At 48.7% G+C, this 1,057,559-nt stretch overlaps 23 protein-coding genes and 7 long non-coding RNA genes across 91 annotated transcripts in view; 17 read left to right on the top strand and 13 right to left on the bottom strand.

The window, feature by feature from the left end:
* OTOF (otoferlin) overlaps positions 1-32,211 on the top strand; it is a 62,129-nt gene extending 29,918 nt beyond the window's left edge. The window contains exons 6-46 of one of the 2 annotated variants that reach the window (XM_084512937.1): positions 2,146-2,219; positions 3,096-3,222; positions 3,470-3,524; positions 4,711-4,842; positions 5,204-5,266; positions 5,879-5,963; positions 7,038-7,197; positions 8,083-8,269; positions 8,838-9,024; positions 9,262-9,485; positions 10,334-10,442; positions 10,801-10,984; positions 12,677-12,797; positions 13,134-13,234; positions 13,668-13,758; positions 14,237-14,353; positions 15,912-16,064; positions 16,562-16,751; positions 17,115-17,239; positions 17,546-17,680; positions 18,176-18,337; positions 19,183-19,302; positions 19,632-19,793; positions 20,054-20,216; positions 21,021-21,151; positions 22,079-22,108; positions 22,640-22,795; positions 23,160-23,226; positions 24,562-24,686; positions 24,789-24,923; positions 25,521-25,658; positions 25,831-25,958; positions 26,397-26,567; positions 27,071-27,231; positions 28,064-28,206; positions 28,402-28,490; positions 28,715-28,813; positions 29,402-29,643; positions 30,523-30,701; positions 30,869-30,969; positions 31,220-32,211. In XM_084512937.1, the coding sequence (XP_084369063.1) occupies positions 2,146-2,219; positions 3,096-3,222; positions 3,470-3,524; positions 4,711-4,842; positions 5,204-5,266; positions 5,879-5,963; positions 7,038-7,197; positions 8,083-8,269; positions 8,838-9,024; positions 9,262-9,485; positions 10,334-10,442; positions 10,801-10,984; positions 12,677-12,797; positions 13,134-13,234; positions 13,668-13,758; positions 14,237-14,353; positions 15,912-16,064; positions 16,562-16,751; positions 17,115-17,239; positions 17,546-17,680; positions 18,176-18,337; positions 19,183-19,302; positions 19,632-19,793; positions 20,054-20,216; positions 21,021-21,151; positions 22,079-22,108; positions 22,640-22,795; positions 23,160-23,226; positions 24,562-24,686; positions 24,789-24,923; positions 25,521-25,658; positions 25,831-25,958; positions 26,397-26,567; positions 27,071-27,231; positions 28,064-28,206; positions 28,402-28,490; positions 28,715-28,813; positions 29,402-29,643; positions 30,523-30,701; positions 30,869-30,969; positions 31,220-31,400 (5,503 nt within the window). In that variant the 3' untranslated portion in view covers positions 31,401-32,211. Of the gene's footprint in view, positions 1-2,145; positions 2,220-3,095; positions 3,223-3,469; positions 3,525-4,710; positions 4,843-5,203; positions 5,267-5,878; positions 5,964-7,037; positions 7,198-8,082; positions 8,270-8,837; positions 9,025-9,261; positions 9,486-10,333; positions 10,443-10,800; positions 10,985-12,676; positions 12,798-13,133; positions 13,235-13,667; positions 13,759-14,236; positions 14,354-15,911; positions 16,065-16,561; positions 16,752-17,114; positions 17,240-17,545; positions 17,681-18,175; positions 18,338-19,182; positions 19,303-19,631; positions 19,794-20,053; positions 20,217-21,020; positions 21,152-22,078; positions 22,109-22,639; positions 22,796-23,159; positions 23,227-24,531; positions 24,687-24,788; positions 24,924-25,520; positions 25,659-25,830; positions 25,959-26,396; positions 26,568-27,070; positions 27,232-28,063; positions 28,207-28,401; positions 28,491-28,714; positions 28,814-29,401; positions 29,644-30,522; positions 30,702-30,868; positions 30,970-31,219 lie in introns of both variants that reach the window. The other variant, XM_084512936.1, reaches the window with a different exon arrangement.
* Positions 32,212-36,996: 4,785 nt separating this feature from the next.
* On the top strand, positions 36,997-49,728 carry DRC1 (dynein regulatory complex subunit 1). Its single transcript, XM_084513981.1, has 17 exons — positions 36,997-37,186; positions 38,257-38,350; positions 38,581-38,693; positions 39,385-39,568; positions 39,764-39,901; positions 40,597-40,683; positions 40,924-41,046; positions 44,333-44,472; positions 45,725-45,859; positions 45,965-46,204; positions 46,646-46,874; positions 46,991-47,080; positions 47,900-47,986; positions 48,523-48,707; positions 48,939-49,082; positions 49,298-49,400; positions 49,566-49,728. Exons 1-17 carry the CDS (start codon positions 36,999-37,001, stop codon positions 49,638-49,640), a joined length of 2,355 nt encoding a protein of 784 aa, XP_084370107.1. The 5' UTR covers positions 36,997-36,998; the 3' UTR covers positions 49,641-49,728.
* A 604-nt stretch (positions 49,729-50,332) lies between these two features.
* Positions 50,333-55,167, top strand: TRIM35 (tripartite motif containing 35). 4 transcript variants are annotated; one of them, XM_084513984.1, is made up of 7 exons: positions 50,333-50,671; positions 51,374-51,821; positions 52,707-52,802; positions 53,092-53,322; positions 53,474-53,496; positions 54,003-54,124; positions 54,451-55,167. In XM_084513984.1, exons 1-7 carry the CDS (start codon positions 50,589-50,591, stop codon positions 55,011-55,013), a joined length of 1,566 nt encoding a protein of 521 aa, XP_084370110.1. In that variant the 5' UTR covers positions 50,333-50,588; the 3' UTR covers positions 55,014-55,167. The 4 variants fall into 4 exon arrangements, with proteins under 4 accessions (XP_084370110.1, XP_084370111.1, XP_084370109.1 ...); XM_084513982.1 differs by having other exon boundaries at positions 50,471-50,671; positions 52,671-52,802; XM_084513985.1 differs by lacking the exon at positions 53,474-53,496 and having other exon boundaries at positions 50,335-50,671; positions 53,092-53,339.
* A 4,499-nt stretch (positions 55,168-59,666) lies between these two features.
* STMN4 (stathmin 4) lies at positions 59,667-64,339 on the top strand. Of its 4 annotated transcripts, none has more exons than XM_084513980.1 (6): positions 59,667-59,769; positions 61,864-61,921; positions 62,344-62,439; positions 62,812-63,017; positions 63,261-63,452; positions 64,154-64,339. In XM_084513980.1, exons 2-6 carry the CDS (start codon positions 61,909-61,911, stop codon positions 64,211-64,213), a joined length of 567 nt encoding a protein of 188 aa, XP_084370106.1. In that variant the 5' UTR covers positions 59,667-59,769; positions 61,864-61,908; the 3' UTR covers positions 64,214-64,339. The 4 variants fall into 4 exon arrangements, with proteins under 4 accessions (XP_084370106.1, XP_084370105.1, XP_084370104.1 ...); XM_084513979.1 differs by having other exon boundaries at positions 62,809-63,017; XM_084513978.1 differs by lacking the exon at positions 64,154-64,339 and adding an exon at positions 63,678-63,962.
* A 184-nt stretch (positions 64,340-64,523) lies between these two features.
* Positions 64,524-65,502, top strand: LOC311434095. The gene is made up of 2 exons (XR_014691255.1): positions 64,524-64,972; positions 65,254-65,502. It is a non-coding gene; the product is annotated as an uncharacterized lncRNA (long non-coding RNA).
* A 1,607-nt stretch (positions 65,503-67,109) lies between these two features.
* LOC311433262 (techylectin-5B-like) lies at positions 67,110-78,136 on the bottom strand (the record flags this gene model as incomplete). The annotated part of the gene is made up of 7 exons (XM_084512185.1): positions 67,110-67,967; positions 68,330-68,525; positions 69,293-69,509; positions 70,843-70,980; positions 74,520-74,742; positions 77,377-77,871; positions 78,053-78,136. 7 exons carry the CDS (start codon positions 78,134-78,136, stop codon positions 67,821-67,823), a joined length of 1,500 nt encoding a protein of 499 aa, XP_084368311.1. The 3' UTR covers positions 67,110-67,820.
* Positions 78,137-86,245: 8,109 nt separating this feature from the next.
* On the top strand, positions 86,246-90,321 carry POMC (proopiomelanocortin). The gene is made up of 3 exons (XM_084515346.1): positions 86,246-86,301; positions 88,328-88,485; positions 89,314-90,321. Exons 2-3 carry the CDS (start codon positions 88,357-88,359, stop codon positions 89,971-89,973), a joined length of 789 nt encoding a protein of 262 aa, XP_084371472.1. The 5' UTR covers positions 86,246-86,301; positions 88,328-88,356; the 3' UTR covers positions 89,974-90,321.
* Positions 90,322-91,055: 734 nt separating this feature from the next.
* Positions 91,056-125,384, bottom strand: EFR3B (EFR3 homolog B). 9 transcript variants are annotated; one of them, XM_084513968.1, is made up of 24 exons: positions 125,297-125,384; positions 124,591-124,635; positions 113,757-113,833; positions 113,056-113,183; positions 111,079-111,229; positions 107,506-107,627; positions 105,420-105,569; positions 104,122-104,256; positions 103,746-103,824; positions 102,514-102,649; positions 101,866-102,027; positions 101,179-101,290; positions 99,266-99,317; positions 98,867-99,039; positions 98,111-98,186; positions 97,252-97,413; positions 96,724-96,855; positions 96,571-96,638; positions 96,030-96,157; positions 95,562-95,653; positions 94,537-94,585; positions 94,170-94,276; positions 93,948-93,997; positions 91,056-93,679 (listed from the first exon to the last, which is right to left on the bottom strand). In XM_084513968.1, the coding sequence occupies exons 2-24, from the start codon at positions 124,604-124,606 to the stop codon at positions 93,574-93,576; spliced, it is 2,463 nt and encodes an 820-aa protein (XP_084370094.1). In that variant the 5' UTR covers positions 124,607-124,635; positions 125,297-125,384; the 3' UTR covers positions 91,056-93,573. The 9 variants fall into 9 exon arrangements, with proteins under 9 accessions (XP_084370094.1, XP_084370092.1, XP_084370089.1 ...); XM_084513966.1 differs by lacking the exon at positions 125,297-125,384 and adding an exon at positions 125,138-125,236; XM_084513963.1 differs by lacking the exon at positions 125,297-125,384 and adding an exon at positions 122,652-122,766 and having other exon boundaries at positions 124,591-125,072.
* On the top strand, positions 125,384-131,592 carry DNAJC27 (DnaJ heat shock protein family (Hsp40) member C27). The gene is made up of 7 exons (XM_084513975.1): positions 125,384-125,576; positions 126,851-126,933; positions 127,351-127,420; positions 128,109-128,273; positions 128,702-128,824; positions 129,037-129,197; positions 130,373-131,592. Exons 1-7 carry the CDS (start codon positions 125,490-125,492, stop codon positions 130,503-130,505), a joined length of 822 nt encoding a protein of 273 aa, XP_084370101.1. The 5' UTR covers positions 125,384-125,489; the 3' UTR covers positions 130,506-131,592.
* LOC311434094 lies at positions 131,261-134,728 on the bottom strand. The gene is made up of 2 exons (XR_014691254.1): positions 133,853-134,728; positions 131,261-131,524 (listed from the first exon to the last, which is right to left on the bottom strand). It is a non-coding gene; the product is annotated as an uncharacterized lncRNA (long non-coding RNA).
* Positions 133,291-146,126, top strand: ADCY3 (adenylate cyclase 3). 2 transcript variants are annotated; one of them, XM_084513961.1, is made up of 20 exons: positions 133,291-134,360; positions 137,241-137,390; positions 139,231-139,361; positions 139,712-139,823; positions 140,083-140,210; positions 140,492-140,650; positions 140,742-140,904; positions 140,979-141,137; positions 141,282-141,424; positions 141,500-141,661; positions 141,762-141,849; positions 142,056-142,172; positions 142,443-142,720; positions 142,815-142,896; positions 143,250-143,408; positions 143,726-143,872; positions 143,961-144,074; positions 144,159-144,285; positions 144,403-144,527; positions 144,739-146,126. In XM_084513961.1, the coding sequence occupies exons 1-20, from the start codon at positions 133,674-133,676 to the stop codon at positions 144,919-144,921; spliced, it is 3,414 nt and encodes a 1,137-aa protein (XP_084370087.1). In that variant the 5' UTR covers positions 133,291-133,673; the 3' UTR covers positions 144,922-146,126. The 2 variants fall into 2 exon arrangements, with proteins under 2 accessions (XP_084370087.1, XP_084370086.1); XM_084513960.1 differs by having other exon boundaries at positions 142,812-142,896.
* Positions 146,127-146,255: 129 nt separating this feature from the next.
* On the bottom strand, positions 146,256-151,615 carry CENPO (centromere protein O). 3 transcript variants are annotated; one of them, XM_084513973.1, is made up of 7 exons: positions 151,538-151,615; positions 150,261-150,446; positions 149,589-149,758; positions 149,108-149,219; positions 148,227-148,486; positions 147,509-147,680; positions 146,256-146,685 (listed from the first exon to the last, which is right to left on the bottom strand). In XM_084513973.1, the coding sequence occupies exons 2-7, from the start codon at positions 150,331-150,333 to the stop codon at positions 146,537-146,539; spliced, it is 936 nt and encodes a 311-aa protein (XP_084370099.1). In that variant the 5' UTR covers positions 150,334-150,446; positions 151,538-151,615; the 3' UTR covers positions 146,256-146,536. The 3 variants fall into 3 exon arrangements, with proteins under 3 accessions (XP_084370099.1, XP_084370100.1, XP_084370098.1); XM_084513974.1 differs by having other exon boundaries at positions 150,261-150,439; positions 151,514-151,609; XM_084513972.1 differs by having other exon boundaries at positions 151,514-151,571.
* On the top strand, positions 151,595-155,727 carry PTRHD1 (peptidyl-tRNA hydrolase domain containing 1). Of its 3 annotated transcripts, XR_014691253.1 has the most exons (5): positions 151,595-151,890; positions 152,771-152,959; positions 153,402-153,482; positions 153,571-153,721; positions 155,658-155,727. XR_014691253.1 is itself a non-coding variant. In XM_084513976.1 (2 exons), exons 1-2 carry the CDS (start codon positions 151,687-151,689, stop codon positions 152,939-152,941), a joined length of 375 nt encoding a protein of 124 aa, XP_084370102.1. In that variant the 5' UTR covers positions 151,598-151,686; the 3' UTR covers positions 152,942-153,136. The 3 variants fall into 3 exon arrangements, 1 of the variants encoding a protein (XP_084370102.1); XR_014691252.1 differs by lacking the exon at positions 153,402-153,482; XM_084513976.1 differs by lacking the exons at positions 153,402-153,482; positions 153,571-153,721; positions 155,658-155,727 and having other exon boundaries at positions 151,598-151,890; positions 152,771-153,136.
* Positions 154,658-305,406, bottom strand: NCOA1 (nuclear receptor coactivator 1). 4 transcript variants are annotated; one of them, XM_084513958.1, is made up of 23 exons: positions 305,088-305,406; positions 260,688-260,856; positions 210,693-210,795; positions 206,169-206,335; positions 188,332-188,426; positions 184,318-184,495; positions 181,522-181,701; positions 180,369-180,464; positions 179,158-179,298; positions 178,165-178,312; positions 176,206-177,565; positions 171,764-171,938; positions 170,721-170,906; positions 168,224-168,350; positions 164,209-164,377; positions 161,548-161,865; positions 161,313-161,414; positions 160,003-160,402; positions 158,856-159,030; positions 157,777-157,960; positions 156,997-157,086; positions 155,941-155,997; positions 155,610-155,847 (listed from the first exon to the last, which is right to left on the bottom strand). In XM_084513958.1, the coding sequence occupies exons 3-22, from the start codon at positions 210,776-210,778 to the stop codon at positions 155,953-155,955; spliced, it is 4,422 nt and encodes a 1,473-aa protein (XP_084370084.1). In that variant the 5' UTR covers positions 210,779-210,795; positions 260,688-260,856; positions 305,088-305,406; the 3' UTR covers positions 155,610-155,847; positions 155,941-155,952. The 4 variants fall into 4 exon arrangements, with proteins under 4 accessions (XP_084370082.1, XP_084370083.1, XP_084370084.1 ...); XM_084513959.1 differs by having other exon boundaries at positions 155,610-155,844; XM_084513956.1 differs by lacking the exon at positions 155,941-155,997 and having other exon boundaries at positions 154,658-155,847.
* Positions 305,407-305,484: 78 nt separating this feature from the next.
* Positions 305,485-310,500, top strand: LOC311435103. The gene is made up of 3 exons (XR_014691942.1): positions 305,485-306,559; positions 306,746-306,882; positions 309,886-310,500. It is a non-coding gene; the product is annotated as an uncharacterized lncRNA (long non-coding RNA).
* Positions 310,501-321,907: 11,407 nt separating this feature from the next.
* Positions 321,908-328,306, top strand: LOC311433929 (uncharacterized protein). The gene is made up of 5 exons (XM_084513645.1): positions 321,908-321,967; positions 322,812-322,907; positions 323,135-323,201; positions 324,394-324,445; positions 325,785-328,306. The coding sequence occupies exons 2-5, from the start codon at positions 322,822-322,824 to the stop codon at positions 326,294-326,296; spliced, it is 717 nt and encodes a 238-aa protein (XP_084369771.1). The 5' UTR covers positions 321,908-321,967; positions 322,812-322,821; the 3' UTR covers positions 326,297-328,306.
* Positions 328,307-329,122: 816 nt separating this feature from the next.
* LOC311433930 lies at positions 329,123-334,306 on the bottom strand. Its single transcript, XR_014691061.1, has 5 exons — positions 334,173-334,306; positions 332,814-334,089; positions 332,590-332,718; positions 331,246-331,434; positions 329,123-330,291 (listed from the first exon to the last, which is right to left on the bottom strand). It is a non-coding gene; the product is annotated as an uncharacterized lncRNA (long non-coding RNA).
* A 4,735-nt stretch (positions 334,307-339,041) lies between these two features.
* Positions 339,042-353,092, top strand: ZNF395 (zinc finger protein 395; the record flags this gene model as incomplete). Its single annotated transcript, XM_084513644.1, is given in 11 exon segments — positions 339,042-339,066; positions 339,069-339,150; positions 344,110-344,356; positions 346,111-346,298; positions 346,594-346,706; positions 347,263-347,498; positions 347,590-347,690; positions 348,381-348,651; positions 349,331-349,423; positions 349,515-349,618; positions 349,848-353,092. Coding segments are annotated over 11 exon segments (1,572 nt in total). The 3' UTR covers positions 349,960-353,092.
* A 1,566-nt stretch (positions 353,093-354,658) lies between these two features.
* Positions 354,659-363,378, bottom strand: PNOC (prepronociceptin). 2 transcript variants are annotated; one of them, XM_084514980.1, is made up of 4 exons: positions 363,350-363,378; positions 360,083-360,223; positions 356,787-357,201; positions 354,659-355,681 (listed from the first exon to the last, which is right to left on the bottom strand). In XM_084514980.1, the coding sequence occupies exons 2-4, from the start codon at positions 360,200-360,202 to the stop codon at positions 355,629-355,631; spliced, it is 588 nt and encodes a 195-aa protein (XP_084371106.1). In that variant the 5' UTR covers positions 360,203-360,223; positions 363,350-363,378; the 3' UTR covers positions 354,659-355,628. The 2 variants fall into 2 exon arrangements, with proteins under 2 accessions (XP_084371106.1, XP_084371105.1); XM_084514979.1 differs by having other exon boundaries at positions 360,083-360,265; positions 363,350-363,368.
* A 7,187-nt stretch (positions 363,379-370,565) lies between these two features.
* On the top strand, positions 370,566-377,858 carry LOC311434824 (serine/threonine-protein kinase PDIK1L-like). Its single transcript, XM_084515330.1, has 5 exons — positions 370,566-370,624; positions 371,962-372,572; positions 373,498-373,714; positions 375,327-375,577; positions 377,273-377,858. Exons 2-4 carry the CDS (start codon positions 372,027-372,029, stop codon positions 375,560-375,562), a joined length of 999 nt encoding a protein of 332 aa, XP_084371456.1. The 5' UTR covers positions 370,566-370,624; positions 371,962-372,026; the 3' UTR covers positions 375,563-375,577; positions 377,273-377,858.
* A 7,748-nt stretch (positions 377,859-385,606) lies between these two features.
* ELP3 (elongator acetyltransferase complex subunit 3) lies at positions 385,607-467,336 on the bottom strand. Its single transcript, XM_084513971.1, has 15 exons — positions 467,213-467,336; positions 466,311-466,410; positions 465,067-465,205; positions 463,746-463,816; positions 461,501-461,564; positions 459,810-459,878; positions 458,599-458,753; positions 439,861-440,022; positions 436,413-436,539; positions 419,985-420,178; positions 414,776-414,866; positions 411,147-411,212; positions 405,685-405,912; positions 403,374-403,455; positions 385,607-386,102 (listed from the first exon to the last, which is right to left on the bottom strand). Exons 1-15 carry the CDS (start codon positions 467,229-467,231, stop codon positions 386,026-386,028), a joined length of 1,644 nt encoding a protein of 547 aa, XP_084370097.1. The 5' UTR covers positions 467,232-467,336; the 3' UTR covers positions 385,607-386,025.
* Positions 467,337-468,687: 1,351 nt separating this feature from the next.
* Positions 468,688-507,048, bottom strand: FBXO16 (F-box protein 16). Of its 7 annotated transcripts, XR_014692095.1 has the most exons (13): positions 507,032-507,048; positions 506,240-506,379; positions 504,446-504,510; positions 502,202-502,336; positions 500,917-501,058; positions 495,881-495,916; positions 488,234-488,440; positions 486,912-487,076; positions 485,870-486,075; positions 479,533-479,638; positions 475,190-475,409; positions 471,386-473,102; positions 468,688-470,293 (listed from the first exon to the last, which is right to left on the bottom strand). XR_014692095.1 is itself a non-coding variant. In XM_084516316.1 (12 exons), the coding sequence occupies exons 5-12, from the start codon at positions 501,010-501,012 to the stop codon at positions 473,035-473,037; spliced, it is 1,104 nt and encodes a 367-aa protein (XP_084372442.1). In that variant the 5' UTR covers positions 501,013-501,058; positions 502,202-502,336; positions 504,446-504,510; positions 506,236-506,379; positions 507,032-507,048; the 3' UTR covers positions 468,688-473,034. The 7 variants fall into 7 exon arrangements, 6 of the variants coding, with proteins under 6 accessions (XP_084372442.1, XP_084372441.1, XP_084372446.1 ...); XM_084516316.1 differs by having other exon boundaries at positions 468,688-473,102; positions 506,236-506,379; XM_084516315.1 differs by having other exon boundaries at positions 468,688-473,102.
* A 326-nt stretch (positions 507,049-507,374) lies between these two features.
* On the top strand, positions 507,375-558,492 carry FZD3 (frizzled class receptor 3). Of its 5 annotated transcripts, none has more exons than XM_084514270.1 (7): positions 507,375-507,446; positions 511,796-512,307; positions 533,766-533,962; positions 535,631-536,648; positions 554,764-554,912; positions 556,651-556,884; positions 557,510-558,492. In XM_084514270.1, the coding sequence occupies exons 2-7, from the start codon at positions 512,119-512,121 to the stop codon at positions 557,721-557,723; spliced, it is 2,001 nt and encodes a 666-aa protein (XP_084370396.1). In that variant the 5' UTR covers positions 507,375-507,446; positions 511,796-512,118; the 3' UTR covers positions 557,724-558,492. The 5 variants fall into 5 exon arrangements, with proteins under 5 accessions (XP_084370396.1, XP_084370399.1, XP_084370398.1 ...); XM_084514273.1 differs by lacking the exons at positions 554,764-554,912; positions 556,651-556,884; positions 557,510-558,492 and adding exons at positions 541,198-541,253; positions 541,860-541,935; positions 544,959-544,991; XM_084514272.1 differs by lacking the exons at positions 554,764-554,912; positions 556,651-556,884; positions 557,510-558,492 and adding exons at positions 541,198-541,253; positions 541,860-541,935; positions 542,350-542,580.
* On the bottom strand, positions 544,641-563,757 carry LOC311434241. 2 transcript variants are annotated; one of them, XR_014691335.1, is made up of 4 exons: positions 563,293-563,392; positions 562,018-562,117; positions 546,668-546,764; positions 544,641-545,090 (listed from the first exon to the last, which is right to left on the bottom strand). It is a non-coding gene; the product is annotated as an uncharacterized lncRNA (long non-coding RNA). The 2 variants fall into 2 exon arrangements; XR_014691334.1 differs by lacking the exons at positions 544,641-545,090; positions 546,668-546,764 and adding exons at positions 560,582-561,599; positions 563,722-563,757 and having other exon boundaries at positions 563,293-563,389.
* Positions 563,758-565,178: 1,421 nt separating this feature from the next.
* EXTL3 (exostosin like glycosyltransferase 3) lies at positions 565,179-674,914 on the top strand. 4 transcript variants are annotated; one of them, XM_084513310.1, is made up of 9 exons: positions 565,179-565,332; positions 597,547-597,613; positions 631,387-631,487; positions 647,478-647,602; positions 651,197-653,801; positions 668,698-668,825; positions 670,907-671,051; positions 671,449-671,577; positions 672,068-674,914. In XM_084513310.1, exons 5-9 carry the CDS (start codon positions 651,654-651,656, stop codon positions 672,275-672,277), a joined length of 2,760 nt encoding a protein of 919 aa, XP_084369436.1. In that variant the 5' UTR covers positions 565,179-565,332; positions 597,547-597,613; positions 631,387-631,487; positions 647,478-647,602; positions 651,197-651,653; the 3' UTR covers positions 672,278-674,914. The 4 variants fall into 4 exon arrangements, with proteins under 4 accessions (XP_084369436.1, XP_084369435.1, XP_084369434.1 ...); XM_084513309.1 differs by lacking the exon at positions 565,179-565,332 and adding an exon at positions 583,409-583,521; XM_084513308.1 differs by lacking the exon at positions 565,179-565,332 and adding an exon at positions 583,575-583,885.
* Positions 653,809-660,788, top strand: LOC311433766. Of its 2 annotated transcripts, none has more exons than XR_014690943.1 (2): positions 653,809-654,193; positions 654,698-660,788. It is a non-coding gene; the product is annotated as an uncharacterized lncRNA (long non-coding RNA). The 2 variants fall into 2 exon arrangements; XR_014690944.1 differs by having other exon boundaries at positions 653,809-654,248.
* Positions 674,915-680,424: 5,510 nt separating the features above from the next.
* INTS9 (integrator complex subunit 9) lies at positions 680,425-745,696 on the bottom strand. 3 transcript variants are annotated; one of them, XM_084514268.1, is made up of 17 exons: positions 745,646-745,696; positions 741,733-741,860; positions 737,105-737,165; positions 734,579-734,641; positions 731,325-731,464; positions 729,506-729,592; positions 725,170-725,290; positions 723,260-723,394; positions 718,218-718,329; positions 712,404-712,584; positions 709,955-710,015; positions 701,874-702,045; positions 696,613-696,737; positions 694,663-694,830; positions 683,568-683,666; positions 681,460-681,597; positions 680,425-680,850 (listed from the first exon to the last, which is right to left on the bottom strand). In XM_084514268.1, exons 1-17 carry the CDS (start codon positions 745,652-745,654, stop codon positions 680,674-680,676), a joined length of 1,977 nt encoding a protein of 658 aa, XP_084370394.1. In that variant the 5' UTR covers positions 745,655-745,696; the 3' UTR covers positions 680,425-680,673. The 3 variants fall into 3 exon arrangements, with proteins under 3 accessions (XP_084370394.1, XP_084370393.1, XP_084370395.1); XM_084514267.1 differs by lacking the exon at positions 745,646-745,696 and adding an exon at positions 745,462-745,566; XM_084514269.1 differs by lacking the exons at positions 680,425-680,850; positions 681,460-681,597; positions 683,568-683,666; positions 745,646-745,696 and adding exons at positions 686,335-686,495; positions 745,462-745,566.
* A 521-nt stretch (positions 745,697-746,217) lies between these two features.
* On the top strand, positions 746,218-861,843 carry HMBOX1 (homeobox containing 1). 20 transcript variants are annotated; one of them, XM_084513300.1, is made up of 12 exons: positions 746,218-746,346; positions 787,655-787,738; positions 800,055-800,534; positions 802,533-802,618; positions 812,045-812,155; positions 818,849-819,002; positions 838,912-838,994; positions 841,130-841,225; positions 842,922-843,016; positions 843,228-843,296; positions 844,019-844,099; positions 846,688-846,822. In XM_084513300.1, the coding sequence occupies exons 2-11, from the start codon at positions 787,716-787,718 to the stop codon at positions 844,061-844,063; spliced, it is 1,242 nt and encodes a 413-aa protein (XP_084369426.1). In that variant the 5' UTR covers positions 746,218-746,346; positions 787,655-787,715; the 3' UTR covers positions 844,064-844,099; positions 846,688-846,822. The 20 variants fall into 20 exon arrangements, with proteins under 20 accessions (XP_084369426.1, XP_084369421.1, XP_084369420.1 ...); XM_084513295.1 differs by having other exon boundaries at positions 843,228-843,359; XM_084513294.1 differs by lacking the exon at positions 844,019-844,099 and having other exon boundaries at positions 842,928-843,016; positions 846,688-861,843.
* A 4,427-nt stretch (positions 861,844-866,270) lies between these two features.
* On the bottom strand, positions 866,271-985,843 carry KIF13B (kinesin family member 13B). Of its 2 annotated transcripts, XM_084513954.1 has the most exons (41): positions 985,739-985,843; positions 976,649-976,742; positions 941,703-941,718; positions 939,628-939,688; positions 938,023-938,115; positions 937,126-937,306; positions 936,628-936,715; positions 935,036-935,170; positions 932,899-933,011; positions 932,360-932,471; positions 928,144-928,356; positions 925,128-925,238; positions 922,306-922,440; positions 920,225-920,355; positions 919,066-919,152; positions 917,658-917,848; positions 916,606-916,816; positions 915,347-915,509; positions 914,170-914,316; positions 913,541-913,690; positions 912,773-912,901; positions 911,033-911,203; positions 909,950-910,107; positions 908,443-908,575; positions 907,334-907,480; positions 904,764-904,793; positions 902,784-902,883; positions 902,335-902,461; positions 900,743-900,798; positions 899,324-899,448; positions 898,385-898,561; positions 896,657-896,749; positions 895,559-895,711; positions 894,530-894,607; positions 893,809-893,862; positions 892,829-892,849; positions 885,997-886,114; positions 884,916-885,049; positions 875,860-875,922; positions 873,296-874,316; positions 866,271-870,897 (listed from the first exon to the last, which is right to left on the bottom strand). In XM_084513954.1, the coding sequence occupies exons 1-41, from the start codon at positions 985,791-985,793 to the stop codon at positions 870,605-870,607; spliced, it is 5,868 nt and encodes a 1,955-aa protein (XP_084370080.1). In that variant the 5' UTR covers positions 985,794-985,843; the 3' UTR covers positions 866,271-870,604. The 2 variants fall into 2 exon arrangements, with proteins under 2 accessions (XP_084370080.1, XP_084370081.1); XM_084513955.1 differs by lacking the exon at positions 892,829-892,849.
* LOC311434086 lies at positions 953,525-954,169 on the bottom strand. The gene is made up of 3 exons (XR_014691251.1): positions 954,139-954,169; positions 953,907-954,010; positions 953,525-953,539 (listed from the first exon to the last, which is right to left on the bottom strand). It is a non-coding gene; the product is annotated as an uncharacterized lncRNA (long non-coding RNA).
* Positions 985,844-1,057,559: the final 71,716 nt, after the last annotated feature.

The raw sequence follows: 1,057,559 nt of genomic DNA, 5'->3' as shown, positions 1-1,057,559 counted from the left end.
GTGGGCTAGAAGCTCTCAGGATATCTATTTCCCATTTCTGGGGCATTTTCATGGGATCCTGGAATGGTTTGGGTTGGAAGGAACCCTAAAGACCACCCAGTTCCACCCCCCTGCCATGGGCAGGGACACCTCCCACCACACCAGGCTGCCCAAAATCCCTTCCCACCTGGCCTTGAGCACCTCCAGGGCCACCAACCTGACCCAGTCCCATCCCTAAATCATGTCCCCTAGTGCCACAGCCACGTGTCTTGTCCCACATGGCCCCAAGCCAGCCCAGGACCTTTAAGCTCCCTGCCAGCCCAAACCATTCCACGATTCTGGAATTAAATTCCCCGGACAGATACAGCGATTTTATCACCAGCCATCCGCAAGCAAATTGCCTGCACGACAGCTCAGGGACTGGTGGGATTTTTTTTCCCCATTTTTTTAAGAAATTCCTGGAGAAGAAGGGAACAGAACCAGCACTGGAGGTGTGCAGCTTGCCAAGGGGCTGGAAGGAAACCTGGCAGGGGGGAGCAGCCTCAAAGCAGAGTTTTACAGCCTGAGCTGCTGTTTTTTTCTCATAATAAGGGTGTTTTCAGAGGGTTTAACAGTGCTGCTGCCCCCAAAACAGCTCTGGGAACACAGATCCCACTCCTCACCCATCCTCCAGCCTGCCCCTGTCTGGGGGTCCTGCGGGCAAGTCACAGCCACCAGAGAGTGCCCGGAGACCTCAAGCACTGCTTCATCCCAGCTAAAGCCCAAGCACCCCTCCGGCAATTTGCTCTTTAATTTAGAAAGGAGTTATCGCGCCGTCTGATCCTGCTTCTGCTGGTTTCACTCCTGCAGCTGCTGTGGCTGCTTTGGGGGATTTTCAGCTGCTTCTTGAGGCTAAAAATCCGCATTACCTCCAGCCGGGTGCAAGTCTGCAGCTCCCAACTCTTTGCAACCAGCAGCACGGACTTGCGCCCAAATAAGAGTGAAAAATCCTCATGGAAATGCCTGCAAATCCATTGTTGCCTTCAGCAATCTCTGACCTTTGGTTCCATCTGTATTTCAGAGCAGTCCGGTGTTGTGATAATCCTGTCCTGTGCTGAGCGCTGCATTTTGAGGGCATTTTTGGTCACCCTGCAGTGCCGTGCTGTACGCAGCTCAGAGCATTTGCTGCTGTAGCAGAGCAAGCCAGGGACTAGAAATTAAATTCATTTAAATGGTCATTTAAATGGTTTAAATTCATTTAAATGGTAAATTTAATGAATTAAATTCATTAAAATGGGGTGAGCTGAGAAAACACCCCGGGATGCATCCATTTAAAAGAAAACATTTGAATTTTGTCTCGTTTCCTTCTGAACTGGACGAGGTGTAAATGGAGGCTAACAACAAGGTGAATTTTCAGCTCCAGCAGCCAAATATTTTCTCTCAGACTCCCGAGATGCCTCTGTTAAAATGGGGAAGTAAAACAGGGTCTGGGTGCCCGAAGCGCTTGTGGTTGCATCCCACCGCAGCATTTGGAGCCAGGGGGAGTTTTCCTTCTGACACTTGGCTTAAAGGGATTAACATTTTTGGAAAGCAACCAGCAGGCAATTTGCAAACCTTTTCCCATCCAGCCCAAACCCTCCCAAGTGAATCTGACCCCAGCCCAGAGAGCAATTGGGGTCCCCTCCCCTGGTCCCCTGCAAGCGAGGGGCACCTGCACAGCTTTGCAGCACACCTAGCCAAAGACATTACTGATTTTTCACACCAAGGTGGCTAGAATTGGTGATTTTTAGTGAACTATTTATTTATTTTTTAGGTAATTGCCCTAGGGAGCAATCGCACGGGGGTCAGGAGAGGAAGGGAGCAGCAGGGGCAAGCAGAGAGCGGGGCCATGGGACAGGAGGAAGGGTTTGCTGGTGCTGCTGTTGTGCTCCAGCCTCATGTTTTATCCCAGTTTGGGGCATTCCTGAGAAAATACGAGGCCCGAAACTCAGAGGCAGTGCATTTATGGGGACTTTGGTGTCCTGGCCCTTGTTTGCAGCTGTCCGTGTCTGCTCTTTCGGCTGAGATTCCTCTCTTGCTTTGACCTGTGGAAAGCTCCTACTGTTCTCACACCCAAATCCAGGACAACTGCACTGAAAACACAGGACTCAAATTTATTTATTTATATTTTTATTTTTTCCCTTTCAGAGCTGGGAAAGGAGTTTTTTCAGCCATGAAGCTTGGCAAGGCGCGTCCCACAAAGGATGACCATCGGAAGCAAGGTAGGTGCCGGGAGGGGAGTGTTCCCCGCTGCTGTGCTGCTTTTCCAGCATCTCCCACACCCCAGAAAAGCTCCTGAGAGACCCCACGAGGGGCTCACATTGGGCACAGCCCGTCCATAACTCAGGAACAGGGAGTGCTTGGTGCAGAAAGAAGAGATCTCCATGGGGAATTGGATGGGCTCAGCCGCCGCGGGGCTGCCTGAAACCAGACGCCTTTCTGGAGACACACGGGGGGCAGCGGTCGGAAATTCGTTGCTGTTTCCATCCAGATCGAAGATTGGGTTTCAATGGCAAAGAGTCGGGGCAGTGCCTTCTTGTGGGGAAGGAGGAAGGGACCCTAAAGCCCCCCACCCCATTGCAATCCCCTGCCATGGCCCTTGGGCACTGCCAGGGCTGGAGCACCCCCAGGGCAACCTGTTGCAGTGCCTCACCACCCCCTAATCGATGAATTTCCTCCAAATACCTCATCTAATTCTTTATTTTAAAACCATTTTCCTTGCTCCTGGAGCGAGCTGGGGGCCTGCCTAGGCTGGTAAAGAGGCTGGAAACCTGCACCCTAGGAGCAGTGTTGCTCCAGTGTTATTTTACCCCTTGCAGTCCAAGCCGTTTCTCATTTCTCGTTTTTTCCAAAGCTTGCTGCCCTCACAAAGCCGTACACAGCACGTTCCCCGGGTGGAATAAAATGCCACGTGAGGCAAACCTCCTTTTTTAATCCTTCTCGGACCGGGCTGCCTGTGAGCCGAGCCGGCGCCCGTTGTTCTCTGTGTTATCGGGGGGAGGTCGATAGGACGTATTGGTTACCTTTTTCTGCACCTTTAATTATTCACCGAGTGGAAACAACGAGAGGCATTCCTTTGTCTCCGTGTGCCTGTGCAGATGAACCCGCTGTTCTGGAGGCAGAAGACCTGGACCGAAAAGCCATGAGGCTCGGGGGGGGGCTGGACCCGGACACCATCTCCTTGGCCTCCGTCACAGCCGTAACCACCAATGTCTCGAATAAAAGGTGAGGGCCAACGTGAGCTTGTGCAAGCAGTGGGGGCACGCTGGCACAGGGGGGTAAAGGAAAAATCACGTCATCCCGTGCATTGTTGGAAATGTCCCACAAAATGTGCCGCGGTGGCTTGCAGCCCCGGGGGTTGTGTTCCTCACGTTGAAGGGTTTTCCCTGAAGATTTTAGGGCTGCCCATGCTCTGTCCCATCCGGCAGCAAGTCCACTGACTGACGGTTCCCTCTGCTCCCCCCCCAAAAAGGTCCAAGCCCGACATCAAAATGGAGCCGAGTGCTGGGAGGCCGATGGATTACCAGGTAGGCGACGGCTCTCGGAGGGGAGGATGCTCAACAGGAGGCTTTTAGGAGAGGAAGAAGCAGACCGAGAGCTTTTATTTGAAACTCCTCAGACCACAAATGTCAGCAGAGTCACTGCCTGAGGAGCAGGAGCTCCTCACCCCAGCAGGTCCCCCTTGGCTCGTGGGATGGCTCGGGGACCAGGAGGACGCGCTCTGCATTAAGCCACTTGCTGGTGTGGCTCCCCATCCTGAACCCAATCATCCTATCAGCCCAGAAAGCCCAGATTAACCCATAATAGCAGCAGCCCACCTCCAAGGCCCTAGAAGAACCACACATTTGGCTTCCCAAGGCTCATATGAGCCATATTGCTCCCATTTTTTTCACCAGTTGGAGCCGGCGTGACTCATAAGTTGGTTTCTCTCCTCATTTTCACCGAGGCGTGCCGAGTCGGCAGCAATTTCGCTTTATGTCCTGGCCTCTTGGCACAGCAACACCTTCCTGGGGACACCTCGGAAGGATGCAAAGAACAATTTTTGTGAGAGATTTATTGCAGAGCATTGCCAGATCCGCTTGTGCATCCCAGACGAGACCAAAGAGGAGAAGCAGTTAGAGCAGTATGTATGTGGAGGAGGTTTAATTAGACTCATAATGAACCTAGACCGAACAGCGAGGCTTTCGGGCAGTGAGTTTGCTCAGTTCAGGAGCAGTGCAACCAGAACATAAAGAGGAGGAAGGAAATGCAGCCAACAGACAGAAGGGACACAAGTTCTGGTTATTTCAGCACTGCCAGGAGAGGATTGCAGGACGGTGCCTTGCCCTCCACCTCAGGGGTCTCTGTTACCCTTTCTCAGCTGCCTTGCAGGAGCACTGCACCCTCTGTATTTTCTAGGAGAAGCACCTTAGGCCAGCTGGGGTGTCACCAACCAAGCCTCTCCTCCCCAAATCCCCTGTCATTTATGTTTTGTGGGAAGCAAACCCATGCTCCATGCTCTGGGGTTGAAGGATCAGGGATGCCCTGGGTCTCCTGCTCTCACCGCCTCGCAGCTCTCGGGCTTGTTTGAGCAGCTTGGTGTCTTTGGTGTGAGAAGGAAACCCCAAAACTGCCAACACTGTGATGAAAACGCTTCAAAACCAAAAAGGGAGTCCAGGAGCAGCATCTGATGCTGCCCTCGAGGGGGAAAAGCCCACAAATCCCTCTCCGCAGGTCAGCATCACCATCATCGAGGCCCGGCAGCTGGTGGGGCTCAACATGGACCCCGTGGTCTGCGTGGAGGTCGGAGAGGAAAAGAAATACACGTCCATGAAGGAATCGACCAACTGCCCTTACTACAACGAGGTGGGTCTGTCCCCCAGCGATGCTCACGGCCCCCCCCCTGTTTCTACACAGTCAATTAAATGGGATTTCTTGCCACCCGGGGTCTCTTTCTTCTGTCAGTTTTTGTCGGGATAAGACAAAATCTCAAACCACAGAGAAAAAGAAAGGGAGCCTTTGCCCTCTGGCATTTTACAAATGGTACAAAGTGATCTGTGCCGACCTCTTCTCGGTTTTTCCAAGCAGTCAGTGCTTCCTCCTGCTTGCTCGGACCGCAGATGCTGCCAGGAGCTGGGGTTTTCCTGGCAGTCTGAGCACCATAATGCTGTCTTTCTTCCCCAAAAGATCTGCTCTCCTGCCCTCACGCCTGCCTTTTCCCTTTCAGTACTTCGTCTTCGATTTCCACGTGCCCCCAGACGTCATGTTCGACAAGATCATCAAGCTGTCCGTGAGTGAGACATTGCATTGTCCTTTTTACCAGGTTTTAAGGAAAACGACCCCATTTTGCTCATGCACTGGGAATGGATGTAAGGTCCCTAACAGGAGCCGAGGTGTTCGGTCCTATGAACCTCACCCTGGTCCCTCTCTGCCACTGGCATTCAATTGCTGGGGCCACACAGCTCCACTGCCGTGTCTGCTGTGCCCTCTGTGGCTGATTGTTGTTTTTTTAGCTCACTAATTAGGAGCCCCCACATCCATCCCATGCACAGACCGGCTGTACAATTTCTCCCACAACAGGAATTAATTAGGGCACCGATTTTGATCATCCTAAAGACCTTTCATGTAAATGCCCTGGTGTCCTGTTGCCATAGTGGCTGGAAAACTGCACCTTGGTGCAAAAATTGAATTTATTTTTATTGTTTCTATTCAATCCAAATAACACAGGCTTGCAAGACTGCTAAGCAAGAGCTGCCAGCTCTGCCACTTAGGGTCCTAGTACAGACTAAGGTCCTGCACCGAGCAAGGAAAATGCATCAGCTCCCTTCCTGCCTGACATTAAACATCTGGAAAAAGCCAGGGTATGGGCAAATCTCTGATTTGTTTTCCCCTTGCCTTCCAGGTGATTCACTCGAAAAACCTCCTGCGCAGCGGGACTTTGGTAGGCTCCTTCAAGATGGATGTTGGAACCGTTTACACCCAGCCGGGTACGTGGCCACGCTGTGGGACCACCGTGCGTGCCTGTGCCCCTGAATAAACGCCTTTGTAAGGCAGCCAGGCATGCACTGTTCCCTTGGGTGATGCCAATCTCACTTAATTAGTGTCCCAGACATAAGCCAGTCACCTGTACTCCCTCTGCAGCCAAGAAAGAGCACTTGGCACCTTCAAAGGAGGTGGCATGTGCCACTTGGAGTAAGGTGGCACCTCTGCACGTGCCAGCTCTCCGCTGACCCTCTGCAGAAGCCCAGGGTTGCTTTGCAAGCAAGGCATTGACCATTCAAATAGCCCAAGGTCCTGGGATCCTAGGAGGATCTTAAAGGCTCGCATTTAAACCAAGAAAGGGAGAATGTGCAATGAAAAAGAGAAAGAGGTTGATGAGCGCTGCTGCCGTGTTGCTGGCTGCTGATGAAGCCCGCAGTGACTCAGTGCAGACGGGCCTAACGAGCGCTCCTGAAATCTGCTGTGTGATTATGGGCCTCGTTTATAGCACATCTGCTTCAGGGAAGCCTGTTTTTATAGAACTGTAAACCAGAAGTGAACGCTTTTGGCATTCTGTCCTTAAGCATGGGCAAGGAGAGCAGGCGCGGGTGGGATTAGGGAGTTGTGTAAAGGAAGTGCAGAGGGGTCCCTGGAAAGCTCATCCAGTCCACTTCTGCCTAAAAAGCCCAGTCCCTGAATCAGGGAATCGCGTTGAGCCCTGCCTGGGGGGCTGACAAAGCAAACACACACCCAGGGGACCTGTGAAATGCCTGCTCTGCACAGGAGATCATTGCCCCTCTGAGGGCTCCATGCTTGCAGCATGCCAGAGCTGAACACATCAGCATCCCTTTGGAAAAGATAGCTCCAAAATCACTGCATGAGGATGAAATCTGTCTCACAGCAGCCAGAAGGCACTTTAAGCCTTAATGACTTCGAGGCTACATCCCTCTTCAGACAGTTTATCCCATCGTTTCTCTGTCTTTAACACGAGACAGATCTTTTAATGAATTTTTCGGGAGTTTCTGCCCAAATTCCTGCTATGCTCCGTTCTGACAATGACTGTCTTGTCCCCTGGCTTCCAGAGCACCAGTTCTACCACAAGTGGGCCATCCTGTCCGACCCCGAGGACCTCACCGCCGGGCTGAAGGGGTACCTGAAGTGCGACATCGCCGTCGTAGGGAAGGGTGACAACATCAAGACTCCACACAAAGCCAACGAGACAGAGGAGGACGATATCGAAGGGTAAGGATTTGCAGAGCCAGCTTCACGCAGCCTTTCTTGGGAAAAAGGCACTTTTCGTGCCTCTTTACCTTGGGTTGTATGAGGACAGAAGCATTTCCAGATCAAAAATCAAAACCCCAAAAAAACAAAAACCAAACCAAGCCAACCAACAACAAAAAAAGCAAACAAAAACCAGGAGTGTTTAAAACATACTTCTAGCCCCAAATGTTTCAGGCTGATTAAATATCTCCATGTGCATCCACAGGCTTTAAAATCCACTTCCCAGTCTCTCACCACATGGTCAGAAACCCAGACTAGGAGCAAAATGCTGGAGGCACCACCTGAGCTGCTTCAGGTCATTGTTCTGTGTTATATTCATGTCACTTTGTCTTGGGCAGCTCCAGCAATTCCTCTAGAAATTATTTTGTCCACATCATCCCCCAAGGCTCTCATTTCTTCTCCCAGAAGAGGAAAAAATCTGCCAGTAAAAGGCATTTGGTGGAGTTCAGGTCTCACCCAAAAATGATCACCCCTTCTACTATGATAAAGGAAAGGCTCTTCTAACATCCCTTTAATATGGTCTGCTTTAGATATCTAAATTAAATGAGCTTAAATGTCCCCTAGACACCACTGACGATAATGCTTATACCCTTTGGTGGGACACAGATTGTCCCAAGGGCACCTCAATGGGCTCCTCGAAGATTTTCCTTACAAAACATCCCTCCCCATCCCAAAACAGGGTGGAGGCAGGACAGCAATAAAATGCAGAGCTGCAGAAATTGCCCTTTTTCCACCTCCTGGGGCTGGTGCTCAGAAAGTGGGGCAGCTTCTCACCCCTATTATTAGCCTCTCCTGCCCAACCTGGCCACCCAAGGGCTGTGCCCAGCCCAATTTGTGCCGTTGCAGGAACCTCCTCCTCCCAGACGGGGTCCCGGCGGAGAGGCAGTGGGCTCGTTTCTACATCAAGATCTATCGGGCAGAGGGGCTGCCCCGTATGAACACCAGCATCATGGCCAACGTGAAGAAGGCTCTCATTGGGGAGAACAAGGACCTGGTGGACCCCTACGTGCAGGTGGTCTTCGCGGGGCAGAAGGTGAGGGAGCTGCGTGTGGTACCGGGGGGTGACGTGAGCAGGAGCAGTCCTGGCACAAAGAAAACCAGGGGAGGTTTAGGTTGGATGTTAGGAAGAACTTCTTTACCAAAAGGGTTGGTAAAGAAATTTTTTGGTAAAGAATTTCTTTACCAAAAGGCATTGGGATGGGCTGCCCAGGGAAGTGGTGGAGTCACCATCCCTGGAGGTCTTGAAAAGATGTTTAGATGTAGAGCTTGGTGATATGGTTTAGGGGAGGACTTGGTGTTAGGTCAGAGGTTGGACTGGGTGATCTTGGAGGGCTCTTCCAACCTAGAAATTCTGTGATTCTGTGATGCAGAGGCATGACAAAACCACCATGTTTGCTGCATACCACGTTCCCCTCTCTTGTGCAGACTAGGATGGGGTGGCAGCAGCAGCCCCAGGAGAGGAGAAGATCCTGTTATGGGGGGAGCCACATGGCAAAATGCAGGTTTTGGTGGTCACTAGCAAGGAGGAATTCAGGTCGTGATGGGTTTTGAGCTCAGGCCACCCAAGAGATGTCAAACACCCTTCTTGTCCCACTCGGCAGGGGAAGACATCAGTGCAAAAAAGCAGCTACGAGCCTCTCTGGAACGAGCAGATCATCTTCACAGAAATGTTCCCCCCCTTGTGCAAGCGGATAAAGGTCCAGATTCGAGACTCGGACAAAGTCAATGACGTGGCCATTGGTACCCATTTCATCGACTTGCGGAAGATCTCTAATGAAGGAGACAAAGGTAAAGCTAAAGCAGGGTGCAGATGGAGAGATAATGCTTTGGCAGAGGTGTAGCACGATAGCCCAAGCTCTCTCCCCACGCACATCACTAGACGATCTTGTAGGTCCTTTCCAACCTCGTGTTTCTATGATCCTATGATTCTATGTGCATATTTAAGTCCGTATCACTGCACACACACCAGGAAAGTGCCCTCCTTGCACACCCCCCTTCCCTATGTGCACGTCTGGTCTGCTGCAGGCTACCTGCCCACCTTCGGCCCCGCGTGGGTGAACATGTACGGCTCCACTCGCAACTACACCCTGATGGACGAGCACCAGGAGCTGAACGAGGGCCTGGGCGAGGGCGTCTCCTTCCGAGCCAGGCTTCTGATGAGCCTTGCTGTGGAGATCTTGGACACCAGCAACCCGGAGATCAACAGCTCCACCGAGGTGCAGGTCGAGCAGGCCACATCAGTTGCTGATGTACGTAAGCCTCCCCTAACCCTACAGTCTCCAGTGGAGAGTTTTGAGTCTCGGTTATCTCATTTAGTTACCTCTGGTGTCAAAATCCGAGGATTTCATTTACTGTTCCCCTAAATATTATGGATCCCCCAGCACAATGAAAGCAAGTCCTGCAAGGGTTTCAGGTTTTATGATCATTCAGATGCTGGGAGTTAGAGACAATGAGGGTCATCTCCAGTGTTCTCACTCCCATCCTTGAAGATGGGGTTAAAACAGAAGCCAAGAGCAACTTTTTACTTGGGCAGATAATGATAGGACAAGGGGGAATGGTTTTAAACTACAAGAGGGGAGATTTAGATGAGATGTTAGGAGGAAATTCTTCACTCAGAGGGTGGTGAGTGCACATCTGGTGCATTTCAGAAATGAAGTGGTCTCAGCTCACCTCCAGGGGAAATTAAGCCACCTGGAAATAAAGCTGTTCCAGTTCTGAGAGAGCATCCAGGCGAAGGGTTTGATAATTTCAATTGGAGAACAAACAGGTTCATATTCCTGAGTCTCCTTTTAGACAGTCCCTCACAAACGAGGAATGGCTGGTCTCAGTTTATCCACTACATTTATCTCAGTTTCTCCACCACATTTAAACGTTAGGCTCAAATCTTCAACTGAACTCTCTCTGCAGTGAGCCTGGAGACCCCTCGAGTGGGTCATGCTGAGGGGGACACCCCAGGGTGTCCTTGAGAACCCATAGGTGGTGGCACCTCACCTCCAGAGAGCCCTTGGGGTGCTGAGAGGGGCCAGGCACCCCTCTGCCCAGCACTGGGCATCCCTCGGGCTGGTCTGAACCCCGATCCATGGGATTTTCCCTGCAGAACTGTACTGGGAAGATGGAGGAGTTCTTCCTCTTTGGAGCCTTCCTGGAAGCGACCATGATCGACAGGAAGATTGGTGACAAACCCATCAACTTTGAGGTCACGATAGGTTGGTTGGGTTTCGGCGAGGGTGGTTTTGGGGAGCATTCAGAGGGGGGAATGAAGGATCCAGAGCCAAGAGTCTGTCCCCTTTTCCATGTTACCACGTGCCAGAGCACATGGAGCAGGGATGATTGAGGGCCCTGGTAAAGCAGCCAGGGGGCAGGGATGGAGAGCAGGGGATGGAGATCTGCCATCAATTTGTGCCTTCTGGGCAAGGTTTTGGAGAGCTGAACTCTGCCGTCCCCCCATGGTTCCTGCAGATAAAACCTAAAACCTCCCCAGCCTGAACGAGAGGCAGGTCACCAAGCCCATTTAACCCCAATAAATTACAGTCCTGTGACTTCGTTTCACATTTTATTCTCAAGGTAATTACGGGAACCAAATCGATGGCACGGCCAAGCCCGTCCTGCGGAGGAAGAAGGAAGGAGGGGACGGGGATGAGGAGGAGTCTGAGCTGCTGCAGAACTCGAGCGAGGATGAAGGTGGCGAGGACGGAGAGATGGTCTCCGTCTCCTCATCCCAGCCCATGAAGCCGCTGGTCACAGACAGGTGACGTGCCCACCCGGCCACACAAAGGGACAGAGATGGGCTCTGTGTGTCCCCACATGTGCTGGGTGTCCATGGGGCCATCACGGGGCCTAGCAGGCCTAGGGGACGCGGGTGCCCCATGGAGAAAACCCCATTCCCTGCTCCAGCAGTTGGGGTGGCCTAGATGATCTTTCAAGGTCCCTTGAAATCCCTGATATTCTGTGATTCTGTGATTTTTTAATGTCTAACAAGGGTTGAATTTACCTCTCCCCCACCTGGCCAGCTGTACACCCAACGCTCATGGCTGTCCAGTGCTCTAACCCTGTGGTAAACTGGGATGAGGCTAGGCAGTGGATTCAAAAATCATTCAGAAAATAGGTCCATTCCTGTACACGTAAATTCCATGCGTTCAGGAAACTAATCTAAAGCCAGGTCATTCCTGAGGAGCACTGCCAGTACTGCACGTCAGGGAGGAGAGGTCTGGGCTTCACCTCTTTGCTCTATTTAGCTGCACGACAGAAAAATGTCACAGGCACCACGTGGAGGCAGGCAATATCCATCTAGAGATAAGGCATGGATTTCAGCAGGGAAGGCAATTTGTGCTGGGACAAGCTGTGTTTTTCTCGTCACTTGGGATCTTAAAAGCTAGACAAGGTCACGGCCACCCAGAGAGGGGAGGGTGCAAAAATGATAATAATAAAATAAAATACTGGAAAAAAAAGTCTGTGGGTGCACATCTGGTTGTCAGCAGACAAAGTGCTTCTGCTCTACCTGCCTCAGTTTCCCCAGCTGTAAAATTAAAACATTTTGTGCCTCCTTTACAAATTGCCATGTAGTGTGCAGGTAGCAATGACCTTAACGTACAGACGAGATCCGGAAAGCTGCAAGTGGGATTCTGCTTGGTGTTTTCTGCCCCAAGCAGTGGGATCAGCAAACCCCAAACTGAGTGGGATCAGCACATGTCTTAGTGTGTCTGGGCTGGCCTTCAGCCCCAGCCCAGGGTTTGCAAGTAAAGGACTTGTACTCAGGAAAGTTAATTGGATGTAACCATGTGAGAAGTACTTACAGCAGATTATTTTAGCCGTGTGTTACCAGTAAATAGATGTTATTTATCAGAAATAGCTGGCTGGCTGAACTCAGTTGGGAAACAAAACAAGCCACGTTGAACTGGGGCTGTTTGCTCTCCAGTTAAGGTGTCTGCCTGGGGGTCCCTTGCTCCAGCTCCTTGTGCAGGTGAACACCAAATGGTGAGGGGATGAGGGGACACCCTTGGAGAGCCTGGGCTCAGCTGCTCATGATCCCTTCCTCAGAGCCTCCAGCCTCTGGGAGCACGGGGCTCTGCTGACATCTTCTGGATGGAAATACCCTCGATGGCTTCATTGATGAGCAGAGGCTGGTTTGGGACTAAGGGTGACCCCTGCAAGATCTGCAGCAGCTTTATGCAGTAGATTTATGTTTGGGTGGGCTCTGGCTGGGGACAGAGTGGGGTTCCCTCCTGGTAATGGCCAACCTGGATGGGATTTGGGGCAGGGAAGGGTGCTGGGAGAGCTGGAGCCTCTGTCCTCGAGGGTGCAGCTCACGTCAGCCCCCTTTCTCCCAGCCTGACCTCCTGCAAGCCCCTTCCCCATCACAGCTCTGCCTCCACAGGAGAGGCAGGAGACAGAATTTGGTGCTGGCTGGGGCACTGAGCACCTCTTCTGCCTCATCCCACAGGAACTACTTCCACCTGCCCTACTTGGAGAAGAAGCCCTGCATCTACATCAAGAGCTGGTGGCAGGACCAGCGTCGCAGGCTGTATAACGCCAACATCATGGACAAGATTGCGGACAAGCTGGTCAGTGAGGGCCGGGGAGGGAGGCAGCCAGGGCTTGAGTTGGCCATGAGGCACTTCCAGGCACCCTGAGCACCTCTGCAGCTTGCCACAGAGCTGGGTGCTAGGTCCCAGAGATGAGTGCAGTGCAGGTGGAGGCTCACAAGAGCAGACAGTGGATTAGAGGGGTCCAAAAAGGACCCACAAAGATAAAACCTATCACATACAGCCAAGAAAACATGGCCCTAGCCCAGCTACTCTCATCGGGGGGTGATGGAGCTAATCCCACCACCCAGATCCATCTCCCCCATACAAAACTACCCCACTGCCCCCCTCATGGCTTCCCCCGTTGTGCTGCAGGAGGAAGGGCTCAACGACGTGCAGGAGATGATCAAGACGGAGAAGCCGCACCCGGAGCGTCGGCTGCGAGGGGTCCTGGAGGAGCTGAGCAGTGGGTGCCTGTGAGTAAAAGGTGGTGTGCTGCACACCCCTGCTCTCTGCAGGGCTACGGGCAAGGCTGTGGCACTGGGAGGGGGACCTCACCTTGACTGGTCATCCTCTGGAGGATGGGAGAGCATTTTAGCCATAGGATTGTAGAATTCCATAAATCCAGAGGGATTATAATCCCCTAATTCCACCCAACCTGGCCTTGGGCACTGCCAGGGATGGGGCACCCACAGCTCTACAGGGCAGCCTGCTCAGTGCCTCAGCGCCCTCACAATAAAGGATTTCTTCCTTTCCTTTTTCTTCCACTTCTTTGGATGCCTTGCGGCTTGGGCAAAAAAATTGAGGGCATTTCTCCCCAGTGAGGTGACCTCCTGGTGGCAGAGAGGCAGCCCCGCTGCTTGAGCCATCAGGATCCCATAAAATTCATGCTGCTGACCCTTTTCATAGGCGTTTTGTGACGCTGGCTGACAAGGACCAGCACCACTCCTCCCGCACGAGGCTGGACCGGGAGAGGCTCAAGTCCTGCATGCGGGAGCTGGTGAGTGTGATGCAGCCAGGCAGGGGAAATGAGGAATTTTTGGGAACGGGGCAGGAACTTGGCAGTGCAATGGGGTGTTTGGGTCCTGGGTGTGCTGGTTTCTCTGTGCACGGAGGGCTGGGGGTTGTTTCTGAACAGAGGAACCCAAGAGCACTTGGGTCTTGCAAAGGTCCCAGGTGTCCCACAGGTTCACAAACAGCTGAGGACACTGGAAAGGATTTTGGGGAACCCTGCAAAGTGCAGCTGCTCCAGCAGTAGAGAAATCCTAAATATTTGGGGCTGGTAGCCCAGCTGCTTGCAAGGGAGTTAAGCAAGCAAAAAGACAACCAAAAGAGAAAAAGAAAGAGCAGGGGCTTATCCAGCTGGCTCAGCACGGGCCACCAGCTTCTGTATCCAGCTGCATCCCACCAAGCCAGGAATTTACCCCATGAAAACCTACACGCCCCTTGTTCTGATCTGGGCTCTCCTTTAACCGCAGGAGAACATGGGCCAGCAAGCCACAACCCTGCGGTCGCAGGTGAAGAAGAACACCATGAAGGACAAGCTGAAGCTGGTGCAGAACTTCCTGCAGAAGCTCCGCTTCCTGGCAGACGAGGTGAGAGCCCTGCCACAGGGACAGGGACGGCACCACAGGGACAGGGATGGCACCATGGGGACAAGGACGGCACCACGAGGCAGCAGCCAGGCCTCATGGAGGCCTGAGGGGGGAGAGGGCCTCGGTGCACAGCCCAAGGAGCCTCGCCACGTCTCTACACTGCCCCAAGCCTCCCAGGCTTGTCTGGTTGGAGCTAGAAGGAATTTAAGAGCCCTTCTTAGCTGGCCACAGAGCTGGGCCCTCTTGAGGATGAGCTGAAGGTGGTGCCCCCAGCCTCCAGCCATGGCGAGGCCGTGCAGGTCCCCATGCATCAGGAGGGGGCACGTGTCCACACAGCACCAAAATCATCACCAGGGGGACTTTTCTGGCTAGGAAGGGAGCTGATAAAGCACATGGCTCTTCAGAGGGCTGTGGGATACAGCCCTGTCCTCCTGCAGGACTCAAACCTTCTCATTTTTATCACAGCAGCATGCTCTTGCCTCACTCCGGCTCATGGGTAAGAGATAATCCACCATTACATGCCAGTTCCTCACAGTGCTTCCAAAGAGATGCTTCATCAGCACAGTCTTTTTTATTTCCTTCAGAAAATTACCATTCCTCTGATATTTTCAGGATCAGATGGGATCCATGGGGTGTAGCCAGTGGGGGTTCCTGGCCCTTGTGGAAGCTGTAGTCGTTGCACCTCCTTGTTCTCGCTTCCCATGTCAAGCTCCCAGGCTCAACTACATATTCCTTGCTGCAGTAAGGGCTGCCTTGGCTCAGACTCTCCACTACAGAACATAAAACAGACTGTAGGGCATGGTGGGAAACATCCAGAGCAGGGAACGGAGGCATGGCCCCTGCCCTACAGCCCCCACGGCCACTGAGTGAGGAGGGAGGAAAAATCTTTAGTCTTCTATCCCAACATCATTCTTTCTTGTTCTTGTTCTTGTTCTTGTTCTTGTTCTTGTTCTTGTTCTTGTTCTTGTTCTTGTTCTTGTTCTTGTTCTTGTTCTTGTTCTTGTTCTTGTTCTTGTTCTTCTTCTTCTTCTTCTTCTTCTTCTTCTTCTTCTTCTTCTTGTTCTTCTTCTTCTTCTTCTTCTTCTTCTTCTTCTTCTTCTTCTTCTTCTTCTTCTTCTTGTTCTTCTTCTTCTCCTTCTCCTTCTCCTTCTCCTTCTCCTTCTCCTTCTCCTTCTTCTTCTTCTTCTTCTCCTCCTCCTTCTTCTCCTTCTTCTCCTCCTCCTCCTTCTTCTTCTCCTTCTTCTTCTTCTTTTTCTTCATATTAATATAAAATAATTTTAACTATAATAATAATAATTTCAATTAGAACAAATGTAAACCCCAGTTTCTTTCCTGCTAGGCTTCACCCTGCTGAGACTGGCTCTCAGCTGCTTTGCTTAAGCAGAAAAGATTCTGCAGTGGGAGGCTCAAAACCATTTCAATGACCCCAAAGTGGCACAAGGCACATCCATCTCCTGCAGGATCTGCTGAAGTTGCCTTCCAAAGGTCTACAGCCCTGCCAGTGCCTCAGTGGTCAAAGAGCTGAGACACTGACAGGGCTCTTTGCTGGTGTTCGCAGCCCCAGCACACCATTCCCGACATCTTCATCTGGATGATGAGCAACAACAAACGCATTGCCTACGCCCGCGTCCCTTCCAAGGACATCCTCTACTCCATCGTGGACGAGGAGATGGGCAAGGACTGCGCCAAAGTGAAGACCGTCTTCCTCAAGGTACCTGCCTGTCTTCCCTGGGGAACTGCAGCCAGGAGGAGGGAGATGGAGAAGGGGCAAACTGGGAGGATGGGAGATGGAAAAGGGGCAAACTGGGAGGATGGGAGATGGAGATGAGGGAGCTGGGTATCCAGTTTTGCTGGTGATTGAATACTAGGCACAACAGATCCATTAATGATGATGGAAATGTGCTGCTAAGAGGTGTAAAGCCCTGGTCTTAGCAGTCTGGTGGGTGAGAAATGTCTGTAAGGAGAGAGATGTTCGATCCAGCTGGCCAGGAAAGGGAAATTTGTCTTGGAAAGAGGAAGCCAACGTGGTAGGAAGAAGATAAAACATGAGACAGAGTAGTGGGCATGATCCAAATTGATGAGGGCTGCGTCCCTGGGTGTAAGTGGGGTACAAGCAATGCACTGGAAGGGGAGTGCAGCAAGAGGTGGTCTGTCCAACTTTATGGCCTCCCTTATTTCCACCTAAACTCATCTGTCCTTTATGCCCAGCTACCTGGGAAGAGGGGTTTTGGACCTGCCGGCTGGACGGTTCAGGCCAAGATGGAGATTTACCTGTGGCTGGGCCTCAACAAGCAGCGCAAGGACTTCCTGAGCGGCCTGCCCTGTGGCTTCGAGGAGAAGAAGATCGCCAGAGGCCAAAACCTGCCGTCCTTCCCACCCATCAGCCTCCTTTACACCAGTAAGAGCTTGCTGCCCTTGGTGGCTCTGGGGACAGGACACGGAGGGCAGGGAGAGCCTGGTAGGACACCACTTGCCTTCCAGGAGCTAAGGGGAAATGCTTCCAGTTGTCCCACGGGGAATCCTAGAGGGAGGTGGGGTGTGGGATTTGTGCCTCCTCCTCCTGCCCCGTTCATAGCTGCCTTTATGTGCACTGAGAGCAGGATGCTGAGGAAGTCCTTACCCATTTGGGAACCGTGTTTTCAACCAATTTCCTTCATTAGTGCCAGTCCTGAGCCTCTGAGACCTTGCTCTCCAGGCTGAGCCCCACGGCTGGGCTCCAGACTTTCATACCAAGCTGTCCCACTGCCCCTCTCCGTTGCAGAGAAGCAGGTTTTCCAGCTGCGAGCCCACATGTACCAGGCCAGGAGTTTGTTTGCTGCCGACAGCAGCGGCCTTTCGGACCCCTTTGCCCGAGTCTTCTTCACCTCCCAGAGCCAATGCACTGAGGTGAGCACCGTCTCCTGACCTGGAGGGCTGGAAGTGGGAATAACTTGTGGCTGCTTTCCCGTTGTTGTGGCTTTTTGTTTCTGGGAAAAGTCCCTGGGAGATGTCCCATGGCTTGCTGGCCCCAAAAAACATTCATGCAGCCAGGTGCTGGAGCTGCAGCCTGAGATGTGGCTGAGACAAGCCGGGGCTGTGCTCATTCTCCTGAACCCATCCCCATGGCTTCCCCTGCTGCAGGAGAGCTGAGACCAACAGCCTGGGTGCTGCCCCTGCCCAGGGTCCCAGTAAGTCCCTCTCCCTTTCTTCCAGGTCCTCAATGAGACCCTCTGCCCAACCTGGGACCAGCTGCTGGTCTTCGACAACGTGGAGCTCTACGGAGAAGCCCACGAGATGCGGGACGACCCCCCTATCATTGTCATTGAGATCTATGACCAGGACACGGTGGTAAGATGAAACTCAGCAGAGGAAAATGTCTCTGATATAGATCCTGTAATCACTCCTGGCTCATGGGCAAGGTGAATAGGGCAGAGGGTGCAAGAAACAGCCTTTCTCTGGACCCTTGGGAGAAAGTCTCCTCACATCTCCCAGGGCATGGACTAGGAGCCTCTGCTTCTCATTAAACCTCTTAGACTCAACCAAATGATAGCTTATTTTTGGAGAGTGAAGAGAGAGTTTTTGTGAGGTGGGAATCAAGGAGATATTAAATCAGCCTTTCCCTTCAGAGTAGCTGCTCAAGCCAGCCCTAGGCCAACTCCTTCACCTTACTTGAAGATGCTGATGCCTTAGGAAGCGCCTTTGGATGGGAAGCCAGCAGTGAAAGCTGGCGCTGAGCTTTGGTGTCCCAGCCCCAGGGGGTTGATCCTGTTCTGACCACGCTGGGGAGAGCTGGGAGGCTTCATACTGGGCCAGCAAACCCGAGTGCTCTCTTCCCCTCCCCAGGGCAAGGCTGACTTCATGGGCCGCACCTTTGCCAAGCCGGTGGTGAAGATGTCAGACGAGCAGTACTGCCCGCCGCGGTTCCCCCCGCAGCTGGAGTACTACCAGATCTACAGGGGCAACTCCACCGCGGGCGACCTGCTGGCAGCCTTTGAGCTGCTCCAGGTACCAAAAATGCCCAACCCGAGAGAAGGGAAGGACGGGCTGGAGGGTGGAAGGCAGTGGGGTCAGTCTGTTCTTACACAAACAGCAGGTAGTTCGTACATCCGAGAGGAGCTAGAAGGGTTTAACACAGCTACGGAGCCAGCACCAGGGCAGCTCCTGCCCAGTTTTACTGGTCAAGGTGATGTGCAGAGAGTCCCAGTTTCCTTCTGGACAAGGCATCCCACTAAAATATTGCATTAGCCCAATCTCCCTACAGCATCACTGGGAGATGCCAACGGGAGTCTTGGTGCTCTCTGAGATGCCAATTTGAAGGTCTAAGGAAAAAGGGATGAGAATTCACATCCGCATCCCAAGAATATGGCAAAATTTTACCCCCATAGTACACAGAGGTGCCAGAGTTAAACCTTCCCTCTTTCTTGCCTTCTTTTCCATGCACTGGGACTGTCACGTTTGTAGGGCCGTGTCTCAGCAGCCTCCTGGTGTGCAGGGGTGATGAGAGCTCCCAGCTGAGAGGAGAGGGGCCCTAAGAAACTCATCACAGGGCTGGGTTTGGATGTGCTGAGTGGCTGCAGGCTCCTCTAATGCAGCTGGGGCAGCTCCTTTGTGCCCCAGGAGCTGGAAATGCCTGCGAGGTGGCCCCTGGGGGTCCCTTTGCTTGGGTTGAGCCATCCAAGGAGCCACCCCAGCAGCCACCCCATCCTCCCCAGAACCAGTGATGTGCTCCAAAGGCACCCCGGAGCTGGGGCTTTGGTCTCTGCCGTGCCACGAGGTGGGCTTTAAGGGTCCCCTCCCACCCAACCCATTCTGTGGTTCTGTGATCCTAATCCGAGCTGCATCTCTTCCAGATTGGTCCTGGGGGCAAGTCGGACCTGCCCCCAATCGACGGCCCCACAGACATGGACCGGGGCCCCATCCTGCCAGTGCCACTGGGGATTCGGCCAGTGCTGAGCAAATATAGAGTGGAGGTAATTGCATCGGAGCACCAGATTTTAATCTTCAGCAACTGGATCACCCCTGGCTTAAATATGGGCACCACAATGAGCATTTTGGTTTGGCCATCAGCTTCCCTCTCCCTTGGCTGCCTCGGTAGAGAGTGGAGATGGAGGCAACACAGCCCGAGATGCTCTGTGCACAGTGCACCCATGGGTGCGGGTGTCCCTGCTGGCTGGAGATGCTGCAGGACTCATTTCCCAGTCCCAGACACTCCCAGGGGATGCTGAGGACCAACTCCTGTGGCCTCCAAGCTGAGGGCAGCCCCCTCATGCCCCTGCTTTGCCTCCTCCTCCTCTCCTAGATCTTGTTCTGGGGGCTCAGGGACCTGAAGAGAGTGAACCTGGCGCAGGTGGACCGGCCCCGGGTGGACATCGAGTGCGCTGGGAAGGGAGTGCAGTCCGCCCTCATCCAAAACTACAAGAAAAACCCCAACTTCAGCACTTTGGTCAAGTGGTTCGAAGTGGTGAGCGTTCCCCTCTGGGTCCTCAGCCGAAACCCAACCTTTCTGAAACCCAAACCGGGGCTCCCAGCCCCTTTTTTTCAAGCTCCCCTTCAGCAACAGGGGACTTGAGCTCCATCCCAGCTGGTGGGAGCCTTTCCCTGCCCTGCTGAGCTGCTCTAAACCACCCCTGCTTTAGTCCCTGCTGCTTTTTCCACCCACCAAAGTGAACATCCCACAGCCAACATCCATCCCTTGCTTACCAGCCCCTCTTTGCTCCCCAGGACCTCCCGGAGAACGAGCTGCTCCACCCGCCCCTGAACATCAGGGTGGTGGACTGCCGGGCTTTCGGGCGCTACACCCTGGTGGGCTCCCACGCCGTCAGCTCCCTCCGAAAATTCATCTACCGCCCCCCAGACAAGAAGGCCCAGCACTGGAACATGACAGGTAACCAGGAGCATGGCTGTGGGCAACAGGAGGGCACGGGCAAAGAAGGAGATTCGATGTTTCCGGCTCTCGGTGAAGGGGATGGGGACAACGGGGTGGGAAGCTGCTGGCCCCGAGTCCCCTTGGAGTTTTTCCTCTGTGCTCCCCCTGATGCCTGTGAGACAAGGAAAGTTTGTTCGTTTCTAACCTCTCTGCATCTTCATGAGCCCACACGCTCCCCCAGGTGGATTTGCCATGCTCTGTGCCTGCTGCTGCTATTTGGGTAAAACTGGAAAGCTGCAGACTTGGGCTGGGGGTGGACACCTTCCAAATCCCAGCCTCCGTTCCCTATCAGCCCCAGGGAATTCCCCACGGCAAAACCTATCACGAGCCACTGTCCCTGCACCCAGCCCGGCTCCTCAGGGCTTGGAGAGGCACAGGAATCGCTCCCCTCCTCAAAAACTCTTGCTGGAGGTGGAGGCCCTCCCGGCTGGGCAGAGATGGGAGCTTGGGGAGTTTTCTAGGGTCCATCCCTGGCTCCAGGCACAGATCTGGAGCTGTGGTTGCATCTTTGTGCTGCTACTCTCAGGGCAATCATCCTCCTTGTCCCTTCTCGCCTTTCTCACCACCTGCTTTCCTTTGCTATAGGAATGTTGGTTTTTTTTTTCAAGCTGTAAGGGTCTGTGCTCATTTTCCCTGCTCTTCTTCTCTCAGCAAGGTGGCCACACGTCACCCCAGCATGTCCCTTGCAGGATCTCACCCGAGCTCTCAGTTTCTTCTCTACACTCTCCTTCTTTTTTCTCTCTTTCTCTGTCCCCTGTCCAGCTAAACATCTCAAAGGCTACCTGGCCATGGCCAACGGGGCCCCTCGCTCTCGCCCCACAGGGGAGATCGTGGTCAACATGGAGCCTGAGGTTCCCATCAAGAAGATGGAGACCATGGTGAAGCTGGAAGCTGTGAGTACCCGCGTGTCAGCACCACGCTGGCATCTCTCTCCAGATGCCAATCCCACCCAACAGAGAGCCACCTTGTCCTGCTGAACACGGGGCCGGGCTGAATCCTGGAAGGAAGGGTCTTGGTGTTATAAATCGCTCAGTCCCAAAATAGGGTTACAATCAAAGTTTGCAATTTATTAAGGGAATAGAGGTAAGCAAACAGTGCTGGGTGCGCCGCGAGTCTCTGCTCCACCAAGACGCACACCAGTTACATCAAGCAGCTGGTTTTTATGCCCCTAGGCTAATACATATTCATTACTACTTCTAAAAAAATCAGGGTTATTACAATTAGTTTCCAGAATCCAAACCCAAAACTGGAGCATGCAGATCAGTCTCTGGTGGTCCCTCTGGGGGTCTCTGGGGGTGCTGAAGGCTCATAGTCTTCCTCCCTCTTGTCCTTCTCCTTTGTCCAACTTGGCTGGATGTCAGAGACTTGTGCAGCGTCCCCTGCAAGCTTTGTCTTTTAGCTTTTTCCCTTCTCCTTAATCTCCTGCCCAGATACCAGAGACTTGCATAGTGTCCTGTGCAATAGCCATAATAGTTAGCAGTTATTCTGAAACCCCCCCAGATATCAGAGACTTCAAGGAAAAGCCTAAAAACACATTTCCCTTCAAGCTGTCTATTGACACGAATTGCTGGACCATTCCTTTGCAAGATACAAGAATTATACACATCAACCACTCTGTTTTTCTTAGACTTGTGCTTATACAAGGGTATGTAAGACAGAAGGTCACACCCATCACACCTAGCATTGTTCCCTACTGACACGAATCAGACAAAAACATCTCACACCAGCATTCACCTCCCCGTGTGCCCGTGTGTGCTTGCACTCGGCTGCGCTGCTAACCTGCTCTCCCTCTCCCTGTTCCCTTCCACGCCGGGCGGCAGAACTCCGAGGCGGTGGTGAAGGTGGACGTGGTAAGTGATGGAGCTGCTCCTCCTCCCTCCTCCCAACCCTCCGTGCCCCTTTTCTTCCCCTTCTGGGTCACAGTCAGAGGGTGCCAAGGCAGGGACCTGCAGATTGGGAAGAATTTCTGGGCTTGTCTCAGCCCTGCTGTTCCCTGGGATTGGGATGCTGGTTATGGGCAGCACAGCCAGACGCCAGCCCCTAAAGGATTTGTGGTACCTCTAGGTGGATGCAGGGCACTTTCCTGGGCTAAGAGAGGGTTGCTGCCACATACGATGCGGGTGCTGTAGCCTAGAAAATGCATCGGTGATAGGGATAGACAGGAGGGGATGTCTTGGGACTCGGACACTGTCTCCTGGAGCTCTGGGCACCTTGCTGCTCCATCCCTGTGGCTGTAAAAGGGGAAAAGAGCTAAGGAACCCACCCAGCCAGGAGGGCTCTGCTTTCTCAAGTGCTTTACCCACCTCCTCTGCACATCAGGAGATGTTTTCTTTTCATCTGACCCCTCTCCTTCTCTGTCTTTGCTTCCCTCGTCCCTGCAGTCCGAGGAAGAGAAGGAGAAAAAGAAAAAGAAGAAGAAAGGAGGAGGAGGAGGAGGAGGAGGAGGAGGAGGAGAGGAAGTAGAAGAGGAGGAGCCGGACGAGAGCATGCTGGACTGGTGGTCCAAGTATTTTGCTTCAATCGAGACTATGAAGGAGGTGGGTGCAGAGCAGGGGGGTGACACACGTAAGGTAGAATTGGGGAACGTCGTTGTCTCCTGCAGGCAAGGTCTCAGCTCTCTCTCAGCAATTTCCAAAGGTTTGGGGCCGTGCTGCTTTCCTTGCTTGCCTGCTGGCAGAGCTGAGCAGGCTTCCCCTTCCGTGGGTGCACTGGGGGTGTGTGAAACAGAGCTCGTTTCACAGCTCCAGCCTGCACCCAGCAGCTTTCATCCCTCCAGCACTGCCAGACCCCAGCTCGCTGCTGGGACAGCCGGAGAGCTGCAACCCCCAGGCAGTCACTTCTAGCGAGCACAGGGACCTCGACGCGGTCACCCACCCCTTGCTCACTTCTTTTCCCCCCCAGCAACTCCGGCAGCAGGAAGCAGCCGCAGCAGAAGCAGAGGAAAAGGAAGAAATGGAGATTGCAGAAGGTGAGCAGAGGGCGAGCAGGGCCAGCAGGGGAAGGACCGGGGCTCCTCTCGGTGCTCGGGCACCCCTTTTGGAGCACGCGGTTGTTCCTCTGCTGCATCAGACACTCCCAGCACGTACAAACCAAGGCAGGATCGATTTTTGTGGAGCAATTCAGGGTGCTGGCGGGGAGCCGTGCTGCTGTCCCAGGGCATTTTTGTGCAATCACCAGTTCCTAGGTCACTGGAAGTGTTGCTTTGGCCATGCAGATGTGTTGAGCGTGCCAAGGTGTCGGTGCTTCTAGATCTCCTTCGTGGGGTTTTCCATCCTCCTTCTGCAGGAAGCTTTAAAGAAAGAAAACTTCTTGTTTTGCCCCAGCTTTTGAAGTGAAGTTTTACCTGTTTTTTTTAAAAAAAAACATTTTTTTTTTTTAAAAACTTTTTTAAAAAAAGCATTTTACCTGTGCATAAAGGCGTCCTGCTCTGCTCTCCCTGCCTAGCACAGGCAGAAGAAAAACGTGAGCACCCAGTGCCAGATCTCTGACCCATTTTCAGTTCCATGTTGCAATAGGATAAATTGTGCCCTAAAAGCATCTGTCTCCGAAGGAAATCAGGGGGTTTGCAGCTCCTACAGGGGCATTGCAGGTGTCTGAAGTTGACTGAAACAAAACTTGTAATATAAATGATAATGGGCCAGGAATTCCGATGAGTTGGGCCGTGCTGCCCAGGGGTGACCTTATCCATTTGCAGCCCCTTGCCAGGCCCTCCAGCAGGGCTGGGAAGGGTTTCCCTGAGGATTTTCTCTCATCTTCTCTATACATCCCACATCCACACGATGGAAAGTCGTTGTTTTGCCTGGGTAATGCAAAATTTCTTGGCTGAGATGACTCCGAGCAGCTTCTTCCTGGGCTTGCTGTCCTGGCAGGGCTGCCGGGGGTGTCTTGTATCCCGCACCACTCTTGTCCTGCCTTCTGAGCAGGATCCATTTCCCCTTGGCACTCCCATTCCTTCCTCCTTTCCTTTCCACACCACGTCCTCGTGGCCGTCCGTCTGTCCCCGTCTGAGCTGCCCAGCAGTCACAAAAGCTGGCGGATCGAGGCCATCGAGGCATTGCCTGGGCTCCTGGAGATGCTGTGCAGCGATGACCAAGCTCAGGGAAAGACAGGAGAAGGCTCAAAAGGTTGCTCCAGGGCTGGGCTGGGAGCTGCAGGCTGTCAGCTTTCACGTTCCTCCTGTTTTAAGGACTTTGATCGAGTCCCCCCCTTTCCCTGTCTTCCCCCCATCCTCGTTTCCATCTCCTCCATCCCCGCTGCTTCCCCTCGGCCTCAGAAATCAAACTTGATGACTCTCCCATGAAAGGCTTCAAGGGCCAGGCAAAGAGCAAGGAGAAGTCCAAGGCACCCAAAGACGACAAGAAGAAGAAGCAGCAGGCGGCCCCTGAGCTCCCCGAGAAGAAGAACAAGCAGAAGATCGACGAGCTGAAGGTGAGTGTGCCAGCAGGCCAGGAGCAGGAGCAGGATTGGAGGCAGTCCCAGCTATCTGCAGCCTTTTTTTTTCACCCGATTCCCCTCTTTTCCGTCACCTAGGTCTTCAACAAAGAGCTGGAAGCAGAGTTTGATAACTTCGAGGACTGGCTGCACACCTTCAACCTGCTCCGTGGGAAGATTGGGGACAACGACGACAACGCAACCGAGGAGGAGCGGATAGTGGGGAGGTTCAAAGTGAGTCCGGGTGCTGGGCTGGACCAGGACTGGGGCAGCCCTTGCCTGCAGGCTTCTCTCCTGAAGGTTTTTGGCAGGAATAGAAATAGAAAACGATTTGCCTTGCCCCAGCCACAGCACCTTGCAGGGAGGGAGAGCCTCCAAGGGCAGCCCCGGGAATCAGATGGCTCCAGGTAGAGCATCCACAGGGATGATCTGAAGGCAAACGGACGTCTCACAGCCCTTGAAGAAATCCGAGGGAAAAACAGCTCCTCTTTGCCTGCTGGAGAAATAAGTCTTGCCCTGGGGTTTCTCTGAGGACCTTTTCTCACTGCCAGCCCCCAGGCGATGCAGGAGCACCTCTGCCAGCTGTAGGATTCTTGGATGAGGGGAGCTGCTTTTGGAGGTTGCGAGCCTGGCAGATTAAGCCAATTAATGCCAATTTAGCTCTTTGCTTGTGTTTAAGTGATGCTCTGGCCCAGGACCGCCCCTGCCCAGCACGGGATCCCGGCTCGTTGTCCCAATGTCACTTTTCCTCCTGGAAATCCCTGCCCGTGCACCCTCTTTCCCGGGGCAGCAGGGCTCTGCTCAGGCTGTGCACTCCCTCTCTTGCTCCAGGGCTCCCTGTGCGTCTACAAAGTGCCTCTCCCCGACGATATCACCAAGGAGGCAGGGTACGACCCCACCTTCGGCATGTTCCAGGGGATCCCCAGCAACGACCCCATCAACGTGCTGGTCCGGGTCTACATCGTGCGGGTGAGCGTAAGAGCAGGGGCTGATCCCGAGCTCCCTCGGGTTTCAAGGACCAAGATCCTCCCTTGGAGGACCTCCCTTGGTTTTAAGGACCAAGATCGGGGCCGTCCCTGATTTGATCACCAGCACGGATGGAGCTGATGCCTCTCTTTTCTCTCCCCCCCCCCCCCGCCAGGCCACGGATCTGCATCCTGCTGACATCAACGGGAAAGCTGACCCCTACATCGCCATCAAGCTGGGGAAGACAGACATCAAGGACAAGGAGAACTACATCTCCAAGCAGCTGAACCCTGTCTTCGGAAAGTGAGTTGCCCAACTCCTTGTTCGCACCCAGAAGGGGTGAGCTAAGCCCGAGACAAGCTTGAAAACCCTTGGACCTGCACCCTGTTCATCCCACAGCCGTTTGGGGTTCAAAAGATGGGGCTCATCACACTGCAAGCAGTGTAGACATCCTCAATTAAGCCATTTATCCTTTAGTAGGAGCATGGTCAAAGAGTAAAGGATGTTTAGGTGTCCGTATCTGATCACGATTAAGCATCTGCTGTAGGAAACGTGAGGCCTGAACTCCAGTGAGGGGATTGCCAAGCTCCCCAGTGACACAAACTCAATTTTGGGGTTTTTGAGGCACCCAGGCCAAGCAATGACCTCGGGACAGAGCCACCTCGCCCACGGGTGGCTTTGAGCAGCAGCCCAGTACCTCAGCGTGTCCTCTTGCTCCCCACCCGCCTTCCCCTGCCCCAGATCCTTCGACATCGAGGCCACCTTCCCCATGGAGTCCATGCTGACGGTGGCAGTGTACGACTGGGACCTGGTGGGGACGGACGACCTGATCGGGGAGACCAAGATCGACCTGGAGAACCGCTACTACAGCAAGCACCGAGCCACCTGCGGGGTGTCACAGACCTACTCCATGTACGAACACAGCTTTCCCTGCCCGCTCTCCTGCCTGGACCCATCTCTGTCTCGTCTTCCACACCAAGCCTAGGTTTCCTGCAGGAATCTCCCTCTTCCGTGGGCTGCTGATGGGGAAGTCTGTGCTGTACCTTTCCTCTTCCTGGGGTTGAGGATGGAAAGAGATGGGCGATGGCACCAGAAGGGGCTGAGGGGCACTGGTGGGGTGAGCAAAGTAGGTGGGTGAGAAAAGGAGCAAAGCTGAGTTCAAAGTCAAGCAGGGTGCACTGGGGTCGGAGGTAGCACAAAGGAAAGGGGTTGGGGTGGAAAGGTGCTAGCAAAGGGTAGAGATCGGGGTGCAGAGGGACCTCGTCTGCTCTCAGGCTTCAGATTTGGAGCCTCAGATGCTTCCCCCATGAATGCTGGATGCTTCATGGCAGGAGTATTTACCTCGCTGGGGAGCAAAATGGCTTTTTCCTCCAGGTCTTGCCACTACCTCACTGCCCCTGCGCTCCTGTTTGCAGACACGGGTATAACGTCTGGCGTGACCCCATGAAGCCCTCGCAAATCCTCTCCAAGCTGTGCAAAGAGGGCAAGGTGGACGGGCCGCACTTCGGGCCAGGAGGGAGAGTGAAAGTGGCCAACAGGGTCTTCACCGGCCCCACGGAGATCGAGGATGAAAACGGTACCAGCCCCGGGGGGTGAGGGCTGGGGGGAGCAGGGCTTTGGGCATCTCTTCATCATCCAGGGCTGGAGACAGCTCTGGTGGCCCCATAAATGGCTCAGACTTCAAAATAGGACTATAATCAAAGTTTACAATTTATTAAGGGAATAGAGGTAAGCAAACAGCGCTGGGTGCGCCGGGGGTCTCTGCTCCACCAAGACGCACACCAGTTACATCAAGCAGCTGGTTTTTATGCTCCTAGGCTAATACATATTCATTACTACTTCTAAAAAAAACAGGATTATTATAATTAGCTTCCAGAATCCAAACCCTCCTACTGGAGCATGCGTATCAGTCTCCGGTGGTCCCTCTGGGGGTCTCTGGGGGTCTCGTGCTGAAGGCTCATAGTCTTCCTCCCTCTTGTCCTTCTCCTTTGTCCGATTTGGCTGGATGTCAGAGACTTGTGCAGCGTCCCCTGCAAGCTTTGACTTTTAGTCGTCCTTCAGCTCTCCCCGTCTCCTTAATCTCCTGGCCAGATATCAGAGACTTGCATAGTGTCCTGTGCAATAGCCATGTTAGTTAGCAGTTATTCTGAACCCCTCCCAGATATCAGAGACTTCAAGGAAAAGCCTAAAAACACATTTCCCTTCAAGCTCTCTATTGACACAAATTGCTGGACCATTCCTTTGCAAGATACAAGAATTATACACATCAACCACTCTGGTTTTCTTAGATTTGTGGTTATACAAGGGTATGTAAGACAGAAGGTCACATCCATCACCCCATGCGGCCCTAGCATTGTTCCACACTGACAGGAATCAGATGAACACATCTCACACTCCTGCCCTCGCAGGCCAGAAGAAGCAGACGGATGAACACTTGGCCCTGACCGTGCTGCGCCACTGGGAGGACATCCCACGGGCAGGCTGCAAGCTGGTCCCCGAGCACGTGGAGACGCGCCCGCTGCTCAACCCCGACAAGCCAGGCATCGAGCAGGTCCTCAGAGCATAACCCCAAGCCTCTGGGTCCCCTGGGTGCCCCGTGTCCACCACAGCACGCCAGGAGGGTGGGCAAGGACTCCTGGCACGGGGGAGCCCCATCCTGCCCCACAGAGAAGCTGGTGGGGGATGTTATGGGGTCTGGGAGCAAGGAGGGATCCAGGGAGCTGATTGCACCTCTCCGACCCTGCAGGGTCGGCTGGAGATGTGGGTGGACATGTTCCCCATGGATATGCCAGCGCCTGGCCCCGCCACCGATATTTCCCCCAGGAAACCAAAGAAGTAAGGAAAATCTCCCAAATTTGTGGGGAAAACTCAAAGTTTGGGGGCAGCCCCACTTCTCCTTGCTCTGCTGCTGCTCCACAACCCAGCCCTCTGCCTGGGCACCCCGACCAGATATCCCAAAACTGGAGGCACCAGGCGGTGTCCTCCCCTTCCAGAGGGTTCCCCTTTCTCCTGCCCCTTTCCCCACCGCTTCCCCTCCTCGTCTCCTTCCCTCCTGCCAGATATGAGCTCCGGGTGATAGTGTGGAACACAGACGAGGTCATCCTGGAGGACGACGACTACTTCACGGGCGAGAAATCCAGCGACATTTTTGTCCGGGGGTAGGTAGAGCGCGGCCAGCCCCTGCCACCCCCTTTACTTCAACCTGGGGGACCCCAGGGTGAGTTTTGGGGGAGCTGTGGGTGCGGGGTCAGCGAGCACCAACCCTGCTGATATCTTCTGTGCTGTCTCTGCCTCTCCACCTCCATCTCTGGCTGCTTGGAGCCGTGGGTTATTATCTGGCCAAACTGGGCTCCTCAGGTCCCTTTGCTGGAGGCTGGGTCAGCAGAGACAACCCCACCCCAAAGCTGACTGCAGCAGACCCTAAATCCTTCTGAGGGGCTCAAATAGATGTGAAATAGGGATTCTGTGGACACCTGCAGTCGGTGGGGGTCAGACTATAGGGTTTCTTGCCCTCAAACCCCACTGGTCCCTTTAGGGCCTTGTGCCCCATGCCCATGCTGCCCCTTGGAGAGGTTGCTGCAGTGCTTCAAGCAGCCCCATCCCAATGCTTATAGCTCCAGGTTTTTCCAGTTTATCCATGCCTTGCTGGCCTGGAGACATCCCAGCTGCACGTGCAGGATGTCCCCATGCCCTCTGCTCCCCGCCCTGAGGGCACGTCACCACTGTCACCCCTCCGGGCCCTGCAGGTGGCTGAAGGGCCAGCAGGAGGACAAGCAGGACACGGACGTCCACTACCACTCGCTGACCGGCGAGGGCAACTTCAACTGGCGCTACATCTTCCCCTTCGACTACCTGACGGCGGAGGAGAAGATCGTCATCTCCAAGAAGGAGTCCATGTTCTCCTGGGACGAGACCGAGTACAAGATCCCGGCCCGGCTCACCCTACAGGTGTGGGACGCCGACCACTTCTCGGCCGATGATTTCCTCGGTAAGAAGGGATGATTTCCGATGATTTTTGCCGATGATTCCGCTGGTTCTGATGATTCTGATGATTTCCTCGGTAAGCTGGGGCAATGGGGTGGCCGGCGGGGGTCCCTCAGCAGGGGGATGTGGGGTGAGATGACACCAAGATGGGAACAGAGCCTGGGAGGGCAGCCCTGGTCCTCAAGCCCAAATATCCTGCAAACCCCTATATATAAAACAATCTGCAGCCAACAACGCCAGATCTCAGGGAAGGAGAATTTTTATTCATGATTGCCACGGCGGGCATCCTGCAAACAGGAGTACACAGCAAAAGTGTATCCTAACCTCATATTCCCTATCACCCCATGCTTGATTCCTCCCGTTTCCTTGTGGGCTGAGTACTACAGGTTCACAACCTACTCAACACCTTCCCATACCACATATATACAATTTTGTTTGACCAACTTCTAATTTCTCCTTTTCCTCCTTTTTTTTCCCTTCTTCTCTCATGCCTATGATTTTTGTTTTTCCTGATTTTGCGCTGCTCGTCTTGTTTTTCTTAGCTATCCCCCTTATTTTGGGGTGGCAGGACCTTCTGCTGTCCCCTTTTTTGCTTAACATACCCCCCACTGCTATGCCACTGCTATGCCTGCACGATCACGTTCAAATATGCAGCGTTTGTGGGATTTTACACTGCAAAAGCACAACTTGAATTCTCCCACCCCTTTAGGTATAAGAGCAGATAGAATGAGAGCCTTTATTTCCACTGCTGCTGTTCAAAGGCTGTCCCCATAGCAAAGATGTCAGCTTTTGAGTTCCCAGAAAAGTCTTCCAGGATCATCTCTAACCAAAGTCTCTCATTTTGGGGGTGCAAATATCTTTGCTTCCCGTCGTCTCCTGCCAGGGGCCATCGAGCTGGACCTGAACCGCTTCCCCCGGGGAGCCAAGACGTCAAAGCTGTGCAGCCTGGAGATGGTGACAAACGAGGCGGAGCTGCCCATGGTCTCGATCTTCAAGCAGAAGCGGGTGAAAGGCTGGTGGCCCTTTGTGGCCAGGGATGAGAACGATGAGCTGGAGGTCACCGTAAGGATGGGGAAGGAGAAGGGGGTGGTTTTCTGTCGTAGGGATTGTGTTTTTTGCAGAACACCCCCTAGAGATGGTTCTGCTCCCTCAGGCCCCCTCTGTTCCTATGTCTCGAGGAGGCAGGCGGGGAGCATTGCCTCGGGCTCAGCAGATCTCTCTCCATGCAGGGGAAAGTTGAGGCTGAACTACACCTCCTGACTGCAGAGGAGGCAGAGAAATCCCCCGCCGGGCTGGCTCGCAATGAGCCTGACCCACTGGAAAAACCCAAGTAAGTAGGAAAGCCCTCTCCCAGCAGATACCTGGGCTTGTAGGGTATCTTTTTGTGGGGTGGTCCTCAGGGAGGGAGGCATAGTGGGGAGGTGAAGAAGGGTTACACCTCAGGGGATGTAGAAATGATGTAAAATAACCCAGGGAAGGGGGTCCCAGAGCCTCTCTTTGCCCACCATATCCCTAGCCATGCTGCCTGCCCTCCCCATGGCCATGGCATCCGTGAAAACAGGCGTTTCCTTCCCCGGCAGCCGCCCCGACACGTCTTTCATCTGGTTCCTCAACCCGCTCAAGTCCATCAAATACCTCATCTGTACCCGCTACAAGTGGCTCATCATCAAAATCGTGCTGGCCCTCTTGCTCCTCATCATGGTGGCCCTCTTCCTCTACAGCATGCCAGGCTACATGGTCAAGAAGCTCCTGGGGGCATGAAGCACGGGGGCAGCCAGCCCCCAGCCCAGCGCCACCTCCTGCCCCAGCTCCGTGCCCTTCTCCTGCCCGTGGCCTCGGGGGACATCTCACTGCTGCTGGCCCTCCTCTGCTGCATTTCTCCACGGATCCCATTTCTGGCTTTATTACTAAAGAAATGGGTTTGGAGGAAGGCTCTGACCCTGAGGCTGGGCATCCTGGGCTAGTAGCAGTGACCAGCTGGCAACTGTGGGGCACTCAGGCTGGGGGTCTTGGACCTTTTTGCCCAGTGGGGCAGGAGCCAGGGCTCTGCTGCAGCAGGAAGCAGAGCAAGAGCTGGGGCTGCATTTCGGGAGGCTCCCCAAATGCTCCTTGAAGGACATTGAGAAATGGAGCCCTGGGGCTGTGCAAGGGGCCAGCCCTGCCCTGCTGTGCCCTTTCTGGGGCGCTGGCAGAGGCAGGGAAGCGTCCAGCAGCACAAGCCTCTTCCCAGGGCCACCAACCCAGCACGGGTGCTGGCTGGACACCCCTGGGGCTCACAGGGACCCACAGCCTCTGTCACCGCGTGAGCTCCCCTTGGCCATCTTTTATGGCTTTGGTTTGTGCTCATCCAGATGCTTCGGGGCTGGGGCGTTTCTGGCTGTGTATATTGGGGACGAGGGAGGGAAGGGCTCTCTTCTCAGCTCTCTGCCATACTCAGCTGCTGCAGACCCACCATGCTCAGCTTCAAGTGTGCAAGACCCTCATCCACTACTGGAATGACTCTCGGGGGTGTTTTTAGGACGCTGCTCTTGTACTCTGTCAATAAAGTCTCGGTTTCACTGCTGAGCTCTTGGCCGAGCTCTCGTGTTGCTGGTGACGGGATATGGTTTAGTGGGGACTGTTAGTGTTAGGTCAGAGGTTGGACTCGATGATCTTGAGGTCTCTTCCAACCTAGAAATTCTGTGATTCTGTGATTCTGTGACTTTCAGTGCTGGTACTCCCTGAGGGCAGCAGGCCCAGTGTGGAAAACAAGGCGGCCATTTTGTGAGGTGCCATGGCCACCTCGGCGGACATCTTGTCCTGGCTGAGGGGAGGACAGGCAGCATGGCTGGGGCTGGAAGGGGGCTCTGGTGCCTCTGGGTGCTGCTGGAGCTGCTCTTGTTCTGGGGCTGGCTCCTACCAGCCCTTCTCTGCTGCCTGACCAGCCAACGCCACTGTCTTCTGTGTTGTCTCTGCCTCTCCACCTCCATCTCTGGCTGCGTGACCTCCATGCGTGCCTAGCTCGGCCACCCAGTTTTGAGCTGTGCATTATTATCCAGCACACCGATGAGGTGGTTTTGGAATATAATGCTTTGATGGCAGGAGAGAAGATGTCTAACATATGCATCAGGGGGTAAAGGCTGAGACCTCATTGCTTGGTCCCGCCTGCCCCTGTCCCCTCTTGTCTTTGTGCCCCCACGTGGCATTTTATCCCACAACCTGCAGTGCCAGCACCGGGAGCCGAGCTGTGGTTTATTCCCAGCACCACATCACTGACCCAGAAGGTGGGGAGAGCCCCATCCAAAACTCACCCGTACAGAGGCACAAGCATCTTCCCAGGGCACCAACCCAGCACGGGTGCTGGCTGGACACCCCTGGGGCTCACAGGGAGCCACTGCCTCTGTCCCTGCATGAGCTCTCCCTGCCCGTCTCACTCATGGCTTTGGTTTGTGCTCATCCAGATGCACTGGGGTTGGAGTATTTCTGGCTGTGTTTACTGGGAAAGGAGGGAAGGAAGGGCTCTCTTCTCAGCTCTCTGCCATACTCAGCTGCTGCAGACCCACCATGCTCAGCTTTAAGTGTGCAAGACCCTCATTCACTACTGGAATGACTCTCGGGGGTGTTTTTAGGACGCTGCTCTTGTACTCTGTCAATAAAGTCTCGGTTTCACTGCTGAGCTCTCGGCCGAGCTCTCACGTTGCTCCCACAGCAGCTGGATTTGGTGGTTTGTGTCCCCAGCAGTCCCTTGGGGGGCAATCTTCAGAGACCTGCTGTGGTTTGGGCAGCTGCTGGCAAAGTGGCACTGCAGGAGGGGTGTTCCCTCCTCAAGGCTATTGCAATCCCCAAGGGACATTTGTCAGGGCAGTGGGCACTTCCCAAGCCACTCCTTCCCTAAAATCTGGACATCCACACACAAAAGAGCGGTGCAGGAGGCAGTGAAGCTCTTGAGGAAGCTGCCCCAACACCCCTCCATTGAGGGTTTGTGGGTGCAGCACACCCCAGGAGGCAGGAAGCCCCCCATGGCTGATGGCTTGTCACCACTCCAGGGCACCTCAGGGGTCCCTTGTCCTCTGCACTGTACCAGGGATCCCAGCCAGGCCCCTGCACACCCCACTGGGATGTTTGTGTGGCTACGGGGAGGAGAATGAGGGAGCATGAAACAGCAGGGAAAGGAGAGGGAGAGCAAGTCAGGACAACTCGCATCAAGGCTTTTGCAAATAAACCTCCCGGCCACGTTCCAGAACCACCCCTGTTTATTTGCATTCCTACGATTTACCGAAGCGGATTCGTTTCACCCCGTGAGGTGCGGGCGATGATGGAGGGGAGCTGATCAGCACCTCTCCCGGCATTCCTGCAGGCATGGAGACGGCCACCGTGGGCACCAAGGGGGAATGTCGCTGGTCGCAGAAGATGCAGCCCCTTCTCCTCGCCGACCGCAGCCAGTACCGCCGGGGCTGCCCAGCACGCAGCCACCTCTGTCTCAAGCTGGCAGGGAGAAAGGAGGTGGTTTTGAGGGGCTGCAGGGCTCCCCTTGGACCCCCTTGAGATGGAAACGCCATCAGGGAGGCCCTGAAGAGGTCCAGGGTGGGCACGGAGCGGGGACCTGGGTTTGGGGCATCCAAAAAAGAGGCTTGGAGCAAAGGGGTTGTGCTGTGTGTGAGCTTCGATCAACCCTGGCCCTCCGTCAGCCGTTCTGCTTTCCATGACACCCACCTCCCTCTGCATCTCCCGCTGCGTACGTGCCTCTTCACGAGCCTCCTCAGGGCTCTTCGCCGCACCCTCCTGCTCCTCCACGTGCTCCTCCTCTTAGCAGTCCCCTGCGAGTGCACAAAACTTATCCAGCAACATTTCCCTTCCACCATGATCCATCCCCTGGCCCTGGGGGCATGGCAGATGCCCTGAGGAGCCCAGGAGCAGCTCTTGGGCTTGGGCACCGGGTGCTTCGTTACCTCTGGCGATATCATCCGCACGGATTTGGCAACCACGATGGCTGCTGACACCGTTTGGCCCCAGAGCGAGTGGAAGCCAAGCACCTTCATCAGAGTCTGCAGCTGGACGATGAAGAACCACAAGGCCAGCTGTCCCAGCACCCACATCGGGCCACGGGGACCGCACCTCGTAGATAGTCAATGGCGTGTGCCCAGTCCCCGTCCTGTGTAACAGAGCCACCAAAACACAACCAGAGGTTAGCATCGGGCTCCTCATGCTCTCATCCCAATGCTCCCAGAGCAGCATCAACCAGGGCTGGAAGGAGCCCTGGGGAGGATAAAAAACCCAGTGAGACTCCAAGGGAAGGGGAGGCTGGGGCCATAGCAATGCTGCCTGCTCCTACCCGCCTCCTTGCTCCTTCTCCCAGCTCCACACTCCTAAGCCACTAATTTAATTTCTCGCTCAGCCTCTGGCTCACCACCACGAAGGCAAAGTGACACTGAGCCCCCCGAAGCCCCCCGAAGCTGGCCGTGGTGTGATGCGACAGTTCCAGCCCACTGCCACACAATGGGTGGAATGGCCCCAGGGCTGCACCCAGCGTCCCCACACAGGGACAGCAGGGACAAACCCGAGCGTCCTGGCTTCGCGTGTCAAGGATCTGGTGGCCGAGGGTCGGCAGGAGAAAGCCCTTCTGAGAAGGGAAGGGAGCTGCCCCAGGGTGGGCACAGCCAAATCCAGGCAGATGAGAATGGGGGAGCGTGAAACAGGAGGGGAAGGAGCAGCTCAGGAAAGCTCAAGTCACGGGATTCTCAAATAAAACTCCTGTCCACACTCACTTGCTGTTGGGGGTGTGAGAAAAATCTCATGAATTTTCTTCAGACACATCTTCTGTGCAGCTATTTTATTTGAGATTAACGGCGGGCATCCTGCAAGCAGTAAAAGTTGATCCTAACCTTATATCCCCTATTACCCGACACCTGATTTCTCCTATTTCTCACTGCCTGAGTACTGCAGGTTCACAACCTTCTCGACACACTTCTATACCATACATGTACAATTTTATTTGACCAATCACTAATTTCTCCTTTTCCTTCTTTTTTTCTTTCTTCTCTCATGACCAGAGGGCCTGTGATTTTTGTTTTTTCCTGATTTTGTACTGCTCATCCTGTTTTTATTAAGTTATCCCCCTTATTTTGGGACAGGGGGACCTTCCCCTCATCCGCTTCACACTTCAGTGCCGCACAATCCCTTTTGAATATGCAAGGTTAGTGGAATTTCCCACTACAAAAACACCTTTTATTGCAAAAACACAACTTTGTTTCTCACAGGGTGATTTCTATTGTCAGTTCTCTCTCCACCCATGTCAGTGAATGATGAGGTTAAACCACGGACCTGCAGTGCTCTGAGCTCTCGTGGTGGACGTGGGATGGACGGACATCACCTGGGGGCTTGGGGCCATGGTTTATTGGTGACATTGGTGGTAGGGGATGGTTGGAGCAGATTGATTCGTGGAAAAACTCTACAACTCAAATGAGTTATAAAGTAGGTATGTGGCTTATTAGCCCCCAAAGGCATGCGTGCCCCAACACGGCAACTTGACGTTGTTATATGCATTGTTGATTTACAAATATATGAAGTTTCCCAATACGCCCATACATATTCATAACCTATCCCCCGCTTTATATTAAAATTAGCTCCAAGGAGTCATTTACATAAACTCCTCCCGTCTGTGCAGTGCCTTTTGGTGGTGGTCACTGAGGGGCCGTGGGGATGAAGGTTGATGCCTCCTCTTCATCACCCCCAGCTGACCTCCTGCCTTTGTACAGACTCAGCTGCTCCTTGGCTCCTGCCCAACCCACAGGGTCGATCTCAGCTGGTTTTTGAGGCAGATTCCCCATTTTTGTCAGGAAACGTCCTCTGTGAGAGGCCCCGAGACCCCTCATTTCGGTTAATTTGCACAGCAGCAAGCCAAGCCACCCAGCAACACCTACCCTAATGCCATTAAGCGACCCCCATTCTCCCATTCCTGGCTTTAATAACGACTGCTTTATTTAGACACCACTAATGAGTTTAAGCAAGCCCCCATTCTTCTACCCCCGGCTTCAACTGGTGCTGGGGGTGGCTTACTGGGGACACTGGTGGCAGGGGGACACTGGACGAGACCTTGGAGGGCTCTTCCAGCCGTGGTAGCTCCATGACCCCATGGCAGAGCCCCCAGGACCCCACAACCACCCCCTTACAGCCCCCCCACCCCTCCATCCCCAAGGCATGGAAGCTTCGAGAAAAAGCGCGCGCCCCGCCGGCCCGTTGCCTAGCAACGCGGAGCGGGGGGGGGGGGGCTGCCGCAGTGCGCATGCGCCGTCTCCGCGTTGCTAGGCAACCGCGTCCGTGGATGCGCCGCCGCGCTTCTGCGCATGCGCGGCGGCGCCGTTGCCTAGCGACGGGAGCGGCATGAGGCGAGGGGCGGGCGCGGAGGAGGCTCCGCGGGGCCAGGCCCCGACCCCGGCCCCGATCCCGATCCCGACCCCGATCTCGGCCCCTCAAGACCCCGACAGCGACCCCGATCCCGGCCCCGGCCCCGAGGAGCGCATCGCCGCTCGCCGCCGCCGCATCGCCGCCCGCCTCGATGCCAAGCGCCGGTGAGGAACGGGGCGCCCCCCCCGGGGCCTTCTCGCGGAGGCCTGACAGGGCCAGGCCCCGCTGCCAACCAGTGCCCCAAAACAGCGCCGATTGCAGCGCCTGCGCCCCAAAATCTGGCGTCTGGTTGTGGGTGGCTTCCTTTTCCCTGAGGTGGCACCCCCGCAGCAGGACCAGCTCATCCTGAGCTAATGGGCTGTCCTGAAGGGTTGTTAGGCACTGGAAGGGGTTGCCCAGTGGTGGAGTCGCCATCCCTGGAAGTCTTTAAAAGACGTTTAGATGTAGAGCTTAGTGATATGGTTTAGGGGAGGACTTGGTGTTAGGTCAGAGGCTGGGTGATCTTGGAGGTCTCTTCCCACCTAGATGATTCTGTGATCTCCCACAAGCTCAGGGACCATCCTTGAGCTGGCACCAGAGGTCTCAGAACATCCCCTACCCCACACGGGCAGTGGGTCTGAGCACCCCAACCGTGAGCTGGCAGGGGGCAAGGACCTAGCGTGCTCATGACAGCCTTTACTGGGTCCAGGACCTCTCAGCCAGCTGGTTCTGGGGCAGGGACTGCCCCAAATCCCCACTCCCTGCCAGTTGGCACAGGATCCCAGTTGCAGAGCGGCACTGGGTTAGCGTTAGGACAGTTTCAGCCTGGATCTGGAGGGTGTCAGTGCACCCTATGGGCCAGGTTGGTCTATTCTGCATCAGGGGTGTGCCTGTCCCCAGGCCCCTGACCCTGTCCTGTTCCCTGCCCAGCACTGGGGCAGTGATTCCACACACCAAATGCCCCTTGCATCACACCAGTGGCTTTCTGGACCAGTGGCTTTCCAGCTGGGGGGGGTCAGAGCCTGGATTTGGGGACCTCCCTGGGCTGGAACTGCACCAGGGCATTGTCCCTTCCTCCCTGCCAAGCAGTTTTGGACCGGGCTTCAGCAATGCCACCCCCGTGAGCCAGAGCTCTGGGCAGCATCCCAGCATCTCCTCCCCAAACTGAGGGAACCACAAGGTGCTTGGGGACCCCATCGCCAAACCTTAACAGTAATGTCCGCTTCCACCCCAACTTTTCCTCTCCTCTGCCCAGGCAAGCCCTCGGAGAAGATGAGGAGCCAAAGGAAGAGGTTGAGGAGGAGGAAGAGGAGAGAAGGAGCCACAAGGAGGTGGAGGAGAGCCAGCAGGTGTGGCAATAGGACAGGAAGGTCCTCTCGAGTCCCTGACCTGTAGGCATTTGCTTTTACCCTTCTAGTTTTGTGCAGTTCCCAGTGTCACAGCAATCTTTACGTGAAAAAATGCAGTGACAGAAACTCCTCGGGAGCGGGTGGGAGGCGATTCCTGGGGTGAATCCTGAGCGTCCCTCCTCCCAGAGCTCAGCTCTCAGGGCGTGATGCGTGCACCACCTCCTTCACAGAGGCTGGCCAAGCTGCTCTTCGAAGGCACGCAGATGGTGACCAACATCCAGGTGGCTGCGGACTCGAGGGAAACGCAGAGGAGGGCAGAAGAGGCAGAGCTGAAGCAGCAGAGGTAAGAAATTGTGCTCTGGGTCTGCACCGCTGGGAAGGACAGCCCCCCTGGGCTCTGGTGTGTGAGGAGAGGGAGAAACGTGAGGCTGTGCTAGTCTGAGGAATGGGATACTGATGTTTTCACAGCGAGAGTGGTCAGATATGGGGTCAGGAGCCCCTGGTGTTGTAGGGATCTTCCTCCTTGGAGATCCTCAGCCCTTGTCTGGACGAGGCCCTGCACAACCTGACGTCCAAGTTGATCCCTTCGTGACCAGGACCTGATGATTTCCTGAGGCTTTTCCAACCTCATTATTCTCTGATCCCCCTCTGTGCAGTCTCCGAGGCGCTGGCTCTTTCAGCCCTGCCTGCAGGACCCCGAGATCAGCGGGGAAACACCAAGTCCTTGCTCCAAGCTGCCTTTGGAGGGCACTGTAGGTACAGTTTGTGAGAAACTGGCTGTAGCAAGAGCTCTGACCCTTGCTCAGCTGGGGAAATCTTGAAGGAACCAGGAGCTGTGCCCATAGAGGAGGTTTGGGGGTGGAAAGCTGCTGCTCTGCTGACATCTGGAGGACACTTTTCAGATTAAATCATGCAGGGGAGTGCTCCTGTGGCTTCGTACGTGCTGCAGGCCACTGAACCGTGTCTGGAGCAGCTGAAGAACTTGCTGCCCTGCCCCAGCTCCCAATTTACCTTGTCCTCCCCACTGCCTGCAGGCTGAAAAAGCTGGAGAACGAAGCCAAGTCCAGCACCTACGAGTTTGAGAAGATCGCCTCCAAGTGGGCCTTGGCTGAGGACGTGACAGTCCCGCAGGAGCTGTGGCAGCTGCTGAACCAGCAGCAGCAGCAGTGCGCGCTGCTTCTGGAGGAGAAGAACAAACTCATCGGTGAACTGCAGCAGGTAGCACGGGGAGCATGGCAGTGGTGCTCTTTCCTCCCACTTTTCCTCCTACCCATCCCTGGGCTCTCTATCCCTTCGCCCTCATCCCCTCTTCCTTTTTGGTAAAGGTAACATCTGGGTTTACACTTTGTTAGCCCCTGAGGCTTCCTAGAAAAATGAATCTCTCCGATTTCAGCATCTCCTCTCCTCCTCCAGGAGCTGAAAAACAAAGACGAGCAGTACGTGCAGGCCATGAAGAAGCAGTCGGATGACATCCACCTGCTTTTGGAGAGGATGGAGGAACAGATCCGGATCATGCTGAAAACTTACCGCCACAAACTGCATCACATTGAGGTACGGGCCCCTTTGGTGGAGGGACAATCCAGTTAGAAGGCCTGCAGTTGTTCCTTTCTCCACATCTATGGCAAAAAAAAGCCTCAGGCTGACTGCTGCCCAGAGCAGTAGAGCTGATATTTTGGGGAATGAGGCTGAAATATGGCTAAACAAGAGTGCTGGATGGTGCTGAGTGCTGAGGGGCTGGTTTATGCAATGCTGTGAGTGGCTGTGGTTCAGCACAGAGCAAGCAGGGAGCACGTAGAAGCCGCTGCTGCCTGCTGGCTGGTCATCCATCTCCCTAAAAGCCCAAAAGCTGCCTTGGGGTCATTTAGCCTTACATTTCGCAGAGCACAGGAGCTCCAACTTCACAGATCGGGTTTGTATTTGCTAATGAGTAAGGACATCTCCTCTCATTTAACGTCATTAGGCGAAATCAAGTGGCTGCCAGGCCAGGCTCCACTCCTAAACTGCAGACAGCGATTTTGTACTGGGTCTGGCTGGGATGAAGTCAAATTTCCACAGATTTCCAGGGAATTCTCGGGGCTACCCAGCACCGGGGCACCTCTGGGCTCTGCGTGGGACTGCAATGTCAGGTTTCTGCCTGTGAGAGGAGACATCAGGCCAGCGTGTGCAGCACCAGATCCTCTCCTGATGAGGACTAGCATGAAATTGTCACTGAGAGGTGCCAGTGAAGGGCTCTGTCTCTTTTACAGAAAGCTTTTGAGTTCGAGCGGCGAGAGCTGCTGGACAGCAACAGGAAGAAGTGGGAGGAGGCCATCCAGGCCCACAACACAAAAGAGGTAACGTCCCCACCAGGTACATAAAAGTTTCCAGGCCCAGAGCTGCTGTCTGGCAGTGAGCTGCCGTGAAAGACGAGTGTGTGTGGAGGCATCTGGCTCCCTCAGACAGAGGGGCAGTTTTCAGACTGCTCTGTTAGGGAATTATCTGTGCATGACCTTGCTTTGTGCTGGCTGAGGGAGCTGTGATCGTGGGAGGAAGCTGTCCCCATTAATGTTTGGCGTTCTCCCTTTTGCCCTCAGCTGGAATACCTGCACGCCCGCATGAGGAAGGTGGAGGAGTTTGAGAAACAGCTGAACCAGCTGCGGGTGCAGGATGAAGAGGAGTACAACAGCATGAAGATCCAGCTGGAGAATGACGTGCAGGTAGAGGAAGGGCAGACGTGTGCCACAGGGGCAGCTCCCCCTGGGTTTTTCGTTGAGTTTGCCCTTACTGAGGTAGCCAGGCACACGGTGACAGAGCACAGCCCTCACACCACTGACTGAACAAGCACTAGGCACCCAAACCCTGGAGCCACGGCCTCCCAGAGATGCAGACACCTCTTAATGCACCCAATTGCCTGTGAGGAGCAGTGGGAACAAAGCAGTGCACCTCTGGCTTTCCACAATTTTTCCCTAGGCTGTGAGGTTTGGCACCCCACTGTTTGCCCCAGGCTGTGGGGTTTGGTTTTCCCCAGCATTTTTTCAGCCTGAAAGGGCAAGTGCAGGGGGACAGTCCTGACCCTGTGCCTTCTTCATCTTCATCTGATAACCCAGAGGGTGTAAAGTCCCAAACCAGCCCTGAACCACTTAGGGGGGGAGGCAGCAGCACGCTGGAGATCAAGGTTCACAAATTATACTGCTGCTGGTGTAAAAACCAAGCTGCAGTTTCAAGAAGGTTTTATATTCAGCAGGGAAGTAACCGTTCCTCTCCTAGTACCTACAGGTCCTTGTCCAGGTTTGGCAACACACTAGGGAGTAGGGGGGGAGAGTCTTGAGCAAGCAAACAAATGGCCTGTAATAAAAGGATGAAGGACTGGCTCTGTTTAGACAAGGGGAGAGGTTTGTGTTGGGAGATTTGTCTATAAATACGCACGGTCTTGTGTGGTGGAGGAGGAGAATGACTTCCCCGTGCTAGATGCAAGGAAAAGTTAGGGATTTGGGTTTTGGTAGGGAAGATTTAAATTAACATTCAGATCACGGTTTGAGATTTCAAGCCGAGAAATGGCAAGGATTTGTTTGGTGGTTACCACCAGCGTCTGTGCCAGTCGTTTGCTGTTCTTTGATGCAGGGTTTTAGGAGTAGCATGAATAAACTCCTGCTGGGCCTGGCTTGGTAAAGGTGTTCGCTCAGTGGGGCAGAGGGACGAGCAAGATTTCTGTGACAATTTGTTGTGGTTTAACCCAGCTGGCAGCTAAACACCACACAGCCGTTCGCTCGCCCTCCTCCCTCCCTCTCTGGGATGGGGGAGAGAAACAGGAAAGTGAAGCCCGGGAGTTGAGGTAAAGACAGTTTATTAAGGCAGGAAAATAATAATAACAATAAGAAGAAGAATAAGAATGATGATAATAGCACTCCTGCTAATAATGTGTACAAACAAGTGATGCACAATGCAATTGCTCACCACCCACTGACGATGCCCAGCCTAACCCCGAGCAGTCCAGCCCTCCTCCCCCTGCCCATCCGCCCCTATATATTGTTTAACGTGACCCCATTTGGGATGGAATACCCCTTTTGGTTAGTTTGGGGTCGGCTGTCCTGGGTCTGTCCCCTCCCAGCTCCTGCTGCCAGGACAGAGAGAGAAGCTGAGACGTCCTTGGCTTGGTGTAAGCACTGCAACAATTAAACCATCGGGGTGTTATCAGCACTCTTCTCATCCTAAACCAAAACACAGCACCCTACCACCTCCTAGAAAGAAAATTAACTCTGTCCTAACTCTTTATAGCCCAGACTTCACCTTTCCAGTTCAAGAATAAGACAAGAGACGTTGGAAGCACCGACTTCCCTCATTAACAAGTGACATCATTGTCCCGAGGTGTCTCTGAAACAAGAGCTTAGTCAAGAGCTAAAGCTGAAGACCCATGTTTTTGAGGCTAATGACTATTCCCCGGTTTTATTAGATGGTAATCAGCATTTTAATGATGGGGTTTGGGCCGTGGCTTTTCTCCACCTGCTGCAAGGGGAACATCCCTCGGCCCTGCAGGGATTTGCCTTCATCATCGCTTCAGTCAGGCTTTGATCCCAGGCAGGTGGGGCTGCTGCTGGGTGCCGTGCAGGTTGTTTGTACGCTCCCTGTTGCACACAGGGCTACTCAGGAGAGCCCTGAAGCAGGCAGCAACGCGCTCCTTGCCTCTCTCCTGCAGCTTGGGCCCCTTCTCCTGCCCTCACAGCCCCCCTGGGCAGAGAGCCAGGCTCTCTCTGAGCATCTGGTGCAGAGTTGGGTCTCTCTGCTCTGCAGTTTGCTGTGACCTTGAGGGAAATTCTTCCCTCAGAGGGCGGTGAGGCACTGGCACAGGCTGCCCCGAGAAGCTGTGGCTGCCCCAGCCCTGGAATTGTTCAAGGCCAGGCTGGACGAGGCCCTGAGCAACCTGATCTGGTGGGTGGCATCCTGCCCATGGCAGGGGGTTGGAACTGGGGGGGCTTTGAGGTCCCTTCCAACCCAAACCATTCCGTGGTTCTTTCTCGGCACAGCTGAGCCTGTAATTGATGCTTTAATACGGGGCTACGTAGCAGCTTAATTCACTTTTACTCAGTTCAACTCGCTTTCTGTTGTGGAAGAAATCTTTCTGGGCCTCCCCAGTAAAAGCACTGTGCTATAAATTTTTTCAGGATCAGTTTTTTGCCTCCTCTTCCACATGGAACGTGCTCAAATGAACAAGTAAATTACGCAAGGCCCAAGCACTGCCTCTCATCCATCCGCACAGCCACGCTGCCCACACCCTGCTAAGCCTGGGCTTCCCCTGATCGCATCCTCTCACGTCCCCTTGAGCTTATTTATGGCATTTAGGGCTGACAGAGAGCATCAATCATAGATGGGGCACGATGCCTTCCTGCTGAAAGCAGCAGCCCCACGAGACAGCAGCAATCAGCCCCGGGAGCAGCTCTTCCTTTCCATCAGCTGTTGAGGTGCTGAGAAGCCAAGAAAGATGTCTCCATCTCGGCTGTGGGGGAAAAGGGGAGAGCTCGCTGTCTGCTCCACGTCCTCCAGGCTGCGCAGCGAGACCCCGTGCTCACAAATGCATCAGTGCAGGAAGAGAAGTGTCGGTTGTTTTGTTCTGGAGCTCCTGCAGTCACTCCTCTGCGTCCCTTCCTCCAAGTTTTGAGCCTTTTGGTTAATTAAATGAAACTGGCAGGAGGGCAGAGGTCCCAAAGGCACTCAGTTCTGAAAAGTGAGATGAAAATCATGAAAATCAGCAGCCAGGTTGAGGAGCGAGTCCTGTGTTAGTGCCTCAGTGAGCATAAGCTGGGTACAACTTCAATCCCTTCTCCTTTCCCCAGAAATGGCCCCGCAGCGTGGACAACCAACATCTCCATCACTCACCATGCATGCCACGTGGCCGGCAGGAGAAATTGTGGGAAGATGGGGCTTGGAGATGCAGACTTAGTAAGACCTGGGCTTCGGTGTGGCTTTTGCTCGTGGCCCAGCTCGTTTTTGTGTTTTCTGAAATGCCAGAACCTGGAGAGGCAGCTCCAGCAGACCAAAGCCGCCTATCTGCTGAACCAGGAGAAGCTGGAGTACAACCTGCTGGTGCTTAAGAAGCAGGATGAGGAGAACACCATCATCAGATCCCAGCAGAAGAGGAAGATCAACAGGTAATGAAAACATCCCTGGAAGATGGGCTCTGCCTTACACACTGTCACCTCCCAGTATTTTTTTCTTTTTTCTCTTCTTTTTTCTCTTCTTTTTTCTCTTCTTTTTTCTCTTCTTTTTTCTCTTCTTTTTTCTCTTCTTTTTTCTCTTCTTTTTTCTCTTCTTTTTTCTCTTCTTTTTTCTCTTCCCTTCTCTTCTCTTCCCTTCTCTTCTCTTCCCTTCTCTTCTCTTCTCTTCCCTTCTCTTCTCTTCCCTTCTCTTCCCTTCTCTTCTCTTCCCTTCTCTTCTCTTCCCTTCTCTTCTCTTCTCTTCTCTTCTCTTCTCTTCTCTTCTCTTCTCTTCTCTTCTCTTCTCTTCTCTTCTCTTCTCTTCTCTTCCCTTCCCTTCCCTTCCCTTCCCTTCCCTTCCCTTCCCTTCCCTTCCCTTCCCTTCCCTTCCCTTCCCTTCCCTTCCCTTCCCTTCCCTTCCCTTCCCTTCCCTTCCCTTCCCTTCCCTTCCCTTCCCTTCCCTTCCCTTCCCTTCCCTTCCCTTCCCTTCCCTTCCCTTCCCTTCCCTTCCCTTCCCTTCCCTTCCCTTCCCTTCCCTTCCCTTCCCTTCCCTTCCCTTCCCTTCCCTTCCCTTCCCTTCCCTTCCCTTCCCTTCCCTTCCCTTCCCTTCCCTTCCCTTCCCTTCCCTTCCCTTCCCTTCCCTTCCCTTCCCTTCCCTTCCCTTCCCTTCCCTTCCCTTCCCTTCCCTTCCCTTCCCTTCCCTTCCCTTCCCTTCCCTTCCCTTCCCTTCCCTTCCCTTCCCTTCCCTTCCCTTCCCTTCCCTTCCCTTCCCTTCCCTTCCCTTCCCTTCCCTTCCCTTCCCTTCCCTTCCCTTCCCTTCCCTTCCCTTCCCTTCCCTTCCCTTCCCTTCCCTTCCCTTCCCTTCCCTTCCCTTCCCTTCCCTTCCCTTCCCTTCCCTTCCCTTCCCTTCCCTTCCCTTCCCTTCCCTTCCCTTCCCTTCCCTTCCCTTCCCTTCCCTTCCCTTCCCTTCCCTTCCCTTCCCTTCCCTTCCCTTCCCTTCCCTTCCCTTCCCTTCTCTTCTCTTCTCTTCTCTTCTCTTCTCTTGTTTTCACAGGCCACTGACCTCTGTCCCAGCCCATCCCAGGGCAGGGCCATCCCCAAAGCACTTTTTAAAGCCTTTAAACCTAAATCCCAAAGCCTTCATCCACGCTGGATTTACCCAAAGGTGCCTCTTTAGGGAATCCCCAGCTTTGCTGTCCCTCTTCAGGCTGCACAGCTCACTGAATAACCTGAGGACAAAGCTGGACAAACAAGAGAAGCAGTTCAGAGAGGAGAACCAGAGCCTGGCAGCCGACTGCGAGCGCATCACCGGGCAGTGCAAGGAGGTGCAGAAGAGGATGAGGTGGGCTGCGTGCTGGCCACCCACCCCGATGAGGCCTCAGAGTGAGGTACGAAGGGAAGCTGACTCGTTTTGGGGCTGCCATGGTTTTTTCTCTCTTCTGCACAGGCATTTTGCTGCCAGCGACGCTGAGAAGTTCACGGAGCTCTGGCTGATGAACGAGGAGGAAGCCAAGAGGCTGATGCGGAAAGCCCTGGATGCGGATCGCATCATTCACACCCAGCAGCTGGGGCTGCCCTGGGAGCAGCCTCGCCACTGGTTCCTCAACAACATCGGCCCCCTCAGGCATTGCAAGGCGAAGAGGATGGCCACCAAGCTGGCTGCTGAGGTCCTGGCAGGGGGGACAGAGCCCCTGGCACCCCTGTGGCACTGGGAAACCCTCACCTTCCTCCGTGAGAGCCTCTTCTGTCTCTCCCTTCTGTCTCTCCTGGCTTTGCCATCACAGGTTGGGATCTTCCTGACTCTGTGAGCCCAGCCAGGGTCTGGAATGTGCCCAGCTCTGAGTTGGCTCCCATCACAGGTTGGGATCTTCCTGACTCTGTGAGCCCAGCCAGGGTCTGGAATGTGCCCAGCTCTGAGTTGGCTCCTGCCGAGCCAGCCTGGGGAGCCAGCATCTCCCAGTTCCAAGTGAGCCAGCTCGCATCCTGGGCTCTTTGGGGTCCTTTCCAGGTCTCAGGGAACAACTGGGATTTCTCTGGTGACTCCCACAGTGGCCAGTGCTGGTTTGGGGAGTGTAGTCAAAGCATCTAAAGACTTTTGCTCGCCTTTTTTCTGCATTTCAGAGAACAGCTGTGGAGGAGAGGAGGAGAAAGCGAAAGAGGAGGAGAAAGAGAAGAAGGAAAAAGTGGGCAGTGGAGAAGGAGGAAAAGAAAACATAGCAAAGGCTGAGAAGGAAGACGTGAGTGATAGAGAAAGAAGAAAAGAAAGCACAGCAAAGGCTGGGGACAGAGTCACACCTCTGCCAAACATCTCCAAGAAGACTGCCAAGAGGATCCTGGAGCTCCTGAGCGACGAGTCGGTGAGTGGCGATGCTGCTCCTGCCCTGCTCAGGAAGGGCAGGCTGCAGGGGGCTGAGTTCTGGACATGAATGGAGACACTGCTGTTTCTATGCCTGCTCTGTGTGTGTCTCCCAAGGGTTTCCTCATTGAGAGAAAGCTGCTGAGGCCTCTGCGTGCGCTGGGAAAGCACGAACGCACCCTCCTGAGGCTCGACTCCATCTTTTCGGTGAGTTCTCAGTCCGCAGAATCATCTAGGTTGGGAGAGAGCTCCAAAATCACCCAGTCCAACCTCTGACCTAACGCTAACCTGAACCAGATCACCCCATCTAAACCCGTCAGGGGCTGCAGGGATGCATTTCCTTAGGGAAGGCTGGCAGCCACGTGTGAAAGCTCTGTGTGGAAGACACAATGGCCCAAGAAATGGCTTAAAAAAAGCATCTGGGTGCATTTCAGGAGGGACAAATAGATACAGGCTGGAAAAATCATGTCCCAAAGGGTGGGAGGCAGCCAGGGAGGCAGCTCTTCTTCCAGGCTGCACATTAAGCACTGGGAGAAAGGAAGCCACGTGTCACACACATAGCCATGAGGGTGTCATAGTGGTCACAATGTTTTTCTCTGCACTGCTCAGGCCGCTTCAGAGAGGGGGTACAAAATCCCAGAGTGGCCTTCAGAGCCTTGTGGGGTTGTTGCACAGGGCAGGAATCGCTTCTGCCACGTGTGGAGTGGGACTGAGCTGCCCGAGGGGGGTCCAGCTGGGCTTGCTGGGGGCTCTTTGTGGCAAAGAAGGGAGAGAAGCACCCCAGGAGGGCATGAAGCACCGTGGCCAAGATTTCTTCTTGGCTCAAGGCCATCCTGCTGCTAGTGAACACCTCCAGGCTCCCTCTGTCTGTTCTCAGACACTCCCACCCCCAGAAACCTCTGGCTGTCTCACGCAAACCCCTTCTCACCGCTCAGCCCCTCTCAGATCCTGCACAAGACCCTAAAAAATGCAGTTCTTTTAGCTCCCCCTCCCGTGTTGTCTCAGAGATGTTCCTCTGCTCCCCAGGCCCTCGAGATCGACAGCGAGGACGAGCTGCAGCGGCTGGTGGATTTCTTCCTGAAGTGCAAAGCCCAGGAGGAGCCTCTCAGCCAGGTGGGACTGCAAAGGCAGCAGTGGGGAGAGCCCACGCTGAGAAAAGGGGAAGCAGAACATCACCTAAACCCCCAGGGCAGGCAGAAATGGGGCACGGGGCATCATGGTGACCCCAAAACGTCTCCCCAGGCCTGGTGTGGGGAAACCAGGCCAGCAGCACAGCCCCAACCCATCCAGGAGCCTGTGACGGGGCAGCAGTGGAGGTGGAGCTGGGTTGATCCCAATAAGACGTTTAAACCAGGTCCCTCATTTAGCAGTTGTGTCCCCAGGGATGTAACCACTCGACCTCCGAGCTGGAGAACACCCTTTCTGTGTGGAGAACACACCATTTTCCGTGGTGCGAGCAGAGCCTGCGGCAAAAAAATGAGGCTGAGGGGTTGTGAGGATCTTCTGCAAAGCTCCCCAGGGCCTCTCCCACACGAGTTGTTGCCCGAGCTCCCTAAATAATGCTAAAGCTGCGGGTGGCTGGAAACCCAAGATGGGTTTTGGGGAGGAGGAGGTGGTGCCCAGCCCGCTGACCTTCCCTCCACCACCAGGGAAGCCCAAGTGGAGAAGATGTCACAGATTTGGGGGAGGACAGAGCGGGCAGCGAGGCCGGTGCCCGGAGTGCTGAGCTCAAACCTCCTCAGGGACCACTGGGCCCCCTTCCATCTGCCTGCATCCATGCTGACGATGTCCTCAGGATCCTGAGAGCATTTGTTCGGGGTTTTGACAAGCCGAGGTAGGACGAAGGGCACAGCAGAGCGGGGAGGGAGCCAGACAATCACTGGGACAAAGGGTTTTGGGGTTGTGCGGGCAGGGTTAGGGGATGCTGCATCGCCCTAGAGGCAGCTGCGGGGTCGTGCTCGTCGGTGTGATGATGATGAAGGTGCTCGGTGCAGCTGAAGGCTACGGGGCTGTTTGTCACCCCCGAAGGACAGCACCCCTGGGGGCTTTGTTCTGGGTCCCTCAGGGAGAAAACCAGGGCAGCAAAGGAGGCGCTGCAGGTTCGGGACAGCTCCGAGGACGGGGAATACTGGGAAGCCCTGGCACACGTCATCCCAGAGACAACCCTGAAGCTGTGGGACGCGCTGCTGGTGGCTCTGGAGGAATATTAGTGAGTGGCCCCACCTGCGTGGGGGTGCTGGCTCTCCGTGGTGCTGGATCCGTGCTGGAAACCACCCAAAAACCCCCCAGCAGGGAGGTGGAGGTGGCCCAGCTCCCCGTATCCCTACAGACGGGGTTTGACGTGGATCTCTCAGCCCCCAGAGACCCCGCTGACACCTCCCCACGTATCTTTGGGGTCGCTTTAACTCTGCCTTCCCCTCACAGCGACGTCCTGACGCGGAGAGCCGGCCTGCTGGCCGAGCTGGCTGAGCTGCAGCAGCAGAATTTGGAGCTGTGCCTGATGCTGGAGCGCTACAGCACCTCCGGGGTGAGCCTGGGGTCCCTACAAACAGGGGACACGGAGCTGTGATCCCACACGAGAGGGGTTTTCCAGCACGGGGACGTGTCCCCAAGCTGCTCCTCGCCGTCCCCACGCACGGGACGTGGCGGCAGGGACCTGGATGCCATCACCATCATCTTCCTCTCCCCGCAGGTGACCAGCAAGCTGCTGTCCCCTCCCGTGCAGCGCCTGGACCCGGAGCTGCTCTGCCCCTGGGGGGCACGGTGAGTGCTGGGGGCTCTTTTCTGCCCCAAAACTGATGCTGCAATGAGCCAAAGCTTCCTGGCTGGGGCTAATAAACCTTTCCTACACCTGGGCCAGGCGTGTGCGTGTACTTTCCATGCGCTCCTCTCCCTCTGAAGGTGCTGGGGGGTAGGATTTCCTGCGATGGGAGCCAGAGCAGCACATTTGTAGGACCCCTCCAGTCTGCCTGAGCCAGGATCCTGCTCCCCAGCCCCTTCCAGTCCTTCCCTCGGCGTTACCCTTGGCCACAATCCCGCTGCCTGTCCCTGCAGCTCCCCGGAGAGCACTTTGTGCTGCTGGAAAATCCCTTCCAGCACTTCTGGGAAAGGCTGCGGGGTCTTTTTCCTCGCAGCCTCCTCCCAAACATCCCACCTTCGATGATTTTTCCCTCCTCGGTCCCCGCTCTGTACCCAAATTCCCCATTTCTGAGGCGATACCAGCCCAAAGCAGTGCCATGGGTGGAATTATCTCAAAGAAGGCTGCGTCGCATCCCTCCCCCTCCATCCTTCACCCCAGCCACGTCTCACTCCCGGCTCAGGTCTCCCGACAGCTTTATCTTTTAACCTTGACTCCCCAGCACAGCACCAGCCCTTTCTCACCGCACGTGCGTTCCCGAGCAGCACAACACCCTTTTTTTTATTTTTTGCTTTTTCTTTTTACCATCTGCGCCCTTGAAAATAGTTCTCCCCCTCCTCCTGCTCCCCTACTGGGACACCTGACGCTCCTTATGGGGTTGTTACCCTATGGGGCTGGGAACACCAACCCCAAGACAATCCCCTCTCCCCATGAGGATGCTCCGAGGGCTGCAGCGAGCCCGGAGGGGGCCGGGCCGGCTGCCGTGAGCCCTCCCCGTAGCCCTGCCTCTTCCCACCCCGTTCCGCCTCCCGGGACACCCTCGCTGCCTTCAGCCCAGCTCCGAGCCCCGCTCTCGGGATGCTGCCGGCCCCCGCACGGCCCCCGCATCGCCCCCCACGCCGGAGGGGACGCTGCAAGCGCTGCCGCTCGCCCTTTATAAGGTACGGGGCAACCGGGGAGGGGACGGGAACCGGGGGGTCTGGGGACCGGGGTGAGGGTCTGGGGACCGTGGTGGGGGTCCTGGCATCGTGGTGTGGGGGTCCTGGTACTGGGATAGGGGTCCTGGTACTGGGAAGAGGGGGTCCTGGTACTGGGATGGGGGTCCTGGTACCGGGGTGGGGGTCCTGGCACTGGGAAGAGGGGGTCCTGGTAGCGGGGTATGGGGGTCCTGGCGCTGGGATGGGGGTCCTGGTACTGGGATGGGGGTCCTGGCACCGTGGTGGGGGTCTGGGCACCGAGGGGGGCACCTGGGGTAAGGGAACAGCCCCCGGGGTGGCACCGGGGGGCGAGGAACCGAGCACCGGGGGCGAGCATCCGGACCAGGAGAAAAGCACCAGGATCCGAGCACATCACCACGGGACTTGGGGGGGCTCTCCATGTGATAAAGGGGGGGCTTGGGGTGCTTTTACCGGGCTTGGGGTCGCGAGCCCCTGCCCCATAGCATCCCAGAGCCCGCCCCGGCCAGCGGTGTCACTTAGGGCCGGTGCCCAGCTTGGGAGGGAGCCGGAGGGGGTGAGTCAGAGGCAGGAAGCCGATTGCATCAGGAACGGGGCTGGTTTTCCACTCGGGGTTCTGGGAAACCCGATTTTGGCCTCCCTCCAAGCCTCCTTATCCCCCCCACCCTTCTTATTTCTTATCCCCAGCGCCATGGAGAAGGGAAGCAGCCCCCCGCCCGGCAGCTCGGTGACTTTATCTTCGTCCTCCACGTCCACCTTGAAGGAGGAGCTGCTGTGCCCCATCTGCTACGAGCCCTTCCGCGAAGCCGTGACGCTCTGCTGCGGCCACAACTTCTGCAAGGGCTGCGTGAGCCGCTCCTGGGAGCACCAGTACCACCTCTGCCCCGTCTGCAAGGAACCCGCCTCGCCCGACGACCTCCACGTCAACCACACGCTCAGCAACCTGGTGGAGATGATCCTGAAGGAGGAAGGGCAGCGGCGGGGCCGCCCGGCCGCCCTCTGCGCCGTGCACCACGAGGAAGCCAAGCTCTTCTGCCTGGACGACAAGGAGCTGGCCTGCTTCTCCTGCCAGAGCTCCAAGCAGCACGAGGGCCACAAGATGAGGCCGGTGCAGGAGACGGCTGCGGATTTCAGGGTGAGATGATCTGGGGAAAAAAAAATATAAAAATACAAAATTAAAAAAAAAAAAAGGGGATCGGTTGCATGGGGAGCACCCCGAGAGCTGCACCCAAGTTGGGTGGGTCCCCAACGCCGCTCCTGCCCCCGCTGCCGACGCTCTGCCTGTCCCTGAGGGCTCAAGGCTTCGCCCCAAAAAAGCCTGCGGGGAAGGGGAGCTGCTCCGAGGGCTCGGGAGGGGTTTGGAGAGCTGCCCGCTCCCCGCGTGTTTTGTTTTGAGTTTTTTTTTTTTTGGCTGAGCTGGATCCGGCCGTGCCGGTTATTGCAGCAGCAGCGGCGCCTCGGGGCTGGGAGCGCTGATTTTTTATTTTTTTTTTGGGGAGGGGTTCGCGCACAACCCAGCCCCAGAGCCAAGGGGGATGTGGGAGAGGCAGCCCCAGCCCCGTGGAGCCACACGGGGAGGAAGAGGAGGAGGAGGAGGAGACAGGGCTGGGGCCAGGGCCCCGTGCCAGGACCCGCGGCTGCCGTGACTCAGCCCCGCGGGGAGCACGCCAGATTTATTTCAAATGTCGCGGGGACGGAGCCGGCTTGGCGGGGCGCCCACGGTGCTACAGGCACGGGGGAAAACCAGGATTTGACAGCGTGTTGAATAAAAAAAAAAGGGTTTAATAAAAAAAACGGGGTGGAGGACTTGCCGTGGAGCAAACGTCCTCCGGCGCACGGCCCCCAGGTGCGGGTGGGCAGCGCTGGGTGGCTTCGGCTGCAGGAGGGGAAGGAAGGGCTGGGCTGAGCGAGGATCCTGCTGCTTAACCGCGTCCTGCCGGGGTTGGGGCTCTTGTCTTTCCGCATCTGAAACCCGGGGGCGTAGGCTCGCGAGGGTCCTGAAGGCGTCTCCCCCCCGCAGGCCAAGCTGAAGAACATGGAGACCTCCCTGCGGGATAAAGTGAAGGATTTCGGGACCGTGCACCGCTGCTACGAGTCCATCTCCAAACACAACCAGGTGCGAGGCTGGAGCTGGGGTGGGGGCGGCCACACGGTGTCCCCCCCCCATCCGGGGCAGGGTGACAACGAGCCCAGCCCCCTCAGCGAGGAGGGTGATGCCGGGAGGAAGGCCTCAAATGTGGCTTGGGGTGGTGCCCGCCTTGGCAGCGGGGCCGTTTATTTGGGGAGGGCAGCTCCCAGCCGGAGGAGAGCTCTGGCTCCGTTTTGGGGCGGATTTAGGGGATCCTAGGTGTGCCGAGCACACGTGAGATCCCGAAGGGAAGCTGTGAAATCCCCACCCCGGGCAGGTGGAGGCCGTGCGGCTGGAGGAGCAGATCAAGAAGGAGTTTGAGAAGCTGCACGAGTTCCTGCAGGGCGAGCAGAAGGCGCTGCTGTCCCAGCTGCAGGAGGAGACGCGCCACAAGCGCGGCCTCGTCGAGGGCAAGATCAAGCAGCTGTCGGACGAGAGCCGGGCTCTGCTCAATGAGGCCTGCCAGCTCCAGGACGACCTCAAGGAGGACGATTACACCTTCCTCATGGTAAAACCCCACCGCGGGTGCTGCCCTGGGGTCCCCGTGGCTCCCCCAAGCGAGGCCACAGCGGCGCTGGGCGATCCTCGGGGTGTTTATAACCCCCCCAGGACCCCGTAGGAGCAGAGGTTTGATGGTTTGGTGTCTTCTTCTCTTTCAGACCCACAAGAACCGCAAGCGCAGGTGAGTCCTGGCCCCGGCTGTGTCCCCTGTACCCCTGCCCGAGGCACAAAACGAGGTCTCTGCCCCACACAACGTCCTGTACCCTCACGTCCCCTCCTGTTGTGGCCTCTCAGGGCAACGTGCTCCAGCAGGACAAGGTGCTGGGGGCCCCCACGGGTGCCTCAGGCAGGGTAAAAACGCCCAAAAATGAAGCAGCATCGCAGGTCTTGGGGTTGAAGCGTTAAAATCCCGATCAGGGAAGAGGGGCACAGGTGGGATTTTTGCTGTGGGGACTTCCCTAGCGTGATTTGCAGCCCCATCCCTGGGATGAGAGCAAAATGGGGACCCCGGAGCTGGGGCAGGACCTTCTCTTGCTCTGCTCATGCACCGGGCCCTGCTGGAGAAGCCAGCCCAGGAGGAGAAAATGCAGGGTGCTGGTAGGAAAACCCCCTGTAGAAACCCAGGGTGCCAAAAGGACCCCCCCCAGCCCCCTGCCTCCACCCCGACCCGGCTCCATCCTGCCCTAGGATCGCCTGCACGGTCGAGGAGCCCGAGGCCGTGGCCTCAGGGATGCTGATCGACACCGCCAAGTACCTGGGCTCGCTGCAGTACAACGTCTGGAAGAAGATGCTGGACAACATCACCGTGGGTGAGGCACCAGGGGACGCGGGGGGGGCCCAAAAGGGTGAGAGCAGCCTTTGAACGGGGCAGTGGGTGCTGGGGCAGTTGTGCCTGCCTCTGATGGGGCTGGGGAGACGGGGATTGGGTGCAAAAAGGTGCTCGGGGGCACTTAAACCCCAAAAAAGAAGCCCCAAAAAGTGCATTTCTCCACGCTGGCGCGGGCTCGTGCCTTTGGTTGTCCCCAGAAAGGAAAGGATGGGTGGGTGGGTGCTTGTAGGGCCGCGCTGCCCCCGTAAAGCTCATCCCCGTGGCAATCCAGGCTCGGCCCTCTTAACACGAGTGTCCCCACTGCAGTCCCTTTCAGCTTTGACCCCAACTCCGCCGCGGGCTGGCTCTCGGTGTCCGAGGACCTGACCAGCGTCACCAACGGGGGCTACAAGCTGCTGACGGAGAACCCCGAGCGTTTCACCTCTGCCCCTTGCATCCTGGGCTCCCGCGGCTTCTCCGCCGGCTTCCACAGCTGGGAGGTGGACCTGGGGGGCATCACAAACTGGCGGGTGGGGGTGGCTCGACCCCGGGGGCGAACCCCTTGGAATTTCCACCACGACGCCCGCTCTGGTTTCTGGTACCTCTACCGCCTGCCCACGGACGGCGAGACGTGCCGGGCTTCCAACGCGGCTCGCTCGGAGGCGACGCTGGGCGAGCTGGGGAGGCTGCGGGTGGAGCTGGACTGCGACGAAGGGGAGCTCTCCTTCTACGACGCCGAGCGCAGGACCCACATCTACACCTTCCACGAGAAATTCGGGGGCACCGTCTTCCCCTATTTCTACGTGGGGGCCACCCCGGTGGGCGCACTGCCCCGGGCGCTGCGCATTTGCCCCCTCCGGGTGCGCGTCCACGAGGACGCCCCCGTGTAGCTGCCACACCTCTGCCTGTGTCCCTCTGTCCCGTTTTAAGACAAGCTTTCCCTGGGAAAGAAAAAAAAAAGAAAGGGAAAAAAAAAAAAAAAGAATTTATGTATGTACTGCCTCTGTTTTTTTTTAAATCTTTAATAAACGTCGGGTTCTGGTATTGCTGTGTCAGCGTTTCTCAGCAGCTGTCCCCAGACCGCTCTGCCTCCTTTCCTGCTCTTCCAGCAAAAGTGAGCTCAGCCCTCGCAGCCTGGGGGTTGTAAATAGAAAATGAAAGCAGCCGGGGGGGGTTTCCAAGCTCGGGGGCTCCGGGTCTTCCAGTAAAACAACCCAACGGGGACGGCTGGGAGAGCAGAAAAATAAATAACCACCAGCGGGGACATCGGTGACAGCAACGTCCCTTCTTTTCCTACCTTCCTCCTTGAAGGGACCTTTCCAGAAATCCCCCAGATGTGCACTTTGTGTTCGGAGGCTCAGAGGTTGGAAAAAAGGGGACAAAAAGCTCCTCCAGAGCCGGGCCGCCGACCTCGGGAAAGCCTGGAGGAGCGGCGGGGACTCGGCAGCGGCCACCCCGTGTCCCCAAATCCCCTCCGAGCACCCTGAACACCCGTGGGTGTGAGGGTGGTGATTGATCAATTTTTACTTTGCGTCAAAAAAACCTTTTCCCCTATAAACCCCAGCCTGGTGCCGAGGCCACCCGGGTGCCCCCAGCGTCACCCAAATCCCCCAAAAAACGGGACAGCTTCCTCGGGCGGGTCCCTGTCCCCTGCAGGATGGCTTTGGTGCCCGTGCTGTCCGGGAGCTGCGGGCAGGATGATGATATTAACGCCGGTTTCCATGGTTTCTCCCCATTTGCATCGGATGCTCCTTAGGAACCGGAGCTGCTGGCAGGAAAACAAAAGGGAGACATCGCTGCGGGGAGGGAAAAAGGGGGGGGCTGCGGCGTGGGGGGCGACCTGGGGGTCCTCCGCCTCGCTTACGTCAAGCTGACGTGATCCCATTCCCCAGGAAAATCGCTGTCAGCATCCCCTTTCCTTCCCATTCCCCATAGGGACGCTGCCCATCGCCCCCCAGCACACCCCCGAGCTGGCGATGCTTGGAAATTCGGGCACCCCCCGTCCCGTTTGGGCACAAAGAGCAGGTTTTTGGGGAGCAAAGTCGCCTGGGCTCGAGCAGGAGGAGGCGTTTTGCTTTGTCAGGCCCGCGGGGAACGCTTCCCCGCAGCATCTGGGGTAAAAAAAAGGCACCGAGGGGCGAAACGAGGCACCGCTGGGGATCACAAAAGCGAGACGCTTTGCCTTTTTTTGACCAATTTGGTGAAAAATAAAAAATTCTTTGGGGGAAACTATGAATTAACGAGCTACTTAGCTCCCTCAGACTGATTTTTAGTGGAATCGGGGTACCTGCTCCTTCCCCAGAACTTAATTTCCCTCCCGCAGAGGCAGCTGAAGGCTCCCAATTTATTTTCCGTCCCCGTTTCTGACTTATTTTTGGCTGCGGGAGCTCCAGGGGTTCCCCAGCCAAACGCACGCAGGACAGGATCGATGCCCCCCCCCTCCATCCTCCAGCTTGGGGGGCATCCCCGACCCTATAGACCCCATATGTTCCCCCATCCCCAACCCCACACCTCCCTGCATCCCCCCCAGCTGGGCACAGAGCTCCCCAGTGCCATTTTGGGGGGGTTTCAGGGCTACAACCCCCCCGGGGAGGGGCTGAGCCAGCTGCCATTCACCCCCCCCTCCATTTAGCATCCAGAATTTATAGGGACAGCCGAGATTTCGGAGAAGCAGGCGGCTCTCCCATTGGCTCGCGGCCGGGCGATGATGTCATTTCTGCCCAATCTGGGGCAGGGCGGTGCTTTTTTATATATTTTTTTATTTATTTTTCCTTTTTTTTTTTTTTTTTTTTAAATTTTTATTCTCCCTCCCTGCTTTTTGTCCCCTCCCCAAGCCCGGAGCCCTCAGCATCCTTTTTGGAGGCGCGGAGCCTCCGCTCCCAGGGGGCTCCCCCAAACCCCCTCCGAGGGGGACCCCGGTTTGGGAGGAGCTGGGAAAGGGAAAGGGAAAAGGGAGGGGGGGGGGGGGGGGGGCTGGAAAAAGGGGCTGAACAGCCAAAATTAGGCAGTGGCCCAAATGCCACGCGTGGGGAGGACGAGGAGGGGTCCAGGGGTGTGGATCTGGAAGATTTGGGGCTGAGCTGGGGCTGCACCGAGGCTGCAGGATGTGCCCGGGGGGGGGGAAAACCTTTTTCTGTCCCCCCCCCTTTTGACCCCATAGCCGGGAAGGTTTGGGTATCAGCACCGGGGTGCTGCCAGACTGTGGGGCTTCTCCCACGGCCTCGACACCCTTCCAGGGTTTTTTCCTCCCCGCCACCAATTTCGTGGCCACTTTCTCCCCCAGCCCCATCCCACCCGGAGCTGGGGACAGCCCCGTGCCACGCTGACCCCCCCTGTCCCCCTCATCCCCCTTGGGGACAGCCCCATGTGGACGGGAAAGGGTCGGTAGGCACGTGGCAGGTCCCCAGAGCCTTGGGCAGACCCCAATCTCCTTCCTTGGCCTCCTTTTTTTTTTTTGGGGGCCTCATTTAGCCAAAATTAGGACGGGGAGAGGCTGCTGCTGCTGCAGGGAGGCCGCCGAGGTGCTGCGGGGTCACCGAGCGTCACAACCCCACCTGGGGGCTCCAGCACCGAGCCCTGTCGCCCCCAAAAAATTCTTTTCCTTTGGGATTGGGGTGTCAGGGATGTGTTTGGCACCTCAGGGATGGGTTTGTGCCCTGAGCCTGGAGCTCAAAGGAGGGATTGTGCAGGGTCCCCTCCCCGTGGGGTGCCGCGCGCCCCGGTGCCAGCCACATCCAGGCCCGTCCCGCTCCCCGCGTGGTCCCCACAATGGTTGTTTGTCCCTCTGCCACATGCTGCAGCTCGATTCTTCCCCCCCCTCGCCCCCCTCTGCGTGTTTCTTTCCCTCCTCGGGTCCCCACAGGTCCCACGGGGGTCCCACAGCCCCCACACCCGCGTGGGTGCCAAGGTGTGCGCCCACTCGCCTCCCACCAGTGCACGGGATCGCCCTGTCCATTTCCCCATCCAGCTTCGGGGGGGGGGTCAGAAATGCCCCAAAATTAAACAAATCGGGCCCCAGACCCCTTTTCCCAGCACTAACACAAGGGTGCTGTGCACCCATGGGTGCAGGTGCGTGCCAAAGCGCGTGCAAGCACACGAGGGGGTGCCGGGGGCACGTCCCCGTTTGTGCCGCCCCTTGGACCCCGTCACCATCTCCACCAGCGTCCCACAGAGCCACGGACTGGTTTGGGTTGGAAGGGACATTTAGGACCAGCTAATTCCAGCCCCAAACCTGCCAGCACCCCACATCTCCCCCCTCTGCCTGCTCTGCGCCCCGCTGCTCCCCCAGTTTGCTCCCTTTGCTCCCCCAGTTCACTCCCTCTTCTCTCCCAGTTTGCTCCCTCTTCTCCCCCAGTTTGCTCCCTCTGCTCTCCCAGTTCGCTCCCTCTTCTCTCCCAGTTTGCTCCCAGCTTAACCAGCCCTACCCAGCTCAATTTTGGGGGGTCCGGCCATCACACCAAACCCCACCTCCCCGCTACGGGGAGGGCAGCTCGTGCCAAATATTCGGTGTTTCACCGAGCTGTGCTCACCCAGGCTGTCACCCCGCTTTCCGTCCTGGGGTTGTAGGGTCTGCAAAGCCACCCGCCGGGCATTTTATTATGGGGGGGGGGGGAAAACACCTCCCCACAACCCAAAACCCGCGGTGTGGTGGAGGAGATGGTGCCTAAATATACCCGCACGGTCCCCCGGGGGTGCCGGGCTCGTGATTTTTCGCTTTCGGCATAAATAGGCCAGGGTGAACCGAATTGGGGCTGGTGGGGAGGGCACGGAGCTGGGGGGTGTCCTCACCCCGCTCGCCCAGGGGGATGTCACACACCGAAATAGGTTCGGGACGTGGGACTTGGCCTCGCCGAGCTCCCATCGCCTAATTTTTGGGGCAAGAATCGGGCCTCACGCGCTTTTGGAAAGGGGTCACACACACCCGGTGGCGTCCCAGCCCCGGGAGGATGGAGGGGACATCCTATAAAAGATGTCCCCAAAGGCTTTGTCGTGGTGGGGGGCGCTTTGTCCCCACCTGGGGACATCAGAGCTGCGGGGTGCCCCCGAGCCCCCCGCGCGGGGAGGTGCCCGCAGCCACCACCTCCCGACCATTGTCACTTTGTCACCTCCCAGCTCCGTCCTGCTGGGCCATGCACGACCCCCACCATCCAAAGCTGGGACCCCGCTGGGTGCCGGCCCAATTCTGGGCTCAAACCCCGCAAAAATAAGAACTAAAACCATATAAAAAAAAATAATAATAAAAAATCCCATTTCCAAGCGTTTTCCTGCCTTCCGCGCTCCCGTTAATTTCATTTTTTTAAATATTTTTCGCAATTAATTATTTTATTTTATTTTATTTTATTTTTTAATTTTTTTAATTTTTTTTTTTTTTTACCTTTTCACCCGAAAATAGCAGCCGGCCGTGACGTCACCGGGCTGCTCCCCGGTTCGCACGGCTCCGGGCCAATGAACGCGGCCGCGGGGCTGCTCCAATCGGCGGCCGGGGAGGTGATGTCATTAAGGGGGGGGGCACCCAAACCCCCCCCTTTTTTTATCTCCCACCCCCCCAAACCCCCCCCGGGGTGGGGGCAGCTCCTCCGAGCCCCCCGCGCCCGCGTTAAATGAGCCCGGAGAGCGCCGAGCGGCAGCGCTGGTGCCGGCGGTGGGGTGAGCGCAGAGGGCTGGGGGGGGGGAAAAAACCCCAAAAAAGGGGTAAGGGGGGGTAAATAGGGGATGGAGGGATGCAAGGGGTGGGGGGGAAAAGGATTCTTTGGGAAATTTGGGGAGGGAGTGCGTGGGAAGGGGGGGGTCGCCCTTTGGATGTGGCTTGGCTTTTGTCCCCCCTCCAGCATCCTCAGCGGTGGGGGGATTCCTGCACGCCCCCACCCCATTTCTTGATGGTTTTTTGGGGTAGAGACCCCCCCTCGGTCTGGCATCCCCCCCCCCATAACCTCCCCTCCAGCCGGGGACCCCCCCCGCGCCCCCTTTGCAGCCCCCTCGCCCTTTTTTTATTTTCCCCTCCCCGCTCCCCCGAGCGCAGGGGTCGCAGGATGGGGTCCGCAGCCCCCACCCCGCCTTCGGGGGGGGGCATCCCCAAGCCCCCAGCACCCCAAATTATTGCAGGCGGCAGAAAGCCCCCCCAAAATATTTATTCCAAGCAGGGGGGGGGACACCAGGAAAAACCACGGCGCTGAAAGCTTCGAGGAGGGGAGCGGGGAGCCCCCCCCAGACCCCTCCATCCCCGTCCCCATCGCTCTGAGAGGGAAGGGGACAGGAAAGGGGGGTGTCCCCGCTGTCCCCGTCCCCCCCCCCAGCAGAGATTTGGGTGGGATGTGGGGTGACCCCGCTGGGTTTGTCTCGGGCTCCCTCCTGGCCACGTGCGCCTCGCCGGCATCGCCTCCGCGCCCTGGATTTGGGCAAGGTTTCATCCTTGTTGGGGGGGGGCACAGCGGTGATGGAGCCCCCCCACCACACCCAGCTCCACCATCGGGGCTCAGCGGGGTGGAAACCTCCAAACCCCAAAAAGGGAGCTTCGTCCCGCAAGGGGGGAGCAGGGCTGGTGGCCCCCCAACTCTTCCCGGTGGCCCCCGACCTCGATAGGGGGGGGAAAAAATGTTGGGTTTTATCCTCCAGCCAGCACGGGAGGGGTGCCAGGAGGGCTTCTGGAGCCCCAAATTCCTCCGAGCCCCCCCACGCAAGCCCAGGGAAAAGGAGGATTTGGGGTGGGAACGCGAGGAGGGGGGAGAAGGCTTCCAGGCGCCGCCAGATCCCCGTGCACAGCCTCGTGCGGGCACACGAGCCACCAGAGAATCCCCACCCTGCCTCGCCTCCACGCCTCACAGGAGCCAAAAAAAAAGGGTTTTAAAGGCAAAACCCTTTGGGAAAGCCCTCAGAGGGGTCTCACCCCCCCCCGGGGGGGTCGCTAAAAAAGAAGGGGGTGTCTCCAGGGAGGTGTCCCTGCAGGCTGCCACCCCGTTTTGTCCCTTTTTTTCCTCCCCCACGCGGCGGCAGGTTGCTTGGAAAACGCAGAGGCGATGCAAGAAGGGGGGGGGGCCGGGATTTTGGGGGATCCCACAGGATGGATCGGGGCGTGCTGCGGCTGGGGGGGCCCCCAGAGACCCCCCCAGAGCCTCTTTGCCCCGGGATGCCCACGGGGAGGTTGCTGGAAGGCGCGGATTTGGGTCCCCGTTTTATGGGGTGGCGGCACAGGCGGTCTTGCATCCCAGCAGAGGCCGTGCAAAAGGGGGTGCACTTTTTTTTTTTTTTGTGGGGTGGGGTCTGCGGGGGTGGGTGTGCGTGTGTGCAAGTGCACGCTGCTCCCGGCACGGCCACGCACGTGCACGCGCGTGGGATGTGCGGGTGTGGGATGGGGAAGGGCTGCGTGTCCCCGAAGCACGGTGCCGGCTGCTGCCATCGCACCCCACCCGTGTGTCCCCATCACCTCGCACCAGTATGTGCCCATCGCACCAGTATGCGCCCATCACCTCACACCAGTATGCGCCCATCACCTCACACCAGTATGCGCCCGTCGCACCAGTATGTCCCCATCACCTCCCACCAGTATGCGCCCATCGGTGTCCCCCCCCATCACCGCCCTGTCCCCGTGCCCCCTCCACATCACACCCCCATCCTCCCACCCAAAATCCCTGCCAAAGAGGCCGTGTGTGTGCATCTACCCCCCCCCTCGGTGGGATATCAGGGCCGGGTGAAGCCCCCAGCCCCCCCAGCACTCATCCTGCCTTTTTTTTTTGCCCCCCCCAGCCCCCAGGATTGCTCTCTCTGCAGACGCCCGAGGATCGCCGCGCCATGACTCTGGCTGGTACGCAACCACTGTGGGGTCCCACGGGGACAGAGCTCCGTGCCCCCACCTCTGACACCCCCCCCCACACACAGGGGCACCCCCCCAAACCCCTCGCCCACCCAAAACGCCCCGGGGATGGCTGACATCCCAAGCTGACCCCTGCTTTGGGGTGCGCACAGCACCCCGGGGGTGCCATCCAACAGGGTGTGCGTGTGGTTCATGCACCAGGACAGGCGTAACCCCTCTTTTAACGGCACCCCCATCATTGCGTGCCTCAGTTTCCCCACTGCACGGTGTCTTTGCTCACCTTGCATCACCCTGCTGCAACCTAGCAGACCGTGCCAGCCCTATCCCAGCCCATCCCCAGCACACGGCAGCCCCTGCCCGACGCCGGGCAGGCCCCCCGCCCGCTGACCCCACTCCCACACTTCTCTCCCCAGCTTACAAAGAGAAGATGAAGGAGCTGCCTCTCGTCTCCTTGTTCTGCTCCTGCTTCCTCTCGGACCCCCTGAACAAACCGGCGTACACCTATGAAGGTAGGAGCCCCCGTGTCAGGGCACCCACAGCTTCTCCGGGACACCCCCAGTGTCTCACCACCACCAGCACGAGAATTTTCTTCCTTAAAGCCAATCCAAATCCACCCTATTTCAAGTTTCAACTATCGTGCCTCCTCCTGGCACTACAAGCCCAAAAATCTTTCCATATTTCTTGAAAGCCCCCTTGTCAGGGCGCTTGGGGGGGGTCTCCCCAAAACCTTCTCCTCTCCAGACCCCCTCAGCTTAAGGGCTGAGCTCCCTTCACCCCCCGGGACCCCCAGCTAGCTGCCCTCCATCCTTTCATCCCCCCTAATGTGGGAGGATTTGGGAGGCACCCGTGCCAGCAGTCAGCCCTTGCCCCTCTCCCAGCAGACACCGTCGACCTCACCTGGTGCGTCATCTCCGACATGGAAGTCATCGAGCTCAACAAGCGCACCTCGGGGCAGTCCTTCGAGGTGATCCTGAAGCCCCCCTCCTTCGACGGCATCCCCGAATTCAACGCCTCCCTGCCCCGGCGGCGCGACCCCTCCTTGGAGGAGATCCAGAAGAAGCTGGAGGCGGCGGAGGAGAGGAGGAAGGTGGGTGCGGAGGTGGCGCCCGCGGGAGCGCACCCAAGGGGAGGTGACACGGGGACGCAGCCTCGTGCCCATGGCACGGCCACCGCGGGGGACATCGCTGAGTTTGGAGGGGGTGGTGGCATCGGGGAGGGAAGGAACCCGTGGTCCCTGTGGTCCCTGTGGTCCCTGTGGTCCTTGTGGTCCCTGTGGTGCTCGTGGTGGCCACGGTGCCCACGGCCACGGTGCCCCCTTTGCCCCCCGCAGTACCAGGAGGCCGAGCTGCTGAAGCACCTGGCGGAGAAGCGGGAGCACGAGCGGGAGGTCATCCAGAAGGCCATCGAGGAGAACAACAACTTCATCAAAATGGCCAAAGAGAAGCTGGCGCAGAAGATGGAGTCCAACAAGGAGAACCGCGAGGCGCACCTCGCGGCCATGCTGGAGCGCTTGCAGGAGAAGGTGAGACCCTGGCGGGGTTGGAAGGGGAAGGGGAAGCTTTGGGACACCCATCCGGGCACCCCGCATGGCTCGTGGGGTGGCACGACCCCCTGGGGACACCGCCGAAGGGGGGTTGTTAGCCAAAATCCAGGTCCCACCGGGGCGGGGGTGACCCCAGCGGGCCTGGCGTGTCCGTGCTGCCGTGCCGCCGCTGTGTGCAGACCTCTTCTCTCTCCCCCGAAGCAGGTCTGCTCCCAGCCTCAGCACGGAAGGTCCCACCACCCTCACCACCTCCAGCTCCCTCCAAAACATCCCTTCTGCAAGGAGCTCGCCCAGTGCCCTTCTCCAAACGCCTCGGCCAGCCCTGGGGCAGAGGCAGAGAGCACGAGATAATGACGGACAATCCGAGCTCGCCCCATCTCCTTTTGGGGTTCCCGCTCCGCCTTGTCTGGCTGACGTCTACCTCCTAGATAGAGGGCGAGGACAATCTTTCAGCCTGTCCCCGAGTGCCTCCACGGTCCTTAAAACCCTCTTAAAACCCGGGGAGGAGAGGACGCAGTTGACCCACCGCTGTCCCTCCGGGGACGAACCTGGCCTCGCGAACGCCCTCGGTGCCTTCGAACCCCTCCGAAGCCGCTGGCCCGCCCGTGGGGCCCGAAGCCCGGCGAGCTAACGCGTCTCCCCCCTTCCCTCCCACCCCCCCCCAAATCCTCCCCCCACAGGACAAACACGCAGAAGAAGTGAGGAAAAACAAGGAGCTCAAGGAAGAGGCCTCCAGGTAAAGAGGCGATGCTTGGACTGACAGCTCCGGGGAGGTGGCGGAGGCTGCCGCAGCACGAGGCCGGCCGGTGGAAAGGGGACGTTCCTCTGCTTTCTTTGTTTGTGAATGTACAGAGTTGACCAGTGAAGCCATCCTAGTCGTTTCGGGGAGGGTGGGGAGGGAGGCGAGCGGATGGGTGGGCGGGCGGGCGCGCGCCTCCCCGGTTTTGGGGTGCGCGCCCCGCGGGGGTCCAGCGTGCCGCCCGCCACAGAGGTTGGAAGGAGCCAGCCTTGGAGCTGGCGAAGAGGAGGAGGTGGCCCCGGGGATGGAGAGGGTGGGGAGGGAATGGGGGAAATGTGCGTCGTGTGTGACTTTCGTTTGGTGCTGGGCAGGCGGGCGGGTGCGCGCCCCCCTCCAGCTGCGGTTCTCCGGCTCCGTCCTGCCCCGGCGGGCTCCTGGCCATCGATGGGCAGCGGCATCTCTTGGTGACCCCCCGCTCCTTTCATCCCATCTCGGCTCCAGGGTCTTAGCCAGGGTGGGTGTTACTGGCCCCTAAACCTTACGGCACCGCTTTGGGGAAGGGGGAGAGGAGACCCCTCGCTGGAGGTGGTCAGAGCGAGACTCGCTTGCTCCAAAGGCTTCACCCGGCTGTAGGAGATGCTGAGGATCCTTTTCAGGGTGACACCAAAAGACCCCAAAGAGCTGCTTGGGGTTTTTTTGTAAGAAATCTCCCAATCTTCTCGGTAGCTCTTGGACAAAAATCCCTTTTTTTTGCTCCAGAGTGACTCCAGGGCGAGAGGCAGCGTGGCACCCCGCTGCTGCCTTGTCCCAAGCCGTTCCCCCCAGGAGGTGTTTTGGGGAGGGAGATCTGTGCCTCCAGGGAGGGTGAGCAGGGCAGGGAGTCCTTCCTTCCCAGAAGGAGACATCGGAGACTCTGCTTTCTGCCCCGGGGGGTTCATCCCCTCCTCTCCCAGTTGCCAGCAGGCAATGGTCCCAGTACCACCAGGCCCTGGCATCTCTAACCCTGATGCAAACCAAGGTCTCGGTCTCCTCTACAGCCAGAGAAGGTTTTTACAAGCACTGATTCAGGTCCAGAGGGAGCCGTGTCTCTTCTTGTGCCGAGATGCTCGCCCCGACCCCGGGGGCTGGGGGGGGAACCTGCCCCTGGAGGGGCTGCCAAAATCTGGAGCGTGGGAGAAGGCGGCGGGTGAAGGAGATGGAGGGGGCTGTTCTAGCTGTGGCACGAGCTGTCCTTTTTTTTGTATACTATGGTTGTAAATAAACTGCCTTGGCATTTCTTTTGTTTTCTCACGGGCGGTGCAGTGTCTCCTGTGTGTGGTTTTTGGGCGGGGGGAGGATGGAAACGTGCTCAGGTCTATATTGAGGCCAGGTCACCCCCTTTGGTCCATCCGTGGAGCAAAACTTCACATCCCCAGTGTCAGGAGAGCCGGGGGGAGTTCTGCTTCCCCAGCCCTACGGAGGAAGCAGCACCAATTCCTCTCCTGCCTCCGCTCACCCTGAAAGATGGTGGCACCAAAATTTAGGACCAGCTTCCCAAAGGAGCCAAATGTCCACTCCTCCTGGGACAAGGAGGTCCTTGGTGGGGTCTCCGGGGGGGTCCAGACCTTCATGGGAAAGCAGAGATCGTGCCCAGGGGGTCCCATCACGCCCAAATGCGACAGCAAAGTGGGGTACCACGTAGAAAAGGAGATGGAGTCAGCGGTGTGGAGCTCACCGTGGCCACACAAAATGGTGGGCTGCGCGTTACCAAACCCCCAAACGCCACGTGGGAGAGGAGCTGGGGGCTGCAGAAGGTTTTGTTAAAACGCAAGAAGTGAGGAAAGGCCACAGGCTCGGAGAGTGGGCAGGAGGCATAAATCTTGAGCGGATGACATCAGCAGGAATCTCGAGGCCGACCATCGGCAGAGTTGGAGGAGCTGGGTAAACCCACAGGAAACAAAATGCTGCTCCGCTCAGTCCGTTTTATTTTAATAAACAAAGGGTAACGCAATATATTGTTCTCCCCCAGGGCCCTGGGCCGCAGCCTACAACAGCGTGTGCACTGCGGGGCCCGAAGGGCTGGAGGAACCATGGCACAATGGAAAGAGGCACCCATGCTGGGCTGGGGAGGAAGGAAACAGGGAGAGACCGAGGGAGCTTCCTCCGAGGAGTCTTGGAAAGCGCCCAAAAGCTTTGAGGAGGGCGGCAGAGAAACGGGGAGCAGAGCCAGGAGAGCAGAGCTCGCCCTGGGGAGAAGCCAGTGGGTGGCAAGGGAGGAGAAAAAAGGGGGCACCGAGGGGAAGAAGGTGGCAGCAAGGGCACAGCCAGGAGGAGGCTGCTTGGAGGAGCAGTCAAAAACCCCAAAACCACCCCAAAAACCTGACCGTGTCCAGGCTCCTGGTGCAGCATCCCAGGTTATCCCATCCGTAACCACCTGCAGCTCAGATCTTCACCAGGTCTCAGCTCCCGATGAGCATGGACAACGACCCAGTGAGGCTCGGGGAGCTCATTTTTCTCCCCTTGCTGTTAACCTGTAGCACAGCTGCCATTCCCCTTCCCTGAACCCTCTTTGAACTCTTCCGCCCAAATGAAGCCGGAAAAAAAAAGGTAATCTGATTAAAAATTCATCAGCAGCCGCAGCACGGCCGTGGGCTCCATCTCTTGATCCTGCGAGGAGGCGAGGTCGGGAGAAAAAAGAGAGGCTCTAGCTACAACTACAGATGGAAAAACCCTACAGAAATTAAAGGAAAGCAACAACAAGTCCTCTTTATCTGGAACAAGGCAGTAAAATAAGACTTAAAATCATGTCTAATCATTCCTGCAGACCATGCCTAAGGTTGATAGAAAATTCATCAGTTCTTTGCCAGAGAAAGGCCTGAGAGGTGAAAACGCGATGGAAAAACGGAAAATCTTCAGCATTTTGATTTTTAAATCCTTTTATTTGGGGCATAATTATTGCAGCTACACAATCCCTGCCAGAGAAGCGAGGACCACTGCGGATCTTCCTCCTCTTTTGCCCACGATGAGGTTTGGGCAGCGACGTTGGCTCTCCCTGCTCTCCCCAGGGCCATCTCAGCACCTTGCAGCCACCCCAGGACGTCCCTGGGTTGAAGCGTTGGACCTCCAGTGCTAAATACACGCACAGTAATGTGAACACCAAGCCAAGAGCTGTAGAAAATACATGCAGGATTGCTGGTCTGAATTTACTCTTGGCTTCACATCCAGAGCGCTCGATATCTCCCCTCAACACAACCTGCGGCCTCAGACCACCCCAAGCCAGCACCTGGGTTGGGGCTCAGGCCTTGGGGAAGCCCAATCCTGCCAAGAAGTGCTGCCAAAAAAAAAAATGCTGCCAAGAACTGCTGTGAAAAACTGCCCCATGCTCGTCTTCACAAGGCCATCCTCATGGCCCACCTCCATGGTGTGAGGAGAGCTTTCACCACCCCAGCACTGCTGAAGGCCTCCATGTTCCCGCGGGTGGTTCAGCTCTCTCCAAGGCCCATAGGCAGCAAGAAGGATGGTGGCTCAGTCCATCGGGGACCCCCAGGCTCAGTTTTTGCTCCCGAGGAGTTATTTCCACACATTTCTGTTCCCAGCAGTGGGTGAATGGAAGAAGGCCCGGGGCTGCTTCACGGGGAGAGGTGGGGACGGAAGGTGCGTGGCCGGATCATCATGACCACCTTCCTCAGGGAGTAGTAGTCCGTGTCCTTCCACGAGTACCACACGATGCCATCGGGGCCCAGGATCTTTCGGTTTTTAATGGAGTATCGGCCACCCTGCGGTGCAGAAAGAAGGATGGGAAACGCACGGAGGTGTCAGAAAATTGATCACTCAAACACCGCAGCGACACAGTGGGAAGGGCACGTAAAGCTCGACATATTTCAGGTGCTCCCAGTGGAGGTGGCATCTCAGGCTGCATGAGTCACCACCAAACGGCCCCAAAACACAGCGTGAAGAGGTGGCTTGATGCTTGTGTCTGATCCCCGGCACCGAAAGGGCTGGGCTGCCCCGGTGCCAGCACTCCCTTGAGCCCTGCTCCAAGAGCAGAGGTTGGCCAAGCCAGGAAGGATTGCAGGGATGTGAGGACACTGTCCCCAGTCCTTGAGTGCCACCCCTGTGTCCCTTTCCCCCCCTTTACCTTGTAGTACACCCCGTTGAGGTTGGAGAAGAAGCACTGGTGGTACCACCAGCCTCCGTGGGAGATCTCGGCACAGATATTCCCTGAATCAGGCGTGCTGAAGCTCCTCTTGTTGTGGTACCAGGCGAAGGAGTCCTCCACCGTCCCGCTGAACCCGTCCACGTGCAGGCGGTAGTAGTTGGCCTCGTCCTCGATGCTGCCAGCAAAGGGGAAACTATTTAAAAGGGGAGCGTCTGAGCCTCCTCTCCAGTTTGGGGACTGCATTCCTGGTGTGGGCACCTAGCAATCATCGGGCTGCTCTGCCCAGGCTCCCCGTTGTGATTCATCACCTCGAAGAGCCAAAGCCGATGGATTTCCCCCTTCTGTGGGATGTTTTTGTCATGACTCAGGGCGCTTGCTTTAGGTCTGAGCCAGGCAGACCGTGACTCTACAACCACAACAAAGGGCTGAGACGGCTTTGGCAAGACAAACCCTCTGATTACACGGTTCTGCCTCTCCTCCACAGAGCAAGCATCCTGCCCTTCACCTTGACCAAGCTAATTAGTAATTTGCCCCCTGGGCTAGCAAAGGTTGAAGGTGACTGCTGTTGCACATGGCATCTGATGAGAAAAAAAAATCGGGGTGACCATTCAGAGCACGTTTGCTGGCAGAAGATGCTCCAAGGCACTTTCAAGCAACATATTTTTTTTTGTGGTTTTGTTTGTTTTGTTCTGTTTTAAGGTAGTTTCAGCAGTTTGGGGGTCTACCTTATGCCCCAAAGCATCAAACATGCAGTGCTACCCTGCACATCCTCCCATGCAGGTTACTCCACGGTCACCCACAAACATTTCCAGCAGAGAAAAGGAAAGAGTTCATCTGGGACTGTCTAGACAGACCTGGCCATCCCTGCTTAATAAAGGACGTGGCTGATGTGTTATGGATAATAAAAAGCCAAGAACCAGTGGAGACCACCCCAGCTCCTACCTGAAGACCTGGTAGAAGGCGTGCTTGTGCTTGTTGTTCCAGTCCTCCAGGTCGATACGCAGCGAGTAGTCCCCTTGGCTGGTTATCTTGTGGATGTTCTCGTTGCCCAGCCAGAACTCGCCGCTGAGGTCCCCAAAGCCCTCCTTGTACTCGTTCCAGGTCCGATTGAAGTCAACCGAGCCGTCCTGACGCCTCTGGATGACCGTCCAGCCCCCACCTGCAGGACAGAATGGAAAAGGGGAGTCTGGAGGGAACATCCATGAGTCCCAACACGTTCACACGGTGTGGTGTCACCTCTGAGGGTCCGTCTCCAGCTCAGGAAGGTGTCTCCTTGTCCTGCCCCCTCCGACCAAGTGGCAAAGCACAGCGTGAGCTGGTTTACAGGGATCAAACCTGGTGCCCAACACAGCTCAGGGAAAGGGGGTCCCACCTCTCCCATGTCTGCTGGTGATGATGTTCTCCTGCCGGCTGCCAGGGGTTCATTGCAGACCTTCAGGTGGCTTTAAATGAGTACGGTGGTGCTCTGGGGGAGGCAAATGTTTTGGGACTGGAACGAACTGGAGATCCTGGAGTTTGGAGATTGTTATGTACTGTTCCCGCAGCACCACAGAGGCACACGAGCTCTCTTCCAGCATTGTCTCACAGTCTCCATCTGCTCTCCCATCTGTCTGAATCCCTCGTTCTCATTTTATTCCGAAACTGTAAGACTGAGGAGGGGACTGGGGACATGTTTTTATTTGCTGTTTGTACAGGCTGTCACTCGGCAGTGTCCAAGACTGTGACAATGGTCATGCAAATAATAGTAATGCCATAACCACACTGCCTGAACAGCCCGTTTCTTAATGAGTGCTCGTGTCCACAAGCTGCCATCACCTGTAGATCTTTTGGGCCAACCTTCAATGTAGGCAAGAAGCCTGCCTGTGGGCAGCCAACCCCTTCCTCCATCTCGGGACGTGTTAATGTGACACGTCCATCCCAGCAGGAGCAGACCCACGGGGCAAGGAGCTGACAGCCCACCGCGGTTCCCTGACAATTGGCGTCGTTCTTCCCAAATCTGGGCCTCGCAAACTGATTTTGTTAGTAAGTCTGTGCCTAGGGATGATGCGTTGTGTATGGATATTTAGACAGCAAAGGTCCGGGTGGTCATCTGCTCCCACTTTTACACCCCAAAATATCTCTGGGCAGGCTCTCCCCTCTCACTTCAGCACAGCTACTGTTAGGGATTGCTCTCTGCTGCCCAGAGATGCTCCAGGAACCCCCTCCTCCAGAAGGGCTTCTCTTTCCCAAAGCCCTGCATGGTATCCACTAGATCTCTGGAAATACCTTGGGTATGTGAGGAGATCCCTAAGATATGAGGAGATCCCCAAAGAGCCCTAAATGCCTGTGTTTAGGCAACTGAATCTCAGCCCTAATGCCTGGTTTGAACTCTTTATCCAAATTTCCCTTTCTTTAGCCAGCAGAGAGGCTGTAACCCTCAGCTAGGAGACAGCTCACAGGGACACATCTCCCACCCAGAGCTCTCCTGGCAGATGGTGTAGGTCCCGCAGTACCTTCGGTGTCCATCTCGCACAGCACCTCGATAGGCATCCCTCCGATGGAGGGCATGATGCTGTAGACCCCCGACCGCCGGAGCCCGTTGTAGTAAACAGAAGCACAGTCGATGGGGCAGTTCCTGGCGTGCTTCATCTCTGCAAGAAAGCGGAGAAATGCGACATTTGGCACACAAAAAAAAAATAAAAAAGTGTTAGGGTTACATCATTTTCATGCTATCGTAACACAGAGCCTGACAAAAATCCCAAATTCAGAGCTTCTACGTTGCATGACGCTGCCTTCCTGCCCGAGTGCAGTGCCTATTAGCGATCAGGTTCATTAGCACGGGTCCGTATTTTGGGTGCTGTGGCTGGGGAAGGTCAGTTGGGTTACACCTCACCCCAAAAAGCTGCGATGCGCTGATAAAGGATCGATGGTGCAGATGGCAGAGGAAGGTTTTTCTTCTCCCACACGGCTGCTGCGGGCATTGTCGCACAAGGAAAGGGGATCAAAACCGTTCTGAAGACTCTAAAGATGCTTCTAACCGGGATGTGCCAGGCGGGATTTATTTAGTCTGGCACGAGCTATCTATACTTCAGAGGCGGTCTCGGCTGGTGTCCCTAGAGACAGGCTCATGCAGAGGGTAGCTCATCCTGGCTTTACGTGGGAGAGGAGAGAAATCCACTCTCCTCCCGTCACCTACCGAAGGAGCTGGGCTGAGTTCTCTGCACAGACGTGCCCGGAGACATCTGAGGTGCCCAGGAGCATCCTGGCTGGCTCTCAGGTGTCCCAGGTAGGTCTTGTCCCACATCTTCCAGGCTTAGGGGGATGCTTTGGATGTTCTCGAGGAGTGCCCAGTGGAAAGACCATGCTGACTTGGCTCAGTCCATGCACTGCTTGACTCGATATCCTAAAAATCCAGCTCATGTGCGCGTAGACACCCAAAATGAAGCATTTATGAGAAGAGTCTCCCTGGAGAAGGCTGCAGCCTGGTGTGATGATTGTCATCTTTAGGAAGAGAGGCACAAAGGCAGCTCCCCCTTCCTTCCACTCACCCCGCCAGGCCAGCCTGAAGCACATGTGGCCTGGACACCAAACTGGTGTCACTGGGAGATGCAGGGGCCCAGGAGGGGACGAGCAGAAAGCCCAGGAGACTGCCTGTCCACGAGGCAAACCGAGGCTGCAGGACTGGCAGCTGATGAAAGCTTCTGGATGGGAAAATAAGGCTGGGGAGGGCAATGACAGCTGAATAGTGGCCTCATCCTGGCTGACCAACTGGGGCGTGTGGTGGCTGCAGGCTGGGGACAGGCTGGGGACACTGGGGACGTCCCCTGGGGCTGGCACCAAGCGGCTGCTGCAGAGCCTGCAGGGGGGGAAGCAGCTGGGTGCAGAGCAAATTATCAGCATCCAATTATAAAAAGGTGACATCAAATTATGGAGGGGCTGCCACGGGTGTAGAGGTGAGCACCAGCACCCCTGAACATCCCAGCTCGTGCTCAGGGAGGAGCACACAAAGGCAGCAGGTGGGGTTGGAGCTCTTGGTGTTGCCTCCACCAAGACACGGGCAGCCAAATGAGCTTTGCACTCTTTCTTTCTTTCTTTCTTTCTTTCTTTCTTTCTTTCTTTCTTTCTTTCTTTCTTCCTTCCTTCCTTCCTTCCTTCCTTCCTTCCTTCCTTCCTTCCTTCCTTCCTTCCTTCCTTCCTTCCTTCCTTCCTTCCTTCCTTCCTTCCTTCCTTCTTTCCTTCTCTCTTTCTTTCTTCCTCTCTTTCTCTCTTTCTCTTTTTCTCTCTTTCTTTCTCTCTTTCTCTCTTTCTCTCTTTCTTTCTCTTTTTCTGTCTTTCTCTCTTTCTCTCTCTCTCTCTCTCTTTCTCTCTTTCTCTCTTTCTCTCTTTCTTTCTCTCTTTCTTTCTTTCTTTCTTTCTTTCTCTCTCTCTTTCTTTCTCTTTCTTTCTTTCTTTCTTTCTTTCTTTCTTTCTTTCTTTCTTTCTTTCTTTCTTTCTTTCTTTCTTTCTTTCTTTCTTTCTTTCTTTCTTTCTTTCTTTCTTTCTTTCTTTCTTTCTCTCTTTCTTTCTCTCTCTTTCTTTAATGCAATTTTTGGGAAAATTCTTACATTAGTTGGCCTGAGGAGAAGTAACTGCCTTTCCCCCTGGCATCACCAGCTCAAATCAGATCAAGGCTGGGAGGTGAAAGCCATCAGCAGCTCCTGTGCTTGACTGAACCTGCTCCTTTCTGGAGAAGGAAGACCCTGGCTTTGTAAGACCGGGTGCACGGCAGGCTGGAGGAACATCTCTTCATCCTTTCCTAACATCCTCCTGCCCCTCTGCTCAGCACCGGAGTGCTGGGACCAGTCCTGGGATCCCCAGGGTGCTGCTGTGAGCTCCGGGGGTGCCCCCAGGATCAAAACTTTGGGGTTTTGAAATGGGGCCGGGCACGGGGGTCAGCACCCCCTTACCAAGGCCCTGGAGACCCAACAGGTTGCAAAACCTTCCAGCAGCTCCAGGTGGAGCTTTGCAGATCCCAGCTATGACGAGCCCCGGTCCGAACGTTGTCATAAATGGGGATTCTTTGGCAGAAAATTGGGGCAGAACAGCAGGGGAAAAAAAAAAATAAATGCGTTTTTTGATTGGAAGTTCCCATGTTTGCTAAAAGATAATAAAATGAATAAAACATTTCAGTGACTAACAAGGAAAACAAGCAACCAAAATCTGGCAAAAACTTCAATGCATTCATTAAATCTAGAGTATGAGAAATAATGGAAAATTGTTGGTTTGGGGGAGTTGAAGAGTATTACCAAAGCCCCGATTTCATGTTATGAATTTTTGAGACAAAATGATTTCTTGCTTTTTCTTTTCTTTTCTTTTCTTTTCTTTTCTTTTCTTTTCTTTTCTTTTCTTTTCTTTTCTTTTCTTTTCTTTTCTTTTCTTTTCTTTTCTTTTCTTTTTTTCTTTTCTTTTCTTTTTCTTTATTCTTCTCTTCTTTCTTTCCTTTCTTCCTTTCTTCCTTTTCATCGTTTTCTTTCTTTCTTTCCTTCTTTCTTTCTTTCTTTCTTTCTTTCTTTCTTTCTTTCTTTCTTTCTTTCTTTCCTCTTTCCTTTTCTTCTTTTTCTTTTTTCTTTTTTCTTTTTGTTTCCTTTTTTCTTTTTTTCTTTCTTTTTCTTTTTTCTTTTTCTTTTTTTTTCTTCTTTTCTTTTTTTCTTTTTTTTTTCTTTTTTCTTTTTTCTTTTTTCTTTTTTCTTTTTTTGTTCTTTTTTCTTTTTTCCTTTTTCCTTTTTTCTTTTTTTTTTCCTTTTTCTTTTTCCTTTTTTTTTCCTTTTTCTTTATTTCTATTTTTTTCTTTTTTCTTTTTTTCCTTTTTCTTTTTTCCTTTTTTTTTTTCTTTTTTTTCTTTTTTTTTTTTTTTTTTTCTGATGGGGAAACAGTCCCCAGAGCTAGACGGAAGGCACCTGCAGCTGACTGCAGGTGCAATAACAGTGGGAGCGATGCCAACGGGGCTGTCAGAGCCAAATCTAAGCCCTGCGAGCATCTCACCCCACCCAGGGAGAGAAAAAAAAACCACCAAGGTACCCGACCCTCTCCTAGGTTGCACAGAAAATATTCCACTGCTCCAAGGAGCCACGTGAAAGCAGTCTGGCTGAAACCAGGCTGCAAGCAAAGAGGATCGAAACCCTTTTTTCCCACCCCAGCATCTCCCCATCACCTGGCCGGTGCATCTCCTCCTGCAGCCTGATGTCTGCGGGGCCGAGGCAGGTGGGGTTGCGCCAGACCCAGTCGGTCAGCACCGAGACGTTGTTGATCTGCGCCTGCATGTCGTAGAGCAGCGTGGCCTGGATGTGCTGCAGGGTGCTGGCCTCGCTGTACCGCTGCTCCAGGTCCTGCACCCGCTGCTCCAGGCTGCGGTTGGGGCCGGCCGCCTCCTCGTGCTGCAAGCAGGGCAAAATTTGGGATAGAAGGGGGGATATGGGGAAACCCCGCAGCCCTCCCCAGCCCCTGGCAGGACCCACAACCTCTTTGGGGTTCCCTGGCACAGGTGGGACGTGCAGAGGTGAGCTGGGTGCTGCAGGAGCGGGGTGAGCAGATGGGATTTGTCCCCAAAACCCCTCCAGCTCGTTGCATCTCAGGGTGAATCCAGCAACCCCACCACCACCCCCATGCCACCTCCAGCTCTTCAGGTACCAACCCTGGGGATGCAGGGCCCCAGCCCCTTTTACCACCTGTATTTAGGATGCACGGTCTGTGATCCCATGTAGGATATGTGCCCAGGCTGGGCGGGGGGCTCACACTGAGATGGGCACCCCCAGCCCCACCAGCACACACCAAACCTGCTCCAGGTGCCCAAATACCTGCAAAACCACAGCGATTCTGCTTTCAGGTTGGGATTTCCTCCCGTGGGAAGGGATTTGTGCATCCAGAGAAGGTTTTCTGCACCGATAACTACCGGCAGCCCTACAGCATCCTTCCCAAAACCACTTCAGCATGGCCTGGCCCTGCCGACAAGCCCAGATCACCTCGGGACGAGCCTGCCCGTATCCCCAGATCCCAAGCAGATAGACAAACAGGGGAAACGAGGCTAGGAACTAGGGTGTGTGCCGATGTGGTGCTCTCCTTATCAGCCCCGCAACGTCTCTGGCTTGCCCGTAAATCAGCTCTGCCCCGCGAGCCGTGACCGACACCAGCAGCCTGCACCCACGCGCCAGCCCTGCACGTAAACCCGTGATGCTCTCTCCCAGACAATCCCCTCCTCCTCCACAGCCGACACCTTTTTTTTTTTTTTTTTCCTTTTTTTTTTATCCCCTGCTGCTGATTAAAACCAGCACGGCCAGGCTGGTTTCAATCAGCAGACCCTGCTGCATCCCTTTGCTCCACTGGGGATGGTTTATCGGGGACTTCTCCGTTGGGGCGCAGCGGGGTCCTGCCCACCCAAACCACGGCGCAATAAGGGAGGTGGAGAGGGAAACAAGGCAGAGAAGGGGTCACCTCGCCTGACCCCATTTTGGGGTCCCCGTTAGCCCAAAAGGAGCTGGGACCTGGCAGAACCTGCTCAGAAAGGCTCCTGGGGTGCTCGGAGAGATGTCCGTGCTGGGCGGAGGAGCTGACATCGAGCTGCAGGAGAAACCCTGGTGGCAAAGCAGCAGGAGGCTGATTTATGGGGACGGATTAAAGGAGCAACAGCGCCTTGGAGGGAGGAAGGGAGGTGGAGAGCCCTAGCCGGGCCGGATGGTGGGCACGGCGGGGAGGCAGCAAGGGGAGGTGGGGAAAAAGCAGCCTGCCAGGCTGGGCACGGGCATTGGGAAGGGGCCAGAGCAACGGAGTGGGAAAACTTCTGGTGGAATTGTCCCTGTGACTGTAGGGTCTGGAGGGGACCGGCTCAGCAGCCATTTCTGCTTCTGTTTTCCTTGGTTCAGCTGCAAGGCCTTGTTTCCCACCCTGCATCCAGCTGCGCTTCTTGCCATTCCCCCCTCCCGTGCTTGGACGGAGGGCTGCGCGCATTGCGGAGCTCTCCAGGCTTTGTTCTCTTTCCTTTTCTTCCACCCCTTTACATTCCAGCGTGTGTTTTTTCAACAAAAAATAAAGAAAAAAAAAAAAGAGGAATCGCTGTAGGTCTCTGCCGCAGCTTCCCGCTGAAAACAAGGCTGGGTTCAAAGCAATCGCTCAGGGCCCTTTCCGACAGAGGGCTGGAACCCCCTAAAAATGGCCCAAGGGGGTCCCAAATATCCCCGGGGACATCCCCTCTCCGAGTGCAGCTGTAGCCTGGTGGCATGGGTGCTGTTGGCCCTGTCCCCAAGGTGTGAACTGCTCGGGGTAGGGTTGGGGACCTGGATGTCCCCCCAGGACCCTTGGGTGCATCCTTGTAGGGTGCAGAGCCCAGCAGCACCCCCAGCTCCTTCCCCGCTGCTCACCTGGGATCCCCTAGGGGAGAAACGAGTTCTCCCAACTCCTATTAACAGAGAAAGGGATAAAAAACAGCATGAAGACACAGAAATTATCAAGAGGGTGAGAGGGGAGGCAAAAAGGGAGAGCAGAGAGGATGGAAAGGGACCTGTATAAGCAGGAGGAGGGTCAGTGCCATGGTCCAACCAAGCACCATTGCCTCCCAGGGACCCTACAGAAGAGGCAGGGTGTTATGTGGGTTGTTTCAGAGCTTGGAAAGGAAGACAGGATTAAGGGCATGAACACTGCCTGGAAAATATCTAGTGCACTGCTGTCCCTCTGCCTCCTTGGCTCGGAGCTGCAGGGCTCTGGGAAGGAGTCAACCTGAGATGTGGTTCAGCTCTGGCTGCCTAAAACTTCATCTCTAGCCCCAATATGGGTAAGGGGTGAGCGACCCCAACCCATCCCAGGCAGGCTCAGAGGTGCTGGGGATGGTCTTCCTCCTCCTACAGGGATAAAACCAGAGGGGTTTGCAGCTCACGCTAAGAAAGATCAGCCCTGGAAGGCTCCCGAGCCAGCAGAGTAAGAGGGGTTTAATGGATAAACCCCTGTGGTCAGAGCAATGCTGAGCATTTCACCATCACCCTCTGCATCATCCCTGCAGGCACCGAGAGCAGCCCCTTTACCTGCAGCTCCAGGACTTTGATGCGGTGCCGGTGGTTCCTCAGCTCCTCCTGCAGCTCCGAGATCAGCTCCCGCAGCTCCAGGATCTGCTGCTTGCGCTCCTCGTTCTCGTGGAGCCAGTAGGACACCTCGTCGGTGCAGCGGAACAGATCCGGGCACCGCTGCTCGTCCCCCTGCGGCAGGGTGGCCACGATCCGGCAGCGCCCGTTGGGCAGCACCTGGTTGCTGTACTCCCCGCACTGGATCAAGCCCGTGCCCTCCTGGGGCTCCTCGGTGTCCCCGTAGGACGCAGGAAGGGATTTCGGCAGCGAGGGGACGCTCAGCACCGCCAGCAAGAGGAGGGAGAGCCAAGGTGCCCCAATGGGGACGGTGCCGGAGCAAAGCTCCATGGGGCGCACGGGGACGGTCCCCAAGGGTGGCTCCGTCACCTCGGGCAGGGTGTTGAGCCCATGTGGGGCCACGCTGGTTTTGCCCACATCCCAACGCGCTGGAATTGCCTGGAACAGGAGCCGGAGCAGGGATGCAGGTGGTGGGGACAAAGGGGAGCATGGGGCCCTCCCACTGCGCTGCCCACCGCCTCCCCAGCAGCTCATGGGTTTGGGGCTCTCCCCATGCCCCTCTGTATGGGTTTGGGGTAGATGTAGCCATAAATAGGAGTATGGAGGGCATGGTGCCCACCTTATGGGGAGCCCAGACCACCAAGATGCCCCTGGCAGGGTCAGATCTCCATCCCACACCTCCACCCTGGCCCAATTTCCCCATGGCTGTGGGGTCAGTTGCCCCAGGTGGGCTCAGGTCCAAGCAGGATGGAGGGACGGTGACCTGGCTGATAGCAGGACAAGACAAATACATAAAATTTGTCCCTTTTATCCAGAGAAATCAGCCCGACACTGGGGCTCCCCACCGTGCCAAAAGCTACCCCAATCCCACCCCAAAGGGGATGGGGACGTGGGAGGACACCGAGGCTCCCCAAGTACCCGTGGTGCCGGCACCTACCTTGGCAAGGACCAGCCAGGTGCTCCAGCAGCAGGCAGCGAGCAGGGACTGGCTGTGGGAAGCAGGGCAAGCATCGGGGTTTGCTGGGCACTGATTCCCCCTGATCCTCTCACCGCACTATAAATAGGGCCCCCAGAGCCGCCGGCCCCAGACGGCGCACGGCAGGCAGGAGCACAGGTCCCAGCGTGACCTTATCAGCACAGCGGGGATTAAACCAGAGTCTTGGCTTGAGGGCACGGCTCCCTGCTCCCAGACACCCCCATCCCATCCCCATCCCCATCCCCATCCCATCCCATCCCATTTTGTCCCATCCCATTTTGTCCCGTCCCATCCCATCCCATATCCCCATCCCATCCCATCCCAATCCCATCCCATCCCATCCCATCCCATCCCCATCCCCATCCCATCCCCATCCCATATCCCCATCCCACCCGATCCCATGAGCCTTTCTCTGGGCAGTTTTCATCCTTCTCCCCATCACGCTGGCTGCTCCTTGCAAGAAGGAAGAGTAATCATCCACCCAGCTAGAAATGTCAACAGGCTTGCTTAATTAAATATGCTAATCATTCTGACATAAGAATGCGAGCTGAAACCAGAGATTTCCAGGCTGGACAAAAGCATTGGCTTTGGGGTTTTCTTTACTCCATGAAGAGTTTCCAGATGATGTTCCCAGATTAATTCCCACAAAGGAGATGCTCGAACCGGCTCAGACGGCCCCCAAAAACAGAGGAAAGCCTGAAAAGGGGGAAATTCGTTAGTGGGCATCTGCAAGGGGGGGGTGTTAAGTGTAGGTGGATGTTAGGTGTAGGGTTTTCACTGGTCTCCTTTGTTTCTGCGGGGTTTGGGGGCAGAGCAGGGAGGTGTCCTGCTGGCTCAGGACACGGCGTTGCTCCACGGGGCCGATTTCCCCATCTCCGGCGCCTCTGGGTGTCCGTGTGTCTGTCCACATCCACCACCCGGGGCAGCTCAGAAAAGAAAACATCCCTGGGCAAGCAGAGCCCTCCCCCTCCGAGCCCTTTTTGCATTATTAATGAACGGGGAGAAAGCGGGCAGAAAGCACCAGCCCACCCCCCCCCCTCCCCTGCAGGGACAGGGACCCCCATGTGCTCCGAAAATCACTTTTTGTTCACACGCTGCCTCCCCGAGCTGCACTCTGCTCTTTTTCAACCCGGGTTTGTGTGTTTATCTCCTTGGTGTGGGGCCAAAATGGGTTTGCTCTGCCAATATTACCCCCATTATGGCTGTTATTGGGGCCCCAGCCCTTCCCAGGCAGGGGTGCAAACCTCCCTCCTCGGGGCAGGGAATGGTCCTGGCTTGGGGTAGGAGAAATGGGGCTATTTTGTCCCCCCTTAAAATTATAGATATCAGAGCTGAGAATCAGCTGTTCAGTGGGAAAATACAGGAAAAATTACCTCTTGGGCCACGAATACCCCCCAGCCCCTGGAGAGTCCCACCTGGGAACGGGGTGCTCTGACCCCCACCGGCTCCTGGGGAGATGAAATATTGGAAGCTCAGCACCTGGAGCCTCAGTTTCCATCCCCGTTTCTCCCTCCAGATTACCCTCACCACCTCCAACCCCGGCACAGAGCTCACCGCCACGCTCTAGGGGTTGCGCCAGGAGCACCCCTTGGTCCTGCGATGGCCTCGGAGAGCTTTGGGTGCTCCTTTTGGGCTCCTCCACATCACCAGCAAACCCCACTTCAGCACCGCAGGAGCCTCTCCTCTGCCCAGACGTGGTCGTTCGCCCTCCAGGGTCACCCCAGGAGACACCCAAGCTGTGGGGACAGGCAGGACATCTCACCCCCATCGGGATGGGACAAATCGCACCCCACAGCCCCTTACGGGGCGGTCTCGGGGCCAGGACCAAGGAGAACATCTCGCTCTCGAGCCTCATCCAAGAGCTCCTCCAGGGCGATTAGCTAAAGACCAGCTTCCCTTTATTGCACACGAGTGGAGAGACATTTATCGTGCCTGCCTATAATGCAACCCATTATCCTCCTCTCCGACGGGGGCTGCTGGTCCTGCTGGGGGGCGGCGGGGGAGGCGAGCCGGAGGAGGGATGGAGCCGGGCACAGCAGGGCCTTTGTGCGGCCACTCAGGAGCCACTTTCCCGGTAAATGTTTGGGCTCCTAAATGGATGTGACCTCCCCTCCCCCAGCCCCCTTTTCCCTTTCATTTCTTCTCCCCATTATGCTCGGGAAAAAAAAAAAAAAAAAAAAAAAAAAAAAAAAAGAGAGAGAGAGAAAGAAAGAAAAAAAAATAATAAAACCACCATCCTCGTCCGGATCATTAGCGTCAGAGGCGGAGAGGGGCGCTGAGTGCCACGTGGAAGAGGCGACCGAACATTTCGTTCAATGCCCCTCGAGTGGCGTCTCGCTCAAGGCTGCTCCTTCAACAAAGGGAGATGTGAAAACGGGGCGGCCGGGCAGGAGCTGCCTCTCTCCAGGGAGACAAAGCTCGGCCATTTCGGCTCCCTTCCGCTGATGTCTGCCTCGTTCGGGGGAGATTTTAGGCAGGAGGGGGCGGCGGGGACTCAACGGGAGCCTGGGCGATGAGACAGCCACCGGAGAGACGTGAGCTCTGAGGTGCCCAAGGTTGAGCACTCGCCTGACCCATCCTTGGCATCCTTGGCGGGTACACCCACCCCACGGTGGCCCAGGACTGTCTAAAACCAGCACCTGGAACCCCTTGGGCAATTCCTTACGAAGCATTTCTGCTCAGAAAGAGCAGCCAGGCACCGGGACGGGTTGCCCAGGGAGGTGGTGGAGTCCCCGTCCCTGGGGGTGTTCGAGGAGAGGTTGGACGTGGTGCTTGGGGACAGGGTTTGGTGGTGATATTGGTGGTAGGGGATGGTTGGACCAGGTCTTGGAGGGCTTTTCCAGCCCTAAAGATTTTAGGGTTGTATGGTTCTATGCAGACCGAACCGCCCAGGCTCAGCCCTACCCGGTGCGTGCACCGTGCAGGTCCCAAATTCTGGTAACATCCACACAGAGCACAGCTGATGGAGGTCCCCATCCTCTTCGGGAGGCACAGATGTGCAAGGGATCACACCCAGATGAGCACCACTTCTGCCCCTTTCCCTCTCCCCACGCTCGTTTCTGCAGAGACGAGGTCCCCACCGCCACCGCAGCCTCCATCAGCCCTTTCTTTGCATTTATTTGAAGGAGAAATATTAAAAAACTCAATACTTTCCCATTTCTTGTTCCTGCCCAGTGGTCACCCAGGTGTCCCCAATATTCAGCATCCCCTGACCGTGCCTTGGCCTCCTGGAAAGGACAAACCAACACAGCTCGAGGAAGGCAACACAGGTTTGGGACCACTTTGGTGCAAAGTGCCCCAGGGCTCTCCCGGCTCCCCAAAAACCCATCCCGGTGCAGCCACAACGCCACTGCCAGGACCGAGGACGTGGCTGAGCGTCACCGTCCCTGCAGATCTGCCACCAAGAAGCCTCGAGGTGCTGAAAAAATGACTGGGATGTGCTGGGGTGGCTCGGCCCTGACGATTTCAGCTGAGCCCTGCCTGTACCTCCTGCTGTGAAAAGCCCCGCCGTGGCCACCGGCTTTGTCACCAGCTTTGCCACCAGCTTTGTCACCATATTTGTCACCAGCGTTGTCACCATATTTGTCACCAGCTTTGTCACCAGCTTTGCCTTCTGCCCTCCAGCACAGAGCCGCGCAGCTGGCACGTTTTTGGCAGCCTCCCTGTGCTCCATCCCTGCTGGGACCAGGCATGGGGATGGGGCTGGGTGTTATTCCACCCCCCTAGGACCCAGGAACACGGTGCGAGCACAGGGCTGCGGGAAGGAATCCCCTGCCTGCATCCAGCTGCCCCCTAAGAAGCCGTAATCCCTCTTAGGGGCATGGGCAGTAATCGGGGATTTGGCTCCGGGTGTGCAAATGCGCGTGCAAGGCAGCGTCTGCAGGCACGTGCGTGTGTCACAGCTCTTCCAGCCTGCTTGTGCCCGGTGAGTGTGTGTCCGTGGGGATGCCACCAGCTCAAAAAAATGGAAAAGAAAGACAGAAGAAATGCAGAATAAAGCATAGAACTGGGCAATTTGGGGTTCCTGGCTCCATTTCGCCCAGTTTCCCCAGGATGGCCCTGCCTGGGCTAACCCAGCACTGCAAAGTGCAGGACAGTCCCATACTCATTTCATTCTGAATGAATTCAGCCTAAAATCAAGGTGTGATGTTTAATTACCGCTTTCTGTCCTTACCAGCAGCTGGGCTGGAGTGAGAGGCACCCAGGAGAGGGCTTCCCATGCAAGGTGCTGCCTCGCTCCCCATCCTTTTTGTGCATGGACGCCCCTTTCCTGAGCTTCCCAGTGCTCCGAGCAGGTTCAAAACAGCCCCCAGCTGAAAGGGCTGAGCCTTCGCAGAGAAAACAGCCTGATCCCTCTGCAAGAATAATTCCCTGCAGGAGGTTTCAGCCCCAGAGCCCTGTGGCCCCATCCCCTGCAGCGCACTGGTGCCAGGCCATCCATATCCATCCCGTACTGGAGATGCTCTGGGATATTTTTCACCCCTTGCACTCCCAAGAAAATAAAACAACTATCTTTGCCTCAAAAGCTCTTGCTGAGGGGGTATAAAGTGCAGTGGCTGGGGGACAGGACTGTGAGTTTCTCCTTTGCAGCTCTGTGCTCGCAGGGAGGGCAGGGGCCAGGAGGGGGTCGTGAGCCCTGGGGATGTGCTGGGGATGCCCCAATCCCTCGAGGGACTTCTGGGGAAAGAAGGCAGAATAAGGGAGGAGGAATAAAACTTCAGCCCGTCAGACAGCTCGAGTTGGCTCAAGAAAGAGCAAACTCCTTGGCTCTAGGTGTGTATCTTGAACAACAAGCTGGTTTTTGAAGGAGACCTCGAGAGACAAAATGCGCTCGTGCCTTGCCTTGCTGCAGCATCCCGTGGGTCATGCGGTGCTGTCTGCAGTGTCAGCCTTCCTCCCGCCCTCTGCCTTTGGCCCTGCTCGCTGGCTGCTTCTGCAACAAGACCAGAAGCTGCTGGGGATTGCCACAAGGCCACCAAGGTCCCCAAGGCTCCGGGTCCCCATCGCACCGTCCTTGGTGCACGTGCAGTGCCACAACCCCTGCCGTGAAGGTGGTACCCCAAAAAGCATCCCTGCTAAGAGGCCAGGAGGTCCCCACGGGCCACCAGGAGGTCCCCAAGGGCCACCAGGAGCCGCTCAGCATCCTCTCGAACACATCCAGTGCTGGAAATATCACCCCGATGGCCAGAAGTGAGGCGCTGCCCTACAGAGCCCTGAGATGGGGAAGCACAAGGGGGGCTGTAGGGGATAAAAGTCAACGGGGATCCAGCCCCACGCAGCTCCTTCTGGTTCCTGACCCTCTGGTCGAGCACTGTCCAGTGGGCTTACATGACTCAAGCTCTTTGTAAAATCGGGAAGAAAAGAGAAAGCCAAAAAAACACACAAAAAAAAATACCAAAAGCCGTCCCAGGGCTGACTTGCCGAAGGGCACGGTGGCTCAGAGCCTCAGACGCCTTCAGTCGCTTGTTCCCAGCACGGTGCCCAATTTCTGCTGAAACCAGAGGCGAAGAGGCAACTTTATAGATTTTGGCATGTAAACAGAGCTGAGGAAAGGGCACTGGCACCAGAAATCTCGAGCAGCAATGCGCTCCCCAGGTCGCCGTGCCACAGCCGCTTCTTTCAGCCGTGTGAGGTCTGATCCTGCTTTTGTTAAAGCCAGTGGGGGGAATTAATGGATTCGAGCAGAAAGCAAGCAGCCCATGGAGAAAGGAGACCCCTCACGTGTCCCGTGTCCCAGCCAAATAAATGATTTTTTTTTTTTTTCTCCCGGAGGCTGGCCCGTGCTGATGATGATGAGGAGCTCGGGTGGCTTCGTGCCCACCTCGACCTGGTCCCCCTGGGTTAGGGGATGCCCAGTCCTTTTCAGAGCTGCCCTCCAACATTTTGCTCCAAAAGCAAGGTGCACGGCTTGCACTTCACCAACCTGTGTGCCCAGAGGTGATCACCTCCACTTACACACCCAGAAATGTCCCTAACCCTACGGGTGGCCTGCCCACCGCTCAGATTTACCATCAGGAAGTCTCCATTGGCTCTAAATTCTCCAAGAAATGCCACCACGGAGGTGGTTTCGTGGTGATGAACCCACTTGGGTGTCCCCTGGCTCCCTGCAAATAGAGGACGGGGCAGAGGAGCTGCTGTTGTTTCAGCATCCTTTTCCTGGCCACGACTGCACGTGGGGCTGGTCACTTTTAGCTCAACCAGAGCCAGGTTTTTGTGTGTTTGGAAGGATTTGTTGTCTCCTTTCCAGCACGAAATAGCCACCAGGTCAACTCTCCAAAGCAGGGCAGGAAATTTCCAGCCTGAGATAAGAGAGGTGGGGATGTCCCAGCCGCCAGCAGCACTTGGATGCGGGGCAGCACCACGGTGCCCCAGGGACGTGTGGCTGCCAGGAGGTCCTCAGAGCCCACGGGATTTGAGTGTGGCTGCGATATTCACACCACAGCCCAGGGCTCATTCACACCGAGGTGAGATTTGTTCTCTAAATTAAGACGGAAAGGCCAAAACTCACGTGGCAGATGGGGTTGTGCACCCCTTCACCTCCAGCTCTCAGCCCTGGGGATGAGGTCGGGATGAAGCCACCAGGGATCCCCAAAAGATTTGTGCCCCAAGCCCCAACCAGCCCAGGATTTGGGGTAGCTGGAGATGAGGTGGGACACAAGGAACCCCAATCCCAGCACGAAGGAGGGGATGATGCTGCACAAGGTGGGAGCTGGGCATCCCAGGGGGGTCTCTGAAGCTGGGGATCGCTCTCAAGAGCCCGGTGAGCACGAAACCATCCCTGGCAGAGGAATCCTTCATCCCAGTGCCTCTCCTCAACAAGGTTTGGGCGATTTCCTAAACAGATTTCTCCCTTATAAAAATGAAGGGCTCAGATCGGCCTAACGAAGACGAACGAGCGTTTAAAGCCGGAGCCGTGGTTCCGTTTTGGCCATAAAGCATCTCAGAATAGCTCCCCGTCACGGAAAAAAAAAAAAATAATAATAATATTGCAGAGCAGGGGCTCGGCCCAGGGAGGACGGAGGCAGGTAATGCAGTTAGGGGCACGGCAGCGGGATACGGATTGCTTGTGCCGCGGAGGTCCCCTGGATTTTGGGGAGGTCTGGGGGGGCTGCAGAAGGCACAAACCCAACTGAAATGATGGAGGGAGACAAAAAAAAAGGGAGCAGGGGATGGCAGAGGAGCCTCCTGCCTGCTTCGTCCTTGCACCAAGCTCAAAGCCTGGGTGTTCCTTGTACCTGGTGTGCTTTGCCCGTTTAGTGACCCATTTTTGGGGGATTTTTGTCTCAACTCGGGGAGCTCGGGTAAACCTGCTGCACCCCAGCATCCTTTGGCAAGGTGGTGCCGATGTCTGCAGCCTGCTGGAGGACACCCACCTGCTTTTACCCCCCCGAGAGACAACCCCAAACCCCAGCACCTTGCCGAGTGCCGACCGATGCTCCCACCCGACACCTGTAACAAACAGCCCCCATTTCCCCCCCCCCCACCCCAAATTCAAGCCCCAAGGCTGCTAACGCAATTAGCAGCATCTCCCGGAAAAAACTTGACGAGCTTTTAGCTCGCAGGGAGATGCTAATCCCCCCCCACACGGTCACCGTGGGGACCCAGCCCTCGCCGCCCTCGCTCCTCTTTTGTTCGCTACCTGGAAGGGTCCCTCTGTGCGCGCGTGTGTCCGTCCCCCCCCCCCAAAAAAAAAAAAATACAAAAAGAAAACAAAAAAAACCGCCTCCCCGGATCCAAAAGGGGCCATCAACCATCCAGAAGACGGCGGCGATGCGACGCCCCGTGGGGTATAAAAAGCGCCGGGGCTGCGGCCAAGTGGCAGACGCTCTCCGGGAGCGCGCGGGAGACGGGGACGGCGGCGGAGGCGGCCGTGCTCCCAGCTCACGCCGCAGGTAAGCAAGGTCCTGGGGGCTCCCTTGGGCTCCAAACCAGCCCTGAGGATGCACGGAGAGATCCTCCTGGGGTGCACGGAGGGGAAAAACTTTGCAAAACGCTGGGCGGGATGGAGTGGGGACGCGGGCGCCTCGCGTGGGTAGGTGGGTGCTCCCCGGGTAGTAAGGGAGAGGGGATAAAACACCCCACACACACCCTGAAAGGGTTAATTCATCTCTGCCTCCTTTCTCCTCCTTTTATAGCCCTTTTTTATTTTTTTTTAATGTGTTATTTTGTGCTAATCTGTTACAGCCCTGCTCCCCGTGGTCCTGGTGGTCGCAGCCTGAGCCCCCCGGTGCTGCTGTGCCCGGGGAGCATTTGGGTGGCCACCGCCAGGCAGAAAATGAAAAATCCCCCCCCAAATACCTGGGGTCGGTCTGTCCCGCTCTCCTCTCCCCCCTGGGAGCCTCTGCTCGCTCTCAAAACTCCCAAACACTTTTTTTTTTTCCCTTCTCCTTTTTTTTTCCCCCCTCTCCCTTCGCCCAGGCGCGACCCAGCAGCTCTTCCCACGCTCTTTGGGCCAGGAGGAGATTTTCTGGAGCTGGCTTTTTGGGGCTGGTGGGATGGGATTTGCCCCCCCCCGGAGCTCTCACGGCATGGGGAAAGGTGAAACACGAGTCCCCAGAAAGTTCAAAAAAAAACCAACCTGGAAAGAGTTGGTTTTAGCAGAGAAATGCATGAAACTCACCCACTGCATCACTGATGATACCAAAAATTCACATTTTCTTTTATTGGAGGGGGGGAGTCCAGGCTCACGGCTTTTCCTTTTTTTTTTCCTAATTTCTCAAGCTGGGGGGGGGGGAAGCACATTTTTTAGGCAATTCAGCAGCTCCTGAGACGAGGGAAGGGGAACATCCCAGGAGGGGACATCCCAGGAGGGGACATCCCAGGAGGGGACAGCGGGGCCCAGGTGTCCTCGGGGTGCCTTAAACGTGTCCCGTGGGCATCCCTGACCCCCCTAGACCGATCCCTGCCGGCAGCACAGCAACGATTCAGGTTTCGGCTGGACCCTGGGCTACTTCTCACGGCTGCCATCCTTCCGCAGGCAGCGGAGCCACTCCCGAGCACACCACTTTTCCAACCACCAGCAGCTTTTGCAACAGCCCTGCCCGAAATCCCGGCGATTCCCTTGCCTATTGTTCCACGCAAAACGCCCCCACCTCGCTTCCTCACCCCCCCCCTGCTCTTTCAACCCAAATTTTACCCCAACTTGCAGCCTCCCACCCCGCAGGAGTTTCGGGTCAGGAGGGAAGGAGGGAGAAGAGATTTGATACCCAAAAAGGCAGCGAGGGGTTCGCAGGGGATGGAGGCTGAAGGCAGCTCCATCTCGCCTTCCCCGTGCCCCATAACTCATGGTTATGTCCCTCTCCGGAGAGGGCAGCGAGCCCCGCTGACAGCAGCTGTCAGCAGCACGTCGGGTTTTCTAGCGGTGACAAAAACCTGGGATTTTGGAGGAGAAAGCAAAAAACAGAAGCAGGGGGGTGGCGATAGCCGGGCTGCGGCTCCGTGGGAAGGAGCAGGGATGCAGGGAGAGGTGGAGGTAGGTGAAAACTGAGTGTGCGCAGCCCCAGTGGGGGCAGCCACCCAAAATTGGGGTTTTTCTGAGCCAAAGGGACTCCTCTGGGGTTTGCGTCCATGCCACCTATGTGTATTTGTCCCAAAGAGCCCCGGCTCCTGCAGGCAGGGGAAGCGGAGGGATCTCCTGAACCACCTGCAGGAAAAAAAAAAAGAAAAAGAAAAAAAGGGAAAGGGAAAGGAAAAAAGGAAAAGGAAAAGGAAAAGGAAAAGGAAAAGGAAAAGGAAAAGGAAAAGGAAAAGGAAAAAAAGGAAAAAAGGAAAAGGAAAAGGAAAAGGAAAAGGAAAAGGAAAAGGAAAAGGAAAAGGAAAAGGAAAAGGAAAAAATAAAAAGAAAAAAAGAGAAAGAAAAAGAGAAAAAGAAAAAAAAAGTTTTTTTTTTTTTTTTGTCTTTCTCCCGTTTTTCCTTAGTTTCGTGCCCGCATCCCCCGCCGGCCAGGATGTGGGGCGCGCTCTGGAGCATCCTGCCCGTGGTGCTGGGGCTGCTGCTCGGCCACCCCGCTGCCGCCAGCGGCCCGTGCTGGGAGAGCAGCAAATGCCAGGACCTGGCCACCGAGAACGGAGTTTTGGTAAGGTTTTTTGGGGAGGGTCCCTGTGCTTGTTTGGGTTTTCTACCCCAAGAAACGGGGGTGGGGTGGGGAGGGGGCGGCGGGGATGCCGTCCTGTGGGGTCACCACCTCAGGGTGATGCTTTCCGCCCCGTGACCCAAGGGGGTTCCGTGCCCCAAGGGGGTTCTGTGCCCCAAAGGGGTTTTGGGGGGCTCCTGCCTCTTGGCTGTGCTGGGTACTGGAGTGATTTGGGTTGGAAGAGCCCCCAGAGCCCCCCCGGTGCCACCCCCTGCCATGGGCACGACCCCAGCCCCCAGCCCAGGGTGTCCCCAGCCCCATCCAGCCCGGCCTTGGGCACCCCAAGGGATTAGGGCCCCCAAAGCTCCTGGGGACAGCCTGATTTAGGACCTCGCCACCCTCATCATGACAAATTTCCCCACGCTGGGTGACGACGGTAAAATAAATATTTGAGCTGGCGGCGCCCCTCCCGCACGGAAAAAGGGCAGAATTTGGGAACTGACCTTCCCCCCGTGCCCCCAGGGCGCTTGGCTCACCCCGGCTGGCAAAGGGCTTTGTCACAGCTCCGTCCCCATAAAGGGGGGGCTCATTCCCTCCAGGGACCCCCGGCGCAGCCTCCTGGGGGGGTGGATTTGTGCCCCCCATCCCCACGGAGTGGGCTGGGTGCCTGGGTAGGGGCGCACGGGTGGCACCGGGCATGGGGAAATCTTGGAAACGAGCTCCAAAATCCACATCCCGGAGAGGACGGGGGGGACCCAACGATGTCCCTGATGTCCCTGATGTCCCCAAACGTCCCGGCTCAGCTCTCCCACCCCTTTTGGCACCCCGTAGGCGTGCGCCAAGGCGTGCCGAGCGGAGCTGTCGGCCGAGGCACCCATGTACCCGGGCAACGGGCACCTGCAGCCCCTCTCCGAGAGCGTCCGCAAGTACGTGATGAGCCACTTTCGCTGGAACAAATTCGGCCGCCGCAACAGCAGCAGCGGCGGCGGTGGTGGCCACAAGCGGGACGAGGCGCCCGGCGTCCCCCCGCCGCCCCGGCGGGCGGCCGAGGAAGAGGAGGAGGAGGAAGGAGGCGAGGAGGAAGGAGCCGGGTTGGGGAGGGAGGAAGGCAAGCGCTCGTACTCCATGGAGCATTTTCGCTGGGGGAAGCCGGTGGGCCGCAAGAGGAGGCCCATCAAGGTGTACCCCAACGGGGTGGACGAGGAGTCGGCCGAGAGTTACCCGCTGGAGTTTCGCCGCCAGCTGGGGGGCGAGGGGCTCCCGGGCTCGCCCGGCTTCTCCGAGGAGGATGAGGATGAGGATGAGAAGGAGGAGGAAGGCGAGGAGGAGAAGAAGGACAGCGGCTCCTACCGCATGCGCCATTTCCGCTGGCACGCGCCGCTGAAGGACAAGCGCTACGGCGGCTTCATGACCTCGGAGCACGGCCAGACCCCGCTGGTGACTCTGTTCAAAAACGCCATCATCAAAAACGCCTACAAAAAGGGGCAGTGAGCGGGGCAGGGCCGCCCCCCACCCCACCCGGGGACCCCCTCCCCACCTCGCCGCGGCCCCCGCGTAGCTTTTTTAGCGCCATCGCTCCTCGTCTCGCCGAGAACCTCGTCGATTTTTCGCCCCCGCACCCCAACACCGAGGGATTTGTCCTCGTCCTCCCACCCCAGGTGAAGGATTCGTCCTCGTCCTCGTCCTCCCACCCCAAAACCCAGCGGGGCCGGGGCGAAGGTGTCAACGCAGCCGCCAGGCGCCCCCGGGGAGCGGCGGTGCCGGCGCCGGGTCCTTTCCATCCCTTCACCGAGCTGTACAATACTGTAAATGATGGATTAAAAGGATTCTAAAATAAAGAATGATGATTATTTTTTTTTTTTTGGCAAGCTAGCCAGGTGTCCGTGACGTCTCTGGGGCTGGTTGGTGTTTTGTTTATTTATTTTTTATTTTTTTGTTTAATGTTTTTTGTTTAACGACTGCCATAAAGTCATCAATTGCCCTCTAAATGACAAAAACGAAGACCCCGAGGTAGGAAGGAAAGCTGCACCGTTTATAAAGCCACGTCCAAAGCCTTTTCTGATGCGTGGAGGTGCAATGAACGCAGAGGGGATGGGGATAAAGGGTTTTGTGTGGGGCACAGCCCGCCCTGTGCTGATCTTGGAGGTTTTTTTCCAACCTGAAGGATTTCCATCATCTTTGCAGCTCGCAAGGGAGCCAAACCAGGGGCAGAGCTGAGCCCAGGCCCCACATTTTGCTAAAGCTTTTTCCCCCAGACTGAATCAGGAGAAAACGGAGGAAATATTAAATGAGGGGATGCTACAGGATGAGAGAGGCGAAGTAGCAGGGCGTTTAACTGCAGGGATGCGAGGCAGGAGCAAAATTTACCTGGAAGAGGAATAATAAATCCTCACCCCTTCCTCCAGCCCCTAAGGAGAGGGCACGCAGGTGCCGTGGACGTGCTGAGACAGCAGACCCCAAAACAGCAGACCCCAAAAACAGCAGACCCCAAAAACAGACCCTAAAAAGAGAAGACCCCAAAAACCAGCAGACCCAAAACCAGGAGACCCCAAAAACCAGCAGACCCCCCAAAAAAGATGGCAACATCAACATTTATTCGAGGGCGCGTTTGGAAATCCCGACAGCCTCGTGGCCCTCTCGGCAGCCCGCTCCCCTCCTGCCCTCGGCTACACACACATATGGGGGGGGGGGGGGAAAAAAACCCCACAGTGCCCCCAAAATACAGAGATGGGAACGCAGACATGCAGCTAAGGGCCAGGTTGATAGAAATACACTTTTGTCATCTATCCACGCACCAGAATCTAAACTAAAGGTGACGTACAAACGGGTCACTGACACGGGGGGTGGGGGCATTTACAAGTGGAGCTGGGGGGCCCGAAAGGCGTCGATTTTGGGGAGGGAGGGAGGGAGGAGTGGGTGCAGCAAGGGAGCAGGGGGAGCTCGTGGAAATCCTCCCCCCTCACCAGGGGTTTGTCCATGGGGTAACATGCAGGCTGGGAGCCCCAAATGGCACCGGGTCCCCCAGGATGTGCCCCGTAGCAGCCCCACGGCTCCTCTTTTATGGCCAGGTTGGCTCTAAAGAGCACACCCTGTGCTCTCTTTCCCCTCTTCTTTGTGTTTTTGGAGGGGTTTTCCCCCCCCAAGCACACAATCTGGGGGTTCGTTGCTTTTTTTCCCTACTGCATTTCCATCGGGACAGCAATGGGAACAACCCCTCCTCTGCCAAGCGGCTTCTTTGCGTTCCCCCTGACAGCCCCAAAACCTCACCCAGCCAAAATTCAGGCTCCAAGGGGGACCGGGCGTAATCCGGGGAGCAAAAAGGGACAGGAGCAGGGGACAGAAACACGGGGGGGACCCTGAAGAGGGGCAGCAGCAAGGGACAGAGCCTCGGGCGCTGGGCAGGGCGGCAGAGCCAGCCCCGGGACCGAAATCCACCCTTGTTTTGTTTTTTTTCCTGTCCTCTTAAGCTAGGTCATTTCCTAAACCCGGATTTACAGGACGACCACACAAACAAGCGCTGACCTCGGGGCAGTCACAAACCGTATCCGCCACCAAGAAAAGACAAAAAAAAAACAAAAAACAAAAAAAAAAAAATAGAAAGATGTCAATGTGTAATTACAGCTTAAAATAACCGCGGGGAGACGTGGCAGGGAAACGTGGCGTGGCCGGAACGAGGAGCAGGATGCAGGCAGAGGTGCTGAGGCCACCAGGCACCAAGGGGCTGAGCTTCCCCGCTGGTCCTGTGCCACGTGCAGCTCCCACGTCCCCAGTTTCAGACCCTCCTGAAATTGGAAGGCGTCTGGGAGCAAGATTTACCCTGTAAATTACTGAATACCTCCCAGGCATCCTTTTCTTCCCCATCCCTACCATCTCCAGCTCGCAATTCCGGCTCAGTAGGAGCCAAAAGGATCCCAAATTCTCCCCCGAGGGTCTTTTCTCTCACGTGTCTACAGAAAAAAACTCAACAGCCACATTTCTGCCCAGTCCAAATCCAGATCCACAGCCTGCCAGGTGCAAGGTCTGAAGGTGGGACCCCGTAAAACCCCTCTCGTTGCAGCCACCTTCCTGCAGCACTCGTGTTTTCTGAGGTGAGCCAGGATTTAACCGAAGGGATTCTGTTAAAAAAAAAAAAGATAAATCTCTTCTTCAGGCCGTAACGCCAAAACTGTGAGATCCTGAACCAAAAATGTGAAAATAGCTGGTTAAATGGTTGCCAAGTCCCAGCGTGGCTGCTCCTCACGCCTCGTGCCACGGCTCCGGGTGCCCCACCGCACGCACGCTGCCTGCGGGCTGCCCGACTCAGCAACCTGCTGATGGCATGGACAAGAAGCACAGCTCCCCTCCTCAAAAAGAAAAAGAAAAAAAGAAAAAAAGAGGAAAAAAAAAGCGTTTTCCCAAATAAAACATGTTTTCAGGTGACCTGGAACCAGCCAGGCTGCTGCGTGCAGCATCTACATCCGTGATGGGACAACTGCCACCCTCGTGTCGCACCGGGCACCCTCTTGTCCAGGACATCAAGGGCAGCTTCGAGGAAAATTCGGGGGAATTGCCCCCACACCAGGGCAGCTGCCAGGAAGACGCAGGCCAGGAGCTGGCTGTGGGGACTGCACAACCCCAGAGACCTGCCTGGAGCACGGGGCACGCCGTGCCCTGCGTCCCCTCCTGCTTTTTCCACTCCCACACCCCGCAGCTTCCTCCTGCACCCTCTGGCTGTGGCTGATGGATGATTTGGGGAGGAATTCCCCAATGGACCAGGTTTTGCTTTGTGCTGGGAGGATTTAGGCACCCGATGCTGTCCGCCAGGAGCCAGACCCTCTCTCCTCTCTCCTCCCCAAAAGCAGAACTGCAGAGGGAGGTCAGAACCACGACACCCTGCACCTCCTGCCAAAAAACGCGGCTGCAGAGGGTCACGAAAGAGAGTCCGGGAGTCAGGTCCGTGGTGCCAAGGAAGCTCGGGGTAGCCTCGGTGTCCGTGTCCCTTTCTGTCACATGCACGAGGACGCGGTCCCCGCGGGGCCGCCGCTGTCTCCCCAAGAGGTCCTTCGGCACGAGCTGCGTGGGGGCAGCTCCGTCCTAGCAGCGCAGCCGCCCTCAGTACACGCACAGGTCCGGGAATTTCATCTCGTACACCGGGATGGAGTGGTTCTGGGGCTGGCCGTAGGCAGCTGTGATGGTCCCCGACGGGCTCGGCGGTGGCCTGAAAGAGGAGAGAGGGTGGGAGGCGTTTTACGGGGTTGTTTTATAAAGAAGCGAGGCCTGCTGCAAAAAATCATGAATTTTTACACCACTCCAAACCTCTCCTGTGTCCCAAAGCCGTGGGGAACTGCAGCAAGCAAACCAAAAGCTACTCCCAGCGACCCTGTGCCATCACGGACACCCCAGTCCCAAGCCAGCACCCGTTCCCAGCACCCAAAAAGCACCACGAGGGGGATTCTCAGCCGTGCTCGGCCACCTCCCCAACTCACCGTATGGTGATCTCGAAGATCTGGTTGAGTTTGCTCTGCAGCAGCGTCGCCTGCAACACACGTGGCGGCTGCGTTAGTGCAGCTGCACCCCCGGCAGGACAAACACCCCGCCGGCCTTCCCCGGGGAAGGAGGAAGGTGGCTTGGCAAAATTCAGAGCCTCATCGCCACCTTCCACCTCTCCCAGGGGAGCAGATTGTGGGGATTTAGGTGTGGGGACTCACCCGGGCGCCGCAGTGAGCGGCGATCTCCTCGAAGGGGGCTTTCTGGAATTTCTCCACCACTTGGCGCCTCCGCTCCCGCTCCTGCTCCTCCACGGCGACGCTGTCTACTGAAGCAGAGGGGAGGAGATGGCTCTCAGGTGCTCCCCAAAACCTTTTTAGGGATCTGGGGATCCCTAAAAAGCTGAGGATGGGTCTTCAGGGACACCCCGGGGGCAAGGAGATGGAGCTGCCTGGCCACCCTACAACCTGGGGGCAACGCTGCTGTGACAAAACACTGTGGATCTGTGGTGCACGCACACAGAGGGGTGACTGTACCCACACCAACCCCAAAAACACTCCCAAAAGCCTCCTCCTCTTCCTCACTTACCTATGGCCTTCTTCAGCGTCTCATACGTGATCTCTTCTGCTGGTGCTCTCTAAAGGGAAGGGAAAAGCAGAGGGGGCTCAATACGCAGCACGGGACGCTTTTGGGATCAGAGCATCCCAAAAGCAGCGCTGGGGCTGCAGGCTGCATTCTTGCACCAAAACACAGCCCAGCCTTAAAGGACAGGGAGTTCCTGGCAACCTGTACTTTTCAAGTGCTTTTTCAGGCTGGACTACCCTGGCCTTACATCTCCCATGGCTAAGAACCACACATACCACGAAAATAAAGATTTGCCACCAAAAAAAGCAACGTGAGACCCTTCCTGCTGTGCACGCTGGGATCCATCAGCACCCAGAGGGGATCATCAGTGGGAAATGGGGATTTTCTGCCCCCCACTTGCTGCCAGACCAAAAAAGGCTGAGTTATACGCCCCTGTGCTCACGGCCAGCCAAACATGCAGCCAAAATGAAGAATTTTAACTCAGCTGCACGCTGCCAGGCTGCTAAAACGGCACCGAAGGAACAATGCAGCCTCTGCAACCCTGGTTGTGAGAAACTAAGTTGTGTTTTTGCAGTAGAGAATTAATTTTCTGTATTCCAAGGTAGTTGTGTAGTCATGATAAGGAGAAATGCTGAGTAGATAAGCGGCCAGTAGAAGGCCTCGCTGTTCCAAAATAAGGTGGAAGCTTGAGACAAACAGGATGAGCAGTGGGAGAACAGTAAAACAAAGATCACGGGTTCTCAAAACATAAGAAAGGAGAAATTAAAGGGTTAAAAAAAAGAAAAAATTGTACATATATGGTGTAGAGGAGCATCAAGGAGCTTGTGAACCTGTAGTACTCAGCCAGTGAGGAAACAGGAGGTGATCAGGTGTTGAGGAATAAGGAATAAAAGGTTAGGATTTGTTTACTAAAATGTGCTCCTGATTGACAGGATGCCCGCCCTTGTAATCGTGAATAAAACAGCTTCACAGAAGGTCCTGTCTGAGGAAAATCATTGAGATTTTTCTCACGTGGTGTCTCACGGTACCTGCTCTCGCTCAGGACTGTTCCTAGACTCCACCTCGACCTGCAGGGAAATGGTCTCACCGATGCTCTTCCTCTTGGACAGGCGATCTTCATCTGGGGAGGAAGAAAATGGGCTGAAGAGCTGATGGCAGCCACCCCGGCACCCCCAGATGTGCCTCGTGTCCCCTCCCCAGGGTAGCAGCCAGTCTGCTCGGGTTTTCACCCTAATTCAACCAAGCCCAGCAGCACCGAGCCAAGCCCAGCAGGCTTCGTGGCTCCATCAGTCCCGCCAGCCATGCACGTGGCGACCCCAGAAAGCTCCCACCTGATAGTTTTGTGCCTCAATTTCCCCAAAATTGCGCCTCTAAGGGAAGGCAGACCGAACACCGGGCCCACGTGTGGCACAAGGACTTCACATCCCTGTGACTGTGCAGAATGAGGGACTGGTTTCCTGCCCCACGGCCCTCCTGCACCCCAGGGCAGCACGTACCTGTCAGCTGGGGGACGTAGGGAGTGCTGAGGCGGTCCGAGTTGTAGCCGCTGCCCCCCAGCACCTCGCTGATCTTGCTCTGCCAAAAAAAGACCTCCGGGCCCAGGCGGTCGAGGCTCTTGCTCAACCTACAGGGATGGAAAAAAAAATAAATAACAAAAAATGAAGCCCAGGGGAAATGGCAGCACCTCTTCTGCTCAGGGAACAGCACCAGGAGGTTTCCAGCCCCTTTTGGTCAGGAACAGTGGGCTCACGTGGCTCCACTTTGTGTCACCACAGCTGGAAATGTCACAGTATCTCTGGACACACCGGTGTACGGCCAGCTGGGAGTGCCAGCTTCGGCAGCTGGACCCTTCCCTGACTGCACGGGGTCCTCCTCGTATCCAAAAAAAAGGATGGAGAACACTTGATGCCATCCCCAGATGGGAAAGGAAGACAAGAAGAGGCACACAAAGAGCCGATCAACTCCACCACTCCTATAGGTGCTGAGTCCTCAGGATCAGCTGGCAGGGAAGAGGATTTTTCCAGCAGAGGCTCTCACCTGGGTCTCTCCACGAACACATCCTCAGGGAGCAGATAGGGAGCCTCCTTCTGCCGCATCTGGATGACCTGCGGAAGGCAAGGAACCAAGCTCAAACCTCGCAGGTGCCGGGGGTGCTGCAGCACTCGAGAATTCAGCCCGAGCCCCTCGCACCTCGTGGATGTGCTGGCAGAAGGTGGGCACGGTGATGAGCTGGCTGATGAGGTTCAGGTAAGCTGCTCCGAGGGCAAAGAGCGCGCAGCGGTTGTAGGCCGTCAGGTTGTCTTCGTTGATCTGGGCGATCTCCTGCAGCAGAGAGAGACAGAAAACCATGAGACGGGGACAGGCAAGGTCCCAGGGGGGTGCCCACCCACCTCCCAGCACCAGCACCCTGCAAACGTTTCAGCTTTTGGGGCACTGCAGGAGCTGGCACGCTGATTAGGATCAATCCCTGCAAGTGCAGAGCTGATCCCACTGCGGCAGAAGAAACGGGTGAGGAATTTGCATCCCCCTTGCTCGGAGACCCCAGCTCCAAAATAAATCCCCCTCCCAGAGGCTCCTTCTGTTCCTCCTGCCTCTTCCCAAGCGTAGCCACACCTGCAGAGATTACATCTGGAGGGGATGAAGCCAGATAAGACACTGGGGAAGGAGCATCCCGGCCCACCCAGCACCAGCAGCACGCCCAGCTTCCCATCTGCCCACCTGCACCGCCAGCACCAGGCGGATGAGGTCCACCACAACCTCCTCGTTAGCCAGCTCGATGCTGATGAGCATCAGCATGCTGTAGAGAGCCTCGTAGTGAGCCTGCACGTTGCTCTCCTCCTTGCAGATCAGGTAGATGTGCCGGTAGAGCTGCTGGCCGTGCTGTTGGGACATGGAGGGACACGGTCAGCTACTGAGCATCCCCTGCAAGCAACGCTTCCGCCGACACAAAAAAAAGAAAAGCAGCAGGGCCCAGCAAAGGGGCCACCATTCGTGATGATCCAGAGCTCTTTAGATCACTAAGCAAATGAAAAAAGCCCCGGGAGAGGCAGCTGTGACCACCAGGTGGTGGTTTCACCGCCTGCTGCTCGATCCTGACAAGGAGGAGGCAGCAGCAGGGCTGAGAGCAGAGGCTGGGGCAGGCAAACGGTGCTCGTAGCACCAAGCAGAAGGGAAACGCAGCTCTCCTGAGCCCAGGGGGCTGCACTGCTGCTCCCTGGTGTGCGAGCTAATAAACCGACCCTCTCTCGGCCTGCAGGTAGTTCCAGAGGGGTTTAAAACGGTTTCAGGCGTGGTGCAAAGCTGGGAGAAATAAAAATAATTAAAAAAGAACAATATGCAACTTTGAAAAGCTGCATTTGGGACACCAGTACATCCTGGGATAGCCATTTCTCGGGGCAAATAGCAGATTTAGAGGTGTACAAAGGCCCACGGACAAATCCCACTGGCTTTTCCCGAGGATATCCCCGGGTTTAGTGGTCTCATGGGACCCCAGGTCCCTATTGTAGCTTGGGGAAACCCAGACACTGTTCCTACACAGGTCTGTGTAAGGACAGCTCGACCCAAACCCTGACTCTACCTTCTTCATGAAGACAGTATCCTGGCGGGAGCACTTCTCCACCTTCAGCTTCAGGACTGAGATGTCGCTGATGGTGCTGCAAAGAAGAGGAAAGGGAAAACTCAGAGAGGAGGAGGTTTGCACGATTCCCACACGCCTGCAGAGCTCTGGCCAGGAACAAGCCCTCCGGGAGGAACCAAGGGTGGGGAAGCTGAAGGTTGGCTTCAAAACCCGTGTGAGCAATTCGGATATTCAAGAAGAGCCAAATCACTACAGGATTTCAAGGCAGTGGCACTCAGGAACACAAAGGCAAGTTGACGAAGCAGCATGCACGCAGGCTACTTTAGCAGGAGCACCGCAAACCCCATGGAGGTTATTTCCATGTGAGATTAGTCACCTGCTTCTGATTTAGCTTCATTCCTCTCCAGAGTAAGGCTAGCTAACTGCAGCGCAGCGCCACCCAGCAGGGCTATCTGTGGGGATGCAATGCAGTCCATGAACCCCCTCGAGGATATCACTGCTCCTGCAAATCCTCCTGGGAGCAGTTCTGCCTGACCACGCTCGTGCCACATCCCCCTGGGCACAGAGAGGCCCCCACAACCCCTCTGGCTCCCGGCAGCATTAAACCACCCCAAAAACTGGCACGTGATTTAAGAAGAACTCTTCCAGCAGCTCCCAAGCCTGCCGGCACCCTTAAACCTGGCAGATCTCCCTCCCCAAATCCTGCTCTGTGGGGTCTGCGGGTCCCAGCCCCGCTGGAGAACCCCGGGCACGGACCTGATGGTGGCGAATTTCTGCCGGTTGCCGTGGCGATCGATGAAGCTGATGAGGATTTCGAGGACGAAGAGGCGGATCTCAGCATCCTCCATGAGGGCAGAGGAGAGCAGCCTGTCCAGGAAGGCGCTGGGAAGCGCCGTCAGCATGTTGCTGCACTGGAAGCCCACCGAGACCTGCAGGCATCAAAGAAAAAAAAGGCAGGGAACGGGGAAGTGCCACTCAGGGGGTTAAAATGCAGCAGTACAAAGGGGATGCAGGCAGAAAAAAACTAAGTAGAGATGGAGCTCTTCCTGAACTACCCCTGTGGAGAGAGGTTCTGAGCTCAGGAACCCCACAGCAGCATGGTCACAGGCCTTGAAGGGGCTGGGCATGCCTGCAGGGACAGGGACGGCTTCATACCTGCAGCAGGGACTTCAGGAGCATGATCTGCGTCAGCCGGTTTCGGTTCTCCCTGCCAGGGAGAGAAGAAATAAATGGTAGAAGCCACGTGAAAAACAAAACAACCTTCCTCCCACACCCCCAAAGAACAGAGAAGCCTCAAAGGGCAGGAGCAGCGTCCTGGAAGTCACCGCTGCACACAGCTGTGCTGTCAAAGTCCCCAAAAAATGAGGGTTTAACAGCCAGTAAAATGGCTGGGAAAGAAGGATGAAGAAAAAAAGAATTCATCCCAGCTTCGGTACCAGAAACAAGCAGGCACAAAGCGAGCTCAGGAGGAGGAACCACTCCACACGTGCCCGTCCTACCAGCAGCTCCTGAGGGATCCAGGCACCAGATCCAAACAGGTCCCTCGTTTTTAAGCTGCTGAAGAGTGGCAAGATGAAGCTGAGCCCTTCCTGTCCGTGGAAGCAGGTACCTTTGCTTCTTACTCTCCTCTCTCCTCTTGCAAAGCCACTGAGCACCATGTTTACACTTCAGGGATGTAAACTTCCTTTTTTTTTAATGCAAAGAGAAGAAATCTTGAATTCTTTACTGTCTGAACTCAATCTTTCCTAACCTTCTACTGGAAGAAAGGGACACATGGAGCTCTTGAGGCATTTCTAGACTGTCCCATCACCAAAACCTGCTGCCTACCACCACCCGGGGACTAGGCTACACCCCAAGAGGCAGCACTCCCCGAGGTGGAACCGCAGGCTGCAGCTCCTCTGCAAGCTGCTGGTTGGGTTCACTCAGACACCCATAGCAAGCCCCATCCCTCACATCTCCTGGGATTTAAAAATTCTGCCTGGAGGAAGCTCAGGAGCTGGTAAAGGAGCGGTGACAAACAGCCCGGCACGGCCACAGAAACGCTGAGAAGCGGCTGGTGAATGGCATCAGGGGGCTACAGGCACGATCCTGCTGCTGAACAGCTCGGGGAGCCCAGCACGTCTCTCACGACAGGAATCAGGATCGAACCAGGAGCTACCCCCACGTGAGCGAGGAGCAGAGCACGTCTCCCATCAGCCCGAGCCTCTCTGCCACACAGAAACAAGTGGGAACAGCCTGACCACACTCTGGGGATAAATATAGCCTGGAAATCTGTTCGCTCTTTACCTCCACGTTTCAGCGCCGATACCCTCGCTCCAAATAGCTCTCAGACTCGGCTCCAGCACTCCTCAAGGGGTTGTGTTGTTTGGGTGTTTTCCTTCCCCTCTCTTCCCCCGCAGCCTGGTGTACCCACCGCCTACCACGCCGCGGCAATAAAAGCCTGGAGGCAGCTCGGAGGGGCCAAAAACGGGGTGGGGAGGCAGCAGAGAGCAGCTGGCCCCACGAAGCCATAAGCTTCTCAAAAAAAATAAGCTCCTCAAAAGCCACGGCTGCCTCGCTGCTCTAAGCACCCCGTCTGAAGTCACTCCCCTGAGTTTTATTCTTTCTCCCCTCCTAATTTTGGACGGCACCCCAGGGCAAACAAAGCTCCTTACCCAAATCTTTCAGGTGCCCAAAGAAAAGCAGAATTTCACTTTCCCCCTTAATGTGTTTCTAAGGACCTCAAAACCTGGTAATCATGGCTGCAGCAGACAGCAAAGCGTTTTGAACAAGGATCTCATGTTCCTCAACTCCCCTTGGTGGAAGCTCTTGATGCCCAGGCTTTCCAATAACGGAAATAAAATGTTGAGATAAAATAAAATATCGATAAAATTGAGATCAAATAAAATATTGAGATAAATGGAGATCAGACAACCCACCTCCCACCTCGTCCCCAAAAGTGGGAAGTTTCAGGAGCTCCCAAGCACTTCCAGCCACAGGTTCAAAGCCTTCTGCCTCCAGGCACGGGACAGAGGAAGGAGAGCAGGGCAGGGGGGAGGAAGAGGAGGGAGGAAGGCACCCGTTCTCACCCAGCTTTGCCAGCCTCGATGGACTGCTGCGAGGACGGCAGCGGCACCTTGTTCATGATGAAAACCATCACCTCGGACTGCTGGTACGTGGGCAGCGTGCTGGCAAAGGACCCTGAGGGGACAAGGACACGCTGAAAACTCGTGAGGCACAGCCCACCACCCACAGGACCCGCTGCCCTAAAAGTAAGAGGGCTGTGGGGTCGGGCAGCCCACCCTGCTCCGATCCAGCCCTCAGCCAGGCTGGGATAAGGAGAAAGCCTCCCCAGATCTGGTACCTGCAGGCAGATTTTCCTCCAGGTGATGCAAAACCCATCCAAGCAGGAGGAAAAGCCCCAGGCTCAAGTTGAGAGAAGCCAAGCCCTGCCTCCAACCCCTTTTTTTTTTTTTTTTTGGGTACATCCCCACCTTCACCAGCTCCAGCAGGCTCCACCTGCCTTCTCCTCCTCCTTTCCTTCCTCCCTCAGGGTCTCCCACCCGGGGAGAAGCACGGGCTCTGCCCTCACACCGCAGCTCCTCCGGGGATTGCTGGGGCTGCGATGCCACCTGGCGATAACCCACAGCCACGCAAGGGATAAATCCCACTTCCCGGGGCTGCTTTTAGGACGGGGGCGATCCCGTTTCGCCCTGAGATGCAGAGGCAGAAAGCTCCCACCCCAGCACAGCGCCAGGAGCCGCAGGAAGCCCCACCTATGGTTTTAATGACGGCCTCCTGGAACATCCTCTCCTCGTGCTCCTTGATGATCTTGGTGCTGACGCCCGCGGTGCAGTCGTAGCTCCCTGTCAGCGCGTAGTCGATGCTGAGCCGCAGCTGCCTCAGCAGGGTGTTAAACACCTCCAGCACCGTGGGGCCTGCGAAGAAAAGATGGGTGAGCTGGGCCAGGAGAGAGCCGTGCTTCTTCCCAGGGAGCTGGAGCCTCTAATTTCCCTAAGGATGGTGTGGTTTGCATCTCCTGTTACCCCATAAACAGATTGAAAACCCTTTTGGCAAAACGCACAGTAAGTTTTAAACCCACCGGTCAAGATAGGAGAGAAACAGACTTCTAGGGGCAAGAGCAGCTTGGTGTATTCAGGGCAAGCCCCAGAAAAAGAGCCCTGAAAATCCCTGCAAGGGCTGGCATCACATCCAGCTGCCTAAAGCCAGCCCTATGTGGGTGTCGTGCTCCGGTGCACTGAAATAACACCCAAAAAATCCCCAGCTCTCCTGGATGCTCCGGACCAGATCCCTCAACACCAGCTCACCCCAGAGCCCACCCCAAACCTCCAGCAGCTCTACAGATCTCCCAGCGAAACACAGGGGCAGCAGGACGGGCGGAGAGGACGGATCCGTGCACCCACCTACAGATCCCGAGGCTGCAATCACGGCTGCCTCCGACAGGACCTCGACAATGCCCGCGCGCACGGTGGCCGCGCTCTTGCTGTTGGCATCCAGGTGCCCCAGCAGCTGCTGGATCACGAGGTGGGAGTGCTGGGGCTGGAAGGGAAACGTGGACATCAGCGCAGGGGCCACGTGCAGGAGGCAACGACCCGCTCCTGTAACCCCACGGAGCCACCGAGGACAAATCCCGCGCGTGTGCCCATCAGTGCTGAGTCCCTCGCCCTTTCCAACGCAGCTCCGGATGCAAAACGAGAGGGCACCCCCAGAGGAAGTCGTTTTTACAAGAGCTCGGAGCAATTTGCACAGGAAAAATGATCTGAGGAGCGGTGGAGATCGAAGGAAATCGTGACGATTAATCCTGGGGATTTCAGGGAGAAGGGTCCCGCTGAGTTATTGTGACCCTACACCTCCAGCAGGCATTAACGGGATTTTATAAAATCTAGCAGGGCTGTAAAGGATTTTAGGCAATTTGCAGGATTAGAAACATGAAATGAAAGTGGGGGGATGGCGACGTGCTTGTCAGAGCACTGCTTCTCCGAGCAGGGCTGTGGTTTGGCCGAGTCCAACAGCAAAGCAAACTGCCAAGGGGGTGAAATGGGGCAGCCCCGGCACTGTGAGGAGTCAGCACTGTGCCCATCATCACACAGGGACCCGTGCATGGAAAAAAAAAAGGACATTTTCCTTCACTTTGGGGGTTAACTAAATGGAAATTCCACAGCCAGGGCTCCCAGTGAAAAGGGGAAGAGCCTGGCGGGGTCTGTCCCTGTCTAAGGACTTTCCACCCTTTCTTTTCTGCAGGGACAGGGAGCTGGGGTTCCTTTCCATGGCAGTGATCTGGGAAGAGGCAGCTCCCCCCCCAAAGCCCGCCTGCTTCCTTCGGAGCGTTTCACAGCCTGCTGCCAACCCGTCTGATTCAGCAGGGCTTTGCTTTCTGCCGAGAAGGAGGCAGGCACTGCCAGGATTGAGATACAGGCTCCACACACAGCACCCTAAAACGCACCCGGGTGGCACCCAGCATTTATTTGGGGGGTCCCCAGCCCACCCTGCCAGTCTGCAGCCTGTTTGGGGGCACGTTCGGGGGCTGGATCCATGGCAAGAGCTCGGTGTCGGCGCCGTGGGGATGCAGCAATGCGGCAGCTGCTGTGACTCAGCCCAGCCCCAGCCTCTGGCTGGAATCCCCCCAGCTCCCCACCTGGATGGAGTACATGATGATCCTGAAGCAGCGGGTGGCAAAGATCTTCGGCTCCCAGAGCGAGTGGTTATCCAGGTGGCTGGGGAGAGATGGAAATGAAAGGAGACGGTAACTGCAGGTCCCCCGAGGCACGCAGTGTCCGGGGACAGCCAGGAGCAGCAGGGAGCAAGCGATGCACGTGAGAGCAAGGACACCAACTGCTCTCTGAAGCCACTTTCCTCAGCAACAGGTATCTATCCGGTGCCATTTTCCCTCAATGCATCCGAAAAGGAGAGCCTGAAGCCCGCTCACCACCTCCAGCACGCCTTCACCCCAGCTCCAGCCCTCGTCAGCTGCTTCTCCGTGCCCTCGTGGCGAAAAAGGAGGCCCAACTTACATGAGGACGGGTTTGATGGCGTTCTTGATGTTGCCGTACGCCGCCCGGCCCAGCAGCTCCCTCAGGCACCTCTCCGCCAGCTCCGTGGGGCTCTCCTTCTCCTTCTCCGTGGCTTGCAGCGGCGAGGGGGAGCGGCTGTGAAAGCAGAGGAGGGCGACGAGAGTGGAGCCGAGCGTGCAGAAGCAGCGGGGGGAGAAGAGGCAGGGAGCCCAGACGGGGAGGGGATGGAGCAGAACGGTCGTGGGATCCGCCTCGAGCCCCTGCTGCCACAGGGCTGCCCCTCGCGTCACCCTGCCACGCGTCACCCTGCCAGGAAGGCATCGGGGCACAGCCCAGGCATAAATTGGTGCTGGGTTTGAGCCAGATCGGAGGGCGCTGCAGGTACAGGGATCCCAGGGCCCCCTGGATGTGTTGGGATGGCCCCGTTCCCAGCCCCACGCCGTGTCAGGCTGCAGGAACAGCCCCCACGTCCCCAGGACTGGAAGGAGACTCAGTTATCAGGATGTTAGCAGTCTCCCAGGGGGGGACGCAGCCTCCCAGAGGAGGAAGAACAAAGCAGGCGGCGTGGCGCAGCACAAATCTCGCTGAACACGCACGCCCCAGAGGGGATCCCTCCCTTTTTCCACGCTGGAGCCGTGTGGCATGGCAGGAACACAGCAAACGCCTTTTTTCCACTCCAATGCTTCAGTTCACAAGAAAAAAGGGGATTGCATCCGGCCAAAAGCCGCCTTCCCAGGCCTGATCTCTCTCTCCTAAGCTTCAAAAGGAAAATCCCAGGAGAAATCCGTGCCTGCTTCCCCACTCTGTGCTTCTCAGCTGAGCGAGTCCCCTTCAGACACGCAGCTGGTGGCAAGCAGGGAGCCAGCAGGGGGTTATGCCACAAGAACGGAGGGGCAGAGCTCTATTTCAGCTCCTCACATTCCTCTTGCCTGGCCGTAACCCAATTGCTCAGGTAGCATTTCAGCACAAATCCTCGCAGGGGTCAGCCCACGGAGCAGGCAGCTCGGATCCTTCGCAAACAGAGCGTGTCCTAACTGCAGGGATGGTGCTGAGAGCTCTCCTCCACAAGAACCACGCTGCCCTGCAGTGGCTGAGCCAGCAATCACCTTCCCAGCACCAGGTACCAGGCAAAGCTCCTGCCATCTGCATCATCCTCCAGCAAGAACGCTCGCAGGGCTTCCCCTTTGACCACCCGCAGCTTTTTTTACACCAGGTGCAGGCACAAAGCAGCCCACGGTGTCCCCCCAAAAAAAAAACCTGGCTGAAAGCAGCCCCGAAGCTGCCAGCAGAGCCCTCACCTCTCAGCTTCCTCCACGTGCTGCAAGTTGAAGAGCAGCGAGGGCACGATTTTGTCCATGTGCTGCGGGTCCCAGATGTTGGCCTGGAGCTCGTCGTTCACCGTCTTCCTCACCACCCCTTGCAGGCCTTTGATGCCAGACATCCGGATCCTGGGGGACAAAGCGACCTCAAAAGGTTACCCGTCTATATCCGTAGATAAAAGTTGACATTTATAGACACACACATACACACAGGGGTGAAATTGTACAAGAAGTTGGAGAAAAGGTGCTAATTTCTGCCCCACAGGAGGGGTTTACACCGATAATGCCCCAATTCTCAGCTCTGGGCCCGGTACACCCCAGGGATGTCGCTCTGCCCTGCATCCCACAGCTTCAGCTTCCTATAAACTGACAGATCCAAGCAGGAAAGGCTCTGAATCAACCCAAATCGTTGTGGCAGCAGCAGGCGGCTCCCATCCACAGCCTTTCCTTCTCCAGGCGAGCTGCAGCCACGCTCTAACCCAGATGGAGAGGTGGCACCGGCCTCTCCCGAGGGATGGATTTGGTTCTGTTTTTTACGAAGGGTTTTGGTGCTTTCTCTGGTCCCAGTAGCCACACCACACCCCCAGGGATGCTGGATAGCAGGAAAAAAAGACGTGCTGTGACACCTGTGTCTTTTCTGGGTCCAGAGCTCTTGACCTAATCAACAAAGTCAGCAGGAAAAATCTCCCTGCGCAGCTAAGTCTGAAACCAGCCCCTCCAAACCCTTTGCTAGTGCCTAAGAAAGACAGAGAGCAGAAATAAATGCGTTGAGTAACCTGCTCTGAGGGCTCCCTAACACATTTGCAGACCCAATCAAGGCAACAATCTGCCCACGACACTGTTCTTGAAGGACCACCGAGCAGCAGCAAGGTTGCGGGAACGCCGAGCCCTCCTTTTTAATTACAGGGGAGGCCGAATTTCCTCCTGCATCAGCAGGGCCCTAAAAGTCAATCGGAAATAATGAGCCTTCGCCATTGCTTCCTGATTAAAGAAGCGACCTGCAAGTCTGTGGTGGTGACAGGAGGCTGGAAGTCCCCAGAGAGGAGCAGAAAACCTCAAAGGTTCAGGGTTTCAAACCTCAGGGGTTCAGGGTTTCAAACCTCAGGGGCTCACCCCTCTGGAAAAGGGCCGGTCCCTGGTACTGCAGCTCCAGGAACAGCACCAGCACAGCACCAGGCCGTGCAGAAACGCTGCCCGTCACCCTGTTTTCACTTAAAAATCGCCCCTGGCAGCAGCCACGGGTGCCACAGTGCTGTGCCATCAGCGCCTCGCGGGGAGGCACGCAGCCATTTCAAGTGCTGGGCCTTTTTCAACACGCCACCTCGAGCTCTGGCAGCAGTAAACAACATTAATCTGTCTGCTTTCTGTCCTAATTAATCCCCTCAGGGTACGTTTCCCAGCGCAGCAGAGCCGGGCGGTGCTCAGCGCCGTCTAGAGACACGGCCACCTTTCAAGGTGGAAAATAACAGCCCGCAGCTGCAGGAGGCACTTTGTGGAAGTGCTTTCAATTCTGCTAAAACCGGGCTTCTTCCCAGCACCAGCACCTTTTGGAACTGGGAAACGGGGTCGTTTCCTTGCCTTCTTCTCTGAGCTGTGGCACAGTCCTAGAGCAGAGGTGAGAAATGCTTGAGGAGGCGCTGATGCAGCTCAGGTGGGCAGCCTGCAGGTGCTGCCTGCCCACGTTTTGCCCCAAAATGAGAAGTTTTCAAGCGTGCTGTGCCCAAGGGCGCGTTTGTCCCTTGTCGTGTGCTCACAGCAAGGCAACGCCTGGGCGGAGCTGGCCCTGCTGCCAGGGCAGAAAATGCAAACTGGCTTTTCTCATGTGCTGCACTGCATTTTCTACGCTTGTTTCATCCTCCCAGAGAGGCAGCAGGGCTTAATGTTGGGAAAATAAATGAGGGGAGAGAAGAGCGGCCGATTTTAAGCTTGAAAGCGCCTAGCTCTGTGGAATCACAGCACCAAGCAATCAGTCCGTGCAGCCTGCTCCCAAAATGAGGTGTTTTTTCAGGAAAAAAGCAAAGGCTGAGGGCACAGGGAAGGCCCCCAGCACACTCGTGGCACTCACTTCGTCCGGATCTCCAGGTCGTCGTGGCTGGAGTGGCACATCTCGCTGAAGCGGGAGACGAAGAAGTCGTAGCTGCGGTGGTAGGAGGGGGTGTCCTCCTCGATGTTGGCAAACTTCACGAACTGGGAGGGAAGAAACAGAGGGTCAGCAAGGAGAAGACGACAAAAAGAGTCTCCAAACGCCTCTCCAGACCAGCAAACAGCCCCCAGCTTCTTTCCAGCCTCCCAGCTGGCACAAAAACCTTCTGAGCTTTCCCAAATGGGTGAAAACAGCTTGGGGAATGACAAGGAAACAGCCCAGGTCTGCCCGCAGCACCCGGCAAACCAAAGTTCTGGCTGTGGTTTCTTTCTGGTTTTGGTTGTTGTTTTTTTTTTTTGTTTGTTTTGTGTTTTTTTTTTTTCAGCCATCTGACCCACAGATATGGGGCTGCAGCTTTCAAGGAGAAAATTTAGGGGGGGGGAGAAGGGAAAACCATGTTTTCGAGCTTTCTTCTGACTTCATGAAGTTATTCAAAGGGTCAGGCAGGAAGGGGAGAGCTCGGCTCCTGCACTCACGCCGACAGGAGTAAATAAAAAAGGGCAAAATAGGTAAAACGTCTGTAGCACGAGAGTGGCCACAAAATCCAAGGCTCAGGAGCCGCTCGGTAAAAGCGCTCTCTGCCAGGCGAGGAAAGCAGCCAAGAGACACAGAGAAACCCCTGGGCAAGATCCAAGCCCTCCGGAAGAGGTTTCAGGATGGCTGTGATCATCCTGGGAGGCTCCAACTTACCTCCGGGGGGTTATAGGTCCACCAAGCACCTCCCGGGTGCTGCGTGGTGCCTCCTTCCTCACCCTACGGGCAGGCTCTCCTCTCTCCTTGCTCCCTGCGTTTGCCAGCAGCCAGCCCTGCCACGAGAGCAGCAGGGAAACGGCCCCTGGGGTCCCTCTGTCCCTCTGCCCGTCCCAGCTCTTGTCACCCAGGGCCGGGCAGCGATCAGCACGCTGCGCCAGGCTGTGAATAACGTCAGCAGCCAAGGCTGGCTCCGTACCACCGAAGGAGCTGGCTCAGCCCTGCCAGGAAGCGTTCCCAGAGCGCAGGGACCGGCTCCGGCTGATAAACTCCCTCTTACTCACCAGCAAAATGCAGGGCTGTTACATAAGAAACCTCTGTACCAGGCAGAGAGCACAACGTGGTGGTTTTTTTTTTGTTGGTTTTTGTTGTTTTTTTTTTAAGCTCGTGGCAACTCCACGTGCAGCCGGAGGCGAGGGCAGGATGCGCAGCGAGGAGCAGGCACCGGGGGAGCTGTCCCGAGCACCCCACGGCCAGGAAAAGTTGTGAAAAAGGGAAGAAAAGGGTATATCCTCAGCAAAAGTGGCTGAGGTTGGCAGTGAGCTGAGGACTGTGCACCCCCCAGATGCTGCTGAGCACCTCAGGGCACTCAGCTCATGCACAAGCTGCCCCTACAAGGGCAATTGTGGGGGGTGCCCACCCCGGTCCCACTGCCAACCTGTGCCCCGGGGCAAAAAACAGCCTTGGGGCACGGATGGAAAAGTCCCAGCGAGAGCTGTGCTGGCAGGGAGGGCACCAAACCTTCAGGGAAAGGACTTGGTGTGAGATCTGTCACTGAAAATGAAGCTGAGAAGCTGCTCTGGGGCTCCATGACCCATCTCCACCGCCAAAATTTAAGACCCTGCACCAAAACGCTGCTCCTGCTGTGGTTTGAAGGGCTGTGGGGCTGGGCAGGGGTAACGCTGCCACCCAGAAATGCAGCAAAGACATCAGAAGAGGCACATGAGGAAGGGGGAAGAGCTGTTTAAACGCCAGATCCAGCACGGTTCGAGGAAAAACAAAGCAGGGAGGAGGCCGAGCTGGAAATTAGACGGTTCCTACCCAAAGCAGGGACGCTGCCCGGCAGCCTCCTAACGAGGATGAGGAACCAAAGTGGATTTGAGCTGCCGCTCCATATGTTCACCCCGGGGATTATAGGAGGGGGTTGTGGGATCCCAGGCTGCTGGATTGCTGCTGCTGCTGCTGTGCCGGGTCCTGGCGGCCCCTCTGCGGCTCGTGGCGAGGAGGGAGATGTGTGGAAGGAGAGATTTCAGGGAGAATGACTCACCGGGAGCAGGTTTCTATAAACAACCTCCTCCCGCCTTCGCCATCAGCTCCCTTATTGTGAAGGGCTGCTTGAGACAGCAGCCACTAATTAAGCCCGAGCCCGAGGCACATTCCTTGTTAGCAGATCCTGGGAGAAGTGGCTCCTTATCCTTACTCACTTCTCCACCAGAGCCCGCGAGGTTTCTCTGCTGGTTGCCCTCCAAACGCCGCCACCCTCCAGAAAACCAAAAGGGAAAAGCCACTAAATCGTCCTTCCTCACCTGCACCCCTCGTTACAGCATCCCCCACCGAGGGCTGCCCAGGGTTAAAGCACGGAAAAAACGCTGCCTCCTGCTCCGGGGTCGGGGCCAGGACCCCAAAATCTCTGCTGGGCATCGTGAGCCCTTGCAGTGAGCACTCAGGGGCTGGGCAAGGGGATGTTGCACGTGTTTGGAAGCAATGCTGCAGCACAGCACAGGGGGTTTTGTTAGCAAGAGAACAGCTGCTCGCCTCTGGGCTGGATCCAAGCGCCCCAGGCACATCTCGAGAGGTTTGGAGAGCTCAGAGGGATGAGGGTAGTGCCTGGAGATCCTGCTCCCATCCCCAGGAGCTTCCCCAGGCAGCTCCTGCAGCACACTTTGGGGCTTTTAGTGGCATTGTGACAATAAAACCACCACGTTAAGGTGCTGTCGGCAGCAGGCAGCCCTGTCCTGCTGAGTTTTTGATGCTCCTGCTCCTCCCCGAGCTGAGGATGAAGAAATGGGTTTGCAGCTCCCATCTCAGCTGGGAGCAATCAGCAGCCAGGGAGAAGGGGGGGGTGAGAGGTCTCTGCTCCCATCACGCAGCAGAGAAAAGAAAAAAAAGAGGGCTGAGCTGTCCCTGAATTGCTCAGGCACTCGAGACAGCATCTGCCTAGCCCACCAAAGCAGGCTGGGCTTCACCTAACCCCTCTTTTTTTTTTTTAGCTACGCCCAGTACTCCCAGTAAAACCAGCAAGGAGCAAGCTGTCTCCCAGCAGGGTGGCGGCTCACAAGCATCCCCACTGGCTGGGATCAGCAGTTTGGATGTTGTGAGGACATCACCTCGCTCATTTTATTTTAGGCTGTGACTGCTGCATCCCCAGCCTGGCCAAGCCATTTATTTGCTCTGATTAAGCCAGGCCTTTTTCCGAGCACAACGAGCTCCCCAAATCCTCCAGGGATCATCCTAAATCGGGCTATTGTTTGAAACTGCTGACAGCCCCCGTCACGTCCTCAGGCTCCTCTTGGAAAAGAGGAATTTGAGAGCTGGGGGGCACAGAAGCAGAAATTGAGGGATGCGAGCACTGCTGGGGGCTCAGAAAGCTCACCCATCGCAGGACGCACGCGGGGGGACACCCTAAACCCTCACCCACATCCCCTCGCCCCCATCCCAGGGCCACAGGGACGCCAGGCAGGGCTGAAAGGTGAGGAGAGGGGCAGCAAAGCGCCGCCGCCGCCTCCCCCCTGCGCTGCTACGCACCGAGTTGGTCCCCAGGATCTGCAGGTTGGGCTTCTCCGACTCCAGCAGCTTCGCCACCATCTTCAGGAAGCTCTCCACGAAGAGGTTGATGCTCTGGCAGTGACAGGCCATCAGGAGCTGGTCCAGGGCCTCCATGGCGATGCAGACATAGCTGGGAGAGGGGAGAGGGCAGGGTGAGCACGGGCGCAGCCCCACAGCCCTCCCTCTTCCTCCCTTCTCCCCAGTAAAGCCAACCCAACGCCAACCTTCTGCCCCAGCCGAGCCAACGGGGAATATTTACATCCTAAATAGCTTCCAGAGGTTGTTAGGTGGCTCCCAGCATCCCTCCTCCTAAGGAAAATTTGGATGTTCCAGGATCAGGGCTGCCAGCAACACCGTGCACCCCTCCCTGGGTCCTCTCCGGGCTCCCTGTGCCTTCACCCGGTCTTTATATCCCGTGAGGAAGTGCTGGCATAAAAGCGAGCTCAGCATCGAGGGCAGCAGCCCTCGCAGATCCAGCCCTGGCCAGGGAGAAAGGAGAGGATGAGGCCGCAGTGCTGGAGGAATTATTGACATGCTCCAAAAAATATTCATATTTCAGCACAGCAAAGTCTACTCGCAGGACCACCGAGGTTCCTGGGCTGAAAAACATTTCCTCCAGCAGGAGCTGGATCCGGGCTATTTCTTCATCCGTTCCTGCCACGCTCCTGCCTCCAGAGGAAGCTGGAAAGCCTCGTGCCCGGCGCTGAATCTCACTCAGGTGCCCATCAGGTGGCGAATGATGACGCAGAGGTTGCAGGATTTATTGGGTGTCGCTGCACATCTTCGAAAGTTGCCCTCTCACGGGAAGGAATAAGTCCTAAACTTCCAGTTTTCGGCTGGTAAAACGCAGCAGGACTGATCTTTTCTCCCGAGGCCCCAGGAACTGGTGAAACCTGGCTGCGTGCTCGAGCGGAGCCTGTCCTTTGGACGCCTCGACGAGTTACAGCTCGTCCAGGTACTGTGAAAATCAGCAGCCGAGCGTTCCTGGGTCTGCCAGGCTCTGACCCATCTGTCAAACTGGGTTAAAAACAGCCCCGAGGGAAAAAAAAGGCACGGAGGGGTGACCAAGAAGCAGCAGGAAGCACCACGCTCCTTTCTGGTAGGAAAGGAGGCTGGAAACCACGTCACGGGGCCGATATTATCGCGACAGGGTGACTTCTCTCGTGGGGACGTTTCAAATTAGGCTTCAAAACTTAGCTTGTACACGTGCAGGAGGACGGGGAGGGAACGCATCCCCCCTCCCGAGGCTTGTGATTTGATGTCAACCCCCTCCAACAGCCTTTTTTCTTCCCGACGTCAGGAGCAGAGCCCCGTTAGCAGCCGCCGAACACCAGGCAGGGTTTTGGACGTCCCGTCACTCCCGGGGACGAGGCTTTGAAGGTTTGCCAACTTCCACGCTTCTGAGGCAGGCCGCCGGCTCCTCTTCCCCCGGGGATGAAAGGCAAACTGGGGCTCAGCACCACGCAGCCGAGCCGTGGCTTTGTTCAGCAGACAGCGAGGATCAAGCCGGGAGCTATTTCAAAGGGAAGGAGCCCTCCCCAGCTCCCCCCCCGCCTTGTGTGCTTCAAATCAGGGCACTCGCGCTGGTTCACAGCCAGACATCCACCCACGGGGGGGGTTTTAGAGGCCAGGAGGGTGCCGCAGGCTCCTCCTGATGTCCCAGAGGGGTGCTGGCAGGGACAAAGGCTGTGCACACACAAAACCCTCGAGGAGAGGCACCACAACCCCAGGGAAATGCTGCGTGGCCCCTCGCGACTTTGCCAAGAGTTTGCACATCCCTGCGGGCTGCCACCTCTCCCTTCTGGAGGCAGGAGTCCCTCTGCAGCGTCCTAAAAGCTTGGGGACACCCCGGAGCATGGGCCAGACACGCTCCCCTAGCCCAAAACCCCGCTCTTATCTTCTGGCCTGACTTTATGCTGATAAGAGAGGGGGTAGAAACAGCCCTAAAGCCCTCACCCGTATCGGTGCCGGCTCACGTCGCGGATGAGGCGCTCGGAGAGGTAGGCACCGATGCGATCCAGCTTCTCCGGGGCCGACAGGGCGTAAAAAGTCAGCTTCTCCATGTTGGTCTTCACCAGCCCATCCTAAAAGAGAGCGAGGCAGGGCAGCCAGAGCCAGAAAGCATCAGGAGCATCCGCAGCAAACCTTGGTGGTGATGGAAGAGGCCCAGAGCACCCCGGTCACCTCCTGGTGCTTCCCCACACCTTGAAAACTGAGGAACGCAAACGAGGGCTGCCTTCCGTCCTAATTTAGCACCTTTTGAAGTGCCACAGCTGAGGGTGACCCTGGTGGAAACCCCCACGCCGTGAGCGCAGCACGAACCGTTTCGGCAGCATCTCGGTTGTGAAATGGAGAGAAAAAGCTGAAATTTGGGGTGCTTCAGGAGCAGCTGGAAGGCCCTGGGCATCCCCAGCTCCCATTTAGTGGGGAAGCAATCAGGGAACTGAACTTTCCTGCACCCAGGCAGCTTCTGAGCTGAAGCTTTAAGAGGGTCCCGCTCTTAGGAGCTGCTTTTCCTCTCCTACAAAGAGGGACAAACGCCTCCCCACGCGGTTTTACGAAGCCAGAGCACCCCCCAGCCTCCCAGGAGCTGTTTTGGGCAGGTCCCGTCGCATCCCCGCAGCCCCACAGCTGCACAAAAGCAGCGCCTCACTTACCTCTGGGTCCTCGGGGAAGATGTTGTCCACCAGCCTCTTGTAGCGGGGCCGCAGGGCGCCGCAGCAGCCGCACACACCTGGGAGAGAGGAGGCAGAGCCGGTGAGCAGGGATAAAAACCCTCAGCCCCTGCGTGGAGATGCCCTTGGTAGGAAAACGTCCCCGGATTCAGCGGCACCGGCTTGATGCCAACCCAGCGTTTAGCGGCCAAAAAAAAAACACAAAACCAGGAAAAAAAAAACAAAAAACGCAGCTGAGAGGCAGGGATTTGGCTGTTGACCAGCACCGCTTGACGTCGGAGCGCAACCGATTTGCTCCTCTCGCCCAGGGAAGCAGCTCCCCGATGGGGACAGTCCCCTCGGATTTGGGTTTCTGGACCTCAAGAGATCTTCTGCGGGTCCTCAGACCAAGAGGGAGAAGGAAGAGGAAACATCTCGTTGCAAAATACGGAAGGAAAATGGAAATTATGGAAGGAAAATCCTCTTTGCAGCCCCCAAGCTGAGCTCCTGAGCACCACCAAGCCCCCCCGACTCTCCCCCTGCCTCCGGGCTGTGGGACAGCAGCCCCTGTACCCCACAAGGACCCCAAGCATCCCGTGTGCCTCACGGTGCCACCCCACAACCCACGGCACCGTGCTCAGGGTAAAACCACCCAGAACTGGGGGCAGGAGCTGGGGGTTACCGCACGCAGCCCCTCTTTTTGGGGTGCCTCAGGCACGAGCCACGGCCTCTCCAAGGGCCAAAATGCCTTTTGTGGGGCATTAATTAACCTCTTCTTAATTGGGAGCAAAGCCCCAGCCACCAAACATCCCGAATGTGGCTGCTCTGTTTTTGGGGAGCTGCTAAGGGGGAAGGGATTCGCTGTAACCTGGGTGCTTCTCCCTCTGCCACATCACATTTCACCCCACCTCATCGGGTCCCAGCGACCCCATAAACCCAGGGCCACCACCTCACCCTATAAAATACCCCGAGGGCTTCCCCGTAAGCGACCCCATTAAATCCCACAGCCCCACCAGCAGTTATCCCATCCCCAGCAGCGGGATTTCGGAGCGTGGCTCAGGGTTAACCCTGGGAGAGCAGCCAAGCTGCCACCCTGGCCCTGGTGAACGAAGCCAGGAGCAGACCCAGCGTGGATCCGTCGATAATAATTACTTAATTAAACCCCGGTGCCTTCCCTCTCACCCGACGTGACCCCTTCTTCTCCGAGCACAAGGTTTTTGAGGCCTCACCTGCAGGCAGAGCAGCAGCAGGACGGAGATGAAGCCCCTTGGAGGGGGACCAGGCACCGTAACCCCCCCCCGGGGAGCATTTTGAGCTCTTTTGGGATGGGAAAAGCCAGGACCCTACTGCCCAAACCCTAAAACCATGCCAGGGCAGGATCCCTCACGGCCCAGCTCCAGCCAGAGGGAGGACAAAGCCTCGTTCAGGGCACGATTCTTTGATGCCTCGTCCGAGGGCTGAGCTCACTGCAGCTGGGCGCTCATCCCCCTGCCTGTTTGCAGCAAACCAGGAGGAACTTTCCCGTCCCAAATCCCTGCCTTCCGTCTGCTTGAACCCAGCCTGGGTGGAGAAACGCGTGCACAGACAGGGGGGGAGTGTAAAAAAAATCTGTAAGAAACCGGAATAAAAATAGCACGGAGCTTGAAGAAAACAGAAGGTTTTGCCTCGCTTTACTTCCCCTCCCCTAAGGGCTCTCCAGAAGGGAAAAAAAAAAAAAAAAAAAAAACAATGAGTCTGGTCCCAATATCTGCAGAAAACATCCCCAAACGCTCCAAATCTTCGCGCCAGGGCTGGCGACAATCCCCCGTGGCCAAGAAGAGCGGCTCCCCTCTCCCAACCCCAAGCCAGCACCCCAAAAAGAAGCGAAACGGGGCAAAGAGGGGAGGAGAAGAAGCGTACCTGCTCCGGCCACGTGCAGCATCTCCCAGGAGCAGGCAGGGCCGGCGGCGCAGAGCTGCAGCGCGGGGCTCAGCACCCAGCTGCTCAAAGCCATCGCGGCCGGGGCGAAGGCGAGGGGCTGGGGGGGTCGCTCTCGGCCCCGCAGCGCCGCGAGAGGAGGCAGAGAAGCGGCGGAGGCATCGCTGCGGGGCGATGCTCAGCCGGGGAGCGGGCGTTTCAATAAATAAGGGAGCTTTCAGCGCGGCTGCTGAGTCACCGAGGCGGCTCCGATGGCAGCTGGGAACACGGCGCTGGCTCGGCTCCGCCGGCGGGGGTGGGTGGGTGGGGAGCCGGGGGGTTTGGGGAGCAGCTTTCGGGGGTACGAGGTGCAGGGGGTGGGTTCGAAGAGGTCCCCAGGGCCTGAAGCTTGCCCCTCGTTAGCGCTGCTGGCTAACGAGCAGCACGGGCAGAGATAATGAGGGGGAGGCTCGGCGGGTCGCGGCTGAACCCAAAAGATGACCCCAAAAGACGACGGGATGGGGAAGGAGCGAGGATGGACCCGCGCAGTGCCGTGTGCTCTCCTCCTGCCGGCAGCCACAGACATCAATTTTCTTCAAGAACGGGCAAACTGAGGCACAAAGAAACACAATTTGACCCCCTCCTTGTGGGGGGAATGAGGCGGGGAACCCACAAACTCGGGGCTCCTGCCGGCACCCCAAAAATGTGTGTGATGTCACGGGTGTCACCTCCGCCTCGCTGCCCCCCCAGGGTCACTTTTTGGGCTCCTCCTCGCCGCTCTCAGGTCACGTCCGTGCTCTCACCGGGGGGCGAAGCGAGCCAAAAGGGCCTTTTGCTTTGATAGATCCGAGAAAATCGATCTAATTGGGGATAATTATAGGGTCCCAGCTGTAACGGGGGCTTTTGGGATGGCAGAGCAGCCAGAGGAGACCGGGACACAGCCACACACCCTCCCACCACGCGCTGACCTCGACCCTTTCCCCACAAACCCCCTCCCCTCTTCCTATTTCAGCGGCACGCCGGCGACAAACCCCAACAGAAAGCCTCCCAGACGCCTTACGCAGAATTTACTTAATAAGGGCACTCCGGCTGATTGCAAATAAATCTTAATTAAATCAAGCAAAATCCCTCGTTAAATCTAATACGCCGCGAAGGTCGCTCGCTCAGCTCCGGGTAGGAAAAGGGGCCCGGAGGCAGGGAGCACGGCGCTGTCCCCACACCCCGAACCAGCCACCTTCCCCTAATCCCCTTAGCCAAATCCCATTTACATGCCCGACGTGAGAGCCTCCTCTGTGCCCGGCTTCCAGCTCCCTCTTTGCTTTGGGTAAACCTGCCTGGGGCACAGGGTGAGATCTCCGAGGCATGGTGATGGGAGAAATGTCACCGAGTGATATTCGGGCTGGCCCGGAGACTTTTTGGTCCCGGTCCCTGTAGGGTTGGATGGAGCTGGGAGCCCCAGGTCACGTCAAGAGGGGAGAAAATAGCGGGGAAGGTACGAAATCAGCAATTTGCATCCCCATGCAAAGGAAGAGCAGCCGTAAAAAGGTGAGAGACCCCCACAGACACATCTCATGGGGCAGGCAGAGCTGGGGAAGGGGCTAAATGCGGCTCGGCCCCCCAGTTCTGCTCGTTAGGGGATGCCCTGATGGTAATTAACAGCTCCCGAGCTCCCCAAAAGGCTCGGGCTGTGTGGCTGCAGCTTGCTCCCTGCTCCTCAATCGCCGCTCATCCTTCAGGGGGCATCATCAAAGCGTCCTGTGAGGAGAGCCAGCATCGGGCTCCGAAGGCTGGATGGAAAAGCCGTGAGCAAAAACACTTTAGGGGACAGCAAAAATGCTTTGGGGGACAGCAAAAACGCTTTGGGGGGCGTTGCAGAAGACCCAAAACCTCTGACCACAGCGAGAAGCAGCGCCGGCTGCAGGGAGCCACATCTCCAAGGGCCTGAGAAACATTTCCAGGCACTGGCAGCAAATAAGAAGTGAGTTGAGGCACCAAATGCAGCTTTAAGGACCTCACAATATGCAGGGGGACACAAATCAGCCCCGCTGGCAGCCCGCACCCCTTTGGCCATCCATTTTTTACGCTTCACCAGCTCAGCCCGCCGGCCCGACACCCCAGCAGGCGCGCCAAGCTCCAGCAGCAGCCAGATTAATTAATATTTCCCTGCGGTGATTAAGGCCGGGCATTAAAACCACACTGCACGCGGGGGAAGCCGCGCGTTGAGGGCAGGGAGCTCGGTGCCACGGACCCGGCACGCGGGGAGGAGAGGAGAAGGGGAGTTAAGCGCCTTAAGGGGCGGCCGGTTTCATTACACAACGCAGGGCAGAGGGAGATTTGGGGGAGGAAAGAGCTTAAATAGCAGGAAATTTCACTCAAAACGCCGGCCCCGGCTAGCAGCAGGGCTCCTCGACGCGAGACGCTCGCTGGGCACGGCGTGGATGAGGTGGTTTTGGTCCAGGTCCTGCACGCAGAAGGCAGCCTCCAAAAATCTGCTTGGTTAAGAGCTGGGTTAAGGTCCACAGCCTCCAAAAATCTGCTTAATTCAGAGCTGGGTTTATCCTGCGAGCCCACACGGCACAGAGGCCACGGGAAGGTTTGCAAGTTGGGAAGGGTTTTAAAAAAAAGAAAATAAAAATGATTTTTGAGTGTTTAACAGCAATGCAGCGAGGTTTGATGGGAGCTGCTGACCGGCCACGTTCTTGTGGTTCCCCATTTCCTCAGGATTTGCTAAATCAAAGCCCGCAGCCAGCTGTAGCTTGGGCAGAAATCGTAACCAAACAGCCTCACTGAGAGAGAAGTGAGATGAAAGCACCGCGGCCACGCTTTCCTCCACCCTTTTCCTGGGCTGGTGGCAGCCCCCGCGGAGGGGGAACAACTCCGGGCACCCCAAGAGCTCGGCGGCGTCTGCTCCTGCAATTAGCGCTTGTGCAACAGCACCAGAGCCCTGGAGCTGTCGGGCTTGATGAGCTTCGAGGCGAGCCATGCCAGCTACTGGCCTGGCACCGGCCCCGTCCCTCAGTGCAGATGTCAAACTCCGCCAGATGTCGTTTGGTTTGAGCCCAAAATAAAGCCCTGGCCACGACCGCAGCCCTCGAGGTTTTAGCACGAAGCAGCTCGGGAAAGCCTCCGGCACCACCAACAGCCCCTTCTCCTCCGCGGGCGCTGAATTAATTTGCGGATCGTTTAGTTAAAAAGCACAGAAGAAGGGGAAAAAAAGAGAAAAGAGAGAGCTTAATTGCACTTCACGTTCCCCTGCTGAGCCATCCGGTCCCACCGAGGGTGATTTATTCAGCGCAGAACCCATCGGCTGCTGGCTGGGGCTCAGTGGCACGCCGGCAGCCCCAGACGGCTCGCAGGGACCTCGCTGGCGCCCACCCGTCGGCGCCGCCTCCTCCCCGGGCAGCCAAAAAGCCTGGTTTCCCCTGCTGCCGAAAAAAAAACAAAAAAAAAATAAAAAAGGGAACCTCTATTTCCAGCTCCTCTGGGGTGGGAGGAGGCAGCTCGTGCCGGCACAAAGCGCAGGGAGGGAGCGTGGTGGAAACAAACCCGGTGGCTGCCCGGGTTGGGTAGGGCTCCCAAGGCCGGCCGCAGCTCCAACGGGGCTCCAGGGCTGCCAAAAAGGAGCAGGGGATGGTGAAATCCCGCTGGGAAGCCCCCACGGGACCATAAAATCCATCCCATGCCCGGCGTTCCCGGCTCTCAGCCTACTCTCTGCTTGTGAAGCCGTTCCCGGAGCCCCTCAGCGGCACGGATTGCAGATTGAAGGCTCGGCGCACAAAGCAGGGCGCAAAAGCGTGGGTTTCCCCCGAAATTGGGATCAGAGAGCCCCCAAAAACAGGGCAACCCTGTTCGGCAGCACCCCAGCTCCTGTGGCATGAAATATCCCGAGGAGAAGCTAATCCCTGAGCCTGGCTCGGGACAGGGAGCTCGCATGGGAGGTGGAAGAGCAGCCTGAAGGCCGGGCTCACAAATCCACGCAACGCCGGCTGCCCAGGCTGGGCTCGGAGCTCTCAGTTCCCATATTTTCACCGAAGGCTGGGAAAGGAAACCAAAAGCGGGGAGAAATCAGGCAGAACTCCCCCAAAACCTCGCCTCGGCCACGCGAATGCCAGCGCTGTGGGATTAGAGGGATGGAGGCACGGGGCGGGAGGGCATCACGCCCCCCAAACACCTCCCCGGGAGGCAGGCAGGTCCCAAAAATGCTCTGCGGGCAGGACGCCTGCCCCAAAGCTCATCCCCCAAACCCTAATCTAATCCCTCCCGCAAACCAAGAGCTGGTTAAAAGTGAGATTAAAGAGATACGGATAATCCCCTGCATCCCCACTGCACCTTGCAGCCCGAGCATCCCACGGAGCTCTCTGCCAGCTGCTGGAAGCTTTCCAAGCCCGCGAGCTGCAGCAGCGCCCGGCTCTGGGCGAAGGGACCGAGCGTTTGTCCTCAAATTCACATTCAGGTCCCCTGGGGACGCTCTGCCCTTCCTCACGCTACATCCCGGGAGGAAACCCGGCGGATTTCGGAGCGGGGACATCCCCTAAAGTGTGGGTTTTGGAGTGGGGGCACCCCCCGAGGTGCTAGAGGAGGAGCTGGGGGCAGATTTGGCACGGGGGCACCTCCCCGCGGGCATCCGGGGGCCGAGCACGCCGCAACCCCAATACTTTGGGGGCTTTTGGGGTCTCGCCGCTCCCTTTTGGGGCGCTGCTGCCATCCGTGGCCGGGCTCTGCTACCGGGGGCAGCAGCCAGGGCTCGTGGCAACCTCACCACCAGCTGCCCCAGGGCGAGGAGGGGAAGGAAACGAACCCCCCCGGGGGTTCTGCGGGTGGAAAAATACCAGCTGGGAGACCTGAATGACTCAACGGAGGCAGCACCGTGACGAGGAGAAGGGAGGAAAGGAAACCGAGCGTCCCGCCTCGGCTTCCCTCCCCGCAGGGTTGGAAAATCCGCTCCCAAACCCACAGGCTCCGCTCCTATTCCTGCTGTGGAGCACCCCAAAATGTCCCCGCTCTGTGTGAGCCCTAAAATCGAGCACCCCATAACGCAGGAGGGGAGGGGAAGCCCCGTGCCCACGCCGCACTCACCCCCGGCACCGCAGCTCCTCGCTGAGAAGGGGCTCAGCCGGCAGCCACCCCACAAACGGGGGGCTCCGGGGATGGGGTTCCCATCTCTGCAGCGCCGACGGCCCCGGGAAGGATGCTCGGGGAGCGGGGAGGGAGGATTTAAGAGCCCGCTGCCACCCCCCGAGCCCTTCCCAAAAATCTCCCGGCAGCTTAGCGCAGCCCCCGGCAGAGGGGGGGCGGCCAGCTGCTTGGCCAGCTGCTCCCCATTATGCCCAGCATCACCCCGCTGGCTTTGGGGTCATGGGGGTGTATATAGGGCCGAGCTCTGCGTCGGGATCAGCAAGTCCCCAGTATGGCAGCTGGGGGTGATTTACAGGGACAAATCTCTCCTGGTATGGGGTATGGGGTGGGGGGTGTGGGACACCTCTCCCCAGGTAACCAGGTGGAGCTGGAGAGCCCCACACAAAGGACTGGGAGATTTCCCCTATAATCTGGGGTCAGCGGTCCCACAAAGGAGCTTTCCCTCCTTGTCCCAGGGAGGAGGCAACCCCAAGAACCTGGGCTGCTAATGTGGTTAATGGGGAGGGGGGAGGTTAAAAGATCCCCCCCCTCAATGCCCCACTGATAAAGGGGGTGTACGGCCCTTTATGGGACCACCCTGTGTGTCCCAACCCCAAAGAGGGTCACCCGCAGTAACCAAGGGGATGCGTGGCCCTATAACAGACCAAAGTCCCCCCCCAGGCCCTAAAAAGCGGTCACCCCCCAATAACTGGGGGCGTGCCCAGGACGGAGGTGCCCCCATCCCAAACAGGAGGCACCCCCCAGCCACTCTGGGATCACACAGCCCTATATAGGACCGAGGCTCCCCCAAACACCCCCGAGGGGGGCACCCCACAGAAAACAGCGGGGTGCACGGCCCTATACAAAACCAGAATCCCTCCACCCCAAAGAGGGGACACCCCCAGCAAAGGAGGGGTGGGGATCCAGGCCCGGTACGGGACGAGCCCCCCAAAAAAACACCAGAGTGGGGGCGCACGGGGGGGGCTCAGAGCCTGGCCGAGGTGCCCTAAACCCAAATCGGGGGTCTCGTACGACCCCCGCCCGGTTCCGCAGGCACTCACCGTACATCGCTGCTGCTGGCCCGGCTCGGCTCGGCTCGATTTGCCGGCCGGGGGCGGCACTGGGAGGGAAGGGGGGGGGCGGCACCGCAGCGGCTCCTCCCGCAGGCACGGCTGCAGCGCCCGCCCCTGGCACGGCTCGGCTCGGTTCAGCACGGCCAAAACCCCACTAAAAGGCTGGTGCCCCCCGCGTTGGGGTTGGGAGGGACCCCCAGAGACCGTAGGGTCCGTCCCCTCTGCCTGCTCGCAGGGCAATTAGGTGTTAATTAAAATATTTGGGGAGTTGAAGCTGCGCTGGGGGCTCCCCGGGTGGTGGAGACACGTTCCCTAGGGATTTGGGGGGGGGACACGCGGTGGTCGTCACATCGAGGGGCTCCCGAGCAGCTCTGCTCAGCCCGGGGTAAATCAAAAACCTAAAATGTGGGGTAAAACGTGGTGAGGAGGGCAAATCCTCCTGCCCCACACACCCTCGCCCCTTAGTTTGGAAGGATTTGGGACCATCAGCTCGCTGCAAAGGGTCATTGGGACAGTGGCCCTTTGGGGCATGGTGGTAGCCACAGCCCCAACCCCAGTCGCCACCAGGAGCCCCGAGGTCCCCTCAGCTTCGCCCCAAACCACACAGGGCTGCTGCGAACCCCTAAATCTGTCACCACTGGAGAAACCCCACAGAGCCTCAACGAGCTAAGCCGGACGCGAGCACCCTGCCCTGATTCGGGGTGCGGGTCCAGGCTGCCCCCGGGACCTTCCTCCTCCTGATTTATGGCACCAGACGAGGATGGAGAAGGCTCAAACCCTCCCCACCGCCAGCACCGCCCCCGTCGGGCCCTACCTGTCATCGCCACGCTGGGTCGTGCCACCACGGGGACCCCGACGCACTCCAGCCTCGCCCTGAAGGGTCCCTCACGGTCACCAGCTGGGATCCAGCCGACCTCCAGCCTCTCCCCCTGCCAGCAGGGGGGAAGAAACGCCAAATTATTTGGGGATAGGGTCAGGACGAGTGGCCCCGTCCCCTCTTTGGGCTCAAAACCGTGGTGTTGAGCACAGCACGGCACGCGGGGCACCGAGGGCTGCTCAGCTCCGGGCCCTTGGGGACTTGTGGTGACAACGGGGAGCCTCTCACCCCGGCCACCTCCTTTGTCAGGCACGTCCGTGTGTCCCCGGCCCCGTCTGCTCCCTCCTTCCTTCCTCCCGCAGCTGTTTCCATGGACACGGAGCTGCTGCAGCAGCAGCAGCCGCAGTGGGGTCGCCGGCACCGAGCCCTGCAGCCTTTCACCAGCCACGTGCCAGGGGTAGAACCGAGCCCCAGACCCACAGGAGGACTCCCCGGAGCTGTTCCTGCAGCCCCCTCGGGGTGTTCGTGGTGGATCTCACACACCCGGATCTGTTCTGGTGCCCACAGCGGCCCCGTCGGGCTGTTCTCGTGCCCTGATGCTCCTCGTGGTGCTTCTTGCACGAGGATCCCCTTCCCGGGCACGAGGATCCCCGAGGAAGTCGCTGCGTGCCCAGCTGCGAAGCCCAGCCCAGGATTAGTGAATTATTGCGTTTGTTGTCATTAAGACCCGGGTAATTGCACTGCTGCTCTGTATTTATTACTGCTCCGTTATTGAGAGATAAATCATTTATCCCTAGAGCTGTTGGTACGGTGTCTGGTACTGTAACCCAGTCCCTTATGCTGCCCGGACTCACAGAAGACGTTGGTGTGGTGTTAAAACGACCTTCCTCCACCTCCTGCCCCTACACAGAGGGGCTCCAACTCTCCCAGCCCAAAGAAAACCCCACAGAGGATTTATATCTGGTCACAAAACAAGGGAATAAAACAACCTTTCTTCGTCCTCTGTGCCAAACAAAGGACACGGTTGAGCCAGGCTGGAAGGAAATCCCAATTTCCCCCTTTCTCACACCACTCTGCTCCCAGAGAGGTTTCCAAGACCCATGAACATCCCTACGAGCAGAAATAACTCGACGTGGATGCGTAGGACCCACGGAGAAAGAGTTAAAGGGACGGGCTCGCAGCACCACAGAGCGTTGTGCCTGCTTCCATCCAGCGGCCGGACAGCAGGAAGATGAAGCACGAACGCAAGATAAAGAACAAACCTCAAGATAAGGTGACGTGAAGACGAAGTGCAGAGCCGGAGCCATTAAACACCCCGAGCCGTGTAACAGCGGGGCGCTTTTGGCAAAGATTTATGAGAACAGATAACGAGGCAGCAGGTTCCCAAACTGCCCCTAACAGATCTGTCAGAGCAGCTCCTCGCTGCCACTCAGGAGGAAGCCAAAAGGGGCGGCGAGGACTCAACACCCAACGCCCCTCGTCCATGGCACGCACCAGGGATCCCCACCGCAGCCCCGGTGCCTGTGAGGAGGTGGTGGCAGTGTGTGCAGCCAGTGTGTTCCCTAATTTTGTACAATAAAATCCCTTTCCTCACCTTTCCAGGTGCCCTGCCACCCCCTGTTCCAGACAGGAACTCCCAAAACCTGACACGTGCTCCCAGCAGGAGTTTGGGAGAGGAAAACCCTCTCAGGTCCATCTCTGCCGTGACAGCAAAGTCCCAAAGAGCTGAGAGGTGCTAAAACCACGTGGCCCCTGCCTTGGGATCTCCTGACCACAAGGTGGTTGTGGAAAGGGGGCTCAAAACCCCCAGCAGCTCCTTATGAGCCACCTCCAAGGGAGACGCAGCCCTGCTGGTGTCCGTAAATCCCCATCTCACTGGTGCCACCCAGACTGGGGAAGGTGCAGTCGCAGAGCCGTCGTGTCCCCCTCCTGTTACCTTGTCTTCGAGGCATGATGCAGGGCTGCTCCTTCTCATCAGGCCCTAGAACGAGCAATTAAAGCTGTTAATTACAACACAGCGCCCTGGGGACGGCTGCCCAATGGCACCTAACCAAGACCAAACCCTGCTAACAACATCACCACCAAACCCTGTCCCCAAGCACCACGTCCAACCTCTCCTCGAACACCCCCAGGGACGGTGACTCCACCACCTCCCTGGGCAGCCCGTCCCAAGGCCTGACTGCTCTTTCTGACAGAAATGTCTCCTCATTTCAACCTGAACCTCCCCTGGCACAACTTGAGGCCATTCCCTCTGCTCCTATCACTAGTTACCTGTGAGAAGAGGCCAACCCCAGCTCCCCACCACTTCCTTTTCAGATGAGGCTCAAGATTTCATCCAACCTGGCCTCAAAAACACCTCAGGGACGAGAAATCCCTGGGCAGCCCCTCAGCACCCCCTGAGGGGAGGATCCCTCACCCCATAACCCAAACCACCCCCTCGGCTTTAAAACCATTCCCCCTCCTCCTACCAACACCCGACTGACCAAAAACCCTCCCCAATTCTTTTATAAGCCCCAAGGAGCACTAAAAAGCCGCAGGAAGCCCCAGAAACGGCTCCAGGCGAGCCCCAAAGCCCTGAGGGGGACCCTGAGGGGGCTCTGAGGGGGGGGCCCCTCCCCCCTCCCCGTCAGAGAGGCGCGAACCGCAACTCCCGCCAAATCTCGCGAGATCTCCGCCTGCCGCCGTTGCTATGGAGACGCGGCGGGGGGAGAGGGGAAGAACCCGGAAGTGTCGCGCGAGCGGCGGCGCAAGGCGCTGAGGAGGCCCCGGCCCCGCTCCCCGCCGCGGCCTAAAGTCGCCGTTGTCGCCGCCGCCGCTGTCGCCGCCGCCGCCGCCATGGAGGCGAACGCGCCGAAGCGGAAGGAGCCGCGCAAACCGCTCCGGATTAAAGTCATCTCCATGGGCAACGCGGAGGTGGGCAAGGTGAGGCGGCGCGATTGGCTGGCGGGAGATGAAGGACGGGCGCGCTGGCCAATCGGGGAGCGGGCTGCCCCGCTATGGAGGTCGCGGATTGGCCGCCGCGCTGGCAAGTCGGGGAGCCAATCAGAGCGACTCGTTGCGTACGGAAGGTTGGTGAGAGGCTTCGTGATTGACAGCGGAGGGGGCGGGGCCACGCGTGGATGCGCGGCTCTTATTGGCTGCGGTTGGGGGGAGGGCGGGTTTGTACGGCTGTGGGCGGGTGTCATGGCGGCGCCCAGCGGGTGTCATGGCGGCGTCCATGGTCAAGGCCCGATGGCCGTCACCCGGCCCCGTCTGAGGGAACCCCGCGGCCCTGAGGGTCCGGCCCTGGTGGGGGGCTCCCAGCCGGGTTTTTCTCTCAAGTGCTGCCCTCCCCCTGTGCTAAATAAATAAAATAAAAGTTCTTTAAACATCTAACACCTTAAAGTCCCCTCGGGGCAGGCGAGTGCCTGTCAGAGAGCGAAAAACCTCGAATGTTTCCCCAAAACAGCGTGAGCGCAAATCCCTGAGGCATTTTTCTCTCCGAGGCCCACAGCAGCGAAATTCCTCTCACAAACAGGAGCTCACCCCCCAGTCAGGGCAGAACCAGGGCAGGTGGGGATCCTTCGGGTCCCTAAATGTGTTTTTTTTTAGCAGCCTGAGCAGGCAGCCTGAGGTGTTCCCCGAAATTTTGGGGGCTCTGGCTTCCCCACGTCAACAAACGGGTTTTAAATAGGGGAATAAATCCCCTCAAGAGTTTTGTGGCACTTATACCTGCAAATACAGGCTTCACATTCTGCCTGCACAGCCATGAAAGCAGCAGATGTGGCCTTGCCTGGCTCTGCAGAACCTTTTGCCGGGTAAGAGGAGCCCAGACAGTGTAGTTTTCCCTTAAATCTCCTTAAATTTCCCTTAGATCTCCCCTTCTGACATGCCCACAGCTCCCTCAGTCTTGCTCAGCAGCCACCTCTTTACTGAGACGTGCCCTGAGTCTAAGCCCGGGGCTCTGAGCTTTCTCTTCCAAATGCTTAAGGGATAACAAACACCCAGGGCTGGAATCCCAAACTTCCCTTCTTTTTACAGAAAGAAAGCTGCTCCTGGTAATTATTGATACTTTGGTTGTGAGTTAAGTACTTGGTTTAGGGATTTAAGGCAGCAAATGTCTCTGCAGCCACCCAGCAGGCTGAAGGCTGTCGGCTAATTCAGCATTAACGTGACCGTGTCCTCCTGGTGAGATTTTCCCTCTTCCTTCCTCCCAGAGCTGCATTATAAAGCGCTACTGCGAGAAGAGATTCGTTCCCAAATACCTGGCGACCATCGGTATCGACTACGGCGTCACCAAGTGAGTATCTTTGTGTGTCTGCTGCAGGAGACAAAGGGAAAACGTGTGGTGGGTCTGTCCTGTGTCCTGCTGCTCCTGGATATCCTCGTGGCACTGAGCTGGGCATGCTGTGGAGTGCAGGGCAGCCAGGCTCTGCTGCGTTAGTTTCCCACATCAGATAATCTGCATTTCACCTTCCTCTGGTAGCACAGAGCCCCATTGCCATGTTACATCCAGAGCTGGGCCTGTCCTCCTTGTCCGAGCAGCTCTTGGGACAATTTTCTGGCCGTTAAACCATGCAGTCAGAATTTCTTATTGATTTCTCTGGCCCTGATCACCCAGCTCTTTCTCTGCAGAGGAAAAGCATTCATCTGGAGGCACAGCCTGTGCGAAGGTTGAGGCAGAGCATTCTGAAGCATTTCCTTCCTGTTCTTTCAGAGTGCAGATCAGAGACCGAGAGATCAAAGTGAACATCTTTGACATGGCGGGGCACCCGTTCTTCTATGAGGTAAGGCAGCCTCAGCCCTGAGCAGCACATCACAGAGCTGCCCTCAGCCTGCCCATCTCTGAGGTATTTGGCACCTGCCAGCTTTCCTCAGCATCCCCGAGGGGCTTGGTCCAGTGTCTGGCACTGAATCCTCACTCTGCCCTGCTGCCTTGTCCACAGGGACACAGAAACATGCACAAATGGGTTTCTCAGTCAATTCCCAGACCTTACAATCTCCCCGTTTATTGGTCTGATGCTTTGTCTGCCACTGTGCCTCACTCTTTTGTGCGTGCAGATTCATAGAATCACATCACAGAATGACTTAGGTTGGCAAGGACCTTAAAACTCATCGAGTTTCAACACCTCTGCCCAGGGCACAACCCCTTCCCCCACCCCCATCCAGCCCAGCCTTGGGCACCCCCAGGGCTGGGGCACCCACAGCTCCTCGGGGCAGCTTGTTCCAGTGTTTCACCACCCTCATAGTAAAGAATTTCCTCCTAACATCCAATCTAAATCTCCTGCCTTTCAGTTTCAAACCATTCTCCCTTGTCCTATCACTAGCTGCCCATATAAAAAGTAAAAGAAAACAAAAATAAGTGAAAAATCGGTCTTTTATGGGCTGTCTGCTCCCCTGTGAGTAGCCCAGCAAGGTATTACTCTCCTAGCTTTTGCTGGTACAAACAAAAAAAAGCTGTTTTTGGCCCCGCAGGTGAGGAATGAGTTTTACAAGGACACGCAGGGAGTCATCCTGGTCTACGACGTTGGCCAGAAGGAGTCGTTCGACGCGCTGGATGCGTGGCTGGCCGAGATGAAGCAGGAGCTGGGCCCTCACGGCAACATGGACAACGTCGTCTTCGTTGTCTGTGCAAACAAGGTAGGTCCCGGCAGGGAGACAGGTCTGTGGTGCAAGGCTCCTCGTGTTCCTGGTGTGAGCCAAGCTGTTGAGGTCCCTCCAAAAGGGAAACGCTGTTAGGTTGTAGAGAAGACGTTCGAAGAGCTGGATCTGTGTTTGAGGAGCACTAGAGACCTTCTATCATCAGGGCTTTGAGAATGTGGTGGCCACACATCAGTCAGAAAGGGATCAAGCAGCAGCTACGTTATCTCTGTGCTGTGTGAACTCTCAAAGACTTTTTCGTTTTTACTTTCTCTGCTTTCTTTCTCTGCTGCCTCCATCCCCTCGGGATAAAAACTCAGCTTCTCCAACCAGATCATCATTAGATGATTGTCTTCAGAGCTGTGCTCCTCCAGCTGTCACTGCAGACCGTGCTCAGGTTCTGACCTTTGCCTTTTCTCTCCTTCCAGATCGACTGCACCAAGCACCGCAGCGTGGATGAAAGCGAGGGGCGGCTGTGGGCAGAGAGCCGGGGCTTCCTTTACTTTGAGACATCAGCACAAACAGGAGAGGGAATCAACGAGATGTTCCAGGTAACGTGGGATGAAGGCCGTGAGGGCACAGACCCTGTATGGACCCAGGGGGGCCTGAAATCCTCTGAAACTCCCAAATCCCACAACACCTATTAGCCCCCTGCCCTAGAGGTAACTTCGCAGTGAAGTGCCACCCGGAGAAAGCCGTGACTTTCCCCTTTTCCCCCCCAATTTTAGCGTTCCCTCCTGCTAACTCCTTCCTGTGCCTGCAGACTTTCTACTCTGCCATCATCGACCTGTGCGACAACGGCGGGAAGCGGCCCCCCTCCAGCGTGGGGGTCAGCTTCACCAAAGAGCAGGCGGATGCCATTCGTAGGATCCGCAACAGCAAGGACAGCTGGGACATGCTGGGAGTCAAGCCCGGAGCCACCAGGTGAGGAGATTTCGTGCCTAACAGCCTGTCATCTTCCAGTAATCTACCAGAAATCTTTCTGGTAGCTTCTGTGGTCTCTTGGTGAGCTGCCTGCGGCTCACCGTGGTTCGTACAGCAGGCAGGTACAAGTAGTGTGTGTTTAACCACAAAATTAGGGCACTGTAAAAGAAACCCTCTGTCCTGAGCATGAAATTTCCCCTTTTAACAGGTAAGTGGGGAGTGATGAACGTGAGAACTTGCAGCCCTCCCAGCTGCCCAGCCCCACGCCCTGCCTCCGGGTTGAGCTGTCTCAGCTTCACCTTCCTTGCTCTCTCCAGGTCTGGAGAAGCTTTTAGGCTGCCACGAGGCTGCTGCCCATGTAGTCAAAGAGAGATCGCAGCTTTTCCACTTAGTAACGGTTCTCTCACGAGATGAGCTTTCTCTTGTCTTCCTCAGAGAACTTCTAGCTAGGAATTGGTCACTGCTCGTGTAAGGGGTTGGATATTCAATCTCCCAGTTCTAATATGTGACTCGGGCAGCTAAAACAAGCCCCCAGGGCTGTGTCTCACTTGCTTTTCTTTGAAACACAAGAATTACGCTTGCGTACGCTTTATAAAGGACCAGGAGAGCAGATTTTTGCCTAACATCACTCAGGACTCCCCCATCCTCTGAGCCTCACCTCTCTGAAAGGCAGGGGCTGAGCCAGAACCTTTTTCCAGCCCCCTCGCACCCACGGGGAGAGCTCAGCAGCCCGGACGGACTCCCCTCCCTCACGAGGTGCCCCCTTGTGCACAGCCCTTGGCTTTTAGGGCTGCGGGGACGTGCAGTGCCTTCGCCCTACGTGTAGGTGGTTTGATGAGTCAGGGTTCCTTGTGCCCCCACGCTGCCTCCCAGCTTTCTGTTGCCTGTGCTGCCACCCAGGCATGTGGCACGTGGATTTTTCCACGGTGGAGAGGAAAAATACCTGCCCCAGGAGAGGGATTCTCCTCCTCTCCCTCTGCTTGCACCCCGCTGAGAAGTGCCCTGTGAGCTTCCCTTCAGCTTCTCGTCCACACCATCACTTTCAAAGCCTGGAAAACCGTGGTGCCAGCGAGGGAAGGCTTCAGAAGTGTCTCCTACTGTGCTTTTCCAGCCAAAACAAGGCTGCTCCAGGTTGTCTGTGGCTTTGTAGCCCTCACTGTTTTGCTATCTCCTAGGGATGAGGTGAACAAAGCCTACAGGAAGCTGGCCGTGCTGCTCCACCCCGACAAGTGCGTGGCTCCCGGCAGCGAAGACGCCTTCAAAGCCGTGGTGAACGCCCGGACTGCGCTGCTCAAAAACATCAAGTAGGGATCGGAGCCCCTCAGAGCTGGAAATCTTCCCCTCCTCTTCCTCCCAGCTAGCTCCTGGTCAGCCCCAAGGCTTGTGGGGCGCTCCCCTTCCTCCTCAGATTTACCCGCTGGCACGGACACCGAGCAGGGGAGCGAGAGCCCAGCGTGCTCAGGATGTGTTATAAAAGGAGCAGGTGGCAACGTGAGGAAGAGGAGGGGTTGCTCGAGGAAACCTCTGCTGCTGCGGGAAGGAACTGGCTCCGGGGAGCGTCCAGTTCCTCCCCAAATCGTTGTGGTGCCAAGGACGGTCCCTTTGGAAGGATGAGGGCTCTTCCCCTAAGCACCCGCCTCATCACAGCACCTCCCTGAGCTAAACCTGGCAGGGGGAGCCCCAAAAGCTGCAGCCCCTCACGCCCCACGCTCCCTCTGGAGTTACACCCCCCGTGGCAACACGTTAGGCGTGGCTGGGTAAGACAGCACCCCAAAAAACGCAGCGCCCCTACCCCTTTTGGGCATTCATTGCTGGTCACCCCAAAAAGTGCCTGGAGGGGCTTTTTGGGATCCAGCTGTTGGGATTCTGAGGGAGGCGATGGCCACGAGGGCTGCCAGCCTCCAACGGGAGATCCCTTGGGGCCCCGTGGTTGTGTCAGCACCCACTTTTATTTCCCTGCTGCTTCGTGAGGTTGGCAGGGAAGGAGAGAACACGAAGTTACGGGAAAAAAAAACCCACAGAGAGTGTGCAGGGGTGGGGGTGTGTGTCCCTAACCCACCCCCAAATTATCCTTTTCATTTTTTTCCTTCCTGTGGTCAGTGCAATTTGTATTTATTTATTTATTTCCTCACTCGAGGCAGCTTTTCTGTGTTCCCCCCCCTTTCAAAACGTGCCGTAGATCAGCAGCAGATCCCCCCCTCCTCGGCAGGAGGCTTTCAGGAACTTTAATTCCGGCGGCGTTTCACATTGCTCTGGTTTCTGCTTCCTTCTGGGCACAAGAACCCAGCCATCCTGCCGGGGGGCCACTTTCTGCTCCCCTGGTGCAGCTGTAACAGAGGGGAGGTGTCGCCACGAGGGATTAATGCTTAAAACAGCTCCACGTCTCCCCACCAAACCTATTTCTCCGCGTTTTCTTTCCGCCGAGGAGCGCTGTTTGGCGACGCTTACCCACCTAGCCACGCCGCTGACCTTCCAGGTTGTGTTCTTTTTATAAATTAAACCCCTCCAACCACCCCCGTTTTGGAACAAAGGCAGCCCGGTGAGCTGTCCTCCCCGCCGTGGCTGCTGGCTGTTAATGTTTAATTGCCCTTTTGACTCATTTCTCTCCTCCCCAGCCTGCTCCGGCCCAGGCTGGTGGCGAAGAGCTGCCCTCCGGGGTGCTGGAGGTTGTGAATCAACCCTGCAGAGCTGCACCGAGGGAATGAGGCAGCTCTGCCAGCCCCACGGGGACGGGGTGGGGGTCTGCAGCCCTCCCTGGCTGTTTTTGGGGGACCTGGAGCACCCAGAGGTGAGGGGGGGGCTCCGTCCTCGCCCCCCGTGCACACATCTCCGTGCTGGCTGTGTCCTTCCTCACCCATTCCCAAATTTCCCTTTGGCATCCAGAAATCCAGCCGGGAGGACAGGAAACCTCCGTCGGGGTGCCTGCAGGTACTGCCCACCTGCTTCCCAGCGCTCGGTGGGGCCAAAATGAGGGGAAAACACGAGGATTTGGGGGCTGGCCCCATACCCTGTCCCCCACAGCCGCTGCCAGGTCAGGTTTTTGCTGCTCAAACCTCGTTCCCTGCACACACCTGGGCCCAGGGGCTGAAATTTCCCCTGGGCTGAGCCCACAGCGCTAACCCCGAGCACTCCAGGAGCCTCCGGAGAGCTGCGGCTTCGCTGCCCTCGTTTGGGGTTTTAATTACAGCCCAGAAGCAATTACTTCTGGCAGAGCAGCCGGGACAGCCTCTCGTTAGAGGTCCGGAGCTGATGGAGGGCATCTCCATCAGCTTTAAATCACCTCCAGGAGTGCCCGAGGGGAGCAGGCAGCGGCTGAAAGAGGAGAGGGAACGTCCCCAAAAGGTTTTTTGTGGGGTCTCAGCCTCCTTGGGGTGATTCGGGCAGGATTTGGGCAGCCTGGGTGAAGGGGGACACGCAGGGGGGGGAAGCCTTGGTTCTCTCTGCACCCCGTGGGGACGTTGTAGGGTGCTTTAGCTGCTCTGGGACGGGGAGGAGATTTTGGGGAACTACACAGGGACCCCCCCCGGTGTAGGGGGGGGACATTTCCAGCTCCCCCACACCCCAAACCTGTCCCCGGGCTCTCCGAGCATCCCCAAAACCCCGCAACGCCCACTCCTGTGCCAACCCCACGGGATCCGCGTGCCTCCCCGGTTCTCCCCCCTCATTCCCAAAACCTTACCACCCCATTTCCATCCCCCCCCACCCCCTTTCCTTAGGGCCTCCCCCGAACCTTTGGCAGCGAGAGGGTTACGGAAGGCGGGGACGCACCGGGAACGGGGTAGGGGCGGGGGGGGCGAGCAGCGGGACCGCCACAGCCGGCGGTGGGCTCCCTCCCCCGGCCGGGGGAAAGCCCCCCTGCCCCTCCCCATCCCTCCACCTAGCTCGGGGCCCGAGCCTGGCCGGCCCCACGGGGATGCAGGAGGAGGAGGAGGAAGAGGAGGAGGAGGAGGAGGAGGGCACCGGAGGATGCTCCCGGTGGCGGCGGGGCCGCACCTGCGCTCCCCGCGCTGCCGCAGCCGGGAGGGAGGGAAAGAGAGGGGCGGAGGGGACCTGGGGGGGGGGCTCCCAGGACCGGGAAGGGGCTGAAGGGGTCGCCCCCAAAACCCGGCTGCCCTGGAAGGAGGGGCAGGGGAGGCAGGCATCGCGACATTTTTCCGCTGGCAGTGCGCAGGGGCTGGGGAGGCCGGCTCGGCACCGCTCCCGGCAGCCGCTATTTATAAACCCCCCCCCCCACCCCGATCCTCTCAGCACCACCACCAGCAGCTCCAGCACAACCTCTCGCCTTCCTCCGGCCCCTTTTTTTCCAGCCGGGGGAGAGAAAAAAAAGAAGCGCCCCCCCCCCACCACCACCGCCAAGAGGGGATGCTGCGGGCGATGCCCCGCTGAGCGCTCGCTCGGGGCCCCGGTGCGCGCAGGGAAAGGAGGCGAAAGGGGGGGGGGGAGGAAAAAAGAAACGGAGCCGGGCGATGCGCAGCGATGCTGATGATGCTGCCCCGGCACAGGGCTTTCTCCGAGCCCGAATGCTCGGCCGAATATTCGGCCGACTACTCGGTCAGCCTCCCCTCCGACCCCGAGCACGGCGTGGGGCGCACCCACGAAGTGACGGTGCGGAGCTCGGGGCCCTGCCTCTGCCTGCCCCGCTCGGCGCGCCTCACCTTCGCCCCCGAGTCCTTGGAGAACCTCTACCAGACCTATTTCCGAAGGCAGCGCCACGAGACCCTGCCGGTGCTGGTGGTCTTCGCCGCCCTCTTCGACGCCTACGTCCTGGCCACCTGCGCCCTGGTCTACGCCGATGACAAATTGGCCCCGCTTTTGGTGGCGGCGGCCGGTTTGCTCGCCCAAGCTCTGCTCTTCGCCCTCTGCAAGTACCGGCTGCTGCCCGAGCGGGCGGCTCGCCGTTTCCTCCCTTCAGTCCTCTGGGTGCTGGTTTTGGCCCAAATTTTCTGCTATTTGGGGCTCGGCTTCTCCCGCTCGCCCGAGGCCAGCGACACGGTGGGTTGGCAGGCGTTCTTCGTCTTCGCCTTCTTCCTCACGCTGCCGCTGCACCTGGCGCCCATCGTGCTCATCGCTGCCGTCTCCTGCGGCGTCCACACGCTGGTGCTCGGCGTCACCGTGGCCCAGCAGCGCCAGGACGCCCTGGATGAGGGCGCCTTGCTCCGACAGGTACGGGGAGGGGGGACACACCCGGGGACATCGTTGGGGTGGCACGGGGAAGGCGGCCTCGCTGGGTGGATCGCCGCCGTTTCGTGTTTTCGTGCCCATCCTTTGATCCTAAAGTTTGGGCTGGATGCCGAGAGCCGATCGGGGTGGTTGGTGGAAGCACGGTGTGCCCTCAGCACGGGGAGGGGATGTAGGCATGGACCCAGCCCCCAAAAACCACAGATTTGTCCCCAAAAGCCACTCCGGGGTGCGTGGATGCGTGGGCTGAAATTTGGCTGCTGGGGAAACCGAGGCACGGGGGGCTTGGGGTGGCCCTGTCCGCCCTTCCTGGCAGCCCCGCTTGTGCTGCTTTCCCCTCGGATTGCAAAACTGGCTAAAAATGGCTATTTTTTTTGGCCGAAACGTGGCACGAGGCCAGCGTGGGCCTTCCTCCAGGCTCCCAAACAGCCGCCGGGAGCGTTCCCAGGAGAGCTGGGCAGCCCCACGCGGGCACCAGCCCCAAAAACGCCCCCGCTGTGGGGCCAGGTCTCCATTTGGGGCCGCTCAGTGTGGGGCAGAGCCCGGGGACACTTGTGGATGATTCCCTGCAAAAACAAAGCTGGAAAAAGGGCATCCCCGATCCCAAAAGCAGCCCTAAGGATGGGCCACCATTTCAGGCAGGGCGGCGAAGGATGGGAACGCAGGGACAGAACGGGCCCTGGCTCCTCGGGCTCGATATTTCCTGGGAAAATTTCGAGCAGCCTCGGTATTTCCTGGGGAATTCCTGCCTGGAGCAGCTCGGGACTGTTCTCACCGCCCCAAATCAGTGGGGTTTGTAGCCAGAGGGGTGATGCCCCCTCCCCTGCTTCCCCAGCGCCGAGGACTCGGTGTGCCGGTGGCTTTTTAGGGGGGAAAATCCTGCTGGAAACTCCCAGCTCTGCCTGTTCACCGCGAGCACGCCGTGGGAGGACCCTATGGAAAGCTGGGACGCTCTGGGGCAGGTCCTGGGAGACCTCCTGCTGACAGAGGAAGGAGGGGCATGGGGTTTTTTGCCTGCTTTTGGGGAGGTTTGGAGTCGGGTGCTGCGTCCCCGATCACCCCAGGAGCTTGGAAACGGAGCCTGCTCTCCAAAGCCCCCCAGAAACGCTGACTTTCCCCTTCCCCTTGGGCGTTTGGTTTGGCACCAGAGCCCGCACCCCTTCCGTGGGACACCTCCTGGTGTCACACGGTGCAAGGAGAAGCACTTTGGGGACAATTCCTGCAGCACACGGGACGGTGCAGTGACACCCAGCCGGGGGGACACCACTCCAGGAGCCGAAATCCTCGCGCAGCAGCGGCGTTCCCAGCTCCCTCTCCCAAACCACACCGGGTCCAACCCGAAGCAAACCCTTTGCAGCCCCAAGGACGCTTCCAGGAGCGGGCAGACGGATGCAACAGGGGCTCCAACTCCTTTTTTTTTCGCCCCCAACACCACGACAACCCCCGGTGCCAACGTGCCAGGAGCCGAGGGGGCTGCTCGGGCATCCCCCCCGGGCGGGCATGCGCCGCGGCCGCGTTAATCATTGCTGGGGCCAGCAAAACCTTGGCAACGCCGCATGCCTCAGCCTCTGCCTGCTGCAAAAAAAGAGGAACATTATGTCCAGAAATAAACATCATACGCTTGATTATTATAGACGTTCGTACGGCTCCCCGAGGGCAGCTGCTATTAATAGGGTGGACCGGCGGGTGCCGCTCGGACCAGAGCGGCTCAGGGGGGTTAAGGAGAGATGCTGGAGGCTTCTGCCCCTGTCCTGGCTGTCGAGGAGGAACCCCAAGGCTAAATGGCACCGTGGGGGTCCGGGTTTGGTGGTTTTTGATGCCAAATCAGCCCCACAAAGCAGCTGCAAAACATTCCCCAGGTTTGGGCATGGAGCGGGGTGTCCATCTCCTGTTTTTGGCTTCATCGCCGCTCGCTGGGCTCAGCCGATGGCCTGTCCTCAATTCAGGTGGCCCCACACACCAGAAAGGGACCGCAGGACACCGGTGGGGATGGATTGAGATGGCCTTGGATGGGGTGGCATCGCTCCTCCTGCGGTGCACAGCCTCACCCAGCCGGGGGCCACGTCCTCCGCACGGGGACATTTGGGGTGCCGGGACGTGTTTGGCATCTCGCAGCACACCTTGATGGCTTTAGGGTGGTGCATTTGGAGCACGTCTCGATGATTTTTAGGGTCGAGCAGCCTCGAGCAGGACGTGCTGGGCTTGGCAGGGCTGCTGTGTGGGGTCTTTAGGGGAGCAGGTCCCCGGCCAGGCGGGGTTCCCGGTGGCCCTACACGTGCCGAGCCCTGCAGAGCGGTGCATTGCCATGACAACCCTGCTTAAAAATAGCCACCGGCGGCTTGTTTGGGGGTTTCTTCTCCGTGCCCACCTCCAGACGCTTCTCCCTTACCAGCTGCTGCTCTGGGGCTTCCCGGGAATCCCGAGCTGTGGCAATGGGGCCGGGCTGGGAACGGGGCAGAGTCCATCCCACTGAATGATCTGCGGGTCCCTGATGCTCCCCCCTGGCTCCTCGTGCTCATTTCTCCCCCCTGGAAAATATCTCCCTGCTGCAAACCACCTCAGCATCCCCACATTTCCCACGTGAGCCTCCGCGCAGCCTTCCCTGGGGCTGCCCCCAGCCCCTGCGGACCCGCTGCTGCTTTCCAAAACACCTCTGCAAGCTTTAATGAGCCGGAATCATCCCGCGGGGGCTGCGAGCTCTCCCGTGGCCCCCACACGGACACCTCCAGCAAAGCAACCCCTTCGTGATGGTCCCCAGCGAGTCGCCCCAGCAGATAACCACGGCCCTGCTCCGCCGCCTCACCGTGTCCTCCTCCAGAATATAAATGTATTTTTTTGTTTTTTTTTTTCTTTTTTTTCCTGCAGCTCCTGTCCAATGTGGCCATCTACCTGTGCGCCATCACGGTGGGCACCATGTCCTACTACATGGCCGACCGCAAGCACCGCAAAGCCTTCCTGGAAGCGCGGCAATCCCTCGAGGTCAAGCTCAACCTGGAGGAGCAGAGCCAGCAGCAGGTTGGGGGACCACGGCTGGGGGACAGCGGGGTGGGACGTGGGATGGTGGAAATGGGGAGAGGAGGACCCAGGTGGGAATTATATTTATGGTTTTGCACCCTGAACTCGTCTGGGGACTCGCCGTGTGGCTGCGATCCTGCAGGACCTCGTGGATTTTGGTATAGGGGTCCCCACGTTGTCCCCATCCTTGTGTTGGGGACGTGCAGCAGGTCCCCAAGCGCGGCCCCAGCCCCAGAGAGAGCCCCATGGCAGGTCCCCATCCTTGGGGACGGCCACAAGGCAGGTCCCCGTCCTTGGGGATGGCCCCATGGCAGGTCCCCATCCTTGGGGACGGCCACAAGGCACGTCCCCATCCTCAGGCCCATCCCCGTGGCACCTCCCTGACCCCACACGTGGCCCTGCAGCATGTCCCCATCCCCATCAGGATCTCAGAAATCTCATTTCCCATGGGTCCGATCCCACCACGGGGCTGGGGTCGTGACACTGCCCCCAAGAGACCCCATTGAGAGGAGCCGGGGCGCTGTTGGCACCTCAAATCCTCGTTTTCCCCAGCCACCATCCAGTTACGAGCCCAGCTAATTTTAGAGCCTTATCTAGGGGCCTCTCTCCCCGTCTCCCATCTCTTATCAGCTTGAGCCGCTGCCAGCAATTTGCTCCCAATGGCAACAGAGACGCGTGGCGGGGCCGGCCCCGTGCTTTTCGCCCCCCATCCCAGGCTCTGAGCCCAGGGGGAGTATTTTGTGGCCCCTTCCCCAGCAGGGACGCCCCCTACGGCGAGGCCATCAGCAGCTTTGAAGCTCATTCGGCAAAAATTTGGGGATATTCAGCATCAAACCCTCACGGGTAGCTCGGGAAATCCCCTGACCCCCAGCCCCTTTTTTTTGTTTGTTTTTGGCAACCCCCAGCCCCTTTCCTGTCGCACGCCGGCTGCGTGGTTGCAGTGCTGAAAGGCTCGGGGGGGAGAAGAGGAGCTGTTCCTCCAGCAACAGCCCTGCTGTGTGCCAAAACCCCAGGACCCCGGGGGAAAACCCTTTAATTAGCAGCATTACTTACACCGAGCGCACAGCCCCGTGCGCAGCCCGCTCTGGGTGTTTGTCCCTTCTCCAGCTCCGGGGGCTGTGGGGACAGCAAGGGGCACAAAATCCCCATGGGATCGCCCCTCCTGTGGGGACCCAGAGTGATTTTAAATCAAGAAATCCCCCCTGGTGTGGTTTGCCCACCCCCTGGGCAGCTTGCAGGGACTTTGTTTGGGACATCGCTGCAGGACCCCGGAGGCTGTCCCCATGTCGGGGCTCAGGGAGGGTTTTTGGGCTGATAAAATCTTGGAAAACCCAGTGAATTTTAATTCTTGAGCTCCAAGTGTTGCAAGCGAGGTGTCGGGCTGGATATCCAGGTGCTGCAGAAGGGTTCCTGGTAAAAAAAAAAGGCAAATTTGCAGCACTTCTGCCTGTGCCAAAATAAAGCGTACGGCACCGAGCACGGAACCTGTCCCCTCCTGGTCACCCACACGGCCCCTTGCAAACCTCTCGGTGACAATTTGGGGAACGGGATGGCACGGGTGGCAGCAGCATTGCCTCTTCCCTTGGCTGCGGGGCTGCTCGTGCTGCCTGGATTTCGGGCACCAAGCTGGGAGCACCCAAATATCAGCCTGATTTGGAAACAGGCTCACTAATGGGAGCAAAATGTGGATCTGGAGGGTGAGAAGACGCTTTGCAGTGTGGATTTAGGCGGTGTGTTTGCACCTTGCATGCAAGCCATGCATTTGCAGCCTGCATTTGCAGCGTGCGTGGCACAGGCTTGGCTTAAACTCGATCTCTCTTTGCTGCCCTGTGCCCCCCAGGAGCGGCTGATGCTCTCCATCCTGCCCAAGCACGTGGCGGACGAGATGCTGAAGGACATGAAGAAGGACCCGAGCCAGAAGGAGATGCAGCAGTTCAACACCATGTACATGTACCGCCACGAGAACGTCAGGTAGGGCCGCCTCCCCGCCGCGCTATTTCTGCTGGGGAGGGGAAAAAAAATTAAAAAAAAAATAAAAAAAATCCCAATTTGTTGTATTTGGCGGTCCCGCAGTGACCAGCAGAGCCCTAGAAGGAGATCGGGGTGGTTTGCTGTGCCTAAAGCAAAAGGGTGATGGGGGCTGGCTGCCGGCCAGGCAGTGCCTCGGGGCCGCGTTTTGCTCCAGCCGTGATTTGCCGAGCATCGCTCTCAGCCGTGTCCCAAAAATAGCCTTTTTGGGACATAGCTGGAACGACCGGCTCCGCTAAAAACGAGGTTTTGCTGCAAATCACCCCCCTATCTGTCACCTCGCTCCCCCGCAGCATCCTCTTCGCGGACATCGTGGGCTTCACGCAGCTCTCCTCGTCCTGCAGCGCCCAGGAGCTGGTCAAGCTCCTCAACGAGCTCTTCGCCCGCTTCGACAAGCTGGCAGCCGTGAGTTCCCCCACCCGGCACCCAGGGGACCGGGGACACGCTGGACGGGCCCTGCCTGGTGTCACACGTGGCCAAAAATAGAGCTGGGAAGGGGTGGGGGCCCGCCAAGCCTCCGGGGAGGCGGGGAGGGAATGGAAAAATCGGATTTTTTGCGTCCCTCGTGGGCACGGGTCAAGGATGGAGCAAGCCCGGCCCAGGAGAGGGATGGGGGTGGTGAGGTGGGCTGAGGGGGCTCACGTTGTGTCCCCCCCCTCCCCAGAAATACCACCAGCTGCGCATCAAGATCCTGGGCGACTGCTACTACTGCATCTGCGGGCTGCCCGACTACCGGGAGGACCACGCCGTCTGCTCCATCATGATGGGGCTGGCCATGGTGGAGGCCATTTCGTAAGGGCTCCTCGTCGCTGCCGTCCCCAGGGTGTCCTCGTCGTCGTCCCTGGGGTGTCTGGTGGAAATTTGGGGGGTCCCTGCGGTGGGTGCTGGTGTGGGCAAGGGGCTCCTGGTGCTCCGCCAGGGGGTGACCCCGCTGGGTTTCTCCAAAAACCCTGGATCTTGGGGTCTCCCCTCCTGTGCCGAGCGCGTTAAATTAACGAGGGGCTAATCATTAATGAAGCGTGGGAGCAGGACGGGCTGTGGCTGACTCCTTTACCACCCCTCTGCCCCCCCAGCTACGTGCGGGAGAAGACCAAGACGGCGGTGGACATGCGCGTGGGGGTGCACAGCGGGACGGTGCTGGGCGGCGTGCTGGGCCAGAAGCGCTGGCAATACGACGTCTGGTCCACCGACGTCACCGTGGCCAACAAGATGGAAGCAGGAGGCATCCCGGGGTGAGCATCCCGTGCCGGGGCCGCGATTTGGTGGCCCCGTGGCCGCCGTGGGGGCAACCCCCAGCTTCACGGCACCCTGGGCGCCCCGCAGGCGCGTGCACATCTCGCAGAGCACCATGGACTGCTTGAAGGGCGAGTTCGAGGTGGAGCCGGGCGAGGGGGGCTCTCGCTGCGAGTACCTGAAGGAGAAGGGCATCGTCACCTACCTCATCGTGGTGCCCAAGCAGCCCCTGCGCAACGGCATCAACGGGGTGGTGAGTGGCGGCGCGGGCACCGGCGCCGCGGGTGAACCTCGGCGCGCCTCGAGCCACCGCCTTTCTCCCGGCAGAAGCTGTCCCTCACCTCGTCCCACGGCGGCTCCCCGCTGCTCGTCAACACCAAGGAGCGCAACGGCAGCCTCAGCGTGGCCTGCGCCAGCCCCGACGAGGCTGAAGAGCCCGACGCCAGGGCGAGGGGCACCTTGGAGAGCGGGGAGGAGGATGGAGAGGTAGGGCGCAGGGGAAGCACCCCCTCCGGCGACTTATTTGCGTTTTTTGGGGGGCTGACGCCTTGACCATGGCGTCAACGGGGGGGCTGATGCCTTGACCTTGATGCTGGCACGTTTTTGTTGATGTTTTGCTTCGTGGTGCAGGCAGTGAACCCCTCCTTCCCCAACCCGCGGCGCCGGCTGCGGCTGCGGGACCTGGCCGAGCGGGTGATCGACGCCTCACAGAACGAGCAGGAGCTCAACAAGCTGCTCAACGAGGCCCTGCTGGAGCGCGAATCTCTCCAGGCGTGAGTTACCCGGCTGGCAACACGTCCTGGCACGGTCCTGGTGCCGTGGGGTGCTGATGGCCGTGTCGCTGGCAGGTTGAAGGGGAAGAGCACCTTCCGGCTCTCCATGCGCTTCATCGACCCCGAGATGGAGACGCGCTACTCGGTGGAGAAGGAGAAGCAAAGCGGGGCCGCCTTCAGCTGCTCCTGCGTCGTCCTCTTCTTCACCGCCTTGGTGGAGGTCTTCATCGACCCCTGGTACGTCTGGGGGGACACTGGGGGTGGGTGGTCCCAGCCCATCTTTGGCCCTACAAGGCTTCGAACCTGTCCCCTCTTGGGTCTTTTTTTTTGGGGGCAGGTTGGTGGCCAACTACGTGACCTTCGTGGTGGGGGAGATCCTGCTGCTCATCCTCACCCTCTGCTCGCTGGCAGCCATCTTCCCCCGGGTGAGAAGGTTAAAGGGGGAGGGGGGATGAACCGTAACCACCCCCTGTCCCCAAAACAGCGGGGACGCACCAGGGATGGGGCTGGATGAGGTTTGGGGTTCTTCCCCAGCTGGGTTTTGTGCCAGCCCATCACCCAGTTAGGACGCTGAGATGTCCCCCCTGCTGTGTCCCACCCGGGTGAAGCTCCCCCGTCCTTCTCCCTGCAGGTTTTCCCCAAAAAACTCGTCGCCTTCTCCACCTGGATTGACAGGACCCGCTGGGCGCGCAACACCTGGGCCATGGCTGCCATCATCATCGTCACCACGGCCGACATCGTGGACATGGTGAGCCACGAGGAGCAGCGCAGGACCCTGCTCTGCCCTCCCCCTATTTCCCCAGACCCCATAATTGTGCACGGCCCCGTTAAACCGATCGTTAAACCGATTCAGGCCGCGCTGCAGCGGGGAGGTGGATTTTCGCAGCGGGGCTACCCGCTGGTTGGGACGTCCCCCTCCCTCCCCCAAAACCCCGCATCCCTTTGGTGGCTTCGCAGCCCTTTTGGGGACATCACCACCCCTCGTCCCCCATCCTCACCCTGTTCCTCGTGCCCCCAGCTCAGCTGCTGGCAGGACTACGGAGGGCTGGGCAACGGCACGGCAGCGGTGCCGCCGCCGCCGCTGTCGCCGCGGCCGGGGGGCTGCGGGGAGCAACCCAAATACTACAGCTACATCGCCCTGCTGGCCCTGGTGGCCACCATCATGCTGGTGCAGGTCAGCCACATGGTCAAGCTGACCCTCATGGTGCTGATCACCGGGGCGGCCGGCACCGTCAACATCTACGCCTGGGGGCACATCTTCGACCACTACGACCGCCGCCGGGGCCAGCAAAGCGCGTAAGGGGCAGCAGGAGGGGGGTGGGCACGGTGCGAGGGGCACGGCCGAGCCCCCCTCCCACCCTACTTCCACCCTTGGGGTGTCTCCCAGCAGGTCGTCGCTGGTGCCCTCCAAATACTCGATGACGGCCATGATCTTCATCGTGATGCTCAGCTTCTACTACTTCTCTCGCCACGTGAGTTGAAGCCACCCCCTTGCTTCGCTCCCCTCGGTGTTGTCCCCCCTCCCCAAAGCCCCTGCCCTGATTTTTGCACGCTTCAGGGAACCATCTCCAGCTCTTGCCCAAGGAAACCCACCAGGGCTGCATCAGCACCTCCCTCTTGCCCCTAGGATTTAGGGCAAGCAGCATTACGATGGCCCTAAAGCCAACATCTGCCTTGTAGGGGTCCCAGAGCAAATCCCACACCTCCCCTTAGGGCTTCACCTCACCCCAAAGCCACCACCCGAGCCCGGACCGGCCCCAAAAGCAGCCAGGATGCTCCTGGGGCTGGAGGGATCCCACTGCACCCCTCTCCCCACATCCTACAGGTGGAGAAGCTGGCCAGGACCCTCTTCCTCTGGAAGATCGACGTCCACGACCAGAAGGAGCGGGTCTACGAGATGCGGCGCTGGAACGAGGCCCTGGTCACCAACATGCTGCCCGAGCACGTGGCCCGCCACTTCCTGGGCTCCAAAAAACGCGACGAGGTGAGGGGGCACCCAGGGTGGCACCACAGCCCCGCTGTCCCCTGAGCCCATCCTACAGAGCAGGACTCGTGTTTTGCCCCACATTTTTGCGCGTGGCCCCCCCCCGGATCCAGAGAAATTTGCCAAAAAGGCTCCAGCTGAGCATCTTCGGCTGGATAAAGATCGTTTTTTTGGCCAACCGCAGAGCACCCTCATTTTTTTTTCCACCCTCCCAAGGGAAACCGAGGCAGGCTGCGCTTTGGGGGAGGCTTTGGGGTTTGCTGGCGGTGCAGGCACGTCCCCAGCTCCCCCACACTGTCCTTCCCCCTCACCCCCAGGAGCTGTACAGCCAGTCCTACGACGAGATCGGCGTCATGTTCGCCTCCCTGCCCAACTTCGCCGACTTCTACACCGAGGAGAGCATCAACAACGGGGGCATCGAGTGCCTGCGCTTCCTCAACGAGATCATCTCCGACTTCGACGCGGTGAGTCGGCCACGGGGGCACCACGGGGGACTTTGGGGACATTTTTGTTTCCCCCCAGTGGTTCTGAAGCTCTTTTTCCACGGCTCAGCTCCTGGACGAGCCCCAGTTCCGCTGCATCACCAAAATCAAAACCATCGGCAGCACCTACATGGCCGCTTCTGGAGTGACCCCTGACGCCAACGCCAACGGCTACAGCGCCAAGGTGAGGGGTCCCTGCGCCTCAAGGGGGGGCGGTGGACGAGATTTTGGGGTGGGGGGGACACCCCTAACCCTGCTCCCCTCGCAGAAGGAGACCCTGTCGGATAAGGAGCGCTGGCAGCACTTGGCCGATCTGGCCGACTTCGCCTTGGCCATGAAGGTGACGCTGATGAACATCAACTATCAATCCTTCAACAACTTCATGCTCCGCATAGGCGAGTCCGGGAGCGTGGGGAATTAGGGTTGGGGGTGTGTGGGGTTCCCCAAAGCCCACCCTGATGTCCCCAGTGTGCCACGGGGTGGGTGACGGCCGCCCTGCTCTCCTCACGCAGGCATGAACAAGGGCGCCGTGCTGGCGGGCGTCATCGGCGCCCGCAAGCCGCACTACGACATCTGGGGCAACACGGTGAACGTGGCCAGCAGGATGGAGTCCACCGGCGTGATGGGGAACATCCAGGTGAGGTGGTGAAAGGGATAAATCGGGAAGCCGAGGGACGGGGACAGCTCTTGGAAGGCCCTGTGCGGAGCGTGGCAGGGCTGGGGGTGGTCGAGGGGCTCCTCCAGGCTGGGAATGGAGCGTGGGGGTGCTAAAATTGGGGCGCTGGGGTCCCTGCTCGCCACCTCGTCCCCCCTCCAGCCTCCTGCTGTGGTCCCTTTGTCCCCGGCAGGTGGTGGAGGAGACCCACCTCATCCTGAAGGAGTACGGCTTCCGCTTCGTGCGCCGCGGGGCCATCTACGTCAAGGGCAAAGGGGAGCTGCTCACCTTCTTCCTCAAGGGCCGGGAGAAGCAAGGCTCCTTCGTCAACGGCTCGTCCGTCACCCTGCCCCATCAGGTGGTGGACAGCTCCTGAGGGGCCTGGAGCCCGGCAGCCAGCACAGCCACCAAAAAAAAAAAAAAGCCCCGCGCCAAACTGGGGAGCCTTGGGGATGCCCAGCACCCACCACCGAGGACACCGGGGGCGTCTCTCCCAAAAAAGTGCAGATCTGAAAGCAAATCCGAGCAAGCGACCCCTTCCAACCACCCTTCCTGAGCCTCTGCTGGAGGTTTCCAGCAGGGTTTTGCTCCCGTGGCCGAGCAGGAGGGAGGCAGGGGGCTGCTCTGGCCACAACTCCCAGCCCCCGGCGGGCACGGGGCTGGGGTCGCCTTTCCCCGGGGCGTCCCGAGGGATATTCGAGTAGCACTGCAGGCCCCGGGTGCCACCGGGCGCTGGGCACGAGGAGAATCACACTCAGGGCTGGAGGGGAAGGCACCACGTCTCTCCTGCGTGCTGCAGCGCCTGGGGGTCGCCGTTAGCCCGCCCCACGTCCATCCTCGTCACAAACCAACCCTAATTAGGAGCCTGGAGAGAGAGGGGGAGCTCAGTCCTGCCTTTGGCTCCGAGAAGGAAAAAAAAAAACCAACACAAACTGATATTGTGTATTTAAGATATATAAATATATTATATATATAATATATATATATATATATATATAAAAAGAGTACAGATCAACATTTATATTTTTAACTGTGCCCATTCGCTCCCCGGGGCAGAGCTCGTTGGGCTCAGCTGCTGGTGGAAGAGGGGACCAGGGGGAGAGGAGGCACGCCCGGGTGTAATTACGCCGCCAGTTTCTTGAATAGAAAGCAGATGAATTTCAAAGCCTGGTTTCAAAGTCTGCTGTGTTCTGGGGTCGGAGGTGCAGCGAGAAGGGCTCCACAGCCTCTCCAGGGGAATATTTGAAGGGGTCCCCAAAGGGAAGGACGATGCTTTTGGTGGGTTTTGCTCCTTTCCCTTGTTGGGGCTCAGCTGGCTCAGGATATAAGCCCTGAGGGGTGACAGGTCCTCTGCAGGCACCCTGACGACCCGTCAGCTCCTCTAAAGCAGCCTCAGCCTGGTGAGCCTTCCCCCGTGAGGAGCTCTGGCCATCGTGCCCAGGAATTGCTACCTGGAACCACGACCCTCGTAAACTGGAGGTGACATTTGAACAGGTTCAGTTTGGGCAAAGAGCCCGAACAGCTACAGAAACGATTAAAAAAAAAACAAATTACAAAGTTATTTCTGCCTTATCGCGCGTGGGGCTGGCACAAAAATGGGGCAGAAGAAAATCCCGTTGCTCAACCCACATGTTAAAAGGCTAAAAGAATCAAAAGGAGATTTTTTACATACCACAGAAGTTCTATGTCACTGAAATTATTAAGCCTTAAAAATACCCCTGTAAGAACACCAAGTTTTTAAGATCTGACCCAAACTTGGGAGCGCACAGACAGGACGCCACGAAAGCTGTCCCGTGCCCAAAGAGAAGGAACAAAGAATGTCCAAAGCCACTGCTGGCGTGAAATCTCCTACACCAGACCCCAAAAAGCCTCCAGGAAACGTTGCTCTCGATTCCAAGCGGGCCAAGTGCTCCTCAGGGGGATCCCAGCAACAGCGCCGTGCCCGTGGGAAGCGTTTTCTTGTTGAGAGCACGCCCGGCAGGGGAGGAGAGTTACTGGGGAGAGCCTGGGGGACTTATCAGTGCTTGGTCCTGGGTTTCTTCGGCTTTGCTGAACGAGTAGAAGGCTTTGTGCAGGGCCAGGCGGCGAAACGTCTCTGAGTGAGCTGCTGCCATCTCTGCCAGCTCCGCGGGAGCGTTGGCTGGGGGGTGAAGGAGGTGGGGAGAAGAGATTTACCAGCACAGAACTATTTGTTTCTCCTTCTTCCCCTGTCCCAAGGGAGTTTTTACTCTCCCGTGCCGGTTTTCCTTCTTGTAACCTTCGTCTCTCCTTCCTAACCCTTTGTGTCCTGCATTTCCAAGGGATTCGGGAGCACCACAACCACCCTGCGGCTTTCCCAGCTCAGAAAACACCAAAATTTGTGGGCAAGGGCAGAGCTTCACCTGTAAGGGGACGGCTTCTGTGGGCAAAGCAGAGGAGGAACTGCTGATGTTCCTCCTCCAGCCCAGCTGCAGCTGGGCTCAGCTCACACAGGGAGGCCTCAGACCACGGCTGGCGGCAGAAGGAGATTTTAAAATCGAGCTGCAACGCTTGGAGCTCCATCTAGCTGCACGCTGCTCCACGCATCTTGCAGCTGAGCCAGCCAGAAGGGGCAGATGAGTGGAAAACTGCAGGTCTGGGGCAGGGCAAGCAGCATTTTGCAGCACTGCTGACACCTTAAAAGGGGTCGTAAACCTCACTCCTGCCTCTCTCCGTGCCGAGGGTGCAATGGGGGCAGTTACAGCCCAGCTGAACAACTCGACAGCAGGCCTCAGCACATACATAACCCTCATTAACCATTTCTCTAATTACACCGAGAGGAATTCCTGATGCTGAAGAGATCCCGTCCTATTCCCCCATCCCACAGCAAGCTCTTTCCTCGTGCAGAAAAACAAAAACTTGCTCCTTTTTGTCCCCCAGACTGAGCTAGGAGGAATCCCCAGCCATCTCAGAGCTGCCCCAGACCCCCTGCAGCGCCCACTTACGCGTGCACGAAACGATGGCTTCGGTGGGGAGGCTGCAGCAGGGATCTGAGTAAAGCAGCTTGGCGCTGAACAGAAAGCTCCCGCTGTGGCCTGAGACGTTGTAGTGGAAGACCAGCAAGTTACACAGGGAGTTCCTCTGCAAGGTCCCTTCCAGACGGTCTGAAAAACGCTCCTGAAAGGACAAAGACAACTTCTGGACACGGAGCTAGGACAGGAGCCCGTCGGCGTAGGGTTGGGAGCTCCCCAGGAACAGATCCCCCACCCTCTGCGCTGTGCCCACCCGCCCCGGGGTGGCTGCAAAGGCAGCAAAACCCCACGAGGGCAAGATTTCAACAAACAGTGCTCATCCACACCTCGCAGCCATGCTCCCCAGAGGCCTTTTCCAAGAGCTTAGGGACCTCGGAGGGGGGAGGCAGCTCGCCTTGCGCTTGGCAGCAAGTTTTAAATGAGCCACAAGACCTCTAAATACCCGAATATAAATAAAAAATAAATATAAATACCAGCGAAAAATAAATAAGTATGAATACCAGCGAAGCAGGCAGCAGTTTGTAGCCACACAGCTGCTCGTTAAGCTCTGAAAACCCGAGCTGTGAGCGCTCTGTGTAAAAAAAAACCTGCCTAGATCCCCCCCAGCACTTCAGAGGGGCACGGACTCGTAATATTTGGTACAAAAAAGGCAAAAGGACAAGTGGGCAGCGCTGCTGCAGCCCCCCGGTACCTGCAACTGGTCTGCCTGGTACCTCCGGCCGGCGTAAGCGTTGAGGTGGTCGGAGAGGACAGCCAGAAAGCGCCTGATGTCCGTCTGCAGGTGCTTCCTGGCAAGCTGCTCCAGGGGGATGAAGGTGGGCACGGAGTGGCGTTGGATCTGCACCTCGGGCTTGGTGAGGACGTCCAGGTAGTAGGAGTGCAGGTAGGTGCCCTCGTAAGCAGTGCTGATGCAGAAGCACACGCCCCGCTTGGTCAGCTTCCCGCTGATCCCTTTTGGGGGGTCCAGAGAGAGGGATTTGAACTCGGTGCTACCAAAACTCAGCACCAGGAGGAACTTTTGTGGGGGCAGCACAGAGTGCAGGAGGGGGCCGTACCCTCAGGGAGGTCCCTGGGATGACCGAGGACTTGCAAGAGGTCAGGGATGTAAAAATCAGCAGTTTTTTATAAAGGATGTTGAATAAATTCAAGCTCATGGTAGTTTAAATTCCCAAAAACTGGGTTATGCTGGTACTTCCAAACAGCCCTGGCTTCCAGGGAGAAGAGGCTGCTCCCAGGGCAGGAAAGCAGCATCTCACTGCCCCAAAAAGAGTGGCAGGAGTGCTCAGGGGTTAAACCCACTTGTACAACGCAAGGAACCATCCCCACACCGTCCCTCTAAGGACCAGGACACAGAGCACAGGTAACTCGCATTGGAAACAACAAGAAAATTAATTAAAAGTTCAGGAACTGATGAAAATAAGGTGCTGGGTTAGCACCTCGCACCAACTGGCTGTGTAACTACCTCCTTCCCAAAGGTTTTGCTAGGACTAAGGCGGTCACACGCTTTCCAAAAGCTGAACTCACACCCCAAAAGCACAGCCAGCAGGACACACACAAACCTGGAGACCTTACCTGTGAGGTAGAAGAGCTGCAGCAGGTCCTTCATGCTTCGTATCTTCCACTCCAAGACAGCCCGAGCGCTGGGCTGCTCTGCATCCGTCTCGACACCTTCTTTCTCCAGAAGCTGCAAAAAAAACAGAAAAAAAAACACAGAAGATGAGAGGGGGCAGAAGGCAGCGGCACTGAACTCGTCGCCTGCAGGGAATGCAGCCAGGCTGCGGAGAAATAATCCAGTTCTGGGAAAAGCGAGGCAGCCTTTCGAGGGGAAAAGGGGGAAAAAAGAGTTCAGAAATAGCCCCACAGCCCCCAAGCAAGTAGACCCAGCAGTCCTGGACGACACCGCGCTGAAAACAAGGGGCAGCAGGACTGATCGTTGCTTAAAAAGGGAAAATAAAAAGCAGCAGTTGACTCTAAATTAATAATTTCAGTAAATCCATGCTACAGGAGCAGGACGGAGCCCTCTGCCAGGTCTCTGCAGCAAGCCCTTTCTCACCCCCTTTTGCTGCAGCTCCAGTTTCGCCCGCAGCTCGTCCCTCCGTGCTCTCAGCTCCTGCACCCTGGCCTTCAGCCCAGCCAGCTTCTGCTCTTGCTGCTCCTTTTCTTCTTGCTTCAGGGCCGACTCGCGAGCCTGCGCCTCCAGCCTCTCCAGGTGAGCCAACACCCCTGCAAGAAGAGCACAACAGGCTCAAAAACCCAGCTATGGCTATTAACTGCCTGCAAATGTTACCCAAACCGAAGTGGTTCCAATATAGATGCTCAAAAAAATCATTCACAGCAACTTTTCAAAGGGGAATGGGGCAGGCAAACGTCTCCTGAAGGGGCTTTGGGGAATTTAAATAGAAAGACTGAATGCCAGCAGGCAACAAGTACCTGGGGGTCCCCAAATGAGTTAGCTGATGTCCTGAGAAGCAGAGTAAAATATCAAATGGATCAAACAAACAGTCCTGACCCTGAAAGATCTGCAACCTCCCGTTTTATTCCTAACCCAGAGCAGCAGAGGGGCTTTGTCTGATGTCCCCGTACCCTAAATTTGCCCTGAAACACAGCGTGGTGGGGCAAGCCAGGGCATAAAGTCCTCGTCTCAAGCACTTTATGGCGTGCTCCTGGGCGAGGGCACACTTCGAGGGACAGCATACTCACTCCACCCCCCGCAGCAGCAGCTCACCATCCTCTGAGTTTGATTTCCCTTTCTCCATCTCCCTCCAAGACTTGGGTAAGAGTGGGAACGCAGACGTCATCCCTCCTTCTTCCCAGGAGGCGGCTTCCTCACGGGGCCTCTTCTTCCTCGCGCTGCCGAGAAGTCCTGGGGCTGGTCGGGCTCCGAAACTGGGGCACGAGGATGTCCTGGGGGCTGAAAGGGCCCGTTAGAAGCCACCCTGCTTCCCAACCCCACAAGGAACCCTCCCGTGAGCGCAGGCAGGGACAAGATTTGACACCCCAAGCCCAGGGGGGTGAGAGGGACCCCTCGGTCGTCCCCAGATGGTGGGGACACTTGGGGACCCCATGAAGGGGGACCGAGGGAGAGCAGGGCACCACATGTGCCTGGGGAACCCTGTTAAGGGGTTAATGGGATGAGGGGGAGCTGGGCAGCTTGGGGCCACCAAATTTGGGGGGAGGGTACGCATCCAAGGGTTGGGAGGGGAATGGGGGGAAATGTGGGGGTCAGGGGGACGCAGGACAGCCTGGAGACCCCCAGTGATGGGGATGTGGGGGTCAAGGGCATATAGGGCATCCCAGGGACACCCCCCAAAAGGGGGCTGGGGGGGTCAGGGGGACACGAGGTGGCCCAGGGACCCCCATCAAGGGGTTTGGGAGTGTCAGGGGGACACAGGGTGGCCTGGGGACCCCAACTGATGGGGATATGGGGGTCAGGGGGACACGGGGCAACCCGGGAACACCCCCAAGGGATTTGGGGGGTGGTCAGGAGGACACAGGGCAGCACAGGGACCCCCACTGAGGGGATTTGGGGGGGTCAGGGGGACACAGGGTGGCCAGGGGACACCCCCTGAAAGGTTTTGGGGGGGTCTGAGGGACACGGGACAATCCAGGGACCCCCATTAAGGGGTTTGGGGGGGGGGGCAGGAGGACAAAGGGGAGCCCAAGGGGTTTGGGGGGCAGCTCAGGGACCCCAATTGAGGGGATTTGGGGGGGGGCAGGGGGTCACGGGGCCGCCCCCTGAGGGGATTTGGGGGGGGCAGGGGGCGGCCTGGGGGTGCCCCCAAGACGTTTGGGGGGCTCAGGGGGACACGGGGCGGCCCGGGGACCCCCAGAGATGGGGAAATAGGGGTCAGGGGCAACCAAGTGACACCCCCTCGAGGCGTTTTGGGGGATTTTAGTGGGATTTTAGTGGGATTTTGGGGGGTTTTAGGGGGTTAAAGGGACCCCCCCGCGCCCCTCCCCCACCCCTTTCCCTCTCACCCCGCTCAAACTCCGCGCTCTTACCCCCACCGGAACTACGTCACCCCCCCTTCCCCTTTTTGCCGTACAACAAAATGGCGGCGCCCTCTCCTCTCCACCCCCTGCACGCGCCGCCATGCTCCCCCCCCCCTTCCCCTTTCCTTCTATGAGCCTGCGCGCTGCCGTACAACAACATGGCGGCGCCCGGAGCGGCGGGGGCGGCGGCGCTAGTGCAGTACGTGGTGCTGCGGGGCGACCTGGCCCGCTCGTGGCCGCTGGGCGCGGTGGTGGCCCAGGCCTGCCACGCCGTCCTGGCGGCCGCCCACGCTCACGGCGGCCACCCGGACACCGGCGCCTACCTGGAGCTGGGCGGCGCCATGAGGACGGTGGTGCTGGAGGTGCGCGGGGCATGCCGGGAAGGGGGCGCCCGCCGCGCTGAGGGGGAGCCGCGGCCGCCATTTTGAGGCGGTGCCTGGGGGACCCCCGCACCCCTCGGCACCGCTCCCTGGGGACCCCCCCGACCCCAAAACTCGGTCCTCGGGGACCCTCAGGGACCCCCCGACCCCAGGCTCAATCCTGGGGGACCCCCAGGGACCCCCCGACCACCAGGCTCGGTCCTCGTCCCCCCCCAGGCTCCCCTCAGCAGTGCTGGGTCGGTGGGCGTGGGGGGGCAGAGGGGTTTGTGGTAGCCCGATGAGGAGTTTTTGGGGAAAAAAAAAGGGGTGTTTTGGGGGTTTAGTGGTTGTGTGGGTTCCAAACTTGCTGTTGGTGGTGGTCACTGTGGTAACATAAGGGAAAAAATGGGGTGTGGGGCACAAATCCTGTGAGGAGAGGCTGAGGGGGGTGGGGGTGCTTGGTTTGGAGCAGAGGAGGCTGAGGGGAGGCCTCGTTGCTCCCTACAAACACCTGAAAGGAAGGGGCAGGGAGCTGGGGTCGGCCTCTGCTCACAGGTAACCAGTGATAGGAGCAGAGGGAATGGCCTCAAGTTGTGCCAGGGAAGGTTCAGGTGGGAAATGAGGAGACATTTCTGCTCAGAAAGAGCAGTCAGGTGTTGGGACGGGTTGCCCAGGGAGGTGGTGGAGTCCCCGTCCCTGGGGGTGTTCAAGGAGAGGTTGGACGTGGTGCTTGAGGACAGGGTTTGGTGGTGACATCGGTGGTAGGGGGTGGTTGGAGCAGATGATTTGGATGATTTCCAACCTTAACGATTCAATATTTCTCTGTGGCTCTTACAGGCATTTTTCACCCCAAATGTCACTGCAATTTTTTTCTTTTCCCCAGGCTCCGGACGAGGCCGCCCTGACGGTGCTGGCAGAGACCCTGAAGCAGCACAGCATCGACCACGAAGTGTGGACTGAGCAGCCCGAGAACGTTCCCACCTGCCTGGCGCTCAGGCCCTACCCGAAGGACCAAGTGCACCAGCACCTGAAGAAGTTCAAATTGCTGAAGTGATCCCTGCTCCGGCTGCAGGTGGCCGTGAGCAGCTCTCCTCTTGAATCAGAGCTTAGTTTGCCCCCCGACAGGCTCCAGGAGGAAAGCTGCTGTCTCGGGAGCGCTGCTAACACTCATCAGCCTTGTGGGATAACGGTTAAAAAGTGTAAAACTCATTAGTGGAGAGGATTAAATATTTGTCTGTGCAGAATGTGACTCTGTTATATGGGTCTGCTCTGTCTGTGTGCTTGTAGATCTTTACCATGCCAGAGCAGGCAGCATTTTAGTGTCTGCCACACCTGGAAATGTCTCTGGTGTGTGTTAGGAATGACTTTTTTCATGATTAGATCATGTTTTTTTCTGATTTTCAGCTTGAATTTTGCCTCATCCCTCCTGTTCTGCCCTTTATGGAGCAGGTACGGTGCTGCTGTCCCTGCTGTTCAGTTCTGTGGTTGTTTTAATTCTCCCTGTTCTCACTCAGGGGACCCAAACCTGCCTGAAAATCCACAAACTCCCGCTCCCAGCCACCCTTCGGGGTCAGATTAACCCGGGGCAGCGCTAGGTAGGGCTGTGATGGGTTCTCTGCCTTCCTTACAGCGCCCTAAGCTTTGTGCAGCCCCCCGAATTTATTTCTGTCTGGTTTTTCACAGCGCCTGAGCTCCTGAAGCCGTGACAAAACCCTGCTGGGAGCCGTGCGAACAGCAGACGGCAGCATCGGCCCGCGAGCCGGGATCTCTGCAGCTCTCAGCCCGCTGATTTCTGCCTCGTTTATGCCCGTTTTTGAAAGCAGCTCACCGTCCTGTGAGTTTGATTTCTCCCTCTTGTTAAAAAAATATTAAAAAAAAAAACAAATAAATAAAGCGCTGCCGGCTGGAAGTGCCCCTGACCCGCAGCTCCCTGGCTGGGTCACGCTGCTCGCACCGCATCAATTCCTGCCCGCGCAGCCCCCAAAATCTCCCCGCTGGCCCAGCGCTGAGGAACCAACCCCTGGTGGGTGTGAGGAGGGCGCCCCGAGCCGTTTCTTTTGGGGTTTTCAGAAAAAAATGAGCAGTTTTCGCCCCCCCCACCCAGCTTCAGTAGCACTAACCCATGAGAAGCACAGGACGAAGACCCCCAGCACCCTCCTCTTCCTCACCCACCGCCTCCAGCCCCCAGCAGGAGCACGGCGGCCACCCACCAGCCCCAGCTGAGCACCCCAAAACACTCAGGCACCCCAAAACCCCAAAATTCCCCATCCCCCCCAAGCCACCGGGGCTGCGGCACCGCTCCGGGTCGCCCCTCAACACAGAAACAACGAAACGTTAAGCTGGCAACTCGGGTTCTTTTTCTTTTTCTTTTTTTTTTTTTCATTATTTGTCATCTTTTAACTCTTGCAAATGTCAATCAACAAAGCTACACATTTTTTTGTTTGTTTGTTTTCCACACACCAGCGCGATTTTAGAGAGAGAGAGGGAAAAAAAAACAAAACAAAACAAAACAAAAAAAAAACCCACGGCCCCCCCCGCTCCCGTAAAAGTCAGCAGTGAATATTAAAAGCGACCCCCGGCTAAAAGAGAAGGAAACAAATTTATACAGAGCTCAGAGCTATTTACAGTGACAGGCTTGAGGGGGGGAAAAAAATAAAAATAAAAATAAGCTGTATCTCCCAACAGAGACTTCAATTATTATTATTATTTTATTATTATTATTTTAAATAGTTTAAGCTACCTCAGCTGTTAAACACAATCAAAGCAGAAAGAACCGACTGCTTAATTTTATTTAATATTTAATCAGAAAATTTTATCTACAATAATTGACAGACCCCTCCCCCCCCCCCCAAGTCCTTCCCCCTAAAAATTATTGCAGTTTTTTCCCCAAACTGTTCTTTTTTTGTCTTTTTTTTTTGTCTTTTTTTTTACTTTTTCCTGTTGTAATATACACGTCGTGGCCTCTGTTCGCTAGGAGGCCTTTAAACCGGCATAAAACATGGAAAAAATGGTGGGTCAAAATACTCTGTTTTTTTTTTTTTTTTTTCTTTAAAACCGACAAACTCACGATTGCTAGAAAAAGCTGATTGTACGCACAAGCGGGCTGGGGCAGAGGGGAGAGAAGGTTTTTTTTTGTTTGTTTAAGCACGAATAAAAACGGCCTTTCTCGCAGAAGTCCAGCGTCGACCCCTTCCGTGCCCCACGCTGAGACGTGATCAGTGACAGATCCAGCTGAAACTGAGCTTGCTCTTCCTCCTCCTCCTCCTCTTCCTCCTCCTTTTTTTTTTTTTTTCTCCTTTTTCGCCTCCTCCTCCTCCTCCCGACGCAGTCCTCCAGCTGCCTTCTCCCTCTCCCCTCCCCGCCTCCCCGAGAAACCTTCGGCCAGATTAAGAAGCCAGCAACTGATTACAAAAATAAGAATCATCTGTAATTTTGGCTCAAGAAACCGACTGTCCCGCCTCGTCGCTTCGCCAACATCCAACGCTTTTTTTTTTCTTTTTTTTTTTAAAAAAAAAGGAAAGAAAAAAAAAAAAAGGGAAAAAAAAATACCCCCCCCTCCCCAAAAAAAAAAAAAACAAACCAAACCAAACCCCCTTTTGGCTCCAAACACTACGAGCTGCAGAATGGCTGCGGTTTGAGATATCAAAAATCTCAGAAAAATAGATAATATATATATATTTATATCTCTCTGTACGTCTCAATTATTATTTTTTTTTTGTGTGTTTTTGTGTGTTTTTTTTTTTTTTTTCGATTTCACATTCCTCGAAAAGCGGGTTATTCAGTCAGTAGCTGCTGAAGAAGGCTCTTCTGCTGGCCCTGCGGGGGCGGCGGCACCGCGGCGGCGGCGGCGGCGGCAGCGGTTTTCGGGGCGCCCAGGGGAGCCGGCGGGTTGAGGTAGGGGTCTCCTACCAGATTCACTGTACACTGCACGTCGGCAAACACCTGAACCTGCTGTACCTGCTGGGACACAAAAGACAAGAGGGGGGGTTTTAGCGGGGACGGGGCAGGGGCCCGGAGGCGACGGACTGGGTACTACGTGAAGTGGAAACTCACTAGAGACTTCCTCTAGTCTGGAGCCACCACAGAGAAGAACTCTTCTGTCTTCTTGTCCTACAAAAAGAAAACCGCTGCACTCATTCGGCTCAAGGGCTCTGGCGAGGTTCACGGCGCTCGTTTATTTTTTTTTTTTAAAAAAAAAAAGGGATAAAAATAACCAAAAAATGTTTTTTTTAAAAAAATAATAATTAAAAAAAAAAAAAAGCCAGGCTGGCATCCCCTGGGCACCGGGGAGCTGGCGGTGCGGGAAGGCAGCGGCGTGGTCCGGAGCGGCTGCTTGATGAAATTAAGAGAGGCGACGGCGGCGGCGGCGGCGGTGGCGTGGGTCCCTGGGGGCTCTGCAAACCAACGCCGCGCGGACGGGGAGGGGGAGAGCGAGGAGGGGGGAAGTTTTGGGGAAGAAGGCGCTGAATCGGCTGGTCCCGGCGTGAAAGGCAAAAAGCCCGCGAGGCAACGGCGGCGGCGCTCGCTTTGGGCGCGCCTCGCGGCCTCCCCGCTGGACGGACGGACGGATGGATGGAGGGACGGACAGACACCGTCCCGCAGCCTCCCTCTCTCCCTCTGTCCCTTTTCCCCTTCCAAATCCCCTCGTTCTGCCCCAGATCAGCGCCGGCGGCACCGCGGCGACGGCTGAGAGCGGTGGGCACCTCCCCGGGCACCCTGCGGCGGCGCCGGGCAGCGGGGCCGGCTCCTTCCAACCCAAAATCAGAGCTGAGGATTGAATTCCTGCTCCTCCTGCCCCCTGCAGTTGTTTTCCCAGCTCGGGTGCAGCGTTTCTGCTCCTCTGCACTAGCAGCAAGATTTTAAAAGCGCTCTGAGCGGCGCGGCGAGCCGGGGCTCGGCGAGGCTGGCGAGCAGAGCAGGATTTCTGAGGTCCCCAAGCGCCAGCGGCGGCAGGGACGGAGCCAACCCCGTGAGCCAGAGCTGGCCACGGCCAAAATTTTGCCCGGTGCCGAGCGCGGCACCACGGCACGGCCGGGATGGTTGAGTTTTGGGGAGCACGGCCAACTCCTCTCTCTGTACCTGAGATGTGCTTAGCAGTTTCTTACTGACCTGCGCCCCGTCTGCTTCTGTTTTCAAAAGGTCAGTGGAGGAAAGCTGGTTGCAGTAAAGGCCCGCGGGTCTCAGCGCCGGGTCATTTACCTGCGGGAAGCAAAAAAAAAAAAAAAAGGCTCAGCGAGGGCTCCTGGAGGTCCCCTGAGCCACTCGTCGCCCTCTCGAGCCGAGCCTGGGTGGATTTGGGGAGGGGGAGCCCATGCGTGGGGTGGTGCCGGCGTTCTCCTGGCACCCGGAGTGGGTTTGGGAGCTTTTTGCCTCTCTCCCCACCTCCTGCACCTTTGCCTGGAGCTGCTGCCAGCTCTGGGAACGTCTCCAGGGAGCGTGAAATGTCACAAGAGGGGGAAAAGCCACCGGCTCGGCCCCCGGGGAGGCTGCAAGGCCTGGCAGCGGCGCTCCCACCCAAACCCAGAGCAGCAAAAAGGAGCTTTGGTGGCACCGAGACAAAGCCGAGCACCTAAAACACCCGGAGACATCTCAGGGTGGCTGGGAAGGGCACAGCCACGCTGCTGGCGGCAGCATCCTGGCCTTAAATAGCCAAGGAGCAGCAGGTTTCCACGCCAGCCTCTCAAGTTTGGGTGCAGACACTGGGAAATTTGTTAAAAAAGCACCCAAACACCTCCCCAAATTGCTCTAAACAGGCTGGGGGTGCTCTGCCCTGGCTTAGGGCACATAGGCATGGCACGGGGGCAGGAACCACGGGAACCTAACACGGCTTTGGGGGAAAGGAAATCACCCGGGGAAGGCGTTTGGGGGCAGGGGAGAGGCGGCACTGACCTGCTCCGAGCACATGGAGTTCATCCCGGGCATCTGCAGCGAGTTCATCTGCATCTGGCCCGCCATGGGGTTGATGTTCTGGACGTTGGTGTTCCCTCCCGCCATGGAGACGGTGATGCTCATGTTGTTGTACATCCCCTGCTGCGCCGGGGCCGGCTGCGTCTGCCCGGTTTGGCTGAAGACGCTGGGAGGGAGAGGAGGGAAAAGGGTTAGTAGGGTGGTGGTGGTGGCGGTGGGAGGATGTTCTCTGCCTGTTTGGGGTGGGATGAAGACCCCGGAGGCAGCACTGGGTGTGCGTGAAGCTGGGGGTGGTGTGGGATTTGGGGACAGGGGGAAAACTTTGCTCCTGCAGCCTCCTCGCTTTCTTCCCTGCATAAAGCAGGGACCCAGGTCCTTGGGATGGAGGGAGGGAGGGACACGGTGGCATTAGAGGGGCTGCAAACACCCAAGGGATGCCCTGGAAGGTTGGGGAGCACGCTGGAAACATCAGCCCCCTGCTCCTGCTGCAGCACCGGGCTGCTCAGCGTGACCTGGTGGGGCAGGAGAGACACCGGGGGCAAGGGGGGACCATGAGGGGCAGCCTGGAGGAAATACAAAGCCCTACAAAGTCCTTCTGACCCCAAGCTCTCACTGCTGCCTGAGCAGGAGAGGTTAGCTGAGCTGTGCCCAGATCCAAAGCAACACCTTTTGGTTTGTTTCTTTTTCCCGTTTCTGGCGATTTGAAGCTCAAACCTGACTCGCACACAAAACCAGGCAGCAGTGCTGGTGATTTCACCCCCCCAAGTCAGAGCTGGATGCGTTGGTTTAAGAGGCACCAGCACGGGCCACAGAGGCACTGCCACACGTGGCTCCCTTTATTGCCACATTTCCTAAATCCCCCTGCTTTCGTGGCACGTAATGAAGCCACAATTCAAAACCCCAAATTTGCTCCGTGCCTCGCCCGACGCCTGCTCGCTCCGCGGGCTTCTGGCCACCCCGAGCCTGGGCGCGCAGCCCCCGGCTCACGGGGGTAGGAACCAAAAAAAAAACCCAAAAAAAACCCTTAAAAATCCCTCCCCACCCCATCCCCGCCACCTTACTTGCTGTTGCCCATGGCTCCTTGCTGCCAGCTCTTCATGTCGGGGGACTGATAGCCCGGGGTCGGCGGCGCCGGCTGCAGCATGGGGCTCTGCGACGGGGGGAGCTGCGGCGACATCAGGGGGCTGCTGGGGCTGAGCGAGGGGGCGAAGGCGGGCTCGTTTTGCTGCCCCATGCCTGGGGAAGGACAGAGGGCATCAGCCAGGGGGGTGGTGGGATGCTGGCGGTGCCCCCCCGCCCGCCCCCGTTTCCTCCTCCTCCTCCCCCTGCAGCTGCAGGAGGAGCAGCTGCGAGTTTCGGGCGCGGGCTCTCTGGGTTTCGTTTCCAGCAGCTGCCACGTAAATATTTCAGGGCTGAGCGGGCGGGGAACCCCCTTCCCCAAGTGGTTTCCATCGGCTGGTGGCCCTATTTCGTACCACACCTGGATGGGAAACGGCTGGGGCAGCGATAAGGTCGTGGCTAAGGGGGTCCTGCACGGCTGCTGCGCCCTGGGGCGGCCGTTTCCTTCTTGCTGAGACCCCAAAAAGGACATGAAGACCTTCAAGCACCCAACCTAGCGTGCCCTCCTACTCGATCTCAAGGATTTCATGAGAGCTCTGTGCCCACGAGAGATGCAGGAGCTGTTTGCAGCTCCTTTAGGGTGTCTTGGCAAGGATTTGGTCTGATCCTGAGCCTAAGTGTTTAGGGGAGTGCTTTTCAGGGGAGTGCTTTGTGGTTTGAGTTTGGTGGGAAGAGTAAAAACAAAAACAAAAAAAAAATTGAGTTTTTTGGCCAAATGATGTGGTTTTTTTTTGGAGATTCAACCAGAAAAGGTTTAGTAGAGGTGTGCAGAAAGGGCAGCGAGACGTGGCGTGAGATGGCAGCAGCGGAGCCCGCGGTGCCGCAGCATCCCCCGAGGTCACCGCTGTGCCCTCCGCCTCTCTCCCCGCGCCACTTTCCGAGGAGAGCAGACAAAACCCAGGGCACAACCGCACGCAGAACCCAATCCTTGCGATATTTGGCTAAACCTGGCTTTTCTGGGAGCATTTCCGTGTTCCTCCTGCCCCTAGGGGCACACCTCCGGCGCGCCGCGCCTCCCCGCACCCTCGCCACCCCTTCCCCTACACCGAGAGGGGCTCGGGGCGGGGGGCCCCCTCCGGCCTCACCTACCTGAACCCGAATACTGAAAGATGTTCTGCTGCATCTGCGGGGTCATCCCGGCGCCGAACTGCCCGCCGACGCCGCCCATCATCCCCCTGTTGACCATGGCGCCGCGGTTCGCCAGCGCGGCCTCGGGGCTGGACGCCAGCTGCGAGAAGGGGCTGGTGGAGGTGGGGGGGTTCCCGGGGCTCGTACCGTAGTTGGGGGGATAAGGGAACTGCTGCGGGGGGGCTTGGGGAAGCCGGGCGGCCCCCATCTGCACCGGGAGGCCGGCCGAAGGGGGGAGGTTGTTGCCGAAGCTCTGCTGTCTCATCAGGAGGGCTCGCTGCTGCATCAGCTGCCGCTGCCGGTGCTGCTGGCTGTAGAGCTCGCGTTGGCGCTGGGCCAGCATCTGGGCGTTGAGGGGGGGCTGTAAGGGGGGGAAGGAGATGCCCGAATTAGCCCCCAAATGGCTGGCAACAACCCCCCGGCCCTCCCCTTCCCCCTGGGTTTGGGGTGTCCGTCCTCATTTTGCGAGGGGAAGCTGGAGAAGAAGAGGGGAGCAGCCCCAGGGGGCTGTAAATCCGCTGGGTTGTGCGGATCAGAGGCAGGGCAGAGCCACCCCTTTCTCATTTAGTTCCTTTTATCCGAGGGATGCAGCAAAAAGCCCTTTTTGTGCCTAAAACCCTCTTTCTCGGGCTCCCAGCGAGGGCCATTCGCGTGCCCACGCTCGGGATCTCTGCCCTCCACCTCTCGGCTGCGTGCTGCTCCCAAAATCCTCCCCCGAGACTTCCCTCCGTGCTGTTTTTTTTCCCCACAGGGCTGATCCAGATTTGCTCGCATCCCTCACCCTCAAAAACCTCAGCACAACCGGCGAGAGCTCGACAAAGCCATCGGCTGCGACGGAAACTGCCGGGTGCCCTCGTCTGATATTCCCCAGGGAAATCCAGAGGCTTCTCGGAGACGTGGAGTGAAGTTACCCGAACTCAGCCACGCTTCCCAACCCCTCCAGGCGTTTCACCCGCTTAATTCGGAGTGAAACAAGAACTTTAGGGCCTGGGGATTTGTAGGATCATTACGAAGATCCACCGGAGATGCTGGTATTTAAAGGACGCCGTCTATTTCCCGGAGACCCTTCTCAATTAACCGCGTTGGCACTAGGTGGTGACGAGGTATTTATACCTCACCCAGGTGGAGGGGATGGAATAAAGGGAAATAAACCACAGCAGCTCCTCGGCAGCCAGGTTTTGGCACGCTGGGTGGTTTTTATGCCCGTAGGAGAGGGGATGGGCGCACCCTGAGCTCCCGGGGACCGTGTCCTTGTGCCGTGTCCCCCTTACCTGGGGTGTCATCTGCTGCTGCATGCCCGCCCGCATGTTGATGCCCACCGGCGAGCTGGCCGCAAACTGGTTGAGGATCGCCTGCCGGTTCTGGTGGATCAGCTGGAGGGGGAGAAACGGCAAAAGAAAAGTCAGGAGAGCAGCCAAAAATACGGATGCCACACCAACGTCGGGAGCCGCCCACCCTCCGGGCTCCCTAAATCCCCTCGTGGCCACCGGGGGAGGTTTTTTTTACCTGCTGCTGGCCCTGCAGCCGCTGCTGCAGCTGAAGCCGCAGCTGGTTGGGGGCGGTGGGGGGCCGGCTGAGCGTCTGCCGGGGCTGCATGGCCCCCATGGTGGTGGGAAAAGCCCCGCGGGGCGGGGGCACCTGCACGGGCATGGGGCCGAAGGACGGTTTCTGGCGGACCATGGCGGGGAAGGCGGCGGGGAGGTTGGCGGTGGGCGAGGCGGAGGAGTAAGGCTGGGGGTAGAGGCCGGGTTTCTGCTCCATCAGGAGCTGCGGGGTGGCTTGCTGGGGTTGGAACCGCTCCGTCAGGGCTTCCAGCCCGCCGCCCTGGGGGAGGAAAAAGAGAGAGGAGAAAATGAAATTAAATAATGTCAAATAAAATAAAATAAAATAAAAGCCGTACGGTGGAGACCGGATGAGCTCGAGCCCGGCGCGCTGGAGGAGAGGGTGGAAAGGTGCTCGCCGTGCCACCCGACCCCTCACACTGTCCAAATTGACTCTTAAAGCTCTGCACTCGTGGTTTTCTCTCTGTAAATTACTTAATTTGAAAGAAATTGCTGCGGTGCTGCGCGTTGCAGCCCCATCCCTTGGCTGGGAGTAGGGGATGGCCCCAGCCAAGCGCCCGAAAAGATGCTGCTCTGCCCGGGCAGGCTGCCGCAGGGCTAGTGCTACCCCCAGGGCTGCCCCAAATGCCCGCTCCCCAGGGCTCTGCAAACCTCAGAGGGATGGGAGGGATTTAATTCGTCTTGCTTTGGAGCAGAGACCCCAGAAAAGGCTTTTCGGGTGGGCTCAGGGCCCAAACAGCATCGCACCCTGCTCGGAGATCGACCTGAGCACGGGAAATGGTTTGGTTTTCTCTCCCTCCCAGAAATTCAGATGGAATTTGCATGGTTCAAGGACTGGATTTTAGGTCCTAAAACAGCAGCCCCAAAGCCAGGCTTGCCAAAACGAGCCTTTTTCACTCTTTTCTCCCCAAAATTCCCTTGCTTGTGGCCACCTCCTAATTAAACAGGGCGCAGACACCTCCGGCACCTCCTCTCACCACGTCTCCAGTAACAAGGAGATGTTGGGGGGACCGGGCACAGGAGGGGGCTCAGGAAAGGTGAGAGAAGCCACCCGTGTCCCGGGACGTGGCAAATTGTCCCCAGGGCCACCATGTGCCTGCCCGTGGGTGCCAGCACCGCTCTGCTGGAGCCCAGCCCGCGGCTCGAGGCAGCTGCGCTTGGCCCTCAGAGCCAGCCTGAAATATTTGGGCCTAAAAAGCAAAAAAATTGAAGTCGGAGTAGATCCCTGAGCTGTCCCCTGTGGGATGTGAACTCCCACCTGCCACCAACATCTCCTGGAGGGGAGCTATCAGCGCGTTTTCTTCCTGCACAATGATGCCGCTGCTTCTCTGAACGTGTACCGAAAGGAAATCTTGCACGCAGCTACTTCAAATATTTCTGAGGTTCACCCAAAGCCGTGGAAAAAGCCCAAGGTTCGCATTAATGAAATGATCCCTGGACGGGAGCAAAGCCGGGGCCGGTTCCAAACATGAGACAATCCTCCCAGCCAGGTGCTCCTCGGCCGGGAGATGTTTGGGGATATCTCAAATCCAGCCCCGTGCAAACACCCAGCTTTGGCAAGAACATCTCTGGTAGGACCAGAGGGGCCGAACTCCCTACCCCTGAGTGCATTTGTAGGGAAAAAAAAAAGGCACTTGTTGATTTCGGATGCATGGTGTGAGAAAAGAGACCTGGTTTTGGAAGGCAAATAAATGCTTGGCTCGGGAATCATTGGTGGGTCCCCCAGGTCCCTCAGAAAAAGGGGACGTGCCACCTCCTGGGATGTCCGTGAGCTTCAGCAGTGGAGGAGGAGGCCCAGAGCACCAGGAGGGATCTGCTCGCAGAGGGTTTCTTTTTTAGGGCACAGGTTGGGGCGGTTGTTTTGGAGAAAGGGCGCGTGCGAGCACGACGCGGCGTGGAAAAAGAGCCCGCTCTACAAAAAACCCCGAGCCATCCGTCCCATCTTCCACCTCCCTTGCTGTTCTTCCTACAGGCAGGCTTCTCCCCGTGCCGTGCCCTATTTTTGAGGAAAATCTTGCTCCTTCAGACGCCACGGGGGCCACGGCACCGTCCCAAAACGCCGCTGGCGACAGCGCGGCAAAACCGGCGTTGGTTCCTGCGGTTAAATCCGAGGCAGAGGGGCAGCTGCAGTGTAAGCCAATCTCGGCCGCAGGGTTTCATACCAGCCAGGCCATTAGATATATTATTAGGCAGCTCAATTAAGGCTGAAGGAATCTCTTGCCCGTGGGGGGGAGGGAGTCCAGCTGGAAGGCTCCTCCAAATCATCCCCCGAGCGCGGCGGGGAAGGGGGACGGCCCCGCCAGCTCTCCCCACACACCCCGACACATGAGCCGTGAGGGGATGGCAGCCTTCAGGCTGGCTTTTCTCACGGGGGGAGACTCCATTTAAAAAAAAAATAAAGCCCAGAACGGGCTATTGGGTTTCACGGGGCTGCTTTCCAACGTTTCCAGCGGAATGGCAGCGGATCGGGTGTCCTCTCCCGATCTGATGTTCCCGCTCACATCTGGCCTCCCGTTGGCAGATGCTGGAAATCTTCCTTCGCCCTCATGTTGGCCCCCCTCCGCCCTGCCCCAGCGGCCCCAACCCCTTTTTCTCCCCCTTCTACCTGCACCAGTTTGTCGATGCCAAGGGCTCGGTCCAGCTCGGCCAGCTCCGTCTCGTCTTTGCCGCTCAGGAAGGAGACGAGCTGCTCGAGCAGGGCTTTCTCGTCGTTGCGGCCCTCCGGCGTGGTGGGAGGACACAGGAGCTCGTCCAGCTGCGAGGTGATGCAGGGGCTGCGGGGACAAGAAGCCAAAGGGGACACGTCAACGTTGGCCAAGAGGTGACGGGGCTGAGCCCTGCCAAACCCGAGCGGCGCTGAGCCCCCCCGGGCGCGGGGTTTGCTCCGCCGGGTGCTGCTGGCTTCCCACCCCGCACAGCACCACGAGCTGCTTGCCAGCACCAAATCCTCCGAGGAACGAAGCCAGGACGGGGTTTTTGGGGGGGTTCTGGAGTGCAACTTTGCGCTTTTTGCTCCGCGGGAGCTTTGGGCAGGGCAAAAAAAAAACTTGTGCAGGCACGAAAACGGGGAGGCTGGGGAGGCGCTGGGACAGCTGGGAGCGAAGCAGCTGAAGGCGAAGGGAACCTTTCAGCTGCAAAAAAAAAAAAATAATAAAATAAAATAAAAATAAAAATAAATAACATCTCTGACAGGCTCGCTGGATATTCTTTGGGAATAAGATTAATATGTAATGAGAGACATTCCAATGACGTGACTAATTGGAGCCGATCGGATTCGCCGGGGCTGACACAATGAAGGGAGCCGTGGCACATCACGCTCGCGGAGAGGCACAAAAGGAGAGGGCTCGAACATGCCAGCGGTTCCCAAGCAGCAGACATGTTGATCCTTTTAGCTCCAGATGAGGACCAGATGTACAGTAAGGAACTGGAGCCAACCTGACCGAGAGCGCTGCCGCCAACACACGCAGCTTAAGCCGGGGGGAAAGAAAATACTCGGAGCTGGGATTTCTGAAATCGCAGAGAGGGAGGCAGGGAGGTGAAAAGTGGGGCTCGTGCCCTGCAGCCGAGGTCCCTGCCGGGTGCTGCTCCGTGTCAAACCGAGCCCCGAAGCCCCAAGGCCCAAGAACGCAGCTCGGTGCCCGAACGCATCGCTCCTGCAGAGAAAAAGGGAGGACAAACTTGTTTTCTCCACGTTAACAGGCTAAATTCGGGTTGGCGACATCTCTTCGGCTCATGCTAGAGCTCTGCACAGATGGCAGATGGTTTGTAAAGAAATCACGGGATGCCACAACTTGTAGGGAGCAAATAAACCGCCGAGAGGTCCTGCTCTGCAGCCCAACCCCACAGCAGCGCCCTCTCCTCCAGCACCAGGCTCGGTGGGCTTCAGGTGCCCCCCAAGCAGGTGACCAAAGTCCTTTTTGTTTCGTGCTTCGAGGTTTTTTATCCACCTGGCTTCTTTTTTTCAGGGTGAAAATCTGATTCTGCACCCAACGTTGGGTGCCCGACTCGTCCGCGCAGCTCAGCCCCGTGCTGAGGAATTGGGCTGCTCGGCAAACGCTGCCTGAGGTCCCCAAAAACACCTCCCGTGGCACAAAAGCTGCTCCAAAAGGTCTCCTGCCTCCTGCACGTGCCCTGGCCACCTCGGGAGGATGAGAGGAGTGCGTGAGAGCAGCCTGGAGAGACCTGGACGTGGTTCAAGGAGCCTTGGAGCCGCTCCACGGCGCAACTGCCCCGCTTCCACCGGCGACACGAGCACAGCAGAGGGGATGTGGTTGTCCTGCCTGCTCGAGAAGCGAAAATCCGGAGGATTTGGGGAACGGGAGAGCTTGGAGAGGAGGCTCCCCGTGGCCAGGCAGGAGATTTGGGCACCAGCAGCTTGCTGAACAAGGCTCCAGCTGAGACGGAGCTCGCCGCTGGAAAAACTCCTCACCCCAAGGCGAAATCTCTGCTGGTAGCACCATGAAGGGAGGCAATTTTCACCCCTTGAGCCTTGACAGGGCCACTTGAAGAGAAAACGAGGAGGCCAGCAGAGAGCTGGCAGCCTGGGGACACACACACACACATGTGGCAGCTTTGTCACAGCTTAAATTCATTTCCCAACCCTGTAAAATCTGCTTGCTCTGGCTGGGGTCTCCTCCCGGGACCCAGCAGCTGCTTGGACCGTGGGCACCTCTCAGCTGGAGCCCGAGTGAAGTTCGTTAGCGAATATTTATTAGTGTAACACCTCTGGTGCACGTCGTTAGTGCAAAACTCAGCCAGGAGGCTTTTCCTTGGGGGCGCCTCTGCCCTCAGCTCGAGTCCAAGCTGGGTTTTTGCAGCTCACGCCGCGAGATGGGAGCGTGCAGATCGCAGCCAGGTCCCCCTGGAGACGTAATTCGGGGAGGGACGGGGGCTCAGCACCACAACCAGCCCTCTCCACCTCCCGTCCTGCTGTCAGATCGTGGTCCCAGTTTGTGTCCTGGCTTTACTGGTGGCTCCCACCACGCTGGGAGCTCGGTTTTGCTGCTGGGGGCTTTTCAGCACAGACCTGACGGAGCCATAAAAAGCCCCATCGAGCATCAGCCAGCCCTGCAAGCATCTTTTTGCTTGCCTCCTACCCCCTCAAGGTTGAGAAAAGCAAGCAGGAACTTGCAAAACACCAGCAAAGCACCTTTTGGTGCCATCCAAACCACTCTGCACACCCAGGGACCGTGCAAGATCTGCTGCCCCTGCACCTTGCCAGAGGTGTGACCTTACCGTGCCCGTCCCGAGCCCTTGACAGCAGCCTGGGCCCTGCTCTTTGACTCAATTCGTAATCCTGCTGCTGCTGCTCGAGCCAGGAGAAAATCCAGCTCCCTTCCTCGCAGCTGTGCTGGCTTGGGGAGAAACAAATGACTCCAGCACGGCTGCCTGACTCAGTGCTTGGAGCGCGAGGCTGCTGAGTAAGGGAAGGTCATTTGTGCCCGATCGAGCAAGTAGAGCAGCGTTTTCGGGAGCTTTCAGGGAGCTTAAAACCAAGGTTGATCCTCGTAACCGCTCTGCCCTTCGTCAGATCTGCCCCCTGGATCTCGAGCTGGTGACGAAGTGATGGCAGCACCAGGGTTTAAAAGGGGAGCTGCTTCCTCGCAGCAAGGGCTGGGGCTGATGGAAACGCTGCTCCTCGATTAAACGGGGATTTATTTGCTCTCCCATCTCAATCCAGCAAGGAGAAGCCGAGCTGTTCGAGCAGAACTTCAGCAGAGCCCACTCAGGCGACCCTCTCCTTGGGCTGAATGATGAGGTTTTCGAAATTCATCCGGATTTAGCCCCTAGAAGAAGATTTTTGGCTCCTGCCTTGCTCAGAGGCAGCTCTGACACGCGCCCTCTTCGTGGCTGGAACTTCGTGGTTCATCTGCTTAATTAGCAGAGCAAGTTTTGCCTCTCCACAAACCACGGATGGGTTTGGGCAAGAGGATCCTCGCCTTCTAAAGTGCTGCTGCCAGTGCTGAGGGCTTGGAGAGCACCTCGAGGTGCCCCCTGCGTGGCAGGGCAGCAAGCACGGAGCTCCATCAGCAGGGCTCCCCACCCTACTGGCCTCTTGTCCCCAAAATAACCAACCTACAGCACTCTCCTGGCCTCCCGTCCCCAAATAACTGACCTGCAGTGTCCTGCATCCATTCCTACCAAGGAGTGAGGCTGCACATCGGGCAGATGATGACCCCAAAAGGTGGTCAGAGGTCTGCAGGGGGTTGTTTGACCCCTGTAATTATTTCAGCTGAAGCCAAGCACGTGGGAATGCAAAGCCAGGTGAAACCACAAAACCATCCCGTGGCTCTCCAGGTGCCACCGCTGACCCCAGCAAGGAAGGATGCTGGCGAATGTTAATCCAGAGTGGCCGGTGGGGACTTGCAGCGTGGATATTTGGGATTATCTGGGTCCAGACAGCGTGGATGTCTCACCGTCTGTGTCTGCTGACACGGGTATCCCACGAGAAAAAACAGATCCTGCACTTCCCTCAGCCCCAGCACCTCCCAGCCTGTGCTTGCTGGGTTTCCAAACCCTCATCAAAGCTAGGACCCATCCCAATTATTGATCCCAGCTATCCCCAGAGCATCCCAGTGTCCTGCCAGAGCTCAGGAAGCCCCCCGAGGTGCGGTACTTACTCATCGGGTTTACTCAGCGCGCCTCGATTCATGGGTGCCATGCTGCTCTCCGTCCACGGGAGCTGCTCCCCCATGCCCGGCTGTCCAAACTGGTGATCCGGCACCCCCATCTCCAGCTCAGACATTCCTGGGGGGAGAAGCAAAAGTTGGGGAGGGTTAGGGTTAGGGGTAGGGTGCTGGGGAGGGCTCGGGCACGGCTGGAAGGGGGCGCAGAGAGATGCCATCCGTGCTCGGACCTGCTGGGGTGAAAATGCTGGCGAGGTGAGGTCCTGCAGGGACTGAGCACCACACTGCTGAGCACCACGACCCACCCCAGCACCCCAAACTCAGCTTTGGGACTACGAAAATTGATGCAGCTCACGTCTGCTGATTGCACTGTAACGGGTCAGGGATGACACGGGGGCTTTATCGTTTCGCCGGCATGGAAAAAATGATAAAAGAGGGGAAAAGAGGGCTTAGGGCTTTAAAAGGAGTGACAGGAGCTGTCAGGAAGCAGAGACACGAAGTCACATGGCTTGGGTAATGCGTGACAAGACCCCAAAGCATCGTGCCTTGGGGCAGGAGTCCCCTGTCGGAGCTCCTACAGCTTCCAGCCGGGGATTTGTGACGGTCTCTGCCGAGAGGGTGAGCACCCACGCGGCTGCTGGGCACACACCAGACCCCAAAGACCCTGTCCAGCTCTGGAAATGTTCACCCCATCCAAGTTTCTCTTTTCAGAACATTTCCAGCAAGGTTTTCATAATCTAGTCCAAGCCAGAGGGCTCGTTCCTGAAGGCCGGTGGTTGCTATCGGGGATTTGGGGTGAAGCAGCCCACACCCACCGGCATCTTCTGACTCTATTTTGGAGAAAAGTGAATTTGTGCAGGGCAAGGAGCCAACGCAATTAGATTAAATTCAGCAGAACTTGGAGCCCGAGCCCAGGACAGGGAGATTTATGCAGCTGGAGACCTGACATCATCCCCTTCGAAATAGGAATTGGGACTGAGGATCAAACGGCGTCCTGGCTCAGCTGGCCACGGGGCTCCACGCAGATGGAAACGGGGGAAAAATCCAGTTCTGGAATATGCCACAGGTGGCCAAGCCCATGCCAAAAGCCCCGAATTTGGCAAGGTGGCACCGGCAGAGCTTCCCCAAAGGAATGGGAGAGAAACCCCGAGCCCAGCCTGGTCCAGGCAGGGGCCGAGCCTGGGCTGGGGGCTTTATTTCCAAAACCAAGAGCCCCGAGCCCGCTCTCTGGGCTGGAAACGTGGAGAGCTCCATCCGGCACGGCGGCGCTCCTTTACTTCTCCAAATGTCTTAAAAAAAAAGCCTTAAGGTTGCTTGGCAACAGGCAGCTAAAAGCAGTGGCAGCAGCAGCTCCAGCGGGGCCGGCTCGGCGCAGCCGCGGTGCAGTTGCTCCAACCCTTCCCTGCTCGCCTGACAACAGTTCCCCGTTTGGGATTTTTTGCTGAAAACTGCAGTTTTTTTCCCCAGCAGAACATCAGGCCCCGGCTGCTCGCACGCAGTCCCGAAATTTGGGTGTCATCCCGCAGCCGTGCGTTGGCCTCGAGCAGGGGGAAGGCAAAGCTGGGATGGGAGCCGTGCAGGGCTGGTGCTGGGCACCGTGCTGAATGGGGAGGAAAATTGTAGGGCTGAGCAGCTCAGCGGGCTGGGATCATCGAGGAAAGAAAGGGGCAGCATCAAAAAAATGGGAAGGAACACAGTTTGAGAGGAGGAAAAAGCTGCAGCCTCTGCAGACCCTGAGCGCAGCTCTGGCTGCTGCCTCTCCTGGAGGGGATTTGTTGGAGGAGGAAAACTTGGATGTAAAAAAAAAAAAGGGGGCATGGGAATAGAGCAAAGCAAAGATTTGGGGCTGGTGTGCTCCTGCACACGCTGTGGCTTGCACAATTGTGGGAAAAGAAGAGCTGGGCCATCGGGTTTCTGCGAGGTTCCTCCTGCAGGTCCCATTTAGCACCGCTCGATGCAGCGAGGAGAGCAGGGAAGCAGCACCCAAAACCCCACAGGGCTGCAGGAAGGGGGCAGAGGGAGGTGGGTGGCATTTTGCCATTTCAGCACTGCTGCTCCTGCAGCCCTCCTACCTGCTCGGCTGAGCTGCTGGGCAGGAGCAGGACCCGCTCACCGCACCCTGTCACCTTCCTCCGTGTCCCCAAAAGCAGTTCAGGAGCTCCAGGGTTCGAGGAAATCAACCCCAACCCTGGCCAAGAGGCTCTGGCAAGAAAAGCCGTTCCCTCTGCCTGCCTCTGCGGGCCCGGTATGGGAAGAAAAGTCATTCCTCTGTCTGAGATAACGATGGAAAAAGGGAGAAAAGAACAAGCAGCACCCACCCGCTGAGCAGCACCACTGCTCCGTGGCTTTCCTGTTTGTGTTGGGGTGACCTTGCCCCAAAAAGCTCCCCAATTTGAGTGCTTTAACACATTTTGCCTTGCTTTTTCTGCCAGAAAGCCTCAGCACGACCTGAGGGTGGTAGAGACGAGTGGATATTTGTGGCAGCACGTACCTGTGTCGGGAGGGAAGGGGTTTGGTCCCGTCACTGTGCCCCTGCCCTGCTCGGCCGGCGCGCGGGGCCGCGGGCTGCTGCCGTTGGTGGCAGGGAAAGCCACGGGTCTGAGCTGAGCCGGCTCCAGAGGGTCGCAGAACTCGAAGGGAGCCCGGGCAGGCTGCACGCCCTGCCCGCTGCTCAGAGCTGGGGAAGCAGGAAAAATAAATAAACGAACAAAGGAAGAAATAAAGTCACGAGACGGCTCAGCCCGAGGGCTCGGTGCAGCATCGCGCGGCGCTCGAGGGATTCGGGGTCCTATCGGGAAGGGGGACACGGGCTGGGACCCGAAAAACTGCTCAAAAAAAAAGCAGCTCCAGTGAGAAATAAGCAACTGGGTATAAAAAATAACCATAATCAGCTGGAATTAAAAAAAAATATTTATAAACCAGATGGGTGGAAGGCGGGGGGGACAGGGCTGGCATCTAAAATATATACAAAAAGAGGTTTGGGAATTTGGGAGCTCCAACCGACAGCACCGCGATGGCTGCGAGGCTGCTGGGTGCAGTTTTACAGGTCAATTTGTGCTCTTTTTGGTAAAATCTCGCTTTTCCCATTTGCTGGAGGTAACTGTGCCTGTTACAGCCCCGGCACGGGCATGGGGACAGCAGGGAGCCACCGCCACGGGCCTCACGTGTGTTTCTCCTACAGGACACCCAATTTTTCTGATTTGCTTGTGGGCTCCTTCAGGAGGTAAATCCTCATTCCTGGGGGTCAAACTGCTTGCTTTGGAGAAAAATGATGGATTTTTGTTTTCTTTTAACCTATTTGTGCTGTCCCTGATGCTACACCTGGGCGTATTCAGCCCGTGAAACCAGGCACACCTCTGCTTTATCCCTACCCTCTTACATCTAACGCTTTTTTGGGGGAAAACCCAGATCCCTGAGCATCCCTGACACCAGGAATGGGATGCCAGCACCCCTGGGTGCCTGCAGCTCACGTCTGCTCCCACCCCAGGGACCTGGTTTGGGGACGAGCCGTGGATTTGCCCCGTGGACACCTACGGTTGAGTCCGGCGGGGGCTCTGGCGGCGGCGCTGGGCTGCAGGGGGGCCGTCAGCATTTCGGGTTTGACGGCCACGCCGCTCTCGCTCCTCTCCGGCCCGCACAAGCCCGGCAGCTGGGCTGCCTTCTCCAGCGACGGCAGGAGCTGGTCCAGCTGCTCCAGCTCGGCAGCAAACTGAGGAAAGAAGAGCACAGGTCGGTGAGCAAACCTGCCATCATCCGTTAGCCAGACTGAGCTCTGCTTCCGCACGCGCACAGCTCCAAAACGCTGCCCCCCAGCCCCAAGCAAAGCCCTTTATTTTCAAAAATGATGAGTATCGAGGGCCTCGGATGTCCCAATATTGCTTGGCGAGCAGGACACGGAGCCTGGGGACAAGGATTGTCCCCCTCGTGCCCCACCACCTACGGCTGCAGCTTCCCGAGGAGCCCACGCTGCAATTAGCACAATTATTAATTGCCCCAGCAGCGTGAGAGGGCCGTATTTAACCAGCAGCAATTTAAAACTGGAGCTCATTTGCTTTGTTAATACCCGTATGCTTACGCTGAAATGATAATAATAAAAAAAATGGCCCAAAAAGCAGAAGTGGCTTTCCGGAACCACTGCCCAAAGCTGCGCCCGCCTCGGGCAGGTAATTATCGTCAGTGGGCTGGTGAAATAGTGAAATATCGAAATATCACACGGCTTCTCCTGCCTCCTTCATCCCTGGGAGTGGCCGAGGGGATGTTTAGCCCGGGGACTCGAATAAATGGGGAAGGGAAAGGGATTTGCACCGCAGGATGCACTGGTGGCGCCGTGAAGCAGCAGGTTGGGATTACAGGGGCCGAGATAAATGAGCTAAAAGGAAAAAATGGCTCAAGGGGAGTCAGGTATTTGAAAATCTAAGGGTATGGATCATTTCCTGAAGAGCCACCCTTCAGAAAGGTTGGCCATTAACATGTTGTAATGAAGAGACACCTCGAAAGCCCTGGAAAAACCTCTGCATTTGATACCAGACCTGAGGCTCCCGTGGGAAGAAGACGGAAAAATTTGTCCCCGTGTCCCCTGAGATGGGAGGCTGGGGCTGACAGCCCGTGCCCAGGACAAAGAGCAGCTGATTTCCTAAAAGCTGAGGGGTGCAAAACACCAGCGTGCTTCCCAGCACAGCCTGTGGTGAGGCCATGATCTGGCCCTGGGATCCCTTCGCCCTCCCCAAGCTCACGGAGCCGTTTTCCAAGGTCCTCCTGCAAAACCTCACCGACGGGAGCTTCCTTCCCAAATCCTACTTGCTCGTGGTTTAACCCGGCCCTAAAACAGCCCGCGTGGGTTGCAACTGCCATGGCAGCTGCAAAAAAAGGATGGAAAACAAAAGCCAGGAGGGTCCTCCACGGGCAGGGGCTGGTGGAGACGAAGCTCTGCCGCGGCTCCCCGGCGCGGGTTCAAGGTTATCGCTCTCCACGGGCCCAGCTCCGAAGGCTCCTCTCCAGATTTGTTCAAGAGCAGCGAGAAAAACTGCGGCCGACAGCTCTGTCTGCCTGCATTAGCTCCTGCTTCCCTTCCCCTTTCTGAGGAAGGGCACACAAAAAAAACTCAGTGGTTTCTCAAGCACTGAGCCAAGGGGTGACACCGAAGTGTTGTCGGGTAGAAACCCGCCAGAGAAAGGCATTGAGACACGCCTGCATGTTTCCCATGAAGGAAAATCCACTAAATTACCTTCTTTTGCCTCGTTTTGCCAAGAGCAAAGCTGCAGGTGACGCTGCGCCCCGTGGCACCCAGCTCCATCCCTCCCGAACCCAAGCAGAGCTGTGCTTGGGTTTGAGATGGGGTTTTCATGATAAACCCTATTTTCTGGTGGAGTTCCTCAAGTTTGCAACTCGGTGAGGCATCAGGCTGGGCATGAGGTTATTCGTGCAGCAAGAAGGGTGAGCAAAAGGCTGGGGAAAAAGGCACATGGAGGAGAAAAAGGCATAAAGCAGAGTGTTGGCTGGCTGGGAGACCTGGTATGGAGCGAGCTGCAAACAGAACGGAGCATCCCTGAGCATCCCTGAGCATCCTCATCCTCATCCCTATGAGCCCGGGAAGCGATCCTGGAGGTGCACGGGGTGCCTCACAGCAAAAGGAGCGAGGTCGTCTTCCCAGAAATGATTACGAGGCAGGATCCGATCAGAAATCCGTCAAGGTCAGGATCCTCATTTCCAATCCCACGACTTTATCGCAAGCTTCAGCTAATTGGAATTTTCTGCAAAGCCCCCGTGCCAGGAGGCACCGATTTCCGTGAGGATCTCTGACTGTTGTTATCGTGCCTCCTTTTTTTTTTTTTTTTTTTCCTTTTGGAGAAATGCAAAGATTCAGAAAGCAAAAAAACAAGTGAAAAAGATAAATCTTTTGGTTTGGTTTTTGGCTAAGGCCAGCCCCAGCTCGGTGCACGCCGGGTGGAGGAGCTGAGTGCTCCCAGGCATGGTGCAGAGGGCAGGTGGAAGGGGCAAGCTGACCTGCAGGTAAAATTTCCTCTAAACCTACCTGGAGTTCAGCTCATGCCTTCGAGCAAAAGGACTGAGAGACTTTCTAATCCCTTGTCTTTTCTTCTGTATTTTTTTTTAACTCTTGAAATTCCTACTAGCAACGAGCCCTGCTCAACCACTTCTCGCTCTCACTCCCAGAACAGGTGGCTCCCAGCTAACTCGTGGCGTTTCCAGAGGATAAATCCGGAGAAGAAATAATTGCCAGGAGGCCGGCGGCAGGCTGCGGAGTGTGCCTCACCGTCATGTCGTTCCTAATTGCTATTTCAATGCAGACAGGAAAACAAAAATCCCAGGGAAGTGCTAGATTTTATCTGAAATGGCAGCTCCCCCTCCCCACGCCTCGCCCAGGCCATCTAACTAACAGAAACCATGTGGAGGCTGAACCCTGCGCTCAGATGCTGAGCAGTTTAAGGGTTGTTCACTCCTTCGAACACGCGCTTTAAGACTCCACAAACCCTCTCCAGCCTCGTTTATTAACTCTTTGGAAGCGCTCGTTACGGTCCGACGTACAAGCCCTGACATTCTCCAGCTGTTTGGGGAGAGATGCTTGGAAAGGAAAAGCCACGAACGGGTCCAAAAACGCCAGCTCGCTTCCAAAAGCGGAGAAGAGGGGCTTACAAACACGGCCAGGCTCCAAGTCCTCCGAGCCCAAGCCCTTTTCTGCTTTCTGGAGCCCCGCAGCGGGCACGGTGCAGCCCTGTGCTGCTCCCAACCCTACAGCAGCATCCCAAAAGTGGATGGCAGAGGCTGGATAACACATCTCGACTTGGGTCTTCAGAGGCAAACTGCACCCGTCTAGATGACAGCTCCCAAAAGGGAGACGATGAGGGGGGACGGGACTGGGGTGTCCTGCGAGCGGATGCCACCAGGAGAGCAGGGTGAGGAAGAGATAACAGGGGAGATTCCCATTTGCCTGCAGCATCGCTGACCGCAGCTCCCCGGCGAAGCAAATATAGGATAAAGGATATAGGATAAAGGATATAGGATATAGGATATAGGATATGTGATATGTGATATAGGATATTGGATATAGGATATGTGATATGTGATGTGTGATGTGTGATATGTGATGTGTGGTATGTGATATGTGATATATAATAATGATAAGTATGATATATAATATAATAATATAAATAATATAATATGAATAACATAATATCCATAATATGTATAATATAATAAGGCCCTTGACCTTATTAAGAGCCGTGTCGTGTGCTTACCATTCCAGGCTCTTCGTTCTGTACCTCGGCAGCCTTATTTGACACAGTCGGTGAGCAGGCTATCAGCCTGGCTCCGAATGTCAGCCTCTCTGTTCTCGTCGCTTAAAAAGGATTAAGCAGCCTTATCCATGTTACCATCTCCCCCGGCTTTCAAAAATAAGAAATCTCTCCCATTCAGAGCCGCATGTAATGAATATTTATACGCTCAAATCTCTATTGCAGAGATCTGTCGCTGGATTATTCAATTTAATAATACTTTTAGGATAACTAAAAGGCCCGTATAATTGCTAATCTCAGCCAACAAGAGGGCAACAGATTGAAAATTCCCAGGGACGCGAGCCCTGAATGTGCCCAGAGATGCAGAATTAAGAAGCCTTTCACTTGGCAAGGCACACATGGCCTCCTCTCCATTCAGGCCCACCACCTGCAGCAAGGAGCACCGGTTCTTTCTCCTTTTTATACACCTCGCCGAAGCCTCTTCCCTCCTCCCTCGCCATTGCCTCGAAGGTCGGGGTTGCCAAAATGTGAAGCACCCAGACCACAGGGCACGGCACCGGCGCTGGAGGAGGTGGCACCGCTGGAGAGGGTGACACCTCACCCACGCCTTCTTGCTGGGGGCGCAGTGGGGCAAAACACCAAAAAAAAAAGACTTTTTGGCAGCGCTGACCCCAAAAGCTGTGAGGATGCTGACGGCGAGCATCTATCTCACCAGCACGGACTCACCTGGCCCTGGGACTCCAGCTTCACCTCCTCTGCAGCCGGAGGCTTGGCCAGCGGCACCGGGGTGGTGTTGCAGGGCTCCATCTGCTCCGTCTTCTCCACCTTCACCTTCACGTCGTCCAGGCTGAGGGCCGGGGCGGCGGCGAGCTCCTTCTCGTCCTTGTCGAGCAGGTAGCGCAGGAGCTGGTGATCCTTGACATCTTTTTTCTTCAGCGCCTCCGGCTCCAGCTTGATTTCTGGGTTGCCCGGGAGCTGGCTCTGAGCCGTGGGGGTGGTGGCGGGGTTGGGGACGCTGTCCTTTTTCTCGTGCTCCATGGCCAGGGTGGTAATGTCCGAAGGGCTGCCCTCCTGAAGGAGTCTATGCAAAATCTTGTGCCGCTCGGTCAGCGAGCTATGCGAGGAGGGGCAGGTGCTGCTCGGAGGGTTGCCGGCGGCCAAAGTGCCGGGGGCGCCGGCACAGGCGAGCGAATCTTTGCAGCTCGTGTCCGCGTCGGCGTGCCGAAGCTGCTGCTCCGCCGTGGTGGCCAGCAGCTGGACCAGCTTGTGGCTGGTGGCTTGCGAGCACTTGCTCTCCCCCTCGGCGAGCCTCTCGCCGCCGTGCAGCATCCCCGAGGAATCCAGCGGCTTGCCGTCGCCCGCGCCGCCGTCGGACTGGATCATCTCGCTCAGGATGGAGGCGATCTCCTTGCTGTCCTTCGACTCCGTTTTCATGGGCTGCATGCCGAGCCGGCCGGGGGAGCTCTGCGAGCCGAGCTGTCGCAGCACGGGGGGCGGCGTGGAGTAGCCCACCGGCGTGCTGGCCCCCTCGTTCAGCCCCTGCATAGAGTTCATGGGGGCGTTGGGAAAGGACCTGGAGCCGCCGCTGCCGCCCCCGCCGCCAGCGCCGCCGCAGCCGCTGTTTGCCATGCCCACGGGGGAGTGCATGGTGGGCATGGGGGGGGAAAAAGGATTGCTGGGCCCCCTGGGCCGGGGTACCAGTCCCGGGCTGACCCGGTGCCTAGGAGACATGAACTGCGGCGGGGTAATCCCTGGGCTGTTCATGGGGGAGCTATTGAGGTTTAAAGTGTGGTTACTGTTCTGGGGACCGGCTTGTCCCTGGCTTAAGGCAACGTTGGCACCGATCTGGTTCCCAGGCGAACACCCAAAGCTGGTTTGGCTGCTGCTGGAGTTGCTGCTGTGGAGGCCGGGGCCGGGCTGCTGCTGGTTGCCGGCAGTGGCCAGCATGCTGCCGTTGGAGGGAGGGATGGAGGGAGGCAGGGCCAGGCCTTGCCCCGGGGAGATGCTGGGGTTCAGCGAGGGGCTGACCCGGGGCAGAGCCATCGCCGAGTTAGTGTTCTCCTGGGGAGACAGCATGCCGTGATCCCTGGCGGAGAAAAAAGGGGAAAAGGGAAGGAAGAGTCAACAAGAGGCTTTGCTCAAACCTTCGCTATTGCTCAGACAGTTCCTGCCACCCCCTTTTTTTTTTTATTTTCTTTTTTTTTTTTTGTTCTGCAGAGATCTGAAGCCTGGAGAGCAGCAGCTTGCAAACCCTGGATCCACGTCAACAAGCGTGGGAGGAGGGCAGCAGCTTTACCACCTCCCAGAAAGGTGCCACAAGGCTGGAGCACGGCCGCTCCCGGCTCAGTCCTGCAGGCATCACCTCCTCCAGGTCCTATGCTCCGAGCTCCTCTACCCTTCCCTTCCACCCCGACCTCCTCCCGTCTCTCCTGCACAGCCCAGGTCCGCAGCCTCACCTCACCCTGCTCAGCCAGTTCTTCCGAGCCTCTCCCTCCCGAAATATTTTCTCGAAGTTCTCCAGGGCAAGGCAGAAATCTCAGGCGTGCCTGTAAAGCTCTACCTGAACGCCTGGCGCTGCCTCTTTGCAAAATGGCCCATCACCAACAAAACCCTGCTGTGGTGCTGCCGTTTGGGCTTGGATCCCCCTACGGGGTTCGCAGCTCCAAACCAAGGCCATAAACCTACCTGTCGATGACGTGGATGCCCATGATGAAGGGCTGCATTTCGGGACTGGAGGGGTAGCAGAGCTTGCACTTGGTGTGGGCGCTGAGCACCGTGCCGTCGCTCAGGGTGAATCGGTACGAGGGGCTGAAGGCCGTGCCGCGGGTCATCACTGAGGGAGACAGCCCAAAAAGACACAAAAGGCCCTTAGGAACCCGAGCAGAACCACCGAAAACATCAGGAAGAGGACGGGGGAAGAAAAAAAAAAAGCCTGGGGCAACGCGGGGACAAGAGCAGCTTCACAGCAGCCCAAAACCTATGCTGTGTTTTTGCTAACCCCTTAGACCCAGCTGCTTCCAAGTGAATAAAAGAGGCCAGAATAACCCCGTGGCCAGTCCACGGTGCTTCACTTATTCTCCCAGCTCTTTTTTCACCCTTTCACACCATCCTAAACCCACTGAGCACCATCCTCGAGCGTTCAGAGCTTAAGAGGGGCCATCACTGCATGTCCAGCGTGCAGTACGCAGCAGGATGCTTCCACTGCAGCCCTGCCTGAATGAAACCTCTCCAGAAGCTCAGGCAACCTGCCCGTGCTACCTCCCGCCGTCCTGACATCCTTTTTGCGAGCATCCTCGCCGACAGAGCGTGAAGAAGCATAAACTTCTTCCGCTGAGACACCGGGGATGGCATTTGCATATGGCACAGGGAAAAAAAAAATCACATTTAGCTCGACTTAACACCCAAATCTGGCCCTGGGAAATGTGCCTCCGTTCTGTAATTTCCTGAAGGGTGCGAGGGAACCTCCTGCTGGGCCAGCTCTGCTCCTCTGCGGCTGGAGGAGCAAATCCAGCGCTGCTCAGCCGTCTCCCCTCTCCCTCTGGCACCCGGCGCTTATCCTTGCGGTGTTTGTTTTTGCAGAAAGCCCTTCCCCAGCAGCGAGGGCCACGCATCAGCCTCGGGCTGCAGCTACCGCCGCTCAGCACGAGAGGGAGAGAGCCGGGGAGAGGAGCCCGTTACCTTCTTGAAATAGCTGCTTGGCGTAAGATGGCTCTCTGCCCTGGGGCTGGAAGAAAGCGTAGATGCATTTCCGCACTAAATCCTCCCAGCCCGTCCTGCCGGCGGCTCTCAGGGAGCTGGTGTCGATGGAGATGATTTTACCTGGGGGGGGAGAGAGAAAAGGGATGTTACTCGAGCACAGCAGGGCTGCAGAACGCATCCCTCACGAGCTTGACCGTGGAAGAGGGTGGGAGCTGCTGTAGGAGCTGAGCTTGAGGCTGAGCCCCTGGTGCTGAGCACTGGAGCTGTGCTGGGGACCAGAGCCAGAAACGTGGCCCTGGGAAGGAGAATCCCAGTACGTGACACCTCATCCTCATCCACAAGACCTCCGGGGGAAGTCACCCTCACCCCTGAGGTCCCCAAATCCCCCGGCACCCTGCCAGCCTCCCTCCCCAGCCGTGCCCGCTCTGTTTTCTCTCTTGTCGAGACCAAAATCAGGCAGCCTGGCAAAGCTGGCTGGTGTTCCAGCATGGGACAGGCAGCAGAGAGCTGGGAAGCAGTCTTTAAGGATTCACAGGCTGCAGGGAAGTCCACGGTGATGATTAAATATCAGAAAGAGTCACCAGAATGGCTACGGTAAAGCTGAAAGCAAAATTTGGCTGAGAGCAAACTGAAATCTGAAAGGGGATCACTGTTTTACCCCTATCAAACAGCAACCTCGATGCACCCCCGTATCAAAGAGCGGAGAGGGGCTGCGTGTACGACACATCCCAACAGCTGAGGTGCCAAAAAAAAAAACAGGAGGTGCCACAAAAACCCAGAAGGAGGGGAGGAGGACACCTCCAGGTCCCAGTGCCACCCACACCGCTCCCAGTAGCCTGCTGGTTGGGGCTGTACGGAGCTCGCTCTCACTCCGAGCCCTGCAGCAATGCGAGCTACAGCCCAGCACCACTTTAGGACTACATCCTGCACCCAGAACACGCCTCCAAGGGACACAAGCCCAGCTTTCCTTGGGCAGGCTGAGGAAAGCACCAAATCCAGCACTTCCCAGCATCTCCCAGGCTTCAGCACCCTCCCCGAAGCCTCGGGAGAGCGCTGGGACGCGTTGTGGTGAAGGAGGTGGGATGCAGCAGAGCATCCTTCGGGACACGACGTGGGGACAGCAGCAGGGACAGCTCGGGAAGGACGCTGCCAGGCAGGAGGAGCTCCAACAGCCCCAGCTCGGGCATTACCTGTGGTGTCTTGCTTGGTCACGAAGGATTCGGAAGGGGCGACGGCTGCCGGCCGGGGTAATCTCCTCGCGATGCAGATCAGGCATGACTGGAAATCTGCCAAAGCAGAAGAAGGAGAAGGGACGAGGAACGTGAAAGTCAGACCTCACAGCCACCGCCTGCAACTCCGAATTTTAATTAAAACAGCTCTGCGGTGCTCGACTGCCACGTCCTGCCCGGGAAGCGTTCACCCCGAGCAGTCCTCCAGCCCTTCAAAGCACGGAGGCTGTCTCGAAACTCTGTAAAGTTTGCTGGAGGAGAGAGGTTCCCAGTGTTCGGAGAAATTAATTGTAAAGGCTTTTTGGATCTGGCAGGATCGTACAATAAAAGGCAGCGCTAAAAGCCAGCAACTGTCGGCTTCAGGCAAAGTATTTGGTCATAAAATACCATAATTTATTCCTTCCAGTCATGATCTCCTGTGTAAACCGCAGTGGATTAATTCAGCTAATGTGCTGGAAAATAATAGCTGGTACACAGAAAGGAGAGTTATGGCATCTGCAGGGAAGCTCCTCTGCTCTCAAGCTCCGCGCCCCAGCAGTGGAAGGAAGGAAGGAAGCAGCCCTGCTGCTGCTGCTGGGGTGACCCTGCCTGGCCCAAGTCCCTGCGGGGATCTGAAACCTGAAATTTGGCTGAAACCAGGCCGGCAGCACGGTGCTCGGCAGCTCCCGGGGCTGGGAATGCTCTGGAGGGTGTTTTTGGGGCACCCACCCCGCTTGCTATGAGTTAGGGAGCGATGACACCTCGGGCTCACCCCAAAACCTTCCCCTTTTCAGCCGGCTGAGAAAAAGCTCAGCAGGTGAGGGTTGTGCAGCCAGAGAGGTTTATTTAGTAATGAAATGACATTTCTCCTTCCTTGAGCAAGACCAGAGGCTGCTTCTGGAGAGCCAGGGAAGCTTTGTTGGCTGGACAGCACCCGCTGAGAGGGAAAGGGAGCTGGAAGCAGCCCCCAGAGCATCGCTGGCACCCGCAGTGTCCACACACACACCCTGCATCCCTCAGCAAAGCCCCTTCCAAAATCATCCCACCCATTTTTGGGGGAGCGAGTAAATTTCTGAAGGGGCAGCTCGTCCCTGCCTCCTTCCCAGGGCTGGAAGTACAGGATGCTGTGCCCTACCTTCTCCTTCCTCCTTGAAGGACTTGGGCTGGGACACGGTGAAGCACTGCATCACCTCGTAGCGCTGGCGAGCCTCCTGGTTCTCCGCTCCCGGCTCGTCGGGCGGCCGGATCAGCATCCTGCAGCTGAAGGTGTGGCTGTTGCGCCGCGTCGCTTCTTGAGGCCAAGGAACTCCGTTTACTGGGGCAGAGAGGGAGAAAGGAGGAGAAGAAGGGGGGTTACACGTCACATCTCTGCACAAATATTGCCAGGACGAGGCGCCACGGCTCAGAGCTCTGATCCTGACCGCGGAGAAGTGTTTGCACCAGCCCAGGCTGTGCCCACATTGCCCCAGGTTGCTGGGGGATATGAAAGCATCACGATCCTGAGGCACGGCTGCACGTTGTCCCTCTTCCCAACAAACCTTGGCACGGCAGCAGCGGTCCCCATCCCCACCGGGAAGCAGAAGAAGCAGAGAGCGATGTCGGTGGGACCACGGCCGGATTTTCTGCCAGCTGCCGCTTTCTGCAGAGGAAATCTCCAGGTGAGAAGGGAAAAGCTCTGCTGAATTCAGCCTGGAGGAGAAGCAGCGCCACAGCCTGGGATACCCCAGTTATGGGATGGCTGGTGAGCCTGCCAAAGACCCAAGGAACAAGTTTATGACCCTGGACAGGCAGTAAGAGCACCTAGAACCCAGACTGAGGTCACAACATCATCGTGAGAGCCATCACGCTGATATTAATGAATTTCTCTGCACACAGCTGATAGACATTGTCATCTCCATCCCATACACAGGGAAACTGAGGCACCGGGTGGCTGAGACACTTCCAGAGCCTGGGAGGACTCCTGACTTCTGCCGTTGTGCTCGAAATCCTCCTGAAATGAAGCTCCCGGGATGTCTGCAGCAAGCCAGCTTCCAGCTGGGCATCCCCACAGAGGTGGAATTCCTCTTCCTTCTCATTTCTGGGGCTGAAGGAAAGGCGAGTCACCCACTGCTCTCACCACAACGAGACCTTCTGGTGCTGGTCCAAGCGGCTGCTGCCGCCTCCAGCCCACGAGGAGCCTCACCGCGATTTCACGGCGGCGCAGCACGCAGCAATTAAAACTTCCCCTGGCTTTCCTCGGAAGTGCTTTAACCACCGTGGCACATCCCAGGTTTCCTGACCGTGCAGTTACAGTCAGGTCAACGTTTCTGTCATCAAGCAGCGCGTCTGAAGGATAATTCAGCTGTAAAAAGTCACTTTTGGAGCTGGAATGGGCTCTTGTGCCCATTCTAACATCCTGCTAACTTTACCTGGCTGTTTCAGAATGACAAAAACCTGGAATTTAAACCTCTGTTTTTTGGTAAAGCTGCTGAATTGGCTTTGATTTTTTCCCATAACCTGTTTGTTTTTTTTTTTTTTTTCCATAAACTTGCAGACACCTGTTGGAAGGCTTGCCTTGCTAACCCCCCTCCAACATCTCCGCCGATATCCATATTCCATCGAAGCGATTCTGCCACCAGCAGATAAAGAAGCTCTCGTCCAACCTGATCTGCCAGAAGAGCCAAGGGGCTTGTAACATCCGAGTGGAAGAAAACACGCAGCTGTTCCCAGCCTTCAGCTGGGTAACCGCAGGGAAGAGACAAAGCCTGAAGCTCCACGGGCTCAAACTGACGCGCGGCCGTAGGTACAGGTGGTTAAAACCATCACTGCATTTACCCCGAAGGAAGACAACTGTGGATTTCAAAAAAAAAAAAAAAGCCCTATTTTTAAGTCCGGCTGTTTGGAAAAGGCTCGTCTTCATTTTGATCATCACGGTTATTTCCCCAGAGGTGTCGCTGGGTGAGGTATCACAGCTCAGCGTGCCTCCCCTGCCTTATCCTTCTGATGCTGGGTGCAGAGCTTTCGGCTGTGGGGAGGAGGATGGCAGAGAAAAGCCCCTCTCCGTAGGCAAAACATCTCCTGCATTTTGTTGGGCAGCTCCAGCCCTGAATCCCTGCTCGGACTGCTTTGAGCTCAGGCTGTTTCTTGAAGCTTTCAGCTCAGCACTGCTTGCAGAACTGCATTGCCACCCGTCTGAGCGCACGCAGCCTCTGCAGCTCCTTCTTCTGCATGAGAGCATCCTCTGAGAGCCCGAGGAAATACCTGCGTGAAGCCAAGGAGTAAAAGCTTCTCCTTCAATTGCCTCTAACGCCGTGCGTGTGCCTTCGTGGGGTGACACTTCCAGCTGTCGGTGTCCCGGTGTGAAAGACAGAAAGCAGTGAAACTGAGGCTTTTGCACCACGTAGATCCAGCAAAGCCTTCCCAAAGGGCAGCCACTTAGGGGCTCTGAAAGCAGCCAGGAACAAAGCCCCTCCATTTAGGAGAAAACCCTAAAGGAACTCGGAGAAGCGAGCCCCTCATTTTGGCTCTGTGGAGGCTCACCGCCGAGCTGCAGCACCAAACACACGGGTTTTGTTAGCAGAAAAAGTCCAAGAGAAGGTTACTTTCAGACTGCCATCCACCAGGACTGCTGTTTGTTCATAAATAGGATATTAGAGATGTATTTCAGCAGGTAAAGGTTTATGGTTCACGACCTGGGTAGGGCATATCTCAATTTCAGTGCCCAAAAAAACAATTTACCAGTGCTGGTCACCACCAGGCCAGCTCCACTGGAGGCACAGGAGCATTTTCAGCAGCATTCTCCGAGCACCAGCGATAATAATTTGAGAAACAGCCCGAGCTCAGCACCTCCCAGGTCAAACCACAACCTAACACTGCAGAACTGAAAGCCGAAAACGGAGCAAACCTCCTGTGGAAGAAGGGAGGAAAAACCCAGCTCAAAGGCTTTTCTTACCTAGGGACTTGGGCAACAGGTTCTTGACGAACTCGGCGTGATCCCCCACATGCAGGATGCTGTAGACGCTGGTGTTCATGAGCTCCTCCTGGTTGTAGCCCAGGTAGCTGGTGACGTTCTCGGAGACGAAGACGATCCTCCCCTCGCGGTTCACGACGAAGAAGAAGCCGTCCAACGCCTGCAAGGGGAGAAAAGGTGGTCAGCGGGTGCCTGCAGTGAGACAGGGACTGGACAGCAAGGTCCTGTGCCGTGGAGGCACTCTGAGAACACTTTTGTTCACTGCTTTTTCCCTCGTTTCCCCAATCAGCGATTGTTTTACACCAACTAACGCACTAACGGGAAGGAGCGAGTTCAGAACCACTGCGGGTCCTGCACCCGAGCTCAAATAACAGCACGTTTGCTTAAACATGAGGTCTGCAGGCTGCGCCGAGGACGTCTCCGCTTCCACGTCGTGTGCCAGCAGCCCATAAACAAACCTTTTCCGAGGGCCAGAGCTGTCCGGAAGACTCTGATTTGTCAAGACGTTGAAGTTAAGCATATGCCCGATGTATTTAATTGCAGCCCAAGAAGTGCAGAGCCCTCGCCTCTTGCAGAATAACTTCTTTTTTTTATTTTTTTTTTTCGTGCATTTAGGATGCAAGTGGCAAACTCCTGCCATCGAGCGGATGAGGACGAGCGTGAGCCAGCCCCAGCCACGCAGCACGGGAGCTCTTTTGCTGCCTGTAATGAGGACACGCTGAAGGTTTTTAGCTCCCTGCTTTCTGGTGCTCCGCAATGAGCTCGGAGCTGCAGAGCCCGGTGCTTCTGCGAGGAGCCCTCAAGAAGGCTGAGCGCTGATTCGCACTTTTTAAGGCACGTGAAATCGGCTGAAATGATGAATTCACATGGGCAGGATTTGATTTTCACCCTCCTGGAGTTTAATTTCTACCTCCCCTACCGTCACCGGCGAGCTCTGATCCTGCAGCCGGACCTGGCCACATCCCAGGGCAGGAGGTGCCCGGGGACATGGGAAACTTGTCACATACGATGTCCCCAGATCCTCACCATCCCCAAAAAAAACCCTCCCAGCATCCTGCCTGCCCAGGAGGGAGCTGCTCTGCTGGAGAGCTGCTGGGCTGCACCCTGGGCACCTTCCGAAACGCAGGTTTTGCTGTGCAGAGACAGCAAGTGCAAGGAACTGGAAGTATTTCAGGATAAAAAAAAAAGACATAAAGAAGAAAGAAATCTTTTGTCAAAATGGTTCTGGCAGATCGGCTGCAATTTTCCTTATTCCCAGCTGTTGCCTGTTGCCAAGACAACCAGCCTTTGCACTTCGGGTGCCCAAAAAAAGACCCAGGCTGGATGGCAAAGCCCCACGGACCCCTCTCCCCAGCAGCCACCGGTTTGGGGGGGGTCACCCTGGTGGCAGGGGCTCCGAGGTGCCATCCCGTGGGGTCCCAGAGGGTTTGGAGGTGGCAGCGATGTCACCACCGTGCTCCACGTCCCCCAGGTCCAAGCGTGCTGCTGGATTTGTCCCCAGCATCACGCCCGGGGTGGCCACTTGGGCGTGCTGGCCCCATCCAGCAGCTCTGAGCCCCAGCCCCGAAGCTGGCAGCGCTTTCACCCCAAGGGATTTAAAACCCCGCCTCAGCCAAGGGCATCCCGAAGCTGGAAGTCATTTGGGGGATTTTTTTTTTCAGCAGCAGAGGCTGAGTTGCTGCTCGGGGACCGGCGAAACCACAAATTGCTGCTTGTGGTCGGTCCGGACAGCAAGCAAATTCCTGGGGCAAGCAGGCTCCCGAAGCTGCAAAATCACCTGCGGGGCTGGCAGGCAGGGCCCCCATCGATAACACCGAGTCCTCTGACATGGGGCAAGAGCTTCCCGACTCAAAATGCTTCGTGGGCACGTGCTGCCTGTGTCCAAGAGACCAGAAAACCGGCTGCTGCCACGTGCCTCCACCCCAGCACCCATCCCAGCCCCTCCTGAGCCAAGCTTGCAGCCAAACGCTGGCGACGCAGGCTCTGGAAAGGGAAAACCCCGGGGATTTGATGTGGGATAGCAGCACGTTTCCCCCAGGCTCGGAGGCAGAGGGTGGCTTTGCAGGGGAATGCAGCCTCCACCTCCAGCACCGCTTCTCCTGCTGCCACGGGAGGCCAAGAAGGAAATCACTCCTTGCCCCTGCGGGTAATAACTGCGGTCCCAGCGGGCGTTTACAACCAAACAATGCACGCCGGGTAATTCTTGGTGATGAACGAGGTGATTTAATTCATTTCCCCGGGTTTGCAGCACTTTTTATGACACTGAGGTGTTGCTTCGCTCCTGGGTGCTGCCACCTCCTCCAGGTCCCTGCACTCCTCAGTTAAAATCGTGGTAGGTAAAGGCACATTCCCAAGGCTGCACTAGGAAATACGGGGATTTACTGCTTCTTTCTCCAGTTTGTGTTTGCTCTGGCACTGCCCTGCTGGATGCAGTCTCAGGATATGACCTGTCCTGCCCTCCTGCCCATCCTGCATCCCAGCATCAGCAAATGAAGCTTGCCATCAACCACCATGAGCCACGAACCGTCCAGGCAATTGCACCAAGACCTGGAAAAGCGAAGCTTTCTCGCCTCCAGGGTGACACCAAGGTGATCCCTGCGATGGCTTGGGTGCTTTTGGTTTGCAGGAGTGCCGAAGCAGACACCTTACCCTTATCAGAACCCCAACAGGAATTTGGGGAGGCTGGAAAACATCGCAGGATTCAAGGGGTGGATGAAGGATGAGAGGTGTGCCAGCCGAGCAGCAAGCTGCTAACTCCCCCGCTGCACTGTCACCTCCTGCAGTTTTATTCATTTGGACAGCTCCACTCCGGGGTTCAGAGAAGAGCAGCGTGGCACGGGCAGAGATCAAGCAGGTCTGGGAAAGCTCTTCCAAATCTCCCCTTGCACTGCAGGCAAATCCCAACCTTCATCACCACTCAGCCAGCCAGAACAGCCCAAACGTGCCACTTCGGCTGCCACGCTGGTCCAGAGCATCCCTGGGGCAGGGATGCTACACACAGCACCGATTTTCAGCTCCTGGAGGCCAAAAATGTGGGGGATGCCTCCCTCCTGGTGCCTCATTCGGGATCCAGATTGGTTTGATAACGTGCTCACCGCCAGTGGATGCAGGTATCCTGACTCCCAGCCTGGCTTGCTTTCTCCAAGCAGAACTTTCTTCCAGCAGAACTCACAGAAAACAGGCTGTGCCACGTCAGGAATTACACTCCTGGAGTCACTAAATGAATCAGATGGTGACGTTGTTTCCTTTTGGTCTGCGGATTTGCAATTTTAGAAGCCGTCTGCAGCGAAGCAAGGTGGCTGCAGGAAGCTCCTGCCACGCCTGGCCATTCCCAGCGAGTCCCCACCCCAGGTACCCCCCTGGGAAACGACCAGCTGAACGCTTTAGGACTCCAAATTTGTCTCTGGGATCGATGATTAACATCATATCCACGTCATACCCTCAGCTCGAGCATGCCCACCCGTCAGAGGGGTAATAAATCCTCCTTCTCTGCACGTCCACGTAACGCAGGTCCCACTGGAGGCTTCCTGCTGTGAGCAGGCTCTTCCCCATCTTCTAAAACCAACAGAATTGGAGCAAATTCTTCCTGCTTTTCAGACAACAGCAGGATGTAAACCTGGCAAAAGCCATCTATCCACATGACCCATATTCCTAATTTCTAAATGAGCTCAATTTCATCCACGCTTAAAGAAAACTCAGGGTTTTAACACTGATATTAAGAAGCTACCCAGAACAGCTCCAACTTTACCCCAAGAGATTCATACACACACTTCAACTCTTTGAATGTGCTCTGCCAAGCTTGGTTCCGACTCCCTTTCTGAACAATTTGCTGAAGCCGAGGGCTGAAATGAGATTTTCTGCAGTTCAGAAGAGGGACACGGCTGGGGCATCCCTGCCGCACCCACGCTGCCTTCCCCTTCTGAATTTTACCTCGTGGGTGCTCTGCTTTGCTCAGCAGCAGGCTGGCAGCGTGGGCAGCACGGTTTCAGCACCTACCTCCAGCAGAAGAGGTCCCAGCGACTCCTTCTCAATCACTCCCTGGCTGCTGGAGGAGATGTCGGACTTCTGGACTTCATCATCGGCTGCTTTCTCTGTAGCAAAGGGAAAAGGGACGTTTCAGCCAAAGGAATCATAATTTTACTAACTGCAATATTCCCGATAATAAACAGAATATTGATGTCTGGACTTCACATTTCCAGCCACCCAGACAATGCGTGATGTGCACCAAAAGACTTCAGCATTTCCATGTCATCCCTCGGCCCTGTGAAGGGGAAAAACTTGGAGGAAGATTTGTCATTTCTAACCCTAGTAAAATAAAGGCACTAATTAGATCACGATCCTCCACTGGCAGGAAGAAAAAAAAAAATCATCTCAAGCACAAGACTGGAGAAAGAGAAATCCAACATCAACATTTTGAAAAGGAAACGGGATATCCAGTTTACCACGGGCTACAGTGTTTGAGCTGGAACTTTTTGGACAACGAGTTAATAAATCACTGGTTGGGGGGATCCCCAAGGGGCAGGATGTGCCAAAAAAAAACCCCGGCACGGCCTGAGGTGCAGGGCTGCTGACCACACAGGTAAGAATCAACCTGAAATGTTGGGTAAGAACCCAAAAATTTGGGTAAGAACCAACCTGAAACGTTGGGTAAGAACCTGAAATGTTGGGTAAGAAGCAACTCAAAAAGGCTGGTAAGAACTGACCCGAAACATCGGGTAAGAACCTGAAAAGTTGCGTAAAAACTGACCTGAAACATTGGGTAAGAACCCGAAATGTCAGGTAAGAACCAGCCCAAAAAGTTGGGTAAAAACTGACCCAAAACGCGGGGTAAGAACCCAAAAAGTTGGGTAAGAACCAGCCTGAAACACGGGGTAAGAACCTGAAGAGCTGGGTAAGAACCAGCCTGAAACATGGGGTGAGAACCCAAAAATTTGGGTAAGAACCGACCCAAAACGTTGGGTAAGAACATGAAACGTCGAGTAAGAACCAACCTAAAATATCAGGTAAGAACTCATCAGAAACATTGGGTAAGAACCTGAAAAGTTGGGTAAGAACCAACCTGAAACATCGGGTATGAACCCGAAAATTTGGGTAAGAACTGACCCACATCCAGCAGCGAGAGGCGGGTGCCAAGTGGGATGTGATAATGCCCGTGAGCGCGACCCACGGCGCTGCTGGAGCTTTGGGGCTGCTTCGTTTGCTCTGCCACGTGCTCGTGCCTCTGTCTCCAGCCTCAGCAAACCCATCCCTGGGGGTATCCATGGGTGAAAACACAAGAAGTTTCCTCCAGGTGGAGGAAAAACCTATCTCTGTCCGTTCCCATAGGGCAGGGAATGTTTTTTGGGGAATAAAACCTGGAGAACAGCAGCGGGCACACCGAAAATGCAAACTGTGGGGTTTCTGTGGCTGGGGTAGGTGCTCCCCGTGCCTCTCGCTGCCCTCTGTGCTCACCGTTGTTCCCGAGTCCCTCGGTGAGAGCCAAATTGCACTGAGTGTTTTGCAGCACGTCGGAGTCACCAGCGAAGTGTCTAATTCGCCGTAATATTTACTGCAAGCAGCAGATTCGTGCTGTGATTCATTTGCGCCGAGATCTAATCCTATTAACGAGTGGCAAGTTTTATTACTCAGCATCAAATCACGTTCGCGAGCCTTCCAGATGTGTCACTTGACACACTTCATCCCCCGCATCCTCCCAGGACTTTTCCCCCTCTCCAGGCTCGCTCCGTGCGTGCTCCTCCCCGACTTTGCTCTGCACGGCACATAAAAGGGCTCTGAGGGGAGCAGGCTTCAAAAAGCGTTTGCTTTTCAGACCGAGCCATGCCACGAGCTTCCCCCGATGATTTATCGGGTGATCTCTGCCTCTGCTTTCGCTCTCCCCCGGAGGCTGTGAGCAAATAAATCAGCTGAGAAGTGCCGCGTCCTCCCTGCTTGCACGGTCCCGATGACAGCAGGCTCCAGGAGCGATGCGACGAGCACCTAGCGCCACCTGAAAGCAAAGAAATCCTAAAATAAACTGTTTAGGATGGCATGGGATCGCTGAGGAGGAGCCAGCCTGGTCTCTGTCCTGGCTGGGGGCTGCGATGCCACCACATCCTGCTCCGCGTGGCACCGGGGCAGGAATTCACCCCCGGCATCGAGGAGGCAGCGCCCCGAGCAGAACCCGTGCCTTCACACCAAACGGCGTGAGAAAAGTGTTTTATTTTTGCCCTGCTCTTTTATAAATTCGTGTGCTTAGAGGCACCGTGCTGCCTTGCAGACCTAATCCTTTAATTGGGCTGCGGGATCCTCCTCCTCCTTCAGCAACCCGGTTTCGGATGCCATCTCCGAGCCTATTACCGGGGAGGATTAGCAGGCAGAGCGCGGAGCCGTCGCCGTCCCTCGCGTGCAAGCCTTTTCCCTCGCCTGCAGCCTGACCACTGGCTGGGTTTTCGGAGCAGAAACCTCATCAGCAGCCCCCTCTCACCTCCACCGGGGCGACGCAAAGCTCCTTCAGCCCAAGTGTCAGCACGTCCTGGCGCAGCACTTCACTTTACGCTTAAACGCAGCTCTTCAGCATCGTCTGCAGCAGCCGTACCTCGGGAGAGCCGTGAGGAATGCATTACCACGAAGCGCCGTGCTGCTCCTTAACCCGTTGCTCTCATTTTTCCTTTTTTTTCCCCTTTTTTAATACGTCTCGCTTGATGCTCCGGTCGATGGCTTGAGTTGGAGCAGCGCCGGGGAGCATCCGCTGCGGGGCCACGCGTCCCGGCGTGATGATAAGACCAAAGTCACGGTCCCTGCGGCCCCCGGAGCTTGTAATTTAATTACAAAGCTCGTGCTGGATGGACGGATCGACAGGAAAACAAACCAGCAGGAGCAACAGAAGCACCCTTGGAGACAGTCGGGATTCAGCCCCGGGGGCTTTGGCATCCGCCGGCCTCGTAAATCCCCCGCACACAATAAAAGTCAGGCGCACCGACGGCCCTGATTCGAACGTAATTGCCTCCAACGTGATTAAAGCGGCTCCTTCTCTCAGCACAAAAGGGAGACGAGCCATCTGAAACGCACTCCTAAAACGATGCCCTGATTTCCTGACAGCCGCAGAGACTTACGGGTGCCTGCGAAGCCCGGAGGAGCTGCGGATCCCCTGCAAGCCAAAAAAATGAAGTTTTTGGGACTTTACCCATGCTCGGAGCAGGGCACCCTTCCTCCCAGCAGGGTCACCGCTATTTTCGCCTTTCTCGACGAGGTTCTGCCTCTTTCCCCTCTCTGCTCTGTTGTTTACCCATCCTCCTTAGTTTTCTTTGCTGCTTCCATCCCTTTGGCAGGTCTGATTCTTTCTCTGCCGTGATTTTGGGGACGCGGGATGCCCAGGATCCTACAACCCATCTCCTTCATGGTCCCCGTACCCACAGCCACGTGCCTGGCACAAGCAAGCATCCAAAAACAGGGAGAAGATGTGTTACGTAGAAGCAGGGTAGGAGCCACTATGGCACTTGAGGGCACGATGGCAAAGCCTCCAAAAAGCATGAACCCACCCCATTTTACCCAAAACATGACAAAACCGGGTGGTGAGAAGAGCGATTGTGCTCCAAGGGGCTGGAGGAGCGGGGACACGCCACCGGAGTGACAGCAGGACCGCAGGTGGCTTTGGGGACACCTCCCAGAGCTGCCCTTTTAGAATAAAATACAGGAACCTGATTCTGCTCTTCCAATTTTTCAGCTGAAACTCTTTTCTTTTCCTTCTCTCCCCAGGACAATATGTAGTTTCAGGGAAAGGAATATGAAAAAAAAAAAAAAAGAATATATTGAATGTGGCTCTTCTGATCCTCGTGGGTCCCTTCCGGCTCGGGATATTCTCTGATCCTACGAAGCAAGGGTTTTTGTTCAGCAGCGTCGCGCTCTGAAAAACCAAAAGGCACCCAGAAAATCAGAACAATAGCGTCCCCGTTCCCAGCACGGAGGCTTTTCACATGTGTCATCCCACAGTGACGCGCGAGGAGCTCGCCGCACTCCCGAGGGAGCCCCCGCGGAGCACCCAGCGCAGCCCAGTGCCGCCCTGCCCCGTCCAAGGGCTCTTTTTTTTTAACCCCAAATTTCCACGGGAACGTCCTCTTTCCGTTTCGTAGGGCGGACGACTGAAAATTCTTGGGGTTTTTGGGTTTGTTCCGGAAAATTGAATCGCTTGGAGAGCAAACATCCAAGGAGAGAGGACTTGGAGCCCGTCGGGGTGCTCGGGCACCGAGGAAAACGGGGCAGGGTCCCCACAGCCGAGCCTGGGAGCTCGGGACAAGGATGGGAAGATGCAGGGGAGCTGATGTGATGCCTGGAAAACCCCAAAGAGCCCTCCCCAGGCACAAGGACTTGCCTGACCCCGGGCAGCTCCCAGCCCTAGACCTGCTCCGGCTGCTGGGTGGAAAGAGGAGCCAGGCGAGCGAACCCGCATCTGCAATTTCCCCGACGAGGAGCTTTGATTTTTAGTTAATTAAAATCAGATGGAGCAGGCTCGGTGCACCCACGGATCGGGAGCGTGACGGAAAGCTGTGCCATTAATTAGTGCCTACTACGGGACTCATCAGGCCAGCAAACCCGGCAGGAAAAAAGGAAAAAAAAAAAAAAAAAAAAGCTGCCATAAAAATAAAGCACTTGGCAGGTTTTCTGAGCGCGCTGCGTGCACCTTCCAGAAAATACATGGTGTAAAAGAGCCACAAGAGGAGAAAAAGACAATGGAAAGCAGCATGTGAGGGGATCCAGACTGTAAAAAAAGGGGAGTTTGAGGTGGTTTTGAACAGTGCCCGGAGAAGAAAGCGTGTTTAGGGCTTTCTGTGGGGTTTGGGACGGATGCTGGGGAAAGCCTCTGAGCATCGCTGGCTGCTGGTGGCGGCGGTGGCCCGGCCACCCGAGGAGACCCGAGGTCAGGAGCTCGTGGTGTGGGCACACGGCCACACAGAGTCCAGATTTGGGGACCAACGTGGTGGGGAACGATGTGGTAAAGGATTTGGGGCCATGTGCAAGAGCTTCAGCGACCCTACTGACCCACCTGCTGGAAGGAGCTGCTGTTTCCATGCACAGACTCTTCGGTTTGGTGGTGGTTGGGATTTTTAGGGGATTGTTATCCCCTAGTTCTCCTCCACACCCAGGAGAGACCACCAGGTTTTGCTCTCTTTTTATTTACACCGAGAACTGAAATTCTGATTTCTAACCCCAATCCTGGCCCCCAAAAAAACAACCCGTGCACCTCCAGAGCTGGCCGCGCTGGACGGGCACGCTCCAGAGCTGCTGTACTGGGAACAAGGAGGAATAAATGGTGTGGCACGCGAAGCATCAGTCTTGTTTTAACCCATTTGGCTCTTGCTCCAGACCCCAAACAACACCTCTTGGTGCTGCAGGCATCCTACACGTCCTCGACTTCGTGGCAAGCTGGGAACATCCCCCCACGTGAGGACCTCAGCGAGGCCGGGCAACGTTCACGTTTGCTTTTAACGAGCCTACAGAGCTAATCCCCATTAACACTGCCTTGAGGAGCCCGACGCAGAGCCAGACACGCTTTTGCAGCTCCCGTTGGAGTGGATTAAAAAGCTCGTTGACATCCTCTGAGCTGAGATGCCCCAACACGCCCCACGAACCTTTCCAGCACCTGGTTTAGGGTTTGGGGGTTCCCTCTTGTAGGATTCCGGACGGACCCACAAGACCCACCATTAATTCACCAGGAATTCGGCTTACAGACCACCACACTGGTTCCTGCTCCGACCTACAAGCGTCGCTTTTTTTGGCCAAGTTTACGTGGAAAAGTCAATTTTCCTGCTGTTGGTAAAATCCTGGATTAACGGCGAAAAGAGCAGAGCAAAGCGCGCCACCACCGAAGCAGAAGGAGAAGGAGATTTCTTTCCGTCTTCACACCTTTTAGAGTTAAACATTAATGGTGTAGAGATGCCTTAAGTTAAAAAAAAAAAAAAAAGGCTGGTTGTCTGAACAATGCCAGGAAAAATTATACGGTGCTGAGTGAATGCAAAATTAATGAGCGCTGAATGCTGACAGGAGCTAACAGGCACGAGGAGCTGAGACTTTTTACAGTCAGCTCCGAGATCAAGCAGGTAGAACATCTCCGTCTTACCGGGGGGAGGAAGAAAAGGCCAAAAAAAAAAATCCCTTCTATCTCAATCTGAAGAAGTTAATTCATTCAAAAACCGTGTCGACTCTGCACGGCCACATCTGCGAGGATGAGAGAGGAATACGTGCAGCTCCCTCCCCGGCTTTAACTCAGCCTTGGCGTAGCCTTTCTTCCCCTCCTGCAGGCATCAAATACATCGCGACGTGCTTTTAACGACCCGATTTAATTAATTCTGCAAAGAATCAGACCCACGCTGTCGTCCCCGTGTGCAGTTATCTTGACGCCCCGGCACCGTGCGCGAGTCCAGGCGAAGTTAAGGGCAAAAAAATCCGCTCGTGTCAAGTGCTGAACCCTCTCGACGCTCCGAGTTGCACAGGCACGTCAAATATGTTAACTGCACAGGCGAGGAGACGGCTGCCAAAGCGTGCAGACGATGTCAGAGCCGAGCTGGGCGAGCTGACGCTTCCCATGCTGCTCACAACGCAGCGCTCCCCACCCCGGCTCCGCTCCTCCTCCGGCTCCGCTCTCGCGACTCCCATCTGTCTCTCCCGCGGCGCCGAGGGTGAGCTGTCAATCCGCAGCCATCCCGGGGATCCACTTGCTCTGCCGAGGGGATCTGGTGGTGGAGAAAAGGCTTGGTGGCACGGTGGAAGCACGCCCAAGGGCGGCTGTAGGGTGTGCGCGTTGTCAGGAGGTTCAAGAGTTGCTCCAGTTGTCGGGGAAGGCAGGACGCTGGTTTTAAGGACCCTGTGTCCGTCATCCCAAAGATTTAGGATGGCCAAACCATTCCCTGCTCCTGCAGCCACCTCCAATCAATGTTTTAAGGACCCTGTGTCCATCATCCCAAAGATTTAGGATGGCCAAACTATTCCCTGCTCCTCCAGCCACCTCCAACGACGTTTTTAAGGACCCTGTGTCCGTCATCCCAAAGATTTGGGATGGCCAAACCATTCCCTGCTCCTTCAGCCACCTCCAACAATGTTTTTAAGGACCTGTGTCCATCATTTCAAAGATTTGGGATGGCCCAAACCGTTCCCTGCTCCTGCAGCCACCTCCAACGACGTTTTTAAGAACCCTGTGTCTGTCATCCCAAAGATTTAGGATGGCCAAACCATTCCCTGCTCCTGCAGCCACCTGCAACCACATTTTAAGGACCCTGTGTCCATCATCCCAAAGATTTGGGATGGCCCAAACCGTTCCCTGCTCCCCCATGGCACACTCCGTGCACAAACCCCAGGCTCGGTGCAGCAGCTGCCCCAAAGCTGGAGCAAATATCAGCCTGGGAACCCGATCTGCTGCTCCAGCCCTCATCAGCCCCATGATTCAAAGGTAGCTGAGACTGGCAGCTTAATTAATTAATGAAAAGACTTCTCAGAACGAGGGAGGGAAGCTGCCTTCCTAAATAGGCAGGGCAGAATGAAAGGTGTCCAGTATTATTTAAAACCTTCCCAACGGCATCGTTCGCTTGGCAAGGCTCCGGGCCACCAGCTCTTTCCTCCAAGCGCCCCAAATACCCCAAAATGAAATTGTGGGGCTCAGAGGAAGCCTAAAATATGGACAAGGAGCTCAGCAGCTTCTCGATGAGCACTGGGGAATAATTTCTCCCCGTTTTGCTGAGATGTGAGACCTTTCTTACGCAGGGCTCTTACGTGAAGGCACCGTCATATCCCCACGAGATTGCTTGCTTTGCCCAAGCACCTTTCTTGTCCTAATAAAAGCTCTTACCTCCTGTTGTCTCCTCTTTCTTTATTTCCTTTGTTCTCATTGAGAGCATTAAAGCCTACAAAAGTTTGTTCGGGGGAAGAAATTAAATTAAAGTGGACAGAATCCCACGGCCACCTCCCCACACTCAGCCCAGTGACTTTTTTTTCCCCGTGAGAAGGAGGCTGACAGTGCCAAGTCACCAATTTTGCTTTGGGACACCAATCTCAGAGGAAGCAAAATCCACACTGGGCACCGTGCCGTGGCCAGCACGGCACTGCTGTTGCCTTCCAGGGCAGAAGGATCTTCTGAGGGGTTTTGTCTGGCTCCAGGAAGGATGCTGTGGTCCAGGATAAAGGATTTCAACAGAAGGGATTATTTTTTTTTCCTCTTCATTTTCTGCCTCTCTGAAAAATGAGACAGAATTGAAGAGGGAAAAAAAAAAAAGGGAAAAACAAAAAGCTAATCCAGCACAGCAGAAGGCAAGAGGAGGAGTGATTTCTACAGGTGGTTTATGACTCCCTGCATGATCCACACGCCTGTTACATCCTATCAGAGCCTCTTCTTGCGGCTAGGTGCTAAAGGATTTATTAGTTCTTGACAGTGTGAGATGTTTAAAAGCTTGAGGATGTAATAACCAAATGTTCACTTGTTAAAAAAAAAGGCAATGCTTGGAGAGGTCTGCGCAATTCTTAGCAGCCTCCCCTTCCCCTCGTTCTATATTTAAGCTGCCAGCTAGATTAAAACTGTCAGAAGAGGGATGGGAATTTTATTGACATGCTTTGTAGGTGGTAGGGCTCCATAAAATAAACATATACAGAGGATGCTCCCTGGCGTTACTGCACAGGCAGCGATTTTTTATAGCGCTGACCTGGGGGAGTTTGTATCTGAAATCAATTCCTGATATGAAACAGATTCCAGAGGATGTGGAGAGACAGACTTCACGAGCGTCTGCGGGGAGAGGAGGCAGAGATGCAACCCGTTTCACATTGCACATCGCAGCAAACAGCGGAGCAGGGGAGGGCGAGAAATTCCCCGAACCGGCTCCGAGGAACCCCTCGCGTGTCGTGCACGATGTGCAGTTAGCTGCTCTTGTGAAAAATACCTTGTTTTAGTCGCCCCTGAGTCATTTTGCATCGAAAAGAGCAGGCCCGTCCCGTCCTGGCGAGGGGAGCAATGAAAAAACATCCATTTCCTTGGGAAAAAAGGAAAAAAAAAACACAGCGTGGAGAGCCGTGCAAGGATTTCTGCATTACATCACTTCTCCTTGTCACTTCTGCCTGTAAAAGCAAACTGGCGGCCCGAGCTGCGAATTCCACGCCGCGTGTTTACAGCTCAGAGGACACAGGAAACGAGACCTCAAAATGGGGAGATTTATGGGGTTTAAGGCCGGGAGAGATCGCTGCGTTGGCCAACCTGGCTTCCTGAACGCCGCGGAGCCATCGGAGTTCACCCACTTCTACCACAAGGAGCCCTCAACTCCTGTTTGGCTTAGCCCTGCCTCAAGAGCTGCCCAATCCACCGCTTCCCTTGGCAGCTCCTTCCCCAAGCAATCGCCCTCCGAGCTATAAATCTGGGCCCTCATCCTAATTTGTTTTTTTGTCTGGCTTGGGCTTTGAGTCATTCTTTGTTACGCTGGATGTAAAAACCTCGCGGGTAGCCAGGGTTTTCCGTTCCTGCCAGCGCTCACGCCGTGTCATCAGCCTGCCCCCGCTCCTCTGGATACGCTCGGCAGAGCTCTTCAGCTTTCCAAGCTGCAAGATGTTTTCTCCAGCCCCGACTCGTTCTCATGGCTCTCCTCTTTTCCTTCTCCAGACTTCGCAATCCCCTTTTTCCCAGCGTGGACACCGGGTCTGGGCTCCACTAGGGTCCCACCACCGTAATGTCACCCACGTCATGTCACCCCCGGGATGCTTACTTCACTTTTTGTCTCGTCAGAGGTTCACATCGACCATCCTTGCTCCCAGTTCTCCTCGAACAGCACCATTCCCCGGGCACCATCCACCCAGCGCTCCTGTTATCACGACGTTGTGCCTCCTTCCACGTCCACGAAGACATCGGGTGGCATCCAGGTGTGGCACAGGCTCCCCAGAAACTCCACCAACCTCGATTTTGGGAACAAAGGGGTTCCTCAGGACAAGGAGAGGTGGCCAGCGGCGTTCCTCTGGCACCCGAGGTTTTGTCGGCTCAGTGGAGGTGACAGGAGATGACAACGGTCGTGGGGTGGTACCAGCAGCAACCTCGTGCTATCGGTGAGGTCTGCTAATAGAAACGGTGACATCTGGTCTAATTAAATCAAGATAAATGAAGCTAAATTGGAAGAAGTGCAGAAAAGACTTCCCGGGCTGATTAAAGGCAAGGCACAACTCTGTGACACGAAGAGCCCAGGAGAGCTGGGTTTGTTTGGACTAGTCGAGCGAAGGTAGGGAACGAGCACGACAACTTCTTGCCAATACATTAGGGAAGAGCGGTAATTACCAACCAGGAGGAAGAAGAAGCTAAATTAAAGGGCAACGCGGGCAGAGAAATGATCAGAAACTCATTTCCACCGAAAACGAGCAGGTGGTTTCTAATCAGGCACGGAGGGAAGCTCGGTGGCGATGCTCAAATTGGACGGAGAGCACCAGGAACACAACACCAACCCCCCCTACCACTCCCAGCAATTAGCAGTGGGCTCTTCATTAGCACAAAAGAATTCCCCCAAGGATGGAATTTAATGGTTAAAAGGCCTGGATGTGTCTGAGCTCTGTTTGCTTTGGATCAGCCTCCCCCGTTGGGCTTGCAGCGGGCACCTACCGAAGCCAAGGAGGAATTCCTCCTCCCCGCCAGGGTCTAATCTGGCCTCCGGGGTTTGCTTGGTTTTCCTTCTCTAATATATGGTGAAAACTTGGCCTCCGAGCTGGGATGGAAGCGGTGAGAGATGCTCCTAGCAGCACGAGGCTCCTGGAGTGCTTTGGGAAGAAGCAGCTCCTGTAGGGCTAACGCAACCACCGCATTTGGGGAATAATAAAGGTTTTCTCCCCAGCACCTGCAAGAACCCAACACCGCCGGCCAAGGAGCTCCTCTTGGACCCTGGGGATGAAGCCAGGGTCTGCAAAACACCACTCGAAGATAAAGGCAAAGCTCCTGATTTCTGAGCTCCTTTAAAGCAAACAGAATCGGGGTAATGCTGAGAAAGTCGATGCGTTGAGAGCGGCGCCTCCGGAACCAGGCTGACAGCCGTAGCCCAAAGGGACTGCAACCTGATTCGAGCTTTGACACAAACCTTCATGTGGTTTTAATTAATTAATTAATGAAAACCCCTTTGAGCGGTTTTCATTTACCCCGTTTCCAGAAGACCTTCCCTCCTCAGATGCCAGCCTGGCTTTTGTTCTTCAGCAAAACCTCAAGGGTTAGGGCTAAACTTTTTGTGCACGACACATCGCCGGCCTTAGATCTGCGATGCTTTCAGCTCGGGCTATTTCCCCAGCCTTCAGTTTCATGGTTTTCCACATAAAATGGTTTAAATCCCCTATCTGACTACACAAATGCTGCTCTTCCACTGCATGCAAGACTTTTTTGGGTCTACTGAAAGACCTCGGTGTCAAGTCAGCACATAAAAACCTCCCATTTGGCTAACTCCTGTCCTCCTGCATTGGTTTCTGCCACACTGTGCCTCCTCCCAGCCTTACACCGTTGGTCTTTTCTGCAGACAGGACCACCTTGCCCTTGAACTTCACATTTTGACTTCTCCTCTTCGCCTTTGGTACATCCTGAGTCCTTCCTGATGGCAACCTGCACTCGGCAGAGCAGCTCCAGCTCCTGTCTTCACCCTGCTCCTTCCACGTGGCCACCCTGGGCACCACGACCAGCTTTAACATCACCTCGTCATCAGGTGGGTGGAGATGTGTGTCCTCCTGATGCAACTTTTTCTTAAAAGAAATGCTAATTTTGTGTTTGTTTTTTTTTTTTCCCAACCAAAAATCCGGTCTCCTTCCTTCCTGGCTAGCAGAGCAGCAGGGGAGAGGAGAAGCAATGGGTACGAGCGAAGTGTTCAGATGGAATAAGAGGAAAACTTTTCCAGCTGAGTGCTGGAGAAGCAATTGCACGCTCTCCATCCTTGGGGGCTTCCAGAACCCAACTCAGTAAAGCCCCGTGAGCAGCCTGTGCTGATCCCAGAGACCTCCCGGGGTCCCTTCCAGCCCAAATCCTGCTGCAGCTTCGGCCTCAGCGCCCAGAAACGCACTCTGCCAGCAACGGGCTGCCAGCTTTCAGCCCCAGCCACCGAGTTAATAACCCAGCAGGAATTCTTTAATCTTCCTAAACCAAATGGAAACCATGAAAAGCTCGAGTGAGAAGCCCCAGATCCTGCCCTCCCACGGGTTTTATCAGCGTTCTGCCCATTTGTCGAATAACAACATTATCGGGCCTTGTGATCTTATACGACACCAAATGAGATGGAAACAAGCTTTGTGGAGAAGGAGATGCTTCCAGGCTGACAGAGAGACTGCCAGAGCCCAGACAAAACGTTCGGCTTCTCCAAGAGGACGCTGGGTTACAGCACTGGGAAAGGGAAGGACCAAAATGAAAGAGAATTAAAAAATGTAACAGGCTAGAATACACATTTGGAGAGAAATAATAAAACTCTGCTGAAAACCGGGAACTCACCAGCAGGAATTAGCAAGAACAAAGACCAGGGAGCAAAACTGGAGGAAGTTAAGACACGTCCCTGCCCCAGGATGAATGTGTCCTACTCCTGGGTTAAAAGCACTAAAAAAAGGCACCGAGCACGTTCTGCACGAGGTTCTTTTTCTCGCTGGCTCCGAGGCAGCAGTGCCGGTGCTCCAAGGACCTGAGCAGCTCAATCAGACGCTGGAAGTGCTGCCTCCCATTCCAATCACGGGGAGAAAGATGAATTCAGATGGGAGTCGGTGAAAGAAGGGCACGCAGACAATTTAGAGGATCCTGAAGAGAATAAATGCATCACGATTTTTAATTCCTTGTCGTGGCAAAACCAAGCAGGGAACTGCCAGGGGGCAGGAGGGAGGGGGAAGATCCCCAAGGTACCTTCTGCGCCTGCACTGGGGACGTCCAGCCCCTCTTGCAGACTCAGTAACACGGACCTGGGTTAGATATTTCCTCATAGCTACTAAAATTGAGTCCAGGTAGAGCACAACCTCCAGCACCACGGCCACAGAAGTCGGGGGGAGCCTGGACCTGGGCAGAAAACCCAGCAGGAAGCCTTGAAGTGCTCCGCGCCGGGTTCCTCTGCTCTGGGGTAAAGCTCACCAAGGGCCCCGGCTCTGCGACTTGCTTGCACACACTGCAGAAAATGACTTGCTTTGTGGTTTGATGGGAGCAATTTTACGAGCTTTAATACCCTACCACATCACTCGGCTGCCAGCAGCGCCGCTGGGACAAGAAGGGGCTCTGGACTCAGCGCCCGAGGACGGGGTGTGCTCCTCTCCGCCCCACAAAACGCCCCGCAGCCATCACGGGCTGGGGGGGAAGCCTCGTTGCAGGCCACCAGCCCGTCCTTTTCTGACCACTAAATACAAAAAACGAAGCTTTTTTTTTTGTTGTTGTTTTCTTTTCGGAGCTCGCCATATGGTGGCATTTCCAAACGCCGAAAGAAACTCGGCATTCGTACCGCAGAGGCTTCTATATGTTGCCTGAGGACACAGGACCTCTCCGTGCCAGAAGCTGTACGTGGATATAATAAAATAAATCCAGGGCCAAAGACTCAGAATCTCAGCATATGACAAGACAGCAGGGAAACTTAATTAAAGGCAAGCCACTGACAGCCCAATGATCGTATGCAACGGAGCAGCCAAAGTCAATAATTATTCCATATACTTCGCTTAATTAACCCAGTGTATTTACCCAAAAGGAAAATGACTTCCCCGAGTCGGTTGCCTTACAAATAGGGGGTGTCCATAAATTAAGGATCGTCTTCTTTTGGGGTTTGGTGCTTCCCAGTGTCTTTGGGTATGGCCACGTTTTGGGGAAAAGCTACTTGGAAGCTGTCAGGAGGACGCGCATCCACCACGGCCTGGAAGGGGACGCTTAAAAGAAATGGAAGAACAAATCCTGGTGGGGTTGAGCAGGCTGAGAAGAGAGAGAAAAACGCTGAACCCCTGAAAATCATTAAACCAAAGGCTCCAGACACAGCCTTCCGCCCCTCCTTGCCCAAAGTAATTTGACTTACAAATTGAGGGTCATCTTCGCAGGCTAACGCAGCCAGGCGCGGAAAAGGAAGCTCGTTCTTAACCCTCCGCCCTTTCAAAACGTCCTGAAATCAGGTCAATATTCTCTAACGTTGTTAGGGAATGAAACTGCAGCAATTAGAGATGTGATTTTTTTCCCCCCCCTTGTGCCCCGACAGATACAAATTTAGCATCTCGGCGGGTCAGGGGTCACTCCTGCGGCTCCCTCGCTGCCACGAGCAGCTCTGCGCCGCGCAGCAACGCCGGGTGCCTCCGTCAGACGGAGTTGTATGAATCCCAGGAACAAATCCATCCTTCTGGCAAGAGCAGAACAAACCTGCTGGGCTTTTTTTGGAGCTCGCAGGACCAGCGAGTCATACGCAGCCCCCCTCAGGTGTCCTGGCGGGGATGGGAGCTGCTCCTCGGCCAGGTCGCCGCTGGCTCGGCTCGGCGCGGCGCTTCGGGCAGCCAGCGAACATCCTGCAGCCCTGCGGGAGCTGCCGAGCGCAGGAAGGACGAGGGAAGGAGGCCCTGGGACGCCCGCGGGGGCTGAGCTGGGACCACGCCGAGGTGTTTCAAGGGCAGCCCTCGGCAGCTCGTCGGGTTGCGGAGGCGGCGTAATGCAAAGCTCGCTGCCAGGTTGATTTATCCTGTTGCGGCGCTGCACTTAACGCCGCCCGCTTTGGAAGGAAATTAAGGACCTTGGCGATGCGGAGGGCTTTGGGGGAAAAGACGTGGTGGCTTCGTGGTAAGAAGGACAACTCCAAGGTCGGTGGGGCTACGAGGGAGGAGACATCGCCCCTCTGATGGTGTGTGGGGCTCGCGTCCCCCGTCTCCGTCACACCTCCGCATGCCAGACGCCCCGTCCGTAACCCAAAGGTTGGGTGCTGCCAAAACCGGGCATTTCAGCCAAAATTCTTCTGGGGAATAAGGAGAAACCTTCCCAGAGCTGCTGTGCTGCACAGCCTGCCATTGCAGAGGTGCTGGATGCCAAAGCTCTGCCTTTCCTTGGGGCACAGGTGACCCCAAGGGCTCAGGAACCCTTACTGGTATGGGGCCAGCGGAGGAAATTTGGGAAGGAAAACCTTCAGGCATGGTGCCAGGCCAGGAACACGGCATCAGCTGCCTCTGCATGCAGCACCAGGGTAAAGGGAGGACAGGAGGGCACTCAGCGAGTGCTTGCAGGTGGGAAACACCATGGAAATGGGGCTTGGAGAGAGGAAAAGAGCTCCGGGAAGCAGGGCAGCAGCCTCCTCGGGAGCACCACAGAGCCTGTTGCTCACCCATCTCCACCAGAACCTCATTTCATGAGGCTGCTCACACCCAAACCTCTGCCTGGACCCCAAACTCCACAGTGCTTGTATGCAGACAACACAAATTTTGCCATTTTACAGAAAAGAAACAAAACAAGTGGCAGTCCACACACCGGAGCGGCATTTCCAGTATCCCTGCTCATTTCTGTAGCCACCAAGATGCCCTATTTGTGCCCGTCATTTTTAAAAGGGGTTTTCTTCGTTAAGAAAAGTGGCAACTGAGGGATTTGGTCTCTGCCCGGCAGGGTTTGAAGCAGCACCTTGCTCTGGAGGAAAATAACCTTGGCACCCACGTGCTCGGCACCCTGCAAATCTGGACGCGAAGCGGTGACCCGGTGCTGTGCCCCACCAAGGCTCTGCCACCCTTCAGGATCCCCCCAAAAAAAAAAACCTCAACCCCGAGAAACTTTTGCAGGACAGATGAACGCTGAAAAATTAACTGCCTGGCCCCTTCCTCCGCGGCGTTTATTGCCGTCTTGGCAGAAGGATTTCAGGTTGCTGCCACAGCCGCAAACTGCTTGTTCTGCCAACTGTACATTACTAACATTGGAAGGGGGCCAAACCTAGGAATCTTTTTTCTAAAAGCATTTGCTTCATACTTTAAATAGCAGCCCGGCAGGCAGGGGGATGGGAGCACGGGCTCGGCGCACGCGTGCGAGCTGCTGCTGGCCGGCCCCGGCCTCATCCCCGCTCCCCCGGCGCTGCCACCTCCCTGCTGACACCCAGCCGGCTCCACATCTCACAAATTTCTTTTCCAAATGAGATTAATAATAATTAATAATAATATTGCCTGTTTTTTTTTTCATTTAAAGCCCCTCTGCTGCTCTGCTACAAGGTTGGGTGCCATCCTCCCCGGTGCCGGTGGGTTTTTGCTGCTTTTTGGCTGCTTCTCATCACGTGCTGGGACGGCTGCAGAGCTCCATGTCACGTCCTCGCAACCCCAAACCCTCAGGCTCCTTTCCTGGGTGTGAAATAACGCCCACAGGTGGGTTTCCCAACACAGCACGGCAAGGAACAGCGCTGCAAGACACTTTTACAACGCTTTAGGAAGAAAAAATCAACCTGGATAGCTGGCAAATATTGATTAGTTGTGTGCTGGGAAACAGAGAGGGGGAAGAGGAAGGGCACGGGCAGGAAACACAACGTCCAACAGCCAGCACAGCTACGAGGACACAAAATTGCCTTTGAGCACGGGACAAATATCCTGACATTTAGCCAGATTTCTCCTACCTCCTGACGAAAAAAACCACTCCTGCAATAAATGGCAAAGAACAAATCCGGGTGAAGTTTCTCTTCTTGGGTGATTTGGTGCAGCGCTAGATAAGGCCGCAATACGGAGCAAAGCTCAAGGAACGAGATTTTTAAGTCGTGCTTGTCCTGGTTAATGTTCAGCCCCGCTGCGCAACGTCAAGGAAAACTAGTGAACGGTGAAGTGGCAGCGAGCAAGGAGCTCGGCGTGCTCGCCCACCACCAAACTCCTGTCAGAGCTCAGCCCCAACGTGAATGAAATCCACGTTTTTAGCAGGAATGTGAGCCCAACGCTTCGCAAAGCGTCTCTTCCTCCTTGTAGGAGTGCAGCTCGGTGCCTGAATTAAGAGCGAAGCAGGAGGACCTTACACCACCGCGTAAATTGTGTGTGAGGGCCTCAACAGGCACCCCCAGGTCCCGGCTGCAGGGTTTAGGAAAACTTTAGCATCTGGTATCACGCTCGGGGCGTGCAGCAGGAGCTTTGGCACAGGTCCTGGTTGACTGATGATGCTCTCTGAGCACTGAGACGAGCTGAGTGGTGTTCACCTTGTGCAAAAAGGACATCGGCCCCTGCAGGGCTGGGGATGGGCTCGGGGAGGGATGCTGAGGCTGCGGGGCTGAATCCTGCTCCCTGACACGCACACACCTTAACGCACCTCGCCTCTTTTCCTGGGCGTCGCTTGAGCCCTTTGGACCTGCGTATTTCAATCTGCAGGTTGACTCTCAGGGTGAATTTTAACCTTTTTACGGCCTCTCAAGCATCTCCTCTCTGTTTGCCGTTCGCGGTGCCCGCGTTCACCGGCGCTAGGTGGCTTCGTGCCCCTCTGATCTGTTTTGTTGGCAGGAAAACACATCTGACAAGGGGAAATGGTTCTCCACGAAATCTTACACAGTATGTGGCAGACCCAGCTGTCAAAAACCTTACCCCAGCTAGAAAACGGGTTTTCTGCCCACCCTAATGGCAGCATTGCTGGTAAGTACTGAATAGGACCAGTCCTGAAAGCTTACCAAGTGCTTCTGTTCATTGATATCTACGGAATAAGCCCAGGACAAACCACAAACCCTGAGCCAGGCACCACTTTGCAGTCAGTAGCACCTTCAGACACCAAGGTGGCTCCTCCAACGAGCTCAGCAGCGGCCCTAAAAAGCACTTTTCATCTTAACCCATTCACAAAAGCAGGAAAAAGAAAACTGAAAATGGAAGTCCTGATTATTTGCTCAATTTAGGGTCCACAACGCACCGGGTGAAGGCTCCCCAGCTTTCAGACAAGCCAGGGCAGGAGGCTGCTGCCTTACCTTGCTCCAACCTCTTCATCTGCTGGATCTGGTCAACCGTCTTCTTCAGGATCTTGCATTTGTCTGGCTTGACACTCAGGGTGTCGATGTCCCCGATGTTTGCAGACAGCAGCTCCGCCAGCTCCTCTAAATATTTGTTCTCCTGTTCCCGACGCCGCTTCTCATTGCTGTGACAGAAAATAAACAAATTAAACGCCATGGTAATGATTTCCCTCCGCTGCTCAGCCCAGCCACACCTATGCTAGGCAAGGACCTACAAATACAAGTGCTGGCCACGGTCACGGCCTTGCTATAATCCAAACAGCTCCAACACACTGGGGAGTTCATTCAGGCCTTTGTCTGGTTTCATATGTAGAAAAATATTCAAAATTAACGCCAAGGAAGACACGTGTGTCCCAGCCCAGCAGACCTGTAACATCCAGGCCTCTGCCTTTCTCTCCAAGTTAGTTTTAAGCCTACAATGCCTCTCGTTTTTCCTCCAGCTGTCGCCAAGTTGAATCCTAAATTCACACCTAGAGGCGAACAACATCCACCGGAGATCACCAAAGTGAAAATCACAGCGACTGTGTCACAGGGACAAGGGCGAGATGAAAAATATTCATGAGATAACTTTTTTTGCCCACTGAAAACCGCTTTTTTTTTTTTTTTAGCCCAAAGCCAGTGCCCCAGCACTCTCCCATCACTATTTCTATATTCTGAGGATTGAGGACAAATTATTCACGTGCTAGAACGTGGCTGGCATTAAAGCCACCCCGGACACTCTAACATATTCCTTTGCCATAGAGTTTAAAAGTAGCATGGTCACCAAAACAAACTGTGTAGATTTGGAAGACAAACTGAGCTATTTCCCCTAGTGCACCTTCCTCCGTATCAACTGTGGGATGAAATGAGGACAGCTCCAAATGCCAACCCCAGCTCCATGCCACCTACCAATGCCTTTTATCTGATTTATTTATTTTTTTTTCCAATAAGCCACCTAATCTTTCTTGTAAGCTCCGCAGGACACGCTATCTGGAAGATGCTATCTTAGAAATTACTGCCTGAAAGTTATGCCGACACGACGCACCATGTGGCACGATGGGATGGTTCTGGCCTCAAAGAGGCTGAGATTTTGCACGTAAGGCAGAGCAGAGTTTCCAGAAGACAAGGCAGGTCCTCCAAAGCCCCTCTGCCCCACGAGGGGGACGTGGAGCATTGCCAGAAAACGCTATTTACCCCAGATGAACTAAAAGCCCGGTTCCTGAGGGAATTTGGATCCCATCACGGATGGGCTCTGATGTGTGCTATGGGTTGAAACAAGCTCTGCTAGCAGCTGGAGGCTTTGCAAAGAGGTTTGCTTTGTTTTATCTGCCAACAGGGGTGCGTAGCGAGCGCAAGGCATCAGGAGCTTGAAAATCCCCTGATAACCCTGGGTAATCCCAGCTGTCCAAAATCGGAGAGAACAACACCAGCCCTCCCCTCCCAGGAGCTCCTTGAGTAGCCTACGTGGTAGTTTCCTTATTCTTCCTTAATTCCAGCCATTTAATTAGCTCAATATCCAGGCCTAACAGGCAGGCTCTGCCCCTCGGGTATTTTGCTGTTGCTTGAAGTTGTTCTCAGGTGAAAATATCTGAAGACTGCAGGCCACGGTGAGCCTCCATCCTACACCACCTCGGCCTCTTCCTCCCCTTGGCACGACTGCCAAGGGGGGCAAGAGAAATGGTTTGCACTCAAGGCACTCAGCAGAGCAGAAGAACCACAAAAGAAAATAATTATTATCCACAAGGCAAAGCCAGCTGCAGGGTGAGGAGGACACGAGCTGCATTTCTGCTCGGATCACCAGCCTTGTGGAGCCCACGGTGAAGACTTTCCATGGGGGGGACACCTGGAAGCTCCCCTGCAGTGACCTCAGGAGCTTTTGCTTCCCAATCCTGTGGCTTTCAAGGGTTTTCAGGGAGCCTGGGCAGCTCCAGGGCCATGGGGCAGGCTGCATTCCCAAGCGGTGCACCAGCAGTGGGTCCCCACCACGACCTCAGCCTCTTGGACGTGGGCGTCAGCGCAGGCAGCACTGCAGAGCAAGGCGAGCTTTGCAAAGCGACCCATTTACAACGTGGGAAGCACCAAGCCCTACCCCGTCACACGTCCTCGAGGGACCTAACGCGCTTGGCAGGGACTGGGATGGATGTGGAAGGGATGGGTCTACCCGAAAAGTGTCACCTTGCCCCCTCCTCGCTCCTACCGAACGCGCTGCTCCCGTTGCCACCACGAACGTGCTGTAAAGAGGCCAGTAGCGCTTTTGCTTTTTTTTTTTTTTTTTTTTTCTTGGATATTACCAAAAAGAGAAGCGAGGCAAGGTGCCAACAGGAGAAGAATCCCTAAGCAGAGAGGCAGAAGTGAAGGAGAAGTGAGCGAACCCACTGCAAAGCCCAAGCGAAGTGGCACACCGAGCCAGAGTCACACCACCGAGCACTCAGGATCTACCCAGCCACGGGCAGGCAAATGCTCCTCGCAGGAGCCGGATGAGTATTTTAGTTAAGGTCAAATTAATTCCTAGCTCGCCCTGCGAACTGAAAAGAAATAGCAGGGGGAAAAAAAAATAATAATAAAAAAAAAATCCCTCTGTTGTGGGTGAGCTCATTTCATGAAAACCCTTAATGTCGCTGTTGCTGTGGCAACTTTCGAATTGTAGGAGGGAGAATTGGCCAATTTTCCTTACATAAAGGCATCATGAGAATATTACAGCAGTGGGCTGTTCTTTATGACTCCGAATTATCATCAAAAGCAACAGTTAAACCTTCCTGATTTTAACAAAGGAGGTTTGAAGTTCGCTTTGCTCCAGACCACGTCATGAAGGGACTGTGGGCAGTCTGCGGGACTTCGGGAGGACGAGGTCCCTGCCCTGTGCCACTGCGAGCTGGGAGATTTCCTTTCCTAAAGAAAGCAAAAGACAGCACAGGAGAGGACTTCTTCGTCTTGCTCACATGCTTCAGCTCTACGGCTTGCTGCTTGGTGGCTTCGAGCTTCTATGGAGACTTTTAGGTGCTTCGTGCGTGTGAAGAATTGTGCTTGGATGAGGAAGGAGAATCCTTCACCCCAAAGTCTCTGCTTCTCTACAATCAGTTTGTTCCTCGCCCTGCACATCTGGAAAACTTTCTGATGTCTCTTCTCGGGGTGCTTAGTGGTGTGAAAAGCAAACAGAAGAGCCTCGTTTCCCAAAGGCAAACCAGACAAAGCAAGGCCAGGTGTGTGTGCCCGTGTATCTAGAGCAGATCCTCCAGGAGGGGTGTGTGAGCCCACCTTGCTCCCCATGGCAGAGCTGTGGGGACTCGAGGCACAGGGACTTCATCCTGGGGTGGGGACCAGCCCTGAGAGCAGCCTGGAGCCAGCAGCGAGGGCTGCAGAGCTCTGACTCAAACAGGCACCGACTCCAGTGACTCAGCCAGAAATGGGAAATAGCTCACGTGATCGCTACAGCATTTGTTAGGAATAAGGCAGATACCTCAAGGGCTATCAAAATGTGTTCTGCAATTACTTCTTGTTTTAATGGCACAGCTAAGCCATGAGCTACAGAGGCTTTGTGAGGTGTGCAAACCCTACGGAGGAGAGATGTGACGATGAAAAACTGCAATAAACTGAAATCCTCAGACAAGCACTTAATATTTCTCTCCTTTATTCTATTGGAACCCTGTAGCCTTTGCACTTATTGCCTCCCATGCCATGTAGAGCTATAACTGACAGAAAACACGCCCAGAGTTTGCTCAGTACATCAATATTCTGTGACGATGAGCAAACAGGCTGTAGAGGCACAGTCAGCAGCAGCAGCGCTGTAAATTCATCCTCACTAATAGATGATATTGCAATGGAAAAAAAGATGCACAGGATTCACAGAGCCAGCAAAAGCCTGGCTCTCACTCGTGTGGATCTAGGACTTGTTAATGTTAACTCAGCTGGCAACGAGGCTGGGACGGGAAGGCTCAGTCATTAGCAAAGGGTGCGTTTCCACACGGAGCTGAGTTTTGAAGCAGTCTGCATCAGCAGACAAATGAAAGTATTTCAGAAGGAAGCTGTTTCCTAATTGCACCACGGAGCACGAGGGTTGCCACCGAAGTTTCTGAATATTACACAATAGGTATTTCTTGGGAAGCTGGCATGAAGAGGCAGAAGGCTTGGGCTGATCCACAGCCCTCACTACTGCCCTTTACAGAAGTATCTGCCCGAAATTTACCCTGAGGAAGCTTTCTTGATGCTCCTCCACTCGATCGAGTGCTCTCGATTTATAAAATCAATACATTAACTTTGATAACAAGCCTCTAATCATCATTTGCCACCTAACAACAAGCGGAGCAGATGGGGAGCTGCATTTCCATCATGCTCCATCTTCCACCGCAGCCACTGATAAAAGCAAAGCGAAGTTCTGGTGGGAAGTGTGAACGTTTACGAGTGGCTGAAACCCGGCTCCATCTGCTCGAGCAGACGGGACCAAATGACGCTGTCAGAATGACAAAGTAGCCGGGGCAGGGGATGGATCCGGAGCAGCACACGTACCTCTGGGCCGTGTCGCAGGGCGAGCCTTTCCTCTTCCGCGAGTCGGGGTTGGCAGGGTCCGTTGAGCTGTCCCCAAGGCCGCTCATGTTGACCTAATTTGCACCTGGAAATGAAGAAAAGATGGGGTCAGGACAAGAGATCTGCAGTTTCAGGATTGGTCCCAATGTGGCAGCACCAGAAAACATCAACCGAGCCACCTCTGAAGAAGTAATCAACCCAACGCAAGTTGTCCCGATTGAATTTATGCCTCGTTTCGGCAGTTTGTGAGGGAAAAGGTGTGAAGAGAAGACAACTGGTCACGTTACCCTCCTTTTGGTGTCCCACGGTCACCATTTGGCCAAGCCAGCCCTCACCACCAGCACCAGCACCGCTGCACCACAGCCTGAGCTCTTCCCTGCATCCCTGCAGATTTGGGCTTCCTGGCCCTTACGAGGGCTTTGTTTACACGCACACATTTCATCCCTTTTGTTTTATTTCCTTTTCCTGCAAGCGTTGCCTTTTAGCTTTTATCACATCCTCAGCCCCGGCGCCATCTCCTCCTGGTCCCTCTGCCTCAGGGCTTCCCGAGGCCTCGCCACCGGCCTTGTATCCACATCCCGGCTCCCCCCACACCTCCTTTTCCCCCAGCACAGGGCCTGGGCTTTAATTAGAGCTGCCAAATGACCCCTCTACAGGGGGACACAGCATCTTCCCACCCCCTGGAGGGGCTGAGAGCCTCCCTTGGCCTCTCCCTCCATGAGGCACCTCCTGGCCTGCTCTCCTCGGTGCCTGGCCGGCCTACCGATATTTCCAGGGCACAGCTTCAAGAGATGTCGGATAAAGAACCTAAAAGTGGCCTGTAGGAAAGCTGGGCAAGGAATGAAGCATTGTGTAAGACCACTAAGGGCAAGGAGGCCAGTTTAGTGTTTTCTCAGGATCCTTCACCTCTGAGCTGCACTGAAGGGGTTTGGCCAAAGACCCAAGAACCCAACCCAGCCCAGTCACCCTGCTCAGGATGCCCAGATGGGACCAAACCTGTCTCCTACAGGTCTAAAAACCCTCCAAGACATCAAACCAAGGGACACTGCTGCTCCAAAAAGTAATCAGCCATGCACGGTGCCTCTCTTGCTTTCCTGAAGCTGTTCAGCGATTTGTTTTCCAGTCACAGCAATAATTCAATGCTAGATATTGCCACCCTTCAAATACTTCATTTATTTTCTAATTTTTACAAGTGTTTAGCATTGTGAGAAGATACAATGCCTGAGGAATAAAGTCATGGGACCCCACACAAGAATTTCGTTGTGTGGGTAGGGAGCAAAGGGACCAAGTTATTAAACTTAGTTCCCCTCATTTCTTACATTGCTTTCCAAAAGCTGGAATTTTAACGAGCACTAAAGCGTTGACAAAGTGCTGTAAAACAAACCCTACAAGACTCTTTCACAGCCTCCCCAGCCCAAATTACCAAAGCATTTTATTCAGCGGGCCCAAAAGCATGGCTCGATGCCTCCTCTGACAGGGACGCTCTGGACCAACCCGATGACCCATCTCTGCACTCAGCTTTTAAACCATCTCCTCCGAAATAAAGGGAATATTTCTGCTTCCAGAGCAGCAATAAAGGAAAGCAAACCCCTTCTGCAGCACGCAACCATTTCTGCTAACGCCTGCGTCACCATTACCAAGGTGAGAGCAGCTCCTGGAGTCATTTCAGCGATACCAGAGCCGCTGCTCGATGCTGCCTCCTGTGCAGAGCAGGGTGAGCTCCACAGCTCATCCACAGCCAGGAACCCTGAGAAGATGCCAGCAAGCCGGCCATGACCACGGGGACGAGTTCATTCCCCGCTATTTGGCGTGTTTGAAACGAGGAGCGATGCCAAAGCAAATAGACAGGAGTGGGGAAAAGATAAACTCTTTAAAATATTGGTGATCGGAAAACTAGAAGTGATGCATCACCTGCTCGGGGTGAGAAGGGGTTTCTGAGTTTTCAGACAAGTTTTCAGCGTTTTCAAACCCCTTCCTTCCACAGCAGACAGAGCAAATGGCAGCCTGGTGGCTTCCTTGGCTTGCAGTCAACATCTGCCTCGTGCACAGGTCAAAAAACCCATCAATATTGACATTAAAAGTTTAACTTGCCCCCACCGACACACCGAATCCTGATAACTCGTGTTGCTCCTCCAAGCCCTGATCCCGCGTTATCAGCAGCCAAATCAAAACAAAAAAAAAAAGTTCTTTAGGACCTGGGACGTGGCAGGTAGGGGCAACCGTCCCACTGGGATGCGTGACCTTGGCAAGAGCCGCCAGATGCCCCAGAGAGGTGAATTAAGGACAAAATTGCAGCCTTAGCTGAAATCCTTGGCTTGCGTTAAGCCCTTGATGTAATACATTCAGTGTTTCTTTTTATTGTAAAAGTAGTTTATTTTACAGCAAAACTTGCCAGGACGGACAGGCCAAAAATGTAATCTGGTCTAAAAATAGCCCGCTGAGCCCCACGAGCACTGGTGGACAAGGGCAAGGGTTGCGCTCCCGGTGAGACCACGCTGGGGCATTTTCGCAGGAAACCTGATTTCTAAACACCAACTTCTTGTAAAAATGTTAATATTCTGCTCGGATAGGAAAGCAAACAGAAACAGATGAAGTGCAGCATGACGGTAACGAAAACAAGCTAATTAGTTCGGCTGGGGGGGGAGCAGGGGCAGCGGTTTCCAGGCTTTGTACGAGTTGTCCCTGATGCAAACCTGGTAAAACAACTGCTCCTTTGCTGTCGCTAAGGTTTGCCACCAGAGCAGCAATGAGGGGCTGCACCAAACGCTGCTGTTTCACCCAGGGGATGTTCAGGGGTTATTCACGAACCCACGACCAGCGCCGCGTTGACGCACGGTTTTTGGCTTTCCAAAAAGGAGCCACAGCCCAGAGACATCGCAGCTGTCCCCAGCCCACCGCTCGGACACAAACCTGCTTCGTGTTGCAAACCCGAGACATTCAGTGTGTGCTTTCTGTAAGCATGGACATTCTCAAAAAGCTGCTGCAATTTGCAGCTTCACGCGTGGTCCTAGGATGTGCAAGTCAGTGATCTTGCAGCAGCAGTGTAAAGGAGCAATGCTGCAACTTACCCCGCATGTGAAAGCAAAGAAAGCTCCTCTGACACAAACCACAGCTCCCTGCTGCCAGCTAGACCAGGGCTAAACTCAAGCAGCAGGCAAGGTCTGCAGCAAGAACTTCTCAGAGATGGTTCTTACCCCGTGGAGACAGATACAGCACCAGGCACTGGTTTGTCTTGCCGTCAGCACCCCGCTGCACCACTGCATCTGCTCACAGGTGACAATTTGTCTCAAAGAGACTAATTGGAAGAAAAAAAAAAAGCTGAAGAGGGGAATGGATAAGAAGCACGAGAGCTGACGTCACCTCCCACAGCCATGCGGATGAATCCACCTCTGATTTCTAACCCTGCACTCTCCCCTCCTTCATCGATCCCAAACATCCACCTGAAGGAGCTGCTGCTTTTTGGATGCTAATGAACATCCTCGCAGGGACAAGAGCCTTGCTCACCCGGGACACAGAGGCTCCAGCCCCAGCCCACATCAATATTTCAACACAACCTTAGGGATCTTGACAAGAACGCAATTTCCATATTAACAAAAAAATAACAAAAAAAAAGAAAAGAAGCGTGTGAATTGCTGAGGCTTAGTGCTTGTGCTGTCATACTAACACCAACTGTGATTTTGATTTGTCCATGACCACTGAAAGCAAAAAAAAGACAAGAGCTGACCACTGAATACTTAATTCTCACAGAACTTCATTTTTCTAAAATGTATTTTCCATATTTTGGATGAGTTTGACCCAAAAAACGGCTTAGAAAATACTGCTGACATCTACGGGAGAGAGGCACAATCAGTAGGGCTGCTCTACAGAGAACTCCAGTGTTGGAAAAATCCCTCACATTACACCCATTTATCAGCAAAATACAACCCATCTGTGCGTACACAGCCTCAATTAGAGGTAATTAAGAGCATACTCGGAATGTCATAAGGATACATCTATATCGTTGCCCTCACAAGTTCATCGCCAGCTGCTAATCCGAGCACTGGGGTCAGAACAAGATTTAATTTAAAAGAAAAAAAAAATGCACCAAAAAAAAACTTCTGCAGATTAAGGGTGAAACAACGAAGCCGTAATGTGGCCAGCGGGGAAGTGAGGGGTGAGACCGAGTGAGTCACTCGCTAACCCGCTGCATGTGTTGTTACTTTGGTTTTTTTTTCTTTCAAACTTCTTTTCCTGACCTCATCCCCAACAACAACAACAACAAAAATAATAAAAAAACAAAAAAGGAGAGACTTCCAGCCCCGCTCTTTCGGCTGCTGAAGTTGTCAAAAACAAATGTCACATCTGTTTTGTGCAACGCTCCTTGTGCGGGGGGGGAAAAAATCCCTGGATCCATATGCCACCACGCCAGCACTGGCCAGCAGACACGTCTGCCTTCAATCGAAATCCTCTTTTCTTGGTACCTTACCCCAATTTCCCCGCCTGTCTCCTCCTGTCTCTCCCCCAGCCTCTGTCTCCTGCCCGAGCCCCACCGAGATGCCGACAGATGGACCCTTTGGCTCTGGGACATCAAACCCTACCTGGAAAGAACAGTTGGAATAAGAAAAACCCTGGGTTTCTGGCAGAAGATGAGCAAAGCAGTGCAGAAAAGAAAGGTGGAAATAAAACCCGTCAGCAAAAGATCTCCAAGTTTTCTTCCTCTATGAACCCCGTCTTCTTCTGTTGGTGATGAGTCCATCTTTATGGTGCTCTGCCACCCCAGAGCACATCACGCAGCCCAGGGAATGCAAATATCAGGATTTCTCTTCATTCCCATTACCCATCCTTGCCTGAACATCCCCTCTTGGCATCGAGTGATCAGCTTTGTATCATTACTGCAATAATTATTATTATTACAGCAATGATGTTGGTGCAGTGCTCAGAGCCTCCAGGGATGCCAGCTTGGCTCTCCTGTGTGGGACCACGGAGGGGACGCAGTGGCACCTGTTTCCATGCGGGGATCCAGGCAAGGAGAGATGAAAATCATCACCTGAGACCGAATTCAAGCAGAATTCAAAGTACCTCAAGATACAGCTAACCGAGAGGAGCTCAAGGTCACCAGGAGGGCTCGAGGAAAGCTGTGGTGGCCCCGTGTCCATTAGGGCCACAAGAGGAAGGAGATGAAGGATGAAGATTTATTTTCACCGGCCTCCAAAGACAGAGTGCTGGGCACCTTTTGTTGTGGGGGCAGAGCAGCTTGCTCCAATATCCCTACATACAGACGCTGTGTCCCTGTTGCTGGCTGCACCCCGTGCCCCCGGTGCCTGCAGGGCTGGTGTTTGCTTCCCTTCCTACGAGCTAAGTGGGACATGCAGAAATCTTAATTATCGCCGGCTCTGCCGAGGCAGCAGGCTAATAAAAGCTGTCAGCTTGGGGATGCAGTGGAGCGAAAGCCCACGGTCTCAATTCCCCAGCAAGCGTGCGAGCGCATCCGCGCCCACCTGCTGCCTCGTCCCGTGGGCAGGGGGACACAGAGGACAGGCTCACGCTGCCAAAATCCTTCCAGAAAGGTTTTCCAGAGTTGTTTGCTTTAAGGAAAATGGATTCCAGCACCCCTGGGCCCAGCAGTGCTGCCTGAGGGGCAGGGGGAGCCTCTGGGCCTGGCCCTGAGCAGCGCTGAGGCGAGCCCAGCTCCGGCCTCTCCGCACCTCCCTGCGGGTACTGAGGGCCGTGGGGGAGCTTTGAACACCCAGGAGCCACACAGGCAGTACTGAAGATGGTGGTTACGTTAACCACATTAGCTGTAAGAGGACTATGTGGAAAATTCCTGTCAGGGAACAAGATCGGAGCCCAGCGGCTGGAGCCTCGCTGAGGCAGCGAGAGAAGTCCTTCACCGACAGCGGGTAGATCCGTGTCCTCCACAGAGCAGGAGGGGGTGAAGGGCATACTAATGTGAGACCAACCCCACCTTCCCTTCGTGGTTCTTCCCCTAATTTTAATTCCGAGCACTAGAAACTCCCCCGTGACCACCCGACGGAGCAAACGAGCTTTGCTCTCCGAATTCAGGCTCCTCCATCGCTTAGTTCTTTTACCCACAAGAAACGTTTTGCTTTGGAAGCGTAGCGCGGGCCGTACAATCGATAACATCGAACGTATGTGGCGGAAGGTAATTCTGTCTATGGAAACAAACAGAAATATAAACATCAAAGTGGATTCCTCGAGGAGGAAGGCACAGGCCAGCCGAACCTCAGCTCCAACTCCAGTTCAACAAGTGCTCGCTCGCTACACGTCTGACACCCAGAAAGCACAAAAAAAGGGAAAGATGTATATAAATCAAAGTCCTTGAGGACTAAGCATCGTCCTTACAGAGACAACGGTCCGCAGGGCTTAGAGAAATGGTGAATTTTAATACACCAATCATCTATATTGTATTTGCAACTCACAGACCCACAGCAGTCATTCCCCCTTAGCCTAGGGATAATTCCAGCAGCCAATTTGCTTTACAAATGAATGGGAAAATGTGGGAAAGGGCCCTGCCTCAGCACTACAAAAATGAATAATCCAGCTGTGGGAAATCAATATTTGATGCCTGAGGAGCCCTCTGGAAATCCACAATGCCACTCTGTTATTTTCCCAAGCTCTCTTTCAAAGCCGCCTCAGCTAAAACACAACAGACACAAGATAACTGATGTGCCGCTTATTACACTAATTGCAATCATCTCCTTGTTACCTGGTGCTCACCCACATCTGTTTGTCGTAGCCATCTGTCGTCTGTCTTAATTAGATCACGCACTCGCGGGGCAGGGGCTGTCACAGCACGTGGGTTCCTAACACCGCCGCGTCCCACTTCTGCCCCAGCATCTCCGCGCCGCCTCGAGTCCCCTGGCAGGGCAACACCACTGCAAATATAGGGCAGGCAGCTGGAGAAAAGCGGTTCAGAAACAAACGAGCACCCCAAAAGCTGAAAATGAGCTGGGTGAGAAGCCCGCTGCCCTTTCAGGGCCAGGGAGCAGCGCTATGTCCTGGGGGACTTGCAGATCCCAGAGACAAGGAAATGATGACCCAGGAGCTTCTGCCACTCGCCCTGACTTTCTAGGATTTACCTTTCAAGCTGCTCTCGGATCACTCACCGCGATGACCAGGCACCAAAACGAAGCCAGTCACGGGGATAAGATGCAAAACTCCACTTTTCCTTCCTCTCCATTCCAAAACCAACAGGAAACCACAGAAGGACTCGCTGCCCCACGCCGCTCTCCGCATCGCTGCTGCCCCCGGGCAGGAGCCCACCAGCTCCTGCAACACCTTCACGAGGTGCTGCCTTCCACCTGATCTCTCCACGTTAGTTTTTGGGGCAGCGAGATGCTCCTGGTTAATTATTAGTGACTCGATGTGTCGGCCCAAGTGCTTCCTGCTAAACCAGGGAAGGAGGGCACTATTTCAGAGAGATGCCCAGGTACCCTGAAACTATTTGCAATTGAGATCTTTATGGCTCATAATTTTGGCCCAGCTGAGTTATCCCCCCCTTCCACAAGACACCCAGGTAAAAAGCCCTTTTGGAAGGACGACGGCACACTTCCCTTGCCAACTACTCAGAGCAGGTACATTAAAAGAACACCTAAAGATCTCCAAGTCTTAAAGGCGCTTTGTTTTTCACCCTCATTAAAAGCCCAATAGAAATTCAAATTTCTCCTTACACCAGCTGTTTTCCCACAACACACCAACTGGCTTATTAGAGGGCTGCTCACGAGCGGCAGCACGTCCTCCTCCAGCCTTTGCATCTCGGCATTTCTCCCTTTGCAAAACCCGGAGAAGAGGCCTCTGCACATTTGGTTGCTGTTAGCAGCTGTGCAGCAGCCCTGGGAGGGGAGAATCGTGCCAGCGGGGCTGCGGGGCTGCTTGTCCCCGACCCCAAAGCGTGTCCATGTGAGTGTGCCTGCCCTCTGCCTTCCAGTTGAAGCCCAGAAGTGGAAACTCCGCTTCGAATTTGCCTGAGTCACGGAACAAAAACCCACAAAACTTTGTTTATGCACGTTTTTGTTGGCATTCAAGCCTCCACGCCACGCCACCTCCACGGCCTCCACGCCACCCCAAAGCAAAATTGGGGCTAAACAACACACCAGAGACCCTCCTTTGCTGATTTAGAGCGAAAAGGAGAGGCAAAGGGGACCGCGGTCATGCAGGATGCTGTGAGGTTTACGCCTCTCCCTAAAATCTGGACTTCAGCGCCGTCCAACTCAGATGTAACTATTTTTTTCATTTTGGGACGAGCGCTGACAGCACCAGCAGATGCTTTTCGTGCAGCAGCCTCATTTTTTCCAGCAGTTTCTGCACCGTTTTGTATTTGGGAGCCTGGGGAAGATCCCCAGGCTCTCCTCTTCGTAACTGCGTGCTCTCCGAGCTGCCCCAAACACCGGAGGGGACAGGAGAGGGGGAACAGGGGGCAGCAGTCACATCTGCTCTACCCTTATGGTCCCCCCAAGGCTGCATCATGCGTGGTGACAGGTTCGGGAAGCAGCGAGGCTGCTAGCAAGGTTAGGTAGGTGGATGAACAGTCAGAGAGCAACAATGGTGATGGGAGAAACCCTCTGAGGAGGTGAGTCAAGGTGAGGTGTGTATAAATTAATAATGCATTGCTCCACCAAGTTGTATTTTTTTGCCCCCTTCCTCCAAGCTCCCTTTTAGGGCCACGAAGTTCCCCGTGATCAGCCCGGGATGACAAAACCCCCCTGGATCCCAGGATGATAAAAACAAGCAGTTGCCCCCCAAAAAATATTAAAAGGATTCAGCGCTGAGCCAGAACGTAAGAACCAACAGCAAATCCAGGCAGGACTGAGTCCAGAGCCCGACGCTGCAAATCCTTCAGGGCTTTGACCCGAGAGGAGTTAGGGGGGAGCAGAGCATCGTCACCCTGCTGCCAGCACCACAGGGCTCGGGGCTCTGCTTCGGCCACCTCTCGCTAAAGGACGCTGAGCAAAACACGCAGCTCTGCCCCCATCACGATGGGAGAGGAACCCTGCTCCTCCAATACACAAAACTGAAGTTTTTTGAAACCACTTTGCCCTAATAATGGAAATGTGCCGCAAACACAAACCGATGAAAAGCCCCTGACTTGCCTGAATGGAGATGGAGACACAATTTGGTTGGCATCCTTCAGCAGCTTTCCTCGTGGAGCTGCTTGTGTCTGAGAGGCAGCGAGGATCACTTGGCAATGTTTACAGCAGAGATAAGATAGAAAACACAACTGCAAGAAGCGTAACCTTTTCTCCCAGTAACTGATAGGAAAAGTGGGTTAATTTATACAGCTTCTGAAAGGAAAAAATAACACTAATTCCCCTGCAGTCACAGAACATTACACACTTAGTTTCATATTACGTTTGTGAATTACACTTTGCAATTACACAATTTTCTCTATGGGGAGAATAAATTATTTGGCAGAACGTACAAATACATCAGGTTCTCATGTAACTCAAATTAAACTGCGGTGGAAGCACATGTGGCTTTGGAAGAAGCGCCGTGAGCCTGCCTGGGTTAGGGGATTGCTTGCAAGCAGCAGCGTGGGGACAAATCCTGAGCTGGGACACGTTACAGGAACCTCATCGAGCAGAGAAGGTGCTTGGCCAGCGGTGTGGCCGAGCTGCAAGTCCCCAGAGCTTGCCCTGGCCTCAGCACCTTTGACACCAGGAGCAGGATGGAGCTGGAAAAACTCTTTTTAAGGAGCAAATTGGGGATGCGGACTCCGTGTCATGTTGGTTGTGGTCCTGCTCTAGTGAGGATTTGGTCCCTTCTATCCAAAATATGCAGGATTTACTCACATATATATATCTACACACATCTACACACCTCTCATTAGATGTTTCTGTACTTCCTTACCTCAGCTACCTCGGATGCATGGATTAAAGAACGATGGCCAAGGGCTCGGCAGCAAAACTGAGTGAATGCAATCAGCTCAGCTCCAGCTTCGATTCCCTGGTGCTACAGGAATGGCGATTACGTCCCACAATCACCAATTTTGAGACTTTCAGCAAAAATACACGGGAGGCAGTGCCTTGCTATACGCTTAAAGTTGGTAAAAGTGGAACTCTGGCCGGCAGCTGCCGGCAAACACCGCTGGTAAGAGCCAGGTAGTGCCAGTGCCAGTCGTCCAGCACCTCTGTGCATCAGTAGCACACATTTTGGGGAAGGAACGGTGCCAAACAGCAGCCCCGACAGCTGCCAAGCCGCTCAGCCCTCTGGAGCACAAAGCATATTTAATTAGCATTCCCGCTGCAGCGATACAAACCCAAACTCCTCCTTGAAGCCCAGCAACTGATGCCTGCCACGCCTGCCTTCAGCAGGGCCAGCTTCAGCTGGAAGCCCAGCAAAATCCCCCGAAAGTTTCTGCTGTTTGGCACCGAGCGTGGAGCATCCCCGGTGGGAGAAGCTCCTGCAGGGCGTTAAGCTGTGCCTCCGTGTCTCAGAGAGGGGCTTTGGCCATCGCAAGGGGCCTGGTGGCTCAGACACCATCTGCTGAGTCAACAATACAGCCCCCGACGAGACCAGAAACGCTAAGAAGTGGAGTTTTGGGGGGGCTGGACCTCAAATTTAAGCACTAACCTTGAAGCTGCCCCCCAAAGAAAGCCGAAAGGAGGCTGCCACACCTGCAGGAACGTCACCTTCTCCTCTTTTGCTTCTGCTCCATTTCTTTTGATCCCATCTGCCCTGCTTTCAAACACTTCGCACTTCCCCTCTGTTCTCCTGCCATCCCCACCAGCAGCACGGGTGCCACCAGCACCAGGTGACAGAAATCCCTGCCGACAGCCTGCTGCCTCCAGCCACGACCTCTGCTTTCCACCTTCCTTCTCTGCCTGCTCCTCCTAAGCCCTCTGTGGGACTCCTCTTGGGTTTATTTTTTCCCCTAGGGCTCTCCAGGCTAAATTCCTTTGGGAGAGGGAGCCCAAAATGCAGAGGATCACAAACCGGAGCTGTGAAAACACGAGAGGGCTTGGGGAAAAGGAGCAGGCAAGAGGAAAGCTTCGATGGAGAAATCTTTTCGGGGAAGTCTTTTTGGGGAGAGAGCAGAGCGAGGCAGCCTGGCCGAAGGAACCAGAGCAAGGCGTAACCCCGAGAGGAGCTGACACCCGTCTGTCTCAGTGAGGTGTGAAAAAACACCCCCAAAACACCACCAAAAACACATCCCCGGGGAGAATGATGGCATGGAGAAGCTCTCACTGCTGCCATCTCAGCACGGCATGGCCGAGCTCAGCGTCCAGGCTCCTGCTAGAGCCAGGAAAACCCAAACCGAGATGTCCAACGCCAAGAGGATCATCAACGGATGACCAACACCAAGAGGATCATCAACGGATGACCAACACCAAGAGGATCATAAGGACTATCAACGATGATCCTTATGGGATCAACGATGATCCTGATGGGTCCCTTCCAGCTCGGGATATTCTAAGAGCCAGAGGGACGCCGAGAAGCAGCGGGGACATCCCGGGGGAGCAAACGCAACGCGCTCCCCAACTGGACGGGCCTCAAGACGGTGCCACCGGCTGCCACCTCGCTCACGGAGGTGGCCGAGCCAACACACGTCCTCCAGAGGCTGAGGAGGCCGAGGACAGCCTCCACGCCCCGAGCCTCAGGAGTCTGCGCGCTCGCGGAAAGCAGAATTTGGATGGAAACTCTTCCCGCGTCGCCTCCGAAACGATGACATTTCATCCGCCGGAGAGAATTTTGCGCTCACCAAAACAAAAGGCGCGCGTTACAGAGCTCGGTTTGAAAAGCCTGCTGCGGCTTCCCTGCGAATAAATTAATCAGTTTTATTAGATGCGATGCTAAATTCCTCAGCGACAGCTCCGCTCCTAAAGAGGCGAGCTGCAGGCTGCCTGCCACGGAAGAAGTCTGGAAGGCGCCAGCCCGAAGAGCTCGTGTAACACGAAGCTAACCGAGCCGCAGCGAGCACACCAAAAATAAAAATATAAAAGAATACGTTCTTAACCCATTGATCGCTAGCCTGCTGCAAAATCCGAGTTGGCATTACTAGTTAAATTCTGCCTGATCTCTCATTATCTCGGGATTAGCAGAGGAGGAAGGGAGATCATCCCGGTTTAGCCGCCCGCGATAAGAAGCCGAGTGTTGGTCAGCTCGCAGGTTTTGTTAAAAGATAAAAAAAGGCACAAATGCACATTTTTTAAAACCACAGAACTACGAAGAATTAAAAAAAAATCTGATTCCGATTGCTGAAGCCGAGCTTTAGAAAATCTTCAGGCCAAACGTCCCCCTGGGACGGCGCCTTGATTGCCTCTACCTGGAGCTGCGGTAACCACCTGCGCCCCGAAGTCCTTCCCCACACTTCTGGACCCACTTCTCCATCCCAAAGCCACCCGTTGATATCCTTTTGATACCACACCGACACCCAGCAGCCCGATGGAGGTGTGGAGAGGCACAGAGGTGCCAGCTGGAGGTCCCTGTGCCCCCCAACCCACGGGGTCCCTTTGGAGCACGGGGACACGACTCCTATGGGGACGCTGCGATGGGACCGGGTGAATTTGTGCGTGTCTCTTTGCCTCCTTCCTCCAGTTACAGGCTGGAAGCTGCGACGTGAGCCCCTGCCAACCTCCTCCTGCAGCAAACACCAGCTCCAACCATGAGACCGAGCCAGGATACGGCTGGGCACCCAGCTCTGGGTGGCCCTGCTGGGGCAAGTGGGGACCAGAGAGACCCGGAGGTGGCCCCTTGCTTTTACAGCTACCACCACGATGCAGCACGATACCTTTGGAGCAAAGTGTTCACCTCCCTGTACTTGGGTAGCCCTTGAGTAGCCCCTGAGCAGCCCCTTGGGTTGTTGGTGAGTCCAGAACTTGGGATTTCAGCTCAGCTCTGCGACGTGAGTTACATCCTGCCTCATCAGCACATCCCAAGACTTGAAACAAACTCCTGTTGTCAATGATATTTTTTTCCCCGTTGCATTTAGAAGACAAAAACCTCCATTTTGCTTTCTCCGCAGGTCCTGGCAATGCTCACGACGAGGAGCATCCCTCTCCACTGGTGCTCCAGCACAGGATTTCACTCACCAGTACCTTACACCCAAACGTTAATTTGCCCGTGACCGAAGCAAACAATCCATCAAAGCAACCAAGTGCTTCGCCCTCGCTATTAACGGCCTACCCTCACGGAACCAACCCTATCAGCAAGACAAGCTAAGTGCTGCGCCGAAGCTTTTTAAATAGAGAGAAGCCATTAGTGAGGCAGAGCAATAACAATAAAAAAAAAATAATAAAGCATAAAATTTGGTTTCTTTTCTGCGCAAAGTCAATCTTTGCGAAGTCTGTAGAGGGAGATACTGAAAAAAAAAAACAAAAAAAAACACACAAGCGTGCACAAAGAGGAATGCAGCTTAAGAAATGAAGCATTAGCAGCCTCTTCAAAATAAAGCCGAGCCCTTGTGGAAGGCGCTGAAGATCCAGGCAGCTCCTGGCTAATTGGATTACTGCTGTTAGAGCGACGGCCCCGAGCCGCAGCGGCGCGGGCAGGCGATGCGCGGTGCGTCGTGCCACGTCTCCGCCTCGAGCAGAGCACAAGTCAGGTGTAGACAGCCTCCAAATCGCATCAGAGCTGCAATTTTTTGGGCAGGGATGAGCTGAGCCCTTCCCACGGCTCGAGGTGGGAGCCATCCTCTCCCTTTGGCCAGCAAAGCTCCCGGAGGAGCCGGCGAATCACCCAGCAGCGTTAGCAGGATATCTGCTAAGCCTTCTTGTATTTAATAACTTAATTAGGGATCAGAGAGCTATCGAAATTTGCGTACAATACGAGATTCGGAAGAGCTGTATCCATCCCCGAGAACAAAAACCTGATTATGAAGCAAGCCGGGGACTTGAGGAATAGGGGCAGGAAACGCAACGAAAGCCAGCCACGCACAACCCCGATCGAGCCCAGCTGCTGCCCGAGGGATCGCTGGATTTGGGGGTGCTGTGGTTGGGTTTTTAACCACTTCACATTAATCAGAGGTGGTGATAATCCGGAGCGAGGTATGGCGTGTGAACTTACGCAGAACGCAGCGGCGGCAGAGGAGCACTCGTGGATTATTTGGACACGGTCAGCGGAGCGTGGAGAATGAAGGGCTCAGGTTTGGAGGCAGCATCAGTAGCTATCTCTGCCTAATTAGCTAACCAAACAGAGCATTATGCACAGCTGAGATCACCTTCTCAGCAGAACGATATCAACAATTGGTCATAAAAGAGCACGGCGGATGACAGCGCGATTGAAGGGATTCAGAAGGAAAAGATTTCAAACAACAAAGTGCGCCCAGCCTGAGCGAACCCCGGGGAAAAGGGACCCGGCTCGGTTTGAGCGGGTCTCAACCTCACATCGAATCCTCTGCAGGCCTGCAGAGGGGGAGATTTTCACACCAAGAGGGGCCGGGTTGATGAATCTTGACCAGGGAAAGGCAAAATTGACCTGGAATTTCCCAGGTGGGTGGCGGAAGAGGCACAGGACCGGTTGAGGGACCGGAGAGGGATCCTGCTTTGGGGAGAAGACAACCAAAGGGTTACTTCTACGTCGGTGAAAGCAACCACGGAACCAAATCAACCACCCCAACCCCACCTCGTGCTGCAGCAGAAACTTCCCTGGCTGTAGGGCCGGCACCGAGAGGCCTCCACCTCCACGGGGAGCAGGATGAGGCCCCGGCCACCTCCACCTCCACCCCGCGAGCCGCACGAGGCTGAGCCCTGCTCGCAGAGCCAGGATCTCGTTACCTTGAGCTCCTGCTCCCCGGGAGCTGCGGCGGAGCAGGAAAATTGCCCGAGCAAGTCTCGGGAGCGCAGCTGCTTGCTCTGGCTTCTTACAAATCTCCAGGCATCTCGAAGTAGGCGGAGTACAAAAAGAAAAGGGTTTCTAGAAGCTGGCGGCAGGGCGAGCGACAAGAGTTGAGAAATTCGGAGGCGGCTCGGCTTCCCCAACATTTATTTGGTTTAGAGCAGTACCTAAAGGGCCCGGGCACGGCCGGGGATCCATCGCACGAGGTTCGGAGAGGAGCAAGAGGAGGCTGCTGCCCGGAGGAGTCGGCGAAGAGCTCGGAGAATGCGGCGGGGGCCGCGCAGCGGTGTGTCGGAGGGCACGGGCAGGCCAGGACCTGCCTGGGGAGAAGGAGAAGGCTCGAGTCGGGCTCAGAGATTCAGCTCTGGGGGCTGAGCACGACTGCTGCCCGCCTGCCGCTGCCACAGGAACATCGACGGGGCTCTGGGTTTCTGCCCAGGTCACTCCTGCGTTTGCAGGACGCGGGTAGGGCTCCACGGTGCCTCCGTTCACCAGCCCCGGGTGATGTCCTCGGGCCAAGCAGGAGGCTGAGGTCTCCCCACTGCCCTGCAAGCCCCCCGAGGTGCTTCCTCCGCCTGTGAGCTTCACAGTTCAGCAGCTATCACGCCGCAGGGGAAGCCAAAGCAGGCTAAGGAGGGCCGAAACGCAAGGCTGGGGAGAGAAGAAGTGGCCACGGCGGAGGGGATGCCGCTCCGAAAGCGCAGATTCATTTTTTTTCCCCCATCCTCTGCCATCTCCCTTTGTGCAAGGCTCGGATCTCCGAACACCTCCCTCTCCTCTCAGCTGATATTTTCGACTAACCATATGGAGGAAAAGGGGAAAGAAAAGAGAAAAAAAAAGAAAAAAAAACACAAAAAAAAAACCACAGCAGCAGTGCTGCACGAGGGAGACAAAGCCGGGGCTTGTTACATCATTATTAATCCTCTATTCCTCGCGCTCCCAGCTGCAGCAGACACCTCCAAACCAGGAGGATCCCTGCCCTGAGGTCCTTACAAACCCAGCGAGCTGCGAGATAATGAAGAGGCAAACAAGGCAGCAGGGAACGCGGCGTGGGGAGGGCCGGAGGGGGGGAAGAAAGGCACCGTGAACTTCAGCAGCCCTGCAGAGGTTACCCCTGGTTTTACATTGAAGCGCCCCCGAACTGCTGGACTCGCTATTTTTGGAAGCCATCCAGCCAAAACCAGCTCATTTTTCACCCCTACTGACCAGCTAGACGGCAGCAGCAGATATTGAAGCCGCAAGGAGCTTCCCTGGGGGCTTGCTGGACGTGGCCCCGCTCGCCCAGGGCATCCTGTGGGCTCCGGGAGCGACCCCAGAGCTTCCCTCCAGCTTCCAGCCCTGCTCCCAGCTCCTTCCTTCCATCCACCCGCCTCGTGAACGATTTCCTAGGGCAGGGAGTAGGTGCAGAGTGACTCGGAGAGCATCAAAGCAGAGGTGCTGCACCCCACCCCTGCTCCATTTCCCTAAATCCTCCCCGGACACCTCGTGGCGCTCGGTGACTTTGGGCACAGCCCCGCAGCCCGTTTGCCTCCAGGACTTGCAGCTTCCACAAACGCTCCCTCTGCAGCTCCAGAGTGTTCTTCAAAGATGCTTTCCAGCCCTTAAAAAGCAGAGGGGAAGCCCCACCACAAGCCCTGTTCCCTTTGGTAAACGTCCCTCCAGGTGGGTAACAGCAGCCCCGAAAAAAACTCAGCCCGCACCCCCGCGGGATCAGCTCCAGGAGCTGCCTGAGCAGACGGACGGGCGCTTATTTTGGTTCTGATGAAGGCACAAATCGATGAATTGAAGGATTACTGCCGTGGGGAGAGAGGCTAGTGGTGAAAAACGCTCCTGCAAATTCCCCAACCCGAAGCCAAAACTATCAGCTAGGTGCCAGCAGAGGCACGGCTACGGCCAGCGGGTGCCCCGGCACCGCTGCACGCAGCATCCCACAGCAGTTAATTCCCATTAAATTATAAAACACACGCACGCAACACCTTCCTCCCCCTTCCGTACGGCTCTGCTAATCCCAGCCAGGATCCAGGGAGCAGCGGAGATAAAATCAAGACGGGGATGGATCACAAAAGCAGCTGACAGCTACCTGGCTAGCTCAGGAGCAAGGCACCCGAAGGCTCTGTACCTCTTGTCTCGCTCAGCGTGTCCAAAAAGAGGAAATTCCCCACCGAGACTTGGTCTGGAGCTGGATCCTGCCCTGTTTGGGCAGCTGGGAGCTGAGAAGGAAGAAAAGCCCCCGCTGCACCCGCTGCTTTTACGGCGTTTTGCTGAAACCGTGCGAGCCGAGGACAAACTTTTCGAGCCTACCTTGCGCAGCCGAAACGCAGGGAGAAGGCCGGGCTGCTCCGTGCAGATCGGAGACGGGGCACAGCCCCTGACGGCGTGCTGAGCACCACGACGGAGCCCAGCAGCAGCTCATGCATCAGGGATCCATCCCGGCGCCGCGCTCACCGCCCCCAGCCACCCTCTCCGGGAGGCCCGCCGTCCGCAGCGCCTCGCATCCCGGCGATTTTTACTTTCACGGTCGAAGCTCCGCATTTAATTAAAAGCAGTCTGGCTAATTATGCTTTCCAGCCAATCCCCTCGTCTGCAGCCCTGCTGGCTGAGGAGGAATCTTCCTTTTCAGCAGGCAGAAAGAGGGAGAAAACGCTGCGGCGGCGGCGCCTGGAGGGCTGGGGCTGCGCGGGGACCAGGAGGGACCCAGCGGCGCCGAGCACCGCTCGCTAACGAAGCCCCAGGGTGGCAAAGCAGCGCCCAGGGAAGGGAGAGAACCTCGTAGCCAGCCCCAATTTGCCACAAGAAGCAGCACCACTGGAAATTATATTCCTTTTCACCTCCGTGGCTGCTCCTCAGCACGCTCCAGGTGCGCGGCCGTGACAGTGACGGCGCTTGCACGGCCGCCGCGCTCGGCAGCGCAACGAACGCCTCGGCCAGCAGCAGGACCACAACAACCATTAGCAAAAGGAAGGTGGCAGGGGACGTTTTAGCACCCCGTTTTCCCCCAGAGGACGATGTCAGAGAGCCCAGCCTGCGAGGAGAGGCAAAAAGGAGCAGGAGTAATTGCATCACCTCGTGCCCTTTGAACAACCTTTGGATCCTGACGCTTTTTTTTTTGCCAGGGAGAATAATGAAAGGCAGGCTAATTAAGCAACGAACATGCCCACGGTACGGGGTGTGAAAATTTTAAAAGTCTGACAAGTTGTTAGGAGGCGCGCAGCTCCCAGCTTCGCCTCCCTGCTGTCACTCCGGGAGCAGCCGCGATGGCGCAGAAAGCTCCTCGTGCTTTTTCCTCTTCCTGACATGGAGCAAAGGAGCCCGTTTTAAAAACATTTCTCACCCTGCACACCTGCTTTTCATCGAAGGAATTCAATGCTGCTTGTCGCAGCTATAGGATCACAGAATCCCGGAGAGGTTTGGGCTGGGAGGGAGCTCAGAGCCCCCCGGTGCCACCCCCCTGCCATGGGCACGGCCCCAAAAAGGTCTCTGAGGAGGCTGAGCTGGCACCGTGGGCACCCTCCGTGTGCCAGGAGCTACTGCTGCCTGATTACCGACCCTCCCCACATGAAAGCTGCCCTATAATGTCCTGTCACCACTAGAAAACCCACAGCATGGGGAACTGGCACGATTTAAAGCCCCAAATTTCTGTCGGGGCCACTGGAGCAATCAGCATCAGTGCCGGCATGGCTGGCAACGTGACTGCGAGCACGGGTCTGACCACGAGGAACGTGCCTGGCTCTTCCTGTAGGTACCCAGCCCGTGTCAATGTGAATCCCACATCCTCTCTAAGCCCACGCAGAGCCTAAAACGATGCCACAACCCCTGCCCTTTTCCCAGGCAGGATGATCCGAGGCCAGGGTGCCCTCCTCGAGCAGCAGAGCTGAAGGTCACACGCTCGGGGACACAAAGCCGTGTCTTCAATTCCTTATCCAGGACCTGGGAACTCTCCGAATCGTGGAAATCCACAAATATTCAGCCTGGGGACGCTGGGTGTGGGAGTGTCAGGAGGAAGAGGCAGCAGAGGAAGGGCTGGAAATAGGGCAGAGGCTGATGGCACCCGGGTTAGCGGGGCACCGAGGCACCGGCACGGACCCACCTGCAGCGTGCCGGGGTGCCCAGGCTGGGGGGCACAAAGCAGAGGGTAAACCCTGGTGAGCCCCAGGGTGGGAATGGGTAAATCATACTTTTTTTGTTAAAAAAGAGGTCCTTTTAGTGCAAGGGTGCTCTATTTAAGACCTATACGGATAACAAGGGGAAGAAAAAGGGCAAAGAAAAGCGCTCTGAAAGCCCAGGGGTGCCGCGAGGCATCACGCTGCCAGCACCTGGACGTTATTCTCGTGCTGCTTAGCGGGGCACCGATGTCAACAGAGACAAAACAATTGGGGGAAAAAAAAGCCAGAGCCAGGTCTGGAAACCGTAAATTTGCCACTGCCACGCAGGAGGGGTGCAGCAGTGCCTCCGGCGACGATTTAGCCTTCGGCACCGCCACAGCCGGTTGTTTCGGCAGGGGATGGGGACCCCAGGTTTGTCCCCTGCTCTTTTTTGGAGTCCCTGTGGCAGCAGCAGGGCTTGGAGCTGCAGCACGGCATCGATGTGAGGCAAAGAGCTGCCAAGAGCAGCGTGTGAGCTCCTGCCCCAGCCCCGAGTTCAGGCTGCCCAACCTTGCCGTGCACACGCGCCGTCAAAATCAGAGCGCTCCAGCAGAGCAGGTGCGCGCCTCTGCCATGAAATGTCTCCACGGGGCTGTTTGTTTAAAAAAAAAAAATACAATAAAATAAAATACAAATATTTCAAAGCCTTTAAGAACGGGAGGAACCGAAGAGCCAAACGGCGTTGCGAGCCCCCGCGCAGCCCCCCGGGAACTTCCAGCAAAGGGGGAGAGCTCCTGCAAATTGTGCAACGCCTCGCTAAGGAGCACCCAAACCTCCCCCCGCGTGCGTGTGAAATCATTAACTTCATCTGCCGCTTTTACTTCTCCCATCAATGATTAACGAACATGAAGCAATCAGCATTTTTCCTTTTAACGAGGAACGCTCTTTTTTTTAAAAAAAAAAAAAAAAAGAAAAAAAAAAAAAAGAAACAAAACAAACAACAAGTAACGTCCTTACTTCTGCGAGTCGCTGCGAGGATTCCTGCCAGATCTCTCCAGCTCAACCATTTGCAGGCTGATTTTTTTTTCAAGGTCACCGCGGAAGCAGGGAACTCTCCCCGCCGCGCATTATTCTCAAGGTGCACGGCTTTACGAAGGGGAGCCGCGGCACCCCAACCGCTCTCGGCCAAGTTGGATGGAGAAAAAAAATCAAAAAAAAAACCCCGAGGGAAAGAAAGGCAGCGTCGGAAAATGCAAATATCATCAGGCAGCAGCCGGACCCCGTCCCTTTTTCCCTTTTCTTCGTGCTGTTACATAAAAGCCTGGAAGAAGTGAGGTGGCGGGGAGCTGGCGCGGCGGGGAGCGCGCTGCGGCCGCCCCTACGCAGCCACCGCCCCGCTCACGGCCCCCCAAAAATTTGGGGGACACCGGGGGGACACCCGGCAGGGGGCTGCGACGGCAGGGATGGCTCCCCGGGGAATGAGGAGGAGGAGGGAGGGGAAGGAAGCAGCGCTGAGGCTCGTGGTTTGGATTAAAAGCGGCGCCGGTACGGTCCTACAGGCTCTGGTTTGAAAAAAAAAATGAAGCAAAACGCCTGATTGCTGTTGGATTTTCAAAAATAAAAAGCAAAAGTGAGTGATACACTCACTGCCTGCAATTCTGTTTTTTTTTTTTACTTTTTAATTTTTTAATTATTTTTTATTTCTAATTTTAAATTCAGAGAGGTTTTTGATGTGCATCCCTCTAACTCACGGCTGCGTGTGCCCCGCCGAGCCCAGCCTCCCGTGGCACACAGAATTACCGTTCCCTGTCAGGAAAAGCCACGACGTGACCAAAATGACCCCAAACGCTCAGCAGACCCACATTTTGCTCCTCTACACCTCGGAGCATTTTGGCACTGAGCGGGAGCAGCTTTTTTATTCCTCTGCAGGCTCTGGGCAGCCTGCTCCGGTGGGAGGCGTCCCCTGCCCAGGGCAGGGGCTTGGAACAAGATGATTTTTAAGGTCCCTGTCAACCCAAACCATCCTGTAATTCTGTGGTTCTGTGATTTTATGAAAGGGGCTCCCCAAATATCACCTTGGGCTTGAAGGCAGGTGGCTGTGGGACAAGGCAAGGGTGACAAGTACCGGTTTGGGTAAAATTTGGGATGCGCACAGGCTGGCCCCACTAAGGAGCTGCACGCGCTCCGGGTGGCTGGACAGAAGCAGTCCTCACCCCATCCTCCTCACGCTGGAGGCAGCACGAGGATGAAAACCAAGCCCTTAATTTCCTAATTAGCCACTCTGGGAAAACGCAAGCTCCTGTCACCCTGCTGCCTTCCCCCAAAGGGCCGTGTCCTGGTGGTCCGCAGCGCGGGGTCTCGCCGCGTCTGCGCGCCGCGATTCGCGTCGCCCACACAGTCTGGAAGTTATTTTACCGAACAGGAAACAAAAGCAAACAGAGGAACCTTAAGATGTTTGGGCTGTAAAATGGCTGTTTTGGTGCGGATCCAAAAAGCTGCAGTTTTGCCATCGCTGTGCCAGCTGAACCTCTTTTTTTTTTTCCTGGGACCCCGAGCTGGGAGCTCCGCCGCTGCCCCTGCTCTGTGCTGCTCGAGGAGGAGGAAGCCCGGATTTCAAATTCCCTTCCTCAAACCCAAAAATGAATCGTTGCCACGATGGGACTTCTTGCCCTGACCAGCGACAGACGATGAAGAACAGAGGGAGAAAGCCTCAGAGGAAGGAAATCTCAGGGAGAAACTCGAAAGACGCGTGATGGAGAGCTCCAGAAAACAGCAGCCAGGGAGAAAATACCTGAACCCACCACAGCTGTGTTCACCAGGGAGCTGAAAAGCCCAAATATTAAAAAAATATAGGAAAAAGGGTGGAAAACACGAGGTAGACATGGGAGGAAGCCCTGGAGGACTCGGAGCCTGTACAGCTACCGCTGCAGAATAACTTATTTAAGGCATCGTGTCCGGGGGCATCCTTTAAATTTAGGATGTTAGGGACACATCAGGACCCTGGGCTTGGGGTGGCCGAGGAGAAGAGATGACAAAATGCACGGAGGAATGGCAGAGGATGAGGAGGGAAAGCACTGAGGGGTATTAAAAATATTCGGTGGCACAGCCACGAAGACTGGTGCCAGAAATAAAGCCCCGGGCGCTGACTGCGGAGACCTTCTGGGCTCCAGCTGCACAAAGACAGCACGAGGGGAAAGGAGAAAAACGCGAGAAAGCCGAAATTCCCCCAAAAATCCAACGCCCAGGTGAAAACCCTGCCTCCTCCACGCCCTTGAGCAAACTACGCTGAGGACTAAACCTGGATCAGCTGCCCAAAAATCAAGTTTCTGATTGAATTATTTCAAAGCGAAGCTTTTTAATTAATTTATTTTTTTTTTTAGAGGGGATATTTCCAGTTTTTCTGCTCTTTGCAGTCTTGGAATCTCTTCTGCTGTTGCTTAACCCTTTGGCTGCCTTTGCTGGAAAACACCCATTTCCTTGGAGGAACGGGTAAGCATCTAATAGAAATCCAAAAAAAAAAAAAAAAAAAAAAAAGGAGAATATGGTTAAGTTTCGAGAGTTTACCAACAAATTCCACCCCTTCAGCTGTTCATTTTTTTTCCTGACTTCAGCAGCAAAAATACCCTTTCTGGCATGGCCCGGCTCCAGCAATGAATTTGATTACAGCTGCTGTGTTAAATGAATGATTAATAGATGGCTTTGTCAGAGCTGCATCTGCCTCTCCGGCAGCGGAGCAGCGCCTGAGAACATTGCTGTTAACCTGGGCGGAACAACAAATTTTGTCTTCATTATGTTGCGTGCTGGCTACCCCGCGTATTCCCCAGGCTGCAGGAAGGGAGGAGAATTTTCAGCCCCTCTCCTCGTAGGTAAAATAGAGAAGAGAGCAGCCTGAGCCTTGCCGGAGCAGTTGGATGCACCCCGATAAAACGTCTCCGTAAAAAAAGGGAGGAGAGCTCTGGCAAAGCGCTGCTCCCAGCACAGAGTTAAATAAGACAAAAGCTCTGGAAAACAAAGAAGAATCTGCAGAAGCTCCGGAGCAGTCGCAGGGAGCCCAAGTTTTCATTTTCCTGAGGGTGATTGCTCACGAGGACTGCAGGAAGCGAGGGAGCAGAGGAAGCGAATCCCCCGCTGCAGCTCCCGGCCCAGCTGGGACTCACCTGCAGCCACCAGGCTCCAAGTACAGGTGAACTGCTTAAACTTCTTTCTTTTTTTTCCCCAAAATAGTCGCCGATCAACACTGGACACTGAGAACCTTTATCAAATAATTTAGAAAAAGACAAAACCCCGCAGCAATTCACCCATCGCACCGCTGAGCTCTCAGGGCACGGCCGGGCTCGTTCTTTTTATGCTTTCTCCTCCATCAAGCACAGGTTTTGAGCGAAAAGGTTCCAAACCTTTCACCTAGGGCAAGTCCCTCTCCAACTTCAGGGACATTTCCACCCCAGCCCTTCCACCCTCCAAACCCCCTGGCACCACCTGAATCCCAAAGCACTGCTCCGTGACCGCTTACCAAGCCTCCAGCTCAAAAAAATGAATTAAAAAAGAGGTGAAAGCTGTTCTTCTGTCAAATACCCCTCCACGGCGGTTCGCCAGGGTACTCAGAGCCAGGATTTAGCTTTCTTTTATGCTAATTTTTATATAAAGGCAAATCTGAGGTGTTGTGACAGCCAGCAACACATCCTCGGGTCCCTTCTCAACGCCCCGAAACTGGCCTCATGTGGCTGAGAGCCTCCCCAAGCAACAGCAACCCTGAGCTTTCTGCCCCCAGAAATCATAAATCTGCTTTAAAAGGGTGATAAAAGGAGGAAAAGCAGGGACCTGGAGCGTGCCGTGGCCAGGTTAGGAAGGGAAAACAACATCCCTCAACAGCCTCCTCCACGGAGGTTCCCTGCCTGCTCCAGGTAGCACCGAGGTAAGGGTCTGAATGGAAGGGCAGGGCCAAAATAGCTTTGTTTTGGTTAAAAAGCAACAGAAATAAGATGTGGGATTAATTCTGGGTCCGTGCTGCAGGCAGCGAACTGGGGATGTTGCAGCCCAGCATCCCTCCATCGCTCAAAAAAGCTGCAAGGAGCTGAGGAACTCACCGGGATCTTGGTTCTGTTTCTGCAGCTCGGAAATGAAGCTCATGGTGAACGTCTGGTTTCAGCAACTGTCAGCACTTAATGTTTCTATTTACTCCAATCCAAAAGAGCAAACTCTAAATAAAAACTGAACTTAATTAAGCGTGTCGCATTCTTCCAGGCATGCCAGCTAGAGTCGTGCACAAGATGCTTTTCCCAGCCCCTCTGCTACCAGCCCCGAGACACAAACGCACTGCCTGAAGCCCCCAAATCCATCCCAGCCCACAGGCTGGCTTTATTAAGGGAGAAATCGGTGGCAGAACAAAATTCAGCCCGAGGTTTCTCACCCTTTCTCATCAACTTTCGGCATCCTCTGCACCCGGCTGGGGTCCCTGCGGCACCACGAGGTGCTCGGGGTGGGCAGACACGAAGACACCAACACCCAGGTGCCAGGGGCTGTGGGGTTTGGGGAGATGTGCACAGCAAGGAATAAGCAGCTCGGGACAGGTTTGGGGTTCAAAGTCTCAGCCAAAAAACCCTGAGCCCTCTCCTAAAAGGGAAGGGACCTCTGCATCCCCGTGGGGTACCTGGGACCGGCGTTAAGGGCGCTGCGACAACTGAAGTGAAATCCAAGTCACTAGGGAACAGGCTGCCGCTTATTTTCAGCACCAGCTGGGCCAGCAAACAAATGGCTGGTTGCTGACTGTTCAAACATGCTTAGCAGGGCTAAAATTACCCTTTTCCTTCTACCCACCCAAAATCTGCAGCTGCGAATCCCTCTGCGCGCATCCACCTGGAGCCTTTGGGGTCCCGCTCTGGAAAGCTCCTTGGGGACAAACCCGAGGACGCACCGCGGGGACAGCCAGTGCCAACATCCCCCGAGGGATGCCACCTCCTCCAGATTTCAGCCAGGATCTCCAAGAGCTTCCATTTCTCTCCAGGAGCTCCCCCCCGGGCCAGGTGTGGCTCACCTGGGCACCGTTTCATCCACACCCCAGGAGAGCCGAGCGCACACGCGCACGTTACGTACACGGACGGCTCTCGCGGCACCTTCTCGGCCAGGAAACGCGGCTGCTGCTGCAAAAGCTTCCCCAAGCTCCGGGTAAGGGAAGGGTGAATTTCGCTGCCGAAATGGAAGCTCAGCCTGGAATTGCTAAGCGACAAAAACAAAAGATGTTCTTCCGAACGGATGGCGTGTGGTATAAACTCCGCAGTGGTGCAATCTTGATATTCAGCAGCACGAAGAAAGAAGTGCAAACTTCGGGGGGGAAAAAAGAAATACCACAGCAGGCTGCTACCCCCTAAACCCCTAAAACACCCGGGCCAAATGTTTTCCACCCACAGCAGACCCCCATCAGCTCGGAGCAGCCACCGAGGGATCCAAAGGCAAAGCTGAAATTTTACAAATCGGGGCACGGCTGCAAAACCACGGGCAGCAGCAAACTTCCTCCTCTAACCGTGCCCAGCACAGGCTCGCCGTGCAGGAGGATGCAGGCAAAGCTCAGACCCAGACCGACAAAAAACCTTTGCTTAAATGAGTTTGGTTCCTGCAGGGATGAGCTCGATGGGTGGCACGGGGGGGTGGGCGCAAAGATGGGGGCTCAGTTTTGGTTCCTCTTTGTGCAAAGACATGGAGGCGTTCACTGAGTCGGTAGCAAGAGTTCCTGCACTACATACTGTGTGTACATCTTATTATTTACATGTGTTCATATTATATGGATTTATTGGATTTATTATTGGATTAGACTCACGGAATCATTTAATGGTTATAAAATAAAAGACAGCAGTTAGATGAGAGGTTAGGAGGAAATTCTTCCCTCAGAGGGCGGTGAGGCACTGGCACAGGCTGCCCCGAGAAGCTGTGGCTGCCCCAGCCCTGGAATTGTTCAAGGCCAGGCTGGACGAGGCCCTGAGCAACCTGATCTGGGGGCTGGCATCCTGCCCATGGCAGGGGGCTGGAACTGGGGGGGCTTTGAGGTCCCTTCCAACCCAAACCATTCCAGGATTCTACCATTTCGGTTGGCAAAGACCTCCAGGATCATCAAGTCCAGCAGTTAACTTGGCACTGCCAAGTGTACCACTATAGCATGGCCCTAAGCACCGCATCTACACATCTCTAGTACATCCAGGGATGGTGTGTATATATATATTATATGGTGTGTATATTATATGAGATATATATTAGATGGTTTATATATTAGATGGTTTATATATTAGATGGTTTATATATACCATATATTATATGGTATATATATTATATGGTATGGATATTATATGGTATGTATATTATATAGTATGTATATTATATGGTATATATATTATATGAGATATACATTATATATACATTTATATGTATATATATGTTATAATATAGTGTGTGATTATATTACGTTATATTATTATATTATTATATTGTCATATATTATTATATATTATTATATTACATCTTAATATGTAATAGGAAGGAAAAAGATAATTTTAACACTGGTAAGCACGTTTAACATTCAGAAATGAGTGATTTGTTTGCTGGCCCAGCTGGTACTGAAAATAATTATATATTATATAGTATATATATATTATAAATATTATATATTATATGTTATGTGTTATATATTATGTATTATGTACTATGTATTATATATAATGTATTATATATTATATATTGCATGTTATACCTTACCTATTATATACTACATGTTATATGTTATATATTATATTATATATCATATTATACATGTTATATATAATATATGCTGTATATTTAACAACATATATGCCATAAAGTATAACATCTAGCATCACATCACATAACAGAAGTCGTACAGAACGTATACGTGTCTGTACACCCCGCAGACAGATGGTGCAGGGCCCCCCAGGACAGCAGGGCAGCCCCCCCAAGTGGGCTCCCCAGGGGCTCCTCCAGCACCAGGCTCACGCCGTGACACACATTTTGGGGCACTTTCTGGCCCCAAAAGCAGTCGGAAGCAGCGTGCTACGAGCAGACCCTCCCTTCTCAGGGAAGGGCTCGATGCCTCGCCGCTCGCTGGATTTTCGTTTTAATGCCTCGTAAGAGGCTCCACGACAGGAGTAATTACAAACGGGTTATGAAAATAACTCCCCCCGCCATGGGGCAGCGAGGTCCTGAGGGTTCAATTACGTGACAAGAGAAAACAATCAGGAGACACCCTGGGTTCAGCCTCGCTTCGGAAAAATGTTTTGCCTTTGTTATCCTTATCTAATTGCAGTGGCTTAGGTAACCAGGCTTAATTGGGAGCCAGCTGTGCCCGCGGGACGCGGCCCTCAGGACCCAACAGGATTTGTACCAGGAAAATGCCAAAAAATAATAATAATGATGCTAAAAAAGGCAGGTTCGGGATTAAGGCTCAGCACTAGGGCGAATTGTCGGAGCTGGAGCTGTGTGGTGACCTCCTTCCCCCTTCCCTCTCCAGGAAAAACGCTTCCCCAAGTAGGCACGGAGGGCAGGCGAGGAACTTGTTGATGCTGGTGCTGCTCTCGAGATCCCCAGCTGGAAGCTCAGAGCTTTTTTATCAAGCTTCCAAAACACCAGGGCCCCACGTGGGTCTGCACCGGGGAATATGAGTCCCCCAGTCCCCACAGCAATGGGTTGGGTGGGTTTTAAGTTCCCCGAAACCCCAAATTATTCCAGATTCTGTGATTTTATACCCATCTGTCATCCATCACCCAGCCTGGCCTATTACGAATTATTTTTAAAAAGGGAAATATGTGCAGCAGCGCTCATCCCTGCGCTGCCATCAGCAGCAGTCAGAGCAAAATTATACGGTGCCGGCACAGCGATTCTGATAAAAGAGCTGCGCTGCTGAAGAAGGCAAGCAGGCACGTGCAAAAAAAGGGACAAAACTCGCAGGAAATCTTGAAAACCTTCACCCTTGGGGATCGCAACCTAATTACGTGCCGAAAGGTTCGAACACACGCCGGCTTCATCCCTTCCTCCGTGCACCGAAATATAAAAACCCTGCCCGTTTTCTGCATCCCCCCCAAGCAGCACGAAACCAGGGCACGCAGGAGCAGGGGGCCAAGTGGTTGTGGCGGGTCGATGGCCACAGCAGGGGCTGGGAGGAACGGTGCTGCTCTGCAAAGCCCCAAACCAGGGGTGGCTGAAGGTTTTCCGAGCCCCCTGCAAGCAAAGGGCACGGAGCCACTCGGGAGATGGGGTTAGGGAACCACCTCCAGCGCCCAGCCTGGGTCCAGCTTGCTTTGTAATGATTGTTCCGAAGAAAATGAGGAAAGAATTAGGTCTCAGCTTCAAAAAGCAGTGCGTTGAGTGCAGGAAGTCCTGGCAGTCTCCTGCAAGAAGATACGAGAAGCATTTTTCCCTACAAGCTGTGGTGTAGCAGCAAGCAATTGGTGCGAGGAGGAATCCAAAATCAGGCAGATCGTAAAGCTAATGAGAATATCGACGCTGCAGCTTTCATACAAATGCTTCTGAGATGGAAGCTTTTTCTCCTTTCTCCCCGTCAGAGCACCAACATGACCACGAGGAGGTCCCAGGAGAACCTCGCCGGCCACCAAAGCCATCCCTGCCCCGAGAGGGGCCGGGGGCTGCTCCTTGGAGAGCTCCCCGAGCCCAGGGCCGTGGGGCTGGGCACCCTGCTGGGACAGGGGGGGAGGACAGGGGCACCCAGGGGTGCCCCCAGCCCCAGCCATCCCGGGATCTGGGATCTCCAGATTTCCATCAGGTGGCATTTCAGCAGCACCTGCGCATCGTATTTATACAGCACGATTAAAAACCTGAAGCCTGATCCATGAAGCCGGCGATGATTTTACGACCCACGGCGCTGCTGCGAGCTTCTGCCTGTGCCGAAGAGCAGCACGGTGCAGGCCCTGCTCCCAGGAAGAAAACGGGCCAGATTTGGGGTTTTGGCTGTCCCCTGGGTCCGCCGTGCCACTGAAGGCGCGACAGGTCTCAGTCTGAGGAAACGAGGGGGTGTCAATGGTTCGCCGATCCCCAGACGGCACGGAACAGCGCTTTCAGCTGAGGGAACACAAAATAAAAGGCAGGTGACGTGACCGCACACGACTCCTGGGGAAACCACAGCTCGTTCCAGACAAGGGACTCACCAAAAAAGCATGTGAGAATGTGTGGGAAGGAGCGAGCACCTCTCGTGAACGAAACAAGGCGAGGGAGCAGCTCAGCACCCTCGGCTCACGGTGAGATGAGGGGTCCTGCACCTACAGCACCGAGCCTCAGTGCTCCCAGGGACACCTCCGTGCACACACCAAAGTCCTGGGGAATTTAGGGAGGGGAAGCATCTTTCGGCCACACCAGGCTGGTTTTGCTACAGATGGATTAAGCCCCAGGTGCAGAGGAGCTGATGAGCGGAGGCTGCGAAGGCGCAGGAAGGAAACCCCAGGCTGGGGAGCTCTGTCCCCGCTCTTGGCACACAGCAGCCCTGCACCACGGTGCCCGTGAGCACGAGGAATCACATCCAGGCTGCACGAGCTGAAAAATTGCAACCAGGGCAGTGTGAGGGAGAAACCTTTGGCTGAAATCTCCGGCAGCCTGCGACGTGCAGGGATCTCCATGGCTGCAAAAACCCCTGGAGAAGCTTCTCCTGGGGAGGTCAACGCGATGCTCCGGGCTCTTCCGTGCTCCCCCAGATTTATTATCTATATTTTTTGCCTGCAAGTTAAACTCCCCAGAACTCGATATTCCCCCTGTTCACCACATGCACTCGCAGAGCAAGTCCTGCCACATTTTCCCCGGGCTGAGCAAGATCCCTCCGGGCCCGAGCGTGCCGAGAAGATGGGGCGTAGGCGAGGTGCCCCCGTGGCCATCCCCGGCTCCGGGGCTTCTCCAGAGCTCGGGACGAGAGGCTGGGGCCACGATTTCAGCCCTAAAAGGACGGGTCATTAGCGGGGATAATAGGGAGCAATTTTTACCACCGAAATCCAGCACGGGCGTGAAGGCAGCAGGGCCAAAACCAACACAAAATCTCCCCCCAAACCCATCTGGGTAAAGCCCAGCGCTTCCAAGGCGAGAACAAATTCCCACTGCTCTTCTGCTTGAGGCTCCCCGAACACAAGTCCTCCCGGGCGCGCGGAGATTCTAGAATTTGCTTTCTGCTTTTTCACAAAAGATTTCCCCAAATAGCTTGATTTTGCAGGCTGCGAGTTAAAAGGCAGGCATTTCAAAGTCTGCAGAGAAATCGTTGCTTTTGGGAGCAACTGGAGCACAGCAAAGGCGAGAAACGCTCCTCTTGTTCGCCGGCTTCTGCGCAGACTGCCGGAATCGTTTTCCAGCTATTGCTTTCATGTTAAAGCCCAAAAATATCGTGGTTCTTGGGAGCCTCAGAAACTGAAAGCAAAAGCGAGCTGCTACGTAAAGCCACACTCAAATCTAAGCACGTTTTTAAGGGCTTTTCGATTTCCAGGTGCTTAGCGTGCCGTTAACGAAAAATAAGTCTTTTCTCCCAAATTTGTTAATGGCTCCCGAGGAGCCGCTGTGCCGTGAAATCTTCACATCCTACCCGAATATTATGCGTGCGGATCGATTTCTGTGGCACTCCCAAACAGCACGTCTTCGGCTTCCGCCTCTACACGATTCCTCTCGTGCCCGAAACAGAGGGAGAAATTATACCGGAGAAATTAGAGTAAGCTCATAAATGCTTCAAATTAGCTCAGCCGGGGTTTGCTTCCAGCCACGTTACAGTACTTCCTTTTTTTTTGACACGTTAGTAAGTTTGTTTTTTGTTTTTTTTAGCCTAGGCTTGATCCTGCAGACAGGTCCGGGTCGATGTGCTGAGCCGTGGGGCTGTCCCCAACACGAGCCAGCTTACAGGGATGTGCACAAAGACTCGGGGACTCGAGGATTCACAGGTGAGCTGGCACAAGATGCATTTCCATCAAACAGCCAGAAAAGCAAGTATTGTGTCTGAACACCAAAGCAGGGCACCCTCCATCCCACTTCCTATCACTTCCCATCACCTTCATCCCCGATTCAAGCCCGTACCCACAAACATTAACACCCAAAGCTGCTCCTCACAGCTCAGCAGGGCCAGGAGAAGAAGAATTTCTCTGCAAACACCGCCGCTCGCTGAGCAGCACCTACAAACCCCGGTGACAATTGCCCCCTGCATCATTATTTCACCACCAGCATCCATGCTAACACGGGCACTGGTGAGGAATGTCACTGCTTTTCCCGTGTTTTGAGGAATATGGGGAATAGGGGGAAACCTTTGGGGTGATGAGGTGTCACGGAGCAGGCGCGGGATCACCCAGGCTCACGGCTCTGGATGGCATCGTGGTGGTCACTGAGCTGGCATCGCCCTCCTGCTGCTCCTCCCCACAGGCTTTAAAACTCTCCTGAAACAGGCTGAAACCAAAAGCAGGGCATGGCAACAAGAACAGCCCGGTCACTCAAAGAAAAAGGGAAAATAAGCAGTGTTACCATGTCTCCACACTGCACCCAGCGCCATGCAGCCAGCCTGCACGAGTCTGTGCATGGAAAACAGTCACAAGGCAAAAACCACTACTTCAAACCTTATTTTTCCCTAAACAGTGCCTCTTTTTGAAAAAATCTACATATCAGGGGCTGTAAAAGCCCGATAGGGAGCTTCTATTTTTGAGAATCCACAGGAAAAGCAGCGGTGCTGCCACGGGGTGCTGCACACCAGTGCTGAGCCTCTTTTGCTCCACGCTGGCACCAGCACCAGGATCAGGACCAGCACCAGGACCCGTGCCCGAGCCTGCCAGCCCCACGCCAGCCCCACGCTGTCCCCGCAGCGGGGTGGCTCGCTGGTTGTCACTTCGGCAGCAGCAGGGCTCGGGGAGGGCTGGATCCAGGAGGGTAATTAGTTACAGGATGCTTTTCCACAGCTGGAGGTGGAGACCTGAATAAGCAGCCAGGCTGGCTTCGAGCACGTAATTAGCAGGCTGTTAAATTTGTGTGTCGGGTGTCACCGTGCTGGGGAAGGTGAAACACCCCCGGACTGCGTCTGTGGAGGGCAAAGACTCAACTCTATCCCCCTGTGAAAGGAGGGGAGACTGAAAAGCTGATGAAGGATACCAAGAAACGGAGATTTTCTCCAAGAAATGGAGATTTCTTGATATTCTTGGTTTCTTGGGATGCCCCAGCAAAGCCCACGTAACTCCAGGGTGCGGAGATCCCTGGCAGTCAGACCTGAGCTCACAACTTAAGGCTTAATTAAACTTCACCTTACCTCCTGCAAAGCACTTCCAAATAAATATCTGTGTTTGCAAGCAAGGGAACTTCTTTCTCTGCCTCGAAGCGCCTTCCTTTCTAACTCGTAGCAGCCCAGCTACACATCAGATGCCTGGGACGGTTTCCATACTTGGAAATCAAGGTGCAATTACACCGATAGCAGAAATTTCCGATTTCTTCTTTCAAAAAAAAGAGAAATCAGAGTCAATCACGTACTTCAAAACTCCACTGCAAAGTCTACCTGGTAGTTAGAGGTAGCTGTGATTAGCAGGTACTCTAATCACCGTTTCCCTAAGCACATCTCACCCTCCTGGCCCCAGAGGTTCAGAGGCACGGGGCTGCAGCGTGGTGGTGACCCCAAGGAGAAGCCAGTGATGCTCCCTGCAAGCTCCCCGAGGGCTCCCCGTGGGCGTCTCCACCACAGCTCCTCACCTGGGCTCTCTAAAGCATCCCTGGAGAGTCACGTCCCAAAAGGCAGAGCTACTCGGAGGGGCAGAGACTGATTTGGTGGGAAAAGGTGGGAGAAAGAGCAAGGGATGGTGAGAAGGGGCAAGCACAGAGCAGCCATTTGGTGATCAGTCTTAGAAATGCAAACCACGCGACAGTTGCGTTTCCTTCGTTAATGCATTCGCTTTGATGGAAAGCCCCGAAAAGTGAGGACAGAGGGCGAGTATTCCGGCAAGGAGGAGGAACGGGGAAAAAAGAGATGAGCGTGGTGCAGGAAAAGAGGAGCAGAAGGAGCCTGCCGTGCCTGCAGAACCCCCGTGGGTGCGGGAGGACAAGGAGAGGCTTCATCCCTCAGCACCAGCCTTCATCAGCGGGGAATTAAACACGCAGCGACGCTTCTTCTACGAAGGAAGGTGCAAGTTCAAGCAAACATACCTGTGCATACTTATTTCCTTCGCTTATGTAAGAGCCTGCCAGCCTCTATGCAAATTTTGTGGCATTTGGATCATTTCCGAGTTACCTCTGCAGCTCCGGAGCTGTTTCAAGTGAGCAGCCCCAGCCTCTGCTCACGAGCGCGCTGAAGCCGGGCTGGAGCTCACTTTGCTGGTGAATCCGTCCCAGCCGTGACCACAGCAGCGATGCTTTTCCTGTGCAGCACATCCTGCCGTGATTTTAAAACGATACTGCTCATTAATCATGCAACCGAGGGGGTTTTGCAGCTCCAGCTCAACAGCCAGGGGCCGTGCAGCCCCTCGCAGCGCCGACCGTGCTCCCCATGGGCAGCAGGACCCGGGTTCACAGTGCTGAACCCACACAGGACCCTTTAAACTCCAAAAACACAACCCAAAGGTAGCATCAGCTCCAGAAGACCCAAGGACTGGTGCTGGCCAACCTCTGCACCCCAGCCCAGGCTCCTGCCTCGCTGCTGTCGGAGGAGGACATCGCAGGGGGCATTTCTCTCCACCTAGGAATGGAGGGATTTTAACACAAAATGCCCTCCAGCTCATTTATTTCTGCAGCAATTAGTTCAGAGACAGCACAAACGAGCTTCAGCCAATTCAGAGCAGAGGTTTGGTTTTATCCCCTTCCACCTCCGAGGTGAGGAATTCCCTTTGGGGTCGCGGCACTCGGGTGGAAAGGGAGCAGGCGGCGTGTGCGTGACAGCCCCGGCTCTCCCAGCTGCAAGCCTGAATTTTCTCCAGCACGAGGAAGTTGTCAGAAAACGCACTGTGTAAGCAAAAAAATAAAATAAAATAATCAAATCAGAAAAAATGTAAACTCAGCTTTCTGGGAACTCGAAGGCGTGGAAGAAGAGCGTGGTGGCTCCGTGCGAGCAGAGGACGGCTCGCTGAGCCCACAGGTTGGGCACTCCACCACTTCGTTACGCCACTAACGAACCTGTGTCTGCTTAGAGATCCTCACCCTTCCCCACCAGCATCCCAAACCAGATGGTGGTGACCCCAAAAATAGCCCGGAGAACTTGCAGGATCCAAACCCAGCACAGTAACTGCATCACCCCGAGGGCTGCGCTGCGTAAGCGAGCTTCTGCTGCCAAACAAAACTGATGCTGGCCACATGCTGCTGGGGCTGGTGGCAGAACCCACCCTAACGGGGGGAATATCGCTTTTGGGGCTGGGAAATGGTTGACGTGGTAGGGTTGTGCCAAACCTGGGACCTGGCTGCTGGACTGGGCGCAGTTTCGGGTCCTGTAATAGCTCAGCGCCGCCGCAGCGAGCGGCGAGCCTGCGAATCGATCACGTTCCTGTTCGGTACATCCTGAAATACCCGCAGCTCGTGTCCTAATGAAATAGATTTTTCAGGCAAAACCTAAAATTACAGCCGACGGTTATGTAACAAACTGCAGGTTTTACGCCGTGATCGATCTCTCCAAGCGAGAGGTAACTTGCAGCAGCACAGCAGGGTCAACGCCGACCGCATTATCGCCCCTCGGAGTCCGGGAGATAAATGGGAAACTGGGGGGGGGGGAGCACCGAGGGCAAGGGGGAAGCATGGGGAAAAATGGGGGAAAACATGGGAAAAAAGGGCAAAAAACAGGGGAAAACATGGGGAAAAAAGGGGGGAAACAGGGGAGAGCCGGGGGAAATCCAGCCGACAAAACCCAGTGGCCGAGTGCTCGCAGCGAGTGGTTGCAGGTTTTTTTTCTTACCTGACCCATTTCCATGCTAAAGTTAGACTCTGCAAGCTCTGCTTGATTTCAGTGCATTTCCTTTATTTTACTTTCAATTTTACTTTGTTCTCCCCCCACTTTCTCATCTTTTTCACTAGGGTTTCCATCGCCTTTTTAAAGCCTTCTCAGGCCGAATTACTTTATTTTTGAGTGCAGAGAGGTCTCATGTGACTCGAATCACGTTCATCAAATAAATTCTGCAAAATTGTGTTTTGTTTTTTATTTCCCTTTTTTAATTCCTCTCAATTTCCAAATCTGGCTGATGGCTTCCCTGTCTCTGCTCTTACATTTCAACACTCCCCTCCCATCTAGGACCATTTCTGGACCTTCGGTCCAGAGGTCCTGACGTTAGCAAGAAATCCTTCCATCCTAATAGGTACTTCTGGGCTTAATTTATTTTTATTATCACCGGTATTGTTATAATTTAACAGTGTATCTGCCTCCACACCCTTCCAAGTGCATCAGGTGTTTGCTGCAGGGAGATGAGCCCAGAGGGGCTGATGCTGCGAAGTGTAAAGTCTTCTTATGAGCTGTGAAGCACAATTGCTGGTTTTATTTATTTACTTACTTATTTATTTAAAAGTTCATCAGCTCACCTGACACCAAGATGCAAGGCTTCCTTTTGGAGCACACCTAAACTCGGTGAGATTCAGAGTCCGCATGCAAGCCGATGGATGACAGCAATTCTTGCTGGCTAAAGGTTTAGGCTTGGGCCAGTGCCTTAACTGAGGCCGCATCCCTCCCTTTCTGAAAGCTTGACATCTCACCAAAAATCCTACAGAAAGCAGATGCTAAATTCCAGTTTGCTCATGCACCTTTTGTGGGAAGAGCAATAAGTGGTAGAGACGACAGCTAATTTTAACTTCAACTGGCTCTCGGCCCAATTAGCAAATGCTATTTGCAAGCTTTAGGAAGCATCTGAGTACCCTGCAAGTGAGTTACAAGATCGTGTGGAGGCTTTCAGAGACAACAGAACAAGGGTTTCCATCCATTTGTACACAGTGGTTAAAAAACCCACAAAACTATAATTGTGTTTTACTGAGATTCAATTTAAGTCCAAGAGGAACAGAAAAGCTTCTTATCACGGAGCTACCAGGGGTCCTGCTACATAAAGAATTAAAAATTATAGACGTAAGATAATTATTAACTTTCACGCTGATTACCTTCGCATCTGTCAAAATACTTTAAAATACATTTTGAGCAGTTGTTCCTGCTTATAGGGAAATTCAGCACTTCACTTTATTAGTCCATTCCTAGAGGTGCTCGGTGTTTCAAACACTACAAAGCCCTTTGCTAAAGTCCTGGTTTTGCTCCAAACGTGGCCTTTGCAAGATCCCCGTTCTTATCTGGGTATTTTTTTTTTTTTTATTGCATAGCATACCTTGAAACCCCAACAATACAACTTGGGCTTTGTTTATTTTTCCAAAGCCAACTTCTCCGATTAACTATTAATTGAGATTGCCTGATAAAGCCTGCCCGATCGTATTCATGCAGCGATTTCTGCACTGCCCACCAACAGATTCACCAAATTAAGTCCTGGTAGCACAGCAAAAGCGAAACCCCTTGAGCAATGCTACGAGGGAGCACGCTGCACAAAACGAGCTCCGTGGAGCACAGCGTGCTCAGCTCCGTGCAAAGAGCAGGCGGGGAGGTGAACTTCCTTCTTCCATCGCTGCCGAGCAGAGCAGCTGCACAAAACACCTCATCCTCCCTCCTCCCCCTCTCCTTAATCTAAGCATGTTGTCAACACGGCTCAAGCAAGAGAAATCTGTGAGCATAATTACACCTTGGGACTGCTAACATGACATTCTCTAATAAGTACTCCCCCGAGCATCTGCTGATCTAATAATTGGCACTAGAAAATAATGCGGGCTTATCTGCACGGCGATGAACTCATTGACTAAACGCGGTGGCAAGGCACTGAGCTGTGGCAGGTACAGGGGAAGGATGAGGAGCTGATCGAACTTCTCAGACATCCATCAGGGTGCAATGCTATCTCAGTGCCTCGGCGATTTCGAGGGTGGCAGAAGAGTGTTAAAGCATTGAAAACCGGGAGCGCGCCCGATCGGAGCGGCTGCCGTCGTAATGCAGATTGTAAAAATAATTTAATATATATATATATAAATCCCTACCTGTCAGGAGTTTCAGGAATACCCATTTTTCCATCACTCAGTCAAAATGGGATTTCAATTTAATTTGACAGCAAGCACCATCCTCCCACACGATGGCCCAGGCAACGCCTGCAGCGAGCAGCCTGAGTTGGTCTTGCCTGCCTGCTTAAGGTTAAAGTCGTCGTCATTATTAATTGTCCAGAAATAATGGGAAACCATTAAAAATCATTATATCTGGAGCTCATTGTGGTGTTTCTTCATTAGCCACCTGGGCATGGTGCTGGGCGCCCTGCTCGGGGTGGCAACCTGAGGTGCCCCAACCATCCAGGGTTCAGGGCCTGGCACTACACCACATAATTACCATTTTTCGAGCCCTCTCCTGTGTGATTCTGTCTTTAAGGACTCAGTTATAGCCTTTTTTGAGCACTCTCTGTCACAACTCCATCTTTAAGCACTCTTGGGCACAACCAGGCCGAGGCGATCGCGCTGCCAGGGCCGGATTTGGCCTTGTTGGAGCTCCGTGCCGTGAGGCCATGAGCTAAGCCACCACAACACCTTTAATGCCTCAGTAATTAGCTAGTGGGTGTTAAGAAGCTCCCTTCCTTCAGTTTGAGAGGGATGGGCTACAGGAAGAAATTTTTGGCAGGGACACGGCCTTGCGAAATGCCGGCAGTTCAGTTCCTCAAAGGATGGCACCGGCTTGCTGGTGGAGGGCCAGGTGCTGCAGGAACACATATGGGGCCGTCTTCCCAACACACATATGGGGCTGGCCATGCTACCTCGTGAAAAAAACACACCCAGTGAGGTGATCAAAAATAGTCAGCGTGCTCTGGTGTGATAAAAATATGCGAGCCCTCACCTGATAAAAATATGCGAGCCCTCACCGCCTGCCCAGGCCGCACTTCCCCACAAGCCCACGTGCCGCACGCTGCGACAAGAGACGATGGCTAGGAGAGAGCTGCAAAACACCCTATTTCTGGTTAAAGATGTAAAACAAACCGTGTTTTGCAAAAGCAGGCATTAAATAAATAAATAAATATCTGCTTCAGCTGAATGAATACACGAAAACTTCCTCACGGTTGGCCTAAAGGTGGCCCCCAGAGGGGCACCGGCTGCCACATTTGTGAACAGAAATTGCCAAAGATCTTTGGGTAGAAACACAGTCGGGTCCAAGTGACGTGGCAGGATTTGGGAACTTTCCCTCTAAGGCCATAAATCAAGCTCTTCAGGGCGATATGAGGCTTCTCCTACGCTCCAAAAGAGCACATTTTTCCCCGGGAGATTGCCCCACCGTGGCAAAGTTTAGCAATACTGCACCCAATTTCCAAGCCAACTGCTCACACTTGGCAATACAGCGAATTCGAGAAGTTCCTTCACAAGGTGACAAAAATCCCCTAGGATTCCTGTGGCCACAGGAAATATCCTGGACATGCTACAGGCAACGAGAAGGGCTCGGGGTGCAGGGGTGCCAGCCCTGCCTCTGGTGCTGCAGGGACAGAGCCCACCAGCAAGGCACAGGAGCCGCAGGAGGATTTCATGCCAGTGGAACAGCCTGGAAGGGACTTGGGGTTTGTCTGGCTTTTAGGGTTTTGTTATTAAAAAGGGAGCTTGGTAAGTGGTTTGGGGGCTGTGCATGGGGCCACGTCTATCCAGTAGGTATTGCTTTCACAGAGTACCAAAAATAATTTCAAACAGAGCCTGGCTTGCTGGAAGCTGCCAAGAAGAACCTAAATGAGTCCTTCTTAATTACCAACTTTAAAAGCAGGATGTATTCTTCTGGTTAATGGCAGATTACCTGGGAGTGCTGGTGACACCCTTGAGCAGAAAAATCCTCATACCAGCCCAGCCTGGCCCTACAGCAGTTGTTCCTTGGAAGGGAACTGGGAGACAAACCCTTCTGCCACCTCCAGATCATTTTATTTTAGGAGCCATTTGTCCCAAAGCAGGAGCTGAGGAGGTTACGATGATGCCACTTTGAGGGAGCTGAAGACAGAGGGGTTAAGGAAATGGTATGGAGACCATTAATTAAAAAAAGAGCTAAGTATTTAAGGTTCACGGGCAGCTTCTGACAGACGGATGCCCCCTCTGCTCATCTCCTGCCCTTCAGCAATTGCCTGGTGACATCCCAGAAGGGTGCTGAGCCCGGCACAGAGGACTCAGCTTCCCCCAGCCTGCAACAGGTGATAAAAAAAAAGGTGATAAAAATATGCCCATTTCCTGAAATGAGTCAACAGGCTGTTCCAGAGCGATGCTGAGAAGCTCCAAGCCAGCTGCCACGCACCACGAAACGAGAGGCCAGCTTCAGGTGCTCCCTGGGGTTGAAACCCCTGAGCAACTGGAGCAGGGGCATGGGAGAGGAAATGGAAATGAACACCGAGCACGGAGGAGAGCAGGGCATGTTGCATACAGACACTTTGGCCTGGCAGAGTACAATACAACTGAAATCTCACACGGATTCCAATAAAGCTCTGCCATTCCAACACGGGAAATGAATACGGACTTTGAAAGAAAACCAGGAAGAGGATTTAGGCTCCGTGCCCGAGCTCAAGTACTATCTGTGGTAAAGCAAATTTCTGACCCTAAATTACTGCAATCTAATCTCTAGACAGCATCTGACCGCCCGTACGATAGCACACAGCAATATTCTGCTGTGAAACGCCAGCCTGTTAGGAACAGGAATAACCACCACGCTCTCGAGCATCACCTAAATACTCAGCAGACAAAACCGAATCGCAGCAGGAAGGGAAAACTTCTCGGTTCCACGTCGCATTAATTAGTGCTTCTCGTTACCAAGCAGTAAGCTCGGCGAGAAGCAAAGTGCTCTGCTTGGAGCTGGAAGCTTCGTGGCCGAAGCGCGGCGGCGGCGGGGAGCAGCAGGCTGGTTCCGTGCCCCGCTGAGTCACTGCCCGTGCAATTCCTGCACCTCGTGCCCGATGCTCAGCGATGCCAAGCAGGCTGCAGATGGCTGCAGGGGAAGCTGCTGGTGCTCCGAACCTTTGGAACAAATTCAGAGCCCCCCCGAGAGCTCCAGGCTCAAGCCTACCCCGCGCACAAACGGCATTTGCAACTATTTGCAGTCCTGTTTTGCAGTGCCCTGGCGAAGCGCGAGCGCGAGGCACGCACAGCTCGGGTTATTTTGTTTATATTAAGGCCTGCCACCACTGACAGCATTTTACCACGCCACAGGAACGCTGAAGTGCGTGCACGCCGAGCAAATATTACATCAGCGAGCCCGGCACGTGCGCAGAAGCGGCTCCTCCTTTCGGCTGCCGTCCCTGCAGCAGCCCCAGCTGGAGGTTACTTGGGGCAAGCGCACGCTGCCCTCGCCCCTTTTCGCTCCAGTTTTGTGCCCCGTAGCCTCTGATGGTGCAGGGGATCCCAAAGGTGGGCGCTTCATGTGGATTCCCCAGATACGTGCTTTGCAAATGGAAAAAAAAAAAAGAAAAAAAAAAAAAGGTGATTGCTCAATGCTACGATCGCTTTTAATTTTTCCAGGCATGTCCGAGCTTATTGAGCTGCACAACTTCCAAGTGCAGCTACAGGCAGCGTTTTACAAGGTTATAGGTGAACAGGCAGCACGGATCCGGGTGCTGCTGGGAGAACCGGACTGCTCCTCAGCCCTACAGGACACCCCTCGGCCCCACAGGACACCCCTCGGCCCTTGTGCAGTTTGGAAACACATCACTGCCTACTGCTATTCTAGCCATAACACGTAAAAAGCCACTTTTTCCCTTTTTTTTTAAGCTCTGTCTACATATGAGGTTTTTCTCCTGATGGTTTATCCCCTCCCCGATTCCCCCAGCACACCGCATCCCCACTCCGATTTGCTAAGTGGTGCATTTGAGGAACAAAAGCGTTTTAAAGGTCTTTGGGTTTTTGTTTGTTTTCCATCCAGAGCCAGCTCCAAGCCCCGAAACCACCTTCCATTTCCGAGAAGCTCCCTCCAGAAGCTCCCAGGGCTCAGCACCAGCATCCTGCTCCCTGCGGAGGGCAAAGCAGCACCGTGGGGGTGCTGGGGCAGCCCTTTGGCACTACTATTATCCAACACCCCATTTCCCTCTTTGTTTTTGTGCTTTACCGTAGCGAGACCGATCCGTTCCTTCGTTATATAATTCCTCCTCACATTCTCCTTTAGGTTTTTCTCCTTGAAGCAGGCTGCAGAGAGCTCCTGTGGCGTGAGCTCTGCAACAAAGGCATCTGCAGTGGGAAGCCTGCAAGACTCAAAAAGTTCAGGAGGACCCACTGGGAGATGCTCCAAAAAAAATGGTAATTTGCTCGCCGAGGAAATACGACGGGGCTTCGTTTCGTCCCACCTTTCCTACGCGTCGCCTCCGAATTAAACAGAAGCGCCAGGAGCTGGTTTGTTTCGTGTGCACACACGAGGAAAAAACGCCACGGGCTTCTCCGCACGGCGTCCTCGCCCCGTGGAGCTGCTCTCCCCCGAAAGGAACCAGGTGAGAGATGCAGCTGAGCTAAAATGACACCGTTTTGCACCCATTTCGCCCCTGCAGGCTCCTGCTGTGTGTGTGTGAGGAAGAACAGGGTAACGAGGAGGGGATCAGCTCCTGCTCTCCAGCATCCCCGCGAGCACACGCTTCGCGGGCACGCGCCCAGGCTTCCTGCTAAATCATAGGCTTGGCTAAAACAATAGGTACTCATGGAACAACCAGCAGAATGAGAAGCATTTAAACAAAAAAAAAAAGGACAGAGAACTGTAATTAGGAGTCCTAAGAATGAAGAAAAGGGATGGGGCAGCACCACAAACCATAGCCCTGCTTCGAGGAAGCGCAGGAAAACGCAGCGCCAGGTACCTAAGGTCTCGTGCCCTAGATACAAAGGGGGGTGTTAAAAACCAGAGTGGTGATGGAGTGTATTTAAATGGGGGAAAAAGGGTAATTTCATACTGCTGAAATGGGTGTAAGCATGCCTGGGTACAGGGAAAATGAACGTTTCTTGTATGGCACAGGAGAGCCAGGACGTCGCTGCACGGAGGAAGGGGGGAAACCAGGAGGGGCTGGGGGTGTTCAGCTCCCCCATGGAGGGAACGTGAGGCCAAACTCATTAAAGCACACAGGCCACGGGGAGTTCCAGGAGGCAAGTGCTGCAGAAATAAGCCCAAACCGATGTTATGACACTGCAGAGATATTAATAGCAGAAGAGAGCCACGATTATCCGCTGTGTTAAAACAGAGAGCAGCTTCTAGCTGGTGGACGCGGCGTGTGAAGCCACAGCGTTTGCAATCTGCTCTCATGTGAGGGCTGGAAAACACGACCCCAGCTCCTCGTGGTGAGCCAGGCACCCCAAAACCCAGCTCCATCTCGAAGAGCATCCCAAAACCCTGCTGCATCTGGAAGAGCTGCACCCTAAAATCCCTTCCCTTCGGTCACCTGGGGCGGCAGTGGTGGCCTTGCGGTGCGTGGTGGCCTTGAAGGGCCAATGCAAAGCAACAAACCCCGTTTTATACAGGAAAATTACACCAAATCCCTCCACTGACACTACTCAGCAGCCCTTAAAACCAAGCGGTTCCACGGCACAAAAATAGGCGAGTACCAGGGAAAATGCAGCGGAAAGGCTGGGCTGCTCCACATAACGTTTCCGAAAAGTAGGACATCTTTTGAAAGGCACAGGATTGCACAAAGGTGACAAAGGGCTGCGAGCTATAAGTAACCCAGTGTCATTCCCGCTGAATTCTCCCCCAAAATTCGTCACTCAAACAGAGCTCCAGAGACGTGGCTTTGTCCAAGCAGTCAGGAATCATCACTAACGAATTAAACGGTTCCCCAAAGTGCAAAAACACAAGCAGAAGACCCGATCTTTCAAAGAAAACTTCAACTGGGAAAAAAAAAAAAGCTAGGGGGAAAAGCCTACCTGGCTGCAGATCCAGCTCAGCACCCCTGGAATTCTGTAGGAAAAGCATTTTCCAGTGCAAACTGGAAAAATTGAAGGGCAGCTTACGTAACGTTGCGCACGCAACGAACATACTCTTTGTGTAAGTGCACATTTCTGCTACAATGTCCTCAAGCTCCTGGCGCAATTTTTTGCAAAGAGAAAATGAAGCTCACTGTAAAAAAAAAAAAAAAAAAAAAAGGAAACTACCCAGTATTTGGTAATTATTCAGAAAAAAATGCTTGGCTCACGAGGATGAGTGACCGTGCAGGGGGCTACGCTTCACCTCCACGAGCCACCCGGGCACGCGGTGCCTACAGCGGCACAACCAACACCAACAAATCCGATGGCTCCAGCACTTCTGTGTGAAGTTTGTCCTGGTGTAAGGGTGCAGCTTGCTTTCTCCTGATGCCATCATGCTATTACAGGAGTAAGACTTTTATTTTCCCCCCGGTTAAAGCACCAAAGCACCGAGAAGCCTCAGCTGCAGCGCGGCGCTTGCTGAGGGCTGGGGCCGGGCGCTCGCCCCAGGGAGGCTGCAGCGCTGGGTGCTCGCGGTGGAAATCACTCTCATTTTATTAATATTGACGAGTTTGCTTTGGGGGGCTCCCTTCAGAAGAAAGGCAACAAATTGCCACCCTATTTCATGACATCACACCTTCCCGAGGGAAATATCCAGCCTCATTTTGAGGACCGCTGCCCTGCCAAGACGAACGAGGAGCAAAGCAAGAATTGATCCAGCCTCTCACTCCCCAGCCTTGCATCGTGACAGTCATCTCCCTCACTGAATTACCCTTAAAAACAGCAAAAAATCAGGCCTGCGTGCCCATTTTTCATTTCCATTCTTCTCTTTGGAGCCCAGGAAGGAAAACTCACTGCAAGCACCCACGACAAAGGGCTTTCACCAAGCCTTCAGCCAAGGTGGGTGCTGCTCTCACGAGCTGCAGCCCTCAGCTAGCTGTCAGGAAATATGTATCAGCCTGCTGATGAGTTAATTAAAAATCTTAATACGATTCTCATACTTACTGAAATTCTTTACCCCGTGTGCAGCCACGGCGCTGACAATGGATGGTAAGTGGCGCGCGGAGCGATTTCTATTTTTTTCGTGACTTATCTACTTGTCTGCAAATGCTCCCGTCGCTGCTAACGGCTGTAAAATTGATCTGTCCTTCATCTTCAACATGCAGAAGAGTTGCTGGATTGCTCCTACCCTGTCGCTCATCCATTATTACTCCATCATTTGCACAAACCGCTGCAGCATCCAAAACCCAGCCCCGGCGCGCAGCAGCGCGAGAGGGCTGATGGAACAGCTCTCCATCAACGCTCCCGTTAATAACAACAGGGTGGGAGAGGTCTGGAGTTTAACTGCTGGGGGAAGAACAAGCAACCAGCCTCTAATTGTAACGAAGTATTTCATCGGCTGGAGAAACAGGGAGACGAGGGGATCAGCATTGTGTTTTTGCATTGTGCCGCTCTTCGTGGCGCGTTCAGAAATAATACGCTGACAGCAACTGGAAAAGCTTCCTCCCCGTCTCCCCGTCGGTCAGGAGGCTGCTGCGCAGCTGTATTTTCCGTCTAAAGATAGAGCCCGGAGAAATATCGAGCAAAGGGGGCTCGATCGTGACCTTACACCGTTATATTTGAGCAAAAATGCCGCAGCTGTATCTGTACATCATCGCCCCGACATGTGCTTGGGTCTCTGATTACTGGCTTTTGTGAACCAAAGACGCAGGAGAGAGGGATTAAAGAGGAGACAAATGCAAGAAGTTTGGAGGAGCCTCAGCTTCGGGCGAGACTGCAGCCGGAGACGCTCAGCAGCTTTGCTAAACTCCTCGCTGGGGTGATGGAAGCAGGGGGAAGCACCAGTGCCCTGTGGTTAAATAAAGGTGCACGGAAACCCCTGCTGGATTTGAAGGTTTCTTTCTATGCTGTGCCAATGGTAATGCATGGATCTGGACGGCATTTCCTATGAATTTTAGCAAATTCCTATTTTAATTGTGTATCAACAGGCTTTGCAAAAATCATGCAAACCTCCGCCCGGCACAGCAGCCGGTCCGCAACCCCCCTACCAGGAATAACCCTCCCCACCAGCACCATTCTGCTTCGTTTTGGCAAATATTTTCCACTCCATCAAGAGCAGAAACCCCCACCAGGGGAGGTTTAGGTTGGATATTAGGAAGAATTTCTTTACCGAAAGGGTTGTGAGGCTTGGGGACGGGCTGCCCAGGGAAGTGGTGGAGTCACCGTCCCTGGAGGGCTTGAAAGGATGTTTAGATGTAGAGCTCGGTGATATGGTTTAGGGGAGGACTTGGTGTTAGGTCAGAGGTTGGACTGGGTGATCTTGGAGGCCTCTTCCAACCTGGATGATTCTGTGAGGATCTCGAGTGATCCATTCCCACACACCCATTTCTTGGCTGCTCTTTCGTTTGTGCGGTTACGCCTTTGGATTGCCCATTCAGATCTGTGCTCGTTGAAGGGTTTTTTTGTTAACCCCTCCACTTTTACTCATTTTCTGTCTCTGGACCGCTTCCTGCTACAGTTGCCATACGTTTTAGGCTGCCTCTAACACATCCCCTTCCCCTCCCAATTCCATTCCGGCGTCTCAATAGCAGATTTTCCCTCCGTTTCTTCCACATTCAGAGGAACACGGGAACTGCTCAACCGTACAAATCGAACACCGACAGACGTACAATCCATCCGATATGGCGTTACCTTGTTATTAAAATTCACTAATTAGTTTGCTTTTCCACTCTTCGCACTGGGGCTTTTCCCCGCAGATTCCTCCCTGCTCTGCAAACCCTTCACGCTCCTACCAGGGGCGCGCTCCCTCCCAGGTGACGTTTTGCTATCAACTGCAACAAGCAAGGGGGCAAATTTGCCTTTGATTTGGAATTTCATTTGAACTCCTCCAAATATATGTTCGTATACGTTCGTCTGCAGCGGGGATTTGTGGCGGCTCCCATTAAACAAATGTGTGGCTTTCACGGGATAAAGGAAGGCTGGGATGACACGGGGAAGGGAGCAGGGCTGGGGAGGGAAAACACGTTCAAGCCAGGGCTTTATTAACCTCACGAGGCTCTGGAAATCTGCAAGGAGAGGTCTTTATGGAAATAAAAGGGGAATGCATCATTGGATTGGGATTTGTTCCTGCCTCCTCGGCCTCTTCGCAGTCACCACCGCTCTCCTAGCCCCTAAATCAGCACCCCAAAAGGTTAAGTAAAGGTAAAGGAGTGAGAGGTAGAAAAACCTGGGGGGGACAAGGAGATTTTAGGAAGAACATCGCTCACCTTTCCACCTTCCAGGGCGAAGGGGGAGTTCCTGCACAGCAGCTAACCAGAGCCCCAGGTGAGAGCCATCCCAGGGGAGCGGGCATCGGGCTCTGCAGGTGCTGGATTTCTCTCGGTGCTCTCACTCTTGCCTGCAACGTCCTCAGAGGTGCTCAGCACCACCCGAGGTGCTCCGAGGTGTTGGCATGGCCGGCGGGGCAAGGACAACACACCACAAAGGAATTCGTAGAGAGGAGGAGCAAAATTTGCATCCCTAATCAGCAGGATTTCGTGGGCGCTGCGCTCCCGAAGCTCGCTCGTAATGAAAATTATTCACCAGCATTTCTGGTTCTTGGAAAGTACAGCTGTAGACAACGCCGCTGTCTTCAGCTCAGGAGCTTGACTCACCCGTAAATAACAATCACAGAAACCAGTATTCAGGCAAAATGGCCAGGAAATGCTTCAAATTTTGGCCCAGGCGAGCAGAGCAGCTCCCTACGATCTTGGAAGACGGGCACGTGAGTGTTTTAAGGTGCAAACCCGCACGCAGCAGGATCAGCACGGCGAGAGCTCGCTCCGTGAGAGGCAAACAGAGCCCCACATCGAGCAAAACCTCGCTGGCGTGTGCATGAGGCATCCAAAAACAGCTCCTCGAGGAAGCAGAACCGGCACAGGAACTCTTCTCACTTTTTTTTGCCAGCCAAGAGGTGGCTTTGGGGGGTTTGTGTTTGTTTTCTGAAAGTTTCCCAGAAAACAGATCTTCCCAGCCCTGCGTACTCGCATCAGCACTGCAAAATGATTTGGGTGATAAATGGGGAAAAAAAGCCCTCCTGTAACTAAAGGCACAAGTACTCTCACAAAGGGTTTAACTCTCTGCAAATCCTCTGCTCTCAGAGACAGATCAAAAGCACCGAATTCTGGAAGTTGGAAAAAATAGGGCCAAAATGGACATAAGCAATGCCCCTGGGCAACCAACGCTTAATGGCAGATGAGCAAATCCTCACCTGGGCATTTTAATGTTTTGAAGGTGCTAACACCACAAATTTCTCCCTAATGGAGGAGAGGCAGGTGGCCCAAATACTTCCTGCATGAGCCAAGCACCCAGGCTGACCGAACTCCAGGATCTCCACGTGAAAACAAGAGCATCCGATGGCATTTAGGGTTTAAAAAAAAAAAAAAAAAGGAACAGAAAAAGATCTCAGATGCAAAACTACAAGCAGCTTCCCCATCAGCATCATCCTTCCTTCACTTAGCGAGGAGCCCAAGTCACCAGCAGACATCCCAAACCCCATCAATTGTTTTCTTCTCCACGTAAGCCCAAAGCTTTTGTCCGAGGCGCTGCGCTGACACCTCCTCAGCACGTAACAAGCACCCAGCACAACAGCTGGCACCAGAGTCAAACGACCAAATAAAAACAAAGCTGGGGGGCTCAGCTCAGACCCGAGCACCTTCAGCAGTGCGGATGCTTTTAATATAAATGAGAACTGCTTTGCTAGGGACAGCTGGCTGCAATGTCTGCCCTACGAGCACGAAAAGAAACGTGCCAGGAGACTGCACGCCCATGCGCCCGTGCTAATTTTTCAAAAAGGACAATAAAGAAATCTTGAATATTTTTGTTTAGCAATCTAGACAGATTCTAGATCATCTATTCGCTGTTAGCGTGGCCGCAGGTGGGCGTGCAGGGCCCACGAACCCCAGCTCTGAGAAGCAGCACTGCTGGCACGTGCGCCCTGCGAACTCACCGAGCTTCAGCCAACAACCGGGGGAGCCTTGGCTACAGGGGGCTTGCCTCGTCTGTGCTCTTTGCTTAATAAAAACAGGCTTCAGGAGAGCCAAACCTGGGGTATTTCCTCCCAAAAGGCTGTGAGGTTCTCTGGCTCAGTGGGGCAGAAACAACGCCCCCCTCCAAAAGCAACCGAAGGTGAAAGCGCCGCGGCTGCAGCGAGGGGCTGCGACTCCAGAGCTCACCTCCAGCAAATACCTCGCAGGAGATGGGCTTTAGAAAACTGTTGCCACACTTGCAAACCTCGTTAACAGCAGGAAATCTATTTAAAGTGGAAGGAATAGGATCATTAAGGAATAAAGAGGGAGTTTCAACACGGCAAAGACCTAGGGCTAGGGCGGGGAGGCGGCGGGGCGCAGGCGGCGTATTTGGGGCTTTTCATCTCCAAGCCCCAGCCCGGGATAAAGGGGAAGGGAGCTCCACCAGAGCAAAGCGATTCAGCACAACGCCAAAATGGCCATTTGCTAGGGGAAAGAATGAAATTTAATAAGCCGGGAGGGAAAGAAGAGCAAACAGATGGGAGGTGCCAGGTGGGATAAAGGCAGGGCCCCCTCCCGGCTTCTCCCCACACACAACTGCAGGGGCTACTTTGCCAGCCCTGCTATCAGGGGAAATCCAGAGCACCTCACTTCAAACTCATCTAGAGCCCTTCCTGCCCGCAGCTATCCGATTTCGGGAGGAGGAATTTAACCCTTCCCCTGGCGGGGCTGCCTCTGCCAGCCGGGTGCTCCCGGAGCTGTCTCAACCCAAGCAAAACCACGGCCGGGCACTTTCTTTGTGCTCAGCGCTTTGGGGGAGATTGCAAGGGGGAGAAGACGAAAAAAGCAGAGCCAAGCACGCTGCAAAGTCACCCTGCCAAAGGCTGGATCTGGTCGAGGCGCCGGAGAGAAAGCTGAAGAAATCTCAAGAGCAGCAGGAGCTCGGGGTTTTTGTTTGCTCGTGATATGCTTCCCCCGCCTCCAATCAAAAAGCGGCTGTTATGTACAGAGGGAAAGGTGATCTTTTTTTTTTTTTTTTTGCGGTGAAAAAGCCTGAATTCACCTGTTTGTTTATCGGAGGAGTCCGCCAGCACAGTTTAATCATTAACTGCACGCACCGCGGCCGGGGCTCTGCTGGTTACTCGAGGCTTGAGGGAGATGCCCAGCAAGAAGTCCCCCCGGGGAATTGAGGCTGCAGAGTCGTGTGGATGACCCGTGGTGATGGCCAGCAGCAAGGCACAGCGCCACCGAAGCACTAATGAGTTTTCCAGCCAAGCCATCACGCCCAGGAGGAGCTTACCCGAAGCGCAGGACCACGCCAGGGTTACAGCTCCTAACGCAGAGGGAGCAGCGCGACGGCTCGCAGCCATTTGGCCTTTTTTTTTGCCTTATGGCACGCGATTCAAAGCCAATTTTCTCATGGAATTAGGGGTACAGGTCCTCCCTGCTCCCAGCCGTGCTGGAAATCCCACAGCCACGCAGCTGCTGCAGCCAACCCGTCTTCTTGCTACTTGTTTTCACCATTCCGTTCATTTCTAAATATATTCTGCTGTCTCTCCAAGTTACCACTCCATTACAACTATTTTCCTTGAAGATATTGCCGGCTGTGGGCAAACCACAGAAGTGTTCAAGTCGTTACATGCATCAGCTAGTAAGTGCTACGAGGATGCTGAGCACACGCTTCTTGCTCTCGACGTTGTATCAGCCCTCGCCATAAAACATTTTGACTTCCCAAGTTGGCGACTTTTAAAACTCTCCAGTTATGGACTCGATTCACCTGATCAGAAGCCTTGAACGCTGCGAGCCAGCCTAGAGTGCAACGACTTACCAAAACCACGCGTTTATTCTTTAGCACAAACCCTCTGCATACCATTCTGCCACCGCAGCAATTAGCTATTCAATTTTGCAAAACACATTGAGAAAGAAGGGTTGATTCAGGCAATAATTGCATCTTTACGAGCTTTGAAAGCAACTCGTGGAGCTCCGAAGGCGAGGCAGACCGACTGCACATCTCACGTACGGAAAAGAACCCAAAGGAAGCCAAGGACGGAGCGAAACGGTGCCTTTTGCTTTCAGCCTCCTCAATAATTAATTCCACATGAAGAGGTGCTCCAGCGAAAAGCCACCTCCACGACAGGTTTGAACTTTTTTTCTTTTTTTGCCAGAGGAAAAGAAAAAAAAACAGAGACCTGAAACCTTACCTCTACCTTCCCGAGGTGAAAGATGGTTCATGGGAAAATCAGGACTCTTCAGGTGATTAAACAGCAGCGCCGGCGAATCCTAGGGCTTCAGCAACCACGGGCATGGGCCGGCCATGGGCAGCCTTCACATCAATTCTTCAGCCAGGGGCCCAGCATCAATTAACGAATCCTGCAAAAGAAGAGACAATTTGTCTGTGTTATCATCCAAATAATTCACACGATGCAATTCTCAGCGCTTTGAGTGGGAAAACAGCAGTTAAGGTCAACTGCTAATTCGCAGCAGCATCATTAAGAGCTTGTTGACCTTCTCCATGCTATCAACTGTGAGGGGTTTTTTTTCTTTATTTTTGGTAGAAGGACCCATCAAGGTTCCTCACGCTGCAAGTTTCTTGGGGGAATAAAGCAAACGAACGCTTTAGGAGTCCAAGCAATGTGGATTTTTAATTCTCCCCTCCCTCCTTTGCCAGCGCCACCCCTAAGATGGAAAAATTGCCCTCCAGGAAAAGGCAGCACAGCCCTGGGAGCAAATCCGCCGGCGCGAGGCGGCATCCGTGCAAGCAAAAGGAGGTAAAAAACCAGCCCCAGAAAATTGCAGCGGGTGTTTACAGGCCGCAGACCACCACCGAACTCGTAACACGCCGGGATAATTAGACGGCGCGGTGCCGCACAAAGGCGCTGCTGGTAAATTGCTGTTGTTACTAAGCGTGGAGCGAGATCTGGATCAAGGGGATTTCTCAAGTCCCTCCTCTTCCGCAGGCTCGCTGCATCGCCTTCAATAAGCCGGGGAGCCTCTGAACCCGAGAGGAGCATAAATAATGATTCCCCTCCCGAGGTACATCTGCTGTAAGGAGGCATCGAGCCCGCGATGCGTCCATGCGCTCCAGCCGCCCGCTCTGCTCTGAGTCGCGGCACGGATCGAGAGGAACCTCGCTCCTCTCAACCCAAACGCCGGTGTTTTATCAAACCCAGGGCTTGCAAAGTCCTTGCTGGGCTGAAAAATAAATTTTTTGCTCTTCGTATTACAAAGCATTGCCAGAATTTGAACAAAAAAGTCATTTGAAACGGGAACTCCAGAGACGAGCTCCGGAAAATCTCCTCCAAGCCACTCCGCGCGCTGCAGGCTCCATCTGATCCACCCGGCCACCACCAAGACAAGTCACCCCACTGCTTTTAAGTTTTATTTCTAGCGGCCAGCAATTAATCTTCATCAGCCTGAGCCACCTAAGGGCTGATAGGAAACCCAGGCGTGTAGCTGCGGGGTCCCCTCTGCCGTCACCCCACGGAGGTGCCCGTGGAGGTGCCCAGGCATCGCAGCTCAGCACGCGGGGCTGGCAGCAAACCCTTTTTGTTTTAATTGCCTTACTTTGTGGGTTTTTTTCCTTGCTGGTTCAGCCCAGGGTTGGACACACAGAGGGCCAGGCTGCGGGGAGGAGGCAGCAGCGGGATCAGGTTTGGTCCCCACAGAACCGCCGCATCCAGAGCCCACGTTAGGGCGAGGAATTACTTCCAGGATGTGCCTGATCCCTTTTTTCCTCTCTCTCACATTGTTAGATCTTAATAACGCAGCCATCGTTAGCAGTACAACTGCTGTAAGTCACTCGTTATGATTTATCCATGCAAAATCAGGGAAGGCAAAAGGAGGGAGGCCAAAACCAGCAGCATCTCCAAGGAACAGCTCGGGAAACGCAGGGATCTGCACCCTAAAAGGCACAGCCCAAGGATTAGGGATGCTCCTGATGCTCCCACTCCGTACCCACAGGCACAGGAATGGGCACGAAGGTCCAGATGAGGAAGAAAAAGCATCTTAATGCCATCCATGACAGCCCTTGAGCCGACACAGGGATTGGGATGAAAGCTAGAAGTTGGGAGAGGCCGTGGTTGTTGTGCTCACTTCCACCAAATAAACCTAAAACAACATCCCCCATCCTCAGCGTGCCGGGAGGGCTGCGCCCACCTCCCTTCGGACAAAGAGATGGGATGATGCGAAGGAGGGAGGGTTAAAAACAGGAAAAATATAAATACTGATGGCAACGGTGGGTACGTGTTTGCAGAATCCCGGGGTGAGGTGTGTGGCGGGGGGGGGATTTGGCTCCCGGTGCTAAAAAGGGCAATTGGCTGTGTTTTAAAAAAATGAACTACTCACCCCAAGCTGGCCCTGATGGAAAGGAAAGCAACTATCAGAGTATATAAAAATATATATTGGAATTATATATTGTATATTATTATTATATAATATGTTATATAATGTATTATTAGAATTATATAGAATATTTATATATATAAATATATATATGAAATGGAGAGAAGAACAAGTAAGCTGTTGGCATATTAAAATACATCAGAAATGTATTTTCTGAAATACAAGAGAAGCCAAAAGGCACAAGAAGAACACGGAGCTCGTGGGTTTGAGCACACCGAGGTATCCCCATGACCTAGGAACAGGGAATTCAGGCAAGGGCTGAGCACAGTCACTGCACAGGACCAGAGCAGTATCACAGGAATGGCAGAAGAATGCCCCAAATATTCCTGTTTGTTAATTAAAAAAAGGTATAGGCGAGCTGCAGGATGATAGAGACATTTCCTACTCCGAGCAGCATTTCAGGCAGCTGGGAAATGACAGCTATCGGCACTGGGCATTTTAAAGCAGGAGATCTTCACCTGGATCCTAAAGAGATCTTCACCCCGAGCACCATTTATCTGACTTTTCAGCCAGTTTTAACTTGGAGAATGCTGAAGGAAACGCTGCTGGGCCAATATTTGAACCACCAGGAGGGCGAGCAAGCGACCAGCCCAGCTCACACCCCACGCAGACGAGGGACACGCTGCTGCTGCAACCCCCGAGCAGGAATCAGAGGAAGCAAATAGCTGATGGCTATCAGCACAGATCACTCGTGGGGGTGTTTTCGCCAGGATTACAAGGTCGGCTGCAAACCCTACCAGCTCTGATGCAACGTACTTGGAGTTCTGTAAATGATTGAACTTTGCAGGGTACGATTTCTCAAGTAACTGGAATCGCATTACATAACACGGGATATATTAAATAGATTAATAATTGGCCAGGCGACAAGTCATAAAATCTAACTAGATCATCATCAATCACGTGCTCGTGCTGAAATCCCAGCAGGATCGGTTCTCGTGCCCTACATTACTCATTTCCCTGCAGGTCACAAGCAAAACTCCAGCTCGCGCCGACTCCAGATCTGCATCTTTCACCGCGCCGACTCCAAGCAAAGACGTTGCACGCCCTGATCAACAACTGCAAACTTGCATCTAGGAAGAGAAAACCTTCCAAAAACCAGGGGAGGGACGCAGCAGCAGCAGATGAAGTTAGCAGCAGCCTGCTTGGTGCAGCGAGGGAGTGACAAATGAAAGTAGCAGGTGGCGAGTCCCAAACCAAAGCAGAGACGGAGGTTTCTTCGCCCACGAGCCAGCGCGGTGCTCGAGCTCCTCGCCACAGGATGTTGTGCACGCCGAGAGGCTGTGCGAGCTCGAGGGGACACAGCACGGAGCAAAAATCCCCTGGTGGTGGCTAAATAAGAGAGAAAGCATCTCTGGCTGAGAGTCCTGTTAAATGAGCAGAGGCTGGAGAGCTGGGCGAGTGTCCTGCAGCTCCTGGGTCCTCTTGGAGGCTGCACTCACAGAACCGGGCTCCCATCGCTGCAGATCCCTTCATGCCACCCTTAGAAGAGCAACCAGCACTGTAAAGCAGGAATTTGGGAACAAAGACCGTGGGGGCTGCGTCGCCCTGCCCCTGGCACAGCAGCGAAACCAGGGAGGTTCCCAAATTACAACGCAGGCGGTTGCAAGGATGCTGAAAGCCCCAAAAGTGTTCGTGGTGAGAGGTCACAGCAGCACAGCCCAGTCGGTTTTTAGGGAGAAGAGTGGAGGTGACTGCATTGCCACCTGTAAAAACCCAGCTTAAGAGATAAATGTAGGGACCAGGCACCTCAGACCACTAGGCAAAAGAAAGCAGGGAGCCAAAAGCCTCTTTGATGTGATTCTGCAAAGCTTGCTCAGGTCGGGGAGGCTGCAGGGCTGCTCTCCACGAGTCCACGGCAGCCCAGCAGCAGGAGAAGCGGCCATCCCACTGCCAGCAGCCCGGGAAGGGCAGAAATGAGTGAAAAGAGCTGAATCTTGGCTCTCCTTCCCAGAGCACAACACCTCGAGGCAACAATAAAAGTCACTTACAAGTGGTATTAGGCACGAGCTTTCAGCTGAAGATATAAAGATACCTGGAGGACAGGTAAAGGAAGGAAGTATCCACAGGTTACGTACATCAACAGCACTGGGTATTTTCCCCCTCATCAGAAAGCCTTTGAATTAGTAGGAACACGCATTTAGAGATTTCCAACATTAAAAAAAAAAAAAGAAAAAGTCCTTTCAATAAAGCTCGCACTGACTGGTGATCTTTGCTCTTCTGTTTTCTTCCAAAATCCTGCGCTCAGCGTTTCTTGCTCACGCTACTGACACCTTCCCCTGAAAGGCCCGAAGTGAGGTTTTAAAAGCGGCCACATTTTCACTTTTTCCCCCAATTCTGCAACCCAACAAAGCACAGGCATTGAAACACCCGATATAAGTCAGTGGATTGCACCGTGCATTTGTAAATGGGGTCAAAAACAAACAGGAGTGCCTGGCACCTTTGCATTTAAACATTTCACTAATATTTCCTAGCTAATAAACGACACCCTGCCATAAAAAGCAAGCAGGGAGGAGCTGAGAAGGATTTACTGTTGGTGGCATGTTGGCAAAATCCCTCGTGTACTTCCTTGTTGCTCAGTGCCGTGCTACGCATAGTGAGGACGCCAGGAGAGCAGCCTGCCTGCAGGGAAGATGCTGCACCAAAGCTTTTTTGCAGCTCCTCCACACTCTGAAGCTGTTGGGCCAGTGCAAAAGCCTCCTTTTTAGCTGTTTTTAACCTCCCTGGAGTGAGGATGCTCAGACAACAGTTTCAAGGCAATGCTAATTCTCACTACCTTCCCCCCCAAAAAAACATACTCACTTTCAGGTGCCCTCTAAATTCGATTTTGCTTAAAAACTTGCAAACGTGTCTGAGCATCTGGAAGGCCTCTTCCTCTCCTTATCTCCTTTTTCATGTGCTGCTGCCTGATTTATACCCAACACCAAGTGGAGACAAGGGAGGGCAGAGCCGTTTTGCAAGAGGGCTCAATCGGCTTTGCCAGGCCGCTGTCGCAAATTAAAAGGTCAGAAAAACAATCGCTGCATTTGGAAAGAATAATTTTACACAACTGAGCAGGCAACAACAACAACAACAAAAATATTAACTTTGTTCCAGTAAAGTGAGCTGTCTTATCTGCTCATGAGGAAGTTTAATAAACAGCTCGCTGTGCTTCTTAGGTTTCTGAACGCCTGCCAGGTTTTGCAGGGATCTTGCTTGTCCTAGCAGCGACTGCAGGGCTTTAAATGAAAAGCAGAACGTGTAAAATGCATTTTAGAAGAAATCTGAAAAAGAAATTGATTGGTTTTGTTAGTTTAGCCAATCGATACCAACAGGCAATGCTGTAAGTCGAGTTACAGCTGCGGATTGCTCCTGCTGACAGAGATCAGGCCCTGCGAGCTATCTGCTGGCTCCTGCTCCTGGGGATGCTGGCGGGGCTGAAGGATCTGCCACGCCGTGAAACGTGGGGCTCGACCTCCTGAGAGATGAGCAAGGAGCAAAAAAAAGAAGGAAAAACATCAATGGAAAGGAAAAGCTGCATTCGTGCACTCGAGTCCAAGTATGAAACATCTTCCAGCGGGTCTCCGCGCCTCCTGCACCCACGAATGCTCACCCCGCCGTAAATCTGAGTCTTCCACCTGCCTCATCGAAATGCAAAGCTCAGAGTTGCCAATTTTGGTGTTTACACAAGCTGCTGCTGTTCCGAACCTGCTCAAAACTCCCCAAGTTGCTGCAAAGCCGCAGCGGTGCTCTGCTGGCCCCAGCCACCCAGCTGGGACGCTTCAGGAGCTCCCGTCCCAAAAAGACAGGAGGCAAAAAGGGCAATCCAAACCTCACCCTTGGCACAACTTGGCCATTATCTACCCCTCTGAGCTCTGGAGAGCACCGAAATTGCTGCAGGCCCCTGCGAAGAGAGAAAGCTAACGGAGGAACTTCATTAATTACCGAAGGAAGCTGAGACACGGAGGCAGACCGAAAGCAGAAGCGTGCCTTTAAGGGGCAGGAAAAACCCCAAACCAACCAAACCCAAAGCGTTTTCCTTTCCCCCTGCCACCCAGCACCCCGTCCGCTCCGTTTTGCTCGGTGACTGCCAACTTTGCCAACTTAATCCCCGGCTCGCTCCTCGCCCGAGGATCCCCAGCTTCATGTCCCAACACCCTCAAGTCATTAACCGCCCTAACGGCACGCTGCCTATTAGTTCGTAATAACTTCCTGATGGAGATTAGATCAGCCTTTGCTCCTCCTTCACCGGCCGAGCCTGAGCTCTGTGGAGCTCAGATATCGCCCTCATTTTGGGGACGACATTCCCAGGATCATCCTTTTCTCTCATTAGGGCCCGTTTGGTTCGCAGCCAAACGACGCGCAAATAATCATTTCCACGGCTTAGGGCTCCTGCGTTGCTCGGGTCCCTTTCCTCCCCGAGCCTAACCCTTATCTTACCAAGTGTCTGCTATCATCTGCAAACTGCTTTGTCAGAGCGATGCCAAGGGCTGATAACCGCTCGCTTTCCTGCTGTCAACCCGTTGGGAACGCTGCCGCTGCGTTTCGTTTCCACAGGGCTCTACTTGGAGCTATCTCTAAGTAATCCAGCAGAGGTGATCTCGTACAGAAGAGAATATCTGCTCCGAAGAGCTGTGCAAATGCTAATGCCGTGTGCTGCAAGGACGGCGCATGTTTGGAAGCGGAATTTAAGCTGCCACGAGTTCCCTGTTCCAGCAAACCCGGCTGCTACTGCGCTTCAAAAAATGAGATAAAAATCAATAATCTTTGGGGCAGAACTCCAAATTTTTGAACCATCCTGCTCTGAGGAACGTGAGGCTGACTTTTCAATCTTCTCCACCAATCTTTTCTCTCTCTCAGCTCAAAGCCCATGACAAAGGCAAGCGAAGCCAACGCGATGCCCAAGCACGCGGATACACCACAGCAGATATACCACAGCGGATATAGCACGGAGGATATACCATGGTGCATATACCACAGCAGATATACCACGGCAGATATAGCACAGAGGATATACCACGGCGGATATACCATGGTGCATATACTACAGCAGATATACCATGGCAGATATACCATGGCGGATATACCACGGCCAATATACCGTGGCCGATATACCACGACAGATATACCATGGCAGATACAGCACGGAGGATATACCACGGCAGATATACCATGGTGCATACACCACAGCAGATATACCACGGCAGATACAGCACGGAGGATATACCACGGCAGATATACCATGGTGCATATACCACAGCAGATATACCACGGTGGATATACCACGGCGGATATACCACGGCAGATATACCACGACAGATATACCACGGCCGATATACCACAGCCGGTATACCATGGCCGATATATCACAGACGATATACCATGGCAGACATACCACGGCCGATATACCATGGCGCTGGGCTCGGCCCCTCACCATCGCTCCAACAGCTGTGCGCTGGATTACAAGGATGTGGTGCGGTACTTTAAACTGTTTACTTTCTTCCTATCCCTCATTAAAACGTGCTTAATAACAAACACCAGCAGCCCAGGACAGATGTTCTTGCCTCGTCGTCTTCCGCAGCAAAATGCAGTTTGAAAAAGCAAACGGAAAAGGGTACCGTGTCTTAAACAGACCAAGGATGTTGTACATAAAATTAGAGAGGTTTCAACAATTTCAGTCCATTTGTTAAGGCAGTGAGGGTGCTCTGGAGTCCAACAGCCACAACTTTGATATTAATTTACACACCTGGACTTCTAGTTCTTAATTATCATCATCTTACGCTTTTCAACCCTAAAGATGCTTTATTGTCCTGGTATCGAACCCAATCCTCCCTGGAAAGGGAGGGAGAGCTTTAGACACTGGGAAATCCCAATTCTCTTGATTTCAAGGACTTTGGAACTTCACCCACATCAGACATCACACATCACTTCCTGAGGGCCTGGGCCATGCTGTTTGATGGGAAAAATGCCAGGGGAGTAGTTTCCAAATGGGTGTGCCATGGTAGATGTCTTCTCATACCCATCCCCAAGGGGAACAACCAAGGGGATGTATCTTCTCAGCCAGCACCGACAACATAAACGTGTAGTTCACACCTTCAGGAGCTCTCCACGCATTTGCAGAGATGTAATTCAGCCGGAATAACAACTACATCCAGCGGGGGGAATAAAAACCCGCAGGGAAGGAGGCTCAGGAGAGGAGCTGTGCCGGGAGCCACGGCCGGGCTCAGCAGCAGGGCAGTCACACGAGCCCTCGAGAGCTCTCGGCAAGACTAAGCGGAAGCTGGAAAGCTCTCTGCAGCACCAAGCAGACACGTTTCTAACACAAACAGCCCTGTCCTCGGCCCCACGATTTCAGAGCTGTATCTCATCTCCTTCATTGAAGCCAAACTGTGGCAGAGCTCCTTCTATCCAAAGCAGTTTGGAGGTTTCAGAGAAGCTGACTAATGGGTTTCTTTTAAAGAGCAAAGCTGGTGGAATCATTTTAGGATGTTTGACGGGTCTCAAGTGCCACGTCTTAATGACTGAATCTATTGGGATGATGAAGGGGAAAAAAAGAAATGAAGGCAACTTTGAGCAACAACTGGCACTTGAAGATGTGGAAAGCTGCGCTGCTCCCTCTGCCCCCATTACTCACATCACTGCATCTGAGATTTTGGTACAATGCAGATAAATCCGAGAAACAGACTGGATGTGAATCCAGGGGTACCACGTTTACCCTAATCCCTGGCTGCCCATTAAATAACCCAAAGCATATTAATGCTAAGAAGACAATTACGCTGGAATTCCAACTCCATATCCTACGGAATACAATAATTCCATATCTGCATGATATAAGAATATGTAGCTATGGCTACGGTAAGAAAATTCAGTAGTAAAAAGGTAATTTGGGGGATTTCTGAGTGAAAAAAATGTCAAGCAAAACCTTCACCACTGCTACGTTACTGCATACTAAAATATAACGCTGCTTAAACAGCTGAAAATGCGTGTTTATCCTTTTTGATTATTTCAGCATGATGCTTAGAGAAAAAGAAAAAAAAAAAGCAGACTTTATTAAAAGCCAAATTACTCAAAGCAGTAAGAACACTTGCGGAAGGTTTCCAAGTCAGGACCCTGCCTCCCTGCTTCTCTGGAAATAGGGGATCACCAGGAACGGGTGCCTGCCCTCATGGAGAGATGAAGTTAACCCGAAAGCTTTGCATCTTCATCTCCATGCTAATAAATAAAAACAAAAAATAATGAAAAAAAAACCAGCAATTTCAAAATGTTTTAAGTTCACCTGCAGCCACCATTTCAGCTATTTGATTTGCCTGAATCGATCCAGAATAGAAGTTGGGAAGGTGGGGCAGTACTGCAGCCTCGCCATCCCTCCGACAGCGCTGCGTGCACCCTGCAAACCCTGCCCTGCTGGGGAAGGCGTCGTGGTCCCTGCTGCTGACACCAGGAATCGCCCCATAACTTCCACACGTAATGCCTGAGCATCACCGGGGCTGAGGGGAAAAGCAGATCCGTGGCTGTGCCTGCGGAGCAGATTCTGATCCCAAAGGCAGACCGGAGAGCGCAGGTCCCCAGCCCTCTGCACCCCATCGCAGCGCAGCATTCCCATCACACTCAGCATCCTTTCATCAGCTCAGCATCCCGCTGCTTTTCCAGGCAGCCTGCGATCCCAGCCAGGCACAGGCAGGGCTGGAAAAGGCCTTTTCCAAGGCAGGCGCTTATAAAAAAAAGCATTTCCTAAAGGAAGCCACGCAACGTGAATTGCAATGGTCCAAAAGAGGGGGAAAAGCCGCTTACGGACTGCTTTAAGGCAACGCGTTGAGAACTGTTTTCTGCAAAAAAATCAGAAATCCAGATGCCCCGGGCACTCCAGCCCACTCTGCTCGAGTTTCTTCCACCCCTGACTCCGAGCCCAAGCTCCCTGCTGCTAGCAGCCCTTCAGCAAGCACGGCTCAAGCATCAGAGGACGTGGCCGAGGGCTTCCACCTGTGGCTCGCGGCACCCTGAGCAACCCCACTGCTGCGAAACCCCTCGATCTAGCCCCGTAGCACTGCGACTGCTTTTCAGAATGAAAAGCAGATGGTAAAGGAATCAAAGCACGCGCAGGCAGAGCAGTTATCTAAGCAGTTATTGAGAGCCAACGTCCCTCGTCGCTCTCCAGCCGAAGCGCACGGCTTTCAGATTTACAGCCCCGACTCTGATCCGCTCCCTGCTTTGCAAGAGCAGGGAATTTCCTTCTCCTTTTCCAACAGCAGCTCCGCAACCGCATGCATTCGGCACTTTCGGAGCCAATCCTGCTCTGAAGCCTTAGCAGGAAGGAAATACGGAGCGGCTACCCCGGAGGTGGCACCGAGATGCGCTCTGCTGAAGGAACTTGCACGTCTCCTGCATAAAAACACCAGCTGAAGGGCAGCACGCTTCTTGGTGAAACCACCTGCAAGAAGCCGAGGGTTTCGGACACTTTGGGTACTCCCAGCTGTAGGAGAGTAAAGCACGGGCAGGATGAGGCTGGGCACATTCAGGGGATGCCAAACCCCGCTTGCCAGGGCTGTCTTTAATTGCACACCCATCTCCTAAGAAGCGCAGAAAAAGCCTCGTGGTGAGAAGTGGGAATATTTGGGCAGAAGACAACGGGGTGGGGAAGAAGCTCCCTTAGGTCTCCATCAGCCCCAAACGTGGCCCGGTGATTCCTCCATCGAGCCCATGAATTCTGACCATCTCTAATTCCACTTCATTCAGATACCTAGACAGGGAGCTTAGGAAAACGCATCTCAGCTGGAGCACCCGTTAGGATTAATCCGCATTTAATATGGATTAATCCTCCGGCCACGTTTACACGAGAGCACCAGGGCTGCAGCTCACTGCACAGAAACGTTACGGGGAGGGAGAGGAAATTACAAATCCAGCAAAAAGCAGCCAGCCCTGCGTTTTAGGTGGTAACCAAAGCGACCTCCCTGCGGCATCGCCGTCCTGCTCGATGTGTGTGCTGCGTGGAAGGAAAGGCGCCCGAGCAAGGTGGTGTTTATCGCTCCCCACGGCAGCAAAACGAACCAAGAGCGAGTGCATAAAAGAGAAGGGAGAAGGAGGAGCTGGGAAGCCGTGAGAGCTTCCTCCTGCTTCGGTTTCTGCAGGTGCAGAATGGGAATTATTGGCACCGGCACCTTCGTAAGCGCGACGCGATTTGCTCGCTTCGCCTTGCAGAGCAGCCACGTCTCCGCTGCGAGTGACTCTGAAAAATTGTCACCGATCCGGGAAAGGAAAACTGCACGAATCCAAGCAGATGGCTAATCAAAAGGTTAGCTGCTGGATCGCCAGCCAGAGGAAATAAGGTTTTTTCTTCGGCGAAAATAAATCACATGGATAACATAAACACCGGTGGCTTAAGTCAAAATAAAAGTTGAGTGCGATTTGGACTTAAAACCTTCATCTTCAACCCGTTATCAAGGCGCTCCTGACTTTTAGTAGCCTGGTGTTAAAATAACAGTGGTCCTGCCCCGGTCCTGGCAGGCAGCAGCTCGCAGCACGGACTGCTGGTCACGTTCCCAAAATGCAAATGGGTACAAAGAAAGGCATCTGCGGCTCATTTCGGGGGCAAGATTTTCATTTATCGGCAGCCAAAATCGTCGCACTGTCACATCACCCGGGCTGTGGCTTGGTCGGAGGAGCGCTTGGCGTTTGTTTCCTTTTTGTGTTAAACACATCAAAATACAAATGGACGACGCCGACGTCCCACCACACGCTGGTAAGAGCTGGTAAGCAAGCGCTGGTCTGCGGCAAGAGACATTTTTAAAATGGGCTGTTGGGAGCTGAGCTTTATATATAAAATTTCCATGGTTACCTCCATGCAAGTTACCATGGATTAGACGGGACTAAGCACTTATTTTTCCAAAGCCATTTATGAGCATTTAAGAGATTTTTCCGTTCCTGCCTCAAAGTATTTCATGCCATTAGCCACTGTTTTTCTGATCACATCCATTTCTGTATTAAGTCTTAACCAAAACTTAATTTTATACTTCTACAGTTTACACGAGCTGCATTAGGGATGCATGCGATCGGGAGATACGGCGTGCATTTGTATAAAACATCGAGCTCATTTTGACAGCTAGCAAATTCAGAGGGTGAATTCAAGGCTACCAGGAAAGATTTTATCCTTCTACCGGAGGAGACAGCGATTGGATCAAACAGATTTTTCCAGATGTTCGAAGAGAAGTCAGGGGCTGTACCCGCATCCATAACCGTGGCCAACAGCTATGCAGCAGCATTTAAACAATATTAATGACTCCTGCCAGCTCTGAAGGAAACCAAGGTAAAGCAGCGATCCTTTTAGTCCAAAGAATAAAACCCTGAAGAGGATACAAATTAGAGTTGTTGGTGCTCAGCACCACTTAAGGAAAAAACTCTCACCTGGGAAGGGTTTCTGTATTGGTAGTTCAAGGAATACCAACTTCTTTTTACCACCATCTCCAAGATTTATTTTAAGTGCTCTACCAAAAAGAATACTGTTTCACAAGGGATGCCAACGCGTGATGAAGCGCCGAGCTTGAACATCAGGTGCTCCGTCAGGAGGACACCTTACGCTCAGAGAAATGGGTGCTCAGGTACGATGAACGATGCCCCTCCTTCTGTGCTGAAATTTATTTCTGCTCAGCAGCCACCCATGACTTGTTTCACACACCAAGAGCCACCAAACCCTACCAGCCTCGATCCTCCCGCCCCACAAATACCCACACCGTGCCCCTTCTTTCTCTCCCCTACACACTGAGTAAATAAAATCCCCCCAAAGGTAAGGCAGAGCAGGCAAACAGTTCATCTGGAAGGTCTCGGTCCCACCTGACTGGGACTACGGGTGTGCTAAAATGGAATTAAGACACAGAAAATGAGTTACACGCCCCTGTTATTTGCAGCCCTACTTATCTTCCTCAAACTGCCAGAGGCATCCTAATCCCCGCTTTCAAGAGAATCGGTTCTTAAAATGAAAGGCAATTCATTTTCAAAGCCAGCCAGCCCAGAGGGGCACGGGCTTGCCCAGCTGCCACCCCCAAGGGGTCCCCAAGCCCCAGGAGAAGACATTTGGGAGATCCCCTAGCCCGGGATCCAGCAGGATCCTCCTCGGGATCCACTGCTGCAGCCCTGCCCTCGCTGGGCAGGGGGCCAAGATGTATTAAAGACGATTTCATCCCCCAAAAGGCAGTAGGGAAATCGCGAATTTATCCAGGCTGTCGCGATAAAGACATCACCTCGGTGCCGCGCGCCTCGGCGCCCATGGGAGTCGCACGGAGCGGTTTCTCCTCGAGGCATTATCGCGCACGCAGCGTGCACCAGATGGCTGGGACGTGGCTGAGCTGGAGGTTTCGACCACATCAATATTCCCCTTAAGTTGAAACAGCTTCCCGTGGAGTTTTGGAAGCACAAGTTCGTTTGGATACCGTGCAAATTCGGTCTCCTTACTTCGGGACATTTTTTGAGGAGATGCAGATAAGCGCTGATTTTAAGAAAACACACTACAGAACAGCAATATATGCAGATGAAAGGGAACTATATTTTTTTAACGGAATAAAAGACATGGCAAAACACTAACGTATGCAAAATATGCTTCAAAAACGGTATTTTTTTTTCCAGATCAATCCTAAACAAGAGCTCCTTGTGATCAAAACCACACAGAAATCTAAAAATAGCTGGCCAGGGAAAACACTAAGCAAACATTTTAAGGATGCTTCCCCTTTTGAAGGGATTTATTCACTATTTTTTGGTTTTCTTTCTTTCTTTTGGGGTTCCCAGAGCTGGTCGGGCGTGAGGGGGGTGGCAGCGCCACAGTGCCGGGCTCCCTCATCCCGGCACTGCATGGGGACACCATGTCAGCACACCTGCACCTTTTTTAAGAAATTTCAAAGCATGGAGCAGATGCTGAAGCCATTCACGCCGGGAGCAGCCCTTCCACAACCGGTTTATGTTTCCAGCCCTGCCACAGCGAGTCACCTCCCCGCCGTTTGAAGTCTGAGGCGAGCGAGCTTCATCGCAACCCTCGCCTGCAAGTAGCTGCTTGTGGCAGCCAGCGGCGGGGTAAAGGCTCCTCTCCGCTTGGGATAGCTCTCTCCAGAAGAACTTGTTTAGGAAAAAGACCGTGGAAGCTACTGAAAATTGGAGAAATGTGGGCAAACGGCATTAAAAAAGTCCTTCCTGGAGCAGGCCGCCTGAGAGGCTCTCAGCTGCATGCCTCACGCTAGGCCATGCAGGCCGAAGCTGGGAGCTGCCCGTGGATTGAGCACATTGCTTTTGAGTGATGCTTTTCTTAGGTTAGGTCCTCTCTCCTCTCAAAAACACACCCTCATTTCCTCAGATTTTCATTAAATCTGTACAAAATTTGCACCGCCTTGGTCACAAAACACCCCCCGCCTCTCCACACAGAGGTTTCACTTCAGTCGTGCCACTCATTTCGTGCCACACTCACCAGCTGCTGGTTCTTCTCCCCTCTCCTTTCCCCAAAAGACCCCCAAGTGCTCAGAAATCAGCCCTAAAAACCTCCACAAAACGAGGCGAGGCTCTGGGCACCCAGAAGAGAGGCCCTAACCTCTCTGAGGTTTTATTTCACAGACCTTTAAGGACACACAACAGAAAGGTACAAATGTGGAGCACCAAAACAGAGACCAACACCTCCCTGGCAGACAGAAATTAAACTTTAACACGCCTCAAGAGTCCTCTTGTAGAAATATGTATTTGAAGCTGAGCAAGTGTAAGCCTTACCATGGTTTTAAATACCTGCTTGCAGGAAGAAACAAGATCAGCTAGGAGGATTTGGCTACATACAAAGTGTACTCATTTCCCAGAATGAGCAAATTAAAGAACAGTGTTATTTTATTTATTTCCATGTAGAAATGTGATCATGCCACCTCTGGAAAGCTATCCACAAGGCTTGTGAAAACTAATGGAAGTACAGAAAAATCATCTCGAAGAAATTCTGGAGTAACAAGAGGGGCTGCAGGGAGATCGCCAGCAAGAATCCACATTGGAAAGCAACCAGAGGGGGGTGGGAGGGCAGGCAAACTGCTACAAAATCCAGAAGCTAAGTTCAGCAAATACTATTTACTAAAATACTAAAAACAAGGACTGGGATCCAAACGCGAGCTGTGCAGACGTCCATCTGGCAAATGTCGGAGCCGTCCTCCTAAAGCTGCCTTGGCTGTGTGAGAGCAGGACTTCATCTGCTAAGGAGAAGAGATGGGAAACAGCTCACAAAGCTCCTCCGTGCAGGCTTCAGACCCTCTGGAAACTGTATTTCTTTCCTTTTTATTCCCACCATAGGAAATAACACACTAGGAGATACTGTTATCTTTTGCAGCTTGGTTAATAATGTGCCTAAAGCTCTTTTAACATCTACAAACGTAGCCTGGCTTCGCTTCCATGTGCTCAGCATTTGGAAAGGGATACACACAAATTTGTCTCCCAAGAAAACATGAAACTACCCTGTCCAGGCTGGGATATGGGACGTACAGGATATAGGACGTACGGGATACGGGACACACAGCTTCATAGTTGTGCAAAAACTACAAATACTCCTTTGATACGAGTGCCTGCGTCTTGTTAACTCTCCTCGAAGATGTGCTTCCAGCCAACTACACTGCTTTAGCCAACTGATGAAACAAAGAACATTTGCCCCAGGCTCGAATGGATGTTTCATTAATTATGTGAGAATTAAGCGAAGATTAAGCGAAGATGGAGACCTCTCTTCCAAGAGCAGAGGTCAAGAGCTGAGAATTGGTTTGATTTCATGGACAACAAACTGACATCAGCAAGAGGCAACGTTTCACAAATGCAGTCTTAAACTCAGGCCTGAGATTTTTGTAACACTAATATTGGGGTAGAGACCGGGTCCACTGGAGCAACCCGATGAAGGGCACGTATGACCAGTGGCATCAGAGACCCTGCAAGGTGAGGTGGAGGGGTTTAATTTGGGGTAAAAGACCTGGCCTTTCTGTCAGTCCAGCAGAGCTGAAGCTGAGCCACCAGAGAAGATGCTGCAACACAGCTAAAGCACCTGTATGCATGGGGCATCTATCATCTGCCCAGGAATGGGCAGGAGCCATCACCTTAGAATCACAGATACAATCCCAGAGTGGTTTGGGCTGGCAGGGACCTTAAACCCCACCTGGTTCCAGCTCCCTGCCATGGGCATGACCCCTGTCCCCAGCCCAGGCTGTCCCCAGCCCCATCCAGCCTGGCCTTGGGCACTGCCAGGGATGGGGCACCCACAGCTCCTGGGGCAGCCTGTACCAGGGCCTCGCCACCTTTATTAGGAAGGATTTCTTCCTAATTTCTAATCAGAACTACATACTCGAGACGAAACTTGTGTCTCACCTCGCTCTTCAGTTCCTCTTGGCGTACTGCTTTCTCCTTAGCTGCGGGGCGTTCAGGGGTCAGATGATTGCAGCAAATTAATTTTCCATTTAATACGCAATTTTCGACGACCATTCATTGAGCTTCTTGCCCTTAATCATTTTGCTTAATTCGTCTATCAAGGTTGGTTTTCCTCTGTGCTAAGTGCAAGGCCAGAGGGCTCTGAGCAAGCCTCGTGCCAAGAGCTCCACAGCCCCAGCTCGCTCCCTGCCCGGGCTGCAAGCCCCTAGAGCCCCTTGCCAGGCACAAAAAACGCTGCCAGAGCTGCTGCCATGCCATGACTTTTCCCCAAAAAGGTCCTGTTCTTCTGCAAAGCTGGTGGAGCAGGCACCTAAAAGATCACAGATATGTCATCTCGGCTCTGTGCAAGGCAAAACCCAGCAAAAACTTACAATTTGTTCCACATTCTAGGGCTTTTTATGTCATTTAGATATGAATCCCTGTCAGTTTAGGCTCTGAGCACAAGAGACACTTTACAAACCTGACCATAAAACAAGGGCTCTAGTGGTCGAGCTCAGCCCTGACCCGAACCTCCCCTGCTTGGCCGGAGCTTTCACTTCAATAACCCTGAGCGATGGAGGCAAACCCCATCCAAGAGCTGAGGAAGGGGAGAAAGGAGAGATTGGATGCAAATGCCAAGATTACTGTATGGAAACGACATTTTTCAAAAATATTACACTTCCAAAAAGTCCTGGCACGAAGCGAGGAGTCACATCACTCATCAGCACCTGGGAATGCCTGAGACTTCCCATCCCGGCACCTCCTCTCCCCAAAATCCCACAGCAGACACTGGACACGACATCTCTCTTCCCAGTTTCTTACTGGGAGCTTCCTGAAGCACCTTCTCATGGGTGAGGAAATCCAACAAAGCTTGGGTGTTGCATTTTCTTGCGTGAACAGGGATGAAATCTATTCTGCCTTGCCATCGAGGATTCAAGTGGGTTTACCTGATGGCCAGTCGCTCCACATCCTTGTTCCAGCCTGCTTCGCGTTTTCCAAGTCAATTCCTCTTTTTGTTCGCCGTTAAAATTACAGAGTTTTTCCTTTTTCTTTTCATAAAGCGGCATTAATATTTTATGATTGCATTCTCCTGCATCGCAAACGTATAAATAACTCCAGATTGCCGAGCGCTCCGGCCGCCAAGAATCTGTTCTCTGCACCCTCTTCTGACTTCTTGTGTTGCAGGGGGGGGAAAAAAGTGCACGAGGTACAACAAAAACGCAGCCTGACATCATCCATAATTCTAGGCTTGTTCAAAGGCTTCCCATCTCCTTAAGAAGATGAAACCATCCCAGCAGGTCTGGTTAGCAGGGACGCGGAGTAATGCGGATCTAATGAAACTGCAGGAGCCGAAGAGGCAACGCAACAGGCTGGGCAGCAGGAACGCTGCACTGAGATTATTCACTCATTTCTCCTTCGTTTTCCTAATTCTCTGCCGATGTGTTCTTTGGCCAGCTCCACGCAGCCGAAGCAGAGAAGCGTTTCGAGGCTGCTGTTGAGAATTGCAGCAAACGCTGCTGGCAGAAGCCCGTACAGCGAGACCTCGTGCTATCACACGCAGCGAGGGAGTTTGGGAATCGTATCCTTGCTGATTTTCCCCCAGCTATGAGAATACGCCCTGAGATTTTCCACGCACGTGCTACATTTTTGAGGTTATTCTTCCCTCAAGGCTTCCTCCAGTCATTCGGATCCACTAAACTCTCCCCATGATACGCTGAAATAATCGTTTTTTTTTTTTGACGGGAGCCAGCAGCAATCCTGAAGTCTCATCTCAGCCCCGGCTCGGCATTTCCATCCTTCCTCCTTCGAGCACATAAATGCTTGCAAGAACTGCTGAAAAACACCACCACCAAGTGCTTTTCACTCAAAATTGGGTAAAGACACACCAAAAAGCCATACAACCCCACGGACTAATGAGGGCGAGCCAGCTCTCCCAGCCAAATAATTTGCCACAAATTCAGACACGCGGAGGCCACCACAGCCTCGTGCCCCAAATTGCACATCAGGGATCTTCGCTGGACTCCCAGGGACGGTGCTGAGCTTCCAACCACTCGGTTTCTGCCTTCTGCTTGTGCCAGCCACGAGCATGAACGTGGCAGGATGGGACCACGGCATGCAGCAGGCCTTCACGGCCGAGCTGGTGAGCAGAGAGAAGGAAAAAAGGGAAACTACAGGGACGTAATTTCACAAAATCAATGAACAAAACCACTCAGGCTCTCCGAGAACAAAACTGCTGTGCCCATCGACTTCTCACACACCATGTTTGTCCAGCAAAAGCACGCAAGTGCAAATCGTGGTCCCGTGTAACTACAGCAGAAGTAACGCTGCCACTTTATCAGCGGATGGAAGAGGAATGACACCGAGGAGGAAAGAGCTTGTGCAGCGGCAGGCCGCTCCGACAGAGCAATACTGTGTGTTTTTCTAATACATAATAGATCAAACAGCTTAATAAGAAATAAGCTCGTTGCTGACGGAACAAATATTCAAGGGCATGAAATACTGGTTTAAATTATTTCACTTACAGACTCAAAGAAGGGAAAAAAAAAGAAGCCTGGGCTGAGCAAGCTGCATGCAAAACCAAAGCGCCGTGCCGGAGGCTGGGGGCTTCGGCGTGCCCCCCTGGACCCTCTGCTCCTTTCGGATTTAATATGCAGTCATACACTCAAAATTACTTGCCTCTGCCTTACTTATGTCAAATCTGCTCAGCTTGCAAGTCATTTTTATTTTTTTTTCCTTAGCTGCCTGCCTGGTAAAGTCACCTGGGAGTTCAATGTCAATATACGCCGCGCTTTGGAGCAAAGGCTCTGCCATCAGAGCCCTTCATTACAGCAGCGGGCATATTAAACGCGTTTATACATTATTCTTTGTTGTTGTTTTACTTGCTTTAGCCGGTAACTTTGCTTTTGGTTCTTCTTACGGATGGCCAGGATGGTTGGCGTTACCAGTTACTAAAATATTTAAAGTGGTGTTCTCCTACAAAGAGATCTCACGCCTTAACACAAACCAGGAGCCACTGACAACTTCTAAGCCCTTCAGAAGGAAAAAAAATAATAATTTTTATAGGGAAAGACACCGAGCAAAACTGCAGTAGGCTCCGGAACACCACGATACGCATTTCTATCTCGAAAATCATTGAACAAATCCACTTAAAAAATACCGAGCACAGCCCCAAGGCCACAAGCAGAGGAAAGCGGTTTAGCAGGTCAAACGAGACAACGCGTGCTTCAGGAGCCCTGCTGAAGCCACAGCAGCGGGTCTCGCATGGAAACACCGTGCAACGAGCCCCTGTGTCTGCCCAGGAAGGATTTCTCCGCTCACCATCACCCCACAGAACAACCCAGCTCTTCCTCAGCAACGAAAGGACCTCCACCAATTACCCCCGGATGTCCTAATTGAGTCAGCGACTGGAGATTTTCATTTCTCCAGCCCGCTCGCTGCAGTGAGCCCTGATTTAATTTCCCCTAAATCTCCCCCAATAAATTACTTTCGCCCAGCCTTTGCCTCTGCGAGACCGCTCGGGCGGAGGCACGGCACCGGGAGCGGCCGAGAAATAGCTTTGGGGAAAGTCAGCAGCCATCTCTGAAAGGTTGTCCTTTACAATAAATTAGGCTGAAAAAAAAGGGAAAAGGGTCAGAAGATAAAGGTGAAAACCTACCAAGAGTTCTGGGGCAGTATTAACCACAGGAGAGGCTGCCACGAGGCCCCACCGGGCATTATAGGGCCCTGTAAGGACACGCTATGAGGTCTGCAGCCTTTTTATCCTTTTGCTGGTTCTCACTCGGTGCTTCACAAATTAAATAAAGAGCATGGAGGGGAAAAAATGACAAAGTAAAGTCTTAGAAATCGGCGTGCTGTGGCTCCCAAAGCCCCCAGACCCCATGGGCTCGCGAGACGTTTGGCGTCGTGCCCGCCGAGCCGACCCCGGCGCACGGAGAGCTCTCCCGATGAATGCAGCTAAGGCCCTTTTCCCCAGATTTAGCAAGCCTAATAGGTTAAAGTACACGTCACACCCTTTCTCTACACCCACTCCATAACTCTCGTCTTTGTTATGCAGACAAGCAGGCGAGCAGCTTGCTAAGCATCTCCGCGTGTTTACAGAAGGCCGCGGCACGAGCGCGCCGATCTGCCCCGCGAGAGGCGGCTCCGCTGCAGCTCCCAAAAAAAAAGCAGCTCCCAAAGGGAGCCCCGGGTTCAAACAATACCTGAAAGGCTCGGCTGCGTGCTGCAGGCCCACAGGGGTGACTGGAAACACAAGCTCCCCAAATAAATATTCCTCCATGGTGCTCAGAAAGCCTGGATAAATTCTGAAAGCTTCAGGGGGCGATGCGGAGGAAAGGGGTGTTTGCAGCTTGGGTGCCCCCAGCGCCATCTATTTGGGTGTGAGCTCACAGAGAACGAGGCTAGCAAGAGGAAAGCACGAGGAACGGAGCAAAATTCCCCGTGGTGCCACGATCTGAGCCTTCAGGAAGCCGTGGTCCCTCGCAGCATCTCCAAAATCCCCGCAGCCCCTGCTCTCCAGCGGGACGAAACGAAGGGACTGAGATGAGGCTGGGCAGGCAGCAAGCCCCAAAACCAACGTGCCTGTTCCTATTCTTACCTCATCCCTCGCTTTTATTTCGTAGATGTGATGAGCCTGTGAGTTCTCAGGGCAGCAAGCACCGGTGCCGGGTTGTTACCCAGGATTTTGTGCTCCTCCTCGTGGGTCCTCAGCCCGGCCCCGAAGCCGGAGCAGAGCACGACGACGGCCCCGAGGAGCAGCGGCGAGGCCCCACGCTTCACAAACTAGGTCACCGGTTTGAAACGGAGGTGTGGACGGCAGCACCAGCCCCACAGCAGGCGCTGCTGCGGCTCCACGTGCCTGCAGAAGCATTCCTGCCGCCGTGTAATTACGGGCTGGGACCACAAAACGCGTGCGCTGCCTCCCTCCTCAGCCGGCATCGCGCGGCCGGGTTCCAAAGCCATCTGAAAGGGCTGGCATCCCTCAAGACCCAGCTCCACAAGGCAGAGCCGCACGCGCTTTTAATTGATTCCTGCTTTCCAGCACGGCAGCCAGACCCCTATGAATAGAAGCAGCAAAAGCTCAGGAAATGGTCTTTTTTCCTCCCCCCCGCCCCGTTTTGAACACGGGGATTTTCTGGCTCCGTTATTGTCATCCTTCTGACTCAACGCACGCACTCGCGTGCGTGCACGCACATCAGAGGGAGACGGGGCTGCCGGTCTCCTGGCAATGACAAAAGGTTCATTTCTACTCATGAAGGGGTCTTGTAAAATGGCAGGCAGCGCTCGCGCTCGTCCCTCCGGCACAGGAGCAGGTTTGCGGAGCGAAATTTTCCGGAGATCAGAAAACCGAGGGCTGCTCAAGCCCCACGCAAAATGCCAGCTTCCTAGCAACACGGGCTTCTTACGCTGGAACAAAAGGCTCTCCAGGAAAGGCTCCTCGTCCTTCTGGGTCAGAGGACACCCAGCATCACCCAAGGGTGCTCCCAGCCCGGGTACAGGAGCGAGCCCGCGCAGCATTCGCGGCGATGCACCGAAACAAGGCAAGGTGCTGGGTGCTGCCGAAGGTTTCTGTGTGTCCCAAGAAATCCTTGATTTCTTTTTTTTCAAGAAAATTGATCTGAACGGAGGTCGGCACGCGGAGCTGTCGGTCACTGGTACCCGGAGCAGCCCCCGGTGCCACGCTCAGGGTTGGAAACGCAAAGCGGGATCCATCCAAAGAGCCAGGCGAGACCTCAGAAGCCGCAGATTGAAAAACTCTCCAACCTTCTAGAGAGCAGGCAGAAAAAATACCGATGCTGAACAGCCACAGATCACCAGAGACAGGCACTTACCCTTCTCCCCTTTTTTTTTTATCCTCCCCCTTGTGCTGGAGCAGCAGATAGGAGCCCCCTGCTCACCGCTGGTGTTTCTGGACACCAATGTGCCCGGCCCCTGCTGCCGTGCTGGTTTGCCTCGGCTAAAGCCTTCTGTTGTCAAGGGAGGTTTTGTGGCCGCTCTCTTCTGGTTACAACCTCGCATTTCAGGCTCTTGAAACATCTCTCTTCTTAATTCCTCCTTTTGTAGTGAGAGTGCGGTGCTGGTCATGGTTTCCACACTCGCTGCTTATTCTCAGTCATCCAGATCCCTCCGAAAAGGGGTTTTTTTGAAGCAGTCGAGCAGAACGCACCAGTGTAAGAACGACTTAGGTTACAATCTAAGGCCTCCTGAAGATTAAAGCCAATTATTTCTAGGCTCTTACCCTGGTTTTCTTCTTTTCTCACCGAGGCTAAACAAGTTTGTTGAGGTTACGTGACCTTCTACAAACCGCTCCTGCCTCTTTTTAACTTCTTCCTTGTTCTGAGCGCTCATTTCTGTCCAAGAATGGTGTTAAGTATTTGCTTGACAAAATGATCTCGCCACTTATTTACGGGGCGCCCTTCCTTTTGAAATATTAATCCCCTTGACTAAGAATACCGCACACATCTTTATTCCAGCCTGCTTGGAAAGGGACTTGCCACAAGACAGCTTGGGATCTGAGCGGCGCGATACTAGAGCTCATTATTTTATTAGGAACCAGCACAACATTCAACCCCCTTCAGCACCTTCAGATTGCTGGGGGTATACTGATAATGTTGGTGATGAACTTTGAAGGATTAATTAAAAAAAAAAGTCAAAGAAGCAACCCTGAACGTTGCAGCCCATGCACCGAAGGAAGGGGTTGGGATTTCTTCACTCTGAAGGTGGGGAGGCACTGGCACAGGCTGCCCAAAGATCTCATGGGTGCCCCATCCCTGGAGGTGTTGGATGGGTAGGTAGGAAGGCCAGGCTGGATGGAGCTTTGGGCAACCTGATTTAGCGAGAGGTGGCCCTGCCCATGGCAAGGGGTTGGAACCGGGTTGACCTTGAAGGTCCCTTCCAACCCAAATGGTTGTGTGATTCTACGATTAGAGCAGGAAACCTTCGAGATACAGGTACCTTCATACAACCACTCGATAATATTGATAGTGGGGTGTTCCTGCCACCAAAACCACGACAATTTCCAAGATCAGTGCCCAGCACCAAGCAGGACAACCCTGAGGATGAGCCGCGGGTCCCCACCGACCCAGCTCGCCCACCCAGAGCTGGCAGCATCCTCCGTACCTCGGGATGTGCTGGGCTTGGGGGAAGAGCCCCTGACTTTTTGGGGGGGCTGAAGACCCCCTCGCTGCCATTTGCTTCCCAGAGCTTGTGTCGAGGCCGAGCCACCCACCCCAAGGCACTCAGCACCCGTGGGGCTCAGCTCCAAGGCAGCGCCGAACCAAACGAAACGTCGCGGGGAGATTTCAACGAGGGAACAACAAAAAACACCCGTACCATCGGAATTCCTTCCCCTTGTTTCCTCCGATTCCTCGTTTCTCATGATCTTGGCTGGCTGCTGGTTTTTCCGTGCCTCTCATCTCTATTCCACGACCCAGCCGCCTTTTGTCCGCTCAGCACAACGGCGCTGAAAAGAACTGGGTTAGGGCAGCAGGCAGGAGCTGCACGGGTTTGGACGCGTCGCAGGAAGTTGACTGTGCAGAATTAAATCCCAGTTTCCTCTTCGGGCCGTATATATTGGCCGGCGAGAAGATTATTCTATTTTTCAGCTGCAAGGACGAGGGGGGCTCGCACGCCGCAAGCTGGAGGTGCCAAGACGGCTGAAGAAAACGATCAACGGGGTTTTCAGCAGGATGGGCAATTTTGGGCAGAACAGAGGCATTCTGGAGCAGTTCATTTCATTTGGCATTTCCCCTTCGTTACAGCTTCTTTTTTTTTTTCCCCTATATATACACACACAAGCAGTTTGTACAGCAGAAAATGGAACTCGGAGGAAGCAGATGTGAGAGGGGAAATTTTGGTGAATTTATCTTGCAGAAGCAGGGCTGCTCCCGGAGCCCAGTCTCCAGCGCGTTGTTAAATGAGGCAGCGAAGCCTCTGCCACGATACCGATGAAATTGCCTATTAGGAAACCTTGACTTTACACCTTTTATGAATTTAGACATGAGGATTCGTGTGTTTAATGCTATTCCATGCAAGCTGGTTTGTTTCCTTCCAAATCCACGAAATCTTGCGGACGAATTGCCAGAATTGTCCAAAGTTCCTCTTCAATTCCTCACTACTAAAAACCTGCTAATTGCTCTCAACCATCCGAGCCTTCCCTGTCTTATTTTCCCCTTGTATTAGTTTCTGTACAGTTCACACCTTCTGTGGCTTCACGTTAGATTCACCACCTTAAAAATTCCACTTGAAACAAGAGAATTTATTTAGTTTGAAAACAAACGTTTGGACAAATGCGTTTCGTGGTGCTTCCTATCAAAACAGCCAGATTTTGGCTAAGACCCGAAGAAACCTCCAGCCTCTCTGCCACCCTGATCTCACCCTGATGATGCAGGTCACCATCAGCCTCGTTTCCTTATGGACCCACTCTCCAAATACAAGGAAAATCATCCCTAGGAGCATTTCCCTGCACCTTTTGGTTATCGGCTCTGCCCTGCATCTTCCAGCTCCTCTCCAGGCACATCTCCACCCGGAGCAGCCCCTCGGGCACATCACCGGTTGGGATAAAGCATCCCAGTTCTGCAGATCCAGCGGGTATATGGATTAAAAGATGCCCCACCAGCGTGTTTCGGGGCCCGAGCTGTCCTCACACCCAACACAGCTCCCTGACACACACCCAAGTTGATTTAACATCATCTTTACACTTTTGTACACCGATTAAAAATGAAAGACGACAAATAAATCCTATCAACTGCCGGCACCGCACCTGCTTTTCCTTTTTGCAACCTCCCCTTTAGAGCTTTTCCTGAATAAATAATTTTACGGCCTTATTATGGTCCAGATCGTGTTATTATGCAACCTGTTGAGACAACTTCTTGAAAGTGTGACAGCGAGAAGCGCTGATGATGCCCTAATTATTACAGCATGACTAAGTAGTTTCACCCTTCTGATGTCCAGGGACGGGACTTTTGCATAACTTCCCAAGGCAACGGGAAGATTTCATCCTCGGATCGCTCTTCGAGAGGCTCCTCCTGAAGTTCTCCAGCTTTGGCTCCGGCTCTGCAGAATTCCACCACCGACTTACTCCGATCTCCCAGGCAATTTATGGTTCTGGCACGACTCAGCGCAATCCATCACTGGGGTGACAGACAGAACATAAACTGTATCCTGGCTGACATCACTGCTGGAGTCCCTGGTGAAGTCAGAAGAAACTATTACCAAATGAAAAACAATGCTGTCAGAGCTGCACGCGCTCTGCCATTCCTCTCCTGCCATATTCCTTCCTCCGCGGAGGTTATTCTGTTTAAAAGCTGCCTTGCTCTGTCCGAGAGGATTTTGCAACGCCGGTATTAAGCTGAAACACTCGAATAAAAGGCTAAATAGGACAGCAAAGAGCAAGGCTGCGACGGCGAGGCAAGGGAGGTTGGCAATGCTCAAAGCAGCGCCGAGCTGCAACTGCACAGAAATTGGGTTTAAGAGCTAGTGAGGCCTTTAAAAAAAAAAAAAAAGGAGTGTATGAATAGAGGTTGAAGCTTCTAGAAAATGAGCAAGTGATTGGAGGCTACCAAGGAAAAGGCAAAGTGGAGAGGGACACAATTTGCTGAAGGCGGTGTAAAATAAACCCCGACCCTGCTATAATGGAGGAAAGCTTTTACTTAGGTCTGATTCACTAAAACCAATGAAATAATGTAGTCGTGTTGCACGGCCCTACCAAAACCTCACAGCAAGGTAATTAAAACAGGCCGACTCCTCTCTCCTCCCTTCCTCCTCTCTACCACCTTTACCCTGCTTCGTCCTCCTCTCTTCCCTCTTCCTCCTCCCTCGTTTCCTCCCCACAACAGAGCAAGGTGTGAAGAGCGAAGGCAGCCTCCTGTCCTCCAGGGAAGCTGCTCCGTCTGCTCCTGTGGTGGCTTTTTCTGGGTTTTTTTCCTCCTCTCTCACGGGCTCTGCCACCAGGAGCACGAGGAGCAGCGAGATGCTTCGCTGAGAGTGCCGAAAGCAAGCAGCCAGGATCACCGAATAAACGAGGACCAACATTAAAATAGTGGTGAGATTCTTTACTTCTCCTGTTAACGGTCTTAAAAATTCACCTTGCAGGGTACATAAAATATTTTTCAAGGCAATTCCTGTGAAATTTTAGAGAATGAATAAGTGCATCCACAAAGCAGAGCGCGGCAAGGCAGCGCAGGAGGCTGCCGGCTCACAGTACCCGCACCTCTTCCATACTTTTGTGCACTCCAAATTGAGTTTAACTAAATATACATCGACTTAAAGCAACATCCAACCTTTTAAAACGCTTCTCAACTTTGTAGAAGTTTCCTTAAGCAGTTTAGTTTTGCTTGCACAAGCTCCCGAGCGGGCTGGTGTCTGTACATCGTGCTCCCGTGCAGGAGATTACGGTCAAGACCAAACCGAGCTCTTGCTACACATCTAACTGGAACAGCGAGCCCGTAGACGTCCTGCTAGGGGCTTTATTTTTATCTAAATCGGTTTAAATAAATAGAATTTGCATCTGGCTGGGGACGGCGTATAGATAACCAGCATTCCTGACACACCAGTTGCACAACCTGCAGGCTGATGAGACTTGCTGATGCCTGGTGGTCAAGCTGCCCCAACGCTGCTCCCCCCCTACGGCAGCACAACCACCCCACAGCTCTCCTTACCCTTTTTTTTTTAATTTATTTTATTCTTTTTTTTACAGCTAGACAGCCTGCGACAGAAGCAGCAGGCCCTGCTGGCACGGCTAGCTAATCTGTTCACGCTGGGCATCCTGGTTCCCAGCCAACGTTTTAACAAACTCCCGAAGTGGCTGAAGCCAAGAGAGGACCTCGCAGGTTGTGATGAAGATACCGAGGAGCAGCGGTAGCAGGGAAAGCCAAAACAATCTGCTCGGATGCTCCTCCAAGGCCACGTTTTATCCCGTTCCCATGCTGTAACCAGCAGCTCGTGCGAAAACACGGGGTGGGGAGCACCCTCAGCTCTTGCTGCGGACGGGAGACAAAAGCAGTGCCGATCCCGAGCCTGCTGCGGACACGAAAGCATGAATAATCCTAGGAGCAAAGAGTCAAAAAGGAAAATGAGCAGAAAGCAGAGAAGAAACAGAGTGAAGAAGCTGCCCGGAGGGGTGCGGGTGGCGAGCAGCACGCAACCCCTCACCTGGAAGAAGCGCAGCGAGCAGAAGCATCCTTCCTTTCTTCCATTAACACTCATGATGCGAGCTTCCCAAGATGCTGCCCGTTCTGATTGTCTGATTTCGACCGATTTCTCGAAATAACGGGTCGAGCCAGCCAGGTTCTGGCAGCTCCGGGCTCCTCACGCTACGCGCTGTGGTTTCCTGTTTGGTATTTTTCCAGCCTACTTCCGACAGCGACGCGAATAAAGTTCCTCTGCACCTCCCAACCCCAGGCTGGGATTGAACCATGTAAACATCAGGCTGGGCTAACAGCTTGGTCTCACTTTCAGAAAAGGAAAAATTGCCTAAATTCGGATATTTTGTTGCATCCCTTTGTCACTATATGCCTACTTTTTTTTTCTTTTTTAAATAGATGTTCATCGAGGAGTGGTTTAAGTGCTCAAAAACAAGCCAGGAGAAAAACTTGAAACTCATTTCAATCACATTTTGATAAAAAAAAAAGTCAACCCCTTTCTTTATCCGCTGAAAAGCAGTCATTTAGGCTGTCATCTCAGCGAGTGAATTAATTTTCTTAAGAGCAAGCGAGAAAATTAGTACAATTTAAGTCAGCACAGAGCGCCCAGCAAGCGCCTGCAGCGTTTCCCCGGGTTGTGCGTTGCACCCACAGCCCTTCCTTTAGGGGAAAAAGCTCGATCTGGTGGTGGAAGCGTCGAGGCAGGACACCTGCACACCCCAGGGGATGCAGGCACCGTCGGCAGGGTTGGGGTGAGACGAGGAGAAGGGTGTTTGAGCATCGCAGGTAGAGAACCACCGGCTGCGTGCTGCCGAGCTCCGTTTAGATGTCATTTGGGATACCCCAAAGCCAGATTTCATGAGGTTTTATTCCCCTGGGACTGACTGTGTTGCTGGTAGGCTGAGAAACATCATTTTCAGGTAAGGTTTCAATGCATTAGTCTGATTTTTAAACATCATTTTTAAATATCAGCTACCAGAGCCCTGCTTTGTGTCATTTTAGGAACACCTTACGAAGAAAAGGTGTGAAAACTACATTTGAGACAATCTTCAGGCTTTCCACCCTTTTCCTTTCCCAGCTAGTCACCCATTACCTTCTCAGTCCCTAACAAAGTCAGCAGGACGTAGACTTTGACCATCTGCAAACAAAACCCATTCTGGGCGACGACGCACACGCTCTCACGCCTCCAGCCCACGCTGGCAATTCATTCTCCCTCGAAAAGTCAGTGCAGAATTAACCCCCCCTGCCATTGGCATGCAGGGACACCCGAAATCTGCAGGCAATCCTGTAGGGAAGACGAGGTGAGGAGCACGGGGCTGTCCCTGAGCACATTTTGGGGTGTCGTGGCTCAGCACCACCAGCTGAGCGTCCAGATCCCAAGGTGCTCCATAGCCCTAACCCTACCTCGTACACCTTTTGGCTCTGGGGACTCTCACCAGTAGGGTTTTTCTGCCGTCGAGGCTATCACAGCCATCAGGTTTTGTCTTTCAAAAGTCCTTGAAATGCAAAGAGATGGATTTTTTTTTTCTTTACTGAAAAAAAAAATCAGTGAAAGAATATTCTGCTGGAAATGCGTGAACCGGGTCATGGGAAAACGAACAGAAACTCAACGTCATTCACGCCATCTGAGAACACGATCTACGATCCCAAGTTATAAAATAAAACTTCCTGAGAAGTACAGACCTGTTTGTTGTTTGATACGTGGCTATTTCGATTTTTTAACAGGTTTTTGGTCATCTCAAACAAGGCTGTGAGTGGTAGCGCTGCCGGCTCGTGCCAAATAAAGGGCTTCCAAAAGGCTTTCACCCAGAGATCAGGCTAAACGGGAAACAAGAAACCTCCACCGACATTAGACACAACAACAGCTGAAACTTTCACTGCACTAAGCCCTAAAAATTCCAGTTATGGCTTCAGCATTGCAATAGAAACAGGTAGGAACCGGCCCTGGCATCTCTCTGATTCCCCTGGGAGGGCTCTTCCAGCACCCATCGGCTCGGCCCCGTGCTGGGAGTTTAAAGATGCTTCCCACCCTCAAATCATCGTGGTCAACTTCCCAGCACGGTATCAGACACACGAAATAAAATAAATTAAATAAATAAATGATTTACATCATTCTCTTAGACGTCATTTGCAAAAAAAAATTGTTGCTGCTTTTGTGTAACACGTGCGCATCCATTACGTTGGGAGCAGAAATGTCATTTTAACCACTTCAAGCAGGAATTAGTCGATTCCAGAGATCCTGATAGGGCATAATACCCTAAATGAATGTTGCCAAAACATTTCAAAAAAAAAAAAAGCAAAAAAAAAAGCACAGATGGACACCACGTGCATCTGTTGGAAGCAAATACAACCTTGCCCGGGATAAAATCTTCATAAACAAAAAAAAAAAATAAAATAAAGCCCTGCATATTTTTAGCTTGACTAAGAGGATTAGGCGAGGGCTTTATGAAGACATTTACACCAGCGCTGACAAACGACACGGGAGCAGCAGACCTGCCCACGGTAACTACAGCACGCAGCAGCCTTTCCTCCGGGACCTGCAGAAATTCAGGCTCCGTGGGTCGGACGATGCTCGTGTCCATCCCAAAACGAGGGTGCTGTCAAGCCCTAGTGCCACGGCGAGCTGTCCTTGCTGAGGTTCCAGGTGGAAGCCCTCCTTCCCCAGCCCTCCTCTTCTTGATAAACCCATGCCCAAGCGCAAAACCTGATTTTCAAAGGATGCTAATTACTGGCAGCGTCTTAATAGCGTCATTAGAAACGAGAGCTCCCCGTCCATGCCAGGGATCGTGCCAGCACGCCAAGGGAAATTAACAGCGCCTTCCTCCATCAAAACAGGCATTTCTGCTTTAGGTAATGACAGCACCATTCAAGGGTTACAGCACTTCTTTTTGCAAAGGATCGCTGCTAAACATACAGACCTCAACGAGCAGCAGAGTTTTTTCTATCTACACATTCACGTATCCACTTTTGGGGGCAATCGTTACGAAAAAGGCAATTCTGCTCAGCCATGACCTGCTCCAACTTTGGATTTGAAGCTCCAGGATCTGACCGGGAAGGTCCGTTTGTGGCTCAAGCACGCACCAGAAAACCTCGGATCTATTTTCAGCTCTGCCATAAACATCCTCTAAGATCTTGAGCAAGTCCGGCTCGACCAAATCAGGAAAAACTCTCTTCCTTTAGAATCTGAGAGTCCTTCTGCGATAAGAGTGAACCTCAGCACTCACAGCCTGGAAATAGATAACGACCCCCAAATAAACCGATGTACGACACGATTAGCTCAGTGTTCGCGTGGGTAGACAGCTTTATTTGCCTTAATTCTTGGGAAACAATCCCATTTAAGCGGATGAAGCCATTCCCAATCTAACGTCTTCTCATCACTCTTCAATAATTCAGCATTTAAAGAAAAAAAAAAATATTTTCAGATTTGATGGCTGAAACTTCTCGAGTTGGTTTGGACTTTTTTCTTTTTTGGTTGAAGGAGTGTTCTAGGGGGCAAAAAAATAAACGAAAACACAACAAATATCTCTTTAACAGCCCTTGAACGTCTACCAAGCTAAAACCCAAAAGACTTCAACAGCTGAATTTCCAGAGCTGGCCTTGAACTCGTAGGGCCTTTATTCTACCGAACAGAAATTGCGGTGCTTTCGCATCTCACAAGAGATACTAAAGGTAAATTCAACTCAACTTAGTGACTGCCAAGCTCAAGATCCCCGAGCTGCAAGGACGACAGAAAAAACAATGGAGCAATTCAGAGAATTTCAGATTCAGAGCAACAGCTTGAGCGTGAGCCCGTGCAGCGAGCGAGGGCAGGAAACAAAAGCGAGCCATTGACCAAGGCTCGTGCCATCCTTCTGCTTCCTTCTTCATCCTTCTTCATCCTTCCTTCTTCATCCTCCTACTTCTACGTACCTTCCTACTACTCCTAGTAGGATAAGTGTCCTTACCTTACAATAAAACCAATCCACACCGGTGTTTACAGCTACCCAAGAGTGGCTGCCCGTTGAGGCAACAGCTCGGGCATTTCGGCACTGGGAAGGCAGGAAGATTATAAGATTATTTAGGCAACGTTTTTTATGGACATCCTTAAATATTTAGAAGTCTCTGCCACGGCCGTAAATTACTCATCTGGGACAGGCTGTAAGCGCGCGGGTGTTTAATAGATAGCACCAGCTTCTGTAAATTAGGCTTGCATGAAAAATAGTTAATAATGCTCAAGTTGACTATTAAAATACTTCCCTGTACTTATGTAGCACATATTAAAGAAGTGGCTGGGTAGTAACTGAACGAACCTCCACGAAAACACAACGGTAACACCAGATTTTGTAATTATGTGGATACCGTGACGGCCGTATTTGCCCAGCTCTGCTGTAGAGCACAGCTCGCCCAAAGCCACTGTCACAACAAAGGTCTAAATATTGAAATATTTCCTCAAAACTTCTGCTAAACCGTTGTGGCTGCATAAGATCCATGGCCCAAAGACTTATCCATGCTAACATCAAAGTGTAACTAGGACTGAAAAAGGAGAAAAATTTGTTAGAGAAAAAAAAAAAAAAGGAAGGTGTTCAACCATTTTTCCTCATTTTCTACTGCAAATATTCACTAGATTGTTACTCAAATATTTAGCTCAACGCTTCATGCCTACGAAAACTGCTGATTTAATTGCAATCTGAAAGTCCTTAATGACAAGCTTGCTAGCAGCAAGCAAGGCTGCAGTCCCTAAGTCCTTACGTGACATCTCCCAAGCACACCACACCTCGCAACGAGGAGCATTTGAACTTAAAGGCAGCTGAAGGCTGAAATTAAGCACAATTTGGGTATGCCAACCCAAGAGGGATCAAGGTAAGCAAAAAGCAGGCGGCGTATATTAATAAAGATTACGCTTACGTGACTAAAAAAAAAAAGGTGCACCGAGTCTCACGTTACAATATATTTTAGACTTATTACAAGAAATGACAAATACACTTGGATCACGGCAGTCCCTCCCTAAGTAGCTTATTTGTTTGTTTAGTTCCAGGCACAATGGGAGCTTGGGCTAATTCAGGTTGCCTGTTACTACCTCATTATAAATACTAATTACTGCTATTACTTACTAAACGTTTATTTGGGTTAACCTATAATGCAAGCCAAGATGCCTTTTCAAGTCTATCTCAGAAGCTCAGCAGGAGCAATTGTGATTCCAAAGCGAGCGCGAAGACAGTGCTTTATAGACTTTCTCCTCCTCTCTAACGAGGGCTTGATTTTTAGGGAGAATCCACTCCTTTCATAGAAGGAAATAAAGGAGAAGAAATCCATTTGAGCCCTTGTCCAGAGCAGTACGAGGGTGGCCGATGGTGGTGCGAAGCCCAGCAGAGTGCTGGTGATGGGAGAAGGGGGAGGCGATTTCCACTCTTCCCCTTTTGAAAAGCAAAGATTTTGCTTTAAGTTCCACTTAGCCGTGTTTTGCAGCTATGCTCCAAGCGCTTTGCCATCAGCCTATTAATCCTCGATACAGGGAAGTGAGATACTTGTTAGTTTTTGTTGGAAGAAAAATCACAAAGGACGAGAAAATTACTTAATAAGCTGAAAAATCAGGTTTCGAGGCATCTCAGAGCCACGAAACATAAAATGTTCTTTATCAAATTGCAGCGCATCCTCCGTCTGAACACCAGCAGTCACCACAGCTGGTTCAAACCCTCCCGTATTGACTCTGCAGATAATGTTTTAATAATCCTGTTATCATTTCATAGCATAAATGACAGAAATAGGTATTAAAATTAGGTCCAGCAGCTCTACCCAGCAGTGAGAAGGAGGAAAAAAGAAAAAAAAAAATAGATAAATGGTTCTATAGACAGCAATATCTAGTGATTTCGATCCGGCTAGCTGTGTTTCTTTAGCAAATCTGTGCCCGTGCATTAGGCAGGCACATCTCCGAGTGACTCCGAGTCCACGCATACTAATTTTCTGCCACGGGAGAATTCTAATAGGTCACTTCAGAAAAGAAAGATAAGGGTTTTTCTTCTTTTTTTTTTAAATGAGGATGAGGTTCAAACCGGCCAGGTACCCAGAACTTGTGATGCATTCAAGGAGCCTGCAGAGATAAGGCTATTCATAACATTTTCAGGGACCTTGAACTGAAGACGTGGTAGCCTTACACAGCAAAGTAGGAAATGAGCCGGGAATAAACAAAGCTGGGTTTCAATACTCAGGGAGGAAAAAAAAAAAAAAAAGAGAAAAAAAGAAAAAAAAAGCCATTTCTGAAAACACAACAGGTTGCAGAAGAGGACAAAGACCACCGCCAGTTTTGACAATCTCCTGTGAAACGGGAGGGACAGGAAGAGCTGAAGGCTCAGACGAGGAGCCTTTACGATACAAATTTGCCTGATGCCTTTTTACCTACGTGATCAAACCCTTGCAGAGCATCTCAGTGCCTTCCCCTGGCTGTTTCATACTGTTTTACTCCACCTCTGCCACGTGGTGCTCTCCAGACCCCATTGCACAGAGTTCAAGAACCCAACTGCTGCGTCGGGAGAGCGCTCCGGCCACCCCAGGAACTGAGGAACCTCTGCTAAAACATGACAAAAAATTAAAATCCTTGACTTTGGATATGTCTAAGAGTCAAAATAGCAGATGCTTGCATTGCAGCCTGCCAGGGCACGAGCACCCTGCCACCGGTGCAGCAAAGCACAGGGCTCCTCTCAGCCCTGGCGTAAAGCCCATCCCATTTGCACAGCTCTTACTCTGCTCTTCATGCTTGTATTCTCCAGCATGCCCCTTCCTCGCTCGTCCTCTTTCATTATCTCCTCCTGATGGAGAAACAGAACAGCCTTTTAGAAATTTCCAGCACTTGGAAGACACGGCTCCCACTCGTCGCACCAGAGAACACTTAATCCTACAGCCTGTTCACGTGTCTGAACTTCCAGATAGCTCTTTTTTTCCCCCTGCTAGGAGCACCAGGGCTACTTCCCTTATGCAGAAATCTGCGTGGACGTTGAGAAATGCCTTCTGTCTCCTGAAGTCATCTTCCGAAGGTGGAACCACTTGCTGATGAAAGCCAGCTCGCAGCGTAGCACAATTCCCTAAATGATTTCAGCAGCGAGGGCTGCTGAGAACAATGGCTCCGTGATGAGCCGCATGCATCATTCTGTGGGTTAGCTGAGAACTCATTTAGTGCTCCAAATCTCATTAGAACTCGCTGATCAGGATGTAAAATACGAGCTTATCTCTGAACCGAAGGCTTTCAAACGGCTCGAACCCAACTCGGCTCCTCTGTCTTCGAGCAGTTCGTGCTCACTCCTCGCGCTCTGGGAGCCCTATCTGAAGAAATCTCGTAGCAAACCAATTAAGATTATATTGCCGTGGCAGATTAGGAGACTTAAACCGAAACCTACATGCAGGTACAAAGGTCAAACACCGCAGCTCCATACCTCCCCACGAGCCCGTGCCAACCTGGGAAACGGGAATATTTTCCTACCCCGTGGAGACGGCGCACTTTGCAAAAATCCCCAGCAGACTGGACAGCAAGAGGCTTGTTCTCCACCAGCAGGAGCTCTCAAAGCTCCTGAATTTGCAGCAAGACAAGCCCAGGTTGCAGCAATGCTCTCGTCCTGTCAATGCTATGCCACCAAGCACCAGACTGCAGCAACCCCTGGCAGTTCCAGCATCGAGGATCCCCCGGGCAGCAGGCTAAGGGGCGGCACAGAGGGAGGGAAATATTTCCAGGCTGGTATTTTTGGGGTTTAGGCTGGGGTTTTTTGGATTCGTTTTATTTTTTAATGGCTGTTCTGTGCATTTTCCCCTCGCACTTTAAACCTACCCCAATGAAACTTCAACCTCGTTCAAGGAGATTCATTTAAACCGTTCTTACAAACCCCAGAAAGTTTATTTCCACGCCAAACAGATGAATTACCAACCATAGGTATTTTCCAGCACCCGAAGGAAACCCAAGAGGAAAAGCACGCTTCTTGCTTTTAACACACCTCCTCAAAAAGCTTTCAGGGTTTTTTAAAACAGTTTTCAAGACGTCTGGGCTATCTCTGCGATCACATATTCTGGGGCAAGCGTTCAAGTGCGGGCACCTCCTCGCACGCACGGCGACGAGCGAGCGGGCCTGCCCCACGTCGGGGAACTAAAGCCGTGGGGATTTTTGGGGAGGCCGTATCAGCAGCGACGTGTTTCTGCTTTTTGCTTTCTCCCCGGGCAGATCTTCCCTGCTGCTGGATGACATTTCTCGGCGGCAGGATTTGGCTCGGTACCTTCCCACCCACTCCCCACCTGCAGCCCCGAGCTCAGCACCGGGAGGACGTGGAGCTGCTGGAGAGGGGCCCAGAGGAGGCCCCGAGGATGATGAAGAAGAAATTTGTCACTATGAGGGTGGTGAGGCCCTGTTGCAGGCTGCCCCCAGGAGCTGGGGGTGCCCCATCCCTGGCGGTGCCCAAGGCCAGGCTGGATGGGGCTGGGGGCAGGTGTCCCTATGGCAAGGGGCTGCAATTTGATGATCTTTAAGGTCTCTCCCACCCCAAACCACTCCGAGATTCTGCAATTACACAGCCCAAAATGAGAACCCCGCTGTCATCCCCACCCCACCCAAGCAGCACACGCCATCCTCCACCACCGAGGACACAAAACCTGGCTCTCATCATCTCTCCTGCAGCATCCCCCAGCCCCAAATCCCCACCACCCATCCTCATCCTCACTCCCCCCAGACACAGACACCAGGACAGGCTCCCCACAAGGGTCCTGCAAAACCAGGAGTTACCTCCTCCATATCCCAAAACCGCCCCAATTCTGAGGTGCTCCCTGTACCAGGGGCATCTGCACGCTGCATTTTGGGAACCTCTGCTCTCCAAAACGAAAGCCATGGGATGCCTGTCAGCAGGGCCACTTGTCAGCAACGCAGAGATTGCTGAAGCCAAGCCTCTTGAGGGCTGCTGGCAAACCCCAGGCAAGTTGCACCCAATTTAATAAATCCACGTACACAACTCGAGTGGTCGAGCATTCCGGGTGCTTGAGAGTAACCTGTCAAGTGCCTTTTACCTTTCAGGAACACCCTGCTACTTGGGTAAATTATTAAATTTCGATGATTCTGTTTTATTCGCCTGGAAAATGGGAGCAAAAACCCAGGATTTATTGATTATTTTTTTTGTCTTGTAGGGGCATTAGAAAATGTAGCCAGCGCACGTGCAACGCTCAGTTCATATCAAAAATTAACAGCATGAAGCAGCTTATCATCTAAAAACATTAGAAGAAAATTAAGTAGGTTGCAAAAAAAACAAGCACTAAAAATTATAGAGTAACAGATTTATGATCATCTGTGCAACCTTAATCCGTTCCACTTTGCTGGTCCAACCCATACAGTGAATAAGTCAGAGAATCTATGGAAAAATATCATGTGGCTACAAAATTATAATTACAGTTGCATCTGTTTTTCCTAACTTTAGAAATGTTCAGCTTCACAAACTAGATCGCTTTTTTAGTTAAAACTTCCCAGGTTTTGGTTCTAGCCTGCAATAACAAATTGTTTTGTTTTGTTTTTTTATATGCCGTATTTAAACATACTTCATCCACAGAAGTACCAGGGAACTCTATTAAATTATCACATTGTCACATCGAAACAGACTTAATTAATACAATTTAGGTAGTTTATTTTTTTCATTTTCACTGAATCTGAAAAATAAACTAGATTAAGTTACACTTCCCATGGAGTTATTTTCCATACAGCAAGCTTTGTATATACTGTATGGTTTCCTTTTCCAACAACAATAAAAGTGCAAAATCGGGCCAAATGCTATTTTCAATGACATTTTTGAATTCATTAAAGCTTTTTCTTTTATTTACTTTGGGCCTTCAAAGGGATTATCGCCACTGCATCTTCAAAAAACAGAACTTCATGCCAACATCGTCGAGTCTGGGCAAACTGCTCGAAAGGTTAAGGACGTGGCTATTAATCCAGCTGTCAGAGGTGCCGGGATAGCACGGCTTCCACTGCTTTTGGTGTGCAAAAAAAGATTTGATTACAACAAAATATGAATCTACGAACGCAATTTCACGCACCCAGAGAAAATTCACATACAAGTATTTTTACTATGAAGTGTTAAGAGTAACCTCTATAGAAAAATAACTGTGTGGACACTAGAATGAAGACAGGAGTACCAAGAAAGCCTGCAGACAGTACAAACACAAGCCTTAATTTAAATTAAAGCCTTAATTTAAAAGAAAGCAAGAGTTGCATGCTGCTGAGGCAGAGCTAGCTCAAGTCCTTGTTCCTACCCCGGGAGTCTCAGAGGTGTACGTACTGCAGTGCTTCACCACCAGCTCTCCCTTTTTCCGTGAACCAGCACCCTTAAAATGACATTTGGAGACACAAACTGAGGTATTTTACACTTTGAATCCACTCCAGGAAATTCTACCTACCGACAATTAGGCTTCTGACTGATTACATCTCAATAAACACCGGGACTTTGCGCTCAGCTTCACCTAAGTTGAGATACAAGCACCTTGTAAACGCTCCAGTTTCACGCGTAACAGCATCGTGCACGCAGCACTTCACTGTTAAATCTGAACTTAGGAGTCGTACGAGAATGCAGCATGGCTCCTACTGTAAACGTTTGTGCTGTAAATGTTTCCAGAGCGCCCAGTTATCACGCCTGAAATCCTAACGCGGCATCTCCCATCGTTAAAAACCACTCGCCTGCTCTCCGCCTCTCCGCTGAGCGCGTCGGGAGCAGGGAAGAAAAGCCTGGGGAGCTCATCCTGCTTGGAAATCTCCGCTCATAAAAGAGAAAGAAGCAGCCAGCTGTTTACAGAAGGAGCCGCAAGACCCAGGACTCTCCTTGTCAGCAACCACGTCCGAGAAGTGCAAGAAAGACAAAAGGGGTGAAGCTCCCACGCCCAGCCTACAACAGGTTGAACTCCGGCGTGTTTATTTCCAGGCACAATTTTTCCAGTATGATTTAAAAGAACTGGTCACAAGCATGTGTCAAAATCCTTTGCAGGTTAGTCAGACTTTTTTTAAACAAGAACTTCAAAGACCGAGGCTTGAATAGCACTTCCAGTAAAAAGCTCATCTCTCAACTTCTTCAAGACCTTTGAAGTGTGTTGATAAAACTGGATGTAAAGTCTCAGATTAAGAGCAAAACACAGGCTCTGGGGGAGAGAAGAGAGGGCGGATCGGTTAGAAGTATGCTGTTTACAAGAAATAAGAAGAAAGAGAAGTTAAGGAGTCCAAGCTGTGAGATTTCTTGTGCGCTTTACACATGAATTTAATTGTTTTAATGGCCTGAAAACTTCAGGGCTTTCCTCTCCTATTTCTTTCAATCCAGGAGTTATACAACGCCAACAGAAAAGGGGAAAAACGAGAGAAAAATATTTTCAGCTTTCATTTTTAAGCCCTCGGTGCACGGTTTCACTGGAAAATTATAATACCAACTTTATTTTTTTATTTATTATTGAAACAACGAGCACGACTCTGAGATCCCTGGACAGGGAATGGATCACTTTGCTGGGGGTTGGGAGCTCTCCCTGCTCCTGGGGCCCTTATTTCCCAAAGCCAGCACAGGAGAAAACCCTAATGTTAGGTGTATAACGCTGTCAGCACCTACCCATTTGGAGGCCGTGCGATACCTTTCAAATTCAGAGCAGTGTTGTGATTCTAAACACATCCCTCTGTTCATAATCAAGGCCTGAGCTGCACGTCTGTAGGAAAGCTGCTGATTTTGTTTGGTTTTGAAACAGTTCCTCGTCCCTCTTTTCATCCTAGGAATACAAGAACCAAGCCTTCTTGCCTCGCCTGCCATGCTGCTTTAGTTTTCGAGTCGTTGCGTGCTGCAAACCCAAAAGAAAGAGACCCTTGGAGTTTCAGATGTCGAATTAGAAAAGGAAAACAAAAACCGAATCCAAAGAAACCCGGTTCTCAGCTCGTTTCATGGCATATTCCACGACATATCGTTCAAAATAAACACAGAATACACATAAATAGCTCAAAAATAGACATTTTAATGATTTTTTTTTTGTTTCAAAATAGCTAGCTGCAGGATCAGCCTCGACTGGGACATTTCTGACACTTGTTTAAAGCAGGACCTGGTGCTTACGGATCCCTTTTTCCTCTGCAGAAGGGTGCCAACGCATCCCACAACCACTCCACTCATCTGTGGAAGCTGTAAGCTGACAATTTATAGCTCTTTAGAGCAAAATATGGGTACCGGAGAGTTCACTAACCAAGACAAGCCAGCAAATCGTTGATTTAGATGTTGCCTGTGCTGTTTTCATTTCCTAGATCACCTTCCTGCAGCTCCGACTCGCATCTAAGACAAGGCAAACCTCAGCGTGGACACGCTGGTTTAAAATTGACCACCAGGACAGCCTGCCTCAGCTCACAGAACAAACTAAACCAGGTTTAAAGAGGTTTAGGAGCATCCACACAAAGATTTACCCACGCTGCTTTACAGACCTACCTCGTTTGGGCACGGCGACCTCGTCGGGGCAGCACCTCCATTCCAAGCGCATCCAAGGTCCAGCCCCAAAACCACATCCTGACTTTTTCCAACTCCCCCGAGGGCACCCTAAGGGAAACATCCCACTGCTCCTGGTGCCGAGATATGCTGGGCTTGCTTCCCGAGCAACTGGGTCAACCACACAAGAGCCTACCTGTCTTTCAAGGGAACGAGGAGGAAAAGCATCGCAGGATGATCAGCGCAGAAGCTATCGAGCCTGCATTCTCCCCGCAGAGCGCGTTGGCTCTAGCCCAAAGCCAAGCGAAGCCTAGTTTCTAACCTACATTCCCAGTCAGGTAAATTAGTTCAGGCTTACAGAACCTCCAAACCAGTTCAGCAGATCTGCCTTTTGTAAATGACAGGGGCGCAGGCAAACCGTGCGGCGCTGACACATCCTCGATGCTCGGGCCGGGGCTCGGAAGCCTCCGAGCGCTTTGGGTTGGAAGCTTTTGGTGTGGGACGGCGTTTCGGGTGGTCATCATCCCACGGGGACGCTGCTGTGGTGCTACAAACCTGTTCTGAGCCAGCCCGACTCTCACACACCAGGCTCTGGGTGCAAAATTCGACGGTGCTCACGAGTGAGCCGGAATTTTTAACATCACAGCTACAGACAAACGAACTATTTCGGGTCCTGCTGCATCAGGGGGAGAGGTTAAAGGCTCCCTGGCTGCTCTCAGACGCTCCCTGCTACACCTCTGCCCTGTCAGCAGAGCCACTCATGCAAATCCTCCCCAGCTCAAGGAGCTAGATGAGCTCAAACAGCACCAGGGGCTCGCACATCACCGCCTCCTGCCCCTTTTCCTGCACCATCCCTTCCCAACGGGCCATAAAGCACTCTTCTGCTGCAATATTATCTAAAACGAAACCAAAACACTCAAAATTTAGGCTGCTGTGACTCCCGTCCTGCTGCCCAGCACCATCCAGTTGCTTCCCCATCACGGCTCTGCTCCTCCACCTCTTGCCTTTGGCTCCGACTTCAAGTTTTTGGACGCGGTGTCCACTTTTCCTCTATTTTTCCACCAATCTTACCCCGCTGCAAACCCGGACCAGGATTCCCAGGTGCTGCAGCAATCCAAATAACATATAACCATATAACCACCAATAAAAATCACTTGTTTGCATCTGCCAACAATTAAAGCCTGTATATACAGGAGGGGTGGCCGCATGCTACTGGGTATTACACGCTGCCTCGGCCCTTCAGCAATACCTCGTTAAAATATTTGCCTGCAACTCCGGGACATTCCTGCCCCAAACCCTGTCTTTAAAGGAAGAATCTAACTTTAAACCCCCCCCCTTTTTTCTTTTTTCTTTTTTTTTTTTTTTTTTTTAATTCCTCCCCTTTGATCAAGGAGATAAGAACCACGCTTCAAAGAAACGCAGTCAACCGAGCAAAACAAGAAGAACTTGTAGCATAAATAGTTTCCTTCTACAAAATACACTCTTTTTTTTTTTTTTTTTTTTTTTTTTCAAACCGGCAAACTATTTATGCAGGAGCCGGGATATTTTTAGCAGCGGCGCTCACACCTTCGTTTCTGACAACCCCTGCAAAGGCTCATGCAAATTACTCCCCCCCCTCAAGATTAGTGAGCGCCGAGGTGCTGATCTCCAGCAGATCTGTTTGCTGAAAATATTCTCCTGCAAGGCAGCCGAGCGGCGTTTGTCAGCAGCCCACCCGACAACCGTGGCGAGAGCCCACAGGAAAGTCAACAGAGGGCACATGCTCCCCGACGCGGACTTTTACAACGTGAGAATGACACTGACACTACTCCAATAAATCTAGAGTGGAAGTGTATGACTAATTACGGGAATTAGTCATGCAATTGTGAGCATGTGTCTCAGCATTATCGGAGGGCACGGCTCAGGGAAAACATGAGCACCGAAATCAAAGTCAACCACTAGCGAGGAAGAAGCCAAGGCCTCCTCGCCTCCCCCAACGCTCAGCTTCCCCCCCCCCCTCCTGCTCCCTTCCCGGGGAGCCTATTTGTTTTGGAAGCGGGGATTTGCGCTGCCATATTGTTTGGCAACACGTTTCAAACGCCAGATACCCATCTTGAGCAAATAAGTTGAGATTTAACATTTCATCATGCCCATCGGCTGCGAGCCAGGTAGAGCGCTGCCAGAGCTACTACTGTTTATTATCTACCATCGAGAGCTGTTTGTCCCCTGAAGTGGCAACTTGAACTTTAATCATTTCCACCAAACAGCCCTCCGGAGTGGGAAGGCTTCGCCACTTCCCCAGAAAATCAGCAGCTTTGCACCCAGCTTTTCCTTCTTCACCACGTTTCTCACCCTGCTGCTGCGCCAGAGGCCTGGGTTCATCGCTGTACGTGCACCACGCGCCGCAGCCAGTCCCGCATCCAACATTTTCAAAACTTTATCTAAAAGCAAGCGATGTTTAGAGCACGGGGACACTTACTGAAGTTATACAGGCAGAGAAACACAGCCTCCAAACTGCAGTGGGACAGCACGTCTCTAAAAGCACCTTTTTCCTCCCTATACATTGAGCACCTTGCACCTAGAACTCGCCAGGTACACCCCTCTTCCATTCATCGATACAAATACAAACACACACACGCAAATATTGCACGCACAGGCGTATATATGGATATCCTGCCAGCCCACACAACCCAGGGCTTTTTTTTTTTTTTTGCCTTTTTTTTTTTTTTTTTTAAAAGGCTGAACCAGCAACACAAAGAATCCGAGCCCCGAGACGAGGCGAAGGAACATGCAAGCACCACCCACCCCCGGGTCCGAATTTCCAGCTACAATATCCTTTGCTGTGTCACTCTTTTTTTTTTTTTTTTTTTTTTTTTGGCTATGCCCTATTTGGGCAGCGAAAATTCGGCATCTACCGGCCACCCGGGGGGCCGAAAGAGCAGCCCGGAGGGAAGGAGCCCCCACACACACGCACCTTTTCGCCCACCCCAAAAAAAAGGGTGGTTTTGGGGGGCGGGGGGTGTGAATCCGGGAGAGCATCGGCGAGGCATCACGGCCGTGACCCACTTCTCGGCCGCCGAAAGGTCAAAGCGCACCTAGGAAACTGGAGGCTCTCGGTGCCTCCGCCAGCCTCCCTCGGAAGGAAACGGCTTTTCCGCCACCGATTTCCGACGGCCGAATGTCAGATATTCCCCCCCCCAACCCCAGCGAGACCCCAAACCCAGCGGAGATTTTGGGAACCTGCTGCAGGAGGCGATTGAGGGGGAGGTTTGAGGGACATGGCAGCGGGTGATGGGCACCCAAAGTCGCTGCCTGCCTTTGGGGGGGGGGTGCTGCCGTCTCCCCCAAACCCAGCACGCCACAGCAGACCCGTTTCAGCCTGAAATCACCCCAAAACCCCCCCGATACCTCCGAACCACCTCCAGCCTCCCCCTACCCCCAAAAAAACCCCTGACGGCGCCCAATTCCCTCACCCCAAAAAACCCTCCGGGGACGGGGGGGGGTGGAGACCGGCCTCGGGGGGGGCACAGCCTCAACCTGGGGGGGTAAAGGAGGAAATTTGGGGCTGGGGGGGGGGATTTGAGGAGGATGCAGCAGGCAAACAAAGAGCTGTCACCGCCAGCAGCGCCGCCGAGGCCTCCCCAAGAGATGGGGGGGGTCCGAGGTTCACCCCCATCCCCTTTTCCACCCCCCCCCCCCCAAAAAAAGAGGCCGGCGCCCTCCTTTTCCCTTCAGCCATCTTTCCCCGGGACGTGCAAATCAGGAGGGCTCGAAAACTGCTCCTCCACTTTATTTTCCTCAACTTTTATCATTAAATCTTCCAAAAAAAAAAAAAAAAAAAAGAAAGGAAAAGGGGGGGGGGGTGGATGAAGGAGAAAGGAGGGGGGGAGCCTCGCTGCCTCACAACCCCCCCCCCCCCCCCCTTGTGGTATATCGGCCCCCACAGCCGCCATAGCAGCCCTGTAGGGGGGGGTGTGCAGGGGGAGGCCGTGCCTCCACCATCCTCCCCCTCTTCTTCTCCCCCCTCCCAGCCATGACAGCTGCCTGGGGGGAGGCTCCCGAAGGGGCAGTCCCAATGTGTGCAGTGTGCGTGTGTAATTTGTGTGTCCCCCCCCCACCACCACCACCACCACCAACCCCAAATCCCGGCCTCCAGCCGGACACACCCCCGCCTGCGCGGCGGGGCAGCGGCGTGCCCCGGCCTCCGTCCCTCCCTCCCTCCCTCCTTCTTCTTCTTCTTCTTCTCCCTCCTTCTTCTTCTCCCTCCTCCTTCCCTCTTTCCGCCCCCACTCACCTGCCCGCCCGGCTGACAGCAGCCTCCGGCCTCTCTCTTCCCCACCACCGCCGCCACCGCCACCCCCGCCGGTCGCTCAAGGCGACAGCGACTCCCCCGGCCGAGACGGCGGGGGCGGCCCCGGGGAAAAGGGAGGCTGCGGCTCTTCGGCTGAGAGGAGGACGAGGAGGAGGAATTATGGAGGGAAGGGAACGGAGGCTGGCTTGTTTCTGGGGGCCCCGCTTCCCCCCGCTTAGCGCGGGGCTCCCGGCCACCCGGGGCCCCTTGCCTCGGCGGCGCGGTGGAGGCTGCGGGGCTCCGCCGCTCGCTCAGCCCTCCCGGCGGGACGGGGCGGAGCTGGGCATGGAGGACGAGGGGGGTGGCGTCGCTGGAAGCCGCCTCCTTCTCCTCCTTTCTCCTCCTCCTCCTCCTCCTCCTCCTCCCTCAGCCGCCATCTTGCCGCCCCCCCCAGCCCCATGGCGCCGAGGCGCCCCTGGGCTGAGGGAAGGGGGTGAGGGGGGAGCCGGGCGCCATCTTAGCAGCGGTCATGGCGCTGAGGGGCTGAGCCCTGCTCTGTGTGTGCCTCAGGTGTTTCGCTACCTCCGTCTGCCCCGCCACCACAAACCATCTTTATGTCTCTAACTAGTCACACAAAGCTCAACCACTTCATCCTCCACACGCCCACCCAGCCCAGCCTCGTCCTCCGTTAGCTCCCCACGGAGCCCCATGGAGGCTCTCGCCTCCCTCCTGCTCGCCAGCATGGTGCCACGAGTCGCCCGCCAGCTTCGCTTTCCCAATCTTCATCCCCTGCTTCAAGGAAGAGCTGATGGCCGCCCTACGTCTTGAGTTAGCCTTGCTCTCCTCTGAGGCAGGCAGAGCGCCGAAATACCTCTATTTTTGGTTGGCACCGAAACAAAAAGTTCAGTGAGGGGTCCGGGGTGACAGGCAGCCCCACGCAGACCTCCCCACGCTCCGTCTCATCTGAAGCATTTTTTTCTGCTGTTTCCACCTAAAAGTGCTGCAAGTGGAACAGCCGCAATTGCTCCATCAACTGTTCTCTCGCATCCTGGCTGCGCGGTGTTACATTATTCATCGTCTCTGTGGAGCTGTGAAATCCCCAAACACCTTACGTGTCACGAGGCAAAACAACTCAATGGGCTGAATGGTTAAAATAAACCAGAGCTTCAGGTGGCTCATTTTCCTCCGTGGGGGCTCTTTATTCCCCGGGGCCTTGAAGAGTGCGTTTGTTACAACCAAACAAATTGGCCTTGAAAGGCCCAGTCAAACGCACGAGATCGCAAATCCACCCGGCGTAGTCACCCCCATCGACGTCTGATCCGGATTTCGGCTTCTTTTCGGGGGGACCCACGCAGTTACCTCGGAGGTTTTCTGCTTCCCAAGGGGAAAACCCCCGTGCAGGCGTGCATTTCATAACTGCCTCATTATCTCCTGAACAGGATGGGCAGGCTGAGCCTGAATTAACTCTTTGGAAGGTAAAGGGCCAGGGGACATTGATTGTGTTTGTTGTTTTCCCTCATTTGGGCATCAAGAGGACTTTTTCTGGGCTAATTCATACCAGCGTGGTTATCCGGAGATATATTTGTATCAAAAATGCTATGTATTTTGTCCACCTTAAGCTAGGCAAGTGATTCATGATTTATTTTTTATTTTTTTAAAAGGATTTCAGGCCTGTACGTGTCCATGAAAGCACTGGAACGAGGGGGAAAACGCTGAAGAAAAACGCAAAGCAACGTAGCAACCCGTGAGCGTGCACCCAGGCCGAATTCCCTGCTGCAGAGCCCACGCTGCCTGCAAGGTGACGAAGGAATACTCCTGGTTCCCCTTTAATTGCATACTTCACAGGGGCTGAGGCAACGCTAGCTGCCGCTGCATGCTGCTGCATGACCCCTTGTTGCAACACATCTCAGTGGAAGTGCTACCAGATTCCTCCTGCTCCTGCTCCCTCCGTGACAGCAGCAGGGGGAAGGAAGCCGGGTAAAAGTCCCTGGCTTTTTCCTCAATTGCCAGCTCGCCACTGCCTCTGCAGGCTGTGCCCACTTTGCTTTTATTCAGGCAGAAAACGCTCAGCCTTCAGGACTAAAGACCAAGCCATAGAGCTTGATGTTATATTCCCCTCCGTGAATTCCTCCGGAGGAAGGGATATATGAGCTAATCTCAGGCAGTCGGGGCGTTTTGAAAGTTTGCCGTGATATTAACGCTGAGGAGTATAAAGCCATTTTTATTACTTTAATCTGCAAGTTAATTTTTAAATGGAATGCGGGTATAAACAATGCCATTTTTAAGTACATTACAGAGCTGTCAGGCTGTGACAATTTAAATGAATGAGACTTCAAAACGTATTATGGAAAGGATTAAATGTCTCACTGAAATACACATGGCAAAAATGAAATCCATCAGTAGGATGAAATTATATTAAAACTTCCTAGAATTAAATCCGAAACAAAGGCCTCCCCTACCAGGTAAGTGAGACTGCCTTGGGTGAGGCTTTATCTGAGAGCAGTTTTAATTTCCAACTGACTGCAAATGACAAATAATTCGCTCTTGTTAGATCTTTCCAGCCCAAGCACTTTGTAAAACAAGATGATATGATTATCTTCGTGTTACATTTACACAGCAGCGTTTAAGAGGTTGAAGTGGAGGTCAAGCAACAAGTGAGCAGTGGAATCGCCAACCAAACCAGCGCCGAGGTTTTCTGCTTGTCGTGTCCCTCTGCGTTACGCTGTCACCAGCAGCCTCTTTTTCCATACAATTCGCTTGGACTAAAGTCCATTTTCGGGCTTTATTTCAGTTTACAAAGCAGGCTATTTTAAGAGTTTCTTGTAAGTCACAAGCAGCCACCATACAGTCGTTAACCCAAGAAGGTAACTTTAATCGTAGGGAGTTTAAAAGCTTCTTGGCCAAATTCAGCACTGTAATAAGAAATAAATATTTTCTTTGATGATGGCTTTGCAAGCATTTAGGGCAAGCATGGTTCTTTAGAGCTCTGCATATTCTCTAAATATGAGCTTGATTCTCTTTCATGCTGAGCCCCTGATGCGTGCAGAGCTCCCCCCTTACTACCAACTTGCTTATTCACTAAAAATGCAGCAGAAATGGTAAAATCGGTCCAAGTGGGGGCTGAACAAGAACGCTGGGTGTGGCAGCAGCAAGAACAAATGGCAGAAGGCTACAAGAGTGGTATTTGGTGATGGCATCTGGGCCAGCAGGTCGCAGCGATTGCAGCGTGGGCGTAGCTGCAGGGAGCCTGGCGACCTGGGGCAGGTGTCCCCATGGGGTAAAACATTGCTATCAGCTCCTAAAATATGGTAAAAGCTCACATGTGGAAGGAGAACCGAGACCTGAGGATGAAGATCCAGCTCATTGCAAGATGAGGCAGAGCCCCAGGCACAAGCACTTCGGTGCCTGGGCACCACTTGGTGCCTCTGAGCACCTGGGTACAAAAATATGACTGAAACCAGCTTTGTTTCAAGTTCTCTCCCCCCTTCCAAGGTCTCAGGTGCAGGTGCGCCGTGTATTTACCACAACGTTGGGCCACGGTTTCCTGTGTGGCAGCCTTTTTGCTGGCGTTCGAGACCTGCACGGGGCACGAAGGTTCGGCTTTCTACCGGGCGGCGCACGCGTTGCGCTGAGCACCGAGAGCAGGACGCTTTCAGCACCCTGCTGGAACACCATTTCCATACCTCTGAACTTAAACAACCTCAGGGCTGTGCCAAGACGAATGCCCAGCCTCGTGGAGGTGAATGAATGGGTTCACATCCAACCCGTGCCAGCCGATGCGAGCGCCGTGCCCTGGCTGCAGAGCTCCGGAGAGGAAATCCTTGCCGGGGATGGGATGGTTGGTGGAAGCAGCCCCGCTCACTGGGGAAGCCTTAATGAAAAGCAGCTCATCAGCACTTACGTAACCTAATGATAATCCGGCTCAGGCCGGGCAATGCTTAAAGCCACAGCGTCTCTCTGCCGTGACCTATTTTACACTCGATGCAAGGGCAGCAGCGTGAGGTTCGTAACTTTGCCGGGGTTTTTATTGCCTGCCGGGAGCGAAGCCCCACACACACACGTTTCCCCTGCCTTCCCGGCTGCTTAAGGACCCGTTTTGGGTTCCTTGGTGGCTTTTTATGGTATCGGCTCCGAGCGCAGGCACAGCAGAGAGCAAATTGTAAACAGTTCGGAGGAAAACACTTCGTGTCCTGCAGGAAGCTCGGCGTACTTCAAGCTCAGCTTCAGAAGCTGCCCGGGGTCCGGGGGTATGTTGCAAAGCACTTCTTCTGCCATGCCGAGCCACACAGAAAGCTTTTGTGTTTTTATTAGCCCTCACAGAACAAAAATGTATGCTTCCACATTCCAGGCTCATAATTACATTTGACTTAAGAAATTCATTAGGACTGCGCTGGCATAACTCGAACTCGTACAAGTGGCCAGCTCCCTGGGATCTTTTTTTTTTTTTATTTTATTTTTTTTTTACCTCTCCATCTACAGAAACATCAAGAGGAGATTAAATGCAGAGATGTTGATTCAGATCTCAGCGTTTAATCTGACCACAGATGGTGTCAAAGAGGGACAGCCGTGCAAAATAGCGACAGATTTTTTCCTAAACAATCGCTTTTTTTGTTTAATAAAGACAGAGAACGAGGCACCAAAATTAAAATATAGAGGAAATCTGTTGCCTACGGTTCCTCTCCCAGAGAGCTCTGAAGCGTTATGAATGGGCCGATTGCTGTTAATGATTAATAACGTGTTTATATTTATGTACTTAACTGAAGTTATTATTGTAACTATTATTAATTGCTATCTTTAACAGGGTAAATATGCCATTCTTCATGACACCGGACAACTTAATGACACAGCTGGTCACCAAAAGGAGGCCGTAACGTCGTGCTAAGCAGAAGAAATACTGCCTGTTACGTGGAGGTACGCTCATTTTACAAGACACGCTTACACAGAACCTCGTTGGTTTGAAATCAGCGATGCCAAGACCGTATATTTGCTACCACAAGGAATACCAAGCTTTGCAAAAATTTACTACAGGGAGTAGCACTTAATGCTGACGGATTCCTGGAGCAGATTGTGTGGATCCCCCCTCTCTTACGGCTCGAAAGTTTGCTCGAGCTCGTTAGGAGTGGTTTGGAAAAGCCAAATTGTAATGCCTAAGATTAGGCAGCTGAAGGTCAGAAATGAAATTACTTTGAAAAAGGTTTACAAAACTTCGCGTTGCTGGACGTATTACATGACATTTAGAAAAAGAATGATAATGAAAAAAAAAAAATAATTGTGGTGATTGCGTTTGTTGACATTTGAAACATCTCCCCGTGGAGCTTGCAACCCAACCACGGCCGCGCTGTGCTAGCCTTTAAGAAACAGAAAGTGGAACTAAAGGAAATTTATTAAAATAGCGTGGCTGCTTATAAACTCTAAAGGGAAATCAAGTAACCTCATTTCCTTATCTCATCTGAGCAAAAGGCTAAAAAAAGGGGGTGGGGAAATGCACTTTTTTCGGTTTTAGTCATCTCAAGGATTACTAATCACAGAAGTACAGCGTAATTTGAGGTGCATTTCAATATGCTTCCGAGCCCTTTAAAGTGGACTTCTGAAATCAGAGGCTAAGGTGGTGTTTCATATTGATTAAGGGGTAAGGGGCAAGGGCTAAAGAGCTCCTTCCCGCCCGGTGCAGGCACCAGGTCCCGCAGAGCTGTGCAGGATCAGGCCAGGTAGGTGTCAGCACCAACATTATGCAGTTCTCAGCAGGCAATCTTTGAGATTCGGCTCTGCTCGTAATGCACTTGGCTAATTGGATAATACCACAAAGAGACGAGAGGATTTTCATGTGCCTTCCTGAAAGGATTTTTGATCGTTTCTGAGTTTTTTTGTGTGTGCTAAAAAATATATTGATTGTTGCAGCCTGTGAGTGGAGTGATAGCTCCCATCAGAGTTGGTGGAACTTGTCCTTTTTTGGCCATCCCGCCGGCGAGACCAGGCACTGAAGAGGGAATAAACCAGAGCTATTCTGTAACCCTACCGAGCCGATCCCACTGAGAACTCCCTCTGTTTACTCATCTGCACTTAAAGACTTGTCAGTTTTATTCAGATGTCTACTCGGTCTGCGAAATACTTTCCTTAACCTACTTTTGATGCCTTTGAAGTATCATCTGCTTCACTAGTTTGAAGAGCACTAAAGCCCTCGTGCAGCCAATAGGCACTTAAGTGCTTACTTTTAAACCCATGAGCAGCTCCGTGAGGCACACGAGAATTGCTGCAGCTCGACAGATCTGTCAGTCCGTCTCCTTCACTCCTTTGTCTCCGACAGCGCTCCGACACCGGATTCCTGCTCCTACACCTCCCTCTCCCTTCCCCCTCCAGTGCGTTAAGGAAAGGAGAAGAGGGCTGATGCCACGACAGCAACTTCCCCACTCATTTGGGCTCCTACAACGCCGTGGGTGCCACCATGGGGCTGATAGCACCACGGCAAGCACCACCTTTCCCTTGTGTCCATCCCCATCCAGGGAGGCGCGACACCAAACCCATCGCATCACCTAACCCCTAGGAGCAGTGCTGCACCTCAAAGCATGAGGTATAAGGAGAAAAAACGTTTTTTCCCCCCAAAAAAACATCATTGACCTCTGTTATGAATTATCCTGGGTGCTCTCGTTATCCCCCAAAGATGCCACGGCGAAATCCTGTGCGGTTAATTAGGTCCCTGCTTGTGCCGCAGCCTCCCGCAGAGGCAGATGCTTTAACCTGGATAACAGGCGCACCAGAAGTGATTAGAAATGCAAGAAAAAAACAGGGGGGAAGCAATCAAGGAGAGGAGAAAGAGGTAAAGGTGGTGCTTTAGGAGCACGATTTGCAGGGTACATGGGAAGCGGTCGTTAAATGGGATGACTTCTTTGTCATATCAAATCAGCCAAGTGCAGAGGGGAAATGGGCGCCCTTGTCACAACCTGAAATTTACAGATCACGAAAAAAAACCATTCTCCATTCTGTCCTCCACAGGTAGCACAGAGGGATGAGGAGCCGTAGCACATTCACGTCATTTTCCTCTGCTTTGGTTGCTTTCCTTTCCCCATTCCTGCAAATTTAATAACTTTCCCTGTTGGTCAGGTGCTGTGGCTGAAGTCAGAAGCAAGAAAGGAACCGGAGCAGAGAAAAGAGACCCGATTTGGAGGCAATTCCAGCTTCAAACATGACAAATGTCCCTGCCGGTGTGTGTGCCTCCTGCTAGTGATCACCGTAACCCCTTCTGCTGTTGTGATGGATCCCTGACACTGTTATGGTTTTGGGGTGCTGGCACATGATTTTTGACTTCATGAGGGTCCTGTGTGAGGGTAATAAATGATAACAACCTGGCTTGGAGAGGTTGTCCGTGTTCTGGCTGGTCAAACTCCTGTAAATGAGATGAATTTTAAGGGGGCTTGGGTTTCTGAGTGACCTGAGCAGGGAGAACACCACCCCCCGAGGTTAAACCAAACGTGAAATCCCAACGCGGAGCGGAAACAGAAAGCAGGAATGAGACGTGCTCGGATCACAGCCCTTTTCTTTTGGAACCTCCCTGAGACAGGAGAAACCTTTCAGCAATGCAAGGCTTCCCCTCAGTGGCAACAAGGCAGCAGGGTGTCCCGCTCTTCCACCCCACACACACAAAATAATTTCCTTTTTTCTCAGAGGCAAAGTCCAGTCAAAACGTGGCCCTGGAGTAAAGGAAATATTTACAGCACAGGCTACAGGCTGGGTGTAACGGTGTACTCACTGCGAGAGGCCGAAGCAATCCTGCTGTAGGAGCCCCAGGTTTTTAACTCCTTCGGCAGGGAAACTCCACGCGACAGCTGCCGAAACTCGCAGGTGCCACACGGCAGTGCCAGGTGGGTTTAGGGATCAAAGGAGGCTTTAACAGCGTCGTGTTGGGGTCACGGAATAAGGAAAAAGCATGAGAAATGACTATTTTCTTTTACAAGAAACGGGATTTACTGGAGGATAATGTTAGCATCACTGATCCTTGGACCCAACTGCAGCTGTTGAGGCTGCTGACAGCACGGGAGGCTCTCCCAGTAATGATCTCATAGCACAAAAATACCTCTCCCCATAAACATATATTATCTAAAAACCAGTGTCCAGGTTGATTTAAGAACCCGATCCTGGAAATGAAACGGGACCACGATATTCGGAGCCATGGGAGCTGAGATGATGCATACGGAAAGGGTGGCTGCCAAATCACGCCTGTACGGGGAAGCTGCGCTCGCGTTACCCCAAAAGATTTCCCAGTCGCTATGGTTACTCGATATTACAGCTCAATAGATTGGGAACGTGAACTGATAGCTCTAGAAATACACTGCGGGGGGAAAAAAAAAAAAAAAAAAGAAATGGGATTAAATGAAATGCAAGCCTGACAAATCTGGTGCTCCTAATGAGGCGGTAATAACGGGGCAGGTTGAGATTGTTGGTGTGGGACACCAGGGATGGGAGCTCGGTGTGTGCTGGGGTCACCTCAAACAGCTGTCCCCACGCGTAATGCTCCTTGTGCACATGTCGAAGGGGTGAAATACACACCAAGCTGCCTCGTGTGGGACCCCTGGAGTAAAACCGGGGCTGAGTCGCAGCAAGAAATCTTTAGATGAAGCTAGAAATTCAGCAGGCTTGGCAAAAGCTGGTCACCCCGAGCCACAGCGGTGCTGCAGGGGGCTCAGCACCCTGGCATTGCCCTCTGTGGACCTCAATATCAGCCTCTGCTCTAAAAAAATACCACGGGATTTGTTTTATCCAGTCCCCTCCTGGCTGTCTGCTCCCCAAAGTAGCTAACAGCACGTTCATCACCCGTGCATTGCCTGAGCATCCTATCCTTCCTGCTCCTTCCCCAATCAGGTTTTTAATCAGTGCGTTAAAAACTAGACCCACGGCAGAGTTACACATTGCTATAACGTCAGATGAAAGGTGAAAACCCGAGGTTTATTTGCACTTTTTGCCTCCTAGCCACATTTTGGGGCAGGATTGCAGCTACTGCCCTGCTGCTGGCTCCAGCTGTGCCACGACCCAAGTTCCTACAGCCCGGCTGCTGGTGGGACATCAAGGGGAAGGGGAAAACCACGACAGGACGATGGAGAAAGAGGGAAGGAGAGACCTGAGTGGTGCAGAAAGCACGTGTGTGATGTCTCCAAAGTGGGAAAACGGAATTTCTCTCCCATAGGGGTGCTGCACGGGTGGATTTGGGAATGAGCAGGAGGTGTTTGGGTGCTGTGCTGGTGGAGATGTGGTGGACACAGGGAGAAACACGACGGCTTAAAGGTCAGGCGGAGAAGACGTGTCAGGCTGAGAGCACTTTAAAGAAGCAGAGGCAAGGAAACTGCTCCGAAGAAAACACATTAAATGCGAAAAATTGCAACAACAACAAAAGCGGAGAATAGGAAGAGAAAAAAAAGAAGGAAAGCCCAGAGGGGCCATAAAGCAATTCTTTGTTTTTATGGAGAGTTTCCACTTCTTCATTCAATTTGCTTGAATGCAAGCTTTATTAGTGGTTTTGGCCCTGCCCTTGCAAACAAATCGGGCGGCACTTACCACCACCAGCCCGGGAGGAGGTGAGATGCTTTGGGAAGTCACGCATCGTCCTCTTTCTCCTTGGGAAAAGCTGGCTGGGGTAACCCCGCTGATGGGGAAATCGATTGGCTGTCGATTGGCTTCTTAGAAAGCGCACTCTTGTCCTGGATGGGCCTTGCTGGCAGGGCTGGCCCTGCTGAAAAGACAAAGAAACGCTGAAAAGTCAAAGAAATGCTGTAAAAAAAAAAGGCTGGTGAGCTCCCGCTACTGGCACAGCACCTCTGCACGTTGACGTTGCTTAAAAAATAAAAATGAAGTGGGCTACAACACAGCAGATAAAATTTGGGTTATAAAACCAACACCATACAGCTGGAAATGTCCCTACATTGTTAAATATTTGCCCCAAAGTCTTGTGCAACCATTAAAGCATCTATATGAAGACACTTTGGGGTAATCCGGGACATTTTGGTGCTGGAGAATTACGCCAGAGGAAGTCACCAAAATTGCAATTGGAGGGCTTGGGTCATCAGGGCTTTGTCGTGGCCAACCCTGTGCATGTCCATGTGCCCTCTGCAAGGGAAGAGGTTGTCCTCGTGGTGTTGGCTTGTTGTAAAGGGCTGGGGGATGCACTCATGGAATTAGGGCAGGTTTTGTGTTGGAAGGACTGCAAAGCGTGGTTTGTTTTTGCACAGCTTTAAGATCCTGGCTGAAAAGTGAAAGGCGATGAGAAAATGTGGCTCTGCAGTGCTGCTTTGTAGCTCTGGGAAGAAACTTTCCTGTGTGCCCGTGCTTCTCCCCGACACCTCTCACCTTCTTTCTTGTTGGTTTCCTTTTTTTTTAAACAAAACTCAACCTCCCCGTTCCCGCAGAGGCTTCATTTCTCATCCTCGGACTTGATCTCCCACATCAGAGAAGCGCTGCTGCTGCAGCCACGCAGCCCTCGCTCTGCCCATGCAGATGACAAATTAATCTAACATTTCACGTCCCAGAAATACTCCTTATTTCTCCCTTCCCTTTTGTTCTCTCCGTTGCTGTGCTTCTCCAGCGGTGAGGCTGGCCTCCCCGGGGAAGCTCCGCTTTCTTCCCGGGGAGACCGCGGCGAGTCCAAGGGCAGTGAAAAATGGGATCCGATTTTCTTGCTGGCTTCGTGATTTTCATTTAGGATTCAGCAAGCGCGAGAGCCATCTGCTCCGTATGAAATATCCAATAATAGTTCTCCAGTTGCTGAATTCGAAGTGGAGACAAGCCAGGGAGGGAGGCAGAGCGCCTGGCTTGCCTCAAAGCTCCTCTGCAAGCACACGCAGCCATGGCTTCGCCACCTGATTGCAGCGGCGGTGCCAAGAGGATGGGCAACTTGAAGACGGGACTGGGGGTCAGAGGAACAGGACTTTCAGTTTTCCCCCTCTTAGTACTGCTTTGTTTAGTGGGTGCATGGTGGCATGGTGCCCTACAAGCCCTAAAATCACAGTGTTTGCTCACAGAAGTGCTGGTTCTCCGCCCCTGGAGCCAACCAGGTGATTTTTAAGGTCCCCTCCAACCCAAACCGTTCCAGGACTCTAGGATTATCTGTTATGAAACCTTCTGGCACTAGGAACAGGTTCAGGTGCTAAAATCTCATCCCTAAGATCCAAGACGATGCACGACGAGAGATACAGAAATCCCGGCAGCAGGAAGCTCCGTGTACAAAAGCCATTTTCAGCTTTTCCTGCCCAAATCCTCTTCGTTTCCCTGCAGCTAACAGCAGTGCAGCCCACGCGGCGTTTCCAAGTCCAGCGCATGGATCTGCTCTTTGCCTTGTGCCATTTTCACCGAGTTTTGCTGCTTTTCTTCAAGTCCCTCAATTTCCCTTCCTTCCTTTGAAGCAAACACTGCATTACCTGCAGAATTACCTGGAGGTGCTGATATTTAAGGTCTTGATTTAGTGCTGCCAGGCTGCACAAATGGGAAAAAATCAAAGCTTTGCCCAAGCTGCTCTTTGGGACCATCTACATTTAACATCAAGAGTCTGGAACCATCTCTGCTGCTCGGCAGACCTCACCCAGACAGGATTTTAGCATTTATTAATGCAAAACTCACGAGTAGAGGTGCTGTGCTGATATAAAAGGCTCTGTACTGATGTGATTTCGGCTCATCAGCCAGCCTATATTAGTAAGATCTCCAGGAGCTCGTAGTTCACAAGTCAGTGCTCTCAGCATCACACAGATCACATATCTTGACGTTTTCCTAAGCCAAGGGGCTGAGTGTTTTTGGGTTTTACAGCCCAGGTATATTTGCAAAATGCTTTAAAAATGCCCAAATCCCTCAGGCCTTGGCTGCCTCCACAGGGTTGTCCTGGGGGGATGCTCCGCTGGCAAGCGGACAGCACAACCTCACAGCAACCCTAATGGGGGAATTTCCACTGGGTTTGGGGGGTTTGTCCTTCGAGGGGGTAAAAAACAGGCTGGGGGCTGCGTGTTAAGAGGTGGGAGACAAGGAGAATGGCAGCCCTTTCACATCACATAATGAATATCATGGTTAAAGGAGGCGAGAGGGGTCAGCACAACTCCATCCTCTTTATCCTAGGCTTTTGGGATGCTTCTTGGGGCCCTAAGAAGAAAGATGCCTAATGTCCTGATTTGCCCTCACAACCTGGTGTAGAAAGGGGGATCATTTTATTTACCTTGCCCAGAAGGATGTGGCGAGGGTGAGCGGTTTCAATCCAGTCGCAGAAAAAAAGTGTGAGGTGTCACTATCAATGAATCCCCCTCGAAACACGGCCGCCTCTAACAGCAAGTTTTAAATGAGAATTAGATGTGAAAAGGCGCCACTCCCACTATTAATTTCTTCTCTGCGCTGTTCCCTTTCCTCTTTTATTCTGCCTCATTTTCAGTCCCTTGCCAACGGATCCTTGGCAGCTCTCATAAAGGCAATTATCATTTTTAGCGAGTTTTTTTTGCAGGGTTTTTTCTTGATTCTGGAGCCTCTTTGCCCTCCTGCTCTGCTGGCTGCATCGCGTGCCCCGTGGCGTTGCTGGGGCTCGGAAAAACTTGGAAACTTGGAAAATTTGGAAAGCCCGGGGGTGTTTGTGATTGTTGGGGGCTTGGAAGCGACCTGAGGCATCGCTTGAGGATGCTGCGTGCCCCGGCTGCACGCCGTGTTCAAGGCTCCCAGCGGGCACCTCTGTACCCAGCTGCTGAGCAAAAATCCCCTCCCCGTTCCCATTTTTCTGTTGCAAAAAGGCCTGGAAATGGGGATGTAAGAGTGAAAAGTCAAGACCCTTTGGGATTCCCTTCTCCAGGAGGCTCCAGAGCCGGGTGGGATGCTGAGCTCCGGCGCCACCGACGGGGACGCGCTCGCTGCGTGCCTCGGCGACGCGGCAGCTGTTCCTAATTGGGCCACATGTGCCTCATCCCTCCCCAAAAACCAGCCTGCTGTGTGGCTCTGCCTCCCTCTTTCTCCTCTTCCTCCTCCTCTTCCTCCTCCTGCTGTGATCTCGGAGCAGACGGAGCGGAGCCGAGCTGGCGTGGCACATCGAGGAGCGGGCGCAGCCGCTGCGACCCCGCTGCCGGGCTCGCTGTTCCTTTGGTGAGGACGGGCTCCCTTCATCCTGCCGGGCGCTGCTGGTGCTGTACAGCACTGCATTTTTTCCACTTGAGATCAATACCGCAGCCCCACGGTCCCTTTTAACAGCCCTGCTGCCGTTGGGGCTTCCCCAGGCGGCGTTTGGAGAATGACACGAAGCAGTTCGGTGGCCCCAGCACCGTGGCCCCAGCCCTGGCACTTCTTTTCCCCTTTCCCCATGCCATCATCTCGTCCTCCGTGCCATCATCTCATCCCCTGTGCCATCATCTCATCCTCCTTGCCATCCTTTCGTCCTCCGTGCCATCCTCTTGGGGCAGGAGTCCTGCCAACAGTTTATTTTATTACATTCCGCCGCGTGAAAAAAAAATAAAAATAAAAAGCTCTTGGCAAGAAATCTGACCACTCGGAACTTATTTGTTGCTCTTTTTTTTTTTCTGCTTTAACAATTCTGCATTGTTTGGGGCTGTTGCGCTCCCTCGGAGTCTCAGGTTTCGTGCATTCATTTGCTCTTGTCTTGTCAGAGCTGTCTGCCTGGCTCCTCGCACGCACGCTCTCCAGTCTCCAAGCCATTCTTTTTCACTTTACGCCCCTCTGCTGCCAGCTCCAGCTCGCTTTAAGCATGCTGTGGATTTGGTTTCTGCACTTTGGCTTCCCAAAAAAGGGAGGGAAATGCCTAAATATGCCATCTGGGGGGCAAAACTCCCGGCCAGTTTTGCGATGGCTTCTGAACACTGAACGAACCTGAAGGAGCCGGGGTTGTGGCTGGGCTCTGCTCTCGGTTACGCATGCGAAAATCCGGATCACATCCCCAGCAGCACAAAGAAGCACCGATTCCTGCTGATTCCTGCTGATTCTTGCTGATTCCTGATGATTTCTGATTATTTCTGCTGCTCAAAATGAGAGCAGAGCTCGGATTTTGCCCCTTGGTTTCACACGGCAGTGAATTACACGCACAAACATCTTCCTGCCCGCAGGAACGCTCAGCATCCTCGTTCCCACGAGCGCAGGGGACGATGCCCCAAACCAGGGAAGCATTTCCCTTGCTGGTGGGGATGTGGCCATCAGGTTTTGCTCCAGTTCCCCCAACGCAGTGAGACTGGCCATAAAACACGGTGGGAATTTCTCTGTCGTGGTCCAATTGATGCTGCTACGAGGTGATGGGCAACCTCACTCTGCTCTTCTTGGCTAGAAAACACCTCACATAAAACCATCAGGCTGTTGTACAGGATCTTTACTACTTGGTCTCGGTCTTTTTGGAATACTTTTTTTCATTTTTTCCTACCAAAAACCATCAGCAGCCATCCATCTGTTATTGATCAGCATCTTTCAGAGCAGAGTGCTGCTGCGCAAGGGGCTCAGCAGCTTGCTTCTCCTCCTGGTTCTGCCCTGAAGAGCTCTGCCGTGGGCTTCCTGCAGACCATGGCTTAAAAATCCCCAAATTTTCAGCATTTTTGTGCCTCTTTGCATTTGGAGATGCAGTTAAGGACGTTATGGTGAAGCCCAGCAGCTGGTGGTGGAGCCAGGCTCTTCCCAGCCCTTCACCTGGGCACAAATACTCCTCCTGTCCCTAACTGGGAGGATTCAGTGGCATTTATCCCCAAATTCTCTGATGCTTGGGACATTTGTGGAGGGAAAAGAAAGATCCTGTAGGAAAATATAAGATCTGATGGCCTGGCGTTCACTTGTCTGCCTTTTCTGCATGTCTGAAGATGTCTGAGAGCAGCCTCGTTTGAAATTCTCCTTAACTCAACCCTGTTCAATTCCAATCCATTTGCTGCGTTGTTCATTCAGCTTTCAATTATTCACACGTTTAATCACTGCGTTTTAGTGCCCAGCGCGGTGAGGACCTGAAAGTCAGAAAGTAACGGGCTGTGTTAGAACTATTTAAATTTTGGCATTTAAAAGCAGAAGCAAAGCCATGGGTTCCTTCTGAATTTGCAGCACCAAAAGGGAGGACTTGCACGCGCCTCGTGTCGACCCAAAGCAAAGGAAGGAGCCTGAAAATCTCATTCACAGTACCAGGAGCCATGTATGTGTGTGTGCAGATGGGCTTGTGTTTAAAGAAAAAAGGAAACATAGAAATATCTGTGTTGTATGTGCATATTGTCGGTCAGAAATGGCCAAAGAAAAGGTGCAAAAATCAAACCGTCCTCGCCAAATATGGTGCCTCGTAAAATTCTGTTGAAATCTATGAAATAAATAAGGTTCTGTGAAATAAATGCAAGTTCTGTTAGACAAATGCTTCAGGAAGAAACCCCTGAAACCACAATCAAAAACTGGCCAGTGGAATTAATGAGGGAAGGACTGTGAGGATGCAGCGGGCTGTTGTCCCCGTGCTGCAGGGGCTGGGCTCCGGGTTGCTCGCAGCAAAACCTCCCTCGGAGGGGAAAAAAGAGAAAAAATGGAGCTTTTTGACGGTTTTAAATGCAGGTGAGTAGCTCTTGGGCACGCTGCTTTTAAGGTAACCCCATACAAAAGCCATAAGGGTGGAAACGGGGAGGAGGAGACCCGGCCACGCGGCCCGGCAGCGCCGCGCAGAACGCCGCCTCCGTTTCTGGGCCTCGTGGAAAATTTTAAAAGCCATGAAATTTTTAAGTAAGGACGTCAGAATGGCACATCAGCTCCCGAGGGCTTAAAATAGGGCGACAAATGACTGCCGGAGACACGTGGCTTAATTACCAGAGGCAGCAGGCCGGGATCGTCAAGTGTCACCGCTTCTCCTGGGTCTGGAGGGCGCAGGACGGGGCTCGGCGTGCTGAAATCTTTGGGCTCCTTTTCCACCCCGAGGTGCTTGGGGTTGGAAGGAGCTGGTGAGGAGGCAGTGATGCCTGCAGGTGGGATGGCTCCGTGTCTTCTCCAGGTGCTCTTCTAGCACGGAGCACTTCGTTTTCCCCTCCTACCGCATCTTTCGCAGCCTGGTTTCTGTCAGAGCAATATTTGGGTGGGTTTTTAGCACCCCTGAGCTCCCTCAGCCCGTCGCTTGCCCAATTTCTAGAGAAATTCAAGTAGTTGAAGTCCTACCCATTTCCAGAACCAGGCGGAGAAGCTGCGGTTTCACAAAGAGCTTTTGTAAAGCAATTTGGCAGCGAGGAGCCTTCGCCCACATGGGAATCGCCCGTCAAGCGCTTGGCTGAAAATCGCGGATTTGCACCCAAAAATGGCCCCGGGAAGGAATCGGGGCTGAACTCCTGGGTCGTGCTGCCCTCTGCAGAACACGCGGGCGCCGTCCAGGTGGGCTCCCAAGGAGCAAAATGTCCCTGGTGCTGCTGGGGGCGATGTAAAAGGGTTTTGGGGGCTGCCCCAGCCCCCAAAACCCTTTTTTTTTGTTTTTTGTTTTTTTTTTTGGAGCCGGGCTGCGTTGGCTTGTCCAGCGCTTTGGGTTGGGTTTTGGGGCTCTCCCGTGGGAGGATGGGGGTGAGGGAGAACCACAGAGGGTGAAAATACCCATCTTTTTCCCTAATTTGATGCCTTTACGTGGTATGGGGTTGAATAGGAGGGAAGGGAAGGGATCCGGGATGGAGGAGGGTCCACAGCGACCAAATCCAGGACATTTTGGGATCCAGGAAGGACAGGACCCACAGCACTTGGGGTGGGGGGGCTCAGGACCCTTTTGGGGTGCCAGTTTAGGGTCTGGGGGCTCCCAGTGCACTCCCACAGCAGCCAACAGCGTGCAGCGGGGCCGGGCGAGGCGCAGGAGGCCAACAGGGCGCGGCGGGTGCCACCCACAGCTCCCGGCCAAAGTTGAGCCGAGCGAGCAGCCGGCGACACCCGCGGCACCCCGGGGGTCCCACAGCACCCAGGTGAGCAGATTTGCACCCCCGGGGGGGGACACGGGGGGTATGCAAAGCTTTGGGGTGCCCCAAATTGGGTTATGGGGTGGCTGAAGGCATTTTAGGGTCGGGCACGGCACGCAGCTGGGGAAACTGAGGCAGGGTGGGAGGTGGCGGGCACCCTTGGGTGCCCCAGGGTGAGGCTGGAGGGATAATTTGGGGTGCCCCCCTCCCCGCTGCGGGCACGGGGGGGGCAGGACGGCGCTGCCAGCACCCAGGAAGGGTTGGGGCAGGGCTGGCAGAGCGGGCTCAGCCTGTTCGGCAGCTCCCGGCCCCATTTGTTGGGCTCCCATCCCAAAAACCTCCCTGCTGGGGGGGCCCCGAGTGAATGCTGGGCAAGGCTTCGGTGGGATGTGGGGCTGGGATTTGGGGGAGGGTGGAAATGGGGTCGATAGAGAGGGAGGGGAAGCCTTGTGGGGTCGGAGGAGCCCTGCAGGGGCGCAGTGGGGATGCAGCCCCTTCCCCAACCCATTTTTCCCCCCCATTTATCATTGTAAAGGGGAGAGCAGCCCCTAAATGCAGGATTTGGGGGCAAAACCGAAAGCTGTGGGGCGAGCCGGGGTGTGCCAGCAATCCAGGACAGGGCACGGCTTCCTGGAGCCCGAGGGCAGCCGGGTGGCAGCGCTGGGTGTCCCCAACCCACCCCAAATCCTCCGCGGGCCGAGCTGGGGAGGGACAAAACATCCCAACGAGGATAGGGGGATGGAAATCCTACAAAAAAAAATTACGGGAAATGCTCGGGGGGTGCTCCCCACCCCGTGAGCACCCCCAGACCCCAAAGCCAAGCCTGACCTGTGCTCCTCGTCCCCCTCAGCTCCTCTTCCATGGCCCCGCTGTCACTGTGGGGTTTGGCCATCGCCGTCCCCGGGGGGCTGCTGCTGCTGCTGCTCCTCTGCTCCTTTTTCCCCAGGTACGTGCTTTGGGGAAAGATTTGGGGAAGCCTGTTATAAACCCATCCATTTAACGCCCCCACCCCATACCCAAATCCCTCCCGAAGCGGTGAGGAGTTGTTTGTCCCCCCCCTTTTTTTTTTTTTTTTTTTTTTTTTTTTTTTTGGCCCGGGGTGGCCCCGACGGTGGCCACGGGGCCGTTGATGGTGGCCACGGGGCCGTTGATGGTGGCCACATCCTTCCGCAGGGCGAGCGGGCGCTGCTCCAGCCGGGCCACCGGGACAACGGAGCCGAACCCCGGGGTGCTGAGCGTGGTGAGGCCCTGGGGGGGCTTCGCCGTGACCCCCTTGTCCCCTCCGTGTCCCCTTTGTCCCCTCTGTGTTCCCTGTGTCCCCTTGTCCCCATCCCCAAGCTCCGGTGACAACCCATCCCCTCCATCCCTGGAGGAGAGAGCAGGCTGGCCAAAGGGATATCGCCTCGTTCCCAGCCTCCTCGCGGCCCCAATGGACCAAATCTCCTCTTTTTTCCCCCAAAACGAAGGGTTGTTCGCAGGCGTCGCGACCCGCTGTCGCTGTCCCCGCCGCTGTCACACGGGCTTGGACAGCCCCCCAGCGACAGCTCGGGGAACGGCCCCCACATCCTCCCCCCCCCTACACCCCCCTCCCCCCCCCAAAAAACACCAAAAACCCCAAAAAAGCATCAGGGGGACCCGGGTGGGGACAGCGGCAGCCCCCGGGGGGGGGTCCCGGCTTCATGGGGGGGTCAGGGAGGGACCCTGAGGGTTTGGGGTGCACCGAGCCCAGCGCACCCCAAAAATAAGGAGCAGGGGGGTGTGGGGATGGGGGGCTGTGGGGTGGGGGCACAAGGGGGGGGGGATGGACCCCTCTATGGTCCAGAGACCCGCAGAGACCCCAAAAAGAGTGGGCACGAGTGGTGTGGGCATGAAACGGGGTTTTTTGGGGGGGATGCACAAATGTTGGGGGGGGTAAAAGCGTTGTGGGGGGGTGCACGAGGGTCTGGGGGGATGCAAAAGGGTCTGGGGGGGGGCACGAGGGTCCTGGGGGGTTGCATGAAGGTCTGGGGGGGATGCACAAGTGTCTGGGGGGGGCATGGGAGGCCTGGGGGGTTTCACGAGTGTCTGGGGGGGGTGCACGAGGGTCCTGGGGGGATGCACAATTGTCCTGGAGGGATGCATGAGGGTCTGGGGGGGTGCACAAGTGCAACGGGAGTTGCACAAGTGTCCTGGGGAGGTGCACGAGGGTCTGGGGGGGATGCACGAGTGCAAGGGGGGGTGCAAGAGTGTCTGGGGTGTTGCACAATTGTCCTGGGGGGATGCACAAGGATCTGGGGGGGTTGCACAAGTGTCTGGGGGGATGCACGAGTGCAAGGGGGGGGTGCACGAGGGCCTGGGGGGGTTGCACGAGTGCAAGGGGGGGTGCACAATTGTCCTGGGGGGGCGTATGAGGGTCTGGGGGGTGCACGAGTGCCCGTTTATTTCTGCTGCAGGTGAAGGTGCCCGAGCCAGGCCCCAGCGAGGGGGGAGCAGCGGTGGCAGCAGGTAGGGCAGGGCGTGGGGACAAGGACAGGGCAGGGGACAGGTGGCCCTGGCTTTCTGCCACCCCCCTCCTGCTCCTTTAGGGTGTGGGGGGGGATCCTGGGGGTGCAGCCCCTCATGTTTGGGGCAGGAGTTTGGGATCGAGCTGAGCGTGCACGCTGCGCCCCGGGGGTTGAAGGTGAGGCGGGCGCTGGGCCGTTAATGATTTTAATGATTTACTCACTTGATGAACTTGGAGGAGCCCCGGGGCTCCCGCGGGACTTTGAGCCGGCCGCCGGCCCCGCGCAGCTCCCAAAAATTTCACCCCAGTGGCAAAACCCTCCAGGAGGTGCCCGTTCCTCCCCCGGGGGTTGTTTTTCAGCGTCGTTCTGCACGGGAAAAAAAAGGAGAAAATGTTAAAATGAAAACGTGCAAAGGGGGGAAATCAGATCCCAAGGGCCTGGGCACCCCTCGCAGCACCCCAGGCAGCTCCTGGGCCTTGTGGGGACGGGGTCACAGCAAGCAGCACCCCAGGACCCCCTTCCCGCCCCTCCTGGCTGCGTTTCCCCTGCTTTGTTGGTGTAGGGTGGAGAAGGGAAACCCCAAATGCCATGCCTTGGCCCGTTGGGGTGTGCAGGATGGGTGCTCATGTTGGGGTACTCGTATTAGGATGCTCATTTTGGGGTGCTCACTTTAGGATGCTCACTTTGGGGCACGTATTTTGGGATTTTATTGGAGTGCTCACCTTGAGGGTACCCCATTGGGATGCCCAAACTGGGGGTGTCCCTATGGGGGCGGCCCCCTTGGGATGCTCCCATTGGGATTTCCCCCTTGGGATGCTCACGGGGCACCAGGACACCAAGGCACTGGCCTGGATCCGACCCTACAACAAAACCCAGCCCCGGATCCTGCCCTGCACCTCTCCACCCCCACCAGGGTCCCGCTCCCCAAACCCCACATCCCTACAGCTTGAAATCGGGAAGAGAAACACCAACTCACGTGCACCAAAACATCTCCCAGAGCCTCCTTCTCCTTCCGAGCAAACCACGGGGCTCGGCGCCGCGCTCTGCCAGCTCCAGCTGCTGCCAGCTCGGAGCCTCCGGCTAAAATAAATATTTGAGAGGCGCAGGAAGGCGGCTCCGGGCACCCCACGGCCCCCATCAGCAGTCCCGGGACGCTCGTCTGGGTTTGCCTTTGCTTTCTGTTTCAGCTCTTGCAAAAAGCAAAGAGCTGAGGGGGAAATACGGGTGCTGGCAGGTGGGGGAAACTGCTCCAGAGCTCTCATTTCGTCACGTTTAATCGTTAATATTTTATCCCCAAATTAGCGGGGTGCCCCCCTCGCTCAACCTCTCCCTCCCTACAGGCAGCAGGACAAATGGCACCGCTGGGGGGGACCCGGGTGGCCTCGGGGGGCCACCTCCCGGCTCCCCCACGAGGACCCCGGATTTTCTGCGGCACCGCCAGCTCCCGCTCGTGCCCGGGGAGCCCCAAACGCCCGCGGCGGAGCCGGCGGGGGAAGGCGAGGGGCCCATCTACGAAAGCATCCGCTACAAAGCCAGGAAGCTCAGCGGCGGGCTGAGGAAGCCCTGCGGTGCCACGGGGGATTTTGGGGACGTTGGGGACATTGGGGACAACCCCTGTGGGGATTCTAGGGACGTTTGGGACGACCCCGAGCAGGGTTTGCTCATCCAGGAGGAGCCGTGCGGCGAGGGCAGCCCCTGCCCCGTGTACGCCCGCGTGCGCAAAGCGCCCCGCGCCCCGCAGCGCTCACAGCCCCACAACCCCGAGCCCGAGGAAGAGGCGCCTCCAGCGCTGCCCGAGAAACGTTTTGATGACTTGCAGGATGACACGGAGGTATTTCGGACCAAGTTTTGAGCCTGGGAGGCTCGGGAAAGGTTTGTGGTGGGGTTTTGAGCGCTCCAGGCAGGCCTGGAGCGTCTCCTGGGACTGGTGGGGCAGCGGGTGCCCCGTGGGATGGACCTGGTGGCCTCATTTTGGGTGAGGGGTGCCACGGGGAAGGGCATCACCCCCAAAAAAAAACAGTGGCATCAGCTCGGTGCTGCCTGCAACGCCACGGGATGCAGGAGGGAAAGGTGTGGCTGCTTTCTGGAGAAGCTGAGGACACGGCGATGCCATCCAGCAGGTGAAGGGGATGCACAAATTCGTCTTCTGCTCTCCGTGCACCTTTTCCTCTCTATAAACATCGAGAAAAAAACACACTCTGGGTGTTTTCCTTCCCAGCAGCGACAGGTTGTGGATGGGGGGATGCATGAATTCAACCCCGTTGCTGTTTTAATCCCTCTGTCCCCTGCACGTCCTGCACCCTGCTCCCCCCCAGGCCCTTCGGCAGGGCTCTGCAGGGGAAGCAGCGCCGGGTTTTGCTCGACCCCAAGCGTGAGCTGCCCCGATAGGGACAGGACCCGGCTTATCTCCCCCCTGAGGGCCTGGCAGCAGCCCTGGGAGGACGGGAGCAGCACACACAGCGAGCAGCAGTTACGTGGAGTGGCCGAGATAACTCCTGTGAGCGCCGCCGGGATGTCCCCGCACATCTGCAACCCCTGCTCAGGGTCCTCCAAAGCCTGAGGTGTCCCCATGCCTTGCTCCAGCGTTTTTCCCCCCCTAAAAAATGCCAAATTCCATCCCACGGGGATGCAGCACGTGTGATTTCGCATCTGCAAGCAGCTGTGGGTTTAAATTCCCCTTCCCAGAGGTGGCCAGCTTCTGCCCTGCATCCGAGATCTGAGATCTGAGCTTCCCAGCATCCAAGCATCCAAGATCTGAGCATCCGAGCTTCCAAGAATCCGAATATCTGAGATCTGAGCATCCTAGATCCAAGATCTGAGCTTCCCAGAATCCAAGATTTGAGATCTGAGCATCTGAGGTCCAAACATTTGAGTATCTGAACACCCAAGCACCGAGGATCCACCCCGGGTGCTGACCCTTATCCCACATCTCCCCATCCCTGGCTCTGCCCCGTCCCCAGCAGCGCTGCTGCAGCCAAAGCCACGCTCCTGAGGCCACCAGAACCCAAAACGTGCAGCTGAGCATCCAATTTTGGGCTGTGCTGGCAAAAATCTCCAGCACCCGGCGCTGGCACCTTGCTTTCCGAGCACCGACGGCTCTGCTAAAGCAGAAGCTTTCCCTTCTCAGCCTGCGAGCCGAAATGGGAGTGGTAAAAATGGAGAAGAAAGGCAAAAATAGTGCCCTAATCCTCTTTTCTCGGGGTTGCTTTGGAAGCAGTGATGATGCCTGCAGTGTCCGAGTCCTGCTGCCCACCCAGCACGTGAAGGAGCCACTTAGAGCTGTGTGAAAAGCGTGTGTGAGCCAAAATTGGGTGAAATCCCATTAAAAGAGATGAGGAAAGAGGAAACACCACTCAAACAATCAGCTGGAGCACTGCGGGGTCAGCGCTGTGCAGAAAGGCGCCGAGAGGCCGGGACTGGGGCAGGCGGCGAGCGCCGAGGGATTGCTCAATTTTAGCAGAGTTTGGCAAAAAAAAAATCCTCCCGAGGGCTCAGAGCAAGCTGCTGGGGCTGGCTCGGGTCTGTCCCAATTTGGGCCACGTCTCCTGTGGTCACTGGGTGATAACGGGAAGAAATGAGGGGCCAGAAGGATCTGTGGTGCCCCTGCAATTATTGGGGCCGTGTGTGTTGGGAAAAGGAAGAGCAAACCTGCATGGAAAAGGGTTTTCTTCATCGGGGTCTGCTGGAACCGCTCGGTTTTGGCTTCTCCAGATTTGATTGGTGTTCTCAGAGCAGCAAAAATGGGGATTTTCCCGGTCTGTAGCTGAATTGGGATGGGAAAACACGCAGGGTTCCCCTTCTCTGGCATCCCTCTGGGCAACCGAAGCATCTGTCATAAAAAGAGAAAAAAAGTTTCACAAAACTTCAGTTGTTTCTGTGAAAAATGAGCAGAAGGAGAAAAAAAAACAAACAAGTTGTACATCCTCTGCAGCATCTCACCCCAAATCCGTGGCACACGACCTGAGGAAGGCACGAGAGCCCCAGCAGCAGGCAGGGATGCTGCAGGGGGCTGGCAGCCTGCTGGGACACCCAGGAGACCCCACCAAAGCTGAAGACAGGCGGTTTGGGGAATATTCTCCCTATTTTGCTGCCCCAAAGATGCAACCCGGGCAGGGGGAGGGCGGCGTGAGCTTCTGAAGCTCCCCAGGGAAGGAGCGAAGCCATTTGGGGTGGAGGGGGAAGAAGGGGGAAGGCCGGGCCAGGAGGACCTTACAAACACCGGTGCCAGCAAGGGGATGGGGGCAGAGGAAGAGATCCCACCCCAAAAACACCGTGGGTGGGAAAAGCAAACAGGCAGCAGGCTAGGGCTGGGCTGGCATCACCAGCGGGCGGCAGGTGCTATGCCAAAGGACAAGGCTGTTAATTATTAATTTTCTCTGCTGAACAGAGAGGAGGGGAAGAGCCAGGGCTGGCTGGGGAACGAGCCCTGGGCTGCGGGGACAGGCAGGTTGGGGTTTACATGGACAGGCCTGAGAATAAATGCTTGAGATCCCAAAAATCTGCACCCTGCACCCCAGCAGAGCTTCAGCACACTCCCCAAAGATGACAATTTCCCCCAAAACGGCCCTGCTGGGCTGCCCACCCCAGCCATAGAGGAGCTCCAGCTCATTTCCATCAGTCTGATCTACGGCACAGCCCCCAGTGCCTCGTTTTTTTTTCCCTAGGAGCGACACATTTCAGCAGCTTGGATCCGCTCAGCTTCCAAAATTGGCCAAGATTTTAGATGCAAGAGGAAAAAATAACAAGGTACGCTTGGCAGAGGACCCGTGTATGAAAGGGTACTCGAGAATTTGTTGAAGCTGGGTTGGTGCCACGAAGGGAAGAGCAGTGCTGGGAGTGAAAGCAAAGAGTTAAAGGAAAAGGAGAGGGAAAAAAAAAAAAAAAAAAAAGCAAACAGGCCAGTTAAAAAAAAAAAAAAGCATAAGGAGGCAAAGAGCAGAAAAGGAAACCTCGTGAGTGTCTCTTCCCCTCTTGGCTTCTCCCGGCCGCGGGGAGGGGAGGCAGTGCTGTGCCAGCGCACCCAAAACAGCCGGGAATTTCCAGCGGCACCACCGAGCAGAGGAGCCACGAGCTGGAAATCCGCGGTGCCAAAAATAAAAAAGGGGTGGTGAGGGAGCACCGAGAGGCAGCGTGGGTCCAAAACGCAGCCAGGCTTTCATTTTAGGAGCGAGGATGGTGGAGGGATAACCATCTGCTGCTGCGGCAGCCCCGAGTGTGCAACACCCCGGCGTCGGGCGTGCCAGGACGGGGAGCTGCGCGAGCTCTGGGTGCGAGGCTGTTTGTGCAACCACAGACACGTTCGGTGGCTTTTGCTTGACCCCAGTGGGTTGGTTTGTTTTTTTTCAGGCTCTCAGGGAGCGCTCGCATCACGTTTCCAAACGTTTTCCTGCTTCCAGCAGGATAAGACACCGAGCTTTTTCGATTCGTGAGCTGCGTCCGCCTGGAGAGATGCGCCCGGCAGCGCTGTGTGGGACAAAACCTGGACAAAAACTGTCCCTTTTGGTGAAAACCCAGCTCTAAAAATCCCTGGTGACACCCCCAGCAAGGGCAAGCAGCCGGGAAGCCCACTGCTGCGCTCTGTGTGGCCAACAAGCCGGGCTCCCTTCATTTTTAAACCACCCCCACATCCCAAAAAGAAAAAAAGGATTTGTTTTAAGTCGTGCTTGCAGCAGCAGCGGGTTCCTTTTGAGGTTTGTCTTCTCAGGCACCTCCAAACGTCCTGCGCAGCAGCCAGCCTGCTCCCACGTGGAGTTGTTGTCAAAAGTGCTTCAAACTGCAAGTGCTGGTGCTCCCAGCCTCGTGTGTCGGTATTGTAACAGGCACAGTGAAGTAACTGCCTTGCTCGAGCTGAAAAAGCATTAAAAAAAAATTAAAACTCCATAAGGGAGAGCAAAAAGAACAGCAGCCATAAAAGAAACCCTCATCACAGCAGTGGCATGCAAGATCCTCATCATCTGATGGCCCAATTAAAGCTTTTCGGGAGAAATTAAATTTAATTTCAGGAGAAATGAAAGCATCAGGAGAAATTAAGTCCCTGCAAAACCAAGACAAGAGAGGCAGGTGCCCCAAATCGGTGCACTTACAGGAGAGGGGGCTTGGGCACGGCTTCCCCTCACTGCTTTTGGCTCGCCAGAAGCTGCACCGAGGAGGGAAATCCCTCTCCATGCTCGTGACAAAAGCCCTCCCAGCCTGTACGAAGTGGTTTGGGAAGCCTCGCTTCGAGGAGGCAATTAGCAGAAGGTCCCGTTGAGACATGATTGATTTAATCGTGGGATCGCTGGCGTTTTTCAAGGCAGGAACACGCCCGGGTACCTCCTGAGCAGGAGGAGCACGTGGAAAATGTTCAGGACGGTCACAGCCATCAGCCCTTGCTCCTAGAAGGCTTTGGGGATTTTTAAGAGCTGGTTACGGGAATGTACGACCCTGTTCCAGAGCAAGAGAAGGGAGCAGGGGATAAAGGATTTCTTTTTTGGGGCTAAAAAAAAATCCACATTATCTGGAGGTGGCCAGACTAGGTCTGGTTCTCAAGACCTCAGTGCTGTTAAACTTACTCACATCGTTGCTGTAATTGAGGCCAAAAAAATAAGAGGAACCCTCCCAAATCCTGATGGATTTCGTAAGGCCAGGATTTTGCCTAAAATCTCTAAGTGTGAGCCAAAACAGGAGGCATCTGGGTATCACAAGAGACCATTAGATCCAGGGTGATCCCTGGGTGGATCACCCCGGTGCGATGTGCCTTAGGGGAACGTCTGCAGACCCTTGAGCTGGGAACAAGGGTGAGAGCAAGGAGAGGCAGCAAACCTGCACGAGGCACCACGACATCCTTCAGAAAGACGAGTTTCTGTCCCAGGAAAAGCAGCTGAGAGCATCCAGAGCCATGGAGGGTGCCTCTCAGGAAAACGTCGTGGTTTTCTCCAAGTGTGGCAGCTAGAAATGCACTTCAGTTTTCTCCTCCTCACGTTTCTTCCCCACATCACTTGATCCCACAAGCTGAGGAGGTTAAAAAAAAATAAATCACATTTCAATGGCTTGCAGCAAAACTTCAAGAATCATTTTAAGACTGAGACCTTGATATTTTTCACTCTGGACTTGCTCGGACCACAGCACACGTTGCTTCCTTTATAACATCAACGACATAGCAGGATTTGGTTAAAAATAATAAAAATAAATAAAAACAACTCCTGTTTGGTTGGTTAATTTGGTACGGGTGGCTTGGCCCCGCTTCATCTCGGACCAAAACACAACGACTGATATTAATAGACTCCAAATGTCAGTTAAGCAGTTTATCCTGAGCTTGTGTACTCAGAAATGAATAATCTCTTGAGGTTGAGGGCCAGAGGCCAAAGCGAAACGCCAGGCAGAGCAGCGGGTAGGTAAAACCCAGCCAAGCTCATTCAGCTGCCCGGCGCTGTTAGACTCAAGCTAAACATTTAATATTAACTGAAATTAAAGCTGTGACTAACGACTGTCCCGTGGACAGGGTTTTGTATACAGGATTTTTCTTTCCATTGTGTTTTTTTCCTCATTTTAAAAGTTGTGCACGATAATTTTTAAAAATTGGATAAGTTCACGCCGCGTACATAGTGACAGGGGAACTCTGTACAAAGACAGTAAAACAGAAATCAGCAGATTTTAGGTCTTCCTACATACAACAGGCTCAGCCATCACATAATACTTTGAGCTGGAACTTCTCATTTAGGTGTTTGTGGAGATCCACCACGATTCCCTGACTGATTCCAAGAGACCAGGATTTTGGGGACAGGAGAGGAAGCCTCTTCTGTAGGTAACTGGTCAATATTTTTATTATTTTATTATTTTTTTATTTTTTTTAGAAACCCTAGTGCAGGAATAAACAGTTTCACGTGCGCTCCCTAAGGAAAGAGGTTAACAGATGGGATCCCTCACACAGCTGGACCAGGCTGTCTGTTGGGCAGCACGGTCACAAACGGAGGACGGGGAGAGCTGAGGTGACAACGTTCACAGGCAGGACAAAATCAGCCCAAATCCTCATGCCCAGAACCAGGGAAAAGATCACGCAGCCGGCGTGATGAGGGGATACAACAGCAGGTGGGATTTAACGTCAATAAGTAACATCTTGGAAAAATTAATCATACACAGAGTTTCAGGCTCTAACTCAGCTATTACCTCTCAGGGTTATTGTTAGCTTCAGCTGCTACCTCTCAGGAAAATGAAATCTGGGGGTTGTCGTCGATAGCTCCAAGGAGAGCACTGGTTAAAACTCAGCAGCAGCCAAATCCAGCGTTGGCAGCACGTCTGGAAGGAACAGAAACCAAAATAGCAAACATTATTACGTTGCTGCTTAAATCTGTGCCACGGTCTGATGACACAGGGAGGGGTTACCCAAGCACCAGAGGGAGAAGTCAGCTCCCGCACGAGGAGACCAAGAAGCCGAGGACGTTCGCGAACTACGTGACCGGTGGGGCAGGCAGGGAGAACCTGATAAAAAGCTCCTGAGTCATGGATACTGCGAGGAAGGCGAAGGAAGAGTTACGCAGCACACGGTTGAGTCAAAAGCTGGGGACACCGAAGAAATCCCAAGGCAAACAAGAGGAAGCAAGTTTTTCACGTAGCGCTTCGGCCACAGGTGAACCTGCTGGGGCAGGATGTCGTGGAGAAGCAAGCGAATTAAAAGAGTTCAAAAGGGACTAAACAAATTAATGGATTCGGGGTATATTAGTGCTATTAAACACCGTAGGCTGATGTTCTTCAGATTAAAAGCGGGCCATTAGCTGCAGGGAAGCTCCCTGCCCTGCACGAAATGATCTCAGTGCTCAATTTCAAAGGCTGCTCTCGTGACACGCTCCCACCACCGGTGCTGCCGCACTCGCTCACGGCCTCAGCTGCGGTCAGGCAGGAGCAGCAGCTCCAAAGGCAGAGGTGGATCTTGTCTGGGGGCCAGGCACATCAACACCATGATGAGATTTATGTGCCTGCACTGATCAGGTTTCATTTTATTGGTATGAAGAGGAATCAACTGCCCAGTACTACACATTTGGGCTGTTTAACTGCTAGATTATACACACACACTGCCTCTATCTTACTATTAAACAGTGTATAACGCTACATCTATCCCAAAGGCTTAGAGCAGAGTTTTAAAGCACTATTAATTCTCATTCTCTTCAGCCTGAGCTCTGGCTTAGCTTCTTCAGCTCAATTTCACCTAAGATTTAATCAAACCTCAGCCCCAAACCCTTTCAATAAAGGTGCAATTAGTAAAATGAGAATGACTAAACCCGGAGAGAACATTGTGTGCATTTTATATGAATGTATCTTGAAGGGTCAGAGTTTTCAAAAGCCTTTGAAGAACTGTGCTCAATTTAGGACAGGTATTTCACCAGCTCAACCGATTATTCACTCAAATTTATGCATTTTTTTGATGGGTTGCAAGCCACCCTTTAGAAGGGCGCTGCCAGGACCCAGCTCCTGCCACAGCCACCATGCCTCCTGAAAAGAACCAAGTGGAGAAATTTAAAATAAATACATAAATAAGCAGATATCCTTCCCTCATCCTGGAGTTTTCCCTTTTTTTAATGAAATAACCCAAACGCCGCCCCCACGAGGCGCTGAGGGCGAACCCCCGGCCCCCCTCAGCAGGGCCCTGACAAGGGCTCGCCTCAGGAGCCCCTTCCCCGGCCCAGGAGCCCCTTCCCCGGCCCAGGAGCCACTGTCCCCGGCCCAGGAGCCACTGTCCCCGGCCCAGGAGCCACTGTCCCCGGCCCAGGAGCCACTGTCCCCGGCCCGTCCCCCACAGGACACCGCCAAACTGGGCCGGGAGCCCGCAGGGGCCACCCCGGGAGCCCTCAGCCCCGCCGCTCCCCTCACAGGCGGGCACCGAGCCGAGGCCTACAGGCGGCTGAAGAGAACGCGAGGCCTCCGCCTCCTCCGCCCGCCCACCCCACACTGGCGCCTCACTCCGCCGCAACCCCGCTTGAGGCGCCGGAAGGCGGGGCTTCCCCCGCGGGACGCGCTTCTATTGGCCGCCTCTCCGCGCCGTCCCCTCCCATTGGTCCCTCGCGGCTCGCAGCCCGCCCCGATTGGCTGAGCTCCCCACCCCCGCCTCCTGGCTGGCGGGGGCGCGAACGTGCGGCGCGGGCTGTTCCCTTGGCCGGGGGGCGCGCGCGGCCTCCACGTGGGGAACAGCACGTAGGCAGCGCGCGCGGGGGGGGGGCGCGCGGCGTGCCCGCAGGGGGCGGGGCGGGGCCGCGAGGGGCGGGGGGCACGCGCCAGGAGCAGCCATTGGGGGGGGGGCGGTTATGGGGTCTGGGGAGGGGTCATAGAGGATATGGGGCGGTTATGGGGTCTGGGGAGGGGTCTTGAAGGATATGGGATGGTTATGAGGTGTGAGGGGGATATGGGGTGGTTATGGGGTCTGAGGAGGGGCCATGGAGGATATGGGGCGGTTATGGGGTCTGAGGGTGGTTATAGGGTCTGAGGAGGGGTCGTGGAGGATATGGGGTGTGAGGGGGGTTATAGGGAGAGGGGGGCGGCTGTGGGGTCTGAGGAGGGGTCTTGAAGGATATGCAATGGTTATGGGGTGTGAGGGGGGTTATGGGGTCTGGGGAGGAGTCATGGAGGATATAGGGCGGTTATGGGGTCTGGGGACAGGTTATGGAGGATATGGGGTGGTTATGGGGTCTGGGGAGGGGTTATGGAGAATATGGGGCAGTTATGAGGTCTGAGGAGGGGTCATGGAGGATATGGGGCAGTTATGGGGACTGGGGAGGGGTTATGGAGGTTATAGGGTGTGAGGGTAGTTATGGGGTCTGGGGAGGGGTCATGGAGAATATGGGGCGGGTGTGGGGTGGGCGTGAGGTTTGAGGGGGATTATGGGGAGAGGGGGGCGGCTGTGGGGTTTGAGGAGGGGTCTTGAAGGATATGGGATGGTTATGGGGTGTGGGGAGGAGTCATGGAGGATATAGGGTGGTTATGGGGTCTGGGGATGGGTCATGGAGGATATGTGGCGGTTATGGGGTCTGGGGAGGGGTTATGGAGGTTATAGGGTGTGAGGGTAGTTATGGGGTCTGGGGAGGGGTTGTGGAGCATATGGGGTGTGAGGGGGGTTATAGGGAGAGGGGGGTGGCTGTGGGGTCTGAGGAGGGGTCTTGAAGGATGGGGGGCAGTTATGGGGTGTGAGGAGGGTTATTGGGTCTGAGGAGGAGGGGTCATGGAGGATTTGGGGTGGTTGTGGGATGCGAGGGGTGGGTGTGAGGTGAGGGGGGTGGCTGTGGGGTGTGAGGAGGGGTCTTGAAGGATATGGGGCAGTTATGGGGTGTGAGGGTGGTTATGGGATCTGGAGAGGGGTCATGGAGGTTATAGGGTCTGAAGGGGGTGATGGGGAGAGGGGGGCAGCTGTGGGGTCATAGGAGGGGTCTTGAAGGATATGGGGGCAGTTATGGGGTCTGAGGAGGAGTCATGGAGGATATGGGGTAGCCATGGGGTGTAAGGGATAGCCATAGGGAGAGGGGGGCAGCTGTGGGGTGGGAGGGGTGGCCATGAAGGATATAGGGCAGCCATGGGTTGTGAGGGGTGGTCATGAGGAAATAGGGGTGGTTGGGGGGGGGGTCTGAGGGGCATCCATGAAGGATTTGGGATAGTCATGGGGTGTGAGGGGTGATCATGAGGAGAGGGGGCAGCTATGAGGTCTGAGGGGTGGCCATAAAGTATATGGGTTGGCAGTGGGGTGTGAGGGGCAGCTATGGAGGATTAGGGGTGGTTGTGGGGTCTGAGAGTTAGTTGTGAGGAAATAAGGGTGGCTGGGGGCTGTGAGGGGCATCCATGAAGGATTAGGGGTAGCCATGGGGTGTGAGGGGCAGCTGTGGGGTCGGAGGGGTGGCCATGAGGGATATGGGGCAGTCATGGGGTGTGAGGGATGGTTATGAGGATAAGAGGACAGCTGTGGGGGCTGAGGGGTGGCCATGAAGGATTTGGGGCAGCCATGGGGTGTGAGGGGTGGTTGTGAGGAAATAAGGGTGGCTGTAGGGTCTGAGGGGCAGCTGTGAAGGATTTGGGGCAGCTATGGAGTATGAGGGGCAGCTGTGAGCAGAGATGGGCAGATGTGGGTGTGAGGGGTGGTCATGAGGAAATAAGGGCAGCTATGGGGTCTGAGGGGCAGTCATGAAGGATTAGGGGTGGCCATGGGGTGTGAGGGATGGTCATGAGGAGATAAGGGTGTCTGTGGGGTCTGAGGGGCAGCCACAGAGGATATGGGGTGTGAGGGGTGATCATGAGGAGATAAGGATGACTGTGAGGTCTGAGGGGTGGTCGTGTGGAGATAAGGGTGGCTGTGGGGTCTGAGGGGCAGCCATGAAGGCTTAGGGGCTGCCATGAGGTGTGAGGGGTGGTTATGAGGTGAGGATTGCTGCAGAGTGTGAGGGGCAGCCATGAAGAATTAGGGGTGGCTGTGGGGTTTGAGGGGCAGCTGTGAGGAGAAAAGGGCAGCCATGGGGTGTGAGGGGTGATCCTGAGGAGATTTGGGGTGGCCATGGGGTGCGAGGGGTGATTATGAGGAGAAAAGGGCAGCCATAGGGTGTGAGGGGTGGTTGTGAGGAGAAAAGGGTGGCCATGGGGTATGAGGGGTGGTCCTGAGGAGATTTGGGGTGGCCATGGGGTGTGAGGGGTGATTATGAGGAGAAAAGGGCGGCCATGAGTGTGAGGGGCCATCAGGAGGAGACAAGGGGTGGCCATGGGGTGTGCGGGGTGGTCCTGAGGAGACAAGGGGTGGCCATGACGGATATCCATGAGGGGTGAAGGGCGACCATGGCAGCTTCTGAGGCAGACAGAAGGCTCCTGGGACCTCCTCCAAGCATGGCGCTGGGTTTGGCCCCGATACCACCTTCCCCCAGAGCAGGAGGCTCGTCCCCAGCCCCCTCGTGCCACCCAGGGGACACGGGCACACGTCCCTGCGGGCTGTCCCCTCCGTGCTGTGGCAGCACGTCCCCACACGTGCCTCCCGAGCACCTGTCCTCGTCCCCCCCAGTGCCTTCAGGTCCGTGAGGACTTCCAGCGAGCGCTGACTCGGAAACCCAAACCCACAGAGCTGGGGGGTTAATTACGGGGTGTAATTGGCACTGCGAGCTCTCGGCTCGTAAACACATACACACGTCAAAAAGAGCTATTGGAGTCCTGAAGTGGGCGATTTTAGGGTTTTAGGCAACGAGTGGGCCATGTCCCCTTCCTGCTCCAAAAGTTTTGTATTAAAATGCCATATTAAATCCTGCCTCGCTGCAAGCAGAGGGCTGGAAGATGGAGCTTTCCAAAAATGATTTCTCCTTCGAATTAGGAATCAAACACCCAGCCCGGGGGGCACCCCAATGTCCAAAAGGGTTTTCCTGGTGTGCCTGGGATGCGTCCCCGAGATGAACACCTTGCACCCACAGTTGCATGCTTGCCACCAGCCCCTGCCCGAGCGGCAGCCATCGCCGTGTGAGTTATTCTTTATTTTTAGCAAATAAAATATTCTTTATATTTAGCAAATAGCTTCATGTGGTGTTCATTTAATTCTCGTGAATGCCAACCTGAAGTGGTGAAGGGAAGACAAAAAAATTTTAATTTTTGAAAAAAAATTTAAAAAGGCATCCAAAAGCATGCGGGAGAGCTGGAAAAGGGACTGGAAGCATCGAGTTTGGGTACAGAGGTGAAAGTGGGGATGTCACTGGGAGGGCAACGGTAACACCAGGGACCCTATGAGGGTATGTGTGGGTTGGGGGCTGGAGGATGAGGAGCTGTGGGACCCTACAAGGGTCTGTGTGGGCTGGGGGGAGGTTTATGAGTTGCGGTGTCCTGGTGGGACCCTGCAAGGGTCTGCATGGGTTGGGGGCTAGGGGATGAGGAGTTGTGGTGTCCTGCTGGGATCCTACGAGGGTCTGTGTGGGTTAGGGGCTGGTGGAGGAGTTGTGGTGTCCTGCTGGGACCCTACGAGGGTCTGCGTGGGATGGGGGCTGGAGGATGAGGAGCTGTGGGACCCTATAAGGGTCTGTATGGATTGGGGGCTGGAGGATGAGGAGTTGTGGGACCCTACAAGGGTCTGAGTGGGTTGGGGGCTAGGGGATGAGGAGTTGTGGTGTCCTGGTGGGATCCTACAGGGGTCTGCATGGGCTGGGGGCTGCCGGTGGGGAGCAGAGACCGGAGCAGCCCCTTCCCCACAGCGGCAGCCCTCACCCCGCCCTCCCTGAAAACGAAAAAAAAAAAATCTCCATTTCTTCCTCTCTTCCTTGATTTTTTTTTTTTTTTTTCTCTCAGAAAAGCGGCTCCGAAGGGGCCAACGCCGCTCGCGGCCACACAGAGCCAACCCCCGGCACGGCCCCGCCACGCCTCGCCGCTTCCCCCCCCCTCCCCAAAAAAAAACCAAAAAATCCTTTTCCACCTCAACAACTCGGCTTGGGGGGGGGAGATCTGAGGGAAAAAGGGATATGGGGAAGCTGTGGGGGCTGCCCCCATCCCTTTTCCAGCCCCTTTTTCCCTCCCAGCCGGGACTTGGGCGGCTCGGGGAGGGGGAGGATGATGAAGGGGAGGGGAGGATGATGAAGGAGGGGGCAGGATGATGAAGGGGGGGGCGCTTGGAGAAGGCGGCGGAGCCAATGCGCAGGAAGGGGCCGAGCATGTGGGGAGTTGTTTACACCAGCCCGGCCCCGGGAGCTTTAACCCGGCCGCCGGCGAGGAAGGAGGGAGCCACGGCCCCAGCACGCCGTGAGTAGCTCGGGGACAGCCGGGGAGGAGACCCCCGGGGGTCCCCCCCCCACTTTATTCCCGGGGGTCCCCCCGTTGGAGACCCAGCTTTGCGCCTAGGGTCTTCCCCCCTTGCTCCTAGGGGTCCCTCCCCTTGCTCTTAGGGTCCCCCTCTTTACTCTTGGGGTCCCCCCTTGCTGCTAGGGCCCCCCTTTTGCTCTTGGGGGGTCCCCCGCTTTGCTCCTAGGGTCCCCCCCTGGAGACCTCCCCTTGCTCCTAGGGGTTCCCCCCTTGCCCTTAGGGTCCCCCCTTTGCTACTGGGGGTCCTCCCCCCGTGCCCTTAGGGTCCCCCTTTGCTCTTGGGGGTCCTCCCCCCTTGCTTCTGGGCTCTCCCTTTGCTCTTGGGGTCTCCCCCTGGAGGCCCAGTTTTGCTCCTAGGGTCCTCCCCCCTTGCTCTAAGGTCCCCCCTTTGCTCCTGGGGGTCCTCCCCCCTTACTCTAAGGTCTCCCCTTGCTCTTAGGGTCCCCCCCTTTGCTCTTGGGGGCCCCCCCTTGCTCTTGGGGGTCCACCCCCCTTGCTCCTAGGGGTCTGCCCCTTGCTCTTAGGGTCCCCCCTTGCTCTTAGGGCCCCCCCTTGCTCCTGGGGTCTCCCCCCTTACTCTTAGGATCCCCCTTACTCTTAGGGATCCCCCCCCTTTGCTCTTAGGGTCCCCCATTTGTTCCTGGGGGTCCCCCCCCAGCTGCCGGCGTCCCCCCTCTTTCCTCCTAGAGACCCCCCCTTGGTCCTGGGGCTCCCCTCCCTTTGCTTTTAGGATCCCCCCTTGCTCCTAGGATCCCCCCCTTTTACTCTTGGGGGTCCCCCCCTTCCCTTTACTCTTGGGGTCCCCTTTTGGGGTCCCCCCCAAACCCCTTTTTTCCTCCTAGGGGGGGTCCCCGCTCCTTCGAGCGACCTCCTGGAGGGGAACCGGGGAAAGGCGGGAGGGGGATAACGAAAAAAAAAAAAATTAAAAAATTTAGAAAATTAAATAAATAATTAAAAAAAAAAAAAAGCAAAGAGGGGGCGGGAGCGGCGGTTCCCGCCCGGCCGGGCCGCGCCTCCCTCCAGGACCGGCGGCCGCGTACGTGCGGCGGCCTCCGCCGGGGACACCGGGGGTGGGGGGCGGCCCCGCCGAGGTAAAAAGGGGGCTTGGGGGGGTCCGGGGAAGGGGCTGGAGGGACATTGGGGACCTCGGGGGATCGTGGGGACCCTGGGGACCACCGGGAGGGGACCGGCAGCCGCCCGCCGCCCGCTGCGCCACGGGGAACCCCCCCCCCGGCTTCCCTCCCCCCTGTGCCAAAGTCCTGCGGGGCTGTGCTGGGCCCTGTGCACGCCCCCCCCCGGCATTACAACCCCCCCCTTTTGCATTGCAACCCCCCCTTTTCACTTACAACCCCCCCCTTTTGCATTGCACGGTCCCCCTTTCCCTTGCAACCCCCCCTTTTTGCATTGCAACCCCCCCCCTTTTCCCTAACAACCCTCCCTTTCCCTTGCACACCCCCCATTTTGCATTGCACACCCCCTTTTAGCCTTGCAACCCCCCCCTTTTCCCTTACAACCCCCCCTTTTGCATTGCACGCCCCCCCCTTTGCCTTGCAACCCCCCTTTCCCTTGCACACCCCCCCCATTTTCCCTAACAACCCCCCCTTTTGCATTGCAACCCCCCCCTTTTCCCTTACAACCCCCCCTTTGCATTGCACGGCCCCCCCTTTTGCATTGCACGCCCCCCCCTTTCCCTTGCAACCCCCCCTTTTTGCATTGCAACCCCCCACTTTCCCTTGCAACCCCCCCTTTTTGCATTGCAACCCCCCCTTTAGCATTGCAACCCCCCCCTTTCCCTTGCACCCCCCCCTTTAGCATTGCACGCCCCCCCGCGTGCCCCGCCCCCCGGGAATACCCGTTGCACGCCCCCCCTTCCTTGCACACCCCCCCGTTGCACGCCCCGCCCTCCCTGTGCTGCCCCGTGCGTGCCCCCCTTTTTTACCCCCCCTTTATTTTCCCCGTGCGTGTCCCCCCGCCCCACGCACACGTGTCCCGCGTGGGGCCGCCCTCCGGCCCTGCCATCTTCCCCACGTGCCCTTGCACACCCCTTGCACGCCCCTTGCACGCCCCTTGCACACTCATTCGGCCGTCGGTGCACGCTTGCACGCGCAGCCACACGTGCGTGCGCTTGCACAACCCCGCGTGTGCCCACCCGCCGAGCCCTCCGGCCGTGCCATCTTCCCCACGTGCCTTGCACGGCCCTTGCACACTCACTCGGACGCCCGTGCACGCTTGCACGCGCGCGTGCACTCGCACAACCACACGCGGGCGTGCTCGCAGACCCATTTGCACGCTCGCACGGCCCCGCGCGCGCTCGCACGGCCCGGGGCGCGCTCGCACAGCCTTGCACGCGCTTCCCCGGCCTCGCACGCGCGCGTGCAGCCTCGTGCGCTTGCACACCCACGCGTGCACGCCCCACGCCGCCTCCCAGCCGCTCTCGGACCCGGCGAGCTGCCGCCCTTTCCTTCCTGGCCGCCTTCCCGCGGGGCCGGGCTCCCCCGCAGCGGGGGCCCCTTTCCCGGGGGGAAACCTCGCCGCCAGCGCCCGCGCCGGAAAGTGCAATTTTTTTTCTTATTTTTTTTTTTAATTTTTTTGGGGGACATTTTCGGCCTTCTTCCCAAAGCTTTTTCCTCGGGAATCACCCGGCAGCGGCTCCCCGCCGCCGCTTTTCGGGTTGTCGAGCGCTTGGGTACGGTTATGGCTGCTCGGCTTGGAGAGGGAGGAGGAATTCGGACGGGGTTTGTGCTCCCTGCTCCGGATCCTGGCGCCGCACCAAGCTGTTGCGTTGCCGCTCCCGGCCGCTTGCCACCTCTCTTAGGAGCTCTTTTTTTTTTTCTTTCTTTTTTTTTTTTTTTTTTTTTTTTTTCTCAATAAAAGCCCAAACTTTGCGATTCGCTCCCGATCTCTTTCCCGGCCGTCTGCGCGCGGCCGTGCCGTGGCTTGTCAGGAGCTCTGGGGGGAGTTTTGGGGCGAGAAGGGGTTTTTTGAACCGGGAAAGCTGAGGGTTTATTGTCAGTTATTGCAGCACTTAGAGGCTCTTAAAAGATGGATTTTATGGTCGGCTGTGCTCATCTGCGGTGCTTTGTGGCGCGAGTTCGGCTCCGTTTGAAGGAACCTGTACTTATTTTATTATTTTTTTTTCAAGAAAAGGGGGGGGAAAACCGGGCTTTGCTGGCTTTGCCCCGCACGCACGCAGCAAAAAGCGCTTCCCGCTGCGGACCCGAAGCTCAGCACCCGGGTGCTGAGCTCCAGGCCTTGGCTTTGCCATCCCTTAACCTTCCCCGCGAGCCAAACGAAGCTCTCCTCGTTAACCGAGCAGCCTCTTGCCCCCCGGGCTCCGCTCCGGTGCCGGCTGCTGACGTGCCGGAGCTGGAAACTCGCCGTCCCAAAAAAAAAACCGCATGCCCGGGCATTGGAGCAAGAAAATAATTTGGGAGCGGTGCCGGCGCTGACCCCTGCGGCGCCTGATTGCAAACAGCTGGGAGGGCTTGAGGCGGCTCCGGCGGCGGCGGCGAGCCCAGCGCCCGCTCCTCGCCTCACTTTTTGTGTTTTTGGGCTCCGGGCAGAGCGCCGAAACGGGATCCGGCCTTCAAAGGACGGGGTCTACTGGAAGCAGATGTGGCTCCAAGGCCCGAAAGGGATTTTGGAGGGAGGGTTTTGCGCCTCCGGGTCGCAACCGTGCCGCTCTCCTCCTTCCCTGTACATCAACGCGTGCCGCGGGCCGAAATTTGGGGCTCAAACCTCCAGGAGCAGCAGCAATCCTCCGAGGAGCGGTTAGCAAAACCGCCGCGTTTCTCCCCAAATCCTCGCCCCACGGAATGATGCTGGAAGGAAGCGTGGTCGGGGGCTTTTGGGGCTGGCATTTTGGGGCTGGCAGCGCCGTGGTGCTTGCGTCCCCTTCCATCACGGGGGCTCCCCGCCGCCTCCTCCTCGTCCTGCTGCCTGGCTCCGAAGGCGCTGTTAATTTTCTACCCGGGGACAGGCAGATTTCGGGGGAGGACGGAGCGAGCCGGGCGCGCGTGGTTGTTCATAAAGGACCTCGTAAATCCTGGGCGGCCTTTGAAGCGGGACGGGGTTTGGAGTAACCCTTCCCAGGACGGCGTGCCCGGCCCAGATGGAACAAAATCCTTGTGTTTTGCAGTAAAACACCGCTTCTCTGCGACCCCAAACTGAGCATTTCTTGCCTCAACCCTGGGCTGGGCAGCAGCAAACCCCCACAGCTGGGTCTGGCACCCTGAGGGATGTAAGGGGTTTTTTTTTGGGGTGAGTCCCAAGGCACGGGGGAGATGCTGGCTGAGGAGTTGTTGCAGTGGCCTTGGCTGCACCACGATGCGTTGCCTGTCCCCATACCTGGATTTCTTTTGGTTTTAAGAAACCCTAAACCCACTTTTTTTCTTCTAAAACAGCAGCAAAAACTCTAAAACCCAAAGAAACAAGCCAGAGAAGGCAGCTGTCGGCACGTGCTTGCTAGAGTCACACCAACCCGAGCAAAAATAGGCTGGGAATAGTTACAAAAGGATTATTTAGACCAAAATGCCCCAAAGGCTTCGTTTTTAAGCAAAACTGGACAGGAGGACGCGGCCGTTTCTTGACCCTGGGAGCTCAGGGCACAAGGTGCGAGCTTGCAGGAGGCTTCCCCAAAAACCCCGAGAAGGTGGCGTGGAGGAAAGGAGAGCGTCGTGGGGGGCCTTTTGGTGTGGAATCAGCAAAAACGGGGCTTTTATGGGCACCGTCCCCACCTTCCATGAGTCTCTGGATGTGTGCAGAGCCGTGGCTTTGGCTCCCAGGGTGACGCCAGCGAGGGGATGCACCCCGTCGGGGTTTTGGGGTGCTGCTGCTGGTTGCGCATCGTGGTCCTGTGCTGGAGATAACCTCCCCGTGTCCTTTTTTCTCCTCCTGCAGCGTGGCCGAGATGGCGAGCGTGCTGTCCAGGCGCCTGGGGAAGCGCTCCCTGCTCGGCACCCGCGTCTCGGCGCCCGACGGGGTGCTGGTGGCCCCCCAAATCCACGCCTTGCCCGCCGACCTCAGCCGGCCCCTTGCCCCCCTGGCACCCCCGGAGGACGGATCCTGCCCGCAGGCGGTGGAGGAGAGCAGCCGGGCGCCGAGGTTCCCCAGCCCCGGGCACCATCAGCTCTGCGCCGGGCAGCAAGTACGTAAGGAAGCTTTTGGTTCGGGGCAGGGGGAGAAAAATCAGGGTTTTTTTCCCTAATTAAAGGTCCCGGGGGGAGCTGTAATTGGGGAGATGTTAATGGGTGTTTGTGTGCTTAGCCCGGGCTGTGCCTGATGGATTTGGGCCATGTTGCTTTGCGCAGAGCCCCGTCTGCTGCCTCCAATCCTAAAAATGGGTGTACAGAGAGGACCAAACGCTTCCCTCCAGTATTCTCCAAACATTTGAGGCTAAAGGAAATGAATTTCACACCTCATTTTCCCCCAGTGGACTGCTCCTCCCTGAGCTTGTCCCATCTCCCCAGCATCCATCCTAACACCTGCAGGCACCCCATGAGGTGGTGGGGACCCCCCCAGCTCCTGCTTGGGCTTCGAGCTGCATCCCTGGCAGCTTTTTGCCCTGGGATTTAGGGTCTGCAGGTGAGGACCTACCTGGAAAAGCAGCCCCTGGGGAAGAAACGGGGGTGACAGCTCCTCCAAAACGTCACCCAGACGTGGTGACACCCCTGCCTCTTGTCCCCCTGGGCTCCTGAGGGCCGTGCTTTGACCTGTGGCAGGGAGCAGCGCGTGTTCCTGGCTCCTACCCACAGAGCTGTAAAAGTTTCTCCGGGCAGAGCTTGTGAAACGCTGTGTAAATAAGGCCCCTGGTGGGTTTTCTGGCTGCTCCTGCACCCAGCAGGTTCCTCCTGCCCCCTGTTTATGAGCTGGGGGACACTGGGAGCTGGTTTCTCTGATGTGCTCCAGCTTGGGGGGATTTTGCCCGCTTGCTTTGGCTGCTGGAAATGACTTTAAAACAGCAACAAGGAGGGATTTCAGCAGCACAGCTGGGTTCTGCCTTGGTGGCTTCGCAAACCGAAGGAGCTGCCACCTCCCTGCGTGGTGCCCAGCTCAGGAGGATGGATGGTGGTGGTGGGGAAGCCTCGCTCCTTGTTTTTGGGGAGCATCAGAAAAGGCTATGGGCTGCAGAGGCTGCAAGGGAGGTCAGATGGGTCCTGGCACTCCTCCTTCACCCTTTTTCCTCCCCGTTGTTCCCGCTGGATGTCCCACTGAGATGCTCTCAGGCTCTTTCCCTGATCGGTGTCTGGGTGCGTGTGTCCGTCCCGTCGCAGTTCCTTGGTGTGACACCCTCGGCGTTCCTCTAAAGAGGGCTCCTGGGCCTATAAATAGCTGCAGACACACGCAGTGCCTCCAGACAGCGACATTTCCACCAACAGAAACATGCTCGGGGCTGCTAGTGGCACAGAACAGCCCGGGAGAAGCAAGTGAGCCTCGGGTGAAAGAGGAGGAGGCGAGCTCTGAGCATCTCCTCCTGCCCAAGAGCAGCGACGGGAGGAATCGAGGTGCAATTAGGAGGTCCCTGCGCCCAGGAGACCTCTGTTCCCTGGCTTTTCATCCCCTCACCTACGTGTTTTCCCAATTATTGTAATAATTGGGGGTGTCTGCCACAGGATGGCGTGCAAGGAAAGCCAAACCAGAGGAATTAACTGGGGAAAAACCCGTCCAGAGTGGTGATGCTCTGTGACTGAGCTGAGGTTGAGATAACGTACCAGGGAGGGGCAGAGCTTTCAGCAGCGGGGTTGGGGTGAGCCCCGGCACCCCTCTACTTTGCAGGGCCAGCTCTGAGACAGCCTCAATCCTAAATCCCCCTGCTCTGGGGACATCACACGCAGGATTTCATCAGGTCAGGATTTCTGACGGCACCAACAAACCTCCCCGCGTCTCCTTTTCCTTTTCCAGGTTCTGGTCGCCTACAGCGGGCAGGAATTTGCGGGGCTGGCGGAGCAGCACGACCCCCCCAGCGACAAGGTGAAGGTGCTGCAGCCCGAGCAGGGCTCGCACACGTGCTGGAGGATGCAGGACACGCGGCCAGATGCCACCGAGGCGCTGCAGAGGTCGGTGTCCAGCAGCATCGACGTCCCCAAGAGGTACACGCCTCGGGCCGGCTCGGTTCTCTACCAGCAGAGAGAGGTGACGGGGATATCTCTGCTTTATCAAAGAGTGGGTTATCCTCAGAACGGTGCAGTTTAGGATTAAAGTGGATTTATTTCCTGCTTTGGGGGAGAAAACGGCCTTCCTGGTGACTTAAAAACGACCCCAAGCCCGCAAGGCACTGGTGGGAGCCGCGACGCCGCCGCAGGTCACGGCTCCCCTGCTCGTGGTGGGTTTTTCCTTTGCTTTTTTCTGCCCTGAATTTTACATTTCTGTCCCCCCACGGTGCAGGAAAGACGATGCGGCCGTGGAGATGGACGAGATGGTGGCGGCCATGGTGCTGACGAGCCTCTCCTGCAGCCCCGTGGTGCAGAGCCCTCCTGCCAGCGACAGCGGCATCCCCCGTGAGTGTGCATTAAAAAAAAAAACACACAAAAAAACCACTTTTATTATAAGAATGACAACATCTACACTCAAAAACAGAGAAATAACCTGGTGCTTTCGCCAGCCTGGGCTGGGATGGATGCAGCCCAGAGGAGCCCGTGGTGCTGGTGCTGTTTGGGAGGGCGCAGACGGGGTGACCCTGCCCTCCGTGACCGTCCTAGGGGGGCCGGGGAGCCCCAGGGTGGGGAGCACCGCCCGGCTGCTCCTTTTTTTAGCGGCGGTTTCATTCCCGAGGAGTCAAATGGAGCCCGGGGGATAAAAATAGCAGCTGGGAGCCGTGGGAAGTGTGCGTGCCCCAGCGCTGGCCGCCCGCTGGCTGTGGACGAGGACGGGGAAGTGGGGTAAAAGTGGGAGCTGGCACGGAGCAAAAGCACAAAGGCTTTGTGTAAAAACGTGAAATAAATAGAAGGGAAACGTCCTCACGGTTATATCCAGCCTCGGGGCTGCTCTCAGCCCTCTGGGGGGGGTTTTGGTACGCCCTGGAGTGACGGTGGCTGCGTGTCCCCCTCCGTGCAGCCTCGCGGGCAGCGTGCGATCCCTGGAAGGAGAGCGGCGACGTGTCGGACAGCGGCAGCAGCACCACCAGCGGGCACTGGAGCGGGGGCAGCGACATCTCCACCCCCTCGCCCCCTCACCCCGAGGGCAGCCCCAAGCACTCCAGCGAGGCCCTGAGCTCCCCGCCGGCTGACGACGGCTTCGAGACCGACTCCGACCCCTTTCTCCTCGACGAGCCGGCTCCGCGGAAGAGAAAGGTACCAAAAAAGCCCAGAACCCCCAGGACAGCACCCCCCAGGGGCTGTTGTCACCCAGCTGGGGGTGCCACGAGCTCTATTTGTCCCCCAGAACTCGGTGAAGGTGATGTACAAGTGCCTGTGGCCGAGCTGCGGCAAGGTCTTGCGCTCCATCGTCGGCATCAAGCGGCACGTCAGGACCCAGCACCTGGGGTAAGGCCCAAATTTCACCTCTTCAGCCTCCAAACCTCCGTGCCCTGGTGCCGAGCGTGCCGGGAGCCACCAATTCCTGCACTAAATAACCCCAAAACCAGAGATGCACCACATCAGCAAGCTTGGCGCTGCTGCCACTTGTCCCCTCCGTGCAGCAGGAGCTGGGCTCCAGGACGGGAAATTTTCAAGGGCAAAAGTGCTCGGGGTTAGTTTGTGCAGCTCAGGTCTGCCTCTAGGCACCGGATTAGGGTGTGGGGAGCAGCTTTGCTGTTGCAATTCTCACCACAGCCTCCGATTTTTCATCCTTTTATGCATTTTTCTCCTCTTTTGCATTTTGAGTGCTCCGGGAAAAGTGCTGGCAGTGGGTGCAGCGGCGGTGCAGGACTGCCATCCAGTGCCAAGAAACGCAGCAGGACAACAACCAAAAAGGCTCTGGGCTTATTTTTTTTTCCCTCTTGGGCAAACCTCAGGGCTTCACCTGCAGCCAGCAGTGCCTGGTCACCCCGCTGGTGTTCCTGGCGGCGCTGGAAGATGCGCTCACCTTCCTTCCACGTGCTGCTGCTGTCACAGAGGCAGCAGCCAACAAAATGCTTTAGCACCTGCAGGCAGAGCCCTCTTATCTTGCAGCACCTCCCTCCCCCAGCCCCAGGAGCTGCCTTTTCACCCTTCTCCCCCTTTTCTCCCTGGCAGGGACAGCGCCGACTCGGAGCAGCGGAAGCGGGAGGAGGATTTCTACTACACCGAGGTGCAGGTGAAGGAAGAGCCTGCTCCGGAGACGGTGGCAGCCGCCAGCCCCACGTCCATATCCTCATCCTCTCCCATCATCATCCAGCAAGCCCTGGCCAAGCCCGAGGCTCTGCTGCTGGAACCGCCGGCGTTGGAGCCGGCTCTGGCCAACAGCGCGCTCAGCCAGTCTGCACCCAGCTCCTTCTGGCACATCCAGGCCGATCACGCCTACCAGGTGAGCTCCAGCCACCCTCCTGCCCTCTTAGCAGGGCTCGGGGGCTTCAAGGGGGCTCAGGGGCTGCTGCTGAGGTTGTTCCAGAGCCAGGGGAGCTGTCGGCCTCCGCTGTTCCCCTGCAATTACCCGGCGGTGGTATGCAACACGCCCTGCTCCCGGCAGATAGAGCCCGGCAGGAATGCGGCCGTGCCGGATCCTGCACGTCCCTGCTGCTCGGGGAACCTGGAGATATGGGGTGGTGGCCTCGTGGCCGGTCCCTGTCCCATGTCCCCTGCCCCAGAGGCGCTCGGAGCTGCAGGGGCTGAGCGTGGGGGGACGGATCCCGAAGCTGCGTGTGTTTCCGTGCCCACCCGGGCACTAAAGTAAAGGCAGAAAGCTCCTTGGAGCCTACGTAAATGGGTGAAAAAATAAATAAATCAGGCACGTGTAGGCTGCTGCCTGTGGTTTGGCGCGAGCCCTGCAAGCAAACACAGGAGCAAAGAGGCTCTGCCCTAGCAAAGGGGGAACGCTGCCCATGCCCTGTCCTGTGTCAGCAGGAGCCACAGGAGGGCTTGCACCAGGGATTTCCTTCCCACCCCCAGTGCTCCCAGTTTGGCGGTGCCCCATGCTGGTTTGCACGTGGGAACGGGACCCCCAGGGCTAACGCTGACTCCTTTTTTTTCCCCCTTTCTCCCCGCAGGCCTTGCCCTCCATCCAAATCCCAGTGTCCCCCCACATCTTCACCAGCATCAGCTGGGCCACCGCCACCTCGACTCTCCCGTCCCTGTCACCGGTGAGTCCTCGTCCTTTCCCCTTGGTCCTCGGGGAGCTCCTGGGCTCTCTCCTGGGTTTATAAATTCCCCTTTTCTGGCTGTCCCGTGCAGGTGAGGAGCCGGTCGCTCAGCTTCAGCGAACCCCAGCCGCCCACGCCGATGCTCAAATCCCACCTGATCGTCGCCTCGCCGCCCCGCGTGCCCCTCAGCACCAGGTGAGGGTCCCGTCAGAGCAGGAGGGACGTGTTCCCAGCTCACCATCCCTTGTGAATGTTCAAGGAGAGGCTGGACGTGGTGCTTGGGGACACGGTTTGGTGATTTATGATTCTGTGATTCCATGAAAACGATGCTCGGTGGCACTTACAGGGCTTGAACCTGGGTATAGCGGAGACGTTACCCGAAATTTCACAGTTTGGGGTAATTTTCGGCTTCTTCCCTTCGCAGGAAAGTCCGCGGTGAAGCCAAGAAGTGCCGTAAGGTGTACGGCATCGAGCACCGGGACCAGTGGTGCACGGCTTGCCGGTGGAAAAAAGCCTGCCAACGCTTCCTGGACTGAGTCTTCCCTCCCTGCTCCTCCCCGGGGAGCACCGGAGTCCCTCACTGCTGCAACCAGGGACCTTGGAGGCACCTCCTGGGACTCCAGAAGAGACCTCCAGAGCTGCGTGTAAATTCCTCCTTCTGTATATTGTACATCAGCTGGGTTTGCTCTTTTTTTTTTTTTTTTTTTTAAAAAAAAAAAGAAAACGTTTTCCAATTTTTTTTTTTTTTTTAAACGTGAAGAATTATCTCCCTCTTGTACAGTAAAAACTGGGGCTGGGAGGAAGAAGCTGGTGGCTCGGCGGTCAGGGGGAGCTCCTAAAGGTGATCTGGGGACCAAAGAGCTTCCTGCATTTCCCAGGTCAGCACTAAAACCTCCTGAACCGCCGCGCCGGGGCCGGGGTGAGGCGTTGAGGCAGCTTTCCCTGGCCCTTGGCTCCCTAAAAAGTGCAAATCCCTCGAGTCCTTTAAGGGACGGTGTCGATAACAATGAGAGCTTTAAAAAAAATAATGCTGTTGGGCTGTTGCTAGCAGGGCAGGGATGATTTTTGGGGCAGGAGTCACGGGTTTCCCTCCTGGGTGCCTGTGTGGATGTGGGTTTTATTCGTGTTGTGTCACACGGGAGCTGTGCCTGTCTGGTTCCAGTTGGTTTGGAGGGAAAGAAAACCTTGTAATCAGGAAAATTATTGGGGTTTTTAAAGCAAAAGCAGCTGTTCCTTCTCATTTTAGGCTCTGTACCTCTGCTTTGCTCCGTGAAAATCTCCACCGTGGCCCTCAGCGTGTCTTTCGAAGCCAGGCTGAACAAACTCGGTCTTTTTTAAAGAAGTTCTGGCTTCGCCAGTAACAGGCAGCTGGGAGGACTGGGAAGGGCTTTCCCTCAGCATCACAGCACGGCCCCAGTTTTGGCAAACCAAAATTCGCTTCGCACCCCATCCACAGCGGGGCAAGAATCTGGACTTTTTTTTTCTTGTTGCATTTTTTGGATATAATTTGATATTTGCAGGTTACTCACAGCCCATAACCCTTATCCATCAAGCCGAGAGCGATCCCAGCACGAGGCTTGAGCCCGGGGTGATTTTAAGGGCCATGCAGTACAACTAAAATCCCCTTTAAAACCAAATCGTGTGGCTCTGACAAATTATTTTGCTCCTGGATGGACGCGAGCCCTGTCGTTGAAGGGGACAGGGGAGGCGAAGCGGGTTTATCTATACACGTGTTACTGGTGCTTGTCAACCTTTTTTTTTTTGTAATTTTATATATACAAACAAAATATCATTCCAGAACCTCTCTTCTCTCCTCCTGGAGCCTGTGTGAGGCTGGGATGATGGAAAAGCCCTTTCCTGTCCTGCTGGCATCGTCCATCCGCGGAGCAGGGCCTAGCACTTTGCTACAACACCAGGTTTTCAGCCTCTTTCCCCTGCGTCCTGGTAGCAATGAGCTGCACGGCGGGCTTCTTGCACTACTCAAAAACTTGTTTTTAGCTTTGTTTTCTTTTCCAGAACGCCCCCAGGCCTTTGCTGCCAGCTGATCTTTGGGTCGCAGGGCCAGCAGGCCCCAAATTTGCCGCTGGCCGTCCCGTTTTGCCCCGCGTTGCCCAACCTTGGGAAGGGCACGGATGGGTTTTTGGTGATGCTGAAGGTTCAGGTGGGCTCTCCGTGGGGTTTCCAGAAGTGAAAAGTGCTGCTTTGGGAAGTCCCCCGCCGCACCTCGCTGCGTTTTCCCTTCCCAAATTTTAAGAGGCTTGAAGCAGCACCCGGAGCACGGACATCAAACCCCAAAAAGGGGGAATTTGTGGCTCCCTCAGCCCCCGTGCCTTCGCTCCCGCGACTCGGAGAGACCCAGAGGTTTTCCCTTCTTGCTATCCATGCCCTCCCTGTCCCAAAACGGAGGTGGGGGCTCTGTTTTGGGGCCCCACCACTCAGGAAACCCAAAGCAGGGTGCAGCGTCCGACAATCCGCACCAACCCCTCGCCCTTTTTCTGCTTCAGGCCGGGGTTTTTCTCGCTGCCGGGAGCCTGGGCTTGTGAAAAAAAAAAGGAAATTTTCTGCTAAAGGTGATTTTTCTAGGAAAAAACGTGTCAGTGACTCTGGAATAAGCAGGCACGTGTGGTGTGCTGGGTCCCCGGGTGCGACGGGGGCATGCTGGAACCCCCAAAAATTTGGGGGATGCTGCCCCCGTCACCCCCCAGCCCGTGCAGTGCCTCCTCCCCCAGGGAATAGCACTTACTGCCAGGGTTTTCCTGCACAGGAATGTTTTCGTATCAGTGTTTTATCCAGGGGGTGGGAGGCGCCTACAGCTGATTTTCCGAAGGCTTTTGCGGTACAGACATAACTGGACAAAATCGTCCTTTTGCTCGTGGCTCTTTCCTTTTTATTCTCTTTTTTTTTTTAATGGCAAAACTGGTGCAGGGTTGCTTTTTTTTCTTTTCAGTTTGGGACTATTTCGTTGTTTTTTTTTTACACTTTAAACCAGAAAAACCTTCTCGTCTTTCTGCAGCTCCCACAACACCTGTCGGGTTGGCTGGCCTCTCATTTTTTTTCGCTTTTCCCTCCTTTCCCATCCCTTTTCTCATCATTTTTTTTAACTCGCTTCCAACCAGCTCTTGACCATCTTTCTGCTCTCAACCACCTCCTCTTCAGCCCCAGCCTGGAAACTCAGCTTGGAGAGTTTTCCCTGGTCCGCCTGCCTCCCACTTGTATGTATGTATATAGGAACCTCTTAATTGGGCACTAATTGGAGGCTGCTCTCCCTCTCCAGCCCGGCCACGGTGACACCCCGCTGCTGCCGAGGGTGCTTGCACCCCGAGAGGAAAACCCCAGCACAGGGTGGCCCCGCGCTGGCACCCAGCGCCCCGTCACCATCACGAGGTGACATCGGGACGGGTGCCAGGCGGTGGTGGCATGGGGAAAAGGGGTTGGGGACGTTTGTCCCCGTGCTCCTGCGGGCCCCCGCTGCCCGGCCGGGCTGGGCTGATGCCGTATCGGTGAATTTTCTGTCTTCTTCGGAGCTTTTTTCTCGGCTGTCTTCCAAGTATTATTTTTATTGGGAAAAAAAAAAATAATTAAAAAAAATAAATAAAAATGTGAAATGTAATTTTTACAGCAGCAATATGAAATATATTTTATAAGAAATAAAAAAGAAAAGTTGCCTGACGCCTCGCTGGCTCTGCCTCGTCCTTGCTGCCCCGTGTCCTGGTGCTTTCTTGCCCTGCTCGTGCTCATCCCTTAATATTTCTTCCCCGTTGGCACAACCACTTCTGGCACCACTAGATAGCAGTGTCCGCCCGCCGATGGCACTGCCTCTCCCTCCTGCAGCACATGGCTCCGCTCCCTTTTTTCCTCGGGGGGTGATTTTCCTCCCCGAAAACCCCAAATCCATCGAATTTCAGCCTGAAAGCTCATGGAGAGGTTGGCGCATGCCAACCCCAGCAGGTTTTTGGGGGGCTCTGCAAGGTCTTGCAGCCCCTTGCAAGTCGCTCTGTTGACCTCAGAAGCTGCCTTGTGATGCAAAAAGCCTGGATAATTTTTTTTATTATTATTATTTTTATTCATGGAGGTGAGAGAGGATGTGGAAAAGGAGAAGAGGGTGGGAGGAGAGGTTGAAATTTGGAGAGAAGGGCTGAACGGGGGCACAACAGGTGGCGATGCCTGCCTTGCAGGGGAAAAGGAGAGGAGAAAAATAGATAAAAACTGCACCTGGGAGCACCAAGGGGATGCAATTCCGAGCAGTTCTGCAGGGTTTCGTGGCCCCATAGCAGAGGGATTTGGGGGACACCACCAGTCCCAACTGGACACAGGCGAAGCGATGGATGCCCACTGTCCAAAAACTCCACACGAGCCCCCTCTCTTCACCTCCTCTGTGGCTTTGCAAACTGGGACCAAACTGGGGGCACTGGGGGCACCCCATAGATTAACCCCGAGCCTCCCGGCGAGACCTGGCCGTGGCATTTTGGTGACAACACTAAAAGCCACCCAGCACCACCCGCGATGCCACCACCTCCCCAGATCCGATGGGGACTGGCACCGTGACACCCACCAAGCGGTGCCCTGCGCGGCAGGGAGCCCAGACCCCAGATTTTCCCCCGGGGACGTGGTGTGGCAGAAGCTGGAGCATCCCAACGTGGGATCCCTCATCATCCCGACCTAAAGAGGATGGGACATGGCATTGGGGACAGGAGCTGTGTGGCACCCCGGGGACGAGGTCTGGCATCGAGCACTGGGGTCACCGCTGTGGGGGACGCTGCTGTGTCCCTCCTCCCACTTTTAAGCTAGAAAAAATCCCTTTTTCCCCCCAAATAACCCCCCGCTCCATCCCTTTTTGTCCCATAGGCCACGCGTGCAATGGCGTGACGCCCCCTGAAGCACCGTCACTGCCCATACCAGAGGGGATCTCTGCTGAAAATCACGCACATTTCCAAAAATCCCCTTTTTTTCCCCTAAAACCACGCCATTTCCCAGCTGAGGGGGGCGAATTGAGCCCCCAGGGTGGGGGGCAGCAGGGACCTTGCGCTGCAAGCGTTGACCCAAGTGACGGTCGCCAGTCGCACTGAGATCGTAGAAACAGTAAACTAATTTATTAATCCTTTTGCTATGTACAAGTTTAATGGAGAAATCTTTGTATGAAACAATTAAAAAGAACAGGAAGGGGTGGAGGGGGCGAGATTTTTTTTTTTTTTTGCTTTTTTTTTTTTTTTTTTGTTTCCAGGGGGTTGCGTCGGGTTCTATTTTTTTTTATTATTTATCATTTTTTTGGTACAAACGGCGACGAAAGGGGCGGCGCTGCGGGGGAGACCCGGGCGCGGGGCACGCGGGACATGCTTCGGGCAGCAAATTAGGCAGAAAGGTCGAAGGAAAAGGTGAGGGGGGACACCCACGGCTCCGGGGGGTCACGTTGGGAGCCCCCGGGAAGGCAGCTGGGACGCGATACATGCCGGGGGGACGCGACAAGAGACGCACGCGCGGCTGTGTTGCTGAGCAAAGAAGTCAACCCCGGAGACCTTATAAAACCTCAAGGAAAGCGCAAAAAATGAAAAAAAAAAGGAAATAATAAATTATATTGAAAATAATTAAAAAAAAAAAAAAAAGACCACAATTTTAGGTGTTTTCTACCCAGCCCTGCACCGTGCTCCGGTGCCCTCCTGTGGGCGCACGGGGACCGAGCCACGGTGGGATGCGACCTCTCGGTGTCTCAGCATCCCCCAGCCAAAAAGCTGGGGATAAATCCGGATGGGGTGTGGATAAATCCCCCGGCAGGGGGCTGGGGCTGGGAGGGGATGCCCAAAAGCGTGCAATAATAATTTTGGAGAGGGGAACAAAACCAAAAAAGAAAAAAAAAAAAATCTATTTTCCGCTATTTTCCACTGCGTCCAACTTGTGGGGTGTTTCCAATGGCCGAACGAGGTGCGAATTTTGCAAAAAATCCCGGTTTTCTCTCTCTCTCTTTTTTTTTTTTTTTTTTTTTTTTTTTTTGGTGGTCCCCCTCCCCGCCGTCCTCGCTCCCGTGTCCGGCGGTGGCCGAATCCTTCCCGTCCTGGCTTAAATTGCTACCGAGTGAAGAGCGGTCACGGGCGGGCACCCAGGTGGCTGCTCCCCAGAAGGGAGAAAAGTGATTTCTGAACGCGTGCGAGTCTGAAGCGCTTTGGGGTCCGTCAGAGAGAGGTGGAGGCTGCTTGGGTGGACAGGAGCAGGGCTAATTTTGCCTGTGCCTGGTGGTGGCGGGTGCCGGGAGGCGGTGCCGGAACGCTACAAAAAAAAAAACAGAAAGAAAAGAGAAAAAAAGAAAAAAAAAAGAAAAAAAAAAAAAGAAATGCAGCTGAGAGCGGAGCGGGAGAGGGGCCGGGATGCTCGGTCCCGGGGGCTGCGGGGCCGGGGAGAAATCCCCTAAGTTAGGGAGATGCCTCGCAGCATAAAAAGAAGAGAAAATAAAAGAAAAAAAGATTAAAAAAAAAAGGGGAGGGGAATTAAAAATTCCCCCAAAACCTCAATTTTGGGTGTTTTGGGAGGTGGGTGGCCTCGCTGGGTGCAGGGCAGGCGCTGGGGGCTCTGAGCATCCCGACCATCCCGGCTTCTCCTCCCGCCGGCACCGCTTTTCGGGGGCTGCCCCCCCCTCGCTGCTAGATTTTGCCAACATAAAGCTTTTGGGAGGCTTCATCTCATTTCTAAAAGCAACAGGTTTGGCTTTTTTTTTATTTTTTTCCCGCTTTTTGGGGGCTGAAATGTTCTGAGTACCTATCTGGTTGGGGACAAAACCCTTTCGCCCGTCACCCCGGTGTGACCGATGGCAAAGGGACTTTCCTGGGGCTGTCACCGAGCCAGGGACATGCAGCCTCGCCTCGTGGCTTGGTCTTTTCAAGCCGTTTTTAATTTTTTTCCCCCTCTATTTTTAATTTTGCACCCGTGGGAATGGGGAACGCAGCGCTGGAGCTTCCCCACCCTGATCCAGCGCCGCCATTCAGCGGGGCGAAAACAGCATTTATTGGGCAAAACCCGACTACTAGGAAAAAAAATAACACAAAAAAACACACAGAAAAAAAAAAATAACAAAGAAATAAAAGGGTCTGGGGATGGGTGGGGTCTTTTGGGGCAAAACTATGGCGTTTTGGGGGGGAAGGGGGTGCAATGAAAAACGAAATTCAAAATAAAGCAGCCATCGCTTCCTGGAGAAGAGCGGGCGCGCGCGGGGCCGGCTCGCGATTCCTAACGGAGGTTTTGGGGCTGGGGCTGGGGGGGGCAATTTGGGGGGTTGGGTTGACTTTTTTGGCCATGGCAGATCCACCTCCAAATGGGTGCCGCGGGGCCGGCTAGATCTCGTTGTGCTCGCTGAGGTCGCCGGCCGTGTCGTACTCACTGGAGCGGGGCGACATGCCCAGGTACTGCTTCAGGAACTCGCTAAACCTCTTCTGGTTGTTCCACTTCCTCGCCGACTTGCGCACCCCGATGAAGCCCCCGTACCGCTTCTGCACCCCTCGGGCCGCCGGCCACGAGCCCCTTGTCCCTCTGGGGAAGCCACCGCCGAGCCGCCGGGAAATGTCCTCGTCCCGCGACGGGAAAGCGCCCGGCGCCGTCCCCGCGCCTCCGTCTTCGGCGTCCCGCCGCCTCAGCAGCTCGCTTACCTGCAGCGGGCTCGCCGCCTCCGCCGGCCCCACGGCCCCAAAAACGCCGGCCCCGGTGGCCCCCGGCCTCGGGGAGGCTCGGTTGGAGGCGGCGCACATCTCCCAGGTGGCCCGCGGCACGGCCTCGCCTTCGCACTCCAGGATGCAGACCTGCGCGGGGAGACACGGGGACGGGTTTCGGGTCAGAAAGCCCAGAAGGGTTTGGGTTGGAAGGGAGCGTCAGGGTCAACAAATTCCAGCAGCTATGGGGGCTGCCAGGGAGGGGGCACTCACAAATCCTTAAGGGATTTCCTAACATGTAACCCAAACCCACTCTCTTTCAGCCTAAAACCATCACCCCTTGGGTCCTTGGGCATCCCCCCACTTCTATCCCATCCATCCTACTGGAAGACACCCCAGGAAATCACCAGCAGCTCATCAACGCTTGCCATCCATCATTTGGTCCCAAATCCAGGGTTTTAGCCAACCCCAGGCATCCCAAACCCCTTTCCCCACTTCCCCACTGGACCCCAAGCTCCGGTCCCGTCCCGTCCCCATCTACACCACCCTTGTCCATGGCCATGTCAAGGGAGGCAGCCCCAAAAGCTTTATAAAAGCCCAGAGAAGCCAGACATCTCCCTGCAGACAGCTCTCGGGGTGGCTAAGCATGACTTCCCCTCCATAAATCCACGCTGGCTGCTCCCGATGACCTTCATGTCCTTCGTGTAATGCTTTCCAGGATGACATTTGGGACCGAGGTGAGGACAAACCAGCCTCAGCCCCAGATCCTCCTTCGTGCCTTCTTTCCCAAGTGCCTTCCCCGTGTCCCCAGGAGCCTGTCCTGCTCACCAAAGGCCATCAAGACGTGGCCTTCAGGCCATCAAGAGCGACCTCACCATGCCATCAGGCTTCCTCGGCACCCAAGGGCGCGTCCCACCGTGGCCGGGTCTCATCCCCTTGCAAGGGTCCACCAAGACAGGGCGCAGAGCCAGCTGGGGAAAGCATCCGGGAGAAACCATCCAGGAGAAGACCCCAAATCAATCAATATCCAGAGAAATTGGGGCTGGAGGGCACGGAAGGAAGGGCTCGTCTTCCTTGGCCTCGTCTTTCCAGCCCAAGTTGGCTTCGTGGCGGGCTCTTCCAAATGCTAAACACCAACACGAGGGGACCTCTGGCTGAAACGTGGTCGTGTGCGTCTCAAAGCTTTCAGAAATGGTCATCTGCAAGGCCAAAACCCTTGCAGAACTGCTCTTTGCCATGGGATTGTTGAGTTTGCTGGGTGGGAGGTGCGACAGGTGGTGTCCCACGTGGAGCTCAAGCACGTGGCTCTGCAGCAACTCGCAATTTCCATGTCTGAGATCAACCAGGCTCTTCGGATAAAGAGAAAAAAAAAAAGGAAAAATAATAAAAATAATTGTCCCAAAGTGCCTTTGGGTCTCGTTCACCCGCAGCAGTCCTTGTGTGGGTGTCCTGGGCCAAGCCAAGGTCCTGCCCCTGGGATCTCCAGACCTTTGTCACCGCCTCCTGCCGATGCTCGGCGTCCCGACCGTGCCCCAGATGGGGACGAAGGATGAAGGACGTTGCATGCAGACAGCAGCTCCAGCTGATAGGCTTGGAGAGGAATCACCCAGGACGTCCAGCTGGAGGTCATCGGTGTCCCACCATCCATCCACAACGCAGCCCCGTGGTCACTTTGGGGTCCTCAGCCCTCGTGCTGCTGCCTTAATTCACGTGGAAACGGCTTCTGCCACCTCGTGGTGTTTTGGAAGTCCTCCAAGCCAGCGCTGACCGATGCTCCTCCGTGTCCAGAGGCAAAAAAATAGCTGGGGAGGCTGCCTCCCACCTTGGGTTGGCATTTACGGTGTCACCGTGGGTTTGCACATCCCTAGGTGGCATCCTGAAGGCCAGTTCCACCAGCTGCCCTGCCCCAAAGTGGCCCCCATGTCCCCAAAGTGGCCCCAAGACATCTTCAAGGAGTCCCTGAGGTGGCCTTGAGGTGTATCCGAGGTGGCCGTGGTGGCCCTGAGATGGACCTCGTGTCCCCAAGGTGTCCCTAGGGTGGTCCCCAGGTGGCTCTGGTAGACCCCAAGTGGCTCTGGTGGCCCCAAAGTGGCCCCAAGACATTTTCAAGGAGTCCGTGGTGACCTCGAGGTGTCTCCAAGGTGGCCTGAAGGTGTATCTGAGGTGACCCCAAAATAGCCCTCGTGTCTCCTTATTGTCCCCTATGTCCCCTCATTGTCCCCAAGATGTCCCAAACCACCCCATTTCCCCCCCATCCCACTGATCCCCAGCGCCAGGGAAGACAGAGCAGGAGGGGAGAGCCCCTTTCCAACCACAAAACAACAATCTGGACCCAAATCACCGCGATCACGCCCCAAATCTTGCCTCTACCGGGGCCGAGCAATGGGGTGGCTGCAGCATCTCCACCGAGCCCCAGGTCCCTGCTGTTTTGGGGTCCATTTCCCACCTTTGGGGGCTTCCCCCGTGGTTTATCGGTGCGGAGAGGAGAGCGGCAGCGAGGAGGCGGCCGATGCTTCCCCGTGGGCGGCGGGGGAACGGGGAGGGAAGCCAAAATCTCCCGGCCAGAGCCCGGCCACGGCTCAGCGGAGGGGAAAGGGAAGCATCACGGGCAGGGACGGGCTGATTCATCCCTTTGCAGCGTGATATTTTCGCCCTCACCGCGTCTCCCCCGGGCTCGACAGCCCCTGTGGATGGCTTTTGGGGGCTTTTTGGGTGCTGGTGGCTCTGGCAGGGTGAGTGGTGGCGATGCCGTGAGCCATAAGGGCAGGAAAGCTGGGGATGAGGGGGGTTTTGGACCCTCCCCAAACCTCCCCATGGCCACCAGAGCTTTGGGGCCAGCACTTTCCAAGCTGCCCCTTCCCTTGGGACCATTTAATAAAAACCCTTAGGCATGGCCACAGCATTTTGGGGTGCCCACGGGGAAGGGCCAACACCACCACCCCCCTCATCGCTCGTCCTTCCCACCCACCCCACGAACCCGGCGCCCTCCCCAAGGACCCCAAACCCCCAACCCGGTACGGGGGGCACTTACCAGGACGTCGAAGCTGTCCCTGTAGAGGTGGCGGTCGCAGCGCAGGCAGTCCCCCCGGCAGTCCCCCCGTGCCCGGGCGAAGAGGCAGAGCAGCAGCAGGTCCCAGAGCACGGCCCTCATGGTGCCAAAAAGCAGCAGCGGCTGCGGCCGGAGGAGACAAAACCCCGTCAGCCCCGGCACCTCCTAAAGGGGTAAGGAACAATGCTCAGCCCTCCCCAAAATGATTTATTTTTTTATTTTTTTATTTTTTTAGGGGAAATGATCCTCTCCTTTCCCCCCCGCCCAGCTTCGTTTTCCCCAGGCTATCCCATGTCAGGGCTTATTTTAGCGCCGGGACGTGGCGGGGAGGCACGTCGGGGCTGTCCCCGAGCAGGACACCGCTGGGGCTGGGTGAAGGGGAGCCCCCCGCCTGCCTTTCCCTATTCCATTTCCCCCTCCCCAACCATTTCCGAGGGGGCATTTTGGGTGCTGACCCCTTGTCCCTATCCCGGGAGGTCCCGATGCGCACCGATGTGGGCATCGGTGGCACGTGGTGGCGAAGTGACGTGGCCGTGGGCGAGCAGCAAACATTTTCCTCCCGGATCGGGATGATTTCGCCCCCCACGTGTCCCCACAGCCTTCTGGTCCTCAAAAAAAAAAATGATTTCCCAGCTTTTCACAAATTTCTGACGGGGTCCAAAACCCACGTGCCCGGCGGCTTCGCCCCGGCGTGGGATGCTCGCAGGCGAGGAAAACCTCGGTGGCGGCAGCGGGGGCTTCGCAGCCCATCCTCCTTTGTCATTTTGGGGCACTTTGTGGGGTTTTGAGGATGGGCTTGCTTTGCCTTTGCAGGCTGGGCAGGGCTCAGGGCTCGTTCCCATTTATTTCCCACCGAGCTGGGGACATCTTGCAACAGGAGCGGGGCGCGCGCCGCCCGGTGTCACGGTCACCTTCCAGCTGGGTGACACAGAGCCTCGCCGAGCCGCCGCTTGGCGTTTGCCGGAGGGAAAGCTGATAAGGAGCAGGAATTAAGGCTTAATCTTCGCCCAGGCTCATTAAAACTGGCTGCCGGCGTGAGTCAGAGGATTGGCAGGATGCTCCCGGGAGAGGGCGAGCCCTCCCTCATCCCCCGAAAAGCTCTCGGCCCCGTAGCGGGGCTGCAAACCCCATCCAAATCCCCAAAGGGGGTGTCCGGGTGACCCCAGGAGGGGACATCTGACCGGGGCACCACGGCTGGGGCAGGCTCAGGGATTACAGCCCGGCTGCTAAATGGAAAGATGCTATGGGGTGGGCACGCTGCGAGCCCCCAGAAATAAAGAAAAATAAGAAAATGAAGAAAATAAACCCTCTCTACCACGCACCGGTGCTCAGCCAAACCCCAAAAGGCATCCAGCCCATGGGAAGTGCTCCTGGGCGCACCCAAATTGTGCCTGGATGGTTTTTGGGGGGGCTGGAGGGACGCGGCATCCCCCGAAAAACGTCGCGGTGAGCCCCACCGCTCCGGCAGCCCCGGGGGCTCCTCGCCCGTGGTTGACTTCTCATTAATATTGGTTTAAAAAAAAAAAAAAAGAAAGAAAGAAAAAAAAGAAAAAGGGGAGATCTGCTGGAAAAGCAGCCTGCGGTCCTGATAACAGCAGGGTCTGGCTATCCATCAAGGCGGCCGGCTCTTATTTATGGCCCCGGGTGGGAGGGCGAGGGAGGCGCAGAGGTTTGGAGGGGTTAATTTCGGGGGGCAGCGGACGGGACGGAGCTGCTGGGACATCGATAACCCGCGAGGAGAGGAGGAAAAATGGGAAGCAGGTGCAAGACGGGCGGCGAGGAGCTTTTGGGCTGAAAAGCAGCCGAAATGGGGCTGCTCGGGGGGGATGCTGCGTCCTCATCCCCGGGGGAATCCTAACGCTGGTCCCGGCATCGCCGACGCACCCGGAGGTGTAAACGCGGGGATGCTTTGGGGTCAGGATCAGTCCTGCTGGATGGGGACAAGCTCCAAGCCTGGAGCCGACCCTAATCTTTATTTTTTTTGGTGTGTATTTTCTCCTAATCCCCACTCTTTCAGCCCAAAGCAAGGCCTGACCCGGCGGGCAGGGAGATGTGACCGGGCTGGAGCCGCATGGAAAGGGTCCGGCTGCCTCCAGCCGAGTCTTGTCCAACAGTGTCCCCCACCGGCACCAGCTAAAACGCTTCCCCTCCATTAAAAAAAAAATGCAAAGTTGCCATCAGGAAAAAAAAAATAATAAAGAAAATAAAATAAAAAGGAAGAAAAAGCCAAGGGGAGCGACCGAAACCTTTGTGCCGGCGGCCGGGCGAGCGGCGAAGGGGTTGGGGGCTCGGGGAAGATGCTGGGGGGATTTGGGGAGGGGGGGGATTTGAGGCTGCAGCCCCCCTCCCCTGCTTCCTCGGAGCTCGGCGGAAAAAAACGGAGAGCTCTTCCTTTTGTTGAGCCCCTCCATCAGGTAATTGGCCATAATTGGCCCAAATTGCACAGACCGCGGCGAGGCGATGGGCGCAGATGGGGCAGCGGGAGCTCAGAGGGAGAGAATTTCTCCCCCCCTTGTCCAGCCCCTCAGCCGTTCGCCGGGGGGGGGGGGGGGCTGAGAAAGAAAAATAGAGAAAAAAAAAGGGAAAAAAAAATAGAGAAAAGGAACAAAAAAAAATAAATACACGTTTTTTCCCCTTTTGTGCTCTGTCGAGAAAGGGAAAGGTGCCCGCGGAGCCGGGCGTCCCCCTGCGCATCCCGCGGTGCCCAAGTTGCGAAGTTCCCTTCCCCTTTTTGTCCTGGATATTTAAAAAAAAAATAAAAATAAAAAAAAAAAAAAAGGGGGTGGGCAGGGGCACCAGGAGGGGAAATTTGCGGTGTGGAGGCTCCGCAGCTTCTCCCCGCAGGCCGTCGGGGACGGAGGCACCAAGACACGGGGGGGATTTGGGGTTCAATCCAGCCGGCCAGCCCCAAAAAGCCTTCGCCTCTCACCTGCCGCGCCCGCGGCTTCGCGCCGGGCTCCTGTCGCATCCCTCGGCGGTTTGGGTCCAAAAAGGGGCGATTTGGGGGCAGGTGAAACTTTATTTTATTTTATTTTAATTTTTTTGGCACGTGCAAGCCGAGAGATTTCCCTGTTTCGGGGCAGATATCCCTCTTTAAGCCTCGGCGGGGAGAGAGAGGAACGTCGCCCGAACGCATCCCGAAAACCGAAAGACGGACTGCAAAAAAAAATCCAAAAAACCCCAAAAACCAAGAAAACGAAGAAAAATTCCAACCCCACAAGAGGATGGGAAGGGAAGGAGATCTCCTACCTGCGGGTGTGCTGTCAGCCGCCGGCTCCTCTGCTCTGTGAGTCCTCCGGTGCTGGTGGCACCGTGGTATTTATAACGGTGTGTGCACACCCGGCCCTATAACCTCCCTCCCCGAACACGTGCGCTGCTGAGCCCACCCCCGGGGGCTGGGGAATAGGATTTGGGTTCCCCCCCCCCCACCCCCCCAACCCCCTTTTTGGGGACTTGGCTGTCCCCATCCGACAAAGCCCCCGTCGTCCCGGTGAGGTGTCGTGGGATTTTTTTATTTTTGGGGTGTGCGTGGTAGAATCCCCTAAATCGCCACCCAGGAGGGGATTGGGGGGTAAAAGGGGGCACCACCCTATAAAAAAAACCCGCAGAGAGGGGTTGGATTTGGGGCCGGCGGCCTGAACCCCAGCGCGGTGTCCCCCAGCACCCCGTGGGCCAGGAGGATGGGGGGGTTATGGGGTTGGGGTTGGGGGTTGGATTTGGGATGCCCAAGGGGGTGTTATAGGGGCGCCCAGCTCCCCAAATCCAGCACCCTGAGGACTGGGGGGCACCCACCTCCGTCCCCCCACCTCATTTGGGGCAGAATGGGTTAAAAATGCTTCGTTTCCACCAGGGACCCTATAAACTTTCACGGTGCAGCCCCAGGCTGGGGAGGGGGCTCCCCCCAAACCCCAAAACAGAGGATCAGGATTTTGGGGGCAGGATTGGGATATGGGATCAGGACCAGGATTTGGGGGCAGGATTGGGGTTTCGAGGCAGGATTTAAGGGCAGGATTGGGATTTGGGGGCAAGATCAGGATTTGGGGGGCAGGATGGGGATATGTGATCAGGACTGGGATTTGGGGGCAGGATCGGGATTTGGGGGCAGGATCCGGTCGTGGGGGGGGTGTCCCTGGCTCGGCGGGGGAAAATTAAAAAAAATCCTTTTAATTGGGAGGCGCTGGGAAGGAACAGGACCTCCGGCCCTACCCGAAAACAGGGCTGAGAATAGGGCCGAGCCCCGGGGGCGCACGGAGGGCAGGGTCGGGATTTGGGGTCAGGATTGGGTTTTTGGGGTCAAGATCTGGGTTTCAGGGCAGGGGCAGGGTTTGGGAGCAGGATGGCTTTTTGGGGCAGGATCAGGATTTTAGAGCAGGTTTGGGATTTTGGGGCAGGACTGGGGTTTGAGGGCAGGATCAGGTTTTGGGGGCAGGATCAGGATTTGGGGTATTTTCATGATTTTGGGGCAGGATTGGGAATTGTGGACAGGATTGTGGTTTCAGGGCAGGATCAGTATTTGGGGGCAGGGTGAGATTTGGGGGCAGGATCAGGATTTGGGGACAGGATTAGGATTTGGGGTCAGGATCAGAATTTCAGGGCAGAGTTGGGATTTTGGGGCAGGGTCAGGATTTGGGGGCACAATCGGGATTTGGGGGCAGGATCAGGATTTGGGGGCAGGGTAGGATTTGGGGGCAGGATCAGGATTTTGGGACAGAATTGGGATTTGTGGTCAGATTTAGGATTTCAGAGCAGGGTTAGGATTTTGGAACAGGATCGGGATTTTGGGGCAGAATTGGGATTTGGGGGCAGGATTGGGTTTTGAGGTCAGGATCAGGGTTTCAGGGCAGGATCAGGTCCTTCCCAAATAATGTCAGTCCCCGCCCTGCCAGCTCCGGACCTTTCCCACCCAAATCAGCAGCGCCCCAAATTGCCCAGCCAGGTGACATCCCAAAGGATCCTTCGTCACCCCAAAAATCCTTCGTCACCCCAAAAGTCCTTCATCACCCCAAATATCCTTCTCCACCCCAAATATCCTTCTCCACCCCAAAAATCCTTCATCACCCCAAAAATCCTTCATCCCCCTGCGCATCCTTCATCACCCCAAATACCCTTCTCCACCCCAAATATCCTTCTCCACCCCAAAAATCCTTCTCCACCCCAAAAATCCTTCATCACCCCAAGCATCCCTCGCTGCCCCCATGTCCCAATCCCAAAATCTGCAGCAGCGTGGCTCGGAAATCCCCCAAAACAACATCCTGGGAAGGGCTGGAGGTCAGACCCAGACGGCTCCAAAAGGGTGAGCACGTTGCGCGTCCTCGGCCCCATGGGCACCAAAACCCTAAAAAATCTATAAAAATCCCTAAAAATCTATAAAAATCCCCCCAAAATCTATAAAAATCCCCAAAAACCTATAAAAATACCAAAAAATCTATACAAATCCCCCATAAAGTGGTGGTGCTGCCCCGGGGTGATGCAATTCCTGGGCTGGAGGTGGGGAAAAAAGGACAAAAAAGGTGATTTTTGATTTTTTATTTTTTTGGGGTTTGCCATTAGGGGCACGTTGGTTTTCCGCGGGTCGTGTGACGTTGTCTGAGGTCCCGGTAATTAACCGGGAGGGGATAATTGAGGTCCCGGTAATTAACCCGGGATGATTGGCAGCTGGGGGCAGCGCGCCAGGCAGGAGCGAAGTCCAGCACCCGAAACCCCATAAGAAAGGGTTGGGATTTGGGGAGGATTCACCCCTTTTAGAGAATAAGGAGAGGATTTTTGCGGTCTCCATCTTTTGGGGTCGCATGGGGCAAAGAGTGGCCCCGGCAGGACCCCAAAAGGCAGCGATCCTTTTTGTAAGGGGGACACGAAGCTGGTGGGGTCTGGCATGAAGGGGACACGGGGAGGGGTTGAGAGATTGGGGTTTGAGATTGGGATTTGGGGTCAGGATTGGGGGTCGGGATTGGGTTTTGGGGTCAGGATCGGGGTTTCAGGGCAGGATGAGAATTTGGGGGTAGGATGGGGAGTTGGGGGGAGGATCAGGGTTTTGGGGCAGGATTTAGGGGAAGGATCAGGATTTGGGGGTAGGATTGGGATATGGGGGCAGGATCAGGTTTAGGGGCAGGATCAGGATTTTGGGGGCAGGATTGGGATTTGGGGTCAGGATTGGGTTTTGGGGTCAGGATTGGGGTTTCAGGGCAGGATGAGGATTTGGGGGTAGAATGGGGAGTTGGGGGCAGGATCAGGGTTTTGGGGAAGGATTTAGGGGAAGGATCAGGATTTGGGGGCAGGATTGGGCTATGGGGGCAGGATTGGGATTTGGGGGCAGGATCAGGTTTAGGGGCAGGACTAGGATTTTGGGGGCAGGATTGGGATATGGGATCAGGACTGGGATTTGGGGGCAGGATCAGGGTTTCAGGGCAGGATGAGGGTTTGGGGGTAGGCTGGGGAGTTGGGGGCAGGATCAGGGTTTTGGGGAAGGATTTAGGGGCAGGATCGGGATTTGGGGGCAGGATCAGGATTTCAAGGGGGCAGGATTAGGGTTTGGGGTCAGGACTGGGATTTGGGGACTTCATTGCCCCGCTCCCCTGCTGCCGACTTACCCCCGGCAGTGACATTTTGGGGTCAAGGGGGGCTCCAAAATAAACCCAGTGGGGTCAGGATGAGCACGATGAAGGCTCTCCAGACCCCATAGGGACCAGCACCGTTCCCCTTTCCACCCAACTGGGACTCAAATGGCCCCAATGACCCGATCCTGACCCCATACATACCCCCCATAACCCCCTTGTTGTCAAAACCCCTTAACCACGGCGGGGGCCATGCACAGGAGCTCCAAAAATCGCTCCAAAATCCTAATCCTGTCCCCAAATCCCATCCTGCCCTGAAACCACGATCCTGACCCAAAAACCCAATCATGGTCCCAAATCCTAATCCTGCCCCCAAAATCCCGATCATGCCCCCAAATCCTGATCCTGCCCCCAAATCCCAGTCCTGCCCCCAAATCCTGACCCTGCCCAGAAATTCTGATTCTGCCCACAAATCCTAGTCCTGACCCCAAATCCCAATCCTTACCCCAAATTCTAGTCCTGCTCCCAAATCCCAATCCTTCCCCAAAATCCTAATCCTGGCCCCAAATCCCAATCCTGCCTCCAAATCCTGATCCTGCCCCCAAATCCTGACGCTGCCCCCAAATCCCAATCCTGACCCCAAATCTTATTCCTACCCCAAAATCCTAATCCTGCCCCCAAATCCCAATCCTGACCCCAAATCCTGATTCTGCCCCCAAATCCCAATCCTGCCCCAAAATCCTAATCCTGGCCCCAAATCCTGATCCTGGCCCCAAATCCCGATGCTGCCCCCAAATCCCAATCCTGACCCTGAATCCTATTCCTGCCCCCAAACCCTATTCCTGCCCCCAAATCCTAATCCTGCCCCCAAAACCTGATCCTGCCCCCAAAACCTGATCCTGCTCCCAAATCCTGACCCTGCCCAGAAATCCCAATCCTGACCCCAAATCCTATTCCTGCCCCAAAATCCTAATCCTGCCCCCAAATCCCAATCCTGACCCCAAAACCTGATCCTGCCCCCAAATCCCAATCCTGCCCCCAAATCCTAGTCCTGTCCCCAAATCCTAGTCCTGCCCCCAAATCCTGATCCTGCCCCAAAATCCCGACCCTGCCCCAAAATCCTGCACCAAAATGGGGCTGTGATGGGGACGGGGGGACAGCTTCCTTCCAGGGGGATGCTTTGGGGTCGCCCCATGTCACCACCACAACCCTTCCCACTGCACCCACCCCAATCCCCCCGGGCTCTGCCCTAATCCCACATCTACCCATCCCCCAAACCACCCCACAGCGCTTTTTGGGGAAAAAGCTCCTAAATTTAGGCAAACCAGCGCTACAGGACAGGGAGAGAGATTTGTAGGGGAAATTTTGGGGAGGTGCTGTGGTGGGTGTAGGGGCCATGGCCCTAAATACACATGGAAATGCTTTTGGGGTCCAAAACCCACCCAAACAGCCCCAAATTATCGGGTTTCTGCTCCACCATTGGGGCGCTGTTGGGGTTTCAGGGCAGGGTCAGGATTTGGGGGCAGGATTGGGATTTGGGGTCAGGATCTGGGTTTCAGGGCAGGGGCAGGGTTTAGGAGCAGGATGGCTTTTTGGGGCAGGATCAGGATTTTAGAGCAGGATTGGGATTTTGGGGCAGGACTGGGTTTTGGGGGCAGGACTGGGGTTTGAGGGCAGGATCAGGATTTGGGGGCAGGATCAGGATTTTGGGGTATTTTCATGATTTTGGGGCAGGATCGGGATTTGGGGACAGGATCAGGATTTTGGGACAGGATTGGAATTTGTGGTCAGAATTAGGATTTCAGAGCAGGATTAGGATTTTGGAGCAGGATCAGGATTTTGGGGCAGAATTGGGATTTGGGGGCAGAATTCAGTTTTGAGGTCAAGACTGGGGTTTCAGGGCAGGATCAGGAGTTGAGGGCAGGATCAGGATTTGGGGACAGCCTTGGGATTTGGGGTCAGGACCGGGATTTTGGGGCTAGGATCGGGATTTTGGGGCTAGGATCGGGATTTTGAGGTGCAGACAACACCACATGAGAGCAGAAGGCAGCTCCAGACAACTGCCACAACCCCAAATCCCTCCACCGGGGCTCAGTCTGGATAGGAAAACCCTAAACTTTAATGAAACGGGTTTTCCAGTCAAGAAAGAAAACCAGCCAAAAGGGATTTCTCCACTTGGGATCCACAAAACCTCTGGTCCCACCCCACACCCAGTGCTCCCCCTGGCACCTCCCAGCACCTTCCTGAGGGGCCTGGCCCTAAAATACAAAAAAAAAATCCCAAATCCTGTCACATCATTGTGCTTTCCAAGAGCAAAAACTGCCACATCACCGCCGCCTTCGCACGTCAAGGCTCTGAGTCACCGGGATGTGCAGCGCCTCTTAATAGGGTCCGAGCTGCCCTATTTAGGCCCGGCGCTCGGCGATCCCACTCCAGTTTTACTAAATTTTCATTTATTTACTTATTTTGAAGGAGGTTTTGTGGGATTTGCGGGGGGGAGGAGCTCGTTCCCGTGAGCACACCGTGTTGTGGGGTTTGAGGCCAAACCCCACAGCCCCACGGCCTGCTGAGCCCCTCATGGGTTCGGGGGTTTCCCTCCGCTTGCTGTGACACCGGGGAGGATGAGAAATGTGTAAAAGCACCCAAAAAGTGATTTTTTTACCACAAAAAGGTGCTGTAGATGGGATAAGGGATGGGGTCAGCACAGCCTGCCCTCATCTCAAATGGCGGAGGGGAAGGTTGGCTGGTGGGGTGCTGGGGGGCCCCAAAAAGTGACTCCATGAGTGGGGTGCCCTAAATGTGGTGCCATCAGTGGGGTCCCCCCAAAAATGACTCCATCAGTGGGGTCCCCAGAAATTGGCTCTGATGGTGGGGTCCCCAAAATGTGGTGCCATCAGTGGGGTCCCCAAAAATTGTCTCTGTCAGTGGGGTCCCCAGAATGTGGTGCCATCAGTGGGGTCCCCCCCAAAAATGACTCCATCAGTGGGGTCCCCCAAATGTGACTCCATCAGTGGGTTCCCCAAAAAGTGGCTCCATCAGTGGGGTTCCCAAAATGTGACTCCATCAGTGGGATCCCCCAAAAAGCAACTCCATCAGTGGGGTCCCCAAAATGTGACTCCATCAGTGGGATCCCCCAAAAAGCAACTCCATCAGTGGGGTCCCCTAAATGTGACTCCATTAGGGGTCCCCCAAAAACTGGCTCTGTTGGTGGGGTCCCCAAAATGTGACTCCATCAGTGGGGTTCCCAAAATATGGTGCCATCAGTGGGGTATCCCAAAAAGTGACTCCATGAGTGGGGTCCCCTAAATGTGACTCCATCAGTGGGGTCCCCAAAAATTGGGTTCAGCAGTGGGGTCCCCAAAATGTGACTCCATCAGGGGGTCCCCAAAATGTAACTCCATCAGTGGGATCCCCCAAAAAGCAACTCCATCAATGGGGTCCCCAAAATGTGACTCCACCACTGGGTTCCCCAAAATTGGCTCCATCAGGGGGTCCCCAAAAGCAGCGTCCCCCCCCCAAAAGGATGCTCAGCGGTGGGCACGCCGCCCTTTTCCCCTCTTTTTGATGTTTTATTTTTCAACTTTCTGATTTTTGGGGTGCTGAGGGGGCCGGGGCCCTTTGGGCACCCCCAAAACTCAACCCCATAGCCCCCTCCTCTCTCTCCCCACGCGTTTTGCAGAATTTTGTCCCTAGCAGGCACCCGTTCCTTACCGCAGAGCATGACGGGATTTGTAGTCCTTCCCCGCCTCCCCTCCACCACGCACGCGCGCATCTCCCCGCCCGGCCTTTTTTGATCCGGGGAGAGCGAGCCGCTCACCGATTGGTCGCGGCGGGCGGCCGCGCCGGCTCCTGATTGGCGGGAGGGCGCCTTCTCCTTGCTGATTGGCCGGAGGGCGCCCGGGGGGAGGGGCTAAGGGACGGCGGCGGGAATTGCGACGGCGGCGGCGGGGCCGGGCGCGAGCGGAGCCGTGAGGTGAGGGGGGGAGGGGCGGGGGGGGGGCCTGAGGGGACTTGAGGGGGAAAAAGGGGCTGAGGGGGACTGAGGGGGGTCTGAGGTGGGCAAAGAACTGAAGGGGGAAGGGTCTGGGGGAGCCCTGAGGTGGGGGAGGGCCCTGAGGGGAGAATTAGGGGCTGTGAGGGGGCCTGGGGGGAGAAGCAGGGGCTGGGCAGGGGAAAGGGGCTGGGGGGGGAGAGTTTGAGGGGCCCTGAGGGGAGAATTAGGGGCTGTGAAGGGAGCTGGGGGGAGAAGCAGGGGCTGGGGAGGAGAAGGGGGCTGGGGAGGAGGGTTTGAGGAGGGAAAGGGCCCTGAGGTGGGCAAAGGGTTGAAGGGGGAAGGGCCTGGGGGAGGGCCTGAGGGGGGCTGAGGAGGGGAAGGGCCCTGAGGGGAGAATTAGGGTCTGTGAGGGGGCTTGGGAAGAGAAGCAGGGGCTGGGGAGGGGAAGGGGGCTGAGAGGGGAGGGCTTGAGGGGCCCTGAGGAGGGAAAGGGCCCTGAGGTGGGCAAAGGGCTGAAGGGGGAAGGGCCTGGGGGAGTCCTGAGGTGGGAGAGGGTCCTGAGGGGAGAATTAGGGGCTGTGAGGGGCCTGGGGTGGGGAAGGAGCGGGGCTGGTGCCCATGGAGTTGGGGCTGCTATTGGTCTGTGAGGGGGGTCTGGGGATAAGGTCAGGGTTTGGCTGGGTGTTGAACAGGAAGTGTGGGGAATTGGGTGAGAAAACGGAAGTTTTGGGGAAGGAGCGTGGGTATGGAGGGAGCTGGGGTGGGTTTGAGCTGTGCAGGTGCACGGGGAGGGAGCTGTGGGGCGCGAGGGGAGCTAGAAGGGTGGAAACACGAAAGGTTTGGGAACTGGGAGCAGAGCAGGGCCGGTAGGGAACCGGCTGGCAAAGTGCAGGAGATGTTTCATCACACGGGGGGAAATCAGGCAGCGAGGACTCGTGCCAAAGCAGCCTTTCTGCCTCACTTCTCTCCTTTAAAAGTCAATTCTGCTCAAGCGAGCTCGCCTTGCTCCCCAGCAGGTCTCCTCCTCCCTTTCCTGCCCCACTCGGCGAACGTGTCCTCCCGGCCCTGCTTCTTTTTCACAAACTGCTTTGGGAAATCGATGCCGGAGCTGCGCCCCGCTGTGCGGGCAGGGCTGTACCCCACAACGCCTCCCAGTTACCATGGATATGGGCTGCCTCTCAGGGCCCTGCTCTAGCCCTCCTCGTGCAGCTGCATCCCATAATGATGTACCTGGAAGGATTCGCACTCTGCAGTTGGCGAGCCGCAAGGTTTTGAGGTTTTTTAATCTTTATTTTTCTTTTTTTTTTTTTTTCCAGGGTTTTGCTGCGGCTTGTCATGACTCCAGGTGTTTTCCCCTGATTTCCCAGGCCGAAGCGGGGGGATGGCGACGGAAGCCAAGTACAGCATCGTCCGAGAAGTGGGCCGGGGGAGCTACGGGGTGGTCTACGAGGCCGTCCTCAACAAGACCAGAAGCAAAGTGGCCGTGAAAAGGATGCACTGCAACGTGCCCGAGAACGTGGAGCTGGCTTTGCAGGAATTCTGGGCCCTGCAGAGCATCCAGAGGCAACACGAAAACGTCATCCAGCTGGAGGAGTGCGTCCTGCAGAACGGCCGGGCCTTCCAACCCCTCGGCCACCGCTTCAGGAAATCCGACAGCCACCTGCTGCTGATCGAGACCTGCCTGAAGGGCCGGAGGTGCATGGATCCCAAAGCTGCCTGCTTCCTCTGGTTCGTCATGGAGTTCTGCGACGGGGGCAACATGAACGAGTACCTCCTGTCGCGCGGCCCCGACGCCCAGCTCAACCACAGCTTCATGCGGCAGCTCAGCAGCGCCGTGGCCTTCCTCCACAGGAACCAGATCGTGCACAGGGACCTGAAGGCCGACAATATTTTGATCTCCCACAAGCGTGGCAGCCCCATAGTGAAGGTAAGGGGGTGAAAACTCTGCCCTGGCGAGCTTGGCGGCCACAAGTTCTCTTTGAGAGCGGTCTGCTGGTAAGTTTTGTGATAAGCTCTGCTTGTAGCTCGTGATAAGGGTGTCCGGAACATCTGATGTGGGCTGGGTTTTAAGAGCTTTGGAAGGAAGCGCTGGTCACGAGGGTTTGTATCTCTCAAGTCCTTCATCCCCTCTTCATCCTGCAGACAGCTGCAGCTCAGGGGCGTCGAGCTTCTGTGTGCTAGACAATCAGAAACATCAGCCACAGCCAAAGCGATGTTTTCTCATCCCTTAAACCTTAAGAACACACAGTCCTGTTACAACAGCTGACACTTCCAGCATCACCGCCTCAAGCACACAGTTCTCAGCTTACAGGGAGCTGGGGAATGCTTGGGCTTCGTGCGAGGTGGTGCCCGATCGAGGTAAAGGTGAGCCAGCTGCGCTTCTGGGAGCACCAGAATGAAACTGCTACGTTGCCCTGAGAAGCAGCTGCAAAGCTGGGAGCCTCAACTTGCAGTCCCAAGAGTTCCCGTGGCTGGACGCAATTTTACAGCTCAGTGCCTCGCAGATAATTCATATCTTGGCCTCTTGGATCAATGATATTTGTACTTGGACCTGGAGAGCCACCGGGGGGGCATTTAAATCGATGCCCTCTTCATCCCGGGGCAATAACAGCGAGGCCAGAGCTTTGGTGTGCTCCCCGCAGGGCAGTGAGAGCCTCTCCTAGCTCAGCTGTCCCTCCAGGTACCTTTGTGCCCCGTCATTTTTGGGCAGAATGAACTGCACGCAACCAGCAGGCAGATATTGGGTTCCCTCTCCCTAGATTGGAATTTATCGGGCTGCTGCTCGTAAATATCCTCGGGAATTTGGTGTCTGCCCAGAGCTGAATTTTTCCTTCTCGTCTTCCTCTCCGCAGGTGGCAGATTTCGGCCTCAGCAAGGTGTGCCAGGGGAAGGGGAACGTCAACCAGCACCGCTTCTCCTCCGCCTGCGGGTCCAACTTCTACATGGCTCCAGAGGTTTGGGAAGGGCACTACACGGCCAAGGCTGACATCTTTGCCCTCGGGATCATCTTCTGGGCGATGGCCGAGAGGATCACCTTCCGGGACGGGGACACCGAGAAGGAGCTGCTCGGTGAGGATTGGGTGCTTTTTGCCCCAAAAGTGTGGTTCAAAATCCCTTCTCTCCAGCACAAATTTCTCCTAATTTGGCTGCTGTTCCCGTAGGGTTTCCAGAACCTGAAAACATAGCACTAAGGCAGGAGGAGCACTTCTTACATCTACAAATTATTACGTTCAGGAGATGGTTCTTCTGCCAGTGAATGTGTGTGGCTTTTGTTTTTTTTATCCCCAAAATACTTTGTGGGGTTTAAAGGTCTTGAGAAAGATCGCTTTTGGCTTCTTTGCTGCCAGGTTTTCCTTACCCCAAGGAACTCTGCTCAGACTGGGATCGGCCCTGGTGGCCACCGGGGAGTTTGAAGACAGAAAGCTCTTGGTGAGGCGTCTGTCTTGGTGGAGGATTCCGTTATCTGTAGATTTCCATCTGCTCTGGAGTGCTTTTAGTGCTCCCAAAACCCAAACCTGCCCTGCCTGGAACTGCTTTTAGGAATTTTGCTTCTATCCTTGACTTGGCACGTCCAGGGGATGGGAGCACTGGAAGGATGCTCCAAGGAGCCAAGCTATAAATCTGGCAAGAATGTTTAGATCAGCTTCGCTGCTCCCTGGCCAAATTTATTCATTTAGAGATGCAAACTCTGAGGGCTGACTCTCCCGATGGCCTGCTCTGTCCACTCCCTTCCTCCAAACCCCCCACATACACACTTTAAATCATGCTCAACGATTTCAGATCAGCATATTGCAGTGGGAAAATCCATCTCGAGAGCAGAGAATGCCGGTCATGCAGATTAGCAGAATAATTGCAGGCATCTACCCCAGCTCTGAGATCACAGAGCACCTGTCCGTCCCCTAAACGTTTAAACCTTTAACTTAAAAGGGATTTCTACACAGGGACTTTGATAAGCTTTTGCACTACCCCTTTAATTTTTTTTTTTCTTTAAGGTAGGCTCGGTTCTAATTGTATTATTTATTTCTCTTCAAAATGCCAAACGCTGATAAATGTTTTAGTTCCTGCCTACAAAAGCAAGCAAACGGTTGCAGCTGAGAGCAAAGCACGACCAGATTCCATTAAAATAGCCGCCCGCCACCTCGAGATAAGGAGTTTGCGTGGCCAACCTTTTCCCCACGCAGACAGGTCACTGCCTTTGAAACATTTATTCTTCGCCGGGTGCAGGGGCAGAGCAGCTGAAGCTGTTTTCACTGTCTGTTTGGGAAGCCGGTTAATCATTTTTCAACAAGCGGTGAAATTATTTAGATGACCGGGAGTAAATTTACATTTCCCTGCCTTAATCTCGCCGAGGAGAAGTTGGCGAGCGGCGTGTGCTGTCATTTTAATTGGAAATTGTTTGACTTGCTGAGCAAACAGGGCTTGTGTTTAACTCTTTCAAGTCACCCGAGCCGAGCTCAGTCCCTTCCTTCCCCCCTCGAGAGCTTCCAGGCCTGCTGTTGAAGCGAACCATGATCAGATGGGGGAGGTTCCCTTCAGTATTTGACTTGGCCTCCTAAGCAGTGCTCCTCCTGGTGATCTTTCAGGTGTTTTGCCCTCCAGATCGCCTCTCCCTGCTGTGCGTGACGGCCTTTTGTGCAGATTTTCCCCTTGTTTAAGCTGACTCCTTCTACCCCGTGTGCAGGAACTTACATCTGCCAAGGCAAGGAGCTTATTCCTCTGGGCGAGGCGCTGCTGGAGAACCCCAACATGAAGCTGCAAATCCCTCTGAAGAACAAGAGGGCCATGCCGGCTGATCTCTGCGAGCTCCTGCGTGACATGCTGGCTTTTAACCCCAAGGAGAGGCTGGATGCCTTCCAGCTGGAAGCCCGCATCAGGCAAATCTCCTACGGCAAGAAGCGCCAGCGCTCGCTCTCCTAGGCCAAGGGCGCTCAGGTTGGTGTCTGTGCCAGGCCCCTCTCGGCCCCGTGTGGGTTCACGGGGCTTTTATTTGCTGACCTGCTGGCCAAAGCCCTCTAAATTGAGTGACCGGGGGCAGTTCTGAATATTTAGCGCCAGAACCCCCTTGTTAAATTAAATATTCGGGAAATTTGGTTGAATTACCTCTGACAAAGAAACCTCTGCGTCTTTAGCAGTGTGTGTTCAGGGAGTTGGCCGTGCTGCTCCTCGATCTGCCTGTCCTTTATCCGAAATCTCAACTGCTTCCGTAAATGAGGGCAGGCTTCTGCCATCCCTCCAGCACTTCCCTGTGCTGTGTTTGTCCCTTTCGTAATGTTTTTGCTAACGAAATAAAACCCAAGGTGGGCAAAATTGCTGTAGGCGTGCACCCTGGGTATGTTTAGGTGGTTTTTATGTTTTCCTGCCCCGGGCTTGTTAACACAAAGTCCTTGATCCAGCCTCGCAACAACACTGACTCACTTCCATGCCCATTTTTCTTAAAAACTAACAAAATTCCCAATCCTTGTGAGCTTCTCATGACCTCTCTAGTCTCTATGTGGATGGAGGTTTGAATGCCCAGTATGAAAACCAACAGAACATCTTGGATTTTATGTCTTTGAGCAGTTAAGAGCACAGACATGGACGTACAGAGGGGAGTATCCAGGATTTTCAGCTCCTATTTTCTGCTCTCAGGGGCATCCTGGGGTTGAGTTTGTTGCTAAAATGCATGCAACAAAGTCTCTTAGGTCCCTGTAAAGCACTGGTATTTATGACCTAGCCTGGAAGTCTTCCTCCTGATGTATCCCAGAATCACCTCTCCTCTTTCACACCTGTGTTGCTCATTCCTCTTCTAATTACTTTGTATCCTAAAGCCCTTCTTGACTGGAGTCTTTTAAAATAATAACACCCTGGGTTACAGTAAAAGCTTCTGTTTGCAGATCCCTGACCTTCTGTTTTCTGTTACCCGCTCTCTTCTCTTGTCAGCTCCAAGGTGAACGACCCTGACTGTCTTCATCCTTTCTTGTCATCACAACATTTCTTGCAATCATCACACCTCAGCTTTGGTGCGCTCCTAATTGCTCGTCGGATGTTATTAGTGAAAACACTTAATTAACCAAGCCTGTTCCCAGTGCCCATCTTGATAAAGCTCTGCTCTGGTGTCTCCGTTTTCCAAATTACCCACTTCAGTTTTCCCCTGGGCCAGGTTAGCTGCCGTACGTCTTCCTCTTTACTAATTGCAGTCTTCTCCTGTTTGTCTCATACTTTCTCGAGTGGTGCTACATCAAACGTTTGCTGAAATCTCAGTGGACAACCCAACTCTACTTAGCCAGGAACATCGGTTTTGTCCTCAAGCAGCAGTTCTGGGGGCTCCATCCTGGGGCTGGGCTGGCACGCTGTGATAGCAGCAGTGCCACTAGTTGGCAGGCCAGCCCTGAAGTGCTTTGTCCTACAGGAATTTGCAAGAACAAACTAAAAAGGCGGTAACAGTGCGGCGTCAGGTCTACTAATCTTCATTTTCCCCTGATTTTCCTTTTTTATTATGATCCCATAATGGGAAACGGGCTTGCAGACAAGGTGCAGAAAAAGAGTAGCACAGCCAGGGCGTACAGAATGCCCTGAAAAGCTCCTGTGGGCTGCTCAGTGCTCTTGCCAAGTGTGTTATTTTGCAGCTTCAGCATTTTTCTTTCGTAGGTGCTGTGTCCCACCACGGTCTGGAGGCCTCGCAGACGGCGAACGACTGATTTCTTTCGCGAGGAGTGACTGGATCAGGAAAGGAGGAGACACAAACCTTGCAGGCTGCCAGTTCTCCCAAACGGTTTTTATTTAAATGGACGATAACTTTATTTATTTGTACAGTAATTTTAAGAGAACTACAAATATTTTATTTTTGTGCAAACCTCCCTTGCTTTTTGTACTTGTGTTCTTTTATGCAGCCCGTAGGTAGGTCAAAGCTTGGCTGGAACGCCTTGAACTGTTTGGCGCGGCCACGCAGGAGTTTCTGAACCTGTTTTCTGTTGCGTGTCCTTGGCGTGGAAGGCAGGAGTTGTCTTTCTGAGGTTTAATTGGGGCTTTTTGTGTTAATTCCTCGCTCCGTGTTGCTGGGCCACGCAACTCCGCGGTGGCTGCTGAGCGAGCTGGCAGAGCGTTGGGTGTCTGTTCTGCAAAGTTTTAACAGAAACAAAAAAAAAAATGTATTTTCCTCCCAGTGGCTTTTGAATATTCTTGCTTAGATTAACTAAAACGCTTTCTTAAAATAAATACAAAGAACGTTAAAGATGCCAACTCTTGATTAGAACGTATGCGTCACTAACACTTAAAGTAGCTTAAGGAATCGTGCTTCCTGCTGTGCTAGCTGCTTGTGCCAGCTGTTCGCACAAGGGAAACGAGAAGGCCTGAACTGGAATCTTGGCAGGTAAAGGGGGAGTCTCATTTGCACCCTGTTTGAGAAATATTTCTGTGGATCTGCAAACTGCTGCTGATCCCTGCTTTTCGGAAGAAGCTGGGAGCTCCTGAAAGCTTCCTCCGACGCTCTTCTGATGCGCAGGGGTGAAATAGTGCCCTTCAGGGAGATCTTCCTTCTGTAGGAGAGGAATAAACTGCCAAAAAAAAAAAAATAAAAGATAACTTAGGGAGCTCCTTTGCCACACAGAAGTCCTTGGCTGGCTATATTTTTCCCACCCTGTCCTGCTCAAAGAAAGCTGGTTCTTAAGCAGCACAATACGAGCTAAAATCAGGGAAAGCACCTTTTTTCTTGTGCTCTCTTCATCCAGGGCTGTAAACTTCAGCCTTTGCTGCTCAAACAAGCAGCAATTGAGCTCTGCTTCTGTTCTGCCTCGCAGAGCTGCCCCTCTGAAGTATTTTCTTCGTCTTCCTAATCCCGTACCAGCTCCAACTCCCTGGTCTGCCCAGAGCAGGCGAGTGCTGCCGGCCCTACAGAGCTGTTTTTACTCCAGACCAGCTCCATTTTTCTGGAATGCCAAGGGGTCTGTGCACCCTCAAAACACCTGGAAAAACGTGGGGCACACAAATGGGAGCTCACTCCTCTTCCTTCTGATTTTGCTGTCTAGAGGTGTATCCTCACAGCTGCTGCTGTTTTTAGCTCTCTGCACATCCCTCGAATCTCTGTGCTTTTTAAATTAATAAAATGTGGGTTTTTTCTTCTTACTAATGCATTAGAGCGCAGTAATACTTAGCATCTGTTTTTTTTTAAAGTGCCATATGTGATTCTAGGTACAATTCAGTAAGTCTTATTCTAATACTGCCTGAATTGGTAAATGAATTTCTGCGCTGACAACCCCTAATTTAACTGACTGCTTCGGGAAGGAGGGGGGAGAATCCCGGAGCTGCCGTCTGTAGCTCTCTGAAAACAAGCTCAGGATTCAGAAGCGATCTAAAGGGTGCACAGAATGTCTGCACCAGGGGGGGAGCAGGATAAAAATGGAAGAGCGAAGGAATCTGCGGGATCCTCCGGGATCAAAAGCTGGGCAGAGCACTTGTTGTAGCAATATTTGGGGAGAGAAGAAGGGAAAGCTGCAGAAGAGTTGCACCAAGATCCACAACTGGAAACGGGGGCTGGGGAGAAGAGGCTGGGAGCTTGTTTATTATGGAGGTGATGAATTCCTCTTCGTTGGATTCCTGGTTCTCCTCCTTCATGCCACAAGAGCTGAGGGGGAGCGTGGAGATGTGGCACGGTGCACAGCTGGGCTGCTTTCCTGAAGCACCGACCCCTAGGAGTCCCTGCGCCGGGGTAAAGCAGCTGGCTCTTGGTTCAAGCTGCTGCTCTGGTGGCAAGAAAGGGCCGTGATGGTGACAGTGACAGTGACAGCGAGTGCCTGTGGTGCATTCAGGCCGAGAGCAGCGCTGTGGAGCACATCACCGGGCTGAAATCGGATGCCTCAGCACCCTGCTCCCTGGGCTTTGGTGCTTCCTTGGGTCAGAGCATGAACCTCAGTGACTAAGGATGCTCCACGCCGTTAATTACCTGCGATCCCAATCTCTTGAAAGGATGGAAGAAGTGAGAGCCACGTGGCTCTGGGATTCAGCCTCGTATTTCACCAGCTAGCGAGCGCGGAGCTTCGCCCTTCCGCTGCGACGGGGGAAAAATGTGCGAGTTGCTCCTCATCGTTCTCTCCGCAGGCACTGAAATTGATTGTTTAGGATTAAGGCCACTCCAGACTACTTAACTTTTCTTTTTGTTTCCGTGGGACAGAAACAACATCGCTCACAGAGCTGCGAGATAGCCGGGGGCAGGATTTATCAAGGCCAGAATTAACTACTTGCTCCGGCCCCGGTCGGGATGAAGTCGGGTAACGCCAGTCTATCCGTCTCCAAAATTAATCACCGCATCCAGCTCGTTGATCAGCAGAACCCTTCATTAATCACAGAGCCCAGCACGTCTCGCCACACAGCAGATCTTTTCCCCGTGCCAGCTCCTCTCAGGCAACGTGTGAAGACTCCTGCGTGTCCCGGCCGGCTGCGTGCAGGAACGTTGTGAGGAGCTCGGCCCTGAGAAGGTAACGAGCTCGTACGGCTCGTTACAGTCCCTGCTGTTCTCTCCAGATTCTTCATTACGCCCTTAATTGATTTTTGCTGAGGCTTTTTGAAGTCAGAAGCAGAGGTTCGCTCCCGGTAAGGCTTGCTTGGCTCACCTTTATTCTCCCCGAGCTGCAGGATCAGAGAATTTAGGTGAAATTGTTTCCACGTGCTCCACGGTGGCAGCAGGACACGGGTGTAGACCCCAAAATCCGTGACTGTTGTCCCTCCTGTAACTTCTCTCAACATTTGGCTGTTAAGTTTTGGAGAAAGCCACTTCAGTCCTGGCTTTTTTCATCTCTTCCAATCTGTGTTGTGGGCCCCAGCCCCAAATAACAGAGATCCCCGCTCTGCTGGGATCAAGCCCCTGCTTTCACAGCCTTGCCACCTCCTTTTTATGGGCTCCCCTAATCCTAGAGACCCAGGGAACTTGCCAAGGCAAACAGCAGCAGGCTTTGCTTAAAATATACTAACAAGAAACAAATTCCCAGTGCTACCACCTGCCATGGGGCAGGAGTTTGAAATCCCAGTGTTAGGAGAGGGGAGATTTGCTGGGGGTGAGACTTGATTTGCACAAATTCTGGGGGAAAGCACCGTGGATGGAGCCTTACCAAAGGCTGCAGACTGGTTTGGAGACGCTCCCTAAGGCAAATAGGCACCCACGGAGGAATTTGTATGCACTGATTTTGGGTTAAAAAAGAAAAAAAAAAATCTTTTCCATTTACTTCTCCCCAATGTCTGCTGCAGACAAGCCCCAGATGAATTCAGCTGTCAGCCTGGCCCTGAGGAGCTGCAGCTTTTGGCCTTGGTCTTTCATGTAAGCAAAAAAATCACTGCATTTGACTTTTTCCCCACAATTTTGAACGGACTGAAATAGGGGAAAGAATTATAAAGGCAGCTGTGGTGCTGCAAGAGTTCAAACCCACTGAAGCAGCTCCTGGGGGGGGGTCAGTGCAGAGGCTGGTGGCCTTTGGAAAGGGGCTTGGGGAATGAAACCCCACAGAGCCTGAACAAACTCATGCCCTTGGCTCCTTTCTGGCTCCTGCTTCTCTTTATTTAATTTTTTCCTTTTTTTTGCAGATTCCCCGAGCCCCCAGTGAGCTGAATTACTGCCCTGCAGGCAGGAGGCTGCCCCCGCTGCTGCTGTACCACGGACAGGAGCGAAGAAGGCAAACAAAAATCCCAAACTGGCAGGAGGGGCTCGGTCCACCCACCCCAGTTCTGGGGCGTGAGGCTTTGCAGTCCCCAGAGAGGCTATTTGGTGTCTTCAGGTATTTCTGGTTAGTTAGCGTGTTGTTTTTTCCCTTATTTCTCTTTTTTTTTTTCCAATTCCATTTTTGATAATGGCTGGAGGTGCTGGGGTTTCGGAAAGCTGAGCGCGGCCTTGAGTTACCAGCTGGACACAGGAGGTGCCAACCAGGGTCTGAAAATAGAGATTCTGGATTTCCCCCCCAGCTGAACAACATTTGTTCTGCTGAATTCATCCCTTCCAAACATTGCTGTACAGCTCCTGCGAGCGATGCTTCGTCGGGCTTGAACACCTCGATTTTGGGGTGGCATCCCCCAAATCCCCAGCTCCCTGCTCCGATTGCCTGGGCTGCAGCCAGATATCTTTCTCCTGGAGCTGACCCTTCACAGAGGAGTTCCCAAACACCTTTTTTGTACAAAAATGTTGAATTGTGGCCAGCTACTTCATTTTATTTGATGACTTCGTGGCTGGGAGCAGGACCCGCTTTGGCCAGCAGAGCAGGCAGACAGCGCGGGGACTGCACCAGGGCAGCCAACAAGAAAACCCACTGCACGCAGCCACGCCTGGGTTTCTGTGGGCTGTGCAGGTGCTGGAACAGCTTTTATTTTGTAGCTGCAGAGCCGTGCAAGCACAGCGAGGTCCGGCTGAGCCCTGGAGCAGTATCAGGCCAGATGGACACAGGACCCTTCAGTGCAGCGGTGACGTGGGTATGAAAACAGGGCTCAGACCTGCCCGAGGAGCGCAGGCACGTCCCTGCCTGCCCCCCACGATGCTCCCTCACAGCAGGGGCAGGCGCTGGATGCAGCGTTGTGCTTCAGCAACGGGCTCACGGCACGCTTTACCCGGGCACAGGACGTGGTTTCTTCTTGGGGTGAGCACCTGGGGCCACCTGCAGGACCCGGCCAACAGCCCTGAGCCCTCCTGCAGCAGCCAAGCATCTCCGGGGTGCGTGGCAGCAGTGGCAAGGAGCAAGGACAAACCCCCTGTGGTCCCCTGGGGATGAAGGGAGCCTTGTAAGCAGCAGCCAGAGGCAGCCCCCAGCCCCACCAGGGTTCCCACCACCTTTGGCAGCAGAAATCCCAGGCAAAGAGCGGCTCCCTGCAGCCAGGGGGGAGCAGGAGCTGCTCTGCAGCCCCAAGCCCACTTAGCAGGCTGTCGCTAATTGCTCCAGCGCTACGGAGGCAGGGGCAGAAGAGGATTTGAAAGCAGCGAGGAAGAGGTGTGTATAAATAGAAGCAAGAGGAACATTGAAGCTGGCAGCGCTGCCTTTCACATCAGCAAGCGCAAAAGCACGGCAGTGGAAGCGGGGCGCGCGCCCTGCTGCTCCTGCCCCGAGCTGGTTATTGCTGCTCCTGCTGCACCTGAGCCTCTCCCCCTGCTGCAAACAGCGCTGGGGATCAGCAGCAGCCCAAAACGATTGCCCAGGAAGAAAGCAACGTGCGAAAATGCTGTGCTGCCCGAGACAGGTGAGCAAAGCATGAGCTGCTCCTGGCATTCAGAGCAGCGCTGCCTTTGGCAATTAATTGCTAAATGCAATTAGCTGACTTCCTGCAGCACAGCTCGGTAAGGAGGCGGTGCCTGCTCTGAGACGGGTGCTGTTTGAACCAAGGAAAACCAAACTCGTGTAATAACCCTGACTTTTGGAGTGTTGCAAATAATAAATGGGTGGATAACTTCAAAAAGTTTCCTCGTGGCTGAGCCCTAAGGACCAGCAGCCATGGCTGGGAACAAGCCAGCCCAACTCACCCAGCCTGAGCCCCAGCTCCTGGAGCTCAGACATCCGCACGTCACCTGGCGGTGTGAAATCTGTTACAAGGCAGCACCGTGACACGGTGACAGGGCAAGCAGGGACTGGCCGGGCAGTGAGCAAGACCACGGCTGTGCTGCACAAGCCCTGGTGCAAAGAGAAGCTCTGGGTAGAGCCGAGCTGCGCCTGCTGCATGCCCACAGCCCCCCCAGGAGCCTCTTTGACCCCCCCCAATTTGTTATTTGGGTACCAGGTCCCATGCGCTGCCCCTCTGCCCACCCAGCATTAATTAAGTGCAGCTCAAGGAGCAATCGCAGCGCTTCAGGCAGCAGTACAAGCGGCTCTTTTCCTCCCCCAGGTTCTCACTTTGCCTCTGCTCCTTCCCTTTTTGCAGCTAGAGCTGCGTGAAGCCCTCGTGGCCATCGTGGCTTTATGACTGGATGTTCCTGGAGTGCTTCAGGCCCAGGAACGCCGTCAGCCCATCGCAGCGGCAGCAGGAGGTGAGGTTTTTGCTTCGCCCCCCTGCCAGCCTGCGACGTGCAGGGCAGGCAGAGGCTGTGCCCGGGCTCGTGTCCAGGCACCGCAGAGCCCATGAGCAACGCTCAAACCCGCTGAGACCTCGCACATCCGAAGGCACCTGCTAACAGGGCTGGCTCCCTGCAGGCTGTGGACATGTCCCGATGTATTTTTGAGCCCCAGCAGCTGCATGAAGCAGCAGCTCGGGGCATCAGCCTGCAAACCCTAAAGCCCAGGGTGGCTGCAGGCAGGGCACGCACCGGGAGCGGGATTTGGAGGAAGAAAAATTCATCACACTGCGAAACCAACCCCAGCCTCTGCAGCCCAGCCCGGCGTGAGCTGAGCCAGCGCAGCACGAAAAGAACAGGCAAACGGGAAGCTCAAAATAAGAGCAAGAAAAAGGTTTTATTTCCTGATAAATCAGCTCCAAAGCTCAAAAAGCCTCGGCCTTAAATAAATGTATCTGGTAGTTCCTGGCCTTACCAGAGGGCCAAAAGCTTTCAGACGTGGAAGCGTGGAGTTTTGCTGGTGGGTGCCTGCGAGCGGGGCCGGCAGGGCTTGGAGCATCAGCCTGAGTCAGAATTCAGCAACGGAGCACCTCAAGGATGCTGCACGGCGCTCGCGTCCGTTTTCATCTCAGCTTTTAGTGGCAGGAGCTTCGCACGCCCCATTTACCCCTGGCTCAGAGGAAGAAAAAGCAGCTCACCACATCCACAAGCCACAGCCGCCGCCTCCCCTCTCTAAACCAAACCATCCGTAGAGGGTGTGAGGCTCGGCCACGCGCAGGGTTTGGGTCCCACCAAGCTTTTTTTTCACCCCCCAAACCCTTCAAAGGCAAGGCACGGGAGCCTCCCCTCGCTAATTAAACCTTTATTGCCAGGTGTCTCAGCTCCCCCCCGAAGGGCCGCGCCGCCCGTGCGTCAGCAGACGTCAGCGCCGTGCTCGCCGCTGACCCCGGCGTCCGCAGCAATAGATCACGGTGGCAGAAGCACATTTACTGCCCGGCGCCGAGCTTTCCTCGCCGAGCTGCTCCGAGTTAATCACGTGTGGCTGAAGGCTCGGCATTTGCGAAGTTTCCAGAAGGCTCCCGGCAGAGTCATTTGTTATATTTTACTCCCCCAAATGTCAGCTCCTCCACGAGCCGCTGCTCCGCGGCTCTACCCCCCGTTTTTTCGATTGAAGTGCGACGAGGACGCAGCGGAGGAGGTCAGAGCTCAGCTGCTGCTTTCTGAGCGTGCCGGCGCCTTTCTGCTTCGTGGCTCCTACAGATTTGGTAAAGCCGAGCAGGCAGCAGCACCGTGCTGCTTTCTGAAACCTGGACTTGCTCACGACACTGGGCACCCGCCCACCCTGCGCCTTCCTCACCCACCAAATGGCACAGCTCGCTCACACCTCACTGTTTGCAAAAGGAAGCTTTAAAATAATTCCTATCCGAATGAATCCCACCCCCAAGGGAAAGTTAGGGCCCAAAAGCTCCCCAAAGCCACTTCCAGAAAGGAGAGGAACAGCCGGGAGCAGCCCTTGGGCATTCCCCACGGGCAAATCGTGGGGGGATTTGTGCCCAAATCTGTGAGCTACGGGATGGGGAAACAGAAGATTGGGTGTGGGAAATGAAGTTTAAACTGGATTGAGCCTAGTGGAGGGCAGCGGGGTGCTTGGTATTAGGATAACGCTTTTTCATAATATGGGTGGCCGAATATTGAAACAGGGACCTGAATTTTGTGGCTTTCCCACGTGGAGACATCCAAGCGTTGGTCAGACAGGGCCCTGAGCAACCGCAGCTAATTGAGCCTGCACTGGGGGACGTTGGCCTGGAGACCTCAGAGTCTCTGCATTGTCTGTGTGTCTCTGTAGAGGTTTGGGTCACATTTAGTCCCAAATCCTACCACTAGCATGGAAGGAAGTGGCTTCCAATCCTCAGTCATACAAGGATCAAAGCGCACGTCTCGGGATGGACAGAAAGCAGCCAAGGCAGCAAAAATGATATGCAAAGAGAAGGAATTCATTCATTTTGAAGGCAATTTCAATGCATGTTAAAAGCCCAAAAGATAGCATCGGAGAAATAATGGACATTTTTCACACCAGGCTGCCTTATAAAGCCCCCAAATTCAGAGCTCTCAGTTCACCCGTGCTTCAGTCCTGTATTGCAGCGCCTCAGAGCCAGCCCCGGAGACTCGGCAGGCTGATGTGGGTGAGGAGACGCGTGGCGTGCCTGGCAGCTCTCAGGAGCACTGCGTGCCCCAGGGGAGATGCCCCGTTTGCTGCCGTGGGCTCTTTGCAGCTGGCAGGCTTTGGTTTTCAGCTTCAGTCCAGCACCTTGAGCTTTCCTCCCAGGATTTTCCTCCTCTGCTGTTGTCCTCTCTCCTCCTGGCAGCCGGAGGGCGAGCGCCTCCCCGGGGCTCAGTCCAGCCTTTTCACCATGTAGGGCCCTTCCAGCTCGTAGCCAATCTTCCTGTAGTAGTTCCTCGTGCCAACACCTGCGAGAACAACAAAAAAGTTTTGATTCAGGGGGGCACCAAAGCAGGTTGAGAAGCCAGGGCCAGACAGGGAAGTCACTCCTGTGGAGGGACGGTGCCAAAAGGAGCTGCCTGCTTTGACCTCCCTGGCTGCTGTGCCAGGGTCGGGATATTTGCTCATTAGCACCTGGACTGAAAATGCTGTTTTTAAGGGAGAAAATGATGTAACGTGGCTGTTTTTTCTACCCGGAATCACGCACCCTGTCCTGAGAAAGTCTGCGAGGGAAAGAGGAAGAAAACAACAGTGAGACGTGTTCGAGAGCCAGGAGTTCGGAGTAGCCCGGGTACAACAGCAACCAAAGCCGGGCTCTCGAGAGGAGGCAGCCCAGCTGCAGGCACCGTTACCAGGAACTGAAGGGCTCTAAAGCCCGGCCAGCTCCGTCCAACCGCTCTCAGAAATGAGCTCAGCTCCACTTCAGCGAGACGAGTGGGCCCCTGCCGCCACAATCCAATTTCCTCGTTGAAAAGGCAGCCTCCGAACGCCTCCCTTCTCAGACGGCCTCTTCCCTCGCCTTCCTCTCTTAATGAGGCCCCGCAGCGCGGGGCCAGCCCGGCCCCACAAACAGCTGCCTTCCCCGCAGCGCCCTGCAGCAGGACAGGTCCATTAGAGCAGCCTTCCCCCTCACCTTATCTAATTACTCACAGATGCAGCCGGTTAGTCATCGGGAGGAGGAGGAGGAGGAAGAAGGAGGAGGAAGGATTCAGCATCGTGGCACCGTCGTGAGCGCAGCTGGTGGGGCAGGGCCGGGAGGACAGCCAGGAGGCAGCTCTGTGAGATGAGCAGCTCCTCGTTCCTCTCATCTCCCCCCTCCGGATGGTTCCTGGAAACTGGGGCACTTGGAGGTGCTTCTCCAGGTGCCCCCGGTGCAGCTGGTGACCCCCTCGGGCCCCGCGCTGCTCCTCTCCTGCACCTTCAGCCCCTGCCTTTTTGGCAGACTCGGGGAAAGGAGCCCCCAGGTGCCTGCTGAGCGCACGCTGCAGTAGCTACCAAGCTGCTGAAGCGCCCCAGCTCCAGGTAAATGCCCAACTAACATCCTAGAGAAGCATTGTGTTAACCTCAGCATGGGAACATGCATGAAACATCCTCGTCTCCCCCCATTCTGGCTGAAGCCGAAGGGATCCGAAGTCACTTGGCTTCAGCACGAGCCTGAAGGCAAGGAGAAATCCCAGCCCGCTGCAACCCTTCTGCTCCCTCCTCCTCATCCCTGCCCAGGGCTGTCGGGATCTCTGACCCGCAGCCAACCGTCCCTTTTATCAGGATCTTGCCTAAAAATCCTCCGGGTTAGCAGAGATGCTGGGAGATGACGCCAGATTTTGGCAGGGAAACAGCAGAGCCACCCCACCGGCGGCACGACTCGGATAAAAGGATGAGCGAAATCTAAGCCGAAGAAGAGGAGTCCTCTTGAAGCTAAGGAACAACTGGAGTAATTCAGGTGATGCTCTTCAACCCGCCTCGATTAGCGGTATTTAAAATTCCTTTTTTTACCCCAAAATGTTGGGAAAGGTGTGGATTTTAACAGAAGGCAGCCGAGGTGGCACCGGAGCGCTGCGTGCTGCCTCCATTAATCTGGCAGCGATTAGCAGGCGCTGGTTAAGTGCCAGCTCCTCAGCTGAGGGCGATGGGGCCAAGCCATTAACAAGACAGATACTGCAGTCACCCAGCCCCGTGCCCCCGCGGTCCCACATGGGGCTGCCCCGCAAGGCTCCTCCGAGGACATTTTGCCATCAGCGTGACACAACTGGAGGAGAAACAGGGTACCGACGTCAGACGAGTTAAGAAAACTGCAGGTATTAAAGCCACGTGCTGCTCTGGCTGCTCACAAGTCCCACTAGGGCTAAGGGCTGGGGAAGCAGCCCCAAAATGCCTAACCCACATGGTGCTTGTCCATAAAGCGAGCTGGAAAGGAAGGCAACTTTCTCTTCCCAAATCCTCGCTGCTCTGCCTTAGGGCTCACCTACCCAGGGTGGGGCAGACAAATCCTCCAGGGCAGCGCTCGTCCCTCTCCAAGTTGCACCTGCACTCACGGACAGAAGAGGCAGCACCCGAGATGTGCCACAAAAGAAACATCACATGAGAATGGAGGAGAAAGGCCAGAAGCTGTCCCAAGAAGCCAGAATCAGCCGCATCTCTCATTCTAGGGTTTTAAAACGGGGGTTTTAAATATCCCACAACAAAGTAGAGCCTGAAGGCAGCAGAGCTTTCAAACAACCCCTCCCAGGCACCGTCGGTGGCTGAGCAAGGGGCTGGGGCTCCCAGCACACCGACCTGGACAGAAACCCAGGGCTTGGGGCCAGCTGAGGCGTTTTGGAAGCGTCCCTCGCTGCAATCTTCCAGTGACACATCCCCTGGCGAGGGCTGCCGCTTCGTTTCGCAGCCTTTTGTTCTCTTCCTTTGGTAGCGTCTGAACAACGGCGCAGCCTGCTGATAAAAACCCCCGAGCCTGGCTTGTTACCATAACATTTACACCGCAAAAATGACATAAATTAAAAAAAAAAAAAAAAAAAGCTCGCCTGGGTTAGGGGATGGAGGAAGGTGAGCGCCGTGCCAGGGTTCAACGCTCCTCTGGGCCAGGAGGAGGGCGGTGGAAATCAGCTTTGGTGCAGCCCCCCTGCCCGTGCCCTTTTCTGTGCAGAGCCCATAAATACACTCTTCTGACTCAAGCCTGCCACACAGCAATGTTGCAGTGCAGCAGCCGAGGCCGAGCATCCTCAGAGCTCCCTTCCCCACGGCTCAGTGGTCGCAGAACTAAGTGCAAATGAGGCTGTTTTCAGGATCATTAAAGCGCTCCTAATAGTTCATAAAATTTCCATAGCAGAGGCTTACTGAGGCACACGAGAGGATTGTCTCCGCGCCGGCCTCCGCATCTTTTGGCAGCATCTCGCAGCTCCCTTCCCCTTAAAACATTTCTTAGAAGCAGTTTCTGGGCAGCACAAAGCGAACCCGAATCGGCCGAACCTCCCAAACTGCCTCCAACCCTTAACGTGCCGACCGCAATTCTGCCGAGAGCGAAACCTCTTCCAAATTTTGTGAGATCTCCAAGGGTGCTGAGAGAGGGACCGATGCTTCCACGCACCCACAGGGACATCAGCAATGTTTTGGCATCAGCTTCAGCTGCACAGAGCTGGGCTGGGGGCTTGGAAAGCCACAGGGCAGCCCAGAAGGATCTGAAATTTCAACACAGAGAAAAGAGCAGAGGGAACTGAAGCGCTGGGAGGGTCTCCTCGGTGTCCAAGCACATCCCCCGTGATCGGGCTGCTGCTGCCAAAGCGCTAGGAGCACTCAAAGGCCATCATTGATGGCTCACAAAGCTCACATTTTGGAGCTCTCGAGACTTGGGGTCGGGTGACTCGGAGCGTGATGTCAGCGGCGAGCAGCAAACACAACCCTCTTTTTCCCCATGAGTGTTGGTGGAGACCCCGGGCTGCTAGCAAAAGAGAAGTTTTAGGTTTTTCTTTATCCTTCTCGCCTTGACCTCCACTCACGTCCAAGAAGAAACTTGGCTGGCCGAAAGAAAAACGCCTCGTTGTGAAATCCACTGAATCCACGCAGGACTTCAAGGCAAAGCTGACACTGAATGGCACCTGGCAGCCACCCAGAGCACCCAGAGCTCGGGCAGAGACGTCTTCAAGTTGGTAGGACCTGCTGAAATGAGGAAGGGTCAAAACCACGGGCTGAAATCCGTAAGGGTGGCAGGGAAAGAGGAGAGGAGAGAACTTGTTCTTGTCTATTGTGTACTGGATGCTAACTAAAAAAACCCACATCGCCTTTCCAAAATGATCCATGAGTTAAGAATGCGCGGGATATCCATCCCCGACCTCTGATGAGTTTGCTTTGGCATTTGCAGTGTTCACAATGCTGGATTTTATCTGCAGGGAAAACACAAGGCGGCTTCAGGCGAATGGCGAGCAACCGACCGCCCAGAACGGTAACAATGGGGAAAAGGCGAAGGATTTGAGATAACCAGAAGGATTTGAGATAACCAGAATGCCTTATCAGCACCCAGGAAATGGGAAAAAAAAAAACCAACACACACCATTATTAACATTGCTGAGGAAACCTGAGCGTTTCAGAGCCATCAGAAAGAACATTATTAATTTAAGAAACCAACGAACAACCCTTACACCAATCCCTGCAGCAAAGATTTCTTGGTTTAGATTGGGTAATTGTCACCTTATTTCCCCAAAATCTCACAAATGTGAGAGGAAGCACAGCCATTCTCACTTTGCTTTTAAAACGAGGGATTCTGTTGGGAATTATTGAGAGCTACGCGTACTCTGGCAGCCATCAGAAAACAGAATCCAGGAAATGCAAGTAGAAAACAGGAATATAATATTATTTTTTTAAAAGAAGATCATTGAAAGCATACACGAGCTTTAAAAATGGAGCACTTGAAACCATTTTTAGTATTTTAAAGCATCTCTAAGCATGGTGGAGCTCCACCAGAGCCACTCTTCCCATGTTTCAGCCCTCTCTGGAGGGACCGAAGGCAGGCATGGGAGAGTTCAGTGTTTCGTGACCTCCTCCTGCTGCAGCAACCACAAAGAGCTAATTAGCGTGGCACTTAGAGCCGTGATTTAGATGTATCTTCATGGACTTACACGGCTCTTTGTACCACCGTGTGTGGAGGGCTTCACAAGCACGGGCTGGCTGATTTAACAGCACCAAAGGCGGCGGCAGCAACTGCGCCTCACCCGTGCTGAGTCTGTGCGGTGCCGTTTTCTGAACCTGGAAGCAGGATCCCCACCTGAAAGCCTCGATTTTTCTTCTGTCAAATGAACGTCGTGCTCTCTTCCCGCACAGATTGCTTGCCAGCAATTTTAAATTACTATTTTCACAACACCTCTGTCTAGCGGGGAGGTACTGTCATCGCCACGTCCCAGAAGAAGAGCCAAGATCCCAGGCAGCTGGGTAATTTGTCTGAAATCACAAATCAAGGCTGTGATAAAAAGCGTTTGGAAGCCTGCATCTCTCTTCATCAGCTCACCAACTCACCTCTCTGCTACAAACACCGACAGCTTTCGTGTTGGGGACCGGATTATTGCTGAAGCTGTGGGCAGAAAGCCCCAAATATCCCCGAGCGTCTCCGTAGCCAAATCCAGTCCCTGCTCTGAAAATCCTCGTTCAAACCTACACTGGGGCTTGATGTGCATGCCAAGAGATGCTGTCCCTTTCTGATAACGTTGATCCTGCCTCCAACTTGGGCTCAGCTTCTGTTTGATGAATACAACTGATGGAAAACTCACCTCTAAGTAACACCAAGGGACACCTTTATTCCCTCCTCTGCAACCCGCTCTTTGCACACCTGTAATTTAATTTAATCCGATTTAAATCCATGATGGCTTGGCCTAGTCTACGACCTGGCTAATTTGAAAAATTCTTTTCTTCTTTTACATCTCCCGCACGAAAGGCAGCAGCATCCCCTCACCCAGCTCCTGCAGCGACAAGTGGGAGGCTGGAGGTGCCAGCAGGAGTTTCGTGAGCTCCAGCAGAGTCTGACCACAGCCTGAGTGCTTTGGGAGACACAGATGCACCTGGAAAGGTATCTCAGGACCCTGAGAGAATAATTTAGTGAGCTGCTTATGGAGTTTTACTAAAGCAAAGAACACACACAGCACTGCTCTCATCCTGTTGCACTGAGGAACGTGTCTGTGGGTGATGGTACAAGGAAAACCACAGCAAAAGCCTTGGATTATTAACAAATTGATCATTTGGGCTGATTTGTTCTTAAAGCCAAGTCTCAAACCCAATAATAAAATATGGAATAAATCCAAAGGTAGCATTAAAGACCTGATTTGGCAGCGTTCAGCTTTCGGGGTGCCGTTCCTCACACAGGAGGTGCCCCGCTTCCACTTGCAGGCTTGCCGTTTGGAAATCAGTTCAGAAGCATCCCCGAGCTTCCAGATGGTGAGATTCCATCTCATTGATCTCCTTATTACAGGAGCAATATTTTATTAATGACTACACCGGCCTGCCCCAACCCAGCTGCACTGAAAGCAGCCCCGGTCGGCAGAGGGAAAGCCTTTAACGGGGACAGACGAAGCCGGAGCTCACAGATCTTCCCGCTCTACCCCAAACCAAATGAAGTATTTAAGACCTAATCCCAGAACTTTTTCACTTTCACGAAGTGCTGCCACTGGTGTGGCCACCGGGCGTCGAGGGAGACGGGGAGAGCGAAACGTTTCTGCTGCTAACCCCCAAATTTGGCAAGTTTGTGAGGTTTTAGATGCACAGCCCATGTCATGTCTTGAGGCTTCTTCCAGAGATAGTTGCTGGAATATTCAACCCATCTGGTAAAGTACTACTGAGAGGCTGGGGATTTAGGATGACTCACCAGGCATCAGAGGAATTCATGATCAATTTTCTCTCCTATGGCCTAGGAGATTTGAAGCGCCGAGGAAGAAACACTCGGCAATCTCCAGAGCTGGCCGACCCGTTATTAAACTGGCGTACCTGAGCACCCACCTCATCCCACAGCAGCTCTCCAAGGAAGCTCTCCCCACGCAGTGCACAGCTTCAGAAAGAGGTTTCAGCAGCTGCCCAGCACAGAAAGGTGGGATCTGAAATCAGCCTTTGCTTCTCGACCCCCCTCTCTTGCTCATCAGAGCCGGGGGAGACCATTAATGGCACAAACACGAGGTGTGGATCGAGGAGCAACTGGAAGGGTTTTCACAGATCTGGAGCTGAAGAGCTGAAGAAATCGACTGCTGCTGATTCACAAGGAGTGAGAACGAGCAGGCAGGGAAAAAAAATCCATCAGGATTTAGCCTCACTGCTGCCTGTGTTTGCTTCATTGCCCCTCTTGCAAATTCCTGAGACGATTCCTAAAAGTTTGTGCGTTGTGGAGCCCAGGAGCACCACGAGTGGATGGAGTCACTCCATTTTGCACCTCTGCAGCGTGAGGAGGTGCTTAGGAGGCAAGCTAATGAATGACCATAGTGTTCATTTAACCTGGTGCTTAAAACTGTGCGGGCATCACCCCTTACCTGCTCTGCAGAAATAATTTTGTTTGGCTTTGTTCTCCCCAAAGCACACGGGGATGGGCAGCTCGTGAGGGCGTTTTTCTCCAGCTCTCCCCCAAATCCTCTGCTGCTGCAGCTAAGGAAGGAGGCCGCCGAGGCTCGGCACCAGCTGATCCTCCATTCAGAAATCCAGCCTGCCTTCCCGTCGCCACCTTCAACCCCCGGCGCACTCAGGCGTGCAGCGCTCCTGGCCCGCGTCCACGTTAATTTTCTACTTGACAGAACACAAATAGAAACCTGGTCTGGGGGAAAAGTGATCATCTTGCCGCATAGTAATTAGCTTACGGTGGCGGTGGTGGGGGGGAGGACGGCCTCCACGCTGCCTCGATAAGGCTGCTACGTCACGGGGCTGGAGCGAGGCTCCAGCGAGATTTCGCTGCAGGGAGACATGAAAGCTCTGCTTCAGAAGATGAGGCGTGCTCGTGTGGGTCTGGCTGCTGCTCCAGCCACCGAGTAAATTATCAATGAGGTGCGTTTCGAGGCAACCGGAGCCGGCACAGGGACAGGTGACAAAATGCCTGCACTTCAAAGGGAAAAAAAAAAAAAAAAAAAAAAGAGGAAAGGGCGCTTATTAAAGGACCTCTGCGCGTCTGGTTTTAACAGGGCGAGCACCTGCGATAGGGGAATTCAATCTCATCCCCCACCCCTCCCCAACAAGCATCTTCTGCGCAGAGATAAGGAGACAATCCTGTTGGTACAAGCCAAGCCAGCCTGCTTTGCCGATGCCAGCACAAACAGATAACGCTGACAGACGTCACAGCAGATACTGCAGTTGAAAAAAACAGCTCTTCCGTGGCCAGAGCACTGTATTTATAGAGCCGGCTTTTTGCTGCTCGAAAAGTAATTTACAACACGGAAATACTTTGTCCGCTCACTCCTGGCCCTTGCCCTTGGAGTCAGCAGCGGTCTCACCTCGGGCACCTCCGCTTTCAGGGAGCCAGCTCCTGGGCAAGGGCACTCAGTGACACACCAACCTGTTAAGGATGACATGGCAGCATGAAGTTGTCTGTCCCCTTTAGGAAGCCGATTTAAGATGGGTAAATAGGGGTAGGGACAGCTCCTGGGCAGCTGGGCACCTTCAGCTCCTCTGCTGGGAGTAAAAGGAGTCCCCTCGGTCACGGCCCCACCTCGACTTGGCACGTGATGCTTGGATTACAGGGGTAAAACAAAAAGTGCTGTCACTGTTAGGTGCCACTGGTACTAAACCTGCTGCTCTCTGCTGTCTCCACAATAACTACAGGTGGAGGGAGCTGCTTGTGCTGAAATACACCCGGTGCCGACAGGGCTCTGCACGTGCCAGTGCTGTAAAAGCTGAGAGGAAAGCGGCTGCCACGCAGAGAAGATGTGTGTGAATATGTGAAGGGCACAGAGAGGCAGTGCCGGGCAGTACAAGCAGTGTTTTGAGATGATACCACTGGAAACGCACGTGGAAATTCAGTGGCAGGAGGGGACACATCCTTTAAAACAAAACAACAAAAAAAAAAAACCCACGCATCAATATCACGCCCAGAGTCAAAGCGAGGCGTTGCGGTGCCAGGGCAGGATGTGGGTTTGGCACAGCCCCAACCCTCCTGACAAAGAGGAGCGTGCGATTAAGGACTTGGCAAGGAGCTGGCAAAGCACGACAGATCGTGTGCTGGGAGCCAGGGGAGCGTAGCGTAAAGCCAGGCTGCCCGGGCACGGGCGAGCTGTGACGCAGGGATGTCTCGTGCTCATTTATTGCTAAGCTGCCTCTTGGCACCGGCTGGCCGGAGCTGCTCAGGTGTCTGCCAGGGCTCTGGGCCATTCCAGGGGCACCGAGTCCTTGGGAGGGAGCTTGAGTGAGTGAGTGTGTGCTGCTGCCATCGCTGCGCTGCCACGCTCACCCACGTGCAGCCTCCTGTCTCTGTAGACCCGCTGCTCATAGTCTCCATCCTGATTTCCTAGGTGGCTGAAGTGAACGACAACATGCATTAAAAGAACAGAAACATTTGGGATGGGAACTTTCTCAGAGCTGCTCCTGCATCCACATTATTTAAGTTCACAAACGTTATTTGCAAAGGAAGCAGGGAAACATTCCTGCAACATGTTCTTCAGCATCATCTGTAACTATCTCACACTGAAGAGGAAGGTCTCTGTCCCGAAATCTTATTTTTCAGATGCTTCAGGTAATTGGAAAGCACTGGCTTCAGTCTCTCTGGTCCTCGTTACTGCAAAAGCCAGCCACCAACATGAGGGGACGACAACAGAACAATCAGGTTGATGCTTAGAGGAAAAACAAAGGCTCCATAATGGAGGAATTTGTGTAAGTGCATCAAGGCAGGAGCTTCATGCTTCTGTCATTTAGGGTGGAGAGGCCTCTGGACTTCCAATGTTTTAAAATATATACTGCATTTCACATGCTCATCACATTTTAAAGAAAGTGTAATTCTTTACACACGTGATTTTCCTGAAACCAAAGCACTACAGCGAAAACCACAGCTACCCTACCTTGGGTCACTGGTGTGTGCATCCCCGTACGACTGCCTGAAGTACTTGCGAGGGGCAGATGGGGCTGGTTACGGGGTGCTGAGCAGCAAAGTCAAAATAATGGTAATAGAAACGCTCAGGGAGACAACAGGAAAGGTTTTAAAGAGGGCTGCCCTTCAGCCAGCGTTACTTAGGCTGAAGGATGACTTCTCCCAAGCTCAAGGTAAGCCAGCGAGGCGTTACAACCACCACTAGAAAGCTCGGGGAAAGGGACGGGGAGAGGAGTTTATCAGTTGTTGCAGGCAGACAGACTGGCAAGGCAGCGAGTCCCTGGAGGCTATCGGATACAAAGGCACTCTCTCTGACTTTAGAAGTCCTTGAGCAACACGCGGCTGGAGGGCAAGACGACGGCTGGAGGCTCACCCGAGCCTTGCCTCCCCTCCCCAGACACCCGGCATCGGCGGTGTGAGGAATGACACATCGATCCGCCCCGCTGCAGCACGCTCCCGTCCCGAGAGAGGCAGAGGCTGGAGCAAAGAGGCTGCAAGTTGGCTCAAAGAACAACAGGTACGAGGGCTGCGCTCACGCCGCAGGCTGGGAGGAACACGGGGAACGAGCACGGAGCTCGTTTGTTTGCTCTAAATCATCCTCTGAAGGCTGTGCAGCTTCTGACAAAAAAAAAAACAACAAAAAACCTTACTGGTTGAGTCACCGCATGCAACTGCTCCTCGCTGGCTCCCAAAAGGAAGCGCCAAGACCTACGGGCTGCAAAAAGGGAGACGCACATCGAGCTCTCCAAAATCCCACCCTAAATTAACAGATACCTGCCCGCTGCTGGAATGGTGAAAGAGGTCCCCAGAAGTCCCCAGAAGGGACCGGAGTAGGATCGTCCTGCCAAAAGGAGAGAAAATGCTGAAGGCAGAGCTCCAGCACCTGGTTATTGCCAAAAAGGAAGAAGAAATTACAAATTCAACAAGCTGACTGGCCCATCCGCTGGTCTCAAACACCAAGGTTGTCTGTTTTTTTTTTTTTCTTTCACATTTTCAGCGCCTAAGGACACGTGGATATCAGAGGGGGAACGTGTTTAAAATTGTTTTAGTGTAATTTAGGTTTTTTGGGGGGGCTTTATTCAAGGGGAAAACGATGCAAATCCCAAGCAGGTACAAGTAGAAGCAAACCAAAAACCAACCAAAAAATGCAAAAAGCAAAAAAACACACACAAAAAAAAAAAACACACACCACCACCAACAAAACAAAACAAAACAAAAAAAACAACAAAAGGCAAAGAAAACACACATGCAATTACAAATGCTGGAAAATGGAAAAACAGACATTTCAGATCAGACCTCCCCAGAGCTCTGAATAATAGAGTGATGCCTCCAGGGTCTACCATTCAGCTACCCAAGCCTGCATACTAATATACTACTCACATCAGAGGAGTAGAAAGGCACCACTCATGCAGAAAATTACCTTAAATGAGCAACGACTTCATGATAAACAAGCCGCTTGCTTTTTTACTTTGCTCTTTGATTTAGGTGGTGGGGGGCACCTCCTCCCTGCCAGTGAGGAGCAGAGAGCACGCTGCTGGCTCTGCGCAGAAACCCCGCGAGCAAAAACCCCCAAACCTCCCCGTTGCTGCAAATGTTTAATTCTGGTTTGTTTGGTCGAACATCCAGGGCTGAGGCTGCATTCCCCAGCAGCCAAGAGGCAAGCTTTGGGAAGAGCATTTGGAGGATCTGCACGTTGGCAGTGCCAGAGGTGTGACCACAGCATCATGGAATGAGAATATCCAGGGCTTTGCTCGTTTCCCATGCCCTCAGCACCCAAATTTCCCCACGTGGTGCCAGAATCCAAGCTGCCCGTCCTAACGCCGCTCACAAATGCTCGTCTTGCCTTGCAAAATGCACTCCTAGCGCATTTGTCATTGATTCTATAGTCAATTAAATGCAGTTCTCCCACCGGCCCTCTTCAAATGAAGTGATATTTAACTAGATACTCCACGAGGCAGCTGCTGTACAGCCGAGCTTGCTTTGTGCATCATTCCCCGGTTCATTGCCTGCGATGACTCCTGGGTGCCTGATGCAGGGGACCTCAGATTTTCCTTTGTTTGAGCGTAACCTTGCATGGTTTTACCTACTGCTGGAAGGGCGATCCTGGTAAATCCTGCCACATCTTTCGCCTTGTCTGCTTGTCGGTTAAATATCTCTAAGAGCAAAGAGGCAAATTTTGAGAAGGCAGGCTCAGCTCATCGTGTTTACCCCAAGAGCAGCAAGAACAAAACACTGTGGAAAGAGTCTGCGGGGAAACACATTTTTTTTTTTGCTAGGAGTACAAATTAATGTACTCTGAAGGAGCGCAGGAACTGATGGCGTTCATTTGCACAGTCCTGTATGGCCCTGAAAAGGAAAATTTGCTAACTTTTCAACGAGTACCTCAGCTCCTGGCACTGGGAGAGGTCCTCGCCCTGCTCTGCTTAGGATGAGAGCAGCTGATGAGGTGCAGGATGCTCCCCAGCCCACAGGGTGAGAGCAGCAAAGCAGGGAGGAGAGTTACAGCTTCTCCGCCAGCCTCCAGAAGTGAGCAAAGTGCCCTGGAGATAAGGCTGCCTTAAGCCAGAAGTAAATTCTTGGCTGAAGCAGCGGTTGAAAAGGTGGACCGCGAGCCTGCATCACAAATTTGGGTTGGAAACACGACAAAAGATGAAACCCGCGACTCGACAAACTCCAAACCCAAAGCTTTGACTGAAAACAAGCTTTAAGCCCTTAACCCCTGTGCAGGCTTGAAAGGGAGGATTACCACTTGTGGGCAGTGTGAGAACACTGGCGGTCAGAGAGGACGATTCCTAAGCAAGAAAACTACATTTATTTTTAAATCCCTAAAAACTGCTATTGCTCACAGTTCTGATTCAAGTCTATTTATACCGCTGCGTATTACAAGTCGCTTGCATGGAAGTCACCTCCATTTCCTCATGGATCTGATCTCTTAAATACTTTCTGCCTAAGCCAGCCTCACGGTTTGTGGGTGTTTTTTTTTCCCCCCAAGTTGTTTGGGTTTTATAAACTCGGGGATTGTTTGGGTTGAGGTTGGAGAAAGAGTTGCTGAGGATGAAGGGAGCACAAAAGGTGCACAAAAGGCATCCCCACACATCCAACTCCTGTGTCAGGTTTGTCTCACTGGTTCTTCTTTTGCCCACTCTAAGGAAAGCTCCTGCAGATGGAGACAGGAAAAACCACGACGGAGCACACACCAGCAAGAAAAGCGTGCACGGAACGGTCAGATGGATGCAGACCTCTGTATTGACTGGATTTTCAAAACTTAAAACAGAAAAATATCGAGATATCTCAGCGCAGTATTGCCTGGAGATTGTGCAATGTCCATCTACACAAAGCCTTAAAGAATTAAGATAGTTGAGCGTGGTTTAGAAAGTGGGAATCTGGGACAGACGCAAGCCAGACAAAAGTCTCTGGTGTGTATCATACAGAAGTGAGGCCACATGACAATATATTTTATGTAAATATATTTATATATATACATTTATAAAAATATAAAAGCTTCCTACCAAAACATGCTTGCAGAATGCTGTTTTTTGCAGCAGTGTCCTTGCTTAAGAACAGCAATATTCCTGTTCATGCCTTTTTTTCAACCTTTTTGTTCAACCCAAACCCCAGCTAAGACAGTATCAAGCCCATTTTCAAAGCTGTTACATTCTTAAACATATAAAAGTGAAGTTCTTTAAGAACTAGGGGATTGTACACAGTAGCTGTTCCATAGCACCAACCCACTAGCACGGGTTTATCCTTGGCTTCTCCCAAATCCACCTAATTAATTATTTTTTTTCAAAGGCCATCAATCTAAAGCAGACAAACATCTCAGAGGCACTTCATTAACATCCCCATATTTCCACTTATCTTGGGCCACTTCTTCTCTTATTAATAGCTAATGAGATTGGCGTTTCTAAAAATACCCAGCCAGCAGTGGAAGCAAAACTCCGGGGAGCCCTAGCGAACCCCATCAATCCTCGCAGCACTTCAGAGCCTCGTCCTGTGGTCTCCTGGGCACACCCTGCCAGTTGGCAATCTCATTCAACATCCAATATGAACTCTGAGGCACCGATTACTCGAGTAATTTATTACTTCGAAGGTGACCAAAAGGCTGTTTACATGAGCAAATCAAGGTACTTGAGAGCCTTATCGAACGTGCCCTGAAACTTTACCTCTGATTCCTACGCCAGCTCCGTTTCTCTCCCCTTACCGCTCTCCCTTGCAGGTGGATTTAACACCGGTGTGATGCATCAGATTTACTTTTAGAAAGTTCTGAACCTCCGTAGCTGCAAAAGGCAAAGGCACAGTTTCCTTAAACACATGAGACAGCGTGCTCGAGCAGCACCAACAGACTGGGGGATGAGTCACCGACTGTAATGAACGATTTTATCTCTCGCGGAGACTACAGAAAACAGGTGGTATTAGTTTAATTTCTATTCACAGCCCTGTGATTGTGGATTCCTGACTGCTGCAGCATGCATAGGAGAAAGATGTTGGGATCAGTCACCCCAAGCTGATTATTACGGTCCTAGCGATCTTAATCAGGAGGCAATCATGACTTACTCACTTGTCTCCCATTTACATGTTTGTATCGAGTGATTTTACAGTACTGCCTGATACAGAATATAAAAATGTGAACGCGGTGAAATACGCCACTGACTCACTGCTGAGGGGGAAGGAATTTGTGCCCTCCTGGAAGCAAGAAGTGGGAAAGTGCAAGACACAACGCCTGACCCAGCCAAGGGGACATGCGAGCTTGCAGGGAAGTGAAATAGTGTTTAATTAAGAGCATTGACGAGGTTACACGTGGGAAGGAAGCGGAGTCAGAGGGGAAAAGATTGTGACTGAAGTCCTCTGGGGTGCCTGGACAAAGAAAATTGGCTCTGGCAGCTCACATGCTCCTGCAAGGAGAGAGGTTTTCTAGCAAGTGAGGCTCTAACAGCCACAGCTCGGGATGTCAGGAAATGTTGGCTACTGCCCTGAGCAGGCAGGGCAGCAAACCACCTGGACAGGAGAGATGTTGCTGCTGTAACCTTGCTAAAAACAGACTAGGATGACTTTTTTTTTTCCTTCTTTCCTGTTTGTCGTAACAATTGTGACGGCACTGCTCGTTTTGGATGTTGTACATCAATGCTTTCATTTGAATTGACCTTAACCTGCCTTGAATTAAATGCATTTCCAAGGTAACCTCAAGCCACGCTTCAATCCAAGGCTGTGGCAATGAACCAGCCAGAGACTCCTGGAGCCCTCTGGACAAACCTGGCTCCCCAATTCCTTCTCTAAAGGGTGAGCAGACCCCGGAGCATGACCCCTGCTGTGGAGAGAGGGAAAGTGTCTTCAGTGATGGGCAGAGCAGAGCAAGGCTCCCTGGCAGCAGCAGGGCACCAGGGGACACCCTGCCCCTTGGGGACCCTAGGAGATGCGCTGCCCTGAATCAATCAGTAAGAGATGTCCCTACACAAAGCCAGGGTAGGGAACAGTCACAGATGATGACTGCTGCTAATTTCTAATCAGAGCTAAACCTGAATCTTAGAGATGAGCCCTAATTAGCCAGTAATAACAATCTTTTGTAAAGCCTTACCTTAAAACCTCACGCTATTCTTTTTGAAGAAATGAAAGACTGAAGAGAAGTATTTCTAATTTGCAAAACAAGAACTGTCAGAGTACAGAAACTCAGCGATTCACTCGGTTACTTTACCAGCAGAGCCTCGGGAAGGTTTTGATCCAGAAGGACTAGCACTGACCCACACAGTTCTCTGGCAGAGAGCATGCATCAGCATGCATCGGGGACCATTCCCTGAAGAGGCAGTTTGGATGTTCTGGCACTATTTAATTAACTAGTACTGATGTAGCCATTAAATGCCAGACTGGAAAATACTGCTGGAGAAAGGACGCTGTAAAAGAAAACACTGCAACAAAGCATTAATAAAAACATGTAGTACTAATGAGATAGGGAGCCCTGCGAGAGACATTTTGAAAGCAGATTTCCCTTACAGGCTTCTCTCGAGACAGTAGGGAAAATTTTGCAATATGTTGGAGCCCTAACCTCCCAATGGCTTCCCAGATTAAAAATCTATGCCGAAACCAAAAGCAGCAAAAACAAGTTCATCCTCTGATGCAGAAAGAACTTCTGCCTGCATTTGTATTTCAGATAAAACTTACAGGAGGACTGAAATTCAAGTGAAATCATCTCCAAGGAAACAGCTGGAAAACTTCTGTTCACTGCAGATGCTGTAGTAGTCTGTTATAGAGACAAATTGTACCGTATCGTACTTTGCAGCCCAGGAAAAAAAAAAGTTAAAAATCACAGACAAGGTCTTGGTAAGATGACACAAACTGTGCACGCAGCAGGACAGGCTCCTCGCACTGCATTTCAATGCAAAGAATCCATTCTTCATATCAGACTGCTAAAATACAGCTACAATTAGTAACACGAATGCTTCAACAGATCGTTTTTTAGCAATTGCTGTGTGTTTTCTGTTCTTGATGAACTAAATGTTCTTTATCACGGAGAGGTTGTGGCTGCCTCTGTCCACGCATCCCAAACCAAGACGTTACTGGCACAAAAAAAACCACCAAAACCCCAACATTTCCACTTGAGGAGCTACCTGGTACGGCCATTTCTTAACCCAATGAAATTCCCAGTTCAAATTTTCAAATTGACTCCTGTGCAGCAGCCACAGGGAAGCACGATTGGGCTGTGTCTTAAGAAAAGAAGGAACGGGGCATCTAGAGAATACAGAATTATCTTGAAGCATCTGGCCGCTGCCTGCGCATTGTCCTTGCTCAGACTCTCGTCACAAGTACTTGTTGAGACAGCTCACTTCAGCTCTCCTGCACCCCGTGACATGACACAGCTGGAAACACACACACAGGCTGTCCACTTCACTCAGCAGCTTGGAGCAGATCCGTGGTTTGCTGCTTTCCAGTGGTTTTTGGTGGGCAGGGAGAGGATTATTGTTTTTATAAAAGGCCTAAGTTACAGCTCTTCTTGTCAAGTCCCAAAGCACGAATGAATCTCAGGCCAACAAGAGTTTCTCTCCCCATACAATTCACCACCTTCCTCTGTTACAGAACCTATATGCCTGTAAAAGCTTTCTCTAACTACCATAACTGCTAATATAAGAATAAATTAATGCACAAAGCTAGTTCTGACCTTGACTCCACACACACACACACACACACACTGTGAGCTGCTGCCACTTTTTAGTCACAATGGCTGGAAAATGAAACAGGAGAAAGGGCTGCAGCTCTTTCTTACACAGCTCGCTTCTTCATGATAATGCTTAATGTATCCTAAAAGCACATCTGTCCACCCTAATGACGGTACTTGCAGAAAGGCTGGAAAATGGAGCCTGGCAATTTTCTATCCTCACAAACTCTGGAAAGCAGCCCTCAGCAATAACAACCTGTGACGGGGCCAAATCAGCGAGTTCAGAAATAGCAGCCTTCGGAGGAGGAAGCCACCCATGGTCACGCAGTCTGTCTCCTTCGGCACTAAGAGCAGGATGGATCCCTGCAGCGCGTCCTCTGGTATGCTGCTTGCGATAATAGTATTGTACTGGACAAAGCTATGATGGAATTTGACTCCATTACTAAGAAGCATCTGCTGATGCTCATTTTCAAGCTAATACGATGAATGTTCACAGCAGTGGTGCTGGCTGTAGTGGGTTTATTTTCAGATTAAGACGAAAAAAAAAAAAAAAGGATAAAGCAAAGGTACCTGAAATTACAGCAATTTTCCATGACCCATGCTCCTCCTTGGCTATTCTCTCTGCCTCCTCCATGAGCAACATACCAAATCCCTGCAACAGGAGAAATAACAGGAGGAAAATATAAATTCTGTAAAAATAGAAAGTATAAGCAAGGTCAGAATGTAAGCATTAGAACATTTCCAACAGAGGTATGTTCGGGCACAGGAATGATCAGAATCTTTTTGCAGGAGAGGGCAAAGCACAGCGGCTTGGGAGGAGCCCTGCACAGAGGTGTACTAACACTGAACTTCACTGCAGATTTCTCAGTTTTTGGTTCTTTCTTCTTCAGAACATGAAATTATCCATATGCAGCTGCCTGACAGCTTCTCAGTGGCTTCTCATCCATCTGGATGGCTGCCTGGCTGGACCTGGCTTAATGCTAGGGATTAAATAGGGAGCACAGGCACTGGATGAAGGTGTCTATGCTGTCAAATTGCAATTCTGGCCAGGGACATCAGTTGTAGTGGATGTGGCTAGAGCTGCTGTTGGCTTTTCTGATACAACTGTTCCCTTAGCGCCTCACAGTCTTTATTTCCACTGCCCCTCTGGGAGCCAGGAGCTGTTCCCATGCCCATTTCAGGCTGAAGAACTGAAGCACGCAGTGGCCACCAGGCTTGTTTGGGTGTCAAGTCCTGCATCAAGTCACCTGCGTGCCTCCTGCAGACCCACACCGCTCTCCAGAGCTCGTGGGACACCTACAAGGCTCAGCTCACGAGATGGAAGATGCCAAAGCAAAAAGGATTGCAGAAGAACCCGTTAATATTCTGGACCAGATCCATGTCTCTATTTACGTTTGGAAATCTTGCACAGCAGGGGTGCCACTGGAATCAAAATTCAAACCAAGGAATAGCCTTTCCACTCTATTTAACAACTTAGTTGTCCTATATATCTGGCAATAATTGATTGGATTAATTCACTTCCAACATTAGGATGCAGGAACTATGCTTGGCTCTTTGTTCATCTCTTTTCCTGACAAGATGTACAGACTCAGGCTGCGTTGAAACCAAAGTGGATGTGATTTAATTCTAAAAACACTTAACACTTACAGGCATTTTTAAATAACACACAGAAATCTTCATTCTAAAATGTTCCTCTGATCAGAAATTGTCCCCGCAACAGCAAAAAACGTTTTCTGCTTAACCTCTTGAACAGTGACACTTCTGAATGAACACCAGTGCGTCATATGCCATGAAATTTCAATTTCCAGCCTATTTTAAGGTTTGCAGTTGGCTACTTCCAATTGATTTTCTTTACTTTTTCTTTTTTAAACACTTTCGACGACCACTTTCCCCTTCCAAAATTTTGAAATGTTAGCTGTTTTGCAGCGGATAAATTCACTGTTCCTTTATTATTATTTTTAAAACAGCCACTGCACTATGGCTATACGTCATCAGCATCCAACAAAACCGCATCTTAACACATATACTCAGGGAAAGATTAATAAATACAAGGAAGTTAATTTAAAACATCAGCCCTGAGCAGTTCTGGCACCGAGGACAAACTGATTGCTTTTTTAAAAGCTCAGTTGAAAGGTTCAAAATCTACCAGGGCAAAATTTAATTCACATTTTTGCTCACCGCAAGCCACAGCATGTTACATGCAGCAGAAGGATAATGTGCAATTTTCATACAACTCACTGCAAGGAATTAGAGACACAGCTTTCCACTCCATTCTTTGCATTTTAAGATAAATATTCTCTCGTTCTATAAATGTTCCCTTGAAGGAAAACTGGGAAGGACCAAAAAAAATCTCGCCTTCCCATCTGTAATTACTTTAGATTTCAGAAGTGAAATTCATCTATTGAACAAGATCCATTTTAGCAGGAAATAAAAGACACAATGGATGTTTCCCTTTGTTTTGCTGTTACTCGGTTTGCAGTGAAGTCTGATGTACATACAGTACAGGATATCACAGGAAAGATACCTCAGAACCAGAGCTGCTTAGCACTTGAAAGCCAAATTAGCAGCAGGTAATGAGCTCTCGTATTGTATGGGCATGAGTAACGCAGATAGCATTCAGCCATGCTATTTTTTTTTTAATCTCAGAGCAGTAGCGACTGCCTAAACACTATCACACCAACAAAAACTCAGAAACAGCAGGATTTCAGCACAAGAAATGCAAGACGGAGCTTAGATTCAATTCTGTTTTTTACTGCAGTTGACTGTATTCCAAACAAAGAACGAAGCTCAGAGATGAAATTAAATTCTTCTCTAATTATACTGGGAGGGGTGGGGGTGTAAAAAAGCAGCACAGATGGAAAATGAAGACGGCTTGAGGTACCTGGTGCTGAAATTTTGAAGGATCCCGGCTGCTCACTGGGACCACGCTCCCATACACGTGCAGCTCCCGGACGATGGAAACACCTCCTTTCAGCTCGGGTCTGAAGGACTCCTCTGAACACTTCCTCAGTCGTAAAAGGCCAACGAGAATGTCCTGTTCTGGGTCTTCATAGGACAGGAAGGTCTCCCAGCCACCATTAGCCACGTAATCTCTCCTAACCAATTCAATCTGGTCGAAGAGAAGCAGCAGCGAAGAACACAAAGAGGAAAAGAAAAAAAAAAAAAACAACTGTTAAAAATATTTAAGCAACATGTTGAACAGACCGAAACCAATTTCATGGATCCATAAACTATTATGATTCAGAGAAAACATGAAGTGCTTTCTTAAAGGCCAATTTAATTCTGGATGGATTTTAGCGGTCCTGGATAAGAACTGATATTCCTGCAATCATTACAGACAAAAACCCGGGCCACTTTAATAGAAGCATCTTTGACAATGGGACAGAACTAGTTTTCTGTGCCTATTTGCATGCTTCCAGAAGGGCTGGTAACCCAGGTGGCTGCCAGTTTGTAAGTCAGCAACCTAAAACTGTGATTCTTAAGTTACTTTTCATAATTACTGCAGGATCAACGGGGGCAGCAACTCTTTCGACTAAGCAAGGGACGTGCTGTCATTGAAATTCAGTTCCAATAACAACTCAGCTAATGTAGAATGAGTGGTTTTGCATCTGCCTTCACTAAACCTGCATTTAGGGCCGTGCCTTTACTTATTTGCACAAGAAAAAGCTTGAGGTGTCTACAGGGCATGGGTTTTCCAAGCAGCAGCCAACTTTACTAATTATCAGCTGTTTTTTTTTTTTTTTTCCAGTAAAAACACTGGATATAGCTACAGGAACAAACTGCAACAAGAGTTGATGTGAAGCAGTTGGTGCTGAGTGTCTGCTGAGTTCCAGAAGTCTTTGCAAGACATCATAAATTTCGTGTGCTTCACAGAATCAGCAGATTGTGCCTGTTATTCATTTAGAGACACCAAAGACACCAAACCTATCCCAACAGGCGCCCTGAGAACTGACCAGTAACACCACACCATGTGCCTCAAATCCAGTTCTTGCTACCCATCTACATAAAGGCAGTTCTGAAGATCACAACAAGTGGAAGGGAAAAGCAAAGTGAGAGCTGACAATAAAGATTGTGCTTGGGCAAAAAAAAAATTGGTTCCGCAGAGCACCTAGCAGCTGTAAAGAGTAACTGATGGAGGAGAAAGCAGAAAGAGGGAAAAACGCCTATTTCATGTTACCATGACCTACCATCATCAAGGAGCTGCCTCAGGACCCAAAAAACTTCACAACATCAAGCTTCCTCAATGCAACAAGAGACCTGATCAAACCTCACACAACGGTAGCTGCGTTTCTTTGTAGCAGAGTTAGCACGGAGTTAATTTGACGTATCCTGTGGCTGATGATAAGAAAGTCACATCTCCGGCGACGTGAGTCACTCTGTTTGTGCCCTGAATTGATCTGGTGTGGCTGGAACAGCGACCCATCCTTGCTGCAGGGACTTCCTTGCCCACGTGCAACAACCAGCTGCTAAGCAGACCATAATTATTTCCCACCTTGCCTGGCTCAACAGATGAGTGGCAGCAGCTCTTGCTTAGCTTGTGGTATTGAGGACCTGATGCCCACACAGAACATGTTTGGAGGTTTTTAGTTCTAGGCTGACCCCAAGAACTAGGCTCCATTAATGTCTCAGGTACACTAGGTGTGCTCCTGGAAGGCACCTTCTAAATTCATCTGAAAGCAATCAGGTTTTGTGTTTCAGGTTTTGAAGTTAGGGAATGATCACAGCATTCGTTTCAAAAGCCTACCCCTGAGCTAAACTAAAACCATCAGGTGTAGACATACCTCCACAGCTCTGAGAGACTCCTTTAACTTTAGGAACTCAAATGTGAATGGCCAACAGCAGTGGCTGCCCTGTGCACAAACGTGGTGGTGGTGTATCCAACATTTCCTCCCTGATGGCACAGGACAGGATTGATCCCTGGGTATACCTTGCCATGCTCTTCCCACTACTACAGAGACTCAAGCAAAGGACATCTGTGGGTTTTTGTGTTTTGTTTTTGTTTTTTTTTCTTTTTTCTTTTTTTTCTACAAATCCTCTAATACCCAGAAATCCATGAATTAAAGATTTGTTTACAGAAAAGCCATAAGGGATTCTGTCGCCTGCCTGCTCTACTCCATGACGAAGCCTGGGTGAACACAGCTCACAATTAAATCCCTTACTGACTACAGAAGCAGGGCTCATTTCAGCACTGACGTACAGCTCACGGGGTGAGTGCCCGAACAGATGTCTGCCAATGTGCCAAATTCTCTGGGAGCACAGCTACAACTCCAGCTTGCTAAGGACGGCTGGCGCAGGCTGATCCAGATCTACTCCTGTGTACATAACACCACGAGTAAAATGGAAATGTACAGGCAAATACGAGGGCATGAGATTTTCTGAAATACCCAGATTGGGCTGGTAGTGTCATATGGGGAACCCACTGCAGACAAGCAGTTGGGTTAAAGCTTAGTGCTAATTTAAAACAAAATGTTATTACACTCTGCTATACTGAGAGTTCAAAGCGGCAAGATTTGGGAACTTCTGAGTTCTCCTGAGGACAAAAACAAAGCAAAAACTAGTAAATTTGGCGCCATTGCTTGTTCTCCAGTAGGCCTAGAAGCTGTTATGCCAACGACCAGTCCAAAAGGCACGGGTAGGCAGATGAAGTAAGATTGCAGGAACCTCCACCAGGCAGCTTTATACTATCTGCATTTTAATAGCATCATAAGCACGTAGCAGACAACCTGATCTGCTCAGAAAAGTCTTGGATCGAGTCTTTCGTATTCCCCACCGTGCACAACAGAGGGGCCTAGGATAAAAAAATCCCCTCAAAGGGTTTGCAGCGACTCACGAGATGCACAAAGCCTTCTCCTTTATGGGATACTGGTGGAAACTTGGCAAAAGCCAGCCCGGCTCACCTCCTGGTCGGTCGGTGCCCAGCCACGCACTGCACGCTGCAGTTCCCTGTGTCAGACCCTCACCTGAACCACCCCGTGTGCTGGGGAAGAATAATTCTCGTTAGGGTGGACGACCATGTCAATATGCAGACCTATTAAACGGCTGGTACAGTCTGGCTTAAATTTGCTTTGACAAATAAAGGGAAAACCCAGGTGTAGATTGTGCTTGACCTAGAGCAGCTACTCCCTGCTTTGAAGCCAGCCTTCCTCTCACTAAGGCTCTCCACCGAGATCATTATCTTGATACAAAAAAAGAACTGTTTTGCAGAAACAGCAGCTTCTTACAGATATGAACCTGTATTAGTGTTAAAGCAGAAACTGTAACCGAGCTGTCATTGCCCTTTGCCTCTCCAAACCTGTCAGTCCAACCTCTCTTTACAGCAGCAATCCACCAGAGCATTTTTAAGGCTATTACGTAGCACTATCCATCTTTAACCAGCCTGAGAGCAAGCGATCTTAACCATCTCCTTCCTCTGCGATGGAGAAATGCCACTAATTGAAAAGGGAGCTTAGAGACAGCTCTGTAAATAACCAGCTACGGGCAAGTAATCCACTTCAAATTGATTTCTTTTAAAGACTTTTAAAAGCAGACACACCATCACCATTGTAAAAATATATACAGCCTACTGATCCTGAACACAAAGAAGTTGCATCAAGTGTAATTAATTATAGGAAACGATTAATTTATTTTACGTCTGACATGATAGTCTCTCTTCTCAACAGAATGTGTTGTTTATTTACGAAGCCGAGAAAAACATCATACCTTGTCATTAGTCTAAAGCTCATGAAAAATTATACCATTTTCTGAATTTTCCTCTTGGTTGCTGTCATGATAAATTTTGCTAAGACTACATAATGACATCCTCCTGCCACTCAGCTAGATGAGTTTAACAAAGGGAATATTCAACATAATGTTGCTTTGAAAACCCTGTGATAAGCTATTTGCTAACTACTCGGGAAATTTACAATTTAAATTAGATTAGCACTGCTGACAACAGACATCTTTGGAAGATATTTTGTGAAATGACCACGAATTAGGAAACGGGGAAAGAGCAGAAAGGCTGCATGGCCTATGTACAAATGAGTCTGTACAGCCTCAGCACAAATCTACCAAGAACAAGATAATTTATTTGGGATCATTACAGATTTCCATGCTGGATTTCTGTTATGCAGTCAGCGAGATGGGAAATATTCCACTCCAGCTGACTCTACATAATGGCAGGAGAAAAATAGAATATGGCTCCCAGTAATCTCTGATTTGCAAAGTGAGAACATCTTTCAGATGCTAAGCTCGGAGAATATTCATGCTACTTCTGGCACCTCACTTGGAGCCTCTTTGATGCCTAAATACTCAGCAGAGCTTCCAAAATGCAAGTGAGAGGACCTCTGCTAGGAATCTCTGTGTTGACACATAGATTAGTCCCGGTTTAGTCAGTCACATTTAGCAAGTGGGTACGTGCCCACTGCACAGTGTGTCATTCTGACAGCTTTCTACTTGAGAGAGGCAGCACTTGCTGTCTGGCACGAAGAATTCATGTTTGAAAGAAGAGACAATATGTGATGGACAAACTCTGTAATCATCGCAGTCTCTCCTTACTGTCAGCAGGAAGGAACAGGAAGAGAATGCTTCCAGGATGTCATTTATATGGCACGGCACCCATGCATACAAAGATAGATCCCACATGATGTGATGTTAGAAAGCTCATCTCCTTGGTCCCAAACATGGCCATGGACGTCCTGGCCACTCTCTGGAGGGATCGATCCCTTCTTGTAACTGGAGTGAGATGGAGGATTAATTTCCTGAACTGAACGTCTGAAGTTCAGCTGTGTATCTTTTCCTTTCTACAAAATAAGCACGGCAATCTTTTTGTGAACTATTTCAGGAAGGAAAAATACACCGTGTGTTACGTGCCCAATGGACCTGCTGACATTAATATATACAGATAGATGTGCAGAAGTGGATTTATACATGCTCTGTTTGCCTACACAAACATACACATTCACACAAAAAGCTGTAAATTCGCCTTGCTAAATATTCAATCCTGTTCAGCATGCACATACTGTGGGTTTGCTATTTTCCAAATCCTTTTTTTTTTTTTTTTAATGATGGGGGAGAAAAGGGAAGGTTGAGAAGCAGTAAAAAGAATTGCTTATTTTTTAAAGCAGTGCAAATAGTCAAATAACTGGTGGCTGTAGTCAGTTCATTGAATATGGTGGCCCATAAATTCCAACATGTGACTGCAGTCAAACAAAAAACGTCCAAAGCTGCTGTGAAAAAAAATGGAAAACTGGATCCAGCTTCAAAGGCAAACTGCAGGGCTGGATGTTCAACAAATGGATCCCAAAACCTCCATGCATGTAATAAATTGTGTCTGTAGTTAGCTTTTATAAAGCAAATAAATCCTACCTGATACGGTCTCACTTTATGGTGAATTTCTTGAATTCCAACCTCTCTTGTCCTTACGTCACGACACTTGGAAAAGAAAGGGAGAGAAAAATTACATGGGAGAAAAACATGAGGATCCGAAACACACGGATTTCCAGCCAACCACTGGGTTCAAAACTCAGCTGACATAGCATGAAGCTGCAAGGTTGAATTTCAAACGGGTAGGCTTCAAAATACAAATGCTCACCAGTCCATCCCTGATATATCTTGGAGAGAGGTCTTTGTGCTAAATGGGAAGACATGCTGGTAAAAATCAATTCACTAAGCAACCATTACGGTTCGTGAGGAAAAGTACCCTTGATTCACAAACAGCAGGGTCTGGAGGGAAAGTCAGCATCCACAGAAGAAAAACAGAGAAAGACTTTGGTATAATCCATTTTTTCCCTACACTGGAAAGATTTAACATTGGCAAAATCTCTGCTGGGGCACCAGAGTCCTTAAATAGTCAGTTTTTTATGTTCAGCAACCCTTTTTTCCTTTTAAACTATCGCACAAGAACTGTTGCAGAAGTCCTACCCAAGTATAAGAAAGTAAAGCTAACGCTGATCTGGCCTCCACAGAGGCTTGGGACCAGGAGAAAGTAGAAAACAGGCAGCCAGAAGAGATTTTCTCTTCCTTAGGAGTCAGAAAAGGGAAGGAGACAAAGCTCCACGCTCGGTGCTGAAGAGATGGGCTATAGCTCGCCTAACCTCTTGTGCTTCTCAGCAAAACCAATGAAAGTTGAGCAATTTGGCACCAATTCATGTTAGTGAACAGTTGTGATGCTCCCAGCACTCCTACTGCAGAGACTGCGTGAATTCACATCTTAGCAGGCTTTACTGTCAAGGCCGATGCAAAGGTTAATCCAACTTTTGTCAGCCAAGCACGGCCGCAATGCTTTTATCCAAAACAGCTGAGTTTAGTTGCTCACTGCTGTTCTCGGAGGGAAAGAAGACAGCTTTCACCAACAGGCTGTAATTGCTCCATCAGCAACAACACCTACCTGTCCGTATGTTTCCAAAAGCCCGACTTTCAGATAGGAAAAGGTGTCAAAATCTAATTCACACAGTAACTCGGAGCGTCCACAACAAGCACAGCTCTATCACATGCCCTGTGCTCTTCTCAATCCTTTTAAATACTATTATCAACATGGAACAACAATCTCCCAAACAGCAGGAAAAAGTGGGTTTTGTTTGTTTGTTGCTACAGTGGGCTATGCCAAAACTGGGATTCACTTTAGTGCCATGACTCTAGAGCAAACTCTTCTTTGTTTTACAATTGTTTGACTGCCCAAACAGTGCAGTAAAAGGCAGGGCACTTCCCTCTCTTCATTAAGAGCCTCAGACCTGAGAAAGGACGATGTATTCTTGGATGATGGTTTTAGATTCTGTGTCCCAATCTATCGTTTGCATGTCTCCAGTGGCAGCCAGTGGCTGGCAAGCTCAAAGGCCAGCATCCTGTGCCTCCAGGAAGAATTTCAGGAAGAATTTCTTTCTAGCAATCGCAAACGCCAGTTGTGGTGCTGGCATGCCTGATTCCCAGCCCTCAAAAACTCCTCACCGAGACGTTCTGCAAAGAGAGGATAAGACAAAACTGCCACAGCTGGCTGATCTTTACTGAGCGTACGTGTATGATTCCTGCAAGTCCCTTCCTCATCTCAGCCTTCTCTCCTTTTCCAAGCTAAGAGAAAAAAAGGACAAAGCACATTTCTGGCTTTTTTCTCTGACCCAAGGAAATCACACCAGTACCTTACATTTCAGGCTATATTGCAGCAGATTGCCTGGTTTCTCATTCCACCAGCTGCAGTGTTTCTGCCTCACTAAATTAAAATCTATAATCATCTGCACAGCAGTGATTTTTTACAGATTTGGGTCTTCTAACAGCGATGACTGCCTGCTTGACAAGCCCTTTAATGGTTCGGCTCAGTTACCGGGCTCAGCCCTGACCACCATGGATCAGATATCCCCGTTTCTCCAGCTGGTCTTGATCAGGTTCAGATCAAGAGAAGTGGTTTTAGCATCAAACCCAGGGAAGAGTTCACTATTAGCCCTAAAGAGCTCAATTGAAAAGGCTTAGCTGCAGCACGGAGGTTGTCCCCCCTGCCTGGTTTTGAAGTGAAAAGCCAGCAGGAGGGATGGAAGCTTTGGCGGCCAGAAAAGCTGTCTGCCAAATCCTGGCTTGCTACCGGAGAGAGTCTGGAAGGAATGATTTAAGGAGAAAGTGCAGGGCATCAGCTCAGGAGAGATTAAGTTGGTAGAGAAAACCCAGCTGGAAGGAAGGCAGGCTGGAGTTTATTTGCTGATCTTTTGCACCGCAACTGCCAGATCCAAGCGAGATGGCAAAGGCAGTAGGGAGCTACACGTAGCCTAGAGAACAATCCGTGTTAAACACCAACAACATAGTTCAGCACCGTGAGTTTATGTGGGGCTACAGGTACACAACACACAGCACAGCAGATGAAACCTTTATTATTGCTTCTTCAGTATCCTTGGTATTTAAACAAAGAGATGAAAGCTTAGCTTGTGTACATCTGTAAAAGCTGTAATTACTGTTCTGCCTCAAACCATTCCTTTACTTCTGTTTTCTTTTTTTTTTTTTTTTTCCAAAGCTTCCCCCTCTCATCCCCTATGCCCCAGTTAGAATAAAACAAAATCTAACCCATCCAGAAGCACACGCAGCCACACATCTGGATTTGGCTTTTGCATCCCTCCTAGTACACCAAGGCTCTCACTACAGTCTAGGTTGCTTCATGCTGGCCTCTTTCCCGTCCTGCTGGGATGCCTTAAAACCTCTTTAAGGAGGTTTTAAGGAAAAAAAAAAAAGGAAAGGTGAGCTAGAGGGAGGGAGCACTAAATCACAATACACATGTATGGAACAGCTGTGTGAGGATCTGCCTCTGCACCAGGACACCGAAGCAATTAAAACCCTAAAGGAACAGTGTGAAGGAGCGTGGGGTTCATGTGATGTTTTGTCTATGGAGTTGGGTGTCCCAGTCCCAAGAAAGGCAGAATTCAGGCATAACTTCACCAGAGGCTGCAGGAGCTTCAAACTGTGGCTGAGCAGAGTGTATGGGGCACAGCCAACGTTGACTGAGGAGCATCACGGCTGGGTACGCATACCTGCCTCTGACTTCAAGTATAATTGCACTTCTCCCTCCTCTCCACTCCTGCTCATATCTTTTATTTGACCTTAGAAATATCAAGGATATCAAGGCTCATTTGCCTGTGCTGAAATCTCTCTTTGAAGATTTGTCTGGACTCAGCCTAAGAGCTTTTCTTCCAATTGTTAGTCAAGTAAGTGCATGCGTGGGAAAGAGAAAGGAAGACGAATTTCTAATGGCATAAATTAAAAACAAACACTCCTGCCTTCTCTCTGCTTTAAAAGGTTTCATTCTGTTAAAAACCTGAATAAAAGAAAAGAGTTATCAAGTCCCTTCAGGAATGGGGGCAAATTCTAGACTAAAAACCAACAAAACGTGTCAAGCAAAAAGAGCTTTTCCAAGATATCATCACAGCATATTCTGGTCACTACTTTCTTCTCAAAAAGGATCTGCTATTTCATGTGAAATTACCAGACAGCTCTCCCTCAACACCAAGTGACAAATATTTTACCTGTGTCCCAAGATCTTTCATCCTGGCCAAGGCAAGCTCTCTCAGGTTCCCGTGCTCCACTCCGGAGCTCACTAGTGGCATCGGAATATCTCTGCGCATGAAAGGAAAAAGAAAAACCTCAAACAGCTGCATTAGCAGGCAATAAACCAGAAAGTACCATTATGGTCACCTAGGCCATGATCCCAAATAGCTGACCACAGAACTTACCTGAATTACCTTTGTTTCAAGTATTTGGTTGAAGAAGAAATAACACAGGCGAAAATCAACTAAAAGCAGGAGGAAAATGAAGGGAAAAAGCAACAGAGCTCATTTTAGTAAAAAAAAGTCCGAAGACAAAAGTAGGCTTTTACAACCCTGAGAAATAAGCTACAATTTTGCTCTCAGTTCTTCACTTGGAAAACTGAAAAAAGGATCACCCAGCCCAGGTTGTGTGTAGCCTAGGACTCCAAGCCAGATGTTCTTCATGGTCCCTGCTGCTGGAGACCAGGGGTTGGGAACCAGAGCTCGCCTTTCTGCTGGGTCCGAGCTGAATGCCCATCAGGGAAAATTCCTCAGAATGACAATGTTTTTTTGTGTTGGGAAGCTTGCTGTTTAAAGCTGAGGAAGTTTTGTTTAGCTGATGATTTGCAGCAAAGCCCAGGCAGAAAATCGAGGTGCTTCCTGTGGGAATATAAATCAGGGGGTCTGCAAATGGCAAGACGCCCTTGTTCAGCTCTCCAAGGGAGGTACGAAAATTGAATTTGAAAGGAAAGACCAAATTTGGCCTCTCCACTGCCTTCCAGAGTAGTTGGTCCCACTTGACATTAGGAAAGCAGGATAGCATCCCTAGGGAAGGAAGGATTTATGGACCCAGACCAAGCAGAAAAAGAAGCATGATGATGAGAAGGACACCCCAACCACACACACCTCTTTAATGCAGCGTTTCACAGCGATTCCAAATGCTTCTCCTCCCTCCTCCTGCTCAAACTCCACCCTGGCCCTTCTGATAACACACCAACCCCAGTGCTCTACTGGAAAATGCAAAATCCCTCAGATCCTCTACAAAGAAACAAGGGCTATACAAGTGTGAAAGACACTCAGCATGTTGTAAAAGAGGTTGGTCTTAATACGTAGACGCTCCTTGGTGAGCATTTCTCCTTTGTCTACATAAACATTCAAAAGAGTAAAGCACGGAGCATCACAAAAACATACAGAGAACGAGATGGTTCAGGGAATTGGTAATGTAATTAGCTTAATCCATCTTGGTTCAGTAGTGATTGAAAGTCATCACCATCTAGCAGCTGTCTGATGACCTCTTAAAATGTATTAATTGATCTATTCGGTTCCTTGAGGACTTGCATTTGCATCACGGCCACCATGAACAACTGCTGGGCTTGGCAGCAGCTGTATAAAAGAGGAAAGTCTTCAAGGGTCCTAAAGCCTTGATCCTTGTGCTGCTGTTGCCTTATAGAAGTCTTCTTTTCTTTTACTATAGTTTTCTTTTACTATAAAGAATGAAAACAAATGCTTCAGACTGCACCATTCTCTTCCCATTTCAGCATCACACACCACTTCCAGTACAGCTTTCTCCAGCATAAAGCTCGTGTTTTACTTCCCCACCTTGTTTTCCTTGCTCTTCTTCGTCCAGAAGCCGAAAGATCCATGCAAAATTCATTGCCTCTTACCCTCGTGTGCCAAAATGTTGAGGCAAAATACAATTAGGCAACCAGTTCATTTATTCCGTGGATTTCTTTGAGTAAATACGACGCTGTAGAACCAACACAACATACTTCAAAGAGCTTCAATTAGAGGAAATGAGCACTTCACATTGTGACTAAAGGACACACTAGAGGAGAACAGCGTTTTCATCAGGGCATGTTAGATCTACAGTGATAATCTAACTAAAATGCCTTTTTTGCTAATTATGGAACAACTCCAAAAAGTCAGACTTTATGTATTTCTCCTATAGGGATGTAGATAAAACAGCCTAACATCTTCCAGCACCAAGTCTTTAGCTAAATCCAGAGTCAGCTACGAAAGAGCAGATAATCTACTGTAAATAAATGAAAGATTACAAGATACAGTAACCTGAGCCTCTCTCATCTCCCTGCTAGGCAACAAATTAAATTGAAATATAAACGTGAAAAATAAGCTTTTTAATAAAAAGCAAGCAAGAAATAGCTTCTCTAGCCGCACTTCAAATGAGGGCAGAGTATTTAAACAAATACCCTGTGTGCATCACTGGTGTACACATTAATGGCCTGTTTTGAACACCCACCAGACAGCAATGTACTGATTTCAGGAGCTGTTAAAACGCTAACTAAGTTGAGGGATATGGGGGATTAAATCCTGACCTTACTACAGTTCATGTGCAATTTGCCAGAAGCTTCAACGGGGCCGATTTCATCTTCTGTTTCTCGAATACTCGGGTTCACAAACACTCAGGACAAATACAGCAATAAGCATCTCCAGAGGTCCGAAGTAACCACAAAGAATTATTCCCCTCCAACCAGCCATTAACATCTCAATCTTTCCATGGTGTTTTGCCAGGGATACCTCTCCTGTGCTCCCCCAAGTTGCTAAATTGCATGTTTTGAACATGTGGCAGACTACACGAACATCAAGTCTCTTTTGTTTCCTGAAAACCTGCTTGTAGGGACCGGAGATCTCACACGGTGGTCCCAATAAGGGAGGGGATGGATGGCTCAGCCTTTTTCTGGTGGTGTTTGGTACAAAACCTGAATGCATGCATAGCCAGGCAGCGTGCAGGGAGCTCAGCACAAGCTGCCTTCCAGGGAGGCAAACTGAAACTGGAAAGACGGCAAAAATAGAGCCTGAAATGCAAGAGGTGAAGGAGGGAGGAGCTGGGGAAGCAGACAGGAGGGAGATGGAAAGGGAATGTTGCAGGGGGCTGCAAGGGGGAGCTGGAAACGGTCGCTATCCTCAGCGAAGCAGTGCTGGGAAGAGGCCACGAATCCTTCAGCAATCTGGCTTTGCTCATTATTCTGCCGCAGAGTCACACAATGACCCTGAAAGCAATTTAGATCAAAGTAATAGCTTTTGGACTTTGCACTGGAGGTGTAAAAATCTGTAATCACCAAGAACAAGTTTCAGATAACATTGAGGCAGTCAGCAAGAAAACAGCTATTCCACTGGAACATAATAACTGACAGCTGGATGACAGCTGGACGGGGGCTGCTGCCGCCAGAGGAAGAAACCCATCATCAGGCTCTGGGAAACCAGCACACCAAGCAAACCCTCTGCCAGGCCCGTGTTCTTCAGGAGAAGACCTGCAGCCTTCTGCTTTCCTCTAAAAATAAAGCCATTGGTTTTAGATACAACCTGTGGTAAGAGAATCCCCAACAACGGGGCCGCTACGTCTGTACTGGAATCCATCAGGCAGAGGGAGATGGGCGTGCAGAGGGGAGAGGCAGGAGGTTTGCTTTTAATGACGCTTCGACAAATGATGTGACAAGCCTGGGGGAATAGCAAGTAGATATTTCCTCTAAGACGTGTTTTGCCTTCTTAATCAGCATCACATCCTTCTTCTCAGAGCCACAGCCACGAGCCTCTCACACTAGTGGAGATCTGCAGGAAGGGTCTCCTGGTCACCGAATCCATGTCTCTGTTACCTTATACTGCTGGAACACGTCCACATTCATCAGCCTAACCAAGCTTTCCAATCTTCCTGCTTTCTTCTCCTCCTCTTTGGTAACTCTGCAAAGCTCCCGAATCTCATCCCTTTGGCTGACAGAAAATTTCCAGCTTCCTCTGTCGCTTTATCCGAGGCTATTTCCCATTTCGTTCTGTGCCCAAATCAATCTTTCCATTTCTTAAAGTGTTATTTTCCTTCCCTCATAAACTTGCAGAGGTTTTCTGCCCACCTCTATCCTTCAAAAAGAAGACTGATGCTCCTGTGCACATACTTCCACAGTTCATTTTCTTGAAGATGGGGATTACTCCAGATAAGGGCTTACCAAAGTCTGCATTAATACCTCTGTCTCCAAAAAGTTATCTTGGGGGAAAAAAAATGCTTTTCACAGCTGCTTTCACCAGTAGCTTATTTATATTATGGACCAAGACAGTGGAAACATTTCCTCCTCTGCTATTTTCACATGGCAATCTCCCAGTCTGCAGCACAACCTCCTCAGAGCTTGACCTCAAACATTCCTGAACTCCATCTCATCTTGTTATCACTCCAGCTTCAACACCACCAGATCCTGCTTGTGCATCCTCTCTTTCAGGGATGCTTTGCACCATCCACAAGGCTTCCTCAGTGCCCTACTACTTTTTGTATTAGTGTAAATAAGTACAATTTTGAGCAAGATGTTTTTTTTTTAATGGACGTTTGAGAAATTCCACTGACAAGGCTGCATCCATACTTTGTCAAGGCTACCCAGTGTTTCTTGCCTTCAGCAACTTTCTTCTCTGCCTCGTTTTCTCACTTATCCCTGCTCCATAATACACTTCCAAGAGGGCATAAAAAACAAATGCCTTACAGAAGTCCAGGCAGGTGAGGTGGAAAGCACAAGGCTTTCTCATTCTGCACTCTAGAGCTAGGCGCTGGCACCGTTTCTGGCTCGTGTAGCTGGAAGCCAACCAAGCAGTGTCTACACATGCAAAAAGAGCTAAGTGTGCTGCAGCCTCCCTTCCTACGATCAGACACGTAGAAGATAACAGCAGAAAAAATAATCCAAGAAGGACCCCACACTGAAAACACAATGCTAGGGCAAGTATTACTTACCGCCCCAGGAAGGGAGGCTTCTGAATGGCAATAACAGCACTGTCATAATACAGTGATGAAAATCCTGCAATGCCCATGGGGAAAGACAGGAAGTCTTTAGAGCAACAGGGAAAAAAAAACAAGCCTCGTAGCTCCTGTAATAAATATAGGAAACTTCGCCCACAGCCAAGAGGCAATTATCCATCACTATCATCAGAGTACTGCGTGTGCCACATCCTATGCTCGTCTGACTGGCAGCGAAAACGGGGCCTCCAGAAATCCTGAAGTTTCTGGTTGTATTAGGGAGGCAGTTCAATGTAAATGGCTTCTCGTTCTACTTGGCCTTTCCCCTTCTGAACAGACGGGAGGCAGTTTAAAAATCTTTATAGTGCATTACTGATTACGACTGAAAAATAGCAGCAGGCCGAGTCACATCTTGCTGTAATTAAGGCAAGAATCCCTCCAAGTGCGATAAATCAATACCCAAAGCCCACCGCAGCAAATTACCTCTGAACACGGTACACACGTGTCCACGGAGGGACGAGAGCCAAGATTCTGGCCACCAGATCCACCAGAGTGCTAGGGGGGTAGCTCTTGTATCTCCCCGTCTTCCACAGCTCATACAGACCAGTGCCCCGGATCACTAGCGTTGGGTAGAGCTTCATGCCGTCCGGGCGAAAAGCAGGATTCTCAAAAAACTCCTGCAAAAGTGGAACAAAAATGTGAGTCAGAGAGAAACAAAGCAGATCTCCTGAGGTTTCAATGCCCTAACAAAACTGATTTCAAGACAGGTTCCATAAAACACAATGCTAAGTGTGGCTTACGAACGACTGGCTTACACTGAATTTTCAGTATTTATCAGTTTTCAGCGTTTTTAGAAATAAAAGTATATTATAGACTTAAAGAGAAAGCCGATAAAGAAAAAAAAAACACATGATGATGCTACCAATCCAATCCCTGCGTTGCCGCTACCTTTCAGCACGAATTCAATAGATACTGCTCCATTTATTGTAACAGACTCTGCTCAGAATTAGAACAATAGAGATGAGCGCACTTATCTTCAATCTCAGCAGACCACATTTAGAGATTAATCAATGTGTCTGGGACACATCATTTGAATAGCAATGAAGAAAAACAGATTTATTCCACAATGAGGTTCGGAACAATCCTGGAGAACGGGAGGACACGCTGGATCTCCTGCTAACTTCTGTGAATAAATCCCAGTGGAGAGCTGCAAACTGAGCTCGCACTACACATCAATCATGGTGGTTGTTTTTTTTCCAGATTAAACTTCAGTAATGTTAATTAAAATAATTTACTAATAACAACAATAATATATTAAAAAAAAAACAACAGGTAAGGCACCCTGAACCAAAGAGCCATTAAATTAAGTGATGGTATAGTTCTCCTTCTAACTGCATCTCCAGGCTAAGTATAATACTGGATTAGACCACTGCACACTTGAAATCTCCAGCTTGATCCCTCTCCAGCTCAGTGTTCTTGTAATAAAAGAACCTCAAGTTTATTAAGCTGAGTTAATGGCTGGCTATCGCGGTCCCACCAGTTGCTGCGCCAGCTTTGGTGCTCCCCAGCACTTTGCTTTAGTGCTTCGATGCATTCACGTGGCCCGGCCCCACTCTGCGATTTTCCTGCTGCTGCTGTGTGTTAAACCAGCTCCTGGAGAGCTCCTGCAAGCCCTGACGCCGGAATAAAGTGCCATTAGCAGCCTGCTGGGAGCAGGATCTCCCTGCGCCGAGCGGCTTTGTTGCTGCACAAACCCAGCCTTTAACTGCTTAAAGAAATGGCAAATGGTTTGCTGCTGGCTTGAGCACACCAAAAAGGATCTGCACGGGCTCGAATGCGTGCGAGATCCAGCACAAGGATGGGAGGGAGGGAGAATGGTGAGAGGAACAGCAGGACCACATCAGCCTGGGCCATCTCAAGCAGGCGCCCTGCCGAAGCCTCGGCCAGCTCCAGCAGCCTCTGTCCTGCACGCCCACACTGCTGCTCCTGCTGGGCGGCTCCAGAGCAAAACACATCAGAGCGAATGCATCTGTAAAAAAGAAAGTGGTCAAAACCCTCTTCCAGCAGCCTCCTGAGCCATTGTGTACATCTGAACAGAGAGAGCGAAGAGGAATCAGCCTGAGACACAAAACAAGATAAGGACTGTGGACAAAGTTCGTGTTGCTGCTGCAAAACTGAAAATCTACCAAATCCTGCATTTCTCCTCAAAGAGTGCCCAAGACATGAGGCCACAGAGCACCTCAGAGGGACAAGGTACCTTGTGTGTGTCCCCACTAAGCTGTGCTCCTTGCGAAGTGAGTGGTTTGTAGAGAAACAAGCCAAACACAGACAGAAACCGGTGACTGGACCCCAGCACCACAGCGCTCACACTGGAGTGCGTTTGGGTACAAAAAGGTTGGTCTTCTCCTTTTCCCAGCTGTTTACGCACTCTGTACAACCCCCCTGTTCATCACAAACCTCGTATCACCACCAGGAGACGAAAAACACTCATTTTGCCAGCTCGGTGAAATCATCACCATCACCATCATCTCCGAGGCGAGGACGTAAATGACTTCCTCGGAGGCACTCGGGGCTGGCTCGCGCTCCCTGCCCTGCCCACGCCTCCTGCCAGCTCCAGTTCCTGCAGACCCTCGGCCAGGATGACTCACCTCACTGATGCGGGAGAACACGTTTTGGGGAGAATAGTTTTGTTTCGGTGTTGGACTGGGTTACGGAGAAGACTAACGAGCAGTAGAGGAGAAGTGGTGGAAGCAGGATCTGCCCCCATGTGCTGTGTCTGCTTAGAGCACCTCCCAGAAGGGTTCGTCCTCCCCTTTGCCCCAAGGGCTCAGTTTGACTTTGCAGGTAAATCATAAATACCATAAATCACAAATATCATAAATCACAAATATCATAAATCATAAATATAATAAATCACAAATATTATAAATCATAAATATCATAAATAATAAGTATCATAAATCATAAAAGAGATAAATATCATCCTGGTGGCCGAGAGGGAAGGCAGGCGTGGTGCCCTTGGCCAACCACCCTCCTCACTTCTTTTGTGCCAGCCCCAGTGTGCATCCGACCCTCAAGATGCAAAGAGGGGGAAAAAAAATAGTCACCAGGCTCATTTTCAAAGCAGGCAGGTGAAGCAGGTGTTACCCCAAATCATACGGCATATTAGGGGTCAGGAAAATAATTTGGGATAGCATTGGCCTGGACCAACCCTAAAGGACAGCCTTCCCCCTTCTGTGGGTGGTTAGAGGTGCTCTAATGGAAAAGAAAGCGACTGTGAAAAAAGGAATGAGCCAATCTTGTAAAAAGTGACTGCTTTAACGAGAGGAGTTATGGCCAAGCAGAGCTGGAGAAGAGAAAGACATTATGGTAAGAAAGCAATGACGCTTCCACAATGAGATACGGAAAGGTAAATAAGCCACTCCAGCAAGGGAAAAAGCTTCCCGATAGGCAATGTATTAATATTCGCAACAATGCTGAGCTGAATGCAGCAGCATCTATGATTCACCAGGCAGAATATTTAAAACATTCCCTGATTTACATTGCAGATTAAAGGCAAACGCATCAACACAGTGCTAAGGTTAAAAACATCCAGCAGTCAAAGGCAAGGTCAAAAGTTAAGGTTTCTAATCACATCATGAATTTTGCCACTTCCTCCATGCTGCGTATTTTTTGTCAATATATAAAGCTGGCTGATAATGTTACTTCATATTTCAGTAACACTGGCATTAAAAAGGCAAAGTTTCAGCTTTATTTCTTAAATTATTTCTCAAAATATTCTTCAAGTTTAATTAATAATAAATATTTTTTGAAATAATTTCAAAAATACAACAAAGCAGTATCTCTTTTCTTCCAGAACCCCTTTTTTCAGTGGTAAACTTTAAAGAGTTTCCGTAAATCCCAATGTTTAAAGGCTTAACCTTTTCCCATTTGTAAACAGTTTTGATTGAGTCTCTCACGAAACAAAAGGAACTACAAAATGCCAACACATTCGAAGCTTTAGTAGTAACTGTAGCCTTTCCTTTTTTTAATTAGACACCTTAAAAGGTGTCTTCAACTGATAAAACCGTTCAGAACAGCTTACTGCCAAAACAAATTTAATCCCTTGAGCAGCATCTGTTCAGAGACCACCATCCAAAGCACCTCTGGAGTCAAAAGGAGGCTTTAGAGCAGGTCTAGGCAGGCACTCAATCAAGACTTAAATCCACTTCTGCTAATGCCCTGCGATGCAAGAGGCTACAGACGACCTGGAGAGAAAGGATCCCTACATATTTCCCGGCTTTTTGAATCACTTGAGGACGCGGCGTTGTACTCTCACACACATGAATATTCTAAATGGAAGCACATACAACTTCAAAGCTACTAAACCAATTTTCTTTGAACTTCCAGTTCTCTCCCCTCTAGCTAAAGACTGTAATCCAAGTAGCACTTAGCACTTCTTGTATAATAAAGATGGATGCTGGAGTAAAATTTTAAATTTGCGTACGTAGATGATGGACAGGATGTAAAGGATCGTCGTGGTGGTTTAATAATAATAAATACATATATATAGTTCAGATCAATCAAAGCTTTTAATGACCTGGAAGTTCATAAACATGAGCATTTGTATACCCTAAAATACCGTGTGTCATAACCTTGGCCAATTTATGTGGTAGGAGAGGAACATTGAGTATTCTTTCACAGCAAATAATATACTGAGTAACCAGAAAAACCTGGAATTCACTTTTTTTTTTTTGTTGCTTCACCTGAGCTCCATTAAACATACTTTACTTGTAGGAACAGCTGCTCTACGAATTGCAAACAATGAATCTTAATAAGATCCCATCAGCACACACTCAGGCTACAAGGTTATACAAGTTAGCTGCTAAAATGTTTTATGAGAATAGTAATTGATTTTACTAGCATATGCCTTTGTTGTAGAAGTTCCCTGTTATTAAAGCTAATGGCGTCTGCAGGATCCATTCATCCACCACCTCCCAAACTCACTGCCACTATGAATAATCAGGGTCCGACGGGTGTAAAGTTAGTCATTTAGATGCCAAGAAGCTGCTGATTTTTCCATCAAGGCAGACGTATCAAAGTGCATGATGGAATCCTTTTGTTCAACTCCCATCAATTGCTTTGAGTCTTATAAATTGCATGACACTGTAATTGTTGTCCAACAAAACAGACATTAAGTAAAAATCAAAAGTCAACATAACACTAATGTGAAGCAAAAAAAGCTCAGAACATGAGATGGAATCTGGAGATGAAGTCCTGAGCTCAAACATTTCACTTTCTTACATGTTTGCAACAACCTTTTTGAATTATAAATCTGTCAGTCAACCATCTATCTGTTCACAGTTGCAACAGAAAGGTCACAATGGTTTGGAATCATAATGAGACTACACACTGGTTTGGTTTGGTCCCATTTTCAAGTTTGGTCATACCACGTATCAGCCAATATTAAAAGATTTCATCTTTTCATTTCCATCTGATTTTACTGATCACTCTAAGCACAAAAAAAAAAAAAAAAAACGAATGTTTTGAAGAGACCCAAAAGCTGTAGTTCTTCCCTTTGCTCCAAAAGGAGACTGTTTTTATTGGATTCCACTTCATCTTCTTACCAAACAGAGATTCAGTTGCCATCTTTAATCTTCCTGCTCTCAAGATGTTCAACTGTTGTAGGAGATATCAGTTATAGGATAAGCGAAGCAATTTATATTAAGCGTTTTACAAAAATGTCAGGTTTTGTTAAAAATAAAGGTCACCAAAACCTAGCTTTTAATGACTGTCCACTAGAAATGAGGTGCCTCTCAACCTGATTCCATGAACTTGAATTGGTTCCTTTACTGTAGTCCCTGCATTAGACAGATGATTAAATTCACGTCCGACTGCATTAAAATGAATGGTATCTTAACTCTCCATATCGCAGCATTCCTTATCTCCATCAGCTGTATTATTTATAACTATTAACAGTGGTAACACTTGAAAGCTACTGCGTTGAGTGACACTTCCAACTCTACAGGGAGTGAACAATCACTTAGTAGTTTAATTATATGCATTAATAGAAGCTTGTGGCTCAAAAAATGTGGCTCCATTTTAACTTGAAATTTGCATTTTCCCCCTCTTTCTTGTAAATGCTGCTCTAATTAAAATGTAATGATAGGATCTGCGTTCACTGATACTTACAATGGCCTACTGACCGGGAAGTAGGGACCGTAATGCCTTTTTACTGCACTTTGCTACAGCCTGCGATTACGAACATTGTCAGCTACCAGATGTCACCTGGGAAGCAGGGAAAGGCAGTGCCAACAGCGAACCAAGACATAGTCATTTTAAAGTCATTTAACATCAATATCTGTCAATTGACTGACCTTTGTTGCCCTGTTACCAGGAAATAATAAGATGCTACTTTATAGCTATTCTGGACACCACCTTTTTGTAGACAGAATTCTGATAAATTAGACATTTTTAGGTACGGTTTACCACTCGGTGAAGGAACGGTGAAAAAAATCATGATTACTGTAATGCATTTTACGAATGCATGCGTGTTATACACTGTGATCATAGGATCACAGAACATCCTGAGTTGGAAAGGACCCAAAAGGATCATATCATAGAATGGTTTGGGTTTCAAATGGCCTTAGAGATCATCTAGTTCCAACCTCCTGCCAAGGGCAGGGACACCCTCCACTAGAGGATCACCTGGCTCCACACAACACCCCCCAAAACCCAGACCCTGTGTCTGAGAGCGTTGTCCCAATGCTCCTTGAACTCCAGCATGGTCAGTGCCATGACCACTGCCCTGGGGAGCCTGTCCCAGTGCCCGACCACCTCTGGGTGCAGAACCTTTCCCTCACCCCCAGCCTGACCCTGCCCTGTCCCAAATCCATGCCGTCCCCTCGGGTCCTGTCGCTGTCCCCAGAGAGCAGAGCTCAGCGCCTGCCCCTCCGCTCCCCTCGTGAGGGAGCTACAGGCCGCCATGAGGCCTCCCCTCGGCCTGCTCTGCTCTGGGCTGAACAAACCAAGGCACCTCAGCTGCTCCTCATACATCTTGCCCTCCAGACCCTTCACCACCTTTGTAGCCCTCCTTTGGGCACTTTTAAGTCCTTCTGATATTGTACTGCCCAAAACTGCATGCAGTGCTCGAGATGAGGCAGCAGCAGGCAGAGCAGAGCAGGACAATCTCTTCAGGGCCAGGTCTGATGCCCCCCAGGGTTCGTTTGGACACCAAGATGAACACAAGCCGGCCATGTGTCCTTGTGGCCAAGAAGGCCAACAGCATCGTGGGGTGCATTTGGAAGACGGTTGCCAGCAGGTCGAGGGAGGTGATCCTGCCCCACCTGAAGTATTGTGCCCAGTTCTGGGCTCCCCAGTACCAGAGGGACATGTAGCTACTGGAGCAAGTCCAAAAGAGGGCTATGAAGATGCTGAGGGGACTGCAGCAGCTATAGCATGAGGACAGGCTGAGAGAACTGGGCCTGGTTAGCCTTGAGAAGAGAAGACTGAGGGGGTTTTATCAATGTGTACAAATATCTGAAAGGAAAGCGTCAAGACGACGGGGCCAGGCTCTTTTCAGGGGTGCCCAGTGACAGGACAAGAGGCAAGGGGCACAAACTGAAGCCCAGGAGGTTCCTGATGGATATGAGAAAACCCTTCTTTACTGTGAGGGTGACAGCACTGGCACAGGCTGCCCAGAGAGGCTGTGGAGTCTCCTTCTCTGGAGATATCCCAAAACCCGCCTGGATGTGATCCTGTGCAACGCTCTGGGTGACCCTGCTGAGCAGAGGGGTTGGACCAGATGATCTCCAGAGCTTCCTTCCAACCTCGTCCATTCTGGGATTCTGTGATCTCCCAAAGCCACCTGGAGGTGGTGCTGGGCACCCTGCTCTGGGTGGCCCTGTTGGAGCAGGAGTGGGATGAGCGGACCCACACGTGCCTCCAGCCTCAACCTTTCCCTAATTCTGTACGTGCCTTCCATGCAAAATGAGCACAAACACAATGCAAAACATTCAGCGGCAATAAGGCAGATGAGCCCGCTATGAAAGGGAAAAGCAAGCTCTAGTATTTCACCTTTGGCAGGCTGGAGCTTGTTCTGCTGACTGTGCACACCCAGTCTTCAAGGTACCTCTAAGTGGCATTTATTTTAAACACCTATAATTAAAATACAATTGAAATATTTCTGTAATAGACCCTTGGGAATTTCCAAAGGTGCCTTGCATTTATATGAAGATGATATGCTGAAATCAGTCATGCCAAATATAACATTATTTCTGAGGCCTGTGAGGAACAGGAGCGTTATCTATCCCCAAAGAGCACAAAGAGTTTTTTTGGGAAGCGACTCTGTGCTGCAATTAGTAAATCTGGTTGTTGCATCAGTGATGTCTGATGCAAACGCACTACAAGGTGGCAACATTTTTAATTAGCCTCCTCTGAAATGTGTATGTTACAATATATCACAAATCTCTATAAAATTGACTCAAAAGCAGGCTTAAAGCAAAGAGAGATCAACTCACTCCTTCTTTATGTCTACACTCATGACAAAATCAAGACAGATCTCCTACAGACGTGACCATGGGACAAAAAGTTCCTACAGCAGAGGATCCCAACCTCCAGCCCTCCAGAAGGTAGCTGTAAAGCACTCTGCAATCAAGGGAGCAAAGGCCATTTTCCAGGTGAACGTTATAATTTTCCCGGCTATTGGCAGCTATGTAATAAAAATCCTTTCAGTTCCTGACATATTGAAGCTGTCACATTTCACCAGAGCACATAAAATATGATTTTGGAAACTACTAAGCCAAGAAAACAGCGCCATAAAACCCAACATTTCGGCCACAGAAGGGTCAGTTCTGTGACTATTACTAACACCGTTTTTTAGCCCATCTGCCTGCAAACGTCTTCAACAATAGTATATATTAACATGAAGAAAAACAGCACATCAGGGCACGTTGTAGCACAGTAGCATACAGTAGGTGGACCAGAGAAGTTTGGTTCAGATCCATTTCTCTAGTCTTTAAATTCCTGAAGGTACAGGCTCACAATACTCAGGAAGTTTATCAGGAGGTTTATTGGTTGCACTTAACAGAATAATCTATGTGTTCACCTCAGGTTGTTCCAGAAAGCCCCATACATAGCCTTTGAATGCCAAATAAAAGTGGATTGACCTGTTAATGTCCAGAGAAAACACTGTAAAAGACCTTGTAATTCACCCTTCAAGGTGCAAAAGCTGTTATTCTTCCACCCATCCCCAAGAGCATCCAAACCATGAAGTCCATGTGCCAAAGGGAACTCTTCCAGAAGCTAACACAACCTAATCCTCGCACTATTCAACTTCAGAAAGAGCAGGAAACATAACCAGACCACTCTTGGGGTGCAACACAACAACTGCAGTGTGGAGGTAAATTAAACCTAATTTACATTTTCCTTAATTCTAGGAAATTGTTGCTGCTGGCCATAGAGGGAACGTGCCAACCTGCCATCCTGTACCTTCCACGGTCTCTTTGTATCCTTGGACTGTTCGGATCTACATGTTGCCTCCTGTCTAACGCTGTTGGACAGTCACTTTCTGCAAGGAGATCCTAGTGTTTGACAGTCCCGGGCACCACTACAATACAACTCAATAAGGAAAGAGACATTTCACATTTGGGAGATGCCTTGGGCATCAGCAGCATGACCTTGGAGCGTGGTTTTGACTCCTGAACACAGTATCTACGCGAACACCAGACAAGTCTCTCCAGATTGTGCTCACTGCACCGAGCAGCCCCATCTGCTCCGTCTTGCAGGTGCTCCAAGTGACTCTCCATTTATTACGCAGTTCTGGAGGAACCCATGAGAATACCTCAATAAATTTGCTGTGAAGTTTCACCTTCACTTTTCCCGAGCGCAGGACTCTGGCCTTTACGTTGCTGGGAGGGTCAGCTTTCCCCTAGGGCTAAGTATGGGAAATGCAGCATTTTTCATTGTTTGAAGTTCATACACGAGTTTTGCAACGCAGAATGTCTTCTACCCTAAAAATCATCGAGACCAGCAACTCTACAATCTTTTTTGATAATCTAACCCTCTTTCATCAGACCTCTCCTCTCCGTAACAAGCATCAATACAACCACACGCTCCCTCCCACCCGACAAAGCCCTGCAAAAGCTTCTCTCAGTTATTACATTCACAGCAAAACCATTACGCTTTTCCATTATGCTTTAAAGAAAAGAAAAAATCAAGTCCTTGCAGATTTAATTTGGACATCACGGTTTACCACCCTCATAGTAGGCATACAGTTGCTGCTGCTGACTTGTGCTAAAATACATATTTTACCAAATGATGCTTTGTTTGCCTAAATGCCTAGCAAATTTGCACTCCATCCAAGACGCATCCTTTTATTCCTGTGCTGCTTTTCCATTTGGCTTTATGTTCCCAGACATATGCTCATTATTGACTTCAGCAGCAAGGGGCCTTAGTGAAAGAAGCCCAGAAAACAACTTCAGAATGCTGGCTTAAAACCACCACTTGAAGAGACAGAGCAACCGTATGAGCCTACGCAGCCCACAGTTGTCTGGGGATTGTTAAGTTCCAAAATGATCTTTTAGTTTGGGTAGAAAAAGGGTCTCGACTCTACCTTTGCACTTCTCAGAAGCTTTTTCTGAATGGGAAGCTATTGTAAAGATAGCGATGGTTATTATCATAACTTTTACGGCCTGAGGAAATTTTATGTGTGGACAAAATATTAATTCCCAAAGACAAAGGGAGCAATCCAAGCAATGCAAAATGCAGTTTTTCCACGCAGCCTTGCAATTCATCATGTTAATACTAAAAGGTACAGCAGCACGTACTGTGTCTGGGCAGCACGATGCAAGGTAGCTGCGATCACGTCGCCAGTGAAATCCTCAGCCTCTGCATTTTCTGGTTGAAGTTGTGACACCCTACCCACATGCATGGATCCCCAGTGATGCAGAAGAGAAGGGACCAGTTTTACCTGCACTATTCAACTGATTCAGCTCTTCTCTTCCCACACATCATCACACAAAGGGTTGCAGCACCAACTTTACTTTGTTCTCACGTTGCACAAAGAGAGAAATCTGCTGTGCTTTGTAGGAAACCTACCCGGAGCTGCTGCAAACACACCCAGTGAGCAAATAAAAGTTGGTTCCACACAGACACTGGAAAGGGAGAGAAGCTTTGTGCACGCAATTTGACCATCTGCAGCAGTGGGCACAAACCGGGCCTTTATCTAGACATTTTATCCCCAGAAATATGAGTGCAATTATCTGTGAAAATAGTTTCCAAAAATAGCCCGCTCCTTACTACCACGATTCCCATTAACATAAAAAATTACCATGGCGTTGGCCACAGTTCATGAAACTATAATTGTTTGCGAACTGAAGAGCTTTTTAGCTCGAACGTTTAGGAAGTCTCCAAGAGAAGCTCTCCTCACTGTTTCAGAAGGACTGATCATTAAGCACTGCCTAATCTGTTTCTATAAATGTGCCCGTGGAAAAAGAAAAAAAAAAAAAAAAAAATTCAGAGGTAATGCTGGCTACCTGCCAATAATAGTGTTTCAATGAGACCTTCAATGGGAACTGAAAGGAAAATCATTTACCCCACTAAACATTTCAGAGAGAGATTTAAAAACAGAGATAATTGTCTTCCCCAAAGAGTACAAAAATCAATGGAGATCAGCAGTTTAAGCATCTTTTATTACATTTATTAAAAGCTCCTGATAGCGCTGTAATAAATTACCTTCATTATGAATTTCAACTCCTTAATAAAAATGAGAGCCCTCCGGAAAACTATCTCCTTATTTACAGCTAAAGGTGATACAACAGTATTTAAAGTTTTACAACACCAAATACATTAGAGAGAGCAACAGTCATATTACCTGTTGCCTTACTTGACCACTTTATTTTTCTCTGCTGTTCACACGCCAAAATAAAGCTGTAGTCCTCTGCTTAACTTAAGCTTGGATGCATCAGGCATTTCACTAAAATTAGTCTATTTCTGAGAAATGCTTATTTAGCCATTCCTTCAGGAGAGAAAAAATACAGCCTGACACGTGACTGTAAGAAAAGGAATTTTCTACCAGACTAAAATAATTCAGCGGTGGCATTTTATTTAAAAACCGTGAGAATGGCTCTAATGAATTGAACCAAATCTCCTCAGTCTGATACTTGTCTCCAATACAGACTAGTAAATGGTTCTGCCTATGCTTTTCCCGTCAGCTTTTTATTTATATGAGACTTCAGATGGAAATGATGAGGCCAGAAAACCTCCCTACAGCTCTTCTCGAGGAAAAGGAAGGTTCTGCCAAAGACTTGCTATGACGCTTTCTCTGACCCTTCCCACACTTGACCCTTCCCAACTTGTAATTTTCTGGCCCATCTCCCTGTTCCTTTTCCTTTTCTCTGTTCCCCCAGTTTATTTCATCTACACAGGAACTTTAAGTCATTTGAGGTGGGCTTACAGACATCCCTTCTGAAGGATCAAAATGAACCACAAGGGTAAACCATAAACAGGAAAAGACCACTAAAAAAACAGAGCAAACAGCCATGCCTTCTCCATTAATAAATGTTACTAGCTTAGTATTGATACCAGAAGAGATCCAGCTTGTTGATGACACTATTACCACTCAGTGACTCTGCAGAAACAGAATGAGGAATTAGCAACAGCATCCTGGGAATTCTTTAGCCTCCTAAACTTTTTGCTTAAATCCAAAGTTCTGCTTGGTAGCCCCGTTGGCAAGTGTGATTCATGAATCCTCCCAACCATTTACCCCTAGAGTCACCTCATCCCTCTCGTGCTACAACAGCAAAGCTGAGTGTTTATCGCGTTCCACAGAATGAGGTGTCTGCTCTGGTAACAATTCCATTATTCCCGCTGAGCCCTTGATTTATTCTAGCTATTATTCTAATTATTTTCTCCGACCACCTGCTACGTGAGGCACTGCAAAGCGGGCTTATCGGCTCTGCTCGCGTTTGCTAGCTCGAAGCAGCAGAGTGCATGCGTGTGCATGTGTGCACGCTACCTGACACGAGGACGCGAGCCGAGGATGCTCCCTCCTGCAGCGCGTTGCCGTCTTTGGAATGGGGTGAAAAGACCTGAAGGAGAAAGGAAATCCTCCGAGGCCACAAAAAGCAGCTGGAGTAATGGGAAAATGGGGCATGCTGGGGGAAGAAGGGCGGGGAAGCAGAACATAACTGGTACACAGAAGCAGTACAACCCCTCTAGTTAAAAAAAGGAGCTGTAGTGATCTTTATACTGAAGGCAGACAGAAAGGCAGCCACCTCCACCTCGCTGTAAAAGAGAGAATATCTACCTATAATAAAAGGTGTATCTAATACATTGACTCCTATCAATAAATTAACGCTTTTGAATAATTATTAAAACACTTTCCAGGAGTACAGTTGCTAAACACACGCAAAACTTTGAAAACACAGAGATGCCTGCACAAGAGGGACCGATGGGCATCGTAGCTGCTGGATGGAAGAAGCAGGTAACACTTCAAAATCAATAGGTCATGAGGGACAGAAGCAATGTTACTCTTGAAACCATAATTACCTGTTCAATTTGAAGAAGCACCCAGTATTTTTAGTACGCAGTCAGCACAATCAGCAAGTTATTATCTTCCCAGGAGAAAGCTCCACATTTAATCTATCAACTGGTAATGGAGGCAGTGTTTAGACCTCCTCCTAAAGTCATCTGGGTTCCTTTTTTGTCCTACCCTTCCCTGGTCTGAAAAGTGCCACGGCTAGAAAGGAAGTTAGCATCGCAGCAATTTATTTTCTCTGAGCTTATTTAGAACTCAAGCAAAAAAAAAAAAAGGAGAAGCAAAAAATCTATAAGGCTCCCTGATAAGGCGCAGGTGTCTGTCCCCAAAAAGTCAGAGGTAGCTCATAGCAAGATACACATTTGTGTGAATTAGGAGACTAAAGAGCCACAAACTGTGTGAAAGAGCACTCCTCCTCCTCGCGAACAGCTTGGTACTGTTGCAAGAACACAACAGATGCTCTCCTCTTGGTTCCTCTCTTTGTTCTCACATTAGTTTTATGCAATAGAAGTGTCTAAATATTTACTAGCACGGACTAACATTGACACAGCACGCCATCTAAGTTGTTTCTAACAACTCAAAGCTAGGATAGAAAATTTTGGGTAGGAAACAGAGAGTGTGCTGTCTAGCTGAATCCCCAGAAAGGAGGAATTGCTGCCTGCTGTACGCTTCAATCACGTTTGCCAGTGCAGGGCTGTGGAAAAACAAAACAAAACGAACGGCTGTTTTCACCCTCTCCTCTCTCTTATTCAAGACAAAGCATCTTTTCAAAATAAATTATAAAGCGTTTCAGATGGGATGAGAAGGGCTGAGGAGGAAGGGAAATGGAAAGGATGCCTCTTGTTTACCACTCCATCTTGAAACGTGTCAGAGTGATCCACAACCTCTCCGCTCTCCTTCCCTGCAGCTCCGTCTCCTGAAAGGCACAGCGATCACTTAGCTGCCCATCAGCCTCGCAGCTGCCTCTTTCAGGCAGGTTTCTCCGTGCACTGGCTGGTCTCCGAGTGCAGACCCTGTGCACCGCTCTGACACGTGCATTTTGGTTCCTTCTCCTCTCCTTTCCCAGACTTTCCTCTCTTTAAATCAACACCGGTGTAATTCCTCTCCACATTGCTGTGCCCGATCACCTCTTCCCCAGCAGCTCACCTCTCCAAGTCCTATTTTTCCTCCTCACTCTGCAGCGTTCACATTGCTTCTTGAGGGCTTCATCCTCCACGCTGATTACTCATCCTCCAGCTCCTCACCTCCACACTCGCTGCCATCCAATCTTAATTTGATCTGCGAGTCCCGCTTCAAATTTCTGAACTCATTAACGAGGTGTCACTTGAGCTGGCCACCCCATTGCCCTCTCCATATTCTTGAATCCCACTCCTAAGCTATCAACTGGTTTTCTTTTTCCATTGCTTTGCATTTCTCTTGCCCTCCAGCCACTCTTTTGGCCGATTCCAACCCCTCACACCAAAATTCTGATCTGGTCTTACCCCTTCCTTTTCTAAGATCAATGATTTCTTATTCAATAACATGCAAGTTCCTTCCTGCCATGTTTCAGAGCAGGCACACCATCAACTCTGATGCCCTCCCACCTCCTAAAGCTGAGACTTCTCTTGTAAAGGTATTCTAGATAAGCTGACCTTCTCTACTCTGCTTTCTCCTCTTACTTTTCTAGGCTAACCTCTATTTTCCCAGCTTTCTTTTAACCTCCCCCTTGCAATTCCAGCCTTTTCACCATATTCTTCTCCCTTCTTCCCGAGGACTTTGCCTTCTGCATCTTCTATTCCTGCAACAATTGTCAGTAATAAACAATTGTCGGTAATAAATGGAGAAAATCCAGCAGGGCACTGCCCTTCCCCTGACAAGCAGGGGAGCCCTGCAGCCTGCACACACCGCAGGCAGCTGAGCATCACTTGAAGTAAAGCAGTGCTGGAAAAGTACTTCCAGAGTGCTCGTGCACTGAAAGAGAAGCAACTCCAGATCCTACCGTGGGAAAGCCTTAGCCATTTGTCACGGATAAGCAGCACAGAATAAGAATCATTAAATAAAATAATCCTTTCTATAGAAGCTCGAAATTCTGCCTTAAATAATTCCTCCCTCTTCGGTTTTACATCTTGCAAATGCTCGAGCTTACTGTGTCCCCTCTGCTGGGTCTCATCCAAGGATAGCTCTTTAAATCTTTCAGTCGGTATTGCTGTTCTTCCACCATAAATCCTCCCCAGCCCGATACTACTCCAAGTAATGACAGGCCCATAAAGAACCCCGAACTACAGCTGCAACTTCACTAGGTATTGAGTCGGGTTTTGCCATACCCCGCAGCACAAGTAATTATAGGCAAACACAGCTAATTTGATGTCCACTCCTACCCTTTATCTCCTCTAGCATTATAAGAAAATAATCCAGGAGCAACAGAGACTGGGGGATGAATTTTGAGTTGAATTCACTTTCAGTTGTCACTGACTTCATCCTCACTTTTCTGTGCATGGTCTAATCACTTTGTCCCAGCTTTCTCACGTTGTCACATGAACATAATATTTACTAAGTGCCATCTATGCTTATGATGTGCTCGAGGAATCTGCACAAAACTGCTTCAGAACTGCCTCCGTGTGCTGTACAGCCGCATTCTGGATTGCTTCTTTCTAAAAGTGTCTGTCTGCAGCACACCAGGAAAAAACATTGGTTCCTGCCTGAACTTCTGATCAATACCTTCTGTTGCATTGATAGTTTTTTAGTGCCAGAAAGCACCTAGTCTGACCTTGCAGAGAAATATACCTATGGTTCCTACATCGTGACTGCAAATTTCTGAACTATTTTAAAAAGAAAACCCACTTGGACTTTAAAATAATGAGATCATGAAAAAAAAAATCTACCGCATTATCAGGTAAAGTGGTTAATTCCCTACGATGTTTACCATTTGCTCTTTATTTCTCATTTCAATTTCTCTAGAAATAATTTCATATTTTCTTCCACATCATTGATACAGCTATTGAGCAGCGCTGAGCCAAGAACAGAGATGCTATATAATACACCTATACACTCTACTTTGCAATTAATTACCTTCGAGATGGTATGCTTCAAACTTTGAAACATGCACTATTGTAAAGCCAAGGCAAGAAAACCATCTTGGAAAAAAGTAAGAGCCCTAGTTAGCATTGGAAGAGCTATATTCCACCGAGACCTGAGTGACTCAGTCTTTCATGAGGCAAGGATATAATTTTCTGGATGAAGTAGTTCAACAAATCTTTCTTACCCTCCACCTTCAAAAATGAATGTTAAATTGTTTGTCCTTAAGAAATAATTCCGGCCCAGATCCTAACTAATAGCTGAGCTAAGAAAAGGAGACAGAACGAGATGGAACAGCTGGAAGGAACCAGAAACTCCTGGTGAGCCTCAGCCATACTCACAACAAACTGGTCCGTGTCCCTTTCGAGCCCCATGTTTGGTAAGTCGGGCATCATGTGCGCCACCACTTTGAAGCCAGCATCCTTGGCTAGGTGAAACGACTCGCACACAGCCTTCACGGTGTGACCTCTGGGAAGAGAAAAGGAGAGATTTAGAGCCCCAGACACTCAGGATAGGCAACCCAGGTCACACAGAAAAAAAAAAAAAAAAAACACATTTAGGTATATTTAACTCAGATAATTTTCCAGGAAACGAGCAGGGTTGTGTTTTATTATCAGTTTATCACCATTCAAGACTTGAAATGTGGCTGCTAGTAAGGTAAACTAAGCCAGTGGCTAACAGGAGTCAGGTTTGCTGCTTCTGCAGCAGGTGAGCCACCCCAAGAGTACAGCTTTCCAAACCCCAGCCTGAGAAACTTCCAAAAGCTGCTGAAATACTGTTTGTAAAGGAGATGTCACAGCACAAGCTAGGAGACATGGCACTGAAGACTCTGTATAATCAAAATAAACTATGGCCAGAAACAAAAGCAACAGAAAAGGAGAAGGATGGGGGCTACGTAGAACCAGCTAGTTAGAAAATCATCCTTGCAAAAGGCTTGCTGAACTCTCAAGTGCTCCCTTCAGAGCAAAAGGAACAATTCTCAGGTTCTGAGGTGTCAAACCTCCAAGACACAGACCAAATTGGGACTCAGGAAGGATTTGATGTTCTTCCCAGCCATCAAACCACACCAACTCAGGCTTGCTCTGCGGGAGCTTGCAGAGAGTGGGAGCCTGCAGGGCTGCAGGGGCAAAGGCTGAATCACACCTCCCTCATCAGCCTCGAGCAAACCTCTCCATCCTCCACGCTTCGGGAGCCTTCCTCTGCCTCCGCAGCAGCCACCTCTCTGACTGTGAGCAGCTCCGGGGAGGTGCCCATCACACGGGATCAGTCTCCCCACCAAGTCCTCGCTGTTGCTGTCTCCCAGCTGCGAGGGTTTTCCTGGTGCTGGCTGACACTTGCAGCCGTTTCTGCCCCGTCAGCATCCGCCGCCGCCTTCCCATCGCGCTCGCCCACCACTTCACCCTGCCTCTTGGAATTCCTTGCCAACAGATCCGCTCAGCAGGGCGGCTCTTCCTCTCCTCGAGAGGCTTCTGGATGAAAAATTGATGCCATCTGGGCATCTCCACAAACGCCTGCCTTCTGCCGAGACCCGATGTTAGCCAAACAAACAGCCACTTCCCTTTTCTTAAGGACCTTTCCCTCTCTCTCCACTGGTAGATTCTGCCTCTGTTAAACCCCCACCTGTATTTTTACAACTATAGTTTTATTAATGATTTTTTTTTCCAGAAGTATTATGGTGTTTTTCTGAGACTGTTCAAGGACAGTATTACTCAAGACCTTGAGTAGCCGGAGGGGAGTAAATGGGAGACTTGCTTCATAAATAAAAATTATTTTCTTATTAGAAGTGGAATCTGAGCTGCATCAATAACTTGATTATTTGATGCCTAGATCTGTTCTTGAATATTTTTCTGCCTCACAGCCACCCAAAGCACTCAAAACCCTCACTAATGACTTATGGAACATAATAGAAAGTAATTTCCAAACAGTTAGCCTAATTGGTTGTAATCTGACATTTTGCTACAAGCAAAATATTAAAAGTTTAAAGCCAAACACATCCCCCACAAAGCAGGAGAACAGAAGCAAAATGAGGTCATTTCAGAAGAAAAAGAAAACTTGAATCACTCTTCTCGAAAACTATATTCCACTTCTTTGTTCGGAAATGTTGGAGTGGGGCACATGAACCAAGAGCCTGCGCTGTCTCTGCTGTGAGAGCCCGCAGCAAAGCCTTTTAGGAATTCTGCAAGCAGCTTTGAGCATGTCAAAAACCTTCAAAAATACAATTCCACACAGGGCTAGTTCTGAGTGAAACAGTCAGTAATACACTACTTCATTCTTCTTCTGATTCATCAGCAGGAAATCAAGGGTTCATTAGCAAATTCACAAGCCAGAAGTGACATGCGGCTCTGAATGATTTATGGCACCAGCTCTGATCTCACACACAAACCGCAGGAAACCCGAAGACGACTGCAGCGAGAGCTAAGTGGAGCTTTACAGTTCCACTTCAGGGTAGGGCACCTTTGAAAAGGAACTTGTAAAAAAAAAAAAAAAAAAAAGATTTTAAAAGCCGAAAAGAAATGATTTGTTAAATTCACAATGTGGCAGAAGTAACCATTGGAGAATACAACTAGCCGAAAAGTAAGATCTAGCTCAGGATGGATCTTTTCCTTTGGAAAGCTCTGACATCTAGAGGAGGAAAAATATCACCTATCAATGTGATCTGTCTGCTTGTGGACTACTCAATAAATGGCTTTTCCAGTGCAGTAGCCTGCCTGTTTCATAGTAGTGACGTCCTGAGCTTCCACGCGCAAGCAAAACTACAGCTCAACCCACAGGAAGAAACTCATTTGGGATTCTTCCTTTAAGCCTCTAAAAGAAAATGTCCAACATTTTCAGTTTTGCACTACTGCCTTTAAGGTAGGTATTAACAAAAATGCGTTTTGCTTATTGAACCATACTGCTTCTGCCATTATCTATGATTACGGTTATTAAATGTCTGTGGTCGGTGACTGGAATATGTAATAAGAACGACGGCAAGTTGTACAAACGTCAGATGTGAACAAATGATCAGGAGAAGAATCACTTCTCTCAAAATATCATCAGAATTATCAGGGAAAAAAAAAAAAAAGTGAAATACAATGAAAGAAAAAGATTAGCTTTCCTGCCTGCAAGGGATGGGATGAACAATGTATTGCACACTCTCCTACGTAGGACAGCTGTGCTTTTGGCCACAGGTCCAAGATGACAAGGAATAAATCACAGGCTTCTTCTGAACCTATTTTGCCACCCGGAGACGTGTTGTAACCACAGAGTGACTGGGGTTAATCCATCAACAGGTGCTGTTTCTGTGCCTCACCCCCTGTACTTGCCATCGTCCTCTCTCCTCTCCCGTGCTCAGCGGAGTAAGGTGTGTGGTGCAGAGAGCAGGCTGTTTGCTGGCACAGAGCCTCCCATAGATTACGCTGCACTGTATCTGCTCCAGACTAAAGATTGTGAATTATGTAGGATGAGAATTACAAGTTCTCTCCGGGCACATTCTCCACTTCACAATAATGCATTTATTTATGAAGCAACAGCAACAACAAAAGGAGAGAAATGTACAATGCAGGAAAAGATCCCGAGTTTATAATATCACAAATAACTCCATTTTGTTGTAACACGGTCTACACAACCCCACAACAAATTCCATGAAGCCGCTGCAGTTTATTACTCTTTCTTAACAGACATATGGCCACACGAGCGAGGCAACGAGCCAAATGCTTCAATATTTGATCTTAAATGGGTGTTCAAACAGAGCTGCTGTTCTGAAACATTTCAAAAACCATCCCATGTGCATCGAATGTCTCTCCTCACCTGTTGGTGTCCCTGGCCACGTCCTCGTAGACGCTCTGCACGCCGATCTCCAGCCTCGTGCAGCCGTAGGACAGCATGTCACTGAGATGCCGCTTCAGGCAGTAATCGGGCCGGGTCTCTATTGTTATCCCGATGCATTTTGTCAGGCTTCGTTCCGAGTACCTGCAACAAAAAGCATCCTCTGTCAAAAGCGTGAAGCTGTCGCAGGTGACCTGAGAAGTTTCCGGCGTCTTCCTTCTTTGTGGTCTCCACCAGAATTAAAATTTGGGTTAAAAAAACGAAGATCCCAAGCAGCCAGGGGGATCTGGCTGCTGTGTTACTCCAACATGTGCCTGAAACACACAAATATACGTGGTAGGAAAGGGCTGGGGTTTGCTGTGCACAAGAGCTGACCATGCTACAGCCTTGCAGGGCAGTTTTAAACATCGTCAGCTCGGTAGATGCTCGCAGAAGAGAGTGAGCCTTCAATATACTCAGCATCACCCCAGCAAAAGGGGAAGTCTGAGTAGGAGATGAGAACTGGGTTTGCTTTTGGGGATGGAGCAAGGATGGTCTGAGCACTCGTTCCCACTTAGAACCACAGAGGATCTCACGTCAGGGGGATTTTGGTACAGTCGGGACATTTTTGTTCAATTCCTACGGCACACTGATAGACCTCAGGGATTAGGACGAGAGCCAGCCATGCTCTGAAAACATCCAAGCCATGAAAAACTACACAAATCATCGCCTTTCTGAGCCAGTCGCAGGCTCTCAGCTTCATTGAGTCTACGCTGAAACAGAACTCACTGGTAGCCTTTTTCCCTCCTCACCCCCATTTATCACTGGACGTCTACCAGAGACTTAATTGTTCCAGCCAGCGTAAAAATCCTCTGCTGATGACAAATGGTAAGTTATTGACCTACGAGGGAGTAAAACAAAAGAAAAAGGAATCCAAAGCTGCCTTGAACCAAAGTTCACAACAGGAAACCATAAATCAAGACGAACTCCTACACCACCAGCAGAGACGATATTCATTTCCATTTAGGAACCATTTCACCTGCCTCCCCCCTCCAGTAGCCACCTCTCCTGCAGAATGTGGTGGTTGTGTAAGAGGACTGCAGCGCAGGGCAGGAGATTTACAGCAAGAAGAATGAAACTTCCTCTTCTGAAGCCATCTGAAACTGCGGAGGTAACCTGGAGAGTTCCCAAAGTGTGATGTGGGCAGGATTAACGGCTACCCTCCGAGAAGAGCATCGCTCTCTTTAATGCTCCCCGATGATGGAGATCTCGGTATTCATATTAAATGTTGCTGAAAAGAGGACACCTTGAGTAAGAGAGAGACGTTACGCCGATACCTGCAAGAGCATTGCACACCAAAAGCCACCAGGATGACTAACTTCAGCTCTTTATTAGGTATTTTGTAAGGATTCATCACCTGAGTTCTGGCACACTGGATGCTGGAGACTTCTGAGTCAAATGAAAGCTCCGGAGAGTCTAATTTTTAGCATGGCAGAGGTCCAATTTGACCAAAAAAGAATTAAAAGAAAGCAAAAAAGACAGGTAGATTCAGACTCATGGGCAAAAATTCCATTCAAACTGATACAGCATGGGATATTGGGGGGGTAGACTATAATGGCTGTCAAAATAAGCATCTTTTTTAAAAAAAAAAACAAAAACAACAACATAAAACATTTCAGAGTTTGTGGCTCACTGATCTGACAGACTAACAGAACAATTGTTTATCGTGCCAAGCAAAGACACTGCCAATGTGCGATTCATTAACATCAGCCTAAAAATATGCTCACTTTTAAAAGACGCCGTGTTTTGCACGAATTAAAACGGGAAATTTCAGCTAAGGGGAAAAAAAAAAAAATAAGTCACCGGATAACTCAACCATCGTGCCAGAGGGGACGTGCTTGTATTAAGCACCTGCAATCATGGCTGGAAATACAGAGGGGAGACAAAAGTAATTATATTTCCCCCCCTGGAGCAAATTGATAGCTGAGTTATAAAATGCTGAATCTAACGAACGCCGGCAGACCCCAAAACTGTAATACCTACTGAGGGCACCGACAGGGCTTCAGTATGGTGCCAGGGCTGGTAAAATTCTCTTGTCCAACTCAATCTGGAAGAGATGTGTGTCTTAACTATGTTTTATTGCGGTGGTAAGACATAGCACAGCCTCACACTTGGCTTTATTTACATAAAAGCTAGAATTGAGTGGTCCACGTTTAATTAAGCCTACAAACTTCCTTCAACTAACTGGGAAAGAGAAAGAAGCATGTGATCATCAGCCATCCACTGAAGGCACTTCTGGCAAGACGTTTTTATCATTTCCTGAGTAGAAGAGAAAAACTTTGACTTTTCTTCTCCCTTTTCGTGACTTTTGAACTTGAAACGCTCGTTTGGATATTCATCATTTTTTCCATTTGCAAAAAGAGCGGCTCTATTCCGCTTGAAATGCAATCCTAAAACTAAGGGAAGGCACAAATGGTAAGATCACAAATTAAGAAGGCAAACAGAGAGCACCAGGAGTGGACATCGATTAAAATCTTTACGAGATTTATGTAACCTGGCATTGTATGGAAGGAGCAATCAATCAGTACCCATAAAAACTACAGCTATTATTATTTTGCAGCATACAGCTACATTACACGACTAAGATTATTTTTTTTTCATTTTTAGAAGATGAAATCTGCCAGTATTTAACTTTTAAGCTCACCGTTTCCCTATACATGGCCAGCACCTCCACTGCCGGCCAGGCTGTCACAGAAAGGATCAACGGTGAGCTACAAAAGAGAGCTCAGGGGCCTGAAAAAGGCAGAAAATACTATTTAGAAGGTTATCTACTACATGTTGGATTTACATTGAGACAGAGACTGATTTTTTTTTTTAAATCAGAATGGCAGTATTTCTTATTTCAAAACACTGTCAGGATATGAGACAAATGTTTACCAGACAACAGAGAAAAAGAAATGACGAACTGATACATACTTGACTAATACTTTACTTACTTTTTGAGTGGAGAAAGCTTTTTTTTTTTAAAGTATATCTTTGAAATCTAATCCTGATTTGTGGACCTCAAGTTGTATTTTTTTAGTTTTTTATTATTAAGCAATGATTTCTGTACTAATTTGCAGTGGATTAGCTATTTCAAGACTGACTTTGCTTATTGCCTACCTCTTCCTGGGTCTTTCACCATGGAGCTGCCTGCCTCCTCCAGCAGCAGACCCACGCTGGTCCTTCGTTGCTGCCAAGGTACCTATGGAAGTGAAGTCTTTCTTGTTGCTCTACAATCCCTTGGAGTTTCAGCTCCAGCTCAGCTTTCCTCATGTCCCCCCTGCCTGCTTGTATCCCTCCTGGGTACCCCATAATCCCATACAGAAACCCCCCAAATTAATCGTGCTCCACCATACTGCAGGTATCAGGGTGTCAGACAACATTGCAGGAGTTTTGTACATCGTTCATTAGCTGCAAGGATTAAACCATACTTTTTTTTTTTGCCTTTTCTCAGGACTATCTCAATTTTTTAAGCATTCTTCTTGTTGCCTTTGATATCAAAAACAGCCACAGAACTTTGCAGACACACCAGTACTAAATCCAGATGGAATATGATTTGCCTATTCCTATCCAATTTTCCACTATTTATACAGTCAAGGGTAATTTGGCTGCTGAATCATACCGAAAGCTCATGATAATGTGACTTAACTCCTTAATCTTTTCTAGAGATTTCGCTGCTTCTCGGAATAGAATCCTGCACCATTCCTAGAAAAACAGCTTTATTTTTCCCCATAACAAAGCCCCCAACTTGCTCGTATACAACATACTATGGAATATAGATGAATCCCTTCTTTGCCCATCTCCGATACTGATAGCATCTGCCAACCCTCAGAAATTACTATTTTAACACAAATATTAACCACGAGGCCCAGAGGCAAAAACAACAGAATCCTATTAGAAACCATTCAGGTCAATGACAATAATTTTCTGCAATGTCTGTTTTGAAAATCAATGTAATGAGTGACATGTTGTTCTAGTCTCTATTTGAACGTCAAAATATCTCACTCAAGCCAAATCTCCTGGAGAAGTTTAAGCACGTTGCGCTCAACTTTTCCAAAACCCCGTAAGCTCGCTAACAGGATCCAGTAACTTATCATGATAATGGAAATGATGGATTTGACTTTCCTTAATCTTTAAAAATAACAGACTTCTAGCCACATATCCTGCAGGAATGGCACGCTAGCCAAGGCACACATTAAGAGGGAACAGACGCTATCCAAGCAGGCAGACAGGCTGAAAGCAGATAGCTGTCGCTCTGAAAAGAGTGACTGCAGGATATTTGGTCACAAGAGGTTAAGATGACCTTGCTGATGACTAAGGAAACAAAACTATTATTAACCGAAGACCAAGAGTAAAACACAGAAAGTCCTGAAAAATGAGACGAGCTCAATAAGCTGAAAATTGCACCCAGGATGGTCTTGTATGTACACGTCGACCAGGTCTGCAGGTTCATTCTGGTGTTAATGTTTGTGATCTGGATTTCTTCCAGAATCTGAGGGTGGAAATGGATTTTATCTTCTCGAGCAACAACAGACACCTTACGGAATTTCACCTCTTTCCATGAAACAGTCTTGGTGCTCCACCTTCAAGCTTTTCTTTGGCTTTTGAAGTCACGTTGGAATGTCCTGGAGGCACCTTTTGGGGGGCTGTTGGGTTGGTGAGTGGCTCTGCATCCCTCCCTTCCTTCCCTACAGACAGGTACGCCTAAAAACTTCTTGGTTTTTATCTGCAGTACAGCAGTGCTGAGGAATCCTAAATAAGAATCCCAAATCTGTCACGCTCTAAGAACAATCAGAAATCAAGATAAGTACACAGCACAAGATGACAGTGGGGCAAATTTAATAACAGACTAACCACAGAGATGAATTACACAAATGAAAGAGATGCTAAGCCACACAAATGAAGCAAATGAGATCCAAACAAACCTTACGATTAGCACAGACATAGCTAGTATAAAGTCAGTTTTCTGCATGATTACAGAACAGTCTGAACCAAGATGGGGCACCAGAAAGACTATTAATTTTAATCATTGGAAATAATTGAGTGAATTTGCAGAGAAAGCCGGTACATAAAACAGACCTTCAAATCAGAATCTGCCTCTTAAATAAGAAGGGATTTTAGATCAAAAAAAAAGCACCTCTCTCTCCAGCAGACACAGCAGTTTCACATAGGCTTGCAGGTCCTTTCTCATGTAGAGAAAAAACAGATGGCACATAAGAAAACCTCCTTTAACAAAGCCTCTGCTCTCTCTCATTTCAACTCTGGTCTAGAGACAAAAGCCTCATCAGCTCAGGGACTCGAAAATCAAAGAATCAATTACTTACAAGCCATCCTACAGCAGCACTCAAACTCCTTGGCTGGGATCGGCGGCAGGATGCCAGGCCATGCAAGAAGACTTGCCTCGTCCCAGGAAGCTCAGAAAAGAAAAGGTGTAAGAATCAAGCGAGTTAACACAGCGTGGTCACCGCATGCCTTCAAACCATTCATCTGCTTTACAGATTTCGAAGTAGACTACATAAAGAGGAGGTAAACAGAAGCGAATGAGCAGAAAAAAGACACAAAGAGCAGCAGAAACTGTTCAAGGGCAGCACCAAAGAGAAACAATCACCAAGAGCAAGACGTTTTTAGGTGTACCTGCCTATAGGGAAGGAAGGGAGGAATGCGGAGCAACTCATCCAGCCCAACAGTCCCCCAGAAGATGCTTCCAGGACATTTCAATGTCACTTCAAAAGCCAGATAAAACCTTACGGTGGAGTAAATCCTGATGTTGCTCATATTTCTTGATCAGCATTGATGCTCATGCATTGCCCAGCAGCAGTGATTTCCACCCAACACGGTGCTCTGAACTCTTACACATCCCAACTGGCAGTCCCAGCTCGGCTGGAAGGGGAAAACGATGAGCACTGCTGCTCATCTCCCCTCAGCCTGCTCCAAGCAAAATTAAATACGAAATCCTGCCCCAGGAGAGGTGCTCAGAGCCTGGTGGAAAGAGGAAAGCGTTGGAGGGCTGGGTGGGAAATGAAGAATTTTAATCAGGGACCAAAGGAGCCCTCAGCAGAAGGCTGCTGGCCTCCACGTTTAGCTTGGAGCAACAACGGCTGCGAATGTCCAGCATTTCAGGTAAGTCTGACGTCTTGCCCCCCAAAAAAAACACTTCTCATGCCCTTGAATTTAAGGAGCATCGCCCAAAAGGAACCCTAAACCACAGGTGTGCGAGGCAGACGATGAAGTCTACGCATACAAAATCATGCCAGAAGTCACAGCCTGGCTTTCTGGAGAAGAACCTGCTGATAATAAAGCACACCAGCACCTTCTGCACCAAATCCTCACCTGTTTCATAAACAGCCTCCTTTGTCCTGATCCCTACGAGCTGTCCTTTATTACCACGCCGCTCTCTGAGACGCAGCTAGCACTAATTAATTCAACAGCTACAATTTCCTGCTAGTAAACAGAACAGGTGGCATCTTACTCACCAGACGGGGTTCAAAAGTTGCATTTTTGATGATTGCCCAGAGCAGATCTTTCTGAAAGCTCAAATGCCAGTTATTTGCCTTTCTGCAGCTCCCTTTTTATTACAACATTGCAGAGTTTTCTTTATCACCGCTACCGTGTGACAGACCGCTTTGGTTTCTTAACAGCATCGGGTCCCCAAGGCTCAGCTCTCAGGTACTGAAATCTTACATTTACCTAAAATACAGTAATTTCTGGGGTGAAATATAACTTCCCAATTTTGAGAAAGTAACAGTATTTATCCCTGCTAAAAGATAAGTGAGAACAAATCTTTCTTTTCCCCCCGAAATGCCACTAACAGTTCACTCATACGTAAACACGCTCCCTCCTGCTGGGCAACCCGTGCGAAATCCAGGATAGGGTCTGCGTTTAAAATAGCATCTGTTCCGAAGCAAAAAACCCTAGAACTTACTGGTTTGCTCTCTTTCTTAATTTGTTTACCAAGTTGCAACCACAATGAATGGATCTGACATCAGAAAACCCTCGGAAGAAAAAGCTCAGCACGAGCAGAGGCAGCGCAGCCACGTTAAGGCATTGCAGACCCACCCCGAGCAGGGCTGTTTGCACGGAGTAATTAACTGCCTGGCTCTAACGAAGGGGAGGGAATGGTATTAGCTCTGAGGGAAGGGCAGGGGGGTTGCGTGGTTTATTTTTGTACCATTCACAGCTTTCACGGAGCACCAGTGCGTGAAGGAGCTCCGGGCAGGGAGGCTGGAACAAAGGATCTCCGTCCGGGCAGGGAGGCTGGAGGGAAGGACCTCATCCAGGCACGAAGGTTGGGGTGAAGGATGTCCATTTGGGCACGGAAACTGGAGAAAAGGAGCTCCATTTGGGCCTGGAGGCTGGAGAAAAGGACCTCCACTTGGGCAGAGAGGCTGGAGGGTGGCCAGAGGCTCCCTGCAGCTCGTGAGAGCTGCCCTTCTCTTGCAATGCTGGCTTCACGCACACACAATTCTTTCAAAAGCCGCCCCGTGTCCTCAGAGGGCACACGAGCAAAGCCTGGAAGGTTTTTCTTACCTCAGGAGGTAAAAAAAAAAAAGGACACAGAACAGGAACCCCGGTAGATCCTTCTAACATTGGTGGATGATTTTGTAAGCAAGCTCCCATCCATCACGTTGGAGGCAACAGCAAGAGAGATAATGCTTGTTTGATTTTTTTTTTCCCTGCAACAAGTTATTAGCAAGCTGTAACTGAAAATACCAGGATGAATAAGCATATGCTAGAGTGAAATGTTTCAAACAAGAAAAATAGCAGATGCACGGCTCTACCCAGAGCCAAGCTGCAACCTCTGCTTTACCTCTCTCAAAGCTGAAGCTTTATGGGGAAAAAAAAACACTGAAATAAGCCTTAAATGGGAAGGAGAGTGCTCATCTCCTCCTCCCTTGTGCTAGCTCTGCCTTTCTTAAACCTGGCCATGGTCTTCTTGCTTCTCAGGATTTTATAGAGCCTCTATGATATCACTCTACGATGTTTTCCCCAGTTTTCAGTGTCATTTTCCTCCCTCCCTCCCTCATTTTTCAAACAAGCTGAACACAGCTCAAGCTGTGAAGACATTGCCGAACGATGCAGCAGCACAACAACATTTCCCATTCCGCTCCCTTCATTACGATCCCTCACACTGAGCTGCTCTTGTAACTAAAACCGAGCATCGAGGCTGGGTTTCTCCCCGTTACCTACTACAACTTCCAAATTCTGCTTCTGGGTGCCATCGGGCAACTCGGAGCTCACTGTCCTGTAGGGAAATAAGGAGAACTTTTTATTTTCACCCACCTTGCTCTTCCTCTGCACTGATTTTCCCCTGGCCCCTCGCCACCCACCCACTCAGCATGGTGAAGGACTTCTACAGATCTCTGCTGGCAGCTCATTGCTACTGCTCCACATAAGCCAGCACCACAGTAAATGGTGTCAGCAACCCTCTTCAGACTATTTAAGCATCCCTCTACCAGATTCCAACACAGTTTCCTCGGGGGCACCGCTAATGACTTCCCTCTGTTGTGAAAATTGATGAGCTGTTCCCTCTCCCAACTTCTTGCAGTCCTTAATGCATGCAAGACTTTTAATCTTATCCCATAATTTTTTAGGATGCTTTGGTGGAAGAGCTCGCTTTTGGATATCCAGGTAGTGTCACCCATTTGTCAGATGTTTCAAAGGTACCCATTACAGCCTAGAAGTTTTGCTGGGCCAGAGGAAAGGAGCCCATCTGCCCCAAGATGAAAATTTTCACCAGGAAAACAAGAACCTCTCTCTCATTCTGCGTAAGGAGGAGGTGGTTTGCTGTTTTAGCAAATGAAGACAACAAAAAATGTTACCCTAATAAAGACACCGAGGTCCAACACATCAGGGTATTTACCAAGAGCTAACCACAACTTTTTCCAAGGTGCTGGAAAAAAGAAAATATGTAATTTGCTTGTAAAATGTCCACTTCTTAAGCCCATACCCCATCTATCAGATGAGGAGTGTACGTAATTCCCTTCACTATGAGCCAGATAATTTAAATTTCAGACTAATATATAAATGCCAGTAAAAAAAATCACATATATCATATATATGGCAGATGTAACTAGTCCAACAAGCCATGCTGATCATTCCAGCTTGGATTTCAGCAGCCAAGACAGGGAGTTCAATGAGCCACAGGTGGATCAAACCACAGGTGGGCTACCTGTGCACTCAGCCAGCTATTCCCAAACTCCCCTCCTTGCTTCCAGGATGCTAGCACGGCCTTTACGCCTCCTTTGATTACCACTAACAGCATTTGAAAATGAAAAGCAAAGCAAAGAAACCTTGAATCCTGAAGGACTGAAGACAGTCTGCAAAGAGGAGCTATGAATGACAAGATTCAGATAACCAGAAGCTTGAAGGCATTATGAAGATCTGGGCTCGCTACAGGGTAAGATTTCCTGTGCCAGCAGCTCCTGTTCTATTTGAAGAAAATAGTTTACAAGTAATAAGAAACCTTCCCATGCTACCCAAATCACGTGGTTATCTTCTGAAGTGAGAAAAATGCCCACACGTGAGGGTCACCAAGCCCCGTGTTGGTCAATTTTACCTTTTTGGCATCCTTCCACCAAGCAATATATAATCAAAAAAGCAGTGGATTTTAGTCCAATTTTAACTGTCCCTTACGTGGATTCCGGCACAATTTTATTTGACCGTTAGTTCAATTCCACCTCCGCCAGGCAATCGATCCCAGCTGTTCCCACAGGACAGGTTTTACTCCACGTCCCTTTCCCTTTCCACCCCAGCGTACTGAAGTCGACACAAGGAGCAAGAAACGACGTCGGAGCAGGGACACCGAAGAGCCAGCACCTCGTCTGCCCACCGCACGCAGCCCAAAGAGCAAAACCTGCACGAGGAGGCGCCCAAGATGTGCCCTTGGCTCCTCGCATCCTTGCGGTGCAATTTAGTTGAGGGAAACTTGCAAGAACAACAATTTCCATGCCTGTCACCCGATCGATCCGACCAACAATCAAGTCATAATTATACAGGCAGTTTACCATGGAATAGTCAATACACGGTTGCAGACACGGGCTAAAAAGGGACTGGGGAGAAAAATGCTTAGGTCTAAAATTAAGGAAGAAATGACGTGACAGCCTCTTTTATTAAATCTAAGCCGGAGCCGAAGCTTTTCTCGCTGCAGTTGATGAGAAAGGCTGCGCTAGGTGAGACTTAGATGTATTAAAAAAAAATCTAGTTCCAATTTCAGTTCTGATATTGACTCACTGTGGCCTAGGGAAAGTTGCATATTCTTAGTAACAACCACTTCCTCGCTGTTATTGAGGAAAATAACCACTTCTGGTGCTGCGCAGACGTCTGACAGCTAAATGCCCTAAAAGCTCTCGTTGCATAAAGACAGTGTCCAGCGAAGACCTTGCTTTGTAGTTCCTGCCTCTAGCCTATTAGAGGAAATTCATCTCGCCCCCACCTGATGCTCCTCTGAAAACATTTAGCTGGAGGACGGAAAACAGCTTGATTGCTACTTGGAGGAAGCAAAGAGATCGTCCCAATAAAATGATAAGCAGAGCTAATAAAAAGCAGTCATCAGCCAAAACTGCCAGCGAAAAGCTCTGCTTTATCTTGCCAAACTAACTCCCTCGTATGTAAAGCACCAATATGATCTCTCAGAAGAGTGCTACACAACCCCTACACGCATTTGTTCTCTCTCAGCTTGTAAAAGGCCAGGTTTGGGAAGGCACTTGCTGCGATGGGCTACGAGACCTGTTGGTGACACTTCCCAGGCTCCATTTGTCACCGTCGTGGCTCCAACGCAGCGCAAGGTGCCAAGAGCTCCTGGTCTTTTAAGGAGCGATCGAGCTCCACGCTTTGGAGAAGTAATTCAGCTCTGAGCTGCTGGATTCCTCCCACGGCTCCTCCTCCCTGCAAAGGGAGGACTGAGAGGATAAAACTGGCTTGCACTGAGAGGATAAAACAAGGGAAAGGAGTGTGCAAGATAAGGTGAAGAAGGGTGACCGCTCGTCTTAGGTGGCTTGGGACAGGAGGAGGAAAAAAAGAGAAGACGTGGGGAGGAGAAGGGAGCAGGATCCACCACTGGAACAAGTAGGAAGGTCTTGCAAAAAGCTTTTCTGCCTCAAAAACTGGCTCAAGTCAGTTGATATTGAAGCACCAGGGGTGCTTCCCACCAACTTTACAAACCCAACAACCCCGAGCAGCGCACAGCCTGGCCTGGAAGGCAAACCAGGCGAAAGTCTTGCAGGCGATCCCATAAATCCAGGCCAAAATCAGGCTGCCCGGACACCCCCAGCTGCCAGATCCTCGTTTTTGGGTACTTGCCTTTGCAAAGTGCTGGGCCACAAGGAGGCTCAGAGTCCCACAGCACATCAGCTGCAAACACATCCCAGGAAGGCATTATTTCAACAGCAACCAGCCCGTGCTCTGCTCAGCGCTGCGTTCACAAAACCGCCCCAGGAAAACCACTTCTTGACATCTTTCCGTAAGGGGATGAAAATTAAACCTGCCATTTTTCCTGCATGCATCCTGCACCGCCGTTTTACTAGCAAATGACTTTTCTTTTAAGGGAATTTAGTGCTGTCGAAAGGCAGCGGCTCTCAGCTTACAATATCAATGAGGCAAGCACAGCACAGCTGAGGGAACTATAAACTGCAGCTCGCTATTTTACCAGCACATTTTAATTCGGGCTGGAAAGCAATCTCTGCTGAAAAGAAGGAGAAAAGGTAGTGCAAGTTGCACGTTACCTCTCCAGGGCATGGGAGCATCAGTTTGGGATTGGTTTTGAGTTCGGCTCCAGGCAGCAGAAGCCCAAGCTAGACCCAAGAGATGCTCACCACCTCGCGCCCTTACGGAGCTCCAAAGCAAGTCTGATCCCCGTCACACCTGGAAAACTGGAACGTGACAGCACCCGAGGCAACGCTTCTGTAACACCCAGGAAGGTGTGATGCTGCCTGTGCTAGGGAGGCCCTAGGAAACGAAGCCAGAAAGCTTATTTAGCACACGATGCACCTTTGTGACATTACCTTCGGATCAGCAGCGTGACTTGAGCCAGAACTGTGTAACAGAGACCAAGTTCCTGCACATGCAGGTGCCCAAGCTGTGAATCAAGCTTGGTTTCCAGCCCCCAGTCCCATCTGACCACTGGGATCCCATCCTAGCATTAACATTTTAGCGCAGGTCACCGGAGAACTTGTTATGCTTGCCAAATTACACCCGCGCAGCGGCGAAGCAGCAAAAATGAGAAAAGTATTCCCTTTGGCAGGTGTTCAGTGGTAATTTGCTGAAAACGTACAAAAAAAAAAAAAAAAAAAAAAAAAAAAAGCACTGAAATTCATTATTTAGCTCTGACAATGTCATGACCGCTAGGGCCGTCGTCCTTTCCACCCAGGCAGGAGAAATGCAGATCAAAAGCATTCACAACCGGGTTTCCATTAGGTGTAGCTCGTACGCCTGCTATGAATGAACGCTGCCACCTCCCAAACCTGTGCCAAAAATATTTTTGGTACCGCCGTCTACCTTAGAAAACCCCAAGTCACCTAACGCCAGGTGTCCTGGTGCACGTGGGCAGAAACCTGTGGGCACGGATTCCTCAATCTTCCTTCCCCAGCCAGCGCTCGGTCACAAACCTGAATTATTTTACATCCAAATGAAAACGCTGCGGAAATACTGAACAGGACAGATAACAGGATAGGCAATCACTTTCCGTAGCTACGGGAGGAAAAAGATAAACAGCTACTCCTAACGAGATTAGAATACAATCTGATGGAACGACTTTCACTTTGGCATCTTCCACATAACACACCTCAGCAGCTAGAAGTTGGGTCCTGCTGTAGAAAATCAGCAATGCAAAAGTAACAGGATACCGACAAAGGGCAGCTGACTTTGGGGTAATTTTCCTCAAATTCTGCCAGCAGGGAAGATGTTATCCATATTGAAGGCATTTAGGGGTAAACACTGAAAAAAAAAAAAGGTTTTAATGGCAAATGCTGCTTCTGCACCATTGGAGAGCTGCGTGGAAAGCTGGGAACAAAGAAAATCTGCCCGCCCCTCCAGAACATTAGGAACCAGCCTCCAAATCTCCGGGAATAAAAGGAAATTTAGGCAGAATGTCTGTCGCAAACGATCTGGCACTAAAACAACAGCCAGTTATCTCCTGCCTGGCACAGAAAAATCACTGCCCAGTCAGATGCCCTGAGGGATTTGACAGACAAGCTCTGATGGATACAAGCCACAGTAATTTGCTGTGCTGCTGCCTCCTGCTATTCGCTTCCCTCTCCGCCAGAAGCTGCTGCCTGCTCGGGGGGAGGGCTGCGGATGGGGAAAAGTGCCCAAAACCCCCTTGGAAAAGGAGTTTAAGCTGGCAATTATGGTGTTTTGTGAGAGTTTACCTGTCACGGCACCTGCTCATTACGGCAAGGCGAGAGGTGAGGTGTGACTATCACATTTTTGGCAATTTGTTGCGGGGCAGCCAAAGTAGCAGCAGATCCTCTCAACTCCCTCCAGATGATGTTCATTCACCACGGGGTGAGCGCGGGCGGCTGAAGGGTGGCCAAGTGTGTTTAGCTGCCGGTTTTGGAAGCGCTAACCTCAAGCGGAGGGGTCAAGGTAGATGGAGGAGAGCTGTAACCTCCCCAAATCGCTCCTGCATGAATCACTGGAGCCAGTGAGTCAAAGCCCTCAGTCATCTTCTGCCGGAGTCACAACTCGTACTGGGAAAGCACAATTAAGATACATTAGTGTAACGAGCAGCATATATCAGCTGAGCCACCTGGACAGCAGGAGAGCATCTTCTTCACCCGCACTAACCCCGTGGGGAAGGACGTGTGCCGAAATCTCTCCTCTTACGATTCCTGGTAAAGCAGAATTTCCCCCAAAGTGCTGTTTGCATCTCGCTGGCCCGAGGTGAGCTGCAGCAGCACGGGAGCAACACGCTCGGGTGTCACCCTGTGTCACTTCACCTCGTCTGCGTCCCGAGAGGGACCCAGAGGAGACGGGCTCAGCCTGGTAAAACTGCAGCAGTGAGACAAGAGAAAGCTGCAGAAACCTGCACCTGACAAGGCTCCTCGAGTCCTGAGAACGAGAAATTCGAACAGACTTTGACAGAGTGGCCTTTTACAGACAGGTTTATTCGTCACTACTGAAAAGCAAAGCGAGGAGTTGCTCGGAGGCAGCCAGCCTGCACGATCGCTGTTTCTTGTAGAGAAATTGCAGCTCCTATTAGAAGAATTACCGAGACACCAGCCCTAATGTGGGGATTGGAGAAAAGACTATAGGGAGCTTTCCAGAAAACACATCATCTGATAACCAAACAAAACACATTCTTCATGGGCTGTCCCAGAGCTGGTGCATTCAAGTGACTTCCAGCTGGGTTTTAAAATGCATCAGGAGCTCCACACATCAAACCAAGTGCTGCTGAAACCACCACAGCTTGTTTTCTTTTATTTTTTTCCCCCTCAGATGGGCTAATGGGTCTTAAACTAGGCACACAATAACCCGGCCCCAAACAACAACTTTTTAAAACCTGTGCCCTCTCTTTCAGAGGAGGCTGTTCAAGTAGCTGGATCCATCTGCTCACAGCTCGCCAAAAGGTCAGTGTGGCTTTTGGGACACCTACAGGAAATTTCCTCGTTGGTAACAAAAACATTTGCGGCAGAGGGAAGTGCTGCTGCCTGCTCACCAGCCCAGCTGAGAGGGAAAACACAAAAGGACGCTTGGCAAAAGCAGCCCACGACAAGGCTGGGCTGAAAGGCGCTCCCACGGTGCTGGCCAACGCTAGGAGCTGAGAATCAGAGAATTTCTCCAATAGGAATCCAGCACAGCCAAAAGTTTTGCAAGTTCTGGATGCCAGTGGCTGATGCCCACGGAAAACGAGCTTTGGGTAATGGACCTAAAAGGGATGGTGTCTGCTGTAAACCCAAACTGCTACAGAAATACCAGGTAGACGAGGTGCTCAAATTGCAGACCATGAGACCCCAGCGGTTTTATTCTCTTCTCCCCTTGTCGTTCAGAACGCGGTGACACGACCGACCATCGGAATAAACCCCATGTGATAAAATTTTACAAATATTCCCTGTGTTATTTTTAAATATTCTGAGAAAAGGCAAGCCTGAAGGTGCAGTCCAAGGAGCTCCCGGGTGCGTAGACTCAGGAGACCTCTCTGACACTTGCCTTTCTGAACACAGGCGAGTTCTCGTGGGGCCTCGATCACTAATTAAAAGTCAGCTCCTGGCTCGGAGAACGAGGTGCTCAGCCCTTGGGTTATGTGGTGAGTCACTGCTGCAGTTAAATATGCCCAGCACCTCCAATGACTCACGGGTCAGGTGAGAGGAGCAAAATGATGGGGAGAAGTCACTTTGATTTGCATGTGTATTTCACACCTTCTCGGTTCATGTTTGCCTTGTCCTCACTAAAGAGCAAAGGCAGCCGCAATTAGTGGTCAAGTCAACGCTTTGACTGGATGGGAACAACTCCCAGAGGAAGCTGCATTTCTGTAGCGACCAAAAAATATCTGGTTTACAGCATTTCTTTAGCAGGAACTACAACTCCCCTCGTGAAGAAGGCAAGCTTATCACCAAGTCCACAACCTCGTGCTGACAGACATCCAGAAACGCACTGAAATCTCCTAAGTGGTGTTCTTGGCACATAGAAATTAGAACTTCTTGGTCTTGTCACACACGCTCTGCAAAACAAAAATCCCCTCTGGCTCTGCTATTCTTTGCTCATTCGTCAGCCAACTTCTTTCTCAAGCATACCAAAGCGCCTCCAGCAAAGCCTTCTGTCTGAATAGTCTAAGAAGTGTTTATTACCTCAATAGGAAGGTGCTGCAGAAATATTAAGCAGCAGCAACACTTTCTGGGGGAAGTTGCTTCCTTCCTCCACTTGCAGCAGTTACCACGAAAGCCTAGGAGTTGCTCTGTTTATCTTTTCTAAATTGCATTTTTGGTTGACCGGTTCCTGTGCATAAATAGGGTCACTCCTGCTCTCATGCTTTATTTAGGCATCATTTAAAAAAAAATCTGAACCCACTTCAAGTGCATTCATTCATAAATGATCTTCCTAGTGCTGTGTAAGTACAGATATGAAGGGAGATCTTCACACCTCCCAAGTTAGCTGCCCTGATTTACCTAGAAACAGTTTAAAGCAGCAGTCTAGCTTAGATGCTCTGAGCCATCCCGTGAAGATCCTGCTCTCTCCGCTGACCATAAAGACACGGTTTCAGGTTTATTTCTTCCACAGCAGCTGGCTGGAGCAGCATCCCACCTTCCTGTGGCAAACTGCTCCAGTCCTATGTCACTTCTGCCATCCAGGCACTGCTGGCTGTGCAGCTGTGTGATCCACCACGTGGCCAGACTGACCGTAAGACCCTAAATCTCTAAACAAGCCAGGTGCCAATTCAGATCAGCAGCAGCAGTCCAAGGGCCAACAGAGTTTGAGGATGTTACTCCTTCGGTCAGACTTGCAGTGCTGGCTTTGTGAGGAACAGTAGAGACCTCTGAGGCAGGCCACAGTCATAGGATGAACCTTCACAGGGTCACATCCCGCTTACCTGATGAACTGGGACCAGAAGCTACAGTGGTTGAGATGGTCAAGATGAAGAAAAAGTCCAGATTATGTCAAGAGGAGGAGCCCTCTGATGCTGCGTGATTTAGACAGTAAAGGTCAGCTTACCTCTGCCACTGGAAAGACAGCATCAGACATGGAACTGGAGCTCAAGTTTAGGATAAAGAAATGGCTGGACTAAGGGGGGAAATGCTGGGTTCACAGTTAGGTGGACTGAAGCCTTTACAGATAGATGCTGCACCGGTTTAATCAAAGGACTTGCACAGAAAGGCTTCAAAGAAAAGTATCCTGGCTGAAGGTCCTTTTCCTGAAGAAAGGGATCACTGTACAAGATCTAAAGTTAACTAATCATTTTCATGAGAAAGAAAACTCTCAAAGCTGCCACGGTTCCATTAAAAACAAGGGGTGAGAGAGACCAGATCCCAGGTTACAGCCAAATGCAGTACAATATAAAACAAAATAAAACAGTACAACACAAAACAAAATACCATCAATATCCCCCACGTAGCATGGCTTCTGTTAATGGAAGTAATGAGGGAGAAAAGCTGAGTCCTCAAATACAAAGAGAAGCACGCAAAGTTGAATTTATTCCTTCCAAGTGTCATTGACCATCTCTAAACAGCACTGCAGTGACACAGTACAACAGCTCTATGCAAGCAGCATAAAAAGTAAAAAGGTCTGATTCATCTCGAACACAATTTTCTTGCCTCTGGAATATTTAGAAAATGCAACATGAATAACTCCCACATACTTCCATTTACCAAGCATTTAACATGAATTTTATGTTAAAAATACGTATCGCTTTATTTATCTGCTGGAAAAAAAAACACATTATTTAAAAAAAAAAAACACATGCGGGTTTTCTCACACTGCTCCATTTGTGTGCTTGCAAGGCAGCACACTGACTTCAGCCACTTCGTTTTCGCATGCTCTTAAAATTACTTGGTGACACAGTCTGTGTCGTAATTAGTTTCCTCGGTAATCTGCAGAGCCAAGGACAGACTACTCGAAAAGCAATTTTGTCTCCAGTAAAATTAGCAAGGCACCCGCAGCAGAAGACGCTGAACAGCCACGTCCTGAAGCACCTGACGCCCAAACGAGCGCGGCACCAAATTGAGCAGAAACCTGCAAACTCCACCCTTCTTCCAGAACGAGCTGGGTGTCCTTACGTGCTCACAAGCGGCGTGCTAGAGCAAAAGAAAAGCAATTTTTTTTTCCTGCAACTTGTTAGCTGGTTTATTGCCTTGATTGTTGCTCGTGCAAAGAGCAGCACTGCACTTTTTGTCTGGTCTTCGAATGACAAGGGGAAGAAAAAAAAAGAAAAAAGAGAGTAGAAGCGTTTGCTGCCCTCCAGAGGAAAACCAAATGAAATTACAGCTTTAAAATATGATGGTGGACATGAAGCTAGACAAGGGCTGGTCCTAACCAGCTTTAAAACTGCTTTCTTTAGTGGATGACAGTGGGATCAAGGAAAATCCACTGCACTGAACTATGACAACAAGGTGACAAACTGTGAGAGGGACGGTTGCCTAGTTTCAACAGCTCTAAAATACCAAATCTTGCCAGGTTTTCTTCTCAGTTTCACCCTACAAAACGTACCTGGAAAGTTGTGGATTTAATGAACCAAAGCACATGTAATTACAAGAGTCTGATTTTCAGCTCACCAGCGGTACAAGGAGAAGAAGAACATTTCCCTGTCACTCCAAAATACTGCAAGGGTAACTGCGTTGGAGACCGCAAGGGGCTCAGAGCTCCTGAGCACTGACGCTGTCGGGGTGAGTCATCCCTTACGGGAGCTGACGTCTGGCTTTCCTCCAAACCAGGATCAGTTCCCCTTCCCAGCTAAAGGCAATAAATCCCACGGCAATGGGATTCGTCACAACTCCAAATCAAGGTGACGAAGCAGAAAAGGTAGAAGTCCAGACAGAACACCAAAAAAAATTAGGAAAAGCTTAGCATTTCCTAAACCAGATAAACCACGGCGCTATGCAGCGTGCACCGTAATGCTGGAGGTTGAGCTAGAAATAATCTTTGCTTAAATATGTGTAACTGGATAAATGCTGCCTTTCAAGAAAATGAGACAGGAATATTCAGTGTTTGCTCTTCTTACAGCAGCTGGAGAATACTTTTAAGTGATTACATTAAAGAAAATCAAACACTTACCTGACAGCTTCTGCTACGTTATTGGAAGCGTGACCCGACAAGGCGTCGTGAAGGTTTCGGATGAAGTAATCTCGGTAGTCTTCAGGCAGGGCCATGAAGGTTCCTCCCATCACGATGAACTCCACTTTATCCACGCTGTGGCCCAGCTGCTTCAGCTGTAAAAGCACCGGGGAAAAGTTATCAGTGACTTAGCTGAAAGATCTTCCTGAAAACCCTGGCACTCTTACACCTAATAGTTCCTTCACCACTTGTCCTATCCTCTATAAATGACAAACTATTAATGCTTTTGTACAGATTTCTCATAATCCCCCTCCAAAACCCAGGGATTATTTCTCTACTGCAAGAACACAGTACAGACACCGTGCCCAGTGCAGATTTTTGTGACAAAGCAGAGTAATTTGAGCACAGCAGCTTGCCAACGTAGTTAGACAGGTTCCAATTTGAAGCTAACATAGATATGGCCAGTAAGAAAAGTTTCTTCACTTCTGCTTCAATCCATGCAGAACCATCCTTAAAAGCCTGTGGGAGAAAAGGACTACACCGAATCCACAGAGAATTTTCCACTGGGTTTGGAGATAAACAGGAAACCAGTAAAAGCAGAGTAGGACTAAGAATGAAATCACATCTTTCAGTTTTCCAGTGAAGGCCAAAAACATCATTTTGGTAGGAAAGACACTATTTCAGTAATAAATTCTAAATGTAAGCAATTATCAAGAACTGGCAGTTGCCAAAAATCTCTACGATTTTGTTGTAATAGGGCCTCCTATCAGTAATTAAGTACCCTTCAGAAAAGATAACATCTCAGAAGAGTTGCAAAACTTGTCATTTATTTAGTGGAAATGACAGTTAGAAAATTAAAAGGTTTAAAAATAATTCCTCCACGGGGATCGAGTCAGGCTAACTTAGAATTACAGAATCATGGAAAAACTGAGGGCAGAAGGGACCTGTGGAGGTCACGTAGCCCAACCTCTCTGCTCAGAGCAGCGTCAACTACAGCAATTTGTTTGTCACTGTGTCCAGGCAGGCAGCGAGTATCTCCAAGGACAGAGACTCCACAACCTCTCTGGGCAAGCTGTGTCAGTGCTCAGCCACCCTCACACGAAGAGTGTTTCACCACAACCCCTTCCACTCCTCAGTTTCACCAGTTGAGGCAATTTAAAGCATTATTGTTATTTGCATCACAAACACAACATGCTCCCCTTCCACTCTACCTGTTCCACTCTGTGTCTTGTCTGGAGATAGGGGTCATACCTAGCCCGAATGGCCCTCATGGATGTTGGCTAAAAAACACAAAGAGATGTAAAAAAAACCAGTTAACACAATTAAAGACAGTGAAAAAGAACAAAAGTTAACTTTTAGCACTGAAACAGGTGCTTTATTTTTATAAAAACTCAACCCTGAAGTCTTCAAACTCACAACTAGAGAGCCCATCTACTTGTAAATTTAATTTGGCTCCTTAATTTTGTAAAAATAACAAAAAAAAACAAAACAAAACAAAATATTTTTAGCCCACTGAGATGGCAATATGAGAAAAAGAACACAATTTTTCAAGTGCACTACAACAGGATGGAAAGAATCTCTGAAGATTCATAATAAAAACACTGCAAAAATCACTAAAGAAATGTTTTTCAAAATTCCACTTTTTTCTGCCCTCTTCATTTTAGTTTCTCTTGACTTGCACAAGTTACCCAACGAGTGTCCTGTAGAGCTCAGTTTAAACTTCAAATATTCTTTAAGTTAATGTAGTCTTTCATTTGACACCCCCAAATTACTTTTTATATTGCTATATAAATATATTATTATATTTATTATATATATATTTTTATCCCCATGAAAAGGATGTCACCTCACCATTTACCAAATTAATCTGGAATGTATTTTACCTTGTTTTCCTACTTTACATCGGTGCAATGGCCATGAGTTTTTTGTGAAAAGCAGTGACAATAATTCAGTCACAGTGAGATCTGCTGCTGTTATGCTGTCAGCAGACACGAGGGAGCTATTTCTGTGACATGTATTTAGTGAGATATCACTGCAGATGCAGAGACATACCCTCAGATCAGGATATTCTAAGGGCATGGCTGTAATATCAGAGGCACTAACAGGTAAATAAGGGGCTTTTTTCCTGTAGGTTGGGCAGGACTGAAAGCAGGTCCAGCTTGAGCACGATGCTCAGGTCACTGTCCAGTCAATATCTGAGTCTCTCTAACGACTGAGAAGCCAAAACCTCTCTGGACCCCTACTGAAGCGTTTGATGGCCCTCACGTTCAACATTCTTTTCTTACAGTAAGTGACAATTTTCCATGTTCTGAGGCGTGCCTGTTGCCTCTCATCCTTCCAGTGGGCAGCTTGAGGAGGGGTACAGCTCTGTCTTCTTTGTACCCTTCCCTGAAACCCTTCCTGAGAACAAGCAGACATCTATGTTGCTCTGGACTGTTTAGTTAGGAAAATTTTGACACAGATTGATAACTCTTGCAGCCAGTATTCATTTAAACGAAGCGCATGCAGCAGCGTCCCCTGGGAATCAGCAATGTCACCTTCACCTGCTCTTACTCACTCATCACTTTCCACAGCTGGAAATTCAAATTAACAGCTGCTCCCACACCAGCAGGTCATGCAGCCCCAGCACAGAAGCTGCACTTGTCCTGCTCAGAATCACAGGGAATTACACATGTACCACTATGAACAGCTGCAAGGTGAGGAAAAAGAAACAACTGCTACAAAAAAAAAATCAGAAGAATTTCCAGTCTTCTAGTTGAGCTGCTTTGGATCTCAGAATTTGCTAAGTCTGCTTTTGTTTCTTATTCTTGCAGCATGGGTGAATTTGTAGAATTAAAGAGCAGCCGAATCCAATCTTAAAGGGTGTAGGGGATGCTTTACGGCAGAGAGAAGTAATTAATACCTCATATCCAGTGTAAGACTGAGTTGAATACTCAAAGTCAGAATCAGGCCCACCTGGGCAGTACCTGCAAATATCAAAAGATAGAAAACAGGCATCAAACTCATGCAATTGCAACAATTAATCTGCTCAAGTTACAGACATAGAAGGGGGTGCAGGTTGAGCAGACACCGCTCTGACTCCCCCATCCCTCATCAGAGAGGCAGGGGAACACAAATTCCACCCAAGCTGACCACAGCAGCACATCTGCAGCTCTCCTGGCATTGGAGAGCTCTCGAATCCACAAATACAAATCCACAAAAAGAGAAATCCACAAAAGGAAGCCCTTACTGGCACAACCACAGTGGCACCTTAATGCTACCAGGACTAAAGCTGGCTCACAACTGGTCAGAGTTCTCTGATATCCGTTAACACCGAGAGGAACTGAGGCTATGCACGTACAAATGTTACGTATACAGAGAACTGCAAAACAGATCACTTGGTTTTAATGAAAAAGAAGTCAAAAAACAGCTCAGATCTGTCAAATTACGACATTAAACAAATTGACAAGACTAAACAGAGGCAAAACAAACTGTGAACATAGTTCTGGAACATGGCATTATTGTAGGGAGCTGCCCTACAGTTCTGGGCTGATTGTTACATGCTGATAATTAGACTGTAGAAAGAGGAATTTTACAGCCATAAACGGTTTCAACGCTTTTCAAAAAGTTCCATCCAAAAAATTGTCTCTGATGCAAAATATTTTTTGCTTGGCAAGGAAAGACAAAATATGGACATCGTCCAGTTACACAATCTGCATTTATTTTCCATGTGTTTATTGAATTTAACTGTCTTGATGGTGAGAAAGCTTACCTACGTTTGTCTTCTGAACTTAGGAAAATGCTATTTAATAAATACTTGCATTTTAAGCAGCATTCTAGGGCTACTTGAGAAGAACACAGTCCATCTATGTTGGTTAACTGTATGGCTGGTGTTAAATGACAATTCCTGCACGACTGCTAGCGAGGAGAGGACTGGTACATGGCAGACAGTGATTTAATGGAATACAAATTTATTCTGCAGTACCCTCAGCTTTTTTCTGAGGGTTAATGGCCAACCTACAGTCACTGTGTGTTCAAATATGACCTGACAGGGGAGGTTGGCAGCCCCGTCAGCTTGAGCTGCATGCACTGAACGTGGTAAAGGAGCAGTCAGCACACTGTTACGGTGCAGATCTTTGATGCACAGAGACTAAGATAATGCCATCTCTCTCAAATCAGAGGACACATTTTGTTCCCTGCATAACTGATTGGCTTCCTCATCGCCTGCCCTGCAAGCGCAACCCAAATCATCTGTCACCATTATAAAATTAATTACCAAATTACCATGGCCAAATTAACTGGCTGGCGAAAGTTGTGCAATCCAATTGAAGAGATTTCACGTACATAATTACCTGGAACATCTCAAACACAATAGCTGCTCCTCCAAAAACAAGCATGGAGCCAGCTCGCTCCACTAGGCAGCTGGTAGAGAAACAGGCTGATGTGTCCGATGTGACAAGGTGGAGAAGAGGAGCGATGTTTTTAAACAGATGAGCTGATACGCTCAGGGAAAACGAAAAGCATGCGATTTCAGGAGCTCAGACTCTTAAAGCAAACAGAAGCAATATACTTCAAGGTAAACTGAGCTTGGCTTTCTCAATTAAAATAAAACTCAGAAGCTATTCCCTTAATACCGCAAGCTCTTGGCAGCTAGAGGCTTCCCATCTGTGCTCTCATTTCGTTCCAGAGCCGGGCAGAGCCAACACCAAGCAAGTTTTTCGTAGACAACACCTGCACCTCCTCAGGTGGGTTTCAGTTCAGCAGTTTTCAAACTTTTTAGATTCAACCCTCCTTCTTTTCTGCAATTGTCTTCTCCTGTCTTGGTACGTACCCAGTCTACTCTCACATGCACAACACATGCGTGCACCATGCCAGTAATACAACTTGTATCTGATCGTTAATACATTCTCCTAATTACTGTATTCACAAAAGTTTCTATTTACTGAGGTAAGTGGGGTTTAACCCATCAAAGAAGAAGGTTTTCTGCTTAAAGAAGAACTGCAAACAAGTAGAATTTGTAGTGTAATGTGTAGGTGTTGGCAATCTGCAACGCTGCACTTGTGCAGAAAAGTAGTCTGTCCCTAACATGGTGCTGCTGCAATTTATACAAAATTATACAAATAATATTAGAAAAGAGTCCTCTTTTAGGTCACCTGAGTCATACTTACACACATATGTTGCCCGTAAAGTTAATGTGTGGACACCTGTGTGGTTTACACATCACGGCCACGACAGCAATCTGTAAAAAGCAGAATTACAGCGGAGAGAAATTACAGTAATTGCTTCTGAAGCTACAAAAATAAAATGCATCTTGGATGGCTATGTAAAAATGTGCATCTGCAAGACACTATTTAAAGATGTTTTCTGCTTAGTCTGCCTCCTCAAATATCTGTGCGTTAACTCTTGAGAAAACGAAGATAACAAATGTATCAAGAAACAGGGATCCTATTATTATTTTTGCAATTCAGAACAAACTGGCAGTGAGCTATAAAGACCCAGGTGTCCTATCGAATCTGATTAACCACCCTGCCAAAAAGTCACGCTGACTGGCACACAGGTATTCACCAGGACCGGCTAGCACACATCTAAGACAGTGCAAGGGTGAGAATGTGCCAATAAGCACCCTGAACACCATCTGGAAGATGAAAAGGGGGAGCCGAAGAGAAACAAAAAGACATAAAAGAAGGAAAATAAAAATAGCTTCCTCCCTCCACCTGAGCTGAGTCTTTTTTCCAGGCTGGTCTCACGCAGCTCTTCACACATCAAATGTAGGCTCAACACAAGATGCCACCTTCCCCTTTCACGAGAGTAAGGGGAAGAAAAGAGATACACACTGAAGATTTTCTAATGTTTACTGCTTTGGGGCTCCCACCTGGGAAAGCACATTGCCAGTTTTCAGAAATTCTGGTTGCAGTAAGAGTTTAATGAAACATTCTACAGCCAGAAAATAAGAAAGTAATGAAATTAAGATTTTTTTTATATAGTTATGAAAATTGAACACTTCTAGGATCTTGGTTTCTGGTGGTTGGTTTGTTGGTGTGTGCTTTTTTTTTTTTTCGTTTAAGCATGCTATATATACAGTAGGAAGCTTAAAAAAACACAGCTGAATGCCACCGATACCTTTATCATTATTTTCAGCTTGAAATACCTTTTCAAAAAACATGTTAAATCCTAACATTTCCCCTTTGTTCACCAAGAGGGCCTGCAGATTCAGCTGCAGTGTTTCTAACAGCAATGAAAAAGCTAGATATGCTACCCTGCAACAAAACCTCCACACCTCTTTCTCTTCTCCCAAATGCTCTGCAAATAACAGCCCTGCAGGCACGTCAGAGAAGACAACCTGGAACGTGGCAGTGCAGCCAGCACATCTTCATTGAAGTTTCTAGACACTGATTGTCCTCCTCTTTGAAAATAACTAAATCCATGATAAATTATCAGTGAGAGCAAGGGGAGGATGGTGGCGGATGGGGAGAACGATGACGTGCTTACCCCACTCGCAGTCCTTATGGGCTTGGCCTTCAGCTTTGGCACCAGCACCTTGCGGTACTGCGGCGGAACGGCAGCAATGATGTCGACCAGACGTGGCTGCGCCGAGAGCCCATACTTGGCTGAAGTCTTGGTTTTCAGCCTGAAAGCAGAAATACCTCCAATTAATGACCCCATCCGGACTTTTGTACCCATTCCCACAGCAGCTCCATCACGATGCTTCAGTTCAGCTTGAGGGGATCCAGGTGGGTTCGCCCCATTTGCCTTTCCAGGTACCTTATTTAATACAGTAATTCCTTGCAACAGCTGCTCTGGGTATTTAAGATACAGAAAATAAACTCCAAATAAAGTCAATAAGCAACAACTGCCAATGTTTTGAGTTTCTGTATGTTTTACTTCTGTGGTTTTGCCAAAATATTGTTAAGGGTGCCCAGAGGCTGTCTCACCCATTTCCAGTGATTCAAGTCTTTTCCTAAGACTTCCATCCGATTAATCTACATATGCAAGCTCTAACTCAGTTCATTTCTAAAACATTTATACAAATTATTTCCAGCATCAGCACAATGTTTACAATTATATATGTAACTGAAATACACTGGGAGAAGTTCAGAAGTTCAGTTTTTATTATTCCAGAAAGGTACAGAAGGAAGAAGTTTCTGTAAACAGCGACTTCATTCATAGCATGCTGTTAAAATGTTCGATGTAAACGTGATCTATAAATTAATCTCTATTTTCCCTGACAGTACTTATAAAAAAGATGAGCTTATAAAAAAGATGGAAAGGGACTCTTTGCTCCATCAGGTAACAACAGAACAAGGGAAAATAGTTTTAAACTAAAAGAGGGGAAATTTAGATTAGAGGTTAGGAGGAAATTCTTCACTCAGAGGGCAGTGAGGCACTGGCAGGGGTTGCCCAGAGAGGTTGGGGATGCCCCATTGTGAGAACCAAAGATATTTCTAACAGGAGGTGTTCAAGGTCAGGTTGGATGTGGCTTTGAGCAACCTGATCTAGAGGGAGGTGTCCCTGCCCATGGCAGGGGGGCTGGAACTGGGTGGTCTTTGAGGTCCCTTCCAACCCGAGCCATTCTGTGATGATTCTGCGATGGTTATTATCAGAAAATGGCGAGAGAAATGACAGTAGACTGTGAAAATAAAACATTGTAAACTAAAGGCCAAACATAAACAACTGTACAGGACATGATCAACACTGGTGGACCAGCTCCTCAGTGTCATCCCACAGTGACTTACTTGTTCAGATTCACGTCTTTTCCCTGTTCGTGAGCTTCAATTAATTGTTTTATGATGTCAGCTATTGTCATCATCATCAGTTCTGCATGGCTGAGATCTCCTGAAATAGAAACAAAACAAACCACGTGTATACCCACTGCTTTGTCACCTGTGACAATCCGGGTGCCTCATTTTTCATATTCCCCACAATTTCAGGGCACTGTTCCCTCCAAAGGACATTTTGTCACTGCACATCACTCCTGACTGGCAACAAGTGACACTCATTGCCTCCTATCATCATTTTTTTTGGCTTTTAGGACAAACTCTATGGTCTTCCATCAAAGTGATGTGCACAAGAGCCACGAACAAACAGTCAGTGGAAGCTCAACGCCATCAGCAGGTTAATCTGATGCTGCCAGCACACATGGCAAAGAACAAAACACATCCTCTGGGTAACAGCGGAGCAGCCAGGTATAATCCCAAACCTTTAATAAGATAATAACCTTTGATATAATAACCTTTTGAGGAGATAACCCCATAACCTCTGCTCCTCAGACACAGGCAGGGGGTTCAGTGCAGCAGGCAGCTCCTTGGAGCTTCCCCCCTGAGGGCCACAGCGAAGTTTTGTGCTGTGCACCCTGGATATTTTGTTTATATTTATTCTGTACCAGCTTTGGGAGAAGAGAAACATTGCTATTAAGCGATCTGACCCCAAATTTCATCAAATCCCAGCCCCTTTCCATGGGCACGACCCCAGCCCCCAGCCCAGGCTGCCCCCAGCCCCATCCAGCCCGGCCTCGGGCGCTGCCAGGGGGGGACCCGCAGCTCCCCGGGCGGCCCGATCTGACCGATCCCGATCCCGATAACGATACCAGCACCGATAACGACACCGATAACGACACCGATAAGGACACCCCCGGTACCTGCCCGCCGCCGCCCCATGGCTCCCTCACGGCCCCAGCCGCTGCCACCAAGCGAGGCCGCCCGGTCGCGAAAGCGTCGCCCGGCCGGCAGCGCTGCCGTAAAGCGTTTTGCTTTTCGCTGGAAATTTTCCTCCCTTTTATTCACATTTCGTTTTATTTTCGCCACATTTCCCTCAGTTTTGTTGATATTTTAGTGGTTTGGGTGAAATTTCAGGTGCCCGAATGTCCCCCCACCACAAGCCGCACCACAGCCGCTTGCCCCCAGAGCCGCCAGGCCCTGGCTCCCCCCCGGCCCCTTCTCCCCTCCGGCGCTAGGTGGTAGCAAAGCATTTAAACGCCAAATCCCGATACTAAAGAAAATGTTCAAATCTGACCAAAAGCCCCAATTCTCCTCAGAAAGAGCAGTCAGGGATTGCGACGGGTCGCCCAGGGAGGTGGTGGAGTCCCCGTCCCTGGGGGTGTTCGAGGAGAGGTTGGACGTGGTGCTTGGGGACAGGGTTTGGTGGTGACATTGGTGGTAGGGGATGGCTGGACCAGATCTTGGAGGGCTTTTCCAACCCTAATGGGTCTGTGATTCTATGATCCAGCAGGGAATGTGGTGCCTTGTGGCCCCAAGGAGACCTCCCCAGCTGCTGGCACTGTTGGTTACCTTCAGAGCTGGTTTCAGTGAGAGCTCCAAACCTCTGGCAGCTCTCCCCCAAGCACCTCTGTCTTCAGGCATGTGGCTAACGAGGTGGAGCAGCCCTGTGCCTCTTCCAGTCGGTACAGCCCTTGGATTTCTTACAAGATCCTTCCATGAACCTCCAGTCACTTCTGGAGCCCACGTGAGCTTCAACATCTGCCACTTCTTGACGCAAGGACTTCCACAGCTGAATTGTCTCACCTGAGGAGCTATCAGAGAATCCTAGAATGGTTTGGGTTGGCAGGAACCTTAAAAAACAAATAATTCCAGCCTCCTGCCATGGGCAGGGACACCTCACAGCAGCCCAGGCTGCCCCCAGCCCCATCCAGCCTGGCCTTGGGCACTGCCAGGGATGGGGCACCCACAGCTCCTGGGGACAGCCTGTTCAGTGCCTCAGCACCCTCACAATAAAGAATTTCTTCCTAATGTCTAATCTACGTCTCCCTTTTCTTAGTCTAAACCCCTGGTATCTTAATCTGTATCTATCAATCTGTTGTTGTTTTTTTTTTTGGTTGTTCTTGCAGTTAGCCAGAGCCTCGCTGGTGCCTGCCAACTCCTGCATCTCCTTGCCCATGGCCTCCTGCTCAGCCAGCAGGTTCTGGAGGATCCCTCTGTGAGTTAGGGGAACCTGCTGCTGAGCAGAGAAAAGAGTTTTGCAGAGAAGGAGGGAACAGGCAGCAAGAAAAAAAAAAAAAAAAAAAAAAAAAAAAAAAAAAAACAGGCCACCTAAGAGAAAATAAGGGGAAAAAAATGAGGAGAGAAAGACACTGGCAGTTGTGATTTATGGGTTGGTAAAAATCTTTATTTGAAAACCTCGTGATTCGGGGCTGACCTGAAGATTTTCGGTATCACACTCACAACTGGTGCACATCTGGGGACTGAGCAGGCAACAAGAACTGCAGGAAGAAATGAGGGCACGTGGAAACTGCTGCGGGTCGGCTCTTAGCACTGCGTGGGTTGGTTTATGAAGCAAGCAGAGCCTGCCCTGGTGCCGGAGGTCAGCGTGCGCAGTCTTGCAGGCAGATTGTAGCAGAGTGTATGTGTGTGAGACCATCCTGCCCTCCCCGTGGTGGGTTTGGCAGCCTCCTGCCCGTTCAAAGCAAGATCCCAGGATGGAACAGGTTGAAAACGCAGCTCAGACCATCTGCTCCTGTTGCTGCCTCTCTCTTGGTGCCTCCAGGCCTTTTTGGAGAGCCAAATTCAGTTTCCTTCCCCCAGTTGTGCTGGGAGTGCCCTGCGATGCCTGGACCTGTCTGTAGCAGTGGTTTTACCTCCCAGGGGGTCTCCCAGGCATCCTGTGCCAACCAGCAATTTATGAGTGGTTTGGAGAGTGGTTGTGCTCAGGATATGGGCTGTGCGAATGGTTAGAAAGCATCTATCCAGGCGTGCACCTCCTGCCATCACCTTTCTCAGACCTACTGCAGCAGCTGCTGCACACCAGGAGATATTTCAGATGTGATTGTACTGTCAGAGTTTGTCTGCTTGCCCAGTCCATGCTTTAGGCTGTTTGGGACATGAAAGCAGTTCGTTATCCTGAATTATTTGGGGTGCACCCATCTGGAGGAGGCCTGGGATGTGTCTGTTGTTTGAGTTCATCCCCTAAAAGAGGACACGAGCACATGAGAGGTAGGATGTCTGTGCTAGACACACAGTAAGGCAGTGCAAGCGTGCCAGCTGGGACAAGGCAATTGATTTCAAGCTGATTTTCATATCCCTCTCCCCTTAGCACATACGCCCACCAACACAGCCCCACACACTGACTGCTCACCTCCCCGTCCCTTTGTTACGTGAGCTGAGCTGTGCTCTCCACCTGTTATCAGCTTCATCCACCTATTACAGCAACTTTTTATCTTACACTTAGCTACTATCATCAGCTACTTTCCATTTGCCGCAAGGTCTCCGTGCTTTCTCTAGCCGTCTCTTAACCTGTTACAACCCTCGTGGTGCTGCTGGGACTCAGCTCTCTGCTCTCATTTCCCTCTCATTTCTCATTTTGCTCATCTTCCTTCTCAGGGGCTGCCACACGAGTTGGATGTCTCCAAAAATCCTCGGTTTTAGTCTAACTGTGCTCCCACCTGCAGCTCCTATCGTCTTCAGCTACGCGTAGTCCTTCTCCCAAACAAAGCTCTGTCTTTAGCTCAGAAGAACAATAATTAGGAAAGCTTCATTCGGGCTAAAAAGCCAAACTACAGTACCAAACTCTGCCATTGCTCCCAGCAAGGAACATGAGGTAAATTCAGGTGGAGATTTTGGCAGAAGTGGATGGTAAACCTTGGGTAAGAGGAGGCTGGCATGTTTGGGTTTGTTCACCACATCTGAGCAGGGCTGTAGCCTAGGGCTCACATTCTGATCTTGCTTGTACTGGTGGAACTCAGATGCAGCAGTGCTGATTCATTGGCCTGTGGGGTTTGAAAGGTACTTTCATTTCTTTAATCAAACGCTACGGCTAATCAGAGTTGTACAGGATCTGGAAATACCAAGCAGTGCAGGGAAATGAGCATCTACAAGGAACGGCGCAGGCATAACAACCTTCCTCTGTAGTTGTGTAGCAATTTCTTATCCACACATCTCGAGGCGTGTTATAAGGTGGGTAAATAACCATCTGCCCGTGCAGATCAGCAGCCCAGGGCGCGGAAGGTGATACAGCTTGCCTGAGGCCAGCCAGCAGCGCAGAGGCAGAGGCAGATGGCTGGGAGTGTGTCTCTCCCTCTTTTTCTGTTTCAGATTCTGACCTATTCTGCAACCTCAGGAATGTTTATAAGGTGTGTTGCAAGTGCATGTATTTTATTCTAATACTATAATTGGTAGAAGTTACATCAAGGCGTTTTACAGGTCTGCTGTTACTTCACGGATTGACTGCTTGGCTCGGCAGTTTCCTTGACAATGTTGCTGTTCATTATTTCGTGGCATCATAAATACAAAAGCATTGCAAATTGGAGAAGCCTGAGCCTTAAGATGTACACTGAGCACTCAAGCTGCTTGATTTGCTGCAGCAAAGGCACAGCATCTGCAGTAATGCCTGAGCACTCAGCTCCAAGCCTAGGCAGACCCTGGGAACATTACCCTTCCAGTGAGTATGAGAAAAGGAAAGCCATTGATGCAAGGTTACATCATTTCCTAGCATAGCCACTTTCTGTTTGGTACAAAGACCTAGCACTGAACTGCTGCCTGGGAAACTACGCAGAGCCTGGGACAAAAAGGAAGCGGGAGCAACAGTTTGGACTTCAGAAGCCATAAACATCCATGAAGTAATCCATTTAAGTTGATTTTCTATGGGAAGAGGTTTGTGAGGAGAGATTTGCCATACCAGGGAATGGATGTCGATGAACATTTTGGGTGGGATTTATCCTACCTGATTTCAGATGCCCAGAAGTTAGCTTTCTTAATTGAAATTAGTCTGTCTCTTGCGTAATTGATGATATAAGAGATAATTGCTACCTGCAAGTTCCCATTTCAGCTAATCATTTCAGAGGTGACCTGCTTAGACTTACCAAGCTCTCAGGCCGTTATTTTGGTTGAGATGAGCTGCCTCTTCCAGGCATACAGAAAGTATATTTCCAGGCAAGTAGAAAAATGAAAGGACAAAAACAGGGAGAGGGAGATGCACTGAGTTACCTAAACACTGCTCAGGAGCTGGGATTTATGTAGTGTTTCAGCAAGTACCCAAGGGGCAGAATTTGCTGGCAAAAGCTGTCCCTTCAGTTCAGATCCGTGGTGTGTTGTGCCCAGTGCCTGATCTCGACAATGTCCAATGTCCGTGTCTCTTGTGCCAAAATTCTTGAAATCCTCAAGTGACACAGTACAGAATAATCTGCTCACAGAGTGGAAGGCTTCTCCTAATCCTTGTCAATCAGAGAATTAATTCATGGGTGTACCATGGCTCATCCTAGTGTATGGGAAGTTTTAGCTTTATCCCAGTCTGGGATATGGTAAGGCAATGAGTTGCAGCTGCTGTGCATTCAGTCCCCTTACCCTTAAAAACTGCGATTCCTTATGTTTTACTGGATACTTCCTCAATTGTAGAAAAGACAAATAAAAGCTCATGATTTACATTCCCTTAAATAATTAAACTAGTGTCAGCTTCCCACAGGAGTCATGTGCAATGCTGTAATCCAGAGTGTGGGATTTGATTTCGTTCTCACTAACACGTTCTCACTAACATGATTGACAGGATGGACTTGCCTTGCTAAACAAGAGGAAGAAGTTCTGCCTTCAGTACAGCACTAGCAAGGCTTTTCTTCAAGCATTCTCCCTGAGCTTCCTTTTTTCCACTTGTTAAAGGCTTTTCCCTCGAATGCTGTGGTGCTTCCTTCACAGTCCAGCTGATTTGGCAGGGGCTGTAGGTTAAAGCTGAAGGATCACAGTAACCTTGGTGGTAAACCACTCCCTGTGTAGGGGGGATACAGTTTACATCACCCAGGTGTCTGGTAGTTTTAGCTTGTTTTCCACAAGCCCCTCACTGCCCACGGGCAGGGCAACTTCCATCATTCACTGGGAAAGCATCACAGAGCAGCTCAGGCCGTGGGATGTGCCCTGAGGTGTCTGAGCGACACACAAGCAAGCTCAGCACCCCTGAGGTCCAGCAACCACAGCAGGGATCTGCACAAGGGTTTTCTGTGCATGGTCAAAAGTCTAGGTGAACTCTGCAGAGATGACGTACCCAGAAGAAAAAGAGGATATAGCACCAGTTCAGGAGCAGCAGCAACAGGAAACCAGGCTGAGAAACACACCAGGAAAACATTCTGAATCCAGGTTGGAAACAGGAGATCCCACCTGGAGATCCAAAGGCAGGAAGGAGTCATTGCACCAGCTGCTGAACTTCCCCAAAAATACAAAGTCATTGCTCCAGCACCTCGCTATCTAAGCTGGCTGCAAGGCAGTTAAGTTTTCTTTTGGACAGCCTAAGTGAGAATGGATGCAGGACCTTCATGCTCATTTCTTTACACGGTGAGGTCAATGAAGAAAGTCTTTTCTAGCAAAAGCTGAAAAAAAAAATAAAACTGGGTCCTTGCAAAGGACTCAAAAGCAGCTGTTCTTCACCAGGCACAGCCTGTGACTCAGGCAACATTGCTGTTGTTTCCCCAACGCCAGGCAGATAAGCTTCTGTTCTGCTAAGATGAAAGATACTCTGGATCCTCCCTTACTCTGTATCAGATCCTTGGGTTGACGGAGGAATACGCCAGGGCTGAGCCTCAAACAGAGGAGATGCTAAATGAAGGTGAAAAAAAAAACAACAACATGAGAATCAGATAGATTAATTTAGCCAGAGATTTCACATTCTGAATATATAGGTATATAGTACCTCAAATACTTTTACAAATCTGGATCGAACGGTTTGTTTCCTTTCATTAATTCATTAAAGAGGAAATAATCGTGTCAAAACATCTTTACTTCTCCTGCCCACCTTTCTGACAGTCTGCAAACATGGCCCATGGAGCACTAGCTAAAGCTGGTAAGTTTACCTTGGGAAAAGCCTGGCAGAGATCGCAAGGCCCTGGAGAGGTCACTGAAGGAATTGAGACCTGATTTGTCTTTCTCTCTGATACAAAAAATACGTAGCTTTGCCTAGCAAATTGCCCCTAATCCAAACGCAATCCATCAGGGGTAATTTACCTTGGTAGTTTCCATGCTACAGCAACAGCGGTGGTAGGTGGCTCACGTGTTTATCCAAGCACCTGTTCCCTGCTATCTGAAGCATTTCCCTCCTGCACAGTTTTAAAATTTCTTATGGAGAAGGTGCTGAATGCAGCAGAGGTCAGGCAGGATGCTGCACATCCCTGCACGCTCCCTTCTCCACCCACCTGGACTCGCTCGTAGCCACTGGGTAGCCACTTCCCCGCAGGAGCTCCCCTCACTCCATCCCCCACATCCTCTCTGACAGCCCCAAACCACATCTTAGCAGTTGCAGATCGCTTCACAAGCAATAGAGGCTGCAGAAACACACTTCCCAGTGCCTTCCGGAGGGAGCCGAGCACCGCATTCCTGGGAGGCCACAGCAGCGCTGCCAGACCAGCAGAAATTCCCTGGACTGACTGGAACAACCAATAATGCAGCCAAGCCCAGAGCCTACGCATAACTCTTCATGACTTGGCCCCAGTCCCATGTGGAGCCTTCCTCAGGCTCTGTCCGTGCGGTGCTACATCAGGATGAGGGCCCTAGATAACAGGAACTTTGTGGTGGAAACTTCTTAGGAGGGACTGAAACCTTCTACCCTCATCTTGGTGCTTTCCTCTCTTGGCTTTTCTAACCAGGATGCATTTTTGTGAAGCTTCCTACATGGATCAGTGCTTTCCTTGGGCCTCATCACAGTCATCCCAGTGCCCTTATCTGTGTTTAAATCCCTTCTTTCATCTGCCACAGAAGGAGTTCCCCCCTCATGGGGGCTATAGGCGATGCACCTGCTCCATCATCTTTCCCCTTGGTGGGGAAATAAGAGCTACCCTCTTATTCTACCCCTATGTTCTCTTTGAAAATCCTAAACAGTTTCACATCAGAGGTCTCTTTTCCTTTGTTCACTCCAGGTTCTTTATCCACTAGCCTTGTGCGATTAAAAATCACCAGGGTTCAGCCTGCAGTCCTTACGTGGACAAAGCCCTTGTGAACTAAGGGGACTTTTACCAAAATCTGCAAAAATCTGTCTGCTTCTGAAGGATACCAAATGCTTTCCCAGCAGGCTGCAGGCACTGAGGGCCTTAGAGACATGCTGGGTGTATCAAGAGGTGAGGTCTGGATGAATAGCATCGAGAATCTACATCGAATCTAGGAAACCTTAGCCTGAAATGGCCAAAAAAACCCACAGTTTTGATGGTGTCAGTCTGCCTCCTTATTTTTGGAAGGCACTCACAGATCAGCTGTTTTCTCAGCTGTTGTCTCCCTGCAGTTGATTTGCTTTACCCCCTAATTTTCTGAATGCTCAGTACCAGTTCCTCCTGGCATCTGTCCAGGGCCTGGCAGAGCTCGTGGAGTTTGGGCTGAGCCCTGCTGCCACTTACGCTCTAAGATCTCTTGCTCTGCCACTGAATATTAGTGAGTGAAACCCATGTGAAGCCCATGCCAGTGTTCAATATCATGACAGAAGGTGGGTCTAGCAAGTGCTAGGTATGAAGCGAGAAGATTTTAGCCATATGTTCTCTTCTGAGGCAGCAAATCACCATCAGCTGGATTCCCACCACCCAGAATGACTGCCTCCTCCTTCACCTACAGCAATGTACTGCCAGCACCACCTCTGTGCACAAAATCTGGCTATCAGCGATCTCTGAAATCAGCTTCTGCCCAGGACAGGGCGGCATACTAACGTGTAGACCTGGCGTTCGTCCTGGTGAAGCCTTTCTTTCCTCTCTCACGTGGCTTTGGAGCTCGAACAGGCGCTGGCCGAATCCCGGCATTCCACTGGGAGCTCTGGGCCAGGGTCTTTGCTGCTGCTTTAGGGGGCAGGTTCCCAGCTGACTGGTGAGTGGCCCAGCTGGGACGGACTGGTGGTTTGGGAACAGGCTCGAGATCTGCAGTAAGTGACAGCTAGGAAGAGAAGGCAATAAGTGTTGTATTATCCTAACAGTCTCAGAGGGACTGAAAACGTTGGAGACTTGAAAACTTGAATCTATAAATGCTACTCATAACGATGAGACAAGCATATCTTCCTGCAGTGACCTGAGTTCTGTTAAAAGCTTACCTTAAGGACAAAAAGATCCAATTAGAAATTGATGCTAGCAGAGCTAAAGCCACGTTAATTGGTTCTCAACATTAACTCGTATCTTAATGCATAAAATTTCCCCTGTGCATACGGCTGTGGCTGATCCCAGTCTTGCTTTGTCACAGTTTGAATTCTCGCAGTGTAAAGGATAAAGTTTATTTTAAAATACTGTTCAATAAGCATTTTAATATGCAGAAGTTCAGCAAAAATAAAACCTTAGTGACACAGTGACTGTTTTTTTCCTTGAAAAAGATCCCAAATATCCAAAAAAACACAGGCTGTGCATACCAACAGCTCTGACTTTTTTTAACTGCAGCAAATTATTTGGTAATAATAGTGAACAAACACCACCAAAACCAGACATCGACATAGAAACTCATTAAAAAGCAATACGGGCAGATAGTCTGCTGTGAAACTAGAGTCCACAGTGAAATGGTTGGGCAGAAAAGTCGATGCTGTTCTGCTGTTCCTGCCCACCTCTTTCCCCTTTCCATTATTTGAACTGGCAGCAGGGGCAGATATATGGTGCTTCGTGTCTAATTGTCTAGTAATAAATAAGCAACCCAGCAACTTCTGAATATCAGCCTAAGGAAAGGCCAGGGATTATGCAACTGGCTAAAATATGCCAGGTTCTTAGCAGTAGTTGATGTGTAACAGAGAGGTGGTGTAATATAAGCAGCTGCAGCTTTTCTGTCCTAGTGAGGAAAGCACAACACCACAGAAGCAGTCCATATCTGACCGTACCTTGCTTTTTGGCTCCTGTGTCTTTGGTGGTTCAGTTTTGGAGTTTATAGGGACAGATGGGTAGAGTGTCAAAGCCAGGCTATGCCTTTAAAATTAGAGTGACATATACAAGCTGGGTTTGAATTCCAGACATTATACTGAGCTATTTTCACTCTCAGGGGTAGTCCCACGTAGTTCAACAGGATTTCTTGGATGAATCAGTAAATTTCAAAATCAGGTTTGCAGAATAAAGGTGGTATAAATGTACACTGGACCGGATCGTGTTGCATTGCCAAGAGCTCTGGATCTTCATGTGGGATATACCCACACAGAATATAGATGTGATCCATCCTCAAAACACCAACTCCCTCTCTATATGTCATAGGATAATTTATTCCTCACTTCAAATGCTGCAATCTTATTACCTTAGGCAGTGAGGCAAGAATGACTGATCCTGTCAAAAAAAAATGTTATTTAGTATGCACTAAAAATAAGTCAGTAATTCAAGAACAGCTGTGAGGGTGGAGCAGTGTCTCCAACAGAACCAAGCAGGCAGGCTGAAAGGCAAAACCAGCCCCTAATTGCTGACATTGCAGTCATTTGCAAAGCTGTCAAAAGCATCAACCTGCTGGATTTTTACCTTCCTCGTAAAGTGTCTGTGAATGTTGACATTTGAAGGGGATGTGCCATCAAGCTGCCTCTTTTGCTGAGAGCTGCAGAAAACTCTTTATCGGAAGTCCTTCAGGGAAGAGAGCCTGGGTAAAGAACACTGATGTGGCAGCAGTGACGCCTGTGAAGGGACCTTTGGGGTCAGAACCGAGGAATCACAGCAGGGCAGCACAGCTCCGTGCCAGAAGGAACAGGAGGGATGAAACTGTGGCCCAAAACACAGCCATGTGCTTCATGCCTGGCCTGCTAAAAGCCCAAATGAGTCACTGAACCCACAGCATTCTTCACTTTTCTTTGTACGATACTGGGACAGCAGCTGCTGAAGGCAATGGAAGCATCAAGGTGGTACAGACGAGCCTCAAAGCCTCGATCCAAAAAAGTGCTTAAAGAGATAATTAACAATGAAACTGTACTTACCTGTAGTGTAAGGCATTTCCCTGCATAAGGACAGAGCAGGCATTCCCATCCCACTGTGGAGATGGGGAGGTGCATGGACATTTTTATGAAAGTGGCCCTTCATTCAGACACCTAATTAACTCAATTTATTGTAATGCACCATTTAAGGTAATTTAGATAATTTACTTTAATTTATTGTAAATGAAGTGTGAGTCTGGTCACATTTTCTGCTACTGTTTCCATGATTACTAATAAACTCCAAAACCCCACAAGTTTACCAGGAGGAGACTTCATTCACCATATGCAAACCTGGAGCCAGTGGAGGTAATTCCAGGAGTCAGGTCATCACCTTAATTACACGTTTCTTCTATTTTGGTGCGTTGTTGTTTAGTCTCCTGAGCTTAGAGCTCCATATAATAGCCCTTTTACATCTTCATTGTCAGCTGTAATATACTTTATTCTCATCTACTTTCTACCCTTGAATCATTGATCTATTTAAGAGCTTCATTTTAATTTGACTTGATGTTTGCTTGCTTGGGGCGCTTATTCTTTCATCGTATTCTATTCTTCTTCCAAGGATTTACTAAAAGATTTGAGTATTAAGCTGCCTTACTTGGAATTGATTAAGTAAGAGACTTTTCACAGGTCTTCATTTCAACAAGATTCTCCAGTGCTACCCTAATAATGAATGGAAATTAATTTTGGATGATTCCCAGTGAGTTATACATATTCTTCTATGCATCAGCCTACTGTAACCTAACTTTGATTGTCCTGTAGTGTTGTAATCATTAATGGCCAGTGTAACAGCAGGATTATACTTTGTGATTACATGGAGGATAAGAAACACGGCCCTTGTGCTGAAATTTGCACAGCTCTGAACTCAAAGCAAATACAAGTGTATTTTCAATGTAAAGGTCTAGGAAGGAGTGATGCAGCACAGACTATGCCAGATTTTTAACACAAAAAGAAGCCAGTGCTTCCAAGGTTGCACAAAATAAAGACATGGAGCTCACTTACCCCTGGGTTAGGCTGTCCTAACTGGCCTAAAAAACTCCCACTGGCTTTATGCAGGAGGGTTTGGACCTGATATTGGGAATGAGACTAGGTGCTTGTGCCCTTCTGATTGTGGGCTGTGGGTTAAATAACTTACAAGTTCCTAAACTCTAGGGAAAGAAAATCAAACTCATCTCTTTCTACCCTGAACTAAGATTCTTTCACTTCTGTACTGACAATAAAACAGCTTTAAATTTGAAATGAGAAGCCATGGTGGAATGAAACTCTGTAAGGGCCCTCTGATCTAAGGGCTACAGAGGAAGCCATTGGAGAATGGAAGCTGTAAGACACAGGCTGAATAACTTTAATTATATTTTCTGTTCTTTAACACCGGCTGAATCCCTATCCTAAGCAGTATTTGGGTCAGGAGAATGCCTCTCAATCTCAGGAGACAATGCCTCTCTTTTATGGAAACCTTCTTTAGCTCAACTCACATGCGTTCCCTTGGCTTTCATCGCTTGGGAAACATGCTTCCAGGTCTGCAAAAACCCCCGATACGCTTGTGAGCACATCTTTCTTCTGGCAGCTATTTGCTGCCATATCTACAAAAGCTTAGGCCCATGACGCTTTCTGGAAGCCTGACTTCCCCAGACTCCTTTCATGTGAGGATGCCCTATTTTACCCGCAACGAGCACAATGAATCCTCAGTGTTAAGACCTTCAGGCTGCTTGCTCAGGCTCAGCCCAATGAACAAAGCATAAACTAACTTCAGACTGCAGCAATCAAAAGTCGTGAGCACAGAAGAGCAGCTCTGGGGAAAGATGTGAGCGTCGTAACCGATCCAGGGCTTTGTAGGGCATGGAAACTGGTTGTCAGGATACTGGGCAGCAAGCAAAGCGAGGGAGGAGCAGATAACCAGATCACTGCCTGCACACAGACAGTTGCTGTCTCTTTTTTCCCACCGAAAGCAGATGGACTGTGTCTAGGCTGCAGCGAGGCATTGCCCCTGGAGCAGCCAGACGTGGTATGCTTTGTGTCCTCCTTATGCCTCTATCGGAGCAAAGTTTTGCAGTTAGCGAAGTTCAGTAAATGCCCTGAGCTAAAATATTCCTGGGTGTAACTGACACTGGACCCCAGCTGATATAATTACAAGCCTGTGATACTTACCAGTGATTTTGCCTTCCGGAGCTTATTAGATCCACGACCTGCTCGCTTTTTTTTCTCAGCTGCCTGCCGGCTGAGGTCTGGGGTCTCTCCTCCTCCCTTCTTTCTCCTGCAGAGCAAAACCGAATAGTATTAACAAGTGCTCTGGAGTTGGTTCCCTGGGGTTGAGAAGAAGAAAATCCCTTATGATATGCCACCCAAAAAGACATGGCTTAAGCTAATACATTTTATCTTGTACCTGGAGCAGACCAAGAGTGCACAATCAGTTGTGGCTCAGGGAAGAGTGGTAACTTGCTTTTTTTTTTAAAGTTATGATAACTTCACAGCACTCAAATGCATGTCCTTAGCTTGAGACTTATGGATTTAAGCTAAATCCACAGAAACTGTTACATCAGCTTAAGGGAATTCACAGAAAGGGAAGTTTCACTAAATCATTTTTAGAATTTTCAGCTAAATCTATAAGGTTAGAGGACTGCCTCTCAAGTTATTCATTGTTTTTCAGCCAAATATTTTTTCTTGTATATGTATATCAATTTATTTGGAGCTAGTATTAAAGTTAATATAATTAACTGATAGAACAGGAATATTCCAGAGTGTGAAAATTAAGTGCAGTACACCAGATTAGAGCTAGTTGTCATGTTATTTCAATATCAGGAGTAAAATTAGTACTATGAGAAAATTTTTTCAGGAACTCAGGTTTGCTTGGACAGTGTTTGTTCCCCTTGTACGTTCAAACTCTGCATATCACAGGTAACTTTACAGAAGTAGTAAATTTAAAGCAGTGACTCTGTGCTCTCTGGGTTCATCTCCCAGCTCCATCACCAGCATCTATGGGCTCCTGGAAAGCAAGCTAAAAAGCACATTGTGAAAAAAAAGTATATATATTTATAATTTTACAGGGTGGAAGCAGACTCTAAAAGCAACACATCCTAAAAAAAACCAGGGCCACACCACGTCACATGCACGTCCTCTCAAGCAGCCAACACCACTTCATGTCTGCTGTTCACCAGTCCCAGACCAGCTGCAGATCAAGAGCCACAAAGACGAACCAGCCAAATTATTTCAAATAGCAAATTAAGGAAAATTACCATCTCTTGATAAACATTTCACTAACAGCCAAGAGAGAAAATTCAACCCAAAATATTGTTCTAGGGAATGATCTGCTCGACTTTAGATAGAAACAGTGCCTTGCCAGAAGGAGTTAGCACATGGAATGATCTCTCCCTGTTACAACTGGGAGCATTGGAAGAGGTAAAGGAGAGGCTCTGACTCCATTTTTAGAGTCCAGTGACAGCATTGGCATGAGCCTGTTCACTCAGAAAACTGGAAAAATGACCTATTTATGCGGAGATAAAATACCAATAACCTGTCAAACCTGAGCTTCTGGTGGTAAATTAAGACATTAAGTTCTACTGCTGTATTCTAACATCCATGCCCGTGGTGGCAGAGCATCCCTCTGCAGCAGGTCCTCACCACAATCTCACTCCCAGGTCAGGAAAATAAGGAAAATAAGCAGTGAGGATGAGTTTCTCAGCCCTGCAAAGGAAGACGGCGTCAGAGCTGAGCTGGGAACTTCAGGTCCCACTCCCAGTGCTGAACTTGGTGTTTCTCACCCCACTTTTCTCTCTCAAGGAATGTTTTAAATTCCCACGAGCCTAAGGTTTTACATTCCCACAAGAGAGTGGCGGGCTGGCTATTCAGAGCCATGAAAAGCGAGAGGCAGGCGTGAGGGTTCAGAAGAGCGGTGAGACAGTGTGCCCTTCGCACGCAAAGCAGCCCCTTTTTGTCAGCAACTGGGCCTAGGCTGCTGACGGAACAATTACTGAACGTAATTATTTTCCCGTTGGGTAAACACTCCAGTACAATATGCAACTGTTTTTAGAGCCGGCCTATGCCCATAAATTATCCGACTGAATTAACGCTGGCTCCTAGGAGCCAGGGCTGGTTGCAGGGTGGGGGGAAGGAGCTTTCCTTTTGGTCGAGCTGCTGTCACGAGGAGGAGCAGGGCTCTTTCTTGAGGCACAGGGACACAATCTTGGCGAGGGTCCAGCGCTGGGCTGGAAGCAGCATTCATTAGTCATGATAAAGTGGGAGGCAGGGCTTTTTGATTTATCGGCACCGAGCGGCACACCACCAGATGCCTTCCAGCAGAACCGTACGTGCACGGCCGGAAAGAAACCCCCCTCCTGGTCCTTTTTAGGCAAGTCGGGGTCCCAGAGGGAGTTTTATAACTTGGTCCCACAGCGCAGATAAAAACGCTTCACTTCACCTTCACAATATTGCTCTGTGCTCCTGAAGAGACAAATCCATCCTTGCTGCTCTCGATTCTGTTTGCGTTGAACCTGGACAGTTCAGGCTGAGAACAAAACAGACCTAAAAGAATTCACCTTCATGATAAATTGCTCGCATACGTGCAGCAACACTGAAAGCCGCTGCTATAATTCTGCCGAGTGATTTTGATAAACCCTTCCAGGCAATTTGTAATTCTACCCGTCTGTATCTCTCCTCTATCTCCTCGCCACTCCCTCGACTACGCATCTGCTCATCGCTGAGCTTAATTTCACTGCTCAGTGACTCTGAAGCTTTTCCCACACTTCCCCATCTAAAGCAAATAAACTTTCAGCGAACGTCCTCCAAGATTGCTGTCCCAGCTCCTTCAAAGTAGCTCCTGAGTGTCGTTTTGTTTTTATAGTGCGAGCTCAATGCCTTTCAGAGCAAGCAGCAAAAAAAAATCCATCAGAACAAGATTCAATTATCATCCAGATTGCAAATTAAGCCCGTTCTGCTGTCCTTCCGGCACTACCCAGCAGTATTTCTTCTTCCCAGTGGTGTGAGGCACCAGCACTGGCCAGGCCAAGCCCTCACCCCAGTGCTCTACATAAATCTATTTATTTGTTTTTCAAAGGTAAACGCCCGATTATGGTCTTAAAAGCCAAAGAACACATTTGAGGTCTTATGTGCCAAAGCACATATTTTGTGTCAGATCTTTTAGGACTTCCTTTGACTTCACTCTCTTGCAAAACTGAAAATTGAGCGTAGCTCGGTACGCCTCCCGTGTTTCACTTTGGCTAAGCAAGGCCAAGTTCTCTGCCACGGATTCACAGCAGAGTAGTTCTGATATTGCTGAGGAAGGGAGCTTGCAGCTAATGATTCCTCTGTAAAGATCAACAAAGAAACAGATGGCGACCCTGCCCTTGAAATGACAGCATTTTGGCTGTCGGACACCCTGTTATGATGAACAGGAGAGCTCTCTCCTCTCTTTGGACCAGAAAGCAAGCATAGAGAGATGTCCAGCTCAGAGAAGATTTCAGGCAGTTTCAGAAGCCAGGAGAAAAAAAAAATATATATTTTTTGTTACCTCTTAAATTCTGCAAAATTTAACCTGACATTAGGCAGATTAACTTTGATCCAAAGAAGTGGCCAGTGACTAGTCTCACACACTGCTTTGATGATGGCGTCAGGTATGCCTTTGATGTAATCGTGTTTGTTCACAAGGAATTTTTGACAAGTCCCTTTTTCCTCCACACGGCAGAACTCAAATGGAAAGAAAGGTTTGTTTGCTCTTTGCTCTCCTGCCAACCTGCAGGCCAACAGAAGCTCCCTCTTGTCCTCTCTTGGCTGTCACGTTGGCTGTCTGCTGCTTTTCTGCTGCTTCTGCTGTGTCTTTTTATGCATGCTTGTGACCTGCCTCAAGCAAATAATAGCTCCTGCCTGTGTGCATTCAAACTGCAGCAAAAGTCATTTCCTCTCCCAGACTACTACTGCAAAACCCTATATTATGGGAAATCAACCCTATTGTTTTAGGAATCTCATTTTACATAGATTTCACTACTTCTGACATTCACTTTACATGAAGAGTGGATGTTATGCCCTTGAGCTCCAAGAATTCGTCTAATCTGAACAATAACTACACCTCACACAGCCTAGGGGGGCAGAGATTTTTATCTCGCCTCTCTGTTCTGCTTTACAACCCTGTACGCTGGTCAGGCAGGGTCTGCCTGAGCCTGCAGGCTGCAGTAAGGTGGCTCAGCTTGCGTTCTGCTCCCTCGTTCAGGTGACTAGATACTCACGGAGCATTGCCTTCAGCAATCCAGAACCAAGCCTGGCATCACGGAGGGGCACGCTGACCACGTTGCCACTGTCAGGCAGCCAAGAGGTGCCCAAGCTGCCCCTTAGTGGCCACTGTCACCTCCAGCAGATGCCCACGCTTGGGGACAGCACAAACCTGGCATTACGACACGCCATGGGGTCCCCAGGCTGCTGCCTGAAGGTAAAGGATGGAGGACACAGAGATTTAGTGGAAGGACGTCTGGGAAGGGGCTGCAGAGCACAGAAAAGAAGCACCAGAACATCTTCAGGTAGCTGGGTCAGCACCTGGAACGGCACACCTGTATTGCTGAATGAGAGTCATTACAGACAAGGCTACACACTAGCAATTACTTTCAGCTTAAGTGATATTAAAGGGAGATCCTCGATAAACAGGTAAATCTCGTAGAATTCATTTTTTTTTTCTCCTTGCGATAATCCCCAGTAATTATGGATAAACGCCAGATTTGCTAGATCACCCGGCATTAAAATATTCTCCACTGCGTGCATGGATAGAAGCTCAAATCTCACTTAGGAGAAGAAAACAGTCGGCATGCTTACTGTATCATTAGCAAATCAATCATTTGCATATGGTCGTCAGCTGCATCTGCAGCCCCGTGCTGGAAAAAGTGACTTTTAAACGCTTCGAACAGGGGCTGTTCCTTTTTTGATGCTCAGCCACGACCAGCGCCAGGGAGCCCCAAACCTCACATACGCCCTTGGAAAAAGCGACGTGGAAACACTTAGCACAGCTGAAAAATAACACCAGCACCATCATTTGCAACAAGAGGCATTTGGGCAAAATATTTAGTTCAACGCCTCAAAGAACCCTACCTAAAATGGCACTAGAGTTTGGAAACATACCACAGAAAGAGGGTGAGGTGGAAACTGGAATGCTCTTTGAAGTGCTGCAGTATCCGAGGACCAGGGGACGCGGATTAAAAAATGATTCATAAAAGGCTTTAGCTCAGGCACTGGGAACTTTGTGGAACACCCCGGAGGAGCGGTGGGTCCGGCAAAGTTAATCGCATTGAGAAAGAACCCGTGCAAGTGCGCTGCTGCTGAGCCAAATACTCAGCAGGCTGGGGTAATTCAGGGCTCGATTGTTCCTGTGCACAGGGCTAATCTCAGCTCTATCGGTTATTTACTTACTGTACAGTCTGGATACTTGTGCTGTGGATTAATTCGTTCCCAAGGTTTTTGTTGGCACGGTGAAGAGGAATGTCCTCCTCGCTGCACTTTTGGTTGGGTGAGAATCTGGGCAGACCTTCTCACGGGGACTTGCATGGGAAGGAGGCAATGGTCAAGCTAATCCATCACCTCTAAATCTGGCTCAGATTTATGATAACTTTACCACAATTTCATGAGTTACTACACGTCAGCTGAACTGAGGTAACTGCTGTGAGCATGCCCATGAAAAAATGAGAGGTGGCAGAGACTTAAACGAGAAATGGGCCAAATCCTGCACGCAGACAACTCCCACAGCCTCCTTGCTATTGCTGCTGCCAGTGCTTGTTAACACACAGAAATCCGACCACAAACCTGAGATTCTGAAAATATCCTCCACCAGATGTGTCAAAGGAAACCATGGGATGGCCTGAACACAAGCGAATGTGCAAAGTTATGCTTTGGGTCAGAAAAGCCTTTCTTTTGCCATTTGCTGACCACGTAATTCTGGGAGCCTAAGAACTGATGGATATGGGTAGTCTACCCCATGCAGTGTAGACACAAACACTGCTCATTACTTAAATATTATATAATATATATACACACATGGATACTCTTTTACCTGAACCTCTTTTAAACATCTAAATCTCTTTTCAGCCAGAAGATCCTTGAACTAACAGAATTATATTTTACCACAATTAATTCATTCTTCCTCTTCTGTGCAGGAACTGCATATTCCTCCCATCCTTGCAGCTTTGTTTAAAAATTCTTGAACAAACTGTTGTCCTGATTCTTCCCATTAAGCCGTGTGATTTCCCCAGGGGTTACAGCCTGTTTTATAGGCAGACACTAACAAGCTCTGCAAATGCTCTGCGCTGAAAAGACACCAAACTAATGCAGCTGCGACTACAAGAGGACCAAGATCAATAAGAGAAAAGGGAAAAGGGCAGCACTGCGTGCTAGCTTGGGTTTGCAACCAGGCTGGTGAATTAAAACACTTCCAGGCAGCTTGGAGCACAGGCAGAGGGAGCTTGCAAAGGACATGGACATACTCTGTTATCACAGACAAAAGGGAAAAGACTCTTACGCCTGCCTAGCCTGCTCGATGGGATCGTAGTTGTCGAGGTAGTTGAATCGGATGGTGTCTGTAGGATGTCTGTCTGAAGAACGCCACGGCGGGAGCTCTTTCTTCTCCTTGTTTGTCCTCCTTCCTAGCACAGGAGGTTTTGCCTCCAGGATGTTGCTTCTCACCGGTTGCACATCAATAACTACAAATTCATCCTTTGGAGGAGTCTAGTAAGAGACATGAAAAGAAGAAAATACATTTTTATCCTACAATAAAAATCAGATTTATTTTGCCTAACTTTAGACTTGTGAGAATTAGGTATTAACTCAAAATTAGTCTCTCCAGGCTCCGTTTTGGTCACCGGGCAGAAATTGGGGCCCAAACAGTGCATGTGATTGTCCATGTCCTGAACACTGTATTTAGATGAGCTGAGCTGTATTTGAGGTGTGTTGGCTTGATCCACTGACTACAGAAACAGCCTGCGGGGGAATTTGGTTAGAATTAGAGATCTGAGTTTTGAATTCAGGGCAGAGACTCCTACCCTCACAGCTTCACAAGCCAGGCATCCAGATCAATGAATCTCAGCAGAAAGCAATGGCTATGGAGTGATGCTCCACCCTCCCAGAAGGGCCCTGCCACGTTTGAAAAAGGCAGAATGGGAACAACATCAAAGGCTGCAACAGGCAGATTGTGTGCTTTTGTTCCTTTTCACCAGCTAGACTGATTGTGAAACTTCACCAGGGGTCATGTTGGGCACCCCACTCCTGCTTATCAGATCGAGACAGGCTGTCATATGTTCTAAAACCTGGGGAAGAAGAGAAGGGAACACCCTGAAAGGATAGGAGGAGAGAGAGACCTTCATGATTGCTTCTCTCCTCACCAGTGAGATTTTCACTTCCCCCTGACTTGGGATGGATGAAGGGAAAACAGAGCACATGGTAACACATGGGTTTAGATTCTAATTTAAAATTGTGTGTCTTCCTTTTTACGAATGGGAGACCAGAGAAAGTTAAAGAGTTAGGAACTCTGCCAGCCCCGAATTTCCCCCCTGGTAGGAATATACCTTTGGTCTTGTAACATGCAGCTCTTTCACCATCTCGATGTAATGTTTCTTCCAGATTCCTTGCTCAAAGGGGGTTGGAGAGAAGTTGATGTACCAGCCAAAGCGCAGGCACTTCAGCATCCAGAGCTGATCCAGTTCAGACAGGTACTTCCAGTGCCAGCTCACCTGTGGGTGCCCAGTAACCACGTGTAAGAGCAGACCAACACCTCGGGGTTTCAAGCATCCAAGTTTATATCTAGAGACTTATCTCCTGTGGATGCAGCTCCCCTGTGTCCTTAAACTAGTACAATTCTTCAGCACTGTTTATGCTCCATTTAAACCCAAATTCGAGGTCTTTCCTCATGACGTGCTCATGTATGTTGGCTGAACTCCAGTGTAGAGCAAAATACTCGAAAAATCACTGGCCAAGAGGAAAGACTTCAGCTTATCTGGAGCAACTTCCTGCATTTGTTTGCTCAATACACACACAGATGTTGGAATAAACCCTTTATTACTTTCTACTGACAAAACCAGAAAAATATCCTAACCTATCTGCTCCCTGCCTGGGAATGAATACTGAGAATTTTGTCTACATAAAATATGATCTGCTGGGGAAAGAAACTAAAGCAAGTTTTAAACAAGCTGAGATTTCGACATATTAGTATTATATTACAGAGTGCTATGGTAGTGCTTTAACCTTATGCTTTAGTGCTTTTTTTTTTAGACATTGCTGTCACCAATATCTAAGCTTATTCATTCATAACTACCTTGGGTGTCACTTTAAGGCATGAAAGCCATTTCTGGAGTCTTAGCAGACTGAATCCCTAGACACTATGCTCAAAAGCACATTGATAACTTCTCTGCTTCTCCACAGCCAGCACTTCACCTTCAAGCATTTTAAAGGATCAGGTTTTCACTGTTTTTCTTAAAGCATCGTATGCACTTCATGGGGCAATACTTTTAAAAGCAACTAATGGTTCTGTGCACAGTATGAAGTATTTTAAAAGAACATGGTTTTCAGAAAGTGCCAGGCCTCCTCCTTGGGAACAATCAGCCTTGTAAATTGACACACGTTAAAGCCTAAGAGCAGAACACCCCAAATTACTCTTCCCTTTCATAAGCCTCAGCCAATCTGGTTTAATTTAGGGTGTGGGGAAGTGTTGCCTCCAATCTCACACAAGTGCCACTAAGCATATGGCACCAGGTTGCAAGGTCAGAAAGCATTCTTGCATTATTCAGGACAGCACTGGCACATCTTTATAGTAGATTAGTGCTGTTTCTTTCTTTATTTTTTTAATCTACCTTGACCTTTCTGAACCTTAGTATGTGTTGGCTTCTTTTACCTGTGCACATCGACAGAGGCTCCGTGGGTCCAGGAAGGAAAAGATGTATAAAGACAGCACCCTGGGGAGCCTGGTGGTGAAATCTAGAGCTTCGGTGGGAACTCGATCCTGTAGCTGCTTGGCACAGAATTTCTGCTGTGACAGGGAGCAGCGTTCCAACAGGTCCACCAGGATCTTCCGCCTCTGACCATCTGTCCACTTGTCAAACTGAAAAAGGAGTTTCAGGTTCTGAGAAACCGGAGATTCAGCTTGGTAAAATAAAGCACACATGTAAGGCAAGGGAAAAGTGCATAAGCAGCAGCTTCTGGTGACTCACTCAATAGCAAAGCACGTAGGAACTGGGAACAAATGGAAAAGCTACATTAAAAGAAACTCTGAAGCCACATAACGTATGATTTATAATCCTCAAAGGATCCCAGATGGCCTAGTCCAGGAGACACTCATGCTCACAAGACTCCTGGGACCAGTTCTGAGACTTGGTTTCACTCATGAAAAGAAGGAGGCTCAGATGGGTGTTTACAGGATTGGGTCCTAAGCTGTCTGCTGCTTCTTTGTCTATCCTGACACTTCTATGGCCCCCACTACTGCAGGGTTTGGGAGCCCAACAATTTGTAAAGCATTTATTCTCACACAGGAGAATAATGTGAGCCTTACAGAGAACTGGAGCAAAGAGAAACCAGATCAATTGCCAGCGTCTCACAAGGAAAATCCGCAGTGCAGATCCAGCAGCACAGTAAAAGAGATTTTTCCAGGCATTTCTGTGCCTAGGTCAGACGTCTAAAGAGGAGGATTAAAATGGTTGGATTTCGCTGTGGGAAGGAGTGAGCACTTGGGTAACCACGTGAACATGTCTCGTTGATGCAACAGCACCAGCGGGACGCAGAGCGGGGCAGAGCTGTGTAAACAGGGTGGGAGCAACGGTGGCGGTAGCCGGTGTTTAGCTTGTGTTGATAGCAGGGGCTGGAAAGGGCCCCGTCAGCAGGAATCTGCTGGGAGGAGACTGACCTCATCGCCACAATCTGTGCAATCTGCCTCAAAACCTGCAGGAGCAGTCCTGGCTGCGAGGGTGCCAGCAGGAAGGGAGTCTCAGGGGACCATTTCGGCAGCATCCACGGGGCAGCAAACGGCGGGGTAAAGGTCCTCTTCCAGAGGTGAAATGCAGATTTTAGGTGAAATCCCGCTTCATCCAGCTTCCTAGCAGCTTCTTGAATCAGGATCAGCAGCAAGACAAACTCACCTTCCTTACAAAGGGCAAGTTCCTAAAGTGCTGGGCCTGTCTGGGGAGCTTTCCCCTGCTGTTTCCTTCTCTTCTTGCCCATACTCATAACACACGCTCGTCTTTCTGTTTCCTGAAGCCAGCTTTCCACAACCAACTATTGGCTCTCCACGGGTCAAATCACAGTAATTTCTGCATTTAACCTCAGGGGTATTTAAAGAACTTATTGAAACGTGACCTCCACAAATTAAAAATAATAATAATTTTTTTAAAAGTGCAGCTCTTCATATATATATATATAAGCATAATATATATAATATATATAAAACATATAATAAATATAATATATATAATATTCAATTATACATATATAATTGAACAATTTATCCAGCTCCCTATATATAATCTTCTATATATGAAGATTCATATATATATATATATGAGAAGAGCTGAGTAAATTGTTTAATGCCCGATGCCCTTCCCTTTCATCTCCTCTCCGAACATTTTTCCCTTTCACTTACATCCCTTTCTTTCCCTTTCAGAACAAACCAGACCCCAGACATTTCAATCTTTTTTCCTCTGCTCCCCCACCAAAAAACTATGGCCAACTGGTGAACTAGCAAAATTATGGTCTAAAATAGACTGTGCAGGTGAAAAGTAGCTGAGAAGTCATTTGTTTCCAGATCATTTTAATGAACCCTTTGTTTCTTTATTTCTATTTTATTATTTATTTCTATTTTATTATTTATTTCTATTTTATTATTTAATTATATTCTATTATTTATTTATATTTGATGTATTTAATTCCAGTATTGGACAATAAACTATAAGAAGTAAAGAGCTCTTCTCCTTCTTGCAGGCACCTCTACAGGACCTTGAAGTAGGTCGGCAAGGACAAAATCTCAGCAATTCCTGAGATCCCGGAGATGAAAGCCAAGAAGAGAGCTCCCAAATGCCCGTGCCTTTTCCTACACAAACCGACAGGGAATTAAGGAATACACCCTTTCCCTCCCATCCCTATTTTGCATATAACTTTCACCTCTAATGAGGTTCAGCAGAGCAAAAACTGACGCAGGACTTTGGGATCCGGCACTGGGAGCCACGTCCCCTGAGACCACCCCACCAGACCAAGGTGCACCAGGGGGCACAGAGAGGGTCTGGACACGAAGGGTTTTTTTCTCTAGCATGGTGAACTCCTCGTTCCCGACCGCAGCTACATCCTCTTCTCATTAAAACAATCTGCAAACACCAGCTTGCAGATAAATTTCCCCCATATATGATCAAGAGGCGGGGGTAACTGGCTCATCACTCCCACACCGAGAGGTGAAGCGAACCGATCAAAGCAAATGTAGCTTCTCTTTCAAAGGGGCTCAATATTTGCTTCTGGTTAACTCTTCCCATCCAGCCACGGCTTTGCAATGAAGCAATTCCTTCCAGCATCCTCCTCCCAAGCTCCCAGCACGAGGTTTGACCCCCTTCAGAGCAGCGTCACGCCACCGGCATGGGGCCGCGCGGCTTCTCCAGGCGCTGGGCAGCAGCCAGGTAGCTCAGCAGGCAGAATTTGTCTCTTTTCCAGCATTCACAAGCACGTCCCCATCCCACGTTTGGGCAATCCAACCTGTCAGACTGGATTCCCCTTCTCAAGGCTGCGCCTTCCCCAGCCACAGCAGTCGGGAGAGGTTTTCCCTCGCTGTGCCTTTCCCCCAGCCCCGGCGAACAATGGCTCTCCCCGGGGACAGAAGGCTCCGCTGGCCACCACACCGGTCCTGCGATCGGTTTACAATTAATCCCTGAGTGCACACACACAAATGATGAGGCCTGACACGAAGGGGGCGAGCTCGGGAGCTCGGTGTGAAGAACAGAAGCTCTGTTGCTTAACCTAAAGAGGCCCCTCTCCTCTAGAAGACCGGTTGTTGTACTGGAACGGGACATAATCCTGCCTCCCAGCCAGCTTTTTGGCATGAGTTTGCAGGGTTACAATCACCTGCCGTCTCCTCCTGGTCCTGAACACGCTGAGAAGAGAAGGGACAAAGCAGGCAGGCACCCAGGATCCACCCAGTACATGGGTCCAGCCAGCAAAACCCTAAACATCGCTGCTGCCAAGTGACTCCTTGTCAGGAATTCGGATCTGTTCCTTTTTTTGCTTTCACTGCTACGCTTTGAAACCCAAACCTGAAATTTTGGAGGAGGAGACTCCCAGGAAGGTTGCCTGGAGAACACCAGTTCAGCTGAGCAGCCACCACTGCTGCCTCTACCCCAGTTAATAAACGTGCCTGGGACCATTTTCTAGCGATGACACCAAGAGGCAGGCGATGCACATGTCCACACCGTCATGCTCTCACCCTTCCCAACAAGGTGGCTGAATCCACCCTGCTCTTTTGGCACGGTTCCTGGCTGAGGCTGATGTCCAAACCTTGTCTGAACGATGCCTGGAAGAGCACTACTGGCCCAGGCCAAAACCGTGCCAGTGAGCGTGCTAACAATTTCATGGTGTGGATGAGCGAGTTCCAGGACCTGGGAACATTCAGACGCGCTGTATATAAATTACTACGACAAGATGTAGCCCACAGGGTGAGTTGAATCATTGTCTGGGCTCCCTGACTTGTCGACATCTCATTTGGCTTTAGCGGAAGCTGAGATGCTCAGATCACCTGGAGACACTTCAGCTTTAGGTGTCTTAATCTACAAGTTCAACCCCAGCCTCGTTGTCAACATATTAACCCGGGTGTCAGCACGATAGCGTGAAGCATTAAGGTAGAGCAAAATGCTTTTATGTATTGTAAATTAATGGGAGGAATTTTTGGCTTGCGGTATTGAAAGAGAGCAGAAAGGGAGGCTGAGAGGGAGCACGTCAAGGCATCTGCCCCAGGTGCGATATAGAATAGCAGCTGGAATAAAACAGAAGAAACCAGCAGAGAAATGTTAACCCTTTCCCAGTGCAATCGTCAAAAGGGTTTCAGCCGAAAGACAGCAGCGTAATTTATCCTTACTATTTTTTCTGGAAAGTATAGGGGTTAAGGATTTAGTGCGACAGAAATTCAGCAGAAATGCCTCCCCTAAGATCAAAGCCTGAAAATACTTAAGGATGGGAAGAGCTACGTAGGACAGGCTGCCTGCTGCCACCACGCACTACCACTGCTTCCACGCTGTGCAGCAGCAATACCCTGATGAGTTGAGAGCAACCTGAGCCAGCCAAAAAATTGTACAGGGTCCCATCGTACGTCTTGAATGCTGCAGGTGACAGCACAGCCAGTCCCACACCCTCTGGGGCTGCCCAGCCAAGCAGAAGCAGAGAAAAGAAATCCCTTCAGGTCACGCAGTTCATTGTTCCTCAGCCTGTGTTTTAGGGACCATAATAGGTTGGGAGACATCAAAGGTGTTCTGTGAGGCAATTGCATAGAAATAACAAAAGGAAAACACACACACAGAGTCCCTGAATGCATGCAAATAAAATGAGGAGGAATAAAACAAACAATAAACTTAGAGCATTTAATCTAATCTCTTTTTTTGGCTGGCTGTAAAGGTTCACCACTCTGGCAATGCTGCACAAGGAAACTGTTCTGCTTTCCCAGAAGGTTCAATGGTCCTTCAATTAAAAAAGGTTCAGAAACACTGCACTAGTTCATCTCCTACTGCAAGGCACCCTACCTAGACCATTCCTGACAAGTGTTTGTCTAACCTTTTCTCAAAAGATTCCAGCACTGGAGATTTCCACCCAAAACCCCCAAGCTCTTCAGGCAGCAAATTACCTGCAGATTTTGCTGGTGTCTAAATTGTATCTCAATAATTGTGATTCAAGCCCATTTCTTGTCCTACCCAATGTGAACACGGAGATCAGATTATTCCCATCCTCTTTGTGGGGAACTTTTATGTGTTATTGGCAAGATGTTATCACATCTTTTATCCGTCTTCCCTAGAGTGAACAGATCATTTTCAAATTTTCTGGACCTAAGAACATTCTCACCTATGACTCGTTTTCAGAAGCATCTCCAACTGGTCCTCAGCTTTCTTAAAATGCACTGAACAGCACTGGGCATAGCTCTGCCTTCCAGACAGCCCTTTGGGATATTCCCTTTTTTTACAATTATAAGACAGTCATAAACTTGTCAACTCAAACTTGTATTCAGTTTGTGATGCATCATAATTCCCAACAATTTTTATGCAGAATTGCTGCATAATCGAGTTTTCTCATATCTGCAGTTTTTGTAAATGTCATTCTTACGTGTAGCGTTTTTCACTTGTCCTCATCAAATTGCAAATCATTTCACTTTGAATTCTGATCTGCAAAGTTCATGAAATCTCTCCAAGCCTGATATCACCTGCAAATCAGTGTGTTCTTTCCATTTCATCACCAAAAATACTGAACCGTTCTAGATTCAGAACAGATTTCAGCCTCCCAGTTTCCTAAGAAATCATTTGTAACAACACTGAATGTGGATTTCCAGCCATACAAACCCACCCTTCAGCAGCTGCATCCAGTCCAAACTTCCTGAGAGCGCTACAAGAAGGCCATGTGTATCAGTGGAAAAAGTCCTGCCAAGAGCACTGTGATTTCTGGACAAAGTTTCTCCCAAACTCCGAGTGCCCTAGGCTTTGCATACCACATATCATAATGCCAGAGGCTTTGAAGGGAGTTAAGAAGAGCTTTTGTGCTTTCCACACCCTTTTCATTGGCATGATGGATGGCAGAAGCACAAGGAGAATTAACTCTGAAGGAACATGATGAGAAATACTGATCAAGTGACATGGAAGGGTCAGGTATTTAACCTTTCAGAAGATGTTTTCACACTCTTTGTTGCATTTGGGGGAAGGTCGTTTCCAGATTTGGGCTCTTTCAGAGGGGGTTCCAATAAAAACATTCTTGCATTTTTGCCAGCGTACATCCCATGGGCATTTTAAAGCATCCACCAATTTTCAAGAAACAGGTTTTAGGTCTGTCAGTTACTATCATGTTAAAAGGTGTTTTTTTGCACAATAATCATTCAATTATTTTGTTTTCTTAGTTTCCATGAAATCCCGTATTATCAAAATGCATGCAAGTCAACAAATTATGGAAAGCACATTTCCTATAAAGATGAATAATTCTTATGAGGTTAAAATGTCTATAAAAGCCAGTTCATTTGCAAAATAAATTCCACATGAGTGACCTACTGGGCATAAAGAATAAACACCACAGTTCAAGTAAAGTAACTGTGCAAATAATCTTTATCAAAGAGTGCTGATAAGGAACATCATTTCTATACTTCATAGAACCATAGAATCATACAACGGCTTGGGTTGGAAGAGACCTTAAAGATCATCTCGTTCCAACTAGATTTCCATTTAGCTTTTGTATGGTACATGACTACACACCTGGTTCTTTGGTTCCTTTTATTAAGATGTGCATAGGGCTCAACCATACAGTTATTACTGAGCCACTTAAATATATTCACTGATTTACTGCAATGAACTCACTGAGTCTGTGTTCCTCTCTTGATAGGAGACTAAGCAGATTACAGCTGCTTTCTCATAAAGGTCTTTATAGAGGTTTTGCATCATAAAAGAAAAAGCACAACGTGATATTTCAGGTGTGAGCTTAGGACTAAGGCAAATATTGTGCCACTGCGTGCTTTGCCATCAGGTTCCCAGGTGGGTCTCTTAGAGCTGTTTTCCTTTAAAGCTGCCAGCTACAACTCCCTTCATGGGCTACAGAAAGAAACAGGCATCTCTAGAGGGCTGTTCTTTCATCCTACATTAAGTGAGATGAATTACCCTCTGGAAGCACTGCTTTCTTTCTCTCTGTTGACTGTACATGGAGCCTGCGATGACCAGACCAGCCAGGCTTAAATATCTATGTCTCAGACATGCACACTCGGCCAGAGAAAACCCATCCAAAATGCCAACCTCACAGTAATTTGTGGCTGGGGCAGACAAATCCGATCTCAAGTCTCTCTCTGCCCCATTTTTTCATCAAAAACAGGGTGACAGCACTTTCCTGTCTCACATAGGAGTTGTGAAGATAATGACAGTGAGAGATTGTGAGATGCTCAGTGATTACAGCATTAGGAGCCCTATGTGTGCACTTAGTAGATAACATGTCATTTATTACCAGCTTTAAAGACTTGCTAGCAGGCAATGGCAATATCTAAACATCCAGTATCCTCTCTGAAGACTTCACAGGCTTTTCCCAGGGCTTCTTATCCCATTTCAGATCATTTTGAAAATGAAATATGATTTCCCAAGTTCGGAACTTACAGAAATAAGGCACCGAGGAAACTTAGACCTTTACCTTCATCAAAAGTACAGCAGTCACAGCTCACTTGCACACCTACATGTGGAAAATGAACCCCTTTTTCTAAACAGGTTATGTTATATGCTCTCATTATGGTAATCTCCTGATTAATTCAGAAACCCAACTGTATTTAAATATAAATTTAAAGGGAAAAGTTTACCCATTTTCCAAGCAGGGCTCTTCTTTCTTCAAATACCTATAAAACATAAAGACACAAATAAAAATGAAGACTTTAAGAGGATTCAGTATTTCTGAAGAAAAAATACAGCTTGAAAAAACATTTGTGTGACCTACAAAATATAAACAGAATCACAGAATGGGTGAGGTTGGAAGGAATTTGTGGAGATCAGTTAGTCCAAAGTCCCTGCTGGGTCAGCAGAAACAGACTGCTCAAGGCTCCATCCAGCTGGGTTTTGAACATCTTCTTAGATGAAAGCTCCACAGTCTCTCTGGGCAACTTGTTCCAGTGTGTGACCACCCTTGTGGCAAAAAAAAATAAATAAAATAAATCCTATGTTTAATGGAGTTTCCTGTATTTCATTTTGTGGCCATTGGCCCTTGTCCTTTCCCTGGATGATACCAAGAAGAGCCTGGTCCACGTCATCCAAGTCATTAATGAAATGATCATTTAAATGATCCTGACCCCAGTGTGTAAATCCCTGATGTACTCCAGCAGGGACTGGCCTCCAGCTGGCTTTTGTGCTGCTGATCCAATCCCTCTGAGGACAGTAAATAATTTTTCAGTCCACCCCACTGTCTATTTTTCTAGTCCACACTTTGTCAGCTTGCCCGGGGAGATGTTATGGGAGACAGCATAGAAAATCTCATTAAAAGTCTGAAAATCAACCAGTCTTCCTGGACCTCTCTTCTCTCCAGGACCCTATCCCAAGCAATTCCTCCAAGCAGATCACTGAAGAGGCCAAGGTTTGCTCTCCTCATGTCCAGGGTTGTGCTCCTGCTATTTGCTTTGTTCTTTCCTCTTGGCATCCTGAACTCCATCATGTCTTTGTCACTGCAGCCAAGGGTGTCCCTGACCTTCATATCCCCAACCAGTCCTTCCTTGATTATAAGAATGAGGTCCAGCAGAGCATCTTTCCTTGTTTCCTTGATGACCTGTGTGAGGCAGGTGCCATCAATGCACTCCTGAAACCTCCTGGGTTGTTTGTACTCTGCAGCGTTGCCCTTCCAGCAGCTGTCAGGGTGGTTCAAGTTCCCCTGTAGACCAGGACCTGTGACCATGAAGCTTCTTCCAGTTGTCTGAGGAAGGCTCCGTCTGCTTCTTCTTGGTCTTTGTCACCTCTACAGCCTGGTTGTTGTCAAAGGTTTTCTTCACTGTAGGATACTCCTGAAAGTTCAAGGGCTGTGTGAGTACACCTACTAAAGACTGCTCCAGCAGACTGGCTGCAGTGTGCTGCCTCACTTCTCCTCTCTTCTTTGCAGCTCACCCTAGCACTCTGCCCTCTTGAGCATACAGTGACTTGTGGTGTCTCTTGTGCTTTGGTGAGACCAGAAGCTGCGCTTCCTAGATTTTTATTTTAGAGATTTCAGTTCTCCTGAGTTGGAGACGTTGGGTGACTGAAAGCTCCTAGAATGGACACAACGTGAGTAGCTATCACACAGCCCTGGCAATGGCTTCGATCTTCATGCAGTGAGACTGGTAGGAGTAAGAGTAAGACCAGTCTTTATGGGTCATGCTGTGCCTAGGCACTTTACAGTGACAACTAACAAGAAGGATGATCGGTATCAAAATACAGCGGAGGACTTGTGATGTTGACCTTTATCCATAGGGAGCTAGACCTGAAAGCACCAGCACGTGGCTTCCCACTACCACAAAACTGCCTTTACGCTCGGGATTGTGACCTGGCAAGTGAGGAAATGTTGTAGATGTGTTTTCTTTCCAGAAGACAGATCAAAGAGAAAAAAGCCCAGCTTATAACTGCACATAAAAACAGCTATTAACCACAACTAGAAAACACGCTTGATCATTATAAACTCCAAACATGTTATTGCTTTGACAGCCTGCAAAGAAGGTTCCTGCAGAGAAAGACATTATCAGTGCTGATGTCTGGTACAGCAGTTGTCAGCGTTAGCTCTGTCTCTCTCAGCAGGAGTGTCTCTCGTGAGGGGTGGAAAATGACATTTCTTTTATTTGCATGTTGACAGTTATTATTTGCTTCATTTGCATGTGGGACACTTGGCAAAGTTGAAAAACAACAACAACAACAACAAAACACTCTAACAAGCTGAACTTGGAAAAGGATTTGCCACAAGCAAGTGATGAATAGTCAAAGATGTAAGTTTTGGGTTGGATAACTCCAGCGAAGCAGTGAGCTATTTATATAACTGAAAGCAATGTTAATGGCCTTTGATCAAAGAAAGACACGTATTTGCTTTCAGCATTCTTGGAGATACATCTGAAGCCAACTTTGTCAGAAAGTTCTGCCTACTCCAGGCACTTGGAAGCATTAATTAGCAATAGAATGGCCCCAAATTGGTATAATCATCCACTGACTTAATCAAGACCATGTTTACTGGTCCTTTCCTCCAAAGCCTTCAAGTTATACCCATACTGTACCTAAGCTGGCTGGCCTTGGATGCAGCCTAAGGCCTAGATTGCTCCCACGACCTTCCATCTCACATCCGTGTCTTCAGGTAGTTTAAAATAAGCTCAAGTTCAAGGCTGCCTGGCAAACCCCTCCAGCCATTGCTGCAAATGCCACTGGGGACTCTTCTACCCCACTGCTAGCAGAAGGGAAATCATCTCTTGACTTCCAGTCCTTCCTTAAAGGCAGGTCTGACACTGAAGTCTGCCCGGTTTTGCTGAGGGTGAGCAGCTTGCCCTGTCTCCTATCTTTACTACATCCTTAGCTGTAGCACACCCTTGGCATATCTAAGACTCCATCTCTGTTTTTCTGACCATGAGTGTTGCATAATTCATCATTTCCTAATTCTGGCTTCTTGACTTCGGTCTGTCCCTGATGGAGCTCCTGGCTTTAAAGCAGTCGTGCCTGCCCACAGCCCAGTAGTAACACCCTGGTCATGCTCTGATAACTGCTGTAAGGGCAGAAAAACATAGATGGAGGCTACAACATTCAGGATGTACAACTGGAAGGAAAGATCTTGGGTCCTGCTACCAATGCAGACAAGTACACTCTTGAGAATATTTAAAAATACAGGGAAACACGCAGGAAACACTGATAGAGAACCCCACAGATTAACCAAAATTAGTAAGGTAGCAAATTTATGCCACTATCTGTTATTGGATCTTCTCCTAGCAACAATTTAGATGGAGCTTAAGTGCTACTGCTTCAGATCAGCTCTAAATTCTCACCACTGCTGTCACTCATTTCCTATTCAGCTAACAAGTACTTCTCTTAAGCATCTCTTCTGTCTATGCTTTTATCTTCTCATTGTTTTTCACATACCTTCTATCTATAAACTTTTCTCCCTTCACACTTTGCCTTCACTCGAGTGCAGAAATGAGCAGAGACATGTATGAAAATGGCACCTTCTCACTCCCTGGCTCCTTATATATATCGATTGGATTATCTCCCAATTTCAGCTGTCAGCAATATTTTCGTTTTCTGCTCAGTCAGTAGAGCCAGCACTGAGAGTAGTAGCACAGTGATAAATGACGAAGAGTTTCAAGCAGGTCAGTGCTATAAAACTTGGATCAGAAACAAGTAAAGAAGTTTTATCACGGCTTTCATCACTGACCACAGGTAGTAGGAGGTAGGTTCTTTCCTATCTGGAACACCATTAAGGGCTGGAGTACACAACACTCCAAGATGAGATTCTAAAAGTTTGGCTGCAGCCAAATGCAACATCACACTGCCTAAGGAGCAGAGGAGGAAGAAGCTGGGAAAGGGCAGTTTTACCCACGCACTCACTGCTAGTCAAATCACACTTTATTGCACAGTGATGTGCGTCTGTAAAAATGTGTCTTAAAGAGTGTAGGAAACAGACATTAAAATGATTCAAAGGCGGGAGAATCTGCCAGATTGAGAAAACTTCAAAGAGCTCAATCTGTTTAGTTTATCAAAAAAAGATCAAGTGTTGGCTTGAAGCAGAGTAAAAGTACTTCCACAAGGAAAAAAATGCTGGTTACAAAAGAGTTTAATAAGCTAGCAGAGGAAGATTTAAATGATGGAAGCTAATGCTACAGGTATTCAGACAAGAGACAAGGTTTAATCTTTTAATGGTGTGGAGGATTAACAATGAGAAAAGAAACTGAGGGAAGTGATGAAATTTTCATTTTGTGATAATCCCAAAGGTACACTGGATACCCTCACGGAAGATATATTTTAGCCAAATTCAAGTTGGTGAGCTCCAGACAGGGAGAACTGTGTGAAACGAGGGACTGAGAAATCCAGGAAGTCATACCATGTGATGTAATGGCCCACTCGGGATTAAATTCGGTGAATCATCAACAGAAATTGAAACTGAATTCTGAGGGAGGAATATGCTCCTGCTGACACATGAGACGTTAGCAGATCCCAGATATAGTATGCCGAGTGGGAGACTAGGAAATGCATCTCGTTATTTATAAATTGTGTGCATCATTTCAGCTAACAAAATATCAGTTTGGCCTCATCACTGCCAGGCTTAGCAGAGGAGACAGGGTGTGGGTACTAAGATCTCTCCTACAAACTGAGCTGGAGCACGTTGGCCACTCAGACACTTGCACTGACACTCAGTTTGCTCTGGGGTTAAACTGAAGTCTTCTGAGGCAGAAAAAGAATGATTTAGCAACTTTCACTAAGAAATGAATACACGTTTGCTTGTTTAAAAACAATTGTTGGGCAAAATACTTCTGTGCTTTAAAAAATATATGTTAGAGCTTTCAGTTTTTACATAACATATGATATATATCATAAAGACTATGTATGCTATATATATATATATATATATATATATGGATGTGTAATGGTAAACATCTTTAAGTTCTTATTCCATTATTCATGACCTACACAGCCAAAATCGTAAGTTATTTTTTTCTGAGACTTGAGAATTTGTCAAGTGAAACAGAATTTGCTTCAGGATTTGCAAATATTCAAGACCCAACTGGAAAAGGTCCTGAGCAAATCCTCTAGCTCACTCTGCCTTGAGGGATTTGCCTAGGTCATCACCAGAAGCCCTTTGCAAACTCAACAGTTCTGTGATTCCATGAATCCAACCCATTTGCATGGAACTTGCCTTGTCATTCATGAGTTGATGGTTCAGTGGAGTCCATGTGCTCATCTTGGTTTGTAGCTTGGGGCCATCCATGTTTCTAGGAGGTGCAAACGCCATGGATGTGTGAAATGGGGAATCTCTGGCGTCTTGTCGGCACCAATGGCTACAACTGTTGAACAGAAAAAGACCTGCATTATCTCTGTGCTACTCCTTTACATTATGTTAGAGAAAAGCAAAACATTACAAGATGTAATCTAATGACTTCATAGCATAGCTACAATACAAGCAGAGTTATTTGAAAGTCAGTTAGGAGTAACACCTGCATTTTATTTTATGGGCCCACAGTAACTGCAACCGTAAAGCCCAGATTTCCTGATGGAACCTCTGTGCATTAATATAATATAAATAGTTAATAATTAAGCAGGTCTTTCTCGTCACAAACGTTATTGAATATGCCTTTGATTTTTTCTGCATAAATGATCACGACAGGGTATCTGCAGCAAGCTCGAAAGCACATTCGATTTCTCTTTCCAGTTGTTACTGAAAATTTGAGGTAGCCTGTGCATCTACTTCAGTGACACTAGATGGGTTTTTACTGATTTTGATGGGCATATAATGCCAGGTCTCCGAGGGCCAATTTGTTTCTATCACATTTAACTGAAAGAATGAAATCCAGAATGGCTCAGAATTGACTGAAATCTCTCAGCGTCCTGTTGTCAGGCAGATTGGTTTTGACATCTGAACTGACTGTGCTGCTCTTTCAAATAAAAAAGTCCTCAGTGAAGTAAATAAGGCATTTAAGAAAATTTCCCCTTGCCTTTTGTGAAACCAAATAATTGGACATTGTTCAGACTAAGCCATTTATTCATAATTGTTTGCCCAAAACAGGAAAAGCTTTTTTCCCCCCTTCATCCTGTATCCTGCAGCTGGATTCAGCAGCATAACATCGTTGCTCACCTCAGGGAACCAATTTCCAGACTGGAGGTTTAAACTGCAGCAGCCTAAAAACCAGGTCATTTCTTTACAAGTAACATTAAAAAATATCTCTGTTTCTTTCGTACAGATATTAGGTAATTGTTCTGTTAACACTTCAGACTGTTTTAAAGCTTCATGGTGGCAAGGTGAACAATAGGACATTGGGAATGAAAGAAAAGGTAACTCCATTAAGTAACTCCAATATTGTGTTGCCAGCCTACCCTGAATCCAAGCACCTCAAAAGCTACACAGCAAATAGACCTTTACAGCTAACACGGCTTTAAGGCTCACAAAATACACTTTCATGAAAGCCCAGTCCTTCCTTCCTTACCCAGGCAAAATTCCTGTTTATATCAGTGGGAGATTAATCTTCAAAAAAGCACTGCAGGATCTGTCTGGGCACATCACCTTTTTTGATTAGTTTTTCCTCCTCTTCCCTCCTAAGTTATTTTGGAATCAAAGAAGTCTAAAGAAAGAAAAAAAAAAATCAATCTGTTATATTTTTCCCTCTGCATCTGGTGATGTAATACAGACCATGGTTTGAAAATAAGTTCATTACAAGAGTCTCAGTTCTTTGTTTCTTTTTTTTTTTTCTATGCAGAAAGGAATTTTAACTTCCCACTAAAGCTAAAAAGAAGCCACTAAAAGCTAAAAAGCTTACCGAGGCTCCAAATCTTCACATTCTGTAGTTGGCAAATGTTAGAGGCTTCTTGTGCAATTTGGTATGTGCATTATGGGTATGCATTACAATGGGATCACTTACTGGGTTGTTCTTGTTGGATTTTTTTGTTTGTTTGTTTTTTGTTTTTCCTTCAAGGCCCCTGCCCTTTTCAATACACAGAAATCCGACATCACGAGCTAGAGAAACAGCTCCACTGCCAAAAAAACAGGTTCGGGCAACCATGTCCTGTTTTTCAGGGACAACCTTCTACATTAGTCACAAAAATATCAGTTGTCACTGCAGCACACTCCCAGCCCTGGATTCATGTTCCAGTTTGCCACCCCTGTGCATGCAGGGCTTTCTTGGTGTGCTGGAACAGCTGCGCTCACAAAGCACCTCTCTGAGCTGGCGTGTGAAACAGCAGTGCCTCCAGACCCTCTTGTGCTCCTTACGTACCAAAATTGTGGCTCACAACACAGCTGGCAGAAGTCATATTCCTGCTGTAAAGCTGTTCGCTTGAATTGCAGTCAACATTCAAGCCTGATATGTAAACAGGGCGGCAAAGGCAGGTACCATCAGGCAAAAAGGTGAGCGTAGCCAAACTTTTTAGCTTTGCACACTAAGTGCCAGCCCGCTATCACTCACTCACTACCCCTTTCCTAGCAGAAGCACCCAAAAACCACCCGCTTTGCTCCTCGTCTCTGCAGCTATGCTCGAAATTGTAGTGAGGGGGTACAGGCAAGGAGCAATCTGGCAGCAACCCCACGTCCAGGCTCAGTGGCATGTGTCTGCAGAATGAATTCTTTGGTGAAGTCAGGACTGCACAGTGTCACTTCAGAGCACACATTTTCCTCGAGTTCCTCAAAGCCGTGCTGTATGTGCTAGGACTCGGTGCATTTACCAGGCTTTGAATTTCATGGGATGCATCAGAGTAGTCAGCAGAAAATCTAGAAGCATTAGAAAATCTAGAAGAATTTCACCTGTAACATGCAGCTAGCCTAAATATTGGACTGCAAGTTCTCTACAAGCCTTCTAAGAAGAGCTTTGGTTCACTGACTACAGTTTAGCTACCTGTTCTCCAAAGGAAAACCTTACACTTCTTGTCTTCCCCCCCAGCTCCTCCTCATCCCTGGCAGGATTAACAGCTAATCCTGCTCCTTCAAGAGTCTAGAGTAACTCTGATCAGAGTTAATCTGTGACATGATACTGAGGTGGCTGCAGCAGCTTGTTCATTAAGCACTAAAAAGCAGCTGGTGTGGTGTGCAGACCTGCGATCGTCAGGCTGTTTAGCTAGGGCCCCATGTTTCTTCTGTAATAGTCGTTATCTTTGGACTGGTTGCCCAAAATAACATTCCAGAGATTGCTCCAGCTTGTTCTTCACGTATCCTGGGATGAAATTAATCAAGCTCAGCTGATTTGGAAACATTCAACCAGCAAGAGACATGAGATGATGTTAACAAGAAGTCGAGCTTTAAATATATATAAGGAAAATGTTCATTACCCACAGAGAGGAAGCTATCGACACATGTTGCTAAAAAATATCTAATATCCTTCTAACAGCAAAACCAGAAAGGCAAACTAGGAGTGGGTGGCAGGCATAAAAAGTAGCAACACAAATGAGATTTGGGGGAAATCCTGGCGAAAGACCAAATTTTGTGAATATATGCAATGTTTTCAGGTTGGTTGCATTGGACTAACTTCATATCAGGATGCTCAGAGATCTCTAGCTGTCTCAAAGCCGTTGTCTTACACGATTTACAGAGAGCATCTGAGCCTGGCAGAGCACAAGTGTTAAAAAAGGGAAATACTACTAGCAGGAAATCTGTGCATCAGACAACTTATCCCCAGCTCCTAAGAGAACTCCCAAAGCAATAATTTAACTAGATGATAATAAGGAGAGGACTAAGAACCAACCTTTATTTGTCAAGAAGAAGTAGTGCAAATCAATCTGATTTCCTTCTACAACAGGATAACAGGCCCTGTGAACAGAGAAATTAATGATATATCTTAGTTTCAATCCTTTGACATAGATTAACTTGCTATTCTCACAAGCAGGCAGAGAAAACTGGGCTTTGGTGGTACTTCTGCATGGGTTAGTACAGCCAGAGAGCACCTAGGAATGGCTCAAATGAAAGTTAGAATGGAAGGACATGTTGAATGAGCATCCAAGAGGTTTGTGCTTTTTGTGACGTCTGAAGGCAGCAAACATTAATTTCACAGGACAGGGAACGTGAGTGGCATTGTCTAAAATAGCAAGACAATTTCAAGGCTGATGGAAAACCAGCTGAAGCCAATGGAAATACTTTCACTGATTTCAGTGCACATTGGGTCAAGCCCTTGGCTTGAAAAAATGTGATCACATTTCAGAAAGATTAGCAATACATAATGATCATATCATATTAACTAAGGGCCCAGGAATCATTCCCTTTAGCTGGGTTAATCTCCGCTTAACCCTCTGGAATGGCATTCCAGAGGTTTGTACAAACCATACTCAAAACAAGCCCTTCAGAAGCAGACCCACTTTATTAATGTTTCTGACCACATCTCTGTAGGAATAAGCCTTTGTGGTTCAGTACAGCCTGGCGCACTCAGAGGTTTGAGAACGCATTTTGCAGGGAAAAAGTCTGCACTCGATGTGGCTATGATGGTGCAGTCAAATTCAGCGTTGAATAAACAGAATTTGACTGAACGAATCGAAAGCTCAGACAAGACGGTCGTTTTTATTATAAATTAGTTTATCGCCAATAAACAGCTCGCTGATTAATGCCATGGAAGAAATGCTTTAAAGAGTAGTAACAGAAAAGTGGGCTGGAATACAGGCCAAACTAGGGGGCATTCAGCACAGAATAATTGAAGAGGATAAGTCTGGAGGGAAAAGATGATGTGAAACAGATACTCATATTAGGGGGACACGGAGAAAGATGGCAAGAGGAGAAGGGCAGCAGGCTAAGTACACATACAAGCAATGATACAAACTTGAGGCCAACACTGCGATCCTCCTTTCCCCTGGGCTAGCCCTTAGCCCACAGGCTGCAAAACCTTGATATTAACCTGACTTTCCACGTCTCTTACCTGCTCTTGGCATGGTGATGCCCTCAGTTACCATTTCTGCTCTGACTGCGTGATATTGCCAGCTCTCCCCACTGCAGCATCAGGCCTCTCTCGGTTATCCCCAGGGCCACAGAAAGCCCTGTGACACTGGCACAGATGCTTGCCCCGCTAGCTTCCACGTTCACCGTGGTGTCAATGCTGCAGGATCAATAAATGGCATTGCCACAGCACCGATAACCCCAAAAAGCTTGTGCCATTGATGTTTCTGGGTTTCCCCAACATCACCACCTCTGTGCAGCCTGTGTGGACTGAGGCTAACACCCTTACCCCTGCCACAGCGTGCTGGACATATCAAGAACCCAAGGCTCGAGTAACCCTACAATCCCCCTTACCACAGACACTGAGTAGCTAAATTTGCATTTCTCCATGGTCCTCGATGCCCACTGAGGTATCAGTACTCCACATCCCATCCTAGAAGCATCTCCACTGGCCGAACAACCCCAAATCCCTTGTGCTCCTCCATGCCACTGCCCCCTAACCCCTTGCTGTGGTGCTTCAATTTCCAAACCCCCTTCATTTTCCCCACTCAGCTCCAAAAGGACCATCTCTGGTGTCCAGAGCACCACTAAACCCAGCGATCTCCCCTCCGATACCTGCCTGCTCTCCTCTGTGTCCACGTTACAGATGTTCTCCAGGATCTGCTCCAGGCCCTGAGGCACACTCCGGTTCCACAGCAGCCTCCTCGTGTCCTGCAGGGCCGACGTCCTCCCCGGGGCTGTCACAGCACCGCACTGTCCCTAAGACATTACACCCAGGGAATTGATCAGTATTGATTCCCAATACCTTTTTGTTCCTAAATCACACAAGGGCAGGTCCCTTTCCACAGAATCAGCCCGATTGGAGTTGGCAGGGAGCTCTGGAGATCACTGGGGCACCCCCAGCACATCGCTCAGGATGGCATCCTGGCAGGTTTTGGACATCTCCAGAGAAGGAAACTCAATAAAATGAAACGTTTCCCTTTCTACCCTCAATCTCAACCATTTTTGATGGTTATTTTTGGACAACCCACAATGCTCTCACCTCGGAGCCCCTCAGAACCCCCCAATCCTGGACCCTGACGGCTCCCCCCACCCTTTCACAGGCCAGCAGCGCACCCCAGCCGCCCACCAGTCCAAACCAGTGCTGCTGCCCCCCTTACTGGGCTCCTACAGCCCCTTAACGCCCCCTCCCTTGGGACACTGAGCACCCCCCAACCACCCTTACCCCCCCACCACCCCAGGGACCCCATCCCAAACCCCATGCCCCCTCCCTGGCCCTGTCAGCCCCTCACAGCCCCTCACCCCAAGGGGCCGCCATTTCCCCCCCCACACTCCTTGTAGGGCGCCCCCTCCCCTCAATTCTCCCCCCCCCCAGCTTCCCACAGCCCCAAAATGTCCCCTCGGTGTCCACCTGGTTCTGAGGTCCCCTCACTCGCCCCCTCAGCTCCCCGATGTCCCCAGACCCCCCCCGTTTTCCTCATGGACCCCCCCCCCCCCTCAGGGCCGGGCCGCGCCGCCCCTCACCTTCCCGCCCCCCCCCTCACGGCCGCATCCCGTCTCCACGGCAACCGCTCCCCTCCAATCAGGAGCGGCGGAGGGGAGGCAGAGCGCTCGGCGTTCTTCTACCTAGCAACCCGGCCCGGCGCGCTCTGATTGGCTCCCTCGCCCCGGCGGGGAGAAGGGAGGCGGGGCGGGGCGCAGGGAGGGGGCGGGGCCGGCGCTGCGGCGGGGGCGGGGGTGTGGGGGGGGAGGGGGCGCGGCCGCTGCCTCGCGCCGCCACCTGAGGGGGGAAGGAGCGGGGCGGCGGCGGCGGGAGCCGCGCTGAGGTAACGGCGGCACCGGGGGGGGAAAAACACGGGTCGGGGGCCCTCAGGGGTGTCCCTTCTGACCCTTTAGGGCTCAGACGGGGGCAGGGGCACCGGCTCGTGGTGACCGGGTGGGAGGGGGGGCGTTTTATAAGGGGAGGGTCCCTCATGTCCCCTCAGATCCCTTCAATCTCCCTTCATATCCCCTCGTGTTCCCACAAATCCCCTCATATTCCCTCAAATCTCCTCATATTCTCTCAGTGTCCCTTCATATTTCCTCCTATCCCCTCCTTTCCCCTCATAAATGTCCCCTCCCCGATGCCCCCTCCCCGTTTTCTCCCTGCTGAGGGGGGCTCGAGGGAGGGGGGGGGGGGCGATGCCTGGCAGCGCCCTGAGGAGGAGGAGGATGAAGATGAAGATGAAGGAAGGGGGTTGGGGATGCTGGTCGTGCCCCTTTCCTTCCCCATTTTCCCTTTTTTCCCACCTTGGCTGGCTGCATCCCCCTGTGCCCGTCATTGGGGGGGTCCTGAGGGGCCTGAGGAGGGTCCTGAGGGGACTGGGGGGGATTTGGGTTGATCTGAAGGGGTCCTGAGGGGTCTGGGGGGGATTTGTGGGGTTCTGAAGGGGACCTGGGGGGATTCTTGGGGGGTTTGGGGGATGCCAGCCCTGTCCCTTTGCTGTAGGATGAAGCTGGGAGGCCAGGAGCTGTGTGTGTCCTTCCCTTCCCTTCCCTTCCCTTCCCTTCCCTTCCCTTCCCTTCCCTTCCCTTCCCTTCCCTTCCCTTCCCTTCCCTTCCCTTCCCTTCCCTTCCCTTCCCTTCCCTTCCCTTCCCTTCCCCTGGAGGATGCTGAGCCCTGTGTGAGCACACTGAGGGGCAAATAGGGGGGTGCTCAGGCACCCCCTGCTCCCCACCCATGCCAAGGGGAGATCCCCTCCAGCTCCCTGAGCTCACCACGGGCTCGGACAGAGAGAGATGCTAGAGCTGTCCCTCTGGACACACGGACTCTCCAACAGGATCTCACAGAATGGCACCAGGCAGGTTTTGGGTGTCTCCAAAGGAGATTCCCCAGCTTGAAGGAGGGCGAGCAGATGAGCTGCTGTCCATTTTTTTCCCCCCTTCTGCCTTGCAGTGGCGTGAGCATTGCGGGGCCGCTGCCGTGTGCCCTCCTTCCTCCCCATGCAGAGGATTTAGGGGTTATGCTGGGGGTCTCCCTCACCACCAGGGGAGTCCAACGCTGGAGTTTCTTTCCCACCGACTCCTGAAAATGGAGCGAGGAGAAGAATGTAGCCTCCTTTTGTGCCTTGGTGTGGGTGGGAAGGGGTTGGGGAAGCACTGCTGGGGCTCGTGTGTGATGAGTTCCTTTTCTTTCTCCCCGCTCGGAGCTGGGTGGGGAACAACGAAGGTGACATTCTCCCCTTGTCCTCCTGCTCATGCAGGGGGAGTCTGGTTTGTCGTATCGCCTCCTGCCTCCAGGAGAGGTAACCCTGAATATATCCAGCCACAGCCTCTTGCTAACAAATGTGTTGTTTGTTTGTTTGTTTGTTTTTTTTTCCCTCATTGCTCCCTTCCTGCTGTAGTAGTAACTTAGAAATGTCTTTAAAAATTAAAAAAATACTCGTAGGATTCAACCTTTTCCTTTCACGATTTGCCATCCTTTCTAATAATCTCTGCATGTCTTCATTTAGCCTTTGCAGTGGGCATCGGATGGGCCTGCCTGGTTATAAATAATGTATAAACGCGTAACCACACCAACAAACTGGCTGCTTCCTACCCCTTTTGCCCGCAGATTTTTTGGGGTGCCTTGGGGTAGACGGGGAGGCATCCCCTCCTCCTCCCTTATCCCCGGTGTCACCAGAAGCGGTGGGTTTTGTTTTGATGTGCATAGAAAAATAACCACAACATTGCATAGGCAGAGGCTTAACAAAGAGCACACCAAGCTGGATCTGTGGTAAGGAGCTATCTTGACACTGAAGGTTGCTTATTACAGCACTCGTCTGTCTGCACCAATTAATTGGTCATCTATATGCTGGTTTGCGAAACTGCCGTCTCCTTTCGCAATGATGCGGTCGTTTTTTTTCCTGAATTTCACCTAGATTTGTTTCTTTTTTCCCATGAAAGGGCGCTGGATGACTGGGTTACATAATTTGGTGTTCTTTGTAGCTCTGCTAAACTTTTTCTTCATTTTCTTTATGGTGCTGTATGGTAATGGGATCCCAGGCATGAAATGGAAAAGTCCTGAATGGACATGATGAATTTTTTTCATTTTTTCTGCAGTTAAGACTCTTCATGCCTTAGTAAGTCTGAACGTATGCGTGGGTTTTTTTTGTTGTTGTTTTGTTTTTTTTTTCAGTTTGAGGTTATGGGGATGGGAAAAGGATGGGTGGCTTTGTTTGGAGTTGGAATGTTGTTAAGATGATGATTTGTGTGAAGTGTTCATGGAGTTTTTCCCAAGACTCTAGATCCTGACCTGGATTTGCCCAGTGTCTGTGCTTGGGCAGGAGACCTGGTGGGAGTTCGTTTCTTTTTATGTTGCTTCTGGACCTCTCTTAGGAAGCGTAAGCTCCTGGTTGCTGCTGGAACAGCATCTGAATTATAGGAACCATGCTAAAAAGGGGATTGCTAATCCGTGCTGCAATCTCACTTCACTGAAGTAGTTTGATGGAGTCTTCCTGAGTTGGTGGCTGAAGTCTTTAAAAAATAATAAATAAATTAGAAGCAGGGATTTGGAGATGAGAACAAACCAAGAAGGTTTCTTTTCCTGACTCGGGGAACCGCTGTTAAAACCAAAGGGCTAGATTCATGGGGGTGAGGCAGCTTTTACAAAACTAAGCAGGATTTGGGGTTTTCTGACTGTAATTTATAATTTTCTCATCGGGTGAGAATATGCAGAAACCTTCAGGATTAGGTAATGCTGCCTGGGAGGTGGAGCAGCTCATGCGGGTTTTGTTGGGTTTTCAGTTTTTTCTCTTTCGGAGGTACCAGGTTCTTGAAAAATAAGCCTGAGAAATTGCTAATTTCATGTGGTTGTGCTCAACGTTTTGCTCTTTTTTTCCTGCTTGCCTGTTTGTTTTTACCAGCCCGTCTTGGACAGCTACAGCCAAAACCATTGCTTCACGTGATCTTAAAGAGAAGCGCGGAGTTGTTTAGCTTGGAAGGAACCTCTCAGGATTATCTAGTCCAACCCGCAAAGTGTATGAGGGTTTAGAGGTGTACGGCGTTTAATTTTTCTGGCCATAAGATGGGCTTGTGTACACAAAAATACGCCTATAAAACTCTTGTGGTCAGCTGATAACCAGCAGAAGACTGCCAGTTAGTTCAAAGTTATAGATGTGAAGTAGTTAAGGAGAAAGGGAAAAACTTCTTCCCTCTTTGACTCGTGGAATTCAGTTCCCTTCCTGATTGTTGAAGAAAACCCATTCATCTCTCCAGGTTAATGGAAGTCTGTTCAAATTTGTGATCACCTCCTCTGGGGAATGCTGCTGGAGTACTTGGGGTTGTCTGGTTCAAGCAGTATTTCTCATTTTCTGTTACCTTTAGCCTCCAAGTTGTAGAGTCTCTCTCCTGCAGCTGGGTGTGATGTGCTGAGGTCCTGTTCTTCTCCAGCCCCTTAACACCAAGAAAATACGGAGCCAGCCTGGGCAGTGGGCACCGTTTAGATCCACTCTGTAGGCAAAGTGGAGCCAGCAGGACACTGAGAGGCAGCACCCACGTATTTTCCATCTTTTGGTGTTTGTAGGAAGCTCAGAGCAGGCTGTCTCCTGTCTTACCCGGAGCTGCTGGGATGGTTTCAGCACTGCAAGGTGTGAGACGCGTGTGCAAGTGAAATGGGTGAGGGACAACCCACAACGAGTTGCTTCCAGCTGGACTAAAACTCTGTTTGGCCACAGCTAGCCGAGCCACGAGCGCAGCTGCTCGGGCAGAGCAGCTCCCTGCAAGCCGGGACTTGCGGGTTGGTGGTGGCGACTGTTTTGTTTGTGTTTGGTAATTATTCAGCAGAAGTTCTGTGGCCCTGCACCCAAAGATGCTATCGCTGGGAATGCACCAGCAGAGGGGCTGAGTCAGAAGCAGCTCGGTTTCAGCGTGGCCGACGACTGCGCTGCTCACACGGCGCGATGCAAAGCATGGGGTTTTCCTAAAAAAATATTTTCCTCTTTTTCCCTTTTTCCCCCCTTTTCAGGTTGAGTTTTACAGCATGCTGCTTTTTTTTCCCCACCAGAAAAAGTCAAAAACCAGGATTAAAAATTGCCAAGGGACCTTCTGAGTGAGAATTTGAAGCGATTTGCCCGACAGGCTGTTTACAACTGAAATATTTTAATCAATGATGGGATTTCTAACGCTTGCTGCTTGTTGCGTTTTCTTTTTGTCTTAGGGGACCTGACGAGAGAAGAATGTAACCTGGCTGCCGTTCTGTCAGGATGGGGTCAATCGTGTGGGAATGTGGTTAAACGTCTCAATTCCTTGACGTAACACGTGGTGTATGAGGCTGTGGAAAGGCAAGGCAAGATGCCTCACTCAACTGCATCGTCTTTGGGGCTGAGCTAACGATGTTGTGCACGAAGAGAGTCCCAGTTTTGAAGAGCCTTAAACAAGGACTGCAAATACTGCTGCTGGAGTGAAATCAGAAGGCACAAAAATTGTCGAAAAAGCTTTCTGCCTGGGCTCAGTAACTGGCCCCATTCACGGTGTGGAAGGATGGCTGGTAGCTGGATGCTCTGTTACCTTTGGCTTTTGGATGTTTTGGTGGGGCACTCAAGAGGGCACAGTTTGTTTTCCTGCGAGCCCATCATCCTGCGGATGTGCCAGGACCTGCCTTACAACACCACCTTCATGCCTAATCTCCTGAATCATTATGACCAGCAAACAGCGGCGTTGGCGATGGAGGTAGGACTATGTTTTTTCATCACTTTCTGTGGTTTGGGCCTTTAATCGATGAATAATTCTTAACAGAAGCCAAGAAGATGTTTATATTAGAAATAAAAATGAAAAAAATCAGTATATTTAAAAAAAAACAATAAACACCACTTGGAAAAGATGTATTGTAATGCATACTAAAATATTCTATGACTACAAAATGAGCCTTTTTTGGGTATAACTGAATGAAATACTCTAGATCTGTTTGTATTTAAGTCTGTTACTTGAAATATATAGACAGATCAAGAATGTATATTTGGAATGGTCTGGCACCAAACTAAATGCCAGGAAAAGCATACTGAACAATGAAGAGAAGGCTTCCAGTTCTGAAGGCTGTGTTCTTTGGTGGTTTTGGAGCATCTGGCTTTTTTGTACTCCTCTAAAATTTGGAGGACAATAGGAGGTACCACGAAAATAATAGGAATCGCTAATCTAAAAATCATTTCTGCTGGTGCTTGTCTAACCTTTCTTTGGAGAACTCTCCTGATGGAGTTTCAGATCCATACTTGGTCTTTTCCTCTACAGCCTGGTTTATTCAAGACCTAATCTCACTGCAGTCTATTCTCCATCCTGTTGCCCACCCTGCCAAAGGGGTTTCCTTGTTGGGTGTTCCGTGGTGTGCCTAAAATTGGGGGAGAAATACAGAATATTGGGCACGTCTCACTTCCAGCCTATTCCAGTATTTCCGTGAGAGATTTGTGCCAACACAAATTTGTTTGTATTTTTTTGAAGTGCTGAGGAACCCTTGCTGGTAGATACTCTGTGCTGAACAGAGAGAGAAGAAACAGTAGTCGTGTTTTCATCTTTGAATGCTTTTCTTGACAATACCAAAACTTAATTTAATTGCTGCTGTTATATAAAGCCAAGGCTTTGTGTTATTTAATCTTTCCACGGAAGGGCTGTGAACCAGGCTCGACAAGCTTTTTGCTGCAAGAAGAAAATAGAGATTCTTACCCTTCCATTTGCTTTGTTTGAAAGAACTATGGCCTGGTGTTTGTTGTTTTTCTTATCCACTCATCTGGCTGTGGCTAGGGATTCCAGTTGGGCCAGGTACGTGGCAACAGGAGCCAAGATGGTTTTAGAAATGATGCTGGGAAATTCTGAGCGAGGACCTTTTGAAAATCCTGCCTGTAAGGAGGAAAACGGAGCCAAAGCAAGTTTAATATGATAAAAGTGTGAACAACGGATTGTGTGAATAAGTATTTATTGCCTCTTGAGAAGTGGAACTTAAGATATTGAAGGAATTGGTGAAACCCAGTGGATTGAAGAGATCTGGGATTTGCTCGCAGAGGCATGGTGAAGGTGGGTTCCTGTTGGTGAGGAGCAGGTGGTTAGCAGTGTGATGAGAGCCTCTTGATACTGTTGTGAATAACTGAAAGCTAAAGCCAAACCAGAATGAAGTATTATAGAGATTTTGCTTATATTTGTGAGCTGCAGTAAGCCATAAAATTGTGGAGGACAGTCAAAATAAGAAATATTTTATGTGTTAGGGGGAATAATGCTCATCACATCAGTGGTGGTCAGCTTATTTTCTTGGCCTTGTGATGGTTTGTTCTATTGAAATCTCACCTGGAAGCTTGACAAAGCAGTACAAAAGTAGAGGCAAATCAGACATTGGGAATAATTAGGGAAAGAATGAAGCTCAGCTGTTGCTGTGGTGTTCTGCAGTCCTGAGGTTCCCAAATAGCTGGAGCACTGGGAAAAGTTCTGGGCTACCCCAACGACTGCATTTGGACTGAAAGAGGTCCAGAGAAGAGGAGAATGGTGGCTTAGGGCCCGTATGAGCAATGTTGGACTGATGCTTTAGCCTGATTTTAAAGCAGCAAACAGCTGCCACCATCCTTAGGGGCACGCAGAGCTTTGGGGGGGTTGACGGAGCGCTGTCTCCTCCAGCACAGGGGCCAGGCTCCATCCGACAAAGCTGCTGAAAGCTAAGTCAAAGCAAATAGCCTTCAGGTGGTTGCAGAAGAGCTGTGAAAGAATATTGTGGATGCAAAAGCTTGGGGAGGCTGCACCAGGATTTGGAAGGGAATGCCGAAGGCTGTGGCTAGGTAGAAAAACATGTGTAATGCTGACTTCCCCCTTCAGTGAAAACCAAGAAGTGCTTATTCTCTAACTGGTTGTAAACCAGTTTCCTGCTCGTTTCATTCGGTACCCTTTTGTTCTGCAGTATTCTGCAGTTAACCCCCCCCCCCCGCTGCACGTGTGATTTTGGAAACCTCAGTTTTACCCCCAGGGCGCTTTTCCTCTCCAGCTTGAAGTCTTGCAGCTGTCGGGGCTTTCTTCTTGCAGCTCAGCTGCTTCGTTCCAGGCTCGTTTTGGTTGCCCTTTTTCCAGCTCGGTCCTTGCCGAGGTGCAGGGATGGGAATGGCACATTGCTCCAGATGTGGGCACACGAGGGATTTACCCAGGAATAATGGCATGCCCATTGCTGCAAATAACTTGCTGGTGATGGCCAACATTGTGTTGTGTTGTTTTTTTCTGGCTTTTGTTGCGTGTTAAACGTCTGATTTCAGAGAACTGTCAAAATATCACGTTCACTTTCCCTAATAGCCTCTTTATGGCCCTCGTTGGAAGCGGAGCAGCAGGCTGTACAGACCCACAGGCCAGGCAGAAGAGGTGCTGTAATTGTTCTTATCTTCATAAAAGAGCTTTCTCTAGGCAAGGGAATCAGTGGAGAAGGAAATGTTCCTGCTCTGCTCATCTGCACAGGGGGCATGAGCTGTGTGAAACGCCGTGGCTGCAGCTGGGTGCAGCCTCAGTGCCAAAACCACTCGTAAACTTACCGTGGGTGCGTTGGGGATGTGGGTAGCGCTCCCTTTGCCTGTGTAATTAGCATGTAGGTTGTTTTTTTGTGCCTGGGGTGGGCTAGGGCGATGTTTGAATGCCCCATGGGAAACAGGAGGGCTGGGTGAGGCAGCACGTTTGTCTCTGGGTGGCAAACACAGGTCCCCACACTACCACTTGGGAGTTTGCAGGGGTGCTCGGGAGGAAGAATGGAAATCTCTGGCTTTGTGTAAGTACGTTTTGACTTCTATTAGCCTAGGCTGCCCCTTAAGTCTGTGTTTAGCGGGAAGGAAGCTGATTTTTAGTTTTTCCTAGCCATTATTTAATGTTCCAGTCATACGGTTGGAGCGCTGGGAGCTGAATCGAGTCCATTCGAGCTGGCGTTGTGATGCTGGCTGGCAAGCAGCTCTCACTTCCGAGCCTCCTTTAACTGCTGGGAGCATAAAAGAACAAGGCAGCAGGACCCGCGTGATTCATCTGGTGTATTTATGAGGGGGGTTGTTCTTCTTGGTTTCTCAGTAGCACTTTTCCGCAGCAATTTCCAATAAAAACCATCAGAGGAGTTCAGCTCGTGCTCTGGATTTCTTTCCTCTGGCTGTGAGAGTACCCCGTGATGCCATTCTTGCTGTTTTGGTGGCTACCAAATCAGCAGATAAATTAGAAGAAAACACTCTAATTTTAGCCTTCAATGCTAATGGGTGCTTTAAAATAATTCTCTGAAATTTGGTTTTAGTATTCAGGGTGCTAGTTTGTAGTGTTCCATCAGTTGCTTTCTATAAGCAGACTTTGTAAGGGCTTCCACTACAAGAAAGAGTGAATATAAAGTAAAAACAGAGAATTCCTACAGCCGCTGCCTTGCCATTGGTGCCTTCATTGTACTTTTCTTCCCCTGCCATTGATTGCCTCGTTGGAGGAACTGTTGAAACCTTACTTAGAATCATCGAATATAGAATCACAGAATCTTTAGGGTTGGAAAAACCCTCCAAGAGCTGGTCCACCACCTCCCTGGGCAACCCGTCCCAACGCCTGACTGCTCTTCCTGAGCAGAAATGCCTCCTCATCTCCAACCTGAACTTACTGATACTTCTCAAAAAAACCCCAAATCAGCAAGTCGCCTTTTGAAGTCTTTATACTAATCCAATTCCTCGATAATTATAAGTGAACGAGTCATGCCATCATCGTTTTGTTGCGTTCCAGCAATACTGGCACAAGACATCCTGAAACAGTGCGTTACCTGTTAGGGTAGGATGGAGCCATAACATCTGCTTGCCTCCACTGCACCCCAGGAGCTGTTTCACACCCTCTCCTTGTTTCTAAAGGGGCTGTAGGATGAGGCACACCAGCGCCCCGGTCGCTACAGGGCCCGAGGCTGTGAGGTGGTGCTCGCAGAGGCTGCACGGCGCTGGGAGCTGTCCTGCCCTGCAGTTCTGCACAGCACAGCCACCGCAGGGCTCACTGTGCTTCGTGCTGCCTCAGGGTGTTCTCAGAATGATCCCTGATCTGTGAGCGGGTGGTTTTCTTACAGGAACCGTCTAATGGGGTCTGTCTGCTGCGCTGTGGGACTTCAGGTTCAGGGCGACAGGCTAACCAGGGTTCAGTACAAGTCAGTACTTTAAAACAAAATATTTGAGGATTATTGAGTATTTAAGGTGCTGGTCTCTGCTGTGTTACTTCTGGTGCTCATTTTTGTTTGTTTTATCAGCTGCTTCTGTTGTGTTACGCAGATTGTGTGCTGGACAAGGCCATGGAAGTTAAATTAGCCCCATTCCCCTGAGGAATCCCATCTTGCTTACCCACCTCTTGGATTATTATTGCTATAACGTGGAGAGCTATCTTTCCTCCCTTTTCCACTTAATATTCCCTTGGCCTTGAAGGACTTATTTATCTAGCAAGCGGTGATTTTGGCTGCTGTCAGACAAGTTTTGTAATCAAATATCTTTTTTTATCAGCGAGCATGTAAGTGTTGGTAGCTCAGAGATTGAGAGCATGCTATCAAAGCATTTGTTCCTGATGAAGAAAAGTGGTTTAACGTGATGATTGCCAGCCTCTTTGTAGCCAAGTACACCACCAGCACTTCCTTCTCCCCACCGTGCCATTTGTGGGACCTCACAAATAAGACGAGGGATCAGAGGGACAGGAAGCAGAGAGAGATGAGCCCTAAATGGGTCCCTCTGGGTGCATATGGATTGATAACAGAACATAAACTTCAGAAGTGAAGCCACCTGATTGTTCCTCCCCTTTTCCAGACGCAGTGGTTTCTTGCTGTATGAATTCTGGCAGGCGGTGTTATTGACCTGCTGCAGAACTGAGTACCTGCTGTGAGATTTGCGTGCCCTTGCTGGCTGCATTTCTGATTTATTTTTTATATGATGTATGTGTATATATATCAAAAACATTTCTATATAATTTAAAAAGATATTTTTCTGATATATATATATATTATAAAAAAAAAAAGGCATTTTGTGGCAGTATATTTTCTTCTTCTCTCTATGCTGATCTTTAGAGGCTTAAAACTAGTTCCTTTTTTTTTTTTTTTTTTTTTTATCCCTTCTGAGCATACCCAGACGTGACACTGACAGAAGACGTGGCTGTCTTTGTTCTCACCCTGCTCTTAGCACCTGGGGTAGGTGCTTTTGCTGCTATGTCAAGTTTCAGGCTCCTGGCAGTGTTTCTCAAATAGCTTTTCTTTCAGGCATATTACTACCAAACTTAGGTACCGGGGTTTGGATCAGAAGGGACTACTCTCTCTCAGTCCTTGGTTTTTTATAAGGACCAGGGAGAAGTGTGCCAAATTCACTGATGTTGGCTCACGTGGTGAGGTTCTTACCTTCCCTGGGGTCAGTGCTGCCCCACTTCTATTTCAGAGTGATTTCTCTTGAGACGTGGGGATTGACTTTATTTCCCATTGAGCAGTGATAGGGACAGTGTAGGGTGGGAGATCCTTTAACTTCTTCCCCCCTAAATTCCATCTTTGCCCCTCATTTTCTTTTTGCCTTGCCCATGCACTCTCCCCTTCTAAATCTCGACCGTTTTCCTGGGCTCTTTGTAGTCCTCAGTTCTGCATCTAAAACCTGTAGAAGTGTAAGAACGTAATGCTAATGGAAAAGTAGGTTTTAATTAGTCAGTGTTGTGTAAGCACCCTAATCTTAGACTTTAATTTGCAGTGAGGATTAATCTTCTCTTCAGTGCGTAAGATTATGATGCCACAGAACAATGGAGCTGTACATGATCATAAGAAAGCAAGCTGTGCGCCAGCTGATTAAAGCCTGCTCCTTCATTTACTCCAGGCTTTCCTATCCCTCCTCCAGATTTTTATCTTCGAAATAGCCATGTAAGTGTTCTAAATTATTTTATTGTTAAACCCAAACGTTGGTCTCAAAGCTGGCACTGCACAGGTGACTGCAGAGCGCAGGCAGAGCTAACGTGTTGCTAATAAAGTACTGCTTAGAAGTTCTTGCTTTAGGAAATCTGAGGCTTTTTTGTGTTGAAAGTTTATGGCTTCGGTTTTGACCTGTAAAGGGCATGAGCGTTGTGTGAAGGTGGGAGAAATCCCAAATGGGTGAGACCATGTTGGGAAGAACTGGAGCTGTTACGTTCCCAAGATGATCCACACAAAAATTAGTATGGTCTGGCGGTTTAGCTCACAGAAGGAGGCTTCTGAGGAAGGGGGCTTTCACCTGAGGACTATCAGTCCTGTTCTTCTCATCCTAAGCTCTGGTGAACTTCCAAATAATCTGAACAAAGTGTTCAGTGAAGACAGAAATGTCCAGCATCCTCAGACAGCAAGAGGAGCTGCATGCAGGAGAAGCATTCATGCTCAGCTAAAGCACAGGCCGTGCCTATTTACCGACCTGGAAAATAAGGAAAAAAAGGGTTAGAGGTTTGTCTGGGGCTAGGAATCTTTAGAAGCCATAAACCCACGTCGAGGAACACCCAGGAGGAGATGTGTGCTTTGTTTTTTTTAGAGAGATGGAGTTTTAGGTGGCTGCTGCATGCCATGTGGTGTGTTTGGGAGCGTGTTGCAGCTCTGACAGCTGTGAAATCCTGACTGAGGGAGGAAGGTGTTTGTGGCTGCAGGAGTACCCAGATCAGGAACAGCAAACCAAATGGATCACGGTGCTTTCAGGTCCCCCAGCAGACCTAGAGCTTACTCAAGCATGGGATTCATCCCAGAACAAACACCAAAGGGGCTAAAAACTACAGCTTGCGTTCGAATGTGAGCAATCCCAGCGAGGAACACCTGATTTTTTTCCCTCCAGGGGCCGTATCCTTGCACCAGCTAAAGGAATTTTAGTGTGGAGCAGCAGGAAAGAATAGAGAACCTAAGAGCATTTCCTTTAACCTAAAACTCAAACAGCAGAGCTGGACTGCAGGTGTTAGCAACCTGTTTGTTCTTCCCTTTGCCTGGTGACAGGCTTTCTCCAGAGAATAACTTCAGCAATAGTGTTCCCAGCCTTTTATGTGCGTTAATGAGGACACGATGCCCCACAAATAGTCTAAAAACGCAGGCTAATAGTGAGAAAATGAAGAGTAGGGTGATTTATTAAACTGCTGAGCCACTGCTGGTGTGCTGAAGGTGAACTGTCACCACATTCCTGTTTTCTTAAAGAGGAATTTGGAAGGGTGATTGAAGTAGAGGTAAGGAAGCGAAGTTGAGCCTTAATAGTTCAGTGCGATTTTTTTGAGCTTAAAGTGAAGGATGTGCATCTTAATCAACATCATTCACAGCGGGCTTGTTTTCAGGGTCACGCAGGCAGATGGCTCTGCGGCGGGGCCAGTTCTCTGGCAGCTGGTGGAGGCTTAAAGAGGAGTTCTGAGGAAAGGTGGGCCACGTGAATCTATTTTGCATAGCTAGATGACAGGGTGCTTTGGCCAATTGTAGCTTTCCACGTGCACGTATGACCTCTAAGGCAAAAGAATGTCATGGCAGAGCATTAAGGGAATATTGGTCTTAATATTTATCTCCTCCCACAGGAGTGGTCACTCATTCCCATCTTTTTTTTCTCTACCTTAATTAAAATCATCTGGTTCCATGGGGCAGCTGCAGCGGGACAAAAGCCACGTTTGTGCCCTGTGGGTAGGGTTTGGAGCATCCCCCAGCAGGGAATCACCTCTTCCTTGTAGCCCACCTCCCTACCAAGCCCTTTCTCTCCCCCCTCTATGTTCTCCCCAGGTTATTTAGGCATTTCAAGCCCAACTTGTTCGCTGACATACCAGCTTGAAAGCTCTTTAGTTCTGTCCTTTTGACTTAGCGCTCTTCCTGAGCGTTTTTCTCCCTGTGAGAAGTTGGCAGTGATGTAAACGACTCCGGACTTGTTTAAAGCTGTGAGGCTAGCGTGGACTTCTCATTTTGCATGCTGCTTGGAAGTGGTGTTTCTCTCCCTGTTTTCTCTAGTGTGCAGTGATGATTCCAGTTACAGGATGGCTGGGTTCAAAAACAAAGCCACAGCAGGCCGACAGGATGAGACTAAGTATAAAATAACCTAAACACCAAAGAAGTTGTCATAAATTTTTTAGTTCGTCTTGCTGCTGTGGCTGCATCTTTCTCACTTGTTTTTGAGTGATTCATGGTGATTTTTAGAGAAAGTTAGGAGGCTTTCCCTGGGTTTGAGTCATTTTTCCATCAGTGGGATGTTCCTGGGTGGCTGCAAAGCTGTTGTGTTCTGCGGCGTGAGAAGGGTTTATCAAAGCAGGTCCTTAAAATTCAAAGGATAAATTTGCTTAAATTCACAAATGTGCCAGCACCTGTGCTTCATCTCATCCCGTGGATTTGTTGCTTGTCTTCCTCAACCTGTATGGCCCTCAAATATCTTCAGCAGTCAGTGGCAAAGGGTGAGTTAAAGATGTTTCATCAGGAGCTGGCTGCTGCTGGCTTTCTCCTTTCAGACAGCCCACCCGCTGCTTTCGTGCCCTGCCTTTTTGTGCTGCGGACGCAGCGAACAGGACCACGCTGTTCCTTTCAGCCTCATTTGGGGTTTTATAAACCCTCCTCATCCTCCCGTTGTCTGTTTTAGGAGGCGAAGGAACAAAAGTGTGCCCACTCTATATTTTTATGTAATGTGTTAGCATCACGCCGTGTTACTTTGGGTAACCCCACTCTTGCAGTATCCTCAAGGCCTGGACTCGCTCCTCCACATCTCTCAAGCCTTGCTGAAGACTGCTTACACGTGTGGGATTGAGATCCCTGAAGCCGAGCTGCTCCCAGGTGTCCAGGAAACCTCTGAGAGTGCCATCAGAGCCCGCTGACATCACGGGGAGGATTCAGCATCCTTCCAGAAGCATGAAACACTTCAGCTGCATTTGAGACTGCTGATTTGAAGCAATTACATCGGCTTAACATCCGAGCAGTGGTGGAATCATTTTCATCTGTGAGGTTTCATTTCCCTTGGCTCTGAAACAGCCTCGTCTCGCCCCGGGTGGCCACGGTCCCGTTGCCTCCAGTCCCCCTGGCCCCGCTCAGCAGCCGGGGGTTGCCCTGGTAACGGGGCAGGAAATTTGAAAAGAGAGGAGCAGCACAAAGGCCTGGCTGGATGGGATTTGAAGAAGGAAGGAAGGCTCCTCGTAGCTCAGCCGCATGCTGTGGAAACCCAAAATGTAGCTTTTAGGAGGTGCTGTCAGCTGTGGGCTTGTTTGTGTTCCTCGATTTATGGAACAGAAGCTTCTCACTGCCACAAACACGACAACATCTTTAACTCGATGAGCCCTGTGGGTCTCTCCCGACTCAGATCTCTGTGATTAAACCCAGCGAGACAATTCTGACCAGCCGTGCACCCAGCTGTTTTCCCCTCTCCTGACCCTAACCCATCGTTCATATTTGAATGCGTTCCCTGAAAACATCTTTGAATATGCATTTCTTTGAATATGCAGTCAGTCGATCGTACCATCCTTTATCTGATGCATCTGAATCCTTTTATTTTCCCTGGGTAGCTCCTGGCACTGTTTTAGCACCGGTGTCTGACCCAGGCAGGTGCAGTGCGGAGATGTTACCTCAGTCTGCCCTGCAGGTACAGCTTGGCCTTTCATTTCAGGCTTGATGCTTATTGTCAGTACCAAAAAAGTGTCAAGAAAACAGCGTCACACACTAATTAAGTGCCTTTCTGATGTTTTATCAGCATATGAAATTTATTATTGAACAAATCCATTTATACTAAACTTTAATTAAAGAACAATGGTGTTCCTTTGGCTTCAGGTTTTCCACGCTGGCTTTTCAAGTGACCAAGTTCTTAGAGGAAGATAGCTTTTACCTCTTGTAGAAGAAATATCACTTAAAAGGCCTGATTTGAAAACTTGTCTTCTAAGCGCACTTCTACAAAATCTGGCAGCTGAAGTGCTGAAAAATAACAAAATCACAGACATTTTCCTTATCCTTATTTGAAACCACAGGCAAATTGTTCTTGTTACTCAGAGTAACCTTAATTAAGCGGCATCACAAAAAGCCAACACAATGCTTCAGATCCATCAGTTACTTTTTTCCCTGACACCACAGGAGGCAGTTGCTTTTGTCTGCAAGGAATGGGCTTCCAGGCTGCTACAGCTCGGGCTTTGTTGCCCCTCCCTGCTCAGGACTAGTTGCTGTTAGGAGCCAGGGTCACGGAGGGGACTCGAAAGGGGCTCTGAATTGAAGGCAGGGCTGTAAAAGATCTGCAGCTCCTACGGGGACGGCGGATTCCTCTGGCATAACCTGTAGTGCCCACCAGAGAGGAGTCAGCGTGATGGATCTGAGGGCACAATTCGCATCTGCACCGTGTTCGTCCCTCATCTGTGAGGCTGGAGGCAGCAGGAGGTAAGCGTGAGTGAAAGCAGCGAAGGGCAGCTGAGCAGAGCTCACCCCAAAACACTAACAAACACATTGGTACGCTCCTATCTCCTGTCCTGCTCCTTGTGAGGATGAAGAGACAAAGGGATCTGGGCTCCCAGCTGTGCTGGGCGACCTTCTCAGGGTCCCGCAGAGCAGCAGCACCCTCTGACACCCTCTGGCAGGTCTCAAGCCAGCAGCCAGGTGAGCAGCACTTACACCGTGGTCTGCCTGCTCAGAGCCCTGTGCCTTGGTGCCTCGTCTTCATGTGATGCAATTTTGCATCCCTTTAAATACAGAGGGTTATAAAAGGGATTTTGCAGCATCAGGCAATTATTCCAACAGGCAATCAGTGGGAAAACACGCTTACCCCCTCTTGTCTCTTGCCTCAGCCTCGTTTGCTTGCATCTCCCAGCAATTGAGTGCAGCATTTCCCAGTTAGCTGACCTTCTCTTTTATAGTCTGATCCCACTTACTCTGTTCTGCATATATTCCCTAGCTACAAACATCCCTGCAAGTAAATTTTGTGCAGAACCTGACACGTGGAGTACATTACAGTGCTTGTGAGCGTAGTTCTCTGTTTGAGGTGCTTTTTGAAGATGTGCTGCTGCACCAATAAATTCTTGCAGATATTTGCTCCTCTTTATTCTGTTTAACTGAGCAAGGATTTGGGTGCATCCCCAGTGCTGGGAGCTCACCAAGTAGCCAGGCAATCCTTTTTTCTTCTCGTTCCCATCCAGCTGTGTCCCCTCTTTCCACCCACTGCCTCATTAATCTTATTACTGTGTTATGTCTTGTCCTGCTTGGCCAAAGCGTTTCAAAGACGTGCGGTGTATGCTGTAGGAGCAGCCCTTCCCAAAGCTGATGGTGGTGCAGAGAACTCGGCACGAAGGTATGGAGAAACTCCTGGACCTTTGAGGGCAAAATATTGCTTAATCCGTTTTGAGAGAAGCAGGCGTGCTTTTAGGGTGCCGCAGAAACAAATAAGCAGAGGCACTGTGGGAATTCTCTCAAATATTTATCTTGTGAATTATTAACTGTGGGGAGGAAAAATCAACTTGGGGAGCCTGGTTTGAGGCTTAATGGGACAGTTTTGTCCGGGCTTTCCGAATTGGGCCAGCAAGCTGCTAAGTTTGTACAACTGCAGGTTTTTTCCAATTCCCTTTCCCTGTCCTCCCCTGTAGGGTTCATTTGTGACCTCATTAACTTAGCGCTGAGTAGGAGGGGTAGAGTCCCCCGGTGAATCTCAAATTTTAATTTGCAGCTGCTATGCTCCGACGTGTTTTTAAAAAGCAGTTAATTATTAAAATTAAAGTCACCAAGTAATTATCTTCAGGCTTCTATTTGGACCAGAAATCGATTTTCATTTCATACATTGGAGTAAATTGAGGGTTTCTCAGGCTGTTTCTCTTCTTTATTACTGTCTGCTGAGGCAAAAGGCCCATTTGGAGCCCTCTTACACCTCTGAAACCATGTAAAAGGTTGGGATGGATGATCTCATTAAAAAGCTTAAAAAAAATTAATAGAAATATCCTAATAAATGGATTCAGTGCTTGATCAGAACAACCAGAGTCACAGTAGTGACCATAACACACAGACTCGCTGTAGACTCGCTCAGAACACACACGCTCTGTTTTCAGACACCAAAACCTTCCACAAACGCCACCTAATTTTCCCAGTGTTGGAGTCCAGTTGTCCAGGTAGCACGCAAGACAAATTTTGTGCGGAATACTAACGTGTAGAAGCTGCTCCAGAAGTTCAGCTCGCTCGGTCACCTCCAGCTGTTGGCGTTGGACTCGTGGCCGTGCAGCGCAGGAGAGCTGCACGTGTAGCCCCTGGCAGGTTTGTTTCCTTTTTTTTTCCTAATCAATCATTCAGATTTCCTAAATAAAATCTAGATTTTATCTAGATCATCCAATATCTCTGCAATTAACGCACGTGAAGGCTACCACCAACTACAGCTTTCCTCCTCTCCGGTTAAGAAGCTGGCTGAAGTGATCACCACCACACGATCCCTGGAGAATCCTCCCAATCAAAGTACTGTCAGCATGTAGTTGGGGCACGAGAGAGGGCTGGATGATCCTAAAATGAGGCAGAAGGAACCGCTGAGCTGACGAGGAGGCAGCCCAGCCTGCTTTGGGCTGGATCCCGTTGTGATAAATGCAGGCAGGGCCTTGGAGCGTGACCCCGCCGCCGTGAGAACCGCCCCGCGCCGCTGGTGCGCACGAAGCAGCCTGCTGAGCTTTAGAGCAGCCCCTGCCCTACCCCGACAGCCTGGCCTTCCTGCAAATTCACTGAGAGGAGAAGAAAAGCATTGCTGAGCTAGCAGACAGCACGTTTTAAATGATACTCTCTGAAATAGCCTTAATTTTGAGGCCCAGAGATGTGAATCTCTACTCCCCAACTGTTGATGTGTCTCCGTGTGCGTGTATTTTTGCTGGTATGTAGATGTAACAGATGGCTTGTAATGTTAGATTGAGACGCAGCTGTTAAAATATTAGCATGCATATAGATGGGTTTTGTTTGCTGTGCAGAACAGTTCTTAGGGTATTAATCCAGCAGATTACGTTCTTATTTCACTTTGCATCCTATTATTTAAACATAGCTGGATCGGATCGGTGTCATGCTCTGTTTCTTTCTGAGTTATATTCCAAAAAACCCTCACGTTTCCATTTTTAAAGAGGCTTTATTGTATTACCTGAGTGCTTTTTGGTTTTCAATTTGGACAATAAATACTGGGCAGAGCCAAGGAGAGTTCCCATCATGGGCAGCCAAAAGGAAATCCCTTTGGCATGGCTACTTGTGACAAATGTGTTTTTTTTCCATAATAGTAGATTGCAAATCAGTGAATAGTCTTAGTGGGTATTGCAAGGCATTGGAAGAAGTATTGGGGTTAGATTTATGGTGGACCTTTCTAGGAATAAAATGTCATTTAACCTATGGTGGGGTGCACATCCCATGTGGGCAGGCGAGGCGTGAGAGCTTTGGAATGGCAATTCCTGCTTTCGTGTGTGAAAGCAGCCGTTTGGGCCAGCAGGGGAGTTTTGTGGGAGGATGTTCACAGCAGCCTGGTGACCAGGGGAGTAGCAGATCGCTTCCTGAGTTCATCTGGTGTGTTTTTCCCTGCAGCCTCCTGCCTGCAGAAGTGCTGTGCTGCTGGGTTTTAGCGGTGTCAGCACTCACTCTCAGCCACAGCGAGAAGTCTTTGTCTTCTGTCTCGTGGAGCAAATGATCTAAAACTCAGGGGTTTGCCTTAAACACATCCTTGTAACATCTTCTGTGTCCAGCTGGCTCCAGGGCACTTAAACTCTGTTATAGGTGGCTGTGAACATGTTGGATGTCTTCAGCACCAGAGCTCAGGGTGTGATGTTAACTGGCTGTAAGGTCAGCTTAGCTGTGCCCTGCTCCTCCTCCAGTAACATCTCCATTTCACACCTCCTGTAAGGTTATTAAGGTGCTAAAGCAGCAAAAAACTACCCTTAGAAAGCATGAATTGATCAACCCGGAATATATTGTAAAGCATCCCGGGACTACAGGAAGAATATTTAGATGCCAACACTCACAGGTCTCCTCATTCAGGACCTTATCCCGACTTTTCACACTACTGCTGGTCCAAAGGCAGCACACGGGGCTTTGAGGTGAGTTTCATGGCCAGTTCCTACCAATCTTAAACCCAGGGCAGGATATAGGAGGCAGGGGAAAGGGCAGGGGGTCAATTAACTTGGCCTTGCTGTGAAACTGCACCCTGAGGCGCCCGAGGTGACAACTCGAATTTGTCCTCGTTTCACAGCCGTGTAGGAGAGCGGCGATGACAGCCCCACAGCGCACGGTCCCTCCTAGGGCAGTCGGCACACCACGGATTCCCCTCATTAGTCTGTCAAGAAGCACTTTGGCCTGGGTGTCGGAATTAGGCAAACAGAAGTCTTCTCCCATTCTCATCCCAGCGGAAAACACGTTAATCCTCCTGGGCTTTGCGTTGGCCTTAATGTTGAGTTCTGAGATGTTCTGCTCTGTATGAAATCATGGCTAGCAGAATCACACATGAAGTAGTAAAAACCATCAAGCCTTTGAGAAAGGAAAGTAACTTGTCTTGAATTGAAGGAGAATTCAGCATTGGTTATGTTGTATTTTAAAAGTCCAGCTTGCCTAATTTTATTCTGCAGGGGCTGTGGTGGCTGTTAGGTGGCAGATGCTGTCATTCTGGCAGTAAAAACAAAAAGGTGAAGCTACTCCGACTGGGTTTTTGAAGCTTGGCTATGCCTTTATCTCTTCTCATGCCCCCTATTTTTAGAAATTCCCTTCTTATAAGCTCTCAAGGACTTGATCTTGTTACCGAATCCATTGTGCGCTCTCAAGTTAGCGTCAAGTCTTCTCACAGACCTCGATACCAAACCTTTTCCCTCCTTCACTCAGCAAGATAAATTTTGGAGTGTTTTTATCCTGCTGCTCTTCAAGGAGACAGACCTCCCTGCAGCTGGCAGAAGGAGTCGGTGAGTCCCTGACATGCAGATCAGGCCGCAGTGGCAGAGATGAGAGAAGGAAAAAGTTGTTATCGCTACCGCTCCACTTCTCATAATGGAGATCTTTCTCCTTCCCACAGTGACAACAGCACTGGGAGCATTTTTCGGCGGGCATCAAAGCATCAATCGCGCTCAGCTTGTACTTGGAAGGTTGTCTTTGCAACCACAGGATACAGAAATGTGTTATTTAAATTGGAGGGATGGTTCTGTCAGGGCTTACGGCTCCTGCCGAATAGTCTCTCGCTTGTCTAGGCAAGCGTGCTTAACAGTGTCTTGTCTTAATGGTGCCTAAAACACTGGCCAAGGGGCTGCGGATTTATTTCTCTGTAATTTTTTGGAGTTCTCCCAAGCCCGTCACAGCAGGCATATGGAGAGGAAGGAGGAAGTCCGAGCCGTCTCAGCTGTCTTATAAAAACTAACACTTCTTGCAAATGGAAATCGGTTCCAGGACCACCCATCTGCATTTGTCAGCTCCTAAACAGAAAGATCACATTTAGGAGAAGTGCAGTTTGACAGATGGATGCCGTCTTCCCAGTGTCTTCCAAAGGAACTTCAGAATTTAAAATGAAGCAGGAGACCTCTTTAAAGAACGGGAACAGATGGCTTTGCCTTTTAGTCATATAGACAGAGATTGATGTCATTTTTTGTCCTTTAACTACTTTCATCTATATCTTTTTTTTTCCTGTAGTTGAGAAACCGACCTCAGCTGTCTGTTTAAGCCCAGGAAGCTTAGGGTGCTCTGCATCGTTGCTGCCCTCTCACGAGTAAGCCAGGTGAAATAATTGGACTTAGGTTTTAAAGTGAATAACGGGGTGATTGGGTCGATCTATAACATGAGGAAAATATAATCTACAAGCACACTCATTACTTGGCATTTTTAGTGTTGGAATGACTCGATAGCTTATTTAGTAGGGACGTCTATTTTTAGGAGTAAGTTAAAACAATCCTAACAATCCTCATTGCAAACAGAGTTTTTGAGCTCACATCAAAGTAGGCGAGGTTGGATCAGGGGCTGTGGGTTAGGAGGTTTGTAACAGTTCACACAGAAAATGTGTGACTGTCCTTTATCCGTGCTGAGCAGTGGCCAGAATTGTGACCCTGTTTTGCTTTTCATGCCTGCATCACTCTGTAAAGATTAAAATAAAAAGTACACTGCATTTCTCCAGACAAGGAAGTTGATGGTGAGGTCAGCTTTGAGTGTACATGACGCTGTGTTCTACCCAAACTTTGTCTTGGCACTGTGCATTAAAAATAGACTTTGGCACATAAATGAGCCTGCTGCCCTTTGAAAATATGTTCGGTGGAATAAAGCTGCCCTTCCATAATTCCTTCAAGGTGAGCAGGCGGGGATTGTTTCTGAAAGAAATGAAGGGACTCTTACACACCTGGCTGCTCGTTTTCATGCTCTTTTCAGTCCCTCGTTTTTTAGGAAGCACCACTTAGGTTAGGTCAGGACTCTGATGTCCAGCCTTGGCGGTGGTTGAAGTGCTCCAGCAGCTGCTCAGCCTTGGGCGCTGCCTTGGAACAAGGCGCTGCTGGCGTCCCTTCGGCGTGGGGACCTGTGGGGTGCGGGCTCCAGGACATCTGCTCACTCAGAGGAGTGAGCAGAGGTCGGAGCCATCAGAGAACAAATTGCCACTGCCTCAGGTAAAGCAATTCTGCCTGGAACAGTCTCTGGAGAGCATCCACACGAGCTGCTCTGCTCTCAGAGCTGTTTAGTTGGATGAGAAGCATGGATATCAAACAGGAGGCAGCACCATGTTTGGGCAAGCTAGCAGTTGTCCAAAGAGTTAAATTCAGCTGGGGAGGCAGCCTGGGAAGCACTGTGCCCTTTGAGATGCAATTCCAAGTTTTTTTGTTTTTTTTTTCCTAATGAATAGCAAGCTAAATTCAAACACAGGGCAACACAGACAGAAGGAGCGGGGTGGATCAGGACAGAAGGAGCAGAGCAGATCCTATCCTGTGGCTGGCCTGAGACAGGATTCGCCCTGAGGCAGTTGCTGCCACCGGAGAATTGCAACAGCAATTGATAGTCAGAGCATCAGAGCATTGCTCTTTTCCCCTGAGCCCAAGGGAAGGAAGCTTCCCTCCTTCCTTCTGTGAGTTTGTGAGGATGCTTCCTGGCCAGCTTTGTGTGAAGAGAAAGGAATATGTAACCGGACAGAGAACAGAAGGATCACCAAAATCTTGCTGTTTAAATGTTGCAGTTATGTCACTTCCCAAATAACAAGCCAGCTCAAGGACTACTGCTGAGCAAAATAAAGGGTAGAATGGTTTATTGTCTCAGTAATGCACGGTTCCACGCTGTCGTTACAGCTAGAGTTACTGTTCTTGCTTTGTAATTGAGAGAATTTGCTATGTATACAGGAGGAGGAACCTGCACAGATCTCTGTGGCTTTCCTTTCCCCTTCATCCCCTCCGGAAAACCAAAAGAACAAAGGCAAGCAGGCAACTTCAGCTCACTGGCAGAAGACAGCCATGAAACCATTGCCCAGGCTTTGTCTTTTCAGCAGACAGGAGCTGTAGGGACAGAAGGACCCAGGGCCACGCTGCTGGGAGCGGGGAGATCTCTGAAAGGACCTGTGCTAATGAATAAGAAGATTCTGGGGAAAAGGGGAAGAGGAGACTGTGCTGCAAGGTGGAGAGCTCAGAGAAAAGCAGTGATGAGTTATCTGATACACACCTGCGTGGCAGAGCAGGGGAGGGATGTGAGGGGACTCAGCCTGAAAGAAATCAGGCTCATAATGCAGTTGCTGTCAGTGGCCTTGAGGGAATTTACATGACCATAAAGATTTTTCTCAGAGGTAGAAGGACCAGGGGGTGCACAGCTTCACAGACATTACTCCGTTAGGTGATCTGGCTTATTTTAAGTACTTAAGTACCTTCAGGAGCAACACAGGTATTTATCTCTTCTTAAACATTTATCTCTTCGCTTGCCTGGATCTCCCAGGACTTGGCCTGAATCGTTGAAATTTGTTTGGCTGTTTTATCTCCTCTTGTCCTTTTTTTTCCCTCCCTTTTCCTCCGCACGTTGAGTTGTTCAACAGGCAGCCTTCAAAAGCACAACCCACTCGAACAGAGAGCCTTTTGTTAGGAGCCGAAGTGGAGTGGGGCTGAATGGGCTAAATGTCATCATTTGCGCTGCTTCCCCGGGCAAGATCATAAAAAAAAAAACCTCTCTTAATCTCCCTGCCTTCATTTTTAATAGCGTAAAACAATCTGTAGATGGAAGTGACTTTTCATTTTGGGAGCTGCAAAGAAGGAGTAAGATAATTTTAGAGTTAGGCCGCTTACGGGCACGGTGCTGGTTGAAAGAAGCTTCTCTTCCTCAGCCTTAACAAGGAGTGGTTGTCGAGTTTTCCCTTTTTCTGTTGTCCAGTGTAGCCTCTTCATGATTTTAAAATAAAGGGACTTGATATAAATCATAGGAGAGTTTTTGTCTGCCTGCAGTTCAAGAGACAGAACAGAGAGAGAGGCCTGGAGCTTCTGGGAAGCAGAACAGCCAGCACTAGTGGAGCAGTCCTATTAAATTATTCCTATTTAAGTAGATTTCTTCCGTGTTGTTTGGGGTGAGGATGTCTCTACTGTCTTTTGAGGAGTATGCCAAGACCATAGTCAAAACCAGACTTGCTCTTTGCAGGGATAAAGAACTTTAAGTGCAGCTAACGTGCCCTCTGGGGCACGAGGGACTTTGCCAGTGAAGATTCAATTACAGCAGCGTTACCTCAGATGTTCCAGCATCTTCATCCCAGCCCCAGCTTCCATGCCAGAAGGGAGTGAGTTTCTGCAGATCCTTTATCTGAGAGCGTTGGCCCAACATTTCTTGAACTCCACAGCTCGGTGCTGTGCCCGCTGCCCTGGGGATCCTGTCCCAGTGCCCGACCACCTCTGGGTGCAGAACCTTTCCCTCACCCCCAGCCTGACCCTGCCCTGTCCCAGCTCCACGCCCAAGGATCTTCCTTGCCCTTCTTGAACATTGGGACCACATCTGCCAGCTTCCAGTCAACTGGGACCTCCCTGGATTCCCAAGACTGTTGAAAAATAATTGATAGAGGTGCTGCGATGACACCAGCCAGCTCTCTGGGATGAATCCCAGCAGGTCCCATGTGTGCATTCAGGTGGAGCAGCAAATCCTGCACAAATTTGGGGTTGATTGGCCATTACAGCAGCCACCAGCCCGGAGCAGGATGAGCAGGGTGCAAGGAAATGCCGGTGCCTTTGTGCTCCCTCGAGCCTGCCTCCTGCTTCGTCCTTGCCCTGCGGTGGCTTTCCCCCATGCACACCTTGAGGTGAGCTGGCACCTCCCTAAAGGAGGGAGCTTTGTGCAAACCAAACACATCCTTAGCGAGGGAGAGCAGGAAAAGAGAAATTTCGGAAACATCTTAATGGAAAATCGTTAAAAAGAAAAAAAAAAAAAAAGAGTAAATATTTAGTCAAGGAGAAAGTTTTCTGTGGGTAACAATGAGCTTGTAAATGTAAATACTTTCCAACTGTTGGTTCCTTTTTCCTCGTCGATAGCTGCAGAGGTTTTTGCTGCCTCTCAGGTAAGCCGTTGCCAAATAGTTACGGCTCCGTTGTTATGTGACGGCATTTCCAGAAACCTGCAGCACCCGAGAGAATTCAATCAGCTTGGTAAATACTAATTCTATTTACAAACTTCAACCAAATCCCAACGTGGTTGTGTCTTGTATTCCCTCTTGCAAGGGCAGTCTTAAGGAGGAGATAAGAAAACTGAAATGTGAAGATTTGCCTTACTATTTTTGGTAATTCTCACTCAAATGGTCACAGCAGATGACCTCTTTCTTGGTGGTGGTCTGCTCTGCCCTGTAGTTTGGGGAAAGAAAATGTTGAATTGGTTTAAAAGACTTTCCAGGAAACTGCTGCTAAAAATGTAATCTTCCTAGCTCTCAAAACAGCCTACTCTTCAGCGGCAGCAAGATTTAGGTTTTTCTATATATAGCAGGTTCATTTCTGCTACTGCAGCAGACTGAAGATTAGATTTCTTGCTAATCTTGCCAGGCTGTGGAGAGGGGACTGGTTTCAACATAATGGACTTAGAAAAATGTATCTGGAAGAGGGTTCGTGTTAGCTTACCCTGCAGTATTGCCCTTGAGCAAGCAACTGTCACCTTTTCCCTTCAAGCTTTATTTGAAATACAAGCCAAGGAAAAGAAATGGCTTGCTGGAGGGCCACTGCTGGTTCTGCACTTTGGAGGTAGCAGAGTCATTGAACAATCCTACAGTGCTTCGTTTCATTCTGGTTTTTGTTTTATTCTTGTAAGTTCTGATGTATTTTGCTATTTTGTAGTAACCCTTAACAGAAAAAGTAATTGATCTTGGGTTAATATCTAAAGATGTAGTGAGGCTTTGGGTGGTGGTCAGTGATAGGAATTGGATATTGCCTCCTCAAAAGCTGTAAAGCCATAAGCACAAAATGAATCCATGCTGGATAACAAGGATTATCAACATGCACTGCTTTTCATGAAGTCACAAATCTCTGTTCTATTTCTTTCCTTATTTCTTACCTTCAGAAAGGCTTAAGAGCAGCTACACGTTGGCTATTTGTGGTCGATTTTCCCTCAGTGCTCCCAAGTGCTTCTGTCGCCGCTACCACCGTGACTTAAACCAGCTACAAGGCAACGAGTAGCACAAGACACCGCTTCCTTGCTCTCATTCATTTCCTTCCAGCTTTCATTTCAGAGATTTCTGTTGATTAGGTAGAAAGAGGCATAGCTGCTGTAACTTCACTCTGCTGCCCTACTGAAAATATTAAAGGAATAGAGGTAGGATTTACAGTTACTGTGTAGGGACACGAAAATCGTATTTGAAAAAATCACAGTGTGTTTTATTTCTGTACTGTGAAGGAGTGTTGCATTGTCTGATACTCCTCAGATTGTGGTCTGGTCAATTGAATTTTTTTTTCATCATATTATCCCTCTAAATAAGCACTTAGCCATTCATGCCATCCCTCATTTAACCAAGCAGTGCAAAGAAGTGCATGCGACATTTATTGGAGGGTGTGAGCCTGAGCCTGAATCCTCAGAGGTGTTTAGCTGTCTAATTCCCATCGATTTTGATGCAAATTGAGTACGTAAATGTCCCTTGTGAGTCTTTGTCATTGTCCCCAGGCTTCTTACTTGCCTGCCTTCCTAAAAATGCGTAAGTGCTGTATTATGATGATCACTTCTTCCAGCAGGAAAAGTTCAGAAAAAGAAGGTTCTGGTTGTGAAAGCCCTAACACCTCATTAGTCAAATTACAGCTTCCTGCTGAAATATTCTACAAAGCTGCCGTCTGAAGCTTTTGAATTCTGCCTTTTTCTTTTCCAGCCATTTCATCCGATGGTGAATTTGGAATGCTCCAGAGATTTTCGACCCTTCCTGTGCGCCCTCTACGCTCCCGTGTGCATGGAGTACGGCCGCGTCACCCTGCCGTGCCGCAGGCTCTGTCAAAGGGCATACAGCGAGTGCTCCAAACTCATGGAGATGTTTGGGGTCTCGTGGCCCGAGGATATGGAGTGTACCAGGTGAGCAAACCTGCCTTGTTTCTTTCAGGATCCCAGAGCAACATTTCAGATCATAAAACATCCCAGATCATACTAAAACGGACAGTTTTAACGTGTTCCATTACCAGTGCCCTTATTTTCCCTTCCGTTTGTGTCACAGCTCGTTTCCTGGGGAGGAAACTGAATTCATGTTTCTATCATCTGCCCAGGAGATGAACTGAAAATTTCTGTAGGCAATTGCTGTAAGATGTGCGTGCGTATTGAATGAATGAATTTACCAATCTAGTTTTCCTCTTCTTTGCCATATCTGCAGACCTGGCTTTCTTTGCTGTACCAAAGTAGAATGGATGGCACTGCTCAAAATTCCTCTGAGAGTTCTGCAAAGTTACACACGCTGGAGATTAATAGCCCCTTTCTCTGAAGGGGAAGCTGGCTGGTTTTGCAGAGCATGTAAAACCTCTGTTTTCAGAGATTCTACCTCTTGTTGAGCACATATGGAGAGACGTTTTCAGCTTTAAGTTACACAAATCCAGGGAAGTGGTCACGGCACTGAGCCTGCCTCAGTTCAAGAAGCATTTGGACAACTCTCTGAGATGTGTGGTTTGAGTTTTGGGTGGGCCTGTGTGGAGCCAGGAGTTGGACTCAGTGATCCTGTGGGTCCCTTCCAGCTCAGGATATTCTTTGATTCTGTGAGCAAAGGATTTGATGATGTTCTAATCTATTTGAAACAGAATATATGTGTAAATGAAAGCAATATCTTCCTGCTTTTTTTTCTAATAAGTGACTGTAACAGCTAATAAAGTACAGGAACACGGTCAGGAAGAAATAGTCTCCCTTACAGTTGATAGGAGAGGATGAAAAACTTCTTTTAGCAACAGAGTTAAGTCAGAGGATGCTTCCAGGTGCTGATAATCTGGATCAAAGATTGCTCTTAGCCTGTGCTCCAAATGGGTGCCTGGGTCCTTTAGGTACGGCCCACACCAGTAGTGAAATTTCAAAACCAGAGATAAAGCTACCAAAGCTTCTCTGTGTTACTGTTAGAGTGCCAGAACATGAACTGTGGCAGAGGAACCTGCACATTTAGCTTATGCTGTGCTAGCTGAGGAGATAACATCTGGAAGAGGCAGCTATGCGTGGAATCCCTCCAGTCTCTCCTTTAAAACTTCAGACTGCATCTCCAGCAAACCTTAGCCTGCCATCAGTTTTACCTAACTGCAGGAGAATCTTCATCATAATTCCAATTTGTTAATGATAGTAGCAGTGCTAGGTTGGCTTTTTGGTCTAGCTAGCTCACTATCCTGTCTGATAGCTAGTGCAGTAGCATAGGGAAGGGGTTTAAAATGTTTTATAAAGTCGTTCTTCCTCAAGCATGTCATTTGAGTTTACAGTAAACCTAAATTTAGAGACTTGCTGAGATGGATTTTGTATCCTCACCTTTATGCTTAAGGCCCCAATAAGCACCTTATCCATTTATTTCTGTTTTATTTTGTGTAGTTTCACCATCCACTGAGGTCTGGGAAAATAAGTTCTAGACTTTATGTATAATGTGGTATTTCACTCGTTACCCATTATTTGGATTAACTTTTTCTCTCCAGTCCATGTGTCTAAAGGCAGACACATAAATGATGTTGCTGGGCTTTGCAGAGTGTGTGCGTATTTCTTGTAAATAATTCTTGTCTTCCTTTCTAGATTCCCGGATTGCGATGAGCCGTATCCTCGCCTCGTTGACCTCAGTTTAGGTGGGGAGCCCACAGAAGAGGCCCCAATGGCAGTGCAGAGGGATTATGGCTTTTGGTGTCCTCGAGAGCTGAAAATCGACCCCGACCTGGGTTACTCTTTCCTGAGGGTACGGGACTGTTCCCCTCCTTGCCCAAATATGTACTTTCGTCGTGAGGAGCTCTCCTTTGCTCGCTACTTCATCGGAGTGATCTCCATCGTCTGCCTTTCTGCTACCTTGTTTACCTTTTTAACTTTTCTGATCGATGTCACAAGATTTCGCTATCCAGAAAGACCGATCATATTTTACGCTGTCTGTTACATGATGGTGTCGTTAATTTTCTTCATTGGCTTTCTGCTTGAAGACCGAGTAGCGTGTAACGCATCGAGCCCTGCCCAGTACAAGGCTTCCACGGTGACCCAGGGCTCTCACAACAAAGCTTGTACCATGCTTTTCATGGTGCTCTATTTCTTTACCATGGCTGGCAGTGTTTGGTGGGTCATTCTCACCATCACGTGGTTCTTGGCAGCCGTGCCAAAATGGGGCAGCGAAGCGATCGAGAAGAAAGCGTTGCTCTTCCACGCCAGTGCCTGGGGCATTCCGGGAACTCTCACCATCATCCTCTTAGCAATGAATAAAATTGAAGGTGACAATATTAGCGGCGTATGTTTTGTTGGCCTCTATGATGTGGATGCATTGAGATACTTTGTCCTTGCACCCCTCTGCCTCTATGTTGTTGTCGGAGTTTCCCTCCTGCTAGCTGGCATTATCTCTCTCAATCGGGTTCGCATTGAAATCCCGTTAGAAAAAGAGAACCAGGACAAGCTAGTGAAGTTCATGATCCGGATTGGCGTGTTCAGTGTTCTGTACCTCGTGCCACTGTTGGTTGTAATTGGCTGCTATTTCTATGAGCAGGCTTATCGAGGTGTGTGGGAGACGACGTGGATTCAAGAACGCTGCAGGGAGTATCACATCCCGTGCCCCTACCAGGTGAGAAAACCGATACGAGACATTTCAGGAGTGCAGAAACCGGATAATGAGGCTTTATGCTAAGCCTTAATTGTCATCCCTAACTCAAAAGTGCTGCTCTTCCTACAGGGGAAGTTTCTTTTCATTCTCAATGTATTTGGATGATGTCTTGGGCCTTCTGGAAGACTAAATATTGCTGGGAAGTTGGAGGTTTGCATCAGCTGCGTGGTGCTTCTTTTTATAGCTAATAGCTTTGGAGTTTCTGGTCCATATGGTACCTACACAGGATATAAGATGCTATTTTAAACCGACTTTAGGAACACGTCTTAATGAGTTTATTTCTGGCCTTTAGATATGTGGTAGAAGTTCTGCTCGGAAGGAGTTTGGCATTTAAGCTCAGTTGTCATCAGCCTCCTTACTGCTTTTTTGAGTGCTTATGCTCCTGTAATGGTTTTGTTGCCTTGATCAGCCTGCGGGTTCTGTGCTCATTTTAAAGCAATTCTGTGCTCATTTTAAAGCAATCTATGCATGTGTCAGAAACATAAAATCTTACTTGAAATGTCTTCTGATGAAAACCAGAGGTTACAGCTCATCCGTGCTGGTTGGTAAAGAAAATTACGTGTACCTCCTCTGTGTTTAACTAACTTGTCACAGGAACAGCATTAGATACCAAACTGTCCCCTGTTTATGTCACTTACGCTGGTGCTGTTGCAAAGAAAGTATTTGTGGAAGTATCAATTACTTGAATCCTGCTTTCCTTTTTGGAGCCAAAGTAGCAAATTGGTTTTTGAATGGTATTTATTAAATGTTTTCAAATAAGATGCAGAAAAAAACTTTATTTCAGGAAGATTGTACAGCAACCATCTAGTACATAGCTGCACAAGCTTTTTTTTTTTTTTAAAAAAAAAAAAGTTATTATTTTGGCTCTAAAGCAGTTAAAACACCAGCTGGGTCATCAGAGCTCGCATTTTAATGCAATAAAATATCACTTAAAGGTTTGGCTTAGTTTATGTAGCTTGATAATAATCCTTTTATTACCTTTTAACCCTTTTTATTGTTTTCTCTGTTAAATTTTATTAGGGTGTGACTCTTCCATCCAATGTGGGAGCATTTTTATGGCAGGAAATATCTCTCAGTGGGTGTGTTCAGTTTCATTTGCTTGATTGACTCTTCATTGCTGCAGTTTTTAATATGTTAAATTGATTGCTGCCTAAAAAGAGGGAAAGAGGGGGACAGAGTTTTCTCAGCTAATTCCAACTCCCCACCCATACGCCAATCTGAAATGCGTATTGCTTTCTCAGAAGGTAGAACAAAAAGTATTTTAAACGTTGAAACCTCTGCTGTGTAAGGACCCAAATCCTGGCTGGTGGAATAATGAACACATGTAGGAAAATGCTACCCAGGTCTCTGGAAAACCGTTAACATAATGGCTCAGCAGGAGTCAAAAGAACAATAATGGTTTCATTCACGTCAAATTGGGTTGAAGGACCCGTAGAGCCGAGGGAGTGTTAGGAGGATTTTTCTTCTAACCCAACCAATTTTTTTTGTGTGAGCTAAACATGCTTCCCCAATTACACTGCCCAGACTTGTAATTAAAACAAATTTCCAAAGCAGTGGGGAAAAATCATTTTATGCTTAGTTCGTGCAAGTAAAATAAATTACTAAATGAGGGGAGAATTTAAAGCTTTCTAGAGAGTATCACTCACTTGCAAAATAACACCATATTTTTTTTTAAGCCTTGATGATATTTAATTTTAAATATTTGAATTTTGGGTCCTGTAATTAGAATATCAGCTGCTTCTGTATTAGTTTTTCCTAAATAGAGAGTAGCAGTTCATTTCACAGTGGGAGTAAGTTTTATGTGCGTGGCTTAGATGGAGTCGTGGTAGTTGGAATCTGCTCCTTGCATTGGCACAGGTTTTCCAACACCTGAAACTAAATAGCCCCCGAAATGGAGAAAACAAAAAGATACCTTTTATGCTTTGACCTGGGTTTCTGGCTGCCTGGATGCTTCCTGGGTTGACCTGGCTGCGTATCAGTGTTGGATCTGGGAGGCATCTGCTTTGTGAAATGTTTTGTTCTTCTGTCCAGCCTCACAGGATTAGATTCGTGCCATTCCTGCTCTTTCCATTAATCTGACCAGCGTAAAGCTCACCCATAGAAATAAATCTCTATTTTATTCCCCCACAAAGACAGGAAATCGATATTCCCTCTTGGAGGAGGAGGTGGAGGACAAACAGGAGCTGGTGTTACCCTGCCCTGCCCCTCCAAGGTGCTGGGGGAAGTGAAAGAAGGATGGGGAAGGATGGCTCCAGGATGACCCATCAAAAGTCAAGGAGAGGAAATATTGTTTCCTCGAGTCTCCTTTAGCAAGGAAAAGCCAACCAGTACATTGAGGGGCTGGGTTTATTTACAGTATATTTGGTGTATCTAAGGATTAAGAAATTGAGGTGCACTTTGCCCACTGCAGGGATGTGCACTTTTTTATGTCTAACGATTTAAACACATTTAGGAGAGCAAAGAATTCAGGGAGCTGAGTTTTGTGTCAGCCTGGGCAAATTTAAACTCATTTTTTAAGTCCTGTAAACCCAAATTTTAAACTCATTCTTCAATGAGTTTAAAATACCAAGGTTTCTGTGTTAGATCATCCATCTTTCAGTATGAATAACGGGAAATTGAGTAAGTAGTTAGCAGAAATATTCATTTGCCTGGCTCACAAATGAATTTTAGGCTGCTCACAGCAGCCTAAAAATGTTGTAGCCCATCCCCTTCCAATCTCACCAAGGTCAGTGCGTTCATTTTCTTGGTGGGGAAGCAGTGCCTTGTAATCTACTTTCCGCACAGTAATATTCAAATGAAAGCTGAATTTTTTGTTGCTATCCCAATTTTCACTCAGTGCCTTAAGAAAGAAATTCACGCTTGACCTCAAAAATGGATTTTTGTTTTAGAGGAAGAAGAGTTTGTACTGCAGAAAATAAAATTAATTTTCCCTAGCTATAGAGCCCAGTACCCCCATCATGAGCACGCAGCATTGTAGCTGAGCTGTGTGCCTTAAAATTCTGACCTAATCACTCAAATTTGATCTTTTTCATAAGTACACGGTACAATTTGGTATCGAGATAAGGTGCAGAAGGAAGGGAGGAAAGCAAGGAAGCATGACGCATGCCAAGCACAAAATAATCCCATCTAGTCATCTGTTTGGGTGTGATTATGTGATTTTCTGCTGCTCCTGCTGGTTCTCTTTGTGACAGAGGTGGCCTGCTCCTAATGCAGAGTCAAGCTTTAAGCCTTTATCATTGAGAAAATGTCCAATGTGACTGTCATCACCTTGTCCTTGATAATTTTGGCCATTCGTAGCATGTTGTAGCTACTGCCTTGGCTTTTCAGGCTGAATCCTAACCCGGTTAGCTGCTGGTTTTTCTTTCCTTTGTTCCTTTTCAATTTCTATCTTGTGTGTTGGTGGAGTGTGCTGTGCCTCGGTAGTGAATTCAGGTGCTGGGCTGGGATTTTGGCCAGTCCCTTTGCGGGATCCATCGGGTTGAGGAGGCTCTGGACATCACCTCCTCCAACCCCACTGCTCAAGCAGGGGCAGCCCAGGACCGTGCCCAGTCTGAATTCCCATTGCCATAAAAGCTGGAAGTTCACCTCTGCATCAGAAATCTCTTCTCAAACATATCTGAGATCAGGTAAAAAGTAGAGTAAAAGGGTTAAAGAAGCTTGAGGTGCATTTAGGTACCGTTACATGTGCCTGATCTCCAGGCACAGCGGCGTTTTGTTCTGTACAAGGAGACCAGCAGAGGTTTGTTCCCCTGGGCAATAACAAAGCAAATCAAACTGGGACACGGCGACCTGCCCCAGTTCATGGAAATACATCTTCAAGATAAATTTGGCTACAAAGTGGAATAGATAGCGACGTAAGGCTGTCTCCAAGGATGGTTGTAATGTGCATTCCTCTTAGGAAAAGTAGGAGTTCACGTGGTCGACACGGCCTGGCTCTCTTGGAATGGCAGTTAATGGATGTTAAAAGCTTTTACCTCTTTTATTACCCACGTAATTGAACTGTCTAAGGTAGTTTAGGCCTGAAAAGGTTAATTGGACTGATCCGCAAAATAATAAAGAAGGTCTTGAGTGAAGGTACGTTTCTGTGCAATCCGAGTGTAAACAGACTCTCCGGAGCTTTCGCAAATGCCTCAGGGCTGGGCTAGGCACTGCGCTGGTGGGAAAGACATCTCATTTAGATATTAAAGAGAAGAAAAAAGCTATTTCAAAGATATTCGCTACCCTACTGCGAGTCCTTGAGAAACGGAACGTGAATTATCTTTGCTCGTGATGCGATACGCGTAACTTGCCCACCCATGGGGGCAAAAAGTTTCGTTGGGTTGAAGTGTTTCAGTGCTAAGAGGAAACGTGGTGCTGCCTGCTTATCTTGTCGATGGTGTTTAGAAGTTCAGAAGGTTGGAAGGAGATGTGGGTAGCACACAGGATTTGCTGTAGATGGGGAAGACTTGATAGCAGGATAAGTTCAGTTTTGTGTGTTGTAAACTCACTCTTTTTTTTTTATTTTCATTAGGAGCTCGGTTTTGTGCTGGGTGCTGACTGTCCAGTCATTGTTGCAGGACGTTCCAGGTAGATTCCTAAGCCCAGAACCAGAAGGAAAAGCAGTGACAAGACAGCATGTAGAGATGGAAGGCTCTGAAATGCAGAGATGCAGCTGTGGGGTCTGTTTTTGACAGACTTAAGCTGTGAACAGCACTGGGCACGTGCACACTGTCTGCCCCACTTTGTCATCTGCGTCTTCGGTTTTTGGGCTTGGCCTCATATAAAGCAGTGGAATTTCAGAAGTAAAATAACAGGGACCTGTCATTAATCCCCATTTATCTAATTCCAGATGTCTCCAGCTGAGCCAGTCATGCTCGCTTCCTTTGCTCTGCCTCAGGTAGAAATGGGCACTTTTAGAGTCATTTGTTGGCTATTCAGATGAATTGTACCCTGCCTTAAGATTTTGCTTGGTTGAAGAAGTCACATTTGCTCTTATTTAAATATATTTATGTTAGGAGTTTTGCTGGAGAATTTGAGGGGTATTTTTGGGGGCAGGGAGAGGAGAGATTGGGATTTGGCTTTTTTTCCTGTCCCTCCCTTTCCCTGGTTAACTATGCTTATCTCTATAAACCTTTTCTATTTTCCTTGCGATCTTACCTTTAAAAAATTAAAACCTCCTTGACTTTTTTTTAGGGAGTTAACCATTAAGGGCGATGCTTTCAGAAGATGTAGTGCTGAATGTCATTTCTATCAGCAACAGCAACAGACGGTCAGTCCGGGCTTTTTTTTTTCCTCCCTGCTTTATCTGTTGCACGCGGAGACGAGGCTCCAGTCTCGCCGTGCAGCGATGTCAAACGGGCTGCTCCCGACCATGGGAGTGCTCATCCATTCTTGTGTTCATTGCTGGTGTCAGATAGAAAAGAGAGGATTAATTGCGGTTACCTAAGATACCAGCAGCTTAAAAGGGAGGAATGTTTCCTTAATAGTGCCTCTTGTCTGTCGGTGGCAGTTATATGTATCTAGTGCAGGCACAAAGGAGAACAAAGCTTGCTAATATATTTCTGTTAGTGTTTCAGTTGAGCCACGCTAGAGCTTATTTCAATGCCTTGACAATTAATAGCAGAGAAATTATTTTAATATTAGCATTAATCCCAGCTTCTGATACTTCTTTTGATACTTTTAGGTTCAAGGATTTGTTGACTCCGTTTCCCATTTTCAAAGATGTTTTGATCTGATCGATTTTGTTTCTTACTGTAAATTTTCGAGGTCAGTTTAGACGTGTGGAAATTAACACCTGAGATCAGCATCTCTTCATTTCAGCCTCTCGGATCGCTGGCAATTAGGAATGGCTTCATCTGCTTGCTTTGCATCCTTCTCTAAAGCTTGCCCGCGTAATGGGGGTGAGGGGAAACGCTTCCAAGTGAGCTTAATTCCCTCTTGGCGCGGGCTCGTCCTTTTTCCTTTCCTTTCCGCCTGCTGCCCTGAACAAACACCGCAGGAACGTTGCTGAAACCGGAGACTACGCCTAGCTTCGTGCACACCCCTTTCAACACGGGGGAGCTTTCTTATGAACGGCTGCCAACTGAGAAGCGACCCCGGTGGTAACGTGCTGGTAGGCTGCGAGCCAGGTGTATGGGAGCGCTCAGTCCTCTGCTTTTTGCAGTTCCTTCCCTCTGCTGATCCTCGCAGCTCGTGCTGCTGTCTTCGAAAGAAATTGCACAGGAGCAGAAGAGACCCAGGGACGGGCTGCTGGACTTTCAGCTCTGGTTTTGCAGCCTGGATTTGGTTCTGATACACACAGAATAATCTACTTTTCTTTTTTTTTTCCCAACAAAAATCTCGATAGAAATTTAAATTTACAGAAAGGATTTAAAATTTTGCGATGGCAAAGTTGTCTCGCATGCACTTAAGAAATGCTCTTGCAGCAGGCTGTCTTTTCCCATGGCTGCCCTGCGAGTGAAGTGTAACCCCTGTTGACACAGGCTTTATTTTCATGCACAAATGCTTTAGAACAATCGCACACGCGGACCAAAGAGAAGAAAAGATGGGGCTTGCAAACATCTTGCCAAAAACACTGACAAGAAGTAATTGTTGAGACGCAGAGCCTGCTTTTTGGGGTACAAATTGCGTTGGGATGGAGTTTCCCCGTTTTTCTTTGCAGCCATACACTGCATTTTCAAATTTTTTTTTCCAATTTTTTGCCCTAATCAGGGGTTTTACCGTGATCTTTTTAAATGTCTCAGCTGTTTTACCATCTGTGTTACAGTGGGGCTTCAGAAACATGCGGGGGAGTGCTCTGAGCTGGCTAAAGAAAAGAGGCTTTGTTGAGAAATGTCTTAGCACCATTTGTGTGTGGCACAGGCATAAAGGGAATATATTTAAAGATGTCTATAAACCTAGATTTCTCCTCCTCCCTCTTTTTCATTAGTTATTGTTTAGAATTCCTCTTAGAAGAGGTAATGGATTTGCTTAAATCTGCCCTCAGGAATTGCTTCTTGCTTGTTGAACGTAATTATTCTGTCCTCCAAAAAAAAAGTGAGGTAAAAACATATTTTCCATATTGCTGTTTACTCAGAAGAGACTGAGCAAATCCGAATTATGAACTCGACTTCTTTCAAAAACAAAAGTAATGTCAGCTCAGCAAAAGAATAGTAATCACCGGATTACGTCGTTTTCTAGGGGTGAGTCAGTGAATTTCGCTTGTTTTACAGACATAGGAAAAAGAATGTATCCCAGCCAATGTCTTAGATTTATTTTTAGCCTTAGTAAATCAGTGCTCACTCCTTGAACATACAGGGCTGATAAATCCTGCAGAGGATGCAGTGTATTCTCATATGCATGCCAAGGTGAGATAAGATTTCCAGTCAATTAACATATTGAGTGAAAGCAATCATGTCATTCACGTGAGTCATTTCTTTTTCTTTTTTTTTTTTTAAATTGGGTTGGCTGAACTAGAGACAAAGGGAAACGTTGACTTCTCAGCCATTATCTTCAGCCAGGCTGAGCTGGCCATGTACCTGCATGTGACTCCTCAAGGTCACCTTTTCATTTTTTGGGGTAGATTTTCTTTTTATTCACCATTTTGCTGAAGGCCACTTGCCCAAGGAGGTCAGATCTCGCCTCTTTTGAGTTTTCAATTTCATTCAAATCTCTTTCTAATAAATGCTATATATCTACAGCAGCTTTTAATTCTGATTATTAGGGAAGGGATCTTTTTCCACTGATGGTTTTCATGGCTATTAACATGGCAGCAAAGCCATGAAGTCAGGAGCTCTGTTTTCTCTGGTTTTGAGGCACCAGTCAGTGGTAAAAGTCTCAGCAAAGATTTAGCTAATAAATTAAAGGAAATCACATATAATTTGTGTTGAAAATTGTAAAGAATGATGCATTCATTGGTAATTATGACTCCTATCACTTGGTTTCAGAGTCGCGCTGAGATTTTGCACAGTCCTGTCGAAATAGCTGTAGACCAGCTTGCAGATCAATCTTTAATTTGCTGTTGACTGTACATTTTGCCAAAATCTCAGTGAATGCTAAGTGAATTTCAGTCAGGTGGCTTTTGCTGGGCTCTCTGTAGCCTCCCTTGACTACTGCAGGGCTTGTCCTGCCAGCCCAGAGACACGAGGTTGTGCACCTCTGTGTGCTTAGTCCTGTCCCCACGTGGATTTCCATCATCTATTTATTTGTTTGCAAGAAATTTCTAAAACTTCAGTCCCGGAAGGTGCTCGCATTGCAATATCATTGGGCTAGCAGCTCTGACAGTTACACCACTAACAGTTTTTCTTCTGAAAGCTTTTCAGGAAGCTGTAACTCCAGCCACCATCTCCATAGTGCCACGGGATTAAGTGGGCAGCCAGCTCAGCTCCACCGTCAGGGTTGTGAGAGATGTTCAGTGGTTTGGTGTAGTCCAGTTCAGAATACTACCTGTAAGTAGAAAGGCAGTTAATAGAAAGAAAATAGAAAAATATTTATTCTCTCCATTAAAGTATTTTTTCTAATCTTGTTAGAACTGTACTTAAAAATAATAGCTCTGTTTTCATGGTGGAATGCAATTAGGTGTGTAAATTAAGCTCACCTATGAGACTTGTCCAGATTTCTTGCCATGCTCTCTCTCTGTGCCTTAATCTTGTGAAACACCCGCTTGGCTTAGCCGTGGCGGGGCTAAATAGCATGAAAATGCAGAGAAAAGAAAAAAGGCCCTCGCACGTTTCAAGTTTGAGTTTTAAATTATTCATGGGAACAAGCGGTGCTCCCCAGCATCATCCTCCCCCAATTACTGCTCTGAATCGCTCTGATTTCCGGAAAAGTAAATGCAGCCAGAGGGCACAGTACCCAGTATCTCTTCCCAACATCTCTCAAGGCTGGCTTTCCACACCAGCTGAGCCTGCTCGAGAATCAGCTGCAGCTTCAAAATCCAATTGAAGAACACAAGAATGCTTTATTGTATTCTTCTTGTATAAATAAGACTGTCTTCTTATATAAATAATAGTCTTCTTATATAAATAAGACTGTATTTGGGTTTCCTACAAAATGCTTTATTCACATTTGCCATTCATGTTTTATACTCTTAGTAGTAATATGGATTTTTACTTGTTTATGTGTTATTTCCGTATTAATATGAAATTTATGAATTTAGTATGTATGAAATTAATATACATGACCTTTAATGTTGAGTTGTGTTAAAACTACTGGTTTGCTCTAAAAATGCCAAGACCAGGGCCATTTCACAACAGTACCACCAGAAGAGAGTTGAGGTATGAACCCAAAGCTGGTAAGTGCCCAGACTGATAAGCGATATCAAAACTCAGGACGTGTCATCTGCCAGGAGCAGAATCCTCCTGAACCAGTGCCAGGGCTCTGAGCAGACTGTGCTGCTGCTCCTGGTTGAAATTTGGGATTTGTCTGTCTAAAAATGCGTTATTGTGTGTGTTTAAGACCTCAGCTTGGATATCTGAAAGGCTTCCATCTCTAATCCAAAAGCAGCTGTTTTAGGAGAGAATTAAGAGGGGGTTTGAGTAGGAGGAGAGGTTGGACATGGTGCTTGGGGACATGGTTCAGTGGGTGACATTGGGGGTAGGGCGATGGTTGGACCAGATGATCTTGGAGGGCTTTTTCAGCCTTAATTTTTCTGTGATTGTATGAAATAGGGCATTAAGAGCTCTTCGTGTTGCACCTGAGAGTAGCTGAGGCTGCAAGGAGCTGTGGGGCTGTTGTGCCAAGCACCCTGCTCATGTAAATGATGGTTAATATTCCGTTCACACTATAATTTGGAAAAGATCTCCAGACTAACACACGCAGAGCTTCTGGCTGTGGAGAAAAAGGGAAATGTTTTATCCAACCACGTGTGCTAAAAAAAAAATAATATTTGTTTCTTCTCCCCTGAACTCCTCTGCTTGTGCTTGAAGCTGTGGTTTGGCTGATGTTTATATCTTTGCAGAATTGCCCTAATCTGTTGCTCCTGGTTTCGTCTGCAGCAATTTCCCAGCGAGGCAATTACTCACTCAGCGCCAGCATTGGAACAAATCGCGCCTCGTGTGCAGCCAGTTTCTTCCGGCACGGCGTTACGGGGCTGACTGCATCGTGTTGGCTCCAAAAAAGCTGTAAATAAATAAATAAATAAATAAATAAATGAGAAGTAATGAAAGGGTGCCAGAAAGACGGCTCTGTTAGAGCTTGTTTTGGAGGAGGAGGGTGTAGGAGCGTAGCCTTGCAAAAGAAGAGCGAGAAGGGATGCAGTTCGGGTTTTAGAAACCCAGCTGGACAAGGAAAAAAGCTGCTGAGGTCAAATGGCAGTGTTGACACCGTGATTGTGAATTCAACTTAATTGGAAAGGAGAAAATAAGGTGAGAAATTGGAGGTGGGGAGGAGCTCACGATTTCAGGATGGGTTGCAGAATGGCTGGCGTGCTGCTGCTGTGCTGCAGCTCAGGGCTTGGCCTGACCAAGGATCCTCCTTTCAGCCCGTCTCAATGCCAAGTGTCTGCACCTAGGCAGCAGGATTTGGGAGTAGGGACGTGTTCCAAGCTTGGCTCTAGTAACCTTGCTGAATTTTGTCTTGCGAGAATTGAATACATTTAAGAAAGAGTCAATAATGCCAAAGATCTGAATCCAAATATCCTGTCAGTAGCAGAGCTGACGGAAATCAGATTTTTCTGGTTCAGTAGATTTCTGGTTTGTTCTGTTTGCCTGACTCACTGTTTAATTCCAAATTAAGTGCTGATATCTGAAGTCAGAAGGCTGCTTGTGTTTCTGAATGGCAACAGGGAGCTCTGGCTATGGGACAAATCTGCCAAATGCAGACAAACCCCCTGCAGTGACCCCTTGGAATCCCCAATCTGAGAGATTTGCCAGTAATTCAGGTCAGCATCTCCTTCATCTTGGCTTAATCTTCAAGCAGAGTGTGGTGGGTGCCAGTAAACCAGCATTTGCTGATAAATTATTGTTTCAGCTCTCAATGCGTTGCCTTGTTTTAGCCCACAACCTCTGTTTTCGCATCTTTTTTTGGTGAACATGGAGATTTAAGAAAAAGATATTTGTTTCCTCCTGTGTTTTAGACACCTGTGGACGAGTCGTGCTTCGACTTGAAGTGATAGCCTGTCATTTTAATCCCTGCCTTAGCCACAGGTCTGCAAGGGAAGAAAAAAAAGGTTCCTTGGAGGTGTTACATCAGCTACAGCTCACGGGGTGCTCAGGAGAGGGTCTGAAATGACCCAGCGTGAGGAACGTGCCCAGGAACTGTGACGTGATTCTTCTATTCAATGGCAAGAGGAACAAAAGGAATCATAAATTGTGCTGGGTGGGGAATTGTTGGATTGTTTTCTCTCTGCAGAGCGTGCCCAAGTTCAGCTGGTACAACCACAGGAGAAGGAGAGAAGGGACAATTCTCTCATGGTGGTACATTCAAGCCTTATTTCTGATGTTTAACGCCTGCCTTTGGTGCTGAAAAACTCCTGACACCAGTTCCAGGGTAAAAAAGCAGAAGGCGGGTGCTTGGGCAAGCTCTCTAATTACAAACCCTGGCTAGCACTTAACAAATTACTTGCTGTGATTGAATGCTGTCTTCCACTTCAAGATAAAGCCACAAAGGACGAGATGTCCTGATAGCTCTGCGGAGATGCAGCTTTCCCTTGATTTTCCTCTCCCAGAAGCTGTTTCCTGGAGCTGCAGAACCAGCGTGTCCCGAGGTTGTTGCAAGACAGCAGCAAGATCATCTTCCAGGTCGTAGCCTCCTGCCTTCAAGTGAAATCCTCCTAAAATGCACTGCATTTTAGCTGTACTGTAGAGACAGCCTTCATAAGGATGCATTTTTGGGGCACTTAGATGGAATTCTTGGACAAAAATGTGTTTCAGACGAGTTCAGCACGCTGACGTGGATCTGCAGTACCCGAACTAACACTTCTGTGGCGAATAAATTCCCCCCAGAACAGCTGATAGCCCATTAAGATGGTAATTTTGCAGCTTTTATTACAGTGCCTTATTTATTTATTTACTTGTAGCTTGCGTGAGGTTTCTGAGCTGTTGCTGGCGCCAGTCCTGCACAGGCTGATGGCTTTGCTTTCGCTTCCACTCCGGTTATACGGCCGCTCGGTAGTTATTAAGCAATTCTGGAGAAGGGTTTGTAATGCTTTTCCGTAATTGTTCTAACCATTTAATTGTTTTACTGTGAGCCAGGGGGCAAAGCTGATGGATGGCACTTTCATGCCTCTGCAGCCGAGGAAAGAGCAAATGGGAGCAAGAAACAAGGGGCAGCAGTGTTCTCCTGGGACAGCAGCAACCTCGGAAATTGGGCGCTCCAGGCCCTGAATGTTCATTTTTATCCTGCTCGGGACGGTCTAGATGCCATCGGAGCCATGTGGCTTTTGATATTTAGAGCCGGAAAAGTCTCCTTTTGTTCCTTTCAGATGCGGGGAAGTCTCCTGATCCTGGTGTGACTGCCTCACCCAGATTTGAACCGTTCTGAAGCTGCTGAAGGACGTGCTGGCTTCCTCGGCAGCTCTTAAACGAGGGATAAATCAGCTTGGCCATCACTGTTTTATAGCTGCTTGTAGTTTCTCAATTCTCCTGCTTGTGTTGCCTGGCAGCCAGAGTGGTTGCGTGGATCCTTGTTTGCTTGTTGGGTAAAACAGGAGAGTTGCAAGATCGTAATAAACTGGGAAAACAATTTGAGTTTGCAGAGAAAAATGCTGCTGCATTGAACGAGCAGCGTCAGGGTAATATTCTGAATTTCAAAGCCATGACAGTGATGGAAATGGTTCTGAAAGCCAGGCTGCTGGATCACGTTCCCTTCGGTCTTTCCCCCCACTCCTCCTGTTCCCAACAAAAGGATGGGTTAATTTGAATTTCATTGCTTTGGATCCTTAGGGAAATATCGAATGATCGCTCTTATTGTGGAACCGTGCCCCAGAGGAGGGGGACAGGTGCTGGGTTTGTGCTTTCGCTTCCCATGTGCAGCAAGCTCATTAATTTGTGAGCTCATACACTGCAGCGGGAAGGGGCCGCTGCTCTCTGCCACGAAAAAGCGACCGTGATTGATCGTTCGGGGGCAGGAGGGGAAAATATTCAGAAATCAGTTATATAAGCATCCTAAACGAGCAGCGCACGGACAAAGCGGCATTGTTTTTCCCCGGAGGAGTGCTGAAATTGATGTTTTTAACCTCCTTTCCCAACACCTGCTACCAGCAGCTTCGGCAGGGAAGCAAAGCGTTGACACCGGGAGATGCAGGGAGGCAATCAGGTACGGGGGAAGATGGAGCAGCACCACCAGTCTCCTGTCCTCTTGGAGAGGTTCTCATCTCGAAGGTCTTCAGCACAGCTCCGTAAGGTCCAGAGGAGAGCTGTGTCTCTAGCTTTGAGCCAGCTGAACCATTTCGAGGTGCTCTGAAAGCCTCCTGAATGTGACAAAGAGGAGAGCTCAGCTCAAGAGTGATCAACCACACCTATGATGCCAAGCGGGCAGCAACGGTGCCAAGTGGGAAACCGAAGAAAGGACTGAATTAAATCATTCCGTAGACCTTCGCAGTTCTTTCAGCTGATAACATGTTGTCGACCTACCCAGTGGTATCACTTTGAGGTTTTTTCCTCGTTGGCTGCATCTGCAGCGGAGCTCCATCTGTAAATATTGAAGGCATCGCTTTGCTGAAGTGATTCATGCTTCCCTGAGCCAAAAAAAGTAATGTCTGAGAGCTGCTACACGGAGAAGTGTTTGTAGCTCAAACAGTCGCCCTCTATTTTTAGATGCACGGTGGAACCTTTTATTAGCTTTTCGCAACTTGGACTGCTCGCAGAGCAAGGCTGGGAGCTGAAGTCGATGCTCGTGCAGGTCTGATTTCGAGGGGAATTAGTGTAATGCGGAATCTGTGGTTGACTCTGAGCTCCTAAAATTGGGCAGCTGAGCTGAGCTGGATGGTGCTGCAGGTGCCAAGGGTATTTTGTGAGCGAGTACACCTTTAGATATTTGCTTAGAAAGCTGAATAACTAAATCCCCTTCCACTGGGGAAGGGTGTGAGGATGTTCCCCGTCTCTGCATGAAGGGTGGAGGGAAGTAGCATGTTGCCATATGGAAATGACTGCAGAACATCAACATCTTATAACCCAAAAATGTAACTAAGGACACTCAACTCACCTTATAAAATACTCTTACATCTCTTCTTGATGCTTCCAGCTGCAGTAAGTGCATACCAGGCACGTATCAAAGCAGAGCCAAACGGTGACAGGCTGCCTTTGCGGGGCTGCTCAGCGTAGCTCCTCCAGAGGATAACTCCAGGTCTTTATTTGGCAAATATTTTGTGTACGAGTTCAGAATATGTGTGTGGTTACACATTCAGATATTGGTATCTTGGTGTTCGGGAGGGTAAAATCAAGTTTCACCAAGGAAGGTTTGAATAAGCTGTACGTTCGCATTTTAATTCTCAACGTTGCATTTGAGCTTCTCTCTCTCTGTTTAATTGCATCAATAGTTTAGCTTTCTGGGATGTTTTTGGGATGAACTTTGATACTTGTAGCAAACAATGTCAGTGGTGTAGTTTTTGCCCATTTCTTTTTTGTTCTTATCAAAGGCCTCCCACATTTTCATTCACAGCCTCTTCCTGGAGAGAGATTTTCTCGGAGAATACACTTTTAAAAGAAACACTTCTTATTCTTGCCACCTCTCAATTTCCAAACTGTATATTCCACTAGACTGCAGGGTTGGTACTTTGAAAATAGCAATCATTTTTCATTCCTAAGCTGAAAATACTTCTAGAAGAAAGAACAACAAATGTATATACAGTTTCTTCAGATGTTTCCTCATATCTTCACTCCTAAGGAGGTAGGACCAAGTAGTGCTTAAAGAAGTGTGCGTGTATTTAAGCTCAAAAATGTTTGCTTATATCCTGATTTTTTTTAAAATGCAGCTTGAAAGTTCATTAAGTGCCATTAGCATATATGGCACCACAGACCTGAAGACCTGACTGTCTCACTTTTTCTTCATTTTGCCCCAGATTCGGGTGACTTCTCTCTAGCCTCAAGTTTTCCAGAGTCTTTCTGCAGAGAGCTGACGAAGGTGAAGTAACGGTGCTTGTCTGCAGCCCCTAGGAGCGTGTGACATATTATTATATATTCCCTGCATCAACCTTCTGCAAGAAGATAAGCAGTAACTGGGGATATTTCCCAATTTTCACTGTCGTCTTCACACATAGAAGTTGTATGGCTTGTAAGGGAGGGAGAGATGTTTGGTGGGGCTGGAATTGCTGCCGCTGGTGCCTCAGCTCCGTGGTGCCAGGGACCTGGATGTGGTTGGGCCCTAAAGCAGAGCAAGTTCGCAGGTGCTTTTGGAGAACATTCTGCCTTTCACTAAAGGAGCAGGTGAAGTTTGGATACTCCAGGTCAAATTATAATTTCAATATCAGGATTATTGGTGTTTAATGAAAGCAGATAGCAGCGTTTGGGGCTTGGAATGACATCAAGACTCCTTGGAAAGGGGCTCGGAGGCTTTGGGTTTAAGCACCTGATATTTATGGCTTTATATTCCTGGAGTGGGACTTTCAGCTTGGGTTTTTCCTATGTTAATAACTGCAAATGCCTCATAATCCACAGATATAGGTTGTTTAAAGCAGGTGCAGTCACTTCAGTTTTGATGATTTCTGAATCTAATATGTGCTCCTCCTTGAATTGCTGGCTTGGTGCAAAGAAGCTTATGGTGGAGAAAAATGTTTAATGATGTTTATTAACTTGTTTTGCCAGAGAGCAGGATGTGCTTCGCTGCACCTGAAGGTATTTGCTCCATTTCTTTATTTCTATTTTTACCTGGAATTATTTGTAACACCCAGCACAAACAAACATACCAGGCCAAAAAGTTTTGACATCAGTGATTTAATACAATATTTTCATGGAATTAAAACCTTTTATTCAGTGAAATAGGGGCTTATGCTGTATTGGTACGAGCAGTACCGCACATCACAGCGCCTGATGGCTCTGACACAATGCAATCAGACTCGATCAAGAACTACAAATGCCCTTTTGGAGCACCGAGCTTTAGTGCTAGAACTGTCATTTTATTCTTCATGCAAAAATTACAACCAAATGCACCTCAGGCAGGTGGTTATGCTGGGGATGGCTTGGCCCGGCAGACAAGCATTACATGTAAATAAAAAAATTTACCTGAGCATTGCCTACATTAAGAAGTGATGAATTGCACCATTTATTCCACTTCGTGCCACATTTGCACATTATGAAACGGGATAATAAGGTTAATTTTTGAGAGCTTAATTTTGAGAGCTTAATTTTGGTGGGTAGTTTTATATTGGGTAATTGTTAATATCTTTTCCTTGGGTGAAACCTCACAGAACGGCTACAAAACCACCTAGAAAACTTCACGCAATGATGAACCTGGTGAAATACTGTATAAATAATGCTCGTGATGCTTCTAAATTAAGTTTTTCATCCATTATGAAATATTGGCAGCTAGTTTCTGAGGACCAGAACCGATGGTCCTGAATTCTGGTCGTGTTCTGGTCCGCCACGGTTGTGCCGTGTGATTTTGGGTAAGGCACTTAAATTCTGCTCTCCAATGGTGATGTTAGTCAAAAACATGCAGTAACGCAACGTGTTAGAGCAAAAATTGCAGAATTTTTGCTGGCCCGTTTTGCTGGCTGAGCAGTGAGGGGCTCTTGTGGTCAGACACCCATCACGCTCTGGTCTGCTTCTGGCAAAGCATCCTGACACAGCGACTACCCAGCGAGTTCAGACTTTGTGTTTTCTGTTTCAAGCAGGCCAGAACCTACCCAAATCACTCATTTTTCTCATCTGTGTCAGCATCAGTCTCAAAGCTGTTGCTTCAGGTACCTCTTGCTGCAAAGAAACCTGATTTTGTGAGCATCTCCCCACGATTTAACAACCCCAGACCTTCCTGCCCTACTAACCCTTGAGCCATCTGGGGATCTCCGTTATCCTCTTACGTGCCTTCTTCGCTTCTGTTGGGATCAGGGGAATTTAAGTGAAGAGCAGTCGAATTTCCACGTGTTAAACATCTTTCCCAGCCAACATTACACATCGTAAAACCATTTCAGTGGGAACCTTGCACTGCCACCCATTTCTTCAGGCTCCTGCTCGCTGCGGGCGGTCGTGTTGCCCTGCCTGGCTGCTGCCTGGGCCGAGACTTTTGGCTGAAGCCTCTTGTAGGATTTCTGGTCAGCAATCCCTGAAACGTGGCAAAAAGCAGGGAACCTCCTGCTAGACCCCAAATCACTCAACAGCCAGCAGGCATTTGAGCTCAAGAGGACCTTCCATGGGGAAAGTGTAAGTAAGTGTCCCACAGTGCTTACAAAGGGCTAAATTACACCAAAATCAGCCATTAGTTCCTGCTACAGCCGTCTTTTAAGAAGCCCATGGTGTGTTTCTTCAGGCATTTGCTTTAGGTCTTCAAGATTTGTGTTTGAAGTTGTTTTGGGGTTGGGTTGTTGAAGAGTGCCTCAATTCCTGTTTGGTTTAAAACTACTTTATGGCCTTCCTGGAAGCAACGTATTCGTATTTTTTCTATGCCTTTTCCAAACAACTTATGTTTTGGATGACTCTTTGCAAAAATCTTCATCATGAGCTTTTTCAGACCCAGCTGGTGCTGTCAAAGAAAAGGGAAGAGGTCGGAGGTTTGTCCCACCTCGCCGATGCCTCGAGTTCCCAGGGGAGGGCAGGCGAGGGTGAAGCCCTCCCTTGAATGGGGAGGAATAAAGGGCCAGTGTTGAACATCCCACGAAGCCTTTCAGTAGGACTCTTTCCCAACAGCATACGCAGCACCTGGTTTTATATCGGTTAAATCTGTCAAAGAAACGAGTCTTCATATCTTGTAGACTAGAAAAGATTTCACAAGTTATTCAGGGCGCAGACAAAAGACCAGAAGTACAAATAAAGGCCAAGACCTCCCAGCAGCTGAGGCTTTTGTTTCACTCCGCAGTGGGCTGCACATCACACTCGGTCGTGCTCTCTAGAGCCAGGAAACAAAGGAACCCTGTTGATGTTTACTTTGGCTCAAGGCAGAGACAGTTATTTTAAATGAGTTAATAAACGCGGCAGCGAACTACGATGGTCTGTGTAATGTTCTTTTCTCTCCTTTTTCCCCTCTGTAGGTCACTCAGATGAGTCGTCCAGATCTGATTCTCTTTCTCATGAAATATCTCATGGCTTTGGTAGTTGGGATACCCTCCGTCTTCTGGGTTGGAAGCAAAAAGACCTGTTTTGAGTGGGCTAGCTTCTTCCATGGGCGCAGGAAAAAAGAGTGAGTATCGATATCTAAGAGATAAACTAGCTGAGAATGGGCAAATAAACTCCTCATTCCTCATTGTCCTGGTGTAGTATTTTGATCAATCTTTTATGGAGGCAAGGATGGGAGCAGAGAGGGTCAGCTTTCTTGGAAATCTGTCGTTATTTACAGTGGAGCAAGGAAGGACAGGACAAGAAACAGCTCCAAAAAAAAATAAACCTGAAGAACTGTCATGCATTTTGCCATAATTATTTTTCAGTCCCAGAAACAAATTTACATTGTTCTCTTTGTTTCCAAAATATTTTTTTAATGAGAAATGTAATATTTGGTTAAATATTACAACTGCTCTGCCTTGTGCTGAGGGGTGCAATTGAAGTTTTCATTTGTGAAGTTACCTACCTGGTCAACTGAATCAGACCTTCAAATTGAAAGTAAACCTAAGCTGTTTTCACCATGGTTGCAGTTAAAAGCCATTGTCTCTGCTCCTAATATTCACGTGTGCATTAGACATCAGTGCCAAAGCAGTTTGATAAAATTACAGTGAGGGTGTGTTGCAGCTTCCTTAAGGCTGAAATTAATTTAGATTGACGTATGGCATAAATTTAGGGACAATCCATGTGATTATGTAATAGCTATGAGTAGCTATCCTCCTAGTGGTCAATATTGCCTTGTAAGCAGCTGTAAATGAGCTCCACAAACACAGCAAGCCTTTAGGTACTGCAGGATCTGCTCCGTGACTTCGACTTGTCCCATCCGTAGCAGAACTGGCCTTGTGCTGGGGTTAAAGGAAAATTAAATCCTGTAGAGTTGGGGCAGAGTTGTATTTATTCAGAAGATAACCCAGTGAGATATGCACGGGGTTAATTTAATAAGATTTTAAGACATGGACATACATTTAGGTGGGATTTACGTGGGGGTGACATACTCGTTTGGTGGGCAGAGGACAGGAATAGAGTCAGCAAAGGCAGAGGAGGCTGTTCTAGGCTGTTCTTGGACCTGCAAGAAAATGAGGAGGAGAAGCAGGGGCAGATGGAGGACACTGAACATGAACGAAAAATACAGAGAATGGGGGAGGAGAGGAAGAAACATCCCCACAAAAAAAAAAAAGAGTGCAGGTGTGGTAGCACCTCCTTTCACCACGCTGTGGTGGAGCAGCCAAGCACGTGTCCCTCTGCCACCCCTTGGCAGCAAGGGGATTTCACAACCAAGAGCTGTGGGACCGTAACCGCTGAGCCACGGGCTGCCGGCCAGCTGCTCCTGCATTATTAGATATATCTCGTGCTCTACAGCCTGTATTTCAGCTGGCGTTTTCTTCCCACTGCTGGTTTCAGCCCAGGTGTCAAATGCTCACCTGAGGGAGGGAGCCGCTCCTCCCGGTCCTTGAGAGGTCCCCGGGGAATGGGAGGGTGCTGAGCATCAAACACACGGGTGCTGAGCTTCTTGTGACACTATTTGCAGACTGAGGCCATAAGCAAACACACTGCAATTAACTCTGCGTGTCTAGGCTAGAGGAGCAGATGCAGGGAGAATGGAGGAGACGAGAAATGAACCTCACTGAAACATCCAAATGTAGGGGCGCTTCGAAATTAGGTAAATGGAGCCATTATGATGTAAATAAGCGGCCTGACTTGCCAAGCTGTAAGATTTGACTTGTTCTGCTCGTAAAGTGCTTCCAGTGCTGTTGCTGTGATCGTTTTCCTGCCTCTTATTGCAGCAATTAGCATTAACTATTCAAATTGCACCTCTCCTACAGAGTGGTAAACGAGAGTCGTCAAGTGCTGCAAGAGCCGGATTTTGCTCAGTCTCTTCTGCGAGACCCCAACACCCCCATCATCCGAAAATCCCGAGGCACTTCCACCCAGGGCACCTCCACCCACGCCTCCTCCACCCAGCTGGCGATGCTGGACGACCAGAGGAGCAAAGCGGGCAGCGTCCACAGCAAAGTGAGCAGCTACCACGGCAGCCTGCACCGCTCGCGTGATGGCCGGTGCGTGTCCTTCTCTTTTAAAGTCTTGTAGAAAGCTGGGGGAGCCTCTACGAAGCCGGGAGGTTGGCCACCGGGTTGGTGAACTGGGAGTTCTGCTGGTGTTTATGTTCTCCGATCGCATCTCCTCTCCTTTTTAGTGTCTAGGTTAGAAAGAGATACATCACTGTGAGGTTTTTGGAGGCTGGGTCAGCACTGGGTGTCCTGCAGGTGGTGATCGGTGCTGCACCAAGTGCGTGGGGAACCAGAGCTGTCCTAAAATCAGTTTAGCACTTCTGTGTGTGGCTGTGTGTAAAAGGATTTGGTTTCTGTGACTACTCATAGCCCTGCTGCAATAACCAGCACTGAGTTACCCTCTCTAACTCGAGTAGGGAAGCGTTATAACACCATCTATCATCAAGTATTGACCTCATTACCAATATTCTGCACAGCACTACGGCAAGAACCAGGCTGCACGAGGAGCTGGAACAACTTGCCTGAGGCTGTGTGAGCTCAACAACCGAGCAGGGAAACCTTTCTTCATAAAAGCCGAGGGTTTGAGGCTTCGTGTGCGCGTGTGCTCACACAAAGTGAGATTTCTTCCCATCCTCGGTGCTGCTCACAACCGTCCTGTGCTCTTCCCAACCAGGTACACCCCCTGCAGCTACAGAGGCGTGGAAGAGAGACTACCTCACGGCAGCATGTCGCGACTGACCGATCACTCCAGGCACAGCAGCTCCCACCGGCTCAACGAGCAGTCGCGTCACAGCAGCGTCAGGGACCTGAGCAGCAACCCAATGACTCACATCACGCACGGCACCAGCATGAACCGCGTCATCGAAGAGGACGGGACCAGCGCTTGATCGCCTTGCCCCCGGGGAAGGAGAACTCGCCGGGGCTGGAGGGCTCGCGGGCCGTTCCTCGGCGGCTCCCTGCCCCTCGGCAGGTGCTGATCTTTGCATCAGGAAGCCGAAACGGGCTCCTCCGTTTCGGAAGCCAGAGTTGTTGGAGTTGCCTCAGAGCTCGAGCGTGCGGCGAGTCGCGGGCTGCCGAGTAAAAAGCCGGTTGCCTCGTTTGAGCCTACCCCTAGGGAATTATTTATTTTGATAACTCTTTACCCAGCGTACGCCGTGGCTGAATTCCTTACGCTTTGTTTAAAGAAAAAACCTTCCCCTCCCTCCCGTGCGGCTGCGTGTCAGCAGGTGTCACCCTTGACATCTCCCGGTGGGCGTAAGGAAGCTCTCGAATGCTGAAGGAATTCCTCCACGCAGCTCTCTGGCCAGATAACAAACTGATAACGTGTTCTCCTCGAGCACAGGGGGAGGGCCCCTCTTCAACACTGTATAAAGGACACGTGGCGGGCAGTTGGAAGTGGCAAACACTGGAAATGCGACAGAGGAATGAGCGCTTCGCAGAAGGAAACAGAACTGTGCCGAGGAGCTCCCGGAGCTGCTTTGGCTCAGTCGTTGGGATGGGGGTGGAGGGCGGGGGGGAGGAAGGAGGCAGGGAAGAGTGATTTTTGTATAACTTGTATTGTCCTCGCTTTTTTTACGAAATACTATTTAAATTTTCTACTCGTTTACAGTTTATGTAGGCAAAAGATGGATTTTAAAAGCAGTTATCTAGATGCTATTCAGCCAGTTATTTTTCGATGGATGTACAGAAGCTGAGATTGCCTGTTCCTGTCTATTCAAAGAGAGACTAGAAAAGCTGGATTTGTCACCCAAACGGGGACGTGCAGCCCGTTCCTTAAAAACAGAACAAATCCCGTTTACAAATCCCGCAGTCCAGGTGAGGAGGGCTGGGACCAAAACGGCCTCGAGGAGCTCGGTCAGGGGTGGCCGCCCACCTTCCTTGTGCTACCACGGCTGTTTCCTGGGGGTTTTTCTCCACCGAGCAGGAGGTTGGACCTGGGGGACACAAATCAAGGCAGGAGCAGAGCCGGGGAGCCCTCTGAGCCTCGAGGTATCCACCACAACCCGCTGGCTCCTTCGAGCTCGCATTCCCAATCATCACAGCCTCTGCTCCAGGTTCTTTTCTCTTCATTCCCTCCCGTAGGTTCGCAGCAGAGAATTCAGTTTGGGCTTTCGTGGCGTGTAAATATCTCGTTGGGGTCCAGCAAAGCCTTCACTGGCACTGCAGGCAGAGGTCAAGGCATGGGTCGGGTGGCGCAGCGATCTTCCAAAGCATCTGCTGTAAGATTCGTTAAACCTACCTCAGTAATTACTGCAGATCGTTGCTGGGAAGCGAATACCTGATTTTTTTTTTTTGCATTGTCTTTACATAATTCCCTCTCTGACCTGCTTGAGGCATGTCAAAAAGCCTTTGCACATGCCTGGATGGCACAACCTCGAGGGCAGGAGTAGGGCAACAACCACGACGCGCGCTTCAGAGGCTTTTTTTGAGCGGCAGAAACTGAGCTGTGCTCCAATTAGGCGTGTTAATTGTCGTGATGACACAACAGCAAGGCACGTTAACCGTGCAACCTCCGAAATCAAAGGCTGCTCGGGGAGCCGTGGTGTCTTCTAGAGAGACACCTACTGTAAATCATCTTTCTTGCTCCCACCAGGCTTTTGTTCCAAAGGAGAAGCACAAACCAAAAGCACCACCAGAAAAACAAAGCTCAGCAAGGGCTCTGCACCCTCGGGGGCGCTGCGAGAAAGAAATTTGGCTTCTACTGAACTTCCTGCTTCAGAGGGATGACAGTTTTAGGAATCTGCATCTGCAAAAGAAGCCAGATTACGGGAGTTCTTGTAAACGTGGAGGTCAAGTGGTTGTCTTGATCTTTTTGGCTAAACTTCCAGCGCTGCGTTTTGGTAATCGGAGCCCGGCTTTGAGTCAGGGAGGGGAATGATGGAGGCTTGAAGTATGTCCTCCCAGAAATGTGCTCAGTTGTGAGGTTTAATCCCTGCGTTGTTCCAGGTGGGTGTGTTTAAGCATTTCCCCCAGAGCCCTCCCACCACCCAGGGAGGTGATTAAAATGGACAACTCACTTCTGGGTGCATTTTTTTTTGCCCTTTGTCCCTCCTGAGCAGATGCATGCTGCGGCCAGTGCACAAAAACACCACTCTGCACCATCGTGCTGGCAAAGCTTCCAGCAAAACCCACGGCTTCTTATTCCCGGGGAATTGCATCTCCCTTTTTTCCCCATCCCTGTGCGCCCTTGCCACAGACGTGAGTCCTGGAGAGATGAGTGCCAAGAGCTCTCCGTGGGCTTTGCTTGGGGTCAGAAGTGCCCAGGGGCAAAAGAAAAGGCTCAGAAAATGCAGGCATTGCCCCGTCCTGTGCCAGCAGAGTCCCTGAGGCTGTGATGTTTGCTCTTTTTTCCTCCTTTTGTGGTTCTCACCTGTCACCAAACCCCGTGAAGCGACGCTGTGGCCGCTGCATGGAAAAAGCTGGCTCCGCAGCGCGGCATCCGCCTCCCTGCTGGCTCCTGCAAAGCCTAAAAGCCCAGCGGCACCAAAAAGCCACGTTTTTCTGTGAATGTGTCCCTCTGCTCGCCTGCCCTGCCTTTTCTTAGCGCCTGGAGCTCAGTTTAGCTGTGATGCTTTAGCTGCTGGCCGTACGAAGCGCCCTCAATGCCTGCCAGCTGTGGGCTGGGAGCAGGGCATCCAGCACCGCTGCCAAATTGTCCCGGCGAGGAGGTGAAGGCAGCTTCTGCCACCAAAACCCCTCGGGGACCACAGGAGGAGCCTGGCGAGGAGCTTGGAGCGGGTTTGGGGGCTGAAGACCCCATAAAAAGCGAGCAAAGCGGGCTGTGGAGCTGCACATCCCTGCGCGGGGGGCACGGTGGGGCAGCCTGAATGTCGAGTTGAATGTGAAACGTCCCCGCTGCGCCGACGCACACCTTCTGTGAGAGATCAGGATTCATTTTCCTGAGCGGTGGGGATGTTGCACGCAGATTTTTTCCATGCCATGAGCCGCCGGCGCTGCCGTCTCCGCGGGCGGCTGCTCGGACGCGTGGCCGGGCCGTGGCTTCGTTTTGGGGCGAGAAAAGGAAAGTTTGGTGCTCGTCAGAGCCGTGCGTAGGGGGCACGCGGGGCTGGTGCCCGCCGGGAGCTGGTTGGAGGCGCGCTCGGCTCCCCGCTCGGCTTTGTTTACAGTAGTCCAGTGTCGGTTTCGTAACGTTTAATTTTTAGCACTTTACCTGTGAGTGTACGAACTGGTTCCGTTGTAGTGGGTGTACATTTTAATTTTAGACCTTTAAACGTTTTTAATAAAACCGTGTAAAAAACCCTCGTCTCTCTGATACCTTGGCCTGCATCCCCCTCAAAAGCCCCGTTTCTGATTTACGTCTCACGCTGTTCTCCAGCAAGCAGCGGTCCTAATGAGGAGAAAAACTTTCTAACCCTCACGTGGCTGTAACATCTGTACTCACAGGTGCCCGGTGTCCTTCCAGCACAAAGCAGGATCCAGTTCTGGTTTGTTTTACCCTCGCTGAGCAGCTGAGAGCTCCAATATCAGCACTGTGCGGGCAGCAAGCTCAGGAACAGCTCCAAGGCGGGGAGAAAACGGGGCTGTTCTGGGCTTTGGGCTTTCTTTTTCTTTTTTGGGGGGTTTGGGTGCTGTTTTGTCTCGGTTTGTTCACAAGAAGCTGATGGTTTCCCTCCTGGCTCCTGGTCGTGGCCCCACAGCCAGGTCAGAAGGCGAGGAGCTGCTGGATGAGACCCAAACGCGTCCCTGGCACCCGCACAGGTCGCTGCTGCTTCCTCCCCGTAGGGACCAACCCAACCTTTCTGCTGCAGGTTGCTTCTGAAAAATAAAATCTTCGTTCTCGGAGAAAAAGTAAAACCCAGGGAGGGTCTGGCTTCGCTTTTGGGTCTAGGGGAGGTGGGAAAATCATCTCTGCTGCTTCTAGGAAGCATCTGAGGAAACGTTTTTAGCACTCAGCTTCAAACCCTGACTTTATTTCTTGGTGTTTTGCCTTGGAACACACAAAACATCCTTTGTTTTCATCCTGCGGGGCTGTTAAATCCTCCTTGTTGGGTGCAGGCACATCCCCTGCGCTGCTGCTCCCGTCTGCTGGTCCAGCGACGGAGTGGAGGGCTCCCGGGCGTTGCAAAACGCGCTGAAAAATCCCTTAAGGCCCCAAATTGCAACCTAATCCAGCTACAAATCCCACCTGGAACCCGTCAGCAGCGACGAGCCCCAACATACCTCCACCGCTCTCCTGCCGTGCCTTCAAAGCTCGCTGCTCTCCCCCGCTGCGATCAGATAAGGCTCTGCCTCTGCCAAAAGACGCAGACCAGCTGCTTGGCTGCAGAAAAATGGGATGAAATCAAAGTTAACTTTGCTCCTCATTTATTTTTTTAAGGGAGTTTGGGGAAAAGCAGCCGCTCCTGTGCTGGTTCTCCCTTGCACGGGGTTTTGGGGTTTTCCCTGCGCTCCCCGAGGGGAGTGGGATGTCGCCAGCCCCTCGGAGATGCCACAAAACCCGGCCGTGGCCAAATATTTGGGGCATATCCGAGCCTAAACACCAGCTTGACGCCTTCCCAACCTCCAAATTAAACCTTCCCCAATCCTCCCCTGCCACCCACCAGCCCCATTGATGTGCTGCAGGAATCTGGGGGGGCCGCAGTGGGGAGAGGGGGGGGACACGGAGCAGGCTGGAGGGGGTAGGATGCAAATTTTCCTATTTTTCACTGAAATCCCACAGAATGGTCTGGGTTTCAAAGGGGCTCCCACCCTAAACAAAGCCCCTGTAAATCAAGGAGCGATTTTTTCCCTAAATGTGAACCCTCCAGAAGGGTTTTTCCTCCCTCCTGGGGCAGCACGGGGCTGGGGGGGGGCTTAAAAAGAGTTCTTAGGGCAAATGGGGTGCGGGCTCGTCCCAAAAGAGACTTAATTAGCTGCAGCTAATTACGAGGCCTCCTCCTGCTGGGGCTGAGGGTTTTGGGGTTTGGGGATCCCAAGGGAAGCCCAAACATCCCCCAAAAACCGCCATCCCCCGAGACCAAGGGAGATTTTCAATGCAATAGTGCCCCCCCGTGTGCCGGGCGGGCTGCAGCCACGAGCGGCAGCAAAATCGCCACCACTAAAACCATAAAACGCCCCGAAAATGCTGAAAATGCAGCAAACTCGGGGCTTTTTCGGGCAGGAGGGGGTTTGGGGTGGGGGTAATTCCCCGCTAAGGCAGCGCAGGGGAAGCTGATTACTTTTCCCGTTCTCCCAGACTCTTTAAAATACATCAATCATCATATTTTTTAATTTTTGGGTGCGTTTTTAAAGCCCGGCAGCCAGATGCTGACCGAGGCCACCAAACCGTGCAAATACGAGAAGGAACGGACAAGGAACTTTCAACGAAACGGCCCCGTTGAATAAATTTAATAAATTCCCAATAAATCGGCGCTATGGGAAGTATTTAACGTGTCAACAAAACCAAACTCCATCCCCAAAACCCCAAAAAGCTCCCAAATAATGGGGTATAAATACCAGGCGCATCACCAGGCCGGGGCCGGGGTCCGAATTTCCTCCGCTCGGAGCAAAAAAGGCTGAGCCCGCGGGATCCGGCGCTGTCGGCACCGACGAGCTGATTGGAATTGAAGGGAAAAGGTTAAAATTAAATAGAAACGGTTAAAATTGAAGGGAAAAGGTTAAAATTAAAGGAAAAACATTAAACTCCCCACCAGGTCCCCGGGAGCTGCCCCAGCAGCTCCTCATGGGCTCGGCTTCACCTCTTTCACCCCCTTTCTCCTTGATTATTTCCCCCCAGCTGCATTAATTGCCCCCAGCTGCACTAATTGCCCCCCCAGCTGCACTAATTGCCCCCATCATGTTAATTACCCCCCAGCTGCACTAATTGCCCCCATCATGTTAATTACCCCCCAGCTGTACTAATTGCCCTCAGCCACACGAACTCACCCCGCTGCATTCATTGCCCCCCAGCTGCACCAATTCCCCTCCCCAGCTGCATTAATTACCCTCCAGCTGCATTATTTGCCCCACAGCCGCATTAATTACCCACCCCAGCGGCTCTAATTACCCCCACTTGCATTAATTGCCCACCCCAGCTGTATTTATTGCCCCCAGCTGCATTTTTACCTCTAGCTGCTCTAATTATCCCCCAGCTGCATTAATTACTTACCCCAGCTGCATTAATTATCCACCCCAGCTGCATTAATTACCCCCAGCTACATCGATTCCCCAGATGTTTTAATTACCCACCCCGACTGCATTAATTGCCCCAGCTGCATTAATTACCCGGCTACACTACTTACCCCCGTTGCATTAATTACCCCCAGCTGCACTAATTACCCCAGTTGTATTAATTGCCCCCAGCTGCACTAATTAGAGTACCTAGAGCTGTATTAATTGCTCCAGCTGTATTAGGTACCCCAGCTGCATTGATTACCCCAGTTGCATTAATTAATTACCCCCAGGTGCCTTAGTTACCCCAGAGCCACACTAATTACCCTTTTGCTGCACTAGTTACCCCCACTAATTACCCTCAGCTTCGCTCATTAACCCTCCCAGATGCATAAATTGCATCCAGTTTCACTAATTACCCCTCTCAGCTGCACTAATTACCCCCCCGCTGCACTGATTACCCACTAACAGCTGCATTAATTACCCCCAGCTTCACTAATTACCCTCCCAGCTGCATTAATTGCCCCAAACTTCACTAAGTACCCCTCTCAGCTGCATTAATTGCCCCCGGGCTGCACTAATTACCCCCTAACAGCTGCATTAATTACCTCCAGCTTCACTAATTACCCCTCTCAGCTGCATCAGTTGCCCCCTGGCTGCACTAATTACCCCCTAGCTTCATTAATCACCTCTCTCAGCTACATTAATTACCCCCCCCCCCGGTTGCACTAATTACCCCCCAGCTTCACTAATTACCCCTCCCAGCTTCACCAATTACCCCCAACTTCACTAATTACCCCTCCTAGCTGCATCAATTACCCCCAACTTCACTAATTACCACTCCTAGCTGCACCAATTACCCCCAGATTCACTAATTACCCCTCCCAGCTGCACTAATTACCCCCCAGCCTCATTAATTACCCCCCAGCTTCAATACCCCCCCCCCGTTTGCACTAATTACCCTGCAGCTGCAACAAATACCCCACCAACTGCTCTAATTACCCCCCAGCCTTACTAATTACCCCTCCCAGCTGCCCCAATGCCTCCCGGCAGCACTAATTACCCCTCCCAGCCGCACTAATTACCCCCTTTAATCACTAATCCCCCCCGGCCGCCATTTTGAGGCTTGGCCACCAGAGGGCGCTCGCGGCGCGGCCTCGCCGCCCCCTCCCACAATGCAGCGGGACGGCCGCGGTCTCCGCGCGCCTCCTGCCTTCGGGCTCCGTTCGGCTCCGCTCGGAACCGCTTCGGCTCCGCTCGGTCGGGCTCGGAACCGCTCGGCCGGGTTCGGAACCCTTCGGAACCGCTCGGCTGGGTTCGGCTCCGCTCGGCGGGCCGCGGCCGCGGGGTGAGCGCGGAGCCCCGCGCAGCCCCCGCCCGCCCCAGGTAAGCGCGGCCCCGGTCCCGCTTTGATTTTTCCCTTTTTATTATTTTTTTTTCCTACTCTCGACGCGTCCGTTTGTTTATTTATCGGGTTAGGTTTTAATTTGACCTTTTACTTCAATTATTTTTTCCGCTTCTCGCGGGTTATTTATGCGTTCACGGTACTTTCCCCGCCTCGCCTCATTTGCCCGATTTTATTTATTTCACCGCGTTTTTGTCAGTTCGCCTTCCTTGGGGTGCTGCAGTTGTTTCACCCCGCTTCTCTTACCTTATTTCACCCGATTCCTCCTACTTTATCCATTTTACCTCCCTTTCTCTTACTTTATTTCACCCAATTTCTCTTTATTTCACCCCTTTTCTCTTATTTTACCTATTTCACCCTCTTTCTCTTATGTTTTCACCCGCTTTTTCTTACTTTATTTCACCCATTTTCTCCTACTTTATCTATTTCACCCCCTTTTCTTATTTATTTCACCCCCTTTCTCTTACTTCATCCATTTCACCCATTTTCTAGTACTTTTTTACCCCCTTTCTCTTCCTTTAATTATTTCACCCCATTTTTCTTACCTTATTTCACCCATTTTCCTTTTCTCTCATCTATTTCACCCCCTTTCCCTTACCTTATTTATTTATTTCACCCCATTTCTCTTACTTCATCTATTTCACCCCCTTTCTTTTACTTTACTTTCTTATTTCACCCCATTTCTATTATTTCATCTATTTCACCCCCTTTCTCTTACCTTATTTCACCCCTTTTTCTTTCTTTCTCTATTTCACCCCTTTCTCTTGCTTTATTTCACCCCATTTTCTCCCTTTATCAGCCTCCCCCCACCCATCCCTTGGACATTTCCCCCCCATCCCCTCCCCATCGATTTGGGTGCTCGCAGCCCCCTGCGGGGCGAGGGCTGGGGGCTGCTGCTCTTCGGGAGGGGATTTTGGGTCAAAAACAAGCGAAGTTGGGGTTAACTCGTGCCTGGAGGTCCCGCTGCCTGCAGGCGGCTGTACACTTTGGGGTGAATTGCTGTGAATTTGGTGATTTTGGGGAAAATTGGCTGCTTTCAAAGGGCTTACGAGCCCCCTGTGAGCATCCCCCAGCGCGGAGGCTCAGCCTCTGTGGGTCTTTCCCTTCCCCTGGGGAGATTTTGGGGATCCAGGGGGATTTGGGGAAGGGGGGGGGAGGCTCTGACCTCCCCACTACGGCCTCGATCTGGTCTCTTTACCTGGTGCTGCTTCCTGAGGCTTCTCGGGACTCGCCACTTCTCTCACGTTGTGATTTGGGTTGGTTTCTGGTCTAAAAATCAGAGATTTGGCCAAACCCCCCGTGCTAAGGAAACATTTCTGTGCCGGGGGCTGGAGGATGCTGTCCGAGGGGGGAGGCGGTGTAGGTTGTGCCCCTGGGAAGGGTGCCCATAAAAACCCCAAAACCCTGAGATATTTTTCTCCCTGTCCCCATCCCCAATTCTGTAGACCCGGGACCAGGATGCGTGCTTTGGGGAAGGGGGAAACATCATCACCCCTGCAGAAAAGTTTGACATTTAGCAGCAAATGAAGGAATTGCTCTGATTTAGCTCCTGTATTTGCTTTTTTTTTCCCACTTTCCTGCCCCACAATCAGTCGTACACAGCCAAACCACGAATGTGAGGGACCCTCTGCTCCTTTATCACCTCCATCCGTGCTCGTGGCAGCGGTGATTCGGTCCCCGGGACATCCCGAGAAGGGTTTTGTGGCCGTGGGGTGTGTTATGATTGAAGGCTGACGGTTATTTCCCTAATCTCTTCTATTTCCCTGCTCTCCCTTGGGATTTCCAGCCCTGTTTGCCTTTATTACCTCTCTTGTCGCTCTTCGGTGGGTCCCTGGAGGTCATCAGCTTGGGGCGGGGAGGTTGATAATTCTCTAAAAATGAAGGGATGTTCCTGGAGCTGTTCTTTTCCCCCCAAAACAGCGCTGGGTTGTGTTCCTGCTGGTTATAGGGTGGCTCTCTTGTCAGTTGGTGGCATGTCTGTGGTAGGAAATTAAGAGGAAAAGGCTTAAATTGATCGAGGGAGTCGATAGGAGATGCTCTGTGTTTGTGTAAGCTCCTGGCAGGGATTGTGGCTTGCTGTGGTCCTGCAAAACCCTCTGATAAAAATGATAAAATATATTAAAAAATGCTTTTTTGGGGACGCCTTGGGCTTTGCTGTCCCGTCCCGGGCTCTCAGCACCTCGTGGCTCTGCCATCACTTTGAAATCCCGAGCGTGTGGCCTCGTGGCTCGTCACATCGTTCCCAGGGCCTGGGGATTTGCAAGAGGTTTGCCAACATTGGTAGGAAAATCAGGAGATGTCAGAGGCTTTGTGATCTTAAAATCAACCCCACAGAGGAATCCCGTGGGGATACACGTGATATCTGGGCATGGGAGGGGTCCATGTGTGTAATTGGGGCCAATCTTTGCATTTCCATCACTCCCAGTGTATTTTCTCTTACTTGGCTGGCATTGGAGATGCTTCTTTTAGCTGAAAATGAGAAAACTCTGGGGGGAAAAAAAATAAATAAAAAGCACCCCCACCCCTTGAGCAATTCGTTCTCCCCCGGCTTTCGTTTCGCAGCTGATCTTTTTTTCTGGCTGCAAGGTCTGCTGGGGCTTCTGGCTTCCTAAAGAAAAGGTAAAAAATAAATAAATAAATAAATAAAGGAAAGAAGAAAGCAGGAGTTGAATAATAGATCAAAAATGAGATTAAGCAGCAAGTCAGCCCTGCCCTGCGCTCTCCCTTCCCAAAAAGCAACCGAAAGGAGCTGCAAATCGCCTGGAAAGAGGGGAGTGGAGACGGCGGAGACGAAACCCGGCGTGAAGGATGGATGAGGTGGTTATGTTTTATTTAAAAACATAAATCCCCTGGATTTCTGTTTGAGGTGAATAAAAGAGCAGGGCTGAACCGGGATGGGTGAATTCCTGGAGGTGGCCTCCGAAAAGCACGAGGTTTTACGAGGTGGTGTTGGCCTCCGATGGTGCTCGGTCCGCATTACCTCAGGGGTTATACAGAGAGGGCCCAGCTGCAGGCTTTTTGGGGTTAAATAATCCACTTCTGGGTGCACACAGCCTTCTAGGCCCTGCTCCTGGAGAAGGGAGGAGGCTGGGGAGCTTCGTCCATCTCAGCTGCAGGAGGTGAAGGCAAGCAGCAAAACCACGTGTGGGGCTGGGGATGTGCACCGAGGGCTGCCAGAGCAGGAGAAGAGGCAAAAGCTGGTGGAAAGCACCGCTCCCACGTGTTATTTGCAGCCTCTCGGGTCTTCATTTGGCTTCTTTGGCACCTCCTTGGGCTCAGCTCGGTGCTCTAAGAGTTGGAAGAGGATCTCTTTCGTTGCCTGCTGGGCTGCTGCTCGTGTCTGTTCTCCAAAAGGAAGCAAAGCCGATGTGCCAGAGCTTAAATTTAGGAGGAAGAAAATGCAGAGCTTGGAAACAGCCCCTTTTCTCAACAAGGAAATGCTTTCCTTCCACCTTTTCATGAGTTGGATGGGTGTGAAGTGCAGGGAGAAGACGGGGCAGGGTTGCCTTTGCTTTAATTTCAATGGGGCTCTTGGGATTTCTTTATAAGTCGCTTCACCAACTTTGGGTGGAGAAAAAGAGCTGAAAACCTCGCCTGGGTGGATGTGGGGTGGAGGCAGGGGGTATTTTATTTATCTGTTTATACCGGTGATGCCCCGAGGTGAAACAGCGAAGCCGGGACCTCGTTGCCCTCTGTGTAGGGCTTTGAAGAGCGCTCTCCCCCCAGATCCTTTTTTCGGAGCACCGAAGCCCCGGGATTGAGTCAGCAATGCAGATGCCATCAAACGCCTGCTGGATTCCAGCTCGTGAATCAGAGCACAGCAGTGGCACAGCCTCATACCCTGCGTCTCCTGATAACAGAGGAAACAAAACAGAGATCCCATTGTCCTGCCTCGTTAGGGCACCTCTAACTCATTGCGTCCGTGGTCCTTATTTTATTGCGACTCCTGCAATAGCACGTGTGGGTTAATTTAATTTTTAGATCCTACCTCCTGGAGTTAAAATGTATTTTTTTAGGTATTTGTGGAAGTGATCCACACTCAGACGTATAGGAAGGGATAAATAGGATTGGTTGATGGAGCACAAGCAGCTGGTGTTAACCCCTGTCCGACCAGTGTGCCACCAGCATGGGTGCTGCCTGCTCACCCTACAGGCATTTTTAATGCTGTGTTCGTGGGGAGGAAGGGGATTGCCTTCATTTGGCGTTACAATTATTCATCCGCCTCCAAACTCGTCTTTAATTTCCAGGCTTCTCCTTCACTTCACTTGGGAAGTTTTCATGCAGGAGCGAAGCCCTTTGTCCCCAGATGCTTTCTGCTTCTCCCTCGCAAGATTTTTCCATCCCCAGACACCGGCTTGGACGGCACGGACCGCAGCCAGAGCAGCGCCAGCGTTTCCTTCCATTGTTCTGGTTCCCCCCGCGACGTCCACGCGCTGCCTTTTGCATCAGCTGCTCCCCGGGGTCCGTCTGTGTCCTGTTCCTCCTCCTGTCCCAATTCTGCTCCCGGCTGTAGGACGGGACGGCCAGGCATACAACGGGGTGGTTTGTATCCCTCAAAGCAGACGAAATGGTGACATTTCGCAAAGAGCTGGCAGAGGGGAGTTGTTTAAAGGACAGTTGTGCTGCTCTGGTTGGGGTGGAGAAAGAAAATTTCTCCCAAATCCCTCTTTTGGAGGAGCTGGCTCATTCCTTGTTGTTTTTTTTTAACCGGAGCCTGCAGGATTTGGGGCGGTAAAAACCATTTTTGTGGTTCCCCGTCCATAGATTTGAGGGAGAGCCAGTTCAAATGCTCCATCAGAAATGCAGAGGCCAGACATGAATAACGAGGAGATTGCACAATGAAGTGCTGGGAGGTTTCGCACATGACACAACCTCTTTGGATCGGGCTGAAGCTCTGTGTGCAAGATCTGTGCAGCCAGGCTGGGGGAGGCTTTGCTCCCTTCTGAGCCTTTTTAAGGAGCAGAAAATGGGAAGGAAAAATCATGTTGCGTCCCCAAAGGCTTTGTATTTCTCTAAAGCTCAAGCATGGGAGCTCGGAGGTTCCTCCTCTTATACGGTGTTTGTATGTGCTGGGAGAAAACAATCTAAATTAATTGTTATCTTTTCTCGGCTTCCCACATCTTCAAAGCGCTGCCATCCAGCCAAGCTGCCTCCTATCAAATCGGAAACGTGAAAAAAGAAAAAACCTTCCAGAACGTGGCCAAAAATGAGAAATGTTGGTCCTTGGGGGCCCGTGTCCCCAAGGGCTGCATGGCACGAGCTGGGGGCCAGCAATCGGAGGGCTGCTGGTGTTTTTGAACAACCTTGTGGGAAATCACGCCCTGGGATTTATTCGATCGAATATTCCAAAGATGAAGAGTGAAAAGAGCTGAGGCTGTCAGCCCCAAGGAATTGTGGTGCAGCCTGGGCTCAAATCCATCACCTGGGATCGGGAGGCTCTGGCAGGGCATTCTTCATCCCTCAGCAGAAGGCATCGCAGCGAGATCGTTGAGCTGTAATTCATCAATTTACCAAGCCGCTTGATGAAGTGGGGGTTGGAGAGAGGCTGGAGGGAGAGTGTCTGCCTCTTGTAAGGCAGCTCTGGCCACCTGAGGACTTTTTGGCTCGTGTGTTTGTTGCCTCTGAAGTCCCCGGGAAAGCCCATCAGGAGGAGAGCCCAGCAAAACTTACTCACAGTGGTGGTGACATGAGAGGTACTGAAGAAATAAAGGAATTCATGCTTTTGAGCTTTTCCTTTACCTGTTACAACCTCAGACTGCCTTAGCCATAGTCTGAAAGGATCCTGGAGGTGTCGGAGTGGACATCTGGGAAAAAAAAAGTGGCTTAAGTAAATTAGGGGGCTCTTTATGAATGTGGCATTTTGGGAATTTCCTTATTCCTTCGTACATCCGAGTGCTGTTTTCTCTGGGTGGCCATGCCAAAAAAGCCTGTAGGCTGTTTCTGTGGGTGAGCTCTGCTCGGAGGCACAGTGGCACTCCCTTGTTTTGCCCTTACGCTCAACATCCACGTTGTTTTCTTACCAGATCAGAGTCATCCTCATCCAGTCTTAGCAGGTGTGAGCGTTTGCGCCACCCCAGCAACTTCGGAGCCTGCCAGAGTATTTCAGTCAGCCCTGACGAAGAGACACAGGTCTGCAAGGCTAATTAAGGCTGCACAAGATGATGATAAAGAGGCAAGATGATGATAAACAGGCAGCCCAGGTACCTGCGAAGCCTCAGGGAGAGGAGCAGCTCCAACCTGCACGAGGAGATGCCTGGCGGTGCCCACGAGGGAGAGATCCAGTTGGAAGATGTGGAGACATCAGCTGGACCCCAATCCTGCAGGTGGTGGTCTGTATTGGCAGGAAAACTTGTTTTTTGTTTAAATGTGGTTGTGATTTGGGCAAAAGTGGCTCTGGAAGAAGCTGGACATGCTGGAGAGCAGTGTGGATCTGCAGGACATGGGGCTGCTCACCTGCCTCCTGGGGAGTCACAGCCAAGGACGCGAGATGGCGAGCGGGTCCTATATGGGCTTCTTGCAAGTCGTATTGTTTCAATAAAAGCCAGAGGAAAAATGAGAATTCATTTGATTTTAATAATAAAATACCTCCAAGGAGCTGAAGCAGAAGAAACAGTTAGCAAGAGGAATAGCTGGAGATTAAAAGCAAATCGTCTCTCGCACGCATCCAGGCGCCTTCTCCTCGCGTAACACGGGAACACTAAATTGAAAATGAGCCTCTACAAGTTGTCAGGAAAAGGGGAAAAAAAAAAAAAAAAAAAAAAGAGGATGAGTCAGCTCTAATCCCGCCTGTCTGAAGCGAGGGGAAGCCTGCCTGGTGCTCGTGCCGGATTTTTGCCGAGAAGATAACGCAGCAGGCTGATGACAGCCCATAAGAAACCCTGCGAGCGGCCTGAAAATTGCTGGTGGGTCCTTGAACGAGGGAATTGTAGGCTGAGTCGCAACAATTTCCCTAAAGCCGTGCGTATTAGCATACAAATACCGAGGAAGCCCGATCTCTGAATTTTTATCTGCTTCGGAGAGTCAAAGGGGCGCGTTAGTGACGTGCCATCCCTTCGAATCAATTGTCAGCGCTGTGTCTGTGGAGAGGATGCAGCGGGGTTTGTTGGTAATGTTATTAAGGTGCTTAAAAACACGAGTGTGTCGGGTTTATTCTCCCTTCAGTTAACATATCGTTGTTTCTGGCACTTTTTAAAAACATTTGTTCCAGTTCTGGTCTCCTCCGGAGATCTGCGCTGAGCAGGGCGTTAGTAACGGAGATGCTCTGTGCTTCCACGTTGCCTTTCCTCCAAGAGTTTTTTTATAATCCTGACCTTATTCTGTAGTGTTTTTTTCAAAATTTTGAGGCAATTCCATTTGCTGGAGGAAAAACCGAGGTGTGGAGCGCTTCTGGGAAGCTTCCAGAGGTGGAGATGAGCGCCTTGGGCCTGTGATTTACCGACGCTCTGATGAGTCGGTTCTGCTGTTCGTGCGTGTTGCTGTTGGGTTTCTTTTTCCCCGGGTAAACCACATCAGCTGAAATGCAAGGTAGTGGCCAAAGCTTCCTGTTGATCTCCGTTGTGCTATCACTGCATCCGCTCAGTTTCCTCTGCTGCTCTGCCCATCTCTGCCTGCACAGGGGAGATACGACAGCAGCCTCATGCCCACTTGAGGAGCAATTCTGTAAATTAAGGGATTTTGGGGTGTTGGGGGAAATATTTTAGGTAGCAGATGCATTTCCTGGGCTCAGGAGGTAAGGGAAAGTCTGCCGTGTGAGAGGGGGCAGTGACTGGGAGCCCAGCATTTCTGCCTCGTGCTCGGCTGGGTTTTAAAATTCCCTTCTAGGAGATTCCCTTTTAGGAGCCGTGGCCGATGACTTCGACATTTTGCCTCCGTTTCCATCTTTAAGCAGTTCCTGCACCTACAGAGGTGGTTGGGAGGCTCAGTGACTGGTTTCACAGCCCTCTGAAGAATATATAACAGCTCCGTGGCTATTAATGCTACGGCTTACTACGAGATTTTTTTTACAGCTGAGTTTAGATAACGCCAGGAGAGAGCCCCAGAAGGCTGAAACGAGCATCACTTTGCTGCTCTCACCTCACCTGCTCCATCCAGGTGATGGCAGGGGTTGTCTGCCCCCGAAACCTGGCTCCTGGGTTGCAGCAGGAGCCTCCCCTCTCCTTTGCTCCTGGTACACGTCTTCCCCTGGCCCCCTGCCACGGCGTCGGCCAAGTTGAAATCTGGCTCTGGGCTTTTGGCTCCCTTCCTTCTCCGTGTTTTCAATTTTGTTGGCTTTAACAGATCCCGGTGGCATCTTTTTATGATGCGCTGTATTCAGCTTCTTCTATTGCTTCAAGTACAGGAACCCTCCTGAAGTTCAACCTATTTTTTTAATTAAAAAAAGAAAAAAGACAAAATGTAGTATTGTTTTGTTACGCTGGGAGAGAGGATTTTTCTTATTCTTGAGCTGGACCCAATGGTCCTTCTGGGTCCCTTCCAACCCGGAATATTCTGATTTTGTAGTCTTTAAATTGGAATGAATTTAAAAACCCACACAGGGGTTTTGGTGGAACATTGCTGTAGCTGGGAGAGCAAATCACTGTTTTTTCTTGCTCTCCTGGGAGCTGGAATTGGCATTGATTAAACACACGCATTGCCACCTGTTGGACGATCTCAGAGTTTCTGATGAGCTCCTTGAGTACCTTGGTCCACAGTCCTGAAAATTCAGCTGCCCAGTGCTCACCAGAGTGCATCAGGTATGGTCTGCGTCCTCTCTGATGCCATGAGCGTGCTTCCACAGGAATTTTCAGCAGGACTGACATCGGCAGAAGCAGTCGTGTGCTCCCCTTCCACCTCTGCTCGCTGCTGTTGCTCTTCTTTCCATCTGCTCAGGACACGGGCGGTGGGCAAATTGAGCTGTGGGAGCGATCTGGGTTAAAAGAAGACGCTCAATGAAAGAGGTTTTGCCACATTCCTTTGACTTCAGGACCATCTCCTCCTTTGCATGAGAATAGAAATTAATTTCGTTTCAAGCTCTGAAAACCTGAAGACATGCTGAATAGATAAAATTAGTTCTATATATAGGCTGCAGCATTCCTTTGTACAACGGAACAGTTTGTTTTCATTTAAACCATGCATTCAGCACATTTAGCTTAATTTTATTTAACTACAAATTTTACATGCCGTCTTCCTACACTCTAATTGTTGTTTTTTTTATTTGCGGCATAAATCCTAAGTGCAATTAAAAAGTCGGGCTAGTCATTAAGAAACTTCATTTACCATTTTTAAGAAACTTCATTTCCCGTTTTTAACATAAAACGAGTGAACCTGCATAGTTTATTAATTTATACAAATGCCCAGCTGAGAAAGTAGGACAGCTCTCCAGTTAGCCAAAGGCCTGATTCACGGAGCAATAGCCCTTTGTTGTTCTTTTCCAGCAAAAGGCAGGAAAAAAAAGTAAAAATTCAAAGCAAGACAGTTTAAATCAATCATTTAGAAGCAAACTATTTTCTGTGTTTTGCATCAATAAATCCCACGGTCACAGGAGAAAAGGTAGGGTGGTTGAAAAAGGATTGTCGGGCAAGTTAGCGGCGGTGATCCTCAAGGTCTGGTCCTAAGACGGCTGTTAATTAATGTATTAATAAATGGAATAGGAGAAACTAATGGTATTTGGAGAGGTCATCAAAATAGGAAAAATGGGATATAGCATGAGAGGAATTAATGAGTTCAGGGCTGTTTGTGTGAAGGGAACATAGTGCAAGCTCGGATGCAATGTAGGGTTTCCTATATTGGAACTGGACCATATAGGACAGGATTTTTATAGGATAAGTGATGTACTGATGCCGTAGATACATACCAGGGTCACGTTTGTCATCAAAATTTCCACTAGGGACAATGAAATGTGAAGGCCGCTGCAGAAGGTGTTAGTGAGGTATTGTTTAAAATGTATTCTGCACTCCTTGGTCATGCAGGGGAGTGCCTGGAGTTGTACGAGGTGCAGGGGCGGGTGTCTGCTGGAAATGATCCGGAGAACAGAGCAGCTGCTTCACAACCCCCTTAGAGGAGCCGGGATGGCAAGCCAGTGACAAAAAAAGGCAGAGAAAAATGATATTCCTTCTCTATAAATACACTGCTGTAAACGCCAGGGAGGGAGAAGAGTTCTTTAAGTTAAATGACAATGCGGGCACGAGAACAAACAGCTCTGAATGTGTTAAAGCTGGAAATGAGCAGAATGCCTCAACCCAAGTGAGGCTCTTGAATAGCCTCCTAATGGGAATTGTGTAACGGGGCTAAAAACCTGATTGCTGTGAAGATGGAGCCTGATAAATGTATTAATGGCATTCTGCAATGACGATGACTTCAGCATTAAGGGACCAGGCTCGGGATTTCCGTCCCCTCTTCTGCAAATATATTTAAGGATCCTGCAGGTGAGAGAGAAAACAAAAAACATGTAGAAAGTTTTTCTTTTAAGAAACACTTGCAAAATGATTCAGCTTTGAGTTGGTTTCTCCGTTTCTAATGCACTAAGAATAGCACTGAGTGAGCTGTGGAAAGAAGAAAGCATCCTTTCTGCCCTGCAAAAACGCACAGTTGGCAACCGTTTCCCTGTTTTAGTGGTCGGTTTTGGCAGCAGGCCTGTCGTGCTTAGATAGATATATATTTATATATATATTGTCCAATTTAAATCATTTTGGTACCTTATAGTAAGTGTAGGCCTTGAAATAGATTGTGCTTAAAAAGATGACATTTATTATTATTTACCTTTGTAATGATGCTTTCTAAAAAACCTGCAGCACTTAGTGCTCACTGGAGTTTCTTATTGATCTCGCCGTTCTCTTTATTGATCCCCATTTCCCCCCTTTACCAATAATTCCCCAGATTTCTCGCCGCTTTGCTAAAATCCCAATAAATAAGATCAAAATGCCTTTCTGGCCAAAGAGCCCCGTTATTTTATCGAAGGCGAGGAGGTTCCCAGCCACTTCTAGGCTTACAAAGATTTCTAAATTGTAGCTGGGGTGTTGTGCAGACCTGGTTGAAATGCTGCTGTCCTGTGCTGCCGTGGTGCAGCTCATTTATTAAGGGTTGGGGCTTGAGCGTGGCTCTCCCTAATCTCCTGCGTGTTCTCCTGGCATCCCCATGTGTGCTTTTTATTCGCCTCTTCCATTCAGGATGTAAATGGGAGATGGGTTTTGTTCTTTGGTTTCAAGGCCTGGTTGGAGCCTTTCAGCCATGCAGCTTGGTCAGCTTCATCAAACCAGTTAATTACCTCGGCTTCCCTTTGTGGAACCCAAAACCTCGCAGACCCGCTTTGATTTTGCTTAATCCGAACCAATTTGTGGGAAGGAGGCTTGAATTGAGTGATCACAAGCAGCTCTTATTATCACAGCCTCACTATTTGCCAGAAGGCCGCGGCAGCATCACCTCCTGTTTGTTCAGCGCCTATTTTGTGGGGAAATCTGGCAGCTCTTCCATCCAGGGCTCGCAGGGCCCCGCTGTTAGTATTTGTTCTTCCTTCTATATCTGGAATTTAAGGCTCTCTTATCAACCAGTTCCTAGGAGAATTTCCTTCTCGTTGTTTTAAAAGGCTCTCTGCACACAGCCAAACCTGACGGTGGGGTCTCCAGCGGACCTCTAACCCAGCAGACAGCCTTTTCCAGCCTTTTCCCCCAGTGACTTTAATCCGGACTGATTGTTTCATGCGTGCTATCGCTTTGGATTTCCTGCAATTGCAGATGATTCACTCAGCTGCAGAGCATTGTCCCAAAAGATTATTGAAGCAGAGTTTTGGGATCGCACATTTCAGGGTGCACACTCGAGTCTGGCTTTGCTTCGGGGTCTTGAGGTGTTTTTCACCATGTGGATGCACTTAGCAGCCTTCTTTACCATGTTCTGACTATAATTTCTAACAGATCTTTTTCTCACGGTGATGTAGGAAGTATTATCTCCAGTTTCCACTGTGGCAGCTGAACCCGGGGACAAACGAAGCAGCTGGCTTAAGCGGAGTCTGGGCTCCCGGAGCTTTCTGCCTCTTGAAATCCTCTGGGCAATCTGGCAGCTTGTCAAAGCCCCTCAAATCGTGCGGGCTCGAGGGTGAGCTGAAGTGCTGGAAACTCATGGCCTCGAGTCTGGTTGTCTGGTGGAACGGAGCACGCGCTCAAAATGATGCTTTTGTACTCCACCGAGGAGGGGCTGAGCGGCTTGTTGTGCAGTCGCTTTTAATTTGAGTTTAAATACTGCTGAATGCTTAATTAAAAAAGTGCTTTTGGTAGACAAGGGCGTAACGCACAAGCTCCGCTGCAGCTACAGCGTGTAGGTGGTTAGGGATTCTGCTAGATACAAATGAAACGATTGCTTCTTGTTAAGTCCCGTTTAAATATAGTTCAAATTACGGAATATTTAGTAGAAGAGAATAAGCCGTGGCTTGCCAGCTTTTTCATACCCGTAGTTAACCAGATGCCTTCTGTATTTATAACCTCGCCATCTGTTCCAGGGTGGAGTTTGGGGGTAGTCTAGGTATTTGGATGTGTCTTCTTTCTTGGGTGTCTCGGGAAAACTTCAAAGCATCTGTTGTGAGATGAAGGGAAGCACGGTTAGCTGTGGTGGTTAAGGAATTCACGGGAATTCTGCAGAAATGAGGCAGAGTCCTTGGCACAGCAGGGCTCAGGCGGTGGAGGAGCCTTGACCAAGGAGGCAGCGCTGGGATCGTGTCACAGTCGTAGCTGAGATCCAGCAAGGTCTTTGCTTGGCTGTCACCCGACCGGGTTGCTGCTTCCTGCTTCGAAGCCCATCTTTATTAATAATCACTGAAATCTCCAGGAGCATTGTGATATGAACATCTCTTAACGTGCTTTTTCAAAATTTCTGTAGATAAATTTTATTTAGATACATCTTAGATATTTTATTTTTTTTGATTCTGGGTGACTCATCTATTTCTTTTGGATTGATAGAGCTAAGTCTAGATAAAAAGAGAAACAAGCACGGCATTCAGGCAAATTTTCTCTCCCTGCTGCACATCCCACAAGGGCCGAGGTGCAGATGGGAGAGGAACAACCCTTTGCAGGACAGGTAAAGGAGCTCAGCAGGTTATTTAGTCTTGGAGTTTAGTACAAATTTAGTCTAGGAGTTATTCAGTATAAAAAACTCTTGTGCCGTGAACCCACCTATGTATTGGCTTGCGTGGAGCAGCTCTCTGTTCTCTGGGTGCCACCATCAAACAACTGGCTGGTAATTCACCTGGCTGGGCTTGATTCACACTCTCTGACTCAGTCGTGACTCCGTATGACTCAAAGCATTTCATTTTTTCAGATAGCCATAAAAAAAGGCAAGGGAAATCAGGTCCACAAAATTGCTATGGAATTGCTGTGAGTGGTTATGGGCACGTGAGGCAGGAAGACAACACCCTCAGCCTTCACCCTCACACACCATCGAGCTCCACCACAGCCTGGAGGGACTCATCGTGTGGAATTTGGTTTGCCAGTAGGTTTGGGGATGGGCAAACCCACATTTTGGTCAATAAACTACTTGTGAGAAATACTCACCCAGTGCTAGTAACAGCTTTCCGTCGCTAATGATCTGGGCCACGCTGGGGGAGGAGGGAAGGCTGCATGTCTCATTACCCATCCTCTGAGCCATCTGGGCTCTCACGGTTTGTTTGTAACCAGCGTCCTAATCTCTCCTAACTTCATTGTTGCCGAAATGTGAAAATTGCCCTTTTAGGCCTCGTGGTTCTCGTGAAGCTAAGAACACAGCGTGGTTATGTATGGGTTTCCAAACAAAGCATAATGCAGTCATTTAGTGAATTTATCCAGTGTTTGCTCTTAATAAAATGTGTGGCAGTGCAACTTGGCATACTGAGTGTGATATTACACCCTAAAACAAAACCTTCTACCCCATTTCTCGCCTCAATTTTTCTTTCCTTCAAATAGTTATGTAAAACGGGCCTTTATTAACAAGGTCACGGACATTTCTTTTCCTCACACCTTTTTACTACCCAGCAGTGTCCTCTAGCACCCCAGCATCTTGCTGAAAGCTTTCCCTGCTTTTATAGACTTAACTTTCCCCTTCCCTCATGATCTGCTTTCCCTGTGCAGGATGCTGAGGGTTTATTGTCCTTGCTCTTTGGTTTCCAGCTGGAGCTGTGCTGGGTCCAAGCCTGCGTTAGTATTTGGGAGGAAAAAGTCTTTGCACTTCATGTCCGTGTGTCCATTCTTATGCTAATTGTTCCTTTTCCACTATTATTGATTACTATTCCAGTGTTATTCCGGTTATTGCTTAGTTTCCATACATCCTCTAGCCCTTTGCTTTATGCCCAGCAGTAGGGTGTGTTGTTGAAGTACTTCTTGTGCCCATGGGGTGTTCAGTGTGCTTTATTTAAGCGTTGCCTACCCCAAAATGCAGCTACTTAGGCTGCAAAGCCTGGCAGCTGCTCCAGCAGCATGAGCAGGACCAGGCCACTACTTTCAGGACATAAAGTAAGGGAAAAAAAAATCCATATCCACTAAAAACTGCAGGGAGATTGTAAATCATCAGAATGGGACTAACTAATCTGGAGTTTGGCCAATATTCCAGATTAACATTTCCTCTCGTGTGAAGCATGCCGTGGGTTATCTGATGGACAAAAGGGGACAGAAGCTCAGCAGGCTTGAAAATTTAGGTTTGGTGTGTAGGTGTAGCTGTTGCATAGGGGCTGAGAGATGTTTCTTATACCTCCAGCACCCTGGGGGCTAACAGGAGACTGAATCCTGTGAAATCTGATGGGAATGTCTGAGGTGAAGAGTACAGCCTAAATCCACAAAACGCGTGAAATCCACAGATGGTCAGGCTTTGGGGCTGTCTCCTGTGGAAGGGAGGAGAAAGAAGTTTATAAAAAGATTTACCAAAAGGCCCATAAGTAGGGAAAAGATGAAAGTTCAGGGTCCTCCCCTCCGACTGTTGTTCTCTTGAGGATCAACGGATGTTTTTCTGAGGTTTATTCCAGGCCATGGAAGCGTGCCACGGACCCGTGTGTTGGCTGGCTCTGAAACTCCTTAATACCTGCTTGAAACGACTCGATTGTAATTTATAGCACAGAGGGAACATCGGTGTGTTGGATGTGAGAACCACGAGTGGGATGAGAGGGAATTTGGTAAAGGGAAAGAGGTCAAATGGGGACTATTCAGATAGAGAAAAGGAGGCCACAAAGGAGTGGTGGCATCCACTGCATTACATTGCAGCTGCCAGCTGTAGAGCTACTTAAAAGGTAACACAAGGGAGATTCCCAGCAATGAAATCATACACAGGTGTCTAAATAAGTTGTTCTGTGAGCAGAGGGACTAATGAAGCTGTTTTTCCTTAGATTTTGGCTTTTGTCTTCAGCCTCTGACGGCCAGCATTTCTTCCCTCTCCTGGGGTGCGTGCCAGCACAGACCCTCACCGCATTTCCTCTGCTAGGAAAGGAGTCATGCAACTTATATTTGTTTAAATTTTTATTCATCGCAGCTTACAGACTGCCCATTCGGATCCATTTCCGAGGTAACACCTTATGTGTGCTCTTGGATACGGCGTATGAGCAGGCTGTAAGAAAACAAAAGCCCTGATAGCAGAAAGGGTGGGAAATGAGGATGTTTGAACACGATAATACTTCTGTTGGGATATGCGTAAGGCAGCTGAGGAGTTTTGGCTCGATGGGAGGGAAACAGAAAACTCCTCTTTTATACTGAGCTCCTGTTGCCTTGGAATAAGAAGGGGTTAGTACATGGAGAAGGGGTTTAAATCTGAAGCTGCCTACATCGATGTAATGTGCAGCAGCCTTGAGGCTGCTTTGCAAGAAGGATTTGCCGTGCTGGCTGCTGTTCCTGAGAGCTTGTTTCCTTTTGGGAGCTGGGATAAGAATTAGTCTCTCGCCTTGTGTCCTGACATGGCTGTGTCCAGCAATTTGGGTGATAACCTTGCCTTTATACTGGGCAATGCCTTAATCATCCATCTTCTTTTTCCTGGAATATATAAAATATTGTTTGTGAGATCCTTTCAACGTGCACTACCTATGCCCGCCCTTCTGTTTGTTGAAATTTCCTTTTGTATTCTTTAACAACAGGTAGACCTGCTCTCCCCCTCACCCCCCACTGTTTTTTCATCTTGGTAGAAAAGTTAGTTTCTTTACACGTGTGTTAAATGACTGTTAAAAAGTGCAGAGCAGTGGAAAAGTGGTTCCTTGCAGCTTTCAAGTGCTCATGTTTTATTAAAGCTGAGATTCCTGGAGACACACTACAGTTGCCACCCTACGCGCTCCTATGGAGATAAAAACCTTGTTTTTTCTGTCACGTTCTTTAGTCCCCCAAAAGTTGTCAGTTTGGGTGCTTTGGGGGGAGACATGATTCCAATAGATAGGGTTGCCTCTCAAGGGGCCCTAATATAAGTGCAGAATTAAAGTGCATAAAATAATAAAAAGTACTGAAGCTCAGTTTGGCTTGGTTTTCTTGTAAAATGATAACTGGCACCATCACTTGCCTTTTTTCTTCCCTTTATTTCCTCACTGTTTTTTTATATATATATTTTTCTAATTCTTTTGCTTCAGTCACCATCTTTGGGTATGTTTGGTACTTGTCAGCCTACATTTTACATAGCTGCTGTTACTTCACAGCATTAATGCTTCTGTCAGTGTAAATGCTGTTTAGTCAGAAAAGAAAGGTTAAAACCACGAATGACGTTTTACACCACTACAGTCTTTAAACCTCTTTTGTCCAGATTGAGTCATAATCTGCGATATTAATACAAACTGTCCAGATTGGACCTTGATGTAATGAAGTAATGATGTAATGAAGTGAAATGGGTGGTGATGGTGTAGTACCAGTAAGCAGGGTGTGCAATCACTTTTACGTCTCTGTATCAGCATCCCAGCATATACGTATTTTCATGGTCCTTTTTACCAGAAACCATCAGAATATCTCTCCAGGGGGTTGATGGCAACCTTTGCAGTCCCAGCAGAGGTTTGACCACAGAGCTGAGGGGTGACTGAGCTCCATGGCTGCACCTTCTGCCTCATAGGGGTGCTGGGGCACAACTGGTGGCTACTGGGGCACAACTGGTGACTACTGGGGTACAATGGGTGGCTGCTGGAGCATGATGGTGGCTCCTGGTGCACAGCTGGTGGCTACTTGGGTAAAATGTGTGGCTACTGGGGCTCAACTGGGGGCTTGTGGGGTACAATGGGGGGCAACTGGGGCTCAACTGGGGGCTACTTGGGTACAATGGGGGGCTACTGGGACACAGGTGGTAGCTGTACTGGGATACAATGGGTAGCTGCTGGGGCACTACTGGGGGCTGCTAGGGCATGATTGGGGGCTACTGGGGCACAACTGGAGGTTTTTGGGACACAACTGGTGCCTACTGGGGTACAATGGGTAGCTGCCGGGGCAAAACTGGGGGCTGCTGAGGCATGATGGTGGCTACTTGGGTACAATGGGTGGCTACTGGGGCACAACTCGTGACAACTGGGGTACAATGGGTAGCTGCTGATGCAAAACTGGGGGCTGCTGAGGCATGATTGGTGGCTACTGGGGCACAGTTGGGGGTTACCAGAGCAGAACTGGGAGTTGCTGGGGCACAACTGGTGGCTATTGGGGCACAGCTGGTGGCTACTTGGGTGCAATGGGTGGCTACTGGGGCAAAACTGGAGGCTGCTGGAGAATGATTGGGGGCTGCTGGGGCATGTTTGGGGACTGCTGGCACACAACTGGTGGCTACTGGAGTACAATGGGTAGCTGCTGGGGCACAGCTGGTGGCTACTTGGGTACAACGGGTGGCTACTGGGGCACAAATGTGGGTTACCAGGGCACAACTGGGTGTTACTGGAGCACAACTTTGAACTACTGGGGCACAACTGGGATAACTGGGGCTTAACTGGGACCGAGCCAGTCGCTGACAGGACCCGGCTCGCTGACGGGACCCCGTCCCCTCACGGCGTCCCCTCGCGCCCACCTTTAGGCGGGAAAAGCGGGAGTGCACAGCGCGCATGCGCAGCGGCCGGCGCCCACCTCGGGGCAGGAGGGGGAGGCGCCGCCCCGCCCCCATCCACCATTTAAAGGGCCAGCGCTCCGCCTCGGCCGGCCGCCCCGCTCGGCGCCGGCAGCGGGCGGCTGTGGAGCAAGCGGGAGCCCTCCGGCCTCGGGCACTTCGCCTCGTGACGGAGCAGAGCTGGGACGCTTCGGCAATTCTCGGTAGTTTCCGTAGCGGCTCCCCTCCCCTTTTCCTTCGCGTTCCTCGCTCCCCTAAAGCCCTTCGGCAAGTTCCGTCAGCGCTTCGGCTCTTTCCGCCCGCCCTTCGGCTCCGCTCGTGAAGTTCCGCCGCCGCTTCGGCAACTTCCGCCGGTCCGGTCGGAAATGGCCGAAGACGTGAGGGAGCCGGCGGTCTAAAGGGGGAGAAGCCCGGCCGGCTGCTCGGAACGAACCAACTGCGCGCCGGCGGCGGGGGGGGCCGGGGGGGGAGCAGGGCAGGGCAAAGCGGGGGTAAAGCGAGGCAGGGGCCGCGGCTCCCCCCCCCACCCCCGCCGGTCCCGAGGTTCCGCCGGGAGGGCGCCGAGAGGTAGGCTGGACCGTACCACGGACCGGGGAGCGGGGGGGTGCCGAGCCCCCCCTCCATGGCGGGGCAGGGTGTGTGAGGGGAGTGGTACAGTCCGGGGGCACGGTCCCTCAGGGCTTTATTTTTTTTGGGGGGGGGGGGGGGGGTATCCTTGTGGTGTTTTTTTAATTATTTCTACGTTTTATTTCTCCAGCTGTTCTCCCCTAAAACGTAGGGGTCTCTCCCTAATAAAATTTCCTCTCAAATAGTGGAATTAAACAAAATTAGTAGAATTAAACTGTGTTAACGCGTTATCGCTGCCTGCCACCCAGTTGTGCTGGTCCCTGAGGAAACAGTTTTGCCTGAAGGGGCCAGAAATGGTTAAATTTGTATTAAAGGTTCACTAAAACACCGTGTCCTTCAGAGGGGTGCTGCCCCGCTGCCACCCTGTCAAAATTCGGGCTCCTGTTGCTTCTGCCCTCTGGTAGCTCGTGTGGCCTCATCGCCTCGTTTGGCTTTAAAACTGCTGCTTTCTGTGCTGTGAGGCTTATTTAATCAGTAAAAACAGAGATTAAATAAGTCTGTTTCCCGAAGCGGGTGTCACATGCAGGCGGCTCTCTGTTTTCGGGGGGGAGAAATCTGTGTGTGTGGGGTGCCAGCGCCTATCACAGGCATCGCAGGCGTGTTTTGATCGGCGTTTGTCATGTATCTGAGGTAAAGTGTCACATGGAACGTGTTTTGTGCCTTGTCACGCCTCATCAAGCGATGAATAATCCTAAATCCTCCTTCTATCAGTCACAAATGGACTTCAGGCTGGTTACGTGGTGGTGGGAAACGTGTTTTCCCCTCACAAATCCCCTACCCTCAGTGAAGGCTCCTGGTGTTACGTGTGGCGCTACCCACGTTCAGTTACGACTTTGTGATATCTTTTATTTTCAGCTTTTTCTTTCCAGAAATCAGGCTTTACATGGGTTCAGTGTTAAGAGATCCCTGAGCAGGGCTAATTGCCTTCATTTGAGCCCGGTACGGCCAAATTCCTCTGGCAGCTCAGCCGTGGCACGGACAGCCCCCGAACTCCTCGCAGCTTTTTTTCTTTTTTTTTTTTTTTTGCAAAAGGGAAGGGCCAAAATAGTTTCCTGAAGTTCCCTGATTTTGCAAGCGGGGACTGTTAGTTAGCTCTCGTGTTTGTTTGCACGTGAGGACGGCTTTTGGCAGTTGTCAAATCGGAGCAAAAGCAGCAGAAAACAGAACAGAAGAAAAACATGCTTATTTAACCGCTGTCGTTTAGGCTGTTTCTCAAGGATAAACTGCAAAATTGGAAGGCTGTTTATGTGCTGCTGAGGTGGGATGGGAAGGATCGTCTTCCTCACGGGTCTCTGGGACTGTTCAGACAAGGATTTAAATGGTGCTGGTGCCTTCCCAGGGCTTGCTTGCACACAGGGAGCCAGACACCATCTTGAGTCTGTTTTCCATGACTATTAAGTTTTGAAATCCCATGATAATGTTAAATTGTTTAGAGTTTGTCTCATCTGGCTGTGTATTTGTGCTTTTTTCCCCCCTCTCACACCCTGTGCTGCCTGATTTTCCTCCTTGCTGTTTGACTGCTGTCCCCCATCCCAGCTGCCTTGCCTGGTTTCCTTCTCCTTCCCACAATCATTTCACTGGGCTTCAACCCAGGTGATTTTTTTTCCTCTTACTTCAACGAATTAATTCTAACCCAGATTGGGATCCTTATGTCCTAACCACCTAGCAAGCAAAATACGTGCGGTTTTTATGTTTCCTTGAGAAAAACACAAGTGATATTCACATGCATGCTTAAGGATATGACAATTTAGGATAGGTAGGCATCTCTCTGCTAGTATTCATGTGGGATTTGGGGGATGCAGCTGGGATATCCAGCTGGCTCCTACAACCCATGCTGATGCTGAGGCTGGCCTGAGTATGCCTGCAGAGCTGTGCTTGCAATTTAGATGTATCCTCAAAAGCAAAGCCACGTTTTTTCTCCTTGGAGAAGGCTTTAAAGCCCTGTTTACTGGTGATTGCTGTGCTTGGGTCGGCTCCTGCAGCCTAGATGTCTGATCCTCGGATGCAAATCAGGTGGATGTTGCCTGAGAAGAGGTGCAAAGGCAGTTTGAAGTTTTGGGGCTTGGTAGGAAGGACGAGGACAGGAGAATACAAAGCTCCGTGGCTCACAGCTCATAAATCCCTGCGTTGCCCGGGTTGCTGGCTAACCAGGTAAATTGATGCCAGTACACAGCAGCTGCAGGCCCGGTTTTGAAGAGCAAATTGAACTCCCATTTTTTTTCTTAAATCATCACTATTAGTTAATTGCTGCCTGCTACCAGCAAGAGCAGTTTTAGAGGTCTGACTAATCTGTCACAAACGGTTTTTGAAAGGACATTTCGTAGCTTGACTTGCTGGACAATCCCTACAAGATCATTCTAACTATAAAATTCCGATATCTTTCTATTTATTTATTTATTTATTTATAGATAAAGTGCGTAGGTGTGCTGTGCTCCCTCTTCTGGCATTTGCCCCCCCGCCTCCTGGTGACTGGCTCTTGGTTTCTCAAGGCTGTGTTGATCTCTGCAGTGAAACTGTGAAATGACCTTTCTCTTGTTGATGAAATCGATTGAAATACAGAGATTTGAGACTCGTAAATCAAGAAAATTAAAGTTTTTTTGCCCCTTTGGGGGAGGGAACCCTAAGACTCCCACTGGGGACTACAGATTATCTGTTGGTTTGGTGTAAAAGTTCCCTGGCTAACTTGTAAAGTGCTTTTAATTCGTCTCAGGACTTCTGCCCAGCCTACCAGTTTCTTTAAATGTTGCGTGGAGTCGGGTGTGGATGTTTTTTTTTTCTGTATTCCCTGCTCTTCCTTCCTCTTCGGTGAGTTTTGACGCATTCAGAAGCTGGCTGTCATTCTTCTACAGATGCAAACGACAGCAGAACACGGGATTAACCCGTGAACGTGGGAAACCCTCTTAGGTTTCTTCTGCCAGAAAAAGCTAAATAACATTTCCTGCTGTATGGGTAACTCTTCCTTTTCCTTCTGCAGAGTTTCCAGCTGGTTAGCCTTGTTACGTGAAGTGATTCAAAACAATTCCAGGTATTTTCCTGGCAGCGCAGGTAGCCCGCGGATTGATCCCGCTCTTGGTAAGGGTGCTGCTGTGCTCACGAGCTCGTTGTGCCACCAGGCTCTGCAGGCTGAGCTCTGTGTCAGCCCCGTGGTGCTGCACGAAGGGATTGTGGAGCTATGTGTGTCATCTCTGAACTCCTTTGAAAGTGAATTCGATTTATTTGAACGCCGAAATGTCAGCGAGCAGGGAATAAGTTGTTCCATGCATCCGTTGCCTTCCTTAGGGGATGTTTTATGACAGGTCGAGCACTTTCGAAGTCCAGGCAAATAGATAATGGGTTTGTCTGGCAACTTGGTGTGGAAATGGGGTCCTTTTCTTCTATTAAGGCAATTAAAACCATCAGCACTCTCCGCTACGTACGTGATCCTATCAGCACGTCTCGGTTCTCCGCTGTGAAGGTGTGCTTGGCTTTTCCCTGTCCTCGAGTGCCTCGGGATGAAATCTGCACGCGTCTTTTTGGCGTTTCTATTCTGGGCAGGAGGAAATCACATCCCAGCTCTGCTCCGTGGGCACGCGGTGGGATCGTGTTGGCGGCGAGCGGAGCCTGCGCGGCGCGGGGCTGCTGCCTGGGAAAGGTTGGCATGGGGAGGGCTGGAGCTTGTGACGAGAGGAGCTGCCAAGCGAGCGGGGGAGCCTCGGAGCCGAAAGCGGAGCCGAAATTCGCAGAGCGGTGGCGTGAGCTGCTCCCTGCATTTCTCTGAAGGGCTCGGGGGAAGTCTAAGCAGAGCTGGCTCGCACTCAATAAGGAAACTTGCAAGGTTCTGCACGTCAAGAGGCCGAAATCCTGTGCTATCAGCCAAGTAATAACATCAAAGCCACGATGTGTAAGCAGCAGGTGGGCAGGAGACAGGGCAATGTAATCCTTTTCTTCCTCATTTAGAGGGAAGCTGCCGGCCGGAGATAACATGAAGGACAGGCGCCCACCGCCTCCCAGAAATGCGCCGAGCATCTAATAACGTAAGGCAGCCAACAGCTAACACTGTCCTCAGATTATTCGTAAAGATAGCAGTCCCACAGCAGAAGGTTTATAAAAAAAAAAAACAGCACAAAGCTTTAAAAAAACAACCCCAAACCGACCATGCGTTGTTTTGGTAAGATATTCCTTTCCTTAGGCGTCTCTCCTGGGAAGAGCTCGGTAAATGAATCCGCCGCACCTTGATTTTCATCTGGGGCTTGAGGAGGAGCCAGCGATGGGCAAAGCAGCCCAGAGATGGCTCTGTTGGGAGGCTGCCACTAATTACCGTGGCGTCGGGCAATTAGCTGGTGTTCAGCGAGTTCTCCAACGAAAACAAGGATGCGGAGGAAGGGAGGAGCTGTCCCTGTGATGGTCTTGAGAGGAAGAATTGAAGCTCCACGTGGTGGATTTTTTGCTGCTCTTACAAGGAGTGGGACACGGCGCCGTGCTGGTGGAGCAGCTGGGATTTAAGGCACCCCAGGAGCTTGGCTATTTATTTTTTTTCCACCTCCTGCCCGTGCAACAGGTCCCTGCTTCGTGGGAAACCCCCGAATCGGTACCCTCAGCCACGTGGTGTTGCTGTGAATCTCCGAGCTGGTAACAAAACCCAAGATTTAATGCTAATAGGGATAAAAAGGTTGCAAACTCCTGCCTTTGCTTCCTCACACTTGCCCCCAGGGTCTGCCGGCTTTGTTTTTGCTCCGTGGCAGTGATGAATAAATAGCACCAGGGCTCCTGAAGGCGTCTCAGGGGTGCAGTTAGTTAGGAGCTGGAGCTGGCAGGTAGCTCAGGGCTTTGTACACGAGCTGATTTTTCTCCTTCAGGAACCAGACTGCTCTCCCTCCCCAAATATATTTAAAAAAATACGAGGGCGATCTTGATTAGAAAGGCCGAGCCACGCAATTAACTTCTTCCTTGACGAAGGAGCTGTCAGGGAAATGTTTTTACATCGTTTGTGTTCCTGAGCTCACTTTCGGGGTGGAGTTACTCCTGCAGCAAGGCCCAGAGCATCTTTGGGAGCCGTTTCCTAATCCAAACTGCTCCTGTTCTTTCTCTGTTTTCTTTTTCTTTCCTCTTTTAGGCCCGGGGGGAGGTTGCTGGGCACCCTTCCCTGCCTTTTCTCCCCGTCAGCTTGCTGTCTCCATTACCCTGCTGCAGGATATTCCTGTCTCCAGCCTAACCAGGCTCTCCGAAGACCTGAGATGCGAGCGCTGGCGGTTCCAGAGGAGGAGACCGCTCGTTTGGGAGGATTTCTGTATTTTTGACGTCCGATGAGCTGAGTTTTGCTGCCCCGAGGCCGTGCGGGATGGCTGCCTGGTAGGAACCGGCCTGTTTCTGTTTCCCAAAAGCCCAAAGAAGAGGCAGAGCAACGAGGAGCTGGGTCTGCTCCTCCTTTTTTCCCTGCTGAAGGGGATCACAGGGGCACCTGCTCCTTTGGGAGGGCAGCACCCGGGTCTGCTTGGCCCCTTTTTCCTAACAGGGAAAAGAAGAAAAGAAGAAAAGAAGAAAATGCCCCATTTTGAAGGCAAAGGGACGTGGTGGAAAGGTACTTCTTTTCATTGCCTGGCTTCTTATCCCGAGGCCTCCTTGCTCCAACTTCTGCTCTTCTGCGAGGAGAAGTGAAATGAATGAGCTGTTATTTCCCCTACATGGCAAGGAATGTCTTCGTTCTGGTTTCACAGCAGATGAGCTCTGCTTTGGGAGCTGCCTCCTGCAGAAGGAGAGGGAGAAGAAGAGGAAAGGAGCCGTGCCGCAGCCTCCCCGCTTCCAAACACGGCTTTGGTGGTTCCCTGCTGCCCGTGCACTTATTGAACTGCCTGCCTGATCCTTGATCTTGTTCCTTGATGCGGGAATAACCAGAGCTCTGAAGATGCTCCAACAGATTGGAAAAAAAAAAAGGCACGTGTTGCTTCCATGATTGCATTTCACTAATTGTTTGCAGTGACCTTTTGGAGTCTCAGGGTGGAAATTCGCTTGCTTCACTGTCTCCTAGAGCAGCTCCTGGCTCTCTGCGTATAGGACAGAATGGAGTTTTTTTGTTATTTTTGTTATTTGTTTCTTTTTTAATCACGTTCTGACAGCAAAGCCCCTTCTTCCCTGTTTGTTGCAGCTCTGGCTATTTCAAAGAGCAAGCTGTCTTTAACAGCACTTCTGCAGATGGCGTTTTCTGAAACTTTTTTTTTTCTCGTGGGGATGTTTTTCTTGGAGCCCAAATTGCTTGTTCATTATTCTAAATATTGCTTTTTAACTTTTTTTTTTTTCAACCTACGGAGAAAATTCTCGCTTCGTTCTTAAACGTCTAAAACCGGGACGATGAAAGGGCTCTGGGTTTTTGTCACTGTTTTTTTTGCACACTGCTGGCCTTAACTTTGGCAAAAGTGGGCTTTTCATCCTCAAATCTGCCTAGATAGACCTGGAAGTGCTGTGAATTTCCTGCTAAACTCCAGATAAAAGTCTGACACTGCTGGAACTCGCAGTTTAGGTGTGAGCTTCCTTGCTTGCAGGGCTCCTGAGAAGGGTTTGCTGCACCCCCTTCGTTTTGTTGAGCCTTGTAGGAATAAATGATGCTTCTCAAGCTGTGAACACGAGAACAGTTTAGCTTGGAAAAAAAAAAATAATCCCCTGCAAACAGACAATGCCTCAGCTCTGCGTTTAAACAGCAGCTAATTTGGCATGGGGTGAGCTGGGTTAAATCCATCAGGGGGTTAAATCTGTCGGGCTTTTAATTCCCAGATTAGAATCTGGGAATTTAGTGGTAGGTGTTTGTCTTTCTCCCTGCTGCTTTTGGGTCTCCTTTCCCTGTTTTGTTCCCAGCCTGTTTGTTTTCCTCGTGTCTGGCCTCTCCTCTCCCGCAATTAAGAACTAAACAAGGAACATCTCCTGTTCACACATAGTTTATATTTAATTTTATTCTTCCTGTGCACCCTTCTCTGCTGGTGGCAGCCCTGACCCGAGCAGTTCTTCGGGTCCTCTCCATCAGGAGGAGACTTCTGTGGCTGCTTGTTGAAGAGGGAAGCTTCATCAACACTTTTTTTCCTCCCGTCTCCCTGTGATGCTCTGCTCGCTGGGACTTTTCAACGCCGACACAATCAGGGGTCGCCCTATTTCTTCGCTCTGTCATCAACCAACGTGACATTCTGGGTGGCTGCAGCAGTTTTTATTCCTCGTGCCTGTGCTGGCGCAGAACTCGGAGTCACGATGATGCTGAGTGTGGTCTGGGGATGTTTCTCTGGCAAGCAATCACTCGGGGAGAGAGATCACATCTGGGGAGAGATCACATCTGGGGAGAGATCACATCTGCGGAGAGCCCTTGCTGGCTCACAGCATCGATACCTGCTGGGCTGTGCTCGTTTTAAGCAACTGGAGTTTTGGAAGCTCATAAAAACTGCAGAAAGGGATGCGAAGCTGAGCCTGGCCTGCAACTGATGGCTTCTTACTGATTTTTCCCCTGTGGTTTCTGTCAAAAACCAAGAGTAAGAGGAGCAGGAGAGTTCAGTTTGTGGTGAAACTGCCTGATGTGTTTTTAATTTTTATTTGTCATCCTCGCAGGCTTGGCTTCCTCCTGTTTCCACCACCTTCCCCCTCTTTGGCCTTATTGTCATAGATTTCCTCTTTCTCTGACTTTTTCCAGTTCTCTGCCAGCTGTGGAGCACCAGAGAAGGCAGCAAAAGGTCCTGCCCTTCCCTCACCCCTCTTTTGACAAGAAATACCCCATTAAAAGAGCCCTGTGGTTACCTAGGGGCCAGCATTTATTCCCCAGACCCCAAGCAGCGTGTCCTGCTGCCTCACCCTTCGCTGCATCTCCTCGTGTGGGCGCGATGCGCTGAATTTAATAAAAACAAATAAATTGTGGTCCTTGCAAAGTCAAATATTGACTGACTTGGCTGAAATGCGTGGTGGAGGACCAGCTTGGCTTGCACGTGTGTGCAGGCAGCTTCGTTGTGGTTGGGTGGTAGGGAAATGGAGATGCTGCCTTGAACCCTTCTCAAGGGGAAGGAAGAGGAGCCCCAGGCTCCTGGTGGCAGTAAGGAAAGTGGGAGGTGGTTAGAAAACGTGTTATTTGAGGATCTGATTAAAAACTCTGACTAACGAATGAGGTCATGAGACAAAATCGGGGAGAAGCTGTTAATTGTGCATCATTAAGGATGTCTTGAAACGATCTCCCGTGCTCTGGTCCGCTGCCATGCCCCTGGGATGATCTCAATCTGTTGGAAGTGAGAGCCGAAAATAAAAAAAGAGGCTGGCTGGGGTTTCTGCAGAGATCAGCAGCACGGTGCAGGGATCTGCTGGCGTCGTTTCTTCCATGGCAGCTTCATTCTCCTGTCCTGCACGGGCAGCTCCAGGTGTTTTGGGATATCTCAGCCTCGGCCCTTGGCTTTTTTTGTGTGTTTTTGGAGCCTCCGTGGGTCAGCACGTAACTGTCACGCTGAAATTGAATGCGATTAATTCTCTATTTAACTCAGGGAGGTCGTGGCGTTAGGTTAGGAAATGTTTTCATCACCTTGAAGGTGTCGTAAGCTGGAGGAGAGAGGCTTTGTGGTCTCTCTCTCCTAGCTGTGGGGTGCACCAGGTTGGGAAGTGATTGGATTGAGACCAACCAAATAAAAAAGCTGAGCTGTAACCGTGGTTTGCTGTGTGCCACACCGTGTTTTTTACAGGGACAAGGGAGAGCAGAGATCACGGGAGAGTGAGGAAGTCCTGCAGGCACACCCTGACATCTTGGTTTGAAGAACTAAGAGCTAATGAACTCGTGGTATTAATCTTTCTTTATTTTTTTTTAAGCAGTTAGGGTGAGGCCAGCATTGGAACAGGAGACAAAAGGAGCCTTCTTCTTCCTCAGAAGAAGGAAGGAGTGATGTGATCTCTGGATTCGATTCCCCCATTTGGCAGCAGGTCAGGGGTTGCAGCACATCTCTGGAGATTTAGGGGAGAGGCATGGTTTGGTGGTGCAAATATCCGTGAAGGAAACTGAAGGGCTTTTCCCCAACCCCCTAACCCTGGAGAAGCCAGCCAGTTGGTGCAGGTAGGATGGGGAGAAGTCTTGGTACCAAGGGGGATTTATCCCAAAACACCAACCACCAAAGCTTTTCCCAGTGATTTTTGTCTCCCTGGGCAGATTTTTTGTTTTCACTCTCTCACTTGAGCCTGGAGCACACAAAGCAAACCCTCCAAGCCCGTGAAGGGGGTTTTGTGGAGGAATAAAGCTTCTTGTCAGCCGCGGTGTTCAAACCCTTGGGAAACCGTGACCATTGTCTGGGCTATTATTGCTTCAGAAAAGCTTGGCGTTTCCTCATTCAGGGTCTTGCAAATCTGCTCCTGTGCTCTTAAAAATAACCCAGCGTGAGCCTGCGATCGGCAGCATTCAGAAGAAATTCTTCAGCCCTTTAAAAGTGAAGGGAGGGGAGCAAAGCCCTCCTCGAAATGCTTTTACTTGCTGGCAAAGAGGGACTGTGGCTACCCGGAGGAGGCGCGGTGAGGCTCAGCTCCCCTCCGACGAGGGTTTTTTGACCCCCAGCAGGTTTGGGGTGCAGCCATGGCCCTTTGGGGAGCACCCCCAGGCAGGTGGGTGCGTGGTTGCTTGCTGCTGGCGGCTGCATTTTGCTTTCTGGGGCTGTTTCGGGAAGGGTGACTTGTGCAGATCGAAATCCAGGCAGGGCAGTGCTCGGGGTGCTGCTCCTGCAGGCTCCCTGCTGGTTTTTTGGGGTGCTGCAGGATCTTTTGGGTGGCTGGCGGGGACAGAAACGGAGCCAGCAGACATCACACAGAGGGATTTTGGGAACCAGGAGGAGCAGGATGGGTGCTGCAGGCAGGGGCACGGTGAGCTGGGGGCTCTGCTCTTCGTGCTCTGAGGTTATAACCCTGCACGGAAACCCTTGGACTGTTTTGCCAACCCATTTTTCAGTCCCGTTTCATCAAGCGGTGCAGGCTGCGCTGCGAAAACATTCGGGACAGCAGCTGCTGCCCACGCAGGGCACCGAAATGTGTGTTTAGTGGTCGAGCAGCATGCTTGCTCGGGGCGTGCCGCCTCGTTTCGCTCCGCGCCAGTGTCCGCACGCAGCCTTAGCTGTGGTTTATCGGCGGGGAGGTATCACTGAGGGTAGTAATTTGTGCTTCCTGCAAGCCAGAGGACGGGAATTACCGTTTGCAGGAGGTTTAGAAGGAAGCTGCCTTGTGGAGCTGCAGGTTGCTGGCGGGACGGAGGCCTCAGAGCTTGCTCCTCTCTTTAGTTTGTACCCGTGTGATTAACGAGGTCTGTATGGTAAGAATACAATCGCTTTTCTCCATTTTATTATTTATTTTTGCCACTAGTGTCTAAATATATCTAAGAAAAATGCAGACCGAGGCTCTTTAATGAGGCAATAAGTCGTTGCTGCTTCCCTTCTGAGGACAAAACCGCCTCACCCACTGGCTTGCTCTTTGTGCGGACTTCTTGCTTTGCATCCCCACGCATCCGTCATAGCCTGAAGGCTGCCACAAAAGGCGGTGGGAAAAGCTCAAACGGGCTGTTTTGGTCTGCTTAAACCTGAACTCTTGTAAGGGAAACCCTCGGCTTTGGTGGGGCAGGCTGTGGGGTTGTGGTGATGGAAAGCGGGGAGAGAAAATGAGTGCTGAGTGAGTTTAGATGTTACAGAACTTATATGGAAGAACAGGAGCTGCTGGGAAGCACTTCAGAAGTGAAAATAGTTCCAGATTTGTTCCTCCCATTTGCCAGATTGCAGAATTAGGTGATTTTGGGGGAGCTTCCACCACCTGCAGGACAATCCGTGTCGCCAGCATCTTGCCCCTCGTGCAGGGAGGATGTAGCGCAGCGGGAGGATAGGTATGTGGGGTCTGGTTTCGATCCTTTCGTCATGGGAGGAACCAGCTCTGCTGCAGGACCAGCTCTGGTTTTCAGGCACGTCGCTGCAGCAGCGTGCTGGGGTTGTGGTTTGACAGCCCGAGTCAGACTGCGAAATCAGATTAAATTTGCATGTGGTGGCTGCGTGTGAAACCCCGGGCGGCTGAGAGCTACGGTCACTTCGGGGCTGCACAGTGGGGATTTTGGGGCTGCGAGGGCCTTTCCTTGAGATCTCGTGCCTCGATGTGGGTCTGTGTCCCACTGCTGAGAATCACAGAGCTGTAGGGGTTGGAAGGGACCTGCACAGACCATCGGGTCCAACCCCCTGCCAAAGCAGTTCCCTAGAGCAGGCTGCCCAGGTAGGTGCCCAGATGGGCCTTAAATGTCTCCAGAGACCCCACAACCTCCCTGGGCAGCCTGTCCCAGTGCTCCGGCACCCTCACCATGAAGAAATTCTTTCGTGTGTTGGTGCGGAACTGCCTGGGCTCCATTTTGTGGCTGTTTCCCCTTGTCCTGTGTCCACAAACACTGAAAAGAGGTTGGCCAAGTCCTTCTGCCTCCCACACTTCAGGTATTTATAAATACTGATGAGATCCCCTCTCAGTCTTCTCTTCTCCAGGCTGAGCAGCCCCAGGTCTCTCTTCCTAAGGAAGATGCTCCAGGCCCTTTGCGTGGCCGTGCTCAGATGCTCGCTGTACCAGGGCTTGGAGGAAGAGGAGGGAGCCTTAGCGAGTTGTGTTCAAGGCTTGAAAGCCAGCATTTTATCTCAATCCATACAACAACAGCTCCGTGAGTAACTCTTTAACCCTGATGTCTAAACAGCTGTGGGAGGAGTCCACTGAGTCTCCAGAAATGGAAGAGTTTCTGGGGAAGGTAAGCAGGGTTGTGCTGTTGTAATGCCCTCTTCTGATGGGCAGTCAGACCCTCGTAATCAGATTTAGCCAGGCCACGCGTGACAAGTGGTGCTTTATTTAGCTCTTCACCTGTTTAATGAGTGTGTGTGCAGCCGTGTTAATGAGCTGCAGCCCTCTGAGGACGCCCCCCTCGGGGGTGGTGGTCCTGGTGCTGCTGGTGGCAGGCGGGGGCAGCCCTTCCGAGACCCACTCCTGCACGTTTCTGCGAGCTCGGCTCTCACATTTTTGGCCTCTGGTTTATTAACCCTCCGTGCATTCTGCTTAATTAGCAGCGCCGTTTCTAATAGGAGTTATTTTCGGGTCTGCCATTAGTGCCCCCTTCTCGTCAGCGCCGACAAAGTGCCTCGCGTGCTGTGTTCTCCAGGTGGGTGTCGTGATTCAAGGGTTCTTCAGAAAGGCTTTTGTGCTGTGAGGATGGCTCTCCTTGTGCTGACAGCAGCTCTCTGCAGCTTGGTAAATAAATAAAAAACAAATTCCTCTTGTATTAACACGGATGGGACAGAAGAGGAGAGCGCTCTTTGTTTTATTTGTTCTATATTATATTTACAGATATTACTGTGTAAATAATAGGGCTGCAAATGAGAACAGAGCTCTCCTTTGGTTTTTATCCACGTTCACCTTGAATTTTTATCCGTGTTCAGGGTGAAAAAGCAGCGCAGGATCAGCAGGTCTCCTGCCCAAGAGGAGGGCCGTTCTCCCAAATGCGTGTGCTCCGTCTCGAGTTGTAAATTTTTGGTCTGTCCCAGAAAGCTCCGGGTTTTGCCATTTGATTGCAATTTGCATTTAGATTGGCTGCCCGAAGGGGAGTCGCCGGCGAGGCTGGCTCGAGCCTCGTGCAGATCCGCCTGCGAGTAGTGGCATTTACATAAAAACCATTAGCTCCGTTATTGATAAACATGAAAGGCATCCGTTTCGTTTAATTTCCTGATGAGGACTCTTTAATCTAAGCACGCAAGAAGGCTGCAGCAGTGCCGTTCCTGCCCCTCAGCCCCTCCTGCTCACCCCTTGTTGCTTCTCGGGATGGTTTCCTTGGGGTTTTGGGGGCTGGGAGAGGTGGAGTCCTCACTTCCGATATCCTGAAGTAGCCAGTTGTCGTGCTCCACGGTAGGGAATTATTTAATGCCCCTCTTAAGAGGTGTTTCTTTAATTGAAGGGGGATTTAACGTGTCCCTGAAGCGCCATCGGTCTGCGTGCGGCGTGTGTTGACACATCTCGTGATGGGTTCTGCTTTCCTTTGCATCGTAACTCCGGTCCGTGGGTAATTCCTTGCTTAATCAGAATGGGCTTCAGCACAAACCGAGTGGCTTCCCATGAAGGGGATAAGGTTAAAATTATAAACTTTAAGCCTATTAAAGGACCTTCCTTGGTGCGTGCAGGTTACGGCCATCTGAGCCTTCAGGACAGTGCCTCAGGAAGGGAATTCCTGTCCCGGCGGACACCGAGGAAGCCTTTGTAACATCCTGAGCCCGTGTAATGGTGACCAGTGTGCCTCAGGAGGAGGGATTCACCGTCCCTGTAGTAACTGCTTTTGTGTAGCTGTTGGTGCTACTTTTATATCATTATCTTGCTTTACTCTTGGTTTGGATCAGGTCTGACCTTCTGAGAGCCTCTGGAGGCCACCAGTGCCACAGCTGAGTTCAGGCATCGCAGCGTTTCTTGGTTTAGGGCATTTCTGGTTTGGTTTAGGGCATTTCTTGTTTAGGACATGCTCCAACCTTTGCCAGCATTCTCATTTCTCAACCTTGGTGTTGGGGGTGTCTGTTCTGCTTCCTTCCCTTAGCAGGCTTCTTGAATTTGTCTCTTTGTCTCTACTTACAGCTTTTCTTCTTCCCTAATAGGATCCAGACAAATGAGCGGGGAGTCGGGCACGGAGGAGAGGCAGATTCTGCTTGATCACCCTTTGCAGTAAGTACTCTGACGTCTCGAGGATGAGATTTGCTGTGCTTAATATTGCCTTAAAACTGCCTTCACGGGGGAGCAGCACTAAATCTACATACTTTGACAACACTTTCCTACAAATAGCAGCTCCCTTGGCTTTCCTCCTGTTTTGTTTCGAGGGAGGTGGAAGCTGACAGCTCCAGCTCCTTCCATCCGAAGGGGTAAATCTGCCCGCTTTAGTACGTGGTAAGGATGGCAGGCGTTTTCTGAAAGCGAGGGAGAAAATCCGTATTTCATGGGGAATTTTTACACATTAAAATATCTCGCACGCATGCTAATGGGCGGTAATAACGAGCCGGTGCTTTATGAGGTGTCTACAAACATTGTTCAACTTGCTACTGCGAGGGACTCGAGCTAATAAATCCCGGTTAATTGGAACACGTCGGCCCATCTGGTGCGTAGCCAGACTGAAACAGTTAACTGCAAGCCCCTGCAGGCTGAGGACACTCTGCTTTTGGGTACAAAATGCTGGCCCAGGCACAGCAGGTGAGTGTGGGAGCTGCTGTGATTGACCAAGAGGGCTGCACAATTAAATCCGCCGGAACAATCCTAGCAGGCGACTCCCCGAAGGATAACGTGGGATGATGAATTTTAAAAGCTGAAGGTGCTCGTTAACAAAAAGACAAGGAGGAAATCACACGCTTGGAAACCTGAGCGTGTCAGCAGGTTGGTTTCAATAAGTCCTGGGAGCGGGGCGGTCAATTCTGCTTCCTCCTGTGCAGGAAAGGGAAAAAAGAGGCTTTCTAATTTGTGGCTTCTTAACTTTTCCACCTCACATAGCATGGCATGCAAGATGTCCTTGGTTCAGGTGTTCTCTTCGTTGATTCAGCTCGTTTTACTTCTGGATCCAGGGCATTCTTTCTGCCCTGCTGTTGGGATGTGCCAAACACTGCGTTCGGGGCTGAATACTGAAACTGAAAGTAGCAGAGAGGTCGTGTGAAGAGCAGAGGCTGCTGCTATCGATCAGGGGTGCCATTGTGCCGTGGTCTGCATCGACAGATCTAATCCCAGTGTGTGTCTAGAGTCAGATCTGCTGACTGCAGGAGCTAAAATAAGTCAATACCATCGAATTCTCCTTCTCCTTGCATAGCTTAAGAAGAAACACGGAAAGTTGCAGCCTGACAGCTGTGCGATGTGCAGCGGGCCCCAGGGCTGCGTGGGCTTCCCTGAGGGCATCATTTGGCCTGCAGAGCATCTATTACGGCTGGTGTCTTGTGTGGCAGGCTCAGCATTGACCTTCAGATCCTGGTACACGTTTGTGGGCCTGATGGCTGGAAGAACAAACGTTGGAGACGAGGATTTGAGGTTTGGAGTTTGGGCTGAAGATCGTGATTAATGCAAAAGACTGCACGTACGAATTTAGGTCAGTAGGAGACAGCTGAGCGAAGGGATCTTCTTGGCAGAGGGAGGAACAGAAGAGTGATAGAAACAAGGTCTGCCTGTGATTGCTGTAGAACAAAATGTAAAAATAACCGGCTTCAAGAGTCTTTAAGCCATTTTATACAAGACTGTAGCACTAAGTAGCTAAATGGGCTGGGGTTGGAATATAAAAATGCTTTCAACCCCAGCTAAGTACTGGGGGAGGCTGCGTTGCTGATCTTCCAGAAGAAGCTGTAGACTTCTGCTGGCTTTATTAGAAACTCAAACCACAGCAAACAAACACCTGAGCCACGGGGAGGCCCGAGGTCTGTCCTGTCTCCAGGAGTGGCTGGTGGAAGTGGTCTTTATCTCGTTAATTTATTTAGCTGCAGTTTGAATTGTTTCTATGTTTGCATCTTCCATGCTGTTCTGGGTTGTGTAGATCCCTGCTATGCCCCTTACCAGAGATCTCTTCCAGACAAAAGGACCCAAATCTAGTTGGACTGTCCTTGCAGGTGATGTTCCGTGTCTCTGACCATCCTCACTTCTCTTCTGCCCCCTCTCCTCGTGGCACTGACGTCTGGTCCTGGTGCACGTCTGGTTTTCCTCTCAAACCTTCTCCAAGTCCTACTCGTTAGTACCTTGAACGAGCCATTAGGTTTCTGAGGGCTCATCCTTTTGTTTCAGTTTGGTGTTTATCACCCTGGAAAAGAAGCCAGAAATCGTGTGTGTTCCACATAACGAGAAGCCATAGATTTTTTTTTTTTTCTTCTTCTTCTAAAAAGCAGGAGTTTGTGTCTAATCTAAAGGCTTTATCAGAAAAGCTATGAATAAACCTGATGCATTCCAGCACACTGAGTCACTGGGACAATGTAGTATTTAACAAAGAGTCCTGACAGACATTGTGTGGCTTTGTGCTCGAGCTGTCAGCCAGGATATGAGCTGTATCTTTGTATCCTGCAGCAGTTTCGGGAAACTAAATGGCTGCTCGTGTGCACTGCGTCTTCCAGATGGGGACAAGAAACGCTCTGGATGTTAAAGCTTCTCCTTCTGCTCCGTTGGTTGAGAGGTAAAACGATACCAGAAGAGTGAGTAGATAGCAAAAGAGTGAGTAGTTTGTACTTAGATAAACATCAAATGGTGTCAACAAGCAGCTACTGATTTTGCAAGGGAGAGGCATGCCCCTCCATCCCCTGTGCTTTGCCCAAGTCTTCTTTATTTTGTCAGTCCTACACTCTAGTAGGACTAACAAGATAAACAGTAGGACTAACAAACTGCTAGATTCTACTTTTCCCTTCCAAAAAGTAGAACTGAAACACAGCAAAATTCAAACGAATGCCTGGGGTTTTAGTTGCAGGTCTGCAGATTGCCACGGCGCGCCTGGGGCCGAGCCAGCTCTGTGGTTTTGTCTCTCTCTGCCCTGACTCACGGCCCTGGCTTTTGTGCTGCCCGAAGGTGAATCACAGCTCCCACAAGCGTGGTTAAAGCCTTGCCCTGTGGTCGGCCTGAGAAACCTGCTCCTCAGTTCAGCCAGGGAAACGTTTGGGTGGTTTTCTCCCTCAGCACGGAGCCAGAGCTCTGCGGACGATGGGAGTGGTGTTGCCCTGCCTTCTCCCAGCCCCACGGCTCTTCCTGCCATCGGGGATTTCTTCTTTCCCCTCTGCTGCCTCCCCCAACGCTCCTCTTCATGTCTACTTTTACTACCAAGGAGCCCAAGCAGTTGTTCAGGCTTGTCTGTGCTCTGCTGGTGGCTTTTTTAAGAGAAGCCCTAGGGATCGGCTTCCCTCACCAGCCCCTTGTTTCATAGGGTTTACACCCACGCCGATTACCATTCGTAACCCTATTTGGGATATCCCGGGGATGAACTGTTGCCCTGAGGTTTTTCCATTCTTTCCTTGCCCTCTTTCTATATACGGCTCTTTCTCGGCCTTCTTTTTACATGTGCTCACACGAAGCTGCACCCAGCCGGCCTGCCAGCCCGCAGGCAACCTACACTAACAATTTCAGCTATAGTTTATCAAGATAGGAAATCGAGAAGTAATTTTAATATGGTTGGGATCAGAACAGCCACGTTGGCTGCTTCTCCTGGTGGTTTTGATGCTCATTTTGGCTAGGGCAGGGTATAAATGCTCCAGACATCGGTCCCTCTCTGAACGAGGGATCAGCTCCTCCTGGGCAGCACTGGAACAGTTTATTTTTTCTCTTCTGGTGCATGGACTGAATAATATCCTGCTCTGCCCAGGGAAATCCCTTGTTTTGGAGAACCTCCATGGAGGGGAAGCTTCATCTGACTTGGAGCAAGGTTTGGGGACCTCGCTGGGATGCAGCGATGCTCGGAAGGCGCTGTGCTCTCCCTGGGGAGCTCCGAGAAGCCAACCAGCACCCAGGGGGCTTTTTCTTTTAATGCAGCCATTGAAATCTGGACTGGAGGCTGCGTGGGACAATGCTGTAATGGCAGAGCTGTAACAGGCAGCCTTTGTGACCCAGTACAAAGCCAGCAGTATTTGCTGAGTGCTCCCGCTTGCTGAGCCTGTGGTATCAGCCCGGGTTCTGTTCCCCTCCCTTCCCCTCCAAGAATTGGATCATACTTAGGTAGAACAAGTCACTGTTTGTGCGTTTGCTTCCTTTCTGCTCCCAGTTCTCATTGAATCCCATGGTGTGGGTCAGAGGAGGAGAGCTCAAGCGAAGCTGAAATCAGCACGTTGCGTGCGAGGTCCTCCATAACGTGGAGGTGCAGGTCTGCAGCCCTCCATCCGTCTTGTCCACGGGGTGGTAGCTTTTTTTTCAGCATTGAATCTCAAGGTTCAACCCTCTTGGGCTGTGGCTCCACCGTTCCCCTGCTGCTTTCTCCAGGTTGTTTCCTGGGTTCATTCCTGAGCCATCCCTGGGAAGATCGGCTTCATGTTATTTGCAGGATGAGTTAGAAGAGCTGGATTAAGTGAATCTGTGCGATGCCATAGGACCTTCCCTGCAAACTAAAGGCTACCTTGGCTCTAGCCTGCACCCTGGCCAGGTAAATAATTCCAAATTACATCCAGATTTGCCAAAAGGATGTTGTGTATGAATAAGTTGAAGGATGGCATTGGAAGAATGAGCTTAGCAACGCGGGGATCAGCCAGCTTTCTGTTTAATACCCTCTGGCTTTTCCTGTTTTCTCCCGAGTGCAATTTCATTCATTTACCCAAACGGGGGTAGCAGGAGCTCGTTGTGGTGGAAGTCATTTCTCTGTATCGACCTTGGCACCTGGGACCAGAACAGTGTCGCAAGCTCTTAACGAGAATACCCCAGGGGCCCGAGCCTGAGGACAGCTTATAACTTGCTGGTGATAGGAAAATGTTCCAGTGATTATTTACCATAATAAAGCTGTTTGAGAGCGGTTAAAAAAGTGTTAAAGGGACTCTCCGGGAGGTTTGCATTACTATAGTAACGATTAGGGAGCAGGGAACAAGTTAAGTAATGTTTGCCAGTCGCGCTAATTTGCTTCTGCGAGTAAAATCTGCAGACAGCTGGAGGTAAACACTCTCTAGATAGCCTCAGACTCGCTAAAAGATTGAGCAGTGAAATTTCAGTTTGGAAATTTACCTCATCTCGTGTTGTCAGACGAAGCTTTTCCTCCACTGGAGGTTTAGAGAAATTTTTTGTCCCCCTGGGGAGAAAATCATGGGAAGCAGGAGTGAAATCCTCCTCGTTTTTGTGTGAGCCAGGAAGTTTCCGGTGCGATAGGGTCACGGAAGGCCCCGATATGAAAAGGATTTACTTTGTGGGGTTGTTCTCTCATCACTCAGCAGGGATTGGGAAGAAAATACAACCCAATGTTTGTGTTTGAGGTTGTGAAGTCCTCTCCAAAAGGCAGAGCTCTTACTTCAGCAGCGACTGCTCTGACGAGGAGAGGATGCTCGCGACTCCATCGTGCTGGTATTGATGGAGCAGCTGCTGCTTAAACAACTCGCTTCTCCCTCCTTCATTCCTTCCTCCTCCTGCTGCAAATCAAAGGAAGAAGAGTGGGAATCGATGTTATCTTCTGAAAATAATAGCAAGGTTTTTGCATTTTTCCCTTCTGAAAGCGTTCTCGACACGTGCCTCCTGTACTCGGTAAGGCTCAGACCTGCTGCTGGTGATGCTGATGACTGCAAAACACTCGTTTGTTGCAGCCCCTTCTGCTGACACCCCATGAGCTAAAATCCAAGGCCAGCCTTTTTGCGAGAAGTACAAGCCTGGAGGTCACAGGCATCTCGCTGCGGGGATGATGCTTGAAGTTTTAGAAGAGGAGATGTTGGTGCAGAGACACCTCGCTGTGGGAGGTACTGAGCAGAAGAGGTTTCCCTTCAGCTCCTACAAGCAGGCTTCAGCCTGGACCTGTTTTAGAGAGGGGAACCTACCTGGAAACTTGAATCTTTTAGGATAATCTCCGAAGAGCCAGGTTATTGTCGTGCCTGCTGGTATTTCCACTTCTAAAAGCAGGGGCAGGCTGTGGGAGGCTGATGCGAAGTCAGCTGGATCTGGAACGAGCTTGGGGGCGTTGCACGGTGCCTCAACCCTCCCTACAAGCATCTGGGGTGGCTGCAGCTCGGGGTGGTTCGGGTCTTAGAGGTGTAGTTTGGGTCTTAGAAGTCACAGGAACTGCCAAAGATGAACTCACTGCTGCACTGAAGCTGCCCCGAAGGCAAGGAGGAGGCACTGCTCCCCATCCCCTCCCGCCCTGTGTATGGGGCTGCCGGGATGCTCTCCCTCCTCCTGCCCATCCAGATGCCGTCTTCCCCCGTGGACAAGGTTCAACGTCCTTTTAATTCTGCCTTCCTTTTAATTCTGCCTCGAGAGCTCACTGTGAGGCCTCGCGGAGCTGCCGCCTTTGAGGAGGAAAAGAAACCTCCGGTTCAGGTCCCCCGGGAGCTCATTTACGCTGATGCTCCAGGGTTTGCCAGTCAAGTGTGTCTTTGTTTCTCGATGCTTTTGCCTCGGCCATGTCAGGGTGTGATGGTTTGTCAGCTCTGCTGCTGGCTCTAAGCACAGCTCCGAGTCCTTTGCAGGATGGGAGCTGCCAAAATATTTGGCCTGAAAGCGAACGTTTCAGCCTTTCCGGTCGGAGCTGGGGTTTGTTGATCTTTCTCAGCAGTTCTGGAATCTTTCAACCCTTAACCTTTAGGCTAAAAGCTTTTTATTCTTCTTATTAGTTTATTTTATCAGCGATGCTAGCAGGAGTTTATAAAGTGTGTGGGAACGGCGACCAACTTCACCCTTGCCATCCCTGATAGATGCCACTAGGGTATTGTTGTCTGATGTTGGACTTGATTTCAATACAGGAAGAAATTCCTGAATATTTAAAGAAGGGTGTTGCAACTACGTTATTTTTCAAGCCATAATTAGGCAGAAAATTAAAAAAAGGGGCAGAAGTTGGCTACTATCTATTGAATACTGAGTTTTGCATAATAGCCAGAATTGGAAGGTTTCTGTGTCTGCCTTCATGCGCTCCAGAAACTTCATAAAATGGAGCAAAACCCAAATGGGAAAAGCTTTGGAAAGGTCTGTTGGGAATCTCAGAACAGCAGGGGGTAGAGAGAAATACCAACAGCCACATCTTCTGCCCTCGCAGCCCAGGAGTTGTGTTCAGAGGGGTTTTCCCCCTTGCAGAAGAGGTGGAAACTCATGGAAGGAGGCAGGGAAGCTGCTGGCGTCGTGGCATCTCCTGCACGAAGGGAGAGCCGTGTTTTTTTTTTCTCCTGGTCGTTTTATTCAGAGTGAGCATTCCCATTAGATCGTATGCATGTGAAAAGGACTTGGCTGCTGTCTGAGGTGGATAATAAGTGGATAAACCGAGAGCAGCAGCATTTACAGCCTGCGAAGTGACTCTTCAGAGCTTTAAGGAGCGGTGACCCAAGCGCGGGGAAGTCATGGGTAGGTTTTTCTTTCCCCTTTCCTCCTGGACCTGTGATCGTTCCCTCCCTGGACAACCTGTCCCTCACCATCCTTAATTTTGTCTCAGCTTTTGTCTGCGCTCAAAAACGGAACTGCTGCAACAATAATTGGTGGCTGCTCCTCTAGGGGTGGTGATAGGAAAGCGGGTGTAAGATCCCGTTAGAAACGGGGTAAGTGGTGCGTGGGGCAAGCCCTAAAAAGCAGTGCTGCTGCACATCGTAAAGTCAAGCCACCTCTCCTGGAAATAGCTGCGTTTGCTTGCAGCCACCTTGCTTCATAAAAAAGAAAAAAAAGAAGTGCAGAGGGTTGTGGGCAGATCGCTTACGCAGCATATGCTCCGTGATGTTCTCTGTGCCAGGGCCAACTTGGAGAGGAGGAAAAAAAAAAAGTTGTGCTGTTTTTTTTTTTGCTGGATGTTGTTGGATCCTTCGCGGAGCTTGCTGGCAGCAAAGCCTTCCCTCCCCATGGATCTCTCCAGAGGCATTAGGCTCGGTGAAGGATGATCTGGAAGGATCTGCCTGTAAGAAGCTGCTGCTTCTCCTAAATGTGAAACGTTTCCTGGGCACAGGAGCTGTGAAAGGGGCCCCGGCAGCCACCCCTGAGCAGCTGCAGAGTGGTAACAGGAGTGCTTGGGATGCTGAAGGGCAGGCAGGAAGGTTAGGAAATATTACTGAAGCATTTACTGTCTGTGAATGTGTAATGCAGGCAACATAGAGGGGAAAAAATCCTTTAATTCAAAGGGCGGTGTCAATCCCCCAAAGGAAAACGGTGTTGTGAGGCCGTACAAAATAGCAGCTGGGAGCTAGGAGAAGGCTGCCAGCCTACTTCTGAAGTTTGGGTGGGAAAAGGGGGTGAGTTAAACAGCTGGTGGGCTCCTTCTGGAACAGTTTGATGCTTCTGACAGAGGGCTTTGAGCTGTTGTACCTGGTCCTGAGCTGTCTCGTGCTTTTTTAATGCTGTATTTCGAGGGAGAAACCTTTCCTGAGTGTAACCTTGGGCAAGGTTTTAAAAGAAAACAAACAAGTGAAATGGGAAGCGATAAAGAGCTGGCAGTCACGCAACTATGGATTTGTGTGGGAAGGCCAAAAATGTGCTCTGCCTCTTATCGGAAGGGGTGAAATAACGTGGCCTGGTCCCTGCCTGCAGCGGGGAACCCACCCCTTCAACCTTCATCCTCCTGCAGCCTGCGGTGCCGGGACTCAGCACAGGTAAGAAGAGTTCTCCTCGGTGCTGTGTCCTCCGAGGGCAGTGCAAGTCCAAAACCAGACCAAAAGCCACAAGGTTTTGTCAGGAGGAGCCAGGAGCAGCAGCCAGGTAGGGTCGGTGCAGTGTGTTAAAACAGCACTTCTCATCTGGAACTGCCTGGATTCGGAGGTGTCATCAAGATGAAGTGTGCTGCAAATGCATTCGTTTCTGCAGGAAATGATCTGAGTGTAATGGTCACACTTAAAAATGTTTCTGTATCTGCCTGGCCCTGTGCATCCTTAATTTAATTAGAAGCCAAGGGCAGAGGTGAAATTTCGAGCCAAAAAATGTGGACTTTATCGCTAAATGCAGTCGAGATGTGTTATTTTAACCCCTCTGTTGCCTCCATCGTGGTTGAGCAGGTCGGAGAAGCAGCTGTGAGCAGCAAAGGAAGCGACTGGCTGCGTGGGAAGAGCCTGGGCTGGAGCTGGCACACGAGGCAGGGTGAAGAGAGAGCTCCTGGGGGACCCCACAAGGGCAGGGGGTCAGCGAAGGGGTAACTAAATGCAGTGGCAAACATCTTGCTGCCTACACCCCAGAACTTTGCTGGTATCTCCTGGCAGTGCCAGCTTAAAAGAGCACACAAACAGGGGAATTGCACAATGAGGTAGCTGCTTCCTTGGCTGAGTTTCAGGTTTATTTAGGTCTTACTTGCCTCAGCCTTGGATCAGCAGAGAGAAATTCGCAGTGCCCCACACTGCTGGCCACTAAGCTGACTTCAGTGGTGGCCCTGGTGTGCTGCAGCCTGGTTTTGCAAACCATGCCCAGTGCAGGCTTTCAGGAAAGGCCACGGAGGCAGAAGATTAGTGTAGGGAAAGCTTTCCAGCTCCTGGTCTGTGTGCTGCTTGCAGCCCTGGCTGGCCCAGGTGGCTGGTGAAGGGGTTGGGGAGCAGCTGGAGTCGTGATGGGCAGCTTGAAAATGTCCTCACCTCTTATGCTGTAGGAAAAAATGGCTGCAATAACATTGAATTTGGGTAAAATAGTCTGAGCTGTGAGTCTAGATAGTTTGAATAGTAGTTTGTATCCCCTAACTCCTATTTCTTGGTAAGTATTTTAGGGCAAAGAGTGCTTTAACTCTACTCAGGTTATAGGAAACTGGTGGACCTGTAATTGCTCCTGAGCTGGCATGTCCAGGGGAGCTGAGACGTTGGCTGCACGTGGTTTGGCTTGTTTTTTTTTTTGTTTTTTTTTTCCACCTGGTTTTGCTGTATGAAGTGCAGGAGCTGTGTTTGTCCAGCTTCAAGGTGGGGAAGGACAAACCTCCTTCTCTTCCAAGGTCCTCCTTCCACGTTCAGCAGTAGGGCAGAAGGGGATCTTCATCAAAATCCATGTTAGAGAAGAAATTAAAACGAGAACAAGGTTTTAAACTATCTATTTTACACCGTGTTCACATCCAAGCTTCTCCTGGGCTGTGCATCTGTCGGAATGACGTTTTTCAGAAGTTGTAGATTTTTCTGCCTTTTGCTGTCTTAAATCTTTGGCTGTGCTCCACTTACTCTTAGGTTCCCTTTCCAATTACACCATTAGATGTATTTCCATATGAAATCCATACATAATCAGCTGCCTTAAGGGCATCTTTAAACGGGAGAAAACTCCAAATCTGCTTATTCTCATGGTAAGATCTCAGCCGTTGTGGGTTTTGGCCTTTTTGGTCACACTTGTGTGTTTATACATATTCTTCCTGCCCTTGCAGATGTTCTCAGCTACCCTTTACAGATCCAACACGCTGACCCTACACAAAATTTTCCATGTAATTTTGGCAAATAATTGACTGCTTTTTTTTGGGGGGGTGAGATCTTTCCTGCAGTAGAAAGCAGCAGTAAATCTGCCCCACTGGTGCCTCATATTCCTCGTGCCTCTTCTGCTTTTTTGGTAAATATTTCACTGCCCCTTTTGTTTCCACCGGTTCTCCCTGCTGTAAGGCAGCAGGTTGGAATACATTTACACTAATAGTATTTTATTTTATCACGTTGGAGAGTGCTGCACTTGTATCCGTATATAGAACAGGAAGCTTGTTGGGAACGGCAGCAGTGGTTGCTGATGGCTGGGCATAAAGCTATTCCGAAACACTTCTGTGTGCTGATATAATGTCTAATTAGAGGGAGGATGGATGAAACCTGGTTGTTACTGGATTCGCAGGCGCTTGCCTCGGGCTCGGTGAGGAGGAACTGAGCCAAAGCTGAGGACTCCAGTCCCTAATTGGAGCATCGCGTGGGGGAGATGCTGGAAATATTTCTCCTCTTACAGCAGAAGAGAGCTGGTGTTACAGCAGGCAGATCGCTGGGGGTAACGAGGATGGGTTTTTCCCTGCCTGCAGTGGAGCTCTTGAAGTGGCAGCTTGTTAGCTGAACGTGGGTGAGTGGCCCAGGAGCACGGGACGTTGCGCAGGTTTGTGACTTTACAGGGCAGGCATCTATAAAGTGGTGCTGAAAAGCAGCAGTCCCACAAGGAACAACTGCAATGGGGAAGATATTTCACAGCCTGAAGCTCAGTCAGTCTCAGAATGACCTGTGATGAAGAAGAAAACCAAAGGAAGAGCAGAAGATGTTTTTTTTTTAGTTCATTTTTTTGCTACTTATAAAGGGACGGCGGTGTTTTAAAGCATTTTGCAGTGCTCGTATTCACTTCTGCTGTTGATTTTCATAGCCAGAGCTGGCTTGCTTTTCCTCTAGAGTCAAGATTTCTGTCGTGGCAGTAGGCAGAGGGAAAGAAAAGGTAGCTGCTCTGTCCTGGCCGTGCACTGGGGACAACTCCTGGGCTGGAAAGGTTAATTTGTGCTTTAATGCCGTGTGTATCTGTGGGGCACTTCATAAGTAGAAAGAGTAGATACCTTATGCTGAAAGTGCCAGAGACAGTCATTCCTCTGTGCAAAACAAGGATAAATACTTCTTGATCCGCCAAAGGGGGCTGTGTGGGTTTAATTAACGTTTGCAAAGTGCTTGCGGATAGCAAGCACTTTCATCTGAGAATCTAAAGGCGAAATATATTCTAGGCATTCTCGCTCAGCTTTGCAATTATTCCTCCAGCTGTCGTGAGCTGTGCCAACAAAAACTACTCTCCTGTCATCAAGGGATTGTTGATGCCCTGTGACTTGTTTTGATTTTGATATTCTCTTCCCCCTACTCCTTTTCCACACTTGCTATGCAAAATATAGCACGCTCTCCAAATCTGGAGGGGAGAATAAAACCTATTATTTTCCATCACGAACTATTTGTATCCCATGTTACATACCCTTGGTAGGGGATCATTTTTTTTTTCTTTTATTATTATTTTTATATTGTCATAATTTATCAAATCGCAGCATGCCTCTGTGGATTGGCTGGGTGTTGCCTTTTGGCCTAGGCATGCCGGTCACAAAACAGGGAAATAAGTGAAAACACGGCCTGACGTTTTTTATTTTGAGGTGGGTGTGAAATACTAGATGAATTCCTCCATTCCTTGGACTCGAGTTCCTGTGAGTTCATACTGGCAACATTTGGGTAGCTAAGACCTACAGCTTTCTTCTTCCAAATGCTGATTTTATTGCTAGAAGTACTTTGAGAAGATCTCTACAAATCCGTACTACTCGAATTTAGTTTTAAAGGAAGGTTTGGGTATACGTCTTGTTTCCAAGAGAACAATAATAAGAATTTTTAGATTCAAAAGTTACAGGTTCAGCCCAGGTTCTGCTACAGCCTTTCGACAAGATCCTAAGCACATGTGAGTAAAATGGGAAGAGTATTTCCATTTTGAAATAAGTTCACTGTTGTTGATACTTGCTGAGGGACTGGGTCCTTGCATGCTGCATCTGTTTGCCTTCATCCATCCTGATGTGCCCTTGTAGGTGGTGTTTGGCACCACACAATTTAGGTGAGTTTGCAGGCAGGCTGAGCACAGACTGCCTATGAGGGAAGTATAGATATAAGAAACTGGGTTTTAGGAAAACTAGGTGCTCCAGGACACCCCCCCCAAGTCTACCACTTAAGAAAGTTTGACTATTGCTTCTACTCTTCTGAGGCTTCATTAATCTTGACCTTAAAAGCATGTGAGACTTTCTTGATTTATTTATTTAACTTGAAGAAAGTGGAAGGTATCATTTGAAGTCATTGAATGTTGAAGTTCCTAATTATGTGTGGGAATTAAGGCTACAAAAACGCTTCAAGAGCAGCTATGTACGGCCACTTTCATCAGCCCCTGTGTTGAAGCTCGGTCTGTTTGTTTTAGCACTTAAACCCTTCCTCCTGTTTGCTCTTCAAAGTAATGCTGTGGGAGAGCAGGCTGGAGCCTGTCCCACCGCGTACATCTCTGTTGGACAGTGAGCTAGCTCTTAGTGACAAATTCTTGTCTTATTGGCAAGGGTTTAAGAGCCAGAGAAATGAAATGCAGTGTGATAACTTGCTTTTTCCCTCTTCAGATCCCAAACCAGAGTACATGGCAGGATGTGATGTGCTTATTCTCTGCTGCCTGATGCTTCTGGCTCGAGGGACGTGATGCTCTGTATTGAATCGAGCATCCCTGGCTCCCACAAAAGGGCGGGGGAGATGTGTGACTTCATGGAGATTCGTGTCCCTGTTTGCCTGTGTGAACTTCGTTATGGGAGCAGGCTTGTGTGACTCCCACATAACATGTAGAAAATTTTCTTCTCCCTAGAAGAGAGTTCTGAATTCTGCCAAGCGTGTAGTTGTTTTTTCAAGCAATAAATCCCAGCGTGTTGCCTGCACTTCACTCCTAACCAAAATCCGTGGTATTTGTCGGGTAGGGACAGCAACAGGCGCTGCCGGCCTGTGCGTGACGCCTTCAGGGGGAATGGAAGAGCTCTGAGTCAACAGTGACTTAACCAACAAGTCTGAGAACAAGAGATGAGCTCATCTGAGCATCCTAATAGTCATTTGTTCTTTATGCAACCGTGGAGGTTTGAGCTTAGGGCGCAGTGTTTCCAGCTGCCCTCAGGCTGCCTGTGATGTGCTGGGAGGGGTATTCCCAGAGCAGGCCTCAGCCGGAGGAGGCTTTCTCGTTATTTCTTGTGCTAAAGAGCTCGTGACGCTCGTTTGAGAAATGTCAGGCACGATGCTTATTTGAGAAATGTCAGGGAGAGTGTTGCCTGGTATTTGGAAACAAATTTTGCTTCAGTGTCCCTTTATATCTGGTGTTATTGCCTCCTGCCAACCCCCTTTCCCAACTGAGGAGGCTGTGCAGGGCACGCAGCTCTTGTGGCAATGGTCCTTCAGGACCTTGGGTGGGGGAATAAAGGGTGGGTGGCTTCCAGCAGGGCCTTAGAAGAGGAAATGAAGCAAAATAGAGAAATTTCACACACAAACTTTGTTTCGTGTTGAGATGAGTAATGAGGGAGGTCGTTGGCCCGATGCCTGCTCCCCTGTGCACCATCCTGGGCTTCTCTCACTGAAAAATGGGACTCCTGCTCCTGCTCTTCAGGGTCTTTTTGATCTTCCAGGAGAGCTTCATCCGAAGAGAGCTCAAAATTACGCCTCTGAAATTGCAGTTCTGTCATTCCAAGCACAGCCTTGTGTACCATTGACAGATAATTCCTCTCTCTTGAAATACGGGGAGCCATCGTACGTGTTGCGCTCTCCCAGCTGCGTATTAGCTACTTTTAGCTCTGGGGCTCTTCTGTGTCTGGATCAGAAGAGATCAACAAGTTTGTCATGATTTGTTTCCTTCTGTACGTCATGAATACGGCACTTCAGAGGATTTTTTTTCCCCATCTCTATCTTGTTTACTTGAACTTCTTGTAGGCCTTTCCTTTGGGCCTGGATTTAGTTGTTGAATTGTGCCTCGGGAACTTGAGCTGGTATTCAGTCATCCCTTGCTTTAAAAGCTGGCTGGAAGTCCATTCCTCCTGCTTGACCTCTGCTGTCTGCCTGCCCCAGTGGCCTTTTTATTCTCCTAGCAGATCTGCTTTTCTGAAGCCAGTTGAGTTATTCCCCCTCACCGCCGTGTTGTGTTTTCCCTCAACTGGTGTGCTTAATTCAATTCATATCCTCCAAGCAGTCTTTTTTGCTTAACAGAGTTGATGCAGTGAAATGAACTTGGAAGATGAATTTGTTATTCCCTAATATTTTCCAATTCCCTAGCCTCCCATTTTTTTTGAGCAGAAACCTCCCGTTGAGCTCTTTTGTAAGTGCTTTGTGTCTCAACTTTTTCTCTTAACGGCTGGCTGCTGGGCTACGGCGCTCAACGCGCAAGTATAATAGCCCTGAGCATCGTGTAATGCTTTCCATTTGCAAGATCTCGAAGCCCCAGACAGCTATATGTTCACAGCTCTGCAGAAATACAGCCATCGGGGAGTCAGAGGGATGATTATCAACCGCAAGGAGGTCTTGAAGAAGCCCTTCCAGAGGAGGGCCTCAAAAAGGCTTAGAGGACTGCAGCACCTCTCCTAGGAAAAAAAGGCTGAGGGCTGGGGTTGTTTAGGCTTACAGGGGGTAATGGCAAGCTAAAAGAGTAGATTTGGGTTAGATATTAGGAAGAAACTCTTCAAATATTAGGAAGAAACTCTTCACAATGAGGGTGGCAAGGCCTGAGGAGCTGTGGGTGCCCCAAACCCCAGCAGGGCCCAAGGCCAGGCTGGATGGGGCTGGGGGCAGCCTGGGCCCAAACAAGTCACCTACTGGGGGCTGTTTGGGACCACGTGGGCTTTAAGGTGTCATAGAATCATTAAGGTTGGAAAAGACCTTCAAGATCATCTGGTCCAACCATCCCCTACGACCAATGTCACCCACTAAACCATGTCCCCAAGCACCATGTCCAACCTTTCCTTGAACACCCCCAGGGATGGCGATGCTGAGCCTTTGGTTTGGGATCAGAAAGCAGGGCTGAGGGTGCCATAGGATGTTTGGAAGAATTGCCTTGAGGCTCACAGTCCATCTGCATATTCAAGCACACTAATTTGAATTCAACTTGGCTGGTTCAATCACTTGAAGTTTATGAAGTTCGGTTGTTACTCACAATGAAATTTGCCTGAAGGATTGCCTTAATTTACTTCCAGAGTAAAATTAAGCCAATTTGAAAGAGGTCGCTTCTGTAAATAAAAGGGTAGTATGGTTGAGCTAATTGTTTTTCTTATGAATACCCCTTTTAGAATAGCTTTCCCCCAATGACCCCGTAGTGAGGTGAGCACTGGATTAGCACCCAGGGTTTCTTGCTCTTGTCACAAGGTGTTGGCTTGCTTTTATTTATGCCCCGTTTATTTGCCTTTGATGTGGGCATACTGACTGGGTACTGGCTGTTCCGTCTCACCACATTTGTGTGTATTTTTGGGGTGCACAGCAACCCTACCACATTATCAGGAGAAATCTGCCTTTCCTGTCCCTCTACACAGTAAGATAACTTCAATCTAGCAGAGCTGGATTAAATTTAAAATAACTTTAAACTAAGTAATATATATATATATTATTTTTTTCTCCAGAGCAGTAAAGCAATAAATTAGAAAAGCTGCTTTTATGCTTTTAGAAAATTGCCATTTTTGTTTATCCTTTTTCTGAATCTTTGATGAGGAAGTTAATGTTTCTGTGAAATGTAAAGGCTTTAAAGATGCTCCAAAAATGGTCAAAAACAAAGGAAAACTTGCGTAGCTCATGAATCTGTTTTCTCATGGATTTTTTTTTCTTAGTGGATGTACTAAAGGCTGAATAATCTTGCTAGAACTTGCTTCTCAGATTTCAGGGCAAGCCTGCTTTGAACCTCACGAATCCATGCACATAATTCACCCTTCCTGGCAAAAGATGTGATCCTGGTTTTCCTTGTAAAATCAATAAATGGAGATAAAGAAGAAAAGCGAGCGTTAAGATCTTTGAGCGGAGGGCAGAGATGCTCCTTTTGCAGGCACTTGGAAGCAACGAAATTTGAGTAATTTTCCTCCTCTCAAGCTGCTGCTCTTTTTGTGTGTATTCACGTTTAAAGTCGTGCTCATCCTCCCATTTCTGCTAGGAGGGGAACACTTGGGCTCCAGCTGCACTTCAGCAGATGGCTGTTAGGTAAGTGTGTGAGCAGGAGCGAGAGACCCACAGTTTCTCTCAGGCATTGCAGACTAAATACAATTTCTCTGTAAAAGCACCTGGATGTGCTCTCAAGGTTAGACCCTGTAATATTGCAACCTGAAGTCATCCTTTCTACTGAAACACGTTACAGAGCTTAAACAAATTATGTAGTTTCTTTCTGAAGGGCTGTTTGGTAAGCTGAGGTTTTATGTGCCTGTAATTCATTTGGGGAGCTTCAATTCTTGATGCAAATCAACGTCTCAGCATTGGTTTGAGCCCATGAGTAAATACACGAAGCCTGTGTGAGTTGCACAGCCCTTGTACGCGGTTATCAGCGGTCACAGGCATCATGGTAATGCTCCTCTGTTGGGATACTGCTCCCCTCCCTAATGAATTCCTTATTTAATTATCAGGTAAAGGATAGATGGGCTCATTTGATGGGGTTTAATTAGCCTGGCAATTCAGTTTGTTAACCCGCTTTTTAAATTTTCAAGGTTTCTATTCTTTCAGTCCATTTTTTTTTCTTTAAGCCAGGAATTTTTTCTCCCCATAGGTCAAGTGTTTTCCCCAGGCAAGGGGACAGGGATTATCAGTCAGAAGCTGAAAGCCCTTGGGGCCAGGAGTGCTTGCTCCCCTCGAGCCGAGGTGTCCCAGTGGCCGTGCTGGAATACGCAGCGTAGAGAAGCCTTCAAATGTCTCCTGAACTGCTCAGAGAGCAGATCTTTCTCAAATCTTTCATTGCATAAAGTGAGTTTTAGTCACTGACGGTGGCCTGTTGGCAGGGACCTTGGCAGTGAATGCTTTCTTTTCTTCGCGATGGGATCAAACAGAGCGTGTGGGTCGCTGCATGGCTGGTGCTAAGTCCTAATCCCGCAGAGAGCAGGTCCTGCCCAGCAGAGAGGATGTGAAGCAGCTCCGTGTGCTCTCTTACAGGGAGTTCATGCAGTTCTTTCCAGTATTAAGTGAGCAGACGCTCAAAACGTTGATGTATTTGGAAGATTTACCCCCATGGAAGTAGGTCTCCTCCCCATCCAGCCCCAAACACTTCCCCTGGTCGGTGCAGTGCTGTTGAGGGCTGCCACCCTTCTCCTTGCTGGTCCCTTATCAGGGGACAGGAGGGAGCTCTGGTCCCTAGATCCTACTCCTCCATCAGTTTTGCAGTTTTAAGATGCTGTTGTTTAGTTTTGTTTTTTTTTTTTTTTAAAAAAAGCTTTAACGTGTTGTGTATCTCTTGGGGAGAATGGGGATGGGGAAAGCCTTTTCCCTTTGCCTTTTTAGTGCACTCAGATTTTCCTGGAACTTCCCCCATCATCATTTCTTACGGTGCTAAATCTGGACTCGTGGGGCATTCTGAAATGGGAGATTATCACAAACAGTGGTGCAACTTCAGCATGTTGAGACAGAGCCTTCTGGTGAGTGGGGCAAGGATTTTTGGCAACCTCAGCACCTCCAGCTCAACACTGGCTGGTGCCAGGACCCGTTCCCCGGCCTGATGAGCCCTCCTGACACCATCTGCACACCATCACACTGTTCAACAGCCTCCACATGAGCACAGCCCTGTCCCAGTTGCTTTTGGGAGAGGTTCCAAGCCTGTTCCATTTCCTGACCCTTACCTGGAGGCTGTTTGGATCAACTTGGGCATGATTTAACTTACTACTATAGGCCCAGGCACCGCATTTAGTCCTTGTTCCTATTATTTATCCACTTGTGCATCTTTATTCTTGTCATCTCTCTGTGTAGGGGCTGAACTCTTCCAGGTGAGGTGCTTTTCCAGGATGGGACTGTGTTCTTGGGGCCATCTCTGTTCATCCTGCAGTGCTGCACAGCAGCATCGTCCTTCAGCTTGCTGGTAGTAGCTGGTCTTCCCATGGCAGGATTTGCCTCTGTTCTAGTTTTTTCAGTCCTTTCTGCCACCTTAAAACTCCGATTTTTGTGTTAGTGCCCGTCACAAGACAGGTTCTTTGTCTGCGTGTCTGCACCCTCAAATATTGATGGCAGTCTGCAAATATCGATGTCATCCTGGCAAATCCCCATTCCCCGCTAATGTGTTCGGTGCTTAATGTGGAACAAAAACCTGGGGAATCCAAGCAAAGTGTGTCACCAGAAAGTGTTATCTACAAGTTCTGGACACGAGGCAGCCCTGGCATGGGTGTGCAGTGCCGATAGAAACCCGTGTCTGTGCACCACCAAAGGGACGGGGCTGCCTCAGCACGCTGCTGGGGTGCTAGGAGCACTGGAGCCAAAAGAAAAGAGGCAGATGGGGTGTGTAATTCTCAAATTTAATCCATTAAATTGCTTCAAAAATGAAATCCCTCCTGTTTTAAGATTTTGAAGGAGAGGGACCGAGGCTGCTTGCTTGTTGTGAACAAAGGAGAAGTTGAAAAGCACCAGGTTGCCTTAGATGATACGTCATTAACTGGGGGTCTTCATAGGAAGTCTAGGACTTGAATACTTGACAAAAAAATGTTGGTGGTGCGGGGAGCTTGGTTTTTTGTTGATTATTTGTTTTGAGAAACACAAGATGAGTAAAGAAACCTGTCTGAGGCACATAAAACTTCTTGTGTCAGCAGAACCAGGTGCAGCTGAGGGTAATAGCCAAAACGTGCTGAAAGCAGATATCTTTATTCCCGTGTACTGTCAGCAGGGATTTCCCATTCACGTCTGATAATTCAGTTCCCAGTTGCAAACAGAATTTTACCTCCTTATTAATCCAGATCCCTAAGGTAACGCCGTACTTCCAGCCTCCGTGTGCACCTTTCCTGGATGGGGTTTCTTTCAGTGATCCAGGACCCTGCAGCCTGATGAAAGCAAGTCACCGTTTTTCTCCCCTGTAGTGCTTCTCCATCATTTTGGCAGGCCGGAGAGTTCGTCCTCCCAGAAGCTGGATAAAATCAAAAGGATATCTGAGGCTTGGGGCTCGTGGTTCTCCTTCGCAGCAGCTGGGCACTTATCAGAGATGCGCACGGCAGAAGGGATGGCTCAGATAGCAAAGTGAAAAGCGAGCAGCTTTTATCTGCGTGCCCAGGGCGTGTTGATTGCTTGAGGTACTGCAAGCTCCGAAGTTGTTATGTGAAATTACCAGGAAATTACCATTATTTAGGTCAGCCAGATCGCCTTTCATGTAGGCGCAGCTCTCGTTACACCCATACTTCAAAAAAAATAAAAAAAAAAAAATCAGGGCTGAAGGAGCAAGCTGCTGGGTGTCGATGCAGGCAGCACTTCTGGTACCCTCTGGAGTCAACATAAATGTGAGTGGGAATGAAGTACCCAGGTATAATATTAGGTGAGTTTTATGTACAGGTGGTCAGGCTGTTCTGTTTAGCAGACCCTGTTGCTCATCCATGGAGATGCTGGAGAAAAACAACAACAAAAGGCAATGGTTTGCAAAGAAGTCAAAGCACGAGGCTTAAGTCTGCTCACCAGGAATCCGTTTCTGCATCTGGATGAAGCCTGGAGCCAGGTTTGTGGTCCCCAGGTGAAGATTTCATTTGAGCCGACATTAATCTCGCCCTGCCATCCATATTGTGATCACCTCTCCCAAAATTTCTGCATTATGTAAAACTTCCTAGCTTTGGGTTTTTTCGATGGGAAGGCTTTGGACAAGCCCGCGCTGTACGAAATGCGTGGTACAAAATTAAAGGAGCCCCAGATCTGCCCCGTGCGGTGCGAAACGGAGGGGCTGTAGTTGAAGACAGCTCTGTTTGATGTTACTGGCATGCAGCTGCTTGTCACCAAACATCTTCGTGGCACATCGGAGCAGCTAAATGCCAACCAGAATGCAAGTCTGAGATCTTGGGACTGGGGGGAGCGGGGATCTTGTCAACTGGTGTGTGTTAATTCGTACATGTGCTCTCTCCAGCGCTCCCGTTCCCTAATTACAGCCCTGCTGCTGGTGCTGGGATGAATCAGAGCAGCTCACGGGGGGACAAGATGTAGAAGAATCCAGGATGGAGAGCCTGGATGAAGCTCTCAGGGCTCTGATCGTGCCTCTCCACCTTGCTGTGATCCCCGGGAGCTTCTGGTCTGGAAGCAGATCCACCGAGGGACGGGCTGCTGCTCGGGAAGCCTGAGCAAATGGCTCATTTGCATGGCTCCTTCGTGTGTTTTTTGCAGAGCCTGCTTCATGCTGCAGAGCGCCAGGCTTCGCTTCTGACGAGCAGGTGTTTGGCAAGCAGAGACATCGCACCACGGCCGGGCTACAGGAGGAGGAATCTGTTACCGGCGTCTCGATTCAGAGTCCTGGCTGCCGATCGGGAAACTTCGGCTTGAAAAGTTTTCTGAAGTTCTTTGCTTGGAAATAAAAAAAAAAAAAAAAAAAAAAAAGGTCATTCTGCTGGGCTTCCAGCCCCGTGCTTAAAAACGGGGCTGTGCAGCAGGATCTGGGCCTAGGGAGAATTCGTTGATGTTCCCAACAAGGGAACCCCAAGTTCTTTCGCCTTTCTGTGCCGCTGCTGCCCTGCAAATGTATCAGCCTCCTTGGCTCTCTGTTATTAGGGACAGAGCATTTAGCCCTTTGTCCTTTGCAAAATCGAATTCAGTAGACTTCAGAATTTGACTCGAAATAAAGCCACAAGTGAAAGTTTGACTCAAGTAGAGCCTTGGCTTCAACCACCCAGGTTGTTGTTTTGTGTTTTTTTTTTGTAAGACTCTTGGGAAAGCTTTCGCCCTGAGAAGTGAAGTCTGCCCTTTCATCCTGTAAAGAGCACAGAGGGGGTTTAACGTTTGGTGGACATCAGCCAAGAGATGCTGCAGGAAAGGCAGAAGTTGCGTAGTGGCTTTTCCGAAGCCTTGCTCCGATTTTTGCCCTCACCGAAAAGAAATAATTTATCTTCCAGAGAGATTTCAGAGCTGTAGGAGTTGTGTCCAGCAGGAGCAAAGTCGGTCAGTGTGGCCGACTTCAGCGTGAGGCTTCACCCCAAAAGCAAATCCTCGCTGTTTGTCTGCTCCCTGGCTGCTTCAGCATCGTGTGCTCTGCCTTCCAGCTGGCTGAAACGGGCGCGAAGCGTTGTTGCTGCCTTTCTTCCAAGGAGCTGGCAAAGCCCCGAGCTGTGAATCCTTCAGCACAGACACAGAAACTGCATCGCCGTGCTGCAGGTGGGGGTGGTACACGAGGAGAGGTGATTGCACACCTGATAACAGGTCCTGCTGCGTCTTTTCCTGCCAGATTACCCCCAAATTCCTCTCCTGGTGCTGAAGCTACCCCGAGGAGCGAATGCGTTGTCCCAACAATTTGCCATCAGCATGGTGCGAGAGCTTTGAACTGGAAGGTGCACACGTTAGGTTGCTTTTGGCCATCTGACTGAGCATCTCCAAACATTTTACAAAGAAATACCCCCCTGCACGGCCCCCTGCAAAGAAAAACTGGGAGAAGACCCCAATATCAGGATATATTTGGTTCGAACAATGTCAAATTTCAGGCTTAAACTAGTGAAGTTTAAGAAATGAGCACCCCTCTCCTCCTTGCTTTTATTCTTTTGTTGTATTTATCGTGTTCTCTCCTATGTCCCACCATCCCTCTCTTTTTATTTCTTCTTGGATCCAGCGGTTTGGGTCTGATTGAAGCAGAGGAGTCAGGAGGGTTCACTAAGAACCCTCGCTCCCACGCTCAGGTTTCATTTCAGAGTCAGATTTAGGAAACAACTTAAGCCAGACCAGCAAAAGATGCATTATTTATTTTATTTTACTTATTTATTTATTGAATTTTCCCCTTCATGTCTCCCGAGATGATTATTTGAGACCAGCTTGGGAGATAAATCCTGAAATAAGTTTCCTGGCAGCGTGGGGCTGTGGGCACGGCGTGGGTGTCCCTGTAAAAGTTGGATGCTCGGAGGAACCGGCGAGATAAATTCGGTGTAATGAAGTCCTTCGGTCTTGTTACAGGCGAATCTGTAAGACACTTCACATCCTGTCGAAGGGGAAGTTTCTCTCGATGATATTTCTACCCTCGGTTGCTATTTGTGACCCGCGAGGTCCCTCGTGGCTCACCGAGGAATGCTGCGAGCGGGGGAAGTGGAGCAGATGAAGCCAATTCCCTGAGGTTGCTCAGGAGGTCTGAGCTGCAGCTGGGAATTGAACCCCAGTCATCCGCCACCCCTTGCTTCTAACTACCCAACGAGAATTTCCTCCTAGTGAGCTCCTGATGGAAACCGCGGGGCCAAATGAAGCGGGCAGATTGCAGTCGCTGCTGGAGGATGGCTGCAGCCTCGCTCTGCTCGCTGCTCATTTGGAAAGTTTGCTGCCTCCTCCCCTCCGGTGCTCCACCTTGCCGCGTTGTGGGAGGGGGAAAAAAGAGTTTGAATGACCGTGAAGAGCCCAGATGTTGTGGCACGGGGGGCAAGGAAGCACGAGTGGGCTCCCCGTGATGCGCAGAGCTAAAAATAATGAGCACGGAGCTGCCTCCCCGCAGCTCGGTGGGCACACGCGCCTCTCCAGATGCATCTTCCTCGGAGCGGGGTGCAGGCAGGAGGCTTCGTGGCTTCGTTTCTCGGCGTTTTGATTTCTTTTTTTCTTGTTCTCAGAGTGCCTGCGGGCCCGAGGGGAGCTCAGAGCCCTGTTAGGTCCTCGGCTGGGCGCGAAACGGATGCGTCGCGAGAGACTCTGTAGGTGAATTGAAGATTAACGGGGAGGAAGGCAGCAGCCGCGTGACATAAGGCAGCAATAACCAGCTTTAACGAGGTTCAGATTGTGCAGGGAGTTGCTTTATTAGCTGCTGCGAGCACAGGCAGTGCCCTCAACTCATCCCCTGTCAAAGCAGCACCATCGTGCGCTCGCACGACGTGGTCCAGGAGGTCCAGGTCCCTTGGGAGAGCCCGTCCTGGTGGCACAGGACCTGGACAACCTCCCGAGGAGCCCTTGGGACTTTTTGGTGACTTCAGGTCTGGGATAGTGATGGGGAGAGCACACCCAGGCATTTGGGGGATGTTTTCTTACCTCTTGGGGTGTGCAGGGAGTAGGGAACAAGCGGAGCGAAGCGGCTGCTGCTCCCTGCAGCACGGATCGTAGTAACGTTGCTATGGCCACAAATCTCTCAAATTGCTGCAGCCAATTCACGAATTTCCTTCTTTTTTTTATTACCTCCTAATATCGAAAACGAGCTGTGCTGCCAGAAACCTCTCCCAAGGAAATCTCCTACTGCCGGAGACAGCGAGAGCCGCGCCGGGGGCTGGGTGCAGGTAACGAGCTGTTGTAGGGGCATGCTGCAAGGAGAAGCTCTCATTTTGGGATGCTTTTGAGGCAGAAGTAATTAATTTAAACACCCAACTGCTCGCTTACATCCCGTGGCTCCCTGTTAATTAGTTAGCCCATCTCCAGGGTGATTGGAGGTGGTCCCGTGGGGGTTGTGTTAGGGCTTTGGGCTTTTGGCTGCGAGCAGGAGGCTCCTAAACACCCCTAATTCCTCTGTCACTGCCTTCGGTGGCCCTGGGCAAATGGTTTAGCTCTTCCTTGCCTTAATTCACTTAATTATTGCTTCCCAGCATCTGCAGGTTCTCGTAATTGTGCTGCGGGTTGTGCGTTGAGGCAGTAGCAAAGCAGATCTGTGGTCTTGCACAGGGGGAATCTCCAGCACGTTTCCCAGGCAATCTGCAGCCAAGCAAGCAGCAAAACTCCTCCTAAAACTGGATGCCAGCGGGTGGTGCCGGCGTGACCTCGTTGGCTTGAAATCAAACTTATTGTCATCAGTTTATCGATGTGATGCTCACTGAAACACCTCCTCGGTCCTTGCTGTCTTCAGAATCACGGGTTAGGTTTCACCGTGGTTTGAAATGTTGGAGCAAAAGCTTTAGAGCATAAAAACCTTGGTATTTCATGATTTTTTTTTGCCTATTTGCAGCGCGTGTTGTTTGAGGATCTGTGAGATTTATGGCTGTCTGATGGGATGGAGCATTCCTGCCTGGGAGGGGAAAAGGCAGCGCCCCGCGAGCGTCTGGGTTAAGGGTTTTGAGCTTTTAATGACTGCTGGCTTGTTCTGCTCCGGCTGGTTTGGTTTTGAGGCTGTTGTGGGTCCCTGTGCAGCGCCTTGGGTTTGGGGCCAGCGTCGGGAACAAGAAGCTTTCAGCACAGGGGCTGGGTTCAGCTGCTGGGTGATGGGACGAGCCTCTGAGGCATCCCAATTTGGGGCTGGAGACAGGATCGGACCCAAGGCAGAAGCTGTGTGCCGTGCTCTCACCCCATTTTTTTCCTGTTTGGTTTGCACTTCCTTCTCCCGCGACTTGCGCTCACCATACCAGTGTTTTGAGTTAATTTCTAAGAAAAAAACCACCCCTGTTTCTGCAGCTTCAGAGGCAGGAAATCCTCGTTAACTGCAGCGTGGCTTTATCAGCCCGCTCTCACGCTGGCAGCCTGAGCTTTGCCATCCCCAGTTCCCCTTCCCGTGGCCCAGCAGGCTTGGTGGGGCTGCTTGTAGCTCCATGAGCAGCTGGAAACATCAAGGCTGTGCTGAACAGGTTTGAACCACAGAGAAATTTGACAAAAATTATGGCTGGGGAAGTCCTAAATTCCCCCTTTCCCCACAACTCGCTGTCCTAAATGACTTTTTCTTTTAACCTGTGACCTTTTCTCTTGCTGTTATGTTAGAAAATCACTTTGAAGCGTCCCAAATGTGTGTGAGGATCCTTCCCAGCCTCTCTGGCTGCCTGTAGTAGAGGGCAGAGCACGGAGCCAACTGCGCGTGGCTGCAGGTATTTCCCACCAGAGGTGGATCCCTGCCTCGGGTACAGATAATTCCCTATCATATCACCTAATAATCATAACCACCTGATCTCTATCACCTGGGTAGAGGAGAACGTGCTCCTTCTCACCCAGGACTCCACTTATTCCTTTCCTCTTTTACTGGTCACCACCTCAGCACCTCCACTGAACCATCTCCAGTGCCCAGGACTCGGTTCTGCTCTGTGCCCTTAATAAAAAGGCTCTGCTGCTCTCAAATACAGATAATAAATACCTCTGATCCTCCACGTGTGTGTTTGGAGGTGCAAAAATGGGGCAGATTTCTGGGGAAATCTTTCCCAGCTCCCTTCCTGGGATCAGCATTCAGCGACCTTATCGCGTGCTCCAGCCCCATCGCCTTTATCTCGGTCGTTCTGAGATTACCTATCTGAAAGTGCCAGAGGGTTATTAATCAGCTCTGAAATCGCCACGTTAAATATCTCTAATTATTCTGGGGGCTTTCCAGCGAGTGGAAATTGATGCTGAAACCTGCACTTTCTGGCCAAGCTGTGCTAGGGTGCCCAGATCTTGCTCCATGCCCCTCGGAGAATGAATTTTAGGAGGGACCAAGCGTGGAATAAGGCTTCTGCTCCTAACTCTTGCCTGAAGTTTTTAGGAAAGGGAGCATTTCTGCCAGCCAGGTGGGCCTGGCTCGTGTTGACAGCACAATTTCCCCCCCTGGTTTTGCATTCCTTATACAACCAAACCTTTTCTCTTCCCCTCCTGCCTCTCCATCATGGCCAGGAGGGTTTTCTCCTCCAGCAGGCAGAGTGAGAGCTTTGGTGATGCTTTCTGACTCTGCTGGGGGCTTTGAGGGGCTGACCTTTCCATCCCTGGGGTCCTGCGGGTCAAACCATTTCCACCTTTATCTTTCCCACCTGCTGCATACATAAAACCCCTCCAACACCTGGAAGAAGCCAAAAAAAGCCAGGTGCTGACTGCACTCCTGCCCTGTCAGAAATAAGCAAAGATCTTGCTTTCATCTCCTCTATCTCCTCCAATTCTCTACATTTCCATGTGAGTTTTCTTGGGAAAAATACTCATTTTTTGTTCCCTCTCCTGCAGCAGAACAAGCAGGAAGGGCTGAGCCGCGCCGTCGTCTGCATTACGCAGCGCTGATGCAAATCTGAAGCTAAATTCAAGCTTTAGACGGGAAAAAGCTGTGACTTGGAAGAGCATTAGAGCCGTGTTACGTCTACACGGGGCTCTTTAAATCATAAATATCATATATTTTACTGATCCGCAGAGGAAAGCTGCTTACAGTCAGTGGATGGCAGGCAAGGGAATCCGCTCCCCACTCCGGATGCCTGGAGCTTTGTAAAGACATTTTCCACAGTCTGCTGCACGCATTGTAGCAAGAGGGCAAACTTCGCTGCCACTAACTTTGCCCTATTATTCCAATCTTTCACCCCAAAAAACAAAAATCCCGGGGCTCGTTACGCCGTGCCTCCGAGGACGCGAAGTGCCAGCCTTTCCGTGGGGCCAAATTTCCCGAAGCTTTGCATTTTAAATGTATATTTTTTTTTAAAAAAAAGTGTTTTTAAGGTTGAGGTTGGAATGATACGGCTTCCATCTGGGAGCTATTTTAGTTTAAATTTGCAAAAACGTGCTCTCAAACACACGCGAAAACAGATTGTCCTTCCCCGTGTACAATCTCTCAAGGCGTAGGTATTTTTTTTATAGGTTTAGAGCAAGAGTTACTGGGGCTTTTAATCGAGCATCACCCATAAATTTCCTCTATGGATCATTTGGGGAAGATTAATAGGGGAAATGTGTTGATAGCAAAGAATATGAAGCTCTCCCTGTGCCCAGGTAGCTCAGTGGCAATAAAGTTGCTGGCTGGTTTCGCCTGAAAATGGGATGCACTCCGAGAAATCCCTTATAAAAATCCCCTATAATGTTGGAAATTGAGTGTACCCGCACAGGAGCACACGTGCTCCACCCTAAACACCCGAAGAATTTACCAGCTGGTCTCTGGTCAGGGTGCCACAGGGTTGTGCAGTGTGGGATTTGGTGCAGTATGGGATTTTGGGCAATATGGGATTTTGTGCAGCTCGGATACGGGGAATAGATGAAGGTGGTGGGTGATGGGAGGCAGCAAGGTGTCTGGGATTTTTTCCAGGGGCTCCTGGAGACTTTCCAAAGAAAAAAAAAAAGAGCTCGTGGATGATGCAAAGCCCTGATTATGGAAACGCTGCGTGTCACAAGAAGCGTTTTATCTTCTTGCTCTGATGCCCTGCTGTGATGCAGGATGTTTGAAGAGAATTTGGCTTAAAATGTGCTTGTTAGGGTGCCTTGTGTAAAACTGGTACCTTCACGACGAAAATCGATGTTTTTGTTTGCAAAGAGGTGCTTGGGTGCTGCGGAACTCCTAGGGATGGGTAAAATGGTGAGGTTTTCTTCCAAAGGGCTACAGGGCCTAAACAGGATAACGAAACAAAACAAAAACTGTAGGTAAAGGTGGGTAAGGGGAGGAAAAGAGAGGAAAAAAAACTGCTTTCAGTTGCTTTTGTTTTGTCGTCTGCTAATTGTCAGCCAGGAGTTGCGCTTTTGGGGAAGGCTCCAGTGAAAACGGCTCAGCTGCTTTGGAGAACGAGGCTGAGAACAGAAACAGCTCCAACGATTCAAAAGGAAAATAAAGAGGAAAAAAAAAAAAAGAAAAAGAAAAGCACGGTGACCGTTGGCCTTTAAAGCTGCCATGCCCCCACTCCTGGGAGCAGTGATTTGACGTCTGGCAGATGTCTCCTCTTGCAGTTCCCATGAAAATCCACCAAAGTGGAGCCAGCTTGGAAACGTGGAGGAGGAGGGAGAAAAGGAGGAGGAGGAGGAGGGAGAAAAGCTGCGTTGCTTAAGCATCGCTGAACACCTCCCTCGAGCTTGTGCATGTTAAAATTAAAGTTATCAGTGAGAGCAAAGACCTGCAGGAGTCCTGGCTGGGAGGAGAAATGTGTGAGAGTCCTTGAAAGATGTGTTTGTCTTAAATTCATAGGCTAATGCTTAAATTTGCCATTTTTTCGAGTTATTTTCGTCTGATGGTCAGTAGGGAAGCAGATGTGTTTTTAAGGATGGTTTTTCCCACTTAATTCATTTCCTTTTGTCCGTAGCAAAAGGAAATGGAGTGTAACATCCCGTGGTAGAGGTGTGGGGTGGGCAGAGGAGGAGGGCATGCCCAGCGAGCTCACCCCAGTTCCCAGAACAATTCCCAGTTCCCAGTAGTTCAGGGGCCAGCGGTGCCATCTGTGGGGACTGGGAAATGCAAACAAAAAGGATGTTTTCACTTCCCAAAACTGCTTGCATGGAAATATTAGCAGGGCAGCTTATTTAGCTCCGACATCCGTGTGTTAAAATAGACGTGGGAAAAGCTGGAAGAGCAGCGGGGCAGTGCTTGGAGGGGGGAGAAAATATATAGGCTTGAAATCCTTACATCTCCCGCTGCCTTTGGTGGGTTGAGGGAGGAGAAAACACAAATCCCTTGCACGGAGAGAGGGTGCAGGATGCTGCCGAGGCTGGCGGAGGTGAAATTATGAAACAGGCACGTGCTGGGGTCCACCACTGGAGGAGATTCCCGGGAAGGACTGGCTTTTCTCTCTCTTTGGCCAAGCTTTGGCAGCTCTGGAAGCTGTCCTTCGGCTGAAAGCAGGTAACTGGGCTCACTGGGGGGCACGCAGCCAGGTATTTTCAGGTCGAAATGAGTTTTTCCTCGCTGTTGCCTTCCTCAGAGGTAAGAGTAAGAGGTCCTGACACTCCTTAGGCATCGCCTTATCAGCTCAATGGGCAGGCTTGGGGACGTGGAAGGAATTTAGGGGGGTTTTAAAGGGGATCTCTGGTCAGTTTGGGATCTCAGTAGTTATTCAGTCTTGGAAAAGAGGACCTCCAAGGGATGCTGGAGCTCCTGAAGTGGGTGCTGGGGACACCCGGAGCTTGCAGGTGGGCATCTCCAGCGTGTGAGCTGCACGGTGCGTACAGGGCACGGTCCTGCTCGGCTGGAAGGGGATCGATTATCAGCTCGGATCCCTTTTCTTTCTGCTGACTCAGCAGCTTTTAGGGCATTTCAGAGCTGTTTCGCCTCCTGTGGTGAGTCCCAGCCCAGACTGGAACAGCCTCTGGAGTTGAGCAGGCTGTAGGAGCTGATCTGCTGCTGGCAGGGTTGGGCTGGACTTTTGGGAACAAAAAAGACATTTCCCAGCTTGTTGCTGGGAAATGAATTGTTTTTATTAGCTTCATAACAAGCTGAGTTTATCCCTGCTCTTCACAAACTTGTTTTAAGTGCACGGCACTAAATGGCACTGGAGGATACTTGACTATAACAATTTGCTCTCCTGACTCCCTCTCTTCCCTATTTTGCTAAATTTGCCCATTTTCTTTTACTGTCCCTTTCAATGTCCAGTGAAAAGCTTTTGCCTTCACCCCTCGCTACCAGAAACATCACAACTTGCTTTCATCTCCCTCTCTCCATGCAATTACAGTTGCACAAACCTAAATTTCTGTCCTTGCAGTGCGATCCTAAAATCTTTGCCTTGCCCAGCAGGGTTGAATTTCCCATTTTTTAGGATTTTCTCGCTAAATAGAAAGCGGATGGCGGATGGCTCCACGTCTTCATCACCTCACCCCTCTGCCCACATCAGTTAGGGTGTCGCACCCTCGGATGATCTCCGCGGGTGTATTTTTGTGTTAGGTTGCTGCTGGAGGAGCCTCAGTGGATATATTCAGCTCCCTTAGCGCGGGGGATCGAGCTGAAATAAGGGCGCTGAGAGCAGGTTTCGGATGGCACAATAGAAGGCCGGACAATGCGGGAAATAATGACGGTACGGGCAGAGGAATGGAGGAAAAAAGGGACGTGGATGAGAGCCTCGGAAGGAAAGAAAATAGGGAAGCGAGTGGATATAATTGGAGGGAAAAGGGGAGATGAAAGCAGGTTGTGATGGTTTTGGTACCAAGGGGCGAAGGTAAAAGTTTTTCAGTGGGCACCGAAAGGAACAGCAAAAGAAAATGGCCAAATTCAGCCAAAGAGGGAAGAGAGGAGGGCAGAAGAGCAAATTGTCCTCGGCCATGCCCTGCTGAGCCCTTTAATCCCCCTCTATGTCCTCCTTCGGTCTCCACGCTGGAATTTCCCCCTTCTCCATCACTTTTTCCTCAGGGACGCAGCTTCGCCTTGCCCAGCCGTATTTATTGTCCTTTTCCAAGCGATCCTTGCTTACCCATCGCTGAGCACGGGCGTGCTGAGGCTCTCTGCAGCAGACATCTGCTGCTGGCTTCCCTGCCACAGCCAGCAGCGGTGAGGCTCTGGGATCGAGGCTGGCGGTGCTCAGCAGAATAACCAAGGACGGAGCGACATGAAAAAAGTGAAAGTTCATTTTTTTGGTTTGTTTTCTTAAAAAAAAAAGCAGCAGCAACTCGTGTATCAAAGATTAGAGGGGTCGTTTTCACACTAAATATTTCGATCCCCCCCGATGCCTCCTGGAAATCTGGAAAGACCTCAGCTCGCCGATGGGTAACGCATCAAAGCAGCACTTGCAGATGGCACGGGGGGGTCATGGGGCTCTGAACCCGTGCCCAGGGAACGGCTACGGCCGTGCTGAGAGGCCGTCTGACCAGCTGCCTCCTTTTGGACGGCTCCTTGCATCAAAGGTGACCTGAAAGGCTTTTAATGCAGTAAAAAACCAACAAAAAAACCCACCTCTATAGCTTAAAAATCCCGAGCGTGGTTCTAAGGCTGCTGGTGTGGGGCTGAAAACTCCCTTCTAAGGCTTCCATCTCTGCAGGTCAAATAAATGACCTTCAGAGCATCATTTCTTGCAGAAACCTTCCTAGCAGAGGTGCTTTTGAGGCACCAAATAAAGCTGCCTCAGCCTACGGAGCTTGGGCACCGAGATCCACAGCCGGCGAGGCTGCCTCCGCCTGCGCCCCGAGCACCGAGCACCCCGGTTCAGCTGCCTCATACCCAAATCAGGACCTGAATCGGGACGAGGGAGCAGCTCCTCGTGCATTTCCAGCTGAGGTTGGTCACAGGAACTCACTGCTTCAGCCAAAGCAAACTAAATTGCTTTTTAATCGTCGGTAGCGCTGAGTCCAGCAGGACCCCGAGGCGGTGCCTGGACGAAAAGCAGATGCCTGCTGGCTCGGGAATCTTCACAACGCTCCTGCTTTTGCCAGCTCTGTTTGAGGCTTGCCTCTGCCAGCCGGGTCGCATTCCAGCCCTACATCCATCTCCTCCGGGGACGGACCCAGCAGGAGAAAGGCGTTACCTCGGCGTGGCGAAACAAACCCCGCAGGGCTTCGGATGTTCGCGGCGGCTCCTGGGATCGGGGCTGGAGGAGCCAAGCTCCCCACCTCGTTCCTGATGTCCCTGTGATGCTCAGCAGCACCTCTGGGAGCTGTGCCATGGAAATCTCAAGGTCTGAGGTGCTGTCCCGTGCCCCTCGAGAGGTTTTTTGGCCTCTGTCCCTTGCCTAGGAGCATGAGCAAAGTGGCGCGTGTCCATCCCGGGCATGGCACATCCCACCTGGGGGACGAAGATAAAGGAGAGAAGCAAACTGGCACCGGGTCTCCTTCAATGCCAAATACCAGTTCTTTAAAGGCTGGGGCTTTTCTTTTTGTGCTTTTCCTTCTTTTTTATTTTTTTTAAACAGCAGCTTGCTCAGGGAGGGACCTTGTGACAGCACCTCTAAAATCCTTCAGCTGCTTGAATCGCTCCAAGGAGCCAGGCAATAAAAGAGCTGGAATAAAACGTATCCCACAATGTCCTTCACTTCTGCTGACAACTGCAGTTTAAATTACTGGTGCAACCTTTTAGCATAGCTAGCTTGTAAAAACTAATAAAAAATAAAATGAAGTCGTAACAGCTCCTTGCCACCGCTTCTCCGAGGGGGAGCAGAGAGCGAAGCTGCCTTTCTTTTCGGCCGAGCTGGAGGAATGTACCAGGACTGCTGCTGATGTTGTTTCCTGATCCCTGGCATTAATGCAGCTTGTAATTTTTACATTTTGTTACACGGTGGTTATGGGAGAAGGGGGCTTTGCTTTTATTGTCGGGTGTTGTTCATCCCATGAGCACCCTAACGTTGTTCAGAGCTTGCATGAGAATTGCGCTCCGGAGCTGGCGGGGGAGAGGTTGGTTTGGGTGACGCCAATTTGGGCGTCCTATTTAGTGGGGGGCTAAAGGCTTCTTTCTATTTCTTTGTGCTCTGAATTCTTAGGTCCCACATGTCTTGGGTTTCAGGGACCCAGAATAAGTGGGGTCACTGAAAACCTTGCCAGACCTCGGTCAGGGAGCCAGCCAGGGCTGCGGGTGGTGTCGTTCAGCCTCAAAGCGTGGATTTTGTGGGGCACAAGGAAGCGAAATCCTCAGCTGCGGCTGTTGGGTAACATCTTCCCTCGTCGTTTCTGAAGAACTCTGGAAAGGGCTTTGCAATCCGGGGAGGAATCGGGGGCGGAGGGGTCATGGCTCTTGGTTCCCGTTTCTGCAAACATCTCAGAGCCTCGCGCAGCTGGAAACGCGCCATGTCCCGCAGCTTGCCAAGCCCGAAGAGCTCTCTTCGGGGTATGTTTACTTCTTCAGAGCTCAGAGATGCAGGAATTGGGAAGCCTTTTGCCAGCAAACGATGGAGGCAGCTTTTAAAAGCAGCTGCCAGTCCCGTTGCTGGAGCCCAGCACCGAGCCGAGCTGCTCCTGCTCCGCTTTGCTCCCCGCGGGGAGCGCCGGCAGAGCTCGGGCTGCGAGGCTGGAAAGCATTAGCGAAAATAAGGGTGGGAAGAGGGAGATTTGGGAGCTCTGCTCGTGCTCCTCGCCAAAACTACGACTGGCCAGAGCTGTGGAGGAGCCCGGAGGCAGGATGTGGATGGCCCCGACGGGCAGCACCGAACCAAAAGGAGATGCTGCCCGCTGCAGGGGTATTCGCTGCTGAATGGCTGTCCTCAGTAGCTAAAGGTATTGTGTTTTGGGTCAGTTTGCTGTGTGTTTAGCTGCTGAGAGCTGACGTTTTCTTGCAGCAGAAGCGTGGCTGAAGTGGGATTTGAGCTGGGGAAAAGCCTGGCTGAGGAAATGTTGGGAATTGCTGGGCTTGGGGCTGGAGCTGGAGGGAGAGCTCGTGAACAGCTCGGGCTGGGCGGCTCGCGGTGCTCCCCTTTGACCTTGGCACTTAAGGAATAAAATTGACTTCTTTTTTTTGGTGGGAAACGGTCAAATGGATGTGACTGCAGAGCTTTTGGTTGCCAGGTGCTGTCGGGGAAATGTTTTCTGTTAGGGGAGCTGAGAACTGCGAGCCGCCTTGGAGCTGGCGACCCACATCTCGTCCTGTTTATCTACAAAGAATTGGAAATATCCCTTCTCCGGGCTGTCTGGTGTAGGGAGAGCTATCAGTAGCTGTGCCTGTTTCCTCAGCTGGTGTCAGTCCTGTGGGAGCACTGGGGCTGCAGGAATCTCTTGTTTTGAAGTGGCCTGGAAGGAGAGTTTTCACCAATTTGCTATTAGGCGGCGTCTCTCGAGGCGATGGGTAATGAGTTTCTTAAATACACGTGGTCTTGTTTCTGTTCTTGTATTAAACAGGAGAGGAACCCTCGAGATCAACACTTAGAGGAAGAGGAGAAGAAGAAGAGGAGGAGCTGATGTGATGCCGGACAGCTGCGAGCCAAGAAGCGGTGCAGAAGGTAAGACGTAAAGGAGCCCTGCAGCACCAGGCTGCGCCGTGCCCGACTTTAAACTGCTTCTCCCCTTGCTGTATTCTAACACCAGAACATCACAGTGGTGTGGTTTTCCAGCACCGTTCTCCCTTCTCACCATACCCATTAAAATAATGATGAGAGATGGGGAAAGCCTCAAAGAGTTGGGCAGCACCGGGGCAGTGTCACTGTGGAGTCTTGCTCGACCCCATATATTTTTTGGCCACCCACTTTCATTCAATCATTTCTTATTTACTCCAAGTCCTCGCCAACTGCAGCTGGCAGAGCCTCAGGGGAAGAAGCAGCGTTTCACGAGGTTCTGATTCCAGCACTTTAAATTCTGGCTTTAAAAGCAGCACTGGATGCTGCCGATGCTCTGAGCTCGCTCGCTTGATGTCTCCGTGCCTCAGGACCCGAATCCTGGCGCTCAGCAGGGAGGTGAGGATCTGAAACCACGTGCGTGATCTGCAAATTTTTCTTCTGTAGTTTCATTCCCTTAGCAGATTTTTGTCCCAAAAAGCTTTGTAACCAAGGTAGGTTCGCCGTGTAAGGGTTGGTCCATGGGCTGCTGATGCTGGGGCGTGTGGTTGATGGGGGAGCACGGGCAATCACACTGCAGAGGCTGGAGATTGCAGCCAGCAGCACATTTCTCCTCCACTTTTCCTGTCGCTCCTGTAGTGGAGCCAAAGGATGGGAATTTGGGTCCCTTGCTAAGAAGCAGACCCTGGGGTATTGCCAAAACCACTGAAGAAGCTGGGCTTGGGTGAAGGGGAAGTGGCTGGAGCACGGCGTCACTTCTGCCTTCAGGTTCAGCTCCTGATCCTGATCCTACTCATGCTCCTAGGAAAACTTGGCTGAAGTGTCACGGCCCAGACCGCAAGCAGCAGACTGGGTGCTCGCGAGGTCCCGTTTGGCCTTGAACTCTGCAAATCTGTGAAAAAATCACAGCTGCAGCCCTGCTGACACAGTTCAAGCCCCTGCTTTGACTTGCTGTCAGAAGATTCCTCCAGGAGCTCCGTGTGTCCTTGTGTGTCGTGCTCGGAGCATCTGCTCCGGGTGTGCTTGGCTTGAGCTGCTTCCAGCAGAGATTTCGCTGCTGGTTTCCTCCAGGAAATGCAGCCCTGCAGGATGGTGCTTGGCTGTGGCAATCGAGCCATAATGGTGCTCGTTTCAGTTCCCTTTTTGTTGTTAAGTTCCCTTCTTGTTTCGTTCGCTGTGTTTTAGCTCTCTGCCTTCCCCCAGCTGCCCGTCTGCGGTCTGCGTACATCTGGGGCGGGAGAGGAGGTTCTGCCTTGTTGGAGTGAAAGAGTAAATCCTTTTTGATTTATTCCAGAGCAGCCCTCGAGCTCAGCTCCCGTGAGAGCCTGCTGACTTGCAGTTCAAAAGCTCTCACTTCTTTGAGGCCAGGCTCTGGTCTCCCATCTTGCCTCAAAGTTAAGCTGAAAGAGAAAAATCTTTTCTTCTTTTTTAAAAAAAAAAGAGGGGAGAGCAAATAAGCGTGCTGTGTAAGGGAAGCAGCCCTACCTGCAGCAGGAGGGAAAGCCAACGTACAGAATTTCGGGTTAAAATCCGGTCGGTTCGTGTCGGCTTTATTTTCAAGGACCTAGCACATTGTTTAGGAAGTGTTTGGCCGGGATAAATACTTCCTTCCCAGGCAGCGCACTCGGCTGGCTGAGATCCAGCCCCTGAGCTGAGCCTACATTAAAGCAGCTTTGCTGTTTAAAGCCCTACACGGCAGTGGTACTTCTGATCCCGAATTTCCTGCAGATCTGCCGATAACGAGGTCTGAGAACTCGGCTCGGGCCGGGTTTTGCACGTGCTCGCTGCCAGCTTTGGTCCTTGCACTGAATTTCACTGCAGGCAGGAGCACAGCTCACCATCACCGACACGTTTTTTTAGGAAGAAACACAAAAAGGACATCTCAGGGGAACATTTAGACCTCACATCTGCATTTTTTGTTTCTTTCTGCCCGCTCTGAGCCTTTCGAGGTGGAAGCTAAGCTGCTCGAATGCAAGCTCTAGCATGCAGTGCAAGCTGAAGTGTGGCTTTCTAATGCTAACATCATCCCATGGAGCAGCACTAGCTCTGAGCAGCAGTTGTTCATATCAAATAGCCATCTTGACATAGCAGAGGGATGGGTTTTCACCTTAAAATGCCTGATATGCTGGGCATTAGCAGTGAATACGGACCGTGAAGCCTCATACTGATGACAGGCAGTGCACTCGGAGATGCAGACAGCTCTCTGTCATATATAGATGTAAGTACAGTGCAAAATGAGTGTGTTATTATAAAATAAGTGAGGTATTATATGCTAGTTGTCTCCCTTAGGACCCTTCTTAGGCTGTATTTATGCAGTCGTTGCTACAACTGTGTTTGCAAGGGCAGAGGTAATAGCCAGAAGACCTTTAATATATGGGACCCTCCTTGGAAAACCTGCTTTTCCCTGAGCAAGGTGACCTTGGCTCTGCTTCTAACGGGGGAAAGCAGCACTGCGGTGGAAAGCAGCTGCTGGTCGGTGCCGTGAAGGCTTGGTCGGATGCCAGCAGAAGATAAAACACAGGTTGGGGCGGTCTGCAGCTCAAACTGCAAGTGGGGTTGTCAGCCTTGCCATACAAGATCTGCGTGCTCTTCCCAAGTTGTATATACCAAATACATCCCTGGGAGGTGTGTATTATTTTTTTTTTTTTTAATTTTTATTTGAATAACCGGTGATGGTGTGGCACAGTGGGAAGAAAAACAGCTTTCCTGCCTGCCTCCAAGGATCGCAGTGAGCTGGGCAGTGGGTACCAGCTAAGCTAGCCCTTACGGGCATGGGAAAAACCCCGCATGATGTTTTGCAAGCCATTCTTATCAAGCTTACCATTTTCAGAAACTATTTCAAGGTTTTCTGGTCCGTGGAACGCAGGTTTGTGTGCCCTGGAGAACACCCCGGTGTTTCTGCCCCCTTTCAGGAGAAATCCCTGCAGAAAGCCAGCTGCAACTGCAGTCATTTTCTGGCACGGCTGCGTACAGAAAATCCAGTGGTCTCTAGTTACGACCCCAAGCCAGGTAATGTAGACTCTTTAGTCCTGTCACCACTTCTCCTGCTCTTACTTCAGCGGAGCAGAACCACACACCGACCTTCTCCCACAGCTCCTCATCCCGAGCCAGCGATGAAGTAGGAGAATGTTGTGTTTTTTTTTCCCCAAATCGAATTTGAAACGCGATGACTGCACCGTTCTTCAGCAGCCTCCAACTTAACAACAAAGAAACTTCGCAGAGCACTTGGCAGGAGCCTCTGTACATAATTTAGATCATAATCAGATGCATTAACACATTTCAGATGGATCTCATGGGGGCCGAGAAGACGAGGTGTGCTGGGTAATTTCTTCCCAGATTTCTTTACCTGATTGTTTATGGCGCTGGGGGACTTCATTTGTGGCCCAAATGTCACCAGCAGAATCCTGCTGCTTCGTGCAGCTGCATTTAGAGGAGCTCGGCGCCCGGCTTCAAATCACCTAATTGGCATTAGCGTCAGCCTTTTCGGCTGTGCCTGTGTCATAGGGGGGGAGGACGAGAGGAACAAAAGCGGGGACCCTGTTCTGCAAATTGTTGAATTTCTCCTGTGCCTGAGGCTCGGTGGGAGGAGCAGCGTGCTTCACGCTGAGCACAATCAGCTCCGCTTCCAGAGGGCTGATATCACGGGGGATGCTCTCCCTCCCCACCTTTTCATTTCGGCTGTTATACATAAAGCAGCTCTGATTTTATAAAGCTCCCGAAAGCTTTTGGGCACTCCACGCGAGGAGATGATCAGAGATGGCTCACGTCGCTCCGTTGTTTTGTCAGGAATCCACCCATGCCGAGAGCGTCCTTGTTGTGAAATCTTCCCTTCGACAGAAAATCCTGCTGCTGCTGCTTTGATGAATGATGCTTTACATTTCTTTCCGCTCTGCTGGGCTGTATTATCCCCTCTGAAGGTGGGAAGTGAAGTTCCCTGACGCTTCGCTGTCTCCTTTATACGTGCTGCAGTAATAACCCATCCCACGTGTTTCGTGGGCATTTATTTATTATTAATTTTTATCAACCAGTGTAAAATCACAGTTCACATCCCTCCCCTGCCGTGGGCTGTCGAGGCCAGGCACAGGTGAAATGCCAGGGCTGATAGCCTGCTCCCTGGGGTGCAGGGGCACTGGGACCAGTTGGAAAGCCCCAGGGCTTTACTGGTACAGCACATTTGGTGACCTTACCAAAAATCATATGGCCAAAACAGTTTTGGGAGCAGAAGATCCTTTGAAGGCCAGAGGAGGAGGAACACAGATGTCTGTTTGGCTGTCTCCCTCCTTTTTTTCCTTTTTTTTTCCATTTTTTTCTTTTTTTTTTTCCTTAGCAGTTGTTTATCACCATTTCCCCAGGAAATGATGGCACTCGGCATCCCGGATTAGCAGAGATTTTAAAGGGAGTTTTACAACAGAACATCATTAGGATGAGAAGATGGAGAGCCTTAAAAATCGGAGGTGACTGGGCTGTTGACTTTATTTATTTATTTATTTATTAACTTTTTTGTTGTTGTTGTTGACAATATCCCTCGTCCTTCACTATTTACACCCAGCTCATGTGCAGGCTCTTTGCTTCCAGTGCCCAAATTACCAGCTGTGACCGATGTCCTCTACTGAGGTCTCCTGCAGGTACGGTGCCCAACTTGTCTTGATAAGGACCAGGGGATGTTGCTTCAGCTGGCACAGCTCTGCTCCTGCTCTGCTTTGGCTGGGGCGCTGTGGAAGGGCCCGGAGCTTGCCAGGACAACGAAGGAAAAACAAGCATTTTGTTCCCCATTTGCTTAAGATCTACGTGGGTTGGACTGAGGAAATATTGATTTTCCACCTCCCTTCGTACCAGAACGCTGCGACTGTTGAAACAATTGCTCAGCCGAAACTATTGGATTACCTCTCGCTAAAGCATTATTAGATTTGGGTTGCTGTGTTGTCAAAGCTCAGAAGATAACAGCTTGTTCTAGCTTTTTGTCTCCAGACAGCATAGCGTGAAGGAAGCTGCTGTCTCTGCCTTCTGAGAGCTGGAAGTGCCACCGCTTACCTGGAGTGGGTATTTTCCAGCTGCTATTTTCCATCACAAAGGTTGGGGAGCCCCGTACCACTCCTACCTGGAAAAGAAAAAATTGGTGAAACTTTTCCAGCAGTTTTGTTCACTTTCCTGCATTCTGAAACGCAGCATTTAAAGTTGTTTTTTTTTTTTTTGCTGCATGGTTTGCTCTGTGAGGCATGGCTGGTCCTTCTCCTTTACGGTAACAACTCAATTTCAAGTGGCTGTACTGTGCATATCCACGGGATGCTGCTCAGGTGTTGTGAGGGAGGGCACAGACTTCAATAAGGAGGAGGAAGAAGGATTGTCCAGGGTCAAGGCATGCACAGAAGCCAGCTCTTTGCTAAACGTGGCCAAGGTTTGCAGAGGGGTGTGGGTGCTTGCAGTGGAGTAGCTGGGTCTTCCAGAGGCTGTAAAACACAAGTTTTTGGCTCTGAGCAATCTCTCAGCAAGGTCTGGTGACCTGTGGGGCACCTTACACCCCCAAATTAGCAGCCCAGCCCTTGCCTGAAGCCTACTCATTCAGCAGAGTAGGCTTGTGGTATGCATCCAGCTGCGAATTATGTGGCACTGTTAATTACAAAATCATTTGCTAACCTTCAGTTTCACAAAAATACAACGAAAAGTAAGTTTACCAGCACTTAAACGACTGCTCCCATCGAGCTGCAGAGGTTTAGAGAATTAAGGGAAGAGCAGCCAGCACCTGGGACTTCCAGCCTGGTGTGCTGTGCCCCTGGAGGCTGCTGATGTAAAACCAGCGACTGGCGTTGTTTTTCTGCTGGATCAAGACCTGTGAAATCAGGAAGCCAGCCTTTGACTTAATAGACCATAAAAGGATGAAAACTGTGCTTTGAAACCCCTTCAAAATGGGTGTGCTAGGAACTATAGATTTTTGTCTGCCATGGATGTCGGTGAGACAGCTGTTAGAGCAAGCTGAAAGGGAAATGGAACGGAAGAAAGCTTTCAGCTGTGGAGAAACTCAATCGTTGTGCTTTCCAGTGAGAACCAGAGAGCTGAATTCCTTGATTTCCTTTCAAGAACCAGTACCGAGTTTTCAGAGGGATAAAGCTTTATCTTTCCTTTTTTTTTTTTTTGGTCACTTAGTGACACCTTGAATTCAAAGGAAGTGTCTGACCCGTTCTTTTTCTCCTCCTGCTGAAGTAACCAGAAGGAATCCAGTCCAGGCTGTGCACACCTTGTGTGCATCCCCATATGTCGAGTACATGAGAAGATTTGGGGAAATGGTTATGTAGCGGTTGAGCAGAGAGATGGGAAGAGAGGAATCCTGAAAGGAATGTCTCTTAAAAATGTCTCTTGACATTGACCCAACCCATCAAATTGCACGGTGGATAGTTATCACCTCCTGCAGGCATCAAGTCTTATGACAACTGAAGCACCTTGAATTTTAACGTGAAATTGGTACCTATGTTTAACTGACCAGTTACGTTCCTCTCCCAACCTCCAAACTGTGGAGGAGAGGAAAATGCTGAGATTTCCCCGTCTCCAGGTTGCCACTTTAATGAAGAGCTTATGAAGAGGTGTTTTTTTTTATTATACATGAGGGCTTTATCCATTTTGGCTAACTCCAGCAATGACCTGCGACTTCTCTTCGGCATTTCTTTAACGGGTAGAACAAGCCTTGTTGGAAGGGACCTCTGGAGGTTGGCACAACGTGCCCATGGTAAGCCTGTGCTGTTCTTGATCATCTTCTCGCCCTTCATGCCCATGGGAAAGGCTCCCAGGAGGATTCTCTCCATCCATCCCTCCTCAAGCTGGTGCTGGCATCCCTCGCCGGCTGCCTTGCCCTCCTCTTCAGCCCTACAGATGCTCTCGAGCGAGCTTCTGTTGTCGAAGTTAATGCTTGGAAACTTACTGATAACCTTGGCTTCTTCTTGACTTGGCCGCTCGCAGGCTTTCATTGCCTTCGCTAATAAAGCCTTTACAATTGCTTAGAGACACTTGAGGTTGTTAGCGTTTAAATAAAGGGATTAATTTCGGGCATCCCGCCGCTAAACTCGTTCCTTCTAATTTTGAGAAAGTCTGTTTTCCTTCTGAGGTGCGAAGAGGCTCTGCAAAACCAGTTAACTGGTATCAGCTCAATGGACTGGAACTCCTCCTGAGGAGCTGCTGGGCCCCTCTGCATCGATTTACACTTGCTGGGTGATAGAAACAATTACCTTGGCTCCGTGAAGAATAAATAGAGAGGGGTCTTGGCCATGAATACAGGAAGGTGCACCAGGAGTGCCTGCCCCTTAAACCCGCTACTGCTGATGATTTTATCAATGATTCTGTGTATTTTAACCTTTCCATGCCTTGATTTCCCTGCCTGGAAATTGTTTGCGTCTTCCTTTTGGGGTTTTTGACGACTGCTTAGCTATAACGTACAAAATGCTGTCAAGGTAGGGTGCCAAGTGAATGCAAACCATTTTATTTTTAGCGCCTTTTGAAATCTTGGACTTTTTGTTCTCCCTTTTATCTGTCTCTCTCTTTAATCACGCAAAATGGAAATCAACCCAATCACAGCTGCTGCTGGAAAAGAATCATTAGGCCCATCCAGCTGGCTCTCTCGGGGCCAGCGTGGGATTGTTCCCTCCGCTGCCTTTCAGAAATACTTTATCTTACTTAGTCTAGTGTGTGTTTGTGGAGTGCTGAGGGTCTTTCGCTCCTGACAGCCCTCTTCATTGATCCGAATGGGGAGGGCTTTTTTTACGTGCCTGTAAGCAAATGGATATCAGGCACCACCCAAAGGGACCTGGGTTGGTTTTGGAGTCCCCCAGCAGCCATTCCAGCAGGTCCTCTGCAAGTTTTGTCTTCAGTTGGGTCGTCTCCTTTGGTGGCATCACTTCTGAGGATGTGAACTTAGAATCAGAATCATTAAGGTTGGAAAAGCCCTCCAAGATCACCTGGTCCAACCATCCCCCTACCACCAATGTCACCACTGAACCCTGTCCCCAAGCACCACGTCCAACCTCTCCTTGAACACCCCCAGGGACGGTGACTCCACCACCTCCCTGGGCAACCTGTCCCAACGCCCGACTGCTCTTTCTGAGCAGAAATGTCTCCTTATTTCCAACCTGAACCTCCCCTGGCACAACTTGAGGCCATTCCCTCTGGTCCTGTCACTGGTTACCTGTGAGAAGAGGCCAACCCCAGCTCCCCACCCCTTCCTTTCAGGCAGTTGCAGAGATCAATAAGCTCTGCCCTGAGCCTCCTCTTCTCCAGACCAAACACCCCCAGCTCCCTCATCTGCTCCTCACAGGACTTGTGCTCCAGGCCCTTCTCCAGCTCCATAGCCCTGCTCTGGGCACACTCCAGGGCCTTGATGTCCTTCTTCTTGTAGTGTCCTTCTTGTAGTCCTTGAGTACTGAACCCAGTACTTGAGGTGTGGCCTCACCAGAGCAGAGCACAGGGGGACGATCACCTCCCTGGCCCTGCTGGCCCCACTATTCCTGACACAAGCCAGGATGCCATCGGCCTTCTTGGCCAGCAGGGCACCTCATATTCAGGAGAGTATCAACCAACACCCCCAGATCCTTTCCCTCTTCACAGCTTTCCAGCCACTCTCCCCAGATAAGACATGGAAGCTGCCTGAGGTGGAGACAGGCCCGTGGAGAAGGCCTCCTGCTTGAAGCCTGGACAGACGTCCTGTCAGTGGCCATGCCTTCTTCTTCGGTGCCTTCTGAGGCAATTCACTTGCTTCAGCGCCTTGCAGGAAGATGGCATTTCCTCAGCTTTACGTAGACTTTTTCATAAACATTTTGTGCCAGCTTCTGTCTCCAGATGAATTCATGCTTGTGGGTGCTGTGCAGAGCCATGAGGTGCTCCGGTTTCTCAGCTATGAACGTTCAAAGGGGAAATGGGGGGCAGAGACAAAGCCTGTGCCACCGCTGGTCCTGGTCGGAGAGCTTGGAAAGCCCGAGCAGAAAACATTGTGGGTGTGATTCGGCAGCACGTTATCTTTTTCCTCTCAGCAAAGACCCGAGTCTAATTTCAGAGGTCAGAACATGCTCTCACCTGGGCTTTCCAGGGCTTTTATACGGCATTTGTAGAGGCCATTACATAAAATTAGCTTGCTGCTTGGGGAAAGCTGATATTAGCGCTGTATTAGGACTCCTTTCAGAGCTTTTGATGATCATTTACTTGATGGGCTCCTATTCAGGCTCATAGGGACAAGGCAGAAAATGGAAGACAAATAGCATCTGATGCCGCTTCCCGACTGAGATGAAAATTGGGTGGGCTTTTTGGCAAAATCCCAGGTCTCCCGGGGTATTTTTTTGGTGATTTGGGGTATTTTTATGTGTTGTTTTTTCATCGTTGTTTGTTTTTTAACATGGATTGCTAATGACACCGTCCTAGACAGGTCAGTGGACTGCCTGTAGAGCTGGACTTCATTTTCTTTGCCTGGTCTTTTGGATGGTCCAGACGTGCTGGGAGCATCGGGAAGCAGAGCATGTGATCCCGAAACAGGCTTAAACTGTAACATGCATCCAGATCTGCTAAGCAACAGCATTGACACGTTTAAATAAATCTGCTGTTGAGTAATATAGAGTGACATATTGAGAGCAATTAAAAAAAAAAAAAAAAGAAACGGCCCAAATTTGGGAAAGGACTGGAATGGAAGCACAGTGGAGATGTTACAGAGGACTTCAGATAAAGGAGAGGGAGGGCCAGTCCACAAAAGCAGTGTGCTGGAGAAGCAGGATATCCATCACGAAGGATGAGACAATAGCGGAGGAGCAGATTTATGCTGGAATTGTCTCTTGGCAGTAGGAGCCTTGTCGTTGTACTTCTCTGCCAGCGCTGGTGGTCGCAGGGATTGAAGAGATTTTCCTGCCTGCTTCAGAGAGGAGCAAGCGGTGGGATGTTGCCCCTCTTAGAGCAGGTAAGGTGGCAGTTCCTCTTCCTTTTTTTTTTTTGTTTTTAACAGCTCAGACTTCATACAGCTGAGAACGTACATGATGGATTGCTCCAAAAATGTGTTATTGGTGAGAGGCTTTGTTCTTCAGGGGCTCACACAACTTCTGTTTTGCAGTGATTAGGGAAAAATTGTTGTGACTAGGCTGTTCTGTGGTTCAGATCTGGGTATTTTGCACCAAAGCAGCTGGAAATGGGCACTCAGGAGTAAGGGGATGAAGTGGGTAGATCAATTTGGTCTTCTATAATTTGTCTGTAGTAGACCTATAGTAGTACTACAGTTTGGTCTATAGTTTGACCTGTAATAGTCCTATAGTTGGGTTTACTACAACCATCCTTGAGCTTTTTTGTTATTTTTATGGGATTTTCTACAGTGGTCATTGTGAGTTGTGAATTTTGTGGCTGTCTGAATGGCTTCATTCCAAGCTGATGCCTTGTGTCTGCATGGCAAGGCCACGGTGAAGTTGGGGGCTGTGTTGCTGAGCCCTTCAAAGTGTTTGCTCACAGGCAGCTTTCCCAGGCTCCGGGAACGTCTCCCTTTCTTGGCTGGTTATCAGGTATTTGCTGTGGACACGAGCAGCTTTTGGCCAGTGGATGACAATAGTTAACTTGCACGCTAGCCAACATATTAAGCTGTTAAGCATTAAAGGGAGGAAACCGTGCCGTCCTTTGCTATATTTTTGAGATCAATTGCCATTTGTGGCTCCCAGGGAGGGAATATTGAGGCTGCACAGCGTGAGAGATGCTGGCCCTTCTCTCCTATCCAGAATGACTGATGGAAATGGCCAGAAGAGACATTTATCCTTGTGTATTAGGACCTCTCAGCAGCTATTCTACAAGTGGTTCCTGAAGGTGGTGTGAGTTACAAGTGGCTTAATCTTTGGGATGATGGCTGGGAGGCAGCATCTCATATTGGAAGCAATTTCTTCCTTTACGAGAGCTTGGCTGGCAGCATCCCACTGCCCATTTTGGGGATGCTCTGAGGATGCTTGGCCCCGCTTACCCAGCAAAAGCAGCTGCTGCGCGTTGCAGATCTCTGCCTGGAGTGTTTTTAAGCCTGGGGCATCCCAGCCAAAGCAAGTTCAGCCTTCCCAGATGTACCCTCGCTGGTAGCATTTGGATTCGCTTCACCTTCTGCTGTGGCTGGGATTACTTGGGCAATCCCCAAAGTGCAGAGCTATCAGCCACGATGTCCGTTCCACATTTTTGAACACATAACTTGAACCCATCAGCTGTTTTCACTCAGAATGAGAGGGATACAGCTCACCAAGGCATTAACTCCGTGCAAATGCCCTAGAAATAGAAGTGAGGCTCTTTACCGGGTTTTGGAGAACCCCGTGAAAGCCTGAAGACATCAGACAGTGAATATCGGGGCTTCATTTGTGCTGGTGTTCCCTGCAGTACTTTTTGGGGGTACACTGAGAGAGCAGATCGTATTTTTTGCCTTTTATCAGGGTTTGGTAAAAGTGCTAGACTAAATGAATCACCAGTCCAGCTGTTTCTCCAGCTAGCTAACGGGACACTGTTAGGTCTGGGAGAGCAGTTGGGAAGTGCCTTCGGACCAGGCTCTGTTCTTGATGGGTTTTGGGTTTCAAAGGGAGAGGATTTTAAAAAAATATATAAAACAAAAAAAAATAAAACAGCTCACCCAAGGAGTTAGGCTTTGATGCCTCGGCCTGCAAGGCAGCGTTGAAACTGAAAGCTCTCTTAGTGGGTTTCAACTTACCCAGCCTAAATCCTTCCCTTAGGATTGCTCCTGTTGGAAGCACAGGATAAAGTTTTCCCCTTTATTTCTCCCTTTTGCATTTTTTTTGGTGGTGCGAGCAGGCACGACAGCAGCAAAGCACCTCAGAGGCTGAAGCTTTTGCCACGGTGAGGAGGTGGAGGTGTGGGGAGAGGAAGGCAGGAGAGCCCCAAATGGGGAAGGTGGGATGCAGGCAGCGGAGGAAAGGTGGCAAAGAAAAGTGATCTCGGCAGCTGCATTTTGTGCGGCTACTCCTGCATCCTGCAGCTGTTCATTAGAAATTCTGTTTATGCCACAGGGAGTTTTGGAGGCTCTGAAGCTGACACAGTTTTAATAGACAAAGACATTTTGAGTGCAGCACATCTGCTCTGGGATGCTGAGGAGCAGCCTCCATGCTGCAGAGCCATTGGGGGAAGCGTTTCATTATGCCTCTTTTATTTTAAGCTCTCCTCTCTTTCATCCTAAAAAGTAATTTTTGAGGTCAGAAGAAGTGCTGCGTCTGCTCACTAAGTTTGCAGCCGTTAACCAGCCCTGTCTTACTGCTCCTAATATCCCGAGTTCCTAATAACTGCTCCTAATAACCCGAGTTCCCAGCCCCAAGAGTTTGCAGCATCGTCTTTTATTTGAAGGATCCCAAAGCATCCACAGAGGTGGCCGACTGGAAGAGTCCAAATAACAAGGAACAATATGCAAGCTGCGTTGATGTTTTATAAAACCAGGGAGTTTTGCTATTAGGGGTTCTGTTTTTTGTCCCCAAACCCCCAAACCTGTAAGTTTCAGCTATTAAGAAATGCCCACAGGGAGATGGCCTTTCTGGAGGACGCTGCTCCAGATCTCAGCCTTCCTTTGGTTGCCTGATCCCTGCAACAGATCTGCAGTTATTAAAAACGTGGCGAGTTGGTTATATTTAATTTAACAATTTATTTCTAGGCAGCCTCCATCTCACCCTGAGCTTAACTTTCACGACCTGTGCCTTACCGAACCCCATCTAATCTTGTTCCGTGATTGAGTCTCGCTTGTGCAGGTGAAAAGTTAATTCCTTCCTTCGCCTCCAGCCACGGCCAAGCTCCTTCGATCCTCCTTCTCCCGACATCCCTCTTAAGCCCTCATTAAGCAGAACAACGTGAGTTTGCCCTTCACAACCTGTTATTGCTGCCGACGTCCCTGGTGTTCTCCACGTGCCTTTTTGCTGACCCCATAGGACAGCAATCCCTGTGCTGAGCCCACAGCAGCGTTTGTGGGCTCCCATCCTGCCTCTTTCGGGAACGGGGCGCCCTCAGTCTTCTGGATTTTGGGGCTGCTTGGGTTTCTTTATGGTGCCTCGCAAGCGAAGCTGGGCACCTCCGACAACGCAGCACCCAGCATGCGTGAAATCAGCCGGCATTTCAAATCCACGCCACAGCCTTGCTTTGTCAAAATTGAATAATCGTGCAGTCTGCTGGTGCTTATCTTCTATCAGACACCCTTCTGCTGGTTAATTACTTCATTACGCGCGCCCACAAGCTGCCAGTACCACGGTTTGTTCTCCCTGTTTGTTTTTAACTGCCGGGGTTGGCCACTTCCACATCCACACATCCCAACCTCTGCCATGCAAGCGTCTTGCACAGATTTCCTTCGCTGGACTGCAAGGGTCTGTCTGCTGGGCTGGCCTCTTGAGGCTTCAGTCACCCAGCCAGGTTCTGGCAGTAATTTCCTTTCCTTTCCTTTCCTTTCCTTTCCTTTCCTTTCCTTTCCTTTCCTTTCCTTTCCTTTCCTTTCCTTTCCTTTCCTTTCCTTTCCTTTCCTTTCCTTTCCTTTCCTTTCCTTTCCTTTCCTTTCCTTTCCTTTCCTTTCCTTTCCTTTCCTTTCCTTTCCTTTCCTTTCCTTTCCTTTCCTTTCCTCTCCTTTCCTCTCCTTTCCTCTCCTTTCCTCTCCTTTCCTCTCCTTTCCTCTCCTTTCCTCTCCTTTCCTCTCCTTTCCTCTCCTTTCCTCTCCTTTCCTCTCCTTTCCTCTCCTTTCCTCTCCTTTCCTTTCCGACCCGAGTGTCTGGTCTCAAGAAAGGGGCTTTTGCCCTCGGGGACCCTCTCTGAACCCTCTCCAAGTGCTCAGAGTGCTGGCAGCGGTTGTGTTTGCACATCTGACTTTGGAGTTCACTTTGTGACGAACTGTGTCGGGCAGGAATCCGCCCTATCCATATAAATGTGGGTGATTAGGGTCCGGCAGGGGAGAAGAAAAGCTGCTGTGGGCTGCACCCAGCAGCACAGACAAAAACAGGGAGGTGAGGGGAGGTTCAAGGAGCTGCTACAAGGAGGGAAGGGCCTGCTGAAGTCCACAAGAGGCTGCCTGTCCATTTCTGTGCTCTTTAGAGACCCCTCGGCAGGGATGCTGTCTCCAGAACTGGCTTCTTCCCTGCGTCTGGGAACTGGGCAGCCTTTCCAGAAACCCCTTGGGGACGGGATGTTTCCCCTGCGTGAGATAATATTAAACGTTGTGTACGTTTCTATGCTGTTCAGGCAATGTTACCTTCTCCTTAGAAGTTCATCAGGACAAAGAAATTGTCCAATTGTGCTTAATTACGACCCGAAGATCAGAGATGAGGAGCCTGAATTGTGCCGCGTGGTTCTTCGCTGGCAAGGAGGTGGTGAGGGTGCTCTTTTAGGGAGCTGAGAGAGGTTTGTGTTTACACCCCGGGCAAAACAAGGTGCCCTAGCTATCTAGAGCTGGAAACCACAAGAAATACCAAGCGCTTGAGCTGTCTCCCAGCAGCTCTTTGCTGCCTGGAGCTGACCTCTGCATGCTGCTCTCGGTGGAAAGCTCCTCTCCGTGCTTTTACCTCCAGACAGTTCCTGTTCATTAATTGCTTCAAGATACTTAAAAACAGTCCTCCCCGCCTCCCACACCTCATTTCTCCCTTTCAGTGGGGAGCAAGGGATTGACCACACACGATGGAGCAAGGCACCTGCTCCTCGTTTTGCTTCCCGAGTACCAAAAAATCTCCCAGCGCTTTATAACCGGAGACAGGGTGAGTGGTACAACATCAGCGGTTGTTTGTGCTTACCAATTCCTTGTAAAGCTCCACGATCCCTTGCTCGGAGATTTGGGGGGTGAGGAACTTCATGTCCAGGTTGTTTTTGTCCAGAATTCGGGATGCAAAAGGATTCGCTTGTAAGCTGTGCGTTTCTTCGTGCTTCTGGACGAATAAATAAAACAATACCCGGCTTTATTGCCAGAAAACAGCGCTGAATAATAAATTGGGAAACTAAAAGGCCTGGATGTAAAGGAGATCTCACAATGCATTATGCAGAAAGCAGGAAGGTGCTGGAGAGGGAAACCACTGGCAGAAGGCAGGCTGGGGAGATGGAGAGGGCAAAGCAGGCGGGTACCTGGAAACACTCAGGGAAAAGATTTCTTTCTTTATGGGGTTTTGCCTGCTGGGGTCCATCAGCTGCTGATGCTTCTTGGGGATTTTCTGGCACTATAACTTTGAAGAGGGGTCTCCTGTGCCGTCAGGGCAGGACGAAGCCTGCCCGGAGAGAAGGAAAAAGTACAGGAACAGTGTCAACATGCACGATACTTTCCCCTAATATCCGTCAGCCTCGGATTTTTTCAGTGCAGGTGATTTCCTAGCAGGAGGGAGGACACCAAGGGGCTGTCCCAGAGCGTGTTTGCCCAGGGCTGCTTCACCCTGTGGGCGGGAGGCGGGTTTGGCTCCACCTGCTAAATGTTTCTTGGCTGGGATAAAAGCTTTATAGAGCAGAGGATGCAGTTTATCCCCTGAATTTGCAGCTTACAAGACCTTTTTCTGGTTGCGTGTGGAGCAGCGCTGATCTTCGCCTAGGAGAATTTCTCAGTACCTGCGAGCTCTCGGGGCGGTACAAATCCCCCGTGCTGCTTCCTGAGGCACTAGAAGCATTTCAGACTGAGCTCTCCATCTGCTGCCTGGAAAGACCTCCTCTCAAACACACACCTAATAGATTTATTCTCCTTGTTCAATCGCAGGAAAATCCTCTAAAGGCTCCCGTTCCCAAAACGATTGGAGATTTGGGGGGTAATCCTGTTCTTTAAGGGAATTAGGAGGCAGAAAGTTACCGTTTGAAGGTTTGTTTTGTGTGCATTTCTATTCCCTTTCACCAGAAACACTGTTCCTCGTCGTCAAGAAAAGAGAAGGGGGAGGAACATGTTGTTCTTCGTTTCGCAAAAAGATAAAGGGCTTACACTTCCTGCTTTAACAAAAATAAGTGATTTCTATTTGATTTCTTTTCTAGTGCTGGTGACAAAGAAACGTGGCAGTGGAAACCGTCTCTTCAAGGCTGGACAGAGAAAGCAAGGACGCCGCTAGCACGCGCTCCCTGACCTCGCAGATCACCAGGAAGGAGCCTGCATGGCAGAGGTGGGTACAGTGCCTCATCCTCTCAAACAGTTTCCAGGCTCTATTCACAAATATGCTGAAAAGGGGACAATATTTCATTAATTTTAAAGGGAAATGGACAAAAGGAGGTGCAGGCAGGGAGAGGTAAGTGCGCTCAGGTGTTTGCAGAGGGACTTTGGTTACTGAATATTCTGGCAGCCCCACATTAGACCAGCCTGGCTCTTTCCACTAGAAATTCAAAAAGCGTGAGAGCCCCAAATATTCCCATAACATCCCTGGCACCCCCTGAGGAGGTGAGGAAAGCTGGGAAAACATCCCTGGGTTTGAAGCAGGATGTGACAGCGTGCACCAACAGCGATGCCATCCCGCAGCCCCGTGCCCGAGGAGAAGGAGCCGCGGCGTGCAAACGAGGCGTGCCAAAGAAGTCGGTCAGCTCGGCGTTTTGGGAAGAGGCTGGGGTAATTACCGACTTTCTGATTTCCCAGGAGCCCTCCTCGCCTCTTTTTGTGTGCGTGTAATTAGGTCTGACAGGCAGCGACGCTGCGTTGTGTCACCAGGAGTTTCTCGGCGAGGGGCTCGATCGTTTAAAGGACAAAACGGTGCTTGGGAGGGGGAGGAATGGGTCAGCTGCAGAGCCCAGAAACTAATACATTCCTCCTCCTCCTCCCGAACTTCTTTTGGGGAAGTGTGGAAATCAGCAGCCTTTTTCACCGGGGCTGCTTAAATAAAACGCTGAAGTCTCTCTTGGTAAGGCCACAGATTGGGTTTTCATTTTAAGTCCTAATAACCGTGTGTTACGACCTCCAGCTCTATCTACTTGATAGGAATAAAGTCTTAGACACTCTTTTCAGACTCTCCTTCGTTACTAAAGTGCTTTCTTTATCACCAGCACATATTTCATGCTGACAGTCAATACTTTTAACTGATCCCAAGCCACGCATGTTGCATTTCAAATCCCTCCCCAGCCTCCTCTAGTGTCTTCTGTGTGGTCTTCTCTCAGCCAGCAGCAGAGTTCATTTGTCAGCTTCAGGTTTCTGAGCATATGGATTTTTTTTTTTTTTTTTTTAATTCACAGCCCACGTTTTTAGGTCAGGAGGATAAAGTTTGTTCTGTGTCAGCTGAAGTAGAGGGACCAGAGGAGCCACTGGAAGGATTAGATGGCAGAACAGCTGCAGAGGATCATGTGTGGGGTGACGGCCTGGATTTAGCTTTCCAGGGATGCCATTTGCCATTTCAGGAAGTCCCCTTTGCCACTTCGTCGCTGTCTGGGGCTCATAAATGGGCAGAGCTGCTAAAAAGGAGCAAGATTTAGATGCAGGCTAAACTGATAACCTTTGGGACTGTGTTTGCTTCCTGGGGGGGCTGCAGCTTTCTCTGGCCAGTCAGAAAGCAGCACATACACACCCCTCCTCTGTCTTTTTTGCTCACATTTATGTTCCCTTATTTCCATCGTGTCTCAGAGCCTTGCATGCAATCCACGGCACCCCCTAAGAAGAGAACAGCAGAGCTGCTTTTCCCGTGTGTGCCTTGAAGTCGAGCTGTTTTTCAAATCCGCTGCCATTCCAGTGAGCATGTGCTTTGGCATTTCCCTCAGGAGAAGTGTGAACAGAGCGGCTCTCATCTCCTGGCCAGCTGTTTGCAGAAAACTGGTAGCACTTCTAGGATCTTCGCAGCCCCTTTGAGACAGCGCTGAAATTGCCGGGACCGACTGGTGCACGCGGACGGTGACAGCGCGAGCTTCATTTCCTGGAGAGAGCTTAAAAAAAAATAAATAACACAGACCTTAAAAACTTCTTTTCGCCTTCAGTCAGCCGGCTGCTTTGTACACTGGTGCGTGCTAAAAATCCTGCTGTTGCAGAGCAGTGGTCCCAGCGGCGCGATGCGAGTGTGCTGTTCCTGGCAGGGCTCCCTGTGCCTGAGTGACAGCCCCGTGCAGCAGAGCTGGGGATTTACATTCATCACCAGCCTCTCGCAGCCCCAGCAAATGGAGGTTGGTGTACAGAGAGCAGCATTAAAATGTTCTGCCAGGAGAGCCGAAGCCTCCCCCATCTGCCTGCACCGACGACGCTGCCAAGATCGGAGAAAGCTGATTTCGTTTTGTTTTTTTTCCTGACTTTTCAGCCCTTTTTATCTGCCCGGCTTTCTGAGATTTACACCAGTGGCGTTTGCCAGACAATGCTATGAATTTAAAAGCTGCTTTCGTTTTTAATTGCAGTGCAGCTCCCAACTGGGGGCCGTGTTGGGGGGCCGAAGGGGAAATTCTCCTTCAATCATGCGGCATTACGCTACCAACAGCAGAGAGCCCTGTAACAAAACGGGCCTAGAAATTGTGTGTTTTTGGTCCATTTCTTTCCCTTTGGTTACATTTTTTTTCCTGGTTGGAGTCAAATCTTCAGTTTATTCCCCTGACACACTCGTGTACTGAAGGGAAAACGATCCATGACTTACCTCTGCTCCTCTAAGGTGAACTCCTGGTTTGCTTTGGCTGGTTTTCAGAGCTCTGTTTTAGCTGCAGGTTGCCTCCTCACCTTCTTCCTGCTACTTCTCGGTGAGGAGATGAGGGGAGTACGAAATAGATGTAGTGCAAAGTGACTGTCACCATTGTAGGTGACTTTAATTAAAAATTGAAGCGGAAATGAATAAGCTTCTCGTGAGGCTGTGCAAGAACTGCCACTGTGCCCAACGCTGTACTCATCAGCCGGGGTATGAAAAATATCCCAGAAACGTGGCTGGCTCGGATGCTACTGATAAAATGAGGGAGAGTTTCTAATGGCAACACAATCACCTGGCCAAGACTGCTGAATTGGCCACATCCTTGTGTTAGCCACTCTGCTAATTCAGTGCCACAGCAGTTTTGCAAGCGAAAAGGGCATATTTAAGCAAGCTGATGCCACTTGTGTGGCATGGTACCACGCAGATCCTAACTCCAGCATCTTTGCTTTGATGGACAGCATAGACAGGCTCCTTTTTTCCAGTTTTGACCCGAAGTTCTATCTCAGAAGCAGCGAGCCTGCAGAGGTGGCTGTAACCGCTGTGAGTACGTTCCCTTTAAACTTTCTGCGGCGATGAATTGAAATTTTCCAGCAGGAAATGAAAGCAAAACACTTCATCTAAAAATTCCTCATCAGCTCTAGTCACTCGAGCAGAACAATAGTGATTACGCTCAGTTATGCAGGACAAATTCCCATTGCTGCTGTGTCCCCGGATCACAACGTGCCATTAGGAGGCGGGCAGGCAGAGCAGGTGGATGTCAACATCCCCCTTTTGGACGTGAGGGGATGGGGACTTGCAGATGCCAAGCAGCTTCCCCAAAGTTTCACAGTAAGAAAGTGTCAGAAAAAGGAAATCAGGTCTAAGGGCTGGGATTTTCTGGGCTGGCCACTGAAACGTGCAGCCCTAATGAAAAGGAGGGTGCTCAGCGAGAGCCACGTGTCCACACCTCATGGATCCCATCACCTTTTCAGGTTTGCTGCTGTTAACCCTGGAGATGTTAAACACATACAAAGGTCGCTCTTCGGACAGAGGGGAGAGTTGCTTTTAAAAACAAGTGTGATCTTAGGTCACTACGGGGTCGTTTTGTTGGCACTGACTGAATTTCTGCCTGTTCTCTTGCAGGAATGGCCGAGCATCAGCCGTGCAGCAGCGATGAGAGCGCCTGACGTTCCTCCGAGTCCCTCCTGGCTCGGCCTCCGCGATGGCTGGTGCCTCTGCATATTCATCGGATGGTAATGCAGGATGTCGAGAGCAGCGGCGGAGTTTGGCTTGAGCCCCTTGTGTTCTTCCCCCGCTGGCTGAGACTTCCCAATCGCCATGACAACGCCGTGACACTTCCAGCAACTCGCCCGCAGACCGAGGGTGGGCCGGGGTGGGCGAGGAGGCCGGCGAGCAAGGCGACCGGGACCGAAACGACTGCGGGAGAGCCGTGGTGGCGACACGATGAAATTCCCATTCTATTGGCCCCTCGTTAAGCAGGCAGAGTAACCTTTTTTTTTTTGCAGAGACTTGCTGTAAAAGCCCTTTTGGTTATGGCTACTGATCCGACGTGACTGGGCAGGCGGTGACTTGGGAACTCATGACTGGCTATACGATGTTGCGGAATGGGGGAGCGGGGAACGGAGGCCAGCCGTGGTTGTTGAGGTGGTCCAGTCGGATCCGGCTCACCTGGCTTAGCTTCACCCTCTTCATCATCCTCGTCTTCTTTCCCCTCATCGCCCACTACTACCTGACCACCATCGACGACGCGGACGATGCCGGCAAGCGCATCTTCGGCCCTCGGACCGGCAACGAGCTGTGCGAGGTGAAGCACGTGCAAGACCTGTGCCGCATCCGCGAGTCGGTCAGCGAGGAGCTGCTCCAGCTGGAGGCCAAGAGGCAGGAGCTCAACAGCGAGATCGCCAAGCTCAACTTGAAGATCGAGGCCTGCAAAAAGAGCATCGAGAACGCCAAGCAGGACCTGCTGCAGCTGAAGAATGTCATCAGCCAGACGGAGCATTCCTACAAAGAGCTGATGGCTCAGAACCAGCCGAAGCTCTCCTTGCCAATCCGGCTGCTGCCAGACAAAGACGACGTGACCTTCCCCCTGCCAAAATCCAACCGGAATTGCAGGCTGCACAATTGCTTTGACTACTCACGATGCCCGCTGACATCTGGCTTTCCAGTCTACGTCTACAACAGTGACGATTACCCTTTCGGTAGCTCCTTAGACCCTTTAATTAAGCAAGCCTTTGAGGCGACTGTCAGAACTAATGTTTATGTTACTGAAAATGCAAATATTGCTTGTGTGTATATAATTTTAGTGGGGGAAATGCAAGAGCCCGTGATGCCAAAACCTACTGAACTAGAGCAACAGTTGCACTCTTTGCCGTATTGGAGGACTGACGGACATAACCATCTCATCATCAATTTATCGAGGAAATCGGAAACTCAGAACTTTCTTTACAACATCAGCACGGGGCGTGCCATGATCGCCCAGTCCACCTTTTACGACGTGCAGTACCGACCAGGGTTTGACATCGTGGTATCACCCCTGGTCCATGCTATGTCTGAACCCAACTTCCTAGAAATCCCGCCCCAGGTGCCGGTCAAGCGTAAATACCTGTTTAGTTTCCAGGGGGAGAAGATTGAGTCTCTGCGATCCAGCTTGCAAGAGGTTCGCTCTTTCGAAGAGGAGATTGAAGGCAACGCCCCAGCTGACTACGACGATCGCATCATTACCACCCTGAAGGCCGTTCAGGACAGCAAGCTGGACTTTGTTTTGGTGGAGTTCACGTGCAAGAACCAGCCTAAGGCGAGTCTGCCCACTGAGTGGGCTCTGTGTGGAGAAAGGGACGACAGACTAGAGCTACTGAAGCTATCTACTTTTGCACTGATAATCACCCCGGGGGACACCCGCTTGGTGATCTCCGCTGGGTGTGCCATGAGACTGTTCGAGGCGCTGGAGGTCGGAGCCATCCCGGTGGTTCTCGGAGAGCAAGTTCAGCTCCCCTATAACGATGTGATCCGGTGGAACGAGGCAGCCTTAATCATACCAAAGCCACGTATCACAGAAGTGCACTTCCTTCTGAGAAGCATTTCTGACAACGATCTGCTCGCCATGAGGAGGCAGGGCCGCTTCTTGTGGGAGACCTACTTCTCCACCTCCGACAACGTTTTCAGCACAGTCTTAGCCATCATAAGGACTCGAATCCAAATCCCGGCTGCTCCTATCCGAGAAGAAACTGCGGTGGAGATCCCCCACCGCTCGGGCAAAGCTGCTGGCACAGACCCCAACATGGCAGACAACGGCGACCTGGACTTGGGGCCTGTGGAAACCGAACCACCCTATGCATCTCCCAAATATCTCCGCAATTTCACCCTCACCGCAATGGACATCTACAGGAATTGGAATTCCGCTCCAGGGCCTTTCCACCTCTTCCCCTATACCCCCTTTGACCCTGTTTTACCATCGGAAGCCAAGTTTTTAGGGTCCGGGACTGGATTTCGACCGATAGGTGGAGGAGCGGGTGGCTCTGGGAAGGAGTTCCAGGCTGCTTTGGGTGGCAACGTGCCCCGGGAGCAGTTCACGGTCGTGATGCTAACGTACGAGCGGGAGGAAGTGTTGATGAACTCCCTAGAAAGGCTCAATGGTCTCCCGTACTTAAATAAAGTGGTGGTAGTGTGGAACTCTCCCAAGCTTCCCTCCGAGGATCTCTTGTGGCCAGACATCGGCGTCCCGATCATGGTAAGAAAGACGCAGACCCCGTGGTCTCGCTTCCCGGTGGGTTCTGTATATTAAAGTTGGCTGTAGCCATTCTGAAGAGCGTCGGCTCGGCTTAGTCATCTGGGCCAGCATTCGTCTCGCATCCTTGCGGATGTCTGTACCTGATCTGGTTTCTTTATCGTGGAGAAAAACAGGGAGATGAAAGGTAATGACTCAGCTGACCCATTTTAGGTGCGCGCGTGAGGACTCTGTGGCTTGTCTTGTAGAAAGGCTCGTTTCTCTCCGTGACTTCAGAGGTGGGCGAGATGAATTGGGATCGTGAGAGCCAGCCTGCAGCCTTCAGCTCACGGGATGCAGGAGCTGATAGACAGAATGGTCTGAATTGTACACGTGCAGGGTCTTCGCAGTGCCGGGTATTTGGACAATAATTGCATGCGTGGAGCCCGCTATGAGTCTCAGGGCTTAAGGGTAAGAGATTTTAGGCCTGTTTATTGAAAATCTTTGCTCGGGCACTTCAAGTATCACACTGTGAGGACAGGTGGCACCTTATAAATATCTAAATAGTGGCTGCTGCTGCACCTTACCTGATAAATCTTTTACAAAAACAAGAGAGGGACGCACTGCAGCTGTGCTGTGCGCTCGATAAGGGCCTCCGAAGGCATTTATCATGTTGTATTACAAGCGAGGAGAGGAGAGAAAATGGGGGAAAGCATAAGCCAAGACCTATGTAACCATGAGAGTTTCTGTCTTAGTGAGTTTGGGTCAGATTTGGGCTGATTTATTCCCAGCCAAACTGAAGAAATGACACCTTAAAAGACCAACGTGCCTTCTGGTGCCTGGCTACTCCCTTGCCTATTGGCAGCGTTGCTTTTAACGAGCTAATTCTCCCTTAATTAATATTTATTTCTTTGTTTTAGGACTTTCTCTGTAGTCTCCGCATGACTTTCTGCACCGGGCATTGTTAGTGATCAATATGAAATATAAATCTCCAGCTGCACTCGGAAAGAGAGCACAAGCAAAAAGGCAGCGCTGCGTTGTTTGAATCCGGTCATGTTTAGAGGACAAATGGAAGGATAATGCGTTACAAATTAGGGAAGGGAGAAATAAAAGAGGGAGATGGTATTTAAGTACGCAAACTGCATGTGCTTTATGTGACAGGACGCCGCCAAGCTTAATAGCAATGTGAGCTTTATGCTTCATGCAAGGAGATTCATTGATTTAATATTTCGTTTTATTATTATTGTGATGAATAAATCCTTCTGCTCACATTTAAAAACCCTTATGGTCCAGGGACAATGAGGAGAGAAAATTGCTTGGATAATTGCGAAATAATCTCTCACATTAGGCCCGTTGAATGCTTGAATTCTGTGAAAGTCTTCGCATTGTGTCTGCTTCAAAACCGTGCACTCCTCCGGAGCTGGAGAGTTGGGGATGCTTCTCTTTGGAGTCGCTAATGGGTGTTATTTGTGCAAGGAAAATATGTTGCTGTTGATGGACGTTAATGCCTTTTTTCCTCTGCTCTCTTTTGTACGTCTATTGTGTTGGGGTCCCACTTGTTTTTTGGGGACTTTGACATGCACAAACCTTACACACGCACAGTTTTTCTACGTGCCATGCTTCAGAAGAGCCTCAGGCTCTCAGGATCCCCTACATGAGCCCTAACCCTTTGCAGCCTCCAGGCATCCATCTCACAACGTGCTCATCCACCTCCAGACCTGCTGGTTAGATCATGCTGGGGTCTGTAAGTATTCCTCAATACTCTGCTGCCTGTTTTGGCACGACAATGGTACAAAAACTTCCCTGGGCTTCCTCAAATGGTGACACGTCCTAAAAGCCACCGCTGCAGGGACCTGGGGAGCAGAGCAGAGACACGGGGTGCTGCAGGCAGTGGGGAGAAACACAGCCCCTTCAGCTGCTGCTGGAAGCAACTCCAAAGCTGTGGGATTCATCTCCTTGCAGGGAAAAAGTGTCTTTTGATGGGGAATATCCAATTCTCTCAGATCTTCAAGCGATGCTGTATCCTTGTGTAGCAAATGAGCTCCGTAACGTCCCTGCAGCCGGCCGGCATGCAGGCTGCTCGATGTGGCCCAAAGTCCCACCAAGGCGCTGCTGGAGCTGGTAAAAAAAACTTATTTTGTGCTTTTGGTGAACAGCTTTCTGCTGCCAGGGTGCAAGGAGGAGAGTTGTGCTTCCTCCTTCAGCCTGGGCTGACCTTAGGTTGCTGATCAGGAGTTGGACAGGGCTACAGAATAAATTGGATTTTTAATTTTTTTTTATTTTGGTATAGATTTCTTGCGATGGCAGCGTTTAGTAGATAAACCAGCCAGGTTCCTGAGCTGCACAGGAGTCTGTGATAATATATTCTGGTCCTGTGCTGAGCTAGGTGCAGATACAATGCGCTGTAAAGCTGTGTGTAGTCACTCAAGGTTTCCCTCAGAACAGATGTAGATGGATTGCCCTCGAGTTTGAAGTGCCTTTGTGCCGTGCAGACTGTTCCCATCTCGTATTCAGGAGATAAAAAACAAGGATCCAAACGAGTATTCTTGTTTGTGCAAGCCTGAAAGCTTCCTTCCCCCAAGTGTTTGCATCTGTAGCACTTCACCAGGTGAACCTGGCACGCAGAAGAGCCCGGAGAGCATCACCACGGCCGTGCCATCAGTGACATCTCGGCCGTCCCTTACCTCCTGAGCTGGCTTTTGAACCTTGAAATCGGGTGTCCCTCGAGGTGGCTGTGACATCTGCCAAAGCTGAAATATCCTCAAGGAGTTAAAGCCTGCCCGGGCCACCCAGTGCCTGCTTTTGGTGCCAGCAGGTGGGCTCCGTGCGGGCAGGGTGGCAGCTCTCCTGCGTGCGCCTTGCTAGGGAGTGCTCCTGCCGTTTCTGTGCTTCTGGGGGGTAAAAGGAGAAGGGTTTGGGGTTAAATCTCTGCTCTGAGCAGGCGGAAAGACTGCACCAGGGTTTGAGTGATAAGAGGTAACTGGCTGTGGCTCCCACATCAACCTTGGAAGGATTTCCAGCAGTGGAATGAAGACTGAGTCAGTAAGGAGAAGACCTGGCTTGGTCCTGGGACAGAGACTTCCAGCTTCCCCACTCTGCTTCTCCACGCTCAGGATTTCTAAATAACATCCAGGTGACGACAGGAGAACCTCGCTCTTTGCTTTGCAGTTCCCTGGCAGCTTTTTCACCCGCGCGAATAAAAGCAAAGGGAAACAAACGAGGCAAAACACCGAGGAAACCATGCGGGCAGCCCACGCGAATGGTAATGAGATGCACCCAAGAACGATTCAGATCCCGCTGCGCTTTTCCCAGCGCTCGGGAGCCGGTGTGCTGCTGGTTTCTGGTGGCTGCAGGGCACTTCCCTGTACTCCTCATCCCAATTTTGGCATAGCAGTGTGCCCAGCCCGATGCTGAATGACCGAGGTGCGTGGTTTCAGCAGCTCCGAAGCTGGCTGAATGCCTTCATGTGGCTCAGAGCAGGGCACAGATTGGGGAAAGGGGACCAGGAGTCATTTCTCTTCTTTCTACTCTGGTTTTAATCCTGAAAACAAAGTGTTTGGACAGCCAGACCCACTTAAGATGTATTTCAGAAGGCTGCCGGCGCTGTGTAGAGAAAGCACAAAGCCCCAACCCGCGAGCTGATTAAACTCTGGAGCAGCTTGCACTCAAAACAGCCGCAGATCCTCTATTGCAGCAATTAAATTATCCATTTCCCTTGCAGAAACTTACTTAAAGCCCCCCAGGACTTCAGCCTGAGCCAGGAAAGCCTACATGTATGTGCTTTCCAAAGGCCATGGGTCCAAGCAACCCCTGAAAAGGGTTCGTGGAAGACAGAAAGCTCTGTGGGGACAAACACTTGTTGGTAGGAGTGTTTGTTGCATCAGGATCATCCGGTTGTGTTGTTTTGAGCCCGTGTGGCAGCTCTCCCCCTGCCCCAGGAATGCCTGCCTGGTTTTTGGTTCAGTTTGGGGACCCCCAGGGTTTTTCAGAGGGTGCTGGCATCATGCCTGGAGCACAGCCTCCAATATTATAGGATGCACAGACCCGTGGGTGCATAGGCTACATCATACTCCTCCCAAAACGGTATTTTCATAACCTGTGCTCATGTCCTCAGAATTAATAACCCAAACTTCTGACTTTTCTTTCTCTTCCGTGGCGCACGGCTCCTTTGGTGACGAGCCGCGGCTGGAAAAGCCCTGCAGGGCTTTGCTTTCTCCTCTTCCTCCGGGCTTGTGTGTGCTTGGAGGCATTTACGAGCAATTTGCCTGGGTTCACTGCCAACGCCAGCTCCCGTGGCTTTCGGCAGTGACTAATCCTTTCCCTCAGCTTTGTTACGGGGTAAGTAGCTAGCTTTGATCTCCGCAGCCGGTTCCAGTGGCGTCGTGTCCTTTTCTGCTGGCTTGGTGGCCGGCTGAGGAAGCTTGTTCAATTGAGCTGCTTGCCTGAAAAGGACTCATCTTTGGAAAATTTCAAACCCAGCAGCACCGCCGCTGAAATCTGCAGACCTGCCCCCTGAAAGGGCACTGGGTAAGCGGGAGAAGCCTTGGGGGAGATGCTGTCAGGACTTTCCCTTCTGTTTGAGCAGCGTCTGTACAGCTGTCCTGTGCCGAGCCCGCTGCTGAAAGACTTGATGCCTTCGATTTGCTGCCAGAAATCCTCAAATTTGCCCTGCGATGTCCACGGCAGGAGCACGGGGAGCTCCCAGGTGCTGTTTTTAGCTCGGAGGATGAGGAGCAGAGCCCTGGACGGGGTGGCTGTGGAGTGCCACGTCTGCAGCATCGGCGTCTGCGCTTGTCCTGCGACTTCGTGCTTGTTTTTTTGGGGAAGAGCGGAGCCAACTTTGCAAACTCAGCTGGGGCACCAGCAGCTCGTGGACACCGGTAACTCGATTATACTGGGGTGGTGTGCGTGGTCCTGCGCCAGGAGCAGGGGGAGCTTGCATCAGAGGGGAATAAAACCCCGTGGGTTTGACAGGACCCAGCCAGCACAGCACCTTCAGCAGCAGCACAGCAAAGGTACACGAATTACAAAATCTCTCCATGAGAGCAGTTTTCAGAGGCAGGACAACACCTCCAAATATTCCTGTGCTGCTGCCGGGTTCGTAGCACCACCTGCTGCCTGCAGAGCCCCGCGAGCTGCCTTGCTTCTCCCACCCCTCGGAGCTTGCTGCCTCTCTGCGTAGTTTTTGCAGCAGACTTGCTGCTCGGTTTGCCTGTGCTGCTAAAACCCAGATGCTTGTCCCTGCGGGACAATATTAACTCCCACCCCCTTGCAGTCCGCCTCTGCTGTTTAAGCAGCAAATTAATCCATGCTGGGGAAGAAGTTGGGGGCAGAACTGAGTGTGTAGGCATTTTTTTTTCCTTTTTTTTGCCTTCCGTTTTCACCTTCTCTGCCTTTTCTGGGGCTGTAACGTGTGGATACAAGGGCAGAGAAAGAGATGAGGGGCAAGGGAGAGGTTTTCATCACTCCGCTTGTTCCCTCGTGTCTGATGAAACTCAGAGATGCCTCCCCAAACTCATTGGGATCGATCGGCAGCGACCTTGCAGCTCGCAGGTAGATGATAACTTACTCCCAAGCTGGCGGTGGCACAGCAGCCACAAAATTGTTCATCTCCTGGACACTTTTACCCCTTTTCCCACAAGGAATCTCTCCCTTCTGTCTGATGGATGATGCTTCCTCACCTCTCTAGAAATCAAATCCTAGATTCCCCTCCTCCAGAGCTGATAAATATGGGACAAAGACCATAAACAGCACACGGGGGCATGCTGGAAATGAGCTGGAGAGAAACTGAGGCACAGAGAGCAGAAAATGATGCCTGCCCACTGAAGCATGAAGTTGTATGTCTCCCTGTGAGCTCACAGAAACTCTGTAGAAAGCTGTTTTTGCCTATTCCCATATTTTATTAGCAGTAGAAAGATGGGAAATCTGGTGAAGCCGTTCTCGGGCCTCCCAGATAACATTTTTCAGATCAAAATTGTTCAGCAAACGTCTTCGGGTGTCTGGATGCTTATCTGAATTGCAGTCTGATTTTTTTTTGAGGTCCATGCAGGAAAAGTAAATGGGTTTTTGTGCTCGGCGCTGAATTTTTAAAGCATCCTGGACAGGGCTGGTGGAAACAGGTGGAAAGATTTTATAAAAAGGAATTGGTTTTAATTATGCCTAATCAGTGTGAACTTTGTAATTGCTAGCATATGGCCATCCTTAATTCCCAGCCCATGCTGCAGGAGGTGCTCTTAGTTGTCCCTGCTCATCCCAGCCATTTATTTCGGAGCCTCTCACTGAAAGCATTTGTTCCCCCTTGATTTTATTTAATGTTTTAATTGAATAAGAGGAGAAGCTTAAACAGATCACCCCGAATTAAGAGTCTGAGAGCAAGTGGAGCTCTGAAGAACAGGACATTGCCCTGGCTCTGCCTGGAAGCCCTGGGACGTGCAGCAGATGAACCTGTGAGCAAAGGGAAGATCTTCCCAACCTGCCTTTCCCCTTTTTTTGACCACATTCAGGGCAATATCCTGCCTGTTCTCTGATACCCGAGCTGATGGAAATTGCTTTTCTGCATAAGCCATGCTCATCCTGGAGAAAAATGAGAGATAAGACGCTGATTGCAGAACCGTGGCATGGATTTGCTGGGTCTTTTCTTCTAACCTTACAGAAAAGAGCTCTCATCGCTAGGTAATGGGGTTGAGGACAGGCTTGCTGGCACAAAGCTGTCGCCGTTTCAGCCAGCCCAGACCCATCAGAACTTTCCCAGTGAGATCTCAACTCTCTAAATCTCTGATGTCCTTGGAAAACTTTTAGTCTGGCGTGAACCTGGCAGCTGAAAGTGGGTGTGCAGGTCTGAGTGCTCTTCATGCTCGCTGCTCCTGGCACCACAACCATTTCTTCTCTGCCCCCTTCTCCTCAAAAAATAACCTGCCCGCGGAGTTGATGCCATTGTGGTTTTGCTTCCACACTGAATTTCCTTCCAGCTTTTTCACTAAGTGCTCTGCGAGTTGTGAATTGTCTTTCCCCACCTCCTCCCTCCATGAACAGAGAAATAATGTTCGTTTTGATGCCTCCTGCCCCCAAATGTGAACAGCTGCACCAGAGCATCTAGGATGGGCCACAGCAGCTGAACATCCTCGAGCATCATTAGACGTAACGCGCTCAAGCTGCTGAGCCACGCCGAATTTAACCAGTTTTAAAATAATTACACCTGCTTTGCCGGGCGTTTCGTTTCGCTTTCGTCATGGAAATCCTGCTTGACAGATGCCTCGTAGACAGCGAGGGAACCTGCAGAAGAAGTAATCGTGCAGCACCGCACTGACGGAAGGCTCTGTTAATTAAAGCAGCCAGGCTATCAGCCGGAGAGCAGCGTGTGGAAAGATGAGCTCTGCCCCCGTGAATGGGAAAAAAGGTATTTCCAGTAATCCCCTGGGACGGCATCCCTTGGGTTGCCGGCACTTTCCTCTTCCCCTGGAGATGTTCTCACTCTCCAATGTGTGTTTCTCTGTTTTTCAAGTGGACGTTTGTGTGTTTTCTTCCCTTTATTGCTGGCGACCTGCTATGGCACAGCAGCTGATGGCTTGGCAAGGAGAGGCTACCTCAAGGGTGCTCCTAAACTGCCGGGCTAATTTGTTACACGCTCTCCGTCTTGCAGATGAGATATGACAGCCTCTCTCAGATCCCTCCCCCAGCTCTCAGTCCATTTGCTGCCAGACTTCTTGGCGCAGTCCCAGGGACCAGCAACGTGTCTTTTCCAATGAATTTAGAAGCACGTGAGTTCACCAGCAGGGTTTTCTCCGGAGAGAAGGGCTGAGAGAGATCTGGACTTTGGTACTTCAGAAGTTTGGGGCTTTTGCTTGCTTGCTTTAATAAGGACAAGACTTTATAGTGTCTGCATCTTTCTTTAGCTCCAGTATGGCTCCTCCAAGACTGAGGTTGGTATTGAGGTTGTACCTGGCCCTGAACATCTCCCAGCACATCTGTGCTGAGTGCTCCATCCACGTAGTGCAGCTGGGAAGGCGAGGCAGGAACACTGAATATTTTTCCCCAAATCAGGTCAGGCTTTCCCAGTGAGCTGGCAGATCCAAACTGCTAACTCCTAGGGATCAAACTGGGCTTAAAACTGATGCAGAGGGATGGTTCAGCTCCCAGGCTCGCTGGCAGCGTGCACATCATCTCCTAAGCTGCTATTATCTAACCAGCCTGGGTCTCCCTGCAGAAAGCTGGATACAGGGCGCACGTGGCCTCCTTCAAGGGGTTCCTGCAGGAGCTGCGGGCAGCAGGAGAGGCACAAACCCTCACAGCAGCTGTCAGCACCTGGTAAGAAGCTAATTTTGCAATCCAGTTAAACACCACCACTTTCAAATTGCAGCAGACACCTGGCAGAGAGCTGGTACAGCAGATAGATATTTATTTGTTTGCCTTGCTGTCTTACCAAAGACAACTGGTTGCGTTTCTGTGCCCCTAATTTGCTAAATCAGGGTGCAGATGCTCCTGCTGCCGTCCCCGGTCTCCCCAGCATGTTCTGTGATCTCCTAAGCAGAATAAATTCACCTGAATTTCCTGCCTTGAATACCAAGAGGGAATTTGCCAGGTGGAAGCAGGTTTGTGATGTCTGCCTGGCTTGAAAGAGCACTGATAAAGAAACACTTCACTTCCATGCCTTTGGATATTCCCCTTTTAATTGCAAAAAAATAATAGCCAGGGGAGAATACCTATGAGGTATGACAGCATGTTGTCCCAAGGATGTTCTTCAAAGCCAAATAATTGCAAATAATTATAAATAAATCTAGGTGGACAACCAATGCTCATCTTTAATTGCACAGCCACTAACAGGGATATGCAGGGAAAATAAAAATAAGTGAGGATCTGGATCTCTTTAATGTTAAAATAAGTACGCCTCTCCCTTAGCTTCCTCCGAACCGAGTGACAGCTGTACCCCTATGAAAATGAATAAATAATGGGTTTTATTTGTATCGCAAGCTGTTTTCTCAGCTCGGAGATGAGCAGCCCACGGATACCACTCGCGTGGTTTAAAGAGAGCCCAAGCGTTGGCACAGATGATGTCCATGGACACCATATCGGTGTTAAAAAGGGATTTCTACTAGTACCTTCCTGTGTGGTTTTGTTCTCACGGGGGGATAATTTACGTCTGGTTTTATGTTGCATTATTTAATTATGCCTATTTTAAAAATGCATCTGTTTTGCCAATTTATGTGCACTGCATGCGGCCTTTGGGTAGCTTTGCAGCTAAATTCCCCTCCAGTGAAACTCTCTCATTCCTCTGGAGATGATTTTTAAAATAGTCCCTGAGATCTTTTCATCCAAAGCTTGAAAACACCTCCGAATTGGAGGCAGCAAAGCCTGGAGCCTGGGAGTTGGGCTTGGCAGGAGGAGATGGTTCTGTGTGGGCAGCACAGAGCCCAGGGGCTCGTGGTGTTGTGCTTTCAGGAGGCTTTCAATGCTGCAGGAGATGTGTGGTGGTGGCTGTGGAGATGCTGGTGGCTTCATCGGCTTCTTCACGGAAGGCTTGGGAGCTCGTCCAGCAGACAGGACACATCTGTGAGGTCTTGGGACCGGCCTCTGCCCTTTGACGTGTTACATGGGGGAAGATGACTGGGAGCTCGAGAGAAATTGGGATCAAAGTCATCATTATGAGGGTGAACTTCAGGTGTGTGGCTTCCACACGGAGTCTCTCCTGATCCCAAATTCCAAAATTCCTGCAATAGCCAGGGATATTTGTGGTGCTGCATCCCTCTTCGTTTCTGGCTGGTCAGTGCAAACCTGTCCTGACATCTGCGCTCCTGAAAAAGCTGTGAAGATGGTGCTGCTCCTAGGACAGGCTGGCTGCCTTCCTCCTCTGCATCCCTGGGCACAGCAGTGGAGAAGCAAGAGCCTGATCCAATGCCTCCACTGCAGTGGGAGCAGGGGATGGAGCCAGACCAGGTAAAAAATTAAGATTTATCCTGCCCACGTGTATGTGAATCCACACAGGCACGAGATCTGCTTGGGAAGAAAGCACTTCCTGCCCTGTAAATAACCTGCCAGCTCAGCATTCGTGTGCTGTTGTGTCTGGTAGTCTGCAGGTCTTGAGGGCTGAGCTGGGCGTGTTGCTTCATCAGGGGATTATCCGGATTTTGTCCGACCTCTGAGCTGAAAATGAGTGGCCTGATTACGGAACAGTTTCAGGTAAGGGCAAAGGGATTCCCGGTGCCACTTGCTGTTCCTCCTCTGCTGCAATTCTGAGGTTCTGACCTTGCAAATCCCTCTGGCTCAGCCATACGAAGCAGAATGGTGTGTCCTCGGTTGGGATCTTTGCCCCTAGATGCTACCATCGGGATAAAGTACATTTTTTAGAAGGGTTTGTCCATGGGTTCAGTCCCTGGGATGGCAGCAAGGCTGAGGCACAGCCCTTGAGCATCCTCCCCGCGCAGCTGGTGCCTTCCTTCTCTGGATCTTACTGCAAACTTCAAGAGCTGGTGCCAAGAAGAGGATTGACAGGGCTGTAAATCCGCGTCGGCCCTAGAGGACTGTGCTGCCAGGACCACTCTGCTTCTCCCTTTTTCCCCGTGTCTTTGGGAACGGTGGAAGTGGATCCTTTTCCCGAGAACTCGTTCTTTGGCTCCCCGAATTACTCGGCTCTCCTAAGGGTGCCCTTTTGGTTTTTTCCTGATGAAAACCTGACATGAGCAATGAGCTTCCCGCTTGCTTGCAGAGCTTGCTCTTTGCCCACAAATCAATCTGCTTCTCTAAGCGGAGCTGTCAGGATTTCTCCAAGGGCACAGACATTCTTCATGTTTTCGCCATCAAATTAGATGTGACGCTTAATTTAAGGCTTAGGCATAAAGCCTCACTAGACATTGCTGGAAGACACCGATTTTACTAAATTTTTGTATTTATGTATAAATATTCTGCATAAATAGAAAATACTGGTGTTGGTTGGGGCATTCTTGCTGGGCAGAGGACAGATTTAAGCTTTCTTTTAGCTCTGTCTAACGCTTTTAAGATCTTTTTTGGCCAGCATGGCCATGAACAACGCCAGGAGCAAATGGATGTATTAAACAGGTTTGGGTTGAGTTTCGGGGTTTCGTGCTCCTTCAGTCAAAAGAAACTGGTGGAATGAAATCACCTCGCTTTGCTGAGAGGAGCAGAAGTCTCTAATATGGTGTGTGTTGTGCTGAGAAGCATTTTATGTCTTGTAGTTTTAAGACAAACTTCCTAAGTGTGTAAACTGCTGAGGTGATTTGGAGCTGGGAGCCACGGCAGCGACTTTGTACAGCACCACGCTTCGTAATACCACTGGTGGCAAAGGTTTTCAAACAAAATTGTCAAGAAAAGGCCAAAAACAACCAAGGTAAAGACAGCCAGAAGTACAAAATGTGAGGCAGGAGGGGCTGGGGTTTGTGTGAAGGTCCTAACAGTGCTGCTGTGCTCTGTGGTTGGAGCCTCCCTGTTCCCTGCAGGGGAGGGTGGCTTTTTGGTGAATTTGTGTGCCTTTCTTTTGGCTGATGGGATTTTTTGAGCTCCCCAGTGCTAGAATCTTGCTGGGTGAAGGTTACTGGTGAGTAACTGGTGAGCCAGAGCTCAGCATTTCAGCACGCGCCTCACGCTTGCTGAGGCAACTTTGGTGGGTGCTCACCCAGCTCTTGGCTCACAACCCCTGAAAAATATGATCAAAAGCCATCATTAACCTGAGGGAAGGGCAGGAGAAATGGCCCTGGGTGAGAGATGGCGAGCTCGATCTGGTTGAGTAAGAACTGAAAGAGGGTTTGGTTATGGCGCCGCCCGGTCCCGTGTGGAAGAGGCCTGCTGAGGGAGCTGATGGCGGATCCCTCAGAGTGAGTGGTTGGCCTTAGGTTGGACGTCCTGAGGGACACTCAGAGGAAGGATGGATTCCCCCATCTCTTGATGTCTTCAAAAGGGATTCCTTTCTGTCAGAGACACCTGAGGTGGCCACAGGTCAGGCCTGAGAAGGGGCTCCTGTGAGCAGGGGCTCACATCGGCAACATGGCTGAACTCACAGCTCCCAACCCCACCAGCCATTTGCTGCTGGTTCTTCAGAAAGCATTTGGAGATCAACCAGTGCCAAGAAGTTTGATCTCCCAGTAATGTTGTCGAGATGTTTCTCAGCAGCTTTATGGCACCTAAGGCTGAGAATCTTCCAGAGAAGAGAAGCAATTCGAGGCCCTGCTGTACCGCCTGAGGAGGTCCCACAGGGTGACCAGGCCACCTCCTCTCGTCCATAAATCCCAGATTTTGGCAACATACCGTGCCTTGTGTACGTATAGAGGTGTGTATGGACACCACAGTGGCTGCCTGCTTTCTCCACATGCATGGCACGGGGAGGCTGAGCTGCTATTTCTGAAGGAGTGCATGGAGATACCCATGGCCAAGGACGCGGCCCGATAAGGTGCCGCTCAGCTGTATTTTAGGTTTGTGATGAAGTCAGGAAAAATTGCTAAATCTCACTTAATGCCACGGGAGGGAGAGGACTGGACTTCTTTATACTTGGCTGGTGTAATAACCCTTCCTTTTTCACCTAGCCTAATAAGTTCCTGAGCGCATTTGTGCCCGTAATGGCCATTTCACGCCTGACAAATCTGGCGTTTTCCGAGGCCCATTGAAATGGAAAAACCTTCGAAGAGATAGGAATGTTTCAAGTCCCCGATTCGAATACTCCTCCCCTTCCCCCTTGTAACCTGTTTTTACAAGATTAGCCACTTGTATTAAAGAAGAAAACCTTCCCAAAGGTTCACTTGTCTCTTTCTCAAGAGCTCTATTTCCCATCTAATAACGCGATGCCCTTGTTTCCCCAGCTCGGGGTGTTGTGTGTGTGTGTTCGAGACCAAAACCTGGTCCTGCCTGAGGAAAAAGCACTGTGCTGAGCCGTCCCAGGAGGGCAGAGACAGGAGGAAGGTTTGGTCCCTTCTCGAATCACTGCCTGCACGTCCCCGTTTGCTTTCCTGGTGCAGTCACCCAGGGGCAAGCGCAGGGATTTCCAGAAGCCACTGACTAGATGGCTGATGCCAATTAGCCGCATCCTAAAAGCGCTGTAAATTGGGACAGTTCCTTTGAAAACAAGGCATCAAAGGCAGGAGCTTTAAGTTGCTTCTAACTTTTGCTTGTGCTCACGTGGTGGATGTGCTTATTGAGTCTCGGAGGCATCTGGCTCCTCCGTAGCATCCTTCTCTTTAGGGAAGAGTTTTGTGCCAATGCACCAATCTCTTCACCCCCTGTGCTGCCCTCTTGCAGCTCCGGGGAGTGGAAATAATTAGACATTTTGCAAATGTACAAGCTGAGTCTTTCCCGAGAAGCTGAATTGAGGACCCACAGCAAGTAGGAGGCTGCTAAATACAAAGCCCTGGACATTTCTCAGCGTGCTGATGGGGCAGAAAGGGTTTTCTGCTGCTCGGCCCCAATTCTTTCTCTTTTGTCCTCTATCCATGTGTCTTCAGCTGGTCCAGCGGGAGCGGTAGGCAGGACCTTGCCTGGAAAGCATTAAATGCATTTCCGATGGCCTGGGTCCAACTTCTGCTAATCCTCACGAGTCAGACACCCCCGGACTTCAATGAGATCAGCCTCGGGGAGGAAATGCCACCGTACCAGCAGAGGCACGGCATGCTCTGTGCTCTTAAGCAGGAGGATAAATTATGGATCGGCGCTGCTTTTAATAACTCTGCAGCCTTACCAGAGGGCAAGCCCAGCAACAGGAGGCGAAGCAGGCAGTCAGAAACTGGTCGTGGCCACAAGATTTCAGAAATGGAGCCTCTTTCAGAAGCACCTTGTTACACCCACGAGGGCCTGACATCCGTTTTATGGTGTCACCAAGCTGGAAGGAGCACTGAGAAGGTCTGAATAGGGGCTGCTGTTTCTGGAGGGGCTCTGTACGTGTCCTGTCCCTCTGGAAGTGCTTGTTGTCCCCTCCAAGGTCTGGCTGGCTGCCCTGTAGATGAGCACCCACAGGGGTTTATTTGTATGTAAGGCCGTCCAGTCCTTTTCTCTGCTTCAGCCCTGTCCCCCTCGGAGCAAGGATCCCAATGCTCCTGGTGGCCCATCAAGCAGCAGGGACCCCAGGGGAGGTTCAGGTTGGAAATGAGGAGACATTTCTGATCAGAAGGAGCAGTCAGGCATTGGGACAGGTTGCCCAGGGAGGTGGTAGAGTCCCTGTCCCTGGGGGTGTTCAAGGAGAGGTTGGACGTGGTGCTTGGGGACATGGTTTGATGGTGACATTGGTGGTAGGGGGTGGTTGGACCAGGTGATCTTGGAGGGCTTGTCCAGCACTAATGATTCTGTGATTTTATGAAGGCTCAGCAGCTGCTTCATCCCAAAACGTGGCTCCTGGCACCACATCGGTTTGCCAAAGAGCCCTTCCAGTCCGGCAAGCGACTGAGAGGGAGAGGGGGGAGAAATTCCTGCTCTGGTGTTGTCTCCACTTCACCTTCCCGTGCGGGCACTGCTCACACCGCATCCCTCCTGGGCTGGGAGTGCTGCTGGCGCGGCTCTACCCTGATCCACCACCTCCTAGAGCTGCGCCATTCATTCCCCTTCCTGCCATAAATCGTGCTTTTGATGGCTCTCCAGCGAAACATTTTAATGCCTTCTCATTGAACGCTCCATTTTTTGCCCCCAGTTGTTCCTGCTGACAGCTGAAGGCGCCAACACGGGCTTTACACAGGAGTTTAATCGCTCCAGCTGTCACACGGGTCCCCGCCACAAATATTTTCCCCCTGTTAATGGCTTTTTTATGTGACCAAACGTAATCTCATTTAACGGCGTTTCACACCCGTGACGCCTTCTTCTTTTCACCAGGCTGGATTTTATTTTAAGAGGAGGCTGGCGGGACGGAGCAGCCCAGGGATCGGCGTGCCCGTAGGTGTGCCGGGGCAGGTGAGACCTTTTCCATCTGCACACCGTGACTCTCGTGTTTGTCCCGTAGGTCGTACGCACGGAGAAGAACAGCCTGAACAACCGCTTCCTGCCGTGGGATGAGATCGAGACGGAGGCCATCCTGTCCATCGATGACGACGCTCACCTTCGCCACGACGAGATCATGTTTGGGTTCCGGTGAGTGGCCTCCAAGGGTGCAGTTTTCAGCCCCAAGATGATGTTTTCTGCATCCCGGTGCTGCTCGTGGCCCCGTGGTTAAAACGAGAGCCTGGCCGGGGGCTAGCACAGCCCTTCCTGGGGCTTTCCAGCTCGAGTTGTTGGAGGAGAAATGCGTGCTAATGAAGTGTTTAATGACTGCAGGTGGGCTGATTCCAGGTTGTCCAGGCAACCCTCCTGATTCTCGCACTGCCTAACCTTCACTCTCAGGCTTTTGCAGTTCTGATAACCCTCCCGTAATGTTCTTGAGGGTATGTTAAGAAGAAAACTGGAAAACAGATCCAAGAGGCTTCTGTGCTCCATCCTTCACGTTGCCAAGGCCAGGACAATCACAGCCCTTGCAGGACTTGATTGCTTGGGCAAAGCATCCCGTTTGCTCCGTGTGATGTTGGGATGTGGCAGCTATCGCAGCATTTTTCTCTCCAGAGGATGAAAAAGAGAAACACTGCACAGAAGAGGTTGCTCCCGTTCCCACCTCCTTCTGCTCCAGCACCTACAGCTTCCCTTAACTTTCCCCTGGCTTTTTGTCCCGAAAACACCAGGTTTTTGTGAAAGCAGGAGGTGGGAGAAGCGAGGAGGGGCGAGCAGTTCCTGCTCCAGCTTTTCAAAACATTGAGAGAAAGCTCAGCCAGCGAGCGAGGGCTGGGAGGATGGTGCCAGGGCCGCTGCTGGCAGCGTTAATTACTCCCTTTTCATTACCAGCTTATATTGGAGCTTCATTAATTTGACTCGAGGCCGTAACAACAACCCCATCCTTGCTCCTTGCTGTGTTAGGAAGTGTAATGAGCGCCCTTGGAAAGTTGGTGTCTGCAGCAGCCCTGCAGCCATCGCTTCTGAAGCTCTCAGCAGGCAAAGGAGCCGTGGCAGCTCTCCTCCACCTCAGGAAAACAGAAAAAAACCACTCGCTGCCTCGTTCTGTGCCTGTGGCGAAGGGAAAACCCTCCCGAGTCCACCAGGCTCCCGCCTGGGACTTGTTTTTTGCAGTCCGGGCTCTCTGAGCTTGGGCACCGACACGTGAGGTCGGCTCAGATGCTCGCAGGGAAGCTGGCGGCCCCGGACGCAGAGGCTGGGTTGGTTTGCCAGGTTAGACACCGGGCTCTGACGTTTGTCTTAATGATTCCTGACAGCCTCACGGCTCTCCTGGGGGATCTCACTTGAGGAGAGCGAGCTGCAGCTGGGAGCAGAATATTAACCGAGCCCGCTCTCTCTCACACGAGCCTCATGGTTTAATTCTCTTGGGGACCAGCAGCATTTTAGGGTGAAGGACAAAGATTTAGCAGAGTTTGGCATCCTGCCTCTGAACACACCGGGCTCTTTAGCATCTCTGCAGCCTTCCTGAAGAGAGCTCCGTGTCACCTCTGCCTTAAGGAGGAGGAAACGGAGCTGTGGGGGAAGGCCCAGGGGGTTTAGGGGCAGGGGGTGGGTTACTCCCAGCCCAGAGCTGTGGCTGCTCTGGACTTTTTATAAGAGGAAGCCGAAGCAGAGCCGGTGGTTTCGCATCTTGGTGGCTTTCCCCACCTCTTTCCCTGCTCTTTCACCTGAGCTCACCGTTTTCCGTGCTCTCTGTACCTCAGAAACTAATTTGGGGCCATCGGGCTTTTTTCGTTAGCTTTCCTTTAAACGTACAGAGCAACCTTTAGGAGTTAGAAGATCCCGTATGCGTGAGTCAGGAGCACTTCCCTCCCCTGCAAATCATAAACTGGAACAGCCCTCTAGAAGAGGCCCAACACGAGAAACCCAACTTGGTGGCACCCAGCGTTGCTCTGCGCTCACAGCCCGTGGCTTTAAACCACATTTGCACATTTTAACGATGTTTAATCTTTTTTTTTTGTCCAAACTACGATGTATCTTGGCCATTCTTTGGACCAGAAAACCCCAATTATTTATTTTTTATATGCAATTTTCCCCTAACTTGCAGCACCTCCGTGGGAGCAGATCCCTTGGCGTCGAGGGCACGGTCTCGCCCGGCTGCCCCTGGAGGTTTTCAGGCAGGGCTGTGCTGATCTCCAAGCTCCTCATCCGAGCTCTTGGTGTGTTTGCAGGGTCTGGAGAGAGGCGAGGGACCGCATCGTCGGCTTCCCGGGGCGCTACCACGCGTGGGACATCCCCCACCAGTCCTGGCTCTACAACTCCAACTACTCGTGTGAGCTCTCCATGGTGCTCACTGGTGCTGCCTTCTTCCATAAGGTGAGAAGTCGCGGCCGCTCCTCCGTGGCCAGCCTGGAGCTCTCCTCTCCTTCCTAGGGGAACCAGAGCTTGGGTGTTAGTGATTTATTTGTTAAGAATTAGCTCTGATTTGATTGTTGGAAGGGAGGAGGGCGGAAAATGCCTCTGGGACACGCTCTTCTCTCGAGGAGAAGGGATCTTCTCTCTGTGAGAAGGAAGACAGAGGGCAAACAGATCTTGGGAAGGCAACGGGCCCTTTCCCTACAGTTTCCTGAGCTGTCCTGTGGAAAGGGGATCCGCCAGCTGCTGGCGACGTGCTGACTGTGCAGCAGCAAAGAGAGCGAGGTCTGAGGGGGCCGAGGCAGCGCGTGCTGCCCGGGATCCCCTCGAGCAACGCGTCCCCTTGTTCCTCTTGCAGTACTACGCCTACCTGTACTCCTACGTGATGCCGCAGGCCATCCGCGACATGGTGGACGAGTACATCAACTGCGAGGACATCGCCATGAACTTCCTCGTCTCCCACCTCACGAGAAAGCCTCCCATAAAGGTAGGGACTTTGTACTGTTATTTTTTTTACCCCTCCATCCCCGAGGAGCTGCAGGGCCTCGTTCAAAAGCTCAACGCAGCCTCCAGAAGCGGCCAAGTCCTCGCCGTGGCACGCGGGATGAATTTGGGGTTGGCTCGCGGTGCCGCTCAGAGCAGGGGGTTTGCTGGGTCAGCAAAGGCCCCGCGGAGCAGCTGGAAGACAGATTTCCTTCCTCCCTTAGCGTACAGCATGACTAGAAAAGATTTCCTGGCTGATCTTGTGTGGCTTTGCTGAGACATTTACGCTCGTGTGTGTGTGGAAGGCCCTTGGTACGAAACCCCAACAGCCCGGCTGGGATCCCCCTGCCCCGTGCTAACAAACCAACGCCACAATTTGGGGCAGGGATTTTGGCTGTGAATCATTCCTCTCTTTATCTCTGCTGGCAAACTGTGCCCCAAATGAATCATTTTAAACACAGCTGCAGTGACCGGCCCCCGGCCCTCTCTTGCAGGTGACCTCCCGCTGGACTTTCCGCTGCCCTGGCTGCCCCCAGGCGCTGTCCCACGACGATTCCCACTTCCACGAGCGGCACAAGTGCATCAACTTCTTCGTGAAGGTGTACGGCTACATGCCGCTGCTCTACACCCAGTTCCGCGTCGACTCAGTCCTCTTCAAGACCCGCCTGCCCCACGACAAGACGAAATGCTTCAAATTCATCTAAAAGCAGCAGGCAGCGGGCGGCCGGATGCCCCTCGGCTCGCCGAACTTCATCCCGAGGCGGGCGAGGGCGGAGGGGTGGCCTCTCAGCGGGGCTCCGAGGGCCAGAAGCCTTCTGCTGTTGACTCTGGCCTCCCTCCCGCGGAGGAAAAGGGACGGCCTGGGGTTGGGACAGGCACATTTTGCCCCCGTCCTGCTCTCCCCCACGGCAACACGACCAGGCGGCGGGGCGCAGGATCTCCCAGCCCCCGCCAGGACGTTCCCTAGGATCGTACACTGAGGAATGGCGCCTTGGCTAGCGGACCCGCCCCCGGGCTAGCCAAGGGCAACCATTCTTTTTAATTATAATTATTGTTATTTAAAATGAAAGTGTTTTAGATTTGCCGCGTGAGGCTTTTTTTTTTTTTTTTTTCCCTTTTCCCACCCCTCTCTGGACCTGGCTGCGCTCTTGGGGGGCGCCATGGCAAGGCCAGGTTGGCGGCGTTTGACTGCAGAGGTTTCTCCCCACGTCGAGGCAGCTCCGGTGATGCTGTCCCCGTCCTTCCTCCCTCTCTCCTCTTCCCCTCCTGCACACCACGGCCCGGCTCCCATCGCCCTGTGGCCACTACTGAGGACTTCCAGGTGTCACCCCGCTGATGAGCGCCCTGCTCGCCCTGCCGAGCCTCCCGCAGCTCCACGAGGGCTGAGCAAGGACGAGGTTGGTCCTGGAGGGTCCTGAGCCGGCTCCCAACTCCACGCCGGGTCCCACACCGCAGCCACGGGGGTGTTCGGCTGCTGTGCTCTCATTCCTGGTGTCCTTTTTCCACCGCAGGTACCGCCAGGCCTCAAAAACAGGGTTTGAGGTTGGGAACACTCCCCCTGCAGCACAGCAGGGCTGCGGTGACCCAGCGTCGTGTGTTGGAGCAGGTTGTGGAGAGGCTTCGAGCCTGCTCTGGCCTTTTGGGGGTAGCAGTGGGGTATCGGGGCCCTTTTGGGGCCATCTCTTGGGATCGGCCACCCTCATGGGCAGCACTGAAGCTGGCCCAGCCTGGGTTTGCTGGAGCTCGGGGCGGGCTGGAGTCCCCTCTCTGCCTCAGTCCCTGGGGGTCTCAGTGTAACTGCCTTAAAACCTCGTCCTCTTTGGGCTGTGTTCGAAGGGTGACCCCACAAAGGCTTCCTTAACCCCGCAAAGGCTTCGTTAACCCCACAAAGGCTCTGGGCACATGGGGAGATGAAACCTCGTTGTCCCCAGCTCTCCTGGCCCCGTGTGCGGGCAGCAGGGGGACGTTGTCACCCACCCGTGTCCCAAAGCAGGAGCAGGGTCGCTCCGTTGGCAGCTCCTGCACTCATTCCTCGGGTCTGCACCCTCCTCGTGTAGCCTGCACCACTTTTTGGGGCTCTGTGACCTGCCCAGCCCCGTTTTCAGCCAGCTTGTTGAGCCCTCCCTGCCACAGGGGTACGGCTCTGCCCTTTGGGAAGGACGGAGGGGCTCCTGCCTTCACCAGCAGAGCGCGGTGACAAGGACGGAGATGTCTCCTCTCAGTCTCAGTGGTGTTTTCCTTCCCACTCCCTTTTTGTTTCAACGTCAGGCCCTTCAAGCAGACCACGTGAAGGTTCCCAGTGTCTGTAAGGACACAACCGGGGGCTCAGCGAGGCCCCAAAACACCTCGGGGAGGGTCTCATCTTCTGCTCCTGCTCGGAGGGCAGAGCTGCACCAGCCTCAGCAGCCCTCGCCGTGGTCCCTGAGGAGCACGAAGCTCCTCTGCTGCCGGCGCTCGCTCCCCCCTCGTTGCAGCTGTGGATTGCACTTTATAGAAATAATGAGAGACGCCTCTTGCCCATCTCACCCAGCTCTTGGGTGCTGTTTATTTTGTTTTTTTGTTTGTTTTTTTTTTTTTTTTTTGGAAGATCCCTGGTCATTGTGGAGCATCGTGTTTGTGCGGCACGTGCTGTGTCCTGAGAGGGGTTCCTCCTGGCTGAACCCCCCCAAAAAAAAGGGACGGGTTTGGGGCCGAGGGTTAAATGGTTGCTGCATAGGGACGGGCGGGTTGGGAGGGATGAGGATAAGGAAAATAATGCCCCGTCCCCTTCCCCACCCCCAGGGCTGGGGCTGCGGCTTTGGAGCTTTCCCAAATCTGCCTAAAGAGACACAGGAACCCTTCTGGAGTACAGCCCCGTGATTCACACCACGACTTTCTGCCCCTGAGCCATCCCATGGGGTTCCCTCCACCGGCAGGGAGCACAGAGGCATTTCGGGAGCCCAGCCCTGCCACTGTCCCCATCACCCTTCACTCCCCTGGTTTTTGGGGACCCCGGGTAACTCCAAAGCTCAGGGTGGGGCGTGTGGTTTGTCACCTGCTCGGTGGCAGGAAGGTCCCTCGGTGGCGGCACCTTTCCCGAGGCCTTTCCCCTTTTTCAACATTTTTGCTGCTTCATCCGGGCCCGGGGGCGTTCGCTGTAAATAAAATAACATCGCCCGCGGTGCCGCTCCTGTCTCGCCGCCCAGCCCTGCCCTCCCCTGCGCCCTGCTCCGTGAGCACCAGGTTTAAAGACAAAAAAAAAAAAAAAAAAAACAGACCAGAAACACTCCTTCAACACGAGCACAATATTCATATGTTGAGGTTTTTGTAAAAGGATCCAATAAATGGAGAGTTTAACTTGACGGAGCGCGTCCCCGTGCCTGCTTTGCTGGGGGCTGGGAGCGGGATGGGGCACGCCACCGCGAGCTGAGACCCCAGGGCAGGAGCCTTGGCCACGGCCAGCCCAGCGGAACGGAGCCGGAGGATTTCCCACACGATGCTGGATTTCCTTGGTCTCGCTTTCTTTTTCTTTTTTCCCCTTTCCTCCCCAGCAGCTGCCTTCCTCTGCAGTTGCCCATTCACTTCTGCGCTGCCTGCCCCGTAGGAATTGTGCTCTTTATGGCCCTCACTGCCTTGGGGTAAAGGCTCGTCTCCATTAGGAGCATTGTGCTGGGTTTTATTTCCAGGAGAGGTTTCAGGGAACCCCAAATTTCATGTCCCAGAAGGGAGGAGGTGAACGCTCTGCCCCAGGAGCCCAAATTCCTGGGATTCCTCCCCAAAACACTGCTGGCTGCATGGACAGCACTAACAGCGGGGGGCACGGGAACTCGAGCGGCACCAACCTGGCTTTTGGAATTGGGATGTGTGTGAGGTGGGTGCTGCTGCTGTGCCGATGCCATAAATAAATCCCTACAGCCCTGTCGCGTTTCGGAGAGCATCGCTGGGCCTGCGCTAAGCGACGTGCAGGATTTATACCCCCAGCTCGCTGCCAGCGACGCACTGTGGAAGGCTTTGGGAAGAAAAATGGGGTTTTGGAGTTTTTTTTTGTTTGTTTTTTTTTTTTCTTGGTGGTGTTAGCGGGCTGACAGGCAAAGGGCGGCCGCACAGGGCAGAGGGGGCCCAGCACCTCAGGGCCCAGCACCTCATGCCCTGGTTCTTGCTTTAAACCCCATCACAACAGGACTCAAGCAGTGGAATTACGGTGCCATACAGCACCCGGGGGCCCTGGGCTTGCCCTAAACCCCTGGGCAAAGCAGGGTTTTAGCCCACAAAACAGCCACAAAACAGCTTCAGAGCAATAAAGAGGGGGCTGGGGAAGGGGACCAGGCAGTCACTGCTGCAGCACAGCACCCGCAGCCACTGGTGGCTGCATGTGCGGGGTCGCTGGACGGGCTCTGTAATTTGTAGGCTCGGGCTGGTGAATATTGAGAGCAGTCAGAGGGAAACGAGCAGTTATTAGGCAGGCAATTAATGAAAGCCCTGCGCAGCGCCCTGTGTTGTGCCTGCAAGGGAAGGATAATTGTCACCGAGCGTTTTAAGCCATGAAGTAATTTAATCTAGAAGGGAAAAAACACACACACACGCAAAAATGATCAAACCCAAACCCACCCCAGAGCAAGTGCCATCCATTTTGTGAGCGCCTTCCTGGAGGCCGGCCCTGCCCCCTGAGGGACACGTCCTAGAGCAGCGCTGTGGCAGAAACCGAATGTTTTGGCTTTGCTTTTTCCCTTTAAGAACTAAAAAAAAGGACACAAATGTGGTGTAAACCCAGTTCCTACTGCCTCTGGGACGATCTTCTTGCAGGCACCTCTCAGCAGGGGCCTGGCCCTCTCACCTTGCTGTGTTTAAGCTCTGCCCCTCCACCCACTTGGCTGCCAATGTGAGGATGGCAACAAAAATCAGACAAATTGAGGTGATTTTCACCGTGGTTGGGCTGGGAGCAGGGACCTGGGGCACTGCTTCTGCCCACGCAGCCCCCGTGACTGGGGGCAGCCTTGTTCCGTCCCGCTTTGTTACTGGGAACCCAGTGACAGCAGTGCCAGGGAGCACCAAGATGGATGCCGGGGCCTACACTTGAGTTACTGCTGCGATGGAGCCAGTGGTTGCTCAAGGTTTTATCACCTGAGCTTAGGCTGACCCTAAGGGTAGGCTGAGTTATGCCAACCTCAACCCTTTCACTCCCCCAGCTTCCACGGCCCGCAGCAGCCCGGCCCCACCTGGCTTGAGATGCAGACATCAGCCCCATGAGCTCAGGGCGAGGACAGGGCCAAGGGGGAGAAAAGATAGGGAATAATTTAATTTTTCATGCTAATCAAGGCAAAGAGACTCGAAATACGGCCCTTAGGCAGGATGTGGCCCTGGTCAGAGCCATGGTTTAGTTCCTCTGGGCCACAAGACTTGGTGGTGGGTCCCCAAAGTGGCATGGCCCATGTAGCAGGTCCTGTGGTGGTAATGGGATGGGTAAACAGGGACCTAATGACGGCCCCAGGGGCATTGACTGCACCTGGGCACGGTGTGGGAGAGCACAAACCTGGGCTGTAATGACTTGGTACAGCTGCTTTGATTCAGGCTGTAATTAATGGAACAAAATCAGAGCATCCTTCTTTCCTCCAGGAATACCCGGGCCGTAAAACCCAGCAGTGCGGAAGGTTGATTTTAACCTTTTCTCCCTGTTATTCCCCAGCCCGCTGACAGAGCCCTGGCTGGCAGGAGGGGAAGTACACTGAGAATTAATCCCTTGCCAGGGGCTGAGGTGCAGCCCTGCAGCAGACACCACTGCTTGGGCTTAATTAGTGAGAGCGGCTGGTGAAGCGCAGCGGGGATGTGGGACCCCATCACCCATGTTCACAGGGACTGGGGATGGCCACGGCACAGCGAACGTCGCACGGTGGTGGCCAGGAGGCTTCTTTCTTTCTGGCAGAGGCACCAAAACCCCTGCTGGTGCCTGCCCACCAAAACATGCGTCTCTGGTTCAAATGTGTCTGGCTTCCATCTTATTCCTCCCCCTCCACTCGCATCTCTCCTGGGCTGCCATGGTTACCTCTGCAGGACTGACCCAGCCAAAAGAAATGCTATTTATTTTCCTTCTTTCTGTGCAGAATGAACAAACACTTATTTTGCCAGTTTAATTAAGACTTTTCACTAAAAAAAATCCCCCCTTCCCCCTCGGTGTGTTTATTTTTCCAGCAGGCACAAGCTGTGTATAAGAAAGACGTGAATCAGTTTTCAGTTGCTGGACTGGAGCTGCGAAAAGTTTTCCTGCCCAAAATGACAAGAGGAAAAAGGTGAAAACCTGTATTTTTTATTTTATTAATTTGTTGATTTTACTTCCAGGAGGGGTGACAAGGCCTTTGGAAATCCACTGGCTGCCCGATGATGTGCTAGAAGTATCAGCATGACTGGTACAGGTAGGGGCCACGGCTTTTCACCCCAACGGAGAGGTTTTTGTGTGACAGCCCAATTGCATCAGTAGTGAACTGAGCTCAAAACTGTTTGTTTTTTTTTGCATTCCTAATTCTGCCAATAAGCACAGCAGCCCCCTCCCAGGTCCTGAATCACCCTCACACTGCTGTGCTTTTCATACAGCTTCTGCTGCAGCAGCTTTCGGCTCCGTCTCGAGGCAGCCTGCAGAGGAGGATGGCACGATTTCTGCTTTGCATAAGGGGAAAGCGAGGCACCAAGCCAGGAACAAGCCAGAACCATCCGTCAGAGGCAGGACCAGCCAGGAGCCCTCCACTTCTGTCAATTTAGGCAGAACGGAGAGGCTTCCATGAGGGGCTCCGAGCATTAGGGTTTGTTTGGCCCAATTAAGGCAGCTACTGTGGCTGACACAGGCTGCCTCACACTTCGTATTTAAATATTTCCTGAAGACCTTGAGAAGTAAAAAACCTCTCTGCTGAATCTGACTGTGTGTATAGTGAGGGGTGAGGCCACGGGGAAGCTTTTCTCCCCTCAAATCCTGTCAGTGAGCGCACGGCCCCGGTGCTGCAGGGCCTTGCTCTTTGCACTGTGGCAGGCCCCGAAGCAACCTCCTCGTGATAAAATGATCGTGACACTGACTGTGACTTCCACAGCAGCTCCTTCACGTTGATTTTCAAACCCTCAGCCACTTCAGCAAGCAGAAATCACCACCGTCATGTCTGCCCACTGGCACACCACCGGGCTGCCCGTGCTCCACAAAGGTGGATGCAATGAGCTTAATGCACAGGCTCGGGCCTGAGGCTCTGGGTTCTTAGGGTGACAACTTAAATCCCCTATAAATATAAATTTGAGCTGGTCTGGTTAATGAGGAGAAAGACTCCCGAGGACTCTCATACTACAAGGCCCATGCTTCCTCCTCCTTCTCCCTGGCCTACTCAGCTCAGCCGAGTTTCTCGCACGGCCTTTTTGTGTGTGGAGAAAAATCTTCCTTGAGATTTAATTACAAGGTGAAATATGCCTGATTCTTTTATTTCATTTTCGAGTGATGATAAAGAAGCTGAAGCACCGCAAACGTTGTAAACTCTTATTAGGATTAATGCTACTGCAACTGAGGTTTTTATCACCTTAATGACGCTATTTCTCTCACGCCCATGACACACACACAAAGCAGAGGTATGGATGCTGGAGTCTGTACACCCAACCACCCAGGAATCCCTAATGTGTAGGAAATATGGTGTGGAGATGGCAACAGCAAATAGCTTTTATTACAGACCTCTTCTTCCACTGCCTTAATCTCCCCAAAGCTATAAACTGAAGTTGTTATATCTTACAAATGTGTAGATGCACACATAGGCAGATGTGGAAGAGGCATGCGGATGCTTTTATAAACCACAGAATGTGCTTTCTCCTTGGCATTACTATGCTTTTTATTTTTAACACCAAATAAATACAACGCAATTCCATAAAAAAAAAAAAAAAAAAAAAAACAAAACACAGAACAGCAGTAAATCCGAGAAATCAGCTGCTTTTAAAAGCAATACTATTAACTACGTTTATGCCCCAAACACATGATTCTGAGAGTGAAAAACATCCCTAGGTCTGCGGTACAGATGGCTTTGTCTAAGCGACTATCAGAATTTCAGCCAAAATTTTGGAATGTGGGGGCTGACAGGACAGGTTTTTGGAAGGTAGATACAAGAGGCACTTAAATCTCAAAGGTTTTGCATGAGCACTGGGAGTTTAACTACTTCTGTACTTTTGAAAGCCTCCCTAGCTACCTTTGGGCCTCAAATTTGTGCTGCTTACCCTTATGTACCTAACAGAAGCATCTGAGACAGGAATGAAGTTGCCTCAGCTCCCCCAACAGCCAAGAGAGAAACAGGGCACAGAGGGAAAGCCAGGCATTTCCCTCGGATCGCAATCCCCTTGGAGGTACTTCTTCCACCAGCGATGGAGGCACCCAGGAGAAGCCAGTCTTTTTTGTGCCTTAGCAAAGAGCCTGAGCTCGGTGGACAAATCTGGTCCTAACAGAGGAGGCGAGCATCAGTGAACACCTGCAAAAGCACAGCGCTTTCCCCAGATCCCTCTGCTTTTGCAGGGAACAGCTCAGCTCTTGCCAGTTTGGAGCTATTGTACATGTCCAGCATAGTCCCCCCCTTTTTATTTATTTTATTATTATTATTTTTAACCTCTGCCTTCCCAACTTCCCCAGTCCTCTTTGTGCCACGTCCACTGAAAGACACAAGCAGAAAGAGTGTAAATGGAGGACAAACACGAAAGTGGATCTGGTGGTTGGGAAGAAACAGGGGGGAGAAAACTAACTCTCTCAATATCTGAAGTCATTTTTTCCATATTCTTGCAGAGTTTTCTCAGATAAAGGACTGGGGCATGCATTGCTGACTGATGGCGTCACACAGAAATGTCTGTGCCTGCACACAACTTCACCCTGACCTTGTAAACAAACACTATTTATTTCCTCTGCAATCCACATCTCCTTTAAAATTCCAACAAAAAATTTTACAGCACAGGAATCCCCCCCCAAAGTATTCCAAAACCGGTTAAAAATTAAATTAAAAAAATATATAGATATTAAAAAATACTCCCTTGCTTTTCCATGAAGGGAAAGGTGGTTTCTGGTCTCTCCGAATTAGGAAATTCTCTCTTTTTGGAGACACCCTCTGAAAAGCTCTATGTCCTTGGGCTAAAATTTCTGCAGGAATTTGAGAACCAGGTCACGCAGCTTCACCCTCAAAGGTTCGTCGTTGTCGCAGATGATGTGTGTGGAGTCCTCCTCGATCTGAATTAGGGTTTCTGCCTCCTGGAGGAGGACGATGTGGCCCTTGGCTGTGTCTTCCACCTTCACGTCACTGAAACCATGCTAGGCACAGCATTGGGGAGTAAAAAAGAGATGTTACAACAACTCAGGCAAACGGAGATGAAAGCTCGGGGCACAGGGAGGAGGAAAGGGGAAGAATATCTGCAAAACGCAGTGTGGCACTGCAGATATCCTACATCTCTGGGATCTGCAGAGGAAACGCTCACAGGATAAGCTCACTACAACCCTCATTATACAGAAGGATTAACTACAGCACGGGGAGGCTAAAGTCAATATTTTCCACTACGCCGGTTCATGGGCAGTCACATCACCTTCAAAATACTTTCAATACTTTTGAGATCTCCTCCCCACTGTTCAAATGTATTGGAAATCAGCTGATACACGTCACTCGGAGTGACCCTAAAAGCTCTGCCTCCGTGAAAAGCCAGCAGGAAATGAGTGAATGAAGCATCAGGACATGCCTCCACGGGGAAATATTCCCTCTGTGTTCAGTGCAGGGATCCACATTCCAGCATTTCTTTGACAGCCCACTAGCCTTTCTCCATTTTGAGCCACCCTAAAATGTTTTCCCTTCTCTCTGCTAGAAAAGCAGCCAATTTCTGAGACCTGCAGGAACCCACTTGAACCGAGCTTGCCACCGGAGACTTTTACCTTCTCGAGGGTCTGCACAAACTGGTCCACGGGAATGGAGCCACTCAGCAGCGGCTTCAAAGGCTTACAGTCTGGGACGTCCTCACTCACGCGCTTTCTCTTCTTGCTGGCAGGGGGTTGTGGAGGCTTTGGAGGGAGCTGGTGGATGAGAAGATGTACGGTAATGAGGTGAATCACACTAGATCATCATCATTTATTATATTTTCTAGGAATCGTGGCTTAAAGGAGTCAACGCCTTGAAAATCACAGTCTAGAAGATGCAACAGGTTGGGAAACGCAAATTCAGAGCAAGCAGCGACTTGGAGAAGGAGGAAAATGGGTAATTTCTCACTGGCCTTGGAAAAAAAATTAGCCTTTAGAACAAACTTGAATACAGACAGGCAGGACAGATGCTGCAGTGCCTGAAAAATCAATGGAGTGTGATGTGGGTATAATTTTGAGCTGCCTCAGAAAGCTCTCTGCCTTAACTCATGCCTGAGAATCTCCTCTGTTAGCAGGGAGAGGTGGGGTGAGCACGGCCAGCAGTAACTAACCCAGCACCGTGTGGGGTTAACTGCCCCCCTTCTGAAAGATCATTTCATGGAGCTGAAAAGCTGATTGCTTTACAAAGCACAGGGAGGAAATCACTGTGTCAAATAGGTTCCCGTGTCCTGTGCCAAGTTAATTACGCTGGGGAAGTATCAGCACTGGGTTTTCCCAGTGAACGAGCAACCCAGTTCTTGGGAAAAAGGCGCTGGAGAAAACTTCCCCCCAAATTTTGGCAAGGTCATCTGCCAGGGATGTGCCTGCACAACACACGCAGGGAATCCGCCCGAAGCAGCTTTGTGCAGTGCTCTGTGAGCTCCAGGTGACAGCCTGGGCTCCTCGCAGCTCCGTGCCTCTCCCACCGCTCAGCATCGTGTCTGAACCTGCTGCTGTGCTGTCCCTGGGTTTCCTTCGGCAGAAAAAGAAGGCTGTTTTTCATCGTGGGAGAGAAATGCTACCTGCTCGGGCTCCGGTTCCACCAACAGGCTCGCACTGAGTCACCTTACAAAAACAACCATTCTCCCTGGAGTTGATGAGTCTAGGTGCACGTAGGATGCTGCTTGGGCATGAATCACTCACGTGGCTCTGTGCTCATAGATTGGGTTTTCTAGAGCTTGCCTGCACGTTTTCTGTACCTTTGAGAGTTTCCAGGCTCAGCCCATGCTGACAGATACCCTGCTGGTTCACCTGAATCAGTATGAAGGCTCCAGCAGACTGTGCCTAGATCTAGGTTTAATTGGCATCAGGAATCAGAGCAGAGAAAGGAGCAAACAAGCAACACAGGAAGGAGAAAGCAGACTCAGCCCACTCACATTTTAATAGTTCGGTTTGTTTAGCATTGCCTAGTGTGCACCTAGGGAACTGACCTGGAAAAAGCAAGGCAGCTTGGCTGCTGTGCGCTGATATAAACCTTTAACCAACCTTTATGTCCTTCACTAATGACACTTTCCAAGTGTCATGGGCCCGGCCCAGCCCTACTGAGCTCCTGCACTTCCATGCATCGAAGGAGAAAGGTGCTGGGGCATCTGCTGCTCAGCAGGTCCACCAGACATCACCTCCCTCTGCAGAGCGTTAATGCCAGGAACTGCAGTGCCAGCCTAAAGCAGGTAGTAGGAAGAGAGGGATTTTCTCATCTAACATCATCTAGGATGCACAATCTGCTTCCTGGGGAACAGGGTGACTTCAGGAAGGCAGTCCCTTCACGGGTCTAATCTTTTGGGTCATCCTTCCCCTCTGACCCTCCACTCCAAGTCCCTGAGAGGCCGGCTGGTGCCGATCCTGACGTACAGGTTGTGGAAGACAGCAGCCTGATTTGTGGCCTCTCTTTGCGCATAATCTCGCTTCCCCTTTTATTTTAGCCAGGCACACGGCCAACGATAAAGAGTGGGGAGATTTATATGCATCCCACTCTCACTCCAAGTGCAATTCCTGCCTTGCACATGCCAGGACCAGGCAGCCGACAAGGACTCTGCTCTGGTGGAGAAGGAGTTGTCAGAGGGGTTGCCTCGTGAGAACAGCTGGGGTCCCAGATGGCAGGAAAGCCTGTGTAAGGATATTCTTCTCCCTTCCCCATTATACCGTACCTGCAGCACATGCTTGTTGTCTTTAGTATGCAGCACGGCAGAAACTGTTGCCAAGGAAATACCAGGCTTAATCTCCGAGGGCACGAGTGAATCTGCAAGCTGAAGCAAAAGAAGGATTGTGTTCAGCAAGCGATAATCTCAGAATTTGTATGAAGCCAGCTGGGATTTGAATTGGCAGCGTGGTATTTTTAAACATGGACTAATGAGCTGTAAACACAAGGCCGCTGGTACGATGACAGAGTGCTCCTCTTACCTGCTCAGCCCTCCTGGCTCTCACGGCTCCTGACTTTTCTGGGATCAGAGCACAGAGAGGTTGCAAGTCACCCAAAACAAGACAATTAAAGAGAAATCTCATCTAAAAAGATATTATCTACTTTATTAATAACTCAGATTAGTAAAATTCAATCTAACTGAGCATGATTTACTGTTTGTTACCTCCATGTACAAGGAAAATCAAAGCCAGTTTCCTTTCAGTTCCTTAGAGCATTCAGACTGCAGAACAGTTGGGGGAAGAGCTTGTCCTCAAAAACCCACTGGCTCCCTTGACTGGTGTGACATTTTTTCTGACAACACTGCACAGAAACCCTGCCACTTCTACACAATTCTCCTCTGAAATGAAATTTAGGCTTGGCTCCAGCTTTGAATTTCGGTGGCAGCCTCCCAAGATCTTCAGCACTGGCAGTCCACGTGGAGCGGGCAGCTGGGCAGCACCCCTCCCAGCCACGCTTCCAAGGGAATTCTGCAGAGAAGGGTGCTCGTGAACACAAAAATTGTTCCTTTTTTCCCCTCGGAGGGGGTTCTTCATGACAATACACTGGACACCAGGTGCCCTGGAGTCCTGCCCAGGACCCCAGCCAGGATCTAGCCCTAACCCATTGGAAGGATGGGTCTGGAAGGGACTTTAAAAGATCATCCAAGATCTAAAGATCATCTTCCACTGTAAGGGCCAGCAGCCCAAGCAGCCTCCCAGGATCACTCCCAGCCAAGCAAGCTCCTATTACCTGCTGCAGACCCAAAGTGTGCTCCGTCTGGGAGGAAACCTTGCAGGCATCTCATGAAATAAATACGGCGAAGATGGGTCATGTTTTACACCAGCAGATAGGAGAGCTTTTCACTTGCAAAGAGGTAGCACCTATAGGGACAGACCCTGCTGGTCTGTTCTTCCCTACAGTCGTCCCACCAGCTCCCCAACGTCCATCATCTCATGTAGGAAGAGCCTCTTGAGTAAGAGTACTCTTGCCTGCTGTAAATTACAATTATGTCGGTGATTACCGTGTTATTACAAAGCTCTAATCCTAGTGAACAGGGAAACAAGCCAACTTGACTTCAAAAAGCACTGACTGCTGGCCTGATCCTTTTGCCATCAAAGCATGGAAAAGGTTTTTCTGTTGGCTTCAGTGGCAGCAGTTCCGATTGCTTTCTCTCTGGGACTCTGCTCGAGATCTTTAACGCAGGTATTACAGCCTTTACAGCTTGGTTTTGAAGGCAAGGAGAATAAAAATACAATGATAATCATTGCTTCGGATTTCTCCCGGGAGCTAAAAATACTTGCAGCAGGGTGATATGCTGCATTTGGCAGTGGTCGAAGGCACTTTCCACTCCCACAGCCTTCCAGAGGAGGATTGATAGGAAATGGGCTGAAGAATACGTGGCAAAATGACAAACACTGCGAGGAGAAAAACCCTTAAAAACCAGAGAGATGCTCAGGATCAAAGTCCTCTTTCGTCCCTGAAGTACTTTGCTATTAACATTTATGCACATTTTAACCACGCCGCTGGTAAATAGCAATACTTTAATTATTAACAGTCAAAAAGGCAGTGAGATGGACATTTAATTTCATGTTCTCTAAGCTATTGCCTCATCTCACAGCCCTCTCCGTGCCGCAGCCGATCCTTTTATTACAGAAGTTCACTGACCCGAACCAAAAAGGTCATTTAATCACATCCAGTAATTCACCCACCAACACCGGGCAGCGCTGCCATCCTCCTTTCGACTGACCTCCTGCACACACAAATCACAGAGCTCTCCCAAAACGCTGGATTAAAGCAACCTTTTTCGGAGAGATAGCAAATCTTCTCTCTCTGCTCCAAGCGGTGCCAACTCCGCCGTTTCCTCTCGCCGAGCTGTTCCAAACTTTAATTCTCCTTGCAGCTAGGAAACCACGTCTTATTTCAAGGTTGAATTTGTCCAGCTTTCCGTTCGCTGGATCTCGGGACGCCTTTGCGAGATTGAAAAGCCCCCCACCATGCAGGAATAAGTGCTTCTTCCTTCCAGTCATCATCACGAGTCTCACGCCACATGCTGGCATCAGGAAAGTCACGAAAGCAGAGGTGCCTGGTGCTGAGCACTAACAGCACATTAATCAGTCCCCTGCATATGGATGAGTGCTTGGGCTGCCTTGAGACAAACCTCTGTGGCTGTGTACGTACATTGTGTGCTTCAGTGCTTAAATTCTCTCCCGTTAAGCAACGATTAAAAGAGGGACCGAGCAAAAAGCAAAAATCATTAACTCTCAGTCCTCTGAAACTGCAGGTGTTGGTCTCAGGTGCAACCGAGGGAAAGAGGAGTCAGCTGGGGAAGTTTTGTTCCATGATCAGAGCTGCCCACCTCCCTTCTTACAGGGTAAATACATTCCTACCGTACGCTGCAGCCGAAAACTTTCCTGTAGGATCGCGTTTTCCCCAACAAAATGAGATCTGACACATATTACGTGAGCCCAAAGACTGTTGCTAGCCTACCTACAGTTGTTTAAGCAGAAAAACAATGCACACAGGTCAGGTCACACTCTGAAGTCCCTACCAAGTCCTTCACTGAGGATAACTCTCCCCATACTTCAGGTCCTGTGCTGTATTCAGTCACCAGCCAAAAAAATCTCCTCTTGGCTACGAAGAGCTAACTGATGAGTGGCGATAGGATCTGAAACTCCTCCTGTCAAAAACAAATTAAGGCTGAACAGTTGGGTTAGATGAGCTGCATCTTCATCCTCCACGACTGCAGTGAGCGTAAAGGAGCAGGAACACACCAAAGGTTACCAGTAATTAAAATCCCTCCAAGACCTGAAATGCAATTACTTGTAGGATAAATTACAGCACGTGTATTTAGAAAGGGACAGAGTGGATTTTTTTACATCAGCATTTCAGCTCTGTTTTCCAGATTTGCAAATTGTCCGTAAATGCATATCATTAGAAATAGGACCCAGAGTCACAACTTTGGATCAAACCAGAGAAATTAAGGACATGAAATGGAGCTGTGGCACTGCTGGGCAGGACAGACAGATTGTGAACTCACCACCTTGCAAATCTTTCGAAAAATAAAAGGAATAATAAAGTTGTAATACAGTCTTTGGGGCTGGGATCAGTTTTGTTCAGTGCTTGTGCACTACCTAGTGCTCAGAAATCCTACTAAAGGGTCCATTAGAGAAGCTACTATGTAGTAGTAATATAGCAAATGGAAGGAAAATTAAAAGAAATCTTCAAAAATGATCACGTTCAACCAACATAACATCCTTCTCTGGTAAGACAACTGTCGAGGGAAGCACAGCAGCCACAGTTTGTGCTTCACTGGCAAGGCATCACATGGGAAATTACAAGCTGTGGATTTCTACAGCAGTCCTGAGGTAGGGAAAGTGCTGCTGAAAGGAAAGATGTCCCCAGACAACTACGGGGCTGTTGCTGCAATTCCTCAAGGGTCAGTCTTGAGCCTGTTCCCATCCAATTTTTATTATTGACCTTGGTACAGAAGAGAGAGTGTTCAGAAGGCCCCAGTGAAGTTTGTAGAAGCACCCTTAATGGAAAGAGAAGTCATGCCATCATAGAGGAAGAACCAGATGACCTCAGGAACTGGAGTCAGGAAAACAAGATGAAATTCAGCAGCATGAAATGCAAGGCCAGGGACTGGGCTAATATTGAGAATTTCTGCTGTGAGCTGCAGCTGCTGGAAATGATAGAGGTGAAGGGTCCACGTTTATTAGTCCATCCTGTGAGAAATGAGAGTCACAGATGTGACACAGCCATGAAGAAGCCAAATGCAACTCCGGAAAGTATCAGGTAGTTGTACCAGGAATGAACTACTGCTATTACATCGGGCCCAGCAAGATCTCATCTGAACTACTTGTAAATTATAGGTAATTTAAGTTCAAGTAAGGTATGCTGAAGGGTAAATTAGGGTAGGAGAAGCTGTTTTGTAAGAGGAAACTGAATTATCTTGGCTTCTTTAGCCTGGCGAAAAGAAAGCCAGAAGGGGAATTTGATTATTGCACATAAATACCACAGGGAAAACACCAAGAAGAGAGAAAATGTATTTATGCTAAAACATGATGTTAAGAGTAAGTATGTGCAGACCAGCCGTGAATACATGTGGGCTGGAAATTAGGATGTTTCTGGCCATCAGAGACTGTGGGGTTTTGAACAGCATTCTAGTAGGAACAGCAGGGGCAAAAGTCTTCACGATTTGAAGTCGGTGCCTTCCATTTTACAAGGAATGTTTTAAACACTGTTACTAACTATGGCTGGGTTCTGGCCATATAACCCATGAGGGCTCTTCCACTTCTAGGTGCAAATGATTGCTTACAGTCTTGGAGCTTGCCAGGTGTTAGGAGATTCCCATCTACATCGTAGCTCCTATAAAGGATCCAATTCTCATGTGACAGGAAAAGACCCTCTCTGAATTATCAGAGAAACACAAAGATTTCAAGACCTTCCTCTCTTCACAGGGAGTCACCGGTTCCTAGTGATTCTAAAAGTTTCAGTGAAGCTGTGATATTTTGTCTTCAGCAAAGTATGAACAGAGAACAACCTGCCTCATCCTCCATCCTCCACTCACCTTGCCTCTCACACACATCGAACCCCGTTTGATATCCATTACACACAAGGCAGCACTCTCACAGTTTATCTTTAATAGGAATGCTGTGCCCAAATACCCCACGTGCTTAAAATCTGTACAATACCCTTGCATTTACAAGCACTGAAGTCCTGTATAGTCAGATTTCTAAACAGAATTAAAAAACATTGTCTTTATCTTGTCATTTATTTTTATTCGGGTGACAACGTTATAGGAAAGGAAGACAATTTACCTCAGCTCCTACCTCCCTGCCTCTTCTTATCCCTTCGCTACTGAAATGCCAGCAGCTCTGCTGTCGAGTCACTGGAAACCAGACAGAGAAATGCACAAGAGATTATACTGTGGGCCAATGTATCACACAGCCTCAGCTTTGGCTTTACACCATCTGCTAAATCAGGCAGAGTCTGAGTGCAGCAAGTCTGCAAGGATCGGATCCTGCAGAAGAAACAAAAAGATGTGTGGTTATATATATCTGCACTGAAGGGAAAGGGTCTAGAGATTTAAATACGGACCAGGAAGCATATTAAACAAGAATGGAAGAGCTGTAGGATGGAAATTACTTGGGGGATCTTTCTAATAAGACTTAAAGGAACAAGGGCATTTCCAACAGAGAATAACAAATATCGTAGAACTAAGGGCATCTATAAAATCATTAGTGGGTTATCTGAATGATGCCTTGTTGGGATTTCAGCCTCAGATTTTACTGAAACCAAGTGTTTTGAATGGGATGCCAGGGCTGCTGAACAAACCCAAACTTCTCAGCCCTCTCAGTCCCTGTGGCTCTGCTACAATTCTCTCTGCAGCCCGTTTTAAAGTCTCATTAACTTCAGCAGCTGGCAGGTCATGCCATATAAATATCTAAATGTTTTGGTGTCATTGCTTGCTGTACATCAGCTTTACTCTTCCACTGAGCCAACATCTACTGGAGAAATAAAGTGGAGGCTGACGGGGTGTTCCTGGGTGTTTGGACAATGAAATAAATCCCTCCTTGGCCATGCACGTGGTCCAGGCAGCTGTTGTCCCTACCACTGCTTCTTGAATTTCTGCTCTATTATTTGAAAGTCCAGCTAATGGAGCAGAGATTCAGAGCAACGTGATGATTAGTGCCCCAAAAGCATGGAGATGAATCTGAAGGATGTGTCCTGAGCAACCAACGGGAAATAATTCTGGGTGGGATTATAAGAAGCAGTCACTAACCCTTGGCTTCTAGCCTCCAGCATGCCAAGGGACAGCCCTAAGGAGGTATTTAAGGAGTATAATGAAATAGATTTATGGCTGTTTAATGAAGCTCTTCCCCAGTATGCTGGGAGCAGGCAGGAAACAATTTTTGAGGAACTTACAAGAGGACAGCGGAAGCCGGAACCATCAGGAGCAGAAATTAGCCTCAAACCTGAATGAAAAATGACAGGTAGGGCAAGCGAAGATGCAAAATAGCTTCCAAGTAAAGGCAGGCAGCTTACGGATGTAAAAGATGAGTCATTTGAAAGACATAAAAAAGGCATCAATCAAAATATTCAAAATATAGTAACCAGGTCAGAACGCAATGTTGTTGAAGCATATCGGGGAAAAAAGAGGCAACTGCCTCTGCCTGACTAGAAAAGAGTTACCTTACAGCCAGCCGTCAAAAATGAGGAAGAAACAAACTCAGATATTCATGTGGGCTTGCAAAGCCAAGGTGGGAGTAGAAAAGCAAATCTGAGTTTCACTGATCTAAATAGAGCAATCTGTGGATGGGACTAAACAGAGAAAAGGTGCAGCTAAAAAAAAAGTGAAGGAAATGTGGGATAACATATTCAAAGCCCACAAAAGATGAGAAGAGGAGGAGAGGGAGGAGAATTCTCTGCAGAAGCAATGGGAGGCTGAAGGGCCAGGAGAGAAGAGGCAGGGAGTGAGGTGGGAGATGTTTTTATGGAGAAAAGAAGAGCTGATTGCACTGAGCAGTGATGATGTAAATCAGGGAGACCGCAGGCTATGGTACTTCTGTTTTTGTCTAAGGAAAGGTTGGTAAAAAGAGGGACAAGAGCAGTCTCAGTGCGATGTCAAAGGGTGAAGGCCAAATTCAGAGAGGGCCTATGCTGGAATGAGGCAGGGCCAGGCAATTTTACACACAGCGGATTCAGTGAGCTTGGAGCTGAACGGAGGAATGAAAGCAGAAGCAAGCAGGATGGTTATCTTAATTTTATGTTATGTGAGACAGCTGCATCTTTATACAAGCAGGAATAGTCAGGGGAAAAGGAAAAGAAGTTTAGAAGACTGGATAACGTGAAGTCACCAAAGTAAGTTTGAGGGTTCAAAGAAACTTTTTAGAAATCAAACTTTTTAGTCCCTGAAACATGGAATAAAGTTGGAGAGGCAAGATGGAAGCCATGTATTGCCTCTCTTTCTCTCAAAAAGGAATTGGCAAGATTCTGCGTGGAAAGAGAAGTCAAGACATGAAAAGGGAAGGCTGGAATGAAAGCTACATACTTATAATGGGCTGCCAAGTGGCTGGCTTCCTAATTCTTCTCTGCAATAGTTCCTCGTAATTTCACTTCATGTTGGGCTGTGCATTGCACAGTCACGCTCTCCTGTACTGGCCCATGTCCTGAAGAACTTGCAAATTGGGTATTTTAAAAACACAGCCCTCGGTGAAGTCGGTCTGCTGCTGAAGTCAAGTGATCCGCACCATTGTTCAGCTGTAATTAAACTGGAGGCACATTATTTGCTCAAACACCACTGTTTAATTTATCTGTTTGCTCCAGAAGGTGTTCTCCATTTTCCCATCGTTCTCCTGTGAATAGACAATGCCTAACCAATTTCCAGGAAGCAGCCTTTTTTTTTTTTTTAGTATTATTTTTTAAAGCAAAAGTCAAATGCTGAGAAGAACAAATTAGTTAAAGCGTAAAGGCTTTTGCAATACCTCCGAGAGCCATCTCAGCCTGGTGCCTTGGGACTGTTCAAACCTTTCTCCAAACAAAGGTTGCTCCGAGTGTAAATCTCATTAAGATACAACCGCCCTGCTTGATCTGACTTTGCTTTTCCGGGATTGAAATGTAGACAAGCTCCAGCAGCATCAGTGAATTTGCGTTAGTCTGACACGCCAGAACCTGAACCACTGATAGGGTTTTGGAAAGGGAATTTCACGCCACCACACTGACGGTCTGTAGTGACTAAAGCCACGCTGAGCCAACTGTTTGGGTTTTAAAAGCTCTAAGAACTGAGCCATGGGCTTGAACATGTAGCAAGGAGTGGATGCTAGGAGATCAGAACTTCACTGGTTGGTAATATGGTTTGGTTAATGTGTTTTTGACAAACAACAAATCTTCACAAGATATGCCAGGAGCTGTAAAATAACATTTCCAGTTGCCACTTGAGTTGTCACAACCCCAGAGCCGATGGCAGCTGATTTGAAACAAATGCCCAGAAATACCAAATACACAGAAAATCTGTATATTCAGGCACCACTAAAAAGACTTCCCGGATGAAACTACTGAAAAGAGGACATAAAGCAGCAAATACCAGGCATCAGGGAACCTCATCTATCATATTTGCAAACCTGTCTTGCACAACTCACCCAGCAGATAGGGAAATTACAGCCATCTTTTTGGTACCACTGGCATCAGCCTCTCAAAACCAACATCCTAATGACCCTCTGCACACAGGGACAGACAGACAGGGCTCTTCTGCTGGGAGCGAGAATGAGGGAAGCCTAGCACGTCACCTAAAATTTATTTGGGAGGCAAGAATGTATCATTGTGTTTATTTAGGGGTCAGCATCGAAGACAATACAGGCCCTGAAAACAGACAGTCCTCTCTCGTCCTTCCCCAATTTATTTGAAAAATCAAACAGTGATCCTTTAGGATTGTGGCTGGTTGCACTGAAGAGGAGAAATTATGTATTAATACTTCTCAGCAGTTATCAGCTATGCTGCTGAAACTGAGACCAAAGCCTGAAAGGGCAGGAGATGATGTACCATCCCTCCCATGCCTTATCACCACTCTGCAGGTCAAGCTGGAAGCAAAAACCAGCCTCAAACGGTGATGCGATGAACACCTGCTGAAAAAAGAGATTGTTCTGGGGAAACAGTCTGTGATCACTACAAATTTGGCATGACTATTCCTCTAACAAGTTCCCTTGGAAAGAATGATCAAGATCTCTTTTTTGAGGGTGATTTGCATATCTCTGTGCTGGGGAATGGCATCTTGTTAACAGCTCTGAACCACAGCCTTGCATACCACCACTAATGGTCTGACTTTCAATGAACCCCCTGAGGCAAGCAAACACTACCCCCCGGGCACCAAAGGGGAAGGACAACAGCTTTCCTGAGTCTCAGAGAGGATCTGAGGTATGTTTTTTAACCATTTTAATATGTTTTTTTTAACCATTTTAACCTTTTTAGGAGAGGTTGCATGCCATGAAGCTTGTTGCATCAAGTTGATAGGTGCAGCTTTGGAAACCAGGGAGAGCATCTGGGCATGGGAAATAACAAGAGATGTTTCCACTCCCTGAGCAGACAGATAGCTTTGAAACTGGGACTCCTGCAGGAATATAATTTGATGTATTTGATAGAGGAGAAAAAGGGTCGTTTCTGTCAATATTTCTCTATGTCCGTCTTTCTGCTCAAACACTGAGCTGAAGTGAACGCAGTAGACACCTGCTCTCCTTTTTCTGCATGCTTCTTTGAGACCTATTCCCACCTCAGTGAATAACCCATTGTTTACCATCCACCCTCCTCCAACATCCCAGCAGTTTTGGGAAGTGCTGTTATTTCCATGCACAGTTTTACCAACACGTATAGAAAGAATCTGTTCACGTCAGTGAGAGATGGCATCCAGAAGCCACTGGACATCTGGGGTTGAGAAATGAAGAGCATTTTCATACTGCTGGCTGCCAGTGAGGCTGAATCCACATGGCCTGTTGAGCCTCAAGTGTAGGGGATCTTGCTGCAAACAGCCAAGCCAGCAAGTGAAGCACTGACTTGTTTCCTGATGCACTCCAGCCCCATGAGCACAGCGCTGCCTTCAGACTAACAAACTCTGCCAGGGAACTCTGCAGTCCTCGCTTGTGTTTGTGCTCCCCCTTTCCAGCATCAGCTGCATTTTGTGTTTTAGACTTCTGCTAATCATACAAGAAGATGCTGACAGAGCAAGAAATTGAATCTGCGACTCCCATGGACCCACCTAGCTATCTTTTAGACAACTCTCCCCCTGACAGGAACTTCAAAACGTATGAGGGTTGGTGAATGCTCATTTGTAGCATCTGTGTTAATCTGCATTCTGTTTGCAGGAAAAGCTGGTACCCACCCTCTTCACAGGGCTGACACGGGACAGGCTCACATACCAAGGCTCAATTACACCTTCACAGTTCAGGGAAAATCCCATAACTTCAGCAGAATCAAAATAGCAGCTACTCAGAAATAAAATCTGTTTTGGTCATGCCGGTGAAGGTAAGCCATGTTTTACTAGTCTTAGGTTTAATAGGATCCAATAAATATGCAAATTTCCAAAGCAATTAAATATACATGCCATGATGGAGTTGCATCCAAGTATATTTTCTAATTAAAAAGACCCTCCTTGTCTCTGGCAGTCCTCTAACCAGTGGGCTGGGCAGGCTCCTAACAGAGCTGATGTGCAAAATAGGCACATGTGAAACGGTACAAATGGGTTTTAGGGACTGGCTGAGGGATTTTGTTACACGGGTACCAGTTCTGTACCTCACATTTGGCTTAACTAAGGGTACTTCCTCCCTCTACTCTCTGTTGAAAAGTAGATTCTCATATTCAGTGGTTTGTAAAGGGCAGTGACACCTGCTTGTAAAATGCCACTGGACACATTCGTGCTGATTGGATTGCCAAAAAATATTTTAAGATCATATCTGTTAGCAAATGGGTCACCCTTTGCATCGTGAGCACACTTATATATGATTTATGGGGTTGATAAATTATTAATAGATGTTACAGGCAGAAGTAGTCCACATTATAGATGGCTACAAGCAACCCATTAACCTGTTGGACATTAGGAGTCTGGAGGAATTAACCATTCACTGAAACTGCTGTAACACAAATGAGACATTTTACTACAATGTCTTTAACATCCAGCTGAATCCTGCTCCTCAAAGGAAAGAGCATTTCTCACAGCAGGTAAAGCTGGGGATGCAGAAAGACAACTTCTGGCTACTAACTCCCAATTTCTGACTCCTTTCCGTGCCCCTGTACCACCAACTCAAACTGCTGTTTGAGCAGAAGCCACCATCTTTCTCTCCCCTTTTGCTACTTACGTCTGGCATGATTTCAATCTTCTCGTAGCGTCGCTTGTAGGGCAGAGTCAGCACCTCTGCTCTGCGGTAGGACATGGGTGGGGGCTGGCAGTCTATCATCAGATCTGTGCGATGAGACTGGGTGGGCGGTGGCTGCGTGTACTGCTCCGGGCAGACCACGTGGAGAGGCTGGAAAAGAAAACCGTGGTGACTTACAGAAACGTCTGCTCGGATCTGTGCTCTGCCCTACAACAGCAATCGTTGCCACAAAGAGGTTTGCAGATTGAACTTAGCAAGATAACTCATTTGTATGAAAACAACATCCTGAAGATGCAGTACGGAAGGTCCAGGCAGGACTGGAACCAACTGCCCAAGGAGCAGGCGGTCTTTGCTTTGTATACAAACAGTGCCCTGAGTACCAAGACCCAAATTTCTATCTTTAATCACCACTTCAGTATCAGCAGGCATGTCAGCTGCCATACTGAGAGAAAAATCAACATGTTCAATAGTTTTTTCTTCCAAAGGCTTGTCATTTAAATTGGAAGCAAGCGACAGTAGTGGTGGGGACCATCACAAAATGGCACGGAGTGAGACAGACATATCAAAATGAATAAGATCTATTAATTCTATCAAATTCTATGATTCTAGATGTATCAAAACACAAGGCTGCAAATACATTAGCAAAACAACCAACTCTGAGTTTTCATAACCTGTCAGCAGTGTATTAACAAAGCATGAGCAGGCTGATTAGGAGGATCACCCCAGGACTTAAGGAAGACGAAGGACAAAGCAGTGTTTCTGCAAACTGCAGAAGTTTCAGCATTGGAAACAGCATTATGCTTCAGCTGTAACATGAAAGAAGACACCTGTCAGAAAATAAGGCAACGTCAACTTCCATCAGTTGTGCAGTGACAAGCCAGGTCACAGAACAATGAGATAAGATGATGCAGGCATTGTTAGGAAGTTTGGAGGAACACACATTTTTCTGTTTGACAAGCTGAAGATGGATCCAAGGAAAAAGCTCAGCCGGAAAAAAACCTGGGTATTATTTTAATTATGTCATAAATCAGAAAGCTAATTTCAGTAGAAACAAATTGGATGGATAAGGAGGGACCTCTAAAGCCAAAAAGAGCCAAAGGGGGGAGCAGAGATGATATGGCAATTCTGCCCTTCTGCCTACACAGAAGAAGCCCAGATCTTGCAAGAGGAAAGCAGTGGATTTGGAAGAAACCTGAGAGAGGAACTCCAAAGCAGTGGTCCCAAAACCAAGGAAAGGATCAACTGCAGGATTACATTACAGCCATGGAGGAAATGGTTAAAGCTGATGGTGCTGAGGATAATCAGCACCTGGAACCCTTACATTAAGGCTGTATTAAGACACAGACAGGTTAAATTTTAAAGAAACAGGAGAAGGAATAAGGCAAAAAATAAGGGAAAAGGTGATTATTACTAAATATACCTAAAAAGGAAGAAAGGAATGTACACATCAGTTGCTCTGCAAGCTTTTAGAGATCCTCCAGCCACTCTGTGCAGACACTGGCAGTCACTTCATACTTATTTTGGAGCAGGATGATAAAAGAGAGCTCAATCACGGGGACATGGTGGGATGAATCACCCAGCTGCAGCATCGCAATCAAGGGCTAGAAGCTTTTCAGAAGAGTTAGGGCAAGGAGGGAGGGGTGCGGGTATTGCCCTCTACGTTAAGAAATGGGTAGATGGTGAAAAGCTGCCTCTGAAAAACAGCCACAAACAGGTTGAGAGCTTGTGGGTAAAAATAAAGGACTGGATTAATTAAAGGCTACCTGGTGGCTGTGGTCTCGTATAGGACATCTGATCAAGGGGAGCCTGGTGACGAAGCCTTCTTGCTTCAGATACAAGAAGTATCGTGCTCACAGGCTCTCATCCTGATCAGGGACTTATTTTACAAGAGTGTGTGAAGAAACGTAAGAAAAGGCAACAAAAATTCATTACCTGGACTTCTTTGAGTAATTTAGACACCTGAATAAAATTCAGTCTTGTGTCAATGGGGCAGTAAACACATTTCATGGCCAAAGGTTGATAAGGAGCCAGGGCATCCAGATAAGAGAAATCCGGTTCTGAAAAGAGAAATGTTGAAAATACTGAATGCCTACTGAGAAAAAAATGGCCCGGTTCCTGTCTGATCCCACGTTCCAGTCTAGACAAGCTGTTGTTGAGCAATGTTAATTCTGTTATAGATTTCTTTTCCCTTCTTCCTTCCCCCATCTGATATTTTCAGTTAATTTGATGAAAATTATGCCCACAATTAGTCTTACCTTAATCAAGCAACAGAGCAATACTATTTCATTTAAACACATTATTGCATGATTTTTATAACAAATTTAATCAGGACAAAAACATCATCTCTTATTTTTAATCAGATCCTGTAAAAGAAGGCAAGATGTATAAATGTTTGGTATTGCAAGGTAACCCAAATGTCAGCTTGTTTTTCACTACGACACAAATGCAGCACAAAGATTGTATCTTGATAAACCCGTACAAATGTCCCTTGCTGCAGACACATCACCTCCCAGCTTCCCTTTTTCCTTATGGTACTTTTTTTTAAATTTTAATCTAATTCTCAGGTTTAGGCTGGTGGAAAACACAGGGTCTACGTTTTAACCAAAGAGGATCTGTAGGGTGCTGCTCTCCCATTGAAGCAAGAGGTAATTGGGATGCTTATAGTTATGCCAGCAGAGCCAGGCCAGTATGAACTGAAGGCTGCTCCTTTTAGGGGCTACCCTGAAGCTGAGATGGGCTGTGATAACGTTATTGGAACCCTTATTAGACCCAGTAAGTCTCTTTCCCTTTGTATTTTAGAATTGAAAATGAGATTAGTGGTTTGCCTAGGAAAAGTCGTGCACCAAATGTACTTTTACTCACACAAAGTAATAAAATAGCTAGAATATTGTTTTTACCATTTATCTGTGAATGAAAAATGCAAGGTCTGATACATGACACAGTGTAGGACACATCTACTTGACTCTGGTGACGACTGACTGAATGATGTGGAAAAGTTTATGCCATTGAATTGTAGAATCCTAGAATGACTTGGGTTAGAAGGGACCTTGAAGGTTATCCAGCTCCAACCCCCAGCCATGGGCAAGGGACACTGTCCACTAGACCATTAGCTACTTGACATAATTGTTGGATAAATTGCATAATGGGAACGCTAAAAAAAAATAAATATTGGTATTAGTTTAAGTACAAAATGGGAAAAAGAAAAGGGGGTACAAGAAAGACTTATCTGCTAGGCTATTCTGAACTATTATATTTATATTCTGAACTATTATATTTACCCTGTGAGACCAGGATATAGCATCAACCAATAATACAGATGTTTGGAACTGTCAAAGGGGAAATTTAGCTGGGTTTGAAGCAATTGTTAGTGTAACTGCCTTGGAACATCAAAGAGAAATATTAGCAAAAAATGATAGTTGTAGAAGAGCATCTTACTGGATGACCCGAAAGCTATGAATTGGCAACAATAAAAATACACTGGGCAAAAAGCCTGCTAGGTAAAAGCAGGTGTGTGAGTCCAAAAATATCAATATAAAAACAGTCACTTAGTGCCAGTAAGTTTAACAGCAATGAATAGAAATTTAGAAATAAGAATCCTTGGACAGTAGCTAGTTGAATGATGATCAGTAGTCAATTAGGATTGAATCAGAGGACATTTTAAAATACACTGGGGAAAGAAAGAAAACAAGGCAGGCACAGGTTCTCTACTAGAGCTATACAACAAAATTGCACGTAGTAAATTAAAAAGTTATCAGATGAGAATTTTTCCATCCCATCTGGTGTTGTAGGTGACACAAAGATTTGACTGCTTGTTTTGGAGGATGAGGCAGCACCTACTCAAACTGAATATTTTGCATCAATAAGCTCAGATAAGCTACACACGTGGACTTTTTATCTAAGTGTCCAAAATGGCATCAAATCTTTGGTCCCTCTGAACGACTAATAAGAACAGAAGTAGCCATGGAAAAGTGAGAAATTGCAATGCACAAATTCTAACGCAGAAATTGTAACTCTAACACGGGACTTCCAAAATTTGAACACATACAAAACACAACTTGAGCTTCTTACAGTGAACTTGTGACATGAAGCAACTGCTGTTTTGAAGATACCAAAAAAAAAAAAGGAATTCAACTGTGTGATGGAAGACAGCACTTGTCAAGGTTTCGTATTGACTTTTTTTCCTGAGAGAATTACAGACCTTTAGCTTTTTCCCCAAGACATCAGATTTACCACTGTGTGACACCGAGCAACAAAATCTTCCTCTGTACAGCACTAATGTGGCACGCACGAGCCATTTTAAGATCTCCTAGGGAGTTAGTTTTTAAAGCATTGCTGTTATCAGAGAGAGAGCAAGCAGCAGAACTCCTTCTACCATGTTTTCTTCCAGAATTTCTTTGTGGCTTACCGGTATTCGATATTTTTAATCGATAATCTATTCAATACCGCTTGAGCTGTAACATTTGCAGATGACACAAGCAAGCAGAGCAGCACCACGGCTCCCTCACAGCTGGTGTCCTGGCTGTTGGCTGCAGCTGCTGGTTCAGTCTGCTTTCTCTTCTAGTTGTTTTTCACATTACAAATCAGAAAGGTGGAGACCACCTAGCTCCTGTGGACTGAACGAGCACTGTCATCATTACTGACTGCCTTGTAGTTTCAAGGTCCTAATCACTAGAAACTTGTAGCCTTCGACAGGAAAAGCTAGAACATGACCTGCTACCACCTGCTTCAACAGACCAAACTTCTTTCATAACTACAGGGGACTTTATCTCAAAACAGGAGAAGCTAGATAATAATATAAATCCTGCAATGCGATGGAGGTGCTTCAGCTTTCCACTGGAGTTATTAAGAACAGAAGAATTTAATCTGCTAGGAACTTCTGTAGCCACAGAAGTCTTTGTTCCAGCTAAGATGGCCACAAGGAAGCAGGAACATCCTGCTGAGTGTAGATGCCTGCAGACAGAGATAGACACTGCAGACAAAAAGCCACAGACGGGCAAATTTAGGTAACAAACCTGAATTCTTAGTGCTGGCAGTCACTGAGCACTCCAAGGTCACTGCAGCCAAAGCAGATCTCAACTGAAGTTTTGCAGGAAGTATAAACTGGGAATGAACCTCAAAGACCATGACCTTAGGTATCCACAGGTTGGTACGACCTCCGTTCAGAAACCTTAATAGCTTGCCAGTTCTAACAGCAGTCTGCTCTATTTCCTCATTTCACGGAAAAATTACTTTCAAATATGGAAAGATCAATTACCTGTCCTTACAAGAAGGCACAGAAAAAGACTTTTTGCCATTAAAGACCAGTTTCCAACACCCTGGCTGATGGTGGGGAGCACCTTCACAGCATGATTAACACCAGCAATTTCCTGAAAATTCATGAAATGCACAACCCAGCAGAGGGTGTACATGCTGTGGTTTTAATTGAAGTCCCAACTGAAGTAAGGTTCACTATTTCCAAAATAACGCTTGTCTACACAGCAATTTAACCAATTACTGTAATTAGGGCATGTTTCCTGCAACTACCCCAAAGGGCAGGAGTGATGGGTACTGGAACAGCTACGTTAGTGCTGTGGTATCATGCACCATTCTCCAGCATAAACACAGTCTTTATATTTAAGTGTCTTACCTGCTCATCTGGGACTCCCTTGTATCTTCCCTCTCCTTGCAATGGTACTAATTACACACTGCTTTATGTCTACCAATATTCTTTCCAAACTGTTTTAACAATATTATGATCCTGTGACATGATTTTGTACCAATATTGTGAAAGAGTCAAAAGGACTTGCCCATCACTATCCTGAAGTCTACAGCTAAAAAAAAGAGAAGGAAAGAAATACCTTTCCCAGTCCTGTCTGCTTTAGGAGGTTGTGTGCTTTCCAGCAGTCCTATTCACTTAAAAGAGGAGAAAAATAAGCTTAACAGTGGGACCACCCCATCGTGCCCTTGCTGTGCGAGTAGGTTTGATCAATTACTCATAGTTCTCCTTCCCGTTTCTCATTACTCTGTCCTCGTCCAAAATCCACGTCTTTTTTTTTTTTTTTTTTTAATCTGGCTGAGAATTGTGTATAACACTTCTCCCTTCTCCCAATTACAATAGAGCTCTTTCCGCATAAAATCAGTAGCACTGGCTCGAAAGATGATTTCCCTTCTCGTGTCTGAACAGTGCCCACTGCAGGCTCTGTTCGGATGACACATTGGGTATAAAGAGCCTCGAGGCACTTGGACAGAACATCAGTTTGAGGGAAGGCATTGAAGTATTTCTAAAGAAGATCAAACTCTAGAAGATACTCCCTTTGCTGGGTCTCTCAGAAGCTTTATGTTCTCTCTTAAACACTTTGTCTTGCTGTTAATGACTGCCACGGTCCCAGGATGCGGCTGCCCTGTGGATCAGTGACCACAGTTCAGTCTGAGATGGATAAGGATTGATCCATTAAATCCATTAAAATTAGGAACATACCGGGAGAAGTGAAGGAACTTAAAGGATGGTCCTGTTGTGCCCCTGGCAGCCTGAGTTACTGAGAAAGGAAACAGCTCCCCAGGTTCTTAGCTGGAGCCGTACCTTCAGCTTCAGATACGAATGTGGCTGTCAGCTAAAAGGTGTCTGGAAAAAAAAAAAAGCTCAACCACAAGGCAGCGATGGCATAGATCACAGCTGCCAGACCTGCACGGGGTGCTCGCTTCCGAACCAGCAGACATGTCAGAAGTATCTTTAGGAACAGACAGGTTGTACAAGCTTACCGAAGAGCCAAGCCTGAGTCTGAGGTTTTGCAGAAAGGGAAGAAGAAGATATGAGGAAAGGTTTGTCATTCCAATGGGATACGGGGAAGTGTTTCTCCCTTCTGACCAGCATCAGTTAGGTCTTGCCTGGGTTTAACTTGCAGCCAGCTGCTTTTAATCCAAAAATTAATTTCCTGTAGGCATTTTACCGCTGTGCACAACAAAGACTTTTCTTAGAAATGGCAAGGATTGACTCTGCATGGCAAAGGTTGGCTCTGCAGGGCTAAAATGAATTAAATGGCACAATAATTACATTCGTCACTGCACTCAATCCTGGGGTCTTAATTTAAATGAGTTCCTACCAAAGTCAGAAATTTCTGCCCCAGAACAAATGAGCAAAGCCCCTAGGATTTGGCTAGTTCACCAGAGTGTGCAGCCTATTGCTAATTTAATAATGATAACTGCATTTCACTTACCTGTGAATATAACAGTGTTCAAGCTGGATTTTCCCCATAACTCCATGAAATGAACCACGTCCCCAAATCTCAGGGAGGGATGTCCAGTAAACACGACGCACGGCTGCTTGAAGTCATTACTGAAGTCTCCGTGGATGCTGGGATAATGTTTTAATTTGTTTGTCTGAATGAGCTGAAAGAAAAAAAAACAGAAATTCAGACATTACACACATTTCATGCCTCTGTGTGTGTATTGACGTGCAATTAGGAATATTCCACAGGTTGTTTATAAGTCATCACAGAGTCCCTTCCTGCATAGTCCTGAGATTTTCCAGCAAATTTAGTCGTTACTGTCCTAAATGTTATGAAAAGGAAGTTAGAGCATGGAGCCAGGTGCCTCCAAATCTTTCCTCTCCTTTCTGTGGTACCAGCAGTATGGTAACGGAGAAGAAACTCTGCAAACATTCCCTGCTTGCAGTTTCCTGGAGTGAACAGAGTGCTCAGCTGCCAAATTCAAAATAAGCTACTTTTTCCCCCTCTGCCATGTCTACAAAGAGCTCTGGGCACTGATGTTTAACCTCGTTTTCTTACATCACCCTCGTACCAGGCAATTTTGCCCTCGGTGGTATGTTGTTGTGAGTTTCGCTGCTGTAATGGGTTCAAACAAAGCCAAATCCCCTGGAAAAGCAGAAGGAAAAATAGACTCTGACTTTTCCTCCCTTAACTATCATTGAAATTAGTAATAACAAATGAACAAAAAGAAGTACTTGTCGCTAGAGGTGGAAACCAAAGCGTGCTGTGCATGCAGAGCAGATTTCTTTACTAAGGTGGGGAAGTTTAGTTCTCAAGGCACTCTTTGAAGAAAAATTTTGCTTTATTTCTCCTGCCTCTGGTCTCTAATCTGTAAAACAAGGTTCAACGCAGACAGCAATTTAATAGACTAGCGTGTTGTGCACTTCCATGCAATATTTTCCCAGTCTTTTCTTAGCAGGTATATGCTTCCAGCCCTGTCTTGAAAATAATTTTAAGCATGGTTTAAATTTCAAACATGGCTTTAAACATGGTTTCCTCAAAAGTATGTGGTTTAAGGCAATCACATGCTGAAAACTGAAAAAAAAACACACACAAGGAGCAATGCTTCCTCTGCCAGCCAGTTTTAAAGGAGGCAGGACCCTTCATCAAAGATCCCTCCATACGTTACTGCCTCCTGCCATGCGTTACGACGTTGCCCAAGCTACAGAATTCACATATGTGGGGTTCAGCAACACATTTCTGCAGCTGTTGCATGGTGAAACCCCGGACAGTGCCACTAATTAGCAAGCAGCATGCTCTTCACTACAAGTCGTAACACGATGCCCACATCACACCTTTCTAGCAGAAATCCCTGCCACTCATAACATTTCTCTTTGTTTTAACATACTTGATTTTCAAAAAAATGAGCTAAAAATGAACTTTATAACAAGCAACTTTTCTGGTCTCTCAAACCTGTAACTCATCTTTCCAGATCCTCTTCTACTTGCTTCTTTTTACCATGTTAGTTCTAACTCAAATTGTGTCCCCACATGGAAATGAAGGAAAGCTGATAAATCTGGGATGTCTTCAAGCCTCTTTGCAACAAATGCACAGCCCAGAACTTCACAACTTAAGGTTATCATCCAGTTAGGTACTTAATTGAATTCAGCCTCACTGAACAGAATATCAACCCCATTATACTCCCATTCTGGCTGTCACTACCCAAAGGTATGTTGTGGTGCTAGAACAGGTAGTGTACAAAGTTAACCTCAATACCTTTATCTATAATATAAAGTTGGTTGCACATAGCTGCAAATATTCTTTCTCCTTCGCATCCTTGAGTGTGATCCCCTTCAAGTTCCTTAACAGCAAATATTTTGCTGTGATTTTGCATGTGACTTCGCACACATCCCATTTAAAACTGCTACCCAGTACCCAGATGACTGGAATCGAAGGGGATGGGTAGCATTCCTTCTGGGGGTTGGCACAAGTTGGAAACTGTAGGTTTCCACAGTAATACAGCCCGTTATTTCCATGTGGATCCTTGGATTATGAAGGAAGAAGCTGGGGCACTACGCTGTCTGCAACTTACTAACAACGTCAAATTTCTATTTAGTCTTCCAAAGGGGAAATTGAAAATATATCCAATAATGCTCTGGCAGTCAACATGCACTCCGTCTTATGAATGTTCCTGCAATTAAGACTAATAAAGATTTCTGATTAACACATCTGGAGTGTAATAGCTAGAATCTGAAGTTAGCTCCAGTAATAAAAACTGTGCTCCTTTTATGTTTATAAACATAAAAGCTGTATTCTCCTCAAAGCACTATGGCAGCTTCAAGTCCCTTCCTATTACTTTGAATAGAGACACAGGATCCCTAATCTATTTTAGGACCTCGGCTTCTCTGCGTGTGCTCATTTATTTATTTATTGCTTTATTCTGAGCGCCAAAACATTGAGCATAATGTTGGGGTGCATTGCTCCTAGCTGGCGTGCTAACTCAGGATGGAAAAGGGAGATGTTGAATCCTTAGCACCATCTCCTCAGGCATGCTGATTTCTTCTTTTTATCTTTTTTATTATCTTAGAAGATTTTTTATGGTAAGTCCACAGAAGCTCTGTACCGTACCTCGTAATCTCCAATTCGCACAGCTGGATGTGGCAGGGGTGAAAGGCTACCTAAACAAGTTTAGAGACACTCTACTCACTCCAGCGATAAAGCAGCTGGTGGATTTTAGTATCTGGAGCAATATCTTTTCTAATTACCCTCTCAAAAATATATGGAGCTGAACCTGCGAAACAGGTCCAACAAAATTTCACAAATCATTAAAGGGACTAAATCTGTAATGATCTGTGCAGGTTTTTCACACAACCCCTCTCATCTGTAGTCACTGCTGTGCCACATTCACAACTCCAACCTGCACCAAGACGGGGCCGTGACCAACACCTGGCATTTAGTCAAGCCCTATTTTCCAAATAAAACTGATTTCTGGAAACAAGAAACAACATTCAGAGCGTGTTTCTACATAAAGCACGGTTATTGACTGAAAGCTTAAGAGACAGAGGATGGCAAAGCACTGAACTGAGACTAAGCATTGCTGTGTTTTTTGTTTTTGTTTTTAAATCCCAAATGGTTACGATTCCCTTTAAAGCAGTAGATTTGATTTACAGGGTCAGCAACTGCTGCTATAAACAGGATAAATCTCCAGAGCCTTTGTGTATCCTTTGCTGAAGTGAGCCAACATACGCTGCTATTTACTGTGTGTGTTTGTGTGCATGTGTTCTGGACCCAGAATTGGGAACAGATCTGGTTCTTCTCAATGAATGAGTGATGCACGGCTTACTTCGCCTCCCTCACTCCTTTCGTCAGACCAGTGCTAACAGGGGCCTAATTCTGTGTAAAACAAGACAAAATGTAACACTAAACAACCACTTTGTTCCAGGTATTTATTGCTTTGAATGTGATATGCAGGGACTGGTGTCTGGAGGAGGGAAGTAAAGATGAAGAAGACAAATGCTAGTATTTAAGATCACAGAATCAATATTACTCCCACCCTGGCTATTTTCAGTCAAAAAATAGGCTTTTCCTAGCCATTTCTCCTTGATGTTGCTAAAAGACTCTTATGAAGAGGACAGTAAATTCAAATTCTTCCTCCACCAGCAAATACTGATCCATATAAATTACATCTTAAATATTTCTGGTGCAGCCATTTAGAGAAATGTTGTGAAGTCTGGATTCACTTACTTATCTTACAGCCTGGAATTAGCAATGTAAACATTAAACAGAGAGGAAAAGGAGTGAAAGCTTCTCATTTTGCTTTGTGAGAACAATTCAGCTCTTCTTTTATAAAGCCTCTGCCTCCACAAAAGGGGCAGTGCAGAGTGTACAATCCCTGGTTCCTGATAAAATGGTCAGAGAGATGGCTAATTCCCTAGCTGTGGCTGTGTTGGGATGGATGTACCCATACCCTCAGGAAACTTGGTGAAACACTCTCAGCTTTGTTCTGGGATACCGGATTAACATTTCTAACCCAAACAAATTACTAATTTATGTTCCACAGCACTTCAGCTGGCCATTGTGGAGCCTTAAGGTTATTTAAACACTTGGCTTATAACTGATGCTCTGCCCTGGATGTGAAAGTTACCTTGTGAAATGTATTTGTATATAAGTTATAATATGAAATGTCTTCCTTGGCCAGCCTGCTGGATTGCCAAGCATTTGGGAAGTTTAGCTTTCAACTTTGCAGAAGCTTCCACCATTACTTCAATTTGAGCTCCTTTTCCTCTCTTCCCCATCATAATACCTGCTGGTGAAAAATTGAATTTTGATTGTTGTCTAAGCATAGGGGAGAGCAATCCATGGAGTGATCCATCCCTTCCCCAACTTCCTCTACTCCATTTCCCCAGTTTTCCTTCTGAGAAATCACTGGCTGGAATTTAGTTTGACTCTGGATCCTAACTTCCCTCCAACAGTGTCACAGCAACTCCAACCCCAGTGATCAACGGGAAATTTCTTTAAAACCAGCCCCTTTAGCTAGCACACCAGTTAAAAGTCTGCAGTTGAGAATTCAAAAGCTTGTTTGAGAATCTGGACACCCCGTTCATTTGAACTTTAATAAGAATTGATGCTCAAATTCCACCTAAAACAGGGAATTTTGAATGAACTGCCTCCCCAAACCAATAAATTCTACAGAGTGATTGCATGGGAGGAGATACGATGAACACCTCCTACTACACTAAAGCAGAAGTAACATGGAAGGAGTAGAAGTGTTTTGGGTTCTCTGCAGAGCTGAACAGTGTGGCTGGCGTTATTCACCACAGCAGAACAAGGAATGAGTTCAGAGCAGGTAACATAAATCCCAACCTGGAAAACTTCCATGCGAGGAGAAGGAAAAGCTTCAAACAACTTAGTAGGGAGTGAAGAGTAAGATGAAATTGTTATAGAGAAGACAACGATATTTATCCTCTTGTAACAATAGCTACAATACAATAACAACCACTGGAACTCATTGCTGCAAGAGACTCTACCAACAAGCCAGGGGACTTCTTCCTTGCTTGTTTCTAAATCTTGTTTATACAGCTAGCATCAAATATCAGGGCCAGAGAGTGTACTGGGCTGGACATGTTCCTTGGATAATTAGCAGCTTACATCCTGGCCTGTCCCTCTTTGATGTATCACATTATTAATGCTTGATAATAACTAAGAGGCAGGTTTGAGTAATTCCCTATTTTCTTCCAACAAGTGAGCACTAAGCACGTCTTTTCACGATGGGCAATTTCCACACAGTACATAGCGCAAGCCTACCATTAATTTGAAAGAAGTAAGGCAATTCTCCACTAACAACCCATCCAATAGACACGATCGCTCCATGTCTGCTTCTGAGTCTCATTAAAAATTTCCTCAAGTGTCAGTGAGCAAAGCTGCTGATTGAGAGGCTGTGGAGGCACAGATTTCAAACGAGAGGGTTTACTGATGACAAAAAGGCTGACTGCTGGCTATGGCTCTAGCCTAATAACAAGAAGCCATGAGCTCAAGTCCATGCTCCCTCCTAGACTGATGGTATGGCCGTGGCCACATTATTCACGCCAGGTCTATATTAAGACCGTTCTGCTTGGCAAAATTACCCCTGTGCTGTGTGTCAGTCATTTCTGTAAATCTCAACATGTTTTGAGTGTTTAAAACCAAACCGTGCATCTCACAGAACAGAGAGGAGCAATATGATCTGGTGTTCTCAAGCGTGTCTAAACTTCTCTGAGTTATTACCTTAGGAAAAGCACTAAATGGAATTCATAGCAGGCTCGGTCCTCCTTTGCCTAGGCATTACTTGGCTTGGGGTTTGCTATTAGCCAAGCTTTTGAAAGAGTGTTGCTATGTGCCTAGGGCCACTGCCTGCCATCATACAAATTGTTTTTGCAAAGCACCGGTATATATCAGGAATTAAAAATGAAAGGAATTAGCATGTCATTTAGTCCAACACAAGGCAGGGGGGCAGTGTAGGTTTCTCCACTTGCCAGTGTTTAGAAAGCAGCTGGAAGCGAGCCCCCAAACAGATCCTCTCTGTGGCGTTCGATGACGTGCTGTGAAACGTGCAGTACTTACTTCAGACAGCAATTCAGCACTGGAATGCCTAAGGGTATTTAATAGTTTAATAATTTAACAGCATTTAATAGTCACTTAATAGTTTGGGAGCCACAAGGATGTGGATGCACACCGCCTGGTGTCATTTAGCACATTTAAGGGAACCCTTAGGCAAAAATGTAGGAAGCTTAGGGATGGCTCCCTAGAAATGATATTCATGGGTCTAGAGAAAGCTGTTTGTGCATCTCAGGATAAAACGTCCCCAGCTTTGTGGGTTATAACATGTATGATTTGGCCTTGTCAAGCAAAGCCTGTACCTGTAACAGTCACGTTATTCCCTCTGTGCTCTTCATTTTGTCATGAGGAAGCCAATCTGTTATCCACCGCTCGGAGTCTTTTCCTAGATAATTACCTTGATCTACACATGGAGCACTGAGCAATGCCTCAACAGATAAACAATAATTTGGCAAAATCTCATTATCAACAGGCCTCTGGAGAACATAAAATGTCCTAAAAATTAGAGGACACAGTTATCACTCTACAAACATAAAGACCCGTCATGTACAATGGCTTAATTAATCCACCCTTTGACAGCGCATGTTTGGCTTCTCATTTTTGGAAGGGTTTTCACTTAAACCTGCCAGTTCCAGTGCATATTGTGAAGTACAATTTTGAAGCAATGCTTTTGGTAAAACATAGGAGTCGGTGAAACCAAAGATACTGTGGATCAGCAAGAACAGCGTGGAAAGCAGAAATGCAGGGGAAATTAGAAAGCATAGACAACATGGCTACAGAGACTTCTATGCAGAGATCAGGATTTGGGGCTGATTTATTGGTGTGAACGAGATTTTTGGTTACAAGAAAGGTGTGCCCTCCAGCCTGCATTATTCTTGGAAACAGATTATTCATAATTCATTGCATATCCTCCTTGAAATGCATTCAAGCATGTGGAAAGAGCGAGGGCTTCTGGTCAGATCCTACTTCTAACGATGCCCTTGAATCACCTACAGATGATATATATGATGGGCAATGGCAACTACCAGAACAAATCCCTGGACAAGTTGCCCCAGAGGAAAACAAAACAACGCCTGAAAGAGCATTTCATCTCTTAAACCTGCAATGGCTACTCCACATCCTATCTAACAGTTTTGATCTGAGGAACTAAAAGAGCCAGTTTTCTGAGACTGCATGCCCCAAGTGGTTGACTGTCTCACAGGAGCAGGATTTAGCCAAAATTATTTCTCAGTCCCATCTCTTCCTTTCCCAGCCTGCTTCCCACTTACTTCAGTCAGAAATCTACCTGTTCCCAGTAGAGGAAATACCAGATTTCCTTTCTTGATAAGAGAGATAACTCTGAAGGCATAAATGTTTATTTATTGACAGGATGGCTAGAACTTCCCCTCAAACTATGCATTTTGGTGCAGAGTACATCCCCCCACCTTACTCCTCTTTGCTTCACTAAGATGCTAGCTCAGATCATTTCATATAAAATTGCCAGTGACACCACTGAGTGCCACAAGCTTTAACTTTCTTATATCACCTCCCTATTTCAAGATACCAGCAGACAACATGGTGCCTGCTTCAGCTGAGGAGGCAGGAGCTGGGATGACTAAGCTGACTCTGATAACCAGCTCTTAGTTTTACAGACTTTGAAATAAACTGCTTGGACAAAGGGAATATTTGTGGTTGCAGTCTGATAAGAGCAAACATTCGTCCATGTGTACGCCAGATAGCCTTCTGCGGGGGAGGTAGTAAAACAGGCAAGCGTATGTAAGTTATACGCTGAAATAAACACGGTGATTATTTTTGTGTTGAGGGAACACCATCATTCATTCCTCCCCCATGTTCCTAAATTAATCAATGGAAAGAAGAGAAAAAAAATCTTGCATGAATAATGCCACAAAGCTGTGGAATAGGCATATCACCAGAAAAACAACAGCCACACAGGACTGTGTTCCAGAAACCCACTTGCTCTGAGATCTCAGCAAACAGCAAGACCGTGGTTTACTTACCTCAGCATGGGGAAAAGGAGGTTCTGGAAGATATACCTTTGTTTGTTTGTTATGACACAACCTTTACAAGAAAAGGAAAATAAGCCGGGTTAGAAAGCTGCAGAACATCCTGCAGTATCTGCTGCCATCTACTGTTAAAACTTTTCCTGGAGAAAGCCATTTCACGTCTGTGGTATCAGGTGCAAAGTCACTAATTTGTGGTTTTTTTTTTTTTGCTTCCAGTCTTTCTATTTAGAAGACCAACACCTACTGGACATGATGACTTGGTCATAACAAGATCACTTAGAGAAGGTGCAAGGCAGCTGCATGTAATTTTGTACACAGCACGTAACAGAGCCCATTGCTGTGGTAAACAGATTTGTAACTCAGCATCCATGTAATTTCACAGGCAAGACTTTAGCAATTTCTCCAAAGCCAAATCACCCTTGAACAGAAAAATTCCACTTGCCTCATCCCGGTTCTCAGCAATGACTCAATCCTTTAGTTCATTATAATCTAATTTTCCTATGCATTTCATTATTGCAGCTATAATATTGGCAAACTGCCTCTGACCATGGCATAATGCTTACCGTTCCCTGCTATTTTGTATCAATCACTTATTTTTAAAACCGAAATATTGGAAGTTGTTGATTAGCTCTAGCCAGAGTCCTGATTCATCCTATTACAGAAGACAAAAGAAGATTTTTGTCAGAGGTCTGTGTGATGTTACAATTATCTGTAGTGACATTGTCCTGGTGGCTTTTTCTGGGAAACATTGCCCTTCTCATATATTCTTCACTTTATTATAAAACAACGAGCCTCTGTCAAACTAAATTTGATAAAGTCTAAGAGATACTAAGAACAGAAATTTCTTTTAGATGACTAAATGCTGGAATTGGAAGGCTGGAATCCCTTAATTTCAGCACCAGTTCTGATCCCAAATGTCTATGTTACACGTGTTACAATCTCTGCCTCCACTTCTAGCTAAGTAAAACGTTTACCCTATATACAATTATTTGGAGATTAGCTAATGTTGGTACTGGCTTTTGAAAACAAACCTCTAGAGCCAAGCAGAAAATGGTGTCTGAACACTTGGGTGGCTGAATTGTGCCAATTAGACACAGCAGACAAAACAGAAGCTTCACCTGCACACTGCACTCAGAGCTGCCTTACAACCCAACCAGCACACATAACTTTCCTGCTACCCTGACCAGCAATATCGAGCTGAAAAGAATTATTATAGCAAGAACTATGCAGCTACCACTTCAGCCACTACTGAAATGAAATCGCCATGTACGTACAAAAAACCCTAACAGCTTAAATATAAACTTTATGAGTCAACACACACCAGTGAGTACACTGGAATTTGGCCAGAACACCAACGCTTGATTTTCCTGCTCTTGCTAAAAGTAATGTGTTAAAATTCACCATATTTCAAGCTTCTTTATGATTCTCCTGAGGGATGAATTCACCTCAGATTTCCAGGACCTCTCTTTTCGTTCCTGAACTCCAGACTAAAAAGTCTTCCTCTGGTGAAGAAAAAAGGAAAAGCTAACTTATTCTACTTAATAATACAGAGCATCTCTTGTTTGTAAGAATTTAGGAACAATCACAAGTGGTTGGGTTCTCTTTTCCATGGCTCAGAACCACAGACTAATTTAGGTTGGAAAGGACCTGTTGAGATCACGTACTCCAACCCTCTGTTCAAGAATGTTCCACTAGAGCAGGTTGTCCAGGTCTGCATACAGATTTTGGTATTTCCATAGAGATTCTACAACCTCTCAGGGCAATCTGTCCCAGTGTTTGACCACCCACCTTATGGTAAAATGTGTGTTGCTTTTGCTCCAGACTAAAGAGTCCCAGCTCTCTCAGCCTCTACTTATACGAAAGGTCATCTTTTTGATCCCGTGCTGGTCTCATTCCAGTACACCCCTATCTTTTTTTGCACTGGGGAACTAAGAACTAGACACAGTGCACCAGATGTATCCTCGCTGGTGCTGAGCAGAGAAGGATGACCTCTCCTGACTTGTTGGAAATGCTCTGCCTAATGCAGCCCAGGATAGTGCTGGCCTTTTTTGCATTGTGAATGCATTGCTGACTAAGGAAAATTAAGTCTGAAAAATCTGTTTTGCCTATATAGGCAGAACATGGGTATCATTTTGGGGGCATTAAATGAGATTTGCAAAAAGGAATATTTAAAAGTCACTCAGGTCAGGTCCATCATTTAATCACCAATGCAAGTACCAAAAAGCATAGACCATTTGAATTTGCATGTTCTACAGGAAACGATGCTCCCCTAATTACAGAACATCTACTTACACACGCACGCACACCCTTGTGACACAGGAAACGTGCACAACTCTAATGGAGTATAAATCAGAATATGTCAAGTAGACATAACCTGCATATATTTATTTACCATAGTTGAGTGTGTGAATCAAGCCTGATAAAGCAGCTCTTTAACACCTACCATTCAGCAAAGATCTGGGAGAACTCGAGGGAGCTGTTGGCAACGGGAGAGATGAAATAAAAAGGGACATTGGAGAGTCCAGCAGAGTCAATATACTGATACAGGCACTCCAGCAGATCATATATTACTCCAGAGGGGTAACAGGGAACCAGCACATTCCCTCCGTTCCGGACAGTCATAGCTAAGAGAGAGAGAGAAAAATCAATTAACGGGGTTCATATTTAAACTTTTTAATTGAGTTCCTTTAATCCAAACATAAGGGATAGAAAGAAGCTGCTGGACGAGTTGGCAGACCATGTTATGCATATGAATTGGGGGGATCACTTCTGATCATTAAATACATTTATTTACTGCCTTCTCCTGGCTTAGCAGAGTTATTTTACTCCGTAAGCTGGGGGGCACACAACGGACTGAGCACACGCAAAATTCCTGACACGAGAGGGCGATCTTGCACTGGCACACGAAGATAAATGTCCACAGGGACACAAAACACCCAACCCTCAAAATAAAAGCCTCTTCCATCTATCAGCTGTCCACGAGAGGTGAAGGACGACAGTTCACAGGTCTCAGCTGAAAGCCCTGTACATGGTAAGCTGTTCCGTACACGATGTTTTCAGGATGCTGGATGAATGGCTGAAGATACAGTTATTTCAAACAGCTCTCAAAGGTAGAGGTCGGGGGGGGGAATGTTTCTCCTTTTTAAAAGCTCTACATATTTCTATGCCCTTTCAACATAACGAGAACAACTTAAAACCTCAACGAGCTGTAGACAGCATGGGACCCAAGGAAAAAAAAAAAAGAGGAAAAGAAAAAAGAAAAATAGGTTTACTCTGAAATCAAGACAGATCCGAGTGCAACAGCAAAAGCAAGCACAACAGCAAGCATTTTGTTCTTTTTGGCAGGATGAATTACAAAAATGCTGTACCTTATGGGAAAGAGGAAATACTTTGTCCAGCTCACTAAGCAGTGGCTGCCTCACTAAGATTTCATCTGTGGTCGTGGGGTAAAACCATCTACTGCTGTTAATTGCAGTGCAGCAGCAGTAACATTACGCATCAAGGCATTACACAAAAAGCTGTGAAAGAGCCTGAAAACGCATACATCAAATCCTGCCATAATCACTTCCTTGACTGCAGTTTATTGATAAGCTTTGATAGGGTACAGATCTAGAACATTACAGGGTCTTTCTGCACCACCTAAATGTTCAAAGAAGATTTTTATGGCTGAATGTTTCAAGGCTTTATGGAGTCTAGGGAAATGCACTGACTCCATGGTGGGATTTCTCACATGCATTTAGGTGCTTAACTCCTTTTAGGAGTCAGTACCTATTAGATGCAGCTCTCAACAACAAACAGTGGTGAAAAACACCTTCTGTGTCAGAGCTGTATTATACAACACTAACAGCAGCGTAGTGGGTTTATTGCTTAGGTTTTCTCCAGGTCACATACAAACTCTACCATCAAAATATCTGTGAATAAGGATAGCAATACTTGATGTTTTTTTAGAACTTGAGATGTTACAAGAAATCCCAGCAATGTGTTATATTATCCCTCTTACATGTGCAAGCCTAACCTATCCCATCTGTAAACAGGATGTGAAGAGAGGAATGAGGAGATTAAGGACGATATTTTCAAAAACCATCTGGGGGCTGGAAGTTAAGCCTCTGGCTCCAGGAGCAGAATTTATGTTGCTTTGTTGTACACCCAAAAATTCCACAAAGTGGAAAGATAAGTACCTACATCCACAGCAGCATGAATACTGCATGGACAGATGCAGAGGATGCAGAGTACATTAGTAAGCAGTGGAAAATCCTAAGGAAAGGCACATCTGCACCTCTGCCTATGTCCTGAATGAGGATACTGGCTCAAATAGCGAGATGTGTGTCTCCTGGGAAAATTGGGGTTTCATTCTTAAGCCTTAGAGTTTGAATTTGTAGCTCTCCCTTCCCTGCAGCCATTGGTTTGCTATGGGCGCCTCAAGAATTTTTGATTGAAAACCAGACGTTCAAGATGGTGGGTGAGGCCTTTATGCAGACACCAACTTGGATTTCAGTTCCCAGGAAAACTAGAGAGCTGGTTAGCAATAATTAATATAAAATTACTGTCCAGTGAGAGGAATACTCTTCCATCTGCACACCAGGCCACAGACCCAGGCTTGCTGGCACCTTAAATTTCATGTTCCTGGCTGCACAGTGATGCACCTTTCAGCCTGGCCTAGGCCTCAGGACAGGAAAAGTTAGCAACACAGCTATCGCAACCCTGCCAAGACTGTGTGTGTCGACTTTTGGGCTTAGAACACACTATTCAGTTCTTTGGTGCAAGTTTATTTGTCTTTGCTGACCACAGAGTGATCTAAACAGTCAGGCACTAATTCCTGGTGGTGCTCTGAGGTGGTTTCATAAAGGGATGAGGATTGCCTCCCAGCCTCTCCAAACCATGGATGAAAACCTGTACAAGCATATTGCTTTCCATGCAAGTGGCAGGTTCAATCTGGCTCTCTTGTACAACTTTCTACAGTTGTCATTAAGAAGACCCATACATTTGAAAGCTGTTCAAAGCCCAATTTATCTCTGTGACCGATGGCTGCACTCTCTTGAAAAAAGTTGCATAATAATCTTGGCATTTCAAATTTAGTCTCCTTCAGTAGCTCCATAACAAGTTGTTCAATTTACAACTCACAATGAGACTCTTGCCTTCCCAACAGCTGCCACCACAAGGTCAAGTTGGCACCTAAAAAGCAAACTGTGCTCTTTTCTGCTTTATATAAACATGTGCACGCGCACAGAGAGGCACGACCGCACGCAAAATATCACAAAACTGTCCCTACAGATAGTCTGGCAATTTTGCTGATGATGCCCAAAGCAATGTAAAAATACAACTGCTTTCCTCAAGCTGCAGAGTGCTGGTGCTGCAGTGCTGTACCAAAAAAAAAAAGGGGGTTTGGGCTAAATGGAGACGAATTTGGAGACACAACAAAGTATGGTTTCAGTGGAGCACACACGATGTAGAGAGCAAATCACACATGTGACTTGGTAATAATGGGAATCAGCGTCCACAACTATACATGCTGGGATGAAAACAGAGATCAAGGTGAAATTTTCACACTTTGAATTCTGTGCTTAACAACGCTTACTCACAAACATGCCGTTACCCTATGATACACATTTTTGGTAAATTTGCAGTGTCTGCCTCTACCAAGTGTAGTTTGAGCTTCTTGTGAAGTCCCCTGACCGTTTTGGAAATAGGGAAATATATGAAAGCTATTGTGCTCAGCTTGCCTCCAATATTGCTTTTCATAGTAACCGAATGGTTTTTGGACTTTACACATTTGCAAGAAAACGGATTCACTATTTTCTTCTCCTGATGTTGGGGTAGATGTGTAAATACTACTGATAAGAGACAGTCCTACCACTGCATTGTTGATAAAATGATTTGCTTTTTCCAAGTCAATGCATTTTTTTTGGCAAATACCACTCAAATTCCAGCTTCTTACGGTGGTATCATTTTATGCAGGTATCTTCCTTCCCTGTTTCATAGTTTTCTTAATTTCTCTGAGTTTCTCTTTTTCAAGATAGAAGCTGGCTTGAAGACCTGCAAAACTCTCAAAATAGTTCAGAATGTTTCTGTAAACCAGGACGACTTGTGCAGATAAACACCCACCTGTATCTACATATGTAACACATTTATTTATACACATTCATCTTTTGGATTTTGCTTTGGCCCAAGCTACAGCCTTAAGACATTGTTTAATATTTTAAAAGCATTTTAATTAACAACAGCCTCGCTATTGTTTACTTAGCAAACAGCTGTTGCAGTTTAAGACAACAGTGACCACCAAACTGCTTGCATTTGGTGGATAACTTGCAGCAGAGTTGGCAGCAGGGCAACATGCACCACTCCTCAGCCTCTCCAGAAAAAAGGCTGACACCACAGCTCAGACCTGCTTCCTTGGTGGTTTAAGTAAGATAAGATGATAGAAATGATCATGTTACCATCAGCCAGGGGGACAGTAAACCCCATAAGGGTCCAGAAAGGGACAGAGAAGGGCAGTAGATTTGGATCTAGCATAACAAGGTCACCAAAGCTCGTCTGCCAGCTTGTAATAAAAATAGCAATTCATGAAAACAATGAAAACACAGCCTGTAACACACACACACACAAACACAGGCATCACTTAGGGAAGGAAGTCACAGGTGTTAAGAATTTACAGTTTCAAGGAGAGGTTGAACAAGTTCCTGGAAGAGAAATCCACTGAGCATTATTAACTATGCAAAAACCACGTCTGATTCAGGAAATTCCTGAAATAAAAATAGTTGAAGGCTATGAGATTACGAGGGGAAAGTATCATATCATCTCACCCTATTCTTCTGTTCTTCTCTAGACATCTGCTCGTGGTCTCTGCTGGAGCCAGGATGTTGGCAAACAGAATCTTTGGTATATCCCAAGATCATTATTTTCATAAAATGCCAAAACACACCCTATTAATAAGTATTTATATCACAAGGAGTCACCCTGACCCTGTAATTCACCTCTTCAGATAAACAAACCGCATGTATTATCACCTTGTACTTAGGACCTATGACCTGTATTTGAACTGACACATGTCCTAAAGAGAGATATCTGATTTTGATTTAGAGATGGTGGGTGACAGAGCAATCTACCACATCCCTTGCATTATTTCCCTTCCACTACTGTGGCAACTCCATACTGGGATTGTGAGTTAGTACACAGATAGTCAGCACCTGTGAATATGCAAAAAAGGATTTAAAAATTGAAGAAGGAAAGTATTGTGTTTTTTTTTTTTCTTCTCCAAGAGTAGATTCATAGGTAAGAAGTAAGACTAAGAATTATTTGCACTTGAGTCTGTTCTCATCTTTATCTTGCAAACCTTGGGTAAGACACCTAAATACTGTACCTCCAATTCCTCCCAGGTGAGCAATGGGGTCCAGAGCACTTGCTTATAGTGAAGATTCCCAATTTAGACTTCTAATGTCTTTTAATAACCTTTGTAACAATCCTCCTATCCTGAGGTTTTCAGTCTTCTTTGTAAAAGAATAGTTAAAAATAAACAGGAGATGTCTGACAAAAAGAACAGGCAATATACCAAGACAGACCTGAGAAAGTGGTTTGATGATAGAAAGCTGAGAGTACAGAAGAACTGAGGTGGAGGAAGGGGAGAAAAGGAGAGAACAGTACTGGATGTGACATTCCAAACAGGCTGGAAAATGCTGCCATTCACACTGCTATCACAGCTTTGCAATTATCAGCTTTTCCAGCTGTGAAAGCGTCTGATTAGGTTTTATATTTCTGGGGACTATAAATATATCTCAATATATTTTTTTTTTTAAACAGAGATTGTGCTGTTTGCTTTTGGTATATTTAAAAATCAGGTGTAAGAAGGGAAGCAGATGTGCTTGTTTTCAAAACTGAAAATCACAAAAAAGCATAAAAGATTTTACACTGGCTTATATACAGGAAGGAAATAGTAATATTTCAGATGGGAACAATCTCCAAAACCCAGGCAACACATAGCCTGTTGGCAGCTAAGTGACATACTTAGCAAACCAAGAGCAGCAGATGATTAAATCTTGTAATACCTGTTCCATTCCAAAACATTTTAGGTACAACTTGTGGCTTTCTAAGCACTTACTGTATTAATGACATCAGGAGCACATCGTAAAATCTAAACAGCTAGTTTTATGCCAGGAGCTATAGCTGGACAACTTATTCAGTTCCAGGAATCTCAGAATTATTTCCCACCCAAAGCAATGAATAAGATGATAAAATACGCAGAAGATTTCTTCCAACGACCTACCCAGGTTGCTGCAGAACTCTCCTACCATGCCATCTGGGTTAGCAGTGGGGATTTGTGTAAGACCCGTCAGGATGAGCACATCACTATTTTTAAGAGAAGCCTGGTCCATGGGCTGAAACAGAGTACAGTGAGATAAAATGAGTAACATGGGAGTCATAACACAGGTTTCTCTGCTCTGCACCAAGAAATACAGTGATCAAGGAGAATGAATGGAACACGTTAAACCAAACGTCCCTCTATCTGTGGAAATGCAACTGGAGTTAATAAAAACAACCATTTCCTTGCATATTTACAGCATAAAGCAAGCAATGGAACTGTAATTGGATGTAACAAAGTGGTATTCTCCATAGACTAATCATTTCATGGCCTTAGGAGCTGAACAATTGAAAAGACAACCATTTCTTGCAGTCAGGAAGGGTTTAATGCTTGTGTTCCTATCTTGGCTGCACTAGTTTCCAACCAGCCTTCACAAATCCTGGTGTCAGCGTTGATTTTCAGCTCTCATTGTCTTGTCGGGGGCAGCACCATTCCCCCCAGTTTTACCATTTAGTGGATTCTCTTTGAAAGAGGTGAGATCGGCAAAAGACTTTGGGCTTGAAGCTCTCAATTTTGTGTATGACACTCAATTTTGCACATGGCTCTCCCTTGATGGTGAAGGCTGCTTTTCTGCCTGCAGTATTACAACCACGATTTTAAAGTTCTCATTAAAACTGTTTGGTGCAGACTTTTTCCAGAAGTCATCTCTGGTGAAGTGGGAAATGACTACTGCTGGCAGAAATAAGAAACTGTTTTAGTTTCCTTAATTTGATATATTTTGTCTATATTTTTGTCTTATCTAAGAAATAGTTACTTATCTAATGTAGCTGTAATATCATGCCAAACATACAAGTATCATCTTAAAAGCCAGTAGCTGAAAACAGGTTAAAAATCAGATGCAACTACACACAAAAAAACAACAACACAGTGTTCCCAATGCAACACCAGAGCTAAACTGATAGAGAAAACGTGTCTTGCTTTACCAATCTCCCCTTGTGAACCTGACTAGCGCTACGCCTTTATCCTGTATCTTTCTTTGAAGGCTGTGCTAGAGGCTAAGCTGTATCAAAGTGAAATAGATGGCTTCAGAGGGTTATGACCTCTGATCCACTGGGTCTGCAGTGCATGTAGTGCTGAGAGCCTCCAGTCGTAGGTACAACCCTAGGTTGTGTGGTTAGTGCTGAGGATAGTTATCACGAGGATCATCTTCACGAGGTCTGCTTCCTGGGGGACAGAGGAGGTGACACCTGCACAGTCCATCCTGTGGCTCGCAGGTGGAGCAGAGGGACTGATGACTTCATGGTCCAAGGCAATAGCGTGGCATCTTGGCTGCTGGCAGGCTGCATAATGTTGAAGCAAACATCGCTTCTGCTTTGACTGTGCATAACAGCTCACATATTTTTTACTGAGGTTGATCATTCAACTTACTTTATACTGGCACCTTATTAAAGCAGGATGGAAAATGCACATTCATGTCTTTCCCGTAGCAAACATACAGTAGAATCCAGAAATTATACTTAAGTGTGACCTGATATTAAATACATGCATTTTTGATACTCAAAATCCAGCATAATCCAATCTTGAAGAGACAAAATCTACTTCTCCCTCTGCAGACATAAAACAGCTATGGTAAAAAGTTAACTTTAAGCCTTGCTCTGGGCTGGACTGCGCTTCCCACAGCTACTGTTCAAGCGAACAGAGGGAAACTGCAGCCAATTGCACAGTATTTTATGGTAATTTTACTCTCAATAGACTCTCTTTGGTCTCACCAACTGGGAAAGGTTTCTACCTTTCTACCAGAGGAGAACTGATGAACAGATTTTTTCTGCTGAACTCAGAAGATGAGCACACGGTTAGTTCCCTTGCTCACAGTCCCTCAGCGCCATTCTTGATTAGCTGAGAAAGACCTTGCACTCTCAGACGTGCAGGGGAATTTCATACCAATTCCAACAGAAGTTTACACGGTGTATCACCTTGTAGGACCAGACTTGCTACATGAGATTTATCGCAATCTTTGACTCTCCATAGCGTGTCCATGAAAATGAAATGCCAATAATGCAATAAAAAATAATATCGAATCTGTCTGTGATAATGTACGTAACGATTATGCCATATTAGATACACATAATTTCAGCTGCTATTGCACTGAGAGGGCTCGCATCGATTTTTGTGGGTTAATGTAAAGAATACGTCTTAAAAGGCTTTTAGTGACATGCCTGAACCTGTGCTGTCAACTGCTGTTCTCCACTTTGGTGCCAACAGGCAATGGTGTCAATTCTAGCCTCATCAGAGGATGAGGCAAAACTTTCAATAGAGACCATCTGCCAGAACACAGAAGTAGAGAACAATTAAAAGTAGAGAACAATTAACGGTGCCAGACCTAACTCTCAAACAAATCTTTTTCAAAGCTCTTCAGTTACTTTCAGCCTTGCTGAATCCTTCTCTTGCACTTCCTACCAAGACCAATTGAGGATTTCACAAGATATTCATGGTGCCGTGTCAAAGATTGACCGAAAAGCCAGCGTTCACTGCATCTACTTTCAGCTGTCTGTAGGATGTCCCACATCCTGGGAGGTGTCTAAGCTGCCCAAACTAACTGCTTCACTTTCTATCTGTTCTTAATACCCAGGGACTGACTGCAGATGTGACAACTCTGCTGATGATAAACGTAACCTCTATGTAACTTGAAAATTCAAGAAAACTTTAAGTCACAGTTTACACCAAAGAAACAATCCTGCTCTCTTCCCATGGCTGCTAATTCCCCCCTGTGCTGCCACCACCAACGCGCCAGCACTTAAATCCCAGTGCTGGCAGAAAGGAGGACATGGAGGAAGGATAGTGGGATCAGGGGAAATTTGAGTTGGGTGAGACGAACCTCATCTTGCTTCCACACTGAGAAAAGGAAATGCTCTCCAAGCTGTTATTGTGTATATTAGACAAGATGCAAGAAGAAGCAGCATTCTTCCAGTAGTAAGTCCAAATAATCCGTGTCTTCTCATCCTAAGCAAACTGCTGATGAGAGCCTAGTCACCTGACACTCATTTTTAATAATGGAGGGAGTTCCAGAAGGCTGGAAAAGTGCTAAGATTACACTGTTATTCAAAAAACTCAGGATATGTTTTTACATATTTTAAAACTATCTTATCTTAAAATAACACCACCAACAAGAAAATGCAATGTCTGACACTGGAGTTTCATTATGACTGCTCACTCACCACAATGGTATGGAGAAACAGGTCAGACAAACAACTCTTCACTCCCCCCGAAAAAAAATGCTTGTTTGTTGAAGACAATTTAGGCTTTGTACCAATCGAGATACTGTTATCACTATATACTATCTGTCCAACACATTAAAGAGCTCTTTGGTAGGTCTCAAAACCCACTAGTTACTACAGAATCACCATGTAGTGCTTGTAGTGGTGTTCACAGGGATTAGCACTAGGTCAAAATCTATCCTTTGTCTTCAACAGCCATCTGGAAGCAAATATAAGACAAAGATGGTATCTGATAGGCAAATGATACCTGATAACATTTGCGATGTGGTGAATAACAAGAAAAGGGCAACCTGAATGCATTCTTAACTACCTGCTATTGCTATTCCTCCAAATTATGCCTTAGGATAACATAATGCAGAGTGCAATGGACTGTATGATAAAAATGAGGACTTCAGTGACCATCTGGGACAAGAAACAACAGCAGCAGCATGAATTGTCCAGCCTTCATCTCCTGTTAGCAGAGTAGGTTCTTAGGGATTCTGGTAGGCTTGTAGTACCATTTCCTGCACACATTAAAGCTGAAACTGCCCTGCCTAACTGCTACCATTTCTCCTGCAGGTTGCAGTGAGTGGAATCTGCTGCCCACGGGCTGTGCTCTTACCAGGCAGATCATTCACACCCATTCCCTGCCACAGCAGGGTCATTTCCTTAAACCAGGGATTTTACCAGCAGTGCAGATGAATGTTCACTTTTGGAAAATAATGACATATGATCAGACTAATTTGATAAAACTGAATCACCATTTCATGTCAAGGAACAGAAAACACTGTTACCAAACCACTTCCTATAGTACAAAGTTTCTCCTCCCTGAAACATTATATTCATGTCTTGTCAAATACTGTTGCTGCTTCTTCACTAGGTCTCGAAACAGTATAGCCCAGGCCAGTCTGAGGCAGATGAGAAAACAGGATCTGGAGACTCTGATACAGTGCATGCAGCTAAGTACAGCCATACTATTAAGGATATTAAGGATGGTTTATCTACTGTAGTTTTTCAGCTCCTGAGATCAAGCTTTTAAATGAAGGATGCTCAGAAGCAATACTCTTTAGCAGATATTCACCTTGGGGGAAATTACTTACTGATCATGAACCTGACACATTTTCTAAATTATTTTTAAATACCTCCTGCTAATATTGCTTTCAACTATTTTGACAACTTCTGAAGCACAGAGTACTGCAAACTTCAAGACATTCTTTGCACTAAGAATTTATGGATCTAGAGAGAATTAATTTACTGGAAATTACATCTACAGCACTATAAAGACTTTGCCCTTAGCAGAGCAGGGTGGAAATGTTGGCAGCCAGTTAGCTATCATTTCTCCCAAGGAAGGATGTTTCAGAAGTGATATAGAAGCAGTCTGCGAACTGTCTGTAAAGACTCTTTAGTGAAATATGGATTTTTTAAAAAGTCACTAATGGTCTATTGTTTAACTCTGTTGAAATTTTCCTATTTAATGCGAGAGAGAATTTCACAGGTGGTGAGTAGGTTAACACCGAGTCATCAATAACAAAGAATTTTGATTGTCCTTCCTTAGCAACTATTGATACCTGTCCACTTACCAGGGTGTTACGTCTTCTCAACGCCTATTCAGAGTCTAACCAGCTGCTAACAGAAGTATGTTTGACAGTTTCTACCTGATCTCACCTGGGTGAGCCTCTATTTTTATTTATTTATTTATTTTTTTGAGCAAAGACGATTCTCCCTATAGAAGACTAACAAAAATGGCTGTACCTGAGGGTGTGTTGTAAGCAGAGAAGATCCTGAAACGTAGGAAACCTTTTCGTAGTGCGACTGGATAATCCAATTGGAACTTCCAAGAGCGTAGCCTGAGCTGAGAGGGGTGACCTGTACAGCACCAAACAACTCCTGAAACACACAGCAAGAGATGTTAATTTGAGAGAGCCCCTGAGGAAAGTCAGAACGGGTCATTTTATCATCAGTAATATTTAAAAATTTGTTCTGCATTTCAAGGCCTGTATGAAGATGGAGTTTGCCTTATGTCTGCTGTTTGTATTTCCTCAGGTCTAACAGGACACATGCTCTGAGAAAAAATTCCTGAGGTTTGGCCTTCATCAAGACTCTCTTCCGTGTTAATCCTCTGATGTCTAACTGACTTCACACAGCATCATAATTCTCGCTGGACAAGTGAACTGTGGTCTAACTGGGGAAGCTTGTAGGAGCTTTACATCCTTGAGGATTATACCCCTTTAGGCAACATTTAATGTTACTGGCCAGCAGGAAAGAAGGAAGGGCAAGTAATTCTGTACTAATAAAAAACTCATTTTGGGTCACACATTTTGCTGTAGAAAATGTAAAATTAAAGACAAACATGATCACTTTCTGATTGTACTTACCACTTACCAACTTTATTTCTTTAAAAATGCTATCTACAGGTGATTTAGAAACAACTCCCTGCAAACTCCATTCAAATTTCAGTTTCAGCTCTGAGCATAAACAACCTGCCAGTTTTCTCCTTTTCAGATGTCACTGGAGAGTGTATTGCTTTATCTGTACACAGCAATGGGTTATTCTTGTTTTGAGAAAGGAAAATAAGCATCCGTGTACACTTCACTAATGTGCTCTACTTTCTGGTTACTGAATAATAGAACAAGTATCGGATTCATGCAATACTAATGATTTTTCTACTATCCCAATATATATATTTGGATGCCTCTCAAAACAAAACAGGGTCACTATTCTTCTATTCCTCAGAGTTTGTAAACCAAAGCTCTATATTCTGCCGACACGCAGACTTGTAAAATGGATACCAAACCATTCTTGATGTTGCCATGCTTTGGGTTAGCTGACTAATTAGGCTCTGATTATTTTATAAGTTTGCTTTGGGAAGAGATAAAGTATGCTCTAAAAACGTCTCCTTTATTCCAGTAACTGTGAAAGAATGATTGGTTCAAAGGTCCAGATCTGAAATGAAGTGAGATGCATCCACACCATGAGGGCAGTCAAAAAGGAGCAGTAACTATCCACCAACACTGAGGAAGTCTAAATACCCTCAACCTGCCTGGTTGTTAGACCAAGCTGCAGCTGTTCCTTAGATATGATACTTAGGTATCTCAGATTACTGAATTGTTGGTTCCCTTCATTCTAGAAACTACACCAGTTTATAGTTAATGGCATTTGAGACAACAAACCTTAGCTGGGAACCTTCGGAAAGGAGCATCTGAAGTTCAGGTTGAACCATTAGGTTTTGTTTACAACCCCTAATTTGCTATATAAAAGAAAGTGGAGGAGGCTGAAGCACTCAAAAGATTCCCAGAAGTGAGATACAGCAACTCAGGAGGGGATGTGGGTTACAGACAGAGAGGATACATTCATTTGGTACATCCTCCCAGCTCTCAATGGGCCAGCCGGCAATTCTAAATTCACAGGTACGCCTTAAAATTGGCCTCCCCTGAGGATGAGGAGAAACAAATGGATACTCCCTGATTTTCAACAAACAACCACCCTTCCTGGGAGGCAGACTGAGGTACATGCAATACAATCTCGCTTTGCTTTCCCAGGTTAGGGTGGCTAGATCTTACACAGGATCTAGAAGGAAAATAGAAAAGGAAGGGAATTTGTCAGTCAATTCCAGGGGAAATAGTTGTTGCTATTGACCTGAGGAAAGCTTTGCAGATACTCACAATTTTCTGGGAATACCCCACCAGCTGGATCTTGCTGAGCGCAGCGTTCACCTCTGGCATGGTGTAGCACTTCCTCCACATAGACACCTCCACTGCATCCTTCAGGGGGGCTGGCAGCAACCTGCAAAGATTGACAGGATCTGGGTGTTTTCAGAACATCCTGATGGACTGCCAGCTTTTATTCCCATTTCTATTCTCCCGATATTAGTTTTTTTTTTTTTTTCTTCTTCTTTTATTTTAAATATGCCTGGTGCTTCAAAGCAAGGAGCAAGGCCTTTTGCCTGTTCAGAAGCAGAATCAGATTTTGCCTCACCCTGAAGTCTGCTCTCCTTCTGCTTTTTGTTGTTGTTCCTACCCAGCCTTTCCTTCAAAGTAGCTCTGATGAAGGTGCTATAGCAACTCCTGGGGTATTTTTGCCACCGATGAAAGATGCTGGCTGATCTGACACGTCAACATGAAATGCATTGCTCAAATTGGTAGACACGGCTGGGACCTTGGTTCAGTTTCTATTTTGCACATCCCAGCTCTAAAACTAAGAATTTGACAACAAACGCAAGCTGCAAGCTTGTGATTCAAATACTGGTACCAGATCATGAGCAAATGTGCCCTCTGCTCTCAGTTTTGTAACTGCTGTCTTACAAGATCCTGGGACTTCCACTTCTTCGCCTTCAGCTCCGATACCCTGCCTGCCCTCGGAGTGCACTGCCAAGGAGACATTCGCTGACACTGCAGAGCACTCTGCGATCCCCTACACGGAAGTATTTAAGATGTTTTACACCAAAGAAAAAAGAAAAATCCATCCATTCTGCTCTCCACAGACGCTGCAAGTTAGCTGGGCAGTGCTGTCAGGGGAAGAAGTGAACCGTAATGTCACAGGCTGCAAGAGAGATGGCTAACTTCTGGGAAATAAATCTGCCTGAGCAACATGAACTGAGGCAGGAAGCAGCACAGCTGCCAAATGCATAAGAAGAATAGGATTTTTTTTTTTTTGTATATTAAACCAACGCTAAATCAAAGGCTAATTCAAACCAATTTCAAAAGATTTATGGAAATTGGTCAAGTTTCTTTGATCAGTTTGTTTAAAGGAATTTAATTTATTGTTATATCTACTAGGTCAGTGAACTCCTCCATAATTTAAGATACTGAAGAAAGGATTAAGACCAGCTCTTGCCAAGAGTGCTGTACAGGTCTAGCGTGATAACTGTAATTCCAACACACGCTGGCTGAAAGCATACTGTGCTTAAGGAAACAAACAAAGCCTTCAAGGTCTTTTTTGGGAAGTCATAAGCAACAAAAGGCCAAACAATGTGGATAGTTGTCCACCACTGCACTGAAGCAAATTGCCTGTAAAAGCCTTTAACCTACCATAAGAAGCATTTACTGTTGGATGCTTTTGGGAGCTCCTCTTCTGGGAAGGAGAGAATGTATCTCCAGGTAATGGAGGAAAGTGGGGAATTGTCCTTGGTGACAGGAGTAAGTTCCTATTAGCCCGGACTCTGTGGCTATGTTGTAAATATACTTGGATTCTTAGCGGAGACCAGTGGGTTTCATTCTTTGCTGGCTCCTCAGATGTGCCCCAGCTGGCATTCAACCTCTCACCTGAACTTTTAAAATCTATACAGGTAATCATTGGAGGATATTTTAAAGTCTGGAATGAATCTACTAACACTGTGGCAACATCTACCTGTGGATCACCTCGTAACAACCAGATGCATGTGGGCAGAGGCAGGGACAGCCATAAGCAGGAAGGTATCACGAAGACACAGGAGATCCAGTGGTTAGTATAAAAAAATTCACAATTGAGAAACTCAAGGGCTTGTATTCTTAACTGGGCACCTGCAGAGACAGTTGCTTCTGTTCAATGCAAAGGTTAATGTTTAGTATATTATAGTGTAATACGTTCTTGTCTGAAGGGAAGGGAGGGTGTTGGCACTGAAATAGATTAGAAGACCGGCCCCTCTTGTCCCCTACCTTGTCTCAGGAAACACTCTGTTTCAGCCACTCGATAGGAAGATATAAGAAACAATCAAACAGGTAGTCACCAAAGTGTCTTTCATTAGGCAAACTTCCTCTTTAGCCCCCTTGAATCCTAATCAGCCTGAAAAATATCCTGTCTGAGCATCTACAGAGCTTCCATGAAACTGCACATTTAAAATAAAAACCAATGGCAATAAAACTCGCTAAGCAATTAGTTCAGACTGGATCTGATAATGGAAAAACATAAGCCACTATAATGAACTTATTACGTTTTATACAGTATTTGCATTTAAAATGCTTCAATGCTTTATCTAATGAGATGATGATACTTTTGTGTTTTATACCAACTATTCAGAGTAAAACTAGCTGAACTGTAAAGCAGAAATGGTGATTGATCAGCCTGAAAAATTAAAGTTAGACTCGGAAGTAATAAGTATTCTGTTCTAGTAACAGCCAAGTATTTAAAAAAATTACACCAAGGATTGCATTTTCTTAAATAATGGATGTCAGTCTAACCCTGTGTGTGCTATTAGCCAGGTGTTAATTTGTGGATGTTTGCTCACATGCCGTAATAATCAGTTCCATTCACGCTTGCATGACACTTGTCACCAGGAATCTCAAAATACTTTGCAAACATTAATTAAGTCCCTGTATAGCCTGCATGGAGGATAGGAGCTCCATTTTACAGAGGTGTAAGGAAGTGAAGGGGGAAACTCAGAGCATAGGTGGGGCACAATTGTGAATGGAATTTGGATTTGTCCTTTTTCCAGCTCACAGACAACACTGGTTCATTCCAGCCTCAAGACTGAGTTTAGTATAGGTAGTGTTGGACTTGATGATCCTTGTGGTCCCTTAAAACTTAGGATAATCAATGATTCTATAACTTATGTTACCAAACAGCTGCATATAAGACAGAAAAATATATTTTAAATAGAGCAACAAGAAGACTCCAGCCTTCGGTATCAATTGAATCAGAACAAAGATCACCTGTCTGAGTTCACCTCTGGAATAGTCAACGGCATGCAAAGTGCTCGACAGCACTTTTTCTAAAATACGACCACCAAGAAAGTGACATTAAATGAGCTCTAAGATATATGATCCTCCTTTATACCATGCATACAAAACACAGGCACTCGTGTGACAAGAATAATGGCTCCAGTCCTCCCTCGTCACATCACTGTGAGCTTCAGGAGTGGTTTCAGTCAGGCCCGCAGACTCCAAAATTAAAAAAAACTATTCTGATGAGAGTATATATCAGCCAGCACAAAATCATGAACAAATTTATTATCTTTGGTTTTGCTTTACATCTACGTGTCAGTTGTCTTCTTCAGAAAAGACAGTTCCTGTGCTGAGAGAAGACTGTTCCTATGCTCAGCAGGGGAGTATAATATATAGCTAAACATATTTGGATTTTTGATTTCTTTGCTTTGCGATACTGAAAAATGGCAACACGATATTTATAACTTATTAAATAATTCATTTTTAACATTTAACTTTTAAGTCAAGCCACATTAAGAAGTACGAATAGCAAATGGGAGATCAATTAAAATGCACAAAACAGTTGTTAAAAATAACTTTCTTTAACCAGTCCTATCTTTAAAATGTGCTACCAATGGAACTGTCTCTTCTGTAGAACATGATGTGCCCCTAAAGTTGTCTGTACTTCCAAGGAGAGCATTATCTGTAATTAGTAAACCATAAGGAAAATTTTTGTATTACACAAGGTTCAGAAATTTTAGAGGTAGAAGATCTCACTTCTGAGCACCTTGTTTTTATGTATAGATGGAATAACAGAGAGGGAGTTTCCAACTAAGCTTTTTTTTCTTCAGCCTTCAATTTGCTTCTAAGCTTTAAACCAAAGTGGAAAAAAAATCCTCCAAACTCTCTGTTGCTCAAGCATAAAAGAGGCTGCACTCCTGGGAAGAAGGGTAGCACCACACTGTGGTTGGCTCCCAGTGGCTTCCAACAGCTTTGTGTCTAGAGTTTCTTAGCTTTTCAGTAAACAGAAATGTAAATATAATTCTATATTAAAAGTATTTGAATACAATATAATTAAGTTTAAATAGCTCGCTAATTTCATCAACTTTTTAGGATGCCAAGACAAAAATCTCTAACAGATTCTGTAAATCACAAAAATAGGAGCTACCCAATGTGAGGGGAGAACAGGACAGGTACGTGTCTTTTTGATTCTTCTTCCAAGAATCAAGCTTGTGTGGATTCTGTACATCACTCAGGTATTTTTTTCTGCTTAGTGGTATCAGCAAATCAAATCTCAAATGGCGGCAGGTCCATCTGAATTCTAAACTTTGGTTTTTAGCATTTTGGGACAGTCAGCCAATCCAGGTGGCTTGTTCCTTACCTCTGTACCTCCTTGTTCTTCCACATGGAGGCAGACTGAGCCTTTGGCACACGTTCAATGGAATTCACCAGTTCTTCCATGAGAAGTCTGAAAAGACATAACTAAATTAGTACTGCAGCCTCGAAGACAAGACATAACTTTGTCCCAAATGCTTTCAGAGTATCACACAAATTGTAATGCCATCAGGCTGTTTTAAAGAGGGTGTCTTCCTGCAGAGGCATCACAGCAATTACCAGTGCCACCACTATCTCCCTGCTGAGTGTGTTGAGCTTTAGCTAGTCCAATTCTGTCTGCCTGGTTGTGATAGCAAGGGATCCAGCCTACTGACTTAGGGATTATTTGGAAAGTGGAAGGACAAGAGAAAATCCCACCTGCTGCACAAGGTGATTTCTATGTTACTGACTGCTTGCCATATGGGATGAGACAAAATACATGAAGAAAATTTGTTAGCTGATGCCTGTTTATCACTTAGAGAAGCCAAGCACAATGTCAGAGGGAACCCTCCTCATCTACAAATGCACAACACAGTACTTGACATAGAAATACACGTCAGGCATTAAGAACTGGTGCTAGAGATTTCACTACCGAAAACTAAACTGCATTCCCCTTGAAGGTAGGAAGTGACAGATTTAACTCCAAGTAGTATCTAGGATTACTTGGGGTGGGGAGAACCATACCAGAGTCCATCCTCCAACAATACTGTGCTTGTTATCTTCACCTATCGACCAGCAATAGTCCAAATGTCTACTACTAGTTCATATTTATGTAATTCCTTTCTCCTTGAAGTGCCTTCAGTTTTTTTTTTTTTTTTTTTTTTTACACAAAGGGAGAATTACTTCAGCATAGAAAGTTTGTATAAGACCTTTAATAGATAAAGGTTCCTGCCTTGAAGTGCTGACAGCAGAAGTTCAGATTTCAAGGCCTAATCTGTTTTCTAATGGCAACTATTCTGCATGAGAAATGCTCAAGTCCAGTTAGACAAGATTAAGGACCAAACCTGCAACCCTTACTTACTGCAATTGATCTATCCAATCAAGAAACAACTCTCAAATTTTCTACTTGTTTAGACATTGGGAAGAAATTCTTCCCTGTAAGGATGGTGAGGCACTGGAACAGGTTGCCCAGACAAGTTGTAGATGTCCCATCCCTGGAGGCGTTCAAGGCCTTGGCCAACCTGATCTAGTGGGTAACATCCCAGATCATGGCAGAGTGTTAGAACTGGATGATCTTTAAGGTTCCTTCCAACCTGAACCATTCTGTGATTCTATGATTCATATTTCTGCTGGTTTAATTTAGCACTTCTCTTTGCAGTTAAGAGCTTATGAGAGAATCTCAGCTGTCATTTATAATGAAATCAGCTTGAATTCCCCTCCATGGTATAGAGGCTGGTACAAGTCTCAAACACTGAAAAACTACAAGGCAATAATCTTAAAAGTATTTGCTGTTTAAAAGATTGGTGATTCCTTTTCTGTTTGAGGGGAGAAGAGAAGAGCACAAGAGATTGTTGATCCATGGTTTTTGAAGGTTTGAAGCTGGCTTTATGATACTTGCTGCTCAAGGTGTCTTAGCCCACTCATGATCTACTACCCCACATCTGCCTGGGCTCAACACAAAGCACCTGCTGTAAATGACAGATGGTTCCAGAGTCTGGGAAACATTGAGTTAACACATTTTCAGCACTAAGGACTTGGCTGCCATTCAGCTACTGCCTAAGAGCCTCTTCGGAACATTAGACACCACTCCTCTACCCATATTGTCCTTTACACCTTTTCCTTAGCGGTGATGAAAGAGGAGTAGAGAATATTAAGGGGCTTTTTACCTGCCAATTTGAACAGTGGGCTCAGTGGCGTACACTGTTCCAGTGAATCCCGTGTACTCCGTGATATAGGGCAATGCCATCATGCAGTGATAGTTGGAGATCAAGATTACATCTACCGTGGAGAGGTCAAGCAGCTCAGTCTGAAAAGAGAGGAAAGAGATAAGCAATGTGTAACCCTTTCACACAGCTTAAACAATGACAGAAAAAATTCTCGTTCTTTATTTCTTAAACTTTATATTGCAGTAAAGTAACTGGTTTATAAAAAATAACGGGGGGCACTTGTCAGTTGTTGCAAAGGCTAGCGCTTCCTTTAAATTGACAGGAGTTATTAAAAAAAAAAAAAAAAAAGCCCTCTAAATTTATTCTCTTCTCAAATCTGAAGAGGAAACCATGTCCTGGGTTTGTCTGCTTCATGGAATGAAATGGCTGCTGCTAAGAGAAGCGCAATGATTACCCTTCTATCAAAGAACTGATGCGTTTGCTTCCTCAGTGAGGAACACTGCCAGGCACCAAAACTTCTGCAGGAACAAGCTAGCAGAGGGTCTTGTACTTTTTTATGCTGCACATGATACAGTACCCCAGGAGAAAGAGATGAATGCAGATTGTATTTATTCATATGCTTAAAATAATTCATGTATTTTCCCCAATCGAAACGCTTGGCATCTTTATCATTCACATTTTCTACAGCTAGAGATTAAGCTCATTCATATGATACAACAAAACAGATGGGTGGGTCCAATTTGTTTTGATGTGACAGCTAAGGCAGCAGTTCAGAGAGTGAAAGGAGAAGATTTCACACATTGTTAAAGGAATTTTAATTAGAAATATTTACTGGTAATGCTATAACACAAATGGTGTCAAGCCAGAAATTTACAAGATATATGACCTCTAACTCAGTTATTATAGAGCAGCTAATGGAATTCAACACTCATCAAGCACATATTATCTGATTACAAGGCTTGGTCCAGCAATTTGAATAAAAATGGCAAGAAAGTAGGTCACTCGTCTTTTCAGAGGGCTGACACAGTGTTCTGGTGACAAGCTGCTTAACTCAAAACTAAGCATTCATGGTCTCAATCCATGATCACAGCTGATTTCAGAGGCATGATCTCCAGTCTGAGTACAGCAGGTGAAACACTATCCTCCAGTTCATGGCAGGACGCTTTCTACCTTACAAAGCTTGCCAGGCAAAAGTACACTCACTACGTGGTATCAAAGAGCCTGCTGATGACTGCTCCTACCAAGCTGGTCCTTCATGGTTTGATTTTCAGCTGTGTCCAGGTGATACAGAACCAAAAAGGGAGTCACTCCAGCCCAGCAAGCCATCGGGAGGTAGAAGAGGATAAAGATCATCACTTTCCAAGCTTAAATGTCCCACGTCTCAGCATTCTGGAAGCATTTGCTAATAGGATGAAAGGGTGTCGAAACCAAAACAAAGTAAAATCTTCCCTGGGATTCACAGCAATCTCACTAAAAGTGCCCACGGAGTGAAGAGGTTTAAAAATGTTTCCTGAATGTGAAGTGAGAGAGACCAAAAGGTTGCCAAGCAAAGAAAGGGCCGCACTCTGCACTCTGACATGTGGAAGTGTACTCTGCTGCTGAGACAGCCTCTTATCACCTTGTGGCTTCTGGATTACATTCAAAACTTGGCTTTCTTTGGCAGTGGTGTTCCTGGAAATGATACCGTGATTCTCTAACCGCTTTTGCAGACAAGTTTCTTCAAAAGAAGTGGCATGGAAAAAGACAAAACTATTTTCACACAAGCTCCTTCTTATACTGTGCTGTTGAACACCAGCAACATTTCTAAACCCTCCTCCAGACACGGAAGCCTGTAAAGCTAGAGCTGTGAGCTGTGTGTCACTAGCAGATCTGATCCTAGTGCTTCTGGAGAAGGCTTTGCATCTGTTGGGAAGCTGGGGAATGAAAGCATTTACGAGGCTATTTGTCAAGCCCTTACAATGGTGACTTGTGCAGCATTCCTTCACATTGCCTCAATCCCAAATGGAATCCAGAAACTACACTCTTTCCAAGATCCGGGACACAAAGGCACCTCCTGGGCATAGAGATGCTTCCTATACCCCTACCATTCCACAGGACAGTAACCAGAAAGCACACAAGAATACAGAACTACCAGTATTTTTATTTTGTGATCAGATTATATCCTTTCCTGCTGGGGAAAACTAACAATCAAACACAGATCTGTTGATATAAATTTCCCAAAATCAGTGCCAGAGCTGCCGACTGGCTTTGAAGAATCAAGATGACAAGAGTCAGAACCTGTGAGAGGTGAGTTTCATGGAATCAACAGGCATAAATACCGCTAGCTAGAACCCCAGCAAGCTGACAGCAATCTTCCAAGACAGATTCGCAGTTCCTGTCAACAAGCTCAGGCAGAAAGAAAAAAAAAAATCCCTGCCCAAAAGCAATCCCAATGTGAAATGAAAGAACTGATGTTATCACAGCCTGAACACAGCTGAGGAAAGAGGATACTATTCCCAGACTATTCGCCATCATTCATCCTCACTGCTCGCTGCTCAGCTTTTCACTCTTTCAGCTCTCCTGCAGACAGGTAAGCCCAGTTAATTCAAACACTTGCACAATAGTCTTGTTTTCCTTTTTTTCTTTTCATTTAAACCCAGGTATTCTTGGCAAAACCAGCCTGAGCAGCAGCTACTTGCACAGCTATGACTGTGGAAAGGAGGGTACAGCTTTTTACTTGAAGACCCAATGAGTAGTGCAGAAGACAGTAAAACATTTTTCCTCAAATTTGCTGCCTGCAGAACACCAAGTCTGACAACAACCCAGCAGCAAACAGTGCCTTAACCACAGCCCCCAGGGGAGCTCCAAAAGGCAGGCCACGGGTCCGTGGTTAGAGACAAGCAGCTCTCCTTGTCTTCACGAGCTGCCCTTATCTAGATCAGCACATGCATCCTGTCATAATCAAGTCCAGCTCAGTGATATTGTCTTTGGAGGGCCCATAAAAAGGACAGTCAGGTCTTTCTTAGTCTTTTGTGAGATACTGATCTGCTCAAGGAGACCTTCCAGACCTCCCAAAATCATTGCTGAAAAATGAATGTTTCCATTCTTTTTCCAGTGTCACAGATACTAGAGGTACCTTAACACTATGAGGTTTCAGTATTATTTACTGAGTAGTAATAAATTAGCATGAATCTGCTAATAATAATAATAATTTAGCAAATTCCTCCCATACAATAGTAGTCAGATGTTTGAGTAATGTTTTGGAATAAACTCACCTCTGGCAAACAGAACTCAGGCACAGAGTCTACAAACACATGGCCAGAGCACTCCTTTAGTTCCTGCAAAAGAAACAAATCAGAAGACTCAAAAATACAATACGTTACTCCAGTACAGTGAGTTTTGCTCTTTCAAGCCTTTTCTTTATCATTGGAAATTTCCAATCCTCTACTACACTATGTTTATTCCCCTTCTATACATCATCTGGTGTAAGCAAATCTGCTGAAATTGCTTTCATGAGAAGTGAAGCTGCTTGGTACTTCAAGGGATCAGATCCTCACTTGGAGGAACGAAGGCAGCACACTCTGTTAAGTACAGAAAAAAAACTGTGGTAACCACTGACCGGTGTTTCTGGGGCTACAAAGGGAGCAGTTAAAGAGGTGCTGTGCTATGAAGCTGAGTTTTAACAATTGAAGGTGTCTTTGTCTACCAGAATCAGAAGGAAAATGATCTGAATCGTGGGTCATGAAGACCTCCCTTCTTGGAATTGGAGCTTTCCCAACCAGGGAGATCTCTACAGCACATTTACAGTGTCCCAGCTATCTTACAAATTTGGAATTTAGTTTTGCTTCTCAAAAACATCAAACTTTCTGTCTTACTAGTAGCAGAACACAATTTTTAGCTCATCTCAGAGCACTTGATAAATTCCCCAAAGATGTTTTAAGTTCCTTGTAGCACTTTTAATTATATTTACCCCTACTTGATCTCTAGTCTTGTTTTCTTTCCCTTTATCAAGGGCTGACATCAGAAATTTTTGTCAATGGAGAAGTGACATTTTTGAGTATGGAAAACAGCAAACAAAAATATTCTCAACTCTAATCCTAATATATGTCACAGGCTAGCTATCACCCACACTTTCCCTCACAGATTCTTCTGTTGCTTTTCCTGAATTGAGTGGTCTCAGCCAGCTTCAGACTGATAGAATTAAAGATTGAATCCAATTCTTAATAATTACAGTGCACCTGCCAACTAATAACGAATGAGCAATTACATCTAGTGGCAGAAGTCTCCTAACCTCATCTCAAGGGAGTTCAAAATGATTAAAACTAGATCGCAGGAAATTTCAGTGCCTCTCCAGGACGTAAGTTTTATAACTGTCATCCAGAGAGTGCTATAACAGGAATGTCCACCCAACATGATAAAACATCCTCCTTTGACTCTTTCCTTTGCCTTTTTCCAGCATGGGTCAAAGTATTTACCATTCCAAGCAGTTACAACGGTCAAGGTGAAGGTAGGAGATGCTGCCTTTGAATTTTTAACACATGATTTCCATTGACACTGTGCAAGTTTGAAGATTCTCCTGTGCACACACTGCAGCAGCACCACACAAATGTAAATACATCGCTTAGAAATATACTGACAGCCTATCTGTTCGTCAGAATAAAACAGAATCCAAAGGCTCTCAGACCAAGAATGGGGTTCAGGAGAAACAAATTCCAGGGAATTCAAACTGGGTAACTCAATTCCTGCCACTGAGGCTCTGTAGCTCTGTGCTTCCCTGTTAGCATGTGGTCTGAATAGAGCTGTTACTATTTTACTAACAGAAGTGCTGCCTATACAGTTCCTTTTGTCTCCAGTGAGAAGAAAACTCAGGTCTTTCATCTACAATCTTCAGCTCTCTTGCCTGGAAAAATCAGATCAGCCCAAAAGTCCTCTACAAAAGCAACTATTATTACTGTTATCCTTTAATGTTCACCTAGTTGGAGAACAGTCTATTAAAACAGTATTTTCTCTACCGATATCTACTGTTGCAGACATCAGAAAAGTATGCCTATTTTACTAGCATCTGACATATTTTTGTGTTCATTGTTCCCCTATGGCAGATCAAGCTGAATGCTGCAGTGCCTAGTTTCGGTTGAAGCCCCAGATAAATTCTCATTACAAAACTAATGTAATGAAAAGATGGGGGGAAAAAAAGAGAAAAAGCATCTCTCATGTAGCTGAGTCAGTCCTGTGTCTTAGAATTCAGAGGCTGGAGATAAAATCCTCCCTGCTATGACCAGTGGCAGAACACATGTTGATTTCAACAGAGGCCAAAGTCATGCTTTTCCTCTGTAAGAGACCTCCCATGGGCAAACTATTCACTTACGGTTTTCCTGTCTAAAAGAGGGAACGATACCAACCTCATTTACAAGCAAGTTATGAAACTTTAGTGTCAGAAAAGTGAGACTGTTGAATAAAAAAAAAAAAAAAAAGGCATTCTACAAAGGTAAAGTACTATTATTTATGGAGCTTTGCGGAATAAGAAAATACTCAAACAAATGATTTCTGCATTTTAAAAGGCTTTTTTTTTTTTTTTTTTTTTTTTTTTAAGCCAGGCTACCTCTGAAGACTGAAAGCCTCAGAGTTGCTATTAGCATTTTGTTTCAAAATGTTCTGCTCTACAAGGACACCACGGCCAGTAACGGTACACATAGAAACCTTTGCGATGAGTCAGCATGGAAGTATTGTTCCTGTAGTGAAAGCTCCTCGCCTGTCTGTTGGCTTTTCACATGGCAAGAAAATTCTAACCATCGGTACAGTACCTTGTCCAGAAACGTGCTTCCATCTTTCAAAACCCAACCAGGAAGTTTGGACAGCCTGGGGCTGCAGAAAGAGAGGAAAAAAACTAAATTGAAAAATGAATTCTACCATTATCACTCATTAGGCACAGGCCTTCTATTTGGTGTCATGCAGGAAGAGAAAACCATCTCTGTCTCAGGGAGCTAACAGTCTCCATAAAACAGACAGACAGTTTCATGGTGTTTAAGTGTTCACCAAAATGACTTTTACAAATCATGATTATGACACTTATATGCTTAAAAAAAAGGGAGGGTGACACATGCAGGGAGTTTGATTTTAGTCATTTACGGTGAGAATTTCAAAAGGGCTCAGTGCTGTTTAAGTTGCCTTAGGTGAAACTGGCTGTATAAAACGGAAGAAGGATTAGGGCAGAAGAAAACTTTATGTCTGAAACAATACAAAAGCACTGTAAAACTGAATCTGCCTTGGGACAGAAGATGACAGAAAAACAGTCACATTAGCAATGGCAGGGAAAGACCAAAAACTGTGGCTTAAGTCATAGACACACAGAGTTTGGTTTTGTATCCAGATAAACCCTGGTTTTATGCTCAGCTCTCACCCTGAAGACCCACACCAACAGGGCATCTACCAGTGATGGAAAAAGAAAGGAGCAAGCAGGGGGTTGCTGTGACCTGCAGGTTTTATGCTGGCAGGTCTGGTACCAGTCAGCAACAGCAATCACCCCTCCCACCCTCTTTATTTTATTTATTTATTTTTTTTTTTTAAAGAAAAAAAAAAAGTTTAAATGCTAATAAAGAAACTTCAAGGTAATCCTGAGTTTACAGTAGGAACTGCCACGGCATTTCATGTCACCTTACTTCAGTGACATGTGACTTTCATAAGAGCCCATAACCTAGCTCTGAAACCACTGTCAACCCAGATCCAAGCATACCTGCAGAAATCCAGACAAGTCAAAGAAACAAGAATGAAACCTACCTGGAACCAAGCCCTGCAACAACTTAAGATATGGAGACCGAACTTGAGAACCTGGTTGCAATGAAATCTGCAAGTGGTTTGCACTGAACTCTGAAGAGAAGAATATGCTGTAAGGGCTTTTGAATTAAAGATCTTGAAAATAGGAAGTGATTCAATGGCTCAGAGGAATCTTGTGTTTAGATTAACATCAGTATAAGAGAACAAATCCTAACTGGCGTTCCAGCAAGTCGTGAAAAAGGGGAAAATAAAGACTTGAGGAGTGAAGATAGAAGTTAAGAGGTGAGAGCAGAAGGAAGTGTCATAAAGCAGCAGCAGGAGAAGCTACACCAGAGAAATGTAACTCTTTTGTGGATAAAGAGCAATTCTGAAGAAGTCTGATGATATCAAAGATGAGGTGGCTAAATGTACTCGTAGCTGACACTAAAAAGCACAGCTTCGGTATTTTGGAGACTGAGGAGGGTAGGCAAAGTTATTGCAGAGCAAGTGAAAGTGCTAAAAGGAAAAGCTGGGAGAATTCAAGAAGAAATCACCCCGATATGCAACAAATGTGACAGATAAGGGACAACAATGTAGGGTGGAAGGGCCATCAGCAGCCCAACATCCCGGAGCCAACACTAGACCAGGTCAGTCACAGTTCTGTTTTGCCTGCAACCCCCTGGAGGATGATTCTAGAGCCTCTCTGGGGATGGGTGAAAGTGCTAGACTAAGAAAAACTTCACCAATGAGATGTTCATGAACCCACCTGACGTTCTCAAGATGCAATTTGTGGCCACTAGCCCCTTATACTGTCTGTCACTTGAGAAGAGTTTGGCTTTGTTGTCTTTGTAACTTCCTTTCAGGTAGCTGCAGACTGCTATTAGCTCCTCTTTTAGCCTCCTTTCTGCCAGATCAAACAAACCTGGCTCCTCAGCCTCTCTGTGCAGTCACAGGCTCTGAACCCCATCTCAGAGCCCCCCGAACACCCTCTCCAGTTTCTCAGCATCCCTCCTTCAGCTGGGAATCCAAACCTGGATCAATCTGTGGTTTCACCAGCATGAGGCCAAGAAGAATGAAATTTCCTTGATCTGCTGGCCATACTCCTCCTAATTTAGCCTGCTGCGTGGTTTTGCCTTATTCATGATGAGAGAGCTCTATTGACTTGTGCTAAAGCTGGCATCCACTGAAGAGCACAGTCTTGTCGAGAGGCAAAATTAGCAGATGGCTCCTGTATGGGGGTGAGAGTGGAATAAGCAACATAGGACAGAAAGGACTCTACCTTGAAGCCAAGAAGTAACACGGTGCCTGCCGACATAGTTTTGACATTGTAATAGAGTGATTGATTAATCCAAAATAGCTAGAACTGTCACATAAATAACGTGAGCAAGTGTGTCATGGCTAGACAGGAAAGGTTAAGAGCTTCCCACATGTTCATTTTACCGTTTTGCATTTGACTTTGGTTCAGAGGAGAAAATTCCAGTTGACAAACTTCCTTTCAAGTACACGAACTGGCGTGGAGAGCTTGGCAACTGCGGTACTTCACACATGCTCCATGGGCTGGTGAGAACAAGGACTGCCATTTCCCGGTCAAGGTGGAATCCTGAATACCTTCTGATGGTTTTTTTTTTAAGAGGAAAGAACTCTAAAAAACGTCCAGTCCTTTTAATGAATCAAACACTATGCACATTCTACTCTTAGAGATTAAAGCACAGGCTCTCAAAATGTTTGCTTAAGGAGGTCCCACATCAGGTAGGACATAGGCTCCAGTTGCATAACAAAAAATTTTCTAATATCATACCTTTATGTTCCATTTGTAACAACTGGGGCATTTTTGCAGACCACATATAAAGACTTGCAGAGCCCAAGTGGTTCATGGATCCTACTTTGGGGATCTCTGGTTTAAAGACGGTAGAGAGAAGCATAGCTCCTCTCTGATCAGGGTTTCACACTGGTCCAGCTCAGCCTAGCTGCAAAAAGAAGCACTCCTGAGAGGAAATACAGCGATAATAACCTGAGATCTGACAGATCTATCTTCAAATTCTTGCTCTGCTACAAGCTTCACGCAAGACCTCAGGCAATCGGTCCATTTTTAGTCTCTCCTCTGGAAGATAATGTCAGCTCTCTATCACCCATCTACATTAATAATACACATTTGAGTTTCAGAGGTATTTAGACATCCTGGTAACGGAGACCAGATATGGAATGGTACTACAATAAGCACTATAGAGAGAGAAGGACTTTTTATAGTGGCAGTCACTTTCCTCCTCAAGTTTCTAGCTCACTTCCCCAACTCCCTGCAGGACATCTGCTTTGTAGAACACCAAAGAGATCAATTACTTGCTCAAGTCCATGTGCTTAGGACAATCCTTGCTGCAAGGGGTGTTCAATCACCTTACCGACAAGATTGATTGGATTTAAATCCAACTGTTTGCTCCGATTCCACTGGGCCATCAGGGGTCAAATCTGACATCCTTTCTTATTGAGTTTGAGTCATTTTAGCGCAGACATTCTGGAGGTACTTGGGGAATTCCAGGTTGTGACCTGCAATTTGGCTGTGCATTCCCAGGGCCTGCTATCAGTAGACAAAGCTGGCATATCCCCCGGGAGCGCTGATGCCTGCAGTTCTAAAGAACCTCTTAAGCCTTTGTTCAACCACCCAGTTTTGCTATTTGTTCCTCTCTCTATTTCCTTTTTCTCTTTGGGGGTGGGGAAAAGCTAAGGCAAGGCCATTTTGTCTCTACCTGGATTTCCATTGTCCCAGCTTTTCCTCTCCAAGAAATAACAAATCATAGGAAGTGCTGGTCAGCTGCTATAAGCTCATTAGGTCACTTACGAAACTCTTCCTGGTCGTACTCTGCTCCTTTCAACCAAGCCTCCCCTAAACCCAGAACGTGCCTCACTTGTTTCTTTTTGGATCAGTTATTAAATGGCTTTTTGTGAAAATTCCTGCTAGCTTCACATCACCAGGAGTTACTCATTCCCACCTTCCCAAGCCACCCCTTTCGTAATTTGTTCCATTTAAGGGTGACTTATGTCTTGCATAACTGAATATGCAAGTCCATTTACAAGCCTGGAAGAAGACTGCTTTGTAGTTAGGGCACAGGACAGGAAGTCCTGATCTTGGGATTGTCTTCTATACTACTTCCATTTCACTGCTGCTCCATTCCTGTGCCCAGCTGCACTGCGCTTTTATTTATTTAAATTTTAAAATGGAACAATTATGCTATCAAGTCAACTAACAAGGACGGTTAAGTGCTATTTTTCTTTGCATTAGTCTGTGCTCTGACAAAAAGCCTGAGAAGACGATGGTTAAACAGTACTTGCTGGGCTGTGCATCTCAGTTACCCATTTATCTCATCTTGCATGAAGAAGCCAGAAAGATGACAGATATGTGACCTCACTTGTGCTGAGCAGTTGCAGCAATACTTCACTGAAGCTTAGAATAAATTATCTAGAAAAACCAATCAATAAATCCATAAAATGTCTTCCGTCTACTGAGCCAAAGGACGTTATTTTGATAAAGAGAATTTTTAAGTGAACAAAGTCTATTTATGATATCAGATGATGCAGTTCATTTGTACTCATCCCCTCTCTCCTTCCAATATACCGTTTCATGCGGAGCACTCCAGCTGCAACCCAAGAAGGCGCAGCCTAAGTGCTCACAGCCCACAGAACATACCTCTGAACCAGCGGCAACGGGAGGAAATTGAGGGTGGACGTCATATCCAGCCCGCAATCCAACATGATGGTGGTGGATTTGAACTTGAGCACGTTGCATGGTAAGGTTGGATGTCCCGACAGGCAGTACTGAAAGGAGAACATGAGGATGAGTCACTCATCACCTCTACCAACACAGCCACCTCCCCAAAACTGGACTTTTTTCCTCATCTTTAAACACAATTTCACGCATGCTAGAATGAAACCTGATTTCCTGTAAATTTCTGTCTCAAAACAGTGTGTGATTGTTGAAATTCCCCCACATCAGGATATTAAAAGGCAGATTTTCTTCAGGCAAGGCTTTCTCATCACATGAGAGGATGACGTAGCTCTTCTCAACAATTTAGGACACATATAATATCTCTTTCCTCTAACAACCACCTATTTTCACACACAAAAAAAATACAAAATTAGTATCTTCAGAATTCAGCCCCACTGGCAAAACTTGGCTGAAATCTGCTAGCAAATTTGAAAACTACTCAGGGGTGGAAACAGAGGGAGGGAATTCCTGCAGAAGCACAAGTTTTATTTCTTAAGAAACCAGCCTAAACAACCAACCAAGGTGCAGCCCACACCTCCTGTGGCTGCTTGGCACAGCTCAGCAGAGGAAGCTGTCAGTGTGTGCACTGCAGCAGCTCTGGGGCATGCTCTCACCTGCTTTTTGTCTTGCAAAACGCAAACAGGAAACACTAGGGAATGGACCACCGGTACCTGAATGGCACAGTTTGTGTACTGAGAAATCCCAAATGCTTTGCAAGCTTAATGAGCCAGTGAGTAGGTTATGTACAGGGGCACTTCGGCATCATTGAGATGCAGCCGCCTCTTGTATGGAGAGTGGCAAACATTTAACGAGGCACAGGAGCAGCTGAAGCTCTGAATAAGAAGGGAGGTGAATAAAAATGCTACCTTTAAAAGGTGAGATTAGAAACAAGTGTCTGACTAGAGCGCGGCCAGCTCAGCATCAGGGTTTCTCTTCCTCGAGGAGGGATTCGATGGTTCTTTGGGGACTGGAGATTTTGCATCTTGAATGCGAGTTTTTGCAACTCCAAGTCTGGGCATCTGGTATCACGCTAACTCTCAGGTGGTCAAACTTCGCTTTTACGTTCAAATTTTTGTCAATTAAAATGAAAAATATCAACCGGCTGCCCATGCACTGCGCTGAAAACTCACTCATTTTCTCAGTCGTTTATACCTCGTGTTTGCTTTCTGCACTTCATGAAGGGGAAAGAAGGTAGATAAATCATTTCATTTTCTGCCTCTGCTCACAATATGTTAACAGGGGACTGCAACTGCTTGAATTAACAACTCCCAAGGAGACTATTCACGTACATTCATCAAAAAGATGTTTTAAAATTATATTTAAATATTAAAACACTACTAGCCCCCAAATATTAAATTAAGACTATCACAGGCTTTTGTTTTAAATTCATAAAGCCTTAATTATTAAGGAGCAACATTACATTTTTGCCTGCTATTACCAAAGTTTAAGAAAGCCTTAAAATAGGAAGCTGGAAAAGAAGTGTGTACACCTGCTCAGGTGTCTCATTTGTGAATGTAAACCACACGTGTGAAATTGGGTTCTCACCAGACCAGGACTTTGGCAACTGAAGCTATACATCCAAGTAGAAAGAAGGAAAAAATAAGATCTAAACTATTTTTGTAGCTTTTCAACTACCAGTAATTTTAAAAGGCGATGAAATATCACGGCTTTTATCAGCAAAACACTTTCTTCCCTTTTTTTAAAGAATCACGAGTAAGATCGTGACCCTGACATCTACAAGCTAACTGGAAAATCTTCCTTTTTTCGTCTCTAAAAGCATCTAAAATAATCTATATCTGGGGCTGTCACACCATGGCAAATGGATTCCTGGGAGTCAATGGACTCTTTCTATCAGATTCACATAAAGCAACTGAAGAAAAAAAAAGCAACTCATATATGCTATACAGCTATTTGCACATGTGACACTTCCAGGGCTGTGCCTCTGTTAGAATTATAGCTCAGGAATCCAAGGAATAGTGAATGCCTGCACTGTTACATCTCGATATGCACTATAAGTGTGATATTAGATTACTTCTACCCAGTTCATAGCTGATACTATTTAAAACAGATCCAGAGACCCCAGTAAATAATACTCCTGACCAGGCTAAATTGCAAGCCCTTTTTGCTCTTGGATTTATTCGCTTCCATCTTTTTTTCCCCTGATGGCTAAAGGTCAACACAGCTAACATACTAGGTGCCTTATCTCCTAATTAAAAATAATGATGAAAAAAGTCACAAAGCATATATAAAAAACTACCAAAATGCCCATCTCAGCTCACAACTTCCTTGGTGGGCCTTGTAAATGGGATGAAAGTTTGGCAAAGGGCTGGAGATGAGGGGCTGAAGCCCTCGCAGCGATAGCTTCTCAGCAGACATCTGGTTCACGTTGAGCGCTCGCCAGCCCAGAGCACTGCTGGTGATCTCACGGATGGCAAGGGGACAGAGAAAAGAGATGACGTCTCATGCTAGCAGTTCCAAAACATTCCACATTTTGCAAGTTAAAGCCAGCGCTCTGAGTTGCAACTGCAGCCAACAAATACTGCAGCGCGTCGCTCCAGTACTAATATCCCATGCTAGCAACTGGAGTCTGGATTTCCCTAGACCACAGCACATTGGCAGTAGGAGGAGTCCAGCATTTTCACTGGATGTGGAATCAGGTCTGCAGGCTGCGACCTCTGCCTTGTTCGGAATTCAAACCAAACATATGAGAAAAGAGGATGACATAGCACCCAACTCCTCCCTCCTGCAGCCCTGAGACTCAGTCATAACTGCAGACAAAAGGCAGAATGAAGAATCCAGTCTTATAATCCTCAATCCCCAAATGCGTATGCAGGTCTAAAAAGTGTTGTAATAGAGCTGGCAGACTGCTCACACGTCCACCCCACGCCCTTTCCATCTCTCTATCCCTACACAAGGCTCTAGACACATCAAAGTTCACATTTCCACTGCAAACTTCATTTAAAAATGTCTGATTTAAAGTTTGCAATTTTCCCCTGAATTATGTCAGCCTCTGCGATCACATCCAGCAGCGCTTTGTCCCACTGCTAGGGTTCATCCAGGCCAAGCCCGATTACGTGTGTATGATTATGGGGGGATCAACCCTTCAGCCACCTGCCTGAGGAACTAATTTCACAGTTACACCACAGACAGGGAGTCACTGGAAGCCTCAAAACAAGCCCAAAATTCTAGTGTAGTTCTACAAAGCTTCCTTGTGACAAACCTCTTCGTCTCACACCCAAGAGATGAGTTTGTGTTTAAAAATGGGTGAAATGCATCAATGTTATGCTCGGGTGTCCTGAGAGCTGCTTGGGCTTTCACCTCCTAAGAACTGCACCGCATTAATTTGCGACGAGGAAATCCTTCCTGGAAAACAAATTAGTGGCTGAATCCACATCTCTAGGAAAATTAAAGAGCTGAAAAGGGAGAGAAACAACACAGGCTGGGTACTTTTGGAAAAAAACCTTCCCCTTAAAGCACCAGGGGGAAAACATTTAGGGGCACCCCCTTCGGAAGGGGTTCCTCGGGCAGGGACCAGCTCTGGGATTTAGGAGGAGCAGGGTTAGTGGCACGGTGCTAGGGGCGAGCTGGTGCTTTGGGAGCAAGCCTGAGGCGACCACACGCGTGAGGGGCTGGGGGTCAGCACCTCCTCACCTTCATCACCCTCATCTTCATCTCCTCCTCTTCCTCCCTCACCCCCATGCAGGGAGCCAACGCTTGAGACCCCCTCCCCAACCCCTTAACGCCCCCCCATGGTGTATAAAAGCCATATAACACACCCAAAACCCCCCAAATCCACCCCAAAATGCCAGGGGCGCCCCCCAACCCCCCCGCTCACCAGCTTCATGCTTCGCCCGGCTCTATTTACGGGGACAATCCTGCCCCCACCTTCCTGCCCCCCCCGCCTCGCCCGCAGAGCATCATGGAATTTGTAGTCCCACCGCACACAATGAGGTCATGGCCGAGCCCGCCCCAACCCTGTTACCCACCTCCCCCCCCCCCGAGGCATGCCGGGAGTTGTAGTCCACCCCGCGCTTCGCCCCCCGCGCTCCATTGGCGTGCCGAGCCGGCGGGGCACGCCGGGAGTTGTAGTCCTCGCGGCGTGGTTCCCCCCCGTCACCCTAGGGAGGGGGGAACTACAAGTCCCAGGGTCTCCCGGCGGCAGCAGGTGGGAGCCTGGATGTTGATATCAACATGGCGCTTGTCAGACAGACAAAGGCAGTCAGTCTGGTGTGATTGAGCCAAAAAAAAAAAAAAAAAAAAAGAGAAAAAAAAGAAAAAAAAAGAGAGAGAAAAACCGAGAGGAGGAGGAGGAGGGGAGCGAGACGGGGGAGGAGGGGGCTTCTCGTCCCGGGGGGGGGGGCTGGGGAGAAGGGGGCGTCGGCAGCTGAGGGACCCCCCCCCCCCTCGCTATTGTTCTCCTCCCCCCCCGGTCGTCTCTCCCCTCACGCCGGGGCGGGGGCGGGGGGCGGGGGGGGGCAGCCCCCCGGCGGCTGCCGTTAAATGGTGAGGTGGTGGAGGAGCCGCCGGCACCCGGAGGTGAGTGAGCGGGGAGGGGAGGGGGGCGGGCTGTGAGGGGAGGGGGAGTGTGGGGAGGGTGGTTTGGGGGGGGGGGGAGGGGGGGGTCTCTCTCCTCCCCCCCCCTTTTTGCTGGTACTGATCTGCCTGAGGGGGAGCTGCGCTGTGGGGAGAGCGCCTGGCGGCCAGGGGTATGTGGGGGGGGGGCTTGGGGTTTTGGGGAGGGTGTCTAAGGGTCTCGGGGGGGGGTCCTGAGGAGGTGGGAGGGGGGGTTGTGGGGTTTTTGGGGGGTTTTGGGGACTTGGGGGGGGTCTTGAGGTGTTTAGGGGCGTCCTGAGGGGGTCTGAAGGGGGGTTCTGAGGACTTGGGGAGGGGGGGGACGTGAGGAGCTGAGGGGGGGTCTGGGGGCTTGAGGGGGGGGTCCTGAGGACCTGAGGGGGTCCTAAAGGGGTAGGGGGTGAGTAGGGGTAGCCCCCTTTAGCCCCTTCAGCCCCTTCTCAGAGTTGCACCCCGGTTTGGGGGGGGCTGCTTCGTTTTCCCGAAGCCCCCCAAGCAGCAGGAAGGTGCCCCCGGCTGGGTAGGCCCCCCCCCGGGAAGGGAGGGGAGCTCCTCATTTTATTTTTATTAGTATTTTATCCCCCCCCTCCCCACCACCACCACCACCTTCCCCTCCTTCCCTTCCCTTCCCTCCCCCGGGCGTGAGGGAGGACGAACTCGCGGCGGCGGAGTCCCCTCAGACTGGGTGGGTGCTGGCTGCCGCTCGCTTTATTATTATTATTATTAATTATTTTTGGGGTTGTTTTGGTGCTGTTGGCTGCTGAGTTTGGGGCTGGGCTGCTGCCGCCTCCCAGGCTGCGGTGGGGGCCCTCCTGTCCCCTTCCTTTCCTCTTGTCCCCCCCCCCCTTTTTCCTTCTGTCCCCCCTTTCTCCCCCTTGGGGTGCCTGAAGGGGCTCCCGGGGGCTCCTTCCTGGGGCTTTTCCAGGGCTTTTGGGGTGGGAAAGGGGCTTCTGGAAGGCCCCCGATTAGGATTTCGATGTCACCCCCCTGGGGGGGGGCTCCAGGGGGTTTTGGGGGGGGGGAGCTGGGCTGGGTCCGAAGGGCTTTGGCTGCTGGGGAGTTGAATGCCTGGGGAAGGAGGAGGGGGGACCCCGAGGGAAATCGTTCCCCAAATGTGTGCGGAGAGCTTGGGTGGGGTGTCACGGCTTGTTTGTTCGCTACTTCTCGGGAGGAGATGGGGGAGAGGAGCTTTGGTGCTTCTCTGCCTCTGCCTGGGGTCTTTTTTTTCTCCGAAGAGCTGCGGCTTTGCCCCCAGGACCGGTCAGAGGAAGGGGTAGGGAACGCTGCTGACCCCTTCCCCTCGGTTTTTGGGGTTAAAACAACCTGAGACTTCTGTGTTTTGGGGCGCAGAATACCTCTGCGAGACAGGCTGAGCTGAGTTCTTCAACCCCAGTTTTGTCTGATGGCTTTTTTTTGAGTTGTTCCAAGAGTGTCTCCTGGTATGTTTGCAGAGCACTTCTTTGCGAGCATTTTTTTTTTTCCCCCCCTTTGCAATAGGTCTGAGAAAAGCCTCGATCATGTGCGCCGTTTTTTTTTTTTTCCCCGGTCCCTTCTCGTTGGGGACAAAAACTGTTTTTTTCTGGGGGTGGGGAGGGAAGAAGGAAGAGGAAATGAAGACTGTGAGCGTGTTTGCCGCTCGTCCGTGGCGTCGGGTTTATCTGAATTTGTTCTCGTGCTCGTGTAACGTTGGGGCGAACAGATGAGTGGCTTTAAGGACGGAATGCCCGTGAACTGAAGCTGGAAGGATTTAAACTTTGTAAGGGAGGCAAGCGTGAAGCTGCTGGCCGGAGCAGATCTGACAGACGCTAGCGACGTGCCCCTGCTCCAAAACCAAACGGGGACGGAGGGAAAGGAAACCGGCGGAAAAAAAAAAAAAAAAACACAAACAAAAACAACCTGCAATTTGCATGGAGGATAGTGTGTAAAATACGTAGTGCTGGAGAAAGGAACGGTGCTGTGCGGACGCTTGGTGGGCTTGCAAAAACCCTGAAGTGCCCGCTCGTGTCCCGTGATGTGACTAGCTCATTTCTGCAGGGCTCATCAGGTACAGGCTCTGCTTCCTTCCTGGGATGGTGCAGCTGGCATTTGATTTCCTCCATGGATGGGAGAGGAGGAGTCCTGTGCAGTTTTTTTCCCCGAGATGATTGCATTTTCTTTGGCCTTGCTGTACCCTGCCTCATTAGTAGGAACTGCATCTATATTTATTTACCATTATACCGTGTCCCTCGGGACGTCGGGTGTAGTTTGGAGTAGGTATATATGGATTTATCACTCTGAAGGTTTTTTTTTTTTTTTTTCCTCCAATCATGCTAGGGCCAAATCCTTCAACAGCGGAGATCAAACTTAATTTATTCCTGTGTTTCGCGTCTCCCTTTTTTGCCATTTCTCTTCCAAATTGCCAAGAAAACATTTCTGACGTGCAGACGGGGGGAGGGAAAGAGGAGAGAAGTGGGAAACGGGTAGGATATTATAGGGCAGGGATGTGTTTATCTGCATGCTCTAGGAGCGCCAAGCTCAGTGAAAGAGCAGGGTTTGATATCTGGAAACGGGGCTTTGGGAACGCTCTTGTCCCTTACGTGATTATCCTGTAGCCCCGTGACAGCCACAACTTTTTCTGTAGGGTTGACAGAATTGCTCTGGCGAGCCTGGGCATGAGGCTGGGAACAAGGAACTTGTGTTTCCCTCTCTTCCTCCTATCGTTCCTTTAGCACCAGTGCAAGCACCCGAACAGGCATCAGCATTTTTACTCCTGTGTCATCCAACTCGGCTCCGAGCAGGTCTAGACGACATCGTGGTATGCAGCCGGCCAGCTGTGGTGCAGGAATGCTCCCATAGGTGAACCTGCAGGCTTTTTCAAAGAGTGGTGAGGAAACCTGCAAGCAGATCCCGGGTGGATGAGGCCTGCTTATCTCTGCACCTACTTTACTGAGCAGTCAGGAGCAATTCCTTTCGATTCTGTTGACCTTTCTAGAAAACGTGCGTCTCTCTAGTAGTGCGAGCGGGTAATTCCGAGGAGTTAGGAACCAGAGTTTGCTGCAGAAAGCTTATTTCGGAGGCTGCTGTTTCTGTGTGGGTCTTCGTGGTCTCTTTCAAAGGGATATTAAAAGTTTATGGGTGTGCAATGTTTGGAAAGCTAAATTATTAGGAAGCAGTTACTTTATAGTGAAAATCTGTAAGTTTATGCGAGTGTCTGATGTGTTTTTTCTTGGTATCCGGGGCTGGGAAGATGATGGGGTTGTGGCATTTGCTTTTTGGTTTTGAATTTTATTTATAATAAGCCTGAATTTCCAGAATTGTTCTGTCATTAAGTTTTGGGACTGCGCTTTGGTGAATGTCAGCGAGGCAGCAATGCAGTTTGGGTCTTTAGGAAATGGTGTTTGGGAGGGGAATGGCAAGAACTGATGGAACTAAAACTTGAGAAGTGAAAAATCCTGCACTGTCTCTTTCATAAAAGGCATCTCTGAGGATGTTTGGTTGCGTGTGTTAGAGGATAAACAGATCTGCATGAGATGACAGCATGTTTGACTCTGAAGAAAGCAACTTGTGCTTCACAGCGATTTCTGTGCTGAGCTTTCAGGGGCAGGACGGAATTTCACATGGCAGCTTTGGGATCCGTGGCAAATATTTCTCATCTTCTGTGAAGTTTAGGTTCAGAAATCAAGCGCTTGAAGGGATGCTGTCAACTTCAGGTTCCTACCGCAAAAGAGCATGCCTTTGTTTCTCCTCCTGATGACTTTATGCAGCTCTGACACTTCTAAAGTCACTGAAGTCGATTTCCCTTCACACTGATTTTAATGGAGCAGGCATTGGATCTGCGTGCAGGTCCTCGTGGGATTGCCCCTTTAATTATACCTATGCTGATAATATTATCTTGTGGATTATCAACGAAGCGAGACCAATGTCATGATTATAGTGGGATTTTTAGGAGATAATGAGGAGAAATAGATTTGATTTTTGGTTAACTCATATCCCTAAAGCCGTTCTTTATATATTAGATCACTACCAAACTGTAGGTTAGCGTTCAGATATTCCTGTATTGCTTAAAGCTCCCTTCTAAAATGCACCAAGATGAGGGCAGCTGGCTGGCCAAGTATACTGAGAGTTTGTGTTTGAACACTCAGCCACGCAAACTGATTGAATGTTAGCTATGAATGCAATTTCCAGCACGAATGCGAAAGGTAAGTGTTTGGACAAGTGCTTTTAATTTGGGAAACAAAGCGAGCAGGAATAACAGGATATGAAAAGAAAGTGTTATTTTTCATTTCGCAGGTGGCAAATTAAGGTGCAGAGGGATTAACTTGCTCAGGTTCCTCCACGGAGTCGGCGGCAGAGCTGGTAATCGCTCTGTGATCGGCAGAGTTTGTCAGGGCTCTAATCGGAGTTTTTCTTCCTCCCCCCGTTAATTGGCTCGCTTCCACTTTTTAAAAATAACATCTAGAGATTATTTTTCTTTCTTCCAGTTTCCAACTTTATAGCCCAAAGTGTTTTTTTTTTTCTTTTTCAGTTGAGCCTTGAAAGTGCAGGGTTGGAAAGCTTCCTCTGAGCAGCACCTCCCTGACATATGATACTATCTCGAAGCAGCCTCTGACAAGTGAACCCTCTCATTGAAATCATGTGAGGAATTTTCTTACTCAACACTGAAGATCTTCTGGGGGAAAGGAGGTTGCAAACTATTAGCTATGTGGTCTTCATTGCGAGCTGGCACAAAAAATGCTCTTATGTATTGAGGCAGTCATGTGGCCCACCGAAAGGAGCTGAGAGTTGCTGGCCAACTGGAAATTTCATCTTGCAACTCTGAAAAACAGCTATTTTTTTTTGCGTTGTCCCTGCTGAAAAGAGAGATAGGAGCTTGAGATCTGGTCTTCCTGAAAAATGGCATTGTTTGGTTTCCTTCCCGCTCGCCTGTGACCATAAAGGCAGGTAGAGAAGCTTCTCTGATAGATGACCTTAAAAAAAAAAAAAGTGGCCATCGTGTTTGGGATGCCTCTGTTCGGTGCCGTTTCGGGTTGACCAAAAAGGTCGTTGTTCATGCAGGCTTCCTGCATAATGTGCTGCTGAGCAAAGTGCTCGTTTCACAGTTATGAAACTGCTGCTATCACAATTACTGCATCGTAAAGCCTAACCTAATCAGAAGTGATCGATTTATGGCCGCAACTTGTGTGGTGCGCTGGTGGAGTCGGGCTCTGATGTTTCAGATTGATTCATTACGGCTGAGCCACTGTCCTTCTCCTTTACTACTCGGCGATAAAATAATACTTTGTACCTTCATTTGTAAATCTTTTAGTGCTTTACAGGGCTATCAGGGTTTTAAAAATAGAGAAACTGAGGCACGAGGGCCAAGTGACTCACTCAAGGTCAGATAGTGAGCAAGTGCCAGTTGTACACAGCTCCCTCTGTTCCCCACCTATTGCACGCTTCCACCTGGGCTATATTAACGCGTTAACCATACACAGAATTTATGGCCTGGTCTTCTAATATGCTCAGTAAGAACACCTGAGTCAATGGGATGGTTTGAACGCTGATGGGAGGATTTCCCATGCGCCGTTGACTTCTGTGGTTTGACACTCGTCATCCTCGCTTATTCTCTTAAGTTTATTGCTTTAAGAAGGGGGAAGATATCAGACCAGAACCACCGCTGGGATACATTTTCTCGGAAAGCTCCTTTTTCTTGCGTTGCTTTTCTTCTGTTTTAATAGGAGTTTTTCAGTGTTGGACTTCAGATCTGTCTCAGGGATGCCCACGCAGCCTTGTTCCAGTTGTGATTCAGCACCGTGCTAACCGAGACACCAAAAGGTTGAACAGTGACTGTTTTGATGTGTGTTTTTTTTTTTTTTTTTTTAATTTCACAAATTAAACCAAGTACTCTAGGGCTGGTTACTCTTGGCTGTGTGCAGATTTCCCTTTCCCAGTTCTTAATCAAAGCTGCATGCCGAGTCTGAAGTTGGGCTGCTCTTCAAACTGGGAACTGCTGGAGGGGAGCGCTTCTGACCGAGCGTATTCTGCTTTATCTTTCCGGCGCAGGCACCCAGAATGGAGGGAAGGGCAGTTAACTCTTTCTCCTACAGAGTTCCTGCATGAATGTTTGCTTCAGCATTTCACGGTGGTTTTAGTGCCTGAAACATGCCAGCAAGCATAGCCCTTCGTCAGGTTTTACCTACGTACATACACCAAAAGTCTTTTGCGTGTGACTTGACAGAGACCTAGCCTTGTGTGTGTGTCTGCAGCAAGCTGGCAAGCTCCTGCTTACCTGATGGGATGAGTGGTGTTTTCAGATCTACCCAAGAACCTTGTGCAGCTGGAGGAAAACAGTTTTTATTACCTGCTTCATATGTGGAGGGGGCGTTCTTTTGTTCTCTGTAAGTGCAAGGGGTCTATGTAGGCTAGATCACATTTATAGGAATCCTATTCACTGCTGTGGTGGTAGATGAGGCATTAATATTGGGCTAAGGAAGTAATTTGCAAGCCAGGCATGCAGAATATATTAATTAATGTTTGGTTCTGAATACCCCCGGCTGAATTCTGCTTGTGTTGGTTTCCTCCCTACTTTTAAACTTTGTATTTAAGAAGCCCTGTTTTCTTTTCACTTTCTTAAAACACGCCACTGACTCCTGAGTTGGTCAATAAAACAGCTCCTGCTGCTGAAACAATACTGTGGGCTGTTTTTCAGCGAGCATTGTGAACGGCCAGTTTTATTCTTCTGATAAGCCTATGTCCTATCAATTAGGAAGTGTAGCTTATAGTCATTTCCTGCATTTTGAACTGCCCATTTCTTACGAGCTCTGAAGCAAGCCCTGAATCTGCTTTTTGTTCTTCAGTGGTACTGTAGTACTAATGGAAGCAGAAAGCATTTAGTTAGTTCATAAAATACAAGCGCTGTTTCTCCTTGGATATTTATTCTGACCTTTATTTTGGACACTTTTCTCTGCCATGATCAGATTCTCTGATTACAATGTCAGCTTTCACTAGCAATCTCTTTGTGATTTAACTGGCAGGGCTCTGGAGTTTGAGCAACTGGGATGCAGCAGCTCTGACGTGTAAGTAGCACGCCAGTGTTGAAAAGGAAAGTTCTTCCTGGCAGGGAGCTCTCACTGGGCTCTCATTCCTAGGCTCTGCCATAAGTCTTATTTTATGACCCAGGGCAAACTTCTTGACTTGCCTACGTACCAGCATGCAATATGAATATAATCCTTTCAGGGCTGTTGAGATGTTTTCATGTTTGTAAAGTATTTGAGGATTCTTGGCCGGGTGTTAGTGCGTGCTGCTCTCGATAGCATAAACACGAATACCATAAGTGTATTTACACAGAGAAAGAACGTGTTATTTAAGCTAATGCTAACTTTTTTTCGTGCCACAGATGGGAGAGGTAAGTAGTTCATCACCAGTTTTCTCAGCTAAGTTGTATTATGCATTGTTTCCAGACGCCATGCTCATTTTTTCTCCGGCTGTTTGCATTTCATGGGGGCTCCGTCTGCTCGGTGGAGCAGTGCTGTGTAGCGATAAGAACAGCAATCTGAGAAAGAGGGAACTTGCTGAACTTGAAACTTATTCCTCCCTCTTTAATTTCCTCACCCATAGAAGTAGAATGATGTTAACATATTGGAGGTTCATAAAATTTAAGGCGAGAACAGGCAATTAAATCGCCTTGTCTGATATGTTTTATATGCTTTATATCACGAATCTTTAAATTTTAATCATTTACTCTGAAACTGAGACCAGTAACTGATGTTTGGCTAAAAACAATTTGAAAGCTTTCCAGCCTCGAGTGTCCGTGATTGGTAATTTCAGCCTCATCACTTCTGGTAGTTTGTGCCATCTCACTGTTAAAAGTAAGTGGCTGATTTCTAATTTGAATTCGTCTAACTTCTGCCGCTGGTTCTTGTTACGACTTTCCTGACAAGATTAGAGCCCTTTAGTATCCCCTACTTTCTTGCCATGGAGGTACTTACACTCTGTAATCGAGTTACTCGATTGATAAGGAAGCAGAGTTGAGCTTTTAAGTCTCACTCTGAGGCATTTTCTCCAGCACTCAGATCATCCGGTGATTCTTCATGGTCTCCATTTATTTTTAACATCATGGAAACCAAAAATGGTAAATGTTCCAGCCTGCATCTTATCCGTGCTGACTACCGAGGTGCGATGACCTCTTTTGCTATGCAGCTCTTTAAGAGGTCCGTGGTACCCCTTTTGCATAGGGAAATCCTCTTCATGAGCCTGCTCTCACATTGAGGCTCTTCCTAGTGAAGCCTGCCCCTTGGTAGCTGTGGTTTGCATTTCTTGGATTATAAATTTGTTTTCAGCTGTGTTTAGCTTTCCTGAGCTCAGTGAAGTCAGATTTTCAGACTCCTTTTGCTGCCCTCTCTGTACAATAATGTGCTGTTCCAATAGTCGTGGTGTCAGTCACAGACTTTTATCTGCAGCGATAAAAATGTTGAACTGCATCAGACCTTAAATTTAGTGACAAAAAAAAAAATTAGCATGATGCAATACCAGGAAGTAGATTAAGAACTGGCTAACTGACAGCTCTCAGAAAGCACCAGTCGATACGGAGCAGCCGAGGTGGATTTCCACTCCAACCAAGGTACGCCCTGTGCCTGTACTGTCTTCTGCTAGCCTACATTTGTAATCTCAGAGAAAGAAGGTAGCCCTTCATCAAGACCTCTTCCCATTAAAACATGTTGACTGGCACTACTGGTGCCCCTGGTCTCTAATTCTTTGCTGGGATAATCTTGTTTTCTGTTGGTTTGCCTGGACTGATGCTCAGCTGACTGCCATAGGGCTCCAGATTTGCTCCATCCCCTTTGTGAGCACTAGCATGACACGAACATCCACCCAGCATGGATCCAGAGTCCATCGGTTAATAAAGGAGAAAAGCCCTACAAGACTGCAAAAAGCCCTCTTCAGTGCTTGTTTTCTAGCTGATTTAAAATAGTTCCCCCTTAAAGGATTTGCTGGAAATCATCTCCCATTACTGATAATTCGATGGTAGTTCATGTGACGAAAATCTGTTGCCCCAATCTAGTGAACTGCTCCCAGTTCTTCCATTAGGAAGTTTCTGGTTTTTAAGGTATTTATATAAATACCTAGTCTTGCGCTTTGGTTTGGAAGATCTTAAGGTGGTTTATTGCTGAATGTCTGCAAGCACAATGCTTTTGGGGAGGCTGTGGTGTCTCTGCTGGCAGGTTGCACAGCACTGTGGAAGTGAGGACCTTCCTAACCTCTACAAGTGGCTACTTAGGGCGACACTTGTGAATTATCCTTTGGTTCGTTCCACGGGCATAATCCTGATAAATATTGCTGTCAGTCCTCTGGCACACTCAGGTAAATGCTTTTATTCATAGCAACTCACCTTCTCACTTGCTGGCTGTTCCCTTGAATTTCCCTTTTCCTTTCCCAAACTAATTATTTACTCCCTCCATGTAGCAGCAGGAATCAGCAGCGTACGTGGATATCTTTCTCTTAGGCAGTATTTATTGTGTTGCTTTTTAGGGTCCTGAAACCAAACCTGCTTTAAATGCATTTGTCTATAAGAAATGATGTAGTGTAGTGTTTTGTTTTTTGTTTAAGGTAGGTGTTTGAAAGGATTTGCTCCATGAGAAAGTGCCTGTTTTGAAACCTGCAAATTCCAGTCAGATAAAACGCAGAGGGGTCAGGCGTGTATCTGAGGTTTGGGACGTCTGCTTCCTTTCTGGCTATCGAGTGGGAAACCTGCCAGAGAGATAGGCTTAGAAAAAAAGATTTGGAAGGGGGAAGAAAGGGAACAGAACCAAGGCAGAGGATTTGGGAGGCTGGAAAAGGTACTGTGGAAAAGGGAAAAAAATGCTGTTTCTGCTGCCCGAAATCTGAGGTGTGGCACTGTGGATGTCGAAGACAAATAACACAGGCTCCGAAATGTATGCTGTTTAGTTGGACATAAATATTTCTTACAGTGCGAGCCTCTGAGCTCAGCCAATGGCTTTCCTGCCTCCTAGCTAAATCGGTATCTGATTTTTCTGTTCCTCTGCTGTCTTCTTGCAGGAGTTGTTTATTGACTGAAATTGTTTCCATATGGCTGCAATGTAGAGCTTGATTACATTAAACGTGGCGCTTTCCTGTGGCATTGCAGTGCTATGGGAAGCTCATCTCTTTCCTCTCCTTCCAACCTCCCTTCCTCCGTAAAAAATTTGGCTTTGGCACGTGTAATTTGTTTAGGTATTACCCCCCCTGCCCCGAGGCTCCTATAACTGGAAAACTGGGATCCAGTTTTTTAGGCCTTCATATTTGATTGCTTACGTGGGTTAAGCCTGCTCATAAATCGCTGATAAAATACTTGAGATGAAGATTAGAGTGACGTGATTGCAGTTGGAGAGCATTGCCGGAGCTGGGGCCCCAAGGTGCTAAGCACGGTACAAGCACGCAGGCAGGAGATAGCTCTTCACCTCCGCAGAGTTTGCTGCCCATCAAGACATCCATTTAGATTGTGGCTGTTTACCCTGATCGTCAGCTTAAATACAGCCCCAAGGTGTTAAAATTCCTCTGCTCGGACACTCCGGGACCCTGAAGGGCCAAATTCACCGCTTATCTGGAGCCTGGAAGCTATGCCTAGTTTGCGGAGAACAGATCCAGATCCGTTTAATAGCAAGCGGATGCATCTAGCTTTGATAAGCGTAAAAGTAGATTGTTGGTTAAGTTAGCTCATAAAACGGCAGTGAAGCATCTCCACCCTCTCTTTGCAATTGCATCTGCTCTCTTTTAAACTTGTGTTTGTAACTTGGATTCAAGAATTGTCTTTTTAATACAATTTTTTTTTTTAATTTAAAATAGGTTAGTTTATTTATGTTTAAGGTATTTATATAACTGACATCTAATGCGGTGCCTGCGCTTCTTGCAGAATCTAGGCAGCGTATTTGTACCTCCAGGATCTCAAATGACACCAAACCAGCAGAGTGATGGTGTGGTCACTGCTGGCTGAGCTCATAGAACTAGACAGAAGAAATAGTAAGGCACCTTCTGACAGTGCAGAGCAAATATTTTCCTCATTTCAGTATATCCAGATAAGTGGTCTGTGAACTGAACTAATTCAGATCCCAAATGGTTTTGTAGATGCAGAAATGCTTGTTTCCCTAGCCTAACATAAGGGACAGTGTGGAATGGATTCACTAATACAAAAATCTTTCAGTGGAGGACACAGCAAGGTTCAATGCACTTAATAAAGATAATTCATTTGTTTTCGCTAAATCATTTTTTAAATGCAGACCATGTTTCCATACCCTCTTTATGCGTCCAGCACGTAAGATGTACCATTCAAGATGATTAAAGCTGTAATATATAAAAGCTAGCATTTTTCAAATAGTTTTATAAACAACCTGGCTAGTGACCAGCAGTCCCAACTGAGATGCAGGTACGCTGTTCTCAGGCGTTTGCCGTGCTGGAGTGTGAAGTTATTTCCAGTCTTCTCAATTCAATTCAGTGTAAAAATGCAGGTTTCAGGGGGAGAAACTCCTCCTTCTCTAAAAATAGAGGATCTGGTTGCTTCTTGGGTGGGATAGGGCACGCAGTGTCAGATGTCTGGGGCAGATTGAAGCCACAAGTGATTTCGATGGGCCTCATAATTTGCAAGTGTTTGACTAGCGAGCTGACAGGAGGGCAGTGACCAGGAAGCAGTGGTGGCCATCTCCTCTGCCTCTCCTCTTCCTTGAAGGACTCAGCACCTCGCTGCAGCTGGGATATTACGAGTCTTAGAGCTGTGATGAGATGGAGCTGCCTCCCTTCTGCCCACACTGAGGATCCTCGCTTCAGAAAGGTGGTTTTAAAGCCTTTGATTCTCCTTTATGTTGTCTGTTTTCTACTTCAGGTGGCTCTCTGTCCATCATGCTGGTTTTTGTGGATCCCTTTATCGATGGCTTGTGCACATTGTGAGGAAAGAACTTTTTCTGCCAGGCTGGGGATCCTCCAGCCATGGCAGGATGCCTACAAATCCTGATTTTTCCTGAAGATCTTTTTTACTCCATATTTTGCAAAACAGTGTGGGAAAAGCAGTTTTGTTTTTTTTTTTTTTTTAAATCCTTCATGAAATGCACAGGTTACATGGCAGCAGAAATGAGGTTTAAGGAGTGTTTAGTTTCCAATGTTGCAGTCTTCATGCAAAGGGAGAAGCAAAAGCTGAAGTGTGACTGTCCCTGACCTTGCCTGTCTTACTTGCACATCAGAGCTGTGTTCTGCCTTTTAGCTTGTGGACAACCAGCTAACAGCAACATAAAGCTTTACCTCTTTAAGCCCTCCAAAGCTGCCATCACAGAGCTCTCCTTTAAACTATCAAAATTTTTATTAGTTTACTACTTACTTTTCCTGTCATTTTTCAAGCCTATTAAAACAGTGAATTGATGAAGGCTCTTGTGTGTTTTATGTGAGCTCACAGGTCTGAGTGTGGAATAAAACTAGTGCTGAATATCTGTAACTTCCATTGTATTTCAGTGTTTTTTTTAGGGGTGAGTCCTTAAAACAAGATGTAATGAGTGTTAGAGGCAGGGGGAATGCTCTCTGGTTTTCACGAGGACTGAACTGGAATTATGTTGAGGAAATTTCCTTTTTTTTTAATTAACAGGCAAGCAGAGTTCTAGGTCCTTTCATACTTAATTCTCCACTGTTTGCTTTTTGACAGCCTTTTGCTGTCTCCTTTCCAGAAGAGCCACTGAGACTTCCTCCAGTTATTTGGTGAGACAATTTCCTATGTGTAGCCTTTCTCCTGCCCTTCGTGGTAGTGGTGGCTTGGACCACCAGCACTTCTGGTCTCTTTGCCTACCCTCAAAGTCCCTAACGCCGGCCTTCTCATTAACAGCATGTGTTAAATGTCCCCCATTTACTGACTGAGCAGAACAATAATTCAGTTTTCTGATGGAAATTATTTCTGAGAAGAGACTGCAGGCTCAGGGCCACGCTCTCTTTGCAGTACTATCAGCACATTTTGGCTGCAAATGCAATTTTTTTCATAAATATTAAAGGAAGGGGTTATAGGTGGTGACTTCTGAGGTGTGGTTGTGTGACAGTGCTTTGTCCCAAACCCTCCTGTGTTGTTTCGGGTGAGCTGGGGCTTAGCTGTATGTGCTTACAGCCCCTGAGGAGGGCCTTGGTCCGTGATGGCGATACCCAGAAAACAGGGGCACCACGATGTTTTCTGCTGCATCTGGATTCTTTCTGTTGGTCTTTTTCCTTACCAGTTCTTAAACTTTTTACAGTCACAGTTTCCAACTGAAAGCTTAGATTTTAACTAACTATTTAGCTCACGCCTTAGTCAACCACAGAACAAACTCAATTTAGGTTCCTGAAGCCACCAGGCCAAAAAGTGTGCATCTCCACCTCATGGCCCTGAGAAAGGTTGTCTTCAAAGGTGGTTTTGCAGTCCATTTGTTGTACCAGAACCAAACAAAATCCATGTGGACCATTGTGTGCCTGTACGTTTATTTTTAGAGCCAGTTGCACTGCATGTGCAGGGGACCAGGCCTGAGAGGGGCCTTCCCGCCTCAGTGCTTCAGTGACGTGTTCAAGTGGGGAAATGAATAGTTTTGTATTGATCAAATCCTTACGCTTCTCATCCTGTCCCCCTTTCTCTCCCCCTCCTTGTTTTTGAAAGGTGGACCTTTTGAAGTCTTTTATAGCTCTTACAGACGTGTACCCTGCTGGATTTAACACCATGACTGGCACAAGGGAGGCTTAGAAGCCCAGTTAAACAGGGTTTAACTGGTGTTTTACACGGCAGACTTCTAAATTGTGAGTTCAGTGAGGTTTCTGGTTTGCTGCAGTGCTGCATGGATGTGGTACTTCAAAAAATAACGGTGTGTGTGTGTGTCTCTGAGGCATCGCTTTAAGCTAGGCCCCGATCTGAGTGCTGGCAGGGCTATGCTAACTTCTGCCCCTGAATAAAGGCAGCTGTGTGGTAGGATTTATGTAAGAGTTGTGAAACACAGCAACATGGGGGGTAAGTTCAATTAAAATCGGGTTGATAAATGAAAGACTGTGCTGGTCACATCAGGAGTTTGCTTCTCTCTCACACCTGTGGATGCTGAGGACAGACTTCCAGAACAGGGCCAGTAACCTGCAGCCTGTGTACTTGCAAATATCCCCACAGCAGGTTCAAGCTTTCCATATAGCTTTTGCATCACCTCTTTTCCAGCCAAGAGGGGTCTATGCAAGTTAAATCCTTAATAGCCCATTTGCCTGCCCCAAGCTGTGCCCCTGCAGTCCTTGCCACCTATTTAATGTCCCATACCTGGAGGCTGGGCAGCCTTCGTGAATCGAGGTGCTCTGAGTTCAGATCCTGTTGATCATTATAAATAAACAACAAATTAAATGCCTTTATTTATAAGCTGTCACTTCTTGTCGGTACCTTTTTGATGGGGTGTGGTTGCTGTTTGTCATTTCCATACCTTGCAAGCTGTTTACAGTGTATGGCACTTCTAGATGCCATAAAGTTTTTCTTCTTAATGCTCATCATGCTGCGCCACAGCTGTCTGTCTTCTTGTCTGCCCCCAGTGCTGTTGGATCACACTCTTGCTGTCTCTCCATACTGTGTTTTCTAAAAACTTTTTCTTAAATTCCTATGTGATACTGTTTTCTTGGCTACAGTCATCTTTGTAGGAGAGGTTCAAGTCTTGAACAAGGATATTCATCTTTTCTTTTTTCTCCTAGGCATTTGTTTAATAGTCTCAGTGTTTTGGAGCCCGACAGCCTCACAATTTACCTAAAACATTAGTTTTGTATCAGGTGTGTGTGAACATACAGCTCAAACACCATACAGCAGTGCCAGTTCTTTAACTGCAGATGAAATTTCCCAGTTTCATCGCTGAAAGCACAAGGGTTAATATCTTTCTGCAGATGTTAATCTTTCCTGCTTTTATCTTAATGTATGCATATAAAAACATTTTGGTATCTTTGTCCCTTTGCACTTGAACTAGAAACTGTAGTCTATTTGTGGTGTGTAGTAGGAAAGTGTTTTCTTTTGTACTTTTGATTTAGCAGTTTCTCTGTAGGGGAAGGAAAATAAAAGATTGAGACATTTTTCCAGTGAAATATGAAATGAGAGGACAGCGATATCTGAACTTTGCATCATTTCCACTAATAGCAGCAAAGATGACAAAACAGATTGAGTGGTTCCTTCCTCCCTCCGTTTTGGAGAGGGCAAGGGAAAGCCGTAGGCTGAAGGGAATAATCTGCAAATACAACGCTGAGTGATATTTGCATTTCTCCTTGCATGGAGTTGGGAGCAGTTCTGATACAAACGTATTGGAAATGGATTTTCCTAACCTGCAATGAGCAGCGTGCTTGAATTCCGCTGCTGATTTCTGTCCAAAGATTGCTGCTTTACAGCTGTCATTAAAAATTCATGGGGCAACTTGAGATCAAAGCAAATAGACATTCTCCTTACTGTATAAACCTGTTTTTTTTGTGGAACGTATGCATTGCATCTGTGTATTTTATGTAGGTATTCTTGTCCTAGGAAAGGCAGGCAGCCTTTAGATAGTGCAGCTGGACTCAAGGGATGGGAAAGCAGGCTCGGACCCCCTGATAAATGCTGGTCTCATTCTCTGCTGTCTTTCCTCACCTCCCAGGTAAGTGTAGGCACTTGAGGCTGTTCCAGGAAGGGGATGGTTTGTCTTCAGTTTGTTTGCTCCTTGCTGAGAACAAAACTGCCCTCACTCCAGGTATTTCAGAAGTGATCTCCTGACAAGTGCCTTCTCTTCGTTCATATTTCTTCTCCAAATAACTTCCTCTTCTCTTCCTTTCGCACCTTACCACACACTTCAGAGCAACGTGAAAGAAAGCAAGCTGTCAATATTGGAATCTTTTATCAGATTTTTAGTTTTTATTTTTTCTCTTCTAAATGTGTCAGCTTTGAGACCCAACATTATCCAACAATCTCATGTTTTGCCAGGACCTGTGATCTGAGTTTTTCAGTGAAAAGCTTGTAGGTGTGAACGCTGATGGCTCCAGTTCAAGAAGGCAGGTACCAAACTTTGCAGTTGTGTGATTTCTGAAGGGCTGGGGTTGCTTGTAAGGAGGCACCTCTTTGAGATTTGTACGTGCCAGATCTTCCTTGCCTTGTATTCCACTTCTGACCCATCCTAGCTGTCTGTTTTTTTATGTGGTCTGTTGTTTTTGTGCTTGATGGGGTTGGTGTTTGCAAATCCTGGATAGTTTAGCCCTGTATACTGTTACTATAAAGCACCCCTAAAAAGAAGGGGAAAGGAGGGAAGGAAAAATCTGAAAAGCTGCTAGATCTTGAAGATTAATCAGCCTGGTTTAAATAGCAAGCAAAGCTACAAGGGTGTTTTTCTCCACGTTATGTTTCCTTCGTTCTGCTCTCGCAAAGTTGTTTCTCTGGAGGAAGATTTCAAGCTCCATACGGCTGTGTTCTTGTATTAGTGTCAGGGCACAGGCAGAGATTATTTGTGGGAATATGTACAGTCACATTTCCTGGGGTTACTCCTGTGCTTTTGTGCTCGGTGGAATTAAGGCCTCATTTTGCACCGTTGCTTATCGAGTACTTCATTAATACATACATCTGCATTTACAGACTCATACCTGGGACCTCTTGTGTATGAGCTTACACCTGGAGTGGAGAAGTCAGCATAAATGTTGGGGGGTCCTAGGCTTTGTGGGTGATGAGAAGAGTTGAATCAGTTGAATCCCAGTTGAAGAATCTGCGGTAGGGTTCCTACAGAAAGGACACGAAAGAGGGGCTGGCAGAAGGGTGCCTATGATGGCTTGGGGGATCTGGTGGCCTGCAGGGGATTTAGGAGGTGCCCCGGGAAATAACTGCAGCAAACCCAAATGTCTGGGGCTCTGCCTGTGGGCTGGATCCTGACTGTAGATGATGCCTCCCAGCATTGTCTGAGGAGTATAAATTGAAGGGAAACAGTTCTTTTTAATCGATATTTTTAGTTAAGAAGTTTTACTGAAAGAGTTAATGGCTTTAAGACTGCCACTTGCACACATCTGTGTTAGAGGGATACAGGGTGGCCCAGGGAATTGTTTTGAGAAAGCTGGACTGTTTTTTTCCTCCTGAGAGGAAGAAACGTGATCTTCCCTTTGCCAAAGGCTAAAAGCTGGTGTGGATAGCATGCAGGCTGGGCGGCACTTCATCCATCCTCTTTGGGTTCACCCGGCTGCACTGGGCCTGCCATCCATGAAGGGTTTTGTAGTGCCACCACCTAGGGCTGCAACGAGAACCGAGAGCTTTCCGTGTGCTCTGATGGCTGAAATATAAAACTGAGGGTGTGTAGTCATTTACCAAATAGCATCTGATGTCAGATGGGAGTTTTCATTGAGGAATGAGGAGCATCTTTTGTCTGACCCCAGTCAAAAGCAAAGAGAGGTGTGGAACAAGAAGAAATCCTGGTTTTGAGTATCCGCTGTCGTGTCGCTTAGTCATGATTTGGGGGAGAACGGACTTTTTATTTAAATTTTTTTCTTCTTTTTTCCTCTCCGAATAGTGGACTCGGATCCAGGCAGCGGAGGGAAAAATTAGTTTTGCTGTTTTTGAAACATCTGAAAGGAAACTGTCTTAAAGGCAACAATAAATGCTCTGGTAATAACACAGACTAAACTGTACTTAAAACAAGTCTGTATCCATCACTCCGATATACTGAAATAGCAATCTGGTGATTTGATGTCAGGATGATGAATTATAAGCTTTTTTATTATTTATTTTAAGGTTTGGTTGCAGACTTTATGGAAAACAAAGTGTGTCTGGCTTGGGTTGTAAGGTTTATTGAACGGCTGGGAGAAACTTTCAGGTTTGGAGCACGAGTGGTGGATTGTGCATATAAATACACAATCACACCAGCACATTTGCATGTACATGCAATTTATGCTCGTCTCCGCAGGTAATTTACAATGTGCAAAATTGCAGCCGTGTATAAATCACGTTTATTTATACGCGTGGTGGTGGCTGGAGGTCGAGCGAGGGGTGGCACCTTGCTGCGCCTAGCGGAGCTCCTGCATGGGAAGGGACAACTTTACATCGATGGGGAGCCAATTCAAGGCCGGGTGACAATATGGTTGAGCAGATTTATTGGAGTGGCTTTGAGGTCTGGTATAATCAAATTCGTGCAGGCAACGCCGATGGAGAACATCCCTGAGACCATCATGGCTTTGCACAGTTGGGCACTGGTGCTACTGGGACGGCCGCATTCGAACCTTGGGGTGTGAGAAGGTTGCAAGTTATTTTTCCTTTGGTTTAAAACAAACTTTGCTGTGAAATGGCTCTTGGGTTGGCCAAAGTTCGAGCCGTTCATCCTCTTTGTTGGCCGGAGCGGTTGCTGGATAGCGTTGGTGCTCAGCGTTGGCTTGCGGTAGGGTTGACCGCTGATCTTGGTGCCCCGAATCGGCCCAGTACGAAATGGGTACGATAGGAAATCCCACCAGTTGTCTTCTCCTATTCCTCATCCAGGCAAAAAATTCTTGTCAGAGGGGTAAATCTGCCCTGAAGCTGTTGATGCTGCTTTTGCTGCTCCCTAGATGGGAGTGACCAACTTCGCTTAAAGCTTGGTTTAATCCTTCGTAAACAACTTACTAGACCTGGAGGAGCCTTTCCTCTATGTCCAGTGTGATCCAAGGCTGACAGCTCCAGCCCCTTCAAATTTATATTTTTAGGAGGTGCTCTGGTTTCTTTTATTTGTGTATTTCTTCCTAAAGGGGATGGATTGCTCTTGTTTGCTTGAAGTTCATCTATTTAATGGCTTTTTACCCAGTTTGTATCATAGAAATAGTTGTAAATCCAACGCTTCTATTAGTTTTATCTCCATCGAGCATAGAAAGCTGACCAAAAGAAAAGCTTGGGCTCCCAAAGTGCTGCAGGACGGTGTCACTGGAGGCAGGCAATGCCTTCACCTCTGGCTTCTCTCTGTGAAGTTGATGGTGGTTGTATCCCTGTGTCTGGGCACAAATATTTGTAAGCTGCTCATCCGAACAGCAAAATGCTGCCTCCCAGGTAGGTGAAGGATCCAGGAGGTACCTCCCGGCCGCTCTCCTGCCCTGATAGACCCGTGTGTGGATTCAGAGGACGTGTGTTTGTCCCGGCACGTCGATTGTCGGAGCTGGCACTGCGGCGCGGGGATCGATTTAAATCAAAGCGGCTTCAATAGCAGGCAGGAAGCCGTGGGCTGAATAATTGAACTTAGTTTTGTTTTGCACATGTAGTCCTTCGTTACTGTGAAAGAAAAGTTGAGTTGTGCTGGCAACTTTTCCCCTTCCTAACAGGTGTCACGAAAACCTAAGCGATCACCTTGCTTCCTAGGCATTTATTAGGGGTGGGATTAGAAAATAGTTGATTCTCTGCCTGTTTCCCAGCTGGCTCTTGTTTAGAAATCACGTCAAGCACCGTTTGGATGGCAACTGGGATTCAACTGAAAGCGCAGTTTTACTTGGCATTATGGCTGTTGCAGTCAGGTCAAAATGCAGTTTTTCTTCTAAAGTAAACTGATTAAACACAGCGAGGCTTGTCTGTGAAAAGGAAATTTCACTTAATTTCTGGTTACCGTGCCCTTCAGAAACAGAGAGCTGGCAGAGCTCATCAGCTTACTTCGGTTTTATTCCTCATTTAAAAGCAAGAAACTGTTTTTCCTGCTGTCTCAATTCCCAACTGGTTCCTCAACTTTGAAAGCGCTGGGCATTGAACTGAGCTAAATAAGCAGAGTTAAAAAGAAAATGTTTGTGCTTTTGTGCTTGCAGGCAAGGAGACGGCTTGAAAGATGGGCTGCCATTTAATCGGGCACTAGTTCCCCATGCCCACCAAGTGACTTCCACTAGTTCACTGCCTTGATCTCCCTTTTCCAGTGTAAAACATTTGCTGTGTACGAATCTTACTCTCTCTGTCGATTTATTTCCTGCTGGGAAGTGATGCTAAAGCTTTGATTTCCCATCCTCCCAAGTGGAATCTTCTTGAGGACATTGATGCGAAGTCCTTCGGCTGTTTCACGGTGGGATTTGGTTTGGTTTTCCTCTTGTGCCGTCCCCATCAGTGTTTAGGATGAGTCTCTCTGAATGTTGTCCGAGAGGAACTGCCAAATTTGCTTCTCTTGAAGGATATACATTCACGGCAGGATGCTCGCTCCCTGCCTGCTATTTTAAGCTTGTGTATCTTTTCAGATAATGCTTGCCCTGGCATCATTCATAGTACTCTTAACTTTTAAAGGCTTTAAATGCAAGGTAAACAGACCATCTACGCCTACCAGATCCTTCTTCCAAGCTCACGTGAGCCCTAAAAGATGGTAAAAGTACATCCTGGTACTGAAAGCAGCGGGTCTTGAGAGGATGGCCGAGCTGCAGCACGGAAATGCTAAAGTTGGAATCAGTGCAGAGAATAAGAGAAGAATAAGTTGGAGCTCCGCTGAAGGCAAGGCAGGGAAGGTGCCCTGCAATCGCTCGAGCACGAGCTTGGTCCGCAAAGTGAGCGTTCACAACAGATACAGCTTCTGTGCAGGAGTTAAAAATAAATTGTGAGGAATGGAGGAAAAAAAAAAACAAAACTGGGAAACAAATCTAGGTATCAGTTTATGGCCACTTTGGATTTCTGGGTGTGTTGAGGAGTGAAATTCTCAAATCTTGAAGCAGGAAATGCCTGTACACAGCCATCACGGCTTCCTTTTCTCTCCTTTCAGAACACAAACTTTTCCTACACCTCTGTCTGGCCTGTTTTCCTTCCTAAAATGAGCCAAGCTTTGTCTACTTCTCACAATACCTGGGGAGAAAAATGGTGTTTTGCTCTGTGTGGGGATTTGGAATAGGGTTTTTTCTTTGTTCAGGTAGGGTATTTTAGGACTCAGCCCAGCAATTTAATATTTATAAAGTTTGTCCTCTCCCTTTTTTTTTTTTTTTTTTTTTTTTTTTTAAGTGCCTGGGAAGGCAAGAGCAGAACGGAAGACAGCTAGCGGGCTTTCAGTATAACCTGGGTTATATCATCTAAAAATGGTCATTTTCATAGCACAATTTGCTATTTTATTATTATTATTATTTATACATGCATAAATTACAAATGCATAGATTCAGGTAAAACTCTGTTTAGTAAAGCGTAGAGCACTTGGTTTTCATTCCTTCCCTCGTAGTTTGAAGTCAAAAGCACAAAACAGCCAAGAATCGATAGCTTCATGGGTTTATTGGTAACAGCTTCCTTTTTCCTTCATTTTTTTGGGGAGGTGCATGGGTCAGAAATGCCATTTAAGCTCGGCCCCCCAAAATGCTGAAGGAGGATAGTGTAATCCTGCTAAATCCACTTTGACTCCAGCATGGAAAAGCACAAACAGGGTGTGCGTTCTCTAACCAAGATAAGTTGCAGCACTATTTCATCTTCAAAGTCCTGTGGTGTTTTAAACTAAAACATCTAAAACATATTGTAATTGGATCAAAATGACCACGGCAGTTATTAGCTTTGTGCTATTGCCTTAAAATGTTTGCAAATTAAAAACAAAACAACACCAAAACACAAAGAAACTCTTCTACCTCGTACTCAAGAGATAATCTTGCTTTTTTTTAATATACCAATAAAAAGGTAGAAGCCCCCAGTGTTTACTCTTCATTTTTGAGAGCTGGGACTTGTGTAAAATGTCACACATTCAAAGCATCCTCTGAATTCGTGGTAGCAGATCCTTTGCTGTCCCTGCTCCACTTGCTAAATGGGTTTGTGTGATCCTAAGATCCCCTTCCAGGGTGGTCCTGTGTGCAGCCACGAGCTGGACTCAGGGGTCCTTGTGGGTCCCTTCCAACTGGGGATGCTTCACGTAGGCAACCCTGAAGCAAGCCAGGTTGAACTGGAAGGAGAATCCAGCTTTCGTGAGCCCAAAGATCGGTAGGTGCTAGCAAACGCTTTTGCTGCCCTTCGAAACGGCAGCTTTTCTGTAACGAAGCAGAGCCTACACTATGTTAATCCACGCTTTGGTCCGATGATCAATGCAGGAAAACAGCCTGCTGTGAAAATTTACCACTGTAGATCGATAGCCCCCGGCTACCCAACTGTATTAACGATAATTGATGGGCTGAGGGGATCTTGTAAACACTTGTTTGTCCCATCAGCATGTTTGCTTATTTGTTGACAGTAAGGATATCTACAGAGCCGCTGGCAGCTCTAAATACATTTCTAGTTTTACTTGGGATTACTGCAGGGTGTGCGTTGATTTGTCTTCTAAACCACTCCAGCATCCCAAATATGATCAGGCATCAGGTATGGAAATGAATTAGTTGATGGTTAATTTTATAAGCTTTTGAATAAAACCAAAAAAAAGCCTTATTTACGGTAGGTGAATTGAGATCTCACGAAGCATCCGACTAACTTTGGCCCCAAGATGACATTTTTAAGGGATAAACGATCAAGGTTATGCAAATGAGTGAATTGATCAAAAGTGGTGATTTAAATCGCCCTGATTTACATCAGCAAGAGGGAAGCTTTGATTTAGATCATTGATTTTAATCTCGTTTTGGGATTGTACTTTCATTATTTTCCTCAAAGGTTGATTTTCATTGGCTGGTAACTACTTGGAGCATGTTTATTTGCAAACAATTATAGCCCTTAAGTTAATTTCTTAATTTCTTTGGGCAGGAGAGGTAGCGCTGAACTAGCAGGGTAAGTGGGGCAGGAACGTGTCCTTAGGCAGGTACGTAATTGAACAAATCCTTATTTAAGGTCTTAATATTTACATTCTCTAGAAATAGCAAATGAGCTCTATGTAGATGAGGCCTGGAACTGAAAGTGTAAGGAAAAAAAAAAAAACCTCTCTGTTCTGAAATTTGTTTTTAAACGTTGCTATCTTAAAATGCCAGTTAAAAAAAAAAAAAAAAGACGAAAACATCTCAGAAATGTTTTACATTTGGAAACTGATTCGTTAAACAAAGCAAGCATTATCTGCAGTTAATGAACTGAGCTGTGCCTGGATACCATGTCCTTCAAGGTTTGAAAGCTGACAGATCTTATTCTCTCACCTTGTTTTTATTCACAGATTAGAAGAGGGAAAACAAGCCTTCTGCCTTCCTGCTTCTCGTTTTTTTCTTTTTTAAACTCCCAGTTGGTTGTTCAGCTTTTGAATGAGCAAGGCACTGAAAAGAATGAGGTGAATAAACCGAAATGAACAAAATGCTCCTTATATGTGCAAAAAAAAAAAGGCAGAAAGTGGTTTAGCAGTTGAGACTCCGCTTCCTCCAGGTGTTCGTGCCGTACCTTTCACCCCTTCAGAGCTGATGTTCCCCTTCCTCCCTGACCTCCCCACGAGTCAGCAATATCTGTCTGCTGCTGAACTATTGACGTGCCATTTCTAATCACGTTGTAGTGAGCTTATGCTTTGGAGTAGTTTGTCAAAATGTTTGACAGACATTTGGGGAAAAAAAAAAGTCAATTAAAAATGCAATTCAAAAGCTTTCCTTTTGTCTTCCCTTGTGAAATCTAAGATGAATATAGATATTTTCTGAGCATTTTTTAATGGTGAGTGCAATCCAGTTTTAGTAACCAAGCTGCAAGACACATTAAGGTGGCTTTCAGCATGGAATACACGCTGAATGGCTTTTTTTTTTTCTTTTTCTGAAGGACTTAACAGCAGATTTATATTTTTACGGGGTTGGTTGGTTTGTTTTTTCAATGCAGAGGGTGCCCAGCAGATAAATTCAGATGGTTTGGTCACTGTAAGTTCCCAAGGCAAGGCAAACACAGTTCTGTCTTTGAGAGACTTATTTGCTATCAGAGCAAACTTTTCTTTTCTGTCCCTAAGCCACAACACTTGCAGAAGCCCTAGAGCAGTTATAATGAAGATTGAGTACGAGTGGATGAGAGATCGTGGTCTGTTCAGATTTTTCTATTTTACTTCATTCAAATTGATGGGATGATGTGGTGATGAGTCTTGTTGCAAAGAGCTCCTTAATTCCTTTGATAATTGTTTGCTTATTGCTCTGCGTTCTCAGGCGCTGCGTAAATGGTCTCGGTTCGGGAAAAAGGCAGCAGTTTGGGGTGAAGCTCCTGATGTCTCCCTGTCCTCCTCAACAGCACCAGCCCTGTGCTGAAGGACCACGTCAGGGTTTGGCTGGCAGCTGCTCCAGGGCTTCCCTTTTTCCTGGAGAAAATACAATAAAGGAGAAAAACACATTCTGAAGAATTAGCCCCAGCTTAAAACAAACACCTCACCACGATGATTTACCAGCACCCTGTTGTTGAATGTGCCGTACTGTAAATCAAGGAGAGAAGTGAGGCCCCAACGTTTTGTCACTGTTTTCGCTTGAATTCTGTATTGCCAGGTCGTTTGTTCGCTGCCGTGTGCGTTGGTGATGCTGTGATAAATAGCTTTACCTTCCGTCATTTGAGTGACTGCTGCTGGAAATGGAAAAATGAAACCCTCACCAGCTTTTTTGGAGATGTTCAGCTTTGTTTAGGAAGTCAGAAAAAGTTGATGTGAACGCAAAGTGCTGTTGCTGTTCAGTTCTGTAAAATGGAAGGAGGCAGCAGAACAATGTGTGTGATTTTATGATAAACTAGAAACATCTGTTGTTACATCCATGGGTACTTATGTCCCACGTCCTGGATTAGATTTTAATTTGCTTATCTCTCAAAAAAAAAAAAAAAGTAATTTAAAATTGCACAGATCTGAAGACAAAGCGTAAGCTGGGGTCTGGTGGTAGATCCTCAATCAGTTCATATGCAGTGGGGCATCCATTTAGAAAAAAGACAAAGGGAGGCAGAATGGAAATACAAAATGGGAAAGAGGAGTTGAGTGATCAGTGCTGTTCACCCTTCTGTGCAACACAGAGGCTGCTGGATGTAAAACAAAGTGGAAAAGGAGCCCCTTCAGGCCATGTGCCAGCCTTGATAAAATAGGAGCGTTTCTTGCCTGTTTGTGTGCACAGCCTGATTCGTGATGCTGTCACAGGTCTGGTCCCCCAAAAAGGGGGCCTGGGAGCGACAGATGAGCAATCTTTGCCTGCTGTTAATCAGGCAGCACGGGCTTTCTCTCGCTCAGTGGGACAGGGATGGGAAGGTGGAGCAGGAGCAGGACTGGAAATGAGAAGCTGGGAGGATAACGCAGAAGCTGAAAACAGTGCAGCAAAGGATGAGGAGGTAACGAGAGTTGTGGGAGGATTTCTGCCCTGGAAGGAAAGGGTGAAGGGATTTCAAGCGAAACCTTTAGAAACCCACTTGCCGCTTGTTCAGACCTGAGAGGGAATTTCTTGTAAGGAAACGAGGAAATACTTTGTTTTCTGCGTCTCCTGTAGGGACTACAAGAAACAGGCAACGTAATTTTCTGCAAAAAAGTTGATATTAAGCGAGTCATTTCTAGCTGTGCTGGAATGCTGGAATAGCTCATTTGCTCAGCTTTAATATTCTGGTTGCTCATCCCGGAGTTGCTGTAGGCTTTTCCTGCCAGTAGCTTCATCTCAATGCAGCAACAGTTATCTGTAAAGTCTAAGTGATCCTGCAATAAAAGGGCCTTCTTAATCAAAGATGGTAAAGTCGGAGACAGTCAGTGCTTTCAGCGTTGGCATCCTGTTCTGCTAAGGCAATCCCACGTAGGAGGAAGACAGACACAAAAAGTGATTTGGCTGTAATGCAGCAAAACAAATTCTGGCCAAATTGTGGACTTGGAGCTAATGGGTACACAGTGTTACTCTGCGAGCCTCTCTAACGCTGCCTGGAAATCGCAGTGAGTTTTGTAGCCTGTTAACTACTCAGACTGCTTTGTGATTCCGAGTTTGGCTTCGGCTGGTGAAAAATGGGGGCGCTTTCACGCCTTGTATTTCCAAAGCAGAAGCGTTTTAAGAATATTAGAAGTAAATCTTAATAGATTACTTCAGAGCAGCCGTAAGGCTGTGATCTAATCCATTTATATGTATGCATGTGTCATCCCTCCCTCTTCCCCAGCCAACTGGATGGTGACTTACGGTGTCAGTTTTCTCCTTGTGGATGGGGAGCGAGGCTTTTCTGATGTAACATGTTTTACAATACATTCACGCGCTCTGGCTCGCCGAACGGCTGTACATAAATTGTGCCCAGGCCATTTAAGAACATAATATCCCTACTGGGTCAGCCTGACGGTCAGACTAGCCCCGTACCCGATCTCTGATTACGGTAAAAATCCTGCTTGCAGCCACTCAGCCTTTTCCCTGCAGTTGAAGAAGGGTTGATAAAGGAGGCAGAAACCTGCTCGGGGTTCCGGCTTCATGTCGTATGACTGACAGAGTTCCTGCCATCCGACCTCCCTTCTCTGCCCTGCTCAAATTCCTGTCTCTGTTTTAAGTTTTCGCTCTCTGCTTTTCCTGACCTGCCTCCTGCAGCTCTTCTCAACCAGACCGCTTGCTGGTTCTTGGCTGATCAGTCACAGGTAAGGGTAGATCCGAACTGCTTTGTACAGGTTAGAAGCTGTAAAGATGTTAGGCTGTAAAAATGTTGGACTCCTTTAAACCAGCCCAATTTTTTTGTGTTTGTGTGCCAGGGAAGTCTAAGACAGTTCAATAAAGATATGCCTGAGTCCCAGTTTACCAGGTATGAGCAGTCATTTGAAATTAACTGATGGTTGATATTTACAGCCTCAAACATAGGGAAAAATATTAGTCAATCGGAGTTTGGTGAAGTGAAGGGGTTGATTCTTAAGGTTGTGGGATGTATTTATTGACTTTGCATTTCTCAGCATTTCTTTTTGCGCTTTCTATCATCTGCTGTAGGAGCTGGAGCTTAAAGAAGAGCAAATGCTGTGACTGAGGGCAGTGGGAGAGTTTGCTAGGATGTTTTACCTTCTGGTTTGTTTTTTAAAGAAGGACTTGAGTCTGTCAGGTATCCCACTTTGAGTTTTCTCCTTCAAATCCTAAAAGGGTTCAGTTAGTGCAAGTCCTGGGTGAGAACTGCAGGGGATCAACGAGCAATCTCTGGTCTAAAACCCTTTCCAATGACCCAGGTATCGACCCCAAAGGGTAAAAGCACAGCCTCTTAAACTTCAGGAGCTAGCTTGCTCTATCCAGCACATTTCTTTCCTAGAGCCCATTACACAAAGTCCAGGATTCCCAGCCCCAGCAAGTGGGGACAAGGTAAAAGCATCGTCCTCAAATTCTGGAGCTGATGGCCTGGGTTTGACAGGTTTAGCTGTGAAGCTGTGCTGATGGAGGGGAAGGATGATTTCTGCTGAAATAGTAATATTGCATGGAAGGCAGTGTTGACACAGTGAGGGATTACTTACTTCACCGTGCTTGTTCCCCTGTTTCTGTAGGAGTAGCAGTAAAAGCACCTTTACGTTACCATAAAGTGACGGGGGAGGAGGTTATCCTAATAAAATGTAACGTAATCTGCTCGAGTGGAGAGGCCTGGGTTGGAGGCTTATGGAATATTGGGCTGTAACTTCTCCCACTCCATTTGCTTGCTTGAATCTTGAAAGGGTTTTGTGAGCTGTCCAAATGAGGGACGTCTTAGCCCCACTGCTGTCATGACATTCACCAAACTCACTGTTGTGTATTTTTTTTCCCCAAAGATTCTGCTTTTAAAATAACTATTTTAAAATACTTTTTCCATTTGATGCCTAGCATCAAATTTTCTTCATTCATCATCTTTTCTTCGAGGTAATTGTCATCCCTTCCATTGTCTCTAGCTAAGGAAAATCAGATTTTGAAATACAAAGTAAGAAGATCCGTCCAGTTTTGGATGGAGAGGGAAGAGGACTCATAACTGATGGATCCAGTGAACTTCCATTCACTTCCAACCTGAAAATGGTTTAGAAAGGTTGAAATTGAGGGAAAGGTGGAGTCCATGGTCTCTAAACAGCTCCAGAGACTGCTGCTCTGCTTTCTTCTCTAGAGGATCTTGCAGCAGCCTTTACTGCTGCAACTTTGGAAAGTTTTCCAGGACTGCTTTAAGTTACTCCTAACCTCAATTACGGGAATTTAGCTCTGTTTTCCCTGGTAAGCCGTGTTTAAGCGTGGCATTAAACTGGCTTAACAAACAGTATTCGTGTGGATGGGGGCAGAGATTTATGTAACTGGTAAGTCTGCCAATACGTTACCAACTGGATGTAAAGAATTATAAAGATTTAAGCAATAAATGAAGTTGAAAGTGCCCCTTTTATGTAAGTCAGTATTTTGGATAATATTCCTAGAACTAACTGTAAAAAGAAAAAAAAAAACTCTCATCCCACTGTCTCCTGTGCTTGGCAGCAGAATTGTTAGTCAGCAAGAATGTGCAGAACTTTGTGAAAAATTGTTTTTTAGATAATTGCTTGTTGCAGACTGTCTAGAGGAACTCGCATTTTATTTTTGGCATGTTGCATTAAACAGTAGCTTTTATATTTTAGGACTGATGCGTTGATTTATGTATCCTCCGGTCCTCTGGTGGAGGTCCAATTTCCAAACTTGGATGCTTCTCTTGAATAACTTCAAAACTTTCAGTTCTCAGATGGGGAGAGAAACGTTGCAAGACATTACCCGACCAGCTCAGAGCAGAAGGGTAAGGTGAGGAGCGTGATAGGCCTAAAAGGAAACTTATTTCCTATTTATAGGAAATACTTTGCATTAATTCACCTCTGCATTTTGGTATGTATACCTTTGAGTGGGTTGAATTTCCCCAAGCAATGTATGTGTGCTTTGGGAAGGCCAGGGATCTTATCTACAAGTTCATAATCAAAATCCAATGAATGAATGAATTAAAAAGCCTTTCTTCTGTCTTTATTCGTAAAGTTGTAGGCTTGTAGCATGTATAATAGGGCTAAATTAAAACAGCAGCTTACCGCTGGCATTGCCAGGTGCTGGTGTCACCAGTACACAGCAGAAGTCTCAGACCTTTATGAAATATTGGTGGTAGAAACTCGTTAGTGATGTGTTGCAGCAGCACTTTGTTAAGGGCAGCAGGATGTACAGGGAAAACCGTGCCTCTCAAGGGGTGCTGTGGGAGGACTCTGCCACATCTTCACCTGTACAGCAGCTGCAACAGAGAGGACAGAAGCATGCATCCACCCCACAGAAAGTCTTAGGACTTTTTTTTTAATTGGCAACCATCTTAACTTTAATTCACACCTGAATTATGCGTGCGTGTGAAACTGTAAAGCTCCTCTTTTTGATTTTTTTCCCAACAGCTCTTTTTTGAGTGGTCAGGTATAAGGTGAATGGACTTTATTTTAAACCCAAACAAACTCTGTCAAGCGTTTGGATAAAAATATTTCAAAAATAAAGAGAGAAAACCTCTGGGAGCCTGAATGGTGAATTACAGAGCATCTTCCCCAATCTTTGAACGTACTTTGTGTAGCATGGAGCTGGAGTAGCAGGAAGGCACCTCTAGAAATTATTAAAGCCAGGGCTGGAATAATTCTTCAGATGGTTTTTGTTCATCGTGTTATCAGTGTGCAACAGAGTGGTCTGCAGCTTTGAAGGCAAGTCAGCCTTGCCCCGAGACGATCTCCTTTGAACTGCTGTTTGAGCTGGTAGGTGCCTGACCCCTTTAGAAAGGAGCAAGTGGCTACCTTAGGGCCACTTGCCTGCGTGAAAGGGTAGGGAGCTCGAAAACAGCTCCAAGAAAAGGCTCGTGCAAAGGGGTTTTAGAAAACAAGCTGTATTTGGCTACGGGGGTGGCTGTCGGTTTTATTGGTGCAACAGGTGGAGAAAAAAGGGCTCACACAAACCCCGGACAAGGCATTGGTTTGTCTGGGGAGCAAGGAGAAGCGGGTTAACGCTTTGGAGAAGGTGAAATGTCTGAATGTGAGGATAAGTGAAAGTTTTGCTATCGTTTTGGGCACTTCCTTGCCACTTCCCCAAGTGTAAGGCTGGACTCTGCGTGAAGACCAAGCACCGATGTTTGGTTCAAAACCATCTCCAGCAGATAAAGCATTTTCTGCTTATTTCTGCAAAAGGAAAAGCTCCGTGATCAATCAACTACGAGAATGAATTGATGGCAACTCAACCTGTCTTCAGTATGGACAATCTTTCCTTCTAATTCTTCCCATCCCCTTGCCTTCTGCGTCTCTGTTAGTAAGGTTCTGCAAGAAGCAGCATTAGATTTGAAGAAAGAAAGTTTTCAGAGAAGTTAACAAGTGAAAATGGAGTATGTAATGGTAGCCATAACCATGGTCCTCGCTGCCAGCGACAGCTATAATTTTATGTGGGGCACATACATCCTAGCAGACTCTTCCCATTTAAACCACACTGGTTTCAGCGCAGACCAAATTTAGGATCTAAGCATGGTGACCACAGCACTCTCACAATCTCTAATTCCTCCTTCTGCCATTTGCTGTCTCTTCTCAAATGCTCAGCGAGACTTTTTTTTCCTCTAGTTGTTCTATGGAACAGCTTTGATTTTTCTCACTTTGTGGTTATTTTAAGCTTCAGAAAACAATACGAATGTACTCTTCCTTTTTTTTTTTTTCCTCCCCTCTTTCCTCTGTGCTTTTATGAAAGCGGAATCTGTGTAGATAAAGCACAGTTGATCTGTTAGGGATTACTGGTTTCTCAGTTATTCTTTTGCTCTTGCATATCATGCCTTTATGTGGAAGAATATTTAAAGGTGCCGTGTAGAACAGGGAGATGAAAGATGCTTTGTGCATTGAAGAGCTCTGGTGTCACAGGAGTCCACCTGTTCTCCCGTAACTTTATTTTTTTTTTTTAAGCTGAAGTTTATTTAAAGTGAATTTTGCTGCTTAGAAAAGCCGCTGGGTTTTGACAGCCTTAAAGGCTGAAAGACCGTCCCCACAGGTGGCGGCAGCAGCACGATGCCCTGGTATTGAGGGCACAAGAGGAGGAAGCAGGAGATGTGCCTCCTCTTCTCAGCTCCAGCACGGGTCACCTTGAGCCGAGGAGCGCGTTGCCGCGGCTCGGTTAGCTTGGGATGATGTTACCCCAGCTCACGAGGGCACTGGGAAGAGTCGCTGCTCTCTTAGGAAAGAGAAAGCAAGGATAAAAACTTGCATCGTCATCGAGGCCCAGAGCTCATCTCGAGTCTACCAGAGATGGGAATAAATGGCAGTTTTGGGGCGATGATAATCCCAACACCCAAAATCTAAGAGTAATTGGAAGGGATTTTGTCTGAAACGAGCAACACAGGAACCAAACCGGACAGGTTTCATGGAGGCTCATGGTCTCTTGGTGTATCCTACGTGAAATCTTAGTAATATTTCTGGAGAGTCAAGCTGGGTCTGTATGGAGATCCATTTAATGTAGCATTGGGTGTCAAGCCCTGGTCAGTACGGGACCATTACTGCGCCTCTCCAGCTTGCAGAGCTATCCCTCTGATTAAGTACAAGAGGGAGTTTTCTTTTTGACCCTTTCAGGCTATCAGCTTAATTCCCAGAAGCTTCAGATTTAATTACCCATATCATTACCACAACACGCATAGCTGCAGATTTTATTAATGGCCATAAAATTGTGGCATCCCCTCGGAAGGGAAGGCAGACTCGCAGCTAGCAGGTCCTTTCCCACGTCGCCTCTGGTACCAGCGAATCCCACAGGTCGCTGCAGCACCCCTCGTGCCCTTTTGCTGAGCAGCAGACCCTGCTCATCCATCTTACCCCCATTTTCCTGCCCATTTCCCAACCTGTAGTAACCCTCTTCCCTAGATCCGTCACCAGACTTGAGTGTTCTTGCCTCTTAAACAGAGATTTTACCCTTCTCGGAGCCCATTTCAATGTGTTTAGCAACTGTCTGACCTTTACACCTCTCTGTTTCAGGCTCCTCCCGCTCTCTGGGTTGCTTTTGTTCCTGTCCCTAAAACGTGCTCTAATCCATTTCAGTTCCTTTTCCCCGGATGATGTTTTATGACTTTGTAAATCAGCCTGAGTGGTACAAAATCAAATGCTTTCCTGAGCTACTGATAACTTATGTCCACTGTTTCACTCTTGTCTAACCTAACGATTTGGTCGTATAATAAAAAGGATTTCAGCAGATTTGTCAGGCATGACCTTCCTTTTATGAATCTGTACGGAATGTCCTCTACTAAATTATGCATTTCTAAATGTTCTGCAATTTTGGCTTTTATCAACACTCCCAATACATTCCCACAGCTGAAGCTCGAGGAGAGCTCCTGCTCTGAGAGAATTCAGCAGAACTCCCTCGCAGCCCAGCAAGATTCATCAGTTTTTCAGGATTCTCTGTAATAAAACTTTTCCACTCCTTGTCCTCGTGGTATTAGATTTTTGACTTTGGGATTAGCATTATACAGCCTTAGAGCTCTAGGTTTTGGTTCCAGGCTTGCTAAATCATTTCTTTTGAGACCGTGGATGTCAGTTCACCTCTGCAGGTTTGGTTTTCTGGCCTCTTTCCTAAGGGCTATTTCGCATTTCAGCCTTGCTTTGTGCTTTTGCCTGAATATATATGAGGGAGGGGGAGGAGGAGGGACACTCCAAATCCTTCAAGTGCTCTTGCTTCGAGCCCTTCTGCTCGTGTTTCTGCCTCCTTTCAACCTATAGCTTGCCACTTGGGCTGCGCTTCCAAATACGGATTTCTCTTGGAGGTATGTTCTGACCCACCTACTTTGTGCTGCGGATATATTTAGCCAACTTTTGCTGTAACAGTTGTGTGCTGCTGTCCCAAAGCTTCCCCTGTCATCTGCTCTCCTGCCTACCTCCTTCCCCGTTACCTTGCGTGCGTCACGAGCCACCTGCCGGAGTTGGGCATCTGCAGGCAAAGCTTTCGGCTGGTTGTATTGGGTTAGTTTTGGCAGGAGGAAGAGGATGGAGACTGAGCAGCCCCATTTTCCCCCTGAGCTGCTCGCTGACCTGTGCAGCCTGCCCACATCTGGCTGAATTCCTCCATCTGCAGTGAAAATCACAAATTCCCAAAGTCCCCAAAGTTAGGGATGAGACCACCAATGGAGACTTAGAAAATCCCTGATGCTCTGATTATGAGTTTTTAAGCAAAATGCACAAATGGGTCCGTGCTCCTTGCCCCCAAAGCCTGGCTACTACAAGGCAAAGGTGCTGCTCAGCTGGGCTACGTGGATCATGATGCCAGAGCAGTCTTGGGATGGGATGCCTTCAGACCACAGGGCATGGATCTTTTTTTAACCTTAGCCCAACCTAGAGTGAAAGAAGCTCTAGACAACCCACTGGGTAAGTGTCCACCCCGTTATCTACCGGTTTTCATAGGAGGAAGTTGCCAAGTTGAGGAGATAATAATAAAGTTATGATAAGATTAGGGCAGGCGCTGCATTTAATGGGCTGACTTTTCTTCTTTTCCTGTTCCATGTCATCTAAGATGGATCCCAAGTGCGAAAAATAAATAAATAAACCACGTAAACCTGCGCCGAGTGAATCACTCGTACTAAATTTAAACCACTTATTATGGGGAGGGAAAAAAAAAAAAAAGAGAACTTGGATTACAGGTTTAGCGAGCAGGAGCACATATTTCAGCCTGTATTGCCGTATTTATAATTGCCAAACTACCGATTTCTTGGAACTCTGCTATTAGCATTGTTAAGCAGGGTTCCAGACAGTCGCTCGTATAAATCCCCATGAATGTGTTAGGCAGGAGAAGGACCTTGCAGAAATATTGAGCCGAGAAACGATCCCGATCTGGGGGATGCTGCCTGGGCAGGGGAAGGAGAGGTGCTTGCTGTTAGGGTGTCCTGCTGGAGCGTCGACTTGAGGTTTGCTTGAGTGTTTTGTGAGGTGTGTAGGAATTTATTTCTTTTCTGGACAGAAGCATCGGAGTGTGGGAGGTTTCTGTACAGGACAAACTTGTAGCAGTGAATCCCCATACTTTGCTGATCACTTGCTCTCCTTCACTCAGGCAATAAGTAACCACGTGGAAAAACACCTAAAAAGCCTCCTTTTCATGGTCAGGTATCATTCCTTTTCCAGCACGCTTTTCCAAACAACAGAGCCTCCCAAGCTCTGAAATGATGACAGCACATTGCTAAACGCCCCATTTTTTTGTAGTTTTCGTAACACCGATGTAACCAGAGCACCATTCTCGCTGCCAGTCTGCTGACTCAAACCATCTCTGTATCTTCTCAACTACTCAGTGGGTCGAAATTAGATGGAGCCTCTAGAGAATAAATCTACCAGCGTGCACGCTTTGCCTTGGACAGAAAAATATTGCACCTACATCTGCTGGACCATGTACTTCTGCAGGGGTGAGAGGGCCCCACGGGCTTTCTGGCACAGCGTGCGAACAAGGAAAAGCAAGTGGATCCGACTGCTCCACATGGATAAAGCCTTTAGAGGTGGACCTGATGAAAATCTGGAGCATTTTAAAGAGTTAATGCTTCTTAATTTTACGTAGGAACTCGTTATGGCTAAGTGATGCCACATTCCCCTCGATACTTTTCTGTGCCATGCAGCAATGCAAAAATGAGGGATTTTCTCTTCCATGCCTCTTGCTGGTACTAGTGATCAAATGAAATATTTGATCAGCAGATAAACTCCTGGTTTCTTTTATTAGGTCAGCAGCTGGGCATAGGTTCCCAGCTCACTTCAGCTGAATATCCAGGCATCTTGCGCTGGGCATTTTGGTATTCACGTAGGCTCTTGGCAGTTTTCTGCGCCTGCCAAGGGTTTGCTGTGCCCCTATCCTGCAATTAATCTCCCTCTGTCAAGTGACCTGGTGCCAAGCGCAATTTCTGGAATTCTGCTAAAAAGGAAGATCTGGAGGCCATAATAACAACGGTTTCTTTTTTGTTCCTAGCATGAAGTGTTGGGCACAGCATGCTTGCTCTGCCTCGTGCTGTCCGCGAGTTGCAGTGTCGGGCTGCGGTGTTCCCCTGTGCCCAAACCCTGCACCTAGGGCACCTCGGGAGGTGGAAGGGAAAGTCAAATTCTGCCCCAACACACTGTGTAGTAATTCCTTTGAGCAGATCCAGCTGGTGAGAAGCTGAACCGAGGCATTATTAAGGCCACAACCCCAGGTAGGGGCTGCACGTGGGCATGCCTGGAGATGCTTTGCTCGGTGTGAGCACTTCTGCTGCTTGTGTCCTGCACTGGAGGTCTGCTTGCAGACATATTTCACTTGGCAGTGTTGGATCTCATGTCAGTTGGCATATCCATTGCTACTTCAGAAATCGGTTAAGGTAATTAGCGTTAATTGAGATCTCTTTTCAATGAGCCCCTCGTTTATTGTATGGCTGGCCCAGGCTTGGACTCGAGAGTTTGGCAATCCCCCATCCCCAGTTTTCCCTAGATTAAGGTGCGTAACTGTACATAGCCAAAGAGTTCAAGTTATAGTCTGGACTTTTTGGCGTGCAAACGTGTTGAATGTTGATTCTCCGTCAGGGTTTGTCTTTCTCATTAGAGGTTTGCGAGAATTAGCTGTGAATTGGGCTGCTCCTGCAGCTCCCTGCTGTTCCTTGCTGCCTCGTGCCGTGCAGTTCGTGGCTTTGTGACAGCTTCTGCTCGGCTGCAGGGTCAGACTTTGGACTGAACCACCCAGCTGAGAGCCACCTTCTCTTTAAATTCTCTCCCGTGATTGACCATCTCTTCCTCGTCCATCTCAGTGCTCCGTCAGACTGATCTAAGTGGATCAGGGATCTCTTTGATCACTGAGGCTTTGCAGCAGCTGCCAGCTATCGCTGTTAGCCAGGAGGTGGGTGCCTTGCTGTCATCCTTCCCCTATAGGGACCGACGTGTAATTGGAGGCACCAAGACTAATTCAATTCTGGCTTCTGGTTCCAGGCAGGTTTTTGACAACGTACTGAAATTCAGGATATATAACAGCGTAGGTGCTTGGTACATTAAATCCTAAAACATACTTGTAAGCAGTAATGGAAACAGAACCTGGGGTCTGCTGGAACGTGTCTGGAGATGGGTCTTGAGGGCAGCGTTTCATGTTACAACTGCTGTTGAGGAAAAAAACATACTAAATGGTGTCATTCTGCTTGGGCTGCATTGCCTTTTATGCATCTCTGGGCCTTCTGGAGTAGCTTGGGGTCCTCTCCAGTGAAATACAGCTCAACTTGCCTGCTTTTCTGGAAGCTGATTTTTTGGGAAACTGATTTTGTGACTTCAGTCTTTTTGAAGAGAGGAGCAGCTTCTGATCTGCTTCAAGATGGAGCCTGGCCTCCAGCTTGCCCGCTGGGCAAAGCCCATACATTGGGTTCAGGGTGCTGCTTTTGTGTGGGATTGGGAAGGGAAAAGGGAAGAGAAATAATAGCCAATTGTTTTTGTGGAGCTTTGCTGCAGGGCATGTTGTGGGAGCAATGATTTACTCACATTCTTTTTTTTAAGTGCACCAACTGTTGCTTTCTTTATCATAACATCAAGGCATGTGTTTTCTAAAGGGGAAAAGGCTTGTTTTGGTGGTTTCCCGTCAGTTAAAGAGTTCTGAGGAAGAAGAGGATCCTGTCAAAAAAAAAAATAAATTACTGTAAACTTGGCAGGATGCTCCTCCGTTCCCTCACCACAATCCCCAAATAATGCTTTCTCCTGCATCGTAGACCAAAGGGCTTAGAAAACCCAACACAGTCTCAATAAGAAAGCAGAGGTGATTGGAGATAACTTCTGAGCACTTTCTTTAGTAGTTTTTGTTTGTGGAAAATACGCTCTCTTGCTCCCTTTGATCTCTTTCTGATTTACTGAAACAGGTTGCCCAGAGAGGAGGTGAAGTCTCTGCCTGCAGATACTAAAAAACTGTCTGGACGTGGTGTTGGGCACCAGTTTTAGGTAGAACTTCTTGAACACGGCGGGGCTGTGGATGACCTCTGGAGGTCCCTTCCAATCTCTTCTGTGATTAGAAGGTCACATCCTTAAGATAAGGTCTCTGCCCTGGCAGCTCGTGCCTTGTTACCCCGTGACTGAGCCAACATCTTCTGTGCAAACTGCTCGTTGAGGTAACCCAAAGCTGCAGCATTGCTTAGCGGTGGTGCTTGGCCAGAGCTGCTCGTGCACCTTCCTTAGGGTCTGCACAACACCTTGCTTAGGATACAGATGAATGCACTAACTTAGAGCAATAATATTCAAATAACTTCGACCCTAGAGACCTAAAAGGCAACGCTGACCGCGTAGAAGTGGATGCTGCACGCTGCCGAGCCGCAGCGCGTGCTCGGGAGGTGACAGGTCTTAGAGAAGGTTCTTAACCTTGCTTTCCAGGGCACAAATGTAACACATCCTCGAGTCATATGGCAGAGCATTTTTTTTTTTTTCCTAATAGGCCTATTTTGGGAAAATGGGCTAGAGAGTCCTAGATTAGCTTTAGTATTTTGGATGTTAGTCCTACTTTTGTACACGCACCCAGATGAATTTTAAGTTTTGATACAAACGCAGTACCTGGAGTTTTAAAAGCCTGGATAAACAATAGCCTGTCTGAACGTATCCCAAGAATAAACGACTCTAAGCTAGCAAAGAAAGCCTTAACAGGGGCTATTGTCTGGCATCTGAAGCCAGACACGTTCAAAGTAGAAATCAAGCCCCAATTTTCAATGGGGAGGGTGATTAACCATTAGAATGAACTGCAAAGGGTGTGATGGTTCCTTGGTCTCTTGCTGCCTTTGAGGCAAGATGTCTTTTGGACAGGAATTAAGCCAGTAACAGGTTTGTGTTGCTTACATTGACTTCAGCAAAGAGAGGGAGAATTGGCTGAAATGAAGTGGCCCACATTTGTAGAAACGCACACAGCCACTCATCATTTCTCCTTTCCTTCACCATCCAGTGACCAGGTTTATGAGCAAGCTGAAACTTGGTTCTTCAGCAGGTCAGTAGCTGGTAGCATAACAGTCTTGGGGCCTCTGTCCTCACCACTGATGCTCTCCTGGGTGGCTGGAAGCCCGGGATTTAGCCCCTCTGTCCATATTTTACTTTGACAAAATGGTGATGTTTCTCTTTCCCAAGGACAGAAGGCTCTTAATTTATTTGTAAAGCCTTTTTTAAGAACTTACTGAGGGAGGTATTAGTGAAGTACAAAGCGGTGCCGTTATTTTTTACTATGTGACTCACTCAGAAATTAAAAAGGAAAATCAATTTCTTTTCCAAATAAGTGATATGAGCCTCATCTTTACCAAGTGACTTCCTTGCCTCTGCAGAGTGTGGTGGATCAGGGTGAACTGTTCTTCAAAACATCTAATTGCATACAGTGAGAAATGAAGAAAACTGAAGTGGATCCCAAGAATGTATTAAAAATCTAAACTAAAATGAGAATGATTTCATGTCAAGTGAGACAAATGCAGAGTTGATACTCCACTGCTTCACACATCCACTTGTCCTTGGCACCGAGAAAATGAGATTTTTAATATCTGAAAAACAGATTGCCACGAAGACTCATCCATTGTAAATTTAAGCTGCCTTTATAGCAACTTAAGCCGGGGACAGGATTGTTCATTACAACCGATTCTACAACTGTGGCCATGATTTCCATATTAATATTGAATTTTTTTTATTGTCTGCCCCAGGAAGGAAGGGGAACAGGTAGTGTGTTATCCCTGGGTTAGCAGATAATGTATTTAATGAATAATGCGAGAAGGGCAAAGGTTTGTGTGTTCGTGCTTGCATATCAGCCGTGGATTGCGGTGACACCTGTGCTGGGATTAAGCCTGGTTTGGTGCTTTGCTTGATGCTAAATTAGACCAAGCAGAAGAGTATTGATGATCTTACAATCATCATTTGGTGGTGGAGGTGGAAGTTACGCTGTTTTGGGCTGAAATTTTTCCCTAAAATTCGAGGTGAGGGATTGTTCCTTGTCTGAAATCACAAAGCCATTTTATTTAACCCTTAATAGGGGTGCAGGGAGAGCAGGGTATTTCTGTACCACCAAGCTTCAGATCACCGTTGAGCCTAAGACCCTTTGTAACCCTTTTCAAAAGCTGCCCTTCTGTTCTGGCAGCAGATGTCGGAAACGCTGGTTTCTTCTCCTTTTTGTTTAATTTCATTTGCTTTTGCAATTCCAGCTGCCGAGGCAGACCTGAGGATTCCCTGACCTGCCTTGCAGTGTGGCTTTGTCTGTGAGAATTTACGATTGCGTCCAGACTGCAACAGTGCCACCTCAACCTCTAAAGGAGCAAAAATTGCGACTGCCTCATATTTTCTTGTGAGCTCTCTCTTGGTTATTTCTGCTGAAATTCGAGCATCCTTTTTATCTGCCCTCACAGATCTGGAGTAGCTTGGAAAAGTTCCTTCTCCCTGCTCTGTTCACATCCCAGATCTGGGCTGGATCCTAATAGCTCTTCATTTATAACATCTGAAGCCTGTACCTTCCTTTTTTTTTTTTTTGTTCCTTCCATTAGCATCACTAAAATCATTGTCCTACCTTTGTCATCTCACACCTGAGTTACTGCAGCCTTTTCTTTGGCTCTCTGTATCTCATCCCCTCGTGTTCCAGTTTAATGCCGTGTTTCATGATGATGGAAGGTGATCTTTTCTTTCCTTTGTGGGTTTTGTTCTCTGCTCCTTCCACACTCCTCGCCCTCAAAGCCCGTCTTTCTCTGCGGAATCCAGTTCTCTATCACTAGCCTCTCTGACCTTCAGAAAGTTTGTATATATTTAAATCTAATTTGTTCCTCTTTGGAAAACAAAACAGTTCTCTGTATTAAACTCAAAAATTGGCAATAAGTCAACTGCATGATCTCATTATTATTTTTTTTTGTGACTGCTTCAGGGAAAATGTTTTAAATACTGCTAACAGATTTAACCGAGAAGTGTTTTGGTGTAGAGCTATCTTTAAAAGGGTTCGGGTGGCTGAGACTGCAAGGGACCTGGGTGTTTGTCTTTTCCATCCATCAGTTTTCCCGTGTCAAGGTTCCTCTCCCAGACCATGGTACGTGACCTGTGGTCCGCTGGGACCACGCATCTTGTCTGTGACCTTGCTCTTGGCAGCCTCCTTTCCTGGAGAGCGAGAAGGCAGCTCGAGACCTAGATGTGGGCCAAATGAATTGGTTTGGAAGTGACAGCAGCCAGCTCCCCTCCCTGAAAACACCCAGCTCGTGCCTTTGCCAACCTGGGTGTGAGCAACTGTGGAGAAAGCTTTAAAGCCCTGCTGGAAGGTGGTGGCCAGAAGCTGCCTGCTGCTCCTTCTGGAAAAGCTTATTGTCCCAAGTTTTTCACCAGAAGATCAAAACCTCTCATAAATAATGCAGCGTGTACCTCGTGAGCCTGGCGTAGGCTGCGTACGCCCAGTGGGCTCCATCTAGAAGAGGTGCAGTTCTTCCCCAAACCTTCAGGAGGTCCTCGGGTGAGATAAAGGAAGATGCTTGCTGTAGCATTTGGACCACATTTAACACTGAGAAGAGCCAAGGAGTGTCCAGCTACGAGGCTTGGGTGCTAATATTGCAGACAAACCCTTGTTGGAGCAGAGTGAACTATTCCATGTAAATCTCCTTGCTTCCCTACCCAATTGCTTTTTATTCCAGCTCACGTAAACCCAGAGCCTGCAGTGTAAATAATCTCTCTAGATCTTTCCACATCTGCCTGGATCTCATATCCAGCCTTTCTCTTCCCCGTCGGTTAATAGTTTGACTTTCGAAGCACTTTCAGTCTGTGTTAGTTTGTGGAGAAAGACATCAGCAGTGATAGCTGAAGAAATTTCTATTAGGTCATTCCTTTTCGGAACATAGTACCTGTCTTCTGAGCTCTTTGCGGATGTTAGCCAAATAATCCTTTTAATAGCTTTTGTGAGTTAAAAGGGTAGGTAACTGTCATAAGGCTAAATGATTGCACAGATTAATTTACTTGTGGCCAAAAGAAATCAATTGTAATTTAAATTTTTGTCTGTGGACTGATTACGCTACCAGACATCAACTTTCTCCTTAGGAATCTTCCAAGTGCATTGAAGCATATGTCTGTGATTATATAGATGATATAGATTATATGGATCTGGATTACTTACAGATTATCAAGAGTAATGTGAGTCATCATTTCCAGGTTTTAATCTGTTTGGTGTACACAAGCTCAGAATCTTCATCTGGTTGGCCTTGTTTAGATCTGTAAAGCATTCATGTGTAACATGAGTCACTGCAGTCCATAGGGTGGTTGGGTACAAAGGATTATTTACCAGGCTTTAAGACCGTGGGTCTGCTGCAAACCGGGGCAAAGCTTCTACAGAAGACAAAGGGAAGAAAACAGACGAGGCTTTAACGGTTCACAGAGTAAAACATAGAAATTGAAAGAAGAAAATTCAATGGTTCCAGGGAGCGTTTTCCTTAACCGTGTTTTTATTTAGTGGTTGATATACATCACTTTCAACAGAAGGTGGATTTGGGTGATGGAGAAGAATCCTTCAGAGCCCATCATTGTTTTTCCTACTCGCAGGTGAAGTGATTTGGGGCTACTGCCTGGTGAAACTGCCAGAAGGTTGCCCTCTGTAAGCTGGTTGTATAATTGTAAACCAGATCACAAGTCAATCTGTCTTTCACAGAAATATCTAACGTTTTTATATCTCTTGTGTCTTACAGAATGGTGAATAACACTGAAGACCCCCAAGAGGCTTTATAACGTCCCATCCCCATGTAAAGTATGCTCAGAACTTTTCCAGTAGTGTAAGTACAAGCTAAAAACAAAACAGAAAGATGGTATCTTGAGAGAGATTTTTCTGTTAATTTGTCTGGAAAGAGCAGAGAAATGGTTGCAGTGATAATCAGCAGTTTGCTAAGCTGGATAGTTCTACTGGTTTGGTATTTGCTTGATGTTTAGACCAGCGAACAGTAGCATTAAGTTCTTTGCTTGGTCTGGTTGATGCTTTATTTCTACTTCTACTTTTGTGTAACTGAAAGAGAAGGAAAATCATGCAGTGCTTGATCGGAGAATGGGTACCATTAAAAGCTGGAGTTCTCCATACATCTCCTGAACAAAGTAGAGGGATGTTTAAGAGCTGTTTAAGAGATTTGAGCACCACCACAGACTTGGTGAAAGGAGATGAGTAAGCTCTGTAAGTTGTATAGCAAAGGCAAAAAAACAACCAACCAAACAAAAAAAATAGCATTAAATGTGTTGGTTGAAGCCACAATTGCTGAATTGTGCCTCCTAGTGAAGTTGTCTAAATCTCATGCTCGAATTTGAGCCCATTAGTTCGTTCTTTTAAGTGTCTTATTGAATCTGGAATGTAATTGGTATCCTTCCTGTTCTCTTCAATAAATAAGCAAATGAATTCAAAGTTTGAAGCTTGTCAGGCTGAAAGGAGCGGCTTGTCCTGTACTGTGCTGTCATCCATCTCTCTCACTGAAAAGTCCTATATCACTGTTCCCCATACCTCTTGTAGGCATGACTAAATGCTTGTCCAGTGGCAATCAGATTCTTGAGGTGCTTTGACCTCTTGCCTGCTGATTGTACCTTCTGTCAGACTGAGTTAGGAAGAGAAATCCTGTCTTGAAGAACAGGATCAAGAAAGTGGGCTGCCGTGAATGCAGTCAGAGTTGTCCCAGATGGGTTATTTCAAGGGTGAAGATAATTCAGCTAGCACATGGACATTCATAGTGCAAGTGCCAGTGCAACCATAGACTTCTCTATAGTCACAGCAAAGAGTAGCAGCTGACAAAAGAATGGTTTGTATTGGAAATTGAACTACCAATGTACTTCAAGCAGGCTTCTTGACACAACCATTAATTAGTTATTTTCTGTTGCTGGTGACTTAGTCTTCCACTCGAAACTAGTGGTTTCTTACCCTGTTGACAGTGCCCTGAGTCTCCTTCTCTTCTTTGTTTTAGCTGGAAATATGTTGGATTTCAGTATTAAATAGCCAGCACTTGAGATTTTAAAGATCTAGTTCACAGCAGGAGAGAAATCTGGAGGTAAGGCCGCACTGCCCCGTGCATCTTTATTATGCTGGTAATTTAGTCTGCAGAGTGATCTTAGAGCTCCTCTGTGCTTTGTATGAACATGAGGACACTCTGGCAGCCTTAACTTTGAATCAGACTTCTAACAGACTTCCAAGCAATGAATTATATAGTCTAAATTTCCCGTGCTTTAGCCAGATATTAGGTGTGTTCTGCCCCTGTGCAGTTTTAGTAGGATGTCACATTATTCTGCTGCTTTCTGGAATCACTGTGGCACATTGACGTGTGGTGTTAATCAGCTGCCACCCCCATCAGAAAGGGAGCTGCTTTTTTGATTGATTCCAGTGTATGTGCAGTTAATACAGTCATCAAGAATGCAATATAAGTATAGGTGAATGATTTCTGACTGGGTGAAAGCTGGGGTGAAGCTATTTGGAGGGGGTTGGAAAGTATTAAATTAGAGGAAGTGGCCCAAGATGACCCAATTCAGTTTAAAGTTTCCAGATTGAACCATAGATATCTTTTTAAAAAGAAAAGTCATTAGAAAAACAGAGTAGTAGCACATCCCCCAGCCTATAGTCCATTGTGAAACGATGACCCATTTTGTGTATCTGCTTGTAGTGACTATTCAAAAAAAAATACATGCATGGGCCATGTAGAGCAGGAATACAACTACCAAATCTATGGTGAAGATCAGAGCTAGGATGCAGTCTGCAATTTGTTTTGATGAGCCCTCTAAGCAGGAAAGAGTTTCTTCAAAGTAATAAGCAATAGTGTAAGAGTTTAACTCAGATACTGAATAATATAAAAATGAAACAGCTGATATAGCAACTGCCCCCAGTTGTGTGCTCACCTCTCCAACAGAGGTGAAGTAGGTTATAAAGCACTATCTGAGGCATTCAATTTTCAGGCCAGGGTTTTAAAACAAGCTGAAATTAAAGTTGGTTTACATTAATAAATCAGGCTTAGAACTGCCATGGTTAGAGGGTAGTTTGGTTATCCATACCCTGGGGCAGCATTCTCTGTCAGAAGAGCAAAGTAGGCAGCTGGCTGCAATTACCATTTCACCTACCTAATTTTTATCTCCAGTTGGATGAGAGTGAGTAATTGAGAGGAATTTGAGGCATGATGTGAACACAAGAATCTTGATTTTGGTCTCAAAATAATTATTTATTTATCTGAAACTAAGTCCTGCTGTCACTAATGCAAGTGCATCTGTATTGGTTTCTTCATAAATATATGAAGAAGTTGTACCTCAGCACTTGTACCTCACAGGATCACAATGATATAGATTAATTAATGTGTGTTAATGGTAAGATCTGGCCATCAGCATTTATGTTGCATGTTTCAAGATCTCTCTCAAAATATGATTTCGGATGGAACTGGGCAGTTTTAGCATTGCCACTTAAAGTTTACCTGAATTGTCAGGCTGGTGCTTATGGATCTAACTGCCAGCAATGACAGAGCTGTTTTGGGAGTGAGTAAAAGCCTGCTGAGTGGAAAGAAAATCAGGGTGAGTAATGCAGATGAAAAAAAGGACTGGGCTGAAGTCTTGTCATCAGTTAGGAAAAACAGCACAAAGAAAAAGAACAAGTATGTGAATGATCTCAAAATTGGCACGCCCTGAAGAACAGCCATTGGATTATGGTGGCGTGGAAAGTCACCGTACGGCTGAGCTGTGGTGACTGTCTAGCTTCCCTGAAATGTGACACAAAGCACATTAATTAAACCTTGGTGAAAGGCTTCAGCTAACGTGCTGTCTTCATCTCTCGTCACAACAAGGTGTGGTGTAAATAGCTGGTGGCTGTAGAAATGTTCAGTTGACATTTTAAGCTTCCGTAACTGAAAGAATGTCTTGTCTGAGCCTTTAGTTTTACTTTTAAGATGAACCAGATGACTTAATCCACGGTTTCACAGGCAGCTAACCCAAGCTAACAGGGACTAAAAGAAATCTTGTTCCTTGTGTGCCTTCCTCTGCTTTTGGCCAAATTGACCCATCCCCATTTGTTGGGTTGGTGATAGCAAACATCAGAGCCTTCTCTAGGCTAAATCAGCTCACTTACCCATACAAGAAAAGTAGCTATGGGTTGGTTGGTTAGTTTATTTTCTTGCTAAGTTAGTGAACTGAACAGGTTTGTGGAGATTTCCCCCAAGCTATGCAGGAGGGGAGAAGAGCAGGACCAGCCCATGCTGCAGGGATCTAAAATCATAAAATATCCCATGCTGGAAGGGACCCATTTTTCTTGTTGTGTGCTGGGAAGTCAGTTCACTCTCCCTCAGGCATCTGCACCCTCAGGACTTGTGTCTTGAGGTGTTCTCCTCCTGCTCTGACTAGGGTGTAAAGATTTGGATTTATTATGAGAATGCAAACTATGTCTTCTCAATGTCATATGAGAAAAAATCTCCCTAGCTTGGATCTGGACTACATGAGAGATGCCTGTTACTTTAAGAGCATTAATAGGATGTGTGTTTCTTTTTAAAATGCTTTTAAGTAAAACTCTAATATGGAAGCAAATGTAGCCAAAAGCCCATGTTTTTGCCATTAGGATTTATATTCTTCAAGGAGCTGCTGGTAAGCTATGTCTGAGTTGTTCTCCAAGTATAATGTCTGTCTTCACTAAGGCTGAATCCCAGTAAAACTATGATTGCAGGCTGTTTTCTAGTGGGGGGAAAAAATTGGTTTGTAGTTGAACACAAAATTAGGGGTAGGTAAATTTTAGGTATTTGCTGGTTTTTGACTTTAGTTTTCTGAACTAACAGTTTTTTTCTTTTAAGGAAGTTGTTAATTGTTACTGCTAGTGATGGATCCTGAGGGAGAACACAGGTGCCTGTGATAATACTTCAGAGCATCTCTTTCTCTTAAGATGTGGAAGAGCACATCTGGTGACGGCATCTTTTAAAGCATGTCCTACACCTTGTCATGTCTGATGCTATGGATGGATTATGTAGGATGACCATGTGGTGAGAAATGCTCACATTTTGGCCAGTTGCTTGGTCTGCCTTCCTGCAGAATGCCTTTGGGCCTTGGAACACGTCATTTCATCTTGTCCAAAGGCCAGTCCCTTTCTGTGAGCTCTCAGTCTCAAAAATTAGCACAATATTGATTTCTTGTCCCTTGGTCTCTGGAAAGGTGTTTCCAGTATTCACAGTCCAACTACCTGATACAGAAAGTTTCCGAGATTTTCATGTTTTTAATACAGGAGTGACCAAAATTGACAGGAAACAGAAGATGACATTGTATCTACCCCTGTAAATCTGATAGCAAAAAAAAAAAAAAAAAAAGGGATTTGCCAGTTTAGGCCCATGTCTAGGTTAGTCTCATGTTGGGTAGGCCCATATCCAGGTTAGGCCCATGTTGGGTAGGCCCATGTCTAGGTTAGACCCATGTCTCAGTTGGTAGTGGTGTTTTATTCTATTTTTATTTTTTTAACACAATAACTCTGTTTCTTCCTGTGAGTTACAGAAAAATATTCACTGTGTTGAGAGATTTGTGTAACTGTGTAACTCAACCACAGGAATCCTGCCCTGATTCTGTTACGGAGTTTATGTATCTGAAGTTTGGTCTTTGGCTCCCAAATTTAGGGGCTTCATCCTTTGCTTTTGGCACAATTTTGGGCTTTGGGCTCTGGTTCGGTGCTCAGCTGCCACTTATGCTTTTTTCTCTGTGTGTGTCAGTCCTGCCCATCCCTCCTTGTGCCCTTGAATCCAGCCTCAGAGTTTGAATTCCTGCCTCGTTGCTGGAGAATTGCAACAATAGCAGGAAGCCCTCATTGTGGAAGTAGGGAACGTTAGGGTTAGACAGATAAGGTGTCAGTGTGAATCAGTCTGGGCCTGGAGCAGAATTCAGAAGTACCTGGCTGCCAGCCCTGTGCTTAGTCAGAGGTCAGTGCCTTTTGTAAGACTTGGATTATGACAATAATTGGCATTTATATTCCATCTTTCCCTTGTAAGATTGATCTCGAGTTCTCTCTCCCTTTTCCAAAGATGTAAAGTGGATACTATAAAGGACAGCAAGTTACCCACGTGGAATCAGTGGCAAAACTGCTAGGGTTTGCTTGCTGCCAGTGTGCCAGTATCCAGTAAAAAATATTTTATCAGCAGCAAAGAACATCAAAGGCTGAGTGGAAGAACAGCTTATATAGAAAAAGTGTGTCTGGGTTTGGTGCTCTTTAACTAGCTAGGAAACTTGAAGCTTCCTGAAGAAATGATATGTTGATATTCTGCTCTCAGCTTGCCTTCTGTAATTTGTGTAGCGGTGAGTATTTGATTACGTTGGATTTATTTTCAGAAGTTTCAGGCTGCTCTTATTAACTGTCACCATTTTGATCGAAAGCGTATGGCAGTGTTCTGCATTCATAAGACGGTGTTTTGCATTCATAAACAGAGCCGGTGACGTTTAACCTCGATAGATCAGCTTGTAGTCTGATTTCACTCCTTGCTGCAAAGTGAGGTTTTCGTTTGCCTGGGATGAGAGCAGTCATTACAAGCATTACATTTTGTTTGTGAATCAGGATGAATGGGAGTAGAGTCCTCTTTGAAAATCAGAACTAAGAGTGCAGGAGATAATTATGCTAACGTATGGGTAAGGATGGTTCTGTGTTCGTTGACATGATGAGCACTTGAGGCCTGATTTTTTTTTTCCCCCTCTTGAAAACTGGTACAACTCCACTGAAGATACTGGAGTTGCAACTGATAAGCATAAATGTTGGCTCAGATGAGTCAGATCCTTAATCCTCTTCTGGGACCCAAAATTCATAGCATCAACTACTGTTTTGAAGGCGGCTTTGCTTAATGTGGTGCAAGGCTTTGGGCATTTCTGAAGCGCTTAAATTGGCTGTGAATAAAAGGAGATGCACTTCTTAAATAAGAACAGAAAAGGCCAAAGCTTGAATTTCCGAAGATGAGAGAGCGCTCTGCCCTAAATGTTCCAACTGAGTTCCTTCAGTGTCTTAAAGCTGCGCTTGATGGGACTTGGAGTCTTAGCCTCTGAACTCGTGTGTGTGGTGCTCACTTTGTGATGCACATCAACCATTGTGGCTGTGGAACAGCTTTAGCTCAGAAAGAAACTCCCTCTGAGCATCTTGTAAGGACCAGGTGCATCCCGGATGGGTAACAGTGGGATGAAATGTGGAAGGGGAATATAATGTGAAAGGGGAATATAAAAAATACTTCTGATGGGAAGTATCTGGAGTGTTGGTGTGACTCAGGGTGCTGAATATCAGGCTGCTTCGTAAGGAAGTCCTATCACCTTTGGAAAAAGCAGTGCTGTGCTGAATATCCATTTTTGTTTGCTGTCTAGATCAGAGACCTCACGTAGCAGGGAAATGTAGCAGCCCACTCATACTGAACAAGGATCCTTGCTGTATGTTTGTGACAGCCGGAGGACATACATCTCCACGGTGGTCCGATAGCACCTCTCACCAGTACTATATGCACATTCACGAAGGGAAAAACTCACAGGCTAAGGAGTTCACACTATGGAAACACTGTGATAATGAAAATGTGCTTGGTTAACTAGTTGTAGAAAGGCAATTTTTTGCTATATACTTACACTTTGGCTGGAAAGCTGAACTTGCACAACTTTACCTTGTGATTTTGCACCTTTATTTGAAGTGCAAGATCGCATTCAGTGACAGCAAGGTGCGTTTTATGTGACCAAAAGTGGTGGTGTTATAAAAGATAAGCTTACAAGTGCCCTGCCAGCCCTGCACCAGCAGGACATGCCATATGTCGGAGAAGGGGGAAGTTGGCATCTCTCCCCATCCTGTTTGCCACAGTTGATGTGACTTTATCAGAATGGTTCCTAAACCAATTACCAGACCTGGGATTCTGTCCTGAACACTTTGGCAGTAGCCCACATCCATATTATGCGGAATGATATCAAATATAGGTCTCATATCTGGAAGTACAACTGGTTTTGTAAGTATCTTGAGCTTTGCAGAGCTTATTAGATAAAGCAGTGAATTTTAATGGAGATGTGGAGAGGGATCTCTGCAGCAAAGGATCTCTTCACTGATGCTGGAGTACTTCCTACTCATGTACAGTAAGTAGCAGAGAGGAAGAAATGATTTCTTCTGATCATTGAAGAGTCCAGAGCCATTTTCTCAAGTGCTCGAGGTGTTAAGGCCAGTGTTCTGGCCTTATTCCCAAATGGGTAATTGAATTGCTTTGAACTTCTGCAAGTTCAATTGGACATGGAGTTCTCCACTTCCTGCTCTTGGCCTTTTAATGGGATTATTCTGCTGTGTTCACCACCTAGAAAGTTAGTGTTGGGTAAATGATACCTGAATTTGCATGGTTTTCAGCCATGGTAGTAGGTGAGAAAATCCTCCTGTGTTTTCCTTTATTTTCCTCTATGAGAGAGAACACCTCTATGTCTGGCCACGTGTCCCTGGCTCAAGATCAGGACTTCCAAAGAGGGGAAGATCCCCATATCTACAGGGAGAGCTTCATACAAAAAAATAAGAGGCTAAAAAACTCTTGGTGGTATGACGGAGATGTTGAGGGCAATGTCACTAAACAGCTTTTATGTCCCCAAACAGCCTTCATTTCACAAAGTGGTGTTAAAAGTAGAAATGATTGATGCCACATCGTACTAGTTAGGACCAGCTGGATACTTTAATTCTGTGGATTTGGGGTTAAAAAAGGTGGATTTTTTTTTTTTTTTTTACTTTATCTCCTTTAGGTCTCCCTTCACTCTGGTGTTTAGGCACCTCAGGTTCCTTTGGGATGAGCCACAAAAGATAAGCATGAAGTTTTAAGGCTATATAGAGACCAAGTGGAATTGGGCCATCTTACATGGGGCATGACTGCTAACTTAATGTAAGAAATATAAATAAGTTTGATATTTTAAACTACTTTTTTTTTTTCCTATCGGGGTCTAAGTGAGCTTGATCCATTTTAAGACCCAAATTCAGTTGTTGCAAAATTGGTCAAATTTAGTTTTGAGTTTAATTAGTGCTTTACAAAAGTCTCACTTTCCAAATTTCAGGGAGAAAAAATGCATGGCGATTCTCCCCTGGTAGGCACTTTTTTCATTTATTTCCCCATCAAGACTGGTGAGAGGTTTGGTAAACGGAGATCTGCTAGTTTTAAGGATATTTTGCTACATCGGCTGCAAAGTTTGCTGAAGTTTAATCACAGCAGAGCAGCCTGTTCCAATCTTGTTCCCAGGAACAATTTTTGTTGCCTTGATTTTTCTCTTGCACACCCCCAATCGTTCTACTTGTCTCTATCTTATTTTGCTTCTTGTTGCTTTTGCATTTGAAGGTTTTTTTCGCAAGGAAAAAGAGGGGGGGAAACAAATTGGATTAAAGCTAGCCAGAGGAGTTCAGGAGGATAAGAGGCTCTTATAGCAATAAGGGTGGGGAGAGAGGAAGTAGTAGAGAATATCCATTAATTAATGAGATGAATGAAATTAAGATGGTTCTAAAATGGTTGATTTACTTAACTGCTTTGTAAATTGATCTTTAAACAGGATAAGTTTATTAAAATATTTTGAAAATGGAAAATAACTGAAGCCTTGTTAGAATAACCGTTCTAAACAATGTTAGTGGGGTTATTCATTAAAAAAATGGTAGGTAGTTGGCAGTGTTGGAATGTGTTCAATAATACCAAGTTTTGCAATATTTGCTTTAGGTTTTTAATGGAAAATTCCCGATTCCTGCAGTTATTTTCAACACACGAAACTGTCTCAGAAGCATTGTTTCTAGATCTTATGGTTGTGTAGAGAAGAACATGAAAATGTGAATGACACAAGACCAGTAAGAAGTATGTCAATAAATTTGTCAGATGCAATATGTGCTGTGCACGTAACTATAAGCAAGGGAGTTTTTACCTCTGTACATGACATTGGTGAGAGCAGCAGGGAGATCCTGTATATGATTTTGGTGTTCATATCTTCTTTTGAAGTGTTGAAAAGTTATATGGGGTAGAAGTCCTCTTGAATGGTTAGAGGCTGGAAGAATAACTTCCACAGGCAGACTGACTGGTGGACTCATTGACTTTGGTTTTATTTTTTTCCAAATTGCCCATGTTTTTTCGAGTAGTTGTGTTGATCCCAAGTATTTAATCTAACAGTAGGGTTACCCTTCTTCATGCCTTTTCAAAGCAGTCCACAGATTAACAGGACTCTGTGGGCCATGAGTTGGAGGTCACTGAATATCTTGTTCTCATGGCCTTGTCCAGCAGCCCTTGCATCCTTGTGCATTTGAAATCACTGTACATGCACAGCAGATCCCTGCTGCATCAATGTGGGACAAAGGGGAGGCCAGATCACTTTCCTACATAATTCCATGTATCACAGAAAGTCAACCATTTATTTCTCTTGCATATGAGAACACTGGAGTTGATTAGGTTTAATTCAGTAGTACTAAAGGATACTTCAATTTGGCTCAAGAACACAAATCTAGAAGCTGAGCCCTGACGTTTTAGACAAATTAAGCATGGGATCACACCCTGATCCTAAAGGGAAGATCTACCCCATGTCAACAGACCATTGCAGGAAACGTTAGGTTCTTGACGTTGTGTGGCATTTTTGAAGCCATCTGTAAAGTCGCCCTTTTGTCAGATGCAAGTTTTTCAGTTCACGGGACTAGAAGGACACAAGTTTGGGGTTGCTAGGTCTGTGACAAACTGGAGATTAAACTAGGTAAAGTATATTTTGGTATTAAAACTTGAAGAGTCAGTAAAGTAGGAATTTTTGTTAGAGGTAATTCTGCATGAATGTACTGGTTCATTAAATCCTTCAGTTCAACAAAGTACTTGAGGACATGAAAGTCTTGAGGACATGAAACTTGGTGTTGACAGATAAATAATTCAGGAAACGGTAAGATTAGAAAGACAGGTAAAAAAAGATGGCAAAAATGGGTTAATCTAAAAGGAATTCCAGGCTGTGTAAGGGGTTGGTGATGTGAGACAGTAAGTCAGTGTGGCACTTCTTGCAGATCTGGATAAAAGGGCTGAGCCTCCCCAAACCCAGAGGCCAAACCCAGCACACGATGTGTGTTTACAGATGCTCCTGGTCAAGCTCTCAATGTCTCAGCCTGAGGTTCAGCTTCCAAATTTCAGTTGTTAACGATTCCAGTCAGTTGCTCGAACACTGCTGCATTGGCTGCCGTGCCCTTGTGTGAGCGGAATAACCCGGGTGCTTGTCTTTTAAGATTGAAAATGGCTCGTACGTTTTCGGTAATTGATTGTCCCGAAGGACAGCACATTCCTACTGGAACGAAGCACTCAAATGGCTGTAGTCCGTCTGTCTTCACAGATGGTCATTTTCTTGGATGGGAGTCATCCCCTTGTATTGTCCTCCTGCTTCCTTTTCCTTACGTACCCATTTCTAATGCTAAAACAATCAAAGGGACTCAATGCTAGCTGTAAGTGGCCGAAGATAAGAGCTTCTTATCGGTTTTGGATTTTCCAGGCTGCAAATGCTATTTTCCTGGATGCGTGCATCCTGGTTTTGTAGCACAACATCCCCACATAGCTATCCTCTAGCTACAGCTCTCCTAAGCAAACCACTTCTCAGGGCCACCCAGGCACATCCATGCTACAGGACTACCCTTAAAAACTGGGTGGCTGCATCCAAACACCATGCTTGTGGCTTCTGGTGTTGTGAGATGTTGCTACCTTGAGATCCTGTTGCTACACCCCCAAAATTTGGTTCTGTGTGATGTGCTTGTCTGAAAGAAGAGTAAAAGCAGTGATGGAAAAAGGCTTCTCGCTCTTTGGTGGCCATTGGGGACCATGTGCTAGTCCCGTGTGTGAGTGCAGAACTAGGAAAGAGGAGAGATCTCTGAAATCTGTGGAGGTTTATGGGCAGTCCTGTTCCTGGAAGGCCTAGGGAGGCCTGGAGGCCTGGAAGGCCTCATGAGAGCCATTATCCTTCTTGTGGTTTTCCACAGTCCCTGGATTTCTTGCTTGACTTCCCCGAGGCTGCTCTTTGGCTGCTCTTGCTCGTAAGGATTCAGCGTTAGCTTTGTCGTGTCTCCTGGAGTCTGAGTGATTTCTTTACCCTGCTCTCCTGCAGGAACCTTAATAAACCCTTGGCTCTTAAGGAGATGCACAAAAAGGCTAGAGTGTGCCCTGATCTCTTTGCCAAAGTCCATCTGCCCTCCGTCTGCTGTCCCTTCTTCTCCAGATCCTGGGGTCTGAAGGAGGTGATCTCGTCATTTGTATGCCATTTGGCTCTGTTGTGAGGAGATTTAGGAAGGAAAAGAGATTAAAGGAGCACATTGTGCTTTTTTCAGGTCCATTTGTGGGCTCTGCAGCAAAGTCATAGGATGCTCGTTGTTCGGATACCTTGGGAAGTTTAGGAGTTAAAAAAAAATCTTTTGATGAGCCACCATGTTGATGGAGTTACACAAAAAGCCTGCCTTCGGAGGGAAGAAAGCAGCAGACTTTATTTCTTTAAATGAAAGCTCAGTAATAATTGGATGTGCTGCACTTTCCTTCTTAGGGCAGGCGATCTGTGACAACATCCCAGGTTCAAAAGTTTCTAACTTCAGAAATCGGACTTCAGTCAAATCAACTTTGGTCCTACAGGCCACGAGAATTTCCGCTCGGCATGTTTTTATCTTCTTTTTTCAAGGTAGCAACAAAAAGTTAGGGCAACTGGAACTCTTTGTACTTCACATTCAAAAGAGTTGTGATTTATAAATCTCATGTTATAACCAGTTAAAATTTCTCCACAAAAACTTCACCTCTGGCCTTGGACCTAGCTGGTCAGTTTGGGAACGTGAGATTTCTGTTTGGATAGTCGGCAACAAGCACAATTTGGTGTGAAAACTGGTTGCAGCCTTAATTACTGACCAGCCACCGCCTCTCCGTAACAGGTTTATCGAAAGCAGATGAGTAGTAACTGGTGGTTTAGTGGAGAAGGTGGAAGGAAAACTAGTAGGAAAGAGGAATGTTGTTTGAAAACTTTGAAGAAATAAGTCTTGCTGACATGTGCTGAGCCTGATTGGAGATGCGTGGCTTAGTGTCGGACCAGAATTGGGCTTTCCTGTAAGTAAGGTGCTTAACCATGTACCACAGAGAACTGTTGAACTGAAATATTTGCTTTTGCGTTTCACCTTGTTTTCAGTCTGCTGGAAACCATGTCTCACTACACAGACGAACCAAGATTTACCATAGAGCAGATAGACCTGCTTCAGCGCCTGAGACGTACGGGAATGACCAGACATGAAATCCTTCACGCGCTGGAAACCTTGGATCGTCTTGATCAAGAGCATAGCGACAAATTTGGAAGAAGGTCTAGCTACGGAGGCGGTTCCTACAGCAACAGCACCAACAATGTCCCAGCATCTTCCTCTACAGCCACAGCTTCAACACAGACCCAGCATTCGGGGATGTCCCCGTCACCGAGCAACAGTTACGACACCTCCCCACAGCCTTGCACTACTAATCAGAACGGGAGGGAGAGTAACGAGAGGTTGTCTGCGTTCAACGGGAAGATGTCACCTACCCGCTACCCGCTCGCAAACAGCCTGGCTCAAAGGTCGTACAGTTTTGAAGCTTCGGAAGAGGACTTGGACATTGATGACAAAGTGGAAGAGCTGATGAGGTTAGTAGAAGTCTTTGTAAAGAGTTTGGAAAGGCAGAGTAAGAAGTCCCTCAGAAGAAATCAGCATGTTGGAGGACTGCTCTAGTATCAATAGGTATTATCAGGAGAGTTTTAGTTATTCTGTGATTCTGTATTACCAGGAGAGTTTTAGTTATTCCCCTGCTAGTTCCCATAAAGTTACTATCTCAGTACCTCTCTTCTGCCTCTTAGACAATCCCTGGTCACACACAGACGTACCAGAGGCTGTTCTCCTGTTGCAATGCTTTTTCCCATGCAGTACCAAAGATTAAAATTCATGTTAGCTCACTAAATTTCCACCTTACTCTTATTCAGAAGATTTCTGAGTCTCAGTTCACATGAGTCTTCCTCCCATAATTGGTACCAGTTGAGTTTCCTTCCATATGTAGTAGGGAAGCTGCTTGGTTAATGATTTCTGCTGTGATCTGCAGTGCATGTATGTTATCTGTTTAGAGTTTGTGTCAGGGGCTGACTCCCTCTTGGATTTGCACAGTCTGCAGATTAGTGCAGGAAAGTAAAAATAATAATAAAAAAAAAAAAAAAGAAGCAGAAGTCTTTAGTGAGAGCTAGTTTTATTTTTTTTCCAGACTGACCTTCCTTTACTTCTAGCCACTTCCTTTGCGTTATAGCAAAGGTTAAAGGAGGGACTGTTCCACCACGGTGAAAGATGGAGTTGGTGGGCTCAGTAGCAAAAGGAAATACAGGAAAAGACCAAATGTCGCAAAACTATTTGGATTATAATGTTGGACTGTTGTTGTTTTTTGGGGATTTTTTTTTCTTTTCTTTTCCCCTGAAACCGCAACATTTATAAAATACTTATGGGGTAACTAGGGTCTATAGTCTCCCAGATGAAAATATATTTGGAGATTTAGGGTACAGGTGTGGCTTTGGGAGAGAGGATTAGAGATGAACAGCAAGAAAAACCCATCAACCTTGTTCCCTGTCAACTTCAGGATAATGGAATAATACAGGAAGATGAAGAGGATAGCAGCATGCAGGAGTTCCCATTGCTGAAGTTTTAATCATTCCTTTGAGTTTTGGGTTCCTATGAAATAAGTCCCAAGTAATGCTTTTAGTGCTTATTTAAACTGAAACCTCTTTTATTTTCAGACCTATGGAGGATGAGTGTTGGGTTCAGAAATAAAAATGAACCCCCCAACAAAGTACAAAATAGCATTTATTTTGCTTTTTGCAAGCTTAAATCTGCCTTGGAAGCTTCTGGGGCAGGAAGGGAGGAGGAGAAGGAAGATCACCAAATAATAAAGCCTAATAAAGTTACTTTAATTGTCTGCACCTTTCAGGGAAGAAGGGAGGAAGCAGGAGGGAAAAGTATGTGCCTTCCACAATTGAAATTTGCCGTATATCACAGTCCCTATGCAATTGCCAAATTATTTCCCTTTTAGCACAGTCCCTTCTGAACTATCTTTGTGCTCCTTTTAAAAATCTTACAAAGGCTTTAATAACTGGTGCTTGTTCATTCAGTGCAAGCCATGGACTAGGGAGGTAGGGATGGGGGATAGAGGTTGCAATATCTTTCTCCTCTGGGTCTTTTCCTTGAAAGGCTGGAGAAGGTTTGTGTACGTGTATTCATTTGTGTAGCTAACCATGCAGACCCTGCTATCCTTTATTTTTTATTTTTGTGCCTCATTTTTATGACTGAGGTTTTTTTTTATGCTGGTATGAGAGATTTATTCATCCCTGTGTAATGAAACTTTGTACATTCCATATGGCAGCCCTGCACCTAATATGAATTATATAGGACATGAGTCATCTATTCTCCTGCTAGGGTACTTTGCTCAAACGTGACACTTGTTAAAAGAAGTGTCCACTGGTGAGGCACTTTGACTATTCTAATGCCTGCCTTCCCCACTCCTCGTCCCCTAAATAAAGGAAATAAAGCCATTTTGCTTCTTCAAAGTGCACTTTGGTCTGTCTGTCTTTTGTGTGCTCTTTTGTTTGTTTTTTTTTTTGTTTTGGTAGGAGGGACAGCAGTGTGATAAAGGAGGAAATCAAAGCCTTCCTAGCCAATCGGAGAATTTCCCAAGCAGTTGTTGCACAGGTAACAGGTAAGAGCTCAGGAGTCCTTTCTTCATTTTGGGAAACTGTGTCTAACTGCCTATGTGTGCATGGTGCAGATGCTGGAATATTGCTTGGCTTTCTGCATTGCAGTGCAGATCTGTCAGCTTAGTCATGATAATGTATGCCTTTGATTTAAGACCCATTGTCCCGCACATCATGGAACTTCCCCTGTGAATCACTTGTTCTTTTTTCTTTTTTTTTTTCTCATGGCTTATGCTAGCAGATTTTATTTTACAGCATTATAATAAGCCCAAAGTTTTTATCTTAGAATGAAACCTTTTTCCTTAATTATTGAGTTGTTTGTTGCAAATAGATACATATCTACATCTCTGTGGATGGAGGTATATATAATACATATTCATATTGTAAAATGCCTATGAAAAATCTGGAGACACAGCTAAAGCTGGTGTCGCTGCATCCAGCACTCTATGATAGTTGTAAAGTTTTTTCAGTTGCTCGTCTTTGAGTCACAGTTAGTGAAAATCAGATGTGAGGCTGACGGGGATGTCCATTCTGGCTCAGATTTTACCTAGAAGGAGAAGCAGTTCTTTTTCAACCTCTACCTTGTACCTTCCCTCTTTCACATTCAGGACAAATGAGCAAACTGCAGTGATACCATTTACTCCTTTGGTGTATTTCAGAGCTCTTTACAAACACTAATCCTACTGCTGCTCCGTGGGGCACTATTAGTTCTCCTTTACAGGTCCATTCTGCTTGTCCAGACCAGCATAGCTAGCAGCATACTTAGATGAAGACTTGATGATGAAATAAATACCCAACCCCATATTATAGTTATAACATCTATTCATTTTTAAAACCAAGCTTGAATAAAGATCTTGGAATAGATCCTTTTCAAGGATCCTCAATGACTAGGCATGCCAAACCAACAGGAGGGAAGTTGTTCTTTTTTGCTATTTCCAGTGTTTGAAATGTCATGAGAACCCATCTGCCTGGGAGATCTGGGTTTGCAGACGCTGTGTGTGCTAGCAGTTGAGGTAGGCAGGCAAAAACGGGTGCTTGAGCCGTGGAGCCAGGAATTTCTTGCACATCTGTGGTCTTGGGCAAATTACTTGTCCTTTCCTGGTTTCAGTTTCATCTGTAAAATCATGAGATTAACATTTTCTATTACCCCAAGGAATGTTATTAGCCTTATCAGATGTTAGCACTAGTACTTCAAAAATTTAATGCTAAGTCTACTTGCTTGAATCGGACCTGAACTGTGACATTTTGGCAGTCTGCGGGTCAATCCCTTACTTATGTGCAGTTCTTGCTTGAATATGGTCCCGAAATGTCTCACATCTAAATTAACCACTGCATAGCTTTTTATGAGGGCAGACAACAGAAAAACTTCTGACTCAAAGATTGATCCCCAAAATTCTGGCACCCTTCGTATCTACAGTAAGTCAAAGTAGCCCTCTCCCTTCAAAAGTAGTGCAAAGAGAAAAAATGGCAGAAAATTTTTGTCTGTTTGTTGTTTTTTTCCCCCTCAGTCAGTTGGACTACTGCATGCAGGGCCATTAAATCAGAATTATTGTGTTAAATCTAAGATGATCTGTATCAGTAAAAGGAGCTGATCTAACTGACCACGTCTCAGTGCATGTCTTGATGCCTCTGTCTTGCAGGTTGACCGTAGCAAAGTCAAGATCAGTCTCTTCACACCTGTCATGTTGCTCCTTCCATCCTCAACCTGTTGTCTTGGGTTTCAGTTGTTAATCATTTACAGACTCATAGAATCATCTCGGCAGGAAAAGACCTTCAGGATTACCAAGTCCAACCGTTAACCTAACCTACCACTAAACCATGTCCACATACACACATCTCCAGGAATCTGTGGTTCCTCCAGGGGTGAGGACTCCACCACTCCCCTGGGCAGCCCCTTCCAATGCTTGACCACCCTCTGCATTAAGAAATTCTTCCTAATGTCCAATCTAAACCTCCCCTGCTGCCACTTGAGAGTATTTTCTTGTGTCCTATCACTTGTCATCTGAGAAAAGAGATGGACACCCTCCTCATTGCTACCTCCTTTTGGTTAGTTGTAGGGAGCAATGAGGCCTTCCCTCAGGGGAGTCAGTGTTTAGCCTCTGGGAGCTTGTCTTGTCTTTGCCAGGCTGTTCCTCCTGTAAGTGAAGCATAGAGTCACAGAATCATGAGGGTTGGAAAAGCCCTCCAAGATTACCTGGTCCATCCATCCCCTACCACCAATGTCACCACTAACCCATGTCCCCAAGCACCACGTCCAACCTCTCCTTGAACACCCCCAGGGACGGGGACTCCACCACCTCCCTGGGCAACCCGTCCCAATCCCTGACTGCTCTTTCTAAGCAGAAATGTCTCCTCATTTCCAACGTGAACCTCCCCTGGCACAACTTGAGGCCATTCCCTCTGGTCCTGTCACTGGTGACCTGTGAGAAGAGGCCGACCCCCAGCTCCCCACCCCTTCCTTTCAGGCAGTTGCAGAGAGCAATAAGGTCTGCCCTGAGCCTCCTCTTCCCCAGACCAAACACCCCCAGTTCCCTCAGCAGCTCCTCACAGGACTTGTGAGGAGCTTTGTAGCTCCTCACCAGCTTCATAGCCCTGCTCTGGACACGCTCCAGGGCCTCGATGTCCTTCTTGTAGTAGACCTTTCAGATACGAAAACGAAGTGACTATTTTGCACCTGATGCACTTGCATAAACAAAGGTAGCTGCAAGGCCTGTGCTGTAAGGTGATGCGTGAGTCTTCCCCCTGCCACCCTTTGCAGTTGAACAGTTATCCTCCGTGTATTTGCTGGGGGAAGGTCTGTGGGAGCTGCTTCATTTGAAATGTAACCCTTAGCCTTGTGTATGCAGATGGGTAGCACTTAAGCGACACTATTAAATACATAATTATGGCTGTAGTGAATCTCAAGGAGATTGAAGGGACCGGGTTAAAGAGCATGCTTTACCGGGGGAAGCATCAGCTTCTTTTCAAAGGCACAGTACAGTGAAGAGTGGCTGAAAATATTTCAGGATGGAGACCCAGAGCAGAAGGCATGTGGCCCAGGGCTCTCACTTCCAGACTTGTCTTAGACCTGATGAATGCTGATTTGTGTGTTCTTCAGGTGTGTCCATCACCCCTTCTTGTTCAGAATATATGATCCCAGATGTTATCATCTCCCTATTTAGAGGCTTTCAGGTAAAGATGTTCTGTAAAACATTCATTAAACGAGAGAAAAATAGATAAAATTCAGAGTGGTCACTAGGAGATGGCATAGGAAAGGACTATAGGTGTGAAGTGATATCTCTCCAGATTACTGCTCAGCTTCCAGCGATCTGTGTCTCAGGGTCGTCTTCACTGCATTTTACACATCAAGGTGATTTTCTGGCCAGTGAAGGGGCTGTGAAAGCGTGCAAAAGGAGGCGATTCTTCAGGAACTGGTCAGCAACCCAGAGAGGCTGCAGTGCTTACAGCCTGGTGGCAGCGTGGTGGTATGTAGGTCGTGATGCCCTCACTCCTCTCCAGCTCCAGGCATCCTTCACCACCAGTTTAAATCCAAACAGCAAGCTGTTTCTGGAGGCTGGATGTCAGATGTTGGGTGTATTGGACTTGCCCAATTGCTGGTTGCCACCCTGCATCAGCTGGAAATCATTTGTTCAGCACTTGAAATAAAATGCAGAATATTATGAGCTCAGCTTTTACCATTCATCTCTTCTGCCCTGGGAAGAGAAGCAAGAAACAAATGAAATGAAAAATGTATGGCTGGCTCTGCCCAGGAGGAGAGTTGTTTGACTTGGCCACCCATGCTATGAACTTTTTCCTTTCAGTCTCTACCTGTTTCTATGCTACTTTAAAAATTCTGCTTGAGTATGTAAATGGGAGAATGGCATGGAGAGAGGAAAGGAGCAAAATTATATCTGACCCAAAATGATCTTAGACCTTTAGCTAGGAACCTAAAACTTCCTCTTCTTTATTATTGCTGGGTTTGCAGTTGGCTGAATCAGACATAAAAGTGATGAATATTAGTTAAAAAATGTATTTGCATGTCTTCAAACTGCAGGTCTTGGATTAGGTCATCAGAGAGTACTGCATCCTTTGTGCTTACAGTCATATTTGTCCCCATTCTATATCTTGTCATCTCTGTCCTTGGTGCAGGAACTTCCACTGCAACTTCTGCAACTCAAAACTTCCATTTTACCTAATTTCGTTAATTCTTCAAGGCACTTCAGATTTCATTCAAAAATATCTTTCTTCTTTTTCTTAATTCTAATATTGCAGTGCACTCATGGAATATCAGCCCCAAACCTACAAAATACACCGAACAGGCTTGCATTTACAGCCTCTGCAACTGTAAACTGCTCTTCCTTTTGTTTTTCCTGTGCTGCAGTGAAAGTGGGTGGGAAGTGATGGAGGTCAAGGATATGCAAGAGAGGGACACGGAGCTGGAGGTTAAAGTCAGCTGTTGCAGTAGAACAATTTTTTAGGCTCTCTTAGTCTTGATAAAATTACCAGAAACTTTTAAAGTCATTTAGATAATGAATCTGACATGGAAAATTAAACCTGGAAGACATTCTACAGAGCTGCCTTGTGTACGGAGAGAAGAGAGCAGACTGGAAAATAGTAACAGAATATTAAATGGTGACTTGGAAATAAAGAAATGATTGATAAGAAGCAAAAACCTAGCATAACACTTATTAGTGCTGGTCCTAAATACGGGAGCTGCTTTTTATAGAAACTTTTTTAATGGTGTCTGTAATAAGATAAACAAGAAGCACTTGGGTTGGGCTCTGTATAAATAATCTCCTACTGATAAGAAAAATGACAGTATAAACAGGAGCTAATAATAGTTCCTGCTGAATTTCCTATCTTGTTGTTTGAAGCTCCTTTTCACATAGCTGCAGCTTTCTCGGGGGGTAGCTATTTAGCCCTACGTGGGGCAGGTGAGATGCCAAATTTTTGCAAACGATAATTTGAAGTCGTGCAGTGTGATTTGCTTGAGTTGTCACCAGAATTGTTTCTGGGCGCCAAGTAAGCTATGGTCAGAAGTCGAAGGTTAAAGAGATAAATGTATCCTTGTTAGGCGACGCTGGCTCTTGATTTAGGCTCCAGGTGTAGAAGGAGGGTGGGGGAAATGTTTTCAGAAACTAACATCTTTCTTCTATGTACTACAGTAAAGGAGAGAGGGAGGAGTATTCAGAGATGAGCCCTTTGCAGCCAAGCTAAATGCTTTGATGGATGATGCCTCTGCAAGGTTTGGAAGTGTTGCCTTTTCCATTTTTTACACATAGGGAGAAAAGGAACAAAAAAATAAGTGTTTTCCTGAGGTCACAAGGAAAGCGATTTGTGGTAGAGCAGGAATTTTTATTCAGATTTCTCAATTCTCAGCTTAGTTTTTATGGCACTAACCTATTGTGTGTAAAGAAAATACTAATAATAACAGTAAAAGCATAAGAATAGTAAAATGCAGAGGTCATTTTTCAGAAAAAATACATAATGGAACTCTTCAGTGTGCAGTTCTGCTAACCTTCACTGTTAGTCTGCTTGTACAATTCAGTCTTGTCCTTCTGTCTCTGTCTTAATTGATACGAGATCTTCAGGACTTAGCTTTGTATTATGCTAAACACACAAAGCATCTTGTGCAGTGGAGGGCAGCCTCAAAGCAGTGCTGTAACATAAATAAAACCCCCGAAGGTTTGGAACCTACACACAGGGGTGCTCAGCAAACACAAAGATAGACCAAGTGAAATTTAAATAGTTGAATTGTGAAAAGAAAATTACCGAATTAGCGATGATGGGAAGTGGTGAGAAATTAGATGTAAAAAAAAAAACACAACACAAAACAAAACACAAGACAGCTAACATTTCCTTTTTTTAATATTCGTGAAAACAGAGGGAAAGATTTGTTTCTGTATGATTTTGATCTTTGCAGGTTTTCTGTAAACAAGCATTTGCTAATCTCCTAAATTGATAGATGTCCTCTGCAAGCACGTATTATGTGATTCTAGGACTTTGCTTACAAACTGAAGAATTAAGACACTGTCAGTTATTTCTTCTCCAAATCTGATGCATTCCAGGTGCTTCTGAAAATCTCTCCTGGAAGAAACATTAAAGAAATGCAAAACAGTCACTGAACAAATCTATATGGGAAGGTGAAAGCCAGTTACCAGAGACTTGATGAATGGCAGGTTTGAGGTGTCTGAGCAGATTTGTATTGTAGATACCGGTTGCCTTCCCTTGATGATGCATTTTGCCATTTCTTTTATGTATATGGGAGGGAAAATTCTTCCCCATATAATTTATTTAGGAGAGAGTCTACTTGTCCTGTCATCTCCATTCCGTTTATAATTGCGAACAGTGATCGTACAATGGCAAATTGTAACCTGCTATGGGAAGGAGTGACGTGTGACAGAAGTCAGCATTTTGATTTAATACAATCCTTTGTGATTACCACTTCTTTCTTGGGTATTTTTGGTGAGCGAGCTAGTGGTGCTCATTGCAACGTGTTCCTGCTGATCCCGAGCCCGGAGGACGTCAGACTTCCTTGAGGTCCGTAGTTCAGTTGGAGGGTGAATTTCCTCCAGGCAGCTGGATTTTCAGTACTCCAGAGATCTTCTTTCATTAATCTGCTTCTGGCAGCAGGATGATTTCTTTTTTCCTGCCAGTGCAATTTTCTAAAGTAGCATGATTACAGCCTGTGTGACAGGATGGCACGGGTGGTAGGACTAGTCATTGTCCCCGTGAGTCAACTCTATAAAATCCACGTGAGATGCAAGAAACTCTAACGTGATGATCTGGGGGTTTTTAATTGAAAGGGGTGAAGGGTGGGTTTGTGATCTCTGTGCTGGGATCTAGGAGATTCTGGATCCGTCCTTCTGCTGCTGACTTTGCACATGACCTTGAATCATCACCCTTGGATTGTACAGATCCTCTAAACTGAGGCTCCAGATGAGCAAATGAAAAATATTTTGTCTTAAAAAGAGGAGTGGCATAGGTAGAGGAAGTGTTCAAGAAGCTCAGCTCTCACTCTGCCTATGAAAGAGGGGAAGAGACTAATAAAAACCAGGAAGGAGTGATAGAAAATGTGATGTGAAGGGACTTCTAGAGGTCTGCGTCCTTATGAACAAGAGTAAGATCAGCTGGCCAAGCCATCACCTCACGTGGTGCTGTCTGGGTTTGTGGCATTGCTATAGAAGTTGCTAGCTGACTTTGTGAACCGAGAGGGCTCTCGAGGAGTCCAGCGTGGATGTGGCAGTGCTCAGGGCACTTCTCAGCGTAAATATTTGGGCTCCTGCTCCTTTGCTTTGTCTCCAGCACATTGCCTGACGTGGCTAACATCTGTACCACTTCGTGACAGTATCAAGCAGCTTCCTGGGCAGAATTTGAGTTTTCCACTCTTGTTGAAGATACTTAATCTCTATTTATAATTTTTATCTAATTATGCTTTGCATTTGTATCTTCTGTTGTTATCCAGACACTCGACGAACACTACTCAACTGCAGTAAGTGTAAGTGGACTGCAGCAAACAAGTAAATTAGTGGTGCTGGAACCCATTGATTAATAGGAACCCATCATCCAAAAGCAGTGAGACACAACTCTTTGTGTCCCATAGCCCTGTAGTAAAGAAATGGCTTTTATAAATCGTAACAGTAGGTGGGAGGCTGCAAATTTACAAAACTTGGAACTTTCACTGACAATCAAGTATCTGGATTGCATGATTTCAACTAGACTGGCACCTCACTTTGGGCCGGAGAGTTTTGTCAATTGAGATTGATTTATGTTTGGTGTTAGTGTATATATAGTTGGTATATACTGATATATATTTGGTATATATTTGGAGTATATTTTGTGTATATATATTTGGTATTATGTGATTTAAATTGGCAGAATCTCAAGTTTGTATTTGGCTGGTGAGTTCCACTTCCCTAGTAGTACAAACCCAATTATCTATCCTGGAATGGGCCCAGGGGAGATGCAGCCCCTGTTGTTTCTGAACTCTTTCATACATCAGGCAAAAGCCATCTCTGAGAACGGACACTGAGACCATCACTACACGTACAGGAAACCAAACCAAGCCACGGTATGTTCGTGGGCAGAGTTCTGCTGATTAGCAATCAGTTTCTGTGCTCAGAAAATGCCTATCCCTTTTCCACGGGACAATTAAAACTTCAGAGGCTCTGGGATTCGCTGTAACAAGGAGCAGTTAAGAGCATAAAGCCCCGTGATTGTGGAAATCTGGTTGGAGTAAACCCACGTGAATACGGCACCTGAGGTTTGAGTTAAATCATTCTCCCGTTAACTAAATTCTACATTTGGTGCAAAGAAAGCGTAGTAAAAACCCTTTATTAGAAGCAGTAAAGCTACAGGGGGTTGTTTTTCATGAGTTAAATATGATTATGAGAAAGATCTCATAATCATATTATGATTAATAAAACCTTGGCGCATCTCAGGAGGGGAGAGGCGGATTGATTTCTGCCTGAAAAGCAGCCTTCTACCTGCCTCAGCGCTGGCACCAAGCAGGTGTCGGCACAGGTGGTGCTCAGCAATATATTGTTATTGGGAGCACCTCCTAAAAGTTGAATTCTCGGGAGAGTTTAGATGTTGCTAACCCTTCCTGAGAGCTGAGGAGCCTGGTGGAAGCACGGGGAGCCTTACTGCCAGGGATATCACTGCAGTTATTCAGCAAATAATTTTCAAGTGAACACACGGTTCCCCTCCCAGCACACCTTTAAACCTCTTGCTTTATTTGGTTCCTCTTCTTCTCATCATGAAATGTCCCTTTCTGCATTGATCTTTCATTTGGTGGCATGCTTTGGAAACAATGGCACTAACTTCTAGGTTTCTTCCCCTTTTAACTATTTTCTTAGAAGTCTTATTTTAAAGATTCTGGAACTTTTTGTCCCTAATCCTGCCTGGATATGTAGGGTTTGAATCCTTTTTCTTTTGTTTCCTGGCTGTTGTAGCAGCTGCTAGCTGTCTTGCTGCATTTCTGGGGTGATTTGATCCATATCACATAAACCGTTTGTGCATTTATCTCCCTTCTTATTCTAGCACCGAATGATAAAAGTCTCCCCGGGATCATTCCCGGTGTGTAACAGTGGGTGAGGGACTTATTCCCGGTTCACAGATGAAGAACTTTTTGAACCAGGGAAGCTGTGGTTGAGAATTGGCCAATTCAGTGTCAGCAGATTCGGCTTCCCAGTTTGTGCCCCACTTGCCTGGAGGCTGACTGTGCTGAGCCCGGGGTGAATCTCGAGTGGGGCTGAAAATAGCAAAAAGGGAGAAGTTGAAGCAGTGAGGGATGGGGGAAGAAGCTTGAACTCTACTTTTTCTGTGATCGAGCCATTAACATTGAATTTCTAGGCTTTGTAAGACAACACCTTTTGTCAATACATAAACCACTTTAAATATTTTTCAAAGACCAAGTTTTCTCTTCCTCCTTGTGTTTTTGTTTCCTCCAGGTATCAGTCAGAGCCGGATCTCCCATTGGCTGTTGCAGCAGGGGTCGGACCTGAGTGAACAAAAGAAAAGGGCATTTTACAGATGGTACCAGCTTGAGAAGACAAATCCTGGTAAACAAATTCACCCTAAACAGCTCCTGCTGTTCTGTTTATGGAGAGAAAAAAAAAAAAAAGTGCCTTTTGTCACTGGTTTAGATTATTACTGATCATTTACTTGGTGGTGTACTGACGAGGTCTTCCCTCTGACCAGTTTGCTTCTTAGGAATAAATCTGAGCTTTGCTTGCAGCAGTTGACCTAAAACCAAGCCATGGACAGCTCTCTGGGGTTGTAGGTCAAGCTCGTGGATGGGATGCGTTGATAGCTGGAGATGTCTCTCTCAAATCCCACCTGCTTCTCCGAATCTCAACATACATCTTAAATCTATAACGAGAAATAAAGCTCTGCATTGTCTGTGGCACACCAACAATCTTCAAAATCAGTTGAATTAATTTCCTTGCATTGTTTTTCTCCATAGATTTTGTTTGACCACGATTCTTATTATTCCCTTTAATGGTTTTATTGTGAAGATCCAAATATTTACATTTAATTTTCCTTAAACAATGGCATGATTAAATTAACTGTAATTGTTTTAAGGAATTTAAGACTTAGCCTCTCTAATGTGAATTTGGCTTCAATATCCAGAGCTCTGTTAAGAAGAATTCCAGTGAAAACAGATCCTCAAGACTTCTGCTTTGTGTGTGAGCTGTAAATCAAGAGGCTCCAGCTGTCAATTGGCCTGAGAATACTCTAGCTTAAAGTTGGGTGGGTTCAAAGCCAGAGCCAAGCCTGTCCTTTCTGTTAAGCATCTAGAAAATGCTGTAAGGGATGAATGTGCCAAGGGTTGTGAAGTGCTGACAAGCTGCAGGGATGGCTAAGGAGCCTTGATTTCCACAGTGCTCGAAACTTTGATACCAAGGAGCAGCAAAAGTCCTGGAAACCTTTCACTACCAGCATCTTTGTAAGCCTCGTGTCGTACCCCATGAAGTAACTCTCAGCCATTTCCCTCTGATGGAAGATAACACCTCCAAAGTAGTGGATAACACTGGAGGTTTCTTCAGATGGTCTATTTTAGGGGAAAAAAATATTAAATTTCCTCTCCCAGCAATGAAAACTGCTGCATGGGTTTTTCATTCATTCATTCATGGATTTTTCATGAATTTTTCATTCGAGTATTGTTTGGAGCTGTTTAAGGAGTAGCGTTCTGGTATTCTGTGTTGGGAAAAGAGAATCCTTAGCACAAAATTAGCACTAAAGTCTTTACTTCTCCCTCCTAGCCTTCTTTCTCTCCCTTTATCCACAAGCTCACGTCTTGTTTGTCCTTTCAATCTTGAGAAGCATCTGAGGAAGGAAAACTAGCGACGCTGAGGTTTGCAGCTTCAATTGAGACAAATCGACACGAACCTCTACTTGTCTCATCCACTGTGTCGCTGAGGTCTTGGTTCACTTTTCTTCGTGCACACATGGGAAAATTTCTTGAAGAGTGGTTATTTGAGTTTAACCTTTTTTTTCAAGGCAGAGGTACCAGACAGCATTTTCAAGAAGTGTAAAAGGCAGAATGTCTCCTCTGCCTATGCCAAGGGATTATTGGGATGCATTTAAATTCCCTTCAGAACCAAACAGCATTTGGTTTATTTTTAGAAGCTGAGGTAAGGGTGGGGAGGCTTGGTTTTCCTGTAGCTGTTGGTGAAATCTAGTTGAGGGAAATGTGATTGTATTTATTTATTTATTTCGGGTTAATCCACTTCCTTAAATTATCGCCATCTACTATATTGCAGGTCAGGCTGGCCAGCCAAGAGCGTGCAATTAGCATGCAGATGTGCAAGTGTATGCAGTGTGCTGTGGAAGAGACCAACCTTGTCCAAAGAGTCCTGGACTTAAATTACTGCTGTAGAACCAATTTTGAGCCTAAATTTTGGGTGATAGTTGCAGTATCCTAAATTCCTAGCCTAGACTGGCTGTTCTTTCTTCTGGTCGCCTTCTTTAGAACCAGAAAATGAGAAAATTGTTGGAGTCACAAAGAAGGGAAATGGTTGTTGCAGGGCTCGTCACTCCCTGCAAAAGACTGCCCTCCTCTGATAAAAACTTCAGTCATTAAGTGAGCCGCATGACTTTTTTCTAGTTGCTGACTTACTCAGCAGTAAGTACCAAGACATTCGGTTTTCTGGTCTCATATCCCATCTTTTCTGATTCCTGCTGGTGGGAGTAAAACCTCAGTCCTTCTCCTTTGTGCTGGAGAACCGGAATCACTCAGGAGCACGTCGTGTCTGAGTTACCCAAGGGCAAAGGGAGGTTTTTGGGAACTTCTAGTTCCCTCATTTGTTTAATCCTTGTTTTGGACACTGGGGGCCTTCAGACCAAGTCCATTTTCTGACAATTCATTTCTGTAGCAAATGAAAGAAAACTTACAACTGAAACAAGTTTGCAGGACCAGGACACCAGATACAACCAATTCGTGAACTGCGAAGGAAGAATTGTTTTATGAGGAAAGGACTGGAGATCCCTTGGCAGACCTGTGGTCTTTCCTGGGCTCTGCTAGCTTTCTGTACAACTTTTAGCAAACGATTTCCCATTTGCACCTCGCTCTCCCCTCTGCTAGGTAAAGATGAGGCTGCTTCTTGTGCGTGACTTGCCTGTAAGGTCCTCACAGCAGGGGCTGCCTTCTCCTGCACCGAGCCAGGAATATCTAATAATACACGGGACAAAAAATAACTTCTAAATGCATCAAAAGAGATTTTCATTTTCTCTTTTCAAATACGTGACGGTGGCGCATAACGCTTTTAAATCATCCACTGAAGGACTTCATGTTGCCGAGCTTTGGGGTGATTTTGAGGTCTGCTGTTCAGACGTTGCTAGATGCTGCTCCTGTGCAGAAAGGACTCAGCAATTCCACCAATTCCATTATTTGCCAGCTTGCTTTGGCCTCTTGAAAATGCTCTTTGTTGTTTTCTTGCTTTTAGTTGCTTGTTTGCACGGATAGTTCCTGTATTTCTCGTATCTTTGGTGACAACAGCAGGTCAGAACAGTGCAAAAGGGACCGAGTCTCATGGATCAGGAAAGAAAAAACCTTCCTGCTGTAGGCAGAACTCAAAAATGTCTCGATCAGTGTTTTCCTGGTAGGAGTAATGTCAAAGTTAACAGCAGTGCTGCAAATTCCCATGTACCAGTGACCGTACTTTTTTTCTGGAAAGAGTTGCCAGTTAGGGTGAAAGGCGTTTTTGTCTCGAGGGGAAGAAGTCAACGCTAAATGCTAGTGCTTGAAAGATCTTAAATCCAATTAACGGGGATACTTTTCATTTAGATCGGGCATTTTTTGGACAGGCACCACATCTCTCGTGTTTCATAGAGGACCGGGAGCATTTTGGCAGTGGATAAATAGGATTTATTTCAGAAGCCAGCGTAGGACTGCATGGAGTCCTGTAGTGTTCTGATGATTTTTTCCGAGCTCCTGTCTTTTAAGTAAATAAATATTTCTTTTCATGCTGGTAGTTAGCCCGATCGGTTTGGCTGGAGCTGGGTCTAGGGCAACGTGGAAAGTTTCCTGTGGAGTAACTGCAGCATTTCTCCTGCCTCCGTGCACTGCAAACTGGAGCTGGCACCTAGAAGTGAGGGGTTGGAGTTGCAGATGGATGTGGCCTGCTTCCAGTTAGGCTGGATGTTAGATTTCTGCCAGTCCTCCCTAACAGGGAGGCAGCTGTGGTCACCTTGGAGGAAACCCCTGTGCTTCTTCTCCTTGAGCAAAAGGGGAAAAAAAAGAAAGGTAGCGCTTATCAAGATGTAGCATCTCTTCTGCTATTCCCACAGCAGCTCTTGTTTAGCTATAAAAGAAAAGCATAAGAAAAAAAAAACACCACAGGGCTGGATATCCCACGAGATTTGTGCTGGCAAGGTATTGTTAGTGATTTACTATTTTACAGAGCTTCAGAGAAAATCGTCCCTGCTGTGATCCTTTCCGTCCAGGCAATGAGCTGGGTAGGGAGCGTTTTGCCGTGCAGGCTGCTGATCCCAACCCAGCCTGGCTCAGTAGTGACTGAAAGGTGTTTAGCACGCGGTCACAGGTCAGTCTGGCTAAAAATAACGTGTGACATCTCTTCTTAGCGGGGTAATACACGGTAGGTTCTTGCTGCAAAGGCTCGCTGCCGAATGGCTTCGTGGAGAAGGCTCGAGGCTGGCTCCAGCCTTTCTGTGCATCACCCCCAAATTGTGGGGCCTCCATGGGACGTGGAGCAACTGGATGGGATGCTTTGAGAGCAGCACTCTCCAGGATGGTGTCTGGGGTGTGCTAAGAAAAGGAAGGCCTTTGCCACGAGGATTTTCATTATAGAGCTAGCGCTGTGCTGTTACAAAAAGTACTCAGCGATGGCAGACAGTAAGAGAGGGCACTTTGCCTTTTTCTCTACAAAATGCGTTCTTCCCAGCCGGTTCACCTCTACACCCCGTACAGATTCTTGCTTTTTGATGCGTACACTGAGACAGATTTCATACCGCATTTGCTCTGCTTGCTCTGCGGAAAAGTTGCACTTCTTAAAAGCTCTTTGAGGGGATTGTGTAAAAAAATAATCAAAATAATCTGCACTGGCAGCTAGGATGCAACTTATTAAGTTGGAAAGAAGCTGGGCGGAGCGAGGGTTGCCATGAAGCTTTGGAAGAGCAGAGTAAATGGGAGCCCAGAGTGGTCCCTGGGTTGAAGGAAATGAAGAAAAACTCTGGAGTTGACTTAGAAAATGTGGCAGCAGTGCACGTGTCGACCACTTCCACCTCTCCCAGACAGATCTGAGCACATCTCGTGCCTCTGTGTGCATTCAGATGCTTCTGTCCTGTGTGTGTAAAGCCAGTGGTGTGTATTTGGCATTCGCAGCATACTGTTCTCTTAGCTGCTGCTGCTGTTGATGGTACCCCTTGGAAAAGAGAAATAGGGAAATGGATCTGGGAAGGCTACTAAATAAAAATAAAAAATCTTCGGTAAGTGAACCATAGCCGCAGGAGTAAACTGGTGCTTTAAATGCAGGTGTTTTTACAGCCTTTGTCTGCAAAATCTCAGACATTTAATATAATTACCCTTATCTTTATGTTAAGCATCCCTGATATTTCCATATTCTTCCTTTTTCTTTAGAGCATAAAAATAAAATTTGTAGGTGGGGACAGTCCTCTGCTAAGACAGTGCAGGGAAAGCTAATTCCTTTTCCTGTTCTCCTAGACTCTTAAAGAAATAAATAATGACATTTTTAAAATTTTGGATGTGTATTTAAAACCTAGCAGCCAGATGCTGACCCAAACTGTGCAAATACTAGAAAGAATAGATAAGGAACTTTCCTTGAAATGGCCCCGTTTAATAAATTTAATAAATTCCCAATAAATTGACAGTATGGGAAGTATTTAACGTGTCAGTAAAACCAAGCGATACTGTGCGGGCTGTGTAGCTGGGAATTCAGAATCACTGTCCCTCGTGAAGGCAAGGCAGGGGTTGTGGGATTCACTTCCTACAGCCTGCTCCAGGGGAAAGTTTTGAAATGTTTCTGGACTCCGCTGCCTAAAACAGATGCGAGCCCCTGGCAGAAGGGAAAACGTTCACCGTGCATGTCTGGAAAGGAACGCAGCCAAATGCAGAAATCGCTAATTCCTTGCTTTTTAACCTTAGGAATTCGTTTATTGGATAAGCTCTAAATTCCCTTAACCCCTTTTACCCTGCTAGAAATGAAGCGAGCTGCGGTGTTTCCCTAACACGGGATGGTTTTATGGTTAAATCCTATCCATCCTGAGGCTGTGGGCCCAGGGGTCTGTCTCAGCCCTGCCAGGTTGCTTCAACACCTGAATTCCAGTTGTGCTTATTGGGTATGGGCGATGATTTAGCTGTTTATGTGACATTTTAATATTGATTTTTGCTTAGAGGAGCAGCTGTTTCTTCCCCCTAGGGGTGTAGTCAGTGAGCGCAAGTCGTGCAGGACATACCCTGGTTCACGTCCCGTACCAGCTTCCCATCCTCACCACGGGATATATGAAAGTTTGTTCCCCCAGAGTGTCTTGGTTTGTCTTGATTTATTATCAGAGAGCCTGTTGTGGAAGGAATCAGGGGTGAGTTTCAGAGGGCCTTCCTTTCCTGAAGGCACTGTCGAGTCCTGTCTCCCACTCGATGCTTTCCAGCTCAGGCTTCTGGAAAGGAGAAATATATCCATAGAAAGGGGACAGAAGAGGAGAGGTGTGATGTTAATCTGCTTTCAGTGACTTTTCCAGGCAGCCTGGCACTCAGGAGCCCTTATTTGCACAGGTCACAGAGCATGCTTCTATCGGCGGAGCTATTTTAAGTATTTACTCAGCTCTTTGGATACATCGAAATACCTTTGCTATAAATTTACCCTTTGCTTCCTGAGATGTCCGGACAGTTAAACAGAAACCTGCTGTTTCCCATTTTGGGGCCAAAAAAAGCACAGCCTGAATAAAGCCCAGCTGAGGCATGGCTCACCCCTTCTTTACGACACTTTCCCTCTTGATGAAGACAGAAGAGCATTTCCAGAGTGGCTGTCAGCAAAGAGGACGAGCTGTTACGTCTCCCTTAGATATCCATGGTCACCTTATTGCTCTCTGGCTTGGAGGTTGGGGACGGGAACTTCAGCTTTGTGTGTCTTTAAGGTGTCTTTGTTTGATGATGCTTTACATTTGTAGTTTGAATGGTTTCATCGTCTGTCTGGTCTTTTTTTTTTCGTGAGCAGGAGTGAGAGAATGGGCCTGATCTTTAGAGCACTGGGAAACGCAGTGTTTATTATTCGTAGGGGCTACGTTAAGCATGAGACCCGCTCCTATCCCAATAGAAGAGCCAGAATGGAGACAGACGCCTCCCCCAGTCACAGCTACCTCGGGGACCTTCAGACTACGGCGAGGCAGTCGGTTCACGTGGAGGAAGGAGTGCCTGGCTGTTATGGAAAGGTAGGTTGCTGCGGGGTTCTGCACACGGGCATTTGAAAGCCTTTTTCCTGCTAGCTTCGTTTTCATGGATGTGATCACATTTGTCAATGACAATGTTAATCACGGTATTCTGTATGGCAGAGTAGGAGGAGCTATTTCAGACTTTTTGTTGCTTAAAAAAAAGTGATGTACCCCTCTGGACACTATCTCATATTCTGTAGCTGCTAAGCTGCTCTGCCTTTCCGTCCAGTCTACTCCAGGCTCTGTCTTGGTGGGGTTCTGCACACTCTTTACATTTCTCCTTCCCAATCTCTGCTTTATCCTGCTAACGTATTGAGTGATCTTATATTTGAGAGTGGCGTTTCAGCAGCACTGTAATTGTTCAGGATGCAGAACTTTGCTTAAGAAGCAATAGATTCCCTCTCCAAAAAGGCTCTTACAACCCTTTTACGTGAGCTGGGAACAGTACAGAGCAAAGTGGATCTTTCAAACACATATGCAGAGTAGCAGGTGATCATTAGAGCTCCCAGCTCTTCAGTCCTGCAGAGACGAAGCACTCTGAGCCCGGACTCCTGGCTGCCAACGTGCTTTTCCTTTCCCTCTGCTTACAGTAATCTCTCTTTTGTGGATAATATCACATAATAAGAAAGGGCTAGTGAACTCAAACGTAGTTTAGGGATGAATGCTTATTCCTGTTAAAGGCTAAGTGGCTGGGAGGAGTTTTCTCCCCTCCAGGAGCGTGAGGAACCTCCTTTCCCTGACAGCACCAGATGATGCTTCGTGTGCGCTGTACTCCCTAGTTTGCAGCTCCAGAGTCCTTGGCCATCAGATTTTAAGAGTGTGCTTCTGCCATTTCTGTACTACTGCTCCTTCTTGCTTGCACGAGGGTCTTTTGAGCTGTTGAGGAGCAGGGGGGTGTCTCTTTTTGACATACTAAAATATGGAGCTCCCTCAGGGACCCGAACCTTTTGACACACAACTTGAGCATACTTCTGGGATGCCACAGGCCATCACAGGGGTTTTGCAGGGCTGAGGCCAGTAACTAAAAGTGTTTGTTCCATATTCTATCCCGGCACTGCAACGTTTTCAGCTTTGGCTGAACGCTGCCCCAGAGAAAATAATGTAAATGTTTAAAAATTGTTGTGCTTTATTAGACCCAGCTAATGCAATGCCCTGGTAGAACAGGGGTCTGCATTTGTCTGGTGTTCCCCTCTGCGTGGGCAGGATGATGTGCAGTGTAGCCCGATGGCTAGGACTTCGAACTGCTTGTATGACTGCAGGAGGTAGGTTGACAAAGATGTGTACCTTTTGGACAGTGCCATCTTCTTGTTAACCCCGTGCGTGTGAAATATTTGGTTGCTCTGAAGTAGAATTAAAACTGTCTTGGGCACAGGTGCTTTTCTCCTTGGTTTCTGCCTGCCCTAAGCTGCAATTACTACTCCTGTTTGCTGTTTGCATCGTGATACTGCCCTAGACTCTTTGTGCTAGGTGCTGTGGAAACACAGAGCAGAAAGAGAAAGCTAAGCAAGCAAGCAAGCAGTGCTCTTTCCTCCTCCAGATCTCTCCCAAAGCCCGTCTCTGCTGTGCCACTCCAACTCAGACAACCTGTACTGGTTTGGTACGTGTCTGTCAGAAGGGTTTGGGTTTGTGTATTAAAAGAAGCAAGTCGGTGTTGACATCGGAAATCAAGTACTGTATGCAGATACATAATCACCTGATCTAATTTTTCGTCGCCGTCTTTCTTCTTTTAGCAACTCTTGGTTTTGTTCCCTGCATCTTGTCTCGTGCTCTGTCAGGTATTTACTGCCGGAGGTCTCTTATTCTGTGGTTATGTGGAGACTTCTGCCACGTTGCCTTAATCCTGGCTTTAATCATCATTTGCCAAGCCCTTGAGAGGTCACCGCAGGCAGAGCGTTTCACAACCTCCTGGGTAGGTTCTGGAAAGCATGGCCGAGAGTTTTACTGGAGGCAAGAATACAGTAAACTTGGGCCGTGGTAAAAGCTTTGTATGGCAATAAAACTACACCATAAAGCAAGTGGGGGAATATGGTTGCTTAACTGTGCGACTTTAATAGGCCTGGCGGAGCCGTAAGGATGAGCTCTTTTATGTGACAAGTTTTGAAGCAGTGGGAGGAAAACGCTCTCGTGGGAGCCCTGGGGAGAAGCTAATTTCACTTACAAGTCACCAGAGTCCTCCAGTAACACGCCTCAGAGCCCCGGCCAGGCTGGAGGTAACCAGACCCGTGGATGTCTCGAGCGGATCAGGTTTGCTTGGTACCATAGGGTCAGGAAGCAACACCTGGCCCCTAAAAACAGTTTTTGGCATTGCGTGTGATCTGGTGCCAGCTGGTAATTTGTGTTTTCCTCTACAGGATTAGGTTTTGACTGGGAGTGGAGGCATTGTACTCTGTTTGATGGACTACAGTCCTTAATTAAATGTGTTTCGTGTTGTGTTTGAATGTCCTGCAGCATCTCAACGTGCTTTTGGTGTGTGCAGGGATTTAGGCACCTCATTCTCAGCTTCTTTTGGGGATATCTCAGCAAAGTGCTTGTTCATCCGGGCTCTCCTGCTATTCAGCAGGGATCTAGAAGTTAATTCCAACACGCTGCTGCAACTCGGGAGGGGTATGTGAGCCCTTCTACCTACGAGAAAGGAGCCTTCTGCAATGACACCTAATTTTGATGATTTAGCTAGGTGCCTAAAGGAAGGAGGGCTGAGTCTGGACATCAATGGAAACTCCTGTGTAGGTGATGCAGAACTCCTTTTTCCCGTAAACTTGTAAAACGTGGCTGTGAAGCTGTATAAGCAGTTTTTGGATGAGGATCAAAGTCTCGGGCTGCTCTGTGAGTTAATTGTGGGATGCGCTTTTGACTTGGAATCAGTTGGTATGAAATGCAGTTGGTAGAAGTCAGTGTGTCATAGCAGCTGAGAGCACTTCAAGGGAAGAATCTGAATGTGATTGCAAAAATGAGAGAGATTCACTTCCAGCAGGCTCTCCAACTGAAAATGCACAGCACTGCTCAGGATTTGGTCCACGAACTTCATGAGAAGGGTGAGGGTTGAAGGTTGAGGGCTCCTCTGTTTGTAAAGATGCAAATCAACACTAATTCCAATGCAATTAATTACTACGTCGGTGCCAACCTGATGTAATTAAAATTATAGTGAGGGCCACCACATGTATTTAAATGTCTGGTGTGCATAAGTGTCCGTGTGTAGGGTATGTGTATTAAAGAAACTAATTGGTTTATACTAGATTTCCAGAACGCTGCTTGTGGTTTCTGTAATTCAATTCTGCAATCTTTACTGCTTTTTTGGAAATTCTCCCAGGATGGTTTATTAGTCGCTAGGCTTAGATTTCGGACAATAGATTCAGAAAGTCTCTTTCTCCCTTTCCTTTCTATTTTTTTTTTTTAATATCGCTCCGAATATTTATGCTCTGAAGGTTAAGAGGAGCAATAGTTCCAGAAAGTAAAGTTCTATATTTAACTGCAGACTAGGTGTGGTTCAGACAACTGCAGTGCAAGCTCCCTCTTGCTGCTGTGCTAGTGATATCAACCTTGACCTGTTCTCTTCTTGAGCCTCCTCCTCATGAAATATGCTGAGTTTTGTGAGCGCTGATGTTGTTGTGTGGCTTACCCTCCTTGGGGAATAGAGCTACGACGACGACAGTCCTTTCCATTGAAACCGGAGGTTAAACTTGAAAGTCTGGTGCTGGTTCAATTTCGTGTTCTCCTTTGTTACATCTTGTCCCAAAGATTTTTTTTTCTCCCTCTGCTTTACCTCTTTTCAACCCTTCTCGTTAGAACTATGAAATTGAAAATCCCCTTAGGGTTTTTTTTCTTTTTTTTTTTTTAATGAAGCTGTGTTGTCTATCTTTTTTTTTTCTCCTTCTTTAAGTTATTTGTGCTTCTCCTGTAATTGTATGTTGCAGTTGAGGTTTATCTTCTTTTTCAGGCAAATTGTTGCTAAAAAAACGTCTAAGATTGGCAGCAGAATCAATGGCTACACCCGTTTTGAGGCACTCTTGCTGAGTACCAGTGAAGACTGATGGGGGGAGGGCTTGAATGTTGTTTAAGTATATGCTTCATCCAAATACTGCATTAAAATAACTATAAATTCTGCTCTAAACAAAATGAGTAATTCATTAGTTGAAAATATTTCAATTTGTCTAGAGAGGAGGGACTTTTCTAGTGAGGGTCGTTTTGGTTTGTGTGTCTGTATTTTTATTGTAACACTTTCCATTCCTCTCAAAGCAAAGATGTAAAGAAATATTTAGGTTAAATAGGACTAAATGATACCGATCCCTATTATCCCCATTTCACAGGTGGCAAAACGGAGTCGGGTGCTCCACTTGGCTTTGTGAGCCACGGCAACTTTATTCATAAGAGAAATGGGTTTAGATTTCCCAAGATACGGAGGGTATCGTTTCGTGATAGAGCTGAGCTGAATTAACAGTTTGTCACCATCTCATCCTTTATGTGTTATCCTGTCTCATCACCCTTCTCGATTCCTCCTCCTCAGTTTCCCTACTGCTGCCACCCTGCATTGTGCCAGATACACTTCTTGCCTGATGGAAATACCAGCCAATTCAGCTCAGTTCGGAAAAAAATATATATATTTTTTTCCCCTCATTTCAGTGAATTGATTCAGCTTGCCATGCAATGGGGGCACGCCAGAACTGGCTCAGGGCAAATGACAGGAATGTACGACGGAGAGAGCAGGAAAGGGAAAGCTTGACAGGGAGATGTACACATTTTCGGTGATTATTGGTGGTGGTGGTTTGCTTGCCTGTATTTTGTTCCGGTTTTGTCTGGTTGGACTTGGATGAGTTGGTTAAAAGCGTGGTCATCCCAGCAGTTGTGCTGGCATCGTTGAAGATGTATCCTAAGGTTTAGATCTTCTGGAAGGAGTCCTGTGGAAGGCCACAAAGATGATACGAGGCCTGGAGCATCTTCCCTGTGAGGAAAGGCTGAGAGACTTGGGGCTGGTCAGCCTGGAGAAGAGAAGACTGAGAGGGGATCTTAGCAATACTTATAAATAACTGAAGCGTGGGAGACAGAGGGATTTGGCCAACCTCTTTTCAGTGTTTGTGGGGACAGGACAAGGGGCCATGGCCACAAAATGGAGCCCAGGCAGTTCCGCACCAACACGCGAAAGAACTTCTTCACGGTGAGAGTGCCAGAGCACTGGGACGGGCTGCCCAGGGAGGTTTTGGGGTCTCTGGGGATATTCAAGGCCCATCTGGACGCCTCCCTGGGCAGCAGGCTCTAAGGAACTGCTTTGGGAGGGGGCTGGACCCGATGGTCTCTGGAGGTCCCTTCCAACCCCTACAGCTCTGTGATTACCCTGGTGTCGCTGCCAAACTTCTTGTCTGATTCAACCAGGCTGGAGTCTTGTTCCTTCTTCACAGTGGGCCCAAGCTGGCTACGAAAGTCATCTTTGTGCCCAAACCACTGCTGTGTTTCCATCAGCTGCACGGTCACTTGCAGGACATTTAGCCTCGCCTGTCCTCCTGAAGGAGCAACTTCTGCTGTGGTCCCAGCCCGGCGGCGCTGGGCTGGGCCAGCGGAGCCCTGTGCATGGTTCTGGCGCTGAGCGCTATCAGGGCTGACATGCCTTATTAGAAATTCTTCCGATTGTGAAAGCGCTATTACTGCTGCTCTCCCCAGCGCTGGGGCTTCCACAGCTTCCCCGGGGAAAATGAGAGCTCTATTAGCTCCTGAAATTCAGTTAGGAAATTTTCTTAGTTAATTTCATCCCATTACTCTTAGTTATGTCTTCTAGCAGAACCTTAATACCGGCCCCATAGGGGATCTAAGTTTCCTGTGCAAGGCTTTGGAGGAGATTTAAGTTTGGGATTCATTGTGTTTTTCCCTCTTCAGGCTGACAACAGAGCAGGAAGTAATGTCTTTCGGTCTCTTCCATTAGGCTCGTATATTGTTAAAACCAGACCATCAGTTTCTCATCAATGTAACGACGTCCACCAGTTGGCTCGGAAATTCTGCTCCTTTTCCTTGGGTTTGTTGGAGCGAGCGAGGTGCCCCTCGGATGTCATTGAACCTTTCTCTGACTCCGTTCTCGACTGTAAAATACCTGGTGCCTGTTTGGGAGGCTGCACCAGAGCAAACAAAGGTACGAGCAAGAAGCTAAAAGCCTGTAACCTTCAGGCTACCAAGGAAGATTTGTGTTCGGCATTAAGAAAAACTTTCTGTCTTTAAGGATGGTTGAGCACTAAGGTTATCCGCAGAAATTATGGAGTCTTTCTGAGGAGCATATTAGCTAAAAACCTGTCAGGATTGTTCTGATATACTTGATCTCAGCGGAGAGGGAAACGTCGAGTGACTTCTTTGCATTACTTTCCAGCTCCTTCTATTCTATTATAAGGTGTTTGTTAGTCAGCAAGTCGCAGTGGGAGGTTTAACTTCATTAAGTCCTTTGAGACCTAGGAAGGGAATTTTTTTTTGGATCTTTATTTTCTGTTCAAGCTCGTGAAGGGCTGTGAGATCTGTGAGCACAGGCACTTCTGCAAAGGCATTCAGCAAAGTTCGCTTTACAACTTAGGCACAAGCAAGATCGTTTTATTATCTGAAAGTTCAAGTGGTTCGACTCGGGGTCATCGCTGTATGTCTTCAGGAAATGCAAGAGCAGCCATTTTATGCTTACTACACAGCATTGTTCTTATTTTGCATTAGATGAAGCCACATTCCCTCTTAGACATGCATAATATGCAAGCTTCCTATTCTAATCAGCTGTAAGCAAATCCCAGTTGTTTGGCAGAGAGCACGCAGTAAAATGCAATAGTAGGATGTCTGCCCAAAGTGCTCACCAGCCGCTGGTCTCTTGAAGGATCCAGCACCTAATGAGTTATTTTTCTTCTTCAGGGAGCTCAGGTGCTTTTTGTATCTTTGTTCTCTCTCTCCTTTTTTTTTTTAATAATAAAAAAGAGATCTGTGGGAGGGGCAACTCCTTGCAGCAGACTCCAGATATTTTTTTTTTTCTTGCCAAGGTCAAAATAACTGAAAGCAACATTTGCAAAGCAAGCCTTGTCAGTCTGACCTGTAACTGCACTGTCTGATGCAATAAGCCCATATTTCAAGAATGGGAGCTCTTCTCTAGCCCAGATACTCTGCATTTCTGCAGGGCCAGTGGAGATATTCAGAGTTCTGTCTCCTGCTCATGAAGGTCAGGAGCAGGACCTCACCTAAGCTATGTCATTGTCTTCTCATAGTATCACAGCAATTCACAAACAGCCGGGATCAGAAATCTCTATTAGTGCCCAGATGCTTTCAGTGAAGATGCAGAAAGGCATGGCCAGTGCTTACTACGCAGGCTGATCTCCTTTTTGCTGGCTCCAGTACCTCAGTTGTATCGGAGGATCTCTAAGAGCCCTTAACCAATTCTTGAATTTTTGTTTTTAAGAGCATCTACTGGAGCAACGCAGCTCATGGACCCCATACTTCACAGCGTACCCCTTGATGCTTACAGGTGCAATGTCCAGCTGCCTTTTTTGCCCTTGCATTGATTTCATGTGAGTGTCCCAGCTTGTAGAGCTGTGTTCTGGCACCTGACTGCCACTTGGAGGCTTGGCAGTAACGCAGGTGATGATGATGATGGTGTTTGTTATTCTTTCTACCTATCCTCCATGGTCAGGAGCTAGCTCACACATGGCTTGCACGCATACAGCTGTGGACAAAACCTCTTATCTCTTACTCTAATTTTCTTAAAACCCTGCTGTGGGTATTCTTATTATTCACATAAATATGTAATTCCTTCTAAATGCTGTGAAGGTCTTCAGGGTACTTCATGAGAACTAATTAGTACCTAGTTCCATTTCGTATGCTAAAATATGTTTAAAAACTTGGAGGTCCCTTTTGCCTGAGCAGAAGAAGGAATCCGAACATTGCATTACATGGCATTTGCCTTCCCATGATCATTCATTTTGTATACTGCTATTAATGTACTGATTATCTTTCTGAATTAACCAGTTCTTCTCTTACCTCTTATACTGAAAGTTTTTCCTTGCCCCTAATAGCGTGCATTATTACTCTTCTCTGGACCTTTTCTGTTTCTTCTGAGCAACCTGCTCCAGGCAGCCCTGCCTGAGCAGCAGGGTTGGACCAGGCAACCTCCAGAGGCCCCTTCTACCCTCAACCATTATGGGGTTCTGTGGTTCTACATTTTTAATTTTTAGTGATGCAGGGCAGGGGAGAAGGGACTGGAGCAGTACTGATTACCATATTTCCAGAGGGAATATTCCAGCTTATACAGACAGCAGAATCTGATTCCTGTTGTTCTCCGACCTTCAGCCTACCAGCTGATTTTTGCTGATCAGTTTTGTATATTGATTGTAAGTATGTTTTCTTCGAGTAGTCCGCAATGATTTGTGTGTATTTTCCTTAATGGTTATAACTAATTTAGAACCAGTTGGTGTACATGAGTAGTTTGTTCTGTACTGTGTGCATTACTCTGCTTTTTGCAAAGACAGCTAATGAAGTTCAATTGTGGGTGTGTTTAGATATTTCTGAAATTTATGGCAACGATCTGCTTTATTTGTATCTAAAATAAATCTTTTACTTTCCAGAACATTAAATAATGCCACTTTTAATTACAATCTTTTTAGGTCATAACTTCTTTGAGCCAAGGACTGTATTTTGTTCGTATACAGAACGTACTAAAGTGGGCTGTCTACAGTCATGCTGAGACCTCTAGATGCTGCTTGCTCTATGTGCAGTGTAAAAGTACAAGTCCTGTGCTGTGGATCTCTCTCTGTGAGCTTTCTTCTATTGCAGCAATAGACTTCTTGGAGTTCTTCTTCCTGCGATTATCCTGTTTAAAGTACACAGGATCAAATAGTAACAAAAAGCTTGCTTTAATTACCTACACCGTTATTTTCTTACCTGTATCTTTGAATGTGCTCTGGTACGAGGATGTAACAGTTTTACTCTACTATTTCTGTGTCTGTACTGAAGGAGCTTGAGACAATGCTGGGGAGCGTACTCAGTTTTTGACAGCAAACTTCTGGGAAGTTTAGCAGATAGTGCAACAGCAAATGGCTCCCTTTGCAGTAACGAGCACAAGTGATCATAAAGCTGTGATCATTCCTTCTGGCTCTTTTTCAGCTTACCTAACCTCCTGAGAATGGACTAGACAAAACCTGGCAAGGAGGGTCATTGCAGGTCCAAGTTCAACTAAGACGAACAGTCATGGCTCACAGGGAGATTTACCTGACCCGTATGTAATATTATCCACAGAGTAAACCCACTTAAGTGAATCACAAAATTAAAATCTTGAGCATTCGGATGGAATTAGTGATCAGGTTGGCACCTTGTCACTTTGTGTTTTGATGCAGCCAGCTGTCAGCAAGGAGTGCCCATGAGCACTGTCCAACTCAGCTCGCTCCTGGATGTGCCCATTTCTGGTTTCCAAAAGGATGCAAACTCCTCGTGCTGACTCTCACTGCAGCTAGTCTCTGAACAGAGTCCAAACCTACCTCAGTGAAAGGAAATTCAGTGCCATCTAGTAACAGATGTGAGGTCTTTATACAAGTAATAAACAGAGTAATTACATGGAGAAGTGAGGGAGCAAAATTCCTAAGTAAAACTCTTTAAGTATGTTGCATCATGTATTTATGGGCTCTTGGTCAGACTGTGGAGCACTTTAAACAGACTAAAAAGAATGTGTTATCAGGGAACCATATGGGCTTTAACCACAAAAGTCACTACCACATCCTAGATTCTTTTTTATCCTTTTCTTTTTCTAGTCCAGGATTGCACAATTGACCTTTTTTTCTTTTTTGCTTGAGTTTCCTTCACAGCATGCATAAGTTTTAATCTGTTTTGAATACTGCGCTGTTTGTGAGGAACTTTGTCAACAAAATAGAAAACGTGGAGCTGTTCCAAAAAGCTTTTTTAATACGATTTTCTTATAAACAAAGAAAAAAAAAAAGAAGAAAATAGGGTACATAAGAACAAAACATATAGAAAAGGTCATCTGATTTGTTAGTGATTATGTTCATGGGCTGGCGCTCTTTCAGTTTCTAAATACTCCTTGATATTCTCCTAATCACAGGAACATTGGACTGGGACTTCCTGTTTCATGTCCAGCTTCTCGTTTCACTCAACCTTTATTATATCCCTTTCAGAAACTGATTAAATTCTCTATCTTACAAGCAGATATTGCCAAGGGTACAAAAGCCTACTGGGAGACTGCTACCCAGCAGGCTTTTATTGTTTCAGCAGTTAAAAGTCTACGTTTCTGAGATTGTCTGTGACCAGTATGTACCCATCCTTGTTGGATCAATATTATCATTTAACTACAATAGATCCTGACCTCCAGCTCTTGTCTCCAGTGTTGACCCTCTTCATCCTTCATGTATTTATGGTAAACCATAACCTCATCTCAGCCTTGAGGTTTGCTCAGGTAAAACAAGCTGTATCTCTTGCAAGATAGAGATTCCATTCCTCTGCTACCCTGATTGCTCTGTGGTCTGATGAGTTTTAAATTCAGCTTTCTTGAATATGTGGCCAGGACTGTACATTGTCTCTTGTGCAACTATTTGGATGGATTTCTTTCTGTACTGGAAATAGCCAGCATGCTGATAGAAATATCCAGGTTTTGCTGTTTTGGTGGTTTTGTTGCACTGTCTTCAAGTCATCCTACAGTCACTTAAGAGGCAATGATCTTTCTATTCCAGCTGGTGATACTTTTGTGTACATCAGTAGCTGCTGTTGTTCCCAAACATGTACCTTATATAGTGGACTCTTAAATTTCTCTCTAGTTCTTGCCCTCAGGTTTGCCTGTTTCTTTTTATGATACTCCAAATCTCTGCATTGACATGAGTTCTGACTTTGTCATCAGCAGAGTGCGTTACCTTGTTCAGACTTCATGTCAAGATCTTGAAGTGTTTTCATTCTTAAGATACTCCTACAATGCTGCTTGAGAAATACCACTGATAACCTCCTTCCAAGCCATTATTTTCAATTTTCAGTCCACTTCTTAAGGCAACTAACTCATAATTATACCAATCTTTATTATTAATAATTTTCTATTCGTCCCTGTGTCAAATGCTTTGCTGAAGTCCCAAAATGACAAAGAATAATTGATTTTTCTAGATATAGAGATGTCGTCAAGAACTCCTCGGTTGCTTTTAGAGTATTACTACCAGTGCTGTTTTAGTCATACCTCCTAAAGAGCAGATGAGGCTGTCCCCAGGGAGCTTGGCTTTTCAGAGCTGCAGTGGCAATGACATTTAGGAGGAAGTACATGGCAGAAATCACAGCTCATGATATAGAGTACAGATCCAGGAGTCAGGAGCTGTGGATTTATTTCATGGCTCTGCAGCTGCTTTCTTGTGTGTGTATCTCTTACCTTTGCTGTTCTCCCACTCTTAAATTCTTCTATTAATATCTGAAAATTAAATTAATTTCTCTGCTTTGTGTCTGTGCAACACTTAATGCAATAATAGTTCTGGTCCAGGTCTCGAAGGTACCAGCCATTAGGAAAAATACATGTGATGAGCCCAAAATCAGAAGCTTTGATCCTCAGCCTCTTGACTTTATGCCCTGGATATCCTGCAAGAATTGGCCTTACCTAAGGCTTTGGATTCTGTAGGGTCCTTTCATTAATTTAATCAATTTTTATTTCCTGAAAATGCAGCAACAGTGATGGCTGGCTCGGCCCTCCAGAGCTAAGCTAAGCTGAGTCAGGTCAAGTACTGGAAATTGTAAAGAAAAACTTGTGGACCTTTGAGGGGAAAAGGCTAGTGATTTAGCAGCGCACAGGAAGCTGTCAGCTCATCCTAAGCTTTATCACAAATGTCATGGGTGGTGTTTTTCCTCTCCTGGAGGCTTGGGACAAAGTGTGACTTAAAAGCTTTACAGCTAGGAGGAGTAGAAAATGCTGAAAAATGTGACCACACCAAGACTTAACTGGTAACAACCTGGGGGACCTTGCTGCTCACACTTGGCGTTCTGTATATATGTTTTTTTGCATGATCCAGTGCTGAACTTAACATTAGAGCACAATTTTGAGGCAAGGATAGACTATACTTTTAGAAATACCTTACTTCAGATGAGCAGAAAACTCATATTCTGACTCTTAAGTATTTTCTGAAAGAGAACAGAATGAAATTTTGGGTTGAGCAATGTAAAATTCAATTAATACATTTTGTATTTATTTATATTGCCAGATAAACCCCTGGAATCCTCTGTTGTCCTGCAAACCTTATTTCTAATAACCACAGTTTTGATTATGGTATATCCCCCTGGAAAGCTGGGCTTACCAAGCAGCAAACACATGCCCTACGAGTAGGTAGGCTCTTGCTGTAGTGCCAGGGATGATTTCTGTAGGGTCTCATCACTTCTTAGAGATGTTTCATCCATGGACTGACCCTGCTTTGTGAGCACTGGCTAATCCAGAGGATGTCACTTCAATAACTCTTCCCCTGTACAAAGTTCAAAATTGTAGATGAGATATTTGTTCCACGGATGTCTTCACAAAGGTCTGGTTTATTGTGGGGTTAAACCCAAAGGATTTAATGCACATAAATAGCCTTGTAGTGTGTAGATCTCAATTTAAAAAATATAAGTAAATAAAGCAGAACAAGACTCACACATTATTCATGCTTAGATGCCTTGCTAGAAGAGCTTTGAAGGTGCCATGTGCTCACACCAACTGGTTGTGGAAATATTACAGAATAATTCTCACTTGATCATGTCTTGATGTGATAGTTGCTGGCTTTAAAAAAAAAAAAAAATCTGTCATTTTTTCCCTCTTATTTTGTGAATAATTCAGCCAGCTATGTTAGTTTTAGGAGTCTGGGACACCATTAAGTTTAAGGATAGTTGTACAAATTCAGCCATTGCGTGTCGGTGCCTTCAAGGTGCCTGCAGCAGAACGTACCTACGTGTTTGTTTCAAATTGCTGAAAAGTCCAAATCTCTTCTGCTCGGAAGACAGCTGTTGTGTAATTTCAAAAAATATTCTTATCACCAAATCCAATTACAAGGAAGAGTAAATCGCCACCTCTGATGTCTTAACTATTCTTATTTTAATTGTTAATTATCTCGACGGTAGGGTGCTATAGATTAGGAGGCATAGATTATCTCTTGAAAGTATGAGGCTTTCAGAGCTATTATCAATTAATTCTGGTTTTCAACAATTTGGGGGATAATTTTAATAGCTTGATAGGATTGTGTTGGTGCTTGAGAGTGCTGTCAAAATATCAAGAAAATGACGTTTAAAAAATTAGAAACTTGTTGATATTGGAGTAGCTTTGAAGGTCAGAGTTTTACACACTCCAGTGCAAGGTGTATTTCCGATGTTTTAATTTATGTTGTAGAGATTGCTCCTGCTCAGAAGAATCAGTAAAGTGACTTTCTGAGTTTAGCCACGGATTTGTACAACCAGGCTAAAGAATCGACCCTTGTGTGTGAGTTTTTTAAATGTGCACTGACATGATTATGCAATTTCTGTACACAAACAGAGACAGACGTGCAAAACAACAATTACAATTTACGTATGTGTGGTGCTGTAAGTAATCAAGTCCTGTTGAGATCTCTCCTCCTGATTTGCACTTTTCATGAAAAGAAGGATGAGAATGAAACTTCTGTTATAAGGAGAGAGTTCAGGACTGTTCTCATGAAGAGTTCAGCAGTCCACTGGGGTTGAAAGCTGAAGCTAGGAATGAGATGCAGATTTTTGAAGAGTGAGTATTCCTAGAATTTGGTTCCAAAGCATTTTTTTAAGTTATGGTAGTTCTCCATTGGACAAAATGCAAGATTTTTACATTGGGGCCGAATATCTCTGAAGGTCAAACAGAAGAGCTGGGCTTACGTGTCAGATTAGTGATTAGTGTCAGAATCGCTGAGGAACCTTGGGTCAGTGCTGTAGAAGAGGTCAGGCTGGAGTCCCGCAGTGGTTTCTTGTCCTTAAAATCCAAGGACAAGCCCCTAGCTAAATGATAGTCATATATGGAAAACAGTAAGGAGCTGCAACAGTTGTGTTTGTCAGTATTTTGGGGGATTTTGGGATATATATATTTTTTAACTTCTCTTTTGCCTGGTTGGAAGATCCAGTTGAGCCGAAGGATTGTGTAGACTCAAGTTCATCTGCTCACATCCCCAAAGCAGTTCTCATCCCTGGCTGATCTCAAGTGCAAAAGTGGCTCACCAGATGTTCCCCGTAGCAACTCCACTGCTGCTCACATTTTGTGGTTCTGGAGGAAGGAGAAGGTAGTAGCTTTGGAGCAATTCTCCGTTCTGCCAGAGTTTATCAGTGACGATAATATCTTTGAGCTTTCATTTTGCTGTCTGTGTTGTGGGGTGCACTGGTTGGTTGACACACATCCCGTTATTGTAGGATCTGCAGAAATAGCAGTAGATAAAACGGATAGTGTCATCTGTTGACCCCAATGAAAATAGCATTGGTGATATTCTTGGCCAGTATTTACCGAGAAATAAACTAGTAATTACAATTTCCAATGAGATTATGCTTTGAATGTCACTTCCCTGACAGTCTGCTTCATGCCATGTGGAGATAAGATCTCGGGCACAGTTGACAGACCAACTTCAGGAATATTTCCAGTGATTTGACAGCCTGAATGATAGTTCTGTTAAAAGCCATGAAGACTGAAGCGGTGACCTCTTGCTCCTGTGTGATACCAGGTTGATAAATATCCTAATGAGAGATAAAATAGGTAACTATATTCGAGTGTTTTGTGTAACTTGTCAGTGGAAAGCAGAGGGGTGGTTTGAAGGGAAACTAGATAGGGAGCTGAAATTACAGGCAGTCTTATCGAAGACAAAAGAGCAGCTTGCACTCTCGTGTATTTTGAGACTCTGGAGGGTTTGGCAACGAGCTCTGTCCCTGGTGGCAGGAAGATCTTCTTCTCATCAGCAGGGGTCAGATGGGACCCGGGGAATATGGGCATTTATTTATTTATATTTTTCCCCTATAAATCTCTGGGCCAGTCCACAAGCTCATCGCTCAGGCTTTGCTTTTAGCATCAGTTTAAGAGGATATATGTGAAGTGCCACCGAAGGAGCCGGCTCCAGCTGTGTGTTTCTGCCATCTCCTGCCTACATCCCTCGGCTGTGCAAATTCTGCTCTTGGCATGGGTGGAAAGCTGGACCGGAGGAGCAGTCGGGCAGAAAACCTTTCTGCAAAAAGGGAGCGTAGGAGTAGATAGGACCTTCCCTTTCAGCCTGCACTTAAATCACTGTGCTGTGCCTTAAACTAAGCCTTTCCTCAGCCCCGGGGTCTGCTGAGCTGGGTTTTTATCTGCTGATATCCAACATGCAGCCCCACGAAAACACCCTGAATCCGGCCATCCCTCGGCTGCTCTGCAGCTTGGCTTGTTTCAGACACGTCCCTGGCAGCTGCAAAGCTGATAGGGAACAGCAAAACTTCCACCGTGGATTATCAGGAACACTACTGAAGCATTGCTTAATGCATCTGATATCTCAGCCTGGATAACAGAAGCCGTACAGCCCAGCAAAGAAGATTGGCAACTGTTGCAGGAATTCAGATAGGGGCACCTTGGTAAAGAGGGGAGGAATTGCGTTAACTTCCATTACAGAGCCCGGGGCTGAGATGGATTCTCTCTCTGTCATTGTCCTAAGCACATTATCCCTGAAAGAAAGAGGGTTTCTCTGAATCTGCAATTTTTCTAGGCTTCAGTGTTATTGAAATGAAACTGCTTCAAGGATATCTACATTCTTTACCATCATATGGATTCTCATCTCGTGTAAATTATTTGGCCACTTTTCATTTTAATCCTCCACTGTCATTTTCTACAAAAGAGATCATTTGGTTTCTTCATTGAAGGCATTCAGTTGACAGCTGCCCTTTGTCTAGAAAGCAGGATGCCTTTGTAGGATTTACTTGTGCCTGCTATTTTTCTTTTTTTTTTCCCCTTTGAAGTTCATACGGCTTCATATTTTTCATCTGTAGTTTTCAGGAACTTTCAGGTTTGTGAACAGGCTGTGGTTTGTAGCTGTGCAGAGAAATTCAGACGTCCTGAGTCCTTTCCCTGTCTCCTGCAGGAGTGCATCTGACGATTAGAAAAAGAACTGGAGGCAGATTAATTCACTTGCAGTTTGCAAGAGGAACTGGAGTAAAAAAAAAATCACAACGTGTTCACAACTTCTACATGAGCAAACCAAAATAGTCAATGATAAAGTCTTTTTTTTTGTTGTTGTATTGGTTTCTGTCTTGAAAACCCAGCTATTCTTAGCTACTTCCCAGAAACATTGGGAAGACTTTAAATGTTGTGGTTTGTGTCATGGCATGTCACCTACAGATCCTATTAAGATCTCAAAATAAATGAAGGGAGAGAAACGTGATGTGGTAGTAGACTGTGTAAATGGAGGCCAAGGATGAAAATCAGCTCTTAGAGTTGCAGTCGTGTAATGTTTTCAGGTACTTGTAGCTATGAGACCTTTTCCTTCAAGATTCCTGAGTGCGAACTCTTCTCTGATAGAAACAGCTGAGAATCAACGTCAAAGGTTAAAAGCAAAATATGGTGATAGGGAAGATGTTTTTCAGGAGAAATCCAGGGGCAGGTACTTTTTGTACCTTTTGTGACCTTTTTCTTTGTACTTGTGACCTTTTTCTTTGTACTTGTCCAACCCTCAACCTAAGTTGAGGGCTGGACAAGATCATAGGCAGCTTCAGTGCATGGGGACAGGAGGAGACGTCATGAGCATGGACAAGGAATAAGCTAGTTGGTGGAAGGAGAGGAAGGTACTAAGATTACTGTGCCAACCACAGAAACTGAATTTACCTATTCAGGTCCTTTCCAGACCCCCTCTGATACCTCCTTAGCTTTCTGGTCTTTGTGAAAGAGTTTCGTTTACCTAGGGGAGCTGCCTGGAAACTTGTCAAATTTTGAGTATTATTTCATAAAGCATGGTATGAGGAGGAAAACGATTCCAGATTTTCAAGCAGGGATCAACTTCCTTGTAGAAGCCATCAGATATTTACATTAAAAGACGTTTAAAGAAAATGCTTAAGAAGACTGGATCGAAATATATTTTTCCATCAAAATGAAAACACCTTTAGTTTATTTTGTCTTCGTGTGTGTATATATGAATTACTGTTTCAATGGAGAGTTTTTCTTAATCGTAAAAATGGTCAGAATACACAAGGAAAACTGCCTCATTTCCCTTAAGAGATGTCTCATTCATAGTCCAGTTCTGAAAGTTAAGAAGAGATTTCATGTTATCTCAGAGAATTGCAATCCTGCCCGAAGTTTTGTTATTAATAATAAATGTGACCTTTTTCTTGTTTGTGCCAGCCAAAGTGTATGGCACTCAGTGGCTTGCTAAAAGCCTAGTGTTTAACTACACGCCAAGAGAAAGGTCACCCGTGGCTCTTGTATTGTCTTGTCTTGATTAATTGGTGCCTGTTTCTTGCATCAACATAAGGATAGGCAGCTCAGATGTATGCCGTTTCTTGGATTTTGCATCTTCTGTCATTTCTTCACTGAACTTGGGCATTGTCTAGCATCTCTGTGACCACAGACCATCTAGATCCATAACGGCACGTGATACCAGAGTTTTACCCTTTAGTTTTAGTAATTCATCGTATAGATCCATCAGTTTGTCTAATTTTATGGCATTTTGTTGCATGGTGTTTGTTCTCAACTTCTCACAAGTATCCATAAACAAAGGATATTCCCATAAAATACCTAAATTTGCTGAGTTAATTTTTGTACACATAGTGATGACTTGGAGTCCTGACCACAACTTCAGTGCACATGATACAGTCATATAAATAATAGTCCTGACTTTCCTTTATTTCATGGCACTCAGAAGAGGAAATGGTTCTTGGCTGTGGGCAGAGGAGGGAGTTCTCTGTTTTGTAGGTGGGATGCTGAGACACAGTCATGAGACAATTGCACTAACGACAAGAAAAAGCATTTTCTAGGCTGTTTTCCAACTTTCCCTTCTCCAAAAATGCTTTCTGCAGAGCATCACACCTTTCAGCAGGAATTTGCAAGTTTATGTGGGCACATATATCACTATAAAGGATATAATAATAGAAAAGATAATACCTGAAAGAAGAAAGAATATACTTTTAAAAATGCCATGCCCAGGGACTTGGGGGTATTGCTGGGTGAGAAGAAAGTCTCTGGTTCAGGGAATGTTCCTGCTGGTGGCAGTGCCAGAGATAAAAGTGCTCTGTACTCAAAAGCTTCCAGTTACCTAAGTGTAACCAGGTGTTTTCTTCACATCTAATGGCAAAATCTCAGCTCTTTTTCAGAGGAGGTTCAAGCCTAGTGGGAATTACAGTTCTGGGCAGTCTCTCAGGACCTGCTTCATAAAAGCAACTCTGTGAGGTCCGGGGAAGACGTAGATGTTTATGTGTAAATATGTTTGCCTCCAATGCCCAAATTGGTAGTATAGATGTCGCCTGCCCTTCATTTGGTGAAAATAGAGCTGTTTCTGTGGTTTTATTTGCTCTCCAAGCTGCCAAATCAAGTGAATCAAGTACATTAGCAGTGCAACTAGCTGGGCTAACGTGTGATTTCTCTTAGTCAATGAAGAGCAACTTGGAAATAGCACGGCATCTGTGGGCATAGCTGTAGCTGAAAATAATGCCGGGAACAAGAGGATGAAGTAGCAGTACATAGATTTCAAACCTAATGTCCGAAATTTGTATTTCCAGTGGATTGTTCTAAGCTGGAAGTGAAAGAGTGGGATCTGCTTTAGCACCGCTTGTTCAAAAGAAGGTTGGAAAGAGCCAATTGCTCCACAGAGAGCAGCTGTGCTGGGGCAGATCCACCAGAGGAGAAATATGACCATGGGAAATAATAAATGCCTTATAATGCCTAACTCTCCTACTATAGCAAATGGTCTAAAATTAAAAGAAAACCATAGAATCATTTAGGTTGGGAAAGACCTTCAAGATCATAAATTCCAACCATCCAGCTAATATTACAAGAGCAGCTGTCCAACATCTGCACCTGCTGCTGATCAAAGTCGATCAAAGAATTATCAGGATTATGTATTATGGACAATCTACAGAAAAATGGAGTAGTTCCTGCCTGTGGCTTGCTTATCAGAGTCTATTGAAGTAAACAGGACTCTGTTTGGTGTTTTTAATGCGGATCTGATAAGATCTGTAGAATGTAAATCAGTTCATTAAAATTTTTAAAGCACTTACCCTGGTTTTTCTTTTACTTCATTTAACTTTTATAGGATGTTTACTGCATATAAAGTACAATGAAATTACAATTATTCAGAAAATTACTGTTACAATATGCTATACTCAGAATATGTTGTTTTTGGGGCAGATCTAATTTTTTTTCATTGTGATTTAAAAAAAAATCTGACTAGAAATCTTACCGTATTACTATGTAGTTTTGTCCATACAGTATTAATAACATCTGTCTAAATCCACAATATTTCTGAGTGTTTGTGTATAATATATATTGGTATATATGTATATGTGTGCGTATATTAACCCAGTGATCAAAGTAAACATTGAACGGCTGTCATTTGTAGGACACTGCCTGAGCTTGGGGTGAGAAATTAAAAAAAAAAAGTAAGTGGTAATTAAAAAGGCAGAGGCATGGCCTATGAAGTCTTGTAACACATTGCTTTGCTTGACAGTCGTAACTCCGATGTTCGTAGCGTTGCCTCCTTTGTTGTATCTCCTGCTACGATATTCCGAATGCTGAGGTGATGCTGCAAATGCTGAGATAACATTCAATTATCTGAGGCGTTTGGGAAGTTTCCAAAGAGTGGGTACGAGTGCATGCTGATACTACCATATGCATATAAAGGTTGACATAAAATTTACCACGTCTGTATTATCTCGGTAAGAGTGATGCATAAACTAGCGGTTGACACCTTCTAGCGAAGCTGCTTGGAGCATTCGTGCTCTGATTTCTGAAAAAAAACTTTTTTCTTCCCCCTCCTTGCAGTTACTTCAATGAGAATCAATATCCTGACGAGGCAAAGAGAGAAGAAATTGCAAACGCCTGTAATGCAGTTATACAAAAGCCAGGTGAGGAGCTGATCATGATGTCTTTTCCAAAGGCAACTGCAATTAGATTTCACCATCTCCTGCTAAATTCAGCAAATCTCATTTTGTGGCTATTACTAACAATTTAGGGTTCTCAACTAGTTGTAGGTTTCTTCTCGAGCATTCTGTGGCTTGCGTAGCTGCCACACTTGGATGAACATGAAAGTCAATGCAATTTTCAGCCCTAAATGCCTGTGTCTGCAACTTAAATTCCCACCAGTTGAGATATGAAATACAAGTTGTGCCTCTGAACATTTCATTTATACAGCATTGCTACGAAAATAAACATGTTCTGAAAGGCTTTCATCCTTTAAGGTCAGTTATTTCGAAGTACTTCTACAAGCACTTAGCAGTGATCTGAGAATTTCATTGCACTCCACAAAAGTGGGTTTTACTGGCTCTGTTTTACAGATGGGAAATCTTAGGTTCACAGACTGAGGCTTGGTGGAGATCATGCAGCAGGTCCTCGGAGGGCTAAAGAACACAGCTTTCCTATCTTTCGGTGTTCTTCATAATTTCTAGACAGGGCTCTCATGTTAGAATCGGTGTGTTAATGGAGGACCCTGTATTTGGGTCAGTAAGTTGCATTTTCCCCATTCCTTGAGAAGTCATACTTAGAAGAGGAGCAGCAATGTTCAGTGAGCCCACACTCAGGACACACCTGCCCTTGCTTAGTTTTACCAAAGATTTGCATAGTTTTCAGAACAGCTTTGGATATATTTAGATTTTATACAACCAGAATCAAAATTAATGCAAAACAAAGCTAGATATGACTCCTGAACACGGAGGCAGCCACAGAATAGCACAGAATCGTAGAGCAATTTAGGCTGAAAGTGATCATCTGGTCATTCAGGAGCATCTTAGAACAGGTTGCTCAGCGGGTCTGCCTAGTTCAGTTTTGAATAGCTCCAAAACCAGAGTTTTTCCCACCTCTCTGGAACCCTGCTCCAACGCTGAGAGCTCTCATGGCAAAGCACATTGTCCTAATAGCTAGCCAGAATTTCCCTTGTTGCAACTTTTGTGTTTCTTCTCTTTTCATGGTGGAAGCAGAAGAGTCTAGTGGTTAGAGGACCAAAGAGTTCAGGTTTTTAGTGCTGGCAGTGCCACTGGTGGGTTTAACAACTTTAAAGCTGCTTAAAAGGTGTGTCTCAGGATGGGTAAAATACGGAGTGGTATCGATTTCCAGAATTTTTTCTTTCACTCGTTTCATCTCTCTTTATTGAAGTTTGCAGATGCCGATTGCTGCAATTAGATGGCTTTCATAGACTGAATAAATAAACTTTGAGAAAGTCTGAAGCATGTGGTGGGGGCCTCATCCCTGTGCAGGCTGCAGGGGACTGAAGACCTTATCCTGAACACCTTAAATAGGGTTAGGGCCAGTTTCCATCATGTCCCTGCACTGCTGGATCCCTCCCGTCTTCCATTTTGATGCTGATGATCGAGAAAAGGGAGTGTTTGCTGGGTGGCGGTGCTGGGTGGGATTGCTGCTGGTTTAACACTCGAGTGATCTGGTTTCCAGCATCCCCCAGCCTCTTCTCCCAAAAGATAGAAGGCATCCTGGCAGAATCGAGAGGCTGGGATTAGCGCTGTGGGAGCACGACAGCAGCGGCTGGTGGAGAAGAAGGAAAGCAGATCAAGGGAGGGGGACAAAATTCCTTCCCTCGGTTTGCTGCTGCCGAGGAAAACACGTCATCGAACTGTACCCTCGCGGCGCATAGCAAGAAAACTAGCCCAAGGGTATGCGATTTGTGGCAGGGCTGTGAATTGAACTGGAGTTTTTTGAATCTCAGTTTTGTGCTCGAACTAGAAAAGCAGCCCTCTATTCTCCCACGGCGCTGGATCTGGGTGATTGAAGCTGCAAAGAAATTCCCCTATTTCAGATTTTAAAAACAGAAGAAAGGCTACTTTGTTTATTAGAGAGATATTTGGCATTTATTACCATGGCATCTGGGCACGGTACTCTGGTTTGCATAAAATTCTCTTCACTCCCAGTTATAATAACTTGTCAGTGCTGTCTGTATCTCAGGAGTTTTATTAGATGTATAAGGGTTGTTTGCCTATCTCTGCAACCTGGTGAGCACAATCTTTTATTATTTTTTCCCCTGTTACTTCCATAGGAAAAAAGTTATCGGATTTGGAGCGAGTTACCTCCCTTAAAGTGTACAATTGGTTTGCCAACAGAAGAAAGGAAATCAAGAGACGAGCCAATATCGGTAATGTATCAGAGAGCCTCCTTTCAAGGTTCAGTACATAGACTTGCTCAGGAGAGATGGAAATTATGTCAGGTTGTATTAATGACGACACTAGAGGGTCCAACGGTCTTAATAGAAATATGGAATCATTTTTTTTAAAAAGAAGTCTCGCTGTTCCAGATTTTTTCTCTTTTAATTTATGAAATTCCACCATCAATGCAGGAAAAACGAGGCAGTTAAGAAGTTTTACTGTAAGATCGGTTTTTAAAACCAAAATAAGCATTTTGCTAGCAGAGGGAGAATCGTATTTCCCCACGCTCAGGCTCCTTGGGGTATCCCCAAATAAAATCTGAAATAAAACCTGAAAATATCTGCATGGGAAATCAGGCAAATGGAGAGCATTGCGAGTTCAGAACCTTAGCGTGCTGTTGAAATGAGAAGTGGTTGTTGTGAGGAGCTTTTATGGGGTTGTAAGTTTCCTTGTGTCTGCGTCCCCCTGAAATGCACTTGTTTTTTCAGCCAAAATGTGGGGTTGTCTTTCTTACTGCCATCCCTGAGACCCCACAGGGATCTAAGAGTCCAGATGAGTTGTTTTACGTCTCAGATACAGCCACTAGGACCACAGGTTCTGCCGCAAGCCAGCTTTTTATTCCGGTTACACCTGTGCTCCTTAGTGCTTTCCGTGGGGTTGCACAGCGACAAGTGGCTGGAACAAAGTCGTAATTTTTGCTTGATGATCAGGATAAAACACAAGTCACTTCACAGAGCTAGCCCTGTGGGTTCTTTGCTGGAATACCTCAACGTAAGGAAATTAGAAGCAGCTCTGAACTTCTAAGTAGACCTTCTAATGGGGATAAGAACAAGGCATTCTAATGAGAACAAGCTCCCATTAGCAGCCAGGACTCAACAAACTTTTGCAGTGTGTGCAGAATTTCATGCACGCACAGAGGTGCTGTGCAGAACTGAGTTTGCAAGGTGTAGATGAGCGCAGATCCGTATCTGCCTGTTGTTAATTAGTGTTTTTGCAAATGTCAAGTGTGTTATGCCGTCTTGCTGGCTGCGGTTTTTTGCTGTAGTTGTTCTTTCTGCAGCATTTGGTGCAGTACTGAAACTTGATCTAAATTTATTTATTTTTTTGAAATGAAACCTGTCTGTCCAACTCGGGGGGAACACAGCAAAGGTAGTCAAAGATGGGTGGAACTGGAGCTTTATGTGTACTGTGTGTTATCTGTGCTGTATGGGGAGGAGGGTTGGAAAGAGACTGGAAAGAACTAAAGGGAGCTTTAGATGCATGGATCCTGCTGGAAGATGAAGATGTATTGTTTTTAAATCCCTTAAGTGCTTTTAAAAATTTCTCCATCTATTTTCAGACACTCCCCGCCCCCCTCAAGTCCTGCCAGTCCAAACTATGTGGGAAGATCTACAGGGAATGCCTTTGCCACTCCAGTGCATTAGAAATTAAGCTAATTTCTAATAGGACTGGCTGGAAAACAAGGATTCTTACTCGCAAACAAGTCTGTTAGTTGGCAGGGAAGGATTTCAGGCAAACCAGTATCTGTACATGTGCTACCTTCCCAAATACTGGAGAGTGAAGAGGAAGAGGCTAAGAACTAACCCTGTTCTTCCAGTTATTCTAACTTCTTGAAAAAAAAAAACAGTTACTTTTAATTACTCTAATGCATCAGATAAATTAGGGATCCATTTGCTTTTTTCGAAGAAGCAGCAATCCTGGAGAGCCATGGAATAGATGTACAGAGTCCGGGAGGTCATTCCAACAGTGACGACGTTGATGGCAATGACTACTCAGAGCAGGTAAGCCTCGTGCCTCAACCGCGCGTCCCCAAACGTGGGAGAGCTCTTGTGACACATGAAAGAGGCTCTCTGCCTCGTGCAAATCAGACGTCTCGTGTTCTTGTTTTGCTTTGCTGTAATTGTAATGGGGAAAGTGGAAGAGCACAGCTCCCCTGTTTGAATGTGTTGAGCAACCAGTATTCACCCACACGGATTTGTTGTCATACAACAGGACACTTGGCAAGTACGCAATGGGGAGGAGGAGGGAAGATGTTCAGAGGGAGGCAGAGAAGCAGAGAAGGTAGAAGAAGACAGGAGGATCTGCTCCAAACAAGCAAGTTACACCATTCACGCCACACGCAATGTATGAAAAATGTTAGGAGAGTGTTAACTCACCCAGTGCACCATGCATAACTTGAGCTCTCCTTCCCCTTGGCACCGTGCTAGTTATCCACCCTCCAGAAAGGATGTGCAGGTCTTTAACAATTGCTCCAATATACCAGGCACCAACATGCTTCCCTGCAAAACTAGGCATGTGTGTTCCTCTCTCACCTTTTCTTTCTTTCTGCGAGAAATGTCTTCGTTCTAGCCTGTGTTACAGCTGGTGTGAGTTGCTTATCTGGCACCCAGACACGTGCACCAGTAAGCCCCTGCCCGGTACGCTTCCTAAGCCCTTTTGTCAACCTTGCCACAGGGTACTGAGTGCCCTCTGTGAGGTGCTGAGCTCCCCGTGCTTGTCTGTGGGAGCACCCTTCAGGAGTGGCCCAGGATCAGTCCCTAAGATGCTGACAGACAAAGGGGAAAGGGTGGGAGGGAAGGGATGTGATGAGCTAAATCTTTATTTGGCCCCATACCTGCTTCCTATTATTCTGTGACAATGTGCCACTATTTGGATTGTTTACATATTATCTGTCTTTATTTTATTTTTTCTTTTTTTTTTTTTGCACTTTAACTCTTGCCTATTCTCTATTTTTCTTGGTTATTTTTAACCCTTGACAGCAACTTCTTTTTTAAATTCTCTAGCAAAAGAATACCCCTTCCCGCACTCTGAGCCCTCACCTACCCTAAAGTTGGTGACCCTTCCTTCACACACCTTCCTGACAGGTATTGCATCCCCTTCCCAATTTTCCCTCAGGTGTCAGTGTTAGCCCAAACCCACCAGGGATGTGTGCGCTTGACGCCACTGGACTTGTTGAACAGTTCATTTACTTGGTTCTGGCTTTGATATTAGCTCCGTTCTGTGCTATGCCCAACACCTGGGGTGGGCAGATTGTGTTTTAATTGACTCATTTGGGAGAAATAGATACATCTCCCTCTCCAAGGGCTACTGGTGGAGTGTTGTAGCAACTGAGTGTCCTGGAATGAGTCCCCAGCAGCCTTGGCTGTGGCCCAGTACGACAAATATCTGGCAGAGGTGTTCCCAGCTACTTGGCTTTGATGGGTATTAAGAGGACCTTAATAGGTCATCGCCAGTAGATTTGGTGGAACCAGCCTTGCTAGCTCCAGATGATGAGAGTCAGCTCTGTGACTGGTAGCAAATATTTTGAAACTGCTGTCGAGTGCAGTTAGTTCCTTATCGATCAGATCCAGGAATGATACTGAGATGAAGGGTTATCTAGACGCCCAAACTATATTTTTATTTGTGTGTTACCCAAAATGCTTTGAAAACAGAAATAAATTGGATATTAAAATTTAAACATCTTAGTTTAGAGTCCTTAAAACGTACATTTCTCCCTAACCTAGCTGGGTTCCTCTACGAAGTATCATTAGGCATTAGCAGATTAAATGGCAAACTCTCCTGATGACCATTTAACATCCCTTAGCAGTTAAAACCATAAAATCTGTTTTCCACAGTAGCACTTAAACTCTAGTAAAACTCAAAATACAAAGTTCATCCAAATATTAATGAAATGACTAGAACTCTGAAACTTTGTGTTTCTTGCCATGGTAAAGATTACTGAGATGACATCCCGATATTTGCCCTATATTTGCTGGAAATGAATACATACAATATACTTTATGAATACATACAATATACTTTAAATAACTTTGGATTTTACCAAATCCCGTCTTTTCCGTCTCCCTCAGCATTTGCCACCTGTCATCTTAATTTAAAAACATACAATGCACATTTTAAAATTAAAATTTTCCATGTTCATCGCTTAACGGCTGTTGGAAGACTGATAAATGTTTATCATTTGCTTTCTGTAAAAATTATAATGCCCAAATCACTGTGCGTTCACTATTAGCGCCTCGTTTTAAAGAGAGGAAAACACCAGGATTTTGCCCAGCGTCCCAGATGAAGTTATTTGGCAGCTGAAATTAGTTTTGAATATTGCTCGTTCTCATTCCTATTTTTTTAAACCAAGCTCTATTTCTGATCTAGACTCAGAAACATGCCCACTTCACATAAAAATTATGCTTGAACAGTCAGAATTTTGGCTTGATAATCTATGGCCAAAGTTAACCCTTCTTTCTCCTTTATTTTAAAGGTCTCATTGCAGTCCTGTAGCATCTGTTTCCCCTGTATTAGTTTTGCTTACAGAAATACATGGCACTCAGTTCGGTGGACTGGTGAATTTGGCAGGCTGTTCACCCAGCTACTTGAATTATGGTAGTTCCAGTCCCCTAAAATCCTCGCACTGTTTTCCTTACCTGTCTAGAAGGTTTGCAGCATCTTTTTCCCAGTTCCCACGTGAATTCAATTTCTTCATAGGTTACTGACTCAGACCAAAGTCTAGGATTGCTTCCTATCTCTGAGTGAGGTCAGTAACAATATTTCAGGAAAAAATATTTTTAAAGAACAGGGCAATTATAGACTGATTTTATTATAGTAGCTTCCAGGTTCTGGAAGGCAGTAGTTTGGAGGAACTTCCTGAGCCAGGCAGTGTATCCACTTCCTTTTTTGATAGTTACCAGTAGACAAATTTTCCATGAACTTGTCTAACCCCACTTTTTAAAGCCGTTTTTACTTTGGGCTAATCTAAAAATCAGTGAATCCTACAACAAATCTGCGATAAGTGAAGAGCTGCTTCCTGTTGTTGCTCCAGAATATATTATCTCATCATTTCAGTGAGCATCCTTGCATATTAGATCGTCAGAAGTAGTGAACAATTGGTCCCTGTTTACTGATTATTTGGAATAAGCATTTACCATATCAACCATCAGCCATTTCTCTTCCAAACTGAGGAGTCTAGGTCTGTTTATTCCCTCCTTGTAAGGGAGCCACCCAATGTCTCTGTTCCTCTTGGTTGCCACTCTCGCTGCCTTTTCTAGTTCTACCATCTCCTCTTTAAATGGGATGACCAGACCTGTATGCAGTAGTCAAAATGCAAGCGTAGCATGAACTTGTGCAGTGGGTTTCTGCCTTAGTTTGGTTTCCTGACATACGTTGTGTATCACTTTTATCTTTATAATTTAGTATTTTTCTACAAATTTTCTCCCCTCCCACCCCCGCCTTAAATTTATTTCTCAAAAATTGGGTACACCACTCCATGCCCTGCTTACCTTTGCCTGCACAGTGAGGGAAATCAGTCCTAAATCAGTTGTGTGTACTCCTTTCACGTTGTACCCCTGCAACAAACATGCAGTTTGCTGCCCCTAGCCCATTATTTCTACCCTAGCTTTTTTTCCTGCTGATTTTCTGCTTGTGGAGTAACCACGCTTCTCTTTTCTCGTTTCCGCCCGCGCAGGATGACAGCACTAGCCATAGTGACCACCAAGACCCCATCTCGTTAGCCGTGGAAATGGCAGCGGTAAACCACACCATCTTGGCATTGGCCCGGCAAGGAGCCAACGAGATCAAGACAGAGGCTCTAGACGACGACTGATACGAAGAAGGGGGAGGGTCAGAGCGAGAAGTAACTTAGTTTTAGACGTAGCACCTTAGCAGACTTTCCTCGGTCCTTAATATGTGTTCTTACAGTATAACTTTGCAGTTTCTTGTACGTCAGTTAGCTGTTAGGGTCTTGTTCTGTGAAGATGGCATGGTGCCCTCAGCCTTTGCATATACTCTCTCAGTATTAATTCCCAATAAATAATCAATCAACCAACCAACCTCCCTCTCCCAGCCCCAGTGGCTAGAAAAATCTTGCTGCTCTGTCTTAGCATTCAAAGTGCTTCCAGGTATTTTAGACAGTCCTCAATTACAAGTCTTAGGCTACACTTAAAATCTTGGATACCCTTAGAGATTGTGTAAAAATAGTCTGTATGCTTTTCCTTCTCTGAGACTGAAAGGATGCAAGCTGAGGTAGTGGCACAGGGTCGATGGACACCAGATTGGGATTATCAACAGAGAGTAAAAAGAACACTAGAAACCCCACTTTCAGCATGGGAATAAATGATTTCCAGCTGCAATAAGCTGTGCCTCACTGGTCATACAGTGACTGGATATACTTTTGGGTGCTGTGCTGAGAATGTCCATTGGAAACACATTCACATATTTTGGTTGATGTTCACATATTCAACACAGACATCCTCTGCTCTCACAAGCTGCGTGGCTTAGTGGATAAGTACTGCCTTCTGCCTCTGGGACCATGATTGAAGCCCAGCCTGGGATCATATGAAAAATGAGCTGAATGTCTAATGGACAACAGTCCACTTCTCAAAACCACTATTCATTATTTGGCATGGCTAGCAGTGCCTGCTCAGAAGAGGTCTAGACTCTATTGATCTGTCACTAACAAGTTCACTTTTTATTCTTCCTCTCACCTTTTCTGTCCCCACCCTACTCCCTTCTCCACTTTGCCACTTTCAAAAGCAATGTTTTCCAGGAAGGTATTATGGTCATGAAATGGGTGAGTGAATTTTTACACGTCTGTGTAACTAATGCCTACACCCCAACTAGAAAAAAGGGTTATTGGAGAACTTTTGCATCTGACCTTTGCTAGTTAACCATCATAGCATAAATATTCTCCTAAATACGAACTTTTGTATTTGCTTAAAGGCAGGAGGATCTCTTACCTGAGAAATGGGGTGTGAATGTTTTGTGTTCTCTTTACTCTGTCCTTGTTAAGATGTGAGAAAGCTATACTGCTACGAGCAATTTAATTAATAATTGGAAGCCATAATGATAATGGATGTGGTAATATTTGTAAAGCAAACCTACTTTAAGTAGCAGAAACTAATGGAATTGTTTTCCTTGATCATATGTAGCACTTTTGTTACTTTTTTCTTAAAGATATTTATATTTGATAAGTCTTTTTTTTATCATTTGAGAATTCAAAATGCCAAACAGCAAACTTGCATTACAGAGTCACCCTGCGATCACCTTGTCATCTAGTATCTAAATGATGAACTGTGTGTGCATCTAAGAAAATTACATCTGCTGGCATTGTGTGGAAATGATCTCCTGGCATCCTGATAAAATGATATGTTGCTGCCGGTAAGAGGAAACATTTCAATGGAAACAGCACGGGAAGTGTTAGAGACGGGCAGGACTGTGTTACATTTAAAAAAGAGAAAAAAAAAAAAACCTATGTAAATTTTTCTATATAGATATATAAAAATTTGCATAGTGTTTCCACAACATTCCATTTTTTACGTTTACGTGGGAATAGCTTAAGAGGGGAAAATAGCTTAATTTTGAAGGATGGTCTTCCTTCTTCTCTCATCCACTTCTGAAGGTGGAGGAGATGAAGGGAAGTTGCAATTACTTGGTTTGTTCTCCTCCTCCCTCCCTTCCTCATGCATAACGCTCCGATAGCATTGTGAATTCCTAAAATGTGGTTCCTCAGCAGGTTTTTAGGCAGCCTAAACCCCTTCAAGGTGTAGGCTAACTAGATCATCTTTACATCTGTTAATCTCGCAAAAATTGCTTAGGTAAGTGTGGAGGAGATTTTGTGCTTTCAGAGGGCACAGAGCTGGCACCTCTTTGTCTCTGTAACTTCGAAGATAAATAGGTAGAGCTTGGCCTCGTCTTTCATTTATGGATTTCATTGGAAAATTTATGTGCTTTCCTTAGGTATAGATCACTGAAGCAGAATGAAGCCGTCTTTCTCTGTTTTATTGCAGTTCTTGAGTAGGCAAATTCGTAAGTAGCATCAGGGCAGACTCAGGAAAAAAAAAAAGGAATTGGATCAGCTGCCATTGCACCATTGCAGTTTTTTACTTAACGCGTGTATGAATGTTTTGGTACTAAGGGGTGAAAGGACGGGAGGAGAGCTTTTCTTTCTATTTTTGCACAGCAGAATGATCAAGCAAACTATAGCCTTAGTGGAATTTTACCTTCTTATTCATACTACAGTCACACACCAAGCTGACAAGCAACATCCACGATTTATAGTAAGGAGATTTTAATAATCGATGGCCTCTTTATGTTGGGATTGCCACCACCATTTGTTCTGGTTGTTTCATTTTAAAAAGAACAGACTCAAACTGTTGGACAGCTGCAATTTTAAAAGAAATATTGCTTACTATAGCATCTTAAAAAAAAAAAAGTCATTGTTTCAAGCACTGCCTTTTTAAAGCAATAGGAAAGAATAAAAATAGTACTAAAACATCCCTTGGTCCGTGTGATGCAGGATCAAAGTAACACCGCTAAAATTGTATGTCTGTACCATCTGGTGTAGAATAATCTGGCCTTAATTCTGTCTGTCAGTGTCAGGTAGCTGCTGGTCTCATCGTGCATCAATATCCAGTATGAAGGTTAAACAGATAAACCACTTGTGAGCAACTGGAGATTGCCAGGTTCTCCTTGTCTGTAGCTTCCAGGTATATATCAGTTTGCTGCTCTCCCCCAGCATCTTCTCACCAGAGGAAATAACAAATGACTTAACTAGGCAATCAGTTGTCCTAAAAAAATGTATTTTAAAATAATTCCATGCCATGTTTCATTTTTTTCACCTTGGTTTGCACCTGCCTACAAAAGGTACGAGGAAAGAGTAAGACATCAGGATGCTCACGGCAGCCTGTTTCCTTTATTCTGAAAGCTCAAAATGGACAATTTGCAGTTGATTAAATATTTTTTGGTTTGATGTGAATTACCTTAAATGAAACAGATGTTGGTGTGATGATTTCAGGAGACCTGCACCTAGATTAGATCTAGAATAATTGGGAGAACTGGTGGAGAAAGCATCCCGGGATTTAGACTTCGTTCTAGGTTTTCTGCTGTAGTATGGGAAGTTGTCTTTGTCTTTCTGGATCTGGATTTTCTTGATAACTGAGCCTGTTTATTTTTTTGGTCTGTTTTGTAGCATTGCAATTCACTGGCAATTTGTTGTAGCCAACCAGGAATGACTGCAGTTCGTTCTCACGTGGATTCCCGTGTAGTGGATCTGGTGGCAGGCTAGATCTACCTTTTTGTTCTGTGAATAGAGAAGACACTTTTCAAGATGCTTCTTTTCTGTGATGGGCACAGATTGCTTTTAACTTTGTAGGGTAAACTTTGGCTGTTATTTTGTGGCCGATAAAGTCCTTATACTTGAGTTGTTGTCTCTAACAGTCTTCTTAAAACAACAATTTCTACCTCTACTTCTTTTTTTGGTTTTGTTTTGAATTCTCCATGTCTTTTTCCTGAAGTGTGAGATCCCAGATACTTACAAAAGCAGTATGAGTTGGAAAAAAATAACAAAAAAAAATAATAGGAGCAAGCAGAAATATTATCCATTGATGCCCTAGAGTTGTAGAGCCATCTAATACACTTTAAGCATAGATGTTGGTACAGCATGATCCCATTACTCATACATTGGACATGAACAAGTTGATCATGAGTCAGCAGCGTGCCCTTGCAGCAATTAAGGAATCTCATTAGGAAGAGCTGTCAGCAGGTCAAGGAAAATGATTAGGCCCCTCTCTTCATCACTTGGGAGAGCACATCTGGAGTATTGTGTCCAGTTTTGGACAGGAGTGAGTCCATTGTAGGGCTGCTGAGATGCGAGGGCTGGAGCACATGTCAAGTAACGAGAGAGCTGTTTTTTTTCAGGCTGGCCTAGGGAGATCTTATTTTGCTCTTCAGCTGTCTTAATGGGTAGTTTTAGAGATGACAGAGGCGTGTAGCGAAAATATTAGGGGCAGTGGGCTCAAGTTGCAATCAGGAGAATCCCAGATGAGCAGAAAGAGAAATATTTTCACACTGAAAGTGCTAGAACAGTGGCCCAGAAAGGCAGTGAAAACCACATCCTTGGGGATATTCAAAACTCAACTGGACAAGATTGGGGATTAGATTAGAGACCTCCAAAGGTTTCTTCTGCTCAAACTTATTCTGTGACTCTGTGCTCAGGTCAAGGAGTTTGATCCATATGTGTTCACTTGTTTAATGAAATTCTTTTAGCTTGTTTTTTTATTCTTATTTTTATTTTGCCTATTCATAAAAAGTTATCTCATGTATTCTCCTAATAGAGATGAGCTTTATTTGCAGGGTCTGGCTACAGGTTCTAATCAAGCCATAAATCAAGTAATAAATGTCATTAATTATTTGCTCTGTTTACACAGTTCTTCAGGGATATTTTAATGATTTTGTTTGTTTCATTGGCTTACATCAAACTGGTAAGTTCTCCATGTTTTTGTAACGCTTGCGCTGCAGATTCCTTTTTGCCTTTGAGAGGATTTGTCATTGTCTTGCTGCTGTGAGTGTAGACTTGAAAATTTTCACATAGCTGAACATATTAGAGGAAAAAAAAAAATACTTAACTTAAGCCCACTGGTGACTACTGTGATAAGCTAGAAATTTTTGGTTCAGTAGATCTTTAAATGGTGATTTTCAGCAGATCTGGTCTTGTAGGTTAGATCTGTGCTTAGAGCTTCATGTTATTTCCTTAAGTGTTTGCTGTTGGCCACTGCTAGGAAAAAAAAAGAAAAGAGAAAAGAACAACAAAAAATATACTCTGATATAAAAATATACATCTGATTTAGATGTTATTTTGAAAACAACTCATGATGGTGTTTGCCAGTACAGAACAGCATGGAATCATTATCCCAAGCATGACTCCTGCCTTTAAGGTGCAGATGAGTTCAAGATTTTCAGTTCCCCTACGTGGTGTAATGGTTTTCCTTCACAATGAGTTGCTGCTTGCAAAGAAGTAAAATGAAAGCATCGTGCTGGCCTTTCACCTGGGTCACTGAGTCAGGCAGAGATGCATGGTGGTTGTAACAGGGTTTCATAAGGAGAAGGTTCTTTATTTTCCACATAGGTAAAACCAGCAAAATTGGTATGAGTTTTCAAAACTCAAAAATGCTGCCCCAAAAGCATTTAATGCAGGATTTTGTTTTGCTGTGTATAATTTCAACGCTGTTGCAAAGCTGGATTCACACGTTTCTCTGTAAATTACTAAGATTCAGTGATAGATTTTGCCCAAAGTACTGTGAGCAAACTGTGGATTTTTTTTCTTTTTTCTTTTTTTTTTTTTTTTCAATATGTATTTTTTCCCATTTATCCCTGGAATTCTCCTCATTTCAGATAATTTTCTTACTGTAAAGTTTCTGTTCTTCCTCCTACCCCAGCTACATCACTGTGTAGCCCTCATTCCCCAGGGTTCATCAGCTTTTTTCAAGTTTGTTGGATAATTACCAGCAAATTCTACTTTTTTTATGTCAAAATAAACTTCGCTTCTATTTTAGACAGGGCTTCCCACCCAAGTAGCTCTTGCACTCTTTGAAGTTACTTGACTTGGTAATATTCTTTTGAGCAAAATCTCAAGCTTGTAGGCAATAATCTTGAGTTTAGTGTAGCATTTGGCAGGAATTTTTGTTGGCAAGATTGGTCTTGAAAAAATGTGCTCTGTGTCAGTGACCTAACATATGCCTCTCTTCTTAGACAGATGTAGATTGTGCTTGTGTGTATTAATGCCTCTTAGTAGGAGTATTCAGGTTTGTATCACGATACTGGCTAATGGAATGGAAGTTCGTGGAGTCAGAAATTTTCACTGTGACTTCTTGGAAGGGGAGGTTGATGGCCTGGCCAAAAGTACCTTGCAGTTTCTAAGGCGAAGAGTTGAGATATTTCAGAATTTCCCCCTTGGGCCTTTCTGCAGCTGGGATTTTTACTCAGGACCTTGAGTTGGTCACTGGCCAGTGGGCATTTGGCAAGCTGAACAGCATAGCCCCAAACCCTTCATTTTAGTTTCTGTGAGTGTTTTTTAATTTATAGGCTTTGAGCTGTCCAATTAAAGATACTGCACATGAATGAAACGAGGCATTCTGGAGATGGCAGCTATAAATTCAAATTTAAAATACACAAACATTATTTATCTCCTTTGTGAGAAATATGTAATAACTGCAAAAGTGGACGTGGTCATTTTGAGGGCTGTCGGTAAGCCGAGAGCGTTTTGGTGTTGGTTTTTGTCCAGCAAATGCAAAGAAAATGAAATAAATGCAAGTATCCTCGGTGGCACCAGTGAAACAAATGTAGGGAGAAAAATTCAAACCTCTGAAGAGTTGTTTGTGGCTAACCTTGGCCTTAGGTTTTGCCACGTAAAAATAGCTTGGGATTGTTTGTGCCTGTTTTTGTGCAGGTGATGCGGTAGCTACGATGGCATTGGCACCGTTACAGCAATCAGGACAAACTGCTCTGCTTTGGGTAAGGTCACCCACCCTGTGAAAATCCAGGTCGTACTTTAGCTCGTACTGACTGGGAAAAGTGAAGAAATACATTTTGCTCTTTCAAGATACCATCTGTGATGTCTGCGAGGTGCTTATCGGCGTAGTAGTCGGGCGATACGCCAAGGATTTGCCATTTTAGGTCTGGTTGGTGAAAACTCCCCCAAACTCACTTTAAATGCCCCTTTTAATCAGGATGGAGAAGAAATCCGACTAATTGGGTTGGCTGCTGCCATGCTGGGCTCTTCCCAGTCCTTCCCAGTAAGCTTTGGAGTGCTCTGGCCAGCAGCTTCAGCACGAATGAACCCAACCCTTGGCAATAGGGTGAGGTACGCTATGGCCCTGCCGTGCCTCTCTCAGATGGCTTGGCAGGCTCTGCACCATTCATTCCCTCTCTTCCCTCTCCTGTTAAATGGAAGCGGGTGTGTTCTGCTGATCAAAACATCCAGCACGCTTCTGCTAAATCCTTTCAAATTGCAGGCAGGGTAATTGGGATGGGTAGATAAATGCCTAAGTGTGTGGCAGCGAAAGTAATGGCAGGTCTTTTGAATGACTGGGTGTCCTCCTGACATGTAATTAGCTGCTTTAGAAAGATGTGGATTGGCATGGTCATAATTAAAAGGATTTCTGTCTTTCTGTGATTGAAAACAGAAGATCTTCTTCCCCCTAATTCTCTTTAATACCAGCGTTATTAGTGACACTTGGAACAGCTACTTCGTAAACTTAAATAATGACCTGCTCCCAATGGTACCTTATAGCAGCAGGGACTGAAACTGAGTTTAGTTTTCTATGCAAAGCTGATTCTCCTATTTTTTATGGTTTTGATGTGTTTTTTTTTTTCTTTTCCTTTTTTTTCCCCCTCTTGTTTTTATACTTGTTTTTTAGAAACAAAACTAACATTTGGTTGCGTGACGGTGTGATTGCAAGTTACCCAGGGTTTTGATCAGCTCCTCTTGCTTTGCCACTTGGTTGTCGAGTTGTTTTAAGGAAGATTAGCCATGGTCCAGGCCTCCACTGAATTACTGGTGCTGTGTTTTCACCCTGCCTGCAGGTGGAGAGTACCGATTGCACTGTTAGCATCCCATTCCCAAAGCGGAGAATGTAGCTGGCTCTTCTGTGCCACCCCAGGTCATCTTTTGTAGTGTCTCAGTTTGGAAGCCTTACCAGCAGTCGTTGCCAAGTATGTAGCTGTGCTGTCCTGAAGCCCTCTGCTGTCTCCTGTTGTGCTTAGCATGGGGTGCTCTTAGGGGCTAACTCACCTTTTTCTTAAGAAATCTCAACGATCCTGCAGCTGGATAATGGCCTCAAAGGTATTCTGCCATACAACAGGAGAGGAGCTGTGATGATGTCCTGTAATTAATTACACCATCATCTCTCTGTGATACATTGCCAGATTCTGAAAAGGCATCTCTTGTAGGGTGTTAGGTGCCTTTCTCTTCTGTTTTTCTGAAAAACGGTATCTGCTGATCAGTCTTGAGCACTGCAGAGCCTGCCTGTGAACTTTTTGACCATATTTTTCTGTAGTGCTCCTGCTGTAGCTCCTTTCTGTCGTGCTCCTGCTGTAGCTACTTATCTCAGACAAGTTTCTGAAGCTTTTTGGTATGTAAAGGTGCATTTATAGACTCCTAGTCACATTTAGAAAAGTCAGCATGTTCCTAGCTTCAACAGATTTGCAAAGGAGGTAGGAACTTAACTTATTCAGGCTCTTATTTAAAGCTTTCAGTTTCTTTATTTAAAGAAACTAAAGAAATTATTCAGTTTTCTTTATTTCAAGCTTTTCAGCTTCTTTGTACTGAAACACTTCTGCAAATCTCATCCCTTGTCACTGTGGTTCAGAACAGATCTATGGGTCTTGGCTACTTGGTTCTTCCAGCACCGTTAGCACTGGTGGTGCTAACTCACAGGAGCAATGGTAGGAAATTCTTTCCTAGGACAGAAATTTTGGGGTGTTAACGTGCTGCTGTCGCTAGCCTTGATACAGCTTCCTATCCTTCTTCCCACCCCTTCTCCTGAACTAATTAAAGTCTTCCATTCTATGGCAAGATGGCATATGTAGCTTAAATAACCCACCTCTGTAATTAAGAGCTTGACTTCAGCCTTCTGAGATGTATTTTACATCATTGGAGATTTAAAAACACATTTTACTTACAAAGTTTATCTGTCAAATGGCTCAAGGAGGACAAAGACTTAAGGAAAGCAAATGATTAATTAATATTTCTTGATATATTACCCTAAGAATATTGAGCATGTATTCCATTCCTCGAAGCACATTTGACATTGGATTTTTTTTGCCTGTCAGCTGGTAACATTGCTGCTATCTCTCTTTGACAGGACTGTAGTGACAGAGCTGAAAACATCATGCAGGAGTTAACCAGAGCCAGGGACTCACAATATCAACTCACCAACCAGATTTTCCTAAACCAGAGTGCAAACCTTTTCATTTATACTTCATGGCAAGTAGGCAGACCGAATGGCATAGACACTCCCCAGGCACATTCAAGCTGCCTTCTGCTCAAAAGGTTTGATGAAATTTTGGAGTGGAAGGCAGCAGTGAGAACATTTCACCTGTCTGCCTTGAGTAGGCTGCTCTGAGTTGAGATGGAGCTACGCTGGGTTCAGCATGGCAAAGGGGAAGAGTGATGCTGAGAAAGACCAGGTGCACTGTGCAAAGGGTGTGATTACTGGTTGCGAACGGTAAACATCTCGGGGGCTTTATTGATGAGATCTTGGAGGTCTCTTCCAACTTAGATGATTCTGTGATTCTGTGAGATAGCTGAAGCAGCTCATTAAATGCTCTGAGATATCAATGTATGTTTCTTTGGGCCAGGCACACCTTATAGCATGATGAGGAGCTGCTCTTGGAATTTGAGACGTGCTTTTCGTCGTAGGGGTAGCTGCCTGTCACTTTAGCTAAGCACACAGCTGCCCACTGGGCAGGAGCAGTTTAATTCTGCCTCTTTTCCTTTCCTTTAGAGCTCTTTAAAGTCACAGCCCTGTTTCTCCAGGTGTTTGGAGACAATAAATACTACCTGAGATTAGGGAATAGATCCTCCCATTTGCAGAGCTACTAGAGTTAACTCCAGGTGAGAATTGCCCCTAGATTTCAACAACACTCAGTTAATGCCTGCTAGGATTTACAGCAGAGCAGGAACAAAACTGTCCTGCGGTTGCATTGTCAGTAATTCAATTCAGTGAAACAACCTTGAAAATCAGGCTTCTGATTAGGAGTAAAGAAGTCAATGAAGTATCCATGGACATGAAGAAGGCATTTGTAAATGTGTTGGGGTGGGAAGTCTGTTTATGTTTATAAACCCTTAGGGGATTTTTTTTATTTATTTTTTTTGCATTTGGAAGGGCAGAATGGTTCATTCATCCCACTGGATGAAGACAGAGTAGGAAGTTTGCATCAGATATTTGAGAACCCACGTGATATGCAGGGTCTCCTTGTAGACTGGTCCCTTCTGGCCTTAATCATAAAACTCTGATTCCAAAGAGGTAGGCTTGTCTTCTACTCTTACAGTTATAACCTGTTCTTAGTATTTAATCATTTGTAGAGATTTGAGTACTAGAGGGGTTCTCTGCAGTACGAACTTCATTTAAAAAGTGTGACTTGCCATCAGAGAACATGTTGTGCCTTAAACCATGGGAAGTTCCAGTTATATATATATGATAAATACCTTTTTACACTTTGTACTTCTGCCATAATGGGAATCAAACAAATGTAGATGTGATAAAAGGTGGTTTATGTATGCTGCTGTGTTACTTAGATTTGCTTCAGTATCTTACAGATTCAGTGTGTCTGTTCTACTGAGACAGCGATACATCCTCCCAGCCTTGTTGAGCAGCTCTGGTAGCTCTGGAACAGCGTTATTCTGTCCAACCTTTGTTTTTGCTTCTCGTGTAAAAGCAAAAAAAGAACCCAACCAAAAGCCAGACCAGGTCAGTCTGAATTTCTAATCTTAACTTCTTTGTTGCTGTTCTCTATATTAGACATCTGGGTACATGAATTCCAGTTGTTAAGGGTACCTTGCGCTGTTTTCTATTGTTACCTGGGCAGATTGAACATAAAATTATTTAACATGAAAAAACATTGATCAATCGTGACCATTTCCTGTAGCTGCATTGCCTCGAGCAGCTGTTTTTACAAATGCTTTTATCAATTGCCAGAGCGCTTCAAAAATATCACAGCCAGCAGAAGTCGTCTTGCTGAACTGATGTCTCTTCCTGAAATTATTTCTTACACTGAGCCTTTATTTCCCCGAAGGAATTCGAGACGAGTGTTTCCAGTTGCACCTCCTTCCATTGCTCTAAGCCATTCGCTTTCTTCTGCAGCCGATTCTTGTTGGTACCGAATTTCACATGATTCTTTCCCAAACTTTAGTTGTGTTGCTTCATAGAGATTATTTCTTCTGTCTTTCAGCCAAGCTCCTTCTCGCCTCGGTAATCCATTTTACCTGGTTTACCAATGATTTTCTTACACTGTGCTCTAACCTGAACCCAGTGGTCATACGGCCTCAAACTAAGTGATATTTGTGATTTCCATGCTAATAACAGAGCCATCCAGTACTGAATTTTAGCTTTGGTTTCAAATCTTTTGAAAACTTTTGAGCTTTTTGCTCTCCAAAAGACCTTGGGGGGTTTTTAGCATGGTAAGCTGGCAGCACTCCTCCCTTCCCTCCTTCTAGTTTTGATGCTTAGGTCAACAAATCAGGGACACAGGAACTTCTAAGTGTAATCTTTGTGTATTAATGTTGGGACTGTCTTTTTTTACTAGGAAGACTGGCACTGCGCCTTGCACTTCAGTAGATGTTCAATGATAACTCTAGCGAGTTAACTTGGAAAAATACAGGTATTTCACAGATGTGGCTGTTCTTAACAGAGTGATTTGACATTTCTTGCACACAGTTAGAGTGCTCAGGTTTATCTGTTTGGTTTTGTTCCCTATGCCAGTTGTAGGTTGGTGCCTCTCCCGCTCCCGTTGGGACTGACTGGTTGCTTTCTGTGCCCTTTCTCCCCTTTCTGTGCCCTTTCTCCCCTTTCTTTGGTGACTTCTGCCATTTGAATTTCATTCCTGTCGTTTCTCATTCTTCTCTTTTCCTCTACAGGCACTTTATTACCTTCTCAACATCAGGCGGTGTATTTATAGTTAGGTGTTTTCTAAATTCTTTTAATACTTCAGTCCAAGTCATCGCAGATTCACCTTTCCTTCTGCCTATGAGATGGTGCTGTATCAACTGCCTACTTGAAGTCCAGATATCTATTGTCCGCGGTGAAGTCTAAACATGAAACATTTTCCAGAGTCCACTCAGACCATTTAAAAAGAAAAGAGTTCATACATTCAGTCCTTTTACAGCAGGCTTTACTTGAGGCCTCCTACGTGAAAAAATGCAGTTCCAAGTGTCGGACCATGGTTAACAGAGGTAGTAGCATTTTTTTCTTTAATTTTATTGTGTCTTGCTTGCACTTACTGTTGGAAGTTGTGTTGGAAGCTGGATTAATTGGTGCAGTTAGTGTGTTGTCGCTTGCTTTTTACTGTGAGGGTTTGGGACAGGATGCACAGATTTGCTTGGCCTCGCCGAAGTGGCTGTGTACTGGGCCCCATTTAGCCAGGGCTGGGGATCACTTTTGGCAGCCCCAGTTCCTTTTTATTTTTTTTTCTAAGTTGTTTTAGATTTGAAGATGATTAGAGAGACTTGAAATGAAATGGGTTTTCCAAATAGATACCGTCATGAAAATAGATTGGATTTTGATCTGCCCGTCTTTCAGCATTACCCACTGAATTTTCTTTTTCTCTTTGCCTTTCGCATCCATTCAGATGGCATGTGGAGACTTGTGTTGACCTGAAACTTTTTTGACTCGTTTCTAGATTCTCTGGGGTCACAGCCCTGTTGTTCTTTGGCGGGGGGGGGGCAGATTTTCCATGTCATCACCCGTTGCAGTACAAGACTTTTGGATCTAGCCGTGGTGTAAGCAGCGTAGTTCCATATCTCATCAGCAGCCGGCCCTCCTCGCTTTGCCATCAGGATTGTTCTTGGAGGTGAAGGGCAGCACTGGCTCAAACCAGTACGGGTGCCCAGCACCACTGGGTTGGACTGGGAGAGCCCGGTGCCTCTCTGGAAGTCAGTTGTCAGCTCCTACACCATAACATGCTAGCACAGTGCCGCAGGACCACCGCAGGACAGGCTTTTTACCTTAAAGATAATACAGGAGTAACAAATCTAGCCTAGATTTAGTTCAACAGCAGTTCTATCAGAGGGTGACAAGTACAAGTCACTTGTGTCCGTGGGGAGCACTATTTTCTTGACAGATCGCCTTGGCTGTCTCCCTCTTGGTCTCTACGATCTTCCCAAGGCCCGTGAAAGCCCAGGAAGTGTGAAATATGTGCAGTACTTTTTTAATTATTATTTTTTTTTTCTTAGTGTCAATTTAAAAAGTGCCTAAGTGAGTAACAGGACTCCAGAGTGAGCTGGAGGAATAGGATTAGACCTCATTTCCCTCTTAAGAAACGAGCCCTCCCTGCAGTCCCTCCGCACGTGAGGCTCCCGAGGAGCAGCAGGGATCCGGAGCCCGGCTGGAAAGTAATCTCCACTCCTTCCCCGTGCTGCCCCCCCCTTGGTTTTCAGCCTAAAACTTGTTGGCGGGGAACTCCTTAACAAATCTTGCTCCTCAGCCAAACCTTAGCAATCTCCAGTTTGGGGTGGACGGGGAAGAGGGGGAAGCTTGGAGAGAATTTGGTAGGAAGCTGCCTCTTGGATTACGGATGCAAATAGCTTCGTGCATTAATCATGCATCTCTGGGTGCCCGTACGTCTGAGATTCTGGGTAGAAGTGGCTAATAAGCATATTTAATCACCCCGTTTTGGAATCACAGAGGCAGTTTCTTCCTATATTCTTAATTATTTCTAGGCTTATAATAGTGGCACCTGCTACGCGTTTTTGTCAAAGTAATTTAACTATTGGCAGGTGGTTATAATTTTGTAAACAGACAGGAGAATTTTATGTGGGTAAAATTAAAGATAGATATCGATGCTAGTTTAAAAAAAAAAATTGCATTAAAGAATTTCTTCTGACCATAGTAAAAGGAAATAAAAATAACAGAACACTATTAAGATGTATTAGCACCACTTAAGGATTCCGAAAATGAAAGCAATCCATATGTAGATGTTTTATTTTTCATTAGTAACAAAATGTTGTTTTCACTCTGACAACTTAATAACACATGAGTTGGGAAAGCCTAGGAAATTACTATTGGCAAGAAAAGCTATAAGGACATCTCTTTCGCAGAGAACAGAAAATTAGCTCGTAGGATGTTGATGGGTGTTGATACAAGCAATGATCAAATGGGAATCTATTGCTGGGGTACTAATGAAAATAAAGCATTTGTGGAGCCTATAACACATGCTGACCGTTTGACATTGTACTGCTGCCCTGCTCTAGAGATGCCTTTTTTTAAACTGTGATTTTTTTTTTTTTTTTCCTAAACAAAGCGATTGTCAATAACCGCGGTTGTAATTGAAAAAAGATTAATGTAGGAGTGAGCGCTGCAAACCTAGAAGGGAAAAGCCAACGGAACAGCGTCAGAGGCACAAAAAGAGACAAAGAAAAGCAAAGGCCCCGACCAAAAGCCCGCCCTAGCCGAGCGCTAGGGGCTCAGTTTGCCATTTCAGGTTCTGTCTTCGTTTCGCTCCGCGGCCGCGGTGGGCGCAGGGTGGGAGCCAGGCGCTCTCGTGCGTGCCGGGTGGCTGGCAGCCGCCTTGGCGTGTCTGCCAAACGCAGAAATACCACGAGGGGTGAGCTGTGTCCAGCCTCTGCTGGCCGCCACAACTCGCCAGCAGGTTCTTAGGTCTCCGTGCGTCCCTCTGTCGGCATCTTCCACCCGCGTGTCCGTTCCTCGCGCCGCGTGCCCCGATGAAAACCGCACCCGTGTCTCATCTGCTGTAGGTGTTCTGCCTACCTCAAGAGGTAAACATGGTATCCTGGAGTCATACGGTCACAGTCCGTTCTTCTTTTTTCTCCATTAGCACTAGCGCGCACACACACACACTGGAATGTATATTCCCCCCTCGCCCCCGAGTAACCTCGTGACCTGATCCTTGCTGTAGCCACCACCAACTCCTCTTGCAAATTGGATGCTGCTTTAAATGTGAAAACAAATGTTCAAGAAGCTATAAAACCTGAATGAAAGCTAAAGCTGAATTTATAAAGCCTTGTTGCATATGAGCCAAAAGTGCAAAAAGCTCTATATAATGAACTAACCTGCCACTCATATAAATATAAATATATATAAATATATTAAAATCAGACTGTTCTACAAAATTGTGTATTTGTATTTTTGTGTACGTACAATTTTCTGCTAAGCAGAAGGAGGATGTAGTATAGGATGATGTGAGAAGAGATTTTGTTTAATCATATTTCTTTGTTACTTATTTTTGTTAACATCCAGATGCCTGTCTTTGTCTTATGTGTATGACACTGTTCGAAAGGTGCAGTATCCCTCTCCCGCCTGCGTGTTAAACCTCGTCCGCCTCGAAAGCGTTGGGCAATGCTCCTCCTCGTCACCACGACCCTGCAGACGTGCCTAGGCCTTTCTCTTAACCGGGGCTGCTCGTTCAGCTGAGAGCGTGGTATTTATTCGTGATCTTCGGTGCTGGCTGCTTGCTTTGCACACGCGTGTTCTCCGAGCACACCCTCCACGGTCTGTAGTGTCTTTGCTACTGCTCCTCAGCCTGACGTTTCAGGGGGAAAGCAAAGAAAGCAGTAGTGCAGACTGGGAGGGAGGACGAGCAGATCCTTGTAGTGGGCAAGAAAAGGCCAGGAAGCAGCAGTGACCATCACAGGGGAGCGCATCTCAGGTAACACCACCACGGAGGAAGATGGAGCGAGGAGCTCTGGGGACCTCGTGTTCCCTACCACTGTCTGCGCTCTGCTGAAGCGTAGTTTTGCTTTCAGGAGGGCAAGTTGGCAAGCCAGTGCTGTCACTTCCCCTGTGCCACTTCCAAAGCACCCTTCCATCCCCAGCAGGAGCTGCACGCGAGCCACGTGTCTCTGGTGGCTTTGCAGCAGCTGGGTGCGTTGCTGGAAGAGCACTTGCAGCAAACGAGGTCCTTCTTCTCATGGCTCGATCCCCTTGCAGTAAAGGTACTGATTTTTAAGAAGAATTTGCTAAAATCTTCTCTGAATCACTGCCTTTGTCTGCAAGGTGCCGAGTGGGTCTGCTCCGCGTTTTGCTGCAAGGAGAAAAGCCCTCGTTTTTCTCCCTCTTGCACTTGGGGATTGTTCCTTATGCATTATTTAGAGACCTGGCCAGGGGAAGAGAGGGTCTTAGGAGGCCTGGATAAAACAGGTTGTAGCGGGGAAAAAAAATGCAAAGCCTTGGGAATCGGGTGCTGTGAGCTCACCTTTCAGTTCTGCCACAGACTTGCTGCAAACCCTGGAGGCAAAAACCGGTCCTTTCTGTGTGCTTCAGTTCCCAGCTACAAAACAAAGGTGAGGTTAATACTCGTCACATCTTCCGCAGGGAGCAGGTACTGCGAACGTCTGAAGTATCAACTACTTCCCTTGTGTCCTTTGCTCTCTCCCCCCTTTTTTTTTTTTTAATTATTTTTTAATTTCTAGCTTTGTTTGAGCTGAATTCTGGCCCAGGGAGAGCGATACTGCATCTTTACATGTAGGGCTCATATTTATAACAGTGTGTAATGACTGTAGCAAAAGTCCTTGTTTCTATATGTGAATGGACAGAGAAACAAGTGCTCTATTGTATTGATTAAAATAGTTAAAATGAGTCCTGTATCATTGTATCTCCTATTCTGGATTAGTGCCTTTTGGACAGTAGACTGTTCTGTAATTAAAATGTAGTATAACTGCTTTTTTGTACAGTTTTGTTTTAATAAAACTTTTTTTTAATTTGTGTTTATTTTAGTATTGTACCTATTAGAAAATAAAAATGTATAACTCAACAAAGATGGATTTCTCCTATAGTCCTTTGTGTACGAAGCTGTCTGGTGTGAAAGCCTCAGAGAGGCCTTGGGATGTGAGTGAGACAAAAACAGTGTCTTTTACCTTTCAAAATATGGAAAAATGAGCTCATTTGAGAAAGCCGTGTCTTCGTAAGGATGTCTCTGAGGTGGGAATGCAGGGGATGGATGCTATGGTGCTGCTTTGGTGTTCTGCGGTGCTGGGTGGCTGTGCCCCTGTCCTTATCCCCGTGAGGCTTCTGCCAAGCCCGGGGCAAGGCTGGGACAGGGCAGGTGGCCACGGGGCCACCATGTGCTGCAGGAACTGGCCATTTGTCTGCACAGCACTGCCCGAGGGGCTGTGCTAATCCCATCCCTACCCCAAAGGGCTCTTAGAGTCATGACTTGGGGTGGAAGGGACCTTGAAGCCCATCCAGTTCCAACCCCCTGCCATGGGCAGGGACACCTCCAGGGACACCAAACCAGATTACCCCAAGCCCCATCCACCCTGGCCTTGGCCAGGAGGTGCCCAAGGAGTTGCTGGAGGTCAGCAGTCCTGGGTAATTAAACCAAAATGATGAGGTAACGAGCACAGGTCCCATTTAGAAAAGCCACAAAGGCAAGAGGATGCTTTGGCCGCCCTTCCCTCCTGGCCTGGTTGTACTCGGCGTCATCGATTTATTCACTGAAAGGCTTTCTGGGGTCCGTAACTGGTTAAAATCGGTGTGGGCAGCCAGGGCTGGAGGGCGATTTTGGTGCTTTGCTCAGGGTGGAGGCTCCCAAACCAAGCAGCAGGGCTCTAGGTTGGAGCCCCTTGGGCACGTAGATAAGCCGTTGGATGAGACAAATGAGGACAGTGAAAGCAGTATTAATTTGAAGGAAGGAAGGGGAAAGAAGCGTGGATGTGTGTGTGTGTTTTTTTCCTTCTTCTTCCTTGCTTGTTTTGATCGGTGCCTTTTAAAAGCAGCTTTGGCTGGAGAACACAAAGCAGCGCGAGGCTGTGGTGCGGGAAGGTGCTGCACCCCCCTTCCGGGAAGAGCGAGCCTCCAACAAAGTGACGGCACTTCAAAAGGCTCCTGGGTTTCAGCAAAAGGGTTTTTTATTTTTTATTTTTTTTTCAGAAGGTAAAACATTAAAGGAGATAGGCTTAAAGGAAAAAAAAAAAAAAAGCCATATATCTGCACTGATTGCAAGACGCTGATAAAAATATCCTTTGCTAAATGACTTTCAGCATGGATTTGTGGAATCAACACGATGTTTGTTGCTTTAAAAAAAACACACACACACAATGAAAACAAAAGCAAAAGCAACGCTGCTAGTTGTTTTCAACATGAAGCTGTATTTGGGAGGAAAAAAATGTTGATAAAGTTATTAAAAAAAAAAAAGTGACCTAGGAAGTGAGTTTCAAGGATTTCTTGGTGCTCTAAAATTTGGGTTGGGTGCATTGGGGTTCTCACAGCCCTGAGGCTTTTTGGGAGGCAGGTTTGGCAAGAGCAGGGTTTCCCCAAAGCCCAGCTACCAACTGCTCTGCCTCTGCGTGTGCCCTGCCTCTCTGCTCAGAACTGGGACCCAGTTCTGGTCACCCAGTACAAGAGGGACATGGACATACTGGAGAGAGTCCAGTGGAGGGTCCCCAGGGTGCTGCCAGTCCCAGAGCCCCCGTGCTATGAGGAGAGGCTGCGAGAGCTGGGGCTGCTGGGCCTGGAGCAGAGGAGGCTCCGGGGGAGCTCCCCCATGGCCGTCAGTACCCGCAGGGAGGTGAGGAGAGGCCGGAGCCGGGCTCTGCTCAGCGCTGCCCAGGGCCAGGCCCAGAGGCCCCGGGCCCAGCCTGGAGCCCCGGCGGCTCCCCCTGCCCCTCAGGCAGCACTGCTGGGCCCAGGGGAGCCGGAGCCCTGGCACAGGCTGCCCTGAGAGGGGCCAGGGGCTGCTCCTGGGAGAGCTCCCTGAGCCCAAGGCCATGGAGCATCCCCTAGGGGGGCTGTGAGTAATCCCCTGACCCCACAGCAAAGCCCCCGGTTCCCCCCACCCCAGAGCACCACGAGGTGGGCCCTGGATCTGTTCTGGGACACAAGATCTGGAGTAGGCCACAGCAGTGGAGGTTCTTTTCACTGTGCTGATTCACTGCCATTATCTTAATTAGTGACAATGAGCACCTGGAGGGAACAGCTGCCCAAAGCCCCAGAACTTGCCCCAGCCTGAAGGCAGAAGCCTCCAGCAGCATCAGCACTCAGAGGGATGATGCGAGGAGGAGAGCCCTGAGGAGCAATGGGAAGAGTTTTTTGTTGTTGTGTTGGTGTTTTGTGTTTTTTTTTTTTTTTTGCCCAATTTTGGAGCAGTGGACTTTTACAACCTATTGAACAGAAAGAGCAGAGGGAAGAGAGATCCCTGCTGTGACCAAGGAAAGGCAGAAGCAGCATCAACAGCCCCTTGAATGGGCTGCAGTGCCCTGGGGAGGGAGCACAGCACCTGCTTCTAGTCAGTGTGAAGTCTTACAGCTTTCCTCCTTGGCCACAGGGCTGTGATGAGGGCTCCCACACACAATAGTTGTAGGCAAGGCGGTATTTCTCCAGGCCCCAAAGAGGAGGTCAGCAATGCCGTGGCTTTGTGCTTGTCTAGGGGAAGATCCCTAAAATGCACGAAGCACTACAGGCAACAGGGGGAAACAGCCTCATTTGACTTGGTGACAACCCACAGCACCCTCACGGAACGCTGCTCCCGTCGTAGTGCTGGGAAATGCATCTGAAAGTTTTGGTGCTGCGAGCTGGATCAATAAAACAGAGACATCCAGGCTCTAAAGAAGGAGTTTATTTAGGTACTGCAGGCTGCATCGCATGTATAATACAATATTACAGTAATTTAGTATTGTACAGAAATAATTAAAAACTTTACAGCTCATTACAAAGTCTCTTTGGATTTTAGCTCATTTAAAGTACACCAATCAACACGGGATACCACAGTGTAAATATCCACTCCTTATATACAGACCCACTACATTTACAAAAAAAAATCAACAGAAAGAGCGAGCTGGAAGAGGCTCCCGAGACACGGTGGGTGTGGGGGGGGGGTGTGAAAAAGCAAAACGTGCAGGGGCTGCAAGAGGCACCTATGGGGCACTTTTGGGGTGCCCTGGGGCGAGGCAGGGAGCGCGGCTCCTGCGTCAGGGAAAGCAGGGATGGATAAGGGAAATAGAGGAACAAGACACTTATTTGTCACCCCAGCTCCAGAGGGTTTTGTAGTGTGACCAGCCTGCACATTGACCTGCCATGATCACGATTTCCTAGAAGCTACAGAGACTCGAGGTCAGCGCAAAGCCCCCTCCTCGCTGCACTCGTTGTTGACCCGGGGATAAGGCACTACGAGAATTGAACTTCTTGTGCAAAGAGCTGGCAGTGCCAGCACAAGGACGACAAGCATTGATAGAGAAAAGAGACTCTTGGGCAGCTCCGGTACAGTGTGAACAGGCCCCTGCGTCGCCCCAGCTCGCTTTGGATCAGTTTTTGGGACTGCCAGGCACAACAAGCTGGGGGCTCTTGGTTCGTAGCAGAGCAAGGAGGTGCTGAGCCCCCAGCCTGCGTCCAGGCAGCAGGGGAGGTCTGAGCTCAGCCACCCTCTTTTTTATTTTTTAAGGACATGGGCGATACTCCCAGGTGGGACTCGTTTCTCTTAGTTTTCCTCAGCTAAACTACATTGTTAAAAAGCAAAGAGGCCCCTGAGCCAAAGAGATATTATTTTGGCCAAAAAGGTCAAAACACCGCAAGAGCGTTGAGCATAGCACAGTGAAAAGTCTTGGCTTGGCTTAGAAAACCCACGAAAACGCCCCCCCAAAAAAGCATCCTCTTGGCTGTCTTGCAGCAAAGGATCCTGCACAGCCAAATCCTGCTCCACGTGCAGGGGTTGGGGGTACCGAGCTGCTGACACGGGCAGGCTGCCACATTTTCACCCCCCCAACCCAATTTTCTACCCCCCCAGAAACCGAGCCCCGACCCCAGTTCACAGATACAGAAAGCAACTTACACAACCGAGCAGACACAGGAGATGAGACACTCGCTACAAATTACACTTCCTGCATTAAATATTATTCTTCCCTGTATAAAGTGCATGAAAAAAATCTTGGAAAAAAATATGCATAGCTATTAGTGCGCCAGCCTCCAGGCTGGGCTGTTCCAGTTAAGAGCACCTCCTCCTTTATGCTGAGGGTAGAAGTGTTTCTATTGCTAGTTATCAATTAAAAAAAAATAAAATAATAAATTTACCTTCATCGTGGTTTAAACTGATGTTTTCTGGTTAGCTGGTGCAGAGTAAGAGATGGCTTTGAGCAGAGGGATGGGCATTGTGCCCCAACAGAGGGAAGCATCTTGAGAAGAAACCTCGGGTGGCTGGGGAAGTTGGAGGGGGCAGGAGGGAGCCAGAGAAGTCCTCCAAGAGCATCCTCGTGGCCAAATTGGGTTTGCTGGGCTTTGGGGAGCTTGTGCTATGATTTGGTTGGGCTGGCTGCATTTTGGGGCAGGTGGGATTTGAGGGGAGGTTTAGTTTCAGAAGTCAAACAAGACAGTAAAAGCCAAAAGCCTAAAAAGTATTTAGGATATTTGCTTCCAGGACCATTTCCCCTAGAGGAGGCAGCAAGTGCTGTTCAGACCAGGCTCCGTGCCCCTCTACAAACACACAGCAGGGTTTTGTAACGCGACTGAGGGCGGGTGGGAGAAGAAATCCACCCCGTATCAGTTGGCTGCAGCCTCCAAGCACATGCCCCAGACATGCAAACACTTAGATAAGTCCTTATAGAGTCAAAAGTGTAGTTAAATATGGCCAGAGGAATTTATAGCGGGTAGAACCCATAGCGAACTGTTAGCCCAGCTGCTGCTGCTTCACCCTTTCACTGCTGCACCTTTGATAAATCAGTCCTGAAGAGGGTTCAGGAGGACTTTTGGACAGGTTCTTCCCTCCTGTCCCCCCCAAAGAGGCCACCTGGCAGACACCGAGTTTCAAAGAGATCCCTAAATCCAGTAAATGAAATGCTGAGACTGTCAGAAAAAACCATCGGTTAGGGGGCTGCTTCACATTAGCTAACATTCGGTAGCACATCGGAACAAAGTGCAAGTAGAAAAACCTTAAAGATGGGGTTTTAGAAAACATACCAGGCAGTATAAGAGGCATTGTGTTAATTAGCGGGTGCTCTTCCATCAGCAAGACTCATCACACCCCAAAATGTCATCTCCTTGCATGGATCATGTCTATAAAAACAGTAATAATCTTAAAAAAAAACCATGAGGTTTTAGCATCTGAATTCCTTACTACTACATTTCTCCCATCGTCTGGGCTTGAAAGGACAGGAGCTTCGTGCAAAGGGAAAGGAGAACACAACTGTACACTAAAAACGTCTTTAGACGCCGGTCTGTACATTATATATTAAGATTTCTTGATGCAAATTTTGGAGGCGCTGAAGCTCGTTCCAGAAAGCCACAAGGATACACAAGTCCCTGGCAGCGCGACGCCTGCCGCATTGTAACCCGTCCCGCTTATTTCAGCTACAGATTAGTTTCTATTTTAATTTTATTCCTTCTGCATAAATGATATTAATTACAGTAAATCAGCATAATTATCTCCTCCACTGAGCAGCCCGAGCTCCTCTGATGACAATGTATCTCTCCCTTGGACCTCTGAACCAGATGGCTAAGGCACTTAGACACCCGCGTGCAACACGGACAGAGACTAGATACGTATTAAAGTTTAATTCAGCAGCCTAAATATTCCCCACGTAGCTAAAACGCCTCTTGCTCAAGCTGCCCAATCCCCCCGTGATTATTTAAACGAGATATAAACAGCTCAGGACATAAAAGCCCGTGGTCTTCCTTGGTTTGTTGGAGAAATGAGTGCGTGTACGTCGGGGTGTGCGCACGTTTACGCGCACGCGTACGGCCACGTGCAATTTGTGGATGTTAAAAACTAGCAAGGGGGGTACCAAAACTAAAATCAAGTGTTATGAAAACCAGGCCAAAGCTCCCAAAGAGACTGGCTTGGGGGAAGCCTCTGCAGTTCTTCCCCCGGGTTGGTATTTGTGTGTGCTGCCTCGTGGGAGCGATGCTGGCGGAGCTGCTCGTGCAATGTCAGGTGGCGGGCGATTGTAAAGCGCAAACGTTTCTCATTTTAAAACAATAAATACAAATAAATAGGCTGGATTCATCCCCTTACCAGAATCCTGTTTTGCAAAATTGGGTTAAAAAAAAGGCTGGGCAGGGTGCTCCCACCTCCAGCAGCGGGCAGGAGGAGCAGCCCCGGCAGCAGCACGGGGTCGGGTTGGGAACGGGGCAGCGCTGCGGTGCTGGTCCTGCAAAAACCCTCCTAGCCCAAAGGACGGGGAGAGAGGATCCCCTGGCCTGGTGAGCACATTAAGTAGCTCACAGACAGCAAATTCACCCAAATCCCCTCTTCTGTAAAAAGAAGGGATCAGGAATGTTGCGGAGTGGGGCCACGGGACTCGTCTCGTTCCCAACACAGCAGCAATAAATCAGGTCGTGCTGCCCGCCCCAGCAGGAGGGAAGGGCAGCAGGACAGTAATCAGAGCAGGTCCTGGTCCTGGATCACCTAACTTCTTAACAAAGGGGTTTTGGGGATTCTTCATAACCAAATAAAATTTTATGTTCCTTTCTCTGCCTGTCCAGAATCGTTACCTTGCCCTTTCGTTATGTATTACGCAAGACGGACACAGCTCTTATAAAATTATTTTTAAAAAAAGAGTTATTTTGGGGACTTTAGAATTGCCAGTCGCACTTCGAGAAGCACTAGCACGTGGGTAGTATTTTGTAGCTACTGGAAAGTCAAGCTGTAATTTGAACAATTCTCATCTCCTCCCTCCCTGAAAGGCAGAGGAGAGCCGAGCTTCCAGCCACCCACCGCCGCCAGCTTTCACTGCCTGCCATCAGGCGTACACCCAAGCATCACGAAACTCTGGGTGTAGATCCAGCACCGTGACAAGGCGAAGAATTAACATGTCAATCACCCCAAGCAGAAGAAAAAAAAGACCCTTCATTAGTGTTTGCCACAAACCAGGAGTTCGCAGGGATGCTTCAGCTTCCCGAAGCCGTGAGATCTGCTCCCCGGGCTGCGGTGCGGGGGGGGGCTCTGTCTCAGTTTGCCCAGGATTTCCTGTTCTCGGCGTTTTTCTGGCTCTTCTCCAGGCGCAGTGGGGCTCCTCCTTCCGATTTAGCCAGGGCTGTGAGCGACGCCAGGTTGGAAGCCGAGCCGGAGAAGTTGCTGCTCCTCCTGTTCTCGGCGGCCGCTCCTCCCTGCACCCTCAGCCCCGTGCTCCTTCTCCTGGCCGGTCCCGTGGCCTTCTTCACTCTGCCCGGTTTCACGAGCAATCCGTAGCCCGGGTTGCACCTGAAGTACTGCTTTCCACCGATGGAGCCATCGTTCTTACCTGGGGCAAGAAGAGGAAGGGAGGTGACACAAAGCGGGTGCGCTCAGGGAGCTGGGCTGCGATCCAACTGTGCTGCCATGGAGCCACGATCACAAAACACCTGAACTTCAAATGGATAAATAAAGATGACAGAAAAAAGTGTAATGCCACAAGGTTAGAGTAAATAGAGATTGTGTCAGACCAGGTTTTTGTTTCATGGCTAAGGGTGGTGTGGATATCTGGTGGCACGCTGGGTGTCACGAAGGCAGGGATGTGGCTGAAAAACTGAACCAAGGAGCCAGCACGGCAGCTTGTGCTGAAAGATGTGCTGCCATGCTGCAGGGAAGAAGGGTTTGGTTGAAAGTAAAAGCTACTGTGATGATGGGAGGCCCAAAAGTGTTATAGAGAGGGCTGGGTGGTTTTGGGCAGCCCCTGGCACTGCCTGGAGACAGGGCACCCAGATGAGATGCTCCTGATGCTTCCTCCCTGATCGCTGCTCTGGGGAATCCTTTATTTCAGGAAAAGTGTTGAAATACAGAAAGAAAAGGAAAAAAAGGAATATATGCAGTAGTTTGTCACTAGCAAAGTATCTGGAAGAAAGGAAAAAGCCAATTAAGAGCTCTGGAAGTTGAGAAGAGTTGTTTTCGTGCCATAAAACCTCCACAAAACAGAGAAGCGCGATCGCTTTATGCTGACGCCGTTACCTTTTTATCTCTCCCTGCAAAGCATTTAAAAGCCTCACAAACACCGTCCTGGGACCACTCCTGTCTGCACAGGCAACACCACGAGGTACAATAGCTCTTCATCACCAAAAGGTCACCTGCTTTGTTTTACTTTTCCTCTCTGCCACCACTGCAGCTCCGGGTCCGATCCATCCTCATGAGGACAGAGCTGGACTTCTGCCTCCCCTCGATAAGCCTCGTGGGCCCCTTCCACCTTGGGATATTCTATATTTCTAAGCCAGGGACCCAATTCTTGGGAAAAATATCCAGTAACATCAGTGGTTGAGTCCTGGGCCAACCCCAAATCTTGTAGCCATCAGATATCTGCCATGGAGGCTTACCGGGGGTGTGCAACCAGCCCAACAGCCCTGGCAGTGCGAGCCAGAGGAGCCAGGCAGGGAGAGAAGGTGACTTTTGAAGATGGGAATCCATAAATACATCTATTTTTAAGATGATGCAGGACTGGGAATCGGGACTGCAACTTTCAGAGGGCTGAGAGCTACAGTTCGCTGTCTGGGGTGGCAAACCACAGGTGGTTTTCAGTAACCGGCTGCAAACACACCATCTAGTTTAGGTTTTATGAGCACACCACATGTAGGAAAGGTAACTGCTCACTTAGACGGGACTTCTGGGTCCTGACACATGATTTGTCTTGGCGAACAGCTCCGATCCCAGGGAAATGTGCAGCAGAGATGAGTGTGGGCAACTCCCAGAGCCTGCTGATTCACCAAAGAGAGCCTGGAGTTTTACAGCTTGGTTAAAAGAATTGAAATCAGGAGCTTTAAGTGCCCTTGGGAAACCAAGCCCTCTTGCTATCAGAGGCAGTGGCATCTCCTGCTCGCCTCCTGAGTTTGCCACCAGCCCGTCCTGGCTTCCCCCATGCTGCCTGCTCTCAGTAAAGGAGAAAATGAGCGCCACGAAACCTGGCGTGAACCTGCAGAGGAAAGGAGTTGGGAAGCCCGGGGCTCCAGCAGAGAACAAATGCCAGCCGTCACCGCCTGCTCTCTCATCTACTTCACTTTAAAGTGCTTGTGCTGAAACCACAGCTTTTCTGCACCACGCTACGATGGCACATCTGAGCAAACCTCTCCAGGGACAGCACCTAGCTCCTAAAAATGAAGGATCACATCAATTCTGGGAAGCCTACAGCTGCACAGGTACGAGTTAGACAAGAGAATGGCAAATTAGAAGCTGAAAGAAACCTTAAATCACCTGGTGGTCACCATACGATATTTTCCTACTCGTTTTTATATACATATCTGGTAATTTCACTGCTTATTTCAAAAGAGCTTGTGGGAGACTAAGTGTGAGGAGACTCAACATCTTGTTTAACCTAAATTTCTCATCTGAGTCCCAGAGCTCCTGCTGTGCCTTGGACACCCTTATTCTCGGAGCAGAAGCCCAGAAGAAGATCCTTTGGACACAAATACTGCAAAATGCAGATTAACAGGCCAATAAAAGCAGCTGAGCTTTCCAGCTCTGTTGCAAGAAGCCAGTGAAATAACTGGGAAGGGACACAACCCGGAGGGCATGGAGACTAGGATTACAAGGGCAGATTGTTAAAAGATTACAGCAGAGAGGGACCTGTTTTATTTCCCTTCTCGGACTACCCAATAATGGCCAGTAAAACCCTTTTAGAAAAAAAAAACAGCATTAAAATGAGCACTACTTGGCACCCAACCTAGAGGGTATTTTACCTGAGGGTAAATCCAGTTCCACACCAACCCACGTTCCCTCCTGAAAGTCCGTGGGCCCAACGTATCTAACGATGCCTGTCTTGTTTGCACCGACTGTGACATATTCTCCCTCCTTCAGCCACTCGGGAACTTCATTGGCGTCCTCGGAGTCGGAAATCACTTCCAGTTTTTCTTCTGCCGTCTCCGATCCGTTCTGGTTCAGCCCGCGGGCGGTGGACGCGCTCTTTTCTCCTTGCTGCTCTTCTGGGTTTGGAGCACACGGGGGATCCGTCCCCAGCATGCTCGTGAAGGACTTGAGCTCTGACGTCTTGACTTTCTGGATTTTGAAGGGGGAGGCCACAACAGCGGGCTGGGACGGTTGGTCGGGATGGATGTGGGATTTGGGAAAGCCCAGGTCGGAAGCCCCAGAAGCGGTTTCCTTTTTCCTCGGAGCTTGTCCTGCTGACTCCACTGATTGTTTAGATAGCTCCTTCTTTGGAGAGGAGGTAGGAAAGGTATTTTTTGCATCGCTGCCTCCAGAGGCATCACTTGCCTGCTCACTCGGACTCACAGGAGATGCACACGATTTGGGTTTCAAAGCCCCATTGCCATTCACTTCAGGGCTGTCTTTCGGTCTCGTGTGTCCGCTTTGAAGGCCGGAGGTGGGTTGAATTTCTCTCTTATTGCTGAGGCGGCTTTCTGTGGAGCTGTCCGAGTGCCCTGGCCCGTCAGAAGACGAGGCCTGAGCAGCAGCAGGAGCTGGGAAGTCGCTCGAGGTAGGAATTTGACCCCCTGGCTGAACCACGGCATCGCTTCCAGTGGCGAGGGCTTCCGAGAGGGTGGCTGTCGAAACGCTGTGAGAGAAATACCCGCTGGAGGCTTCACTCAGAGGGCTTGGAGGCCCTTCCTGGGAGTCCTGGGCCTGGGCATCTCCCGGGGGCTGCTGCAAAGGCACTTTGGGCGTCTTTTCGGGACTCTTTCCTGCCTCCGACGTCTGTGCTGCAGCTTCGAGGGGCCGTTTCCCTACCTCCTCTTGGCTGATCTGCAACAGAAGAGGACAGTGACCGTGGAGCTCTGATATCCGAAATATCAGGGCTAAAAGGACAGCTATAAGGCCTCTGGGAGGTACGAAGGCCTCCAGCAAATCTAAATCCCTCCGTAGCTGCAATCTCCAGAAGATGCAAGTTGATCTCAAGTCAGCTTTACAAACCTGGGAGGATTGTCAGCTCATTTCTTCCATTAATAAGAGAAGTGTCAACCGAAAGAAATACGCTCCCCAATATTTACTGAAAAATTATTTATATTACAGGAATGGTCATTTGCTGTTTGAATAGCAGGATTTATACGGAATGTGAAAACGGCCACGATCCATAAGTCTCTCTCCGTTATTTGGCTTAACTTTCAGGGCTGATAAATCATCCCCTTTCCAACTAAACTGTCACTTACGTCCCCGTTCCCAAATGCCATTCCCACCTCAGGGCTGCCAGCACCGCACACTCTCCGAGTATGAAATTAACTGCACCTCGTGAGATTAACAGCCCATTTTAGTGATGTATTTCTTGGCTGTAAAGTTTACTAAATCTGATAGATCAATATCTTTTGCCAGCACATGTACTCTAAAAGATTAGGATGTCTCTAAATCTCTTCGGGGGGGAGGGAGGAGGCTGCTAATACGGAGAAAAAAAAAAAAAAGTGGTTGGAGGAAGGCAGAGGGGTGCATGTCCTCCCTGTTAACTCTCAAGTGTACATTTCTATTGACTGTTCAAATGTTGCATTTTTCCCATCTAGTGGTAAAGTGTCCCAAACAACAGGGTTTTCACCTCGTTCTGAATGCCTTCCACTGGGAGGTTAAGTGGCGTTTGAAAAAAGAGGGATTTGATTGAATTACAAGTTTCAGAACCAAAGGCTAGCTTGCAATTGCTGAGTGAAATATAACACAGAGAAGTTGTTTGAAATGATGCAGGGAATTAAAAACATTTTTAGCTTTTCTATGGGGTGGGTGCTGCACATGTGGGCTCTGGAGCTCTGGTCTTGCTTCGGGCTTTCCCTTGTAAGCATTCAGATAACACACATTTTGCTAAGACAATAAAAGCAGTGGGAAAAAGCTGATTTGCTATTCATAAGGCTGAAGTTCTGCCGAACTGTGGGAGATCATAAGGTCTATTTTCCATCCAGCTTAGCAAGAGCCTTTTTTTTTCACGCCGATATCATGAATTGGCTTGAAATGTAAAATCACGAATAAAGCTCAGCACTCGGAATAACAGACTCGTTCTGTTTATAGAAAGCAGCAGAGCCTAGCAATTTGTCTTTTAAAGCACCACAACAGCTAAATTTCAGCTAGCTAACTGCAAATGCAATCATGTGATTAGCCAGGCTTTCAGATATAGAAATGCAACCAGCAACGTACGGGAGGACTTTAGCAGGACTTAAGAAAACACAACATACACTGCATTTAATCGTCTTACAGTGAAGCAGCACTAGAAGTGCAACAGGTTTTAAGTAACTATCCCAGCATTTACTGCCTCTGGTTTGCAGTGATGCAAATATGAAAGCTGTTTCTTAATACTTTAACAGGGCGTGCTTACCTGTTTTATCTTTGCAGCACTGGCATCAATACTGGCAGACTGGACCATAATTCGTGGGACAGACTGCAGGAATGAAAAAACAGAACATTGTTCACTTGAAGGGTTAAATATTGTCAAGCTGGGGTTAAATATTGTCAAACATTAAGACTGACACTTTATTCGGAATTGGCAAAAAGGATGGAGCATCGCTATCCTAATGCATCCTGCTGAGATCCTCTGAAGGGGCAAGTAAAAACATCAACCAAGGCAACAGAGACATCCCTGAATTTTGACAGAAAAGCAACTACAAGTATAAATTCATGGCATACGAAGTTTTCTTTTGTGAGGTGGCAGAAGACACAGCCCTGAGCTGCCAGATGACAGAGGTCTGAGGTCACGCTGGTCTGGCTAGAGAAATCCTCACCTCCAGCCCCTCTCCAAAACTCTTTCTCCATCTCCCATATCTTAATTCAGTTAAGATTTTAGCATTGTTTAACCCAAAAAAGCAGACAAGAAGAAAGATCTGGGCATCCTGCTTTCAAACAGAGCACCATCAGAGTGACATCTACACGTGCCCTTTGCTAATGACCTGCGCTAATTGGTCCTGTGCCAGGACCAATTCTTCTCTCTTAGGGACTTGAGAACTCTTCTGCAGGCCGTGCTGATCTCCAGGCTGCTATTTCCAGAACTCAACAACCTGGTTAAAGAACCAAAATTTACCAACTGAAGAGAAATGTATGCTTCTCTAGCATCCTTTCTAAGTAAAGCAGGAATACGACCAGTCGTCTCCCAAAAAGAGAGAAACACGGGGGAAAAGAACGGCTATTATTTATGCAGAGATCTCCAGGCATTAAATAAAAACACAGCCTTTCAAAGTAAAACTAAAGACAAAAGGCAGACAAAAACCCAACAGCTTCACAGCGGATCAAAATCTTTTTTTTTTCTTGTAGAGACATTAAAGCTTCAGCTCACTGAAAGAAAGCAGGAGGGGGGTTGCTCATCTTTACACCTGCTAATTGCAAGCAGACTGCTGAAGTGGGGGGCAGAGCAAGCCATCTCTCTTTGGGGTGCTCGAGGTATCAGCATTTTGACATCTTCACCATGATCTTCACGTTTTGAGATCTTCACTGTGACATGGGCTGGGAGCAGGGGGTGTCCAGAACCAGGCCAAACCAACGAAGCCTGAAAAAAGCGCAGCTTTACGACTCCTTGTCCAGTGGTTTTTGAGCCACACACACTTCGTGTTGCAGAATTTCAGCTTCCTTTGGAATCAACTGGTGATCTAAGATAACGGTATTAACCTGAAAACGACTGTGATGTTGACTCGTGGCTGAGTTCGGAGATATCTTTGAGCAAGGAGGTTCAATGAGTGCTGTGACCTGCCCCAAGTATTAACTTGGACGTGCAAGGAGAACCTCATTGTCCCAAGAGTCAAATGTTTTGCTTTAATGTAGAGTAGAGAGGAGAGGGATTAACTTTCTTCTAAGTAAACACAGCACATTTTAGGTGTAACAGAGGCTTATCAGTGTCAAAGTGCCCGAAATACTTGGCAGCACACTTATTTTCTTCTCTTCAGCTGTCTTTGAACCATGGGTTGGCCCATCTTGGAAGGGAGTGCGAAGCCAAGCCATTAAACATCCCTTTTTAATGACAAAAAAATCAGCAGGCACAAGGCATTAGGGCTAATCCCTAGGCAGGCACTTACACAGCACTTCAAACCCTTTGCCGAGGTGGATCTGAACCTCAGCGAGTAGCCAAGGCCCTCGAATCCAGATAATCCCAGTTCAGCATCTCCGTGGTCCACCACAAAACTCCGCGTTTGGGCATCTCAGAAAGGTTGCGTGAAGAAAAACCACCGTCCTTGTTGCTTCCACACTGTGTGTGAGCTGGTACAGGAGGGGCAACAGCTTCTTCCACAGCAAATCTTGTACCAGGAATAAAAACTCTTACAGTGCACCATAAATAAAGTCGATCTTTTTGCCCCATTTTCTCCCCATATACACATCACCTCCAGGAAGTGCTTCAAGGTAAAGCTTTATTATGACAGACAAACTCTCAGAATTGGAATATGAAAAAGTATTTAAGATTTCTCAGTTCCTTTGGTATCCTTTCCTCCTTTCTAAACAAATAAACAGCAGAAAGTGTTTTTGTGTGCATTTTTTTTTTCTCTCTCAAAACCCTTTGGTCTTGCAGCACGTAAATCCATGAAATCTAAAATCTAAATAAACCCGTTACACTTTAATCATTCCTCATCAATTGCGAAGACGATGCTCTCCTCATGAAAGGATGACAAATCTCCAAACCCCTACACTAACTTTGCCAAGCAATGTTTAGAAAAACACGGAGAAAAAAAGCAATTATGAGAAGTGGCACTTGCCCAACTTCGGTGTTGACAAGAAACAGATGGGCAGAAACACCCCCATTGGGGTAGCAAAGGTACTAAAACAAATCTTGGTCGTAAAACATAGGGAAGTTATTTGAGGGGGGACATTTAAAACAATGTGTTTGACTCTCTGTGAAGACATTTACTGGATGAAAAATATTTCTGAATCGAGAGCCAAGTTTTGTCATTAAACGTGTGCAGATATCGACTGCTGAAGTAGACATATATTTACCCAATGGCAACACATGACCCTTTTACACTGATAATTTTTGGCACTGTTTCTTCAACCAAGCTGACAAAATACGGAGTAAGAAAGAACATGAAAGCAATCCACTTTAAAGCGTCTCTGAGCCCTTGTAGAACAAAAATTGTCTTTTTTCCTAAGAGCTGCTGCTTTGCGTGGTGGGTTCACAAGGATTTCTAAGGGTGTGTTTGCACAGCATTTGCTGGTCAGATTTGAGGTCAGTCTGAACACGTTTTGAGTGCCCAAAAGCCACGTTATTAGGAGTGATTAGAGAAATCTGAAGACCGATCCAGTGTGTTGGTGGGCTTGAATGTAAAAAGTAAATGTGTATCTCACCCCATTTAACAGAGGCAGCAAAATTAACCCCAATTTAAGTTCTTTTCCATACCACATAGTACATGTATATAATGGCAACCTCTTCAACGGACTCAGAAAAATACATTTGGTATTTCACTGCCATTAAATATTTTTCAAGTGTTTCTGATGGTAGTGACTGATGAATTCAGTATGAAGCCTTTTGCCTTGATGTCACCGGATGAAAATCCTTCAGCGTTCCTACACAACATGCAGAAAGCTCAGTGGCAGTTACACAGAGTGGGTCCGTGGGTCCAAGAATTATCCTCCAAGCTCCAGAAATGGTCCAGCCAAGGTTACAGCAGTCCTGTAAGGACATCAGCAGCAAACTTCCACCGCCGTCATCTGTGCTTTGCCATCCGCAGACAGGAATGACTGAGCTCAAGGACTGTCAGCCTGACAGTGTTATGTTCACATCACCATTTAAAAGCAGCTATTGGAAACTTCTCCAGCAGGGCATAGCAGTTGCTTCATTAAATGTGGATTTAATTCAGTTTTGAGCGCTTGGGTTAAAACGCTTTCACGAGGCACACAGCAATGCAGGAAGAATTCTGAATCCCTTAGCACAAAGCCAAACAGTCCATTTTAAAAAGAACCCCTTTAAACACAAATATTCCTCCCTGCCCTTCATTTTAAAATAATTTAAAGTCACCAGTCATTCAAACATAAACCTAGAAACCACAAGGAGAGATGAAACCCAGAACAAGTTGTTTTTAGGCACGTTGTTTTTTTTGTTCTTTTAGTTTGTTTGTTTGCTCCCTAAAGACACTGTATATTTAAATATTAACCCCAAACCTTCTTACTTCACTTTCTAAACATGGAAAATTGCAGCTGGTAATAATGCTTTCGAATTCTGTTTTTCCAATATATTTTGTGGGAAATGTACACATACACTATTTCTCAGTTATCTCACTGTAGGTCCAGGCAGAAAGATAAAAAGGGCAATTCAGAACCATTTTCAAGTTAGTTCATACTGAAGTTTCAGAAGTTTTCACTAAGAAGTTGAAAAGGCCAGCTTCCCGTACTCATTAAAATTATTTGTAAGAGCATGATAGAGAAAAGTGAACTTAGAAAGAAATCAAACTCAGCCACAAGATCCAGCCATACATGAGCCCAGACGGCCACCAAGGATCTATTGAGCTATGCTGATTATAACATCCAAGTGATCCTTTATTTGAAACAGTGAAAAAAAAACCCTTCTAGATTTTAAAAAGGGTTCTCTGAGGCCACATTATTTACATTTGATTAAGGAATGTAAATTCAAGCAATTATACTAACTATGCACTACGCACAGCCATGAAACCGCCTTTATTTTTTAATACACTTCCAGAAAAGGCTTCTGTCTATTCAGATACTTTTTCATTAACTGCCCTTATTTTATTATTATTTTTTATTTTTAATTTTTAATTTTAATTTATATATATATATAGAGAGATTAATTACTATAACTGCACTGGAAGGTGAAAGAGAACAAATAGAGGGCTGCCTTCTTGTGTCACGTCTGCATTTCTATACCATAAAACAAACATGAATTACATTAGCACATGGAAATTCAAAGAGGAGTGTGCATTTTAAGACAGCTGTGAGTCAAGATCTCTCATTTAAGCCATGTGCTAACGAAGACATTTGACCATCCAGCAAGGTTCTTGACTATGAAGGTGACCAAAATGCACTTCTCAAATGCACGGTGGTCAGAGGTATGAGCCACAGCAATGTCAAAAGCCAGAAACTGAAATACAAATATGTACATTTTTAATGCCAGCACCCGATGATGCCCTAAAATGAAATTATACGGGCAGTTCCTGGAGATCAACAGGGTCATAAGGTAAAGAGCAGTAATTCTGCTTGGTGCACACTATGAAAGCCTCAGCATGTTAATAAAAAAGACAGGCTTCAAGAGCGCGCACATAATATAATTAAGCAAAGATAGATGAAACTCTGATTCCCATCCACCTGCATATTTTAAGCAAGTGTTTTAAACTTTTCCTGATCAGCACTCTGGGTTGGTAAGGCTTTAAATCTTGTACACTATGGTACCAAGCCTTTCAAAGAATAAACTAGGAAAATAAAAAGCAATTGCAGTAATCCAAAAGGTTTATTTATTTTTTTTTATTTACAGAGTACTGGCAATTAACTGAAAGGCAGCAGATAACTGATAAAATAGGCATTTTCTAACTTAAAAGTATATAAACAGCTTCATCAGAAACCCATCTTTTAGGTACATAAACAGCTTCATCGGAAGCCGTTCTGCTAGTTACATAAAGAATCCTATTATGCCAAATTAATTCAATCTAACTAATTAGAGAGCAGGAAGTTCTTTCAATTATTTTATGTGCTGTCTGAGAAACACACTTGAATACGAGAGCAGATTTCATTAATTGCGGTTCATTATTCTCCAGATTAGTTACTAAACTTGCATCAGAAGGTCAAAGACAGCAATTTCGTTAGCTGCCACCACCTTGACTGGAATCGCTCTGCGCTTCTGAAACTCGGGCAACAACGGGCTACAAACAAAAACAGCACGGGGAAAGACCAGCTCGTTAGGATAGTGCTTACTTTAAGATTGGTGACAGCCTCAGCGACGGCGTGTGACTGAAATAAATTGCAAAAAAAGGGTGTTTTCGGAATGGGTGATGAGAAATCTTGTCTCCTGTTTACTTGCACGGGATCTGAGATTTGATAACGTATCCACTCGGGGAGCTGTTTGGTCACGATGAACTCAACTTCGCTTATAAACTTGCAGAAAAAGGTTAAGTACTGCTCCCTTGGAAATAATGCTCCAAAGCACTAAAACCAGCCCAGCCGCAAGACCCTGCTTACAAGATGCAGCACAACAAAGCCACTGCTTTCTGCAGACGTGTGCCCTGATAATTGACCTGTAATGAATCGGAGGTTCAATACAGCAGCAGCCATCTAGCTCAAGATGGTTCACCAGCATATTGTTAATGATGTTAGATAACTCAGTACCCTCAAGTACTGGAACAGATAGGCACTGAAAAGTGAGCTGGACAAGAACTTTGGAAATTCTGTTTCGTTTAAATGGATTTGCTTAGCTTTTTGGTATTTTTGCTATTAAGCATTTGGTATTTTTGTTCAAAAACCTGCTGTTTACTTGCATTTAGCCAAGTACGGGTGATTTAGATCTTTCCGTGTTCTTTGTGAGGCATTCCTTTGGTCATTTCTGTTCTTGAAACTACTTCTCTAAATTTGCTGTTTACTGTAATAGAAATCCAGCAATTCCCTGTTAAGTGGCCAGGCTCTTTTGCAATTGCAGTTGAAATATCTTTTCGGCTTCATCTCCCCCTTATGCTTTTTGTAGTTTATTGCCTACCCTCACCCTGCACACTCAATTCCATCCCCTGACACTCTGCATCAAAGCCTTATCCTTCCACAGAACTAAGGTGTACTCATTTGTGTTTTCCTGAGATGCAAAAATCCCATTTTTGTGTTCTCTCCGCCGTGCAGTTTCATACAATTATGCAAGAACTACGAGCTCGCTGCCTTACTCCGACAGGTTAACGATAAGGTGTGGGAGCTGATTGCCAAACACTGACCCCATAGCAGCCCCATCATCCACCCAGCACGCAGCCATTCATCACTGCCACCACTGAAATTCTGGCCAGTTTTTAACGCCTATGAGCACATTAGCATCCTCAGGCCATTATAAGGGAACAGCAAGAAAGATTATGAGACATGATATTTATGATGTTCAAGCCAGTCCCACTATAACAGCACTTACTTATTTTTTGTGCTGCACAGAGGAAGCGAATCCTGTAGCAGTTCCTTCAATTTCTGCTCTCTTTTGTGCAGTGTGATTGCTAACAGGAGTGAAGAAGCCCAGTTTGCTAACTGATAGAACTGGGAAGAATAACTATAAATCTCTCAAACCACTGAGAACCACTGTATTTGTTACAAATCTGACTCATTCTATTAAAAACCTAAAAGCACCAAGTAATGTCAAGATTTCATCTCATTACACTGATCCAGTGGTCATGGAAAACTTTAGGTTGCTCTCTAATGCAAACATGCATTATCGATGTGTATATGTATCTGAAGGGAGGGTGTCAAGAGGATGGGGCCAGCCTGTTTTCAGTGGTGCCCAGTGACAGAACAAGAGGCAAGGGGCACAAACTGAAGCCCAGGAGGTTCCTGATAGATATGAGAAAATCCTTCTTTACTGTGAGGGTGACAGCACTGGCACAGGCTGCCCTGAGAGGTTGCTGAGAGGCTGTGGAGTCTCCTTCTCTGAAGATATCCCCAAACCTGCCTGGATGTGATCCTGTGCAACAAGCTCTGGGTGACCCTTTTTGGCATGGGGTTGGAACAGATGATTTCCAGTGTTCCCTTCCAGCCTCAGCCATTCTTGGTGCGATTCTGTGTGTGATTAAAACATCCCACAGTTCTGTTTATACATTAACTTTTCTTAAAAACAAATCAGAAACAGCATTCCTGCCTATTAAAAAACTGTTGTGATCATGACCTGATTATTTGAGTTTCCATAGTAATCCATAATATACTTAAAAATTCTCTAAAGTACATGTGTTGGTAGTCTAAAAGCAGACTTCAAGGCAAATAATGCAAGGCTGATCTTGAACAGTAGGAAGGAGTGGGAACAGGTGGTTAGACTAGAGGCAGGAAATTGGACCTCATTTCTAATCTCAGCTCTCCTTGATTCAGTAAGAATTCAAGAAGTGGTGAAAGGCTCTCAGTGCAATTGTAAAGAGCACCTATTTGCATCTTTCAATACCCAAATACCTTTAAGAAAGTCACTGTCTTAATTTTAATAATCTAAATCTCATTGATGAGGAAGGTTACACGACTCCAGACTCCACACTAAACCTCTTGTAAGCAAAAGGCAACATGAAAAATGTAAAGCATAAAGTTGGGTAAGATTTGGGAGTAAAACTTGCTCGTTTTATTACTTTGTAAAGAATAAAACACAAAGTAAAAATATTTAAAATTTGCTTTATTTCTTATTTGTACTAGGTCTGCCGTAAATTACACCAAAACTTAAATACTTTTACAAGTATTTGGTTTTGGTTTGTTTATTTATTTAACATTTCACTGTATTTCTACTGTGACAAAATTCCTTGTAATCCTGAGATGTTCTTATAATGGCAGACCTAGCTGTAGCAAACAGTGGAATAGAATCTCTGGATCCAACCATAATATTTTTGTTGTTTTGCTTTAGAAACACACCCTCTAAAACATCTGCCTGCATGTGAAGAGGTGAGAAAGGTCTAAGTTTACAGACAGTGTGCTTCCAAAACTCCAGACTAATGAAGGAGCTTCCATCTACCAAGAGATAGCTGCGTGCTTAACAAAGCACAGACCAAATGGCCTTCCACAAACTTTAACAAGTGGGATCTGGCTCCAGATTTATCTTCATAATCATTTTTAAATATTCCAGACTCACACAGTAGAGGGCTTTTCCTTTATAAACTACGGTTTCTCAAAGAGAATATTATTTATAATGTGAGTCTGTATTTCATCTGTTTTCTTTAAAAGACAGTAGTGTTTTGTACTCTGCTTGATCATGCATTAAATGCCCCTCACAGCACAGAAGCCCCATTTGGAGCCCGGCATTCAAAAAACCACCACTGCCACCACTAACAGCAAAAACAAAACAAAACAAAATACTTCTCTGGCATGTGTAATAAATAAGAAAATGAACAAAAGCAACTGTCCTAAGTACATAGCAGAGGATGGAAAAATGCGACGTGAGATGGGGCAGGGGAGGAGGAAGATGGTAAATAAAATAAAAAATTAAAAATAGAATTACATTTACCACTTGGCAATACACAAACAACCCTAAGTGCACTTCATAAATTTTACTATTGTTGCTGCAAGTGGTATTACCATAAATCATGTTGGTAGTGTACTTGGCACTTGGAAAAAGCCAAGCGGGCGGAGTGTATCAATAAGTTTAAACAGCTCCACTATCTCTGGGCAGAACAGGTGGGAAATGCATCACAGGGCTTTACTATGACTAAGAGCTCGGTTTGCACTGCAACAACATATAAAATAGCACTCTGCCAGCAAGTCTAACAGCACTCACCAGTATTACTGCATAGGCAATTCGATTTAATATTTTACCTGCTGTGCAAGAGGAGAGGTCTGCCTGCCCTTTTTCTCATCTCTAACAGGAAAGAGAGACTTCAGCAGCTTTGGCATCTGAGGCACGAAGGACTTGACAGGATTCAGGTAGGAAGCAGCGAGGCTACCAAGGCCTGTTGGAAAAATTGAAAAATGTGATCAGTTATGCTTTTGGAGGAAAAAAAAAGTAATCGTTTTAGTTCTAAAATGACTTCTTCCAGTGGTCAGTCTGAGAAAAAGCACTGAGTGCTTGCTCCTCCCTTGAAAGGGATATAAAAATCTGGATAAGTTTTAATCTGTGGCCCCATTATACAGAAAGTTTTTCTCATCGCATGGTGTGAAAAAGTTTGCTCTTTCCCATTGGAAACATAAAGTGCTATATAACTTGCAGAAGTAGGAAAAAATCGAGAAGCAAAAGTGAAAAAAAGATGTTGATACAACACACAATTCTGATGACAATAACAGAGCTTGCCAAAAGTAAAAGACGAAAAGATCCAAGTTAAGAAAAAGAAAAAAGTTTGGGACATCCAACTCTTCTTGCTAATACTGCATTTTTGTTCTAAATACTGCAGTTTTTTTCTACTCTGCTCTCCCTTGAGTAAAACTAGTTAGACATTAAAAACCTCACTATGTATCACTGCACTCTCAGCTGTACGTTAGGCGCACGTACTGCAAAATAACCATCCAATTCCAGCACTGGTTATTTTCTAAAGCATTAGCAGCCTTGTTGTCTTTGCTGTTTTACTCATGTAACACATAGCATGCCCTGAGCCCAGCTAACTGCTGGCTTTAGAAATTGAGCTCTTGAGATAAAGACTGCATCTTCCGAAATCAAAGACAACTTAAACACATGGCATTTGTCACTTAGCAGAACTCTGTCAGACAAAGGCGAGGCTAGCTAGAGTAGGCAGCTTAGTCACAACTGCTAAATGCTCACGGAGAGGGAACTGCACAGACATGGCTTTGGAGGAGATGTTTCTCTGCATCTCTGAAAGCAGCTCAGCTCCGTTTGGCACTCAGAAGCTGGGGTGATTTCACTCCGTTTTTGTGAGAGCTGTCTTAGGTTTAGGAAAGCTCGTACCTGCATCAGGAGAGTGGTTTTGCTGCCCAGAGCCTGGCAGGGAGGTACGAGATGGACTGATGCCTCTGCTGGTGTTTGCAGCACCTTGGGATACATCTTGCTGACTTTCCCATCGGCCCTAGGGAAAAAAAAAAGTTGCATTTTTCCAAGTTAGCACAGCCCCAAGAGTACAGCAATTCTTACACACCATGCCAGCTTGCACAGCACCTTTGCAAAATTCAGAATTGGCCGAGCTTAGCAAAGACAATTCCCCAAAGCACCGTTAGTTGAAACACCCAGTCCTGGAAAGACAAGCTCCCATCAGCATCAAGGCACAAAAAGAGCCTGCTCAGAGACCTTAAAGCTACAATATTTCACTCAATTTGGGAGTTGAGCGCATTATAACCAGGTGAAAATAAAATAGTACTGCCCCAAATTCCTAACTATTTGGTGTATCTGCTCAGGAAGTGGATGAAGTGTCAGAAAAAAGGGGTGACGACAGACAGAGCCCTGAGCAAGAAAAGAAATAGGATCTTAGACCCAAAGGCTGGCACATTAGTGCCTAGGGTCAGATATGGCTGCGTTGATCAGATCAAGAGGAAATAATCGTGGAAGTTGCATTTCTGTTTAACGGCCTGGCAAAGAGAGAGATGGAAAACACGACAACAAATTGTAGATACCAGGAGCCGGGAAAAAGATTAAGTAAAGACAGGTCGAAGTTTTGATGTGGTTATGAAGATGAAAGATGATGATTTGCAGACCTGCCTGAGTGCAGACGAGGGGTAAGAAACAGCAGCAGAGCACGGCAGGCCCCCTGCCTCCACGGGTGCCCAGGAGCCCCTGGGTGGGTTTTGACCACATGGATCCCAAGGGAGGGAGCCACATTTCATGGGGTGGGAGTTCTCTATATCACGGGGTCACTGGGGTTTTGCATCTTCCACCCCAACCTTACAGGTCAGAGGCTGGCCTGGTGACAGCTTCTTGGTGAATACAGAGAATTACCAAGCTCTCATTTCATAAATTTTGAGAATTTAAGTGGCAAAATCCTGTTTTCCTAGCCCTATCGTGTCATAAGGTAACATCTTTTAGAGAGCATTGCAGTGTCATCGCAGACAAATCTAGTGACTGCCAAAGGGAATCTGAGGAAGCTGCTGCTAAAAGTTTTATGTAGAGATCTTAATGCAATCCAATATATGTTGAGAGGACCTATGGGTGAAAACAGCCTGGCCTTGAATGCTGCAAAGTCTCAATATCTCGTGGAAAATTGTTGCATTTTGTTGTATTATGTTGTGTAACTCTGGAAAAAAGTTGTATTTTTCCAGAAATACAAGTTGTGAAGGCCGGGTGGTGGTAAGGCAACCAACCTGACATACATCAAACTCCGATCACACTTCTGGAAAGAAGTTGGGCTATGGTCTGCACAATATCTGCCCTTGTCTTCATTACAGTATATCTATATCATGCTGGTTCTTTTAAAAGACTTAGTAGAAACACTTGCAGAATGAGGTGGCACAGTGAACAAACTAGAAAGGAGGCAGTAGAGACCTGCTACATCCCAGACCACAAGTTTTACATAGTTTTCCAGGGGAAGAGAAGGGAAACGCTTTTTTTTTTCAAGAAGCTTCACACTGTGGGATGCAAGGAAATAATCTGACCTTGAACAGAAAAATGACAGGCAGCGAAACCAATCTCAACTGTAACTTCAAGTTGTGAATGCTTCACAAAGAATAAATAAGCCAGGGTATGAGGAATAGATTTCTCCAATGGGTTGAAGGTCACAGCGAGCAGCCCAGAGCAAAAATCGTTTCCATTCAGATCTATAAGTTAGTCCCACAGAAGCTGTCCTGCTTTGAATAGCAAGTAACATGCACTTCTGCAGAGTCTTCAGACTTTTAGCAGCTACGTTATTAGATGTAGAGACAACGGGCTCGGTTTCTGTGAAGTAACATTTGGGATACCTAAAGAGTAGCGGGTGTCTGAGTTGACTGGAGGCAGCCATCCCGAATGTCAAAACTGATGTAACCCAGGCTGGGAGCAGCAATAACTCCAGGGGTTTGTTTAGTCTTGTGTTTTTGAGGACTTTGGAGTTTAAAGCCCTTCTTGAAAGCTTCCTATCAGCGAGGATGACAGCGCTATTCCACCTTTACCGTAAGCCTCGAACTGAAGTGTTATCTTTGACCTGCAACTCTCACGTCTTGCACGCATCAAAAAGTCCTGCCCGTGTCTGGAAAATTCTTTCCACAAAATGCTTCTGTGAAACAGCCTTTCCTATCCCACTCCACAGAAACTCTTACTCAGGTTTTGCTGTCTTGCATTTCAACTAGTGCTGATTTCTTTTAGCTGGCCTGGCTGCCTGCGGTCATGCCCAAATTACATCCATTCAGAAGTCTGCTTTCTTATCCAGACGTTGTGACCGTTTCACACTCTGCAGTAGATTTTTAAAGCCAGCATGGAAACGTCCAGCGACTTAATGCAACGCACTCAGGGATGTGGAATTTTTTTCTGAAGTCTTCCCCGGCTCCCATTGATTGATTAGTTTGCAAGAGGAAAGCCAAAATGGAAGAAGAGTTCAGATTATATCCAGATCAGAAGAACATCTCGGTGTAATTCAGTCTTCTTTGCATGCACCAGCTCAGCGGTGTTGAAGGAGTTTAAAGAAAGCAGAATATTTGGTGGATATGGTCACAAGACTCAAAGAGTCTTGAAAAACTATTTGGTTTTGTAACCTTTGGGTCTGGTACTGCCATCAGCCTGGCAAATTAGCCTGGTGCTGACATTAGCCTGGCATCAGATTAAGAAAAAAAAACAACTATGGAAGAGTGGAAAACATCTGAAAGCTTCTTTTTGGAGGACGTAAAGCTTAATTAGAGTTACTTTCTGATCTTACGATGATCATCAACTTACTAAAGACAAATGGACAAAGGTGGCAGGTCCTAATCATTTTCTACTCACAGGCCAAGCCTACAAGGCTCCTGGAGACCACAGAGAGATAAGAAATAGACTACGGGGAGAAAGTTTTCTAACTTACTACAACACTGGCTCAATGCAGGTAAGGAGCAACTGAATCGTTCTCTGAATCACGATTTATTGAGTCAGAAGTACCCTTCATTGACTGTTCCAACAAAAATCATTTCAGGCAAGCATGTTGGCTTTCTAGACCTGTTTGAAGAGTGGTTCAAAAAAATCAGAGTAGATAAGGAACAGAGCAAAACACTTCCAAGAAATTCATCCTGCACAGAAAAAATGGCAGGATTTAGTGATTTTCTCTTTAAGAAAAAACCTTTTTTCTAAGTATCTTCAGTAAATTTAGTTTCAGCCTTAATATTATGGATGACTACATGTCCTACATAATGTTAAGTATTTTGCCAGACTAAATAAAATACAGATCCTAAGGACAGGAATGTGCACTTGTGAATAGGATTTATCTGGCCATATATTCAAAGCATTTAGGTTTTTCAAATAACAAATACTTTGTTTTGGGGAGGAAAGATCATCATTTTAGACTGTAGCTCCCACACGTTAGGGGTAATGTTACCCTCAATTCTGAGATGACAGCAAACCATTAAGAAGTAGGTAAATCGGGGCAGCATGTGGAGAAACTTATTTGCAAAAGAAAATGCTGGGGACAACTGAAAGGGTCAACTGCCATGCTAAGAATCTGCAGAGGCAAAAGGTAGTTGATGAATGACTGCTTTTACTAAACTGGATTGAAAGATAACCCGTCTCAATCTCTCAAAAGAAAAAAAAATATTAACTTTATTAACTTGATAGAGTTCCCAAGTTTCACATATGCACGTTACACAGCACTCTCAGATGATTGCTTTGTGCATTCACTAACTGAAACACTTAGACTTTAAGTCGAAGCAATTGGTATTATTTAAGTGCTGTGAATCTTTCCTCTATCAAGAAGGGTGGTCAGAAGAAGGAAGGAAGCTTGTAAATCATTCGCCCTGAGGAGCCATCATTTCATGAATATATTTGGTCTGTGCCAAGTGACCAAACAGAGGTCAAGTGACTTAATTTAACAAATCAAAAATAGCCACCGGAAGAACACTTGTCATTTGATGCATTTTGATACGAAGTTGTTCAGAAAGTGTGGTATTTCTATAATACCTTCTCCTTCTTGTCCACTGCATTCCCTTCTTTCACTCATCCCCCGTGAAAAACATCAGGGTTCAGTCATAAAATCTTTACAGCAAATATGGGTGATCACTACCAAAGTCATCTACAGCCTTTACCCGACAATGATCTTTTTCTTGAAGTTGATAGACCATTAAAATTCTGCCACTGGGTAAGAGAAATGAACAGTTCTTGTGTTTTATTATTTTAGCAGTTCAGAAAAGACTTATGGAAGAAGTGACAAGGTAGCACATATTTAAGCATACAGCTTGGGTGAAAGGCACTTGTGAGAGTATTCAAATTTATTTACATCGTACCAATTTGATGAAAAGAACCTCTGGTTCCCTGTAAAACCTGAAGGTTAAGCGGCACAGTCTTGTCGTATTCGGCTTTTGGATACAAGGCTTTTGAGCTACAAACTACTGGGCCTTTTGGAAAGGAGAGACAGCAGTCAGAGAATGGTTATTGTGCAAAGGTATTTTAAGCACAGCTCGTGAAATTTTTCATCAGCATATGATTATAGCCTTAACAACTGCTGTAAAACAGGTCAGAGGTGTCTTCCATTCTTTATGCAACTGATTCATCAGTTTAAGTCAACGGAATTTATAAGTCAACAGAATTTTTAAGCTTCCACTGCAAGTATTTCACAATGCAAAAATCCAGCTCTGTATCTTATATCAGCACTAAGGGACTCTATACTTCCACCTGATGTGATGTGCAGGATGAAACAAAATTAATTTTACTCTCTAATAACCATACCTGTAGTGATAATAGGAGTAAAAGCTGGCTTTTGCTCATTTAAGGAAGAAGTTGTAACTTAGAGGGGATATCAAATGCTATCCCGTTAACCTAACATTTGTGAGACTGTTTTCTGAAGTTAATTTAGAAGGCTTCCCTCTGTCTTCTCATCAAATTAGTTAAGCTCGTAAGTTATTATTTTAATCACCATTGGGATTTTTTATTTCATATAAACATGTATCTCACTGTCAGGTTTGGCCTGCTCTTTGGAAGTTCTCTGTGGTATCAATACACCAAGATATTCTTTAGAGGTTTTTTTTTTTTTTTTCAAAATACACCAAACTCATACGTCTTCTCCAGTCCTGGAGATGGGCTTTTCTAGCTCTTCATGGGAGTGTGACCACCCATCCATGTGTAGGAACAAAGATTCAACTACAGCTGCAAGATGAGTCCAGGCCCTAATTCTGGAATCTTTTTGCGGCCTGCCTGGTTTAGTTGGACCTATACCACAGTTACTTCTTTTTCTAACTTTTTAGAGGAGAATGAGTTCTGGCTATTAATTGTGCTGAAAACTGAAGTAGAATCCACATTCACAACCTTACCAGGACGAATGGTGCTTTACATAGAGGAATGAAGCTCAGGAGCCTTCCTACAGAGCTTAAGATCCATGATGAAGGCAGCAGCAATGCCACGAATAACAACATTAAAATTAGAGAGGAAAATGAAGTAATGGAATAAAAGCTAAGGAGAGGAAGATTCTGATATAAGTAAAGGCTTCCACTAATATTAACGTACACAGGCTTGGCAGATAAGTCCTGCACCCAATTCAGGATGCAATTACTATATTGTGACTGACATTTCTGATGATACAATACACCACTTGTTTGAGATTAGCTTATTATAGTCACTTGAAAACAAAAACAAATTCCCAGAAGAATAATGATTCATCACTGCTGGAGAAGACTTCTTTTTCCACTTGAACTGCCCTCCAAGTGACAAAAGACATCTAACTTAGCTAAAAATCAGCATATGAAACCATCCGTGGATCTTTTATGCTGAAATACAGAGGGATGCTGTTACCAGTGTGCTTTGTGTGCACTACAGGAGCGTTTAAGAATTTGATTAATGTTTCATTGTGATTACAGAAGCTTCCATTCATCTCCCTATAGAAACTGAACCAGAGGCCCATTTGAAGTCAGAAATCTCTAAGAGGGGAGTTTGTAATCCCCCAATAAGCCACTATTACTGTCCTGAGCAACAAGCAGCTTTAAAGTAAGCATGCTACAAGCAAGGAGGTAAGCTATACAGCCTCAGCCCCAAGTCAGAGTGGATACAACATTTGTCAGTGGCTACACCAAAGGAGGCAGAGCTGCAAAAGCCCATGCAAACCACTACCAATGAACTCGGTTAACCAAACCTTGGTACAACTAAGGGGGCACGCAGTCATTCCTCTGAGAGTGTTAACATGATAAGAAGGATAAACGTGGTTTTCCATTGGCCCACTGTTAATTTAAATTCACTCTTTGAAAGAAATCAAGAGTTGTTACCACTGAACTATCTGAAGCCAGAAAGCCTGAGAAAGATTTGAAAGAAATTCTCAACGTTTATCTCATTTCCAGGCTGCACATGGTTGGCACACATTTGTTTGCTTTTATGTCTGTTTTATTTTTATTTTTTTTAAGCAAAAAGGGGGTCATTTCTGAAATAACTTCACCCTACCCAAGGAACTCGGAAAAATGCCATCTAAACAGCTATAGCTTTGTAGCAAACCATAAGATGCCCCCAAGAAGAAGAATCTTCTCTCCTTTGTACCAATTTCACACTGTGTTAATGACAGGCTTTTCAATGGAAAAAACTCATTTGCTGCCTACTATGCAAATGAGACACCAACAGCAGCATCTTCAAAGCAGGAAGGAAAAGCGTTTAAGTGAGCAAAATAAACTTTATAGTGAGATAAAATTATTATCCCACTCATTAGGTGGACCTAATGCATTACCTCTGCTGGGACCTTTGGACTCTGAAACATGCAATGAGGGAAATCATTGAGAGGAGGGGAAGAGAAAAACAAAAATCATTAAGGACTCTGGACTTTAATTTTCACTTAAAAAAAAATAAGATATTGACACTTCCCACAGTTCTCTCCAAGCAGAAGTTGCTGTAAGCACTTTATCACCTGCACATATTTTAGCATTCTCTACATGGATCAGATGTAGCAGATTTAGCAACCAATGCTAGAGCACTACATCAAAATTCTATTATTCCGTGCAACTGCATTATGCATTAAAATGCCTTGTCACCACTAGATGCTCCCTTTTAAAATGACTACATGCTCACTGGGCAGAATATCTATCAGGAGAAGACCCTTTAGTTTATCTAGGCTTTGGAAAATAAGCTTAAATTTAATCTTTCAGTTTTTAAAGAAATGCTTTTGATCTATGCTGTTATTTTTAAGGAGTGTAATGGACTGAATTATCAAATCACCCACTGCAAGCCTAAAACTGCTCGTTTCCCTCTGAAGGGCAGAGGCTCACAGCATATTATTCTATCTCAAGGGTGGACCTGAACTTCCATGTGAACCCATATTTGTCCCATACCCAGAAGGTTTGCACCTCTCAGGTGAAAGCTTTGGAAGAGCTTTGAAACTTAACAATAAGAAAATTTCCCCTGAAAATGCAACCCTATGTGAAGGATGGCTCCATTTAACCTGGTCTGCTGGACTCAGGTCTGCCATAATACAGGCCACAGCCACTGACAGTGGTGATATGTGACTGATGAAGGCCTGGGAGCCTTCCCAAGGACGTCCAGCATTGCACAAACAAGGCTAGTATGCCCAATGGACAGTCCCAAGCACACAAGAAGCACACAGATATGCCTCATTTTTAAGGGTATTTCCCCCCTATGCCCTTGTAACTGGTATAAAGCAGTCATGGTAGCAACATTTCTTCTATATTTCCGAGGAGAACTTCAGATACTTACCCGGTTACTGCTCAGGTTATAAGGAGGAGCTAGATCTTGACGGCTTCCAGAAAGCTGAAATGGTCAAGGCAGGCAGAATTATTTCTTAACAAAAACTTGAAAACTGATAAATATGTGCCCTTACAGACATAAGGAAGGGTGAAAGGAAACCATTTTGCAGTTAAAGCAGAAGTAGAAACCAAGAGATGAAAGGTAAAACCCCAATTAGTGACCTAAAAGGGGGAAAAATCTAACAACTTTTCATTACTAGTTCTACCAAAGCATTTCATTAAAAATGTTAGAAAGCAGAAGTGTCTTTTCTTTCTTACGCACTAATCAAGAAGAAGATAATATATAAGATAATGTAACAACGCTGCTACAAAATTAAAATCAGCAAATACTTGTAGCTTGCTTTCATATCTTCTAAAGAGAAAAATAAATCTCCAAGATGATAGCTAGGTGAAAAGCCTTCAGAGTTCTGCAGTTCTTTTTATATCGCTTTTTCAGATGATCTGGATTTACGTGGGTACTCTAAAGCACGCTAATCTGTATGATGAAAGTATGAATATATGCAGATTTTGTCTCTACTTAGCGATTTACACAAATAGCACAGATGAACAGAAGGGTCAAACAAAAGAAAATTTGTTGCTGTGCTCGATGACTCCGGCATTATAGGGATCTGTAATTGAAAGATGCACTTGCTGCCCTCAATACACTGCAGATGTTGGGGTGGAATACTCACCCGATTCACATTGGGAGAGCTCAGGCTCCTCCGGTAGAGTTTTCCTTTTCCCATTAGCTGCTCTTTTACAGCAACTTCCTGCCAACCATACAGAAGCAAAGAACAGAAAATACTGTGCCTGTTTTGCAAGAATCCAAGCTCCAATCATCCCATCTTTGTCTACATAAGAAAAATGTTTCTAAACAGCCTTATTGCACAGGCTCCCATCTGGGGAGTGTACCGTAATCTAAAAATTGTACAGCACATAGCTAGAAGTGCACGAGTGGAGAAACATTAACATCCAGTATTTTGCTGATTGACACACGTAGGATCTTAGAGCTTGTACTGATTCTAGGAGATGACTTACAGATGTGAAGATGGACTCCTTTTTCTAGCTGAGCTCCTATTTTAATCCTTTAAACTAATTAGATATGACACAGAACTTGCTCTCAATACTTCCGAGTATATTGCACTTTCACCATTAATTTATAGTGGGCAGGCACATACCCTGGCTTGCTTTGCATAACTTTCTTTTGTGCCTGCATAATTTATAAATAAATGTTTTTCTCTCACATAGTTTTCTTGGTAAACAGATCAAGCTAGATTGCTTAAGATTAACCCAATCAATGTCTTACTTATCAACACAACAGGCTTGGTTACTTCAAGGCTGAACAGAAGCAAAATGACAAGAACTCTACTAGCAACTCCAGAAACATGGATTAAAGCCTAAGCTTCGGAAAGCAAAAGCTAACACCACCCATAACTGCTTTCTGAAACATAATTAGCAACGCATGATCTCAAACTAAGGATCCCATAAGAGACAGTGCATTTAATATAAAGCTTCCAGCCCGATCCATCCATTTTGCAGGTAGAGTGAGAACATCTCTGCAAAGCGAGCTGCATTTGCTTCTTTGGCCTTTTGCCACAGGCACACTTTGCAAAGCTGAGGTATGCACTGAGGTGGTGGTCTTGGTTTGCCAGCCTTATGAAACACTTATGAAAACATTTGCATTGCCATACAGTGCTTTGAGTGCTAGAGTCAAAACAGACCTGGCGCAGACGATCCAAGGTGAGAATGTTCTCTACAGACAGCACACTCCGCAAGTATTTCTCAATATAGGCTTCAGAGTCAGCTGATGCTGCATCTTCAACGTTTGCTGCCATTCTGGCCAGTGCTTCTCGCTCTTCAGCTCCTTGAGCATCCTGGGAAGAAGAAAAGACAAGACAACCTTTTAAAATAAAAACATGAACAAAGAAAACAAGAAAATGCATTTTTTAAAACATGCAGGACAGATTCAGTATTGTTTTCCCTTAAACTCAGGGGTAGATTCAAATGTCTTGTTAAATATGATAAGGCATATTTAGAAATCATCAGCATCATCTCATACGTGTGTTTTTTCATTTATTATTTTTTCTTGAGAGAGAGAGTCTCACAGTAAGACATTGCCATTGATTAGCTAAAGGGTTGCATTCAGATATTTTGTAATTAAAAAGTACTCAAACACATTTGGGGTATTATCCACCCTGCGAGGAAAACAAAATTTCAAGTGACTTGCAAAAAAAAAGCCCCACAAAACAAAACAAACAAAAAACCCCACCACATCACTTGAGAAACATTTCAACAGAGAGCGTTAAACACAGCAGAACATAAAAGAGTCAGGCAGCAATCAGCCTTTTGGCTCTTCACGTGTTAATGTTTTTTTTACAAGTGATTTTATAAAGCATCTGTTTGGAAGGAAGGGATTAGCATCCAACTACAAACATCCTCAGGAATCAAGGGTTACATTAAGACACTACTTATAAGAAGCCAAGAGGCTGTGTGCATTTTGTTTTTGTTTTTCTATAATACATTTGCATGTCCCTCACATCAGGCACTTCACCTAGCCATCTTTATTCCCCTTTTTCTCTTTCTTTAAAACATTTCTTCAAGGACTTAAGCAAATGGATGCTCACTCAACAAAATACGTAGTGACACTGATAAGACACACGCTGTTGCTAAGTCAAAACATGTAAAGAAATTTGCTTAATCTTTTATAAGAACTACAGTTTATGCTTTCAGCAGCAAGAACGAGCATGCTCAACCATAAGAAAAAAATCAGGAAGTTAGAGACTCTCAGCCAATTTCAGATAGTTTGAATTCTTATTTACCTCTGGAATATTTGACACTATCTCAAAAGTGACACCACAGCCAGGAATGGAGCTTCGGTGAGACATTCTTCGGAGGAAACTCTGTGCAAAACCCTGTGGGGAGGGAAAAGAAAATATTTCTTGCTTTAAGGAAAAAATGTTTTAACGTATTCAACTGAACTAAATATAGTTTACAAAGAAAGAAGCCCAAACCCAAGAGACTAGCCAACAAATACTTAAGATTCAAAGATCTTATCTCAGAGACAAAATGCTTGCTTGTCTGTATTTCAAATAAAGAAAAAGAATTTACTTCCTTTATTGCAAGGTGACTGCTTAACCAGCACACAATACTTTTGCTGGTTCTAGTTTTTTTTTTTTTTCTTTGCAGGGCCGTAGGTGACTTGTCTTGAATATTGACAAGTGCAGGCATTAAATTCTTGACCAAAGAGATCGTTATGAAGAATGATTTAAGGGGGCATGGTCATTGTTTATGCTGACTTGGCGCCTTGCAGGGTTAAGAACTGGACTGTTGAATTAATGCAGAGATGAGTCATTCAAAGATGCTGCTGAGACAAACACCCGGAAAAGGTTATCGACGAGGATTTTTAGAAACCTAGCAAGAAAGCTAGCCAGAAAGCTAGCAAGAAAGATTCCGTGTTGGATAACAGTAAAAAAAAATCATTGACTAAGCCTGTAGAAAACAGAATTAATGAAGACTTAACACAATTATAATTACTGGCAGGCTCAATCTATTGAATAAACTCCTCCCATTGTGTATTATTAAAAAAAAAAAATCACTGTTCCCTTTCTGAGAAATAGCTGTTACCTAACCAAAGCATCGAGAGCTGCAGTTCTATTTCTAACCTAAAAGCAGGTTAGAGTTGCCTACACAGTTTCTGGGTGTGACCACACCTCTCCTGCTCTTGCTTTTAACTTGATTGTAACTACAGATGTGCAAATAGAATTCTGCTCTTGATTTTAACTACAGATGTGCAAACAGAATAACAATTCAGGCTTCCTGCTTTGTCATCATCCCTGCTGAGGGAAGCTGGGTTCTGAGACAATGCTGAACAAACTCTCTTCTTCCTCATCATCCTCCCTAAGAATGAAATATATTTCAGGACATGTTGGCATAAATGGAATAATATCTTCTGCTTTCCATTTATCAAGCATCTTGCTCTCACCTACACAGTATCGAGAGCACAAAGCAACTGGAAAATGTAGAAGATCAAGAGTGACTAACTTTGAGAAATTACACAAAGGGACCTCTGCTCTGCTCCAGCTGTTGCTTGCTTAACTCTAAATATCTGGATGTATAAATAGAAATAGTTAGCAGTAATGTGTGAAGGTACTATAAAAGCAAGGAAACATGTTTATTCTGATACACAGTTTATGCAAAACATTAACCACAAGTTCATAACAAGTTAACTCCTTTTACTTTTTCCAGTGTTTGGGGATAAAGCAATTACTCAATAGCCAATACAAATAACACCGAATCTCATACTAAATTACCGCTCAACCTTTTAAATAAGCTGTTTTATCAGTCACAATAAAAAAGACACTATGAGATCTGCTTGGCAGCCTAAAGCCTCTATGCAAACCATTAATACGTTGCTTCATTCAGGTAGAAAGAAAGGCAGCTACAAGCAAACACAGCAGCAGCACACTGCACAAATCACAGCCTTCCCCTCTTGGAGCAACGATAAACACAGGGTAGAGTGAAAGTAGGAAGGACTGCAGAAGCTATACCTGTCTGCCATAAACATTGACACAGATGCGTTTGCGTAACACCAACTGCATCTCTGCAGGGTGGCTGAGCTGGACGGTGGCTCTCACAATAAGGTAAACTCTTTCATCTGCTGCTGTTCCTTTGCTGAGCTGGATACAGTCGTGGACTGTGGAATCCCATGAGGCTTCTACTTTCACCTGCGAAGGAAAAAAATGTATCCTCTAATAAGCATAATTAGGTGTATAATTAACTGTAATTAATTAAGCATAATTAACAAAAATACATAATACATAAATTTTGAGAGTCAGCTTCTCCATTTCACTCCCTACGAAGAAAAATCCATGCACTCTAGAAGAGGCCATTTAAAAATCAAGATTAGTTTGCCAAATGAAGACGTTGGGATTAAAAATGCCAACTTGCTCAAACTGAAACATTTCCTCTTGAAGAAAACATATCTTTGAATACCCAAGATCATTGCAAATAAATTTTAAAATATGCAGAACTACAGGACCATTTGGCCTTTAGTGAGATAAACCAGAGAGCAACTGAGATTGCAGTGAAAACCTTCCATCACACTACACAACACACAGCTAAATATGTTAACCATAACCATAGTTAAGATTGCTTGTTTTTTTTTCAGCTGAGGGCTGAATATTCTCTAATTTACTGAGGTGTTTTGGTTTTTGTTTGTTTGGTTTTGCTTTGTTTTTTTTCTTTCCCAAACACACATTCAGAATTTCAACCTTCTGTAATGCTTGGCTTCAGATGAAGCAAGACTCCATTGAGTTACGGTTCAACTCCAAGCAAATATACCTTAGAAACAAAAGTCAATTGTACAAGAAACAAGTGTTATCTACTTTGTATGCTATCTTTGATGCGTTATTTTCACATCTTAATATATACAGAGAACGATTAAAAGACTCCTGAGCTGAAATATACTGGTCTGTATCTCTGCTTACCTCACTATCGTGATGTTTTACAATCTGCAGTTCAAAAAATTCCTCCTCTTCTTCTGCTACAAGGGTAGCATCCCACCCACCTGCTTCTGGGTCATCCAGGTTATCTTGGGAGCTGAAGTCATCAGCTGGAAACAAAAGGGAAGGCAGAAGGTGAGGAGAAATTACACAATTATCCCATTTAAAAACATCCATCCAACAATTCATGAATTCACATTTCCATCTCTGCAGCTTGGCTCCTTATACTCTACCTGCCCAAGACAAGCTCACCCCATTTCCAACAGAGCTGTTTCTATACAGAACTGTGCACAAAAATTTGGGAGTGCAGACTCAGGTGTGCCTTATGAAGTTCCCTGTTGGACAGGAAAATCCCCCAGCTGTAAATACCCCTTCCTTGCCCACAGGCACATTTTGAGCACTATTGCTCAATTAAACCAAGTACATTGCTTGATATAATTACTTTGGTGATTTTTTTCTTCTTTTTTTTTTGAAATAAAGGAAAGCTGCTGGTTGGACAAGTAAAAATATGGTACATTTAGATCATGATTAAATCTTTAGCGTCGTTTTCAAGAACAAGCTCAACCTGCTCTGGCTCGAGTCCCTCACCGTTAATGAATTATTAACTAGCTCCTCTCTGAAGCCCTTTGATATATCAATACACTTTTTGAGGTAAATAAGCCATAAATGTAAAGAGCATTTCAGCAAAAACCTCATCACCACAGGCAGAATGCCACCTCTCCTCTCTCACCTGATGCTCCTAATCCAAGCGTTAACCCTCTTCTAAACATCACAGCAAGGATTTGTTCAACCAATTAAGCACTGCTGGCTCCAGGGTTGCTGATTTACCAAAGATGGGGAAATTATAGTCAAGATAAGTATCTACTGAGTACACTGTTCAAACTGGGGCTTGTATTTAGATGCATTAAAACATACATACGTTAAGGAAACAAAGAAGACTGCACCATGTAAGATAAGCTTGTGTTTATCATGGCACTTATATTTGATATGCAGACATTACTACCAGTGACTTCACATTTTCTGCTAATGGACTGAGAAAGACATTACATAGCACCAGGGTAATATCCTTGCAAGACCTCAGAAGGAGAATTCCCAATGATTAAGTTTTCATTGCACTGCCTACTGATGTTCACCTTCTCAGGTAGACTCATTTTACTATTTCTCTTTTACCTACTAAATATCTGCAAAATAGCAGGAATACCAAAATGTCCAGTTCCTTCCATAAATAATGCTGTATGTTTTGAAACATTAAGTGATATGATTCAGTGAAAAATGTGCTGTTTCAAATCAATCTACCTGCCGTTCCAGGCATTTCTTCACTTTATTAGCTTGCTTAAATTCTATAACATCTTGGGTTGTACCAAGTTTGATTCAAAGTACTCTGTCCTTTTAAGAACCACTTACCATTCAAGTCGAGGAAAATAACAGGAATGTGTGTTTCCATACCAGGCACGGGAGTCCTAAAATGCAAGACAGTGACAATGGCGGCATTTAAATTAAAGCAGATTTACCCAGCACACGTACTTTTTGATACAAGCTCACAGTATATTACATTCAGTACAACTACAATTCCAAGTCAGACCAATGATAACCTTGGCAAACAGCTTTATTTTAATTTACTGTTGCAGATTCAGAGAGACTCAACTAAATTGATACTTCTTTTATATCAGCTCTCTTACAATTATTATATTCTTTGACCTCTGCTTTCAGAAATGTTTTCTCCCTCTAAAACACTAATAGCAAAATTAAGTTTATTTACTCTGACATACACATTTATTAAATGCAAACCCCCCTGCATTATTGATATCAGTGAAGACAGCAGAGTTGGTCAGAATATCCAGCAGCAAAGCAGCAAAGATTTTAAGCTACTATTGATGCTGCACAGTTGCTGTTCTGTCTTGCTAAACATATCAAAGAGTCCAAGAGGATGCATAAGCCATGACTTTCACAGGGTGGATGAAGGGATAACATAGGTGGTGTTTTGTTTGTTTATAAAATTAAATATTCTGTAGCCTTATGCTTTAAAGCTACAACATTAATGATGGACTAAGAGGTAATATGAAGCATTGAAGATGTTTTAAAAGATGCTTTGTTGCAATCTTAGCTGTAGAAAGGCTGTAGCCATCTCATGACAAACTTGGACTTAATGAATTTTATAGTGAACAAGAGGAGGCTGGAATCTTATTTAATGTGTACTTTGGTGCTGGAGTCACACCAAACACTTCCTTTGGTGCAAATGCATTCATAATAGATTCTTCCTCAAGTATGTTTCCTGCAGCTCTACTGTTTCCAAACCCAGTCAAATACTTTAATGTGAACGTCTCCAATAAAGCTTTTGCCATTTTTATATTTCAAAAGTACTAATTTTAACAAACCTCAGCTTAAAACGCTCAATTCCAGCTATAAATACCATTAGAGTTTTGCTCAGAAAAACACTGCAGAACATTGAAAGCAACTGAAAATGAGGTTTGAAACTAAACAGCCTTACTTCCTTATCTGCAGTTGTTACTCACAGCTGCTACAGTATGGCAAGCTCAGTCTAGCGTAATTTACTATTTTTAATGTTTAGAAAATTACATGGAACACTTGCTGACTAAACAGACTTTGCGCTTAAACCAGGAATGCAACAAAATGCTCCTGTAGATGCATTTTTATTATGACAGAGCAGCCTTTTAAGTGAATGAACTAGGTAATTAACATATTAGCTAATTTTTTTAAATGGTAAGTGCAGTGGTAATAAATATTGATTCCGTTTCCTCAGAAGGTCATAATTACACTCTGATCAATAATAGTATCGTTTACTAAATAGCATTTCTGGATTTCAGATACACAGCCTAATAAAATAATTTAAGCAATTGCCCTAATTTTAACAACTTTGCTCATGCAATGTACAGAATCCAGATTAAGGAAAGGAACAAATGGCAACAATCCAAGCCAGGAACAAGCCGTGCATCATTTTTATATTCATTCTTGCATATGGCGATGCATGTTCATACCACTCTGCTGGAGCTCCAGGGATCCCACTGCCTGCAGAAGGCACCATCACCGCGTTCCTTTCTTCGGTGAGCGTTAGCCTCATCTCTAAAAGCTGTGCCTCCCGATCTGCATCGTCTTCTGTTTTATCTGGAGAAGCAGGATGTCAGTGAGGACAATAGAGAACATTTCTTACACAGTGCCTTTATCATGTGTCGATGATCTTATACCATCATAATAGAATAAAACCCACTCTGTTCCGAAATTTGGCACACAAAGAAGCACACAGCGTAAATAAAACAATACAATCTTACATAGGCTTCTCTAATTTGGTTACACTGAAAGCCAAGTAGCGGTGGGTTCAGAGATTCAACTCTCCATTGCCTTCTTTTCTATCTTACAATATATTAAAAGTGTCTGTGCATGTCTCTCAACCTATCACTGTTTTTACCTGTAATAGCATTTTGCTTACCAGGCTTCCCAACGAGTTTTTGCAACTGCTGATCGAGGTATTCCTGACGCTTTGTTAAGGCACACAGCCACTTCCGACGGAGCCTCTCCAAATCCCTATCCTGCACAGAGGAAAGAAGTCATATTAAATATTGACCCTGGAAAGCCAGCGTTTCCTATTTGTGGCTTACATGTTTCCTCAACCCTATTGCTCGTCTTGTACCCGAAGAAGCAGATGAGACAGAGCAGACCTCCGATGAATCACTTTGCTCTTCTCTGTGCTTTCTCTTTATAGGGGACAACCCTAAGAGAAATGCAGAATAGCCGAGGTTGCAAGGGACTTCTGAAGGTTGTCTAATCCTGCTCTGTGCCCAAAGCAGGCTCGCTTACAGCAGCTTGCTTGGGCACGTGCCCAGCTGGGATTTGAGCATCTCTGCAAATGGAAGCTGCAAAAACTCTCTGGGCAACCTGGTCCAGTGTCTGACCACCATTATGGTAAAAAAAAAAAAGTTTCTTATGTTGAAGTAGAGGCTCACTGCCTTTTGTACCTGCACTGGATACCACTGCGAGGAGGCTGGCTGTGTCTTCTTACACCCTCTCATTACATGGTGGAGTAAGGGAGGGCTGACACAATCCCCCTGAGCCAAATCTTCTCCTCAAGGCTAAACGGCCTCAGTTCTCTCAGCGTTTCCTCATAGGTTCAGTCCCTTAACTTTCCATATCTTATTTGAAGTGCTGTTAGCTTGCCAGCTTAAGGTATTTCTTTTTCTCTAACTGTTATTTTGTGCTAGCCAGTACTCAGCTGAGCATGCTTCACTTTACCCATCTTCTTTGCCCTAAACCTAATCTAAAACTGACTAACCATTAACTTGTGGCAAAGCTGGAACCCCCTGTCCATATTCACAGCTCACCATTCATGCTCAGTGTTTAGCAGCCTTACATTAGGAATCTGCTCCTAACCCCATATCATGCCATTATCCCCAGTTAGGGCATTTGTGCCTGAGCCTTTTCACGTATTTTTAAGTGCCCATGTCCTTCAAAAAACACCTCTGCATCCGCAAGAACATTGAGTCCATTTGTCTGTGGTGCAGAAATGCTCTGAAATGATGCATGATACTCTGCACGCTGTATGTTGAGTGCCACAACGATGAGCTACCCGCTCTGGGATGCCTTCAGGGAAGCGTCTTTCATGGCAATAGCAGTTCAGTTTCATTCCACGTCAAACTACAACAAACACTTTGTCAAGGAAAACGGGTGGCTGCAAGACTATAAACTACGTTTGCATTGCTCACCTGCAGACCCCTACAATTATGCTGGAACCTGTCAGGAAGCATTAAACCTAAATCTCTTGTCGCTCACATTATACGAAGTTGAGATTTACAATGATGATGATGTGCTTTTGTTAAAGTTATTCACAAGAAGATGAAAAATATATCGCAGATACTGTACCTCATCAGTTCTCCCGTAAGGCTCACGTTACAGTGGCGTTACATACATTAAACAAAAATCACTGGGCTGATTTCAGGTAGTTTTTTCCCTGCCATCTTAGGGCCTTAGGAACAGAATCCCCCTTGCTGGCCCAAGGGTTGATTACACTATATTCCAGGTCTCATAAATAGCACATTCGTAATATGAAACAGCATGGAGTATTTTGACTGCATCTTCAACGCCACTGTGCCTAATCTTGTTCTTAATGCAGACAATCTCAGTCTAACCACAGCTTGTCAAAAAAGAAGACTGCTTCTCTCGAAACAGAAAAGGAAACACAATTGGATCTTGTTTTGGAAATGTGGTTAAAGGTGTCTTGTTCTTTACCTTCTACCTTTCTAATCCACCGTACGGCTTCATAACATAACGATCTATGCAATTCTCAAGTTTTTAGTCTCTTCGGAGGAAAGGCTCTTTACATGCAGCAAAGACACAGCAAAGATAAAATCCTGTTCCTCTTCTATCATGTCTTATACTGAGAATATCTGAATTTATAATAAGAAATTATTTTTACCTGGTAACTGTCCATTTCATCCTCTTCTTCCTAGGCCAAAAGATGCAAAATCATGCTATTAATTTTTTTGACAGCAGGAAATGTTTAATGCAAAAAGTGCTACTAATTTAAGTAATATTAACAGTCTCCTGTGAAAGTCTGAGCTTAGCAATGGTGAGGCCACAGAATTAAAACAGAACGACATCCCAAAGATTTGCTGCTATCTGCTGGTCTAAACACAAACTAAAACAATCCAACTGAAAAAGAATTACAGAATTTCACTGAAATAAAGTTATTCGAATTTATCATAATTGGAAGAAAGTGAAATATTGAAATTGCTCTTAGAAAGAGACGTGCTAAAGTGAAACAACTTGAAACCTGTTGATCCTGGACAGAAAAGTAAAAATCTGCTGGTTTACCTGCAGAAGTTAAATATTTATGTTGGAAATCACTGGAAATCAAAGTCTAACACAAAGAATTAAAGGCAAGCTTGCTATAGCATTTAGAGGAGAAAATGTAAACATTTAAGCCAATTGTTTGGGAGGTTGAATAACTGTCTGCCACACCAGCAGCCACAATGTGAGACCTTAGATGTTTTGATTCCCATCATCTTCTGATGGGAGACACCACCTTTCTTGACATGCATCAGAACCATTCGCACAGAGAGTAAGAACAAGTGCAACTCCTGCACGGAGAATGGGAAAGCAGCAAGGACTCCAATCCTGAGCGATTACTCATCTATTTAAGTAATACCAAGCCACTGGAGCCTACTTTTGTATCTTCGTAATGAAAGCAAAAACTTAGCTAAGCTGAAATTAAAAAGCCATATAGAAAGAAGCATTTTCTTAGTTCAAGTCCTTTAGAAAATCTTTCACATTCCACAGATAGTGATTGACTGGAGATAAAGAAATGCTAATAAGGGGACTAAAAATCCAGATGTTCGAGTCAGAGGGCTATTGTAAGCAGCAGAACTAATAAAACATGTTTTTCAATAGCTCTTTCCCATGTGGGTTATCAGTATCAGAGCGAGCTCAGTAGTCTCTCCCTCAAGGGGAGCTTAAGTCTTTCTTCTTGAAAGAATTGATTATTATGTGCACTGCCAGCTCTGCCTGATACGGCTGAAACTTGCCAGCAGCTCAGAAGTCCGATGGGGAAGAAACAGGGTGAGACAGACAGGATGCTCACCTGGGACTTGTTCCCTTATAAAACTGGGTAAATGGCATGTGTATGTGTTGGGTGCATAACAGTCACAGCTTTCAAGTCAAATTTGCCAGAAATAATTGTTCTGACTCAGGAGAGAAGAATCTTAAAAGACTTGCTCAGCTCAGAAGTAGGAAAGAAAAAAAATCCTTCCTGGATAGGAAATGGGTATCAGGAACTGCTGTGATGGGAGAACAGCTAGGAAACTTGCAGGCAGAGTCACAATCATAGGCATAATGGGGAAATAAAAGCAATAATCTGCCTAGGATATTCTAAAAAGCGAGATTTCTGCAAAAGTGGAAAAAAATCCCTTTAATGGCACGCAAGAGGCAAAGGATTGCTGAGGTTAGGAGACAACAAAAAAGCCAACTACTTCAGACCTCACAAAGGGAAAAACAATTCTGGTTAAGCAAAAAGGAGGAGCTGACACACACTGAATCATACTCTGTCAACAGGGTAAACATTATGGAAAGCTGGGAGATGTCCCAATCTACTTGGCTTTTAGCTGGCCTTACCTCAAGCAGGGCAGCTAATCAAGCAAATCCACAGCCTTGATTGTTCTGTTGCACTAGATTTTGGCTTGCTAGCTCTGAGTGACTGAATTTTATTTAATTTAGCTGCTAGGGAAGAAGCAGCACTGCACTAGAAACAGGTAGGAGCACCACAAGAAGACAAGCTTCTAAAACAGGGCAAATGAGCCAGTATGCCATCATCATAAGCCATCAGATAAGCACTAGGTCAAGCATGCTCCCTCCAACCAGATCAGTATATTTGCACTTCACGATGAGATGCAGTGCTTCTGAGGTCATCAGAAAATGGCCAACTTCTAATATGGGCCCACAACTCTGATGTTTGTAACACACACTATTTGAATATACGTTCCATTGATTCACTGTAACTTGAATACTTACTTAAAATCACTGCTCTATGTAATATTTGAAGCAAAATCTACTGGACAAACTCCAAAAGAATTTTAGGAATTCGGACTTTTTTCTTTCCTTCTTTGAATAGTGTGTGAAAGCTGTGCTGCTTTTAAGGATAGGAAACTCTCCAGAAGAGTAGCATTACAAATATTACTTTTGTCATGGAAAATGATTTTTGATTAAGAGGAAGATCTTCCACAACACTTGTTGAAATATTTGGATTTAGAATATCCTGCATAATCCATAATACCACCATCGAAGCAATTTTGACATTTTTTCTTGTTGCTTTACATGCTTATGTAGTAGGTTCAGTAATGCCCTCCCCTCATCATCCCCCTACTCAACGCAAATACACCAAAAACTTGAAACCAATGAAATTGCTTCCAATTGCAGTGAACCTGGGACATCATTTAATGGATTCATGTGACTTGGAAATGGGGGTTGCTGCTAAGAAATATTCAGACTCACCTGATAATTTTCAGGCACTTTTTGTGACTTGGCATGTTTTATTTGAACACAACCAATTCCAACAGATAGAATCGATTCCTCCATCAGTGGTAAGGTCCCGGATTCCTGTACAGATCTCACTTCAACCTGAATTCTTCGAGATTGTCCCTGCCCAAAAGAACAATTTGAAATACTTGAGGGGGAAAAAAAAGAAAAGGTATGAAATGCTGAAAACTTAATGACAGAGAGACCTCTACTGGCAGTCATTTGCAAGCAACATTTTATTATCATATGAAGAACAAAGTGGTGAGTACTGCAATCTCAATGACCTTTCTATTGCAAGGATTTATTTTTACAGGATTTAGGTATTCACGGGGGAAAAAAAATCATCATTCAGCCACTCAGTTTACTTTTTCTAGAGGATTTTCAAAACATACAATTAGAGGATCATATTTTTAGTACTTCTGAAGGCAGAAAGTAGGATCTCTTCCCCACCTATAGAAGAGGAAAGAAAAATCTAATTTGGTGAGCTACTGGAGTTGTTTAAGAGAATTTTTCCTCACTCTGGTTTCCTTGACTGAAAATTCTTACCCACCTGCTGATGCTATCAATGCAGCAAAGGAACTGTTCCTTAGGAAAATACATAGGAACAAAACCAAAGGAGTTGAGGAGTTCAGAGGTGCAGCCTGTATCTAACCTTTACTAATTCCGAGTGTTATCTTGGCAATAACTTGTCACTGAAAATGTTAAGTGCTCAGTTAAGCATTAACAATTTAATGCCTGTAGAATTCAAAGGAAAAGGAGTAGTTGGCTGCAAAGATCAAAGAAGGGGGATTTCTGGACCTCTTAAAAAAAAAAAAAGTTCAGTTTCTACCAGACACCACCACAGAACAGGTAACAGAACATAGTAAAAAGATTACAGGTAGCCCTTTGATCATCTTTACTTGAGAATTTGCGCAGACTGGGAGTTTCACTAAACACAGAAGGACTCCACTCACACAAGACCATATTTTGTGTCTAAGCTTGACAGTTCCTTGGACACCATCCCTCTGCCATAAAAAAGACCCAGAGGCTTCTTAAGCTTCCTGCAGCCTCTTCCCACAGCTGAAATCCTGCACATGCCACTGTACCTGTCTGAGCTGAAAGATGCCTCCTGTGCATACATCCTTGGCAGGAGTCACCTCAACTGGGCAATACTCCCCATTCTCATTCAGCTCTAGAATTTGAACCCAGAGTTCGACTTTTCGGGTTACTTCACTCCACCTGCAAAACACATCAAATGCTGTTTCTTTTGTCTTTTCCTTTTTGAAACCAAAAGAAAAGGAGAGAAGGAAAGAAAAGGAGAGAAGGAAAAAAAAGGAGAGAAGGAAAGAAAAAGCCAATCCCTGGCCCAGACTGCAGATTGAAGAAGTGAAAGAACACTTCTGTAGATGCCATTTGTGACCACCCAGGGTTATTAGTTGTGCAGTGCTTATAAATTTTACTGACAACCCTTGTAGTCAAACATCAGAAATAAGCCTTTTCTTAGTTGTAATACAAAAACCAATTCCCCTAGATTCTAATATTTAAGCTCTCGTCTCAACTACTGCAACAGAAGGCCGGTGTTTTCAGTAAAATCAAATCCATACAGAAGACAGTGGAATGAAAAAATGACATCGTTTCACAAGCTTTTGAGATTGAAAGCACTTTCCTGAATGTCATCATACTACTGGCTTCCCTCAAGTTTTTCCAAGAGCTTAAATTCTTACGGGCACTTCTTAGTAGCTCAAAATTAAGAAGGAAAGAGTTACTACTCAGCTACCAAATGTAACTCACTATTTTATAACACCCCTTTTACAGCTTCTGTTTGCCATACCTTCCTGATTTTTCATTTAAATTTCTCCATATATGGCTTAATACTCAATATGTTCAACACAATCTCAGGCTGGAAATAAAAGAGAAATAACTGCCAATAAATTAAGGGGCAGAGCTGTCTTCTGAAATAGGAGAGGCAAAACGACTTACATTTAGGAAAATGCTACTAAGCTTACTTTGGGCATAACAAATGGATGCCAGCAAAAAAAAAAAAAAAAACAACCTCCTTCAGCCTGAATTAGTCTACTGTTGTATATTTACTCCAGTTGAAGTAATTAGTACTACAGCTCTTCCAACGGAAGCATTACTGTGATAATGCTTCATGGCCAAGAATGAACATGAGTCTGACCTTGAATACATCATCGTACAGTCAGAATAATCATCTTGATGGTTTAGACTTGATACCTCTATCTGGCTCAGGCCAGCATAGCAATATGACATAAAATATTCAGCTTGCTATTTTCTGATCCTTTATAAAACCACTACTAACGTGCATGGGTTTGCCTAAAAAAAAAGGGACTTTCAAGTGTTTGGAGTTTTACCACTTGTAATTTGAAACACGGATGAGCATTCTCATCTTTCACTTTTTTAAAAACGTATTGACACATCTGATGGTATTTTCCCCGTAGTCTATTTATAATAGTCTAACAGACATAGTCTCACACATCTGCTCAGTTTTCTTCAGTTCAAAATTTGACTACTTATCACAAACTGCTTCAAAATTAGGCCATTCAGACAGAGATCTTCAGAATTTTAAACCAATGACCTACTTTCTGTATTTACCTGTCACGAAGGCTTCGTGTTTTGGCTTGAATTATTCCCAGATCCCACAGGGTTGGATTTTTGCGGTCACCACTCTGCTTGTGCCCATATACTTCAATTGCCAAAGCACCATCATAGAGATGTTCCATGAAGTCTTCAGAAATATTTACAGAAAACTCCTGCAAGTGACAAGTTGGTTAATGACTGTGACCGCATAACACTGACTTAGGCTTAGAGACTTACTGCCTTGACTTTAATATAAAGATGTAGTGCCCCAGACACAAGACAGAAGAAGGGAAGAACTGTCATCTCCATTTGCAAAATCAGGATGCAAGGCAAAAAAAAACAGGCTGAAAATCAAAGTCTGTAACAAGCTGAAAAATGACCACATGCTGTTCCAAGTCCTAATCCAATCTTAAAAATAAAAAAATAAAATATAATCAAACATTTTAATATTTAGGACCAAATTCAAAACTCTTCAGAAGGCATGATATTTACTTTACAAGTAAGTGGAATAAACTGCTCAGTGTAATAACAGATGAGAGAAAGAACAACATGAGAACTCAGACGATTGTCTGGGATTCATCTAACCTGACTTTAGACATCTCTACTGAAGATGTCTACACTTATTTAGTTGTTCTAAAGTCAAAAGAAAGAAATAACCAGTTCTAAGATACCTGACCTAACTTCAACATCTACATCATAATGTAGATGTTGAAGTTAGGTCAGGGATTTCTCTTTGCTGGTGTCAGTGTAGAGTAAGTAATCAGCTCAGATACAGACATCAAATATACCCAGATGGGTATCCCACTTCCAATCACTCTCAGCTGTATTTGTACTCTGAGTAAACTAACATAAGTCTCTTTGCCAAACAGATTGCTTTCCTTCATTAATCCCCTTCATCATCTTCAGTGATTTTTGTACAAGTGAACTGTAGAGCACAAGGTCTCTAAAGAGGTTTCAAGTTCTTACTAAAATGGCATAATGGTATCAGCCCCACGAAGTATAATAAGGAGAGCAAATAAGCAACTTAGAGTGTTATGCAAGCATGAATCTGCTTTGCCTGCTACAGTTTCATTAATAAAACAGACAAAAATAAATTACATTGCAGTGATCGAAGACAACCATGCACCGCGGCTCCTTGCTGATGGGAGATAAGGAAGGATCCACCTCGGGTGCAACGTTAACTGGCTCCAGCTGATCCCAGAACGTGTATTTGCAGAACACAAAGTTGGAGAGGTGCTGGGGCAAGCCTGTTGCCTGAAGTATTTTGATCTAGAGGAGACAAGAAGCAAAGGAAACTAACTTATTAATCAGTATGAAATTGTATTCATAGATTTAAAAAGCTCCTTTATTATAAAAACGTTTTTCTGTTTTCCTGCAAAGGATAACTAAGAAAAAATTGGGGGGAGGGAAAAGTTTTACAAGTGGTGCATTTCTGCATTGATATGCACTGGAGAAAATATTTTGAGCTCATCAGTTGAACATCGCCACTAGATGTCACCAAGCACAAATTTCTTGGGAATAAAAACCAGCAAGATGAATTTTACAAACACACTAAACCATTTTGTTTACTTTTAATGCAGAGATGCACTGAATATTATAATTTAATAATACAAGAAAAATCACATTCTTCTACCAAGTGGACTCATTTATTCTGCAAATTCCTTGTTTGAAGATACTACTTGTCCTTATGTGATGATAAAAATAACAGAAAAAATAGCTCCGACAACACAAAAGTCACCCTTGTCCCCCACCTTCTTCTTGTTCTTTTTTTTTTTTTTTTAATATGTAGGCCAAATAGAAAAAGAATGTTTTGAATACACTTTCTGTTCTAAACACAACCATCATATTAACAACATTTAATGTAATACATTTCTATTCTCCATTTGTCATACTAAGACCAACTGAGTTAGGCTCCTCTGGTAAGGCACCACTCATGACCTCAGGAGAATGTTTCACCTTGTGTAGCTTGTAAGCACGTGGGGCTCTACTGGACAGGATAACAAGTGGAAAAAAAAAAGCACTGTTGCCCTCAAATTGTTTGTACTGTCCAGAAGCCAGCAAAGTTTATGTTTGACTCCCTCTAGTGCTTTTTGCCTCCCTTTTTTATTTTTGTTTGGAGCTTGGCCTATTTACATTTTACTACCACTCAGAATTTGTAGTAGATCCTTCTTGCTAACTTATTGTTTATTATTAATAAACACATCTGTATATATTTCACAAAATATAAGAGAGTGAGACATTCACAGAACAAAGGGAGTTTATCAGATTCCATGACTGCTTTTGATTTAGATATTGCAGCTTCAGTCCTGGTACAGAAGTCTTCCAGGTTTTCTAAGAATACACAAAAACTGTCTGGGGTAAGATTGCATGCATATAAATATAGTTTAATGAATACTTTGCAGATTTAAAAATAAATCATGGAGACTGAAGAGAACAAAGACCGTCTAGTTCTCTTGCATAATTTCAGCCACTTAAGAAGCAAAATATTATGAGAAAAGACCACACAGAAGTGCTTCAGGACAAATGCTGGACCCCAGGACATAACAGAAAGCCATGAAAACAAATACAGCCAAAGTACTAAGCTCTGTACATACCACTAAGGCACAGCTTTTTATTATTATTGTTATTTAATTTTAAAATCATGAAATACCAGTACAGTTTTATGTAGTCTACCAACAACTCTGCCTGTGTAGCTGAATACTAGAAATGAACACTGCACACCAGGTTACAAGGAGGTATCTGATGTCCAGAAGCCAATACACCAGGGACTTCTTTATTTTAAGATGGGATGAAAAGGGAGAAGGTTACTCACGAGGCTGGGATATATCTGGAACTTACCCTGCAGACAAGTTTTCTTTCCTGAGTGTCATTCTCATTGGAATTCTCTGGACTATCCTCACCTCCAACCAACCTGTCGTCTATCTCTCCACTCACCCGAACAACTTCAACATGGAGACGTCCGGATACCTGATGAAAAAGGAGTACAAATTATTTGTTTGCCAGAGAACAGCGACATATTCAACCCCTTTCAGTTAACTACAACTACTGCTGTCTGTCAGCAGACATTTTCTTCCTTTCTATTGTCTTGTGCTATGCATTTGTTGCACTAAGAAATGCAGCCAGACTAAGAATGATTGGAGCAAAGACTGAAGAGCCTTTGTTGTAAAAGCATTTAAAAATTAAAAAAAATCACTGTTCCCAAGAGTGACTTTGGGAACAGCATGCTGCAATCTCACTCACCGTCCCATCAGTCTCTAGAGAGTCTGCAAAGTGCATGGGAGGCAGAGAGTGCACAGAGTATGTATGCTCTAGCTGCCTTTGAATTTTTTCTTATGGTATTTAAGAGTCTATAAGATGACAATCAGTGAAAGGCAGTAGAGCTGTATCTCATGCTGGTTCTACCAAGTATTTTGGGTTGCTTTCTCCTTTCACAGGCACTACACTGTGATTTGGAGCCTAAACAACTCTAATAAGGTATTGTGGGTTTTGCATAATCCCAAATTGTGAGCACACGAAACTGGAAAGTATCTATAATTTACTGGTATTAAGATCCACAGGCTGTAATTAAACAGTTGAGTAAGGATAGATTATAGAAGAATAACAAACCTCTCCCTTCTGATTGATGATTGGAACAGCGTATTGTAGCTTCACATCGTAGAACAGGCACTCAAGAAAAACATTGGCTACTCCGATAAGGCTGTGGTTCTCCTGCTCATCATAGAATGGATCAGCTCGTCTGAAGTAAGCTCTCATCACCTTCAACCAAAATCAGAATAATGTAAGAAAAACAAAGTTTTCACAACAGTTTTAAAAGTTTCACAAAATTAGCCCAACAAAAGAAAAAGGGGCAGAAGCAAGAGGCCAGATTAGGTCACAAGAAGAATGGAAACTTGATTTTTACTTTGCATGGAGCAAAAGGCCTGTCCTCAGCAAGTTCTCTTTAACAGTGTCAGATCCAGAGAAGTCAGCCTGAACCCCAACTCCTTTGTGTTTACTTACTGCATTGAGCTCTGTGTGCAAACAAGCATCAAAGTGAAGAGATAAGGGTTGATGGAATACTGAATATTGCTTCAGGAAAAACAAAGGCTCAGGAAAACTGTTACCTCTTTGTCTTTTCCCTCCCTCTCTCTACCACCACTCCTCCTGAACCAGAAGACTTTCTCACATCGACTTAAACAAAAAAATTAATAGGAATGTATTTCCATTGGTATGGAACTGGAGTAATTTTTACTTACTGGGTTGTCTTCCTCACAGTCTTTCCACTCCTGGTAAAGATCCCTCATATCTACTAGGCGATTCTCCAGCTTCTCCAGTGACCAAATCTGTTTGCCTTTCCCTTTCCTTCTCACCTGAATGGCAGGCTCACTGAGAATTGCACCTCTCTGAGAAACAATTAAAGAGACATTAATGCAGAACCAGTGTCACAACAATGTAAAACAGTTTTAAAGCAACTGAAAACTGGGAGCATCTCTGCAAATAGTTGGGATTTCTTTTTTTTTTTTTTATTCCAGCTTAATCAACAAAGCAAGCGTGACAGATTGTTTGGCTGTCACAGTACACTCATGTTCAGTTTAACTGCAGCATCTCATCCCACGGGCTGTAGTTTCCGTGGATCCTCACCTCACATAGATGTTATAAATAGGAACATTTAAGCATTTCACAAATATTCTCAATTTACAGCAGCTTAGAGTTCTAGCTAAGGTTATACTTTCTGCAACTTTTCAACTCCTGCAAATATTTAATACTCTTTACCACCTTGTTTCTAGATATGCCAGATGACTGCAACAAAAACAAGTAAACGAGAGACATTTCTAAAGCAACTGATAAGAATTCTAGTCCTGGGATAAAATACATCTACTGAACTAATGACAGCTTTACTAGCACTAAGATTTTGAGCTGACCTCCAGAACAGAAAGGATAAGACAACTTAGGTAGCCCGCTTGCAACAAGGAAGTCTGGGTTCAGTTCCCTCCTTTCAAAATTTCTAAGATGTCTGGAAGAAATCATCCAAATCCTCTCTGCTCCAGCTTCTCCCTGTACAATGGGGACGACAGCATTTTCTCACCTCACTAGCATGATGGAAAGGCAAATGCCTATAAAGCGATGGCAAACAGGTGAGGTAGGTGTTACCTAATCTACATGGATTTTATCACTCTGCAGCAGAAGCAAATGAGAACTTCAACATCAGTGGAAAGGATTTTCACTGTAACATTTATCAGTAAATTAGCATATTATAACACTTTCACAGTAACTAAATAAGATAAAAACTTAGCTAGCTCTAACTCAGCCATGTTTAATGCACATGAATACAATGGCAAACTGTCTGAACCATCACAGTCAGAACAAGACAAGTATGAACCCTGAGGGGCAAACGCAGTGAGCAAAGATTTAGTTCCATTACAGCTACATTACCTTACTGTTAGCATTAAGGCTGGAAGCTGGGATCTGGAGGGTGACTTTATACTCTGTTCTCTTGTCCAATTCCTCTCCAATAAAATTGGCTTCTCTCACATACAAATTGGCTTTAACAATCTGCTCTCGCAGCTTTCTCAGGCTGTGGGTCAACATTTCTTCTCTAAAAGAAGGCAATTTGTTGGGGGGAGGAGGGGAGACAGGAAAAATCATGGCATTTAGGTATTGAAATTGAATGCGAAGCACAAGATCACTTGACAGCAAAGGAGTCGACATTCAGCTATTTAACACACAAATCCAACAAATTAAATTGCATTTCCTCTGGGGAAAAAAAGATTATCTGTATGAATTTAGCAGTACGAACATTAGCATATTGCCAGCTTTAGAGACTTCTCCATGCATCTGCTGAACAGTCAGCACTTGTGTGGCTAATTCCAGAGTTTTCCCACCACAGATGTGGATGTTCTGTCTTATAGAGAAAGACTTATTTAAAGACCATGACCCACTTGCTCACTGGCCTCCCAGGCAAGTGTATCAGAGAGACAACTGTGCAGTGCAGGAATCTCCAACCACAAAGTGTTCCAAACAGACAGCTAACACCTTGTTAGACTGCCTCAAGTATTTTCTATTTCAGAAGATGCTTCTTAAGCTATTTAAACTGGCTTTCTGTTTTCTCATTACAACATCTTTGCCATGCTTCTTGTTTTTGGGAGAGTTTAATCTTCCTCCTGCAGCTGCTCTTTTTGACAGTAATATTGACAAGGACCATTTAGAGGTAGAAGAAATTACCCTCAGTGCAATTGTCTAGGAAGAGGGAGAGGAGTGTGGCCCCTCTGTGGTTGTTACACAGTTCTTGCAGTGTTTTGGATCAAATTCCTTTACCATTCTTTTACTCCCTTTTCTTTCTGCACTCTTCTGGCTGCCAGAACCTGCCCAGGTCAGACATATGGATACAAGTCAGAAGGAAAAACAACCTTCCAGCAGCTGTCATGAATCCACAGAAGAGACTCATATTTAATGCTGGTGAGGACAGAGTTTCTCCTTAACAACAAAACAGACACTCCTCCTTTCTCATCTTCCCAAGAATTAATGGTTTTATTGTGTTTAGATTAATATTTTCACTCGGTCCTCCCCAGCATCCTGCAGGAGTCTTCTCGGAAAGCTGGAAGAGGTGTGCAATGTGATTTAAGTCTTGCAAAATTGACTGGCACCAAAGAACTTTAAATGAACACTCCTGATAGCCAGATTTGATTACCCACCTCTCCTCTGCCCATTGTCTTAGACGCTGCTGAGCGCTGGGAGAATGAAAGGAGAACCTGTCCATGCTGCGGAAATGCTGCTTCTCCGGTGACAATCGCCTTCGTAATTGCTCCAGCTCATGCTCATACATCAGTCTCTGTCGTTCAAGCGCAGATCTCTTCTCCTCCTCGTGTTGCTGCTCCAGACTTTGCAAGATTGACTGCATTGGATCTAGGCAGATATTGAAAAATGAAGAAGCGAGTACTTCTGGAGGGCAAATACTCAGTAAGCATAAAATTAAATGGAAAAAGTCATGTCATGAATATGTGGCAAAGAGTGGGGACTTAGAAATATGAGCTCTTTCACAGGTTCTGCTGCAAATATTCTGTATGACCTTGGACAAGGTACAAATTACTCTATTTTGGTACTTTGCTTCCCCAGTCTAGATCTACAGTGGTCCATTTTAGAGGCTGCAACGGCCCACTGAGATGCATGGGGAAGAATGTCCTAGACAGTAAACATAGCACTACATCACATAAAAGGAAGAAGAGAGTATATTTTTGTTGTAAGGCATATTTAAAAAATGTTGTTGAACATGAAGCAAAATAAACATTGCCAGAAAACACTGGATGAATGATTTAAGAGAATTTTGAAAAGGCAAAGTCCAGACCGAGAAAAACTTCCTCCTGCATCCCAAAATAAAGCCATTCTGGAGCAGCTGTGTAAGACCACAAAAAATAAAGAATGTGGTTTCAGAGACAGAAATCACAACATTTAATGCCTGAGTGAGACATAACACAAGAAAAACAAACAGTGAAGTGAAAACACCCTGATTTGAGGCTGCAGTTTCACCAGCATTCCAGTTTTGGCTTTTTCCTCAACAAGAACTGCCAAACAAAACATTCTGCAGTGGTGTTTTTCCCCTCCAGTGCAAAAATGGCTACGATGAGTCATTCACAAGAAGAATTCTTGTAGGAAGAAGGTACAAGGGGAAGAGTGTGTGGTAAAGAGTCCCTGAAGATGTGACCTCATATTTTGTACATACTTCCAATAATTTCTTGTTGCTTCTTACCATTACTACCAAGTGCTTTCATAGTGACTTCCATCTGGGCATACTCATAGCTGAAGTTAATCTCACTCGACACTTCACTGGAATTGTCTCCATCCACATCCAGCTGCTCAGCACTGTTACTGTACTTCATAGAGTTGTCTCGTTCCTCATCCTCGTGATCCGGCTTCTTTTTCTTCTTTGGCAAATTCAGCCTTCAGAAGTAGGGGAAAATGTTTAGACTATTAATTGATCAATTCTGAAACAACCGGTTGCTTAAATCATAATTTTAATTAAGTAGGTTACCCAAATAAGTAGATCTTTCCCTTTTGAAATCTGTTTACCCTGTGAGTGAAATTTTCCTCAGAGTAAAAATAGGACTTCAAGGCAAACTAATTTATACTACACTCTAGTAATGCAGAGCACCTGAAAATACTAATCATATAGCTTATATAACCATGATTTTTTCAGTCTTCCCATAGCTAAAGAATTTAGAGGCAATGAAATATAAAAATAAATGTTTTTAAATATATATTTGTGTTATATATTTTATATATATAACTTATATACTATATATACTATACTTATATACTATATATATACTTACATACTATATATACTTCTGTAAAATGTATTTTATGTTTTCTGTATTTTGTATACAAACAAAACCCCAAATTATAAATAAGATAGAGGCAATAATGAAATCATATCTCAATTTTTATGAGGAGGTTTTTTTTGAGCATAAAAAAAAACAATTATGTTTTAAATGATCATTTAAAGCCACTGATCTTTAATGTTATTTCAGATCAGGCTCTCACACATGCAGTCCTTCACAGAAAACATCTGCCAGTGATCCTGTCTGACACAGGAAGGTCTCATCTGGAGACTGGAACTCCAAGGAAGGGAGAATGTGGTGACCTTGAAAGACTGAGATCACTGTACAACATCGGTCAGATATCTAACACCTTAGCTGCTAAATCTGAAAGGCAAGCTATCCAAGTTAAAGCCTGGGTGTGATATTTTCGTCATGCAAAAGAGGGTACTTAGTATTAGCGTGATGCGAAATTGCACAACACTCTTAGTTACTGAACAAAATTAAAGTTACCACCTCAAGAATTAAACCTCCGTGAGATAACAGCCCTGATAACCAATAGCAAGGTCCCCATCAGCAAGATTACTTTCCCTTGAAAACATAATAAGTTACGTCAACCTATTGCTCTGAAATTAAAATTATGCACAGTTGCTATGACATCCAGCATTCGAGAACATCAGTCATCAGCACTGCCTTTATAATCCCAAAGAAAAAAAGAAATCACCTCCTCCTGCAGCTTGCATGCTCCATTGTTACTTTTCCTTATACCTTAATGTTCATAATAGTAATTATAATAAAAAAGCTGGTTCAGACTTGCAATTTATTTAACATCTTTTGTACCTGAAAAAGTGGTTGTTTCCCCACAGTATTCTGTCTCCATGATGTAGCTGGATAGGACCCATAACAGCAGAACCATTTACAAATGTCCTGTGAAAAGATGACAAGCTAAAGCAAAGCCAGCAATAGAAAGCTTTTTAAATTATTATTTATTTTATTTCAGTACTGTTTGCTTTATTGTAGCTTGTTAAGGTAGGAAAATGCGGTTACGGATTACAAACAGGCAAAATATCCCCAGAAAATTCACTCAGCTACTCTGTGCTGTTTCATAAACTCCTTAAACTCAGCTTCTTTTGATTGCTTAAGCTCTATGGGATTCACTACTTTTGGATGGATATTATGACAGCTACATCTGGGGAGTACAATTAGGGCTTAAAAATGAGGGGCCTGAAAGAGATGTCACTGGAAATACGTAGTTTTCACTCGACTTTGAAATACAGACACACAAAAAAAATATTTGAATAAGGCATTGGAGAACTTTTGGTATATATAAAGCTTAAAGACAATAAACTAATTTGAGGAATAAAGAAACTACTTTATTTCAGAGTTAGATTAAGCCTGAAAATGGGATCACTCAAAATAGGATAACACATTTGAAGGGAATCTCAGGATGTCATCTAGTCCATGCTCCTGCTCGCAGCAGGACCAACTCTGAACCAAGATGAAAGTGAAATTCTTGAATTCTGTGAACCTAACAATAAATTACTGGAGATGCTGACGATGCATGTCATTTTGTGATCAGTTTGAACATACCATCTGCTTTTCAAGTACTGCTACTTAATCAAATAAAGCAACAAATGCTTCAGCTGCTTTTTGCATATCAACAGATTTCCTAGAAAATGAATTCAGATTTTGATAGAGTTAAATCTACACAGCTGCAAATCAGTGCACATCGACTTGCTGAAAGCATATGCAATTTACTCATCCTCTCTTTGAAAACAGACTATAAATGCCATTACTGAAAGAAATCTCTTTAGAATGAAATATGTGAGTTAACAGAAAGGTAGATAACTCAAACAAAGCCTAGAAGGAATATACAAGAGATAGAATTTTCTTACTTTTACTATCTGATAAAACATCCCTTTTTAGTTGTCCACTACTCATAAAATACCAGATAAAACTACAGCTATTACACAGCTAGAACTGTATTTTGTTTTTTTACCTAGTATTTTTTTGAGGTGTTAACATAACCTGTCCTTCTGGGGTGATGTCTATAATGCAGTGTTCAGGAAGAATTCCCATTCCACAGAGCTGGATATCTTGAGAGTTGTCTGATCCTATTAGTGTGTGCTCCTGTGAAAATTAATTCAGGTGTTAGCAATGGGTTGAAAAGGTTCACTAGTTCGAACTAATCCATTCTCCTTCTGGATAGATCTTCTCATCTAATTCCAAAATTTGAAAGCTGTTCAATACTTTATGCAAAGGGAAAAAAGAGAATGAAATGTTTCAAACAAATCCCCGCTGTTACTTACAGCAATAAGTAAGGAGCACACAGGAAATTTTACAGGCAACAGTTAGATCCAAAAATAAAGAAGTTCCTAGCATTAAATTGCAGAATTCAGTGCCTCAGGATGCTGCAGAAGCCAACAGAATAAAGGCGTTTAAAGAGGAATTAAGACAGGTTCGTGGTGGTTAGATCCACAGTTACTGCACAGGTTCCATCTAGATTATCCTCTGAAAATCCCTGAAGTACTCAAGGCACAAGAAGTTTGGCAGAGGAAGAATCACTCTATTTGTTCATCTATTTGTTTTTGAGGCCCCTCTAAGCATTTGTTGAGGAACAGATACAACAGTTTAGATAAGTGGGATGAAGTTCCTATTCAGTGCTTTTATAAGAATGAGTACATTTGGAGTACAGTATTAATGAGAACGCAGGCAAGAGATTTACTCTAAGATGTGAAAGCTTAATTTCAGGATTTTAGGCAAAACAGGTGCAAGTCATTTTATCTAAAGAATTTCAAAACTCAGGGGGTTTATATGCCATAATTCCCAACAAAATGAACTCACGTTATCCAAAACAAAAGAAACAATAAAGAAAAAATAAAAATAAACTGAAACACACAAGCCCCATCCCATACAAAGGGTTATTTTTTCTAAAAAGGGAAAGTATCACAGCAACACCTGAGACTTTTCTGTTGGTACTGATGGACACTAAGGCCTCTTCTGAACAGGCTTTGACTTCACTGTGTTCTTGTCATATCATCATATAATCACAACAGACACCACAAAAAGTCGGTTCTGCTTCAATAATTGTCAGTGTTGAAGCTGGTTTAGCAGCTTTTGTGACACTCTGGACACCTACGAGCAAAGCGCCTTCAGTTCTCCCAAAACCTCAGCTCTTTTGTCTTTTTTTAAGCGGAGAAAACAATGAAAACTTCTCCCGTGCTTTTATTGAGATATCACGGAGCAATGATAAGCTGACTGATATAAAAGAAGATCACATATCTCCTTTTATAGGAAGACAGATTGAAACAAACCCATCTTGCGGCCCCATTGCTAATTCTGTGGCTGCTTTGAGAGTTCCTACGCACCACTTCAAAGAGAATGATTTAACGCGGAGCTCAGACTGCCAAAGTTTTTGTGCTGCTACATTTTTAGAGCTTGTATTTTAAAGTGTGACTTAAAAAGATCTGCATCTCATTCTTCCCCTGACTCCAGATCACATCTGCACAGTCTGAACAAGAACAAGCTGCCTGGTTGTTTCGGTGCAAAGTCCAACAGCCGTGTTACACAGTTTATGTTTAACATCAGTAATGGGGACCGCACGTCAGCAGAAGTGCTAAGGCAGAACAGAACTTGATTTTCACTCCTGGTGAGCTGCATAAAAAAGAATAGAAATGTATTTTATAAACTGAAGTCTGTACTCTGATTACACATGTGGAAGCAAGCTGATTACTGATATGTACTGATACTACCCATTTTTATATAAATCACTTTTGTGGGTAAAACCTTGTGAAATCTGGAAAACAGAAGACAATTTATGACAGAAAACACCTCTAAATTTCTTTATATACATAAATATATATATAAAAAAATAAAAAACACAGACCTTCCTCTGCAACAATTAAATTTGACATAAAAACTTTGTATTCATATTACTTTTGATCAAGCAATGAATAGGAGAGAATGATTCAGATATGCATTTTTTATAACATTCCCGAAGTACACCTATGCCAATGGCATTAGAGTTCCACTTCTGTTAAATAAATAAATAAATATATACATATCAATATTTATTTTTACCTTTAAATAGTATACCAGAAGTTCATTGAGAGCTGGATCTGCGTTCAAATTGACCAGGAAGCACTTGTTATCCCCAACTTTTATTCCAGAAGACTGCAGCGATATGCCAAGGCTTTCCAACTGTTTCTGACGCTCCTGCAAGAGAGTGGCCATCAAAAAATTAGGCTGACTGATGACTGAGGTAGGAAATGCACTCCTATCTGCCCAAAAGCACAAGACAAAATGAGGGGCAGCTACTCCTGAAAAAGGTAGCTCTTTCAGATGCAATGATTAGATACAAAAGCCTTAATTTTATCAAGGTTTACATTAGGATATCTATAATTTCTCTGGTCCTTCCACCTCTGGACTCAGAGTGCTACGTGCCATGGGCTCACACAGTTGCATCTTTTTAGTGAAAAATGACCACAGCTGAGCACAGCACACTGCACTACTGTGGGAGCTTCTCCGTGACCTCACTGGAACAGCAAGTGCTTCCAGTGACATCTCTACAGCCCTTTATCTTCTCTTTCGAGCTAAAAAGCAACAAGTCAACTCCCCGTCAAGCCAAATTCCACATCTATCTTTTATTCCCTAAAAATAAAAATGACAAAAAACTGACAACCTGCTGTTTAAGCAGTGCAAATAAGACTTCCTGCTAAACAAGAGCAGTGGCGTTTGGGATGGTGTTTTGTTCTTGTCAATGGACTGCACAGAAGTCAACAACAAAGCATTACTGTGCAAAAATGTCCATCTTTCACAGGGAAGTGGTAGGCTGATGACTAGTGCAGTGAAAGAGGAACATTAGACATTACTGTCTTGAAAAAAAAAAAAAAAAAGGATTCTTCTATAAAAAAATGTTTAAGAAACTGAAAGTGAAATGAGATTCCCTATCCACAACAAAATCAAAAAGATATTAACACAGGAGGCCTCTCAGTTAATTACTAAGGGGAAGCAGAAGCAGGGGAGAGTAAAATAAGTAAAAAAATGAAAGCTGCAACAGCTTCACCTGTGGCACTGAGACTTTACAAAAATATTTAAAAGAGATTATATAGGGATAATGCAGGGAAGTTTATGAAGGCTCTGATTTTTACCTTCAAGTGTCCTCTGTATTTAAAACTTATTATGTCATAGTATCAAGTACAATTCATTTAGCATCAGTTTTATCACATCTAACCAAGATTAAAATTGCAAATAGCGAGCAGAACTGCCTCTTGATTTTCTCTTTTCTATCTCCCCACACCCTACGAAACCAACATAATGTCCTGTAAGGAAAACTCATGTGTGTCTGCGAGAGAGAGCAAAACAAAGAACAGAGGAAAACAGCAGGGTGATGTCAAAGATTTCTCTTCTAATCATCAGTGCCAGGCTCTGATGTTCGCATCACTCCTTGTTATCTGCACTCAGAGATAAAGAAGTTGTTGCCCAAAGGAGGACTCGGCCCATGATCTAAAACTCACAGGAGTCGCTTAAAGAAAATGAGCCAGTTTGATAACTTTTGATCAAGACCTAGTGTTAATTAACTTAAGAATTCAAAATACATTAAAAGTATGTCAAATATTCACTGAAAATGTGAAAAAGTGCCCGTTTACAGAGTTTGTCTGCAGGGCTTTGAGCCCTTATTGACTCTCCATCTCTACAAAATGTGTCTTCTGGGGCGCTTATCCTTTATGAGGAATCATCCTTTTCTCAAAGATTTTCTCCATCCTACCCACCTGCCCTACTAAAATTTGACGGACAGACGTTGGTGGAGGCTGGCCAGGGACAAAATCACTTGACAGGCCACAATGTACACTAGTCCTCATCCTTCCTCTGAAAAAAATCACTTTTCTACAGCTGCAAGGCTCATGAAACTGCCACCTTCATATGAGGTTAAGAATTTAGAGGCAAAGACGAGAGCAAAACCAAGTAGCTGTATGCAAGCATCAAGGCAAATTTATTCTGTAGCGTTGATCCCGTTACTCTGCTTCATCAATCTCCTTGCAGACTCGGGGTTTCTATGCCTAGACGCTACTGTGTAAGGTGGGAGCAGAATTTATTATCATTATTATTCTTAAATTTCACCCTTATACACAAGCACGAAAATCCATGGTACATCTCTGCACTGAAAGCCAGGAAACCCTCTTATTTGAAGGAGCATTTCTTACAATGGATATATAAAACTGAAGTCAACAGCTTATTCTGATCAAGTCATCTACAAAAGGGCTTTGTATCAGAGGTTTCATTTTCTTACAAGCTATTCATCACCTTTCAATAGTTCTCCCCCTCCAAAGCTCCCTGCTGCAAATATATACATCAGCATTTGTGTGGTAAGAATTGGAAGTGTCATGCAATAATCATGGTGACCTGCACAATTTTTCAGTGTAACCATCATTTCAGTTATGTTCTGAGGTCCTAAATAGCGGTGTAAGAGGTATTAAAAACACACAGGAGATCTGAACAGTTCTGTTTTTTAATATTCTGAATGCTCTTTGCCTTCAGTATTAAGGCACTCCATACAAAAACTTGCATTTAACACTCTCAACGCTCCATCTTTCATCACAAACAGCAATTTTACTGTCCAAAGAATATTAAATCCCTATAATCCTCTCATCCATGGATTTTTTTTAAACAATCTCTCAACTGGCACAGAATGACAATTTATTGTTGTCACTAGAATAGTAATCTGAGAGGCATCCAGCTATCACAGGAATTAAGTGAAGCTTTTCTAAATGGCAGTAAGCTTGACCTACTTACCCATAAATGTGGGGAGAGATTCAGACAATCGCTATGAACTGACAAACAAAGGAAACAAACCTATTGTTTATAAACATCAAAAGGAAAAAAAAAAAAAAAAAGCAGCCAACCTGTGCTATTTCCTCAGTTTTTCTTAATTTTTCTTCCCAGGTCACCGTCATTTCCTGAATCAACTTTTCTGATTCCTCCAACCGTTCTTTTAATTCTGGTGATTTCATAGCCTGCAGAAAGTAAAGCAAAGGAAACAAGAAAGCTTATTGTGCTTTGTTCTTTCACATCACTCTCACACAGATGGGGAAAAAGGAAATATATCATTACTCATTTTACAAGGCAGACTTGATCAGTAAGTAAAGGGTTGTTTTAAATACATATTGCACATAAATGCAGAATCCATAAAAAACTTAGTTTAATTAGTTTCGAGTACAGATGCTAAAGTGAAGTTTATATACTTTAATGCAAACCAATTACACGATACTGGCAGATTTGCAAAAAGATATTCAAACACAAGCTAATCTCATTTCTATACCAGTGTGAGTTTCCAAAAAGACTCATATCTGAAACAATCTGTATTTTGCATACTGCTGATCTGGATAACCACCATTGTCTCAGTTTTCTTTTCCTCTAAATAATAGCTAACATCTCTGTCATTTGCCCAGCCCTGCCAACAAAATGTTTTGAATACTGGTTTTGATATGTCCTGATTTGGAAATTTCTACTGGAAAAAAAAGAAAAATCAAGACCTCTATATATGCATTTCACAAAACTGGTATCAAAAAAAGTCTTATGATGTACTTCCAGACACAGGAATTCAATTTTCTTGCTAATCCATCACAATTCTAATTTTCTTTTCTGAAATAGCGAGAGGCCCAAGGACTAGCTTGAGAATAAGGAAATACCCCACCCTACATCGGGCAATCCAAAAACTGTAAAGACATAAAAGTGTTTATACTACACATGTTCACTTCCTCCAGTCTCAGTAGTGGCATATTCCTTCTGTACTACCTTGAACAGAACGTCGTTATTTGATTATGGCTAACAATACGGAAGTGTTTTTGGCTAGCAGGTATTTATGCAATCCCAACCAACCTGTGCGAGTATCGTTCTCCATCAGAGAGCTCCCTTACCACAAAAATCAAAACTCTTCCCAGGAATCCACATCAAACAGAGTGGCCTCACTGCAGGGCAATATCTTCAAAAGGAGCAGCTGTCAGGAGTGGCAAATCCTGTTTTAAGACAGGAGTTTCCTCTGCCTCAAGACATAGCAATCTAGGAACTGCCAGCTGATATGTCCTGTGTCGTTCTTTTTCTGGTTGAATACCTCAAATACCTAAATACAGGGTAAAAGGGAACCCAGGAAGGAAAGCGAGGGCAATGCAGCCTCCAAAGATAAATTATGCCCAATGAAATAGGATCAGTGCAAGAGCACTGGACACGACGGAGCAGGACAGGAAGATGAAGACCAGTTACTCTCAAATTTTAAGTCTCATTTGTTTATTTATACGGACCTGGGGCAAAATAACTCAACATTTTCACATGCTTCAACTGTAAAATGAGTTAGGTAGTTCCCCTCGTTCCCTCCATTGCTTATCTGTAAGGAAACCATAAAAAAAAGACAAATCTGCAAGACCTGATTCCAACCAGACCAGCAGGTGTACTGCTCTGCTGGAGTCAGGTTAAATTCCCAGCTCAGGAAGGACGTGCTGGTGGTCTTGGCACAGACAAATTAAAACATGTGATATTAATTCCGACAAGAAAAGATCAAAACGCATGGATTAAAAAAGAAAAGGGGAAAAGAGGATAAGCCTTATTCTTCTGGAAAAAAAAAAAAGTCAAGTGTCAAGTTCTGTTTTGCCACGGCGATTTAGGAGAAAAAGAGGATACTGACACCAAAAGGAAAAAAAAATCTCAACTTGGTAATCTCTATATTTAGAAATAAGCATTGAAAATGTAACTTGACTATCATAATGGGTCAGTGCTTTTGTTTATTTAAAAAATAAACCATTATGTTTCTGTATGAACAATTAGATGGGCTACAAATGTAGTAAACCCAAAGGAGACCAAGACAATGAATGTGTTTTTTGACCTTTCCTGTAGAGCCTCTTAACAGCAAACTAAACCTTTTTTTTTTTTTTTGGTTTAGCTTAATAGCAAGCTAAAAGCATTTTTCCATGCTCTTTGTCAATGCCATTCAGATGACAACTGGGGTGGGATTTCAATACTTAGGAAAGGAAATATTTATTACCTCATATTTAGGAAACACCACTTCATTGCTTTGGACAGCTGCCATTATTTTGGCATTAATGCTCGCAAATGAAACGAACAGGGAGTACTTGAATCTCTCAGAGAACTGAGAAGTCCACAGTTTGTATTTTGTATTTTAGAGGAAATGCTAGGTATTAGGTAACTTGAGATACCTTAAAGAAACTTTCACTTACTGGATACTTAGCATATTAGGTAGCTCAAAGGAGAACAGTCCAAAATTCATAAGTCATTTGTACTATCACAGCCAGCACTCCCTGCAACCCTCAAAAGGCAAATACTGTGCAATTCAGAAAAAAAATGTGATTACAACATCCAGATTATATCACCATTGCTCTGCCACATTTGAGAACAGAGCTCAGAATTACTCTAGTCCTTGGCCTTCATCTAATGTTTAGTCCATGCTGCCTTCACAATTTTATTGAAGTTTATTGTTTAACACCTGTAGGAGTTTCAATGTAGAACTGTTAAAGCTTGTAAACAAGTAAGCATTATTTAACCAAACTCACATTTGCAGGATGTAGCCACATCAAATTCTTAAAATCCATGGTCAAAGCTCTACCTATAAACCACACAATCTGAAAACTCCATCCCTATTCCTCCCTTCATGGCCTCTTTCTTCCGATCTGTAGCCCACAAGAAAAACATAATCGCTTAATGGTGTGTTCAAAGGGAACCTCATATCTCAAGTTATTACCCATGTTTCAACACGGACCTAAAGAAAACTGGAATGCAGTGATATAAAGGGATTTCTCGTAGCTATCACGCAGTAGCTTCCTGCGGCACTTGTTTTCAACAGCCAAGTAAGAAATTTCTGCCAGTGGGGTCTACAGGACTTGCTAGCTAGCCCAAGGCTAAAATTCATACCTCTGCTTTTGTGAGCTGTTCTCGCAGCTTCTCCACTTCCTCCCGGAGCTCCCGTATGATGCGGGCGTTGGGATCTTCGTTCACCACGGCGTGGTTCACGATGTTCTTGGCCCGGTCCGCGTACCGAAGCGTTGAGAGGGTCTCATCGTAGTTGTCTGCTGCTGGGCTTACCGTTGCGACCATGGCAGTCTTGCTGTTGCCACCAAGGCTATCCTGGAAAGTGGCAGAGGTAACAAAGTTAAAACAGAAAGTTTCTTTGGTTTTATCCTGTCAATGAACTTGCACAACAAACGATAATTAAGGGTTGGAAATAGATGGGGGCAACAAGTAACAGCAATATCTTTGTCAGAGCTCCTCAGTTCAAAACTAATATTTTAAGCCCTATAAATCAAGCAAAGTTGTTATTTTCAGTTGTCCTTTTTTCACCCTTTTTATTTTTTTTTTATTTTTTATTTTTTTTTTTTTTAGCACATTTAGGAAAAGTCATTCTTGGCTTCAGGAATGAACACAGTCCCTGCTTTGTGCTTTATGGTGCTTAGTAAGGGTTTGAAAGGTTTATTTTCATGTTTCTGCTTAGGTTGTTAAACTAGAAACACAAGCACATCAGCACCGGACTTCTCAGATACCAAAAAATAATGTAGTTGATTTAATTTTTAGAAACGTTTCAGAATGGGGTGCTTCCCTGCCCCCCCACTTACCCAGCTCACAAATCTACGCTGAGTTATGTAAGAAATTGCCCTTTTGGAATCTGTTTGACAGAAGAAGGGCGTGAAACCACATTCCTGCAAAGCAATGTGTTGGGGGGTGGGGGAAAAGAAGGAAGAATTCCATCTTTGTATTGATCGCAAAATTATGTTTTACAATTTTAGCCAGCCCAAAAAATAAAATATTTTGTTTTAAGTTTGCAGCAGAACTGTTCTTCCCTCTCCCCCCTCCTTTTTGTACCCAATATCCTTTTCGGAGAAGAACCACGCTATTAACTTTCATCTTCAATAACCCATGAAATCTGGGTCACACATTGCCATTAGAGCAATCTGACTACATTAGCGTAACCATTTCAATCACAAAGCAAACACACAGCTTTTCCTAGCAATCATTAAAACGCCCCTTTAAGTATTTCGTTAAGACTCTCTCTCTCTTTTTTCTTCTTTTTTTTTACTGCATGATGCCTAAAACTAATTTGACAGCGGTTGGCCACACCGACTGCTGCTGCTTCGCTGCTGTCCTGGCAGCACTCTGCTCTCTCTGCTCAGGCAAGGGGCTGTCAGCTTTTTGGGTAGGGAATATAAATCCATTTGCCTAGTGTGCTATGCTAGCATGGCCAGGACTCACAGGTAACAGTATTTATAGAGGTCATGCAGAAAGGGCTGCCTTCTGGCTGCTCCCTGCATTTTTTGCATGAGGATCAGACATTATTTACTTCAATAAACGCATGGTTTGGGAGGATCCGTGCTGTAACACAAATGTTTTTTTTTCTAAAGCATCTACTGAAAACTTTTAAAAAGCCTAACAAGAGCCCGTGACTCAGTCCGTGAGGATTTCTGTCTCTACAGAAGCCAGGACTTTTCTTCAATCCATCGACAGCTTCTAAAAATTAGAGGTGGCATCCTGCAACTGCAATCCCTGCTCTGCGTCAAAAGATGAAGTTATCACTGAGCTGGCCAGGTACTCTGCCTCCAGATAACAGCTTGCACTTTGGGAACCTCCATCCACTGCACTAATTAGCTCCAAACCAGGATTAATTCACCATCTGAATCGCAGCTCCACTATGCAGGCAGCTGAGAGTGCTGTTACAGTGATACACCGCAATTCACAATGCACCCATTATAAGTTGGGGAAAGTTCCTCTTGTATCGTGGCTTTTCAAGCCCAGTGCCAGGCTGGCTGATAAAGTTCTGCATAAAACCTTTGTGCTGCTTTCACTGGTTTCTTTAACGTTAAGCAAGAAGGCAGACAAACAGCAAACCAGTTTCTCGTTAGTGAAGACAGCATCTGCAAATTACCCTGGAAAGGCTGACCTTGCATGCCTTAAAAACAGAGACAGAATGGAAATAAATAAATTTAGTTCTTTCTAAAGGTAAGCTAGCCCCCTCTTCAGCATCAAGATCACCGTGACAACAACGTAAAATGCAAAGTTTAGAAATTATATTTTTAAGAGCAGCCATCAGTAAAATATGCAGGGCTTCTGAGCAAAATGGGAAAACAAGAGGCTCACGCCAATTCAGTTCCATAAAGCTAAGAGCTTACAGAGCTGATAAGCTATTTTGCTTCCCACACCTAACATGATGCCACTCTTCAAGCCTCTTCTTGCAATAATACTTTTTGACCTGGTACTTCTGTCTAGAGATCCTCAACAAAACTGAACATGAAGTGTTAGCTCTTGAGGTCTCCCGAACTCCACTCGTTTTTCAGATTTGGGGAGAGACTCTGTATGTGTTAGAACACAGTTACTCCACTTTGGCAACATAATTAAAAGTTGAACGCTATTAAAAAGAAAGAAAAAAAAAAAGATAGCCCACCATCTCATAGCTTCTACTAAATAAAGTCACTTTAAACTAATAAATCCCTCCTTTGATCTTTAATTAAGAATTGTTAAAATTTCGCCTTTCAAAATAAGGAGTCTCTTCAACGAGCTTGTTTGTTAAAAAAAAATAAATAAATCCAAAAGCCCCAAATCTTTTGTTTGCCCTTAATATAGCTGGGTGTTAAAAACACAAAGAAGCTTTGCCTGAAAAGCGGTGGGACAAAAGTGCGCCTCTGTTTGTGAGCTACAGCCTGTGCTGTGCACGGCCATCGTGCCTACAATGCCCCAGACAGGTGCTAAACAGCAATCTGGGTCTGCTCGCTGGATTTGTTTAGAAATGGAACAGCATAACTAATTTCAACAATAACGCTAGGGACGCGTTAGAAAAGTTTCCACTTCTGCTCGCCCAGATTATTACAGCGTTGGGCTCCTGGAGTGCACTGAAGAAAGCTGGACGATGATGTTCACATCTTTGCAGAGAGCCAAAAGCACGTGTTTAATTAGATATTTCTTTAAAAAAAACGTAAAACATGTACACACACAAACGTATAAAGTCAAAATATTCCCAGGCAAAATTATATTTAAGCACTAATAAAGTCTTAGAGCAAGAAACTGCATGAAATTAGATTTATTTTACTGTAGAAGAGAATACACACTATTTCTGTTAAAACACCTGATTTTTGGACAGCCCTTGGCTGTACTGTTTGATGTCTTGTATGTGATGATTACAGTGGGGAGAACAGATAAATCATTTCATAGTAGTAACGCTAAAAGGTTCATGAAGTTGGGAAGCACAGCAAAGTATTCAAGAAGAAAAAATTCTGGCCAGATCACCTACGTAGTCAGAAAACAGAACAAGGCAACTGGTACCAAAAAATCAATTTCTTGTCAGGTTGTATCTTTCTACTAACAAATATCTTAATTGTTCCTTCGTAACAATAAATCAGTACACAAGGAGCAGAAGGAAACTTGCTAAGAATGTAGGAAGTGGGAAGAGCAATAACAATATGAGTTTGCCTTTTAATTTGACGTATATAAGACTCATATTGAACAACTCTGTTTTTCATTTAGACCTTACAGATCTTAGTTCAAGGGTCATCACCATAAAGGCTCTTTTTTTTCTTACTGAAAATATCAGTCCTACACAGAACAGAAATTGATTTAACTGTACATTTCAGATGAATATGATGCACAAACTCTTCTGACCTGTTCCTTAGACTGTAGCTGGGATAATGTTCTGCAATTACACTCTGCTGACAAAAGCAGAGTATATTAGCAAATATATTAGACAATTAGGAAAAAGCTAATAGTCTTAATCAAAATCTTCAAAGCCAACCATGCCAGTATGTAAAATTCAGTTACATGTGGTAATAACAAAATTAAATCAGCCCCAAGGTTCTGTGTGAAGCTGTATCTAAACTGACCCAGAAAAGATAATGTTTTGTGTTTTTTCTTTTTTTTAAAAAAAGTCCTTATTCTTTATGCCATTGCAGGTCAGCAGAAGACAAAGAACATATTTAGTCTGTGGAGATACTACTGGCTTCCTGCCAGCTAATTTTCCAAAGACAAGTATGGTTAACATAAAAAACAGAAAATGAGGCAAAAGACTCAGTTTATTTCACTGAATGGGACTCTTCTCTCCTTTTCCTCCCTTTTATTTCTCTTTTAAAAAACAAAAGATCAGACTACTTACTTTAAGTAACCAAGTAAGCACAGAGTCACGATAAGGAACAAATTTGTTCTTGTTCTTGCCAGCAGCCTGATCTGCCAGGGCAGAAATAACCAGACCAAGAGTTGTGAGGGATCTGCACCAAGAACACAAGCAGCCATTAACAAATGTAAATAGTCATAGGTCACATGCATATTTAGACAACCACTTTCTCTTCAGAAATGAGCTCTGATGAAAAAGCTCCTAGTACAGTTTCAATCATTCTGTCATCACAGAATCTCTACTGCTCATTTCCAACCCATGTTTTCAGCCTTAATAATCACATCTCCCCAATGCAATTATGTGTTAGTTGCAGGAGCATAAGTACAGAAATGCCAACCATGTTAAATAGGCAGGGATCTCATTCAAATGGCTGAGTTCTGAATGTCAGAAGGAACAGCAGAGAGAGGGGAAGAAGAAAACTGGCTATAAAAGCTTAGATTGTTTTTATCCTATTTTAGTAGTATTTATCAGTTGTGATTGCACTGATGAAGAAAGGGAAAGAAACAATCACTCAGTCTTACTTGTTAATGTTGCTTCCTTCTTTCAGCCTGTCTCCTGCAGCACCAGTCTTGGTTGCTCTTTCACTACCTGCTAAGTCGACCAGGCTCAGCTTGCCCACCTTCTCACCTGACGTCTGCAGAAGGAACCAGAGAAGAGCTACTGTTAGTTCATCACTTAAACTGAGTTACATAGCTTCACACATTTTCAAAAAAAATAATCAAGCTGCTTTTCTTGGTGTAGACTTGAACAGTATTCTGCATTAACTCATGAGCTGCTGCTCCAGAAACAACAGGAGGATTTCAATTGAAATCAGACACGCTATCTTCAAGACATCCTAGAAATCTCCAGAGGAGCAGAACATGGGGCACATTACTCAAATGTTCAAGCAGTAACAAATGCAGAGGGAATACAAGCTAAAGAGTCACATAAAAAGACACGGGGCCTACAGTCTCTGCCTTTATAATCTTGAAAACAGCTTAAAAATCTCAAATTCTATACCATAAGTTTCATCTCTTTTTTTATTTTCTTTTTTTTTTTTCCAGCAAGTAGGATTGAACATGACAAGAAGCATGCTGTAATTTATGAAAATGACTGCAATCACAGAAGCCTCCTAGATCCTTAACAGCTTCTGAGAAAGAAATCCAAGCTATGTGGGTATTTCAATCCCGTAACACAGATTTTGTAATAAATCCCCATTATTCCTCGTAAATCTTGCTAATTATCTCACTTGACCCAAAATGACATTCTGAAACACTCCATAAATTTCCTATGTCAATATGCAGTTGAAGAGCTAGCACTGCCTTTGAGGACAGCTTGGTTACATCATGCTTTTCTGCAGCATCGACGACTGAAGTGCCTCTGTATCACCGTTGCAAAGTGCTACACTCCCCTAAACAAACAGGATGATTTTAGAATCAATATGCTTTCAAAAACATAAAGCCTCTCAAAATACTGTGTGATCATCAGGACATTCCAAAATGGTCATTTCCAGGACTGAAAGGACCAAGCAGACAGGAAACCAGAGGAATCTATTCCAGAAACTCAGACAGCGGTCACTGCCTGATTACAGAAAAGACAAACAATCAGAATTACCACCCTGCATCCAGGCTGACCATAAAAAGTTAAGTATGCAGTACAGCCACAGGAAAAACAGAACGACAAATTCTGGCAAGCCAAGGAATTTAGCATAGTTTGACTGTTGATTTGAAGTGCAAATGGGAAGAAAATTCCAAATAGGAAACCAAGAAAATCATCTGGATAAGAAGATTCGTGGAGACTGAGACATGAGAAGAGGAAAAAATACTAATGCTAATTATGCTTTACAATTAATTCAATAATTAGACACATGCAAGCCTTATATTTGCTCCAGGAACACTGAAAATTTCTTCAAGGCTTTGGAGACTTTAAAGAATTGTCTGAGCATAAGCTTAGAACTTTTGGTATCAGAGATCTATTTCAATTTTGGTTTATCACCATTTTCTGCAAGGGATTAAATAATATTAACATAGAAAATCACACCCCCTCCAAGGAAAATTTATATATAAGAAAATGTAGAGAAAAGTACTTCCACAGTTAAATACCTTTTTAACATTTAGTGTACATAAAAATATTAAATGAATGTGGCACAATGCAAAAAATGATCAAAAGTTTTGGTTTGTGAAGTTGATTGTTTACATGCATTTGCATGAAATAAACCTTTGAAGGAGATTACCAGATGTACATTCAGATGTTCTTCATGTAATTCAATCTTCCTTCTAAATATTATGTCTCTACTTTCTCCTCCAAGTCTGTACTACAAATTGTTGCTTAAAAATAAGTTTCTTTAGTTCAGATTCTAGGATTAGGAGATGCTTCCTCTGCCCTCCAGCAGGTCTGCTGCAAGTCTGGACCTGCATTTTTGCTTTCCATTTCAAAAAACATATTTCACTTGCCTACTAAAATTGATTTCCCCACTTTTGGGCATATGAGCATTACGACAAGGACTCTGCTAGACAAGGTCACAGCCAACCTGGTCCAGTGCTAGCAGTGCACACAGCAGGGCACTGTAGCAAAAGACCTCTTGAGGCCCCCAGCATTTCTCGGAGTCTATGAAATAAATTAAAGCAAGAAGCACACATGCAAGCTTAACATTTGGACTGTGTAACTTGTTTTACTTACCCCTGATTGCACATCATAGAGCGTGTGGGTGAGGATGATCTTGAAGACTGCATGGGACCGACTGCTCTCCTCATTCATGTTGGTTGCAGCCACTGTGCGAGATTTGTTGCCCTCAGACATCAAGGACTCGATGTCCTAGATACAATTTTCACAGCCATAAGCATATCTGCACTATCATTTTCAACTATCTACCAAAACAATCTCATTTTGTTAAAATACAGCAATGTTTCCCACCAAGTTTCACTGTTCATTCACAGAGTGTGAGAACGAAATATTGTGATATTCCCTTCATAGCCTAGAAATTAAACAATGTTGTTATGTGCCCATTCATCCGTGACCTATGACTGGCTATTAAATTATCAACAAAACTAACGCACCTGGCTGCACATAAAAAATACCTGAAAGCAAAGAAAAACCTGAGGAAACAGCAGTTTATGTTTGAGCACTGCAACGTTTTAGTCTCAGTTGTCAAACATAATTCTCGAAAAGTGTAATACTGACACCAGGCTTGTTTTATATCACAGAAACATCGTGGAACAGGTTGTTACGTTCCTCTTACACACAAAAAAAAAGCTATAAAAGCTTATAAAACCTTCTGGTATGTTGTGGTACTTGAGAGACAGGCAGCTCCCCTGCTTCAGTGTTTTACAGCAATCCTGTAAAACAGTTAAAACTTCAGAGCCCTGGGCTCGGATTTTATTTACTCATCGAGCTGGATCGTGCTAAAGAAAACCAAAACCAATTAAACAGAAGCACACCACAGACCACTCTGACTCTGCACGCTGAATTATGCAAAGCTGCTGGGCAACGTACAACAGAAATGCATGCAACGTGTCTTTTATTAACAGAAACCACCAGAGATGGAGAGATAAATACATGGAGAGACTAGGAAAGGAAGGACTCCACTGTTAATGTTCTGCTAAAGATGACAGCATCCTTGCCCATATTTACTAATTTTTCCCACAGTACATCAATACTGCTTAAAAATTAGAACATTCTGCAAGTAAATATATATAAATATCCATATATATATATATATATATATATATATATATATATATGCATGCTATCTAGTTGACTGTAGTAAACCCCAATAAGCAAGTTTCAGGCAATGTTGTCAAGTATTTGTCTTGTAGACAAGCATTTGTTTATATTTCCAGAGTGCCTGTGTGCTACTTGTAGGTGAAATTATGCACTACTTGCAGGTGAAATTACCAGGCAATAGCAAGACAGCCAAAAAGTGACAAGATGAGGTACTGAAAGCCTGTCTCTGCTAAGTGCTGGTTCTGTAATTAATTGCTGAATGCTGCTTCTCGTGGATGCAGGGTAGACTCAGCTATGTTTGGGAGGAAAGCTGCTTCATTAAATAGTTGAATGACTGTCAGAGTTAGTGAATAGCAAAGGATGAAGATGAGTTTCTGCTGTTAACTCTGTTTTCCCCAGTGATCACAACACAACACTCATACAGCTCTCTTGCTCGAAAATCCAAGTTACTGCCACAGCAATTAGGAGTAGGTTAATAACGCTGTCCTGCTTTCAGGATCCTACTGTATAGGGTGTCAACACAAGCCCTTCATAAAACTGATCCTTACCTTGTAGCTAGCAACAGCTAGTTTGGATAGCCCATCTACGTAAGGCCCATAAACACTGTGTTCTCTAACTTTTAATGACTGACGGCTTCTGGTTGGGGGAAAAAAAAAGTTATTTATAAGCACGTGACTGATGTAAGACAACATTTACAGAAAATCAATTTCTCACTGACATATCTCAAACATGATGGTTTTACAGTTACCATAATAAAGCACAGAGCAAAGACCACAACGCAAACTGAAAAGCTGTATGTCCACATGTACCATGCTGACAGACGTTTTTGTCACTTCCTAAAAGCTGGCATTAGGGTGAATTTACTTCAAGCTTTCAGTCTTACCAATTTACTTTGATTTAAAATAAAAGGACACTGAAAAATCAGATGGAAAAAAAAATCCTAAGCATCCCAAATGTCTTAGAGGGGATCCACTATGGCAAATTGGTATGTGGACAGAGAGGATATAGCAACATATTACGGTGCTGTTCACAGGCACATTACTTACCCTTTGGGGTCAAGAAGATCCCTGACTTTTTCGTTGTATATCTCCATGTAGGATACTTCTACTTTGAAACTCTGCTCTTCATTTTCCTCTTTCTGCGCTCTTTCAAAGAGTCCACTGCAAAGTCTGGGGATTAATCCAGGCTGGTCAGCAGTACCCATCATTGTATATGATTTTCCTGATCCTGTGTGATTGAACTGATAATTAGTGGACATGCAACAATTTTATTTTATTTTATTTTATTTTATTTTATTTTATTTTATTTTATTTTATTTTATTGTGAGGAACATGGAAAAGAAATGGAGAAGCAAAGAAAAAAAATGACATTTCAGAGAAAGATATTTGTACAGTTTTGTATTTTAATGCAACCATTAAAATACAATTAAAATTAATTAAATTACCATTTAGCTAAAAACTATTCAATTAAAAGGAAAAGGAAAACAAGAAATCTAGTTAAACTGAAAGAGAAGACTATCAGACAGATACTCCTACTGTAGTAAACAACCCACTAACACCCAAATACCTGCCAGAACAAGAAAAATCTGTTGCACAACCATACTCATTTTTGCATATTAAATTTAAAATGATGATTAAAGATTATTCTAACTGCAGGGGCAGAAAATACAAGTGGTGCTCTGAACTCAAGGACATTCCAAAGATGACAATCAGAAGCGTGAGAAATAAGGGTAGCCAGCAACAGACAAAATCTCATTTCTTACCCTGTTCACCTCGTATCTAATGTTACAAAACATCATTTCTTTTGTTTGCACAACCTGAAAATGCTGGTTGCAAGGCATTTGCCCTGAAACAATGTCACAACAGCGAGGGAAGGAGTCTCTGGTCAGGACATCAACGCCTTTTGTGTCAGTGCTGGTTTTGCTTACATTCTGGAGGACCTACCAGTTTGCCCATAGGCAAAGATGCAAGCATTATAGCCTTCAAAGGCATTCTGAAGAATATTCTCTCCAAGGCACTTGAAAACAACATCTTGACCTAAGAAATAAAACATGCAAGCTAATTTAACAAAGGAGAGAGTGGGTTTTTTCATGATCTGGATTCTTCAATAATTACGTAAAAGCAAACACTTGGGGTTTTCTGGCTGTTCTTGCCTAACTAAATCACCCAGCATCCAGTACCCACTCCCTTTACAGGAGCGTGGACATCGATTAATAGTTGTGTTCCAAATTTCTACCAGCACAAGAATCAGAGTTTGTGATTATCATGCATCCACACACATGCACTTACAGCAATGTGCTACCACTGGTGCTCATACTCAAGTTTTAGCAGCACAAAATCTACCACCAGCTGCAGAATTTCACCCGCTGGTGAATGACAGCACTTCAAAATATACTCAACCCATGCATTTTAACAACTGTCATTTAGTTTTAATTGAGGGCTGTTGGTCGAGCACTAAATAATTTCACTGTATATGCACAAGATATTTAGTAATTCCATGAAATTTGTGCAGAGAAGGAACCACATCTATATGGAAGACGTACATATTAGCAAAATATAGAGTATATCACTTCTTTTTGCAATTGAACTAAATCTATATGCACATTTTTTGGCTCATTTTCCAAGGGGAGGAAGAGATGCTAACTATATTTCAGTGTTCTTTATTTAAATCAATCCTGTATTTTCAGAATTTATGAGCAATTAAAATCTGAACAAGACCTGATGGAATTACATGGACTGACAAATCCTTCTCCAATACGTTAACATTCCTGAAAGATTTTCTTTTCTCTCATTAAGTCCATAACTTTACTTTCAGGTTGACTCAAGACTTTCTCAAGTCCTCACTAGATTTCTATTCATTAGTTATCTGTTACGGAAATTAAAAGATTCATATGCTTGTAGATTTTATTGATTTTTCTTTTAAATGCATGGAAACAAGCTTAAATGAATCCAATTTTTAAAAGTATGAAAAAAACAAAAAGATAACAAAATGGTAAGTTAATAAATTTCAGATTTTACCACATTTGCCAAAATATGTCCAGAACACACAAAAATATATATTATATATAAGATGTATATAATATGTATAATAAATATAATATATATAAAATAATATATTCACCTTTTTTAATACTCCATTTACTAAGTTCTAATATTATGTCAACCCCCCCATCCGCACTGGCAAACATGAAGGTATATTTTAGCAATATTCCTCTACTCCTGGAAAGGAATGGATTTGATGTTTTCCAAGTGATGTCCTTGGATCAGTATTTTAACTATAGATGTAAATATGAGTAACCCATTATTGTGATGGATTTCTCAATTTCCTGCACTGCAGATGGGCAGCATTGCCTACTGCTACCCTAACCCTCGTCTTTAGAAAAGAAAAACAGGAATGATTTAAGGTTTTCCTTTTTCTTTTGACAACGAGCAGCCGTACAGGGGAAAGATCCTCCATGCCATATGGTGTGTGCCCTTTAGCAAATACTGCATTATAATTAGATCGTTTGTTCTTGGAGACAACACGCACAAAGCTCCAGTAAATATTACCTGCATATTTTTCCTTGACGGATTCATCCATGGACCAAAAGCAGTGATCGTAAGCAAACACCTGCAGAAAAATAAGCAGGAGGGCATCTTGTAAAAACCATTGCCACGTCAAACACGTTATCCCAATTGCGACAGCGCTGCGTTATGTTGGCTAACAGCATGCTTCTTGGGGCCATTCTGATATACAATACACATTCCTGCAGAATTATTTATTTCTTATGGGTTCAATACCTAAACCCAAACACCTTATCTTCCTATACGCAACCATGTTCCTTGGTTTTATTCAATTTTTGCTTTTATTTCTTCATTCCTATTGTGTGAATCCTGTTCAACGCTCTCCAACAGCTGCCCATGCGATGAGCCCATGGATGTCAAGGAGCTCTCCTCATCGTCCTTTAAAAACCCATCCCCGCGATTCATTTTTCACAAGACTTTCTATTTTGCAAACTGACAGATGTCCCCTGGCTGTTTCTGCCTACCACCCCCACGCTTCTTGTCTGCATAAATTAAAACCATGCTGTAGGGCAGGAACCTCTCTCCATACAAGCCAAGCAGAAGCAGCCATCACCAGTCTTGTAAAGAACAATATGGAGCAAATGAGGTTTATCACTAGGAGAGCGATGCTGTAGCCTTTTTAAACAGAAAAGGGTTGGTTTTGTGGTGAATCCCTTTAAAGGCTGGCAGGCACCTTCCATCATCCCAGCTGACCTCCAGTAGGGCAGTGCCTGCTCTGGCCCCTCAGGCTGCAAAAGGAGATGTTTGCAAAGCATCTCCCCTGGCTATGTATTTGCAAGGAAACAAACAAACAAATAAATAAAGATCTGGGTAACAGCTGATCTATATTCCCACGGGCAAAACTGACTCTGTAGGATATAGGAAAAGGGAAGTGCCATGGGCTGCTCCTTCACTGCTTATTTCTCATCGAAGTTTAATTAAGGTTGCTCCTTCCCCTTTAGACGTTCCAGTGTCTCATATCCACCTTGTGACCCTTATCCCATTATTTCTGAAAATTTCATTTTTATCCATTAGCCCATTTCCACATTCACTTTTGGCGAAGGCTGTGATTAGTATGCTAAAGGCATTAACTGTGAACAAACATCTGCATAGGTAAATCACACCTAACATTTTTTATTTAGTACAGCTTGTAGGAACAAAATACGTTGTATCACATCCACATTAATAATAGGAGGAAAGCCCTACAGAGAAATACTGAGCCTGTAGCAAATGAACTCAGTTATGCCGTTCCCTAATGGATTGTGTCATGGAATATGAAAAATCATTTAAGGACTCACAGAGCAATAAAGAAAATCTTCCTCAAGTATTTATACCAACTAAAATAGTTGGAAAAATACGAGAGTTGAAAATGTGTACTAGCAGCGCAGCCAAACTTACTGCTTACATTTATGGAAATGTTTAATATAGCAAAACCCTTTGAATTTAAACAACTTATCTTCAGAAATACATTGCCTTTTTTTTTTAAAAAAAACACGTACAATAATATCTCATCATCAAGAGATGAAAGGGTTTACTTTACAGCCTCTAGTTGTGGAAATAGCAGCTGGTGTATTTAAAGTTAAGGGGGTTTTTTTGTACTTTGAATTTATTAGACAATTAGCCATATTGTTACAACGTCCCAAGACTTCAGAGTGTTTAACCAAACATCATTGGATCTACGACCACATCAATAAAGCTGGCTCCTGATATGCCAGGCTAAAGATTGGTATCTGCACACCAAATACAAAGTCATGGGATCGTAAGCTGCAACAACAAAATGAGTTTGCTCTAACGCAAATACCAGAAAAGGCTTTAAAAAACCCACAGACAACAAGCAGTCTCCCATTCCCGGCCTGTAATGCCGAGCATGTATGTTCTCATTTGTTCCTGTGACTCATTTTTTTTGGCAGAGGCTTTACAGGGCTCTTCTGCAGCAAGGAAATGCTTCGAGTTTCTTACTCAACAGCTGATCAACTGCAGAGCTGTGTTTTGAAATGCTTTTAATATCTGGCTAACCCACGGCCAGCTGAAGGAAAGGACAATTTTCAGTCACTGAGGGATGGTGCAGGAACGGCCCTTACCTTTGGCTGGGTCCTGCTGCTCCCAGAAGCATCACCAGCACGAAGGATGTGGTACAGCACGGGGCGAGAAAGAGAAAAGAAAACCAAAGATAATTAGCTACAATCATTTCAGCTTAATTACTCTACCATTAATACCTCGTCTTTGGGACATCATTTAAAAAGTTCAATCCAACAGTAGGACTGGAGATGCTGCTCTGAGCAAGCTGATTTTGACCTCAGAACCTCTCTCCCCCTCATGCTGCTGCCATCTCTTCCTCATTCTCTCATAATTTAATTTCTTGTGACACCTCTCTTTACAGTTTTGTTTTAAAAACTCTTTAAAAAGTACCCAAGCAATACAAAAAACCTCCAAAAACACCTGCACAGGAGGTATTCAAGAGACAATTTCAGAGTCCAGCTGTTGAACGTGCCCACCTTGGCTTCTCACAGCTGCTGGGACAGCCCAGCAAAGAGGTGTCTTCTTAAAAGAACAAGTGGAAAATAGCAATCCCTTTACCCTGTTACGGACATAATTTAAAACTTCCCAGCACAGCTCGGTAAGTACTGGAGTTAAAACAAGAAAAACCTTTAAAACAAGAGCCCAGCACCAGCCCATGCACCTTGGACATGGAAAGCGGCAGCAGGTCATGCAACATACTCCCATACAGAAGGCTGGAGAAATCCAGCATTCAAGTGAGCAGCTGCAACAGAACGGCTTTTCCTCTCACCACCTGGCTGTGTTTGACCAAAACCTCTCCCTTGGTCCCTGCAATGTGTTCAGCACAGGGTCTTGATAGTCTCTGATGCTCCTAGCAAGGTCATGGACAGGGAGCGACCGAGGGACTGCCTTCACCAGGGCTTCGGTTCAGGTACAGGAGGCACCAACAAGCCAGGAGATTTGCTCCCTTAATGGCTTGGAGTACTTTAAGAGATGCAAGAGTGCTATTTTGGCTCTCCAGCCTCTGAAATGCCAGCGGAGTGCTTTCCTGAGAACGGCTAAGAGGCTTGTAGGGGTGCTCTGGTTTATGAGGAAGGTTTGCTCCTATTCCTACAGGAAGACCACTCACCTTAAAAAGCAAAGCAAGCCAGGATTTGGAGCGTGAGTTCTGGACACAGAGACATTACCCTGCCCGTAATTCAGCAAGCAATCCTGATCATTTCCCCAGCCCCGTTCCAAGGCAGGATTACACGATGCACTTGACCTTTCCAGCCCTCGATCCAGCACGTACTATTGAGCATTTGGATTAAAGCGGCAATAGGGATATCATCTCCAAAGTCCTATCCCATCTGCAGCTTTAAGAGGATGGATTATACTAGGCTATGTAAATCATCAAGCTTAGTTTAGACTAAAAGTCTTAATGTGTCTCATTTTCTAAAGAACGGCACATACACACAAAACCGTGTCTTGCAGCCCCACTTACCCAAACAGACACGAAAGGGAGCCCTACATCAAAGGAATACAGTGTATGGCATGTAGGATTCAGCACGCTACCTAGAGCTGTACCAGGCTCTGTGCACTTTGGGCTGAAAAGAAAATAAATCTGACAAACGCCTCCCTAAGGAGAGCAGAGAGTGCCCACGATGTGCTGCAGCACCGCACCGCGCACAGCCCCATCACCCCGCAGCTGTGGCAGCCAGGCTCAGGAACCCAGGAAAAAATTTTAAGCCTAAATGGAAATCCTACAGAAAAGAAATGGACAGGAGGAAGCAGCCCCTGAGCAGCCAGAGAGCCACAAACACCCCCTGCAAGCGCTGGGTGTTCAGAGGATGCTCCTTGCCCTCTACACGGTTGATGTTACCCCAAAAAAAATCACACACACAAAAAAAATCATCCAATTGGATTCCAATAACGACAGCCTGTAACGAATCGTGAAATGAATCGTGAATTATCTTGGTGATCTTCAGGCAGTTTGGTGATCATGGGGCATTTCCACCACTGCTGCCCCCAGCTCAGAGGTGGGGGACAAAATTGCTGCTGCTCCCTGGCTGAGCACCAAAACTGCCATCAACAGCATCCAAAAGCTCCCGGAGAGGAGGGGAAAGCTCCTCTTCTGGCCACTGAAGGCTGTCACTAAGATGTTTTCAGCATCACATTTACACTTGAATCCAGAGTGACGGATTTGCCTTAGCCAGCCAACGCATCTTGGGTTCCTGCAATACCAGACTATTGCATATTAAAAAGGAGAAAGCACAGAATCTCCAATAATTAAAATCATACATTCAGGAAGAATAAAACACTCTGTTCAGCCCTCGTTATTAGTGCTATTCCAATAGTCTCTTAAATCACTTTTTTGCTCTGGCTTTCCATGTTCAAGAGAAGGAAGGTGGAGTGACGTTAACTACATCTGAGTTTTTGCAAATCTAGCGGGGAAAACAGCACAGCAAACGAGGTGAAACATTCCTGGGGAGAGGCAAGGACAGCTCAGACCTCATCTTTCTCTTCAGCTTGGAAATAGCAGCCAGCTGGCACATCAGCACATGCCCTACATCAGTCACAGCACATTTCTGCCTAAATCAGGACTGGGCGGATGGGGCAAATGGGAGGAGAAATGTGGGGGATGATGGCAAGTCAGAAAGGTGGGTGAAGGAGTACAGGGGCTGTAGGACATTATCTGACTAGGAAAGAATTAATTTTTATTTTTTCCCCCTGAAAAAAAAGATATTTCCTATGCCAGTAGCAACTGTGGCATCCGAACTATACACTGATGATATCGCTCACTGGCACGAGGCTAAGCTGGATTTATGGAGCTGCCACAACATTTGAACATTTTCATAAGCTTCTGGAAAAAATAAAGAAATTTCAGGTTAAAAGAAAAAGGGAGAGGGAACAATTTCACCAATAACCATGAATTAGGGAAGTCCCCAAAAAGACACAGAAATTTTTATTGCTTTCCACTTGCAATCTTCCATAACCATGGCAAAAATAAGCAGATCGGCTTCCAACATAACTGGGGTTGTTTTAGGCCTTTCAGCAAAAACTGCTCAGCACAGGCTCCAGAAAGTAGCTGAAGACACAACTAGAAAAACATACTGATGGGGAAAAAAACACTCGGAGCTTAACAGCAGAAAGGTTTTGGCATCTCCCAACAGCCACGATGCACGACTGCATCCCTAGCTGTGCTCCTGAGGAGCTGCCAAGCCTGGTTTGCCTTAAATCAATCTGTATTCACAGCTTATTTCAAGTAAATCTGGCATTGTGTGTCACAGTGACTTATCCTCTGCACAATTTGACTCCACTTTATAGCAAGCTTATTGTTTTTAAGGTTTGTATGGATCCCAATAGCTCCAGTTTTGAGACTTCTTAAGCCTAGCACCAGGCGATTTGTCTGTACCACGTTTAGGGCCTCCATCATGGCACAGCGATGGGGACTCCCCACACAAACCTGGAGGAGAAATTCTCTGTTTTAACTTAATTTCTGTGTTTCCTTCTTGGTTGGTGGGAGCAGCAGCACAGCAGGACCCAGAGGTGGTCTCAGCATCGAGTCCCACTTGTCCTGTGGCTATAGGATGAGTGCCAGATGAGCTCCAGAGGTCCCCTGAGGTGCCTCCCAACATCCGCCATTTTGTGATTCGGGGATATTTTATTAACAATTTGCACATGTCACAGATAAAAGTAGTGCAGTAACTCACTCATTCACCTGCCATGAGCTTTCTCACTGAGACTCATATCCTCACCTCTGGAAATTAAAAAGAACAGCAGGGGAAAGATGCTTGGGAAACACAAATATCCATATTATTTACTAATCCAACATAGGCCTTGTTTGAAGAGCAAAGGGTTAAAAGTTAATGGTTTTCATGGACCAAAGGGTTTTTCAAGAAGCCTCATCCTCCAAACAAGACTTCTGAATCTTGATTGAGTCTTTTTGAGTCTTTTTTACAGCTCTCCCCTGAGCTGTATCTCTGAGGGTAAATACCGGGCGTGGATGGAGCTGAATCCCACAAGGAGCTGTGCGTTGCTCACACTGTCCCAGCATCAGATCTGTCTGTAAAGGGAGGCAGGATTTAACAAATGTTTTTGCAGTTTTATATTTTGGAAAAGCCAGGCTGATGATTTTCAAGTTTACCGTCTCCACAAGGCAGCAAATACATCCTCCATTGTCCTACAGGAGCTTCCTAGCGTGCGGAGGCTGATAAGGTGCAGGAATTATCGAGGCGCTCTAGCAGAGTCCCGAGGCAGACAACTTCAGGCACACCAGATAAGGAGGCAGGCACAAAAAGATATCAGGAAGATCTTGCATTTGTTTGAAGCCTGGGAGCCTGGCTATCTTTCAGTTGCAGATCCTCGAAATGTGGCATTTCTTTTCTATCTGATCCACAACGAGTTGGTTTTGAAGAGCCAGCAGTTGGTTAGGAAAGACACTGCAGCATTAAGGGGTTTGCTGCTTAAACCTGAGCTGCAGAATTTCTTTCCTGACTTAAAAGCAAAATAAAATTGAGTAGCATAATTAAATTTATTGTCTAGCGGCGAGGTAGCTGAAAGGCAGCGGTAATGACAACTGATAAGAAAAAGTAGAATTAATTGAGAAGTTTTCTTCTCTTTCCACACATCTCACAAATACAACTTGCAACACTTTTTGCTGCTACACAGAGCGAGGAAATGCCTCCTAAATCAAGTCCTGATCACTTCAGGCTTCTTCGCATTGCAGTACTTCGCAATCCATTTTCCCAGAGTGTCTCAGAAGATGAAGTGCTTCAGGTCGTTGGCTTTAACAGCCTATAAATATTCTTCCCCCCTTTCTACACATAGACCAAGGGGGATTAAAACGCTGTGTCCCACTAGACTGCTCCAATTTCTAGATGATACCCTCCAATTAATCCTATTGTACGGAGTTTCAATTGGATGTCCATACCGATACTGACCTCTTTGGCTGAAAACCATGCTTTTTTTTTTTTTTTTTTAGAGAGAGCAGAAATAGTCCCTTCAAAGCAAAATCCCCAAACACGTCAAAAGAAAATGTGAAAGAGCACGCACAGTTCAGAGCTTAAACTCTTGTGGCTGAAAGGAACAAAAGGAATCAGTGTTACTTCCAAAATTCCTCCGGTGCCGCACGGCATTCCAGGCATAGCTGGCAGTTTCTACCGACAAACCTCATTTTTGCCAGCTCACCCAAAAAAAAAAAAAAGGCCTGAAAGACAAGAACTAGGGCAGAACGGCAGCTCTGTGGGTTCGGGGTATTTTCCAGTCGGAGCGAAGTTTCCTGCATTGTCCCGGCCACGTTCCAGCGGTGCGCGCATCCCATAAAGCCGTGTTATGACAAGGGGATTACAACTCGGTCCTCCTGTTTGTAAACACTTGGATGTCAGGATGCTATTGTGCTCTGGAGAATGTTTGGTGCACATCCAGTACCCAGACTTTCAATTACCATTGTGCACTGGACTATTTTTTAATGAAGCCTGCTGCAGCTAGAGTTTTATAACTGCTGGAGGGGGGGGGGTGGGAAGAAACCTCTCGTGGTTTGGCAGCGTTTTATCTCCCCCGATGGATTTCCAGATGGGAACACCAAGCTCCCAGGTCCGGGATGTGGTGAAAAACCCTTCCTGCCTCTAGGCCGGCTGCACAAATTGCTTAAATCCCAGGGAAGCAGCCCAGGAGCTGTGCGATGAGCTCCCAAAGAGGCAGACAGCTCGGGGGTGGGGGGGCGTACTTACATGTGTCCAGCATTGCATGCATGAAAATCTTCTGGATTTCATCAGAGCTGTCCCAAACACTGCAGCACCCAGCAGCTGGCTCTGTGCTTTCTTCCTCCCTCGAAAACCAGAAATCCCTTTTGGCTGGGACATTAGAACCTAACAGCTAATTATTTCTTTTTTTTTTTCCTCTCCTTACTCGATTATTGCCTAAAAGCACCCATGTGCAGAGCTTCTCATTCGACTGTGAAGGTGTTTTTTTGTTTCTAAATGCATTTTACTTCCCAAACGGATGATTCTCAGCCTGTCCCTTTCACTTTCCCTGCACCACAAGCTCTCATTTCTAAGCAGATCCAAGCCTTCCAGCTCAAAGCTTTGCTCACACTGGTAGCCCTAATTCCTGTCAATGTCCAGAATTAACCTGAAATGAATGCAGAAACAGGGTCATGAAGTCCTGATGTCAGAACAGCACCATTCTGGGGTATTTTTTTTTTTTTTTTTTTTTTTTTTGTGAGCAAGTTGACAATTCACCATGCAGGAAATGCTGCAAAAACTGTCAGATTTTAAGGTATCCACCTCTAAATTGTAGGTTTTTCCTTGAAGAAGTACAAGGAACACGTTTTGCTTGGGTGGCGGGTGGGATTTACAAGAGCTCATGGAGACAACCAGGAATGTTTGAATTCGTATCAACAATTTATTCAACTCTGAAGTCAAATACACCAAGAATACTCAAAAAGGAGAAAAAGACTTTAAACACAAAGAGCATTTTCACCATAAATTTAACACAGAGCATCTTGAGGCCTTCCCAGCATCACACAGCCATGCCATATGTCTCCACCTCATATTTCTGACCTCACTGTGGGTGTTCACTACAGCCCACCAGGGCAGAGTACCCAGCATCGGTTTTCCTGGGAAAAACCTTTCAAAGCAACTTTTTCTGCATCCGTTTTCAGTCACCTGGAGCATTTTGGAAAGTTTTGCCTCTCTTCTCACTGGAAAATTACCTCAAGGCCTACCACAGCTCCTTGATGCAAGACGGTTTTTCTTACTGACTCAGCAAAAGGGTGAAAGTTGGGAGCAAACCACCGTGATGCCTGTACCACCGAGAGACAAAAACTGCATGGGACAGCCCTCCCAGAGCCCTCCCTGCCCTTGTGCACTGCTGGAGAAGCGTCAATGCCCTTTCCTTTGGAAAGAAAAACTTGATGACATCCACAGACGTTTCTATGGAGAGTCTATGGGTAGCTGGGAGAAGAAAAAGGTGGGAAAGAGGGACAGAGACAGGAGCACAAACATTTTGGTCGTAACAGTTTGGTCATGTTTGCTGTTTCTTTTAAATGTTCACCAAATCCCTCTAAACACAGTGCATAGAAGAGGTGTCTACTCTATGGTTAAGTGCAGCTGAGTGCTTGCTAATTCTGTTATCTCCTCTTTCCACTGAATTACCTCGGACACGAATAAATTCCATGTTCTAATACCTCCTATTACACATTTTCTGCTGTGAAGTCCACATCCCAAAAGAATGTAGTCAGCTATCTCATGATTGCCCATGTAGTTTATATTAGGTAGCCACAAAGACTGCAGCTGAGGAGACACCTTCCAGCTTGGTGGGCTAAGCAGCAAGTCAAACTGCCTCTGTCAACTTGTCTTCCACTTCCAAAAATTTACCTTCTCGTCTTCAAATAACATCTTCCTGAAGGGGACGCCTATCTGAGGAGGCAAGCAAACAACATCTGAAAGAGCTGCAGCTCAACAGAGAAAACTGTTGTGGCTGTGTTTTGTGAAGAACTCAACGTCAACGGTGTGCTGGCTGAACACCCAAGGTGTTTACATGTATGAGGTTGGGAATTTCGTGTATTTATGAGGTTGGGAATTTCGTTGGATATACTATCCAGTTTCTGAACGTCCGTGCAGTGCAGTTTCAGCATCACCGGGTGTTTGGGTGTTCAAGAGCACGTGCTCTGGACCATGCACAGTGCCCAAGTTTATACCTTGGAGCCCTTTTTGGTGCCTCCAGAACCAGGCAGCTGCTCTGCGAAGCGTTATTGTCAGCTGGCAAGTCTATGCACGACATGTTTTGGATCCAGCTCCACGTTCAGGGAGTCGAGCAATATTTAAAACTACACGCACACTGGAAATCACAAATGATGTTGATCTATTTGCATAGGGGGGGAAGGTAAGCGCTGCAGGCAGAAAGGTTTGGTTATTAGCGTAAGAGATATTTGTCTTGCTTCCACGGTTCAGTAACTGCCTGAATTTCCTTATTTCAGCACGTACACATTTCACGATGGTAGCGATAGGGAAGAGGTTGTTGCACAACCTCCACGTGCTATCAGCCCACTGGGGTGATGCCCAAGGAGCCTGGGAGGGGTAAGAGAACAGCACGGGGTGTCTGAACCACTCTATAAAACGCAGCCTGAGCACAGCAGCTTGTCAACACACTGTCATCTCAACAACAGCACTTCAAGAAAGTCTTCGTGTATTAGGAGCTTCAAACATTTCTTATAGTAAAATTAGCATTCGTATCTTTCAAAAAAAAAAAAAAAAGTTAGACTATATTTCGCTCTCCCCAAGAGCACAGACTACACACCTCCCCTCTGACCACCACCCTTACAGCAGTGTCTATATTCCTCTGACCCATTTCGACAAACTCTATTCACTGATAACAGAATGATAGTAGAGCAGGCAGCCATCAATACCCACTCTGACATTTGACAGATGCTGAACGTCAACAGAAACGTGAAATATTTGGCATGCACTGATATGCTACTTCTCGTTCATGAGGATTTTGAACCTTTTTACCCAGTACTTTTTCTATGCAAATTCACTCAAACAGCTCAGCAGCAGCAAATACAGTGTTAACAAAAGATGTTGAGAAAGGCTTGCTTTCCTCACCTATCCATAATCCTACTATGAAAAGGAGGAATAATTTTCCGTTGACGTTATTCCAAACTATAACATGCTTTCAGGACTGCAACCCGACTACTAGAATACCTGGCATGAGTAAATAAATTTATCTGTTTTTTTTTTGGTAAAATTTTTGCATCGAGATGCTTTTCTGCCTGCCATGGAAAAGAAATCCTCATCCTCAGTGCAGCATTCAAACCCAGTGGGTGGCATCCCTGCCCATGGCAGGGGGTGGAAAGGGATGAGCTTTAAGGTAGGTCCCTTCCAACCCCAGCTGCTCCAGGACTCGGAAATCAGCTGCTCTTTTCCCAGCACGTGGGTGGGAGGTCTTTGGGGAGAATAAGCTGTAATTGACCTGCTTGCTGAAAAGCAAAGGGAAAATCCGGCTGATTATGAAAATTAGAGGCAAGCCTTCCCCATGACAGCTCAGCTCCCATGTCCCATATATGCCTTGCTAATGGCTCCGGACTGCTGGAAGAAAATGTCATAGTGCTCCAGGCAAACACTTAATTCTCTTAAACCCAGAGCTGCACAAAAGCTTATAGCAGAAAGAACTTGTTTTGAAAACAACAAAAAAAGAGTCTTTGGAGTGAAAAGGGGAGACAGAGCCCTGGAGGTTACAGGGTGAAGCCTTGCGGGCTTGCGATGTGTATGGTGCGGACAAGGGGCAGATGAATGCACAGCCCCAAGGTGCTGCAGCCCTTAGCAGGACTAAAACTCTGCCCGTGTACTTAGCATTTCCATTTCCTTCCCTTTGCAGAATTTCTTCAGCATTTGGGGGGAGAAGCCCAAACTATTTCTGTCTGAGTGCTACCAGTTCGCCGTAGCATCTCACCGTGCCCTTAAATTTCCTAAATTCAGCTTTTGTCCGAAGGAGGAACTGACTTGTCTGCTCTGTCTATTCTTCTCCCATCCACCCCAACAAATCTCCGTGGCCATTTTTAAAGGCCAGGAAATATTCGGTGAACTATTCTTGACTCATCACACTGTGTAACTATTCCAAAGCACTGCAGTTCTCTCGTGCCCACTGCGTTCCAGCTGAAAGCTCTCCTTTGGGGAGCCAGATAATCCTGGAGTGTTTAACGGGGAAGGTCGTTTTAAATAATCTTTTATTCTGTACTTCTTGTTCCAACCATCTTTATTTATATTATTAAAAAAAAAATATCTTTCACTAAACACTTGCACCAGCACCCATCACCTTCAAAACCACATACGGCAGTTGCTTGAGGGCTTGAATGCTATTTTTGGTAATTTATTGGTGCTGAAAAGATAAAGAAATCAGTAACACGGATTAGCAAAGATGCACGACTAGTGGTACCGACTGCAGAAGCCACAACGTAGATAAGGTAAAAGCATCTGGCCACAAATTAATTCAGAAATTACCTAGCTGGAAGAGGCATTGTAGCTGAGGTTGGTAAGGCTACATAGACACGTTTTGGCTGACAAAACATCCTTCCAGAGAGCATCGCCTGCAGCGCTGTAGGGAGCAATCATGGATTAAGTTATCACTTCGCAGATTTGGCAAGGGTTCAGGTACTCAGCAAGGTGAAACACGCACCGTGAGCCACCAGTTATCCCTTTTACCCAAATAAATGGTGTCAGGCTGAATCCCCGCCGGGTGTTTTCCTACCAGCCGGCCTCCTGGGCGCTGGACTCCGGCCAACAGCCCGTGGGCTCTCAGCTTTGGGGCTGTCCCGCTGCAAGGGGAGGAAAAAGCTCCCCTGGGGTGGGGACACCGCTCCCAGTGCCCTGAGCAGGCACTGAGATGGTGCCAACATCAGCCCTGTGATCTGGCATCGGCTTGCAATACGTGAAATAATGCCTGAATACGGGACACACGATGAGAAGTGACCCAGAGGCACTGCCCGCGGATTTTCAGCAAAGCTCTCATCTCTTAGGGCCACAAAGATGATATGGGGCCTGGGGCATCTCCCCTGTGAGGAAAGGCTGAGAGAGCTGGGGCTGGTCAGCCTGGAGAAGAGAAGACTGAGAGGGGATCTTATCAGTATTTATAAGTAACTGAAGTGTGGGAGGCAGAGGGACTCGGCCAACCTCTTTTCAGTGTCTGTGGGGACAGGACAAAGGGCAATGGCCACAAAATGGAGCCCAGGCAGTTCCGCACCAACATGTGAAAGAACTTCTTCACGGTGAGGGTGACGGAGCACTGGGACAGGCTGCCCAGGGAGGCTGTGGGGTCTCTGGGGATATTCAAGGCCCGTCTGGATGCCTCCCAGGGCAGCCTGCTCTAGGGAACCTGCTTAGGCAATGGGGTTGGACCTGATGGTCTCTGAAGGTCCCTTCCAAACCCTACAACTCTGTGATCTCCCTCCAGCAAACCTCTCATCCCCTGGCAGCTTCAAGGCACCTCTAGGCCAAGGTCAGAGGCGCTGCTGAAGGCGCAGCAGCTGCCAACCAGATTTCCTCCTTCCTCGCTCTTATCGCTAATTACTTCTAAGAGCTCCTCGCAGGCAACACCATCTCTTTGCTTCCTGCACTCCTCTTACCACGGAGCTGTTTATCTCCCCAGCAGGCCTTTTCCTTTGAAACCCCTTTCAACACCTCTCCCTCCAAAAAGCCGTCAGCCTAAAAAGGAGCCTTTGACCTTTTCACGACGCTGTTTCAGAAGCAAAAAGCATTCGTGACTGTAGATACTTTAAAAAGAAGTCCTTCTCATGACAACCTTGCATGTGTGCAATGACACGGGCTAATTAAAATTTCATTGTGTGTTCAAATGTCCTGGATGCCCAAGGATGGAGTTACGAGGCTATTGGGTACCGATGCCTCCACTTACCATAGAAAGAACCTCAAAAGGGATTTGGTAAAATGTCATGAAAACCAGGGAGCCCAGGAGCTGGCTGACACAAAACATTGCATGAGTGAGCCTTAATTTGGCCACGGCAAACAAACACGCAGCACCTCCAGGACAGATGCTGCACCAGTCATGAATTCAAAGCTCAGAAGATTTTTCTGGGCTAAAGCATCCACAACGTCCAGTCCTGGCTAATAACAATTGTTTGGCTTTTCTGGGAACACTGCCATGATAAAATAGCTTTACACGAAGTCCTAGTGAACTGAGTGATCAATCACCTAGGAACTGAGACCTGTGTGCTGGTTCCCACTGTCAGGGATGATGAACTCCAAACATGTGCACAGGCGCTGCAGAAAACGTAGGAATAGCTCATGTCTCACCACTGCCAGCATGCTGCAGCCCTGAAAGATGTTCATTTTTAAAACTGCCACTGCTCTAGAAGAAGAGGGAATCTGCTCTCAAAATAGCTTCTGGCCTGGTGGTACAGAGGTGGTTTTCACCTTCTTCGTAAGAGCTACAGAAAAAAAGGTTTTGTCAAGTGTCACCAGTCAATTCTGCCATAAGGCATTGCAATTAAAGGGGGGAAAGAAGCCAACAGCCCAGAGAATCAACCACATTGTCTTATTGTACCCTTATAAAATTCATTGCTCGTACTTCTTAATTCTTCTTCTAAATGTGCAACTCTTAAAAATAATTCTATTGTTACTGAAAGCCTGGAGTCCCAAGCAAACGCTGTGTAATTCCTTTATGAAGCGAATGCAGACGCAGCATATGTTCAAGGTGGGCACAACACTCTCTGCAAAAAGCTGAAATTCTGGAAGTCCAAAACCCTAAAAGAAGCAAAATGTCAGCTCTAACCTCACATGTGAACTAGTGTTTACCTCCACGCACTGCTCTTTCCTTTCACCCTAGCCTCTAACAGCAGATACTTGCTAGCAGCGATCAGCTGGTTTCATTTCAGTTCCTCTTTTCCTTTCCCAGCTTTCTGTTTGGGATACAACGTGTGGGATGCACCACGTGGAAAAGTGTTTAATATTTTGTGGTTATTTCCATAACAGTATGCTAATTCATTAGCCTCATGTATGCAGTTAAGCCTTGTGTTTTCAAACACACCTGGAGGTGATACCACACTCGTCGGCTCCTGATGCCAGCTCTGTGTTGGGAAGGAGCTATTTTAAGGCTGCTGCTGTAGGATTCACAGCCAGTTGCTGGTATTTATAAACAATAACGAGCTGTAAGGCTTTCACATGTCCCGAGGTGCCAAGTGAGGGTTTCTGCTGATTTCTACCTTTGAATTTCTAGATTCCCTGCTGGTTGTCTCCCAGAAACTTCTTGCTTTTCGATGCAACTTGTTGCCTGTGATTCATATGGGACAGCACATGCAGAAGCACTCGATAGCACCCAATCGTGATTTAGCACTTTGCACAGCAGCATCCCTCCAAGAAATAATAAAAACAGATGTTCCTACACATATCTCGAGAACTGCTTTTAATTAAATGGACACATCATTGACAAAAGCGTTATTTTGGTAATGATTAACCAAATTTAGAGATTCCATGTATGCTCAATGATACCTGTGGTTAATCTGAATTACAAAAAGCAGGGCTTACAAAAAGCAGTTAGGAGCATCTACGTTGAGGAATAGGCAGGCACTGGCATCCCAATGGATGAACAGGACCTACCTCTGCTCCAACAACTTGAAGCAACAAACACACATTTTGTTTCTCCAAATCTAAAAGACATCAGACACGTTTGAGAAGCCAATAGCCAAAACCCAAGTTTTCTGCTAGTGTGAAACTACACAATCCAGCCAATGCTTAATACACGATACTTTCTATGGCGTGACAAAACAGAAACCATAAATCAAATACACACTTCTAGAAATGTCACGGCTGGATTCCGTGGTTACTGGATCATCCACGCAAATTCACAAGGCAGTTTCCCAATCAGACTGAAAAAAAAAAAAAACAGCAAACTGCTTGGGAACATCACTCAATGTGGAATTTAAAAGTCAGCTGTCCTCCTTGCAATTTGTAGCATTACCAGTTAAATTATTTGGCAATAAGGAACAAGCAGGTTGTAACCAAAAAGATTATATCCCTTCCCATTCAAGTTTAAATTCTACATAGGGCAGGCAGAGAAACTCAGATGGGGAGCAGCTGCAGCTCCTTGCTGTTAGACCATGTACATCAGCTAAATCCAAGTCTTCATTTCCACCTGGATGTTTTCCCAACTCCAACTCCCCCAAACTGTGCAGATGTATCAAGCCAGTCGCATGCGACTTCCTTACAAAATTAATAAAAAGCCACACACAACTTGCTTAAAAGGAAATCATTATCCTCAAGGTCTACCTGTGTTTTGGTGGGGGCTAGGAAAAGGAAAGAAGGCTCTCCAAGAGGAAGTTATCACATGAAAGTGGACTGGTGGCCCTGCCAAAAATAAACCAGAGTGTGTTTGCAGATCAGCTGTTCCACAGAGCTCACACTGCCTACCACTACAGAACACCAGAAGTTCATAATAGCAATTAATGTGGTAAAAAAAATAACCACAAAACAGTACTTGTGATTATCACACAAATAAGTTTGTTGTGCCCCACCAACTCCGCCAGCTAGCAGGTAATTTAAGACAGAAACTGAAAATCTGCAGCGTGAAGGAGAAGACAACACTTAATTATTTCCTAACGGGACGTAGAAGGGGAGGAAAGGAAAAAAAAAAAAAAAAAAAAAAAAAAAAAAAAAAACAACAAATGAAACCCGACAGCCAGAAGGTCTGCCAAAATTATCTTGGAGAGTTACCGCATTGTTTATTTCATCTGGAGCCCAGGGCTGAGATTCGGGAGACACACAGATCCCATGGTTAAATCACTTTAAGCAGCTCTGTCTGTACTTTCCTTTTCCAGATTCCCCACTCTTGCTGGCAAGAGCACGATACAAACCTCAGTGCCAATGTCTGGAGCTACAGCGAGAAAGAAGTCAAGTTACGTAGCTACTATAGCACCTACAAATGGTTTCCAGTAGGTTTTCTTTCTTCTGCAGACCCTTTAGTAGCCTTGCATGATACTCATGCCCACCTCTTACCATCAGTCCTAAAAACCAAAGCTGAAAACAACTCAGTTGGATGTGCTTCTTCATCCCTCCTCCTCCTCCTGCCAGCAGGAAACATGAATGAAGGATCTGTTACCTTGCAGGCAGGTGGGGGGATTACCCAAGGTCAGCTGCTCTGGGATGAAGCCTGTATTGCTAAAGAAATGATTTGTTAGCAGTTGTTGTCCCCAAAACACAGCCCTGAAATTAAAAAAGTCTTTCCCTCCGGCATTTTTTTGCAGAAGGACAAAACCTAGTAGCTTGCTTTGATAAAAAAAAAACAACACCAAACACATGTGAAATTAATATCAGACATTCAGATAAAAGCCTGTGGACATCACAGGAACTGAACATAACAGATGACAAAGTATATAAGAGGAAAGAGGAGCAAAGGGAAATTCATATAAAGATCACATGCTCCAGCTGAGTTAAGTTCCTCAAAAATCAGACTTCAGCATATTGCCTTGCCATCCCCAGCTACTGCTTGATTTTATTGGATGAGCTATTTTAACTGGTTTTGGGGTTATTTCGTGTCTTAAGTGACACGAAACCAATCATATGCAGAAAGGATATACTAAAATCTAAGTATTTAGACATATATAGGAGAATGATGACAGCTTTTAGGTAAGTCAGTTCTGTGCCTTAATCAACCTGACAGTGCTCCCTTCCCCTCATTACTGTTCTGCAGCCAGCGTAACAAAGCAGACAAGATGTCTAATTAGCATAATTTGGCCACTCTGGCTTAGAAAATCCTTAAGTGTTTGCTCATGCAGCTGATTGAATGAGGCTGTCCAAGCACAACCACAAACAGAGAAGATGCTGGATATCCAGTTTTGTCATCTGATACCACAAAAGCCAGGCCACCGTGATAAAGTTTCCCTCTGCAGTGAGAGTTATCACTGTGCTGGCGTTGTCCACACTCTCAGGATAGGTAAAGCTTGATTTCATAACCAGCTCCCAAAAGAACCGAGTCACGCAGATGTTCACGGTGCTATTTTAAACACAGGATGGAAAAGGGCTGTGTGAAGTTGGGGCATCTCACCCAAGTGCTTTGTGTAATTAACAATCGATAGCAGCTTCTTACCATGCCTCACTTCACTGCAGCGCAAGGTGGAGTTTGCTGTCCTAACTCCTTGCTTGCAGGGCTGCAACGGGAGCTGGCACTGCCAGGACAAGCACAGGAGAAGCTGAGGCATCAGTCCTCGCCAGCAACCTGCTCTCACTCCAGTTCCTGCAGTGCTGGAGTGAACGGGACAATGCAATGCACTGCTGCTATTGTGCTGGTTAACACAAGCGACCAGGAATTCAGTTCCCGGTGAATAATGACCCTTAGAGAAATGCTACGCTTATAAATCAGGAGCCCTACCTACAAAATGCAATCCATAAATTAATGTTTTTGCAGAACTGGAGCAACACGAAGGAATGCAGCTTCACCTTCCCAGCTGATCGCGCTGTCTGGCACCACGTAGAGTCAGATGTGAGCCCAAAACTAAAACCAGGAGGCTTTTAGGCTTTCCAAAGTCTGTGCAGGAAAAAACTCAAACACATTTGGCCCACGCAGAAGAGCTTCAAGCCACACTGTTTGTGTCTGTTACCTGTATATTAAAAGCCAGCACCTGAAAAGACCTTCCCTTGCTTCCACCTCCCTGCTTACCCCTCTGTTTTTTTCCTTGAACTTTGATTTTCCCATCAGCAATTTCACGACTGAACGCTCCCAGAGGAAGAGTTGGGCCGTGCAGTGCCAAACATGCAAGTTTCCATTTATTGTTCCCCAGAATGAGAGGAAAATGTAGCCTCTCCAAGTACAACACGCTGCTTCAAACAGTACATTTGCCTTCCAGAGTTGAAAGGGAAAGAAATCTGGTTAAAACATGACTTGCAAAAAGAAAGGAAGCGAAAATATGTTAGAAGGCATAAAGCTGTATTGTCAGAGATTGCTTGAAAGGCTGCCAACGCTGCAACTCCCCACAGCTTTTTGGAAATAAATATGCACTAGGAACTTGAAGAATACCTGATATGATTTGTAGCTGCAATACAGTTTCAAGCAGGACTCTGATACCCAAGGGTTTCAAAACTCTCAAGCCCTTCTGTAAGATTTTCAAAGCTTGTGCCAAGCCCAGGGTTTCCTTCAGACATCAGGCAATGGCTTTTGCCCAAAATCACTGAGCAAACCCACCAGAAATTAGCAGCAGAAAATCACATCTCTTAATATCCTCACCAAGTTATCTAGTTTTTTTTTCCAATGGGAATGGTCTTTAAGTTCAACTGCTAAATGGATTTTCTCCGATGACTTGTGAGCACTTCAGAGAGCGCCTCAAATACCACACAACCCCTCGTAGCACGTGTTCATTGGAGTGAAAACCACACAGCGCACCTCTAAACATGATTGTACTTCGTGCAAAGAAAGCCTTAACTCAGAATAAGCCTGCTTAGTTTAATTAATGAGCCTGGAGATTGTATTTATCAGTTAGCAGCACACGTTGAAGCAAGCTGTCTTTCAAGCCCAGGAAACTGGCTTGCTGTGCAATGCTTTAGGTTGTTAAGCGTGCCTATCAAACCATCACAGCATATAGACATGAGTCAAAAAAAATAAATCTACATCCAGGTTTTACAAACCTTTCATTACACAGTGCTTGTGAGTGCGTTTGTCACCTGCTTCAACGGCGTTAATCCAGCTACCTGCTTTATCACACAAAACCCGTATGATTTAAATGTGAAGCTTTTCTTTTTCCTTTCTCAGTAACAGAAAAGCACAGAGAGTCTCTCGAAGCCTCTTGCATTGTTCCTGCTGGATGGCTTTGATAAAGGGGAATGGTGACTTACCCAAGGCTGCGTTTGTTGGCAGCAGGGCTGGAGCTCGGAGGCTTCCTTTATCCTCCCTCCCCGCTACATGTTTTATGGCCTGTCATGCCAATCTAAGGAAGAGGGTTTCACAACACAAGTCATTTTGTCTAGCATCTAAGAGCTTTAGAAAGAAGGCAAGAGGAGGGAGGCTGTATTTCTTGGATCTCGTAGCAGTGCTTGCCCTGCTTTCTCCCAAACCAAGCCTTCCTTTCAGCTGCCCAGTTAACCAAGGTTCGTTCGCTCACGCCAACACACCCAGCTTGTTGAACAGGGATGAACAAAGGCTTTGAGGAGGATGCTAGACATGGTCACACAGCCTGTGTAAAAGCTGATTTCAGTGCAGTCACAACTCAGTGTACAATAAAAGCAAATCTGTAAATATGCCACTTACCTTTCAGATCTGCTCTATACCCATGCATGGCATTGTGAAATTACTACCCATCACGTCCTCGATGTATTCAGAGGAATTAAAGCTGGACAGATGTTAAAGCAAGACAGGTAAGCTGACCTCGTAACACCAGCTGTACAGTAATACCCCTCACCTTGTGCTTGGCCATCCCAGCTCCTTCTGGCCAAGGCTCTGCTGCTTGCAAACCAGAGCCCCCTGCTCCCTGCGGCACTTTGCTCCAACAGCCCGAAGCCTCTGCTGTTACAAAACAGATGTGTAATTCCTCATTTGTGTTTCTCTAGTCTCTGGCTTCTGAGCACTCAGTTCTTAGGACGTGTTTCCCTCTTCACAACACAACTTCCCAAGACGATGACCAGAGTTGCATGAAAGCCACGTGGTAGCTGCAGCACGTGAAGTACTTCACCATTTATCTTATGGTCATACAAGAGACCCTTCAGTCTCTAAAGGCTATGATGTGAAGGTATATTTGGGCAAAAAGAAGGAATTTAAGCAGTGATTTTAATGAATTTAAGCACAAATACATGCAGTCAGCAGGTATAATACACAAAACATCACATTTGATACTCAACCTTATGGTAAGGGGTCTTCCACTTCCAAACCTTTACAACAATAAGCAAATCCAAAAAAGCAGCCCCAAAAGCTAAGGGATAAGCAGCTAAAGCCATTTCATATTACTGACCTAAAACTCTGTGACAAAGACTTTTGTATCAGGTTTATATCAGGGGACTAAATGTTTTACTGAAGGTTTCTCATAAAATCCCAGAGTGAAACACAGCAAGGAGCAGCTACGCAAGGCTGCAGCTCAGAAAAGTTTTGCTTTCACAGAATGACTGGTGCCAAGCAAGCAAACAACTCCCCTCACTTTCAAATAGCAAAGGCTAGAAATTAAAATTCTTTCTAGTTTTTGGTTGTTGGCTAAATACAAGGTTTGCCAACCTGCTCTTCACCTTTCTGCCAAGGACACGGCAACAGCGATACCCCACTGGAGCAGGGAACCCCAAATGAGAGCAGCAACCATCCTCTATGGTATCAAACCAGTCTGGAGTGCCAGCAAATCAGCACACGTCACCAGGAAACAAGCAGGATAAGGTAGAAGAGGGAAAATGATGAAATAATATTGCTTAAGCTGCTAGAAAATATCCCTGTGGTTTCAAACAGCTCCCCATTTCTCACGTGAGGCTCACAGCTGAAGTGCGCGATGTCAAACCAGCATCGCCCTGGGCTGGCACCAGTTACCAGTGGTCTGTCTCCCACTGCAATAAGCAGTCTGCAATGATCAAAATTAAGATCCTCAACCGCTTCTAATTAAGTTCCTGATAAAACAAAGCACGCTATCTTGAAGCAGAGATTCATGAGATAAGCACGGTATTTTTGCATTGCTGCTTCTGCGTGCAAGGCCTCCCTTAATCACTGGAAATAAGTTATAAAACGTGGCGACATTAAAAGAAAAAATTAATGTAAAAACAATTCAATCCAGCCTATCACACTGAGCACGTGGGGAGATGAATTTGGCTTCCCCACAAGTGAAGAAAAGCACAGGCCAGGAGGATCACGCACACCGCCAAGCTCCCGGGCAGAGAATATGAGGTGGGTAATAATAAAATGCTTTTAAAAACAAGGGATCTGAGCCACAAAAAGTGAGTGTTTACAGGAAGGAACCTGGATCCCACTGCTGTCAAAGCAAAGTCGCTTTGAAGTTCTCCACGGCTGCATTGTTCCGGCTGGTAAATGGCAAGACAAACTTTCCGGGGGGGTCAAATAATCCTCCAAGACTTAAAGCTATTTTAGAGCTTCAGGGAGAGGTGTCAGCCAGCAGGGAAAACTGTCACGTACTCGCTTCCCTCTGCTGATTCCATGAAAGATTTCAAATTATTGGTTAAGTAACTCCAAATTACTAAAACATTAACTGCACCTATGGTCACACAAGGCAGGCACATTGGGGCAGAGGAATCACATCCTCCAAAAAGGGAGAATCCACCCAAGATGACAGAAGATGCTGTTTTCTCCTAGGCAATGCTAAAGGGTGGGGTTGGCCTTCTTGGCCTAACTTAAATAAATGCCCCATACATGGAAATTCAAGAATGGAAAGATGCTATTCAGACTCAAAAATTGCCGAAAAGGGGATGATTTGGCTCAGAAGAGCAGAGAAATGTACACTCAGAGGCATGAGCATGGGCAGCAGAAGCTTACACCCATCATGTTTGCAGGACGTGCGGTGAAACAGTGGCTGCAGACCACAGGTGACACCAGGGATTTGGAGGGGTATAGGATGTGTACATATACATACACATCCCCTACAGCAATGGTTCTCATCAGTGTGGGGCGTGCAACATGCCTCAGGAACCACAGGAGCAGCCCAAACCTGGATATCAGAAAATTGCCAAGATGTTGGGTGAGACAAAGCCCAACAGAGGCATTCTTCCTAATCCTTGTTCCTTCGATGGGCATCCTTCCCAAAGCCATTCTGAAAAGCTTAGGAGATTTACTTCCTTTAAAATTTGGACAACGTACAAACCTCCTAGCCAGCCTCACGCATTGGCTTGGTGTTACAACTACAGCAAAGCATTCAACAACTGCCTGCAACCCCTCAAATTAGAAACTGATCTAACTTTGCTTATTAGAAAGTTAGAAACTGATCTAACATATTCCAGTTACAGCTTCTCCTTTCTAACATGTTGCTTCACAGCCTCTTTATCCTACAAGCTGTTGGAGGCACAGACTTCACCTTTGCAGGTATCAGTCCAATGCTCTGCATTAAGATCTAAGCATCTCTGCCTGGGTGCCGTGAGCAGCAGCTGCTGTGGGCAGGCTGCTTTCTTAGCCTGAGGGTGCACAGTGCTGCAAACACTGCTAATATATCATCAGGGAGCATAAAATCCCATGCAAATCTCAGGAACAGGGAGATGTCTGGCATATTGGCAAGGTTCAAGGATGCAAGCAGCAGTTAATGTTCGAAATGCAAAGTATTTCAGTATCCATGATTAAATTGGGCTCTTACATGTTGTTATTAATATCTATTACAGAATCACAGAATCACAGAATTTCTAGGTTGGAAGAGACCTCAAGATCATCGAGTCCAACCTCTGACCTAACACTAACAGCCCTCCACTAAACCATATCACTAAGCTCTACATCTAAACGTCTTTTAAAGCCTCCAGGGATGGTGACTCCACCACTTCCCTGGGCAGCCTGTTCCAGTGTCTAACAACCCTTTCAGTAAAGAAGTTCTTCCTAACATCGAGCCTAAACCTCCCCTGGCGCAACTTAAGCCCATTCCCCCTCGTCCTGTCACCAGGCACATGGGAGAACAGACCAACCCCCACCTCGCTACAGCCTCCTTTAAGGTATCTGTAAGGTATCTCCCCCCTTCTATCACAAGGTTTGGGGACACACTCATTCTGGAGTGAGATATCTGACTACTTATAACACAAATATTCCTATTATAAGAAAAAACAACTCCATTATAACATGGAGAGCATGGCAAATTCTGCTAAAGGTTGAAATCCTAGAGTTACCCTAAAAGACAGGCATAGTGTCTCCTCCTCAATGACAACTAATGGAAGGAAAAAAATAATCTGTGATCATTTAGGACAAGAGGATCGCAGGAATTACCCCAGAGATGCACTGGGGAGGGCAAACCCACCTGTGCGAGCCCAGCAGGGCAGCATGGCTTTGCTGTGAGCTGCCTGCACAAAAGCAAACCTTGGCTGCTTGTCGCCCACGTCCAACCCTGACAGCACCACCTGCAATACCGTTGTTACAAAGGTAAGCATGGCAAGGAAGTTCATGAGCTTAATTTAAGGTATTTGTAGGAATTATTTCCCAGCTAGTGACTTTTTGAATAATCTATGTGCTATTTCCACTGGGTGCTACTGAAGATGATTTTGGTGCAGGAAGGGGGCAGAATTTAGGAACTGATAGAGGGAAGAAACAGGAAATTTGGTTTTCCCCTCTGGTTATTAAAGCTACTTCCACAGTTACTGTGGAAGCAAAAAAAACCAACACATTTCTATGTAGTCCCTGTATGAGATCTCAGCCTCTGAACATCAGGACTATCTCACATGATATCCGGAACACGAAGGCTTGCCCAGCCTCTGTTCAAAACCCAGCAGGTCTCACGATGCTTCCTCGGCCAAATCTGCAGACCACTGAGATGCTGGATCTCTGCCACCGAAGGAACTGCTCATATGACACATGATTAAAAACACCAAAGGATCAACAAATGTCCCATCTCCATCGCTTCGTGAGGCTGAAACCTTTCCCTTCCTTCAAAGCTTTTTTTTTTTTTTTCTTGTCCAGGAGCCAAAGCAGCCACAGCTCAGAGACAAGAAGCAAACATCACTGAGGCACAAGCATTCAGCTCGAGCTGGAATTTCTTTGGGTCCCATTCCAGACTGAGGTATCAACTCCTTTTTTATTAAAAAGAGGAATTCAATGTCTACATTTCATGATTATGACTCACTTCTTAGTTTCTGGATGGATGCAATTAATTATAACTTACCGAGAGGTTCAGACTTCCATCTTTATAATGACCTCGTACAAATTAACTTCCAATTAACTGCATCGCTACAGCCTTGAGAATGAACCTCTGGCTTTCCCCGTAATTACAGGTACGATTAGACGGGGACAGCTGGTATTTACAGAGTACTGTCAGCTCGGTCACCACATCTCTGCAAGGTAGGTGTTTCCTGACGTCTACCGAATAAGCTCGCTCCTCAACAGTCCACAAACAACTTCTGGTTTTATTCATGGGCAGAGCTCCACGAACCGCCCTTGGAGGTGTTCACGAGCCACCTGGACGTGCTCCAGGTCAGGGAGAGCTTGCGTGAGCAGGGTGGTTGGACCAGCTGACCTCCAGAGGTGCCTGCCAACCCCAACCAGTTGGGACCAGTAACCCCTGTCCTTTGGGACAGAATCAGTGCCAGGACCTTACCTGGGAGAGAACGACCCCAGAAAACTCAGCGGGGACTGAGTACAGAGAAGGAAAACACGGGTGAGAAAATGTTTGATTACAAACCACGCAACATCTTTAGCTCAAGGACCACCTTTTCAGGAGAAGCTGTTCCAGGATATAAATCCCGTATTACCAAGCTGTTTCCCCTTGTGTTGCCTTCAGAGGCGTGCATCCTATGTAGGTACGAGGCTCCTCATCGCCAGCAGAGCCCGGGGCAGGGAGGAGGCTGCTCTGCCAGCTCCCAGAGCCATGGCGAAGCGCTGAGGCAGTGATTCAGCAGGCAGAAACGTGCTCACCCCGTGCTGCTCATAGCCCTGCATTACAACATGAACCCGTCACGGCTCTGCCACCCTGGTGTAATTCTTGTAACGTCTTGCCGTTGCTGCAATTGGATTAAATTCTTAGAAGCAGCAAAAAAAAAAAAAAAAAAAAAAGGTATTTTAGCGGTGGCAGGAAGAGATAACAACTCTGTGCAAACTCTGCAGGCAACAGTTGCACGCTGGAGGAAAGCAAGGATGTAAGGTTTTAGCACAAAGTTACTGCATGACTTACTTGTGGGCAGTGCAGGTACTAAGTTAGCCAGCTCGCAGGTTGCAGAGACACTTGTAAGTCTCATCTAAGTGGTTTCAGTGGATTAGCAAAGCAACCAGCTAATTGCTTCCTCCCAGAACCATCCCTATTTCTTTCTTCTGCCATGAAGTTTGCATACTCTTTTTTTATCCTCCACACCTCTCAAGTGCTTTATTTTTCTGCTCAGCACACTGTAAATCTTCCTTCCTGTGGTACCGTGGCTGCAAGCTCTGCGAAGTCATCACCTCCAGCTGCATTTTCACAAAGAAACCAGAGCTTTATGGGCTACGAGACGAAGCCTTGCTGGAGACGTGCCAGTCAACGAGCTCAGAAGAGCAGAGCGCCTTCACGCCAGGAAAAGACAGGGCAGCAGAATAAAACCATCCATATTTCCCTTTTTAATCAGTGTTATTCACATTATTATTTTTTTTTTAACAAGTACCTTTGTTTCCAAGTATAAATGAAATTCAGTTCATAAACATGTATAAATAACACTTAAAAATGCCGAGCTGAAAGGGCTCATCACTGAAGGGCTATTGAGCTAAAAGCCGGGTGGGTATCCTATTTCTTCATTTCGTTAATCTGATCAGCGCTGCAGAGCTACTTCTGCTGAAGAACAGAACAAAATGCTGGCAAAAGTCTGTGAACCCTGAGGAGAAAGAAAGAAAACTGGATTGTGCTTTGCAAAAAGCTGGACGTAAGTGGCCTAGCCTAAGAACCTCAGACAATACACATTGACTTGTAGGGTTTCTTTTCAGCACTACCACAATACAGAGACCCCAAGTTCTGGTCCAGCTGAGCTATGTGACCTAATTAGTTCCATACCAGCACAAGAAGCTTCCTCCATTTAAACAAAAAAAAGGCAACGCACACCACAAAAATACCCAAGCAAGACAAAAAATGAAAACCCCAAACCAAAAACCACCCTCCTGAAGCAATAAAAAGCCACCTTCCCCAAACAGTAAAACCTTTCTCACATTAGAAAGAACCGAGAAAACGGAAAAAATGCTAGATTTTAGGGGCTGCAAATGGAAAAAGAAGGAATCTGTGGCGACTATCCTACAGTCAGATAAGTGCAGAGCAGAGCTGAGACCAAACCCAAATCCCCAGTGCAGCCCCTGCCCTTACGAGAAGCCCATCCTTCCTCTCCCCAGGCACATTAAAAGCTCAGTCCTCTTCCTCTACGTTCATTTAGCTAAAAACCATCACTACTTAACCTGATTGCTTCTGTCCCAAAGGAAAGGTCACCGGGCAGTTGTGCTTTGCTTTTTTTTTGTAGGATAGTATGTGCTTATCCGAGCTGTCTTAAAGTTAAATGCACTATTTGAAACGAGGTTATTTTATGTCACATATTCCCACAGCACTGAATGCTGAGCCGTAACAGTCCTTGGGAAGCCAAACTTGACATTATCCAACTTTATTCTACCCTAGACCAAAAGAACAGATAAAAACTTCAAAAATTAAATAAGAAAAGACAACAAATACTTAAGAGTGGCCACAAGCTGCCCTACCTCTGCTGCTCCCTTCCAGGGCAGACATTCCACCCCACAGGGATGGGTGCTGCCCGTGCATGAGCAGCAGATGCTGCATTCCTGCAGCCCTAGCTCATGGAAAACAAAAACAAAAATACCGACAAGATGTTGATTCACAGAACCACAGACAGAGGCTGCTTTCTCACCTCCTCCCATCTCTTTGCCGTCTGAAATGAAAATTGGTAAATATCAAGTAGAAAAGTAAATCTTGAGGTGCTGCAGCAACTGCAGGTTTCCCTTCTCTTACTGGAAAAGCTTGAAAATGAAGAAATGATTTCCTCTGAATTCAGCAGCGTTATTTCCAACTGTAGAGAGCCATAAGATGGTGACAGAACCAGGCTAATGTCTTTAAATGTAATTCAGCATCAGCTGCATGCATCATCTTTTTAACTTCCACCTCTAAAATTACCACCACCACCACAAAATAATAATAATTTATAGTACTATATAATAATAGCATATTATTATAATAATACAGTTACCTCAAATTGATACACACAACTCCAAATACTTGTTCAAAGTTCCTCAGGACAATGATGATAAGAGACTAAAAGGTACAAGGTTTCTCATTTTCTTTGCTTCCCATATCAAGACCATAAATCATTTAGAAAGCAAACCCTGACAGTTTTTGTATTCCATTTTCCAAAACCTAAGGAGTTGAGAGGAGTCAGTGTGGTACTGTCTGCCTATGTATCCTAGTTGACCATAAAAGTCAACACCACTAATACTGTGACATTTATTATTTATTATATTCATGATGCATTATTTAACCAGCTTCTCAGAAGAGCACCAAAGCTCAGGTTAGCATGGGATGCCACATTCTCAACATCAACCATGCTAGCTTATCCCAAATTAACTTGAGGGATACATCTACATAATCTAAACTGACTGCAGCAAACAGAGTTATGAATTGTTCAGCATGAACAAAGTTATTCTGGCTACCGCTAATCAATCACACTGGATGCGAAAAGTGTCCAAAAAAAAAGATGCAAGGAAAAATATCTCATGATCTTATTAATCTGACAAAGATGTTTTGGAGGTTAGTCTCTAAAATCCTCAGAAAGAAAACTGGTATGCAAAAAAAAATAGTTGAAGTGGTTTAATACACTTTTAAATATGCGTATTTAGGTTCTGCTCTTAAAACTGGTAACTTGACCAGCATGAAACCATGCAGAACCCATTTTATAGTCTAACCTCACGGGCATTATTATTTAAGAGTTGAGAATTAAGAAGGAATAATTCCACAGAAGTGCTCATAGCTGCAGCATCTATTCACAGCACTGCGGGCACACCTGGGGCTTGCTCCCCTACCTGTTCCTTTTTCCTGCCCCATCGTTCTTGATGTGATTTGTTAACAGCAAACATGCTTTAAAGACTTTAAGTCTTCTGTTAACCTATTAGATCAACACACACACACAAAAAGTTTTGAACTCAAAGCTCAGTTTTCATCACCAACCCAGCATTTTGTTCTGTTCACGCTGTCAGAAAAGCTCAGGACATTCTGTTGGCATCGCTTCTTTATTTTCATACATTCAGTTTTCACTCTATTTCTACTATTTTGAAGAACTACTACAGTCAAATCAAATGTTATGCCCTGTCAAATCATTTTCGTAAGAGAGAAACTTGCAGCAAAGTCAAAAAAAACCTATTGGGCTAAACTGGAAAACACTGGGGCAGATCCTAATTCCATCAAAACTGAAGTTTGGGCCAAATTGCAACCAACTCTTCCCAAAGCCAACGGATTTGTCAGTTCTAACCTGGGCGTTTAGCAAGTCAAAAAGACAATTCACTCATCATAGCCTCCTTGAAGCTTCGGTGGCCTGGTATTTAAAGCTTCAGATACAGCCTAGCTTTAAAAACAAAACCACAGACAAGGTCTCTCAAAATTATTATGAATATTGAAGTAAAAACTCCATTCCACTGTAATATTTAACACGTTCATTCTGGTAGGTTTGATATGCCACACAAGGGGCTCTCCTTTTTTTTCTTCACTCTGGGAACTGACCCTGACTGCTGGTTTGCTACGGGAAGGGACTGCAAAGTGCTTTCTATTTGCAGCAGAAGTCCACTCCTTAGATAACTCACAATCAGAAGCCTTTGCCAAGTCCAGCGAAGTCTGGTGAAGGACAGGCTGCTTAGCAACTATCAGCATCCACCTCTAAACACTGTCTGCAGGCAGCTCAGCCCTGTTACGGGCGCTCTGCAGCTTGCTGCTATAAAATCCATCAGTTTAGTGAAGAACTGAGGGTGCAGGCACTTCCCAGCTGTATTAGGTTTTAAGAAAAAGGACCAGAAGTTAGGAATCTGACAGAAGTAGGTGGTTGTACTTCATGTCACGTGGCATGTGAGCCAAATTAATTCTTCATCTGTTATGAAAAGCCGTTCCCTTAAGTGCAGGAGGTTGGGACCAATTCTGCCAGATCAGCAGCGACTGAAAAAAGCTCTCACATTCAGCTAAGAAATCAAAGGCAGCCAAGGATGATTGCCATCAGTGGTGTGGTTGCCTTTCATGAGGATACAGCTCGTGTTAAAAGTAACTTTCACTTACAATATGGGCACAGAGCTCATAAACAACAGATAATCCCAATTTACTATGGCCATAAAAAAGACAGAAATAAATAGGTGTGACCCGACTGGAGGGCGGGGGACTGTCTTTAAAAATCTGTCAGGCTCGCTGTTTTATTTCCTTAAGGAATATAAAATGGGATAAAGTTCTTTTCTAAGCGCACAGACACACGCGAGCTGGAGGTACGGTTAAAAGTTTTGTTAACATTTTAGTTCACACCAAAGATCTGTGGATGGTTTCTGCTTCCCGTTCTCACTTTTACTCAAGTCAAAGTGTGTGCATTGTGCCAAGAATACTTCCTTGCATGGCCTGAAGTGCAGCAACCTCCTCCTCTCCTGGCAGAGCTCCTTACCTCTCAATTTTGCCCAAGATAAGTATTTCAGATGGCAAGCACTCACCTTGTGCAGTGTAATACCACCTCACTTGAACAACTGAGGGCTCTAGAGGAGCACAGTGGCAGCACCTTCCATGCTGGCTGCTTACCCCTGCTCTCCTCCAGGCATCATCCCAATCCTCCATCCTTCCCAGATCCTCTCTGATTTAAGATCCTTCCAGGACAAGATGCCCTTCAGACTTCCAAGAAAGATGATGATTTCTAGGTACTGCAGCAACTCATCATCAGACATTTTTATCCAGATAATTTATTTTACATCAGAAGGCATTTTGCAGGGAAATGTAGCTGGCTGGCAGCTGAATGTAATCCAGCTCTAATTTGCATATAAAGGAATGTGCTCTGTAATCTACTTTTATATGACTTCCTACACAATAAATTCTGTTAAAAGACTGAAGAAGTAACGGTTTTACCAGGAATCTATTCAACCATTTAAATAACTTTATCCATTTTTGAAGGTAAGACTTCAGCGTACTTTTCTCTCCTGTTCTAACTTATTCAGGCTGTTCAGTAAACCGATCAATAAATCAGATAATCAATTTAAAACATCAATAAATAAGTGTAGCAATATTAACGTCAGGGGGCTCATTGTAAATAATGATTTTACAGACCAGTGTCATGCTTGAAGTAAAAGTTGCATGCACGGACGCAAGCGAGCAGCACGAGCAGAGTCAGCAGTACGGGAAAACCTCCCAGCGCTGTTTTTGCAAACTTGAATTTCCTCCAAGCTGCTCTGCGCCCACAAAGCACCAGTCTGGATGCAGACAGAGGCAGGCTTCCCTTTCTTCTGCATGTCAGCTGGCAGCCTTGGGAATATGCACACACTGTCTCCCTCCCCCACAACTTCCTGGAACGTTTCTGCATTACGAAACCTCGCATGGATCTGCTCTCTGCAAGACAAAGCTGAGTTAACATCCAACCCCAAAACTGCATTCTCAGTTTGAGCTTTAGATAGCAGTAGGAAACCTTAATAGGAACAGGGCGAGCGAGTCCCCCTTAGCACCAGGAGGTAACGGGGCCAATTCTGCGCCTAATGCTGCCTCTGCACACTCCCATCCCAATCTGATTTGTCCCCATCCCGAGCAGTTTAGCACAGCAGGCATTAATGCGATGCCAGGAGCGATGCAGAGAGGCAGAGCAGCGTGCGGCGCAGCCAGCCTTCCCCCATCTTCAAACACAGTAATATTTCTTCATTTGAATTGCTCTGCAGTCGAACAGCAGCCACAGCACATCACACGAATGCTCAATATTCAATTTCTGGTTGTGTCCAACAGCTGATACTTCTAAGCAGCGTGTGCCAACAGCTGGGGACACACACACAAAGCACTGCCTAGGACGAGGCAGCTCTTCAAGAGGGTCTTACCTAACAGCAGGCAGGGTTATGGAGTGCTTTCAAGAAAATGTGTGTATTCTTCCTTAAATATTTACCAGTAATTGCCTCTTTTATGAGGGGGGCAAGGAGTTCTGCAGATTGACTCCGTATATAGCACTGCATTCAGATGTTTACTCCGTTTACTGATTATTCACATTCTTTCCTAAGGCAGAGCAACTGAAGCGTGCATCCCCGTGCACTCCCACTAACATATATTATTTTTAAAAGTCGGAATTTCCATTACCCCTGTGGTCAGCTTTTCCAGTCCATATTTATACACACGTACAAAAGAAGGCAGATATAATCACAGCAGCCTTTCCTCCCTGGGCACCTTGAATGTCTGCATGCTGTTCCAGAAGATATGGGGGGAAATCATTATAATTGCACAAAAGCAGCAAAATAACTACAACCTAGAGAAGAACGATCGCAAAACTTTTTGCTAACCCCTCTTTTAATTGAAGCTTTTGATTATTTTTGACTACTGTTGATTTTTTTTTGACTACTATGCCACATATGGGAGGTTGTGGGGTCTCCTCCAGAGATATTCAAGACCTGTTTGGACGCCTACCTGCTCTAGGGAACCTGCTTTGGCAGAGCGGTTGGACCCGATGGATGCTTGAGGTCCCTTCCAACCCCTACAGTTCTGTGATACATCAAATATTTTAGTGAATTGTACAACTGATGATACGCTTCTTCACCAAATTTTGTTATAATTGGTTAATTCAACTTTTTCCACTGGTTAATGTACAGTCTTCCAAACCAGCACCCTACCCGTTTCTAGATTTTTGGAAATGCAATCTATTTACGTGCAAGTTTTGCCAGTTCACTGTTCAGGCACTTCCCATGTGATCAGCTACTCTAAGATTAGTATTTTCCACAGTCATCAAGCGAGCACAAGACCTGCAATACTCTGCACAGCGAGAGCTGAGAAGTCCTAACTTATTTTCAGCTTTCAGCAAGCTTTAAAGAAACTTCGAGCCACACAAGGCAATGCAGGAAGCTGAAAGATGGCTTCACCTGTGCTCTGCGTGGACCAAAAGCTGTGTACCTGCTCAGGCAGAGCCACGCAGGAGCTTATCCTGCCTCTCAGCACGCACGCCCTGGCAAGGTGATCCCGAGGCTCCAGGCTGACGGCGAGCAGGGGCAGCTTGCGTGGGCTTGCACAGACGCCGTCTTCTGCCTCTTAGTAGCTGAGCAAAGAATAGGTGAGAGCAGAACCTGATAAGATCCTGTTCAGCTCCAAATAGACTTTCTGAGCTTGGCAAAAGCTCTGCGTGCTGTACTCGTTATTTAACAGAGCATCTAGGTGTTTTATGAACTTTCCAGTCAGATTAGAATACAAAGGTTGGCTCACCATACATATTTCAACTCCCAGGACCACAGCAGTAGTCTTTGCTAACTAGTAAGCACTCACACACCTATTTTTATTTGATTTTTTTTAAATGTAGGGGTTCCACATGGTTATAAGCATTCATCCCTTCACACTTAACCCTTCAAAATGAGCAAACTTATTGCACCAGGTCTTTGAGACACCCCAATTACTGTTCTCCAGTACCATTTTTCCCAACATCAAGATCATTGTCTTGGTCCTAATTTTCACTTCTTCAGAAGTCTTAAGAGCTTCCTCAGCTTTGTAAGAGGAAAAAAAAAAAAAAAACCTTTCATCCAAAGATGACCTATGGGAAGATTTAACACACTGGACTATCTCATCCTAAACGATGCCAGAACTCCATCATTCATCTGAAATCTGTAATTCATTACTTATTTGCTGCATAAGTAGGATTTTTTTTTACTTGTTATTCTTCCTAAGTTCTGTGGACATTGGTTTTATTCTCTTAACAATCTTTTACCTCATAGAAGAACTTCAGGACTTTCCCTTTGCTGAATTATTACTAAATTATAAATGAAGTATTGTTGAATATTAGTAGCCACAACAAGGTAAGCATGAAAGGTGATCTCGTTTTAATTGCAAGGAAGTAGTCCAAAATCATTTTCCCCCACGAGTCTTCTTCAGGACTGTCATTTATCTCAAAAAAAAAAAAGGTGGGGGTAGAATTGGAATGGTAAAGAATCTTCTAAACATATAAAAGTATTCATCTGTAGGTAAAACATACCTGGGTTTTATCCAGTTCCTCAAAGCAGAAATCATCAAGCTCAGATTCTGAAAGGCTACAAAGATCCTCAAGTCTGACTAAGACACCAGCACGCACCTTCTCAGTTCTCTGGACTCCTTAGAAAACAATCACATTGATTTTCTGTAGCTCAACTTCACAAGCAAACAGGTTTAAATCCTGAAACACATACCTTGCAAGTAAAAACACATCTGTTTGTGTTTAGATTGATAAAGATATTCCTTTATTTAAATATCTATTACAATGTGCTAATTGAATATATTACTATAGTTGAAAAAGGGAAACCCAGCCTGCTTTACCATACTTGTCCACTTCAATTAGCTGCACTTGTTCCCTTGGAAAGTTTTTTTCCCATGTGCCAGCCTTTGGAATTGCTCTGTTCTGTAGAAGTAAAGCAGCTACAGTAAGAAGCAAAGCATCTATAAACCAGAAATAAAGACTAAAGTGCACAGAAGCTCCATTTCCTTTCATTTTTAAGTATATTCTCTTAATAAAAAGGCTCAACATTGGTTTGTTGGGCAGATTTATTAAAGCTTTGTTGTACAAATATCCCAGCTCCTTCACAAGCCTGCTCCGGACCGATACACAGCTGATTTGGAAGCATTCATCAACTACACACCAGCTACAGTTCTGCCTGCAGTATATGATAAAACTCCTTCTTCTGACACATCAAAACAGGTCTTTTTAATAGGTTTGTTTTGGGAAAGGTAAAATCACAACACAAGCAAATTTATAGTAAAAAATAAATAAATAAATTGAAGAACCTAAAGTAATTAGAGTCTATTTCATTGTTTTTCAAAAAGAATTCTTATAAATATTCCAGTTGTTGCTGTCAGACTGATCTCCTCGTTTCAATCAGGATGAGTTCAGAGCCTCTTTCAATCCCTAGCCACCACGTAACCATGTTCGGAGCAACCTTTGCAGCCACAGTAAATCCAGTGCTGATAACTTTAGCCCTGACATTTGCAGCAGAGAACAACACAAAGCACACAGGTCACGCTGAGGGTGCTGCTCGTTTACACCCCACCCTTGGAGGTTCATACATCCTCAAAAGGGGAGATTTTGATTGAAAAAAAGGTCATTATCTGGGGAAACTTGCAACAAAACTCCAGGAACTGTAGCAGATCATTTTAGAAAAGCAACTGAAGGAAATGTTTTCCATTTCCATGCAGCACAATTTTCATTTTAATACAAGAAACCACAACTCAGCCAACCCAAGCCCAATATCCCAAGGTTGGTAACAAAGCCTACCCAGCCCAGAGGTCATCCAATTTTAAGACTGATCTTCTGCACAAAATCACTGAAACCAGTGGAGCACCCTTTCTGAAGACCTGAAAATGTTTCCACAGCAACTACATCAACGCAGTTTGCTGCCTCCACAAGTCAGGTCTCACACACCTCAGGCTGGGTATCCATCAAAACATGAAATGCATAGAGAGAGGATTTTCTGACTTATTTTTCCTACAGGAAAGCAGATGGAGGTGGGTGTATCACTCAGGATCTCCGAAACCTACCTCTTGTCTTTAACCAAGAGACGATGAAGAACATTGGGTCAGGTATTTGCCATTTTAACAACTCTGCCAGCAATACACCCATATAACAAATACACCTACCTGTGACCCGGACTAATTCACTTATTAAAATGGTTATTTACACCTACCCATCTCCCAGGCTTGGTTTCTACCAGAGAATGGAAGTGGGAAAACATACACATTTCCCAAAGTCACAGGTTGTTTTTCTAAATGTTGGCTGAGTCACACACAAGCAGGGATGGGACAGCAGATTTCTGCTCCTCACAAATTCTTTTCCTGGTTCCTCAATTGACCTTACCATCTTAATGAGAAATTGTAGACGTGGTTTTCAAGTGTACCCTGCTTTGCAAGCATCTAAATAGTTTCTTTACAGTGTTATTTTTCTTTTCTCTACGGAAGTAAAAGCATATGAGGTTTGTCAGAATTCCCTGAGCCCACTATGAGCACTACACAAGCCTGAAATCAAACTGATTGCATAGCACAACGCAAAGCTGTTGAGTGTGGATCTGGAAACAGACTCAGAATTTGAAAATAAATGAACCCCAAACTTAGAAAACCATAAATAAAACTAACTTCTTCTCTGAGCTGATACGGAATTCCTCTGATGGAGCTCAAGAAGCCAAGGCAATTTAGTGGCAGCCCTTCTCAAGGGGATTACGTTCTGGAGAGGATCCTGTTCCAAATCCTCACTGCTCCAACTGTGCTTCTGCGGATACGTTGTCTCCCTGTTTGCAGGCAAATCTTCGGGGCAGCTAATGGGCCTCCGCTCCTCTCCCTCGTATTAATCAGCCCGTCTAAATTCACTCTGCTTGCTGCTTAGATTAGCAATGGGCATTTGTGAAGATGCAAATGAGCCATTCTTCAGTCCAGGGCGCTGGGTTCTCACACAAGCCTCACCACCTTGCCTGGGAAGTCAAGGCGATTGCCAAACCATCCCTCCCTTGCTGGGGGGCACGATTTGCATTACGTTACTCTCACGACTGCAGCATGAAGGTTTTCAAACACACATTAGTGGGGATAAACCGCGCAGCGTTCGCTTGGTTGCCACATTTCAGAGACACTGGGAATAACGTCCTTAATACCGCTGACTAACCTGGCTTTTGAGAGTCTCCTTTTCCTGCCATTTTGAGTGGTTTGAGAGGCTCAAGTCAGCACAGGTATTTGGCAGCCAAACAATACACTTGTTTCTGGAGGAGGCAGATATGAATACAAACAAAACCACCCCGCCCCACACAGCCGTTTTTAAGGACCTCCTTAAAGCTCCAACCCCATTGTCTGCAGTAAGTCTTTTAGCTGGTGTCAACAGAAAATGCACACTGCAATTGATTCAGTTGATTATGGTGGCTCTTTGGCATGTTACCACTTGGGGTTGGTGAAGTCCAACAGCGTCCTTTACCCCATTTGAGATCTACAGCACAGCTTTACACGACAAAACTACAACACATTGCATTTAAACAACACTCTTCTGTGTGTTTAGCTGAGTTTCTCTTAGTTCTGTCACCCCCCCCTCTTTTTTTTTTTTTTTTTTCCTCCAAGAATACAGATTCGGATCGATTGTACATGGCCAGGAACAGCTTTTGCCTTTTCCTGGACCAGTTATTTTGTTTCACGCACACAAGCTTTTCATTTCCTTCCCTTGCAAACAAGCAATAAATTAACTGCTCCCAACCTTCGCCCTACCAACAATGACACGACTTTTCAGTTTCACAATAATTGAACAAATTGATGCCCATTCTTCCGCTAGTCCCTGCCTTAGCCACTGCTCCAAGTATTTCTGATGCATTTTTGATGCCCCACCGCAGTCAAGACCCTCGAGAGCTACACCTCTCGAGCATGTTCCTGTGTCCCTTCATACAGACATATGAAGTTCAAGCCCATGATGAGAAAATAACTGTGAAGATAAATTTCATTCCAAAATGACCAACTGTGCCCTGCTCAAACGATTTTGCAGATTTAAATATCTTCAGCCCCATAACAGCGCACGAGAAGGAATGAAATAGTTCAGACCCATTAATTGCTAACACATTGTTTAGAGCAGGAAGCAAACGCTCGTTTTAAAAGGCAGTGCTTGCTTTTCAAAGCATCTTCCCAGCATGGCACAGTCAGCTTTACTTTCTAGATGCTGGTAACTACATCACAGAAGGAATATGAAAGCCCTCTATGAAGGCCTACATTTCCCGGTTGTCAGCCTCATATTTAATTTATGAAACCTGACCTTCCTCATTCAAAACATCTTACCTGGCATCTCCTTTCGAAAGGTTGGTGTTTACGGGGTGAAGAATAACCTTGTTTGCATCCACATCCACCACGCATTTTGTATGCAGATCAAGCTCTAGAAAGAAATGAGAAAGTGTCAAGTGCTGCTCTTAAAGCTCCCGGATTATATCCACCATTACTTCCTCCAGACACCAAATCTATTCATGCAGCCTGACAGCCACCCATCAGCTAGAGAATAGCAACAGGACTACTGCCAAATTCCTCTCGTGGAGATATTCTGCTGGGATGGATTCTGTCCAGCTTTAAAGCACGTGCTCTTTTCACGCCAAGGAGGAGCACTTTAGGGTTTGCTGACGGAGGATCAGCGGATACCAGGCGGTATGAAATGCCTGCTGGGGAGAGAAACGTTAGGCATGGGACCACTTGGACAGATCTCCTGATTTCCCTCCGAGCTGTCTCAATGCTTGGAGGAAAAGCTGCCCCAACAATCTGCAGCACATTTTCCCAGCCACTCGTGTGATACCGCAGCACCCCATGTCAGCTGTCCGTCCTGGGCACCTGCTCGGGGAAATTCAAGTCCCATCAAAATTAATTTTGGTCTGAGTGTGTAAAAAGGGGCTTAGCCCACCCCACGGGCTCCAAGGCAGCTGGAAAAGCCAACCCTTCCAAACGATGCTGAGCAATGGGATATGACCTATGAGTAATAGGAATATTTGGAGTAAATCCCCATTCTTAGCGGAAGAGGTGGAGGAAATAAAATAAAAGCTTCAGATAATGCCGACAACCGTGCAGGGTATCCACCCAACAACAAATGAATTAGATATAAAAAAGCAAACTGCTACTTGCAGCCCAAATCCCTGCCTACAGACTACGGGCTCTGGACATGAGCGGTGCAGTCCTGTCTTCTTACACCGATGCTGAGCCTGGAAAGTGAACCCAAACGTTGGTGCCTACAAAAGGGAGACGCAAATGGGACACCCCGAGTGCTCTCGCGTGCTGTGATGGCAAGAGGCTATGCACAACCGCCTCCATAAAGGATTCAGCACCTCACCTGAATCACCGAAATATGCTCGCGTCTAATCACGTTAATTATAATCCTCATCTTCCTTCATCTCTGCTCCTTCCTTCTTCGTCACCTCTGCCTGCTCTTTTACCTCGCAGCACCTTATAAAATCACACTGCAGATCTCTCAGGCAAAGAGAGGTTTCATTTATTGCAGGGCACCTCACAGATGTCTTTCTACTGTTAAATAATATAAGAGGAAGTTTCTTTCCTTTACTTTTTGTAAGAGATGTGATACATCTTTCACTATTTGAAAGACAGCAAAGAAAGCCAAAGCACGAGATTACCAGTCAGAGCAGGCAGCCACATGAAAATGAATCTGGAATTCTTTCTGAACAAAACTTCTCCTCTGTTATTAAACTCCGCTTTTGTGGAAGGAAGAGACAGACAAGTTTCAGAAGCTGCTGTTTATTTTAATTTCTCTCCACACCCTGAAAGCCAATTTACCTAACATGAATACGCAACGCATGCTTGCTTAGCTCCAATTATACTCTTCGTACGTCCCAGATCTGACATGCCACTTTATCTTGGTCTGGCTGGTTAGTGATTAACGTTCTGCGTTGCAGTGACCTGCTTTTCCTCAACCACGGACCAAGGTTTTTATATGCTACTTCCCTTATGCAAAGCAGAAGGCTCGCTCTGGGTGCAAGCGCTGTGGCCGCTGTTTTTTTAATCTACCTCCTGAGAGAGAAGGCTGATGGCAGGTCTCACATCCACGACTGCCCACAAAACTCGAGGTCTTGTAGATCTCTGTGTGAAATACCTCTAGGAGAGCACACAAACGGGATACAGGAGGTACTCAGAGTGACACCCTCGCAGGAAAAGAGAGACAATTCAAATCCAATGCATCACGTAAAGCACACCTCGCCTGCTGCCATCTGAAAGAGAATGTTAAAATCCCTTATCTGGGGATCATACACGCAGGGCACAGATGTGGTGAGTCAAGCTAACAGCCAGGCAGGGAACAGTCCTCCTGGCTACGTGTGCCTCTGGCTTATCTGCCACCACTGCCGTGCTTGCCGGACTCCTCTGCAAGTCATTAAGTTGCTTCCTTGGCAGAAAACCACCCAACGGTAAAAAAGGGATGTGTTCGGGCACTACAGGAGGTTATATCAGCCCAGTGAGAGGTCTGAAGAGCGCCAAAAGCAGTGCAAACAGGTGTGTACAGGGGGACTCAGGAGGCAGAAGTGCAAGCCCTTCTCCTGGCTGAGCCTGAACTGCCACCCCAGCTCGCGGTGTCCCAGGGAACAAACCCTAAGAAAAGGTTTTATTCAGCCTCCAAGCTGGGTTAGCTATCAGATCCCCTTAAGGACACGTATTCCAGTTACCTGGGCAAAAGTTTCACAGGGCAGCTCTTCTTTTTGCTGAAAAAGTAGTTTAAAACTTGTTTCTGTAGCTCATCATACACTTCCTACAAATTCTGTCTCCATCGCCACGCGTATTCTTTGGTTTCTTATATCTTTAACGATCCCGGTAGGCTCAGAGATGAATCTTCCAGTAGCCACCACTGCAAATCCTATCATCATTTCCACCTCATTAAGTCTTCAATGTCATTAGAGCAGTTTATTCTGATAGACAAATTATCTTCCCCCTCTTTTTCATACGATCCCATGTACTCCGCCCTTACTTTTACCAGTTTCAGCATCTCCCCAGCCAGCAGTGCTCTCGCTGCCCCTGCACAACAAGCACCATCAGGTTGCCTCAAAGCAAGAGGATAAGCAAAACCCCTGATTAGTTCATCTCCCAGCGAGGAGTCGTTTGTCAGGGATGGGGATTATTGTTTCTCTCCATGTAGATGTAGATAAGTTTTTTAGTGTTTTCCTCTTCTAGGCAGCATGACATCGAGAAGTGAAACGATGACAGAAGTGGCTCGTGCAGTCAAGCTCTGGAGGTTTATGCCAAATATTGTGGCTCTGTGTTTTCATCATTAAACCACCAAGACTTCAAAATCTCACCTATTATTATTCCCAACCTGCTTCTACCTTCACTCATTAATCACCGAGCAAACACAATCAACTGCTCATTTGCTTCATCAAATCAAGAAACTCATCAGCTAATTGCCTTTCAGAAAATCAGAACTCAAACTCTCGGCATCTCAAGAAACGTGCATTGAGGGGAACGAAAGCTTCCTCCATCGCTTCAGTGTAAGGGATTGTGATGTTCATAATAAACGGGTAACATCTCGGTCATTTTTCCACGTTTAGAGCTGTAGAAGTTGCTCAGAGAAGCTGGGCTGAGCATAAAACTCGTTGTCAAGCCATGTGCATCCCAGCTCCTCACAGAGTTGCCTTTTTATTTTACTTACTACCCTAAAAAAGTCATCCCCTTAAAGGCTACCAGGCAAAACGATCCTCGGAGACAGCCTTCACAGGGAGGTTTGAGATGATCTTAAAAGGAAAGATGATACAGTAAGGAAATTTGTCTGCAATTTATTAAATTAGTGGTTGGGAACACACTAACGGCTTTCAGTCCAACAACTGGAGTAGCCGAAATGTCTGTTGTGACTTATTCAGCCTCCCATATCTTCCTCCATTTGATCCTAAATCCTACTGAAACAAAGATGTGAACCTGGTGCTATAAGCCAGGTTGAATAAAACCTGCACCAGATTCTTCCTGGTCCTACTACTGGGTGCAGGGCAGCTGCAGAAAGGTCCCCTCAGAGACGGGACACTGGGCTCGGCAGTGTCACTGGGAACCAGCACGGGCTTCAGAGAAATTAACTGGGGTAAAAAAAATACAATATGAAAGGCTTGAAGTGCACGTACCAAGCTCGTAAGTCAAAACTGGCCCCAAATACAAAAGCTCAGAATAATCTCCTGTAAAGACTGAGACGACAGAAATTGTGTTTTGTAAACTGCCAGCAGATTTGCACAAGCTTAACATTCCCTTGAAGGTTAGAACCGGAATGTCGTGCCTTCGAGTGGCACTGAATAAGGAATTAGTCAGTTTCCTCTGCCTTCCTCAGTCCCAAAAAGCAAACAGCAAACTGAAAAATGTTTAAATACTCATTTAAAAATATTTTCAAGTTTATTTATCGCACGCTAAGTGAAAGTCAACTAAAAAAAAAAAAAAAGCCCACGAGGCTGTTGTTTGCTTTTGTTGCTGCTTTTTCAGAAAGCTGGAAGCTAGTTCAAACACAACAGGTCCCCACGTCTCCCCGCCAGTGTTTGTTGCCTTAAGAGTGATTTTTCTCTTTGCCCTTCGCTATGCAGAAGCCAACACAAATAAAGGGGAAACCAACTGGCTATACAACAGAGAACGAAAATAACTTATAGCTAAATGACAGTGCTAGGAGCTTAAATGAAAAAAAAAATAGTTAGCCTAATAGCACTCTTAGGACATTAATTATAGGCCACGCTAATTTCCACATTCAGGACAAAAATGCTACACTGATTTTCCTTGTCTCTTAAGCAAGTCTAAGGAGGCATCTTTCAAGCTCCTCTGCTATACATTCACTGCACAAATATCGTTCATGAAATTTTCAGTCTGCAGCAATTAGAGGGCATCAAATATGCATGAGTGCATCTGGCGGGGCACACGATAGCATCTCCACGATGAGGTGTACGTCAGCTCACGCAGGAGCACGGCCGCAAGCAAGCCCTTCGCTTGTTAACACTACTTCATCCAAAGGGTAAAAATTGTTTGGTTGTTCATTTGGCCTTCTGCTGTTTCATTTTCTGCAAGAGAGCTTGCCAAACAGCTTCAGGGACGGCACTCCGTGTACCTGAACATTAACCTGGCTCGTGGTCAGTGCTGCGTGCGCTGCTCAGCTCCCAGGACCAAGTGACTTCATCGGGCTGGTGGCTTTCTGATGCCTTCTTGGTGGCTTTCTTGCTTCAGCTTCAAAGTTCCTGGCTGAGGAATGCAAGGTGAAACACCGACTCTGCGTGCTTTGCCCATTTGTCACCCTTCCTCCAGGTTAACCCGGCTCACACCACAAACACTGTTTCAGAGGTTACCAACAACCAACAGGAAGCACTACGAAGCCTGGCTGCTCGTTTATCACAAGGTTTATGGGGAAGGGCAGCCTGGTGTTTTGTACACCGCCATCAGAACACTACAGGTGCCGTTTCGTTTACCCTAACACCATAATTAACCTTATAAGACTGCTTGCACAAACCCCGATTTACAGATAAAACGTTTCTGTTGCAATCTTTGCTGGAAAAAAAAAAACAAACAAACAAATACAAAAGAACCGCCCCTGTCTCCTCCTCCCCGCAAGACATTTCAATGGACTGGGAATGCAACCTCCTCCAGAGAGTAGGAGGACAGCAAAGCAGCACCTACCACCCCACTCAGCTTGTAGACAGGGCAGCAAATTCCTTCCTTCCAAGCACTGCTGGCAGCAGCTTTATCATCAATGAACAACAGCTGAACCCAGAAACTAGTCCAGATGAAGACATTTTAACATGATAGACACCAATGACTATTTAAAAGCAACCCAGAGATGTCCACTGGAAGCCATCGACCCCGTGCCACAGTGCCACAAACCTGCAGGAAGAGAGGATGCCCACGCTACGCTCGGTTGATTCACAGACACAGAAACACAAGGATTTGAACCTACTTATGGGATGCTTGTATAACAACATCACCTGGAACCAAAATATTCAGTAAGACAGATCTTAAATAAAAAGCCTCACGCTGTCTTTTGCTTTGCTTCATGGTATGGCTTGAGCTCTACGCAGCAGTTACCTGTAACGTAATGAATATCTAAGTGAAGTGAAGCACTGACAATATTCATAAAGGGAAACCCACTGCTACTCTAAAATACAACACCAGAAGTTACCAAGTGTTAAGAAAAGCCCATCTGAACAAGTGGTGCAGTAGGAAATATTTTAGCGAATGACATACTGCAATAAAACCAAGGAAAAAAAAAAAAGACTTTAAGAGTCTTATTAATTAAAACAAGCTGAACTATTTCCTTTATAACTGCATGTTAATTGAGATCTCTGCTTGCAAAGTACAAAAAAAGATGTCATGATTGCTACCTACAAGAGCTTACAACTTCAGAAATGTGATGCTGCAGGTGAAAAGACCCAGAACTTGTTTTATAAATCGTGGCTTCCATGCACAGCCTGTAGGACTGGGGTCTAACCTGAAGCAAGATGCAAAAAAAATAATAGCCTAAATAAAAAAATAATTCAAGTGCAATTATGAATGCTTCCCCTCACTGCTAAAAATTCGTACTGTAAGCTTACTTAAGGGATTGCCACTTCACATGGGACTGGAGCAGGACCCTCAATAGGATCGCCTTGAAATGCAAGTCCTTTCACCAGCTATTTGATGGAGAAATCCCTCCAACGTGCACGCAGAACCTGTTACACTTTTATGAGCTGTATAAATTAGGAACGTTAAACATACCGCTTTTATTAACCCAATAAACCCTCGCCTTAAGAAATTCATAATTCAAGCACTACAGACAACCACCACCACCACAAGTAAACACTGAGAATATATTCCAGAGCTTCAACTCCTACGGTTGGAGCCATCTGACAGGTTTGCAGTTTTAAGCCCTTCCGTTCAGAGGGAAGGGAAAGAACATTACTCGTGACCCTGAAGAAAACAAATACTTGCTTCAGGTCCAAAGCCCCAGAACTTCATCCAAACGTTATTAAGAACAAAGTGCAGATTAAAGAGTTTCCAAGAAAGCCGCCACTTGCCTCACGGCTTATTAAAAAAGCAAAGCCACAGAAGTCTCACAGCTAGCTGACTCGTAAGAAAATCAGTTACACAAATTCTTAAATTTAACATAGTGGTGGTGAGAAAATAGTAAATTTCTTATCGCTGCCTGTTTCTACAACTTCTAAGAACACCAGAAATACTGTACAGAAGTTATCAGTTGTTTAAAACTGCCTCTAACATCTGGATCACAGCAAATAACCTGATTAAAAAAATAAATTATGTCAGGACAGTTTGTTTGGGGGAGGAAAAAGAAGTTGATTTTTCTTAGTCTAGGCTTGCATGGCTTTAGCTATCACCCACAAAATAACAGGATGCTTCACAGGTGCAGAGCTGTTCTTATAGAGGAGAGGGAATGCCCCGAGTGCCGAGCTACGTGAGGGATGTGGCATCTGAGTCCCCTTTCTCTCTTGTGAACAGCAAGGGTGATACCTGAATATCCATCACTCCTGGATGAGCCACCTCATAACAAGGCTCCAGCAAGTCTCTCCAGTCCATTACTTTTTAAATTTATAGAGAATAAGGTGGTTCTGATAACAATATATCCCTCATTCTCCCAAATACGTACACCTCCAACTCTACAACCATCCAGCCCTTTCTTCCCCTTTATTCTCACCACTTGGTCCTCCACCTCCTCCACGTATGTTCTCTGCAGATCTCAGTCTCTAGCTGGAAATAGCCTGAAGACCACTACACGTGCACAAAGTCGGGGCTGAACATATGCAAAACACATGCCGGGAGGGAAAGGTGCGTTAGTCACCCTTGGAGATTCACAACTTGACAGAAGCTGTGCGGCCTCATCAAGCTCGATCTGCTCTGAGCAGGGCATGGGACTAGAGACCTCCAGAGGTCCCTTCCACCCTGAATCAATTTATAATCCCCTAATCCAGGGAGTGAAGAGCACAACACAGAAGATGTCTGGGGCACAGCCAAGGAAATGACCCATGACAGGAAAGGGACATGAGCAAGAGGAAAGACTGTGACTATCCCCAAAACGGGGCACCACCTTCCAGGTCATACAGTCACAGAATTATTAAGGGTGGAAAAGCCCTCCAAGATCATCTGGTCCAACCATCCCCCTACCACCAATGTCACCACTGAACCATGTCCCCAAGCACCACGTCCAACCTCTCCTCAAACACCCCCAGGGACGGGGACTCCACCACCACCCTAACCTGTCCCATGCCTGCTCCCAACATCTCACCCTCACCGTCCCTCTCCCTTCACCCACTGATTCCCCACAAGGAGGATGTGTCCTCCCTCCGTTTTGAGCATTGTTGCTTTAAAAAAATATTAAAAAAAAAAAACAGATTGTGGTCAAACTACCCTTAGCTGACCTAATCCACCAGACCACAGGGATATCAACACCATCTCCTTTACTTTGCATGAGGTTCTCAACAGCTCTTGCAAACTTAGTTTGACAAAAGCTTTTATTTTAAAAGGTAGGGAAATATTTTATTCAGCAACTTTTTTTTTATTATTATTATTGCTCACTGGAAGGAGTTAAAGAGTTATTCTGTTCCCGATCAGATAGGAGATAAAGGGCTTTATATTTCCTTCCCCTTTTTGCTCCAGCTATTAACCTGCCTTCCCTCGATCCCCTTTCCCCAGAAGGAGAGGCCTTGGCACACTTCTGTGAGAATGTGGGAAAACAAAACCTTACACGTTCCTTGGACTGCTGCCTCCTTCCTCACCTCCCCGCTCCCCGGCTGCGGTTCCCTTTTCGTACTTACTTCCTCGTAATCTCGAGCAAGTTTTTCTAATTAGGACGAGTCATAAACATTTAAGCAGATGCCCGGACGGCGGCGTGATTAACGAAACCCTCAGGTGAGTTTCGTTGAGAGGGGAAAAAGAAAATAATTCATAATAATAAAAGGAAAACAAAGCAGCAAAAGCTTTTCTCCTCAATTCACACTTCCTCTTCCACGTTTGTTTTTCCCTTGGGGTGCCTCTGTCAGGCGCTCAACTCCGTCCCGGCGAGGGGAAGAAGTAAAAAAAAGCACAGGGAAAATATAGAAATGAAGGAATTTTGCCCCAAAACCTCAGAGAGGAGGGTTTGGAGGAAGGCTGTGAAACAGGTGCGGGAGGCGTGCCCCACAAAAAGCCCTCAAAAGGGGCGGAATGAGGGAAAAAATAAGTTGGGTTTTGAGGAGAAGGGGTGGCAGAGATGTGGGGGGGGGGGGGGGGGGGGAAGGTTCCCTCAGCCGCACGGCCCTACTGAGGTGACAGCCGCAGCTGGACCCCACAGAGGGCCACCACACGGGACAGACGGACATGAGGACACACGGACACCACACGGGACACACGGACACCCCCCCCGCCCCCCTGCCCGGCGCTGAGGGGAGGGGGGGAGGAAGGAAGGGCTCTCACCTCGTCGGTTCATGGGGCGGACTCGCACCGCCACCTTCACTTTGGAGTCCCCCATCGCGCCCCCCCCCCCGCCCCCTCGGTCCCCCTTTCGGCCCCTCCTCGGTTTTCGTCTGCGGAGGGACGAGAAGCGGCGGCGGCAGCGGCGGCGGAGCGGGGAGGAGCGCGGAGCCGGGCGAGCCCGGCAGGCGGTGGGAGGGAGGCACCGCGCCTGACCAACGTCCGGCCGGACTACAACCCCCAGAGTGCAACGCGGCGGGCCGGCCGGGAGAACGGGGGGGGTGGAGTGGCGCGGTGCGCGATGGGAGTTGTAGTCCGGACCCGCTGTTGTGGAATGGGGGCGGGGTTGTATTCTGGGAGATGTAGTCCTCGGGGAAAGAGGTGTGGGGTGGAGGCCGAATTGTGGTTTTGGGTGCTGGTAGGGTGCCTCCAGGTGATGCCACTCGTTTACCACTGACCTGTGTCACCTCTCAGTCCCCAGAAGCACCCTGAGACCTTTTGAGGGGAACACAATCATTTTTCATGATGCACACAAGCAGCTTTCCACACCGCTTTTGGGGTTAAACTTGTCTGTTTTGGTCATCTCCCTCTCATGTTCACCTGCTGGGTGAACATGATGTCCCCTGCTGCACCCTCACGGGTAGCAAAACTGCAGCTTTGGTCACTGAACCAAGACATTTCTATAAAAATAAATAAATAAATTGAAGTTTTGTACCTTTTCGAGTGCTGGAATGAGCGTGTGTGAAGATGGTAAAGGTATAGTATAGGTGTACAGGTGACAATGTTTGACGTGATAGCTTATATTGAGTGTCTGATAACTTGGTGTTCATTACAAGAATTCACAGTAATAAGGGTGCAACAACCAAGCCTGAAAATCCCAAGTTATCTACTATTTCGGAGCGTACCCACTGTGAGGAGACGGGATTGAGACAAAAACCTCAGCTCACCACAATATTTACTGAAGCAACACGGCCTTGCTTTGCTGCTCCGGGGGATTTCTGGCTATTAGAAATCATGTTAAAGATCCCATCACATTAAAGATCATTAATGACAACCCAGTCATTAATCAAACCCGTGGATTTAACGATGATCAGGTCTGGCTTCTCAGAGCAACACACTGTGGCCACATCATTAACTGGCTCGCTTAGCGAAGGCAGCTCACTAAAATAATAAATAAATAACCAGAGGTAGTTCGAACACTATTAGAATTTCTTCCCATCAGATAGCCCAACTGCTCGACTGCAGCCACTGCTCACAAAGAGCAAGAATGAGACTAATGCAGAGATGCAAAATCTCATTTAAATGGTCACGGTTGGAAAACCTTGTCACTGCTATTTTAGTTCAAAACAAGGGCTCTCTCTGTGGTATTTTGAAAGGCCAGATTTCAGCGAGGACAGAAAGAAATATTCAGAATTGTACTCCCATCAACATCAAGGACAGGGACAAGGCTTCGTGACAGTGACAGAATAAATAACACAGTTCTGAGAGGTTTTGATATAAGACTTCAGAAGGGCACTTTTTTGCCCAGAAGAATTGCACTCAATGTATATCATCTCATGCTTGACTGACCAGAAGAATATCTTGTCAAGGTAGAGAGAATACCAATATTAACTTGGCATTTAACTGACACGGGGATTAATGCCCACATTTTTAACAGGAGTGCCAGAGCATCCTGAGTGTATGCAAGGGTTAGCAAGTTGTCTTGAGGGTAGATGATAATAATAATAATAACAACAACAACAGGGGGAGGAGGTCAAACCAAGCAGGGTGGCCAAAGCTTTGAAATGCAAACAGATTTTGCAGGTGGTAGCAGAATGAAGCTCATCGGTGTGCTGCGTTCAGCTGTGCTGTGTGTGGTGTCTTGTTGGGAGCTGGGGCGTCCCGCTTGCAGCCTGCACAGTTGGTTCTTGCACTTGTGAACTTGAGGCTCCAATTACAGGATGAAACCGGGCTTTGAACTTCTTGTGGTATTTTCCAGCTGGGGCCTCAGCAAACCGCACCAACGTCTTCTGAAACCGAGTGCTTTGTGAGGGAGATAAATATAATCTCGTCTTTGCAGCAAGTGGAGGGTTTTTTTCTTGCATAAGGTTGAGTCACCTGGATTCTGATCTAAACAAATGGGATGAAACTGGCCAGATGTACATACTGCTGTGGATAGCAGGTGTGACCCAAATCCAGTCTCTGCTTTCGTCCTGCATCTTCTCCTCTGGTGTTAGCTGCCACTGGTCTCTCTGCTGTACGTAAAATGAAACAGTAAGTCATTTGGGGAGAGGATTATATCCATCTTTCCATTTGTTAGAGAAAGGTGACAGCATGTTTTGAGTGTGCATGGGCAATAAGAAAAGCAAGCATGCCACTTTTGCAAGCTTCCCTCCCATCTTTGTTTTAAAATCTGAAAAAAAAATATCTCCCTTTCAGCCTTACTTCAGTTCAGACTGCCACAGAGAAATCTCGCATGCACACATCCTTTCTGCAAACACTGCTGCTTTCTGTAAACTCGTTCAAACTCTGGGAGACATCCTCAGAGCCCAAAGACCTGTCCTCAGCTTGGGTGTCCTTTCTCATCAAGTCTTCCTGGGGCTCTGGAGCAGTAACTTCTCATGGCTCTCTGCGGTTTGTGCCCGTGGACATTTTCGTTACGCTGCCACTGTCTCCTGCGATGAATTACAGCAACGCAACTCGCACTGGCACAAGCTACCTCGGCGTAATTACCCCACTGTGAATTCCTCGACAAGCCCTTTCCCTGGCTCGGGGTTTCACAGTCTGTGGGAAGCATCTCCCTGGAGGGGCACAGCTTGGAGGGAGGATATTGTTTCCATTCACAGCACTGGAACATGCTAATTATGCTGGGAGGAAGAAGGGGGGGGGATGGCAGCATTCACTTGGGAGGGACAGGCTGGGCAAATAGTTTGTGAAACGCCAACTTAACCCCGTCTTGTAGGGAATTGTCTGGAGTTCTTTTCCCTCTTCCTAGTTACTGTAATGAGGGGCTGACTTCCCAGATTTGCTCTGGCTATTTAAATGCTAATTTAATTAACAAAACATCCTTGGGGGGGAGGCATTGCTTGTCCCTCCCATTCATTTATTGAGTTTTCTGAATGCAACACTATTTTCATCAGGTCGAGGAGCCACCGTTGTTGCTATACCTACCTGGTCACAGCAGGGATTAAAGCAGCAGTGTGGAGAGGAGAAGATCAGGGCCCTTCGCCTCCTTTCTTTATAAGCAACTAAGAAGGTTTAGAAGCAGCCAAGTCATAAGGATTTCACGTGTCCCACATAACTGCGATGCCTGGGGTGTGCGTATCACCAGGAAGAGATTGGCTTTCATTTTGATCTAGTTGAAGGTATGAACACATCTCAGATCATCTAGATACGATGGTATCTTAGGGCAAGCCAGAAAACATGGCAGGCTTTTGTCTGGCTTTTCTTCCAAACCGTAACAAGCAACGGATCAGGTGTATTTTAAATCAATTTTTTTTCATCTGCTAGACTGTGTATCAAAAGAGACGCATCAATTATGAATTTGCTGGAGACCTAGTTTCTGCCCATAAATCATTCAGGCTTCGGAAAACTCAAAGAGAGGATCTTGTCATCTTAGTTCTATGTCAGCTCTGAAGCATCACTGGCGTCCACTTTTGCAAGAAGCTGAGCACCACTGGGACAGTCCCTGATGGGACTGGGAGGCACTGGGAGCACCCAGCAGCCCTGCAGCTCTTCAGCGCCTTCCGTGAACTGGTCCTCAGCACAGAAGTGCATGGTGAAATGTTCAGAAAATAAGACTTCTTGATGATATATATGTTTCACTGTTTGTTTGTTTGCTTGTTTTTAATGCAATCCCTAGGATAGCACTGGTAATTATGTCAATGCTGAGTATTTTGGGGGATATGCTAATCTAGTCTTCAGGTTTATTTTGCTTTTCCATCTGGAAACATATACAAATAAATAAATGTCATAGAAATTTGTAGGAACTGGAAGGCAAAAAGCTAAGACAAGTCTGTTATAAACTGGGAAACCACTATTAAGAACAGGTCAAGAAATCTGTATACGACAGAAAATGAGTTTCTCCAAATCAGCTGTATCAAAATTCTGCTTGTCATCAACATTTTTTTTTCCATTAAAGGAATTGCTGAAATTTCTTCTACAACACAGTTTGTACAATTATCTAGGTACAGGGGACATTAGCTTCAACAAATTACTTTCTGTGCTTGATTATTTTAATAGCAACTTTGTAAAATCAAGGGATTTGTTGCTACCAGGCAGGGTCATGGATAACTGCCATTTTTTACTGATCCTGGGATGGATTTTCAAAGGTATTTGAGCACGGCCCCCTGCCCTCGCTGTGAACAGTATCCACAGGCAAATAAATGAACTCTTGAAGTCTTCTCGCTGTACTAGGTTATAACACAGGACTGCAAAGCCTGAAACAAAGTTTTTGTAGATCACCTCCCTCCCTTTTTAAAAAAGTTATTCCAAAGTTCAAAGTCCTGGTCATAAATTCTATGGTGTTACAGGACATAACACTCCTTCCCGTATTACCCGAAGGAATCCTGAGTCAACAGCCAGGCCCTGATCTCTCCCTAAACCCTGGCAGGGAGATTTCCTATAGCTATGGGGTGCTGCTCTCATTAGGTGGGATCTCAGCACATATTCACACCACGAGGGCAAAGCAGGGCCGTGCAACATTAGCAGTTCCCCTGCTTGTTGGGTGAGGGCCCGATGAGAGATTTCTCTATCCTGTTGACTAAAAATCTTTATTGTTCTTATCAGCTGCTCCGTTTGTTGATACAGAGTCATTCAAAGCAACTGGTTTTACCAGCCGTGTCGCATTTTATTTGAGCTCTCCTCAGATAGAGATTTGACTGGATTTCATTTGTTTGGAAGCAAAATGGAGTTCTGTCTTTAGAGAAAGAGGAGAATCTCCAGAGGACTTGGAAAACGCAAAATTAGCAGACGGGGTTAGCGATTGCAAGACAAGCTTCTAATCCTAGAAAAATAGAAATAAACAGCACAATGACAATTGCTGTTGTGCTGCACCATGCATACCTGCGGAGTTGTGCAATGTTTGCAGCATTTATCTCCTAGAACCCCCCCCCACGAGATGTGATAGCCAAGCTGCCTCGACTTCAAGGACTGGGGTATGTGACAGCTTCATCTGCTGAATCATGTCCGTCTTGCCCCAATTCTGCAGAAGAGAGGCCTGCAAATCCACATATATATATTTTTTTCTGCCCATCTACACTTTCTTCTCTCCAGAAGCTGTGCAGCCCTGGGGTAGGTCCCTGGGAGCCAGACACCCCCAGACACCCTCAGAGCTCCTAATCCAAACCCAGATCTAAATTTTCCAGCCGCACTTACGCTACTACTACTAATAAGTAAAAACCATTTTAATGTGTTTTGCCTGTGTTTGGCAAACAGCACCGCAGGCTAAAATGACATCTCCAGATAGCCCCAGATTTAATAAGCTCGCGATTTGATGTTGAAACCTGGGAAAGTGTGATAAATGGGGACACTGCTGTCACCGCTGGCAGTGGCAGAATGTGTTGATGTGTAAGATTTTAAGTGACCAAAAAATCTCTTCTGACTCTATAGACAAGAGTGACACCCGGTGGCTAAGGAGCAACATAAAATCGGGTCTAATTCTCTTTTTTTTTTTGTCCGTATTAACCATTTTGCTCTTGCATGCTTTAGAAGGGTGCTTGCACCAACCTCGTAGCATCAGCATCCATTGCCTGGTGGCACCGATTCCCCAGCACCAGCTCTTCTGGGGAGAAGTAGGGAGCATAAAGGGATGTTGGCAACCCCCCCATGCCTCCTAAAACACTTGGCCAAGCACGGAGGTACAGATGTGGTCCTGGCACCCTGAATTTGGGCAGATTTCCACCGATCCTCACTGCAGCTCTTAGCTGTCCTTTCCCAGGGCCTGTCTAGAGTCAGGGCTTGTGCTCATGAGGTCACAAAATGGGATTTATTTTACTCACATATCAGCTAATATAATAAAAAACGTGTTAATGCACGTTATCAGTAAGGTAAATACTCAGGGGCTCCTTTTTGCTTTGTGCCTGCTAGGTATTGCTTATACTATGTTAAAGAATACATGCCAAAAAAAAGAAAAAAAAAATAAAAAATAAACACAATTTTTGACTATTAATATGAATATAAACCTAATAATACCTTCAGCTAAATGAGAGCTGATAGTTACTATCCATGGTAACTACCTCAAGGAAAGTATTGAAAAAATAAGGTAGTGATCACTGGTTAAAGATTAAATGTACTTTATTTCAACTTTATTTTGGACTTGGTAAAAATGAAAATGGAAATGCCCAGGTAATTATGTTAGTCACTGAGCTGTGGCTTTAATAAAAAGTCAAGTGTTGGCCGTGTACTGCTAAAAGCTGGTGGCATGGGGCTCTGCTGGGAAGTGCCCATGGAACAAACAACCCAGCTTGGCTCCTAAATCAAAACTCCCCATGGTATTTCCGTGTGGGTAAGCCCTGATATTACATGTTGACTGATGTACTGATGGATATCTCAGTGTGTTATGCAGAGGGAACCCAGCCTGAGGTTTGGGACTAAGCATTTTGGTTCAGCTTACTGGGAAAATGAAACCCAGCTCTGATACTCAGACCTCGCTGCTGCCCCTGCCTCCAGACCTCTGCTTCATCTGGTGATGTCTGGATTTAGGGCTCACTGGTGCTGTATCTGACTGAAAACATGGAGCAGGGGAAGCTTGTTGGTGAGCCAAGTCATGGTACTATGATCCTTTGGTCATGGGTGGCTGCAAAGCTGAAAAAAAATAATAATAATAAATATATTTTCTCTAGAGCTAAGCTCTCACGAATGATGATATCTAGGAAGGAGCACTGTTTTTGTGCCAGTAACTTTTCAGAGTTTTCAAAAAAGCAAGGAACCGTGATATTATGAGCTGAGAGCTTGCTGAGCATAGCACAAGGCTGTTGGACCAGAGAAACGAGGAGCAGCACGTAGCTGCCAGAAGGACCAGGCCACCCTTTCCACCATCCCTCAGCTCCCAGACTTGGCTCTCTGCAGATGCATCCCTCTCATTCAGAGTTTAATTGTAAAGTGTATGGCCTGCTGCTTGTCTGGAGGGGATATTGTCTCTTAAAAAGCTCTTCCACAGCTTAATGGCTATGATATCATGCGTAATATTCAGCAACTATTGGATCAAAAACTGCAGCAGGAGAAGGTGGCTCTGGAATTAAAATATCCCCTGGGTTTTCCAGGGTGACAGGTGGCTTTTTCTTCTTAATCATTCACTTTTCTCTTCATTTTTTTTTTTTTTTTTTTCCTTCATGAAGTGTTATTGGTGGAAATTTAGCAAAACATGAGTTTTATGAATCTTTGTCTCATAGACCTGAGGCCATGCAGAAATCCTGCTCAGGCTCAATACAGGACCTCGGTTCTTTGACTTTTCAGTTTGTCTCCCTTGAGAAATTAGAATGGTAAAAAGCCAAATAAAGGCATTGAAATGTAAGGGATCAGGCAGAATCAGCTGGCTAACAAGTCCTAGGACTGATGCAAATGTTTCATGATGAGTTGTGTTTGGGAATTCCCATGGAAATGATGTGCATGGGGCTTTGCTGGCTGCAGCCAGCCCTAACTGCCCCAAATGTTTGTGAGATGTCTCCTGTGGTGTTAAGAGTTTCCCTTTCAAATCACTGCTAAGCCTTTGTAAATAATAAACTGTCAGCATTTAACAAATAAATAAATAAAATAAAAAAGAAGGGAAAGCCCTCTTGCTAACCAAGAGTTCAATGGGGGCTTTTGCTTTTTCATGCCATGGGGTGTCTTTTATTTCAAGCCTTGCACATCCCTTTCTTGACCATCTTTTGGCTGTTGCTCTCCCCTGTACAAGTAATCAGTGTTCACGGACGATGCTGCACACACACCTGAGGCAGGACTTGGGTTGTAAGAGACATCTGCAAAGTCAATATTCACATGAATTAGCTTAACAAATCACCCCACAGAGGAAGCATGCTTTTATGAATTCAGAGCAGAACCAGAAATGCTGGAAATGCTCCTAGGCTTGCCAAGGCACACCCAGGTTTGTCCCATATCAGAATTTGCCTTTATTGATATATCCTGAAGCCAGGACAGAGCTCTCTCACCTCTCTGTCATACATAGACCACGGCATTGCAAGTTGATCCCAAATGGTACGACCCCATTTTCTGTACCCTTAGAGCCCCACCTGCCAACTGTTCACCCATCATGTTACCTACTTGTCTAGCCGTATGCAGGACAGTTTGTCCAGAAAGATATTGGGAACGCTTTGCTGCAATCCCAAAAGTACACATCAGCTGCCTTCCCTTGGACAACCAGTTGGTTGTCCCGCCATAAAAGCAGCTGAGCTGCCCACAAGACCAAACTTTTAGTTTTTTAGAGTAAAGGGAAACTCCTCACACCCTTAATACCTTGTGGTCCTTTTCCCCTTTCAGGTGGCAGCTCTGCCAAGAGTCCTGTGTCCGTCTGTCCTAGCACTGCAGATGTCGGTGGCACTGCCTTTCCCTACCCCTTCAGCACCAAAATAATAAAACCAACACGCGTGTGGCTCCGGGAACAGGTTGTGCCTGCTTTAGTGGTGCTCAGCACTCTTCCCTTTGTATTTTACAGGAACTGCCAGTGCTTGGCATGTGTGAAAATCATCCCGGCCCTGCTTTTTCATGCACTGATGTTCTCAGGCAGAAGGGGGAGCCCATACATTATTTTTTGTGTCATCCTATCAAAATAGTGATGCAAAGCCATCAAAGCAGGAGGGTTTTTTTTCAACACAAGAGCTTCTGCTTCGCTGATGTTACAGACACACACAACTAGGGGAAAGCAGGCTTGCAGAGCCCAGATTGCTGTTATCTCTTCCTTTGCAACAATGAGAAATCAAGGAAGGTTTGAATTCTAAACAACTTTATCGTGTGTCATCACGTTAGTTCAAATGCTCAAAAAACCACAGAATTTAATTAAGAACTCGCTCAACAAACAAAAATAAGGAGTGAAAACAGGCCCTTTAGCAGCGGAACAAGTCATAGCCACATGACATTTGTTTTTGCTGATTTGCTTACATACCCACTGGGACAGCAAATAAATCACCTATAAGATACTGCTGGGGTTATTTGTATAGGAGCGGGATGTCAAATGCTTCCCAAGGATGCACGTGAATGTTGAACTGCTAAACAAGCTTTGAGCTTTGTGAGATTTTTCCTCCAAGAAAATTCCTGTTATTTTTCCTCCAAGGAAGGGCTTGATCACTCTTTCTGAGTTTGAAGGCAAGTAGGTACTTCTGATTCCTGGCTTCAGCATCATTTATGATACCCTTTAGCTGCATTACCCACCTGCCGGCTGCCATTAATACTTCTGAGAATGACACAAGCAAAGATTTTTGGCTCCAAAACTTGTGAACGCATGAAGTTACACCAGTGTAAGTCGAGGTTAGACTTAACCCGCACCATATGGACGAGTGTTTTATTTTCCCACCTGGTTAATTGGTGCTGGGTTGGATTTGGCATGCACTGTGTGGTTTCACTAGCTCGGAGTTATTTGAACTGTGGCTTTATCCCAATCTCCTGGCTCGTGCTTCTGTGGAGCTGCAGTTACACCAATAAAGCTTTTTTTTTTTTTTTTTTTTTTTTTTGCTCATGTAGCTCAAGCTCAAAGAACCATCTAATGAACAGCTAATATGTGTTAAGCTAACTTGGCCTGGAAGTGCTCACATAATGTCTACAAGATATTTCTGGATTTCCGTGAGTTCTGAAGAAGGTGGACCTCATTAGCAGCTTCATTTTGTGCAAGCTTTCAATCTTGGACTGCACCCAGCTCTCTTCTGTCCTTGCCAAAGATGACACTGGGGACCTTTTAAGAGGGATTATGGGGTCCCTGTAAGGAAGGATCCCAGGTTATCTTTCCTGCCTAATGTCCTTAATAGAAGGACAAAATGATGGAGCCAATGGACACCAACCAGGACCATCTCCATGGGCTGATCTGATCGTGGTGTGCATCTCAAAGTGCTCCAAGTGATTGCTCTGCCCCTCAATGGAAAAGGAAAGCAGGAGTTCACAGCAGCATGGATGAAGCCACAAAAAAAAAAAAAAAAAAAGTTAGGAGGATGCTGAGAGATGACCAAGCAAAAATCTTGTCTTTTCCAGAGGGAATATGGAATTAGATTTGTTTAATAGCTTCCATTTAAATGAAAAAGAGCAAGCTAGTCATCAGACTATGCTGCACAAATGCAATAAGAAGGTACCTCCAGCAGGTGTGAAGCTCCTAAGAGATATCAGCCCTGAGTGTAAACTCTGGCTCGTAAAAAGGGATTTAAGAGTGCAGGATTAATACGTAGGGTTGGAGCATTAAAGGAATTGGAGGTTGCAGTGGGAGCTGGAGCTGGAAATCTGAGCTAAAGGCTGCCAGGAGGTCATTTAAAACCTGAATTAAGAATTTGGAGAATTCAGAATGAAATCAGCCCAAGGTGCCAAACAGTCAGGGGTCTGGAGAAGGGAACCACAGGTTGGTGGACAGACAGAAGATGTGCAGGGGTAAGCAAAAGGAGAAACATGAAGAAGAAAACTGCAACATGCAAAGGGAATTCAATTGCAGAAGGACCTGGAAAGATGACACAGACCTAAGTGGTGTCCTTCAGACTGCTTAGTGTGTAGACAATATACAAAATCACTTTGCAAAAACTGTCTTGCTGAAAAAAAAACAAACACCCAAGAAACATAGCATGGCACGGGAAGAGAGTTTTTTGCAGGCACTGATGGAGAGAGCAATGCCTGCTGGCTGCAGTACCACTGTGAATACAAACGGAGTTTTTATTCCGTGCAAGTTGGATGCAAGGTATAAATTAACTTTTATTTGAAACTGCAATGAAAGCTTTGCCAAGAAAAAAACTCATCCTGTTAAGCAGGGATGGGTTTTAGACTACACAGTGCAGAAATCCTTCCTGCAGTTGGTGTTTCTGCCCCTGAAGTGGAGATAAACTCCAAAAGATAAACTGTAATTATTTCAAGAAATGGTGTGTCTGTTCAAAGGCTGAGAATCTGTCCGACTGTCGCATCAATAGGGATTATATGCAGGCAAACAGGAATTCAAGGCAATCGAAAGCAAACAAATATAAATAAAAGGCAGGACTACTTGGAAGTGTAGAAATAGCAACAGAGAAGCAAAATCTCCAATAGGCAAGCGACACAAATAAAAATTTAGGATAGAAAACTACCCCAGGAGTGCTCTACCAAACATTGGGAATGTTGTCCAGAAAAAGATGCCAGTCAGTGGTTTGATGGGAAGAAAAACAGATTTTCCCATAAGAATTAATGTAATAGAGCAATATAAATGCACGGGGATGTGATACCATGGCTCAAAATCGTTCCTATCCAAAGCCCATCCCTTAAGAAAGGTACGTGGTGATAGAGTTGGTGTGATAATTGAATAATATGCTATTGAATTCCTTAAAAAGTACTGCAGGCAATAAGGCAATGGTATCTCTGTAGTTATTTTAATGCAAACAAATATGCTACTACCAAAGAAAATGGTATTCACTGAAGTAAGTTGCCCAAAAGACAGGTGGCAGAAGGGTGAAGGACAGAAAAATAGGTTAATTAGAGCAGTTAGAAGAGCAGGGTATAAATGATTGAAGGTGAATATCCAGAACAGGATGTAGGTAAGTGATGGAGAACACGGTATTGCTGTGCTGTTAAAGAGCTCTTCTTTCTTCCAGGAAAACAACTGAAGTAGTGTACCAAACTAAAAATGGGCTAGGGGGTAATGTTGTAAAGATAAATATATTTAAGAAACCTGTAGGCTTTTCATCTGAAGTGGCATAAATTTATTTGCCTGTGCTGTAACAAAATACTTGTCAGTTCTGGAATATAATTCCAAGAAATAACATTTCTATCACTGTTTATCTAACATACAAACCAATATTTGCTGCACGTGATAAGCCTGCTGCAGAAGTGGCAGGTAAGAGCCCAAAGTCTGATTTCTATGAGTTCAAATGGTTTGCAAATGACTTTGACTGTAAGCACATAGCTTTAGGACTCGAGTACCCATACTGTAATGATCTGATGGGAAATTGCGTTAACACTTCTAAAAAAGTGCCTAAAACCCATCTGAGTCCAGTACCAAGCCCAGCTGGACATTGTTAAACTTTATAAGAGCTAACCTGGATTTGGGGTCACCATATGCTTGGTTGGAGACTGTCTGCTTGTGCAGCCAATGCTTTTAGAAACACAAACACAGGATTCACACAAACATCATGAAAGCAGTTAAAGATCATAGTGTGAGAGGACTGCGTGGTTTAAAGCCTTTACAACCTGAAGATAATGTATATAAGATGCTAAAATGCAGGCAAAAAGCAGTAGTCCATATGGAGGTTGCTCCTCACTCAGACAAGGTAGCTACCAGGCAGCGGTAGGGGTCTACAGCCCAAGAAGGGTTGGCCTGGAGGAGGTCCATCAAGCCCAGGATCCTCCACATGTGTTGAGAAGTGGTGTCTAGGGGAAAACAAGAGAAGAGGTTGTGTAGAAATGATCCTTCATTCCCAGTCTCGAAATCTATGGATAACCTTCAGTGGGTAGGGAAGGTAAGAGTGGCTTTGCGGAGATGTTGGGAATGCCCATCTGAGCTTTCCAGCTTCAGCATCCTAGACATCCGTTGCTGAGACTGTTTTTCATAGAGACTAAAAAGCTTGCCTACAGGGATGAAGTAGTGGTCACGTCTGGCAGCTTTGTTTTGAAAAGTAGCAAATTGTTGTTTCTCTGCTTTGAAAAAAAAAATTGCTCTTTTAATTTATTTTTTTTCTTTCCACTGACTCCTTCCAGCAGTGCAGCTTTTTGGTTTTAGAGAGGTATCTCTTTATGCAAAGCTATGCAGGAATATTTAACAAGTAGAAGGATTGCTTGGAGACAGCAGGCAGTGAACCGTATGGGCAGTTTGCTTTTCCCTGCCCGTGATTTCCTACGTGCATCTCTTGCACCAGTCCTTCCTCGTTAGCCTCCTTCCCACAGAGTTTCGTGTTGCTCCTTCTTCCCAAAAGCTGCAGGGATTTTCCGAGTCCCAGTCTCGGACTGGATTTGTGAGACACAAATCACAGCGCTCAGCCCTCCCTCTAGTGGCTGCCGCACCGAGATGCCGAGAGTCGAGCCGCAAATTTCGGCTGATCTCTGCTCGGGAATGGGCAGCGGTGCCAAAATCGGACCGTGCGCCCGTGGGATGGGAAGCCGGACCCACGGCACGTGCTCCATGTGCACCGTGCCGTGGCTATGTTGCACGGCGTTTGGCCACATGGATGTGATTCCTGCTGTTCTTTGATTTAGATGGGATATTTGCAGGGCAGGATTTGTCATCCTGGGCGGGCAGATTAGGGTGTGAATGCGAAGAGCTGCATCAAGCTCCCCGTCTGCGACTCGCCACGCGTCTGGCCAAAGGCGCTTCTCCCTTGGGTTTTGTACTGCTAACATTTTGGTTCATGCAGGCCAGACATGCCAGGGTGAAAGCTGGCTTTATGTTAAATCTCATTACAGTTCCTCTGCGTTTCATCAGCCTGCAGACAACGCTCCTCACTGCAGCATCACTCCTTGCAGCCGGAGGAATCGCAGCAAAAGCCTCCGCAGCTGCTGGGAAGGGCGAGGGGCTGCTGGGACCCCACCAACACCTCCACCTCCTCTCCTCCATCCCCACGGAGCTCCCAACCCAATGTGTGCGTTCTGTCTGCATCCACGCAGAACATGTGGCCGTGCTGATAAATGCCAGGAATGATTTCCGACTGCTGAAAAACTTTCGTTGCGGCTGCCTTTTGTGATCGCGGATCTCCCTCGGATGAGGTCTGTTTTAATTTCGGTCCGAGAGCCGCTCACCTGGCTCGTTACAGGACAACTGTTTGTAGCTCCTGACCAAATTTCTTCAGCGGTAATTGAGTTATTTTGCATCTCGCTCAGCTTGACTATTAAAATCAACTGGAGGGTTTCCCAGTTACGGCTGATTCTCAGGCAGCGGCACAAAGCTGCGCTTGAGCGTCTGTTGCTGCAGGGAACACATACATTTAAAAAAAAAAATCGCCTCCCTGCGGTTTCTTATGAGAGATTTCTCTATTTAGCATTGAGAAAACAATTCTGCTCAAAATGAGCCAAAGTTATGCACGCTGGGTACCTCTGCCGTGCACAGAGCAGGAAGGGGAAGCCCATGAGCTGGGCACCCCTGCAGCTCCATCCACAGCAGTTAGGGAGAGCCAATAAACCAACCACTGCCAGGATAAATACTGTCCCCTCCTAAAAGGATGATTTGGGAGCTGTCCTATGCCCATGCTGTCCCTGTCCCTGCGTGGGGACCACTTTTGACCATCCCTATGAGGAGATCCCTTTGACTTCCCTTCTGCTGCTGGCTTGCAGATCCTCTGCTGCATCTCCCAGCCTTTCCCTGCTGTGATGGTGGCTGGAAACTTAAAAAAAGAAAACAGAGGAGCAGGGATTATCCCTCAGATCTGGGAGCTGTGGCTTTGAGGTTATGCTTATGGCATGACCCTGTCCTTGCAGAGCCTTGTGAGACATCTCCAGGACTGCAGGACAGTACCTTGGCCACAGCACGCTGAAAAAGGTAACGGAGGGACAGGAGCCACAACTGCTCTCTGGCTGTCCTAATGTCTCCTTACGTGCCTATGCATTCATTATACTGCTATATTAAATTGTGGCAGGTCTTAAAATATCTGCTGCAGGCTGGGGTGAGCCCAGGCTCACGGTATTTTGGGTGTGATACAGATCGTGAATCTAAAAAAATTCAAATTAAATCTAAAAAACTCTATCTTAACCCTTAGATAAGTTAACAACAGCTCATTTTTGACCTTCTCAGGCTCACAGGGGAACCCTGCTGCTTTCCTTTGTGGCCCCCCATCACCCAGGACCCTGGTGCTACCCAAAGTTGACCGTGTTGAAAGTTGGGTTATTCCCTTATACTGTGACCAGGTATTAATAAGCAGCAACTCTGGGCAGTGATGAGACCACAGGAGAATTTCTGCTTGCACCAGAACTGCCAGGCACTGCTGGAGGGGAGCAGGAGATGCTCACCCCAAGGGAACCAAGGCCCCTTCCAGAGCAGAAGACACCATTTTGGGGGCATCTGGTGGAAATCCCTGCCTGCTCACCCCTCTTGAAGGTCATCAGGGGCATTTAACGGGCAGAGAATAGCTGCTTTTATGCCGTGTGAGATATTTATATAGATAAGGGCTGCCGGTCACTGGGAGGCTGCCCAGGGCTTTAATGGTTTAATTGCTGTTTCCTGGATATTCCTCTCTCTGGCGTTCATCACAGATGACAACGGTGGTTTCGTGTCCGCTGTGCTGGGCTGGGTGTCCCCGGGAATCTCGGCTCCTGGAGCTGTTGCTGCTCCTGGATGTCTCTGCAGGTCTGGGGGCATCCTTGCAGTCTCCCCCCCAGCTAAAATCACCCCAAGAACGTGGCCTTATTTCCTAGCAAGACGATGCTGGTCCCTGTTATAATCCCAAGGCATGAATGATGGAGCACAGCTTGGGGCATCCTTGCAGTAACCCCTATAAAAATGCCATGCACGGGGGGCTGAGACCGGGGTGGAGACAGTGCAGGACAAAACCAAGGGGAGGGCTGGAAGCCATGCACATTTTGGGTACCTTGGCATGCACCGGCGGTGCCACGGAGCTGCATTAGTGCAAAGCGAGGGACAATTAGACCTTTTAAGACTTGCGTGTGCTAGCAGATAAATACGCCATTTGCTCCACCCTGGTATTGATCCTGAAATGAAAACATGCTGCCCTCTGCTCCCAGCTCCATTATCTCCAACCCCAAACACCCAGAAATCACAGCCAGAAGCCCCCATATCACAAAATTGGCTTTGAAGTCCTCAATCATATTTTTAGTGCTCTTTCTAATGTGCTTTGAATTGGCCTTCTGCTTTTCTAGGGGCTGGAGTAAGCCCAACTCATCCCTCAAACCTTCTGAAAATGCGGGTTTTTAGAAAACCAGTTGCCTCCAAGGCCTGGGGCTTTAAGAAAAACAACATATATGTATGAATATGCATTCCTACATATATTTATCAATGAATTGTGTAATAGAACAACACAAGTGTGCAACACAGCCTCTCTTTGAGAGGGTGACAAGCCACCTGTGCCCAATGTGCTGTGCGTTGTCTTCCTGGGACCTAAAGGAGAGGGCAAATGTTGGCTGGGCTGCATCACCCTTGGTGTCACCAGCTGGGGGTTTTTACCTGTGCACCCCTTTCCCTTACCCGGAGGCATTCAGACACCTCCTCATGTTCAGCCTGGGTTAGGGCCAAGGGCTTTAAATCACAGAGGTCTTCTCTGCCGAGCCTTAAAAGCCGATCTGGGGCTGGAGCTGTGCCCGGATGAGTTTTATCAGTGAAAGGAGTGAGGACCTGACAAAAACACTATAAAACTTTCAGAGCTTAAAGGAAAAGAAGCACCTTCTCCCATGGGCACTTTAACAAAGTGGGATGTGCTGGGTTTGAGTCCATGCCCACAGCGCACTCATGTGCACCTCTGCTTAATTCATCTCTTGGCGCTTCATCCTCTAAAGCTGCCAGCAGCACCTTAGCTTCGTAAATCTGCTGGAGAAAGCTGCTGGGAAAGTGTCTGGGTGTGGTTTTGTGCAGGGACGGTGCCACCTTTCCGTGGGCATTGCGAGTCCTTGGGGAGCTGCTCGGCAGCAGGAGCCCTGGGGAAAGGCTGCAGCATCGGGAGCGCTGCCGGGTAATCTCCTGCCCGCCGTGGCATCACAGGAAGGCTCTGAGCCATCATATTTAATGCATGAGGAGCCCCAGGATGATCTTTTTATAGGTGGTGCTCTCAGGCTTCATATTTTGTTTCAGCTGCTGGGCTGTAAGTGCTCTGAGATCAGGGTCTGGTCCCTGGGTTGGTGGAGGAGCTCGGTGGGACCAGCCTTTGGGTCTGGGACATCGCTGGAGACCTGCTCCTCATATCAGGGGCATGTCTGCTCAGCCAGGCAGACAGGGCTGGATTCGAGGTCCTTTATGGCAGCTTCCCCTCCCTTGAAACTAAAGAAAATCTACCTCTGGGTGAAAAAATTACACCGCTGGGTTTTGTTCTAGATGAATGGGATTCTGGAGACCTGGACATGCTGATGTGCTGGGTGAGGAGTTTTTGGCTGTGATGAACACATCAGTGAGTCTCCCTGCACCTTGCAGGATTTGGCCACTGGTTCGGACGTCTATGTGCACCAACTGACTTGGCATTAAAAACCCAAAGGCTCTTTTTGCACAACTGCCAAACAAAAAGCACACTACATCTGAAATGCCCATAAAAAAACCTCTCAGTTCCCCTCTCTTGCCTCCTGGCCTTTTTTTTTTTTTTTTTTTTTTTTTTTGCATGGTGTAGAGGACACCTGCATGTTGGGAGCTGGCTTCCACCATGGTCCGGAACAGGAGCCATCCTTGGGCCAGAGACCAAAAGCCATGGAAAAAGATGGAAATTGTCAGAGAAGGATGGGCAAAGCAGCAGAAGATGGGCTGTCCCTGTTTTTAATCCACTGTATTTCCAGTTTAGACAGACTTGTGAAGTGGGATATAGGTGGGATTGCCACCTGGTCTAGCCCTAGAAACCTTGATGGTCCTTAGCCATGTAGTGTTTTTTTTTTTTTTTTTTTTTTTTTCTCCCCAAGAATGATGGAAAATACTGGATGTAGGCTTTGTTCCAAGGCAGAGTGATGAAGCATGTCCTTCTGTCTTCCTGACACACATTTTCTAACCTGGTATCAAAATCCTCCACGAGCAGTTCCCAACCCAGCTGCACACAATCCATCCCCATGCTCTACCAACCTTGGGAGAGCAAACTTTCCGGAAAGCAGAATAAGAAAAACACAATACCAGCTGAATCAAACATTTTTTATTTTATTGACCGTATGAGTAACTGGATCCTGGCTCTGCTGGGAACCTTAACCTGCTGTTAATGAGTACTGCATTTTGAGGGTGCTGTGCCGGATGGAGAGGTAAATCCAGGTCCCTTGGAGGCAGAGGGATAACCACTGCTCTACGGCCCCTTCCTGATGCATCTCACATCACCACATGTTAAAAAACGCAGGGCATTTGCCTTCTCCCCAGCAAAATCTGACCAGCCAAATCCCTTGCTGTGTAGCACAACTCCAAGTAGAAGGGAAAAGGAGAAGAAAACGCAATATAATAGGCCATGATATAGTGCTATCTATAAATATTTTACCAGGAAAGGTATGCGACTGGTATTTTGAACAAATCCCCAGCCACGTTTTTAATAAAGTGCCTTTAGCATGCCACTCTGCCGTGTTTAAATCTAATTCCAGTTGTCAGTCAAATCGCTGTATGTTATTAACCTATGGGCATAATTGCCTATTCCAAGTCTGCAGCTCTAAGAGGCTTTATGTATGATTGTAATAAATGAAATAACTTTTATGATTCCAACTCACAGTTGAACACATTGACATTGAAAATTACACACGCATACGCATTCCTTTTGTCTTCCCATATAAGATATCATCAGTGCGACAGCGACTGCGGAGGAAAACCCATGTTCGCAGGGAAATTGCTGAGCTTTGTATTAGCTCATCTCTACAGCTGTTGCCACATGGAAACACTTCAGCACATCTTGGCTTAAAATAAAAAAAAAGTCTCCATACAAAGAAGAAAACGTTCATAGAATCGCCGCTGCGGGTATCAGCAATGGAGAAATCCTCCTACGCCACTGCGGCCAAAGCACTTAATATCAGATTTGGGCACTGATGGCTGCTGTCTCTCCATCCCCAGCCTCCTCCCTCTCCCAGGCTTTTCCCCGTCCCTGGCTGGGCACACTCCCTGTTGTGCTTTCTGCCTGGAGGAGGAAATGATGCAGAAGGGGAGATCGTTCGTGGGTTATTTTTGATTTGTCATCACAGGGGCAAAGTGAGCACAAAACGCTGCCAGGGCAAAAGCAGCATTTTCCAGCCTTTTTGTGCTGCTGCAAACCACAGCACGATGGGGAAGGCAGGAGCAGGTCACCAAAGGACGTAGGTGCAGGCAGGAGGTCCCAAAAATCATCATCTGAGCCACTCATGGATGTGACCAGAGTCTAGAAGGGGTTACAGCCCTGATGGTAATCAGTGCTGGGAGCATCTCCCCTGGCAGTACCAGGCACCTTGGCTTCTGTTTGCTTGCCCCAGGCATTTTCACATTTAGACTGGGGCTGGGGAACATCTGGAAGGTGTGTGGGCAGCCCCCACTTGCCTGCCGGGCTGTACCTGGGTGTTTCACAGGCATGAGGGGACTTTGGGGTGGCTGAGATTTGGGAGGGTGAACCCCACCTCTGCACCTCCTCTGCCTCCCTATCCTAAAGGCTGCTGACGGCAGGCTGGGATGCTTGGAAAGCTCTTGCAGAGGACTAGACCCAGCCTAAAATACCGTGAAGGACAGGAGGAGCAACCCCCACTGCAGGCCAGCCTCTAGCCTGTCCCTAAATACTCCCAGGAGGGAGACAGAAGAGGTGGGGGAAGCCTTTAGTGGGTCTGCTCAGAGCTTGACTTGAGTATGAGGAGAGGCCTCACCACTGGCCACTTCCAGCGACCCATGCCTGGGGCACTTCATCCTCTGTTATCAAAGAACCACAGAGCAATTTGGGTTGGCAGGGACCTTAAAATCCATCTAATTCCATGGGCACGACCCCTGTCCCCAGTCCAGGCTGCCCCCAGCCCCATCCAGCCTGGCCTTGGGCCCTGCCAGGGATGGGGCACCCACAGCTCCTCAGGGCAGCCTGCACAAGGGCCTCACCACCCTTATTTTGACAAATTTCTCCCTTATGTCTGATCTAAACCCTGTGTTTTGGATGAAATGGTCCCAAAAGCCTGTAAGAAGGATATGGCTGAAGCCTCCTGAGGTGAAAGCGCTGCTTCCTGGCTGTGGGGCAGGAAGGCCTCAGGATCTTCCTCATGGGACCTGAGGGCTGGGACAGGCTGGAGGACTAAAATCAGGAGGTTTACACTGAAGGATACGAGGGACACTCCAGGAATCAGAGTTTCTGGGTCAAATATAGGTGTGTTTATGTGCCACAACGTATAGGTTCACACGAGAAGGGGTGCAACTATTCATATATTTCCAGGCACTGGCAGCAACTGAGGTGCTGTGTTTTCAACAGGCCTCATGGCACCGCTAAACCTTTGGATGAGGGTCATGCCTCTTCACCTCTGGCCCTCTGATCTTGTTGGGGAGGTCGGGATCTACCCCTCTAACCACAATGCCCCAAGGAGCTACGGGAATCCCTCTTCTTCCCTCATCCCCCAACAGCCAGGACCTCTCACCCCAGTGCAGCCCCATTCCCAGCTCGGGACCAGGTCCACACTGCCCCCCGGCTCCCTTTCATTATTTGCACATTATTTTCTGGCTCTGCCCCTTGGCTGCAGGGTAAAGCATGCGGAAAGCCCTATAGGCACCGGGATGCCATAGCACCATCGCTGCCCCGTCATCGCGGCAGGGCTCGGGACCGCACTCACGCACGCACAACTGTGCAAGTGCCATGGTAACGCTGCATCCTCCGGCCTCGGCAGCCCAGCAGCAAAGCCTGCGTCTGCCTTCCAGCTCCAGGGCACCAGAAGACCTCGGCCCCTCTCCTCCGAGCTGGTTTTCTCATGTGGTCAGAGCTATTATCGTCTTTTGGGACCCCAGTGTCACAATTGGGATTATTCTGCTTACCGCTCCGATTCTTTTGGGGCGATGGGACAAATGTATTTCTAGGGGACGCTTCCTTTTAAGATGCCTTAATAATAAAAATGGGGTGGCCTCAGGAGAAATAAATTTCTAGGGGTTGATTCCTTTTAAGATGCCTTAATAACAAGAATGGGGTGGCCCCGGTGTGTGGGAGCATCACCGAAGCACCGTGCTCTCGGCCGTCCCCAGCCTCGAGGCACTGCTGGCGGCTTCCCTGTCTGACCCCATAATGATGTCACCAAGATCGCTGTTTACGGCCTCGCCGGCGGTCTAAATTTAGAGTGATTGAGGAGATTTGTGACCCCGTCACCGGGAGGTGTGGGGGGGCCGGGAATGATGCGCGGGTCCCGGGTCGCTGAGGCTCGCTCGGTGGCAGCTGGCGGAGCGGTGTGCGGCAGCGGTGCTGTCCAGGAAGGGCAGAGAAAGGAAAAATATGGGGCTCTCGGTCCTTTTTATAGCCCAGGCAATTTAATCGAGCTCGTTGCTTAGCCGAGACGTTAAGAAAGGATTTTCCCCTCGAATCCTGATTAGATTTCCCAATAAAACGCCCACTTTGAGTGCTGCTGCTAGGAGATGTGTTGGGTCGCTGTTCGAGGAGGCACCCGGTGTAAAAATAAACCCAGAAAAGGAGCTGAATGCCGCAGGGATGTGGAGGAAAAGACCTTGCTGCGGGGAGCCCACCATCCTGCATGGGGCTGGGTGGATGGCCGCACTGGGCTCGATGGAGACTGGGGAAATGAGGGAAATGGAAGAATTTTCCCCATCTTCCCTTCTGTGCCTCCCTGCTGGAGCCAAAGCATCCTGAGCCAAGCCAGCGCGAGCAGATTGGGATGGAAAATGGCACAAAACTGCAGGCAGATGAATCTGCATGTCCCAGCTCCCCGCTGCACCATCCGCCCCTGTCCTCTTGGTGCAGGCACCAGAGGGTCCCTTGTCCCTGTCCCTGTCCCCAGCCCTTACCTCCCTCGGGGCCAGGTTATCCAGGGGCATCGCTATGGCATTTGTGCTGCTTAATTCCCCCCCCCCCTAACCCAGGAGAGTTTGGGGTGGGCAGGTTTCGAGCTGCTGTGTTTACATCGGACTGCGGAAGGAGGGGACAGGGGGGAGCTGACGTGCTCGGAATAAAACCGGGCCACCTCCTCCTCTACCCCGCAGCAAAAAAAAAAAAAAAAAAAACACAGCCCAAATGCATCTGTCACCCCGGCCCCGCGCCATTCCCGTACCCAAAGCGTCCACCCTGAAGAGGAGGGGCCGCCTTGCTGCGCATCTCAAGGGGCAAAGGTCCTGGAGAAACCCCGGCCTGATGTATTCTGGGCACTGCAAAAATTCTGGGGATTAATATTAACAGGAACCCCTCTTCCCCTCCTCTGCAGCCCCTGGAACCCCAGCACAATCCCAGGCCTTTGGGTGCAAGCCGCTTGCGTCTATCCGTCCCAGCCGTTCCGCAAGCCACAAACGGGTTATTTATTTGTTTGGGGTTATTTCGATATTGCTTCCCTCTCCCGTGCTGCAGATCAGTAATTGAAAAGCCATTTGGCTGGCTCGCCGGCAGGAGAGCGGAGGGGTGAGGCCGTGCGCTGTCAGCTCTGGCGGCGCGGCGGTGATGCTCGGCGCACAGCGCAGCGACCTGCCCGCAGGGATGGAGGCGATCCCAAATAGATCCCAAATAGAAGGGACCCCAAATCTCCTTTATTTTCCCTTTTATTCCTTTAGCAGGAGCCCTCTGCCAGCTCAGACTCTCCTGGAGGTCCAGGGTGAGGATGTGCCCGCCCAGGCTTGAGCAGGCGACCGCAGGCTGCTGAATTTAGAAGCTGTTTGTATTATTTTTTTAAAAAATTTGGGGTGGCTTTTAATATTTATCCCCCACCTGGTGCTGAGCGCGGGTGCTTGGCGGGGGACCTGCCTCCGCCGGCAGAAAGAGAAGGGCGAGAAACCTCCGCGAACAAAGGAGAGGATGCGGGAACCCGCAGCGAAAGAGCTTTATTGGCACGGCACAACCCGACGGGCTCCTTGCGGCGTCCGCAGCCGCCAGGACGGACGCACAACCGGGCAGGGCTGCCCCCAAATACCTGCAGCACCCCTGGGGGGGTGCAAAAAGGCGTCCCCGGGACCCCGAGCTGCTCTCTCCGCTCCTGCGGGCACCTTCCCGGAGGCGAGAGTCTGGGCGCAGGGCTGCAAAAAGAGATGGAGCCCCCCAGGATGTCAGCCAAGGGCCCCCCCTCGGTCCCTGGGGTGGGCAGCGGTGCCTCCAGTAAGGCCTGGCCTCCACCAGTGAGAGGCACCTGCTGGGAGCACTGGGCCGGCCCCGGGATGGAGGGGTGCGGGCAGTGGTTGGCCTCCGGCTGCAAAGAGAAGGGATGGGGGAAAAGGAATAGGGGAAAAGGGATGGAAAAAGGGATGAGGAATTGGATGGGAAAAAAGGGATGGGAAAAGGATGGGGTAAAAGGGATGATGGAAAAGAAATGGAAAAAGGAATGATGGAAAAGAAATGGGAAAAGGGACAGGAAAAGGGATGAGGAATGGGATGAGGAAAAGGGATACAGGGCTGGGTGAAAAGGGATGATGGAAAAGGGATGGGAAAAGGGACAGGAAAAGGGATGAGGAATTGGATGAGGAATGGGATGGGGTTGGATAAAAAGGTATGGGGAATAGAATGAGGGAAAGGATGGGGAAAAAGGGATGGAAGAAAGAGACGGGAAAAGGGCCCCAGCGGGACGCGGGGGTGGCGATGGGCTCCCAGGCACCTCTCTGGCTAAAAGAGGAGGAAAAAGGTGGAGGGGGAAAAAAAAAGAAAAAAGAAAAATCATGAAAAAAAAAAAAAAGAGGAAGAACATAAAAAAGGGGGGATGGTGGCAGAGCAGCCCCGGGGCTGCGGGCGGCTCTGCGGGGGCACCCGCTCGGCGTTAGGCCGCGGGGTCGCGGCTCCCCCCGGCCGCCCTCGGCTTCCAGTTTGCGGGATTTTTATTTTATTTTCTGCATAATTCAGGTGCTGCCTCCCCCCCCCACCCCCCTTTCCTCCCCCCCCACCCCCCTTCCACCCCCTCCCCTCGGCTGCTCGCACACGCCTCTCGCCGGGTCTGTGTTAGGGGTATAATGAGGCAGCCGATGGGTAATTGGGATCTTTTGTAGGGAGGATGTATGGCCGGGGCAGCTGCTGGGGGGGTGGGTGGGGGGCAGCTGCGGGGGGGGTTTGGGGGGGGCAGCATTACCATACAAAGGGAACAAATGACATGTTTATCCCTCCAAGAGATTTACGCCCGGCCTCGCCCTGCAGACACAGCACTCCCCCCCCCCCCCCCCTCCCCAAACCTCCCCGACACTTTTGATCTAAATTATAAGGATTAAAGGAGAGGGGGTGGAGGGCACAGACACACAAACAGCCACCGGAAAAATAACAGTAATAAGGAGAAAGCTTGAAAAAGAAAAGGAAAAAAAAAAAAAAAATAAAATGAAAGAGGCTTTGCCCCATCCTCCCCCCCCCCAGCCCCACACACACACAGCGTGAGCCCCGGTGACCCCAAGCCCTGCCCTTGCTTTTAGCAGGGAGAGAAAAAAAAAAAACACAAAAAACAAAACACCACCAAACCATCTCTCTGCGGAGATTAAAAAGAAAGGAAAAAATAGGGAAAAAAATAAAAATAGGGGAAAAAAAATAAAGAGAAATAAAAGCAAAAGCACAAAGCGGCGGCTCCAGCCCAGCCCCGGGGGCAGCAGCCGCGGCCCCCCCCGGGGTCACCCCCGAGTGACAGCTCCGTGCTCCCCCCCCCTCGGGAGCTCGCAGGGACCCCCCCGGGGACCCCGTGCCACCCCCCAAAAGCCGAGGCACCCCCTCTCGGCCCCCCCAGCCCCCCCTTTTTTCCCTTTATCCGCGCTGCGGGTGCTGCCACCTGCGCCGGTGCGCAGAGCGCGGCGCATCCTGCGCGCCCCGCGGCCGGGCTGGGGGGGCTCTGGCTCCGCTTTTTGGGGAAAAGGGGGGGGACGACGACAGGGACGGGGATGGGGAGCGCGGGTGCGGAGCAGCCTCCGGCCTCGCCTCGATGCTGGTCAGCCTCGTTCTTGGCATTCACCGCGTGCCTTAATTGTATGGACATTTAAATCAAGGTCCGCTGTGAACACGGAGAGAGGGGCCTTTCCTCGGGACGGAAGAAGGGGGGGGGGGTGCGCGTGTGAGGTGGGGGGGCAAATAACGGTGATGGAGGGGTGAGGGGGGGGTATTCAAAATAAAATAAATGGAAAAAAAAATAATAAAAAAAATAATAAAATTAAGGGAGGGAAGGAGGGGAGAGAGGGGCCGCGCTGCCCGCCGCCCCCGCGGAGCCCAGCCTTTGTTCTGCCCATGGGCAGGGAAAGGATGGAGAGGAGGAGGAGGAGGAGGAAGGAGGAGGGGGGGGGGAATAAAAATAACCCCCCTCCCCGCTCGCCCCCATCCCCTGTGAAATGATGAAGGAGGCAGAAGGGGATGGGGGGGTGGGGGGGAGGCTGCCCGGAGGCCGGGGCCGGGCCGCGGGTGCCCGTTACCTGCCGCCGGCTCTGCCCCGAGCCCCGCCGCGCTGCTCGGAAAAGGGCTCCGGAGGAGGAGGAGGAGGAGGAGAAGGAGGAGGAAGAGGACGGGAGGAGGAGGGGGTGTGGGGGGGAGTGTGGGGGGGGGAGTAAAAACCTTCCCCCGGCCGCCTGCTGCAGTGAAGCCTTTCGCTCAGCTCCCGAGTGGTGCAAAAAAAAAAAAAAAAAAAAAAAAAAAAAAAAAAAAAGTGGGGGGGAAAAAAAAGAGAGGAGAGAGAGAGGAGAGGGAGAGAGGAGAGAGAGAGAGAGAGAGAGGGGCCCATCTGGCTTCTCATCAGCTTTGTCAAGTCTTGCATACGCTAAAATGCTAATGACCTAGATAGCTCATGCAAAATGCAGCAGAGAGAGAGGGAGGAAGCAGCGAGGGAGGAGGGAGGGAGGGAGGGGGAAAGGCAGAGGGAGGGGGGAGCCCGGGTGCATCGCCCCCTCCCCTCCGCACCCCCCTTCTCCAACAACCCCCCCCCCCCAGCCCCAAAGCCCCCGCTGCACCTTGCTAGGTACGAGCCGGGCTTTGATTGCAAAGGTCACCCGGGTGCCATTGGAGGGGGGGGGGAGAGGGACAAACCGCCCTGTCCCCCCCTTTCCATCTCCCCAAAAAAACCCTCCGAGGATGGGGGGAGAAAGGCTGCGGGGACGTTGCCCCCATCGCGCCCCCCTCCCGCAGCCCGCGGGATGCTGCGGGGTGTCCCCGTCTCCCCCCCATCAAGGATCCCGACCCCAAAACCAAGCCTCCCCCCCCCCCAAAAAAAAAAACAAACACCAAAAAACCGTAAGAGGAGCGAAGCAAATACCCCCTGCGGTGGTCCCTCGATGCGGTGCAGCAGCGCGTAAATCCCGCGGATGGAGCCAGGAAAGGGAAAGGGGGGGGGGGGGCGAAGGGGCGTAAAAATCGCCCCCCTCCCTCCCCGCGCTATGCGGAGGAGAGGTGAAAAATTAAAAAAAAATAAAAATAAAAATAAAAGGATTAAAAGATTCAAATTCAGGGTGGCGGAGCCGCTTTGGGGGGGAGAGGAGCGGGGGGCCGGGGGGGCGCGCAAGGAGCGCGCAGCGCGGAGCAGCCGGGCGGGAGCCGCGCACGGCGCTGCGCGGAGCGAGGAGCTGTCAGCGGCGCCTTCTCATTTATCATTAGCCAGCCCTAATCTTGCTCGCTGTCCTCCTTCGGTGATGTTGATCCACTTTCCCTCCCTCCTCCCCCAGCCTCTCCCCCCCACCCCACTCCCCTTTACCCCCCCCCCCCCCCCCTCCTCTCCTTCTTCCCGCACACCCCCTCCCCGAAAGGATTATTCAGCCAAAAAAAAAAAAAAAAGAAAAAAAAAAAAGAGAAAAAAAAAATCACAGCTGCTGACTCCGGGCGCCGAAAACAAGGCGGCTGCAGCCCTCGTCCCCCCCCCACCTCCTCAACCCCAAATCTCCCCCCCCCCCCAGCCCCTCTCCCGCAGAGATGCTCCGGGTGTTGTCCGCAGAAATGCTGCCTTTTAAAACAAGGAGCGACCCGCCGGGAGCGAGCCCGCAGCCCTGCCCAGCTCCCCCCCTGCCGCCCCCCGCACCCTGTGCCCGGGGAAAGGAGGAGGGATGGGGATGAGGATGGGGATGGGAATGAAGAAAGGGGGGTGGTGGGGGGGGAAAAACCCCTGCCCCGGCCTCCCCTAGCCCCGCTGCTGCTGCTGCTGCTGCTGCTGCTGCTGCGGAGAAAGGATGCTGCAGAGCTGGGTGCAGCCTTGCAAAAAAAAAAAAAAAAAAAAAAAAAAAAAGATGAAGGAAAAAAAAACATCAAAAAAAAAAAAAAAGCCCAGTTTTGGATGAGGCTTTGCTTCCCCCCCTCCCCTACACACCGATGGTTTCATGGCTACGCTACTGTAATTATGAATTCTTCTTCTTGCGACTCTCGTGCGTGTGTGTGTGTGTGTGTGTGCGTGTGCGAGGGGCTGGGGGTGGCCGTGGCTGTGTTTTGCGGCTGACATCACTGCAGTGGCGTGGAGCTGACAGCTCCCAGGGCTGCATTCAGGCTGCAGTGGCTCCCGAGCCTTTTTTTTTTTTCCTTTTTTTTTTTTTTTTTTTTTTTTGCAGCCTCTCTCTGCTGACAATCGCCAGGGAAGCGGGTGGGGGGGGGGGTGGGATAATAATAATAATAATAATAAAAAAACCACCACGCCAACGGAACAACAAACCCACCCCATCTCAAGGTGAATTTCAAGGAGAGGAGCGTGGGTTTTGTTTATGGTGAGGTCCTGATGTATGGCTGTGGTGAGCAGTGCGCAGTATGGGTATCTGTACATCTATACAGGGGGATATCTACGTGTTCCCAGCATCACCGCTCCTCGCTGAGCACCCCGCGAGACCCCATAACCCTGTCGGGGTGCTGCGCAGCCTAACCTGGGCTAAACCCTTGGGCAAAGCAGGCTGTGAAGGCAGGAAATCCTTTATTACTCGCCAGGTGATTTCGCATCAAGGGCATGTGCTAGGATATCTGCACAAGCCGCAGCTCCTGTGCTGCTGAGATCATTTTGGCTACGTATGGCGCTGCGCCGCGCGTATATTCCTTCCGACTGCATGAGGAGAGATGCTCGCTGCCTTGCTTTTTTTTTTTTCCCCAGCCGAGGCCTAGAAGTCGCTGAGAAAAAGCCGCATGGAGGCACGAGTACACGGCTCGTGCCCGAGCGTGTGTGCACGCCGAGCTCTGACCAAGCACAAGGGCCCTGAGGAGCTGGGAGCCCCCCCCGATGCGCTCGAAATCTTCATGCTGAGCGGGCTGAGAGCTGCGGCCCTTTCTTCTCGGTGCTGTTTAACAGCAGCAGTACCATTTTGTTTCCATTACGTTAATGACATTTCAGCTAATGCACCAAATCAGAGGAGTTTTCAAGGAAATACTCGAAATTAGATGGCGAAAATTGTTCCAGAGAGTTACCAGCCCGGGCGCAAAAATCCACCAGCCTGCCCTTTATGACGCCACCCCCCCCGAAAAAGACGACACAATATTATTTGATTAAAAAAAAACACCACAACACCACAACCCCTATTTACCCTGAATGAACAACTTCCCATATACCTGCTCGAAACCGTTTGCAATTCAAATAAGCGATCGTATAGCAGGGATTTTAAAGGTCTTGCTGACAGGAGCCAGCAGCGGGAGCATCCCTCTGAGACCGCCGCGCCGCAGAGCGCAGCTGGAGCCGCGGGAGCGAGCGGGCAGAGCGCTAACGGGACCTGCCCGGCAGGCAGCAGCCCTGGTGGGATCACACCAGGGCCAGGGCCTCAGCATCCTGTTATTTATCTCCTTGTTTTTTATTTTTTTTTTCCCAATTTTTAATCTTTTAGATTGACAGAGAGCTGAGCTGTTTTCTCCCTCAATAGATACGTGCTGCACGGGAGGTAACTTGGGGGTGAAAAGCAGTGATTTTAGCACCTTCCAAAATGATTCCTGCTTTTCTTTTTGAATAGGTAGCAGTGCTTTATCTCTCTGTAACACCTTCCTCTGGAGGATCCCAAAGTGCTATGGGATTCTGCACAGATCCAAAGCAGCAGTCTGGAGGAGGGGGTAAATGCCATCCCTCCCTTCTCACAAATGGGGAAACTGAGGATCAGGACTTGGGAACATTTTGGGGCTTTGTGTTAAAGCGAGATGCCTGCAGAGACAAGGCATGGAGATGGAGACACTTCTGAAAGCCCTGGCGATGGAAACATCCTGGCGGGAACATCTCACCCCGGATGTCTTTGGCCATGGGGATTTTCACCTGAAATTTCAGCCTTCTCCCTTTGGGCTGGATTAATGCTCCAGGGGCTCTTTCTGGGTCTTTTCTAGTTCACGCTCTTGCCCGCTCCCCATCAGGCTTGCGGAGGTCCTTTAAAACCCACCTCCACGTGCTTGAAAATACATCATGCCCACTTAAAACCACAAACCCTTGGGCTTACCCGGTGATCCGTTCCCTCCCTCTGCACTATTAGCACATTAAGAAATTAAATGGTAAAACTCCCAAAGATCCGATTGACCAGGAGCGCGGTGCTCCATATGGCACAGCATATGTGTGCGGCCCTCCTGCGTGCCCCGCGCGGCAGCCTGGGACGGGAAAGGGTTGCGAGGCAAATTCGGCTAGGTTTAGAAATGATTTTTCTTTTTTTTTCCATGTTTCAACCCTCCTCTGCTCCACCTCCATCTGTAGAGGGAAGGCCAGGGAGGTGCTGAACGCCCCTAAACACGGATCCAGAGCTTCGCCTTGCGGGGAGGTCAGGTGAGGCTATTTAACACTTTGCAGCGTGGCTCCTAAAAGGTGAAGAGCTTTGGAAAACAACCCCTAAACCCCAAGCTCCATCCCTACAATCAGCTCACAGAGATGCCACTGGGGGCACAGGTACCCACAGGGGCAAACATCCCTTTCCTGCCCGTGTTAAATCACCTCACAGCAAATGACAGCTGGGCCCCGTGCCCAGCTTTCCCTGCGACGACCGCATGGTTTCTGAAAGCTTTGGGGAAAGCAAATCCTCCTTTTTGGGGTGGCTGGGTGCTGGGGTGGCAGAGCCAGGGCTGCAGCACCTTGCTGTGTCTGTCCCCGTGCTCCGCACTGCGGGACAAACGCACAGAGCCCACACTGAAAACTTTACCTCTAAGCACGACCTAAACCCGATTAGCTGGGATGTACCATGAAGGAAGGGATTAACCCCCCCTCCCTCCCATCCAGGAGCACCAAATCCCATTAACTCCCCATCCCGGGGAGGGGAAACCGGCCCCCGAAATAAGGACGGGGTGCATTTAGTGACTTATTTCAAAGGAAACCCCCCCCAGCCTGCAGCCATGCCTCCCTGCGGGGGAACCATCCTGAGAATTTGTGATGGATTCTGCGGGAAGCGTCGGCAGCGCAGCGAGCCGCTGCTGTCGGCTGCTCGCCTCCTAAACGGTTAATTCCTGGAGACTGCAGAAGGTTAAATACGGATCGCCGGGCCGCCTGCCTCCAGCCGCAGTCACCTATCGCTCCCCTTCCTGCAGGATTTCTGGTGGAGAAGCGAAATGCAGCGGGAGGGGGACGAAGCAGCTCCCTCGTCCTGCCAAGCCGGCTCTCGCTCCCCCGTTGCAATTTGCTCTAAAGCCGGCGAAATCGCTCCCAGGGGCGATGGGTAGGCACCGCGCAAAATAGTGGGGGGAAAAAGAAGCTGTTGGAGACAACAGCAGAGGAACAACTCTGTTATCTATGGTAACAGTCTGGAAGCTGATTTATACGGCATATAAATAGAGCGTCAGGAGCTCGCTGGGTAGACACCCTGCGCGGAAGCGAGAGTTGAGATTTATTCCCCCTTCCACGTTCAGCTTAATACAGAAATTCCCCCTCCGTGGGGCATCTTGGGCAGCGTTCATGGAGGCTGCTGTCGGAAATGGGCCCAAACTTTGTCCCCTCGAAGCTGTGGGATGAAAACACGGCCCTTCGTCTTAATTAACCCCCCTCCTCCCCTGAGCATCCCTCTCCAAGCCCCCGGCCATCACTGCTTTGTTTGGTTGTGGATGGAAGCTGACGGACCATAGCCCCCTTCCACACTTTGAATAATATTTCATCTGCTGGAGAGAAGCTGAAAAGAGGAAAAAAAAAAAAAAACCACTAACAAAAAAAACCCTCCCACCCCCCATCTCGCCGTGATTTATTTCTGAATTTTCCTCAAGGGGGAAAAAAATCATCTGAAGGTCTCCAAGCTGAGGGTTTAAAATAAAGCATCGTATTTAAGCAAATTATATTGGAGTAAACAGAGGAAAAAAGGGCCAGACGTCCTTTGGATTGATGTTAAGCATCTTGAGCATAACACATATTTTAGAGAATAAAATGTGGGGGGTGGTAGAGGGGTTTCAGGGCTCTCCTCCTAAATATACCTGGGCTGCTCAAATCTGGGAGCTGCTAAGCCCACCGCACGGTTTGTCCTGTCTGCATTCGGTGCCTCCGTTGTTTTATGACTATTTGCAAAGCAGATTACATGTGAAACTCGCCTCGCCTTGCTGGAATTTGCTATCTATTTTCCAAGCTGCTCTGGTACAGCAGCGCCGGCCTTGAAACCCCGCAGCTTCAGCTTCCCGGTGACATCTCCGGGTGTATACATTATCTCGGCTCCTATTGTTCTATAGGTCAGGGAGGGAGCCCTGAAGCAGGTAAAAGCACTTTTCCTATTCCCTTTTGTGCCGGGTGCCGGAGTCTGAACGCCTGCTTGGTGCGTGCTTCCCACCCGCAGATTCGGTGGGCATCGAGCAGCAGATGGCCCAGGTAGCGGGTGGAGAAGCGCTCGCAGCCCTGCCCCGCACCATGGGACGCATGCCAAGCATACCTTTGCTTTTCCCTACCTATATCTGCACAGTTTTTTTTTTCCCCCTTCAGCTGAAAAAAAAAAAAAAAAAGACCTGCGATACCTTCCTAGCTGGTATTTACACGAGTAAATATTTTTTATGTGTATACAGTCAGGATGAAATGATTTTTAATGAATTATCCGTGAGTGAAAACAGTTCTGTAAATCAGCAGGGCTGCAGGCAATTTTTACCATATGTCGGCTTGCATTTGTATCGCAGAATTTGTTTTTGTGAGGACCAAAGATCTGCTTTTCTCTCCTCGCTTATGTGCTAGAATTAGGAGCTACATAACTCAGCGCATGTAAGCAAGAATACTGTCTGCCTTTATTGGGCTGTTATTAATGCAAGGGAGAACGCATCCTGCACCGCACTGCATGCCGGCGAGCAGGCAGGCAGCAGGAGCTGCACGTTAGCAGGGAGAAGCTGAACAATTTTTTAAATCCTTTTTTTTTTTTTTTTTTTTTTTTTTCTCCCCATAAAGCTGTCTTCCGACCTTTCTCCAGTAGGTTTCCGCGAGGAAACCGGCAACGGCACAGCAAAAAATCTGCGAAATATCAGCTGCGCCACACGCATTCCCTTCCTTCCCCCGCCATAAAATAGCATCTGAATTTGTAATGGCAATAAGGATGAATTGCTTAACGTATGGAGGGGGTGCTCAGGCTAAAAACATGCTCCGTAATAACCCTGAGCTTTATTATCACTGTATTTACCAATAGAAGTGCAAACCTCGCTATGAGGGTTATTCTACACAACAGAAGCCGCAGCCCGAAATGAGAAATTGCCACCGTAATGCCCTGCAAAATGAAGGCTCAAACTTCTGCATGACACAGGTTAGGAACAAATCACTGTCCTAAATTTGGTTATGAAACCAAAATGAAAAGTAACCAGAGGGGAAAACACAACAAAAAATAAAAACCCACACAACAAAATTGCTATGGAGATCTCTTACTCGGGCTTTATCCCTGAACTCTGGGGATTTTATTCCTGAGCTGGTAATGCCGAGGAAACGTTTCAATTATCTTTAAAAAATATTGCTGCAGTAAAAAAAAAAAAAAAAAAAAAGTAAAGCCAGCTCCTCCTGTCATTGACGGGGGACCTCGCGCAGGTTGCGCTGATGCTGGTGGGAGGAGAAGGCCTTCGGCAGCAGCAGTCCCTGAACAAAGAGAGGTCACCCTGCTTGTGCCCACTGGGGCACGGGATGCTTCCCGCTTGCCCATGGGAATATTTCTGGTGACGCTGTCCTGAGCAGGGGGAGGCAGGTGGGAAATATTTTGGTAAGAGGGAAGGGGGGGGTGAAAATAAAAGGAAAAAATCCCAGTCCTTTCTCCTCTGCCCTCGTCTCCATCCCCTCCCCTTCCTCTCGCTGCGTGCAGAGGGTGCAGCCGGGAGGCAGGGGATGGCGATCGTGGAATAACGTAATGCTGACAGGAAAAATGTCAGCACCGTTTGTCACCAAATGCCCCACGTACCGAGATGAAGCAAACAGTGTGAGACTGACAGGGCTGATGAAAAACAGCACTTAAGATAATTTTTTCTGCTAAACTCTGTTGTGCACTATGCAAATATGATTGCAAAAGTGGGACATTATCAACACTTTAACGCTAGTTAACTTTCCGAGATGATGCTCGGAGCAATCAACATAAACTTAGCATACAGTAACTTAAATAACAAAAATGTTTCGCCGCTCGGCGCTGGTGTTTGGCTGGAGCCGGTGCGAGGCGGTGTGATGGATTGCACCGTGCCTGCGAACCAAATTAAAAATACATTGCTTCAGATCACTTGTGGCAGCATCGAAGAGGAACTGGTTTTAAACCGGAATAACAATAATAGCAATTATAGAACAATCTGGCCTGAATCATCTCACCCTGCTAGCAGTTATTGATTATTAATAGGATAATATTTGCTCGAGCCCGCCTTAGACCCTATCCCTCATCCTGCTGGCTTCTGTGCCCACATGCAGCAAGAAGCAGCGTGCTCCTGGCGGGTTCACTATTAACTTATCAAGCTCCCCACCAGCCTGCTTTTTTCCCTAAAGCTCTGGTTCCTAACACCATGTGACCATGCTAGAATCATGGTTTTCCTTGTACCTTTTCCCTCTCCTGAAAAATAAATTTATCTCTTTTTCCAGAAGAGCTCTTGCATTGTGAACCCTAAAGGTCAGCCTCGGAGAGAAAGGAAGAATAAGGCGCAATTTGTTATTTTAAAAAGCTCCTGACAGTGGGAGAAGTGGTGTATGAAAAGCTGAATGGATTTGCCATGTGAGAGAGGATGGGGTGCCGAGCATCTTCGTTAGCATTCACCCCCTTCCCTGCGGCAGTGGCTTAATACCTCCTGGCAGTGCTGGAAAAATAGGATTTGGGGTGCTAGCTTGGGAAAAATGTGCTGCAGCTGAATGTGGGGAAAAAAAAAAAAAAGCTGGATTTGATGTTGTGGGGTTACTGATGGGGATATTAATACGGCTGGGGAGTGCAGGGTGGCCCAGGCCTAGAAGAAAGCCTGCTCAGAGGGGGCCGGAATGCTCCCTGGCCTAGATCTTCCCAGGGCTTCTTCAAAAATGTTAATTAAGAGTAGCACACTGAGTAAAGTACAGAGAATTAGCCTTATTTTGCATATGCAAAATAGGTGTGGGAAGGAGAAGCACCTTAATGAGGGTGGCCCAGGGAGTCTACCCAGAACTGAGCCACGTCTCCATGGTCTGAGCCCTCCTCTTTGATCATCATTGTCTGTTCTTAATCAAAATGCTGGTGATAATATCTAGTGCGTTAACAAAACACAACAGGTCATAGAAAATATTAAAGATGGGAGGAACAAATGATACCTTTTCCAAAATTCAGGACATGTGCTAACATGTATGGTTGATGTAGGACTGGAGAGATCACCAGTCTGCCATGGGAGGTCTGGTAGAGGGAATAATTATATCCAAGAGGCTTCTTTCTTGTCTCAAGGACAGTCTGTTTTGTCCCTTTCAAGACCAGAACAGCCATTTTATGTGTGAGGAAACCAAGAAAGACTTTACTGATTGTGGTAGATCAGCTCTGAATTTACACCAGCCCCATGGAGCACAGGCCCAGCCTGCTGCTCACAGCATCACTCCAGAGAGCAGAGAAACCCCTAGCTAGGCCATCCAGCATGACTTTATTCATTAAAAATAATAAAATGTGCTTCACAACTTTGATAGCACTTCTCCAATGAAGAAAGACTGAGGTTATTTAGTCTGGAGAGGAGAAGGCTCCAGGAAGACCTCCCAGAGACCTTCCTGGGCCAGAGGGGCTGCAGGAGAGCTGGGGAGGGACTCTGTGTCATGGATTAGGGACAGGACAAAGGGGGATGACTTTAAACTTAAAGAGGGGAGGTTTAGATCAGACATTGGGAAGAAATCCTTCCCTCACAGGGCAACGAGGCCCTGGCGCAGGGGCATATATGATTTATCCCAGAGGGCCTTCACATCTGCTCTGGTCCCAGCCAGGGTGAAAGAGAGATGGGAAATGGAGTGGTCCGACATTTTGGGTCTGGGATGGGGCATTTTAGGTGCATTAGCTTGTGCTGCCTCAGCAGCTCAGCTTGATGCTTTACTCTGTGCCATCTCCCTGAGCTCTGCTGGAAGGACATCATCAAGGCATTGACCACACCAAGGGTCTTGCGGCCCCCAAGGTATCACTAAGGGGGGTGAGCAGCTCCTCCTGCCTTTCCCCATACCCCAGATCTCCCTGGATTTAACCCACTCACAGCTCCACACCTCCAAAGGGATGGTTGACCCTGGAAAGTAACCGGAGACAACCTCATTGTGGCAGAAAGCCTTCTTCTACAGCTGCAGCTGCTCTGGAGGGGAGCTGAGGTCAGCCAGCATGCTGCTGTTTGATGGGAGAGCTCTCCTCGTTCTCACCCAACGCAAAGGCACTTCACTGCTGAATTTCTGAAGCTGTAACAAGCCCAGTCCTAGTCCCTGGCTGCCTCTCAGGGCCATCAGCAAGTCCTGGAGTGAGAGCATAAATGCACTTGTTCTGCTGCCTGAGTGCAAGGAAACTGTCTCAACAAAGAGGATGAAATATTTCTGGTGGCTTTCTGTAAATGAAGGGAGAGAAAGCAGGGCAGACGGCAGCTACTCGAACCTCTCCACCTGGCAATTCGTAGCCTACAAGAGCTTTGCAGGACCACTGGGACAAGACTTTTCTGCCACGGATGAACCCACTCCTTTATCATCTCTGCCCAGATTTCCCCTTTTTACTCTTCCAGCTCCTGGTTCTGTAATAAATAGCAGCCAGGTCTGTGCAGGGTGAGCAAGAACAGCACCAATATCCCCAAATCCTCAACCCTCTCTACAAGGGTTTTTTCTTTTGCCAGAAGAATTGGGATGCTGCTAATCTCAAATATTGGGAATTGTGTTATTGGGGTTTCACCTGGTCCTGCTTTCAATAAGGCAGAGATTTGGGCACAACAAACTGACATCCACCCCAAAGAATCTCTTTCAGAGTCCCTTCCTGTACCTGTAATACAGGACAAGGAAATGTCCCAATCACCCCCACACTGTCTCAAATTGCTGATTTTTTTTTTTTCCCCACTTTGAACAACAAGCATCCACTCCCGTCTTGTGCTTTATACATGGTCAGCAAGAGACAAGTCAATGCCTTTGATAACAGGGCAGCTGCACATCCAATTATGCTGGCAAAACAGTATTACATTTTCCTATTACTTCATGGAGAACATCCTTTCTGGTAACCCAGAGGTTATAGAAATTTTAAGGATTTCTTTTTCAAACCCTTACATGGCTAAACCTGTGATCTCAAACTGACCTAGGCAGTCCCTGCTGTTTGGGTTGTTTGTTGTTAGGTGTCACCAGCGATGGTGCTACCAGAAAGGTTTGGACACAATAGACTCAAAGGGATCTGAGGTCAAGGGCAATAAAGTTTAAAATGCAACCTCTTCTTGTTTGGAGATATTTTTATACATATGTATCCTGAAAAGAAAACTCAGAAGAATAATGCTTTCAAATGTGATCTGAAGAAAGTTGCAGGGAAAAAGGCAATATATTTTGTAATGAATTCGTTTAAGCAACTCAGGTGATATCGTTGATTTGCTGCTCCCTGGATTGTAATTTATTAGAAATTGCTTCTGATGTTTACAGGATGCATAAAGAGTAGTTCAATGTAAATAAGGGGCTGCTGTATGTTTAAGTGTCCCTTCTGGTGAATTAAATAACTTTGTGAGAAGACTTCTTGCATATATTTATTCCACTTGCCACTTCAATGTCATCTTGGCTCAGCTAACTGGAGGAGAAAAACCAGGCTGCACGTGAATATTTTACCATTCCTGACGGCCCTGCACTTCAGTACAGCTTGGAAGACCCCAAATCAGGGGGCTGCATGCCCTGGGTTTCCCCCTAACCCTCTTGCCCTGGGGACTGGGTGCTGCATTTTGATGGGGTGGGATCTAGAGTGTGCAGCAAGAATAAAGGTGCTGTCTGCTTTTCCCCTTGCTCTGATTGCTGTGCCTGTGCTGAAATGCTGAGCCCAGTGGAGGAAAAGCTTCTGCTGCCAGCCAGGGGGACTGTGGCATGCGGACGCTGCTGCCAGAGCACACAGTGCTGTTCAAGAGTCACCTTTTTGGCACGGTGATTTGCTTCATGTGAGGGTTGCTTTCAAAGTAGAAATAAATCTGAAAACCTATATATGACCACCTCCAATTGATCAGACAGATCTTGCATAGCTGGGGCTAATTAGAAGGAGTTGTAATGCATGGATTCCTTAAAGCATCTTACAATTAATGGTAGGATCTATCCCTGGGTTATATATATATATATATATATATATATATATATATATATATATTTTTTTTTTTCCTTGAGCGCTTAAAGGAGGTTATGCAGACATAACTCAGCTGGATCGAACGGTCTGATCTGAGATTTACATGATTGGAAATGCTTACTTCTCTGGTAATCGATTCTTGCAGTGCAAGACAGAGCTCTGAAACACGCAGCCTTGGTGTGAGGGAGATTCATTCTTTCTGACGGCTTTATTCCTCCACCATTTGTTTGTGGAGCAGGATGTCGTGTTCTACCCCTGCAGACAAACCCAGCAATGCAGGCCTGCTTATTTCACTGATTTACAGCCAAACTTTAAAACAGGCATTTTAGCCTGGAGAAGGGGATGCTCCGCGGACACCCGGAGCCTTAAGGGGTTCTGCAGGAGAGCTGGGGAGGGACTCTTTGTCAGGGGGTGCAGTGATAGGAGGAGGGGTGATGGATTTAAACTAAAAGAGGGCAGATTTAGATTAGATATTAGGAGGAAACTCTTTACCATGAGGGCAGCAAAGCCCTGGCGCAGGCTGCCCCAAGGAGCTGTGGGTGCCTCATCCCTGGCAGTGCCCTAGGCCAGGCTGGATGGGGCTGGAGGCAGCCCAAACCATCCTGCAATTCTGTGATTCTGTGTTTTGCTTCTCCTATTAACCATGGCCTTAATATGAAAGCACCTTGCAAGCTCTGAGCTAGTTTTATAGGACAATGTCCCATGTTTTCTCTCAGCAATGGTGCCAGTTCCCTTGACCAAGCCCTTGGCTGGTCTGCCATATGTGGTTGTCCCCACTGTCACCCTCTTCTTGGACCAAAGCTCAGCCCCCTCCTATCCAGTGTGGTCTTCAGCACCTAGATTCTGTGTAGGTGACACATTTTGTGCTTTTCTATGCCACTAGATTTTGGTGGTCACCCATAAAAACAAGGGAATTTTTAAGGACCTCAAGCTCCTGGTGGTGGTGAGTCTCCCAGCACATTTGGAACATTTGGGTTTTGAAAATAAATACTTGTACTAGCTGTGCTGTTTTCACACAAGGTCATTTATAAGCCTTCTTCCTGATGCCTCTGTGGAGGTTTTACTCCACACTGGCAATGTGAAAGAGACTCAAAGCAGGAATAAGCCAGGGCTGAATCCAGCTGTGACTGCAGTGTTGCTGGTGGTGGTCGAGCAGTGTTGCTGCTCCATCTTCTTCCCACTATCACATGTATCATGACATGGCTGCAGGTTCTGCGAGTTTTCATGCAAGACTTGCATTTTCTTTTGAAATCACGGCTTCTCGTGCTCCCTTCCCAACAGCTTTCCCTCTGAGGGTGGCGATTGCGCATGAGCAGCTGGTCGAAGAGGAGCATCATGTGCAGAGCACTCTGCGGTAACGCAAATGCTCCTTCGCTCCAGGCTTTTGTGCATGATGAGAGAGAGAGAAAAAAATCATTTCCTCCCACTTAGCAGATGCATCCAAAGCTGATTTTGTCCTGATTTGTCCCCGTGCAGGTATTACAGAGAAGCTGCTGCATGGATGAGAAGAGCATTGTCACCAGGCTCCTGCAAGTTCAGGCTTGAGGGTCAGAATGCAAAGCAGCCTCCCTGGTCACTGCTCAGGACAATTCTTCACTTTAAAGAATGATATAAAATGGTTTAATGCAGATAACAAGCTCCAAAGCACCCCCTATTTATGCAGTTAAAACCTTCTTTGGTATTGCAGCTTCCTGGCTGAGATTTCCATCCCCAGGGGGTGTTTCAGCAGTTGGCCCCCAGCACGGTTTACAAGCTAGCCTAGGAGTGCACATGTCCCCCAGGAGAAATGTTTAGCTGGAGGCTGTTTAAAAAAATGAGAACCTGCAAGGTGGCGATGTGGGAAACATGGAAAATGTGTTCTTAAACCAGAAGAAAATGTGGAGTTGTACAGTTATGGTCTGCAATCTCTTCTTCTCTTGGTCCAGTGGCAATGACAACACGGCTGTGTGTGCCCTGCCAAGGGGTGGGCATGTCTGTGGGTGATGTGCTCTGGGTTTGCTTTGGGTTCACAATGGGTTAAGAGCACTAGCATGGGGGAATTCATTGTGCCGGGGAAGCTTGCTCATGTCGGAGTTCAAAATGATGCTAAAAAGAGATCCTGGGGTTTCCCGGTGATTGTTCTGTGTAGTTCCAGATGAGCTGAATTCAAATAAGCCCCCTTATGGATACAAATCTTTAAACTCTGCTTCAGGTCATCTGGAAATCAAAATCTCTTCTCTTTTTGCCTCTTCTATCCTCTGCGGTCACACGCTGGGTTTGAATTCAATCCCCAGTGCTGACACCTGAAGCAGGAGAGACTCCAACTTCCTTCCCCCTCGGTACCTACACAAAGGGATGTTTGTGCCACAAGCTGAGTTAGAATTACTTATTCGTATTTCCATTTTTTCTGAGCAGAAGTATAGAGTCGCTTAGGTTTGATCTCGTGAAATGCTCGTTGGTTTGGCCCAGATCCATGAAGCCATGCATGGTAACTTGTGGCATGGCTGGGGGATGTTCACAACATGCATATACAGCCTGGAAAACACAGGAGGTATTGCTAACACAAAGCCACTTTTTATAGTGCTTGTGCTGGCTCAAAACCTGAGCAGGAGCTGTCTCCAACCAAGGAAGGACCATGCCCAAGAACAACGTCATGCTTGTGGAAGAGGGAATGCCAAAGTCAATCATGTGTGCTGTGAAGAAAGAGGAAGGATGGCATTTGCCACTGGTGATGCTAATGAGCTTACACAACCTCATTCATCTGAAATTAGTGCTCTTTTGTGACTTTGTAAATGATCTGTAGTGGCACAGAAAGGAAAAGCGGTGCTGTCCCAGCAGGATGGGGAGAAGCATTTGGACCTTATTGTCTCTCCAGACCCTCATCCACTCCAGATCCTCATCCTCCGTGTGCAGCACTTCTGCTGATGAAGCCACGTTTAATGGTAAAAGGCATCTTTTTTTTTTTTTTTTTTTTTTTTTTTTTTTTTTTTGTAGCTCACATGCTCTTAGGAGCTCTTAGATTTGGCTTTTTTGGATTCTCTGGTGGGACAAGAGAGAAGAAAGCAGAGAGAAATTAGAGAGGGAAGGAGCTCATTAGCAGACAGAGTGATCTTCCTCCCTCCTTTCTTCTAACTCCTGACGAATGCCACACAGAGGAGAAAAAAAAAATCCAGAATCAGCTCCAGGAGAGCTGTTAATACCTTGGTGTTGTGCTGGGATCCTGCCATCCCCTAGATGAATGGTGGCACCACGGTGTAAGGACCAGCAAATGAAGACTCCCCTCTACCGTCCCCTGGTTCAGCTGAGTTGAGCCGGTCAGCAGGCAAGACGAAGAGTTTAATATTTACAGCATGTTTTGGCCAGTAATATATTTAACCCATTTTTAGGCTTTCGTCATCCAGCAGCTGGGAGGAGAACCAGGGTCAGGGGTGGGATATTGCGTGGTTCATGGGGTGGTAGAGGACAATTGCAGGTCCAAATAATCATCAAATCAAGGTTTTAATGCCAGAAATTATCTTGCAGCAGCAACAAACTAGTTAAAATTCTCATTCCAATGAGAGGCCAGAAGGAAAATCTATAGCAAGAGATGAAACCTGTCTTGTTTGGATTATGTGATTAGAAGTTTTACTATTTTCAGTATCACTAATCTGAAAACGTAAGCAATGTCAGCAGAAAATTAGTCAACGTGGGAGGGAAATTTGGTGGATATTCTGGGTTTTATTTCTGCATTGGAAATCAGTTGTTAGCTGAAAAACACACAGGGAAATTCAAGCAGTTTATGTTTCACTTCTTCTGTTGTATGCAGAGCCAGGAGGAATCAGTGACTTTTTGGATGTGAATCTGCGTGGGACATGACAGCAGTCCCTTTCACACAAATTCTGACGTCTGTAAATACAGTTTTTCTTTATTTTTTTTATTTTTTTAACTTAAATTTTGAGAGCCCGAGAGTTGTTCATAATTAAGTATGTGAAAGACAAGTGAATGGTGATGAGGAGGTTTTACTTCGTGTCTCCAAACAAGCCCTCGCTGAAATGGGAGTTGTGTCTACATGGCTCTTCACAAATACCCATGCATTATTTGAAATATAAATTCTCAGATGATTAAAAGGAGGGTGAGAGCAGTCAGTGAGATGCCCAAATTCACGGCTACACCAGAAGATGTGAGTGAAGGTCTCCTGGCTTTCTGTCCCATGTCTAATACAGCATGCAGGAAACAGCAAGAGATTGGGGAATTGCTTTCAAAATAAAGAGTCATGAAAGCTTTGAGATCAGAGCTCTCAATTTGTGTTTATACTGAATTATTTCCCATCCTGGTAACAACATAAAACCAACATAAAATGACTGTGCAGTATTAAATTCTCCCCCTTTTTTTTTCCCCAGCAGTGTGAGGTCTCCAGGGACAGGCCACCAAGTGACCGTGTTGAGCAAGGACGAAAGCAAAGCCTGGGGATTTAGGTTTTATCTCAGAAATAGCATTTGAGTGCATCACCCCGAGTGAACTGGTGCTGGAGCTGCTGGCAGGTCACCGAACCTCAGAAACAGGTGAAGTAGCAGGCAGGGCTGGGAGCATTGTTCAGCCCAACTTTGAAAATAGCAGTACCCGTAACGGGATTAAACGGCACCCACCAATACGGGGGAAGGCTTGAAAAGATTACGCCAGGCATGTGAGAGGAAGGATTAGCAGGAGATACAATGAAAATGGAAGCCAGGAGAGAGCACTTAGGGCCAAGGGTGAGCAGAGCCACGTGCCATGCATGCCTGGGGTTAACCTCTCCACCTCTCCACACCCATGAGGACGGTGTCTGTGCCATGCCTTGGGGTGCTCCATCATCACTTGGACACCAGCTCGTGCCCTGGACTGGTACCAGCAAGGTCCAGGTCTCCTGTGTCCCCCTGGCACTGGGAGCACAGACAGCTGCTTTCACCAAAAATACGATGTTTAAGGCCACTTCCCTGTGTTGTTTCAACCATGCTTAGCCTTCTCACCCCAAAATGCCCTAGCAGTTGTGACATCAATTTTAGGCAATAAGAACACTCATCTGATTGTGGCACCAGAGCCATCCTTTAGCTTCCCCGTTACCTTCTGAAAAACGAGTCTGTTAATGCATCTGTTCTCCACGTGATACTCTTAATGGACCGCATGGAAAACATCCTTTCCCTGGGCATCCTCATGAGATGGAGATATCCCCAGTGCAATAATCTCAGACATGTAAATTTGCATTTTCTAGAGGTAAGGTTTTAGCTGCAGCCACTGAACTTGAGCAATAAATACACGTTTTCTGCTGTATGGGGTGTGCTTGAATATCATGGTGACTTTAGTGACTCAAGGTGGGAGAAGTCTTCATCCCTCATCAGTCCTTTTGCCACACAAACATGAGGCTTTGCTATGTAGCTTCAGGCATTATCATGTATTGTTTCTGCAGAAGATGGGGTTTTGTGCTCTTGGAAACCACATGGCAATGCCTCTTTCAAATTCAAGGACTTCTGGGGGCTTTTTGGCTCTCTATCTTGAAATATAGTTGCCAATAAGCAGAACTTCCGCTATCTTAAGAGTACAGGTTGCCGTCTGTCCTTCCTGCCAGGTTGGGGCCAGGATGCTCCTCTCCATACCTCTGAAGATGCCTTTCCAGCTTCCCCAGGGCTGTCAGGGCAGCCTGACTGCAGCCTCCTTCAATCTCTGTGCACCTGATCCTCTCACATATTATTTCCCTTTTCTGATCTAAAGCATGCTCTGTACACTTGTCCACCAGCCTGGGACCTTCCTGGTGACATGACTGTCACGGTGACAGCTAACTCTTGACATGCAAAGCAGTGAGCAGATACTTTGAAATATCTTTCTTTGTTAATAGCATCGACAGCAGTATTGGTATGCATCAAAGTGCTTTACATGAGTGAATTTTAATGACTGATGGATGAATGCTCTGCAGCACTGGGTCTTGGTACTGATCTGTATTCACTGAAGAGACATGCATTCGTATGTGCTAATGTTTTTATTTATCTGCTGCATCTCTGGGCCTCTGCTATGCCTGCCCTTAGATGTTTTCCCAGTGCAGACATTTCCAATGGAAAATGAAATGATTACATTTGCAAGGAACCTTGGTGTGGAAGCAGATATAATGGCAATTTGTATGGAATAGTTTCTCCTTTTTTTTTTGGTGTGCTCTGTGCCCTTACAGTTCACTCTGAAGCCTGCTTATATGACACAAGTGCACCTGTTACAGAAAGCTGCAATTTTCTGTGTATAGCATGCAGTAAACACTACACTGTGTTCAGAGATTGCAAGGTTATGTGTTTATTATAAACATGTACAAGGCTTTGTACACTCTCGGGCCACTTAGAATTTGGGCTTCTGTTGTGAACTAGGAGGGCAGGTCTCTCATGGAAAGAAAAACACATTTCCAGAGGGCATTTTTCTGCCTCCCAAGGGATGGGATGCGTTGACAGGCAGTGCCTATCTCCTGCACATGAATCACAGAATCACAGGATGGTTTGGGCTGGCAGGGACCTCAAAGCCCATCTGGATCCAACCCCCTGCCATGAGCACGACCCCTACCCCCAGCCCAGGCTGCCCCCAGCCCCTTCCAGCCTGGCCTTGGGCACTGCCAGGGATGGGGCACCCACAGCTCCTCGGGGCAGCCTGCGCCAGGGCATCCTGCACCCCATTAGCTGGCCGTGCTCTCCTTGAGCTGATGAGCTGCAAACGTGAAGGGAGCCGCATCTTTATCTCCTTTTACTAAATCCATGATCTCCTGTGCACTGAGCTATCCCTGTGTCATCCTCCCAGGCAGCCTGCCTGCAGCATCACAGACAGCTTTACGGGTCTGCTGAGGTCACATCCGAGCATCCCGAGTAATCTTCGTCCAGGCACTGAGTGATGGAGAGATGCTCGCCTCTCTTGGAAAATCACTGCAAGGGCCAGATACCGTAGGGGAAGAAGTAGATCTGATTTCACCTCCATGCAAACTGTAAGCAAGACTGAGTCAGCCAAGGTGCCGTCACCAAGACTGTATTTTTTTACATAAGAATATATACATATATATATATGAGATTAATGACCTAAGGTGAATTTCCATGGAAAATATTTATATTGGTAAAAACAACAACACTTTTCTTCCATGAAGACACTGGGGAGAAAAAGAAAGGCAAACTGCATATGAAAAAAAGGAAAAAAATCCCTCTTTTTTTTAATGTAAAGAAAGTCTTGAATACCCATTGTAGCTAATGGTATAAATTACATTTTTGTTTGTTTGTTTCCTTTTGAAATGGCTTTGGCAATATGTCTTGGAGCATTTCTGACAAGCTCGGAAAATTAACGTAACCAACCAAAGCTTAAGTCTGTCGTCTATAGAGATAGGAAATAAGGCGGGATTCCTCAGTCTAGACCCAAATTTTTAATATTTTTCGGTGAATTGCATGAGATTTCTCTGGTGACCCATTATTATAATTTGTGAGCTTCAGCTTGGTTCTGACTAGAAGCTGAGCATCACTGCAAGGAGCAGAGACTGTCCTTCCGTAGCAGTTAAACAACTCACATTCCTCCTAACACTTCTTTAACATCTCATGGAAAGTCACTTATTCAAACTGTTTTCTGCCTGCCCACGTCTCTCTCTGAAGCCAGTCGGGAGTCACAAGACGAGGTTTCCAAACGTCAGGTGAACACGCAATGCTGACGACTTGTGGGAGGTGAAGATGAAGCGCAGTGGGACCCACACGATGTGCTCTGCAGAGAGGGGTGCTGGGTCTGGCTGGCTGCTCCTCCAGGCTTCTGCTGCTCCATCACTTTGGGGGATAAAAAGCCCTTAAGAAGGAAAAGAGCTCTATGGGTGAGCATTGATTTCCTTCCTAAGGATGTGTTCAAAAATATAAATTGGAGGGATGGGAAGAGGAAGACATCCCAAGAGAACAGTATTGTCTTTGGGAAGCTCCTAATTTGCTGAGTCCCATCTCTGGATGTCCCAAACCCATCCAACACTGGGAGCAGGAGATTTCTTCCTGACCTTGAGGATAGCACAACCATGTACCCCCCTTGGCCCTGCTTATGGCAAGTGGAAGAAAAAATAAGTTTTCTGCACCATGTGAGTCTCCAGGTTCTGGGTTGGGTTGGGGACCAGTGACGACCTCCAGAGCTCTCACTTCATGTGGCTGTGCTGAGTTTCAGAGGTTGATGTCTCCAAGTGCTTCTTGTCCATGGCTTAATTCTCCTTGCAGATTATTAGATACGGAGGGACTCTAGCACATAATAAGAACTCGATGCAGTCTGGAAGGCAGTCACGTTTTTCCTGATGCTTATTTAAATTGAATTTACGCATTACTGCATGTCCCATAAGCGAACAGCTTATTTTTACCCAAATCTGACTTTTAGCCAGAGAGGTGGCAAGTGGCCCTGGATGGCTGATGGGGCTGCAGGCTCTGATGAAGCCCTGCCATCCTGAGAGCCTCCCGTTGCTGCCGATGCGTGGGCATTGCATGTGTGAGATACTTATCTTCCCTGCTAAACCAGCTCGAACATAATCTTCTTGGCACCTTGGGGCTAGGGGCAGGAGCTGTCACGCAACTCTTCGCTGCTCAAGGAGCCTCGTCTACAAATTGGCTGAACGTGGATGCAGCTGGCGAGCCCTCGTGGTATGCTCTGGGTTATTTCTGGAAGCTGAGCCATGGAAAAATGCTGAGGACTTGTTCTGATCACTGCTGCTCTACCTCATTGGCCTCGCCAAGTTCAGTTTTGCATCTGCAAAAGCTGTCCAAAATGCCCCCGTTGCACAATGATGTTTTCCACGGTGTCTGCCTTGCTTAGAGCCTCACAGAGCTCGTCCTGCCCCATGCTAGGTTCAGGCTCCTCTTCCACATCTTAGCATCCTGCTAACCCCTAATTATCCAACAGATTTATCCATGTGGCCACCCAGCACAAGACCCCTTCCACTCCTATGGAAGATGTGCATTGCGGCAGACTTGGCCGTGAACCTCCCCTTAAATCGAAGTTTTGGGCACTGATCCTTTATCCCCGCTCCTCAAAAAACCCCAAAGCACCCCCGACCCCCACAACTGTGCAATCTGAGTGGGGCACGGAGTGGTGGGCAGATAGACCCGAATAAGAGGGTGCAGCTGCTCCATGATGGAGATGAGCCGCAATCCTGGCTTTTTGGCTCCCTTTTTTGCTGGGAACTTCATGCCCAGGTCTGGGAGCCAGCTGGCACAGCCATGCCACGTCCGTGTTATCAGCCTCTCCAAAACCAGGTGGGCACATCCAAACTGCCTTTTGGGACTGGCACTGGTCCTGCTGTACTGAGCAAGTCCCTGTTCTGCCACTGTATAATTTACCGTACAGAGATGGGCTTTGAGATTTTCATCTCCATCCTGCATGCACCGCTCCTGAATTCCTGCACTGTCTCCTACAACTGGGATTTCTCCTTGTCTTTCCAGCTCAGTTTTCTTCAATGCACTTTGCATTTCACTTCAGCCTCTATATACGGTGATGCATCTCCAAAAAAATGCCAGTATAGCAAAAGGGAAGAAAAACAAAGAGCTGTGAAGTTGCACATCTCTTAATGACTTAAAAAAACCTTTTTAAAAGACTGTAGTTGATTTTTATTTATTTATTTATTTATTTTTAGTTTAGTATAGAGGCATTCCTTTGGACCTACACATGGTATAAACTTGTGCTGATACAATCTGTCATCTGAAATAAATCTAAAGTTGAGGTAATCCTTTCGAGCTCAGTCTTATAAAACACAGAATCCCATCTCCACCTGGAAGGATTGTTTCTTTATTCCAATTCTGGGTGCAACAGAGGATCTTCCTGACCTTTTATATATGGCAGAACACCACGTTCCCATCTTCGTTTTGCTCCTGTTGTGAACCTTGAAGGTGGCTCTGACACTTGTTCATAACCTCTCATGAGAAACAGAGGCTACAAGCTCTCTCTGAGCAGCCTCTTCTTATAAATAAATACTTTATTATTTTTTTTAAACAAAATTCCCTTGAAATGTGGCAAGTAGAGTACTTTCACCTGTTTACTGAAGTGCATATCATATTATCTGTATCAACATTAAGGTATAACTTACATATAGTAAAAACCTCTCAACGCATATCAAGGGTTTACTCAGTGCCTTCTGTAACACTAAAAGAGCCTTAGCACATTTTCAAGTGGGAAGGCCTTATCAGCCTAAATGTTAATGCTGATAATTTCCCCACCAAGCAGCCCAGTTGAGTTCAGTGCTGCTTGACTCTGCTCTCCCAAAGCCCACAGGCTCACAGGGATATGGGGTCTCCATCTCCACTGTCTTCTGCCTGGGGAATTTACTCACAAATTGGGTGTGAGACCCAACTCTCACATCCCTGATGTCCGTTTTGCTTTAGGGTCTGTCCAAACGGGTGAATTTAATGGGTGTCAGAGCCCAATGGTCACCGGTAGCACTTCCCTGGCATGGTTTTTATCTGGGACAAGTAGCGTTGACCTAAATAATCCCCAAACCCAGATTATCAGGGGTTAGAGATGATTCTTAATAGCTTCTCTTGGAGCAATATTCCCACTTGCTGGAACAAGGGGTGGCTACACCACCCCAGCTGGGCTGGGGCCAGAGGACAGACCCCTCTATTTTACCAGGCTAAATGCAGTCTTAGCGTTACCCTTCCATGTGCTGGCATCCCAGCCTGTTATTAGAGTAGCCATCTTCCAGTGCTATTGTGCATTTATTCCATGATGGGCTTTGGCTGTGCTTTCTAAAGCTGTGCTGTGAGAAAGTTGTAATTGGACTCCTGAAATTTAATTTAATGGTTGCCTGGTTGTCGGGCAGTTTTTCTGCCTGTTGTACGCCAGACGTAATCATATTCCATCAGAGGCAGAATAAGCTAGTACGTCCTGTATTACCAAGTGTAGCATGAGTTTATTGCCTGATGGGTTTCCTTGTCCTTTTTAAAATATATATTATTATTTTATTATTATTATTTTCCAAGGTAGATGTACACATTTTTTTTTTTGTAATTCCTGTATGTGGATTTCAGTGTGTTGAGTTATGATGGGTTACTTGTTACAGGGGGATATGTTGAGAAAGGACTGTGAAAATACTGTCAGAAAGGCCAAGGAATGGTTTAGATAAGATAAAAGAATGGAGAAGCCCAACCCTGGGGTTGTCATATTGCTAATAATTCTGCCTAGACCAGGAAAGAGAAGGAGGAGAGTGCTTGATAGGTAGGAGCTGACTATAGAAATGAGTCTGAAGCAGAAACAAAGTGATTTAGTGTCTGTCTACATGGACGATCTTCACTTTGCCTGTACTCTTGGAGGTAGGATCACTTCCAGGGGACGTGGCCACATGAGGTCATCCATGGCTGAGCTCCCTGCCTGGATCACATCAGCTTGGAGCAGCACTGGGTATATCTGTACCTGTCTGCCCAAATACCCATGCAAACCCCACACAACCACACTGTGAAATTGGGCTAAAGCATGTTTTCCAAACCTGTAGAAGAGGGAAAACCACCATGCTTATGCTGTTCCTCTTTTTGCTATGCATTCTTGGCTTTGAGTAAAAATTGATAAAACTGAACGTTTAAAAAGAACCGCCACTGAACCAGATAAGCTCAATGCAAATGCCTTTTTTTTTAAAAAAAAAAAAAAAAAAAAGTGATCTTAAATTAAAATTGAATTCATTGAATTCATGGTTTTCCCTGCCCAACTTAAACTTATTATTGACTCCTGAAATTACGAAGCCAAAACAAACAGCATCGTTGAAGCAGTGATTACTCACTGAGATGCTACCAGGGAGTCTGACCTAGGCTTGGGGGAAATGTGGATTCAGGTTTTGACAAATAAACCCACCAACACTCTCTTCTGTGGGTGCAAAGAGCATACTTTCTGCGCTCATTGAGGTCAGCACTGGAGTACCATGGGGTGATGCTCCTGGCAAAATCAGTGGAAGGCATCTGGATCCCTTGGAGAAACTCAGCTGCGGTCCCCCAGGAGCTGCCTGCTCCTGCCAGCGGTTCTCAGGCAACGCTGTCTGCTGGGCTTTGCTTCTGGATGCTTCTCTGCCCTCTTTGTGCTGCCCGTTGGAAGCCCTCTCCCTCTGGCAGACTGATGACATTAGCAGGGTTGTCCCCAGTGGCTGAGCTGCCATCTGTCCCCACACCACCGGCACAATTGGGACACTTTGGGATGGGTTCCCCAAGTGCTCCCAGGGGCCAGTTTTCCCTGTAATGATTGCCGAGCAGAGAAAATGTCTCTCTTGGTGGCACGAAAGGACCTGAAAACCGTGCCCAACCATGGGAGTCCTGCCCATTTAATCCCCAGTGGATATAGTGGGGCTTCCCCTTAGCCGGAGGGTTCGCTCCAATCTGTTACAAAAAATAACTTATCCCAGAGCGATCCGCTCCCTGGAGAAGACCAAATCTCCTGAGTCCTCTTCTGGCTTCATCTTTACCCTTCCCCATGACTTTTACATCCCCTGCCTGCTGCTAATCAGCATTCCTGGTGAAGCAGCTGCTGATCTGAGCACGTAGGGTGGTGGGCATCTCCCAACATCTCCTGCACGGGCTTCTGCAGTGCCCAACCACCCCCTCCCCAAGCTCAAAGCCTCCGTGGCAAAAACACATCAACCTGGTGCACCCAGCCCCGCACCTCAAAGAAAAGCTGTTTCTCAGCACTTGCATTTTAGGTAGAAAAAAAAAAAAAAAAAAGTATTTGTATATGTGTACGTGTGTTTGTGTGTGTGTGCGCCTCTGTGTATATAAATACATATATATATATTTTCCCCTCTGAAACGACTCGCTTCCCTTTGGGAATAAAGGGGATCTTTAAAAATGCAAAAAAAATAAAAAAAAAAATCCTTCCAGACAGTTTGTCATGTCTTACTAGAAACAGCCGACCCTATTAGCAATTTAAATGATGCCTCCTATTAGCATAATTTTTAATGAAGCAGAGCACGTGTCTCCCATTTGTGTTTCCGATGAGGTGGGGAGGAGGCGCTCGGACACTCGGCGAACGTAGGAGAAACCGGCTTAGGGAAAATAAGGAGTGATGCCGTGGCCTCGAGAGGATTTTGGCAGTGACCCAAGCTGGTGCCATGAAATTCAGTGTTGAGACGGGGTGCACAGACCCCTGCTAAGGGCACTGATCATGCCCACGGGGCTGTTTTAATAGAGCTGCCTAGAGACAGCGCATCCCAATTCAGCGTGGCACCACGTAGGTGCATGTGGAAGGTTCCTACTGCATCCTCTTGACCTTGTCTCATGGCTTCCACATCCTGCCATGACTTTATTTTAGATAGTTCTCTATACGTGGGTTTACGCTTTGTGTATTTTCTCCCTTATAAATATGAATTTGGTGAAAAACCTGCACTGACAAAAATGGCCATGGGAATAAACCGTGATGGCTGTGCCTGCCAGGATTTTAGGTACAGGTGGGGAGGATGAAGTAGAGAAATGAATGTGCATGGGGTGTGTGGCTGTGCTCCTCCAGCAGCAGCTGGGAGTTATGGGATGCATGCCCTGAAGGTCTGGGTGTTATTTCTGCAGGGGCTATGGCAGGTGAAGAGATGGGCAAAGTCATCGATGTGGTGTGGCTGGCCACACTGATGAAAATATAGAAAAGGTCGGTTGGAATATTTTTAGCATTCAGAAAAGTTTGAAAATCACGTACTGTACTGAGGACAGAGTTACTGTGGTTTTCTTTTACGTATTTTTTTCTTGTTTTGATCCCAGACCCTTGGGACTAGTAGGATTTTTTTCCCTGCTGTCATCAATAAAGTCTTTGGTAGCTTTTAATTCTGATCCTGAAGCTTCCTCAGGACTTTGCCCTAGAAATCAGACCGTGGTAGCGAACCAAGTCCTCCCTACCCACTTGGCAGCAAGCGTAACAAGCGCGGAACGACTGACAGCAATAAATGCTAAATAAAATTGCTTGCCACCCCGGATCTGTTAGCATCATTTCAAATTCTTATTTGCTTTGCAGTACCCTCGTGGCAGCGCGCAGGAAAGGAATGCCAACGGGTTTTCAACTCGATCAAACATCAGATAAAGCAGGGCTTTTTGGGGGGAGCTAAAAACCTCCGTGATTTCTCAAAGACGAGATGGGAACTGAGATTTGCCCGCATTTTCCTCTCCGTGGTTTCGCCCTGTTTTTCCCACCTCTCCCTGCTTGCAGCGCTGATCCCTTGCACTACGCCAGGTCCCCGCGCACGAGCCATTTGCGACGATCGAAGGGAAATTGTGCGTGGGTGTGAAATCTTGTGTGCACACATGTTCCACATTTTGTTTGCTTAAAAGCCCATGCAGAGCTTTTTTTTTTTTTCTTTTTTTTCTTTTTTTTTTTTTTCTTTTTCATTTTTTCTTAATGGGAAAATCCTCTTTGGAACCGAAGTTGCATAGGCAATAACACCCCATACAAACCTGTAGCTGACCCCTTATGGGAAGGACAGGAGTGCCCTCATGCAGGGCACCCTTTGAGAAAGCAGGAGGTCACTTGGAGCATCCATCCCCTGCGCCAGCTTCCCCGGCTCATGCGCGAGTGGTCTGCCACGATACGGAAACATCCTCATTAGGATAATAGGCAGATTTCCAGGATCCACTTCTGATTCCCTCGTCCTGGAACGGTCCCAAATATCACAGATGTTTTGACGGCTCTCCCAGAGGGCGGCAGCAGCTCGCTCTCCACTTTCGGCATGCTGTGCCCTGGCACGCCGCGAGCTGCTGCCTTGCTCTGTGTTGGGGACAGCAGCCACCGCGGTGCTCCCAGTCACCCCAACACCTTCAACTGGGCAGACCAAAGTCCCAGCATGGGGTAGTGCCCAGCTGGGTTCTTCAGAGCCCTGCGTAGAGGTAGAATCCAGCCTGCACATGCTACAGTAACTTTTGGGGAAAAGCATGGTGTTTTTTTTAGGATATTCTGCACTTGAGTGCTATTTCTTCAGAGGGACCTTGATGATAAAAAATTGCAAAGGGGAAGTGAGGTGAGAAGGATGGAGGTAGGGTGATGATTCCTTTCCAAAGCAAAGAACTGAGGTACATTAAGGACAGGTTGAGCATTAGGAGAAAAAAATTAAAAAAAACAACCTTCAGCATCAAGGTGACCTTCAGCAAGAGGATGACCTTCCTCAGTCCACCCTAGTGCTGAGCACACACAAGCCTTATCTCTGTGCTGGGCCCCATCCTGGCGGCTACAGGGTGGGATGGTGAGGCAGGAGATGTGAAACCACATCTCGATTTGTGGGTAACCTCAGGAAATTATTTCCCTTCCACCTTCTGTCCTATCCTCCCCACCTGCCTCAGAAGAGGCTGTGAAGCTTATTTCACTCTGGATTGCAAAGTGCTCGGGAAAGTTCAAGTGAAAGACAGCATGGAGCTATTATTGTTGCTGATCTTTTATTTCTCTCTGCCAGTCAATTAAGGGGGAAAACTTGACAATCAGAAGTTATTCACTGTGCTATATAACAGCCTCTTGTAGGGTATATCTTCCCCGGGAAGGAAACAAGAGCTGCCTGTTTATGAGAAGACTGGAAATATCAGACAATAAAAGAGAAGCATCTCTGCGCATTGCTGACCTGGCCTGTCTCCCACCTGGTGCCCTCATGCATATTTGCTCGAAGCGATTGCAAAGTGGGTGCAAAGTGCTGTTCTGGCAGGGTCTCCGCGCTGGCTGGCGCAGCACTGACGTCAAGGCGGCGGTGAGTCAGACCCCCAGCCAGAAAATGTGGGGCTCTTCTGCATCTGCAGGCAAGCCCAGGTGGGACAAGGTGGCATCTGAAGGGCTTTACGGCTCCCAGCCCGAAAACTTGGTGCTGGGGAATGGGGGGAATGCAGCTTGTGCTGCTGCGGTGATATGGGACTTGCCACGGGGTTGGGTTGGAATGGCTGGGCTGGAGATGTTGTTCAGCTTTTTGTCACCATTCATTGCAAAGAAGTTGGAAAGGAAAGGAAAGGAAAGGAAAGGAAAGGAAAGGAAAGGAAAGGAAAGGAAAGGAAAGGAAAGGAAAGGAAAGGAAAGGAAAGGAAAGGAAAGAAAAGAAAAGGAAAGAAAAGAAAAGAAAAGAAAAGAAAAGAAAAGAAAAGAAAAGAAAAGAAAAGAAAAGAAAAGAAAAGAAAAGAAAAGAAAAGAAAAGAAAAAGAGACAAATACAAAGAAGTTCAAAAAACAAAACAAAAACAACAACAAATAAATAAAAAATAAAAATAAAAATAAAATAAAATAAAATAAAATAAAATAAAATAAAATAAAATAAAATAAAATAAAATAAAATAAAAAACAACACCCAAAACTGTGTGCTGCTCATTGTTGCTGCATTTGGTTGATGTGTCCTGATCAATGAGATGCCTGCAGATTTTGTGGCATGGAAGCATGTTCAAAGCTCTAGATACAAATAAAAGCTAACTGGGAGAATAACCATCCTTAGTGCTGCATGCCTCATACCCTTGCTGCGCCTTTATTCATAGCCCTTCACAAATATTAATCAAATAAAGTGCACTGAAGTGCCCTGTGAATTAGGTCAGGGAGATGAGGGCTGCATCTCTAACGCTGTGCAGAGCACTCACCGCTCCCTGCTCCTAAAGGGCAACCCATCCCTGGGGCAGTCCCAGTGTTCCTGGGGAGAGGTCTCGATTGGTCCCCAGGTTGTCCTCTCACCTCTGCTCTCATTGCTCCTGGACTTCAAGCGAGTCCTCAGAGAGCTGCTGTTGCATTTATTGACTTGGAAAGTGCTGTGTCATACGGCATGGGCTCAGATATAAAGACTCCTAGCTGCCTTAGTGCTAGACTATAGCCCTTTGCCTTACTTTTCCACACTGCTTTTTGCTTTGAAATAGGTTTTTCTGTAAGAAATCCTATTGTCATTCATGGCGGGGAGGTAGCCATAAACCCCATGAGGTGGGATCCCCAATGCTCAGGAAGAAGGAGAGCCCCTTAGAGGTCTGGACTGAATTTAAGTGCCATAGAGAAATTCCAGGACAGACCACAATAATTCAAGTCAGAGCTTGGCCAGAGCACTGGAGTTAAATCTGTTAATCAGAACATGTGTGCTGGCACCACAAGGGAGAAGCCAAGCTTGGTATCGGCTCTAGATGATGATGCCATCAGCAGCACAGACCTTCCCAGGACTGCTCAAAATATGGTGTCAGCCAGAGGCTGCAGATCACAAAAGGAGGTTTGTCCACCCAGCACAGCCCAGTGAAATGTCTGAACTCTCTCTTCCTTCTCAGGAGGCCAGTTGTCCTGCAGGGATGTGGTTCTGGCCAGCATCTCCATGGGCACTCTCAGAAGCTAACAAATTTAGGCATTACACTCTGGCCCAAAAGGCTGCTTAAACAGGAAAACATCTTTGATATTGATGGCACAGCCTTGGTAATGACTATGTGGGTGAAAATAAATAATAAGGATTAGCTAACAACTGAAAATGGGGAGAGTCCTTTCTTCATCATAGCTTGAAACAGTTCCCGTTGAAACCACTGTGAAGAGTTTGCCTTCTTCCCACAGAGACCAAAACAAGCCTTTCATGAAGATTTCATTTATATATCCCATTCCTATGGGGAAAAAGAATATGGGTTTAGCCTTCATTAACAAACAGGTCTGTTGCAAAGATGCATCTGCTTTGTGTCATCAGTCTCTCTGCCCTGCGAACACCATGCTACCAGCTTGCTGCTTATGCCAGGCAGGACAGCGCAGTCCCACAGCTCCCAGTAAGCCACTGGGAATGGCACAACAAGACCAGTGTCCTGCTCAGCCACAAACACCGCAGAGGGCCATGGTGATGTGCTTGGAACTGGTGGAGAAGTGGCTGTGGTCTTCTCCAGAAGACCTCAGCAGTGGACGAGGACACATCACGCTGCCTGTGCCTCCTGGTCCTTACATTTCCAGGCTTCTCTTTGCTCTCTTGCAAGGTCTGGCACAGAGAAAAGCCTTTGCTTTCCTCCCACAGAAGCTGGGCTGGTTTATTATCCCTGTTAGACTGGCTGTCTCCCCCATCACCTGCACAGAGCTTTGGGGAGATAAGTGTTTTGAGAGCAGGAGTGAATTTCATTAATTTCATTGTCCTCATTTTATCTGCCGGGTGGAGGTCAAGAAGAAATATTCTACTTTATTTTGGATTTTAATTTAGGAATATCTGAGTTATCTTATCTGATTGAAGCTGACCCCAGCAAAATGCTGCCTGCTAAATATTTCAGATAAAAGGTGCAAGGAGTCAATCAGCAGGTGAAGATGAAATTCCTTGGCTGTCAGTAAAGTTTTTTGCAAACCACTTGATCAGAGCTTATCTTACAGCTGGATGATTACTTAGGTGGGGGCTGTAACTAGTGCTAGTGGTGCTAGAATATATTTGTCCTGCTGCTACCTTCCCCCAGTTGCTCTCCACTTTCTCCCATTGTTTGTTTGCTCTTTCTGTGCTATGCTTTCATCTGGAAAGCAAAATTATGACAATTGTCCTTTTAATAACATCAGTTCATTGTCCAGCATGACCAAGAGCCAGGTCTGATTTGGGCCCCTAACAATTTATTATCACGCAATCCTCCTGAAAATGAATAGCTGTCTCTGTGAGTGGTAACCCGGACTCTTGAAGATGAGTATCTCTTCCCGATTTAGATAGCAAACTTACTGGAAGAAGGGTTGCCTTTTGCTTTATGATGGCATGTTGAGAGATTCTGAGTCCAGCAGCTAAGTGGTAGCGCAGTTTAAAAAGTCATGTTTCAAGAAACAAGATTTAACTCATGCTAAGGAAGATCAGTGTAAATGAGAGCTGAACTTCAGAGGATGAAAACAGGGGTTTTGATGTGACTTTTCCTTCCTTCCTTCCTTCCTTCCTTCCTTCCTTCCTTCCTTCCTTCCTTCCTTCCTTCCTTCCTTCCTTCCTTCCTTCCTTCCTTCCTTCCTTCCTTCCTTCCTTCCTTCTTTTTTTCCTTCTTTCCATCCATCCATCCATCCATCCATCCATCCATCCATCCATCCATCCATCCATCCATCCATCCATCCACCTATCCTTCTGCCCATCCACAAAAGACAAGTTTCCCACTAAAGAGAAGGCTCCAGGGACCAAGTTGGAGCCTTGACCCCAACCTCTACCACATTTTGGCTGATGATCCCCCACAGCTTCAGAGGAGATCCCACGCACCGTGTAGCTCCTACACGCAGGTTCTGCACTGGGCACTTTGTTAAATGCATGGGGAATGCCTTTTCAAATGTGCTACAGAGTAAATGTTTTTTCTTACTCATTTGTTGCTAGGCTAATGTTGTGAAACACTAGAACAGGCCATTTGCAATTGTAATGCTGAGCAGTCAAGCACAAGCATGTTAGCATCTAATGCTGGCTGCTGTGCCTGCAGATTGGCAACCAGCACTTTAGGTACAGCCCTTAAAGCTTATTAAACTGAACGGTCTCTGGAGGTTTTAAATCTTTCCTGCAGTGTTGTATTTATGGGAACTCATGCCTACCAGTAGCTGGGCTGAGAGTAATTGATGTATCTTCACGGAAACTTAGACTTTGGTCCAAGCCATACGCAATGTTGCCATCTCCACCAAGTCTTCTGAAGGGACCTTGTAATTAATAAACTAATTATGTTAGAAATTCCTATTTTTGACCTCTTTTGTACAGCCAGCAAAAGAGAGAGGGATTGGCTTAGGACATTTCCACAGACGGTGTATCCAGAGCTTTAAACCCCCATGCCACAGCTTCAAATTCAGAGTCAAGTTGGTAGGAATCAAAATTTTCACAGAAAAAAATCGCAATGGAACAAAATATGAGGAAAGAGATGGTGAAGAAGTCTTCACAGATAGGTGCCCATGGCAGCAGACTGCCAGAGGAAAAGTACTATGCTGATGACCCATTCTTGGCAAGGCAGATAAAACTGTTAATTTAATGTTAAATGAGTCCAGGTTGGAGATCCATCCAAACCCAACAGCATCATGGGATGTGGCATGCCAATGTCTCCCCTTGGATGAAGCAGTCATGCAGTGACTTACAGCCAACAGTGAGCCTCCACAATGGTGGTCCTCCAGAACACATATTGTCCTACTTGATGCCATGAGAGGGCCTCATCAAAAAAATCAAAATTTGACCTACATTTATTTTTCTTGCAGATGTAATACAACAATGTCCTTAAAAAGCCCTTTATGCATTCTCTGGACTTCCACTCTGTATGTTTTGACAGCTTCTTAAGCTTTTTGAGAACCACAGTTAGATGTTGTCTCCTTCCCCAGCAGAGGGAGATTATTTCTCATTCTTTTTCTTGTTCCACATTGCTGTGGCCCAGGAAGAGGAGAGTCACTGGGCTCTTACAAGGTTTACAGGGGATTGCCCTGTACAGTGATTTTGGAGGAGCAATGGGAAGATTTAGGGGCCTCATCTGATTTATGAGGGACACAGTACTTGCCCTGTGAAAGCTGCTTGGCAGGAGTGCTTCTCCTCCACAAGGAAGGTAGGAGGCACATCATCTTCCTCTCCGCGTAGTTGCTGGTGATGCCAGTGAAATTAATTTGACCATATGGAAGTAGGCTGCTGATCTTGACTGTCTATCACACTCCAGTTTCCAAAATCATGCTCCTGACACAGCACAACCATAGGCTGCTCCAAACCTAAGGCTTGTAGTGAAATGACATTTTTGTTCCTCTATCTCCGCCAAGGTACTCTAAGGTGTGAAAGATAAAGGTCTCTAGCAATTTATAACTGCTAATGTTCTGGCCCTGAAATGATCGTGGAAGACATTTTATTTTCTGTTTATTCATCCTGACTTGAAGTGAATCAACTTCTGAGCTCACATCATGTGATGGTGGCACTAGAGCATGTGTTTTCTGTGCCAGGAGAGAGTATCCAGGCAACTAGACCAGATATCAAAATCTTGTCAGATTTTTCCCACCCTGTATTTAGTCTGTCTTGCAGCCCTTATTACCACTGAATTTAGGACCTTGTGATCTCAAATGAATTTATTCTTGCAGCCACCTTTTGCAGACAGAGCAATGCCTCCATCCTGCAGACAGAGCGGGGTAGGAAAGCCTGCTGAAGTAGGGCATGAAATGGGGATGTCCAAGGTCATCAAAGTCAACAGAGATCTTTGTTTAAAGATGAGAACAGTTCTCAGTGTGAGGGATTCAGATCCAGAAAAGGAAAATTAACGACAAGATGGTGTTCTCTTGCTGGACCATAGGAGTAGTTTGGCTGGAAGGGGCCTCAGGAGGTCTCTGGTCCAACCTCCTGCTTGGAGGTTCAGACCTGGTGGTTCAGACGGGGTTGCCCAGGGCTTGATCTGGTTGGGTCTTGAAAATGTCTGAAGACAGAGACTGCATAACTGCAACTCACTGTTTGTACCTTTTGTGCTCATCCAGAAGCCTTCCTGCCTCCTTCTGCTGTGCATCAACCCAGTCAGTCCCACAACTAGAACCTGTGAGTGGGACCAAACTCACTGGAGAAAGGCTTCTGCTTTTTCTGCTGGAACCAGTGAGTTCTAGTCTTGGTAACAAAATATGTATCCGTGTGGATGAGTTAACAAAATATGGATCCCTGTGGATGAGTTAAAAGATTGAATCTAGCTAATAAAGGCACCCAATCTACACCTATTTTTTATTCATGCCCCGAAAGAGATGTGTACTTGCTACCTGCTCAGGCCAGAGGGGCAGGTACTCTGAAGGCCTTCACAAGAAGATCCTTAGACTATCCATAGCTTTGCTATGGATATCTGTCACCTATTCCTTGGCAGGAAAACCAGATCTGTTCACCTGTCATTTTAGTTCCTCCCCAGTGAGTGCGAAGCAAAAGCCGAATCCTACAGTGTTAACTCTTAATTCTTACCTTTTTTATTCCTGCTTTTTTGTTTGACACTTTATTGTCAAGAGCAGAAATTGAGGAAGATGGGCATCGTTTCTTGTATGATCAAGTGGCCAATGGAATATCTAACTTTTTTCCCTAGTCATTAGGAATATGGAAGTCAGTCATGGCACAATGGTGGCTGGATACAGAGCTAAACTATAATTTACATAACTGGAATTTTGAGACCTGGGAATTTTTTATTAAGTTGCAATGATTCATCTCCGTCTCCTGCCTAAATAGGAAAAGAATAAAGTTTCTTGTATTTTAAGTTAAAAAGTGTTGTTGATGACCCAACAGTCTCAAAATGTTTCCTGGAGGGTAAAACCAGGAAAATCATGCATTTTTAATTCCTTGTCATTTTAGGTTAATGTCCTAAGGTTTTATTTCTTTAGCAATTCTTCTTAAATGTGCTTATTCCAAAGCCTATGTCCTAATTAAAAAGCACAGTGCCCTGAAATAAGAGATGGCATGCGTGAATGTCCTAAATAAAGAAAAATAAATAAATAAAGGGCTCGTTAAATTTTCTACATAATGTCCATGAATGAGGAAGCATCCCCCTCTTGCTTTTTTACCTATGGATATCATTAATGCAGACTGTTCCAGCACAATGAACTGGAAAGAATGGTAATATTTTTAATTTCCTCTCTTTGGCAGAAATTGTTGCTTTAACATATTAATGTCCGCGTGGGTAATACGCTGACTTCTGGCTGACGTGAAACGGCACTTTATCTTGGATTTTGTGGGTAAGTCAGAATAGAGTCTGATTACTTTGGGAAACAATTTTCATGCTGCAAATACTGATGGGGCTTCCAGGGACAACAACTCACAGAGGCTCTTCTCAAGCGACCCGGAGTGAAAAACAGCTCAAAATTCCTACAGGCAGCTTGGCCACCCTCTTTGTAGAAGGTGGCCAGGTATTTCAGGACTGAGAAGTCCACAGTTGTCTCAATTTGGTAGCAAGAATATGATTTTACAGCAAGCTATAGGTGTAGTTCAGCACCCATGAGCTGGACCACAAACTCAACCTTCCCCAGTGCAGCTGTTTTTTCCCCAATAATAGCTTAGAGAGAACTGCAAGTGATGCCAATGAGCTAGAAATCAGCTATTCAACTGCCTTTCATTGACTAGAAACACTGCAACGGGGCACAGAGAAAGGTGTGAATCAAAGTGGGTTCAGGAGTTTGCAAAGGAGCTTAACTGTTCTCTTAGTGCAGCTCTCAGCCTTTCATTTTCCTCCTTAAAATTATTTTGCTAATAATCTTACTGAAGAAACACAAGAATAACAACAAAATCAATAATCCTCTTCCCTTTTAGTTATAGGATTAAAAGGAGCTGGTCTGTTATCTCGTCACTTCGTCTTTTCAAAACAGAGGAGAAAAACAGTTGTGCCTGGAGTTTAGTTTATATGCAGAAAGACATGGTGTAAGTAACTCAGTGCAATCTTCAAGGCCCCAGTGGACACATTATGTTTGATCTTTCTTTGTTATATTTAAAAAAAAAAAAAAAAAAAAAAAAAAAGGAAGATTTATACAAGAAATTATTTGGGCTGAAAAAAGCCTTTTGCTGCCCTGCAAGGCTTTGGTGGAAGAGAAAAAAATGGAAGAACAAGAGCACTGCTTCCATGTAAGCCAAGATGGGAGATTTGTGGCAGGGTCCCCAAGGAAGATTTGTCCAGCCCCATGCCTGAGCTCAGCACTGAGCTCAGCTCCTGCGAAGCCTCTTTGCAAAGGCATGGCTGTGACAAGAACAGCAGCGTGTGGGGTGAAACCCAAACCCTCAAATAAGGGTACCCCAAATGGCAGGAAAATTGCAGACGTGACCCAGGGCAGGAGCTTGGGCTGAGGATTGTTTTTCCATGGAAGCGAAAATATGATGGTGGGACATTAAAAGAGCATGCATTTGGTGAAAAACTGTTCTGGAGCAAATGTAGGTATTTCTCCAGGAAGAGGACTGAAAGAAAGAGGCTTTATTTGGGGGAAGGAAGATTTATATTAGAGATAGCAAAGCTTTTCCACTGTAAGGGTAGAGGGAGACCTTTTCCAAGAAGGTCTTGAAAAGAAATGCGTTAGTACGACCTCCTTTTCAACGAGAGCCTTTACAGCTTGAAGGGGGAACTTCACAAGCCTAACAGGGCTCGTGTCACGTTTCCAACAGGCCCTGGCCACATGTGATCACCGGGGACCGTGCTTCAGCTCTGGTGTGTGGCCTGAAGAAGGCCTCAAGAGCCCCACGTGGGCTGAAGGCCTGAACCAGACACACATTAGGCGTGGGTTGAGCTAGCTTTGGTGCACGGGGAGGCCGAACACCGGCCAGGAGAGCCTCTGGAGGAACATCCCTCAGGCTCCCAGCCCTCAGAGCAGCACCGAGAGCTTTCCCTGGCTGCCCAGCCAAGGCACAAAGCCGGGGAGATCTAACACCAGCGCACAGAAGGGGGCACGGCTGCGAGCATAAATGATCAAAGGGCAGAGCAAGCTGATGTGCGTAAAGAGGCCCTGCTACAGCTGAAGAGATCCCCTCTAGCCCTTGCCGATGCTAATGCATATATTTACCTCCTGATTGACTTCATAATTAATTGGCTACATGGGGGTAGATCCTGCTCTCTCCTCCTTTGCTCTAAGCGAGGCTGCAGAAGCCCACAGACGGACCCGGGAATAAAACCGAGCCACACAAGGCCTTTGTTCTTTATTTGCTCTGAAAGTATAAAAGAGCCTGTGTAGATATAAATGAGGGCAAAATATATATATTTAAATCCCTGAAGTGCAGCAGGCAAAAGGCAGCATACAGCAGGGCTTAGGCAGTTGTTAAAAAGAAGAGGGATTGTATTTTTGACTCTAAGGTGGATATATTTAAAAAAAATGCAGTAGAAAGGTAGGGGAAATTAATACTTCTATCCCAAACAGAACAAGGAGAAGAAGCATTTGTTATGCAAATCTTTTCATTATTGCAAATCCCGAGTGCTGATAAGAGATAAGCGTTGTTCTAGCTTTATTTCAAGTAGCTCCTGCACAGACGTGGGTACGTGATTATATTGCGGCGAAAGAAAGAAACAAACACACATTTTCCCTGTACATTTATTTCTGTTACTGGAACATGAATTCTGGAGCCTGCCTGAAAAGGCATTTGGTCCATTGAGGCTTGTTCATTTTACTGCTTTGTTTTCCACTAAGGTGACATCTGCTCCTGAATGACCTTAGCATCCTTTCTCTCCGCAGCCTGGCCCGGGTGGCCGCTCCTTTTATGCGCATACATTAATGTTCGGGTGAATCGCAGCTTCATGAGGTCTGTTCTTTATTCTTTTCATTGCCACTAATCCTGGAGTCTGCGGGGAACAAAGGGCTGGATCCTCGCGGTGTAAGCGGCCAGACCCCACCGTAGGGATTTACACCTGCCACGGCATGACACCAGTTATCTCTGAACCCCATTCCCCACTTTGCCATCTCCGCCATCGAATTCCTCGTGTGGCTGCTGATAATAAAGCAGCACGGGATGCTGCTTTTTGCAGCAGAAGGAGCCCCAGTGCAGGATCTGCCCCCAACTGCTGCTGCCTCTGCAGAGGAGCTCCCATGGAAATCAATGAGGTTTTCTCAGACCTGCGTTTTGCTGAGACACAGCTATCTGTCTGTCGGACTATTAAATTATTTCCCCACGTGACAATGAAGCTTCCAAAGTTTGCAATATGATTTTCAGTCTCTTATGCAGCTCTTTGAGCCTCTTCCCCCTCCCTCTCCCATTGTTTTACTGCTCTCTCCCCATTCAGAGGCTCAGTATTGCCACAGGAATATTGCATTTGCCCTGTCTCCTTTGTCTGGCACCTTTGTTTTTGCATCACCATCAAATGAAATCAATTCTATAACTGATTTCTCCAAGCTGGCACCAGAATGACATGCCTACAGTTTCTGCTACCAATTCTTCTTGCTGCCTGTAATAAGTTACTTAACCATTCCATTATTTCATGCTGGCTCCCGATGGGTTTTAGCTGCACAAGACATCTTTCTGATGAAATTGGCAACGGCTTTGAAAAAATCCAAATCAATTATATCTCCTGGGTCCTGCTCAAGACTTTAAAAGAGGTTAGTTAGGCAGGATCTTCATTTTACACATCTGGGTGGAAAATGCACAGGCATTTTTTTTCCCTGCCTGCATGTACGGACGGCTGGCATCGTCTCTTTGATAAAATTGTTTGCTGTTTGGAGAGTCAGGGGCTCGCTCAAGGAGGAAATTTGGCTGGTATATATGGCATGGCTCCAATGGCTTTAATGAATGCAATGTTGATCACTTGAACAACAGGATCAGCAATATGGCACGGACGTGATAGCCCTTTTTTCCAGTCCTGGTTATAAAGTACCAGATAACACTGTTGTGTCAGAGGGCAACTCCCATTAGCAGGGAAGAATTACGACCCGCTGGCTAAAACACCAACCTGGGTGTTAGATCTGGTTTCTTCTCCCACCTCGTTCCCAGCAAGGCTTGGTCCCTGGGGCTGGTCCAATTCTATTTCCATTCAAAATGGTATTGAAATCCAGCATTACCTCTTCTGGCGAGCTTTCTGGCAAGGAAACAATTAATGCCAATGAACTTTTTAAACAACAGTTTAAACAGATTTCTCAATTTCCTCAACCAAGTCTTACTTCAACAGTTTTCTAAATGAATACTGAAACATTCATTTATGGAAAGGAAAAAATCGACTCTCACTCCTTTGAGGTCAAATCGTTATGCAAAAAAACACATGTGCACAACTTCCCACCTTTTTAAAAAATCAAACCTAAATTTGACTTGTTCTAAGTACCTAATGGGAGCTGCAATTTCTTGCTAATTATATAATTACTCCAGATTGTTATGTAGCACTGGCAATTAAACACTCGAAATACTTTTAGCTTGAAGAAAGTAATTGCGTAATTCCAGCGGATCCGTGCAGACGAAGCTGCATTGGGTGCTGCTCCCTTTCCCCTGTGACTTCATGGCCGTGGCCGCTCGCACAGATGCGATGGTGAATTCCTCTGCAAAGCAGCAGGGCTCGGCCAGCCTCAGCCTGACACTTTATATATACCACCTGAAGGCCAAGTTGGGTGTCATGTAATGGTTTAACCTGAACAGAAATCTTATTTATATACATGGACAGAGTGATATGGATGTGTGTGTGTATCTCTGTGCATTACATCCTGGTTTTAGAAACCTTTTCCTTTTTATGTCCTGGCAAGGCTTTACTCGGGAGAGCAACCCATCATTACAGCCCCCCAGAAGACTTCCCTGTCACACTACCCAAAGTGGTCCCACTCCCGGGATACCCCAGTAGGTATTTGCATGGGAAATACTTGCCCGGACCCAAGGGGTACATTTCATGTTGCAGCATCTCCCCTACAGCTGCAGATACAGCTCAGAGTAGTTGGATTGCCATTCACCACCTTCTGTGTGCCTAGACCAAGGCCCCACAGTGCTACTTGTCTGGCCAACATGGGAAGAAAAATGTCCTTGTCCCCAATATCTCAGTGTACTGTCCTTTGACTCCTAATGCTTTCATTTCAGGTGACAGTTTTGTCTTTATATTCTCCTCAGCCCCTGCTCTCTGTGCCAAGGCACTCAGAAGACCCATCAGTCTTCAATCCTACACTTTAATTTCTTCCTTCATCACAGCAATGATAATAATAATAATAATAATTAAGTCTGGAGTGTCTTTTAGGTCTGGTCCTGGAGGTTATATGTTACAAAAGCCAACCAAAAGTAGCAATGCTATTTGCCAAATATGACTTTTCACTGCACCCTTCACAGAGAATGAAGCTGTATTTATGTGCAAGGAGAGCTGCATGAGATCCCCACATTGCGTTAACTTGTTGGTTCAGACTTTAGGTAGGTTTTGAGGACAATTGCAAGGCTTCTAATAGGGAGAAGGGGAAAGGAAATGGGTTAAAAATGAGTAATAAAAACAAAAATACTTAAACAGGAGGCTGAATTTTCCACAACCCTCCAGAAAGTAAAAATGCTGGTACTTGGCACCATTCAGCTCAGAAGAATTTATTGGTGTCCATGGATTTTCAACAAGAACCTCCCTGCTGCATGGCTTATATGGAAGCCGTCATGGTTCAAAGACAGAATTTTTCATGGATTTTGGTTCTGTCTCTCTTTCTGTCCTAAGGTTCAGGTCACTTTTCCCTTCTTGATTAGTATGTATGTCTTTCACGAGAATGAGGGATGAGAGCAGAACCTCTAAAATATCTAATCCTTGGCCTTTTTTAGAAGAGGACAGCATGGACTTTGTCCAAATCCCAGCCTCCCCATGCCACCCTCACATGGATTTACCAGCTCTCCCCTTTGGGAAGCCCAAAATCAGCCAACCTCTTTCTGGACCTGGAGAGTAGAGCAGCGGCCCCATCTTTGGAGAGAAAAATCTCATCTAAACCTTGAAGCCTTCATGTGACATTTTCCCATATGTCATGTGGGGACTGCAAGGAGGTTTCAAGCAGGTAACAGGAAATCCTCATCCCAAGTTCTTTGTGTTGAGGGAATTACATGGCTTAGCTTGGCTCCAGCACGCTTTGGTTAGTCCTTGGATTATACACACATACATACATACGTACATCTATATATATATATATATATTCACACACCAGTATTTGTTGGGTATATATATTTATGTATATACATGTATACTACTGGATATTTCAGGGCCCTGTCTTGCTGCTTTGATGCAAATAATAATACCCTCACTGAAGTAGTAGGCACAGCTTTTACTTGCACAAAAACCAAAAAGTTGAACCCTGACTTTGCTAGAAAGCATTTCCAGCTGACCCAGCTAGTGCAATTTGACCTGGAAAAAATACCCATGTCACTGAGATGGTCTGTTTTGACTTGAAAGACAAAAAAAAAAAAAAAGGCAAACCCAAAACCCACAACCTCTTTCATTTTCCTTGCCTCTCCTAAGCTAGGGGCAGTCCTCTGTTCAGTCATTCCTAGAGCTGAAACCAGCATGGAATGCTAAATGGATTAATTAGTACTACATCACTCTAAATTTAGACAGCTTCCTTTCAGAATTAGATTTCTTCAGGTTTATGCCATTACATTTCTTAAATGTACATTCTCAATCACATTAGCAATTATGAATACATTACATTTATTTTCTTTTTGAAATATTTTACTGTTGTACCTTAGGATATAAAATATACACACTGTCCTGCCCAGGCAGAAATGTGAGGTCAATATAGTTCATGATTTTATCGCAAATCTCAGTATTTTAAAGATAATCCTGAGACCTGTCAGTATCCTCTTGCCTGAAAATACCAACTTTCATCTTTCATGCAAGTTTTTATCTCCTGGAGTTGCAGAGCATCTGTACTGTGGCAGCTCAAAAGGTGAGAGGTGAACAAAAATGTGTTTGCTATTCAAACTAAAACTCTCTTTATTTAAGGTGATAATTCTGGGCACTAATCTTATGACTTCTCAAGGTTGGAAGTTAACATTGCTGAAAAGGATATAAATTATTATAGCTTTCACATTAAATATTTCACTTGCACTCAAAGTCAGTATTGTAGAATCATGGAATCCTACAATCACTAAAGTTGGAAAAGCCGTCCAAGATCATCTGGTCCAACCATCCCCCTACCACCAATGTCACCCAATAAACCATGTCCCCAAGCACCACGTCCAACCTTTCCTTGAACACGCCCCAGGGACAGTGACTCCACCACCTCCCTGGGAAACCTGTTCCAATACCTAAATATAAGTTCTGGCTTTCAGGGTAGAACACAAGCTTTGTTTGCCTGGTATTCTGCTCTCATGGGTAGAACAGAAAAAAATTAGTAATGACCGTTTTTATCAACAAAGAGGCAACTTCCTTGTTAGCCTGGACTTTTTTAGGCACTATGCAAAAATAGACCTTGATGATAACTTTTGTCCCAACACCACCATGGCCTAATGGTGCGTAGTTGAGCACAGATCATGGATATCTGCCCTCTTCAAAGAAGCTACATTTGGGGGGAAAGCAATATACATGCTGGGCAACCATTCAAACCTGTTCAATACTTTCAGGTTAAAAAAATGCAAAACCAACAACAACAGGTCTTTAGACTGAACATTATGTAAAACATGGAGCCAGGGCACAGCAAATGAATTTGGGATGATCTTGTGAGGCACTTCAATGATCAGCTGGTGCCAGCTGGGACAATCTCTAATTCCAAACTTTGATTTGGCACACAGGGTGGACCATCAAGGCCTGGCTATCAGGGTTGATGCAGGAGCACTTGTTCAGCTTTATCACACCTAATGGAAGGCTTGATATGGGTGGGATTATCTCCTCCTACAAGACACCGTGGAGGTAAATCATACCAAGCAGAAAACAACGTTGTAAGGTTTGTCAGCAGGCAGTCAATGCCAAAAATGAACATTGCTTTTTGAGTAAGTACATTGTCCTTGGACTTCTGTAAAGCGCTGTGTAACACTACAAAGTCAGTGAAATCTGTTTTTAATGGATTCAGTACAGGAAGATCTCACAAAGTGCTCTGCAGAGGAGAATTGCTGTCAAAAGGAGGGATGTTTATGGAAGATTCACGCAGATCAAAACAAGGTCCGACACCATCCCACATTTTTATAAGTCACTGAGAAACAAATATAGAAGCACAGCTGATGAATGGGGCAGGCATCCCTTAGATTTACGGCAGAATGGTAAATCACGATGACGAGAGGACAGCCATTTTTAGTGCACCCTAGTCCAAACTTGAATATATTATGAACAAGAAACAGAAGACGATCCCACAAAAAGGTGAATTGCTCTTGGAGAGCACAGGCTTCGGTGAGATGTTAGAGGTTTAACAGTTGGTGAATGAACAGCGGCTGTCGTGGGACGTATTGTTGTGGTAAATCAGTGAATGGGACCCTTGGAGGCACACACGAGGGAGGTGTGAAGGGATCAGCTTCTCCCTGCTCGCCTGCATGCAGGAAGCCTGGACATTTGGGATAACCAGAGATTTTCCTTTCCATGGTCGTGTGCCTGCTACATTGCAATGCTCTGGTCTGAGTGAGGGTGGCAGTCATAAGGTGGACAAATTGTCAACTTGGGGTGAAGTGAAATTTCAACAAAATGGATGTTTTTACTTTTTTAAACAAGAAACAGCATGTGAGTGATCTCTGGGAGTATTTTCAGTGCAAAGGTGTTTCTGCATGGTACATCCCGATTTTCCTGGTGCAATGTCCCTCTGCCACAATCTGTCCCCTCAGAGTTTCTTTGGCTATCCCCCAGTATTAGGATGCAGAAACTGTCCCAGCTGAGCAGGGTGGCAAAAGTCCCTCCCTTGAAGCACCTTGAAGAAGGAGGCACCTGGCTGGATGTAGGGGAAAATGTAAATCTGCTTTTGTAAGCAGGAAAATGAGGCAGAGAAACATTAAAAGCAAGAGTGACATATGTATTTGGGTAGATCTTCTGGGTCTAATGGTGGTGTTAGATGTTAGATGTTCCTTAACCTACCTCATCAGAGTCCCAGCCAGGTTGCTGTATAACCCAGGAGGTAGATAATGTTTGGAGATGCTCAAGTTGGTGATATTTGCATTCCCAAGCACCTAAGAGTCCTCTGCACCAGTACAGTAAACAGTGGGATGCCAGGGGATGCTATTAGGCACTGAACTTGTCATGATCCATACTTTAGGTTTTCTCCATCAATCCTGCTTCAAAGGTTCAGTGTGGTAGGAAGATTTTATTAAGTCAGGACAGCACAAAACAGACCCATGGAGGACTGGTCTTCCTTCATTGATTCTGGGCTTAGGGCTCTCTGGCAGTGTGCCTGATACCATGTTTTTATGCCTTTCTTTGAAGTTTTTTGAGCCCCCATCTCCCAGCAATGCTCTCAGGCCGCAACCCTGGCGTGGCGAGTAGGTGTGTTATAGAAGAAACTTGCCAGCTTTACTTGCCACTTAAACCCTAATTTCACCAGTGAGAGGAAGAGAAAACATGATCCTTTAGCCTGACCCTGAAAGGAGGAGGGTCAGGTCGTGCCTGTAGCAGTGGGCTACCAGGGCGCAAGGGCAGCACTGAACTGTCAGCATGCCTACTGGCATAGCTTTGGTCTGTGCCAAAAAGCATCAACCTGAACAATCCCCAGGCATGGCAGAGGGCATGGCAAGAACCCAGTGAGTGGTGTGGACATGGCCACCCTGTTCTGGGACTGAGAGCTTCGCTGTACTGCCTGGCCTCAGGGCAAAGAGACATTCCCTCACCTTTGCTATGCCTCATTTAGTTTGTTAGGGTGGAGGAAAGTAAGGGATTAATTTATGGAGCAAGGTCTGGGTCACAGGTCTCTTCCAGCAGCTCAGTGAACATATGGCCCATTAGAGACCCATCTCAGCAGCTTCAGGAGAAGGAGGCAGAAGCATCCCCTTCCCAATAAGAGTCTGGAGTGGGGTCAAAGAGGAAGGATGGGGGACAAGCCTGCTCCCTGTGATAGAGGTCTTGCTTGTCCACCCCAAGTGCTATGAATGCTCTTGAGGTGTATGCCACTTGCTGTGTTTGGAAAGAAGGACCCTTCTTTCCTCAAAACAAAGTCTTAAGCACCTGGAGTAGGTGCAGAACAGTGAAACCTATAGTGGGGAAGGCCCCTATAAATTATATGTTGTAAAGTGGTTTTATGATGCCATGGACATGGTGGCAGAGGCTGATGTTGCCCGACCCAGCTTTACCTCACTGGTGGGGTACAAGTCATTGCTGCCATCAGAAGGGGATGAGACAACCCTTGCTGGTGGTTCTTGGTATCAACACATGCCAGGCCTCCTTTGAAAGTTTAGTTGTCTTCCTAAAAAATCTAGTTACAGGTCTGTGGTCAAAGAAAGTGGTGGTCCAGCAAGGAAATGAGTTGAGTGCATATGTCCCATCCATATGTTTCAGGTTGCTTTTGTGATAAGACTGTATATGGAAGTACGTATGCATGTGAGTACATGAATATATTTATACATTTTTCTACATGACTGTATGTAAATAGATCTACACAAACTCATTTTCACACACAAAAAAAATAAATTATACTGAAGCTTTAAAGCTGTTTCATAAAAAAAAAAAAAAAAAAAAAAAAAGGAGCAAACAGGGACTTCTGTTTTATTCAAACCATCTAATATAGCCCAGAACTTCAGGATGCAGAAACTTTGCCATGGCTTCACAGGGCTTACATCCAGCTTGCAACTAAGGCAAAGAAACAGAACCCAACACCTTGCCAGACACATGCAAGTCCCATGTCAAATACACCTACAAAGCCCTATTTTTTCCAGCCTTGGACCTGCTGTTTTCTATATCATATTTAGGGCTTGTATCTCTGGTCGGCTTTAGCAAGGGTCAAAACCTTGTTTCCCACTTGAGATTTAATTTTCTATCTCTTTCTTACATCAGTAAGTGAATCTTTGACGTTCTCTCTGCCAGCCATTGTGCCTTCCTGCAGCTTTATATTTGGCTTGATTGTACTATCTTGCGAACACGACTGTCTTGAAACAGAATAGCACTGATGCACAGACTGTCAGTCAGAGAGAAGTCAATCTTGTTCAGCTTTTAATCATGTGGGCTTTCCTCTTTCCAATTCTTGGTGACTTTCCTCCTACAGGAAATGAGTAGGATCTTTTGGCTCTGACTATTGTAACATTTTACTGCATGTGTTCTCTTTTGTTCCTAATTTTTCCCCAAAGTGACTGCCTGCATTGCTTTTCCCATGTTAATGCCAACAAAAAAAAAATTTAAAAAAAAAATAGACTTTTATTTCTCCCTCGGCAGCTTGTAACAGATCTTGAAACCTGTGCTCACTGTGCAGTTAACCACTGTACTACGTATTGTTACTCATATTATTGTTGTATCTCCAGCACTGATGAATGTTATGTATTTTATTGATTGCCTTTGCATGAGAAAGAATAATTAGTGCTTGTCCACAGTTCATTGATGCGGTGTTAGGCACAGAGAGTTGGGTCTCACCCAAAGAGCATGGGAGAGGCATCACAAAGCCAAGGAGCACGGCTCCAGTGCTCTTCTTGGGGGCATTACCCCAAGACCCTCTCCCATCACCAGTGGCTCCATGGAGCTACCTAGTGAGGCACCCAAAAAAATGTGGGCACGCCGCATTACCCGTAATACTTCTCACAGTTGTACGGTTTTAGCAGCTCATCATCTTGCGGCTGCTGGTAAGTGCACGTATCAGAGCGATAATCAAGGTAGGATTCTGCTTTTAATTATACCCTTTGCAACACATTGAAATCAGCAGCATCGCGCAGCCACGTCTGAATGCTCAAATGAGAGAACGAGAAAAGTGTAAGTGAAAGGAATTTGGTAAAACTTTCCTTTTCTGATGGAGTAATCAGGAATTGAGTTTGGTTTTATGGAACGCTCATGGAAAGCAAAATTTGGTCTTCTTGCTCTCTTTCTGCTTTTTCTAATTAAGTTTTTTATCATTTTGGACATGCAGGTTTAAAAAAAGACTGAATGTCAAAATTGCTAAGAGATAACTTTGAAAACCAAGTAATAATTCATTTAAAATCAGCATCAAACCAATGCCTCTCCCTAGTGTTCTCTATAAACTCCTCAAAAAAGTAGGTGTTTCAACAAGAACAGTTAATTATACAGACATAATGTGGAAAAAGACATCTATAAGATCTTCTAAAGGCTGATAGGAAGATCAGAGAATCACACAGCATTTGCAATTAAACACAGAAATAATCTGGATTTCTGGTTGTGAGTTGCACCAC

The sequence above is a fragment of the Aythya ferina genome (genome assembly GCF_964211825.1).
Source record: "Aythya ferina genome assembly, chromosome: 3".
In the NCBI taxonomy this organism is placed as follows: Eukaryota; Metazoa; Chordata; class Aves; order Anseriformes; family Anatidae; genus Aythya; species Aythya ferina.
Note: the sequence above shows the minus strand (reverse complement) of the source record. Positions and strands in the feature narration are given on the sequence as shown.

Excerpts from the sequence above, each read along its gene's own strand:
- FBXO16 (XM_084516316.1), bottom strand. The coding sequence starts at position 501,012 with ATGGCGTTTGCACCTCCTAGAAACATGGATGGCCCCAAGCTACAAACC. Across the intron at positions 479,639-485,869 it reads ATCGAGCAGGCTAGGCAGGC|GAGAAAGAAGGGAGGAGGAG; the intron begins GTAAGAGTCTTT and ends TTTGCTCTGCAG. Across the intron at positions 475,410-479,532 it reads TCCGGAAGGCAAAATCACTG|CTGTCACTTACTGCAGATCT; the intron begins GTAAGTATCACA and ends TTCTCTTCCTAG.
- DRC1 (XM_084513981.1), top strand. The coding sequence starts at position 36,999 with ATGAGGCGAGGGGCGGGCGCGGAGGAGGCTCCGCGGGGCCAGGCCCCG. Across the intron at positions 46,875-46,990 it reads AGCTCCTGAGCGACGAGTCG|GGTTTCCTCATTGAGAGAAA; the intron begins GTGAGTGGCGAT and ends GTGTCTCCCAAG. Across the intron at positions 49,083-49,297 it reads GTGGCTCTGGAGGAATATTA|CGACGTCCTGACGCGGAGAG; the intron begins GTGAGTGGCCCC and ends TTCCCCTCACAG.
- KIF13B (XM_084513954.1), bottom strand. The coding sequence starts at position 985,793 with ATGGGGGACTCCAAAGTGAAGGTGGCGGTGCGAGTCCGCCCCATGAAC. Across the intron at positions 892,850-893,808 it reads ATAACCTGAGCAGTAACCGG|AGTCCAAAGGTCCCAGCAGA; the intron begins GTAAGTATCTGA and ends TGCATGTTTCAG. Across the intron at positions 886,115-892,828 it reads GTCCAAAGGTCCCAGCAGAG|GGCCGATGGGAAAGTCAGCA; the intron begins GTAATGCATTAG and ends TTTTTTCCCTAG.
- NCOA1 (XM_084513956.1), bottom strand. The coding sequence starts at position 210,778 with ATGAGCGGCCTTGGGGACAGCTCAACGGACCCTGCCAACCCCGACTCG. Across the intron at positions 206,336-210,692 it reads CCCTGCGACACGGCCCAGAG|CAATGAGAAGCGGCGTCGGG; the intron begins GTACGTGTGCTG and ends TTTCTGTCACAG. Across the intron at positions 181,702-184,317 it reads CCTGTTGCCCAAGTCCCTAG|TAAACGGAGTTCCTTGGCCT; the intron begins GTAAGAAAAGCC and ends TCTCTGCCCCAG.
- FZD3 (XM_084514270.1), top strand. The coding sequence starts at position 512,119 with ATGGCTGGTAGCTGGATGCTCTGTTACCTTTGGCTTTTGGATGTTTTG. Across the intron at positions 512,308-533,765 it reads CAGCGGCGTTGGCGATGGAG|CCATTTCATCCGATGGTGAA; the intron begins GTAGGACTATGT and ends TTTCTTTTCCAG. Across the intron at positions 533,963-535,630 it reads GAGGATATGGAGTGTACCAG|ATTCCCGGATTGCGATGAGC; the intron begins GTGAGCAAACCT and ends CTTCCTTTCTAG.
- POMC (XM_084515346.1), top strand. The coding sequence starts at position 88,357 with ATGTGGGGCGCGCTCTGGAGCATCCTGCCCGTGGTGCTGGGGCTGCTG. Across the intron at positions 88,486-89,313 it reads CCACCGAGAACGGAGTTTTG|GCGTGCGCCAAGGCGTGCCG; the intron begins GTAAGGTTTTTT and ends GGCACCCCGTAG.
- DNAJC27 (XM_084513975.1), top strand. The coding sequence starts at position 125,490 with ATGGAGGCGAACGCGCCGAAGCGGAAGGAGCCGCGCAAACCGCTCCGG. Across the intron at positions 127,421-128,108 it reads GGCACCCGTTCTTCTATGAG|GTGAGGAATGAGTTTTACAA; the intron begins GTAAGGCAGCCT and ends TTGGCCCCGCAG. Across the intron at positions 128,825-129,036 it reads GAATCAACGAGATGTTCCAG|ACTTTCTACTCTGCCATCAT; the intron begins GTAACGTGGGAT and ends CTGTGCCTGCAG.
- LOC311433929 (XM_084513645.1), top strand. The coding sequence starts at position 322,822 with ATGGCCCCGCTGTCACTGTGGGGTTTGGCCATCGCCGTCCCCGGGGGG. Across the intron at positions 323,202-324,393 it reads ACCCCGGGGTGCTGAGCGTG|GTGAAGGTGCCCGAGCCAGG; the intron begins GTGAGGCCCTGG and ends TTTCTGCTGCAG. Across the intron at positions 324,446-325,784 it reads GGGAGCAGCGGTGGCAGCAG|GCAGCAGGACAAATGGCACC; the intron begins GTAGGGCAGGGC and ends CCCTCCCTACAG.
- PTRHD1 (XM_084513976.1), top strand. The coding sequence starts at position 151,687 with ATGGCGGCGCCCGGAGCGGCGGGGGCGGCGGCGCTAGTGCAGTACGTG. Across the intron at positions 151,891-152,770 it reads TGAGGACGGTGGTGCTGGAG|GCTCCGGACGAGGCCGCCCT; the intron begins GTGCGCGGGGCA and ends TCTTTTCCCCAG.
- TRIM35 (XM_084513982.1), top strand. The coding sequence starts at position 50,589 with ATGCTGCCGGCCCCCGCACGGCCCCCGCATCGCCCCCCACGCCGGAGG. Across the intron at positions 53,323-53,473 it reads ACGATTACACCTTCCTCATG|ACCCACAAGAACCGCAAGCG; the intron begins GTAAAACCCCAC and ends CTTCTCTTTCAG. Across the intron at positions 53,497-54,002 it reads CACAAGAACCGCAAGCGCAG|GATCGCCTGCACGGTCGAGG; the intron begins GTGAGTCCTGGC and ends ATCCTGCCCTAG.
- STMN4 (XM_084513977.1), top strand. Across the intron at positions 62,440-62,808 it reads ACCGGCGTACACCTATGAAG|CAGACACCGTCGACCTCACC; the intron begins GTAGGAGCCCCC and ends CCCCTCTCCCAG. Across the intron at positions 63,453-63,677 it reads TGGAGCGCTTGCAGGAGAAG|GTCTGCTCCCAGCCTCAGCA; the intron begins GTGAGACCCTGG and ends CCCCCGAAGCAG.
- INTS9 (XM_084514267.1), bottom strand. The coding sequence starts at position 745,509 with ATGGGGGTGAGGGAGGAAGAGGAGGAGATGAAGATGAGGGTGATGAAG. Across the intron at positions 718,330-723,259 it reads TGCTTACAACACACCCTCAG|CCCATGGACCAGGCTTCTCT; the intron begins GTACAGCCATTT and ends ACTCTGTTTCAG. Across the intron at positions 712,585-718,217 it reads AGAGTTCTGCAGCAACCTGG|CTATGACTGTCCGGAACGGA; the intron begins GTAGGTCGTTGG and ends TCTCTCTCTTAG.
- HMBOX1 (XM_084513288.1), top strand. The coding sequence starts at position 787,716 with ATGCTCAGAACTTTTCCAGTAGT. Across the intron at positions 800,535-802,532 it reads AAAGTGGAAGAGCTGATGAG|GAGGGACAGCAGTGTGATAA; the intron begins GTTAGTAGAAGT and ends TTGTTTTGGTAG. Across the intron at positions 841,226-842,921 it reads CAAGAGACGAGCCAATATCG|AAGCAGCAATCCTGGAGAGC; the intron begins GTAATGTATCAG and ends CTTTTTTCGAAG.
- EXTL3 (XM_084513310.1), top strand. The coding sequence starts at position 651,654 with ATGACTGGCTATACGATGTTGCGGAATGGGGGAGCGGGGAACGGAGGC. Across the intron at positions 653,802-668,697 it reads ACATCGGCGTCCCGATCATG|GTCGTACGCACGGAGAAGAA; the intron begins GTAAGAAAGACG and ends TTTGTCCCGTAG. Across the intron at positions 668,826-670,906 it reads GAGATCATGTTTGGGTTCCG|GGTCTGGAGAGAGGCGAGGG; the intron begins GTGAGTGGCCTC and ends GTGTGTTTGCAG.
- ELP3 (XM_084513971.1), bottom strand. Across the intron at positions 461,565-463,745 it reads TTTACGGGCAACATATGTGT|GTACTGCCCAGGTGGGCCTG; the intron begins GTAAGTATGACT and ends TGATATTTGCAG. Across the intron at positions 420,179-436,412 it reads GGGACACGGACCAGTTTGTT|GAGTTTTTTGAGAATCCTGC; the intron begins GTGAGTATGGCT and ends CCACTTTTGCAG.
- PNOC (XM_084514980.1), bottom strand. The coding sequence starts at position 360,202 with ATGAGGGCCGTGCTCTGGGACCTGCTGCTGCTCTGCCTCTTCGCCCGG. Across the intron at positions 357,202-360,082 it reads GGGACAGCTTCGACGTCCTG|GTCTGCATCCTGGAGTGCGA; the intron begins GTAAGTGCCCCC and ends CTCCCCGCGCAG. Across the intron at positions 355,682-356,786 it reads GGGCATGTCGCCCCGCTCCA|CGTTCCGGCACCGCCTCCCG; the intron begins GTGAGTACGACA and ends TTTTTTTTGTAG.
- ADCY3 (XM_084513960.1), top strand. The coding sequence starts at position 133,674 with ATGCTGATGATGCTGCCCCGGCACAGGGCTTTCTCCGAGCCCGAATGC. Across the intron at positions 142,721-142,811 it reads CGCCGGGGCCAGCAAAGCGC|CAGGTCGTCGCTGGTGCCCT; the intron begins GTAAGGGGCAGC and ends GGTGTCTCCCAG. Across the intron at positions 144,528-144,738 it reads GCGTGATGGGGAACATCCAG|GTGGTGGAGGAGACCCACCT; the intron begins GTGAGGTGGTGA and ends TGTCCCCGGCAG.
- LOC311434824 (XM_084515330.1), top strand. The coding sequence starts at position 372,027 with ATGGCGACGGAAGCCAAGTACAGCATCGTCCGAGAAGTGGGCCGGGGG. Across the intron at positions 372,573-373,497 it reads GTGGCAGCCCCATAGTGAAG|GTGGCAGATTTCGGCCTCAG; the intron begins GTAAGGGGGTGA and ends TCCTCTCCGCAG. Across the intron at positions 373,715-375,326 it reads CACCGAGAAGGAGCTGCTCG|GAACTTACATCTGCCAAGGC; the intron begins GTGAGGATTGGG and ends CCCCGTGTGCAG.
- EFR3B (XM_084513963.1), bottom strand. The coding sequence starts at position 124,629 with ATGAGAAGGAGCAGCCCTGCATCATGCCTCGAAGACAAG. Across the intron at positions 104,257-105,419 it reads CACGTGGAGGAAGCTGAGAG|CCGCTCCCCCTCGCCGCTGC; the intron begins GTGAGGGCTCTG and ends CTGCTTTCACAG. Across the intron at positions 99,040-99,265 it reads TCCTGAAGTCCCTGCTGCAG|GTCTCGGTGGGCTTCCAGTG; the intron begins GTATGAAGCCGT and ends TGATGCCTGCAG.
- CENPO (XM_084513973.1), bottom strand. The coding sequence starts at position 150,333 with ATGACGTCTGCGTTCCCACTCTTACCCAAGTCTTGGAGGGAGATGGAG. Across the intron at positions 149,220-149,588 it reads TGGAGCTGCAGCAAAAGGGG|CTTCTGGAGAAAGAAGGTGT; the intron begins GTGAGAAAGGGC and ends TTTTTTTTGCAG. Across the intron at positions 147,681-148,226 it reads ACCAGGCAGACCAGTTGCAG|GAGCGTTTTTCAGACCGTCT; the intron begins GTACCGGGGGGC and ends TTGTCCTTTCAG.